Raw genomic sequence first — 1,153,433 nt, 5'->3', positions numbered from 1 at the left:
GAAAATTGATTGTTTTTAGTGATAAAAAAGCATATGAACCACAGGTAAATCTATAACAGAGGAATCCATTTCCGTATTACGTACTTTTGTCGTTTTCTAGGTAATGAAAGTACACGTCAACTTGTGGATCCCTTTGAAAGTTGTCTCCTGCCCAACACAAATGACTGTCTCCTCTCCAATTCCTTTCTAGGCTGCTTTGAGCGCTACAGACATGGCCCTGGCCCTCAATCGGTACCTTTGCACGGCCGTGTTGCCTTTGTTAACAAGATGTGCTCCTCTTTTTGCTGGCACTGAGCACCATGCTTCCCTCATTGACTCATTACTTCACACCGTGTACAGACTTTCTAAGGGCTGCTCACTTACCAAAGCTCAACGAGATTCCATAGAAGTGTGTTTACTCTCTATTTGTGGGTAAGTGGGCAATGAAGTCTATACCAAGTTTCTTCTTCTTTAAGAAAGAGAATATAGTCTCTGGCCCTTGACAGATTCTTTTGAATATTGTCAACAATTTCTGGACCATAAAATTAATTCATTTTATGTGCTGGGGTATGAGTCTTACCAGAGTGCCCTTGCTGCTGATCAAGTTCAGGAGTGTTCCTCCTAGACTCTCTAGGTATCTAGCCATTGGATACGGTGTTGGACCAATGATGCTATTCTGGATGTTGGCGTGTGAGGTTTCACCAGCCACGTTAGTGTAATATTAATAGATTCTCCCCTTTTCACTGTGTGATGGTTTTAACTCCTCTTCCAGAAGAGAAGAGAAAACAGAGACTTATTAAAGATAAAAAATATATGTAGTATAATATTAAAGTATGACCTATTGTGACGGTGATGAAGACAGACTATTTCCTCCAGCCTGGAAAGCCGCTTCCTATAGATAGAAGTGTTTGAAGGTCTTACTCTGAAAACCAGAAACATATCTTCTCCTTTTGAGGTTCTGACAGTCAAAGTGACAATTTCTCAGGCCTCTAGCTAGGGTAATGGTTTCTTTCTGATGGACGGGAGCTCTTGGAGGTGAAAGCTTGCAGCCTGCCCAGTACGTCGGTAAAGGAAAGGTTTTCAGTCATAGTGGAACGAGTGTATGGGTGTAGGAGCCAGATGGGACTGAGGGAGGTTAAAAAAAGAAAAAAAAAAAAAAAAAGGAGATTAGTTCATAATCTAATTTTAGTTCCCTGACCCCAAAATTCTGTGAAATGGAATCAAAATATCTATCTCACTGATTTTTTCTAAATATTAAATGAGATGAAGCACTCAGGATGGCCAACACAGTAAATGGTCACTGTGTGTTAGTTTTCTTTCCCTTTCTCCTCTGGCAAAATTTCGGTCTCAGTCTTTTTCTCTTCCTCTTGCTCCTACACTCCCTCCTCTTTTTGCTTCCTATCTAGTCACTGAAGACCCTTCCCACTCACTGGAGTGAGGGAAGAAGCATTTACTAAATTAGTAGCAACAGTGGGGTCTGCAGTTGTGAGTGGTAGGAAGGGAAGGAGCAGAAGAGGAACGTCTCCTGTAGCAAATAAGGGTTGGTCTTGAGATCAGGGAGCTAGAGATGAGTTGGAAATGGAACTTTTTACAAAAGTATGTAACTATTAGTTAATCTTTGGATTAGGAACACCTAAAATTAACATCATCTGAAGAGTGGTGTAGGTACAGTTTCTTGGCATGTATAATCTAGTCTAGTGATTTATCTACTTAGTTTAGACATTATTAAATGTTCATTATTAAAATTAGCTTTGTTCCACCAGCCAACTGAGACCTTCTATGATGCAGCACTTACTCAGAAGATTAGTATTTGATGTCCCATTATTAAATGAACATGCAAAGATGCCTCTTAAGGTAAGTACAGGAAGTGTTTGTAGTTATTTGATTACTGGGTCCTCTGGCTTTGTTTCCTATTACAATATGTATATCTCTCAGATACATCATGTTTGATCTTTGATGCTGGAAAATTTCTTCCAGTTATTGAAATGGGCATGTAAGTTATAGATACGTGTACCTCAACCTAAAATAAACAAGTAATAAAAGACCAGAGAAATCCTAAGATTGGTTTACTGTAAATCAAGGGAAATAGAAATCAATGGAAAGAAAATGGGCCACAAGAAAAAAGATGAGCCAGGATATTCTTAGGCTGGAAAACATGGTAATAGGCCTGGCCTAAAGTATTAGCAACCTCAAGGCATAAAGAATAGGTTTTAAAAACAACATTTTCTAAGTTGGTAATCAAATGACAGTTTCCAAATATCATTTCATAAGGATCAAATATAATCTTTATGTATATGCAGTTACAGTTTGTCACAGTAAAGTCCCTGACATTTTTGCTTCCCAGCTTTATTATTCTGTTCATGAATGATCAAGTCTCATTCTGTCTTATTGACTTGGGAATATTTTCTTGTCATGTAATATACCAATCCTGGCTCACGATTAAGGTATTAGGTGTGTACCAATGTGTGATCTAGTGGCATGGTCTGTGCATGGAGGTCACTGTCCCGTAGTGGACTTTTTATAGGTGACCACTCTGCTCTGCCACCTGGTAAACATCATTTCTTCCTCATGGCCACCCAGTAATTGTGCTGTGAAAAGAGGTTTAAGATAAAAATAAGCTGCTATTTTTTTCAGCTGCTCTTACACTAAACACACCGAGATATTTAACAAAAACAATCTTTCTCTACAAAAAGTGATTTTGGCTTAATAAACCTAGAGAAATTGATGAATTATGTAAAGTAAATTATATCCTTGCTGAAAATCCTGTTTTTTTACAGTTTTTATCATTTGCTTGTCATGCAAAATTTTCTTGATACAAATGAGCTGGAAAATACCTGAAAAAAGATACAGTATCACTTTATGTGATAAAACTCTTTTGCATTATAGATATTTGCCTGTTACTCTAAGCAAATTAGATCTCAATATTTCATCATTTGAGATTCCTAAATTGTGTGTGTGTGTGTGTGTGTGTGTGTGTGTGTGTGTGTGTGATTCTTAACTGTGAGGGAGACTAAATGAGAAGAAATATTTATACAGTAAGAGACCTAATTAGCTTTAATAAGAGTAACGCTCAATTTATTTTCCTCCTTAGCTATAGGAAAGAGGGTCCAAAAATTTACAGTTTATTCAAAAAATAATTTTATTTTAATTATTATTAATAATAATTTTATTAATTTGGCAAAGAGTTGTGAATATTTTTCGGTTTATATATCCAGAATAAATGATCCAAAGAGCTACCGAATAATTGAAAAATTCCATCCACGTCTTTGAACTTCTAGTTTAGTCCCACAAAATATTTGTAGGTTAAAAACTTAAGAAGCAACATAGACCCTCACTAAGAAAATAAATTACATCCAAAACCACCAAAGAACTACAGGTATAGAAATTACGGAAGTAGGGCAGTTTGGGGAGTTTACTTAGAGATGTCGGTTCTGAAGCAAATCATAGTGTAATGATTCAGGGTAGTTAGAGAGGAAGCACAAATATTCAGAGGTATTGTCCCTTGAGAATGCACATTTTAGGTGCTGTATCCTCTGGGTCACTGTGACATCAATCCCTCTGTTACATGCATGGATTCCAGGAGATAACAAGTCATAAAATTGTAAGTAAATGATAGCAACTAAAGTAGAACTCAGAGGTACACAGATAACCAAACAACCTCCTAAATAATTCTGTTCAAGATAATTTGTGAAATTGGTCATTTGGTCTTCATCCTGTGCTCAGCGTTAAATTTAAGGAGCCGTCCTATAGTGTTCTCCAAAAGAATTCACATGGGATTGAGCAGTTCCATATCAGTTGGCCTTATTACATGGCATTAGAATGCCATTTGGGAGGAAATGGAAAATATATACCATGTGTCTTTAGCTCAGTGCTTAGAATTGTTTTCCCACCTAGCTGCTGACAAATCATTATGAAAGATGCTGGAAGTACTACTGCCTGCCTGGAGGGTGGGGAAACTTTGGAGCTGCCTCAGAAGAAGAACTTCATTTATCAAGAAAGTTGTTCTGGGGCATTTTTGATGCCCTGTCTCAAAAGGTAACTGCGGTTTTATTTGTATGATAAAACAACTGAAAAGCCATAGGATCTTGGTAAGATAGTATTCTTAGTGGAATAGTGGAATGCTGTCTTTGCTTATCAAGACTTGGCATAGTTTTATTTTTTCTCTTCATTTATAACAAATGTTGAGAATGCAATTTATATTAACTTTTCATAATCATGAGGGTAACATGTTTCTTGTGATGATAACATTTTCTGACTTTAAAATGGCCAAGCATTTTAGGAAATTATGCACATGGGTTGATCAGTTTCTGGTACATTTGGACTTCTTTGGACTCAAACCCTCCCTAGTCAGTCACCTCCCCAATCTTATAAAGCCTGAAGAAATCCTGTCAAATATAAAAATATAAAATATTAAATCTCATAAAATTATAATATTCCAGTGGCCTTACTGACTTTTCCCACTTTGCTGCTATGGAGGTTTAAGTACTCAGTGCTTTATGTATGTGACATTCCCTTATAGTTGCCATATTTATAATGAATAGTTCATATACTTTCAGAAGACTGGAGTGTGTTATTTCAGAGAAAATCAGAACAACATGCTTCGTATGCTTATGCTTAAATTATTAATCAAAATCAGATGACTGGAATAGTATAACCAAGAGTTTACTGTATAATAAGGGAGGTTTATCTGTGATTACATTTGGTAGCTACAACTCAATGGTTTTTCTTGCTGAATTGCCTTGGGTAAACCCGGAGCCCTTTTGAAATAATATGTAGAAGGTATTTTGAGAAGAATTTACAACTTTAATTTAAAATTGAACATTTAAAGTGAGATAACTTTTAAAATGAATAAACAACAATGTCCTACTGTATAGCCCAGGGAAGTGTATTCAGTCTCCTGGGATAAAGCAAAATGGAAAAGAATATTTTTTTAAAAAAAGAATGTCTAGATGTGTATAACTGAGTCACTTTGCTGTACAGCAGAGATTAACACAACATTATAAATCAACTACACTTCAATTTAAACATTTTTTAATAATAAATACAGGAATTATTATTTTTGATTTAAAAAAATCTACAAATACAAATTTAACTAATTATGTAATTAATATACAAATACCTCTCCCCAGAAATTTTGATTATTCATATCTCCTATAGAATTTCTTTCTCAGTTCAGAATTTTATTTTTCATACCTTTGTGATGCAGTACAGACCAGTTAAAATTTCTTACTCTCTGGAATCTTGTACTTTGGGTATTTCTCATGTCTAGTCTTTATAATGTGGTGCAGCAGTAGTCCTCATTGACTGAAATTATGTTTATGTTGTAAAGACACATTATACATGTAGCATATTCAGGTTCACTTCATTTCCGATATTGGAGAATAAACGTTTAGAGAAGCACAGATTTTATTCCTTTTATGCAGTACAAAGCTTCAGTCATCTCATCTTATGGGATGTCAGGCTATAGTTTCCATTTTCTAGAGAAAGAATCCTTTGGGGAGTTGAGCCAGCCCGAGGTAATTCAGATTTTCTCTTACAGCATCATGTCAGCCGCAGTGATCATGTTGACAGCTTTTGCTCAATAGTAATGGAGTATTTATTTTCTGGTCCTCCATCTCTTCCCAGAAATATGAACAAGAACTTTTCAAACTGGCACTGCCTTGCCTGAGTGCAGTTGCGGGAGCTTTGCCTCCAGACTACATGGAGTCAAATTATGTCAGTATGATGGAAAAACAGTCATCAATGGATTCTGAAGGGAACTTTAACCCACAACCTGTTGATACCTCAAAGTATGGACTCTTTCTATTGCAGCAGATTTTTATTGTAAATGATGTGTGAAGTCTGAAATTGAATAAGGTACTAAAGTGAACTTTCTCTCATCCATGCCCCCTTTGAATTGGTATCCTTTTACTAGGGGTCCCTCTACTTGATGAAATGATAGTAGTAATAATAATGGTTATACAAATATCAGAAGTAGATAAGATATACCCTCTAAGCGATATACTCTTAATATCATCAGGATTCTCTGTACATAACCACGTGGCAATATCTATGATAATGAGAATCAAGAAAGTATATCAGTTATATTTTTTAGTTGAAATTCTACCCTAAATGTTTATTAATAATTGAAGCCAACTTCTGTGCAGAGTCTTTGATTCAGGGTGCTTCCCAGCATGCAGTGCAAAGCTCTTTCTGTGAGCTACGGGGGAATCACTTCATCATCACTACCTCTCAGCCAGGCCTAGGGTTAGCAGCTTATGTTCAGCCTCATAAAGCACAGCGTGAGAGTGAAGGGAATATCAAATGAGAATATTTCTGGAGAATTTAGCATGGATTGAGAATGCGGTGTGACAACCTTCACCACAGATAAAATATTACTTATCGTTAGGAAAGCTCTTCCATGTACCTACTTGCGTAAATTGCCCTACAGATAGGATGTTTGGGTACGTCTGTCAGGTGTTCGGAGTCTCAGCGTTTTTGTTGTTGTTACTGTCTTTAAGTAGGACCATGGTTTTCCATTTGCAAGGAGGCTGCTCTTCCTGCCACATTATCTTACCCATTCCGTGGGACTCAGCAAGATCAGTATTAGCAAGGTAGTCACTCGGTTGTTACCTTCCGCAGCATCTGAATTTGCTTGGGAGTTCAACTTTCACGTCTCTGGCTGGCCCCTCAGCTGGTTTAGCTCCCATAACCAGATCCACATTTCAAGCCAGGTGGTATGCCATTAGTTTGATAATGCCTTAAATTTGCATGTTTGGTATTTGATAACAGTCCTGTGAGAAAAGACTCTATCCCCCCCCACCCCAGTATTTGGCTTATGTGATTGATCCTTTGTATCTCTTCTAAAGTAAGTAAACCAAAATATCACATGTTCACATTCCTACTTGGGTAAGTTTGTGGTTTGTTAACATACAATGTAATCTAGGATTTTAAAATAACATTAGAACAGTGTTGTGGCTTTGGTGTTGATTAATTAAATCCAATTAATGAATAAGTGTTGGGCATGTATATTAATTTACCTCGGCTAGCCCCTTTGGGGACCTCTTAACAGACTAGGGTTGCAGAGTGATAGCAATAATTTCTACATCTTTGTGATTTTTTTACATATTGTTTTTTAAGTATGTGTATGTCATAAAGTTCAATTACTAACTGATAACATTGCTAGAAAAGAACAGTAAACCATCTCATTATACTAGGTTTTACTTATAATTCTATTCTCAAAGTTAATTGCCTTAGTAAGTTATTTTTTCCATTCATAGATATATTTGATAGTCCCAAGTCTTACATTTACCATCAGACTTGGTCTTCAACTGCATGGACTCCACGTCTGTTCGAGGGATTAAATATTTATTTAAACATGAAAGAAATCAAGAAGAAATGTTATCAAAATAGTAAAGCATGAATTGGTTAACTACTTTTCCCTATAGTTCATATTAGTAACATGTAGAATTTATATATACACCATTAACATGTAAAATTATTAACATATCACTAGTTGTATGCAATTAACTTAAAATTAATTTTAGTACATTTAAAAATGGAACAGGTCAGATTTCAGCAGTCTTTTACCCATTTATAGTTGTTGCCTAAGAGACTTAAGTCAAAAGGAGGAATAACTTCAAAGAACGAATGTGGGAGAAAAGTATGTCTTTAAGCTTGTTGAATTTAACTATATCTTCATTCAGGTTTAAAGAAAAAATTGGTGTTATCTGTTGTCCTCTTCTTTGAATACATTTTAATTATTTTTATTTATACTATGTATAATTTTTATTGTATATAACTTACATTAAGACATAAAGTGTGACTCATTATAAGATGAGTGGATAGAACCTTATCTGCTTGACTTTTCTTATATTGTTCCTATCATATGGAAAAGTAATACCTGGTTAAACCGATTTTTTAACAGTTATGCATCGAATGGGGTATAAGCAGTCATAAGCTGTGAGTAAATTATTAATATGATTCCCTGTAAGTGCTGTGAAAATCAAGCCTTTTTTCTTTATTTTTCTCATAGTATTACAATTCCTGAGAAGTTGGAATACTTCATTAACAAATATGCAGAACATTCTCATGACAAGTGGTCAATGGACAAGGTAAGAGTCAGAATATCACATTCTAATTCAGTACTGAACGTACCTAATGAATGATCATGGCTCAGCTATTTCTGACCATGACAGTTTTCTACTTTCAAGTGAGAACTTTAGATTAGGAAAGAACATTTAATTATGATTTGCTGACATAATATTTAGTCTAATAAAATACTTAGTTCTGCCACTGATGTACATATAATGCATGTAAGAATAAGAATATTTGTGTTCATAAAAAGCAGTGTTAAAAATTCAAAAAAAATCTATTAATTAAATCAAATATAGTTTCTAAACATACATTTTTGTGAGAGTAAAAAGTAGTAATAAGATGCAAAATATTTTATGTAGGATAGATAAACAACAAGGTGCTACTGTATAGCACAGGGAACTATATTCAATATAGTTGAAAACTAGTTTGAATAGTTTATCCTGTGATAAACTATAATGGAACTATAATGGAAAAGAATCTGAAAAAGAATATATATATATGTATAACTGAATCACTCTGCTTTACAGCAGAAATTAACACAACTATACTTCAAAAATTTTTTTCAAAAACTATCATTAGGGTTTTCAGTAAGAAATAGTGACTCTAGGTCCAGACATCTTTTAAGGGAACTTTAGCTTTATGTATAATTTTATATTAGATAAAATCTTGAAAATTATTAATTAGAATTAGTGATTATTTACATCTTCTACTCTTCTGTTGTATTTCTTATCTCTAAGTAGATCTGCAGTTCACTTACGAGGCAAGATGGCATGTTTTATTTGCATTGTCAAGAAAAGATAACTTGAATGAGATAACTAAAGCAGTCGCAATCCGTGACATAAGTCCTACATACATATTATGAGATTTTTCTGGAGGAAAAATGTGGTCACATTTAAGTTAAGCCTAGTTAAACTTGAGAAAAGATGGTTAAAATAGATTTGTCAGAGAAATTAAGCTGAGATCAAGCAGGAATCTAAAATAAGCATGTACTGATTTGGCGAAGTGAAAATCAAAGAGCGAAGGTTCCAAGGGTTGCTTGTGTTATGTGGCAACTCAGTATCACCCTATTAAACTTGATATTAAGTTTCAATCCTTGCCTCTGCCAACCAGCCCCTCCTTCCAAGAAACCCCGTTTTTGTTTTGTTAAGCGTATGGCTCTTTCTTTGTTCAGTAACTTAATCGATTTACTGGGTAAGTCAGTAAGAGTGAAGTGTCTGTCCTCTATAAAGACTCTAGTAGGTGGTGGGGTGGTGATGGAGAGGAAATTTACAGGAAGGCAGTCCTGAGCTATTTCAGCCTAGTTACCCGGATCCCATAGACATACATGAAATGATATAGGGAAACAGTGAATGCACCGAATTATATGGGCAAAATCACGTGGAACAAATGTGTTGAGAGGTCATTGGACAAAGGAGTGGGCAAAGCAAGTAGCATTATTCAGGGAGGCTTCCAAATAAGCCAGCTGCTCCAGTTTTCCTGTTTAAAATGAGTGTTTCATACTTATTTGTCACACAGGTTGGGGTCCCAAGATGGGCCAAAATGAATATCATAGGGGTGGTGCAGCCTTTAGCCTCCTCCTAGGGGAGGGCTATTGACATAATCACACACCTGTCTAAGGAAGACTGGATGCTTTTAATCTCTGGATAAAAAGATTTGTTCCAAGTGGTTACTCAAAATAATATTGACTACGATGAAAGTCTTTATATTGACTTATGCTAGATAAAGTTCAAACCTTAATCCTTATCTTGCTTCATTTTAGATTCATTTTATCAAGTACACACTTAAACACATGCACACCTACACTCTCTAAAATTAAAGCATGTAAAACATTTTTGATATTTTTTTTAGTTGGCAAATGGATGGATTTATGGAGAAATATATTCAGACTCGTCTAAAGTTCAACCATTAATGAAGCCATATAAACTATTATCTGAAAAGGTGACGTGTTTACTTTTTAAGTTTATATGGTTTTAATTTGGGGGGGAAGGTTTTTTCTTCGTTATGTAAATTTCTTATTAACACGTCTATTTTATATATACTATTTTTACCTTTTCTCAAAGGTCCCATTTTTTACCTATTGTTTTTTTCTCTGTAGTACCATTTTCTGTCAGTATTTAATTGGTTATTCTCTTCTCTACTTAGTATTTTTCTGTTTCTTTTTAATTTTTATTCCTCTCCTGTATTTTTAAGAACTATAGAAAATATTCTTTTCATTCTTAAGAGTTTTTTGATAAGGGGTAATGAAGTAATATATTGTAATATGCTTATTATTTATGTTTTCATATATTTTACTTCTTTGAGGGGAAAGCAGTATCTTGAAAAATGAAATGAAAAGGATTTTCTAGCTTGGTGCTTACAGAGGAAGTTACTTCTCTGTTTATTCAGATGGTAGAAACGGCTTCAAGCACACGTCATATAATCTGGCACTTCTTCCTAACTGTGTTTCTCCTTTCTGGTTTCTGTCTGAAGTATCAGGATCTGGGAAGCTAAAGGAAATTAGCCTCATGCTGTATAATAAGACAGGGTCCCTCTTAGCAGCATTAGTCAAACGAGGTCTCTGCTCACACTCTGCTCTTCAGAATTTGTACTTTCCTTTTTTATTTTTAAATAAACAATGCCGATCAAAAATTTGTAGGTGAAGACAGAGTATTTCAGAACAAAGCATTAAATATTTTAAATTTTAGGTTCATAATACCCCACCCTTTTCTGATGTTTTTCTAGGAAAAAGAAATTTATCGTTGGCCAATCAAAGAATCTTTAAAAACTATGCTGGCCTGGGGGTGGAGAATTGAAAGAACACGGGAGGGAGACAGCATGGCCCTTTATAACCGGACTCGTCGTATTTCCCAGACAAGCCAGGTAAGAATCACAGTGATGAATCCAGTGTTTATGTTATTTTAAAAGAATTTGAATATTTCATTTAATTATTGTGTTTTCCAAAACAACTAACTTGAAAATTCTGAAGGCTAACATAAAGTTCAGAAGGGGGAAAACTCTGTTCCTTTTAATTTAAGTGAGTTTAGGTCTTGGTTAAAGTACTGGAGTTTATAGATCAGCTTGTACTTCTCCTGACAGTATATAAAGGAGTACTCGATGATAAAGTCTTAAAGTTACGCTAATGAAGGATGTAAAATGTGTTCCTTTATCCACAAAAAGGTTGTCTACAGAGCTTTTGTCTCCTTACCAGTAAGAACTGAAGGTTGGTTCTTAGGAGCTGGAGGGGTGGTCAGATAGTAGCGGTCCAGGTCTAAAACCCCCACGCGTGCTCCATACAGGTGGGCTTGAGCACCTGCCCACTTGCGAAGGGAAGATGTGAACCAGACAGGCAGCGCAGGAGTCGAAGAGCACACCGCTAGTGGATCAGGTCAGGGAAGTCCAGTCAGCTTCACAGGGCGTGGCTGTGGGGCTTCTGTGTTCAAGATGGCAGAATAAGGGCAGCCTTGACCTTGAGAACCTAGGGTTCAAGGTGGGGACCAAATACCAACTGGCCCTTTCATTTCTCCTGGGAGCTAAACCTGTCGTCATCCCTTTCCAGACTGCTTGGGCCACTGCCTTTGGTTTAACCAAACTGTTGTGTTTATTATTGCCATTTACGCAGATGACATTTTTGAAAAAAAAGAAAATGAAGGTACTCAAAGCGTGCGCTTCACATGCTTCATATTTGAAATACAGTACTGTTAAATAGATTAAGTTCTGATTTGGGCATATTTTACATCATATTCTCTTAAGTATCCTGGAGATAGAAGCTGTAAAAGCATATTTTACCTTGTTATCATGTATGCACGCATTTCTAACTAAATCACGTTTTGTTTTAATCTGTTCGAACAAATATTGAGCACAAACTGAGTACTAGGTGATAGGAATACGAAGATAATAAGATCCAATTCTACTCCTAAAGACTCACAACTTGGTGTCAGAGACAGTCTAGTTAAACCTACCACAACAATAAGATTTAGGCTGGTGGTATGTACAAAACGCTCAGAGTGCAGAGAATGGAATGATGTCTTTTTTTTTTTTTTCCTGTAAGTTGTATAGGAAATAAGGAAATTATTACATAATGAAAGTGACTTTAAGCTCTGCCAGGAAAAATGAAATAGATTCTCCCACTGCCCTTCATAGCAAAAATTATGTGCTCTAATCTAAAATTGTATATGTTGAATGAGAACATGCCCTTTGAAACAATAACGGTGCCGATTTTGTGGGCCAGCAATAAAGGGTAGAAATGGTAGGAGGCAGACAAGAAAAAAAGACCTGTCTATTAGCCAGAAAACCTGGGCTTATATAACATGCTGGAGCACAGCCCAGAGAGGGCAAGGGAAGGGCTGCAACAGAAGGGAGGGGTACTCCGTTCTCTTGTTGCTGTCTTTGCCATACCTTTTCCTGCCACTGCTGTCAGAGCAAGTAGGGCAGACTGCTGAGTAGGCCTCTGCCTGTCTTATCTCTAGAATTTTTCAAAAATACCAGAAAAGGGAGAGAAGCAAAGGTTCCTACCACAGTTTTAGCCACGCTCACCTGAAGACTAAAATAACTTACAGATTTCATACTTTTGCGAGCATCTCTGAAAAAAAAAAAACAGTAACCGATGATGAAACATAACAAAGTCCAAAATGGTACTGGATCATGTCAGATAGAAAATGTTACGTGAAACTTAAGAAACTGATTCTAAAACATCGGAAGTGATTACAGACTGTAAATTATAATGCACAAGCTATAACCAATCCATCTTCAGAAAAGGATTACCTTGTTTTAACCCCAGGAAAATCATAATTATGTTTTTCTGAATTTCAATAAACTTTTCTCAAGATGGCTAAAAAAAAAAAAAAAAAAAAATTGTGTATGTTGTGTATATTTCTGCTCTTCTTACACCCCGCTTAGCTCCTGGTACAGTTTTCAGTTCCCATTAAGCCCTCAATTAGATACTATTAATTGATACCCATATAATCATCTCTTAAGTCTTAATGATTTTCAGAGTGACATGTGTGACATATGACATATATTGTTAAATCTCCTACGTCATTTCAAAATATTAGGAGGTGCTTATGCCAGATGTACGGATTAAGAGGGACAGCTCTGGAGGTAGACCACTGGGGCTTCAATCCTGGGACCACCACTTTCTAGAGATAAACTGCTGGGCACGTTACTCAATCTGTTTACCTCAGTAAATGGTAACTCTTATTATTACCATTATTATTTATATATTTTTAATGCCAGAGAGCATTTCTTCAAAGGTAAATAAAAGAGAGTGTTTGAGTTTGTAGTACTTTGACCTTTCAGTCGTTTAAAAAAAAAAAGAAAGAATATTTCTGTCAGTATCAGAAACAGAGAGCAACAAATGCCACAATATATTTATAATCCTTGCCATTATTTTCACACAAACGTTCTTTAAGCATAATCCAACATTATTTGAAATGTTAAAATAGCTTGTCATTTCTTAATTACTAACCTAACAGTATTATCATCTTTTTCAGTTATCATCTTGCCAAACTTCTTAATGTCTTTTCTTCTCTCCATTACTGATTTCCCATGTGACTATAAAGATGTTTTCTATTATGTAATAGATACACTCTTGAATAAATTAAGGAACGCTTTTGGTGGCATCACTTTATAGTAAGGACTGTTATTGGGTGAGTTGAGATCACTTGTTGACATGATTCTGGAGCTGATATTCTTAGCTTCCTTCCACTGGGGCTCAGCACTCCGTCTGTGAGGCAGAAGCGGCCTGTGTTTAACTCAGCAAGATCTGGCACAGCCTGTCTGGGTTGAAATCCTGGCCTCACCATGGAGTAGATAGCTTTTTTGTGAGCTCAGGCAAACTGCTTAACCTCTGTCTGCTGCAGTTTTCTCCTTTTTAAAATGAAACAGAAGAGAGCATCTAATTTAAAAGATTATTGTGAGAATTATATGTTGGGATGCTTATAAATCGCTTAAAGGAGTGACAGGCATATATTTCAATGTTAGACCTAATTATGATCATTATTATTTTTACATGGATCAATAACATTGTTAATGTCTTTTGTTTACCGTGAACACTACATGAATCATGATTTCAGGAAATTTGCCACTCAATTAGGGTTTTGTAATGTGCGTATTAAGATAATATATGAGCAATGACAAATCCAATAACTTGATAGTATATAGAATAGAGTGTATACTTATATGTAGAATCTAATATATGACACAAATAAACTTATCTACAAAACAGAAACAGATGCACAGACATAGAGAACAGACTTGTTGCCGTCGGGGAGGGATGGATTGGGAGTTTGGGATTAGCAGATGCAAACTATTACATAGAGGATGGATCAATGACAAGGTCCTACTGTATAGCACAGGGAACCATATTCAATATCCTGTGATAAACCATAATGGAAAAGAGTATGAAAAAGAATATATATATATATGTATATAACTGAATCACTTTGCTGTACAGCAGAAATTAACACAACATTGTAAATCAACTGTACTTCAATAAAATAAAAAAAGAATAGAGTGTATAGATGCTGATATAATTATCAGTGAGGAGACGCTGAGTAGAGCAGCTAAATTGGTGGATTTTGACTTCTTGGTCGTCACTCAAGTCAGCAGAAAAGGAGGACATTTCTGACAATTTCAGTCATATTCCACAGGTTCTCAGTAATTACTTATTTACCTCCCAATTTTAATTTCTTATATCTGGTTTTTATTACACATGTAGGGTATAAATTATTTAAACAAATTTAAAAAATAAGCTTATAACCTGAGAAGGAGAGGAAGATGGGAATGAAATTCGGAAAGTGTTACCTATCTTTAACTAAAATACAGGCTAGGATAGAGGAATGATTCATTCATTCTTTTAACAGTTATTTACTGAGCACCTGCTATGTTCCATGTACTATCCTAAGCTTTTCAAATAGGTCCATGAACAAAATAGACAAAAACCTCTGCTCTCATGGAGCTTACATGTTAACGGGGAAAGTAAATAATAGATATAAGTAAATTACATATTACATCAAAATGTGATAAATATTATGGAAAGAGAAAACGTAGTATGGAAAGGCAGATTCCGAGTGCAGAGCAGGGGAGTTGGTTAGCCTTTGGGGATGAGTTGCAGTATGATATAGGGTTATCAGAGCAGATTTCATGGAGAAGATAAATTGAATAGAAGGGAGGGAGTTGGACCTATTTGGGGGAAGGATGTTGCAAGTCGTGCACACGCTCTGAGATGGGAGTGTGGCCTGGCATGTGTGAGGGAAAACGAGGAATCCAGTGAGATTGGAGCTCATGAGTAACAAGGAGACGGGAAGAGAGGTCTCAGGGGCCAAATCAGGCGGAACATTGGGGGCCGTCTTGAGAAAGTTGACAAGTGCTTTGGAGTCAGACAGAATTACTTTAAAAACTTGATTCTGCTGTTTACAATTTACATGATATAATGACTTAAAATTATTTAATTCTTTTGATCCTCTTTCTTCTCATTTTAAAATGACAAAAAGCAGTACCTCCTTTTCAGAATTATTTTAAAGAAATGAGATAATCTATGTGCCTTGCACATAACCATTCACACGGTGGTTGTTATTTGTTGTTATTATTATTGCTAACAAGACTAGAGTTAATTAAATACAGAGATGGTATGTATCCCAGGTAACTTGAAATTATAGAAGACCTGGCCAGTCTTGTGATTTCTGTGAATGTAAAGGAGAGAAACAGGTTATGAAAAACATAAAAAGAATCTATCTCTGGATAAACAAATATCTACTTGCATTCTTTAAACCAGCCTCAATAACTTACTCTAAAGCCAAAAGGATATAAATTTCAGTTATATAAGGAACATGGTCTAAGAGGATATTAAATACTGAGAATTTTATTTTAGGAACAAATAAAGTTATTGATATCAACTCTATTTGATTCATTTATTCAACAAAATGTGCAGAGTCTAATGCTTTTTTAAAATTAGTTTTAAGACGCATGTTTGCCATATTTCAATATCTGCGAGACTGGGAATCATTTTATAATCCTGAAGTTGGGAATCATTTTATAATCCTGGCTTGTGCCAGACTCTGGGAATACTGTGATGAATAAGGCTCAGCCTAGGCCTGCAGATTTTTACTGTTCAGTGGAAAGGCTTATATTATAACTCAGGGAATAACAAAATCAATACTTTGGAAATGTAATTCTCACAACAGAGTAGAGAAGGAATCAGAGAAGGGGGAGATTGAAGGCAGAAAGACAGACTCCTTAGGAGGATATTGAATACGTCGCATGAAACAAAACAAAAACATTAAATATCTGAATTAGAGCAAAGACAGTGGACATGGAGGGAAGCGGCTGTATCGCAGAGATGTTTTGTAGTAGAAGAGACAGAATTTTGTGACTGATTCATAATAGCAGATGAGGAGGACTAATCCAAGGGGGTTGCCATGGGTCTGTACTGGCCTACCAGGTGGGTAGCGTATGTGAGATGAGGTTAGTACTGGGGGGTGGGTGGCAAGGAGAGAATATGCGTTTGATTTTAGATGTCGTGTTAGGCAGAATTCTGGCTCCAAAGATGATCCCCAATCACTGTTGTCTGTAGAAAGGTTGATTTCCTGGGGCTTTGCCAATGCAATTACGTTTGCCCACGTGATCAAGGTTAATGATCTTGAGATGGGGGAGATTCTATTGAATTATTGGTGGGTCCAGCGTAATCACAAGGATCCTTAAAAGTGGATACCCTTTCCTGGCTTTGGACAAAGGAGACATGACTACAGAAGGAAGGTCAGAGAGATGCAGTATAGCTGACTTGAAGACGGAGGAAGGGGCCATGAGTCAAAAATGCGGGTGGCCTTTAGAAGCTGGGAAAGACAGGGAAAAGCTGCTTTGATAAAACCTCTAGAAAGGAACACAGCCCTGTGGACACCTTGAATTTAGCTAATTGAGACCTGTTTCAGATTTCTCATAACTTTGTGATGTTTTAAGCCACTACATTTCTGGCATTCGCTTATTATAGCAGCAGTAGAAAATGAATACACGTATAGAATCCCAAATGGAGATGGTAATGAATAGTTGAAAATGTAAGTCTAGAGCAGAGGAGCAATGCTAGGCTGGATCAACTCATTTTTGGTTTAATAAAACATGGTTGCTAAATGACATATTTAGGGACACCTAAAGAAAGCATTTAGAATAAAGAAAGAAACAATTGAAGAGGGAACCCAGAAAGCCACAAATATTTCAAGGTCATTTATGGAAGAGGAGTCAGAGAAGGAGGCAGAGAGATCGGAGAGGGGAGTGGAGAGCCAGGTAGGTGGTTCCGTGAAACGAGGGGGCTGGTTGAGTGGTGGTTAGTCATGTCCAGCGTAGAAGGACCAGTTTGATGGCAGCTGCAAAGAGGACTTTGAATTTGGCAACTTGGAAACTGATTACATTAGAGAGGGCAGGTGTAGTAGAGTGCTGGGGAAAGAAATATATTGCGATATGTTGAAGGAAAGAGGTGATAGTGAGAGAGAAGTGGGCCTGGAGTCAGACAGCCTGAGTTGGAATCCTGCCTGCTCAGATTTAGCTCTGTGACCTTGGGTGAGTCACTTAAGTTCTCTAAGTCTCAGTTTCCTTTCATGGGTATTTAAAGGAGAAAAAACTGTGATTTTTATTTCACATTCTATTATGGATGGTACCCAGCAATGGTTCAGTACTGACACAGAGGCCAAGATTCCGTCAGAACTGACCAGTGAGTTGAGTGTAGCCCATGAGAACATGGTTAATGGTAGCATATGATAGCACCCCTTTGGTTCACGGGCACAGATCTGAGCTGTATTGTACCTTTTATTTAGCTTTTTGTTTATCCATGTCTGACAAGAGAATATACACAGTTATGAAATATATCAAATATAATTTCAGATTTATAAGCATGAACCAGAGTTCGTTTCTGTGGCATACTTTCCCATAATATGCCATTGGGTGGAATGAGGTAAGAGCTCCTGACAGTAAGTGAAACCCTCTTGCAGTTGATGGGAAGATAGGTTTCATTCTTGTCTTTTTAATTGAAGTATAGTTGATTTATGTTGTGTTAATTTCTGCTGTACAGCAAAGTGATTCAGTTATACATATATATACATTCTTTTTATATGCTTTTCCTTTATGGTTTATCACAGGATATAGTTCCCTGTGCTATACAGTAGGACCTTGTTGTTTATCCATTCTGTATATGATAGTTTGCATCTGCTAATCCCAAACTCCCACTCCATCCAACCCCCTCCCGCTTGGCAACCACAAGTCTGTTCTCTATGTCTGTGAGTGTGTTTCTGTTTCGTAGATAGGTTCATTTGTGTCATATTTTAGATTCCACGTTTGAGTGATATCATATGGTATTTGTCTTTCTCTTTCCGAATTACTTTACTTAGTGTGATCATCTCTAAGTCCATCCATGTTGCTGCAAATGGCATTCATTCTTTTTCATGGCTGAGTAGTGTTCCATTGTATATATGTACCACATCTTCTTTATCCATTCGTCTGTCGATGGACACTTAGATTGTTTCCATGTCTTGGCTATTGTGAATAGTGCTGCAGTGAACATAAGGGTGCATGTGTCTTTTTGAATCATAGTTTTGTTTGGGTGTATGCCCAGGAGTGGGATTGCTGGATCATATGGCAACTCTATTTTTAGTTTTTTGAGTAATCTCCATCCTGTTTTCCATAGGGGCTGCACCAACTTACATTCCCACCAACAGTGTCAGAGGGTTCCCTTTTCTCCAGACTCTCTCCAGTATTTGTTATTTGTAGACTTTTTAATGATGGCCATTCTGACCAGTGAGAGGTGGTACCTCATTGTAGTTTTGATTTGCATTCCTCTAATAATTAGCGATGTTGAGCATCTTTTCATGTGCCAGTTGGCCATCTGTATGTCTTCTTTGGAGAAATGTCTATTTAGGTCTTCTGCCCATTATTTGATTGGGGTGTTGTTGTTTTTTTTTTTTTGATACTGAGCTGTATTGTATATTTCGGAAATTGATACTGAGCCGTTTGTATATTTTGGAAATTAATCCCTTGTCAGTCGCATCATTTGCAAATATTTTCTCCCATTCTGTAGGTTGTCTTTTTGTTTTGTAGATTTCATCCTTAAAATGTCAAAATTTAGATATTAAGGAAGCCCTCTGGTGATTGAGGATGTCGTTACAAATCACTGAGTACTGTATGATGCACTTTTAAAATTAGAAAGTTGGCTTTATTTTATCTTACTATTTGGCCCATAAAGACATTTATAAATACTGCCCTCTTTGATTAACTACCGTTTGTGTGAGGAAAAGTAAATTTCATTGCAGCCAATTAGAATTTGTAAGAAACTCAAGAAATCAATTATCCTTTGATTCCGGTAATATTTCAGAATCTTGAACTCACTACGTAATTTGTTGAATCATGATCGTTAGCTTTACAGATTGGCAATCCCTAAGATATTGGGATGTATTATTCAATCATAAGTACTTGTCAGACACCCAAATATAATTTAATCTGCTAGATATGTTTGCAAAATCAATTTGTGTAGCTACTTGCCAGTTTTATCTGAGGAAACGTTACATTTGGAATTTTGTTTGCCTTATATTTCCAAAGTGTCTCTTAAATCTCTCTCCTGGGTTTTTTAATGAGATGCTATTTTTTTTGCAAATTATCTAGGTTTCTGTAGATGCCGCCCATGGTTATAGCCCCCGAGCCATTGATATGAGCAATGTTACACTATCCAGAGATCTCCATGTAAGTACTTCTAAAAATATTCTGCAAATTTCATTTTTAAAAAGCATACTGTAACACTTCCTGCATGTATTTTACAGCATGAATTATTTAAATGTAGTGATCATACAGAAGGTCCATGGAATTTATAGATTATGTACCCTAAGCTTTTAATGCTGTAAAAGTTGATAGAACTTTTTCTAGGATAATATATTTTCTTTAAAGATCATATCTATGTAAAAGTCCTAATATAATTTAATAGCTGCATGTGAGAAGAGACTAAATCAGTAGTTTATAATGCTCTGCTCAAGGATCACTTTAATTACTCATGAAAGAATATATATTATAAGTTGTTTATCCAGGGAAACTGTTGGCATTTTGCTTTCTCCAGCCATACTTCTATCTGTCTCCTTTGTCACTAAGGAATCTACTTTGAATTGCCTGATTTGAGTGAAAAGATAAAGTTTGTTGCCATGGAACATAAGTTAACAGGTCAATATAATGATCAGACAATGATATTGGCATTGTTAGTATTATTCCAAGAGATATAAGTATATAAAGATAAAAATCTACGGATTGTTAAATTGTTTGGCTTGCCCTTTGTCATTGCTCTGGTACGAATGTATTAACATGACATAGTAAACTTGAAAATCAAAAATGAAAGGAATCTTGGAGGTAATCTTGTCAAAACTCAAAGGCCACAGAGGCTAAGGCTCGTCCAACACCTCAGACTGACCTAGATTGGGACAGACATGGATCTAGACTGCTTGTCTGATTCTCTTTGCATTCAGTGTTCATTCAGTAAGGTTTACATCATCTTTTAAAACTTTAGAAATTAAAATAAGAACTTGTAAATAAAGATATTTTTAAAGTCCATAGCTAGTTTGAAGTTTCATTATTAAATTAACAAAACATGTATCTTTAAACATTATAAAGAACAATGACCATTCCCATCACATCACCTCTGATGGTTTGTAAATTCACAGATCATTAGAATCCTCTGAAATTCAGATTCTAAATAAGAAAGCTGTGCTTAATTATCTTTTAGATGTGTTTTAGCACTAGCACACTACGATTTATTAACTTAAAGTATGTTTTGATATTACATATTGGAAGGCAAAGTTATCTTTTTCTACTATCCTTTTAGAGTATAACTTAGTTGCTAAACATTTTGTTCGTTTAAGGCTATGGCGGAAATGATGGCTGAAAACTACCATAATATATGGGCAAAGAAAAAGAAACTGGAACTGGAGTCCAAAGGTAGTATTTTCTAAAAATCCTTATAAAAAAACAATCAGAGTTTGAGTACATGAATGTATGATATGGATAAAATAGTCTTTTCAGCATAAGAGCTCATTACAGCTTTATTTTATTAGAATGGTTCAAATATGGCTGTAATACTTTCAAGGTGGAAATGCTATTTCCTGATTTCCTGATTGCTAGTGTATATTTCCTCATGTCTCAGAATTTTGATGGCTCTCTCTTACCCATTTTAGCATGTAGATAACTATATTTCTCACCCTAATATCCGAGGTGTTCTATTAATTACGTAGACCTCCCTCACTGACTTCTATCCCCAACTTAAATATTTCTCTTATTTCATTCTATCTCCCGTCCTCAGCCTCTTTGTTTTGTTCAGTCCAGTTATGTTATTCTCTCTTACATTCTGTTTTTCTAACATCTTTATTGGAGTATAATTGCTTTACATTGTTGTGTTAGTTTCTGCTGTATACCAAAGTGAATCAGCTATATGTATACATACATCCCCATATCCCCTCCCTCTTGCATCTCCCTCCCACCCTCCTTATCCTACCCCTCTAGGTGGTCGCAAAGCACTGAGCTGATCTCCCTGTGCCATGCCGCTGCTTCCCACTAGCTATCTATTTTACATTTGGTAGTGTATATATGTCAGTGCTACTCTCTCACTTTGTCCCAGCTTACCGTTCCCCCTCCCTGTGTCCTCAAGTCCATTCTCTATGTCTGTGTCTTTATTCCTGTCCTGCCCCTAGGTTCTTCAGAAACTTTTTTTTTTTTAAATTCCATATATATGTGTTAGCATATGGTATTTGTTTTTCTCTTTCTGTCTTTTCGTCTTGTTTATGGTTTCCTTTGCTGTGCAAAAGCTTTTAAGTTTCATTAGGTCCCATTTGTTTATTTTTGTTTTTATTTCCATTTCTGTAGGAGGTGGGTCAAAAAGGATCTTGCTGTGATTAATGTCATAGAGTGTTCTGCTATGTTTTCCTCTAAGAGTTTTATAGTGTCTAGCCTTACATTTAGGTCTTTAATCCATTTTGAGTTTATTTTTGTGTGTGGTGTTAGGGAGTGTTCTAATTTCATTCTTTTACATGTAGCTGTCCAGTTTTCGCAGCACCACTTACTGAAGAGGCTGTCTTTTCTCCATTGCATGCTCTTGCCTCTTTTATCAAAGATAAGGTGACCATATGTGTGTGCGTTTATCTCTGGGCTTTCTATCCTGTTCCATTGATCTATATTTCTGTTTTTGTGCCAGTACCATACTGTCTTGATGACTGTAGCTTTGTAGTATAGTCTGAAGTCAGGGAGCCTGATTCCTCCAGCTCTGTTTTTCTTTCTCAAGATTGCTTTGGCTGTTCAGGGTCTTTTGTGTTTCCATACGAATTGTGAAATTTTTTGTTCTACTTCTGTGAAGAATCCCATTGGTAGTTTGATAGGGATTGCATTGTATCTGTAGATTGCTTTGGGTAGTAGAGTCATTTTCACAATGTTGATTCTTCCAGTCCAGGAACATAGTATATCTCTCCATCTATTTGTACAGTCTTTAATTTCTTTCATCAGTGTCTTATAGTTTTCTGCATACAGGTTTTTTGTCTCTTAAGGTAGGATTATTCCTAGATATTTTATTCTTTTTGTTGCAGTGGTAAATGGTAGTGTTTCCTTAATTTCTCTTTCAAATTTTTCATCATTAGTGTATAGGAATGCAAGAGATTTCTGTGCATTAATTTTGTATCCTGCTACTCTACAAATTCATTGATTAGCTCTAGTAGTTTTCTGGTAGCATCTTTAGAAGTCTCTATGTATAGTATCATGTCATCTGCAAACAGTGACAGTTTTACTTCTTCTTTTCCGATTTGGACTCCTTTTATTTCTTTTTCTTCCCTGATTGCTGTGGCTAAAACTTCCAAAACTATGTTGAATGAGAGTGGTGAGAGTGGGCAACCTTGTCTTGTTCTGATCTTGGAGGAAATGGTTTCAGTTTTTCACCATTGAGAATGATGTTGGCTGTGGGTTTGTCGTATATGGCCTTTATTATGTTGAGGTAGGTTCCGTCTATGCCTACTTCCTGAAGAGTTTTTATCATAAATGGGTGTTGAATTTTGTCAAAAGCTTTTTGTGCATCTATAGAGATTATTATATGGTTTTTATCCTTCAGTTTCTTAATACGGTATATCACATTGATTGACTTGCGTATATTGAAGAATTCTTGCATTCCTGGGATAAACCCACTTGATCATGGTGTATGATCCTTTTAATGTGCTGTTGAATTGTTTGCTAGTATTTTGTTGAGGATTTTTGCATCTGTGTTCATCAGAGATATCGGCCTGTAGTTTTCTTATTTTGTGACATCTTTGTCTGGTTTTGGTATCAGGGTGATGGTGGCTTCGTAGAATGAGTTTGGGAGTGTTCCTCCCTCTGCCGTATTTTGCAAGAGTTTGAGAAGGATAGGTGTTAGCTCTTCTCTAAATATTTGATAGAATTCGCCTGTGAAGCCATCTTGCCCTGGGCTTTTGTTTATTGGAAGATTTTTAATCACAGTTTCAATTTCAGTGCTTGTGATTGGTCTGTTTATATTTTCTATTTCTTCCTGTTTCAGTCTCAGAAGGTTGTGCTTTTCTAAGAATTTGTCCGTTTCTTCCAGGTTGTCCATTTTACTGGCATAGAGTTGCTTGTAGTAGTCTCTTAGGATGCTTTGTATTTCTGTGGTGTCTGTTATAACTTCTCCTTTGTCATTTCTAATCCTTTTGATTTGAGTCTTCTTCCTTTTTTTCTTCGTGGGTCTGACTAATGGTTTATCAATTTTGTTTATCTTCTCATAGAACCAGCTTTCAGTTTTATTGATCTTTGCTATTGTTTCCTTCATTTCTTTTTCATTTATTTCTGATTTGATCTTTATGACTTCTTTCCTTATGCTAACTGTGGGGTTTTTTTGTTCTTCTTTCTCTAATTGCTTTAGGTGTATGGTTAGGTTGTTTAGTTGAGACTTTCTTGTATCTTGAGGTAGGATTGTATTGCTATAAACTTCCCTCTTAGAATTGCTTTTGCTGCATCCCATAGGTTTTGGGTCATCTTGTTTTCATTGTCATTTGTTTCTAGGTATTTTTTTATTTCCTCTTTGATTTCTTCAGTGATCTCTTGGTTATTTAGTAGTATATTGTTTAGCCTCCATGTGTTTGTATTTTTACAGTTTTTTTCCTGTAACTGATATCTAGTCTCATAGCGTTGTGTTCAGGAAAGATACTTGATACGATTTCAATTTTCTTAAATTTACCAAGGCTTGATTTGTGACCCAAGATGTGACCTATCCCATAGAATGTTCCATGAGCCCTTGAGAAGAAAGTGCATTCTGTTGTTTTTGGATGGAATGTCCTATAAATATCAGTTAAGTCCATATTGTTTAATGTGTCATTTAAAGCTTGTGTTTCCTTATTTATTTTCATTTTGGATGATCTGTCCATTGGTGAAAGTGGGGTGTTAAAGTCCCCTACTATGATTGTGTTACTGTCAATTTCCCCTTTTATGGCTGTTAGCATTTGCCTTATGTATTGACGTGCTCCTATGTTGGGTGCGTAAATATTTACAATTGTTATATCTTTTTCTTGTATTGATCCCTTGATCATTATGTAGTGTCCTTCTTTGTCTCTTGTAATAGTCTTTATTTTAAAGTCTATTTTGTCTGATACAAGAATTGCTACTCCAGCTTTCTTTTGATTTCCATTTGCGTGGACTATCTTTTTCCATTCCCTCCCTTTCAGTCTGTATGTGTCCCTAGGTCTGAAATGGGTCTCTTTTAGACAGCATATGTACAGGTCTTGTTTTTGTATCTATTCAGCCAGTCTATGTGTTTTGGTTGGAGCATTTATCCATTTGCATTTAATGTAATTATTGATATGTATGTTCCTATTACCATTTTCTTAATTGTTTTGGGTTTGTTATTTTAGGTCTTTTCCTTCTCTTGTGTTTCCTGCCTAGAGAAGTTCCTTTAGCATTTGTTGAAAAGCTGGTTTGGTGGTGCTGAATTCTCTTAGCTTTTGCTTGTCTGTAAAGGTTTTAATTTCTCTGTCGAGTCTGAATGAGATCCTTGCTGGGTAGAATAATCTTGGTTGTAGGTTTTTCCCTTTCCTCACTTTAAATATGTCCTGCCACTCCCTTTTGGCTTGCAGAGTTTCTGCTGAAAGATCAGCCGTTAACCTTATGGGGATTCCCTTGTATGTTATTTGTTACTTTTCCCTTGCTGCTTTTAATATTTTTTCTTTGTATTTAATTTTTGATAGTTTGATTAATATGTGTCTTGGCATGTTTCTTTTTGGGTTTATCCTGTATGGGACTCTCTGTGCTTCCTGGGCTTAATTGACTATTTCCTTTCCCATGTTAGGGAATTTTTCAACTATAATCTCTTCAAATATTTTCTCAGACCCTTTCTTTTTCTCTTCTTCTTCTGGGACCCCTATAAATCATATGTTGGTGTGTTTAATGTTGTCCCAGAGGTCTCTGAGACTGTCTTCAATTCTTTTCATTCTTTTTCTTTATTCTGCTCCCTGGGAGTTATTTCCACCATTTTATCTTCCAGCTCACTTATCCGTTCTTCTGCCTCGGTTATTCTGTTATTGATTCCTTCTAGAGTATTTTTAATTTCAGTAGTTGTGTTGTTCATCACCGTTTGTTTGCTCTTTAGTTCTTCTAGATCCTTGTTAAATGTTTCTTGTATTTTCTCCATTCTATTTCTGAGTTTTTGGATCATCTTTACTGTCATTACTCTGAATTCTTTTTCAGGTAGGTTGCCTGTTTTGTCTTCATTTATTTGGCCTTGTAGGTTTTTACCTTGCTCCTTTGTAACATATTTTTCGTTTCGTTTCCTTTATTTATTTATTTTTTTGATGGGTGGTGCTGTATTCCTGTCTTACTGGTTGTTTGGCCTGAGACATCCAGCACTGGAGTTTGCAGGCAGTTAGATGGAGCCGGGTCTTGGTGCTGAGATGAGGACTTCCAGGAGGCCTCACTCTGATTGATATTCCCTGGGGTCTGAGGTTCTCTGTTAGTCCAGCGGTTTGGACTCGGAGCTCCCACCACTGGAGCTTGGGCCCAACCTCTGGCCTGGGAACCAAGATCCCACAAGCTTTGTGGTGTGGTTAAAAAAAAAAAAAAAAACAGAAAAGGAAGAAAGAAAGAAAAAAAGGAGCAGTACAATATCAAAGAATAAAAAACAAAATAAAATTAGGAAGATAAAAAATATATTAGGAAAAATAAAACTATAATTGGAACAACTGCAGCAAGGTAAAATAAAACCACAACAGAAAAATAACAGCTGGGGGGGGGGGCGGCAACACACCAAAAGGAGAGATCACTAACAAAGTATAAAGAATAAAATAAAATTAGAAAAATAAAAGATTTATTAGGAAAAATAAAAATATAAAAGAATCAACAACAGTGAATCAACCAAGTAAAGCAGAACCCCAATCTGAAAGAGGAAAAAAACAAAAAAGCCTTGGCTATAGGGACGTGGTTTAGGTGGGGGGTGGAACTTAGGCAGGGGCGGGGTTTAGGGTGGAGTGGGACCTAGGCGGGTGGGGGGGTGACATTTCAGTGTGGGGCGGGGCCTAGACAGGGTGTCCTTCAAGTGTGGGGCAGGGCCTCTGCTTAGGACCTGCATGGAAGGGGAGAGGCAGCACGTGGAAAGGAGGACCTCCGGAGTGTGGAGTTCCGGGGTTTGGAGGTAGGGCCCTGGGTGAGGGTGTGTGGGTGGGATTTAGGCCCAGCACATTGGAGGGGGTCTCTGCGTGTAGAGGTGGGGCCCTGGGTGGGGGTGTAGGGGCGGGGCTTGGGTTCTGCACGGCAGAAGGGAGGCTCCAAGGGCAGAGGATTAGGACCAGGAGCCCAACACGTTCCCTGGTGCCTGAGTGGACAGGGAAAGCGCTGGCCCCATTCCCCTCCATTCCTTCGTGCCCTGCCCCCACCGTCTCCCCCAGGGTCTCCCCCGTCGCCGCTGGACCCCTAACCGTGGGTGGGTCCGCTGGGTGTAGGCACTCCTCCCCTCCCCCAGCCACCCCTCAGGGGTGCCGGTCCTGGAGGTCTGGCCTTTGCTTTTGATCCCCCTTCCCTCCCTCCCTCTCCCTCAGGACCCACGCGGCTGGAGGGGGCCTTGGTGGGCAGAGGGTCAGGCCCGGGATCTCAGTAGGTTCCTGGGGGTCCAAGTGGGCAGGGGAAACCTGGCCATGCTCCCTTTTGATCCTCTGCCCTCCCAGTGGTTCCCCAATTTCCCCCTTCGGGCCTGGGATCCCTTCCCCTCCCCCAGCCACCCCTCAGGAGCGCTAGTCCCCTGCCGCCACTTCTCCTCCTCCTTCACTCCCCCCGACGCCCCACGTCCTACCCGGTCGCTGGGGGTTCCTTCCGTCCCCTCAGGTGTCCGTGGTCCCCCACCGGTGCCTGAGGTGCCCTAGTTGTGAGGAGATGTGAATTCCGCATCCTCCTCGTATGCCATCTTGACTCCGCCCCCTTACATTCTTTTGCTTGCTCTTTTCTGCTGTTTTTGTTAAATACTAAAACAACCTAGTATTCTCTTAGTCGTTTCTCAAATCTTTTCTTAGTTTATTGAGAAAATTATATTTCTTAATATAAATATATGTTTGCATAAATATTTTTTCAGTTTAATGCGTCTGATGATCTCTTTCATTGTTATTTATTCAGCATTAGCTGAATAAATCAGCAGCATTAGCTTTAGATTATACACATATTGTTTATAATGTGTGTGTATGTGTTTTCTTTAATTACTTCCTATGTGGGTCTCTTTCCCCCAGTGAGAATATAGTTCAGGTTCAGGGCCACAATTTTGATTACTTTTGTCATCTTTATTGTACAGTTCTGGACACCAGGAAGCTCTCTATTTCTTATTTATTGCTACAGCTAAGAATAGAGAAGGAGATCATTTTGGGAGGTGAAGATATTTCATAATGAAAGGAATAGCTGTGATATTGGAGGGTGGTACCAGGCACCAAGCACTAGGAAACCGAGTAAAACAAATTAGAATTGGGCATAGAAATGAACAAAAAGGATTCCATATACCAAAATTGCCTATTCAAGAATTTGACTCAGGACTAGACTCGTTTTTGTAGAAACATTCCATACATGTTTGTAAAATGAATGATCAGTTGTTTGATTGGCTGACGGATGGAAGGATGGATGGATAACTGAGTTACAGAGTCATAGAATTTTCACTTAGTGAAGGAGTATTGTCCACATAACTAGATAACAGAATTACTATTTGTTCCATGAGCAGATTACGTGAAAAAAATTCAGTTTTGTTTTCTAAGTATGTTTCAATCACTATGGTTTGGTTACAACTAAAAGTAATAAGCAGCTATCTTAGTACTCACTTCTAATAAGTATGCTAGAAAATCATCATCCTTTAATTTCTGGGCCAGCCAGTAGGTGTCCTACAGTCAGTGTTTTCTTTGAAGCACTTCACTCATAAATGAGGCACCTGTATCTCTGCATCCAGCTTGTATTGGTCCAAATTCATACTGTGTAGGGTGGAGACAAGCATAGTTGCAGCAAAGGCTAAAAGGGGAGGTGGTGAAATTAGTATCCTTACCCCATGAAGGCTACCCTTTCAAAGGAGAAAGTGAGTTTTTTGGCACTAAAACAGCAGGCCAATAGGAAAGGTATTGAAATATATAACACTGGATCTTGGCTTTTAAGTTATTGGGGCTAAAGGAAGGAGAAATGATTCTTGGAACCAGAGAGGCTTGAGACTGTGGACAGTTTTAGGACAGAAACTACAGGTGTCTTTTCTCCAATGTGTTCCCTTTCCTGGGGACTTTGACAGCCAACTTGTGTCCTGACAACTCTGCTTCTGCTTCCAAGAAGATGTGGGTGGGAGTGTGGGAGAGGCCTGTCACCTACTGCATGTCTTGGTACCTATGGGGTGTGTGTGTGTGTGTGTGTGTGTGTTTGAGAGAGAGAGACATTGAAAAACAATAGGAAAGAGACAGAGAAACAGCAGGAGAGAAGAGAGAAGCCAGGAAGTCAGGAATAAGGAAATGACTTGAAATAGCCATTTAGTCATTTAGACACCTGGACAGCTAAGAGAGTCAGTGCCAAACCTGCCCACTTTTGTTTCAGCCCATCCAGGGCTCAGGGCTCTTTTATCATCCGTACATCTATGTGCAGAAGTTGAATCTGCTTTAGAAAAACCGGGAGAAAATTTCCTCTTTTGCTCACCCAGGTTGTCTGTTCCTCAGTGCCCTCCCAATCTGCTTTAAGAAGCTAGCAGAGTTCGGGGGAAATCAGGCAGTTTAAGGAATATGTCATGAATAGAAAAAAGGAGTGAGAGTCCAAGAAATATTATCCATGCTCCCCAATTAGTGAAAAATGTAAAGAACTAGCATTTCTTTTTATCCTTCTGTCCCCACTACCACATATTTTGGGCTGCAATGATCTGCCACTAAGCCAAGGACAGTGCTGGTATCAAACAATTTTGACCCTTTAGCATGAATGAGTACACAAGGCAGACAGTATGTTTGAGGCAGAGTCCTAGGAATTCCTGCGTATTTATTCACCTCTCAGGTTTAGCTAGTTTCTTTACCTCCCTTCCACATAATATCTATACTCATGTTATAAGTAGGCAAGATCAAGGTAGTCACACTGCCATTAGCTAAGTGTCACAGCAAAGGACATAATTTCCAGTCTGTTGGCTGCCTTCAAAGAACCCACCCTATCTAGTTCTGAAGGGTTTTAGAGTCAGAGCGTACTTTGTGTTCTGAGGATTTTTAAAATTTAGGCTTTATTCATTCTCTCTCTCTCTTTCTCTCTTTCCCTCTTTCCCTCTTTTCCTCTTCCCCACCGCCCTTGCCCCTCACCCTTCCCAAAGTAACCTATTCGTGTCTGACCTCCCCCCACAGATCATTGTGGATTACAAATTAAGTTGCCAATGTCTCTAGGAATAAAAGACTACATGCAATAGTGGAATTTCTAAATAGGTTATGATTGCAGCATGATTAAATTAAATGCTTTATAAATTTTTGCATAAAATATGCCGTTAAATTCTATCTGGGATTATGATAGAAGTTAAATTTGTTCTCAGTGGGCTTAGTAGTTGATTCTGTATCCTTCTTGCTGGCCACAAAATGTTTCTTAGTATCACATGAGAATTGTATTCTACTGACAAGTGTATTATATTACATTAATAATTGTATCATACCGTAAAATTACTGATGGCTTCTTAATATGCTTCGTGTTAACGTGGTAGTTCCTGACTCTCCCTTTGCATTTGTGGTGTATAGTGTCACCTAATGGTCAGAAGGTTCAGTGCGTGATTGCATTTCTGTAGATGGCGCGCTCAGTCAAAGCAAGCTCTAGGAAAGCATGGCATTTTCTCCTTTGTCTTTTTGTCTGCTTATTTCTTGTGTGGGACCGATTCAACATTTATGATTGTTTGGGGAGCTCCTGGCTTAACCCCATTGGACAGGGATTTAATAGTCTCTATGTTGTCATCATAATTCAAACAAAATAGTTATTTTTTTCTGGTGTTCCCTTAGCGGTTGTATTTCAAGGAATTTCAGCATCCCGCATAAAATATATTCCTATATGTGTTTCGTAACTTTAAATTTGGGACATACTATGCTATTCATTTTGCTGCTGCTTTAATAGCATTCCCTGTATCAGATCTTAATATCTGGAATTACCAGTGCATTTTTTGAAATTTTTATAATTTTTACAAAACTTTTTATAAAATTTATAATTTTATAAATTGTTTTCTTTTTATCAGTTTTTTTAAGTTTAAATGCTTCCCAGAATTTTCAAATCTAAAAGAATGCTTTTAGTATTTCTTACCAGAAGAGGTATACTGGAAATCTAGGTTCTTGCCAAAATTCTTAATCAAGTACGTATGTTACTTTTATTAGATATTTAAGAGCAATCAACTTGTACCTGCAGTCTAAGTATGGGTTTTGTATATTTAGAAAGATGTGACCATAAAGTACTCTCTGATTTGGGAGGCATAGTAAAAATTCCATATTTAAGACATTGTTTTCTCTTCTCTCTGTGCGGTGACAAAAGAAGCATATTGCTTGAAACATGCCTTGTAATTTTACTGGATCCAGCTGTGCATGTTTTGGTGCATAAATGCACTCTGCATTTGGAATTCCAGTGGAGAGGAGAACACAGCTTCTTTTCCTTTCTTAATGTGATTGCAGATGTCATTGGCATTTGAAATTACAAATGCCTGTATGTTCATGTTTTAATTGCCTCTTAGAAGGTATATGCACAGTCTTTTTTGAACAAGTTTCCTAAATTAATTGGAGCATTAAAGGCACTAGAGAGGGAAGAGCCTTATATGAGTCCTATATATCCGGTGTATAAGTGGAGGACACCAGAAGTTCTGTAGTGCAGTCCTATTATACATGCAACCATATCTCATTTCACGTTATTTTCTAATTACTATGCTGTGTTCTTGTCTTGACGTCCTCTTAGGAGGTGGGAACCATCCCCTGCTGGTACCCTATGATACACTGACGGCCAAAGAGAAAGCCAAGGATAGGGAAAAAGCACAGGACATCCTCAAGTTCCTGCAGATCAATGGCTATGCTGTATCCAGGTAAAAGCACACCTTCTCCAGTTACACATTCTCGTTGTAAGACTGAATATTTAAATATCCCTATCAGATTTAAGGCTGAAAATGAACTCAGTGATCTCTTTAAATCTTAGAGCTACTGTTTAGTATGTTCAAAATATACGTGTCAGAAACATTAATGCCCTTAGCTGTTGTGCCACATGATTGAGTTCCTTACACTTCTTATGTTAAGTCCCCATCCATCATTTAGGCAAAATCCCTAGGCAAAAATGACACTCTATTTTTCTAAACGCAACATTTTATTACATAGTAATAGTTATTTAGTACAGTTTTATATCAGGTGCAAAGTATTTTTTATAAATTAAATCTTTTTTTGTTTTTAGCTACAAGAATATTAGCTAACCTTGCAAATTTATCTGTATCTGTGTGTGTGTGTATATACACATCTGTATATTGCTATATGTAAAATGTTAAATATACTTCTCTATGTATAGGTATTTAACAAAATATATTTCGTTTTTACCTTACCTTCTAACAGTCTTTGTAGATGTTGGTTTCCATCTTTCCTTTTTGCTGTTCTAGAGGATTCAAGGACCTGGAATTGGACACACCTTCTATTGAGAAACGATTTGCCTATAGTTTCCTTCAGCAACTCATTCGCTATGTGGACGAAGCCCACCAGTATATCCTGGAGTTTGGTAGGTACCACAGTCCTATTACTAACGGCCCAGTTTTTGTTATTCTTAACATTTACAACATCAGGAGATAGAACAGCATAGACCACTGGGATGCTTGTGGTCTGCTCCCGGATGGTATAAACACTTTCTATCCATCGTAATACTAATTTGAGTCTAAAAGTCAATAGGCAAACTCATTTTTAAGGATGGGTAAATTTTGAGAACTTAAAAAAAATCTAACATGTAATACTTTTCTCCTTAAAATGTTTATTGGCATTGATTTTTCATTTTGAAAGATACCTTGGATGGACATCAGATTTTAAGGTACACTTAAATCTTTCCTTATGAAATTAATTTCTCTGCTCTTAAAAAAAACTAAACTAAAACCCTATGGATTCTCCAAATTTCTAGACAATGTAAAGGCCTTGAGTTTAGCCTTTGCAGGGTTACACATTTATATTAGAGTATCTGCAATACAGAATACTTGATTATTCTGTTAGAGTAAAAGGAAAGACCTCTTCCCCATCTGGCTCAGTGCCATTTAAGTACAAAAAGAACTCCTTATTTTAAATCTAAGATTCAGAACAGATCATCAAGACACCCTCCTATCACTTCTCTTATTTTGTGTTTGTCCTCAGCATTGTTGAATTAAAATTCACATTGTCAATTACTCACCTTTGTGTCAGATCCCCTTCCAGCCACTGGTTGGTATTAGGATATGAAGAAGTAGAGTTTGGTCCTTTTTGAAAGGCAGTGTGCTGTGCTGGTGGTGATCCTCTTATTTTCTTTTCCAGTTTTAAGGTTCTCTTTCTGTTTTGTTTTCGTTTTTTAACCCTCATTCTTTCTGTTTTCAGCCCCTTTCCTTGGGGCCCATAGTCCTAGATCCCTTAACGATACATCAGCAACAAACCCCTCCTAACCAAGGGCTCTTTTTGCTGCTGTTTTCTTAGGATTTATATTAGTTTTCAGTACAGCATCAGATTAAAGTTTATAGAAATTCGAGCTCTGGTATTTTCTTGTTCCTGGCCCCTGGATCCCAAATGTGATTCGAGATTTTCTACTTGAGCATTGTTCTCTTAAAGAACCTCCCTCTTTTTCCATCTGCCTCTTTAGCTACAGTACAAATGCTATATTTTTGCTCTCTTAACCATCTTTTTCATGAAGGCCAGTTACACAAACTAATCTATAATATGCAGTCTCTTTGTAACTCATCCAACAATATATTTTTAAAATATGATAGTCATCTTGACTAGTAGCCAAATTAGTCTGAATGAAATTTGACCAAAGAACAAGCATGAGGCCATGGTGAACTTTTGAAGCTTTTATGCACAAAGTTAAGTGTTGACATTTCTAATCCACATTTAAAAGTATCTGTATGTGTAGCAGCTCTGGGATCCAGCCTTCATTTTTGACAAGAGAGAGGAGAAGAGGGAATAAAGAGTGATCATTTGGAAAGGGAATAAGAAAAGTTTTTGCTTATGTATGGGTAGCAGAAACAGAACTTTGAAGGGTAAAATGTGTTTAGGCTTTGCTTTACTCACATTATATTCAAGTTTCTGAATAAACCTCCTAAGACAGCGTTTGTGTATGAAGAGTGGTGAGAAGCTAACTAAAGCTAACTACAGGGCAGATTCACCCACTTCACACATTTCTTTCTTTCTATAGGATAGAGAAGGTCTTACGAACAGAATTCTGGGGAGAAATAAAGTTAGATTAATATAGAGCCCAACAAAATTAGTTTTTTTTTTTTTACAATTGCTGCTGTTACCTGTTCCTTTTTCAGGTGGTTTTGGCAAGGCAAATTATGTACAAGAACTCTGTCAAGAGGAGAAGCAGAGTTGAGATTGTCTACACAATCATATGTTTTCATTTTCATTTTTCATTATTACTAAAAACCAAAATTTCTCTAATACCTTCTTTTATCTTTCACTTTATTGCCTTTGCAACACATCTTTAATATATTCATTCTTAAACATAGACTCATGGTGATGGTAAGAATATGCCTATGCCTTTTTTGAATTTTTGTATTACATCACAGATCATACTCTCTCCAAATCTTTTCACATTTTCTACAGAGGCATTTTTGTTAAAATATATAGTGAAAGGAAAGATATTTCCTGTTTAGTTCTTTGCAATATTAGCAGATTTAGGTAGATACAAATTTCTGTCTTAATAACATTTATATGAGAAGGCCCCTTAGGTGGATCCAGCCATTCAGCATAATATGCTTGAGAGAGATTTAGTGCAAAAGTGATTTAAAAGAAATTGAAATTCGCAAGCATTGGAAAGCCATTATTTTCTTTTACTTATTCATGGGAAGAGCACTGTCTGATTTTACAAAGTATTACCTAAGTTCTCTAAAAATTATCCTGAATTTATGCTTAAGATTTAATAAAGCGTATTTCAAATTGTTTTTATTTCTATGTGCAAAAGAACTTTTTCAAGCAAAACTCAGTTTGATTCTTATAAAATATGGAAGCTCTACTTACAGATTTTACTGAAACCTTATATCCAGTTCTGAAATTCTTAGCTCTCCAATCTGTTCTGCATTGCATCGTGGTTATTATAGTTTATTACTACCTCTTCTATATGCATGAAACCTCCTTTGTATGCATGAGGGAGGTAGGAAAGGCCACCTTCTAAGCTGAACGCATTCGGTCAATCAGTTCTTAACCTTGAACTCATTTTCTACACCATGGGGGAAATTCAGGGCTTTTTGCTTCGCTTATGGAAATTATCTTTTGACACCGGTGAACTTTTTTATTCTTTAGCAGAATGTTAATTTTCCAACCTAGTATTACAGCTGTGGTCCTCCGCCTCATTACAGGCACTGGCTTCCTGAAATTTTTCCATTGGTATATTAATATTAAAGGCTGTAACTTGCAGTCACACCGAAAAGTCACTATCTTTATTTAGAGGTCCGTGTTAAAAATCTAACAAATTATGTTTACTTATTTTCCACTCACTTTTCTCACCCCAGGGAGCTTCTTTCTTACTGAAAGAGAATGTGGGATTTTACTGCTAAAAATGTGGGATTTTTACTTTATTCCAGTTTCCTCCCTACATGTCAGTCAGATCTCAGAGCTATACCAGTATGTTTGTGCTCGTAACCACATGTATGGGCTGTCTCAAGAGCTTTTTTATTTTGATTTGGGTATGTTTTTAATCTTTTTTTAAATTACACGGCTGAAGTTAGCCTTTATATTTGTGTATTCAGTTTACTGGGGTAACGCATTTAGCAATGTGTTCTAAACTTAGCACTTGGGGTGAATATCTTGCAGTGTTTGAAGTGCAACGTGTACCTAAAAACTCTTCATGTCTACAGATGGTGGCAGCAGAAGCAAAGGAGAACATTTCCCTTATGAACAAGAAATCAAGTTCTTTGCTAAAGTACAGTATACAATCTGTCCTGTTTTTCCTTCAATATGTTTGTTTACCAAATGTACTCTTTAGATCGTTGCCTCTTTGTGGAATGCACTTGTCTACAAATGTGAATTCTACTCTAAGTAGATATGCTGTGGCATGAAAATAACTGCATGAATCATGTGGGATAAATGTGCTCCCAGCACCTTTGGTCATGCTTTAACTCGCTCTGCTCTCCGTACGGTATTTCTCAAATGACTTTGTTCTCTGTGAAGTCTGACTCAAAGTTCTCTTTTTTGGCTTTATCATATGACATAAAGGAGAAACATCTGTTTCCTAACATTTGAATATTGTTCTGATTTAAAATTTTTAGATGAATATTTCTTTGTTAAAGAGGAAAAGCATGAGTTAATTTATCAGTGGGTGCGTTATAAGAACCTATACTATAGAATCCTTATTGTGGGACCTGAATCCTACTCAGAAGAGGAAAACTGAGGCTCAGAGAGGATCAGTTGTTCATATTTAGAGTATATCCCATGATTTTTATTTATTCCTTTTAATACGAATTCATCAGGAATTTGCTGTGTGCACATTCCAGCCAGTACGGGAAGGGATGAAGAGTTGCAGAGTGTCCACACTGGGTCCCTTCACGTCCTCAGTGTTTACTCTGAGCCTAGTCTGTGCCATGCATTGAATTATGTCCTGGAGATTCACTATCACAAAGACAGAATGCCCTTGGGAAGCTTTCCTATTTACAATATGTTTTCGTTAACCTGAAGACCTAATGATTTCCGTCCGTTTCCTCTCAAAGTACTTGCATTTGGTGGTTATAGGTCATTTACAAAGTGACATGTTACTTTGATTGATTAATATTTGGTTTCTATTATATGTTTTCAGAATTGTACCCTTTACTGTAAGGGAGATTTCCCTTGTCTTTTCTTTCTACTCAGTATTGCACCCAAAATCTGTATCAGTCCTCTGCAGTCTGTCTTGGGCTGCACATTGCTGGTTATCTGTTCTGCTAGGATGTAATCGCCCTTGAGAACCAGTGATCAGAAGTGCCGTATTCATGGCCTCTAATCACACTTTAAAATACATTCTTGTATTTCATTGCCTGTGCACTCAGCGCCCCTAGTGATTTTGTTTGCAGATGCATGCCTAATGTGGCTTAATTTCTACTAAGTCTGTGATTCATTCATTCACATATTTATTGAGTACCTATTATATGTCAGTCAGTAAGTTCAGGCAGTGTCACCACTTCCTAGGAAGATCACTAAAAGCTTTTGTATTCCTATTATTAAAAAATATACCTACCTTGTAGGGGAAAAAATGTATTTAGACAGGCTTGAGTCTAAATACTGGTAATGCCAGTTATTATTACTTTTTTCATTTATTTATTCAACAAATATTTATCTAGTGCTTGCTACAGGCTTGCAACAAGGTCCTAAGCGCCGGTGCGTCAGTGGTAAATGAAACAGAACAAGCAGTAGTCATAGAGGCCAGGAGAGGGCTTTAATGGGAAACAAACCCAGAAATGTTTCTTTCTCTTGTGTGCCTTATAGACTCTTAGGGAGAGAAACTAACCCAAAAATCATACATATAAAATATAAAATTGCAAATGATGTTCAAAGACCAGAGGATACAGGGAGTTTATCTAGTTGACAGGCCTGCGAAGGCTTATCTGATGAAGTGCCACTGCACTGAGGCCTGCAGGAGGAGTGAAATGAGTAGGTTACGGGGTGTGGGGAGAGCATTTCAGACAGAGGGAATGGCAGGTACAAAGCCTGTGGACGGGGGAGGGGGAGGAATTGGCCAACAGCCAGCAGGATTGGAGGGCAGAATTGGGAGGTGGGCTTTGACAGAGGCCAGGTAAGAGCTTTGTGCAGGTAGGTAAGTGGCAATGTGACTTTGAGTAAATCGTTCACTTTCTACATCTCAATTTAATACCTAGAAATCAGGGATGATGGCACCTACCATACAGAGTGGTTACTGGGATACATGAAATGATAGCATATCAGTTACAATCCTCAGATGTAGTAGAGACTCAGTAGAAGGTCACCACTGATTGTTTTTGAACCTTTCAGGCACGGAACCACATGATGTGAAAATATTAAGACTGTTTCATTTTGAGAAAATATTAAGACTAATTTCAAACCACTGAAAATTTGATGTGTTTTTTTATGATTACACACATGCGCACACACACACACACACACACACACACACATAGGGACTGGAGACAGTAGAGTGAAACTTACGAGAGGCATACTTTGAAATGGTGCCGACTGGCATGGCTGTGGGTATTGGGGACTTATTGCATGTGGACAGAACTCTGGCTGCTCTAAAAACTCAGCACTCATTCATCCCCCGGAAGAGTCCACTGTGTAGATCTGTTTTCTTTTCCTTTCTTTCAGGTTGTTCTTCCTTTAATTGATCAGTATTTCAAAAACCATCGTTTATACTTCTTATCTGCAGCAAGCAGACCTCTCTGTTCTGGAGGACATGCATCAAACAAAGAGAAAGAAATGGTGACTAGGTAAACAGCTATAACAAATACAGACTATTGTTTAAGTGTATTTCCTTTTGAGAAAGAGCATCTCAGGTTCCTGAAGTAGGGTCATGCAAAGAGTTCCCACCCATGTTCCCCGGCCCCTGGCCCCTCGGAATCAAACACTATGAGAAGGATGGTTTGGGCAAGTTAGTACATGTGTTCTAGGTGTTGAGTTTTCTTATATTTTACTGCTAAATGTAATGCTGAGTAGAAGGAACAAAATGCCCAATACAGAATCCACAAGTAGAGGCTGGAGATGCATCAGTGTATTAGTATTGTTTGTTAAATGATGCTTTTTAACATTGGATTCCCTAAAATTTATTCAAACCTAATGTTTTTGCTAGCCTGTATTTTTCAGCAGAATCTCATTTTCAGAAATTATAACTTTAAATTTTAAAAAATTATGAGCAATCTTGGGATAAAATGAAGTAAACATATATACTTTTTAAAGTTCTCTGCTCACACCAGTCAAGCCAGCATCCTAGCAATGCTTTCTTATTTCTCTTTAAACCCAAGTATTCTTCGGAGATTTATTTGTGATTCTGCTGGGGATTTCAAGTTTGAGTCTTCAAAATTCTGTCAGAACTTAGTATACATGAGAATCAATTACTGAGAAAATCTTCTTCTGCATTACATTGCACAGGAGTCCAAACCAAGCTTTTAGATTGTATTTGAAAAAAATTTCTGTAAAAATGAGTACCCTGTATAAAGTAGAATACAGGCTTTCCTTGGTCTTGACTCTTTTTAGTTATCTATTGCTGTTTAGCAGTATTATCACAAGTTTAACATCTTAAAAGAATATGCATTTATCATTTCACAGTATCTATGGATCTGTCATCAGCGGCTTGCCTGGGAAACAAACCTCTTTTTTTTTTTTCTTAAGACTTTTTTTTAGAGCAGTTTTAGATTCATAGCATAGACTTGACTTTAATGATATGTTGAATGGCAGTGCAGTATCAGCCTGTTGGACAGGGTGAGATGACATTGAATATAGACTCTCCTCAGAGGGTAAAGAGGAAGTAAGATTCCTGTGGTGCATAGCACTGGGGGTGGGATCTTAAGCTCCTCTCTTTACTCAAATTTATTGTCTAGTTGGTTGTCTACCAACCGATAGGTAGCCAATCATGTGATGTAGGATTGCAGCAGCATTAAAAATGTTTCCAAACTTCTTCAAATAATAAGCTTCCTCTGAAGTTGATAAAATGGATGATAGTTAAAATAACAGAGAATCCATTCTGGTGACTTACTTTGTTTCCACCAACTGTGTTACCAGAAGGAAAGAGAAGGAAGAGCTACTTTCCAAGGTCCAAATAATCCCCTCCCCTTCCCCACTATGGCATGACCTCCTTTCCGCCTTCCCTAGGAGAGAGAGAGACCCATCTCTCCTCATTTCACACGTGCGCTCATCTACACCACTGGCCCTGTGTTCCCCTGTGGGTGGTGAGTGCACACAGTAGCTGGAAAACGCCAGGACACCAAGTTATCGTTAAACACGATGGAACCAATGCTACTGTAAAGTCTCCTAGTCTTTCCTGGCCGGTTAACCTTGTGTAACAGAAACTTTGTTCCTAGAGGGTGTTGTTAATTTAATCACACTCATTAACATAAATCAAAATACAGTTGGAGAATATAGGGAAAAAAATGAAAAAAAATTACGCAAGTTCTGCTCTTTCCCCTCGCCTTTTATTGTGTCTTGTTTTCGCCATTCATTTTTCAGTTTTACTCTAACAACTGTTCACTAACTACAGAAGTAACTAATTCTCCTTCACCAACTATATCCCTCATAGAAGAAATCAGAAGAACATCACGATTCTGTGCTAGCCTCCGTTGATGTAGTTTTGGGGCCTTTAATAACACTGCCCCAGTTTTTAATGATTTCATCTTCAGTTTTTTTCTTCACTTCTTGAAAAGAGGGTTGGTAAGTTTTACTTCTCCCACTAGCACTTCTGAAAAAGGGAATGTATGCCATTAAAATTCCAACACACAGGAATGAGAGACATAACAACAGAAGTAACTGATTTCTTCACAGTACTTTAATGCCAAACATAGGTAGAATGTATCCTCAGAGAGAAAAAAATCAGAGTTGAACAATGAATAAGGTGATGATAAATAAATTATGGTACATGTTGTCCAGTCATTAAAATGATGATGGATACAAATACATGAAAACTTAGGAAAATTATCATTTAAAAAATAAAACATTTGTTCAAATAGTATTGATTTGGATTTTTTAAAAGAACCTAAATTTTTATGTAGAGAAAAGTACTGGTAAGGGATAAATTTAATGTTAATGGTTGTTTTCTTTAGGTAGTGCATTATAGATTTTATATTACTATTTTTATGTGTTTTCCAAGTTTCTAAAATGAAAAAAATCTTACTTTAATAATCATAAAGATATGTTTTAAAACAACCAACATCGCTATCACATTAACAAAAACAAATTAAATAATTTGTTTGGCATGTTGAAATGGAATCACTGAAATTTGTAAATCTCTGATTTCTTACCACTTCAGTTAAATATTACTTCAATGAGTAAAATACATAAAAAATACAATAAAGCACATTTAAAAAAAAAAATCAGCCCTGCTACTGTGAATAAACAAGCATACCTGCATACACATGATGAGCATTGCCATGATCGTTTTAATTTGTGTTTAACAGTTGGGTGTAGCAGTAGTTATGTGGGTCTAAATTAATTTCTCCACAATTAAAACCAGGTTGTTCTCATTAGTTGTTTAGATACCTCCTGGTACTAGATATTAGGTATCGAGCGTTTCCTGTCTAAAGTCAGTATTCTCCTGTCCACAGAGATGAGTTAGATGGGGTATCTGCACTCCAGGAGTATACATGGCAGTGGCGAAGTATATGGGAATAAATATTGTTCCAATAGCAGAAAGCTGAGCGGTGCTATAGGATTCAAAGTAAAGTAAGAACCCCTTAGATGGGTATGGATGGGCTGGAGATTTATGGAAGTCATGACATTCAAAGTTGATCTTAAAAAATATGTAGGTCAGAGATTAAGAAAAAGGTATATTTTTTAGATAACAACGTACAGCATAGAAGCTGGTCATTTAGGAGAAATATAGGTTAGGTAGATTCATGATGGAACACTGTAATTGAGAGTAACTGTCAAAATATCTTTTTTCTTTTTACTTAATTCATTAGCACTAAGAAGCCATTGATGCTTTTTAAATAGAAGAATGAGGACAGTCTGGGAGCTTAAGTAGGACTGATAAGAGTAGCATGTCTGGGAAGCCACGGCAGGCGTTAGGAGCTATGGCAGGGATGCAAGCTGTTGTAACAGAAGTGCTACTTCCAGTAGGTGGTGCTACCCGTGGGTTTGTTCAGCAAGTATTCTGAATGCCCCGCAGGTACCAGGTGCTGTCCTAGGTCTGAGGATAAACACACAGATACAACAGCACAGTTCCCAACTTTAATGGACTTAGAAGTATAGCTGAGGAGACACTTACATATAGAGCTAACCATGAACTATGTTGTGATGTGTGTAAATGAGCCATATATAAAGTGCTGGGAGTGCACAGGAGATGTAAATGCAGAGAGGGGCTGCGTCTGAGAAACACGGAAGAGGGAAAATAAGCATGCCTCGGTAATGAGTCCTATCTCAAGTAGAAAGGAGGAGGCCAACCTGGGGCTGAAGTTTCAGTGCTTAGTGGTTGGAACAATGTTGGTCTCACTAGCAAAAACAAGAAACTTCAGAAGAACTAGTTTTGAGAAGAAGAGTTTAAATTTGGTTAAAGAGGTACGTATGGAAGGATAAAGTACTAACAGGTCATTCAGCTGGAGATCTCCAGCAGAAAGTGGGAGGTAGGTGTTTGGTGTTGGAGAGATCAGGGCAAGAAATGACATATTTGGGGATTATCTATACCCATCTCCTGCTCGAAGCTCTGAAAGCAGATGAAACTAAGGGAGAATCGGAGAGAAGCTGAAAGGTCTGAACCAAAACTTGGAGAATTATTACATTTCCCGGGTTTTCAGAAGTGGATCTTTGAAGAATAGAGAGAACAATTAATTAGAGAGGAAGTGGGAAGTAATACTGTAAAACAGGAACCAGAGTTTCACAGATTTAAGTAGTTAATGATGCCAAGTACTGTGGAGAGCTCTCCAGGATAGAGACTGAAAAGGAGGTTATTAGATTTGCTACTTAGAGGGTATTGAGAACAAGAGAGTGTTTTCAGGAGAGTGATGAGGTGGAAAGCAAACTCACAAGGCAATGAGTCAGGGAGGAAACTGCAGAATGAATTCTTAAGAATGTTAATAATGAAGGGATATAGAGAAAGGGGATAACGGGATTATGGAAATTGTCTTTAGAAAAACTATAGGCCAAAGTTTATAATTATCAAACCTTAGAGTCTGCACAGAAGCTACACGCTGAAAGAGGATGACACAGGAAGGGAGAGAGATAACGATTTGTCTTTTCTTAGGACCTAGCTTTCTGTATATCTGTATTTCTCTCTGGTGGCACATCTGTTACTAATTAGGAACACCTAGCGTTAGGAAGCAGCTGATATCATAATAAGTCATTTTTTTCAGAGAGGGTCTCCAACATAAATGTGCTCAGGATACAGAGCAATTCTGTTTCCTATCACCGCAAAACACCCCGGGTCTAGATTAAAACATAATTCTAGTATTATAAATTTGTAATTCAAATTCATAGGTTAAAAACGTAATCCTAGTATTATAAATTCAACATCATTGCAGCATGTTTCACTCTGGGTACTAGAGAGTGTCAGCGAGTAAGAGGTAAAAGATGTCGCTTAAAATAGACTAGATTCCAAGAACCCAAAATGTGTACAATTCTAAGATGTAATCACTCTCCTTACATGGAGACAGATCCTTGTTAACACACAGAAAGCTCAGTGAATGAGGGCACCTGGAGAAAGTTGCTTTTGTTTTATTGTCTTTGTTCATTTCAGTTATAGCCTAAAGATAAATAATGCCGCTCGGGGGTGGGGGGGGTGGGGGGGGTGGCTAATGTCTAATCTTATGTCTAACATCTACTTGAATAGATCATTGTTTGAAAAAAATTTAGCACTGATAAGAGATTTCCCAAGACCTCGAAGTCACTTAAGCACTTGTGGATGAATGTTTTCTTGAAAAAGCTACCCCATGCCCTATATAATTAATTTTCACCAATACGTTATTTCACATTGTTACTGAAGTGAGAGATGATGGCCAAAACCTACTGTAATAAAAGTGGTCCACATCACAAAGGTGATCCTGACTCCTTTCTCCCATTCTGCCACGAGCAGTTGCCATCATTGTATTCCATGGCATAGAGCCTGTCTCCCCAGTCCTGACGAGTGTACATCTGCACACTGCTGGTGATGGGAAAGCTTTGCAAGAGAGGATGGGGCAGTGAGGACATAGCTGTTATCATGATTGGGAAAATCAAGCTGAGTGTGGGGGGTGCTGTACAAGTGGATTTTCAAGGTTAGAGCTTTGGTAAGTTCTGGCTGTGGACCACCGGTGCTCTCTGAGGGTTCAGAAGAGTGTTGGATAGAAGTGAAAATAGTGTCAGTTGTAATATGGGAGGTTAAGTGTCCTGGTAGATATTTGCAGATGGCCCCTGGCTGGGAGGGGACTTCTTTGAGCTTGGGTTGGGAGTGGTGAAGGAACACCCGGTGTTAGAAAAGGCTTCTTGGAGTAAACATTGTCTGAGCTGAATCCTGAGGGATGTTTAGTAGGGATTATAGCATGGAACTGAGTGAAAGATGTTCCTAAAAACAGGGCCCAGCAAGAAAGCCACCAGACTGCCTGGTGACAGACGTGACAGGACAAGAACGGGTATTGCCCAGGCTCTGGGGTGTGATCCGAGCGTTAGTGTGTACCAATGCCATCATGTTGAGTGCTGGGCCCCCTTATTTGGAATCTCCCATTGGTGACCACCAGGAAGGACATGAAGACCCAGGAACTTAGTCTAGAGGAAATATATGTTCAACTCATGAATTAGCACTAGAAGCCCTTTAAGTTATCACACCTGTAACGTTTTTCTCTGAGGGATCATCAGTTGTTTAAATTCTGTCTCTAGTTCATTGTGTTTAGATTCACTGGATGCTTTGGTATATGTGTAAGGGGTGTGGTCAAGGTAGAGAGAAGGAAAGGTCAAATGATAAAACATACTAAAAGTAAACATTTTATGCCCAAAGCACCATACTTCCATTGTTAAATAATGCCCATAACAACAACAACAAATTTCTAGAACTTCAGTAGTACTTTGGGGCAGATAAAATTAAATTTTTCTCCTTGTGGTTTTCTAGTAGTTATATTCTTACGGGGTTCATATAGATTGCTTTTATATTAATTAGCTTTGCTTTCAATTTTTTTTTTTTGATTCCTTATAATATGTGCTTTTTTAACCATGTTAAAGATACGCACTCAGAGACTCTTTCTTTAATATCTTTACTCCACACTCTGCTCAGAGAATTGATTCTTTCTGCGTGACATCATGTTGCTTTCTTCCGGCTCATATATCAGCTGTTTATTTTTCTTTTTTTTCTTCTTCTTTTTTTTTTGTTTTATTTTAATTTGATTTCTCCCTGTCTTTTCTACCTTCCCTTCCCCCTTTTCCCTTTTCTCTTTTGTTTTTCTTTTGTCTTCAGCCTATTCTGCAAACTTGGAGTTCTTGTCAGGCATAGGATTTCACTATTTGGTAAGGAGACCCTTGAACAAATACTAGCATGGCCATCACTTGGTTTTCTTTGCCATTTTTGCACTGTGTTGTGTGCTGCTATGTTGCATGAATGCACGTTTGCATGGCTGCATGCATGGTCGTCATAGGCCAAGGTAAGGTCCTCAAGGTTGTTTATAAGTAGCATTACCTATGGTGAAATTGAAGACTGTAACTTTGTATACTAGTCCAAAGCACACTTGAAAATCAAAAGGTTATATTATTAAAGGTCAAATGAATGAAAATGGCAGCTTCTGCCATATTTTATTTCAGAGGGGTGAAGCAAAACTGGGCCTCTGAATTTGTGTTTGGTTATCTTTTATAGATAAAGTAATGAGTTGTTATACACCAACAATTTTTTACTGCACTTACTTTTTTAATGCTCTTGACTACAGATTTGCATGTCGACCGTATTCCAGACATTGGAGCTTCATAGTAGAGACAGTGAGGCCTGGATTTGGCAAAAGCGACTTTTCTAGCACCCCTCACCCCATAATAGTCAGTTTTTGTTCATTTCTGAGAATTCACGTAGCTGAAATTCATGTTCCCAAACACCTGCTTTCAAAGAGCCTTGCAGGGCGGTCATTCACTTTCCACAGACTCTCCTTGCCGTGGGGCTTTAAGACTTTATAGCAGTCGGCAGAATTTATGTTTTACGCTTTCCTGCATCTGGCTTCGTAACTGCCAAGGCAAATTTTAGCTCAATGCTCTATAGGTTTTGAGACAGCGTCGGGGTGACTTCAGTAAGAAAACATTGAGTGTACTGATAGAGATGTTATAAGTCCCATTCCATTCACAGGAAAACCTAAGGATTAAGTCATTTCTATAAAAGCCACAGTGGATAAGCTGAGAAATAGGTACATGTACGTGTGTGTATGTGTATATATATGCAAATAACTTTTACGTTCTGTACATTTTTTGAGAAATAGTTTCTGGATATGACTACTTAATGCTGTATTTGGTTTCTAATATTATTATATCCAGTATTTGGGTGTTTTTAAGATATATTTCTCATAAATTGCCTGAGTTTTTGCATTAATGTTTCAGTTATCCAAAATTAACGGGGAAATTGTCTTCAGAAAGCTCTCCAGTTGACTGGCTTTTGTTTGACTTCTCTTCATCATAGAAAAATTTCTATGAAAATTGTTCAGACGGAGCTTTTGTATACTCTTTACCTTCTCATGATAGGGGAAGGCTCTGATGGGGACCCCATAATAATACTTTCTGTTGTGCCCTCTCTAGCTTCTTACATATTTTAACTTCTTGGTTTCCCATGTTATGTTTTGCTATAATTTTATTTTTTTAATTTTTTGAGGCATTCCATATATACGGCAGAGTACACAAATCTTGAGAACAGCTTGATGACATAGCTTGATGAAATTTTACATGTATCCGCCCATTTTCTCAGGTCAAGACATAGAACATTTTCAGCATCCCAGAAGCCTGCCTTGTGCCATTTTGCAATTTATAATCCTCTGCAAAGGAACTATGTGTAAACTAATCTACTGGTCTACTAATGTAGACTTCCATTACCATGTATTAATTTTACCTGTTGTTTAATCTCTCTTTTCCCTTCGAATATATTAAGGGTTCAGTAGTTGAAGATAAATGCATAATATAACTTGTCATACCAGTCAGAGGAGAAGAACTGGATTTTAACATTCATTCCGTCTCTCTGTGATTCTTGTATTTCATTTAGGCATTGTACGTTAAATCCCTTTGCCTTTAAATACTATTATTTTTATTTTTAACAGGAATTTATTGGAGAGCTACTATGTATCTTTATCTTAAAAGCATATTTTAATGCAGTCTTTATATTATTCTAGTGTCTTATTATTGTTTCAAATTTGCTTAGGCATTTGCCTGTAAAACAATACAGACTTCAAGAAGCTTTTATTAATCAAACATACTCTAATACAGACTTGTCAAAGAGTTAGCATGTTAAGTCTTAGACATGTAAACTTTACATGTTACAGTTACAGCGTGGTTTTAGATGTTAACATGATGTCCTGGAGAGAATAATGGGCTTTGAATCAGAAAACCTGTATGTAAGTCCTCTATTTGCAACTAAACCAGCTGAATGATTTGGACAAGGGACTTAACTTCTCTGAACCTTTGTTTTTTGGTTTTTGTTTTGTTTGGTTTTTTTCATTTTTAAACTAGATTAAAATAACTACTAACTTTAGAGATGTATTGCATGTATAAAATCTCATATGACATGATGAATGTTGAAGTGCTATGTAAACTGTAGCAGTACAGCTTTCAAATCTAAGGTATTCTTAGTTGTATTTGTACAGCTTTTATTTAGATAAATCAAATTACATACACACTAAGCTAGGGAACTTGGTTATTTAAAATACATGCGCCATGAAACCTTTATAATCTAGCCATTTCCAGATCGAAGCAGAAGTTGTATAATCCAAGTATTTACTTTTTGATATATCAATTATACCATTGTGGATTTTCCTGAAGAGAGAGAGAGAGAGACCCAACAGCATATATACAGTGGTCTTTTGTAAATATATAGACATATCAATCTCTTACTTTTTCTTTCACCCTATCTTTACATTATATATATTTTTTCTGTATTCTGGCAGACATTAACTGATGATCAAAATGTTTTTCCTGTGCTTAGTCCAAAAAATTGTTTCATGACCTAGCCTAAGAATAAAGTAGGACAGAAGTGAAAGTTGAGGTTAACAAAGAAATACTTGGGCTTCGTGTCAAGGAGCAAAAATACAGAAGGAGATACATTAACCTGAAACATGTCAGCAAGGTGGGATTGGAGACAAGAGGGAAGCATTAAAATAAACCAGAAGTCAAAACTCTTGTCCTGGTGGCGGTCATTGTGGGGAGCTTAGTATGATCCGTAATGGAATATTTATTCCAAGGTGTCTGCCAGCTTGTAGCTGTTCAGAAATTTTTCTGATACGTAAAGTGAGGATTCCCCAAACTTGAACTTCTGTATTTATGTACATCTTTTATCTACTTTAAAATATTTTCTATACGTTGACGCACACTTAAGGATTAAAGGGAGATGAGTCATGTTTTTATGCCTCATATATTCTTTTGAAGGTGTGCAAACCATTTCCTTTTATCTTAGAAAAAGGCAGGGTTTTAAAAAAGGGGAACAAGCCATATTCCCTACAGAACAGTCGTTCTGGGGTAGCTATTAAGATGCTTTATAGAAAAAGTTAGTAAGGAAAATAGCATCTATTTTATATTGGGCTTCCCTTTTGACTTCTGAAATGCTTGTGATTGCAAGGTGGTGCACGCTTGTATTTTGGAAAATCAGTTAGGACGGGGTAAGACGCAGGCAGGTTGACAAGGAATAAGGATCCCATTTGCCGTTTTCACGGACACATTGGTGACTAACGAAATATTGCTTTTAATCCTACCATTTCCGCCCACTTACGCTAAGTGAAAATTCTGTCTCTCTAACTGCCTAATTTTAAAGCATTTAGAGGATACTTAAGTCCTACTATTACAGCCTATTTTTAGACTTTCAGTCATTTGTAGGGGAAAGAGAATCTGGTAACCAGAACTCCAGCAGGGATAGTGATGGTGGCACAGGTGTGTGTGTATCAAGACTTCTTAACGGCTTTCTTTTTACATGTGAAAATGAATCGAATGCCTTAATGACATTCATTTTGTGCATTCTTTCAGTAACCAGTTTTGTGTCTGCTGTGTGTGAGCATTCTCTTAGCCTGTGAGGATAGAAAAGCACAGATTTCTTTCCCTCTCTGCTGCTACCACCCCACGCCAATCTACAGGTGTCTCTTACCTGTATGCCTCCACGAACGTACTAACCCTTCTCTTAGAATTCCCTCTTGCCCTTCTAAACTGTGCTCCAAAGCAATCATATCTCTCCCCCTCCCCAACCAAAAACCAAAACAGAACAACAAGATGGTCTCATCACTGAATACACTCCTGTGTAGCCAGTGGCTTCCCATTTCTCTGTAATAAAGATCAGAATTCTTCATCTGGCCACATGGTGTTTGATAGTCTGTTCCCTGTGTACCCCTGCATCCTCATTTCCCAGCATGCTCTGGCTTCCTCATGATGCCTCAGCGTAAGCGGCCTTCTCTCTGCTTCGTGAAAATGTATTCCTTTCTGCCCAGGGCCTTTGCACATGCTGTAATTACTGACGGAGATGGGATCCCATACACCACACGCCCCTCTCCAGTCCCTCACACCCACAATGGGGTTAACTACTCATCCTTCAGATTTCAACCCAAATAGTGTTCTCTCAGGAAGACCATCCCCAACCTCCCTGATTATACTCTCTCCTTCTACTATTATAACATTCTCATAGCTCTGCAGACTTTTCCTTCATCTCACTGATGATGTTACTAGATTAACTTCTTTCTCTGGCCCAAAACTCAGCCCTTCGAGGGCTTATTTTTGTATCCTCAGAGCCCAGCAGGAAGTCTGGCGCATAGTGGCTATTTTATAAATATCTGATGACTGAATTAATCAACCAACCAGGTCCTACCTTTAAGAAGTCTACAGTCTAACAGAGAAGATAGATAAGTCAGCAGATGCTTACTGCAATGAGATGAGTGCTATCAATTTGGAATTTTCTTACATTCATGAATAACCCAGGCTTTACATTTTTTTCCTTGAGAATATTAGGAAAAATATCCACTTATCTCATAATTTATGAGAATCACATTTTAAAAAAATTCCTTAAGTGGTCCATGAAAACACTTAGGGCACTTACATTGAAAAGGAAGTAACACATGATTAATTACTTTTCAAACAATCATTAAACTCTACCAACAATGATCCTTTCGGTTTGAGGAACTATTTGAGAAGGCTGGCACAAAATAGTTATCATTTAGAGGCCTTTTCCACTTTCCTGTTACCTGGTGAGTTTTTTTTTTGTTTTTGTTTTTTTTTTTTTAATTTTATTTTTTTTTAACATCTTTATTGGAGTGTAATTGCTTTACAATGGTGTGTTTCTGCTTTATAACAAAGTGAGTCAGTTATACATACACATATGTCCTCATATCTCTTCCCTCTTGCATCTCCCTCCCTCCCACCCTCCCTATCCCACCCCTCTAGGTGGTCACAAAGCACCGAGCTGATCTCCCTATGCTATGCGGCTGCTTCCCACTAGCTAGCTATTTTACATTTGGTAGTGTATATATGTCCATTCCAGTCTCTCACTTCGTCCCAGCTTACCCTTCCCCCTCCCCGTATCATCAAGTCCATTCTCTAGTAGGTCTGCATCTTTATTCCCATCTTGCCCCGAGGTTCTTCATGACCTTTTTTTTTTAGATTCCATATATATGTGTTAGCATATGGTATTTGTTTTTCTCTTTCTGACTTACTTCACTCTGTATGACAGCCTCTAGGTCCATCCACCTCACTACAAATAACTCAGTTTCGTTCCTTTTTATGGCTGAGTAATATTCCATTGTATATATGTGCCACATCTTCTTTATCCATTCATCCGATGATGGACACTTAGGTTGCTTCCATGTCCTGGCTATTGTAAATAGAGCTGCAATGAACATTTTGGTAGAGGCCTTTTCTACTTTCCTGTTTTCTGGTGAGTTTTTAACATATTAGCAAGACAGTTAATTGTCCAGAGACACCCCAGATTTACTGGAGAATTTCCAAATTTGATGACAGACAGATTCCTAGGAATGCCTGGAATAAAGCAAGGATTTTGCAACATTATGAGCCTCATACTCCAACATTCCTCCTGGTTGACCTCAATGACCCTAGAGCATCATTAATACAGCTCCAAGATTAGCTTCAGGAATATTGGACAAGTATTATCATGTGCTTAAATGAAACATAGGTCTTGTTAAAGTATTTGTTTTTTCCTCTAGGCGAGTATGAATGATTAAACTGGTACCTAAATCTTAATGTTAATTTTCAAAGAGTTTAAATAGTAAATAAAGTAATATAGTGAATTCTATCAATTGGTATCTCTCCCTGATTAAAAAATTAGTGGAATAAGTTTATGTTGATCCTTCTGTTTTCCCTGACCCCAAACCCCCTTCATGTGTTTAAATGAGAGGCTATCTTGTATCAGGAGATATTAGAAAATTAGTACAGTCATCCCTCCTTATCCGCAGGCCCTGCATCCATGGATTCAACCAATCGGGGATCAAAAGTATTTTTTTTAAAAATTCCAGAGGGCTTCCCTGGTGGCGCAGTGGTTGAGAATCTGCCTGCTAATGCAGGGGACACGGGTTCGAGCCCTGGTCTGGGAAGATCCCACATGCCACGGAGCAGCTGGGCCCGTGAGCCACAACTACTGAGCCTGCGCGTCTGGAGCCTGTGCCCCGCAATGGGAGGGGCCGCGATAGTGAAAGGCCCGCGCACCGCGATGAAGAGCGGTCCCCGCACCGCGATGAAGAGTGGCCCCCACTTGCCGCAACTAGAGAAAGCCCTCGCACGAACCGAAGACCCAGCACAGCCAAAAATAAATAAATAAATAAAAATAAAAGTAGCTATTAAAAAAAAAAAAAAAAAAAAATTCCAGAAAGTTCCAAAAAACAACACTTGAAATCGCCATCCCTCAAAAATATGTGCATAGCATTTACTTTGTATTATGTATTTTAAGTAATCTAGAGATGATTTAAAGTATAAAGAAGGATGTGTGTAGGTTATATGCAAATACTATGCCATTATATACAAGGGACTTGAGCATCCTTGGATTCTTGGTGTTGGGGGAGGGTCTTGGAATCAATCCCCTGCGGATACTGAGGAGTGACTGTATGTGTTTGTATTATCCCTAAAAAGGTTCAGATTGTGCTTGTGCTTGTTTAATAGGACACATATAATGAAAGGAAAGTCATTTAAAGCACTAAGAATCTCTGAGGATAGTGCATATGTGAGAACTGAATGTGTCACTATTTTGAGAATGTCATGGTTTAAATTTTAAAAGTAGCACAGTCTGTTAGAAAATTATATATAACTTTATGTAAGTAAACCTGAAGGTTAAATAAAATGGATGATAGTCAAGGAAAACAGGAAAAAAAAGTAGCACAATTTGCTACTTTAAAAAAATTTTTATTTTATATTGGAGTATAGTTGATTAACAATGTTGTGTTAGGTTCAGATGCACAGCAAAGTGATTCAGTTATACATATACATGTATCTATTCTTTTTCAAATTCTTTTCTCATTTAGGTTATTACAGAATATTGAGCAGAGTTCCCTGTGCTATACAGTACGTCCTTGTTGGTTTTCTATTTTGAGTATGGTATTCATCACTAGAGGATCCTTAAGGTCTTATCTAACTTAAAGATTCTGTAGTTTTATGACAGTGTGTATGATAAAGGCAAGAGTTTCCTGGATTAGAGTTGCTATATAAAAAAATAACCTAATTCTTATAGAGGTTAAATATCAGACTCAGACACCTATAATGAAAATAATATCAGAAGATTGTTTTAGAGAGATAGATACTTCTTTCATTTCAACATATTACTCTCAGAGAATTTCCTGACTTTGAGACAAATGAATAGAATGTGTAATATATATTCTAAGTTTAACTGAAACTTCTCACCAAGTTAGGGACTCAGTAATTTTATTCTTTTCAATATCACTGACTTCAGAAGTAATAAAATCTTTGACATGCTTCAATTTCTGTCTCTTCATAATTTTGAGAGAAATTTGTATCTTCTAGCATAATTTTATTTCATGTTATTAATAAGGATTTTTTCCAAGATTAATCATTTCTTCAAAGAAGAGAATATAATGAGATATTGTGTCAAGAGCCATGCTAGAAAAAGTAAAGAAGAATAAAAATTAGAATGACTGTTACTGTTTTCTCAGAAGAGAGAAAGTCAACATTCTCAGAATTCTCAATATATCAGATTATAAAACAAGTGGTACGTGATATATCAAATTTTGGATGACATTGAAAACTCCTGAATTATAGAAATCTTATATTAAAAACCACAAAACAGTTTGGGATTAAGATACAAAAAGGATATTTTGACTCTTAACGGCGTTAGCTTTGTTATTTTTATTATTTAGAGAGTTGTATTATTTTGTAAAAATTGGTAACAATGTTTTTAAAAACCCAGTGCTTGCTGTATGTTGTTATTAGATTCAGGTATGAGCTGTGATTTTAATTTTGTACCTTTTATGCTTATACACACACACACACACACACACACACACACACTGATGCAAACATACAATCTTAAAGATAAATAGGCAATCCATAAGTGTTTCCCTAAGTGTTTAGAGGTGATGAGAGTTATATTTGAAGACAAAGAAAGTAGCTTGAACCTTGAAAAAAACGTGAGTTGAAGGTATCAAACTTCTGGTTTTTATACTGCTCAGAGCAGTTGAGAAATTACATATAGTTAAGAACATGAAAAAATACAGTCATCACCTTAAAATTTTACCATCTTACTATGCTTTGTCTAGCCCTTCCTGTTCTTACTAATAGCATGACTGACATTCCTGATTATGGTGATCTGGAGAGCCTTTAGAAGGACCATATCCAGGTTGCTATTTTATTTAAAAGCCTTACTACGTACTTTATCTCTTCAAGACTAACCATTAGTTTAGGCATTTATACATGCCAATAAAATTGATACATTTGCTGGTCCATACATTCAAATGCTGAAGGTTCAGTTAATACTGCATTCCTTAGGGTCCTTTCTCCACCATTTTTTACAATGAGATGTTTCCATTTAAAGTTGTACTATATCTGCTCTGGAGTGTACCAAAGTGTGTCAACTGATATAGCTTACAGTTTTGTGACTAACAATCACAGGAATCTCATATTCACCACACACATTTCCATTTGACCCACAGAACTTGTCTGGCCACCGGTGCCCTTTCCTACTCTTTTTACTCACATTCCAGTCATTCCACAAATATTTAATTGAGCTCCTGCTCTAAATCAGGCACTATTCTATGTGCGGAGCTGCATCAGGGAACAAAGCAAACAAAAATCACACCTCATGAGCTTATACAAAAGGAAGTTTAAAGTACCCCGGACCTCCTTTTGGAAAAAGGCATGGATAAGCTCAGTACAAAGTACAAACACTGATCATCTGTATGAAGAGACAGCATAACTGTGAGTTTTAGGAAGAGAGTGAGGGACCAGCCTCTCTGATTTGGTGCTGAATTTGGTTGCATGAGATTCATAGGCATCACTTTGTATCCCCTCTTCCTCCTGGGTCTTTCCTCTGTCATTTTCTGTGCTGCACCCTTCTTATCTTTTTTTTACCTCCGAACATTGGAGGCTCTGGGACCTTTATGCTTCTATATTTATGTTCATGCTGGCTAATTTCACTCAGGCGCATGATTTAAAAAATTATCCATATGCTTATGAGGCCCAAGTTTGCAGCTTTAACTCAGATCTCATCTCTGCACTCCAGGTTTTTGTATCAGTTGCCTACATCTCTACCTGAGATGAATTGACCCATCACACTTGACCTGTCGGAAGCAGAACGCCCAACCCTCCCTCCTCCCCTCCCCACACATTTTGCTCCTGCCTTGGGCTCTCCCCACGTGATTGAATCCTACCACTATTCACCCAACTGCTCACACAGTTTCTCACCCAAATGATCGTGGAGTCATCCTTGTCTCCTTTCCCCGTCACCAACGTGCAACCCATAAGCAAAACCATAACATACATTCTTTTTTCTTTTTGAATAAATTATTTATTTAATTTATTTTTGGCTACATTGGGTCTTCGTTGCTGCGCGTGGGCTTTCTCTAGTTGCGGCGAGTGGGGACCACTCTTCGTTGCAGTGCATGGGCTTCTCACTGCAGTGGCTTCTCGTTGGGGAGCACGGGCTCTAGCCGCCTGGGCTTCAGTAGTTGTGGCACATGGGCTCAGTAGTTGCGGCTCGCGGGCTCTAGAGCGCAGGCTCAGTAGTTGTGGCTCACAGGCTTAGTTGCTCCATGGCAAGTGAGATCCTCCCGGACCAGGGCTCGAACCCACGTCCCCTGCATTGGCAGGCGGATTCTTAACCACTGAAGCACAGTCCAAAGTGCTTCCTCTGGTTGCGAGGCTCTAGAACCTGGTTCCCTCCTCTCCACCTTATATTCTCCTTCTTTCCCCTCAATTTGCCCACATCAGTCATCTTGACTTCCTTGCCTGGACCACCAGGTTCATTTTCTGCCCCGGAAACATGCTGTTTCCACCGCCTGGGCCCTTCTCCCAGTTATATGCATGGTTTGTTCCTTCACTTCATTCAAATATCTGCTCAGATGCCACCTTCTTGGCGAGGCTCTGGTGACCACTCAACGCTATTACTCTATCCTGTTGCTCTAATCCCTATTCCCTGCTTTATATATTTTTACTGTGGCCTGATACTATGTTACATACTGATTTTTTTTGCTTAATAGTTCATTGTCTGTGTCCCCCATTAAAATGCAAGTACCATGAGAACTCAATTTTGCTTATTATTGGAAGTTTAAGAGTGCCTGGTATTTAACATGTATTTATTGAGTGAATGAATAATTAAATGAGTAATACTTCTAAGGGCTATAGTATTGTAGAAACCCTAGCACTGCCACCAGTCAGTAGACAGGAGCATGACAAATTCTGCCCTTCTGCTGATTTTGTCTTCATTATTACCTGGAAGTTCTGAGATTCAAAGCACGAGATTAATGGAACATTTTCTGAAAGAATTCAAGAGTCTTAGCAATGAATACCTTATTTATGTTTTTCTTATTTGCGTCATATCACTAAACTGGTATGCCCACATTCTAAGGCAGTTATTTCCATGTATATTTCATTTGTTCCTTTTAGGGTCCTTTTGTGTATAAAGAATATAACATGCTCAAATGTTTTAAAAACTCACATTCAATTAGGAGTTTTTAACCTAAGGACCAGGGAATGACTGTATATATTACAAATAGGAAAGTATGGAATGAGGAAGTGATGAGTGTCAGACTGTATTGTGAGTGGTCAAATCATTTTGTTACTTTGGATTCATATTTTCTTTTTTGTATCCTTATCACAAAGTAAAATATGTGTACTAATTATGTGATTCATATTTCTGTACTTTGTGATGAAATATGCCAATCAGAATGGCTGAGTTTCATCTTATTTTCAAGAAGGGTCACCCCCGTTTCAAATATCTCATGAGTAATGTTTAACTTATTCAGCCTCTGGTGCTTTTTTGCATGATAGTTTGGTACTACGTTTTCACCAAAGACGAACAACATTCAGGCAAATTAGTTCATGTCAATGCAATTGAATTCAGGCAAATTAATTCATCTCAATGCAGTTGAATGCAATAAGAAAGCAGATGTACTTGGGGTAATTAAAAGGGAATTAAATTTATTAGACTTTTAGCCCACCTCATTTCACAAAGGATATCAGCTGACTTAAAAAGTTGGCATACAATATGATTTAAAAATAAGGTGAGCTAGTATGGGAAGGAGGATATATTTGAAGAATCCAGTTAAAATTCTTTAGCCTGAGGCAGTGCTTTGAATGCTTCTTGAGTATGTCAGCTATTTGATGAGACATGCTTTATTGCTTTTCTACTTACATTCGCATAACCACTTTTAAGCAGAAAAACTGCATGATTTTAAACTTGATTATCAAAAAATCTTTTGAATTGAGTTATCCTTACTGAGCTGTGCCCTTGACTAATTTTTGGAACACAAATATTAATAGAAAAGAAGAACATTGAGAAATTCTCAGGGCAATTTATGCAGCTTTTTGTTTCCTCTTTAGGAAATGATGCAACATCAATTGTCAACTGTCTTCATATTTTGGGTCAGACTTTGGATGCAAGGTAAATGGATACATTTTTATTTAAATCTATGAGTGTAATAATGATATACAGGAATAATAAGAAGAACCTAGTGTCTTTATTCTTTGGAATTGCAATAAAGACTTTAATGTAGGTGAAAAGAATATCTTTTGTAAATTAGTAATATAACGGCCTTTTATTATTTTTATGATCATATATAGATTGTTATTTAAATTTTAAGTAATTTCTGTAGCAGCTAGGTATGTAACTGAGGGTTGAATTGGGACTGTATTATGTGAGGTAAAAATGATGAACTACAACTCTAGAGGTTTTATTAGCCTCAAGGCGTGGTGGCTGTTCTCCATATTTCTAATAACATTTAGCTTTATAGGAAATATGAAGGTTTTATTCTTATTTTATAGATGAGTAAAGTGAAGCTTAAGATTGCATAGTAAGTGTGGAAATATACCAGTTTCCAAGTCTGCGCACTTTCTACTCTGCACTACTATTAAAATGACCAGAAATCCAAATACAAAACCAATTTGGTTAGCATGATTGATTCAGCCTTTAAGCCATACATTTAATTTACTTATTATCCAGGATACATCTAAATAAAAGTTTCTAAAAGTCTTCTACAGGGAATATGCGGTGATACTCTTGAATTATCCATTTTTGTGTTTAAAAGTTTATTTGAGGTGTTTTGTATAATAAATGAAGAAAGGAGATGCTACCATACACCTTCATTTTCTACAAGAAATGGCGGCTTTAGAGTGTCACTTCTCTACAAAGTCCAGCCTTCAGAGCTTATTTAGAAAAGATTGATTGTTACCCTTAAGGTAAAAAAAAAAAAAAAAATCCGTATCATTCCGTAACGTGGTTTAGCCGGCATTAAATGTTTCTTTCACACCCATAGCCTCAGAAAACATTCTAGTTTTGTTGGATTTGGGATGAACTAAACTGACTCAGGAGCTGGGTTTCTTAGTTATCAAGTAAATATTCTCAATATTTGAGACCACAGGTGGAAAACGTAAAGCATTAGAACTGCCATTTGCTCCGAGGTCCTAATTAAGTTGACTACAAAGGCATTTAGGAAACGTTATGCATTTACGGAGTGCTATTGCTGTAACTTCAAGTATATAGGAAAGAATTATTTGAAAGTGGATTTAAAAAATTGAGTTGACTGAGTGAATGTCGTCATGGACAAAAATAAACACGATGTAGAAGCATGTTTTATTTGGATTTCATGTGCTCCTCTCACAAGATATAAGTTGTCTCTTCTTTACTCCCTAGGACTGTGATGAAGACTGGCCTGGAAAGTGTTAAAAGTGCGCTCAGAGCTTTCCTGGACAATGCCGCAGAAGATCTGGAGAAGACGATGGAAAATCTTAAGCAGGGCCAGTTCACCCACACCCGAAACCAACCCAAAGGTGTTACTCAGATTATCAATTATACCACGGTGGCACTGTTGCCAATGCTGTCATCATTATTTGAACATATTGGCCAGCATCAGTTCGGAGAAGATCTAATATGTATGTAAATCTATTACTTAGAGTTTCATTATCTACATAGTACAATCAGAAATCAGCCACATCATCGAGGTTATTCAAACACTGCTTATACATTAAAATGTTTTGGTTTTTTTTTTTTTAAGAACACTTTAGGTTGACATTTGAGTTACAAAACCAAAACCATTCTTAATAGAGATAGATCTCTGAATCACATGGCTTCACAGAAGGGACCAGTAAGGTACTGGTTATGGACAGTCAACGCCCACATTGTTGACATCCAAGTTCCAAATTTTACACTTTCTGTGGTGTCTCTTTCCATGGAAATTTTCTAATGCAGTTTCACCAAAGGACATGCAGCATTAAATGTTTTCAGATTATTTCTGAGTTGATGCAGATTGTTTCTGCAAGCTATCCTACCGATAAATTTGAAGACTGCTGAGACAAATTCTGTGTCTAAATAACTGACCTACTAGGGTGGCTCAAATATCTTTTGTTTATAGGTTTCAGTCTCTTTTCATAGGGGATTTCATCAGTCATTTCTGGCTGGAATTCTTTAGTTATTAAAAATATCCTCAGAATGCCCAAGGTTGCATAGAAAAGGAACCACATGACCTAAGTTCCTGTTCTCCTGCCTGTATGAACATGAAAGATGATATGAGCCCTTGTCTGCCAGTCAAGTAGGTCTTGCTTGCAGACCCACCCACTCAGACTCTCAGTGTTGTGCGTCTCCCCGGTGAAGTACAGCTCTGTGTAAAAACCACCTGTGTTCATCAGTGAATGACATAACCACTAGTTTCAAAACATTGACATTGACACTACTTGAACCAATGGGAGCATTACTTACAGCCCCGTGTGGACACAGAAACAAATATGGGGGATGAGGATGATTTCTCCATTCGTGTCATGGTGTGTCCTCCGGGAAATGGTAGCAGAGTTGGCATTAGAAATCCAAGGTTCTTAGTTTTCTTTGCCTGTTGAGCATGTTTATTGGATCAGAGATCATCTAAGAGGTTTTACTTGATTTTCTAGCTTTAAAAACTACAAGAGTGACTTACTTATGCCTTGAATTTCAGGTCATTTCAGAAATAAATGATACACCCCGTTCTCTAGCATTCTTATTCTTGTTCATTTGAGAGTTAAAATAAAAGGTACAGTCTTTATACACCTTTGGAACAGGAGTCAAAATGGACCTGTCCTCCCAGATATCCTTGTGCTTAGTTTTATTCTTGAAGAAATCCTTTATTCTTATGCCTAAAGAAATTGTTCCTGATAATATTCTGTCTGTATAATCAGAGCACAATTCTTTAGAATGCTTTCAGCGCCTTCAAGAAAAGAATTTTGTTTGAGAAAAGGGTCTTAAATTTCCTTTTATGTGTGTGTGTTCTTGTATTGCTTTTTTTCAAATATTAAAATGTTAGTATGCCTTTAATATGGAATTTTGTTGTTAGCCTAAACTTTCTCAGGACAATGTATTGATAACAAGTGTTTTTTTTTTAAAGTGAGATTCTCTTTTTCCTTAGTGGAAGATGTACAGGTATCATGTTATAGAATTCTGACTAGCTTGTATGCATTGGGAACCAGCAAGAGTATTTATGTGGAAAGGTAAGATTTTAAAAGTTTAACTCTGTATTAATAGTTTTTTTCAAGTGTTATGATTATTTATTTCAAGGGTCTTCACTTTATAACTTTTTCCTTAGTTATAAACTAAACAATCAGATTGACATATTGAATTCCTTGGGAGTAATTAGACAATCTTTAAGCTAAATTTGAATTGATACAATAAAAGACAATTGCGAATTATGAACAATGTAAAACCATAGTGGTAATGCCTATATTTAATATAAAGTTTAAACTTAGAGTGTTAATGAGTCTTAAGAAGGAATCTGCTAGTACAGTTTCTAATTCTATATTGGAAATACAAAATAAGAATGAATATAGGCAGTTATTAATTTTTATTAATTATTAATTATTAATTATAGTTATTAATTTTTTCATGTTCTCAAGTTCAGGAGGAGAAGATTAGCAGAGTCAGATGTTGTGGACAGGTCAAGTAAGATAAGGTGTCCCCACTGAACTGAACAAGAGAGATCACATGGGCAACTTCTGTAAGATTTCTGTGGAAGAGAGAATAGAAAGAGGGCTTTTTTAAACGTTAGAAGAAATAAAAAGACATTCTAATAGAAGACCAATAAATGAAATAAATAAGTCAAAGGATATTCTGAGACAAGAATATTGAATAGATGTAAATCCTCCCCAAATTAATCTTAATTATAAAGAATTTCAAGTAGAAATTTGTTTTTTGTTGAACTTGAAAAAAAATTTAAAAGTTCATTTGAAAGAATCAATGCATGAGACTAGCCAATAAAATTTTGAAAGAGAAAATTAGAGTAATAAGGGCATTCACGTGGCCTACCAAACATTAAAACTTAAGCAACAATAATTAAAATAAGGTGACAATTACAGAGATAGGAAAGTAGATCAATGGAAAAAGATAATTGAGTTTACTCTGAATATTTTTAAAGTTTTACCTGCATTTTAAGTTAAACTATCAATAGTTTCATATGATTTTTATGGCTATAAAGTATTTTATCCTAAGGAAGTATTATAATTTATTGAAATGTTCCTTTATTTTTGACATGTAGGCTCTTTTCTCTTTTTCACTTACATAAATAATGCTAGATCTATGTTCATAGTTTTCTGTGTATATTTATTTTATTTCCTTTATCAGAATTTGGAGATCTAGGTTAAAGAGTATGCATGTATTAAGGGTTTGTGATACACATTTTACTATCTTTAAAAAAAAATAATTCAATTCGTACTTTAAAGTTTTACAAGAGAATTCTCATTTCCTCACATTTCTCATTTCTGATTATTATCCTTTTTTACTATTTATAAATTTATTAGTTGAAAATGAGATCCTATTTTTATTTTCAAATGCATTTTCCTCATTACCAGTTACTAGCTATTTGTGTGTGTGTGTTTACCTTACCATTTGTACTTATTTTATAAATTGCCTTTTCTTATTTTTTGTCCATTTTTCTATTAATGTATTATCTTACTGATGAGTAATAACCATTGTATTTATTAACTATTAACGTCTTGCCTGTTATTTCTCCTGCTTTTATGACTTTTAGCATGTTTTTACCTTTATAGTGCTTATATACAAATCATTATGTGCAGATAGTTTTTTATGACATGAGAATTTTGGATTTTTATATAATCAGATCTAGCAATTATACTATATGTGTTTCACTCCCTTAGTTTTATGATTTTAAGAAGTTTATACTATACCCTTAATAGCTAGAAATTCAAATATTTATTCTCCTAGGTTTTTCATGCTTTCAGTTGTTTAGATTTACTTTGTAATCCTTTTGTTCATTCAGTAAATATTGATCAAATGGCAGGTTCTGGGATACAACAGTGAACAAATAGATCCCTGCTCTCAGAGAGCTTATATCAAGGGAGAGAAACAAAACAAGGAAACTGATGAACGTAATAGGGGCAAGTTATTGTGTGTGAGTTGGCACACAATACAGAGAATGACACGGGGTAATCAGGAATGCATCTTTGAGAACATGGCTTTTTAGACTGAGAACTTTCTCTACGTAACAGGAAACAGGTAGAAGATAAGTCAGGTGTAAATGGGTCTGTGTGTAATAGCCTTTATTGTCTCAGTGAAGTCTGACTTGAGTCTTCAGCCAGATGACAGTTGAAGAAACAAGTGTGAGAAGCTTGAGGGAGGCATAGAATGTCTGAAATGATTGTCTCTGGAGTATGAAGGGATTTACTGGAAATGAGCCTGTTTCCTGTTTCTCTTTGGTGTTATGTAGAATTCAAATTCAATTTTTTAAATCGTTCACCATGTCTCTAATATAATGAGTTATTAAATATTTCTCTTATTTACTGATTTAAAACAAACTCTTCATCATATACTAAGTATATTTGCTAGGTTATATTTCTAGAATTTCTATTCTGTTCTAAATTATTTGATTTTTAAATGATTAGAGCAATACCATCTAGCCTGAATTGTTAGTATTTTCTAATACATTTTAATATCTGGTAGTCCAAATTCTCTCATACCTCAGCAGTTACTGTTACAGTTGTTACTACTCTTGCCTGGGTATTTTTCTTGATAGAATTTGGGATCTTTCTGTTAGATTCTTTAAAAAGATATATATTTTTTCAGTTAACTTTGCAATTATAAAGTGAGTTTGGGAGAATATAAAAATAAAAATTTGAAGGTGAGTAAAAGGTATTTTGAAAGAAATGACACTATACTAAAAAGAAAAGTAGTTATTTTAATACAACTCATCTAAAAGAAAAATTGCTGTTTCCAGAATAGCAACAGAAATGATCAGAGTTGATCTGAGAGTTACTAACTGAATTTATATCTTAAAGTGAACTATTAAATAATTCAGATGAAGTATTAATGAAATAAAAGGACTAGCCCAGTCAGATGTCTGGAAATAGATTACCTACTTTGTTTGGGGTCATACATGAAACATTTTAGGCTATTAAATTCTTAAATAAAGTATTTCTCATTCTTTTAAAACATTTATTGAACCCATATTGTGTGCCAGAAATTTTGCAATTCTGTATCCCTGTTTTTAGGTAAGGAAAGAAAAACTTGAAAAGAGTAAGTAATTTTCCTATGGTGAGTGACACAGTGTTAGGACTAAGATCTGGACTTGGGTCTGTCTGAATCAAAGCCTGTGCTCTTTGTAATTTCTTGATGTCCTAAATTATCTTTAGTAATGAAATGTGATGAAATGTTTGAATTGAACTTTATCTTATTCAGTGTCGTTCTATGAAGGGATATTTTCTCCTAGCTGAATATATATCTAGTCATTTTTAATTAAAATATTAGATAATCAGACAGTGTTAATTTTAAGTATGATTTTTTTTAGTGAGAAATTTATAACTGTCTAAGAGAATTATGTAATCTTAATTTGATCCATTTTATTGACTTTTAAATAAAATACATATTCAAAGTTATTTAAGGAGTTCATAATTTGCTGAAATAATTCTCACATTATTTTATATTTCATAAACACTTAACATGCCAGTAAAGCCTTGGATGAAGTAGGTAACTGAGGGAGAGAGAATTTATATCAGTGGCAAGGGAAGCCTTGAATAAATTGATCAGTCTGATTCCCTTCCTTCCCTTGAAAATGATAAATTAATTTTAAGTGTTATCAATAGTTTTTAGCATCTAATATGTCCTTATATTTCATAGCTACCCTGAGATTACTTACACATGGTAAATTTTCAGAAAGTTTTATTTGTGTATTGTATTAGTACTTGATTTTTAAATTGTTATCAAAATCCATTTATTCACGTGGCAAGAATTGTTCCTTAGGTCATCATGTTAAAAGAAAGAAAAAAGAAAGAAAGAAAGTGAAATGTCCAAACTTATGAGGGAATTTACAGGGCTTGGGTTTTTTTTTCTTGTTGTTGTTATTTTTGTCTGTACTGTTTTTAACTTCTTTTTAGCTGACAGATAATTTAGGTGTTTTTTTTTTTTTAATGGCAGGGAATTTGCTGTTGAAAGCACATGATGTTTTGCAATATAGAAATTGGATTTGAGGGTTAGTTTTTATCAGTAGCAGTAGCACTATGATTGTCCTTTTAGGTTGACCTTTCCAATTTTAATATAACTTCTTCAGTTTTTCACTTAGAAGACTTAAAAAATATAAGCGTTTTCCACTTATAGGCAACGTTCTGCATTAGGAGAGTGTCTGGCTGCCTTTGCTGGTGCCTTTCCTGTAGCATTTTTGGAAACTCATCTCGACAAACACAATATTTACTCCATCTACAATACTAAGTCTTCTCGAGAGAGAGCAGGTAACACAGAAGCATGTGCACTACTTGATATTTGAAGCTAAAACTTAATGACATTTGTTGTGTTTTCTGACCGTGATTTTTTAATGGGCTATTTTAATTTATTAGCTCCATGTTATTTGTTCTTAGGTGTTATTATTTGGAATTTTTTGGAATGCTGTATACTATTTCCATAGTGTTTCTGAAAGAAAATTAGTTTAATTTCTTCTAAGTCAATGAGCCACAGACAAATTAACCCTCTTAATAATAAGACAGAATAATCAGCAGATATGGAAAAATAGGTCAATCTGATTTCTGATTCAATTATCTCTTATAGGTAGTCAGTAAGTGTATGGAATTCTTATTTGTTACAGTTATAGATTTGTACCTTTCATTTCTCTTGGTTCACCAGGTATGTCTATCTTATTGGAACAGTTTTATTCCATGTGATGTTTTTCTAATAGTTTGGTCCTCTAAGTCTGATAAAGTATATTTTATTTTAATCATTTTCCAAAAGCCCTCAAGAGTTTCCCCAACTTGAACAAGAATTATTAGCTGTTCACAAATGCATACCTCTCTGTTGATGAGATCCTTTCTCTGTGTAATTCATGTCTATATGGGAGCTACTGGTTACACTGATTTTATAGTGAATTTTTCAAGTAAAGAACCTTTTAAAAGCTTGAATAATCATTATTTAATTTGCCTAATTTATGATTCTAATTTCATATCACAGAATAAGTTAAAGAAAAATATGTTGAATGTAACTTAGCAATATTTTTCTATATAAGTTTTACAATATATTTGTAAACAGTAAAACACAGTTGTTTGGATTGTTAATTATCTGTATAAGCATGTCTTATTAAGTTGTCTTATTAAGGATTTTTGATTCATTAATATTTTGTAATGAATCAAGAATGAAGCAGATTGTTATTTTGTTACAGATAAGGAAATACACAGAGCAGATAATTTCCCCGCTTATTTCTGTAACACGTCGTTTGCATAACAAAAGAAAGGAATTGCATTTAATGATTCTCCTTCATTTTTTTAGTCAAGTCATTCAACAAATGATCATTGGTAGATGGAGAAGATGGTATATACAAAGATAAATAAGATTTGATTTTTTTCTTCAGGGAGTTTTTAGTTGCAGTAGAGGGAGACAGACTGGTTGAATATATGTGATAGAATTCAGAATAAAGAACACTGGGGGCACAGAAAAGCAGTTTGAGCTGAGAGCACCTGGGAAGACTTAGCAGAGTTTGTGCAGATGAGCCTTGAAATTAGGAACACTGAAACTCTGGTACGTTAGGGGAAACTTCAAGTACTTTGAGGTGGCAGTAGCTTTCAGGGAAGAAAGAGAAAAGATGAGGCAAGAATGGAAAGCCAAGAAGAGGCGAGGTAGGCTTCCTGTGTCAGGTAAGGAGTGGGGACCGTACCAGCACAAAAAGGATCCTTTTATTGGCTTTAAAACGGGGAGTAACATGAGTAGCTTTGCATTTTAGAACTCCATCATGGCAGAAATAAGGAAGACGGATGAGTGTGTGTCACCAGTTAGAAAATGATTGTGGTAATGCAGACGAAATCTAATTGGGCAAGACCCCTTGAATGGAGTCTATAGTGAAGAGGTTATGAGAAATCCTAGAGGTAGAATCATCTCCTGTAGGAGATGAAGGAGCATCAGAGCCTAGAATTTCTCCCAGGTTTCTAGCCTGGGTGACTCATTAGATAATGTTGTCCTCACGAGATAGTAGTGCAGGCTCAAGAGGTAGATTGGAGAGGAAAGGTCAAGTTTAAATTTAGACCCATTGTATTTTAGTTGCCTTTGATACATTCCTTATGAGACACACAAAAAAAACTTTAGGGAATATGGCTTTGAGAGTTATTCTCTTATAGCAGAAGCCCATAGGAATGGCCAGAATTGCCTAGGCAAACATATAAGCTGAAAAAGAGAAGTGAGTTCAAGATAAATCCCTAAAGAAAACCCAGATTTAAAAGTTCAGCAAGGAGAAAAGAGTTAGCAAAAGGAGACTGGCAAAATTCAGAAGAGAGTCAAGAAAGACTGAATGCATTGAAGTTAAGGAAAAGGGGGATTTTAGGAAAAGGAACTTTGGTCAGTGATGTGAAACGCCCTTGAAACACTTAGTAAGATAAGGATTGTAAAAGAATAAATTCGTTCAGTGGTGAAAAGCAGAAGCCTTCATTTCTGTGGCTAGGAGAGCACCTGGAAAGGTAAACAGTCTAGGAGAGAGCTGAGCATGTGTATAGGTTTGCTGGGGAAGAGGCAGTAGAGAAGGAGCTGAAAATACAGTCCTGAGCAAGGCGGCTGCTGGAGGGTAGACAACATCAGAACACAGGCGAACCATCAGTAGGGACCTCAGAACTCCTGCTGAAAAGGGGAACAGACGTGAATGTGAGACCAGACACAGAAATCCTGTCCAGATGAGAGCAGGCAGTTGGAAGAAGAGACATCTGATATTCCTGTTTGTTCTGAAGTAGAAGGATCGGTCATTTGCTGATCTTCAGGTGGTTGGGTAGGGACTCGGGGGAAAAAGAAAGTTTGAAATAGCTGCCATGGGAAAAGGGAGAGGCACAGGGAACTTTTATTCAATATCCTCTGATAAACCATAATGGAAAAGAATATAAAAAATGAATGTCTATATGTGTATAACTGAGTCACTTTGCTGTACAGCAGAGAGTGGCACAACATTGTAAATCAACTACATTTCAGTTCTAAAAAAAGAAAGGAATCCAGCTGAAGGCATGCCAGGTCTGGCTGAGTTTTGAAGCCCAGTGTGAAATGGTTGCTTGTGTCTGTTTCGGGTCACTTCTTTCACTGAATACATGTCATTTGTACCTGTGCTTCTCTAGCTCTTAATTTGCCAACTAATGTCGAAGATGTTTGTCCAAATATACCATCTTTGGAGAAACTCATGGAAGAAATTGTGGACTTAGCTGAGTCCGGTATTCGCTACACACAAATGCCACATGTGATGGAAGTTATCCTGCCCATGCTGTGTAGCTACATGTCTCGTTGGTGGGAGCACGGACCCGAGAATAATCCAGGAAGGGCTGAGATGTGCTGCACGGCTCTGAACTCAGAGCACATGAACACGCTGCTGGGAAATATCCTGAAAATCATATATAATAACTTGGGAATTGATGAGGGAGCCTGGATGAAAAGGTTAGCAGGTAAGATTGGGAAGGAATGTGCCACTTCCATTTGTTTTATTTCCAAAAAGATTTGAAATACAGAAGACTAAAATTTTTCTGTCTCAATCTTTGTGAATATTTGCTCTGTGCTCAAAAAATATTCTGGATTATTTCTGTCATGCTGTTCTAAAAAAAAAAAAAAAAGTAGATTTAATCAGACATTGGGTAACTTTCCATATAGTTACTACTTTTAAGTGAGTAAAAATTTTCTAGATTTGACTAATCTCGCAAAGATTAATCAGTGAACACAGCAGTAAAAATTAATGATTCTGCAGACAGACAAAAATAAAACTGGATTTTGAAGCCACCCAGGTTTAGTCATCTCTCTTAGCAGGAATGGGGGAGGATAATCAAAAGATACAAATATTTACATTTAAGCTTCTCTATCATTGCACTATATATATTGAGTAATTGGAAGCAATTTGAATGCCCAGCCACTAGAGTATGGTTAAATAGGTTGTGCACATCCATATACCAGAATATTATGCTTTTTTCCAAACATTAAGATTTCAACAATATTTTATGATGTGGAAAATATTCAGAATATCATGGAGGGTTAAAAGAAGAACTTTAAAAATTTGAATTCAGAAGTTTACATATGATATTACTTATTGGTAAAATTTCCAAAAAAAATACACCAATGTCTTACTAATTTGGGTAGGGTAATTATGGTTGATTTCTAACGTTTCCCTTTTATACACCTCCCCAGTGTATGTATGTTACTCTTAGGGAGAAAAAAATTCCTTTTATAATGGCCTAAAAAACAAACTTATGGTTAGCAAAGGGGAAAGGTGAGGGGGAGGGATTAATATACACACACTACTATATATAAAATAGGTAATCAACAAGGACCTACTCTGTAGCACAGGGAACTTTGCTCAATATTTTGTAATAACCTATATGGGAAAAGAATCTGAAAAAGAACAGATATATGTTTATGTATAACTGAATCACTTTGCAGTCTACCTGAAACTAACACAGCATTGTAAATCAACTATACTCTGATATAAAGTAAAAATTAGATTTAAAAAATGGCCTAATCAAGTTTAGAACTGTTGCTAACAGCTACAACTATTATTAAATAAAAGAGCAGTATTATATGTAATCTATCTCTTCCACTGGGACAAGGATGGGGACGGTTATAATGAGATGGTGTAGTAGTTAAGTAGGTAGTGGTCTTGTATAAGTATTCAGTGGTGTGTATCTCTTCTAAAAAAAGGGCCGGGGGACCTTTTCCATTTGGGGACTTTTCTTCTTTGTGTGAAAATAATTGATTTCCAAAGTGAATGAATGTCTTTTTTAAAGTTCTAAATTAGCTGCCAATTTCTTTCTTTCTTTCTTTTTTGACAACAAGGAAGCACATCAGTTTCAATTCAGTAATCATTTTTGAACAGCAGCTATGTAATTAGGTTTGGGACTAGAAAAAGGACTGAGGCATGGGCTGAATTCTAAAGGAAGTCATGTGCTGGAGGAGAGCGAGGCTTAATCATACTATACGATTGTAATGACCGTCTCATCCTCATTTTAATGAATGTTTATGCAGAGCGGAATACTAATGTCTGTCTTCAAACAGTATTTTCCCAGCCTATTATAAATAAAGTGAAACCTCAGCTCTTGAAAACTCATTTCTTGCCATTAATGGAGAAACTCAAGAAAAAGGCAGCGATGGTGGTATCAGAGGAAGACCATCTGAAATCCGAGGTCAGGGGGGATATGTCCGAGGCTGAACTTCTCATTCTAGACGAGTTCACCACGCTGGCCAGAGATCTCTATGCCTTCTACCCGCTCTTGATTAGATTTGTGGATTATAACAGGTAGAATGTTCAAAAGTGATTTAATTTCTCTAATTCCCTCGTAACCTTACTGCGTTCGTATGTCCCAGTGGAATTGCTTCGTTCACTACTTAGCAATGAGTGTGTTCACAATGATGACGTTATCAGATGTGAATTTTACCAAACATCTTAAAATTACAATTGGAGATCCCATTGTGGAGCAGTCTGCCCTGTGGGTGTAACAGCTAGCACTTTGACAGTTAACAGTGTTTAAATTATTTTAAATGTTACGGCTGTACACTGAAGCCATTTATGAGCTCTGTGGGCAAGCATGCTCGCCCTCAGTTTACTTGGTTTCACGTTTAACTTTAGGAGGGTGATTTTTTTTTTTTTAATTAACTTTAAGGAGTAACTGAGACACCACTTTATTTATTATGTGATCTAGGGCAAAGTGGCTAAAAGAGCCTAACCCAGAAGCAGAAGATCTTTTCCGCATGGTTGCCGAGGTGTTTATCTACTGGTCAAAATCCCACGTAAGTAGGAAAATACTGGCAGTGCTTACTCTCTGGAATATGTTAAGGACTAAAAATTTAATCAATTTTCCGATCCCCTTAGTAAATACCTATCAGAGTTTTTCTCAGGGTCATCTCCTTAGTATCACTTAACTGGTCAGGAGAGAGACTAGGTTTCCCTGGGGAGTTTGATGCAATCTAAGCCTTCTTTTGAGTTTTATAATTTATCTTCAAACCATCACAGAGATTTTTAATTGTGCTGAGTATTTATCATAATCAGTAGGTTTTTAGATGAATGCCTTGTGTTAGTTTCAAGAATAAGAAAAAGAATCTGAATATGTGCTTTTGAATCTCATGGATATATTTAAAACACAAATCTGTTAATATATGTTATATACGTTCTAACCCAAATTTTTGAAGGTGAAACTATGTGAGCAGTTATAATATTATTAATAGTAAAATTAGAATGTTAATATGAGCTGAATGAAAATTGAGTCCTAGTCTATTTACTGTCCTTCATACAAAATCTTTTATTACTCATCAATTATTAACATATTTAGATGCTTACTATGAAATTATTTTGTTTGGGTTATGCTCCTTTAAAAAAGAAACACGTATAATTAGATTGTTAACCTCTCTTTTAAAACTCTGTGATTATTTCTGCTTTTATTCAGTATTTGCTTTCACTACGACCACTGCTTAAACACTTGACTGTGCCAGTGTTTTTATGTTCCTAAATTAAAAGTGAATAAAATAATTTTAGGGTATATGAAAAAGTAGATAAAATATCTGACAGAATGGAAAGTTGTGTTATAGTTGTGCGTGCCCTTAGGAAATCTGTGTTTATCCCAAAAGGCAGTATATGCTTTCCACCAGGTAAGCATATACCTGGTGCTTGGTGTTTGAGTATTCGTTCTACCCCTTGGTAGGTGTGTGACTTGGTTACTTAAATTTTCTGAACCTTAGTATTCCCATCTTTGAAACATACATATTTCTATCTAGTTCCCAGAATTGTTGCCCCCAGCCAAGCACCCTCATTGGATATTCAACTATTTGCTTCCTTTCTTTATAAGTCTTATATATCAAATTACTACTTATCTTTGTAGAAACTTTGCGTTCCTTTGTAACCTCTATTACATGAACTACTTATCTGTGGTTTTAATTGAAACTTCCTTTGGGACTTCTCAGAATTTCAAAAGAGAAGAGCAGAACTTCGTGGTACAGAATGAAATCAACAATATGTCTTTCCTCATTACGGACACCAAGTCAAAGATGTCCAAGGTATTACTATAATCTGTTTTACCTTCTAGAAAATGTCTGAATATCACGTTCATTAGTTGAATTGGTTGATATGTTTTAGATCTTTTGAAGGTTTGTAACTGGAATTTGATGGATTTGATAATATGTTTACTGATTAAACACACATACACACACACAGTTTTAAGGGTACCTGGGACTTAGTGTAATCAGGTGTGGCAAGACATGTAGGCATGGAAATGACCGTCATGGAGGAAGAAGATTTCACTCACAGTTCCCTGGAAACAGAAGGCACAGCGTATAGTGAGGACACATGGGGAGGCACCGGGGTCAGCCATGAGGCGGAGGGAGCAAGGAGAAGATGTGGACAAGAGCCTTTATTATGGTTTCTGTGGAAAGGAGCAGGGGAGGTAGGGAAAGCAGGTTTAGCATTGGCTAGCTTGAATCATTTCAGTGGGCTCTGGGGTGTAGGGACTGTCCCTAGTTGTCTGGTACCCGGCCCTGGGTGATGAGGGCAGGTGGATTGAGATTCAGGTAAAGGAGATGATTGGAGGACAAGGACTCTGAATTGATTGGTTTGTATATGAAAGGCGTGCTTGCAGGCAAGTAATTTTCTATCTCTAGGAATTGACTAACCCTGGGAGGGGCACCCAAAGATCAGCAGGGCCCACGATGTCAAAGCATCAGAATAAAAAGGCATGCTTAATATACACGCGCACTCACAAAATTGCCAATCAGTATAATATACATATAATTAGTCAATAGTATGTATTCATCAGAGGAAATGTATGTACATTTATGTGTGTCAAATAAATACACCGCAAAATAATTAGCTGCATTGTTTAAGAACCACATGGATGAATTCTAAGTTCTCACGTATGAAATGGAAATTTTTGTTTTCTCCATCACTCATGTTGGGGACTGGAGGACCTTTCAAAACACTGAAAAATATGTGCCTTTATCTTTTGAATTACCACTAAATTAGAAAATGAATGTATTAGATGGGGTAAGAAAATGAATGTATTAGATGGGGTAACACACAAAATATGCTACCAAGTGGCCAAAGATGCAAAATAGTGTGGCACTGTGCCCACGGAAATCAGTCTCGACCAACTCAATAAATTATGGGAAGAGAGATGAACCCCAAGAGTCCATCTGACTGGTTTCATTGGCGACCACCAGGACAATAAAATAGCATCACCCTTTACTCTAGTCTTATTCAGAGTTGTAAATGCCATGTATTTGATACTATTACACAGGAACTCAAAGCTAATGCTGGCTGAAGCTTTGCATGACTAGAACAGTTGTCCGACTACCACAGGCTATTACTCTGTGGGTCTGTGCTCTTGAAACACTCATAAAAGATGATAAATTTTCTTTCCTCTGGGCAGACAGTAAGCCTAAAGAGTGAGGAACTGCTCCTTCAGAAGATGCTATACTAAGAGTATATATTTCACAGGGGGATGTTCTGAACTGAAAACTGTTAGTGAATTACCCTGCTTTGTCAGTGTGTTGTCAATTTAGGCCAGTGTGAACAAAGGCATAGAGAGAGGACATAAGAGGTCAGTGTTTTCTTTTGGAGGATGACAATGACTCCAGTGTATTATCAAACTCAAGATAAATTAAAGGTCTTCAGAGCAGAGGTCTGCACACGTCTATACAGACATCCTCTTCCCTGTTTTCCATCATTCTAGTCCAATGATTCTCCAAGCATACACTCAAAGCATTGTACATCCTGTAACCTACACTGAGGCATCTACAACCATTGACATTTCCTCCTATTTTCAGGAAAAAATCAAAAGTAATGGATAGGAGCATCTCAAATTTAATGTCCCCCCCCAAATTTTGTTAACCCTTTTAGTCTTTTACCTATGACTGCTAACACTCTGAGACGAGATGGATCGCAAATAACAGTAATATTGATGAAAAATTTAGAAATCAGCGACTATGCCTTGCTTGTTTGCTTTAGAAATTTTTTTTTGGCCTGCATATGTACTTGACATTTGATATTGTGTAAGTACTATAAACCTTTTTTCCTAGAAAAAATGTTTCTAGTTCAAACAATGGAGTCAAATATACTAACATGTTACATATATTGTTTCACTAAAGTAATCATGATGTGCATGTGTCAACATTTGGACAGATTTGAGAGTCGCTGGTTGGTCATAGCAGTGTCATAACTGCAGTTTTTACCAGTATCATTGAGGTTCTCAGCTGACCACGGATGGCAAGAAGGATTCAGAAGTGGAAGGTAGTCAGGGCATGAGTAAGTTCTCTCCCAAAAAGCTGTATCATTTGGGTCTGGTGTCAAGAATGGATACCAGTAGGGTGGCCAGAGGTCTTACATCTCAAACTGAAATGAACAGAGCGGTGTTCCCTCCTGAAACGCTGAGAGCAGAGAGATGCAGAGAGCTTCAGGGATTTCTGTGACGAGACCTTAAACCATCTGTCTAAGGCGTCACAGCAGCCGATAGAGCCACCCTCCCAGAGTCCTGCAGGAAAAACGAACTCCTTTTGGCCAGAGACTGAGACCAAATGCAAACACCAACCAAAGGACACATTGTCACACATCAGTCTTCAGCCAGTCGCTCGAGCAGGGATAATCACTATTTGTATGGCGTGCCATTTCCCGAATTAGAAGAGTATATAAGTTGGCCAGCAGACCGATTTGGAATAGGAAATCTGGGATAGGGAAGCTCATTTTGACTTAAAGCAAAATATATGTAGCCCAGAGAGAGGCCAGTGCATGTATAATTGGCCATGGTACCCTGGGAGTTCTATTTTTCTTATTTTTTGAGGAACCTCCATGAAGTTCCACAGTGGTTGAACCAGTTGGCATTCCCACCAGCAGTGCACAAGGGTTCCCTTTCCTCCACATTCTCACCAAAACTTGTAATCTCTTGTCTTTTTGATGAATAGGCTCACTTTTATCCTTCATATATCTAAATTTTCATAAATCATTTATGATTCTATGTCTATTTGTGGGGGGGCGTTGTAGGCCATTTTCTTGTAGGAATATTAGAAAATTCTTCCCTTTTTCTTGGTCCTCTATTAAATTTTAGGTTATTTTAGGTGAAATTGTTGGAGCTATATTTGTGGTGCGTGCATGTGTCTGTGTGTGTGAGAGAGAGACAGACAGACACACACACAAATACAGATTGATTTAAGAGAGAGGTCATTTATCCGACTCTCCTCCTTAAATATGCTGTTGACAGAAATAATAAACCATCTGTAATAGGAATAGAAAAGAGTTTTATTTGAGCCAAACTGAGGACTATAAGCCGGGAGACACAGATTCAAGAAGCAATTGAATTATGTTCCGCCGTACTACCAAATGGGGGAGACTTACAAAGGCAAACACTGCAAAGTTACATAAGTTATTTGTCAAAAATTATGACTGGACCTGGCAAGAAGTAAGTGTGCTTGTTAAGTAAGGATTGGTTGGGGTCCAATATAGTTGCATAGTTACCAAGGAGATCTTGAGACTACAACGCTGCAGCTGGCAGCTGCTAGCAGATGTTGTTTTGAGAATGGCTGGTGGTGTCCTTGAGACTGGTACAGTTCAGAAAATTCAAGTTCTCTGTGATGCAGGATCGTGTCTCAGACCACATTCACAGTGGCCACTGAGCTCCATTTTGGATGTCTGAACCACAGTTACTCTATTTTAATTTTTTAAATGCATTTGTTTCTTCAGTGGTTAAAGCAGATGCACAATGCATGTTTGATGGGTCACGAAACAGGCTGTTCTAATTAGCGTAAAATTTAAGTTAAATCATGTGTAAGCCAGAATGACTTTCCCAGACCTCAATATGTGAAAATTTCTTCCTTCAGTGCCTACATATTGACCATGTTGTTGTGTATTCATATCTGATTCAAACGTTAGGATTGAAAATGAACTATGCAAATTCAGTAGTTTTAGCGGTTCTGTTCAAATTATTGAACAGCTCCTATGAGTAAGGCACAGTGCTTGGTTCTGCATATACAAAAAGGAACAAAATAGGTTTGGCCACTTCCCTAATGGAGCTCCATAGTCTGGGGAGGAAATCGGCACTGAACAAGGAAAAACCAGCCCTTATAGATGTACATGAAGATATTTGATTGCTCGTATATTTAATTTCTTTATACCAACAGTGGACTATGTCACGCATAAAAGTCCAAAGATTTATTGACTGTTCTTTTCAGTTTACAGATTTCCTATGGTATAGAAAGCAAGATGATATTTTGAGCAAAAGTAGGAATTAATTTATCTAGCACTTCTCAAAACTGAGCAGTGTAGAGTTGCCTTTAGTGTTGATTTAAATTATTTTTATTATAAGGTTGCTTAAATATTTATAAAGATCAAGCCAGGTATAAGCTCCTTCTACTTTTACAACAGTAAAACCAAAAGACCTTTACAAGTTAAAATCAAAGAAAACTTCAGCACCAGTAAAATTTAGACTTTAATGTATTGAGTAATATTGTTTTGCAAAAACTAAATTACCAGTATTGGGTAGAAATATGTTTGCATAATTTATATCAATTTCCTTAATTTTTAGGATGGTGGTTCCTCATTTGGGTAATTATTTTTATCAGTGTGGTTAGGTTTCCTTTTAGCAAAGAGCTCATGTAAAACCACTGATTCATTATTTTTATGGGTTAATCAGTTTAATAGTACAAATAATTACTCACTGTGCTTTTTCTACTAAACTTACTGAGAGTACTCTCTTCCAAATTGGTACAGATAAAAGTGGGATCCACACAATAAGTACATCTCTTTGGAAAGTGAATATGATTCTTATTACTGTGGTTCAGATATCATAGGTTCGATATAGCAATATATACTATATATGTAATAATATAATACATTATATAATATATATTATATTATTAACATATCAGCTACCATTGCCATATGATTTCAGATGTTTCAGTACTTTCACTTTGCAAAAAACTTCTTTCATTATCATGTTGTGATATATTTTGCCTTCTTTTGGGGAAGGCAAATCATTTGTATATTAAATGATCTTCTGAATTTCTCAGCCCAAAACTGTTACAATATATCATTATCATAAAACTATCTTCAATGTTTGATTTATTACTACAAAGAAATTTAACATGCACAAAGAAGTGGATATGGGACAGCTGTTTTCATTTTAACATTAGAACATGTCCTCTTAATAGAAAGAAGAATACTCACTACCCAGTGAAAATTAGACTCTGTCATTGGAGGTGACCCTGGCACAAGCATAGTTTTCAACAAAATCACTACAGAACCCTGAAGTATCATGGCTGTTCTCAGTTGTAAACAGGTTATCCAGAGATAATCCTGAATATTTATGTAACACTGATTAGTATATTACATCTACATTAAGGCCCTGGGGAGACGAGTGTTCAGCCTGTATAAAAGGCAAATATATGAGAGTTTTATATATGCCGTGTGTGTGTGTGTGTGTGTGTGTGTGTGTGTGTGTGTGTGTTGCAAAGCAAGCATTTGTCAAAGCAGAAACCATTTATTCTTAATCTTTTTTTTCCTGTTAACCACCAAAAATCATAAAACATACAATATCTGAAATTACCATGGATTTTTCATGCATCCATATGCCTCTCTAAAATTACAATGTGCATTTTCCTTCTAAAATTATATAGAGGGACTTCCCTGGCAGTCCAGAGGTTAGGACTCGGCGCTTCCACTGCCGGGGGCCCGGGTTCAATCCCTGGTCAGGAAACATGATGTGGCCAGATAAACAACAACAACAAAAAAGAAACAAAAAAATAAATAAACCTTTTTTCTTTAAAAAAAAGAAAAAAAGATTATATAGAAATGCCCACCAGTAAATTCTAGTGATTTGGGAATCTGAGAGTAGGACTTAAAATCAGCAAGAGATGCTGAGAAGAAAAGAGAAAGGGCATCCTCAATAGGATTCCTAAACAGTAGGGACCAGCGGGAAACGAGGAAGGTGAAACTACAGGCAAGTTAGAAAAGGCTCATAGTCCTATGAGACAAGAAGTCATTGCAGATTCCAACACTTACCTTTGTTCTGTAGGCAGCTGTTTCTGATCAGGAACGGAAGAAAATGAAGCGCAAAGGAGACCGGTATTCCATGCAGACCTCTCTTATCGTGGCAGCTCTGAAGCGATTACTGCCCATTGGCTTGAACATCTGTGCCCCTGGGGACCAGGAGCTCATTGCTCTGGCCAAAAATCGATTTAGTCTGGTAAGGCTCCTGTTCCTACCAGCGGGAATGATCATGTAACCTCCAGGTGCTCATGTGTTTGGATTCCTTCGTCTCACTGCTCTATGTCAATATTTCATTTGCATTGAATGCTTTTATTAAGCAATTATTCTGCACAGGCCCTAGGACTCAGACACGAAGACTGCCTAATATTTTTTTTGGAGGCTGTTTTTATTTCTAAATTACGTTAATCACCCCCAGGGCATATTCAGAAACCAAATAGAAAAGATGGCAACAAGTCACTGGTAGTGGAAAAAAATGGATTTCATATGAAATCCTATATCAAATTTGTGATGAGAGGTATCTGCAGATTTATGAAGGGTGATTTTGAATGTGAGATGCATAATGTATTGTGCTGATCGTCGCTAGATACGAATTTGACTTTTGAATCAGCAGCTTTTCTCCTTTGTGAGCATCAAGATTGAAGTTCTCAAGATTTCTTGATGGTCTCTGGTTTTCCTCTTCATGGTTACACAGAGAGGATGCAAGTTTTCAAAAATATACATTGGGGTTGCTGTCTTTTATTCACGTAAATTGGAGGACATGTTCTCCCTCCCATGTTCCTACACTGAAGCACCTCTCTGCATATCCAGAGTTTGAGACCCTACCATGAGCAAATTGAAGGGAGATTGTAGGAAAGGGAGCTGCAGAGATGCAGACCCATTGGCCTTTGTCTAATATTTGCTTCTCAGGATATGCTCCTTATTATTACTGGATCCTTGGGGATGTTATTGGGTGCTAAAATGACTTCATGGAGATTTCAGAGAATGCTGGAGACATACTTCTGTTTGAACCCAAGGGAACATGCTTCTGCCCTACTTCTTGTGAACTGGAAATTCAGTTGTCTTGAGTCTAGGGCACTTTCACTGGAGTTAAATTAGGTGGTTGTCTTGTTTCAAGTCACAGCAATATCAAAAAAATTATGTGAGCGATAAGCCCCAGATATTAATTATCTGAGCGATTTAATACATTTGTTGCATGTATTAAATCCTATAAAGACGTTTGTTCAAACATATACTATTTCAAGAGGTTTATTTCTAATGGCTTGTGACAGTCGATGCATTATAAGACTTCATTTAGGTAACATTTATTTCTTGACAGAAAGACACTGAGGATGAAGTTCGAGATATAATCCGCAGTAATATTCACTTACAAGGCAAGGTAAGCCCAATATTATTAGAAAACACACTTAGCACCTGTAAACTAGTTAATCTCTCTTTAGAAGAGTACTACAAATAATGTTACTTTAACAAGTAAGGTAGTGAAAATATATCATCTTAATCAGTCATTATCCTGCTTGCAAATCCTTTTGTATTAAGGACTCTCAAGATAACAAATGATGTATTTTTAAAGTAGATCATCAGAGATTGTCAAACTTTGAAAAAAGGTGTCGCCAGTTGAAATAAAGGTTGGGAATTTCCTTCATATAGCTGAGTTGGAGGACCTTTGGGACATGGAGACGGGTGTCTATGAAAATTTGATATTTTACACCTAGTACTCAGAAATTAAATAAGTGTATTTGAGTCATTAGTACATACGAGATAGCAAGAATTAATGTAATAGCAAAGCCAGTGTACATTTAGAAGAGAATCATGAATGGAAACCAAGATAAGACATACTTTCTAATGGTGGGTAAAAAATTTGCTCAAAGTAGTTTTTGTAGTCCAAGCATTTACCATTATTTGGAAATGTTTTCATAGTAGTGGATAAACTGTTCATTTGTTTACAGGACCTGTTATGTAATATGAGAAGTCTATCAATTTATTATTTTGACTCAACTCTTTGCTTCTATTCAGATGTCCCTTCTGAGGATTTTTTTTTTTAATTGTGAAAATGTCCAAATGTCAAAAACTAGTGGCTATAGTATAATGTATCCCTTACTGGGTATTAAAATGTTTCTTTCCAAAGATCCAAACCATATTCATTTTCTTTTAACACTTCGGAATATAATATGATAAAGGTGCAACATGCTTTTACAGTACTCACAATGCACAAATATTATTTAGAGCAAATTTCATGTGTACTTTGTTGTGTACTCAATTATCCATTGAATTTTAGCTTTAACAGAGTAGGAGATTAATTCCTATAAGAGCATGATCTCTTTGCAGATAGCAAAAACATTTTGAACAGTATTCAAAATGTTCATAAAGGCTCCAGTTGAACCTCAATTTTATACTACATGCATGGGCATTTGAGGCAATCACGTGCCCCTGAAAAGACCTCGGGAGCCCCAGGGAATTCGAGACCACACTTTGAGAACCATGGTCCCACATAGAGACAGAAAGTATTCACTACCTCTTAAGAAGGGGTTTATACCACTCTCAGGAAACAGTCAAATAAAAGTTATGTCTTGGATAAGCAGGAGGAAATTCTTCCGTTATATTCTAGAGGTTACTTGTAGGGATGCTTTGGACAATGTATGCTGTGTATTGAGTCAGGAGGAACAAGAAGAGCTGAAAAGGATGCATATTTATAATCAATATTTCACCTCCAAACGAATGAAACTTGAAAATAAAGGCATAATGAATACTTATTCTTTGTGACATTTCATTCTATATTTTTTATGCCAGGCATAAAAATAGGCCCCAAGGCCCCAATGTATATAAAAATAGGCCCCAAGGCCCCAGTGTATATAAAAATAGGCCCCAAGGCCCTCGTGTATATACAGACTTGCAAGCAATGAGTTCTTTTGCTCCCAGCTCCTTCTTGAATACATTGTCTTGAAATTGTAAGACTGGTAATCCTGAGGACAAGAGGGAGTGATTATATATTAGAAAGAATAATATCTAGAGGTACCAGAGTCCTCAGATGAAAAAAGTATATGGAGGAAAGCATTTTGTTTTATCAGAAGACAAATGGTGTTGACAAGTCATTCAGTGCACAAAGCTCTATCTCTGTTTGCCTCTAAGATGAAAGGTATTTTTAACATTTCAAACTACACTTTCTCAGGCTAGGAGTTGTGAAGTTTTAGATGTTGTTCATTTACTTCTGCTTCATTGCACTCCGTCTCCCATTTTTAAAGGAAATATTTAGTGGGAGGAGAAACATATGAGTATTGCTGTGCCCATTTTTAATGACATAGTTAATCTAAATTATTTCTTTCAAGTGCTGTATCCCTGGAAAGATGCTTGTATTTGTCAGTTTCTATGGTTTAAAATAATATTTCTTAAAAACATTCAGAATCCCGTTGTATCTTTCACTCAGGAAATTTGACAGTATTAAAAAGTAGAGTCTGTAGATTGGTTTATTGTAAGAATGTGATTTTGTAGGCCTTCGTTGCTTTATATTAATTGATATCTTTGTTTCAGTGAGACTGAGCTCTGTTGTAGAATCCTTGTATTTATAGATAAATGTGATCCTATATCATTGCCTCTAAAGTAAATATGTGAACCTCTCAGTGTTTGACTGTGAAAGGAAAAGAGAAAGATAAAAGATCGCTTTGCCTGTTTCCTTTCCCTGACCATCTCCAGCTCATCCTTAAATCCTAGTTGAAACTTCACTTGTTTAGGGAAATCTTCCCAACCACCAACAGATTAGGTTAAATCTCCAGGTACCTTGTATTTCTTTCTAGTAGCCCTTGTCACAACTGTCAATGTTTGTTTGATGTCTGCCTTCCTCACCAGATGATAAATTTCATGAGTACAAGGTACTTAACTTCTCTGTCTTGATCTCTGCGTCATGTTTTCACCCTGTGCTATGCTCAATAAATAGCTATAGATTGACTCTTCAGAAGTGGGTCTTCCCCTCTTTACACTGTAGTTTTTGAACATTTTTCTTTTTTTCTGCAGGTGGAGGATCCTGCTATTAGATGGCAGATGGCTCTTTACAAAGATTTACCCAACAGGACAGAAGACACTTCAGATCCTGAGAAGACAGTGGAAAGGGTCTTGGATATAGCAAATGTGCTTTTTCATCTTGAACAGGTTAGATTTTGTGCTGATTCAATCACATTTGCCTTAACCATAAAAAATATTTTTTTAAAGGATGTGTGTTAACTTGTTAACTGTGGGCCAGAAAACATATATGTCCAGCATGTTCATTACCAAGAATCTATGACTTGGGAGTCCTTAGTATCTAATCAGCAGCATTTCCAAGCTTGTAATTTTTGTAACCATCGATAATTAATGTATTTGGGGAGATCAAGGCCTCTGTTTTATAGTCTTTTTCAAAATATTTCGAAAATTAAACAGATAATTAAAATTATATAATTAATTTTCAGCCATTCTAACAAAAATTTCAGGAGTTACACCTGATTTCAAATGTTTTATAACTGTATTATTTTTCTGTTGCTGCTCATAAAAACATGTTTGAGATACTATCTTTCCCTGGTCTGATATTTGAATGTTGAATTTAAGGTCACTTGTTTAACCTTTCCTTTTAATATTTTTGAGCTAATTTTTCTCAAGTTCAGCAATATGTTACATTTAGAGAAGAGCAGTGCGTTGGTATTAAAGCCATGTGAGAATAATGTTTTTATATCATTTTTCAGTTGTATTCTATTTTAAGCTACAAAGCTTCCTGTGTATTTGACTTTCTTATTTATTACCTTTGCTCAAGAATTCCCAAACCAATAGTATCTGAAATGTCATCAATCGGTGGATTGTATTTTTGTGTAAGGGATCTTCTGGCTTAGGTAAAATATCTGCAACACAGAGACAGTCTCTGTTTCTCACGAGGTCCATTCAGCAAAATAACACCAGACTGATGGTGCTCAGTGTAAACCCAAGAGTGTGCTCTGTCCCTGGGTCTCCATGACAAGACCTACCTGACATGGAGGGGCGGTTATTTTACACTGAACATAAAATAATGAAATGCCCCATGTCACCTCAGGATGTTGTCATCTGAATGTTTTGCAGCACTTACTAGCATAGCAATAATAAATGTGTTTCTTTGATTCCTATTTCATATTATCTGATGACCTCCTGTCACTGCCCTTGGCCAGTTAAATAACCGAAGGGTATATCTAATGTAGCATCCTCTTAATTTCCTTCTTGCTTACTCAGATGCCCCCCAAATGCTAATAACTTCTCCAGTGCCATGCAATTTATCACTACACCTGATGAGATTAAGCTAGGATGCTCTTACACCATATGGCTATCGATATGTATTTACATTATGTAATGCCATAATATTAATAATATAATATGATGATAAAGTATTATTTAGGCAACTTAACGGTCCCCTAAATATTTTCATGAAATATTAAATAAATGTAAATGATCATCCATCAGCAGATGACAAGATTTGAGGTAATGAAATGTTAAGTGATATATAAAGTCATAGAGTTGTGTTTCCAGAAGTATATACATATTTAGGAAGATTACTCAATGATAATTAAATGGCTCCTAGAGGACCACTTCTGACAGCATTACTCTACCATGAGTTTTTAATTCTTCCTGGTTTTCATGCACGTATCTGGATTTGCTTGAATGACTTTTAGATACATTAAATGAAGTTTATTGAACCCTGTTTTATTATAGTCATATGTTATATACTCATAAGTACATATGATCATAATGAATGATGTTATTTGTAAAGTGGTGAGATTCATTTTACTGAGCAGCTGTTTATCCCGTGAACAGTTATTGCATGCACTACCATATGGCAGCATTGTACTCTGCTGGGGACTGAATTCTGTCCCTCTACTCAAGTGGCTTGTGCTCTAGTAGAGTATATGGCCACATAGATAAATATGTAGTGATTTAGATGTGCCAGGATACAAAGTGTACTGAAGAGAGAGTAAGAGGAACCCAGACTTACTCTAGCCATGATGAGGGTGATTCCTGTGTAAACCTTAAAGAAGTAGGAAGTATCTAGGAAAAGGTAAGAGGGTCAGATCTTCATGGCCAAGTATTCTCCAAAATGTTAAGAATATGAGTAAAAAGAACTCATCAGTTATCAAAGAATAGAAAAGAGTGGAAGATATCTGTGTGCAGAATTCATGCCTTTAATACCTCTATTCTAATGTTAATTTGTGAGTCATAGAATAGTTTGCAAAGAATATTTTCATTTGCCACACTCGGTGTAAAAATAGTGGGTGCAGAGGAAAGACTTCATTTGGCTCAAGGGTCAGCGACCTTTGCAATTGAACATTTTGTACTGTACATCTGGTCATTTTTCTTAGGACAGTAAGCTGTCTCCTTGGAATTTTCTAATACTCAAACTCCAGACAGGCTAACACAGCAGCAAACCCAGGTGTTCAAACAGTTACAAGACACATCTTGATGTTCACCTTTGGATCACAGATCTTAACAACGTCTAGTTACTTGATTTATAGGAAAATTCACTATTTAAGGTCTTTCCTTGTTAATTATGTTTGTTGACTGTCACCCATGTTGATCAGAATGCCATATGCTAGGTGAATAATACTACCCTTGATTCTGTTTTCACCTGCAGTGTCTCAACAATGTTTTGTTTTGCTTAATATAACCAAGAAGAAAATTGAACTGGATAATTATAATAAAGTGTTTATTGATCCTATAGAAGGAAGAAGATCACAGAAATAAGTGCTTTCAAATTATACAAATTGCTTTGTTAAAATTTCCAAACCACTGTAATCCAAACATTCTTAATGTTTTCTTCAGGCATTATTACATTCATATGTTGACCCTTTACTGCAAAGGATAATAAATTTAGTTTTACTTTTTTAGCTAATGTAACATTTTTATTTCTTCCAGAAATCTACATGTATGCGCCGGAGATATTACAGTCCGGGAAGTACAGTGTTCAATTGCCTAGAAATCACTAATTAATGTAGAATTCTATGCTGGGATTTTTTTTCTCTCTAATACTTACAACTAATCTCTTTTTCTTCTTGAAATTCCAGACACCATTAGCTAAACACATAGCTTGCTTGCATCATTTACTGCAACTTTTGAATTCTCATTTGTCCCTATCTAACAAAGTAATTATATATTTTAACATTTTTGCAAAATTAAATTCTTTTACTCACTCCTACTAATGTGTTCACAAAGACTTGTCATCTCTCCATCCTGTGTTATGTTAAGGAACAGTGGACTTTTCATTAGAATTTTCTTTAACTGCCTCTATTTATGTTTACTGTTGTAGCGCTTATGATAAAATTCGTGGAAATGGATAAATAAATAAGAATAGGTTGTTTTGCGTAGGCAAAAACTATGTTTTTGGCACCATAACCGAATTCTGAAAACGATACAAAATTGTTTTATATAGAATAGTTTCCTATTTCTTTGATTTTTAAAGATGACAGCTTCTAAAGTACACAGTGTTGGGAAGATATTGTATTTTTACTAAGGAAAATATTTAACATTTGAAACTATTTCACATTTAGCATTGGGTAACTTTGAGGACATGGGTTTTCCCATAATAATTGTAAGGTACTTTTGGAATTGAAATCCTAAAAGTTCTTAGCTAAAAGATGCAGCTGTATTTTTGGGGGCCTTTGGGGGGTTAAATACGTGTGTCTTTGTGTTGTTCTACCTCAGGTCGAGCATCCTCAGAGATCGAAAAAGGCCGTGTGGCACAAACTGCTCTCTAAGCAGAGGAAACGGGCAGTGGTTGCCTGCTTTCGGATGGCTCCTTTATATAATCTGCCAAGGTCAGAATTTCTTTAATGTTTAAAATGGATTAAAGTTACTCTTCCCCTAACAAGTGATAAGAGGCATCTACCTTAACGCGAGTACAGTAGTCCAAGAGAAGGATGGACAAGATTTATTGGCTCTTCTGTGTAATACTTGACTTTGTTTTCCTTTGTTGGGTATTCTCATTGGTCTGTAAGAGATCATTATTAAATGACGTTTATTTTTTATTGAAGTATAGTTGTGTTAGTTTCAGGTGTTTCAAGTGATTCAGTTATACGTATATAAAAATCTATTCTTTTTCAGATTCTTTTATAGGTTATTACAAAATATTGCATAGAGTTAGTTCCCTGTGCTATACAGTAGGTCTTGTTGTTTATTTTATATATAGTAGTGTGTGTATGTTAATCCCACACTCCTAATTTATCCCTCCCCACCCTTTACCCTTTGGTAACCATAAGTTTGTTTTCTATTACTTTTAAATATTCAGGAGGATCTGCTCACATATGTGAGGCAGGATAGAGTAATTAGGAACTCAGTCCTGGGGGGTCAGACTGCCTTGATTTGAATCCTGACCTCACAGCTTATGGATACATGACCTTGGTCAAGGTTCTTACCTGACTTTGTTATAGTTTTCTCAGCTGTACCGTAAAATTTGCCTCATAGAGTTGTTCAGGTTATTTAATGGGTCGAAGTATACACAGTGCTTAGAACTGAACGTAACACGAGCAGTGTTAATGGTTGTTTATTATTTTTGTGATTATTTAGCCTTTGGGGAAAAGAGCTGATATGGAACTAACTTATGGGAATAATGTAAACACGTTTGACAGACCCATCAACCTTCTCCTAGAGATACAGCAGATATACTTGTTAAGAGAAAAGTAACCCGTGGCATTGAAGTCTAGCCCAGGGTACCATTTCAGCCTTCTTGTGATTCTCCTGAGAAACTGTGCTGTTTCCCACTCTGAGCTTTATAGAAGTGGCATCATCCGCATGTCTGTTAAACAAGGCTCAGCTCAGCTGCATCTCTTTTTTGGACCATCTCTGACTAAGCCATGCCCTTCTACTTCTTCCAAGTTGAAAATGCTTCCTCCTATTTGTTTCTAGGGCACTTTTAAATACCTCTCGTTGTGGGCACTTTCCTATAGTATTGGGGCTGTTTGTCTCTCTGATTCAGACTTTGAGATCCTTTAGAGCTATGTTCAATTTCGTATCTTCAGCACCTAGAGCACTGACTTTCAGTAAGTGTTTGAATGAATAACGTAACTTGGGGAGTAAAAAAAAAAAAAGACAAAAACGTAACTCCTCCCTGCCTCCCGCCACTAACAAAGCAAAACAAACAAAACTTTTCCTTTTCACTAAGGCCGGTAAATTCCTTGCCATCTCGTCAATCACTAATTTCAGTTCCTTCTCAAACCACGTGCTGCTTCTAAATTCTCTGACTCAATTATGGTGTCACAGTTTAGTCAAATAGAACATTGACCTTGAATTCATATTCTTATTTCTTTTCTGGTTCCTCCTGTACAGACATTTTCCAAGTTTCATCAAGTTTTTCTTTTCTTTTTTTTTTTTTTACAACTCTATTGGATTATAATTGCTTTACAATGTTGTGTTAGTTTCTGCTGTGCAACAAAGTGAATCAGCTATATGTATACATATATCCCCATGTCCCCTCCCTCTTGAGCCTCCCTCCCACTCTCCCTATCCCACCCCTCTAGGTGGACACAAAGCACCGAGCTGATCTCCCTGTGCTATGCGGCTGCTTCCCACTAGCTACCTATTTTACATTTGGTAATGTATATATGTCCATGCCACTCTCTCACTTCGTCCCAGCTTACCCTTCCCCCTCCCCGTGTCCTCCAGTCCATTGTCTACGTCTACATCTTTATTCCTGTCCTGCCCCTAGGTTCATCAGTATCGTTTTTTTAGATTCTATGTATATGTGTTAGCATACGGTATTCAACTTTTCCTTTGAACCGTTTCACATCACCATCCTTCCCTTCAAGGCCACCTCTTCAACTCCCTTTATTGACTCACATCATGTTGATGACAGCAGATTCCAAGCTAGTTTCTACGATGTCACGGAGTCTGCCGTTCCACTCTCTCGGACGTAACATATTCAAAATTGTATCCCTTATTCCAGTGGTTCTCAGACCTGGTGCTTTTAGGAAGCACACTCAGATTCGCTTGAGAAATATCCAAGCCTCAACCTGTTGAATCAGAATATCTGAGGGCTTAGCATGTGTACTGTTGAAAAGCTCCACAGGGGATTCTGATGTGCCAGTAAGGTTGAGCCTCTTTCGTACAAGAATTTATGGTGAGTTCTGGCCGTTCCAGCTGTGTTGACAGTTCTTCTCCCTGGATTTCAAGGCCCTTCATAAACCTGTCTACCTTTACGTCTCATGATTCCTTAGCCCGCCTTTGATACTGTTAGGCTCAGCATTCCATCCTACAATGGCACCAGCTCATTTTAACACGTCTGGTATTCTCTTATGATGTTCCCTTATTGACGTGATTTTCTTAGAGTGGAACCTTAGCCATAAATCTCATCAATTTCATGATGAGTTTACTTATGGTTTTAGTCTTCACTGGTCTTCTTTAATTCATAGGCAACCATTTATCATCAGTATTCTAGGATTTAATCTTTGGATATATACTCTCATAAAGTTCCCTTAATACATTTAGTTTTGTAATCCTCAGGGTCTGTATCTAATGTTAACAGGAACACTGAATAATTCCAGAACATCGTTTATCCAGAGCCACTTTATGTCATAAGAGCTACCATGTAATGAGCATCTATCCAACGTGCTTTACATTCTTTATCTCAGTTTGAGTCTCACAAAACTGACACGTAGATGGGGTTATCCTAGTTTTATAAATGAGAGAACTGAAAGTCGACGAAGTTGGATAACTTGACCAATGTTACAAAACTTAGAAATAACTAAATCCATGTCAGTGTGTGATCTGAGAAACCTTTCTCTATCCTCTGTGATGTCTTGCTCTTCAGTTTAGAGTGGGAAGTTTATTTTTATTTTATTCTTTTAGTGCACAGATAATCCAGTGATAAAGCGCTACTGAATACCTTTTCACTTTAATTAAAAATAACTTTGAAATTGTGCTTACCTTTTAGGCATCGGGCTGTCAATCTCTTTCTTCAGGGATATGAAAAATCTTGGATTGAGACAGAAGAACATTACTTTGAAGATAAACTGATAGAAGATTTAGCGGTACATTTTTAATGGGGTTAGAAGATGAAAGAAAGTCTGGGCTTGGTGGAATAACATTGGTGTGAGCCACTTATCTTGTAACATTGAAGAGAAAACATCATTGCAGTGTATGGGCCTTAGGAAACTTTATTCTCGATTGTTATTGCATGCAGTGTTTAGGGAAAATTTCACTCTTCTTATTTCAAAGAGATCTCATCAGCATCGAGCAATTCAGAATTTAACTAAACTTTGACTCTATTATTCTTTTAAAGTCTTCCTCAAAGCAACTTCAGACACCTCAGAGCCACGATATTACTATAAAAGCTGAACCATAAAGAATTATTCACCAAAACTAAGTTAAAGGTTGACAAAAGCCAATGAAAAGTAGCTGGTTGTTAAACATATACAGGGCAGAGAATGATAGATTGGGTACAGGAAGAGCAGGAAGTCATGGTAAATATAGTATAAATGGCAAGTAGAATTTTTCAGTCCAGCCATGCTGATAAGGAGGCTTTGTTACTGAGAGTGCTTCACTCAGGGGAGCCATTGTCTTAATTTTTTATGAGCTGTGGACCTATTTAAAAATCTGACCAAGAACCATCTTAGGAAAATTTATAAGCATACAGTCCTGCAGAATTTTGCACACTAGTTAGAGGCTTTATGATTCCCAAGTTAAAGACCTCTTGTCTAAAAGTTTCGTTTTGTTTTGTTTAACTCACAAATTATCAAGGAACATAAAGGATAAACTAATCCAGTTCATAAAACCTTAACCCTGATTACCCCCTTATATTTTAAATGAATTTCATTTGTCTTTAAAATCAAAACCTGTAGAATATTAGAATATTCAACCTTGTAGAAATTTACACAGTACCTGCAACACTAAGCCTTAAATCCAAGAAAGAACATCATTTATGTAGAGAGAATATCAGTCTGAATGGGTAATTCTTATAGAGATATAAAATTCATTAAATCATTCAACAAACGGGATTAATTAATTCTACAGTCAGTAAAAATGCTTCATAATTTTCCTCATGGTACATGTTCTATCCAATAGAATGAAATTACTTTTTTAAGTTTTAAAAGTAACTGAAAATGAGAAAAAATAATGTGTAAGTGGTTCAGACATTAACTCATTCAGCATTCTTTGCCTTTCTCTGTCTATGTAGGCAACAAAAACGTTTCATTTGATAATCAGTTTGCCTTGCTACATGAACTCCATTTTTATACTTGGAGTGACATAGCATTTTATTGCAATTCTTTGTAAATTGAGCCCTCCCTAAAGCTGAAATCCATGTAGCAGGTACACTTTTCAGTTAGTTATGAATCTGCTTATAAGAATAGCATTCAGAATTTTTAAATGATGCAAGTCATCCTTGCCCATAGTGCTTTTTGGTCCCATTATTAAATAGCTTTTTTTTTTTTAAAGCTTCATACTTTTGCGTCAGTAATATAACACACACACACACACACACACACACACACACGTGCATACACGTGCAGGTACAATGCATATAACACAGGCACACTCACGCACCACAATAGGAAGAGAAAGACTTCTTTTTATTTGTTGTTCCGAGCCTTCATAGTGCTCCTGGGTCTGGGTGAACATTTCACCTAAATGTGAAATTTTATCAATTTGACTTTTGTGTAGAAACCTGGAGCAGAACCTCCGGAAGAAGATGAAAGCACTAAGCGGGTTGATCCTCTCCACCAGCTGATCCTTCTGTTTAGTCGAACGGCTTTAACGGAGAAATGGTATGGTTGGGAGGGTTCACACGAGACATAGGAAGAACAGATAGAAACCCATGTCCGAGTGTTCTGTCCGTCACGTGTTCATGTCTCAATTTCATCTTGCTCTTGGGAGGAGAGAGAAGTGTTCAAAGATAGGACCAGTCTGGCATACACCACGAACCAACGCTCACACAACTTCAGGCTTTAATAGCTACCTGTCAGATATTTACTTAGCTCTCATTTTTCTTAACAACATTGTAATTAGCTGGTTGACTTGATTCTGAATCTTCTTATAAAATGCTTTTTCTGTTGATCACAAACAGGCTTTGGAAAATAAAAGAGCCCAAAGCAAATTTCAGTAGCAAAAATGTTTGGAGACCCCTGGTGACCCCAAATTTCCTGGATAGATTCTGTCTCCATTCAGCAGTAAGTCTTAGGAAACTTGAGGAGGTGGGTGAGCCATCCTGTCAGTGGAAGGTTTCTTTGAGATCTATTTTATGGGCATTCTCCATTTTTCTTGGTTCCTACAGTCTTGGTCATATGAATTCACTGAAACCACAAAGGGCAAACCTCTATGGAGTTAAACAAGAAATGCACTCATAAGCCCAGTAATCAAAATGTGCTCAGTATCTGCTCATTACAGGGGCACCGCATAGGCTGATTCTGTAGATGAGCCATGGCGGAGGTTCTAAAACCTTTACCTGCTTCCCTGCCATGGGAGAGAAAGCCTACTTTGCCCCAGGCCCCCCTCATCCTCTGCAGAGAATTTAATTATCAGTCCATATCCACATGAGTCTTAAAGAGTTCATCTGACCTCTATGCATGTCGTAATAATGTACATTTCTCCCTCTTAGCTAATGTGATCCATCCTTCTCTCACGATTTCTCTCTCTTTCTCTTATTATTTCCTAACTAACAAAATCATCTCATCCCTAAGCATAGAGCAGCTCCCTGTCTGGCATTGTCAGGTAATGAGGTATTTCTCATAAGTGGATTTTTCTGATGGCTATAAGTTTAAAACTGCTAAAATAACTTTGCAAAACGTCAGGTATTTTTTTTTTTTTCCGTCAGGTATTTTTTGATGGAAGCCTTTCTTCAATGAATTAGTGGTTTCCATAATTTTTCAAAAGAGGATAGTAAACAGATTTTAACCTATCTTAATTTTTAAGATTCATTATGACCATCATATTTTTAAACTACTCAGTAGCATAATCATTGGGTGAGTCTTTCTGACAAATGTCAAATATCACTTCTGCTGTCAAAAGCCCTGACATCATGTAAATTTGCTTGGTTCAACTTTTGTAGTTTTAAGAGAATATTAATGTTATTACATTTGTGTGTAAATCAATAGATCATTTATTTTGTGAGACTTGAAGGTCTCTTCCGTAAGGTAAGATGGGGCCACTGTTTAGGAAGTCTAAGATCTTTGCTCTCTGATTCTACAATATTTCTGAATAATTGCTTTGCCTAAGTTTTGTGTTTGTTTCTTTTTAAAAAGACATACTTGTTGAAAAATAAAGGTTATTTTATACAGTGATGGTGATTTTGCATGTAACTAACCTTCTACTTAAAAACTGATTTTTTTCTTGTTTTTCATAGCAAACTGGAGGAAGATTTTTTATATATGGCTTATGCAGATATTATGGCAAAGGTAAATAAATGTCTTGATTTTAATGGCAAAATATAAGAATCTGTGTGTTTCTAGATTAAAATAAAATATCATTAAATTTTAGAAAACTACAGGGCATTAATCGCAACTTTCCACTTGTTGCCTGAATATCTGTTCTAACGTTGTTGACGGGTAATCATTGTTTCTTCCTTTAACATTTTATTTATGGAGAGCTCACTAATTTTCCAAACATTCATTCATTCAACAAATATTCACTCGACATCATATTGGAGATAATGTGGTGAATCAGAAAGTAACACACACACCCTGCCTTCTTGGAGTTTATCATCTGATGGAGGAGACAAAATTTGAACAAATGATTACAAAAAAACTCTGACAAGTTTAATGGTAGAGAAACAATTAGGAGTAGTGGGAGTAGTTTTATAGCATTAGTCTGAGTTTCAAGGAAGTCCTTGACTGTTGAATGATGAACTGACCATGCAAAAATAGTAATAGCTAGTATTTACTGGGTGCTTATTTCGTTTAATCTCATAACCTGAGAATGAATGAGGGGAAGAGGAGTCAGGTTTCTCTGAGACTTCTGACTTGGGCAGCTGGGTAGATGGCAGAACCATATTCTAAGGTGGGGAGCACCAGAATCATTGCAGGCCTAGAGTGAAGAGGAAAGATGGCAAATTAAATTTTGGACATGTTAGTTAAAAATACCTGTGAGACAGCTAAGTGGAGATGTCCAACATGCAATAAGATAGCCACGTCTGACATTCCATATCTCAAAGAAGGCTTAAATTTACAGCTTTGGGGGGATTTCCCTGGTGGCGCAGTGGCTAAGAATCCGCCTGCAAGTGCAAGGGACATGGGTTCGATCCCTGGTCCAGGAAGATCCCACATGCCGTGGAGCAACTAAGCCCATGCACCACAACTACTGAACCTGCGCTCTAGCCCCGCGAGCCACAACTACTGAAGCCCGCCTGCCTAGAGCCCGAGCTCCACAGAAAGAGAAGCCACCACAATGAGAAGCCTGCACACCGCAATAAGGAGTAGCCCCTGCTCGCCGCAACTAGAGAAAGCTTGCGCACAGCAACAAAGACCCAATGAGGCCAAAAATAAAATAAATAAATTTATTTTAAAAATTTAAAAAATAAAATAAAATTACAGTTTTGGGAATTGTCAGCATTAGAAGGTAACTGAAGCCATAGTCGTAGATGATCTTGCCCAGGCAGAGAAGGAAGCATGAGAAGAACAGGAGGCTAGGACCAAGCGTCTAAAGACACGGATGCTTAAGAGATGGTTAGAAAAAAAGGAGCTCCCCTGCCCAAAAAAAAAAAAAAAAAAAAATAGGAGAGAATCTTAAGTGTGAGCATATATAGTAACTGTTGGAGTGTGTGGTCAACAAAATCTTATTCTGCTGAGGGATTGAACAAGGTAAGGATTGAAAATTCTCCAGGATTTATTACATGGACATCATGTGACCATGGAGAGAACAGTTGCAGAGAATTGTGAGGTGGAGCGCTGGTGGTCCAAGTGTGTGTTGTAGGGAAGTGAGTAGAGATTCATGTGTGAGTAGATGTGGCATAGACATCTTTTTACAGAGAAGGCGGAGAAAGAGGAGAAAGGTAGAGGGTGATAAATATCTATATAGAATTGTGAGGTTGAAGGGGGATTATTTTTTGCCTGTTTGCCTCTTTTTTTTTTTTTTACTTTTTCAAAATAGATTTGAACATGCTTCTGTTCTGGTGGGAAGGACCCAAAAGAATAGACAAGGGAATAATTTGTGGAGTGAGGCTTTGAGTAGGTGGGAGCAGGGCAGCAGGACAGGTTACAGAGCATAAGAGAAAAGTTGTGGCTTTCCAGCTTTCTTTTAAACCGTAACCCACGGTCAGAAATACGTTTACCAAGTGTATTTATAGAAATAAAAACAGATACCTTGAAAGAAAATCATCATGAAATTATACTTGTACTATGAGCAGTGCAGTCTGATATTTTCTATTCTATTTAAATAAAAAAGTTGTTTGAGATCATGATTCACTAAATAGCTTTCATGTCCAGTTAATGGGTTGAAATCCACAGTTTAAAAAACATGAAAACAACCTAAATGTCCATCGACAGATAAATGGTTAAAGAATATGAATTCTATATATATGCAATGGAAAACTCCTCAGCCATAAAAAAGAATGAAATAAGGCCATTTGCAGCAACATGGATGGACCTAGAAATTATCATACTAAGTGAAGTAAGTCAGAAAGAGAGAAATACCAACTTATCTACAAAACAAACATAGACAACAGACTTGTGGTTGCCAAAGGGGTGGGAGGGGATGGATTTGGAGGTTGGGATTAGAAGATGCAAACTATTATATGTATGTATACCTGAATCACTTTGCTGTACACCAGAAAGCAACACAACATTGTAAATCAACTATACTTCAATAAAATAAATATTAAAAAAACACTAGGTTAAAAGATTAAAGAGGAAGGATATTTCCTTCTGAGGAAATTGGGACTGAGTATTGACTGGAAACTAAAATAGAATTCCCAGGCAGCGTGGAAAGCCTGATTGATGTCGTTTTTTATGAATTTGGACAGTACCAGTCTTCTGGTTGTGTGGCTTTCCTCTAGCAGTTCCCAGAACCAAATGCAGGTTCAGAGAAGGCAGGAGGTTAGATTTGTCAAGGGTAAGGATTTTTGCCAGACTGTTGTCGAAGGACAGGGGATCACAGGAGTTTTGTATATCGCTATGACAGTGGCTGAGGCATTGGATCTTGGATTCTAACTAGGATAAATAAGGAAATGAGGAAAGAAGGAGCTGATAAGTAAGGAGATTGTAAAGGAGTCCGTGGACTGTTGTCCTCGCAGTTGAAGAAGCAGTGAGCAAGTGGGCTCAAAAGGGAGAAGCTCCTGTTTTGAGAGTAGGAGATTCCTGATGGTTCAAGTTCTTCCTTGTGACTGGAGCAGAATCAGCCTCTGCATTTGTCCTGGTTGTATCCTGAAGTTAGATCGAATCTCTTTTGATAAGTGATCACATATTTGATGATGCTTTTTCTCAAGATTTTCCCTTCATAATTACTCTTGTTCCTTTTATTGTTTAATGTATCCCAGGAATGCTAAGCTTTCATTACTCAGTTCATTCTTCTCCAATCATTTATCAAGATGTGCCCCCCAGAAATTACTTGAACACAGTGTGCTGGCTGTGAGTTCAGCTGTGTAGTGCACGTTGGGACTTTATCCTCGCTTATTCTGCCTTGGAATTCTATATATTTCCAATAAATTGTAAGAATTCACTGGTTTTTTGGCAGCCAGGTTACATTTTTGTCACATGTAGAGCTTGCATATTCACCTAAATTCCATGTCATTTATGAATTTCTTTTGAGGTTTACCTCACATACCTGTATTTTGGCAGTTGATATACTCTTTAGTTAAGTATAAGTCCTCATTTCTCTAATTAGAGTTAGACTGTTATCCAAGGACAAAAAATTTTTTTAAATAAATAAATTTATTTATTTATTTTTGGCTTTGTTGGGTCTTCGTTGCTGCACACAGGCTTTCTCTCTAGTTGTGGTGAGTGGGGGCTACTCTTCATTGCGGTGCACAGGCTTCTCATTGTGGTGGCTTCTCTTGTTGTGGAGCTCGGGCTCTAGGCGCGTAGGCTTCGGTAGTTGTGGCACACGGGCTCGGTTGTTGTGGCTCCCGGGCTCTAGAGCGCAGGCTCAGTAGTTGTGGTGCATGGGCTTAGTTGCTCCACAGCATGTGGGATCTTCCCGGACCAGGGATCAAACCCATGTCCCCTGAACTGGCAGGCAGATTCTTAACCACTGCGCCACCAGGGAAATCCCAAGGCCAAAATACTTTTAAAGTTCATTTCTCTCATCCAGTGTTAAATATTTCTTTCCATTTATGTTAACTGCAAACCTGTAAGTGTGTTTATCTAAGTTGCTAGTTTTGATGATTGATACCAAACTTTTTAGTAAGTAGTTTTTGAAGGCTGCCTTTCTTCACTTTGACAGTCAGCATCCCAGGAGTCTGAAACTTTCTCTTGGCCTTCATGGTTTCTCAGTTTACCAGTGGTCATTTTACATTCACATGTGATTATTTTTGCCTTGAATCTTGACACTTGAACTCTGTTCACAAGACTTATGTCTTCCTTCTCCATTTGCAGGACTTTTTGAAGGCAACATTTACATATTAGTTGGTTTTTGTTTTCAGTTTTCATTGTTCTTTTAACCATAGGAGCCCAGAATTGGGTTAATCAGAACTCTGGATTCATGATACACTCTCATGATTGGTCCATTACATTACTGGCTACTTTTATTCAAAGTAGTTACTTAGTAGTTTCTAATAATGTAGTAACTGCTCTTAAACTCACCACTCACAAGAAAAGCTAAGACCTTGATAATAACCCTACCTGTAATCATACGGTCCTCTCCATTAACCCATACCCTGCCTCCCCACACAAGGAAATCATCCTCCTGTAGCCCATGTTCAGGATAACCTTGCTTTCCTTTTATATAGTGTTCATGAGTTATATGAATTTATTAATACATATATTACATATATACATGTGTGTTACATATATAATTACATATTTTTGAGATTTTAGTTGTTTTAACTTTTAAAAGGGCAGTATGCTATATGTAATCTTCTGGTACTTACTTGTTTTACTTACTATTGTTTTCTAAGATTCATCTATACTTTTGTGTGTGCTGGAGATCGTTTGATTTGACTATTATATTCCATTGTGCAACTACACCATAGCTTATCCATTTACTATTTTGTTGGTAGCCTTTTGTGTTGAATCTATGCTTTTGCTGATGTGAAAAAAGGGCTTGAAATGCCTATTCTTGTTCATGTCCAGAAGTCAAGGGTCATAGGAAACATGAATGTTCAACTGAAGGAGAAGATGCCAAACTGTTTTCCAAAGTCATTGCATTAAATTACATTCCTCCCTGCAGTGTTTAAGAGAGGTTCTGATGATCCACGTCTTCTCCAATATTTGATATTTTATGTTTTGTTAACTTTTGTCAACCAGGTGGGTGTAATATAGCATTTCATTGGGGTCTTAACGTTCATTTCTCTTGGCTAGGTAACTTTCATGTTTAAAAATCACTTCTCTTTGGCGGTTAAGTCTGAATCGAAGGGCTGATGAGTAGGTCTGCCTTTTCTCTCTATTATTATTATTACAGTTTCTGCTGTGAATCAGGTACTTTCTGTTCCTTGTTCTCCTTGCTTTGTGTTTGGCTGTATGTTAAAAAATCATTTTACGTCTTCGTATTGTTCGAGCCACCCTTTATTTTAAACCTTAGGTTCATTTTTTTCCTGCTTATCTTTCCAACCCCTTCCTTGCATCGTATATATCTCCTCTTTTGAACATCTTAGAGAATCTCCAGTGCATCCGCGTTGCTTTGCTCTTGCCCTTTCCTTTTGTCCTCATCGTGGTCACTCATGCTTGATTCTCAGAATATCTCTGTATTACTCATCATCCCTTCTGGACTGTCTGAAGCTGTTCTGTTCTAAGGGAATGGTTTTACCAATGTAAATAAGATAACCATATGGAAGTATCTAGAATGATACTGTCATAAATTAAACACTCAATAATGTTTTCACTCTCTTGAGTTTCTGGCTAAGGAAAACGTTTCCTCTTCTTTCTCTGGTAACTTACGGAAAGGTACACATTAAGTTATACCTAGTGTTTCGTTCTTTGCTGGTTAAAATAATAAAATGCCAGGATCACTTTCTTATGAGAGTTCTCTTTTCTATCTCACCCAAAACTTAGTTTTAAATCCATCCTGAAAGTTTCTTTTTGCTTCCTCTGTCTTCTGAGGAGTGATGCAGTCAGAAAGGCAACTGAAGAATGTATGACATACACTTGTTTTGCAGAATGAAATTTCCAGCGGATAGTGGCGAGGTGAAGTGCCCCATTTACTGCTTTATGAATTCTCATTGCCAGTTTTGAGTTTTGATCCAGATATCTGAATGTCTGAAGTATCCTCTGTTTTGGTCTTCTCTAATTTCTTTCTTCTAAATTCTCTATTTCATGCTTCTGCCCCTTTATGAATGGGTTTTATTCACTTTCTTCCTTCCTGGAGTACGATATCACTCTTCCTTGCCTAGAATTGATCATTTTGATCCAGAAAGTTAAGTCCTGTGTTGCAGGACCATCTAATAGAACCTAACCTACTGTTTACTTAGCATTATCATACATATTGCGTGGATGCAGTTTGCTATTGAAAAACGTTGTGTCCTATGCCTGTAAATCCCTCTGTTTCTGTTCAGTACATTAAAATGTGCTACACTACCAAATGTAAAATAGATAGCTACTGGGAAGCAGCCGCATAGCACAGGGAGATCAGCTCGGTGGTTTGTGACCACCTAGAGGGGTGGGATAGGGAGGGTGGGAGGGAGGGAGACGCAAGAGGGAAGAGATATGGGAACATATGTATATGTATAACTGATTCACTTTGTTATAAAGCAGAAACTAATACACCATTGTAAAGCAATTATACTCCAATAAAGATGTTTAAAAAAAAAAAAAGTGCTAGACATCCGCTTATAGTTTTCTTGTGGTCCCAGCATGCCCCATGGCAATCAGGACAAGTTTAAAGTGGTTTATGGGTTTATTGAATTTTGTCAGATAGGTCTCCAAATAGATTCAGGTTTAATAGGTTTTTTAAAAATCAAAATTTTAACTTTATTAGAAGAGAATCTCACTAAATTTTCTTAGGAAATTTTTAAAAAACAGTTTAAGGTATTTTGTTTCAAAATAATTATTTGTAAAAAATATCTGTCAGAGACTTCCCTGGCGGTCCAGTGGTTAAGACTCTGCACTTCCACTGCAGGGGGCACGGGTTTGATCCGTGGTCAGGGAACTAAGATTCCACATGCCACGCGGCCACAAAAATGTGTGTATATATATATCTATATCTGTCAGCTAGAGCTCTAAATTCCTTTACATAAAAGCAAACATATCATATGAATTTTATAGCTTAAAAGCATATCATTATAACTCAAAATACCAACTTTTCTAAATGTATTCTTCAACTCAAACCTTGTTCCTCCCCAGTATTTCTGAAGGTAATGAAATTTATATAGGAGATGATGTGTTTCAGAAAATGTGTAACTTTATATTCTTAAGAGACATTTTGTATTAGCATTCTAATTTGATTAGATAGTGATCATGCTTGTTACTTGATAAAATCCCTATGTTTCACTCCTCGTTTATAATGCATGTGAAGGAGGCGTTATGTAGATAAAGGAGCAGCTCAGCCAAAATTCCTCTGCATTCAACATTATACGTACAGTATTTATGGAGGGTTACAGATTTGCCTTCCAGATATGTTTTGCTAAACTTCTCATGCGTATTTATTTTCAAAATCCTGGTTAACTGTTGACACAGGAGTCAAGGTGACATTAGCATATAGGCGAAAAGTTCGTGCACTCTGAATGAATAATTAACATCTTGGATTTTGTGGTGAAACATACTATTCAGCAACTTTTCCATGTAGTGAAATTGTCACAGGTCTGTGTCCCCTTATTTTCTCCTTTGCAAACCATGTCCACATTCTCATGAAATGGAAAGGGTGATGCTCATTACATGTTTGTTGAATGAATGAAAGAATGTAACAAACCTTTTAGCATTTATCATTGAGTCTGGTGGAAGGATCACATTTTGTACCCTGGCTCCCATTTCTACTTCACGTCTGTACTCAAAGTATTGTGAATCATTGAGTTAAAAGTATTTTTCTAATTTGTAAGTTATATTTAACCACTTCTTCCATGAGCTTCATGGATACACTGAGTGTTTACCAACCATAAAAAAATCCTTAGAAGGGTTGCAGTAATCTAACTTGGAAGAGCTTTAGGTTCTTCCTAGCACAGGTATTGGCTGATGACCTGCTTCCTTTGGTCAACACGATACTCCTAGTACCAAACCATGATAATAATAGCAATTGAGATTTATTAAAAGCTTATCGTTTTTCAGGTACTTGTTCCTAAGTGGCAAACAATTTCCATATATTAATTCACGTGATCCCCTCAGGAACCTGGTTACTTTTTTTATTATTTCCATTTTAAATATGAGGAAGCGGAGACCCAGAGAGGTAAAGGAACTTGCCCTAGACTAAACAGCTCATAAATGGCCGCATCAGGATTTGAACCAGGCACTCTGTATCCTCAGGCCATGTTCCTAACCACCAAACAGCTCTGCTTCCTTAGCAAGCAAAATTTTCATCTGTGGGAATTAGATAAGAATACATGCACAGCTCCTTTACCATTTCTGGGAAAATAACTCAAAATAATGAAATTGTCTGTTTTATCATTTTTCTGTGAAAGAATAATCTTGGTGGCAGTTGGAATTTTACTTTCCTCCTTTAGACCAAATACAGTAAAAAATGAACTTAACAACAACAAAAAAAAGATGACAAGATTCACTTTAAGTAATGGACGCTGCTTTCTTTTAATTTTAATTCATAGTTGTTAAATGTATCTGTATTAGCACATTGTAATGGAAGCATAAAAAAGGAGAAAACAATGATCCTTGTTTTTAAGGCTTGTAACTTGATTTGAAAAAGGAAAATGCATGAGTAAGTAGTATGTGTAGTATGATACAGACCTCATAAATATCTCCATGATATATATAAAATTAGTAATTTAGTATTTTAATTTTGTATATGCACAGTATAGTTTTCTTTTAGGCCACAGATGCATTGATCGTGTCATCTAAGCTTATTATATATAATGTATATATTTAAACAATATTGATGATAAACTAACACAAATGATTCAGTATTCTATGCTAAATTCTTTTAGGTTTTCTGCCTCAACATATTCTTATCCTGTTGACCTTTTCAAATTTTTTTTTACATCTATCAGAGTTGTCATGACGAGGAAGACGATGATGGGGAAGAGGAAGTGAAGAGTTTTGAAGTAAGATGAATCTTTCTATAGTTGTTTTTTGTCTACGTTGAAACATTGTTTCATAGCTTCTAACTGACATTTATGTTTCTTGCTTCATGGCTTATTGCAGCTTATTGTGTCGAGGAACTGCATGTCAGAAGCTGGATGGACAAATCTGAGTCCTAACATTTGCTGAAGTTAAGACCAAGGAACATAGACTAGTTAAAGAATCCAATAAAACCCATATGTTCAGAATGAGTGTTCCTGAGAGCCCTCAGAGATGAGGTTGCTTTAAATTGTTCTCATCTCAGTCAATGATGTGATCTGAAATTTCCAACAGACGTGGCAGAAAAATATTTATGGAAGACCAACATGACATCAAGTTTCTAATTAAACCCTTGGTTTGATGTTTGTTTTCTGAATCGAAGAAGTCTTAAAGATTTAGCCTCTTTTGACTTCTGCCCAATTAGGTCACTCATTCCCTGTACATATGTAGATGGTGGCACACAATGCAGTTTGCTTGCATGAGGCAGGATTGCATATATTCCTAGGGCTGTGTTCTATTTTATGATTATTTCCTCAAACCTTCTCAGATTTTACATTTCCGTATAATTCGAAATACTGCTCAATATTCATCAGCCAAAGGGAAAGTAAATATTATTTTCCCCCTTTGCTTAGGCTGTACTTTTGCTTCTTATAAGAAAGACCAGCTGTTGCTAACTACACTCTCCTTATTTATTGGTTCTTTTTTTTTTTTTTTTTTTTTTTTGCAATTTTCCAAAAGAAATTAAATGGAAGGAAATGGATTAGACCTTTTTTTTTTTTTTTTTTTGCTGCTATGAATTGACATGTCTGCTTTGAGCTAGAAGTCTGGAAATATATTAGTAGCCAGCTGTAAGTCTTTAATTAAAGTGGACCCACAAAAAAAGTGTAGGTGAGGAGTAGATATTGAGTAAGTGCCCCTTTCAGGAACAATGGGATGTGAGCATCTCTGCAGCATTGCATTGAAGTCATTGTGTAAAAAAAATCCCCAAACTTAATTTGAGAATGACCCATGACTGTTGCTGGCTGAGAGAAATGCCTTAAGATTAATTTCCTGGATGACACTATAATCTTTTCTAATGTATGTGTATTTCTAGTCTCAAATCCATCTTCATTGATAAGAAACCGAGCTAAAGTAGAATGAGCTGTGAGCAGCAGATAATACTATTTTTCTGAAGTGCACACCGTTTATGGTCTGTCGGTTGTCTTCCGAGCAATTGTTTATTGCTATTTTGCTTCTTGTCCTCGTCCTTCCTTAAGGTCACAGGATCCCAGCGCAGCAAGGTAAAACTATATATATGTGTGTATTTGTCTGGGTCTGAGTTTCAGTTTCTTGTGACATTTACCTTTGTTAGACCCAACATCTTGGATTCTTTTGTTAAAAAAAAAAAAAAAAAGTCTTGCAATCTTTCTACCAAGTTTGTAGCTCCAATGCAGTTTGTCTCTTCAGTAGCCCTTCCTTGACACAGGTTTTATTCTTCTTGCAATTTAAATGCCTCATAATTTGAAATTTTATCCTCTGTGTTGACTTTGAGCTGTGGACTCTGCTGAGATGAAAGAGTCCACCCTTTCGGCGATGAAATTCTAGCTGGTGACTTTTCAGTGCAATATTTCATGCCTCATCCCTCTTGAGGGTTTTTATACCAGTCTTATTACTAGAAAAGAGATGTGATATATGGCATTGCTGGTGGGATTGGAAATAATCTTCTTTTCCATTGTGCTAGTAATACCTTCAGCTGGTAATTGGAGAGGATATTCCATGATTTCAGTGTAAATTTAGCATTTCCTTATAGGGAAGAACTAGATGACTCTTTCTGTCTCTGAATCTTCTGAAGAGCTAAGTACCTAGAAAATTTGCTAAGAGAAAACATTTTGGTCTAAAATCACAAAAATTCTCCTTTCATATGAACCCTGTTAAGCTTACATTTTATTTTCATGAGACTATTTAGTCGGAAAATCGATCATAAACATCCCAGGAAAAAAATACCTATAATGACTTTAGTTAAAGAAAAGAGAGAAAACTTTTCTGTTTGTAAGTGTAAAGTGTTCTTTTTTGCCTTCTATTTTAAAAAGTGAAATATTTTCTGTTAAGATGAATTTAGAATGTCATAAAGAATCTACTTAGAGGGAACAAATTATAATGTTTTTAACTCACTATTTGGAGGACTACATTGTTCTCATATTTTAAACTTTGAGTTCATGCAGATGTTATCAGGTTTAGCTCTAATCAGATGGATATAATTTAATGGCATATAATAGGCATAACACTTAATTATAGATTATGTGTTTAAATCAGTAGGTATAATGGACGTGATCCTAATTTGCTGGATTTTTATAGTTTTATCACTAATGATCTCAGATAGAATTCCTGTGACTTGTTGAGGGTTGAAAACATAAAGGGACTTCTAACATCCACCAAGATTTGTTTCACGATAGCACTGAAATTCATGCCCAAGAGTATTGATTTAGACGGAATGGGGGCGGGTAAGGAAGGCCAGGATGAGAAAGTATCGCTTGTTAAGAAAACCATTTTACTTTGAAAGAGGAGTGCAGTTTCAGGGAGATCTAAAAGCAAATAAAATTTGGTAAATAGGATCACATTTGGTGACATTACAACGGTTCCCTATTCAGAAAAGAAGTCTGGGAGTAACTAATAGTGGAATCTTAGCCTGTACAGTGTAGGTTTCAGGTCATACTGAGAACAAGAAATCAGGAGACGAATGGCGCACCGCCTGGGAGAATGGGCTACGTGCCTTGGATTTAGGATGGTGGGAGAGAAGTTCACATAATGGTGAAGCCTGGTAATTAATCCCCCAAAAAAGGAGGTAGAGACCACCAGGTGTGACTGTCCCAGAATGAGACAGGATTTTAGAGTTGCCAGAGGTGCCACATACTCACACGCATAACACAGTAGGTGAGATTTGGGACTTTTCACTTCTTAACCAATGTTTGACTGACACTCCGTGTGATTTCTATACTATAACTCATCATTTATGCCTAATCTGTGGAACAGTCTATTTGCAAAATACACACTCTGTGAGCAAACAATATGAACTCTTCCCAAGCTGAAGAACGAGGCCGTGTTTTTAGAGCTGACAGAGAACCAATCACCTGCAAAGAGGGTTTTGTCTGAGGTTGGCCCTGTGAAGACAGCAACACCACTGAAAAATTTGACTAGACAACTGGATTATTGCTTTCTCTTTATAAATTTAGTAATGGACCAGACTTTTTACATTGAGATGTCTGGTTGTTTAACATTATTTAGTATAGTCTAAATAGCGGAATTTTTCACCTAAGTTATAATGAATTTGAAAGGTCGCTTGGCAGTTTCAGTAATTCTTAAAACAAATTATGTTAAATAAATTTGGGAATAACATAGTGTGCTAATTGAATTTTATCCCTATAACTGGCTGATTATTAATATTTGCTGTACTTTCCACTTAAATTATCTATAAGAATATTGAGAAGAAGAAAGAAGTAGATATAAAAAGGTAGCATTATAAAGAAAATTTCCATGAGGAGTAACATAAATAAAGCTCAAAAAACATGGAAAACAGGGAGTGGAGGCTAAAATGCCTAGTATTTACCAGCTCTTTTCTTCTTCCATCACATGTATGTTTTACTGATATGATCCTGTTAAAACTTGCCTGACTTAAGTTGATAATTTAATTCCCAGATTCATCTATTTATATGTATATTTACCTATAACTACTTATTTGAAAATTTAATTGCATATTTAGTTAGTAATTATATATAATCCTTTTTAGACTTGAGACTACTTCAATATTAAAACTATGAAAAAGGACAGTTAAATATTATAAAGAGGCCAATATTAATTGAAAGGGAAGAAGCGCTTTAGCAATTACCCAAAATGTTAATTACTACAGTGGATTGCTTTATTCGGCTTTGAACTTTTCATAAGCCAAAACAAATAATAATAATAACAAAGAGTAATATTTCAAGTCGAATGACTTTTCTGAGCACGATGGGTTTTTCTCACGTAGAACAAGAAAGAACTTTGGTACCACAGTAGACCACATTTTAAAATGATGATTTTGCAAAACATACAGCAACATGCTTCTGATGGTTGCTCTTCCTACTGCCATTCTTTCAAATCTGAGGGTGCAACGTTCGATGATAATATTCCACACAAATGCTTTCATTGAATTAAGTACTTTAATGTAGATTTATTACTTGTGGAAAAACCTAAATTAATGACAGTGAAGCTTAAGTAAATCTAGAGGAATGGACCATTAACTCGCCTTCTAGACCATCTTTCTCAAGTATTAAGCAAGTTGCATCATCCTTTGGCAAATGCCCAGTTTCTAATTCACAGATGAATTCTCTGGTGAGCCCCTGAGGTGCTATCATTCTGTCCTATTGATTAAAGAGAACTTCTTGTGTCTTAAATGCCAAATATGCCTGTGACAGAGTTGATATTTTGTCATAAAAACTTAGGAGACTAACCTATATTGTCTCCCAGATGGGCCTCAGGCATAACTAAAATGACATCATACTCACTAAGTACTCAGGCCAATACCCAGCTCATATTCCAAAGTATGTACCATTAGGTGTGAAAGAATCCACTTAGGTCTAAAATGTGTTAAGGATTGATGTTATATAGCTCTACACAGTGATAAAATCACTTTTGTCTGGCCCCTCCAATGATCTAAATTTGAATAGAATTCAATTTTTTGGTAATTCTACAAGAATGAATTGGCTATATAAGATGTTCCCTCTCCAGTAGCTATATAATTTGATCTTTGAATGGGCTTATTTACTTGTGTTCATAGGAACACAGCAATTTAGATTAGCAGGGCTTCCTGAATCTTACCAAAGAGAACCATTAAATATTAAAAAATTGAAGATAAAGCTATGGATATAAAACATTGAAACAATTCTCTCTTTTATCAAGAAAATTGACACTTCTTTAGTTTCTACTGTGGAAGCTCTATGGTGTCAAAATATGGACCCTAGAGTGTTGAGTTGCTTGTCATACTGTTGAATCACAGAGGGGAGAGGGGGAAGGAATTTTCATGGCCAGTGTTCTCTAATACTCATGCTTATTGCTGCAATCTGCCAACTGCATTTTTATATACTGAAATTGTTGATCTGCAGTAATACCCTCCTGTCTTAGAGCATGTTCCCTAGAAAACAGAGCAAAGAGGTTATTTGCTAACACTTTACTGGGGTTGGAGGTGTTACAATCTCAGGGGACTAAGAGTGAGGGAAAACGAGAACTGATACCGGGAAGCAGAGAGAACACAGTAATGCATTCTTGAGCTGACCAGCTAACCACAACTAACCAGCCATACAGCTAGTTGCTAGATTGTGTCGGATGGCCCTGGAGAGGCTATAGGAACAAGGAGCACTTTATCTGCTGGTTTCGTCCCACCTCCTATCTCTTATAGGTCACAGGGTGTTAATTTCTTCATACTTCCTGCTGATATTAACCGGCTCTTCCAGGTGATCCCTGGGGAAGCCAGAGCCAACTTGGGTCCAGCCTGCCGAGTGTCCAGGCACTGCAGTCTCTCCATTTCCATCAGCATGTGGTTTCCTTAGACAATGGTAGTGGTGATAAGAGCCAGCTTTCGTAAGCACAGTAATGGTGCAAGCCACTTCTAGGGCCACTGTATTTCAGAAGCAAGGCAAGTCGCTAAGACTTGGAGAGAAGGGGGTTCAGTGTAGCCTGGAGTACTGGTCCTGATACAAGGAAAGTTCCCAAAAAGCACAGTCCTCTATATTGTGTATGGTAATTTATGCATATGAATGTGCAGACCTAAATAGCATGTGAGTATGTAGATAACACATATTTAAACATATAATTGTGCATTTTTGACATGCACAATAATTTGACTTCATGTGCTGTTGTTTTTAAAAATAATCCCAGTTGAGATTGACATATACACACTGCTATATTTAAAATAGATAGCCAACAAGGACATACTGTATAGCACAGGGCGCTCTGCTCAATAATCTGTAATAACCTAAATGGGAAAAGAATTTGTAAAAGAATAGATACATGTATGTGTATAACTGAATCACTTTGCTGTACACCTGAAACTAACAACATTGTTAATCAACTATACTCCAATATAAAATAAAAATTAAAAAAAATAATCCCAGTTGAAGCTTATGCTTGGCCACATTATTTACAGGAAATGGGATACAGCAGAATCATTAAGAGCAGAGACACTCGAATAGACCACCTGTGTTTGAATCCCAGCTCCACCATAGGGCTGTATGATCTTAAGCCTCAATTATCCTATCTATAAAATGGGACTAATTAAGGTCTCTATTGCATAGGATTGTGATGAGGATTAAACTAGTTAATGTATATAATCCTCTCAGAACATTGCCTATCACGTAACAAACTCTATAAGTATTTGCTATTATCATTACATTTAATCAATTTCACTTCCTTACTAAAATCAAGTCAGAGAAGCCCAATGAGAGGAAATCTTTTAGCATAATGAGCACAGAACCTCCCAAGGCAGGAGACCTGAGTTCCCATCTGGGTGCGAACCAGGTGACCTTCAGCAGGTCACATTTAATTACCCTGTACCTCAGCCTTTTCATCTTTGGACTCAAAGCTTTGAACTGGATGTTCTCAGGGGTAATATCCACCTTTAAAACTGTCTGATTTGCTGTTTTTGAGTAAGTTCATTTTTCAGGGCAATTTCATAACTCTTCTAAGTGCATAAATACTGATCAGAAGCTTGCAAATTTTCGTTACTTTTCTTCTGGTCTTTTGTGAAGGGGTGAAAAAGAAAATAAACTCCATGCTTTTTTAGTATAGGAATGTCACAATGAAAATGATTTATAGAAAATAATGTCTAGCTTCTGTACATGTATATGTGTCTCTACCTTTTCCTCATTTGGTATTTAAAATATCACACAATCATACATAATACAGTTAGATGAAGAAAAAAAAAGTGTTGAGGGATGAAAAGCATTTAGGGACACAAAGTAGAGCCTTCCAAGAATGTGATTAATCCAGAAACCCATGCCACAGAGTCTTGCTAATTTGCTGCAGGTTGCCAGGACTAGTGATTCCAAGGTTTCCAGGAGTCTACATAAAATCATATAAATGTAAAAGTTTACTATATCAATAAAATACTGAGACAATCTTCTTGTTTTGGAGAAACAACAATTCCTGAAGCATTTTTCCCTTTGTAACCTTGGAATAATTTAAAGACTAAACTACAGGTTGAAGGTATAGTGTTATATTTAAGACCCTTCAGCAATTCAAGCGGAATTTGGAGTGCGGCGGGACGAGGAACCCTACTTTTAAAAAGGTCCTTTAAAAAGTACTTTCTAGGTGCTATTTCCCTGAATAAGATACTTTTAAAAGATCTATCTCCAGTTTGCTTAGAAAAGCTAATCTGCAGTAAATTTGAAATGAAAGAATTTTTTTCTTTCCACATAATCCATCATTTTATTGCCTGAAAACTTTCTAGTTTCACTTTTAAAGTTTTACTTTTTTATGTCGTGATAAAATTTCCAATGAAGGATTAAATTATATACCCAGAAGCAGTTTTCAAAGGGGACAACAAAGTACAAAAAGAAATAACATTAAAGATGTTCTTCAAGAGAGAGCTTCCAACAAAGAAATTCAAGAGTGGTCGACCTGATTCCTCTTTATGAAATATGATTTTCCTGCCTCTAGATCAGAGTGTGTTTTTTTGCTTGATATTTTTTCTTCAAATGTTTCTTATCATCTCCCCCGAAATATTATTCTTGAAATTTAGATGTTATATAAGGAAAATTAGCATGATCTTTGCTCAGGGAGTTTACTTTGTAAAGAAGGCAATTTGATATCCTGTGTTTCTTGGTCCTCCTGAGGTCTATCCATCATGAGTGATTTCAGTTACTGAAGAGGATGCTGGGACCTTAGAATCTATTGTGCAGGTTGTTCTGGCAGATCTTTGAGCTGGTCTCCCTACTTCTGGAGCACAAATGGCGAAGGATTTCTGTATTTGTTTTTCCTCAAGAATATATGGCATGCTGCCATCTTCCATCTTCTTTGGATTTCCTGATGACTATCTTTATATGTTGTATTGAGTCAATAGAAGAATCATTCTTTCTAACTCCCTTGCCTCTTTAGTTGATGAAAATAATAGTGCAGTTCCTTAAGACAGTAATTTCTTATCAGTTTTACTGGAAAGCTCTTTCACGAAGGGAGTTGGTTAAGCTAGGAAGAAAAAGTTCCAGAAATAGCTCTGGCAACGGGAGGAAAGTCAAAGATTGTTGGGTCTAAAAGGAAGAATCAAATGTTGCTCACTAATTTGAAATAGCACCTGAAGAGCAGACGAAAGGGTCTTCTTTCAGTTTTTCTGAAACTCTGTTGTAATGACAATATAGTTTTGTGTGTCTGTGTGGTTTTGTTTTCGTTTTGTTTTTGACTTCACAGGAAGAGGTTTAAACATGAAGGCAAACCTTTTAGATGTTAGCATGGCTACATATAAAGCAAAGCTGCCTTTTTTTTTCTTTTTTTTTTCTTTTTTCTGCTTCCATTTAGGCCTATCACATAATTTAAGAAAAAATAAAAATTTAACCACAGGAGCTCTAACTATAGTGTGAAAAAAAACCCTGATCAATTTTGTTTTCGCAGCACGATATTATCAAAGATTTAAGAGACAAATTTGCCAGCCTCGGCGAGAACTCTCTGGTAACAGCATAAATGTCTGTGTTGGTTGCTTTTGATTTAAAGGTTTCTTTTTTCATTTGTTTGAGCCCATTTCTTTTACCCCCTCCTTTTAGTTTATGTTCTTTTTCATATTCTGTAACTAGCAAGCCTTCATTTTTTAAACCTCTTCCATCTTCCAGTGTCTATTTTCTGTACTTTGGATGGAAAGTTTACGGCAGCAAAGCTGTCACTCCGGCTACCTCTGCTGCAGCTCTTCCTGCTCTTAGGTCATATATGTTTTGGCCGTTGTGTTTATGGACATGATACTAATTGACTGTTTCATGTCCCATTGACTAAGCTTCTCTACCACGCCATTTGATGGACGCGCTGTCATAGGGCTCTATGCAACTTTCATTCTGCAACTTATACTGCTTGGTTCCGTCTCAATTCTCCAGCGAACTGGATAGCTCAAGTGAACGATCCTACCAGTCTTGAACTTGCTGTGCCTTTATATTTTATTTTGATTTCCTTCTGTATGTTTTCAGTGGTAGTTTAAGCGGAAAAGAACAAACTCTAGCCATTGCTCTAGCAGTACCATGCAGTATCGTTTGTTACCACCAGAGAATACAAAATATAAAGGCACATTGCTTCTTTTATTCTTTGGGAGGGGACTGGGGAGATCTGTTATCATATGTCCACTACTTAGTTGAAGCCTACCTTTTTATCCATATCAGCTTTCGATTTTGCTTAAACTCTAACACGTCCTTAGTTAATGTTTTTCTGTCATTCAGTGATAACTTACAACTCGAGCCATTTGCTGAGCAGTATCAAGTTATGACCATGACTTGGGAGATGATTAAACACGTGACAAACTGATGCACGAATGTATCATTCAGAAAGTGCAAGTTTCAATGATGAAGTACAGTACTTCAAAAGTATGATACAGGCTTTGGACTAATCCAATCATTACAATTGAGAAAATTCATCCTGATAAATCAGTACCAAAAGTCTATCACAAGAAATATAAAGGGAAAAAAACCAAGAGTTGACTATGTTAACATCTGTTGAATAACATTGTTGGTGTTGAAATGGTCCATAATGTTGTCATAGAGCCCATACATGAAGAGATGACTGAAAATATGGTTTATAGAAAGCTGCTCGGCTTAGTGATAGCTGCAACATAAATGGTTGGGATTTGTGTTCAGGAAAAAGAAATGGAAAAGCAAAAGCTTCTGTACCAACAAGCCAGGCTCCACGACCGCGGCGCGGCTGAGATGGTGCTGCAGACCATCAGTGCCAGCAAAGGTAAGGCTCTTGGCTCTGCCTCGGAAGGGCCGATTCTGTAGATTTCCCCTTTACTCCTAGGAGCGCCCTTACTAAAATTCTACCGATTTATTTAGTCCCTGAGTTTCTTGTTCATGACTAGGTCAGGTGACTTCACAAATGCCACCTCTCTTACCAAGTTCAATGTTGATTTTATTTTTTAATCAGAATCTTACTAAGAGATTGTTTATTTCTGTTCATTAAGTTTTGGAAATTATATTGGGACACAACTCTAACAAACTGATTATGTAAATCAGAGGTGGGCAAATGTTTTCTGATAGAGGCCAGATAGTAAATATTTTCGGCTTTGTGAGCCATTGGGGCCTCTGTGGCATCTCTTCAACTCCGCCAGAGTGGCATGAAAGTAGCTAGAGACAATATGTAAATAAATGGTGTGGCCATGTTCCAATAAAACTTTATTTACAAAAACAGGTGCCAAGCTGGACTCGGCCCTCGGGGCCCTTGATGTAAATGTTTAGATTTTTTAAGCGAGTCATTTTTAGTAATTCAAGTACTGTTGCATTTTTCAGTAGCCAGCCAGTACAAGCTGATTTTTCTTACATTGGTAATACCTTCTTTGTGAAAACTATTTACTGTAATTTTAATGGAATGGAAAAGTAATGGTGGTTATTAAGCACCCCTCTCCAAATATAGGGATTATTTCATTTCTAAGATAAGTGGAGGCGACTAATGTAAAAATAAAACATAATATGCTAAATTATAGACAACTGCTTGGATTTAAAATTTTGTTATTATTATTCAAATAACTTAAAATGGTGACTAGTCATCCTAATAAAGCAAGGCTATAAACATATTAAGATAAAAGTGATGAAATGGAAATTATAAGAGTTGTTCAAACATACTATTCTTGAGGGAGGAGGGAGAATATTTTAAGTAGCTCATATTCATTTCAATATTATTTTAATACACATGATTTGTTTTGAATTTTAATAATTTTAGGTGTCAGTATTTCAAAATCAATTGTTTCTTCCTGTTCGTTTTTTCTGTGTTCTCATGTAGTTTCAATCATGGACATGTTACACAGAATTTAGTAAAAACATTGGTGGCAAAATATGCATTATGACTCTTTTAATTTTTTGTTGTTGTTGTTATCTGAGTCAGTCTGTCCCTCTCCACCATGACCTAGGTTTGTAGGAGGTGAATAATGACTTTAAAAGTGCACATTTTGAGACAGAATTGGTTAATGTAGCAGGTGAAGTGATATAAGGAACACAATATTTTGTATTTTTAAGGTGAAACTGGACCCATGGTGGCCGCTACTTTGAAACTTGGAATTGCTATCTTAAATGGCGGGAACTCTACAGTACAGCAGGTATGTCACTGAGCCTTTCACATAATGTGCTTTTCGAAGAGATGGACCGTATAGTCGTCCTGTTGAACTATTGTAGTCATCCTAAAAGAACTATTAGTTGTACATTAGTTGTACTTTTTTTTTTTTCATTTTCTATGTAAAGTATGCCTTTATTTTATGGTCATCTTGTCCCAGTATCCAAATATATCCCAGGTAGCACAATAAACACCCCTTCTAGGTAGCACAAAAAATAATAACTCTGTTTAGAAGTCTGAAGTCATGTCATACGGTGTCATCATTTGCAATGCTGCATTTCATGTGAATAAGTTGGCGTAAAGCAGCTGGTTTGTTTTAATAGTGAAAAATAAATACCCCTATCTAGGGAGCCTAGTTTGGTAACATGTTTTATAGTGTTATATCTCCTAAAAATTGACTCTTAAGATTTTGTTGTATATTTGGTACAAAGCTGCCTCCTAGGTTAACATGTAAACAGAATGCACCATTAAGAATTTTTCTGGTTGTAATTCTTTCTATTCTCCTAAGATATGAGAAAATCACTTCCCAACCAAGTTTTGTAACGATGTTCTGTTTAAAAGTTAGACATTATCTGGACTGGGATTTTGATAACTTCAACCAGTTATGACAAAGGATGCAATCTCCATATCCAACTGAAGGCCAAGGTCTGTTGAGTTTGTTAGAATAAGAGTATTTGAGTGACTTACTACAAATAACAAATGCTGGAGAGGGTGTGGAGAAAAGGGAACCCTCCTACACTGTTGGTGGGAATGTAAGTTGGCATAACCACTATGGAGAACAGAATGGAGGTTCCTCAGAAAACTAAAAATAGAATTACCATATGACCCAGCAATCCCACTCCAGGGGCGTATACCCAGACAAAACTATAATTCAAAAAGATACAGGCATCCCTGTGTTCATAGCACCACTATTCACAATAGCCAACACATGGAAGCAACCTAAATGTCCGTCAACAGATGAATGGATAACAAAGATGTGGCACATATATAAAATGGAATATTACTCAGCCATAAAAAAGAATGAAATAATGCCATTTGCAGCAACATGGATGGACTTAGAGATTATCATTCTAAGCGAAGTAAGTCAGAAAGAGAAAGACAGATACCATATGGTATCACTTATATTTGGAATCTAAAATAGGACACAAATGAACCTATCTACGAAACAGAAACAGACTCACAGACATAGAGAACAGACTTGTGGTTGCCAAGGGGGAAGGGGTGGGTGGGGAAGGGAAGGATTGGGAGTCTGGGGTTAGCAGATGCAAACTATTATATATAGATGGATAAGCAACAAGGTCCTACTGTATAGCACAGGGAACTATATTCAATATCCTGTGATAATGGAAAAGAATATGAGAAAAGAATATATATATATATACACTTATATATATATACTGAGTCTCTCTGCTGTATAGCAGAAATTAACACAACATTGTAAAGCAACTATACTTCACTAAAGAAAGAGTATTTGAGTGACTTAAAAAAAGACTGTCACAGGTGTGTACTGCATACCTCTGGGGACAACATTCACATGGCCAACAGTGTGGCTCTGAGCTCAGAAAAAAATCTTACGCTCATTGAAGAACAACAAAGCACAACATAATATAAGCGTCAGATTGTGTTCTTCTAAAACTATAATGTCTCTCTTATTTTTGTATCTTGGCTTCTGGATGAGAAAGAACGGTTGAACAGGGAACTAATAACTGTTTCTTTCTTGGTTAAGTTTTAGTCAGGCAGGTAAAAGGTTACCCTCATTGAAGGAAAGGAAGGCAAATGAGAACTTTAGAATGTTTGACTTCAAGTTGCTGTGAACCTCGGCATCACTACAGTGGCGCAAAGCTAGGAATAGGCTCCTAGAAACCTTTGAGTCTAAGAAAAGAAAAGCAGAGAAAATTTGAAGGTTTCTTTTGGGTTAGTAAAGTTTTGGACTAGGTGAATAAAATTCATCTTTACGTTGTTCTCAAATTGTATATTTTTTTGTGTAAATATAATCATTACATGTTAGTACTGGAAGAGAACGTAGACATAACCTAAGCGAGGGTTCTTAGCTTTTTATTGCCTCTGACAGTTCGTTGAAATCTCTGGCCTCCTCTCTGTGTAACGTTTATAAGTGCACAAATTAAAATTACACAGATTGACAAAGGAAACCAAGTATATTGAAATGTGGTTATCAAAATATTATAATATAGGTTTTCGATAAAGAAATATGTTTCTTTATTAACTCATTAAATAAAAGATCTAGTACTTGGTCTAATAATTATTGAGAAGAAAAGACGTGTCTAAATATTTTTAAATAGCTACAACAGCTGTAATGTGATATGAAAATACCTGAAATCTTTATTGGTGACAAAATCGTAGCTACTACTAATCCTAGTGTTTGTTGCTTAGATTACTGGTTGAAAGGAATGCTAAATTTCAGTTAGAAGTTGGTAAAAATAAAGGTGAATTTTCTCCCATCCAATTTACAGATTTTCTTTTTTGATTTCCATAGTAAATGACTACATGACTTTTTTTAAAAAAGGAAAAATAAAGAAAACCAACCTAATCTCGCCACAATACTTATAAATAAATAATTCCCCTTGACTTATGTATTGCTTCAAAAGACCTTAATTGTATAGTATATATATTCAGAAATCCTTGGAGCCAAAAGGAACCTTGAGAGACCATGTAATAAAGGTACTCATCGTCTGTACAGATCTTTTCTTTTTTCCTTAAACCTTCAGATATATATTCCACCACTCCCCTTTGACCCTGTAACCCATATTCATTTTGTTTTAAAAGGCCAATGACTAATAAGTGCTTCATGTTTTATTAGACCAATAAGTTATCACACACACCCCCCAAAATGGCTCTGCGGTTTTGTGTGTCTGTATTTGTGTGTATCTGTGCATGTGTAGGTGTATGCGTATATGTGTGAATATATATACACACACACACAAATATATATACACTGTGTATGGGTATACAGCCTTCACATATTTAGTTTTATATTACCTTTAACTCTCTGATTTCTGGAAAAAGAGTACTACCAATATCTTAACTGCTTAGCTGAGCCCTATCTAGATAGCTCTGATAATAGGAATTAATCCCTTCTATTCAAGATTCAGAGAAGAGCAGTATCTTTATTTTCTTAAAACCTTTGGTGTGCCTCTGTCATCTTATCATCTTGTATGTACTTTTTTTTTTTTTAATTGGGGTATAGTTGCTTTACAATGTTGTGTTACTTTCTGCTGTACAATGAAATGAATCAACTATATGTATACATATATCCCCTCCCTCTTGGACCTCCCCGCCCCCCATCCCACCCCCTAGGTCACCACAGAGCACCGAGCTGAGCCCCCGGCGCTATACAGCAGGTTCCCACCAGCTATCCATTTTACACATGGCAGTGATCGTACGTCAATCCCAATCTCCCAGTTCTTCCCCCCCGCCCCGCCCCGTGTCCACATGTCCGTTCTCTACGTCTTCGTCTCTATGCCTGCCCTGCAAATAGTACTTCTTATCTGAAACCTCCAGCACATTGTATCTACATTCAAAGTAGCTGTTTCATCGTGGCGTATAACAACACACTACCAAGTGGGAGCCATGCATTGCTTTAGCATTTTTTACATTTATGTTTCACCAAAATGTTGACCACAGAATCTGGACATCATTCTGAGAAAAGAGGAGAAAAATTACTAGTCACATGATTCCCAGCAGTCCTTGGGTTTAGAGACCATGGTAATGGAAACTGACTTTCTGTCTGTAACATTAGCATATGGTAATCAGAGCTCTCGGATTGGAACGCTGTTTAAGGAACTCACTTTTGTAATGAAATCTGTGAATAGCATCCAGGTGGGCCTTCTTCCCGGTAAACTTGAACTAAGTATCTGAATCTCCAGATACTTACAGAGTGACATGAAGAGAATTAAGAGTATTATTTCCCCCTGATATTTATGCTGCTTATGGTGTTTTGTAAAGCAACTCCCTTGTTCCAAGCCATGTGTATGTCCTGCTGCACTTAGAAATATGTGCAAGTGTCTTGCTGTGACATGCTTATCACTATTTCATGGTCAAGGTGACGTTCGTCATGTTTGTATGCACTGGATATTTTTTATCTTTATTTCAGAATCAAAGGATGTTTTTATTGTTTCTTATTTAACAAAAAATGAGATTTGTGATAAGTGACCATGTGGTTTATCTATCTACTGTAGAAAATGCTTGACTACCTCAAGGAGAAAAAGGATGTGGGCTTCTTTCAGAGCCTTGCTGGCCTGATGCAGTCATGCAGGTAAGCACATGCTTTTCTTGCTTTGGTTCCACTCAATGGTTGTACCTTTTAAAGTACTTGTTTTACATTACCGAAAGCACTTACACATAGAAGAATTTTTAATGATTAAACACACTTTTAAGTGGGACAAAAGTGTGGAAGTGTCTTATGTTCTATCTTGCTGTTAGGTGTTAGTAATGTCTTAATTACTAATTGTTCCACGTTAATAATGTCTTAAAATAGTCTACCCTGTGCTTAAATAGGAACCTTGGAGGATTAATGTGTATTCTGCATACTTGGAAATGAGTAGTGTATGATTTTTAAAAGACAAAAAACAAAATTCTTCTTCATTTTATCTGGGAGCCATTAGACCACTTCTCATCTGCCCTAAATGAATGAGCCTTAGCCATGATCATCATGATCGCATTCATCATTTCCTGTTTTTTACAGTATTTGAAATCATTCTGACAGCATTTGACTAAGGAACCCGCCACATACTTAATGTTATTATTCCAACTGGAAAAACATGATCATTCTAATTATATTTCAGTATGTCTGCTAGCTTTGTAACGTTCTCCCAAAGTTGAAACCCATCAATGCCATATGCTTGACTTTCACATGGATCGTGTCAGTGTGGACCCTGGAGAGAAACTAGTCTGCTACGAGGAAAATATGGTTGGTAGGCATGGAGTCAGTGTATGTTTTCAGTATCTGATAACATTTGGTTCACGTTTCACGATACACAGTTTTTAGACATTTGCTCTCCTGAAGAAAGAAAACGCTCTGTTAGGCCTCTAAATGTTCTCCTCCCTGTTATTGCAGTGTCCTTGACCTAAACGCATTTGAGCGACAAAACAAAGCTGAAGGACTTGGGATGGTGACCGAGGAAGGATCAGGTATTGATCACTTAAATTAAAAGCATCACGTGTCCCCACTTCTTCCCTGAAATTACCTTTGCAATACAGAGAGATACAAGGTTATCTTTAAAGGGACACTGCTTATGTGACTCATTTAAAAGTTCATAGTTAGACACTCATTCAGGTCACACCCAAAACCCAATCTTCCATGTTGGTCATTGACTCCTTTTTATTCCAGACCTACTGTCAGTGGCCTTTCCCCTAGTTGGGTAGTAAGTAAATAAATATCCCTTATTAGAGAATTATCTATAAAATTCTAAAGCCCATGGATGAGCCACATTAGAAAATGTTTGACTTTCTTTGGCCACTTTAGCAAACTGTCAGGCTTTCAAATTCTTCTGTCTCCTTAGGATAGTGATGCTTTCAGATCCTTCAATCCACCACTAGTGGATCCTTCAATCCACCACTAGTCTTACTGTCTCCTCTCTTTTAGCCCAATTATCCTTCTATCTCATATATCCATGTCTTTGCAAGATAAAATTGTTTAATGAAATAAAGAGTAATTTTTGTGTTTAAATAACTCTGATCACTTAATTTACATGTGCATGAAAATAATGACTCACCTAATCTTAGAGCTTTTCTCTCTAAAAATAGATGTGTGAACTAGAAAATTTAGCACACAGTGCATTTAAAGCAGAAATAACTATAGTTGCACATTCGTTTTGGTATTTATTAAGAAGAAAGTATCTTCACTATTTTTGGTTTTGATTTGTTTTTATTCTTTTGTGTTTGATTTCTAAATTAATTTAGTTTGAGTAAGGCCCTGTGTGTTTATCTGTTTTTGTTTGTTTGGTCTGGTTTGGAGTTGTCATCTTATCAATGTATTAGTTTTGGAACATTGGGTCTTCTATAAAACTAATCTTATTGCAAAAAATAAATTTTCTCCCCTCTGCCATTTGTAGTCTGCTTGCCTTTCTGAAATATTTTAGAATTAACTAATCTCTCTAATTATCTCTGTATATTTTTGTTCTCACAATAGGAAAAAAAGTTAGCTGCATTTTTCTTCCGGTATTTTAAAGATTATCATTTATACATATGCTAACACTGCTGCTTCTGTATATTTCACCTGTGTAATTTTATTTTCTGCTTGGCATTTGAATGTATAGGTTCAGTAATCAAGTATTCGTCACACGGTTATTTAATTGGGTTAGCTACCTTCAAGAAAAATCACCAGCAGAATTCTGAACTTACTTAGGTTTTTTGAAAATTGACATCAAGCTAAATGTCTTCATTACTAACCTTTGTGTCGACAGTTAACAACACCTGGCCTTGAGGGGCCCATCTGGAGAACTCAGAGCCATGACAAATCCCAGGTCCCATTAACTGCATGCCTCTAATTTCTCACAGAAGTCCTGGGCATTTTCCAGCTGGAAAGTGCCTAAAAATGAGTCAGTTCTCTATCCAAAGTCTGACTTCCCTGTCATGGAATTAGAAATCAATTTCATTTTCCCCTGCAGTTTTTACCTAATGTACCAGAGGCTCTGAACACAATTCCATTAATCATTCTGAATCACTCTTTACATCAGCTCCGCACAAAGAAATAGCGACCACACAGGTTTATTTTACTGGGCCTCCTAGCCTTTGTCAACCAGATACAGATGAGAATAACATTTGTGAGTCCCAAATCAGAAATCACTTGATGAGCGTGACCCTCCTAATGTGAGAATTAGTTCTGTCTCTCAATACGAGATTGGTTTGATTAGTTTATTCTTTTTAAAGACGCACACAAAAATAATTGCCCAAATTGATTAACACGTTTTCCATTTTATTTCCTTACAAACAGCAAAGCAAAAACAAACTCTCAACTTCTTTCTTTTTCCCCATTTCCTTTTCTTTCGACTACCGTCAATGTACTATTCTCCCTTCCTCAGTCATCACTCATGAGCGTGGTAATTATTAAAAATGAACTGCCTTTTCTTCATTTGCTCCTTTATTTGTTGTTAGCTTTGTGTACAGTCTTGATAGTGACAGTTTTTATGCATTTTTTCCTTTTATAGACGCTTTTAACAAGTCGATTGTTTACTTTCCATCATTATGCATCCTTTTCCTTTTAAAACTTACGTATCAAGCTTTCCTTTTTTTTTTTTTTTTTTCCTCATCCTATGAGGATGTGCAGTTATTCACATATTAGACCTGAAGGGGCAACAAGCATTTAAATGATGGTTTTAGATTTGTTTGGTTCTGTTCTTTCATTTAAAAAAAGTTCTGGTGGACCCAGTGTTTGCAGCTGTTGTGTAAATGAATGAATGTGTGCAATAGACTCCCTGTGGCATTTCTGTCTTGGACATACTGTGGCTTTATGGCTGCACCAAGTGGTGCACGGGAAAATCGGTGCCGATCCAGTGTGTGCTATGAATGGCTGAGTCTCATCTTAGCCATTGGGCTCTGCCACTTCCCTTCCAAGTATTGAGAGATCTATACAGTTTTTCTCTGTTCCTTTGAAAATATCACACATTAAAAACCTTCTACCATAAAAACAAATTTTCATTCTTGAGACCGCATTTAAAGAACAGTAGAAACAGTAGCAAACGTTTACTCTTCAAGCTAGGATAATAACAAAGATGGCATTGGTATTGCAAAGTAGTCTCTAAAAGACATGACATACAATGGTAATAAAGAAGGGATGAGATTTTTTGAATAGTACCTAGTATGTCAACAGGGCTTCAGAGATTAAGTTGTGCTTTCTGAATACACACTGTTGCCTTCATCAAAATAGCTCTTAGGAGAACATGCAGTGCCAACTCATTCGCTGTAATGAATGGCACACTATTTCCCAGACTGAGAACACGTATACTGACTCTATCTTTTGGCATAGTTTTAAAATTGCTGTTACGTGACCATTCTCTTAAGCTTCTGCAACTGTTAAGAAAAGTTTGTACTCTCGAAGGAGAAAGAACATTGGTCATCCCTCTTGGAAAACATAGAAAAGGCTGAAAACTCTAAATCTGTTAGTGATATCCTTGCTTCAAAGCTTGAGGCTTGTGCAGTATAGGCTCAGGACTGGGAAAATAATCTGATAGATCTAAATCTCCATCCTAACCAATTATCTTTATTAAGCTAAATCTCTTCCCGATGATGATAAAATGACCATAAATTATATTGCCATGGAAACTGTGTATAACTTGAATACATGAACTTTTTCATACCCACAACTTTCCCATGAGGTATTTTCCCTGTTTTATAAATAAGGAGAGTGAGGGAGAGAAAGATAACATGGCTTGTGCAGGGTCACACAGCCAAGTGGCAGGGTCAAGGCTGAAATGCAGGCCTTCTTCCCGTCTTTAATTTGCCCATGCCACATGCCTACTCCCTTCCCCCCCATCCTTCAGTAGTCTTTGAGGGGCTTATTTTGTGTCCAGCATGTTGGCTTAGGTAGAATTGTTGGTCCCTTAATGTCATGTCTCCCTTCAAAGGCACCCATCTATTGCCGATTTTTGCATCCACTATTGAAGTTTTAATATCACTTTTAAGCTTTCTATGGTTACACGTGACATTCCTCATCTGGTGTTGAGATACCGTTAGGGAATATGTGCTTCTTTAAGGTTTGTATACAGCTGTCCCTCTATATCCATGAGGGGTTGGTTCCAGGAACCCCCCCTTTTTTCCCCCCCGCAGATATCAAAATCCACAGATGCTCAAGTCCCTGTTATAAAGTGGCATAGCACAGTCACACTGCTGTATCTGCAGATACAGAAGGACAACTGTATCTGGATCTCAGACTAATTGTTTATATTCCTTTCTCTACACTGTTGCTGTCCTGTAGCCCTATCCCACCTTACTAAATTTCCCCCATTTCTACAGAAGCCTGGACCTCCCCCTTGTTTTTTTTTTTTTTTTTAAAAAGGTTCTTAAGCAAATGTGTTTAGATTTGTCACGTGTTCAGTGTTGTCCTCTCTGTGTATTTTTTAGTCCTATGTGTTTTCTTTCAACATAGAGTGAAGTTCAAAACCAAAAACCTATATAAATCTTTGAAATTTCATTCCATCCTTGGATTTTTAATTTGTTTTTCCTCAGTACCATTTAACCTCATTACTAATTCATGATGAACTTGAAAGTGCAATTTTCCTTCTTTCAAACGTCTTCTTGGAATGTAGTCGAAGATACTGCATTTTATTTTTGATCATTTTGCAGGGATCCTTGACTTCGTAAGCAAGATGAAATTGCGAAGCTGATCTGATTTCTCAGAAATTGTTTGATTTTCTAAAATGTTGTATAAAACATTAAAACAAGTTAAGCTTCTCAAATTTCCACCTGTAACTGATAACGTGTTGCATTGAGGTTCTTGCCGATATATTTATAGTGACCTCATGAAGTTTATGTGAAGTTGAGGAAAAAAGGATTCCTTTCAATTAATTAATGAAAGGGATAATTAAAGCAATCTTTAAATATTGGCTACCCTAATTTTTCGTTAGTGTTTTTAGTGCTTAATTATTTATTGGCTTTCTCCCGCCCCAGATTTTCAAAGTACTTTCCCAGGTGTAATCCAGTGCTAACATCTGGGTTCTGACTATATTACTCTGCAGTTCCTGTGGGTAAACTTTCTCTTCAAGGAAAAGCCTGTAGTTCATGGCACTAAATAGATTTTTTTTTAACATCCTTGCAGTTTTTAGACTTTGAAGCAGTCATTTAAATTTGAGTGGCTATTACGTGCTAGACACTGTCCTAGGAACTGGTGGTCTACAGGAGTCCAGTATTGTGTAGACAGACTTGTAAGCAAGCAACTTCAGAACAGTTACCTCTGTGTAAGAGAGAACTGAGTTGATACTTAGCTGCCAGGGATGGGGAAGTATCACCATAGACATAACACGTAGCCTGAAGTAGAAGTTTATCTGGTAGATAAGGAAGGCAAAGAAGGGCATTCCCGTGGAAGGGATCAACATCAGCCTATGCAAAGTTTAAGGTACAAAACAGATCAGAGGACGGTAACCAACCTGGTGTGGTTGAAGAGAAATGAACCCCCTAGAAGATGGAAAGATAGTTTGTGAGAGGCGCCGAAGGACCTTCTTTGCTCTTCCCAGGAATTTGTACTTTCTTTCTGAGACCCTGGAGAGCCATTAAATAAGTAACACTTAAGTGATACATTATGTTTTGTGTGATGATCCACCTGGAAGTAAATTCCTACGTTCGCTGTTCGAAATGCTTCCAGTAGAACCTACTAACACTAAAAGGCACAGATCTCTCCTTTCTCAGTAATGCTAGTGTATTCAGTAGACATGGGATTCTCCAAAGAGAGTGGTCACCACCATTTCCTTCACGGCAGCTGGGGAACTCTGCTTAACGATAGATTGCAGGGAATTCTTCAGAGTATGCTTTCCGTAATTACTGTTACTGCAGTCAGTCTGTTTATCAGGGAGAGTGTTATAACTGGATTGCCTGTAGCTGTTGTTGTCAGCAACAGGGTGTAAGATGGGTGTCCCATGTGAAGGCACGGAGATCAGTTAGGATGCTGGTGGATGGAATGGGTGTTGGACATTAAGGATTTCAGTTAGGGTAATGACAGCTGAAAGGCACTAAGAGAAGGCTACAAGAAGATGCAAACTACTGAATATTAGATATGGGATGGACAAACAACAAGGTCCTACTGTACAGCACAGGGAACTATATTCAATACCCTGTGATAAACCATAATAGAAAAGAATGTATATATATATATATAACTGAGTCTCTTTGCTGTACAACAGAAATTAATACAACATTGTAAATCACCTATACTTCAGTAAAAAAAAGAAAGAAAAAAAAGAGACGGCTATAAGAGGAACAATCTGCAAATCATGTTTGAAAGCAAAAGATTTCTTCCCCCACAGCTAACCTATAACTTTAATTCTGTTTTCCATCGGTCACACCTAACTTTTTTCACACACAGTGGTCATTGGTATTATCTAGGAATGCATTTTATACACTGGTGTCAGGTTGTTACCTTAGATTAAATACATGTACTTAATGGAATTCTGAATGATTTATCATATCCACAATCCACCGGTATTCTATATTTTAGAAATCTAAAGGTTTTTTTTTAATGACTTCATGCCATTAAAACTTCACATTTATTCTTGCTGTGCTTTGCATATTTCAAAGCAGTTGTACTTGTTTGGACCAATTTGATTCTCCCAACAGCCCTATGAATTCAGGAAGTCAGGAGACTGTTAATTTCCATATCAAAATGATGAAACAAAGACTCAGAAAGGTGTGAATTGACTTTTCTAAAGCCATGTGTCTAGAATATGGTTTTCCTTGGGTTCTAAAATTCATAAAAACAAGTTAGGAGTTCACAATTTAAATCATGTACAGTAAGTGTAATGATTGTTAGTCAGAGATTGATTACTGATGTGAGCTCTATGAAGTGTAGAAACTATGGCACACTGGATGGATTCGGAAGGACCATACAGTATCGAAATTACCTGTTTATTGCCTGACTGTGACCTTCTTGAGGTTAGGGATTGTGTCCATTGGTCTTTTTTGTCCCTAGCACCTCACAAGGTGCCCAGCATATAGGAGACTGTGAATGTTTGCTGAAGTTTACTGAATTCAAGTCCTTTACCTGTTAATAGCTGTAGGACAGTAGTCAAGTTACTTAATTCCTCAGTTGTTTACCAAACCACAAGATGGGATCGTATCACCTCATTTGTAAGATTTTTGTAAACCTGAAATGAAATGATGAGAAAATATATCTAGCACAATGCCTAGCACACCATAGTCACTAACTAAATGTTAATCGTAAATCCATATCAAATTTTTTATTCTTCGTTAGTTGAGTTGTAATATTACTCAAGCAGCCATATTTAGACCATTTAAGCAATGATACGAAAACTACCCACATGGAATCAAATACCTGACTTTTCACTATTTAAAAATATTTTTAACCTTTATCCTTCAGTGTTTTCATATACAAAATAAATATTAAAATCCTCTAAAGATTAGTAAGTCATCAGAATTATTTCCTCCATGGCAACGGGGGGCTCTTGAGAGCTGTTTAACAATAGATTACAGGGAATTATTTGATGCAGCCCGTGTCATGTTTCATGCTACTCACCGTTTTATCTCTGCATCATTAGACATGCTGACCCTACAGTGATGGGGAGCTTAGTCTTCTGGAGTCTATTGATGCTAATTCAATTGTTTATATATATAGTAGTCTTTTTATTTATTTCACTAATTTTAGAACAGTTATTGATAATTAATTATTAACAGTTAAATCAAGCTTTGTCTGGAGATAAGTCTGCAGACTTTGAGCTATATGCATGGATATTCTAAGTAAAAACAACTGTGTCTATTGAACTTAAACACTTGTGTACTTTTCTATTAGTTGGATAAACCGATTGTGAGTAGAAAAGCCTTTAAAAGTGTGTTAACTTTATTAGATCTCTAAATGAGGAATTACTTTTTATTGGTAGCTTGAACAAAAAAGGTCTACCTAATATTATTTCCAGGTGAAAACGTATATTTTTGAAAATATTTGGTCCATTAAAATTAAGGTGGCTTTTTGAAAATATAAACACATTTAATACCTATGTTCACATAACTATATTTATCACGTAGGCATGTTGTTCCCATCTTTATTTAGTGTCATTACCACTGCTACTAATAATATTAACCTCTCCACAATTGATAAAAAACGGTCATATAGATTGTGCAGAGCCAGTGAGGTAGACAGTGTACGCTTTCCATTCATTTTATAGGTGAGGAAACTGAGGCACAGAGAACAAACTCGTCATCACAACAGTACTGAAATAACTCTCCCTTTATTACAGTGTTAGAAATTATAAGCCCCTTATCATTAAAAATAAAACCAAAGGAATGCCCTTCACACTATCTACATTTGGCCATCACGCAGCTATTGCAAATAATATTTTTAAAATATAAGAGCACTTTCAACTACATTTTACTCCATTTTGTTATTTATTATTAACCTTAGTTTCCATCTTACAATGGAATTTCTTTTGCATACATCACAAAATAGACTGTTGCTCGTGTACCTTCTGCAGACATAAAGCCATCATCCATCTCTGTTCCTGCACTGCCTACATGCAGCATGGGCAATGGCAGCATTTTAATCAGATACTAACGTGTTCATTAAGCAATAGCACCTTAGTCGATATGATTAACCTGGTGTCAATTGATGGTAAATGAAGGCTTGACCTGCCCCTCCCCCCCCCCCCCCCGCCGCCTTTCCCTCTTGTTCTGCTGTGTGCAGCGTGTCCTATGTAAGTGAAGTTACTCGTATGTGTTTCGGTATACAGTCCGGAAAATACTGTGCATGCCAACAAAAAAAAAACCCTTATGTTATAAATCAATGTGCATCGTACAGAGCATTTTCAGGCACACTGGTAGACTACATGTTAATTTATTTCTGTGTTACCTTTTCTGAATACTTTCTACCAAGGGTTACTTACTCCACATTGAATATGTGAACATTGAAAGCATGTCCGTGGTTTTATTGATTCAATTTTCTGAAAAATGACAAAACCAAAACAAAACATCTTAGATGGGTTCACAAGGAAAGAGTCAATAAGTCTGTGTAACTAACTCATAATAGTTTGATTTAAATAGCATTCTAAAGTGTCTTCATGAAATGATACTAAGTGTCATCCATGAAGAGTTTAGTTTATTAGCCTAGACTGTTCCCTTTTTTCCTATCCTGTCATGAACGTGAACATGGAGGAATGGGCTTATCAGCTATGTATTGAGATTCAAAACAATGTGCATTTAACACATTAAACTTGCCACATCGCATTTGTAGACGTGGTGATCTTAATTTGGTCACCAAATGTAATATCGTGCAGGCTAACAGGGAAACCAGTACAGTGATTTTATGTACTTTTTTTAATGTTTATATTAGTTTTCAAAATGGTTTTGCTTCCTAACCCTCCCATTATATGAAGCCTCTCACTTTGAAAGTCACAGACTGCAGACTGGTAAGTCCATCAACTCTCTGTCATTATGATCATTCACAATTTTAGTTCCAGTACACACATGATCATTGCATAGTTTTCTTTCTTAGCCCAAAGTATTTCCAGTCTGAAAAGTTATTATTTTTTTAAATACATGAGTATATTCATTCACTTGCCAAACAACATTTCTTTTTTTTTTTTTTGGTCATTTTGCTTTCTAAACAAATTGAGATTCCAGAGCATACACTCATAATGTTGACAGTGTTTTTTTCACGGACACTCTATGCTTTTAAAATCAGCTTTCATTTGTGTGGTGCCTGTTTTTTGTTCGTTTCCTTCTTTGTGTTTTTGCTTTCAAAGTAACTTGTGATCAAGATACATTTAAATTGAAATGTAGGTGAAAGATCGGAACCCTTTTCTGAGGCTTCATCCTTGCCCCACATGTACAGTTAGTGTTGAAATGATGCAGAGCACCTCCTATGGCACTGAGATGTCCTCTTTCTCACATTTCTTTGTTAGATTTAGCTCTCCTAGCAGGAGCCAGCGAAGTTTATCTTTTGGTTTAGTATTTAGAATTACGTCTGCTTGTCAGTTCTTCCTCCTCTGGAAGGAATGCTCCAACCAATGAGCCCTCTATTTAGACAAGCTCAGGAGAGAGTTAAGTGAAATGAGTTAAAAAACATTTTCCAGTCATCCAGAGTTTTCACAAAAATCCTTTAATTAATATTTGAATAAAAGAAACTCTTGGTCCTGTTTTATATATGTACTGAATACTTCTGCATTGAATCATTTGGTCAGACTCTGGGAACAAAGCAGATTTAACTTACACATTTGTAAGAGATGCAGAGATCATTCCTACACAAGTCTTACCAAAAAGAAAAAAAAGAAAGATAGAAAGAAAGAAAAAAAAAGTTTAAGTCTCTAATCTCTTCAGGTTGTTTCTAAAATGTTGCCAAACCCATGCTGCTACTTTTAACAGAGAGATATCTGAGTTTTTAAGATTCAAGTGTTCTTTTCTTACCAAGAAAACGTGCATCTATCTGTCAAGCGCATGATCTTATGAGCTTCAGATAGAAAAGTTGCTATGATTTGTGACTGTTTTGGGTTCAGAATGATGCTAGATCAACATGCAAGTTTGATGGAGGTGGGGATAGAAAGGGAGGGCGAGGCTAAGGTGGTTGATAACATTGTGTCCCTCTGGACTTCCTGCAGGAGAAAAGGTTCTGCAGGATGACGAATTCACCTGTGACCTCTTCCGCTTCTTGCAGCTGCTTTGTGAGGGACACAACTCAGGTTTGTGAGACCCCAGACCATCGATGGTACCCAGGAATAAGCATTATGAAGCAATAATAGGAGTCTGTTAGTTCCAATTATGCTGCTTCCCTTGGGTCAAGAAACAGTTCTTGAACATTACCTGCTGCGTAGGCGCTGGGAAATTTTCTATATCGCATTGCCTCTTTCAAAGTCCTTTGCTAGCCCTTTCACGTAATTCTTTTTTTTTTTTAAATTAATTAATTTATTTATTTTTGGCTGCGTTGGGTCTTCATTGCTGCGCACGGGCTTTCTCTAGTTGCGGCGAGCAGGGGCTACTCTTTATTGCAGTGCACAGGCGTCTCATTGTGGTGGCTTCTCTTGTTGCAGAACACGGGCTCTAGGGTGCGCGGGCTTCCGTAGTTGTGGCTCGCGGGCTCTAGCGCACAGGCTCAGTAGTTGTGGAGCACAGGCTCAGTAGTTGTGGCATGCGGGCTCAGTAGTTGTGGCTTGCGGGCTCTAGTGCGCAGGCTCAGTAGTTCTGGCGCACAGACTTAGTTGCTCTGCGGCATGTGGGGTGTTCCTGGACCAGGGCTCGAACCCGTGTCCCCTGCACTGGCAGGCGGATTCTTAACCACTGCGCCACCAGGGAAGTCCCTCACTTAATTCTTATTAGTTGTGCTCATGCTAGAGAAGACAGCTGATAGGTGAAGAAAGATGTAGATTAGATAGATAGCTATAGAGACATACATAGCTCTGTTTCTTTTTTTACCACTTATCTTACTGGGGGAATCTACTTCATTGTGTAACTTTGCATGATGTATTTACATTCATTGTTTATATATCTGGTTCTCCACCAAGCTTGTGTATCTGTGAAGGCAGGAACTTGATCTTGATTTTTGCTTCCCCAGCACTTAACACAGTACTAAGGAATAAGGGATTATGGAACAAATCATTTAATTACTCTGTCCTACAGGATGGAAGTCGTTTTCAGTCATTCACATGCCCAGAGCCCTAGAGCTAGGAATCAAGAAACAGGTGTTAGCAACCTCTTAGACGAAATTTGAATATTGATATCCTGTGAAGCACCTAGATTTGTTTTTGAGGTACTCACTTTTTATGGAAAATATAAATTATTCAATATTAAAACTATCAGATGTAACAGTATACGTAGCCATGGTGATTTTGCTGGAGACATCATTTGCTTTTGGAGTTATTCAAAGAACTCATTTTAAATTTTTGGATGCGCCTTAATAACATCTTTTGATCTTACGTAGATTTTCAAAATTATCTGAGAACTCAGACCGGCAATAATACGACTGTCAACATAATCATCTCTACTGTAGACTACCTGCTGAGAGTTCAGGTACATTGCTTTACGTTAGTAACAAATTAAGGGCTTGGTTAGTTGGCCAGATATGGTGGAGTTGTGAAACTGACATGTTGAAATGTGTTTTGATTTATGAGGTCAGAATTTGTAGAGATATTTTGTCTTTCATCGCAGTCTTTCCCCAAGTCTTAGGTTGAAACTGCCACTATCGTCTTTGCCTCTGATCCTGGCTCTTACTTTGCTTATTTTCGTTCTATAAGTGGGAATATTTTTTTCCTACAGTTTTTAGCTTGATGGCATTTTAAATTCCTTTTCAATTTGTAAAGCATGAACATTCTCTGTTCCTTCTTCTACGGTTGATAGATAAATAGGAGACTAATATTTGAAACATTACTAAAAATGGGAAAAAAAGGCTTTCAAACTACCTACCATACACTTAAATTTAATAGCCTAAGGTTAGTTCTTTTCAGCTCTCGAAATATTTGCATTAATTTAAAAATTCAGCTTAACACTTCATCACTTAAAAGTATCTTTGATAGTGTAGTCATGTTTTACACGTTACTAGAACCGAATCTGAAGGTGTAGGCCTCTTCAGTAATAAGATTTTATATAACTTTTATTTTCCTCACTTTATTTATAAGGAAGTCAGGTATAGTACTTTTTAAAACTGCAAATTCAAACTCTGTTTCTCCCTTAATCTTTGCATATGTAAAAGCACAACACTCTTACTTGAAGCTTAATGAGAAAAAAGTCCATTTTTGAAGCAAATATATCAAGAAGCATTGCTGAAAATACATTTGTGATTTTCAAAATCATGTCTTAAAACCTAAATGGTAGCCCAAATTGTATTATTCATTTAGGCAACTAAAGTTCCTTCAAAATATAAGTTAGTGTTGAAAATATCCTGTTTGGAAAGATTGATCTTAGTTAGATGTTTGTTTACAGTTGTTGTCAGTATTTATAAGGAGTCCAGCTAGTTTCTTCAGGGGCAGTTACACAAGCCAGGAACATCCTGGAATTCTCATCAAAGAAATGTTATTGGCTTTGTTGGAGAAAAAGGAGACCAAGTGTCTGGAACCCAAAAATATTGTTCTATGATTTGTCTAATTTCTGTGCTCACATAGTAAACATCTAACTGCTCTATGGATAAATATGCATTAATGTTATGAATCCTTATGTTTGTGAAGTTCAAGGTCATCAGAGACAGAAAGTCATTTTAAAAGCTAAGTTTTCTACTTCTAATCTTCTCTCCAGTTGTTATTTATATCGAGGGAGGATGTCGCCATATTTTATGTTTAGGAAAATCATTGAGAGTAGTATTTACCTCGCAGATATTTTTGTTTGCTTCCAATCTGTTATTTAAAATGATTTCCTATTACTGAGTCCAGAACTGGACAGGTCTTTGGTAGCTTCAGATTGTGCCTTAATCCTATCATCTCTCTTTTCCAGGAATCAATCAGTGACTTCTATTGGTATTACTCTGGGAAAGATGTCATTGATGAACAAGGACAAAGGAATTTCTCCAAAGCGATTCAAGTAGCAAAACAAGTCTTTAACACACTTACAGAGTATATTCAGGTAAACCTTTAAACATTTCTGTTATTTGAAGAAGAAAAGAAAGAGAGAAAAGAGAGTCAACTGGTTAGCATTGAATTCCTTGGAAAAATGCAACATGCCTAAAGTATTTTCCTGCTCTCATCCACGTTCTTACTGACCCCTTCCATAGATTCTTAGCCAATTGGCCATTTAAAATACTCACTTGAGATGTGAATTTATATGGAATGAACCTGCTTTACCACTTGGCAGGTTGGGATATCATGAGCTCCTTCAAGGCATGAACCATGATGTTGACTGTGTCATACTTCCAGGGTCTGGTGTATATATTAAGCACTCAATAAATATTAAGGAAGGAGGGGCGAGAAGAAATGAAGGAGAGAGGGCAGAGTTGTAAACCACTTTTTATAGTATTCCAGTGAAAATAAGGAAGAAGTTTCATAGAAACTTTATGAAAAAGAAAAGAGCATTTAAAAACTTCATTTTAATACATGTATGTGTGTATTGTTGACTTAAAAAAAAAAAAAAGCCCAACCTAGGAGTTGAGAATTATGTTTTACTTAGAGGACTTACTGAGGACTTAAGCCCGGGATGCAGCCTCTCAGATAGCTTTCAGGGACTGCTCTGAAGAGGTAAGGGAGGCTATATAGGATATATAGGGTTTTTTGGCAAAAACAAGAAAGCAAACAAACAACAACAAAAAAACCCAGGGAGTCCGAACGTCAAAAGATTACTGTTAATTAAAGAAAATCAAACATCTTAAGTTAATGAACTTAGTGCTTTTCTGTGTATGGGAAGATGCAAGAATCTGGGCTCATTGAAATCATTCCTTTGATGTGAACCTTAACTACCTAGGGCCAGTATCCTGCTTTTCTCCATCCTGAATCCCCTCAGGGTGCACAGTCAGGGGGCAGCTGCAGTAGCTGATGTCTTGATGGCGGCAACATCCTTTGTTTACTGAAACGGCAGGCAACATTCTTTGTCCACAGTATACATACACACATATATGTGTGGGTGTATATATAAAAATATATAACATGATAATGTATAATATAGGTAAAATTCCAAATTCCATGAATAATATACCTTTTTTTTTTTTTAACCTTGATTTGCTTTATATTCTTCTTGGGGTGGACTTCTAGTCTTAACCTGAAGATTCTTAAAAGATTTTATAAATTTCTGCCTTTTTCGGAAAGCAAGACATTGCCATTTTCTAGAAGACTAGTCAGTCATCTTTCCTTCCTATCTTCTGTCTCCATGGCCAATATTACTCTGACTCAGTCACTGTGATTGAAGTGTCATGTGCAAGGATAAAATAGGAGGAAGAAACGTACAGTTTGCTTTGTTAGACTAAACATAATCTTGTGGGGGAAAGAGTTAAGTAAAAATAACAGATTGTATCCCCAGAGCCTAGCATACTTACAGGTGTTTGTAGAGTGACTGAGTGAGTGAACTGTTCATGGCCAAGTGAAGCCGCCAAAGCAGAGTGGTGCAGAGGAAAGATGGCAGAATGGCCATTCCTCACCTCCTCCAGGCTCACTCTCTCCTCTGTATTCGTACCTTGGAAGGATCTCACTTTCTCTCTTGTCTCCATGGGCAGGGCAGAGGATCCTTATTTCAGTATTTAAAAATGGAAAAGCCACACTTGATAATGCTAATAACTTTTCTTTAATTCAAATACAAGCAAAGTTTTAAATCCAGTTCAGTCCACTCATGTTCCTTTTTCCTTATCTTCCTTGGCTTCCATTATTACCTTAATATACTCATCGGTGTCTAGAAAGAGAGCAATACAACGTTTGGTGTGAACTGTCCTGATTAAGTAATAAGATTGATTGATGAAACTAGCAAGCCAGTGAATTTTATAGAAACAGGAAAATGGCTTCTATATAACATAAAACGTAAAATCCTTTCAGCCAAGAGTAGACATTTCTTGGTTCCTAAAGTAAGTGAGAGTCCTAAATTTATATAAAACTAGAAGCATCCATTGACCTTTCACTGTGTGCAAAATCATTTATTCTAACTTGTTTATATAACACAGAACATTCTAAATGAACAGTCAAGGAATAATAGGTAAAGTAGCAAGGCTTATTATGGCCTGTTCATTTTTTAACTTCTCAATACTTCTTGTTTATTTGACATTTTTATATAATTTAATCAACTCTCAAATAAATATATATATATACACACACACACACACACACACACACACACACTTTTTTTTTTTTTGGCCACACTGCACAGCTTGTGGGATCTTGGTTCCCAGACCAGGGATCGAACCCCGGCCCTCAGCAGTGAGAGTGCCGAGTCCTAACCACTGGACCACCAGGGAATTCCCTAAAAATATATTTTAATAAAAATTTATTTTGGAATGATTTTAGACATACAGAAAAATTGCAAAGACAGTACAGAGAGTTTCCATATATGATTCACCCAGCTTTCCCAGCTTTTGGCATTTTAAGTAACCATGATACATTTGTCAAAACTAAGAAATTAACATCAGCACCATTCTGTAACCTAAATTACAGACTTTATTCCGATTTTACCAGTTTTTTCATTAATGTCCTTGTTCTTTTCCAGGAGCCAACCCAGGGCACCCCATTGCCTTTAGTGAAACGTATTTTGAAGATATTTGCCTTAGCATCATGTTTATTGATTATTGTTGATACTGTGAATAAAAGCTTACCATTCGCTTCATGCTTACTTTTGGCTGGCTTTTAGTTGACAGCACTGCATGTTGCTTTTGGACTCCAATTTTTGCTAACTGTAGAAAATTATGCAAGGGGGGGATATCCAAAACCATCAAAATAAACATAATCTTCTCTAAGATTTCAACTCCAGTTTTCATAAGGGGGGAAGAAGAACTGCCTTAGAAGGAGGACATTATATTGTCCAAGTGCCTGGAGTTAAGACCACAGGGTGAGTCGTGAGAAGAGAGAAAGCTGTATTTGTCGTTCCACGAGAAGGTCAACCTGAAAGTAACTGCCTTCTGGCAGTTAGCCAGGGTGTCTGTCTGTTTTTTAATTTATTTTATGGAAGTATAATTGACGTACAATGTTGTGTTAATTTCTGCTGTACAACACAGTGATTCAGTTATACGTGTATACACATTCTTTTTCAGATTCTTTTCCATTATGGTTTAGCACAGGTTATTGAATATAGGTCCCTGTGCTAGACAGTAGGACCTTGGTGTCTATCCATTCTCTGTGTAATAGTAGCAAGGGTTTTATATGTTACAGGCACTGAATAGATCAGGAGAAATAGGCCTGCGAGGTGGCAGGTAAGACAGATGCCCATTCAGGTAGTGAACGGTTCTCAGAAGTCGATGGTCTGAGGCTGAGCAAGTCCTGGAAAGTACCTTCTGTGTGTTTCAGGTTTACAAGGAAAAGTAGGAACTTGGGCCTCTGGTTTGCAGCTCTGTTGCCTAAGGTTTGCAAAACAACTCTTGGTCACCTAGGGGTTTCAGAAGATCTTAGTCCTTTCTAATATAATATTTTAACACTTGGTTAAAACCTTAAATACCACATGAAGAAAATGTTTGTTTCTTCAGGAAAAATCAAGTTTATTTTCTTCGAAATGGCCTTCTAGTGTCCACCTAATGCCCTCCTGCACTTTTCCACCCTCCCCAGTGTTAGCACACGGGGCACATTGCCGAGGGTGGACCACGGTGGAGTCCTGAAGATCTGTTGCTTTGACCCAGAGTTATTTTAACAGCCAGACAGGACTAAGGTACACTGTAAAATCAGTCTGGCCTGGTACGTTGAATGGGCTCCGTGTACTAACCTCGAAGTTAAAAGAGCTGAGCCCTCCGCACTGCCTCTTCAGCCTTGCTCTGTGGCCCGCTTCTTCGTCCCTCTTTGAATGGATCTTGTGCACTGGCCACTCTCAGATAAATAAAATTCCTTCAGTCACTTTGTCACCAGGATTATCTCACTGCACTCATCGTATGGTGGCGCCATCACTTAGCTCTTATCCAATTTAAAAATCCCCCTCACCCTTGGGCCTGATTTTGCGCCGGAAAGGCCTTGCGGTAGAGGGCAAGACGTAGGATCTGGGCTTCTCCACCGTCTCTCCACAGGGTCGTCCGCTCTTCCTCCTTCCCCTCCTGCCGGTCTCAGGCTTCCTCCGGGTTGGAATTGTGCGCAGGAGGAAGGATTAGGGAGGGGAGGTCTCCCTCTGGCACGTGGAGTTCAGGGCTGCACGGTGGAGCCTGCCCTCTGGGGTGGCGTATTGTATTCTTTCTCTAATGAGGGGGCTTGGCCCTCTTACTGCTTCCAGTGCCTGGAAATAACCTCTTTTCCCACCCAGCTTCGAATTGTTCCACAGACTCTGTGCATCTGGGGGTCCCCGTCCACCCTGGAATCACAGTAGCCTTTCAGACAGTTTTGTCGGCAAGATTTCCAAGTCTTGCTGGACAAGACAGCTCCCTCCCGAGTACCCAACTTAAGGAATCTTCTGTTGTCACTTTCCGTCCTCACAGTCCGTACTGCGGGACTGTGTGCTACCCAAGCTCAGGATGCAGGAGCCGAGCGCTCCTGAAGGCTCTCTTGACCCCTGCTCTCCCCATGGTGTAAAGGGAAGCGGGCAGCCCTCTCCTCTCCTGCGGCAGCAGGGGTGGAGGCTGGGAGGCCCGGCACCTGCAGAGCTCTTTCCAAAGTCTTTCCCTTTTCGGCTCCAGCGCCTTTATATCTTTGAGGTAGAAAGATCTACTTAGTTTCCTTTCACAGGTACTGAATCTAGCACCTTGCTTTTGGAATACTGAGATACTTGGCACTTACTGTCTTTGTTACTGATCTAAACTTAGGTCTGCCCACCCTCGTGCGGTAAAGTCAATCTACTGACACCCGGTGGTGGTGAAGGGAAGTGCAGTGTTTATTGCAGGGCGCCAAGCAAGGAGTCCAGGGAGCCTAGTGCTTAAAAGGCCCGAACTCCCCGAGGCTTTCGGGGGAAGGTTTATAAAGACGGGGAGGGACAGGGCTTGTGGGGTGTGTGATCAGCTCGTGGACATTCTTCTGATTGGTTGGTGGTGAGGTAATTGGAAGTCAGCATCATCGACCTTCTGATTCCAACAGGTCTGGGGTCTAGGTGCTTGTGAGCAGCATACAGTTAACTTCTTCCATGGGCGAGGGGATGCAGGGGGGCGGGTTCAGTATCTGCCAAACAGCTCAAAGGACATGGCTCAGACTATTATCTATAGACCTTGAGAAGAAACTAAAGGTCCGTGACTTGGTTTAATGGCTAAAGTATTATTTTGTCTTGCTTGACTGTTTTCCTTTCTTTCTGCATTTGTTCACTTCTTTGATTAAATGTATTCTTTGACTAAAGGTTTTCTACAGACAAAAGGAAGGCAGAGGACATGGGTGGGCGTCTATTCTGGGAAGGCCTCATAGGGTCCCACTCGGTTACATCTTTTATCCTCAGCTGTAGGGCCTCAAGTGTAGCTTGATAAAGGACAGAGTTCCATGTCGACATCTTTTCAGTATCTTCAGTGCAGTCCTCTCTTCCAGTCACTTGTCTCCAGACTAAAATCTGTAACATTTTAATGTGCTCTCCAACTTAAACTTATTCTGAGCCATTTGTCTAATGAGTGAATGAGTTGGAAGTTAAGAACTGTGTTGTATATATATTTTTTCTTTTGAAATATAATCCCTATTATTTCTTTTCCTGGTTGATGTGGGTGTGTTTTCAAAACTTAGCGATTGTAGAATTTCTCCTTGGGAAGTAAGAATAGAAGTTGTCTCCATCCAAACAGTCTCTGCTACAACACTCACTCCAGTGTCACATAAAGATCACTTCTGAAGTGAAAGCTAAGAGAGCAAAGTTAGGTTCTGATTGTCTTGGATTCTGGGTTCATAAAGTTAATGACTAAGTATTAATCTTTAAAAATCTCATTGGTTGTATGATTGGTAACCAGGATACGGTTGTACAGTGAAGCGCTGAAGAGGGTATTTTGTCCTCTCTATGAGTGCTTTATCCAGGTTACTATTTAACAATAAGAAGTAAGTACCGCTCATATAAAGCATAATCTCAAATTCTTTTCACACAGGTAGTCACTTCTGATGATCTGACTTAGCTAAAATAACTTAGCTAAGATCTCCTCTAAATAGAAGAAACCAAAGTCAGACAAAAATGAAATAATTCACCATTTTTTCCCCAGTGTTTTAGTATTCATACAGAAACAGAACATGAAAATCCTTGAGAAACTGTTTTGGGGATTTAAACATTTCAAGGAAGAATATGTTTATCTCCTAAGAGTGATATACCATTACCATCACCATCACTGTATATCTTTTGTTTTGGGTTCCTGTCTTTTCAGATAACATGCTGGTGATAAGATATGTCAACACTAAGTTAACTTTGTCCCTATTATTGTAAAGTTTATGTTGGCAATTAAATTATCAGGAATGATTGTTGTTTGTCTGTTTCTGCCCCAGGGTCCTTGCACTGGCAACCAGCAGAGTTTGGCTCACAGCAGGCTCTGGGATGCGGTGGTGGGTTTTCTTCATGTATTTGCCCACATGCAGATGAAGCTGTCTCAGGTGAGGTCACTGTCCTGCACCATCCTAAATGACACACTGGAGACCGTGATCCCTGGCAAATTAAACATGCTCTCCTTTGTCTGAATAATATCTTCCTTAGATGACTTCTTTATACATCTTTTACTCTACATTCAAAAAAAACAAACCTTTTTTTTAAAATAGAAGAATTTTATGCAAGCTGAGAAAAGGTGGAAGCCATTATTCAATTTTGAAAACAAAAGGTATTGAGGAATTGACTATAATGGAGAAATAAAAGATAGTCTCCAAACACTGTACATTTTACAGTCCTTTGTAGACCTACTTCTCTCGATGATTACTCACTGGAATTTTCCTCCGCCCTACAGATAATTGGAAGAGGATTTGTAATCTGTTCCAAATCCCTCGTTAAGGGGAGACAGTTTTCTTATAGGGTCATAAACAAGCAGCTGTTCTCAGAAGATGACACTCACCCATTAACAGGACATTTTACTTTGTGAAAGTCAAAGAGAAAAAAAATTAACTATGCAGATAGGCAAATAAAGAAGAAACAGATTTTCCACCATGCTTTAATGTTCATTCGGGAGCATATCTTGAAAACATCAGAATGCTGTTTTCTCACTCGTGTATTGCATTTGGAGCTCAGAGTTACACGAACAGAAAAACTGTTAATATAAATCTTGAGTAAATATGTCCCTGTGATGCAGTGAATTTTGATGGGCTCTCCTGACTTGTCTGTCGGGGTGTGGGTATCTGCCAGGTGTCAGGTAGAGGAGAGAATGCTAGATTCAAAGTCAAACGACTCCAGTCCAACTCCCACGATTTCAGTCACATGTCCCGTCTCTCTTCCTTGAGTCTCCTTTCCTCCAGCAAAGTGAGGATACTCACATCTGCCCTCTGGCCTACAAGCAGGAAGATATCTTCGTCAGAGATAAAAGCCAGGCACTGGTTAAAGTGGCAAGGACAGATTTAGTCAGTGATAAATGTTACTGTAGGGAAAAGAACCTAGTGTGAGCTGAACTCAACTTGGACTTGTACAGAGGTGATAAGAGTTTTAAAGGGAGGAGGAGGGGGGTTAGCAGGGTTCAGTAGAGTTAGGGAAGAGGAAAATTACAAAGGGTTGTTCATTGTAAATGGGATTGGGCCAGCTGAATATTAAAGTCAGGATTCTACCCTCCCACAGAGCCTGGGAGACAGGTTCTACTATCGTCAGGTGTTGGTTGGAACAAACAGAAAATTTTTCTGGCAGTCTCGAGTTTTCTCAGGCAGGCACTCTAAGGGGGGGCTGGGGTCATCCTCGGGATGCAGCCTTGAGCTGTTAGAAACTATGGTGGTGTTTTGTTCAAGTCTTTATAGACCAAGATTAAAGCCTGGTTGGGAAGAGGGCCCAGAGGAGGTGGCTAGTTTGGTCAAGGAGAGAATCTTTGTCAGTATCTAGTTACTGGTAATCAACCAAGTAAGGAAATGTCATGATGCTTTCAACTAATTGCTAATGACATTTTAGCAAGTAAAGGAAATCAACATGAACCAAATTCATACGTTCACAGGAGAGTTCCGATTCGGATGTATTGCCATTATTTTATGACCATCTGATGGTGCTACCTAGCAGTTGTTCAGGTTGTAGACCTAGTCAAGGTAACAACTATTTAGGAAGAAAAAGTCTCATCCTTCGAGCAGTGTTGAAATTTGGCTTCCTATGTAGCAAAATTCATATGAATAAAATGATACCTTGTATTTTTAAAAAAAAAGAAAGAGGGGTATACTTTTAAATAAGAAAATCTGATGATTCATGAGGTTGTAATGTAAATATAAGTACATTCCATATTTCCAGGCACTGAATCTTAAGCATAGTGATGTTTGGACACAACATATCTTTGTAAAATAATTTTTTTTCATGGTGAAAAACGAAAAACAAAAAAAAAACCCCAGAAAATTTTAACGAGAGAAATATCTGAGAGCTTGATAAAATTTGTAAATAAGATATTTTGTGCATTATTAATACAGGTAATACTTGTGTACATTTTTGCCTAGATTTATGTAGGATAAGTTAATCTCTTATCACTGTTATGCCTGTGTTTTCCAGAATATGTTAATTTTTACAAAATCTATAGCATCTTGGTGTAGTAAGTTAGAAAGAAGAAAAGACAAGTCCGGTCTTTACTCAAGTAAAAGAAAGATACCCAATGTGCAGAAGCACCTGAGTCTTGCCTACCTGGCCCCAGGGGTTCCACCACTGCTTTAGTTCTGTACTCTTGTTAGATTTATTCATTGTCCTTACAGATACCTTAATAAACATGAGTTACTATTTACAACAGTAAATACTCTTTAATTCTTAAGTGTGTATTTTTAATAAGCTGCAAACTTATATTTGGCCTCCCTTTCTCTCTGTATTGCTGTAAAGTGTCTACTATCGGTAGATCCATACTCTTTTTGTGAGAATAAGTATGACATTCTTGCTGCATAGGTTTCCCATATTACCTCAAACGCAGTATGTTAATTCTTTCAGGATTCCAGTCAAATTGAGCTGCTAAAAGAATTGATGGATCTTCAGAAGGACATGGTGGTGATGTTGCTGTCCATGTTGGAAGGTATTTTTGATTTATATCTTCAAGTCCCCTTTAATCTTTTATTTTAAGGATTCCATACGTGGAATCCTTTGGGAGTCAGCATGCCGCAAAGGATAAAATATCAACGCTGAGATGGGACAGATACCTCAGATTTATTGCTGGCTTGATTACTCTTTTTCCAAGTTTGTTTTTAAAAAAAGAGAAATCCTGCCCATCTCAGTTTGCAAAACTATGGAATGAAATCACTCGTACTTCATTCGTAGTGATATTTTTCATTTCATAGTGACACCCCAGACAGTATGCTCTTCCGACAGAATACCTAAAGAAGGTTTTATTTGTTTATCATTTTGTTTGTTTGTAACCAGTGGGGATTACAGACGTTTGGATACACTCCAACTGTGTAAATCGCTGCTTTGAGCTGACTGCCTTGTGACTCCGATGGGTTCTTCAAATTCTGCAGGAGAAGGCTCGGGAGAGGCCCCAGCCCGCCAAGTCTAGCGGCAGCCTAATCCTCCCACCACATGCCTCTCTCTCGGGTTTTCACTCTCTCTCTTTTCAACTTACTTTCCTTTGCTACTGCATTTCTTTTCTGTCTCAGACAGTAAATGTAGTAGGTAAGAGCTTGGGTTCTGAGATCCGCCACCAGCGCCCGCATCCCACTTTCCCATGCAGGCAGCGTGACCCTGACACAAGTTACGTCTCCATTTTTCACTTTCCTCCTCTGTGAAATGGGGCTCATGATAGGCTGATGCAAGCGTTCAGTGCAATCATGTGAATACGACCAAAGCAAATAAAAAATGTTTGCTATTATGTTCCCTATCCTTTTTTTCTTAAATCCTTCCTAATTCCTCTCTCTGTTTCTTAGTCCGCCCTGCACTGCACAACTATATTTTGACTAATTAAGGCAGTAGGCACACCTTGCGCTAGGACTTCAGCGATGCAGCGTTTGCTTGAAACCCTTAGTTGGCACTTTATACCCTTTGAGCACAGGATCCTTTTCCCATGACCTCAATTCAAGTTTTAGTCTAAATAATAATAACACCACAACCATAATAACTGCAACAGGAACTGCAGCAATGACAACTTAAAATGAACCTCGTTTAATATGCCAGCTGCTGGTTTAAGTACTTTTTCATCCTAATATCAGGTTTATGAATTGCATAGTAATATTATCCCTGTTTTGCAAATGAGGAAACTGAGCGCAGAGAGGCGAAGAAGTCTGCCCAGGTAGCTCAGCTAACAGATGGTGGGACCTGGATTCCAATCCCCATAGCATGGCTCCTGAGCCTATGCTCTTAACCCCGGTGTTTAATGCTTCACAAATGCACTCAACAGACCCTTCACCATGCATCTTTTTCCGGATGCATGTCTTCGTGTTACATACCAAGCTCTGTTCATGGAATAAAAGCATTCGATGACTATACCTTAGGATAACATCTCATTTCCTCAGGCTTATCCGTAATCTGCCATTTTCTAATTATAAACATTCTGGACCATGAAGAAATGCAGGGAGATCTTTTACATTTTAAATCAGAAAGAGCATCTAATTTGCTCTCAGCAGATCTGTTTAAAATCCAGGCCTTAGCCCTCAATAATCATGTCACGGCCGGCACATTAATTTAACCTTGCCAAACCTCAGTTTTCTCAAGAGTAAAATCATAATTAATAAAAAGTACCTGCCTCACAGACATATGAACGTGAAATCAGGTAACGTTTACGAGCAGTGACATTTCAACCCAAAAGGTCTGTGCAAACACTCATTTTTATTATTAATACGAGACTGTATTTCAGGTTCTGGCTTTAGGATAATATAAATGTTTGCCCCATTTTTTTTTTTAATCCTAAAACATGTTGCGTTTTTTTTTAATCCTAAAACACAATTAGAGGGAAAAAAGTCAGCTTTTCTTCACTTATTGTTTTACATGCGTTAGTCTAATTACTTTGTAAATATGCTTTTGCTTGTGTTCATGTAATCACTCTTTGAAACTAGAGTTTACAAGTAATTACTCATCTTTTCCTTCTTACCTTGGAAGATAAACAAGGAGCTGTCTTTGATTCAGATGTCATATAAGATTTATATTGTTATATTCTCTAGAGACACTGGTTTTTTTTTTAGACATTTTAAGATATTTATTATTTACCTGCACAAATTAGCAACAACTTATACAACTGGACCAGTTTACTATTAATTCACAGTAACGTACACTAGCTTCTATCCGGCTTAGAGACCGGTTTTATCGGGAATGTTCATTTTGAGCCAGTGCATTTCTTTACCCCCAGGCAATGTGGTTAATGGCACCATCGGCAAACAGATGGTTGATATGCTCGTGGAATCTTCCAACAACGTGGAGATGATTCTCAAATTTTTTGACATGTTCTTAAAACTCAAGGACTTGACGTCTTCTGATACCTTTAAAGAGTATGACCCCGACGGTAAGGGAGTCATTTCCAAGAGGGACTTCCACAAAGCGATGGAGAGCCATAAGCACTACACCCAATCCGAGACTGAATTTCTCCTGTCCTGCGCAGAGACCGATGAAAACGAAACCCTAGACTACGAGGAATTTGTCAAACGGTTCCACGAGCCCGCCAAGGACATCGGCTTCAACGTGGCGGTGCTTCTGACAAACCTTTCTGAACACATGCCCAACGACACCCGGCTGCAGACCTTCCTGGAATTGGCCGAGAGCGTCCTGAATTACTTCCAGCCCTTTCTGGGCCGCATCGAGATCATGGGCAGTGCCAAGCGCATCGAGAGGGTTTACTTTGAAATCAGTGAGTCCAGCCGAACCCAGTGGGAGAAGCCCCAGGTCAAGGAGTCCAAAAGGCAATTTATATTTGATGTGGTCAACGAAGGGGGAGAAAAAGAGAAGATGGAGCTCTTCGTGAACTTCTGTGAGGACACCATATTTGAGATGCAGCTGGCCGCTCAGATCTCAGAGTCGGATTTGAACGAGAGGTCGGCGAATAAAGAGGAGAGTGAGAAGGAGAAGCCAGAGGAGCAGGGGCCGAGGATGGGTTTCTTTTCCATCATGACGGTCAAGTCGGCCCTGTTTGCCCTCAGGTATAATATCTTGACCCTTATGCGGATGCTCAGCTTAAAGAGCCTGAAGAAGCAGATGAAGAAGGTGAAGAAGATGACGGTGAAGGACATGGTCACGGCCTTCTTTACGTCCTACTGGGGGGTTTTTATGAGCCTCCTGCACTTCGTGGCGAGCGTTTTCAGAGGCTTCTCCCGCATCGTCGGCAGCCTCCTGCTGGGAGGAAGCCTGGTGGAAGGGGCGAAGAAGATCAAGGTGGCGGAGCTCTTGGCCAACATGCCAGACCCCACGCAGGACGAGGTTCGAGGAGACGGGGAGGACGGGGAGAGGAAAGCCGTGGAAGGCGCCCTGCCCAACGAAGATCTGACGGACCTAAAGGAACTGACGGAGGAGAGTGACCTGCTTTCCGACATCTTTGGCCTGGACCTGAAGCGAGAAGGCGGGCAGTACAAACTGATTCCTCATAATCCCAACGCTGGCCTGAGCGACCTCATGAGCAACCCCGTCCCTATCCCCGAGGTGCAAGAAAAGTTCCAGGTAACTTTCCTCCAATCACAGCAGCTCTCTGGACCTCAGGTGGGCACGATAAGTGAACTTGACATCAGCTGTCTCGCTAGTGCCAGAGTGGTTTTCGGTACGTGACTTGACTTGCCAAAGAGGAATGGCTTTTTAGTTAGGCGGAGCTAGCCTTTTGTGAAGGTTCCTTATAAATTATTAAGTTAAACTATGAAAGTACGAGCTGAAGTATTCACACTCCTGACATTAGGCAATTGAACGATCATCATTCCATCCACAAGTATCTTATGAGGATTGGCCAGGTGTCTGACACCACTGGGTATCATAGCAAATTAAAAGAAATGTAAGATGGGCTCACTGCTTTCAAGTTGCCTTAAAGAGTTTATTAGAAAGATAAAAGACTCATGAAAAAATTAGGGAATTATTAAGTGGTAAGTAGCATAGGCAGCAGACAGTAGAGGTTACCTGTGTTGAGAAAACGGAAACCTCAGTATGGCTTGGAGTAGTTAGATGAGACTTAAGCAGTGGGACTTAAGTTGGTGCTGGAGGCTGAGTAGGATTTGAGTAGGTGACTGAGGGAAAGAAGGTAGTTGTGAAATAAGAAAAGTGGGAAGGAGCTCAGAAAGTTGGAACCTACTGCTGGCCTGGTAGGTAAGTGCGGGGAAGGGGGAAATGCGTGGACCGGTAGAAGAAAGGACACACGTGGCAGTTTTATCTCCACAGAGACAGGAGGGTATCATTTATAGGTTACAGTTTGACACAGGGTCACGGGGCTCCCTAAACCCATTCAAAAGTGATGTGTCATCCTGCTTCTCTTTTCCCCATTGACTCATCCAAGGAACAGAAGGCCAAAGAAGAAGAAAAGGAAGAAAAAGAAGAAAGCAAATCCGAACCTGAGAAAGCCGAGTAGGTGTAGTTTCTGTACCCTTTCCTTTGTTTTCGTGTCTTTCACTCGTCCTCTCTCTTCAGGGCATGCAGTGGAGACTCTCAGGCTGCAGGATGACATCTGTCATCTCAGTGGAGAGCCTCAGCCCATGGGCAGGGATAAGCGTAGACCACCCACCCCCCGCCCTGGGGGCCACTCCCGCCTTTTTCCTGTGCCGTGAGGATTCTGTTTGTGTGTTCCTCTCTCAGCAGAACAGACTTCAGTGATTCCATGCGATGCTCTCTGCAAGATGACTGACTGCTGTAGTTCTCTGCTTAAAATCGAGCATCCATTCTGTCCTTGTAAAGAAGGGAGGGGACAAACGTTCTCTGAATGCCGTGGCACAGAATTCTTGGGGCATGGTGGTCCTCAACGCACAGTCCTAGGGCCACCTGCGTAAAAACCACCTGGAGAGTCTGTTAAAGACACAGATTCCTGGGCCCCAGCACAGATTTTGAATCAGCAGGTCTGGGACCCAGGAAACTTCATTTTCAGCAATATTCCTGGTGCTATGGAACACAGTTCTAAATGCAACAATGAGAAATAAAGAGCTGGCTGTGAAGCAATGAACATGTATAATTTCCTCATAACACTGGCTTTCTGTTAGTAATTGAAACCTACGTCTTTCTCCAAGTTTACATAGTTTTATATGCACATTTTTAACAATTGGGGAAATCAAATTTTTAAGTGCCTGTAGTGCACCTGTAGCGTTCTCATGTAGCATTTTATTTTTCTCCTCTATTCTGTTACTTCCTTTGGCCTGTTTTCATTGTCTGTTCTGTTTTTTCTTCTTTATTTTTTTTAGAATAGCAAACGTTTATTTAGAATTGCGTTAATTTAGTTATAGCTATAAAATTAAAATAACATTAAATGATATAACTCAGAAATAGTTCTTATTTCTAATGTTATATTTCATGGAAAACAGTTTTATTCAACTTTTTCACATGCCTACTTGCCATCACTTGAGTCACCTTTTGAATAACTTAACACTTTTTTCAGGGAAAATCATTTTTATTTCCAAGTTATTTGAGACAGAAAATTTTAAAGAGTTTTGTTATTAGAAATTTTCAAACACACACGAAAGAGAGAATGTTATAATGCACCCCGTATACCCATCACCAAGTTTTAATAATTATTAACATTTTGCTAATTTTGTTTCATCTAGGTTTTCTCCTACCTACCCTCTCTACCATATACACACACACATATTTTCGGGCCTCCTGTACGACAAGTTGTTTTAAAGAAAATACTAGACACCATGTCTTTTCACCCATAAATATCTTGTATACATTTCTAATTGCTAAGGACTTTAAAAAAAACCATAATTATCATGCCATTATTTATACTGAACAAAATTTGCAATTATTCTTTAGTACCGTCTAATACCCGCTAAATATTTAAGCTTCTTTAGTTGTCTGAAAAGTGTATTTTTACAGTTGGTTTGTTTGAATTAGGCTTCAAACAGGGGCCACTGTTGTCTGTTTTGTACAGTCAGCACTATTCATTGTCATAGACCTTGAACTGTTCAATCAGTTGTAAAAGTGGCCACATAAGTGACTATTATAGTGAAATGCAGACAAATGTAACAGGGCACGACAGTCATTTCAATGGCAACTCTTTAACGTTAAAATAATGTTTGACCTCATATGAGTTAAGTATGGGTTATGTTATGTGGGTTACATATATGTGACTACACATATATATTAATATATTTCCATGAAGGCTTGGTATTTTGCACCCAGAGGGGTTTAGGTGTCAAATTTCAGTGCTTCTAATTTCATTATTGTCTGCAAAATTAATGTATTGACGTCCTTTATACATGGGAACAACCAAATGCGTACGCCTCTGATTTTAAATCCTAGTAGCTTGAACATTGAAATAAGAATTTAAAAATAAGGTATGTTGAAAAGTCGCAGCCAAAAAGTCTCCATTGTTATTCTTTCATTTAAATATTTTACTCTACACTTGGAAAGGAATATGCTAGGTATAGATACAAAGATACTTGAAGCCTGTAAAATGTCCTATAGATTTGAACTTCACAGAAATTATCCATCTATAGGGGGCTATGATAAGCAAGAAATCCTACCCCTAATTCTAAAGTTCTGAATATCATAATTCATTGGAAGAGATATTAGTTATTAAAACTGATACTATGATTTAAATATTTGTTCGTTTGTATATTTTGGCACAAAACCTGTTCAGTTCTTTAGTTTATGGATGGCTTATTTTTCATTCATTTGTGTTCGTAGGGGAGAAGATGGAGAAAAAGAAGAAAAAGCCAAAGAAGATAAGGGTAAACAAAAATTGAGGCAGCTCCACATGCACAGATATGGAGAGCCAGAAGTTCCTGAGTCAGCATTCTGGAAGAAAATCATAGCCTATCAACAGAAACTTCTAGTAAGATGTTTTAAAGTGAATGTTGTTGCTGATATACTGTGAGATCATAATCATCCGGGTGCAGTAAATATGCATTGACCTTCACTTGGGTCAGCCCCGCACGTATGTTGTATTTGCCCATCTTAGTGTTTATATGTTAAAATGAATGCCTTGGTCCACGGCTCCCTGTCGTCAAACACATAACCTCTGCACACATTCACATGAGGGTCCACTTGATTTAGTGACTGCCAGTGTCTTCCTACAAGGACGTTAGGGCAAGTCAATAAACATAACCCCGGGGCCCCCTCTTTGCAGAACACTATGTAAGGCTCTGCCATACATTATAGCAAAGAATACCTTCTAGGGGACAAGTAGTTCATATTGATGGTCCAGAGTGGGGTTAGTCAGTCGTTCTAGAACATCGCCCTTTTATTAGAATTCCAGTTATAAAAATATTAATGCAGTGAGCCAACTCTCCACTGATAATAAGAAGGTCTATTCCAAATTTTTCTTTAAGTGGAAATAAGTAAATAAATGAAAGAACGAAGAGGGAGAAGACAGTTCTTTATGTAGTGTCCTAAACATTTTGTGGAAATGCTCTCCCAATTAATAAAATATATACTTGTATGTGGAAAACAAAGAAAGGAGATGTAGTTCTCTATTCCTGTTCTTACAGGATGGAATTGTTAAAAATTTTGTTTGAAAGGCCTCTTACATGTGTATGTATGTATATGTGCATAAATATTATATATAATTTTTTCAAGCAGGAAAAGATTGGGAGATGAATGTCTAGAATAAACCTGTAAGAGGTACTGACCAATAATGTCAGACCTAGAAATTAAGAGCAACACTCTATAATACGGCCATTTGAAAGGCAAAATCATACTTAGCCTTTGAGAAAAAAATAGACAAGAAACTCACGTAGTGGAGAACTTCACCTGTAAGGGAAATGGATTGTTCTCAGTGGTGATATGTTCTAACTGCTTATGCATAAATGTATATATGACACATTTTTTTAAATGTATACAAATATATATTTTAATTAATAGTTTGACCTATATTTTCTTAAACTACCTTGTATGTTACTATATTGTTTAATACAGAGTACACAGAACACAGATGTTTCTGAGGCAACTCTGGATAACCCCTAGTTTGATGTGTTGTCACAGTGGGCGTGGCTGCAGGTGTGGTCTGGGCGTGGTCTAGGGTGTGAGGTTGCCCAGGCACTGTTATAAGCTGCAGCGGTCCCCGTGGGTCCCTGAAGAGTACGTGTAACTGCAGTTGAGTAAAGCACATAATTGAGATTTCCTTCCATCCTTCTGTCTCAGAGGTCACAGTTCCTACTTTCCTGCTTCTCTTGCAATATGACTTTCTCTGTTCACCTGTTTGCGTGCACCAGCCTAATCATGACCACACCAGGTGCCACAGGCCCCTCGTGACCTGAGTCTTTGTGACCTCCCAGCTCAGATAACCAGAGTAACTAACTCTGACCTATGACCCAGTCCCACCTTCCACGGAGAACCAAGGTGACTGACCCGGTTTGGATGTGGTGGCCAACTTTCGTCCTATAAACGGTGGCAGAAAAGTCAGGGTCATGTGTGGGGAGATGACACCATCAAAATGGGGTGTGTCCACAGAGAGGGATAACTAACGAGATGTCATTTTGCTGTGGCCTTATGATGCTAAAGCCTCTGGCATATCCGGGTAGATACTTTATAATCATCTCCCACTTAAATATTAAAACAGATTCTTGGTATGCCCCATAACCTTTTTCCTTAAACCCACTTCGCCTCTAAGTGTTTTGTATTTTTTTCCCTCATAGCTCAAAAAATAGAACCAACCATTTACTTGGTTGCTCAGACCCCCAAATCCAGAATTATCATCTCTGAGTCCTCTCTTTCTTTCCTACCTCAGATACAACCCAACAATAATTCTTCTCGGCTCTCTCCTCCAAATATACCCAGAGTCTGCCCAGTTCTTACCACCTCCACAGCCACCGCATGGTCCAAGCCACCACCACCAACATCATCTCTTCCTGCATCCTGCAGTAACTTTCTAACTCGTCTCCTGCCTTCCCTGCTTGCCTCCAATCTATTGTATACTCAGTAGCTGGAATCATCTTTCAAATCATCTGATTGCATCAGCCCTCTTCAGCTCCTCCAAGAGCTTGCCATCCCATTTAGAATAAAATAATAATTCCAATTATATTAACAAGATTAATGACTAACTTCCCCTGTAGTAACTTACCTAATCCTCATAGCAAACTTATGAGACAGGTTTTGTTGTTATCCCCATTTTACAGGTGAGAAAAGTAAGGCTCCAAGAGTGATTAAGTCTCTTGTCCACATCCCACAGTGAGTCACTGGTGAGGTCAGGCTTTATACCCAGGCAGTGTGGTCCCAGCGATCAGACACTGAACCACTGCACTATAAGGGGCAACAGACTTTTTATCAGAGGGCTACAGAACCCTGTCCCCTGCTCACCTCTCTGACCTCATTCCCTCCCACTCTCCCCTCCTCTCACTGCGCTACCTCCTCACTATCCGTCAAACACACCAGCATCACCTGGAACTCAGGACCTTTGCCCTCCAAGCTCTTTCTCTGACATTCCCATCCCCAGCTGTTCAGTTGATTGCCGTCCAATGGCATCCAGGCCTCAGCTCAAATGTCACCTCCTAAGATAAACCTTCCCTGACCACCTGTCTGAATAGCACCCCTGTTCCCTAAGTCCTTAACCTGATGGATTTTTCTTCATAACAGTTAACATTCCCTGAAATTACGCTTTTTATCTGTGAATGTGCTTCTTTATTATGTCTCCTCCGTGGTGGTTTACGTCGTAAAGCTTGGTGCTTTACCTCTATAGCACCAAGCATGGGACTTGAAACCCAGTGGGCCCTCAACAAATAGTTTTGGGGAAATGCATGAATGCTTTATTTCAGTTGTCTGCAAATTTCAAGTCTCTTGATTCAATGACCTTTTAATAATTTTTTCACCTGCAGAACTATTTTGCTCGCAACTTTTACAACATGAGAATGTTAGCCTTATTTGTCGCGTTTGCAATCAATTTCATCTTGCTCTTTTATAAGGTATGTACATCTTAGTCTTTTAATAACCAATATGAAAGACTGAATTGAATGTAAAGATTTCACAAATCCACTAGTGAGCACATCAAAACCGATGCCGAAATGTATTTGATGAAAATGAAAACCTGAATCTCAGGCACATTGCTGACTGTCCAGTACAGCAGGGATAGATTTGCTCCTTCACACTAAGTGAGAAATGCCCCCACTGAAGAATGCTGGATTTGCAGAGGATTTACCCACAATACTCAGAGTCTAATTTGGCTGAATATCTCACTTGTTACTCTATCTGGGTGTGGCATATCTGTATTGTATTAAATTCTTTTGATGACTGAGAAGGCAGCTTAGCCATCTAATTATTTCCTGCATGCACTGGAATCCTCATGTCTGCGTAAATTAGAGGGAATTTTTTAAAATGTGTTCATTATTTGTCATTATTTTTTTCTATTGAAGTATAGTTGATTTATAATATTGTGTTAGTTTCAGTCATACAACGAAGTGACTCAGTTATATATATATATATTTCAGTTATATTTATATATATTTTTTCTCTCTATATATATGTATTATATGTTCTTTTTCAGATTCTTTTTCATTATAGGTTATTACAAGATACTGAAAAGGCTATCTTTTTTAGCCTTTGCTTTTAGTCTTTTCACCGTGCAGTGGTTTCACGTCCAGCTATTTGCTAAGACTGGGTTTCCATTGTTTCTTGTTTACCCTGATGTCAGAGGAAGTGAACTGACGGTACTTTAAATGATTTGAATCAGGTCTCCACTTCTTCTGTGGTTGAAGGAAAGGAGCTCCCCACTCGCAGTTCAAGTGAAAACGCCAGAGTTAGCAGCCTGGAGAGCAGCTCGCCTAGAATCATTGCAGTTCACTATGTGCTGGAGGAGAGCAGCGGCTACATGGAGCCCACGCTGCGTATCTTAGCCATTCTGCACACGGTTATCTCTTTCTTCTGCATCATTGGATACTACTGCTTGAAAGTAAGATAGTAGGGCACCAAGGAACCTGTGTGTGTCCACGTGTGTGTGTGTGTCTGTTGCACGTTGGACTTCTGGGGAAGCAGATTCTGAGATGGAAATTACATACACATAGTTTATTAGGGAATGTTCCATAAACACCTGCGGGGCAAGGGGAGGAAGCAGCATGGAGAAAAGGGAAAAGTGGGGCTACAGTACAGACCCAACAGGGCACATCACAGGTCTCTGTTCTGAAGTTGAGATGCCCCCTTCAGGGTAGCCCTGGGCTGGGGCATCGGAGCTGGGCCTTTAGAGCTCCCTGGTGACGAGTCACTGGATGCAGGCTGCCCTGGGAAGGGGATGTGGCTGTCACATTGTAGTTTTCTCACACATGTCAGTAATTATTCACATATAGCCAATTTCACCTACAATTTGACCCCACAGAAGTGACCACCCACTGTCTCCTAGCAGTGCTCAGTGTAGTAGAAATTCTAGAAATACATCATATTGGACCTCTGAGAGTCATTCTGATTGTTTTGTTATTAGGTATGTATCTCTCGCTATCCTTGGCAGAAATGCTTCACTGTTTGTCACGTCACCCGGAAAATAATGGCGCTCCATCCCTAGAGCCTTACCAAGGGAACAGTATAGTTTGGTGAATAGAACTCAAGATAGTCTCTCTGAGTGCTCAGGGCTGCCCATCACCTTTGCAAACCTCTTTATCTTTTCCTAGCATGACACCTTTTTACTGCAGGGCTTTTATTTCACTGTGCCCTGCTTCTGATTGGGAAGCTTCTAGAAGACTTTTGAAAAACGAGGGTCCAGGGTAAAAGACTAGAATGTAAAATTTTTTTCAGAAACTCGTCTACCTCCCTTTGCTTCCCTTGTTTTACTGGGGGGGAGAGGGGATATTCTTGGATACTTCCAGAATGTCTGCATCTTTTCTGCATCTGTGCCTTGTGTAAAATCTGTCCATATGAAAAGGGAATCAGTAAATTCTGGAGACTTTCTGGCAAACTGACAAAGATTTTTGCTGATGTTGAAATGAAAATTTATTTCAAAATAGCATATGGGCATGCTGAGCATGGAATTATTAAAGAGGTTTCTCAAATAAAACTCTAAAAATTTTTTAGAAGTATGAATTTTGGAACATTAGTGCTATGTTTTATTGAATCCATATATATTATATATATGTATATGTAATATGCAAAAGAAAAGCAATTTTGTATAATTTTTTTCTCTTTAATATTTAAAATTGATTTCATTAATGCAATTATTTATGAACCTCTATGTGTTTAAAAACATATGCATATATATAATATCTATACTGTCTTTTGTTTTTCAAAAACCTCTAGATGCCTCCTTCTGCCTAAATATAGCTGATTGATTTTCACTCAATTTTTACCTTCCTGGAAGTAACATGGGAAATATTTCTTTCCAAAAGCTGTTTTGTAAAGATAGTGACCACAAGAGATGCCAGTAAATCTAAACTAATTTTAACATGTTTATTTTTCAAATGTAGGTCCCACTGGTTATTTTTAAGCGAGAAAAGGAAGTAGCTCGAAAATTGGAATTTGATGGGCTTTATATTACAGAACAGCCTTCAGAAGATGATATTAAAGGCCAGTGGGATAGACTCGTAATCAACACACAGTGAGTAAAGAATGAGATGAGACATTTCTGTGCTCAAAAATTTCAAGACATAAAATACTTTGCCGGAGTTCTTGCAGATTTATCAAAAGTTTAGCAGAGGTGAATAACAGTTATATATTCAGCCAAGAAAATCAAGACTAAGCTCCATCAGTCTCTTAATGGATGCCATCAATTTTTGCCCTCTGTGTTCTGAATTCCTCCATCAAAAATGGCTTTGAGTCCATTTCCACAGCACTGATGGAACATAACATCCATTACTCAGTGTTCAGGGAAGTGTGTAGCTGGAGGTACATAACCTGCAGTGTGGGGTTATCTCATCTAAAAGCAAAGAGGAAGGCAAAATTATTCATTAAGGAAGGAGTTGTAGCATTAAAGGCAAAAATACTGAATTTCACACTTTTAATCTAAGTTGGAAATTTTCAGTTGGTATCATCCAGAGGCGTAGCATATAACTCGCTAAACATTATGACATGTAAAATATAAGAAAAACAAATACTTTTCTGTATACTAATTATTTAGCCTTGTGAGGTCTAGATCCAAACTACTAGCTGCTGCTGCAGATAAAAATCCATCACAAAAGTCTAATTTTACACTATTAGAGGTATTAGTGATACAGTATTTTTCAGTAATTTGTACTACTCAAGAGTGAAATAGCTTCTTTTTATTGTGATTAGTTTTGCTTATTCTTAAAAAGTTATGATTGCTAATAAGTTCTGGGTTTCCAAATGGGGATGATTTGTTTGTGTGTTATAAATGTTTACTCTAAATGCTCAATATTTTGTTTAGCAATTCTAAATCGAATCAAGTCTGTCCCCTTAGGTGAACTCTATATTAGTTAAGATGCTGGAGTCATGTGATGGTATTATGGTCAGTTTCCTTTAAGGATAACTACTGGTAATGAGATTTTTTTTTACTTCCTAGGAAAAACAATGACAGTTTTAGATACTTTAAGTTTTAAAGACAATTGACAAAGAAATGTATACATTAACACATTATACATAAAGCAAAAATATAACGACTGCTTATTAATAAATATGCTCATATTCGTCTCCATTACAATATTAGCCCATAGTCTCTTTTGTGATTTACATGTATATATTAACATTTAAAATAATATTTAATATACTTATGATAGAAAAATTATGGGATAAGATGGGGAAAATTCATTGTAATTTTTGTGAATGGAAGAATATATGTTTACGTATTATTTTAAGTATTTTGTTTATTCCAAAAATTATATTGTTATTTATCTTTTTTTTTTTTAAATGATACTATTTTATTTCTATGCTTTTATATCTTTTAGGTCATTTCCCAACAACTACTGGGACAAATTTGTTAAAAGAAAGGTAATACTACTTAGAGGGCTTAAATTTTCTATTTTTTTCCTAAAGTGCAATTCAGATTTGAATTTGCTGTGGCTCATATGTAGGCTGAGATATTGAGGCGTGCTTTGTCTGTTAATGTCATTTCAAAATGGAAACAGAATTCAATATGAATTTCAAAAATTTCATAAGAGATCCATACTGTGCAGCTAAAAAATAAATAAGCATCGCTCACCCACCTGTCATCTGACTCAGGTGACTAAACAGTGCTCAGTCTGTACATTAAGAAGAATCGGTAAGAATTTTCTCTGAGATTGTTCGGGTAACTGAAATTGACTGAAGGCTCTTTTTCTGATAAGACAGCTAAGTCACCAGGCCTGGGATCCTCCCTTACAATAAAAAAGTGAAGTTGTTGTATAACAACAAAGGACTGAATTTTATTTACTTTTATATAAACTTCAAAGACCTTTTTATTTTGATAAAGTTTTATTCTTCTGATGCACACTGCATCAGAGCGTGATAGAAAGAACACAAATAGGAGTTCAGCTACGGACTCTGGCACCTATGTCGGCTCTGGTTTCGAGAGACAAGGATTATCTCTGCTCTTCCTACAACACAGGATTTAATGTAGATCACTTTTAAAAAAATATATATAATAATGCATGTACCAGTACTTGTACATTGTAAAATACAGTAATCATTATTTTGTAGCTCCTTCTTATTCCTTGAACCCTCCAATTGCCAAACTGAATCACTTCATGCCACGTACCATAATGAGTTGTAGCTCCAGTGTATACGGTCTAGGGTGAATGGCCACAAATATCTGCCGAATGAAGTGGTATTTTTCCCTTTGATTCCGCCAAGTTGAGAACTACTCATAGGGTGGCTGGTGATTAGCAACTGCAAATTTTTTGTTACCAATCTGAGGGGAGATAGAGAGTTTGTCAAGAATTTAAATCCAAGTACATTATTTAAAATGAAGCACATTTAAAAAAACAGAAACAAAACAAAACAAAAAACCCCCCAAGACTTCCTAGTTGGAAGAAGCAGTGTGTTTATTTTCATTTTGGTGCAAGTTTTTGTCCCCTTGTGACCACAGAGTAGTAGCATTGCACGAATGCAAATGAGTGCATCCAAATTAGGCCAGAGCTCTGAAAGAATAATTTTTAAGTAATGTAAAATAGATAATTTGAATATTTTATTCTTATCAATTATTTAACAGTATAAAGAAGCAGCTTCTAAGTTATTAAAGCAAGAGTTTCTCTGAAGGACACGATATATCTAGAGTCAAATAAATAGATTGTAATTGCAGCTGAGACAAACCATAGCGTTCCTGCTCTGAGGTCCAGATTGTTCTCCTGGGCGAGAATACAACCCCTAAAGAATTCCCACTCAGATCAGCCCAGCCCATTTTCAGTGCTGTGAGAATAATGGGAAACAAATTGTTTTAATGAACCTAAATAGTGTACGTTCATAGGCTTTTTAACTACCGTTGCTCTTTTATGTTTTCTTTTAATTTACCTGATTGTATATATTCAGAAAAAGCTCATTTTTATTTCTGCTAATCCTTTTCTTTCTATTTATGTATTTTTCCTTCATCCGCTCTAATCTTTTACTTTAACGTTCCCCCTCCTCTTTCGCTGGTTCTCAGTTCCTTTGTTTCTCCTATATTCCTGTTCCTTGCTTTCTTTTTCCTCTCTTGCTGCCAGCTCTCTCTCCTCCTGCGTTTCTTTCATTACTTTTCCTGTTGCCTCCATTTTCAACGATGTGCGGGATCCTCATGGTATATAAACTGTAGGCCAAGAGTCGCTAGATCAGAGACAGAGGTACTGAGCTCACAGGTGATCTGTTAGCCCACGTCTAAGCCCTGATCTAAAAACCCAACATCTGGGCAAAGCCCAGACAAATGTGACAGAAGAGAGAGGGGCAAGGAAGCCAAGGGGGGTTGCAAAGAAGTGATTCTAATGATGGACAAGGAGTCCATTCTAGGTAAGATTTAAACTGAGGACCTGTGGATGGTGACCAGGCTCCAGGTTCAGGTGTTATTGAGGAATGGCTGGAGTCAGGATACTATGGGGGGAGTTGAATGTTTGCCGTGGAGACCGCAGAGGGGATACCAGCATGTCATGGGCAGCCCGGTGGCATGCCGTGCTCTATGCGGAAGATCTTTGCTGGGAGTCAGCCTTGCCTGGATGCTTCCTCACCCCATCTCTTGCCGAGCTGAGACTGGGCATGTTACATTCTCCAAGATCAATGTCTTTATCTGCAGAGTAGGGTGCGAACAACAGGAAACTTACATATTGTGACAGTCCCACGAGGGAAGAGCAAGTTAGACCTCTTAGCATAATTCCTGGCACGGAGTATGAATTTGGCAGCAGTTACTTTATTCCATTTTCTCCCACCTCTTTACCCATTTACTTGAGCCCATCCTCTTTTTTGCCTGCCTTTCTCTCTTGCATAAGAAATCTTGTTCTTGAGCTAGGCATTATTTAAAACGCTATAAGTTCACTAAGACCTTAAGCAGTGTGATCACAGAACATGAGCCGTTAAGTTAGATGTTTAAGCGAACTTGAAAGTAAGACAGATATATACTATGTATAAAAATAATTAGATGTTTGTATGTGCCTATATAGATGAGATTACGTAATGGTGGAGGCCAGTAAAATGCTTTTTTTCTTGCCCCAGGTTATGGATAAATATGGAGAGTTCTATGGCCGAGACAGAATCAGCGAGTTACTTGGCATGGACAAAGCTGCCCTGGACTTCAGCGACGCCCGGGAAAAGAAGAAGCCAAAGAAAGACAGCTCCCTGTCGGCCGTGTGAGTGGTAATTCTGCTCTGTCCGAGGTCTAGGTGGAAAGGAGGAAAAAGTAATACGCTTCTGAACTTGCTAGTGCATTTGATTTCCGTTCCTTCAGTGTCAGAAGAGTAGAGATGAGAGAAACAGAGAATATATAAAGTCTGCTTTTGTACTTCTGGGTATTTTTGCACTATGGAATCAGGAGATTTAATCTATTAATTTTTGAAGGTGACTTTGTCATTATATACATAAAGCAAGAAAAAAAGATTTATCGATTTGCCTTTTTATCCCTAAATGCCACTTAAGTTGAAGTCAAAGATGCAAAAGCATAATATTTGACTTGTTAATACTTCCTGTTTGAAAAGAAGTTAGCTCCCTTTTCCAAAATAAGAAAACTATGTAGACCTTTTATTAGAAATGTTCAAAGTTCATATTCTTTTATTATAATTGTTGTGTTTTATTTAAATAGCGAAGACTTGGTATGCTGAAGTACTGTGCTGTCATACTATTACTTGGAAAGTTTATTTTAAAATGAGGCACTCTTATACAGTGCTTGCATGGAATAATATGATATCATTAGAAGGATGTGAACCAGTTGAACTGAATTCACCTGAGATTGAATTTCACATGCACGTATAGTGTTAGTATACATAAATATATGTATATATATATACATCTGTATCTGTCTTGCAAATTTAATCAACTATAATTCTAGAATTACAGTTGTAAAGCCTACATGCTTTTTAAAATGTAATTTCTTATTGTAGCCACTTAACGATTTTAGAAAAAAACGTAATCGTTACCTTCCCTTATCTGTGTATTTAAGGTATCAGTCAATTAGGTATGTGATGATTTCTCTGAAAACATAAATATTTAAGGTTCTGTAGAGCAATGTTAGTTTGTCTTAGATAACTATTTTAGTTAGCATTAAAAAAAAAACATTTCGGCTGATCTCTTTGGTCATATACTTTTTCTCTCTCTGAAACCTTGTTAGAGCTAGTTGAGTCTTTAAAAATAATGTGAACCCAGTTCAAAAGTAGTTAGAGAAGCAAATATATAGCAAGTTATGAATTTAAATTTAAAATATTACCTGGGTACTTTAAGAAAACAAATGTGGTTCTTAAAGAAATGTGGTCACTATACGTAAGATGAAACACAACTGGCAGCCCTTAGGCATTAAGGCCCTTATGTTAGAATATCATGTAAGGACTATGGTGAGAGGGGGGCTGCTGAGTTTCTTACTAGCATTTTCAGACCCCTGATAACCAATGTAGAATTAAATAGTTTTACTGAATTATGCATTTTCCATGGTCATATTTGTGACTCTAGAAAATGTCTGAAAAAATAGAAGGAAAGTTTAGACTCTTTTTTTACTATGAACAAACAGTTTTAAACTAGTGGAATTTTCCACTGTTTTACATAGTAAATGTTTGCAGGTTTGACCCCTAGCAAAGTACCAAGAAATTAATGTGGCTTTTATTAATACCTTTAAATATGGATAATAAAATTAGAAGAATAAAGATCTAGTAAATAACACACATTACTAGGAAAAAATTTACATGTAGTGTTCCTTTATTAAAGTGTTTAGAAGGATGGAGTTTTAAAAGATGATCTGTTTTCTGTATGAATAGTATCTTAATGTGACCATTTGCATACAAGGATGATTCATGTATCTATGTATGCATGTATTTATTTATCAATCAAATATATAGGGCTTGGTATGTGCACATTTAAACAAGTGGCCAGCTCACCTCCTGGGGACAGAATGGCTGCCAGCAGCCAGAAGGCCTGCATGCTTCCTCATGTGTGTCTTTATGGAGTGAGAGGAGAGCTTATAATCTCAAAACCGTCTAGCAAAACTCCTGAGCTTCTGGCTTCTAGTTTACCCCTGAACCAAGCCCTGTGGCCAGGTTAATGCCATGCCCTGACTGACCTAGATCAGCTGTGCTCCATCCCTGGGGGTGGAGTCAGCTCTGCCCAAACAGCGTCACTGCCACTACTGGTGAGAAAAGAGTATTGTGTACTACAAAATACTCTTAATGCTGTTGGTAGGAAACTTGCTACCCTAATGCATGACAGGGATGGAAAACAACTGATCATAAGAACAAACTTTTAAATAAAGTAAGAAACGACCATGGGAAGTTCAGACATCCTGATATAAACCCTTATTTTGTTTTGGATTGCTTTCATGGGAAATAATCATGCTCTCATGCAAATTATCCCATGGGTTTATTTTTTTTTCATCTCTTTTTTTAAGAAAAAGTATTCTTATATTGAAACCCATTGTAAATATTCATGAAATTTTAAAAAAATATTATTTAATAATAAAATTAATTATAACTCAAAGACTGCTTTATTTCCTTAAAAAATTAAACCTTAACTCTAAGGGGAAAAGTCTCCTAAGAAGTCAGCTTAGATTATCAACTATTTATCATTGCACTTGTAATTTAAGATTGGCCTAATTAAAAGAAATGATTAAAGAAGTAGTTAAAGACTAAGTAAGTCTAGAGAAGCCTTTTTGAAAATAACACTAAAATTATATTATATTATTATCATATCAATTCCCTGGAATGTTGCAAAGGCTAACAAAATTATAATTTCTAGCCCCATAAACCAGTGACAAATTCTGGAAAAAAGTGAAAATTAAAAAGTATATTTTAATACATGTATATTTTAATCTGCAAAGATCATGAATATTTATGTTAAGATTCACTCATTCAACATTATTGAGAGACATTCAATGTATGATATAACGTGCTTGGTGCTGGGGATTTCACAGACTAGTGAGGAAGGCATCAGTACACATACATACATACACACCTATGCCTGAAAAACAACATGGGAGACGATTATAAAGGGAAGTGTCTACAAAGCGCTATGGGAACCAAGGGGAAGGGTTAAATTCCTTCTTGGATAGAGAAGGAAGTAGAGAAGGGGCATTTCTGAAAACGATAGGAAACAAAAACAAAATGAATAAGCCCTTTCATTGGCAAAATCAGTACAGTTGTAAAACAAGTGTGGACATTTATGCAAGTTTTTATTAGTTGAACTAAAAATTATTCTGTTGGGATGCACTTATGAATGTATAATGAAAGGGAGGAAACTTTCGATATACCTATGTTAGTTAATTTAGTAGTTTCCAGGAATAATTGTCACATATAAAGTGTTTATTTTATATTTATTGTAGGAAAATGTCAGAAAGAAAAGACTATTTTTAAGTAATAGAGACATAGTGATGCTTTGTTGTATTTTCCAAGATTCCTCTTAAAAAAAAAAAAAAAATCACAAAACTCTGGAGTACATTTTCCAGCAGAGCTCTCAGCTCTTCCTGGGCTCCAGAACTAGAACTAATCTCCTGCGATGGTTGCCAGCCCTGCCGCATGGAGAGTGAATGACGGTAGTCTTTTGCAAGCCTGTGAGTCTCTGCTTCATGTACATATCTACAGATTCTTCTTTCTTGTCTTTCCAGACTGAACTCTATTGATGTGAAGTATCAGATGTGGAAACTAGGAGTCGTTTTCACTGACAATGTAAGCCAACTTCATTACCACAAAGTAAAACGCCCTCTGATTAGATGAGTTTGTTGGGCTTCAGTGGCTGGAAAGATGGCTGTTTAAGAAAGCTACTTAAATATCAGTTCGTTTAATACTGACCACATCTGAGAAAGACCCACAGAAATATATGATTAATCAGCCCATATCTCATTCCATTTCTTTCTGTAGCTGAAAGGTTAAAATGAAAATATATTTACACGAGAAAATGAAATGGAGATGCAAATTCGTGTGTATTTTCATTCAGATTTTAGTTGAGCAATCGCATTCTTCAAAATTTTTATAGATGTTAGAAAGTTCTAAATAAATTTTTAAAAGTTTTTTTTAACATTAATTGCGATCCTCTTGTTTCTGCCAAATAAAGTGCATTAAATTACTGTGCTCTTTTTCTTGACGGATCCTTCTTTTATCAAAGAGCATAAGAGCCTCTGAGTGAGGCACAGGACCCAGGTATATATCCAAATATGAAAAAAAATCACCCATGACGAAAAGCCACCAGCTGTCAAGGCAGAGAATCGCATTATACTACCTCGTTGGCTCAATAGCGTGACATTTTTGATTCTTAGAAATTCCAGTTTAAATAACTGTTACTGTCAATTGTTTTTGTGCTACCATTTGCTGGCTATGGGAAGTTGCTAGAGAGAATCATGAAACATGGCTGAATAGATGGACTACAGTTTTTGCTGTTAGATCTCAGCCCATCCCCTCATTACTGCTTCTTAATTCTTTCACCGTCTTCTCACAGCCCCTACAGAAAGGATCGTAAGAACCTCCCCTAAGGCCTTCTGCTGTTCTTGCTGCCGTGCTTTCTTCCTTGGACATCTCATTTAGTCTCAAAATCTCACTCTAATTTTAGCACTTTTATAGTGAACCTTAGTTCCATTCTCCTAAAGACCTGTGACAGCCCTCCCCCAAATACTCCTGCCTCTATCCCCTCCCCGCCTCAACCAGCCGTGGGCCCAGAACTCTGGGTATCTTAGAGAACCCTCTGGAGAGCTCAAAATCAAGTCTTGAAGTATCTTTTAGGACTGTCAACTGTTAGTAAGGTGTCTTGCAGCTAACGTCTCGTCTAGCAATAGAAGCAACTCCCCTGAGTAAAAAGGAGGCCACCCCAACTCAGCCACATGTGGCAACATCTGGAGACACTCTTGGTTGTCGTGGCTGGAGGGGGGAGCGCTACTACCGGCAGCTAGTGAGCAGAGACCAGGACGCTGCTAGCTCACCATCCTACTATGCGCAGGATAGCACCCACCACCAAGGGTCATCTGGCCCAAACTGTCAATAGTGACATTAGTCAGGTGCTGTTGAGTAGTAAGTCAATACATTTTTCTCTGTGGGAGGGTAAGTAAAAAGAGCCACTCCGATATAAAGGAGAGAATGGCACTGAACCTTGCAGAACAGCTAAAGCAAAATAAAATACACAAACAAACTGATGTAACTGATTGGAATTATATAAATCTTCAGTCTAAGAAGATAAAGTCGGTGGAGTGGTTATCATAGAATGAGAGCAGAGTAGTTTTTGACAAGAGTATGTATTCTATTTTCTGAGATTATTTTCTCTCATTTTGTTTTAATAGTCCTTCCTCTACCTTGCCTGGTATATGGCCATGTCCGTTCTCGGACACTATAACAACTTTTTTTTTGCCGCTCATCTTCTTGACATTGCTATGGGATTCAAGACGTTAAGAACCATCTTGTCATCAGTCACACACAATGGCAAACAGGTAAAAGTTTATGTTTTCCTCCCCCTGCAAAAACTGAAACAGCAACAAATATTCTAACAGAGGTTAACACCAAACCTCAAATGACAGTGTACAGTTTTAAAGACTTTTGTGAATAGAGGATCTGTACTTTTTCTCCTATAGACCATGCAGATTTGTAGTTTGAGAGCCCCTAGACCTACATTCAAGTCTTGGCTTGATGGATAAGCTGTGTGACCTTGGATAAATTATTTAGCGATCTTTTAAATCTCAACTCCCTCATTTTGTAAAATGAGTACAATAAAAGTACCTACCTTATAGGGGTTTTGTGAAAATTAAATAAAAACAGAAATGTGGAGGTCTTAGCACAGGCTCCAGCACATTAAACACTCAGGAAGATAGTTATTATTTTGTTCCTAATATGATATCTGCTGTATCTGATACTGAGGCTAAACCAAAATATGTTGCAACATCCTAACACACTAGTTATATTAGTAATAAAACCTGAGATGCTACATTCTTAATTTAATATCGTATTTTAAAACTGGATATTCATGGGCTCTTTTCTCCACTTTTAAATTGCGCAAAAGGAATAATAATGTTTCACACTTGACGAGGTCATGCTTACTTGGAGAAAAGCTGGCTTAATTCCAGATAATCAGCTTATGTTCTAATGCAACCCATTTGTAATGTTAAAACTTTCATTATTAATAAACTTATCAATTCATTCTCTATTTATCAAGTGTCCAGTGGGAGGTAACACACTCTGTGTTAGTTATTTAGAATAACAGAGTCCTTCTTTTCCAGAATTTTATAATCCAGTGTATTTTAAAATCAGTGCCCTTCCCAAAACCTTGAACTGTGTCCATGGTTAAATTCACATTATCATGACCTTCAGTTTTCTAAATTTCAGCACAATGTTCTTATATATGTCACTCTAGTTTCTGAATATGAGTATGATATGCATGGCACGTCATGAGTCCGGTGACAAAAAGTGTACTATGCATATTCATCGGTCAATTAAGTAAATTGGTTTTGAGCTCCCAGTATGTTCGAAGAACTGGAGATGCGAAATCTGTGGAGTATTTTCACACAAAAAGTCTGGCACTACTCTCAATTTCTAAACTTTTGTTTATTTCTAAACTTTATTCCTTCTCTTTTTGAGGTATCAAACTTTCATTTGCAAAGATATATAGAGCTTAAATAGCCCTTATAGGTAAAACACGCAGAAATTTACAGTGGCCTTATACTTAATTTATAGAAGTGAATTAAGCCCTCTATTAAGACAACATGTTTTTTCCAGATAATTATGAAGTGATTTTTAAAAGACTTAATATATGCTGCCACAGTTAAGAACACCAGGGGTATGTTGTAATCAGAGGAAGTAGACATAAAAAATAATGCATTTTAGTGTGTTTAGAACTTCTGTGATAGAACCAGAAATATATTTTTACCACCTTGGTGAAAGTCATATTTTAAAAATATACATATTCATATACAAATTCTATGTATATTCATATATATACATATTCTATAAAATATATGTTTATATATACATACATATATATGCATATATATACATGTATGTAAAGTATAGTTTGGAATTAAAGAAAGATTACATAGAGCTGAAGAAAGACCTTTCAAACTCTGACTTTTATTTATACGTTGAGAAATTAGCCTTCAAAATAGTGTTATTTATTAGCTATTAAAGTGTCTTTCCCTTTGATCATTGGTTTATGTTAACAAAGCCAGACTTCTTAGTTTTATTTTTTTTTTAATATTTATGATACACATTATTAACAGTCGTGCATTTCCAGATGTTGGAAACAATTCCTATTTAGTTTTAGGATGTGACTGAAAGAAAACGTGATTTACAACCCCTCTTACTATCATAACAAAAATGAGAGAGTTTTTGTTAGGAATGTAAATTATTTAAAGGGAATAGAACTTATAAAAAGAGAGAATGTATTTAATGTATCTACTACCAAATATTTAGATGATAGAAAAATGAACATATTAAGCTGCTTATTATTATTAATATCAATTTGGATATGAAACTAAATCAGAGTTTTATTCATATTCTAGTTATAGTATGCATTTATTAGCCAATTAGTAGTCAAGTTTTACATAAAATAAACTGGCAACTTGATAAAATACAGAAACTATGAAAATAGATTTCCCCACTGGAGGGATAAGAAAGGTATGAGGTGTGGATTCCATTAGCTTTTAGTCAGTAAATCCACTGACTTATATTTCTAATATATGTTCAATGTCACATTGCTTTCCAGCTTGTATTAACCGTTGGCTTATTAGCTGTTGTCGTATACCTGTATACTGTCGTGGCATTCAATTTTTTCCGAAAATTCTACAATAAAAGTGAAGATGGCGATACACCGGACATGAAATGTGATGACATGCTAACGGTAAGTTCATACACTTTGATCTCCTATGAATGAAAAAAATTCTCCTGCTTCTTCAACCCAAGGAATTGTGTAGTTATTCTTTAACAGTGAAAAACAGAAAATAGTGTACACAGGAAAAAGTTGTGTGGCTTTTTAAAGAATTGATGATTTTCATTTTTTGTGGAACATGAAGGACTGTTTCTGCCAATTTTGCACATCTACTGCATCAGCCTGATAATTAGTAGAATCTTGAGTAAAGTCCTTAGAACTGGAAGGATTAATGTAAACACTTTAGCCTGTTGTTCATATATTCTAGGACAGCAGGTAAAATTGTTTCCTTGTAGAAGGTTTAGGTATTTGTTCACCTTAATGACTTGAACTGAAATTACTGAAGTCCAAAAATATCTCTTTTATATTGAGTATCCTGGGTTAAATTACCCTTTTAGTCTTGGTTTTAAAATCAACAGATGTTAAAGATTTCATATTGCTTTATCACTCTTCTATAACCTGCATCTCTAATATGACAAATCAGAAATTACCATATATGAGACGCTAGACTGGGAAGGGGAAAATTAGACAAAATATTTAGCCTCTAGCTGGAAAGAGATGAATCCTTCAGTGAGCTCCAAATTGAGATACCTACACAGTTGGGGGCTGGTGTAAAAAGAGATGGACATCATGATGCTAAAATTGCTCTAGAAAAAATAAACATCTCAAAGGAGTAGTGACAAAGACCTACTAATATTATAAAGACTAGTAATTAAGACAGTTTTTGTCCTAGAGAATGACTGACAGATCAATGGAATACAGTCTAGAAAGAGATTCAGATACACATGGAAATTAAAAGTATGATAAAAGTGGCCTTAGAAATTATGAAATGAAAAATAATTCAATAAATGGTATTGGTACCATGAACATGCTGTTAGGAGGAAACTGCTAAAAGTGGATGCCAACCAAGTTCTTTACATCAAAATAAATTCCAAATGAAATAAATCTTCCAGTGAAAAAAGAAAGAGAAAAATGAAAGTTAGGATTTGACTTGTGAAATAATAACAAATTTTTTTATAGATTTATTTATTTATTTATTTATTGCTTGCTTGCTTGCTGTGTTGGGTCTTCGTTGCTGCGCACAGGCTTTCTTTAGTTGCAGCGAGCGGGGGCTGCTCTTCGTTGAATGCATGGGCTTCTCATCGCGGTGGCCTCTCTTGTTGCGGAGCATGGGCTCTAGGCACGTGGGCTTCAATAGTTGTGGTGCGTGGGCTCTAGAGCGCAGGCTAAGTAGTTGTGGCACACGGGCATAGTTGCTCCGCGGCATGTGGGATCTTCCTGGACCAGGGCTCGAACCCGTGTCCCCTCCATTGGCAGGCAGATTCTTAACCACTGCACCACCAGGGAAGCCCCATACAACAATTTTTTAATGGGGAAAGGTCTTTCTGAACATGACATAAAACCTAGGGTCCATGTAAGCATAAAAGATTACTTTAAAAAGGAATAACTATAAGGAAAATCTTAAATGCAGATGACAAGCTAGCAAAAATATACTGAACACTATAACAAAGGGCCAGTTTCTTTAATTTACAAAGTCTTTGTCACAACTGAGAGAAGAAATAACAAGCCAAGAAAAATAAGCAAATTATATGACTAGACAATTCACTATAAAATAAGTTGAATCAGCTTATAAATATGGAAAGATGCTCAGCCTCTATCATATTGATACTTTAAAAAGTGCAAATCAAAACAATCAGTTGCCACCTTTACCTATCAGGTTTGCAAAATATTAAAGTTTGTTAATACCCAGAGTTACTGAATTGATTGAAAAACTGGCACCTTCATGAACACTGTTGGGAATTTAAAATAACACAACAATTTGAGAGAAATTTTATAATATCTATTGAATTTTTAAGTGTACTTACCCTTTGACTTGTCAGTTCTATTGCTAGTAATTGACCTGTTTATTCACAAATATGCCTCGCTATATTCAAGGATATTAGCTGCTATAACAAATTGAAAATAATATAAATTATCATCTATAGAGTCTTGATTAAATAAATTATGGTAAATCCATATAATGGAAAATATGTAGCTTTTTAAAATAGTAGAGAAATCTGTACATGCTGATATGGAAAGATGTACAAATTATACTTAAGTGGGATAAAAAAGATCAAAAGGATCCTAACTGTACAAGATGATACACACACATATGCTAGAATGTATATAATAGGTATGCTAGAATACATACACTATTTTTCTGGAAGAATACATAAGAAACTGTTAACAAGAGTTCGTACAGGAAGTAGGACCACAAGTCAAGGAGAGAGAAAACTTGTGCGCCGGGAGACTGACGGGTCACTAGTAGTAACCTCCACCAGAGTCGCTAACGGGGGACACTTTGCCACCCCCTCGCTGCTTCCCCACATCCCTACCGTACCATTCCAGGCCCAGTGAGGAAGGTACTTTAGAGATCCTTCATCTCCTCTTCTGTGTGCTGCCTTTAATACCACCTTGTCTCTCTGTCCCATGGCCCTGAAGACTTGGGGGAGCGGCTGGCCAGATGCAGGGAGGGGAGCAGAGGGCTGGAGGAGGCAACAAGGCACAGAGGAGGGTCAGTGAGGACTAACGGTAGGCACTTGTGCCTGCACTGACTCCGGGGAGATGCATTTATATTCCAGGAGAATCACCCCAATGGGTCTAAATCTCAAAATTCACCAGCCTCAGGTCAGAAAGTTGTCCTGCAGTCGTTCATTCCCAGAGGGTGTGATGTTCAGTGAACCGCTCACGATTGGTGGAAAGTAGGGAGGGTTTCAGATGGGGATGTGCAGTGGCCTGGGTTACACGGTGGGAACAATGTGTGACTTGCATTCGCCTCTCCTACCACAGTAGGACCCCCAAAATATCCTGGTCTCTCACTCTCACATCATGAGTCGTATTTGACCCTGTTCAAGTTGCCCTAATAGTATTTCTTATATGACTACATTTTGCATCTTGCTCTCAGGATGTTTCCACTGCTTTTGTTAATTTTGTCAATGGATTTATTATGAGAAGAATCCGTGCGTTATTTGAACAAGAGGTAGGTTAGGAAGACCACTGCCTTTACCTGGTTGATTTTACCCAATGACAGGGAAATGTATAAAGAAGATAGAGAAGCTTGCCTCACTTTAGGATGACGAAATTGGCTTCTTGATGTTTTCATCTGTGGGCTTGGGACTGAGCTACAGCCAGGATTTTGTTCAGTTTCAGGAATTTCTGTCTGTATGGGTGAGACTGCCTCTGACCAGCTCTGTTGTAGGTATTTCTGTCTCTACAAATAACAATGAACAGATCTTGCTTTTGGCTGAGCTGAGGTTGGAGGCATCATTAAGTTTGCATCTTAGGTGTTTCTTTCTTGAAAAAAAGAAAACTCAGTTCCAGGATACAAACTACACCTCGGCTCCTACCTCTTTCATAATTAGGCACCGCTGTCAATCAGTCGAACCAGACAGGAGTCTGCGTACTTTTGCACAGTCCATTTCCAGCTGATTGTTCTTAACAACTATTGTGTCAGAGGCCACATTACCTAGGTTAACCTTTCAATTTTAGATCTAAAAACCCCTTTTAATTTGCCTCTTACTAATGCTTGTGCGGGGAGGTTTTGAAGAAGCCATAGCCACTTAACATGTAAGTAATCACTGACAGTAATGTTCATTAAAAGTGGAGACTTAGTAAAACCAAACAGCTAGCAAGACAGAATTATGGAGTAGCAGGTGGTCAGATTTCATTGTTTTAATTCCCCAAAGAGAATCTTTTCTTTATGCCAGTCTCCTTAGCATTTCTTTTTCAAAGAGTGAAGTCTAGTATTCTCATCTGAGATAGGTTTTCCTCACTCACGTCGTATTTTACTGCTGTCATCCTGAGTTCCCATCGCCATTTGTTGTTTCAGGTTGTTTCTTCGGGTCTCAGAGAACATTGTAGGTTTTACAGGGGACGTAATTCACCCGCCAGGGTTTCATAACTTACAGCAGGTGGCACTGTAGCTGCAGTTTTGCAGAGTCAGTGATGATTCACACTTAAATTTCTTTTCTTCTTTCTTTACTTACTTATTTATTTGGAATCACAGTGTTTCGAGCCAGAGAATCTAATTAAACCAGCCATAACCTGATAGGATTTGAACCTCTTCACCAAGAATGTAGGAGAAGAAATTGAAAAGTAATCTAAAGTTCTCAAGTCCAGGGCAAAAAGCTGATTGCAGCTAGAGAGCCAGGGAGACTGATGTGGCATATATAAGAGCATTCATCTCAAAAGGAGTGGTTTTCAGCCTCAAATGCCCAGAGGAATCACCAGGAAAACTCTCTGTAAATCTACAGATCTTCAAGACCAACCCCAGATCCCTTGAGTCAGAAACTGTAGGAAAGGTATCAAGACCTGTGTATTTTGGAAAAAGCTTTCCAGGTGGTTGAGCTAAAAAGTATACTCCTAGGGAAGTAACCTGCTTACGTAGTTGTTCTAAAGTACTTATTTTACCCTATCTTCTCAACGAATAATCTGTTTTCTCTCTTTCTCTTTTTCTCTCCCTGTGTCTGTTTCTCTCCCCACACCCGCCTTTTTTTTGGCCAAGGTAAAGATCTTATAAGGATCTTCACCAGCCCACTAGAAACTGTTACTCTTCAGTGTCCCCTAAAGGCAACAAAAACAATGATTAACCCCAGAATGTATCAGTTTAGGAGGTGGATGGGGGGAAAGTCACAGAATATTAAATCTTGAGAATTAGCAACTGCCTTGTCCCCATTTCTGTAGCACCAGGCACCTTCCTCCCTCATTACTCAGGTCCTCTGAAGAAAGCAGTGTAACTTTTTGCTGCCCAGCATTGCTCCTCCAGCTCTTATTATCAGGTTGAATCTGATTCTCTGAAAAGGAAGGTAGATGAAAGGACTTCCCTTTTCAGGCGCAGAATGGTAATCTGACAGCCTGCCGCCTCCTGTGACTGGCTGGTCACCACATTTCCTCCTACTCCACCACAGCAGCCATGGCCCTGCTATTTCTGGTGAGAATTTCTGATAATGAAGGAGACGGTTGGGAAAATTGATATCAAAATCCCACTGGTGAACTGTGCATTTTATTCTTTTTCACTTTGGTATCTTATTAAGCCTAACTAAGCACATCCACAAAACTCTACCTCTCTTTTCACAGCATGACCATATTTCATTTTAATGAAATATGGTGGAACCCCCTCCTCAAAATTCTTAGTGCTATCATAGAATGAAGGCGAGCAGTGAGATGCAGATATTGCCAAGAGAGGCCAAGTGGCTGACGAGAGATCTAAAAAGAAGGAGACATTTACTTTGGTAATTTAGCCTCATTCCATGGTCTTGTTTTCAACTTTAATGTCTAGAAAGTAAAAGTGAATCATTTGCCTGAGGACAGACTCACATTAACCAGACTCCTAAGAGTCAGATGTATCAGTCAGAATACCAACATTCCACTCATTAAAAGTTCAAGCAACAAGTTGATAGTCTCTTCTCTATAGAAAAACTCTATGTGGAGAGCCAAATTATAATCCAAAAGTCTTGGTCTGCAGGAATTAGCAAGAGGAATTAGCTAGACCATCTTAGTCACATACATGTCAAATAAGCGGGCTTGGAGAGCTAGGGCATTCCAGGACCTGCACAGGGAACTGCAGTGACCCACTGTTGGCCCACTATGGCTATTAGTGTGGGGAGTCAGAGGGCCAGAATTTGACATGGAGAAATGCCAGACCACAGCCAGGTAGATTGTCCAAGTTAAGTCGCCAGCCGAAGGGGGCAGGGGGAGGGTTATAAACAAAGCTAAGAACGGGAAAGGCAGGAAAGGATGGCCTATGTTAGTTCACTAAGTAAAGAGTAGGCAGCTGCAATAATAATTCTATTTCCTGTAGCCACAGTTAATCACATGTGTGGGCAGATTTGGAGAAAAACATATAACCCCCAATTTTTCTTAATAAGAAATGCATGTGGTAAAAACTAATTCCAACAGTATGCAAGAATATACAGGGAAAATAAAACTTTCTCTACCCACAGATCCACCATTAACAGTTTCAAGCACTGTTTTAGACAAACAGTGCTAAGAAATTGATGCCATGTCCTGAGGGCTTTTTTTAAATGTCTTCAAATTTTTATTTCTAAAGATTGATTCAGTAGGTGGTACCAGGAATCCAGAATGTTTAAGCCTCGAGGAAATGTGAATGCAGGATTAAGTTTAGGCACCATTGGTCTCATCAGGCTGTCTGTAAAACAGGACTCTCCTGGCCTCTCTGTAAGAGAGACCCCCTTCCCTGGGCTCCAGAACAGTTCTGGAGTGATGCTCTTTGCTTATTGCATCCCAGACTGACCAACCTCTTTTCTGAGTGACCCAATCTTTTTTTTTTTTTAATTTTATTGAAGTATAGTTGATTCACAATGTTGCATTAATTTTTGCTGTACAGCAAAGTGATTCCGGTTATACATATGTATATATTCTTTTTGTATTCTTTTCCATTACGGTTTATCACAGGATATTGAATATAGTTCCCTGTGCTGTACAGTAGGACCTTGTTGTTTATCCATCCTATATATAATAGTTTGCATCTGCTAATCCCAAACTAATCCATCCCTCCTCCAACTCCCCCAGCCTTGGCAACCACAAGTCTGTTCTCTGTGTCTGTGAGTGTGTTTCTGTTTTGTAGATATATTCATTAGTGTCATATTTTAGATTCCACATATAATTGATATCATATGGTATTTGTCTTTCTCTTTCTGACTTACTTTGCTTAGCATGACAATCTCTAGTTGCATCCATATTGCTGCAAATGGCATTATTTCATTCTTTTTATGGCTGAGTAATATTCCATTTTGTGTGTGTGTGTATGTGTGTGTGTGTGTGTACCACATCTTCTTTATCCATCCGTCAATGGACTTTTAGGTTATTTCCATGTCTTGGCTATTGTAAATAGTGCTGCAGTGAACATGGGGATGCATGTATCTGTACGAATTACAGTTTTGTCTGGGTATATGCTCAAGAGAGGAATTGCTGGATCATATGGCAACTCTATTTTTAGTTTTTTAAGGAACCTCCATACTGTTCTCCATAATGGTTGTACAAATTTACATTCCCACCAACAGTGTAGGAGGGTTCCCTTTTCTCCACACCCTCTCCAGCATTTGTTATTTGTATTGATAGATTTTTTTTAATGATGGCTATTCTGACCGGGGTGAGGTGGTACCCCATTGTAGTTTTGGTATGCATTTCTCTAATAATTAGTGACGATGAGCATCTTTTCATGTGCCTTTTGGCCAGCTGTATGTTGTCTTTGGAGAAATGTCTATTTAGGTCTTCTGCCCATTTTTCGATAGGGTGGTTTGTTTTTTCCTTATTGAATTGTATGAGCTGTTTGTATATTTTGGAAATTAAGCCCTTATCAGTCACATGATTTGCAAATATTTTCTGCCAGTCCATAGGCTGTTTTTTTGTTTTGCTTATGGTTTCCTTTGCTGCGCAAAAGCTTATAAGCTTGATTAGATGCCATTCGTTTATTTTTGCTTTCACTTCTATTGCCTAAGCGACCCAACCTTTATTTAATTCTGTTCATTAAATTCCAGGCGTCTGACTTAGATGCAGAATACAAAAAGTTTCCTATCAGTAATTAACTGTTGAACTATGAGCATTTTGGTGTCATCTTGCTGCCTATTCTTTGCCTGAACTTTATGCTCTTTAAAATGACCTGAGAATCTGAGGTCTGTTTGAGCCGTTCTCCATGAGAACAGCTGACCAGTCATAACTTTTCACTCCTCAGTCATCCCACAAGTGATTTTTGAGTACCTATCATGTGCTGGACATTATTTAGGCACTGATGATAGAGTAGTAACCCAAGTAATTCTTCTTATAATGGGACTAATTCTAGTGGAGTGAGAGAGATCATAAAACATCAAATGAAAAATAAGTTGGAGATACAAGTCTGGAATTCAGGAAAGAGACCCAAGGTGTAAATAGAAATTTTTTGAAGTAAGTAGCACAGATGATATTTAAGCATGAAACTGGAAGAGTTCCCCAAGGGAGTGTCCTAAAAGAAACGAAAAGTCAGAGAACCCAATCCTGGGCATTAGTTCATGAAGAGATAGGGAGATGAGGAAGAACCAGCCAAGGGGGCTGAGAAGGAATGACCAGAGATGTAGGAGAAAACCAGAGGAGTGTGGTGTCTCAGTGAGTGAAGATGCTGTTTTGAGGTCTCTGCCCCATTCGTTAGGGTTACGGCAGACAGTGTTTTCTGTTTTGCATTGATGGGTGACATCAGTTGGGTAAATGGGAGTGTCTCGAACAGTCTGAGGAGGCCTCATGGAAGAAGGATTATTCACTGAGGCGCTGAAGGATGAGTAGGTTCTAATGGGATACAAATGGGAAAGAATATTGCAAGGTAAGGAGACTATGCAGGCAACGATCTAGAATCAGGAATGTTGTATTTGGAGGAGGCATGGGTAGAGGAGAGGGCAGTGCTTGGGAGCAGTAAAAGATCAACTTAGAGAGGGGAAGTATGGCTAAATCAGAGGGCCTGGAATGGAGAGTGTGGACTTATCCTAAATAAAGATAAAACCCTAGATGCTTAATCCAGTGGTCCTGATGTTGCCCCCCCCAGAGGACGCTTGGCAATGTCTGCAGACATTTTTGATTGTCTGTAGGGTGGGGCGCTACTGGCATCTAGTGAGTAGAGGCCAGAGATCCTTCTAACATATGCTACAGGGCGTAAGACAGACCTCACAACAAAGAATTATCTGGCCTAAAACGTTAATGGATTTGAGGCTGAGAAACCCTACCCCAAAGCACTTTACTGCACCCCTCTTTTTTGGCAATGGACACTTGCAGCTGTACATGTTGCTGGTTGCTTTAAAGTTTCAGAGTTTAAACAATGAGCTGCTATTTCTTCCCTGCCTCTCTCATTTTTCTTTACTCTAGACATTAAAGTTAAAAAATTTTCACATTATATTCCAATGTGATAGATGAGAGGATGGTAAGTGTTAAGTTTGGTTTTTTCCTCACTTAATTTCTAACATTCCATCCAGTTATACAATGGACTTTTACTTCCCCATTCCTTTGTCTGTTATGCTCACAAAAAACTGAACAGTGCAATTAAATGTAGTTTTGTGGCCCTTACTATGATCTTAATAGGATAACCTTATGCCTGATGCTAGTGAGGTATTTTTCATTTCCTGCAAAGTATGACAGCAGGTGCTAAGCAGGCAGCACAGAGTTTTGTTTAAAAGACAGCAGAATGTAAGAGCCAAGTGTTTGCATCACAATTATAGATACTGAAACAATAAGAGGTGATGTAGAAGGCAAAGATGCTCATCATTTCCACAGTGAAGATTAGGAACAAGAGAGATAATCTTAGGTGTGTTGAGTATAAAAATGGGCAGTGGTCCTCCAGGAAGTGAAGCCATTCCTCTCTTTTCCAGTGCTATATGTTCCACATGTATGTCGGGGTACGTGCCGGAGGGGGTATCGGTGATGAAATCGAAGACCCAGCCGGCGATGAATATGAGATCTATCGAATCATCTTTGACATCACCTTCTTCTTCTTTGTAATTGTCATTCTCTTGGCCATAATACAAGGTAAGCATCATCCTCAAGAAGATCTAGAATTTGACCTACATATTGTTGAAGCTAACATTAAAAGACAGGGTAAGAATGTCAGGTGTTTCCTAGAAAAGCCAAATGGAACTCTTCCGTTCAGTGTTTCTTCACTGGAAATCTGTAGAGGGAAAAACAAAGAAGCAAGGGACCCTGCTGTAGCGGGGAGATGGATACAGGTTTCTTTGGCCTCCTTTCAAATAACAGAACGGGAAGAGCACTTTCCTGGGTCTGATTTCCCGCCCTGCCGCTGCTGACCTTTACAACTAGTGGTGGGTGAGCCATTTAGCCTCTTTGGGTCTATCACATGGAAATTATATAAAGCTCTAAGCCATGGGTTATTGAAAAGATTTCTTTAAAAATGATGTCTGTTCCGTGTGCCCTGGGAGCAAAATGTTGTTCTTCACATTTGAAGGAACTGAGCCATAGTAAGTCTAAGTAACTTGGCTGACGTGTACAGCTGAAAAGTGTCAGGGTTGGAATCCAAACGCACAGGGTCTGGACCCAGAGCCGTCACGTGCAACCACCGTGCCATGTTGACCCATTCCATCTTCCTTTTACTCCAAGGGAACTTGGAGCGGGTGGTTTTTTCCTCTCCTTTTATTCCAAGGTAACTTTTTTTTCCCTCAGAAAAATCACTCATGTTGTCTTCTTCTGCTTACACATTTATCCTAGCTTGAATTAAATGTCTATAAATGGGACATTATCCTCTAAATTCCACAGGCAAAAAAATGATACCCTTTTTTCAGTAAAGTACAGGAACGCGTTTAAAGGATTCATAACCCTTCCTTTATGTCTTTATTGAGTGTAACAATAATGTGTTTAGAAGAGGGCAAAGTCATATAAAACACTTGGAAGAAAACGTACAGCCTGGCAAGTCACAGGAGAAAAGGGAACAAAGCAGCAGGAAGCCGTTAGTTGCTGATTGCTACAGTTAATAATGTTACGGAAAGTTTATTGATGACGAACTTGTGAAAAAAATGATTTGAGGCGAATTCCTTACAGTTAACATGGGCATGTTTGATTTGCAAATTAGCACTTGAAAATCTCATTAGTGGCATTTTCTGTACTTTATGACCATAAATCTCCATTGCTCCTTCTTGGCGTGAAGCAGGTAATAACACATACCATTTGCTGATGCCAAGGTAACCCAAGGTTTTTCCTGCTGTCCCTTCATTTTTAATCCCCTTTTCAGGCAGTATGTGTGTGCCCTGGGAACTGCATGTCTGTCTGCCCCCCAGAGAGAGAACGCTGCTGCCCTCGTAGGAGTGAGTGTCCAGCGCGCTCACAGCTTCTGCCAAGCTCCGAGCGTCTCCCAGTGTCATGGTCCCGTTCCTTGGGAGGCTTAGCCAGGGGGCTGTGAATTTCATTATCCTTCTCTGGTTGATAGATTAAATCCCGTCTTTACTGAACACTAGGTTTAATTATCGATGCTTTTGGGGAACTAAGAGACCAACAAGAACAGGTCAAAGAAGACATGGAGGTGAGTCTCTCCGTTTCTGACTCTGCGTTTCTGTCGTTGTGGACACTGCCTGTCCCCACTGTCTTTTATCAAAGAATGACGGCTGTGGGAGCAGGGGGAGGGACGTGAACAATGCACGGCTTCACTGGCCTGTTTTCGATGCAGGCGGTACACAGAGTTGAGCACTGGTGCTGGGCTGTGTGGTGGGCGCCAGGTACATACAAACAGTAGTGTGGCGCCATCTGCCCCTCCAGGAGGGGGAGACCATTCATTCAAAGTGGTGGATCCGCTGACAAATAAGTAGACAGGACATCATGAGCAGTGTGGTGAGCCCTTTATAGGAGGAAACCCTGAGTGCCGGGGTCTCTGGGGCTGGTGTCTAATTTCCTCTTGTATGATCAGGGGCGTACTTAAAAGAAGGAATGCCCAAGCTGAGGCCTGAAGATTGCAGAGGTGTGGATTTGAGAGAGAGAGAGCGCACAGGCCAGTTCAGGCCACCTCCCCACCCCAACGTGCCCCACCATGCCCATCACCAGGGGTGCCATTCACATTGGATTCTGTGAAAACGTCACCGCCTGACGTTCTATATACCAAGACTCTGATTTTAGGGAATTTGATATGCAGATGTTTTTTCTTGGAAGCATAACTGGTTCAGGATGAAGCATTACTTTCTAGTAATGGGGCTAGAGAAGGCGGCCAGCTAATTAAGAGCCTAATCATGCATTTGAGAAATTTACAGTGTAACTTACAGGCTGGGAAACAAGAAAAGGGTTTTCAAGAAAAGGGTTTTAAGCGGGGCAGTGAGGTGATCAGATTTTACATTTTAAAAAGATAGATAACCATGGGTTAAAATAGGGGGAGTGAGCTCGACACTGGCACACCCAGGGACAGGGAAGCAGCTGTCAGCATTTTCTAGGTAGGAGATGATGCAGGAGCCAAATGGATTCAAGCAGTACTTTGGCATGAAAAGAACTTGGTGACTGGCCAGATGCAGAGGATGAAGAGTTTGGAGCAAGCGGGGATGTTACTGAGGTTCCGTCCAGCATGAGCCTCTAGGAAGAAGCATGGTGGCTCAGTTACACACACAGTGACCGAGACAGGTAACAAAGAGGAAGGGCAGTTTCCTGGGGAAAGCTGTTAAGTGGGAACCTGTTTAGTTACGAGACACTGAATGGTGTACAAGACTGGATGCTGAATGCAGCCTTTCTGCTGTCGGCAGCTGTTGATCAGTAAGGCAGGGAGAATTATAAATTACCTTAATCATCTTGATTCTAGGCTCTCGCATCTAGGGCATCATAAACATGCCTCTGACGGTATGAAACAGCTTCTAATTTGCAGGGAAGATGAGCATCTGGAGCCACATGAGGACAATAATTATTGAATTCATTTGAGTTGATACATAGGAGATGCTAATGATAAAATGGAAGGCCTGCTTCTCCCTGGGTTTTGGGTACCAGGCCTGCAGATGGCAGACCTAGTGGGTGAAGAGAGAGATGGATGGGATGGGAGGGAAGCGGAGAGAGCAGGTGTCCTGTTTCTAGAGTGGACTGTCAGTCATCCCAGGACATGTCTGTTGGTTGTGTGCCTAGCATGATGCCTGGCATGTGGCGGACCTTCTCTGAATCGTTGATTCAACACCTCACAGCTTGGTATTTGGTTTGGTACCCCCAGATGGAAGGAATTTGTGCCTCCCCGCTCCACCAGCTTGGTCATCAGACTTGGCTAGGATAGATAGCAAGTTTGTGGTTTCAGTTGAGGACACATTCAGTCCTACCTAGATAATTTGAGCCAGTGTAATGAACAAGAGTGATCACCAAGCGTGGGCGTGCTCACTTAGGCTAGAGAAAAGAAGACATTGCTTTTCGGCCATCATCATCTTGTTCTCTTCTTTCTGCCTCTGTTACTTCTTGCTGTTGGTTCCTATGTCATTTAAACCCCACCGCAAGATGTAGTGGTGGCAACAGTTAAATTGATACTCAGGTGCTTGGCACAGTCTTATGGGATGATCTTTTATGTAGACCGAATAATCCAAGTAGCTGCCCCTGAGTGGTGAGTTGTGTTTTCCTTTTGTTTTGCTTTCTGAACTCTGACCTTTGAATACTGCCTTTGTCTTCTAGACCAAGTGCTTCATCTGTGGGATAGGCAATGATTACTTCGACACTGTGCCCCATGGCTTTGAAACCCACACTTTACAGGAACACAACTTGGCCAATTATCTGTGAGTGTGCCTGACTTGGACTCCCCTGCCTCTCCTGATACCCAGGCATCCCCCACCTCAGCAAGCCGGGGAAACAGGACAGAGAGCCCCTCTCTTTACCATTGGCTTCAGGCTTCTTATACCTCTTGGAGGGAAAGACCCACAGCTAGTGGTTCTTTTTCCTCAAGAGTAGGTTGACTTAGGAAAGGAAGTTGCAGCCCTCCACGTGAACAATACCTTCTAGAACATGAAATGAGAAGGTGGAAAGGATGAGCAGAATATGTACCAAGCCTCTCAGAGAGCTTTGGCCGTGTTTGCCATTTCAAACAGGAATGTTCCAGCTGCTCCCTAGAGATATGTGAATCTTCATTTTTCTTTTTTCTTTTCTGAAGAACCACAGACCTCTTTAGGCACTCCTGGAAACAGTTAAATGTTGCATTTTTTTTTTTAATACATAGAAATCTGGCTATTACTTGAGACTAGCCAAAACTGTACTTCAGTACAATATTACTTCTTAATCCGTTTCTAACCTGATTTTAATATCTAACAAACAGAAAAGATATAGAGTAGCATTGTAGCAATTTAAAAAAAAGTGGGTTTTGGAATTCACAAGTGTGTGATATTAGACAAGTTATTGAACCTTTTTAATTCTCGGTTTTGCAAATGAGGATTGCAATTCCTGCTCCATGAGTGAATGTGGAAACAGTTGCAGGCAGGGTCTGGCACTGAGCCTGGTATAAAGCAGCTCCCAAGAGGTATAACTTGATCTGTGAACACATTATAGCTCCTTTGAAAAAAATATTTTAAAAGCTGATTAAGCTGTTGGTCCCCATGGCATTTTTTTTTTTTTTTTGGCCCTGCAGGTTTGACCCATTTATTTTCTCTGCCATGAAGAGTTAGTCCATAGCAGAACCAGAAGTATCTGTTTATGCTGATATTTCCATACAATCCATTTCTGATTACTCTCTCTGTATCTGTAGGTTTTTTCTGATGTATCTCATAAACAAAGATGAAACAGAGCACACAGGACAGGTAGGTAAACAGTGACCATACATCAATCATCTAAAAGAAATGATAAAAGAATCTCTGCATTTTGGAATAAATGTGTACATTAAACATTAATATTGGAATTACTTTCAGATATTAGTCATGGTATCTTAGTATAAAATTCCTGTTATCCTGGATGAGTATGCAAAGATTGCTGTAGTAGAAAAAGTAAAATTAGAATTGCACATTTATTAGCTGAAAATGCTGAGTTTGGGTTTTGATAATTATAATATACTTGATTGCTTAATCAGATAGCAGATGATTTCAAATGAACTTCATGCAGTAGTATTACAGTCATTTAAAAATAATTGCGTATCCTGGGACAAGATGGCAGAGTAGAAGGACCTTGAGCTCACCTCCACTCAGGAGCACACCAAAATCACAACTGAATGCTAAACAAACATTGATAAGAAAGACTGGAACCTACTAAAGAAAGATATTCTACATCCAAAGACAAAGAAGAAACCACAACGAGACAGTATAAGGGGTGCACTTGCAATATAATTAAATCCTATACCTGCCCCAGGTGGGTGACCCACACACTGGAGAATAATTAATTATATTGCAGAACTTCTCCCACAGGAGTGAGAGTTCTGAGCCCCATATCAAGCTCCCCAGCCTTGGGGTCTGACATCAGGAGGAGGACCCCCCCACCCCAGAGCACTTGACTTTGAAGCCAGCAGGGCTTGAGTGCAGGAGCTCCAAAGAACTGTGCAAAACAGAGATGCCACTCTTGGAGGGCATACACAAGGTCTTTTTGCCCCGGGACCCAGGGCAAGAGCAGTGACTTCATAGGGGCCTGGGCCAGACTTACCTGCTGGTCTTGGAGGGTCTCCTGGGGAAGCAGGTGTGGCTCACTATGGGGACAAGGACACTGGTGGATTCATTGGCCTGAGCGCTCCCAGAGGCCGCCATTTTGGCACCAAGACCTGGCTCCACCCAACACCCAAACCACCAACAGGGTGGGAATGCAGACCCACCCATCAGCAGACAGGCTGCCTGAAGAAAGACTTCCTGAGTCCACAGCCACCTCTAGACACGCCCCTTACGTGGCCAGCCACCAGAGGGCCAAGACCCAGCTCCACCCACCAGTGCGGAGGCACCAGTTCCTCCCACCAGGAAGCCTGCACAAGCCTCTAGACAAGCCTCACCCACCAGGGGGCAGACAGACACCAGAAGGAAGAAAACTACAATCGCCTCCACTCTGTGGAACTGAGTCTGCAAACACAGGTCAGAAACTACCCTGGGACCACCTGGTCCCTGGCCCTTGGTGATGAGAGGGGAGTGTACTGCTGGGACACATAGGACATCCCCTACAGAGGGCCACTTCTCCAAGGTCAAGAAACGTAACTGACCTTCCACAAACATAAAAATACAAATAGAAATTCAGGCAAATGAGATGGCCGAGGAATATGTTCCAGACGAAGGAACAAGATAAAACCCCAGAAGAACAACTAAGGGACATGGAGATAGGCAATCTACCTGAGAAAGAGTTGAAAGCAATGATCATAAAGATCCAAGAACTCAGGAAAAGAATGGATGCACAGAGTGAGAAGTAACAGGAAGTTTTTAACAAAGAGTTAGTTAGAAAATATAAATAACAACCAAACAATTGAACAATAAGTGAAATGAAAAATATAGTAGAAGGAATTGATAGCAGAATAAATGAGGCAGAAGAATGGATAAGTGAGCTGGAAGATAGAGTGGTGGAAATCACTGTTTCAATACTGAATAAAGAATGAAAAGAAATGAGGACAGTTTAAGCAGCCTCTGAGACAATGTCAAAGGCACCAACATTCACACTATAGGGGTCCCAGAAGGGAGAGAGAGAGAGAAAGGGTCTGAGAAGATATTTGAAGAGATAATAGCTGAAGAATTCCCTACCATGGGAAAGGAAACAGTCACCTAAGTCCAAGAAATACAGAGAGTCTCAGGCAGGATTAACCCAAGGGGGAATACACCAAGACACACAATAATAAAATTGACAAAAATTAAAGAAAAATATTAAAAGCAACAATGGGAAAGCAACAAATAACATACAAAGGATTCCCCATAATACTATCAGTTGATTTCTCAGCAGAAACTCTGCAGGCCAGAAGGGAGTGGCATAATATATTTAAAGTGATGAAAGGGAAAAACCTACAACCATGAATGCGCTACACAGCAAGGCTCTCATTCAGATTTGATGGAGAAATCTTTACAGACAAGCAAAAGTTAAGAGAATTCAGCACCACCAGATCAGCTTTATAGCAAGTGCTAAAGGAACTTCTCTAGGCAGAAAGGAAAAGGTAACAACTAGAAAAAAAATTACAAAATGGGAAAGCTCACCTGTAAGGCAAACATACAGTAAAGGTAGGAAATAGTAATTGACAGTAACGCAATATTAATGGGTGATTTTAACACCCCACTTACATCAATGGACAGATCATCCAGACAGAAAATCAATAAGGAAACACAGGCCTTAAATGACACATGAGACCAGATGGACTTCATTGATATTTATAGAGCATTCCATCCGAAAGCAGCAGAATTCACATTCTTTTCAAGTACACATGTAACATTCTCTAGGATAGATCTCATGCTGGGCTAAAAAGCAAGTCTCAGTAAATGTAAGAAAACTGAAATCATATCAAGCATCCTTTGTGACCACAATGCTATGAGATTAGAAACCAATTATTATAGGAATAAAACTGTAAAACACAAAAACACATGGAGGCTAAACAATATGGTACTAAACAACCAATGAATGGATCACTCACTGAAGAAATCAAAGAGGAAATTAAAAAAAAATACCTAGAAACAAATGTCAATGAAAACTTGACAACCCAAAAACTATGGGATGCAGCAAAAGCAGTTCTAAGAAGGAAGTATATAGCAATACAGTCTAACCTCAGGAAACAAGAAAAATCTCAAACATCCTAACCTTACACCTAAAGCAACCAGAGAAAAAAGAACAAACAAAACCCAAATTTAGTAGGACAGAAATCAAGATCAGAGCAGAAATAAATGAAATAGACACAAAGGAAACAATAGCAAAGATCAATGAAACTAAAAGCTGGTTCTTTGAGAAGATAAACAAAATTGATAAACCTTTACCTGGATTCATCAAGAAAAAAAGGGAGAGAACTCAAATCAATAAAATTAGAAATGAAAAAGGAGAAGTCAGAATGGACACCACAGAAATACAAAGGATCATAAGAGACTAGTACAAGCAGCTATATGCCAATAAAAGGGAGAACCGGGAAGAAGTGGACAAATTCTTAGAAAAGTACAATATTCCAAGACTGTACCAGCAAGAAATAGAACACATGAACAGACCAGTCACAAGTAGTGATATTGAAACTATGCTACTACCAACCAATGGATCACTGAAGAAATCAAAGGGGAAATTAAAAAATACCTAGAGACAAATGACTATGAAAACACGAGGTTCCAAAACCTATGAAATGCAGCAAAAACAGTTCTAAGAGAGAAGTGTATAGCCATGTAAACTTCATAGTTACAGCCATGTAGGCTCAAGAAACAAAAAAATAATCTCAAATAAACAACCCAACCTTACACCTAAATCAACTCAAGAAGGAACAAACCAACCTCAAAGTCAGTAGAAGGAAAACAATCAGTCATAAAGATCAGAGCAGAAATAAATGAAGTAGAGATAAAGGAAACAATAGAAAAGATCAATGAAACTAGAAGCTGGTTCCTTGAAAAGATAAACGAATAAACCTTTAGCCAGATTCATCAAGAAAAAAAGGGAGGGCACCCAAATCAATAAAACTAGAAATGAAAAGGAAGACGTTACGTAGGAAACCACAGGAACACAAAGGACCATACGAGACTAATACAAGAACTATATGCTAATAAATGGACAACGTAGAAGAAATGGACAACTTCTTAGAAAGGTACAAGGAATAAACAGAAATAGGAACATACCAATTACAAGTACTAGAATTGAACCTGTGATTTAAAAACTCCCAAAAAACCAAAGTCCAGGACCAGATGGCTTCACAGCAGAATTCTACCATTTAGAGAAGAGTTAACACCTATCCTGAAACTAATCCAAAAAACTGCAGAGAAACAGTTTCAAACTCATTCTATGAGGCCACCATCACCCTGATACCAAAACCAGACAAAGATACCACAAAAAAAATTACAGACCAATGTTACTGATGAATATAGACATGAAAATCCTCAACAAAACACTAGCAAACCAAATCCAACAATACATTAAAAGGATCATACACCATGATTGAGTGGAATTTATCCCAGTGATGCAAGGGTTTTTCAATATTCCCAAATCAATCAGTGTAATACACCATATTAACAAATTAAAGGATAGAGACCATATGATCATCTCAATAGATGCAGAAAAAGCTTTTGATAAAAGTCAACATCCACTTATGACAAAAACACTCCAGAAAGCAGGCATAGAGGGAACCTACCTCAACATAATAAAGCCCACATATGACAAATCCACAGCTAACATCACACTCAATGGTGAAAACCTAAAAACATTTACTCTAAGATCAGGAACAAGACAAGAAGGTCCACTCTCACCACTTTTACTCTGTGTTGTTTTGGAAGTCCTAGCCCCAGCAATCAGAGAAGAAAAAGCAATAAAAGGAATTCAAATTGGAAAAAAAGTAAAACTGTCATTGTTTGTAAATGATGGGATACTACACATAAAAAATCCTAAAGATGCTACCAGAAAACTACTAGAGTTCATCAAGGAATTCAGTAAAGTCACAGGATACAAAATTAACACACAGAAATCTGTTGCATTTCTACACACTAACAACAAATAATCAGAAAGAGAAATTAGGAAACAATCCCATTACCTAAATGTCCATCGACAAAGGAATGGGTAAAGAAGATGTGGTACATACCTACAGTGGAATATTACTCAGCCATAAAGAAGAATGGAATAATGCCATTTGCAGCAACATGCATGGACCTAGAGATTGTCATGCTGAGTGACGTAAGACAGAGAAAGACAAATATCATACGATATTACATATATATGTGGAATCTAAGAAAATGGGTCAAATGAACTTATTTACAAAACAGAAATAGAGTCACAGATGTAAAAAACAAATTTATGGTTACTGGGGGGGAAGGGGGGAGGGATAAATTGGGAGACTGGGATTGACATATACACACTACTATATGTAAAACAGATAATCAACAAGGACTTACTGTATAGCACAGGGACCTCTACTCAATACTCTGTAGTGACCTATATGGGAAAAGAATCTAAAAAAGAATGGATATATGTATATGTATAATTGATTCACTTGAGGAAACACAATATTGTAAATCAACTACACTCTAATAAAAAGTTAAAAGAATTTCATAAGGACAAAAACAAACAAAGGAAACAATCCCATTTACCATCACATCAAAAAGAATAAAATACCTAGGAATAAACCTACCTAAGGAGGCAAAGACCTGTACTTCGAAAACTATAAGATGCTGATGAAAGAAACAAAGATGACACAAAATGATGGAAAAATATACCATGTTCTTGGGTTGGAAGAATCAATATTGTCAGAATGAATAAACCGGGCTTCCCTAGTGGTGCAGTGGTTAGGAGTCCACCTGCCAGCACAGGGGACATGGGTTTGAGCCCTGGTCCAGGAAGATCCCACATACCGCAATGCAACTAGGCCCGTGTGCCACAACTACTGAGCCTGTGCTCTGGAGCCTGCGAGCCACAACTACTTAAGCGCCTAGAGCCTGTGCTCTGCAACAGGAGAGGCCACTGCAATGAGAGGCCCACACACCACAATGAAGAGCAGCCCCTGCTCGCCGCAACTAGAGAAAGCCTGCGTGAATCAACGAAGACCCAGCACAGCCAAAAATAAATAAAATAAAATAAATTTTTAAAAAAATGAATAAACTACCCAAGGCAATCTAGAGATTCAGTGTAATCCCTATCAAATTACCAATGGCATTTCAAAGAACTAGAACAAAAATTTTTTAATTTGTATGGAGACACAAAAGACCCCAAATAGTCAAAGCACTCTTGAGAAAGAAAGATGGAACTGGAGGAATCAGGCTCCCTGACTTCAGTCTACACTACAAAGCTACAGTAATCAAGACAGTATGGTACTGGCACAAAAACAAATATAGATCAGTGGAACAGGATAGAAAGCCCAGAGATAAACCCACACACCTATGGTCAACTAATCGATGATTAAGGAGGCAAGAATATGCAATGGAGAAAAAGACAGCCTCTTCAACAAGTGGTACTGGGAAAACTGGACAGCTACATGTAAAAGAATGAAATTAGAACACTCTCTAACACCATACACAAAAATAAACTCAAAATATATTAAAGACCTAAATGTAAGACCGGATACTATGCAACTCCTAGAGGAAAACAGAGGCAGAACACTCTTTGACATAAATCGCAGCAAGCTCTTTTTTGATAACACCTCCTAGAGTAATGAAAATAAAAACAAAAATAAACAAATGGAACCTAATTAAATTTAAAAGCTTTTTCAAAGCAAAGGAAACCATAAACAAAATGAAAAGACAGCCCTCAGAATGGGAGAAAATATTTGCAAACGAAGCAACCGACAAGGGATTAATCTCTAAAATATGCAAGGCGCACATGCAGCTCAATATCAACAAAACAAACAACCCAATCAAAAAATGGGCGGAAGACCTAAATAGACATTTCTCCAAAGAAGACATACAGATGGCCTAGAGGCACATGAAAAGATGCTCAACATCACTAATTATTAGAGAAATGCAAATCAAAACTACAATGAGGTATCACCTCACAATGGTCAGAATGGCCATCATCAAAAAACTCTATAAACAATAAATGCTGCAGAGGATGTGGAGAAAAGGGGACCCTCCTACACTGTTGGTGCGAATGTTAATTGGTACAGCCACTATGGAGAATGGTATGGAGGTTCATCAAAAAACTAAAAATCAAACTACCATATGACCCAGCAAACCCACTCCTGGGCATATACCCTGAGAAAACCATAATTCAAAAAGACACATGCACCCCAATGTTCATTGCAGCACTATTTACAATACCCAGGACGTGGAAGCAACCTAAATGTCCATCAGCAGAGGAATGGATAAAGATGTGGAACATATATACAATGGAATATTACTCAGCCATAAAAAGGAATGAAATAGTGCCATTTGCAGAGACGTGGATAGACCTAGAGACTGTCATACAGAGTGAAGTAAATCAGAAAAAGAAAAAATATCATGGAATATCACTTATACATGGAATCTAGAAAAATGGTACAGATGAACTTATTTGCAAAGCAGAAATAGAGACACAGATGTAGGGAACAAACTTATGGATATCAAGGGGGAAGGGGAAGTGGGATGAACTGAGAGATTAGGATTGACACATATACACTACTATGTAATAGATAACTAATGAGAACCTACTGTATAACACAGGGAACTCTACTCCATGCTCTATGGTGACCTAAATGGGAAGGAAATCTAAAAAAGAGGGGAGATATAGATATAGATATATAAATAAATAAATAAAATTCACTTTGCTGTACAGCAGAAACTAACACAACATTGTAAAGCAACTATATACTCCAATAACAATTAAAAAAAAGAAATCCCAGAAATAAACCAACGTACCTTTGGTCAATTAGTTTACAACAAAGGAGGTACAATATACAATGGAGAAAAGACAGTCTCTTCAATAAGTGGTGCTGGGAAAACTGGACAGCTACATGTAAAAGACTGAAATTAAAACACTCCCTAACACCACACACAAAAATAAACTCAAAATGGATTAAAGACCTAAATTTAAGCCTGGATACTGTGTAACTCCTAGAGGAAAACATAGGCAGAACACTCTTTGACATAAATCACAGCAATATCTTTTTGGATCTGTCTCCTAGTGTAATGGAAATAAAAACCAAAATAAACAAGTGGGACCCAACTAAACATCTTTTGCACAGCAGAGGAAGCCATAAACAAAATGAAAAGAAAACCTACGGACTGGGAGTAAATATTTGCAAATGATGCAACTGACAAAGGATTCATCTCCAAAATATACAAACAGCTCCTACACCTCAATATCAAAAAAACCACGAACCAAATCAAAAATGGGCAGAAGACCTAAATAGGCGTTTCTCCAAAGAAGACATACAGATAGCCAAAAAGCACATGAAAAGATGCTCAGCATTGCTAATTATTAGAGAAATGCAAATCAAAACTACAATGAGATATCACCTCACAACGGTCAGAATGGCTGTCATCAAAAAGTCTACAAATAATAAATGCTGAGAGGGTGTGGAGAAAAAGGAACCCTCCTACACTGTTGGTGGGATTGTAAATGGGTACAGCCACTATGGAAAACAGTATGGAGGATCCTTAAAAAACTAACAATAGAGCTACCGTATGATCCTGCAATTCCACTCCTGGGTATGTATCTGGAGAAAACCATTAATTTGAAAAGATACATGTACCCCAGTGTTCATTACAGCACTGTTTACAATAGCCAAGACATTGAAACAACCTAAATGTCCACTGACAAATGAGTGGATACAGAAGACGTCACACACACACACACACACACACACACACATGCACAATGGAATATTACTTGGGCATAAAAAATTATGAAATAATGCTTTTTGCAGCAACATGAATGGACCTAGAGATTATGATACTAAGTAAGTCAGACAAAGACAAAAATCATATGATATCTCTTATATGTGGAACCAAAAATAAAATGGTACAAATAAATTTATATACAAAACAGAAATAGAGCCACCGACATAGAAAACATATCTATGGTTACCAAAGAGGAAAGGAGTGGAAGGGATAAATTAGGAGTTTGTGATTAACATATATACACTACTATATATAAAAAATAGATAGCAACAAATACCTACTGTATAGCACAGGGAACTATTCTCAATATTTTGTAATAAGCTATAAGGGAAAATAATCTGAGAAAAAAATATATGTATGTGTATAACTGAATCACTTAGCTGTACACCTGAAACTAAGTCAATACTGTAAATCAACTATACTTCAATTTAAAATATTAAAATAAATAAATAATTGTATATTAAATGTTTAAGGTTCTGCCCGAGCTATTTGAAATTCTCCCTCCACAAATATTCACCTCCCATTGTTAATAGTTTGAATTTGAATGGTACAATTAAACAAAAATAATAGTTTTAAGGAACCCTCAAAATCATATATCACAAATAGGTTTTTTATCATTATTATATTACAGTCAGGATGAAGATTGATTATTTATTGGTAGAAATAAATAAGACCTGGTATAGTTAGGAACTATCTAAATGAATTTGGGATTATAACTATGTGAAATACACCATTATACATATGTGATATATATATATGTATATAAAATAACAAATTTGAGTTTCTTTCTATCTTATATTTTGTGGTAACACAGAGATCCTAGGGAAAGACATGTTCTTAACACATTGCCTTTACTTTTACAGGAATCTTATGTTTGGAAGATGTATCAAGAAAGGTGCTGGGAATTTTTCCCGGCTGGGGATTGTTTCCGGAAACAGTACGAAGACCAGCTAAATTAATCTCAGTCCCAAATCACCTCCGAAAACAAACACACACACACACACACACACACACACACACACACACGCTCTCTCTGTCTTTGTCTCTGTTCTTCTGTTTCTAGACTCTGTCTCTCTCTCTCTGTTCCCTTGGAAACATCTGCTGATTTTCTGAATTGCCAGCGTTACATGCTTTCTCGGAGCAGTGAAGCTGTGTTTCTGAAGATTTGACTGTGCTTTTTCCCCCACCTAGTGTATTTTCTTTGAGAATAATGACTGAAGAGTAATCTAAATTCATACAAGGACAAAACAGTAACTTTGGAAAGAAAACCATTCTGGAGACTCTCAATCATTACACACACAGATTTCCTTCTGAGACGCCTGGAAATCAGCTTGCACTGTGGGACCTTCACAGAGAAGCGTGGCAGCCACACTCATCTGGCCTCTTTATTTCACCATCCAGAAAGGAACTCTCTAATGGTCACAGAGCACTGTCGCACTTACCAGATTGCCGTGGACACCAGTTACGAAGGGAAATAGTGCCTTACTATATGTGGGTTGAGCTATGCAGAAGATATGTGCATGAAGAAACATCTTTATTTTCTTTATGTCGACTTTTTTTCTTAGTTAGATTGATTTTTGTGAGGGTTTTTTTTTTTTTCTTTCATGCTTTTCTTTGGTGGGGGAGGGTAAGAAAAGCAGTTTGCGTGCACCTTTTAAAGAAGACGGGTGGCCTGTCTCAGGATGCGAGGAGGTTCTTCTCATTCATCCAGATGCCCATTTCCCCTCCCCCTGTGCTCCTGCTCTTATTTTGCTAATGCTCTGATGCAATATTGCAACTTTATGAAATCTTTGTATGAAAACAAAAAGACTGCAAAAAATACACTTTCAAAAGAAATAATTCATTGCATGTTTATTATGCAAGTTTAAACGAACCAAGAAAACCTTCAGAAGCAAGTTGATCCACGTGAAAGAACTTTCATGATAATTATATTCATAGTAATAAAGTGTCGTGGGCTTAATTGTATATTTGGAGCCAGTGTCATCCACCAACAATGTGATACATTATGAACTTGACAGTAGTTTTGGGTTTTTCTCTTTCTTTCGGCCACCTGTGATCAGTTGTGGATTAAGGACTTCTTGTCAGGCCATTTTTTTAATATCAAAGCTGAAGCAATATCCATTCAGGGATTTCATCAGTTGCATCAAAAAAAACACGGATAATAATATATCAATCACTCCATTTTGAGTCCTTTTAAATGTAATGCGAATCTTTCTTTACAAATAAAAAAGAGATTCAGAATGGAAGCGAGGTCATTTTGCAAATATTGGAGCTCTTTTATTACAAGGTCTGCTTGTTAATTTTAGAATTGTAAAACTGCTCTGATTAAACTATTTAACTTTCTCACCCTCTTTCTCCATTTCACTTATAACTGGGATGCATCAAAAAGCCTTGAAAGCCTTGAGCTTTTAAGTTGTGTGTGTCTCGGGCAATCCAAACACTGCCTTAAGGCCTGTCATACGTCCCTGTGGCTAAGCAAGTTTTCTGCTTTTATGATTACGGAACCTCAGAGCCATGGAGCATTTTGAATCACCTAGCTCCACCCCTGTCATTTCCTTGTCTTGGGGTCATCCAGATTTCTTGGAAGCCACCAATAACAGAAAAATCACTGTCTCCCAAATCATTTTAATTTTTTTTTTTTTTTTTTTTTTTTTTAAAGATTAGTTTTTTTTTTTTTTTTTTTTGTTTGTTTTTTTTTTAATACTTTATTTATTTATTTTATTTATTTATTTATGACTGTGTTGGGTCTCTTAGTTTTCGTGTGAGGGCTTTCTCTAGTTGCGGCAAGCGGGGGCCACTCTTCATCGCGGTGCGGGGGCCGCTCTTCATCGCGGTGCGCGGGCCTCTCGCTATCGCGGCCCCTCCCGTTGCGGGGCAAAGGCTCCAGACGCGCAGGCTCAGCAGTTGTGGCTCACGGGCCCAGTTGCTCCGCGGCATGTGGGATCCTCCCAGACCAGGGCTCGAACCCGTGTCCCCTGCATTAGCAGGCAGACCCTCAACCACTGCGCCACCAGGGAAGCCCTCATTTTAATTTTTAATCAGCTTTCATTTTAGGAAGCTCTTCCTTATTCAGGGCAAATTCATTTCCATGCAACAGTAGGGATTCATTTTCTGTCTTAATCTGGAAGAGGACTGGCACACCAGTAAGTGATATATGAAACGTTCCAATGCTAATTGAACATCTACTGTGTACCAAGGGCGGTGCTGGGTATCTACTGTCATTTTTCAGCCCATTGGCACAACATCACAGCTGTGTACCACTTAGATTTTGCATTTGTCTTGAAAAACTTTGCCCTTCTTCCTTTCTAGGTTAAATGGACATAAGACAGGTTCACAGGAGAAAAACAATTTTTTATGTACGTGAGCCCCACAAAGACATGGGAGGTTCCCAACGGTGAGGCAACTGAGGCTTACGTGCCATCCTGAGCTCAGGAGAAGAGAGTGGGGTCTGGACCTTCAAAGGGGAGGAAGACAATTCCACAGGACGGTGGCAAGAGCAAATATTTGGTAAACAAGTTTTTGCCGTGCCAGGTAGAACAAACAGGCCCTGCCTGGCTCCCCCCAGCTTCCCGCACCAGCCCATGCTCTCTATAGTTACCCCTGGTGATGGTTCTCTTCCTGGACCAGGTCTTCTATCTGAATTCTTTTAGACACTTAAGGAGGAGGTAAAAAGCTCTTCCTGAGTCTTCTGAGGCTTGACTGACTTCAGCTCAAAGTGATCCACATGCCAAAGTGGCACATTCTGGGGAGGCTCATACTAAACCTCTCAGTAACATTTTTATTTGGGTGAAGGAGTCAATTTGTGCTGTGGGAATCCTCAATCCAGCTCAAGGAGGTGACCTCATGTTCTGAGGAGTCTGGATAAAATAAATGAGGTCAGCTCCACAAAACATCCAAGACCACGTTCCCCTTTGCCACAAAACACTTCAGAGGAAGCACGCAGTGCAGAGGAATAAATGTTCTTCTGGGACATGAAGTCTGACAGATTCAGGCCTTCTGTTCATAATGCCAAAGTCAGAGTTGACATGAAACAACAGTACAGGTGAGAGGTGAGCAAACAAATTCCTAGTTGTCCCCTGGATTCTGCAGATTCTTGTAGACTCTCCTGATTGATTGCTCCTGGCTTTAGAGCCCTGGTCGGTGACAGACAAGTACTCAGGGAGAAGCAGAGAAAGGCTGAATTCAAGAAAGGAAGCTTCCTTCCACTTGGGGACTTTGGCCATCAGTGTTGGAAGAAGACTAAAGGAGCAGAGCTGGTCACTTTAGAAACTGTCATTGGTGCTGTCAGTGGCCGACAGAGGAGGAGGGTACCTGTTTGTTTCCGTCTCAAGGCCTCAAAGGGGAAGGGGCAGATTTTCTGCGTTGGCATTATTATTAAATATCCCAGGAAATGTTGCACGAATTGCAAACACACTGGGACTCTCTCCTTCTCTGATTAAGCTCAGGACTGCCTAACTCAAACTCAAGAAATGTAATCCCCTCAGAAATTTTCAAGTATTCAAACAATCACAAAGAGTATCATAATATCATATCTTCATGTCTCTGCTTCCACTCTCACAGCCATTTTTCTCCCTTTCTTATTTCATCTATTCCTACCCCACTTTTTTTCTTTGGAAACATCTCTTGATCCTACTCCATAAGATAAACAGCTAAAGCAGGCAGTTAGCTAGATAGGAGCAGAGCAAGGGGGGCAATGGCCAAGTGGCAGGAACCACACACCTAACAGCAGGGGTCCTTGGGTAGACAAAGAAAAGTAGGAACTTCCAGACTGACAGGAAACCACACATTTTGGGGTGACGAGTGTCCTGAAGGCAGACAAAGAAAGGTGGGAAAAGGCGGGAATCTCTGGTGTCCATTGTAACCTTTTGGTCACTATGCCCTCATTACAATAAAATTAGCCTTGCATATAAGAAGTTCTCATCATGCACCGATGCCACGATACTTCCAACCAAGGCTAAATAAGGACAAAAATCCTTCCTCCCTTCAGGAAGGTGGGGCTGATGAAAATCAGGGAAAACAACCCCCAAACCTCTCCCTCCCAAATGAATATTCCACCTCTTCATTTCTACATCCACATAACAAGTTTCCCAAAGAAACTCAGGGCAGCTACTCACCCGAGCCCGGCTGCTCTCCCCTAGGGAGCGTACAGTCGCTTAAATAAACCCTTGCTTTACTTTCCTGACCTCCCGCCTTGTCCCTGAATTCCTTCTGCGACGAGACAAGAAATCAGCCGCCAGTATCATCTTTGGCGCGGCAGCCAGGGGAGTTCGGTAAGCCTCAGCCGCTCGCCTCCCTTGCGCTTGAGAGGCGCTGCCTCGCTTCCTGCCATTCATTTCTCCCGCCTCCATTCCCTCCCTCTCTCTCTCTCTCCCTCTCTTATTGTCTGTCCCATTTTCGGACCTGTTGTTGCAAAGATGTGGGCACGAGTCGAGCATCTAAAAGCCACTAGGGCACTCGCCACTGGAAGACTCTCGTCGGGACGACTGGGTAGTGGAGTGGACGAGAAAGACGACAGGTCTGTCTGCTCACCTCAAGGCAGTTTCCGGGCAACGTTTTTAGGCACACAGTTAACAGCATAACACCACCCACTCCCTGCAGCTACCTTTATAGGCTCATTATTGGTCCACCTATGCCTGACTATCCTTGTCTCTCTCTGTGTCCTATCTTTTACTTTCCATTCTTATTTCATGCCTTACTCTGCTGGAAATGGGGAAAGAGAATCTGCCAGGCATTTTTCAACCTTACCGTTAGGTCTTATACCTCTCATTACTCGCAAGGCATGTCAGGAAAAGCTTCCAAGCATTCTCACAGGCAGCTAGGGACCCAAACCATAGGAGCTTTGCCCTCTGGGTTTGCCTTATCCACCAGCTTAATTAGCTGTCACCGGGTTCAATTGTGTGGAAGTATAAAATGCAGCCTTACCCAGACTGTAAGGGAGTTCACACCGTGCCCATGGCTGTTACGGTCCCTTCGGGAGCTCCCTTGTGCCGGGTGGTCTGTGTACATAACCCCTGGTGTTGGGCAGGGGGACAGCCCTGCCCCGTGCGGTTGGAACCAGCGGCGGTGGGACTGCATCTGGGCTGCCAGCCTTCTCCACTCGCCTCTGCACGGCGCCCTGCATTCGGCCAGCCCCCTCCACGGTCCGCCACACAAGCGGGATCCATCCCCTCCCGCAGCTCACACTGTAGGCGCGGGGCAGTTCATGCTGGGGGCGGGACGCGCGCATGGCCACGCCCCAGGGACACATGACCCCCGTTTGCCATGCTTGCCTCCCCTGGGTTGCGTGATTGGGAGTGTTCTTGCAGGGCTGTCGGGCCCTCCATCCCACTAAGTTCAGACACAGTGCCTCCACCTTGGGACACCATATCCACCCCCCCCCCCCGCCTGGTGGCGCTGCCCGCTGCATGGAGCATTTGCGGGGGGTGGGGCAGGGTAGCACCAAGGCCCGGGGGTGCTGCCCACAAAAGGGAAGGGAAAAGAAAGGCTTTTTCACAAACCACCTCCCGTAATGGTCAGTGCCTGTTTCCAGAAATATACCACCCTCTTAGGAAAAAAACGCTGTAACCGAAATAGGTCCTAGAACTATGAGGATGTCTGTTCTAGAAGTACATACCCCAGAACACAGAGATTAATCGCTGGCCACAGAATCTGCAGAGAAGCCTGCAGGACGGTCACTCATCCTGGGCACCGCAGACACCAGGATAGGACACAGGCGCCAGGATGCTGGGGCCGGCAGGACCGCCGTATGGGGCAGTAGCTAGCCCCCACTGCGGCGAGTGTCGAAGGGACGAGGTGGACAGGGACACCTGGAACTCGTCCTGCCTCAGGGAATCCGCACGCGACCTCCTAACGCTCACGCTCCTCTCTGTCACGGGAGCACCATCTCCCTGAAGGAAGGGTAGGAAACACCCCTTCCATCCCCAGGGACTGACCCCTCAGGTGCACTCTGAGTCCCTAGGACAAGTTTCCTCTAGACTGTTTAAAGTGAAAAAAACTTGCTTTCTTTTGTAACACAGCCTGGCCCCAATATACACTTGAGGACGATGAGGCCTGACCAGAAAATAGAAGCCTCAACTATAATATGTACCATCCTGCAGTTAGACATCTAAATGAACAGAAGTTCCTTATGTTCAGGCTTTTATGGAACTAAGAGAGAACCTGGAGCTACGCAAGTCCTATGTTAGGGAACCTTGCTGGCTGGGACCCATTCAGGCTATGCAAAAGCCCTCTCTAGTGGCATCTGTGGAGGAACACAAGCCCCAGACAGAAGGCCCAAGCCCCACACTCTTTCACCACCTTCAGCTCCTCCCCTGCCCTATAAGCCTCTTCACCCTTCCAGACCAGCAGCGCAGGCAGAGCTTCCCAGCCCCCTTCAGGAAGTAGTAAGTGGGCCTCAGGGAATTACCGGAGTCCACACCCCTTTTTCTTTGTCCAACCCAGTGCTGCACTCGCTTAGGCTGATTCTCGGAGGACCCCAGCTGGCTCACTGAAGAATTCCAGGGGCTAACTCTATCCTTTGACCTTACCTGGAAGGACCTAAATATTGTTCTTTCCCACTGCTGCACCACTGAGGAAAGACCCATATTTGGGCACAGGCTCAAACATATGCTGCTGGATTACATGTCACCCAACCTCACCCATGCCCTGTGGACATGACAGCAGTGCCTCTAATGGATCCCAGTTGGGACTATTGGCCAGGCCAGCCTGGTATCACTAGAAGGGATCACATGATCCTCTGCCTTGCTGAAGGGATGAAACAATGCATAATTAACCCTGTTAACTATGATATGGTTAAAGAGATCACCCAAGGCCAAGATGAAAATCCAATCCTACTTCAAGCCCGACTGGTATCACTAGATACTCTCAGAAAGTATACGAATGTAGACCCAGACACTTTTGAGGGACACATTGTATTTGCAACCCACTTCGTTAGCCAATCAGCCCCTGACACCCATAGGAAGCTCCAAAAGTTTGCCATGGGGCCCCAAACGCCTCTCAACCTTTTTATTGATATGGCCTTCAGGGTCTTTAGCAACTGAGACCAGGCTGAGGAGGAAAGGAAGGAACAGTGTGACTTAAGAAAGGAACGACTGCAGGCTAGGCTTTTGGCAGCCATCACAACAAGACCTAACCCAGCACCTGGTCACCCCAAAAGTACTCCCAGAAGACCCCCGCCAGGAAAGGGAACCTTTATTAGCTGTGGGAGCTCCAAACACTAGAGGAAGGAATGCCCAGGAAACAGGTCCCAGCTACACCCAGGATGCCATGCCCACACTGTAAGACGGTGCACCACTGGAGGAGGGAATGCCCCCAGCTCCGAAGCAAGTGAGGTAAGTCCCCCAAGCTAGTCATGGCCGTGTTTGATTGATAGGACCCAGGACCTCCCAGGGCTCCTGAGAAGACAGTCATCATCACAGAGGAAGAACTGCGGGAGACCACTGACGTGGCAGGTAAACTTGTCCAGTTTCTAGTGGACACGGGAGCCACTTACTTTGTCCTGACTTCTCACACTGGGCCCCTTGCCCCCGAAACCTGCTCTATTATTGGAGTAGAAGGAAGACCAAAGCGAAAACATTTCACCACCCCTCTACCTTGCACCTGGGGAAAGATACTTATAACTCACAAGTTTCTTGTCATGCCTGAATGCCCTAGCCCATTACTTGGAAGGGACTTCCTCTCAGCCTTGGGGGTGACTCTTACTCTCCCTGAAAACCAAAAGCAAGGAATGTTTTTGGCTGGACTATGTATTATCCAAGACATGGACAGTCCAGCCCAAAATATTCCCCCAGAGAAACTCATAGATCTACAGGTCTGGGATCAGGGAATCCCAGGGAAGGCAAAGTTTGTCACTCCTATAAAAATCACCTTAAAAGAAACTAACAACTTCCTTTCCAGGCAGCAACACCCCATAAAACCAGAGACTCCAACCCCTAATCTCAAAATTTATCAAATATAGGCTTTTCGTGCCATGTCAGTCTCCCTGTAAAACTCTAATCCGACCTGTCCTCGAACCTAGTAGGGAATATAGAATGGTCCAAGATTTCTGAATCTTACGTGAAGCTGTAATTCCTCTTCATCCAGTTGTTCCCAACCTATACACAATCCTTACTCGGTCCCAAAGGATACACCTGGTTTACAGTCCTTGATCTTAACATGCCTTCTTCTGTATACCTGTTCGCCCTGATTCTCAGTACATTTTTGCTTTTGAATGGACTGACCCAGACACTCATGAGACCCAGTAATATACCTGGACTGTCCTTCCTCAGGGATTCCAGGACAGCCCACACCTGTTTGGCAAGGCCTTGGAGCTAAGGAAACTAAAGTTAGATATGAGGGCATTATTACAATATGCAGATGACTCCTTATCTGCAGCCCTTCAAAGGAAGCTTCAGACCAAAACACTGTACAGATCCTCAGTTTCCTGGGCTCCAGGGGGTATAAAGTATCCCCCCAGAAAGCCCAAATTTCCTCCCAGAGGGTCACCTACCTGGGACATGTTCTAAGGCAAGAGAAGCGCACGCTTACGACCCAGCATAAGGAAGCAATCCTCCATTTACAATGACCACATACAAAGAAACGGCTCAGAACCTTCTTAGGAAGGGCTGGGTTTTACAGGATTTGGATCCCCAGGGTTGGTCTCATGGCAAAACCATTGTATGAGGCCTTGAAGGCACTGGACACAGAACCTCTATACTGGACAGGGAATTTACAAAGAGCATTTGATTAGATAAAGACAGCCCTGACTAGTGCCCGAGCCCTATAGGGATCCCAGATCTTAACAAGCCCTTTACTCTATTTACCTCAGAGAAAAGGAATAGCCCTGGGAGTTCTCACCCAAAAAGTAGGGCCAGTTCCACGGCTAGTGGTATATCTCTCCAAGCAATTGGACCCAGTGGCCTCAGGATGGCCAGGCTGTCTGAGAGCCATAGCAGCCACAGCCCTGCTAGTTGAAGAGGCCACAAAACTCACCATGGATCAACCCCTGGAAGTATCAACCCCACGGCAGGTACAGGGAGTATTAGAAATTAAAGGACAACAATGGCTGACTGGAAGCCGCCTCACAAAATATCAGGCCATCCTTCTTGCCTCTCCTGAAGTGACCCTTAAGGTATGTCAGGCCTTAAATCCAGCTACCCGAATGCCAAGAGAAAGCCCAGGGGAGTTGTCTCATTCTTGTACTGAGACCATCAAACAGGTGTATTCCAGCAGACCTGACCTTAGGGACCAGCCTCTCGAGGACCCTGATGCTGACTGGTTTACTGATGGAAGTAGCTACATACATGATGGCATCCAGATAGCAGGGTATGCCATAGTAGATTTACATGAGCTCATAGAGGCTGATGCCCTGCCACCCCAAACCTTGGCACCAGAAGCCAAGCTTATAGCCCTAGCTCGAGCTCTAAGGCTAGGAAAAGACAAGAGGATCAATATCTATAGGAATTCTAAGTATGCATTTTTGGTGTTACATGCACATGCTGCCTTCTTGAAACACAGGGGACTCCTGACTGCATGGGGCTCCCCAATCCAGCACTGCCAGGAGATCTTGGAACTCCTAGAGGCAGCACAAGACCCTAAGGAAATGGCACTTATCCACTCTAAGAGACACCAGAGGGGAAATTCACACTAGTAAAAGCAAATAACCTGGCTGACAAGACAGCAAAGAGTGCAGCTCTTAAAACCTCTTCAACTCAGGTTACCTTACTCCCTCCATGTACCAACCCCCAGCCTGCTTTTGCCACCCCAGTATATAAATAAGGAAATAAAGTAGGCTAGAACTAGGGGATATCAAAAGGGCCCCAATGGATGGTGGATTAAGGAACATACAATAATGCTGCCCAGAGCATTACAATGGAAAATTTTAAAGGCACTCCATGATTCCTCTCATCTGGGGAGGGATGCTTTGACTAGCCTGGTGGAAAAAGCTTTTTCTGGCATAGGCCTTTCTCAGACTATCTTAGAAATCACAAAGGCCTGTAACATATGCTACCGTAACAGCCCAGAGAGAAAAGAGGCCCCCACCCCTCCTCCAGCTCATCCAAAGAAGAGGAACTTATCTGGGAGAAGACTATACCCAGATGCCATCCTCCCAGGGAGATAAATACCTACTAATTTTTATTGATACTTTCACTGGGCAGCAGGATGCCTTTCCAACAAGGACCGAGAGAGCTTAGGAAAGTAACAAAGGCATTATGAAAGAAAATAATTCCTTGGTCCAGACTTCAACAGTCTTTACAAAGTGATAATGGCCCCTCTTTTGTGGCTAAGGTTACACAACAAATCTCTACTGCCCTAGGCATTTGCTACCACCTCCATGCTGGCTGGAGGCCTCAATCATCAGGGAAAATAGAAAGGGCAATCAACTTTAAAAAAGAATCCTGCCTATGTTTTCCTCTAGGAGTTTTATAATATCTGGTCTTAAATTTAGGTCTTTAATCCATTTTGAGTTTATTTTTGTGTGTGGTATTAGAGAATGTTCTAATTTCATTCTTTTCATGTAGCTGTCCAGTTTTGCCAGCACCATTTATTGAAGATACTTCTTTTCTCCATTGTATATTCTTGTCTCCTTTGTCATAGATTAATTGACCATAGGTGTGTGGGTTTATTTCTGGGCTTTCTATCCTGTTCCATTGATCTATATGTCTGTTTTTTGTGCCAGTACCATACTGTTTTGATTACTGTAGTTCTGTAGTATAGTCTGAAATCAGGGAGCCTGATTCCTCCAGGTCCGTTTCTCTTTCTCAAGATTGCTTTGGCTATACAGGGTCTTTGTGTTTCCATACAAATTAAAAAATTTTTTGTTCTAGTTCTGTGAAAAAAGCCATTGGTAATTTGATAGGAATTGCACTGAACCTGTAGATTGCCTTGGGTAGTTTAGTCATTTTGACGATATTGATTCTTCCAATCCAAGAACACAGTATATCTTTCCAACTTTTTCTGTCATCTTCAATTTCTTTCCAAAAATAAACAAATGGAACCTAATTGAACTTATAAAAGCTTTTGCACAGTGAAAGAAACCATACACAAAACTAAAAGACAACCTACACAATGGAAGAAAATATTTGAAAATGATGTGACCTACAAGGGTTTAATTTCCAAAATACACAAACAGCTCATTCAGCTCAATATCGAAACAAAGCAAACAATTTAAAGACCCAAATAGACATTTCTCCAAAGAAGATATACAAATGGCCAAAAGACACATGAAAAGATGCTCAACATCACTAATTATTAGAGAAATTAAAATCAAAACTACAGTGAGGTATCACCTCACACCAGTCAGAACAGTCATCATTAAAAAGGCTACAAATAATAAATTCTGGAGAGGATGTACAGAAAAAGGAAACCTCCTATACTCTTGGTGGGAATGCAAGTTGGTACAGCCACTATGAAGAACAGTATGGACGTTCCGTAAAAAACCAAAATATAGCTATCAGATGATCCTGCAATCCCACTCCTGGGCATATATCTGGAGAAAACCCTAATTCCAAAAGATACATGCACCCCAATGTTCACTGAACCATGACTGACAATAGCCAAGACATGGAAGCAACCTAAATGTCTATCAACAGATGAATGGATAAGGAAGATGTGGTACAAATATTCAATGGAATATTATTCAGCCATCAAAAGAATGAAATAATACCATTTGCAGCAACATGGATGGACCTAGATTACCATAATAACTGAAGTAAGCCAGAGAGAAAAAGACAAATATGATATGTCACTTATATGTGGAATCTTAAAAAAATTATACAAATGAACTTTTATACAAAACAGAAATAGACCCACACACATAGAAAACACACTTATGGTTACCAAAGGGGAAAGCGGGGGCGGTGGGTGAGGAGGGATAAATAGTAGTTTGGGACTAACAAAAAAACACTACTATATATAAAATAGACAACAACAAATACCTACTATATAGTACAGAGAACTCTACTCAATATTTTGTAATAACCTATAAGGGAAAAGAATCTGAAAAAAATACATATATATGTATGTATAACTGAGTCACTTTGCTGTACACCTGAAACTAACACAATATTGTAAATCAACTATATTTCAATAAAAAAGAAAAAGAAAAAAGAATCCTGGCTAAGCTTTGTCAAGAGACATGAGAACCTTGGACAAAGCTTTTACCCATAGCCCTCCTGAGAACCAGGGTCACACCTAAAACAGGGCTAAGGCTCAGCCCCTTTGAAATGACTTATGATAGGCCCCTTTTATCCTCTGATATTTTGGTAGACACCAAAACCAGTGAATTCATTAGGTACCTAATTAATCTGCAGAAAATCCAAATGACGATTTCAGAATATGGAAATCAGGTTTTGCCAGCCCCCAGCCAGGAAACAGGCTCCATGCAGGTTCAGCCAGGAGATTCTGTCTTCCTAAAAACATGGAGAGAAGGGTCCCCCTCTCATCAATTACTGCTCGAGTGGAAAGGGCCTTACTATGTCCTTCTCAGCACTCCTACTGCAGTAAAACTACAGGGGTCACTAGTTGGGTGCACCTTCCTAGAATTAAACCTATCCCCTCCCCCTGAGTCTTCACAGGACATGGAGGACCTTGGACAGCCCAAAGAGTCCAGGTGGATGCGAGAGCCTCTTCAGGACCTGAAGCTCTTACTCAGGAAGGACAAAGAAACGTCACAGATCCAAGGCTGATTGCTCAGAGCCACTATTTTCTTTTTTGCCTTCTGATACCCCAGTCTACCCACAAAATAACCAAAATACCCTGGAGGATTTGCATACTTGCCCTCCTTGCTCTCCTCCTCGCTCTCGGAATCTTTTATGAGTATTGCTTTAGCTCTGCACCTATACCCGAGAGGGAACCCCTCTGTCCAGGCTGGGTTTGATAAGACCTGCCCAAAACCCAAAGGCCTGCAGTCTTTTTTTCTCCTTCTGAAAGATGCTAGGGACCCTACCCCCGCTCTTACTTGTTCTCCTCTTACCTATCCAATCTCTTTGGTCCCAAGACTTAACATGGAAAGATAACAGAATAGTCAATAACTCCTGGGTTATTGCTAAAGGGTAAAATCTCAATCTCTCTTGGGTTTGCCATCCCCAACCCACCACCCCAGGAGACATTAGTTCCAGCCTCAAGGCCTACGCAGTCAGCAGCCATACTGTATTCTCAGCTTTTAACCAATCTTCTTTTAATTACCCTAGGCAAGATTTTTCCTTAATCGTTACATGGGAAAGGCCACCTCCGCTCTGTTACCGCATCGCACCTCCCTATTCAAGGGCTATAAATATCACCAAAACCTCCCTAATCTGCAATCAAACCTTAGGATGCACCCCTTGTCACAGCAATACTCACAGGGGACACACAGACCCCTCTTCAGCCCTAAGCCTCTAACACAAGCCTAAGCCTGTCGCTACATAACTTTAAGCCTATAAATTGGAGCGATATAGTGTGCCAGCCTCTTTACATTTCATCTGCACCCCTAACAAAACACATGTATGTATGACAGCTCACTAACTAATGCCAACAGAACTGCTTGTGCTAGCTATTATATCAGACACTCCCTTACCATGACTATCCCTGAATACAGACCTCACCCTGGACACTCCAAACCAGGGACCAAATCCAAAAATGCTGATGGGACCTCTCCAAAACTGTCTCCCGCCTCCCAGAACTTTTCTCCAGCTGCATAAGCAAACCAATGACGCTGCTTTACCAGCACCGCCTGGATTATTATGCCTTTGTGGGACCTCACAATAACCAAAGCCACTGCTCTCTCACATCTAGACGCCACACTTCATTATGGGGACTGCACCTTGGGAACTATGGCTCCAGCCCAAATAACCATCCTCAGTGTGACCCATGTGAGACAAAAAAGGGCCTTTGGTTTGGTGCTAGCAGGAAATATGGGGACCCGAGGTGAAGCTGCCCTTTGGGGAAAGTTTACCTACAATGAGGCAACCCTGAGGTATCTAGCCTCCTCCCTGGACAGCACACTAAAGAGAACTGGAGACTCTCTCACACTCTTACAAAAATCCCTAGATTCCCTGGCAGAGGTGGCCTTCAACAACCATCGAGCCCTAGACTATCTCCTAGCAAGCCAAGGAGGGGTTTGTGCTGTCATAAATAAAACATGCTGCATATATATTAATGTCACAGGAGAAGTAAAAGTAAATGTTCAAGAAATCTATGAACAGGCTTCCTGGATCCACAGGTATAATCAAGGGAAGCAAGAATGGACTGAGACCCTAAAGGGATGGTTTCCAGGATATATGTGGCTTCTCCCATTTCTAGGCCCATCTATATTTCTCATCTTTCTCCTTGGTCCTTGTATTTTTAACCACCTAGCTAAATGTCTATCCTCTAGGATACAACAACTCCAACTTCAAATGATGCTATGCCAGGGATTTCAACCCATCCCACCTGAAGATAGGGACCATCAACACCCACTGGGCAAGGCTGCTGCCTCCTTCTACTCCCCACTCTCCATCTCTGCCACTCTAAACAACCCAAGACCCCTATCTCTGACAGAGAAGCAAGGAGATCTAGACCCACAGGTAGGGACAGCACCCAGGCTCAGCTTGAAGCAGTTACAAAAGACAGACCATCGACCCGTGCCCCTTAAAAGACTTTAAGGGTCCAGACTCCTTGAGGGGGGAATGTTAGAGCAGGCAGTTAGCTAGATATGAGCAGAGAAAGGGGGGCACAGGCCAGATGGCAGGAAACCACACATCTTGTAAACAACAGGGGTCCTTGAGAAGGCAAAGAAAAGCAGTGACTTCCAGACTGACAGGAAAGCACACATTGTGGGGTGATAAGTGTGAGGTGAGGATCTCTGACACCCAAATGTAACCTTTTGCTCATATGGCCTCATTACAATAAAATTAGCCTTGCAGATAGGAAGTTCCTTTTCTTAAGTGCCTGGCGGGAAAGCACATGTGGCCGCAGCTCCTTGCTCGGGATGAGAAAATTATGGCTCAGAAAGGCACAACTTGTCTGAATTAACACAGCTAGGCGGACAGATTGGCTTGGACTTGGTTTTTGTCGTCAAAGTCAGTGCTCCTTAAGTGTATATAGAATTTTAAGTCATATGGTAATAATTGATTATAAAAGCTGACATGATATCCTCAAGATGGCAGAGGAGTAGGAGGACGTGAAATTCATCTCTCCCCACAAATGCATCAAGAATACAGCTACGAATGGAACTATTCTCACAGAGCACCTGCTGAACACTAGCAGAGGATCTTGGACACCTAAAAGGACAAGAAAGATCCTCATGTGACCGGGGAGGACAGAAGAAAGAAGAAGGGGAAAGGAAGAGGAGAGGAAGCAGGATGGAACCGGTGCCCCTGGAAGACAGCTGAAGGTGAGGAGAGGTGCCCACACCTGGGGAAGCCCCCTCACCTGGGGGACATCAACTGGGACAGAAGGGGAGCTTCAGGGGCTTGGAGGAGAGAGCAGCAACTGGTCTGTGGCAGGCAGGACAGAGTGAGACCTATAAAGGTGGTCCGTGCCACAGCCCTGCGCGGCCCAGCCTGAGACAGGCGTCTGCTAGTGCACATGGGGGCTGGGGGCTGAAACATAGGGTTTAGAGAGCAGACCCGGGGAGGGGACTGCTGTTGGCTGTGAGGAGACAGACTGAGGGGATGCGAGTGAGGAAGCCTGGACTGACAAAGAAGCAAAGCGCCACTGTTGAGTGATGTGCAAAGGGTGGGGCTGCCATTGCAGCCTCTCTCCTTGGGCACCAGCCCCTGTCTCCATGGGCACTAGGGAGGGCTCCTGCTGAAGCCGGCTCACATGCCCCTGTCACTGCCTCCTCAGCCCCTCGTTCCCACCTGGGTGACCTGCTCCCCCGATCGCTGCCTCAGCTCCCTCCCAGCTGAGCAGCCCGCTTGCCCTGATCACTGCTTTAGCCCCCTCCCACCTGACAACAACGTATAGAGCAGACTCTGGTGGGAGGAACACACACAGAGGTGGGGCTGAAACCACAGCTGAGCCCCAGGGGCCATGTGACTAAGGAAGAAGAGCTGAAATCTCTCCTGTGGCTGCACGAACCACAGAGTTACATCTCTGCTGACAGCCTCCTAAATTCAGCACCTGTGGAACATATGAACAGACAACAAGTGCTCCTGCAGCTGAGATGAGTCTGGCTTTAGCAGATGTGGGCTTTTTGGGCACCTACACAGGGAGGTTGGGCCAGGCCAGAGTCTGAGCTGCCCCCATAGCTCCCACAATGGGTCCAGGTGCATGACTACTGCAGTCCTGGGAACTGACCTCGGTGAATCTATGTTGGTGGCCTGGGAAAAAAAAACGCCTGAGAGTTACCAGGGCCAACTGCCAGCATACCCACAGTTAAGGTGGGACCGAGAGCAGTGCCAACAACAGTGTACTTTGTGAGCCTGCACGATGGACAAAAGGGGACACAACAAAGCACGTTCACAGGTGAACAGCTCCAGAGGAGGAACCCTCAGTGGCTTCTCTCATTCAGTGGGAGTGATTCAATCCTGCCTACCTAGCACCAGGGACCAGAAATACAGCTAAGAAATAGAACTGGGGGCCTTTACTCCAACAACTAGGTAGCAGACCCTGCCCCTGACACGTCAGTGACAATGACAGAGCAAAGGGGAGGCCCCACTCAATATCCAGGGCAAGCTCTGGTCATCACAACACCAGTCAACTCCCCCACCCCCCCACCCCAGCAACAAGGGGATAACGGCACAAGCCCCTGGACCAACCTCACCCACCAGGGAGCAGACACCAGAAGCAAGAGGAACTACAATCCTGCAGCCTGTGGAAAAGAGGCCACAAACACAGTAAGTCAGACAAAATGAGACGAAAGAGAAATATGTTGCAGATGAAGGCGCAGGATAAAAACCTACAAGAACAACAAAATGAGACAACAGAGAAATACGCTGCAGAAGAAGGAGCAAGATAAAACCTACAAGAACAAGTAAATGAAGAGGAGATAGGCAATCTACCTGCAAAAGTATTCAGAGTAATGATAGTAAGATGATCCAAGATTTCGAAAAAAGAATGGAGGCCCTGATTGAGAAGATAAAAGAAATGTTTAACAAAGACCTAGAAGAACTAAAGAACAAACAAACAGAGATGAACAATAAAATGACTGAAATGAAAAATACACCAGAAGGAATCAATAGGAGAATAACTGAGGAGGAAGAACGGATAAGTGAGCTGGAAGACAAAACGGTGGAAATCACTGCTGCAGAACAGAATAAAGAAAAAAGAATGAAAAGAAATGAGGACAGTCTCAGAGACCTCTGGGGCAACATTAAACATACCAACATTCGAATTATAGGAGGCCCAGAAGAAGAAGAGAAAGAGAAAGGGCCTGAGAAAATATTTGAACAGATTATAGTTGAAAACTTCCCTAACATGGTAAAGTAAATAGTCACCCAAGTACAGGAACCGCAGAGAGTCCCATACAGGATAAATCCAATAAGGAACACACTGAGACACACACTAATCAAACTAACAAAAATTAAATACAAAGAAAAATATTAAAAGCAACAAGGGAAACGCAACAAATAACATACAAGGGAATTCCCCCTCAGGTTATCAGCTGATTTTTCAGCAGAAACTCTGCAGGCAGAAGGGAGTGGCATGATACATTCAAAGTGATGAAAGGGAAAAATCTACAACCAAGAATACTCTACCCAGCAAAGATCTCATTCAGATTCAATGGAGAAATCAAAAGCTTTACGGAAAAGGAAAAGCTAAGAGAATTCAGCACCACCAAACCAGCTTTACAAGAAATGCTAAAGGAAATTCTCTAGGCAGGGGAAACAAAAAAAGAGGCCACAACTAGAAATAACACAATAACAAATGGGAAAGTTCACTGGCAAAGGCAAACATGCAGTAAAATCAGGAAATCATCCACACACAAATATGATATCGAAATTAGCAACTGTAAGAAGAGGCAAGTACAAATGCAGGAAATGGGAATTGCATTTGAAGCTAAGAGACCAGCAACTTAAAACAAGACCAGCAACTTAAAACCAGCAGCTTAAAGACTTTAAGACCAGCAACTTAAAACTTTAAGACCAGCAAATTAAAACAACCACGTATATATATAGGTTTCCCAAAACCTCATGGGAAATGCAAACCAAAAAACTAAAAGAGATACACACACCAAAGAAAAAGCAACCCAAACACAACACTAAAGATGATCAACAAACTACAAGAAAAGAAAGGGAAGAAAAAAGAACTACATAAACAAACCCAAAACAATGAAGAAAATGGCAATAGGAACATATATATCGATAATTACCTTAAATGTAAATGGATTAAATGCTCCAACCAAAAGAAACAGACTGGCTGGATGTATAAAAAAACAAGACAGGAATACATGCTGTCTACAAGAGACATACTTCAAGACCTAGGGACACATACAGACTGAAAGTAAGGGGATGGAAAAAGATATTCCATGCAAATGGAAATCAAAAGAAAGCTGGAGTAGCAATTCTCCTATAAGACAAAATAGACTTTAAAATATACACTGTTACAAGTGACAAGGAAGGACACAACATAACGATCATGCGATCAATCCAAGAAGAAGATATAACAATTGTAAATATAAATGCAACCAACATAGGAGCACCTCAATATATAATGCAAAGGCTAATAACAGCCATAAAAGGGGAGACAGACAGTAACACAATAATAGTGGGTGATTTTAACACCCCACTTACACCATGGACAGATCATCCAGACAGAAAATCAATAAGGAAACAAAAGCCATAAATGACACATTAGACCAGTTAGACTTAAGTGATACGTATAGGATACTCCATCCGAAAGAAGCAGAATAAACGTTCTTTTCAAGTGCACACGAAACATTCTCAAGGATACATCACATCTTGGGTCACAAATCAAGCCTCAGTAAATTTAAGAAAACTGAAATCATATCAAGCATCTTTTCCAACCACAACTCTATGATATTAGAAATCAATTACAGGAAAACAAGGCAAAAAACACAAACCCATGATGCCTAAACAATATGTCACTAAACAACCAATGGATCACTGAACAAATCAAAGAGGAAATCAAAAAATACCTAGAGAAATATGACAAGGAAAACATGACAATCCAAAACCTACGTGATGCAGCGAACGCAGTTCTAAGAGGGAAGTTTATAGCAATAAAATCTTACCTCAAGAAACAAGAAAACTCTCAAATAAACAACCTAACAGTTCACCTAAAGCAACTAGAGAAAGAACAAATAAATCCCAAAGTTAGTAGAAGGAAAGAAATCATGAAGATGGGAGCAGAAATAAATGAAATAGAGACCAAGAAAACAATAACGAAGATCAATGAAACTAAAAGCCGGTTCTTTGAGAAGATAAACAGAATTGATAAACCTTTAGCCAGGCTCATCAAGAAAAAAAGGGAGAGAACTCATATCAATAAAATTAGAAATGAAAAGGAGAAGTTACAAAGGACACCACAGAAATACAAAGGATCATAAGAGACTACTACAAGCAATTATATGCCAATAAAATGGATGACCTAGAACAAATTCTTAGAAAGGTACAACCTTCCAAGACTAAACCAGGAAGAAACAGAAAATATGAACAGACCAATCACAAGGACTGAATTTGATTAAAAAATCACTGAACTGTAATTAAAAAATCTTCTAACAAACAAAAGTCCAGGACTAGATGGCTTCACAGGTGAATTCTATCAAACTTTTAGAGAAGAGTTAACACCTACCCTTCTCAAACTATTCTAAAAAATTTCAGAGGAAGGAACACTCCCAAGCTCATTCTACGAGGCCACCAACAACCTGATACCAAAACCAGACAAAGATATCACATAAAAAGAAAATTACAGGGCAATATCACTGATGAACACAGATGAAAAAATCTGAAACAAATTACTAGCAAACGGAATCCAACAATACATTAAAAGGTTCATACACCCTGATCAAGTGTGATTCATCCCAGGGATGCAAGGATTCTTCAATATATGCAAATCAAACAATGTGATACACCATATTAACAAATTAAAGGATAAAAACCATATGATCATCTCAATAGATGCAGAAAAAGCTTTTGACAAAATTCAACACCCATTTATGATAAAAACTCTCCAGAAAGTCAGCATAGAGGGAACCTACCACAACATAATAAAGGCCATATATGACAATCCCACAGCAAACTTCATTCTCAGTGGTGAAAAACTCAAAGAATCTACTCAAAGATTAGGAACAATTCAAGAATGTCAACTTTCGCCACTTTTAATCAACACAGTTTTCAAAGACTTAACCACAGAAATCAGAGAAGAAAAGGAAATAAAAGGAATCCAAATTGGAAAAGAAGTAGTAAAACTGTCAGTGTTTGCAGATGACATGATACTATACTTAGAAAATTCTAAAGATGCTACCAGAAAACTACTAGAGCTCATCAATGAATTTGGCAAAGGTGCAGGATACAAAATTAATACACAGAAATTTCTTGCATTCCTATACACTAACAACAAAAGATTAGAAAAAGAAAGTAAGGAAATAATTGCATTTACCATCACATCGAAGACAATAAAAAACCTAGGAATAAACCTACCTAAGGAGGAAAAAGACCAGTACTCAGAAAACTGTAAGATACTGATGAAGGAAATCAAAGATGACACAAACAGATGGAAAGATATACCATCTTCGTGGATTGGAAGAATCAATACTGTAAAAATGACATTACTACCCAAAGCAATCTACAGATTCAGTGTAATCCTTATCAAATTATCAATGACATTTCTTACATAATTAGAAAAAAAAAATTTTACAATTTGTATAGAAACACAAAATACCCTGAATAGCCAAAGCAATCTTGAGAAAGAAAAACAGAGCTGGAGAAATCAGGCTCTATGACTTTAGACTATACTACAAAGCTACAGTTATCACATTATGGTACTAGCACAAAGAGAGAAATATAGATGAATGGAACAACAGGATAGAAAGCCCAGAGATAAAACCATGCACTTATGATCACCTAACCTATGACAAAAGAGGCAAGCATATACAATGGAGAAAAGACAGTGTCTTCAATAAGTGGTGCTGGGAAAACTGGACAGCTATATGTAAACGAATGAAGTCAGAACATTCCTAAACACCATACACACACAAAAAAAGAACTCAAAATGGATTAAAGACAAACATAAGACTGGATATTATACAACTCTTAGAGGAAAACATAGATAGAACACTGACATAAATCACAGCAATAGCTTTTTTGGATCCATCTCCTAGGGTAATGAAAATAAAAAACAAAATAAACAAATGGTACCTAATTAAACTTAAAAGCTTTTGCACAGCAAAGGAAACCATAAAATGCAAATCAAACCTAAAATGAGCACAAGCAACGGAGGCTGAGCAGCAGGTGAGGCAAGGCCCCCACTGGCCTTCGGAGCAGGCACAATCTGTGCTCTCCAGCTGGGAACCAGAAGGAAGTTAATGCAAGTGGAAGTTAGAGGAGACACAAGGGGAGGAGGCGGGCCAGGGTGGACAAGTCTTGGTGATCCAGCCGGGTGTCAGGACTGAGCCTCTGACGTGGGAGAGCCAAGTTCAGGACGCTGGACCACCAGAGACCTCCCGGCCCCATGTAATATTAATTGGCAAGAGCTCTCCCAGAGATCTCCATCTCAACGCTAAGACCCAGCTCCACTCAACGACCAGCAAGCTACAGTGCAGGACACCCCATGCCAAACAACTAGCAAGACAGGAAAACTATCCCACCCATTAGCAGAGAGGCTGCCTAAAATCATAATAAGTTCACAGACACCCTAAAACACACCACCTGACGTGGTCCTTCCCACAAGAAAGACAAAATCCAGTCTCATCCACCAGAACACAGGCACCAGTCCCCTCCACCAGGAAGCCTACACAACCCACTGAACCAAGCTTACCCACTGGGGGCAGACACCAAAAACAATGGGAACTACGAACCTGCAGCCTGTGAAAAGGAGATCCCAAACACAGTAAGTTAAGCAAAATGAGAAGACAGAGAAATACACAGCAGATGAAGGAGGAAAGTAAAAACCCACCATACCAAACAAATGAAGAGGAAATAGGCAGTCTGCCTGAAAAAGAATTCAGAGTAATGATAGTAAAGATGATCCAACATCTTGGAAATAGAATGGAGAAAATACAAGAAAAGCTTAACAAGGACTTAAAGAACTAAAGAGCAAACAAACAATGATGGAACAACACAATAAATGAAATTAAAAATTCTCTAGAAGGAATCAATAGCAGAATAACTGAGGCAGAAGAACAGATAAGTGACCTGGAAGATAAAATAGTGGAAATAACTACCACAGAGCAGAATAAAGAAAAATGAATGAAAAGAATTGAGGACAGTCTCACAGATTGCTGGGACAACATTAAACATTAAACACCAACATTCGAATTATAGGGGTCCTAGAAGAAGAAGAGAAAAAGAAAGGGACTGGGAAAATATTTGAATAGATTATAGGTGAAAACTTCCCTAATATGTAAAAATAAATAGTCAATCAAGTCCAGGAAGCACACAGAGTCCTATACAGGATAAATCCAAGGAGAAACACGCCAAGACACATAGTAACCAAATTATCAAAAATTAAATACAAAGAAAAATATTAAAAGCAGCAAGGGGAAAGCAACAAACAACATACAAGGGAATCGCCATAAAGTTAACAGCTGATCTTTCAGCAGAAACTCTGCAAGACAGAAGGGAGTGGCAGGACATATTTAAAGTGATGAAAGGGAAAAACCTACAACCAAGATTACTCTACCCAGCAAGGATCTCATTCAGACTCGACAGAGAAATTAAAACCTTTACAGACAAGCAAAAGCTAAGAGAATTCACCACCACCAAACCAACTCTACAATAAATGCTAAAGGAACTTCTCTAAGTGGGAAACACAAGAGAAGAAAAGGACCTACAAAAACAAACCCAAAACAATTGAGAAAATGGTCATAGGAACATACATATCGATAATTACCTTAAACGTGAATGGATTAAATGCTACAACCAAAAGACAAAGACTCCCTGAAAGGATACAAAAACAAGACGCATATATATGCTGTCTACAAGAGACCCACTTCAGACCTAGGGACACATACAGACTTAAAGTGAGGGGAGGAAAAAAGATATTCCATGCAAATGGAAATCAAAAGAAAGCTGCAGTAGCAATACTCATATCAGATGAGACAAGGAAGGACACTACATAATGATCAAGGGATCAATCCAAGAAGAAGATATAACAATTATAAATATATATGCACGCAACACAGGAGCACCTCAATACATAAGGCAACTGCTAACAGCTATAAAAGAGGAAATCGACAGTAACACAACAATAGTGGGGGGCTTTAACTTCTCACTTAAACCAATGGACAGATCATCCAAACAGAAAATTAATAAGGAAACACAAGCTTTAAATGACACAATAGATCAGATAGATTTAATTGATACTTAAAGGACATTCCATCCAAAAACAGCAGATTACACTTTCTTCTCAAGTGCGCATGCAACAGTCTCCAGGATAGATCACATCTTGGGTCACAAATCAAGCCTTGATAAATTTAAGAAAACTTAAATTGTATCAAATATCTTTTCCGACCACAATGCTATGAGACTAGATATTAATTACAGGAAAAAAAACTGTAAAAAAAAAATACAAACACATGGAGGCTAAACAATACACTACTAAATAACAAAGAGATCACTGAAAAAATCAAAGAGGAATCAAAAAATACCTAGAAACAAATGACAATGAATACACGATGACCCAAAACCTATGGGATGCACCAAAAGCAGTTCTAAGAGGGTAGTTTATAGCAATACAATTCTACCTCAAGAAACAGGAAACATCTCACATAAACAACCTAACCTTACACCTAAAGCAATTAGAGAAAGAAGAACAAAAAAAACCCCAAAGTTAGCAGAAGGAAAGAAATCATGAAGATGAGATCGGAAATAAATGAAAAAGAAATGAAGGAAACGATAGCAAAGATCAATAAAACTAAAAGCTGGTTCTTTGAGAAGATAAACAAAATTGATAAACCATTAGCCAGACTCATCAAGAAAAAAAGGGAGAAGACTCAAATCAACAGAATTAGAAATGAAAAAGGAGAAGAAACAACTGACACTGCAGAAATACAAAGGATCATGAGAGATTATTGCAAGCAAATATATGCCAATAAAATGGACAACTTGGAAGAAATGGACAAATTCTTAGAAAAGCACAACGTTCCGAGACTGAACCAGGAAGAAATAGAAAATATAAACAGACCAATCACAAGCACTGAAATTGAAACTATGATTAGAAATGTTCCAACAAACAAAAGTCCAGGACCAGATGGCTTCACAGGCGAATTCTATCAAACATTCAGAGAAGAGCTAACACATATCCTTCTCAAACTCTCACAAAATATAGCAGAGGGAGGAACACTCCAAAATTCATTCTGCAATGCCACTATCACCCTGATACCAAAACCAGACAAAGATGTCACAAAGAAAGAAAACTACAGGCCAATATCACTGATGAACACAGATGAAAAAATCCTCAACAAAATATTAGCAAACAGAATTGAACAGCACATTAAAAGGATCATACACCATCATCAAGTGGGGTTTATCCCAGGAATGCAAGGATTCTTCAATATAGGCAAATCAATCAATGTGATACACCATATTAACAATTTGAAGGATAAAAACCATATGATCATCTCAATAGATGCAGAAAAGGCTTTTGACAAAATTCAACACCAATTTATGATTAAAACCCTCTAGAAAGTAGGCATAGAGGGAACTTACCTCAACATAATAAAGGCCATATATGACAAACCCACAGTCAACATTGTTCTCAATGGTGAAAAACTGAAACCATTTCCACTAAGATCAGGAACAAGACAAGGTTGTCCACCCTCACCACTATTTTTTTTTTTTTTTTAGAAATTCACGTTCTTTTTATTTATTTATTTATTTATGACTGTGTTGAGTCTTCGTTTCTGTGCGAGGGCTTTCTCTAGTTGTGGCAAGTGGGGGCCACTCTTCATCACGGTGCGCGGGCCTCTCACCATCGCGGCCTCTCTTGTTGCGGAGCACAGGCTCCAGACGCGCAGGCTCAGTAATTGTGGCTCACGGGCCCAGTTGCTCCGTGGCATGTGGGATCTTCCCAGACCAGGGCTCGAACCCGTGTCCCCTGCATTGGCAGGCAGATTCTCAACCACTGCGCCACCAGGGAAGCCCCACTCTCACCACTATTATTCAACATTGTTTTGGAAGTTTTAGCCACAGCAATCAGAGAAGAAAAAGAAGTAAAAGGAATCCAAATTGGAAAAGAAGAAGTAAAGCTGTCACTGTTTGCAGATGACATGATACTATACATAGAGAATCCTAAAGATGCTACCAGAAAACTACTAGAGCTAATCAATGAACTTGGTAAAGTAGCAGCATACAAAATTATTGCACAGAAATCTCTTGCATTCCTATACACTAATGATGAACAATCTGACAGAGAAGTTAAGGAAACACTCCCATTTACCATTGCAACAAAAAGAATAAAATACCTAGGATTAAACCTACCTAAGGAGACAAAAGACCTGTATGCAGAAAATTATAAGACACTGATGAAAGAAATTAAAGATAATACAAACAGAAGGAGAGATATACCATGTTCTTGGATTGGAAGAATCAACATTGTGAAAATGACTATACTACCCAAAGCAATCTACAGAGTCAATGCAACCCCTATCAAACTACCAATGGCATCTTTCACAGAACTAGAACAAAAAATTTCACAATTTGTATGGAAACACAAAAGACCCCAAATAGCCAAAACAATCTTGAGAAAGAAAAACGGAGCTGGAGGAATCAGGCTCTCTGACTTCAGACTATACTACAAAGCTAGAGTAATCAAGACAATATGGTACTGACACAAAAACAGAAATATAGATGAATGGAACAGGATAGAAAGCCCAGAGATAAACCCACGCACATGTGGTCACCTTATCTTTGATAAAGGAGGCAAGAATATACAGTGGAGAAAAGACAGCCTCTTCAGTAAGTGGTGCTGGGAAAACTGGACAGCTACATGTAAAAGAATGAAATTAGAACACTCCCTAACACCATACACAAAAATAAACTCAAAATGGATTAAAGACCTAAATGTAAGGCCAGACACTATCAAACTCTTAGAGGAAAACATAGGCAGAACACTCTATGACATAAATCACAGCAAGATCCTTTTTGACACACCTCCTAGAGAAATGGAAATAAAAACAAAAATAAACAAATGGGACCTAATGAAACTTAAAAGCTTTTGCACAGCAAAGGTAACCATAAACAAAATGAAAAGACAACCCTCAGAATGGGAGAAAATATTTGCAAAGAAAGCAACGGACAGACGATTTATCTCCAAAATATACAAGCAGCTCATGCAGCTCAATATCAAATAAACAACCCAATCCAAAAATGGGCAGTAGAACTAAATAGACATTTCTCTAAAGAAGATGTACAATTGCCAACAAACACATGAAAGGATGCTCAACATCACTAATCATTAGAGAAATACAAATCAAAACTACAATGAGGTATCACCTCACACCAGTCAGAATGGCCATCATCAAAAAATCTACAAAGAAGAAATGCTGCAGAGGGTGTGAAGAAAAGGGAACCCTCTTGCACTGTTGGTGGGAGTATAAATTGATATAGCCATTATGGAGAACAGTATGGAGGTTCCTTAGAAAACTAAAAATAGAACTACCATATGACCCAGCAATCCCACTACTGGGCATATACACTGAGAAAACCATAATTCAAAAAGAGTCATGTATCACAATGTTCACTGCAGCGCTATTTACAATAGCCAGGACATGGAAGCAACCTAAGTGTCCATCGACAGATGAATGGATAAAGAAGATGCAGCACATGTATACAATGGAATATTACTCAGCCATAAAAAGAAACGAAATTGAGTTATTTGTAGTGAGGTGGATGGATCTAGAGACTGTCATACAGAGTGAAGTAAATCAGAAAGAGAAAAACAATTACCGTATGCTAACACATATATATGGAATCTAAAAAAACAAAAAAATGGTTTTGAAGAACCTAGGGACAGGACAGGAATAAAGATGCAGACGTAGAGAATGGACTTGAGGACACAGGGAGGGGGAAGGGTAAGCTGGGACGAAGTGAGAGAGTGGCATGGACTTACATATACACTACCAAACGTAAAATAGATAGCTAGTGGGAAGCAGCCGCATAGCACAGGGAGATCAGCTCGGTGCTTTGTGACCACCTAGAAGGATGGGATTGGGAGGGTGTGAGGGAGACGCAGAGGGAGGGGATATGGGGATATTATGTATACATATAGCTGATTCACTTTGTTATAAAGCAGAAACTAATACACCATTGTAAAGCAGTTATACTCCAATAAAGATGTTAAAAAATAAATAAAAAAATAAAAATAAAAATTGAAAAAAAAAAATTACTGCAATGAGGTATCACCTCACACCAGTCTAAATGGCCATGATCAAAGTCTACAAATGATAAACGCTGAAGAGGGTGTAAAGAAAAGGGAACCCTCCTACACTGTTGGTGGGAATGTAAATTGGCACAGCCATTATGGAGAACAGTACGGAGGTTCGTTAGAAAACTAAAAATAGAGCTACCATATGATCCTGCAATCCCACTCCTAGGCATATATCTGGAGAAAACCATACTTCGAAAAGATACATGCACCCCAATGTTCACTGCAACAGTATTTACAATAGCCAGGACATGGAAGCTACCTAAATGTCCATCAACAGAGGAACTGATAAAGATGTAGTACATATATACAATGGAATATTACTCAGCATGAAAGAGAACAAAACAATGCCATTTGCAGCAACATGGATGAACCTAGAGATTGTCATACTGAGTGAGGTAAGTCAGACAGAGAAAGACAAATATCATATGGTATTGCTTACATGTGGAATCTAAAGAAAGGGTACAAATGAACTCATCTGTGAAACAGAAACAGAGTTACAGATGTAGAAAACAAACTTAGGGTTACCAGGGGTCGGGGGGAGGGATAAATTGGGAGATGGGATTGACATATACACACTAGTGCATATAAAACAGATAACTAATAAGGACCTACTGTATAGCACAGGGAACTCTACTCAATACTCTGAAATGGCCTATATGGGAAAAGACTCTATAAAAGAGTGGGTATATGTATATGTATAACTGATTCACTTTCCTGTAGAGCAGAAACTAATAAAACACTGTAAATCAACTATACTCCAATAAAAATTTTTTTAGAAAACTGACATGAGAAGTTATAAAAAAGAAAAGAAAAACCAAAAAAAAAAAAATCAAAGAATTTCCCATCATGCACCAAAGCCATGACACTTCCAATCAAGATTAAATAAGGACAAAAATCCCTGCTCCCCACAGGAAGGTGTAGCTGGGAGGGAATACAATCCCCAAACCCCTCCCTTCCCAATGAATATCCACCCCTTCATTTCTACGCCTCCACATAACCAGCTTGCCAAAGAAACTCAGGGCAGCTATTCATCTGAGTCTGTCTGCTATCACCTTAAGAGCATACTATCACTTAATTAAATCCTTGCTTTACTTTCTTGACCTGCCTGTCTCGCCTCTGAATTTTTTCTGTGACAAGACAACAACCTAGCCACCGGTATCAGTAGCTGAATTTGAATTTTTCCAAATGCACTAAATGGTACTTACTCCTTAGACTGATGGTCATTATTTTTTTTTTTTAACTTTTGGGTTTTATTTATTTATTTATTTATCTATCTATCTATCTATCTATCTATCTATTTATGGCTGTGTTGGGTCTTCGTTTCTGTGCGAGGGCTTTCTCTAGTTGTGGCAAGTGGGGGCCACTCTTCATCACGGTGCGCGGGCCTCTCACCATCGCAGCCTCTCTTGCTGCAGAGCACAGGCTCCAGATGCGCAGGCTCAGTAATTGTGGCTCACGGACCCAGCCCCTCCGCGGCATGTGGGATGCTCCCAGACCAGGGCTCGAACCCATGTCCCCTGCATTGGCAGGCAGATTCTCAACCACTGTGCCACCAGGGAAGCCCCCTGGTCATTATTTTTTATGCACAGGAGACAGTTCTTAGCCTCACAGAAACTCAGTTAAAAGTCATATTGTAATGAAAATACTTGTTTCCTGATTGGAAAAGCATACCTATGAAAATCGTACATTTTTTTCACTATTTTGCTTTTCTAGGGAAATGTTCCTATTTCTTAAGCTCCAGTTTTCTGGGTGACTATATCAATATGCACCTCCTTTCCCTCATTGATGGAAAGGTGTTTGGGTGGCCAGCCATTAGTTGTGGTCACTGCCTCATTTTCTCTGGACACAGTAAAAGAGAACTTTTAAGTATGTATTATATTTATTAGATTTACTGAAGCATGGAATTCATGTAAAACTGACATGGAAATGGTGTGGACAGCTAGACATTCCCCATATTATTTCATAAATATCTATTATGTTGTGAAGAGGATGACCTCCCTGTCACCTTACTGATAACACCTCGGCCCATCACTCTGAAATTCCTGACAGAAGCTGGGGAAGGAGCATCTTGATCTTGATACAAGTTCATGGATGGCCTAGGTTTTTTAATAGCCATAAATATTAATAGCACCCATTTCTTAATAGGACAGGGTCAGAACCTATCACATTATCTAGAATTATGTCATAATATGTAATTGTGTGGCTAATGTATTAAACAAGCAGCTTAATACATCCTTACAGTTTCATGTTCCCAAATCAGAATATATATAATGTCACAATTCAGTACAGAAACAATCAGCAGTGGTAACAGTTTCCTCTTAGAGATAACATTTCAGGCCTTCTAGAACATTAGAGCTGGAAGGGATTTAAACAACTGTGTTTCAGGTGATGCAATCTAGGCAGGTTAAATGGCTTGGCAGAAATCAAAATGCTGGTTAATGGGAGAGCTGGAGCTTATTCTAAGAAGTCACGTTTCTTTTTAATCTTTTTCCTACTATGGCCAGACTGGGTTGAAAAATAATAATTCCTTATGACACAGCAAAAATGAAACAGGAAAGCACATAGCTACAAACGTTTTGATGAAATACCTGTGATGACCAAATTCTACTTCTGTAATAAGGGGAGCTCTGGAAATGATTATCAAATGAATAACTGGCTTCAAAAATGCACCACTGAACACTGCTATTTCAGAATAAAGGAACCAACTGGCAACTTTAGTCCAAGACAGTAGGAAAAGTTTCATCTTGCTATTTTGTTTCAGTGTCTACCTTATTTCTTTATGGAGTTCTATAGACTGTTTCATTGGTTTTAATAACTGTCCATAAGTTACTTTATTGTGGCTAAGAGATCCAGTTCCAGTTGTAACATTCATAATGATTAAAATCATTTGAGTTCACAAAATGATTTAAAGACTTAAATATACAACATGACACCATAAAATTCCTAGAAGAGAGCACAGGCAAAACATTCTCTACCATAAATCATACAAATGTTTTCTTAGGTCAGTCTACCAAGGCAATAGAAATAAAAACAAAAATAAACAAATGGGACCTAATCCAACTTAAAAGCTTTTGCACAGCAAAGGAAACCATAAACAAAACAAAAAGACAACCTCTGGACTGGGAGAAAATATTTGCAAATGATTCAAACAACAGGGGCTTAATTTCCAAAATATACAAACAGCTCATACAACTCAATAACATAAAAACAACTCAATCAAAACATGGGCAGAAGACCTAAACAGACATTTCTCCAAAGAAACATACACGTGGCCAGTAGGCACATGAAAAGATGCTCAACACCACTAATTATTAGAGAAATGCAAATCAATACTACAATGAGGTATCACCTCACACCAGTCAGAATGGCCATCATTAAAAAAATCTATAAGTAACAAATGCTGGAGAGGGTATGGAGAAAAGGGAACCCTCCTTCACCGTTGGTGGGAATGTAAATTGGTGCAGCCATTATGGAGAACAGTATGGAGGTTCCTCAAAAACCTAAAAATAGAGTTGCATATGATCCTACAATCCCACTCCTGGGTATATATCCAGACAAACTATAATTTGAAAAAATACATGCACCCCTATGTTCATAGAAGAATTATTTAAAATAGCCAAGACATGGAAACAATCTAAATGTGCACTGACATGCAAATGGCTAAAGAAGGTTTGGTATGTGTGTGTGTGTGTATATATATATATGATGGATTATTCCTAGAGATCATCAATAATAAGCAAAGTAAGTTAGAAAGAGAAAGATAAATACCATAAGATATCTCCTATATGTGGAATCTAAAATATGACACAAATGAACTTATCTACAAAACAGAAACAGACTCACAGACATAAAGAACAGACTTGTGGTTGCTGGGGGGGTGGGGTGGAGGGGAGGGAGGGATGGATTGGGAGTTTGGGGTTAGAAGATACAAACTATTATATATAGAACAGATAAACAACAAGGTCCAATTGTACAGCACAGGGAACTATATTCAATATCCTGTAATAAACCATAATGGAAAAGAATATGAAAAAGAAAAAAATAATAATTTGAGTTTATATTTTCTTCTTACAGATTTCAGGTACCATCAGTTGAGGAAAAGTTTTAGGGGATCAAAGAATACTACACATCATTGTGCCAGAGGTGTTTCAATGGCAAAGGAGCATCGAATTTGCCTTTTTTGCTCACCAACCCTCACACATCCAGGATGGGTTCTAACTCCTTCCATACAGCATATAATTTATATTTATGTTTCTTCTAAGAAATCTATGACCTCGATATACACATACTCCATTTGCATTAAGCATTGCTCTATGGGCCTTAGGATTTTTGTTTTTGTAAAAAGAATTTACTTTTTATAGACCTGGTAATACAACTAAGTATTACAAAGTGTAATGCTTCTAACAGGAACAATAGTATATTAACATAAGCAAGAACTGTAGAGTGAATATTTTTTTTAAAAGACCACCAATTCTGAAAGTTATTGCACACTGTAATTTGAATTACCTGCAGTTTCGTACCTAATATTCAAAAATGTATTAGAATTAGGAAGACCTAGTGTTTCATATGTAAATTCAGAAATATATAGACAGATGTAATGTTAAGAATAAAAGTAATAGGTGGGCATAAGAAGATTACACTCTTTATTGGCAGAAAGAGAAACTGGAGATATGTATTGATATTTAAGCTTTTAACAGTAAGGCGAAGCTAAGGGCCTTCCTCCTACATAAAATAAAGATGAATGGAGAGGCTCCAATCAAGATGGCGGAATAGAAGGACGTGCAGCTCACCTCCTCCCACAGATAAATCAAAACACATTTACATGTGGAACAATCTTCACAGAATACCTACTGAACGCTGGCAGCAGATCTCAGAAACTAAAAATGCAAGAAATATCTCCATGTAACTGGGTAGGATGAAACCAAAAAAAGGAAGTGGGACAGGACCTGTGACACTGGGAGGAAACTGTGAAAAAGGAAAGGTTCTCTCACTCTGGCAAGCCCCTTCTCCGGAGGGGTGATCAGCTGGGACAGAAAGGGAGCTTCAGAGGCTTGGAGGAAAGCAGAGCAGCTGGCCTGTGGCAGACAGAACAGAGAGAAACCTGCACAGATGGTCCGTGTCACTGCCCTGCACTCCCAGCCTAAGATGAGCATCTGCTGGTATGAGCAGAGGCCTGGTGCTGAAACTCGGGCATTAGAGGACAGACCTGGGGAGAGGACTGGGGTTGGCTGTGCAGACAGCCTGAAAGGGCTGGAGTGTGGGAGAGCAGCAGCTGGGGGGTGTATGCAGAAGAAGCCCAAGCCCGCACAGAAGTGAAGCACTGTTGTTAAGAGGAATGGGAAGGGAGCCTCTTTCTCTGCGCTCTCTGCTGCCTCAGCACCACGTCTATGAGCTCTGGGAGTGCGCCAGCGCCAGTGGGTTACCCACAAGAGGAGATGGGGCTAAAATCAAAGCTGATCCCCAGGGGCCACATGACTTAGGAAGCAGGGCAGAAACCTGAGCTCTCTTCCCACAGCTGTGTGATTTGTGGATTTACGCCACTGCAGGCTTTGTAAACTCAACGCCTGGAGGACATCAGAGTGGACAATGGGTGCTCCCGTGGCTGGGATGGTCTGGCCTTAGCAGCTGTGGGTCTGTGGGTGCATGTACACAGAGGCTGGGCCACGTCTGGGCTGCTTCCATAGCTCCCACAGTGGGTCCTGGTACCTGACTTCAGCAGATCTGTGCTGGTGGCTTGGTTAACAGCACCTGAGGGACACCAGCGCCTACTGCCTGCACTCCCACAGTTGAGGCAAGGCCAAGGGCAGTGCCAACAACATTGGACTTTGTGAGCATGCACAAGATGTTTCAGGTGACACCACAGAGCACACTCCCCAGGGGACAGCTCCAGCAGAGGGATATTCAGTGGCTCCTCTCCCAGAGGGAGCACTTCTATCCCTCCTACCTCACACCACAGCTCAGAAACAGAACTGGGAGCTTCTGCACCAACAACTAGGGAGCAGACTTTGCCCCTGACAGCACTGTGACAACCACAGAGCCAAGTGGAAGCCCTGCTCAACATCCGGGGCTCTGTTCACCACATGAATCACACCTCTTATCAAGGGGATAACAGCCAGCACACACTGAGGAAAGAGGCGGCAGGCATCCATACAAAACACAGCCCTAACAGCAAAAATATTAAACCCACACAGGCTACACAGGGAAGCTCCCACATAAAAATATCCTTCTAAGACCACAGTAGATCATTGTTTCTCCTAGACACATGGAGTAAGAGAAATATAAGTAAAATGGAGAAGCAGAGAAACCACCCCCAATTAAAAGATCAAGAGAATTCCCTGAAAGAACAAACAACAAAACAGACCTCTGCAGTCTAATAGACACAAACTTCAAAAAGGAGATAATAAAAATACTGAAGGAATTAAGAAAGGCTATCAATAGAAATGCAGATTACTGTAAAAATGAACTAGAAACTCTAAAGAGGAGCCAAGAAAAATTAGAAAACTCATTTGTCAAGATGAAAGCTGATCTTAAGGCGATAAATACCAGATTGAGTAATGCAGAAGAATGAATAAGTGATCTGGAAGATAGGATAATGGAAATCACCAAATCAGAACAGTAGATAGCCAAATGGAAAAAAAAATGAAATCAACATAACAGACCTATGGGATAATATAAGACATGCCAATCTATGCATAATAGGGATCCCAGAAGGAGAAAAAAGAGGAAGGGATCGAAAATGTATTTGAAGGAATTATGGCTGAAAACTTCCCTAACGTAAAGAAGGAAACAGATATCCAGGTACAGGAAGCACAATGGGTCCCAAACAAGATGAACCCAAGAAGACCTACACCGAGACATATTAAAATTAAAATGGCAAAGATTAAGAGAGTATTCAAAAGGCAGCAAGAAAAAAACAAAGAGTTAATTACAAGGGAACCACCACAAGGCTATCAGCTGATTTCTCTACAGAAACGTTGTAGGCCAGAAGGGAGTGGCAAGATACATTCAAAATCCTGAAAGGGAAAAATTTGCAACCTAGAATACTCCACCCAGCAAGTTTATCATTTACAATAGAAGGAGAGATACAGAATTTCTCTGACATGCAAAAACTAAAAGAATACAGCAATACTAAACCTATCCTTAAAGAAATATTGAACGGTCTTCTCCAAATAGAAAATAAGCAAGAACGTATAGGAAAGAGAAAATCATAATGGGAAAGTAAATCACTTAAATAAGCTCTATACAGAGTAAAAAATAAAAATTTTTTTAAAATTGTGAAAGTGATGATAACCAGAATGAACAGCAAAAGGATGAGCATGAAGATGTAAAGAAAGACATCAAAAGCATAAAATGTGGGGGAGGAGAGTAAGAAAGTGTAGATAATTTTTAGAATTTGTTTGAGCCTATATGACTATCAGCCTAAAGCAAGTAGATATAGTAATGGGTTAACATACTTGAAAAACAGGGTAACCACAAATCAACAACATACAACAGATTCACAAAAACCAAAAAGAAGAGAACAGAAGCATAATATAAAAGAAAATCATCAAACCACAAAAGGAAAAACAAAAAGAAAGGAACAAAGAAGAAATACAAAATCAACGGGAAAACAAGGTTTTCAAGATGGCAATAAATACATATCTATCAATAATTACCTTAAATGTCAATGGACTAAATGCTCCAATTAAAAGACACAAAGTGGCAGATTGGATTAAAAAAAAAAAGAGCCTACAGTATGCTACCCACAAGAGACCCACTTAGGGCAAAGGACACATATAAATTGAAGGTGAGCAGATGAAAAAAGATATTTCATGTAAACGGAAATGACAGGAAAGTGGGGGTCACAATACTCATATCAGACAAAATAAACTTTAAAACCCAGGCCATAAAAGAAACATAATAGAGGACACTATATAATGTTAAAAGGATCAATACAAGAAGAGGATATTACACTCGTCAACATATATGCACCCAATATAGGAGCACCCAAATACATAAAACAAATACTAACAGACATAAAGGGAGAAATTGATGGGAATACGATAACAGTAGGAGATTTTAACACCCCACTCACATCAATGGACAGATCTTCTAGAGAGCAAATCAATAAGGCAACAGAGATGCTAAATGATACAACAGAACAGGTTAGACTTAATTGGTATTTTCAGGGCATTACATCCAAAACAAAAGAAACAAAACCTAGAATACACATTCTTTTCAAGTGCACCATGGAACATTCTCTAGGACTGACCACATATTAGGGCACAAAACAAGCCTCAACAAATTTAAGACTATAGAAATTATTGCAAGCATCTGACCACAATGGCATGAAACTAGATATCAACCACAGAAAACGAAATGAGGAAAAAATGACTACATGGAGACTAAACAACATGCTACAAAAAAACCAATGGGTCAACAATAAAATCAAAGAGGAAATTTAAAAATACCTTGAGAGACGTGACAATGAAAACACAACCATACAAAATCTATGGGATACAGCAAAAGCAGTTCTTAGAGGGAAGTTCATAGCAATACAGGCCTTCTTCAAGAAACAACAAAAAAAATCTCAAACAACCTAACATACCACCTAAAAGAATTAGAAAAAGAAGAACAAAAGTCAGAAGGAAGGAAATAATAAAGATCAGAGAGTAAATAAATAAAATACAGATTAAAAAACAATAGAAAAAAATTGATAAAACTACGAGCTGGTTCTATGAAATGGTAAACAAAATTGACAAACCTCTGGCCAGACTCACCAAGAAGAGAGAGGACCCAAATAAACAACATAAGAAATGAAAATGGAAACATAATGACCGATATTGCAGAAATACAAAAAACCGTAAAAGAATACTATAAACAATTATATGCCAACAAATTGGACAAGCTAGGAAAAGTGGACAAGTTTCTAGAAACATACAGCCCACCAAAACTGAATCAAGAAGAAAGAGATGATTTGAACAGACCAATCACTAGCAGTGAAATAGAATCTGTGATTTAAAAAAAAACCAAAAAACAAAAAACTCCCTACAAACAAAAGTCCAGGACCAGAAGGCTTCACAGGCTAATTCTACCATACACACAGTAAGAAATTATACCCGTCCTTCTCAAACTCTACCAAAAGACTAAAGAGGAAGGAACACTCCAAAGACATTCTATGAAGCTACCATCACCCTGATAAAAAAAACCAGACAAAGACACTACCAAAAAAGAAAATTACAGGCAAATATCTTTGGTGAATATAGACGCAAAAATTCTCAACAAAATATTAGCAAATCGAATCCAACAACACATAAAAACGGTCATACACCACAACCAAGTTGGATTCATTCCAGAGTCACAAAGATGGTTCAACACATGCAAATCAATCAACGTGATACACCACATCAATGAAAGGACAAAAACCACATCATCATCTCCACAGATGCAGAAAAAGCATTTGATAAAATTCAACATCCATTCATGATAAAAACCCTTACAAAAATGGGTATAGAGGGAACATACCTCAACATAGTAAAAGCTAATTATGACAAACTCACAGCAAATAATATACTCAATGGTGAAAAACTGAAAGCCTTCCCACTAAAATCTGGAACAAGACAGGAATGCCCACTCTCACTACTTCTCTTCAACATAGTATTGGAAATCCTAGCCACAGCAATCAGACAAGAAAAAGAAAACGTATTCAAATGGGTAAGGAAGAGGTAAAATTGTCATTATATGCAGATGACATAATAATATATATAGAATACCCTAAAGACTCCACAAAAAAATTACTAGAACTGATAAACTAATTCAGCAAGGCAGCAGGATACAAGATTAACATACAGAAATCGGTTGCATTTCTTTACACTGAAAATAAAATATCAGAAAGGGAATATAAACAATCCCTTTTAAAATCACATCAAAAAAATACTTAGGATAAAACCTCACCAAGGCGGTGAAAGATTTATATGCTGAGAACTATAAAACATTAATAAAGGAAATTAAAGATGATTCAAAGAAATGGAAAGATATCTCATGCTCTTAGACTGGAAGAATTAATATTGTTAAAATGGCAATACTACCCAAAGCAATCTACAGATTTATGCAATCCCTATCAAATTACCCATGACATTTTTCAAAGAACTATAACAAATAATCCTAAAATTTATACGGAACCATTAAAGACCCAGAATTGACAAAGCAATCCTGAGGAAAAAAAAAAACAAAGCAGGAGGCATAACCCTCCCAGACTTCAGACAATACTACAAAGCTACAGTAATCAAAACTGTGTGGTACGGACACAAAAAACAGACATATAGATCTATGTAACAGAATAGAGAGCCCAGAAAAAATCCCCATACACCTATGGTCAATTAATCTTTGACAAAGGTGGCAAGAATATAAAATGAGAAAAAGTCTCTTCAGCAAGTGGTGCTGGGAAAGTTGGACAGCTGCATGTAAATCAATGAAGTTAGAACACACCCTCACACCATGCACAAAAATAAACTCAAAATGGCTTGAAGACTTAAACATAAGATATGACACCATAAAACTCCTAGAAGAGATCATTGGCAAAACATTCTCTGACATAAATCATACCAATGTTTTCTGAGGTCAGTCTACAAAGGCAACAGAAATAAAAGCAAAAATAAACAAATGGGACCCAATCAAACGTACAAGCTTTTGTACAGCAAAGGAAACCATAAACAAAACAAAAGACAACCTACAAAATGGGAGAAAATATTGGCAAACGATGCAACCAACAAAGACTTAATTTCCAAAGTAAACAAACAGTTCATACAACTCAACAACAAAAAAACAAACAACCCAATTGAAAACTGGGCAGAAGACTGAAATAGACATTTCTCCAAAGAAGACATATAGATGGCCAACAGGCATATGAAAACATGTTCAACACTGCTAATTATTAGAGAAATGAAAATCAAAACTAAAATGAGGTACTACCTCACACCGGTCAAAATGGCCATCATAGAAAAGTCTACAAATAACAAATGCTGGAGCTGGTGTGGAGAAAAGGGAACCCTCCTACACTGTTGGTGGGAATGTAAATTGGTGCAGTCATTATGGAGAACAGTATGGAGGTTCCTTTAAAAACTAAATATAGCATTGCCATAAGATCTAGCAATCCCACTCCTAGGCATATATCCAGAGAACACCATAATTCACAAAGATACATGCACCTCAATGTTCACTGCAGGACGATTTACAATAGCCAAGACATGGAAGCAACCTAAATGTCCATTGACAGATGGATGGATAAAAAAGATGTGGTACATATATACAGTGGAATACTACTCAGCCATAAAAAGAATAAAATAATGCCATTTGCAGCAACATGGATGGACCTAGAGATTATTATGTTAACTGAAGTCAGAAAGAGAAAGACAAATGTCATATATCACTTATATGTGGAATCTAAAATATGGCACAAATGAACTTACCTGTGAAACAGAAACAGACTCACAGACATTGAGAACAGACTTGTGGTTGGGGGAGGATGGGTGGGAGAGGGATGGATTGGGAGTTGGGGATTAGCAGGTGCAAATTATTATATATTGAATTGATAAACAAAGTCCTACTTTATAGCACTGGGGACTATATTCCATATCCTGTGATAAACCATAATGGATAAGAATATGAAAAAGAATGTATATGTAACTGAATCGCTTGCTGTACAGTAGAAATTAATACATTGTAAATCAACTATATTTCAATAAAATTTAAGAAATGAATGGAGCAGAAGGCTTGGCAAGATATTATATTATAAAGTAACAAAAATTTATAGCCAGCTGATTGTCAGTTTATTCATCTTTTATTACATGCAGAAGAAATACAATTATTCCAGCAGTCTTCTCACCAGTGAGGTAAATGGTAGAAACTCTTATCATTTTGTTTAAAAAGTATAAATAATGAAATGACTGCCTACATGTGAAAATATCATGAAAGCTCAGTATAGAATGAGCAGAGGCAAAATGCTATGCACACAAAAATAAATAATTTATCATTCATACAAAGCATAATAGCAAGAAAGGAACTATTCCCTGTTTATCTTGGCTAGTGCCTACATGGTATTATCTTAGCCTTGGTGCTCCAGAATGTAGCCTGAGACAAGGATAGAAGTGATTATGCTTTATTGGGGCAGCCAAGCAGTAAGGGTGAGTCAAGGAAGGCTGTGCAGCAATGCAAGCTAATCCACACAGGCACTGGCTCCACGCCGCCATGAATCAGGAAGAGCAAGAGAGCTGCTGGGCAGGTGTGTGCAGTTGGCTCACTAGGACTTCACAAGACATTCTGTAAAGGACACTGTGCCTTGGAATAGTCCACGAGAGAAGACAGGACAAGCAGTGAATCTGTCAGTTCTCTTCCATCTCCGGTCCTCCTTGGGCAGAGTTCACCCTGAGGCATAACAAGTCCCCCCTCCACCTCCTCCACTGAATCACTTGGGTCCCTCTAGAAGCCCACTCTGGATACCAGATCCATATCCTGAGTGGGCAGGTGGATCCAAGTGTGGAAGTAGGAAAAGGAGCCAACATTCCCTGGGGGTTGCCAGTCAGATTGGCTACACAAGGCGGGGCGCCACAGGAAGGGCCCAACGTGCCAAGGGTAAGAGACTGGTCAGCCCCAGGCAGCAGAAGCACGAGGGTATGAACAAAGTTGTCTGGTGTGGGAGGCTGAGGAAGAGCCAGGAAGTAGGTGGCATGGAGGAAATCTAAGGAAGCAAATGAGGTTTGGGTCTGATACAAGCGTCCATTCTATAATTTCTTTGAATTTTATACATTTGAAATATTTAATCATCAAAAATGAATTATGAGGAAAAAAATAGCTTCAAATCTTAGGGAAATGTGGCATAATGCTAACAGGTCACAGAAAGAGAACAAAATTTTTCTTAATATTTAATTTACTTCCATTTTCTTCAACAAGGAGAATGGTACGATCGATTACTTGAATGAAAACATAGAGGGGTCTGCTTATTGAATTTGAAAAATACAAGTTCCGGGGAAAAAAAAAGAAAAATATATCCCGTTTTGTTTCAAGTTAGAACCAACTGTTAAAAGTAATAAAAAGAAGGACTTTGTTCAACTTTCCAATGGCCTTTTAATGCTTCTGTCCAACAGTGGGCTAGTCTAGTTTGAGAAATAAAGTGTTTCCTGTGAGAAGTATTTAAGTAGAGATTAAATTTTCAGTATTTCTAGAAAAGATACGCTCAATATAGCTGCATAACAATCATCTGAGAATTTATAAGTTATTCAGATTCCTCAGCCATGCCCCAAAATATTCTGATTTGGAAGGTCTGATAAGGCCAGGGAATCTGCATTTTAAACCAGCACCCATTCTCTGCCAATGCACAGTGTTTTGATACAAGTGGTTCACAGACTACAGTTTAAGGAAATATTACATGAATGATCTTGAAACCCCTAAGAGCCTATGACTATGTGATGACGGCAGGATGCACTGGTCTTCAAGTAGGATTTGAAGAACACTAGCTTTAAGAGTCAGGTGACCTGGATTCCAGCCCCAGCTCTAGTACTTGCCAGCGATACACATTCAGTAAATTTATTTAACCTGCATTGATGAACTCATTTAAACTGGCTAAGACTAGATTACTTTATCTGATACTTAATGACAGAATTCTGAGACTCAGAGTTAATGCAAATGTTAAGAACTGAAAAACACAATTCAAAGCAAGGAACTTTACAGTATAAACTTTCCCGAAGTAACAAAATGAGATTTTGCAGGAGATAATCAGCACTCCTAAAACTAGAGATTTTCTGCGACCAAGGAGAAATTTTTAATCAGTTCAGTGCATTCATAAATGTAAAATTCAGTGCCTTAACTTCTGAATAGTTAAGTAAATCTAAAATGGTGTATTTTTTTCTGTAATTCTGATAGTTTAATTTGTTTCTACTTTATTCTCTGTGGTTGTAAAAGAGAATATTTAGATTTTATGTTTACTATTTCATGTAAATTTCATGCTTGGTTTTTGTAGGGTTCTTATTGCTCCTCTGAGAGAGAACCAGAAAGAGTTAAGGGGTATTAGCTTCCAAGGTCGACTGAGGCCATCCAGGTTCAAGGCTCAGAAGGAAATCAATCAGTGGCCACTTGCTTTGAATGTCAGCTTTGGCTGTAATACTGAATAAAGGGAACATTGTGGAAAAAGGAATCAGCAAGATCTTGGTCTAAGTTCGGAGGAAGGTGAGGAGACGGGATTGATGACCTCCCTTCTTTCCAACCCTAAAATAAAAATCAAAGGCCAAAAGCTAGTTAGGAACTAATGACCCGGGACCACAATTATAAGGACTTTGCCACTTTCTCTTATTTGTTTTTAGCCCTGCCCCCATTTTTAGTCCTGCCCCCTTTTTTAACAGCTGAAATTAAAACTCTTAAAAGGAGGGCTTCCCTGGTGGCACAGTGGTTAAGAATCTGCCTGCCAATGCAGGGGACACGGGTTCGAGCCCTGGTCCGGGAAGATCCCACATGCCACGGAGCAACTAAGCCCGTGCGCTGCAACTACTGAGCTTGTTCTCTAGAGCCTGCAAGCCACAACTACTGAGCCTGCGAGCTACAACTACTGAAGCCCGCGCACCTAGAGCCTGTGCTCTGCAACAAGAGAAGCCACCACAATGAGAAGCCCGTGCACCGCAACGAAGAGTAGCCCCCACTCGCCGCAACTAGAGAAAGCCCACACACAGCAACGAAGACCCAATGCAGCCAAAAATAAATAAATAAAATAAATAAAATTTTTTTAAAAGTCTTAAAAGGAAAAAAATTAGAAAATATTTCAAAAAGGATGATAATTAAAGTTGAACATATGAAAATTTACAGGATGTAGCAAAATGTATAGCTTAAAATGCTTTTATTAGTAAAAAGGAAAGGTTTAAAATCAATTGTGTAGGTTTCTACATTTGGAGGAGAGAATTTAAAAAGAGAATTAAGCCCAAAGTAAGTAAAATGAAATAAGATAGATGTGAGCTAAAATCAATAAAATGAAAACAAACAGAAAACATAAAAGACTGATGAAGTCAAAACTGGTTCTTGGAAGGAATAAAAAAGTTGATAAATCCATGGCAGTACTATTTGAGCATGAAAAAAAGAAAGCACAACTTACTAATTTCAGGAATAAAAGAGAAGATATCATTACAGATACTACAGATATTAAAAGTATAATAAATATTATGAACTATATGGCAATAAATTTGAAAATTTAGACTTTTTCTAAAATGAAATGGATAGATTCCTGAAAAACACCGTACCACATTGACAAGATGAAATAAAAATATAAGTCCTTAATCTACTGAAGTAATTGAATTTGTTATCAAAAACATTCCTTCAAAGGTGATTTCACTAGTGAATTCTAACAAACTTTGTTTCTTCCCTACTATTTCAAGTGTCCTTTTGTTCTGATTCCAATTATCCTTGCATAGAAAGAGCTTTTTTATATAGTTCAAAGAGAGTCATCAACGAAGTAATCATATCATTGGCCTTGTGACTGTTACAGGGGTAGGTAGTTGACTTAAGATGATTCATCAGAAGTAAGCTTGGGACTTTTTGTTTTGATGGTTATGGTACATGATGTGATATATCCCCTTGGATATGAATCTATCTATCCTATTGGATCTGCATGACAAGCATTAAGCTTTAGCAAGTCAGACATTCATTTTGCTATCGCAGAGAGACAGTCTGAGGATAATGCTGACAGACAGAGAAAGGCAGAAGGGAGGACCATAGGGAAACAGAGCTGTCATCCTGATGTCATCGTGAGCTTCTAAATTAAACCATCACAGGAAGCCTGCCATACATCTTTTCATTTATATAAAACAATGACATTTTCATTTCTGTTTAAGCTAATTTGAACTAGCTTTCTGTTACTGGCAATAAGAAGCATTTGAACAAATCCTACATTAGGACCATATTTTAATTACTAAAACTTTAAAATGTGTTTTAATATATAACAAAGTAAGCCCTCCATCATCATTTATTATGCCTCCCCAAACTCTCTACATTTCTAATGCTTTAATTCTTTTCAGATAACGCTTTAAATCGTTTTCTCAAGTTTCAAAAAATTCCCATTGGGGTTTTGGTTATAATTTTGTTAAATTATTAATTAATTTATAGAAAATGGACATCTGTATAGTTTGTTGATTTAGAAACACGTTGAATGCCTAATTTATTCATATTATTTTCTCTTACAAAGTACCACAAACTGAGGGCTTAAACAGAAATTTATTGTCTCAGTTCCAGAGGACAGAAGTATGAAATCTCACCTCTCCTTGAAGCTGTAAAGGAAGATCTGTCCCATGCCTTTCTCCTAGCACCTGGTGGTTTGCCAGCAACCTTTGGAGATCCTTCACTGTGGCAGTGTAACTTTAACCTGTACGTGGCATTCTCCCTGGGTGTGTGTCTTTGGCCATATTTTCCCTTTTTATAAGGGAATCAGTCATATTGGCTTAGGGCCCACCCCGATGGGCTCGGTTTAACTTGATTACCACTGTAAAGACCCTCCCCAGCTAAGACCACATTCTGAGGTACTGGGGGCTAGGGCACCAACATATCTTTTGTGGGAGAGACACAACTCAATCCATAACAGTCCTGAAGTAATGATTTTGAATTTCTCCCTAGAGATCAGCATTTCTCAAACTGGTGTTCAAGGATATAATCTTTGGTGTCAGTGAATTATCTATAAGAATTTAAGTTTTTAGACAAAAGACAAGATGGCGGAGTAGAAGGACTTGAGCTCACCTCCTCTCATGAAAACACCGAAATCACAACTAACTGATGAACAACCATTGACAAAAAGAATTGAACCTACCAAAAAAGATATTCTACACCCAAAGACAAAGAAGAAGCCACACAAGACAGTAGGAGGGGTGCTTTCGCGATATAATCAAATCCCATACCTGACGGGTGGGTGACCCACAAACTGGAAAATACTTGTATCGCATAGGTTCTCCCACAGGAGTGAGAGCTCTGAGCCCCACGTCAGCCTCCCCAACCTGGAGGTCTGGCATCAGGAGGAGGAGCCCCCAGAGCATTTGACTTTGAAGGCCAGGGGGCTTGAGTGCAGGAGCTCCACAAAACTGAGGGAAACAGAGACTCCACACTTGGAGGGCGCACACAAGGTTTCACGTGCACTGGGACCCAGGGCAAAGCAGTGACTCCATACGAGCCTGGATCAGACCTACCTGCTGGTCTTGGAGGGTCTCCTGGGGAGGCGGGGGTCGGCTGTGGCTTGATATCAAAAAGAACAAATGACCCAATCAAAAAATGGGCATAAGGGACTTCCCTGGTGGTCCAGTGGTAAAGAATCCGCCTTCCAATGCAGGGGACGTGGGTTCGATCCCTGGTCGGGGAACTAAGATCCCACATGCCGCGGGGCAACTAAGCCCACGTGCTGCAACTATTAAGCCCGCGCATCTCAACTAGAGAGCCCGTGTGCTGCAAACTACAGAACCCGTGTGCTCTGGAGCCTGTGTGCCATAACTAGAGAGCCCACACACTGCAACTAGAGAGAAGCCCACGCGCCGCAACGAAAGATCCCACACGCCACAACGAAGATCCTGTGAGCCACACCTAAGGCCCAACACAGCCAAAAAATAAACAAATAAATTAATTAAATTAAATTATTTTTTAAAATGGGCATAAGACCTAAATAGACATTTCTCCAAAGGAGACATACAGATGGCCAAAAGGTACATGAACAGATGCTCAACATCACTCATTAATAGAGAAATGCAAATCAAAACTACAATGAGGTATCACCTCACACCAGTCTGAATGCCCATCATCAAAAAGTCTATAAATAATAAATGCTGGAGAGGGTGTGGAGATAAAGGAACCCTCCTACACTACTGGTGAGAATGTAAATAGGTACAGCCACTATGGAGAACAGTATGGATGTTCTTTAAAAAACTAAAAATATAGCTATCATATGATCCTGCAGTCCCACTTCTGGGCATATATCCAGAGAACATCGTAAGTCAGAGAACATCATAAGTCAAAAAGATACATGCACTCCAATGTTCATTGCACAACGATTTACAATAGCCAAGACATGGAAGCAACCTAAATGTCCGTCGACAGATGAATGGATAAAGATGATGTGGTACATATATACAATGGAATATTATTCAGCCATAAAAAGAATGAAATAATGCCATTTGCAGCAACATGGATGGACCTAGAGATTACCATAATAACTGAAGTAAGCCAGATAGAGAAAGACAAATAGCATATGATATCGCTTATATGTGGAATCTTAAAAAAATTATACAAATGAACTTTCATACAAAACAGAAATAGACCCACAGACATAGAAAACAAATTTATGGTTACCAAAGGGGAAAGTGGCAGGGGGAAGGGATAAATAGTAGTTTGGGATTAACATAAACACACTACTATATATAAAATAGATAACAACAAATATCTACTGTATAGTACAGGGAACTATACTCAATATTTTGTAATAACCTATAAGGGAAAAGAATCTGAAAAAAAATACATACATATGTATGTGTAACTCAATCACTTTCCTGTACACCTGAAACTAACATAGCATTGTAAATCAAATATACTTCAAGTAAAAAATAAAGTGAAACAAGACACCCACCGCCCCCGGAAAAAAATCACATCTACAATGTCTACCTAGTTTTACCTTGGATGTCTGAACCACAGCTACTCCATTTTGACTTTCAAATGCATTGCCTCCCTCAGTGGACAAAGCACATGTACAGTGCATGTCTAAAAGTACACCAAACACGTTGCTCTGGTCAGTGAAATTTAAGGTAAAGAATGTATAAGCCTTCTGAGTTCCCCATACCTCAACATGTGCAGATTTTCCCATCATTTCCCCTTTTGATTCCAAACATTTATAGAAAGCACTGATGATCAAAATATTTGTCCCTAGAAGCTGGGGTAGTTCAGTTGCCTGCCCTGGGTGTAGATCATGTCCCTTGGTGCTAGGCCTCCTTTATATTCACATAGTTATCCACAGTGGGGGAAAACCAATCAGATATGGTGAGCAGGCTCAGAGGTATGTAAATGGGGAAACACTTTACAGGCCGCACATGTTATCACTTGTAGCCAATGGTCACACAAGCATTGTACGTGTGCTTTTAGCAGTAGACTAAAAGCAAGCTGTGTCACAGATCATGAGTAGTCACACTCTGTGACAACTATACTAGATAATTTTTTTCCCTCCTGATCATCAGGGCAGAAGTATGGCCAATGCGGTAACTTCCATAAATACAGACCTCAATTAGCAGAACTAGAATTTAATATCCACTGAAACATAATATTTTTCTAAAATTACGCTCTTCTCCACCAAACACAGCCAAATTAAGGCTAATTTGTTTGTAAAACAAGTCTGATCAATTGACCACATAGGCTCCTCCAAACTGGCTGTGGAGGAACTCCTCAGGAATCTCAGACTGAATTCCCAAAAGGCCTCTCAAGGCCAGGAAAGCCATGCCAAAGGCCTGCCATCATGCCCCACCTTGGTGGATTTTTCTCTTCTAGAGGTCCCCAAAATATTGAGATTCCTGCACGTGTCAGGAGACAGTCTTTCCCCTTCACCTGCTAAGGCTACTCAGAACTCAAGAGTCTCCAATTTCTGGAGCGACCAGGCAGAGAGCGAAGAAAAATGTTTCAATTCTACCCACAGGTGTAGTTTACCAAATTGTTGTTAAGTCATAACTAACTTGAGGGGAGGGGCTTTCTTATACAGGAAAACACAGATCAAAACCAGTAACATTTCAGACTAAAACCATAAAAATTATAACCATATTCACCAGTTCACTCATTAACCAATCCTTCTGTTAACATTTTATGAAACCATCAGATTTTCCATTAGGATTTTTAAATTTTTTACCCAGTTCAGAGGTATAATCTGAAATTTATCAGAGACCTGTACTTGTGAAAGGTCCTTCCTATCAATCCTCTTGAAGATGAAGCACTTTTGCAAAAGCATCAGAGTTAAATACCTGATTACAATGTAATCAATGAAGAAACTTGGTTACAATAACTAGAATTATGACTGATAATAATCGTAACCCTTAAAAACCTTAATCTCTGGTAAAAACCAAGAAGCAAATAAGTGTGGACTGTTTGTCATACCAGCATTTCCTGATAGGAAAACTTACGCTTTAGTCTTCCTCTCCTAAAAAGGTAAGGTAGGTAAACTAAGACCCGCACAGCAATTAACGTTCCAATATTTTATCCTATTTGAAACGACCCAGATAGTCAATGAATTCTCTTCATTTCACTTAGTTTCATTTCAAGATACCAAAATCTGGAGAGATTATTTTTGATAGACATTCCCCCAAATATAATCATTCCTATAGAGTTTACCTAAAAGCTCTTTTTTTCCCTTCACTCTTAGAGATCACACTTGATTAAAGTTTCTGAGAGCCCAGGTCGATCATTTATGTCTCAAAGGCACAAGGATAGAAATACCAATTCCTTCTAGAAAGCTAGGCTCACCAATGACAAAAGGCTCACTTTGACACAACAGCAGAGCCATCAGGGGACCAGTGTTCTTTAATCTCTTGGCAGCCCCCCCTTATCGAGGACAGCCACCACAGGGCCCCCCATACTAGTGGACAGCTACCCCAGGATTACCCCTGCACCTCTGGGGATCAGCCCTGGAACTTTCAAGCTCCACCTTAGTGGACGGCCACGCTGGGATTACGCCTGCAACTTTGGCGCCCCAGATGTTGGTGGACAGACACCCCGGAATCACCCCTGCAACTTTTCATTCCGCATCCTTATTTCCCGACATCTTGGCGGCGCTCACGGGAATTTCCTCAGTCTCCTGGCTGCTCCACCAATTGTTGGGCTGCACCCCGCAGGCCCACAAGGCCGGTGCCTGCCCAACTTCAAGACCAAAGAGCGAGCCCCGAGTCAGCGACAGAGACATCAGTGGTTTAATGGTTGGGGGAAACTTACCCGTCTGAAGCACGGTCCTGGAGGAACACCTCACTGCGTGGCAGACGGTAGGCAGGACGCGGCAGCAATCTTCACTCGCGGAGGGAAGGGGAGATTCCTAGTTACAGGGGGAATTGATGTCAGGTTGGCTCGTCAGTTACCAGGGAAACTAACAGAGTAGCACGCCATTCACTGCCCCTCCGCCCCTTTGATAAGAACAATCACCAGCTGGGGCAAGTATGTAGGCATTTACTAATTAGGAAGGTCAGTCATGTGAGTAGGTGTCGGTGAAGCGGGCCCTGGTCAGGCAGGCGATGTACAGAGGGCAAGAGAATAGCTACCCTGAGTGGCTTGACCATACAGTAGGAAAGTGTCCTTCAACAATTCAGTAAACAAATAAATTCTATACGGATGTGTCATATTTATGCGATGAAATACCATACACCAATGAAAATGAATGAACTATTACACGTGCAACAATATGGATGAATCTCACAGTTGAGTGAAAGAAGTCAGATCCCAAACCAATAAACATGGCGTGATAACAAACTGGCAAAAGTAAACTATGGCTTTAAAGTCAACTTGAGGGAAGAGGAGGGGGTTTGTGGCTGAGAAAGGGCATAAGCTGGCTTTTGAAATGCACCTAGGGTTACATTTGGAGATCTGGGTGGTTGCTATGTTTCTTTGTGCTAATTCAACTCCGTAGTTACTGGCACGTTTTCCTCTATGCATGTTGTACTTTAATAAAAATGTTTATTTAAACCAAAGTTGGTTTTTATATCTCACTTAGTATTTTTATCTGTTTTCCAGTGGGGAAGATGATCAGGATAGCCAGACTACAAGAAACAAAGTCCCTCCTCACTGTACTTTGTATGGATTTTTAAATATCGTTTTACTGAAACATTTTTTAAAAAGCAAATCTCTTTTGTTTGTTTTATTAGATGGTGAACTCTTGAAGGGCAGCGTCGCTGCCTTATTCTGCTCTCATTCAGCAGCGCCTAGAATAATTTTCCGTAAATTAGAGTTGTTCAGTAAATGTTTGTTACATGAATGAACACATGACTTTGGGCACTTGATTTGGTGCTGTGAGTGGAATTTTAGGCTCCACCTTTACAAAAATACTTTCTGATTGACTTTGGTCTTTTGACTTTCTTGCATTAGCACTCAAATTAATCGGCCTAGGTTTAATCTCACTGAGGCTTTGGATTTGGGGCAATCCAAATCCAAAAGACAACTTTTCATACTGAGTCAAGATTCTGGTGGAACTCTTCATCACGTGGAAATAGTTTCAGCCGTGGCAGTGCAACTTTGCAACCTAATTAACACCACCGGAGAAGGGAAGGCGTAATCAGAGGCAGGAAAAGGCAATTGAACCAAGCTAAAGATGCAGTTTCTATACGAGCACCGAGTTTTGGGCTGGAGGTCTCCAGGGGATTATTAACAGAGGAAACAAGTGAGGAGCAGCGGTAAAGCACTCTTGTAAGGCGTGTTTGATGCCGCCGCTAGTTTGCACCAGCACAGTGTGTTCTGCTCCTAATATAATTATTGTACAATCATGTCGCACCAAGTTGAGACAACTTGACTACTTAATTGAAGGAGATTCATAAACGAATGTGGGACAGGGTTTCTCCTTGCTGTGAATATGGCACAGATCACCTATGTTGCACAATTTTGATTTTATTCTTTCTCAGTTCATATTTTGAAACTTCTCTGAAGGGGCGCCACTTTTGTCTCCTGTAAGCATTTCTTTCTTCCTTTCCTTCTTTCTTCCTTTCCTTTCTCTCTCTCTTTCTTGGCTTTTAAAAAAACACTGGGATCTGTACCTGATTGTTGAATACTTCGGAGTTTATTTGTAAGGATTAGCCTTTTTTTTTTTTTGCAGCTACTTCACTTCTTTGTTGACGTATTTTTTTTGAAATCTTTTTTTTTAGCCTATCTTGAATTTAGGGATAAATTTTTGGTTTGGAAAATGAGGGAAGGACTAAATTACAACTTTTGTCTACACTCTCCACAGGTATTTAGATTGTTTTGGTAGATATCCCATCAGATTAGCCATCAAAGTACCTAAGAAAGGATGTGACTTGTCTTGGTGGCTGCAGAAGGTTGTTAATATTATAAAACTCTCATTTCAAACTGCATTTCACAGTCCTATCAGTAATAAGTGACAGAGCAGAGCCCTTAAAGATTTGGCATTAGGCAGTCCAGGATGTGAGTCTAGGTATCACCACTTCATTTTTTTTTTTTTTTAATTTATTTATTGTTGATTGATTGATTGCTATGTTGGGTCTTCGTTTCTGTGCTAGGGCTTTCTCTAGTTGCGGCAAGCAGGGGTCACTCTTCATCGCGGCGTGCGGGCCTCTCACTGTCGCGGCCTCTCTTGTTGCGGAGCACAGGCTCCAGACGCGCAGGCTCAGTAGTTGTGGCTCACGGGCCCAGTTGCTCCGCGGCATGTGGGATCCTCCCAGACCAGGGCTCGAACCCGTGTCCCCTGCATTAGCAGGCAGATTCTCAACCACTGCGCCATCAGGGAAGCCCACCACTTCATTTTTTCATTCATTTACTCATCATTAATTCAGTAGATAGTTACTAAAGGCCTTTCTTTGCCAGCCACTAGGCTAGGAGATACTATGAATACAGGGGTGAAAAAAACCAAGTATGGCACATTTTCTAACCCTTTTAAATCTCAGTTTTTTCCTTTGTAGAATGAAGATAACAGTATCATACCTCATTGCATTGTCAGGAGAATTAAATGAGATAAAGCACCCAACATTCCTATGTGTCTGAACAATGCCTGGTAAATATTAGTCTTTACCACATTTGTTAATACTCTGTATCCATGCTTCAAGGATGTGGTAAAACAAAGGCATTGAATTCCCCTTAGTGTTTTTAGTTATTTCAGTAGTTTAAAACATTGTAGAATTTAATTGTGGCAAGGATTTCTGATTGCATTATAGCAATCTTCACAATGGGATTGTAATAAATTGGGTAAGCCTCAAGATGACACTTTCCTTTGGCATTTAAGAGAAAGTTTATGGTCTTTTCTGTTCATTTATCATTTTATTTGCTTACTGGAAGCTTATCACCTCTAAGAGTTTCTCTTGTGTTCTTTAACTGGAATTTGTCTTTTAACAGATTTGCATTTGCCTTCTGCCTAATTTTCCCAAGTCAATTATAAAGCATTTTATATACAGAAAAAATTTTTAATCCCCTTGATGAGAATTTAGAGAAGGAAGTTGATCACATTTATAAACATGTTGGCAGGCTGCTTTCATGTGGATGCCTTCCAAAGCATTGCTCTCTCTCTCTCTCCCTCTCTCTCTTTCCCCAATCTCTTTGTGTTATTGTCAAGCTCAGCCTGAACTTTTGCTGTGTCTTCAATTCCAGAACTACAAAGGTTAAACTTTTCAGACATTATTGGAGCAGAAGAGTCAAATCATGGCTTTCTTTTCTTATGCTTAATCATTTTTATTGAGTTGCAGCCAAATATACCCGTAGCTTGCAGATAAATCCCTCACTCATACCAACGTGCCTTTAGCATAACCTTCTCAATATATTGCTTGCAGCCTCTAAAATCAACTTCATAAACTGCCTTTGTTTCTTAATGCCTTGACCTTGTCTGTCCCTCTTGCAATATGTTGTCTTCTGCCTTTGCTTCCCACACAGTCTAAAAATGACTGGTCTCACAAGCGGTCCTTTCTAGCTTCTGTCCTGGCTCCGACATTGTCTTTAACCTACACCCGCCTTCTTCACTGGAAGATCCTCTCAGTGATACCCCTTCTGCCTTTCTTTCTCATGCCTCTACTGATACTCCAGAGTCGTATCTGGGATATCGACTTTCCCCAAATTCCCATTGTTTTGGATAAGAAATAGCATAGACAAATACCATAAGGCCTGTTCTCCAGAAATTATAACACACTTGAATTTTTTTTTTTTTAAGGCTTTAGACCCACTCTTCAGGCAAATATCCTGCCATGTTGTCCTAATGTCATGCTTTCTTCCTGAAAACAACCTCAGAAGGAGAAATCACAGTTGAAAACTACAGCCATGTGTCTATGGTTTATACAGCAAATAGCTCACCTTTCTACGGGCTAGGGGACTGGTGTTTGTTTCTCAGGTCACTGCACAGTGTTCTTTCCTTAACTTAGATGGTGAAGGTCATGGTTTCTCTACAGATCTGAATAGAAATCTCCTCCTGTCAGTTACCATGGGTGTGATTTTGAACCAGAGTCAAGTAATTGATTTCTGAAGACCCCCTGGCCTTTACATCCTTGTCTGTCTTAACATAATGCCCCCTGCCCTTCAAATACACGATTAGTCACAATGTGATATGTATGTAAATCAACTCCCTGCCCTCCAGGACTTTGCACATTTAAATTTAGACTCTAAATTACTTTTGTTACACTGGAAAGATATAAAAATGCTCCATTTGCATCACATTCGAGCCACTTCCAGGTCAGACAATGGTTTCCTCTATTATCAAAGGAAGTTATTTCCCCAAATACATCCTGTACTGTAAGATGGCATTTATTCCCTCTGCCGCCTCCACTGTTGAGGACTTGAAGTCACCCAGCTGCATGGTTCAGTGTCAAGATGGGTGTCGTGCTTTCAGCTCTCTTAACACTTTATGAGCAGGGCCATCTCATCACTGCTTGACTTAACGATATGCATCCCTCCCCGCCTCAGTATTCCTCTGAAATATGTTCTATGGTATTTTAATACACAGATTCAAATTATTCTGGAGAGTTTTACAGTGTGCTTTGAAATAATTGACAGCACCCAGAGTGTCATTAAACAGTGCTGGGAATCACTTTTAATTTGCCTTCTAACCTTCAGTTGGAAATGAGCAGCATCACATATAAGACTTGAGAATGGGCTGTGCCATTTGTGAAATGAGATTGGAAGGAGAAAATTAAAAGCAACTGATGGTATGAAGACCAATTTTACCTCTAGTGCACCATTCCGATCCTTGTCCTTCCACGCAGCCGTTTGGCTGGCTCTGGACCGCTGCCCCCGAAAGCGCTGTGCACCCCTTGCCTCCTGCCTGGGCTTCTCTGGTGCTGCAGCGCGACATGCCCGAGGTTTCCCATCACCTATGAGGTTACTCATGCACCTGCTGCCCAAAAGTGCAACTCGAGGAGTTTCGCCCTATGAGGCACCCCCCCTTGACTGATAGGGGATCAGAGCCAATGAATAAATGCTGTCGCCTACATCCCCCTGGGAGGACAGCTCGGAGTCACATGTCAGAAAGCTCCCCAGAAAACACCAGGGGATGGAGCCCCTGTCTGTCGGAAAAGTCACTACCATGGCAACACCCTCCTGCATCGCCTCTTGCTCCTTCCCTGTTTCTCTACTCTTGGTCCCTTGCTCCTCTTCCTGATTTATATGCCCTGCCAACAAGCAAACTACGTGCCCAGAAGATGTTGTCTCAGTCTTTGCTTTCAGGAGAACCCAGGCCATGACACCAATGGCGTATCCAGTTCAAAAATTGCTCATTTAGACCAACTATAGTTGCAACCCCTCCTACTACTTGCTTGCTCAAGGGCGCTCTCTCCAAACATCCATTCTCATGGGGGCCTGCCGATCCCTGAGAACCAGCATGACGGTGGAGAGTAGTTGAGGGGGTAAGCCTCGAGTGCACCCAGGCGCTTCCTAAGAAGGAACAGAGCATGCTCTGAGCCAAAGATTGGCAAACCCTGGTGCTTCCCTGCATCTCCCATGAACTCACGGGCTTTTCAGGTATAGCCAACATTACTGCATTGCACGCAGACCTCAAATTTCTGATAAGACTGGTTGACATTGGGCCCAACCCATGAAGGCTGGGAAGAGGCGGCAGGCATTTGCAATTCTCTCCTTTGGAGGGAAAGAGGAAGAAGAACACAACCGGTGTGCAGGCACAGAATTCCCAGGGTCCCCCAGCTACATAGACACATTAGCAAAACAAAAGATTTGCAAATGAATCATACTCTAATGAAGGAAAGCAGATCAGTAATTAGGATAAAATCTCTAGGGAGGGTCGGGGGAGAAGGGAAATGACTTTAGCAAATGCATATTTAATGACTTAGCAAGATCAGATAATTAGGCATCCTCTACTGAACTGTGGGTGGGAGGGAGGGTGGAGAGACTGTCACAACTGAAGGATCAAAGCTCATTTATAAAGTAATTAAATTTCAAGTACTATTATGGCTCAAAGGAATTTTTTTTTAAAATTTTCATCTTTGACTCAACTCTTGAGAATTGGTTATGTCTAAGCCTTAAGGCAAGTCTGCTGTGAATGAGGCAGAGGTGTACTTGGAAATCCAGTTGACTGGGGAGTGGGTTCTTAGCAGCAAGAGCTGTGTTTGCATCCTCAGGACCTTCCTGCCCTGGCGAATCAGGTGGACAAGTAAAATAAAGGGAACTTGCGGTGGGCTCTCTGCTCGATGCTCCTCCTTTAACTCCACAACAACCCTTAGAAGTAGGTATCCCTTACAAAACTAAAAATAGAGCTACCATATGATCCTGCAGTCCCACTCCTGGGCATATATCCAGTGAAAACTATAATTTGAAAAGATACATGCACCCCAATGTTCATAGCAGCACTATTTACAACAGCCAAGATATGGAAGCAACCTAAATGTTCATTGACAGAGGAGTGGATAAAGAATATGTGGTACATATATACAATGGAATATTACTCAGCCATAAAAAAGAATGAACTAATGCCATTTGCAGCAACATGGATGGACCCAGAGATTGTCATACTGAGTGAAGTAAGTCAGACAGAGAAACAAGTATGATATTGCTTATATGGGGACTTAAAAAAAAAGATACAAATGAACTTATTTACAAAACAGAATAGACACACAGACATAGAAAACAAATTTAAAGTTACCAAAGGGAAAAGCAGGGGGAGGGATAAACTAGGAGGTTGGGATTAACATATACACACAACTATATATAAAATATAACCAACAAGGACCTATAGCATAGGGAACTGTACTCAATATAATAACCTACAAGGGAAAGGACTCTGAAAATATATATATATATAACTGAATCACTGTGCTGAACACCTAAAACTAACATGACATTGTAATTTAACTATACTTCAATTAAAAAAATCAAAATTAAAAAATTAAAAAAAAAAAAGTAGGTATCCCTAACCCCATTTCACAAACAAAAGAAGAGGGGCAGTTGGATTTTTTGAACTCAGATATGTTGCACTTTGAGACTTGGTCTCCCAGGTTGCCCAGAACACACTGACTACAACTCAACTTTAACTGCTCTTTGCTGAAAGGGGAGGAGGACATAAACGGAGTGCTGATGTTGTCTACACCCCTTGTACAAATGGCACAGGTTGTATATAAATTTGGAGAAATGTCTTTAAACTCACAGACCAAGGTATGATAATGATATCGAGTTTTCCTACAGGGAGAAAATAAATACACTTGTTGGGGTTCTCCAACCATCCTCTTTTCATTGGCAACCACAGATTTCATGAAAAATGAAAGTTACCATTCTAGTTTACTCACCAGAGCCTTTTAAGTTTGTTGCATTTGAGTTTGTCAATTCCTGAAAGATGAATCGAGTCAGTAGAACTAGAAATGAAGTTTCTGGGTCTACAAAGTTTGTGGACCTGAAAGAGGCAAATGCCTCCCATTCTCTCAACTCTTCCAGGACTCATCAGCTGGCCCTCCCCTATCATGCCCTCATCACAGAAGCAGCTTAACCTAGAGGCTCAAGTCTCAGTAAAATAGCTGAGCAATAGTATGAAAAAAAAAAGCAAACAAATAATAGATGTTGAGTCTGACACAGTTATTATTATTTTAAATTATAAGTCATGTTCAGTCATATATCAACCAATGGGATGACGAAATTATTTACTAAGTGGCATTTACTAAGTGGCTCATTGCTGTGGATATAGTTATGAGTGTTAATAATAAAAAAGAATAATAGCTAAAATTTATATAGTGTATACTGTGTGCCAGGTACTATTCTAAATATATATTCTAAAAATATATATGATATATATTATATCTATGTAATGTATTTAATTCTCACAATTTTTATTTTACAGACAAGGAAACTGAGGCAAAGAAAGATTGAGTAATTCAGTAGAGAGTAAGACATCCTGAAAGAGTTCAGTTGGTAAGGAATAGAGAGACAAAGAAACTACTCAATAATGTGATAATAGAAGCTATTATAGAAGCACTTAAGAAATGTGGTAGGTAGAGAGAATGCTATGATTTATACTGTCCTGGGGAGTTGGGAAATCTTCATCAGGCAGGTGACATCTGAGTGGTTCTTGAAATGAAAAGCAGCTTTCGAAATAGGACAGGCAGCCATAACAGAAAGTGCTCATTATAATCTATAGCGACTTTATTCATAACTGGAAGCAACTAAGATGTCCTTCAGTAGGTGAATGAATAGACAAACTGTGGTTCATCCAGACAATGGAATATTATTCAGTGATTAAAAAAAGAGCTGTCAAGCCATGAGAAGACACAGGGGAAACTTTAAGGCATCTTACTAAGTGAAAGAAGCCAATGTGAAAACTCTGTATATTGCATGATTTCAACCATATGACATTCTGGAAAAGGCAAAACTACGGAGATAGTAAAAAGACCGGTGGTTACCAGGGGCTGGGGGAAGAGAGGGATGACTAATTGGAGCACAGGGGAGTTTTAGGGCAGGGAAACTATTTTGTGTGATACTCTAATGGTGGATACACAGCATCATGCATTTGTCAAAATCCAGATCATTAAGAGTGAACCAGGGGCTTCCCTGGTGGCGCAGTGGTTGGGAGTCTGCCTGCCGGTGCGGGGGACACGGGTTCGGGCCCTGGTCTGGGAGGATCCCGCATGCCGCGGAGCGGCTGGGCCCGTGAACCACAACTGCTGGGCCTGCGCGTCTGGAGCCTGTGCTCCGCAACAAGAGAGGCCGCGATAGTGAGAGGCCCGCGCACCGCGATGAAGAGTGGCCCCCACTTGCCGCAGCTAGAGAAAGCCTTCGCACAGAAACGAAGACCCAACACAGCCAAGAATAAATAAATAAATAAATTTAAAAAAAAAAAAAAGAGTGAACCATAATGTCAACTATGGACTTCGGTTAGTAATGTATCAGTATTAGCTCACCAATTGTAATAAATGTACCACACTAATGCAAGATGTTAATAACGGGGGGAACGGTCGGGGAGGGAGGAAGGGAGTAGGGGGGTACTCTCTATACTTTCTGCTCAATTCTTCTATAAACCTAAAACTGCTCTAAAAAATTAACTCTGTTAATAAAAAAGAGAGTGAGTATGAGGAAAAGGGAAAAAACAAAGCAGGTAATACAGAGTTCTATGGAAAGAGGGCATCAACTCTTCAGCGTCCTTTCAAATTGACCTTTTTAGTGAGTAGATGAAACACTGAGCCATGAGTAACTTACAACTTAGGATAAATTACATTATCAGCTAATTTTCTTCCCTGTCCTTACAGTGTTTGGTTTCAGGATGTGGAGAAAATGAAGATTCTTCTGGCTGTAAGTGAACTAAACTAACTTAGACTCCTTCCAGCAAACGGAAGTTTATTCACTGTTTACAAGGCTGGCACTTCCTGCACAAGCGAATCCAGGAGTACAAACAAAGTCACTTTAAAGCTTCGCCCTTCTCACCTCTTCCTTCTCTCCTGCTCCTCTTCTTCCACCTCCTTCCTCCTGTCGCCCTTCCTCTCTCTCCCTCTCTCCCCCTTGCTCTCCTAGCCTGGGATTTGATGCAGTTCTCTGTCAGGTTCTCTCCACGTGGCTGTAGCGATGGCCTCTAGCAGGTCTAGGCTAAGAAGATTCTCAGTGCTTCTGCTCTCTGAAGGCAAAATACCTCCTCTCTGTGTGTACCTATGTCAGTCACGGAAGAGTGACCCTTCTGGAGTCAAATGATGACCCTAAACCCATCCATGTCCAGGAGACTGAGATCATTTCTCTTAGCTTAGGCTGCACGCCCAGCCTAATGGTGGTGGGGAGGCAGGCTTTGTGCATCAGAAATGTGGCTATTGTAAATGAGGAACTGGATTTTTAATTTTATTTCAATTAATTTTAATTTAAATTCTCCATGTAGATGGTGGCTTACACAACAGCCCAGGCTTACATGATCTCATGCTAACCCATGCTAATGGAATCTGCCTACCTACAGTTAAGTGGCCTTGGTTTGTATCACATGAGCTTACTTACGCAACAGCTGATTGGACCAGGCATGGTTGCGTGCCCCAGGGACAACCAATCATAGGCTGCTAGTGACCCATGATTTGTGAAGCCTGACTTCAAAGAAGAGCTGCTTCAATTATACTTTCTCCCTGGAGTCTGGAACTGGGATATAGAAAGGGGATGGGCTATGGGAACAGAGCATAAAATTCGGGAAGGTGACCCAGGGTCCAGGTGGCCATTATAAGCCATGAGGAAACTGGAATCCTGGTGTGGGTTAGCAAGGAAAGTAGGCTGTGGGAAAGAGAGGAAAATGGGTCAGACAGGCTCAGAAGAGCATAGCCGTGAGGAGTAGTCATGGCCCATGAAAGAGAGAGAGACAGAGATGGGGAACAGCATTACCTCCTGCCTTCCAGGGGAAACTCCAGACAGCTGTGGAACAGAAATAAGCCATCTCTGCCGTTCTGCCATGCTCTTGTCTGAACTCCTGACCTACAATGGTATATAGAGTGGGAAGTGAAATTCCTCATCATTTCTGCAATGATTAGAAATACTGCCTTCTTTGGATATTAAATTCATTGATATAAATGATTTTGTTTCAACTCTCTGCCTTGTTCTATTGATGTGTTTATCCATTCCAGACAATTTTCACAGTGTTTACAGATTGATAGCTTTACCATATTCTTTGGCATTTTCTGGACACATCAGGCTGTTTGTCATCTCTCTGGCTTTGTTCACGCTTCTTCTTCTGCTTGGAATGTTCTCCTTTCTCTCTCTCCAAGCCCTGAAACTCTCTCTGCCCTTCCCATCCCAACCATTCATCAATCTAATTCCCAACTTCCTAAGCCCTCACTTCACACTCAGGTCCCTGTATGTGGCCATAGACAATACCCTTTCTTGTCTCTATCTTTCTATCACAATTACCTTAATAAGTTTTTATTCTCTAGACTGAGTTCTGATCCTCAGTACCTCCCTCACACAGTGCCCAGCATAGAAGGAGTGTTTAAGAAAACATCGTTGAGCAAAGAATTTTACTTCTGCTTTCACAAGTGAGTGTGTCCCTCATTCTGGCCAAGGGAAGCACCAGATGCATGCGAAACCAAAACAGTCTTTGTCAACCTCCCATGATAAATTCAAAAGAGACCTTTGGGTAGATAAGTAAGAGTTTTTCTCTTCTGTAGGATGTAGCATACTATAAACAGTAATTTTTGCTATTTTTGTCCCTGTGTCTATATATTTAACAACTGTGATACCACAAATGACATTAATATGTAGAAGAGAGTTATGAGAATTAAATACGGTATATTTAATGAGCTCAGCACAGTGCACATAAAATGCACACAAAATGGTAGAGATTCTCAACATTAACATTATCACTATTATTACCACAGTCATCACCATTTATTAAACATATACTTATTTGGCATTGCGTGCATTAAGTAAAATAATCCATGGAAATTGCTTACATAGCGTCTGGCATGTTATATATGCTAAAAAATGGTAATTATTATTTTATGCTCCCTAAACACCTATTTCAAAGGTTAAAATGCACAAATTAATCTTTTCCTCTCAACACCATTTGTTTCATAGAATAACCTTTCATTTAGATAAGTTCAACAGGGTAGACTCATGATTAATTCTGCATCTCATTTTGTTTTTAATTTTACCCAGTGCATCATTAACATGAAATAAATATTTATTACAATCATAATATTTAAATACCACTGCTTTTGTGCTCTGTATACTTTTCCATTAATACATTCTGCTAAACTTTTTCACCAGACCTCAGCTGGGGAAGTACTTTCATCGTGCTACCCTATTTCAATGGTTAAAGTTTCCATGTTTCATCCAAAAGAAGATGGTTCTTGAGATACCAGAGGGTTAAAAAAGGCTAAAATAACAGTGTAGGGAATCTTATAATGTAGACAGTGGGGTGAAATGAGGGAAAGTTCATTCCCAGGAAACACAAAGTATTAAGTTGACTGATCCCAAACCAAGGGCATCGAGTCATCCCGGAGGTGTCTAAGGGTTTCTGTGTCATCTTACGGAGGCCACTCCAATAGACTGTATTAAGCTTTTCTGTGTGCTAATTGCAAAAAGGGTTGACTCATTGAATTTAAATGTGACTTTGACAGAAGGCTTCTTCCCCGGCCGTCATTATGAATGGACTTATTTATGAATGCTCTCCCATCACCTGTCCCTGTAGCTTCCTGGGCAACAGCAAATGCCAGAAACAGCATGCTTGCAGGTAGAATTCCTTTGAAGGAGACAAGGAAGACAGCATGCAAAGCATTATCAAGAGTGTGGAGCTTGATCTAATGGCCTAGTGCAGAGTATGATGCAGGTACATAAAAGCACCGTTGACCCTGGGCTCAGCCTTCCCCACCGCTCGGGCTTTACTTTGGGAAGCTCAGCAAAAAAGCCGACACACACACTAGGGTCTTCTTCCAGTCCAGTCAAATAAAAAGCCATCTTGTAAAACTGGTTTTTCCTGTATACAGAATACTTTGCTAAGCCCATGGGAAGACACAAAGGCAAAAGGTGCCCTCCAGGACTCCTGATGGGTATCTGGTCATCCTGATACCGATGCATCCTTATTCTTTGGAGGCTACTGGACTTCTGGACAAGAGACAGATGACATACACATAGAAAAAAATAAGTGATACCATATACTGGTATATACTGTATGCCAAATTGATACCAAATAACAGGTATACCATATACACATGAGGCTTGCTTCTTCTGGCCTGACATACTCTTGAGGACAGTTACTTTCAGGAAGAGTGACTAGGAGTGGGGAATGGTAGTTCTTTATATTTGTGCTTTTCTATATGATTTGAATTTTTTTCTAATTTGCTCATACACATTAGTATTTTTATTGGTAGGATTATGGGTCTTCTTATTGTCTTTATGCTTTTTCATGTTTAAAAATCATTTACAGGTTCATCCACATCACTACAAATGACCCAATTTCGTTCCTTTTTACGGCTGAGTAATATTCCATTGTATATATGTATCACATTTTCTTTATCCATTCATCTGTCGATATACATTTAGGTTGCTCAACAGATGAATGGATAAAGAAGATGTGGTACATATATACAATGGAATATTACTCAGCCATAAAAAGGAACGAAATCGGGTCATTTGTAGTGATGTGGATGAACCTAGAGTCTGTCATAGAGTGAAGTCAGAAAGAGAAAAACAAATATTGTATATCAACACATATATGGAATCTAGAAAAATGGTACTGATGAACCTATTTGCAGGGCAGGAAGAGAGACGCAGACGTAGAGAACGGACTTGTGGACACAGGTGGGGAAGGGGTGGGTGGGACGAATTGAGAGAGTAGCATTGACATATATACACTACCATGTGTAAAATAGATAGCTAGTGGGAAGCTGCTGTATAGCACAGAGAGCTCAGGTCAGTGCTCTGTGGTGACCTAGGGGGTGGGATCGGGGTTGGAGGGTGCGAAGGGAGGCTTAAGAGGGAGGGGATATATGTATAAACTAACACAACACTGTAAATCAATTATACTCCATTAAAAAAAGAATCATTTATAAACATTACTTTGCAGTATGAGATAATAAATGTTGGTGAGGATGTGGAGAAATTGGGACCCTCATATATTGTTGGTGGGAATGTAAAATGGTGGAACCACTTTGGAAAACAGTTAAGTTTCTCAAAATGTTAAACACAGAGTTACCAGATGACCCAGAAATTCTATTCCTAGGTATATAACCTAGAGAAAAATATGTCCATAAAAGAACTTGTACGAAATTCATGGCAGCATTATTCTTAATAGCCAAAGGTGGAAACAACCCAAATGCCCATCAACTGATAAATGGATACACAAAATGTAACAATGGAATATTATCCAGTCCTAAAAAGGACTGAAGTACAGACACATGATATGGCATAAATGAACCTTGAAAACATTATGCAATGAAAGAAGCCAGTCACAAAAGGCCACATATTATAAGATTTCATTTATGTGAGCTGCTCCAGATCAGACAAATCTATAGAGACAGACAGTAGATTCGTGAATGTTGGGGGTTGGGGAGTGGTGGGAATCAGGAGTGGCTTCTAATGGGGTTTCTTTGAGGATGATGAAAATGTTCTAAAGTTCAGTGTAGTGATGGTTGCACAACTCTGAATATACTAAACCACCACTGAATTGTACAAATTAAATGGACAATTGTACGGAATGTGAGTTATATGTCAATAAGGATGTTAAACTATGAGAACCAAAGGCTAGGCTTCTGAAGAGAAAAGCACACTATAGTTGCTACTGGATTTGTGATTTTTCTTTGTGGCAGTTTTATTCCTTGCTTAAGTACTTTTCCTCAAGGGGAGAAACAAGTTGTAGGTGTTTTAATGGGAAATTTGAAATCTGTGGCTTTCCTAATTGTCAAAAGATAAAGATGTATGTTTGCGCAAAGGGACCGTCCATATTTATCATGAAGTTTTTGTCATTCCTGTGAACCACAAGGGGTTGCTAACAGAGGCAGACAGTGTGCATGCCCTAAAAGCCCTGCCTGGTCAGGAGTTGCTATACTAGGGGATGAGTGGTTGGTTCTGGTTAAAATCCGGCCATCCATTCTCTGGGAATTTCCTAGGCTCCTTTACATCTGGTTAAATTATGTCATAGTTTGGTGTGATTCACTCAGCAAATGTTCCCTGAGCTCCTGGTCTGTGCCAGGCTCTTTGTCCTGGACAAGGACGAGGGAATTTTTAGGATGGAAGTCTGACTTTGATGAGATCTGGGTAGCACGACCAGCCATGAAGGCCACTGGCAACAGGAACCTGACCTCCAAACAACCGCCCCCTCGGTCTCAGGGCTGCTTCTCTGGTGTGCCTCTGCCATGCTGAGGAATCACTCTGTCTGGTGGACATGTGGGTCTCTCTCCCGAGGCTGGCACTCTTCCCCTCTCCCTGATCTCCACCCACTCCCCGGCCCCCAGTCCCTAACATTTACCCCACAGAGGACAACAAGAGTACCTCTCGGGGTAAGAAAGCAGATGCCTTATTTAAAAACTGACCTCGTAGGTATTTTTGACACATGTAAAACAAATTCAACCTTTTGAGACAGCAGTGCTTCTACGCCGATGAGGGGACAATTAACTGACCAGGCACATAATAAGAACACCTGGTAAACTTGAAGTAGCTATTACGATCCAACTCTTTATTCCAATATTGAGATAAGACAAAATTCTGTTGGTATAACAAATTTTATCCGATTTCACTGAAACCTATTCTTTATCTTACAACCATAAATCTTTGTGTAGTCAGCCCTTTCTTCTCTGCTCCCTCCACTCCCAGCCACTTTGCTTGAAATGAGAGCCTTCATTTGATTTGGTCATTTCTCATCACCTGACTGGGCTACTCGGGAGTGTTGGGAAGGTGATTTATTTCTCTGTGGCAACGTCCTCAGTCTCATATCAAAGCAATACTTCTTGGGAAAAGTGAGAAGTTGGTAAGTGGCAGAACTACCTAATTTCTGCTACCTCTGGCCTATGGCTATTGTAGTGAGGCTTGCTCAGACTTTTAACTAAAAGCTAGGCTTTAGCTTTCAGACAGCAGAAGTATGCTGTGGTGTAAGACACAAAAGCACATCACCAGCTCACAGCATGATAATGCTGAGCAAGGAATCAGGGAAGTACCATTTCCAAGGGAGAGCTAGGAAGCAGGACAAATGGAAAATGACGGAAGGAGATTAAATTTTTGGTTCTTAGATTATTCTTAAAGACAGAAAGAAATAATTTAGTCCTTACTTCAGGAGTGAGAAGGTTGAGTCTGTAGAGATTAAATGTCTGGCCAACAGTCATGCCATATCCTGGTCTGAATATTCTGGGTAGCAGGAGGTTGATATTCTCTATTAAAAATCACAGGATTCCACCTGAATGGCTACTGTGATATCAGGTTCAATTTCTGGTTTCCTATTGTTTCTCCTGTTCCCAGACCACATAAGTTAGGTTTCTTGTTGGTTGTTGAGGTTTCTTGTTGGTTGTTGAAATAGAGTCCTCTACTGTCAATCCCTAGTATGAAAGAGTTTATTTCATTGAACATGAAGATCCAATAAAATAATGTTTCAGTATATGGGGCTGATGTCAAGATGCTGTTTGCAGTCTTCTGCCAGCTGCTTTGGGTTTTCTTAGATTTGCCCTAAGATAAAATTGTTTCCCTGGAAAAATGAAGGAAACTTAATACTTCTTAGGTCCCTACATGGTTAGTGATCAACAGATCTTTATTCTCATTGACTCTCAAGATGTTAATTTTGTCTCAGTCTTACAATTTTTGTGAATTCTAGTATATTTCATTGGCTTAAAGTTCCCTTGTTTGTCGGCTGATTAGACATGGGCAGCAAGCACGCCCCAGCTTGCTAACACTGAGGAGGAGGAAACAGTCCTAACAAAATTTGCAGTTACGAACTTGCAGTGTCAGAAACTAGAGCCATGATACAGATGGTTAAAAAGCACATGAAAGGATGCTCAACATCACTAATTATTAGAGAAATGCAAATCAAAACTACAATGAGGTATCACCTCACACTGGTCAGAATGGCCCTCATCAAAAAATCTACAAACAATAAATGCTGGAGAGGGTGAGGAGAAAAGGGAACCCTGCTATGCTGATGGTGGGAATGTAAACTGGTAGAGCCACTATGGAGAACAGTATAGAGGTTCCTTAAAAAAACTAAAAATATAGCTACCATATAATCCTGCAATTCCACTCCTGGGCATATGTCTGGAGAAAACTATAAATCTAAAAGATACATGCACCCCAATGTTCATTGCAGCACTGTTTACAATAGCCAGGACCTGGAAGCAACCTAAATGTCCATCAACAGATGAATGGATAAAGATGTGGTACATATATACAAGGGAACATTACTCAGCCACGAAAAAGGACAAAATAATGCCATTTGCAGCAACACAGATGAAACTAAAGATTATCATACTAAATGAAGTCAGACAGAGAAAGACAAATATTGTATGATATCACTTATGGGGAATCCAAAAAAGGCTACAAATGAACTTATCTACAAAATAGAAGTAGAGTTACAGATATAGAAAATAAGGGACTTCCTTGGCACTCCAGTGGTTATTAGGACTTCACCTTCAATATAGGGGTTGTGGGTTCAATCCCTGGTTGGGGAGCTAAGATCCCACATGCCTCGCGGCCAAAACACCAAAATATAAAACAGAAGCAATATTGTAACAAATTCAATAAAGACTTTAAAAATGGTCCATCAAAAAAATCTTAAACAAAAAGGGAACTTATGGTTATGGGGTGTTAACAGTGGGAGAGAGATAAATTGGAAGATCAGGATTGACACACATATACACTACTATATATAAAATAGATAACTAGTAAGGGCCTACTGTAGAGCACAGGGAACTCTACTCAATACTCTGTAATGGCTTATATGGGAAAAGAATCTAAAAAAGTGGACATATGTATAACAGATTCATTTTGCTGTACAACATTGTAAAACTATACCAATAAAAATTATATAAAAAAGAGTGATGACAGAGGGGAGAGGAGACAGCTGTGGGCCCCCACAGGCTGGACTAGGCATAAACTAAGGAGGAGGAGCCAACACTAGACTATAGCACAAACTGTAGACTGTTGACCTCCCCAAAACAGATGCCTATCCTTATGGGATTTAGAGCAACTAAAACTCTTTACAAAGCTAGTATGAGTGTTAAGTGTTTCTAATATCTTTGGAAAATGTTTTAACTTCATAAGCAACTGCCAAACCATGCACTTTGTGCAGTTCTACTCCTTGATATCCAAGATAAGACATCTTCACAAAGAAGTTTAAGGACTGTTTGGCTTAGTTATCTATTGTGCCTTAAAAAAAAAAAGTAACCCCAAACTGTGGTGGCTCATAACATTAATCATTTCTCACAGTTGTGGTGGAGCAGGTATTTGGAAGTGGCTCGGCTGGGTGGCTCTGGTGCAGTCTTTCACGAGGTTTTGGTTACATGTGGACTAGGGCTGGAGGATCAGCTTCCAAGGAGGCTCATTCACATGGCTCTCGGCTGGGGGGCCTCAGTCCTTCTCCACAGGGCTGCTTTAGCATCCTTATTGCGGCATAACAGCTAGCTTCTCCAGAGCAAATGATCCAAGGCAGAAGCTGTGCTGTCTTTTATAACCTAGTGCCAGTAACACCATCATGTTCACCATGTTCTATTGTCACACAGCCATTTTGATTCCAAGTAGGAGATTGCACAAGGTTGTTGTATACAGGAAGAAGCTTTTTTACTAATCACCCCAAGCTAGAAACAACTTTACACCTCAAAGTGACCTGGAAGTTGCTCCATGAAGATGAATGGTCTTAATCTTATTTAACCAGGCATACTTTCATAGCTTCCCCCCTGGGGAGAGAGATCCACAGAGGTTGGCTAACAGTGTTAGTTACCAGAGTTCTTTGAGTAGGACATTTACCTTTAAGTCAGGATAATTCATTCTTCTCCTGTTTTTTTCTACTAATCTTAAGAGCTACTACACTATGAAATTACTTGCTGGTTCTGGGGCAAAACAAAGCCTCTTCTGATCAAGCTACTCCCAGTTGATCAATTCATGATCAGATACTTTTTTAGGCATTAGTTTTCCAAGTGTAATGCTTGGAAGAGAAAGATCAGGATCACCTGAGGCACGGTGATAAATGCAAGTTCATAAGCCTCAGCCCAGACCTACTTAATCAAAGTCGGGGGGTGGGGGCAGTAACTGTTTCCATCAGTCCTCCTTTGATCCTGATGCACACGAAAGTTGGAGAACCAATGGTCTAGAATAGCAGTCCCCAACCTTTTTGGCACCAGGGACCGGTTTCGTGGAAGACAATTTTTCCACGGACGGGGTGGTGGAGGGGTGGTTCAGACGGTAACGCCAGCGATGGGGAGCGGCAGATGAAGCTTCGCTCACTTACCCACTGCTCATCTCCTGCTGTGAGGCCCGGTTCCTAACAGGCCGAGGACTGGTACGGGTCCATGGCCCAAGGGTTGGGGACCTCTGAGCTAGAAGATTCGTGACTAGCTCTAGACTAGTTCTACCTAAGTTTGATCGAGTTTGTGGAAGAGTTTTGTTCTACACCCTCATAAACTTGTAAAAGATCTGCTAAGCCTGAGATACTAAGTTCTTGCAGATTCTGCTTGAGTTGTCAACCAACTATGAAATTCTACTGAAATGTTCTCTTCAGAAGATAGGAGGGCTGCAGAAGAAAAAATTACCCCAAGCTGGAAAGAGGTGACGCTAACAGTAGATGAGCTAGTGTAAAGAAATTACTTTTTACCTTTCAAATGAGAAGCTGAGCACAGGCTAGCAGTGCAATCTGGTTTTATTAACACATTTGGTCTGAGTAACTCATCTCCGTTTCCTGATGGCCAGGTAGGACACTAACAAGGCTCCAATGATTAAGGTTCCAGAAAGGCCAGCCACCCACAGAGCTTGGGAGTCTACAGGAGACCCTGGAGGATGGAAAGGTACATTAATGCATGCTGAAAATCAAGAGATTCTACATCCTAATAAAGACTGCCAGTCTTGAGCTACAGGAAAAAAAGCTAGACAATTCCTTTTGAGGTTCACATTGGCCAAATCAGTAAGGGAAGCAGGGGTGAGCAAGTAGCTTTGGTTTGACCAATGGTTCAGATACGGGACCTCCTGGAGGTCTCCTTCCACTCACTTGAGTATTTACGGAGCTTTTCTGAAGAGTCCGGAGTGGCTTGGAGTAAAATCATGGGGCCCTGGCTAGAAATGCTAGCAGTGCTGTTCTGAAAATGGATGTCAGAGCTTCTTCTTCCTGTTGGAGAGACGAGTTAGGGATTTGTTAGTACATGTGGTGTGAGCGGTTAAGGAGTCTAAAATAGTGCCAGGTCCCTTGGTATGGATAGCTCTGCTCCATGGGCCTCAAGAAAAACCTCAATGTGTTCGATACAAAGTCTCAGACTTGCTCATTTGTATTAACACTTTCGGAGAAATGATGACTTTGGACTATCCCCAAACTGTCATTCTTCTTACGTAGAGATGCTTAAACAGTTGTATCTTAGTACTGAGACCCTATGATATAAAGGTACCTGGTAAGACATTAATAGCAGAGCTCTGTTTGAATCCTATTTCTACTGCCAGTTGTAGATCTTTCAACTTTCAAAGTTTTAGTTTTTATAGACATATATGTATACAAGTGTATGTATCATTGCAGTTGGATGGTTCAATATTTAATCTATTATATGATAGTTATGAAAAATACTATGAGGTGGTTTTTTTTTGCCATAAGGGACTTAAAGCTTCAGGGGTCATGAATCCCCATTAATTCAGGAGCCAGGTACGATCTGTGGGATCAGGTGGAGTACACAGCTGTATGAGCATCGGGCCTGATCATCAGAGCACATAACTCTAAGTCTGCAATCCTATTCCACCTGTAAGCCTTCAGGCAAGTATAGAGGTCTACCATTTATATCTGGATAGACCAGAAATGTCTTATTAGATTATAGGCTGTGAACCCATTTGACTCCTGGCTAAGGCAAAATTTATATGGAGAAAAGCTAAAGCTGAGAGTTTTCAGGATTTACAGCTTATATTTAGAAGGCCTGGAATTCTAGGAAACTAGTTGTATTTCTGTTCTACTGCATCATGAAAGTACTTAAGGAAGCCTCGTTAATAAGATGAATCTTCGGTTTGACTCATTTGCCACAGGCTAAAGAAGGTTTGCTCTGGGACGCCAAATACACTGAAATCTGTCCTCTGGTGTAGACAGCTTGGAAACTTACGTCTGGCAGGACAGGTTGTCACACAGGATGGTGTCCCAGCAGGTTGGCAGACCGATGCACTGCAGTGCAGATACACCTGGGAGCCAACAGAATTGGGATCATGGTGTAACACGTCATGATAAGTCTTCAAACCTGCTTTATCTCCCCCAGGAAGAAATCAAGAAGTTTCAGAAAATCCTGAAAAACCAAGCTGACATCACAGAATCACTAAAATACTCGATTCTAGTTGACATGTCACACATGCCATTGGCATCCTTTGACTGGTCCAAAGCAGTACCAACAATCAATGTTTAAGGGCCACTTCGGCTGAAGAGGGGTACAGTGTGAGAACACTTGAGCTGGGGGGTTTAGAGCCCTGCTGAAGACCACAGAAGGTGGCATCGTACCGGTCCCTTGAGTGCCTGCTTTGCCGCTGAGTCCACGAAACTGAAGGTGGAAATGCTGAAGCGCTGGTGGTGAGAAGGAAACGCCAGGTCCAAGGCTCTCCGGACAGGGATCAGTTTGGTCTGATAGTTGTCTCCAGTGTAGGGGCATCTAAGCAAGGATATCCAGCAGTCAAGATGGGCTTCGTGGAGGGTGTTTAACAGAAGTGCAGGAAAAAGCCACTTACCCATTTACCAGCATGGGCCACTGGGGCTGGAGCAGGGCGTTTGTGCTGGGGGTGGCCCAACACTGGTGTAGGCGCAGCTCTAGACTGGGGTCTGTTCTGTGTTGGATGGAGACCTCCACGTAGATGGGATCCCGAAGCAATTTCACCACTGGGTAGTCACTAGCAGTGTAGTAGGAGCTATAGTGTTTGTCTGCAAGAGGCCAAAACAAGTTGAAGCAGTAAAGAGCTTGGAACCTCTAGGTGGCTTGAGATAGACCATCACCCACATAAACACCTCTGGTAAGTATCTTGTTACCAAGGTAGGGTCTTGACGCCCAGAGAAGTGACAAGACTTGGACTAGAGGCCAGATACTCCACAAAAGAGGGTCTTACCTTTGGCAATCTGAAGTTCCAGAGTGAGGTGTCCAGGCTGGGTCTCAGGAAGGGGCGGTGGGAGAGTAAAAACCTGGACATTAACTGGAAGAGCACTGCTGCTTGCAGAGTAGCTACAACTGATTCGAAGCCTGCAGAAAAATAAGATTTTAGCTACTATCCTGGGGGCGTGGACCATGCCACCTCTTTAAGGTTTGAGGAACCATTAAGTGCTAGGTGTTGGAACAAGTTTATAAACGTGTTGTGTGATTCTGGCCTTGTGAGAGCTATCATTGGGGAGACTGATATGTAAACAAGATCAGTGTTTGAGAGTTTGATATAAAAACCATACAAGAAATAGATATGGTCAACAGATGAATGGATAAACATGCGGTAGATACAATGGAACACTACTCAGCCATAAAAAAGAATGAAATGATGCCATTTGCAGCAACATGGATGGACCCACAGATGGTCATACTAAGTGAAATCAGACACAAAGACAAATATCATATGATATCACTTACATGTGGAATCTAAAATAGGACACAAATGAACTTATCTATGAAACAGAAACAGACTCACAGACAGAGAACAGACTTGTGGTTGCCAAGGGGAAGGGGAAGGGGAAGGGAAAGTGGGGGAGGGATGGATTGGGAGTTTGGGATTAGCAGATGCTAAATATTACATAGAGACTGGATAAATAAGGTCCTACTGTACAGCACACGGAACTATATTCAATATCCTGTAACAAACCATAATGGAAAATATGAAAAATATATATAACTGAATCACTTTGTTGTACAGCAGAAATTAAAACATTGTAAATCAACTATACTTCAATTAAGAAATAGATATGGTACTATGGGAAAAACGTACCTTCTGAGGAGGGGGTAGTCAGGGAAGATGTTGCAGGGGATGTGATAAAAGTAACTGAGAGATAGAAAAGTACGGAGGCAAGAAGTTTGAGGGCCACTGAATACTCCAGAAGCACAATCTGGGGTTAGGGAATAGTGAGGGAAGGATTGAGAAAGATTAGGCTGGAGAAGTAGTAGCAGTTTCATGCAGGGCCCTGCAAGTTATGCTCACGATGTTAAGCTTAAGCTCTAGGAAGACAAAGAGAAAGCTTTAAGTATGCTAGCTAAGGTTTTAAAGGGATTCATTTTGCTACAGCTTAAACAGTGGAGGTAGAAGGAAGAGACCAGAGTGAGAAACAAAAGACCTGGTGAAATGAATTAGAAGTCAGGTAAGTTTGAGGCTTAGGATCAAGTTGGTGGCAGTAACGCAGGGCTATTGGATCAAATAATGGTCAGTGAGATTGGACAACCAAGGCAGTTGAGATTCTCCTGTCATGAGGAGATGGTCATTTCTGGATTCATGTTTACTCTAAAACTCCTGCTTTATGCGAGAAGGGAAGTCAGGCATTCTGGTCAAGCAAGCTCAGGTTAACTAAGACCCTTACCTGAAGATACTGTCTCGGGTGATAGAACCACGGCTCCAAGTTCTCACATCCCGAGTTGCAACCAGCTCGTTTTCATATACTGCCTGGTTTCCAGTGATCTACAAGGGCAGGTGAAGAGTCTTGTCACTCCTGCAAGCCAGATGCTGCTTCACTCATCATTTGCTTTGTTCAGTGCTCAGCAAGGCTGCCCTATTACAGGTTGCATTTTTCACAACGTGAGTGGAGGCAAGAGCAGGTGGCATTGACTAGCTGGCAAGTTATCACTTCACCTTACTTTCAGGACAAAGGGCAGGAAGAGGCTTAGGAGTACTCAGATGAGGCAGCCAGAAATACCACCCATCTCAGCTGACCTCCCTGCTCGTTTCCCAGGGCAGTGCAGTGGGAAGAACCTGTTATTTGTTCTTCTACAGTGTGGTAAGCGGTGCTAGCCCCTCGCTGGAGTGCAGGTGGGATGACTTAGCCGAGTGCCCTGGGGAGGCTTTGGCTTTCTCAGTGATGAAGCCCTCTCTGTCCTAGAGACCATCCTACGCACCAAGCAGTAGTCACGGCTAAGCTATTCCAGTTCTCCCCCCATCACTAGGGCATTCCTACCCAACTTCAAGTCAGGAACAGAGCCCAAGGTCAGCTCTTCTCACCCATTTTGTAGTACCACAGGCAGTAAACGGAAACCGGAACAGGACAAAGGTGTGTGTTGCCGTCGCAGGTTTACATTCACTGTCATTCCTGAAGGCCAAGTGCACAGAATTCAGCAGCAGTGGGGGCGAGGTCACATTCCGAGACACAGCGATGGAGAAGTGGCCGTCCTGGGTACAGCGTGCGGTCACTGAAACACCAGAGCGACTGTGCTGAAGGCAGGTCATCTCGCTTGTTACTGAGCCAGCCAGACAGGAGTCTAATTATTTAGTTTAGTTCTTTTAAATTCCCCGCCCTCCTCTCACCCCACTCCTAGAAAAGCTGCATTCCCAGCTAGTGACCTTGATGCAGGTTCAGCCATCCAGAGCTTCAGCAAGGCTCTGCATGGCCACTTGGGTTTGAATCTTGCCTCCACCACTTACTGTGTGGCCTCAAGGAGAGTGAGTATTTAACCTCCTTGCATCAACTTCATCTGTAGAATGGGGACAGCTGTACCTGCTTTGTTTTACTGATCAGCTAGAATTCAGAGCATAGAATTGAGTGTGGCATCTAGGTGTTTAATGAGGGTCTTTTTTTTTTTTTTTTAAATGGGAAAAACTTGGAGCATGGTTTGGGACAAATAATCATCTTTTGAAATAAAGCTCTCTAGACAATCAGCCACCAGTGGCTATTTCTTGGGAATTGGTTAAGTTTCTGTCAATTAGCATCTTGCACACAGACTTAGCTTCTTGAGTTCATTGAGCGTTACTTGCTCTACATTGGATTCTAGGAGAATAGACAATGGAAGGCTGTAGAAAGCTCTTGTCACTTACGGTCAAGTGTTCTAGGAGGTGTTGCTTATACATCAACCTCTGGTCATCTTTAGTATTTGCCTTCTGGATGGGGGTGGGGGAGATAACCCTCCTCTGGGTTTAGTTAATGGTAATTGCAGGCACTTTTCTTCAGCTGATTTCAAAGACACAGTGACTCACCTGTGTTTCCGTAGTAACAGGAATTGACCTCTTCAGAATCGTAGCAGCAGCCTAGTTGCTTGCAGTCTCCTTGAGTGATGGGTGAAGGAGCACATGGCAGTCTGTCCCACACTGGGACAGAGTCGCAGAGGCCACCATTTGGGATGTCTAGGGCTAGATTTTGCAGAGACGAGCAACATTAAGTAACAAAGTTTGGTCTTTAAGAAGAGACCATTTCATTACAAAGCATTAACATTCAATTCCCATAGATATCTACATGATTGAAAGGGATATATACATACTAGAGATTATATCTGAGTTAGAAAGTTAACTATTAGATCACCTTATAGGAGTCCCCTGAAAGGCGTCCTCTTTGGAAGAAATACCAGTAAGATTGGAAGAAGCAGTGAGACTCAACTTTTTTATTCAAGTAAAGAATTCTTATGGTTCTGATGAACCTAGGGGCAGGACAGGAATAAAGATGTAGACGTAGGGAATCGACTTGAGGACACGGGGAGGGGGAAGAGTAAGCTGGGACAAAGTGAAAGGGTAGCACTGACATATATACACTACCAAATGTAAAATAGATAGCTAGTGGGAAGCAGCCGCATAGCACAGGGAGATCAGCTCGGTGCTTTGTGACCACCTAGAGGGGTGGGATAGGGAGGGTGGGAGGGAGACGCGAGAGGGAGGAGATATAGGAATATATGTATACGTATAGCTGATTCACTGTTATACAGCAGAAACTAACACACCATTGTAAAGCAATTATACTCCAATAAAGACGTTAAAAATAAAGAATTCTTAATTCTCTTCTTTAAAAGGCACTTCTCAATCTTAGTGTAGTCTATATTACCATCATTTTGAAATGCAGTTCTGATTCAGTAGGTGGGGAGTGGGGCCTATGATCCTATATTTTATCAGTATTACCCCAGTGGCTATAGCCTAACAAGGCAGGTGTGAAGAATTACAAATTCGACTCTTATGACTGAGGTAGGGCTCGCAGGTGGCAAGGCAAGATTTGCTGGAGTTGAGTTGGTGTCATACTTCCTATTAATTACCCAGTTAAGTAATCGAGCAGCGCCCCTAGCTGAAGAGGCTGAGCCCTATTCTCAGCGCAGTCTGCTTCTTGAAGGCATTTGCCGAGTCTCCTTGATAACTTCAGCTTCCTCCCCTACCCTTCAAGGCGGGGGGAGCTCTGGTCCTGGGATAACTCTTGGTTGAATCCCAGCTCTACCACCTACCAGTGAGGGGCACTTGGTAAGCTCCCGGCTGGGGGCCAGCAATAGGGCTCACAGCGCTGGGCTGGGATTATAGGTGACACGTGCAGCACCACCCCCAGTGCCTGGGCCCCAGGTCATCGCTCAGGTGGTGGTTATCCTAAGGTCTCCCGTGGAGGGGAGAGTTAGAAGACAGTCCTCCATGGGTGCCTGGGGTCACCGCACACAGCAGGTAGAAGATGCCTGAGGGCATCTTCCAGGCAGCTTCATACCACCCAGAACCTGGAAGTTTCCAGCCCTTACCTGGGAGATCCATGGGACACCTGAACAGCTTTGTCTCTGTAACCGTCCTGCGTCCACCCGCATCTGCTCCTTCAACTCCAACCGGCATGATGTAGTGGGAGTCCTGGAGAGACAGGCCCCGGGAGTCAGCCCGGATGGTGACACAGGTGTCTCAGCATTCCTGAGGACTGGGTCGTACTCACCCACTCAGTGACATAGCAGCCGCTGTAGGACACGTCCACCAGCAGGGAGCTGCCAGGGCCCTCGCTCACCCAGGTGCCACACTCAGAGTCATTCTGCAGCCTGTGCGGCAGCCCGCGATTATCTGGGGGCGGGGAAGGGGGGAAAGCACAGATGGTCGGTCACCACTGTCACCAGGGCTGGGAAAGGACTGCCAGCTTTGCCTTAGACCCCAGGGACAGCTGCCAAGAAAAGAGGAACAAAAGGGGAATCAGATTCAAAAGCAAAGCTACATTTTAAAAGATTCGTTCTATAGAGAGAAGCGGCAGAGTTTAGCACAGGGGGGAAGCATTTAGGACAGGAAGCAGAGGGCAGTTGTAGGCAGTAGAGGAGACACGCCATTGCCTGGCTCAGCCTTCAAACCTACCCCAAGCTACTAGTGCAGGAGGGGTTGCTGTCTCCTGGCTGAGAAGGTTAATGGTGAACTGAAAGCTCCTTAGCCCACAGCGGAGTCCACTGGGATAACCTGGTGCCTCGGGCTCACGCTGGCCACTCAGAGCAACAGACAGTGGAAACCAGAGCCAGAGGGATCGCAGCAGCCACATAGCAGCGTCGCCAAGAGCCTGACTGACCGCGCTTCCGGTCCTGCACTTCCTCTCCCGAGAGCCCGCGCTCCCCATGCCCTTTATATACAGAGAGAAAGCTGGTTTCAGGTGCACGTCTATGTAGCATGCAGGTGGGACCCCTTTGGAAAGGGTGATTCCTCCAGCTTCATTCACTTTAGGCCACAGTCTGCAGCTGCAGCACTTTAAACATCGAAATCAGGTGGTCTTCAGAGACCAGGAACAATGTGGTGCCTTTTAGCTAAGAGAGGCTTTCTCCCGGTTGCTCAGTGTAGCACTTATTTTACTAGCTTACTGACCTTCCTTTAGAAGCTTGCATATTTGGGTGTAAATCCTAGCTCTGCCACTTATGAGCTGTATGAACTGGGTAAGTTACTACCTCTCAGAATCTCAGTATTCTTATCTGTAAATTGGGAATATCTCCTGGCAGGTTTGTTCTTTTGATTGTATTTAGCCTAATATTTATGATAGGAACAATTTTCCCAAGTTGAGTAAGAATCTTTGTCAGAGCACTGAGAACGTGTAACCAGATATCCATAATTCTCTTCAACTAATAAAAGCGAACAAATAAGCCTGTGTCTTCCCCGGGGAAATTGCACAACTCATTTAACCATGTGGTGACAAACAACACTGAGGAAATGCTGGACTCTGCCCTCAGGGATGGGATGTGGCTTTCCAACATCTCTGTCTGGTTTGGGTTTGGCCACTAGCCCATCACATCCCATTTACTTGCTCACAGGACTTACCACATTGGATTTTAATGGCCTCTTATTTACTCAGTGTCCCTACTAGAAGCACTTGAGGGCAGGGACCGATGTTTTATTTTTCATTGCATCCTGAAAGCCTTAGACAGTGTGTACTCAGTGTTTACTGGGGAAAGAATGAATCAATGAATTCGCTTTCATTAGTGGCCATGTCCTAAGGCTAAGCCCCTTGAAAATGTGGTTTCCCAACCTCACTGGCACAGATTCATTTCCTTTGTGATGAGCTCAAACTCACAATATTTAGGTGTTTTTTCTTCAAGTCATTATACATGTGAGTAAGTATAAGAATGAAGAGGAATACAACAAACTAGTGAATAAAACAAAAAAACAGCAGACTCACAGATATAGAGAACAAACTAGTGGTTACCAGTGGGGAGGGGGAAGGAGGAAGGGGCAAGATAGGGGTAGGGGGAAAAAAGTTATTATGAGATTATATGAAATCATCTGTGTGAAACTTCTGAAAACTGTAAAGCAGTATAGAATTTCAAGAATCTTTCATTCAATAAAAAAAAAAAAGGATGAGGGTTGGACTTATGTGCGATGCCTCAGGAGCTGAACGGCCAGTCTCCCCACTGGACTTATGAATGCTGCTCCCTAAAGTAGTGAAAAATCTAGGAAAGTTTACCTATTTTGCTAAAACTTGCAGGCAGTATAGAATAGTGGTTATATGGATTTTGGCAATGGGTGAATCTGGGTATAAATTCTGAGTCATTACTTACTAGCTCAGTGACCTCTGTCAATGAGTTACAATTTTTATATCTGTAAAATGGGGATAATAACACCTACCTCACAGGGGAGGTATTATTATAACGAACAGGTTTTTGTTCGATTAAATTATGTATGGATAGTGCTTATTACAAACCTTGCTGCATAATCGTGACTTGTTAAATTGTCACTAACATTAACAAGACAAGTCTGTGTGCTTGGGAAATAAAGGTGAGATGGGAGGTGAAAAGAAAGCAAGTGCCAAGCAATGGACTCCTTGGCTCGGTGGCGAGTCTGAAGAGCAGCCTGTACTTCTGGGGTTGCGTTCCCTTGTGAGGGTATGTGTTTACACAGCTGGGAAACAAACATAAAAGTCTGGAACTATGTTGTGATATCTGGAAGTCCCCCCAGGCTCACACCAGTCACGCGGATGTAGAGGGTCAAGGGTGAATCCCAAGAGACACCAGCAGGGCTGAGATGAGGTGAGTCCACGCTCACTTCTGCACTAAATCCTCTGAGGACATCTTTATTCAACGACACGACTCGGTTTCGGGAGAGAAAATGCACTGAAAATGTGTGGCCCACCTCAAGGAGCCCCGATTATCTCAAAAGTAACTCTCTGCCCTTTGAATCTGGAAGGGCAAATGCTGCTCTTAGCATTCTCTTATATTAAAATCATCCGCTCGTTTAAAAACAATTCTAGTGGGGGACTTCCCTGGTGGTCCAGTGGTTAAGAATCGGTCTTGCAATGCAGGGGAAGCCCGTTCGATTCCTGGTCGGGGGACTAAGATGCCGCATGCCGCAGGGCAACTAAGCCCGTGTGCCACAACTACTGAGCCCTCGCGCCACAACTACGGAGCTCACGTGCTCTGGAGCGTGCATGCCACAACTAGAGAGAAGCCCGTGCACCACAACGAAGAGCCTGTGTGCCACAACGAAAGATCCCGGGTGCCGCAACTAAGAACCGACGCAGCCAAAAATAAATAAATAAATATTAAAGAAAAAATAAAAAAGTAAAAAATCATAATTTTAGTGGGATTACAGGTAGAATACAAATCACATAAATTGTAGAGACTTATCAAAAGCCCTGTCATCACTGCAGTGTTCATCTGACTCACGCTTTATAGGCATATTTAAGGATCCACTTTGTGTCACCTACCAAAGGACTGTATTATACCCCTGGCTTTCCAGGGTCCCCAGCTTGTAGACAGCAGATCGTGGGACTTCTCAGCCTCCATAAACATGTGAGCAAATTCCTCATAATAAATATATATCTATACCTCTCTATCCCCTACTTGTTCCGTTTCTCTGGAGAACCCTGACTCACACGCTGCTCATTCCTCATTCACTGGACTGGCCCCCGAGGGTCCCCGAGACACGGGAGGGCAAGGACAGCCTGTGCTACTGGGGAAAGGCAAAGTCTGATTTCTGAAAACCTTGCTCACTCTGGGCATACCTTCTTTGAGTTACATTTGAATGTTTCGATTTAAACTAAAGAACAAGGGTATAGCTATGCCAGGTTTACTAATGCTCCCTTTATTGGAAATGGGCACACATGGCGATTTCTTTAGAGACTAGCTGCGTTTTGATACATACCAAGGTTGTTACTGCTTTCTGGCCGTTGGACACATGTTCCTTGAGACCTGGCATCGACAGCGGCTCCCTTGCTGTGACTGGAGTGTGCCCTCCTGACTGGAAGGTGGGGTACCACATAAACAAAGCCCCAGGAAACTCTCATCAAGTGTGAAAAAGCAATAATCAAAATTACCCCTCAAATATGGAGGACCAATTAGACCATTGTGTGTGCTAATCAGTAATTAGGGGGCACCCAGCTGTTCTCGGCAAGTGGTGGCAATAGGATACTTCTCTTCTGAAGGAAGACGTCCGACAATGTACTGCAAGTACTTACACGGGTTTCCTTCTCAGCAAGCAAGAACAAAGTGCGAGCCTGAGTCAGTTGTGAGGCGACGAGTCCTAGCCCCAGCTCTTCTTTTGGCTTCCTCCTTCCCGCCTGGGCCAGGCAACCCCCTGCCCTGGCTGCCCAGCCCCGACTCTGCTCTGATTTTGTCTGGCCTCTCCTGCTCCACCCCTTCCTGTCACCATGACCACCGCCAGTAGGGGAAATTATCCTTCCTTCTTCCTCAGGCAGGAGGGGCCCCAGCTGAATAGGCTTTTGGACTTTGAGAGGAATGGCAATGTGCTGGCTACCTCTCTCTTGAGGTGGAAGAGTAGTTAAGTAAGTAGTTAGGTGATTAAGAAAGAGGTAGTAAACTGCTAAAGAAAGAAAAAGAACTAAAATTAAGGACCTTGGGGTGGGGATTTACAGGTACAGTTGGTGTGAGATTTCTGGCCTGTACAGTGTCTACTGAAATGCATGCCCCCCTCTTGAATTAGGCTCAAAGGGACAACAGTCGTATTGGATAAGAGTCCACACTAATTACCCCATTTTAACTTGATTACCTCCATAAACACCCCATTTCCAAATAAGGTCACATTCTTGTGTGATAGCAGATAGGTTAGGGTGTTCCCAGAGAAAGAGAACCAGGGATGGCTTTCTTGAAATGAGAAGCCATTTTGGCTAAGCCATTTTGTGTTCTAAGCCTGGCCACAATGCCTGCCCTTGAACAGGTCTCAGTAATCAATGATCTTAAGGAACAAAGGAATGCAGGAACAGAGAAAAGGCAGTCAAACAAGAGTGCAATGATTAAAGCAGAGGCCTATTTCCTCCTCAAGGGATATACGGAACAATCTGACACTTGTCTTTGAGTTCTGCAGGAACTAAGGCCCCCAACCAGGTGGAGGACAGAATGGTGATGTCGACCCTTCTGACTTCAATCAACTAAAGTTTGGACTCTGTCAACCTCTGCCTCAATTTTATGCTGAGTTCTCTTCTGCTCAATCCCCTTCATGAATATGCATGTGCCCTTAGCTTAAAACTTCCCCAATTTGGCTGTTCAGGGAGACACTGCTTTGGGAAAGATGCCTGGTGCTCTCTTCCTTGCTGCAAGTAATAATAAATCCTTCCTTCTCCCAATCTCTGGCTTGGCTATGTCTTTTGGTTCAACACCCACCAAGAGGTGAACCCGGTCACATTCACTGGGCTAGGACTTCAATGTATCTTTAGGCACAATTCAACTCAAAACACCTTGCAAACCATGTAAAACTGCATCAGCCAAATTAATCTTTCTTTGGGGCTTTTTTCTTTTTTTTTTTTTTTAATGACATGAGAACTCAATGTATCTGAAAGCCTCTGTTTCTTCACTTTTATAATTTTTCTTTCCTTGTTAAAAGTCCTTTTAAACATTCCAATCTTGCTTTGGCTAAACTAAAGGGATTTTTAAATTCCTTTTTGTTTAGATGAAAAGGATTGGTAAATGCATACAATGGCTGAGCTGACTGGTACTAATTGGCTGTTTCAGTTCAGAGCAGGGCAAACCAGGTGAGCTAGGACAGTTGAAGAATAGGCTTGGCCATTGCCTTATGCTTGATAGCTATTCTAGCACAACTGCTCTCAGCTGACTGGAGTTGATTGGGTAATTAACTTACCAAGTTTGTTGTGCCTGATGGTATCTTATATACTCATAAGTCTTATATTCTACCCCAACCTGACTGTAATCAGGATATAGCCTTGCGTTTCTAGCCATGTGCCTTTATATACACGGTTTCCTCCTCATGGGATGCCCACAGCCTCACCTCTATTTGAGCAGTCCCTCACTGTCACGCAGGGCAAAGATTCTCCAAAGCCTTGTCCCTGAACGAGCAGCACCAGCGTCACCTGGGGACTTAGGAGAGCTGTCTGCCAATCTGGGGGCCTCACTCCTGATCTAGGGAATCAGAAACTCTGGGTGGGGGACCCATCATGGTTAAGCCTTCCAGGTGATTCTGACACACACTCAGGCTTGAGAACCACCACCTTAAGGTAGAACCTCCAAGTCCTCTTCTCCATGAAGCATTTCCTGATTGTCCAGCCGGAGGGAACTCCTTCTTAGTTCGGAAAACCAACACTCTTTATGTGTATTCCTCTTGTGACAACAGCAATTCAGGACTCTGCTTTCCCTTTCTGGATTCAATGTCCTTGAAGCATGTGTCTTACTCATCTTTGTATTCTCCATATTACTTACCCAAGTGCTCAAACCATATTTTTGAGATGAATGAACTCTGATCTCATAAGTGGTCTGCATCCATGCTTTAGAAGGAGCCAGTTTTGCAAGACCTGCTTCTTATTTGCCACCAGCCTGTGTTTCTGTGCTAACTCAGCATGTGAGGGAAACTTCCTGTTATCTCCAGGAGAAGACCCAGTCTCCTTAGCATGGCCCCCCCAAGCCCTCCCTGATCTTGTCTCTGCCATGTGTCCCAGTGGCCCCCTTCTTCCCAGTGGCTGGTCATATAAAGCTCCTCTGAAGTTTCCCAAACCTGCTCTGACTCCACACACTGCTCCCCCCACCACCCCGCCCCGGGCTGTGGTCTGTGCTCTTTTCTATTCTGGGATGCCCTGTGGATCCTGCCATATCAGTCAACAAAGGATGTTGTGGCCATCAAGCCGTCAGCCACTGCAGTTGCCCCTGACTGTGAACCCTGAGGGGATTCAGGGTGGAGAAAACAGGACACTGGCCCCAGATAGTTAAGGTGCACATAGAAGGAATGATTTCAGTGAGCCCAGACTTGCATCTTCCCCATACACAGAAAAGCACTTAATTCATTAACTTGAGATGTCTGGTTTTCTTTAATTAACAGTAATCTTCTGATATTCTGCCTGCTTTTTGGTTTGTTTGTTTGCAAAAGCTCCCATACATCCTGGTTCCTCCCTTACCTCTTCCGAGCAGTCCTTCAGAACTATGACAGACTGCCTCTCAGGCTTAAATCCTAAGAAAGGCTGCTGAATAAAACATAATTCTTAACTTTTCGGTTGTGCTTTTTTTTCCCCCCAGTCGACAACCGTCTCCTGCTTTGTCTGCTTGTTTCCGGCTTGGCTTACTTTTACTTATTTCATAGCATCTTATTCTTTAAAAAATCTGGCCGAGGGATCACCTCCTCTGGAAATCCTCCTCTGGCCCCTGGCCACCTGGCCGGGTTGCGGGCTGTGCCCTGAGCACTTTAGTACCTTCTGCTCTCACAGCCCTTCCCAGGGCATCGCATCCTCTGTCTGGGTCCTTTTCAGCCACAGGGTCTTTGAACGCAGGGTCCGTCCCCTCTAGCTTAATGCCTTCAAAGCAGCAAAGCCTCAATAAATATTTATGCAATGGACGGATCGTGCTCTGGGAATTCAGCTTAGACAAAATTTTAAAATCCCATTGAAGGTCCCACCTTCCCCCTTGCATCTTTCTACCCTGCATTTCACACAGGACTAGCAGTTCTCCTTTGAATTCAGTTAGAGTTTTCTTTATCTTCTTTACAACCTTCCCTAGAAGAGGTCTAGTTAAATGATTTTGCCAAAGCATATTCGTGCATATACAAAAACATATCATGAAGCAGAGTAGTTGCCTACTGCCTCTAAGCAAATATCAATAGAAGCATAGAATGTTTCTGTTAAGATCTTTTTATCCAGCCTGAACACGAATAACTCGAGTCACACAGTGTAGTCAATGCTTCGGGAATAAATCATGTTAATTCCACTATATTTATAAATAATAGCCAACTTCACTGAGCCTCTACTCTGGACCAGATATTTTCCTAGATCCTGGGGATGAAACTCACCTTTCTCCTGCTCTCATTTGCTGGTTCTCTTTCTCTTTGCATCCCAATCTCTCTCTCATGGGACATACTTTCTGTCACATACTATGCCACTCTCAGAGATCAGTTAAAAAAAAAAAAAGAGACTTGGTCTCATGGAACTTACAGATGAGATACTTATTATTTACTGAACAATATTAGTCACACATGTATCCCCTAGGCTTAGCCCAATGTCTGGCCATGAATGCTCGTTAATGAGTGAATGAATGGACGAAAGTATAAAACCATGAGTAAACTAATTTCAAATATTTCTATACATTTCACTTCAGAGCAACCAGCAGCTCTGAAGTGTTTTATCGATGCATGTGATTCAGGGGCTGTCCTTTCTGACTGGGTGCTGAGTGTTCTAGAGAATCCCTCTAATATTCTCATTTATTTTCCACTATCCTCCTTTTCCTTTTTTCCTTAGTGTGGCAGATAAGTGATAGGTTAGACTCAGAACTAAAGAACCTAATCAAGGTTGCTTTTGTTTTTTCTCAAACTTCAAAGCCCTAGTTTTACAGAGCCATCTAATATACTTGGTGCTGATAAAATTTGGCATAAGTTTCCCCCAAATTCAGCAGGACCCTGCCAACAGCTAGCTTTGAGGCTTCGTGCCTATGACTGGGGTAGTCACGGATTCAAAAGGCCAAGCGGGGCTGCCTCAGGAGTGTCCCCTGGAAGCTGACTGCAGACTCATCTGATTTCCTCTGATGGAGAACACAAATCCCTCCTCCTTCCCTTACCTCCACTCCCAGTGATACCTGCAAAGTTTTACTACATAAAATTCTCCAGAACTGATGGAAATGGTTGCAAGGACAAATTGAGGTAACAGCTGGAGAAAGACTGCTTATGAACTGGAGATGCAAACTGGCCACGGCATTGGATAATGAATGACTCCAATCTGGGTAAGAGACTGGGGTCATGCTTATTACAGCCCCACACGCAGACACAGTGAGAGTGAGACTTTGGCAGGGATTTATCACACAGTATATTAAAAATGTCATTAGTGAAAAATTAATATTACATTTTAGAGGGGCAGAAGCAATCATCTCAGTTTAATAACAGAGGACAGTTCTCATAAATACCCTTTATTTTCCCTCAAGCAGAAAATGAGGAACAGGCCAGGATTATCAGATCTCACCCTCCTCCTTCCAAATGCAAACTGAAACTGTTGATCGTTTCATTTCTTTCTTCTTAAATTGGGTCGCGTTGTCAGCTTGTGTGACAGGTCGTGCCTTTCCCTTTATTTAAAACGATAGAAGAATCCTGGCCTTTGGAGGTAAAGGAATTGCTTCTCATTCATTGAAAATTATAAGCTTTGAAGATGGATTTTTAGGAAGGCTTTTGCTTCCAATAAACACTGAGTTGTGTTTCCACATCCTTTCCCATGCTTTGAAGGAGAAAGAAAAGACTTCTGATGCTCACAGCGTAACAGGAAAGGCCTTAGGAGTTGAGGAACACTTCCAAAGACACCTCAGTTTAACCCTTGGAATTCTTGCACTTCCACAGAGTAGCCAGGGAAATGATCTCACTGACTCTGTTTAAACCTCCTCCTTGATTAAGCATCTAGGATTGTGCTAGGAAGTGAAGGGAGTAATAATAATGATAACATGAAAGAACAAATCTGAAATATTAAACAGTAAATAAAATCTTAGACCTGCAGACTATTAGAGCTGAAATCAATTTTAAGGATCTTTTACTTTTTATATAAGAAAATGGAAGATCACTGGTTTTGCTCAGAGTCGTTGGGAGTAGAAACTTGGGACAAGAAACTAGGACTTTTGATTATTTAGAGAAGGGGTTGGAGACTCATATGGGAGTCAAGGCAAACACAGGGAAGCCATTAATAAATAATGCAAAGAAATCTAAAACAATAATATGAGACATTATATAACCAAGTGAAAAAATATGTGATACAAGTAGAAAGAGCTGGGACTTCAGAGCAGGGTGAGAACTGATGACATTGAAACTGAGCCTCTGCAGAAGCGGAATCTGAGTTTCAGCTGAGGATGGTTAGGGTGGGATAAGACAGATGGTGAGGAAGGAGGCTAGTCTAGATTTGATGAATGAAGGATTAGTCAAAATCAAATGACCAAAGACACAAAAAAACACTTAGAATAGGAATCAACAGAATATAGGTGGGAGACAGTAAAGGGTCATGCCCAGTGGAGAAGGGGATCTCTGTTGGGAGACAAATTTGATAGATGATGTAGCTTTCACTCCTCTCTTGTGCCAGGCCCTGGGAGCGAAAGTACAGGGATGAGTATTTGAGTTCCTGAAACATTAACATTCAAATGTCAGACCTGGAACCAGAACCGAGCTCTCCTAAATCCTCGCTTAAGAACTTTTCCATAGAAGCAAATAGCTTCTTGTAACCGTCCCCTCTGGTGCTGTGTGCATGTGGATTTTCCACTGCATAGTTTAAAAACATAGATTCATGCTCGCCAACATAGATAAAGGATGTCTCAGTATGGGAAACCATCAATCAATTGTAAAAAAAAATATTAAAAAAAGGAAACACCAAGATGACAGTGATGGTGGTGGTGGTCTGGATAGCCCAAGGGGAGAGATTAGAAGTAAATACAATTGAAATAAAAACTGAGAACATTTGGGAGGTGGAGGCGGTTCCTCAGGCCTCATATTTTATCTGCATGCCAATACCTTTCCCTAAAATCACAAGGAATTCACTTTGGTTAGAAATTCCACATTTTTTTCCCAAGTGAGCAGGCTCATTGCCCCTGCTTCCCCTCTCCCATCTGTAGCTTTCTTCTCTGCGGCTAAATGATGTGGCAAATGGGCATCTCTGCAGTAGCACAGGAAAGGAAAAAACTTACTCGTTTTTGATTTATGCATTGCATCTTCATGCTCCGAGGCACAGATAATCTGGCAGTGGCTTGAAATGAAAAAGAAAGAATTTAAAGTCATGCAGGGATTTGATAAACCATTGGATTCAAAGTTGTATGTGTGACTTTGGAAATAATTAATTTCCCAAATCCTTATTTTCAAACAGAGGTCATTAGTCTAGTGGTGTATAAGTGACCCCTTGATGGTAAGTGAAGCTCTCAGGGTGTGGGACGTTGGGTGGGCAACCAGGCATTACATGACCTTCCGCTTCAATGTCCAAAGGGAGCAGAGGCCATTCTAAGAGCCTGCCTTCCAGGGAAGGAAAGAACTTTGTCCCGGGAGTGAGAAGCCCTGGGTCCTAATTCCAGTGCAGTCTTCCATGTACAACGATTCATCCTTGGACTTCCCACCCTAGGGCTGGCGTGTAAGATGTGTCAACTAATGTGTGACTGACGGGATAACAAGTGGAACTTTGTGCATGTGCCTCTCTGGGTCTCAGTTTTCTCTGCTGGAAAATGAAATCATCCTTGTTGGTTATCTTTACTGCACTAAAATCCTATGACTTAAGCTTTGTGAAATTTGAGCTTATTTTATTTAATTATCATTTTGACTCACTCTGATAAAAATGTTACTTGTGGCCTGTGATGTATAAATTGAAAAAGCTGTCTACTGGTTTGTTCATGATGAAAATTCTGATTAGAGCAACCTCTACTTTTAAAAAATCATATATATGAGATTATCATATTAACTGAAGTAAGTCAGAGAGAGAAAGACAAGTATCATATGGTATCACTTGTGGAATGTAAAAAAATTATACAAATGAACCTTTTTACAAAAACAGAAATAGACTCACAGACATAGAAAACAAACTTATGGTTACCAAAGGGGACAGTTTGGGGGCACAGGCATGGAGAGATAAATTATGAGTTTGGGATTAACATATACACACTACTATATGCAAAATAGGTAAACAACAAGGACCTACTATATAGCACAGGGAACTATACTCAATATCTTGTAATAACCTATAATGGAAAAGAATCTGAAAAAGAATATATATATGTATGTGTATATATGTATATATGTATATTCAGGTCCCCATGAATGGACTCTCCCAGGATTCTTTCTTTGACCTACTTCCCTTCCCATTCTAGCAGAGCTCATCCACTCCCATGGTTTTAACTGATTAATCACAAATCTGACATCTCCAATTCAGACATTCATCCAATAAATGTGTGAGGAACACCTAAGATGTGTAAGCAAACTGCTTGGGGATAAAATATTGAGCAAAATATACATGATTTGGGCCCTGATTTTGAAAAAAGTCTTTTGGAGAAGACAGGTAATCAAGTACTCATAAAACAGTTAGATAAAAATTACAGTAAGAGCAATGAAGAAAAAATAGAGAAGGCTATGAGACCGGCCAAGAATAACTAAAAGAAGGATACTGTGGCAGAAGTGGGGAGAGAGAAGAGGAGGGTGCTGTGAAGACAGGTCTGGGCCAGATCACATGGAGCCTCGCAGAACAAATGCATCAAGTACTTTGTTATCAGGAGAGCAATGGAAGTCCATTACAAGGTTTTACTAGAGAATGAAATACACCGATATTCCTTTTGAAAAGCTTACTTTGGTTGTAGTGTGAAGAACAGATTAAAGGTCAATATTGGGCATGGGGAGGGTCAGTTAGAAAGCTTTAGCAGTAGCCCAAGTAAGATGAGATGGTAGTTTGGTCTAGGGTGATAGTGGTAGAGACAGAGAGAAGTGAAAGATAATGGAAATTAGGTGAGAAGTAAGTGGCAAGACTGGTGATGTGTTAAATGGGCTGGTGAAGGGGGCAGGGGTGGTGGTGTCAGGATTGGCTCTTAGGTTTCTGGTGTCCACAGTTTGATGGTATGAGTGCCATTCACTAAGATATGGAAGACTAGAGGAAACCCAGGTTTGGGGGGTGGCAAGATCCTGAGTTTGGTTTGGGACATGCTCTATTTAATGTGCCTTCAGAGCTTCATGTCTTGATGTTGAATAGGCAGTTGGATGTATTGGGATTGGAACTCAAAGAAAATGTCTGGGTTACTTATTCAAATTGGAACTCATTGACATCTGGATGGTGTCTGAAGCTACGAGCTGCCTAAACAAAGAGTATAGAGTGAAGCTAGAAGGGGGCACCAATGGTTAATTCTTGAGGAGCCCCTTTATTTAAAAGGGTAGGCTGAGAAGGATGAATTAACCAAGGAGACTGGAGAGTGGCCAGAGGAAACCAATGGTGTGCAGTGCATCAGAGCCGATAGAAGAGAACATTTAAGAAGGAAGGCTGACAGGGTCTCCTGAAAGATTAAAGTGAGATGAAGACTGGAAAATTCCCATTGGATTTCTTGTCATCACAGTCACTGACAACCTCTGTAGAGCTGACTTGATAGAGAAAGTGATGAAAGCCAGACCGAAGAGAATTGAGTTTGGGGAAGGGAGGACATAAAGAGAGCGATTTGAGACAACACACAATTATTTTGCCATTTTTGTCTCAAGGAGAGGACAAAGGGCAGTAGCTGGGAGAATAAGTGGTAAAGGTAAAAGGATATTTATTTTAGGGTGAAGGAGACTTCAGACTGTCTAAAAACTGATGGAGTAATATCATTAACTAGAGAGAGAAGAAAAAATACAAGAAAAGAAGAGGTCATTGATAGTGTAAGTAAGAATCCTGCAAAGGCAGGAGGAAATGGGCTCATTACATAAGTTAAGGGACTGACCTTAAATAAAGGAAGGGTCATTTCCTCCATGGTAATAGGAAGAAACAGACACGTTTCTTCCTAATATCAAGCGTGTAGGATTGATATTACAAAGTTGAGATCTGCTGAACTCTATTCTTGTGAAGTAGGTGGTGAGGCTATTTATCTACTGAGAGGAAGAGGGATTGGGCAGTACTGGTTCCTATGTGAATTGATCGGGCAGTGTTGGTTCCTAAGTGAATCCCACTAGTGTTTACCATGTGCATCCAATCAGAAGGGTAAATCAGAATCCCCTCTGAACTAGAGCTCTTTTGTTGGGTGATTTGATGATTAGAACAGAGACAGTAGAAAATGCTTCTTTTGAAAAACTTTCTGATCCTAAAAGACACAATTAGTGTTTTATTGTTCCCAATATTTTTTAGCCTGTAATTATCGATTTCTGTAAGCAATTCATCTAATACAAAAAAAGCTAGAAATCCCTTCAAGTGTAATTAATTTTATCACTTCCTTCCTTCCTTCTTTCTTTCCTTCCTCCCTCCCTTCCTTCCTTCCTCAGTCACATTTCTTCTTCAGATTGATTAGCCTGTCCAATCCTTTGTTCAATTCATATCTTTCATCAGTGGTTAGTTAGCTTTACTTTGTTTTTTTTGAACTTTAGAGCTGCATAAAAAGTTTCCGACTCCAAGAGCTAAAACATTAGGTTTGAAAAGTTATTTCCACTATGTAACGTTATAAAAGTCTAAAAAATGCCTGCACAATGCTTCATTTTTATGCTTAAAGATGATTAGTACTTATTATCAACAATAAAAACTCTTTTCTGAAACCACTGAATTGGAATTAGCTTTACAATGGCATATGTGATATTAAGAATATGAATGATCAACGTTAATGAACAAAAGATAACCATTTTGAGTTTTTCCTTAAAACTATGTCTTTTAAAAGTACAAAGAAAAGTAATTATAAATACTAACGTTTAAGGGAAAAGCAAAAGTTGAACTCTTCATTGAATAAGAATAAGTTATCTCAGAAACATTAGGTTTTCTAGGACTATGAATTAAATAAAGCAGGAATTATATCAGAATGGCTTTTTCCTTCTCATTTAACAATTTGCCATTCATGCAGAATATGTATATATATATGTAAAGTTTAAAGGTACTATTTCCTATTTGTCTTAATGCAAATGCTCTGAAGTTAAACTGGTGACTTAAAAACTCTTTTGTTAACCTTGTCCAAACTCATGTCAATACAGAATTACTTTTTGGCCAATGAAAGAATTCTATAAAGACTTTTTCTGCTAGTTTACTGAGATCTGGGAGCCAAGTTTTTCCTTCAGCCTTCTGATGTCTCTCTCTCTCTCCCTCTTTTTTTTTTTTTTTTTTTGAGACTTCTATTAGGGGCTGTTGGTCATATGTGTAAGTGAACTTGTGTTAATCATGCCACTGGAGGCTCTTTTTACTGAGGAGTAACAAGTATGCCTCTTTGCAATTTGGACCACATCAAACAAGATGATGGTGTTAGAAAGATGCTGAAAATGAGTAACACTGTCATATATACTGAAGCATGCAGGACCCTGCTAGAACGTAGGAGTTTTAGCTGCATGTGGTCACTAAGATTCATCAAGTATTTATTGAGGACATACTAAATTCTGGTACTATACTGGGGGCTAGGGAGAAAAAGATGAACACATATTTTGTCCTTACAAAGCTAGAATAAACAATAGATGGCTTGTAAGAACAGACAGATGATCAAATCCTAATCATTTGTGAAGACACAGGGGAAAGTGATGTTAGCCCAGCGATCAGTTGACATCTAGTGTGAGGAACTTGGGAAATTCAGTCCTCTGTCCCTTCACAGGGAGATATGGAAATTTTCTTCTGTTTCTCTATTGTCAAAAGTTGCCCAATCCTCTTCCTCATCTTTGGGGTCTCCCTTCATTCTTTTCTCTTCATGATGTCTTCCTTGACTGGCTGGATGAGGTACCAGCTCCATATAGATCTTTCACACCAGCCCACATGCAACTTGAACCCTTCTTTCCTCCCTTCCTCCTTCCCCCCTTTTCCTTCCTTCCTTCCTTCCTCCCTCCCTCCCTTCCTTCCTCAGTCACATTTCTTCTTCAGACTGATTAGCTTGTCCAATCCTTTGTTCAATTCATGTCTTTCATCAGTGGTTAGCTAGCTTTACTTTGTTTTTTTTTAACTTTAGAGCTGCATTAAAAGTCTCTGACTCCAAGAAACCTGAGTGTGAAAGGTATGCCTGTCTGTGTTTGGTTTGTATGGCATCCAGCATGTTATTATATGAGACAGACAAATCATAGTTGATACTTAATATTGATACTATTATGCTCACATTCAGAATAAGGCTCAGAATAGTAATCATGATCTACCACTTGCAACCATGTACTATTTTTTAGACCATGTGCTAAGCGATTTTTATATTTGATCTCATTTAATTATTCTGACAACCCTATGAGGGAATTATCTCCATTTTACAGATGATAACAAAGTATTTACTACAAAATACCTCACAGGGTTATTTCATTTTGCAGAGCAAAATGATTACATATATATATATATATGGACACACGCACACACATATACGGTTTTGAAAAAACAGATGTTAATTATTAATTCGTAGGGGAAAATTTGATGTCTCACGTTGTTAACTTTTTTGGGTTTAAGAGTTAAAAACTAACTTCCAAATGTAAATGTTAACTTGCCCTATACGCTTGCTCAGTTAGCCTCTGCAGGGTTCTGTCAGAAGGCACCAGGCCCACTGAACATCAGTGGAGGCAGGTGTGGAGGAAAGAGGTTTTGGACCTTGAATGCAGGGATTGAGAGGGCACTAAGCACCCATCTGTGGCCTTCAGAGAAGTGGACCCGAGCACCTGCTTCACCACCGTCTTAGCTTAGCGCTGGAGGCACACAACCCTTACCCAAGCTCACAGTTTAAACATCAATGGAGTAGCAGCTTTTTCTGCTTACCATGCTTCTGCTTCTTTCCACACTTTCCTGTTTATTTAATTTCATTGGCTTTTGGTCAGAAATTGACTGTGTAAAATATTTGGAATAGAAAGTAAAGTGGAACACTGAAAATGCAAGGGGACGGGATATAAACAGTGAACATAATATCCTTGGCCAGTGACTTCTTATTTCCTGTTTCCTTAGCAGTGACGCGGATTCTGAGCACACTCTCAGAGGCCTGAGCAAGCCCTGCTTGTGGTCTGTGAAACTTACAGAAGTCAGGGTCCTGCATTTGCAGCATCCTCGTTACCAGGGAAATGGAAATTGGGCCAAAAATAGAAATGATGCCCATTTGCAGAATCCTAAAGGAAACAGAGAAACTGGCAACAATGGACAAACCACTCTCATGGGCTCTTTTTTTCCAGATAAACATGCCTTAATTTAAGAATCATCCTTGTTATCATATTAATTGCTTCAATACAATTTTCAAACTTACATAAATATTACTTAAAAGTGATTAGGCAAGGCTTAGAAGAAACAATTTTTTTCCATTTAATTAAACAACAAAAATGCCAGAGTAATTATTAAACAAATTAATGGAAAGGTCAGGGGATTTACATTGCAAATTTAACACATTTGAATATCTCCCCTCTAAAAGCTCATTGTTGGGATGGTTTTGCACAAACATCCATTAAATGTTTTCCTTTACAGAAATGCTTTCCCTTCCTATCCGTGGAATCTGTTGTTTCAGGTCTGGTGGGAAGGTCCCAGGAAGCAAGAGTTACCGAGAGACTGCCCAGTTTCTTATTTTCCAGCTTGTTGGGGAATGTTGGCAAGTGATCTTCTTAACATAGGATAAGTCTAAGCCTTTGGTAGGCAAACAAGGAAGAAAAGTGGGATTAAAAAGAGAAAAAATGAAAAAAGAAATGAGGCACTTCAGGTGCCCAGGTGAAGTGTTGTGTTTTTACTGTCAACACCTTACAATTCTCCCTCAGTGTTGGAAAGGAAATTTCCAATGACTACTTTGAAATGACCCAAAAAACGTTTATCACCACCAAGAAGCCTAATTTTTGTTATGTCAGTATCACAAGATGACTTAGCACAACACAACAACACACAATTAACTACTTCTTCGATTGTAGAGCACATACTTCAGCCTAAAATGCACACTGAATCCATGAAGCCACTTGAGAACAGCAGGGAGACTGCATGCCGGGTTAAACCATACCCCCTACAACAAAGGTGAGTCAGTTCTTCGAAATGGAATTGATCTGATCATTATGCTGCTAGCAATTCTGTGGCAATGTCAAGGCTAGCAACAGAAAAGGAAACACACACACACACACACAAACACGCTAAGAAAACAAAACAGTATTTTGTGTTAAATAAGTAATGGCTGTTTACATAAAAAGTAGCTGGCTGGAGCTGAGGAGTGTTGTGGGACTTCTTTTCAGACCTGGAGGACGGTTCAGGGAGCAGAGGGAGGGCATTTAGTGGGAACTGCTCACTATCCATCCTGATACAGGCACCAAATCCTGTTCCAGTGGCAGAACTGGTGGGCGATATGGTGAGATGCGCATGTGCCCGAGTCCTGTGGTGAGACAACTGGGATTGGGTCCTCTGACAAACTCTGTGACCTCGGACTGATTACTTAACCTGTCTGAATCTCAGTTTTCTCATCTTTAAAATGGAGGTAATAGTACACACTTAATAGGTTGTATGTATGAAATGATGTATGCTTAAAACATTCAGAACACTGATATTTATAGTGATAAAGATGACACTAATTGTTATAATAATTATTTCATCTTTTCATCTGATGATTGGCTAGAGACTCTTTCCATGTGAGTGCCAAGGAATAACAGTGGATAATATTAATATGGCAGCTCATTCCAGATAATAAGTGTGTGAGTATCAAATCATTGCAGTCTAGTATTTTTTGCCACAAGTTTCTGGACAAATATCATGAAGCATTATCCTAAAGCTGGTTGTAATTTCCCATAGGAATATTATTATAATTTAATTCCACAAATGTGAATTGAGTACCATTATGTCACAGGCATTGCGCCAGGGGCTGGCAAGGTACAAGGAGGAATAAGATGATGCTTTTCTACCCCAATTCCCACCCACAGCCACTAGATTCACAATCAAATGAGAAGAGCAGGGCCAGAAACTAGTAACCTTAATACAAGTAGGATTCTTGCCAGTGGGATCAAGAGCCCACGGCTGGTTCTAGAGTCAGTCTGCCTGGGTTTGAATCCCAGCTCTATTTCTTAAGACATGCATCTTCCACATTTCTGCATCTTGTTTTCCTGTGTAGAACTGGGATTAATAAAACCTTCATTATGAGGAATATTGGGAGGATTAAATGAGGGGATCAATTGTAGTGTTTAGCATTAGGGCTCGTCACATAGTAAACCCCCAACACATTAGATTTACCATTTCAATTCAGCTGGATCACAGAGGAAATACCAATACATTATGATGGAGGGAATAGGGAAGGTTCTTTAGATGTTGTTATTGTTGTTGTTTTTTAAGTTAGATATGGTAGGATTTTGATTAATGGAGGAAGAGAGACCAAAGGAGTGAGAGAAAGTGAGAGACAGACAGAGACAGAGAGAGGCAGAAAAGAGAAGATAATGAGAGGGACTCCCAGGCAGAGGGACTGTCCCAGAATGGAGAGTATACTGCCTAGTGAGGGAACAGAAAATATCTGGGAAGCTGGACTGGGCAGGAGGGGCAGCAGGTAGTTTGGGTCAGAACAAAGAAACCTCCTTCGTGTACACACTAAGGTTGCTTTCTTGTCCAAAGATTCAGCTTTAATAAAGGAGAGCTTTGTGCTGGACAAAGAAAAGATAATACAACTATAAACCTATAATTATTTAAAATACCAAAATATACTGCCAAGTATATATTTACACCCATGTTATCTAAAACTATACCAATGATTAAATAAGAAGACATGGGGACTTCCCTGGTGGCGCAGTGGTTAAGAATCCGCCTGCCAATGCAGGGGACACAGGTTTGAACCCTGGTCCGGGAAGATCCCACATACCACGGAGCAACAAAGCCCGTGCGCCACAGCTACTGAGCCTGTGCTCTAGAGCCCGCGAGCCACCACCACTGAGTCAGCGTGCCTAGAGCCCGTGCTTCACAACAAGAGAAGCCACCGCAATGAGAAACCTGTGCATCACAACGAAGAGTAGCCCCCGCTTGCCACAACTAGAGAAACCCGCGTGCAGCAATGAAGACCCAATGCAGCCAAAAATAAATAAATTAATTCAAAAAAAAAAAAAAAAGACATAGAATACTATGATATACTGAATAGGTAAAACAATACCAACAATGAATAGAACTAATCCTAGTGTTAATATTAAGAAGGATTTAATGAGAGTTTGCCTCTGTAGAATTTAAAAGGACTTTGCCAGGTATGACTTGCGCATTGTGTAAAAGTGGCCTGTGACATTTTAATGGCAGAATTCGTAATCATTCCTTTGATTTGAGACATATCCTCAAAGATGGGATCTCAGATCACTTGCTTCAAAGTAGCCAGTAAAGAGTGAAATTGCTGGGTCATAGGATCATTCTATGTTTCAAGTAATTGCCTATTTCCTAAAGCGGCTGCACCATTTTACAACCCCACTAGCAATGTATGAGGGGTCCACTTTCCCTACATCCTCACCCACATTAGTAGTTGTCCGTCTTTTTTTATTATAGCTGTCCTTTAAAGTGGTATCTCATTATGGTTTTAATTTGTATGTCCCTAATAGCCAATGATGTTGAGCATCTTTTCATGTGCTCACTGGTCATTTGTATATCTTCTTTAGAGGAATGTCAATTCAAATTTGCCCATTTAAAAACTGGGCTGTCTTTTTACGGTTGAGTTGTAAGGTTTTTGAAAGAATGCATTGTGGATATAATTCCCTTATCTGGTATATGATTTGAAAACATCTTCTCCAATTCTGTGGATTCTTTTCACTTTCTTAATAGTGTAATTTAAAACAAAATTAAAAAAATTTTTTTGATGATGTTAATTTATCTATTTTGTTTGGTCACTTGTGCTTCTGATGTCATATCTAGAAAAATCACTGCCAAATACACAGTCAAGGAGATTTATGCTTATGCTTTTTTTCTAAGGGTTTTATAGTTCTAGATCTTACAGTTAGGTCTACACATTTTGAGTTAATTTTTGTACAGGATACAAAGCAGGAGTCCAACTTCTTTTGCAGGTGAATAGCCAGCTGTCCCAGCATCACTTGTTGAAAAATCTTGTCTTGGTACCCTTGTCAAAAGTCAATTGACCATAAAAGAATGGGAGGTTTTATTTCTGGTTTCTTTATTCTTTTTCACACACACACACACACACACACACACACACACACACACACACACCCTACTATGCCCGTACCATATGGTCTTTTTTTTTTTTTGGCTGCTTTAGGTCTTTGTTGCTGTGCACAGGCTTTTTCTAGTTGTGGCGAGTGGGGTCTACTCTTCGTTGCGGTGCGCAGGCATCTCACTGCAGTGGCTTCTCGTGTTGCGGAGCACAGGCTCCAGGCACGCGGGCCTCAGCAGTTGTAGCATGTGGGCTCAGCAGTTGTAGCTCACAGAATCTAGAGCACAGGCTCAGTAGTTGTGGCACACGGGCCCAGCTGCTCCACGGCATGTGGGATCCTCCCAGACCAGGGCTTGAATCCGTGTCCCCTGCATTGGCAGACAGATTCTTTTTTTTTTTTTTTTTTAATTTTTATTTATTTATTTATTTATTTATGGCTGTGTTGGGTCTTCGTTTCTGTGCGAGGGCTTTCTCTAGTTGCGGCAAGCGGGGGCCACTCCTCATCGCGGTGCGCGGGCCTCTCACTATCGCAAGCTCTCCTGTTGCGCAGCACAGGCTGCAGACGCGCAGGCTCAGTAGTTGTGGCTCACGGGCCCAGCCGCTCCGCGGCATGTGGGATCCTCCCAGACCAGGGCTCGAACCCGTGTCCCCTGCATTGGCAGGCAGACTCTCAATCACTGCGCCACCAGGGAAGCCCTGGCAGACAGATTCTTAACCACTGCGCCACCAGGGAAGCCCAAAGCAGCTAGCTTAATGCTAAATCGTTGTTCTTTAAAGGAGCAAAGAGGATTTTCTTAGAGAAACAGAGTAACCACACTTGGTATTCTTTAAATGTAAATATTCAGTGTTAACTCTACTTTGGAAATTAAGTTTATTCTTCACATTATGTCACCTAAATTTGTACTTTGTCATTATATATTTGTAATTCCATGTGCTTTCACATTGACTTGGGTATCTTTACAAACATCCAATAGAAGCATCATTTTAAAAAAGATTATGAGGGGCTTCCCTGGTGGCACAGTGGTTGAGAGTCTGCCTGCCAATGCAGGGGACACGGGTTCGAGCCCTGGTCTGGGAAGATCCCACATGCCGCGGAGCAGCTGGGCCCGTGAGCCACAATTACTGAGCCTGCGCGTCTGGAGCCTGTGCTCCGCAACAAGAGAGGCCGTGATAGTGAGAAGCCCGCGCACCGCGATGAAGAGGGGCCCCCGCTTGCCGCAAATAGAGAGAGCCCTCGCACAGAAATGAAGACCCAACACAGCCATAAATAAATAAATAAATAAATAAACAAAAAATTTAAAAAAAGAAAAAGATTATGAACATTTTATTGTAAAAAATTTCCCTTTAGGTCTGCAAAGAAATAATACTGCCTCAGAAGACTTCTTTATTTTGATTAATTAATTAATTTTTTTATACAGCAGGTTATTAGTCATCCATTTAATACATATTAGTGTATACATGTCAATCCCAATCTCCCAATTCATCACGCCACCACCAACCCCCCCCGCCCCCCCCACTGCTTTCCCCCCTCAGTGTCCATACGTTTGTTCTCTACATCTGTGTCTCAATTTCTGCCCTGCAAACTGGTTCATCCGTACCATTTTTCTAGGTTCCACATATATGCATTAATCTATGATATTTGTTTTTCTCTTTCTCACTTACTTCACTCTGTATGACAGTCTCTAGATTCATCCACGTCTCTACAAACGACCCAATTTCATTCCTTTTTATGGCTGAGTAATATTCCACTGTATACATGTACCACATCTTCTTTATCCATTCGTCTGCCGATGGGCATTTTGGTTGCTTCCATGCCCTGGCTATTGTAAATAGTGCTGCAATGCACATTGGGGTGCATGTGTCTTTCTGAATTATGGTTTTCGCTGGGTATATGCCCAGTAGTGGGATTGCTGGATCATATGGTAATTCTATTTTTAGTTTTTTAAGGAACCTCCATACTGTTCTCCATAGTGGCTGTATCAATTTACATTGCCACCAACAGTGCAAGAGGGCTCCCTTTTCTCCACACCCTCTCCAGCATTTGTTGTTTGTAGATTTTCTTATGATGCCCATGCTAACTGGTGTGAGGTGATACCTCATTGTAGTGTTGGTTTGCATTTTTCTAATAACTGGTGATGTTGAGCAGCTTTTCATGTGCTTCTTGGCCATCTGTATGTCTTCTTTGGAGAAATGTCTATTTAGGTCTTCTGTCCATTTTTTGATTGGGTTGTTTGGTTTTTTAATATTGAGCTGCATGAGCTGCTTGTAAATTTTGGAGATTAATCCTTTGTCAGTTGTTTTGTTTGCAAATATTTTCTCCCATTCTGAGGGTTGTCTTTTCATCTTGTTTATGGTTTCCTTTGCTGTGCAAAAGCTTTGAAGTTTCATTAGGTCCTATTTGTTTATTCTTGTTTTTATTTCCATTATTCTAGGAGGTGGGTCAAAAAAGATCTTGCTGTGATTTATGTCAAAGAGTGTTCTTCCTATGTTTTCCTCTAAGAGTTTTACAGTGTCTGGCCTTACATTTAGGTCTTTAATCCATTCTCAGTTTATTTTTGTGTATGGTGTTAGGAAGTTTTCTAATTTCATTCTTTTACATGTAGCTGTCCAGTTTTCCCAGCACCACTTATTGAAGAGGCTGTCTTTTCTCCATTGTATATTCTTGCCTCCTTTAACAAAGATAACGTGACCATATGTGCCTGGGTTTATCTCTGGGCTTTCTATCCTGTTCCATTGATCTATATTTCTGTTTTTGTGCCAGTACCATACTGTCTTGATTACTGTAGCTTTGTAATATAATCTGAAGTCAGGGAGCCTGATTCCTCCAGGTCCATTTTCCTTTCTCAAGATTGCTTTGGTTATTTGGGGTCTTTTATGTTTCCATACAAATTGTGAAATTTTTTGTTCTAGTTCTGAGAAAAATGCCATTGGTAGTTTGATAGGGATTGCATTGAATCTGTAGATTGCTTTGGGGAGTATACTCATTTTCACAATATTGATTCTTCCAATCCATGAACATGGCATATCTCTCCATGTGTTGGTATCATCTTTAATTTCTTTAATCAGTGTCTTACAGTTTTCTGCATACAGGTCTTTTGTCTCCCTAGGTAGGTTTATTCCTAGGTATTTTATTCTTTTTGTTGCAATGGTAAATGGGAGTGTTTCCTTAATTTCTCTTTCAGATTTTTCATCATTAGTGTATAGGAATGCAAGAGATTTCTGTGCATTAATTTTGTATCCTGCAACTTTACCAAATTCATTGATCAGCTCTAGTAGTTTTCTGCTGGCATCTTTAGGATTCTCTATGTATAGTATCATGTCATCTGCAAACAGTGACAGTTTTACTTCTTCTTCTCCTATTTGGATTCCTTTTATTTCTTTTTCTTCTCTGATTGCTGTGGCTAAAAGTTCCAAAACTATGTTGAATAATAGTGGTGAGAGTGGACATCCTTGTCTTGTTCCAGATCTTAGAGGAAATGCTTTCAGTTTTTCACCATTGAGAATGAGGTTTGCTGTGGGTTTGTTGTATATGGCCTTTATTATGTTGACGTAGGTTCCCTCTATGCCCACTTTCTGGAGAGTTTTTATCATAAATGGGTGTTGAATTTTGTCAAAAGCTTTTTCTGCATCTATTGAGATGATCATATGGTTTTTCTTCTTCAATTTGTTAATATGGTGTATCACATTGATTGATTTGTGTATATTGAAGAATCCTTGCATCCCTGGGATAAACCCCACTTGATCATGGTGTATGATCCTTTTACTGTGTTGTTGGATTGTGTTTGCTAGTATTTTGTTGAGGATTTTTGCATCTATATTCATCAGTGATATTGGTCTGTAATTTTCTTTTTTTGTACTATCTTTGTCTGGTTTTGGTATCAGGGTGATGGTGGCCTCATAGAATGAGTTTGAGAGTGTTCCTTCCTGCAATTTTTTGGAAGAGTTTGAGAACGATGGGTGTTAGCTCTTCTCTAAAGGTTTGATAGAATTTACCTGTGAAGCCATCTGGTCCTGGACTTTTGTTTGTTGGAAGATTTTTAATCACAGTTTCAATTTCATTGCTTGTGGTTGGTCTGTTCATATTTTCTATTTCTTCCTGGTTCAGTCTTGGCAGGTTACACCTTTCTAAGAATTTGTCCATTTCTTCCAGGTTGTCCATTTTATTGGCATAGAGTTGCTTGTAGTAGTCTCTTAGGATGCTTTGTATTTCTGTGGTGTCTGTTGTACCTTCTCCTTTTTCGTTTCTAATTTTATTGATTTGAGTCCTCTCCCTCTTTTTCTTGACGAGTTTGGCTAATGGTTTATCAATTTTGTTTATCTTCTCAAACAACCAGCTTTTAAGTTTTATTGATCTTTGTTATTGTTTTCTTTGTTTCTATTTCATTTATTTCTGCTCTGATCTTTATGATTTCTTTCCTTCTGCTAACTTTAGGTTTTGTTTGTTCTTCTTTCTCTAGTTCCTTTAGGTGTAAGGTTAGATTGTTTGAGATTTTTCTTGTTTCTTGAGGTAGGCTTGTATTGCTATAAACTTCCCTCTTAGAATTGCTTTTGCTGCATCCCATACGTTTTGGCTCGTCGTATTTTCACTGTCATTTGTCTCTAGGTATTCTTTGATTTCCTCTTTGATTTCTTCAGTGATCTCTTGGTTATTTAATAACCACTTCTTTATGGCATCTGTTGTTGTCCTTTATGAGATGAATAAAGAAATAAACAGTACTTTATGGCCAAATCATCAGCATTGTTAAAGAATACCCGGTGAAACATAGGTAACAACTTTCTGAAAACCCTCACTAACCCCGACAGAACACAGGTTGACTAACTTATATGTATGTTGGTGCCAATTCCTAGACCTCATGTTATACTGGTGGGACCAGAAGTATTGGTTTCTAGAGGTTTACACTTTATAAAGTGTTATATAGCAGGTTGTTATACTGTTTAGATGTGTTTGTGAAAACTGGGAAAGTGTAATTACTTGTCTTCCAAATTCCTACTACGTTTTCCCTACAGTTTCCTTTCTTTATTTACTTTCCTGTAGGTGAAACCAGATACCAAGCCAGGTGTGTTTCTGAGAGTTCCATTGAAGGTTGGTACCTGACACCTGATGGTGAACTATGTTGTTGACATCTGGAGAATCACTTCCTTACCTCATTACAGAACAGCGGCATGGCTCTGACCACAGAGTCTGATGCCAGACAGCCAGGCCCAGTCCCAGCTGTGCTCCCTATGGGTTGTGTAATTGCAAGCAAGTCATTTAACCTTTCTGCTCCTTGGTTTCCTCACTTGTAAATGGAGATGACAGTATTACCTACATCTGACACCTAGGAAATATTCAATAAAGAGTAATATTCAACTAACATCAGTACTTATTCTCAACACGTCAGTAGGACTTACTTTATGTTCCTGCTCCAGTTGACAGAAAATTTTGTTTCTCTAGGAGCACACAGTAAGGTGGGATCATGGCTGTGACTTACTCTATAAATATTTCTAAAGCCAATTCATTGAAATGCTTTTGCATTTACTTATTTAAAGGAAGTCATGAAAAATCCGATATTTAGAAAATTAGTTTCATATTGTACATGATTCAGGAAAATATTTTCAGAACCAATGGTAAATTAAAAAAGACACTCAATATTGGGCTTTTTGAAAACCAAAACCATACCTTTGAAACACTTGGCAATTTTTCTCCATTCACTCAGGAAGAAATGTGCCAAGCTCAATTATTTCCAGGCAGGTAATTTAAGCTAAGGGAGTGTGATTCCTCCAAAGGAATTGTGGTCAGAACAAATAATTTGTACTTGTACAAAAAGTGCCAGAGGATCCATTTTGGATATTAATTCTCAGAAGCTGAGTGAAGTGAGTTTAGGAGAGTATGAAGTGTGGTTCTGAACTTTGTGGTCTAATATCAAACCTGCTAAGTGGCTGCATAGGCACAAACTAGGAAAGCATCATTATCCATTCAAGTGAATGTTTAACCATAGATGCATCTAAAGTAAACTTCTCTCTAGTTCCCCTTGCTCTGATTTGTCTAGTTGGTGTTTCCAAAAGCATCAGCTTAAAATCTCTATTCCACAGAAGTAGCTTATAGAGCCGCTGGCTTCAAGCGTAATGTCTGCTCTTCTTGCTTCAGGAGTCATTTTTGGATAAAGCATTACAATCGAGATTTATATGCATCAGAAGATTTAGGAAAGCACTTTGATGATTTTTCTAGCTATAAAAAATTCTGTGCTTCATGTGAGACTTTACTTTCTGCTTTGGCATGAGAAATACTGAAACAGTATGGGAATAGACATTAAAAATATGGGGATAGACTAAAAATTTGGCTACCCCATATCACCCAGAAAAGGGTAACAACAGCTTTTTGTGCCTCGTAACATTTTGGGGAGAATAGAATAACATCTTAAATAAAGGTTAAGGTCATACAAAGTAAGACTCAGTAAACAGGCAATGAACACTTCTGGCCTGGGTTTATGTGAGTCGACAGTTCTTTAGAGCTGCTGGAGGGATTTCTGGAAAGTCCTCAGTTTCAGGAAGTGTTTCTCAGCACTTCACATCTGCTATGACGTTACAGACTATTCAACGTGGGTAGGTTTTGATGTAATGAACTGTTATTTTTGTTGTGACAAATTACCAAATTGGAAATGGGAGAGCACATTCCACGAGCGGGGTAACCAGGCAACAGCTAAGTGATGGAGGATTCCCTAAGGGGAAAACAGTGGCGCCTTCCAATGCTCGCTGATTGAGCGGCAATCGAATCCCTGGCATTTCGTGTTTTCCTGTTAGGACCAAACATGTACAGCTGGCTTCTCACACACATTGAAAATGCTGCTTCTGGATATGGAAGTCTTTCCTTTGGCAAATTTGGGAATATCAGCAGATGAACAGGGAAGCGAACTATTTCTGTTTCCAGAATGACTTCAACTTGGTTCTCCACTTTCTATAAACCGATCAATGAAAACAATTTTTTAACTTTGAAACAGATAAAATTTTAAATGTTTTATGATTCGTGTTGTGCTTAAAAAGTAAGCTGGCTGCCAAAAAGCTACAGGTTTTAAATCCACGCCCCACTCACCTCACCTCCTTAGGGTTAAGAGATGGGGAGGAGATTGTGCAAACATTTCAAGCCTCTGCAGCCAGGAGCCTGGCAGTGAAATATATTGAAATGAGAATTGGAATTAAGATGTTTCCTTGGTCACACATTGTAAAAAATGCATGATTATTCTGTCAGAAGCAGACATTTAAAATTCTTTTATGTATAATAAATGCTTGTCATGAAGTGTGAAGAACTACAGGGAGTGTAAACAAGCCAGTATTTCACAGGGATGATTATTAATACTGGATACAATCCTTGTTTACATGTGTCGTCCAAATGTGAGATTCTTGACTTGCTATTAGCTTAGCTTATGTGGAAAGTGATTAGTGGTTCTCTCTCTCCATTTAAATAAATGGTCTTTGGCTTCATTTGGCTGTTGATGGAGGCATCCAAGGGCCACAGTGATAAAAGAGCATTATTTGGGGCTGATTTAGACTTTGTTGCATGCTGCTCCCTCTCTGTGTGGTAGCACATTCTTCCGCCTCAGAAAGATTTTGCAAATTTCCTATGTCAGGAGTCAAGGCAAATTTCTAATTTTCTTCTTTTCTTGGTATGCTTGGCTGGAGCCAGGAAAATGGGTATGGGGAGGGCAGCCACCTCGCAGACCTGGGACACATAGGAGGGAGTGGGCTTTAGGTATCTAGACACTCACGTCACAGAACTAGTGCAAGTCTAGGTTACAAAGTGGGCTGGCAGGTTTATTTTCAAATTTGTTTTTCTTCTCTCTTAGTTTTTGGTACATTGAGGAGAAGAATGTTCCATTTGGCATCTGATTAAACATAAAGTTGCTATCTTCTTAGATGGCCTATTATCAAGGGTAGGTATTAAGCTAGCTGTTAAGTGCTATTCAAGTTGTATAAGCACTGTAGTTTTGTGAATATTCATGGTTCTTAGAATTAGAAGACATAAAGGGGCTCATTCTTGTGGAGACTGGAACAGAACTGAGATAAGGGAACTATTGGTTATTCACAGACAAAATTTTTAAATGACTGTGTATATATATATCTGAAAAAATAACCTTTTAAATTAAAAATTAAATTTTTACAGTTAAATTATACATTCAAAATCATACTGAATATACAGGCATATCTCCTTTTACTGCACTTTGCTTTATTGCGCTTTGCAGGTATTACCTTTTACAAGTTGAAAGTTTGTTGACCTTTAAACCTGAAACTTTGTCAACCCTGCGCTGAGCAAGTCCATTGGTGCCATTTTTCCAACAGCATTTGCTCACTACATGTCTCTGTGTCACATTTTGGTAATTCTCACAATACTTCAAACTTTTTCATTATTATTATATTTGTTACAGTGATCTGTGGTCAGTGATCTTTGATGTTAGTACTACAACTCACTGAAGGCTCAGGTGATTAGCATTTTTTAGCAATAAAATATTTTTAAATTAAAGTATGTAATTTTTTTTGACATAATGCTATTGCACATTTAACAGACTACAGTACAGTGTAAACATAACTTTTATATGCACTGAGAAACAAAAAAATTCATGAGACTCACTTTATCGCGATATTTGCTTTGCTGCTGTGGTCTGGAACTGAACCCTCAGTATCTGAGGGATGTGTGTATTAATTTCACTCTCAGCAGTTAGTTCCTGTTTCCTCATTTGGAGAGTTTTGGTCATAACATACACATTATATGATTTTCTGCCAAACAGTATAAAACACATTTATGAAAATTGTTCCAAAGTACATGAGATGCACTGAGAAGGAAGGGTTTCTACAGCTTGTGAAGTTTGGGAAAGGCTGTGTTTTGTGCTCGCTCTTTGAAATTTACAAAGTAAATTCTCAGAGAGGTCTTTTAATAAACAAAGATATTTAACTGGGATTTCCCAAGCATGAATCCTTTTCTAAATAGTATTTATTAACATCTCACAGAACTCTTTGGGAAGTGGTGGTGGAAAATGTGGTAATTTGATCCATTGTGTTGGGGCATCGTGTAGAGGTTAAACTGCCAGCCAAGCCATCTTGGTGTTGAGTCCATTCTGATGTTGGAATTATAATGTTCCAGTAGCTAAACTGTTTTCTGTTTGTTGTTGTTTTCCAGTTTTTTACACCCTACAGACTAGGTCACTATTTGCTGCTCTGTAATAAAAGCCCTGACCAATACCATAAGTCCTCTTAGGAATGTGATTATTTCTCTGGAACCATTGTGCTCTTGGGACCAGGTCTCCAAGGGGGGGCCACTTGGCATGCTAACAGATTGCCTGCCCATACACGCCTACTCATAAGTTGCTTGTTAGACCAGTAATAATAGCCTGGATTCTTTCTCTTTGCACCAAATCCTGGATATTGATGTTATTCATTTAACAAATGTTTGCTGACTCCCTACTTTATGCCAGACATTCTTCTAGATGCTGGGTACAACAGGGGACATGTCAGATAACTTCTTTGCTCCAATGGAGCTGATATGGGGGGCAATAGGCAACAAACAAGCACATAAACAAACAAACAATGATGTCTGCTGTGAATAGAAATAAAGCAGGGCAAGAGGGTTGAAAGTCTAAAGTGACAGAATCCATGGCTATTTTAGATGGTGTGGGTTAACCAAATCTCCTGCTTCATGAGAACCTGGCCTTTAGTCCAACTGTCTAGTGCTGTTTCTCTGGTGATCTGATTTGGGTAAAAATGCCAACTATGTTATTAAGCAAGCCTTGCTTATGATAAAAATGATGCCATATTGGTAAACTGCATCTGAAATAGGAGGTACTGCAAACAACCTCTAAGTATCTGATGGAGGTCCAAGCTTTTTGGGCTTCTCTGAGTCCATGAGTCTTATAACGGGCATGTTGGTTTTGGGGATTCTGTAAGATATGCCCATAAATGGATTGCAAGAGTTACTGGCTCTTGTGGAGCAGGAGGCTTTTGAGCCTGGGCATTTCCTGATAAGGGTCTTTTCTCCTTGCCCTAGTGTGGATGTTGGCACCTGAGTTACTGCAAGTTCACCCACTGCTGAAGAGGAACACTTGAGGCTATGGTTTAGGAGGCTCAATTTTGTTCTTGTCGAGAGCCATCTCAGGACACTGGTGTCACGTGTGGCCTGAGGTGGTCTTCTGAGACTACATGTTTCGTTCAACCTCAGAAGGTCTCTTGGTGGGCATAGCAGAAGGGATGGTGCTGATAAGCAGAAGGGAAATAAGGCAGTGAACCAGGGGAATAGTGTTTCAGGCAGGGGGAAAAACAAGTGCAGAGGCTCTGAAGCAGGAACCAGTGTAACATGATTGACGAAAAACAAGAAGGCTAGTGTCACCTTGGCAAAGGTTCTAGAGATTTTTTATATCCACGCTTTCATTTGTGTGACTACATTTCTGGAGAAGTTGGTTGTGGTCATGAGTGTGCCTTCTAAAGGCAGTGTTCTCAGAGTCACTTTCTCTTTCCATTTCAAAAATATTCATTCATGATAAAAAAAATTGTATTTTTATATTATTTTGAAGTAGACTGTGATTTATATTTTACAATATACACAGGTGCTTTCATGTGCTTTTCTGGTCAAGATCACATTCCCTATAGCTACACATTTTCCCCCAGTCTGGGATTTGGGGGAGAGACTGCTGCCCCTCTGTTACCCTCTCCTCCTGCAACGTTCCCCCTCCCCCATATGTTTTATATAATTGACACAATGCCCAGGTAAGAGAAGTATTATTGTCTATAGTTTTCAGATGCAAAAGTTAAATGATACAACTGGAAGTGTAACTAGGTGGTAGGGCTGAGACATCAACTCAGATCTTTTAACAATTTTTTCTACTGCCCCCTGTTGGTTGGATCTTTGCTTCATGAGATTTGCTCTTTTTCTATACAGGTGAATTTCTTGGCTTTGAACCTTCCCGTCAGTCCCCTCTGCCTTACAAAGAAACAGTTCCTGCTCTGAATCTCATGTTTGGACCCCTAATAGCCATCTGACTTGCTCTGGATGTTTCCAGTTGTGGTCTCACTACCACTACTGGAAACAGTAGTACCACTGCCCATTCTGTGAAGACCACTGATAAGCTATTATCAGCGTGGATCACCTACTCCTCATGCTTGATCAATCAGCCACTGGTGGACTACTTTGAGCTGGCTGAACGCCCTGTAAAAGAAGGTGGACTCCAAGTCAAAGGGGGAAGAGCTTGACTGTCTTCTCACTTCCCCATTTCAAATCTGATCTCTTCCTATGTATCTCTGAAAGAACTTACAAGAAACTAAGGGTGCTGGAGTTTGATGGGGTTTGGCTAGAAGAACTGAAATCCAGCTCAAAGAGTTCACAGGTTTCCTGGCAACAACAGTGGGCAGCAGAGAGCTGTTGCAGAGGGAGGCTACCATGGACTGAGGGAAGATGGAACAGCTGTCCCATCACATGGAAGCCAGACACAAGGCTGCAGCCAAGAGCCAACAGTTTAAGAAGATGGAGGACCATCCAGCCTTGAAAACAGAACAGGAGGCCACACAGAAGCAAGGAAAACAGAAGAATCAAAGATGGAAGATGGAAGCCTTTAGGACAGTGCTGCTATCCAACAGAAATATAAATGCAAGCCACAAATATGAGCCACATGTTCGTTTGCATTTTCTAGTAGCCACATTACAAGAAAATATAAGGAAACAGATGAAACTAATTTTAACTATATTTTCTCTAACTCGATTATATTCAAATATTATTATAATGTCAACATGTGATCAACATAAAAATTATTGAGGTACTTTACCTTCTCTTTTTCATACCAGTCTTCAAAATCTAGAGAGTATTTGATTCTGATGGCACATTTCAGTTGGAACTATCTACAATTTCGTGTGCTCAAAACCCACATGTAGATAGAACTACCATGTTAGACAGGGACGATCTAAGATAATGCCAGAACAGAGACAGGGAAGCAGAGATGGTTGGGGAAAGGTAAGTCAGAGAGGGAGGCATAGGTAGTCCAGAGTGGCAGTTGGCCTCTTGATAAGGTGACAGCTTTAAGCTTCATTTTTCAACTAAGATTTTACCTTTTCTAATTTACTACAATAAAATTTATAATAAAAATTCTATTTTATTTAAAATTTTTATTCTAAAAATTTATCATTATAATAAAACTCTTTAAATGACGTAGGTAGGAAATATAGGATATCAGAGTTGGAAAGTTTCCTGGAGACTATATGCTGAATTTCAAATTTGCAATTTGTTTTCAACTCCTGAATGAACTGCAATCAATTGATTGAAGCTGCCCAGAACACTGTGTTGAGCAGGATCCTGAGGTTATATATTGGTTCAGTAGGAAAGAACACTATGATTCCTTGCCAGGGATGTGGCACACATTTGCCATCCCTGAGGTAGTAGAAGATCTCCAGGTTCTGGAGACCTAGGGGGATGCTTTGTGAATTGTTAAACGTTACTGAGCTCAGTTTCTTCAAATGTAGAATAGAAATAACTGTCCATGCTATTCAGGATACCTTGCGACTCAAATGACATAACGCACATCAAGGGCCTGGCACACAGTTATTCAATAAATGTTGGTTTCCTTCTTGTTTTCTGTTTTACTGTATAATCAATATTTGTTGAGGGACCACTTTGTACTCAGTATTTTCCTATATAATCTGATGATTATGATATGCAAAATACTCCTTACCCATAAGAAGCCAGGTTTAAAAAGCCACATATTAAATAGTGACTAGTCCAGTGTAATATACATTTATTTGCATGCTGCCTTATGGCTCAGAATATGTGTTATTACTGTTAAAGGAAAGACAAGGGAGTCAGGGAAGGATTTGCAAAGGTTGTAGATCTCAAGTTAAACAGATACATAAAATCATTCATGCTATTCAAAAGAAATAGACCATTTTAAAGGATATAGACTTTTAGAACTCTCAAATTAGCTCTCAAAGTGAACTCTTCAGCCTATCAATTCAATCCCAATCGATGTCCACATCTTTTGAGCTGTGGCTTATGTTAATGAGTTAGTGGGATTAATATGATATCTTACCATCGGCTATGGATATCACTGCGTCTGGTTTCAAAAAGTCGTTAACTGTCAAAAGTCAAAACTGAAACTTCTTACCATGTCCTAAATTTACACATGCAGTGCAAGGGCTGAGTAATGGTTTCAATAAAAATTGTCTCCTCTGATAATCTCCTCCTGTTGAGATTCCTTCGAAGGTGGGAGATGAGCACGAAAGCAGTAGTTTAAGCCATTTCAACATTTCACCTGCTTCAGTTCCTTCGTCTTTAATTCTGAATCATTTTATTTCTTTCCTGCAGCCAAAACGAGTCTTTGAATTTGGCAGTCTTTAATCAGAAGATTCATTAATCTAGAAACATGCCTACTTTTATGATAAAATAAGTCAGGCTGCACACATTTTATTTTTTCCTGTAAGGCTTAGAAGCAGGAGTAAGAAACTGTTAAAAGTTTGCTTCTTTTAACAAATAAGGAGGCCAGCTACTGTGAGTGCTGAAGCTGTCAGAAGAATTCCAGAATTAATGGATTTATGCATTAAACTTTCTTTTCTTTTTTTTTTTTTTTTTTGGTGCAGAAGGCTTCTAGGGGAACTTTGGAATTCTGCTGTTCTAAAGGCTTCTCTTTCTAGATTCACTGTTATTTCCAAGTTTTAAAATTTGTGTCCATATAGCAGAGGGAGGAACACTCCCAAATTCATTCTACGAGGCCACCATCACCCTGATACCAAAACCAGACAAAGATGTCACAAAGAAAGAAAACTACCGGCCAATATCACTGATGAACATAGATGCAAAAATCCTCAACAAAATACTAGCAAACAGAATCCAACAGCACATTAAAAGGATCATACACCATGACAAGTGGGGTTTATCCCAGGAATGCAAGGATTCTTCAATATAGGCAAATCAATCAATGTGATACACCATATTAACAAATTGAAGGAGAAAAACCATATGATCATCTCAATAGATGCAGAGAAAGCTTGCGACAAAATTTAACACCCATTTATGATAAAACCCCCCAGAAAATAGGCATAGAGGGAACTTACCGCAACATAATAAAGGCCATATATGACAAACACACAGCCAACATCGTCCTCAATGGTGAAAAACTGAAACCATTTCCACTAAGATCAGGAACAAGACGAGGTTGCCCACTCTCACCACTATTATTCAACATAGTTTTGGAAGTTTTAGCCACAGCAATCAGAGAAGAAAAAGAAATAAAAGGAATCCAAATAGCAAAAGAAGAAGTAAAGCTGTCACTCTTTGCAGATGACATGATACTATACATAGAGAATCCTAAAGTTGCTACTAGAAAACTACTACAGGTAATCAATGAATTTGGTAAAGGAGCAGGATACAAAATTAACGCACAGAAATCTCTTGCATTGCTATACACTAATGATGAAAAATATGAAAGTGAAATTAAGAAAACACTCACATTTACCATTGCAACAAAAAGAATAAAATATCTAGGAATAAACCTACCTAAGGAAACAAAAGACCTGTATGCAGAAAATTGTAAGACACTGAGGAAAGAAATTAAAGATGATACAAATAGATGGAGAGATATACCATGTTCTTGGATTGGAAGAATCAACATTGTGAAAATGACTATACTACCCAAAGCAATCTACAGATTCAATGCAATCCCTGTCAAACTACCAATGGCATTTTTCACAGAACTAGAACAAAAAGTTTCACAATTTGTATGGAAACACAAAAGACCCCGAGTAACCAAAGCAACCTTGAGAAAGAAAAACGGAGCTGGAGGAATCAGGCTCCCTGACTTCAGACTATACTACAAAGCTACAGTAATCAAGACAGTATGGTACTGGCACAAAAACAGGAATATAGATCAATGGAACAGGATAGAAAGCCCAGAGATAAACCCAGGCACATATGGTCACCTTATCTTTGTTAAAGGAGGCAAGAATATACAATGGAGAAAAGACAGCCTCTTCAATAAGTGGTGCTGGGAAAACTGGACAGCTACATGTAAAAGATTGAAATTAGAACACTTCTTAACACCACACACAAAAATAAACTCAAAGTGGATTAAAGACCTAAATGTAAGGCCAGACACTATCAAACTCTTAGAGGAAAAATAGGCAGAACACTCTATGACATAAATCACAGCAAGATCCTTTTTGAGCCACCTCCTATAGTAAGGGAAATAAAAACAAAAATAAACAACTGGGACCTAATGAAACTTAAAAGCTTTTGCACAGCAAAGGAAACCATAAACAAGACCAAAGGACAACCCTCAGAATGGGAGAAAATATTTGCAAATGAAGCAACTGACAAAGGATTAATCTCCAAAATTTACAAGTAGCTCATGCAGCTCAATATCAAAAACACAAACAACCCAATCCAAAAATGGGCAGAAGACCTAAACAGACATTTCCCCAAAGAAGATATACAGATTGCCAACAAACACATGAAAGGATGGTCAACATCATTAATCATTAGAGAAATGCAAATCAAAACTACAATGCGATATCATCTCACACTGGTCAGAATGGCCATCATCAAAACATCTACAAACAATAAATGCTGGAGAGGGTGTGGAGAAAAGGGAACCCTCTTGCACTGTTGGTGGGATTGTAAATTGATACAGCCACTATGGAGAACAGTACGGAGGTTCCTTAAAAAACTAAAAATAGAACTACCATACGACCCAGCCATCCCACTACTGAGCATATACCCTGAGAAAACCATAATTCAAAAAGAGTCATGTACCAAAATGTTCATTGCAGCTCTATTTACAATAGCCAGGACACGGAAGCAACCTAAGTGTCCATCAACAGATGAATGGATAAAGAAGATGTGGCACATATATATAATGGAATATTACTCACCATAAAAGGAAACGAAATTGAGTTATTTGTAGTGAGGTGGATGGACCCAGAGTATGTCATACAGAGTGAAGTAAGTCAGAAAGAGGAAAACAAATACCGTATGCTAACACATACATATGGAATCTTAAAAAAAAAAAAAAAGGTCATGAAGAACCTAGGGGCAAGATGGGAATAAAGACACAGACCTACTAGAGAATGGACTTGACGATATGGGGAGGGGGAAGGGTAAGCTGGGACAAAGTGAGAGAGTGGCATGGACATATATACACTACCAAATGTAAAACAGCTAGCTAGTGGGAAGCATAGCACAGGGAGATCAGCTCGGTGCTTTGTGACCACCTAGAGGGGTGGGATAGGGAGGGTGGGAGGGAGAGAGATTCAAGAGGGAAGAGATATGGGGATATATGTATATGTATAACTGATTCACTTTGTTATAAAGCAGAAACTAACACACCATTGTAAAGCAATTATACTCCAATAAAGATGTTTAAAAAAAAAAATTTGTGTCCATTGTACCTTGTGACCTAAGCAAACACACAACCATATAATTAGAGTCTCATTATCAAACATCTGCATTTCCTTCATGTGATATATGTACTCATTATTTTTCTGTTCCTTTCTCTCTAATAGGCTCATTTAAAGAATGAAATTGAGTTCACAATACACTAAATGTTGGTGGTCTAGAATCTGAAGATGATGCCCTAGACAAGTCCTCAGGGTCCCATCTCAATGTAATGTTTTTTGAAGTATACGTAGTCACTGTACTTAGAGAGCAGAAACCTAGACCAAAAGTTGAAACTTACAATATTTGGCAGTGAAGGAGCATCATGGCTTCCCACCATTAGAGGAAGCGGTTTGCATATGGTATAGGAGGGAGAATGAAAATAGGGATGTTGCTTGATCCAAAGTCTCAAACCTTTGGCAGTGCTACAGATTTTATGTTTCCAAAGGTGAAGAGGAATTTCCACTGAAGATATCTGTTTCAGATCATTTTGTGCAACGTATTACTAAGCATATTTAGAAAATTCTATTTCTTAAATTAGCTGATTTTTCTGACATATCACTAAGGGAAAAAAAGTCACATAACAAAATAGTATATGTAGTGTGACCCTGTTTTGTAGAAAATAAACATATATATGCACAGAAAAAGATTTGTAATTTTGTGTATGTGTATGTGTGTGTACATATACATATGTATATAAATGTATATGTGTATGTGAGATTTTATTTTTGCCTTATTTTTTCCTGAGAAAAACTATTATTATTATTAAAAATACAGATATTTACATATTATTCTAACAGCACACACTAGCCCCAAGCTCCTAGCATCTCATGACATTCCCTGGGGAATACAAAAGAGGCCTAAATTGTATAAATGGTGCTACTGTTCTGTCTTCAACAGAGATGACAGCAAGGCACAGTGAAAAGAACTAAGTTGTAGTCCTGTTTCTAAATGTGACTGGTTGTGAATTGTGTAAAATGTGGGCCTCACCCCACCCCCGACCTTGCTTATTGGTAGTGATCGACTGGCCCTTTCTCATCTGGTCCCCTGGTGCTCACCAGCAGAAAGGCTGTCCAGGCTTGGGCATTTTATCTTTTCTTACCTAAGTCAGGGACTTAGGTAAAACTAAGTGGCACCTGTGGGGTCAAATCTTGACCCTCGCTTCATTAGCATCTTGTACTATCAATGGATTTAATAACTCATTTGTGATTTATGAGTTAGTAGTAACAGCTCTGTGTACAAACTAGCACAGATAACTAGTCTTCATTCTTGCTTATTCAGTGTTAGAATCTAGGAAGGTTGTACAGTGGGATAATTTCAATTAAAAATACCAAGGGGTTTGACAAGGTTATTATAATCCACAAACTAGGCGTAGTTGAATTTTAACAAACCTAATCTATTTTCCCTCTAGTTTTTCTATGCAACATCTTATAACATTAGCTTTGGATGACTGACAGGGCAAGCAGCTGTTAATATATTCTCGTCATGTCCCTATCTATTTAGGGAGTCTTTAACATACAGCTGTTTGACACAATACAAGTTAATGCCTCTGCTAAAACTATTAGACTGTGACTTAACAGAATCTCTCCAGGGAATCTTCTACACTGTGCTCTTGATGTAATGTGCCATATTGGTTCCCTGGGTGTACTTAGAGTTTATTATATCAATTTGTATATAGGAATCACAAAACATACTGGTTCATGTGAGCACAGTAGTAAGAGGTACTAATGATTCCCAGGGACTCTGCTGAGTGTGAGTGCTTGAATAGGATGCACTTTAGGAAAGTGGCAGTGTGTGAAACTGAAATGACCGTTATCTCTTCCCCAGCTGTCTTATGACAACAGGGTGTCTGCATCTCTCAGCTCTGTGTTACTGAGGTGCTATATATCTCTCCATATAGTGCTATTGCATGTCACTGCTCTCCTCAAGTTTATACTAAGATGGCAAGTGCTTCCTCAACAGCAATGACACTGGTGTCTTTAAGGCAGTGCCTGGTAGCATGCCTTGCATAAACTTGAACTTCCATGAAGAAGCTGTTGGCATTTCTCCTTGTCCTCTGTGTGAGGCCCTTCTCTGGAGAGAAAGTATGAGCTTTGAGTTGACTCCTCTTGCCAGCACCCACTGGCAGGCTCCCCTTCAGCCACTGGCAGTGTCATTACTGCTTTGACTTAAACCATATTGATTTATTTGTTTAAGTTCTCATGTTTGGGGTTTACAGCAAAAATCATAAAATACAAATTAGAATACAAATTATCATCAGAGAAATAAGATAAGATAAAGTAGAAATTTAAAACCATGAGGAGTATTTTCATGGTTTTACCCAATAATAAAATATAAATGAGAATATAAATTATCAGCAGAGAAATAAGATAAAGTAGAAATTTAAAACTATAAGGAGTATTTTCTCTCCCCAGAATCTTTAACCTTTTTGGTTTTCAACCACTTTTAGAATCTAATAATAGCTAGAAAACTTCTTGCCAAAAAAAAATGCACACACACAGCAATTGTTTTCTCCAATTTTGGGTCATCTTGGATTCTCTGAAATCCAAGCTCAAACCAATAAAAGTGCACTGGACTCACTTGCTTAATCAAAACTACAACGAGGTATATTACCTGACACCAGTCAGAATGGCCGTGATTTTTTTTTAATAAATTATTTTATTTTATTTTATTTTTTGGCTACATTGGGTCATCGTTGCTGCATGCAAGCTTTTCTCTGGTTGCGGTGAGCAGGGGCTACTCTTCATTGCGGTGCGTGGGCTTCTCATTGCAGTGGCTTCTCTTGTTGCGGAGCACGGGCTTTAGGCATGTGGGTTTCAGTAGTTGTGGCATGCGGGCTCAGTAGTTGTGGCTCACGGGCTCTAGAGCACAGGCTCCGTAGCTGTGGTACACGGGCTTAGTTGCTCCACGGCATGTGGGATCTTCCCAGACCAGGGCTCGAACCCATGTCCCCTGCATTGGCAGGCAGATTCTTAACCACTGCCCCACCAGGGAAGCACCAGAATGGCCGTGATTAAAAAGTCAACAAATAATAAATGCTGGAGAGGGTGTGGAGAAAAGGGAACTCTCCTACACTGTTGGTGGAAATGTAAGTTGGTGTATCCACTATGGAAAACAGTATGGAGGTTCCTCAAAAAACTAAAAATAAAGTTGCCATATGATCCAGCAATCCCACTCCTGGGCATATGTCTGGACAAAATTCAAGGAGATACATGCACCCCTATGTTCATAGCAGCACGATTCACAACAGCCAATGCATGGAAACAACCTAAATGTCAATCGACAGAGGAATGGATAAAGAAGATGTGGTACGTATATACAATGGAATACTAATCAGCCATAAAAAAGAATGAAATAATGCCATTTGCAGCAACATAGATGAACCTAGAGATTATCACACTGAGTGAAATACGTCAGAAAGAGAAAGACAAATACCATATGATAACACTTACACGTGAAATCTAAAATATGACACAAAAGAACTTATCTACAAAACAGAAACAGACTCAGACATAGAGAACAGACTTGTGGTTGCCAAGAGGGAGGGGGCATGGAGGAGGGATGGATTGGGAGTTTGGGATTAGCAGATGCAAACTATTATATATAAGATGGATAGACAACAAGGTCCTACTGTATAGCACAGGGAACTATATTCAGTATCCTGTGATAAACTATAATGGAAAAGAATATGAAAAAGAATATGTGTGTGTGTGTGTGTATATATATATATATATATATATATATATATATATATATATATGCATAACTGAATCACTGTGCTGTACAGCAGAAATTAACACAACATTGTAAATCAACTATACTTCAATAAAAAAGACCCTTGCTTAAGAGTTGCTTTTGTTTGCAGGATATTAGCCGAGATAAGCAGGAGATGTCACACAAAGTACATGTCCTGCAGGAACATTCCTCAGGATGTGGGATTACTGATGCTAAAGAGGACTGAACTTTCATGCTAAGAAATACATGCAGTGACCCAGACCCTGATTCAAGGTGAATATATGTTATTTCCTGATTTGGGGCAAACAGCTATTGGCCTTGGTGATTTATTTGCTGAATTGAGGCAGTGGTGCTTCACTGATGAACCACAATATGGGTGATGAATGGCTGTAAAGAACTGAAAACTTACAGAATATTGTAACTTTTCTCCCCCTGGTCCCTTAACACACAGCAGATCCAGCCTTTTCTTCCTCCATGATTGCTGGTTTCCCTAAATTAGTCTTAAAGATATTTTCATGTCCTCCAATATGCAACCTCCCAAATTTAGGATGAGAGAAAAGCCTTTGTTAGGTGGAGAAAAGAGAAACTTTCACTTCCTATTCTCTCCTAACCCCCACATATTATAGAGCAGGAAGGAGAATAAGAGATATTGGGATGGTAAGAAGATCATAGGCTATTAACGCCAGACAGAGTTAGTTTTAAATCCCAATCTCACCATGTACTGGCTGTGTGAGTACATGGAACATCTCTGAACCTTATGAAATAATACATGTGAATGAGCATACAGAGTCCAATATATGACAGCTTCCCAGCTTTCCTATTCTTTCTAATCCCATCCACTTTCACTGATGTCAAGGGAAAAGAACTGATTGACTGATTCATTCATCTGTTTATTCATTCATTTGTTTATTTAATTTTGTAAACAGGCTTTGAATACTTACATGCATTAGGTGCTAAACAGAAGTGAATGGACTTCCCTGGTGGCGCAGTGGTTAAGAATCCGCCTGCCAATGCAGGGAACACGGGTTCGAGCCCTGGTCCGGGAAGATCCCACATGACACGGAGCAACTACACCCGTGCACCACAACTACTGAGCCTGCGCTCCAGAGCCTGTGAGCCACAATTCCTGAAGCCCGGGTGCCTAGAGCCCATGCCCTGAAACAAGAGAAGCCACCGCAATGAGAAGCCCCCACTCACTGCAACTAGAGAAAGCCCGTGCGCAGCAACAAAGACCCAACACAGCCAAAAATAAATAAATTAAATAATTTTTAAAAAAATTAAAAAAAGAAGTGAATAAGTCATGGTCTCTGTTCTCAAAGGAATTAATTATAGCTTGGGGACAGGTAACTAACCCTAGTTAGGATGTGATACTTCCCTCAGTTCCCAGAGTTGGATCTGCTAACTAAGCTCTTTCCCTTCTGCGAGGTCCTTCCCACATTTTTATAGCTAGGGTTTAAGAAAAAAAGGAACAAGGGAACTCTCAAATTGTATCTGAGTCCTATCATGTGGAACAGGAAAAGGTGCTGACAAATCCATAGCGACCAGATCGGAAGGCCTGAGGTGAGACGATGGCTGCATCATGCCAAATCATCTGTTCAATAATAAAACAACCAGCTAATAAATAAAAAGTCAAATGACTGGTTTAGCTTAATCACTTATGGATCTAAATAATGCCTAAGCTGACTGTGTTATTTAGTGTTAAAGACGACTTAATATCATAAAAATGCAAACCTGTGGTGAGAAATATGAAATATGAATATAGTAACTGTTAGTGACTTTGGGTCTCAAGAATTCTTTCAGTTTAAAAAGACATGTCGGGACTTCCCTGGTGGTCCAGTGGTTAAGACTCCGTGCTCCCAATGCAGGGGGCCTGGGTTCGATCCCTGGTTGGGGAACTAGATCCTGCATGCCGCAACTAAGAGCCCGCATGAGGAAACTAAGACTTGGTGCAGCCAAATAAATAAATACTTTAAAAAATAAAATAAAAAGACATGACTTTTATTCAAACGGCTCCCTGGTAAGCATTTAGATACAAGTGGAAGAACATCAATTTAGACCTTAGGGTTTCCCTTTAGTATATGTTAATTTCTTTAGGCACCTAACTTCAAAGAAATTATATATGTTCCAGGGAGAATAGAGTACATTATTTCCAAGACTTTAGTTGCCACTATGTATACATTTTTTTCTTAAAAAAGACTCATGAGTAACATTTTTCTATTTTTAAATGTTAATAAACTCAATTCACAGAGCTTGCATTTGAAATGAGAAAATTATAAAAACACTCAAGAGTTGCTCCAGAGAACACAGGGTTTACAATGTCGATGAAATTAATCGAGATGGTTTGATTTTTAATTGTGGTAAAGCAAAAACATCTGGTATCTCCCCAAAAAAAAAAAAGAAAAAAAAAACCTTAAAGAGAAAAAGCCCTCTAGATTTTGGAGTTCAGAAATTGTGAATGTTAAAAATAGTTTTGCTACTTCTATTGAAACTTTCTGAAATAGAGTACAAGAATCAATTTTTTTTCTAAAATTGTTCTACCCATGAAGAGGAAGCTTCTAACGTCAACACAATCTGTTCCTGTTGAGCATAACATGGCTGTAACCCATCATCAGATTTCTGTCATTAAATGCAGTAGGAAGGCAGTAAGAGAGAAAATTAGATGTCTAAGCATTTGTGACCATTTTTGAGCTCTAGAAAAAAAAATGTTTACCAGTTCCTAGTTTCTAGTTTAGTACTTTTTGCCACCAGAATATGCTGTTTCTTCAATGGCTTTTTTTAGGGCCAAGTCTCACATCTCATTTATGGGAACTCTTTTCTCACTAATGCCTGATGGAGTTCTCACTCTGCTCCTCTCCAGGACATCCTTTCCCCTTCAGATAATAGAATGCTTTGCAATCTAGGAAAACACATCAATTTTGCTGAGAAAAGGACAGAACTCCTATACTTGGCAAGAGAAGGCAACTTAAAATTCCAAGATGATTTTTCCTGATGAGGCCAATTTGAAGGGAGGGCATTTATACTAAAAGCAAACAGTTATCGTTGCTAGTAAACATGACATCTCTTTGATTGTCATGCTCTGATTGCTGCTGCTGCTGTTTGAATAAGAGCTATTCTGGTCACTTTCCATCTTCCTGTTTAGCAAAAAAGATCCACTACCAATGTAGTAAAATTTGAAGTGCCCCACTAGAGAAAGTAATTTTTTGCTAAGGAACTTCGGCCCCATGGGGAGGCTGATTCATAGTAACTCCAACCAAAAGTGCTCCTATGAGGTTAAAAGATTTTCATAAATATACTTAATATTGAAACACAAACACCTAATGCAGCAAAGTATATGGCTCCCTCCAGTCAACTTCCTACAGCCAATTAAAACTGTCCTCTATTTATCCCCAGAGCCTGTCACAACTACTCTCTACCTTTCCAGTTTTAGCTCATTCCATTACTCTTTCACCATTCCCTGTTCTCCATCCAAATGGGAGAACTACAAAAAAAATGATGCAAGGTTTTCCTGTTTTTCTATTTCTCCTCATACGTCTCATGCCAACATTTTGTCAGTTCTTTAAGATCTATAGTTCATATGGTACATCGTAATAGAAACAAGTAGGGTGACCCTAGATTTAACACACTTTCTCTTTTCTAGAAAGAGAAGGTCACTGGCTATGCTGGTGCTATGGGACTCTTCTGTTTGGACATGGCCAAGTGCTCTAAGGTGAACACTGATCCCAAAAGGGGCCAATCAGATCCTTTGAATGAGGCACTGAAGCTGCAACAGAAAGACCCAGGATCCTCTGATCTAGAGCTGTTGGCATGTTCTTTACTATGTATACATATGTTCCTTCCTGAGTTTAGTACCTGAATCAAGGAAATGATGGTCCCTGGATGATCTCTACTGAATGTTTTTAGAGACCATGAGAAATCTCTCACTTTTGATTTCTCCCACCAGCTCGCCTTCTGTATCATCCATGGTCCCTTTCCTATGCTCTCTTCCCTCGGCTGACATTTTCTCTTTGCAAATTAAAGCCCACTGTCCTTGTTTCCTCTGGAAGTGTCAGATCTTAAACCTCACATCTGTTAATAAAGTCATCAAGTCATTTACAGAATGCTCTTATTGATGCAGCCTCATTTCATCAAGAGGAAAGATTCTGAGCTTAAGAACCAAAGGTTCTCCATTCCATCCTGTCCAGGTTGAACAGGAACCAACCCCGGGACCCTGGGCAAGTCCCACAGCCTGACTGAACCTCAGTCCTCCTCTGTAACTTGAAGCCAGTAACTACACCTCCCCAGCTCCTCCCTCACAGAATCTTGTGAGCAGCAAGTAAGACAAAGGTTGTAAAAGGTGTTTGGAACCTATAAAGTACTTTGTAAACCAAAAAGTTCATAAAAATGTTAACTGATTTACTTCTCTTTTAAGGCTGAATAATATTTTATTGAATATATATATATATATCACATTTTCTTTATCCACTCACCTATGGATGGACATATAGGTTGTTTCAATATCTTGGCTATTATGAATAATGCTGCAATAAACATGGGAGTACGTATAACTTTGCAATATCCTAATTTCAATTCTGTTGGGTATATACCCAGAAATGGGATTGCTGGATCATACGGTAGTTCTATTTCTAATTTTTTGAGGAAACTTTATACTGTTTTCCATAGTGGCTGCATCAATTTACATTCTCCCCAACAGTGTACAATGGTTTTAGTTTCTCCACATCCTTTCCAATACTTATCTTTTTAAAAAAATCATAGTCATGCTAACAGGTCTGAGGTGATATCTCATTGTAGTTCTGATTTGCATTTCCCTGATAATTCTGCCATTTGTAACAGCAAGGATGATCCTGGAGGACCTTATGCTAAGTGAAATCAGCCAGCCAAGAAGGATAAACACTGTGTGATTCCACATATGTTAGTATGTGAAATGGTCAAACCATTAGGAGTAGAGAATACAACAGCGTTGCCAGGGGTTGGGGGAAAATGGGGAGTCATTATTCAATAGGTATAAAGTTTTAGTTATGCTAGACGAATCGTTCTAGAGGTTTGCTCGACAACACAGTGCCTGTAGTTAAACAACACGGTAGAGTACACTTAAAATTCTGTTAAGAGGGTGGATCTCATGTTAAGTGTTCTTATCACAAAACAAACGAACAAACAGAAACAAAGGAACACAAGGAAACTTTGGGAGGTGATGGATACAGCTATTACCTTGACTGTGGTAATGATCACATGGGTTTTTGCATATGTCCAAACTCATCAAATTGTACACATTAAATATGTACAGTTATTTATGTATCAATTATACCTCAAGAAAGCTATTAACAATGTTCACTGAGTAGGAGAAATACTAGTATTACTACTAATAGCAGCAGCAGCAGTAGTAAAGAGGAGAAAATCTAGAATATAAATGGAATTTCAACACTCTCCAAAGATGAAAGAAATATATATATATAGATATATAGATATAGCTATAGATATATATACATATATATAAAATTCAATAGGATAAAGAAAAAATTTCACCAGTATACATTTTAGGGAAAGAAGTATATATGTTTACAAAATCTCCCTGCTGAGTATTTGGGGTGAAAGAGGAGACACCTAGGTGTGTGTACAGCTGACCAGCACATAGTAATAGCAGTCTGCTCTTCAGATGTTTCAGGAAGGAAGGATGGGTAATGAGAGAGAAGGAGAAAGTTGGTGGCTATGGAGCCAGAATGATGGCTGATTTCAAGCCGTCCTGTGAAACCCACATCATCAGTATTTTTTATGCAGCTGGTGAAGGTGAGCACAAACACCCAACTCTGTGGCACAGGAGGGGCAGGGAAGACGGAAGCATGTGTAACTGAGCCAGAGAAACGGTGGATATGGTGGGGGGCTGTGGACAGTCGCTGGCCATGGACTTGAATTCAGGTCAGCTCTCAGCAATTCTCTTAAGGGCAACTAACTTCTGGCTTATACTACAAACCAAACTCGCCATCTTCCCACCAATACTGGCTCCCATTTCCACCAGTAGCACTACAGTATTTATTTATTTTTTTTCCTTCTTTTGCCTCATATCTAGCTAGTGCCCAAGCCCTGGCAAATTTTTTATTCAACTGTCAGCAGAAGTTATGCATGATATGCATAAATCAGTCACTTCTAACCCTGACATTATTTTCCTTGCCAATTTAAATTGGTTTCAGGGGAGCCTGGATTACATCTAACATTTAGAGTTATTAAATACAGCCCCATAATGATCATACTCGCACCCCAGCTGTTTCTAAAATATCACTGTCATTTCCTGCAGAATTACAGATACCCTGGGTCCACTGTTTGTTTATGAGAAACAGTCTCATGTTAATGGGGAGCCATTAGTGTTGCCTTCAGGGAAGGCTTTGTTGTATTTACACAGGCTACTAGGAGAAAAATGAGGCTGTGCACGGTGAGCGTGATGGATTGTGGAGTTTCCAGGGCACAGGGATCCGCAGCAGAACAGCCCAAGTTCTGCACAGGGGTTCAGGGTTGGTAGACTAAGCAACAACGCCGGTTTTCATCAGTTGATGGATCTTTTCATTGTTGTTGTTTGCTTGCCCCAGTAGGAGATACTCAGCTTGTTCCCTGGGCTTTGTTTCCTGCCTTCGTTTTAATGAGGCTGCCCAGGGGAAGGGAAGAATTAGACCTGAGATTCTGAGGCAGTGAGTTAGCAACTCCTCATTCCAAAGTGTCACCACTAAGGCAAACGGTAGCAGGAACATGGAACCAGATTCCAGGCTCTTCCCACCTACTAGTTATCCTTTAGAATATTTCCAAAGGAATGCCATTGAGATGTTGATGACTCTCCCACATCAACCTTCTTGCTATTAAGAATCTTTTAAAATGTTCTCTTATTAATTAAAATTATTTGTTCTCTTATAAGTAAGTCTAAGGAGTGATTTTGATCAATATAGGCTGAATCAGTTATTCTGTCCTGATTCACACTGGGTTTACATTTTCTAGTTCGGGCGTTTACAATAATCAAATTAGTTATGAGATGGGTAGGGGTGTTTAAAGCAGGGGAAAGCAGTGGAATGGAGTGCAGAAAATAGTAAGAAGAGGATAAACTGTCGAGAGCACTGAATAGGTTGGTGATGGAAAGTCCAAAACCCATGTTGACAAGTAGCACTAAGAGAAGATCTGGTGGAACAGGACCGAGTCATCAGCGAACAATGTCATCAGATACCCAGATGGACATATGGGATTGGGGTCATACCACAGAGCAGGGGCAGGGATGGGATCAGGGGGTGGTTGACGGGGATGTGAATCCAGAGGTAGGACTGGGATAAACAGATACACCTTGAGGAGGGGAGTGGATGTGCTAATTACCTTAGCCAAAGGACTACAACAAACTCAGACCTCAGGCCTCCATATAAGCAGGGACAAAGGGGAGGTTTGTGACTCTAAAGATTCAAAGAGCAAGCAGCTGGTGGAGGCTCAAGCAGGCAGATCAGCAGCTTGAATAAGTCAAACTGCACTTCCACCAAAAGTATAGCCTGGTTTGCTGAGATGCCGGGCAGTCTCAGGCAACCAGGCAAATGCGTGTTTGTGAAGAACTGAGGCTCCAATTAAATACTGCCTTCTACCTGGCGATACTTTCTCGGTTTACTTGTCTCCACTGCACACTGCACCTTCTCAAGAGCAAGGCTATGTCCTAATCCCCTCTGTGTCTCCACCCCTTGGGCACAGTTCTTGGCACAGGTAGGTATTTAGGAAATTAAATTAAATAGATTCAATCGTGGATCAATTCCTGGGCACAAACCAGGAGCTTGAAGAAGCAGAGGCGCTGAATGAGGGAAGACCAGTGTTAAGTCTGACTCAATGCTGGCCATGTGTATAATTGTTCTAGGGCTTATGCTATCCTTTAGGGTCAGAATTGGGCCTAGAGTCTTGGGTAGGCTCTACTTACAAATGTGTGGGGAAGAAACTCTTAATATGGAGTTTGAAGAGTGGGAGTAAAGCAGCGGGAATCTCATGATTCATTATAATGATTTTTTTTGAGTGACTATATCAGAGGGGATAAAAAGCAGAAAAGATGTTTGTATCAGTTAAATTTCGTTTCATTACAACCCATCCCAAAACTTAGTGGCTTAAAAGAACATTTATCATTTCCCATGATCTGTGGATTTGCCTAATCTCGGCTGGTGCAGCTGAGGCTGGATGGTCCACAAAGGCCTCACCCACATGTGTGGTGTTTGGCAGACTGGTTCATCTGGGAGAGGGGAGTCTCAGCTGCAACAGCTTGTCTTGGCCCTGCCTGGTGTCTCATCTCTCAGCGGGCTAGCTGGGACTTTCCACATGGCAACCTCAAAGTTCCAGGGCTCTGCTTGCATTTGCTACTGTCCCATTGGCCAAGGCAGATAATGGCCAAGTCTAGACTCAAGGGAAAGAGAAACGGGGTCTAACCCTTGATGGGGGAAACTGCAAAAGCCACATTGCAAAGAAATGAGCATACAGGAGTGGGAAGCATATGGGGCCATCTCCTGCAACGGAGCACAGTAACGTTCTGGAGTCTGTTTATGTTTCAGTTCTACACGTTTTGGGGAGCAGAAGAAAAAGGAGAGCAAATAAATGGAGACATTAAAGCACAGGATATAATCGTTTTGTAGGAGGCAAATTAATAATCTGAAAAAAATATGTTTCCTTTAGAGACAGGTGTGGTTTTTGAATCTCTGCTTTGCTAAGTATCAGATCTGTGTTAATCTGTTAGTTATTTTTGTAATTTTGGACTAATTACCTATTGGCTGCCAGGCTTCTAAACTACATGGTAGAATTACTTTTTCCCTTTCCATACTCTGTTCTTTGGAATTGAGTCACTAAGTCCTGCTCACACTTAAGAGGAAGGGAATTAAGCTCTGCCTTTTTTTCCTGATACTGGGGTCAGTATCTGCATATGTCATATGGAATTGCTCTGTAAGAAGAGTTGTCTCCTTTTCTTATTTTTAAAATGTCTCTGGGGTGTTAGTAATGTCTCGCTTTTTATTCCAGGTGTTGGTTATTTGTGCTTTTTCTTGCTCTTAATTAGTCCTGTTTGGGTTTATAAATTTTATAAATATTTTCTAAGAAACTACTTTTAGTTTTAAGGAAACTACATTTAGATTTTTCTCTGTTGTCTGTTTCTTTTCTATTTCTATTTATTTTCCTTTTGTTTTCTAAATTCTACATTCTTCGATTTTAACTTGTTATTTATTTTGTGGCTTTTTGAGTTGGATTATTAATGTATTGCTTTATTCAGTCTTTCTTTTTTGCTAATATATTTATGCAAGTTTACAGCTTTTCCATAAGCATGGATTTAGCTGCAGCTCACAGTTTTGATGTGTCATATTTATGTTAGCATTTAGTTCAAAATATTTTCTAATTTTCACTGTAATTTTTCCTTGACCGATGAGTTAATATTGTTAGTTTTCTTCCCCAACTATTTCTTTATTTATATTACTATGCCTAAGTTACATGGAAAAGACAACCAAGCAGTTGTATCTTCATAAATTAATCTCTTCATAAAGAAATTTTACACTGATTCCAGCCAAGTTCTAAGAGTAGATAAAGAGGAGGAAAACACAAGTAATTAATTTCAACATTAACAATGCAAAGGTAGGACGCTGTTTTAAGCACCAAGAAAATAAAAAACAATCCTCATTGAACTTGGTTCACCACTGAAATCTTCATCACACTGGAACAATAAACATAAAATCTCTTAATGACAAGTAGAGAGTAAGAAAAAAAACTGTAAGTTGTTCTTTCTAATTAGCACTGAATACAGAAGAATAGTGTGACAAGAAACAATAACGCTGGCAAAAATAACCTATTAGCCAACTTTTTTTTCAATTTTCAAACTTAAGATGCTGTTAAATTTAGTTCATAAATAATTGTAGCTATTAAATATCTCTAAAGGCAAGGAAGTTACCTTAAACTTGGCCAAAACTACTAAGGAGAAAGGAAAGAAACTAATGTTCATTTTGTTTCTTTTGTATGCCAGGCTTTTTAACCTTAGCTGTTCCACTTAGTTTTTGCAATAATTCTGTGAAGGAGACATTCTGATCACTATCACACATATGAGGAAACTAAACCTCAATTAGAGAAATGTACCAAATTCACATAGCTGATAAGTGGAGGGGGTTGGTATTAGAACTACAGTTTCTCAGGCTCTGTAGCCCTGTGTGGTGTTCGGGTGTTTCCCATCCTGAAGGGAATTTTAATGGGTAAATCAAATAAATTTACAAGGTGACCTTGTTGGTTTGCAAACTGGCATCCGTACACAGAGGGCAAAGAGAGATGGAAGAGAGACGCAGACCACTCCAGATTGGTAGGTGTAGGTGGCAGATGTAATAAGCAAGGGAACTTACACATATGATGCTTGTCTTGGCCAGCCACAAGATGAGGAGATCTCTGCACTTGCCTGCCAGAATCTTAAAAGTTTACAGTGGCCTTAACTGGGTTCAGTCATGTGTTCAGTCCAGATGGTGTCAACATACCTTACTCTATCAAGGCTACATCCTTGAAACAGCTCCAGCTAGGAGTATCGTGGGCAGAACGTACATTCCAAGCACAGGGGAGGGGGTGAGGAGCCTCTGATGGCTGGGGTCCAGGTTGTGGGTCAACTGGTGGTTACATCCTCTCAAGGACCTCCTCCAATAGACGTGAATTCTGTTAGGCGTATGCAAATGCATAATCCAAGAAATCAGAGGCAAACCAGAGCATTTTGGAGGTTTTCCTTCCTGGAGGTAATTAAGCAGTTGATTCTAGGTGCAGTCCCAGATTCCAGAACATGAATAAGGCACAGTGATCTCTCTCTCATTGGCCAGAGACAGCAAGCTAGCAATTCCTCACAAGTTACAGAAGTAGGGAAGGTCACAGACAATGGGTTGCAACCTCCAAAAAGGCAGCTCTATCTGTCAAACTGGTTAAAACTTCCAAACTGAGTTCCCATCTGTATTAGGGTTCTCCAGGGAAAAAGAACCCATAGGATATATATATGATTTATCGTAAGGAATTGGCTCATGTGATTATGAAGGCTGAAAAGTCCCAAGAGCTACAGGGCGAGATGGCAAGCTGGTGACCCAGGAGAGCCAATGCTATACGATCTAGTCAATGTCTAAAAGCTTCAGAACCAGGAGTCAATAGTGTAGTTCAAGGCCAAAAGCCAGCAAAGAGACACAGGAAGAGGTGAAGTTTCAGTTGAGTTCAAAGAAAGGAAAAAACCCAATGACCCAGCTCAAAAACAGTCAGGTAGGAGGAATTTCCCCTTATTTGGGGGAAAGTCAGCCTTTATGGTCTATTCAGGTCTTTGCCTATTTGAATGGGGTCCACCCACATGAGGGTGAGCAATTTGCTTTACTCTAGTCTATTTAAATGTTAAATTCATCCAAAAACACCCACACAGACACACTCAGGATAATGTTTGACCAACATAATAAAAGTCATATATAACAAACCCATAGCAAACATCTTTCTCAATGGTGAAAAACTGAAAGCATTTCCTCTAAGATCAGGAATAAGACAAGGATGTCCACTCTCACCACTTTTATTCAACATAGTTTTGGAAGTCATAGCCACAGCAATCAGAGAATAAAAAGAAATAAAAGGAATACAAATTGGAAAAGAAGAAGTAAAACTGTCACTGTTTGCAGAAGATATACTATACATAGAAAATCCTAAAGACGCTACCAGAAACCTACTAGAGCTCATCAATGAAGTTCGTAAAGTTGCAGATACAAAATTAATACACAGAAATCTCTTGCATTCCTATATACTAACAACAAAAGATCAGAAAGAGAAATTAAAGAAACAATTCCATTTACCATCACATCAAAAAGAATAAAATACCTAGGAATAAACCTATCTAAGGAGGCAAAAGACCTGTACTCAAAACTATAAGAAACTGATGAAAGAAATCGAAGACGACACAAACAGATGGAGAGATATACCATGTTGTTGGACCAGAAGAATCAATATTGTCCAAATTGACTGTACTACCCAAAGCAATCTGCAGATTCAATGCAATCCCTACCAAATTACCAATGGCACTTTTCATAGAATTAGAACAAAAAATTTTACAATTTGTATGGAAACACAAAAGACCCAGAATAGCCAAAGCAATCTTGAGAAAGAAAAACAGAGTTGGAGGAATCAGGCTCCCTGACTTCAGATTCTACTACAAAGCTACAGTAATCAAAAGAGTATGGTACTGGCACGAAAACAGAAATATAGATCAATGGAACAGGATAGAAAAGTTCAGAGATACACCCATGTACCTATGGTCACCTAATCTATCACAAAGGAGGCAAGAATACAGAATAAAGACAGACTTTTCAATAAGTGGTGTTGGGAAAACTGGACAGCTACATGTAAAAGAATTAAATTAGAATACTCCCTAACACCATACACAAAAATAAACTCATAATGGATTAAAGTCCTAAATGTAAGGCTGGATACTATAAAACTCTTAGAGGAAAACATAGGCAGAACACTCTATGACATAAATCGCAGCAATATCTTTTTGGATCCACCTCCTAGAGTAATGAAAATAAAAACAAAAATAAACAAATGGGACCTAATTAAACTCAAAATCTTCTGCACAGCAAAGGAAACCATAAACAAAACAAAAAGACAACACTCAGAATGGGAGAAAATATTTTCAAATGAAGCGACTGACAAGGTATTAATCTCCAAAATATACAATCAGCTATTGCAGCTCAATAAAAAAAACAAAACCCAATCAAAAAATGAGTGGAAGATCTAAATAGACATTTCTCCAAAGAGACATACAGATGGCCAAAAAGCACATGAAAAGATGCTCAACATCACTAATTACTAGAGAAATGTAAATCAAAACTACAATGAGGCATCACCTCACACCAGTCAGAATGGCCATCATCAAAAAATCTACAAACAGTAAATGCTGGAGAGGGTGTGGAGAAAAGGGAACCCTCCTACACTGTTGGTGGGAATGTAAACTGGTTCAGCCACTATGGAGAACAGTATGGAGGTTCCTTAAAAAACTAAAAATAGAGCTACCATATGATCCGGCAATCCCACTCCTGGACATATATCTAGAGAAAACCATAATATGAAAAGACACATGCACCCTAATGTTCACTGTGGCACTATTTACAATAGCCAGGACATGGAAGCAACCTAAATGTCCATCAACAGAGGAATGGATAAAGAAGATGTGGTAAATAATACAATGGAATACTACTCAGCCGTAAAAAAGAATGAAATTGGGTCATTTGTAGAGACATGAATGGACATAGAGACTGTCATATAGAGTGAAGTAAGTCAGAAAGAGAAAAACGAGTATCGTATATTAACACATAGAATCTGAAAAAATTGGTATAGACGATCTTATTTACAAAGCAGAAATAGGGACACAGACATAGAGAACAAACGTATGGATACCAAGCCGGGGGGGGGGGTAGGATGAGTTTGGGAGTTTGGGATTGACGTATATACACTATTGATACTATGTACTATGTATAAAATAGATAACTAATGAGAACCTACTGTATAGCACAGAGAACTCTACTCAGTACTCTGTGGTGACTTAAATGAGAAGGAAATCCAAAAAAGAGGAGATATATGTGTATGAATGTATAGCTGATTCACTGCTGTACAGTGTAAGCTAACACAATATTGTAAAGCAACTTCCCTAGTGGTGCAGTGGTTAGGAAACCACCTGCCAAAGCAGGGGACACGGGTTCCAGCCCTGGTCCGGGAAGATCCCACATGCAGCGGAACAACTAAGCCCGTGCGCCACAACTACTGAGCCTGCGCTCTAGAGCCCGCGAGCCACAACTACTGAAGCCCGCGCGCCTAGAGCCCATGCTCTGCAACAAGAGAGGCCACTGCAATGAGAAGCCCGTGCACCTCAACGAAGAGTAGCCCCTGCTCACCGCAACAAGAGAAAGCCCCTGCGCAGTAACGAAGACCCAATGCAGCCAAAAATAAAATAAATAAATAAATATTTTTTAAAAAGAAAATGTTAAAAAAAAAAAAAGAAAGCAAACTTATGGTTACCGGGGGGAAAGGGAGGGAGAAGGGATAAATTGGGAGATTGCAATTGACATATATACACTACTACATAAAAAACATATAATCAACAAGGACCTACAGTATAGCACAGGGAACTCTATTCAATACTCTCTAACGATTTATATGGGAAAAGAATCTAAAAAACAATGGATTTATGTACATGTATAACTGATTCACTTTGCTGTACACCTGAAACTAATACAACATTGTAAATCAACTATACTCCAATAAAAATTTAAATATATTTGTGAATATATATATTATATACATAAATTTAGGTTGAGGAGAATTAATACTAGACAGGGCACAAGAAGGTCAAGCTTTGAGTTTATCTCCACTGTTTACCAGCCATGGGTTTTGGCCAATTTATTTTCTAATGAGGACATTAAAGCATGAGTTTAAAATGAGACTATGTATAGAAGTGATTTGCTAAGCTATAAAACACTAAACCAAAAAAAAAAAAATTCTGGTATTATAATCAGGATGGTAGTATAGTTTGAAAGCACCAACTTTTATTAAGATTGGATGATTAGTAATTTGTAACCCTAGCTGTGATAGCAGCCTCAATGTGGCTGCTGAAGAAGCCCTTGTCTCACAGATGACATTACATCACTTTCAGAGTGTCCCCTCAGGGCATCCCATGAGCATCACTGAAGAGAACAGCAGAGAGAAATAACTGCTTTGCATCTGTCAAGTCTTCCACTTCCTGAGTGATGAGCAGAGGAGGCAAAGAAGCTGGGAACAAGAAGGCATCGTTACCACGTGATCCAGGCAGAGCGCTTGTTTTACACTGTCTCGTAGGAAATTTCTTGGCTTCCAGATCATTTTAAGAGGCAGAGGAAACAGAAATTCTGTTCACAGGAGGCAGCATGCGGCACTATTAGGTGTTGGAAATCAGAGGTCCAGCCAATAGTGCTTTGCTGGCCATGGAATTTTTCTTGTAGTTCTTGCATGCATCAAATAAGCTGAAGTTAAATGTGAACTCAATCACTTTTTGGTTGTTGTCAGGAGGGATTTTTTTTGATAGGTACTGATTTTTTTTAGGTCTAATCTGAAATCAGACCTAATTTCAGCAGACGTATTCTCCCTTTGAAGGGAGAAGTTAAGGCTACTTTTAACTAGGTAAAACAAAAAAAACACTCAGGCTATTAAAATATATGTTTGCAGAGTCAAGTTGACAGGTGGATGCTATTTGTTAAGTGCAAATAATACATTCTACTAAGTCTAAAAACGCACGAATTCTTTTAGACACATTCAACATTCAACTTGGGTTTTATTTTGAGGCCCCCATTTGGCCAAGATGGCTAACTGTAATCTCAGTAGATTTGGGTTCTAAGTTGAGTTTCAAGTTTCAGGGGGCTTGTGTTTTGCTAGGTATGGGCTAGGTTTTGGAGGCGGTGGTGAGGTGGGGTGAGGGGAGGAGGTGGATTTGGTCCTGGATACATCTGGCCAATTAGGTATCAGCTGGGATGGTCATCTTCTTGTCTAAGACCTACGTCCCTTTCAGTTGAGCATCTTCCTCTTCCTCTTCTCAGCCACTCCCGGGCACTCAGAATCTGGGCTGAGTCCGTTTTCAAGAGAGACCACAGATATCTCCCAAATTAGCTACCTATCCTTGCCTAGATAGTCCGTAAGGCCATTTAATTTTATAACCGTGCCTGATCCTGGGTTCTAGTAGGGAAATGGACATAATTTGTTTCTGTTCTTCGATCTGACAAGTCTATTTCAAAGATATTTTTAAAGACTTTTTATCTGGAAATAATTTAAAACTTCCAGAAAAAAATCAAGAATGGTACAAAGTATCCTGTATATACTTTATCCAATTTCACTAATTTTTAATATGTTGCTGCACTTGCTTTATCATTCTCCCTCTCTAGATACATATTTTAATTTTTTCAACCATTTGAGGTAAGTTGCATGAATCATCCCACTTTACCCCGTAATATTTCAGTGTGTATTTCCTCAGAACAAAAAAATTCTCTCATATAGCCAGAGTTCAGTTAGTAAACTCAGGACATTTAACCCTGGTACAATACTTCATGTCATCTACAGTTCATATTCCAACTTGTCAGTGTTTTAGTTTCATCAATTGTCCCCATTATGTCGTTTCTGCACCTTTTTCTAGTCTAGAGTCAAGTGTTGCATTTAGGTGTCATTTCTGTTTAACACCACTTAATGTAGAACAATTCATCAGTTTTTCTTTGTCTCTCATGTTGTGGATATTTGTGAAGAATTCCATAAAATAACATCTCTCCATTTCAGATTCTCCAAAGTTTCCTCAAGATCTGTGTTTGATTAGAACACTGCGTGAGTGACATTATGCCCTCCTCAAGTGTCACATCTAGAGGCTCATGGTTTCCGTGTGGCCCTTATTGGAGATGGTACCTTTGAGCATTCGGTTAAGATTTTGTCCCATTTCTCTACTACATAATTTTTTTTTTCCTGTCAGTAATAAGTATATTGTAAGGAGATATTTTGAGATTATATAATATTCTGTTTCTTATCAAAATTGCCCCCCCCAACTATTGATGATGCTTGCTTAAATCAGTTTTTACCATGACAGAATGGTGATTTTCTGATCCATCATTCTTTTATAAGTTGATACACTAGAGTAAAAAAAGCTTTCTTTCTTCTTCATCTATCCATTATCTTCACATCTATCTAATCACCTATTTATGTATTGTCTATCTATATATCTATTCTATCAGTTCTATCATCAGTATAGACTCATGATCCTATACAATGACTTATAAGCTCTTAATGTCCTCACTTACTTTGATGATCAAATTGCCCTGCGTTTGGCCAGTGAGAGCCCCAGTCTTATTCCTGTGTCTCTCTGACATGCTCCTTTCCATTGGGGAGCACCTTCTTAAGTTGTGGCACAAGATGTTCTATTCTTATCTTATCCTTTTCTTGCACCAGCCCCACAATCAGTCATCTTTCCAAGGATACTTACTCTTTTTCATTAGGAATGATATTTAGAAACCAATTTCTGGGCCTTAGGTGTACTCTTTGCTTCTAGGCTCTTTCGTGTGAGTTAGAAACACACACGAAATTGTCAATCTCATAGTGCTCTTGCTTGTCTAACTCATTGCATAATTGTAGCTGCTTTTCTTCCACAGTGAGACCTTGACTCCCAACAACATCCATATATCTATTTACTCAATCCTACAATACACACAAAAGAGTTTCAGAATTTGTCATTCCTGTATTACTCCGCAATATAAACAAACAGACCAAGATTGATTTGCAGCTCTTTATCCCTCTTCAGATGAGGGCAGATACAGCCAAACTACAATATGCAATTTTACTTGGATTAGATTTATTGTTTTTCCCTCAGTGTACTTACTTATTCACTTGAAATAATGCATCAGTTCTAGGGTTCCATCCATTCTTGTTGATTCAGTGTTATTTTTTTTAATATACTGAACATTAATATGAATCCAAAAAGCAAAACTATACAAAAAATATACTCAGACAAGGGTCCCTCCCTTTTCCATACTTCATAATTCTTTTACTCTATTCTCAATCCCTTAGAACTAACCAGTTTACTTACTTTCTGGTTTATTCTACCTGTATTTATTTTTGAAAAATTAAAAAGACCATGTATGCTTTCTTGGTTCCCCTTTGATTTTAATATATATATTAAAATCTTCAGGCTGTGAGTCATACTTAGTAAGAGCCCCCAGCAAAGAGCACTTTTCTCTTGTCACTTAAGTTACATCCTGTTTATCCTGGAAATCACTCATCATTTCATAGAGATATTTTTTTATTCTTTTTTACAGATGCTCAGTTTTCTAACACTTCTCTTACGTTTGCCCATTTAGATAGTTTCCAGTATTTTATAATTACAAATAATGCTGCAACAAATGACCTTCTGCAGAGGTATTTTTGTATTGTTGGAGATATAATCTCAGCGCAAATTCTTAGAGGAAGAACCAGGTCTCCTTGGGGAAATGCCTGACTCTGGGCTTGGAGCAGGGCCGGTCTGAAATAATTTGAATATCTTGTGACAGAAAGTAAGACAGTGCTCTGAAAGTGATGGAGGCATGTCAAAAAGACCCAGGGGCAAGCTTGAATGTGTTCTCACAGGCCAAATCTGGAACAATTTGAGCATCAAGATAAATGAGGGTCCTAGGGTGAATGTGAATGTAGGTTTTTGGACAAATCTGTTGACAAATTCCCCTGCACAGAGGTCGTGTTTTTTGGTAGTCCCCTTCAGCAGTGCATGGAGTGCCTTGTTCTCCACTCTGATAACAGAATTCAAGACTGTGAATTCTTGCCAATCTGCTGATGAGAAACGATATATCAGTATGGTTTTAATTTGCATTTCTCTAATTATGAATGAGTTGGAACACCTTTTCATATGTTCAAGTGTCATTTTTGCAGTTTTTGTTAATTCTCAGTTCCAGTCTGTTTCCCAGTTTTCTCTAGAATTTGTGGTCTTTGTTTTCTTAATTTTTAAATGTCCTTATCTGTACAGTAGGGATATTAGTCTGTCATATATGTTGCAAGTATTTGTTTCTAATTTTTCACTTGTCTTTGCTTATTTTTTTTCAATTCAAAATAAAGTACTTAAAACCTTTTAACATAGTCTATTTCTCAACCTCTGTGTGTGTGTGTGTGTGTGTGTGTCTGAATTTTCTGTTATAATTAGAAAACCTTCCCTTACTCTCAGGTTACAGAGAAATTCACCCTTGTTTTCTTCTAACACTTAAGTAATTGCATTTATTACATTTAGATTGCTGAGTCACTGGGGACAGAATGAGATTTCTTTTTTCTCTATTGCATTTCACTGTTTTGGTTTACATTCCTCTCCCGTTTTGCTTTCTAACATCTTGCATTCTTGGTAACATTCTTCATTTCCCTTTTACCCTAGCATGCTTTTAGTTTCCATTTTGTGCTGAGGATGGGGCCTGGTTTATAGAAAGAGCTTCAAGTGTTCACCTCACCATTTTGCTGTTTAGGATCTAGAGCACTGTGGTTGGTAGAAACCAACAGAAATATATGTGAGTCATGTATGTATTTTTACATTTGTTTACTAGCCACATTTAAAAAGTCAATATAAACAGGAGAAATTAATTTTAATAATATTTGTAATTTAATCCACACGTCCAAAGATAACCATTTCAATATGTAATTAGTGTAAAATATTTTATGAAATTTTCTTTTTTCCCTATTAAATCTTCAAAATCTGTTGTGTATTTTATACTTAACAACCACCTCAATTTGAACTCGCCACATTCAAGTGCCCAAAAGCCACATGTAGCCAATTGCTACGATACTGCATGGCTCAGATCTAGATAATTCTGCTTATTCTCATGGAGAATACTGTGGCTCAGAGCAGTATATCTAGCATCAAGAATTTGGGAAACTTAATCCAGAAAGAAGATTTTAAATGGTTCTGTGAACTTTTAGAAAACGCTGGATGAAAACCCTGAGGGTACAATTCTCCAAACGGGGCAAGGATCATATAGGTTCCCTTTTCTGTCTTTTTTATGTGTTCTTAAGAGTCTGACCATGCTGTGGGCAGCATGCACAACAACATAATTGTGATGGCTGCTCACATGTGAGCAGAGGCTGCATTACAAGCATGATGGTGGAAAGCTTTCTTTTTTTGTCTTGACCTGCTGGCACCTTCATTAGTAAAGTATCAACATTCCACAAACCTGATTGGTTTTTGTTACCTTGATTGGTTTTGTTACTTCCCTCCTTCAGAGAGGTCATGGCCACTAGAGAGGCATCCTAATGTTGGGGAAAGGTGGAGTTAAGCTTAAAGCAATCCCTAAGATTTTAGAGAGATGACTGGGTACCATTTTCCACATGGGTCAATATTATATCATCTATTTCTTCAAAAATGGTGACCAGTCATTCTTAAATGAAATAACAAGGTTCTAGAATGAAGTTTATTTTGCTGGCACTGAGTAATGTCTATTGTATGACCACTCTATCATCCAAGACACCTTTGGAAAATGGACCATGGGTTATAAAACTGCTGCAGTACAGTATATCACAAATCAGAGGGAAGAAGAAACACTGTAAGGACTTGTTGACAAAAATCTCTAAAAGATGTTCTAAGCCTGGCAGAGTGTTCTTAATTCTCTATCCAAAATCTTTCGAGAATTGAAAAAAGCTAAGGACCTTGAAAAACCTGAACATAAGCAAATACACATAGTATCTGCTTGCAATTTCAGGGCTGATTGAAGACTAAGTGTTCACAAACCTCATAATGGGAGTTGGCAGGGAGCTGATCCAACAGGTCATTCTTATTTAGAGGAAAATGTAGTCACTTTGTAGCCTACTGGGATAAGAGTTAGAGACAGAGGCAACAAATTTCTATGGTCAGAAAGAAACAACGGTCTTTATTTGTGGCTTTAAGGAACTGAAGATCAGAATCTTTAGGCTATGAGTCATTTTTACTTATGTAGAGTCCCTACTGCCCAACGCTATGAGGAGAAGGCTGTAAAAGAAGAGTCATAAATACTCTTTTATGCTCAAGAAAGGAAACAGAGACTATGATTACATACTCAGATGTGAAGTTCTATAAGGTAGATTTACAAATACAGACCAGATTGCAAACTCATTTATAAATACTAAGGAAATATATATTACACAGAATATATTGACAGGACTTACATGATCTTACTTCTGATTTTCCATAAATAAATTCATGATCAGGGATCAGAAATTCACTATGACATTTTGTTAAAGGGACCATAGTTTAAGCTTACTGGCCTAGTTCCTTCTTGCTTTTGCAGAAAAGTTGCTTTATAGTCAGGAAGGAGCAGCTGTTGGCAAGCAGTCAAGCAGACAAGTTTCTGAGGCTGTCTCAGAAAGGATGCTATGTCTTTGGGCTAAGATATTCTGGGAATAAAAGCCTACTGACTTTGGCTGAACCCTGTGAAACAATATCACTGCTGACTACAGCATCTACTCCTCAGAACATCTAAAGTAAGTACTTGTGCTGCACAGAAAGGCATTTTGGTTAGTTTTCTGACAGCTATGGATCCCAGAGAGTTGGTCTCCTGGGTCGTTCTTGCTGAGTACAGAGTGAAAGCATTTTCTATTGCCTCCTGAAGCTTTAAACAAAAATAAAAACAGGATTTGTATAATATTTGGGACCCTGCCACAGAGTTACAAACTAGAACCTCAGACAACCCAAACCGCCAGCTGAGTAAGCTGGCTTTGTGTCTTCTAACAATGGCCATGTGCCAGTCGGGACCTGGAACACACACAACTTTTATCAGGGTACATATTCCAAAAAACTCTTTGTGAAGAGAAGGTGTTGTTTGGTAACATGAGGAACCAGCCAGAACAAATAGAGTCAATAGACAGAATTGAATCCAACTCCACCAGTGACTGGCTATGAGGCTGTGGACCAGTCTTTCATTCTTGAATGCACAGGTTTAGTGTGAAGGTGAATGGGCAAATGGACATAAAGGAGGTTTGAAAACTGACTAACTCAAAGTTAATATTAGCTGAATTAGGATATTTCTGGGAATTTCTCTTTTTTATTCTATTGAATGATTAGAATAGAAAAGTCTCAATATAGAAATAAAAGACAGTGCAATAGGACCGTAGTTGTTTACAGCGGCCTGGGAATGATATGGTGGAGGCAAACCACTGAGGGTTTTTCCAGACTCTTTACTTCCCAGCCTTGTGCTTCTCCTCCCAGAGGGGCTGCATTTGCCAGGGTAGCAGCACCCATCGGCAGCTCAGAAACAAGCCACGGTGACACTCAGGCTGGAAGTGCTAGGGTTCCATGGCAGAGCTGCATGGGGGCTGATGCTGAGGGTCTTCCTGGGAAAGAGACAAAGGGGACAGGCTGGGGCTCAGGCAGGAATAACAAGAGGGTTTAAGAAGAGTGAAATGAGACAGAAGGCAGAAGCCAAGTAGCCTATTCTTTGAGTTCCTGTCTCAAATGGACAACTGATTTGAGACCTAAGTGGCTGGGGTGGGACTCTGGGTAAGATTCTCCTGCAGTGACGCTAGAAGTTTTGCAAGTCTGGAGTGACATTTATGATTCTTTTTAATGAAAGTGAACATGTTTGCTTCTTCAGGCTGCAGTGGAAGGAGACAGGTGTGGTTAGAGAGCCTTAGTATCCCTACTGCACTGTATCACCGCACCACTGTATTACTGCACTACTTTACTCTGGGAGGACACGATGCCCTACTGCTTGGTAGGAGCTTGGCTGCTTCTGCAATGAAGCCTGGGTTAGACAGATTTTAGTGATGTTGGGAGGAACAGATACTGTCGTATTAATCACAGCCTTTTTTCTTTTCTGCTTTACTTTCTATCCCCTTTTCTTCTTGCTCCTAAAAATTCATATTTTTAGATAAACTATTACCAGGTAAAACCATAACCCCTGTCAATGGCCTACTCATTAAAAAGAAACTCTAAATATGTTTGTATCTTTTAAGAGTTTTTCTTGAGCACTTACCCAATATCAGGCACTACAGTAAGTCCATTATTTACATTAAGTATGTCATTTACTGCATGCAGAACCCTACTGTTAATATGCTATTATCCTGGAGACGTCTATAAATGAGGAAAATGATGGATTAAGTGTGACAGTCCATGAGAGACAGAGCTGGGATGTGAAACTCAGGCTGCCTGTACAGCTCCACATTCAACCTATTTCATTGTACCCAGTGGCTTCCTATGGTCTCCCACATCAGCAAACCAACTGAAGCAAAACCATTTTCAAGCTAATTAGCTAAGACCCCGGCTAGTAGCAGGTAGCAGATTTCAGGAACCACCTTGCTTCCCCATCACTTTTTTTTTTTTTTAAAACATCTTTATTGGAGTATAATTGCTTCACAATGGTGTGTTACTTTCTGCTTTATAACAAAGTGAATCAGTTATACATATACATATATCCCCATATCTCTTCCCTCTTGAGTCTCCCTCCCTCCCACCCTCCCTATCCCACCCCTCTAGGTGGTCACAAAGCACCGAGCTGATCTCCCTGTGCTATGCAGCTGCTTCCCACTAGCTATCTATTTTACATTTGGTAGTGTATATATGTCCATGCCACTCTCTCACTTTGTCCCAGCTTACCTTTCCCCCTCCCCGTGCCCTCAAGTCCATTCTCTAGTAGGTCTGCGTCTTTATTCCCCCCCATCACTTTTAATCTCACTCCCTAAATGCATCATGCATCCTTGCCTCTCACCTGTTTGCTGTTCCATTTCTTGCACCTTCAGTGTATAAATTCTGGCAGTGCTCTCTTCCCCATGCAGGCTTTGGGCTCTCTTTTAGGTTCTTTTTCCAGGACTCTGGAAGGAGGCAGAAAAAAATTCTACCAGACAGGGATCCTGTGAAGATAAAATTATGTATATAAGGCACTTAGGTGTTCATATATTATAAGTCATCAACAAACAGTAGTTGCTGTCACCATCAATATTATATTACAGAACTCTGGCTTTACCCAACTTTTTTTATAAGCAGCAACTTCCCAGTCTCAACCACCCCAATCCATTACAATCACATAATAAAGACCCGACTTGCACATGACCCTTTTCAGGAAATGGTGACCGTTAAGCTGAATTTCAATTTTCAGCATAAAATGTACAAGTCATTTGGACCCTAACACTGAGGAAGGTTTAAAAAAAAGTGTGTAAACTTTCCACCTTATGTCAGAATCTTTCCATGGAAGTTATAAAATTTCATTTTCTTCTATTGTGTGGGTTTATATGAGTGGGAGATGAATGTTTTCAAAAGTCTATCACCTCAATCAGTTTATGAAGAATATTTTCAAAGTCTATTCAGGTCTTCTGCCCATTTTTGGATTCGGCTGTTTGTTTGTTTTTTTGATAATGAGCTGCTTGTATATTTTGGAGATTAATCCTTTGTCGGTTGCTTTGTTTGCAAATATTTTCTCCCATTCTGAGGGTTGTCTTTCCGTCTTGTTTATGGTTTCCTTTGCTGTGCAAAAGCTTTGAAGTTTCATTAGGTCCCATTTGTTTATTTTTGGTTTTATTTCCATTTCTCTAGGAGGTGGGTCTAAAAGGATCTTGCTGTGATTTATGTCAAAGAGTGTTCTTCCTATGTTTTCCTCTAAGAGTTTGATAGTGTCTGGCCTTACATTTATGTCTTTAATTCATTTTGAGTTTACTTTTGTGTATGGTGTTAGGGAGTGTTCTAATTTCATTCTTTTACATGTAGCTGTCCAATTTTCCCAGCACCATTTATTGAAGAGGCTGTCTTTTCTCCATTATATATTCTTGCCTCCTTTATCAAAAATAAGGAGACCATATGAGAGTGGGTTTATCTCTGGGCTTTCTATCCTGTTCTTTTGATCTATATTTCTGTTTTTGTGCCAGTACCATACTGTCTTGATTACTGTAGCTTTGTAGTATAGCCTGAAGTCTGGGAGCCTGATTCCTCCAGCTCCGTTTTTCTGTCTCAAGACTGCTTTGGCTATTCAGGGTGTTTTGTGTTTCCATACAAATTGTGAAATTTTTTGTTCTAGTTCTGTGAAAAATTCCATTGGTAGTTTGATAGGGATTACACTGAATCTGTAGATTGCTTTGGGTAGTATAGTCATTTTCACAATGTTGATTCTTCCAATCCAAGAACATGGTATATCTCTGCATCTGTTTGTATCATCTTTAATTTCTTTCATCACTGTGTTATAGTTTTCTGCATACAAGTCTTTTGTCTCCTTAGGTAGGTTTATTCCTAGGTATTTTGTTCTTTTTGTTGCAGTGGTAAATGGGAGTGTTTCCTTAATTTCTCTTTCAGATTTTTTTGTCATTGGTGTATAGAAATGCAAAAGATTTCTATGCATTAATTTTGTATCCTGCAACTTTATCAGATTCATTGATTAGCTCTAGCATTTTTCTGGTAGCATCTTTAGGATTCTCTTTATAGTATCATGTCATCTGCAAACAGTGACAGTTTTACTTCTTCTTTTCCAATTTGGATTCCTTTTATTTCTTTTTCTTCTCTGATTGCTGTAGCTAAAACTTCCAAAACTATGTTGAATAATATTGGTGAGTGTGGGCAACCTTGTCTTGCTCCTGATCTTAGAGGAAATGGTTTCAGTTTTTCACCATTGAGAACAATGTTGGCTGTGGGTTTGTTGTATATGGCCTTTATTATGTTGAGGAAAGTTCCCTCTCTGCCTACTTTCTGGAGGGTTTATATCATAAGTGGGTGTTGAATTTTGTTGAAAGCTTTTTTTGCATCTATTGTAATGATCATATGGTTTTTCTCCTTCAATTTGTTAATATGGTGTATCATTTTGATTGATTTGACTATATTGAAGAATCCTTGCATTCCTGGGATAAACCCCACTTGTCATGGTGTATGATCCTTTTATTGTGCTGTTGGATTCTGTTTGCTAGTACTTTGTTGAGGATTTTTGCATCTAGGTTCATCAGTGATATTGGCCTGTAGTTTTCTTTTTTTCTGACATCTTTGTCTGGTTTTGGTATCAGGGTAATGGTGGCCTTGTAGAATGAATTTTGGAGTGTTCCTCCCTCTGCTATATTTTGGAAGAGTTTGAGAAGGATATGTGTTAGATCTTCTCTAAATGTTTGATAGAATTCGCCTGTGAAGCCATCTGGTCCTGGGCCTTTGTTTGTTGGAAGATTTTAATAACAGTTTCAATTTCAGTGCTTGTGATTGGTCTGTTTATATTTTCCAGTTTTTCCTGGTTCAGTCTCGGAAGGTTGTGCTTTTCTAAGAATTTGTCCATCTCTTCTACGTTGTCCATTTTATTGGCATAAAGTTGCTTGCAGTAATCTCTCATGATGCTTTGTATTTCTGCAGTGTCAGTTATTACTTCTCCTTTTTCCTCTAATTCTATTGATTTGAGTCTTCTCCCTTTTTTTCTTGATGAGTCTGGTTGATGGTTTATCAATTTTGTTTATCTTCTCAAAGAACCAGCTTTTAGTTTTACTGATCTTTGCTATCGTTTCCTTCATTTCTTTTTCATTTACTTCTGATCTGATCTTTATGATTTCTTTCCTTCTGCTAAGTTTGGGGGTTTTTTGTTCTTCTTTCTCTAATTGCTTTAGGTGTAAGGTTAGGTTGCTTATTTGAGATGTTTCTTTCTTGAGGTAGGATTTTATTGCTATAAACTTCCCTCTTAGAACTTCTTTCGCTGCATCCCATAGGTTTTGCAACATCCTCTTTTAATTGTCATTTGTTTCTAGGTATTTTTTGATTTCCTCTTTGATTTCTTCAGTGATCTCTTGGTTATTTAGTAGTGTATTGTTTAGCCTCCATGTGTTTGTATTTTTTACAGATTTTTTTCCTGTAATTGATACCTAGTCTTATAGCATTGTGGTCGGAAAAGATACCTTATATGATTTCAATTTTCTTAAATTTACCTAGGCTTGATTTGTGACCCAAGATACGATCTATCCTGGAGAATGTTCCATGAACACTTGAGAAGAAAGTGTATTCTGTTGTTTTTGGATGGAATGTCCTATAAATATCAATTAAGTCCATCCCGTTTAATGTATCATTTAAAGCTTGTGTTTCCTTATTTATTTTCATTTTGAATGATCTGTCCATTGGTGAAAGTGGGGTGTTAAAATCCCCTACTATGACTGTGTTACTGTCGATTTCCCCTTGTATGGCTGTCAGCATTTGCCTTATGTATTGAGGTGCTCCTATGTTGGGTGCAGAAATATTCACAATTGTTATCCCTTCTTCTTGGATTGATCCCTTGATCATTATGTAGTGTCCTTCTTTGTCTCTTGTAATAGTCTTTATTTTAAAGTCTATTTTGTCTGATATGAGAATTGCTACTCCAGCTTTCTTTTGATTTCCATTTGCATGGAATATCTTTTTCCATCCCCTCACTTTCAGTCTGAATATGTCCCTAGGTCTGAATGGGTCTCTTGTAGACAGCATATATACAAGTCATGTTTTTGTATCCATTCAGCCAGTCTGTGTCTTTTGGTTGGAGCATTGAATCCATTTACATTTAAGGTAGTTATCGACACGTATGTTCCCATTACCATTTTCTTAATTGTTTTCGGTTTGTTATTGTAGGTCTTTTCTTTCTCTTGTGTTTCCTGCCTAGAGAAGTTCCTTTAGCATTTGTTGTAAAGCTGGTTTGGTGGTGCTGAATTCTCTTAACTTTTGCTTGTCTGTAAAGGTTTTAATTTCTCCATCAAATCTGAATGAGATCCTTGCTGGGTAGAGTAATCTTGGTTGTAGGTTTTTCCCTTTCATCAGTTTAAATATGTCCTGCCACTCCCTTCTGGCTTGCAGAGTTTCTGCTGAAAGATCAGCTGTTAACCTTATGGGGATTCCCTTGTATCCCTTGTATGTATGCTTTTAATATTTTTTCTTTGTATTTAATTTTTGATAGTGTGATTAATGTGTGCCTTGACATGTTTCTCCTTGGCTTTATCCTGTATGGGACTCTCTGTACTTCCTGGGCTTGATTGACTATTTCCTTTCCCATATTAGGGAAGTTTTCAACTATAATCTCCTCAAATATTTTCTCAGTCCCTTTTGTTTTCTCTTCTTCTTCTGGGACCCCTATAATTCGAATGTTGGTGTGTTTAATGTTGTCCCAGAGGTCTCCGAGACTGTCCTCAATTCTTTTCATTCTTTTTTCTTTATTCTGCTCTGTGGTAGTTATTTCCACTATTTTATCTTCCCAGGTCATCTTTCCGTTCTTCTGCCTCAGTTATTCTGCAATTGATTCCTTCTAGAGAATCTTTAATTTCATTTATTGTGTTGTTCATCATTGTTTGTTTGCTCTTTAGTTCTTTAGGTCCTTGTTAAACTTCTCTTGTATCTTCTCCATTCTATTTCCAAGATGTTGGATCATCTTTACTATCATTACTCTGAATTCTTTTTCAGGCAGATTGCCTATTTCCTCTTCATTTGTTTGGTATGGTGGGTTTTTACTTTCTTCCTTCATCTGCTGCGTATTTCTCTGTCTTCTCATTTTGCTTAACTTACTGTGTTTGGGATCTCCTTTTCGCAGGCTGCAGGTCCGTAGTTCCCGTTGTTTTTGGTGTCTGCCCCCAGTGGGTAAGCTTGGTTCAGTGGGTTGTGTAGGCTTCCTGGTGGAGGGGACTGGTGCCTGTGCTCTGGTGGATGAGGCTGGATCTTGTCTTTCTGGTAGGCAGGACTGCATCTGGTGGTGTGTTTTGGGGTGTCTCTGAACTTATTATGATTTTAGGCAGCCTCTCTGTTAATGGGTGGGGTTGTGTTCCTGTCTTGCTAGTTGTTTCGCATAGGGTGTCCAGCAGTATAGCTTGCTGGTCATTGAGTGGAGCTGAGTCTTAGCGCTGAGATGGAGATCTCTGGGAGAGCTTTCACCGCTGGATATTATGTGGAGCCAGGAGGTCTCTGGTGGACCAACTGTCCTGAACTCAGCTCTCCCACCTCAGAGGCTCAGGCCTGACACCAGGCCTTAGCACCAAGACCCTGTCAGCCACACGGCTCAGAAGAAAAGGGAGAAAAAGAAGAAAGAAAGAAAATAAATAAAAATAAAGTTATTAAAATAAAAAATTTAAAAAACTGTTAAAAATTTAAAAAATTAAAAAGTAATAAAAAAAGGAAAGAAGAGAGCAACCAAACCAAACCACAAATCTACCAGTGAAAACAAGCACTAAAAATTATACACACACACACACACACACACACACACAAAATAAAGGAAAGACAGAACCACCCTAGGACAAATGGTAAAAGCAAAGCCAGGTACGTGGGGAGTTTTTTGCCTTTTGTTAAGTCTGAGTTCTTATGCCAGCGTTCAATAGGTGTTCTGTAGGAGTTGTTCCACATGTAGATGCATTACTGATATATTTGTGGGGAGGAAGGTGATCTCCACATCTTACTCCTCCGCCATCTTGAAGGTAGGTCCCTTCTCTTTGCTCATTTTAAGTAAGAGTAAAGACAGAAATCTCCTTAAGAAGGGAAGGCCATGAGGGCACCATGGGAGACCCTGCCTTGCTCTTGCCTGGCAGCAACACAGGCCCACTTTGGCTAAAGTGGTTCTATTTACGCCCCCAAGGAATGACAACTTTGCAAGGCACACTTCAGGTTTCACTGTTTGTCGACGCAGGTAAACTTAGCTCCAGTGTTCTTTGAGGACAGGCAAGGGTTGAAAAGCTAATTCTGTTTCTGTCAGTAACAGCCCTGTTCTCATCACTTTAAAAGTGTGATCTCCCCAGGGCTTGATTACAAAGGTTCAAAGTTTTATGCTAGATCTTGAGTCAAGTTTAAAAACCATGTGTCCTCATTTGGTATGTAGCATGTGTGCTCACCAAAGATGCCTTGCTGCCTGGGAGCTGGCCGATGTACAAATGTTGAATCACTATTTTAACTTGTTAATAAGCAAATTTTGCTTTTGCAAATTCCTTAACAATTTTGAAAAAAAAAAAAAAAAAAAGAGTGCTGACAAAATAAAAATGTTACACCTTTTAAGAGATATGTATCCATTGCTTCCTCCATGCCAAATGGCGATCGGGTGCTCTGGGGAAGACAAGGATGGACCCTCGGTAGCACCCACTCAGAGCTCCAGGCAGTGGGGCAGCCCTCACAGAACCTGGAGTTACTTAGACTTTATCATTAAGGGGTTGCTCTCAAACAAACATTTGAAATAAATGCCTTAGGTGTGTCCCTCTATCTCCAGTTAAAGGCTTTTCTTTCCTTTTTACTTATTGCTTTCTCCTTGGCTCACCCAATCTTCTTTCTTACGGCACGAGGTGTGCACCTCATCAGCCGGGCCTCATGCTCCACGCCCTGGTTCGCCTGTCCTGCTCTCTCTTCCCTGGGAACACCACGTTCTGCTGGCAAATCTGACAGCTCAATATGGATTCGAGGTTAGTAAGTGACAGCACCTAAGGACTTACTCCTCCCAATGAACATATTTAAGTACTAACCATGGCTTTTATGGTCTTATCTACAAGTGATTAGTACTGGAATTTCTGAAAACTTAACAAGGGACAGGGACGTGATAGGGAAATCTTTGGGGCAGAAAGTATAGATAATGTCTCCCTTTAAAGCAATTTCACAAAGTTCAAAGTTTTAGTAGAGATGACTTTCCTAAGGATTATCTTTAGGGTGAAAACAAAGCCCCAAAGAAGTCCAAATGTATCCCCAGAACTAGCGTTCTTTTATTATAGTTCCTCCTTCCATCACACCTAGCCCCAGGGGTGCACTACCCATTCTAAACCCCTCTCCTGGTTCTATTTTTAACATAGTCCTCATAAGCTAACATTTCCAAAACAGACCTTCAGTAAATGATAAGGGCAAACAAACAAGCAAAAAATTATAGAAAATATAAACAGAATTCAAATAGTCATTTTTTTCAAAATATAGGATTCTTGTACTAGGGTCACTATATTTTATTACCAAAGAATTGATGTAACTTGGCAGGCATCTTACTTGGTAGAATAGACATATTAGTCCCTTCCCAGGCAGCCCTTGCTATACCTCAGTAGAGCCCCATGGCCCTTGCTGAAGGGGTGGGCTTAGTTTGCCATGATTGTACCAGGTGATGCTTCTCTCTCCAGGCTTTAGATGGCTGAACCAGGATGAACAATGACCCAAGCATGCCTTTTAGAAGAATCTGAGTAAGAAATGGGAATTAAAGCCAGTTGGTGTTGAACACTGGAATCATGTGCTCATGTACGGTTTGGGTCAGGGCTGACATTATGGATAAAGCAATGAACAAGTCTATGTTAGATCAGAGAGAAACAGCTGTAATAAAACAGTGAACATTTATTGAGTAGTTACTATGTACTGTGTCTTACCCTAAATTCTGAAAGTAACTTATTTTGTCCTTATGACAACTCATTTTATCTTCATAACAACCCTATAGGACAGGTGTTATTATCTCCATCACACAGATGTAAAAACTGAGACCCAGAAATTTTAAATGCTTTTCTGAAAGTGACACAAAAAAATAAGTGAGGGGAACTGGAGTTTCAAAACCAAGGAATCTCTGGTTCCAAAGAGAACTGAAAGTGGGCAGTGGCCCAATTCCTGGAAATCTCCACCTCTTCCCCAAAATAGTTGGAATAATCCTCCCACTCATTAGCCTATGAAATTACCAACCCTTATAAAAACAGACAACCCTGTACCCTGGGGCCTCTCACTTTCTGAGATGGCCCACACTCTGTCTATGAAGTGTGTACCTCCCTGAATAGACCTGCTTTCACTTTACTATAGCTCACTCTTGAATTCTGTGCTGTGTGAAGCCAAGGACCCACGTTGGCGGCCGTCCCAGGAACTCGCCTGAGACCTGTGGCGTGACCATCCTCTCGTGCCCCAGCTTTCTTTCCTGCAACAATTCCCATGAGGAATGATGAGGGGCTGGATTAGCTAGTTACCTTGGGGACAGAGAAATGGAGACAAATGTGGAGACATAATTTTGGAGACAGAATGAACAAGAGTTAGTGATGAAGTAGACATAGGAGAAAAAAAAAGAGATTAAAGATCATTAGGCGTTTTACAGCTCAGGTGACTAAGTGAATAGATTAATTAAACAAAATATTTTTGCCCACTTATTATAAGAAGGAGATAAGGAAAGAATGAGAGATGAAGTCTCTGCCATGAAGAGTTTCCCTTCCAGGTTGGGATTCAGATGATAAACACATAGAATAACTTCAGATGGTGACAGAACGTGAAGAGAATCAAGCAGATGAAGGGAACAGAGTCACAATATGGAGGGTATGGGGACCGCTTTAGGTAAGATGGCCAGGGAAGGCCTATCGAAGAAGGCGGCATTTGGGACGAGCCCAAAAGGAAGGGAAGGAGTGACTACAGGAAGTTCTGAGGAAATACTTTCAGGCGGCATTACCAAGTGCAGAGGTGCTGTCCAAAGAGGATTCCCAAGGTCAATGTGGCTGGAATATAATGAATGAAGGAGAACTGGCAAGAAATGATGCCAGATAGGGAGCCAGGTAATACAGGGCTTATAAGCTTCAGTAGGAGTTTAATGGAAATACAGTAGAGGACTTTAAGCAGGAGAGCAAAATGATTTGACTTATGTTGTACAAAAATCCCTTTGGCTGCTTTGGTGAGGAGCCGACTGCAGGAAGGTCAGAGGGGGAGCAGGGAGGCTGTTTAAGGGGTTATTGTAGAGATGAGTGTGGTTTGGGCCAGGCGCTGGGAAGTGTAACATTTAGAATATATTTTGGAAAGGGAGCTGACAGAACTGCTTGGTGAATTGGACGTTGGGGAGATGGGAGCAGCAAGAGGAAAGGAGCTGAGCGAAATCAAGGTTTGGCTCTTAGATTTTTGACCCAAGCAACTGAGTGAATGGTAGTGCCATTCACTGAGTCAAGAAAATAGTTTGGGGGGAGAAAATCAAGAATTCTCTTTTGCCTATTAGACATCTAAAGGGCAGCAGATTACAGCACCCCAAAATATACCACGTTGGCATATGAATTACTTTGAGCTGAAGGTAACTGAAAAGAAGCAGTTACAAGAAAAGCTCTCTGCCTTCCCCTATTTGCCTAAAAATGGGACATACTTTTATAAAGGTGTTTCTTCTCCCCTCCCTACCAAGAAGGACAGAAGTTAGTCACTGGATACAGTGCCAGACCCTTAACCTGGAGAAGTCACCAGAGGAATCTGTATAAAAGAACTTTACTAACTAGGCTTCATCTCCTCCCTTGGAAGCCTAGACCTGCTTTCCTTAGTCCTGTCATTTCTCTACAAATCTACTGCCCTTTGTTGAAGACGCTATAAAAACTGGAATTCTAAGCCCCCAGGGGAGTTACTCGTTTTTCCCTGGGTATCTCCCATGTATACATGAAGTATACAGTTTGTTCTTCTCTTGTTAATCTGTCTTTTATCAAAAGGGTCTCAGCCAAGAACTCAGAAGGGTGGAGAGAAAGCTATTTTCTCCCCTACACATATAAGCACTAATCAGTTGGATATACTGTCTGGTGCTTATGGGAGAGGTGTAGGCTGGGGAAATATTTATGTAAGTCATCGGAATATACTTAAAATTTCAAGTCCAGGAAGTGGATAAGTCCTGAATTTAGGTACAAAGAGCAGGGCCTACATTGACCCATGGACTCCAGCATTTCGAAGTCAAGAAAAGGAGGGAGGGCCTGCATGGAGCATAAAAAGAAAGTAGCCAGAGAGGTAGTTTCTGAGAGCTGAGTAAGAGGAAATAAGGAAATTCAGCTAAGAGAATAATGGTTAAATCTCACACTAGCGTTACCAAACAGAAGTTCGTATGCCCAATGTACAACGAGGCCAAACAAACTGAAATGTCGGCGTTTAGAGCAGAGAAAGGTTTATTGTAGGGCCAAGCAAGGGGAACAGGTGGCTTGTGCTCAAAAACCCCGAACTCCCCCACGGTTTTGAGGGAGAAGTTTTTATAGGCAAAATTTGGGGTGAGGGCTGCAGGGTGTGTGACTTTCTTCTGATTGGTTGGTGGTGAGGTAACAGGGCAGTGCTCCAGGCATCTTGTGCTCAGCCTGAAGCTGCCATCCTTCACCTGGCTGGTGGCCTTAAGTTCCTGCAGAAGAACTCAAAGATACTGTTCTGTATATCCCTGAGGAGGAACCAGGACCCTGCCCCAAGGCTGCACTATTGTTTGACTGGTCCTCCCTTGTTTCTGCATCCCCTCCCTTCCCTGACTAGCAACTGTTTGAATCTGCTCTTTGGAACTCAGGGAAGGTCAAAGAAGCTGAATGAAGCCTATTTCCTACAAATGATAGGGACAGAGTAGAATAATTAAATAGTTAGTTTAGAACTCCCACTAGGGGATTAAAGACGGGGGAATTTTAAGGGAGTTTGGGAGACTACTGTAAGCTAACAACCACTTGGGAAAAGAATCCAGTAACCTAGCAACAATCTACACTACACTGAAGGAAGACCAGGTGCATCCAAGCACCATGTACACTCAAGCCACAAACCCTGATAGTTAAAACACAAGACAATAGATATAGGGTCTGAATCTTTAAACATGAAGTCAGGGAGTTAATGGTCCTTGAACAGGACCGTTAAGAGCATTTAAGTTAAGGTCCTTGAAGAGCACTTCTGCTGTAGCCAAGACAGAAATATAGGTGAAAGGGGAAAGAACTAGGTGAAAGGGGACATTATACTGAAACCTGAGACGAATTACCATATTTTAGTATATGTCACCACCCTTTTGCTGATACATGTATGATTTAATTAGTGCCATGACAGTCCCAGTTAGACCATATAGGGTCAAAGGAGGAACTACTGATGTAAGTTTTGACGTCTGGCCAAGAATGAGGAAGAAGGTGGTCTTCTCCCCCTCCCCACTTTTCTTTTGTTTATAAAAACAAAGTCCTCTCAGCCCTCAGGGCAGAGCCTTCTTGCCTGCCCGCTTGTATTTCTCACTATGCTAATAAACTCACTCTTTGCCTGCCTCTTTGCCTCTTGCTGAATTCTTTCTGTGCCGAGACAAAAGAACCTGAGCTTCAGTAAGCCCTGATGCCAGGTGAGCGGTATCAATTAAAAGACAGTGGGTTCAAGTCCCAGCCTGTGGGTTCAAGTCCCAGTCTGTGTTTTGGCTGGGTTTGCGTCCCACCCGAAAAGGAGTGTGGTTTCGCAAACAAGAAATGGGGGACACAGAAAGGACTTGCACCAGGGAGGGCCCCACAGGGTCCTGCTCTGTTTCACTAGGTTCAAAGCATTTGATGACAACAACCTAATGGTATGATAACCACAGCATAATACTGCACAGTTACTACAGCATAATAATACTTGTGCTATGAAGTGCCCATGGTCTCACAGTGGGTGTTGTGGCAGCCACCAAGTCACGCCAAAAAGACGGTGGCTTCCCCATTTTCTACAGCACTGCTTTATTTCATATACAGACTGTAGCTTCCTGGTGTGATCAATGAGATCTAGGCTCTCCACTGCCTCACAATGGGATTCTCCAGCAAGCAAGGAAAAGAGAAAAGAGGGAAGAAACATTTATTGAGGGCCAACCACTTGCCAGGCATTCTGCTATGTACTTATATATTTTTTCTCATTTTTACCCTCTAACAATCCCATGAAGGAGGTTACTAACCTATTTCTATAGATTAGGAACTGTGCTCAAAGAAGTTGAGTGAATTATCCAAGGTCAGAAACTTACCAGTGGCAGAGCTAGCACTGATATCCATTGCTCTGGCTCTTGGGCCAGTTTTATTTCCACCACATCATGTTACCTTTTAAATGTACTTATCTCGTAAGACCCATTTTCTAATAATTTCACCTTGGTGTAAGAGAGAGAGAAAAATCTTTCATTTATTAGCAATGTGGTGCAGAGTTTTGTTTTCCCATCCAAATCATACCACAGGAGGCATTCACTACCCCAGAATAGGGCCTGTGGGACTGGGATAATTTAGTGAGTGAGTTATATAAAAATTATGCCTAGATTAGAGTAGGCTTGAGTTTCAATTTAATTATTTCAGCTAAAACACTGAAGAACTGTAGAGCTGTCACTATAAAATACACTCTTTCCCACTTCAGTGCTATTCCTCGCCTCTCACTACTGCCATTTTGACAGGAGTAGGTCTATTTTAAAGCAACCAACCTAAAATCTGAACAAAGCCACAGTGTTCTAAGGGAAATTGTTAATTTGAATACAGTTCATCTTGAAAAACTCTGAAAGATACTTCATAATAATTTCCCATGAAACAAAAACTGGAAGCCTCTTAAGGGAACTATGAAATGAGATTTCCTTCTGCAACAAAGTGAGTGCCACACGGTATCAAAGATTATGTTACACTGCACTGCTGATGCTAGAGAAATAATATCTCTGCTCATAATAAGAATGTGGGGACTCATGAGCGTGTTAATTAAGTTCATTTATGTACCTCTTTGAAATTCAGAAAGGCTAGAATGGAGGCAACACATCATCTAAGAGAGCTGTTCCAACTTAGAAATCATCTAAGCAAGCACAAGGTGGTTGTTTCCCTGGGTCTTGGGAATCCTAGAGGGAGAAATGAAGGGAAGGAGATGAATCAGAAGCCACACTTTGATAAGATGGTATATTTGACTCCAAGATGAAAGAGACCATATCTGATTTTCTCACTGCCTTATGTTCCTCACAAATAGCAGGGATTCAATACACAGTTGTTGAATCAATGAGGGAAGGCAGTTTTTTTGAGTAAATACAGGAATATGTCTGAAAATAGATCCAATGCAGAGACAGAAATGTGACCTTTTCAAAACAATAGAAGCATTTTCACACTCAATAAATGATAAAACTAGAGTTTCAAATGCGTTATCATGTGGCGTAGCTGTTTAAGGACCTCAAGTGAATGAGGGCACCAAACCATCTAGTTTAGTTTCCTGCTCAGGGGCATGTGGTGAATATGAGGATAAGGAAGGAAAAATGGGGAAAAAAATAGAGACAGAGAGGAATTTCCAAGTTCTGAATGCAAACAGAGCAAATGACCTGAAGAGAACATGGGTCATATAACCTCACCTTTTATTCCATAATCAAAATGTAATTAGCAGAGATATTAATCTACTAAAATCGTATCTAGAAATATTACAAAATAAAGTAAAAATCTACTGAATATTCAAGACTTTAAGTAATGCCTTTTTACATTTAAAAATCAAGTTATTTCCAGTCCAGTTAAACATCCCTTCTTAAGATTTTCAAAAATCACTTCCAAAATTAAACAGGATGTAGGGGTAAAAAAATGTTCTCTCTTCCTATCTAGGATCTTTGGCTGGTCTGATAATCAAACCGACATAAGACAGATTAAGAGGAGAAAAACAAATTTAATGTTGTATATATGGGAGCCCCATAAATACATGAGGCTCAAAGAAGCTACGAAAGCAGAAATCTTTTCGACAAGGAAACAATAAATTTGTGAAGAACTGACAAGATCAAGGGGTCTGGGCGTGGGGTAGTAAATCAGTGAGAAGCAACAAGCTTTGTTTATGTACGCCTTCTTGGCCCGAAATTCCCCGTCTCTGATCATGAGGATGCCTTCCACCCTCCTGGTACAGGGAAGGTATCTTTCACATGGGGGATTTATTTTCTGCTTTCAGGGGGCCAAGGGTGGGTAAAGTGTCTTTCTTGAACAGGCTGTTTCTCATATAACTTCAATTCAAAAGAATTAGTATACCAAAGTGGAATATTTGGGGATAGTATACTCTGCTCCCCTTCAGAAAATAATTCTAAATTTATACTTAACCACCTCTTATTTGTTTGCCACTTCTGCAAAGACCTAGGCATGAATAATGAATAACAGAAATGATACTATTAAGCATTTCAAATTATTCTTTTGAATAAGATCATTTTATTTAATTTTGCATTTTTCCCCCTAAGGACTAGGTGTTAGCAGTTGCCATCTCACTGTTTCAATGTTTCTATTTCATTTTTCTTCATGACTTAAAAAATACTGGGAGATAATATTTAAAAACTGATGGCTATTTGTCTACTCTATTGTTGAAAATCATGCACTAAATATGTACTGAATCACCATTCCAACTGATGCTGCAGATAAATGTTAAGATCTGCTTTCATTGGAGGAGGTGATGGAGAGGACCTGAGCACTGGCTGACCCGTGAGCTGGACCCAGGCAATCAGAGGCTCCTCACTTCTTCTGCACCCTTGGAATAAATGTTCTGACCACCGTTCTCATAGCCAGAGCTGTTTCAAGGATGCAGGCTTGAGAGAGTGAGGTGTTAACAGCCATCTGGATGGTATACGTGACTCAATTCAGTTAAGGCCAGTTATATAAACTTTTAAGATTCTGGTGGATGGGGTGTGGACATCTACCCAACCGTGGCCATACAAGACAAGCCTTGTATGTAAGTTCTCTTGCTTGTTAACCTGCCACCTACGCATCTGGAGTGGTCTGCCTCTTTCTTCTGTCTCTCTTTGCCCTCCATGTGTGGGACCAGTTCACAAACCAACAGCTTTATGCACAACAAAGAAGGTTGCTTTGATGCTGGTGCACTTTCTACATTAGTTTTCTATTTCACTTCTGAACAACCTTTTGGGCTCCCTGACTTCCTAAGACCAGTTTTCCTGGGTTCCACTTCTATACATCTTATTCTTTCCTAGATAAGAACAATCCTAGAAGAGTTATTAAATAGAATTAGTAGAAATAGTTTGCCCAAATGGAAAAATTCATTTAAGCAAGGTTCTTTCAAAACCAAGGCAAAATAATTGAATGGTGTTATTTCAGGGACTATGTCAGTTGCTCTCTTTTCTGTCACTCTTTAAAATTCTGTCATGGGGGCTTCCCTGGTGGCACAGTGGTTGAGAATCTGCCTGCCAATGCAGGGGACATGGGTTCGAGCCCTGGTCTGGGAAGATCCCACATGCCACGGAGCAACTGGGCCCGTGAGTCACAACTACTGAGCCTGCGCGTCTGGAGCCTGTGCTCCGCAACAAGAGAGGCCGCGAAAGTGAGAGGCCCGCGCACCGCAATGAAGAGTGGCCCCCGCTCGCCACAACTACAGAAAGCCCTCGCACAGAAACGAAGACCCAACACAGCCAAAAATAAATAAATAAATTTATTAAAAAAAAAAAAATTCTGTCAAGGTATGAACAAAACCCCTATGCTATGGGCTTCTTTTAACAGCAGAAAAATGGACTAGCATTGTTTTTATGAAAAAATAATGAAGGTTCATGATGGACAAGTATAGAACTGGGGGAGATATTTTTGAGCAGGAAGGCTTACCCAGAACTTCTCGGGCAGCTTTTTGGCAAAGAAATCCATAAAGATGGATGTGAAAGCGAGTGAATAAATCTATACTTTGATTTTAAAGTTCACTTCACATACTGGTGACAAAAGATGACAGATTGGGGTCCTGGAAGAAAATTCATCAACAGTATCAACTTGCTGTATTTAACCAACACGGCACATTTGTTGGTCTGCTCTTAGAAGGGAAAATACTGGAATTGATGATTCTTTGAAGCCAGACATTTTAAATTAATGTGCTTCAGGAAAAGAACTGCCAATTTCTGGCAAGGTTTGACTCTCTGATAATGCAATGAGGTATCAGGACTTTCACTGCCTTAGTTCAGAGTGACTCTCTGAAACACTAGATTTCAGATGATTCCCTCAAATATCACTCAGGAGAGAGTGTTTTACTCCTTCATATGTGGTCTCTAGATGGACTCAACTTTGACCAGTATTTCGAGACCTGCTCTTCTATTTCTTTTTCTAGTGCCAACTCCCCATAGCTGAACCTTAAAACACATGCCACTAGGAACCCCGGAAAGCTGGCTAGCTTTCCTGTACTTGATATAACAGGTAAGGTATTCCTATATGGGGAGAAATTAGTCAAAGGATACAAACTTTCAGTTAGATGAATAAGTTCTGGGGGTCTAATGTACACCATGGTGATTACAGTTAATAATACTGTATTATATACTTAAAAGTTGCTACGGGAGATCTTGAATGTTCTCACCACAAAAAGAAATGGTAATTATGTGAAGTGATGGAGGTATTAACTAATGCTATGACGTTAATCGTTTTGCCAAATAGTGTGTCAAATCCACACCTTGCGCACCTTAAACTTACACAATGTTATATGCCAATTATATCTCAGTAAAACTGTAAAAAAAGTAAAGTGTTCTTAAAAGATTCTCTTGGTCGGTTACATTTCTATTTCTCAATCATATGCTATAGTTCATAAACTCTAAGGCAGACATTTTTACATTTTAAAGATTTGTATCCTCTCTGGAAAAAAAATTTTTTTAACAAACAATGGTATCTGAAATTTGATGGCATGTGATGTCTCATTTAGTAAATGTTACGTATGTTCTATTTCTAGGTTTACAATGTTAAACTCTTAACTTCATGTTTTTGAATATGGAATTCTATTAGTTGTTTCAATCCCTAAACCTGACTGCATACTTATTGTCTCCTATTAATAAAGATGAAATGTGTTAATTTTTAAAGCAATCTGCTTAAAAAATTACCTCCACTTTATTGTTCTGTTACGTTTTCTGCATTCATGAAGGAAGTCAATTTGGTGCTTCTGAGTCCTAGTCACATTCCTCCTGTCTCAATTCCCAAATATAGAAAGCCCTCGATTAAATGAATGTCCAATTATGGTTAAAGATAGATGTGCAGGACTGAACAACATCTAGGGACCGGTGTCACCTAGATATGTATTTTATAGTGTGGGTTATAGGCACAAAATTAAGATAATCCTATATATACAAGGACTGCCCCATTAATAAATGTAAGTATACATATAGATATATCTATGTATATCTAGGATCTCCTGATTAATGGGTGCATTTCTAGGTAAGGCTTTTAGCAAAACAGTTAACATTCTAAATGGAGACATTCTTAAAGCAGGGAGAAAACCAGGCTGCATTGTAAAGTCTCATTTTTTTTAAAAGAGAAATACCATATGATATCACTTATATGTAGAATCTAAAATATGACACAAATGAACCTATCTATGAAACAGAAACAGAATCACAGACACAGAGAACAGACTGGTGGTTCCCAAGGAAGAGGGGGTTGGGGGAGGGATGGAGTGGGAGGCTGGGGTTTCGCGGATGTAAGCTTTTATATACAGAATGGAAAAACAACAAGATGCTACTGTATAGCACAGAGAGCTACTATATGCAATATCCTATGATAAACCATAATGGAAAAGAATATATAAAAAAGAATGTATATATGTATAACTGAATCACTTTGCTGTACAGCAGAAATTAACACATTGTAAATAAACTATACTTCAGTAAAGAAAATACTGATTTTAAAAAAGTTTCATTTTTTTTATGAAGAGTGTGGTTTATCCCTGTCAAAGTGCTCTCACATTCAGCTCATTTTACCTTTAGCCATTACAGTGAGAGGCATGTCCCAGGTCATGGATGGCCCCCAGGGGCCACACTGCTCAGATGCTCCAGATACGGGTCGTGTCAGACAGGGCTCTCAGCGTTTACAAAAGTGACCAAAGAGGGCATCAACCTACCCAAGCACAGACATTTTTCCTTTTTTAAAAAAGTCCCATTAATTTAATTAGTTAGTACACTGGATGCCAATGGATGGTGCTTTACTATTTCAGACCAAAAAGTGTACAGATATGAAGTCACTATTTCAGTCTGGAAGGAAGTACATTTATTCAAGTCTAGCTTAGACTTCCTATCATCATGTGGGGCCCTTCCATTCCTCATTCAAATTCAAATTGAGTTGATTTTTAATAATTGAGTATGTGCTCCCCAGTGTGTTTCTCACCATCCCTCTTGGGGCCATCACAACAGTCCATAGCTGTGCTGTGTAAAAGGAGGAAATAGAAAGGGACTATCGTGTAGTTATGATTCCCTTGCTTCTTGAACAGTTTAGGATTATGACAAATGCAAACAATGCTGGGTTTGCTTGTTGGAAAAAAAAAGATAAAATAAGCAAACTAATATTTATCAGAGAAGATTTCTTCCATTTGGAGAATTCAACAGTTTTGACTTCCTGAGTAATGTTTACAACATCAATTTTAGTGAAATGGGGCAAAGAAAACTTGTGCTATTTATCTTATTTACTTACGCTGAAGTATTACGACCCACTGTGTATTATTTATGTAGGTGACTCTTTATTGATAACACTCTCTTTTTACTAGTAAAATAGTCCTTTAAAAAATTACAGCATGTTTGTTTAATAGAAGTTTTTCCCACACATACCAAATGTGCTCAGCTTAGCAACAGCTAATGAATGACAGTGGCAAGTACAGTCGGTGAGTTACTCAGCCCCTCACTCTCTTCTTGGGAGTCCCTCAGCTGGTTTTTGAGTGCTTTGCCATGCTACTTTGTGCTCTGCTCCTGTCATCAGGGAGATGTGTCTTGGGAAGGGAACTCACATTTTTTGAGATAGCATGTGAATTTGAGAAGTGAAGTGAACTCAGACTGCTAATCAGATAAAAGGGTATTAAAGTACTTCACAGTCTTAAAATTAAGGGTGAATGAACAAAATAAACTACAGGCCTTAGAATTTCCGACTCTTAACATTAGTTACTACATCTACGGTCTCTATAGATTCTTTGTCCCTGGTCGTATTTCATCCTTCTCAACATTATCTGTAATGGTTTAAAAAATATAGTGTTAAAATATCACATTCTTTACATTCTTTAGTTCTAGGTTGCAAACAGGTATTACGTATATAGAATGCCCAGGTCTCAGTGGAATCCTAAAGGATTTAGATACAAAACAATTTAAAATTTCAACACATTAATCTAGCAAAAAGATACTAATTCTCCTTTTTTTAAAAAATTTGTTAATGAGGACTTTTCTTATACCACCCAGGACAATCAGATGTTTGTCAAAGGGTTAGAGGTAACTACTAGGGTAAAAATAGCTAAGGAGAGTAAGGTAGAGAAAAAAGAAATCACATAATAATTGAATTTAAGAACTATGGCTTTATAGGGAAGATTCTAACCAAACACTAATATTTAAATTGGAAAATAGGGCTTCTCAGTCTTTTTATTTTTATGCAGTAATAAAAGACTTGCCAATGATGAGATTACGTGCACAATGAGCATGAGTAACTTCTATTAATATCAAGGGCTAATATCCACCCTCCATTAACATGTGTAATTCCCTCAGGAAGTAATGTGTAATCTCTGCCCTCAGATAATCAGGTCAATTTTGTGAATGAATATCTAAGGACAACATTTGAACCCTTATTTAAACTTTAATTGGAAAGTATAATATGAAAAAAGGAGTTAAGAAAGGTGTTTAAAAATAGGTTCAGCCTTTGCTGAAAGAACTTTGATTGTAGAGCTATTGAAATAATTATATTTACAGGATTATATGCTAATATATCAACTTGAAATGCTAAGCTGTAAATTCATGAAGACAGAATAATTACCTCCACTGAACCCTCCCTAAAACACCATTCCCAAAATATCTCAGCATTGTCAATATCTTGAAAAGATATTGTTGCAGTGTAGTGATTAGGAAGTGCAAATGGAATGAGGCCAGGTGCAAGGTGTAAATTTAAATATGGAATCAACCCCAATTGCTCATGTTGATATGAAACCTTCTAGAAAATGTATTTGTCCTTGTAAAAATAGTTTATATAGATCGCTGGAATTGAAAAATTCTACATCTCTTTCAACTATGCCTTAGTTTAAAATAGTCTTTGAATATCTGAGTTTTCTGGTATAAATTATTCAAGGTAAAATAATAATTTATCATGTCATTAAGTGTTACTCTAAATTAAGAAAGATATTATTTTATCAGAATATTGCTTACAGTTGAAGAGCTAAAAGATGACAATCAGTGACACGCTATATTAGAATTAGAACATCCACATGAAAATTCAGTTTTCTAATTACTTTGTCTACATGGTAACACCGAACAACAAATAAGAAACCATTAGATAATGACTGACGGTTAAATTCTCATCTTGGCATTATTTATCTTTAAATAGACAGTTTTTTTATTATATTCATTCTATATGTACATCCTTTTGATCAACAGACATTATCTCTAACATTTGCTTATTCTAATTTTCTCTTTCTGTAGGAATAATCAGATCTTTTCATGAAATAAGAGTTTTTCTTTTATCTTTTCTGCTAAAAGTTTCTTGAAATGGGACTTTCAGAAAAAAAATTTTTTCTGAATATTTAAAAGTATATTATTTAAAAGTAGGGGCTTCCCTGGTGGTGCAGTGGTTGAGAATCTGCCTGTCAATGCAGGGGACACGGGCTTGAGCCCTGGTCTGGGAAGATCCCACATGCCGCGGAGCAACTAGGCCCGTGAGCCACAACTACTGAGCCTGCGCATCTGGAGCCTGTGCTCTGCAACAAGAGAGGCCGCGATAGTGAGAGGCCCGCGCACCGCGATGAAGAGTGGCCCCCGCTCGCCGCAACTGGAGAGGGCCCTCGCACAGAAACGAAGACCCAACACAGCCAAAAATAAATAAATAAATAAATAAAAAATAAAAATAAAGGAATTCCTTTAAAAAAAAAGTAAAATAAATATCCTTAAAAAAAAAAGTAAATATAAACAACAATGTAGTATAAATATTGTGGTATGATTTTTACATAACAATGTATCTTTTATTAGAGAAAAGTGATCAGGTATTTGTAAAAACTCATGTAAGGAGAAAACCATCCAATAGGTCTGAAGTAGGAAACAACATAGAAAAATCGATGTTCTATTAATCAGAAGGCTTATCCAATTTTACCAGGGATAAATCACATCATTAAATGATCTAGATACCTGCGTTAGCACAAGGGTGCTGCATGAGCGGTACTGGGGTGGCTCTTTCTTATTTCCATCCCATAAACCTAATCTTCTGGGGATGAGAAGAAATCCTAGGATGGTCCATCAGTCATGGTCTAATCCAGTCATTAGACACAGTGTCCTGGGAGAACTTTTGTTCAGGTCCTATTTATGATCTTAATGTTTTTCACGCAAGTGATCTCCCCCACCTCATTTTTGTGGGCAGAAAACAAATGACATTAGTAAATTGTTACTGCTGTCTATTGTTCTTAAATAATTCACACTAAGATCTATTTGTAGCTTTTACAGAAAAATAAGTACACTTATTAGAACAAAGGGAACAGAAAATCCTTGTTTGTTGCTTAAGATTCTGAACACTGACTAATTTCTGACTACTTTCTATTTTAGTGCAGGTGGGCCAAGTGCATTGGTCCAATTTTGGTCCTGACAGGGGTCAGTCCATCAAGTGGCACAGCATGAAGAAACTGTAAAAAAGATTTACTTTATATTTATTCTGAGTAATTTGAAAACTACTGTAAAGGCTGTAAGGCAACAACACAATTTGGAAAAATAAAATTAAAATTTCCCACAATACCTATATACCTTTTTAAAAAATTTTGCATGTTGCCCTTGCATATTTCCACTTGTATAGTCCCATGGTTTACATAAAAGTTGCGATTTTTTTATAGGCAAATACTAAATAATATTTTAATGTTTCTCCTGTTGTTTTAAGAAACTATTTTCTTGTATTTGCTGACACATATTAAACTTTAATGATGAATAACTGCTGAATGAAAACTTTAAAAACTTCAGGGAAATGACTAACTCAGTTACTGTTTTGGCAACTTAATCACACTCAGGCCTATCTTCCACTATGAAAGTGATATATATTCAAGACTTCTGACTTCACCACCCATGTAGGAGGTTCACTCTTTAAGCTTGCAGATCCTCTTGATAGCTAAATTTTACTCTCCTATTTTAAAATTTTATCTAAAATGGCACATTGGAACTGGCCGTCTCTCCTTTTTAATGGGTCAGGGTTTCAAATTCATTGATGGTCTTTCATCAGAGTGCACCCTTCTGGTCTTCAAACTTTTACTGAGTATCCACTCTGTGCCAAGCACTCTGCCAGCTTATTACTGGCCTAAATTTTATAATACCACAATGTGTCTTTCAGCTCTCTCACCCTTCCTTTATAATCATGGCTAGGTGTAAGGCATCTGCCAGCTGTCTGTAATGACCTGTCAGCCTCACCTGCAATTGCTTTGTCTGATCTGTCAAGTTGCACTGTGATTGTCAGTAGAGCAAGGAAACTTGACTGAGCCTAGGAAAGAGTTCTTGAAAACACACAGGAACAGATAAAGCGGGACAGAGATGGAAACTTAGGACTGGGAGGCATTCTCTAGAGTGCATCTGATTTTATGGTTACAGACACAGAGAAGCAAATAAGTTAAGGGGCTTGTAAGAGGCACTGTAGCTTACTGGTTAAGTATGAATCCTGGCTCAACCATGTACTATTACTAGTACTAACTAGCAAGTTATTGAACTTCTCTATGTTTTAAGACTTCCCATCCATAGTATGGGGCTAATAAGGAGCATGCATTTTAGAGATGTATGAAGACTAAATGAGTTAATATCTGTGAAGTATTTAGATCAGTACCTGGGACACAGTAAGTACCTCATGTGTTTTTTAGTTAGGTCAACTCAGTTAGTGACTGAGCCAAGACAAGAACCATGGTCCCAGAAAGCTTCTAGACTGTCTTCTCCTTATCACTACAACTTCTGAATGAAATGGAAGTCAGAGAAGCAACAGAAACCAATAGCCCAGAAATCCCAAATGGTGAGAAGAGGTGAGTGGAAGAAGGAGGTCACTGTCAGCATAAATGAGAACTAATGGAGGGACAAGTAAGCTGTCCCAGATGCTACAGAGGCAGACCAAGCCCCCCTACTTGTCCTCTGGACCCAGTGCTATCTATAGTGGTCTGGTCATCTTCCACTCTCTCTCAGCAGCTGAGCCTCCTACCCTCAAAACATCCTGGGAGGCAAAGCATATGACCAGTTCACATCACCAGGCCTTGCATCAGCTGAAAAGAGCTAGAGAAAAGTGAAGCCGTTATCAACAAGGTCAACGAAAGCACTTAGCATGTGGGGGAGGGTACATGATGTGTAAACCCACTGAAAGGCTGGGATATAAGTAAAACAGGATGCTTATTTCAAGAACAACTCAGAGCTTTTAATGTACTAACATACATTCCAATCCCTAAGAGATGGATATAGTAAATAATGTTTTTCAAACATACTTGACCACAAAACCCTTTTCAAATGGTGTATCTTGTGGTATAGGAAACATATTTAAGATATGCCACCATAATCCATACATCCTTTATAAATATAATTTATTGTCAAATCTATAAAAATCTCTTAAGACATGACTTGAATCAAATGTGGATTACATTGCCACAATTAAGTAATAGAGGTTAATGTAAAATAATTTATTAATAAATAGAGCCTCCATTATTAAAACAAGAGTCACACTGTGGAAGATTTTCTCTTATCTACCACATTTTAACAGACTTTATGAACTTTTCAGGCCAAGACACTGTCAGTAAGACTAACTAAATACCAATTTTCTTCACAAAGTTATACATTGTCTTATTTATCTGTGCCGGTCTATAAGCTTATCATGTTCTAAATAATATACCTTTTAGCAGTAAAAATCTAAGGGTCTGATTGATGTTGTAATAGTACACTTTACAAACTTCAATCTTGTGAACAATTGTGTTTTCAGTTGTGATTCATTGAAAGCCGGTCTATTTGACATAATCCTGAAGGAGAACTGATGTTACTCATAGAAAAGTGAATTACACAGATGCAAATTACTGTTACAAGGATACAAATCACTGCAAAATTGTATTTTTTAATATAGCTTTTCTCTTCAGTTTAACTCAACTTTGTTATCCTGTAAAGCATCAACTCAAGGCAAGTGGCCAAGATGGCAGAGCAGGAAGACCCTGAACTCACCTCCTCCCATGGGCACACAAAATTACAACTATTTACAGAGCAAGTATCCAAGAGAACAACCTGAAGAGTAGCAGAAATGATTTTTTACAACTGAACATATAAAGAAGGAACCACAATGAGACAAACAGTAGGGGCAGAGACATGGTATAGTCACGACTCAACCCCTGGGTAGGTGACCCACGAGTGGGAGGCTAATCACAACTGCAGACGTTATCCCTAAGGAGCAAGGAGCCTGAGCCCCACACTAGGCTCCTGCAGTGCGAAGACAAGCAGCCAAACCGTCTGGCTTTGAAGGCCAGGGGAGCTTGTGTACAGAAGAGCCAGAGGGCTGTAGGAAACAGAGACTATGCTATTAAAGGGCTCATGCAAAATCTCACATGCTCTGAGACCTAACACAGAGGCAGCAATTTGAAAGGAGCCTGGGCCACACCCACTTGCTGACCTTGGAGAGCCTCCCGGAGAGGCAGTAGGCAACTGCGACACCTCCTGGGGATGCAGATGCTGGCAGCAGCCATTTTTGGAAGTTCCTCCTACCATGAGGTTGGCAAGCACCATTCTGGAGTCCTCCCTCGAGCCTATTAGCCCCAGAGGCTTACCTTCCCACCAGCTGGTGTGCACTGCTCCTGGGACCTTCTAGGCCAAGCAACCAGCTGCTAAGGGACCCAGCCCTGCCCACCAACGAGCCAGCAGCCTCTGCATGAGGGAGGATCTGGCTGCCAAACAGGCTTCAAATACTTTTTTTTTTCAATTGAAGTATAGTTGATTTACAATGTAAATACTTTTATTTGAAGTATAAAGGCATCTCCTACATAAGGCCACATCTCCAAGATTGGGAAATGTAACTGACTTACCTAAAAGACTGAAGGAAACACAGACAGTCAGGCAAAATGAGGGAACAGAGCAATATGTTCCAATCGAAGGAACAAGATAAAACTCCAGAGAAAGAACTAAGCTAAGTGCAGATAAGTTATCTGTCAAATAAAGAGTTCAAATAATGACCATCAAGATGCTCAGCAAACTCAGGAGAAGAATGAACACAGTGAGAAGTTTAACAAAGAAAGAATGCCTGTTATTGACTTCTAACTTAGTTCTGTTGTCACTGAAAACATACTTTATATAATTTTAATTTTTTGAAATTTATTGAAACTTGTTTTATGGCCTAGCATATGGTCTACTCTAGAGACTGCTTTGTGTGTACTTGAAAATAATTTTTATTTTATAGTCATTGAATTAAGTATTCTATATTTGTCAGTTGTGTTGTTTAAGTTATCTATATCTATTGCTGATTTTCTGTCAAGTTCTTTTTATTTTTTATTTTTTAGAAGAAAGGGTACATCTTCCCTTTTATTTATTTATTTATTTATTTGTTTATTTATTATTTTTGGCTGTGTTGGGTTTTCGTTTCTCTGCGAGGGCTTTCTCCAGTTGTGGCGAGCGGGGGCCACTCTTCATCGCGGTGCGTGGGCCTCTCACTGTCGCGGCCTCTTCCGTTGCGGAGCACAGGCTCCAGATGCTCAGGCTCAGTAGTTGTGGCTCATGGGCTTAGTTGCTCCGTGGCATGTGGGATCTTCCCAGACCAGGGCTCGAACCCGTGTCCCCTGCATTGGCAGGCAGATTCTTAACCACTGCGCCACCAGGGAAGCCCCAGTTCTTTTTATTTTTAAGCCTGACCCCTTAGGGGTTGCCCCTATGCCTGTAAAGCTGGATGTCTGCCAATAATTTGACAGAGGTTGTGCTCCAAGGCCTCAAGCCAGTAAGGCTTCTTACTTACTTACCAATGGATCTATGTGTGGGCAAGGGAGCATGTACAAACTTTAGTCTGTTTTCAAGCATGCCCAGCTTTTACTTTCCCTTGGGCTCTTTTCTGTCTCCTCTGTGCGTCTGCATAGTCTTAGGGGAAGCAGACATATGTGGACAGCTTGGTCCTTCTTTAGTCTCCACTGTGTAGGCAGTTTTATCTAGGAATAGGCTTGCCCCAACTAGGACAAAGACATCAGGATAATAGAGCCATTGACCCTTTTTGCTTACCCACTGTCAATATTATCACTTTCACTGACAACAGCAGTGAGCATAGGTATCTTCCACCACTGTCAACTGAGTGAGCCCCTTTTGACCACTGCAGCAAAAATGCTGGTCTAACGGCCTACTCTGCTCTGGCAGAACCTCCATGCTGACTGAGTTGCAGGGGAAAGGAGGAGGATAGGAAAAGCTCTAGCCACAGACTCCCACTATTCTCACCTGAAGTTCAGCAACTCCTCAAGCATAAGCTCTTTTCAGATTGGTGTACATCTTTGGTCTATTTTTATGGCATTGAAATGGTTATATTTTGTTAATTTTTCTCAACTTCAGAGTTGCTCTTTGGGGAAAGGATTTGCTAGCCTCCTTCTTCAGCCATGGCCAGAAGTCAGAAGAGTGTTCTTTCTTTTGGAACATAAAACATGAATAAGGAAAGGGTCAGATTTCCTCTCCCTCTGACTGCTTAGGGCTGTGGCAAGGGGTGGTGGGGCTATACCACAAACAGTGTTCACCAGAAACGAGGGGGAGTGCAGAGGGAAAATGCAAAGTGATGGATTCAAGACCACACACCCCTTGAAGTGTACGTGCATGAAGGGTACACAGAGATTATACTGATGTATGTATAATTCATGGACCTCTATGTAAATGGCTACGCAGAAGAGCTGGAAAAGAGAGGGAAAGGATATTTGCAAATAACAGTGTTCCTGAGCTGTCACTTGCATGACTAGTTCTTGTCAATTGGGGAAAAGAAAACATCCCAAATGCGTGACTCTTAAAGGCTTTATATTCCAGGCACAGAAGCTTGTGACCTTGGACTCCCTGTTACACCTTCTGTCTGACTCTTTCTACATCTTTCCAACAGAGATATGATAATATTAATAGAGTCTGGCTGAGTAAAGTTAATGATGGTAAAGCATTTTTAAGACTCTGGAAAAATAGGTCTCAGCGTACATACTTCAGAAGTTGTGTTACTTAAACTGGCAGTTTTAGATGCATCTCAGCTTCTAATAATGTGGATTTCTTTCAATATCTTAAGTAAATGTCTCAAACGCTTACCACTACTTTTGTCAAAAAAAAACAAATACTATCTAGTAGAATTAAATGTAATGCCACATCTACAGTTAGTGTAAAGACACACATTTGTATTTGTTTATCACTTACAAGCATTTTTAGAAACTGAAACATAAGAAGAGGGACCAAAATAAATGGGGTAGCATCTGGGAGTGAGGCTCTGGGGATGGGAATGATGAAAGGTAAAGCGAGGCTCTAAGCTGTGCTTATTGCATCCCCTCCAGCCCTCACCAAAAGGAACCAGGTCTCTTCATGATGTTTCATGAGTTCCAAAGTGTACCTCAGACCCGCAACAAAACTTTAATTAAGTCTTCTCTCTAAGGTCACTCTCTTCCCAGATGAGGTGAAAACTATAATGACTTACAGGTAGGGTTCTCTTCAGGCTGTGGCTTTGGGTGAAGGAAAAATGAGAAGGGCAGGTTCCCTTCCAGGAGAGAGGGCATTAAAAAATTGCATATATATATAAATATAAACATATATATATATATATATATATATATATATATATATAAAACATATATTTACTCTAAGGAATTGGCTCATGTGATTATGGAGGCTGAGAAGCGCAACATCTGCAGCAGGCAAACTGGAGACTCAGGAGAGCCAATGGTGTTAGTTCTAGTGCAAGTCTGAACTCAGAATCAGGAGTAGACTGATGCTCCAGTTCAAAGACAGTCAAGTAGAGAGAAAGAATTCTTCCTGACTCAGTCTTTTATTCTATTCAAGTCTTCAATGGATTGGATGAGGCCTATCCACATTGTGGAGGACAATCTGCTTTATAATTTAGTCCAATGATTCAAATATTAATCTCACCCAGAAACATCCTCACAGACCCACCCAGGAATAATATTTAACCAAATATGTGGGCACCCTGTGACAGCCTAACTGACACACAAAATTTACCACCACACTATTTCCTGAGTGTTAAGGGATCGCTCCCAGAGACAATCATGGCCAGATAATTGTCTGACCACTTCCAGTTTCGAATCTCTGATAGATTCCAGACTGTGGGCACCCACTTTCCACAGGGATTCTATTATCTAGTGCTGTGTAACAAATTACCAAAAACTTAGAGGCTTAAAACAGCACATATTGATTGTCTCATAGTTTCTGTGCATCAGGGGTCCAAGCCTGTCTTAACTGGGTCCTCTGCTTCTGGGTCTCTCAGAAGGCTGCAATCAAGATGTCAATACCTGGGGTGTCACCTGAAGAGTCAGTTAAGGAAAGATCTGCTTCCAAACTCACTTGGTTGTTGGGAGGTTGGGTTGTTCTCAGCTTGTTGCCCTGAGGGCCTCAGTTCCTTGCTGCTTGTGGGCAATAGGTCGCCAATAATTTCTTGGCCACACAGCCTTTCCAACATGACCACTTGCTTTATTAAACCATGCAAACCAAGAAGGCAATAGAGACTAGAGTCTGGTAGTAAGACAGAAATCACAATCTTATGTAACCTAATCATGGAAGTGCCATCCATCACCTTTGCTGTATTCCATTGGTTAGAAGAAAATCACAAGTCCCACCCAGAATCAAGGACAAGAAATAAGGCAAGGACACGAATATCAGGAGGTGGGGCCACTGGGGAACATCTTAGAGTCTGACCCTGAGATACTGTGATTTCCTAAATGATGAGACATAAAGGTGTCTTTTGTTATTCATAACAAATCCTTTTCAACAACACCTGCATTTATGTTAATGAGATGACTTTTGGAAAACCCCTAAAGATGGGGGCTGGTTGCCAGGGGGAACCAACCAGATGATTAGATGAACTTTTAGTCCCCAAACTCCTGGTATGGGAGAGGAGTTGGAGATTGAGTTCAATCATCAATAGCCATTGATTTACTCAATCATGCCTTTGTAATGACGCCTTCGTAAATATCCCTCAAGTATGGGATTCAGAGAGCTTCTGGGTTGATGAACACACTGAGGTGCTGGGAGGGTGGCGCACCCAGAAAGGGCATGGAAGCTTCGTACCCCTTCCCCACATCTTGCCCTATGCATGTCTTCCATCTGGCTATTCCTGAGTTATAACCTTTTGTAATACATTGGCAATAGTAAGTAAACTGAGTTTTGTGAGTCGTTCTGCAAAAGATTGAAACTGAGGAGGAGGTTTGGGGAACCTCCGATTTACAGCAGGTCTGTCAGAGCACAGGTGACAACTTGGCCTTGTAATTAGTGTCTGAAGGTGGGCAGTCTTATGGGGCTGAGGACTTAACCCATGGGTTCTGTGCTAACTCCAGGTAGGCGGTGTCAGAATGAAGTTAAATCTGTTGGACACCTAGTCAGTGTCTGCTGAAGCGTGGGAGAGCTCCTCGGTGCGGAAACTCCTTGTTCAGGTGGCGAGCGGAAGTGTGGCGCGCTGTAGTAGAGGAGAGGAGAAACGCGGAGCGCTTCCCCTTGCTGACCCCACAGCTGGGCACGGAGGGCTACGGGTGATCACCAGCTGTCTGCGCCCTGTGTCTCTGCAGCTTGTGAAGTGTGCTCTTGGAGTTTTCTGGCCTCTTCTCCCATCGGCCACAGGCTGAAAAGCTTCCCATTCTGGCTGGCTCCTCCTGACCTCGTTGTCTTGCTCGGCTGCTCCCTTATACTTCCGTCACTTCGCACACTCCCTCATCGCAAACCAACCCCCCGCTCAGATTTTAAATGATTTTTCTGTTTTGCACAAAGAGGCAAATTAACTTCAATTTCAAAAGAGCGTCCATGTTCCGAGCTCACAGGTGGAGTGACGAGGCTGTTTTGCGCCTGATCCGACCCCAGGGCTCCCTCTTCTTAGATACAGGAAGAAAGCTGAACTGTCAGCATCTCTCCTCTCACGTGCTCAGGATGCCACCTGGAAGAGGGAGCCGAGATTTCTTTCACACGTGCAAATTAATAACTAGCCTTCTGCACTCCTGCGTGTACTGCTTGGAGAACGTGATCATCCTAACTATACTTATGAATCCTCTCCAGGGGCGCATCTCTCTTGTTGCACAGCAGCTGGATATCATCCCCACCTTTGGTGGCGTTTATGGGTACTCTGCTGGACAAGAGGCTCCCATGGCCCTGACTTTCACAAATATCCCCAATCCCTGTTATGGGCTTCTCAGAGAATTTTGTTAATAGCCTCCTATCAATAGGTCCTGACTACTGCAATCCCTAACATCTTTCCAAGACATTCATGCATGTATTAGGTATGCGCCGAGACTCTGAGGACTTTCAAACCACTGAGGTGAAGAAATTCATACCTGTTACCAGTACATTAGACAAAAAGCATGGCACTAACAATTAGATCCTCTCTCGTGCCTCTAGGACACACTTTAGTACGCATTAATCTGTTTATTGAGGATACATTTGCTTCAATCTATTTAACCTTTGCACTGGCAGAGCAAACAGGAACTTTCCAAATAGTTACAATCACTCTTAAAAACTCCATTCAACGCCTAAATTTTCAAAACAAAAATAGATCATTTACTAAATACAAACCACTGTGTCAACTGATGGGGGCCACACAAAGAAACCATAGCTATGGTCTTGCCGTTTAAGAAGGCACAATTAGGGCTTCCCTGGTGGCGCAGTGGTTAAGAATCCACCTGACAATGCAGGGGACACTGGTTCGAGCCCTGGTCCAGGAAGATCCCACACACCGTGGAGCAACTAAGCCCGTGCGCCACAACTACTGAGCCTGCGCTCTAGAGCCCACGAGCCACAACTACTGAGCCCACGTGCCACAACTACTGAAGCCCGCGCGACTACAGCCCGTGCTCCGCAACAAGAGAAGCCATGACAATGAGAAGCCTGCGCACTGCAACGAAGAGTAGCCCCCGCTCGCCGCAACTAGAGAAAGCCTGCGCGCAGCAACGAAGACCCAACGCAGCCAAAAAAAAAAAGGCACAATTAGTTGTATGGTTAAAACCTACACTCATATTAAAAAAGTTCACTCTGCAGTAAAGTTTGGCTGGCTCAGTCCTCCACACTTGCTGTGCCAACCTGTTTCCCCATTAGAGTTGAAGCTCCTTGAACATGGACTGCATATGTTCTCTCTTTATCCTTCAAGTTGAATCTTGAGTTCAAGATTCCTTTTAGAAAATAGATGACTATTTTTCAGTGTAAATTACTAGATTGAGAATATTAGCAGAGAAAAAAATAAACTAAAGACCAAGGTTATGGAGAAGGGCCAGTGTGCCTTCCCCTCTCCAACATTCTCTCCCAGCCCAACAAATACTAAAGCAATCTGTTCTGGAACTAGCTTCTTTGGTATTGCAGTTGGTGGACATTGCCACATTGCCCCCTTTGCAACAGGAAGCTCACTTACTATCTCCATTCACAAAAATCACATATAGGATGCATATTACTAAAAATTCAAAATGGGACTCAGATAAATGACAGTCTCTCCACTTATGCTTGTGGATCACCTGGGTCTTTCTTTGTCTTCCTGAACAGGCAACACTCTTTTCATTAGAAGCTATCAGGCGTGTCATCATTTCCAGTACCCTGTCTCATTCCCTTGTGCCGTTCAGTCTGAAGTTGTCTCATGGCCAAATTTAAGATTCTTTGGAGGAGCTGAATCATTTCTCCACCAGTTCCGTAGCTATTATCCTTGTCTTATGAAGTCTGCTGATATCTGTAGAGTCAGAGCCAAAAGCAGCCTTGGGGAGATGTCCTTAAGCCCAAATAGCGTGTGTGCAAATGTGTCACAGGGAGACATTATCTAGACATTGTCTCCTCTAACCTTTGGAGAAGCCATATAATGCTTTCCTGAGCTGGAAAGGGACACCAGGACTGATTATTGCTCATGAAAAGCTGTGAAATAATGGAGGCAAGTGCTTTCTGGTGTATCCTTATAAGAGTAAGAAACATTTGGAAGGGTAAAGAGACTAAAGAAGGAAAACCGCAACATTTAATGGAGAGAAGCTATTTCAGGCATAATGTCATGTGGGTTTTCATCTCTCCAGTGTTCTCTTTAGAGACTGGAATTCTCTGGTGAGGGATTATATCCCTTTTGGGGGACGAGGAATCAGGCATCTCAAAAGGAAAATCAAATGGCTTTTCATCTCTCAGTTGAAAGTCCTTTATTAGGAACCAGGACCTTTAAATGTGCCTTTCTCTGAATTAATTTTCATTTTCCAAAAACATGTGCAGGTGTCTGAATCAGACGGAGTGAAAGCAGGTGTGGGGAAAAATAATTACCTGGTGCCTATACACAATCTCATCTCAGAAGGATACCTGCAAAGCCATTTGATAAAATTGTTTCTCCGGTCCAAAATGAAAAGGCTATGAGAGGTGAAAATCCATGATTTGATTTTTGTGGTCTTATCTATCTTCTTTTTTCCCCAACAATAGAACTTCAGTTATCAAAGGCTTGCAATTGTGAAAAGACAACTGCTTTGTAAAAGCAAAACTTCAGCTATTGCAAGTAAGCATTAAAATGCAAAGCATCAACTGCCGCTTGCCAGAGGGAATGAATATTGTAATAGCTTTCTTCAGAATGCTTGTTAGAATGCCGGCCTGGATAACCCCTGAGGTGGGTGACATTAGAGATAATCAATTTAACGCATATGTTTAAAGTCTGTTCAGTAAGGGCAAAACAGACCCCCTCACCCAATCATATTTGGGATATATCGCTACATGATAAACTGAAGGCGGTTAGACAACCCAGGATACCAATACTAAGAACAGGTTATGTGATTAGCAAAGCCTTATGGGGTTTAATTTTACTATGGGGTTTAATTTTATTATTTTATATAATCTCACCAGGCACATTTCCACTAATATGTTTATTGCTGTTTTTCAGTGGCTTGATACATCCTTGTGTTGATTAAATATAGATCAAAAGATTCTTGATCATGGAACCAGTGTTCATTTCTGGTTTTGATTTAAGAAGATTAGTAACTGATAATTATATCGGCCTCCCTCTTCATGACTTAGTACTTCCTATTAGTGAATCATTCAACTATGACTGAATTGCAGGGATAGTGCAAGAATTTACAAACACTTAACAGGTTTATTGCAGATGAGCTAAGCATTCTAATTTGGTAACGACACCTTTTAAAAAAATGTAATGAGGCAATGTTCAGACTCCTTAGCTTCTAGCTTCATCTCTGGTGCCATAACATATTCAACACCAAACTACAGTGGTTCCCCATGTACCATATTGATTTTCCTTCTTGGGCATTTGCTGGTGTGGTCCCCCTTTGCTCGGAATGCCCCAAGCAGTATACATATTCTCTGAGCTTTATGCTTCTACCCTGTCCCTTTAGCATCTTGTAATTATTACAATTAGAACTCTAACACAGCTCTTTCACTCTGTTTCCCCCACTATAAAGTTGTTCTTTTGAAGAACACCAAACATGCTTTATTCATCTTTTTTCTTCTGCGGTCTAGCACCTAACACATAATAAGTACTCAGTAAATATTTGTTAGAAGAAAGACTGAATGACTGACTGAATGGATGAATGAAGCTTTGAGCTCCTTAAAACTCAGCTGTAGGGGATAGGGCAAATATCAGTTAAGTTTCCTTGGCTGAAATAACAAAAACTGCCTCTGACAAGCCTGAGCAGGAAGAGAGAGACTATTTGGAAAGCTACTAGGATAGCTCAAGAATAAGAAAAAGGGATGAACAACCCAGCTTTGTGATGACAGTACTCAGCACAGTTCTGAGTATTCAACCAAGGCAAGTTCATAAAACTTCTAAGGTGCTGCCATCAGGTGGGAAGTTGCAACTACCTCCTGTCCCTGTGTGTTCAACGCCAAGAGAGAGGAGCTGACTGGCCCAGAGAATCTCAAGTGCTCACCACTTAAGATCAGAGTGTTAGGACCTATTATAAGTGTCTGTGCTGGGAAAGTGTCTGTGCAGACATTAGTACTAGCTGCCAGAAGACCTAATCCTCAAAGCCTATGGTACAGAAGGGCTGGAGGGAGAGACTGAATGTAGACACCTTTTCTATTATACTTGAAGATCTGTGCATTTTTGAAAAGTGAGTACAGGGGATGGCTTTCAGAAGTTTCAATACTTCCATGGCTTTTTGAACAACTACTTCCTCTAGTCTTCTTTCTGCTTTCCTACAATGCTTCATCTATTTTGGTGTGAGCAGAATTATCATGGGGGTTTGGAATAAAAGTATTGAAACATGGTCTACTCACATTTATTTTAGCTCATACTTTTTAATGCCCATTTTTTGGCATAATTTGTTAGATTTATAATATATTACATATGCGTATAAGATACGAACACTTACACATAAAGAGGCATTTAATTACTTTTTTACATCAAAGCTGTGTGATCAAAATATTTGGAGAAAACTGTTCTGAAGGACTTAAAGTCTATTAAATTTGAAAGCTATTAAAAAACCAGCACTGGAAAGCTATTAAAACACAGATATTAATAACAATAATAAAACTTTGTAACATGGCAAACTATTTATTGAAAAATAATATAATATATAAAATAATATATTTTAATATATAAATAACTATGTTAATATTTTTATTATAAAATAAGATAGTTTATTTTTCTGTCTTAGGGACCTGATGAGGTTTCATTGTGATGGTATTCTGTTAAGGTATAGGCTGTTTAATTTTTATTTAATCTAACATTTTTCTCTTTTCCTCCTGAAAAAAAAATCGCAAATATTTCCTGTGATTGTTAATAGCAACACCTAATTATACAATAGCTTTCTTCAAGCAAATACATAAAAAATAAATTCTTCAAATGATTTCATCAAGTAATGAGTATTATATGAAACTTATGGGGAGAAGTGACTTGTTTGCTTGGCATATATCCCAAACTTGATGTTCTAGTTCAATAACCACAGACTTGAAGAATTTAAAAGAAAAAGTGATGCTATTTCTAGATGTACGATTGTCTATTTTGTGATCAAAGTAATTAAAACACAAAGTGAAATCTTTCAAGTGAAGTTGTTTGTTTCTGTTGGAAAAGCCAAATGTATGGCACCTTTCTAAGAAATAAGAAAACAGAAAAGCAAATAAGACTGTGTTTACTTGATCAAAGTCAGTAAACAATTCATCTGAGTGTGAGAGATTCTGTCAGTCAGCAGGGTTATTTTTTACTGCACAAAATACTGATTTTACCTCTACTCTTTCATTTCATTTTATTTTGAATTGGATTGGGTAGGTTGGTGGTGTCAAGCATACACACGTTAGGGAGCTTCACCCTTTCTCCTAGCATCAGGCATTTTGTGGAATAGCTTCAGTGATGGTAACACACCTTTTTTTTTTCTTTCTGTTCCTTACTCATTTGGGGACAGAATGGGCAGGTTCAGCTCTGTTCTTTCCTTCTTTTATTAGATCTGCCTGCCTGTAAAGAGAGTTCAGTCTGATTGTGTTGAACTGATTATAAAATTGACCAATTCTCCACTTTTTCCTGTATCTGTGCCCTTGCAATGTAATTTTTCATTCCTCCCATCAAGAGGTGGAGTCTATTTCCCCACCCCTGGCTGTATACTGGTTTTGTGACTTGCCTTGGTTAGCAGAATGCAGTAGAAATGACAGTGTTTTTGTGCTATCCTGGCTCCCTTTGAATCCATATGTGCCTTAAGAACAAGCCCAGACTAGCCTGCTGGAGGAAGAGACATCACTTGAAGCAGAAAAATGTTGTTCCAACTGAGGGCACCCCAAGCCAGCCAGCGTCCACTCAGCTGACCTGCCAGCTAGCCTTGGATCCAGCCAAGATCAGCAGGACCTTTGGGCCAACTAATAGACTTGTGAGCACAGATAAATGTTTCTTACGTAGACCACTATGATTTGGCAGTTGTTTGTATACATCATTAATGAGACAGTGGAAAACTGATACATTTGATTTTCCTATGCAGTAAACTTACTAGGACAGGCTCTGCTCCTCTAGAGGAGAAATGTCCTTGCCCAGCACTATGACTTTCTAACACCATTTTGACTGTAGATCTAAAGCCATACTTTCTTTTTTTTTTAATTTTATTTTTAAATTATTTTTTAAACATCTTTATTGGAGTATAACTGCTTTACAATGTTGTGTTAGTTCCTGCTGTATAACAAAGTGAATCAGCTATACGTATACATATATCCCCATATTCCCTCCCTCTTGCGTCTCCCTTCCCACCCTTTCTATCCCACCCCTCTAGGTGGTCACAAAGCACCGAGCTGATCTCCCCGTAGGATGCAGCTGCTTCCCACTAGCTATCTATTTTACATTTGGTAGTGTACATATGTCAATGTAAAGCCATACTTTCTAATCAGCTGATCAGAATTGAGGTTGACATTTTGGTCTCCACTTATGTATTTCCTGTGTCTTTTCGCAGCTGACTCCAAACTCAGGGATAGCAGAAATGGTGTGATGAATTGATGCCCTAAAACTAATGTCCAGCTAAATACTGTTGTGGAAAAAGAATTTTACACAGAGTATATAGAATTTATATAATGTGTATTTGTGTGATTGCATTAAAAAATAGTATAATTATTATCGTAAGTTATTACAACTGGTTACCATTACTAAAATATGTTTACCTGGCCCAGTTATATGCTAAAATGAAAAATAATCTGCCATTAGACAGCAGAATTCTTAATGAATAATTGACCAAGTTATATATTATCAGTTTTGTGTTTGTAAGGGCTGTTGAACTCACCATAAGGAAAGCAACTCTTCCCAATTACGTATATATATCCCTGGCAATCTATAAGACTCGGACATATTTCAGGGAATAAGAAATATGGTGAGTCACACATTTGTTCATGTTTATTTCTTAGGCCAATTTATAGTATATGAAGGGATTTTTCAGAGACATGTACCTCAAAATCATTCAGTTATTCAATCATTCAACAAACATTTATTAAGCAGCTGCCATGGGGGCAGGCTAGTAGTACTGCTGTCAGTGCAAGATATACAACAGTCAACTGGGCAGAAAAAGTCATGGCTTTATGGAGCTTATATTTTAGTGCAGTATATAGACAATAAACAAGTCAATCTATAAATAATCTGTATTACCGTGTTGGTATAAATGATATGAAGGAAATAAATGAACAGGGTAAAGGGAGAGAGTATAATGGAGAGGGTGCCTACTTTAGATAGAGTGGTCAGGGAAGGCCTCTGTGAGGAACCCATAGGAGAGCAGATGCCAGACTGAAGTGAGAATGTGAGCCACAGAAATATTTGTGGGAGATACACCTCAAACAGAGCGGGCTACAAGTGTAAAGAAAGTAATGAGTGTGAAAACAAAGAACATATGCAGAGGCAGTTTTCTTCTCACAGCCTCAAATTGTATCTCCCATGGTATATATGATTCTTTGAAAGGAGTGAGAAGAGGTTAGAAGCAAAATGGCAGCATGAGAAAGAAGAGGTGAAACTAAGAAGGGACAACTGGGTACTCATTCAGAAAAGGGTGTATCAAATCATCACAGAAGAAAATGGTTATCTATAGATGTGCTTATTTGCAATCATGGTAAAAAATATTTTCTACTTGGAGCAGAATTGTGATGGAGTGGTTGTATATAATGGAATAAAAACTGCCTACTGATTGTAAGTCAACCCTACGCACACATTCGTTTGATAGTGCTGAGCTATCATTAAGACTATATTTGGCTATTCTATAGACCAATATTATCTACCTAGTACCTTCAATTCAGATATATTCTCTGTATTAATGAACAAACTCATTACTAGTAAGTTAATAAAATATTTCATGAATAATCCTTTGTTGACATTAAAATGACGATACTAACCTGAATGCACTAACCTTCTCTTTACCTGGTATACTGGGTTGAATAGGTGTCCCCCCAGTATCCATGTCCAATAAGAACCTGTGAATAAGACCTTATTGAAAATAAGGCCTTTGCAGATGTAATCAACTTAAGATGAGGTCCTACTGGTCTAGGGTAGGCCCTTAAACCCATGGCACAGACTGTCCTTCTCCAGAGGGAGCATGGCCTGCTAAAACCTTGACTTTGAACTCTGAGCATCCAGAATTGTGAGAAATAGATTTCTGTTGTTTTAAGCCACCAGGTTTGTAGATAATCTGTTACAGTCTTCCTAGGGAAGTAATGCACCTGGAATGAGATCAGAGGGGTACTCATTCTTCTGGCTGAGAGTGAACATACTTGGTTGATGGTTTTCAGAGCATTAAAATATGATAAAATACATTCAAAATTAGTTATTTTGATATACCAACAGCTCATACAATTCAATAACCAAACAAACAACCCAATCGAAAAATGGGCAGAAGACCTAAATAGATACTTCTCCAAAGAAGACATACAGATGGCCAATGGGCACATGAAAAGATGCTCATCACCACTAATTATTAGAGAAATGCAAATCAAAACTACAATGAGGTACCACCTTATACCAGTCAGAATGGCCATCATTAAAAAGTCTACAAATAATAAATGCTGGAAAGGGTGTGGAGAAAAGGGAACTCTCTTCCACTGTTGTTGGGAACGTAAACTGGTGCAGCCACTACGGAAAACAGTATGGAGATTCCTCAAAAAACTAAAAGTAGAGTTGCCATATGATCCTGCAATCCCACTCCTGGGTGTATACCCAGACAAACTATAATTCGAAAAGATACATACACCCCTATGTTCACAGCAGCACTATTTACAACAGCCAAGACATGGAAACAACCTACATGTCCATCAACAGATGAATGGATAAAGATGTGGATACACACACACACACACACACACACAAAATGGAATATCACCCAGCCATAAAAAAGAAGGAAATAATACCATTTGCAGCAACATGGATGGACCTAGAGATTATCATACGAAGTGAAGTAAGTCAGAAAGAGAAAGACAAATATCATATGATATCACTTATATGTGGAATCTAAAATATGACACAAATGAACTTATCTACGAAACAGAAACACACTCACAGATGTAGAGATCAGACTTGTGGTTGCCAAGGGGCAGGGGAGTAGGGGAGGAAAGATTGGGAGTTTGGGATTAGCAGATGCAAGCTATTATATACAGGATGGATAAACATCAAGGTCCTACTGTACAGCACAGGTAACTATATCCAATATCCTGTGATGAACCATACTTGAAAAGAATATATATATGTACAACTGAATCACTTTGCCGTATGGCAGAAATTAACACAACATTGTAAATCAACTATACTTCAAGAAAATTTTTTAAAAAGCTAGTTATTTTGAGTAAAATATAATATTTCTTGAAAGAATCAGAAAACATTTCAGGACTTCTTAGGGTCACCATGAAGATGATGTAAATTTTCTCAACTTATATTGTTTCACTGTAAATAACTTGAAAAAGTAAAATAAAGTTAAAATATCCTTCTATATTGCAATAAAGACTAATAGTTTAGGAGGCTTATTTATTTAACAAAAGCTTATGGAGTGTCAAGCACAGTACTAAGTGTTGAGATAAACAGATAAATATTTTTGAGTTCGATCCTTACAGAGAAATTTTGATATAATTTGAGAATTCCCTTAAAAATAATTTTTAGTTATTCAGATCAGTGAAAGTTTGTATATTTCATAATACACTGCCTCTCCACTTGTCTTTTCCCCATTCTCTATGGGTAATTAAGGAATGAAGTGGAACGCTAATGAACATGTTTCCTCAAGAATGTCAAGACTAATTTTATCCTAATTGTTATGACCCATATGTCAAAAGAATCTTAAGAGTGGGGTAGAAAATAAAATTCTAGGCAAAGCCAGAGGGTAATTAATGCTGTGGTATATGTCAGACCATGCCTGGTGAGGACATTAAAGTGCTTCAGTCAAGTCAAAGTTTTGACTAATGTTCAGAGCTTTCCTGTTGACTTTATAGCCTGAACTAACAATATAGACCATTTGTTATTGTCAATGCCTGAGGCTGCATCTGAAAATGTCAATGGGAACAGCAACGATTCTCTGAATAAAATGTTACGTTTACTAGCAATAATTTCAAAGTCTACATTCTCAGTTCCTCATTCTCAGCCCCTTCTTTCTGAATATTTTTCAGAACACTTCAGCTGCAGAGAGTGTATGTGGTATGTACCAGGTTTAGAGGAGGGTTTAAATTCTACTAGAATTTAGGAAGTTTTTCTCTGTTTTGCTGTAAAATGTGGGATACTAGAGGGAATGATTAAGAGCTCTCAGGCATTCAATATAACTCAGTATTACTACTCAATCATACAGACACTCAGTAATTATTGAATAAATGCACAAGAAGCTGCAGACACCATAACAATTTAGAAATGGTAAAGGACCTAGGATTGTTCAACTTCAAGGAAGAAGGCTGAACAGTGACTTAGTACCAAGACAAACGGCAGACACTATTATGCAAAGTGTGACATGGTAGAAAGACAGGCTTGAAATGCTGTTCAACTATGTGCTGTGTGATGTTGCAAAAGTTATTTAAACTTTCTGTTCCTCAGTGACCTTATCTTTAATGTAGGGATAATGATACTGATACTGCAGGGTCCTGTGACCATTGGAGCTAGGCTCACATAGGTGCTGAAACAATGGTATGCTACCATTATTTCTATGCATTCCACATATGATAAGATCCTTGAAGCTAAGGATCATGCATTACTAATCTTTTTATACCATAGAGCAGTTAGTTCAATGCTTGACACACAATGGGAATTTAATATGTGTTAGTTGAATTAAAATTCAGTATGTTGAAGAAAACTTAAGCAGTTGATCTAAGAAATGGAAAATTGTATTCAAGCCAAATTTGAGGATTATAACCAAGGAAGAGTATCTCAGAAAGCTCTGAGAACTGTTCTGCCCTTTACAAGTCAAGGCACGGTTATGTAAGTTTTTTGAGACAGAGGGCTGTATATCAAATAATGTATTATTGAAAGTTTACATAATTCAGATCTAAGCTTCACTGTGGCCCCTTACGAGATCAAGAAGGAATGTCATCTTTAAGGAGCTGTCTTATTGCTGCTAGGAGAATGTTGCTGTTTATGGTTGAGCAGGTATTTCTGCCGATGGGGAAGGTTTGGTCCACGCATAATGTAGACACATGATGCACAATGGGGGGAGAGAGGAGGCCAAAGAGCACAGAAGGTTCTTGGGTTTATATTTTTCTTGTCTTGAATGAATAAAATATGAATTTTTTATAAAATATGAATTTTATTTCACAAATATATATGATTTGTTTAGACATAAAAGAAACTTTTTTTTTAATTGGATATGTTCTGCTAATTTCTGGACCAATGAGGAGAAAGAGTAGAATCTTTTTAGGCTTTTAGAAATAGTAGATTTTAGTGTGTTTGAATGCTTAGGTATAGTTTAACCTCCCCACCATGTAAGGCAGCATATCTGCCATAAGATTCTATGTGATCAAGGGCCGGGGGCTGGGTGGGGGGACAGCCACTTGACTATGTCTGCAGGAATAGAAGGTAAAGACCTGCTACTAAAGGTGGCAATTGATGCACCTCTAGTGTCTGCATATCTATTTTCCTTTTTTTTTTTTTTTAAGAAAAAAAGATTTGCAAGAGTGATTGCTTACCTGATAAGTTGAAAAAAAAAAAAAAAACGAACACCAGACTTAGGCAGAAGAAATGGGAACATAGAAAGGTTTACTATTCCTACTTGTTTACGTTAGTGCATTCTGAATCAAAAACTCTCAAGTCTTCAAAACTATGGGAAGGAGGGCTGTGACGGGGACTCCTTTTCCTATTCAAGGGAATTAGGGCCCAAACATACATAAATCAATGTACTCTGTGTGTAGGCCCATTCTGAACGTGGCTTTATTCTTCCTATACGTAAATGGAGTTTAGAGGATTTAGAAATTGGACCTCCTCAACTTTTACCAGGCTGCAGCTATTATTTCAAGTTTTAGGGACATTCATGCTTGCCCTTAGGTCTAAAATCATAAGTAAAATGGTGTCTCCAATTATTAACTCTGTAGCAATATAGATAATAATTAACTCACTGAAAATGTGTTTAATGGACTTATTCTCATGTCTTTTAAATAAGTTTTTCCCAAAGTTCTGGCTTATTCCTCCCAATATCTAAAAGAACACCCACATAGAAGATAGCAGAGCTAAGCTTTCTTTCCATGGCAACCATTTCCTCACTGACTGGAGCCCTACCTTTGTTCAAGCCAGCAGCTAAGCTCTGACTGTTTTGTTTCCTAATTCTGTATGTTTGCAAGCTCTTGAAGAACTTTTTATTCTGTTTACTTCTTTGAATGCTCTGAACTAGATAAAATGGATTCTGTTGAATGCCGACATTGTGTGATTCAATTTACATTGCTATAATCCTCCCACCCACACCCCCCTTTTTTCACTTTTGCTGATAATCATTCCTCTTAACTAAACATTATAATTAGCATTTTGTTTCTTAACAGCCGTTTTCCCTCTAGTCATTTTAAAAATCATAAGAGAAAATTTGTGTTTTTCAAGTCATTTTTGTCTTCAGATTTCTAGTCTTAATTGTTTTTCTCATCTGCTGTTCTTCAGAAATAATTCCTTTTTCATATAATGCAATTTTAAATAAGTTTTGTACAAAAATGGTTCTTGAGTATTTGTTTTCCTTCCAGTTTTTTGATCTTTTATTTCAGTACATGAAAAAAAAAAGCCTTCTGGAAGATTTTCATTAAACAAATGAGTCCCATGATTTATTTTCTAAGATTTGCAATCTCTTTATTAAGGCATGAGATACCCAAAGTCTAAACCTAAAAATAATTTGAGAACATATATATCTAACTTGAGAATGTTAAATTATGAGGCATATAGATGAATCATATACTTAACATGATTCTTTATAAAGATCATTCCATAAATACCTTTAAACAATGTCTGTCTGGCATATATAATAGTCTCCTAGAATTTTAGAGTAGAAAGACGTTAGAAATATGATTCATAAAAATTAGAATAGAAAGATGTTAGAAATATGATTTCCAAAAATTGAAACTATTAATGTTTTTGTGCAACATACTTATTCATAGAAATTTAGGTAAAGCAGAATCAATTAAGAGTCTTTGCAATAAGATGTGATGCAGTAAAAATTTAGTTCAGATGAATCTCTACTGGTAAGGTATTCCAATGCAGTGAGAGATCTATTTTAAGCAGACATCTGATTTCATGCTTAAAGAAATTCGTTTTACTTGGGTTTACTTTGAGAAATGTTACCGATCAATGATTAACACTATTCCTTAGCTTTTCCAACTTTGCAATAGTGTTCATGAATATTAATCATTTAATTTCCTCCTTGCCTGATAATGTAAATTACCAAAGGTCAGGAGTGCAGAAGGTACACCAGTGTCTAATGGAATGTGGAAAGTAAACCACCATTTAACAATCCACAAGACCAACCTTTAGCCTGGAAAAATAATGCTCTCTGAACTGTGCCTAGATTGGACATTCTGGATTTGCCCTTGGGATATATGATCATTTACAGACGTGTATTTTTTTTTTGCCCTTCTTCAGCAGCCACCAGCCACTTGAATTATTTTTATTTTCTAAGAAGCTTGTATATCTCATATGTGATCAAAAAGTATTTATGAATTTGGTGAAAGAATGCAAGGGCAGTAAAATTAATCAGAGAAAAGCTATAACACATATCCCATTAGGTAACAAATACTAAAAATAACAATTACATGCATAATAAGCACAGTTTCATACTATGGGACTCAGCTTAAACATTATTTTTTATTGTTATTTTGTCAGCTTATATTAAAATCTATGAACAATATTTAAAATATTTAAGAACTGTTGTGAAAAATCCATGTTTATAAAATGCAAATACATAAGGCAAATCTCTGACTTAGAAAGCTGGTAAAAGCATTGGCAAAGAAAACAAAACAAAACCTAAGCAACCATCTATATCCAGTCTTTTCTATATTATTTTCCAGGAAATATTTTCCAGCCTCTGATGTAAGATCCATCTAGTATACTGTCATTTAAATTACCACCTTAATAAAAGTACTCCCCTGACCATCCCTTTAAAAGCAGATTAAAATAGGAAAAAAATGCAAGGAGAAAAATAAATGAATCTTATAAAAGATCCATATGGACCTAGAGATTACTTGTATACGTTATGATGCACTATGCGTTTCTTCATAATTGATACAGAAAGGTGAGGTAATATATAGCCTGATTTGACTATCCTACAAGTTCTAAAGACAAAGATATAAACATTTTCTATATAATTTAAAATGGAAAGGATACACTCATATCGACCATTTGTGATTTTGCCGAAGTTCATTTTTGAGGAATCACATGGTGTAGTTAAGAGAAAAGTATATCCAGATGTGGAGCCGGGGTGCCCAGGCTTGAGTGCCCTTCATACTTGGCAAGCTGCCTGACCTTTTCTGGCCTCAGTCTCCTCAGTATAAAATGGGCATAACAGTAGTACTATAGTAAATACTCCACAGGGTTGTTTTTAAGTATCAAATGAAAGATAAATATATCAAGAGCATTCTGAATATTATAAGACTATTGTTACTATGCAAATATTTTATTATTACTCTACACACTAAAATGAACTAAAAGGGCAATGCACCAGCAACCTCAAGAAGAAACTATCAGAGAAATGATCATACTGATATTCCACCCTACTTCCCTTTTTTTTTTTTTTTAAAGGAATCAGAGGGCTTCCCTGGTGGCGCAGTGGTTGGGAATCCGCCTGCCAATGCAGGGGACACGGGTTCGAGCCGTGGTCTGGGAGGATCCCACATGCAGCGGAGCAACTAAGCCCGTGAGCCATAGCTGCTGAGCCTGCGCTCTGGAGCCCGCGAGCCACAGCTACCAAAGCCCGCATGTCTAGAGCCCGTGCTCTCCAACAAGTGAAGCCACCCCAATGACAAGTCTGTGCACCGTAACGAAGAGTGGCCCCCACTTGCTGCAACTAGAGAAAGCCCACATGCAGCAACAAAGACCCAACTCAGCCAAAAATAAATTAAAAAAAAAAAAAAAGGAATCAGAATTGTATAGTTGGTGAGACAAAATAATTAAGCAATTTGCCTTTGAGTGTACTGCCAGTTAGTGGCAGAACCATGACTGTTTTCCTTGTATATATCATGAAAGAGCTTAGTTATCAGGAAGTGATCATATGATACGAAAAGAAAATATAAAAATCTTAAAAATCTGGAACTAAATGAAACCAAAGTATCGCCCAGATACTAAAACAACAACAATAACAAAAATGTAAAAGTTAGAGGATGATCTCTCGACGTCTGTACATTTTTATTAATTCATTTATTCATTATTTAATAACAACTTATATACAGCTCTGTGCTAGAGAATCAAATGTTAATAGGACACAATTCTTGCCTTAAAGCACTCACTGTGACTTGATATGCTTTCTCTTTTACATCTAAAGATTTGACAGTGAAAGACTTTTAAAAAAAGACTCTGAGAGCTTCCCTGGTGGCGCAGTGGTTGAGAATCTGTCTGCCAATGCAGGGGACACGGGTTCGAGCCCTGGTCTGGCAGGATCCCACATGCCGCGGAGCAACTGGGCCCGTGAGCCACAGCTACTGAGCCTGCACGTCTGGAGCCTGTGCTCCGCAACAAGAGAGGCCGCTATAGTGAGAGGCCCGCGCACCGCGATGAAGAGTGGCCCCCGCTTGCCACAACTAGAGAAAGCCCTCGCACAGAAACGAAGACCCAACACAGCCATAAATAAATAAATAAATAAATAAAATTAAAAAAAAAAAGACTCTGAGACATTCTATATTCATGCGGTCCAATATTGACTGCAAAGGATCTCTGAGACAAGACAGACCGATAAGTCAAGGGCCGTACCTGCAAGGAGCATGCAAACTAGGGGCACAATAAGTTTTATATTTTTGTTCATATATTTTAGGCAGATTTTTTCCAGTGGAATTAGGAACATTATGAATAAACCAATGCTACTGGAATAATATGTTTCCCTTAATATGCTGGCTAAAGTTTTACTGCAATTTCTATCAAGTTCATGTAAATACCATCACATTCCTGAATCACATTATTTCATTTACCTTTGTTTCCCAATAGAAATGCAATAATTTTTACAAGTAAACTCATATAGTTTACTTTATGTGAATATTAACTGTACTCCAGGCAGGACTGGTAATTAGGCATGGCTTACTTCTGTCCCCACTCCCCCCAACCTAAATAAAGGAGCATTGGTTGTATCTCTTTGAGGAATGAGCTTTTAGAATATTTACATTGAGGATAGAGACCACTGCTTTAAAATATCAATACCACTGCTTTAAATCAGTCTAGTTTTTAAATGTAGGGTAACGGGCGAGTGTTGTTAAGTAATTAAACAAGGAGGACATTAGACTGAGATGGCCCTAATGCTTCGTAGGCTATGTAAGCTAACCAAAACCTATGCCAGAGTCAATGCACTTAAATCCAAGAAAATGAAACTTCAGAATGACCAATCACAGACAGACTACTAGGCCCTCCTAAATAAGGCAACTGCAAAAGTTATAGCCAGATAATTTCCTTGCTTTGCTTCTGTCTCTTCTCTGTAAAAACCTCTCCCCTATCTCCTGTCAGGGAGTTCTCTTAACCATTTTAGGTCTGGTACTGACCAATTTGAATAGATGTTTATTCAAATAAACTCTTGAAAATTTTAATGTGCAAAGGTGTAACAATATGGCAAAGACAATAAATATAACCATACAAGACATCTTATTTAGAATGATTTTAGTATCTTAGTTAAATAAGTGAAGTATTACTTTTATGTTTTAGTGGTGTACATACACGAATATACAGATGAATGACTCCTTTGAATGAATGGTCCTGATTTTTCTAGATGTCTGGTGTCAAAATACTGTAGTCATTTGGGCTGGTGTAACATTCTTCAAGAATTACATCAAGTGTGACCTTTTGCAACTAAGCCTTCCCCAGCTCCCACAGGCAAGTTGGTGGGTTTCTGACATGTGGTCAGTTATAGTACTTAAATGAGCGGGTTGAAATGATATATATCTTCCTTTTACAGGACTGTAATTTGTATAGATATGGACCAGAACATTTTTAAACATTTTAAATCAAGCATTCTAAAATATTGGCCAATACTTGTCACATCAAACTCTCATCAAATATTCATCCAAAGTAACAAATGACACTTTCTCTTTTTTATTTTTTACATCTTTATTGGAGTATAATTGCTTCACAATGTTGTTAGTTTCTGCTGTACATCAAAATGAATCAGCTATATGCACACACGTATCCCCATAACCCCTCCTCTTGAGCCTCCCCTCCCACCCTCCCTATCCCACCCTCCCTATCCCACCCCTCTAGGTTGTCACAAAGATCGAGCTGATCTCCCCGTGCTATGCAGCAGCTTCCCACCAGCCATCCATTTTACACTTGGTAGTATATATATGTCAATGCTACTCTCTCACTATGTCTCAGCCTCCCCTTCACCCCCGGGTCCTCAAGTCTGTTCTCAACATCTGCATCTTTATTCCTGCCCTCCCACTAGGTTCTTCAGTACCATTTTTCTAGATTCCACATATATGCATTAGCATACGGTATTTGTTTTTCTCTTTCTGACTTAACTTCACTCTGTATGACAGACTCTAGGTCCATCCACCTCACTACAAATAACTCAATTTCGTTCCTTTTTATGGCTGAGTAATATTCTACTGTATATATGTGCCACATCTTCTTTATCCATTCGTCTGTCGATGAACATTTAGGTTGTTTCCATGTCCTGGCTATTGTAAATAGTGCTGCAATGAACACTGTGGTACATGTATCTTTTTGAATTACGTTTTTCTCACAAATGACACTTTCGCTTTGAAGCTTCTGAAGTTGTCATCAATGACTTAGATGTATGTAGTGATGTGAACAGCATCTGGTGTCATGATGTGGCAAAACATATTATCAAACAGGAGAATAGGTTGTTAATAGCTTGAAGTGACGGAGGTTGGCATATTATTTTTTTTTAATATCAGGATAAGAATAAATGTTAATGTTATCTTTTCAAAACAATAATCAATTAAGCAAAGATGTCATTTTTATCCCTGATAAGTATGAGCAGCATTAAGAAAATGAGTTCATCGAAACAAATCATGGAGATGAGCTCATTTGTCAAATTGCCCAGTTTGGGATATTTTCTGATTCTTTTTTCTCCCTATATGTATATTGTCTGTTCTATTTATGTTCATGTCTTTCCTCTTCCTTTGAAATTTAATTTCTATGAAGACAGGATTTGCATCTTCTTCAATTTCGCGCCCCCCACCCAAACTTGTATACATAGCAAACCACATCTAATTCTGAATGAATGTTTAAAGAACAAGTCTGAAACAATTTTACAACCTTGATTACTCTGTCAGGAATTACCATTATGACTAACTGACCAATTTCTACACATGGGTTTTTTGTTACATCCATCCCTGTATCTTAAAAAAAGACCTAGCAGCTTACTAAACATTTAGATTGTTTACATAATCATCAGCTCTCCCCATTCCTTCTACTTCTTCTCACTTCCTTTTATTATCAATTTTTTTCTAAACAGTATGTGCACACTGTCCTAACTTTCTCATGCCCATCCACACATTCTTCAATCCACTTCTCTCTTGCCTCCCCATCCCAGCAAAACTGTCTTGTCAAGGTCTCCAAATTATTTCGATATTGTCACAGCATGTGGTCATATGACAAGATGATATTTTGAAATATTAGGGTTTTGTTGTTGGTGTGTGTTTGGTATTATTTCCTATTAGCTCTGCCTTTCCCTAGTTTAAGTGTAGCAAGGTGTCCTGTACTTAAATAATGCAAAAGGACCTGAAAGAACATAATGTGAATTCAGAGAGGGTAATAGAGTAAGATTATTGCCAGAAGATAGTGGGTAGACATCTGGATGAGTCAGAAAGGAATCAAATAAAAAAGGAAAAGAAATATTATAAAAGAATGAATAAAATGATCACACTTTGTTGACAGAATGGTTGTATCTTTAAAAATCCAGGAGACATTATTAAAAATCTACTAGATTAGTAAAGGACTTTGATAACACATCTGGATACAAGATAAGTACACAAATCAAAAAACTCTTCTCTATTAATTCTATTCTCTAGAATATTATTATTAATTCACCTAGAAATAAAACTGTAAAAATATTTCCATAGTAATGATAGCAATCATAATATAATTAAAAATGAATTTAATAAAAATATAAAAGCCTCAATGAAGAAACATGTAGGATACAAAACATACAAAAATTATAAGGACATGTTTATGTTCTTACTGAGGAATATAAAAAAGGATCAGAACAAGTGAAAATATATGACATGTTCATGCATGAGAAGACAGTATAAGAAAATGTCAATGCTCCTAAAAGTGACATAAAAACTTAATACAATTACGATTTGTATTCATTTTCTACTGCTATATCACAAATGACCTTGAATTTAGCAGTTTCAAACACACACGCACCTCAGATAAGCACTCACATTTTTTGGAAATCAATATTTAAATATAGACAATGCCTACTGAATTCGCTGACACGCAAGTGATACAGCCTTGATGGCTTAATTATTAACATCTTTTGAGTTTTTGCTATTTATTAGTTATGCTTTCATTTTGTAATAAAATTAATTCTAGTTAAGCTCTAATCTCTGTATAATATTGTAAAATTCCAGTGAAATTGTTTCACACTTCAAACGTGCTATTTGTGGAAAGTAGCTAACGTCTTTAAAAAATTAAATATCAAGGAAAATCATCATGTTCACTTTCATATTTTAAACAGGTCCACCAAAAATGTATTTCTAGAAAAATTCATGAAAGAATGTGCTTATTCAGATTGCTTGCCATGTTTAGAAGCATAGATTTCTTAGTTGTAAATTTTTCTATATTCCCCTCATTCCACAGTTGAAATTGACATGGAGAATCAATAAAATAGTAATTTTGTTTCCTATTGGAAGTCAGACTATATATATTTAGAAGTGTTAGATGGTGCTTTTAATGGATAATAATACATTAAATGTTAGCAATTTGTCTATACCATTTCCACACTAATTACCTAGTATTTCATCTAAACTTCCTGTTCCTGTTCATTATCTGTATTGCTTTTAAAACTCTTTCCCTCTCTTTCCAGTAAACTGAGAAAAACAGGGAAACAGACAAATGAATTACATCAAAACAATGTGTATCCTGCCTCAGGAAAAACTAGTGATTTTTAAATGTAATTGCATTAGTTGTCCTATGTAACTGCAGACAAAAAACTGTCAACTCCAGGAGTACAATTTGCTCTTACTTACAGACACTTAAGTGTGTATGAGGAACATAACCCAATTATAAACTGGGGCTTGAACATCTATATTATCTGGCTCTACATACTGTGTTGTCCCCTGAAACAAGTGGGTAAGTATTTCTTCTTTTTATATTGTCTGGAAGAAATTTTTTAAGATTGGTAAAGACCTAGTGAAGCCATCTGGGTCTGGATTTTTCTCTGTGAGAAGGTTTTTAATTACATATCCATTTAATTGACAGATACACATGTATTTACATTGTTTATTCCCCTGGTGTCAAATTTGTTAAGTTTCATCTATTATTTCAAATTTTAAATTTATTTGGGTTAAGTACTTTCATAACAACCTGTATTCTTTTATTGTCTGTATGGTGCATAGTGATGTCTGGTTTTTTATTTCTGATGGTGGTGATCTGTGTTTTCTCATGTTTTTCTTGCCAGGGGCTTATCTAAATTTTTAGTCTTTTCAAAGAACCATCTTTAGGTTTTACTGATTTTCTCCATTGGTTTTCTGCATCATTGATATCTGCTCTTATCTTTGTTATTTTTTGTCATCCAGTAGATTCTTGCTGTTCTTTTTCTAGCTTCTTGAAATGCAAACTTAAATCATTAATTATAATTCCTTTTGTGTTTCTATTATATACATTTCAAGATATAAATGTTCTGTTTATAGAAATACTAAGCTGCATCATACAAGTTTTGGCATGTTGTCCCAATATCATCCAGTTCAAAATATTTTATCAATTTCAATGATAAGTCATTCAATGATTTATCTTTTGCTCATGGGATATATAAAAGTATATGCTTAATTTCCAAATATCAGGAATTTCTCATCATCTGTGGTTGCCTATTTCCAGTTTACTTGTATATAACTGAAACTATATCTTGTTTGACTGAAATAATAGAGAATTATTTATAGTCCAGCAAATGATAAATTTTGGTAAATGTTTTCTGTGTACTTGAAAATAATATGTATTTTTTTATTCTTTGGTGTGATGTTCTATTTTTGTTAAGTAGGTTAAATTTGTTAATAATGTTACTAATAACTTGGATATTATTACAAGTATTTTTTCTGAGTGTTTTATTAGTTACTGAAAGGCATTTATTAAAATCTCCAAGTATGATTTTAGATTTATCTATTTCTCCTTTTAGGTTTGACAATACATGATTTAAATATCTTAAGGTTATGTTATTAGAAACATATACACTTGTCATTATTATAACTCCTTGTTATAAGGAGTATATAAGCTCAGTGATACTTACTTTGGACTTCTGGCCTGAAAAACTACAAGGAAAAAAAAATCTGTTGTTTTAAGCCACTAAGTTTGTGGTAATTTCTTATAGCAGCATGGGAAACTAAAATAGATTTTGGTACTGGGAAGTGAGATGCTACTGTATCAAATACCTAAAAATGTAGAAGAAGCTTCAGAATTGGGTAGTGGGCAGATGATAAAAATGACAGAAAAAACAACAGAAATGATGGACCTGACTGAAAAATCTAGATGTTTAACATCTTTATTGGAGTATAATTGTTTTACAATGTTGTGTTAATTTCTGCTGTATAATAAAGTGAATCAGCTATATGTATACATATATCGCCATAGCCCCTCCCTCTTGTGTCTCCCTACCACCCTCCCTATTCCACCCCTCTAGGTGGTCACAAAGCACCGAGCTGATGCTTTGTGGTCTAGTGACAAAACATTATGCTGCTGCTTGCCACTAGCTACCTATTTTACATTGGTAGTGTATATATGCCAATGCCACTCTCTCACTTTGTCCCAGCTTACCCTTCCCCCTCCCCATGTCCTCAAGTTCATTCTCTACGTCTGCATCTTTATTCCTGTCCTGCCCCTAGGTTCATCAGAAACATTTTATTTTGATACCATATATATGTGTTAGCATACAGTATTTGTTTTTCTCTTTCTGACTTACTTCACTCTGTATGACAGTTTCTAGGTCCATCCACCTCACTACAAATAACTCAATTTCGTTTCTTTTTATGGCTGAGTGATATTCCACTGTATATATGTGCCACATCTTCTTTATCCATTCATCTGTTGATAGACACGATGCTTCCGTGTCCTGGCTATTGTAAGTAGTGCTGCCATGAACATTGTGGTACATGACTCTTTTTGAATTATGGTTTTCTCAGGGTATATGCCCAGTAGTGGGATTGCTGGGTCACATGGTAGTTCTATATTTAGTTTTTTAAGGAACCTCCATACTGTTCTCCATAGTGGCTGTAACAATTTACATTCCCACCAACAGTGCAAGAGGGTTCCCTTTTCTCCACACCCTCTCCAGCATTTATTGTTTGTAGATGTTTTGATGATGGCCATTCTGACCACTGTGAGGTGATACCTCATTATGGTTTTGATTAGCATTTCTGTAATCATCAGATGTTGAGCATCCTTTCATGTGTTTGCTGGCGATCTGTATATCTCCTTTGGAGAAATGTCTACTTAGGTGTTTTGCCCATTTTTGGATTGGGTTGTTTGTTTTTTTGATATTGAGCTGCATGAGCGCCTTGTATATTTTGGAGATTAATCCTTTGTCAGTTGCTTCGTTTGCAAATATTTTCTCCCATTCTGAGCGTTGTCTTTTCATCTTGTTTTATGGTTTTCTTTACTGTGCAAAAGCTTTTCAGTTTCATTAGGTTCCATTTGTTTATTTTTGTTTTTATTTCCATTTCTCTAGGAGGTGGGTCAAAAAGAATCTTGCTGTGATTTATGTCCTAGAGTGTTCTGCCTATGCTTTCCTCTAAGAGTTTGATAGTGTCTGGCCTTACATTTAGGTCTTTAATCCATTTGGAGTTCATTTTTGTGTATGGTGTTAGGAAGTGTTCTAATTTCATTCTTTTTTTTCTTAATAACATTTTTATTGGAGTATAATTGCTTTACAATGGTGTGTTAGTTTCTGCTTTATAACAAAATGAATCAGTTATACATATACATATATCCCCATATCTCTTCCCTCTTGCATCTCCCTCCCTCCCACGCTCCCTATCCCCCCCTTCTAGTTGGTCACAAAGCACCGAGCTGATCTCCCTGTGCTATGTGACTGCTTCCCACTAGCTATCTATTTTACATTTGGGAGTGTATATATGTCCATAAATACACTACCACTCTCTCACTTTGTCCCAGCTTACCCTTCCCCCTCCTCCTGTCCTCAAGTCCATTCTCTAGTAGGTCTGCATCTTTATTGCCGTCTTGCCCCTAGGGTTCTTCATGTCCTTTTTTTATTTTTTTAGATTCCATATATATGTGTTAGCATATGGTATTTCTTTTCCTCTTTCTGACTTACTTCACTCTGTATCACAGACACTAGGTCCATCCACCTCACTACAAATAACTCAATTTCGTTTCTTTTTATGGCTGAGTAATATTCCATTGTATATATGTGCCACATCTTCTTTATCCATTCATCTGTTGATGGACACTTAGGTTGCTTCCATGTCCTGGCTATTGTAAATAGAGCTGCAATGAACATTGTGGTACATGACTCTTTTTGAATTATGGTTTCCTCAGGGTATATGCCCAGTAGTGTGATTGCTGGGTCGTATGGTAGTTCTATTTTTAGTTTTTTAAGGATCATCCATACTGTTCTCCATAGTGGCTGTATCAATTTACATTCCCACCAACAGTGTATGAGGGTTCCGTTTTCTCCACACCATCTCCAGCATTTATTGTTTGTAGACTTTTTGATGATGTCCATTCTGACCGGTGTGAGATGATATCACATTGTAGTTTTGATTTGCATTTCTCTAATGATTAATGATGTTGAGCATTCTTTCATATGTTTGTTAGCAATCTGTATATCTTCTTTGGAGAAATGTCTATTTAGGTCTTCTGCCCATTTTTGGATTGGCTTGTTTGTTTTTTTGATATTGAGCTGCATGAGCTACTTGTAAATTTTGGAGATTAATCCTTTGTCAGTTGCTTCATTTGCAAATATTTTCTCCCATTCTGAGGGTTGTCTTTTCGTCTTGTTTATGGTTTCCTTTGCTGTGCAAAAGCTTTTAAGTTTCATTAGGTCCCATTTTTGTTTTTATTTCCATTTCTCTAGGAGGTGGGTCAAAAAGGATCTTGTTGCGATTTATGTCATAAAGTGTTCTGCCTATGTTTTCCTCTAAGCGTTTGATAGTGTCTGGATTTACATTTAGGTCTTTAATCCAGTTTGAGTTTATTTTTGTGTATGGTGTTAGGGAGTGTTCTAATTTCATTCTTTTACATGTAGCTGTCCAGTTTTCCCAGCACCACTTATTGAAGAGGCTGCCTTTTGTCCATTGTACATTCTTGCCTCCTTTACCAAAGATATAAGGTGACCATATGTGCGTGGGTTTATCTCTTGGCTTTCTATCCTGTTCCATTGATCTATATTTCTGTTTTTGTGCCAGTACCATACTGTCTTGATTACTGTAGCTTTGTAGTATAGTCTGAAGTCCGGGAGACTGATTCCTCCACCTCCGTTTTTCTTTCTCAAGATTGCTTTGGCTATTCGGGGTCTTTTGTATTTCCATACAAATTATGGAATTTTTTGTTCTAGTTCTGTGAAAAACGCCAATGGTAGTTTGGTAGGGATTGCATTGAATCTGTAGATTGCCTGCACCAGTGGGAGGGAGCTGTGAAGAAGGAAAGGTTTCTACATACTAGGAAGCACCTTTGCAGGCGGAGACTGCGGGTGGCAGAGGGGGGAAGCTTCAGAGCCATGGAGGAGAGCGCAGCAACAGGGGTGCAGAGGGCAAAGCGGAGAGATTCCTACACAGAGGATCGGTGCCGACCAGCACTCACCAGCCCGAGAGGCTTGTCTGCTCACCCACCGGGGCAGGTGGGGGCTGAGAGCTGAGGCTCCGGCTTCAGTCGGATCCTAGGGAGAGGACTGGGGTTGGCTGCGTGAACACAGCCTGAAGGGGGCTAGTGTGCCACAGCTAGCTGGGAGGGAGTCCGGGAAAAGGTCTGGATCAGCCTAAGAGGCAAGAGACTTTTTCTTGCTTCTTTGTTTCCTGGTGCGCGAGGAGACTGGATTAAGAGCACTGCTTAAAGGAGCTCCAGAGACGGGCGCGAGCCGTGGCTATCAGCGCGGACCCCAGAGATGGACATGAGACGCTAAGGCTGCTGCTACAGCCACCAAGAAGCCTGTGTGCAAGCACAGGTCACTATCCGCTCCTCCCCTCCCGGGAGCCTGTGCAACCCGCCACTGCCAGGGTCCTGTGATCCAGGGACAACTTCCCCAGGAGAACACATGGCACGCCTCAGGCTGGTGCAACGTCACGCTGGGCTCTGCCAGCCCAGGCTCGCCCCACACTCCGTACCCCTCCCTCCTCCCGGCCTGAGTGAGCCAGAGACCCCAAAGCAGCTGCTCCTTTAACCCCGTCCTGTCTGAGCGAAGAACAGACACCCTCAGGCGACCTACACACAGAGGCAAGGCCAAATCCAAAGCTGAATCCCAGGAGCTGTGCAAACAAAGAAGAGAAAGGGAAATCTCTCCCAGCAGCCTCAGGAGCAGTGGATTAAATCTCCACAGTCAACTTGATGTACCCTGCATCTGTGGAATACCTGAATAGACAACAAATCATCCCAAATTGAGGAGGTGGATTTTGGGAGCAACAATATATATATATATATTTTTTTCCTTTTTCTCTTTTTGTGAGTGTGTATGTGTATGCTTCTGTGTGTGACTTTGTCTGTATAGCTTTGCTTTTACCATTTGTCCTAGGGTTCTATCTGTCCGTTTTTTTTTTTTTTTTTCAGTATAGTTTTCAGCTCTTGTTATCACTGGTGTATCTGTTTTTTGCTTTGGTTGTTCTTTCTATCGTTTTTTAAATTACTTTTAAAAATTTGTTTAATGATTATTTTTTGTTTTTTTATTTTAATAACTTTTTTTTTAATAAAAAAACCAAAACTCCCATTCTGAGGGTTGTCTTTTCGTATTGTTTATGGTTTCCTTTGCTGTGCAAAAGCTTTTAAGTTTCATTAGGTCCCACCAGACATGGACCTGCCCACCAGAAAGACAAGATCCAGCCTCATCCATCAGAACACAGGCACCAGTCCCCTCCACCAGGAAGCCTACACAACAAGCCTACACAGGAGACATAGTTATTTCCACTATTTTATCTTCCAGGTCACTTATCCGTTCTTCTGCCTCAGTTATTCTGTAATTGATCCCTTCTAGAGAATCTAGGTCTCCTTTTCACAGGCTGCAGATTCATAGTTCCCATTATTTTTGGTGTCTGCTCCCAGTGGGTGAGGTTGGTTCAGTGGCTTGTGTAGGCTTCATGGTGGAGGAGACTGGTGCCTGTGCTCTGGTGGTTGGGGCTGGATCTTGTTCTTCTGGTCAGCAGGGCCGTGTTCGGTGGTCAGTTTTGGGGTGTCTGTGAACTTAGTATGACTTTAGGCAGCCTCTCTGCTAATGGGTGGGGTTGTGTTCCTGTCTTGCTAGTTGTTTGGCATGGGGCGTCCAGCACTGGAGCTTGTTGGCCGTTGGGTGGAGCTGGGTCTTAGTGTTGAGATGGTGATCTCTGGGAGCGGTCTCACTGATTGATATTATGCGGGGCCGGGAGGTTTCTGGTGGTCCAATGTCCTAGGCTCGTCTCTCTCACCTTGGAGGCTCAGGCCTGACACCCAGCTGGAGCACCAAGACCCTGCTAGCCACATGCTTCGGAAGAAAAGGAAGGAAAAAAAAAATACCGAACAGACAGAACCCCAAACCAAATGGTAAAAGCAAAACTAAACAGACAAAATCCAAGGAGAAACATACACACACACTCATAAAAAGGAAAAAACAAACAAAAAAGAACAGACAGAACCCCAGGACAAATGGTAAAACTAAACCTAAACTGACAAAATCACATAAAGAAAGATATACATACACACAAAGAGAGAAAAAAGGAAAAAAAAATTTTTTTTAAGTTAAAAAAAAAAGGAAGAGTGCAACCAATCCAATAAACAAATCCACCAATGATAACAAGCACTTAAAACTAAACTAAGATAAGCAGAAAACCAAAAACAAATCAGATGGAGAAAGCAAATCCCAAGTCTACAGTTGCTCCCAACCTCCACTGCCTTAATTTTGGGACCATTCGTTGTCTATTCAGGTATTCCACACATGCAGGGTTTATCAAGTCAATTGCAGGGATTTAATCCGCTGCTCCTGAGGCTGCATGGAGAAATTTCCCTTCCTCTTCTCTGTTCGCACAGCTGCTGGGGTTCAGCTTTGGTTTTGGCCCCACTTCTGCATGTAGGCCTCCCTCAGGCGTCTGTTCCCCATCCAGACAGGGCAGGGTTAAAACAGCGGCTGATTAGGGCTCTCTTGCTCACTCAGGCTGGGAGGGGAGGGTTACGGTAGTCATAATTGGAATGCAGGCTGAGCCTGCAGTGGCAGAGGCCAGCATGACACTGCAACAGCCTGAAGTGCACCCTGTGTTCTCCCGGGGAAGTTGTCCCTGGGTCACGGGACCCTGGCAGTGGCATGCTGCCAGGGTATGGGTAGTGACCTGCGCTTGCACACAGGATTCTTGGTGGCAGCGGTGGCAGCGTTAGCGGTTCATGCTCAACCCTGGGGTCCGAGCTGATAGCCGTGGCTCGCACCTGTCTCTGAAGCTCATTTGGGCAGTGCTCTGCGTTCTGTGGGCACACGGAGCAGGAATCCCCTCTCCTCGTGCACCCCAAAACAGTGGTTTCTTGCCTCTCTGGCAGGTCCAGACTTCTCCCGGGACTCCCTCCTGGCTAGCTGTGGTGCACTAGCCCCCTTCAGGCTGTCTTCACGCAGCCAAGCCCAGTCCCCTCCCTGCCTGAATAGATTATTGATAGAAATATGGATGTTAAAGACTCTGCCAGTGAGGGCTCAGGAGGAAGTGAAGAACACAGTAGAGAAAGACTCTATCATCTTACAGAATACACATATCATAATAGAATGTTGGTAGAAATATGAACATTAAAGGTGTTGTCGTTGAAGGCTCAGAAGGAAATAAGGAAAATGTTCTTGGAAACTGGAGTAAAAAGAGACCTTTGTTATATTGTGGCCAAAAAAGTCTAACTGAATTGTGTCCTACAGTTGTTGAAAAGCAGAATTTGTAAGTAATAAACTTGGATATTTAGCTGAAGAGATTTTTAAGCAAAGTGTTGAATATGCATCCTTGCTTCTTCTTGCTGCTCATGGTAAAACGTGAGAGGAAAAAGATAAGTTGAGGAAAGGACTATCGGGGAAAAAGTAACCATCGCTTGCTGATACTGAAAGTTCTGAACCTAACAGACTGCAGAAGATGCTAAAATTAGGACATTCACTTTTAGGGAAGCATGTTCTGGAGGGAAGGCCGACCTTTTGCTAGCGGTGAAGAAATTAGGCATGGACCCACTCAGCCATCTCAACAAAAACCAGGAATAGAGATGTGATTATCTAGGAAAGACCTGTGGTCAACCCTCTTGTCTAATGCTGTTAATTCTCATAACATACATAGGAGACCTTCAAGGTTTTGGGGAATGTCATATCAGCAGAAATATTACCAGTTTAACCTGATCAGGGCAGAGACAAGATGAAGTGAAAAAAGACTGTCAGAATTCTAAAATTCTACAGGCATGAAACAGGTTTATAAAACCAATCTGCTGCAAACACGTGCTACACTTCAAGAAAAAGAAAGAATGACTCTGAGGGCAAACACTTGAGCTGTTGGTACAGAGGGCAGAACTGTAAGCCACAGAGGATTAATTTCTAGGCCTTGAAACCTACTGGAATTTTCCCAACTGGATTTTAAAATTGCTTGTAACTGATGACATCTTTCTTTTTTTAAAAAAATTTTCTCCCTTTTGGAATGGGAATGGCTATAACTGCTGTACTATACGTGTCCCACTATTGTATTTTGGGAACAGATAACTTGTTTCCTAGCTTCAGAGGTCTGCAGATGGGGAAGAATTTTACCCCATAATGAATCATACCCAGAGTCTCACCCATACTTGATTGAATTATTTAGATGATATTTGAGACTTTGGAGTTAATGAAAAATAGATGGGATTTTAGACTTGAGTTGATACTATAATGGGTTGAGACTTTGGGGGAAGTTGGGATGGAATGAAAGCATTTTGCAAGAGGGACGGATGTGACTCATTGGAAGCAAGATAATAAACTGTGAAAGGCTAAAAAATGGTCTCCTCAACATACTGGGTCCTAATCTCTGGAACCTGTTTAAGTGTTACCATATTTGGGAAAAAGTCTGTGTAGATGTAATTAAAATAAGGCTCTTGAGATGGAAAGATTATCCTGGATTAGCTGGGTGGGCCCTAAATGCAACAGTAAGTATCCATATAACAGAGAAGCAAAGAGATTTCAATGCACACAGAGAATTAGGTGATGTGAAGACAGAGCAGAGAGGTTTTAAAACTGGAATGATGTGGCAAAAGACAAGGAATGCTGGAAGTCACTAGAACTGGAAGAAATAAGGAACAGATTCTCTCCTAGAGCTTCTGGAGAGAGTACAGCACTGCCAACACTTTGATTTCAGCACAGTGATACTTAATTCAAACTCCTGGCCTCCAAAACTGTGAGAGAGAGGATACATTTCTATTGTTTTAAGCCACCAAGTTTGTGACAATCTGTTACTACAGGCATAAGAAACTAACAGAATGTATAAAGAATCAAGTGATTCAATAAGGTTAGACAGAGAATAAATGCTGAAATGTGATGGTACCCCCAAGCACATTTCCAATCCCTAAATCTATATTTGCACCTCCAGAACACCTGGGACTAACTCAAAGGAGAAAGTAAGGAGCTAGGTAGACTGGAATGACCCTTTCTAATTAGACACACGTTGTTAATTTTGTTTCCGAGTGATTCTGGTAATTTAGAGAATCTCTGTCCTGCAACAGACTTCAGGAGGTCATTCTGTGAGTAGCAATTCATAGTGTGAGCTTATGGCATTTGTGGGAATGGGACTTCAGGGAAGAATGTTTCTGGAGACCAGACTAGAAAGTTTTTTTTTTTTCCTTACTTTTTTAGAAACCAGAGTCTGACCCAACTTCTTAAAAAAATTATCAGAATAGATTTGTTAAATTTCTTTATGTGTCTGGGACTATATGAAATATATTACAGATAGACTTACATGAACTGAAAAAAGTTTCTATTTATTTACAAGCTATAACAAATAACCTAAATGAAGACATATAAATAATCATTTGATGATATGGGAGACTGTTAGCTGTTTACCAAAAAAAAACGCCAAATCTATTTCTTCTTCCTCTGAATATGCCTAGATTACATTTGCCTGATTTAATTGAAATTAGATATGCCATTAACTCATGACACCAAGTTCTACCCAGTTGAATGTGAGTGGAAATGATATGCATTATTTTTTCTCTTCTTCCCTTGTTCTCTTCTTCTACTGGTTGGATGCAGGTCAGGATGAGAACTTTAAGGATGCTGGAGGCACAAGGTGGACAGAACACAGGTCTCTAAATCCCTGTGTGGAGGAAAACCACTGATGACCGGGAACATCTGCATCAGACTATCATAAAGCAATACACTTCTATTGTAATGAGCCACACACATATTTTTGGTCTATTTGCTGCTGCAGTCTTGCTTACTCTATTTAATATAGAAATAGGCATCTTGAAGCGAGATGCTGCTCTAATAATAGAGATATAAGACACTGGCATAACTGCTGGATGACTGGAACTGTCGAAATGGATATCATACTCTGAAATTTAACAAAGCTTGGTGTCGCTTAAGGTGCAACAGTCACCTGTACTAACTTTACTAACTTTCATGTCAGATCATGTGGCTGCTTGCAGCTCTAGAAAAAGTGGCTGGGAATGTGTAGCATTGACTTTGGCTTCCTGCTTTTAGTTAAGATATTCCATGTAAGGTGAACTCAAGCAAAAATATGCAGGTTTGAGGACATATGCAGAAGGGAAAATGGAAAATTGGGGTATTTCCTTGCACAGCTGGAGAACCAAATGCTCCTAATTCCCAAACAGTGGGAGCTAAGGCTGTTTCCTCTCCTCCCCAGCCTATGTTTCAGATGGTTTTGAGACAAGAGCTAGAGAGGCAGAGATAGGGCAAGGAATCAGAAAAATAATGGAGACACAATATCTATTTCTAGAAAGGTAATTTGACAATGGAGAATAGCACATGGAACTGATTGGAAGTACTAGTTAGGAAATGTACTACACTTCAGAAGGAATTACATTGCCAAAGAGACCACAAGCCTGGCTTTACAATCTTTTGACTGCTCAAGCCTCCATACTTGCACAAACTCACCTGGACAGCTCATGAACATGCAGATTCCTGGGTTCTACCACTAAGGATTCTAAGTGGCAGGCAGAATAATGCCCCTACCTCCACCTCAAAGATATCCAAGTCTTAATCCTTGAAACTGTGATCTTGCATTGCAAAAGGGCTTTACAAAGGTGATTAATTTAAGGATCTTGAGATGGGAAGATAATCTTGGATGATTCAAGCAGGTACTATGCAATCAAAAGAGTCCTCATAGGTGGAAGAGGGTGACAGGAGGGTTAGAGAGAGCTTTGAAGATGCCACTTTGCTGCCTTTAAAGGTGGAGGAAGGGGCACGTACCAAGAATGTGTGTAGCCTCCAGAAGCTGAAAAGGCAAGGAAATGTATTCTCACTGAAAACCTCCAAAAGGAATGTGGTCCTGATAACACATTGGCACATTGGTCCTACTTTAGCTCTTACTGTGCTTCTCATACTCTACAGGATTGGCTCAGGGAGATGGGCCCAAAAGTACAAAAAGAGCTCAATAGTAGATTCAGATGCAGCACGATAAGGAAGGAAAATAAATGGAAAGTAAGACAAGGGCCAACTGTGAAATGGGGTGGGCTCTGAGAACACTGTCTCTGGGACTCTCTGGTTTTATGATCCTTTTAAGTGGTTTACCCCTTGAAAAGGTGTAAAACATGCATCTGTAAAATAATTCCCACTTGAGCTTTTTGGGGATTTCCGTGGAGGAATGGTGAGACACATATAAAACAATAGATAAGTTTCAGTACATTAGATTCAATATTGATAATTTCAAAGTGAAGGTAAAAATTGTTAAAAGAAGCACATCAAGAGGAAAATATGAGTTTTCATCCATAAAACAGGTATTGAGGACTTCCTAACAATTTTTAATAAAACAAAAGTGACCCCTAAGTAAACAGAATTTCCATCCTTCAGTGCAGAACTTCCCTCTTTTTCTCTTAACTGTTTTCCTTTTGATTTCCCTATCCTACAATATTTGTTAATGACATTACTATAGTCTAAGTTGCCCAAGCATGATGCTTAGAAGTAATTTATTATTGATTTCTCCTAACCTGTACTATCAAAAACGAAACCAATCTGCTCCTTATGTCTGTAACAGCAACCCCATGCCAAAAGCATGCATGTTTGTGCTCACCCAGACACACGCGTGCTGCCTCTCCTTTACATTTCCACACTATCATCATCCAACCCTTTATTATCACTTTGATGTGGACCCAGACACTAGCCCACTGCTTGATGGCTTCTCCTTATAATAATCTATTGTTTATGCCACCGTTAGCCTAAGCCCACAAAGCCAGGTATGTTCGTTTTGCTCAGTGATCTGAAGACTCCAATGACTCCCTTCTGCTTATAAACTGAAGATTAAACCCTTTGGCCATACATTTAAGATCCTCTACCATCTGAACCTAATTGCCTCTTCTAACTTCATCTCTCATAACAGTTCCTAAAATATAGGTAACATTGTACCAAATTTGATGACACTGAAATCAAAATTTCTTTCCTATCTCTTCATTTTCTTAAGTCACTGATTAAATGTCCCAATCTTCTCCTTTAACCTTTAGAACTGTCCTCATTGTTCAAGACATACCTTAGGTGTCATATGCTCCATGAAAATTTTCCAAATTCCATTTATGTGAAAGAATAGTACTCCGTTGGCACCAATCAGATGGTTCTTAATTATTCTTGCTTCCATAATAGTTGTCTTATCTCCTTTAATGGATTGTAACCTCTTTTTGGACAAGGACCAGTCTTAATCACTTTAAAATCCATCAATGAGCTTAACGGCTTGCATAAAAAGCTTAATAAATATTTGTTGAGTAAGTTAGTTGTCAGATGAGTAAATGAGTAAATGTTTGAGTGAATTTAATGAAGGCTGGAATTTTGTATCAGCAGCCAGTGTTTATGATTCTTAAATACAGTAAGGCATTATAATCATAAGTATGTAGGCATGTGGATACATTATATATAGTGTGCATATATATATGCACACACATACACATATGTATTTGGATATATACATATATCTCCACACACATATTTCTATATATTAATATATACATACATGCATGCACACACATACATACATATATAATTTTAAGGTCACATGCACTGAAGAAGATCAGATTTTTTAGAAGTTATAGAACTTATATTTTAAAAATAACTTATGCATTATATATAAGTAATGTTAAATTTTTAGTAAATTGATTTTAATAATAGTCTGAAAATACATACACATTTTAAACAGTTTATTCCCTTTTGGATGGTGTCTTTTAAACACACGCAAAGAATCACACCAAAGACATTGGAATTGAGAACACATTGCCCTCTGTCCCTGCATTCTCACTTGCTCTTGATTAGGGATGGAGCTCACGTATTAATCACTTTTTTTCCCTCTCCTTGTGGAAAGTGCAGCATTCGTAGCAAATAATGATGTATCACTGAGGTAAGTGAAGTTGAAGCAAATGTATAGCCCATTATGACAGTAATAGTCCAGAGGGATAATGCAGTTTTGATATAATAAATATCAAGAGATTGTTGTTGTTCTGTGTCACAGCAAAGGCAAAGTCCCCATACTATAGCTGGGCTTATAGCCTTGTTTACCTCCTTTGCCATTTTGGCATTCAGTTTACTATGTAGTGATTGTCTAATACAATGAGAAACAGAAAATCTTCCACTGAGCGATGTCATGCTGTCACCTAGCTCTTTCCAGGGAGAAAATAGGATCTGATGAAGTTATTAAAATGAAGTAGCATTGTTACATATTAGAATATGGTGAATATATAGAATTTTTCTCAGCTCTGTTGCATGAGTAGCAGGACAAAATCTCAGACTTTGCCCCTAGAAGAACGATTTACATATAGGACTCAGTTTTCTGAGTGTTGTATCCTACCTCCTCTTACCTACTTCAAAATAGATGACCTAAAACAACAAAACAGGATATGGGAGAGAATACGTGTCTTAATTAAGCAAGAAACACTGAAATAGAAAACAGATCAAGTTTACCCTTACTTTGAACTGCTATTTCACAGAGATGCAAAACAATTTTACATTCTTTATTATGGAGATGGACTGTAAACTGTTCACTCCTTTAGACCAAATCTCCTAGGGCCTCTGGAATTTTGTAACCATAAGGCATTTACAGGCTCTGCCAGTCCAATCTGAACCTGAGGCTTCAATCTCTCAGGAAGCATTCATTAGCATTATAAATTAGCCAGGGTCTAAAACATTCTCTGACATAAACCATACCAATGTTTTCTTAGGTCAGTCTTCCAAGGCAATAGAAATAAAAACAAAAATAAACAAATGGAGATAATCAAACATACAAGCTTTTGCCCAGCAAAGGAAACCATAAAAAACAAAAGACAACCTATGGAATGGGAGAAAATATTTGCAAATGATGTGACCCACAAGGACTTAATCTCCAAAATATACAAACAGCTCATACAACTCGACAACAGAAAAACCCAATGGAAAAATGGGCAGAAGACCTTAAGAGACATTCCTCCAAAGAAGACATATAGATGGCGAGTAGGCACATGAAAAGATGCTTAACATCACTAATTATTAGAGATATGCAAATCAAAACTATAGTGAGGTACCACTTCACACCGGCCAGAATGGCCATCATTGAAATGTCTACAAATAACAAATGCTGGAGAGGGTGTGGAGAAAAGGGAACACTCCTACACTGTTGGTGGGAATGTAAATTGGTGTAGCCACTGTGGAAAACAGTATGAAGGTTCCTCAGAAAACTAAAAATAGAGTTACCATATGATCCAGCAATCCGACTCCTGGGCATATACCCAGACAAAACCGTAATTCCTAAAGATACATGCACCCCTATGTTCACAGCAGCACTATTTACAACAGCCAAGACATGGAAACAATCTAAATGTCCACTGACAGAGGAATGGATAAAGAAGATGTGGTACATATATATATAATGGAATACTACTCAGCCATAAAAAAGAACAAAGTAATGCTATTTGCAGCAACATGGATGCAACTAGAGATTATCATACTAAGTGCAGTAAGTCAGAAAGAGAAAGACAAATACCATATGATATGACTTATATGTGGAAGCTAAAATATGACACAATTGCACTTATCTACAAAACAGAAACAGACTCACAGACATTAAAAACAGACTTGTGGTTACCAAGGGGGAGAGGGGAGAGAGAGGGATGGACTGGGAGTTTGGCCTTAGTAGATGCAAAGTATTACATTTAGAATGGATAAACAACAAGGTCCTACTGTATAGCACAGGGAACTATACCCAATCTCTTAGGATAAACCATAATGGAAAAGAATATTAAAAAAAGAATGTGTATTTGTGTATAACTGAGCCACTTTGCTACACAGTGGAACATAGTGCAACATTGTAAATCAACTATACATCAACTGGAAAAAAAAAAAGGATAAAAAAATATAGGGAGTCCTCTGGTGGCCTAGTGGTTAGGATTCCAGGCTTTCACTCCTGTGGCCTGGGTTCAATCCCTAGTCAGGGAACTGAGATCCCACAAGCCATGCAGGGAGGCCAACAACAACAAAAAAGGGTTTAAAAAAAATTAGTCAGGCTCTCAATTTTTGTGTCATTTTACTTGTATTTTAGTCTCTCTTTACTTGAGAAGTAACTTGAAACATTTTATAATATAAACACACATATGAAAGTTGAAAATACTGAAGTCAAGAAAATATTGAAGGAAAAAATGTAATAAAAGAAATATCAGAACATCCAAAGTTTCACCAGGAAATGAAGAATACAGGTGACAGATCATCTTTTCCCTTGTGGAAGAGTATGCAGAATGAGGGGGAGTTCAGAGACATTGGTAGCAAATAGATTTTAGCAGAATCTGAAACAGGCAAGTTGTAAGACAAAATGCTACTAATGTTTACACCAATTCTTTACTTTCTCTTTGCTATCTCTCAGTATTTAGTTACCTCTTTTAATGGAAACATCCTGCTTGCCTAGGCTCAGGCATGGTGAACCAAGGGTATAGCAGTAGTGACAGGATAAAGTCTGAAATATCTAGTCATTTCTCTCTTCCTATGTCCAGGGCCTATTTTCAGATTTAACGAGAGGGTCTGAATGTCCTTGTGTTGTTGAAGGTCACATTCCCCCAGAGGGAGAAACACTGCCACAAAGAGATTGATAACAGAAAGTTATTACCTCTGAATTTCCTGGCAACCAACACAGAGAAACATGACTTGCTGAAGAGTTATTTAATCCGATACAATGCACGAAACTACTTTAGAAGAGGCAAATCTTTACTGCACTATACTCTAAAAGGATTTACTTTCTATTTTATTTACATTATTAGAAGGATTCTAAATATCAAAATTGGCAATATATCCAAAGGCAGGCGTGCAGAAGATGCAAACATTTTGTCTGATTTTTGTTTTAAAGATAATAAAGTCTAGAATCATAATGTTAAATTACGATTTCCTAACCTTCTTCTTATCTGTGATTATTGGATACATCTTCGAACACCCTTTCTTCCAGGCATGTGTTTACCAGGTACTTTAAATGGTCTTTCTCGAATATTAATTATCCCCACTCTACTTTGAGAAAACCTGTTTATAAGATGCAAAAGAAATTAATTGGGAAATAAACATTCCTTAATTATAAAAATGAATGCACATAAAAATATTAGAGAAAATGGGAGAAAAAGAAACAGATGGGAAGCAGTCCTAATAATAATTACACTTAAATTTTTTGTTGTCACACGATATTCCTTTCTCCAAGTCTGCTATTTTTCTCTTAGAAATCTTCCTGGTACAGCATACTCTAAGGAATAATAATAGTTCCAAAGAGCTATGGACAATATATATTTTGGATGTGTTGGTTATTTCTGAGTGGGTACTTCCTTATTACACTGGCTCTTAGCATCACTATTATCTGAAGCCCATTTAGATGAATATTCTTTCTTTAGAGTCCTCAGAATCCTACATTAGGATGGATTCTTAGAAGCTGCATTAAAATGTAACAGCTCCCCAACCCTTTATCTAGAGTCTCCACACATGAACATAAATAAAGTCAATTTAAAAGGTCATCAATACAATGTCACAGCTAAAACTTTCCTTTGTGTCAAGCTATTATTTCTTAAAGACCATACATATTGGGGTGACCACACAGTAACAATTATTTGGTATGGGCTGTATTATGCTTTTGACATAGCACGGGGTTAATGACATTATTATACCAAAGGTCTCGAAAAAGAAAACCAAAATTTTTGTCAGAGTAGATTCTCTCATCAACAGATTTCCTAATAAATTTAGCTTTCCCTCAAGATAGTGAGCAGTGGGATACTAATTTCATGCTAATTTTGACTTTGATTCCTCTATGCCATTAATTTATTCATCAGCAGTGACATGCCCTGAACTTCACAGTAAAGCCAAAGGTCTTGAGAGATCGAGTTAATTAGGTCAATGGGAAGGAGAGTATATAAAGCTCAGTGTGCCAGCTCCTTTAAAATAGTGAAGAGCCCATAACTAACCCCACTTATTTTAAAGATAATTATGAGTTTTTCTTAGTGTTTACATTCTAGGATTGATTGTGTGATATATTACTGAAAAAGTTGGAACAGTTGCTGTTTCTTTGCAAAATCCTCCCAGCAAAGGGGAGTATTTACAGAAGTTGTTATTGGTGGTCACAATAAATATCATTTTTCTTTTGTTCCATTTTTCCCTCCAGTGGACAATCTATGACTTATGAATGGGTTTCAAGTGTGAAAGATTTGGGTATAGCTGTGTGTGTGTGTGTGTGTGTGTGTGTGTGTGTGTGTGTGTGTGTGTACAGTAAAGAATTTAACCTTGTCCATGGAGAGCTCTGGTCTTTGGCCTTGGCCTTTGGGAGGTAATCTCTGAGCCCTTGGAACATCATTCCTGATATGAATGTAACAATATGATTTAGGGTAGGAGCTGGCCACCCACACCAGACAGTCTAACAGTATGATTTGGGGTGGGAACTTTGGGTCACATAAAATCAGCTCAACCTTTAGAGGGGCTGGACTCAGAGATGAGCCACGTGGGTGGTCAACTATGCCTAAGTGATGGAACCCCAGTAAAGCCTGGACACCAGGGCTTGTGTGAGCTTCCCTAGTTGGCATCACTCAGTACTTATTTTCACACAGTGATGCCAGGAAAGTGATGCTGACCCTGACTCCACTCTGAGAGGACAACTTGACCTTGAGGCTTAAGTTTGGGAAGATTGCTCAAAGGAACTTTAGTGGCAAAAGTACTTGTAAGTTTTACTGTGCAGGAAAAAACTGCAAAGTAAACAGTTTGTCCTTGGTATCAATCTGCATCCCACTTGTATTCTCATTCCTACTTCCTGTTATCCAACTCAGGGGTCTATGCATGCATGTGGCTCATGGGACATTGCATGCCAGACCTGTCACCACAGCATCATTCCATAACATGAAAATAATTCTCATATATATTCAAAGCGTATTATAACTTATCAGGTAATTTAAACCTAATTGTTAATTAAATGACAGATGAGTGTGCTATTCTCTTATGGCAATTTATACTTATGGAACAATAATGCCTTCAGTTGAAGAAATGAACATTGAGATTCCAGACACCATAATTTCAGGCAGATGGGAAGAGATGCTTCTGATGTTTGTTCTTTGTTTGTCAAATATTCTCGGTTCTTCTCCTTCCAGGCATGTCGTAGGTTTGCTTTTCTATACCTATTGGGGCTGAGAGGGGCCACGTAACTAGTTCTGGCTGCAGCTGTACATTTAGGAGCCATGCATCGCTTTTCTGCTGGAGCACTGAAATACCAGTGTAACACTGCAGAAATCTCTCTCCCTCTCAGGTGCTGGCTGCCTCTTTGGAGTGAGTTCCTGAGGGACAATAATAAACAACACACCACTTCTCAACTACAATAAACTGGAAATGGGAACTAGAAATAAAACTGTGTTTTTTCAAGGCACCAAGCTTTTTGGTCTGTTTGTTTGCTCAGCGTAATCTAGCCTACCCTGAATAAGAGTGTGTGTGGGTACGTGATGTGTGGGAGCGGGGGCAGTATTTAACCTTCCAGAAAGTCAGCTTCCTCACCCATGAAAGGGTGGTGATGACAGTTATCTGGCTCATGGGGCTGTTGAAAGAATTATCACAATATGTACAAAGTGGTTAACCTGGATTTCGACACGTAGTAAGTATCCGATAGCTATTAGTCATTAATATGGCACCATATGATATTACAGCAACTCTTTATGGATAAGCTATCACAGAAAGTTTATACCATACATCTAATCATGCATGAATCCATCATTTCTAACATCAAATCATTAATACATATAAAAATACTAATATCAGGCTAAGATAGCAGTGCTAAGTAAGGAGATGTACTGAAAAACCTCAGATTTTTCTGAGCTTTATGGACAGATTGACCCTTTGAATCATCCACACCCATTCTGTTCTGAGAAGCAGCACCACAAAGTGAGAAGCTTCAGAAGCAGGTATTCAAAAGCAGCTCCCTGAATTAACAGTTTTGTGATGCTGGGAGTTACTTAAATTCTCTGACAATTAGGTTCCTCATTTTCAAAATTCAGCGGACTCACAATTTGGCTGACGATCCATTTCTAACTATCTGTCTATTTATCTATCTAACACTAACCTGTTTAATTTGCCCAGAAGATTTCCTTTCTCCTGAAAACAACGTCCACGTTATTTTCTTGGAACTATTCCTCTCCTTAGTCCAAACAGATGATTCCAGTGGGCCCCACCAATCACAGAGGCCATCTTCCATTCTACTTCTCCCCTGCCATCCTGGCCACACAGATGGCATACTCCCCAGGATGAATCAGTCTTTGACCTAAATTTTTCATATTAGAATTAATAATGGAAGAAAGTCTTTTCATATCTGATGAGAGTCAGAAAGATGAGCCCAGAGTTGCCAGCAGCCAAGAGCCCCAACTTCACGGGAAGACCTGCTCAGAAAATAAAGCCTTTCCCACAAGGCTAGATGAGAGTTGGAGAGTAGCCTGATGCTGTGTGTTTCTCCATTTTCAATCATTCTTGAGCTCCTGCGACTCCCCTAATTTGACCTCAGGATGTCTATGTGAGCCAATACAGTCCCTTTTTGCCTCAGCTAATTTGTTAGAGTTCTATTTTTGTCTGGCTAATTGATTTAATTTTTTAAAAATAATTGTTTTAATTATTTTTAACCAAATGAATTCTGACTACTGTTCTTTAGTCCCTAATTTATAGTGATTGCTCAATGAATTTTACTTTTCTCCTATGTTTCCTTTCTTCTAGCTATTTCATAATTTTATAGAGAACAGCAGTTTCTAAAGAATGGTATACTTTCAGGGGGCCTTCAAGATCAAAACTGGGAATTATTTGCTCTTTTTATTGTGTTGGATTTACACTGATGGTTCAAAAACAGTGGTGGTGAAAACCGGTGGTGCCTAAGCACAAATCAGGACAATGGCACCAGACTGTATAAGCAGCCATTGTATATTTTCCTCCACACACTTGCAGGAAAAAAAGATGAAAAAAAAAAGCTAGTTAGCTAGTTTCATGTAAGAATGTCCTTGATGAGGCAGTAGAAATTACTAATTTTATTATATTTTTATCCTTGAGTCATACTTTTTTAATATTGACTACATGCTTTTTGTAATGTTCTAGATGATACAATGGGAAGTTTACATTAAGTACTTCTGCTGCGTACCCAAGTACAATGGTTTTCTTAAGGAAGAGCACTTATAAGGTTGAGCTGCAAGCTGCACTTGCCACTGTATTTCCTGGAACACCGTTTTTCTTGAAAGAACGACTGATAGACAAACTATAGGTATTCAGATTTGGCTTGTTGCTTTAAGGAAAAAAACTGATAAAATTCAATCTTAACAGCAAAAAAATGGAATTCTGGAAAACTGTATCTGCCACTGTGAACTCAACAGCTTCTCAATAAATACTAGTGACTTTCTGATGAGATTAGTGGTGATATTAACAAATGTAATTTTTGTTATTGAAAAAGGAAATGTGTCAACATTTAGAAGATCTGCATAACACAAGTAAGCCAATATCTCCAAATGGCCAATCTGTGATTTTACAAAATGATTCATGGGTAAGAGGTCTATTCACAGTGCAAGACAGATCAATGGATTTTAAGGTAACTGACTATGAAAAGTTTATTAGTATAATTTTAGATTTGTCATTGCAACAGACCTTTAAACCTGCCACCTGTAGAATTCTTATGTAGAATTAAAGAATAATAACCACAATTATCTGTAAAGGCCATTAAAAAGCTCCTCTTCGTTCCAGTTACCCCCATCTGGTGCCAAGGCCAGATTTTTTCCATATATTTTAGGCAAAAAACATAGTGCAACTGCTTGCATATAGAAGCAGATATAAGAATGTAGTTGTGTTCTATTAGCCAAGAAATAAAAGAAATTTTCAGAAATATAAAGTAATGCCACTCTTCCTATTATTTTTTCTTAATAAATATAATTATTTCATAAAATGTTATTTATATTAGTATGTTATGTGTGTGTCTTTTAAATGAATTAAGACAAATATTTTAAAAATATCTCAGTTTAAATTTAAAATATGGTAAATACTGACAGATACAACCTATGTAAAACAAGCTCTTCAGGATTCCCAAGAATATTTAAGAGTGTAAAGGTGTTCTGAGGCCACAAAGTTTGTGAAACACAGACCTGGAAAGTTCCTTGTCTGTCTGTTCATTCATCTGATGCATTTCTAATGGTCAGAAGTACATTCTTTTTTTTTTTTTTATTTATTTATTTTATTTATTATTTTTGGCTGTGTTGGGTCTTTGTTGCTGTGCGTGGACTTTCTCTAGTTGTGGCCAGCGGGGGGTACTCTTTGTTGCGGTGCACTGGCTTCTCACTGCGGGGGCTTCTCTTGTTGCAGAGCATGGGCTCTAGGTGTGTGGGCTTCAGTAGTTGTGGCACACAGGCTCTAGAGCACAGGCTCAGTAGTTGTGGCACTCGGGCTTAAGTTGGCTCCACGGCATGTGGGATCTTCCCGGACCAGGGCTGTGTGGGATCTTCCTGGACCAGGGCTCAAACCTGTGTCCCCTGCATTGGCAGGCGATTCTTAACCACTGCACCACCAGGGAAGCCCCAAAAGTGCATTCTTATACCTGTATACATTTGTTCCTGCCTGGAATAATGTTCCCTTCACTTTTGTACCTTAATGAATTCTTCTGATTATTAAAGACTCAAATAGAAGTTTGTTTTCCCAGATTCTCCCCTTTTTTTTCATAATTATTTTTACAAATTTCTATTATAAACTTGCTGCATTAAATTATTTTTTTTGCATGTCTGAGGCCTTACTAGTCTGTGAGATCTTGAAGAGCAGACACTCTCTTTTAATGTATCAGTACCTAGAAAAAGGTCCAGACCATCATAAGTACTCCATACAAACTTCCTTCTTGAAGGACTGAATTTTTAGGCTCTTTTAAAAGAACTTCGTGCTCTTTTATTCCCCTGCCATAGATGACCATGACATTGGCAAAGTCAAGTACTTCTACCAGCAAGCTAGATGCAAGGAATTGAGGTTTATGGCCAGGCTTTAAAGGGAAACCAATCACAGAAGGAGAGATACTATATTGTGGCTTGAGGGCATCTGGAGATCTCTAAAGATTTCCAATATTTTTTAGGTGCCTATAAGAGGCAATACCCACTTTCCACTGACCATCATTACCCGTGAAATTACAACACACTGAAGTTATCCTGAAAGACGCAGTTCAGTTAATGAAAAGAAAACTGCCAGCTGGCATTATCTGCTGAAAGCAACAGAGACACATGGCATGAGGGCTTTTCCAAAATTTTTCTAATTGGATAAAAGTGGGAACATTTCTCAAGATTAATAAGGGTGTCAAATCATGTCCAGCTGGCAACCCCAAGATCTCACCAAGTGTTTAATCATACAACATGTGAGCATCAAAGCAATGTTAAGTAGTGTCCTGGAGACTCTGCTTCATGGAAGGTAGTTCGTCTCCTGGGCTACCAAGCCTACTTTTACCTGTGATTGGTGACCATTGCCTAAGGCTAAAAATGAGAGCCTGTTCAGTATAAAGGCTTATCCAAAAGAAGCAAATATTACTTATAACAACAAGCCAAACTGACATCTTCCATGCTGTTCCCATCTGCTTCAGATATTCATATTGGACAGTTTTCAAATGACAGCAGATGTCCCAGCTAGAAAAAAAATTAATCAGCTGAAAAGTATGCCATTACCTAACTAATTTTATAGTTCCAGAAGTCAGAAACTGGTTTTGGCCATCACCCTGATTCCTCAATTTAAAACCAGCTCCCTTGTAAAACGAACGGTGTTTGCTTAGCTATGTAGAGTTTATAACATGAAACATCTTTAAACACAGTATCTAGGTGAGGAGGTTGCACTGATATTTTTTTTTTTTTGGTATTTATTTATTTATTTATTTATTTAGGCTGTGCCAGGCTACTTCTGGGATCTTAGTTGTCCAACCAGGGATTGAACCCAGGCCCCAGCAGTGGAAGTGCCAAGTCCTAACCACTGGACTGTCAGGGAATTCCCTTTTGGTCTTTAAATAAGTTTCTAATTCTTCAGATTCATAAAAATCCTCTACAATGACAAAAAAAAAAAAAAAAAGAAGCAACACTGTGTCAAATGCAAAAGATTTCAACTTCATTTTCTTCAGCAGGATTCATGCCTAGTGATCAACTGTAGAAAGCACGCACTTTCTGTTTAATTATGTTCATTCACCACTAGTCAATTGTATTCTATATAAAATAAAAGGGAACATCAATGGGCAAAGAGATAGAGATCCCTGTACATCTACATATATATCTATGTCTGTCTGTCTATCTACCTATCTATGTATCTATCCAGAAAGAAACGTGAAACAACAAAGTGGTGGAGAACAAAGGAGGCCATGGAAAGCATGGGACAAGATCAATCCTAGAACCAGTCCTGCTAGATTTCAGTGATAACCTGGTAACCTTCCTTATAATCAATGCAGTTTTGCTGTTGGGAATGCACATTCATTACTTTCATTTTATTTATAATATTTTATTCAAAGTGCATTTATTGAATGCACACTAATAACCAGTCCCTCTGTTAAATTCATGGTTTCTATCCAAATGTAACTTTCCTAAGAAAGGATATAATGTAAATCACATAATCATGCAGGCAAAGATAAAATTGCAATTGTGACATGTACTATATTGAGGGTCACATGGAGCTATTTAAACTTATATTGGGTAATTTGAATAAGTGAGAAATTATGAAAGTATTTCTAGAGGAAGAGATACTTGAATTGAGACGAACTCAAAAGGCTGAGTAGGTGTTATCTAAGTCAAGAGAGGAGGTATTAACATTACAGAGAGGATAGTATATGCAATGGTTTTGTAGGGAGAAGGAGTGTGGCAAGAAAGAGGAGATGATCAAAGAAATCAGTATGGCTGGTTAAGAGAGAACAAAGTTGCGTGGTTTCAGGCAAAGCTGGCAAAGAAAGTAGAGGTTAGCTCATAAAGAATCTCATAGGTAAAGTTAAGACATTTCTATTTGCCAAAGTGCAATGCAGAGCCATTGATCGATTTGAAGAGAGATGTATCATGGTCAGATTTGTGTTTTTAAAAGATGGATCTGATTGTAATGAGATATACAATTTGGAAGGATTCAGACTGGTTGTGTGTAGACGGTAAAGAAGCTCTCTATCAACAGTTAGTTGAAGCTAGGGAAGACAGAAGTTTAGACCAGGTGGTGTGCAAATGGAAAAAACTGGACGGATGCTCAAGGCACATCAGAGGTAAAAGCAATAGAGACTGGTGGGGAACTGCATGTTGATGTGAGTTTCTAGCTTACACAAAGGATTTTTTTTACTGAAATAGTAAATCTGGAAGAAATCCATATTTAGAGTGAGGACTGTTGATGGATCTAGTTTTGGACATGCTGAATTTGAGGTGCTCATGTAATTTCCAATGCAGTTATATATGTGTCTGATGATCAAAAGAAAGGTCTGGGCTTGGAATAAAGATAAATAGAAGTCATTTGTGTAGAGGTGGTAATTGCAGCTACAGGTAAGATAAGAACATCTAGGGAAAACATTTAGAGTGAGATAAAAGGTGATTATGGGATCTAGACTTGAGGATCTTTAACATCTAATGGCCAGCTAGAGAATTATGAGCCTGCAAAAGAGACAAAGAAGAAATAACAATAGAAGTTGAAATAAAATAAGATGAACATGTTACCAGAAGCCAAAGAGAAGTGTTTTAGGATTCAAATAATACTCAACAGAGTTGAATAGTGACAAAAAGTAAAGTCAGATCATAATAGCTAATATTTTTGAGTATTTACTGTGTGCCAGGTACTGTTTTAACAGTTTCATTTTCATTAACTCTTTTCATCCTCACAAATCTTCCACAGGCAGTAGTCTAAATTTAGTCAATCCATTTAGTCTTCAATTTAGTCATTACACTAAAACATTGCCTGTTGTTCTTAGTGTCATGTAGTCATTGGTGATCTTTGCTAGAACTGTTTTAGTGAGGTGATGGATTTTAAGAACCAATTTAGAAGGGTTAAAAAGTGAGTAAGAGGTGAGAAAAAATACAGGCAAGTAATAGACACCTCTTGTAAAGACCAACTGTAAAAGGGTGGAGGGAAATAAGTCATAGCGGATACAGGGAGTTATTAATTTGCCAGTTTTTAAACTATGAGTTGCCAAGTCTGTTTAGCCAGTGGGTCCTGACCAAGGTGCTGAATTTGTGTGCTGGCTGTCTCATCGCAAGATTTACCCTGAGGAACTACAAAGAGAGACTGAGAAGGGGAGGGCGGCTGGGGGTGGGGGCAGGGCGGGGGGCGGGGTTGGGGGAGGGAGGAGAGAGAAAGAAAGAGAGAGATATTCTTTGCAGGGCAGTGTCAGGAGTCAACCCAGCACAGCAGTGGTAAAATAGGAGAACTGCTGAAAGCATTTGTTTTTCCTCTGACCCTGCCCTGTTGGCCTCCACATTTGCCCTGAGCAAGAACTCTGGTCCACGTGTTCTTAGGAGTACATAAAGTCAACACAGTGCAGAAGCCCTCATTTTCTTATTGAGAGGAAATGAGAAAAAAAACCCAGAAAACCAGTAGGCAATAATGGCTTTAGGGCAGTTGCTTTCTGATTCTCTCCTCTAAACTGGGGAATTTTAATCTAGCCCAGCCACTTGAAGTGATGTCTAGGACCAACAGCATAACGATCATTTTGGAAATTGTGAGAAATGCAGAATCTCGGGCCCCACCCAGTCCTCCTGAAGTAAAAATCTGAATTTTATCATGGTGTTCTAGGAGGATGAAAATCAGACGTAAGAGTTGTTTATAGGAAGGTGAGTAATTGACTATAGTTCTCTGATAGATAGGACTTATCTGTTCTTAGGGTTGTACATAGGTACAGGGCCACCCTTGGGCTTATCTGTTCTCTGTCCACTGAGCATGGGTCCAACTTCACCCCATGCAAAATGCTTAAGACAGTAGTTAGGCTGTTCTATGCTCTTGTTTCAAATTCCCTTATCTCTTTTAATATGTTTAAGGTCATTTAAAATTGCTGGTCCCTTTGCTGCAGAGATTCAGGTTATAAAAAGGTAGAGCAAATTACTCTCTATCCCACAGATACACTTCTCCTTCTAGGGTAAAATGAACTCACGAAGACACTGGAGGGCACAATCATCAAAAAAAAAAAAAAAAGCCTGCAAGGTAACAGAGTTGAACAGAAGCAGAAATATTAGAACAGATGGACCATGTGTTTAAAATAGAATTAAAATAACATACAAGAGATTTATGTATTTAACAGTGAAATAATACACATTTTATTTTAAGCAAATATGAAGCATTTAAAAAACTGACTAGGTATTAGGAAATAAAAAAACCTTCAATATATTAAAAAATAGATGTACTACCGACCAAGATCTTTGATAACAAAATAATTACTTTAGAAATAAATAATAAAGAGTAAACTAAAAAAAATAAATCCCTGAATATTTGGAAACAAAGAAAGCCTCCTAACTAATGCATGGGTTTAAGAAGAAATCATAATGAAAATTTAAACAATATTTGGAATTGAAAGGCTATGAAAACTGTATGTATCAAAATTGGGGAGGGCTGTAAAATGGTATGAACCTAAAAAGTTAAAGCTCTAGATACTTTATAAAGTAATGAAGAGAGCCAAAATTAATGAACTGTGTCTATATTTAAGTTTACATTGAAAACCCCAAAGAATACATGGATAAGTTATTTAAGACAATAAGAGAGTATGCATTATAAGCTGGGTATAAAATTAATGTAGAAACAGTAATGCATTTCTGTATATCAGCAGTAAATAACTAGAAAATGTAATAAAGGAAGTATGCCATTTATGAGACTAAGAGATAATATGAAATAATCAGGAATAAAGCTAACAAAAATATGTTTAAGAACTTTCCTGGGGAAATTATAAAAACTTTATTGAGAAATACTGAAGAAGACTAAATAGATGAACAGGTAAACTGTGTTCATATATAAGAAGTATATTATAAAGATATCATTTCTCTTTAATCTTTAGATTCAATGCAATTTCCAACAGGATGTGTCAGAGAACTTAAGAGACAATTCTAAAATGTCCAAGAATTGTGTGTGTGTGTGTGTGTGTGTGTGTACCTGTGCATGCGAGCATGTGTGTGTAAAAGTAGAACAATTACTATGATTCTTTATGAAATAGCAAATATGACAGTGTGGTTTTTGTGTACAAGAAGCAAATTAACCAGTTGATCAATCAGAAATTGACTGACCCATGTAGGTATAGATATTAGACATAGACCAGAGGTGGTATGATAAATGAGTAACAATGAAGAGATGGTTCGATAAATTGAGTTGGAAAAATAATTTATATGGAAAAATGTTAATGTTGGATTCCTATCTCACACCATTTAAAACTATCACTTCCATATGGATTTAGACTAAATCTAAAAAAAGATAACATTTGAACACTGAAAAAAATTATAAGTGAATATTTTTAGAGTTCAGTATACATGTGGTATCTTAAATAATGCATGAAAACAATTTTCTATAAAAGAGAAGATTACTAAACTTAAAATAGTAAGGTTAATCACTTTTATTCATCAAAGATTAATTTTTAAATTAAAGACATTTCAAAGCTAAATTACAAACTGGAAAAAGACATTCACCATACACACAACTAGATCAGTATCAAAAAGAATATATAAGCACAAATATCCCAAAAGAAAAATTGCCAAAGGAATAAACAGAGAAGTTCAAGATTACTGGTCTTCAGGGAAATGCAAATCAAGACCACAGTTAAATAGCATTTTATAAGCATTCTACTGGCAAAATGAGAAATTCTGTTCAAAGTGTAGGAGAGATGTGGGTCAACAGAATCTGCTATACATTGCTAGTAGTAAATAGAAGTTTGAAACCACTATGCAGCCACTATAAAACCATTCTGACATTTCCTCCTGAAGTCGAACACTCATATATGCTATGGTTTAGCTATTCAAGATCTAGATACATACCTAAGAGAAACTCTTGAATATTAATAGGCGACATATGTAAGAATATTCATAGAAATGCTGTTCTCATAATAGCAAAAACAACTCATTTCTTCTAAATGGGAAAATGAAAGAATAAACTGTGCTATATTCCCACAATAGAATATTTTACAGGTAGTCAATATGAATAAGCTACAGTGAAATATCATATATAGTAAATCTTAGTGCCACTATAGTCAGTGGGTAGAGTCCAAAAGGACTGAATAAACAGTGATACCCCTTTTACGAAATTAAAACATAAAAAAATATATTTTGCCTGTATATATACGTAGATGTGTGCAAATTATATATTTGGGAAATAATGAAATATTAACAGAAATTTCAGAATGTTGGTACATCACATAAGAAGACTAAATATTTAGATGTAGGTCAAGATCCTGGCATTGTGTTTTGATTTGAGGGTTTAGGCATTTTGTTACATTATTTAAAATAACTTGGTAAATAGCTATTTGCATATAAGTTGAAGAGCTAAAAAATAAGATATTGAATGTCCTTTTACATATTGAAAGGTGAATGGCAAAGCTCAGGCCATATGATTTTTGCTTTCAAACTTTTATAAATGTTTACATATTAATGAGAAACTGCTATGTATAAAACTAAGAAGTTTTAAAAAGTTAAATTATTCTCAATCAATATTCTCAGAATCATTAAGCATTTAAATCAGACATGCAGATTAAAATGAGGGAGAATTAAAATTTTTTCAAAATAATTTTAAAGAAGGCAAAAACTTATCTACATATAAGATATCTTGGTGCTTATTTCCAAAATTCCAACAGAGAATATGACAAGTTTACTTCATGTTATTAAAACATGTTATTAAAAAATGTTTTCTCAAGATATAACAAATTCTTTATTATTTTGGGATACTTTGTTTAGAATGATAAAATGTCACTTTGGACTTAAGTTAGGAGAACTCTATCCCTAGCCATCTATGAGGTTCATTATAATTAGGTCTAGTCAAAGTTATTCTACTATTGGTGGCAGGGGAGGAACCCTACTGAAAAACATGTAGGCCAAGGGTTGGCAAACTATATCCTAATGGTAAAATCCAGCCTGCCACCTCTTTTTGTACAGCCCACTATTTAAGAATGGTTTTACATTTTTAAATTATTGAAAAAAAATCAAAATAAGAATAATTTTTTGTGATGCTGTAGGATATTTAAATTTCAGGGTCTGTAAATAAATTTTTGCTGGCTCATAGCCATCTCTGTTCATTTACCAATTTTTTATGGCTGCTTTTCTGCTATTATGGAGTAGCTGTGACAGAGACAGTATGGCCTGCAAAGCCCAAAATCTTTACTCTCTGACTCTTTACAGAAAAAAGTTTGTCTATTCCTGATCTAGAGGATTCACATTTTAGATACTGTGCATAGAAAATGTTAATTTTTTTTGGCCATGCCCCGCAGCTTGCGGGATCTTAGTTCCCCAACCAGGGACTGAACCCGGGCCCCAGCAGGGAAAGCGCCAAGTCCTAACCACTGGACTTCCAGGGAATGCCCAGAAAATGTTAATTTTTAATTGAGCTTTTCTAGGACAAAACAGATGTCATTGAAAAGAATAAAGTTACCCTATTATTTGTTTGTGGAATGCCCTTTTATTCCCTAAATCAGGAATTCCTAATATCAGGGCCTCTTAGCCACCATCATGCTTCATGCTTTATTACTACGATGAGGGCTTGTTCCTAGGATTCTTTTGTTTTGTTTTTTTAATAGTACCATGTGGCATTTTTTTTTTTCTATAATAAAGGCAAATGAATGGATTGATGACTAGAAGAATAAGAAATTATATTGCTAGTTACTTAGATAAAATATTAAACAAAAACTTTCAGAAAAATCAAAATAAACTTCCAAACACCAACACTAGACATATCAAATCTACAATGTAAATTCATATAGAAGCTTGTTAAATGCATGCTAAATTCATCTGTTGTGAACATAGAGAAACATTCATTCAAACTATTAGTACAGATACAGTGGACAATCTTCAAAGAAATTACTACTTAACTGATTACACATCTTTTTGTTAAGTGGAAACTTCTTTACTCACATCAGCCTCAAAATTCACCGATATCTTCCTCAAAGAACTAGGGTATTGCACATAGTCCTAATCTTGAAAACAAGTTATACTCACACACACACACAGACACACACGTATATTGCTAAAAGGCCTTACCAGTATGCATCTACTACATAATGTATATATTCGTCAAAATTCAGAACTGATACATTTATGATACCAGCTTCAAAATTATGCATGCTGATAATACTTGATTTTTCCCGAAATCTTAAGTCACTATAACAAAAATGAACTAATAAACTAGAAAAAATAGAGCTGAAATAAAAATAACAATGAATAGAAATAAGACTTACTTCACAAGAGTGTTGTGAGGATTAAACAGAAATATAAGAATTCACTTGTGATTTCTGTACTTCAATTTATGTATGTTACAGAGCAATGGAAAAATTCAACAGAGTTTTTCATGTGAAAAACTGCTCTGTAAATCAGAAAGCAATATTCAAACTGTCATTTATCTTTAAATAAACGTAAAATTCCCATTTCTATAAGGGTTATAAATTAGCTAAAGGAGCAAGTTCAAACTAAGGTGAAAAACAAGTTCCTCATCTCCTAGCCCCAACATCTAGGATGAGGATTTTCAGTAGATACATTCCAGAGAATCCAATCATTATGAAAGGTAATAGGCAGCAACTAACACAACAATGTAAAGCAATCATACTCCAATAAAGATGTTAAAACAAATAAAAAATAAAAATAAATAAATAAGTAAATAAATTTTAAAAAATGTAATAGGGCAAAGAGCTATCTCAGTGTAAAGAGTTAGACTCTAACCAAAAACAGTTGAAAATGTTAACAAGCCAATTAACACAGTGGGATACTTGTACTTTAAGAAAAAGTAACTATTTGAAAATCTATAAATTCTCCCGAGTCAATGAAAAAGAGAAGAAACTACTAGGTGTTATTTTTTTTTTCCTTTGCTTGTTTAAAAAATGTAAAATAATGACACCTCAACCAAAAAAAAAAATACTGGAATTTACAACACAACAACACATCCTACCCAGGATAGGATGTTCATTTTAACAAAATTATATGGTTTAACTGTAACTGAAAAGCTATCTGATAAAAAAAATTATATCTAAGACATTGTCAGAAATGTAGGAAGTAAAGTATACACTTGATTAAAGTTTGGTTTTTGTTTTTAACTAATCCCTGATATGAACTTACTTGCTTTCTTCTTGGTTGACTTTTAAGAAGGTTAACTAGAAAAAAAAAAAAAGAGAGAGGAAAAATCCCCGCTTATCAAAGCTTTCTAATACTTAAACTCCGGTAGAATGACCAGGCCTGAGAACTTAGATCCTGAATTATACTTATGACTCTGTATATTTTTCTACCTTTTAGTAAACTAACCAACAAAAACTAAAGGAAAAGGTTTTAAGACAAGGCTCTAGAAACTGTTTGAAAATAAAAGTATGACATTTTTAAAACTCTGGAAATAAACTGAGAGAAGGGAAGGAAAAATGATTGGTGCTAAACTTATTACATGATTTATAAACACCACAGAAAAGTCAGACATTGAGCTCCACCCAAATGTTGTTATTTAAAAGACTATTTTAGAAAGTAAAGACATCCATGTGGCAATTGTAAAATACAGTATTTCCCCAACTTCAGAGGCAAAAATTTAACTTCATTTCATGTAGCTTTCTTTGCAACATTTAAACCCTATAAGCACAAAGTAAACTTGCTTGAGAAAAAGAACTTTAAATCTTCCTTAAAGCTCAGAGAGTTAAGTCTTTTGGGGTGGGGGTGGTACCCCTTGTACAATTTTAAAACAAGAAGACACCTTTCACTTGGAAAGGGAGCACTGTCACATTCCAATTTACTGAATAAGGGACCTTGTCAAATGTCATCGTAACTCCATTTCCCCATACTTTAAAAACTCTGCCTTTCAAATCAAGTGATGAAGCACAACATACCTGCAAACCCCGTCATAAATGTAAGTGTTAATATTTCATGACACTACACCCTTATTTATGGTAGGCCTCTATGAGGAAAGTGGCCCTAGTGTTGTTACTGATGAAACAAACGAACTGTTGGGGACACAGACTGAGACACAAAGCAGTTACCCAGGAGGGATGCTCCTTTACCTGGTATTGGTTGCCGTGAGGGACACTGGCATGGCCACACAAAAAGCAATTTTGTTACCGCTTGGGGTGTGGCAACTGCCGGCACGGGTACCAGAAATCCATCCCACGCTCAAACCAGGAATAGGAGCACTCCACCTCGCACCGGAAACGGGAGCACTCCACGGGATGGCAGACCTCCTCCGTGTGGGCAAGCCTATGCTTGAGAGGTAGCCAGACAAGGCCCCAGGGAGGAGGATCAGCCATTGCTGTGTCTAAAGGCATATTCAGCATTCTCTTTTTCGGCTGTGGAAAACAGGTGCAGGCTGAGTGCTCTGTGTAACCAAAAGATGGCCCTTCAAAGACAGCTGCTGGGAACTTTAGAACTTCCTTCAGAAACTGGTCAAACTTGCTAAACAGCATTAAGCCACTGGAATCTGACATCTGGGAGAAAACATATCTCAACTTGTCCAGCATTTTTCCACCACACATGCTAACACAGCTTTAACAGAAAATACCATCAACTTGCCTTGGGCCTCACTGTCACAGCACCAATCACGAAGTCGAGGAGGAGCTGAGGGGCTGGTCCACGCCGACTCATGAGAAGGAAGGCACGTGCTCAGCTGGCGGTAGATGGATGAGGGTCGGTCCCGAGGAGGGACACACTTATCTCAGGGGTTGAGTCCAGTGTATCAAGGCCGTCGTCTCAAAAGGCTTCCAGCATGTTCCAGAGACCAGCAAGATGGAAGCTGCATCGTTTTTTGTACAAATTGTACTTTGCAATCTGTCAGTGCATAGTCATAGGACATCAAAATTCTGAGCACGCATTTCTATGAACAGCTGCCTCTTCTCTGCCATGTTACGCTTGCTCCCAGTTTCCTCAATCATCTTCCAGGCCGGAGCTGGTGGCGCCCAGGTCTCTGGGACGCAGCCGCCTTCGCCTCCTCCGGCCTGGCCCTCGCTGAGCTGCACGAGCGGCGAACGTTCTCCGGCGCCTAGCTCTCGGTGCTTCCCGCCGGGGGCGCGACGGCGCCGGGGGCGCGACGGCATGAGGGGAAGGAGGGGCGCGAGGGGCGTGAGGTCACGATGGCGTGAGGGGCGTGAGGTCGCGAGGGCGCGAGGGACGTGAGGGGCGCGACGGGCGCGACGGACGTGAGGGGCGCGGCGTCATGAAGGGTGCGGGGCGGGGTGGGGCGTGACGTCGTGACGGCGCGAGGGACGTGAGGGGCGCGACGGGCGCAGGGCGGGCACGCGCCACCTCTGTAGGATTCTGTATGCGAATTCCGGAGTCAATTTCTCCAGCCCAAATGTTTGTATCAGTTTTTAACTACCTCCCCACCGCTCAGGTCACTGCACAATAAATTTTTCCTTTTTTGGCTCTAAAATTACTATCCGACTGTGTCCCCATCTCACAATGCAGATCTCTTGTCATCAACTGGCGTTTCCTAGCTCCTCTATGAGAGTCTTTATTCAACAACTAACTCCGTACCTACCTTCATAAACACACAAATTCTCCTTTTTTCACATTCTTTTACAAAGAATTTATACAATCTAAAAAGTAGGGCTAAAATTATGATCACACTTTTCTTATGGGGTCTTTAACGTATATATGATATCATTTGCTGATTTTACTCTAAAGATGCCCTAAAGACATTGTTCAGTACATTACAGTTTTCTTTTAATGAAAAACTCCTAGGATAAATATTTTACTTCATACTGGAAATAGTTGAGTTTCTACTTAGCAGTTCATCTGCTCATGCACACTGTGAAATAAATACCCAATTTTATTTCATTTTGCTTTGACTGCTAGAATGTGTATGGATTCATCTTACCTCTCTTCTGTTAGAAAACTTCTATTATATCTTCTTCCAATTTTATTTTTATATATTTTATGTATATTTATAAACTACCATGTACATTGCTGGAACAGTCTATATTATAAATAAGCAATTTATAACATACGTAAAAATAATACATTTACTGTGTGCCAGTAATGTGCTAGGAATTTTCTATAGGTTGTATAAAATTTCTTCTTCAAATAATAATACTACTTGTCATATATTCATGGACAAAGCCAAGTTTTGTGAGGCCTAAAGCTCATTTAGGGGACCCTTTCTTATAAAAATAATATAAAAAATATGTTACTTTTGCAAACATTACAAAAAACCAGATCACGTTAACCCATTAATAGAGCCCCATACAAGGCTTTGGAAGGGGCATATGCAAGTAAGAGGCCCTGACTTAAGCTTTGATAGCTTCAAGGTCAATTTACCTCTGCATATTTTGATTGCTTATGCTCTGTGAGTCACTTTTCACACACTGTACCATGTAAGGCCAGAACAAGCTTACAGGAAAATTAACTGAGAGAATGTGATGGTTAACTTTATGCATCAGCTTGATGGACAAAGGGATGTCCAAATAGCTGGTAAAACATGATTTCTGGGTGTGTCTGTAAGGGTGTCTCCTGAAAAGATTAATATTTGAAACGGTAGACAACAGAGTAAAGAAGATGGCCCTCACCAATGCAGGTGGGCATCATCCAATCTGCTGAGTGCCTGAATAGAACAATAAGAAGGAGAAAGGGCAAATTTGCTCTCTCTGCTTGAGCTGGGACAGCTGTCTTCTTCCGCCCTTGGAAATCAGTGCTCCTGGTTTTGGGGCCTTCAGACTCGGACTGGGACTTACACCACTGGCTCCCCTGGTTCTCAGGCCTGTCAGTTTGGACTGGAACCACACTGTCAGCTTTCCTGGGCCTCCAGCTTGCAGATGGCAGATTGTGGGACTTCTCAGCCTCCATAATTGCTGAGCCAATTCCTCTTAATCTCACTCTATATATCTGAATATATTCTATTAGTTTTGTTGCTCTAGAGAACTCTGGCTAAAACAGAGAGGTTACAATTATTTTTCAAGGTCAAAGGATTGGTGTGTGGTAGATGTGTATTTGAACACTGTTCTGTTTGAATCTCAAACCCATTTATTAAAATCACATTTATTGAGTAGCTTATATACCAGGCACTCTGCTAAATGTGGGCATGCTGTGACAAACCAGACATCTGTCCTGTTCTTATGAAGTGTCTTATGTAATTATTTGTACTACAGGAGTTGGTCATTCAACTCCTTATTCATTCTTTAACCCTCATGTTAAAAAAAAAAAAAAAGAACAGTTTGACATATATTTTAAAGGTTTCTGTTCACTTAAAAATTAGAGTACAGTTTAAATTTACTGGCTTGGCTGGAATAGCTGAAACTCTCATTTCCTTTTGTTAATTAATTACAACACAGATTGACATTTTATGGATCTTACTTTGATCATTAAAAATATATAGATAATGGTTCATGAAAGGAACCTATTTTGTTTTCCAAATATATTAACTTCTCAGTCTGATTCAGAAACTGATGACTAGGTTGATCTTTCTTAAACAGTTAACCATTTTTTACAATCTTGGTCTGAGCACTGCAGAAAGCAGGACATCAAACCTCACATCCTAAATCCTAGTTTTTAAGTTTCACTTCAATGGAGCTCTTACCCCAAATTCCTTGTAAGACAGTAGGACTAAACCTGGAAAGCTAGGAAAGTCAGATTCCTGGATCCACATCCCTTATCACTGACTCAGATTTCTGGAGTAGAGCTGAATTTTAAACCACACTCCTAGGTGATTTTGATGCATGTGGACCACACTTGAAATCTGAAGAGCATAGCTCAAAGATACTAATGAGATCACAATTATTTTGATATTTCAAAATAAAGAACGAAAAATTATTTAAATTTAAAATTATTAAATAGTTGATCTTATAAGGAGGCTGTGGAAACTTTTCATTTCTCTCTTTCTGTATATTTCTTCTCTTTTCACGTCCATGTCAGCTCTCTTTCCTGGATACCTCTCCTCTGTATATTCTTCTCTCTGTAGTCATTCATTTAATATATCACTGTACCTTGGAATCCATCCGGGATTCTTATATTTCATTACTATTTTTGGACAATCCCATCACTTCTGTGTCTTCAACCACTGCTCATAGGCTAGATCCAAATTTTTATCATATACAGATTTTTTCTGAATTTTGGACTCCCAGCTCTATTCAGTTCTCTAATGGTAATGACTAAATGACTCCAAAGACTTCAAATTCAACATGTCCAAAGTTGAAATTAATGTTGGCCCACCAACCAGAAAATCTGTCCATTCCTTCTTCTGAGATTTCTATTTCAGCTTTAATTTATACACTACAATGCATCCATTCACCCAAACCAGATTCCAGGAAGTCATCTTTTTCTCTTCATATCCTCTCACCCATTATGTCAAGTCAATCAAAAAATGCTCTCGATTCTTGTTCTTAAAAAAAAGACAAAAAACCCAAAACACTCATTGTTTCCATACCTCTATCACACCTTTGTCCAAGGCCTCATAATTTCTCACTGATGTTACTGTAATGGTTTCTTATTTGGGCAAACTTTTTCTGGTGCTGATTTTCCTCAAAACCATTCTCCACACTGCTTCCAGGTGGATCTTTCTAAAATACAATTCTGATCACTTACTCCCTCGTTTAACATTCCTTAACAGACCTCCATTGCTGCCAGGATAAATACAAACCTCTTGGCATGACATGCTCTATCTGCTGTGTACCTGTCTAATCTCATTTCTCACATTCTGCTTTTGACACTCCAATCACACTGAATTCCTCAAAGTTCATATCCAGAATGTACTACATTTCAGAACTTTGTACATTCTGTCCCCATGACTGTGATTGCCTTTATCCCCTTCTTTGTCCTCTCACCTTTCCTATATTCTTCTCTCTCACTGAATCTGGTTTATGTGCTTAGGCAGTGTTTGAGGATTTCAGGGATAAGCAGGGAAAAAGATATGACCTGGCAGTAGTACTCATAAGCTTTATTTTGATGGAATGCATGCAGGGGAGGTACCTTCCAGCATCAGAAGTCTGGAGGCTTAAGGGGTGGGAGCCACCATCTAGAAGGGGAGGGGGCAAGACCTCAAGGGAAAGGGGCTCAGAGAGAGCCTTCTACATCTACAGGATGTGCTCAGGAGCCTGGCAAAGACTCTCCTGGCAGACAGCTCCCAAGGGAAATAGTGGCTTTGTGTTTTTTGTTGTCTTGTGGTTTTATCTTATCTTTGGCTAGCAGGCATTAGGTGCAGTTTTTTGGGATATGAAAAGCAGAGAGACTCTAAAAGGCTAAAAATCTGCTTAATGTAGTGATGTTTAACAAGCTAACAATTGGATGTGTAAAAATTTGAGTTTGTCACTGTTGAGCTTTCAGCTAATACATCTCAGTCTGATCTAAAGAAAAAAACAAAGGCCAATATATAGGAACCATCTTTGGCTCATTTGTATGACTGGTGTCTCTATGATGGTGATGCTTTATCCCACTGCACTATTATTTGTTGTTTGTATATGAGTTCCTTGAGAGTAGACATGAGTTTTTATAATTCCTAATATGGACTTCACAGGACCTAGAGTAGTGTGTGCTACAAAGTGGGACACTAATAAATGTCTGTTTTATGAATAATTATTCATATCATATCCATGTATTTTTTAATTCATCCAGAAGTGTTCCTCCAACTGGATGCTGTAAGGAAGTCTCATCTACCTGGAGACACAATATTTAAGCTAGATTTGTGTTCATGCAGGACTTAGGCAGTCATTTAATTTCAATAACCAAAATCTTCAAACTTGAAGAGAAAGTAATTCATTTCTAAAGTATAACTTGCTGATAGAAACATCACATTAAACTCAGAATATATGCCGATAGGCCAAGGACATTTTATTCAGTTTTCAACCCTGCTGTATTCCAGGAGAGAAGTTTTAGTAATTTATAGCTATTTCCCTCAAAGCCTACCAGTGTCAGAGAATATGGGTTCCTGATGCCAGAGTGATTCCATGAAAATTGGTCTGGGCTGTTGATTCATGGAGGGTATTAAGACACATAGCTGAGCAGTTCCCTGTGGTAGGAGGCCAGGGAGATGGAAAGAATGTGTGAGGCTAGAAAAGAAATCCATTGTCTGCCCAGGATAGCAGAGTCAATGAAGGGGACAAACAGTTTCCATATGTATAAAAATCTAAACAAAGAGGATTCCATCATGGATAGACAGAAGAAATTTTAATTAGAAAACTGAACTCAACTGGATTAAATGATTCACAGAAATGACAGGCTCAGCTAAGAAGCCAGCAACTGAAAAGGGTGAAAATAGTGCAAATTTCAGGTGTGATCTGATTCAGGTTCCAACTTTTACCTCTGATTCATTCAGTTGCTCTCTTGTTCTTGTGTCATCCTCCTTCCCCATGTGTAATAAAATAGTTTTAGCAGTTCCTGTCTTCACTACCATATATCACGCCATTCATAAGGAGAGTGAGCATGTGGGTCCCCAATTTTTTAGAAAAAAAGCCTCAAAATTCCGTCCTTGGATCAGTTTAAGTCATAATGCCAACTCTTAACTAATTTTATTTTTTGTCAAGGGGAGTGAAATGTTCTATTTGGCCTCACCTAGTTCATGGGTTCCACATCAGGAAAATCTGTATTTCTCCTTTACATTATGAAATCCTCTATAGAAACCTGGGGCTGTCAAGATGGTCTGGGTGAAAGGCTGAGGGAAGACAACCAGTGGTCCCTGCAGAAGATTAGATGAGGAGTGGTCGGGTGGCAGCTCAAGCAAACTAGCCCAAACTTGGCATAGGAAATATCTGTAGTTAGCCTTTGATGTATTTGCCTAGTTTTTATCAGTATTTTAAATAAGACTGCTCCTCAAAGCAACTTATACTTTTAATCTTTTTTCTTGTTTATCATATGCATTTCCTAATCCCCTTTTTTTACGGGTAAACTCCACTTCAAGTCCAGTCTCAGCTCGGATTCCAAATCTGAGTTCTCTGACAAACAAGATCTGGCTTAATTTGGCATGCTAGATATATAATAGATACACTAATACACAAAGAAGAACACATAAGGTATAAAATTTGAACTGTCATCCAAATAGTGGGAATGGCTAGCTCATTTCCAAATTTGAGTTTTCAGTTCTTTATTAAAGTTCATATCACTTACTAATCCTTCTTCTCTAAATCTGTAGCCCTTGGTTTGTGATTTCTCCCTCCGTCCCTCCCTCTCTCCTTCCTTCTTTCCCTCCCTCCTCTCTCCTATTAGAATGTAGTTTCCATCTGTCTCATCCATGGGCACATTTCCAGCACTCAGCAAAGTGCCTATTTCAGAGAAGACACTCATTCAAATTTGCTAAGCAAGCCCATTGCATTACCTTTCACACTTTATTATATTGTGTGTCCTCCTTGACCATGGCTATGTACGTAGTGGACCAAGACACATTGTACAGGCTATAGTTACGCAACAGAGGAAAGCTCACGTAATGCACAGGGCTGAGACCCATGAGTGTCCTGCTCTTTGCATCTTGTTTTAAACAACTGTCAAGCTTCACTGACATTTATAACTCTCAGATCTGAATAATGCAAATAAGTTCTTCCAGGGAGGGAAATCTTTTGTGAAATGGAAAGTATAATGTAGCTCACCTTAAGTGTTAACAGTATAATGAAAATAAATTATCTCAGAAATTGGAAATTTGCATTTGAATTATCAGAAACATTTACTGAGCTAAATGTCAAGGAAAAAAAACCCCACAATTATTTTATATTCTGAAGCTAGGAAATATAGCCAAGATTTGATAATCCCACTCTATTTGATTTTTCTATTCTGTCTTTATCAGTCACGTCACATTTTGTTTCACCATTTTACTAGAACAAATATATGTGAAATTGCTTTTAACATCTTCCTGACCTTGTTCAGCAGATGAGTACCAAGGAAAAATGGGACCCTGGCTTTCTACATGAAATAAGCTGATTGTAGCTATTTGTATTATGGCAGTTCTTTTTAAGAGGATGTGTCACCAAGTCAAGCCTTGGTAAATTTAAGAAAATTGAAATCATATCAAGTATCTTTTCTGACCACAATGCTATGAGACTAGATATCAATTACAGGAAAAACTCTGTAAAAATTACAAACACATGGAGGCTAAACAATACACTACTTAATAACCAAGAGATCACTGAAGAAATCAAAGAGGAAATAAAAAAATACCTAGAAACAAATGACAATGAAAATATAATGACCCAAAACCTATGGGATGCAGCAAAAGCAGTTCTAAGAGGGAAGTTTATAGCAATACAATCCTACCTTAAGAAACAAGAAACATCTCAAATAAATAACCTAACCTTACACCTAAAGCAATTAGAGAAAGAAGAACAACAAAACCCCAAAGTTAGCAGAAGGAAAGAAATCATAAAGGTCAGATCATAAATAAATGAAAAAGAAATGAAGGAAACGATAGCAGAGATCAATAAAACTAAAACCTGGTTCTTTGAGAAGATAAACAAAATTGATAAACCATTAGCCAGACTCATCAAGGAAAAAAGGGAGAAGACTCAAATCAATAGAATTAGAAATGAAAAAGGGGAAGTAACAACTGACACTGCAGAAATACAAAGCATCACGAGAGATTACTCCAAGCAACTATATGCCAATAAAATGGACAACTTGGAAGAAATGAACAAATTCTTAGAAATGCACAACCTTGCAAGACTGAACCAGGAAGAAACAGAAAATACGAACAGACCAATCACAAGCACTGAAATTGAGACTGTGATTAGAAATCTTCCAAAAAACAAAAGCCCAGGACCAGATGGCCTCACAGGTGAATTCTATCAAACATTTAGAGAAGGGCTACCTATCCTTCTCAAACTCTACCAAAATATAGCAGAGGGAGGAACACTCCCAAACTCATTCTACAAGGCCACCATCACCCTGATACCAAAACCAGACAAAGATGTCACAAAAAAGGAAAACTACAGACCAATATCACTGATGAACATAGATGCAAAAATCCTCAACAAAATACTAGCAAACAGAATCCAGCAGCACCTTAAAAGGATCATACACCATGATCAAGTGGGGTTTGTCCCAGGAATGCAAGAAATCTTCAAGATAGGCAAATCAATCAATGTGATACACCATATGAACAAACTGAAGGAGAAAAACCATATGATCATCTCAATAGATGCAGAGAAAGCTTTTGACAAAATTCAACACCCATTTATGATAAAAACCCTCCAGAAAATAGGCATAGAGGGAACTTACCGCAACATAATAAAGGCCATATATGACAAACACACAGCCAACATCGTCCTCAATGGTGAAAATCTGAAACCATTTCCACTAAGATCAGGAACAAGAGAAGGTTGCCCACTCTCAGCACTATTATTCAACATAGTTTTGGAAGTTTTAGCCACAGCAATCAGAGAAGAAAAAGAAATAAAAGGAATCCAAACAGGAAAAGAAGAAGTAAAGCTGTCACTGTTTGCAGATGACATGATACTATACATAGAGAATCCTAAAGATGCTACCAGAAAACTACTAGAGCTAATCAATGAATTTGGTAAAGGAGCAGGATACAAAATTAATGCACAGAAATCTCTTGCATTGCTATACACTAATGATGAAAAATATGAAAGTGAAATTAAGAAAACACTCCCATTTACCATTGCAACAAAAAGAATAAAATATCTAGGAATAAACCTACGTAAGGAGACAAAAGACCTCTATGCAAAAAATTATGAGACACTGATGAAAGAAATTAAAGATGATACAAGTAGATGGAGAGATGTACCATGTTCTTGGATTGGAAGAATCAATATTGTGAAAATGACTATACTACCCAAAGCAATATACAGATTCAATGCAATCCCTATCAAACTACCACTGGCATTTTTCACAGAACTAGAACAAAAAATTTCACAATTTGTATGGAAACACAAAAGACCCCGAAGAGCCAAAGCAGTCTTGAGAAAGAAAAATGGAGCTGGAGGAATCAGGCTCCTGGACTTCAGACTATACTACAAAGCTACAGTCATCAGGACACTATGGTACTGGCACAAAAACAGAAATATAGATCAATGGAACAGGATAGAAAGCCCAGAGATAAACCCATGCACATATGGTCACCTTATCTCTGATAAAGGAGGCAAGAATATACAACGGAGAAAAGGCAGCCTCTTCAATAAGTGGTGCTGGGAAAACTGGACAGCTACATGTAAAAGAATGAAATTAGAACACTCCCTAACACCATACACAAAAATAAACTCAAAATGGATTAAAGACCTAAATGTAAATCCAGACACTATCAAACGCTTAGAGGAAAACATAGGCAGAAGACTTTATGACATAAATCACAGCAAGATCCTTTTTGACACCTCCTAGAGAAATGGAAATAAAAACAAAAATAAACAAATGGGACCCAATAAAACTTCTAAGCTTTTGCACAGCAAAGGAAACCATAAACAAGATGAAAAGACAACCTTCTGAATGGGAGAAAATATTTGCAAATGAAGCAACTGACAAAGGATTAATCTCCAAAATTTACAAGCAGCTCATTATAACAAAAACAAACAACCCAATCCAAAAATGGGCAGAAGACCTAAATAGACATTTCTCCAAAGAAGATATACAGATTGCCAACAAACACATGAAAGAATGCTCAACATCATTAATCATTAGAGAAATGCAAATCAAAACTACAATGAGATATCATCTCACACTGGTCAGAATGGCCATCATCAAAACATCTACAAACAATAAATGCTGGAGAGGGTGTGGAGAAAAGGGAACTCTCATACACCATTGGTGGGAATGTAAATTGATACAGCCACTATGGAGAACAGTATGGAGGTTCCTTAGAAAACTAAAAATAGAACTACCATACGATGCAGCAATCCCACTACTGGGCATATACCTTGAGAAAACCATAATTCAGAAAGAGTCATGTACCACAATGTTCACTGCAGCTATATTTACAATAGCCAGGACATGGAAGCAACCTAAGTGTCTATCAACAGATGAATGGATAAAGAAGAGGTGGCACATATATACAATGGAATATTACTCAGTCATAAAAAGAAATGAAATTGAGTTATTTGTAGTGAGGTGGATGGACCTAGAGTCTGTCATACAGAGTGAAGTAAGTCAGAAAGAGAAAAAGAAATACTGTATGCTAACACATATATATGGAATCTATAATAAAAAAAAAAAAAATCGTCCTGAAGAACCTAGGGGCAAGATGGGAATAAAGACGCAGACCTCCTAGAGAATGGACTTGAGGACACGGGGAGAGGGAAGGGTAAACTGGGACAAAGTGAGAGAATGGTAGTGTATATATGGACACATACACACTACCAAATGTAAAATAGATAGCTAGTGGGAAGCAGCCGCATAGCACAGGGAGATCAGCTCGGTGCTTTGTGACCAGCTAGAAGGGTGGGATAGGGAGGGTGGGAGGGAGGGAGAAGCAAGAGGGAAGAGATATGGGGATATATGTATATGTATAACTGATTCACTTTGTTATAAAGCAGAAACTAACACACCATTGTAAAGCAATTATACTCCAATAAAAACGTTAAAAAAAAAAAAGAGGATGTGTCACTCTTTACTGAGCGAAAATGAGCTTCATGAATAATGTTCAAATTCATAAAAGATTAATGTCAATAGAGGCAGCTTGATTATATATACCTTTTTCCCCATATTTTTGAGATTTCTTGGGATAGTGGAAAATAAAATTTTCTTTTATGAAATATCTCTTCTTTTTTATAATAGAGGAAAACTAAATTCCTCATATAGAATAATATAAATTTGAACGAAGTAAAATATTTGGGTTGGCTGGTAGACAAGCCAATGATAAGGTATTTTAGATATTCCGCCTGAAAGAAATAAGATTATGAAATAAAAATTCTACCCACATAATAAATTGAGAACAAAAGGAAGAATTTTCCCTAATAATTCTAACATGAGCCAAATAACCTAGTTTGAACCTGAATATATAATTACATTGACTAATGAAAAAGTCACATTATAAATCCCTTTTACCTTTACTGTCTTGTATGCTTAGAATTTAGTCTCGATAATACCATAATAATTAACTCATATTAATCAGCCATGGAATAAGCATAACAACTGGTATTTGTATAACGGATCACATGGATTACAGTTCTTATCTTATTTCATCCTCCCGGCCCTTGGCAATACAGATAATACTATCCTTTTATTACATACAAAGTGATCGATGGTCAGAGACGGTAAAAGACAAGCCTAAAATGACACTGGCATGAATGTGGGAGTCCTGATCATCAAGTATAGGGTTTTTTTTCCCCCCACCGCCCAAATGTCTGCTTTCCCCTCTGGGTGAAGTTGTATACGTCAGAAACAACCTGGGAGGCCCTGATTCCCCAGTATCACACTCTGCCTGCTGTGTGGACACTTTTATTATGGCTTTATGTTTTATTCCAGTTTGTCTATCCTTTCTTCCATTGTCCATTGCTTCATATTCTCGGACACCATTTCCTGGCCATCTGGCTGGACGTCCTCCAATGGCCCTAGCTGAGCCCCCAGGCCACGTGCTACACACCTTATTTTCTTTCATTCTGTACTTACCAGTACAAGTAATCCTTTCATGTTTGTCCTTGACAAAAAAATATGGGGTCTACATGATTTATATTCAAGGAATACAGTAGATTGTATCACCACACACATAAGGAAAAGACTTTATTCTAAGTAGAATTGTTAAAGAAAATACAGGTTACCCAGGTAAATTTGAATTTCAGGTAAACAGATTTTTCTTAAGTATAAGTGTACCCTAAATATTGCATAGGGCATACTTATCCTGAAAAAATATTTATTGTTTATTTGATATTCAAATTTAACTGCTTATTCCATATTTTTTATTTGCTAAATCTAACAACCCTAACTGTAAAAGAAATATGACTCTTTTTCAAGTCACCTCAGATCTCGTTTAATAGTTTAAGTACAGGAGGAGTCTACAGATAGGATTGGAATATGTGACGAATCCACAAATGAATATTCACAAGAAGCATTTTACATGTCAAAAAAAAAATACTTGCTTCCAATCCAGCAACTAACTCTTTCAGAAATCACCAAGATCACACGTTGAGGCAGAATGCTGCATGACAGATGGGACATTAGCCTGCTTTACATTATGAAACTGGGAAGTGAGTGTGCTATGTAGTTGAAAATGTCTGCAATAAAATAAAATTATGCTTCTGTATCTCAGCAGATTTCAAATTATAAAATTCATGTTATGCTTCCTGGCAGCTTTCCTGTTAACATATTAATTTCAAAAATTATTGGATGTGCTTAATATCAACTTCTGACTTTTAATTAAGAAAACCTAAATATTATTGGTTGAGTTTCAGACTACGCTATACTAACCCAATACATTTGCCTCTCATGTGTATGACCTGGGTAAATCTTGTGGTGGATGCAAGGCTGGCGTTTGTTATGGAGGAGTTTAAATTTAGATGGGACACATAACCAAAAAGTACAGGGTCTTTAATTAAGATGTCAATAAAATACCTGAGTAGATTAGTACATCTTTGCATATTTTCTCCTTTGTTTTTTGCACCTTCAGTTTTGTGTATATGAGCTCTCCATTTCTGTCTCCCAGAGCTATAATTTTCGTTCTAATACTAAAAAAGTTTCTTTATTTCTAGATTAAGCTACTTGCTTTTCAATTCTATTCTGCATAACCCTTACTGTGCTTCTAGTGGTGTCTGTTCTTTGTGCTTACAATTGTGGCTTTTTTTCACTTATTCAATCATGAGAAGTCCTCGTGAAAGTGAGTACTAACTTAGCAAGACTTATTTAGTAAGACTTTACTTACTGAGAAAGTAAAATACACTTATTCGGCATATCTATTGTTATGCTTAATAGATATTTTTATCCATCAAAGATCTTAAGTACTGTACTTGTGTCTGTTAATATATAAGTAATCTTATGATTATCACCAAGATCACTGACTAGTATTTCCTTGAGGGAGTTTGTAGGTGTGAGTTAGCAAGTTCTTGTTCCAAAATGTGGGAATATGATAATTTTACTTATTTATTAATATTTATGTTGTTTCCTTAAAGGAATATTTAATAGACTGAAAAAAAGAGCCACTTTTACCTTGGCAGTTTTAGAATTAATTGTCATCAAATCCCAGACTTGGGAGGAATCTTAATAGAAATTTGGGTCTACAAAAACAAAAGCCAGAGAGTCTACTCATGACATTATCGGTTTTATTAGGGATAAATTATTAGCACTACTACATTAGCACTACATTAGTCAGGGTTCTCCCAAGAAACGGAACCAATATGATATAAATATAATATATATAATGTATATTTATATTTATATTTAATATAATATATAATATATATTTTTATATATTTATGTTTATATGTATAATAAAAGTAAATTTATTATATGAAATTGATTCCTTTGACTATGGAGGCTGGTAAGCCTCAAGATCTGTAAGGCAAGCTGGAGACCCAAGGAACCAATGTTTTAGTTCATAAGCCATCAGACAGGAAGAATGCTCTCTTACTTGGGGAATGGTCAGGCTTTTTGTTCTATTCAGGCCTTCCACTGATTGGGTGAGGCCCACCCACATTAGGGAGGGCATATCTGCTTTACTCAGTCTATCTATTTAAATGTTAAACTCATCAAAAAACGCCCTCAGACATACCCAGGATAATATTTGACCAAATATCTGGTCATCCTGTGGCCCAGTCAACCTGACACATAAAATTAACCCATCACAGGTTCCAAAATCATTCAGAAATTCAGTAAAAAATGGTCACTTGGAACCTTTTAACAATTATCTTTGGAGAGATTCCTTTTGCTATGTGACTGCAGAACTACAGTGTATTGGAAACGTTCAGCTTAACTTTGTGGAATTATACTTTAAAAATAAGAGCTAAAATCAAAGCAGACAGCGGAAGGTCTTGCCAAATGAATCAACTAAAATGCCAAGAGAATGGGCTGTTTGTTTGTTTTCCTCATTTGTGGGTAGAAAAGGCTATAAATTACAATAATATTGGGGTAAAATTACCCATTCAATCACCTTAAAAATAGAGCCTAAACTGTGTCTAACCAGTGCAGTCTAATTGTGTATATAACACAGTGATACAAAAAATACAAGGCATCTTTATAATAATTATGTTTTCTATTTTTTTGTATTTTATGATTCCTTGACATCTGGGGCCTGGGAGATTGCATCTCCCATGGCTAGCTAATTCCTAGAGGTAGCAAACTACCTCCCTGTGAGTGCAACTTTCATATGCAAACCAAACAATCCAAAGCCCATGTCCCCCAACTACCTCCTTTACTGGGTTCTCACGAGGCTCCTACATTCCATACCCTGTCTGATCTCTCAGGGCCAGTGCCAGACAATTCAGTGCAGCCCCTATACCTGAGAGCCCACTGAATTCATTCAAACTAGCTGATTCTAAGCCCGCTTTCACTTACTCACATGTTTCTTCCCACATAAACCATAATAAATGGCCTTGTCACGTTTTCCTCCTGCTCCCCTCTGCCTCCTGACTGAGCCTGGGGCTTCCTCTCGTGCCCCCTACCCACCCATGGCATGGCATGCCCTCCCACTGGGAACTGTAATTAACAAACCATCTTTTCAATGGCAGTTGTCTCCTAGTCTGTTGGTCTCATCCCCTCTGAATAATAATAAAACCTACATTTTAAAACAATAAATTATGTATATGCAAAAGTGTGTATGTATGGGTGTATATTTGTAGTACATTTTAATGTAAATGTCTCCAATTGGGAATCAAGTGTAAATAACTTACTCGCTCAAGGTCACCCAGTATGTTTTCAAATCTGCCTTTAGAATCCATATGGGTAACCACATGACTAGGCTGTTTTTCTTCAATCTACATGTCAGGATTGCTAAACTGAGTCTAGGCTGCCCTTGAGTATTGTCACACCAGGATGTACCCATCTAAGCTTGAGGTGTGAGGGAAGCAGCAGTTTCTCCTCAGACCTGTGATGAGTTTTCAAATCACATCTCAATAGACTCTCTATTGGGTTCTCAGGCACTGTCACAGCAATAAACTCAGTGGTCACTTTGTGTTTATGGTGCTTGGGTCTGCGTTTATTTATTATTGGCTGCGTTGGGTCTTTGTTGCTGCACGCGGTCTTTTCTCTAGTTGCGGCGAGCGGGAGCTACTCTTCGTTGCGGTGCGCGGGCTTCTCATTGCGGTGGCTTCTCTTGTTGCGGAGCACGGACTTTAGGCACGAGGGCTTCAGTAGTTGTGGCTTGCAGGCTCAGTAGTTGTGGCTCATGGGCTCTAGAGCACAGGTTCAGTAGTTGTGGTGCACGGGCTTAGTTGTTCCGCAGCATGTGGGATCTTCCCGGACCAGGGCTCGAACTCGTGTCCCCTGCATTGGCAGGTGGATTCTTAACCACTGTGCCACCAAGGAAGCCCAGTTGACTATTTCTTTGCTCTACCTAATAACCAATGATTCCATTTTTTAAATTTCAAAATAAAAATTTAAATAAATATATGAAAGGGAAATAAAATACTCTCAATACTTTTTTTCCATTTTGAAAATATCTCTACCTTTCTTTGATACAGATTTATTACAGGTTTCTTTCATATTTCTGCATTCTATAATAAAAACAATATTTTCACCTGTGACATCTTAATAAAATACTTATGATGGAAATAACCAGTACCTTCCCAACTTTCCAGTTTGCAAACTTATACCTTGAGTGACAGAAAAACCAACATTACTTCTAAAATGAGGAATTCTCATGAAAATATGGTAGGTTTCTGTGTTTCTGCAATTGTAATAATTGTGACTATTAATAAAAAAGACAATGGTCTGTATTCTCTCCCCTTAAAAATAATATTTTAGAATGAATTGGAAGATACACATTTTCTATATGACAAAAACTCAGAACATTAGACAAAATTATCATCCCAATCGATGGATAATCATCTTGTCATTGTAAGAATCTGTATGGCACTCTTTATAGCTGGTAAAGAACAAAACTCTGCCTAATATTTTCTCATAACATAAAATTGTCATTTCAAAATATAAAAGAGGAGGCAAACTTTGTTTTTCCTGTGCAGCTTACTGATGTGTTTTCTCTCTTGTTAATAGACTTGTGGGCAGCTCAGGAGACCTGTCAGGAAGTTGGTCCTCTGGGGGTGCCATATGCCCATGAAGAGAACTGAACATGATGAAGTCTCCAGTTTCCCACCCATCCATCCAGGGAGAGGAAATCAACATTGTCTATAACAGAATCCTTCTAAGTAGGGCAGGTCAGTTTCAATGGGTATATTTTAACTCCAACTCTACCAAAAAGCACTGTCAAACTGGAAAACCATTCTTTGCTTGTGTTACTGTATGTTGCTTTCTATCTGACTAATGCACACAAGTGGAAAACTTGTAACCTTCTTCACTACTGCCACATTCTTTTTCTAATAACTGTGATCATAGCAACAAAAATTTCTGATTCAAGGGAAAGGCATAGACTGCTGAATTACACACTATCTTCTCTTTGAGAGCCATAAATAACTGCTCTGTAAATCTTGATGTTAGCAGTACTGGGTACTATTGGCTAACAGGTAGGGCTCCTGAGCTATGGAGACATGGCTCAGGAATTATCAGGGTGCTGATCTATGCTGGTCATAGTTCATTAATGGTGTCAAATTCTAGTTTGCAATTTCCTTGAAAAACAGCGAAATGGGCATACACAGAATGCATTTTGATTGTGATACTGTAAATTAGAATATTTTGGCATCAATAATCCATACCTGTGCATTCTTTTCTTTATTTAGAATTATGCTCTCATTTTACCACTTGACTGTTAAAAGGTTTATTAGACACAAGAGGATGAAGCTGAACACAAGATAGGGTAAGTAAAGGCTTTAGACATAGCCAAACCTGTATTCATTCATATTCATTTATTCATTAAACAAATATTTACGGTCATCTTACCATGTGAAAGCATTATTTAATGCATGGGATAGAGCAGAGGGAAAAACAAAGTCTTACTGTATGTATATATAATTTTGGGAAAATCATTTTTAACTTTTATGAACCTCAATTCTATCATAGATATCAGGTTATAATAACATCTAAGCATTGGGGGGGGGGTAATATCAATAATAAATTTATTGGTTCCAGCTTATAGTAGGTAACAAAAACTTAGGAAAATATTATTTGAATTATACTAGACACTATTTTTATTACTATTTCTAATGTACTAGAAATGACACAAGGGGAGAGAAAAATGTAAAAACAAATTATTTACATAAAAGATGGTATCAATAATTTATCTATTTGCTTATTAGATAAAGTTGGCACAAGTTCAGAAAAACTCATTTAGGATTACTTAGTGTCACTTTAAAAGGAGGTTCTTTGTATTTCAGATGAAGGGGAAAATGTTGTAATTTGAATTTTTGGGATGAGGGTTCGTTTCCATCCAACACAGGGTATAGTAATGTTATAGTAAGAATGTTAAGATGTACCTTGTGTTTTTATAAACTTCTGCAAAAATCCTGTGTTGATATTGATGTTCAGTTATAATAGTTGTGTAAGAGACTAGGTGAATTCAAGAACTTGCAAAAGTCCTGATTCTGCTGATTTCTACACTTGGGTTGAAACATTGATATTCAGTCAAAATGCTTTTTTGGATATCGATAGAGCCTGAGTAACTACAGGAAGCCTGAGTGATAGAGCCTGAGTGACATAACGGATTAGATCGCAGACTCAGAGAAATGGTAAAAATCCACACGTTGTACAAATGCTTCAGGGGTTGCATCTGGCTTTATTAAATTATAGATCTTCACAAGCTTAGGGCCTAGTTTTATTTACTCTCATCCAATCCATTGCTCTGAAGTTGGGAAATCAGAGAAAAACTGAACGCAGCAAATTATTTCATTAAGATTGAAGTGAGAGACTGTTTCTTGCTAATGGAAGTTCTGTGGTCACACAAAAAAGTGAGTCTAAACTGAGCTATTGGCTTTTTTGTTTTCTGTTTTTTTTTTTTTTTTGTCACGTTGTGTGGCATGCGGGAGGATCTTAGTTCCCCAACCAGGGATCACACCCACGCCCCCTGCATTGGGAGCATGGAGTCTTAACCACTGGACCGCCAGAAGGTCCCTGAACTGGGCTATTGTTGAGGCAGGAAGATAAATAGTGTGAGTTCAGTAGAAATATGGTGGCAAGTGTGGGTGAGTAGAAAGGGGGAGGAGGAGGGTCAGTGGGGGTAGAGATGTAATAATGGACCAAAAGAGAGGTGACCTAGACTAGCCTCAGAGCTGAAAGCTGTCTCATGTAGCAGTGTGCCTACCTTGGGGTGAGTAGGGAATCTGCTTGGCTCAAGCAAATATGTAAACTGATCACATAAGTCAATATGTTGAGAATGACAATAAGTATTTACGAGTAAGGCTGAAAAGAATCATGAGGTGATGGATTGAAATTGGACATATATATCAGTGTGAACTCATGTTTAAAATATATCTATATCCATAACTATATCTACGTCCAGAGATATAGAATCAGTTAGAGATATATGTGTGTACATGTATGTATGTGTGTGCATGCATGTATATATACATGACCTGGCTCTGTCCACCGAGAAGGCCTAGAAGCATTGACACTCGGGCAGCAATGAGCACAATAAACACCTAGTCCTTGGTTTCTAAATACAAACCCTACATAGAAAGAACCAAGATTCTTTGGAGAAATTGTTGACTCTGGGTTAGGGCACTGGAAGTCCAACTTTTCTTGGAACATCTTGTGACAGAAAGTAAGAAAATGCTCAAAGAATGATAGGAACATGCCACAATATCACTTTCAGAATTCTCACTGGCCAAATTTAGGAAAATTGGATAATGGTAGGGATGGAATATAACCCACTGAATAAAAATATAAATATGTCTACACTGATATAACTAAATGAACTAAAATGAATGAATCGGAAAATAATTGGGGAAAATGAAAAGCTTTTTTGTACAGTAGAAGGCTAATATTAAATGTATTATAGAAAAAAACGATAGACTACAAAGACACCACAGGCCTACTATCATCGTGGTAATTGATTCAGAAGAGAGTTGTCAATGGAGGCTGAGGTGATGGGTGGCGGTTGATGGGAAATAGGATACTAATATAATCTTGGACTATCACCCCCTAAATTGAATAGATCAGTTACAAAGGTGGGGGAGGATGGTGATTATATGGAGAAAGCTGGTTAAAAGAACACGACCAGGTTTTAAAGTTTAACCTTCCCACTGGTAGGCAACATCAACATTGTGGGCCCCTTACGTGAAGCACAGAAAAAAGTGCATGATTTCTGTAGTTTCCCTGCCAAGAAAGCACATCTCGAGTCTAGTAATGAGGAAACCTCAGGTGGACCCAGATTCAGGGTCATCTGACAATAATTAACGATTTACATTTTATAAAGCTGTGAGGCTCAAGAACACAGAAGACAGAGGAAGTCTTCCAGTTAGGAGAAAACAAAAGAAGAATGACAACTAAATGCAATATGTACCCATGAATGGAATTCTGAACCAGGAAAAAAAGAGATTTCACTGGCATAGCCGCTGAAATTTGAATGGTATCTGAGGATTGGAAGATTATGTCACATCAGTGATTATTTCCTAAGTTGGAGGGTTATATAGTGAGGGTGATGAGGCATCCCAACTATAACTTGTTCATATAGCTCAGAAAAAGGCTGCAAATAATGGACATACATACACATATAGTATATGTGAGATTGAAGAGAGTTAACAGCTGGGGAATTCTTTGTATAATCTATTTAAAACACAGTGGTGTTGACTAAGATCTATACGTGCAATTGTGACTTGAAAATCTAACTCAGGATCAATAGTCATTATCACATTTCAGCACAAGGCGTATTTTTGTTACAGTTGGCACCAATCTCTGGAATGCCTTTCCTTATTTCTGACTTGGCTTTTAAATTGGACCTGAAGTCTTCTTGACAATGTGACTATATCTCTCAGATTTGTGATCCATCAGCCTCTGGCCTTTCCCAGCCACACACAGTCAGGCCAGTTGATTCTGTGGACCTGTAACAGTATATTCTTGACTTCACTGCTATGATAGCTACACTACAGCCCTAAGAGAATTGCTAGGGGTGAAAGAGCATGTTGGAGCGGAAAGGGAGCTTGTGAGATGATGCAGTCCGGCCCCTTCATTTTATAACTGAGTAAACTGGGCTCCAGAGAGCTCAAGTAATTATCCTAATATCAGCTGTGTAATTAATGGCAGAATCATTATGAGGATGCTGGTCTTTGACTCCCAGCCACTGCAACTCAACAGCTGCTGTGCAGGAATCCTTCTTTTGGTTTGTAGAGCCTCATAAGTGTAGCTGTCTATTTGATGGGAAGGTCAGCACACAGTGGGACACACTTATACTCACTTTGCTGATCAATCGATCAGTCCGGTAGACTATCAAGAGCCCAAGCATTGCATGTTCCATACCTTTATGCCACCACACCCACCTCTTTGTTGTTCCTCTTACACACCATGCATACTCCAGCCTAAAGTCTTGTCCTAGTCAGTTCAGGCTGCTATAACAAGATACCATAGACTGGGTGGCTTAAATAACAAACATTTACTTTCCAGTTCTGGAGACTGAAAATTCTGAGATCAGGGTGTCAGTATGGTCGAGCTCTGGTGAGGGCTCTCTTCCTGACTGGCAGGCAACCACCTTCTTGCTGGGTCCTCAAATGGTGGAGAGAGAAAGGGCTCCAGTCTCTTCACCTTCTTAGTATAAGGATACTAATCCCATCATGGGGGCTTCACTCTCCTGACCTCATCTAAACCCAGTGACCTTCCCAAAGCCCCACTTCCAAATACCATCACATTGGGAGTTAGGGTTTAGACATATGGATTCTGTGGGGGCACAAACATTCAGCCCATAGCAGGGTCTTTGCTCTAGCCATTCCCTCTGCCTGGCATGCTCCTCCCCAGAAAACCTCTTGCTGAATATCCTCTCCTCCTTCAGGCCATGTCTCACCCTTTCAATATGGCAGACAATGACTACCACATTCAATTCTGTAAACTACACCACCTGCTTCTCCACCATCCGTGATCCAGGTAAGAGTACTTGGTTCTACTTTTTCTTTTTTCCATTATCTTAAATTTTTATTTATTATGTTTATTATTCATTGTCTATTTCCCCTATCATAATATAAGATCCACCAGAGTGAGGATCTTTGTTTCACTCACTGATGTATGCTAAGTGCACAGCGCAATGTCTGGTACATAATATGTGCACAATAAATATTTACTGAGTGACTCCATCAGAGTTATTCCATAAATCCATGTCTAAACCAATCACTGGCAGTAGAATTATCCTGATATATTTAGACAAGTGCTTCTCAAAGTGTGGTTCCCACACCTGTGGCATGAGCATTACCTGGAACCTGGCACTTGTTGGGTCTCACCCTAGACCTACTGAATCAGAACCTCTGGGTTTAAGGCCCAACAACTTGTGTTTTAACAAGCTGTCCTGTTGAGTCGATGCAAGCTCAAGTTTGAAAACTATTGGTTTTCCAAACCACTAACCCCTAACAGCTATCTGAACAAAACAGAGGCAGGTGGGTAGGCAAAAACAATGTGTAACATGGGTCTTTCTATGTTTTAAAATTTGTAGCTAATGATTATGCTCTTGATAAGTCAGAGAATCACGCTCCATGAAAAACAAACAAAGAAACAAACTAGGAGGAGCATCTTCAAAAGTTATGACTGTGAAGAGAAAGCTTGGCTGCTACCACTCCTACTGTCGCTGTAAGAGAGGAGCTGGTATTACAACTGCCCTACTCATTGCCCAGATCGTCATATACCATTACCTGCCAAACCCCTGTCCCTACCCCATTCAGAGAGAAGGGCCGTTGTGGCCCTGCACCAATCACTTCATATTCTGTACCTGTTTTCTCATTTGTTAAATGAAAAGGTTGGATCAGGTGACTTTCCAAGTTTCTTTGCATTATTCACATAGTGTCCCTTTCTATTACAGGGTGGCATCTGGAGTGGAGGTTGCATAAAACACACCTCTGTTTTAACTTGACTCCATATTTTAATCAGGCACAGGAGGCTACAGCCCAGGCTCTCTTTTGCAATAAAAATGTCATTATTCATGTGTTTAAATATATCTCGCTAATATGATAACTATTTCTTGAGATTCCATCTTGTCTATCATTTTGTCATTTAAAGTCACTAGTGATAAAAGACACAGTCCTCTTTCCTGAAGGAACACATAGTCTAGTAGGAAATCATGTGAGTAAATCAAAGGTGATACACGAATAAAATAAAATACTAGCAGAAAGGATAAGGCAAGTGTGAACTGTAGTTATGTTACAGGCACTTAAGGGCAGATAAGAGTATATCCCTGGAATGTTACTTATTAAGGAATATCAATAATCATATAGAAGCTTGATATTTAAACTAAGTTAGGGAAAATTTGGTGATGGTAGAACATTTTTATACTCTCTTCTAAAATCAGAATGACTTTCCTGTTATTCTTTTTGCTATTTCTGATGTCCCACTTACTTTATTTAAAAGGTGTCCGCTGTTTCCCTTAATCTCTTGATAGGAACAAAGTAATACTGATACATGTATTTTAGGTGAATTGACAACCTCAGATCACCATGGTGGTTGTGTTCACTGTGGAAAATTCTACAGACAGGAGGCTCAGAACAGGACAGCACCAGGGATACCTTCCTCTCATTCCCTGGGCCCTATGTTAGGGGAGTGATGGGTTCAGAGGAGATCCACAGAAAGCTGTCAGGCTGTTCCCTGTGGCGTGGTGAATTGCCCATGATTAATCATATTTTAAAGTATATTTTGATCGAACAGGTCTTTTTCTGACTCTAAATTATCCAGGGATACCAAGAAACTATAGCTACTAAGAAAAGGAGTCATGTATAATTCCATCCTGTGCCAATTAGCTACTCAAGGATCCTCATTACTTTAGATATTTTCAGTATATCAAAAACTTAATAGACATTACTCATTCAACTGTATAAAGAATGCACTGATAAGTGAAATACCTAATTCGTTTGATTTGAGATGAAAGTGTATCAATTCATCATGGTAACATTCAAGATGGTAAGAAATTTGACGGCCTACATGGGATAGCTTTGATGAACCAGACTCTGTGCCATAATCACATAAAGATTTCATGGGTTCTTGCAGGGAAGTAACTGCAGACTGGTGTTTCTTGGCATAGTCAGAGTATTGCTTCAAGGGGAAAATACTGGGAGAAACACAAGACACCAAAGGCAAATGGTTAAATATAGAGCCCTTCACCCACTTAGAATAAAATTCCCATTCCTTTGTAAAAGGTTCCCCGACGATTCCAACTCTGGTTTATGAGAGGCTGGGCTGGTGGGATTCTGTTCAGAGTAGAGGCACCAGACTAACATTTCTGGGGGGATGAGAGTTGGAAAGACTCCCTGGGGAAGATAAAGCTGTCTTCGCTTCTTTCCATTTAGGTCCACTGTCTGATTCCACTTGGAAGGCTTTCTTTATTTGTTAAAAAAATTCTGTACCCTCTGAACTGACTGAAGTGAATTGCACTAGCATCTCAACAGACTTTGTAGTGAAATATCCTGTGCCAGTCACACACACACACACACACACTCACACACACACACACACACACACACACACACACACACACACACACCCCGTCTTGGGAAACGTTCTTTGTAAATGCACGTGCAGTTTTTGTTCCTTACGGATCTTATGCACAATGTTTATTCAATACTCTATCAGTGGTTTGGGTCCCATCCCAAGAGATTCTTATGTAGCTGGTTAGGGATGTGGCTTGAGCATGTGGATTTAAAATTTTTCCCAAGTGATTCTGATGTACAGCCAAGGTTGAGAAACACTGCCTCTGGTTAATTAAATCAGAATTTCTGAGATGTATCCCGGGTAATTCTCATGTGTAACCTGGGTTGAGAATTACTGATACATCTTCTACATGCATTTCATCTGATTTATATATATATTCATTGATCATCTACTATGTCCCAAGCATTGTGGAAGACACTGAACATGGGAGAGGTGAGCTAACAGACTAGATCCAGCCTCCTAGGAGCTCAGTGTCAGTGGTGGAAACCAAGACGACCCATTTGATGAGTATATGAAAGACACAGAAGGCTGTGGGGTGGTGGAAGTCAGGGGAGGGTTCCTGCAGTTGAATTTCTAAAAACTATATGCATGAAAAACCTATGACACATTTAACAAATCTGTTTCTTATGAAGGTTCTGTGCCTTTCACTTGTCCCCTCCTGTAATCCTCCCTGCATCCCTATGAGGTCAGCAGTTTTAGTTCTAATTATAAACGAAGTGGCCTGAAGCTTACAGAAGTGAGGTGTCCAATATCACCCAGCTCATAAGTGTTTGGGTCAGAAGAGGATCCAGGTCCCCCAGATTCCATAGCTCCTGGCTCTCCTGTTGAATCTATTTCGTTAGCGCTAAACTTTGTGCTCTGTTGCCCCTGCTTAGTCATGCTGGCTCTGCATCTTTTGTAAAAGAATGTTGCCTACAGCCTGAAATATACAGGAGAGCCCATTCTCAAGGCTCTGACCTTTAGAGGTATAACACTTTGCTATTCATATAGAGATAAACAGAGAATGATATCTGTCCTGTTGTGAGGTTTATAGGAACACTGTGACCAGACCTGTAAGAACAAAGGATTCCAGCACCAAGAAGTCTGCAACAACCAGCCACACCCCCTCCCCTTTTAGTATATATGAAGCCTGAATTCTAACTCGGGTAAAATCAAAAAACTCTGTCAGTGGCAGGTAAGGTATTGATGACATCACCAAAGGACTGAAAACCAGTTCCCATCACTTAATAATTCCTTCAAAAGGATCAGGCAACAGTAACCATGAAGCAATTTATTAACACAGCGAAACTGAGAGTATGTTTTAAGTTCCAATTGTAATGATGTTTTGTCTAGAGGACATTGATTTTCACCATGCTGCTTCTGTAAATGGAAGGGAAACAGAATTATGATTCAAATTGCTAGCATGATGAAAAATCATTTGTATTCGTTTTTATTGCGTGGACAGACACCTGGTGGATAAGATAACCACATATTACTGAGAAGAACTCTGCAGGAAGAGGGAGGCAAAATCCTCATTACCCATCTGTCAAGTGTTTAAAATTATAAAGTCATGGGGGGTATAAAGTTTAATGTTACTTACAATGCAGGACCTACTTTAGCCAGGATAAATAACAGATTTTTATACACGGAGAAGAGTTGCTGAGTTTCTTATTAAAAGGGCTTTCGAAAGGGTTATAGTTATAGGTTGTTCAAAAATGTTGACAAGTGAGGTTGGCACAGCTTTACATTTGAGACCTGTCAGAGCTAACTGATTCAGAGCATGACATACTGGGATTGAAGGGAGGTGAAATGTATTCAGTGAATGTGCTGTCTTTTTTCTCCGTATCAGTTGGCTGGGCTTTGCAGAGGGTGAAAATAAGTATTCTGTGTGCTCTCTGTCACAGTCTGATGCCTTCGCATTGAATGTGCTCTCGATATTACATTTGAAGCGTTCCCACCAATTCCTTTTGTTTTCTTTCCTAAGTGTCCTGGATATAGATATAAGACCTTAGAGAGCCAACCCGAGTTTCTAGTCCAAGTTTTCCCCTGCAAGGAAGATCTTTTGGGAGATGTATCAATCAGAGTTCTGACAGGAGGCACAGGGCACATGGAGATCAGATTCTGAAGACAAATTAATAAAGGAATGATTTCCAAAGCCATGTTCAGGGATTAGGAAGTCAACAGGGGATGCTGAGGCACCCAGGAATTAGTGACTGCAGAGACTGGGAACCCATTTCAGTCCTAGACCCTTAAGAGGTAAAAGATGGAACCATGGAGAAGTGGCTGCCCTGGTAAGCACATTGGTCATTTGGATACAGCCACCTCTGGAAGCATAATGCCAGAATAGGGAAATCGCTGAGGAAGAAATATCCAGAATTCTGCCTCCTATCCTTAGTCTCTTGCAGGTGCATCCCACTGGCCCAAATAAATCAGAAGTAAGAGGGAAAGGTAGCCTTGGAGATGACGTCAAAGCAGTGTTCCCAGGAACACAGTGGGAAGAGAAGTGCAGAGAATGCAAAAGGGTGAGGTGCAAAATGAGGATAAGACTGCTCAGTGGATAAGACTGGATAGAAGAGAGAGTGGCATAAATAATTAGGCTCCCTTTTGGATACTGTTTTGAAGAGATAAACTTACTGGCCATGTAACAGAGAAGCAAAACACCTGACTCCGTATTGAATCTATTCCTTTAGCTCTAACCCTTGTGCTCTGTTGCCTGTGCTTAGTCATGCTGGCTCTGCACCTTTTGTAAAAGAATGTTGTCTATAGCCTGAAATATACAGGATAGCCCATTCTCAAGGCTCTGACCTTTAAAAGTATAACACTTTTCCATTCATATAGAGATTAAAGAGTTGCAGAACAGAGAATAGCATTTTTCTTGTTGGAGGTTTATAGAAACATTGTGATCAGACCTACATGGAGAGCTGCAAGAGTAAAGGATTCTAGCACCAAGAAGTTTGCGACAGCCAGCCATACCCCTCCCCTTTTCGTATAAAAGAAGCCTGATTTGTAACTCGGGGAAGATGGTTCTTTGGGACACTGGTCCACCATCTTCTTGGTCTGCTGGCTTTCTGAATAAAGTTGCTACTCCTTGCCCCAACACCTCATCTCTTAATTTATCGGCCTGTTGTGCAGCAGCGAGCAGTACAAGCTTGGACTCGGTGACAGTCAGGATACAATAAATGTCAGCTAAGGCCCTTCTCCTTGGTTTTACGTGAAGGTATTATTTTCATTTTGAAGTTTATAAAGTTAACTAAAGGGTCAGTTGAGAAGAACTAGACCCACATGGTTGAAATGACTACATATACTACGTATAACTGTTTATCTACCTTTCCATTTCTTCTCAACCACAAACAAAACAGGGTTTCAGCTAGGAAGTTGGGCAAAGTGTCAAGTCATTATGAAACACAGAAGTGCTTTTGGAGAAATTCGGTTAGTTGCTGAAGGTAGTTTGTCAGGGGTAGGGAAACGTGGAGCCCCTTGACTGTACATGGAAACCCAGGGCACATCCTTAGTGATTCAAATACCGGGCTGATTGGCAGATTAATCCAGACTCTTCCAGTTGGTGGGCCCAAGGATACTTAAGCAGCCTCCTCCTGTCCTGGTCAAGATTGGCTTAGCACCAGGGCAGGTCCTAGTCTGGGGGAGAAAGTCACCAGTTGCTATAGCTGTAAGTGATTGAGATGAACAACCATCAACAGTCTTCAGAGATGGTTAAGCAGCTGGAAAAGTTTTTTATGAAATATAAGTGCTTTCTATTTATTGAAGGAGGACGCTTTATAGTAAATTAGTCCTTGTGACATTCTCAGTTAAAAACATTCAAACTCCTTAAGCACATTTGAGTAAATTTTCTCTTAATGACCTCTGAAGATAATATAAAAGATAATTTTGTTAATATACCTCAATGACAGTGGCATAGGACTGTTGATCTAGACAGCACATTTCTAGTATTTTAATATTTATTCTTGGATAATCAAGATACCAATGTTTTAATTTTAAAATTATATTCTATGTTAGAATATTTTTAAGTCAGAAGGTGCAGCATAAAAAATTCCATGATACTATCATTTAATTAAAATATTCTGGTTTCTTATTTAACTAAGTATGACAATGCAAATAAATTAATTACACCAACAGTGAGACACTGCTGAATGTGAACTCTGTTTTCCTGTGCTCTAAATTATATCAGAATGAACACAATAACTCTTTTTGTATAGAAAAAGATATAAGTTGACCTAACAGGAAAAAACTACAGAATGTTTAACACTGTACATTTCTCAGTTTATTGAAATTGGTTAACCTATATATAATAAAAGTTAAATGGAATTTTATGGGTTTCAACAATATCTTCTTCAAGACATATCCAATATTCAGATTGTTTTGTTAATATTTATTTGTTTAGAATCATTAGATATGTTTATGCCATTTTATGTATTTATTATTTATACATCATATAGCTTACTAAATCTGTATTTTATCTAGTGACTTTAGCTACTTTGGGATTCCTGTAGATACCTCCATGTTATGACCAATAAAATCACAAACTATAAAAATGTTAACACTTTAAAAGATATAGTTGTTACCCATCCTCTTTGAGAACAGGACGTTAAATAAATGACATATTTTCATGATTCTAAGAATGTTATAAATCAGTACAACAAAGAAAATACTTTGAGTTTAAAAGGCATGTATCAGGCTTCCCTGGTGGCGCAGCGGTTAAGAACCCGCCTGCCAATGCAGGGGACACGGGTTCGAGCCCTGGTCCGGGAAGATCCCACATGCCACGGAGCAGCTAAGCCTGTGCGCCACAACTACTGAGCCTGCGCTCTAGAGCCCACGAGCCACAACTACTGAGCCCTCATGCCACAACTACTGAAGCCTGCACGCCTAGAGCCCGTGCTCCACAACGAGAGAAGCCACCGCAATGAGAAGCCCTCACACCGCAATGAAGAGTAGCCCCCGCTCGCTGCAACTAGAGAAAGCCCGCGTGCAGCAACGAAGACCCAACGCAGCCAAAATAAATAAATAAATTTATATATTAAAAAAAAACAGTTTAAGCTTTTAAAAAAAAAAAAGGCATGTATCAATTATACAAAATTTTTTTCTTTTTATTTGTAAAATGGTGTAGCCACTGTGGAAAACAGTTTGGCAATTTCTTAAAAAGTTAAACATCAAACTACCATATTGACTCAGCAATATACTCCTAGGTGTGAAATAAAATTCATGAATTTTATGAATGGCAAGACAAGAAAAATTTAAACAAAAAATCTTTTCTGCCCTTTGGCCTCCTCTCTTTCCCAACTGCATTGTGTATCTGCATTATGCCTGGACCAAACCTTCCATTGGCAGAAATACCTGCTCACCATAAAAAGCAACATTCTCCTCCTAGCATCAATAAGACAACTCCTTAAAAATAACATTCCTTCTTGATCTCATAAGTGGTTACATGGTGCTTAGATCTGGATTATGTAAACTGTCAATAACACATCATTTAATGTACAGCCTCCTGTCTCAAAAAACTTATGTAACTGTGCCTTGACTTCTAATGGGTAGAACAGTTCTCATAGCTTTCTGAGGTGCATTTCCTGGGTTATAATCCTCAAATTTGGCTCAAATAAAAATTTCTCCTTCTTTCTTAGATTGAGTAATTTTTCATCAACATAGGTATATATCCAAAATCACTGAAATCCGGGACTGGAAGAGATATCTGTACAACCACATTCATTGCAGTAATATTCACAACAGCCAAAGGTGGGAACAACCCAAGTGTCCATCAACAGATGAATGGATAAAAAAATTGTGGCATATACATACAATATAATACTATTAAGTCATGAAGAGGAACAAAATTTTGATATACGCTATAATACAGATGAACCCTGAACACATTATACTAAGTAAAATAAGCCAGACAAATATTAAATAATTCCACTGATATGAGGTCTGCAGAATAGGAAAATTCATAGAGACAGAGAGCAGAATAAGGTTACCAAGGGCTGTGGGGAAAGAAAGAGGAATTATTGTTTAATGAATACTGAGTTTATGTATGTTGGGGATAATGAAAAAGTTTTGGACATAGACCATGGTGATGGACACACAGCATTATGAACGTAATTAATGCCACTTGTAGGGGAGCAAAATTTGCCACCCCAGAATGCCTCTTTGGCATGTAGATTATTTCGAGCTGAAAACAATCAAGACCCAAAAGATTCAGGAAGAAATTTTGACTTTCCCCCTAACTGCCTGAAAAAATTTTAGAAAGAGGGCCTGTTCCTGGTATAGAGATATCACCAGAGACATGTGCAAAGAACGTGGGCTATGTGTGGTGAGAAACTCAGAGTACACTCTGTGTCCCGTTGTTTCTGCCTGGCTCAGCAAACATCTGTTTACCAAACATTTGCTTTCCATTTACATGTGAATTGCCTTCCTTCTCTGTTGATTTGAGAGGAACTGGGTAAAGAAAAAAGCAACTAGTGGATTATTAGATGGGCTTTTAAGGATATCTAAAATGCTAATTACAGACATGGCCATACAGGCAGAAGGACGATGATAAAGAGACACACTGAGTCAGAAAATATTTCATTTTTAAAGAAACATGGGGTGCTTGGAAAGAGAACAGTGAGAGATAGGGCTGCAAGTAGAGAGGCATTTTGAGAAGTGGAGATTATGGAGTTCCGCTACTGATAGCCCAGAGATTTTTTTTACCTTGAGCTATTTTTATTTGGAACCAAAAGAGACTCCAAATTACCAGAGCAGTCTTGAGAAAGAGGAACAAAGTAGGAGGCATCATACTTCCTGATTTCACACTATATTGCAAAGCTATAGTAATCAAAACAGTATGTTGCTGGCATAAAACAGACACATAGACCAATGAAATAGACTCAAGAGGCCAGACATAAATCTACACATATATGGTCAACTAATATTTGATTAAGGGAGCCAAGAATACTTAATTGGGAAAAGATAGTCTCTTCAATAAATGGTGCTGAGAAAATTTTACAGCCATACACACAAGAATGAAACTGAACACTTACCTTATACTAGTCACAAAAGTAACTTGTAATGGGTTAAGGGTTTAAATGTAAAATGATCAGGGGGAGGAATAAATCAGGAGGTTGTGACTAACATATACACACTACTGTATATAAAATAGATAACCAACAAGGACCTACTGTACAGCACAGGGAACTATACTCAATATTTTGTAATAACCTATAAGGGAAAAGAATTTGAAAAGGAATATATATATATATATCTGAATCACTGTGCCATATACCTGAAATTAACACAATATTATAAATCCACTATAATTCAATTTTTAAAAATGTACAACAGAGGATATGGATGGATGAAAAGAATTATAGATATGGAAGACAGAACAGGAAAGGTAATATTGAAATCTTAGCTCTTTCAAGATTAAAACATTTGATAGGAGATAGTGCCAGAAGTAGAGGAAACTAATTGATAGTGCAATTTTTCTTTGTGAATTGTTTACACAGGTGGTGATTTAGGTCATAAGGTCAATTTTAACTTTGGTGAATTTTTTGCTCACCAAAAATCCGTGAAATTTTTGCTTTACTGAAGTATGCTTGACAGAAGACATACAGGTGGGCTCATGGCACCTTGAATTTCTAGTTAATTTTCAAGAAACAAAATCATTCTAGAGAAAATTATTTTACACTAAAATTAACATAACAAAGTTAATTGCTTTAAAGCAGTGAGAGGATGATTGAGTAGGAGACAAGTGTATATTTTTGTCCTTTTTTTTTAAAATTTAATTTAATTTATTTTTTATACAGCAGGTTCTTATTAGTTCTCTATTTTATACATATTAGTGTATACATGTCAATCCCAATCTCCCAGTTCATTCCACCACCACTCCCCCCACCACCCGCTTTTCCCCCCTCGTGTCCATATGTTTGTTTTCTACATCTGTGTCTCTATTTCTGCCTTGCAAACTGGTTCATCTGTACCATTTTTCTAGATTCCACATGTATGTGTTAATATACAATATTTGTTTTTCTCTTTCTGACTTACTTCACTCTGTATGACAGACTCTAGGTCCATCCTTCTGTGCTTTTTAATGATTTTTTTTTTCAAGGTTAAAGTTTCATTTATTTTTGTGGAAATGCCGATGGAAGCACAGTTTTTCTTGTATGCTCCCACTTCCCTCAGCCCCTTTTCTGGCCTCAGAGTAGTGACATAATGAAAAAAATAAGTGCTGAGTATCTTACCAGAAAGCCCTCAGCCGAGAGGTAGTGGGTATGAAAGTTTCTGAAAACTAACTGGTTCTAGCATCAGTTGTATAGGGTGGAATCTCACTCTACCACTTTCTGGTACATTATCATTGGGCAAATCTCTTAAGCTCATTAAGCCTTCATTTCCTCATACTTAAAATGAGAACATTAAAATCAATACTAACTTCACAGGTTTACAGGGAGGATTATATAGAGTGATATTTGTAACCTCCTCAGGGCACCACTGACACATGGTCGTAATTCAGCAAACTGGAGATGCTATTATTCCCCAGGAAATGTCCTACCAAGAAAGCGTTTTTGAGCACTTCTTCATAATAGAATTGTTGGTACTGCAAAACTCAAAGAAGTTTTCTACATCATCTCTGTCAACCAAGGAGTTATTAGGCTATCTTGGGAAGCTTCGGTTTATGGAAAGTTAATAACAATAAAGAGCAGAGTGGTGTTGCCAGGCTTAAAATGGGGGAAGCAACCAAGCATAGGAAATGCCTGGTTTCAAGAAGTAAATTCTTCAGTAGATATTTCAAACTTGCTGCACCACTTTCTCTCCTCTTTAGATTCCCTTGTAGCCTCCCAGTGCTATTTAAAGCAACAAAGGTTGCTATAAATACGACAAAACGACATATTTATGCCTACTCTCCTCCTCAAACATCCAATACCAACTCTCCTTTCCCACTTTCTCAACTTATAAACTTGCTTCATTTTTCAATAACACAAATTCAGAAGCTATCCCCATCTGCCTTCTATGAAGCCTACGAAGCCATATGTGTCCCTAGGTATGCCCTCTGTCCTTTGAATATTTACTACGGTAGGTAGACAACTAAGAGAAAGAACTCCAGCCTTGCAATTTTTTCCCATGTGGAAGATTACATATCATGTAAATTAAGTCCAATGGAGCTCTTCCAGTTGTGTGGCTTTCCTGGGCATCTTCCCTTCAAGCAATGCTTTAGAGATTCAGATCACATTCCTGTTGGAGGCCATCTTCAACACATGGGCTTTGTGGTCACCACAGAGGGAAAAGAGAGATGGTAGAGAAGGCTTAACTGCTTTAGCTCAGATGAGACATTTTATTTATTTCTAGGATCCTTTTGTGGAAACCAATCACACGGCCCTATCTGTATGCAAGACAAATGGAAAATATGACTGTACGATCAGAAAGAAGAAGTGACTTGGTGCTTGGTTGGCCACATTAGGGATGAAGTATTCTTGTTCCTATAAAATACAAGCCCCTTCACTTGAACTCTGTGCTCTGTTTTTGCTCAACTTATCAGGAACTCTACTTCTAAAATCACTATTTCTCCCTCCTAAGCAATTTCCCTTCTTCCATTAGACCATTACTGTTAGTATATAAACATGCTCTCATGCTCTTATATCTCCTGTCATAAACAGCTCACACAGGTCAATATCAAAAAAACAAACAACCCAATCAAAAAATGGGTGGAAGACCCAAATAGACATTTCTCCAATGAAGACATACAGATGGCCAACAAACACATGAAAAGATGCTCAACATCACTAATTATTAGAGAAATGCAAATCATAACTACAATGAGGTATCACCTCACACCCGTCAGAATGGCCATCATCAAAAAGTCTACAAACAATAAATGCTGGAGAGGCTGTGGAGAAAAGGGAACCCTCTTGCACTGCTGGTGGGAATGTAAATTGATACAGCCACTATGGAGAACAGTGTGGACATTCATTAAGAAACTAAAAATAAAACTACCATATGACCAGCAATCCCACTACTGGGTATATACCCTGAGAAAATCATAATTCAAAAAAGACACATGTACCCCAATGTTCACTGCAGCACCATTTACAATAGTCAGGACATGGAAGCAACCTAAACGTCCATTGAAGGAGGAATGGATAAAGAAGATGCAGTACATATATACAATGGAATACTACTCAGCCATAAAAAGGAACAAAATTGGGTCATTTGTAGAGATGTCGATGGACCTAGAGTCTGTCATACAGAGTGAAAGAAGTCAGAAAGAGAAAAACAAATATCATATATTAACCCATATATGTGGAATCTAGAAAAATGGTATAGATGAACTTATTTGCAGGGCAGAAATAGATATGCAGACGTAGAGAACGGACATGTGGATATGGGGGGAAGGGGAGGGTGGGACGAACTGGGAGATTAGGATTGACATAAATACACTACCATGTGTAAAATAGATAGCTAGTGGGAACCTGCTGTATAGCACAGGGAGCTCAGCTTCGTGCTCTGTGATGATCTAGAGGGGTGGGATGGGGAGGGTGGGAGGGAGGCTCAAGAGGGAGGGAATATATGTATACGTATAGCTGATTCACTTCGTTGTACAGCAGAAACTAACACAACATTGTAAAGCAATAATACTCCAATAAAACAACGGCAACAACAACAACAAACTATCAAAGAACACTCCCTTTGCCCCTTTTCTTCTCTACCTACCACCCAAGTTTCTAATAGCATTCAAGCTTCTACAAAAAAAATCCCGTTTCAGTGTGCCTTCTGTTTCCTGGCAGGATGGTAACTGACACATGCCTTCTAATGAAGGGAGAACTTGGGTGTGGAAACTCAAGTTAGATACTAAGGTCTTATGTTTATAACTGTCATCAAGGTGATAGAGAAAGTAAAAAACAGTTGATGGGTAAATTTCAGAAATAAAAATTCTGAAATCTGAAATTCAATATGAACGCATCAGCCTGTGACAGATAAAGAATACCTATTTTCATGCCGTACAAAAGCCCATGCTGAAATTGTTACTTCTGCATCTGCACATTCTACCCCCTCGACTAGATCACTGTCATCAGTGATGCCATCTCCAAAAAAACCAAAAACAATAACACAGAATTTTTCTTTGACCCCCTACATTCCTTTTTAACTACAATTCCATTCTCTTATACCATTTAAAACTTGTTGAAGGAGTTTATACCCTGTCTTTGCTTTCTCATTTTCACTTTCTCTCTTCCATCCCATTCAATAGAACTTCTGTCTCTAATACTCCACAGACATTGCCAAAGACCTTATATATTGGCAAATTCATTGATGACTTTTCTGTTTTAATTTTATGAACAATTATCCTCTGAATCCTGGAGTGCTTGAGGGCTTCTCTTACTACACTCCCTTCCTAGGTGATCTCATAACAAACACAAGGCTTTAAGTGCTTTCTTATGTATAGATATCTCCCAAACCTGTATCTCCAGCCAAGACCACTTCCCAGAACTCTAGTCTCATATATCAACTGCTAACACTTGATTATTTATTTTACTATCCAATCTGCATCTGTGACTTACCATGGCCAATGAAGAATTCTTAATCTATCCCCAGAGATCCTGCTTTTCCTATGGCTTTCAAGTCAGTAATTGGTACCACTCTCCACCAAATGGCCAGTTCAGATGAATTAGCCCTAATTCATCTCATTTCCTCACTCCTACATTCAATCTATCATCAAGTCATGCTGACTCCTGTTAACTGTAGCTTTGAAACATTCTGAATGCGCTTACATCTCTCCATCTCCATTGATACCATCCAGGGGAGAACAGCGTGATTAGTAGGCTAGGTTATTGCAAAAGAGCCTCAACTGGTCTTCCGGTACCCACTTTTGCAGTACTAGTCATTACCAGTTATGTGTATAAATGTAAGACAGATGATATTACTCCCAGCTACTCCTTTCATATTTAGATTAGTATCCGATTTCCTTAACCCGTTAATTGATGCCCACATGAGATGAGTCTTCCATTTCTCTCCAGCCTTGGCTCTGTCTACTTTGCCTCTCACTCACCACCCTCTGGAAACACTGGCTTATTTTTGTTCCTTATATGTGACAAGCTCATTCTATGGGCAGGCTTTTAGCTGTAACCACTCTCTCTGCCGAAGCCCTTTTTGCCTGGCTGGCTCCTTCTTGTTATTTAGACTCCAGGTTTAAATGTCACCTATGCAGAAAGTAATTTATCAATTACTAATTACTGATTCATATTAATTGCTAAGAATCACTATTTTCTAAAAATGAGGCTAATGATACCACTTAGAAAAAACTACTACATTTTATTGTATGTGCTGTCAAAGCGAGCACTACATTTTTAGTATACTGTAACCTCCCAATTATTTACTAACATATCACCTTATTTTAATTTGGTGCAAGCCCTTATCACAGTTAATTAGCTTATTGGTTTATTGTCTATCTCTACCCACTAAAATGTAAGCTGTTAGTAAAGACCTTGTCTATTTTGTTATCCACTGATTTCTCCAAATCTTAGGACAGTTCCTGGAACATTGCAGGTATTTGGTACATTTCTGTTGAAAGACTAAAAATGAAATTATGTATTTAATACAGTATTAATATTTTATCCTCCAAAATGTCATTACATTGGTGGTGATTTGTCTTATATTGGATTTTTGGGAAACAGATACTAAGATATAGATTTGTCATATTAAGAAGTAGTAAGCATTAGTAATTAATATTAGGATAATATTATGGGTTGAACTGTATCCTCCAAATATATATGTTGATGTCCTAACCCCCTAGTAGTACCTCAGAGTGTGACTTCAATTGGAAATAGCATCATTGCAGATGTAATTAGTTAAGATGAGGTCATACTGAAATAGGGTAGGTCCCTAATCCCATATGACTCATGTCCTTACAAAAAGGGGAAATCTGGATACAAACATGCACATAAGGAGAAAGCTATATGAAGATGAAGGCAGAGATCAGGTGATGCAGCAGAAACCAAAGAACACCAAAGTCTGCCAGCAAACCTCTAGAAGCAATAAAGATTCTTCCTGAAAGGCCTCAGAAAGAACGAACCTTTCAAATCTTGTCCTCAGACCTGTGAGACAATGTATTGCCCTTGTTTGTGTCATTCAGTTTGTGGTACTTTGTTACTGCAGCTATAGCAAACTACATAGATAGCTATTCAGAGCTGTTTTGACTGAGGCAAGGGGGTCAGGATCTTGCACCCCTATAAATAAAGATAAAATTTATAAGATTTTTTGGTGGAGTGAAAAAGGAAAGGGTGAGTGAGACAGAAGAGTCAAGAATGACATCTGGTTTCTGACATTTTCAACTGAAGCTTTGAGAAGCCCTTCTGGTAAAGGTATTAACTGACCCAGGATTTGAAGAGTAAGTTGTCATTTGCTGGATGGATAAACAGAAATAGGGTTAAGGGTTGGAAAGAAGCACTAGGGGCAGTAGAAAGAGTGGACATCGTGCGTTAAGAAGAATACACGTGTGGAAGTACTAAGTGTGTTCAGAAGTTACAAAATAGTCCCTATGTTTGAAGGACTTTTGAAGGAATATCAGCATATGAAGCTGAAGAGGTGGGTTGGGATGAGATATCAAAATCCTTAAACACATGGTGACCATGTGATTTATTTTCTTAACTGGTATGCTTTTTAGAGTGAGGAGGAAGCTATCGGTAATTATGACAAGACAAGTGGCATCAATGGGACTGTCCCAGGACACTGGGATGTAAGGTACTCTGCTCTCTCTAAGGAGGCTGACTGTCATAAGTCAGGGGGAGTTGTCAGAGATCTTTGAAGGAGGGCAGGGAAATAATCAGATGAAGATTTTAGAAAGGTTGGTGTGGCATCTCTATGGAGGTGGGTATAGCATTTGCTTGGTCCTTTTGAGATCTAAATTATTATTTTATAAATAAATCTTATGTATCATTTGGCTATTAAATAGTTTTCCTGGTTCTATTTGTTTCGATGAAACAAAATTTGACTCTTGTTTAAAGTGGCAGGATTATGTATTAAGGTTTTGACTATATAAGAAAAGACGTGGGGAGGGATAAACTGGGAGACTGGGATTAACAATGTACACACTACTATATATAAAATAGATAACTAATAAGGACCTACTGTATAGCACAGGGAACTCTACTCAATACTCTGTAATGGCCTATATGGGAAAAGAATCTATAAAAGAGGGGATATATGTATACGTATAACTGATTCACTTTGCTGTACAGCAGAAATTAACACAACATTGTAAACCAACTATACTCCAGTAAAAATTAATTTTAAAAAAAGAGGGCTTCCCTGGTGGTGCGGTGGTTGAGAATCTGCCTGCCAATGCAGGGGACACGGGTTCGAGCCCTGGTCTGGGAAGATCCCACATGCCGCGGAGCAACTGGGCCCGTGAGCCACAACTGCTGAGCCTGCGCGTCTGGAGCCTGTGCTCCGCAACAAGAGAGGCCGCGATAGTGAGAGGCCCGCGCACCGCGATGAAGAGTGGCCCCCGCTTGCCACAACTAGAGAAAGCCCTCGCACAGAAACGAAGACCCAACACAGCCAAAAATAAATAAATTAATTAAAAAAAGAAAAAAGAGATGTGTGTGAAAATTTGCATACATCTTCAGACATCAGGAGAGGGCAACATAATTTTAACCCAATCTAGGTTTCTGTACTCTTTTACCATTCTCCATTTAAGTCCATGCTGATTTATTTTTTCCAGTCATTCTTCAGAAGCACCTTTTGCCCATCTCTAGATGGGCCTCCATATTTCTTGAATACCTTTGGTCCTTATCCACTGTTTCTATAATCTGTCTGTCTCCTGCCATCTTTCTGGGGTACTGTATCATCACACTGATGCTGTTTTGCTCTGCCTGTCAGCCAGAGGCTGGGGAGGGGAGAGACCACTACTTAGCAGAAAGAGATACTGGAATCAGGACCAGATCATCCAGAACGAGTGCAGAGAGGCGTTCCACGGTCAAAAGCACAGAGTTGCAGATAAACAGCACACCAAGGTAACACATATTAATGAATAAGCTTTTGAGAAACTTATGTACCATTAGCCCAGAGAAGACACTAATATCAGAAGCTGGAGGCCTTCATGTTGCTGTAAAGAGCCTAGTTGGATGGGCACGTGCACTCATGTTCTGTCTCTACCCTTTCACTTAGAGGCTTTGTGAAAATTGACTGTCTCTCAAATTCTTCAATTTCAATAACTTTCATTTTCCTTCTCTCTCAGTGTCCCTCACTCGCGGTGGTGCCAGGGACCTTGACCACTTTCATGATTTCTCCATGAAAACTTGCCTCTTTTTACCTTTCCCACCTCTTCCCTCCCACTAACTCTGCTCTTTACGTCTGTGTCTCCTCTGATCCCTCTCATTCATGCGGTCTGTCAGCTCGCATGGCTATATCTAATCCCAGATAAACAACCCTTCTTCTAAATAGCCATTTGTGAAATTGCTCTGCAGCATTTCTATACCACACTCTATAATGGCTCCTTGAATTGTTTTTCACTCTCCTCAAAGGGCCAATCCCATTTTGCATCATGGCCTCTCTTCCTACTTCCACAAGAAGAGAAAGAAGCAATTTGATTTGAGCTTTTAAAAGTTTCCCCTTCCACCTCAAAATTCCCCAGTGTCATTACCACTAATTACTCTACCGTCTTCATCTCAAAAGAAGAAAGAGACGTTTTCCTTTCTGAAGCTGAGTCATCTGCCTATTTTCGTCATTACTCTGGACTTGAGTCCATCAAAGATTCTCTTTTTTCCTTTTCTTTTACACCTTAAACTTTGCCTTACTACTGGCTCTTCACCAAATCACCAAGTCTTCCACTTCCCTTTCTTTTTATTTTTTTTCACACATATGCACAAAAATTTCCCTTGTCTTTTTCAGCTTCCCTTTTAATTTAATTTGATTTAATTTACTTTAATTCTTTCTTTCTCTTTAACCACCCGCTTTCTTACAACATAACGTCATTTCTCTCTTCACATCCTCCACTTCCTTAGCAAATCAACCTAACAAATACTATTTCCACCTTCTACCATTTTACTGCTTTTAACTGCACTTTCTTATTATTTCAGTAAATAAAGTTGTTCATATTTTTTTCCATTTGTTCTTTCCATGTTTTCAGAGAAGCTTTGGCTTCTCTTCTGACTGAAGTGAGAGTTGTCATGATAAAATATGACAACATAGATTCCGTTCAAGTTCAAGAGAAAGGAAACATATGGGTGGTGACAGCACACATATTTTACATTCACCAGGACCATGTTGGAGGAGCCAATTCTCTCAACCACGGATGCTGGTTTTATAAAAGATAAAGCCAATTCTCTTTTAAGTCAGTTTGGGAAAATGTACAATTTGAGCAAATATATGTATTCTCAGCAAAAAGGTATTGTCAACAGACAATTTTGTTCCAAGATAATTGTCTGATTATTCTTTAGACAAAGCAGCATCACTAATACGTATTTTAACATCCAATCTGCCTATGGAACAAATATACATCTGTTTGGAGCACAGTTTGATAGTTTGTTAAATGAGGCAAATGTCAATGCAAGTGTCTTCTGTGGCAGAATCTAAATCCAGGAAAAATCTGGACAGAATAAAGAGGGCATGGTAGTGTAGAAGCAACACCAAACTGGTTGGGATGAGTCTATGGTCTCCTGACTTATTGCCTGAGATTCTTAGTCTCAACTTCTACACTCTTCAGCTGTCTCCATCTTCTCTTTACTTCCCCTCTCGTTAAGAAGGTCTCCTCTTCCTTGTTTAATCCTATTAATAAAGATTTTAAGGGTATCATTAAGAAAATTTATTATTGCCTCAAAAAGTTTATGATATCAGGATAGTAAGATTCCTAGAGAGATTTGTGGTTGATTTCTAACTCTATTTCACTAAAAGTTACTCAAATAGTTAAAATAGTTGGAAAATAATTTTCAGTGAAAAAACACAGTTCACTTATCTTATATAGTTTATAGTTGTGTCATTTTATGTAAGCTTTGCAGAGTTCATTCAATACATTTCAACTGTCTTTTTTTTTTTTTTTTCCTGGCAGGGTATCATAACACTAGCTTTTGCTCTTTGTATGGGAAATTTCCCTTGTGTACAAGTTTCATTTAGAGAACACTTCAATGAAACCACTCCCTGTGTTCGGGCCCCACTCCTCTGCTCCTCCCTCTACACACTTAAAGAATTCACCCACTCCTATAGTTTCAAATTCCATGGCTACCCAAATATATGATGCTAGCCCTCACATCTTAGAAAATGTCCACTGTCATGCCTCAATCTATACATGGGACCGTTACACTTTTATGTAATTTTTCGTAATAAAATCAGTACACATAAAAGTAATCACTATGCTCCCTTTAACAGTGGGCACTAAACAATTATGAATTGTATCCCATGACGAAAACACTGACACACAGATATTTATTTAAATATTTACTCAGATAACAAATGACACCGCTTGTTGCATCTGGACAGCTGGAAGATCTGAGTAAGTTCACGCTGAGGTTTGGCTACACAGCCCCCCAGAGTCTCCTGTCCCCTGAAGCCATATTTGGTGCACATCCTGCTAACAGCAGTCTGTGTGAAGCGGGTTTGTCAGGCCTGAGGAGCAGCCACGTGTTACCAAATCACCTTTTGTAATCAAGTGCTCCTGATGTTGGATAGAGAGGCTGCTGGGAAAGTCAGTGCTTTTTTTCCCCCCAAGGTTACTTCTCTATTAAAAAAATGTCTCTTGTACATTTGCACCAGATTGAACATTAATAGAAAGTTCTTCCTCTAGACATCTCTTTAGGTGAATCTGCCTTCTATGCTCTAAATTAGATTCACTCCTCAATTTCCTTGTCTATTCTAAAAATATTACCATTTTTCCAATTACTTTCACTCAAAACCTTGGAGTTCTCCATGACAGATCTCTCTCCTTTTCTCACTATGTTAAAAATTAAAAATTTCCTGCTGTTCCCCCTGACACCTTCTAAATCCAGGCCTACATGATTCATTTTCATTCCACTCAGCAAACAATTTGACTGGATTTCAAGAATATTGTCGCCACATCACAACCCATCTCTAATTTTGACACCAAATAAGTATCTCTTAAGCAACATGTCACTTTTTTGCTGAAAAATCTACATTGTGCCTCCATAACATTTTTAAATCCAAGTTCTTGCAAATGTCACCACAATCTCTATGTGTCCTGTTTTTCATCTTATTTCCCAATATTGTCCAATGTGAAGCTTCTACACTGATAGGACCAGTATCTTTATTCTCCTCAAATTTAGTGTGTTTTCTTTTTCATTAAATTCTTTTCATTCCTCAGTGCCCTGGTTCTATCCTACCTCAAATTTGAAGCTTAGACAACTAGCCTGTTTTTCAAGTTTCTCACATCTCTTAACTCCTTTAATAACCCCAGCCCTATTCTTGATAGACACGGAATTATAACCTTAAGATTGTGTTAGTATTACACACTGAAAGTTTGCCTGAGCATGTACAGTTTAACCTGGAGTCTGCTGGATCCTAGGACTCTAGGCCTCCATACCTTACTGACTGATGACCTGCCTCTTCAGCCCCATCTTTTGTTTCTCTATAACACAAGCTGTTCCTTCCTTTACTAAATCTGACTACATATAAAAACGAAACTCCTTTTGGTTCTTCTTTCTCATCAGTACTTCTGATTCTAATCTAGAAACACAATCTTACCTAAAATTATGCCTGACTTGATTATCTGGGCGTAATGACTCAATAGGAGGGTATAAATGTTTTCCTGCAGCCAAAATAAGCTGAAGTCTCTAGAACAGACATAGATTCATTGAAATAGGCAAATAAGCCAACAATCCCTAATATGTTAGTTAATATCTGAAGCAATATATCAAAATTAGATGAAACCAGATTAAGTATGGTTTCCTAATTCAATCTGGTCACTAAGAGAGGCGAAAACGATAAACTGAAATCTTTGTAGAATTCCTTTAACATGAATATTGCACATTAGTAAACTTTTTGAAGGTAAGAACCATTCATTTTCTTTTTATGTGTCTTCACAAGCCCTGGCACAAAGTATAACAATAGTCAATTATTTTTATGTGTATATTATTTATCTAAGACAGGGGTTGGCAATCTGCAGCTTGCAGACAAAATCTGGCTAGCTGCCTGTTTTTGTAAATAAAGTTTTATTGGAATACAGCCATGCCCTATTGTTTACATATTGTCTGTGGCTGCCTTTTCCCTAGGACTGCAGAGTTGAGTAGTTGTGACAGAGACCATGCAGCTGCAAAGTCTAAAATATTTATTTACTATGTAACTTTTTAGAGAAAACTTTGCCCAGCCCAGATATAAACAGAAGACATTATGACAAAAAATCTTTTACACTGGTAGCCTTCTAACATTGAAATTATGGGTCACAAGTCAACACTTTTGAGTTGGCATGTGCAAATGAATAACAGTGCAAATATTCACTCAAGAACCAAATCTAATTTCTCCTCTTCTGTAAGGTTTTCCCTACTCTCCCAGCAAAGTTATTTTCTTTCTCCTTTGTGCTTTTTTATAAAGCACTGTTCTAACAATGGAAACATTAATGGTTGTTTAAGTGTTTGGCTTTCTAATTAAGTTATAATCTTTACTGGGACAAGGAGCATATTTTATTTTATTTTTTGCAGACCCTAACACTTACAATAGAGCTGAATAAATGCTAGGTGCTCAATAATTGCTAGTTGAGAGAAAGGGTGAATTGTAAGTAAGAAACTACAATCCAGTGAAAGGTAGACTTTAGTATTTCTATTCATTGTATTCTTTCAGAATTTTGGGAAATATTCTCAATTAACAGGCTAACCTGGCACGCTTAGAAATGATGATACTGTCTTATTTGTAAACATTACCTGAAGGCATGACAAATGTTGAAATAACTAATAGTTTCATGATAAAGTGGATTTAAAAGGCTAATAGATAAATTCATTTTATTGAGTATATGATATTGGTAAGATATTTTTGTCCTATTTTGAAAACTGCAGTGTTGTCTTTTTTTGTCAAGCAGGTCTGCTATAAATGTCAAAGGCAGACACTGATTGGGATAGAGAATTGCTCAATCTTGATAGAGGAAACTGAATATTCCTACGAACTGGGTCATTTGGCAGATTCAGCCACTTTTCACTTATTGTTAATTTTTTTCATTTATTTAACTAGCAATAACTGATCACTTAGCATATATCAGGGACTAGATTATGCATGTTTACTTTAAAAAAATATCCATAAGCTTTGTGAAGTAAACATGTTTAGTTTTCTTTTGTAGGTTAGGAAACTCTTATAAATACATAAATTGCCATAGGTGTAGTAGCCAGTAAGTGAGAGATGAGATTCCATTATTAGCCTTTGCTTTTTTCTATCACCGACCACCAGGTTAAACCACCATTCAGTTAAATCATTTACTCTTACTGGAAAAGTATGTGCCCATGCACATTATTACTTAAATCACAAAACTAGTGTATTTGTTTTCTATCACTGTCATAACAAATGAACACAAATGTAATTGTAAAATATAACACAAATTTATTATCTCACAATTCTGTTGCTTAGAATGCTGGGTCCAGTGTGCCTCAGCTAGGCTCTTTGCTTAGAATGTCACAAGACCCAATTCTCAAGTTTTTATGAAGTATGCATTCTTTCTTGAGGCTCTAGGAATCAATCCGCTCTTAAGCTTATTCAGCCTGTTGGCTAAACTCAGTTCTTTGTGGTTGTGGAACTGAGGTCCCCTTTTCCTTGCTGGCTGTCTGTGGAAGGCTCTCTCAGCTCCTTCAGGCCACCTGAGCTCCTAGCTGCAACCCCCCTTCCCCCTCAACCTCCATCTTCAAATCAGCATCTGCTCAACGGAGTCCTTCTCACACCTTGAATCACCTCTCTGACTTCATCTTCAGTTGCCCTTACCTCCTGCCACAGAAACTTCTTTTTTTAAAGGCTCATGTTGTTAGATTGGGCCCACCTGGAATATCCAGAAAACCTCACTCTTAAGGTTCATTGCTTTAGTTATATCTGCAAAGTCCCTTTTTCTGAGGAAGGTAACAAATTCACAGGTTCCAGAGATTAGGAAACACCTTTGGGATGGACATCTTTTGGGGCCATTCTACCACACCTGGCAGGACACCTTTCTTAGAGAATTCTTTGAAGAAAGGTATATATTTCAGAATTGGTCTGATTATGCTGTAATAACAAATGACCTCAAAATCTCCATAGCTTATGAAAACAAAACTTTATTTCTGAATCATGTTTCATCAAAGTTTGATTTCTGTTCTGCCTTGCATCACCTTCTCTCTAGGACCCAAAGTGACAAAGCATCCTTTATCTGGAACATTGCCAGTGACCAAGGCAGAGTAAAAAGGGAAATGCTGAGTCATCAAACACTTCTGCCCAGAAATGACACACATCACTCTCCTACGTTATTGGCTGAAGCAAGTCACATGGTTTGTGGAATCCCACCTCCATGACCCCCCTACCAGTGAAGGTCAATGCAAAGAGGAAAAATGGGATATTTAGTACAATATAATGTAGGATATTATATATAAACTTCTTGTCATTGTTTGATCTGTTTAAGACTAGTAGTCTCAAACAATCCATACTGATCCATTAGGAGAGGATACAAAGTATCATAAGGGCATTTTATTCCCAGTATTGAGACTGTACATAGACATGGACTATTCATAGTTACCCAGTGCCTAGGGGGATAAAAGAGTTAACACAATAGAAGAAATGACTTGAGTAAGAACACTAAGTAAGCCAAAAACTATGAACATGTTGTGAATAAGGAAAGCAAAAAAAATTATCGAGACTATATTTTCCAAAGTTCTACATAGAAACAAAACTGGAAAATGGCAGAAAGTGATTGGGGAAATGCTGACAACTCTCCAAATTAAAGACATTTTAGATATTAAGGGTTAGAGTTGAGTTGTGTTATATGTTATCCAAATAATCTCTCCATCCTAGCTTTTGAAATCAGCATGACATGGCTCTAATCTTCAAATAAATACCAGTTTTTCTTTACAGAGGGGAAAAAAAAAATCTAAAGAGAGTGTCTAACATTTATTTAAGATCTCCTTTGAGCCTTTCTGAGTAGAATGAAAAGTTTTCGCTTTCTCTTTTGCTTTGCACCAAGCAGAGCTGGTATCATTCAAACCTTATGGGACTGAGAGTGTAGATTACGGTCAACAGGGGTAGGGTGGCTAGAAGCACCTGTGTTGGGCTGCAGGTTGCCACGAGGGGAATGACATTGAGGAGACAGGCTACTGTGTATGTTTCTGTTACCATTTATGCATGATTCTATCCAGTAAACAATTAACGTCCTATTAGTACGCAGAAGACTAATACATGCTAGTTTTTTTTTTTTTGTGGAGGCTGCAGAGATACAGAAGAAATTGTCCTGGACTTTAAGAAACATTTTATTTGTGCTCTTTAGGGACTCCTTGGGAGTTAAGGTCATGTCAGCAATTCAGCTGACTTTTACATTATGTGGATCATTGTTAAATATTTATTAACTATAGCCTGCTTGTGCACATGTAGGAAAACTTTGTTTACCAGTCCCCCCTCTTTGAAATTCTTTCTGCTTTCTCTAGTCAGTTTGGGTGATGAAGCCCCACACCCTCTCTGCTCCTCTAGGCTCCCTTTTTAGGTACCTGTTACAGCATGTCTGGCTGATTTGTGGAACTATATACACTACCTCTCCCTGCCCTGTATTGAGAGCTTACTGAGGGAACAGGAAGAGTCCCTGACTCAGTGTTGCAATCCACATCTGGTACTGACAAAATATCTTGCATTTAGAAACAGCAATAACATCAACAGCAGTAGCAACAACAACGATGCCAAGTTGAACTGCATTTATGTGGAATTAAATTCTATATTAAAGCAGAATTTTAGAGATTTGGGCCATGTCTAGAGGTCCTATCAAATTAAAAGGAGTAGGGAGAATAGGTCTTGGCCAGATCTTTGAAACTGAGCTACACAGAATAGTGTTAAATGCCAACAAGAACAGGGTGCAAAATTACGAGTCTACTTCTTTTAAATTAGGGACAGAAAGTAAATTCAGATTTTAGAATGCTAGGCAAGGAAGAAATGATCCTTCGTTAAAGATTTTTGCTGAGACTGAGCGTTTTATCGACTCCTGAGTTAACTCAGAGAGTAGACACATAGAAAGACAAAATATTTCCTATACAAGCTGTCTTAGCCTGGCATTCTCAGAAAGCACGTCTGGAGGCAGAGGGTTTATGGGCTATTACTTAGTGGAATGCCCAACCCAGGAAGCAGAAGTGAGGGGTGATGGGACCAAGGCAGGGAGGGAGAGTCAATAAAAAGATGAATCACAGAACTGGCCACTTCTAGCATGACTGACTGCTGGTACTAGGGCACCACACAGGTCAGGACCGTCACTTGGGAGAGCAAAGGGGGACTGATCTACTAACCCCCTTTATCTGCTTTATCTACCAACCCCCTTTTCCTATGGGTTAAATGTTTATCCCGCCGGACAGTAATCAGTCTGAACTTCCCAGTTGTGCCTGCACTAGCCAGCATGAGCACCAAGCAGGATCCCGAAGCAGCACTGAGAGGGAAGCTCCATGGTGATGGGATAGAAGTCTGCCAGGAAGGCAGGATGGGAGGTCCTGATAGACTGCATCTGTGTAAAGACAGTTAGAGCCTCCTCAGAGCTCAAACAGGAGGGAGGGGAGCTCAAGAGCCTAAGAGGCTTGGGACTTCAATGGAAGAATGTGCTTAAGATTCATGGTCCATCCTTTACAAGCTCATTAGTCCATGAATGTGAATCCTTTTCTTCAATCCTCTAGATTTTAGAAAGAGAATATTCAACCAGACCATTACAGCATATTGCTAAATGAAAAAGTTGTAAGGTTTGTACTTAAGGTGAATAAAGTTTAATGCAATTTTAAGTAGGTGTTGCATAAGCTCTTTAATTAGTAGAACCAAGCTAACACTCTTCACCTGGGATAGCATCCAACAGTAACTTCCTTGAGGACCAATGGTGAGAAAATAATCCACATATAAAAAAACTTCTCTATTTTAATTTGGGGTCTATAAGAAAATCTTGATTATTAAAGATAATTGTAACCACAGGTGTATGCTAAGACTGTCATTTTAAATCATTCCAATATTGCCAACTAACAGATCTGGAGTGGTGACAAGCAGATTCGCTCACAATGTGCTCTAAGTTTTAAACTCATTCTTTCCTTCATTGTTAAATGCGTATTAAGACAGGCACAGTTCTAGGCTCAGCAGATTAAACATAATAATAAGTATGGCATGATTTTAGAAGATTTCACAGTCTGGAGGGGGAGCAATAAATAAACAAGCAGTTATAAACAAGTGTGAGAAGTTGATGTGGAGTGGGGTCAGTAGATGGGGCACCAATTCTTGGCTGATGGATCCCAAGAGTGGACTCGAGAGGAGCTGACAGCCAAGCAGAACTTTAAAGGAAAGTTGGATTTTGACAGCCACTGGCAGTGGGGAAGGGGTGCTGCAAGGTCCCCTTGGAGAGGAGGAACAGGTTCAGAGGCCATTTTAGGAAAAATGTGACCTTCAGGGAACTGCAAATAGGGCCGGCAGCATAAATAGAAGTGATACGGAAGGGTGAGCCATAAGGAGCTTCCATGCATGAAGTCGTGAGTCACTGGAAGATTTCAAGCAAGAAAGTGGAACATTCAGGCTGGTGTCTTTGAAAGGTCACTTGGACAATTGAGTGGAGCGAGACAGGAGTCAGGCAGACAAGTTAGGAGGTGGTTGCTGTAACCCAGTAAATAAGCACAGCCTCAGACTCAAGTTTTAGCAGCACAGGATAGAGGCCTGTGATTTGTTTAGTGAGAAGCCACATAACTTGGGAACAGAGTGAATGAACCCAGGAGGAGAGAAATGAGTCAGGATTTCTGGCTGGAACAACTCTGTAGGTGGCATTACTGCTCACCAAATAAGGAATGCAGGAAGAGGCACCGGGTTAGGGGAAGCGAGTGTGGGCATAGAAGCAGAGAATGGTGTCATTTAAGGTCATTTCACTTCTTTAATAATATTTGGTAATTATTCCTAGTCAATGAATGAACCAGACTGATTTTCTCAGTGTATCTGAAAAAATTAATTTTTATGTGACTCTATAAGTAAAGTCAAGTTTGAAATGAAATGGTCATGAAGTTAGCCAATCACTTAATCCATGCAAATTTCAAACTTTAAACCCAATATATTTGTCATATATGTATAAAGTAATTCTGAATTGCCCATTTTTCTTCCATTTCTCATAGATGTTCTAATAGCTATTTCTAAATAGATTTTGAAATGTATTTTCAGTGAATTATTTGAAGTTACTCATTGTTTTGTGCAACTAGCACAGTGTTGTCCTGTTTTACTGTCCTGCAATACTGCATTAGAACTGATGTAGCTCAAAATTGGATTTTAGTGTTCATTGGTAGATACTGCCTGTGGCCATTATTAGTAGGGTATTTAAATGGTGACTTTCTGTTTCTCTCTGTCTCTGTTTCTCTCTCTGTCTCTTTCTCTGTCTCTCTTATCTTTGGACACTTCCTTACTTTTCAACATACACTACAATCCAGGAGCATCTTTTTCCTGCTGCAGTCCTGGAATCAACCACTTTTCCAATGAGTCCTGGATCCTTTTATGGGCACATTGGCTAGAACTTCCAGTACAATGTAAAATAGGACTGGTGAGAGAAGACATCCTTCTCTTGCTCCTAAACTTAATAGAAAAATTTCAATCTCTCCATTAAGTATGATGTTAAATCTAAAGTATTTTATAGATACCTTTTATCAGGTTAGGCAGTTTAAACTTCTATTCCTAGGTTGCTATAAGTTTTTTGTTTGTTCTATCAAGAATGGATGCTGAATTTTTGTCAAATGATTTCTCTGTATCTATTGAGAAAGTCATATGTTTTTTATTCATTCATGTTTTAATGTGGTGAATTACACTGATTTTTGAAAGTTGAAGCAGGGTAATTTAAAATTACTGTCTATACTTCCTTACTTCCCACTCATCTCCCAACAGATTGCTGTCTAACATTCATACTTCTCATTTCATATAACTCTCTTGACAAAGTAATGGTCATATTGTGTCATCTTTTCACATTAACATCTTTTACACAACTGTAAGTTATGACCACATTCTAGAAATGTTCTTCCCTGGTTTTCATTTTTTGTTTGTTTTATGGTCACTGCTCACCAATTTCCCTTGTCCATGCTAGAGGTGTGTGTTCCTTAAAATTTCATTTCTTGCTGTATGTGTTTATTAATTTATTTATTTACTCTTTAAGTCCACATTTTCAGAAATCATATATATGCAGGTGACTCCCCAGATGCAAATCTCCAATCTAGAACCCTCTCTGGTGAGTTCTACCTCCAACACATTTACTTGGATATCACTTAGGAATCAACAGAAATCACCAAACTAACCACATTACCCTGCCTCAAGTTTTCAAAGTTCCCTATTACTTTTAGTCTAAAAGTTATTAACCCATTAACTCTAAGCCCTGCTTACTTTTCCAGCTTTATTTCTTGTCCCTTCTTTACCTATACTCTTAGCTCACTCATACAAATTATTTTTCATTTCTCCGTCAAACCACACCATGCGATGTCACACCTCTGAGCCTTTATGCATGTTGCCCCCTCTCTCTGTAATACTCTTTTCTCTTTAACTTCCTTCTCATCTTTAAAGCTCAGTCTATTTCACTTCCTTTGTGAGGCCTCAGACCTACACCTCTCTCTGCACTGCTCCAGGCCAGGATGATAATGATTTACTATTTGCACTCTCACTGTGCCTTTTTACCACACAATGGTATGCTGTAATATTGTAATGTTACTGTCATAATTGATTTACATGTTTATTTCAGACACATACATGCACACACATTAACTATGCATTGTGAGGGCAGGGGTAATATATTGATCCCTCAGCACGTGAAAAGACCCTACTACATAGTTGGCACTAAGTACATATTTGTTGAATGAATAGCCCATGAGTCTAGAGTTTTGCCTTTATAAAAGCAACCCTGAACTCTGAAAACTTCAGCATTTTAGTTTAAATTCAGACCTTAAGGTAAATTTTTGAAGGAATATGGTCCACAAACTAAGGTAGGAAGTTCTAGCTGTATGTTGTAAAAGAGAGAAAACCTGAGCAGCATAGTGGGTTGTTAAAGGCTAAGTTAGAACCGAAGAAACAGCACATAAATCTCGGTTAGATAAGGGCTCCATCAGCATGGAAAGGTTTTTCAATATAAAGGGCACCAGAATTATGATAAGGCTCTGCCGAAGGGGTATGATACAGGAGCTGGCAGTAGCATATATGCGTCATTTTAAAATTGCTGTTCCTCAGCTAATGGCTTCCTATATTGTATGTCTCTATGATAAATTTCTGGAGGCTATGAGTATGAGATGACTCACATCCTAAAGATTAAGCACCATTTCTAATGAAATGATGACTGATACATCATAAAATAGAGGCTGCATGGCAGCCAAACTTCCTTCTCGCAAATGTTTGGAAGGGTCATTTCTTAAAATTTACCCCTTATGCCTAAAGAAAGTTAAACTTTTGGTTCTACTTTTTAAAAACCTATGTTTTAAAAAATGAAATAAAGTTTAAATACAAAACAGTTTTGTGAAGCATTTGCTTAATTGTATTAGGCTATGGGCCAAAGTCAAAATAAGGGTCAAAGATCTCAGACTGGAAAAAGTGCAAGTTATGAATCAGCATCTTATTTACACTGACTCTATTAAACATCAAGGTCATTTTTTTCTTGTAGTGTGAAAGAAGCTCTGTGTCTTGATACTAAGTACAATAGAAAACTCTTAACTGTGCTTCACTTAATCTACTCTCTCTGGATTAATTGATGCTGTGTGTTCCCTCTCTAAAATATAATGACACAATGAAACTTGTGACTAGAGGCCTAAGCTGTAGAACAAGTGCTGGCAAATATGGCCCATGAACAAAACACAGCCCCCTGCCTGTTTATACAAATAAAATATTATTGGAACACATCTACAACCATTCATTTGCTTGTCTATGACTCTTCTTGCACTAAAACAGCAGAGTTGAATTGGTTGTGTAAGAGATCTTCTCTGCCACAAAGCCAAAAGTATTTATTACCTAAGCATTAACAGAAAGTTTTTCAATCCCTGCACTAGAAGATTTCCACTTTGTAAAACATAGAGGCAGTTTTGTTGTTCCTAATCCTCAATATTGGTTGCTTTTGTTATTGTAGGTATTCTAATTTAATTATATATTTAAGAATGATGATATGTGAGTGTGATAACAAACACGTTGTATTGATTCTAGAAAAACACAATAAAATCAAGGATCTAAAATATTGGTATTGAATTAGGTAAGAAAATCCTGTAAAAAATATAGGATTCCAGATACCTTGACAATTTTCTCCTATTTCCTACTCCATACTGCAGAAACTGAAGCTAAAAAATTGAACACAGTGCATTATAGGTGTAATTTACACACACACACAAACATGGAACTCTCATCAATAGAATCATAGTCAATGAACCAACTTATGCCTTCCAATGAAGATTTTCAGAGCCAATGTTTTACATCAAAATATGGGTGGTATAGGCATTAGGAAAAAACCCAAAAATCCATAGTATCCATTTACTGAGTACTAATGAGATGACAAAATTATTCACTGATTTACCTGTGTTCAAAAATAGAGGTTAAACAGTTGATTAATCTCAATTGAAGAATGACTTCAGGGCTTCCCTGGTGGCGCAGTGGTTGAGAATCTGCCTGCCAATGCAGAGGACACGGGTTCGAGCCCTGGTCTGGGAAGATCCCACATGCCGCAGAACAACTGGGCCCGTGAGCCACAATTACTGAGCCTGCGCATCTGGAGCCTGTGCTCCGCAACGAGAGAGGCCGCGATAGTGAGAGGCCCGCGCACCGCGATGAAGAGTGGCCCCCACTTGCCACAACTAGAGAAAGCCCTCGCACAGAAACGAAGACCCAACACAGCCATAAATAAACAAATAAATAAATAAAATTTAAAAAATACGTTTAAAAAAAAAAAAAAGAATGACTTCAAATATGGGTCAAAGTGTATAAAGTTTAATTCCACCCTAAAAGATAACACAAAAATCAGAGCAGAATCAAAACAAATTTAAAAATTATAAATCATAGGCAACACCTGTAGCAATCCAACCCGAGCTTACAAATTACAGATTTTATTTATTTATTTTCTTTTTATTGCTTACTCATCAGAAAATCACTAAATCTTAAGGCTTTCAAAACTTTTTATGATTTATCTTTTCCAATTTCCTATCCTTACAAAAATAAGTATGGATTGATTCTGGAGTATTCAAAGGTTTTCATGGATTTAAACGTTTTGTTAAGTACTTAAAGAAAAAATAACTTAGAAAAAGCATTTCTAGATAGTACTTCTTTCCTTTCTAGTTATGAAGAACTTGAATAAAATAATTTATTTACCACCATGTAAAAACTTTGATCCAGCTGAATCAAGAAGCCCTGGAGGGCTTCCCTGGTGGCGCAGTGGTTGAGAGTCTGCCTGCCAATGCAGGGGACACGGGCTCGAGCCCTGGTCTGGGAGGATGCCACATGCCGCAGAGCAACTAGGCCCGTGAGCCACAATTACTGAGCCTGTGCGTCTGGAGCCTGTGCTCTGCAGCAAGAGAGGCCGCGACAGTGAGAGGGCTGCGCACCGCGATGAAGAGTGGCCCCCGCTTGCCACAACTAGAGAAAGCCCTTGCACAGAAACGAAGACCCAACACAGCCATAAAAATAAATTAATTAATTAATTAAAAAAAAAAAAAAGAAGCCCTGGAAATATTGAAAGAGATGATATAAGAAAAATTTTCTCAGCTATTTTTTTGAAAAAATTAGAAGAAAATTCTTATAGAAGTGTTAAAACATCATTAAAATACAACACGTTATTTACTTTATTAGATGAGTGAAGAATGAGATTCTCAATAAATTTGCTAAATCTTATGGAAAACTTGGCTTGGGGTTGACAACTCTACAGAAAAATCCTGTACCACAAAGAGATAATAAAGACTGTATGTTATTTATTAATCTCAGGGTGAAAGTTCCAGTCATTTATAAGAAGATGACATACAATAATGGATTAGTGGAAATCATTATTTAAAAACTAAGAATAAAGTTGGAACCACACAGTATGAAAAAGAAACAAACAAATCTAAGTATGTAGAATAAGGAAGGAAAGGAGGAGGGAAAAGAGGATGAGGAGAGACAAAATTAAGGAAAAATAATTTCTCAGGAGCCAGAGATATTCCAGACACCAACTTATATTTAATTGAACACCAACGGAAATCAAGTTAATGATGTTCATCGGAGGTACTGTGTTGGGAAAAGACAAAGTGAATTTATAAACATCCTTATTGAAATTTTAAATTGTAAAAAAAATAACCCAAGTCACTATTTTAAGATATGTAAGTATGTAAGTGTAGCTTTTTCAATTAATAAATTAATTACTGATATCTTTTAAGAAAGAAGATGTGTTGATTAAAATGTAGGGAATATTAACTATAGAATGATAGAAACTTAGACTAAGTGGGGACTTTGTAGGTTATCTAAAGCAATCTATCATACTGCACGGTCAATACAATTCCATTTTTAATATTCGCTCCTTAGACTGCATCACATTTTACTAAGGAGTTTCCAGAGAAGAAAGACTGGGTGGGACTAATTCCAAGATAAAAGGCTCAGGAACAAGAAATCAAATCTGAGAATCCAAATATCAGTAACAAATCTAAAAGACAGGAGCCTTTTTCAATAGGAGATGGGGCCAGGAATAAGAAACGAGGTATATTTGAAACAGAGAAAAAGAGACCCTGGCTCAAAGAAGCACTGTGGCCACGCCTCACACCTGTTACTTAATGGGCATGTGTGTCTCTGTGTGTTTCAGGCTAGCTTACGGAAGCTTGGGTAAGAGTGAATAAATGTAATGGTAAAACACAGCCTCTGTTTTGATGTTTCCAGAAACAAAATGGCAACTAATTTTTTACTACTTTGTTAGGAAGCTATTCTTTGTATTGACCCCAAATTCTCACTTTGACACTTCTAAACATGTATGTAGCTAAAGGAACTACACAAACTAAGCTTGATTCTTCTTTTGTAGAAACACTTTTAAATATTAAATATCATCATTTAATGTTCTTCAGATTTTTCATTTATCAGGTTAAATAGCTCAATTCTTTTTCAGTAATCCCTACAATGAAATCTGTACCCATATTTGCACACACTCTCTGCACATATCTCAGTTTCTCTATGAATAATCTAGAAATGAACATCACCAAACAAAACTATAATTTAAAAAGATACAGGCACCCCTATGTTCATAGAAGCACAATTTACAACAGCCAAAACTTGGAAGCAACCTAAATGTCCATCGACAGAGGAATGCATAAGGAAGATGTGGTACATATATACAATGGAATACTACTCAGCCATAAAAAAGAATGAAATAATGCCACTTGCAGCAACATGGATGGACCTAGAGATTATCATACTAAGTGAAGTAAGTCAGAGAGAGAAAGACAAATGCCATATGATATCACTTATATGTGGAATCTAAAATATGACACAAATGTACTTATCTACAAAACAGAAACAGACTCACAGACATAGAGAACAGACTTGTGGTTACCAAGGGGAAGGGGAAGTGGGGGAGGGATGGATTGGGAGTTTGGGATTATCAGATGCAAACTATTATATACTGAATGGTTAAACAACAAGGTCCTGCTGTACAGCACAGGGAACAATATTCAATATTCCGTAATAAAACATAATGGAAAAAAATATATATATAGAAATGAAATACTTTGCTGTACATCAGAAACTAACAAAGCATTGTAAATCAACTATAATTCAATAAAATAAGTTAAAAAAATAAGAAGCAATGAACATCACAAAACAGTTGTTCCCTCTCAGAGGAAATGGGATTATTACTTCCACATTGGAGATTTTGCTGTCCACCTGTAATGTTGTTGAAGGTTATAGTAGATACCTTCAGGAGTTAGGCAACAGACCTGCCTCAGACTGAGCTAATATTTGATAATCAGTGACTGCCATTAGGCCTTATTCACACACTGCCACTGCTCAGCAAGTTCATCCTATACATATGCAGTGGAACACTTGAGTTTATAGACTTCCCTTGAGTCAGTATGCAAAAAGCACTTATGAGTATTAGTCTGCCAAAAACCTAATACAATTCAGAATTTTGATGTAGCTGTCAAAAAAGTTAATGTGGGGTTTCCCTGGTGGCGCAGTGGTTGAGAGTCTGCCTGCCAATGCAGGGGACGCGGGTTCGAGCCCTTGTCTGGGAAGATCCCACATGCCGCGGAGCAACTAGGCCCGTGAGCCACAACTACTGAGCCTGCGCGTCTGGAGCCTGTGCTCCGCAACAAGAGAGGCCGCGATAGTGAGAGGCCCGCGCACCGCGATGAAGAGTGGCCCCCGCTTGCCACAACTAGAGAAAGCCCTCGCACAGAAACGAAGACCCATCACAGCCAAAAATAAATAAATAAATAAATAAAAATTAAAAAAAAAAAAGTTCATGTGATGAAATTGATTGAGGATATTCGTCTGGAGAAGTTGAGACAGAAATTTGTCTTCAAATATTTAAAGATTAGTCACATGAAGAGGAATTAGGGGTCAAAGTGCCCTTAGCATCAGAGGATAAACTTGCTAGTGGAATATCTGGATTTAAGGGCTTGTTCTGTTCTACTACCATATATTTGGGCAGCTTATACCGTCTCTAAACTTTATTTTCCTGGTTTGGAAAATGACAATTTAAAAGATTCTTAACTCAAAGAGTTGATGAAATAATGTATTTGAAATTGTTTAACCTAATATAAGTATGTTTACTTGGGCAAGTCACTTAGCTTCCCTAAACTTATCTTTCGCATCTGCTACATATGTGTTCATTCATGCAGGCATTTCCCTAGTCACCTCTGCCTCTGGAACAATGGTCCCTGTCTTCTCAATTCCCAGAGACCACTATCACATACCCCTGTACTCCGGTGGTTTCTTTCTGCACTGTGGTGTGGAAACTTCCTCCAGGCAGTAACTCAGCAAGAATCACATCCTTTGCTTCCCTTCTAAGGAGTTGTTTCATAACTTTTTTCTGAGTTAGTAGTTTATAGCAGTGGGAGAGGAATTCAGACGGCTATTAATCTTTCATGGGCAAAAGTGAAAATATCAGGTATTCTTTAGTGGTTTATTCAGTAAATTAAATGAGTATTTAGGGACTTCCCTGGAGGTCCAGTGGTTAAGACTTCCCCTTCCAATGCGGAGGGTGTGGGTTCGATTCCTGGTCAGGGAGCTGGGATCCCACATGCCTCACAACCAAGAAACCAAAACATAAAACAGAAGCAATATTGTAACAAATTCAATAAAGACTTAAAAAAAAAAGTGTATTTAATTCCTCATCAAACATGGCAGTACTCCAGCATATATGATTTGGATATGAATAATATATAATCTCTTTTCTCAAGGATCTTAAAATCTCAGGGCAAATGAAACAAAACCAAGCTAACAAACAGGCATACACTGTAATGAGTTTAATGAGATACATTACGTACCAACTGGCGTATGTTACTTGTAAAATTATTTGCAAAATGAGTGCCACAATATTATCAATTCTCATTGAAGACATTGGAGAAGGCTTCATAGGGAGGTGATATATTTGATATAGATCTTGAAGTATGAAAAGCATTTAACGGATGAAGAAGAAATGGAAAGTCTTCTGTTAAGGCTTCTCCAGTCTTGTCAGTCAAAATGTGTTACTCACTCTCTGTACTTTGTTCAGATTTATTGTATCAATATCAATTATCCTGGATTGCTTTATAGGGTAACTATGTAGGTGGATGACAGTATCAACTCCCAAATAGTGGGCTCCTTGAAAGCAGGAACTCTATTTAATAGGATTAATCTTTGCAGCACTGTCCTTCAAATTTAAGCTTAACGTCCTCTTAGTTTAGTAATGAATCTTCTGCCTTCTAGGCAAATGCAGCAAAACTGAGAAAATATTTATGAAATGAGACAGAAACTGGGTGTTAAACTGAATAGGGGATAAAGGATAAGGGAAGGATCAATAAATCAAAGGTTACTAAGTTACATCATAATATGCATGGAGATATTTCCAAATTATCTGTGTTGTACTGTATTTGTCATATTAGGAACTACTTGAGATAAGCATATCAGTAATAGATTTTGGGTAATCATTTCACTAATTAGAGATGTTTAAAGTTGTAGTGTTTGTTTTAACAGATCTGACCTGTATTAAACTTCATCATTTATGAGAGATGTTTTGTATAAAAACAAATCCTTATCATGGTGTGGGGAGTTTTGAAAATGAGCTGGGAGGATTCTCTAGCATCTTCAAAGGTGTTTGGAGGAGGAGAAATCAGAAAAATATAGAAATGATTACAGCCTTCCTATTTATTCAAACTTCAAAGTTTAAGGAAAATGTAACAGGAATAAATTTAAAATGGGAAATTACAGATGAGAGTCCCTATAGAGCTGGAAAATTATGTATTAGGCCCCAAAATTTAACTCATTAATCTTTTCAATCAGTAAAAATTTAGACATTATGGCATTTTATCTAATACAATAAATACATACAATTTGAACAATAATGTAATCAATATAGAAGTATTATTACTTTCTCTTAAGTGAAAGAAGAAACTATAATAGGTTGAATAAAGGACATCCTAAGATATCAAGGTCATGATCGTGGAAGTGGAGATGTTACTTTATTTGAAAAAAGGGTGTTTGCAGACACAATCAGGATAGACATCTTGAGATGGATAGATTATCCTGGATTATTCAAGTGGACCATAAATGCAATCATATGTCCTCATAAGAGAGAGGCAGAGGAAGATAACGCAGACAGAAGAGGAGGCTGCAACGTGACCATAAAGGCAGAAATTGAAGTGATGGGGCTGTAAGTCAAGGAATGCGGACAGCCGCCAGAAGCTGGAAGAGGCAAAGAATGGATTCTCTCCTAGAGTTTTCAGAAGGAGTGTGGTTCTGCTGATACCTGGATTTTGAACTTAAGATATTCAGAATGGTGAGAGAATAAATTTCTGTTGTTTTTAACCATCCAGTTTGTGGTAATTTGTTAGCGTAGCCCCAGTAAACTAATACAGAAGCTCTCTGAGTTGCATAGATTAAAGATAATATGAACAATTATAATTAAAGTAATTATCAAAATAAATTTTAAATCACTTTGCTATGTCATATAAACATCTGCAATATCAAAATATTAAGCCTTTAAAATAAGATGTAATTTATTGTATAATAAGTATGTGATTATCAAAATCAGGGTAGAAGAACTGAAGTTTGGATGGAGGAAGCTAAATAACCTGTAGGTCTGAGATGAACCTCTGGGCCGAGAGGTCTACCTTAACTTTAAAGGGTATATTCTTGAAGAGCTCTAGGTATGTTTAATATTATCAATTAAATCCTATTGCAATTGTCCTGTGATTAATTCTGGGGTACACTGTCAAACATGTTGGCTCGTGAATTTTCCCTAAGTATACTTAGGGAAAAGTATAAAATTTGTTTTACAAATTTTAGGCATAATTAGAAGCAGAGATATTTGCATTGTTTTGATCTAAGTTTGTGAGAATGTTAGTCTTATCAAAGTGGTACAAATTTAATTAGCAGTTCAGCAAACATCCATAAGTTATGAAATGAATGGCGCTGAATTTGTTTTCTGTGAAATATCTTAAATAACTCTCTCTCCCATAGTCCAGGATGATTCTAAGATGTACAACAGTGCATAGACTAAAGAGCTGAAAAACATCTGAAATGCTGGGGCTGATACTGCATGGATTGGTCCTTTTAGAGAGGAGAGGATGGATACCAAGAAAAATGGTACCTCTGATGTGGTAACTTTGCGCACCTTGTATTTTAATCTTTTCACGGATAGAGGCATTTAATTTTTTCAAGTGATTAAGATTCTGTTACTAAGTTAACGTTCATGTAATATTTTATTAATTATTATTATTATTAATTTTTTATGTGGATAGTGTTTTAGTCTGCTATGGCTGCAATAATGATAAACAGCACAGACTGGATGGCTTACACAACAGAAAATTATTTTCTCACAATTCTGGAGGCTTGAAGTCAGCAGGACTGGTTTTTTCTGAGGCTTTCCTCCTTTGCAAGTACATGACTGTCATCTCCCTATGTCCTTACATGGTCTTCCCTCCATGTGTGTCTCTATCCTAATCTCATTTTCTGTAAGGACACCAGCCATATTGGATTAGGGCTGACCTTAATGACTTTAATTAACCAAATTAAAGTCCATTTGTCCATTTGGTCTGATGTGTAGTTTCAGGCCAGGATTTCCTTACTGATTTTCTGTATGGATAATCTGTCCATTGATGTAAGTGAGGCGTTAAATTCCCCTACTGTTACTGTGTTCTTGACATGGCTGGCTGAGGGGCCCAAGGTGTCCTGGAGCTAATGTTGACACATTGGTGGGTGTGGCCAGAGCCTAGGGGCTTCCTAGGCTTGTGATGGCCCACTGATGGGTAATGCCTGTCCCAGAGCTAGTGCAGGCCCACTGGTGGGAAGAGCTGGCATTTAAGGAATATTTCAAATTTTATTCATTGCAATATATAAACTAATATTTCATCAAAATGATAGCAGAGAATTCAGATCAAATTATACTCTGAATACACTGTCTACTTTATGATCAATGGGAGTTCCAATTGTGCTTCTCCTAAACTGGATGGTATGACCAATGATATCATTCAAGATCTGCTGACTTTCTCAGGTGTAAATCAAAGTTTTTAAAAAGAGCAAGTTTTGATAACATTTCTTAAATTGTATAGTATTGATACAATATATTATTAGATACTATATAAAAAAGGGTTCTGGGGCTTCCCTGGTGGTGCAGTGGTTGAGAGTCTGCCTACCAATGCAGGGGACACGGGTTCGAGCCCTGGTCTGGGAGGGTCCCACATGCCGCGGAGCAACTAGGCCCGTGAGCCACAACTACTGAGCCTGCGCGTCTGGAGCCTGTGCTCCGCAACAAGAGAGGCCGCGATAGTGAGAGGCCCGCGCACCGCGGTGAAGAGTGGCCCCCGCTTGCCGCAACTAGAGAGAGCCCTCGCACAGAAACGAAGACCCAACACAGCCATAAATAAATAAATAAATAAATAAATAAATATATAAATAAATAAAAAGAAAAGGGTTCTGTTACCAAATAATTTTGGAAATTCTGGATTAAACAAGGCTAATATGTTTCTATCTTGGAACATTTCTTAGAGACTTTGGTTTTCTAAAGTGAATTAATATCAGCGAATACAATATGGAACATTTACGAAACCTTTTTGATCATAGAAAACTTTGTGGAAGGAGTATCTCAGAACACACATTGGGATAAGGATGAAGAGTCTTTCTATTATTAATACTATATATTGTCTCTCCTTCTGTTAAAGGGAATCTGGTTGGGAGTTTGGGATTGACATATACACACTACTATATTTAAAATAGATAACTAACAAGGACCTACTGTATAGCACAGGGAACTCTACTCAGTATTCTGTAATAACCTAAATGGGAAAAGAATTTGAAAAAGAAGAGATGCATGTATATATATAACTGAATCATTTTGCTGTACACCTGAAACTAACACAACACTGTTAATCAACTATACTCCAATATAAAATAAAAATTTTTTAAAAACTTTAGGGGTATTCTTTTTTATTTATTTCACTAATTACATGATACCTTTCATTATTAGTATCTATATTCATGCATCATCATGGTCCAACTGACTTAGGGTCTCAATGTTGGATTTCAGGTTTTCATCTATTTAGAAGTTGTGAAACCATGAGTGTAAATGAAATCTCTGGAACAGGGGAAAGAGTAGAGAGTCTAGGGCCGAACATGGGAGAAGTTTGCCTTGAGCAGGATAGGCAGAGGCTATGGATACCGACAACTAACTATGCAGAGGAGGATTCCAAGGGGCCACCAAGAGTCAGAATAGGGCTGCTTTACCAAATTCTCATCAACACTAAGGGATTTATATTAACTATTACTTGGGTATTAGCGCTATTTTTACATGAGGAAACTGGGTTTTACAAAGATTTTATAATTGACCCAAAAGCCAATCAGCAACTAAAACACACGAGCAGAATTTGAATACAAGGTTTTTGTTTTATTTTGTTTTTACTTTGACTTCTCCACTCATTTTAGTCTACTATTAACCTAAGATTTTACATGTACTTATAAAACCATGGAGTTGTAGAGGTTCTTATGGCGTTCTCAGTACCCTTCCCTGATCTTTAGAAAATTTTGAAGTAATATTTGTTTTTATCTAGCATGAATGGTAATGTTTGTCAAAGGGTTTGCCCAAGGTCGTGTAGCTAGTTAGTGGCTAGGTTAACACAGAAGTTTTTTTTTTTTTTAACCAAAAGCACATTTCCACACAGTCTACACAGTTTCACACTTTTATACAAAGAAATATTATCTATTTATAAAGTGTTATATTTGCTATGGAGCATTGCAGTTCAAATATACTGTTTATTATTTATGAATTTGTGTGAGTCTAAAGTTATAAAAGATCTTAGGCTAAGTAGAGTTTTCCCCAATGATTTATCATTGACAAATTATAGAAAACATTACAAAATTTAAAGATACAAGGTAGAAAAACATTTGATAGATGAATGGGTTTTGTGGCTTGTAAAATATGGATTTTGTCTTCAAGGAAAGATGCATAAGCAGTTTAGAGATCAAAATGTAGACTCAAGTCCTTGCTTTCTAGCATGATTCTGACATATTCCTATTTGTGAATAAAGTAAATAGATAACTTCTATAATTGGTAGCTCCACTTATGACTCAGTATTATTGCTTGAGTGGGACAAATACTACTGCTAGAGGAAAAATCCTTTAGTATTCACTGATCAATCTTAGACTTTATCTATTTCATAATTATTACTGTGCTTAGATTTCAGCTTTAAAGATTAAGAAAGCAATTAATGTTTATTATAACATTATGATTTCCAGTAATTTATAAGATTAGAGTAGACCACATAAAGACTGTTAGTAGCAGTATTCGTAAAAACACACTAGAATATCTCACTGGAGATCTAGTTAAGGCAATCCATGAAGTAATTAATATAAACTCACACTTATAGAAAAAAAAAGAGATAAGAAAACCTTCTTCAGTTTGACACCTCAAAGCTGAAGCAGTTCCAGTCCTTTTCATCAAAACAGCCTGTTTTGCTTACTAAAGACCACATTAAAAAACATGAGGTTTCACATTTATTATTCTCTTCTGTCTTCTAAGGTCTTTATCATTATGCATTATGACTTCAATCTCCAGAATCCACAGGATCATTATAGTAAGAATGAAATAACTGGAATGTCATTTTAGACAAATGTTGCAATTTGCAAGCTCAGTCAATAGTTTTTGTGATAGGTAGTTACTTGAAATTCAGACTTAAATTGCTACTCATCCAGATATTAAAATGAAACAATTTAAATCCATAAAATTATAGTTAAACAATATCATTTCAATACTGTCCATCATAAATCATTGTATACTTAAAAGGACTCTGGTAAACAATCAATTTAACAAATATTTCATATTTTGCAGAGCTCTAAACATATTGGTGTACCAATCCATGTACAACTATATTTAATAAAAGAAACCTGAAAACAAAAGGTATTTTATGAAATCACCTCCTAAATCAACCTAATGGTAATATCATGAGTAGCAGATTGAAAATCACCGCCCCTTAACCCCACACCCGCAATCACAAAGTAGCACTCTATGGTGCAGAGCAAGTAGCACTGGGATAGAAATCAGGAAGTGGAGATGTAGGTCTCGAATAAACTTCAATGACTGATGTGAGAAAAGAAAAATCACTTCAGCTTCCCAAATATCAGTGCTCCCATTTGTCAGATGAGGAAGACAAACTACATTTCTCTGATGTCTAATTCCAAAGTCAATTATTTCTAGTGTTGTAAATACAAAATTATTTAGTTAGAAAATATGAATAGTACTTAACTTTATTTCAGGCACGGTTCTAAGCACTTTACAAATATTTCCTGGGCACATTTGTTGTGACACTGCTTTTCTTCAAACAGGTTTCTTTACCGAGACAGAAGGGATATGGTTCACGATCATCTAATTTACTCATCCAAACTGTACAATTCCATGGCTTTTAGCATATTCATAGAATTGGGCACCCACTAACACAATCCATTTTAGAACATTTTCACAGTCCCCAAAAGAAACCCTATACACCTTGACTATCACCCCCGCTGTTACCAATTTTATTGATCTTTTCAAAGAACAACATTTTGTTTTCCTTGATTTTCTTTACTGTTTTCCTGTTTACAATTTATTTTATTTTATTTTTTCTATAACATGATTTATTTTACTTTGCTAAATATTTGTTTATTTATTTATTTATTTGGTTGCACCTGGTCTCAGTTGTGGCAGGCGGCCTCCTTAGTTGTGGTATGTGAACTCATAGTTGCGGCACGCATGTGGGATCTAGTTCCCTGACCAGCGATCGAACCCAGGCCCCCTGCATCGGGAGTGCAGAGTCTTATCCACTGTGCCACCAGGGAAGTCCCTCAACTTACTGATATTGCTCTAACTTCAAAAATTTTTTTCTTCTGCTTGCTTCAGGATTTATTTGATCTTCTTTCTCTAGTTTCCTAAGATGTAAGCTAAGTTATTAATTTTAGATTATAATAATTTTTAACATACTTAATGCTATGAATTTCCATCTAAGCACTGTTTTTGCTTAACAAATGTCAAAGCTGCACTTTCACTTTCATTTAGTTCAATATATTTTTATCTTTCTCTTGAGACTTAGTCTTTGATCCATGTGTTAGATATTGTTTATTCCACAATTTTAGAATTTGGCAGCTATCTTTCTGTTATTGATTTCTAGTTTAATTTCATTATACAGTAAGAATGTTTCATGATTTCCATTATTTCATTGGTTAAGGTGTGTTTTATTTATTTATTGAAGTACAGTTGATTTACAATGTTGTGTTAGTTTCAAGTGACAGCAAAGTGATTCATTTATATATATATAATATATATGATATATAATATATATATTCATTTTCAGATTCTTTTCCCAAATAGGTTATTACAAAATATTGAGTATAGTTCCCTGTGTTATACTGTAGGTCCTTGTTATTTATCTATTTTATAACTAGTAGAGTGTATATGTAAATGTTATTTCCAAATTCCTAATTTATCCCTCCCCCCACCTTTCCCCTTTGGTAACCATAAGTTTGTTTTCTATGTCTATGAGTCTGTTTCCATTTTGTAAATAAGTTCATTTTTTATCATTTTTTAGATTCAACATATAAGTGATATCATATGCTATTTGTCTTTTTCTGTCTGAATTACTTAGTATGATAATCTCTAGGTCCATCCATGTTGCTGCAAATGGCATTATTTTGTTCTTTTTTATGGCTGAGTAATATTCCATTGTGTGTGTGTGTGTGTGTGTGTGTGTGTGTGTGTGTGTGTGTGTGTGTGTGTATATATATATATATATATATATATATATATATATATATACACACACCACATCTTTATCCATTCATCTGTCAATGGACATTTAGGTTGCTTCCATATCTTGGCTATTGTAAATAGTGCTGCAATGAACATTGGGGTGTATGTATATTTTCAAATTAGAGTTTTCAGTGGATATATGCCCAGGAGTTGGATTGTAGGATCATATGGTAGCTCTATTTTTAGCTTTTTAAGGAACCTCCATACTGTTCTCTATAGTGGCTGCACCAATTTACATTCCTGCCAACAGTGTACGAGGGTTCACTTTTCTCCACACCCTCTCCAGCATTTATTGTAGATTTTTTTTTTTGATGATGGCCATTCTGACTGGTGTGAGGTGATACCTCGTTTTAGTTTTGATTTGCATTTCTCTAATAATTGGTGATGTTGAACATCTTTTCATGTGCCTTTTGGCCATCTGTATGTCATCTTTGGAGAAATGTCTATTTAGAACTTCTGCCCATTTTTTGATTGGATTGTTTGTTTTTTTCATATTGAGCTGTATGAGCTGTTTGTACATTTTGGGGATTAATCCCTTGTCAGTTGCATCATTAGCAAATATTTTCTCCCATTATATGGGTTGTCTTTTTGTCTTGTTTATGGTTTCCTTCCCTGTGAAAAATCTTTGAAGCTTAATTAGGTCCCATTTGTTTATTTTTGTTTTTATTTCCATTATTCTAAGAGGCAGATCCAAAAAGATATTGCTTTTCTATACACTAGCAGCAGAAGATCAGAAAGGGAAATTAAGGAAACAATCCAATTTACCATAGCATCAAAAAGAATAACATACCTAAGAATAAACCTACCTAATGAGACAAAAGACTTGTACTCCGAAAACTATTAAGATGCTGATGAAAGAAATCAAAGATGACACAAACAGATGGAAAGCTATACCATGTTCTTGGATTGAAATAATCAATACTGTCAAAATGACTATACTACCCAAGGCAATCTACAGATTCAGTACAATCCCTATCAAACTACCAATGGCACTTTTCACAGAACTGGAACAAAAAATTTTGCAATTTGTATGGAAACACAAAAGACCCTGAATAGCCAAAGCAATCTTGAGAAAGAAACACGGAGCTGGAGGAATCAGGCTCCCTGACTTCAGACTATACTACAAAGCATCAATAATCAAAACAGTATGGTACTGGCACAAAAACAGAAATATAGATCAATGGAACAGGATAGAAAGCCCAGGAATAAACCCATGCACCTATGGTCAATTAATCCAAAACAAAGGAGGCAAAAATATACTCCCTTCGATCTGTGGTGCTACTGGACAGCTACATGTATAAGAATGAAATTAGAACATTCTCTAACACCATACACAAAAATTAACTCAAAATGGATTAAAGACCTAAATGTAAGACCAGATACTATAAAAACTCTTAGAGGAAAACACAGGCAGGACACTCTTTGACATAAACTGCAGCAATATCTTTTTGGTTAAGGTGTGTTTTATGACCCAGGATGTTGTGTGTCTATACTGGTGAATGTTCCATGCAAGTGTGAGAAGAATGTATATTCTGCTCTTGTTGGATGGAATATTCTACAAATGTCAATTAAAGTTCATTGACAGTGTTTTTCAAGTCCTCTACATATTTACTCTACATATTTACTGTCTGTTTGATCTATTATTACTGACAGAGGATATTGAAGTCTCCAATTATAGTAGTTGGAATTATCTATTTCTCCTTTCAGTAATATGAGTTTTTCTCTCATGTATTTTGACATTCTGCTATTACGTGCATATACATTTGGAATCTAATGACACTGACTCCTTTAGTATTATGTAATGCCTCTCTTTAATGCTAATAATCTTTTGTGTTCTGAAGTCTGATTTGTCTGAAATTAATATAGCCACTCCAGCTTTCCTTCACTTGGTGATAGTATGGTGTACCCTTACTTTTACTTATTTATTTATTTAAATTTATTTATTTATTTATTTGGCTTCACTGGGTCTTAGTTGAGACATGTGGGATCTTTGTTGCCGCATGCAAGATTGTCATTGCAGCATGCGGGATCTAGTTCCCTGACCAGGGATCGAACCCTGGGCCCCTGCATTGGGAGCGCAGAGTCTTAACCACTGGACCACCAGGGAAGTCCCAGTGTACCCTTACTTTTAAACTATATATTTAAAGGGGTTTTTTTTTTTTGTACACAACATATGGTTGGGCCTTGTTCCCTATCTACTCTGATAACCTCTATCTTTTAATTGCTATATGTTTATCATTCATATTTAAAGATATCTTTGATATTGTTGGATTGATATCTACCATATTTTAACTATTTCCTATCCACTGAATTTTTCTGTATCTTTTTTCTCCCTTATCTGGGCCTAATTGAGTACTTATATATTTCATTTTTACCTCCTCTCTTTGTGTATCAATTATACTTTAAAATAATCTACTGGTTGGAATGATCATAGATGGACTAACACAAGCCCTCCTTCAAATAACACATACTGCTTTCTGTGCAGTGCTGGCCTATTATAGCAGAATATTCCCAATTCCTCCTTCACATCCTTTAGGACATGGCTGTCAATCATTTAACTTATCCATATGCTATAATCACCTGATACATTATTACTTTTATTGCTTTAAACAAAAATATGTATTTTAGATAAATTAAAGATAAGAAAAATAGTTTATTTCACCTTCATTTATTCCTTTTTGTTGCACTTCTTTTCTTTGTGTAAATGCAAATCCTATTATATTACCTATATCATTTCCATTCCACTGGAGAAACTTTTAACGTTTATTGAAGGGAGGTCTGCTGATGATGAATTCCCTCAGTTTTTGTTTGTCTAAGAAAGTCACTACTTTGCTTTCAGTTTTTAAGAACAATTTCCCTGTTTTTTTTCTTTTAATACGTGTATTTCATCCCATTCTCCTTTTGTTTGCATTGTTGCTGACAAGATGGTCACTTAATTTCTTATTCTTTTCCCTCTATAGTTAAGCTTTCCCTCTCCCCAGACTTCCTTCAAGATTTTCTTTCCTCCGGTATTACAATCACACCTATATTACAGTTTTTGAAAATATCCTACAGTTCTTGAATGTTCTGTTCTGCTGTTGGTTGTTTTTTTCCCTGCATTCTCTTTTTCTCTTTGCATGTATGTTTGGGAAGTTTTTATTGACCTAGCTTGCAGTTCACTGATTCTTTCCTTGGCCCTGCCAAGTCTACTGATGAGCCAGTGGAAAGTATCTTTCATTTTTCTTGTTAGGTTATTTTTTTAAATTTCTACCATTACCTGTTCATACTTTCTTAGAGTTTCCATCTCTCTGTTTTTATTACCTATCTGATTTTGCATGCTGTAAACTTCAAAAGTATTTCTCGAGTCAGTTTACTTTTCCCCTTATTGCCCTCTCTTCCCTTCCCATGCTACAGGGTTCCTAATCTATTTCCTTGGTGCCCTGTTCTCCCACTGACTATTTTTTTTCCTTCCTTAAGTGATAGAGAGGCTAAAGTGAAAGGAATAGTGGGATAATGTTCTACAAAAGTTTTTTACCCTGGAGAGTAGGCCTTTGTGAAGAAGGATTCAGGTATGCGTTATAATAATTACTCTTTCCCTCCCCCTTGCTAGAGCCACAAGCTGAACTTTCTTGAATCTTCACCATGAGAACCTGCTGTGATTCCCGAAGGTAAAACCATGATACCTTGGCCCACAGTCTGAGACCCCCCCAGGAGTCTCTCACTCTCATGCTAGTACACAGTGGCTTCCAGCAATTTATCAAAATCACCATTTAAGTGCTCCAACCAATTTACGGCTCCAGTGGCTCCTGCTCCCAGGTAAGCAGATCTCAGCTACATCTCTCTGGGTGCCCCTGTCTCTCCAGATTTGGGGATGGCCATTTGCCCTGCAACCTCATTTCTTTGATAGGTACATGAAAATTCATTGTCCAACTCTTTCCTGTGCAAGGAGTGATGACTTCTAAGAACTTTACATGTTAGAGCTGAAATCAGAAGTACCACTAATGATTTTTTAAAATAAAGATCATTAAATGTTAAGGTAATATGTGTCCTTGATTCTCAGAGAGTTAGGGATAGAGACAGAGAAAGAGAGAGACAGAGAGAGAGGGGAAGAGATATTCTTTAAAGACTAATTCAAAGATTAAGACATTTTGGGCTTAATTATGATTATTTATAGATATTGCTAAGTAAGAGGTAATTAGCTCATAAAGAGTTAATTTATATAATGTATAGGGGTACAGCAACAGAGATCTATAAAGTATAAGTCAAAGATGACTTGGGCAGACCAGATATTATCATACAAAGAACCAGTTTTCCATATTCTATGTTGTTGATTTGATGGACACACCATAAGGTGATCCCCAATAATTCCTGCTCCCTGGTGTCCCCCCTCCCAATTTAGTGTAATCTACACAGTGGAATCTGTGACTTGATTCTAACCTATTATATGACACAGGTGATGGAATATCACTCCCATGATTTTATTTATTTACTTATTTGGCTGTGTTGGGTCTTCATTGCTCTGCGCGGGCTTTCTCTAGTTGTGGTGAGTGGGGGCTACTCTTCATAGCGGTGTGCGGGCTTCTCATTGTGGCGGCTTCTCTTGTGGAGCACGGGCTCTAGGCACGCAAGCTTCCGTAGTTGCAGCATGCGGGCTCAGTAGTTGTGGCACGCGGGCCCTAGAGAGTGTGGGCTTCAGTAGTTGCGGCCATGGGCTCAGTAGTTGTGGCTCACAGCCTCTAGAGCTCAGACTCAGTAGTTGAGGTGCACGGGCTTAGTTGCTCCACGGCATGTGGGATCTTTCCAGACCAGGGATCGAACCTGTGTCCCCTGCATTGACAGGCAGATTCTTAACCACTGTGCCGCCAGGGAAATCCCCACTCCCATGATTTTATTACATTACATAAGAATCTGTATACATTATATAAGAAGCTGGTGAGAGACTCTATTGCTCAAATTGAAGAAGCAAGGTGTTATGTTCTGAACTACCTATGTAGAGGGACATATGGCAGGAAACTACGGGCACAGTGTAGAACTTAAGGGCAGCCCTAAGGCAACAGTCTGCAAAAAGCCAGGGCCCTCCATCCTACAGTGTCAACAAAGTGAGTTCTGCCAGTAATCTGATTGAGCTTGGAAGAGAATACTTCCCCATTCAAGCCTCCAGCTGAGAACACATCCTGGCCATCATCTTGATTGCAGTCTTGTGAGACACTATGTAGAAGTCCCAGCTAAGCCATGCCCAGACTCCTGACCCATGGAAGCTGTGAGATAGTGTGCATCTTTGTAGACCACTAGGTTTGTGATAATCTGTTATATGGCAATACAAACCTAATACAGTTGATACCAATATTTTTGGAATGATTTCTCTGAAAAAAATTAAAAAGTAAAGTTTAAGGGGAAAAAGAAAAAAAAGAAGAAGAAAATAATTGACGCAATTAGATCTTTATGTTGAGAGGTTATTATTTATATGCAATGAAGACCAGAAAATTATTGTAATTTTGTATATGTTAAAATTATAAACAATTAATAAACAGAAACCTCAGTTAAGTAGAATCAGGAGATTAGAAGGGGGAGCTCTCAAGCCTGTGAGGCTAGCAGAGCCCAAAAGGAAGAAGAAAGACTCCTCTTCTTTCCTGGCAAGGACTCAGCCAAAAATCATGGACCCTTTGTTTACTATAGCTCTCCCAACTTTCTCCTCTCCTTGCTGTGGGTAAACTTGCTCATAGCTCACCATGGTTGCAGACCCTGAATCGCAATTCTCTGCTGATCCCAAATAAACCCATCATTGCTGGAGATATATCAGGCAGTCTATTTATTTCAGGTCGAAGTAATCAATAGTCTACAAAAGGAATAATTTTTTTATGCTATACAAGACTCAGGTGCTTTATGGAGCGATTATTATGTCTGACACTGTATAGTGGAAAGAGCACTGCCACAGGCTCTGGATAAATATGAATTATGATAGTTGTTAGTGCTTTTCCCCAAATGTTTCCAGCTTTCTGGATTGCACTTCCTGACCTCTTTGTGAGTCAGTAATGGGTCATGTGATAAGCTGTGGGCAGTGAGTTGACTTGGTTCATTTTGGACTGGAGAATTTAATTGTTGTTTCAATATTTCCTGCCTCTTTATTAAAAGATGGTAAACTTAGAGACAGTAGTTGCTCCATGAGCCTGGATCCTTGAAAAAATGTGATGAGAAAGCCCCTGCTATCAGCCCATAATGGACATACAGCATGAAAGAGAAATAAACGTTTGTTGTTCTAAGTCACTGAAATTTTGGGTTTTATTTTGTGCAGCAATATAACCTACCTGTTTTGACATATAAATGGTTCACACACCTGCTTCACAATTTACTAGCTCCATGAACTTCAGCTAGCTACTCAACTTCTCTTATTCTGTTTCCTTAACTACGCAATAGGAGAAGCAACAGCACCTAGTTCTTAGGGTTATTAAGACCCTATGAGATAAGAAAAAAAAAATTGAATGGAATGGTGCAGTTGTTGGTACGATGTGGTTGTGTTGCTGTTGTCACCGTCGTAATACTTTGATACCCACTTATTGTGTGACTTAGCCTTGCTTCTGACATCTGGTGTCTGGCCAAAACAAGAAGGGAAAGGATTCACAGAACACAGGGTTCAGATCAATAGGTCTCAAGTTACTGACAGAGTAGTTCCTAAAAGTACTTTAGTGTATTGTTCCTTTGTGTTCTAGGTGCCTGCTTTTGATTGGATTTTATAAGCAGTTTTGAATTGAATGTTGAATTACAAAGAAAGGAATGTGTGTGTGTGTATGTATTATTTATTTTTATGTTTTCTACTTAGTTTGGAAAATAATATACATCTATATCTACATACCTATATTTATATATACAAATACATATCTCTATATATTTACTTTTGTGGAAAATAAGGACTATATTGTGACAAGGAAGGCAAGCTAAATAGTCAAGAGGGGAAAGAGTTCAAGTACTGTGGCCACTTCGAGGCAAAGACTTACGTGCTGGGTGGTTCTGCGTGCTTATACCTTTTAAATTGTTTTATTTTCCTGATGTTACACATAGCACTGGGCACATGAGATTTGACATTTTATATAATCTCATGTCAGAATTCTCAGCTGTGTTTACTTGTTAGGAAAGCAAAAATATTTTCAGGCAATTTCTTAGATCCTTATTTTGGAGACAAAAGACAGAAGTGACCATGCAAAATAAAAGGAATTGTTAAATCACATAACTTTGTGAGAAACACACATATTAAATTTTTTGAAACTCCATCTTAATTTTGAAAAACAATAGAACCCTTCTAATATATCATCAGATATGTTACAAAATGTTTTTTTTACAAAAAATTACCAGAAATGATCTGAAACATGTATCTGTATATAGCTTTTCATTATTTTCGTGTCCATTGTTTTATTTTACATGGAATACTATCGGGAGAGATAGGTAAGGCAGTCATTCTTCCCATTTTACAGATGAAATTGATATTTAGAGAAATGAAGTGACTAGCCCAAGGGCCCAGTAAAAGATACCCCTTAAGCCTCTTGTTCCCCTCTCTGAGCTTGTGTGTGTGTGGGTGGGGGAGATCCTTGGGGGATGGTAAATCAGGGAACAACCAGCCACTAAAGGCATGGAATTACCTTGGATTCCTTACCCAGCCCTCTACCACCAACCATATCCTGTCACTTTCCAAATTCTGATGTTTTACTTCCCAAATATTTTACCACTTTATCATTTTTGTCTCACATCTGAGTTCCTGCTACACAGAGAAGTAGTAAAGTGCAAACTCAAGTTTAAGGTCTGATTCTCAATTGACTTTGATTTTGAGGCAGGTTCCAGAATTGTTTAGTGCATATGCCTTGTTGTCAAAAAGACTTGGTTGCGGTTACTAACTAGATGTAAAAATTGAGATAGGGCTTCCCTGGTGGCGCAGTGGTTAAGAATGTGCCTGCCATTGCAGGGGACACGGGTTCGAGCCCTGGTCCAGGAAGATCCCACATGCCGCGGAGCAACTATGCCCGTGCGCCACAACTACTGAGCCTGCATGCCTAGAGCCCGTGCTCCGCAACAAGAGAAGCCACCGCAATGAGAAGCCCGCACACCGCAACAAACTCGCCGCAACTAGAGAAAGCCCATGCACAGCAACGAAGACCCAACGCAGCCAAAATAGATACATAAAATAAATAAATAAACAAAAATTGAGATGAACTAGTTATTTATCTTTCTAAGTCTTATTTTCTACTATCTTAAAATGTGGATAACACGTAGTACATTCAATAGGGTTGTTTCAAGAATTAAGTGAGATTCTAAGAGGTAGAGTGATTAGTATGGTGCAGATACATAGTAAATGCTTAGCACATGTTATTTAGTTTTATTATTTTGTTACTGATTATGATCACCTCTTTTCTGATGCCCCCTTGCCTCCAGGTTTACTCTTTAGTATTTATCATCTATTCTTGACTTTTGAGGAAATGCATGAAGACCAACCAAATGAGAAAAGCAAAGGCTATTTATTCAGAGCTTACAATAGCAAGGAAGTCAGTCACCATCACATGCATTTTGGTAGAGACTCAGAGGCAAGCAGCGAACTGGGAAAACTTTAGAGTGGAGAGAAGGGGAAGCTTCAGATGTGCCCTGATTGTAGGCTGTTGACCTGGGGGAGCTGTAGAAAGGCTGACTAGAAGTGGGGCTTCCTGTGGTTAGGGGAGCATGTTTGGCTTTGTCTGGTTGGTCCTCAGTTGGAAATGGGGACACAGATTAGGAAAGCTGTCAGTTATTAATCAAGTCCTGACTACTTTGGGCCAATTTTGCAACAGTTATTGTGTTGTTTCCTGGTTTATTACTAGACATAGCAGTCTGACTTCCTGTAAGTCTGACCTATAGCAGACTTATAGTCTTCCTGGTCCGTTTATTGTACATAAGGGGTCAGTGTTCTGGGCAGGATGCTGCAGGTTGTGAGTCAGAGTTCTATTTTTGCATATGGTCTGGCCATTGTCTGTTTGTATGTTTTGTCTCTCATCTTTCCCTCAGTGTGATACATCTAAGACACAAATTGTAGAGGGTGACTTCTCTGCTTAAAATCCTTCAATGGCTCCTCGTGTCTCTAGGATAGATTCAAAGGCCCTGAGCAGGGCACTCAAGGTCCCTCAAGGTCTTACTCCTTCCTATATTTTCAGCTTCATCTAAGACCACTTTACAAGGCAATTGAGCTTTTTCTGAAAGCAAGAACAAAAACATTTGCTTCTCCTCTGCACACAACACACTGCTTGTCAGCTCTGCTCATTGTTGTCTCTACAAGGAACACCCTCCATCTCAAGACTTCTCTCTTTTTCTCCCTCCTTTCAGCCTCAGCTCAGCCATCTCCTCTTAAAGCCTTCACCTAAAGTCAACAGGCTCCTGAGCTACCATATGATCCAGGGATCCCACTCCTGGGCATATATTTGGAGAAAACTCTAATTTGAAAATATACATGCACCCCTATGTTCATAGCAGCACTATTCACAATAGCCAAGATGTGTAAGCAAGCTAAATGTGCACTGACAGATGAATGGATAAAAAAGATGTGGTATATACATATATATATATATATATATATATATATATATGCAATGGAACATTACTCAGCCGTATAAAAGAATGAAATAATGCCATTTGTAGTAATATGAATGGATCTACAGATTATCATACTAAGTGAAGTAGACAAGAGAAAGACAAATACATGATATCGCTTATATATGGAATCTAAAATAGGACAGGGCTTCCCTGGTGGCGCAGTGGTTGAGAATCTGCCTGCCAACGCAGGGGACACGGGTTCGAGCCCTGGTCTGGGAAGATCCCACATGCCGCGGAGCAAGTAGGCCCATGAGTCACAATTACTGAGCCTGCGCGTCTGGAGCCTGTGCTCCGCAACAAGAGAGGCCGCGATGGTGAGAGGCCCGCACACCACGATGAAGAGTGGCCCCCACTTGCCGCAACTGGAGAGAGCCCTCGCACAGAAACAAAGACCCAACTCAGTCATAAATAAATAAATAAATAAATAAATTTAAAAATAGGCCAGAAATGAACTAATTTACAAAACAGAAATAGATTCACAGCCATAGAAAACAAACCTATGGTTACCAAAGGGAAAAGGAGGAGGAGGGATAAATTAGGAGTTTGGGATTAACATATACACAGTACTATATGTATAATAGATAAACAACAAGATCCTGCTGTATAACACAGGGAACTATATTCAGTATCTTGTAATAACCTATAAGGGAAAAGAATCTGAAAAAGAATAGATATATATGTATATGTATAACTGAATCACTTTTGCTTTACACCTGAAACTAACACAACATTGTAAATCAACTATACTTCAATTTAAAAAAAAGTCAATAGACTCCTCCTCTGTGATCCTAGAACACGATGTGCAAACTTCTGGCCAGCACTTACTGTATCCTAATGCAATTCCATCTTCATGTTTGTTTCTGTCCCTTTCCAGACAGTGAGCTTCCCAAAGGTAAAGACTGTCTTATTTATCCTCTTCCCCAGACCCTCACCCAGTTCCTGACATGTGTTTAAGATACTGCACTGAATAAGAGTGAAGGATGAGGAACAACATTTCATTTTCTGACTTCTGTTTAAGAGTTTTTTTTCCCCCAGTATATCATGTCTTATGAAAATGTGACATTAAAAATGAATGCTGGAAAATAAATTCAAGTGGTAGAGTGGAACCAAATATGATTAAGACATTTTCAGTTTGTCCTTTGTGACATTTCAGAAAATGTCTCTACTCTGAGGTTAAGTATTACTTGAGCAGTCCACACGCTGCAGTCGGAAGGCAAAAACTGCTCTTTGCCTGACCATCAAAACCAGATATAGGCGTTTTTTCTGCAACATTTGTGCCCTGGAATGTAAATACTTGATGTTTTTCTGATTAAGACTTCAATAATGAGAACCTTGACACACTGATCAAAGAGCCCACCTTAAGGCAAAGAGAGAAAGCAAATCTTCTCAAAGAGAAAAGCAATAAAAAGGACCCCTAGATTAGATGGTGTACTTTTGAAGTGGTTCCTATCTGTGGAGGCCAATGCCTGCCCAGCTGTGAGGCCTCTTCTGGTTGACTGGGAGCAGATTCACCTGGACCTTTGTCTCATAACCACCTGCCGCTTTCCTTTCTCCCTGACTCTAGGTCATTGCTCTCTCCCAAGTGGGAGCTACAATTATCCTTGAAACCAGTATTTCCATCTGTTTTCTTGCCACTCCAATCCAACCACCCACAGTTCCTAATGCATACTTCTGATCATGTCCTTTACCTGCTCAAAATGTCACAGTTCCTCATGGTCCAAGCTGTAGGTTTGTGACCCAGGTCATCTGTCCTGTGTCTGTAAGTTACCTTTTCATGTCTAGTTCACCATATAGCCTTTGAATTACACTCCAGATAAATTAATCTATATACTCTTTTCAGAACACATTTTGCACTGTCTCGTTCTCATAAAATCCCTCAACTAGAAATTTTCTACATGTCTATGAAGATTTTGCTGATCTCTTTACCTTAGGGTTTCCCAGTGTGAATGAAAAATATTGCCTGCCATGTCAGTAAACAATGGATATTGCAGCCATCAAGCCATCACATTACAGCTGCCCTGATGGTGAGCCCTGAGGGAACTCAGGATGGAAAAGCACAGGATACTGGCCCCAGATAGCTGAGGTGCATATCAAAGGAATGATTTCAGTGAACTCAGACTCTTGCATCTTCCCACATACAGAAAAGTGCTAAATTCCTTAACTTGAGATATCCAGTTTTCTTTAATTAACAGTAATCTTTTTATGTTCCAAGTACCTGGTCTTTGTTGCAAAATCTCCTATATATCCTGGCTCCTCCCTCACCTCTTCAGGGCAGTGTCTCAGAGTTATCTGAGATGCTGTGTCCCAGGCTTAAGTCCTCAGTTTTGTCCGCTGAATAAAACATAACTCTCAACTTCTAGGTTGTGCATTTTTTTCAGTCGACACCAGGCCCACCTGAAAAAGGCAGGAAGAAGCTTATTAAAAATACAGATTCCTTGTCCTGGAGGCAGCTTCAGCACTCCTATAAAAAAGTGCTCACAGAAGACGCCCTGTTAAAATGTTTTTGGTAGTTACAGTGCCTGAAGGATCTGCCTTAATGTAGCACCAACATATTATAGACACTGGTCGTACTTGGATTGGGTGATACAAATTAATAGAAATAGCAATGTTTCCTAATGGCAGTTTATACAAACATTATATAAGAACAGTGTTTGATATCAAATACTATTATTATTATTAGTTGGATTGGGTGGGCTTTAAGGAGATAGATGACAGCATCCAAATATAGAGTATTTCAATTCTGGGTGCATGTAGAAGCTGAGTTTTTAAGAGGCACTCAAAGTGATTATTCTTTAAACCGAATTTTAAAGGAAATAATCCAACATTTTTCATAACTTTCTTGTGGTTGGCAAAACTTAATTCTTGGGTACTTATTTCCTCCAATGGGTTTTCAATGCCACAAGAGGCTTTGTCTTTTATGCCTTAAATCTCCACAGAGCCTAGCAAGGATGCTTTTTAAACCAGAAGGGAACTGCCAAATGGTAAATCTTTAGCCTGGAGAATTTTGAGGTAACATGTTGTTTGATATTGCTACAGAGCAATAATTTGGGGGACTAATAGGATATATTAACGCAATGTTACTTCATTTAGAAGCTATATTCCTGGTAAGTGCCAAGTCTGCCCATCATTTGTAGCCATAATAGAAAAGGAGAAACAAAAGTTGAAAGTATTAGTAGGCATGCTCAACATACAGTCTAGCAGAATGTACACTGGAAGAATTTGACTTAGAAGACTCTGTACTTACTTTCTTGACTTTCAGTAAGTGAGGGTGTTAGATATTTGTCTGCAGTTGGTGTATTGATAGGGGCACAAGAATACGCTCAGTTCAAGTGGAAAAGCATGTGTCATCCTGGTACATGAAAGAGGACCAACAAAAACTCAGGAGTGGGTGACAAAAGAAGAAATCAACAGAGCAGAAATAGATTCAAAGTAACAAACATCCCCACATCAGGAATTTACCAACTTGGAGATAAAGCCAAGCTGAATTTTATTTAGAGCTGTATGTTATTCATCTATAATTCAAAGCCCTTGCTCTCTTACTGGGGTTTTAAAAAACTTATTTCTTACATTAAGCACCATTATTTAAATAATTTATAGATGAGCTTAGTTAATCACTGACCTTCTAATGGAAATCCCTGTTGAATTTATAGAAAGCAAAGGTAGATCCACAAAGCCTTGGTTAGAGAATGAATACAAACTACAGGATTTCTTCCACAACAGTGAACATCCAATGAGCTGTATGGATTCACTTGTTGTTGGGTGTTTTTTATTTGAAGCCTCATTGCTTCTTCTTTATCATGAGGTAGCAAATGTATTTCATCTGAATTGAATTAATCAGTTATCTAATTAATAGTTATCTAATATTTTTAAAAGTTGAGGGAAGTTGGGAAAGGGGAGAGGCTGACATACTGATGTGCATAATTTGTAATGAACCAATTAAGCCAATCCAGTTTGACAAGCTGGATGAAAAGCTAACAGGTCCTGGGATGTGTTTTACGTTTTTACGCCCTACAGCTATAATGCAAAGTGAAGAAAGATTCTTTCTGCATATAAACCCTACCCTACATCACCCTAAGTGATGACCATTACATGCTCTACTATACCATCGAGCAGTCTCGTTAGGGTGTTACATTTCATGCATTTGGAGTAAAAGAACAGATCGTTTGTTTTACCAAGATGTGGTCTAATACGTCATTGCATGTGACTCCATCATGATGCTTCAGTACATGGATATTATCATGCACCAACAGTGTGGTTTATTAGGGATGTTTAGGACTCTAAATTTGGTCAATCTATATATAAATAGTGGTCTGAACTGGAAAAAATAAGAAGAAAAATGAGAACCTAAGTTTTAAGCGTGAATCAAATATTTTCCTTACTTTACCAAGTGTAAAGCACAAGTATTGTAAATTGTGACCCGAGTGCTTCCACTGGCCCCCCTCACATACACGGCAGGTACAGCTGCTTGACTGCAGCACCCCTTTTTTTTTTTTTTTTTAACCAAAGACTAACATCATTTTACAAATCTTCTCCACCTAGATCTCCAGCAGCCCCTACCCACAAAGTAGGTCTAACCTAGTCTCCATTTTGAATTTACTTATCAGTTTTTTATTACATTAGACAGACCTATCAAAAATTATTCAACTCATATTTCTGTATTTTCTATCACTTTTTGTCTTCATCAATACACTAGGTATTGAAGACAGGGATCGAATAACTGTGGAAGTGATGAATACATGAGAATGAACCTAACAGAATTTAGGAAGAGAGAGGGAAAAACAAACCATAAAGGCCTCATTTCTTGAAGACAATCCTAGCTCCCAAACATTTTTCTCCCGAATTCCACACATCACACTTTGAGGGGAGGGTGGAGGTGTACACAAGAGTGAATGACAAGGCGATTACACTGAAGCAGTTTGCACACACTCAGAATTGCAGCAATTGAGTAATATTTGCTAAATTAGAACCAGAAAATGGTTCTTTCTTTTCTTAGCCTCTCATCATGAGACTAAATAGTAAAAAGTATGCGGTGTCCGTAATTCACATTCAGATGTTATAATGTTTTCTGCCACTCTCCATTCGCACCTCGAGCTTTTAAATCAGCCGATATGAACCCTGGCCACCCAGCTGGCAGAATCCAAACAGCGATGAGACGTCAGGAGCCCTGCCTTATCCATGGCTTATATTCTGAACCATTTTCCCTTGCCAAGCTTTGTACTCTGGTTCTTTGCTCTGGTTGTCCTGTCTCCTGACCTCTTGTCTCATCCCTTGTCTCTTGCGTCTCAGATACTGATTTTCTGGCGCTGACTGCAGCTCTTCTGCTGGGTCAGAATTTCATGTCGCTCTTCAATCTATGCTTGCTTTTGATTTCTGTAGTGAATAATGCAACTAGATTCTACTGACATCCCTTTAACTAGCCAGCATTTCCCCTAATTTGTCATTCATGTCACCGCAGAATGTAATAGTCCTGTTTTTTCTTAACTCAAAGAGTTTTTCTTTTCTTTCCTTTACAAACAAACAAACAAACAAGCAAACAAACAAAAGGCTTCTCAGGTCCTAACTCCTTCCTCTGTGGTGCTTTCATCTGTCAGAGTGAGAGTGGTTCCTGGAAGACGGAATTCCTGCCGGTTCGTGTATCATGTGGATCGGTTAACTTAGGAGGTACAGCTCCATTGTTCTCTTCGGGTTCACCAGAGGGCCACCTGCTTTCTGAGGAAAATCCTCTGGACTTTTAAAAAACTAATATATTTTATTTTATTTTTTCCTTGGTCTTTTTAAAAAAATCCTTTTCTGTTCCAGTATCCTTGTGAGGATGACACCTTCCATTTAACTGTCATGTCTCCTTAGGCTTCTCTTTGCTATGACAGTTTCTCAGACTTTCCTTGTTTGTGGTGACCTTGACAGTTTTGAAGAGTATACGGGCAAGTATTTTGTAGAGTGTCCCCCATTAGGGATTTTCTGATGTTTTCTCATGATTAGACTGAGGTTGAGTTTTGAGGAAGAAGACCACAGATATAAAGTGTCATTTTCTTCACATCATGTCAAGGGTTCATACGTATCACCATGACTTCTCACTGTTGATGTTAACCTTGATCACCTGGCCACGGTCGTGTCTGCCAGATTTCTCCACCATAAAGATACTCTTTTTTCCCACCATTCCTATCCTATACTCATTGGAAGGAAGCCACTGCCAGCCCGCACTTAATGAGTAGGCGGTTATGCTCCATTTCCTTGAGAGCAGGAGACCTACATACATATTTGGAATTCTGTAAAGGATATTTGTCTCTTCTATTCATTTATTTGTTTATTCAATCTTTTTTTTTTAGTTATTTCTGAGATATACATTTTAAAGTAATAACTAGAATTATGACTTATAACATTATACCAGAATATAAAAGATTTTTAGAAATTTCATGTAATGTCTGAAACATTTATATTAACATATTTCCATACAAATAATGCAAAGAAAGTTTAGTATTAGTTGTTTTTTTTTGTTTGTTAGCTTTTTTATACTGCAGGTTCTTATTAGTCATCCATTTTATACACATCAGTGTATACATGTCAATCCCAATCGCCCAATTCAGCACACCACCAACCCCACCCCACCGTGGTTTTCCCCCCTTGGTGTCCATACATTTGTTCTCTACATCTGTGTCTCAACTTCTGCCCTGCAAACCGGTTCATCTGTACCATTTTTCTAGGTTCCACATACATGTGTTAATATACGATATTTGTTTTTCTCTTTCTGACTTACTTCACTCTGTATGACAGAAGCATGGAAGCAACCTAAATGCCCATCGACAGACGAATGGATAAAGAAATTGTGGTGGGCTTCCCTGGTGGTGCAGTGGTTGAGAATCTGCCTACTAATGCAGGGGACACGGGTTCGAGCCCTGGTCTGGGAAGATCCCACATGGCGCGGAGCGGCTGGGCCCGTGAGCCACAACTACTGAGCCTGCGCGTCTGGAGCCTGTGCTCCACAACGGGAGAGGCCGCGATAGTGAGAGGCCTGCGCACTGCGATGAAGAGTGGCCCCCACTTGCCGCAACTAGAGAAAGCCCTCGTGCAGAAACGAAGACCCAACACAACCAAAAATAAATATATAAAAATAAATAAATAAATAAAAGATTACTATTAAAAAAAAAAGTGTGGTACATATATACAATGGAATATTACTCAGCCATAAAAAGGAAAGAAATTGAGTCATTTGTTGAGACGTGGATGGATCTAGAGACTGTCAATCATTTTTAAAATATCAGTATGGGCTCATGGATATTTATTTTATACTTTGGGTTATAATCCAATAGAATTTTATGTATTTTGTTCAAATTGTTTCAGCTTTGGTGAGTTTCGTTTTGTAACACAAAACATAACTCCTTTGATAGGGATTTCACTTCACATTTTCTTCAAAGATGGAGGGAGGATAAACTAGGCCAGCACTAGAGGTGTTTGAATTTGAGGTTTTTGGCATAAGTTATAAACAGTGGCCTACTTTGTATAATCCACCCATGCTTTTGGTATTTGTCACTATGAACTATGCAATCAGAATATCATGCTTCAAATATTCCTAATGTCTATGATGTTAGAATTCTTATATTCTTGCCTCACTGGAGGGAAAAAAAAACTTTCTTAGGGTCTTTAATAAATTTTTGTATTCCACGAAGTCTCTGCTATCTACCTATTTACACAGTCATCCTGTGGCTCAGGAAGAGTTAGAGTGAGCAAGGGGCAAGTCACATACTCCACTCAACCTTTCCCAAACAAGAGGATTCGTACAATCAATATACGTATTATGATTAGATGCTAAAGAGTAATGTAATCGGAAAGCTGCGGATATAGTGTTCATAATAATCAACACATTCCTTTATGAATCACAAAACATTCAAATAGATATTAAATACACCCAGTGCAATGCCGGGGGATGTAGTAGACACTTAATAAATATTGACTGAAATAATTAATTCATGACGTTTAGAATGTTTTCTTCATTTAAAAAATCTTATTTATTGTGTATTAACTATGCTAATCCCATTTCTGTGTGTTATATTTCTGAGTCCTTTTACCATGTATCAACTACTCCAGGTCCTCTAGGAAGGCACCTAACAATTGTTATTTTTGACAAGATTGCAGGTATGTAAAAAAGCATGTCAGTAAAAAGTCTATGAAGAAACGTACCAGAATAGTTACTTTTCTGTGCTGAGACTACAGATGACTATAAAATTCATTCTTCATTTATATATTCTCACATTTTCTATAATAACCTTCATTACTTTGTTAGTGGTTAAACATGTTTATTTATTTATTTTTAATGCAAATACTTCTACTGCTGCTACATTTGGTCAGTTAGTGATGTAAACGTTATTCCATATTTTGGTCCCATTGCAACGGAAGCTAAAACAAAATTCTAACTGGGAACTTCAGGTAAGTAACAAAAGTGTATTTTAATCATTAACAAGACTTCATCCCCAACGTATTGGTCTGCTAAAAACAAGTAATACAGGATATTATATCTTAGTCCCTGGTAACCTATGGACATCTGTGGTAAACCTACGGTCAGACTATGGAAATCGTTGAAAAAAAGATCACAGAGCAACTGGGGATTCTTCTGTAATATAGTATGGCTGTCACGATGAAAGCAAATGCCCCCAGTGTGCTACAGAGACTCTCATTAATTGCGTGAGGAGGGTTTTCCTCCTGGGGGCCCATGTAAGTGAGCATTTTACTCCCACCACTGTTATTCAGGGATGTGGTCAGGCGCACTTGCCCTTGGAGGAGTCTGCCTTTGATTCTCTTTTTTCTGCCTGAATTACAAGTCAGAATATCGTGTGGAAGTGGATTTGCAGACTAACCCACCTGAAACAAGAGCACTTATTATGCTGTGAGGGCACTGTACTTTTCCTTTGAAGTCTGTTCAAGGGAAAGTTTTTGCTTTCCAACAACATAGGAATGATTCTCCTGGACCATGCTTTGAGTTTATCAATTTGGGGAGGTTATAGCCAGAGCAAAACTACAAAAACTCACATTCAGCAAGCACCTAAGACCTTTGTCATGTGGGAACGCTGAGGGGATCTAGGGTAGAGGTGAATGGGCACGAAAAGGAGGGAGAATCAAGGACATGATAAACTTAACTGCCCTAAATGTGTACTTTACTTTTCTTCTTTAATTTGAAGGTTAAAGTATTAAATTATAAAAACATTTATAACCCTCTCAGATGCAAGTCTTTCTCACTGATTATGGTGATAATAGGCATGATGATAGGGTTTCCTTCAAACACTACGAATCTCTACAATGCTTTGAACCTTTCTATACTTTATGCTTCAAATCACATCATCTTAGGGGTTAAAATGGGGCCAAGCTAGCAATAATCTCTTATTACTTTGACATTTGCCCGCACCAGCAGTTTCAGCATCTCCAACCTCTGTGCAATATCTGCATTTATTTTTGTGAGTCTCTTAAATCATGTTTCAAGGATGCATATGAGATGGTCTTATTAAGTTCCATGTGTAATCCTCAATTGACTCTCCCACTTTGGCTCAGTTCCTGTTTCCACTGTTACCACTACCAACACCACTGCAGGTGCATCACACTCGGGGAGTGTCAAAGCAGCACATTCTCGTTCTCCAGAATCACCAGCAGAAGGATGGAGCTGTGCTGTGTGGGAAGAACGCTGCCTCACCAGCAACTGGGTTGACATCTTGTTACAGGGGTCTACACCCCAAAGTCTCCTGAGAGAAACATGCCTCTCAGTTTGGAGTTGCAGCCCCATTCTCACTAGCATTTAGAAAGAAGCCCATGAAGTTTGACACAAGGAGACTTTGGAGGAGGACATGGGCTGCGTTCTCTGCTTCCACCCCATGCAGTGCTCAAGCTCCTTCCATCAAAACCTCACTCCCTTCTTCAAGGTTAACTCACCATTCCCTAGAGTTCCATCATCAACTGAGTTGACACAGGCAGTGGGTCACATTCTAACTTCTGCTACATTGCAAGATGAGACTTAACATCAGAGAGCATTATTTTTGTGTTAACTTTACTAATTATTCACTTCTATGAGCATACCCAATTCCTTACCTGAGTTTCTATTTTCTCATTTGTCAAAAAGGGCAGAAACACTTCCCTAGGAGGGTTATAAAAATGGCGTGATATAACATACACAACATTTAAACACTGTTCTACCATTATAAGACAATAATATGCAATGTATTAGTACTGGGTGACTCAGCAAGCTGAGAATCTCCTGGAAGAACTTGGGGAAAATAAGTTATCTGGTCAAAACAAGGAATCTCTCTCTGCTCTAGAAATTTTACTGATTTGGTGAAAAATGGACTTAGACAAGAAATAAATACAAACATGGCAGTTGTTTTGAGAAAGGAGAAAGAGATCACCCATAAAGCAAACAGGATCATGTCGATATCAACCTTAAATCTGAAAATTACGGTAATTATCCTCACCGAACTTATAGAATTCTATGAATTGTGGCATCAGTGCCAGGCCAGTAGGAATCAAGATGCTTTGGGTTTCATGGACTGGAAAGGTGGGAAAATATTACTGGGTTTAGTCAAGGTGAAAGGGATTTACAAACATAAGTTATCCAGAAGGTTTCCATATCTATATGCAGTCTTGGACTTCAGATATTTTCATGACTGCTGAGAAAGGGAAATACTGCCTCAAGTCAATATGTCAACAAAGTAATTGCCTTAAAGCATCAAAAAGGGTTGCACACATTATGATATTGTCATTATATCCTTGCTCCCTCTTTAAACGTTTAAGGGAAGGAAGCATATCTTTACCTTTGTTTCTGTCAAAGTGTGAGCTCACAGTCTGGGGCATAGAGAGCCCACAAATAATTTTTTATTTTCGAAATAAAGAAGCTAAAGACTAAATTTGCCTTAGAAAAGTTGTTCGTTTGACAATGTGTGTATGACTATGACATGCTTTCACAAGCTACTTCTGATGGCTCCTTAGCAGGGAAACGCTGCCTGCTGCATCTAGGTCTGTTGCCTGCTGAGGAATCTGCTGTATCCAGAACTCTAGGAAGTGCAGAGCTTTGGACCAGAGGGAAGAGCCAACGTTCTGACTGCTGTATGAACGGGGTAGAGTTGCTCCGAGATTTCTCCATTATGAATATTCCGGTGACCCTGTTTGAATTGTGCTATGGTATATTCCTTACACATTTCTCCTTCCTGACTTTTGTCCAATTGACCTCATTCAATTCACCAAGATGGCTGTCTCTGTATTAAGGTTTTACCTTTTTTTTTTTTTTAACATGTTTAGTCTAGTATAGCCAGAGACCAATAAACTTGCCCTTTATTCTTAGAACCAATGGCAATTCAGAACCTCATTTACTGAGGGTTTTGTCCTGCCACTTTCTGTTAAATGGAACGAGTGGAAGCGCGGGTGAAAGTCGTTCAGACTCTGGCTCTGACACTGCAGTTTCAGAGCTCACAGGCTGCTGGAGAGAACAATCATTAGTTGGGTCAGGTGAGCTCAGGATTTCAATCTGGGGTGTCCCACTGAATTTGAATTAGTTCTTTGGTTGTGAGGCAAAGGGCTCGTAGAGCTGTGTTATTCCATACCAGCAACAGAAATCATAGAGGAGGGTGGCTAGCTCCTGGGGAGGAGGGAATTCTAATGGGAGACTATCGATCAAAGAAATCTTTCAATTCTGAGATAGGTCATATAAAGATCTTCTTCTTTTAAAAAGTCACTAAAGGGTCATATCCAAATCCAGGTTGGAAAGAAGTTTGTACGTGCCTACTTAGAACAAAAACAATGCAAACTTTCAACAAATGTTTATTTATAAATGCTTGGTGTGTGTCCAGCCTTTTTTTTGTTTGTGTGTTTGTTTGTTTTTACTGAAATTTAATGTGACTGAAAGCCTGAAGTTTGTTTAAGTAGAGACAATATTAGCTGCTGATAATCAAGTGACCTTGAAATATTATGTCACCATTTGGGCATCAGTTTTCTTGGGAATAAAATGGAATAATAATTCTTACTTTTCCTTTTACCTTGGAGTTTCAGCAAAAGTTGCAAATCTGAGAACAATAGGTGATAGATGAATCCTCTTTTATTCTAAAGAGTAAGCTGAGCAGAAGCCTAGAAGCCTCTCTAGGGTTTACTATGACCTTCAACCCCCCCATCCCAATACGCCTATAAGGAGAGAAGACTAGAGAATTTGGGAAATATCATGGGAGTAGAGTGTCAGGCAGTGGCAATGCTAAGGCATTCTGTCTCTTCTTTGTAGCAGGGCATGGAGGGTGTGCTCCCCACCCTGGTTCAAATTAGTAGGGCAAGATCTCAAGAAGATACTCACAGAGATGTCCTGGGTGGAGGTGGTATGGGGCAAGATGAGAATGTTCCAGAAGGCCCTGAAGTTTGCCCTTAGAAGTGAGGTCCATGTGAGGATACAGTGACTCGGGGAGGCCTGCAAAGTGAGAAGAAAAGGATCTCGATGGGGCTGCACTCTCACCATTTGGCAAGAATACATGCATTTCCTGTGGACCCACTGGATGCTGTTAAGTGAGGAGGAAATTTTAGCCACAAGAGTCAAGTTAGATGTGTGGCTGGAACTGGTGGCAGGGAAGCCTTGAGATGTCAGGCAAAGCCCACTGCCCCTTTTGCGAAACCACAGTGCAGAAGATGCTGGTTGTGTGTGTGTGTGTGTGTGTGTGTGTGTGTGCGTATGGGAAGTGCCACTTGGAGAAACTCACCTGTTCTCTGACACACAGCTTTGGAATGAAGGGTACTGACAGCTGAATGAATCAGTATCAACAACTTCCTGCCATTTTCTTCTAATTCTCAACCCTCTCCGTCCACTGGACCCTCTATCAAGTTCAGGCCTATATGCACTGGCTGCTAGCTCTGGGGATGAGCGTCAGGATCGCGTGAGGCAGTGGGGAGTGCTCACCTAGTACACAGTGAGCACTCACGGAGAAGGCTCTTAGGTACACGATTACAACGGCTCGGGGAAAGAGGAGTATTTGTTTTACGTATGATACGTCATCACACGGGTTTTACTCTTACTATAATAGGTTTATTTCTGAAAAGTTCATCCTGAAATGGATCTCTTTAGAGAATGCACTCCTTGCTACTGACTTAAATAATCAAGGTAAAGTCCCATTGCTCTGAAACTGTTTTCCTACAGTTCTAGTAAAGCAAATACGTTATTAAAATCATAGAATCGGGACTTCCCTGGTGATCCAGTGGTAAAGAATCTGGCTTCCAGTGCAGGGGACACAGGTTCGATCCCTGGTTGGGGAACTAAGATCCCACATGCCGCGGAGCAACTAAGCCCATGCGCCACAACTACAGAGCTCGAGTGCCTCAACAGGAGAGCCTGCATGCTGCAAATTACAGAGCCTATGCACTCTGGAGCCCATGCGCCAAAACTAGAGAGAAAAACCCCCGCACACCACAGCTAGAGAGAAGCCCGCGCACCACAACTAGAGAGAAGCCCGAGTGCCGCAGCGAAACATCCTGTATGCCTCAACGAAGATCCCGCGTGTCGCAACTAAGACCTGATGCAGCCAAAAAAATAAAGAAAATAAACAAATTTAAAAAAATAAAATAAAATCAAAGAATCAAAGGAAACCAGAGAGGAACAAGTCACAAATAGGATTTTAAACCATTTAATTTTATTTTTGGTTCTGGTTTATTGGCATTAAAATCTAAAGCAAAACAGAAAAACAATGCCAAGCTAGGAAACGCTGAACAGAAAAATCACTTATCTGCTGTCAAAAATTTCTTCTTAATTCTTCTTGGTTTTTCATACCATCCTTTTCAACATTTTTGCAGTTATATCTTTACAGGATTTTATTTATTTATTTAAATATTATTGGATTTTCTCTATATTATAACTCAGTGAACATGTACTTGGAACTTGTAACTTGCTTATGCTACACTGAGAGAATTTAGAGAGAAAGATACACAGGCAGCAGGATAACAGTTCAGATCTCTACTAGAAATCATAAAATAAGGGAGTACTTGCAAAGCATGCAGAACTACACAACACAATAGGTAACACTGTTAATTAAATTTATAGTAGAGCTGATAGTAAGGTTGGTAATGTAACTTTTTGTTATTGTCTTTTAAATATGTTACAATATTAAAAAAAATAAGATATTAGCATACTTTTACACCCTGAGTTATATTTGTTCAGTTTCAGCCCAGGGCTTTGCTTCTGAGGTATTGGCTGCAGAAAATACACAGGTCATATACTCTAAAGCTTTGCAGTAATCCCCACAAAGACTTATCTGGTCTCTACCACACAGCTTGATTTTACACAGTTCCTGCAGGTCCTTTTCTCAGACACCTAATCATTCTTTCCTGGGGGTATAAAGAGGTAAGGGTAGAAATCATTGCTTTTCTTGACACTGGCTCAAGAAAACGCATTTTTTTTTTTTTTTTTAAGCTGGTAGAGGTCTGCTAGAAAGAATTGAATTGTGTGTAGCATTTGTCAGTACCAAATGGCCTGGCCCATTTTACTACTGACTGACTACTAAAAATACTTCATTTAAGATTTTATCAGAGATTCTCATTTCCGGTAATGTCAAACTGGGATATTCAGATCAAGCCTTCAGTGAAAATGCTTAAAAACCCTTTAAAAATATCAAATTGCTGACAAGAGAGCAATGAGCTCCTTGGCTAACCTCTAAGAGGAACTGAAAGAGAAAGAGATAACCAGAGCACCAGGTAACCACAGCTACTTTAGCTCTGAGGTTACTGGTGGATCTCAGGGATCATGGGCCCTTGGCTGCTCAAAGAGAGGCATCGAACAGAGAACACGCCACACGAATCTCAGTAGAGATGAGTTAGATCCACCCCTATACCATCCACCACAGGGAGCAGTAAGGAAACGGTTGCTTTGTGTCTTAGGTCGGGTTTCCACAGAGGTTAGAGTCAGAGTTGAGTACCAGCAGTTTACTGGCAGGTGCAGTGGATGCTGTATCATTCAGCCTCTATCCCTCCTTCGGAAATGACACACTCATCCCACTACACCTATGAATGTGGGCCGCAGCTGGCCCTAGGGTGAGTCCCTCTTCAGAACCTGCCCTCAGCTGAAGACAGCGTCTCATGCAGGTCATCCCCTCCCTGGCAGCAGCCCACATTCAGTGACTGCTGTCTGCCATCTTTGTCTCAGAGTGGGAAATCTCTGAAGGCTGTTCCAATTCCAGAGCTCCTTTTGGGGTCATTTGGGGTCTCTGGGGCAATTGCATTAAGGTTCAACTTTTCTCTCTGCCCAATCTTGCTTGATCTGTCTTCACATATGGTGAAAGTACTCCCTCTCTCTCTCTCTTTTTCTTTTTTTTTGGCCATGCCGCGTGGCTTGCGAGATTTTAGTTCCCTGACCAGGGTTTGAATCTGGGCCGCCGGCAGTGAAAGCACCACATCCTAACCCCTGTACTGCCAGGGAATTCCCTGAAAGTACTCTTGAATGAGCCTCCTTTATATAAAATCTCAGAGCCCCAGAGTTTGTTTCCTGGGAAACCAAACTGGCAGGAAGTTCTCCCAGAGCACAGGGATATGAGCCAGGGAAGGGAAGAGGGTCAATATGGGTTGTGTTAAGCTGTGGCTCAACCTGACTGGGGAGCCCTGGGAGGCTGTGCAGAACTTCCTCAGAGAGACAAGGAAACAGGTATTTTCCACCAACTTCCATATATCATTGATTGAGGATTGTTTTTAGGGTTGTCAATTGCCATGTCCTCTGCATCATCTGGAAGATATACCAGCACTTTCCCATGGTCAGAGAAGGAATTTCTTCCTTGCAGTAAGAGGGCACTGTTGTGAATGGAAATGATGAGTTTTGGTGAGCTGTGGTCAGGACATCAATGCTATTTACTATACCTTCATTCTATGTGAGCAGAGTGAAAAAGGAAAGGGAAAAACTTGATCCTGAGTCCTTGTGATCAAGATCCAGTTCTGATGTGAGTTTACATCTTGTGTACACAGTATCTCTCTATGGTCCAAGCAACTTTGCATGTGAACTTGCTTTAAGTGGTTCTAGACTAGTAGTGCCTCCAAGAGCCTGGCAGAATGAAATTCAAATCTATAATAAAAGAGGAGTTCATCATCCTAGACTAGATAAATCCCCACCTATATATTTTTGAAGGAGAGTAAGGAGAAAAAAGAAAAAAAAATCAAGGTGAGAAGTAACTAAGAAGACACAGTGAGGGAAAACTTGTAGAAACAATAAAAAAGAACATTTAGACTTATAAGAACTCTAGATATTGGACTTATAATAGATTATGCAACAACTAGTTTATTATGTATAGTGGGAAAAATAAAAGCTTGAGTATATCTGTAGAATAGAAACTTTTAAAAACTTTAGTATTTGAAAGAGTAGAACTTCTGTAAATTAAAATAGAAATGTAAAACAATCTGAAATTCAATGATCAGTAGAAGAATTAATTGCTGAATAGAATCCACTGAAACGAAAAGTGGTAAAGTAGAAAATGGATCAGATAAATGATAATGAATGTAGTACAGGGAAACAAAAGATATTGGAGAATATGAAAGTGTGGTAAGAAGACAAGGAAGGTATGAATGTAATTGGGGAGTTCCAGAAAAAAGAGAGGAGGCCTGAGAGATATTTGAAGAAATACTGGCCAAAATTTTGCAAATTTGATGAACCTATAAATGTACAGATCCAAAATGCTTGGAAAGGCCCAGGAAGAGAAATATAAAGAAAACTACACCAAGTCACATAATAACCTGTCATTCAAAACACATGATAAAGAAAAAAAATCATAAAATAGGCAGAGGAAAAAAAGACATTACATACAGAGGAACAATGATAACAGTTATAAGAGACTTGTCAGAAACTATGAAACCCAGAAAAGCAAATAACAGAATCCTTGAAGTACTGAAAAAAAAATTGACCTAGAATTCTATAACCGGAAAGAATATCTTCCAAACATGAAGGTGAAAGCCTTTGCCAGCAGACCTGTACTACATAAAATGTTAAGTAGGTCCTGTAGGCAGTAGAAAAATGGTCTCATATGCAATCTAGAGCTACACAAAAGGTTGAAGAGTGCTGGAAACAGTAGACTGTGGCATATTCACAGGACAGGATGCTATTTAGCAGTGGTAGGAACAACTACTGATGCACAGAACAATGTAAATGAATCTCAAAAAATGATTTGCTGAATGATACATATTCATATTATTTAATTCCATTTACATAAAGTTCTAGAACTGGCAAAACTAATCTATAGTGAAAATATCAGAGCAGTATTTTTTTAGGCATGAGATTGACAGGAAAGGAATATGATACTTTCTGAGGACCTGGTAATATTTTACGTCTTGATAGAAGTTTGACTTTCGGAAGTGTATCTGTTTTTCAAAATTCAGTGAATGAACATATCAGACTTATTCATTTCACTTAAGTAAATTTCCCTTCTAAGAAAAAAACTAATATTGAACACTAGTTAGTAATATAAATGCTATGAGGAGGCCTTTGGCTGTCTATAATTTACTTTGAAATGTATCAAGAAAGAGGGTGATTAATAGATCGTAGGGATAAATAGTTGGATGGATGGGTACTTGATAAAACATGTATAATAATACGTTCATACAGGATCTAAGTGGAAGATATAGAGGTGTTCATTGTAAAATTATTTCAGTTTTGCTCTACAATTGAAGTTGTTCATTATAAATTCTGAAAAACAACCAGTACAAAGGGAAAAATGCTATAACCAAAATTATAAATATTTTATAAGTCAATATTAGAAAATACTTTTATGACATTGTGGATTTCTTATCTAGAACAGAACATAAGGAGAATAAACCATAAAATGATGGCTTGACAAAGTCAACCACCTTAAATTTAACAACTTCTCTTTATCAGAAGACAGCATTAATAGAGCAAAATAAATGAGTTACTGAGTGCAAGATGATATTTGCAACACATGTACTTGAAAAAGAACTAGTTTCCAAACCATACAAAGAACTCTTAAAAACCAATTTTTAAAAAAATGACCAGGCAACACAAAACAAAAATTAAGCAAAATAATTGAGTGGACATTTCACCAAAAGGCAATCAAAATAGTTGTTAACTTACGATTAATAAATATAGATTAAAAACACAGCAAGAAACCATAAATATCTCAAGAGATCATGTAAAACTGCAAAGTCTAAAACACATCATGCTGTTGAGTATGTGGACCAATGAAATTACCCAACATTGTTGATATATGGTAAAATTACTTTGGAAAATTATTTGGCATTATCTAATAAAGTCAAATACAGGCACATTCTATGGCATAACAACTCCATCCCTGTTTGTTTACACTAGAGAAAATCTCACTTATATGCACCAAGCTGCATATGTAATAAAATTTCCATCAGCTTTGTACACTCTAGCTTTTTCCCTAAAAAAAATCCAACGATCAACAAACCAACAAACTAACCAACCAACCTGGATGAAAATAAACATAATGTTGAACAAAATAATCAAGAAACAAAACAAATGGTATGAGTCATTCATAGTTCAAAATAGGCAAAACTAATGTATATTGATAAGCAGTGCATACCTAATTGTTAAAACCACACAAAAAACATATGAAATGATCAAGACCAACGGGGGGATAATGGTCCACCTTATAGGGCAGTGATGGTGCTGTGGTTTGGCAGGGTGTGGGGTGCCGGTGCTTCTGGGGCAATGGCAGTGTTCTATTTCTTGACCCGGGTGGTGTTTACATGGGCGGTCATTTTGTTTGTTAAACTGCACTAATACATGTTTAATTCACTCTTTCATATTTATACTACATTTTGCAATCTATTCTGTTTTTAAAAAATAATACAATATTATTGATAATGCTGTAATTCTATATTTTATCATAAACAGCACAAAATGGTGTTTTTTCTTGAATATAAGCTTAGCCCTGACTGTCTACAATCTCTCGAGTGGTTTTTAGGGCCACCCCTCTCAACTGCCCTCCCCCCAACACACACACTTAGTCCACAGGATGCTGTGAGGCAGGGAGGGTAACCTAGGAAAGGGTACCCAAGGACAAACTTGGTGCTACATCATTGATGATTTGCCCCAAAGAGACACAAGTTAGCTATGAATCCTGGTGTGTCCCTCCAACATCAATGTACCCCTTTTACACTAGGGGTTCTGGGTGATCTGGCTAATATTAGCACCTTTCTACCATCATGATTCTCTTCCACATTTGATTCACAGTCATCAAACATATGAGAATGTGGTAGGTAATGGGGATACATAATCAAATAGTAATAATTAAATAACAATAATAATAATTTTTTAAACCCAGCTAATTCTTATTAAGTACTTACTATGGGCTGGGAGTGTTTTAAGTGCTTTAGAGGTACTACCTCTTTTAATCCTTTCAGTGATTCTCTGAAGTAGGAGTAATTATTTTTTCTCATTTTACAGATTAGAAAACTGAGGCACAGAGAAGAAAGTCACTTGCTTGAAGTCACAGAGCATGTAAGTGTCAGAGCTGGATTTCAAACTCGGATGTTTGTTTCCACACTTGACTTCTATGCTTTTGGGTAAGAAATGAGTTCTTAAATATCATCTACTTTCTACACCTGTGTCAGTATTATTTCTAATACAGTGTGGAAAATTAAGTGACAGATATACTTTACATTTTCATCAATGTTGCACATTAAATGTATCTTTAAAATCAATAGTTACTTGAATGATTTGATAGTATGTGTGGAAGAATTAATAATTAAAGGATGAGTTTTGAATTAAGGTGACTAAAATCAAATTCTAGATAGCTTCACTGCCAAATGATAGATGACTCTGTAATTCCATAAATAATTTAAGAAATTAACCTTTAATTATATAAAGAAGGATTAAATGTCAGGTTGAATAAGTTAGCTGTTTCCATTCCAAATGAGCCAGAGGTTAAAGATTTTATGTTTTTGCTTTTACTCATCTTTATTTTTCAGTAGCATAACACAAACACTCTTTTCCCAGAATCACTTTAAGAGTTGCCAAAATGTTAATTAACGGTTGTTGGGATTTCTTTTCTATTATCATTTTTATAACAAACTTGGCTGCTGGCTCTGTGTTTCCTGATTTGAATGAAGCCAGCACTGCTGTACCGCTTCAAACCTTAGGACAATAATAATAACCTCTATTACTATGGATTTTATATTATATTACTACACATCTATAAACTGAGAATAGTAATAATGCTCACCTCAACCTCACAAGGTTGTTAAAAACAATCAATAAACTAGGAAATGAATTGTGCTCATTCCTCAAGGAGACTTGGAAACTCCACCAAGTGTGAATGAACTGGCTCAGAGCAAGAGCTTCTCACGTGAGGGGAAGAGGCAGAGAACCACATTCTGCACGTCTGAGGAATGTCACTCATGCACAGTGCTTCTGCAGAGTGCTGGGACCAGGAGTTAAAACTCCTTTAAAATTATGTCAGCCGCTCGGCAGGCTTAAAGTTACATCCAGTCGCAATTTTGTGGCCCCTAGTTCACTGGGGGGCCTGAGAACTGATTTACCCTGAAGAGCTATTTGCGGAAAAGTCTTGAAAACAAAATGCCAGTCCTGAAATGTATGCCAAAAGAAAAAGCCTTAACCTCAGGAATACAGCAAGTTTTGGGCTTTTGGCCAATAAAAGTCAAGACATAATTGGCAAGGGCAAGGTTGTCTGAATTGAAAGGATAGACAAAAAATTCTACGAATTGAGAACCTACTCAGTTAACATATGTTGTTACTTTTAATCCTTATCTATGTTTTTACAAATGAAGAAACTGAAATTAAGCTTTATACCCAGTGTGAAACATATAGTAAGTGGTTGGTCCGTGATTGAACTTAGTTTTCTCTCTGTCACAGTAAATTACACCCATGCCTCTAATTTCACAATCTCTAACCTCACAGAGGTCCTCAGTGTACCTTGCAATCCTCTTATGCTTTTCACGTCCATCACCTCCCTTTTCCTAATTGGCTGTCACTGACCAGCTGTGTGACTTCAGGCAAGTCACTTAACTCTCTGTCTTGGTTTTCTCATCTGTAAACCGAGAATAATAATACTACTCACCTCAAAAGGTTTTTAACAGAATTTTTAAAAGCTAATAAAAATATAGCCCTTAGAATAGTGCCTGAAGCATAGCAGGAGCTATGGAAGTTGATGACTGGGATTCTTATTTCACAGTGAAAACACTCAATCAGAAGAACACTTCCTTATGCTCTGTTGTCGGACCACGCCTACTGTCTGTATCTTATGCCAATTCTCTTGTAACCGTGATAAAGATCTTTGTTCCTATCCAGAGCCAATCTTTGCGCTTTTAGACTGTAATGCATCTCCCACGTAAGGTCATCACTTCAGCTATTCACGCTTTTCTCTCTATGCATCATCAAATTTTCTTTCCCTGCTGGGTCACTGCTATCAACATAAACACACACTGCAGTATCTTTCATCTAAAAAGATGCCACAGTCCCTTCAGCCTTTGTCCCACTGCATCTCCCACCCACTCCCATCCCTGAAATAAAACTTCATGAAAGGGTTATGGGGTTAGGGTGTTTTGTTTCTCCAACTCTTCTCCTTTCTGGATTAAATTCCAATTGATTTTCCTCCTTTCTCTCCACTAGACTGCTCTTTTCATGGTCACCATAACACCCATGCTGTAATCCAATAGTCAGTTTTCCTCCATCATCTTACTTGATTTATCAGCATATGATGTGTCTAAACAGTACACCTTACAAAACCCAGCAAGACCCTGCAGGGCCCTCCTGGGTACAAAAGCCTTCCCATGTCCCCAGATTCTGGTTTGTAGGAAAAAGGTTTCAGCCTCCTAGAGCTTCCCTGAGTTCCAAAGGGCAGATTCAAATAGTTACTGATTGGGCAAGTGAGGGGATGCAGAAACAAAGGAAAGGCAGTCAAGAAACAACAGTTCAGCTGTAAAGCAGAGTCCTACTTCCTCCTCAAGGGCTATAACATAACAATCTGATACAAATCTTTGAGTTCTTCTACAGGAACTAAGAAGGCCCCCATGCAGGTGTAGGATGGTGACTACATGCTGCCCACAAGCATGTAGACCCCAGACTGATTGGAACCAGAAGTCTGATGACTGAGATTCCAGAAACATCACCCTGTTACCTCACCACCAACCAATCAGAAGAAAGTCATGCATCCTACAGCCCTCACCCCCAAATGTGGCCTTTAAAAACGCTTCCCTGAAAACCGTCAGGGAGTTCAGTCTTTTGAGCGTGAGAGGCCCGTTCTCCTTGCAATAAACCCTTTCTGTTCCAAACTCCGACATTAGTTTTGTTTGGCCTCACTGTGCATCGGGCACATGAACTTGGGTTTGATAACATTTATCCTGTCTCAAAGGACTATCTTCACTTGGCTTCTAGAACATCATACTCTGCTGAGTTTTCTTCTATTGGTCTGCCTTCGCAGATTTCTCATCATCTATTCTAAATATTCAAACGTCACCATGCTCAGTCCTTGGATTTCTGATTGTTTTCCTTTACTGACTCTTTACTCTTCTGGTGGTCTCATCCAGTCTCATTGCTTCAAAATGCATTCTATAAATTGATGGTCCCCAAAACAGAACAGTTCTCAAAATTATTTGCTGAAAGAATGACTCTTTGGTGTACTTTTCAATCTGTAAACATTTTTACAATATGAGCTTATTTTAACCTCATAACAAAGCTATAACCTACATTATAAAAATGTATCTCTAATTCATGTATGAATAATCTACTATAAAGAGTTAAGTGACTTGTGTAAGATTAGTCAGACAGTCCTAAATCCTATCACTCTAAATCCATGTTACTGCATAATTCAATGAAAATATAAATAATGATAACTTTTTACTTTATGAAATTTGTAGAACATCCCCCCAAACTTTTTGTCTACTGAATGGTGATTAAAAAAGAGTTCTACAAATACTCAGTTTTTTCTTTCCTTTCTTTCTCAGCATTTAAAATTGGTTCACTAAAGATTATTGAGTGTTACCATGAATTAACACTGGAGATAGAACAATATGAAATGCGTGGAATTTATTCTTAAGAATTTTGCTATCTCTGTTAGACAAACTGAAGGTATATGTCTAACATTATTTTTATTCATGATCATGTTCAAAATAACTAGTTATAAGTTGTCTTTATATTTGCAAGATCCTTTGGTTTTAAACCATTGAAAACTATCATTTGAATGTTTTTCCTAGAGATAAATGATGACCTAGTAAATTTTCATAGAAATGCAGGAAAGCAGGCAACATGAAAAGGAATGAAGCCAAGAAGAACTATTAGGGTCAGGATGAAGAAAGGATTGGGGTAAATCCAGTGAGATTTGAGAGCAGGTGTTAAAGATGCAAAAATCTATCGACTCTGAAACAACAGTGCAATGTGTCCCTGGTTCTTTCACTATTTATATTTCCATTCTTTTCATATTTCTTGCATGTTTCTAGTCTCCCATTACTCAAGTCTTTCCCAGTTCTGAATGCTCCTTGACTTTGATTATAGGATATTTTCTAGAAATTATATGGTAGACATAGATACTAATAGGAGGTTCCCACTATTTTTAGGCAAAAGCTTGTTGCTCCCTTTTTTGGATACAAATCTTTGACCTTCCTTTAATTGCCTTGATTGTCTCTATCCCTGCCTGCCTTCTCTGTATCCATTGTCTTGTAGGCCAGTGCACTGCAGCTGTCTCATTTATATAATTCAGCAAATGTTCAGAGAGACAGAGCTGTGAACACAATTGTTTCTAGCTGTGAATAGAAGCAAGTTGCATTGTGTGTTTCTGGGTAATTTCATCTGTGGCTTCCATTCACATACCATCACAAATGGTCTCGTCTCAGAGAACGAGAAAAAAAAAAAAAGAAAAATTTACTTCTTCCCTCTTTTGCCCCTGACTCACTAAAATGTATGAGATCCATAAACTTAGCAAAAACTTTTATTTCAATTTGCTAATTCTAGTTCTGCAATCTAGCCACCTTTATGTTACGCACACCACCTTTTAATGGCTATCTCTAGAAGTGGACTAAAGAATTTGAACAGTAGCAGGCAGCAAATTACACAGGAACTGTGTGCTTCGGAAGGTCAGACACTGTATCGTATTCACTCTGGTAACCCAAAGTCCTTAGCAGACTGCTAGGAGATTGCATGAGTAAGTATCTGTGAATTACATAACAGTATTTTAAAATCCTTATCAAAGTGTGAGCAAAACACACAATGCAGCCTGAGGCCTCTTTTTTTCTTGATTTTAGTTTGTCTAACCACCTTTCAGATGTCACTTTCACATTTTCACTTACATAACCTAGCCCTATAACATTTAGCAATAAGCTTTCCTCAATACACTATTAGCCAAATTAATGCCATATACATTGATTAGAATATATAAAATAGAAACACATCATTTACCTTGTAGAACTGTTGAGAAATATTTAAAGTGCTAATCAGTTCAGTGATAATGACTACCAACTACCTAGTGACAATAACTTCATCGGTGGTAGTAGTGCTACTTTACTTGCATTATTTCATTTAATCCTCAAGACAGCTCGACGTCGAATATAATGTGAAGGGGGTTTTATAGTGGCTAAAGAACTTGCCAAAGATCACAGCGCTATCAAAAAATGCAGTAGAATTCCATCCTAAGGTATATCTCAGCCCAGAGCCTTTCCTCTTCACTCTAAACCGTAATTCTTCAAAAGACAGTACCTTAAGGTCTATGCCCTTGTGGAGCTTCATAGGCTAGATAAAATGCATCCAAATCCTAGGTTGGACAGAGCAATTCAATTCAACAAGTTCTATTTTGAAAATGAGTGTAGGACACCAAATTTCTCTAGGGAGTTTATAGATAATCAGAACTCAATCTCTTTCTATATGAAGGTTAAAAAAAACTTAGACAAGCACAAACAGGGCTCTAGTACAAGACTGATTACGGAAAATTCGATTCAGGATGTTTGCAGTGCTTTGAGGACATCTAAGGAAGGAAAGAGCATATTCTGTAGAGGGTGCAGCTTGATAAGGGAGAGAGAACAATGTCCTTGCTAAGGGAGTTGCAGTGTCTTACTAAATGGGCAGGAGTCCAACAGAGATGATAAGAAAGGCAAGAGAGGAAGGCATTCCAGACAGAAGAAGGAGGATGAAGTGAGGTGCAGAAATGAGTCATTTACAAAGCTCTCAAAGCAGAAATTGGATGGGAGACTGGAGAGGGTTTGGAGCCTAAGTTTTAAAAAGAAAGAACCATATCTGATTAATTAATTTAAAAAAATGTAGCCTAGAGAAGAAGCACGTTAAATGCAAACACAATAGCCACGTGCTGTTATGTAACCTGCGGTAGAGGCCATGGATAAGATTAGAGGATGCAGGGTGCTGAGAGGAGTAGAGAACGACTTAGAAAGGATGCTGGCTTTCTTGAGGCACACAATGTTGACTATTAAATAGTATTTATTTGATACCAATTTGATTGACATTTATTAACTTTATTCGATGCCAAATGTACTGAAGTTTCACATACTAGCGTTAATACCAACACAACTGTCTCACAAGGCACATTTAAGAATCTAGAACCAGTAGGCAGTAGGGCTCCTTGAGGGAAGGAGGTGGGGAACCTGCTCCGCCTATATGCTGCGGCCACTCAGGGACTGCACAGGTGGTAACTCATTTCGGTGTCTGAGGTTGCTCTTTGATTGACAGAGACGCTTCGTACTTCCCCTGAGTCCACTATCCCACCTCCAGAATATTAATTTAAGCAGAATACAAGAAGCAGGGGTCATAGAGAGCAGGCTTAAAGAAGAAGTGCGCCATTCTTTCAGGAATTTTTGAAAGTGAACTTGTAACTGTAATAGGCATCTTTCAAGCATAATTTATGGAAATATATTAGTTTTGTTTTTTGGTAAATTAAAGCATGTTGTGTTAAAATATTGTCCTCAAAGAACTATGAATCTCTTCAACGAATTCTGTTTTACATCTATGGCAACACCATACTCGCAAGGGAACTCTATGAATATTATTCTAATTAGAAAGTGTTTAACATCTATTCCTGTAAGAGACTCAGAAGCCTTTATTAATTCATGATGTGATTCAAGCTAGCTATGAAACGATGGGAATATGAAGATTCACAGTATCATTGACTCCAGGTCTTTTATGTAATATAGACCATAGTAATCTTCCTGTAGTCATGACAAATGAGAAGTCAAGAGATGTGGATTGAATAGCTATTTTGTGTAGAGCACTTTACAAGCTACAGTGGGGAAGGGGGAGAAGAATAAGACACAGGTTCTACCCCAGAGAAATTTACAAGGGAGCATAACATAGGAATGAGCTTCTGTGTTTAAAATATGACCAACCAATTTTCTCTGAGAGATACGTTAAATTCAAGGGCCTTGGTTGCTTCCATTTTGGGTTGCCAAAGAGCCCAAAGTGATTTGTGCATCTCTTCAAGTGTTCCGGTCAAATGTCTTTACCTAATAAAAAATTTTCTTTGTATTTACTCATTTACTGAGAAGAAAACAATTTAACTCTAATAAGGATTTTTTTCTCAGAGGACTGCATTTTTCTCTTTAATTCTTAATTCATTATAAGCTAGAGAATGTTAATTAGTCCATTTTCTTCTTCTATAAATATCTTCCTTTTTAAAAGTGCAATGCTTGCTCTACTACAGTATTCAGGTTTCAGGTTAAAACTTCACACACACACACACACACACACACACACACACACATATTTAACAAAAGTTAACATGACTACTGATTCCCTGATGCACAAGCACGTTTAGTGAGGTGTGCAGACTGTTACTGCAGTGTACTAGTCTGTTCTGTTTAATCACTGCTGCTACTACTCTTTAAACAACTCATGCTTTCCAGGTTCAGTAAAGAAAGTAAAAAAGAAATTAAAAATTTTATTCTGAAGCCTTGAAAGAGCATTGATTCACAATTGTTGCTCATCCAAAATGCTAAATAGCACTGACATAACTTGTGACAGATAACGTGAGATACAGGGTAATGTTAGCAGACTTCTGTTTGTAAGTTCACACCAGGCATCCTTACCATGGTTGGAACTATTTTTCAGGGTTTTGGTGTTATGAATTCTATTAAACTGATACAGAATTAAGCGGCTTAAAGGACTCGTGTATGTTAACAAAACTCGTAAGATAACAGTATAAGTTGCCAGGAGAAATAAAACTTTCATGCAATGCAACTGGTTAACCGTTTGTCTCTGAACTATGCTGTTTGTAAATACACCTTTGCAGGATGTCAAATAACCATTCACTGCTAGGTGACATTGAATGTTCCTAACAGCCAGGTTGGGACAGTTACACTACAGTCCTGCATCAAAACCTGTTCATCAAAACTTCTCTCCGTATTCTGGAGATACACTGACAGACCCTCCCTATCAATCTCCATTCATATTTGCTCTGTGCGTACCACTTCCTTTCATTTACTATGATATTACTTCAAACTGATGAACCATAAATCAGTTTGTAGCAGAGCACTTGTGAACACAGATCACCACTTATCAACTGTGTGACCTTAGCAGCTTCTGTAACTGCTCTTGACCTTAATTTCCTCATCTGTGAAACGAAAATGATGATAATATATACTCCTAGTGTAGTTGTTGAGTGGATTAAAAGATAGAATTCATGTAAATGCTTTGTTTATAAGACTGTATGGCACATAATAAGTGCTTTTATTGGATGATAGTTTTCTTAAGTTTCATTTTGTTAATTCATTTATTATCTTCCTTAATAAACATTTACCAAGTTATTATCTTAATAGATATTTACTAAGTGAATTAGGCTGCAGGTTCTATTGAAGGCATTTGAAGAGGTGGTGAGAATAAATAGACTCCAAGTGGTTCTCCCTTAATGGAGAACCGACTGTAATGGAGGAACAAGAGACAAGGACCAATGTGTGCTACAGAAGAAGACACAAAGCGCTATGATAGCTCAGGGAAAACAAATTCCTAAAAATATATTCCCATCATCTTCTTTGACTTGTATGTCAACATTTCTTAAATCTCAGCAAACACATTCACAAAATATGTCCTAAACTGTGTTATCTCTCTATGGAAACATCACCACACATTAAATATTCTCAGGGTGTCCTATCCAGAGGCACATGTATTCATTTGTCCCTTATTACTGATGTTAATTTTGATCATTATGTGAAGGCTCATTTTCTCCACTGAATAGTTACCATTTCTTCATCAGGAATGATCTTTCTTTGGTATTCTCAAATACTGAGCTAAATATCTTTTACTAACTGTGTCAGTTACCTACCGCCATGATAGGTGGCAAATGTGTAAGAGCAGGAAGGACCCACAAGGCAAACTATCTGCAAGCTTCTGCTTAAATCATGCTCGTTAATGCTCCGCTGACTAAAGCAAGTCCCATCGTGGTGCAGAGTCAGTTTGGGAAGGCACTACAATGATATATGACAGAGGGAAGGGATACACGAAGGGTAAAGAATTAGGGCCACTGATGCCACCAATCTACTAACGTAAGACTAAATTAAGTCCCAACTAATGTAGGCGCTAAGGGAAATCTTGACAAATATTCTAAGAAAAACAAACTAGTGTATTCACACTCTACAAGTGTTGCCTATATTACAATATAAAATACACTTAGGGATGGGTGCAGTGTTTTATTCCAACTCTTTTTGGTTTGTGGAATCATTTCATCGTTTAACAGGCTTTTAAAGCACTAAATTTCTGGTGTGATATTGACTACAACAATGGAGCAGATACAAATTATTCATTTCAAAATTTATGCTTGTACTCAGAAATGTCCACTGAACCATCGTCTATATGGGGTTCTATATAAACCCCATACGTTGACTATATGGGGTTCTATATAAAACAGCAACAATATAGTAGACTGTAAGAGATCAACTTCTATAAAACATGATTGTTATCAGTTCTATGACACCACTTTCAGTAGCTGTGACCTTTTGATGTCACAGTAGCTGTGACCTTTTGATGTCTCATGGTAAACTATAAGAAGACAAAATTTATATAACAACAACTTTAAAGACATTATTATCCTTGTGTAAAGTGCCACATATAAGATATGCAGCTCATTTCCTCAAAATGTTCTAAAAACTGTTCATTTGGGGTCAAAATTTAAATAGCTCACAGGCATGTCTTTTCCTCAATAGAACTTTTTGTCATTGCCTCACCATTCACTGAATAAATTGATAGGAATGACCTAGATCACTAGAACTGGAGCCCTGATTATATCAGTGCCTCACAAATGCTCTGCTCATGCGAAGATTTGATGAGAGCTGATGGAAACTGACCGGCTGCCCTTGGGCAGTCACTCCCTACATTATTCTCCAAACAAATCTAAAACTTTGAGACTGCTTGGAGCCATTGTTTCTTCTTTTTTTTTTTTTAACATCTTTATTGGAGTATAATTGCTTTACAGTGGTGTGTAGGTTTCTGCTTTATAACAAAGTGAATCAGCTATACATATACATATATCCCCATATCTCTCCCCTCTTGTGTCTCCCTCCCACCCTCCCTATCCCACCCCTCTAGGTGGTCACAAAGCACCGAGCTGATCTCCCTGTGCTGTGCGGCTGCTTCCCACTAGCTATCGGTTTTATATTTGGTAGTGTATATATGTCCATGCCACTCTCTCACTTCGTCCCAGCGTACCCCTGCCCTTCCCCGTGTCCTCAAGTCCATTCTCTATGCCTGCGTCTTTATTCCTGTCCTGCCCCTAGGTTCTTCAGAACCTTTTTTTTTTTTTTAGATTCCATATGTATGTGTTAACATACAGTATTTGTTTTTCTCTTTCTGACTTACTTCACTCTGTATGACAGACTCTAGGGCCATCCACCTCACTACAAATAACTCAATTTCGTTTCTTTTTATGGCTGAGTGATATTCCACTGTATATATGGGCCACATCTTCTTTATCCATTCATCTCTCGATGGACACTTAGATTGCTTCCATGTCCTGGCTATTGTAAATAGAGCTGCAATGAACATTGTGGTACGTGACTCTTTTTGAATTATGGTGTTCTCTGGGTATATGCCCAGTAGTGGGATTGCTGGATCATATGGTAATTCTATTTTTAGTTTCTTCAGGAACCTCCATACTGTTCTCCATAGTGGCTGTATCAATTTACGTTCCCACCAACAGTGCAAGAGGGTTCCCTTTTCTCCACACCCTCTCCAGCATTTATTGTTTCTAGATTTTTTGATGATGGCCATTCTGACCAGTGTGACATGGTATCTCATTATAGTTTTGATTTGCATTTCTCTAATGATTAATGATGTTGAGCATTCTTTCATGTGTTTGTTGGCAATCTGTGTATCTTCTTTGGAGAAATGTCTATTTAGGTCTTCTGCCCATTTTTGGATTGGGTTGTTTGTTTTTTTGATATTGAGCTGCATGAGCTGCTTGTATATTTTGGAGATTAATCCTTTGTCCATAGCTTCATTTGCAAATATTTTCTCCCATTCTGAGGGTTGTCTTTTCATCTTGTTTATGGTTTCCTTTGCTGTGCAAAAGCTTTGAAGTTTCATTAGGTCCCATTTGTTTATTTTTGTTTTTATTTCCATTTCTCTAGGAGGTGGGTCAAAAAGGATCTTGTTGTGATTTATGTCATAGAGTGTTCTGCCTATGTTTTCCTCTAAGAGTTTTATAGTATCTGGCCTTACATTTAGGTCTTTAATCCATTTTGAGTTTATTTTTGTGTATGGTATTAGGGAGTGTTCTAATTTCATTCTTTTACATGTAACTGTCCAGTTTTCCCAGCACCACTTATTGAAGAGGCTGTCTTTTCTCCACTGTATATTCTTGCCCCCTTTATCAAAGATAAGGTGACCATATGTGCATGGGTTTATCTCTGGGCTTTCTATCCTGTTCCATTGATCTACATTTCTGTTTTTGTGCCAGTACCATACTGTCCTGATGACTGTAGCTTTGTAGTATAGTCTGAAATCCAGGAGCCTGATTCCTCCAGCTCCATTTTTCTTTCTCAAGACTGCTTTGGCTATTCGGGGTCTTTTGTGTTTCCATACAAATTGTGAAATTTTTTGTTCTAGTTCTGTGAAAAATGCCAGTGGTAGTTTGATAGGGATTGCATTGAATCTGTAGATTGCTTTGGGTAGTATAGTTATTTTCACAATGTTGATTCTTCCAATCCAAGAACATGGTATATCTCTCCAGACAAAAGACATGTATGCAGAAAACTATAAGACACTGATGAAAGAAATTAATGATGATACAAACAGATGGAGAGATATACCAGCCATTGTTTCTTTACCTTGAGGGTTTATCCCCTCAAGGGCATAATCTCACCACAGTAATTTTCTGAAGGAGTGATAGCAATTAAAGTTGACAATGGGAGTGCTGAGGGGTCAGGCTCTCTCCAATGGGTTTCATTCCCTTTCGTCTGTTTAAATTGGCTTTTGGGCAAGATAGGGGTATGAGATTAAGAGATACAAATAACTATGTACAAAATAAATGGGCAGCCAGGATATATTGTATAGCACAGGGAACTAGAGCCATTATTTTGTAATAACTTTAAATGGAATATAATCTATAAAAATATTGAATCACCATGTTGTACACCTGAAACTAATATTGTAAATCAACTATACTTCAATAAAAATAAATTTAAAAAAATAAAAAATAAATGGGCTTTTCTTCAGTATATAATACCAAATAGAATATCTGTTCTCTCATGCCCCTGAAGATCATAAGCTCAAAGGCCAATATAATTACAATACTAAAGAGAGATAATGCCTGTATCAGTCAGAATGGGAAAGGTTTTGCTGTGATAACAAAAACTGCAAAAATCTCAGTCATGCAGAAACAATAAATACTGTTGGCCACTCATGTTACATGATAAGCCTGTGTTTGTGGGGAGGGGGGCTCTGCTCCTCTCACTCACAGACCTAGGCTGATGAATGCATCTTCCATCTGCACCATTTGAAACACAGGGCATCTTGGTCACCAAAGAAGAGAAAAGGAGGACTGGAAAATGAAGTACTGGCGGTCATCCTGAAACAGACACATGTACCTTCCACTCATTTCATTGCCCAGCACAAAACATATGGCTGTGTCTACCTTTAAGGGTGTGGGAGAAATGTGAATTTCTGGACATCTGGAAAAAGATGGGAGCCAAGTGTGGAAAAACATTGCTAATGTATGTCATGAACTCACTCAAAGAGTTTTAGAACTGACAGACCAAACTTTTAAAATAAGTAAGCCAAATATACACAAAGAAGAGAAGAAAAAACTTAGTATTATGAAACAAAAAAAATCATAAAAAAAGAACTATGTGAAAACATCAGATCTGAGAAACTTAGTGATTGAAATAAAGAATGCATTAAATGAGGTAAATAGATATGTAATTACTGTGTTAGAAGACCAGATCAAGGAGCTCTTCTAAAAACTCACGTGGAAGGAATATATAGACCAAAATAAATGAGGCCTCGCTAAGGACTTGCCTTATTAGGAGGAAGATAAAGATATGGATAACTCTAAGAAATCAAAAAACACACTTATGGGTTTTAAGTTATAAGCTACTACTATAAGAACTAAAATATAATATGCAACTTTTAAACCAGCAGCATATAAGTTGATTTATCTGATAGAAAACAGAAATGAAGAAATATATAATAAAGTCAATATTATTAAATGAAAATGTGACTGGCATAACTAAATCTTAGTGTAACAATAAATATAATAATTGTTAGCAAGTTAAACTCACCAGTTAAAACACAGAGATGCTTAGGGAGTTTAAAAATATGAGAACCAACAGAGACACACAAAGGGGCAAAAAGACATACAGGTTGAAGCAACAACAAAACTGGAATATTGATGACAAGAAGTTCTGATGAAATGGCATGAAGATGGACTTCGAGACACAGATGTAGAGAACATCTGGATATCAAGGGGGGAAGGGGGGGTGGGATGAATGGGGAGATAGGGAGTGACATATATACACTACTATGTATAAAACAGATGACTAATGAGAACCTACTGTATAGCACAGGGAACTCTACTCAGTGCTCTGTGGTGACCTAAATGGGAAAGAAATCTAAAAAAGAGGGGATATATGTATATGTATAACTGATTCACTTTGCTGTACAGCAGAAACTAACACAACATTGTAAAGCAACTATACCCCAATAAAAATTTGAAAACAAAAGATGGACTTCGAATAGCCACAGAAGATGAGGAGATTTGTACCTTATATTAATGTTCCCCCAAATGTTTCAAATGTAGAGGTTGCTCTCAATTGTCAAGGTTGACCAAATGCCATATTGTGTGATGCCTGTTAAGGCTCCTTCCCCTGTGCTTATTTATAGGCTCAAGAACAACGTGCCTTTAGTGAGAGACAGAGAAATTATCTACTATAAACTTAACTCCATGGACTTTCCCTCACCAAAGGTGAACTGGTTACCATCATTACTGATTCCCAGTCTTCAAAGAACAGACAAATGCTGAGACCTTCAGCACCACACTCAGTGGTGACCATTCCGCCACTTGAGGGGAAAACAGTTTTCCTTTACAAAGGGGAGAATGTGTTTCACCACTTCAAGGTTTGCTTATTCTAGACACGGAATTGCTTACCTTGCTGACAGTAAATCTGCCAGTATCACCATCCACAGAATAACTGAATGACTTATTCACCATCACAGTGTCTCACACAACAGTTCTGCCTAAGAAACTTATTTTATGAAGAAATAAATGAGACAACTGGCTAAAAATCATGGGATTCACTGATCTTATCCTGTCCCTATTAACCAGAAACAGCTGAGCTAATTGAATATGTAGTTTTTTTCAAGCTTGTGGTGCTATCCTACAAGATACAATATATGCTTTCAACAAGCAACTTACTATTTCTTTTGAGTAACAGTAAGTTGCATGTGAAGAGTACACACTGAGGGACTTCCCTGGTGGTCCAGTGGTAAAGAATCCACCTTACAATGCAGGGGACATGGGTCCAATCCCTGGCCAGGGAACTAAGATGCCACATGCCACGGGGCAACTAGGCCTGCACGCCACAACTACTGAGCTCGTGTGCCCTGGAGCCTGTGCGCCACAACTAGAGAATAGAACACCTGCACGCCTCAACTAGAGAGAAGCCCGTGCCTACAACGAAGACCCCGCGTGCTGCAACAAAAGATCCTGCATGCCTCAACGAAGATCCCGCGTGCTGCAGCTAGGACCCGACACAGCCAAAAATAAATGAAAAAAAAAATAAAAGAGCACACACTGAACTCATGGGTTCTTGTTAAAAGCACATGCTGAGCTCATGGGTCCAGAAACCAAAGGTTAGATGTAGAACTGACATGCCTCTCTATTATATCTTGACCAGCTCATAACATCTTTTTGCTTTTTAGCCTATAAATTTGGGCTCAGTTCCAAGGGAAAAAAAAATGCTTCCACTGGGGGATATACAATACTTGTACTGGATTGGTGATTGAGACTGCTACCTGGCCATTCTGACTCCTTATGCCACTGAACCAATAGGTACAGAAAGTGCTTACTGTATTGACAGGGAACATTAGCTCTGATTATCAAGGGGAAACTGCCACTATACAATGGGCACTGTGAAAAGAATGAGGTTATCATCTAGAATTCCCCCTGATGTTTCTACATCCAGTGGTAAAATTTTTTTTTAATAAATTGATTTATTTATGTATTTATTTTTGGCTGCGTTGGGTCTTGGTTGCTGCACGCGGGCTTTCTCTAGTTGCGGTGAGTGGGGGCTCCTCTTCGTTGTGGTGCGCGGGCTTCTCATTGCGGTGGCTTCTCTTGTTGTGGAGCACAGGCTCTAGGCGCGCGGGCTTCAGTAGTTGCGGCACATGGACTCAGTAGTTGTGGCTCGCAGGCTCTAGAGCACAGGCTCAGTAGTTGTGACGCATGGGGCTTAGTCGCTCCGCGGCATGTGGGATCTTCCCGGACCAGGGATTGAACCCGTGTCCCCTGCATTGGCAGGCGGATTCTTAACCACTGTGCCACCAGGGAAGCCCTCCAGTGGCAAAATTTAATAGAAGCCCAGCAATCCCGTAGCAGGACCACTATAGACTCAGACTCTTCAAGAATAAAAAAACCAGGTTACTCCACACAGTAAAGATCTTTAACCAATTGAGATGCAGGCTAAAGTCAAGGGAACATGGATTTGGGAGTGGAGGGGTGAAGTTATGAATACCAATTATCTTCTCTTTACCAGTAACAGAAACAAGAACTATAATAACTACTTAGATTTCTTTCCTTTCTTTGATTAAAAATATGCTTTCATTTATTTGTAAGTTTCTGAACATCTACTGTGTGACTGAAAATGTTTCAGGTATTAGAGTTACAGCTCAGAGCAGAGCAAAAGCTCCCCTCATGACACTTAATTCTAGTGAGGCTGACAAACTACAACTGACCAAACAAATGGGTACAAAATTTACTGTCAGGTAGTGATGCATACCAGGAAGAAACCATTTTTACTGATTTGTGTTTGTCTGTTTAATTGCTCTTTGTTTTATTAATTAGAAAACACTGAGGCTTTTAAGGAGTTACTGTGATTCACCAGGAAGCATAAGTGAATGGATATCTGCGTGCACACACACACACACACACACACACGACACTTTAATTAGGAAGATATATCATCTCTAAAATATGGAGCTTTGTTAATTTGGCATTTTAAGTCTCTCTTTTAACCATTAGTACTGAAATGAGTTTGAAGGGCTGAAATGCACACTGCACTAAACCAGTGGATTTTTAAACTCCAATACATCTCATTGGACTTTTACAATTTAACTTCTAATTTGAACTATTTTCCAACCCTCGTCACCAGGTACATGTCATTCATTGGTCTCTTTTTGTTTTTAGTCTCTAACTTTTCCTAGACATCAGAGATAATTTGATGAGGTGTATGGTACCTTAAGAATACCAGGTTGAATGCATATCTATTGCTTTTTCTTCCAAGAAACTTTTCAAAAGCAAAGCTTAAAGAACACATAGGCAAAGTAAAATCCCCAGCACATGTTTCCTTAAACCTCTTCTTTGCAACAAGAGGTGTAATTTTATTGAGCAGTTTAGTAGTTTTTTTGGCAAACAAGCATAGACTGAGGAACTTCTGTTAAATCTACTTTTGTTGTTTATTCTCATTAATTTTTAAACTCAAGGTTTTTGCTATACACTTACGGAGGAGTAAATAGTTGAAGAATGATCTCTGAATCCGGCAGTGCATGAAGAAATGTATATTAATCTTTTTAATAATTTTTTTCTTTTATTTCTTTTCTTTTCTTTCCGTTTTTTGGGTTAAATTTCAACCTACACTTTCTAAAGAAGAAAGTAACAATGGGGAAACAACTGTCATTTCCAACTATCTATGGAGAAGCAAAGATTTTCCATAGCACATGAACTTCTCACAACAGGTTTCAAGTATTTTGACCAAGAATTGAGTTTTGAATCATTACTCAGAAACATGATGAAGGGCTTCCCTGGTGGCACAGTGGTTGAGAATCTGCCTGCCAATGCAGGGGACACGGGTTCGAGCCCTGGTCTGGGAAGATCCCACATGCCGCGGAGCGACTAGGCCTGTGAGCCACAATTTCTGAGCCTGCGCATCTGGAGTCTGTGCTCCGCAACAAGAGAGGCCGCGATAGTGAGAGGTCCGCGCACCGCGATGAAGAGTGGCCCCCGCTTGCCGCAACTAGAGAAAGCCCTCGCACAGAAACGAAGACCCAACACAGCCATAAATAAATAAATAAAAAAATAAAAAAAAAAAAGAAACATGATGAAGAGCAAGCACATCTCAACTATGAATTTACAGTTGACAAAGCACAAGTGAGGATAAAATCATCCAGTACTTCCCAGGCACTAGAGGGTGCGGTAAAATGCAGCAGAGGTGACTCTGGGCTTTATCACAGCTACTGTCCTTATTTATCCCTGTGTCCTTCTCATGCCTTTTTTAAAAAAATTCAGGATCATTTCATTTTACATTTCATGTCCATGTGCCTATACTGATCATTTTGGTGTAGATAAGAGGCAGTGCAGGGTCTGGAGGAGAATTTCAGTATTGTTACGACTTAGATTTGGCAGTCATTAGTATTAGCCTTCAGCAAAATTAGGAGAACAGTAATTTTGTGTTGTCCCAATTTATGCCATATCTCCCTTCTTCTTTCTCTTTTTCCCCCTTCCATTCATCAATGGACCCTTGCTATTCTCCTGTTCCCTTTGTCTTTTTCTGACTATCCAAAATCTTATTGAAGTATCCATACTCAAGTTTCTTTGCTTCAAAATTACTCCATATTCCACCTTATCACTTCATCAAAAGAAGGAAAATTCAACACATTATTGACAGAAAACTGTATGACTAAATTACATGTCATTAAAATGTGAAAGACTTTTTGTTAGATTTGCAATAATAATCTTTAAGGAGCACCTATTATTTAAAGAGCTATTGCACAGAATATCCCAAAATGTAAGCAAATTACTTTGACGCATAAGGACATTTCTATAACTTTTTCATACACCTTAAATCAGAAATATTGGCAGTGGATTCTTTCATCTATAAGTAAATCCAATCTATTTCAGAAGCATAGAAGGATCATATGTTTACTGGACACTCACTAGAGACCAAAAAATATACATACATTATTTCTTTGAATTTTTCAAATGACAGAGTAGGTAGGAATCTCAATCTATATGCTTGGGTATGTGCAAGAAATAGGAATTTCTTCCTTTTAAAAGATCACCTTATCTCAGATTTTCAGCCTTCATCTTTCATTGATGAGCCTGCACTGTCAGGAAATTCAATCTCAGTCACTCTACTCTATTCCTCAATATTAGGTTTTCACTGAGGTCATGAGCTGTAGCACTGGACACTGGAGAGGACCCTGATGTGGCCTGAGGATGCCTAGTCCCACCATGCCTTGAATGTCCCCAATGTCTTGAGGTTCTCTGCTTCTAGGCCACCACTGGGGACAAGAAATCTTTGGTGGGACTGGCAACATCTGTACTAGGTTGCAGTCTCCCTAAGTGCACTACACAGGGATTCTTGCTTAGGGGTTGCCATGCTACCACTACCTGGGATCAGGATGGAGAGGAAGAAGATGCCCAAAAATAAGGCGGATGGACTATGTGCTAGGCCATAAAAAAGTCTTACTGATTGAAATTGAAGTCTGTATGGAGAATATTTTCTGACCACCACTGAATCAAATAAAATATCAATAACAATAAAATATACATCAAAATCACAAATATTTCTGAACAAATTTGTAAATAATCCATGAATTAAAGACAAAATACAACAAGGAAAATTATAAAATAATTTGAACTAAATAACAGTGAAAATAAAACATACCAAAATTTTGAGGATGCAGCAAAAGCAGCACTTCAGAGACATTTATAACACAAATTTATATTTAAAAAGAAGAGAAACCCCAAATCAATGACATGAGGTTATATTTTAAGCAGCTAGAGAAAAAAGAAAATAAATACAAAATATTTGAAGGGACTTCCTTGGTGGTCCAGGGGTTAGGACTCCATGCTTCCCTTACAGGGGAGGCATGTTCGATTCCTGGTCAGGGAACTAAGATCCCACATGCCTGTGTGGTGTGGCCAAAAAATAAAAATAATAAAAATTTTTTAAAAAGTGAAAAGCACCTTAAAAAACCCAATTATTGATATAACAAAGTAATTTGAAGAAAGATAATATAAAGAGCAGAAATCCACAAAATAAGGAAAGGAGAATAATAAAGAAAATTTAAGCAAAAAGCTGATCCTTTAAAAAGAGCAACAAAATGTATAAATCCCTAGATGCACTGATCAAGAAAGGAAAAAGAGCACAAATCACCATATTAGGAGTAAGAGAGTTATCACCAAAGATCCTTCATGTATAGGGTAATAAAGAATATTATGAAAAATGTTATGCCAACACTTTGCAAACTTTGGTGAAACAACCAAATTGCCTGAAAAACACAGCTTACCAAAATTAACATGAGATGAAACAAATTCGAAGAGCCCTGTATCTATTAAAGAAAGTGAATTTGTTACTTCAAACCTCCCCATAAAGAAAATGTTATGCTCCAGTGATATCACTAGTACATTCTGTCAGTCAAGAAAAACAACAAAAACAACACCAATCATGTACAGACTCTTTCAAAAAATAAAGGAGAAAGGAAAACTGCCAAACTCACTTTAAGAAGCCAACATATCCTGATATTGAAACTTGACAAAACAATAAAGACTGCTACTCACAGAAATGTAGACTCTCATGGAGTTCTAGGAAATTTTCGTGAGTGATGATGTAACAGGGAAGAACAAATCTGACTCCATATTAGATCTGTTTCTTTTACTTTAACCTTTGTATCATATTGCTTTTTCTACAAGTTAAAAATGTTGCCTATAGCTTGAAATATACAGGAGAACCCATTCTCAAGGCTCTGACCTTTAAAGGTGTAACACTTTGCCATTCATATAGAGATTAAAAAGTTTCAGAACAGAGAATAACATTTGTCTTGTTGGAGGTTTACAGAAACATCATGACCTGACCTACATGGACAGCTGCAAGAGCAAAGGATTCTGACACCAGGAAGTGTGCAACAACTAACCAGTCACTATTCCTTGCCCCAACAACTCATCTCCTGACTTACTGGCCTGTTGTGCAGCAAGCAGGACAAGCTTGGATATTTGGAAGTGGTAACAATGAAATTATTCTTCATTGATGATGGGGGTGGGGTATGGCTACGGGAGGCAGGGAGCGCAGGTGTACACACCTGGTAAATCACATTAAATGGCACATTTTAAATAGCTACGGCTCTTCATATAATTATACCTCAAGAAAGTTGAAAATTTTAATTCAAAAAAAAGTGCTAAGGAATTAAAGGGGCACAGTTGGGCTGGAAATGGAAAGCATTAGGTTTTAGCAACTGAAACAGAAACAGCAATGAAACTGACTGTGTAGGGGCCAGTTGACACATTGTAGTTGGTTCTCCGAATCATCTGTGGTTCTGTAAGTGTTATTATCAGTGCTGTCTTTATCCAGGTTGCTGCATGCATGCACCAGAAATCATCTTAGATTGCCTCCTCAGTGGAATGTTATCGGCAACCTACCAATTGTTCTGTGGAGCAGACATCCCTTCTGAGTCGGATTACAAGGTGATGAGAGTCAATCAGATGTCTCTCACAAGGTTTCTTTAGTTATTATTTTCTGAACACCACAGGCACCTTTAGACACCAGAGTGGGAATCAGAACACCACAGACTGTATGCCTGAATAAAGAAGTAAGAAGTAGGAACTGATGTTCTGCAGAGATAATCGCTTAGCCTTTCAATTTAGAGCTTTATTCACCTGGGAGAAAGATATAAATACTCCCTAAGGGGCCCCTTTTCAAAGAAGACATTTATGTGTAAAATTTTGAATCTAAAATGCTAGGAAGGTTCATGACCCTCACTCAAACGTTCACTGCGTAATCCCTTAAACCAGGGCTCCAGAGTACTTGTAATTACAATCAGTCAGCTTCTTAGAACACCTTCATCCAATAGTCTTTTAGCAAGTTGGCGCTTCCTCATCTTAGTCACAAGGATAACTTTATTGGCAGGTCTCTGCAAGAGTGCACATAAAACTCATTGAGCTGTACTCATAAAATCTGTGCACATTGTTGTATGAGAATTTCACATCGATTTAAGAAAAATGCAAAAATTTTCCAAATAATCTTAGTGGTTTGAGAGATTTTTGTATTTTTCTTTTTCAAATGAAGTGTTTATATGCACAATCCATATTTTGACCTCAAAGTCAACAATTCCTTTAGTTTTTTGTCTTGTTACATCTTTGTTGAAAGCGGTAGGGAATAATATAATATTGTTATATCAGATTTGACAGTCCAGTCCAGGTATGTTGTAAAGTAAGGGAAGAAATAATAATACTATTGCACTTGCAAAGAGAGTAATACTATGGGGGACCTGTTGTTGCTCTGACAAAGCCATTTGGTGCTGTCTCCAGAAACCCTAGTATGTTTCTCAGAATCATTTGTCCAGAAATGCAGTTGTTTCAGGGTCCTCAGAAGAGCTCAAGCCCTTAAGAACTGCCCCTTGCTAATAAAACCCACTAGAGGAGGATATATAAATCAATGTTTCCTCTCTTAATATACCTGGGAAAGCTTCACAATAATAAAGTTACTTATGAGCATGATATCAAAAAGAAATGAAAGTAGGTCATATTGAGGGCTGTTTTATTCTGTGAGACAGCTAATGAAAATAAGTGATTGTGTTCATGCCTTGTAGTTACCCTATCTTTTGAGCCATTTACATTAACTGTGACAAATTCTTACACATTTTATATTATGTACAACAAAGATTACTTGAACTATTTTGTAGGACTATAATTTGTTGATCTAAGCTTCATTTTGTGCTAATGTAAGCAACACACAAACTACTATTTGAATGTAGTCATAGTTTGTTCACTTCATGGAACAAATCAGGCAAGCACATTGTTTGGTAAAACCTGGAACACCAAATTGAGCATGAGAAAAGCAGAGACAGGGGCCCGTCAACTGGTGCTTCAGAAAGGTCAATGGAAAATACATTTAAACCTTGAAATTGGTCATTTCTGTAGAGGGTAGAAAATGCCCAGGATTTTAGTTTCATAGAAAAGGGAAATTTGATGGTTATAGATGTCTAGTACCTGAGGAGAGCAATTAAAGGTTCTCGTGCTTTATAGCAATTATGTTGCCTGAAGCAATGCCTGTGGCCTGACTGCCATGGGAGGCTACAAGAGTGAAGCCAGTTATTTTTGGCTTTCTTAACTGTGGAGATTTCTTACATTTTTCTCCTAATATTATCTCTTGAAGGCCAAAGAGATAATATTTGATATATTTAATAAATTATTTATTTAACAGATTATGTGTCATAAATTTATCTTTAAACTTGAGCTTCTCTCATGAGAAATGGACAATTTTTTTTCCCCTTCGAGAACAGAAAGACTCAGCGTTACTGCAGCAGAGCTATGGATTGACTTTTAGGTGAAATTTTGATTGTGGAGTTTACTACTACTAAGTGTATCCATGAGTTGGAGCCAATGTAACACATTTTATCATTTGGGAAAGAAAACAGAATTCTACTAAGGGACCATCTGATAAAAAGAAATCACATTTCTCGGGAACGTTTGTTGTTCGCCTCTGAGTTGAATTTTGTGCCTGAGGTGACAGGCTGTGAGTAGGGCAGCATCTCCCCCTTTTACCCAATAGCATAATTGTTATGCAGCCTCAGTAAAATCACATTGCTGCTTGTAGTTTACATTAATCAATGTAAATATATGATTGACCAACTCATATTGTTCAATAGGCTCATTGTCATAAATGATGTATATACACACACAATTTGTTTTTTTCAGTAACTACAAAAATGGAAAATAATAATTTTTCAGCTTTATTGAGATATAACTGACATATCACATCACAGTTTAATTTTAAATATATAGATTGAAACCCAAAGTTTTAATTACTTACCAAATTTTGTGTGTGTGTGTGTGTGTGTGTGTGTGTGTGCGTGTGAGCGCACACATGTATAGGCACAAGCATATGGAATATGGGGGAGGGGGGTTAATCAATGAGAGAACGGACCTGGCATGTGTTCCTCACATCAAGAGGAAAAGAAGAGGAATCATCTGTTTAAATTGAAAAGATGTAGGCCAAAAAGTAAATTGGAGCCTGTGGGTTTTGGGAATTTACTTTGAAAGAATTTTTTTCTAATACCTTGTCATCAAAACTGATTTGGAACAATTAAAACAGAAAGCAAGTATGTGTAATTTTATTGTCTATCAATTCAAAACACAGAAAATTTTAGATAATTTAATAAACATAAAAGGGAATGATAAAAGGAACCCAATTAAGAGAATGAACACTCTCAACCATCAGCAAGTAATACTGAGATAATTGAATAATTCTAGAGAGAGTGAATGGCAAATTTTAAATAGCAAATCATTTAATGGCACTGCAGAAGGATTGGAAAATGAAAAGAAATTAAGATGAGTTATTTGAATGTTTACAAAACTATAAAGTTAATTCTGGGAAAGAGAATCCACAAGAATATAAAAATACAGACATTCTGCTTCAGTAAATATGAACAGCAAACACAACAGATAACTGAGGGTGGGTTTATTCTGATCATTAAGGCCACTCCCCATTTATCTCCAACTAATATGCTGATTTCCGTTTTGTTCTGCTTTGCTTCTTTGAGCACCCAGTACTGATTTTTCATTTTCTTCCCTTCACCAAACATATGTCAAACACTTCACCTTGTGTTCCCTGTGATTTCTGTCTACTTTCTAACTTTTTTCCTATTTTCATTTCACTTGTCAAATTCCACATACTCATGGTATCATCTGCCTTATATTTCCATGTATATATTCCATGTATTTCTCATGCATTTCCTTCGATATGTACATATTTAATGAGAGCTGATTATGTATAGGATATAATTAATTCATTTTACATTTGTTTTTCCTAAGTTTAAGTATCAAAATATTTCCTTAAATTCTCCAGATATTCTCTTCCTTGTTGCCTTTTTTGTTAAAAAAATTAAAATTTCTCATTTGCACATTCAATGATTAAATTTCATTTTAAAGAAAGCCCTTTGAGGGTTTTCAATATAACACCATGGATTTGTTCACAACTAACCCAAGAAAAATAGATCTTTGATATATATCATAGAGGGATTAGAAAGCACATTGGGACACGTTGCCCCAATCTAATCAAGAATTGCAATTACCATGTGATCTGTGTACTTCTGCATGCCCGTAACTCAGCGTTCTTATTCCCATAAGATCAGAGCAATTCTGATTGCTTTCAATTCATTGCTCTGACACACTCGATTAGCACATAAATAATTTTGTTCTATTTATCAACTTGAATCTTTGTTCTTCATCATTAAAGTTCCATATTTAATTATAGACTAGTTATTAAAAGAAAGCCAAGAATGCCAAATTCTCCAAAGACTTTTAATGAAATAGCCTATTAAAATGATTTCAAGCTAAAGTGATTCCACTGGACAGCTGAAATTCAATATGCAATCCACAATTCTAATCATAAACATCAAAACAGAGTTGCTCAACTTTTCCCTATTGGTTCTTTGTAAATATCCTCATCTTCATATTGGCAAATTAAATGAATGTACTTCATTAATCTCATTCCAATCAGGTAACTGAAATGTAATTTTGAGTGCTTATTCTCATTCATTATGAACTTGCACGCAAAGACAGATTATGTTACTTCAGTATTTTCTCCCTTCCTATCTTGCTTTATTCCATGATTGCCTTGTCTCCTTAAAGTACTAAAACTTTAATCTAAGGCCAGAATATATTTCCACCAGGTGCCCAAGTGACCCTTTGGTTCTCTAACAATACTTTCTTTCTTGATCATGAGATTGACTTTTGCCTTTCTCCCTAAGAAGGTATCATGTCTTCCCATTGCACAGTATATAGGATCCTAGATTTTCTAATATATATCCTAGATCTTCCTCATATCAACTCATCAAGATACTGTAATTCCTCTAATTGCCATTTCATCTTTGATTTATACTCACTATTACTTCTTCTGAGTAAATTTGTTCTACTCCTTACAGTGGTATCTTTTGGTAGTTTTTACCTGAAATCCAAAGATATAACAGTTTTGTGTGTGGGGGGGGGATGGGGTGGGAGGGTGGGTTCAGTCTTCAATTAAATGTGTTAAAGTAATTCCCTTAAGTGTTTTAGAAATTCCTTTAAGTGGATTACCTGGAACAAGTCACCATTTTATTGAAGTCATTTTATTTAATGGTTAGATTTTCTAACCTCAGTGCTACCACACTAAAGGAAAGTTTGTTCATTTTCTATCACAATTATATAGCACTGAGGTTAGAAAATCTAATCCTACTATATTATGTAGGATAATAAACGTTATGTAGGAATGAAATGTTATAAATTCTTCCACTTTTGGCATTTTTAAATTGATGCAGTTATTGAGATGATGAGCATTGGCTGAGGTTGAAATCTACAAACCAACTAGGGTGTAGTATCAATAGAATCATTGTCTTTTTTGCCCTTGGATTAGAATAGTGATCTGACCTTTCTGTGTATTTATGATGAAAATTATATAATATTTCACATTTTTTATTGGGGCTCTTCCTTAAGTCCTGTGGGCAATAGTGATATCTTGACATTTTGATCAAAAGAATTATATTGTAAACATAGTTGATCTCTACATTTCAATCACCTTTACAGTCATGATATTGCCAATAATACTATTAAAGTGTGTGTAAGACAGAGTGTGTGTGTATGTAGGCGTGACTTGCTATTTTGGCTTTGTGTCATTATACAGCTGTAATCATACAGACAGTTTAAAAGTTGTCAAATGTACTGCTTTTAAGAATTGCTTGATTCAACATCCTTCCCCCGCAAGCCAAACTTTTTTTTTTAATTATTATTATTTTAAAATTTTATTTATTTTTCCCTGCACTGGGTCTTTGTTGTTGCGTGTGGGCTTTCTCTAGTTGCAGTGAGCAGGCTTCTCGTTTGTGGTGGCTTCTCTTGTTGCAGAGCACGGGCTCTAGGCACGTGGGCTTCAGTAGTTGTGGCTCGCGGGCTCTAGAGCACAGACTCAGTAGTTGTGGCGCACGGGCTCTGCAGCATGTGGGATCTTCCCCGACCAGGGATCGACCCCGTGTCCCCTGCACTGGCAGGCAGATTCTTAACCACTGCGCCACCAGGGAAGTCCCCCAAACTGGTTTTTAAAAATCTTTAAAAAATGTTGAAAATGTTTGGACTTGGAAAACAACAGTGTTCCAAACAGAAAATAGTAGTAATTAATAAAGAGTATAAAGGAACTTTTAGAAAGAAACATAACCATTAGAAGAGATTGGGTTTATGGTATGTTTTTAGCTGAATCTGTGTCTCTAACACAGATGTGAACCTAGGTCTTGGACTAAAAGCCATGGACTGATTGACAGCTTTCATTCCTTCAATCTGCAGATGTGTCATGGACTTATTATGTACTTATATTTTAGTGGAGTGACACACCATAACTAAATCAGCACACATATGAATAAGCCTGTTTGTCAGTTAAAAAGTGACGGCGGTTTTTCTCAGTGGTTAAGTCCGTGGCTGGCATTTAGTAGGTATCTCCGTGTCTGTTTATTGAATGAATGGACCTAGTGTGTTTTGTGGTAAATCAAATACCAAGCTATGTACATGTGAAATTCACCCTCTTTTTCTTATAGTGTGAATAAGAAATTTACATTTACCCTGATTGTTAATGATCTTGGCAACATAAAATGAAACTAACAGGAAGAAAATTTTGTATAAACAACTTATATTTAAATTGGGTCAACAAAACAGAATTTATTGTTGTACTTTAAGAAGTTTTTAGAGCCTCAAGACAACACTGCAGCTACAAAGTCAAAGTGGGCTGTAGCTTTAATATATTGCTAGCATCAAAAACAGTGTATCATAGCTACCTAGCTTTTTTAAAAATGCTTTTTATACTTAAATATAGAATAAAGTGACAATATTTTGCATCCAAGTAGTAGATATCTAATTCATTTCTAAGTTAACAAAAATAAACTAAAATATGCAGAAAAGAAATACTCATTACTCTGCAACCAAATGAAAGATTAAAAGAGACTAATTGTTCCTTGCCATCTATCTTTGTTGGTTTTGATAGCCATCTTTATTCATGTTATTGACTACATTACTGCTAAGAAGTATGTAATTCATTAAAATACATGATTAAAAACTTCCTTGTATTTCTATCTGTAATGCAACTTCTAGCCCCATTTTAATTGCTTATAAAAGTTCAAGTAAAAAAAAAAAAGTTCCAAGAAGCTTTTTTATTTCAAGTCACTGATAACATGAATTCTCAGTGTACATATTAGTCATTTAATGACAAGCCAAACAGAGGAATGCTCAACCAGATCACAATCATCACACAGTGTCTATCACTGTTTCTGTAAAAGCTTTTAAAAAATGAAAAATTATTCATTGGAGAAGATTTTCAGAGGCTGAACATTTGAGAAAGAATATTTAGATATTGGGATGCATGGATGACCTTTTAGGCAGTTATTTTTCAAGAACTAGTTAACCATGAATTTTGAGCACTCCAACTTCAGAGCTCCAATTCAGTTTAGAGCTGTTTTTAGTAGGTATAAGGATAAAAATTTTTTCAAATTTAAATAATTATCCTAAAACTCTTCAAAGATACCAAGGTTAGGCTCTACTGAGTTTTATATTCATTTGATAATTTGGCCAAATAACTTCAAAGTTAGTAAAAAATACTTTTAATTCCATAGATGATACATTTCCAAATTGCTGGTAACCATGCTAATGCTGGTTGCTTCAACCATACACGGTGAAGACGTAAGCCTCCTAAAATGTAAGCGGTGGGAAATCTAAGTACACAGCAATGTATTAAAGGTCAAGTATAGTATACACTTTATACTTGGTATACTTTAAAATTCTTAAGAGACGGATTTCTATAAATTAAGTAATAAATCACTTGCAGAAAACTATGTGATGTCCAAGGAAACCTACTAATAAAAAGTGAAGCCTTCAGTTAGTGAAGAATCCTTTTATCAAATGAATAAATCTCTTCTACTACATCTGTTTTGTAAAACTAATAGTTTCTACATGATGAATTTTTAAAGATGGAGATATGTATCTTAAAAAGGAAAACTGAGTGATGCAATGATCTGTACCATGTTCACAGGCATTGTAGCAAAATCCTCATCAGTAAACTTCTATGAGCCTGACAGAGGCAGCTAAAAATTTATACAAAAGTTATGGTCAGGACACTGCTACCCTATTGCTGCTCTTAGGGAATAAGATAGGCCTCCAAGATTTTCTTCCCTTTCCTTTCTGATATTAAATAGAAACAATGATATGTGGGAGAGTGAATAATGCATCCCAGTCCCCTCTAATGGGAAACAAAAATTAAATTTAACATTAGAAAAAAGTACATTTTGTATTACATGTTTGCTCCACTGAATAGTTACGATTTATTTAAATTTAGGCTACTTACTACGGTCTCCTGATTCTAAAGCAGATTTGCAAGCAGTTTTCAAACACCATTACTTGTGCAAATATTTAAAAAATCCAAAATATTTACTACAGTGGGCTTGGTGTTTGCTCTCTTTAAGTCAGTTTACCAGTCATCTCTATCCCTTTGCATCTATTTGTATTTTTACCTTGAAAGATTTATTTGAAAACAATAAGAGACTACAAAACTTTAAAACTTATGCTTAAGTCTTAAAATAGTATCATTATATAAAGCTGGGGAATTCTATATATGCTATGTAGAAATTCAATAAATATTTATTGAATTGAAAGTAATGTGAGGTGAACTTTGGTTCAAGATTTTGGGAAACATAAATAAGAAAAGTAGAAAAAAAGTTTAATCAGCTCACAACTTCCTCAATCTTGATTTTGATGGGACAAATCAGACAAGCAAAAACGGACCATGCGACCCTCTGACATGTACCTTAATGTCTGTGTAAAATGAAAATATTTGATGAAGTTACTTCCATTGTTAAAAGTTTGTCACTCATCTCTTCTTTATTCCTAATATGAAGATTCAATTTGAAAAATGAGAATTTAAAAAAATATGACATAACTTTTGTGTTCTATTAAAAATAATAAAGATTTTGTCTCAAGATAAAACTAGGTAAAGACTGTACAAAAATCATAAAAACTAACAAGTGGAAACATAATCATTAAAGAGATATTTATACTTAAATGCTTGGACAAAAAAGAAAATGGGTTCAAATACCAACTACCTAGCATATCAACTATTCCTTTATAATTACTAAGCATTAAAAAATCTGTAGTAGATTGCATTAAAAATACAGTTCTAAGCTCTGTTTTCACATTTCCTCAAATGGATGGCAGTCACTGCAGCCAAATATGTATTTGCTTAAGAAGCTTAACGTGCAGAGAGAAACTAGCTCCTTTCCAAATTTTCAGCTTTGATTTATCCACAATAGTCACCAAGAGAAGGAAAATCAGCACTTCATGTATGTTAGTCTCAATAATATATGAGATAAGCAAACATAACAAAATTGTTGTAAGTCCCAAAAATTTGGACTTTACTAATTAAGAACTTATAATCTCTAAAACAGGGCTATTAGAGCAATTTATATACTATCTGAAGAGGGGAAATATAACAACAAATATAAACCACATATTAAGAGAGTGTATCCCATAACAGAACACATTATTTTCAAGTACTTTAGAAGAATTTTTATTATTACAGTATAAGCTAATACTCATTAGATTCATAATTTGATATTTTAATTTTAAACTAAGCATATGTATATTTAATAATCACAGAGGTAGCAAGCTTAGTTCAAGATATTCTATTTACATGAAACTATGTAGATATTATATAATAAAGTCAAAGAAAAGCCCTATTTCTTTTCATAAAGTAGACTGGAAAAAGGACATGATTAAGAAAAAAACCTGAATAATGCAGATTACTTTAAAAAATGTGCTGGTGCCCATTGCTCTCCCCTGCCATTTGAGTGTTAAAGGAAAATGCACTAGATCTTATCTGTACAGATTTCCACCTCTGAGCCAAGATCTCTTCCAGGCAACAAAAGGAAGTGAAGAAAGCAAATATTATCTCAAGAAAATTAGATAAAGCCTAGAACTGATGAATAAGAAAGATCAAAGAAAACACAAGACACATCTTCCAATAATAAAGCATTAGCCAAGTTAAAGAAATAATGAAAAGTTTGGAACATTACTCGGAGTTTGTAAGAGTTAAATCCATACTTCCTAAAATAAAATTCCGTGGTTCTAAGAACACATACAAGCTAAGGTCTCCCCAGTGTACTCTCAAGAGATGAATCAGCATCCGCCACACAAAATTCAGACTTCTTTAAGGATGATGATAATCAACTCATCTCCTATTCACCTTGTGAATATATTTAATTCTTTACTGAGTTTCTTGTCCCATTGAAAGAAGCATTCCTTCTCTCAACAGGCTTCAAATTATTCTACGTTTTATCTGGCTCTGATTCCTTCTGCCACATGGAAAATAATTACTAGCTTTCTTTATTCAATTATGCTAGCATTTTTATGTATTTGGCCAAAAGTAAAAAGTTAATGAGACTTCAGGTCAAATTCAAAATTAGGAAAGTAAGAGTTTGAATATTATACTTCAAATAGCCCAGAAAAGGAATAATATTGATCAAAATATATTTGAATTTTATTGAATTTTTGACTTGCCAGAAAATATAAAATAAAAACCTCTGCAATAAATGTACTAAATCATTTTATACTTTGAATATTTTATCTATACTTTTATTAGTTATTACATATCAGTCAACTATGGTTCAATAGCATGTATATTGGAGTTAGTTTTAATAATGTGAATGGAATCAGCTGCTGAATATAAAACAAATGTGTTACTTGAAGGAATCGCCTTTTATATTCTGTCAAGGAAATAGTCTTTAATGCCACCTCCAACAGGACCATTAAAAATTAAGAATGATAATTTTCCACTAGGCCAAGAAATATGGGTATTTTCTGGAAAATAAGTTAATAGATACTGAGGTTGCTGAACTGTTATTAACAGCATTTCTCAGCAAGCATTGCTACTGAGATGTTTTATGCAAGAAAACACTTCTTAGCAGCTGACCATTTTTGTACTTGCCCATACTGTCTACTCTTTATTGTACAGAATCCTATGCGAGTAGGAGTATGGAGGAAAGAGATAATTTGAAAGTACTGTAAGTGGTAAAAAGGAAAGAAATTCAGTTGGATTTGGTTCAGCTTAGCACTAATTAGGCTGCATGGGATGCTTCCTCAGTGACAGAAAAGATTGCCCAGGGAACAAAACCTCATCAAATTCTGGTAAGTGAAAAGCATTTCCATGCTAAAAAGCTGCCACTGAAATATGTACTGGTCAAGGGAAGCATCTAATATTACATTCAAGCAAGAAATCAGTTTTCTTATTGTAGAAAACAAGCATTAAATTGCCTAGTACTCTATGGTTCGTTGAACATCTAGAATTAGTTTTGTGTAAGTTGATCAGAGATCATTTGTTTCTCCAGGTGAATTAATTAAAATACTAGAAAATGCCTGATAGTACCAATGACTGAGAGCATATTTGGGTAGCAAAAAGGTATATCTATATCTATACCTATACCTAAAAACAGATATGTTCCTTGTTAGATATACTATACATCTAGAAGAGTCATTATTGAATTTTAGGCATGCTTTCTCTGAGAAAATAAAGGAGGAAAAGAAAAAACACCAATGACAGCCCATTTCTTTAGATTATTTTTTTCAATGCAAATATGTCTTGGTCTCAATTCAGAGTTGCTTCTAAGACCCTTCTCTGAGGGTGTCCCTCCAGATTACCTCCTACGGATGCCAAACAGTTCTTTGACTAAGAAGACAGGGCTGAGGTACAGCTCTACCTTCAGGAATTAGAAGAGCTGAATCTGTGTGAATTTTGTGGGATTCAAAAAGGAAAGCAGAAAGAGGGAGGGAGGTCCTGAGGAACTACTGTCTTCAGTTTTGCAAACCAGGATTTCCAAAAATTTAGAGGAGAAAAGTTAGGCTTGGTTTGACTTTGGATTTCCTTTAAGAAAATTTGATTCCTGGTCATTTGTGGACAATAAGTATTCTTCCCTTGGCTCTGGCCTGAATTCATCTAATAACGACAGACGTGGGAGGTGACATCACAAAGATAGATCCTTCCTGACTTCACTCCCCCTTACAAGAACAACCAACAACCGTTCAAGAGCAATACACCACTGAGAATCATAGAACACAGGAATGAACTGAACCACCCTTTGCACCTCAGAGACCAAGGCAGACTGCATTAGACGGGTAAGAGGGGGAGCTACACATTAACCTCATTCCTCCTCCCCCAGGCCAGTGCAGCACCACATGGACAGGTCTCTCCTGAGCCTCTGGCTCCTCCAGTGAAAGAGAGAACCCAGCGGGGACAACCAACTCACCAACAGGATTGTGGGTTGCTTTGTGGGAGCCCCTATTCTGATTCTCACTCTGGGGATTTCAGGGGAATCTGTGGGGTTCAATCACCGCGAAGCTGACTGTGATGGAGAAAGCGGGAGGGGCTTGCAACAACCAGCTTATGGATCTTGGCAGACGGAGCTCCTACCTGCAGTGCCCAAGCAGTAGTCCCAGTCAGCAGCTCTGCTCACCTGCAGAACCAAGTCGGGGGTGGACCCTGACCAGGGAATTCAGTGGGGTACAGATCTGTCTGATTCGGATGCTCAAATGAGGAATTTTGCTGACCCGAGAGCCTGGTTTGCCCACGCCTAAGCAAGGTGCTGAGTCACAGCCCCACCTACTGTGAAGAGTACCTTCCAGCCCCATCTGACCAGAAGGGCTGGCAGCAACTCCTGGAAGCTGTGTGGCCTAGCTGTGTTCCTTCCGAGAGGCAGGCTGGCAGAACAAAGCCAGTACTGGGTGTGGAGGCTTCCCTATGTTTCCCCATAGGCAGGGGGATTAATTTATAGTCAAGGCTGAGAGTAGCTCCCAGCCCCTCCCAACCACAGAACCAGTTTGGGAAAACTGAGCGTAGCCTGGAATGGCCCCTCCCCTTCCTGTCCAGGTAAGGCAGCAAGGACATAGCGCCGTCCATGGTGACCCCCAGCCCCACCTGACCAGAAGGGCTGGCAAAAACACCTGAACGGTGTGTGGCCCAGCAGAGCTAGAGCTGAGTGAAGGACAGACAGAACCAACAGTTTGCAGAATAAAGCCAGTGCCCTCTTTGGCCAGGGAATTTAGGGTATGGGTCGGCCTGAGTTAAGACAACAAAGAGTTTTATGGGTTTTAGAGCTGCTTCTCCTGGGCAGAGAACCTAATTCATAGTCCTGCTCATTGCTCAATATAGCCTTCAGCTGGTTGGAGCATATGGGAAGCAGCAAAGCCCATTCAACTGCCCTACATACAATAGCACTTGAACAGAGAGCACGGCCTGTGGTTTCCTCCGTCTACAAAGCAAAATCAGTGGCTCATCTGACCAGGGAATTCAGTGCATATTCTTGCCTGATCTGGGTCCCCAAACAATGAGTTGTATAGGTCCTGGGTCTTGTCTTGCTGCCCTGTTAGGGCAGGAAAGCCAGTTCATAGTCCCATCTACAACAGAATGTAATACCCAGTCCCAAACATCTAGTAAGCCTGACCAGAGGAATCAGGCAACAGTGAAGCCCATTCTACAGCCTTACTTGGATAAGGAACCAAGCCAGAAGTTCCATCCAACTGTTCTCAGCCAGTGGCACAACCCCCCATCCCCAAACTCAGAGCTTGAACCCCAAAATAGACCAAAATAAATAAAAAATAGAGCTTGAACCCTAAAATAGATAATTATAGCAGCCTCCACTGCCCAGGGACATTACCCACAGACATGCCCAGAAACCCAAACTGAGCTGACTAGGGAAGATCTGTCTCTTCCAAAGAAAACCTGTAAAGACTGGAAAAGGAACCTAATTACTTAAATACACAGATACCAATGTAAGGACTTAAAGATCACAAAAAGCCAGGTAAATGTGACACCACCAAAGGAAACTAATAAAGCTCTCATAACTGGTCTTAAAGAAATGGAGATCTATAAAGTGTTAGACAAAGAATTCAAAATAATTCTCTTAAAGAAGTTTAATGAGTAAGAAAGAACACACAAACAACTAAATAAAATTAGGAAAACAATGCAATGAACAAAATGAGAAGATTGACAAAGTAATAGAAACCATCAAAAAAAAAATGCAAAAAAGAGCCCACAAAGAAGCAGAAATCCTAGAGGTGAAAAATACGATAACTGAACTGAAGAATTCAACACTTTCAAAAGCATAGTGAACTTTTCAGAAGAAAGAATCGGTGACCTGGAGGATAGAATGTTAGAAATTATCCAGTCAGAGAGGTAAAATGATAAAAGAATGAAAAAGAATGAAGAAAGCCTATGAGACTTACATGGCACAATACTATGCCCTAGACACTGCAATAGGTGCCTTGCATACACTTAATATTTTTAACAAAAATTTTAGTTAAGTATTCATATCCCATTTTAAACATTAAATTCTAAGCAGTAAAATCATTATTGATTTATTTATGCACACATTTCACCAACGTTTATTAAACCTATATTTTCAGTAGACAAAGGATTTAACAGGAAACAAATTCTTGCCTTCATGGGGTTTACACTTTTTGTTTTTGTTGGGAGATGGGAATAATTCATAGTTAAATATATAAAATAATTACAAATTATAATAAAAGGTACAGAGGAAATAAAAAGATGCTCAAATAAATGATAATGGTAGTAACTTCTCTACATGGAATGGTGACATTTAAAGGAACTAGTACATTGATAACTAAAAGACGAGTTGATGTGAACTTTGTGGGAAAGGGCATTATAGGCAGTGTTAACAGCATGTACAAAAATCCTGAACTAAACAAAGTGTGGCATAGTCAAGCAACAGAAAGAAACCCAAAGTGGGTGAGGGACTAGTGAGATAGTTGAGTATGAGATCAAAATGTATTTCAATCTACTGGAGGGCTTTAATTAGTGAAATGTCCTGGTTTTACTTAGATTTTTCAGAACAGCAATCTTGCTGTTGGGTGAAAAAGGGCATGACCCAATCATGGGAGTTATGGAACTTAGTAAGAAGAGGCCTGGGAACAATCCCTGAAGAGTGACATTATTTAGCAGTTGGGTGGAAGACAGAACAAAGAAAAATCAGGAAGAATAGGAAAGGGAAGTGATACTATGGCCAAAAAGACAAGAATATATCAAGAAAGAATATCACATTATCTCTGTAGCACTATGCTGAGGTCACACAATCTGAAGACAAAAAAAATTACATCATGAAAAGCACTGATTGCATGGAAAAGTTTCCCAAGAGTTGGGGTGTCGAGGAGGGAAGGTATCACCCACTATCAGCAGGTGGAGGTCCTCTCTACCAGCCCTGTAGGATGCAATCTGGTTCCCAAACACCTTTTTACCACTTGTTTTCTTGGACCACTCCTGATCCTAACTGTATGGTGTTAGGTTCTCTGGAAAGTAGAAGTTGAGATGGAGTTAGGATTGCAAAAGGTGTACTGGAGAGTCAAAGCTCCACCCTCCAATCCTAAACTAAAGAGATTATTTTACTGAGGAAACCAGAATCAATAAGAAGAGAAGAGAACTAGGTCAGTTTTCCACCTTTGGCATAATCAAAGTTTTATTTCTTCACTAGTGACTCATCGCCATTAGCTAACAAATACTGTAATGTTTACATACCTATATATATATATATACACACACATACACATATATTTACATTTGGTCCCACTTACACAGTTGACCCTTGAACAACACAGGGATTAATCTGCCTATAATTTATAGTTGGCCTTCCTTAACTGGAGTTCCTTCATATCCACAGACTCTCGCAGTTCAAACTTGTGTTGTTCAAGGGTCAACTGGACCTCCTTTCCTCCACATTTCTCTCTACTTCCCTTTGGGAAAATGCCTTTACATGTGTCACATTCTCCTGATTTTCCTGCTGCCTTCTTGAGTCTCCGTATTCTCCTTGGCTGGCTCTTCCTCCTGATTCATCTTTCTAAACTTGATCTGTCCAGCACATATAACTAATTAGATTTAAACTAATTAAAATAAACATAATTAAAATTAAATTCCCTCAGCCACACATGAGTCATTTCAATCACTTAATAACCACAGGTGGTAACAGCTACTCTATTATTCATTTCTGTTATCACACAAAGTTATATTGAACGGCCCAGAATATAACCTACTCAAAAACTTCACTTCTGTGTCTAGTAAGTTTCCCACACCTAATACATCAAAATCAGAATTATGTTTACCCCCTTCAACCTGATTCTCAAATCTCAGTCTCTATCTCAATAAATGGCACCAACAGTAACCCAGTTACTCTTGCCAAAAATATACGTGTTATTTTGGCTTCAATTTTCCTGCTTACCACCTGATATTAAATTTCTCAGTCAGTCCTGTGAGCTTACCTCAAAAATGTATCCAACAATCAACTGCATCTCACTGCCTTCATCGCCAAATTCTAGACTAATCTACCATCATTCTCATCCACCAAAATGTTAATTTGTATTCATCCTTCTGTTCTTCCCTTCTACATTCAATATTACACAGAGCAGCACAGTGATCTTTTAAAATGTAAATCAGACGACATCACTGCTTTTTCAAAACCCTCAGTGGCTTTGCCAGCACATTTGGAATACAATTCAAACTCTGTGCCTAGCTTATAAATCCTGCCTAAAATTATCCCTTCCTAAATCTCAGACATCTTATGCTACATTTACCGTTCCTCCCCCCCATCCACTGAGACCCCTTCTGTCTAGCCCCACTGGTTTTCTTTTTGCTTTCTCTAATTCAGGGCCTTTACATTGAGTATTCTCACCATCCAAACTCTCTTCCCCAAGATTTAGTTTATTCTTTTACTTCAGTTAGGTCTCTGTTTAAATATTGTTCCCTCAAGGTAGGGAGGAGTGGTTTCCATAAAGACACTATATAAAGTAGCCTTTCCTCCATACTGGTAGGTTACTTCTTAACGATTTATCTGCTTTATTGTTTCCTCTGAGCACTAATCACTGTCTTAAGTTATATTTCATTATTCACTGTCTATCTCTCCAACTAGAATGTCAACTTGGTGAAAGCTGGATCATTTTCGCATTCACAGTGTTAGCATATAGTGTGTGTCAATAAGTATTTGTGAAGTGAATAACATAAGTGAATGACAGCATTATCAAGGGATTTCAGAGCTAAAATAAAAAAGGAAAATAGTCCAAGAGGGCTGGCATCTTTGGGATTTTGTTACACCAGTGATAGGAATGAAAGGAGGCTTTATTCTGATTAACACTACAAAACATGAAATCCAGTTTCTGTCCTGTTTGCCTGGTGTAGCTTCATGTTCCTTATTCTAAGATGAAGGTGCCCATGCTCTGGGCTCAAGGCTGTGTAAAAAGTGTTGTTTTAAATAAAAGCACTAGGATGTGAACAGTTGTTATAACTGACAGTTAGTGAATGTTATATTTCTCACTGGTACCATAACACCAGAAATAAAAGTATATCTATGTTCGATGACTTCAAGCAGTACCCGACTGGTTTACCCATGAACAACAGACTATATCGACCTCTCAGTGGATAGCAGAAATTCTAAGAAGTGGAGAACTGCTGAAGTTACAGGGAACTATTTCAAAAAGAATTTTATTCTTTAGTGATAATTACGAAGATAATGATGATAATGTCTATACATAATTTTAAACATGTATTATGAGTTACAGAACACAGTACTTTGTGTTGTGGGCACTTAATAGTCAAGTTAGTTATTTAAAATGGTACAAATAATAAAAAAATCACATAATTAGATGGACTTCCACAGTGTATCATCTATAGGAAGGTAAATTATACTCATTCATTTCACGTGTCTTTTATTAGCTGATAAGAAGGAAATGGAGAAGGGAAATGAATTTTTTATGCATAAACAATTACTAACAATTCAGATGAAGAAAGTGAGATTTAGACTTTCATTTATAGTTTCTCCTTCTCTCCTTCGATTTTTCTCAATTTCAGAATTCTAGAATAGTTCATTTTCCTTCAATTACATTACTATGAAAGAAAACAGGTTTTAGTGACCATTTATACTCACGTGGCTCGTTCAATAGATAAAGATAAGTTTACTTTAACTATGAAAGTCCATCCCCCAACAAAACAAAATAAAATATGAAGAGAGTCTAGAGATCCTAAAATGTCAATTTTTGTATTTAAGTTTGGAAAATGCTTTTGTATTTATTGTCTGGAACCCTCATTACTACTTGTTCAATGTGTATGAACTATTACTCCATAAGAAAACAGACATTTGTTTAGTTTAGAGCTGATTAAATATAAGGCTTTGACGCTCTACCTCATGATACAACTTGAGGAAATAATCCATTTAATTTTTTTCTGAGAAAATAGATTTTACAATGCAGGGCCAGAAACATTTTACCTTTGAAATTTAAGATTGGAAAATTAGGATGTTTGTTTTTCTTCCTAAAGGCAATGGTTTAGAGTGTGGATATGCTAACAGATGACTCACTGCTGTGGCCACTGGTTTTCAATTTTCCTCCCCAGAATTACATGTCTTTAATCGTACTAGGAGTTTTATGACTCCCACTGTTTGTTTTTAGTTATATTCTGCTTGGAATAAAGAGTTATTAGGGTCCAAAATAGGAATTCTGAGTAGTAAATCCTCATAGGGCACTACTGTCTATGGTTTACATACTAGCTATGTGTGGTAGCAATTAGCGCTTTACCTGTTTATCCCTTTTATTTCAGCTTCAAAAATTTAGTTATAATGTACCTAAGAGGTACAGAAAGAAAGCACCATGAGAATCATATAGCATACTAGAACTCTACTGTAAAGGTGTTTTTCCTCCTTAATCCTACATGAAATGCATCAAAAGTTTTATAATTTTTATACAAATGAACAGCAGGGTACGTTGGGTAGAGCCCTAAAGGCAAGTCAGGAACCCTCAAGTTCAGTTCCATTCCTGCTTCTGAAAGGCTGTGCATCAAGGTAACATGTTAAGCCCCTCTTGCCATAAACTTTCACATGAAAAGAATGAAGGGGATGACAAGGTTTCTTCTACGGTTGCTCTGATTTTTGGAGTTTAGCGTGTAAACTTTTCTGAGCCTGAGGCCGTCTCTGCATTATCAGGAACATGTATGGTAGAAAGAAGAAAATGTATACAATCAAGGAGATTTTCCTGATAAAATGAAATTTCATCCCAGTCAATTTGGCCAACAATCCTCAGCCAATACATCCTCCTAAAGTTAGAATTTAATCTGCAAAAATTGATAAGATGCTGTAACTTCATGACCTGTAAGAAGTGGGCCAGGCTTCTAACTAATTCAGCAAACTTATTTAGGCATCCCTTTCAAAACTATGTAAATCTCCATTCCTCAAGTGCTTTTTAAAATAGCTCCTCAGAATTCCCTGGCAGTCCAGTGGTTAGGACGCTGTGCACTTTCAGTGCCAAAGGCCCGGGTTCAATCCCTGGTCAGGGAACTAAGATCCCACAAGCTGTACAGCGTGCGAGAGGCGGCGGGGGGGAAGCTCCTTAATCTACCTGCTGGCTCATTCATTAATAAGTTAAATAAAATATTGATAGGTACAAACAACGTCTTTTGAGAAATGCACTATAATATTCTAGGTCCACTTAGTGTTAAATGCATTTTCGGTTCTATTCATCAAATAAATTAACCCATTTTTTAGGGTAATGATGCTTTGGCATGATGATGTTTGCTTTATTTTAAATTTTTTCGAAGTATATACTTGTGTAACGTATTTCAAAAAGTCTAAATATTGCTCCCTAAATACATCAGCGTAGCTCAGATGCCAGGCCACTGGTGTGATTCCCTCAGGGTATGGATTTGCCTTGTCTCATTCAAAGCTGCTTCTTTAGTGCGGGGAACTTGTCCTGGGAGCTTGATGTGGCAGCATTTAACTTGCAAATGGCATTAGTCTTGATTCTGTTACCCAGTATTGCTGGAGAAGGACTGAGGTACAGAATTGAAGCAAATTCCTCCTACATAAGGGGAAGGAGTTAGCTTAGCCTTATGACAATTCATACCCCTGCAGTGCTCAGTCATCTGTGAAAAGCATTCTTTTACTCGGTTATGAAGTGTACATTTATTATCTGATTCCCTGCTACTGACTCGCATAACTTGATTGCATGCCAGTGATTCAAGCACTTTGTAGTAGTAATAGGGAGAAGAAATGTTTTGCTTTTAATTTTGGACTCTTCACATTGGTTTCTGGTATATAGAATCAGAGCTGGCAGCCCCATTTCATGAAGTGAAGTGCACCAGGCCATGCTGGAATACAACATCTCATTAGAAACATGTGTTACCCTGGCTTCCTTAAGGCTTGATTTGAATTGCCATATGGTCACTGTGACAGACTGAGTGATCATTGAATATTGATGGGGCCTTGACTACAGAATCTACCATGCCACTGCCAATTGAGTGTCATTCTTTTTTTTTTTTTTAATTTATTTATTTTATTTATTTTTGGTTGCGTTGGGTCTTCGTTGCTGTGCGCGGGCTTTCTCTAGTTGCGTCGGGCAGGGGCTACTCTTCGTTGCAGTGCACTGGCTTCTCATTGTGGTGGCTTCTCTTGTTGCAGAGCATGGGCTCTAGGCACACGGGCTTCAGTAGTTGTGGCACACGGGCTCAGTAGTTGTGGCTCACGGGCTCTAGAGCGCAGGCTCAGTAGTTGTGGCTCAGGGGCTTAGTTGCTCTGAGGCATGCGGGATCTTCCCGGACCAGGGTTCAAACCCATGTCCCCTGCATTGGCAGGCAGATTCTTAACCACTGGGCCACCAGGGAAGTCCCTGAGTGTCATTCTAATGACACAATGTTCAAATGTATTTCCAGGCCAATCAATTTTGTCTCCTCATCTATAATCACATGGCTGTTTAAAATGTCAAGTATATGGTCTAGTTGAAGCTTCCTATCTTATCTGTCTTATTTCTGCGTACCACCCAATGTTGATTCATCATCCAAGCAAAAATGCTTGCAGTATCCTAATGACAAGTTTTCTCTCTTTCCTTTACATCTGTTATTAGAGGTATGAAGTACAGCTTAGATTGGCATCCCTAGTAACTAGCTCGATGCCTGGCACAAACTGTGTACTAGATAAGCGTGAGTTATGTTGAATTTATTTCTCTTTTCTATACCAATTGTTTTCATTTCCTCACTTCAAAATATACTTCAAATCAGATTTCTCTATTTATCCTCTCCCCATTCTCACATCTCTTTTCCTAGGTACTATCTGTATGGGCTGCAACTTTGGAAATGTTTTATTATTTTTTACTTGTTTCTGTATTCTGTGTTTCCAAATGCATTGCAAAGCTTTGCACATTGTACAATGGTCATTATTGTATAGTGCGCATGGCATAATGGTCATTCAATGTACTCTCTGATTGCATGATATACCAATGAAATAATATAACCTAAGCCTAACAAGATATCAAGCTAATGTTGGGGGTTTTATATCTTCTAACTAGAAAATGGAGTGACTTTTATTTTCTAAAGTCCATCTCCATTTCCTTTCTGATCGATTTTCAATCCATATGATACTCCCAATTCCCAGGTACTATTTTCTGAGGCTATGAACTTAGAGAAAATCATGCCTTACTGAACAGTTAATTTAATATGCCTAAAGCAGCACGATCAACTGTGGAATACACTGCTTTGTATTTAATTGTTTAATGAGTTTAGGGTTTTAATGCAGAGGAGTTGTGCTAGCAAGCAAACTTGAGGGAGAGTGCATGTCAGGCTTTTTTATTTGCTGGTTTCTACTCATTCCTCAGAATAGGGCATTTTCCTGTAATCATTACTGCAGGCTCAAAGCAGATCGGCATTCCATAGTTTACCTATTTCAAGTTGCCAATTTATTATTAAGTTTGAAAACGTGCTCTGTGTTACTTTAAAAGTGAATCAGAATCTTTGATGTGCCAACATTTTTATGCTTTTGAAGTTGCTAGAAACTTGATAACATGCCATCTTCTGTAACTCTTAGCAGTCTGTATTTCTAGAGTACGGTGTGATATTGGCAAACACTGCCATTTAACATTCTAACACTTTGTAGCTGACTGAAAGAAGAGGATCAGATTTTGCAAGGAAGAACCCAGAAAACACATCACACATCAGAGGATAAACAAGGGCTAACTGAAAGCATTCCGCTAATTTTTAACGAAAAAGTTAGAAGCAAAACTACTGAACTGATCTTTCAAAGCAGATTTCTAAGTTAGAAGGTGCAAAGGATTAACACTGTGTGAAATACTAGAGTTCTTTTGTATGAATACAGTAGTTCAGAGCTCAAAATCCACTAATACGGATTTTGCAGAGAAAAATTTATTTGGGGAGATTTTTTATACTGTCAATTGTGTTCCTTTCTAGCATGTACATACATGCTGTCGGATCACCCCACAGACAGTGAAAAAGTCTCCTCCCAGACAAGCTATAGAAATGAGCACCAGCTAGGGGTGATATGAGGGTTTTAGCTCTGCTTGTAATCCAGGTAATAATTCTACATCTGCCAGTTTGCTAATATACGCATAGAAATCAAATCTTTAGACGTAAAGCCATAGCCGAAATGTTTTCTCATCCAAGAAATCAATAGCATTTTAAACAGTGGAGATAGAGAGACATAGAGAGAGGGAGAGAGGGCTAGTTAATAGCTGCTATGAGATAGTGAGATGGTACTTACACTCTTCCAAAGAGCCTGGCAGATATGAATGCTTCCTATTTCTGCTTCACTTATGAGAGACTATGTCCTTTTATCTTTGTTAATTTCCCTTGAATTTCCTTTGTATATTTTCTGACGCCTGTAGAAATTAATGCAGAAATGTTACCCACAATAAAACTAGCAAATAAAAAAATGCTGATATACAATAGCAAAATATAGACAAAATAGACAAAATATAGCTGTTCACTTATAGCTTTTATATAGACACTCTTTATATAGACACTTTTATATAGACAAAAATATAGCTGTTCACTTTTGCAATGATTAAATTAAAATCTCCTCTCAAGTTATTACCCAGAGAAAAAATAAGGGATGACCTGCCTAGTTTTTCAAATTTATGGCATAAACAACAAATTGATTTATTTTTGCATAATTAATAGATAATTTTGGCATCACATAAACTGAATATTAAATCAAATGTAACATTTGGGCATCGCTGTGAACATAACACTGAATTTGGTATCTCCCTGTTGGGTTCAAAGTATAAACAGCAACAGCAATATTCTAATTCCTATTAGATTCTTATTATTCCTCTTATTATTATTATAAAGAAATTAACAATGGTATAAGAACGTTAAGTATCAGGAATATATCACCACATTGCTCTCTTGAGTGATATAAAAAGTCCTTGCATTGATTGTGAGAAGCCTAGAGGCCTGCAGTACCTTAATATCAAAGTTTTGAGAGAAGTAAGAAAGTTTTGTTATTAGATCCTTAATTAGATGATTTCAGACACGTGAGAATTAAAAGAATGTGTCAAGCTTAAAATTTAAGCTTTGTCTATTTAGTGGAGAAAAAAAAAAAAAACACCCTTCAAAAATATTCACTACAGATCAATTCATTGATTAACTTATAATGTTTCTTGAGTTCCATTTTTTATTTATCTCATGGGTGGGAATCACTGCAATCTTGAGATGCCTCATTATGACTGTAGCAGCTGAGCACCTCTGGGTCCACTATGATTTTTTTCTTATTATTTTCAAACAGCCTCCCAGAAAAGAATAAAGAGAACCCAGTGAAATGCCTGGCAGATGGAAACACAGATGCAAAGCCAAGTCACAAAGGAGTCAAGATTTTAGTGGAGATGAATTGGGTTGTGCTCCTGGGGACAGAGATTAAACCACACCACCACAGCGCTGAGTGCCCAGACAAAGGAATCAGATTAATTTCAGGTCCACAGAGATGGAGGCAAAAACCAGAATCTGCCAGATAGGCAAAAAAATCAATAAAGAAATCAGATGTAAATTTAATATGCTAAGTGTTCAAAATACTGAACTATGAAGTTTAAATTTGCTTCCATTAAAATACATAAAAAATATTCTGGTATCATTGTTCTCAAAGGAAAGTAAACGTTCAAAATATATTTGTTGAAATAAATTTTTTCCAATCATTCTCTATTACACCAATTGTGAAATGTCTTCCCTATTTATTTGTTCAATAATTTATAGGGGAAAATGACAAGAATTATAATATCAGTATCCCTACCAAGACTCTTTCAATCTCAAATTGAAACAAGTATTGATTTTTATCATTTAATAGTAACTGAACAATTTCTTTTCATGTGAAGAAATTTTCGTAAATTCTATTTTCTATGTTTTTCAGAAAATAATTCCAGAAGTAAAACTTACTTGAGGTATTTAATTCACGACTAGATGCATCACCTCTTGGCATTTCAACACAATGAAGTATATACTTAGTAGTAAGTGTTGATCCTACAATTTTTGAGAACCTATTTTAAACCATGAACAAAAAGTGGAGCCCTACAATGTTTTCATTTAGTTACATATGTGAAGCATTTAATGATCTCAAGCTAGAGGTGAAGAAAACTCTGGTTTCCTTAGAATAGTTTAAAATTCAATGTTAGTTATAAGTACAACATGAATAAATACAATTTCTGAATAAACATACTCATTCCAGATGCCTATCTCAGTACCTGCTATGATGTGATAGGTACCTACTCATGGTATGTGCTCAGAGAGTGCTTATTAAAAGTGAAATGATCTCCTAGAAGGAAGGCAACGACGGGAGAGATGGCAATTAGGTAAATACTATGTACAGAGATGCATGGTTTGTGGGCATCTTGGTTAAAAGGTCCAATTGGTAAAGCATCTCAGACAACTATCTGAAACTAGCAGTCGCTTTGTCAGCTCAAAAGAAAACAATACCCTACCTGTAGTTATGTAACTTTATGCGCATATGTGTAGTTGATATGAAACCTAAATGTTCTGCCCACCCTGTTGGTGTGAAGATATTTTAAGCATATTATGAACAAGAGAAAAAAAAATCATGTTTTGTTAGCAAAATTGCTTAGTATGTTAATTTGCTCAAAATTTGATGTTTGGTTTTATGCACTTTGTTGCTATTAAGATCCTTCTGTTTTTATATAGATTTCAATAATTCAGTAATTTTAGAAGCATTGTTTTAGAAATAATAGTTGTCACAGTAAACATCCTGTTTTTCTACGTGCATTGTACAAATTTTTCATTCATTATACTCCTTGTGGTTGGTTGTATCTAATGCTAACTGTATTGTTTTGTTACATCAAACAAACATCTTTTGTGGGCCAGGAAAAAAAATCACTTTCTCTGTTAAGTGAGTGTATGTGTGTGTGTGTGTGTGTGTGTATGTGTGTGTGTGTGTGTGTGTGTGTGTGTGTGTATAAAAGACAATTATCTAATTGTACATATAATTATCTGATAAGAATAATTAAAAGTTTATATACATGTATTATACTAAGTAATAGGGATGGCTTCCCAGGGACTTTTATTTAGTACTTATTTCTTCAACAAATTCTTACTGTAAATTCCCAGTTGCTGCCTTGCTAAAATATACTACTCAACTTATTAGAGGGGAAAAAAATCATTATTTATTCTTTGGCTGTGAGGTTATGATTGCTTCTTTTTCCAGGACTTAGAAGAACTGCTAGCTGGGCTAAATTGCTCTGAATAAATATCTTACACTGATTAAGGGATAAATAATTCTCTAAAATGTCTTAAATGCTATGAAACCACTTCAAGGGTCACATAGCATGTTGCACATTATACATGTACATCTCTTCTTCATTGATCTTTACTAAGATATAAATGGACCCCAGATGGAGAACAAAAGGTGCCTCCTTCACACATCCCTCTCGCCTGGATTAAACCAAATCTCTCTCCCTGCCATGTTTTCAGGATTGGATGATTCACTCCTCTTTAATTTTATATAAAGTAGAATTAAGCATGGAAAAAAAGGAATAAAAAATATAGAAAGAGATTCTGTGAGAAACAATACAAAATTGAAGTGAGTAATGTGGGAACCATAAGAGCTGTAGCAAATCAACACAAATATGTATTGATTCTATCAATGTAGACTGTTTTCAATTGTTCTGCAATACTTTTTAAAAAAGCCTTTATCAAATACAGCCATTCATGAAGTATTTTTAGGAGGAAGAGGCAGAAAGGAGAAGGGGTGTGGAAAAAGGTTCTCTTGTCTGTTCCACCAGCACACTTTCAGACGGATGGTGATTTTCCCCCCACATTCATTTAAATAATATGTTTGAAGCTGAAAGTGCTATCACAGGACAGACATTTGCCTTTGCATCTCCCACACAAATCTTGACAGTGGGGCCTTTTGGGGTCAACGTGGTGAAGTTTTACTGGGCAGGAGCATCTAGTCTGTTTACAATTTTCACACATAATATCCTCCATTCAGTAAGGGTGGAAAGCATTATCTAGTGTTTCCAAATCATCAGTGTACAAAATAACTCTAGTTCATGCCTTTGCCTGCTTTAAAAACTTTATAGACAACACAACTTGTCAAATCAAATCAAACTTATAGGAATCGTACATCTAACCGCTTAAAATTTTAGTATTAGTACAAAGGATACACGCAACTGTAAGAAACAGAAACATGAAATCTGAGTCTAACAGTGCTGGTTTTCTTCCTTCTCCCATTACCACTTGCTTTATTTAAAAATTAACATGTGAGAGCCTAATAGATTTATCAGGGCATCGCTTGCACAAAGTGAACCCCTTTGGTTGGATCATCTCCTTCTAATATTCCATTAACCTAGATTGACTAGGTACATTCTGCTAAAAGCATTCCATAGATAAGGACTGTCTCACGACCACATACCATTAGTGGGCTGTCATGCACATCTTTGCAAGTGATTGACCACCTCATCTCTTTCTTTCTTTCCCAGGCATCCCTTATAAAGATGAAATAGGGCTTCCCTGGTGGCACAGTGGTTAAGAATCCACCTGCCAATGCAGGGGACATGGGTTCAAGCCCTGGTCCGGGAAGATCCCACATGCCGCAGAGCAACTAAGCCTGAGTGCCACAACTACTGAGTCTGCGCTCTAGAGCCTGCGATCCACAACTACTGAAGCCCACGCGCCTAGAACGCGTGCTCCGCAACAAGAGAAGCCACCACCGCAACAAGAGAAGCCCACGCACCACAATGAAGAGTAGCCCCCGCTCGCCTTACAGCAACAAAGACCCAAAGTAGCCAATAAATAAATAAAATAAAATAAAATAAAATAAATGTATTTAAAAAAAAAAAGATGAAATAGACTGTAGGCCTTCTGCTAACCTTTTTCTTTCCAATGCTAAACTATCTCTTACTCCTTACAAGTTTGAAGTTTCCAATTTTTTCTTGCTGTAAAATAACTATACAGACATAACAATTTTGGAAATCACAGAAAATACTGAAAAATAAAAACTGATAAAGAATTCACAGTTCTACATCTGGGGATAACTGGTAATATATGCCCTCTAAAATTTGTGTGTGTGTGTAAATTTGCTTTTTACTTACTATTATATCATAAGCATTTTCTAACACATCAAATTTTCATTTCATGGTGTTACAACGTACGGATAGTCTTTCATCTACCACCATTTTCTCTGTCAAAATTTAGTTGGTTTCCAATATAACTTGTTTATGGAACATTTTGATATAACACTTGAATGAAGATTTTTGATCATATGTCTTTAGGGACATCTGATTTTTTTTGTTTAATAAATTCCTCTATGAAATATATACAGTGAATGGGTTTTAATTAAATATTATAGAATGTTCATATAAATTTACACCACCACAAGAATATGGGAGTGCCATTTCACTATGGTCATTTTAAAATTGTATATTTTTGGAAAATATCTGAACAGTATTAATAAACTATTTTCCATTTACTCGATTAAGAGTATGGTAAAATATTTTAAATATACATATATATATATTTTTAAATATATATTTTTAATCATCTGTTTATAGAGTGCAGATGATTATTTCACTCATGGACTTTCCTAAATGTTCCCTAAAGATGCTTCACCATTTTTGTACTAATTTGCAGAAACACCTAATATTTAAGAATAAAATTAAAATTGTAAAATTGTAAATAAAATAAAATATATAATATTGTATCCCTTAAAATTAGTGCATTTTATAATAAAACTGCATGTTTACACATAAATTCATATAATTTAATTTAATGCATTTATATATCATAAAGCAATATATTTATGTAATAGTTATGGATATATTATATTTTATGTTATATAGCTTATAGGATTATATTTTAATGTAATATTAAATATATAGTATATTATGTATATATTGGTAGATTTACAGTATATATTTCATAGTTTATGAGTATTATTAATTTTATATGATATACACTACATAAAACATATTGCTTTGAAAAATTTTGCAAATATTTGTCTGCTTCTTCAGTTGCTGTTTAATTGATTCATGGTTTTTTTTGTATACCACATTTTCAATTTTTATATATTTAAACATATCATTTTATACTTCCATTGAATTTATTCTTTAAAATCATTCCAACCCAAATAGCTTATAAACATAATAACTTTCTTTGAGTTATATCATTGATTCAGTTTTCATAATGCTACTAATTCTTTGGAAATAATTTTACTGATGTTAGCTAGAGAACACTGTCCCCAAATCATTATAATATAATCATTAATCAAGTTGCTATTACAGCACTATTTATAAGACGTTGACCCTCACTATTATAAAATCTTCTCTTATTATATACTTGTGTTTGTTCCTGGGATTTTTTTCTTATTCCATTTCACTATCTGTGCTGCAGCTCTGCAGTATGGATAGTAGTTGCTTAATAAAATAGTTAATATCTAGTATTAAAAATTGTGATTACTTTTTAAAAAATTTCCTGAGATATTTATAACTTTTTGTTTCTCAAGAAATTTAAAATGAATTTCTATTCTAAATTGGTCATTTTTTCCCTACTCCCACCACCATTAAAATTTTGTTTGAACTTCCATTAAATTTCTGAATTGGAGGTGAAAAATTACAAATAGAAAACAATATCGATTGACTCTAATTGGGTTCTGATCTCATCTTGAATGTAAATTTGAAATCATAAGTTGTTTTCCCAAAGCAAGTTAAAGAGACTTCTTCTAACTCTCATTTGTAAACTAGGGGAAAGGGAGGAGTTAGGACTAATTTTTTATAAAGGTCTGCATTCTAGATCCAAACTCCTCTCCTTCCTGTGTGAGAGGAGGAATGAACAAGAAAGAGTCTCTTAAGAGATTTCCAGGTTGATAGTGTGTGTGCGTGGGTGTGTGTGTGTGAGAGAGAGAGAGAGAAAGAGAGAGAGGCAGAGACAGAGACAGAGAGAGACAGAGAAAGGAAGGGAGATAGACATTCAGGAGGAAATATTTAGCTCTAGCTGATGTGGTGGGTATGCTTTTTTCCATATGATTATATCAAAAAGGGTACTGGATCCCAAAAGAGACCCTTGCGTTGGGTCCCTTTTTCAGGTAGAGACCCAACGCAAGGATGAAAAGGTCATATACATGACTGTGTCTTTCTCAAGGGAACAGTGGAAGTGTCACTGTGTTCACCTTCACGCCAACCAACATCCTGTTTTGCTGAACAGTCATGAGTTCTTGAAACATGTTTCCATCCCCAGAACCTCTGTTACTTGTCCTCAGAGTGTGCCCATCTCCCCAAAGCCTATAAAAATCCTCCCCTGCTTAATTGTTTCAAAGCAGTTTCTTTTAGAGCCTCTCTTCTCTATCCACGGGTTAATGAAGATAAACCTTCCTTTCCCTCAGGTTTCCTTGTTTGAAACAAGTCTTCAAACATTTTTGTACCTTAATTATTTCATAATAAATAGATATAACTTTTTAACTAAAAGAGCCCATTAACAGTTCCTTCAGGTGCAGAGCGCAGTTCTTTTTTTTTTTTTTTGGTGGAGGGTGGTGTTAATCAGGAATTGATTATAATTCCCTCCTCCTCGCTTGCCCTCGCATTTTCCAGAAGCTCTTCCTCTTCTCTTGTCCAGATATCCATCTTGTTTCCCCCCACAGCAAACCATCACAACCTTCTCCAGATTTGATTTCAAGCCCTGGAAATTGATTTATGACCATGATCTGAAGGCTGAGATACTCTCCCTTAGGCTTGGACTTAGATGCTGTGGAAGGCTACAAGTTCAGATCTCTTCCTAAGGAGGTAGATTCCTCTTTAAGGTTTTCCTATTCACCCTGACCAGACATTTGCTGTGGTGTATAGGGCAGAAGAGTAATGCAGAAGAGACACTGGGAAACCAATTTCTTCAGTCTGGCACTGTAGGAGTGGGGAAAATGTGTAATCCTTAATGATTTAAGTGTCTGCAATAGAATGTTACTGACTGTACCAGCATGCAAGGAGAAACTGCATTAATGCCCATGCAATGTCCACCCTGTCACTAGATTTAGTTCTAAAACCATTTTCTACAGGGCTGTTACTGTATTTTATTGTTGAATACTTTCAGCTCTGGATGAAACATATTGAAGTGTGAAATGGTCAATTATAACTGGATAAACAAAATTGCTTGGATAAAATATTGTTAAACTGTGTGGCTGGCTGTGTTCATTTCTAAACTGTGTTTAGTGTTCATTTCTCTTTATCTCAGGATGGGGTGTAGAGGGAGTGGATGATTTGGAGTTTTAGGAAGAATTCTGTGAACAAATGCACAGTTACCAAGACCAAGAGACCTCATAAGTCAATTTCATGCTGAGTTGTTTTCACATCAAGCATTGCATAACTTCCCTACTTTGCAAATACCTTCCAAAGTTTGAATTTCTGTGAGGTAGACCGTGCATGATTTATTCTCCCTGTAATTACTTTGGGGAATTAATTTAATCTGTGGAAATACTCTCAAATATTGATACTGATAAAAATAGAATCAGGAGAGAATATGAAGAATATAATTTTAAATGTCTTTCAATACTAGCCCTGAACCTTGAAATACACATCACAAGTTGATGCATACCCTGTGTTTGCTGAAATATCACTTATGAAACCTATGGTTCCTGCATTGACTGAGGGCTTCGTTAGGTATCTTTTTTGAGATTCTCTAGCTGACAGCGGTATTAAGCGCCTTTCTAATATTGTATTAGAAATATTTCTGGAGTATTTATTCCTTTTAGGTCACAGCAGATATGCATTTCTAGGTGTAGGCTGGTATTTTGGGGATAATGGTTCTGCGATTAGAATTTTATCTGGGGCTAATTTTACCCAAGATTGGGAAGCAAATGAACTTTCTCCTCCTAAGTCTCCTATTCATTCCTCAAGTGTTATTCTGTCATCCTTCAGGTACCCTCAGTTAGTAATCTTTGTGGAGTTGTGTGGAGTTCAATGCACAGAAAATCTAAGAATATAAAAACTTGATGTAGGGACTTCCCTGGTGGCACAGTGGTTAAGAATCTGCCTGCCAGTGCAGGGGACATGGGTTCGATCCCTGGTGCGGGAAGATTCCACATGCCGCACAGCAACTAAGCCTGTGCACCACAACTACTGAGCCTGTGCTCTAGAGCCCGTGAGCCACAACTACTGAGCCCACATGCCACAACTACTGAAGCCCACGCGCCTAGAGCCCGTGCTCTGCAACAAGAGAAACCACCGCAATGAGAAGCCAGCGCACCGCAACGAAGAGTAGCTCCCACTCGCCGCAACTAGAGAAAGCCCATGCACAGCAACAAAGACCCAATGCAACCAAGATAAATAAGTAAATAAATAAATAAATTTATTAAAAAGAAAACCAATGTGAACCATGACTATCATTTCTTTGATGTTTCAAAAGAGATTTGTGAGCAAGCAGCAATAGCAAAGAGAAATTCCCTTCCCAATTTGTTGTCTGGTATGCCTAACCTCCAAAGACCCAGATCTATGACCATGGTTGGAAGAGATCCAAGTGAAGACTGTCGTGGTACATAGGTAAAGATAAGAAACAGAGGAAGGAAGAAAGAGGAGGGGAAAGGAAGAGAGAAAGAGAGAGCCACAGAGAGAGACAGAAGCAGAGACAAAGACAGAACGATAAGAAAGAGCAATAGAGAGAGTAACTAGTGTTGGAGCTGCTTGAAGAGATGAAGCAGAAAAGATGTTAGTCAACAGTCATTCTCATGGCCTTTAGCTCACTGCCCATCACTTAGAATCAGATTAACATCCTCTTCAGATGAAGCCTGGAGTAGGATGGGAAAAACCCTACATATCCTTGCTTTTTCTTAGCTGTCAAGAAAGCCCTGCTGATAATTAATCAGATGCTAAGATGATAAGAAGTTAGTCTCAGGGGCTCTGTGTTTAAATATGGTGACTGTTTCCTTAGAAATGGAAAAATAGAGTTACCATATGACCCAGCAATCTGACTCCTGGGCATATAATTGAAGAAAACTATAATTCAGAAAGATACATGTACCCCAATGTACATAGCAGCACTATTTACAATAGCCAAGACATGGAAGCACCCTAAGGGTCCATTGACAGACGAATGGATAAAGAAGATGTGGTACATATACACAATGGAATACTACTCAGCCATAAAAAAGGATGAAATAATGCCATTTGCAGCAACATGGATGGACCTAGAGATTATCATGCTAAGTGAAGTAAATCAGACAGAGAAAGACATATATTGTATCACTTATATGTGGAATCTAAAAAATGATACAAATGAACTTATTTACAAAACAGAAACAGACCCACAGACATAGAAAACAGACTTATGGTTACCGAAGGGGAAGCGGGGGGAGGGATAAAATAGATAACCAACAAGGACCTACTGTATAGCACAGGGAACTATACCTTATACTCCATATCTTATAATAGCCTATAATGGAAAAGAATCAAAGAATCTAAAAAGTATATATATATATATATATATATATATATATATATATATATGTATGTAAACTGAATCACACTGCTGTACACCTGAAACTAACATAACATGGTAAATCAACTATATTTCAATAAAATTTTTAAAAAATAAATAAATATGGTTACTGTTAAGTACACTAAAAAACTTTGATGAAATAGCCTAATATTGGCAAAAATATTTCATTTTTTTAAAAAACAAATTACATTAGGTTAAAAATAAAATCTAGTTTTGAAGTTTTATGTCATTATTCACCTGAGATCATTTCTAATATTCAGCCAGCAGCCAGTATATTCTAATTCCATTAACTTGTCACCAAGAAATAACTTGCAGAATTATATCTGCAAATATTGTGGGCCATTATGTGCATGCACATGTGTATTGTACATGTGCATGTAAGCAAATAGGATTTGGAAAAGAGAAAAAGAACATCTTGTCACTTTCTTTTTATACATTTGTTTACCCAGGGATAAAGAAAATATGAAAGACTGACTTCCTTGAAAGTCTGAAACTGTCTCCCTGGAAATTATCTTTTCATTTTAAATAGTTGCTTATGCATTGGTGACATAACTTTTCCTCAGCCCAGAAAAAAATCAAATATGTTGAAATATAAAAAGACTAAAACTTGTTTTACAAAAGTTAGAAAATTTTATTTAAAAACCTGATTTTTAAGAGTTAAATCAGTAATTTTAAAAAAAGTAAAGTAAATCATTAATTTCAGTGTGTCTTTTTTCCTTTTTCCGCCTCCCTGTTTCTGGAAATAAGCATACTATTTACTATTCTTCAATTATAAGCAAATTTGCTATATTTAATAAACCACAAAACTTGAATTTTAACAACTCTATGTTGAACACAAAGATATTAATTTTGTGCAACCATAAAGTTAACTGCATTGATTCAAGACAGTCTGGTGTAACAATTTTATGGAAATCTTAAAATTGAAAAATTGTATTATCAAACTCCATGGGGGTTCTAGTTCAGCAGAAAGATATTTTCCTGACAGATAAATGAACCACTTTGGATAATGTACATCTCTGAACCAATTAGTTTGACCAAGGGATTAGAAATTTTAATGAATGTCCAGCTCTGAATCTATGGGTAGAAATATTAAACTCATATGCCATGGGACAAAGCGTGGGAAGGAAGGTTTAATCAAAGAAAAACATGTGTGTTATTATCAGAATAAGGTACAATGTATAATAGATAGCAAATATAGCAAATATTCTAACAAATGTATTAATAAAATCTTTTTCCTTCCTTATCTGTTTGCCCTTGCTTAAAATCAGCAAAAAAACAAAAACAACAAATGAACAAACAAAAACAAAAAAAACAAAAACCACACACACACACACACACACACACACACACACACACAAACCCTCACATTTCTTTATTTGTCGGGGTGTGAGGGTGAGGAAAGCTTTCCAAAAAAATCACAGCAACACATGTCTAAACCTCGCTCTGAGATACAGTACCAAATATATAAGCAATCAGTGGAAAGCCAGAACATCTGAAGAGTGACCAAAAATGAATGAATGTCCAAACCTTCTTTTAACATTTCTATTACATTAGCTGCCTTTAATTTTACTCTTCCTCAGTGTGAGATGATAAATATTTGTCAACAAGTTGCCATGTATTTCTACCTCTAAAGACACGTCATTCATCAATCTACTGCTTATGCTCCAACTGAAGAGAGATCTACACACTAAGAAAAAGATAATTTATCATAAAAGTGAAGAATGGAGATAGTTCAAAGTAAGACTTGAGGTCCAGCGACTAAGGACTGTGTTCATTAAATGTCTTTGAATAGCTTTTGTTGACCAAAGACTAGTGTGCCAACAGTTTTAATATTGAGGACAGTTAATTGGCAAAATATTTGGGGATACATACCTGAGTATCCTAAGCAAAAATATAAACTGTTTCATAAGAGAAAGGTTAAGAGTAGTTAAATTAGGTAAATTATTTTTTAATTTATCATTCTTTCTTTTTCAACCATTCAGTGCCTTTCTGTCTGATTTTGCAAGACTTTTCTAATTTTTATTGTCCTTTTAATTACAATTAACATGTGTCCTCTACTTTTATGTTCTGGCTTCCAGCTAGGTGATAAGTGAATAGAGCTATCCATATGAATAATATCCAGAACAAGAATCCAGAAGAAGTTGATGAAATGAAATGGAAATAGTAGGGCAGAGATAAATGAAGTCAAGAATAAGAAGACAACAGAAATAATCAATAAACCCAAGGCTGATTCCTTATAAAGAATAACAAAAAGGTGAAACTCCAAGCATGTCTGAATTTAAGCATAAGTGAGCGGATGCAATTAACATGTTCTATGAACAAATGGGGATCTAACTACAGTACAGAAGATGCTGATGTAAGACAAGATTGGAAACACATCATTCCAGTAAATTTTACAATTTACTTAAATTGCTTACATTTATATGTAACAACATAAATGGCCAATATTGACTCCACTCATACCACTCCACCCCACCAACTATCTGGTTTGAATGAGACTGATGGATTTCCAAGGATATAGAAACTTCAGTGCTAAAACTGGGAAAGTTAAGGGGAAAACTAGGGTGAATTGTGCATCCTAAGTCGGAAGGAGAAGGATAATTGTATATATCACTATCTGTTTAAGTAAATGAGTAGTCTAAAAATTCACCCTTCACCAAAAGTACCAGGCCTATAAGGATAGCTATAGAGATAGCTGAATTTTACCAGACCTTTAAGGAACAGTTAGCCCTAATTTGACTTTTTTTTTCTTTTTTTTGCTGTGCCACGTAGCATGTGGGATCTTAGCTCCCCAACCAGGGACTGAACCTGCGCCCCCTACATTGGAAGTGCTGAGTCTTAACCACTGGACTGCCAGGGAAGTCCCCTGATATAATTTTTTAAGAAACAGGAAAATAGGGAATTCTGCTAACTCATCTTTTAAGTATATAGTTTAACATATATAACAAACCTGGAAAATAACAGTATAAGAAATCACTAGACAAATTTCACTTTGAACATAAATGCAAAAGTCCTAATGACATATTATCTGCTGAAAACACAATGTATATAAAATATGTGTATAACCATGCAAGATGAATTCCAAGTGTGCAAAAGTTACATCAGGCATTATATCAATATTATTTGGTACATAAATAGATTAAATGAAAGAAATAATTAAAAGATGAAAGAATAATAAAAATAATTTATATTTTATCAGATTAGCCAGTATTTAAAAGTCTGACGATAACAAGCTTCGGCCAGAATGTTGAAAAGAGCTACTGTAACTCGCTGGTAGAAAGATAAATTGGTAAAACTTCTTGGACTCAATTTTATAATACCTTCCTTTGATTCAGGAACTCCATTTCTATGCACAACCAAGGAGATATGCTTAAGAATGTTCAAAATAAAACTATTTGTAATAGCAATATTTGAAAAAAGTCTGAAAATACTTTAATAGGAGATAGATAAAATGTGACATAATGATACAAGAGACTATGTGATAATTAATATGAATGAACTAGATGTATGTGTATAAACAGGAATAAACCTCTGGAACAACTGAAATGATAAAAAAAAATTGCTGAGTGATTCAAACTGTAGAATGACATTAATATTAAGGGTAAAAGTAGGCACACCTGTTCTAAGATTTCATGGAGGCATACATACGCAGTCTTGTACGAAAGCATGGTTAGAAAGGATCTATACTAATGTCGGGATATTGATTACCTTAGAGAGAATGAAGGGCTGGGTGGGTATGAGCAAAACTGGCTTTAACTGTTTGAAATGTTTTACCTCTTAAATGACATCTGAAGCAAATGAAACAAAATGTTACTATCATATTTTAATTCTGGGTTTAGGTCACTGATGAACATCATCTTATTCTATGGATTTTGTGATTATCAAAAGTAGTTCATAATAAAAAGTATTAAAAAAACACAAAGTAGTCTCAAACCTACATAGTAACTTATATGCACCTTTGAAATGAAATAAATTATACTGCCACCACTAAGTGTATTATAGCTAAAGGATTCAGGAAATCATTCCCTACTGACTCCCAAACTCCTAGATTTTTTCCTGGCCTCCATTAAAATATCATATCCAGCTGCTTCCTGAACACCTAAACTTTAACAACCCCACGAATAATTTTCCTCCTCCAAAGAATATCACTGTTCAGTCATCCTACGCGTCCTTCTCAGTCCTTTCAGCTCCTCATTTTTATTCTTCTCATCCTCCCAAATACCCAAATACTTGCGAACTACTTAATTTCTCTTCAAAAAATATCTCCAGTACCTAGTATTTTGTCTTTATCCTTACTGCCAATAAATTAGGCACTACACATTTTACACATGAATGTTTATTTTATATATATATATATTCCAATTTACCTTTTAAAGGTAAAATTATCATTATCATTGTTATAAAAATAACAAGTATTCACTATATATTTTTAAAATTAAGCTATATAAGAAGGTGCAAAGAAGAAAGCAAACCCCTCCTCCCCAATCCTCAAAATTCTCCTTGCATTAGTTTCTACTGTACAGCAAAATGAATCAGTCACACACATACATACATCCCCTCCTTTTTGGATTTCCCTCCCATTTAGGTCACCACAGTGCATTAAGTAGAGTTCCCTGTGCTATACAGTATGTTCTCATTAGTCGTCTATTTGATACATAGTATCAATAAAGCAACTATACTCCAATAAAAATTAATTTAAAAAATAAAATAAAATAAAATGTAAAAAAAATTCTCCTTGCAGAAACATTTTAAGCTTTTATTTGACATAATTATTAATATATTTCTAAATATATATATACACATATATATAGAGAGAGCGCTATCTATCTATCATCTATCCATCTATTATGATAGATAGTAGGACCATACTACCACAACACAATTTTAGTAATGTATGGATACCTTTTACTCAATTTTAACAAAAAAAAATGACCTATAGCAAAAATCTGGGAGTTTTTAAATTTCAGAAAAAAATTGTCAAAAGAGATTATTTTCGGGCTTCCCTGGTGGCGCAGTGGTTGAGAATCCGCCTGCCAATGCAGGGGACACGGGTTCGAGCCCTGGTCTGGGAAGATCCCACATGCCGCGGAGCAGCTGGGCCCGTGAGCCACAACTAGTGAGCCTGCGCGTCTGGAGCCTGTGCTCCACAACAAGAGAGGCCGCGACAGTGACAGGCCCGCGACTGCGATGAAGAGTGGCCCCCGCTCGCCACAACCAAAGAAAGCCCTCGCACAGAAACGAAGACCCAACACAGCCAAAAATAAATAAATAAATAAATAAATTTAAGAACAGTTTAAAAAAAAAAAAAAGAGATTATTTTCTAACAACTATATTTTTGGAACTATTAATGAGGAAATTATGAAATCACTAAGAATATGAACTCCTTAGGTGTTTTTAACTGCAACTTTAAACAACATCTATTAATTCCTGTTTTCTCATTCGCCCATATCTCTATGTTATTACATACGTAGTTGGTTTAAAATTTTTAGGGTTTACAATATGTATTCTTTGTTTTGTAATATAATTTTATCACTTTTAAAGTTTATATTAAATTTTTTTAACATCTTTATTGGAGTATAATTGCTTTACAATGGTGTGTTAATTTCAGCTATACATATACATATGTTCCTGTATCTCTTCCCTCTTGCGGCTCCCTCCCACTCTCCCTACCCGACCCCTCTAGCTGGTCACAAAGCACCGAGCTGATCTCCCTGTGCTATGCGGCTGCTTCCCACTAGCTATCTATTTTACATTTGGTAGTATTTATAAGTCCATGCCACTCTCTCACTTCGTCCCAGCTTACCCTTCCTATATTTAAATTGATTCTATGTTTACCACAAATGAGCATTCTCCACTTCTGAGTTTTTTTACTTGCTGTTATTGCTTTTTGGATGGCATTTCACTGTTTAGAAGTGTTTTCTTCTTTGAGTTTGTTCTTATCTGTATGATATTTTCCAAATTATATTCTTTAAAATGCCAGTAATTTGTCTTTTAATTTAAAACTAAATAACTTTTACAATATATCTCATGTACTGTATGAATGCAATATTCCTTTAAACAATTAAAACATTAGAGAGATTTTTGATGTCTCCTTTTGAACATTAAATATAACCATTATCACCTCTTCCTTTATTTATAATCAGCCTGTATGAAACATTTATTACATATACTTCACTTTTATACTATTGTGTATATTCTTTAAGTTTATAGAATTATATACATAGTATTGGTTTCTGATTATGTTTGTGTGTCTTTTTAAACTTTACATGCATGTGATCACACTATACCTATCCCTCTAATGATTTTTTTTTAATCATTAACTTGTGTTTTGAGCTCAGTCTATGACTGATGCCATATATATCATACATGTTGAACCATATAGCACTGGTTCCGTACCTGTAATGGTTATCTGGGCTGTTTATTCTGTTTCTCTATTATAAACAATGTTATAATAAACATAGTTCAATGTATAACTTAAGCTTCTCTGTGAGCCCTTCTTTATGATAAGTTAATATAGTACTGCTGAATCACAGGAACTACACATTTTAACTTGTACTACATATTGTCAAATTGCCTGAACTTAGTTTTACTGTTTTACTACCCAAATACAAAACTCTGTGAAGCTTCTTCCTGACAATCTTGAAACACTTGAGGTTAGCAGACATTAAAATTTTTGCCAAACTAATTTATAAAGATTTTTCTTTAAACCATAATATTGATCACTTACATTTTAATACTTTTCTAATCTATTTGTTCTACTCTCTTCTCCATTAATATACTATGTATGTATTTGACCTCCTTTGTCTTGTATATTTTCTTCTAATTACTTTTTAATCTTTTTTTTTCCATTGTGTCTGTGTAGCTTCCTGAAGCCTGTCTACCATTGCCAGATTAACAGTGTTCTTTCTATTTTGTTGCTTTAAATATGTTTGATCTCTGCAATGTTTTTATTTTGTCTTTCAGTGTTATCCTGAGCTTTCCCAAGATTTAAAAAATCTCCTTGGATTGCTTTATAATTTCTTCTCTAAAGCCTTATATTTCTTCCTTCAACCTTTTTTCTTTCTGTTTTTAAAAAGATTCAGTTTGTTGTTTGCACAAGTTTTGAAATTATGGAGAACTATTTGTTGAGACCATTCCCTCCACTTTGACTGAATTATGTATAGTTTCTCCACTGGTTCCTTTCTTAGTAACATTAATCTTGGAACAGGATAGGTCTTTCTAAATTTTGGACTGAGGAGTAGGCGGGGAGTAACCTGAGGCAGGCTCCAGCCCTGAATCCAATTACCCATCCCCACCCTTGCTGAAATCTCTCTCTTAGCTGATGTTCTTTGAGTGCCAGTCCTATTTTCTTTCACATTTGAACTTCCAGGGTAGTTCCCAGAATCCCCTAAGTATGGCAATTTTTGCTTTATTATCCATCCTTTAATCTGTCTCTTTAGATTGTAGATTATTTTTTTTTAATGTTGCAGTATGATTACTAAATGCCCTTAGACTTTAGTGTTGAACAGACTGTACCTCACATCTTCCAGAGCCTGTGGGTGTTCCTCTTTTAATAATCAAAGGGATGCTGACAGGGTTTTAAGAATTATCTCTTTCTTCTTAGGCAAATCTGCTTTTGCCTGGAGTCTGAGGTCTATGGTGAATCTCAGCCTCTTGCTTCATTTTGGTTCAGAGATGACAGCTTTTGGGGGAAATGCTTCATAGTTGATGGTTTCAAGTTGTGTCTTCAGCTTTGTTTCATTGAAGATGGAATTAGCCTCTATTTTTCCTTTGCTGTTTTCATTTGCTCTATTTTTCATTTTGCTGTTTTCCATGGCTTTTTAAGGAAGAGAAGGCTCAAAATAAACAAACAAATGTATAAATTTAATAAATAAAGGAACATATGTTTTCTTGTGGGGAATATGCAAATCATTATCTCCGTAAGATATAATAAATGTTATAAAATAAGTCCATTCGTTATAAATCCCAGAACCACAAAGAACAGTGGAGAAAAAACTTTCAGTGGTGAGTTGTAGTTTGTCATCAAAATTCTGGATTTAGATGTGCCCCTCAGGTAAACTGGCCAAAACCTGGAAGGCTCTGGGCAAACAGAAGCCCCTGGTATCAAGAGTCAGTGAGAAAACGGATATGGTTACAAGAAAAGGAACCAATAAGTACATGCAGGTGATGTCATAATCATGCTTCATCCAGCCCAACTATGGTTTTAGGTGTATTTTTTACCCTGGTATATATGTGCTATATGAACTTATGTAAGTTGAAAATTTGTTGTTTTTATTATTTGTGAGTAATCCAGAAGGTCAATGACCATAGTAACTTGTAATGTTCCTGAGTCAAGATTTAAACCAAAGTGACTGGGCATTGGATTGAGACACTTAGAGAGTGACTTAAGAAAAATCCAGATAGATATCCAGCATTCTCAGTTTAGGATTGTCACCATTTTCCTTCATTATCTTGTAAGCATTAATTCTTCTGAAATGATATTGGGACAGTAGTCAAGAAAAAGAAAAAAATTTAAGAAAGGAGTGACTCTTAACTAGGACAAAGGGGCACTGGATAAGTTGAAAATAGGATGTGCAGTGGTGATTCAGATCTGTTTGGTGTATTAAACCAATGTATGCTACAGAATGAAAGAACAAAATTGTTTTTTAAATCCAAACAACTATAATCAGAGCAAAGTTTGTGGAAAGTTAAATAATATATTTGCTTTTGGTATTAGGCTACATGCAGGAAACAGAAGACTACTGACAGAAATGTAACTGCACACAAGTGACTAATATAGAGAAAGTCCTTTGGAGATATTCTGGGACAAAGGTCCAAATTACGTCTACTTCTATGTCAAACTATGTTATGTGGGATGTCTTTGTTCTCAATGAATCCATTTGTGACAACGAATATAAGAATGATACCAAATTTGTAGGTAGACAATAGTTATTGTCTTATCTTGAGCTGGAATGAAAATAGCTGCAGTCAAAAGAATGGTAGTAATATTGACTCTTAGAGTGTTTCGTTCAGTGGAAGGGGATAGAATATGACTTCCGAAAATCAGAAGTTCACTCTACTCTTCTCCACTAAATTGAAATGTACACCCTGTTATAAAGCAGAAACTAACACACCATTGCAAAGCAATTATACTCCAATAAAGATGTTAAAAAAAAATGGAAAGAAAACAAACAAAAAGACTGATTAAAAAAAAAAAAAAAGAAATGTACACCCTGAACGCTGTTCTCAATGCAAAATTATATCCTGGGGGAACAAACTAATGCTGTGAAAAGGGGGATGACACATTATGAATTGAAATACTCAGAAGTCACTGCAATCTTATTTATTCCCTCCACTTATTTCACAGAAAATAAGCCGAGCAACTCTCCCTATGGAAGCTTAAATTCAGTGATGATTAAATCACATGAACTAGAAAAGTAAATCAAATCCTTTTCCAGTCAGAGCAAAACCATCCTCAGTTAAAAGAAAAATCACCTACTAAATTAATAGTGAGATAAGTTAGACTCAATGCAAAACCCTAAATTATTTGCAAGTATGACAACTTCTAAATATGAAATTAAGAGCTAATAAATTTCTAAGTGATGTGGTTTTTCTCTAACTTAACTTTTGCTATTTACTTTTTAATTAACATGATTCCTTGTTAATTTCCTTTTTCTTAAAAAAAAAAGGTTACATTACAAACTCTTTTATTCTAGTTCTCAACATAAGGAAAGTTTTAATCTATAGCAATAACAGTTTAAAGAAAATGTTTCACTTTTAAAAACTTGTTTATTGTTCTGGTCTCTCAGACTCTCTTATTCCTTGAAATGTAATCACTGGTATTTGCTTTCTTTTTCTGTTTTTTCCCCCCATTGCTATAAAAACCTTGTAATGCATTAAAATCATTTTAATGTAACTTTTTAGTAAAAAAATATAAAAATTAAAACAATGCCAAAAACATATATAGAAATAGAAGCTCCAGAATTTCATTTCTTTTCTCTTTTGAAGCATGCTTGAAAAGAGTTTACATAAAATGAGTTTTGAGGGATGAATTACTACCAGAATTCAGTATACTGTTTTTCACTTAACATAAAATTGAATAACAGTAAAGCACATGCAATATGACTTTCCCTATTATCTCTTTTGTCTTAATTATTAATGTGATTCTTTATTTGAGTATACAGTTTGTTACTAAAACTCTTCTTTCCCCTGTTTACTCCATGCAATTGGGTATAATTAATAAATAATGTGAGGAAATTACTCTTTAATGTTGTTTAAAAAAAAAAACTTAAAAAGTTGAGTAACTAAAATGCATAAAATAAATAGCTTCTTTCACTCTTTAACCCAATACTACATAATCTAAGAACAGTTTCTCAATGAGAGATAATGACTTCTTAATTTTTAAACAAAGGTTCTTGAAATCTCTTTATGTGTCAAATTTTAAAAATAAATAATATTTAAAAATAGAACATTCCATCCAAAAGCAACAGAATATACATTCTTTTTAAATGAACATGGACCATCCTCCAGGATATATCACATGCTAGGTCATAAAATATTGTGTCAGTGAATTTAAGAAGATTGAAATAATATCAAGCATCTTTTCTGACTATAATGTATGAGACCAGATCAACTACAAGAAAAAAACTTGAAAAAACCCCTCACAAACATGTGAAGGATAAAGAATATGCTACTAAACAATCAGTGGGTCACTGAAGAAGTCAAAGAGGAAAGCAAACAATACCTAGAGACAAATGAAAACAAAAACACAATGATTCAAAATCTATGGGACACAGCAAAAGCAGTTCTAAGAGGGAAGTTTATAATACCTTTGTACCTCAAGAAACAGGAAAAATCTCAAATAAATAGCCTAATCTTATACCTAAAGGAATTTGAAAAAGAAGAACAAACAAAACCCAAAGTTAGTTGAAGGAAATAAGTCATAAAGAGTCAGAGGAGAAATCAATGAAATAGAGACTATAAAAGCAATTGAGCAGAACATTATAAATCAGCTATACTTCAATAAAAAAATGCACTAAATTTTAAAAAAGCAATAGAAAAGATCAATGAAGGTAAGAGTAGGTTCTTTGAAAAGATAAACAAAATTGCTAAATCTTTAGTCAGACTATCAAGAAAAAAAGACAGAGGGCCCAAAACAATAAAATCAGAAATGAAAAAGGAGAAGTTATAACTGACATCATGGAAATACAGAGTATCATGAGTGATTACTACGAACAATTATACGCCATTAAAATGGACAACCTAGAAGAAATGAACAAATTACTAGAAATGCACACTCTCTCAAGACTGAACTAGGAAAAAATAGAAAATATAAACAGACCAATTACCTGTAATGAAATTGAATTAGTAATAAAAAAATACCCCCAACCAAAAAAATTCAAACACCAGACAGCTTCACAGGTGAATTCTACCAAACATTAGAGAAGAGTTAACACCTATTTTTCTCAGACTATTCAAAAAAAAAAAAAATCGCAGAGGAAGGAACCCTTCCAAATTCATTCTGCATGGCCAGCATCACTCTGATACCAAAACCAGATAAAGATATCACACACAAAAAGAAAATTACAGGCCAGTATCAATGCATTGATTTACATAAGATAAGAAAGAACAGTGCATTTAGAAACTGTAAAGATATTGGTTGTGACTGGATCATTGAGGGAGGGGATTAGATGTCGGTGTTAAAACTAGAGGCATAAGCAGGGCCAGATTATCCAAGTTCTTACAAACCATATTCAATAAATTGGGGCTATTCCTAAGAGAAACGGGGCAGTTATTGAATGAAGTTTTAAACAGAATGGACATGATCCAATTTTCATTTTAGAAAGATCATCCTGCTTGCACCAAGAGAATGACAAGACAGGAAGTAGCAAGTACACCTGGGGAGAGTGGGCAGGGATGTCTTAGCAATCCAGGTGAGATATAATGCAGGTGGACGTAAATAGTAATGCACTGCTGTAACACCTAGAAAGTAGAACTGACAGCAATTCATGAGAGGAGTCTACATTTAAGGTTTACAGACTCACTAGCAGGATATTATAGACATGGCAATTAACAAATTCCCAAGGTTAGGTAATTTGTCATAATTCAACTTCTGATTGCTGGCATCTAAAATGAAACCTATACATTAAAGGTATTCTAAGATACCTAAGTTCTAGGGATGCAATGTACAGCATGATAGAATGGTGACCAAAACAAAAGAAGGTATTCTGTAAATATTTCACTTGAAACCCTGTAGGTATTTCGCATGAAAGTAGAGGCACTGTGAGAAGTCCAGAATGTTCTCTGATAAAGAAGAAATGGATTGAAATTTCAGGATATTGTTCTCACTAATCTTTTCTACCACCCGTTCAATCAGAAGTTAGTGACAGTCTTTCATCTCTTTAAAAAGTTATTATTATTAATTTTATTTTTTTCTTTTGTTCTAGTCTCTTTTTCTTCTGCTCTAAAACCATTCTGACACGGATATTTAAACATCTGAATCTATTCAGAATGTTTCTTAAAATATTTTCTTAAAATATAAGCTATCTCTTTTAAATATAATGATGTATTCTGAGAGAATGTTTTGGTTTGATAGTTCAGCTTCTCACTCGAAAATCTCTAAGTAACTTTTAATTGTTTTGTTGATGGGGTATGTATATAGGGAGTTTTTTGCCTCCTGTTCTTGGAACTGGTTTTCCTTTGGTGTTCTTTGTACTCGTGTTAGTTAGAATCTCCCTTCTCTCCATCTAGAGATTCTACTTCTGTTTATAATAACTGGTCTATGGTGATTGTGGTAGATGGACGTGGGAAGATCACTTATAAATGCTTTCCACCGTTTAGCTTATTTAACCTTCACAAGTCTTTGTGGAAAATTCTATTCTCATCATCCCTATTTTGAGATGAAAATATGGTATAAAAGTTGTTCAGGTAACTCTTAAGTAAACGCACAATCTGTTACCTCAGTCAATATGCCACACTGTGAGTATGCATACACTGTTGAGTATGCAGTTGAGAACCTTGGTCACGAATTTTGAGTGAGGCTTGTCACTCAATGTTTTTTTTTGTTGCTGCTGTTGTTGTTTTCTTTTTTCTCTTCAGCTGCTCTGTTTACATGGAGGCGTTCTTCAGGGTTCGGTTGTTGTGCAAGTACAATGGAAATGAAGACTTGGAATGTTTGCACATGAATCCATGTTGGGCAAGTAGGAAAGTGAGGGTAGTGGGGTGTGATAGACGAGGACATGCTACTAGGGTTACTGCCCTGGATGTCTCAGTGAAGAAAGGCTGACTGACAGCGTGGGATGTGTCAGGATAAGGGATGGTGAACAGAAAGTAAAAGATTGGCAGTCAGGATTTCAGAAGCTCACAAAGATCTATAGAGGTGAAACTTTATAGAAAAAAAAAAAACTTGGTAACACCTAAAATGTTTATTTCCGGGACTTCCCTGGTGGTCCAGTGGTTAACACTACGTGCTTCCACTGCAGGGGGCATGCTGCGTTGGATCCATTGTCAGGAAACTAAGATCCCACATGCCACACAATGAAAAATTAAAAAAAAATAAATAAATAAAATAAAATGTTTATTTCCAGGGAGATAATTATAGAAATTTTACTATAAAAGTTTATTTGGATACCAATCATTGAAAATTTATGAGACTTTTTTTTAATCTACATGATTTTTTAAATTTTGAAAAAATTTCTGAAAAGTGTAATGAGAATGACATTCTCATAGAAAGATGATGGGGGGGTTACATTTTGCCTATATATGAAGATACTTAAGAATTCTTTGACTCAATGCTGTTCATAGGGATCTATTCTAAGGCAATAATCAGAGATGTTGAAAGAGACTCATGTTCAAAAACTGTCGAAAGAAAATGTATAACTCGTAACTGAGGGCAATCCAAATGGTCAAACTTAAGGAATATTTACAAATTTACCCATGGATGGAATAGCATGCTGTTATTAAAAATAATATTTAATAGTTATGATATATATTTAATTTCTTATTGCTAAGCAATAAGAATACACAATTGTAATGTAGAACATATATTTTCTCAATAAAATTTATTGGTTTAATAATAGAATTGATAAAAGATAAAATATGATCACTTAGATCAGGATAAATTATTCCAGAAGTCAAAGAAGAGGGCTTCTTGTATTCAAAGTAATTACTTAATGAGGATGCAAACTATTTTGTTTCTCAAAATGTAGTGTATGTACTGGACTTGTATATCCCTCTATTGGAAGTTCTCAACACACATTAGTGCATTAGTTCCTTCAAACTCCTGTGTGTGAATAGACAGCAACCAAAAAAATCCAATTTTTACTTGACTTTTTTATTAGAATATGAAACAATATTTTTTAATAACCCTATGATTGTCCCCCAGAATATTAAGCATTGAAAACACACTCAGTTACTATGAATTTAGTATAGAAATAGTGTAAAATGCACTAGGTCTATACTATGACAAAATGAATATTAACAGCAATTAATATTAATTAATATTGAATATTAATATCAAATAAGTAATATGTGCTATTTTAAAACTTTGTTTTAAATTTGGCAATGCCTCAGTAATATCTTCTTCAGTTGTATTCACCCACAAAATAAATATTAATTATTGTTAAGTATAAATACCTTGTATAGTTTTGATTGAAAAGTGTCTATATCTGAACAGATGGCTTAAACATAACATTTTTTGTTATTTGTTAGGTACTGTGTCACTCTTCCCTGGACTTTTAATGTGGCATAAATGACGACAGAGATGGAACAAATGAGTAAGTCAGTGATTCTAATTCGTTAACTGTCAGTGCTAGAGGGGTCGCTAAATCAGTTTTGGGTGTGTTCTGGTATGAACAGATGGCTACATAGGAGGAAAATAGAGTTTGAAATCGTGAACTAGCTAAATACTCTAAAGACATTTACTATTGACAGATCATTGCTTAACAACAGAAGCAACAACAAAAAACCTTAAATCACCTTTTTTAAAATTCTTTTCTTAATTGAGATATAATTAACATATAACACTGTATTAGTTTTAGGTGTACAACCTAATGATTTAATACATATATATAATGCAAAATGATCATGAGACCAAGTTTACTTAACATCCATTACCTCACATAGTTACAATTTTTTTCTTGTGGTAAGAACTTTTAAGATCTACTCCCTTAGCATCTATAACTGTGGTTAACTATAGTCACCATGCTGTACATTACATCCCCAGGACTTATTTATCTTATACTTGGAAGTATGTACCTTTTGACCATTTTTTTTCAAAATTAGATTTTTTTCTAATTAAAATAGTCCCAAATGTTTTATTATTTTCCAAAGCACCAGTGTTTGCAATATATTTACAGAAACATTTTTTAAAATTTATTTTATTGAAGTATAGTTGATTAACAATGCTGTGTTAATTTCTGCTGTACAGCAAAGTGATTCAGTTATATATATATGTGTGTATATATATATATATATTATTTTTTATATTCTTTTCCATTATGGTTTATCACAGGATATTGAGTATAGTTCCCTGTGCTATACAGTAGGACCTTATTTTTTATCCAAGTATGTATAATACTTTGCATCTGCTAATCCCAAACACCCAATCCATTCCTACCCCACCCTCCCTCCCTCTTGGCAACCACAAATCTGTTCTCTATGTCTGTGAGTCTGTTTCTGTTTTGTAGATAACTTCATTTGTGTCATATTTTAGATTCCACATACAAGTGATATATGGTATTTGTCTTTCTCTTTCTGCCTTACTTCACTTAGTATGATAATCTCTAGGTCCATCCATGTTGCTGCAAATGGCATTATTTTGTTCTTTTATATGGCTGAGTAATACTCCATTTTATACATATACTACATCTTTATCCATTCATCGGTCAATGGGCATTTAGGTTGTTTACATGTCTTGGCTATTGTGAATAGTGCTGCTATGAACATAGGGGTGCATGTATCTTTTTGAATTATAGTTTTGTCTGGATATATGCCCAGGAGTGGGATGCAGAATCATATGACAACTCTATTTTTAGCTTTTTGAGGAACTTTCATATTGTTTTCCATAGTGGTTGCACCAACTTACATTCCCACCAACAGTGTAGGAGGATTCCCTTTTCTCCACACCCTCTCTAACATTTGTTCTTTGTAGACTTTTTAATGATGTCCATTCTGACAGGTGTGAGGTGGTACCTCGTTGTAGTTTTGATTTACATTTCAGAAACATTTTTTTGAGTGTGTTCATGACTTTACAATTAAACACTAAGCCAACATAATTACTCTAAGACAGTCATTCCTTGTGAGTTCAACTTTTAAGAAGTCAGGCAGTCTGTGACATGATAGGAAATAAACTTTGGATGGCTTTTGAATAGCTAATCAGATGCTATTTCACAAGGCAGTTTTTTCCCCCCTAATCTAGTTCAAGATATTATATACCTAATTATTACATTTCTATGCAGTATATTTTTGGTTGAAGAGGCATGTACTTTAAAGTTTGTGCGAAAATCGTTCAGACCCTGAACGATTGAGATATGCATATTTATTTTACCCTGGGTCCTTGTGCTTGACATGCCCCCCACTCAATTCCCAGGTGGTATGAAAAATACCCTGGGAAATTCTATTTTCCCTTTAGTTTACTCAATAAATTCAGGATGTTGTTCTTTGGGTATTGTATATGTATTATTGCCAACATGTACGTGAATATTTACCAGTCACAATAATAGGAGTATTATGCCCTAAATGCCATAGGGCTTGTATTTCTGATGGAAAATAGTCTGATTTAAAATGCCAGTTAATTTATGTCATAGAATGTTTTTGACCCATCTCCTAGAGAAATGGAAATAAGAACAAAAATAAACAAATGGGACCTAATGAAACTTCAAAGCTTTTGCAAAGCAAAGGAAACCATAAACAAGACCAAAGGACAACCCTCAGAATGGGAGAAAATATTTGCAAATGAAGCAACTGACAAAGGATTAATCTCCAAAATGTACAAGTAGCTCATGCAGCTCAATATCAAAAAAACAAACAACCCAATCCAAAAATGGGCAGAAGATCTAAATAGACATTTCTCCAAAGAAGGTATACAGATTGCAAACAAACACATGAAAGAATGCTCAACATCATTAATCATTAGAGAAATGCAAATCAAAACTACAATGAGATATCATCTCACACCGGTCAGCATGGCCATCATCAAAACATCTACAAACAATAAATGCTGGAGAGGGTGTGGAGAAAAGGGAACCCTCTTGCACTGTTGGTGGGAATGTAAATTGAGACAGCCACTATGGAGAACAGTATGGAGGTCCCTTAAAAAACTAAAAATAGAACTACCGTATGACCCAGCAATCCCACTACTGGGCATATACCCTGAGAAAACCATAATTCAAAAAGAGTCGTGTACCAAAATGTTCATCGCAGCTCTATTTACAATAGCCAGGACACGGAAGCAACCTAAGTGTCCATCGACAGATGAATGGATAAAGAAGATGTGGCACATATATACAATGGAATATTACTCAGCCTTAAAAAGAAACGAAATTGAGTTATTTGTAGTGAGGTGGATGGACCCAGAGTCTGTCATACAGAGTGAAGTTAGTCAGAAAGAGAAAAACAAATACAGTATGCTAACACATATATGGAATCTAAGAAAAAAAGAAAAAAAAAATGGTCATGAAGAACCTAGGGGCAAGATGGGAATAAAGACACAGACCTACTAGAGAATGGACTTGAGGACATGGGGAGGGGGAAGGGTAAGCTGGGACAAAGTAAGAGAGTGGCATGGACATATATACACTACCAAACGTAAAATAGATAGCTAGTGGGAAGCAGCCGCATAGCACAGGGAGATCAGCTCAGTGCTTTGTGACCACCTAGCGGGGTGGGATAGGGAGGGTGGGAGGGAGGGAGACGCAAGAGGGAAGAGTTATGGGGACATATGTACATGTATAACTGATTCACTTTGTTATAAAGCAGAAACCCACACACCATTGTAAAGCAATTATACTCCAAAAAAGATGTTAAAAAAAAAAATCTACAGAGCTTTGCAAATGTCAGCTGGCCTAATTTCAGGATCAAATAAATGAAAAGACATCAAAAAAACAATAAATAAATAAATAAAATAAAATGACAGTTAAGGTAAATTTTAAAAATTCAGTCATGGCTTTTGCAGAGAGTGTATGAATCCTGGGGCCTTCAGAATACATCTCTTGTTATATGTGAACACTGGGGCAAAACCTTTCCTGTCTTTTGAAATTGTTACACAATTATATCGATTGTAACTTTAAAATATTTTTTGGTTCTGAATACAAACCTCCTCTTTGGGAGTTTTAAGGGTGTAAGAGCCCCAGGCAATCTTGCTGAAGGGCCTCAGAGGCTGGCTTCAGGGGGAGAAAAATTATAGGCTTGTGGAGTTTTTTTGGCTGTACGATTTCTTTAATATTTAATAGGTTTCCAGGAAATTCACTTCCAATAGTAATATGGTAAATCAAATTATTCACCAGTTCTCTCACTGAAAACAACTAAAACTGGTAAATAAGTATTTCTAAATGTTGTTAAAAGCATCAACAAACAGACTTGTTTAGATAAGAAATCATCATTCCTCACTGTAGGTAAAGGCTAGATCCCAGAAGGCCAAAGTCATTGCACTGAATTTGCCAATCTGACAGTGGGAGTTTCTTGTCTCACTGGAGGCAAGTGCCACTAGAGACAAATCCCAGTGCTTGCACATGATGGAGAGTGTGTCAGGAGACCCTTGTCTCCCCACCTATTAATCTGAGAGCTACACCTTTAGGGTAAAAAGAGAGCCTAAGTAAATCTTCCCCACTCACCTCCTCCAGGCAACTAAAGAGAAAGTTACTTTGGCATCGGACAGGCCACAGAAATAAAATCCAACCAGTGAGCCCTTATGTGACTTCATATCACCTAGATCTTCCATGGCCTTAGATATCTGTCAGAAACAAATGTAAATCCTGTCTGGAAGAATACAGATAATTCATCTTTGGTCTTAAAGATATCCTAAGGACTTCCCTGGTGGTCAGCGGTAAAGAATCCACCTTAGAATGCAGGGGACGCGGGTTCGATCCCTGGTCAGGGAACTAAGATCCCACATGCCGCTGGGCAGCTAAGCCTGCGCACCTCAACTAGAGACCCTGCGTGCGGCAAACCACAGAGCCCACGCGCTCTGGAACCTTCACACCACAACAACAGAGCCCACATGCCTTGGAGCCCACGCGCCACAACTAGAGAAGAGAAAACCTGCATGCCACAACTAGAAAGAAGCCTGTGCGCTGCAACGAAATATCCCGCATGCCTCAACAAAGATCCTGTGTGCCTCAACTAAGACCCAATGCAGCCAAAAATAAATTAAATAAATAAATAATAAATAAATAAATCTTTTTTTAAAAAAAGATATCTTATAATTAATTGTTCAAGGAGGTTGGTCAGTGTAAATGCCTATTAGGCCAGCTGGGTTTACCAGCTGGAAAATCCCAAAGTTAGGATTCTACTCTCCCACAGAGACTGAGAAATAGAGGTTTCATCCTTCCTAATTATTATATTCCAAAGAAATGGCTTTCACGTCCTAGAGTAAGACACTCTTGAGTTGCAGGAGATACAACTCAAAGAGACAAAGGAAGGATTCATAATTGTAAGCCCTTTTTAGAAAATGTTCTAAGAAATGGTGAATAAGCTATAAATTCAAGGACAGTATGACATATTTTACTGTGAACAAATATGAGTTTAAAAAATTGAGTCTCTGACTTATTAAAATCCTGCCCACAATAAAAACTACATCTCAAGGGTATTACTAATATTTTTATAAAAACAACATCTCTCACTTATTCATGACCAGAATTACTTGCTCTTTAGCCTCTGTTTGACTAACCTATGTGTTTCTGCTTGTGTGAATGGATTTGACCTGCCTGCATATCTCACTTGTAATAATCCTGCTGCAGGTGACAGGGTGACAGAGTGGAGAATTCACACATTTATCATTCCGTGTGCTTCCCCTGACACTTGCAATGACTCCTGACAATTACAATGCTAGAAAACAATTACAGTGAGAAACTATGTGGGGAAAATGACAGGTGCAATTCCAAGGAGACAGAGCAACTTGAGATGATGCATTGAAAGAAGATCAGAGCAAAGCAGTGCAGTTGAGGGAGAAGCTTTGTGGAAGTGATCCCCATTACAAGCACACAGGACTTGTTAGAAACCACAGTTTAAGCAACATACAGAAGACTGGTTTGGAATAATAAAATTTCTTGTATCTTTGAAAATGCTGTAAAGAATTACAAATATCACAGAGGGTGAGAAGGCCTCTCTGAAATAATTAGGCGATCATTGCTACATTAATACAACCAACACAGTTCTCTTTTATAGACGAGCTGGTTTACTAAGAAGCAATAGGACTGATGCTTCATATTACTATGCATGGATAAACACTATACTTCCATAAGCCTTAATCTTATCATCAACAATATGGTGATAAATATTTTAAAAATCTAATGAAATAGCAGAGTAGAGGAGTTTGCAAGTCATACAACTCCCAAGCAAAAGAGCTTTCTCTTGAGTTCTTGACTTTTATAATGCAAATGAAGTTAAATGACAAAGTTGTACTTTTATTTTTGGAAGCAGCTCTGTAATGCACAGATTACACTCTGCTCTGTTATACACACACACACACACAGACATACACATATTCACATGTATATATCATGTATTCATGGATTTTATATTTGTAGAAATCTTTACACTTTTACTTACAGGCATCCATCAACATCTCTGAAGGAAAATTTACCATTCTGAAAAAAATGTAATAGCCTTCTAGCTAATGAAATTTATGAAAATCAGAGATTCAAAACACCAAAGACACTCTAAGCAAGAATCAGCAGAAACAACAGAAGATACCAAAGCACTTCACTTATTGGAATTTTGAGATACTGTTTGTTTTAATGACATAATTGAAGTTATAAACTTACTAAATGGATGTATATATAATCAGATGAGAAGGAGATGATAGGGAAAAGGAAATATTTTACAGAAAATGACTAAGAATTTTCCAATTGATTTAAAAAGGGGAAAAAAACAAAACAAAAAAAAGTAAAGAAACAAACAAATAAAATCCAAAACAAGACAAGTATAAAGAAATCTGCATGTAGAAACATCTTGGGTGAAATAACAGAACACCAAAGACAATCTATAGATTTTGAGAGAAGTCTTAGAAACCATTAAAAATATTTTAAAAGGCATTTAATCCTGAAGAGAGACTAACTATAATATAAATATAAAAAATATATAGTGAACCTGTATAACTTTATTGAAACATACTGAGAAAGACTCTCTCCTTGAACAAATTATAGCCATTCTTTTAACAAGAATGAACTTACACGGACACATCATAATCACTCAAAGTCTATAGTGTCCCTTAAGGTTCCTCTTGATGCTTTACCTTCTATGGACTTGGACAAAAGTATAATGACATATATCCATCATTATAATAACAGAGAGAGTATTGCCAGACCTAAAAATCCTCTGTGTTCTGTCTATTAATCTCCTTCTGCCCCCTTCAAGCACTTATCTTCTTATTGTCTTCATAGTTCTGCCATTTCCAGAATGTCATATAGTTGGAATCATACAGTATGTAGCCTTTTCAGATTGGGTTCTTTCACTTTTTAATATGCACTGGAGATTCCTCCATGTCTTCTCATGGCTTGATAGCGCATCTCTTTTTAGTGCTGAAAGATATTGTCTGACATTGTCTGAGTGTTCCACAGCTTATTTATCTATTCACCTTACTGAAGGACATCTGATTGATTCCAAGTTTTATAAATTATGAATAAAGCTGCTATAAACATACAATTGTAGACTTTATGAGGGCATAAGTTTTCAACTCCTTTGGGTAAATACCAAGGAGTGTGATTGCTATGTCATATGGTAAGGAAATATTTTGTAAGAAACTTCCAAACTGTCTTCCAATGTGGCTGTACCATTTTGCATCCCCACCAGCAATGTGTGAGAGTTCCTGTTGCTCTGCATCCTTGTCAGCATTTGTTGTTGTCAGTGTTGCAGATTTTGGCCATTCTAATAGGTATCTAGAGGTATCCTATTGTTGTTTTAATTTGCATTTCCCTGATATGAAGCATCTTTTCATATCCTTATTTGCCATCATATATCTACTTTGGTGATGTGTCTGTTAGGATCTTTGGCTTATTTTTTAATTGAGTTGTTTTCTTATTGTGAGTTTTCAGACTTCTTTGTATATTTTGAATGACAATCCAAATGGTTCTTTACCAGATGTATCTGTCACAAATATTTTCTCCCATTCTGTGGCTTATCTTCTCATTCTCTTGATGCTGTCTTTCACAAAGCAGACATTTTAAATTGAATGAAGTCCAGCTTATCAATTTTTTCCTTCAGGAATTGTGCCTTTGTTGTTATACCTAAAATTCATTACCACACCCAAAGTCATCTAGGTTTTCTCCTATGTTATAATTTAGAAGTTTTATAATTTTGCATTTTTACATCTGTGATCCATTTTGAGTTAGTTTTTGTGAAAGATAAAGTGTCCAGATTCATTATTTTGCATGATTATTTTACACCATTTGTTGAAAAGACTATCTTTTCACCATTGTACTGCCTTTGCTCCTTTGCCAAAGATCAATTGACTATATTTATGGGGATCTATTTCTGGGCTCTCTATTCTCTATTCTATTCTTTTGACCTATTTGTCTATTCTTTTGCCAATACCACACTATCTTGATTACTGTAGCTTTATAGTAAGCCTTGAAGTCAGGGAGTGTCAGTCCTCCAATTTTGTTCTTTTCCTTCAATATCATATTGGCTATTTTGAGTCTTTTCTAGAATCTTTCTTTATCAAAGGAAGTAGTCTTAGGGTTTTATAGAGAGCTAATTCTTATGGAAGAGAAGAACTCAAGGATAACTAAACCTTTTGCGGTTTTGTTTTCTGCAGTCTTACTATTTGTTTACTTACTATTTGTTTACTTACTATTTGTACTATTTGTAACTATTTGTTACTATTTGTTTTCTACAGTCTTATTATTTGACTCTGGTAAAATAATAGCCGAAAAATTCTAGTATCTTTAATATGCAGTTCCTGGATATGAAGAGCATTATATTGATAATGATTAAATAAATACTTATTCATAGTACAATTTGTCTACAAACTTGAAAAGCTCCCTTTTTGTGGGGTTATCAAATATAAGTTTGATGCCTGTAGCATTTTTATATGTTCTATTTATCATGTGATAGTTTCAAATGAGCAAATACTAGTAATCAATTACTGGCAAATTAGAATTAATATTATCCTGATTCTTTGATTGTTAGCTATATTAACTTTGGAAATTGCAGAAGTGTGCTATACCACCTATTTTATGTATGACAAGGATGCCTTAGGAGTATTTAACACAAAATTTTGCAGAGCAGAGGTTAATACCTTGGTACCTGAGATGGAGACAACAGGGTAGATATGCTTGATAGTATTTAATGCCCAGATTATTTGATAATTCCTGTGTTCCTTTCTCTTTCTAGTGGTAACTCCACTGGCCTGAAGACCATGCAAAAGTTTGATCTAAGGTAAAGGCCCTCCTCAAGAAATGCCACCATCTCCCTTCATTTCATCTAGACCAATAACCAAAGTCAGATCTCAGCATGATCCAATAGCAGAAGTACTATTCCTGTTACAAAAGAAAAAAATATCCACCAAAATAACTGCAGGATTTAGCTGATAAGTAGGGAACTGAGATCCTAGGAATAAATCTGGTGTGTGCTGGTTCAGGGTTAGAGATGAAATATAACACTTGATAAGGGTATTTATTGAAATGGGGTGGTCTTTCATGACACAAAAATGGGGTGGTCTTTCATGACACAGAAATTAACTCCTAAACAAGGCAATCTGGAGTTGTTAGTGACACACTGCTAGAATGGTTTCTTAAAGCTTGGGAAGAAGATAGTCTACAGTAAGTGAGATGGCATTTCTGGAAGTGCCATAGCAGAGTACTGAGGAAGAGGTGGAAATGCTCACAGATTGAGGCATGTGAGAATAGATTGATTATGTGAGATTATGTAACTACAGGGTCAGAGAACCGACCCTGTAGTTACTTATTTTCCCCAGAGGCCCGGATGATGCTCACTCCGTAAAGCATTAAGGAACACCTTAGCGGGAGGGCACAGTCATATCGAGAATCTCAGAGACAGCTACACTCGATAGGCTGGGGCTGCTGATAGGTGATTTTTTGATGAAATTGGGCTTCCAAAGGTCAATGGGAACGAGAGAATTCCAGAATAGCGGCAAATAACAGAAGAAGAGTAGGTACGTTTACTGTACTCAGAAACAAGACCAGGATGGAAACCAAGGGCTCCTGAGGTACAGGCTTACTACACCTCTTTGGATTTTGGAGCATTACATGTAACGCTTAGGAATACTGCCTTAGTAAGCTTTGGCCAAAGAATGCTCTTCAGCAGGTTCAGCTTAAAGAAAACCATCCCTGCCACTAGGACCGTGTGAATGGGCAGATTCTATGGCGCTAGAGCTATCAGGGATAGGTAAGGATGCTGTGTGGACTCTCTAGTAAGCCTCTGTAGGAGAGCCACAGTGTGGACCTAGGGGTCTGAATCAAGGCCATGTCATCTACAGCACAGCTCCTTAAGAAGCAACTCCAAGCTTTGGTGGCATCAAACACAGCAATTTCTGAACATGGACCTTTAAATGATTACGCAACTAGAACTGCTCATCTTGAGCATGGTAGAATCAGATCCACAAATTTGCGACTTTGGGTAGGCACAGCAACAATCCACCATATGATGGAAATAGTAGATTTGGAATTGGTTCCAATAGGTTTTAAAGGCACTAATGAGAACAAACAGGCAGCCGTTGCCCCTCTGTCACCTATCCCATTGCACAGACATCTCTTCCCTAGGTCACATCTAAGTCCTTTCGCAGGATTACAACCAGATGATGATGAAGGAGTAAACCTAGTTTGCAGAAAGATAAATTCTATAGATTGGTGTGAACAGAACATGGTTGTTACTATAAAAGAGCCCAACTCAGAGGTGTCCCTTAGAGAAGGAAGTAAAGAGAAATGCCCCTATAGTGGGCAGAGATTTGAAATGGACACATGGTCTTTACATGGTGTAAAGGGAGAAATGGCTTGAGGAAAAGAAATAAATATACAGACTCTTGGGCAAGGGCAAATTGCTTTGGCTCAATTGACCAGGGTCTCAAAGAGCAAGACTGTAAGATTGGAGACAAAGAAGATTGGGGGGAGAGACATGTACGTAGGAGCCATGGGAGTGGGCGCAAATTGTGCGGATCTTCATGCTCCCCATCGATGTCCACCAGAAAGTGTCCTCCACAGTGGAGCCACTGAACAGCCACGTGGATAGAATGACTTGAGCATGGAAGGTCATCCAGGCCCTGTCTTCAGCCACCTCCATGCTTGGGTATTGTGCCCATAAACGGTGTAACTATGGGGGCAGAGTTGGAGTCCATGGATGGCAAGCAGGCTAAGGAACATAAGTGCTGAGAGCTGGAAAAGAAACTTAGAATGGCTGGTAGAACATGGAGATCATGGCTATCAATTACATTTTTAGAATCTACTATCCTTCTTATTACAAGCCATTTTTCAGGAACTATAAGCAGCCATTATTAGGAAGACTTTTGGAGAGAAAGTGAGTGGACTTAGCATGGGTCATGAATGGATCGGAGCAGTACAAAGTGTGGGCTGTAGCAAATGCTACAGGTGCTTGGCCTCTGGCCCCTCAGCACACATCTTCAAAGCTGAAGGCTTGACTGAAAACAGCTTCATGCAACTCTGACTGAAGACGTTTTTTTCTGGCTTTCAGGAACAAGCTGTGCTTGAGCACAGGGTAAACTGTAAGTGCCAGAGATTTAATCCTGGAAATGGGTCTCAACTAAAAAAGATGGTGAGCTGGTAGATTAAAACTCCAGTTTCTTCATCACTCAGTAAGGATCACTCCAAGGCATGAGGTTTCTCTTTCCCAGAATTCTCAGTGCTATTGAGCTCCAGTTGCTCAGAGTAGTACCTGGTACTGCCCTTCCCTTCCTGGGATCACTTACCAAATAAACCATTGTAATCAGTTCTTCATCTCAGTGTCTTCTTGGAGAATTTACCCAAGATACACACTTAGGAACAACATACCCTTTATAATTTGAAAAAAACAACCTCCATTTTAGATTGTATGCAAATAATGCTGTTTCACATCTGGGTAATTTACCTATGCTATGATTTTCCCATCTAGATCCTTATTTTCAACTACTCCCCCCTCAATGACATCAAAATATAGAAGACTTGAAATTCAAAGTGACAGTGCAAGAATTACCAAAATCACTATAGTGTGTCAAACCTGCTGCATGAAGAATAAAAATCATAAATACTTACATGAACTTTTCCTGAATTTTTCCTCTTTTAAGGAATGACCTTTACATTCAAAAGTATTCTAGAGCTTATCAAGTGCCACAAAATGTTTCCCTACTCTATAGCTATGTTCAATTATAAGGTAATGTAATTGGGTTTTATGCATGTATATGGGAATGGCTGCTTGAATGTATGTATACTTATCTGAAAGCTAAAAACCAAAATGTATGTTAAATTACAAAAAGGGTTCATAAGAGTTAAAATTTTCTGATCCAGTCTTCCAAACAGCATTTTCACCTCGTGAAAACTATTTTTTTTAACAGAACTTCTTTTGTATTCATACATGAGTGGCTCTTCAACTCAGTACTTTTTAATGTGCATTTGCCCTATATAAAATGAGCAGTTTATTTTATGTAGCAGTAATTAAAATGTTGAACACATTTGAGAAACTCCTGGTTTTTCATGATTTTATGCAAAATTGGGGTTGCAATTAGTTTCAGGATTGTAAAGATAAGTGCCACAGTCCATTAAAACTTATGAAACCCTATCATCTTGACGAAAACCAAGTCACCAGGGACTGGAAATGAAGTGCTGATAAATTACACACAAAACGTTTGAGAAAAGTTATGAGCTATTAACTTTACATCATATTTTACTAAGCAAATAGAATTATTAATAGTGAAGATAAAAATCATTGATCTTTTCAGCTTATGTTGGATTTTGTTAATGAAATCAGACAACTTCTCTGAAAAAGCAAAAACTTTGAAATATGTCTACCAAGTAGTTCTTACATGCTCAAAATCAGAATCATTTTCTGCTAACCATAGGGAGATAACTTGTCTTTTGAAAGAAAACATCATCATGATGGTTTTAATAGTTTAACATTTTAATAGAATAATAGTTTAAGAAAACAGCATCTTATAACTCTATAGTTAAGAAATAATTAGGACTATATCTGGCTCTTAAAATCAAATAGAAAACTGGGGCTTTTAAAACACTAGAATTATTTAATTAACTTTGCAAGAGAAATGATGCACTTTATTCTTTTGGGGTAACACTTGCTAACAATAGCATATTAATTAAAAATGAATTTCCTTTGGAAGTACAAGTGTTATCAAAACTTGATTCCCTGTTAGTTCACCATGATTAAAACTTTTTCTTTTTATCTTGCCAACAAGACAGTATTAATTAAATAATTGATCCACACACACATACTTACATCCTTATTCCCCATTCCTTAGTACAATTACATTTGAGTTTAATTAAGATGGAAAACATTTTTTACATCAAATGAAAAATTTATATGCAGATTACATAAAATATAATCCATCACTTATTCTTTCAACTGTTTATCAGTACTCAGAAATAAAGCAGCAGGTAAGCTTTATAACTAACAGTAGTAAGGAGTCTAGCCTGTAAGTTGCTTTGTGTTTGATTACCTGATTTTTTAAAAAAATATTATTTTGTTCTGTAATCTATCATATTAGGCAGGGTTTTATCTTTTATCATTTTTTCTGGTAGTAAAAGTACAACTACATGCATGGTGTCAGGTATGCCAGCAGAGCCACGATTTCATGATTCAGACAACATCGTCTATTTTGATCACTACTCTAGTCCCAGCAGCCAGATCTGTGTTCGGCACATTAGGAGATGAAAAATATTTGAAGAATGAATGAACAAATGAACAAATGTGGTGGATATATATGTATGTATGTGTTTTTTCAAGTGTTTTCCTGCAAATATTTAGTTTACTTATATGATAATAATAAAGAGAGGGCTACAAGTTTATTCTGTGAAGTTAGGCCATCATTTTGAATTTATCTGTTCACTCCAAAATAGTTATTGAGTGATTGCTATGACCAATTTTTCTTTAAGCAACCAAATCTAGTTATGACATAACTCCTAGTTATGTGAATGATTGGTCTCTAAATTATTTCAATGACCCAAGCTGGAAGTAAAATCTTCAAAACTCAGTTTACATGCTTCAAAATGTATGTGTATATTTTGTTCAAAGTTCAAAAGGTGGAAATAACAATATGACCCTATGGAACATTCAGTGAGTTGAGATACCTCCAGTATTTTAAAAAATTATATTGGATTTGACCTTATTGAACAGATTAGGGTCCTTTGTACTAGTTATCGATCATACATAACCTCACAGATTCCCTGTTGGGTATGTAGCTCTACTCACACAGCTTAGGGGAGATCAAAAGCAATGGCTAGTCTTAGGGATTATTTAGAGGTATGTGCATTTTAAATATTTTAAATTATATATAACTTGAAAAAAATGAATAATAAAAGAGAAATCCAGGTCCACCTATATAAGAATTTTGTAATAAGAAGTTTTAATTGCTTCTCTCTGTAGGGGAAGAGTTCAAGTTTTGAAGTGATTGATTGTTATTGCCATTATATTTTGTATCACTGGCTATATTTACTCATGGTACCAAAATGAAGGACAGTAAACAAACAAAATTAAGGTTAAAATGACATCTTGATTTCTGATGTCAAGTTCGAACACGTTATAAACCAAATCATGTTAACCTATAGATGATATTTTCATACAAGTTTAAAGTTATCCTAAATTAGTGACACCTAAGAATGTTGTTTTTTTCCAATTACAAATGGGTTCTCCTTCAAGTTGAATTCATAAGCTTGGTTTTCTGATTCTTTTATTTCTTTATTAGAGATGATGACTGAAAAATGCTACAAAAATTTCAAACAAAAATGCCAGGTATTTCTTTGAAAATCAGATAATTGTATGTATTTTTAGGTAATAATTTATGTACAATAAAATGTACCCATTTTCAGTGTATACACAAATATATACATTCATATAACCACCATTAAAAAAAAAAGATACAGAATATTTCCATCACTTCAAAAAGTTTTTTCTGGCCCCCTTGAAGTCAATTCCCCTAACTTCCTAGGTGTAGGCAACCAAAAATTTGCTTTCTGCCATTATAACTTTTGCCTCCTCTAGAATTTCATACAAAGTATCTATGGTAGGTTCTATTTTATGTCTGAAATCTTTCACTCAGCATAATTTTTTTCAAGATTCATGTTGTTGTTGGTATAAGTAGTTTATTCATTTTCATTGCTGAATAATACTGCAACACCATAATTTACTTTATCCATTTGTCTTCCAATGGAAGTCTGAATTGTTTCTAATTTTTTGTTACTATGAATAAAACTGCTATGAACAATTGCATTTACATCTTGATGCATACATACGGAGTAAATACCTATAAGTAGAATTACTAGGACATAGGGTAAGTGTATGTATACGTTTAAATTAATTAATTTTTTTCCAAAGGGATTATATTATTTTACATTCCCATCTGCAAACCATGAGGTATTCATAATTTGTTTCTTTTTTTTCAAGTTTTCTAATTAGATATTTTATTTTCATTAGTAACAAAAATGTGTGTGCATATTATTTCCTTCATATATTTCTAATGGAATTATTTTAAAACTTCCACATAAATGCAACATTAAATTTCATTTTCAGATTTCAAAGATGTATTTACACAAAATAGGACTACTAATTCTCTCCCAAAGTTTGAGAACTATCTTGAATCAGAACCCTCCCTACACTGTTGGTTGGTATGTAAATTGGTACAGCCACTATGGAGAACAGTATGGAGGTTCTTAAAAAACTAAAAATAGAGCTACCATATTATCCAGCAATCCCACTCCTGGGCATATATCCAGAGAAAAACATGGTTCAAAAGGATACATGCATCCCAATTGTCATTGCAGCACTGTTTACAATAGCCAAGACATGGAAGCAACCTAAATATACATTGACAGATGAATGGATAAAGATGTGGTGTGTGTATATATATATAATGGAATACTCAGACATAAAAGAGAATGAAATAATGTCATCTGTAGCAACATGGATGGATCTAGAGATTGTCATACTAAGTGAAGTAAGTCAGACAGAGAAAGACAAATACTATATGGATCAACTACTCTCAACTATCTTAAGCTATCCTGTAGTTGTTCTGCTAAAAGTGAAGTCATTCAATGTGTCCATACACTTTCCCAATTTTTACCAAATGTAATAGAACATAAATACTCAAAAATAATTGATGAATGAATACTTATAACATACAAGATTGAAAGGATTCCAACAAACTTTGGTTCAAAATCTACCTACACAATATATGAGGTATGAGAACCTGGATAAAAGAATTCTAAAATTTTGAGATACTAACACACTGCATTCCAGAAGAGTTTCTGTGAGTACCACATGAGTTATAGTGCAGACATGACGAAAACCTTACCTATTTTTTAAAAAATTTTCGTTAGTTTTTTATAAAATATTTAAAGTTTTAATTTTGGGGAGGATGAGCAGTTAATAGTTTTGTTAAACGATGTCTGTTTTACTTCCAGTAGAATCCTTTTTTTTAATTGTCTTTTTTTTATTGAAAGTTTAATCAATTCACTGTTTTTTTCTTTGGCTGCACTGCATGGCTTGCAGGATCTCAGTTCCCTGCCCAGGGATCAAACCCAGGCCACGGCAGCACAAGCCTGGAATCCTAACCACTAGGCCACCAGGGCACTTCCCTTGAGTAGAATTCTAAGAGACTCCAGAATGGAAAGCTAAGAAATACTGCTTCTCTGACTGGGCATCCTCATTCTGCATTTGAAGAAAGAGACACCCTGCATCGGCAAAAACAGTTACCTTGGAATTACAGGAAGGAATCCATGAATGTCGGCAAGCATAACTTGATGCTTATTTGTGGTATGAAATTCGTACAAGAAGTTTTAGCGAGACAAGGAAATACCTAATACACATTATTTTGATGCTCTCTCCTCTTTAGTATCTGATGGCCTGTGAATTGCATTAGAGCCCAGATAAATTTAGAACTAGATAAATATTTGATCTTAAAGCCCACAGTGCTCAGCCATAATTTACTTCTTTGAAGTCTTTTAATAATCCTTCCTCCATGTAGGAGCACTTTAACCACATATGTGTGTGTGAGTGTGTGTGTGTGTGTGTGTGTGCGCGTGCAATTCAGGAAGACCCTCATTCTGCTGTGAGTATAATCCTGCCGCCCCCACTCTCATGAATCCCTTCACAGTCCTCATCTTCTATTCTAGGGTTAAACTTCATCTCTTACAAGCTCTCACAATGTAACCCTATCGGGTAATCCTGTAGGAAACAAACTAATATTGGTAGATTTTCCAAATTTCAAGCTTATTTAGAAATATATATTCATTTTTAAATTTCATTTTTATAACTTTTTGTCCATTATTAGGTCAAGATGAATATTTGCATATTCTTCCTGTAGTTTTCCAGGTCTTGGTTTCTGAACTTGGGAACAATTGCTCAAAAAAAACACAGTGACAGTGATACTCTGTCCTAAAGTGATAATTCAAAGGCAACTTTGCATTTTCAAAGTGACAGATTTTGCAGCCTCTACCATAGTTATTATGTTTTAACAATTCTGAGGCTAAGTGTCAATCAAGTCCCCTCATTTCTCCAAAGGTTTGGCAAGAAGAATGACTTCAATAAGCAAAGAGTCTAGGAATAAGATCTCATCCCCGAATGAAACCACTGGAAAATCAACTTCTTTTCCTCATCCCACATCAGTGGGAAAAGTGAGGCTCAGAAAGTTTAAATTATTTACCAAAGGTCACAAGAGTGGTGGAGATGGGATTCAAAACCAGGTCACTCTTACTCCAGGGCCATACTGCCTTATAAAGGTTGCTAAATGTAACTTCCCCTTAGCAACTTAAACTGTGTGCAGCAAAAAGTTCTACAGTCTCTGTGTGCCAGTGGAACTATAGGTTTTTCATGTCTTCCAGATAAGTCAACTCAGTCCAATCACGTGCAATTCAATTTTCATTTATTTATCTCTTATCGGTTTCAGGTGCTAAGTGTTGGTTATTTACAGATGAGCTAGAGAAAAAGAAGTGTTTTGGACTGAGAGTAGAGGGATTATTTTATTCTTTCCCCTGGCTCAGACAGCATATCTCTTGCACATGACAGTTTTCCTGTAACCTGGTATACCACTTTGAAATTTAGTAAAGCAGAAGTGACAGCCCTATGACTCACAAACTCCACTGAGATTGCTCTGGTATGACAAACTTGTCTCAGCTGTCTGTATATAAATTAGGAATTCCTAAAGCTTTCAATATGAAAGTTGCTATGAACTGCTCAAACAGAACCATCGAAACGCTAATTAGGAAGCATTCTTTTTTCAAACTTTAAATGACTTTTGGAGAAAGTAAACCCATTTACTCTATTAAAGTTTTTACTGGGAAGGTTTGTCTGTTCTCCTTGTGAGAGGAGAATGGGCATTTCTGTAAACAACTGTAGGACATGACATATATACTTTAGAAGTCACTTTAAATCTTAGGATCTGACAGATATAATTTTATACTGCATATATATTTATTTATTGTCATATAGTTGACTTAAAATATTACATTTTTATGGAAAACCATAAATACAAATAGACTTAATGCAGAATTTAAAGATTTTGGATGCTAGGAGATAAAGGGGAGGGAAGAAACCTATCAAATAATTATTTCAATTATTATCTTCCTTGTGGTAGTCTCAACCTCCCCCAAGATAGAAAATACTTATCCTTTTGGGAAAAAAATAAATTTAATCTTCCTAAGGGCACACTCAGTTGTTACTATGCTTTTAATTCTTGGTTTCTTTCTTCCCCCCCACTATGGAATGTTTCTTTTTATTTTGTGAACTGAGGTGTGAGTGAGTAAGCATGTGTGCACACGTGCATGCGTGCATAGCAAGGAGCAGCTTCTAAAGAATCTCAGGGAGAATTTTTTTTACATTATGGCTTGTTCCCAGGGAGTCAAGCAATTACCCAATTTTGAGTGTAGCAGCAGCATGGCCGGCTTCTCTCCAACCTGCATCTCCTACTCTAGTCATGATCTTGTAATGGCATAAGTAAACAATTGCAAAAGCTGAAGGCATAGAGTCATTTAAAATTTTTGATCGTAAATTCTCCAAACTCCTTCTCAGTCTAGTTGACCAGCTAAAGGTCCATTTAGTCTTAATAATAATAATGTCTCCAAGTATCAAATATTTTCATTCCCATTGATATTATATGATATACAATCTGCACATCATTTGTACCATATATTTTTATCATATTGCACATATTTCATATATAAAAATATGTGCAATATGATACATATAAAAATACCTATTTAATACATATAATATTATATATAAGGCATTTTCCTGTTGCTATCTGAATCCTTGCTAAATTAGTATATGAAACAAAAAGGAAAGAAGGAAAAATAATTTGCATAATAAGTATCTTATAATTTAACACGTTCACTATTATAAACTGCTGTGTATACAAAGGTATGTAGCTAATGCTATTTTTTTCTACACACATGCATAAACACAAACACAACATTACAGCCTTATCATATGCCCTAGAAAATGATGACAAGGGTTGCTTTTCTGTGACATGGAGAGAGAAATTTAAAGAAAATAGTATTAAGAAAAAATCAATTTTATATACATAATATATTTATCTACTTAAGAACAATTTGTTTCTTGTTAAATATACTGAATCAAATGCTCTATTTAATTTAAACACATAATACAAAAGATAACTCAATCGCAATAGTGGAAGCAATGAGATATTTGGAAGCAAGTTTAAGATGTTTCTGTTTAGACCTAAATTTATAAAACTAAACCCTTTTTTGGGATGAGTTGGAGTCTCTTTATACAGAGATAAGTAATTTGACCATCTCTGGGTTTATGTGTTTTCGTTTTGCTCCCTTGTTTGGTGTTTTCTTTTGTTATTTTGTTTTAACCTTACATATGGTTGAAAATTTGGAATCTGGACTTTCTAAGTATATGCTTCTGCTTATGCCAACTTGAGATCTGAAAATATTCCAAAGTAAAATAAGTCTGTAAAGAATTTTGAATTTGGGACTTCCCTGGTGGCACAGTGGTTAAGAATCCACCTGCCAATGCAGGGGACACAGGTTCGATCCCTGGTCCGGGAAGATCCCACATGCCATGGAGCAACTGGGCCCGTGTGCCACAACTACTGAGCCTGAGCTCTAGAGCCCGCGCGCCTAGAGCCAGTGCTCCGTAACAGGAGAAGCCACCACAGTGAGAGGCCTGCACTCCACAATGAAGAGTAGCCCCCACTCAGAGTAGCCCACTCGCCACAACTAGAGAAAGTCCCTGCGCAGAAACGAAGACCTAACGCAGCCAAAAATTAATAAACAAATTAATTAATTGATTAATTAAATAAAAAGAATTTTAAATTTAATGATTCTCTCTGGGTGGTGTTTAATTCATCCTTAAGTAAATAAAATATAAATAAATAAATATAAAATATAAAATATAAATAATAGGGATATATTATACAGAAAATAACCTGCATCTGAGATTACTTTTAGTAATTATTATATAGAACTATATTATTTTTCACTATAAAATATCATTTGAAATAGACATTATTATACTTATATAATATAATATAATATAATATATACTTGTTATAAATTTATATTTATTATGTTATACAATAAATATGTAATTTTTATTATATTTCACTAATTACCATTGGCATACATGATAAAGAGGAAAAGTTTTTCTTTCTTTGAATTTTATTTTATTTTTTTTTTACACAGCAGGTTCTTATTAGTCATCAATTTTATACACATCAGTGTATACATGTCAATCCCAATCACCCAATTCATCACACCACCACCCCCACCCACAGCGGCTTTCCCCCCTTGGTGTCCATACGTTTGTTCTCTACAACTGTGTCTCAATTTCTGCCCTGTAAACCGGTTCTTCTGTACCATTTTTCTAGGTTCCACATATATGCGTTAATACACGATATTTGTTTTTCTCTTTCTGACTTACTTCACTCTGTATGACAGTCTCTAGATCCATCCACGTCTCAACAGTGACCCAATTTCGTTCCTTTTTATGGCTGAGTAATATTCCATTGTATATATGTACAACATCTTCTTTATCCATTCCTCTGTCGATGGGCATTTAAGTTGCTTCCATGACCTGGCTATTGTAAATAGTGCTGCAGTGAACATTGGGGTGCATGTGTCTTTTTGAATTATGGTTTTCTCTGGGTATATGCCCAGTAGTGAGATTGCTGGATCATATGGTAATTCTATTTTTAGTTTTATAAGGAACCTCCATACTGTTCTCCATAGTGGCTGTATCAATTTACATTCCCACCAACAGTGCAAGAGGGTTCCCTTTTTTCCACACCCTCTCCAGCATTTATTGTTTGTAGATTTTCTGATGATGCCCATGCTAACTGGTGTGAGGTGATACCTCATTGTAGTTTTGATTTGCATTTCTCTAATAATTAGTGATGTTGAGCAGCTTTTCATGTGTTTCTTGGCCATCTGTAAGTCTTCTTAGAGAAGAAATGTCTATTTAGGTCTTCTGCCCATTTTTGGATTGGGTTGTTTTTTTAATATTGAGCTGCATGAGCTGTTTATATATTTTGGAGATTAATCCTTTGTCCATTGATTTGTTTGCAAATATTTTCTCCCATTCTGAGGGTTGTCTTTTCATCTTGTTTATGGTTTCCTTTGCTGTGAAAAAGCTTTTAAGTTTCATTAGGTCCCATTTGTTTATTTTTGTTTTTATTTCCATTACTCTAGAAAGTGGATCAAAAAATATCTTGCTGTGATTTATGTCAAAGAGTGTTCTTCCTATGTTTTCCTCTAAGAGTTTTATAGTATCCAGTCTTACATTTAAGTCTCTAATCCATTTTGAGTTTATTTTTGTTTATGGTGTTAGGGACTGTTCTAACTTCATTCTTCTACATGTAGCTGTCCAGTTTTCCCAGCACCACTTATTGAAGAGACTGTCTTTTCTCCATTGTTTATCCTTGCCTCCTTTGTCATAGATTAGCTGACCATAGGTGTGTGGGTTTATCTCTGGGCTTTCTATCTTGTTCCATTGATCTATATGTCTGTTTTTGTGTCAGTAACGTATTGTCTTGATTACTGTAGCTTTGTAGTATAGTCTGAAGTCAGGGAGTCTGATTCCTCCAGCTCCGCTTATTTCCCCTCAAGATTGCTTTGGCTATTTGGGGTCTTTTGTGTCTCCATACAAATTTTAAGGTTTTTTGTTCTAGTTCTGTAAAAGATGCCACTGGTAATTTGATAGGGATTGCATTGAATCTGTAGATTGCTTTGGGGAGTAGAGTCATTTTCACAATATTGATTCTTCCAATCCAAGAACATGGTATATCTCTCCTTCTGTTGGTATCATCTTTAATTTCGTTCATCAGTGTCTTATAGTTTTCTGCATACAGGTCTTTTGTCTCCCTAGGTAGGTTTATTCCTAGGTATTTTATTGTTTTTGTTGCAATGGTAAATGGGAGTGTTTCCTTAATTTCTCTTTCAGATTTTTCATCATTAGTGTATAGGAATGCAAGAGATTTCTGTGCATTAATTTTGTATCCTGCTACTTTACCAAATTCATTGATTAGCTTTAGTAGTTTTCTGGTAGCATCTTTAGGATTCTCTATGTATAGTATCATGTCATCTGCAAACAGTTGACAGTTTTACTTCTTCTTTTCCAATTTGGATTCCTTTTATTTCTTTTTCTTCTCTGATTGCTGTGGCTAGGACTTCCAAAACTATGTTGAATAATAGTGGTGAGAGTGGACATCCTTGTCTTGTTCCTGATCTTAGAGGAAATGCTTTCAGTTTATCACCATTGAGAATGATGTTTGCTGTGGGTTTGTCGTATATGGCCTTTATTATGTTGAGGTAGGTTCCCTCTATGCCCACTTTCTGGAGAGTTTTTATCATAAATGGGTGTTGAATTTTGTCAAAAGCTTTTTCTGCATCTATTGAGATGACCATATGGTTTTTTGTCTTCAATTTGTTAATATGGTGTATCACATTGATTGATTTGCATATATTGAAGAATCCTTGCATCCCTGGGATAAATCCCACTTGACTATGGTGTATGATCCTTTTAATGTGCTGTGGGATTCTGTTTGCGAATATTTTGTTGGGGATATTTGCATCTATGTTCATCAGTGATACTGGTCTGTAGTTTTCCTTTTTTGTGACATCTTTGCCTGGTTTTGGTATCAGGGGGATGATGGCCTCACAGAATGAGTTTGGGAGTGTTCCTTCCTCTGCAATTTTTTGGAAGAGTTTGAGAAGGATGGGTGTTAGCTCTTCTCTAAATGTTTGATAGAATTCACCTGTGAAGCCATCTGGTCCTGGACTTTTGTTTGTTGGAAGATTTTTAATCACAGTTTCAATTTCATTACTTGTGATTGGTCTGTTCATATTTTCTATTTCTTCATGGTTCAGTCTTGGAAGGTTATACCTTTCTAAGAATTTGTCCATTTCTTCCAGGTTGTCCATTTTATTGGCACAGAGTTCCCTGTAGTAGTCTCTTAGGATACTTTGTATTTCTGCGGTGTCTGTTGTAACTTCTCCTTTTTCATTTTTAATTTTATTGATTTGAGTCCTCTCCCTCTTTTTCTTGATGAGTCTGGTTAATGGTTTATCAATTTTGTTTATCTTCTCAAAGAACCAGCTTTTAGTTTTATTGATCTTTGCTATTGTTTTCTTTGTTTCTATTTCATTTATTTCTGCTCTGATTTTTATGATTTCTTTCCTTCTGCTAACTTTGGGTTTTGTTTGTTCTTTCTCTAGTTCCTTTAGGTGTAACATTAGATTGTTTACATGAGATTTTTCTTGTTTTTGAGGTAGGACTGTATAGCTATAAACTTCCCTCTTAGAACTGCTTTTGCTGCATCCATAGGTTTTGGATCGTCGTGTTTTCATTGTCATTTGTCTCTAGGTATTCTTTGATTTCCTGTTTGATTTCTTCAGTGATCTCTTGGTTATTTAGTAACGTATTGTTTAGCCTCCATGTCTTTGTGTTTTTTACATTTTTTTCCCTGTAATTCATTTCTAATCTCATAGCGTTGTGGTCAGAAAAGATGCTTGATATGATTTCAATTTTCTTAAATTTACTGAGGCTTGATTTGTGACCCAAGATGTGATCTATCCTGGAGAATGTTCCATGCACACTTGAGAAGAAAGTGTAATCTGCTGTTTTTGGATGGAATGTCCTATATATATCAATTAAATCTATCTGGTCTACTGTATCATTTAAAGCTTCTGTTTCCTTATTTATTTTCATTTTGGATGATCTGTCCATTGGTGTAAGTGAGGTGTTAAAGTCCCCCACTATTATTGTGTTACTGTCGATTTCCTCTTTTATAGCTGTTAGCAGTTGCCTTATGTATTGAGGTGCTCCTATGTTGGGTGCATATATATTTATAATTGTTATATCTTCTTCTTGGATTGATCCCTTGATCATTATGTAGTGTCCTTCCTTGTCTCTTGTAACATTCTTTATTTTAAAGTCTATTTTATCTGATATGAGTATTGCTACTCCAGCTTTCTTTTGATTTCCATTTGCATGGAGTATCTTTTTCCATCCCCTCACTTTCGGTCTGTATGTGTCCCTATGTCTGAAGTGGGTCTCTTGTAGACAGCATATATATGGGTTTTCTTTTTGTATCCATTCAGCAAGCTTGTGTCTTTTGGTTGGAGCGTTTAATCCATTCACGTTTAAGGTAATTATCGATATGTATGTTCCTATGACCATTTTCTTAATTGTTTTGGGTTTGTTTTTGTAGGTCCTTCTCTTCTCTTGTGTTTCCCACTTAGAGAAGTTCCTTTAGCATTTGTTGTAGAGCTGGTTTGGTGGTGTTGAATTCTCTTAGCTTTTGCTTGTCTGTAAAGCTTTTGATTTCTCCACCGAATCTGAATGAGATCCTTGCTGGGTAGAGTAATCTTGGTTGCAGGTTCTTCCCTTTCATCACTTTAAGCATATCATGCCACTCCCTTCTGGCTTGTAGGGTTTCTGCTGAGAAATCAGCTGTTAACCTTATGGGAGTTCCCTTGTATGTTATTTGTCGTTTTTCCCTTGCTGCTTTCAATAATTTGTCTTTAATTTTTGCCAATTTGATTATTATGTGTCTCGGCATGTTTTTCCTTGGGTTTATCCTGTATGGGACTCTCTGTGCTTCCTGGACTTGGGTGGCTATTTCCTTTCCCATGTTTGGGAAGTTTTCCACTATAATCTCTTCAAATATTTTCTTGGGTCCTTTCTCTCTTCTCCTTCTGGGACCCCTTTAATGCGAATGTTCTCGCATTTAATGTTGTCCCAGAAGTCTCTAAGGCAGTCTTCATTTCTTTCCATTCTTTTTTCTTTATTCTGTTCAGCAGCAGTGAATTCCACCATTCTGTCTTGCAGGTCACTTATCCGTTCTTCTGCCTCAGTTATTCTGCTATTGATTTCTTCTAGTGTATTTTTCATTTCAGTTATTGTATTGTTCATCTCTGTTTGTTTGTTCCTTAATTCTTCTAGGTCTTTGTTAAACATTTATTGCATCTTCTCGATCTTTGCCTCTATTCTTTTTCCGAGGTACTGGATCAGCTTCACTATCATTATTCTGAATTTTTTTTCTGGAAGGTTGCCTATCTCCACTTCATTTAGTTGTTTTTCTGGGGTTTTGTCTTGTTCCTTCATCTGGTACATAGCCCTCTGCCTTTTCATCTTGTCTATCTTTCTGTGAATGTGGTTTTTCTTCCACAGGCTGTAGGGCTGTAGTTCTCCTTGCTTCTGCTGTCTGCCCTCTGGTGGATGAGGCTATCTAAGAGGCTTGTGGAAGTTTCCTGATGGGAGGGACTGGTGGTGGGTAGAGCTGGCTGTTGCTCTGGTGGGCAGAGTTCAGTAAAACTTTAATCGGTTTTACTGCTGATGGGTGGGGCTGGGTTCCCTCCCTATTGGTTGTTTCGCCTGAGGCGACCCAACACTGGAGCCTGCAGGCTCTTTGGTGGGGCTAATGGCGGACTCTGGGAGGGCTCATGCCAAGGAGTACTTCCCAGAACTTCTGCTGCCAGTGTCCTTGTCCTCATGGTGAGCCACAGCCACCCACCGCCTCTGCAGGAGACCCTCTAACACTAGCAGGTAGGTCTGGTTCAGTCTCCCTTGGGGTCACTGCTCCTTCCCCTGGGTCCCAATGCGCACACTACTTTGTGTGTGCCCTCCAAGAGTGGAGTCTCTGTTTCCCCCAGTCCTGTCAGAGTCCTGCAATCAAATCCCACTAGCCTTCAAAGTCTGATTCTCTAGGAATTCCTCCTCCCGTTGCCGGACCCCCAGGTTCGGAAGCCTGACGTGGGGCTCAGAACCTTCACTCCAGTGGGTGGATTTCTGTGGTATAAGTGTTCTCCAGTTTGTGAGTCACCCACCCAGCAGTTATGGGATTTGATTTTATTGTGATTGTGCCCCTCCTACCATCTCATTGTGGCTTCTCCTTTGTCTCTGGATGTGGGGTATCTTTTTTGGTGAGTTCCAGTGTCTTCCTGTCGATGACTGTTCAGCAGTTAGTTGTGATTCTGGTGTTCTCACAAGAGGGAGTGAGAGCACGTCCTTCTACTCCGCCATCTTGGTTCAGGCTGAATTTAGAAGGGAAAACTCAACAACACTGCCGAATGATAGCCCAGTATCACAGGGTAGCTTCCTTGACTTTATAACAAGCAGTATTTTCATTCATCATTATTATGGTGACTCATTTTCTCATCTAATAGATGACGGCTCCTTCATTTCCTTCATAAATGTTGATGAATTTGTTTCAATGTCATCATCAGTACTTATTCTTGTAAAAATCTGTTCAGCAATTCTAAAGGAAGCATAGTCTGTTGGAACATATGATCCTCCAAACTCCGGAACTCCACACTCCAGAGGCCCTCCTTTACACACGTGCTGCCATCCCCCTTCTGCACCCGGTCCTAAGTAGAGGCTCCGCCCCACGCTTGAACTTCACCCTACCTAGGCCCCACTGCCCAAGAGGAAAAGTTTTAAATGCTGATTTGGCATTTTAGAGGGGAAAAATGAAAATTCTTAGTCATGCATAGACTACAGATACTTTTTTGCTTAAATGTAGTATAAAGTTCAGTGATTTGTTCCAGCACTCATTTATATTTTTCTTTCCTGACACAGGATTTTTAATTTTTATATAATTAATTTAGCTGCATATTCCTTTAGATTTTATTATTATTAAAGTTGTCTTTTTTAGCAAATATGGATTTTTATTTGAAAATTATTTTAATTTAATTTTTAAATTAGGTACTGTGTTAGTTTGCTAGGGCTGCCATAACAAAAGACCACAGACTGGGTGGCTTAAACAACAAAAATATATTTGCTCATATTCTGAAGGCTAGAAAATTAAGATCAAGATGTGGGCAGGTTTGTTGTTTTCTGAGGCTTCTCTTCTTCCTTGCAATGGCCACATCTCACTATTTTCCTACACAAAGGTCTTCCCTCTATGTGTGCTTCTGTCTTATAAGGACATCAGTCATACTGGATTAGGACCCACCCTAATGCCCTTATTTAACCTTAATTGTCTCTTTAAAAACCCTATCTCCAAATATAAGTCACAGTGTGACTTACTGGGCGTTAGGACTTTAACTTATGAATTTGGAGGGGCACAATTCAGCCCATAGCAGTAATGAAAATTTAACTGTTTTACATGATTGTTTCAGGAAAAAAGTTCTTAGCAGCATCATCTACTGGATTTCTCCTTATAGTCATTTATGATATACTGACAATTCTAACTAGGTACTCATTTTTAAAATCACTGTTTTATTGAATCTGTTTTTTTGTTCTTAGAAGCTCTCAGAATGACTTTTTATCCTTAATGTCCCTAAATATTACTATAATACATCTAGACATACAGATCATTTTTATTAAAAATTTTGCTAATTACTTGGTAGATAATCAATCTAATTTACTGAGTTTTCATGAATGTATGTCTATCCTCTATTCACTCATTTCTTCTAGAATACCTAAAAGAAATCTGGCTAAGATTTGGGGTCTAACCTCCAAATTTTAAAGTTTATTTTTGCTATTCTTATTTATATTTTATTGTTTTCTATTCAGGAAGAATTCCTCCACCCAGTCTTCCTAATGCTAATTTGTATTTCTTTTTGTACATTTGGAAAATCAGTCCATGTATTGAGATCTTTTTAATCCAATGACCATAACTTTAATTTTCATGAAATCATACTGATACTGTTTGATGAGTCTAAAACTTATTTTAAAGTCCTGTCCTGCTTACCCTGTTAATATTTTCCTAGGATGTAGTGTCATCTACTCGTTTACTCGGGTGTCTTTTCTTATGTTCTTATTCTTCTTACAAAGTAATTTGGAGAACTGTACAACCATTTAGGGAAGGTGCCATATACATCTCTGATGCTTCTATTCCATCCTATTTTAATGAGAATGAGCATTTATCTGAAAGTTTTTGCTTAACAGCTGGTTGGGTACCTTGGTTGCTAGGCCTCTATCTCTTTCTCCTGGGTGTTACCAAATATAAGGAGAACTGCCCTGTTTCTCTGACTAAAGCTCACATCCTCACCCCCTGTACCTGCCTGGAGATAGAATGCCCTGCAAGTACACGTTGGATCCAGGAGTATGGTGTGAGCTATGTAGATAGTGTGACGACTTTTTTGCATCATCTCTTGCCCCTCAGCTAATCATCTGCCCTTTGCTTCCATTCTTCCCTCTTTCCTTCCTCTCTGGTACTTCTGGGTACGTGAAGCACATACATAAAGCTCTCTTGCTGCTATTCCCTGTTTTCCACCAATATTTTCCTATGGGAAAATAGGTTAGGGCTCCATTCCTTAAATTAATCTCTTCTGATTTCAATTTTCCAGGCATATCTCAAAATTTCTCATTCCTCATGCTTATGTTCTTATTCCCCAGCTTGTTTAGGAGTGTTGTGTGTGTTGTGTGTGTGTGTTTGTTTAATTTATTATTATTTGGATGGGGTGAGAGACAACATAAACTTAGTTTACATACTATACCTAGAAAATCTACTTTTAATTAAAAAAAAATTGGGGTACTTACATGGAGACAACAAATTGAAAATATTATATCAAACATACCTTTATGTAAGTGGTTCTAGAAGGGATCAAGTTGACATTTGTCTGAGTTTGTAACTGTCTGGCTAACTGGCTTATCACTATCATAAATCTTATACAGCCCTGAGGAATACATAGTTCACAAATCCCATAACTTTAAATGACAATATTTTTTAGCATGTAAAACATTTTTCCAAAGAAAATCCCATACAAACTCTCAATATCTGGGACCTGAATGCAGAGCACTCTGGTTTAAGTTGGAGAAAGTGGTGGAAACCGTGCCAGACGGCCTTCACATTTGTAACATGACATCACACCCTGAGGCTCCCCTGAGGAACCCTCGGGCTCCAGAGGTCACTGTTTGAAAGCGTTTGCCATAGATCATCCAAGAAGATTAAAGTGATAATAATTAAAAATATACATATACAAACATTCAAAAATGAACCAGAAATATTTTAGTTCCAGAATTCTTTTACTTAATATTGCAAAATACTTTACACTTGTACTGCTTTTATTTTCTATGACGTCCAGACTTCCATAGAGAATAAGAGTTTAATTTTTTCCCTTTGAACTTCTTTGCAGATGTTCTTGCCTTTACTACTAAGACAACAAGAGACAGAATTGCTCAAGGAAACATATTGAGCGCTAGTTAAAAATAGTAGTCCTGTATTCTTACCATAATTGATGAATACGTTTTGAGTAGCCAAATATGGGAAGAAGTTTCCTAGGCATTTTAAATGTTCCTGGTAAAAACTAGTAAAGATATAGAGATAAAGGATATTGATTTACACTAAACTAAGTTGATATAGCCACTATTTTGAAATTTGAATATTATTTTTGAAGCTGAAAATTGGCATTCATTGAAAGACTGATAAATAAATTGCTTCAGAAAGTGTCAAATAATTTTTAGGCAAAGTATATTTGAGATAAGAAGTCAACCAGCAGTGTAAATATGTTAATTATTATCATAGTCATTAAACATTATATAAAGAACAGTCATTAAGAAATGGTAATATTCCAACTGCATTTTATTCTTTATTATTTTTATCATTTCCAATCTAATTCTGCCATTGTCACTTAATGTTTCCTTCTAATACAAAAGGATTTTAGCTAATGTCATCCATGAACCAATTCATGTGACAAGGCCATCATCTTAGTTTATAGACTGCATGTGAACCTAGGAAATCTTTCAACTACCAAAGTTGGAATATTTATATGAAGAGGATAACTTAGAGCAGAGGTTGGCACACTTTTTCTGTAAAAGGCCAGATAGTAAAAATTTCAGGCTTTGCAAGACACATGGTCTCTGTCTCAATTACTCAACTCTGCTGTCGTAGCACTAAAGGAGCCATAGACAATACACACATCAATGACCAAAACTGTGTAACAACAAAACTTTATTACACAAACAGATGGTAAGCTGAATTTGACCTGCATTCCATGTTTTGCTGACCCCTGACATAGAGTATTTATTCCATTTTGCATGTATTCATTCAACAAACATCTATTGAGCACCTATTATATGCCAGAGTAGGAAATAGATCCTAGGGAGATGAAAATATGTGAAACATTTCAAATTTTAAATTGATTACATTTTGGTATGAAATTCACAGGAAAGATTAAATAATAGATAAAGAAGAGAGTGATAAGGTCCAAAATACAGACTTGCACAGGGTGCCAAGGGAAGAAAGAGCTTCTAACCACCTTGTATATGATGAAATCAACTGGTCAAAAGATAAGGGGAAGGAAGAAAATATTTTCAAATCCTATGACAAGTTAATAGGTAAATCTACCTTCTCTACATTTCTACGGAGCTTAAAAACTCAGTGCATAGTATGAGAATCCATTCAGGCAATTCAACCACAAAATATCATATGTGTGTAGTCTTGTCTGCACAAATAACCCCTTAGATCTAGGCCCTCACAATGAACTACATTTAAATGAAATTCTCCCTTTAGTTAAAATCCCTAAACATATAATAATTGTTATTTATTAACTGAAGAGATGTTATTTTTTGCTTTGGAATTACCTTTTCATATTTACTATTATGTGTAAAATAGTCTTTTTTACACCTTATTTATATTTATTCTATAGCAGGTACCCTATAAACTACAGTTTATTATTTTACATATTTGTCTTCCCTTCAACTTTTATCTTTCCTTCTCCAAAAGATTGTTATTTCCTTGGTTATAAGGTCCAGTAGGTTCTAAGTAACAAAAAAGAAAAACAGTCTCAAACTTGTATAAACAAAAGGAAAATTTAGTGGAATGGCCTTCTGTTTTTCAAAATTGAAAATAGAAACTGAGAGTGCCTCTGGGCCTCTTGAGGCACTGGGACCAGGGCTGGGAGTCCATGAACCAAGACAAATCTACCTCTAGGCCCATAGGCTTGCTTCTCTTTGCTTGCCTATGTTGTATTATGATATTTTCTGCAAACTGATGTATCAGATACTCTATGTTCATACATGGTATAAAATAGTTGCCTTGGTCCATGTTCCAACAGACATTAAATGAAATCACTTTGTCCTAAATCTGGGTTCCTGGGACTGAGGATTTGGTTCCCAGTGAGGTTAGGATTCAGCCCTGAGCCCTCTTCCTTGCCCAGAGCAGGAGGGTTATACATAGTACAAATATGGCTATACACTTACCCCTCTTCACATGAGAGACTAATTTTAAGAGTAAAGGCTCTTAGGCAAGGTGGAGACCCTAAAATATGAATTCTATGGTGATCTTCTTGAGGGCAGAGAACAATAGCTTTAACCATTTGTGTTCATCTCCAGGGTTTTGTACAATGCCTGGAACATTGTAGTAATCCACATTAGAAACAACTGTCTCAGCTAAGGCAGTGGCAGTGAAAATGGCCAGTAGGAGATTGAGTAATAAATATTCAAAAGGCAGAATAACAGAATTTGGTGATGAATAGGATGTGAACAATGAAGAAGATAGATGAATGACAGGGCACTTTCATTTTGGAGAGTCAACAAACAGAGAATCCCCTTAAAAGACGTAAGTTTACATGAATTGTTCACTAGGGCATGGAATTTTAAGTTTTGTTAAGTATTTCCCTAGTGGGTGAGATAAATGGACCGTGTAATGTAGTGTGACCATGCGCTCAACTCTCAGGTGATACTCCACCTCTATTCTTACCTTCCCCTGGTCCAACTTTGCTCAGCAAAGGAAGCTTCTCCTGCTAGATGCTTGTGCTATCAGAAATAGTATACAGAGAAACGTATAAGGAGAAATATGAGCCACCATAATTAAGCAAATAGGGGACATAAGTGCTAGCCCACCTGCACACCATACACTGATATGTATGGTAGTAGCTAAACATCTTTCTTGATTTGGCTGATAAGTGCCCACTGCAAAAGCAATTTTTAAATTTCTATAGGAACAAAAGAACAATTTTGACTGGAAAAGTTGTAGTTGTGTTGTTGCTGTAGTTGTTATTGTTGCCTGTGTATAGCTTGCCTGCACAATAACTGTAGGGTACACTTGACACTGATCCCTTTCTCCCGATTCAAATTTACAGGTCAGGACAATATAAGATCTCTCACCAGGGCTCAGATCAGATCCACAGTGATCAAACGTGGGTAAAGTCTCATTTGTCAATGACCTGGCCACAGCTTCCTACACATCATCCATGTACATGGTCTGTCGGGTCCCCTGGGAAAGTCAGGAGGTCGTTTGCTCTAAGGGACCTTCATGGATGCTCTCATGAGAATCAGCCATGTACATGGCCTGTTGGGTACCCTGGCATGAGCAAGCAGTGACTCTTGAATATCTGATGCCAGTCTGGCAGTGTGCTCAGAAACCCCCTTTTATTTACCTCACTAGGTCACTGTTTAAGGTAATTCTGCTGCAGCATGATTGGGCATCTTCCCAAAAAGAGATCATCTACAGTGTGTTAACAAGAGTAGATGATATGCTTTTACACTAGAAGGGACAAATTAAATCTCCTAAGACCTACTGCTTGGGAAAAACCATCCAAATGGCCCAGGTTGTTTGTCTTTGGCAAATCTGCCATCTTTAACTATATAAAAATTAATTCCTAATATCCAAGTCCAAGCATATAGTTTATGTATTTGTGTATGTATTCAACATATACAAAATTTGGACAGATTCCAGAAAAAGCTAGAATGCCAAAGGCATGTGGAATATTTTTTTGTAATTTCATAAAAACATGTCATTAAACATTAATACACAAATCATGGCATGAATCCATATACCTCTATTTGTATACCTTCATATATTGTCTTTATAAAATGGTATATGATGCTGAAAAAATAAGACAAAACATCACTTTGTTTTTAGATGTTTCTGGAACATGAACAAATTTTCAGCAATATTATATACATTTATTTATCTGCATTAAAATAATTAAACAAGGAGGCTACTTAAGCTAAATGAAACCTAAGCCAGAGTCAATTTTTCTACATGCCTCAAGGTTAAGAAATCAAAACTTAAGAAGAACTAATCATAAAGAGCCAACTACACTTTCCCAAATAAGGCAATTGTTTAAGCTAGAGCCAATCAAATAATTTCCTTGCTTTGCTTTCCAGTCTGCTTTATGAAAAAAGTCTTCCCTTAGCTCCTGCCCATGGAGCATCCCAACCACTTTTGAACTGGCTCTGCTCGAGTCAAATTGATGTTTGCTCAAATAGACTCTTCAAAAATATAATTGTTTTGTGACCACCTAGAGGGGTGGGGTAGGGAGGGTGGGAGGGAGATGCAAGAGGGAGGGGATACGGGGATATATGTATACATACAACTGATTCACTTTATTATACAGTAGAAACTAACACAACATTGTAAACATACTCCAATAAAGATGTTAAAAAATATATAATTGTTTAATATCTGTAAAGGAAAAACTCTCCTTCTGTGTGTTTCCTCTACTCCCAATACTCTAATTCACTTCTGATCACCCAAGCAATTCTGCAATACCAGCTGGGTGTCCTACAATTCAATTCAGTTCTGACTCGATCTACCTGGAAATAATATCAGATCCCATAGGTAAAAGGCTTAGTCCTACAGACTACTACCCCCTCAACACTCACCCAATCCCTCTCCCCTCCACCACCCCCTTTTAAAAATTCTTCTGAAGGATATACACCACATATTCCATGGGCAATAAAGCACATTCAATGTGTTTATAAACCAAACAGTCACTTCGTTTAAGCAAACACAAGTACAAAGTAAAATAAAATAAAACCACAAAATAATGAACTGGGTGTTCATTGTTTTAGCCAGTGGCCAGTAGCCAAATCCAGTTTGCTACCTATATTTCTGATCCACCGACTATAAATTGAAGGCTCCCACACCTGCCTCCAATCATGGATCTTTTGTTAGAGTAGCTCACAAAACTGCTGATGGAAGAGATGTATAGGGCAAGATATGTGGGAAGGGGCAGAGAGCTTCTATACCCTTTCTGAGTTCTCCACTCTCCCAGCACCTCCAAGTGTCCACAAACTCAAAGGTTCTCTGAACACCATCCTTGTGGGGTTGTATGGAGGCTTCATTACATAGGCATGATTGATTTAATCTTTGGTCATTGGTGAGTGACTCAATCTCTAGTGCCTCTCTCCTCCCTAGAGGTCAGGAGGTGGGGCTGGAAGTTCCAACCCTCTAATACAGTTGGTTCCCCTGGCACCTAGCCCCCATCCTTAGGGAATTTCCAAAAGTCACCTCATTAACATAAATTCAGGTGTAGTTGCAAGGGGCTTGTTATGAATAACAAAAGAGAACTTTATGGCTCTTATCACTTAGGAAATTTCAAGGGTTTTTAGAGTTCTATGCCAGAAGAGGATGAAGACTGAATGTATATTTCTTATTATAAATCACAGTGTCACATTACCCTTTTCTAAAAATGTATTATTTCATGCATATTAATTGTTTATATGGGTATGTCTATTTTTGTAACAACTCCTGAAGGCTGATCCAGTTTATTTAAAATTTTCAATTAGCTGATAATGGCAAGTTTTTATGGAAATAATAGTAATTATATTCTTTAAATGGACCTATTCTAAATTCAAATTAAGATAAAATCCGAGTGAGAACAACTTACTGAAAAACAACTGTCTTGCATTCTAGAACCTCAATAACAGATTCATTCCATATTCAAAATACATAAGTAACGTGGTACTACTTAAATTTATTCTTTTATATTTTATGCTTTTATTATGAGGTAAATGTGTAATTTTAATAATGACGTACTAATTTTTTGCTGCTCTCTTGAGCAAAGTGACATTAAGCCAGCCTGAAATAATAAAAAACTATTGAATTAGGGAATGATTTAATATAATTGGTCTTGTATTGCTTTCAAAATAACAGACTATCATTGAGAAGTAAAAGTGAGGCTTTCATAAATAGATAAGACATACAAATGCACAGAGTCACAGAAAACATGTGCTTAAAATTGTGGAAAAAATTATAATGATTTTTGACCAGGTCATTATATTTTAGATCAATAATTTTTAATTTGTAGTATGCAAATTTGTCTTTGGTAGGGAAATAGTCAACATTTTTATTTTTAAATGTTTCTGAAACATGTGAGGATGTTGAGCAACTGTGGTGGGATGTGTGGACTCCTGGGAAGAGAGCAAGTCTACAAATGGTGGAGAGGGTGTGGAGAAAAGGGAACCCTCCTACACTGTTGCTGGCAATGTAAATTGGTGCAGCCACTATGGAGAACAGTATGGAGGCTCCTTAAAAAACTAAAAATAGAGTTACCATATGATTCTGCAATCCCACTCCTGAGCATATATCTGGAAAAAACTATAATTCAAAAATGTACATGCACCCCAATGTTTATAGCAGCACTAAGCACAATAGCCAAGATACAGAAGCAACCTAAATGTTCATAGACAGAGGAATGGATTAGGAAGATGTGGTATATATACATATATACATATATATATATATATATATATATATATATATATTTATTTATTTATTTATTTATTTATACACACACACACACACACACACACACACACACACACACATATATACACACACAATGGAATATTACTCAGCCATAAAAAAGAATGAACTAGTACCATTTGCAGCAGCACGGATGGACCTAGAGATTATCATGCTAAGTGAAGTAAGTCACACAGAGAAAGACAAATATCATATGATAGCACTTATATGTGAAATCTAAAAAAAAAAAAAAAACAAAGATACAAATGAACTTATTTACAATACAGAAAGAGACTCACAGATAGAAAAAACAAACTTATGGTTACCAAGGGGAAAAGGAGTGGAGGGATAAATTGGGAGGTTGGGATTGGCATATACACAGTCCCATATATATATATATATATATGTGTGTTTGTGTGTGTGTGTATATATATATATATATAAAACATACGGCCAACAATGACCTACTGTATAGCACAGGGAACTATACTTGATGTTGTGTAATAACCTATACTCGATGTTGTGCAATGACCTACTGTATAGCACAGGGAACTATACTCGATGTTGTGTGGGAAAAGATTCTGAAAAAGAATATATATACATGTAAACTGAATCACTGTGCTGTATGCCTGAAACTAACATGACATTGTAAATCAACTGGACTTTAATTAAAAAAATTTTTTAATAAAAATAAATAAATAAATAGCAATCAATAATGGTAAGCACAATCATTACAATAATGGTTTAGCAGATAAGCATGGCTTGAAAAGAAGAAGAAAAAGAAACAGAAGCAGCTAAAATAGAGTGTTTTTTATGTGCCAGACCATTTTCTAAGCTCTAAGCATTATATACATTATTTAATTTGAAAAGTGAAAAAGCATACTAAGAAACAGAAAATATCCACATGGTACAATCATATTTTGTATGATTATATTTTCACTATTCCCTTCATAAGTGTATACTGGACAAATGGTCCCAAGTAAATTAAACATCCATTAAGTCTTGTCAAAACACAACCAAGAAGCATAATATTTCCTTGTGATCCAAATAAAAATTCAATTCTTCAGTCAACTTGGACTATTGGTTAAGTGTTTTAACAGATAGTGAGATATTCACATGCACTGTTGGATTTCCAAGAAATGATGGATGATGAGGTCTTTTGAAACAAGCACTAGACTGGATGGTGACCCTGATCTGACACCAAGTAAGCAGCCTTGGGCAAGTACTGTCCCCTGGGGCTTGTTCCCTTACTGGATTAATATCTAAGTGGTCTTCCAGGTATGAGAGTCTATACCTACAAAATTCTTAAGTGAATGACTGATACTTTACAAAATCTTACAAAATCATTTCCAACCCTGACATTTACAAGGTTGATTTTGTTTGTTTGTTTGTTTGTGGTTTGGTATTGTCACAAGATCTCAGTCAAGTTTTCATAGTAAGTCAATGACACTTGACAGTTTGCAAAAAAAAAAAAAAAAAAAAATGAAGCAAGGACCACCTATTACTGAATCTCACTGCTGTAGCTCAGAATGAAAATTGTATTGAGCATGCTGATTTCCCTGGGTAAAGAACTGATATTTTTGAGTTTCAAGAAGCTTCACTGTCCTCAAAAAAGATCAGGACAAATGCCAATTTTTGCAGATGGGTCACATTATTACATACTAAAACAGAAAGCAGCTGTGTACTTTAATAGAATAATTTCAGACAATTTTCCTCTAAAAAGATGCAGAAGAGTCAGGTGCCCACCACTTCGTGCTTTTGCCATTGATTTTCAACCACTCTGATAATGAGTGATAATGTTAGACAAAACCAAGTTAGTCATGTTTATGAGACAGCAGTTGGGAATTAATACTTATGTTTTTGCCATTATTTGCCATCATTATTATGGATTTGCCATATAGACATACTTACTAATATGTTTTACGATATTTTTCATACTAATAGATTTCATATTTGACAGTCTATGATCTCAAACTATTTTCTTCCTGTAAATTATCTACCCATTACATTATAATAAGAATAACTGAGGGTATGCAGATAATATTAATAACTAATCTAACACAATAATCTGACAATACTGAGAACAATTCAAACTGCTTAATTAAATGTAAGACTGCTACCTAAACAGATATATGACTTTAACTTTTATTCTGATAATAATGAATCCTGTGATTACATTTTGTGCTTATAGAAATTTCATTTTTATATAGAGAGACTTTCTTGAAATGGATTATATTATAAATTTCCAAATTATATTTTTGTCTTAAACAGGGAAAGCATTTCAAAAATGGCATCAATAGCAAATATAAATATACTGAAAAATAATTATTCAATTAATCTTAAATTTTTAAAGTTTTTTTTTAAACCTTTTTTCAGACAATTTTTTATAGAACAGCTTTGGATTCACAGCAAACTTGAGAGGAAGGTAAGAAGCTTTTCCATACACCCCTTGCCTCTGCACATGCAACATCCCCTCCAGAGTGGTACATTTGTTACTACTGATGAACCTATATTGACACATCGTTATCACCCAAAATCATAGTTTACATTAGGGGGCCCCCTTGGTTTTGTATATTCTCTGGGTTCAAACAAACATATAATGGCATGTATTCACCAATATAGTACAATTCAGAGTATTTCCATTGCCCTAAAAATCCTCTGTGCTCTGCCTATTCAACCCTCTATTCCTCTTAACTCTTGGAAACTACTGATCTTTCTGCTGTCTCCATAGTTGTGCCAATTACTCTTATTTTAAAAAAATAGAACCTAGCTTTAGCATAAGGTACAAAATTTGGAGATGCTTTTTCTTATTCTTGGGATAACCAAAAGATGGGGAATGTATATGAGTTCTCCAAGTAACAAAGCAAGTCTGTTGGCAGAAACAAGTATTTGCGATCTGTTCTTTTTAATACTACCCAATATTTTTCCACCCTGGTATAATATTTGTTTGGTATGCTTACTTCAAGGTCTCAGCTGACACTTGCAAAAAAAATATTTTATGAATCAGCTGACCTCATTTAACATAGAGAAAAATTATATTAATTGATATAAAAATACATTTATATTCTGCATTAAGTCAGAAAAAATATACTTTTTCTGAAATTCTTCAAGGATTATCATCTGAAAGGGATTTTCAACTAAACAATTTTTCTATTAAGAAACTGATTTGTTTTGAGGTTGGGCTTTTGTATTTGACTGGGAAAGGAAGTACTATCTAGCAGAATCACTAAGGGACTCTCTTCCTCTGGGTAGCCACTTCTCATCAGGGGAGTTGAGTTGTCATACTAAAAAATGCATGTGAGGTGAAACAGAATTTTTCATTTCATGTAAATTGCAGTTAGGAATGATGTGTATCTCCCCTGATGTTTTATAGCTTTGGGGTCATTAAATTGGGTAGGAAATAAAAATAATGAAATAAACATTTTCCTAATTGTTTATTAAAATTGAAGAGCCCTCTTCAAATAAATACCCAGAAGTGGAATAGCTGGATCATATGGTAGTTTTATTCTTAATTTTTTGAGGAATCTCCAAATTTTTTTCCATAGTGACTACATCAATGTACATTCCCCCTGACAGTGCATGAGGTTTCCCTCTTCTCCACATCCTCGCCAACACTTGTTATTTGTTGTCTTTTTGATAACAGCCATTCTAACAGGCATGAGATGACACGTCATTGTGGTTTTGATTTGCATTTCTCTGATGATTAGTAATGCTGAGCATCTTTTCACATGCCTTTCGGCCATCTGTATGTCTATTCAACTCCTCTGCCCATTTTTTACTCAGGTAAAATGGGTCCTCTGCCCATTTTTTACTCAGGTTGTATGTTTTTTTGTTGTTGAGTTGTATGAATTCTTTAGTTGTCTTTTATATTAACCCCTTATGAAATACATGATTTGTAAGTATCTTCTCCCATTCAGTAGGTTGTCTTTTGTTGATGGTTTCCTTTGTGGTGCAGAAGGGGTAAATTTAGAGTTGGGAGAGAAAAGTAGAAGGGAGAACAGAAGCACAAATGTGTGCAATACAGTTGTAATTGAAGGAGATAAACTAGAATCAAATCCCAGGCCTTGGGGAAGAAGCTCAGTCATGGGGCTGAGGCAGTCGATGTGGAATGGGGTCCTAGCCAAACTAGTCTGAAAACTATTTTCAAATGTACATGTGAAGCTAATTCAAATATTATTCAAATGTACATGTGAAGATAATATTTCAAAACTAATGTGGGAGGAGTGGTGAATAAGCAACATTTACTTGATTTAGGATTTCTTCCTCAGCTATTCTAGGCTAACTAAACTCATAAATTTAACCTTAATTGTTTTTATATTAAGCATGCAAGTGACCCCAATTGGTGCCAAAACAAAAACAGAAATCAGAAATAAATATATACAGGATTAAAAATGAAAAACATGACTATTCATAAAAATAATAACATATTTATGCGGATTACGTCAAATAATGGAAGTTAGTACTTTATGTTACATCTTTACCCATCAAAGAGGCAAAAAACAATGAACTGATCCATCTCTTTTATAATGTTTTCACTTTATAAAAGCCCATTAGTGGGGTTTCCCTGGTGGCGCAGTGGTTGAGAATCTGCCTGCTAATGCAGGGGACGCAGGTTCGAGCCCTGGTCTGGGAAGATCCCACATGCCGCGGAGCAACTAGGCCCATGAGCCACAACTACTGAGCCTGCACGTCTGGAGCCTGTGCTCCACAACAAGAGAGGCCGTGACAGTGAGAGACCTGCGCACCGCGATGAGGAGTGGCCCCCACTTGCTGCAACTAGAGAAAGCCCTCACACAGAAATGAAGACCCAACACAGCCAAAAATAAATATTAAAAAAAAATAAATTAATTAAAAAGTATTCGTTATAAAAAAAAAATAGCCCAATAGTGAATGAATTAGCTATCCTCATTGGTTAAAAGTTTTGATAGATTTATTTCTGTTGTGAGTTTGCATAATTAACCTGTTCATATTTAGTAAGTATTTTAACTATCGAGAATTTGTTAGCATTTATTTTACTATACCAAATTAATTTTACTCATTTCCCTTTGTCCATAGTAATTCTCACATGGAGTCTTGATACAATTAAAGTTAATTTGATGGTAACACCGTAAGTAGCAAAATTCCAGAAAAACATTAAAGTATTTCATCAAATTTCATGAACAATTGAAGCCCATTTTTTTCAGACCCAAAATAATAATTTGTGAAATATAATCAATACAAATGACAGTCTATAAAATATGTATGTCTACTTTACTCACAGACTGATACTTGATATTGTCACGTTTTTCATTTCTGCCAATCTGGTGGGTATGAAGTGTTATTTCATTGTGATTTTTACATTGTGCTTCCTTAATTCCTAATGAAATTGCCTATAGATTCATGTGATAAACTGTCATTTTGTAACATACCAGCTAACTAATTTTGCCCATTTTTCAGGTTATTTGTAATTTTGTCTTTGATTTATAAGTGATCTTTAAAACTACATTGATACAAGAAATATTTATTGAGTCTCTGCTATGTTCCAGGCAATGTTTTAAGCTCAACAGGTATACATCAGGAAATAATGCAGACAAATATCAGTGCCCTCACAAACTTAAACTCCAATGCAGGAAGAGACAATTAAAAATCATCTCAATAAATATCACAACATATCAGATGGTGCAGTGTGGAAAACTAGACAAGGGGAAAAGGAGCTTCAGAATGGGAAGGTGATGCTGTTTGCAATTTTGCATAGGTGTCACTGAGGAGGTACCATTTCATTGAAGATTTGAGGGAGTAGTTCAGAAGCAATCTTTGGGGAATATTTCCCTGAGAGGGGAACCACACAGTGCAAACCCCAGGGATGACTATTTGGCACATATGATGCACAGCAGGTTGGTAGGGGTAGAACTGAGTAAACAATGGGAGAAGTTGTTGGCCATGATATCCAAGAGGTGATGGAGGAGCCAAATCACACTGGGAAGAACAGGGCATCGTGGGGACTTTGTTTTTTACTCTGAAGAGAATGAGGAGTCTTAGAAGATTTCAAGCAGAGGAATGTTGTCATCTGGAATTTCTTTCCCATTCTGGTTGTGATTTTGAGAAAGACTGTAGAGGACCAGAGAGGAAGCAAAGAGAGCAGCTGGGGTGATATAATGATCTGAAGGAGATCTGTTGGTGGTTTGCAAGAGGGTGGAAGCAGGGGCAGTGATGAGCAAGGGTCATGTAGGGGAGAATGTCTCTTTGGCATGTGGATTATTTCGAGCTCAAAACAATCAAGGCTCAAAAGACTCAGGAAGAAACTTTGACCTTTCCTCTAAACACCTAAAAGAATTTGGATAGAGGGCATGTTCCCAGAATAGAGCTATCACCAGAGATATCTGTATAGAATTTAGGCTAGGTGTGGTGAGAGAAACTCTGCAGGGCCTAGAGATGACAATCCACTCTGTGTTCCAGTCTCTGCATAACACAGCAAACATTTGTTTACCAAACACTTCCCTTCCATCTCCATGTAAATTACCTTCCACCTCTGTGAAGCCCGAAACTACTATTCCCAACCTCCTCCTTTGACTTTTGCTGAAGATAATATTTAAGGTGAGGGTTTCAGCCTTTTCGGTGAGTTACTCATTTCTCCTGGGTCTCTCCCATGTACACATGTTATTAAACTTTTGTTTGATTTTTCTCCTGTTAATCTGTCTTATGTCAATTTAATTCTTAGACCAGCCAGAAGAACCTAGCCGTGTAGAGGAAAATTTCCTTCCTCCTCTTCCTAATAATCAGTATATATTTTGGAGGAAGAGTTTTCCTGAGATTGGATGTGGTGTGTGAGGGAGAGGAGTCAAGGTGACTACAAAGTTTTGACCCTCCAGAGTAACTGTGATAAGGACAGAGTAAAGGGACAAAGCAGGTAATTAAATAATTAATCCCACTAGGGGATTGTAAGTAAAGAAGAAAGTATGGGAAAGCCCTGTAAGTTAATGATCACTCAAGAAAGCAGATTTGCTTAACCACAAAACCAAGCAGGCTTGCTTAGAAACAAAAACAAGCAACAGAAGCATGAGACATGCCCCAAAACAACAAAACAATGGTGGCATGAGACCCATATTCTGCCCAGTGAGCTCAGTAAGTTCATGATTCCTAGCACATGCTCCTCTGTGCACACTAAAAACAAAAATATAAAGAAAAGGTGACATTATACTGAAACCTGAGATGATTTACCATTTTTAGTATATGTTACCAGCTTTTGCTCATTTCCATTGTGCCATGACAGTCCGAGCTGGACCATGTAGGGACAAGAAAACTCCCCCACCCGACGTGGAGGAGGAACCAATGATGGAAGGGTAACATGTACTCAAGAATGAGGAAGAAGGTGGTCTTCTCCCCCTCCCCACTTTTCCTTTGATTATAAAACTGTAGCCCACTAAGTTCTCAGGGCAGCAGCCTCTTGCCCGCCTGCTTATAAGCCTCATAAGCGTCCTATTCTAATAAATCACTTCTTATCTATCACGTTGCCTCTTGCTGAATTCTTTCTGTGCTGAGACATAAAGAACCGGAATTCCTCAGAGCCTCCCAAAATGCCACCTAAGCAGTTTCAACTGAAAGGCTGAAGTTGCAGCTATCAAGTCTGACAAACCTATGTGTGAACACGGTGCTACTTCTACTTATAATATTATGAGATATCTGTGGTAGGAATTTAAAAATAAAACGGAAGTAGTAGAAAAACTTACACACTAATTAATGTAACTGTATATGGTCTATATGGTTATCATATAATTAAATAATAACTAGTAAATTAGTAAAATTAATATGAAACCATATAAATACTCCTCATTAGCTTTCCAAAATGGTGTAAGGAAAATATTTATATTCAGGATTGTACCATATCTTTTTTCTTGTTTTATCATCCTGCTATAATTAAGGACCTTGCCTGTACCACAGAGTCCTGTTCAGAATCATTTAGTGAGTAAATGCAAATGCATCACAATGTTCCTTCTACAATTTTCCAACTATCACACTTTTATTGTAACACCACTAAATCTGCTTAGAAAAAGGCTGCTTTTCCTTGGTGTTATTTGCAGTTATTTGTGCCTACAGGATGAGCATCTTTGTGTTTGTGCAGGACAGCCATGCAGAATTCTGTTTTTCTAGCACACTCTGTGCTCCAAGTGAAATAAAATTATTCTTCACTCTAACCTTGGGAAGGAGGAAGCAGTTCTTGGTTTGTAACTCAAATTCAGCTCTCCTACTGAATTCTATGCTATTCCTGTGAACATTACTAACAGCACTTATCAGAAATTTATTGTTTAATCATGTTATGTCCACATTCATGAAAACTTCATCCTAGCTATTTAGATAAAGAAAACAAAATGATTAATAATAGTGATCCAAGGAAGTGAATTGACTAGTCCTATGGGTACAGGAAGCCTAGCATTTGCTTTTTCAAAAGATACCCAGCATGGGCTTTATAGAGAAATATGTTATATCTACAAATAATTCTGTCTCAGAATAATATATTCATATCCTCACAAATGTTTCCTGTATTTTTGTAAAACAACTCACCTGTGTTTGTAACATTATTCCCCACCTTTCAAATTCTGTTTTAGTAATCATAACATTTGTGCCTTTAGCATTTTTCTGGAATCAATATTGCTTTTTGCTGCAATGCAATAGTTTCTTGTTGATTTTTACTGGAAACATTGTCCTCCTGTGGAATGAAATATCTTATAACTCTGTCTTTTTGCTCAGTACTTCCCTTTGCCACTTACGCTTCTTGGCTGCACAGTGAGTGTTCCCTCATTCGCAGTTTAGTAAATTGCTGCTCACAAAAATAAAACCGCCAAAGTAAAAAATGCTTTTCAAGAAAGAATCCAAAATTGTGGTGGAATAACAGCAGACAAAACGGTTCAGCAAACACTGTTATAATCTTTCTTTCGTTTTGTATTCTACTTAAAAAATGGCTCACAGAAACTTGCCTTCCTTCTTTTCTCCCATATTCACTCCTAGTATCTATGCTTCCAATCACCCATTTAGTAAATTACTAGAAATTAGCTAATATTAGAAAATGTTTGTTCTTTTTCTACTAGCTCCTCTTTTCCCCCTCATCTTTTAATTTGATTCTTAATAAGTATAATAAATTTTGAGGACATATTGGCAATACATAACAAATACTCCAAAAGAGAGCATATGTATTACCTTAATAATGGGATTTCTTAAAATACATTCTAAGAAAATAATCAAGCAAATTTCAGCATGCTCATTAGTAAGTGGTTTATAATTAGCTTCTTCCACCTTTCCATCTTCTGTCATGAAGAAAACAATCCAAACGTTGATGAATATAAAAATAAATTTTAACTTTAAAAGTTATGGTACATATAAATGATATGCAAATAGTTTGCTTTAAAATTTGTGACATGGACATATACGAATACACACACACACACACACACGCACACACACAGATGTTCAGTCTGTAGGGTTAATACAAAAGAATAGATTACAAAACTCTATATTACACTATTGTTTAAAGTATATTATATTTATATAACATTTACATATATAAATATATACACAAATAAATATATAGAGTATATCTATATACCTGTCAGTATATATGCACATATAATGAAGACTAGAAAACAACATATTATTATGTATTATTGTTGTGCTGAACTTTCAAAAATTTTCCAAGATTAAAAGTGCAAGAGAATAGATATTTTATTCAGGTAGCTGTAATAGGGCGGACAATCAAATATGAGGCATTAAAGGGGACTTATAGGAGAAAGAAATAAAAGTACATATTATCAACAGTAAATTTGGTTGGCAGGTCAGAGAGGTATCGCAAAGAACTTTTTCTTTGTGATTTTACCCATTTCAGTCACTTATGTTCTGTTTTCAGAATTATTGATTCAAAGGAGAAATTTGGAGGGAGAGGGCTATTCCTTAAAAACAGGAAGCAAGGGTGTCAGTGTAAATTTAGAAGAGCAGGAAATCGGATAGTTCTCCACATGTATGCCACTGAGTTGTAGGATTGTAGGTAATTTTTATTATTTGCTTGACATTTCCTCATTTCCTGAAGAATTTTCAAAAGTATGTATTTTATAATAAAAATATTTTAATAAAATTATGCAGACATTATTTTCTCTGGGAAAAATTTATCTTGAAACCAAATTGGGCATGTTCAGCAATGAAAAGGAATAGTTAGTCCAATAGAATGTGTGACGGGTTGGCCATTCCAAGGCTATTACTGTAATAAATTGTAAACTTAAAAAATAAAACTTTTTTTCAAATAAAAGGACAACTTTTAGGCATTTATTTTCATTTTGCAAGTCATAGCATGACTGTGAGTGTGTGTGTGTGTGTGTGTGTGTGTGTGTGTGTGTGTGTATGTTGGGGTGAACTTTGATTTAACTGAAAATTCGATTTGATCATTATCTTTCATTGAAATGTCCATCAACTCTTGGTTCAGATGTAAATTAAATAAATTTTAAGAATGAGTATTTTCATACATATGGCCAATAGGCACATGAAAAGATGCTCTGCATCACGAATTATTAGAGAAATGCAAATCAAAACTACAATGAGATACCACTTCACACCGGTCAGAATGGCCATTATTAAAAAGTCAACAAATAACAAATGCTGGAAAGGGTGTGGAGAAAAGGGAACCCTCCTACACTGTTGGTGGGAATGTAAGTTGGTGTCGCCACTATGGAAAACAGTATGGAGGTTCATCAGAAAACTAAATATAGAGTTACCATGTGATCCAGCAATACCACCCCTGGGCATATATCCAGACAAAACTATAATTCAAAAAGATACATGCACCCCTATGTTCATAGCGGCACTGTTCACATAGGCAAGACACGGAAACATCCTAAATGTCCATTGACAGATGAATGGATAAAGAAGATGTGGTACATATATATGATGGAATATTACTCAGCCATAAAAAAGAAAGAAATAATGCCATTTGCAGCAACAGGGATGCAACTAGAGATTATCATACTAAGTGAAGTCAGACAGAGAAAGAAAAATACCATATGATATCATTTATATGTGGAATGAAAAATATGACACAAATGAACTTATTTACGAAACAGAAACAGGCTCACAGACATAGAGAACAGACTTGTGGTTGCCAAGTGGTGGGGTGGGGGTGGGAGGGATGGATTGGGAGCTTGGGCTTAGTAGATGCAAAGTATTATATATATAGGATGGATAAACAACAAGGTCCTACTATTTAGCACAGGAAACTATATTCAGTATCCTGTGATAAACCATAATGAAAAAGAATATGAAAAAGACTGTACATATATGTATATCTGAATCCCCTTGCTGTACAGCAGAAATTGACACAACATTGTAAATCAACTACTTCAATAAAAAAAATGAGTCTTTTATTGATTGCATTACAATTACAAAACACACCCTCTATTTTATTCCTCCCATCATTGTTTATATTGGTTTATTAAATAATGATTTTAGGACAATAGAAAAATAGACAATAAGGTAGGTGTAACTAGAAGAGAAGATCATAAACAGCTACAACATGCTGAGAGAAAATAATTAACTAAAATTATGATAAATATTTGTTTATGCAAAACATTTATCTTCAGCATTTATCAAGTACTTAAATTTCATATGAAGCTATATCCTAATTTGGTCCAATTAGAAATAATCCTGATTCTCTCAGAACTTTCAGAACATTTATGTGACGCTCTATTAATATTAATATTTGTATTTTGTTTTTATTTTTTCATAATTTTTTTTGATGTGGACCATTTTTAAAGTCTTTATTGAATTTTCTTTGTTACAATATTGTTTCTGTTTTATGTTTTGGTTTTTTGGCCACAAAGCATGTGGGATCCTAGCTCCCTGACCAGGGGTCAAACCTGCACCCCCGGAATTGGAAGGTGAAGTCCCAACCACTGGACCACCAGGGAAGTCCCTAATATTTATATTTTAATGATATATGTATATGAATAGTTTTACTAGTTTTACTAGGCTGGGAAGTTTTGAGGGCTCTTGGTATCAGCACTAAGATGTAGAGAGCTGGAAAGAGCTTTGGTCCAATAACACAATAAAAGAAAATGTGCACAAACTTCAAATAAAGGCCTTTTAGTAAACCCATAGAAGATCTGAGGTTACAGGGCAGACCATTAATCAGACATCCCAAGAAAGTCAGGCATCAGAAAGGAGAAACAGACAGGAAAGATGCCTTGAATGCTATATAAGTCAGTTGAAAGATTAAACTGGAAAGGTAGAGTGTGGGTTTTCATGAGAGTGTGAACCCCCTGGGAAATGCAGACATAGACGGTTTCTCACCCTTGTTCAGTGCTTTCTCCCAGGAAACCCACTAGACTTTTGTGGGGATGTTTGGAGAGAATCTAGAGAAAGCTTCTCCCATGGTGGAGGGAAACAGCAGCCACTGTCACAATATAATCAAACTGTCCCCTCCCTCCCTCTCCCCTCATCTCTACTACAGAAAGTAGACTTAACCTTCAGGATACAATTCCATTGCATGTGGGGGTGGGAAACAGAGGCCATAATCTCCACTTTTCCTAAGTAAAAACAAATACACACACAAACAAAAAGCAGCTTAATCTGCAGGAAGAAGGGCATCAAAACTGTAGCCTAAGGATACTGGTGGATACCCACTGCAACAAGGGGAGGGGAGCAAGGGGAAAATATAGAAGCTTCAGCCCTGGAGGAGGGACAGGAACACTTGTGAAGGCCACACCCCTGAGATATAAGTCCACATTATGTGTCTGTAATTGAAGTTAATCAGAATATCAGGGAATGGTTATCCTCCCCTCACCTTCAACATCATGCTAACAAGCCTCCCCACAAATGACAAAGGAATACAGTTGAACACAGGCAAAGAAAGACCGAGAGGTGGCACAAAGGAAAGACCCAAATCAAGCAAGGAGACAAACATGAAGTATCACTATAGGGGTTTGAAGTCTCTGGTGCTCTTAGCAATGAACTCTATCTCTGGTAACCATAGCAACAACAGAAGTCAAACCCATCCAAAATCCCGGCTAGATTAACACAAACTGCATACTAAAGCCCTACTAGAAGGAAGGGCACTCATCTTCAAAACTAAAATACATTTACCTCAATATCCACTGTCATAAATATTATATACGAATTTCGACAAGAAAAATCCAAGCATAGCATAGTAAAAAACAAGATACGGTGTAGCTAAAAGAAATAAACAATCACTGGAACTACACTCAGATATAACACAGATAATGACTTGACACTTTTAAATAAGTAATTTATAATTATGATTAATATGCTAAAGAATTTAACAGAAAAGGTAGATAGCATGCAATATTAGATAGGTAAATTTAGTAGAAAGTTAGAAATTGTAAGAAAGAGTCAAAGAGAAATATTGAAATTAAAACACAGTAACAAAAAATGAAGAATGCCCTTGACAAGCTCATCAGTAGATACTGCCAAGGAAAGAATGAATGGACTATTGTGGTACTATTGTACCTTCTGGTTGTCCTTTCCTCTATATTTTACTTTTATATTCTTTCTAACATATCTGTTAGTTTCCTAGTCTAATTTTATTTTTTACTTTGTTATTGTTCTCTTTTTTTTTTTTTGGCCGCCCCACGTGGCTTGCAGGATCTTGGTTCATGAGCCGGGGGTCAGGCCAAAGCTCCTGAGGTGGGAGGTCCGAGTGTGAACCACTGGACTAACAGAGAACTTCAGACCCCAGGGAATATTCATCAGTGAGGTCTCACGGAGGTCCTCATCTCAGCACCAAGACCCAGCTCTACCCAACAGCCTACAAATGCCAGTGTTGGAAGCCTCAGGCCAAACAAACAGTAAGACAGGAACACAATCCCACTTATTAAAAAATAAATAAATAAATGAGACGGCAAAAATATAGTCACAGATGAAGGAGCAAGGTAAAACCTACAAGACCAAATAAATGAAGAGGAAATAGGCAATCTACCTGAAAAAGAATTCAGAGTAATGACAGTAAAGATGATCCAGAATCTCATAAATAAAATTGATAAACCCTTAGCCAGACTCATCAAGAAAAAAAGGGAGAGGATGCAAATCAATAAAATTAGAAATGAAAAGGAGAAATCACAACTGACACAGCAGAAACACAAAGGATTATAAAAGACTACTACAAACAACTATATGCCAATAAAATGGACAACCACGAAGAAATGGACAAATTCTTGGAATGGGACAATTTTCCAAGACTGGACCAGAAAGAATTAGAAAATATAAACAAACCTATCACAAGTAATGAAATTGAAACCATAATTTAAAATCTTCCAACAAACATAAGTCCAGGAACAGACGGCTTCACAGGTGAATTCTATCAAATATTTAGAGAAGAGCTAACATCCATCCTTCTTAAACTCTTCCAAAAAATTGCAGAGGGAGAAACACTCCCAAATTCATTCTACGAAGCCACCATCACCCTGATACCAAAACCAGAAAAAGATATCACAAAAAAAGAAAATTATAGACCAATATCATGATGAACATAGATGCAAAAATCCTGAACAAAATACTAGCAAACAGAATCCAACAACACATTAAAAGGATCATACACCATGATCAAGTGGGATTTATCCCAGGGATGCAAGGATTCTTCAATACACGCAAATCAATCAATGTGATACACCACATTAACAAATTAAGGAAAACCATATGATCATCTCAATAGAAACAGAAAAAGCTTTTGACAAAATTTGACACCCATTTACGATAAAAACTCTCCAGAAAATGGGCATAGAGGGAACCTACCTCAACATAATAAAGGCCATATACGACAAACCCACAGCAAACATCATACTCAATGGTGAAAAACTGAAAGCATTTCCACTAAGATCAGGAACAAGACAAGGATGTCCACTCTCGCCACTCTTATTCAACATAGTTTTGGAAGTCTTAGCCACGGCAATCAGAGAAGAAAAAGAAATAAAAGGAATACAAATTGGAAAAAAAGAAGTAAAACTGTCACTGTTTACAGGTGACATGATACTATACATAGGAAATCCTAAAGATGTCACCAGAAAACCACTAGAACTAATCAATGAAATTGGTAAGATTACAGGATACAAAATTAATGCACAGAAATCTCTGGCATTCCTATACATCCACAACGAAAAATCAGAAAGAGAAATTAAGGAAACAATCCCATATACCATTGCAACAAAAAGAATAAAATACCTCGGCATAAACTGCCTAAGGAGGCGAAAGACTTATACTCAGAGAATTATAAAACACTGATGACAGAAATCAAAAATGACATAAACAGGTAGAGAAATACACCATGTTCTTGGATTGGAAGAATCAATATTGTGAAAATGACTATATTACCCAAAGCAATCTACAGATTCACTGCAATCCCTATCAAACTACCAATGGCATTCTTAATAGAATTAGAACAAAAAATTTTACAATTCGTATGGAAACACAAAAGACCCCAAATAGCCAAAGGAATCTTGAGAAAGAAAAACAGAGCTGGCGGAATCAGGCTCCCCGACTTCAAACTGTACCACAAAGCTACAGTAATCAAGACATTATGGTACTGGCACAAAAACAGAAATATAGATCAATGGTACAGGATAGAATGCCTAGAGATAAACCCATGCACATATGGTCACCTAATTTACAACAAAGGAGGCAAGAACATACAATGGAGAAAAGACAGCCTCTTCAATAAGTGGTGCTGGGAAAACTGGACAGCTACTTGTAAAAGAATGAAATTAAAACACTACCTAACACCATACACAAAAATAAACTCCAAATGGGTTAAAGACCTAAATGTAAAGCCAGACACTATAAAACTCTTAGAGGAAAACATAGGAAAAACACACTTTGACGTAAACCACAGCAAGATCTTTTTTGACCCACCTCCTAGAGAAATGGAAATAAAAACAAAAATAAACAAATGGGACTTAATTAAACTTAAAAGCCTTTGCACAGCAAAAGAAACCATAAACAAGAGAAAAAGACAACCCTCAGAATGGGAGAAAATATTTGCAAATGAAACAATGGACAAAGGATTAATCTCCAAAATATACAAACAGCTCATAGAGCTCAATATCAAAAAAAACAAACAATCCAATTAAAAAATGGGTGGAAGACCTAAATAGACATTTCACCAAGGAAGACATACAGATGGCCAAGAGGCACATGAAAAGATGCTCAACCTCACTAATTATTAGAGAAATGCAAATGAAAACTACAGTGAGATATCACCTCACACCGGTCTGAATGGCCATTATAAAAAAATCTAGAAACAATAAATGCTGGAAAGGGTGTGGTGAAAAGGGAACCCTCCTGCACTGTTGGTGGGAATGTAAATTGATACAACCACTATGGAAAACAGTATGGAGGTTCCTTAAAAAACTAAAAATAGAACTACTATATGACCAAGCAATCCCACTACTGGGCATATACCCTGAGAAAACCATAATTCAAAAAGAGACATGTACAACAATTTTCATTGCAGCACTATTTACAATAGCCAGGACATGGAACCAACCTAAATGTCCATTGACAGGTGAATGGATAAAGAAGATGGGGTACATATATATACAATGGAATGTTACTCAGCCATAAAAAGAAACAAAATTGAGTTCGTTGCAGTGAGGTGGATGGACCTAGAGTGTGTCATACAGAGTGATGTAAGTCAGAAAGAGAAAAACAAATACCATATGGAATCTAAAAAAGAAAAAAAAATGGTACTGATGAACCTAGTTGCAGGGCAGGAATAAAGACATAGACACAGAGAACGGACTTGAGGACACAGGGTGGGAGGGGGAAGCTGGGGTGAAGTGAGAGTACCACTGACATATGTACACTCCCGAATGTTAAATAGTTAGCTAGTGGGAAGCAGCAGCATAGCATAGGGAGTTCAGCTCGGTGCTTTGTGATGACCTAGAGGGGTGGGATAGGGAGGATGGGAGGGAGGTTCAAGAGAGAGGAGATATGGGGGCATACGTATGCATATGGCTGATTAACTTTGGTATACAACAGAAACTAACACAGTGTTGTGAAGCAGTTATACTCCAATAAAGATCTGTTTAAAAAAAAGAATGAATGAACTTGAAGATAGGTCAATAGAAATTACAGAGAGAGAAAAGGTGGGGTGGGGGGTAACACAGTGTTGTGAAGCAGTTATACTCCACAGTGTTGTGAAGCAGTTATACTCCAATAAAGATCTGTTTAAAAAAAAACACAGTGTTGTGAAGCAGTTATACTGACACAGTGTTGTGAAGCAGTTATACTCCAATAAACTAACACAGTGTTGTGAAGCAGTTATACTCCAATAAAGATCTGTTTAAAAAAAAGAATGAATGAACTTGAAGATAGGTCAATAGACATTACAAAGAGAGAAAAGGTGGGGTGGGGGGTAAGGAAACAGACCAGAGTATCTAAGACCTGTGGGTGATATTAAACATTCTAACAGGGACATAATTGGAATCCCAGAATGAGAAAAAAAGAGACTAGGGCAGAAGAAATATTTAAAGAAATAGTGTCAGAAATCTTCCACTGAGAATGTCTAGAAGCAGTTACACCTCAATAATAAGCACAACTCGCATCCAGGTCTTGGTTTCTAAATACCATTGTCCAATAAAAGAAATCTTGGAAAGGCCACAGAAGCCAAACTAAAAGAGGTTCCAATAATCAAAGCTAGAACAATTTGAGTAACAAAATGCTATAACTCAAAATGTAAAATATACATGAGTCCATACTGATATAAATGACTAAATAAATAAATACATGAGAGAGAAGGAACAAATTTTCCTTAAAGTAGAATTCCAGATAATATATGCAGATACCTCCCTCTGAGAGGTAGAGCTTAATCTACTCCCTCACACCCTTCAAGTGCATGCTGAATTCAGCTGCTTACTTCTAAACAATAAAATATAGAAAGGGAAAAAAATAGTAACTTTAAAGTGGAGAAACTTGACAAGCACTGCTTTAACCAAGTATCAAAGTCAACATCAAAAGTGATGTCATGTTGACATTACATACCTTTCATATGATTATGATTATAACATAACAGCCTCTCTGTTAATGTTTTTCAAAACTCTCAGTCTAATCATGAGACAGTATTAGAAAAATTCATATTAAATGAATTTCTTCAAAACACCTGACCAGTACTTTCAAGGTCATGAAAAATAAGAAAAGACTGGGAAACTATCATAGACCACAGAAAGCATAGCAATTAAATGGAATGTGGTATCCTTACTGGGTCTAGAATAGAAAAAAAGGCGTTAGTAGAAAAGCTGACAAAATCCAAATAAAGTCTGTAGTTTAGCTAATATACCAATATTAAGTTCTTAGTTTGACAAGCATAACAAGGATATGTGAGGTATAAACAATTAAGGGAAACTAGATGGATGACCAGAAGTGGGTGAGAACTATGTGAACTATCTTTGGCACTTTTGTATAAAGCTAAAATTATTTCAAAATAAAATAAGTTTGTTAAAAAGTTAAGTGGAACAAAAATATATACATATATATTAAGTGATTCAGGAAAAATTAATAGTTGTTAGTAGTTGTTGAATTAGTGAGATATAACTTATATTTTTCTTACTGTAAGGCATAAAGTTTCCAATCTCTTGGTAGTTGATTTAATCATCCCCAATAAACAAGACTGATTACAAATGATTTTATGGAAGACATCCCAGTCATGAAATAAACCTCAGAGGAAGTGGCACTACTGTCTTGAGAATGAGCATTTCTTACAAACTGAAATGTCTGAAATCTGATTTATTTTTCAAAAACATAAGTTAAGCAAGATACTTGGTGTTTTATATATTAGAAACTGTATTTCATGCTCTGACCAAACATAATAACATTAGAAAAAACCAAACATAATAACATTGGAGTTACTTCTTTAGTTAAGGAATTACCTCTTGAATGTGATTTAGAATTTTAACATATGTGGCCATTTAGTTATAATGTTGTTTCATATAACCATTAACAATCACTGGGAAGAAAAATTCAAAGCCTAATTTACTGACAGTATTTTTCAGAGACTAATAGGAATTAAAATGTCAGGCTCTTCAAATCCCTCAGATTATTCCATACAAGTAACAAAACAAAACAAAACAAAAACGTTGTATCAAAACTTCAAGAATAAAAACGAGAAAAAAGAGACTTAAAAAAATAGAGCTTCAGGCACCTCTTGGACAGTAACAAAATATCCAATATTGTTAACATTAGCATTCCAGAAGGAGGGAAGAAAGAAAATGGAGCTGAAAAAGTATTTGAAGAAATAATGGCTGAAAGTTTTTCAACTTTATGAAAGAAACACACCTACACATACAAAAAACTAAGTGCTCTCCACCCAATTAAGATTAACTCAAAGAAATCTTACCAAGATACATCATAATTAAACTTATGAAAACTAAAGACAAAAATAAAAAGACCCTGTGCCTTTGAAATCACCAACATCCAAACCAGCCTTATTTTGTCCAACCAGACTTTTATAAGAGTGATAACTATGTTTGTATCTCACATAAGACATACTCTTTGAAAATTTCAGTCATTTCTAGCCAAAACTATTTCTAACTAACATACAGGGCCAGAAAAATAAAAAGAATATTGGCCTTCGAAAGAGGAATGAAAAGCACTACTTCTGTTTGTTCAGAAACTTACATTTCAGGATGTTGTAGAGGTTTCATTATTCTTGAACATTTTCCTAGAATTTCTCATTCTCCAGATTCCCTAATAGGAAATAGGATAAATTCAGTCTTATATCCTTATAAGCGAATAGCAACTGCTATTAATTTGTGGAAAAAACTGAATGCACATCTTCCACTGATTAAAAATAATACATTGGTTATAAGAACAAACATTAATTTGTAGACAAATTCAGTTTTCTGCATAACTTTGACATAATGACATTAACTATAAAAAATGGCCTTGTCTATTACTCTCAAATTCTAAAATGTATTATGTGTTAAAAAAACAAAACAAAGCAGGGACAAAATGTGCCAAGCTTGCAGAACTAGAAAGTTCAAAATTGTAGATTCTCGAAGAACGGAAATCAAGCCTCATTAACTCTAATTAGGCTTCCTGCGCACAGACCTAAATTTCATTGCAGCAGGCTTCCTAGGTGGCTGATTCTTTGCAGTAAATGTTTAGAGTTTCCTAACAAAACAGACTAAATTTCGAGTAGTCTAATATACTCTTATCTTATTGAACTCTTTCAACAGTGTACTTTGATGGTCTAGAAGGTTTATCTTCATAAAGTATGCATGATTCACAAAGGCAGAAATCAGAAAGCTACAGTTTGCCTTATCATATAGTCTACATTTTACCTCTTGCACAGTTCAACAAATCAAGCATGGTTGGTTAATTTCATCAGTGTGATAGAAAATGGCATAATTAATTTAAATTATTTAATATAACCAAATCGCCATTACCAAATGTGTGAGGTTCATTTGTATAGCCTTAGCATTTATTCTGTTCTGATTTATGATTGAATTAGTTATTTATTTCCCTCATTAAGGTGTAAACTCCTTGAGGATAAGAGCATATCTCTCTCATTTTTAAAAATTCCTTCAGTATCTTGATCACTGCTTTACACACTAAATGCCACATTGAACCAACCTTTTAAAAGGAGTGAAACTAAAAATAAAGAAACAAAACCCACCACCTCACACTGAATAACTTGTAAATCCTCTAAGCAGAGCCTCTGAGCCCGATTAATGCTGCTCACTCTTTTGTTCTCTTTTCAGTAAAGGCGGTAAAATATGCAGCTCATGGGGGCTGATGTTGAGCTGGCATGTATAGGTGTGAGGGCACTGGATCTTTACAGTCAGTGTTCTTTGGGACCCATCAATGTCAGAGCCATGCCAAGTGGTCAATATTAGAATATAACCTCTTTCGTTTATTCTACAAAATCCAGTAGGGCAATGCAGAACTGCTCACTGAAGAAGACTAATTCCAATTGACATTTATACTGGTATTTATATCTTGTACATTTCTGAATGGACATTACTTGTCTAGAAGACAACTAAAAAAATAACAAAATAAAAAGTGTTTAAATAATAAATTTAACGCTATGAGGAGCAAACTTGATTTGTATGTTTCTCAGTCCATATAGTAGAAGGTGGCTTTATCACACAACTCTGATGTTGACAACTTTGTTGAAGAGAGCAGACAGACCCAGACTAGCATATCATAGTTTAATCTCAAGTTTGGGGAGTATTTGATTTAGGTGCCCATCCCTGGATCCATCACTTGTGCCCAGTTAGTAGGTTCAGCATACATGGTATGACTACTTCTACTGAAATACTGGGATGTGGGTAGGAGACAGGATCCCAGAAAGTGATGACACGGTCTACAGAAAAGGACAAAAGGGGTCTGAAGACAATATAGTAGATGCCCTACATGATGGATATTTGGGTATGTATACCAGTCTTCCACCCTCAAGCAAGAAGTCCTCCTTTTATTTGGAAGAAGGAGAATTATATATGAGTGCATCAGGCACATGCATCAAGGAAAAAACAGTGATCTGGAAATATAATTTTTTAGAAGACAATCTGATATTAATGGAAGGAGGATCTCAAAAAATCTTCCTTGATTTAATTTCAGCTTTTCACTTGGTTGAAGCTGACAGCTAATAAATATAAATGTAAATATATAATTTAACTGATTCAATTAATAAATTTAAAGTAATTAAGTTTCATGGAGAAAAAGACGATAGATGTGTTATACTTGTGTGCATGCACACGCATGCTGATGTCCAAGACATCTTCTTGAACAATGAGAGAAGTGCTGATTCCAGAATCAAGGTAATCCTTTAATTAAAAATGGCCTATTTCATTCTGAATCTGTAAAGCAAATGAATAGGTGCTGAAATGCCTGTGACCTTCTTTTCCTATGTCCTCATTACTTTGTTTCTTTCTCACTCTTAACAAGTAAGTTTGAAGTATTATCAAGATGAAGGGGCTTTTTTAGCAATGTTCAAAAGATTGGTTTTCAATTCCAGTTGATAATGCCAGCTCCCAATACACTGCTGTTATTTCCTTCAGTTAATCCCTTTTGTAATACACCCCATCATAGTTTCCTTTTAATGCACAAATCCAATTTTCTTTTAAGCAACACCAGGAATTATCTAAATGAACACAAACATTTTCAAGTGAAATAAAATAAGACATCAGAGAGATGATATTTTCAGGAAGTTATATTTTTTTTTCAGATTTGAATTGAAATAACAACTCTTTTTGGAATATAAGCTGGGAATGAAACTATTTTTTTCTTAACACTAAAAGATATCTGAAATAGATTCTGTAGGGAGCTGGTTTTAACAACTAATACTTTTAAAAGAGAGACATGGGGCTTCCCTGGTGGCGCAGTGGTTGAGAATCTGCCTGCTAATGCAGGGGACACGGGTTCGAGCCCTGGTCTGGGAAGATCCCACATGCCACGGAGCAGCTGGGCCCGTGAGCCACAACTACTGAGCCTGCGCGTCTGGAGCCTGTGCCCCGCAACGGGAGGGGCCGCGATAGTGAAAGGCCCGCGCACCGCGATGAAGAGCGGTCCCCGCACCGCGATGAAGAGTGGCCCCCACTTGCCGCAACTAGAGAAAGCCCTCGCACGAACCGAAGACCCAGCACAGCCAAAAATAAATAAATAAATAAAAATAAAAATAAAAATAAAAAAAAAAAAAAAAAGAGAGACATGAATAAGAATGTGCAGTTTTTAAGTAATGATATTCTACTTATAAATAGCTCTTTTTGTCACTATATGCTTTCAACTCTATATATGGAATAGATAAATAATGAGTGTTGTCTTATGTTAGTAGCAGTATGATGTTCTTTCATTAATGTGTTGGAAAAACTCAGAAATTTGCCATTAGCACATATTTCAACTTGTAGTTTACACCTAGCTTGGGTTTTCTGGCTTTGTTTCCTTCTCCTTGTTGCTTGGTGTTGTATTTCTGGATCATTGTTTCTTAAAGAACAGCATGGACCAGATTAATCTGAGATGCTTGTTGATTGTACAGATTCCTGGACCCTATCTCAGTTATCCCATCCTACAATATTAGAACTCCTGGGGCTGAAACTCAGAGGTGAATTTTAACAAACATCCAAGATGGTTTTCTGAATAGTGAATTTGAGTGACTGTACTCACAGATAGAATCTAGGTGTTAAAGTTTTATGAACTTGAAAGATTTATGAAAATAGGTTCAATTTAATCAAATTCCTATCTGGTATGTTTTACTAATCAGTGGCATTCATCTAATTTAATTCAGGGTCCCACTTATTCTTTGGCCCTCAGAGCAATACTAATCTGATTGTAGGACATTGGAGGATTGGGCATATGAGAAGTGAGTTGATTGTATAGATCAATCTTTACTGCAGAAATATTCTCAAACTTACTCCAGTAATTGTGTGAGTACCCATATTTCAACATTTTTGTAAAAAGCAAAGATGTGGAATATTTCACATCCCCTGGGGTTGTCCCCTGATCCAAATAAAGACAACCGGAGAATTAACAATAACAATTATAAAACCAACAACCTCCCCCAATACCCTCAAATGCTACAAAGAATTGAGGTGGTCATCAAGCTCATTTTTCACTCCAGTGTTTGACCTTCTTCTCTGAACGTTTTTAATATGCCTACTCATGAAATCTTCACAACCATTAAGGTCATCTCTTCCATTTGCAAGTGACTCTAATCATTACCAAGTTATTCCTTGTGTTGAGTTCCAGTCTTCCTCCCTTTAGCCTCTACACACCAGATCGTTTTAAACCCCAAAACAACACAAAACAAATGTAGTCTTTATTTGATTTTTTAAAAAAATTTATTTTATTTATTATTTTTGGCTGTGTTGGGTCTTCATTGCTGCGTGCGGGCTTTCTCTAAATGCGGCGAGTGGGGGCTACTCTTCATTGCAGTGCATGGGCTTCTCGCTGCAGTGGCTTCTCATTGCGGAGCACTGGCTGGATCTAGGCGTGCGGGCTTCAGTAGTTGTGGCACGCGGGCTCAGTAGTTGTGGCTCGCGGGCTCTAGAGTGCAGGCTCAGTAGTTGTGGCGCATGGGCTTAGTTGCTCCATGGCATGTAGGATCTTCCCAGACCAGGGCTGTGTGGGATCTTCCTGGACCAGGGCTCGAACCCATGTCCCCTGCATTGGCAGGCAGATTCTTAACCACTGCGCCACCAGGGAAGCCCCGGTGTAATGGCTTTTTTTTTTTTTTTTTAAGAAATTCACGTTCTTTTATTTATTTATTTATTTATGACTGTGTTGAGTCTTCATTTCTGTGCGAGGGCTTTCTCTAGTTGCAGCAAATGGGGACCACTCTTCATCGCGGTGCGCAGGCCTATCACCATCGTGGCCTCTCTTGTTGCGGAGCACAGGCTCCAGACGCGCAGGCTCAGTAATTGTGGCTCACGGGCCCAGTTGCTCTGTGGCATGTGGGATCTTCCCAGACCAGGGCTCGAACCCGTGTCCCCTGCATTGGCAGGCAGATTCTCAACCACTGCGCTACCAGGGAAGCTTGTAATGGCTTTTTAAATGTTCCCTTATAAATTTGTCCATGTTGATTTTTGCTTCTAAGCACACATGAGTATCTTTTTCATCTCTTCACATTATAACCTTAAGATTCTGCATGTAATTAGTCACTTGGTATGAACTTCAGTTTTTCATATTCCTCTTAAAGCATGTCTTACTGAAAATACTTGATCAGAAAAAGAAAGTTGTGTTTATTGTATCATTTAATCTGGAATTTATACTTCAGTTAAGACAGTCTAAGACAGGTATTTAAAAATTTATTTGCTTTTTTTGAAATTGTCCTAATAGTTCTTTTATTTTCCTGGTAGCTATATCACATTAATTTACTCATTTTTGGTTTTTCAGGCAAAGAAAACTGAATCATTTTGCTGTTAAGCACTGGTGTCTATTGTATATTTGTATTGTTGGCATTATGGATCTACTGAAATGATTAAATGCATCTTATTGATTTGACCACATTTTTCTTGCCAGAATGCACTCATTCTGTGCATATTGATGAATAGCACTTTATTCTTATCGCTGAGATAGGTAAGCTATATAAGAAAAAATTCCAGACTGACAAGGATTTATATTAAAATGAGGGAATACAATTTCATGTGGTGTACAAATATAAGGAAAGGAGAAACCATGTGATAAATATTCTAGTAGATTTTCAAGCAGATTCCATTGAGGAAACAGTGGAAAGAGCAATTCACAGTTTGAGGATAAAGGAGAGGAATTTTGAAGAGACTTCAAGCTCAAACAGGCTCTACACATAGTAGTTAGAAATGTACTTAATTGAAGCATAAAATTTGGTTTGTTTTTGACCTTCTTAAACAACTTCCCTGGTCCAATCAGCCCATGACCACTAGGCAGAAACCTGCAGCCCAGCAAAATCTGGTTAATTGATCCATTGTAAGCACACCAGAGGAACTAAGCAAAGGAACAGACAGAAGTTTTGTAGGATTTGGGGAAGTGGTAACATTTAACTAAATCAGTTTTCTCTTTTTTTAAAAAAATAAAACATTGATTTTGAAAGACTCAGAATAAAGTTAGGCATTGTAAAGATATCAACACCAGATCTGGACTGCAAAGTGAAGTCAGGTTCCTGTTTCCTTGGAAACTACAAAATTAAGATAGGTATGGAATTGTGTGTGCAGAAACCCCATCATCTGAAGCTATGCATCTGGGCTGGAGATAGAACCACCTGTCTGTGTCAAACAGACTTAGATCTCCTAGTCATGCCAAAGTTTCTAGTGGCCCATGACTTTAGAGAACAAAGTTATACAGTAAGAAAGCAATGATTAGTCACAAAAGGGATTATCATGGCACTTTATAAATGTGGCATGTATTTGGGAGCAATATGTTTCCTATCCACTTTGCTACTGGCTTTATCTTCGATAGGTATTCCCATCTAGTGAATGACTGAGCAGACCTTTACTTCCTCAGTCTGAGCTAACTTTTACTCTTTTATAACATATTCCCAATCCCTCCTATGCTATGACAGTCCTAAACACCATGCCATTTCAGAGCTTTTTGATTCTGCGTGAACTTTCTTCATTTGCTTTGTGGACTACAGCTCATTTTCCTGGTTTTGATTAAGGATTTCCCGTTCTGTGAACTCTTTCTTGACTCGCTCCCTATGACCCCTCCAGCCCCCTGGCCATCTAATTTGATAGCATCCTCCTTGCTATTTTGACCATGCCATTTGTGCTGGTTATTCTTCTTTCACCCTTCAGATCCATTCTTCATCTCTCTCTGACTGGCTTTGTTTCATAAGAACAAGTTTGACGGTGGTTAACATTAAATTCAGATTTGAAGTGTGAGCAAGACTAAATTGACATCACTTTCCAGTCATATGAAGAAACTTTATTTCTTCTATATTCGGTACACAACTTCTTTTAGCTGAAATCAATTAAGAGCAAGAATAGATGGAATCAAATAGGGCAAGCATTGAAACAATTGCTAAGCTGTGTCGGTTGTTCTCTCTTTGTCTCCCGAACCATTTTTGCCATTGGTTGCCCTGATGTTTGCTCTATGAGGCAGATTTGATTTACCTTGATTAACTATACTGCTCTTTAGATCACAGTTAGGCTCACACCATTTTCTGGGTTACGCCTGCATCCCTTCCTGGCTGTAGTTTTTGTTGAGTGGTTCTTCTTTGATAGCTCAAGCTCACAGTGGGCTCTCCTTGATATTTCAGACTGAGTGTCCCTAACAATTGTCTGCTGCCAATTCCTGGGAATGTCACCATCCCTTAATTGTTCCCTTAAATCTGCTCACATCACTTTACATGGCACCTTTACTAAATCATTTTAATTAAATCTTTTGAGTATGCTATTTGTTTCCTGCTATGATTCCATCTGATATACCTCACTTTAGCATATGTTACTGATCTCACTGTTCAGTGTTATTGATCTAGTTATCTATTTCCTCAAGTATTTTGAAGTCTTGATGATAATAAGAACAAGGATTTGATCTGACCTACAGAGAGTGTTTGACATGTTGAAAGAACTAAAGAATATTATTGAATGAATGACTGAGTGAATGAATAAAGTACCATCAGCATGTTCAGCAATGTTATTAAAACCGTGAAGAGTGTCATTACGGATGCTATGACAGATGAACCCTAACCCTAACCATCATCTTTGGTCTGGTGATTCAACCAGCTATTGGTTTATCATCCAGCTGCTAGATTCTAGCATGTTTTTCTTTTTTTAATTTTTATTTTATTTATTTATTTTTTGGTTGTGTTGGGTCTTCGTTGCTGCACGCGGGCTTTCTCCAGTTGCAGCTAGTGGGGGCTACTCTTCATTGCGGTGTGCGGGCTTCTCATTGCAGTGGCTTCTCTTGTTGCGGAGCATGGGCTCTAGGCACGTGGGTTTCAGCAGTTGTGGCATGCGGGCTCTAGAGCGCAGGCTCAGTAGTTGTGGCACACAGGCTTAGTTGTTCCGTGGCATGAGGGACCTTCCCGGACCAGGGCTCGAAACTGTGTCCCCTGCATTGGCAGGTGGATTCTTAACCACTGCACCACAGGGAAGTCTCTTTAGCATGTTTTTCTTTTTTTTAAAATATATTTATTTATTTTTGGCTGTGTTGGGTCTTCGTTTCTGTGTGAGGGCTTTCTCCAGTTGCCGCGAGCAGGGGCCACTCTTCATCGCGGTGCGCGGGCCTATCACTGTCGCGGCCTCTCCCGTTGCGGAGCACAGGCTCCAGACGCGCAGGCTCAGTAGTTGTGGCTCACGGGCTTAGTTGCTCCGCGGCATGTGGGAATCTTCCCAGACCAGGGCTCGAACCCGTGTCCCCTGCATTGGCAGGCGGATTCTTAACCACTGCGCCACCAGGGAAGCCCAGCATGTTTTTCTATCTGATTTTCAAGGCTCTCATGAGAGAATTTATAAATATTCATATTCCAGATTTCATTAGGACATGAGGATAGTCTGGCATGATTTTCTTTTTTTGTGAATGCCCTTGCCACTCACAAAGTCTATTTAGAACCATGCCCTGGACTGCAGTCAAACTCATCTGTCATTGATATGCAGAATCTACCTGTGGTGATTGTGATTATTCCTTCACTAACTTGGTTCCATAAAAATAACACATGCTATCATTTCTTGTAAATCAAGTTGAATCTGATTCCATGACCCTATCCTAGTGAGTCAGCAGGAAATTCAATCACAGTCATTATTTAGACTCTGTACCCCCCACCTGGAAAAGTCATACAATGCTCTTAGAGATCTTGTATAGCAACATGGTATCTGATCATCTGAGTATACTGGTTTCCTGAAATACCCTTTGTCCAAAGCTGGAAGTCACTTTACAGTTGGGGATTCTGTTGTCTCTATTCTACGTGAGGCACAGAATTCTTTGCCAGGGCTGGAAGCAGTCAGACTCAGAATCCAAACTCCCTCTGTGCATCCTCTATTCCCTTTCTAGACAATGGAAAATTTCTTCATTGCTGACTTCAAAGAAATGAGCCTCCCTTCCCTCCCTACACTATAATCTAGTCAAATAGCTCAAGATAAATTTGAAAAATCAAGATATGAAGATTTGTTGTCTGCAATCAGAGTCTGATTTTAGCTTTGCGTAGCAAACTTCCTCTGAGTGGAAGGAGGGAGCATAAAGCAACTTGGTACTTTCTTGGAATGGAAAAAGGAATCACACAGAGATTAAATGCCTGAAAAAGAGTTTAACTCAAAGCATAATGATAAGTTGTGAATTGCCTGATATCTAGGCTTGTATGGTCTTTATAGGCTCAAAGTTACCCCAGCGGTTTGCAAATAATCTAATGATTAATATATTAATAAATGTGTGATTAATGAATGAAATGAAATAAAGCAGAGGGTAAATAGATTATACCAGAGGCTTTACTGTTTGTTTTGCTTTTATGAAAATGTACCATGCAGAAAATATGAGTATATTGACAAAAATATATGTAAATGTTTGACATAGTATAAACTAGATATTTAGGTATTTTTGGTTTGCGTGGTTGTTTGTATCTTTTTTCCTTTTGTATTGTATATTTTGACATATAGCAGACTTAAAGTACTATTACTTGTTATTTCATGAAATTTATATATAAGATATATCTACATTACAAAGAGCATGAAACAAAAATATAGCTTACATTTTGGAATTATTTTGCATTAGAGATTGTTTTCAAATCTTGGTATTTAAAAATTTTAGAGACAATATAAATTTAAATGCACTAAAATTTACTTCAAATGTCTTTTTTTTTTAAACCCCTTTGAATTATTATGAAAATTATCTCCGGAAAGTACTTCACAAACTGTGTGTGTGTGTGTGTGTGTGTGTGTGTGTGTGTGTGTGTGTGTGTATCCAGAACTGGATCAATAATAATTAATACAAGAAGATATAGATGATCATGCTGATAATGTTTCAGTAGATGATGGTTTTTGAAGTATGGCTCAAATATAGATAACAAGATAAAAGATAGATTTTATAAACATTGAAAATTTCAGTTTGTTAAGCACATCCTAAAATAAGTATAACAAAAATTGATTATTAATAAACATATTATATAAATGCCCTTTCAAATAAATAAGAAAAGGATGAACCTCTCCAGCAGCAAATTGAACATAAACACAGATAATTTCTATCAACTTGGTAAAGATTAAAAAATACATATCTAAAATCCCATATGGCAACTATTTATAGAAAAAAAACATTCTTATTGATTAGAGTATGATTTTGTAAAATTTTTTTGGGAGGAAGTTAATTTCTTCCATTAGCATTTTGCATATTACATGACCCCCAAGTATAAATATAATTTGCATAATAATACCCACCTAGGAATTGAGGCCCTGAAAATTTAAAGAGAGTCAAGAATAAAGAAGAAAGAAATTGTGCTTTCTTCTGGGCACAGTTAACTCTAGGCACATTTTGTAACTCTATATACACACACACACACACACACACACACACACACACACACACATAAGGGGATGTGTATATATTTGTGGATGTATAATTTCCATAATGTTTCTTCTCAATTACCAAAATCCTAATTATCCTCATGTCCTACTAAGAACCCAGATTTGAATTGTTCAATATTCCAATATGCTTTAAGTTCCAATATCAGCTGTTCAGTGCAGTTCATCTCAATCAGGAGAAAAAAGAATATGCTGTAATTAATTCAGTACTATACACATGACTGGAACCTTTTATTATTTCAATAATTAACTTTAAAATATTATATGTTTTTATGATCTCCTAGATATTAGAATTTAGGCATAATAAAACAAAGTAAAGAGATGTCTTGTGGTATAAGAAAATACTCTTTTGAGAAGAAAACATAGTCCCTTCAATAAATGGTACTGGGAAAACTGGATGTCCACATGCAAAGGAATGAAATTGGACCTTTATCTTATATATACAGAAAAATCAACTCAAAATGAATTAAATAATTTAACATGAGATATGAAAACATAAAAACCCTAGGAAAAAACATAGGTGAAAAGGTCCTTGACATTGGCCTTGCAAAGAATTTTTTTGGATTTGACACCAAAATTACAAGCAACAAAAGCAAAAATAAACAATTGGGATATCAAATGAGAATTGAGGAATGTTAAAGTGCCTTGATTTGAATTCAGATTAAAGAAAGATTATTGTCCTATATGCACAAAGGTCTCTAAGGGGAGAATATCATGAATTGAATTATTTTTTGATGATGTTTAAATTTCAGTTAGACAAAAAAAAGTTCATTTTTGACTCGGTTAGAATGCTAGGACACATCTCTCATAAGCATCAAGTGCGTTCAATTCCTACAAGTATTGAAAGTTTTTCACCTTTATCTTAGTCTTTGGTTATAATTCCTGAATTATATGTGGTATACACATAGACTCCTTGTATATAAAGGTAATATGACTTCTTATTTCAAAAACAAACAATCATAAACAAACAAAGCCTTGTTCTGTGTATTTCAACTTAGGATACATTTCTTAATGCATTTATTGGATTCATCAAGGTTTTATGATCTTTTGAGAAGCATGACTTAGTCAAAGTGAATTATTTTCCAAGCCCAAGTGTAGTCCATATCTCCATTGACTTTGGGCTTTCCAGTGGGACCACCTTTGAACAAATGGCAAATGATCAGTTATGACACAAGTAGAAACTCGATCAGGGTTTATGCACTGGTCTTAACCTCTTAAAATACTGCCATAAGACAACTATTTAAAGAAGCCCAATCTAACCTACTGGAATATAAGAGATTACAAGGAGAACTGAGGTGCTCGGTCCCATAGTCAGGAACAAAAGCCAGCCCCAGCTGTGAGTATAAGTCTAGATGAGAAGAATTAAAGAATTGCCTCGCTAAGCCCAACTCTAAATCTTCAGAATCGTCAGCAAATAAATGAGTGTTACTTAAAGTCAGTAAATTTTAGAGTGGTTTGTTGCACCTAAACAGATAACTTATGTAGACACACAGTTTTCTAACTTAAATTTCTATCTTTCACATCAATTGCTCTAGCTGGATAGTCTGACTATACAGCTCATTTCCTTTTCTGGTGCATAACAGGATAGAGATTTGAGGCACATATGTTGGGAAAGAGAAGATATAGTATAAGTAGCAATAAGACAAAAAGCCTGAGTCATACGCAGCCTAATAAACTCAGGGATAATTCAGGATCAGGTAATGAGTTATAAGGGATACTAATCTAAGAATCCATGGAGCACAAATCCTGTGTATCTCTCACTGTGACACTTTAGCTAAGAGCCTTTTTATCTCTAAATGAATAAACGACTTTTTTTTAAGGGAACTTTATTTTAATTAATTAATGTATTTATTTGGCTGCATTGGGACTTTGTTGCTGTGCAGGCTTTCTTTAGCGGTGGCGAGCGGGGGCTACTCTTCTTTGCGGTGCCTGGGCTTCTCATTGCAGTTCCGGGGCTTCTCGTTGCAGTGGCTTCTCTTGTTGCGGAGCATGGGCTCTAGGAGCACGGGCTTCAGTAGTTGTGGCACACAGGTTCAGTAGTTGTGGCACGCAGGCTCAGTAGTTGTGGCACATGGGCTTAGTTGCTCCACGGCATGTGGGATCTTCCCGGAGCAGGGATTGAACCCGTGTCCCCTGCATTGGCAGGCGGATTCTTAACCACTGTGCCACCAGGGAAGCCCGAATAAATGATTTTTAAACCCTCTTTTTCTCCCACTTAAACACTTTAATTTTGTAGAATCACACCATGGATTCTTACTGATTTCTGTTTCATACTTCAAATTTAATTTGATACTGGAATGTGCAAATTGATTTTGCATAGATAGTAAACCACATCTGCTTATGAAATGTTAAATTTCAAGAAATAATCATCTTTGGGACTTCCCTGGTGGTGCAGTGGATAAGGCTCTGTGCTCCCAATGCATGGGGCCCGGGTTTGATCCCTGGTCGGAGAACTAGATCCCACATGCATGCTGCAACTAAGAGTTCGCATGCCACAACTAAGGAGCCTGCCTGCCGCAACTAAGACCCAGTGCAACCAAATAAATAAATATTTTAAAATAAAGAAATACTCATCTTAGAACACCCTTTCACAGCTAATTTTCATCTTATATCATTCTGTATGTTGTAGAAGTATGATGAGACTAAACCAGTAATAATTTGGCAGTATTTCAATACAACCAAGCTAAGAATACTGGTATATGGTTTGTGAGCTCAGGTAGCTTTGTGTAGGATTTTTTGCATGACTTATTAAGAAATAAATTTGAATACCTAGAGGCATTACAAAACCTCTGAAAATATTTTAAACTATTAAACAAAATTATCACTGCTTTTTCTCTCACTTCTTTTTTGACAAGTTCAACATATTCCCCTTACAACTACTGGTAGAAATGGGTAGAAAGAAACCAATTTATTTTCTTCTGATGAATGAAAAAAAATCATCTCTAGCTTAGTTCATAAATCTCTTGCCTAATTTTAGCTAACAATTTATCACTCAATCACTGGTGGTTTTCCGATTTGGAAGGAAGAATGACTATGCTAAGGGTCAGGAGGCTTTGAAGTGGATTCATTAATTCATTCAACAAATATTTTTTGAATGTTTTAACTTAGCACTGCTCTATGTCCCAAAGATACAGGATTGCATAAAATGCCCCAAACCTCTAATCTTAAGGGCTTATATTCTAATTATGTTCCAAATAATAAATTCTAATTATATTCCAAATAATAAATTGTCTTACAGTTGCCCCACAGAAGGGAGGATTAATAATCCCCAGCCCAAAATTGGTTCCAATGTTAAAGCTGATGACCCTATACCCATACCAAGAGACAGAAAAGATTACTCACATGCTTGAGACTTTCTAGTTAGAGCAGGGAAAGCACCCAAGCTGGTAGAAAATGGTCTGAGTGAAGGGAGAAGAGTGACTAGTTTTGATTTCAGTTAAGGGGTGCAGTTGGTGTGAAGGTTCCCCCCGCCACAGGGGACTGGTTTTTCATAGTTTCAACTGTCCCAGTGTCCAGAGAAGGAGCACATGGACTTTCTTATTGGCTTCCCCAGATGTGGGGCAAAAAAGAGGAAGGAAGGTTGGAGTCTGAAAGCTTTGAGAGGTCAAACATCAAATATAGAGTCAGAATCTACTAAAATTCACCCCTGATATTTGAGTGATGAGTACAATGTGTGATGTTTAATTTAATTGTATTTGAACTCATTTAAGTAAGCCATTATGGTACTCTAAGAAGCCCAGTGTCTAAAGCTGATAAGGAAAGTGAAAATTCTATTCAATGCCTCGTTCTAAATTCGATATTGTGCCTTGAGTATTTTGAGAAGTAAAATGAGTTCCTTGGTCACTATCAGTAATGTCCAGAACTTCAAAAACATTAAGAAGTATCTGGTGAAGACTTGAATTGTAGCTTTGGTACCTGCAGAGATATATGTGACTTTGATTTTTATTTTTGGTATCTGTGAGAGTATTCTCAGAACTTTTTATCCTAAATAGGGTGACTTTGGATAAGGAATTGTTGTGATTGGTTGGACCAGACAGCCAGACCATAGGCAATGGCTCAGGAGTCTGAAAAATGTGCAGATGGGACCGATTTTTGGCCAGGGCTTTTCTAGTGCTAAGATGACTGCTTGAAATTTGGCTAACTGTGTTGATCATGGGGTATTTTCCTTGGTCAGCGACATCCTTTTAGGGATGGACAAGAGCAAACCTCTTGTGACTCCATCACATGCAATGGAGATGCTATTCAGTAAAGGATACAAATCACTTTTCCTGGTAGCTCAGTGGATCCCAAGGGGCTCTCCAGGTAGCCAGTTAGTCCAGGAGAGAGGTGACCTCCTCCAACTCCTCCAACACCATTGCATCTAACAAGAGACTGAGGACAAAGGAAGCCACTTCTTTCTGTAAGTAAGATATGCCAGAGACTTTTTCCTGTAAGTACCATTTTCATTTCAATAAGAAGGCTTTTGTGACTGTGCTTAATCTGTGGGGTTCTGCCTCCATACGTCCCAAAGCATAATAGGCCCTTGGGTCCTACAGCTCATTAGTCAGGACCAGTTAGCTTCAGTCTCCTCAAAAGTCCAATATGCAACCTGCACTGTTTGGGCTAATGAAGTATATCTGGGGCCAAAGAAGAGGGTGTTTTGCTCCAGAAGCCTACGAGCAACTTATGGTCATCATGAGTAATCCAGAGACCCCAGGATGCATGAGAGAAAGTCACCGAATCCTCTACAGTGAAGGAGTGTCTAAGAAGTGTTAATGGGAGTTCTTTTTTTTTTTTTAATTGCTCATTTTGTAAAGATTCTAGATCTTTTGTTATTTGGAGATCCCATTTAAAGTGGGCCAATTTGAGAGTAACAGTATAAATTCACTTAAGTAAAATTTAGAAATAAGGAATACGTTGCCTCTAGAAGCCAAAAGGCCTAAAAGACATTGGGCTTATTTTAATATTGTGGATTTTGCCAGGGTAATAGTTATTTCTTGACAGTATCAGGGATGAAGCCATACTTGACTGACCAAATGATGCCCAGGATTTAACTGAGATGGTAGGGCCTTGTATTACGCATAGGAGGGTGATGGTCCCTCCCTTTTGTGAGCTGCTTTGTGAATATTTGTATGTCTTGAGTGTGTCAAATAAAACTCCTCAGAGAAGGATGTCATCAGTGTAATGTCATTCCCATGATCCTGGAGAAAGCTGCATGTGATTAAAATCTTGCCTGCGAAGATTGTGTGAGATGAAAGTGTTGTTGAGATACCACCTGGGTGGCCAGGTAAAGGCGTATTGTGTCACTTTGAAGGTAAATGCAAACTGCTACTGAGAAGCTATTGAAATAAGGACTGAGTGAAACATGCTAGTCATAGCTATAACAGCAAAGTATATTTTCCAGTTGATGACTGTATGGAACCAGTAATTTCAATAATAGTGGATATGAGAGCTTTAATTGGGGAAACCATGGTATTAAGGGTATGATAATCCACTGTTAGGTACCATTCATTTTTGTTAGGCTTGATCATTGGCAACATTGGGCTATTCAATGGGAAGATAGTGGGAAAAATGGTGCCTTCCTTTAGTAGGTCTATATAATGGATGGGTTTTATATTATTGGTCTTGATTTCTGTACACCTTGTTTTAATCTTTGTTCAGGCATATTATCTAATTTTCCCATTTGTAAAAATGTGTTTGACATTAAATGGATCTATACTACTCATCTGGGAGCTTATTTATAGCCATAAAATAAGGACAGTTTTAATATTTCACATGCTCCACATCATTGTTGTTTTAAAGGTAGAATGGGGTGAAGAGAAAGCATAGGAAAATAATTAAATTGGGGGTAATAAATGGAATAGATGGACAAATCCAATACAATTAGTAACCTATGAAGAGACACACAAACTAAAGCCCATTAAATAGTGCATTTCTTTACTTGACATATTTAAGGAAAACATGGCAGTGATGTACTTGTAGGATATCTTAATGTTGTCATGCTTTTACGTAGTTTGGAATCTCATAGTAGAGGACATGATTTCAGCCTGGAGAGGTCTAAATATTAGGGCTAACTATCCCTATGGCTCGTGCTAATAATTAAGAAATGGTATGAGACTTCTTAATAGTTACCTCTTCGATCTTTCACCACCAAAGAAATAAAAACTTAAAATTTCTTATTTTCTAATTCTATTTCCCATGTTGTAAAGGGGTCATATTGTTAATAAAGTGTGCAATGTAATATCAATACATCTCAAATTTAATTACTTACTACCCTCATTAAATAATTTTTAAAACCCTTGGTATTCTTCATTGTGCTTCTTTTATCTCTAAATTAACAGAGATGAAATGTTTCACAGAGTTCGCAGTATTGCTAAATATCTGTAATTATTCATTGTAAAAATATGAGGACATGTGGTCCTCACTCTTATCCTGAGCCATGATCTTGGGGAGAAGAAAATCCTATTATTTGCAGACCTACTGTGTGTCAAGTACTGTGCAAGACATAAAAAGTTTAAAGTTAAGTGCTGTAAGACAACTGTTGTGGGATCAGGGAACTGAGGCTCAAAAAAGTAAATACTTTGCACAGAACATGCAGCTAGTAAGTGGGGAAATAGGCCTCAGGGCCTAGGTTTGAATGACTCCACATCACCTCTTCTTTCCTTTACAAAGTGCTGCCTCCACTGTCAGTGAATCACTGTTTGTCATATTGCCAAAAGATAATAACTGAAGTTCACTAACAGCATATAGAGTGATCTGTCAAACTATTTGGAGTTTTATTTTGCCATTATAATTACTCATACTCTGAGTTAGCTAGAGATGTTTTAAAAATATAACCAAAGAATAGTCAGAAAAAATCCACAATGCAAAAGCAATTGTCTTGGAATCAGGATAGAAAAATCATAGTCTTGCCTACACCACTAGCTTCAGGACTTTGTCCAACTTATTAGATCCCCGTGGCATTTAGGTTTCTGAAGTAACTTCCTGCCCTAAAATTCTGATTTCTTATCTACAATTTACTAGACTTATCTACGATGACTTAGTGAAGTAAACTTACAAGCTAACTTGAATATTTTTTGAAAAATATTCAAGAACTTAATGTTGTTATATCTATTCTATGTGCTAATTCAATAAAGACCCTTTTTGTTTGCCTCGATGGGAAAAATGGCCCAAACTTAGAAGGTACTTTTAACTCAGATTGTTACCTATCTCTGGGTTAAGTTCTCTCCGAATTTCTTGGTTGTCATATTGTCAGATAAGGAAAAGCAATGCTTTGAAAAGAGCAGTGCCCCACAAGGGTGAAACCCCCAAATTTAGAGATAGGCCAGAAATGCCATGTTCTGAAATTGAATAAAGTAAATAGAAATGTAAGAAATATAACTCTTTGCAGATTGCTTCCAATCAGATAACAAAGTAAAGTGGTGAGTCATAAATGTACCTGAAGATAATTTTTTTAGATTTAGTATTTAGAAAGATAAATGCATAATATTATTTTTAAATGTTGGAATCACTTTAATTTTAACATGGGCAATGTGAAGTAACATTATGAGAACAAAAACTTTTGATTACTAATAAGTTAAAAATCGTCATCAATATTTTTATATACATTTTTACATACGATTAGCAAAGTCAGCTAATTGTGTTTCTAAGGACCAAAGGGAGTTGAAACTATGATTGTTAACAGCACAAGTTGTGCATGTTTGGCACTTAAGTCTTTCTGCCAGATATGGATCAAACTACTATAATTTTTAACACCATTCCTTAAGAACATCCAAGTCTCGTTATTCATATTTTATATTAACTAAGGGTTTTTCTCACAGTAATTTGGTCTCCCAAGTAGATTTTTCTATTAGATGGTGATTAGGCTGACTAGCTTGCTTCACTGCTCCTTGGCAGTTATAACTTAGTGTAAATAAATTAAATAAAACACTGACTCATCATTTAATAGCAATTTATCCTCCATTGTTTTTCCATTCTGAGTGCACAAATAAAAGCAAACTCATCTTCGAATTATAATAATATCCCAAATGCAGACCTCCACTGATACTCTCCCAGAAAAAGTGCTAGCTTCCTTCTATTTATGCAAATTACACTCTTTTAAGGCTTAGAATGAGAACCTGAGAAGTCTGTGATTTTTTTCCCTTAGTCTCTGTCCTTCACCTACTACTCCAACTTATATTCTTCCACTATAAGGAAAAGTCGTGTGAGAAAGTTTATGAATTACTTTTATAAATCTACAAATTAATTGTGGTCCAAGCTAGGAGAGGGACAGAGATGGAAATAAATTGATTCTCTATGACATATCATGATTCAAATGGTCTGAACGGTTTAACTTCACTTCATTTTTATTTGTCAGAACAAAAGCCCTCTCTCAATTTGTTGAACTTTAAAAATGACTATCACTGAGACAGCAGAGTGGGTAAAGCAGCAATTCAATAGCATTTGTCTTTTAAGGAAGAGGCATTAAATATTTGACTATGTAGCTTAGACGTTGTTTAAACTAGAGTTGTAATTATGTAAACTTTACTTATTCAATATATCATCATTAATTTTAATCAGATATATTTGTTGTTGTTTGTCTCCTACTAGAGGGGGAAGAAATCTAATTACATTTTTTTAATAGATCTTTATTGGAGTCTAATTGCTTCACAATACTGTGTTAGTTTCTGTTGCACAGCAAAGCAAATCAGCCATATGCATACACATGTCCCCATATCCCCTCCCTCTCGAGCCTCCTTCCCATCCTCCCTATCCCATCCCTCTAGGTCATCGCAAAGCACCGAGCCGATCTCCCTGTGCTATGCTGTTTCCCACCAGCCAATTATTTTACATTCGGTAGTGTATGTATGTCGATGCTACTCTCACTTAGCCCCAGCTTCACCCTCCCACCCCATGTCCTCAAGTCCATTCTCTATGTCTACCTCTTTATTCCTGCCCTGCAACTAGGTTCATCAGTACCATTTTTTTAAAATTCCATATATTTGTGTTAGCATACGGTATTTGTTTTTCTCTTTCTGACTTACTTCACTCTGTATGACAGACTCTAGGTCCATCCACCTCACTACAAATAGCTCAGTTTCATTTCCTTTTATGGCTGAGTAATATTCCATTGTATATATGTGCCACATTTTCTTCATCCATTCATCTGTCGATGGACATCTAGGTTGGTTCCATGTCCTGCCTATTGTAAATAATGCTGCAGTGAACATTGTGGTGCATGTCTCTGTTTGAATTATGGTTTTCTCAGGATATATGCCCAGCAGCGGGGTTGCTGGGTCATATGGTAGTTCTATTTTTTCTTTTTTAAGGAACTTCCATACTATTCTCCATAGTGGTTGTATCAATTTACATTCCCACCAACAGTGTGGGAGGGTTCCCTTTTCACCACACCCTTTCCAGCATTTATTGTTTCTAGATTTTTTTATAATGGCCATTCTGACCGGCGTGAGGTGATACATCACTGTAGTTATGATTTGCATTTCTCTAATACTTAGTGATGTTGAGCATCTTTTCATGTGCCTCTTGGCCGTCTATATGTCTTCCTTGGTGAAATGTCTATTTAGGTCTTCTGCCCATTTTTTAACTGGATTGTTTTTTTGATATTGAGCTCCATGAGCTGTTTGTATACTTTGGAGATTAATCCTTTGTCCATTGTTTCACTTGCAAGTATTTTCTCCCATTCTGAGGGTTGTCTTTTTGTCTTGTTTATGGTTTCCTTTGCTGTGCAAAAGCTTTTAAGTCCCAAATTACATTTTAATGCAATATTTACATATATATCTGCATAAGACCAGATGAAGTGTTATTCTACTGAAATAGCAATCTTTCTGACATCCTGATACTGAAATGACCCAATATTGATTGACTTTTAATACACAAAGCTGTTGTTGATGCATATTTGCATACTGATGATGTTATGTTAAATTGCAAGTCACTTTTCTATTACCATACACTGAGAGTGTGCTCATCTCAGACTGTTTTGAATCAGAATTAAAGGTATTCCACTTGGGGGCTTCCCTGGTGGTGCAGTGGTTAAGAATCTGCCTGCCAATGCAGGGGACATGGGTTCGAGCCCTGGTCCGAGAAGATCCCACACAGCCCTGGCCTGGGAAGATCCCACATGCCTCGGAGCAATTAAGCCTGTACGCCACAACTACTGAAGCCCGCGTGCCTAGAGCCCGCGCTCTGCAACAAGAGAAGCCACTGCAATGCGAAGCCTGCACACCGCAATGAAGAGTAGCCCCTGCTCGCCACAACTAGAGAAAGCCCATGTGCAACAACAAAGACTCAGTGCAGCCAAAAATAAAAAAATTTTTTAAACTAATTAATTAATTAATTAAAAAGGTATTCCACTTGTATATTTGAACTATGACAAAATTCTCATAGATCTAAAATGGTAAAACTTAAGTTGGGAGAGTATTTAGGTGAAAAATAACTTATATTAATAATTTTTGTAGTAAGATGATATATTAACCAGTAGAAATATGCTCATACAATCGTCAATTAAATTAATTCTTTTTTATTATTTTTTAATTGAGATATAATTGGCATACTCCATTATATTAGTTTCATGTATGCAGTATAATGATTTGATATTTGTATGTATTGTGGAATGATCATCATGATATGTTTAGTTAACATTCATTAATTCTAAAATAAGTATTCTTATGGAAATTGACCAAAATGCTGCTGTGTAAGAGGACACTTTTTTTTAAAGTTAAAATTTAGAGTTTTCTATTTTCGCTGCCACTATTGCTAATACCACCAAGCAAATAGCTATTTTAATATATAGAGAGAATTTTCATCATTAATTTAAATTATAAAGATATCCCTTTCTGGGATAAAACATAATTGTTTTGAGGCTAGAGAGACTGTATGGTATATGTGTGCATACCCATATAAACACACACACACACACACACACACACACACACACACACAATTAAATGTTTCACCTTCATTGTTATCAAATAATACTTACAATTTTTATCCCCATCCAATCCAGGATTCATATCTCAACTCTGATGCCAACCCTATCCATGAGCTTTATTCTGTACTTAACAGTTTTCCAGTTTCCTGACCCTCCCTTCTCAAGCCATCCCTGACTCCACCCAATTTATTCATGAGCCATAACCCATCATCTTCATACCCCTGGAAACTGAGGTAGAGACATGATGTTTAAAACATGAATTGTGGGACGCTGCTTATTTGGAGACAGCAAACATAGATCAGTGAAAGTGTGATGGGTTGTTTTGTAGGGGATCTGAAAGTGGTCCCAACTTATACAACTAGTGAAGCTAAAGAAGAAGGCACACATCTAAGACAGATGAGATGTGTGGATGGGGTAAGGGAGCAATTATTTGTATTATTAGTAATAATAACAATAAATCGCTAACATGTGCTGGTGCTTACTATTTGCCAAGCACTGTGCTAATAAGCAATATAATTGCATCACTGCATTCAAACTTTATACAGCACATGAAAGGCAGTACTACACAGAAAAACCATGAGTTCAGGAACCAAATTACCTGGGTCCAATCCTAGCTTTACTACTTACTGATTATGTGACCTTGGGCTATTGTTTAATCCCTTTTTACCTCAGTTTTCTCATCTGTAAATCTTCAGCCTACTCATAAATTTGTAATGAAGGTTAAATGAATTATATACAGTTAGTCAATTGTTACAAAATAAAACCTCATTAAAACAAAATAAATAATCATAGAGTACCTAATATGTGTCACATACTCTTCTAAGCACTTAAGTTACATTTTTAAACAAACAGAAACAGATAGACTTCTGACCATGTCGATTACATTCTGAGCGTAACATTCAGTGCGCTATTACTGTTGTTGTTATTAAATGCATTTCTCCGATGAGGATACTGTAGCTTAGAAATATTCTGAAGTAGCAAAGCTTGTCTTCTCAATATAAGGAAGTTTTGGCAGAGCCAGAGAATTTTGAAACAGTCATGGTTAGAAAATAGGAAAGATAATGGACTTGAGCTATGAAGAATTTCTGCCTGGTTAAGAGTGGAGACTGTGAATACATGCTAATATACAAAACGATCTTCAAGATTTTATAATTCTTACATTCAAAACCTTGGAGTTATCCTGGACTCTTGTCACATTTCAGAATCCATCAGCAAATTTTATTGGTGTCAATGTAAAATATGTTTACAATTTGACTAGGTTTTATCATTTCCACAGCCACCAGATGAGTTCAAGTTTATAATGACTCCCCTGTATGTTATTGTAATAGACTTTCACTCTTGCTCTCCTTCCATATTCTTCACACAGATGGAAGTCATATCACATCACTCATCCACTCAAGGCCTCCAATAACTCCCATCTCTCTCAGCATAAAATAAAACATCCCTCCCCTGGCCTACAAATCTCTCCCCTCTGGCTTTAGCCTTTACTATTCTAAATCCACCTCATTCACTCTGCCCTTTTCTCTTCTTCAAACACACCAAGTATACTCCTGCCACAGAAGCTGTCCACTTGCCAGGAATGCCCTACTTCAGGTATCCTTATGGCTCAATCCATCACTGTATTCAGCTGTCCACTCAAATACCACTTGGCTCTCCTTTATCACAATATATCAAATGGTACACACACCACTGACATTCTTTGCCTTTTATTCTATTTTCTTTTTCTTTTTATCAGTTATTTTGGACTGACAAATTTATTTATTTAGGCGTTTCTTTGTGAACTGCCATCCATTTCTACTAGAATATAGGCTCCATTAAAGAAGGGTCTTTGTTTTGTTCAGTACCATTTCCTTAACACCAGTGCAGTGCCTAGATCTAGTAGATAATCAATACTAAAAAAAAAAATCTCTATGAGTGGATGAACAAATGAATGAAAGCAATTTTCTTCAGCTGTACTCAATTTGTTAGGTGTGGGAGCACCGAAGCAGACTGAGCCACGTTTTTTCTTTTCTTTTTTTCAAATTATACAAGAGAAGACCAAAAATCCTGGGGGTGGTAATAAGTGTATTGGTAAGTTCAAGAGATGAATCATTGACTCTAAGTCAATAAAATTGAAGACAGGATGAGATTGACAGCTTCCAGGACACAGATGAGCCTCAGCAAGGTTGAACATACTTTGTAGGAAAACACTAAGAGTTTGATGGCGAGGAGATTATGTTCAGAATAAGGTGAAGAAAAAAAAGTGTTCTTATCAACACATGTGCAGTCTGGAATAGAAACGATTCATGTGGAGTTGATGCTCAGATTCTAAACCCCTTAACTCCAGGAATTATCTAAGTGTAAAACATAATTTCTATAAATGAAGTTTCTTGGATTAAGCTAAATGTGTCCAGGAATGTCCTAGTTTTGTTAATTGATAGGTACCATATGTCTCACTGAATATAGGAGGAAGTTGATGACTGATTCCTGGGTTTTCTCAGCTCTGCTGAGCGCTCCACATGCTCCCATTGATTGTAGACTTTGGAATTAGCTAATGTGGTTCAGATCTTAGTGCACAGTCTAGTACTATGATGGCCACCAGTCATGTGTGGCTATTCAAATTAAAATTCATATTAATTACAATTAACGAAATAAAAATCCCATTCCTCAACCCAGCTAGGTACATTTTAAGTGCTCAAGAGCCACATGTGACTAGTGGCTTCCATACTGGGCAGTGCAGGTACAGAATGTTTTCTTTATCTCAGGAAGAAATAACTCTCTCTATTGGAGAGTACTGGTGGAGTAGTAGATTACCAAGGCACTGTGGGAGCTCAAGAGAGCTGCAAAATACTTCATTTCTATATCTATATTCCTAATATAAATAACCTGTTAGTTTGCTAATGTTGACATACTAGTTAGTAAGTTTATTCATTTGCATGACAAATAATGAACCATCATCTCTCTCAAAAGGTAGCAGTTGTATTCTTGAATAAATTGATAGTTTTTAAAGAAAAGGTATGGTAATTATTAGGGATATTGAAGGCCTCTGGACAGATATATTCCCCCGGAATCCAGTAACTGATGAATTAAAAAAACTGTTAACTAGATTCTCCCAATGACAGGAAAGAGAGATATTCCTTGTACTTGAGCATTTCATATTAGAAATGAAACTTAGTAAACAATGCCATGTCTATCTTAATTTGAACTCTAAAATATTTTTTACTTCTGTACTTTTCAGAAGGGTTTGAAATAAAATGAGTTGTTAAACGAATAGATCAGAGAATAGTATGCTCAAAGATCAACATTATTGGGCACATATGAATTCACTACGAAGTGTGATGATGTTCAGCAGGAAGAATTTGGACCACAGGAGTCTGAACTGACGTGCATATAATCAAATATAGTAGTTATCAGATTGCCTGCTTACACCTCGATTTATGCTGCATTTTCATTCCTGGAATATATTTGATTTGTAAGGCAATTAGTAAACAATGCCCAGTAAGGTGAAAGTGCATGAGGAAAGACAGAGTCACAGGTCTAGTTACAAAGTCTAGTCAGTTTCTAGAGAGGTCTAGAGAAGAGCCACTTTCACATAACATCAATAAGACATAACTGAGGGTGTACCTAGGTACCCACATCCCTTATTTGTGGAAATGGCTGATATCAATGGGAAACAACCAATACCTCCTATATGCAGACTTACAAGCTAGGTTTCATTAGGGAAGACTTTATGGGCTAGTAAAAATAATTAAATAACAGGATTTTAATTGATCATTCATAATACTGGGGGCAAGGATCTGTCTCTGTCAGACTTACAATTCTGTGTGTCATCCAGGGATGTGGAGAATGGTTAATAAAAGTACCAGAAGCAGAAGACAGCATAAATTTGAAACAGTATTGAAAAGTAGGAGGAGCAGATACATTTTTTTGTCCCATCAATATTTACTTAAAAATGAACTGTGTTTCACTAACTTGATATTTAGTGCTCCTGCAGGGCCTGTTAAGAACACTAATGACAAGTGGTGCCTGCAAGTATCTTATAAACCTGCACTGCCCACTATGGAGCTATTAGCCACTGTCCCTACTGAGCACTTGAAATGTGGCTGGTCTGAACTGAGATGTGCTCTCAGAGTAAAATGCACTTGAATCCAAAAATTTAGTAGGATAAAAGTATGTAAAATATGTCATTAATAACATTGTATTAGTTACACGTTAACATAATAATGTTTTAGATATATAAATGTGTTGAGGGACTTGTTTGATCAATAATTTATTTTCTATCCGATTTGACCAATGCATACCCTAATCTGCCTCACTGCAAAATGTACAGTTAATTGTATCACTACAGGCCAAGAAAAAGTCCAGCACTTATTACTATATAGTGTGCTAAGATCTAGCTAGAACCTATAAGGTCTTCTTTTCCTTTATATCAACGACATTACTGTGATTTGAAATAATAAAGAGTAAGTGCTTTTAGATAAAGATTAGATAATAATCCATACACAGAAATGTAAGTGGGAAGTTAACCCCTAATGTTTAAAGTTCTGCCTACTAAAAAAGAAATTCTGCGGGTACTGCTGAGCAATCTGTGCATTAACAAGCCTTCTTGGTTTCCCTGATGCCCACTAACTTTTGAAAACCTCTGCCCTCAAAGTAATTTGAAATCATTTCTCCTGGAGGAAGAATATCAACGTTATGGAAGTGGCTAGATAATTTTATGATTGTTTTACCAGAGATTTCCATCTCAGGAGAGTTTCCTTCTAACAAAATTATGCACAGGGCTTCATGGGAAAGAGGGGTTAAGGAAATGATATTCATAATCATAAGCTCTCCCAAACCAGTTCTGAGCATTTCCACTTGTGAGTTCATCACTAGGGTGTGGGTAGACTGTGGTGGTCACTGCAGCAGGAGGGCTGAATGGCAGTGTGGGAAATTCTAGAGCTCTGAGAATAGGAACATCTTGGGCTTGTTCATCACATGCTCCTTCTCATCTAGTCTTGTGTTAGAGGTATTTGTGTGGGGGGTGGGGGTAGGTAATATTGCCCTTAATTATTAAGAGCAAGGTGTTTTATAATTCTGTCATCACGGTGGGGAGTACTTCTAATTGGAAAGAACATATTGCATAACGAAACTTATAGTATTCCCTGAAAAAAACATTGCTTGTAAATTACTATATCAGAAAAATGTAAGAACAAGGTGCCTTTAAGATGAATGGTTCTTGTTAAGATGATCATACTTAGCTATTTCCTGTTATTACTGTTACCTGAACCTCACACATAAGGCAATGCTTCTCAAATGTCAGTGTTCCTACACATCGCCTGGGGAATTTGTAAAAATGCAGATTCTGACTTAGTAGGTCTGAATTTCTGTGTTTCTAACAAGCTCCTAGGTCATGCTGGTCCATTGCCCGCACTTTGAATAGTAAAGCAGCTCCACGCAGACCCCTGGAATCTAAATCTGTATTTTTTTTTTTTAAGTATTTGTTTATTTATTTATTTATGACTGTGTTGGGTCTTCGTTTCTGTGTGAGGGCTTTCTCCAGTTGTGGCAAGCGCGGACCACTCCTCATCGCGGTGCGCGGGCCTCTCACTATCGCGGCCTCTCTTGTTGAGGAGCACAGGCTCCAGACGCGCAGGCTCAGTAATTGCGGCTCACGGGCCCAGCTGCTCCGTGGCACGTGGTATCTTCCCAGACCAGGGCTCGAACCCGTGTCCCCTGCATTGGCAGGCAGACTCTCAACCACTGCGCCACCAGGGAAGCCCTAAATCTGTATTTTTAACAAGATGCGTGGGTGATTCTTAGGCACATGTAAAAGTTTGAGAACCACTGATTGCAATGATCTACAGTGATTCACAACTCTGGCTGTACTTTATAATCACCTAGAAAGTTTGAATAAAATCTGATTATTTGGTCTTAGTCTGGAACCAATAAATTAGTAATTGTGGGGCATAACCCAAGTGACCACATATTTTCAAAAAGTTCCCCAAATAATGGCCTCTCAAAGATGTTCATGTCCTAATCCTTATAACCTGTGATTATCTTATATGGTAACAGTGACTTTGCAGATGTGATTAATGTCAAAATGGTCTTGAAATGGGGAGTTTATCCTGAATTATCTAGGTGGGTCCAAGGTAGTCACAAGAGCGTGTAAAAGCAGAGAATGCTTCCCAGCTGTGTCAGAGAGATTTGATGACAGAAGAAGGGAGACAGAGGTGCACGTGAAAAGGACTCTCCCCACCCATCCTTGCAGGCTTTGAAAATGGATGGATGGGGCCATGAGCCAAGGAATGAAGACAGCCTCTAGAAGCTGGAAAAGACAAGGAAGTGGATTCTCTCCTGGAGTCTCCAGAAAAGGATTCAGCTCTGCCGACACCCTCATTTTATCCATGTGAGACACCTATCAGATTTCATGCTAAGATGATAAATTTCAAGACACTCTGCCTCTGATAATTTGTTACATCAGGATAGGAAACCATTATATCAGGTAATATTAATATGCAGTCACTGCTCCAGCAGATGGTTTCTGGAGTTCCCTGTATATAATAAAGGTTCCTTAGACCTGAGTGTTCTTCAACTTCCAAGAATTTCCTGACCAGCCTAACCACCCAGATCAATGTTTGCCATACAGGAATCTCTGAAAGACTGGGGAACTACTGTTTACTTGTAACCTTGAAATTAAGAACAGTTTTCTAACATTGATGTATTCTGCCCTTAATCATTTGTGTGTAATATGCTATATAGATCAAGATTTTTTTTTTTTTTTGGAGAGGACTGGGGTGAGGGGGTTTGGAGGGTCAGGAAGTAGTTGGAAAAAAGAAGGCAGTCGCTTTCCTCAATTGTTCATAGGATTTTATCATCAGAGTAAAGAACAACATTCTATGATATAAAATGATAAAATATAATCCCAAGTTTTGGAGACCTAACTGTCTCAACAATGAATTAGTGAGAGTAACAGACATTTCCCTATCCTTCCATGTCCAGTGCTACCATTTTCCGCTCATGTTCTCATTTCATGCTGCTATTGCATACAGATGGCAGAGTCCCCTTAACCACCGGGGAGAGACAGAGCAATAGTGACAGCAGCCACACGGCTTCTGTGACTACAGTCAGGCCTCCCTGTGAGGCTCAAGACATCCTTAAGTGTGGATAGGGGACATTTCTAACAATGCAAATGCCTCTTCCAAAACCATGATTGCAAAACAATCCATGTTAGAGCAGTCTCACTTTCCAAACTCTAGTCCATGCTACGTGAAGTGCATATCAAATAAAAATCCCATTTAAATATATATTTTATTTATTTATGCCTCTTCAAGTCATTGGATTTTTGAACTGTCAACAAAATAGCTACATATCTTTCTTTATCAGTTTAAATTTCATTGGTCTATTAACTTACGACTAGAACATTCAAGCAGCTTTCAATAGCTGTCACTAAAAGGACACTTCCGGAAAACATTAGAAACCAGAATTTAAGAAAAACAATATTCAAATGTGGGCCGTGGTTGCATGATATGATGGTTTATTTAACTCATTTAAAGTATAAAGAATCATTTTTATTAAAAAATAAATTTATGGAGCATACATTCTTTCCGAAAGGCCTTAATTCATCAAAATGTGAGGACTGAAAATAGCAATGCAGCTACCAGAGATGCCATTCTTTCTAAGTTCAGAATCTGTGTTTCTATTCTGCTTAAATGTTTACATTTTTCATTTTAGCAATATAGGTTTGAAGAATAATTGGTATTTTTCATTTTAGCAATAGAGGTTTGAAGAATAATTGGTATGTAGTATAAAATACAAAAATTTTAAGTCCTTCTCTCCTATGTATTACACTAAGAATTCTCTTATAGGTTAACTGGAGGTTTAATACGATGGCTCATGTATTTGTGATGACAGACAGTGAGTGATAAAGAGCAAAGAGGCAGTCGGGAAGAGAGCCAGACATGGAGATTCAGTTTGTTTTCTTTTGCCCTTAAACGTGCTCTATTCGGGAACTCTGATTTTTAAACTACGGTTCTGGCCGGATGGAACTTCCAAAGGAGCAAAAGACAAGTGAAGAGAGCTAAAAGATTCCCTGGTGGGGAATGTAATAAGAAGAGAGTGTGTGGGGAACGTGTGTATATGTGTAGCTGATTCACTTTGTTATAAAGCAGAAACTAACACACCATTGTGAAGCAATTATACTTCAATAAAGATGTTTAAAAAAAAAAAAAGAAGAGAGTGTGTGGAAGAACAGTAAAGGCAAGGAATAAAGGTTCCACTGAAGACTTTGTGAATAGAAGTGGGGGTGGGATGGGGAGAGGGGTACTGATTCAGAAAATCCATGCAAATAAAATGAAGCATTTCAAAGACATTTGAAATAAATTGAAAATATTATTTTGACTGCATCATTTGAGACCTATCTATAGAAAGGATGATAAAAGTATGTTAGCCAAGATAAAATGTTCAGTTATGAAGAGAAACACAGGCAGTACAGCTTAAAAAGGTGTACTACAGGTTCAAAATAAAGACGTGAAAATAATATTAGTGACAATAATAATGATATTGTAATGACTACAATTTAACTACTATGTGCCAGTTGCTGTATAATAGGCACTTTTCTTAACCTATCCTATGTAATCCTAATAAAACACCTATAACAAACGATATTTACCTTTTCTACAAATGATCAAACTGAAACTCATAATTATGTAAGACCACACAAATAATCAGTGTGCATCAGACACAAGGTTTCAAACCAGTTTTCTGAATTTAACACCAATATTACTAATCACTGTCTTTCATTAGTATCAGAGATGTGCTGGCTATAGATGCAATTAAGTCTCAGGAATCTGCTAAAACTCAGAGGACAAAGAAATACACATGTGTATGTGTGAGTACACACACATATACACATGCATTCATGTTTACACCCACATATATATGTATGTATATATTCCTGTATTATTAAAATTTCCAGATTTATTCAAAATAACAGCTTTAGATTTATGTGTAAATAGCAAAATATGACAAGACCTAAAATAAGTCACTATAGTCACTAGTTGGGTAAACGATACCAGAAAACAAGTTGCATGTGATCAATCAGAATGTTTGGGTTGCTCTTAGAAGTTGCAGACACATCAGGGACTTCCCTGGTGGTCCAGTGGATAAGACTCCACACTCCCAATGCAGGGGGCCCGGGTTTGATCCCTGGTCGGGAACTAAGAGTTCGCATGCAGCAACTAAGAGTCTGCGTGCCGCAACTAAGAAGTCCGCATGCTGCAACTAAAAGATCCCGCGTGCCACAACTAAGACCCGGAGCAGCCTAAGTAAGTAAATAAATAAATAAATATTAAAAAAAAAAGAAGCTGCAGACACAACATATGCATCTTCACTCTGGTGTATAATAAGTACCTCAAACTTAATATGCCTAAAACATATGCTAACACATCTTTTTGTTGCTCAGGACGAAACTGTGGCATCACCTTAATATCTCTCATCTCTCACACCTCACATCTCTTCTGTCAGTAAATCCCATCAGCTTTATCTTCAAAATGCATCCAGGTTATGACCATGATAAAGCACACTGATACTACCGTCATGGGCTTTTAGACCTGGTATTCACTGGGAGTATACAGCAATTGCCTCCTAATTGCTGACCCATCTTCAGACCTTAATTGCTGTCAGTCTATTCTCTACATAGCAGCCCAGGGGAATACACAAAAGCTCAAGTCAGACCACACACTGCACATTGCTCCAATGGCTCACCATCAAGTCAAAATCCTTCCTCTTACTAAAGCCTCTCAAGATCAGGAGTCCTGAAAATGACCTCAGTTCAATTCTTCCTTTGCTCCCCTCTTATTCCACTCCAGTCCTGGGGGCCTTCACTCTTTCCTGGACACACAAAATAGATGGCTGCATCACGGTTTTGGACTTGTTCCCTCTACCCTAAATGTTCTTCTGTGTCTGTATGACTCACTCACTCACATCTTCCAGACATTTATCCAATGTGGACTTTTTTTCTGTCTTACCAAAAGTCTTCACACCCACCCATACATACACACTTTCTATTCTTCTTCTTTGCTTTTTGTGTGTGTGTGTGTGTGTGTGTGTGTGTTTAATTCTATTCACTTTCTGGCCTACACTATTTATTACTGTTTTCTTTGTTGCTATTTCCCATACTGGAAAATGCAAGCTCCATGAAAGCAATGGCTGTTATTTATCTTCTAGCCTGCTGAAACCTCAGCTGCTGGAGCAGTGAGTTGTTCACTGCAGGCATTCAATAAATATTTGCAGAATGAATAAAACAATAATGATGCCTTCTGGAGAAGTAATAGTTAATATTGATTTACTACTTTGTAGGTATCAAAACCATATTGAATGCATTATATATATGATCTCATTTATTCTTTACTAATAACTATACTTATTTTATAGAAGAAGTATCAATAATAGGCTAGGGGTAGTAATGCAGGATAAATGTGGTCATGAAGCAGTTTTGGTGATCTAATCTGAGTCCTCTGACACTAGAACTTTTGTCCTTTAACTTGCACTTATCTAGGTATGCTCTAAAGCTTTTGTTGATTTATAAATTAGAAGAGCTTTATACAGTTACTGTGACAAACCATTGGATACAACTGTATACATTAATCCTATAAGCAAGCTACTAGAGTAAAAATTATTTACAGCTACAGTATATTTATTTTGTCTTAGCACCTAACATTAGACCAAAATTTATTGTTTTGAAAGAACAGAATTCAACCAAGTTCAGCTTTCTCTTTCAGGAAATGTTATTATGGTAACATTTTCCCCTGGAGGGCCTCAGAATCTGTTTTGGAAGGCAAAAGGAACACAGGACAGAGTAATGACCTTCACTGTTCTTAGTGTTATATTAGTTGATTTATAAAGAAGAATTTAAAGAAATATATCTGTTCCTAGATTGGATCAAATTAATATTTGACTCATTTTATAATTTTAAAATGTGCCAGAATTGATATATAAAGTCTAGTACAGTAAAGGAACTATAGTATCCAAGGACTTCATATCCTTGTAAATCATTTTTATTTTCAGTTTGTTTTTTCCTAGTATATGTGAATGGTGTTTATCTCCTCAGGAATAAAGTATCTTTCATTACTCAGAAATAGAGCTCAAGTTGATTTAGATACAACATTATTCTATTTCAAAAGGAATTGTGCACTTATAATTCATTTCTTCTGCTGTGGCTGGTATCTAAGATGACAGGAAAAGGAATAACATTAGGAGAGTAAGAGAAGAAAAATTAGTGGCAGACAGAATAGTGATTTAAAATAATTACTGAGATAGACACCACCTGGCCATGAGTCCTTTTAAGTCCCATACCCGTTGATGACTAATTACCACCTTCAGTCACAAAAGTAGAGCTAACCAGATAGTAGTCACGTTTGCATTATTACTTTAATGATATCACTCTAGAAGCAATTTGTTTATGCTGGTAATCTGAAGTTCAAATGATTCTGAAATATGTTTATGCTAGTAATCTGAATATTCAAACAATCAATTAAGCACCAAGATAAAATTGGAACTTTTAGGTCAAATCTGGAGATAATAGCATTGAAACTATTCAGTGATTTGAGGCCAGTAATATATTAACAATGTTCCTTTCAATTTTGAACTATTTCCAAACACTTCTTGAAATATTTCATAATTTCATGTTTGAACAATTGAATCTTCAATTTTCCAAGTTGATTGATCTTTTTTGGTAGGACAAAAAAATTAAATAATCTGATGTATTGTTGCTCATCAATATCAATTTGAAAGCTCATCAGGATTAATGAGAAAAACTACAACTTTTGATAAGATATCAATTAAGCAACCAAACAGCTATTTACTGAAAATGTACTATGTGTATGAACTATCCTAGGGCTAGAAGCAGATAAAAGTGTAAAGTCTATTCCTTAAAGTAAGATGTATTCCATTTAAAATATGTGACCATAAAATAAAACACAGATAATGTTGTTGGCTCCAAGGCTGGGACTCCCCTGCTGAGGCAGCCAGCCATGTCAGAACCTGGCCCCAGCCACTGGCAGCCTCGGCACTAGGCGGAACTTGGCAACCAACCTGTCCTGGGGCCAGCCATGCCTACCAGCACACCCAGAGTAGTCATGCCCCACCATAAAAGAAGGGCCCACACAGCCCACATAGGGGGCACCCCTAAAGCATATAGATCTGGTGAACAGAGGGGAGTGTGCGGCTGGCTGGACCCCATAGGTCATCTCCTACATAAGGCCACTTCTCCAAGGTCAGGAAATGTAACTGACTTACCTAATACATAGAAATAAAAACAGAGAATCAGGCAAAATGAGGTGACAAAGAAATATTTTTTAAATGAAGGAACAAGATAAGAACCCAGGAGAGCTAAGCAAAATGGAGATAAGCAATCTACCCAATAAAGAGTTCAAGGTAATGATCATAAAGATGCTCAACAAACTCAAGATAAGAATGTATGAACACAGTGAGAAGTTTAACAAAGAGTTAGAAAATACAAAAAAGAATCAGTTACAGAACACAATAACTGATATAAAAAACACACCAGAAGAAATCAAAAGTAGATTAGATGATACAGAGGAATGGGATCAGAAAACTGGAAGACAAAGTCATGGAAATCACTCGACCTGAACAGAAAAAAGAATTTAAAAAAATGAGGACAGTTTAAGAGACTTATGGGACACCATCAAATGTACTAACCTTTGCACTATAGGGATCCAAATGAAAGGAGAGAGGGGAAGGGGCAGATAACATATTTCAAGACATAAGAGCTGAAAACGTCCTTAAGCTGGGAAAGGAAACAGACATCCAAGTCCGGAAAGCACAAAGAGTCCCAAACAAGATCAACCCAAAGTGGCTCAAACCAAGACACGTTGTAATTAAAATGGCAAAAATTAAAGATAAAGAGAGAATATTAAAAGCAGTAAGGGAAAGGTACCTAGCTACATATGAGGCTATCAGCTGACTCTTCAGCAGAAACTCTATAGGCCAGAAGGGAGTGGCATGATATCTCTAAAGTAATGAAAGAAATGAACCAAAAACCAATAAAATTCTATCTGGCAAGGTTATCATTCAGATTTGAAGGAGAGATAAAGAGTTTTACAGACAAGCAAAGGCTAAAAGAGTTCAGTACCAATGAACCAGCTTTACAAGAAGTATTAAAGGGACTTCTTTAAGGGGGAAAGAAAGGACCACAATTAGAAATATGATAATTATGAAAGAAAAATAATCTCATTGGTAAAGGCAAATATAAAGTAAAGGTAGTGCATCAACCACTTATAAAGCTAGTATCAATAGAATGATTAACTGACAAAAGTAGTAAAACCATCTATATCTACAATAAGTAGTTAAGGAATACACAAACAGAAAGATGTAAAGTATGATCTCAAAAACATTAAAAGTGTGGATGGGGGAATAAAAACACAGGGTTTTTAAAATGTGTTTGAACTTAAGAAGTCATCAACTTAAAATAATCATGTACGTATATAGAATGCTATATATAAACCTACCTCATAGTAACCAAAAATCAAAAATCTATATAGATACACACACACACAAAAGAGAAAGGAATCCAAACATAACACTAAAGATAGTCATCAAATCACAAGGGAAGGGAGCAAAAGAAGAAAAAAGGAAAAAAAAAGAACTGCAAAAACAACCAGAAAACAAAATACAAAATGGCAATAAGTACATATCTATCAATAATTACTTTAAATGTAAATGGACTACATGCTCCAATCAAAAGAAATAGAGTGGCTGAATGAATACAAAAACAGGACCCTTATATATGCTGCCTACAAGAAACTCACTTCAGGTGAGGGGGTGGAAAAAGTATTCCATGCATATGGAAACAAAAAGAAAGCTGGGTAACAATACTTGTATCAAATAAAATATACTTTAAAACAATGACTCTAAGAAGAGACAAAGAAGGACAATACATAATGATAGAGAGATCAATCCAAAAAGAAGACATAACAGTTGTAAATATATATGCACCCACCACAGGACCACCTCAACACATAAAGAAAATGTAAACAAACATAAATGGAGATAATGATAATTGTAGGGGACTTTAACACCCCAGTTACATCAATGGACACATCAGACAGAAAATCAATAAGGAAATTATTAAATTATACATTAGACCAGGTAAACTTAACAGATATAAAATTGTCATCCAAAAGCAGCAGTATACACAATCTGCTGTTTGGAAGCAAGAGAACCTGGAAAGCCAATGGTATAATTTAGTCCAAGTCTGAAGGCTGAGAACCAATGAAGCCAATGGTATAAATTTGAGTCCAAAGACTTGAGAATCTGGGAGCCAATGATGTAAGTCCTGGTCTGGGTCTAAAGGTTCAAAAACAAGGAGCACCAATATCCAAGACAAGAGATAGATATCCCAGCTCATGCCAAAAAGAAAATTCGTACTTCCTCACCTTTTTGCTCTATTTGGACTCTCAACAGTTTGGATGATGCCCACAAGCATGGGTGAGGGCAATCTTCTTTACTTAGTCTACTGATTCAAATGTTAATCTTTTCCAGAAATACCCTCATAGACACAGCAGAAATGTTTTACTAGCCATCAGGGTATCCCTTAGCCAGTCAAAATGACACATAAAATTAAGCATAATAGAAGCGACATTTGGTTTTGCTGATTTTGACTAAGAGAACAGCCTCCAAGTGCCACAAATTAAGCCATAGATTTGTGCAAAATGTGTTGCCACCTTACTCTTCCAATGTCACAGCCTGTAGTTATACCATACAATTCAGAACTTCAAAATGTCCTCAAAATTCTAAAGCTGTGACTATTTATCTCTTCTTGCAATAAAAATTTGAGAATCTGTTGGGTATTATAAACTCTTTCCCCCAGAAACTATACATACGCCATATACACATGCAAAAGATTGAAACTAGACCTACTATCTTATACCATATAAAAAAATTAACTCAAAATGGATTAAATACTTGAATATATTTAAAACATAAAATGCCTAGAAGAAAGGCTAGGCAGTGAGCTCCTTGACATAGGTCTTGTCAATGATTTTTTGGATCTGACTCCAAAAGCAAAGGCAACAAAAGCAAAAATAAACAAGTAGGGCTACATCAAACTACAAAGTTTGTGTAGAGCAAAGGAGATCACCAAAAAATTTAAAAATAACCTACTGAGTGTGAAAAATATTTGCAAATCCTATATCTGGTAAGGGGTTAATATCCGAAATATATAAAGAATTCATACAGTTCAACAGCAAACAAAACAAAACAAAACAAAACAAAAAAACCCCTAAACAATCCAATTAAAAACTGGACAGAGGTGGTATCTAATCCAGTCCTCTTTAATATGGTCTAGCATTACTAATTTCCCTTGAACAAATATTTAGAATGTAGTGGAATGACCGTGAGACTTGCCAGGCCAGGTTAGAAAAGTCTATATAAATTATGCCAGGTGCTCTCCTGGAAGGGGGCCTGTGGATTATTAGTCTACACCTCACTTTACAGAGGAGGAAATTAAGGCCAGATAAGATTGAGACATGTCCTCACGGCGCCCGAGCCCCACGCCAAGCGTTCTCTCAGTAACTCATAAGTAAGTACTCACAAAGGCTCAAAAAGTTAATTATTTCACTATTGTAAGATTATAAAAATGAGCTTTTAAATTTTCCTAGTGTTTACACATTTAATCTTTCTGAAATGTATATGGTACATTTTGAGCTAAGACTATTGCTGTATTTCTTTCTCAATGAGTAGTCAACTATTTTATTCATTTAATGAAGAATATGTCCTTTCCTTATTCCTAAAAAATATCTCAGTTACTACCTATATTGATGACTTTCTTCTCTTTTGAGTTGCTGCCTCTCCTGTATTTGGTGTTTTTTTTTAATTTTCTATTTATTTAGACTATACTTCATTTTTTAAAAATCCCAGTAATTTACAGGAAAGGGCTAAATATGACCATGAGATTTTGAGGGGATACAAATACATTTTTGCACTTAGGCTCAACAAACAAACTATTGAATCATAGAAGGAATTCATCTACCAACATGTGCAAAGGGTAGCTATGATTTAGTCAAGTAAATCAATGAGTCAAACAAAGCTGACTTACCTGACAAAAGGTTAACCTATGCATATTTTATCAATAGAAGTCTAGTATTCAGAGTAGAGGAGAAATAGAGAAGAAGGTTGGTCTTCTAATGTTATGCAGTTTATATCAAAGCTAAATTTAAAATCCACAATGAGTTCTGAAATTTATGACTATTACTATGTAGGTCTTTAGACAAATTGCCCAGTAGTAAGAAAACTGGATTATATGTCATATGGGCAATTGTGAGACATCAATCGAGATTTGTGGTTTGTATGGGTGGTGGGAAAAACAGCTTCTCATGCTAATGGAAAAGAAAATTTATATTCACTCTGTGTGAATTGCTTTGGTCCATTGCTCATTTGAAGACATTTCTATGCAAGGACGCACTTCATTCCCTTAGCTCCTGTTTGGCTGCCAAGAGATTAAGTTTATGGTCTGGTGACTGATTTATTCCCACTCTGCTTTAGGCTATGAGGGATAGCTCACATTCTCAATCAGGGAGATAAAGGGTAGAAAACCTAAATTCCTTTTATTAAAGTATGTATATATGTGTACATGCACGTATATATACACATGTGTATGTATTTATGTATTTAGACCTTTACTATTAGATTGAACTAAAAGTATATAACACCACTTATTAAGCTGGAAAGTTGGCTCCAGGTTAATAGCTTTGCTTTGTTTTGCCTCCCTTTGATTTCTCTCTTGCAGAAATTAGGTATTTCCTATACAAAGTTAATCCCAGTGAGGTGCCAAACCAAACAGTATCCTAACCCAGCAAGTCCACAGTTTCTTTGCAAGGCCCAGTTTTGTGTGTGCGTGTCTGTGTGTGAAGGATGGGATTTAGAAGTTTATTAATGATCAGAAATATTTAAAACATCAGGATTGAAAGGTCTTTTGGGAGATGTAGCTGCACTCTTGGATCAGTCAGAAATCAAGAAGGAATCACAGAAGCCAAAAGTAGCAAAGATAGGAAATATGTTTCCCCTATTGTTTGTACCATTAGCATAGGCAATGAGAAAAGGTGGTAGAAATGCACGAAGGAAGTTATAGAGTGAGCTATCAAAGTTAGATTGAAAGCACTGATTGTTATCCCTCACCTTACCTTGTAATTTTGCTTCTGTATTTCTTTGTCATTTGGGATCTTTAGCTAATTGTCTCTTGTTGACACAAGTCAACTTATTTTAGTAAAGGCAGGGTTTTTTTTTGTTTGATATCATATAGAGCAGGGGTCCCCAACCCCTGGGCCACGGACCGATACTGGTCTGTGGCCTGTTAGGAACCGGGCCACACGGCAGGAGGTGAGTGGCGGGTGAGTGAGTGAAGCTTCATCTGCATTTACAGCCACTCCCCATCGCTCGCATTACTGCCTGAGCTCCACCTCCTGTCAGCATTATGATGAGTTGTATAGTTATTTCATTATATATTACAATGTAATACTAATAGAAATAAAGTGCACAATAAAAGTAATGCACTTCAATCATCCCGAAACCATCCCCCATCCCCCATCTGTGGAAAAATTGTCTTCCACGAAATCAGTCCCTGATGCCAAAAATGTTGGGGACCGCTGATATAGAGGATAACCTGAAATTTTTTTGACTAACACATGGCTCTAACACAGGGAACTAGGACTAGTCGTTAGAAATTATAAAAAACCAAAAAAGTTCTGACAATTCGATTTGTCTTTACAAAGTAATGATACTCCTATCATTGCCTTCTGTGTCTTTACTAGCTTTCCACGTTCTTTTACTATAGGGTTTTGCATTTAATAGGAGCCAAACTGTAATCTCATTGAAAAATAGCATATTTAATTAAATATCCATTTAGTGAATAATTGGTAACAAAATTTCTAAGTGCAGGATTTGATGGTATGATTCTACATAGTTTAAAGTTGTTCAGAAAGAGCAGGTACACTTACGAAAAAGCAAAATATATGTATTATGAGAGGAGAAACTGGGGTTATATATAAATTTATTTTTAGGGTTGGGCCAAATCAAATTATGACTTTTAATTTAATTTTGTATATTAAAAGTTTTAGGCCACTCTCCTAACACGTCAGTTTTGACTCAGTTTTATCATTCTGCCATCCTAAGGAAAAACGTGCTTGAGAAAGTTCTTAAAGTAGAATGATATACTTTGCAAAGATGAATGGGACTTGCTTATAAAAATGCCAACCATCAATACCTATCTGCAAATCAAAATGTATTAGAAACATATTTGAAACCTCAGATGAATAAAATATCCTATATACTCTGATGATGCCAGAATAAACGTGAAAACATAAATATTATACCCAGAGAAATTATATAGAAAAGAGAATTTTCTCTCTCATATTGTACATCAAATATATGGTCATATCTGTTTTATTTACTTTGTATAATATTATGTCACAAATGTAAATTGATAGCTCTATTAAAACTGTCAAATGTATTGGTGAAATTTATTTGCTAGTTCATGTTTCATATGCAACTGTTTTTCATTTGTTGAACAATTCATTTAATTTGACAGCTCTGATTTTACAGAATTGCTCTTTCAAGACATTTGAGATTGTTGTTTATATCAATATTCTATAACCTCTTTCATATTTCTCCACTCACTCTCTAGATATAACCCTCCTTAAAATGACCTACATATTTTATTGCAAGTGTTACTGCTGTCTTTGCCAATATGCAGAAAAAGTTAAGGTATGGTCTCTGGAGGCAAACTTTCTTGCAGCAAGCATTTCAAAGGTAAAGTTCATAACTTAGATAAACATTGTCCTAACAAATCCCCTAAATAAGCACTGAGCACTTTGCATCTTTTTAGTCTATGAAGTCTGTCATATCCACCAAAATGTGTAAAAAACGCAGTCCTGGACTTCCCTGGTGGTGCAGTGGTTAAGAATCCGCCTGCCAATGCAGGGGACACGGGTTCGAGCCCTGGTCCAGGAAGATCCCACATGCCTCAGAGCAACTAAGCCCGTGTGCCACAACTACTGAGCCTGAGCTCTAGAGCCCGTGAGCCACAACTACTGAGCCCACGTGCCACAGCTACTGAAGCCCGTGCGCCTAGAGCCTGTGCTCCGCAACAAGAGAAGCCACCGCAATGAGAAGCTTGCGCAACACAACGAAGAGTAGCCCCCATTCGCCACAACTAGAGAAAGCCCACACGCAGCAACAAAGACCCAATGCAGCCAAAAATAAAGTAAAAAAACAAAAAAAACACAGTTCCTTTTTCTATACAGTATGAAGAATTCAGAATAATTATGTTAGTCTTCTGGCACTATTGGAATATGATCAATTGCTTTTTTGATAAAAATGGCAAAAGTACTGTTGTAAAACATTACAGAAAAAAATTATTTCTCACTTTCTTTACATGACTTATTTATTTTTTGTCTGGAAATTTATACCTCTTAATCCTCTTCACCCATTTTGCCCACCCCTCAACCACCCACCTTTTTGGCAACCACCAATCTGTTCTCTGTATCTATAAGTTTTATTTGTTCATTTGTTTTTTAGATTTGACATACGAATGGAATCATATGGTATTTGTCTTCTCAGTCTGATTATTCCATTTAGCATAACACTCAAGGCTCATCCATGTTGTCACAAATGGCAAGATTTCAGTCTTTTTAGAGCTGAATAGTGTTCCATTTTGTGTGTGTGTGTGTGTGTGTGTGTGTGTGTGTGTATATATACACATATATATATACACACATATATATATGTGTGTGTGTGTGTCACTTCTTTATCCATTCGTCCATCCATTGACACTTAGGTTGTTTCCATATCTTGGCTATTATAAATAATGCTATAATGAACATAGAGGTGCATATATCTTTTCAAATTAATGTTTTCTTCAGATAAATACCCATAAGTGGAATTGCTGGATCATAAGGTAGCTCTATTTTCAATTTTTTGAGGAACCTCCATACTGTTTTCTATGGTGGCTGCACCAATTTATATTCCCACTAACAGTGGACAATGGCTTCCTTTTCTCCGTATCCTCAACAACACTTGTCTACCAAAACGTTTATATCCCTATGATGTTTTATTTGTACTGTGCCTCTGAATTTTCCCTACTGTCTGAGAAAATATTTCCTCTTGTTGATAAGCAAAAGGAACAGTAGCCAGAGCGAGCAAACCTTAGGTAAACATCTCTGAATAGGTATTAGCCGTAGATTTATGCCCTGTCACATAGCCATTAGCATAGTTATATCTTACTACTTATGGAGCAGCTTTCAGTTAGACATTTTTTTCCTTAGCAGCCAGTGGAATTATATGTGTAATATTAGCAAGGCTTTGTGTGTATGTGTGTTTGTGTGTGTGTGTGTGTATAGCTTAAATAGCAGAACATCATTCATTACTTCTCTAACCCCAATCAGAATAATGAGAGAGAAATAGTCATTGCTTAAGTGAGGATGGTGTTTTCAGGAATCAAGATCTATGTAATATATACTCCTTCAAATCACTAAACCCCTTCTTGTTTAGGCTGCTTCCCTTCTCTTCATCTCTGGACTTTTCTTTTAGGGTTACCCTTTAGATTTACTATTTCTTTTATCTTCAGTATATTTTCCAGTTCTACAAACTTTATGTGACTTTCTCAGCCTTCAAATAATCCTTTTCTTTTTGGCTCCTAATAGTACTTTTTTTGTTGTTGTAAAAATCAGCTGTCACATGATTTAGGCTAACGTTACAATAAAAATATCCATCTATTAGTTTTCCCTGTGGCAGGTTTTACGTTAGTTTCTTGTTATGTATTATATCATTTAATTAAAACTATTCTAAAACATTAACATTATTATCCAAAGAGTAAGGATTAAGAATCTAATAGCCAGGTAGGTGAAATAAAGTTTATCTAGCTAGTAAATGTCTTGGGAAAGAATGACCTGAAAGAATAAGAGGTGACAGTGCCTGATCCTAAGACAGGACCAGGAACAGTGCCTGCTTCCGTTAGCCAGACTGGAAAACTTCTTGCTGCACAAGACATTGGGGACGATTGTACAGAAGAGTCTTACCTCAGTAGGCAAGAATAGTTACCCTTAGACTGACACTGCTTTAGTTTCACCTAACAAATCATAAAACCAATATCAGAATCAAGCTGTTTCCAAGTAACTTAACTATATCCCAGAAAAAAGCTCAATATTTTTAGAAATACAAAACATCCAGGACACTGACAAGGTAAAATTTACAATATCTGGTATCCAGCAAAAGATTACCAGGCCTGCAAGAAAAAAGGAAAATAAGATCAAGAATAAAGAGAAAAAATAATCAGTTTAACAGAGTCAGAATTGGCACAGATGTTGGAATTGAGAGTGAAAGCCTTTAAACCAGTCATTAAAAATATTTTCCTAAATAGTACTTTTTTTCTCCCATCCAGATATTTGTACTATTATTGCCTTTTGTTTTATTTTTTATATATGTTATTCATTGTACACTCCATGGTTATTATTTTTAAACAAAGAGTCAATTTAAATGAAAAGAAAAAAATCTTGTATGTAGTTATCATTTCTGATGTTCTTCAATCCTTTGTATAGATGAATATTTCCATCTGGCATAATCTTCCTTCTGTCTGTAATCCAGTATTGTTATGGTAGAAATCTGTGATTGTGATGCTAAAGTATGTGGGAGGTGAAGCATTCTATAATCTTCTATATGGGTCTTAGTCTTTTGAAGTCCTATGTCCCTAGGTTATAACCTTCACAAGTGTGAATCAGGAAGCCTGAAGGGGACTGGAGATGGGTAAATGCCCTTTCCGCCATGTGAGACAAGGCTCTGGTAAAGTTTTCTCCATGGAGAGTAGGCTTTTCTTCATGATTACACTCCACTTTTCCCTCCTCCTGCCAGAGCCAGTAGGGGATTTTTTCTCTCTGCTCTTCACAGTGAGAAATTATGTTTTACCTGGAGGTAAAACCCACAGAAGTGTGGAGGCCTCCTAAGACTACGAGAGTTTCCTTTATGCAAGGTCAACAGGAATTTGTCAAAATGATCATGTAAGTGTTCTTAACTGTTTATTGCTCCAGTGGCTTCTGATCAAGATTAGATGATATTGTCTATGTTCTATGTATTTGCCTGACTCTCCAGAATTTTAGGTGGTAGTTTACTTTGCTACTTTAATTCTCTGTTAATTTCAAGAAAAATCATTGATAATTAATTTGTTCAACTTTTACTTGTTCTAGGGATATGTATGATGACTTCTAAGGTCTTTACTTGTTGGACCTGAAACCAGCAGGTAACACCCTGCTGATAGGGTATTATTGGATATTACTGGTGTTACTGGATACCCAGTCTCCAAGTTGGATGACATTCTCAGTTGACTAAGCTCAAGTAGGGGAATTACTTAGAAGTAAACAGAGCCCTAACAGGCATGCAAGCTTACTCACAGTTTAGTCAATACATGACTGAATTAAGGCAATCAGTTCCTCATTCTATCTGCCTAGGAAAGAAGGGTGAAACTGACAACACTAAAAAGTGAAGTAGATAAATGTGAACTTAAGATAGGAGATTTTAGCATATTTTTTTCAGTAACTGAGAGGAGAAAAAAAGAAATTAAACAAAAATCATTTGAGGGAATCTAGGAAGATGGAGTAGGAAGCATCAGAAATCTGTCTTCCCACCTAGACAACAATTGCACTGACAGAATCTGCCTGGTGCAACTATTTTAGAACTCTGGATGTTATTGAAGTTTCCAGGGGAAGGCTTGGACAGTAAGTCACAGTTAAATTTGGTCAATTTTAACACTTAACACAGTAGCAGCTATTTAATTCCTACACCAGGCAAATGTGTACATGTTCCTGGAGCAGCCTGCACACACCTTGTAGGAACCAGGGTGGGCAAAAAGGACTCTGTTCTTTAAATACTAGGACTCTCTGATGACTGATTGTTGTTTCTGATCACGAGATTCAGACAAAGAGGGGACAGCCATTGTTTTTGCACCTGCGCCCATTGTTGCAAGCCCTTTCCCCTCTGGCTGAAGTGACTTCTAGGGGATTTAAGGGCCAGCACATTTCTTCTATCTTCATTTTTCTCTTTTTCCCTTTTGGGAGCCAGACATTAAAGACCAAGACATTTAAAGTTGACTGCATTAGTAGAGGAAATTAGACAGACACTGTGCATGACTATGGGAAAGCACAGACTCAGAAAAGACCTGAGAAGACCTTAAGTTTACACTTAAGGCCAATCTTCAGCACCAAGACAGTCTACAACAATAAGACAAACAAGCAAACAAACAAAATACCCGACAACAAACTCTGAGGAAAGGGGTGAATCTGATTTCCAGATTTACCACATTATTCAATTCAGATATTCAGTTTTAAACAAAAAAATTCAAAGCATACAAAGAAACAGGAAAATATGGTTCATTCAAAGGAAAAAAAAAAATAAACCAACAAAAACTGTCCCTGAAAAATACCTGACCATGAATCTTCTAGACAAAGATGTTAAAACAACTACCTTAAAGACATCTGAAGAACTAAAGGACAACATGGAGAAAGTCAAGAAAATGATGTATGAACAGACAGAAATATCAATAAAGAGACAGAAAACATAATGAACCAAAAAGAAATTTGGAACTGAAAAGTGCAATGACTGATATAAAAAAATTCACTAGAGGGATTCAAAGTCAGATTTGAGCAGGCAGAAAAAGGAATCAGTGAACTTGAAGACAAGATGATGAAAATTATCAGGTCTGAGGAACAGCAAACAAAAAGACTGAACAAAAGTGAATAGAGCCTAAGGGACCTGTAGGACTCCATCAAGTGGACCAACATATGTGTTGTGGGAGTCCCAGCGTGGGATGTAGAGAGAAAAAACAGAATATTTTAAAAAATAATGGCTGAAATCTTCCCATATTTGAAGAAAGATGTGAATATAAGCATCCAAGAAGCTTAATGAACTCCAAGTAGGATGAACTCAAAGAGACCCACAATGACACATGGTAATGAAACTGCTGAAAGACAAGGACAAAAAGAATTTTGGAAGGAGCAAGAGAGAAGTGAATTATCCCATACAATCAGTAAGATTATCAGTAAGATTATCAATAGGTTCTCATTAAAATCTTTGTAGACCAGCAGGAAGTGGAATTATATATATTCAAAATGCTAAAAGAAAAAAAAAGAACTATTAACCATGAATCCTATATCCAGCAAAACTGTCCTTCAAAAGTGAGGGTACTCCCAGGTAAACAAGAGCTGAGGGAGATCACTACCATTAGATCTGCCCTGCAAGAATGCTAAGGGAGCTCCTTCAGGATGAAAGGACACCAGACAGTAACTTGAAGCCATATGAAGAAATAAAGATTTCAGTAAAGGTAAATAAATTGGAAATTATAAAAGCTAGTATTATTGTAACAATGATGTGTAACTCTACTTTTTGTTTTTTACATGAATTGAGAGACTAATACATTAAAAAGTAAAAGATATACTAGTCTAAAAGTTAGTATTTTCATAACTTTGGTTTGTAACTTCTCATTTTATTTTCTACACAATATAAGAGATGGATGCATTAAAATTATTAGTTTATATTTTTGAGAAACAAGTTGTAAACATGTAATTTTGTGACATCAAGAACTGAAAGGGGTGGGGATGGAGCTATTAAAGGAGCAGAGCTTTCATATGTTATTGAAGTTAAGTTGGTATAAATGCAAATTAGACTGTTATAACTTTATGATACTAAATCCAATCCCCATGGTATCCACAAAGAAAATAGCTAAATAATACAGTAAGTCCCCTACATACCTTCAGGTTGCAAACTTTCAAAGTTGTGAACGTGTGTTCGCATGTCCAATCACATAAGTTAGTTCATGTGTCTGGCACACACTGTCATGCGCATGCATCCTCTACAAGTGGTTGTGCTTTTGTGTACTATACTGTACAGAGTACAGTAGTACAGTATCTTTATTTCAAGCCCAGGATGTCCAGAAGCAAGCGTAAAAGCAGCGGTGATATAGCTGGTACTACTGTACTTCTCAAGGTACTGTACTGCAAGAGTAAAAATGTTGCCCTTATTTTTTGTGTTTGTTTTTTGTGTTTGTTTTATTATTTCTGTGAAAAGTGTTATAAACCTATACAGTACAGTACTATATAGCCAATTGTGTTAGTTGGGTACCTAGGCTAACTTTGTTGGACTTATGAACAAATTGGACTTACAAATGTGCCCTTGGAATGGAACTCATTTGTATGTAAGGGAGTTACTGTATACACAAAAGTAAATTAGAAAGAAATTTAAATGTTTTATTACCAAAAAAATCAACTGAACACAAAAGAAGGCAGTAGTGCAGGAAATGAGGGGGAAAAAAAGCTGTAAGACATGGAAAACAAAGAGTACACAACAAGTCCCTCATCAGCAATCAACTTAAATATGAATAGATTAAACACTCCAAAAGTCAGAGATTTACAAAGTATATTTTAAAAAATTGTTCCATCTATATACTGTCTATAAGAGTCTCACTTTAGATCCAAAGACACAAATAGTTTGAAAGTAAAAGGATGGAAAAGGATATGATGTGTAAATAGTAACCAAAAGAAAGCAGGGATAGATATGTCAATATCAGGTAAAAGAGACTTTAAATGAAAAAAAAATTACAAGACACAAAGAAGGACATTTTGTATAATACAAGTTCAATACAGCTAGAAGATTAAACAATTATAAACTTTTATGCACATAATAACATATCATTAAAATAATTAAAGCAAATTTGACAGAAGTAAAGGAAGAAATACATGGTTCTACAATAATAGTTGGAGACTTCAGTCGACTACTCACAATAATACATAGAAAAACCTGATGGAAGGTAAGTGAGGAAATAGAGAACTTGAGTAGCATGATAAATAACTAGTTCTAAAAGACATATACAGAACACTCTACTCAAACAACAACAGAATACACATTCTTTTCAAGTGCACATGGAACATTTTCTAGTATGTACCATGTGTTAGGCCACAAATTAAGTCCCAAGAGATTTTAAAAGATAGATATTATTCGAAGTATCTTCTCCAACCACAAGATGAAATAAAAAATCAATAACAAAAGAAAAACAAAACTTCACAGATTTATAAGTTAAGCAACACAAAAACTTTTAAATAACAAATGAATCAATGAAGAAATCACAAGGGAAATTAGAAAATACTTAGAGATGAATGAAAATCAAAATATAACATACCAAAACTTACAGACAGAGAGTAAGCAGTGCTAAGGGGGAAATTATAGGTTTAAACAATTACATTAAAAAAAACTAAAACCTCAAATCAACAACCTAACTTTGTAGCTTAAAGAATTAAAAAAGAATAACAAACTATACCCAAAGTCCTTAGAAAGAAGGAAATAATAAAGATTAGCATAAGTATAAACAAAATAGAGAATCGAAAAATCATAGAGAAAAATCAAGAAAACCAAAAGTTGGTTCTCTGAAAAAATCAACAAAAGTAACAGACCTTTAGCTAAATGGACTAAAAAAAAGGAGAAAATATTCAAATTACTAAAATCAGAAATCAAGTTGTGGATTTTGCTACTGATTCTACAGAAATAAAAGGATTATAAAAGAGTACTGTGAGCATTGTAATCCAACAAACTGGAAAACCCAGATGAAATAGACAAACTCCTAAAAACACAAAACCAACCAATATGAATGTGTGAAGAAATAGAAAATCTGCACAGACCTATTACTAGTTAGGTGATTGAATCAATAATCAAAAACTTCCCAACAAAATAAGTCTTGGACCTGATGGTAAATTCTACTAACATTTCAAGAAGAAGTAATATCAATCTTTCCCAAACTTTTCCAAAAAACTGAAGAGAGAGAACACCAAAAAGTAAATTAAGAAAACAATTCCATTTACAATTTCATCAACAAGAAAAAATATACTAAGGAATTAACTTACAAGGTAAATGATTTGCACAATTGAAAACTACAAACCTTGCTAAAAGAAATAGAAGAAGACATAAATAAATAGAAACACAACCAGTGTTCAGGGATTAGAAGTCTTAATATTGTTAAGATGTCAATACTACCCAAAACAATATATAGATTCAATTCAATCCCTATCAAAATCCCAATGATATTTTTGCAGATATAGGAAAACTCATCATAAAACTCATATGGAATCTTACAGAACCCTGAGTGGCCTAAACAATCCTGAAAAAGAAGAACAGAGCTGGAGGACTCACACTTACTGATTTCAAAACTTACTACAAAACTACAGTAATCCAAAGAGTGTGGTACTGGCATCAAGACAGACATTTAGACTAATGGAATAGAATACAGTTCAGAAATAAATCCTGACATATACAACAACAAATTCACTTCTATGACTCTACCAAACATAAATGAGGCCATAACTCATCAACAGACATTTACATTAATGTTTATAGTGGCTTCATTGTTTAGAGACAAAACCGGGAATCAATTAAAGTGTATATCAACAGTAAAATGGATAAATACATTTTAGTATACTCATTAAAGCAAATGCTAAACATCAATGAAAAGGAATGAGGTAATACTTTGTCTACTGCATGATAATATTTAGTATGTGCTTTATAATCCAATTTATATAAAGTCCAACAAGTATAACTATTTATGACTTTAGTGTTCAGAATATTGTTTACGTTTGCAGACAAGTTAACTGTGATGAGCATTAGAGTAGCCTCTGGGTATTGAAAATATTTTATATGGTTGTAAGGCTTTGTTTACCTTGTAAAAAATTACTGGGCTGTAGATTTATGATATGTGCAATTTATTATATGTATGTTATACATCAAATAAAATATTACAAAGTTTTCCTGGTCTGTATTCACTCAGCCATGTTTTTCATAGGGGCAATGAAAGCAAATATCTCTAAAGGCTGGTGAAATAACATGTACCATGTAGGTTCGACATACTGTGCGCAGATCCAGCCAAATGCTGTCATGAAAGATTTTGAATCCAGTATAGCCGTATTTTCTAATACATTAAAGAAGTTATAAATCTTAGATTTTTTTTTTTTTGTGAAAGAGTCTGTTTATCCCCCCAAACAGTATGTCAGCACAAAAATTATGAAATATGTTTTATACAGGGGCAAATGTTTTATGCTCATTGTGACCTTGGTATAATCATTAAAATCCTGAAAATAGATCTCTTTCTTTTGTAATTGTTTTTGGAAGAAATTTATACCTGCCCTTTTGTATTTGCTTAGGCAACCTCTGGACAGTATTAGGGAGGTTTTTTTGTTTGTTTGTTTTTTTTATCATGGCATGTTTCCCCCTCTCGTACCTTGGCTTTCACAAGTCATTTTCATCCTTTTCCCAGGTTAGCTGACTGTCAATGAATGCCGCTCTGTACTGAATCATCAATATGGAATGGTTGCAATCCAATTACTTGTCAGGGAATATAACCTCAAATCTGCTATTGCTCAATATTTATGAAAAGCACAGTTGAGAGAACACAATATTTATGGGAAAATTTCTGAATGGTAAGCAGTAGACTCATATCTCTAAATGCTCTAACAGCTACCCATAAATTATTCTATAGTATAAGTGCACTAGCAGCTTAGACCACATAATTTTACCACCTCCTAGTACAACAGCATTTACAGAATTGCCTTTTGGTGAAATGCCATCATCATACAGTGAGGGATAGTAAAAGAAACATCCCTAAGTTAGTTGTTGCTTTGATGTTACATACCACTTTTTCTGTGACCGATCCCCCAGAGAAATGTCTCTCTGATCCCCATATCAGAAAAAGGTGTGCATGGTAACTGGATTGCTTTTGAGTCATGCACTCCCTGATTCATACGCTTCCTTGCTTCTCAAAAGAAGGGTCCTGGAACTATATCCATGTACAGAAAACCAGAGAATAAATATTGAATATGGATATTTTCCCTGGAAAATTAATTTCACTCAAATATTTAGAAAAAGCATTTTGAATTTTTGTGCTCTCAAAACACTTTGTCACACATGGACATAAATAAATTAATCAAAATTCTTCATGTCTTCAGTTTGATAATTCACTACTTTTGGTTTGTAGTTTATTTTGTTCCACAAACATCTTAAAAGCATAAATTTAAAGCATAAGCTTAAAGCCAGAAAAAACACACAAGATAATTTAGAATATAAAGAAGATACAGAATAATAAAGTTTAGGACAGACATGGACTAGTTCCTGATGTAACTTCCAAAAATTTCAACGAGGAATATAAAAGCATTAATCAAGGGCTTCCCTGGTGGTGCAGTGGTTAAGAATCTGCCTGCCAATGTAGGGGACACGGGTTTGAGCCCTGGTCCGGGAAGATCCCACATGCCGCGGAGCAACTAAGCCCGTGTGCCACAACTACTGAGCCTGTGCTCTAGAGCCCGAGAGCCACAACTACTGAAGCCCACGCACCTAGAGCCTGTGCTCCACAACAAGAGAAGTCACCACAATTAGAAGTCCATGCACCACAACGAAGAGTAGCCCCTGCTCGCTCCAACTAGAGAAAGCCCGTGCACAGCAACGAAGGCCCAACACAGCCATAAATAAATAAATAAATTTATTTTTTTAAAAAAGCATTAATCAATTATACCGAGACATTTGGTGTAAAACATACTCAAATGCTTACATAAAATATGTATTGAAGTAAGAATGAACTCTGATTCCACTTATACTAAAAACCCTGAAGTCTGACAACCTGAATACATAGTTCTTCAAATATAACTATTTAGCACTTTTTGGCTTCTGGTGCAAAGAAGGACTAAGCAAGTATATTTATGGTAATAGTAAAGAATGACTTCCACAATTGTCATTTTACCATATACTACTTCAAGCTGGAAATTTCACTTACCCACTACAAAACAGAGTGGTGACTATTCTGAATTCACAGGAAAAGATTACTGAATTAAAACTTCAGTGTGAGAGGTAATGAAAACAAGAGGATAGTAAAGGCTTCAAAAGACTAAGAATAGGATACTAACAATATGTTGGAATCTTATTAGAATCAAACATCACAGTAACAAAACTGAATGCAAAAGGATCTATATATTGATTGCTCAGGGCATGTAATTATGAACACATGAATGCAAAACAAATCAAATCAGGCAAAATAGACATTGCCATATACAAAGTCAGAAGTTAACTTCCTTTCCAAATTTTCCTCAAAAAATACTCAGGGATATATTCCCTCAAATAGTAAAGGAATGTAAAGTGATAGATATACTAAATGTAAGAGCCCATAGATTTCCCAAAGTGGAAGAAAAATAAATCTTAGGGTTACAGCTGAGTAGCAAGGTCCCCATGCATGCAGTCAATTGAAATTTAAAAAGCAGGTCATGGGATGCCTAGGCAAAAAAATAAATTTGTGTAATAAAAGTTATGAGGAAGAAACTAGATACTATTAGTGATCAGATGAAGTAATAAATTCCCAAGTCAATAAGAAAGTTAGAAAGGCAATTGAAAAATCCAGAAAAATTAATTCGATGTCAAATAATGTTTCAATTATAAATCAAAGTAAACTATGATACAATTTTGAACAATTTGAAGAATGCAAGACAGAATGCACTTAAATTTTTTCCCTTGGTCATTCACTTAGAGTAACAGATTTAGGTGATTTTGGCTAAATCCCCTTTTCTGCTGTTTTAATGTCATATTTTATCCATAAATTAATGTTTATATCACATAATAGTGTAAATACCATTCACTCATTTTCCCCTTAGAATGAACCTATAGGAAAAACAAAGATTGAATTACAGTTACTGATCAGAATATAAATGTTATAAATAACATGTTCAATGTTGTTGAAATAATATTGTAACAGCTGGTAAGTGAAGAAGCCATTGCAGAGGGAAAGGAAACTGCAGGCATATACATTCCATTGTCATGCTTAAGAAAACACTGAAATATAATTTCTAAAGTTGACCGATTAAGAAATAATTCTAAAATATACCATATAAATAAAAATAATGTCAGAACACATAAAATTTGAGAGCAGTGAATGAAGAAATGGAAATAGTTTCTATGAGTAAATTCCTGTTATTAAATTTCTTATTATTCCAGTTAGCAAATATCCAAAATTAAGATATGGACATATATGCATGCTACATAAATTCCACCAAGAGATTAAAACAATAACTTTTAAAAGTGGTTAATTTTAAGAGGATAGAATTGAGAATGATACAGGTCAGACATTTTTATTTATAACTTTATACCCCTTAGTTCTGTTTAATCCTTTTTTATCCATTTGAATATGTTACTCAACATCAAAAATTGTTTATGAAGCATGAAAATTTTGACTACTACTATTACAACAAGCATAAAAGAAGAATATTTGTTTGCTATTTCCTTCCAGATGAATTATAAAAGCATCATGGCAGATAATGTTACCACAATAAAAGAATAGCTGGTGAAACCTGGGGCTATAGATGTGGTTCCATTGAATATGAGTGCATAATGCTATCAAAATGCTTTTTAATATACTCCTAAGACATAAGACACATTTAAATTATTGATTATTAAATGAAGGATAACATTTTTTACATCAAAGTTTATGAAAGCATTAGTGATCAGACATTTAATAAATGTTTAATGAAGATATATTTTATATACAGTGCTCCATTATAAAATCAATGATGAACACACTTTCAAACTATATAATTTAAAATCACTTTAAAAATAATATGTGGATGTGTCTGCAGATGGGCCTAGTACAAGAGGTATAGTACATTTCAACAGCATTTGCAGACAAAGGTACCAGCTGCCTCTACATGAGTTGTGTAAACAGTTTACTTCCAGGCATTTACTTTAGGTTTCCACATGTGGAAAATATCAGTGCTATTGTAAAAATGTTACAGTCTGTTAAAATCAGTGAGTGATTTATTGATCTTTGTGAAGCTTTCTATGAACAAATGGGAAACAACTGAGATGACTTATTCTAATATAATAGTTAAATAACATGATCAGTCAGTCAATTGTCTTCAGTGAAAATCCTTTGATGAGTATTTCTCTGAGACAGTAAAAAACAAAACAAAACAAAACCTTAACTATTGAATCATGGAACCTCTGATTGAATCATACGGCAGAATAAACTTGATCTCCAGTCAACAAAATGCACTTCTTAATACTTTGCTAAAACTATGCAATGAGCTTCTCTTTCTCAAGGTACTACTCAGAGAAGCCTTTCTCATATTGAGCAACTATAATTGGGTATAAAAATGTATTTAACTTTTTTCATGGATGATTTAGCAGGGAGAAAAATAGGAAATATTCTTAGAGGTAAAAGAAAGAAAAAGGAAGGGGGGAAGGAAAGAAAGAAGGAAGGATGAAAGGAAGGAGAAAAAAGTGTGAATTCAGAAAGGTAAATTGGCATAGAGCCCATTAACGTTCCGAGGTTACCTGCCAAAGGTGGAGTACAAACCATAATCCAAACGCTAACCTGGGACACAGAAGACAAAGCCTGGTGTCTAGGGTGTGGGAGCTCAGGTCGGCAGTTCTTATATAAAAGCAGCTACCTCAAAGGGTGAGACAGCACACCAACGGGGGAACTGGAAACCAAAATTGAGAGAAACAGAGAGTATTCTAGACTTTCTCTACCTATTACTTACTTATTACTTTACTTCGGTACTTTGGGGTTGGATTGTTCATGTGCATTTTGTAGTCATCTAAGAATGTGGTGAAATTTGTAATCTGATTTTGCTTTACCACACATGGACTTTCTTCTTTCCAGGATTTTCCCTTTTAGTAACCAAGCTCTAAGGCAGCCCCAAACTCTAACTTCTCAGGCAAATAAGATGTCTGATTTTTATGTGAGTGTTCTCTCTCTGTGGGCCCAAATTTGGAAGTGCATTCAGTGAGCCAGCCAATTAAATGTAGGTTTTATTTTACCTAGAGTGATTCTCTTCTTTCTAGGATGGCATTACCTCCAGTTCTTACCTTTTACTCACTCTTTAATGTCTTCAAGGAGTTATTTTTCATATTTTTCCCTAATTTTGTATTGTCTCTTAAATAAGTTCCTTTGCCATTAGAGAAGTAGAATACTATCTCCTTTTTAAAAATTAATTAATTAATTTATTTGGCCATGCAGCATGCAGGATCCTAGTTCCCCAACCAAGGAGCGAACCCGTGACCCCTGCAGTGGGAAGGCAGAGTACCAACCACAGGACCGCCAGGGAAGTCCCATTATCTCCTTTTTTAAAGCTGTGTTGTCCTTTCTAGAGTAACACAGATATAATTAAATTGCTCTCACTTTAAGCACAATTTAATGACGGACACAATTTCAATTACATAAATATATAATATCAATGCTAAACACTATTTTCAATTACTATGATGCTTAAAGAAAACAGTAAACATATGGTCCTAGATCTTGAGAACATAAATATATATATAATGCAATTTATCATTTCCTTTAAATATCAAACATTTGCTATTTTCTGAATTATAAATAATTTTCCTCTTATCAGACTGTTTTGCTGAAGGATGGGTGATTTGTGAAGCAAAGTAAATCTGTAAGGTCATTATAAACAGCTTCTAGAAGATGGTGAGGGAGGTAATCCAAAAAGACAAAAGAAAACTGCTGTTTTTTCAAAAATTATTGAAAATCATCTTCTGTACCATGGTGCTTAGTGTAAAAACATTTACTTTCCTATTCTAATTTTCTAAACAACATGCTGATTTTATATGGCTCGACTGATGCAGAAGTAATTGATAATTCAGAAGAATATATTATATAATACAAAGTACTTGAACATCTTAACTTTTTTGTCTCAGTCTAGGTAATCACCTAGATTTTTTCTTCTTACATTACAGTTCCTTAATATGGATTAAATAACTGAATATTTGCAGTGATACTCTCTTCAACTACATAAATATACACTATTGGTTATTAAAATATATATTCTGATAAGCTCCCCAACCTCAGAATTCAGAGTGGAATCTCTGAGCTAAATTCTTTTTTCAATTTTTTGTTAATGAGGAATAAGGTGAAAATTAATGTGATGAACAGTGATGCAAGAGAAAGTTAACACCAAATAATTATTTAAAGTCTTGTTAAAAAAAAAAAGAAGTTTTTGCTTTAGCAATGATAGGGGAGGGATATGAAGAGTAGTATCGTTTTTAATTTAATGTCAACTGCTCTTTAGTTGTATAAGCAGAAGTATCTCCATCTAAACCTTGCCTATCCTTTTACAATTACTAATTAGAAGCAAGCTTCTTGAAGATGCTCATTATTAGCCAGGGTTCTTAGTTCCTCACGATTGCTCCATAATAGCCAGGAAAACTGAGAACAGCAGTTCATAGACGTGTATCCAAAGACAAATAAATGAATAAGCTCTGTTTTATTCTGTAGAGTTTGTCCTGTGAAAATATCACTTGCATCACTTTTGGGCAGAGATGCCACAGAGGACAGAGCTCCCACAACTAAGGTGAGCTGCTGCCAGAATTTCTGTCACTTCCATCCATAAGAATCTGAGTAGATGCAGACATCAGGTAAGAAAGATATCAAGAAGTAGCTGCTGCATTGTAGAAATTCAAATTCTGGAGAGAAAAACATGTGATAGACAAAGCTTGTCACATGATATAGGCGTGCTGGGAAAGTACTTGGCTCCTTCAAACTTTACAGTGGCAGGCAGGCTCCCCCCTTCATAAAGTGGGGAATTCCCAAAGCAGAAAATGTGATTCAGATGCTACGTAGTCAAAAAGAATGGCAAATCTCCACAGTGGGTGCTCTAGATTAAATTAAATGCATCACTGACTAAAACTAATTCCAAATAATAATACCACAAGCTTAAACTTAATTTAAAAAATCTAACTGCCTTTAATTTTGTTTTAAAGGAAGTCCATTGAAATAATTTTCATAAAGAATGATGTATTGCTCAGGAACTTTTTGATAGTAATAACGCATTTGGTTCATAGGAAAACATGTTATTCAAAGGGAAGTATCTGTTGGTTCTTTGGCAGTGGTTCCCCTATGCAAAGTCTTTTTTTAAAAAAAAATGTTTTTTCTGCAAGCACATCTGTGAGTTTTTATATTTCTAGTTTGAAAGGTTTTCTTTTTGTTTGGTTATTCTTATCTGTAAGTTCTTCATCAAGACAAGCACAAGTATATGTTGATGGTAAGAACATATAATGGGCTTCCTTACATTGAACTGGCTATGCTTAATCATTCTATTAAATCAGTATACTACCCAGACTCTGCAATTTCAACTATGCCTATGTAGACCTTTGTTTATATGAATCCCTACCTCACTATAGGTGAAAAGTATCTCTGTTTTGCAGATGTCCAAATTAATCTATTGTATTTCATTTAATCTGCTGGATAATGATGATTTTTTTTTTAAGTTCCCTAACAGCATTGCTTATTAAGTATGAAATGACCAGAAGGTTATCTAGAAGATGAAAGTCTGGCACCTAGCATGTAAAAGTCAGCCAAATATAAAAGAGAAGTTATTTAAAAATAAGCGGAGTCAAATTTCTATGGATTTGTTGAGCACTATATCAATTTCCTTTTCAGTTCCTTGTTTTGAATTTTGTCTATATAACAATTCTAACTTAAAAATAGATATACCTTCTTTTAAAACAATATAAATATTAAATATTTTATGCAAGGAAATATTCAACAAGGATTTGTAAAAGATGGTAATATTCCCAAATAAAGAGGTGGAAGACATAGACTCTAAATTAATCATTCCCTCATGAATTCTAGGAACACATCCTGCTAATCTTCTCTGATATATAATTACATTTGCTCAAACCTGTCCTAAAGGTTGGCTTCATTGAATTTAACTTTCATGCTGTCCATTTTCACCTTCACAGCCCATGTCTTTTTGCCTTTAAGCCTAATCAATATTTTTAGTCCCATATTTCTCAAATTCCTAATGCTTACCCCAATCTAAATCATGGATCTCATTGACTTTACATTCTAATGATGAAGATCTCCCTCCAAGCCATGTAAAAGTTCATTACAGGAAGCACTGTCTGAAATACTGACGGCTTTTATACTATTGAAATAACGAGATCACAATGCAGTTAAAAGGATTGATTCCACAATTCTCAAAACTTTGTTCCTGAAAATAAGAGTGTTTTGTTATTGTTTTTGAAAATCACTGAAAACACTAACATAATATGCTCAAGACACTTCTTTCATGGGAAGAGGAATTGGTATGGGGTGTTTACAAACCATAAAATTATAACACATAGAAAAGAATCCTGATATCCTGGATTAGGAGAACTTTAAGGTAAATCTTTAAACATTAGGTAAAGGAGAAGAGGAGGACACAAAAATAATCAGTTTTCTACTAGTTGCTCAAATTGCCTCCATTGTCCCTTACATAGTTGTTTTATTTTCCAACTAGTCCATAAACTCTTAAACTTTTTTTTTAAAGATTTTTAAATTTTTGATGTGGACCATTTTTAAAGTCTTTATTGAATTTGTTACTATATTGCTTCTGTTTTATGCTTTTTGGTTTTTCTGGTCACGAAGCATGTGGGATCTTAGCTCCCTGACCAGGGACTGAACCCACAACCCCTGCACTGGAAGGCAAAGTCTTAACCACCGGACCACCAGGGACATCCCTTAAACTTTTGACTCTATATATCATCACCTGCCGTGTTACTGAGAATACAGTAAACAAAATGTTTGCTTGTCTATTATCTAATTTATTTATACTTGAAGTAAGACTTTTTTTTTTAACTTCAGTTTCATCCAAGTCCATAGCCCAGCTCATGCAGATAGAAAGGTTTGGGTATTACATGATAAACCTTGGAATTACACTCACTTTAGCCCAATCCCAGCCTCACCAGTTCTAGATGAGAAATACTGCACAAATTAGTAAACTTGCATGAACTGTTTTCAGAAATGGGATGATTATTTGTTTTTTTATTTATTTGTCCCTGAACTTTATTTAGAAAATGAAGACTAGAACATTTTCTTTGCAATATAAACTTGAGGATTGAGATGGCTTATGCTCTGATAATAGCATTAGTATTATTTCTTCTGTTATTATTTATTACGGTATGGTACAAAAATAGCATTTTGGGGGTTGAGCTAACGAAATACTTTTATTATTTATTGTTCTCTGAACAAGGACATATCATGTGGGTGAATGATAAATTCTCTAAACTTTATGTTTTAATTATAGTATAGAGTTAAATACTTCCTGTCAGCATTTCAGGAAAATTCTCTTACATAACCAAAGTACAACTAAAATTAGGAAGCAATATAATGAATAATACTACTATCTAATATAAAGATTATACTCAAATTTTGTGAACTGTTTCAATAACATCATTTATAGTGATTCTCTTTTTTTAATTAGAATCAAATCCATGGAAATATACCACATTTATCACATCCCTATGGTCTCTGTTAATTGTGAACCAACCAGTTCTCAGTCTTTCTTTGCGTTTCTATCATTGCTATTTTTTATTTATTTATTTATTTGGTTGCACCAGTCTTAGTTGTGGCAGGCGGGCTCCTTAGTTGTGGCTCACCAGCTTCTTAGTTGTTGCACCACGTGGGCTCGTTAGTTGTGGCGTGTGAACTCTTAGTTGCAGCATACATATGGGATCTAGTTCCCTGACCAGGGATCGAACCCGGGGCCCCCTGCATTGGGAGCAAGGAGTCTTAACCACTGCACTACCAGGGAAGTCCCCTCATTGCTATTATTTAAATGAATAAGTTAGTATTTTTGAAAAATGTTCCTCATCTTAGGTTTGCATAATTGTTTCCTCATGATTAGATCCAGTTTATGCATTTTTATCAAGAATACTGTATGAATAATTTTGTATTTATTTCACTGCATCTTATCCGGGGCATGATGTCAGCTTGGTTCTGTATCAGTGATATTAACTCTGATCACATAGCTAAGTAAGGTGTTGACTATTCAATTTCTCCACTGTTAAAATAGTTTTATTCCTTTTATGATAAATGAGTAATCTGAGAGTAGATGCTATAAACAATTGCCCTTTAACTTTAGCAGCCATTCATGATTCTTGCTCGAGTTGGTTATTATTAGGATGATTGCAAAATGGGGATTTTTAAATTTTATTATTCCATTTGCATGCATTGTCAACAATACCTTCTTATTTTTTAACTTCTGTATTATGTTTATATGCATTTATGCATATGTTAATGTATGTTTCCCTACACCTCCAGAATATTTTACCACATTTTGAATTTTTGATAAAATAATAGGTGAAAAATAATAACATAGTAGTATTGTTTGCTTTATTTATTAGGGATCAAGGTGAGAATAGTTTCCTGGGTTTAAGTGTTATATTTATATATTTTTGTAAATTGTTTCTTAATATTTTCCCATTTTTGCTTTTACTGGATTTCTGTTCCTTTATATCCTGTTTTTAGATTCTTAGTATTTCCAGATATTAATACTTTTTATGATAAAACCTGCAAATAGTTTCTCCTATTTGTCATTTGATTTTTGGTTTTGCTTAGAGTATTTTTTCTTTCTATTCTAAAAATTTTCCTCCTTTCTAAGTGGTTGAACTTAATTTTTTATTGCATCTAGATTTTTAAGTCATAGTTAAAATACTTGCCATCATAGCTATGTTATAAGAGAATCAACATTATTTTTACATTTATTTTCTTCGAAGACTTGCAGGGTTTTAGTACTTAGATTTAGATTTCTTTTTTTATTTTTAATTAATAGTTTTTTAAAAATTAATTAATTAATTAATTAATTAATTTTTGGCTGTGTTCCGTCTTCGTTTCTGTGCGAGGGCTTTCTCTAGTTGCGGTGAGCGGGGGCCACTCTTCATCGCGGTGCACGGGCCTCTCATTATCACGGCCTCTCTTGTTGTGGAGAACAGGCTCCAGACGCGCAGGCTCAGTAGTTGTGGCTCACGGGCCCAGTTGCTCCGTGGCATGTGGGATTCTCCCAGAGCAGGGCTTGAACCCGTGTTCCCTGCATTGGCAGGCAGATTCTCAACCACTGCGCCACCAGGGAAGCCCCTAGATTTAGATTTCTGATACATTTGGAGTGATTCTTTTGTGTGTGGTATGAGTGATGAATTCAGTTATGCCTGTTTCTAAATATCTACTACAGAGAGATATTGAATAGTATTGTTCTAATATCTAGATCAGATTTCTATTTTTTGCCAGTTGTTTTTGTCAGTATTTAGTAGTCACAACCTCTTTGAAAATGTGATAACAGGAGCTCTCAAACAGAAGAGCGTTTTCAGACAACATTTCTACATGTAATTTCAGGAAGTTTTTAGAAATCTTTAAAGCCATTCATGAATCATTGTGATCCACGAACCCTACTGGAACAGGAAAACAGAGGGAAACTTATTTTAATCTTCAGAAAGTATTTTTAGAGTAAGTTTCTCCTTTCTATAGATAGATCCAGAGCACACGGTACTGAGTGGTAGTGAGAATGCCTTATCTTCCAATGCTACATGTTTTCATTGAACATGGGAATAAAAAGTGATAAAATTATAAGGACAACACTGCCCCTAGAAAACTGAGCTCATTTTGCCACTGAATCTTCATATTACCGTCAAAGTAATTTTAAATGTTTCTCATTAAAACCCAAGTTATCCAAATCGGAAAAGAAGAAGTAAAACCGTCACTGTTTGCAGATGACATGATACTATACATAGAGAATCCTAAAACTGCCACCAGAAAACTACTAGAGCTAATCAATGAACTTGGTAAAGTAGCAGGATACAAAATTAATGCACAGAAATCTCTTGCATTCCTATATACTAATAATGAAAAATCTGAAAGTGAAATTAAGAAAACACTCCCATTTACCATTGCAACAAAAAGAATAAAATATCTAGGAATAAACCTACCTAAGGAGACAAAAGACCTGTATGCAGAAAATTATAGGACACTGATGAAAGAAATTAAAGATGATACAAATAGATGGAGAGATATACCATGTTCTTGGATTGGAGGAATCAACATTGTGAAAATGACTATACTACCCAAAGCAATCTACAGATTGAATGCAATCCCTATCAAACTACCACTGGCATTTTTCACAGAACTAGAACAAAAAATTTCACAATTTGTATGGAGACACAAAAGACCCCGAATAGCCAAAGCAATCTTGAGAACAAAAAATGGAGCTGGAGGAATCAGGCTCCCTGACTTCAGACTATATTACAAAGCTACAGTAATCAAGACAGTTTGGTACTGGCACAAAAACAGAAATATAGATCAATGGAACAGGGTAGAAAGCCCAGAGATAAACCCACGCACATATGGTCACCTTATCTTTGATAAAAGAGGCAAGCATATCCAGTGGAGAAAAGACAGCCTCTTTAATAAGTGGTGCTGGGAAAATTGGACAGGTACATGTAAAAGTATGAAATTAGAACACTCCCTGACACCATACACAAAAATAAACTCAAAATGGATTAAAGACCTAAGTGTAAAGCCAGACACTATCAAACTCTTAGAGGAAAACATAGACAGAACACTCTATGACATACATCACAGCAAGATCCTTTTTGACCCAGCTCCTAGAGAAATGGAAATAAAAACACAAATAAACAAATGGGACCTAATGAAACTTCAAAGCTTTTGCACAGCAGAGGAAACCATAAACAAGACCAAAAGACAACCCTCAGAATGGGAGAAAATATTTGCAAATGAAGCAACTGACAAAGGATTAATCTCCAAGATTTACAAGCAGCTCATGCAGCTCAATAACAAAAAAACAAACAACCCAATCCAAAAATGGGCAGAAGACCTAAATAGACATTTCTCCAAAGAAGATATACAGATGGCCAACAGACACATGAAAGAATGCTCAACATCATTAATCATTAGAGAAATGCAAATCAAAACTACAATGAGGTATCATCTCACACCGGTCAGAATGGCCATCATCAAAAAATCTAGAAACAATAAATGCTGGAGAGGGTGTGGAGAAAAGGGAACCCTCTTGCACTGTTGGTGGGAATGTAAATTGATACAGCCACTATGGAGAACGGTATGGAGGTTCCTTAAAGAACTACAAATAGAACTACCATATGACCCAGCAATCCCACTACTGGGCATATACCCTGAGAAAACCATAATTCAAAAAGAGTCATGTACCAAAATGTTCATTGCAGCTCTATTTACAATAGCCAGGACATGGAAGCAACCTAAGTGTCCATCATCGGATGAATGGATAAAGAAGATGTGGCACATATATACAATGGAATATTACTCAGCCATAAAAAGAAATGAAATGGAGGTATTTGTAATGAGGTGGATGGAGTTAGAGTCTGTCATACAGAGTGAAGTAAGTCAGAAAGAGAAAAACAAATACAGTATGCTAACACACATATATGGAATCTAAGGAAAAAAAAAAAAAAAGGTCATGAAGAACCTAGTGGCAAGATGGGAATAAAGACACAGACCTACTAAAGAATGGACTTGAGGATATGGGGAGGGGGAGGGGTGAGATGTGACAGGGTGAGAGAGTGTCATGGACATATATACACTACCAAAATGTAAAATAGAAAGCTAGTGGGAAGCAGCCGCATAGCACAGGGAGATCAGCTCGGTGCTTTGTGACCACCTAGAGGGGTGGAATAGGGAGGGTGGGAGGGAGGGAGATGCAAGAGGGAAGAGATATGGGAACATATGTATATGTATAACTGATTCACTTTGTTATAAAGCAGAAACTAACACACCATTGTAAAGCAATTATACTTCAATAAAGATGTTAAAAAGAAAAAAAAAAAAAAACCCAAGTTATGGGACTGTGTATATTAATGACAAAAGTGTTCTAATACAAATTTGTGGTGGTTCTTGCAACCTGCATATAAAAGTTCTGAATGCTATATATGTAAATATGGAAATCAATCTAGAAATAAAAATCAGTCAATTCAGGATTTACCTTATATGTTCGTGCTACTTTTTAAACTTATTTTAAAATTTTCTACAACTTCTTTCTATATAAAATATCTACTTTTCCAGTCAATCAGTATCATTTATGAATTGCTACTTTTTACCTTTAGTTAAATAACTATATGTTGGAAGCTGGTTCTTGACCAATAATTTGGTTAAGTTAGTGAGTTCTGCAGTAGATAAGAGACTAAGTCAACCAAAAAATAATATTCAAAGGATCAGCTTTTCCTTATGTGAATACAATTTCTTTGTCTCTTCCAGGTAACATGAGTTCTAGTCAGCCAAAACTGTACCATGTATACACTGGCCTTTCAAATAATTTCCATGTATGCAGGCTTGCTAAACAGAAACTATTTCTTACAATGACTTTCATATAGTATATCCTTAAGGATCACCTTCATGGGCAAATTGAAATCTAACATAAAAAACAGATACAAATATGGGACACTAATTTTTCCTTTATTATGCTTATAATAGAAAAGAAAAAGTTAACTAGATCCATTACGTCCAAACAGTGTTTACTAGAACCACTCAACCTATCAGCTTTGACAGTTGCCTCATTTTGATAGCATGATTCATACCACTTTGCTTTTGTTTGGCTCAATAGATTTTACAATGCAGGCACAGTAAAATGTACTTTGAGGTAAGCAACTCCTTGATCTCAGAAGAACTCCGAACAAGTCACTCCTGCTGTGTTAAATAATAATGCCTGTAATTCTTTTTTCTTCCAATACATTTTTGTGGGTTTCTAAAATATAAAATCAAGCTGTGAAATTATATGGATACACAGATCTTCATTTTTGTTTTTTTCACTATAAAGGGGGCAGGAAAATCTCTGTCCTTTGATTTTTATTTATTAAAATTGTTTTCTCATTTATGAATTAGATCCCTCTGGCTTGCTCAAAGAATTTTATCTAAACCTCATTATCACTCATAATAATGTGGAATGTTGGGATGAAAATCACTCAATTAGTTTTTATTTCAATAACTAGAATATACAGAATTGACATTTTTTAAACTTCTGAGCAAGGCATAAACAAAGCCAAGCCCAGACCTTCCCATCAAAATTAATTCTTGATGAAGGTGTCTCTAAGAGAAACTATCTGCACAAAAGAATCGTATAAGCTTTCAAAAACGAAAGGTTTTCAAATTCTTAGGCTCCACTCAAAATCAGGTGAAGCAGTCTCATGAATCAAGGTCCAGTAATCTGAACTTAGAAGTAGTTCTTCCCATAAAGGATCCTGCCTTCTAGTGATCATACAATTACCACTTATTCATTCTTCGTCTTCCAGAGATATATAGGAAATAAAAAGAGAATTTACAAGTCCCAAACACAATAATACTGGCTTTATCTTTGCCTTTTGTTGTTAACTGTACCAGAATTCTTTATTTCTTCTTCTGGCTTCAAATTACTGTCTCTTGTCCTTTTATTTCATACCAAAGGAATCCCTGCAGCATTTCTTGTTGGGCAGGTCTGCTAGTCACAAACTCCCTCAGCTTGGTTTATCTGAGAATGTCTTAATTTATCACTCATTGTAAAGGATAGTATAGCCAGATGTAGAATTCTTGGTTGACAGTTGTATTTTTTTTTTCTTCTTTAGCACTTGAAGCACATCATCACACTCCCTTCTGGCCCTTATAGTTTCTGTTCAGAAATCAGACTTTAATCTTTTGAGGGTCCCTTACACTGATGAATTGCTTCTCTCTTGCTGCTTTCAAGATTTTTTGAGGGGCTCTGTCTTTTGATAATTTGATTATAATATGTCTCAGCATGGTTCTCTTTGCATTTATTATTCTTGAAAATTGTAAGCTGCTTGAATGTAGACATTTGTGTCTTTTATCAAACTTGAGAAGTTTTCTGCCATTATTTCTCAAATGTTCTTTGTGCGCTTTTCTCCCTCTCCTTTACTTCTGAGATTCGTTTTATGTGTATGTTGTTATGCTAGATGGTGTCACAGAGGTCTCTTAGGCTCGGTTCATTTTACTTCATTCTTTTTTCTTACTGCTCTTCAGAGTAAATAATTTCAACTTACCTATCTTCAAATTCACGGATTTTTTCTTCTACCTATGCACACCTGCTCTGATACCCTCTAGTGAGTTTTTTGCTTCAATTATTGTACTTTTTCAGCTCCAGACTTTTTATTTAGTTTCTTTTTATATTTTATATCTCTTTATTGAAATTCCCTATTTGTTCACACATCATTCTCCTGGTTTCCTTTAACTCTTTGTCCGTGGTTTCTGTTAGTCTTTGAACATATATAAGATAGTTGATTTAAGTCCAATGTTTATTTCCACAGGGACATTTAAGTTATTTTTTCTCTGATAGCCCTTATTTTTTGTTTCTTTTTATGCTTTCTAATGTTTTGTTGAAAACTTGACCTTTTGGATATTATAATGCAGTAACTCTAAAAGTCAGATTATTTCCCCTCCTCAGGGTTTGTTTTGTGTCTTGCTTTGCTCTGTGGCTGTTTGTTTCTAAACTATTCTTGTAAAGTCTATATTCTGTGTCATGTGTGGCCTCTGAATTCTTGGTTCCTTAGCTTGTCAGCTAGGGTTTTGACAAAGATTTTCATCAATGCCAGGAGCCAAAAAAAGATGAAGATAGATATATGGAAAAGAAAAAAGAAACCTCTATAGTCCCTGAAAATTGGCTCTGTGCTGGGCCACTTCAACACTCAGCCAGTCTATTTCCTATTTACAAATCTGCCTTAGCTTTCAATTCTTACTTTCACTGAGTCCATAGATCAGTCAGCCATGGGTGAAAACTTAGTGTCTTTCTGGCCTTTTCTGAACATGTGTACTACTTTGGGCATGCATGTGGCTTTTTAAATTCCCCTGCATACACAAGTGCTTTTGAGTGCCTTAATTTCCCAGACACTTTCTCCCCAACTTTCCCCCCAGGTTTTCAGTGCTCTTATTTTCCTCAACTGCAATATCTTGCCTCAGGTGGCTGCATATTGTTTTTTCGTATTATTTTGTTCTCAAGGAATTCTCACCACTTTTTCAACTTTCATGGGTTCTGAGTTAGCTGAAACAAAGACAAGCTCCTTGTATCACCTTTTTAAGGAGTCCCCAGACTCAGTAGAACCGATTCATTGAACGTAAAGTTGGCTCTTCTCCCTTCAGAACCAGTGACCAGCATCCCATACTAGGAACACAAGCCTCCATCCTCAAGATCACCACTGAGCCAGTGGTGGGGTTGGGGTAGAAGCAAGCACAAAGGTCACAAAGCTTCCCTACTATCTGAAGTTGCCTTCAGTGTTGATTCAGCACTATCTTGGTTCCTGTAAACCTCTGACTGCTTTCCAGAGTTCTGACAAAGTTTATTCATAGAATGTTTCCTGGATTTTTTTATCTTCTTATGGAAGGATAGGCCCATGGAGCTACCAAGTCTGCTATTTTCTATGATGTCACCTACCATGTAGACTTTTTTTTTTTTTTTAAACATCTTTATTGAAGTATAATTGCTTCACAATGGTGTGTTAGTTTCTGCTTTACAACAAAGTGAATCAGCTACACATATACACACGTTCCCATATCGCCTCCCTCCCGCATCTCCCTCCCTCCCACCCTCCCGATCCCACCCCCCCAGGCGGTCACATAGCACCGAGCTGATCTCCCTGTGCTATGTGGCTGCTTCCCACAAGCTATCTATTTTACATTTGGTAGTGTATATATGTCCATGACACTCTCTCACCCTGTCACATCTCACCCCTCCTCCTCCCTATATCCTCAAGTCCATTCTTTAGTAGGTCTGTGTCTTTATTCCCATCTTGCCACTAGGTTCTTCATGGCCTTTTTTTTTTTTCCCTTAGATTCCATATATATGTGTTAGCATACTGTATTTGTTTTTCTCTTTCTGACTTACTTCACTCTGTATGACAGACTCTAACTCCATCCACCTCATTACAAATACCTCCATTTCATTTCTTTTTATGGCTGAGTAATATTCCATTGTATATATGTGCCACATCTTCTTTATCCATTCATCCGATGATGGACACTTAGGTTGCTTCCATGTCCTGGCTATTGTAAATAGAGCTGCAATGAACATTTTGGTACATGACTCTTTTTGAATTATGGTTTTCTCAGGGTATATGCCCAGTAGTGGGATTGCTGGGTCGTATGGTAGTTCTATTTGTAGTTCTTTAAGGAACCTCCATACCGTTCTCCATAGTGGCTGTATCAATTTACATTCCCACCAACAGTGCAAGAGGGTTCCCTTTTCTCCACACCCTCTCCAGCATTTATTGTTTCTAGATTTTTTGATGATGGCCATTCTGACCGGTGTGAGATGATACCTCATTGTAGTTTTGATTTGCATTTCTCTAATGATTAATGATGTTGAGCATTCTTTCATGTGTCTGTTGGCCATCTGTATATCTTCTTTGGAGAAATGTCTATTTAGGTCTTCTGCCCATTTTTGGATTGTTTGTTTTTTTGTTATTGAGCTGCATGAGCTGCTTGTAAATCTTGGAGATTAATCCTTTGTCAGTTGCTTCATTTGCAAATATTTTCTCCCATTCTGAGGGTTGTCTTTTGGTCTTGTTTATGGTTTCCTCTGCTGTGCAAAAGCTTTGAAGTTTCATTAGGTCCCATTTGTTTATTTGTGTTTTTATTTCCATTTCTCTAGGAGCTGGGTCAAAAAGGATCTTGCTGTGATGTATGTCATAGAGTGTTCTGCCTATGTTTTCCTCTAAGAGTTTGATAGTGTCTGGCTTTACACTTAGGTCTTTAATCCATTTTGAGTTTATTTTTGTGTATGGTGTCAGGGAGTGTTCTAATTTCATACTTTTACATGTACCTGTCCAATTTTCCCAGCACCACTTATTAAAGAGGCTGTCTTTTCTCCACTGGATATGCTTGCCTCTTTTATCAAAGATAAGGTGACCATATGTGCGTGGGTTTATCTCTGGGCTTTCTACCCTGTTCCATTGATCTATATTTCTGTTTTTGTGCCAGTACCAAACTGTCTTGATTACTGTAGCTTTGTAATATAGTCTGAAGTCAGGGAGCCTGATTCCTCCAGCTCCATTTTTTGTTCTCAAGATTGCTTTGGCTATTCGGGGTCTTTTGTGTCTCCATACAAATTGTGAAATTTTTTGTTCTAGTTCTGTGAAGGATAGGCCCATGGAGCTACCAAGTCTGCTATTTTCTATGATGTCACCTACCATGTAGACTTTTAAATCAGAAAACACATTTTTTCTTTTTCATCTCTTGTTTGTGGAAATCAAAGCTAAGTAAAATTTTATTTTATTTTTCTGATTCTGGTAAGAAATGGAAGTGATTGAGAGGATCTTTTCTGTTATGGAAATGTCTATAATGCAGGTTACATCCTGCATTTTGCTCCGTTTTTTTGTTTGTTTGTTTGTTTTTAAGTGGAGGGCTATTTGTGAGCTTTTAATTTACCCCCCTCCCTGTCCACCACTTGCCTTATCCCTTATATGATACACATACTATTTATCCATAAATGGCTATGGATAGGAGCAGTAAGGAAATGTTCCTGATTAGGCCTGGTGGATTACAAAAATGTATTATGCTCTTTTGGAAATATAGTTGCCAAGTTTATTAAAAAAATGAAAGGTATAAAATATGAACCCCACTGTTCTCCTTATTTCCTGTATAAGTTAACCACAGACATTCCCCTTCTTTCTTTTTAATCTTGGCGAATTGGCTGTACTCCTTATTTTCAAAGTCAACCTCTACCTCTGTTTTTCATCTAGTTACTTCCATTGTTCTCCAGATTTCAAAACAGTACCTGCTCTTTAAAAAAACTGATCATGTGCTTATGCTGTCCTGGTTGTATGAGTAATAATCAACTACCTAATGTGTATACATGCCTTTCAAAAGTAAGGAAATAATAATCAATCAGAAATATTTTTGTTATTTCATAATTTTATAAAATAAATAACTACTTTTCTCCTAGTACACTCTAAAGCATTAAGAAAGTCAGATTTTTCTTTTAAGTAAGTTTTAGAAGTCTGAATGTGTCTTTTTGAGTCGTAGCAAAAACTTTAATAAATTTTAATCAAAATTTTATTATTCTTAAATGTTGGATAAAAATCCTTTAAAACTGAGCTTACCTCATTACGGAAGGAATTAGCTCTGCCCTGAATTTTGCTTTTTTTTTAAATTTAATTTTATTTATTTTTTTACACAGCAAGTTCTTACTAGTTATCCATTTTATACATATTAGTGTATATATGTCAATCCCAATGAATTTTGCTTTTTGGCTTAAATAAAAATGTATTATTGTCTAAAATTATAGGTAATGTGATTTGATAATGTTTTATTTACTTAGTTTTTCAAATCTTAGGAGAACAATACATTTTAAAAATATCAGTCTATCACTGTAAATAATAAAATTATATCTTCATTTAAAAAGTATTTAATTCTTAAAATTATCATATATTCACAGTTTTGTAAAATATGGGGCATATTTAATAATGTATTATAGAATATTTAAATTAATTTTAAGCACTGAAATAAATAAAATCTATTTTTATTATTAAGAAATGTTTATATAAACCATAATATTTATAATTTCTCATAGTACTATTGAATTTGTAATAAAATTAAAGAATATGTATGTATATATGCAATCATATATATCGTTTATACACACACATGCACACATATATATACACACAGGACACTTTATTAATCAACACATTTACTACTATACATGAGTTAGTAATTATTTCTTAGTTTGATTTGTTAAATATTTCTAGTATTTTCTATTTCTTAGTCAGAATAAATTATAATTTATTTACTTCATTATTAAAATAGTCTTTCAGGAATTGTGTAAAGTCCTGGGACACAGAAAATAAAAATGAAACCTAATGCTCATTCTGATATTAGTTAACCTGACATTATGGATACATTACAGATCTACTGCTGCTAATTTGGATGTGCTTTTCAGTACTAGTTTATTATTTCAGTTTGAAATATGTGAGGTTTATACAGTTACCATATTTTAAAGCTCCTTCATATCGTATTTCTCAAATGGATTTTGTAGCCTTGAGAAAGGTCACTAAAAGTCAGGATAATTCTTAGCTCTATATGGAAACCAAGATCTTCCAAACTAAATATACTAATTAGGATTAAATTGTTAACATATACCTCAACCATCCTCCTTTAAACATTTTTTTGAAAAGAATGAAAGAAAAAAGCACACTAACATTTAAAATCTGAAATATTATTTTTTTATCTTAAACTACATGTTTAAGATATATTTTTTTTCTTTTTGAAATAAGACTCTTATGAGGGAATTGTCCCAGTGCAAACTATATATCTAAATATGGAAAGAAAATATGGATCAAAACCTTTAATATTAATAATCTATGACATCAAGAAAGCCTATTTTTGTTTGCAGATATTGCTATGAACAAATGAAAGGGTAGGTTGTGCAGTCTTTTCTGAGTTTTCACTGAACTTGGTTAGGTATTGCAGAGGATGGCTAGTGTCACTTCACATGTATTTTTTGTTTGGTATAATCTATTGATGATTGTGAACAGAGTTATCAGTAACAACTCTTTCCCGAGGGATAAACTAAGCGAACAACAAAACATTACGATAAACTGTGATCAAGGTTAAATGAACTCTTCAGCATTGCAAGGAAAGTTCCTCTGAAGCCAAATCACTAAGGGCCAAGTGCCAATACCTGATTAAAATCTGGAGAAGGCTGGCAGGGGCTGGCTGAGCAGGGATACCGGGTGCTGAGATAAGTGGAGCCCTGGAAAGAGAGAGAGACAGATTAGCATTTAGAACCTTGGTACTCATTTCTGTCAATCTAATTGTTAACAAGGATTACTCGAGAACACAGCAGAGAAAACTACCGCAGTGAAAAGGATTAGAAACTTTACTGCAGCCAGGCTCCTGCCACTTTTACCTAATGCATCTGCTGCCATCAGTAGTCTTATTCAATGTCTTTGAGAATTCTATTTCTATTTCTAATATTTTAGAAAATTCTTATTTCAAGGTCATTTAATTTTTTTCTAAAGAAGTGTAATGTTTAGCCATATTTTACTATTTTCCAGGTTCAGGTAAATTTAAGTAAATAGTTCACATCATTTTTATATGTTACAAGGAAAACTTTGAGATTGCAGTGTATTTTGACAACTGAAGTGTTTTTTAATTAAAAAATAATCAAGTTCTTGAAATTTCATTTTTTGAAAAGGTATCAGCTGATGCTTAGAAAGTATCTAATTCAGTCTCAAACATGGTGTGAAAATTATATATTGTCTCAGACAAGTGGCAATCCAAATTCTACCTAAACATATTCAGAGACAGAAATATCAAGGCTTAAATGGGCAGTACATTACTTCTTCAGAAACCTCTACAGTTTATAAGATTCTACTGTACTGAGTCAAAATTTAAGTTCCTATAATCCCTAATCATTGATGTTAGTTCTGCCCTCTAGAGTTAAAAGAGAAACTCACTTCTACGTATATATCTGCAAATACTGAAACAATTGTCCTGACTATTCTTTCTTATAGGCCTAATAGAATTACTTTTTTTTTACTTATTTTTTGTAATTTGTATGCCATGGCTTATAGTTTCATCACTTACACATGTATGTGCCAAAAATATTGTTTACTTTTGCTTTAACTTTATACAAAACCATCTAACTATGTGAAATATTCTGGCACTTTACTTTCATGAATTATACATCTCTAAGGTTCTTCTAAATGTAATTTTAGTTATTACATTTTCCTTGCTGTATAATATTAAATCATATGAATACACAACATCTTGCTGTTTTCGTTATATTTTGCAGTTATGAGAACAGTTTTCAAGTTTTTTGCACTTATGCAGAGTGGTTCTGTATATCTTGGTACACTTTGCAAGGCTTCCTACTTGATATAAATCTAGAAGTGTAATGTGTTAATTGCTAGGCCTCTGGCAAAGCCAGTGTTCAGTGAATATTGGTTTTGAGCTTTCATACGGCGTGTTATCCATTATCAGCTGCTGACGGTTAAACCAAGAGTGCTTCAGTTTTGCTATTTCTGTATTTCAAAATAAGTATAATAATGTATATAAAATTTAGGGGAAAAATGCCCAAAGGAATGACACAACATTATAAGCCATCACTCTACACTTTTAAGAAAATGGGAACTCTTTTATGATAGAAAGGTTTCTTGTGAATAATACTTAACTGACATGATAATCTGCTATCAAAGTAAGAAAAGAGCCACAAAATAATTTCTTCAAAACATGCTGGGACAAAGTGAGAGAGTGGCATGGACTTACAAATACTACCAAATGTAAAATAGATAGCTAGTGGGAAACAGCTGCATAGCACAGGGAGATCAGCTCGGTGCTTTGTGACCACCTAGAGGGGTGGGATAGGGAGGGTGGGAGGGAGACGCAAGAGGGAGGAGACATGGGGATATATGTATATGTATAGCTGATTCACCTTGTTATAAAGCAGAAACTAACACACCACTGTAAAGCAATTATACTCCAATAAAGATGTTAAAAAAAAAATGCTGAAATTGAAAAGGTTAAAGGATACTAAGCTATGTGGATCAGGGTCTGATGCGATCTCCTTCATGCACATTTCTTCTCCTTTACATTGCTCTTTTCTTTCCTGAGACATATTCCACTTACTGCTATGTTTCCTACCCTTACTGTCTAATCAATAATTTATTAAAAGCCATTGAATAGAATGAGGTCAAAGACAAAGTTCTTATTAGATGTCTTCATGTTGATATCAATCTATTCATTAATATCCTAAAGACATTCATAGGAACAGAACCTATTCATAGGAACTGTCTATTAAATTAGCTAAGCACATTGTAAGAGAAACAATACTTTGAATTTTTTCCAATGAGGAATTTAACAAATGCTCTAGCTAAATTCAGCATTCATTATATTAAAAATGGAGGCATGATTTCCAAGTCCAATACCTAAAAATTGAATATGTTTTGGAGTATTTATTCTTAAGGAACACATCCTGCACCCTTGGACCTTCACTTAACTAGATACATGAATAAAACTTCTAATAATTCATTATATTTCTTATGAATTGCAGTAACAATTTTCAGTTGTAAGAAAATTTCAAAATTTTCTTAATTTTGAAATTCTGGACACCTGTCAACTTGTCTCCTAATATCTCTTACTTTATTCAAGATTTACATAGGTTGTCAGCAACCATTTATCAAGCTGATCTAAAACACTGTTTAAGGTTGTGGAATTAAATCATGGGGAAAAGATTATTTGAAATGGTTACAGCAATTCAAAATAAATTAATTAATTCATCTCCTATGTTGGTCCTTTTTGGTCCTATGGTAAAAGATGTGTATGCATTAACAGTACAAGGTCTCCATCTCTGAGATACTTTATTAAGTGAAAAAAGGGAATATAACATGTAGCATGGGATATATACATTTATAAACACAAATATGCACTGATTATAATAGTGTCTCATTGACTACCTTTTGAGAAGAGTTGAGAATCAATTAATATGACAAGAGAATGTTTATACATTTGAATTCTTCATGAAAGAATGAGAAATTTATAATTCAATGTTAATTGTTATAAACTCCATTTCAACATTAAATTTAAATGTAAAATGGTCTTTGGATAATTTAGAAGTGCTCAGAAAGCAAGTTAACGAATTGAGGATAGGACTGTAAAAAGCAAAGTACATAAAATTTTATGGAAAAATGAGAAAAAAACAGGATAGACCAAAACAGATTCATCTGAGTTAAGTTTAGAATCAAGAGGAAATAATCAGCTTTTAAAATAAAGTGATGCATTTTCTATACTTTTAGATGAATCCATATTTATGGAGTTAAATATAAAATAAGATGCAGTTTTGGTAGCTGCTTCAGAACTAAAAATAAGAAGATCCTGGGACTTACCTGGCATTCCTGTAGTTAAGACTCTGTGCTCCCAATGCAGGGGGCACAGGTTTGATCCCTGGTCAGGGAACTAAAATCCCGCATGCTGCAAGGCATGGTCTATTGTTATTTACAATAGCCAATAATGTAAGCAATCCAAGTATCCATCAACAGATGAATGGATAAAGAAGATGTGGTATATATATGTATACATAGTATATGTATACCAACATATAATGGGATATTACTCAGCTATAAAAAGAATGAAATTCTGCCATGTGCAAAAAATTGCATGGACCTAGAAAGTATTAAGCTTAATGAAACAAGTCAGACAAAGAAAGACAAATACCATGTATCATTACTTACATGTAGAATCTAAAAAATAAAACAAATGAATGTATATAACAAGACAGAAACAGACTCACAGATACCAGTGGGGAGAGGGAAGGAGGGCAGGGCAAGATAGGGGTATGGGATTAAGAAATACAAACCACTATGTATAAAATGGATAAGCAACAAGAATATACTGTACAGCACAGGGAAATATAGCCGTTATTTTGTAATAACTTTAAATGGAGTATAGTACAATCTATAAAAATATTGAACCACAATGTCGTACACCTGAAACTAATATAATATTGTAAATCAACTATACTTCAATTTAAAAAACCCAGAAGATCCCAAGACATAGGTAGGGTTTTAGAAGAAATGCCTATTACATTGAGAAACTAATTAAATATGTATGTTTACTATCTTATGCACATTGGAATTGTTATAATGGGACTGATTATTAATAACAGGAAATATTCTCTCAGTGGTCTCTATAAGCACCTTTTTAAAAACTGCATTACTTCTTCAGCATCATTAAATTTTTTGCTTTTTTACATACATGTTATGCTTTCCTTTTAATACCTATTTTCATGTTAAAATGTAAGGCTTATCAGACAATTATTTTCAAGTATGCCAAAATCAATCAATACAAACAATTTTTATTTATTTGTGTGTCTAATCTTATTAAATCTAAATATTCCTAGGTAGAAAAAATGTACATAATGAATGGCTATAAATAGTAACCATAATTATATGTTTTTAATATTCTTTTTAAATTTGCCATTAAGAATATCTTTAAACCAATTAAACATCATCCAATTTTTAAACAAATCATGCTTTCTTATTGTTTTTATTTTATCATTATAAAGGTACTCACAAGAAAACAACAAATTCTTTTAATTTTCACAAACACTGATAATTCAAATAATTATTTAAAACCAGAGGTACATTGAAACTACTAAGCTACAAACTTAACCAGGAACTTCCTACTCCAATAGTCCATTCTTCATTCACTGTTTTAAAATAAATATTGAGGATTTGTTTTTGTAAGGCACTATGTTTGGCAATATGCAGAATAAAATAATGACTCTTAAGGTCTTTGCCATTACAGGCTAAGATGAGAAAAATGTATCCAAATAATAACAATACAATACAGAATGATTCATTTAAAAGTAGTAAAAATTAAAAATTCTACCACAAATGAAAGGTGATTAAGCATGGAAAAGATAATCAGTATTTAACAATACATGAAATAAAGAACAATTCAGTTAACACTAAAACCCTACAATGCGTAATTTGATACCCTTTAGATTTTTTTCTTCTTTTTTTTTTTAAACATCTTTATTGGAGTATAATTGCTTTACAATGGTGTGTTAGTTTCTGCTTTATAACAAAGTGAATCAGTTATACATATACATATGTTCCCATATCACTTCCCTCTTGCATCTCCCTCCCTCCCACCCTCCCTATCCCACCCTGCTAGGTGGTCACAAAGCACAGAGCTGATCTCCCTGTGCTATGTGGTTGCTTCCCACTAGCTATCTATTTTACGTTTGGTAGTGTATATATGTCCATGCCACTCTCTCACTTTGTCACATCTTACCCTTCCCCCTCCCCATATCCTCAAGTCCATTCTCTAGTAGGTCTGTGTCTTTATTCCCGTCTTGCCACTAGGTTCTTCATGACCTTTTTTTTTTCCTTCCCTTAGATTCCATATATATGTGTTAGCATACTGTATTTGTTTTTCTCTTTCTGACTTACTTCACTCTGTATGACAGACTCTAGGTCCATCCACCTCACTACAAATAACTCCATTTCGTTTCTTTTTATGGCTGAGTAATATTCCATTGTATATATGTGCCACATCTTCTTTATCCATTCATCTGATGATGGACATTTAGGTTGCCTACATGTCCTGGCTATTGTAAATAGAGCTGCAATGAACATTTTGGTACATGACTCTTTTTGAATTATGGTTTTCTCAGGGTATATGCCCAGTAGTGGGATTGCTGGATACCCTTTAGATTTCTAAAGCCATTAAATGCCTTGAAATTGCTTAAGTTCATCATAGCAAATGTTAATTATCATTATGCCACATAAATACAAGACTAGGCTTTGGAATGAGATTCAGTTTTGGTTTTGTCTTTGTCAACTGTGTAACAACTCAGGAAATTAGATATTGTTTTTACTATTCCTGTTACTAATGATAATTAAACATAGTGTAATTTCAGTCCATACAACTTTGGAGAAGATAGAGTTTGCCTGCATAGCTCAAGGCATAAGAATGTCAATTTTTTTTATTAATATGGATTATGCAACTATACATTACTGATGCATTTTAATGCACAAGAAATAACTTTTATATATTTCATGAAATGCATTATTAATCTTTTGAAACATGGTGGTGACCATCAATATTTTTTGTCACTCTCTATTACGAAATATTGGCAGGCTGACATTAAATATGACTTTCCTATATATTACCATTAAGTACCATCACCTCTATGGATATTTCTCTCTCTCATATTGGGGAAAAGAAACTAATTTATATTCTTCCATTTTTATCTTCTGCCTATATATGCAATACTACTCATTTGAGAAACTCACTACTTTTGCATTTTAGTGGCCAAGTAAAATCAACCATAGCTCTGTAAAACTGCCTTCTTTGCAGATCTTTCCACCCCCCTCCCGAAAATTTTCAGTAAGCATATAAGGGTTTTTTTAAAAAAAACATTGTCTTAGGGTTTTTTGGTTTTTTAAAAATTATTTTATTTATTTATTTTTGGCTGTGTTGGGTCTTCATTGCTGATCGCGGGCTTTCTCTAGTTGCAGCAAGCGGGGGCTACTCTTCATTGTGGTGCACAGGCTTCTCATTGTGGTGGCTTCTCTTGTTGCAGAGCACGGGCATCAGGCGTGTGGGCTCAGTAGTTGTGGTTCGGGGGCTCTAGAGCGCAGGCTCAGTAGCTGTGGTGCACGGGCTTAGTTGCTCCACGGCATGTTGGATCTTCCCAGACCAGGGCTCGAACCCGTGTCCTCTGCATTGGCAGGTGGATTCTTAACCACTGTGCCACCAGGGAAGCCCAAGGTTTTTTTAAATATATATTTCTGTGGAAGGAGAATATTTCTGCTGGTAATAAATGAATCTAACATGGCGTTTCCCTACGTGACCTGTTGCATATAAAGCACCTCTGGATTTCCAAGGCAAGGGAGATAAGAAAGACAACAAGGAAAGAGCAACAGAGAAAGGAGAGAGTGACTGCTGATCACCTGTTCTTAACCTTGTTTTTTCTTCTAAATTAAGAACAGTCAGGGGGCTTCCCTGGTGGCGCAGTGGTTAAGAATCTGCCTGCCAATGCAGGGGACACAGCTTCGAGCCCTGGTCTGGGAAGATCCCACATGCCGTGGAGCAACTAGGCCCGTGAGCCACAACTACTGAGCCTGCGCGTCTGGAGCCTGTGCTCCGCAACGGGAGAGGCCGCGATGGTGAGAGGCCTGCACACTGCGATGAAGAGTGGCTCCCGCTCGCTGCAACTGGAGAAAGCCCTCGCACAGAAACTAAGACCCAACACAGCCAAAAAATAAAGTATAAATAAATAAATAAATTTATTTAAAAAAAAAGAAGTCAGATTATTCTTTAATTCATTGCAACATGACTAAGAGATCATCTATTTCTTCTATTAATATGTTCTCCTGACAAAACACTTTATCCCAAAACTGTGACAGAAATTTATTTAAGGACTATTTAGTTAATATCTTAGAGAAGGAGATCAAATGTCCTTTCTTTTCATCTGAAAGGATTGCCTTTTGGATCTATCAAAGGTAAAGGAATATTTGAATTTAATTATCTCTGCAGAAAGGTTAATATCACAACTTTGTTTCTATCCTTTTTTCTTCTTCTTCTTCTTTTTTTTTTTTTTTGTTTGATTCTTTTTCCCTTATCCTCTTTTAAAGATGCATGAATTTGTTCTGGAAGCATGATAAGCCTTGGAGACAATCAAATCTGTAGCTGAATCTGACTTTACTATTCTAACCATTGTGATACCTCAAGAGGTTGCCTAAAATTCTAGTTTAGGTAAATGCCTTGCTAATAAAATAGTTGTAGTGAAAATTTTACAAACATGCTGCTTCAAGGTTAAGAATAAAAAGAGTTTTTCTTCTAGCACATTATGACCTCTATTCAAATGAAAATATCTGAAAAGAGTAAAACTCACTGTTATCATATTTTTGATAGAATGATCCAAATATTGAAAGTTATTTTTAGAAACATCAATAAATGTAATCTTCTAGCAACAACAAATCATTACTGCAGACAAGCATGCTTTTCTTTCTTTTGTTATTTTCCTATAACCATACAAATGTCCCTTTTATTTTTAGCTGCTGAGCAAGAAATTTCTTAAAGAAATGTCACATCTCTCTTCCCCACAGTGGTGAAATATATGTTTTTCTCTCATTGATGATATTTTTACAGCATGTTTATTAAATTCAGAATGTAAAACAAGTAAAATGAAAACATTAATTCAGTAAATCTCAGGTAAGTGTGACTGAATAATTTAAAAGTCAAGTAATGCAACACATTTAAAATAATACACTCTTTAACTTCCCAACTCAAAAATATTTAGTGAGCACATGTTATTGACTGCTATTGTAAAACTCAAGGGGGTATAAGGATGAATTAGACATAGTTGAGACTTGAAGTGACAGACAGGTACGAACAATATGAAAATAACTCAAAGTGTTACAGGGGCTCTGATGAAAGTATCTAGAGTGTAGTGTATTAATGAAGGGTGTAGAAATCAGGAAAAAGCTATACTCTAGGAGAAGGGAAAAAAACACTTGTGAAGGCCACACCCCAGAGACACAGTCCCACTAAAGACTGACTTAATTAGGATATAGGACACTCCCACCTACAGCCCCCACAAACTGCCAGCCCACCAGCAAACCTCCAGCACAGAAATAGTGAACTAAAGATGAATGATATACACGGTACAGACTTCCTTTGCAGAGCAGTAAAAGTGGAATCCATAAAACCAACCGGAGAGACAAAAACAAGGACCTTAGAAAAAATTGAAATCTCTGGCACCTATAGCTATGATAACATTAAACACAGCCAAACATCTAGCCAGATTAATATAAATCTGCCTCACATTGGAGGCCTATTTACCTGATTCCCTTTTGACTGTGCTCTGTAGTCTGGGAGTCACAATCTGCAAACTATATTTCTACCTTTGCCAGGTGTGTTTCTCATAGGTAGTGCCAGTAGAGCACCAGTGGGAGACTAGAAAACAGGAGAGGGAAGAAAGGACTTGTTCCTCCGTATTTGCCAGCTTGTCCCAGTAGGAGACATTGGTTCCAGTTAGATTCTTACACCGAGCACTTCCGGAACCAGTCTCAGAAGTACCAGAAGATGGGCAACACCCTATCAATAGACCCACAGGTTTCCACTTCTGAGCTCCTGAATTATCAGCAGAGATCTGAGTTTCTGCTCTGCATTGGCTTTCCCCTAACCATCGCTATTCTGATAATCCTAAACTTTTCCCACTGTATTACCTCAGTATAGACTTTTTGCTGTATTAGATCAACAAGCTGTCTCCTTATACCTAATTCCCTCTGTGGCACATCTGGTGTAGTTTATATTTTTCTGACTGTGCCTTGACTGATACATTTTCTAAAAATTGAGAAGAGCAACAACCCAACAGAGCTACAGAGAAAGATATGAAGAAACAAACCCAACAGAGCTACAGAGAAAGATATGAAGAAACAAGTCCTAGAAAAAGAAACACAAATGATACTTAAACAAATACAAAAATGCCATTTATAGTAAGGCAGTGCAACTAATATTACCATTAGCTGAGATTCCTTATTTAGCAGAATGTTAAAAATCTGAAATTTTGAAAATATATACTATATAGTAGGCTGTGAATCAATAATATCCTTATGCATTTCCGGTAAAAATGCAAAATGTAACAACCTCTTTGGAGAGCAGTTTGGCATTTTCTACCAGAGTATCTAAGAATTTACCCTTTAATCAAGGAATCCCACTTCTAACAATCTATTCCGAAATTACTGTGGCACAAATATGAAATGACTAATGAACAAAAACATTCTCTGCAACTCAACTGGCAATAGTAAAAGTCTTGAAAAATACCCACACACCCATAGGGAAACAATTGAATAGATATGATGTATCCATGCAATATATTATTTTATAGCTACTAAAAGAAAAACAGTTCACTAAATATGGCTATATATTATTTCCAGGATATACTGCCCAAAAAAGCAAAACAATATATTCAGAAGACTGCCTGTGTGAACTCTACTGTAAAAAATAAGTTATACATAAATATATGTATATAAATTTATGTTGTCTGAAAAGAACAATGAACACAAAAACCAAAATGAAATGCATAAACCAACTGCATACATATAGGAGCAGGGATGAAAAAGAGATAAGAGGATTTTTTTCAATGTAACTACTTGTATAGGTTTTATTCTAAACCATGCTAGTTTTACACAGTTAAAAAAAGACACAATTATATCCAAAAGGAAAACAAAGCAATTCTATCTCTCACTGTGGCATAACCACTCACAATTATTTTGATGATGTTAAAAGAGTATTTTGATTGTAAATGCTAAGTAGGATATATCCTAAGAAAAAAAATGACAAAAACCTTAAAGTGTATTGAGTAGTTGTGTTCTTAGCAATAATTTTGATGTCATTATTTTAAAACTACCATGTATTATGTGTGTTCATATACTGTGGGTGTGTATAAGAAAAATAATTTTAAAAGATTATATAACAAGTCATGAAGTCTTAAATCTAAATAGGAAATGTCAGTATGAACTCCTGATGCATTTTTCTGACAAACATCATTTGTTTTACCTATTCCTGTCACTGAAAAACATGAGAAGCAATTAATTATTTAGTCACAATAAGCAACACCAGCACCAAGGCTGTGATCTTTAAATAACATTTCCCACTAAAAGGAATGGAGACTCCTTGAGGAAAAAGTGGCTGGTTACAAATCTGGATCAGGAAATATAAAAATGAGCCAGCCAGAGAGCAGGAGGCTACCAAGACTACTAAGATAATGGGATAAATGAACTTAGACAACAATCAACACTGGCTGCAAAAGAGCACTGCTTGATAGCTTGATGGAGAACATTATAATGGTCAGAGAAAGCTGGCAACACCTCAACCCATTCATAAACTGTAACATCATTAAAAATAAGATAGCCACATGTTGCTTCACAGTGACGAGTAATAGAGAGTATACTGTATCATTTATGCAGTATTTTCCAGACCACTTAAACCTGAATTTAATCAAGAGTTCATCCAAATACCATGTTACAGGAAGCACTAGGGGAAAAGAAACATGTTAAAGTCCATAATAAGGATGTGATTAAGTCAAGTTCAAAATGTGGGGATATTGTTGAGAGATATTTCTAATATGTATATGTATAAAACAATCAGGCAATCCTGAATATATCTGTATATATATGTATGTAGTATATATTCCTATGTAAAAACTATATATTGTTTATATAACATATGGTTTTTATACCAAATAATAAAATTCTTCATAGAAATGATAAACACCAATTTACTATGTCATTACTTCTGAGAAGAAAGAAAAATCTTAGGAAGGATTATTCACTGAACTTTACTTACATATTAATTTTTTTCTTGAGAAAAATTATATCTGAATATTATCTATCCCCAATTTTAGAATTTAAGAGAGGGAATTATTCTATGTGTTACTCTCTAAGCTTTGTGGTATATTTAAAGCTTAGGGATGCAAATGACTTTGGATCAATATGCCATAAACTATGTAAATTAGCTAATATGAGATTTCTAATTTTGCAATTTTAGAATTTCCCCAACTCCACAGGGCTTCTCCTCCAAGCTTCTAGATTCTGCTAAAAGGGTTCTGGAGAAAATTTTCTTGGTTCTCCCAGATTTAGAAATAACAGCTGCTTCTTATACTTCCTATTTCTGTTTTGCAGAGCTGCTTTTTCACCTCTCCAATATCTGTTTAACAAATTATTTGTATTAAATCTTACATGTTTACTGAAACACTTATGTGGTTTCTGTTTTCCTCACTGGATCCAGGGATACAATATTGACAACAATAAGACTATAATCAAAAGATTGTTACATGGGTTAAAATGATATAATAAATATAAAATACTCAGAAAGGTCCCTGTCACAGAGTAAGTTACGTAAATGTATTTGATTTTTTTAAAAGTATGGTTTGCTCTGCCTCTCCAAATATTTTGATTAAAATAGAAAGACTACAAGTAAATAGTATTGGGGAGAAAAATTTGCTATTCCAAAATGTGTCTCTTTGGCATGATTAATTTAGGCTGATTATTTTAAGTCCCAAAAGACTCAGGAAGAACCTTTGACCTTCCCCCTAACTGCCTAAAAGAATGTAGATAGAGTACCTGTTCCAGTAACGCAGGTATCATCATAGATAACTACAGTGTAAACTGGGCCTGTGAGGGGGTGGGGGAGTGGGGGACAGACCGAGCAATGTGTTTCTCAAAATTCCTCTCTGTGTCCCTTTGTCTCTGTATGAACCAGCAAATGTTTGTTTACCAAACATTTGCTTTTCCATCTCCATGTGAATTGCCCTTCTCCTCTTTGAATTCCCAAACCACTACCCCCAACATCCTCTTTTGTCTTTAGCTGAAGATGGTATTTATAGTGAGGGTTTCAGCTGTTTTGGTGAGTTACTCAGTTTCTCATGTATACATGTTATTAAACTTTGATTTTCTCCTGTTAATCTATCTCATGTCAATTTAATTCTTAGACCAGCCAGAAGAAACCTAGAAGGGTAGAGGAAATTTTCTTTTTCCCCAACAATAGACATTTCCAAAAATTATTTTTTAAACTATTAACATTGAATTGCATCTTCTTTTTATTTCAGATACTACTAAAGTGCATATTTATATAATATTCTTATAAGAAGAAATTTGTTTTACCTATGTAATTGATCAATTATTGTAATTAAATAGACCATGTCTTACTTGATTAGTTTTGTAAAACTAATACAAAAGATTGCCAGAATTTGTTTTGATTGATCAGTTTGATTGCATTAACTGATTTGTGTGTGTGTGCTGACCTGTTGTTTAGGTAGTGTGTACATAAAATCTTCATTGTTTATTGTATTGAGTATTATTTTTTAGTGTTCCTGATAAAAAATAATTTGAACACCAACAAATTTATAAGACTTATAATGTTTATTTGAAATATATTTCAAATATATTTATTTGAAATATTACAGTATACGTAAAATTTCAGACATATTAAATTTATGATGGCAGTTTCTACTTTATGGAGATTAATTATAATCCACTGAAAAGTCAAAGTTTACCAGCATTTATCCAGATGAATTAAGAATGCTGTTGTTATAGCTTCTGCACAGCAAAGGAAACCATAAAAGAAATGAAAAGACGACTTACAAAATGGGAGAAAATATTTGCAAACAATGAGACTGACAAGGGATTAATTTCCAAAAAATACAAACAACTCATACAATTCAACAACAAAAAAACAAACAACCCAATCGAAAAATGGGCAGAAGATCTAAATAGACATTTTTCCAAAGAAGAATTACAAATAGCCAATAGGCACATGAAAAGATGCTCAACATCGCTAATTACTAGAGAAATGCGTATCAAAACTACAATGACGTACTGCCTCACATCAGTCAGAATGGCCATCATTTAAAAACTCTACAAATGACAAATGCTGGAGAGGATGTGGAGAACGGGAACCCCCTTACACTGTTGGTGGGAATGTAAGTTGGTGGAGCCACAGTGGAAAACAGTGTGGAGGTTCCTCAGAAAATTAAAAATAGAATTACCATATGATCCAGCAATCCCACACCTGGGCATGTATCCAGACAAAACTCTAATCCAAAAAGATAAATGCATCCCTATGTTCATAGCAGCACTATTCACAATAGCCACGACATGGAAACAACCTAAATGTCCATTGACAGATGAATGGATAATGAAGATGTAGTACATATATATAATGGAATACTACTCAGACATAAAAAAAGACCAAGATAATGCCATCTGCAGCAACATGGATGGACCTAGAGATTATCAGGCTAAGTGAAGTAAGTCAGAAAGAAAAAGACAAATACCATATGATATCACTTATATGTGGAATCTAAAATATGACACAAATGAACCTATGTATGAAACAGAAACAGACTCATGGACATAGAGAACAGACTTGTGGTTGCCAAGGGGGAGGGGGTTCGGGGAGGGATAGAGTGGGAGGTTGGGGTTAGTGGATGTAAGCTTTTATATATAGAATGGATAAACAACAAGGTCCTACTGTATAGCACAGAGAACTATATTCAATATCCTATGATAAACCACAGTGGAAAAGAATATAAAAAAAAGAATGTATATATATGTATAACTGAATCACTTTGTTGTACAACAGAAATTAATACTACATTGTAAGTCAACTTTACTACAATCAAAAAAAAGAATGCTGCTATATTATATGTGTTGTATTTTGCAGTTTCAGCTAAGAAACAAAAAAGCACAATGTGAGAGCTGAGTTTCATTTTTATTTGGGGGCTTATTGAGGACTATAGCTTCTCAGATAGCCCTGAGGAACTGCTCCAAAGAGGTAAGGGGGAGGTCAGTGTATATGTGATTTTGGCAAAGGGGGTGTGTGCAATGAAGCACACATCTCAGGAGAAGGTCGCTGCTAATTACAAGGAGCAGATGTCTCTGGTAATGATTTTAGTGCTTTTCTAGGTATGATAAGATGCAAGAAATTGTGTTCATAAAATTTTCTCCTGAAAATATCTAACTGTCTGAAGCCTGTTCTACCAATTTTTTCCAGGGCACACAAACTGGAATGTAAGTTTCATGAAGGCCAGGGCTTTGGCTCTTTTATTGGCTAATGCATTTAGCACCTAGAACAGTTCCTGATGCCTGGAAGGTACTGACAAACTATTTAGTGAATAAATGGATGTTTCCCACTCTGGCATCTCAGTGCCTTCCAGCCATTGAGTCAGTCTCCAAAAGCATGCTTGTTAAGCATGCACTCTGCAATCCAGCTGGGGCAACCTATATGAATCGAGTCCGCTCAAAACATCTGAAAGTAAAAACAAGAAGGAAACTTCCAACTGGTTACCAACCAGAAGACAATCCAAACTGAATTTCAAAAAAATAAAGCATCAGAATTCCTTTGTTCATACTAAATATTATGTGGAATCCTAATATGTAAAGCAATTACAATTACAAAATCCCTTTTGTTCATATTAAATATTGTATGGAATCCTAATATGTAACGCTGATCTGGTTGCAATGAGACTATGAAGCCAGGAACTCTCCTTTTAATACCCAGGTTGGTCTTGGGGTACATTACTACCAACTGAAGAAATACGGTTTGAAAACCATGCTGTTTTGAGTTTGTGACTCTACTTAGTAAGCAATATTCTGGCATACAGCTATGAAATACCTCATTAAATAAACACACACACATACATGCAAAGATATTGAATATGATATCTGAGATGGCCTATATCACTGTTAGAAAACACTACTAGATAATCCTTTTTGTTGAAGATGATCTGTAACTATGATAAACTGGTTCTATATTGGCTTTCAAAAATTGTGAAAGCAACAAAGACAAGCTCTTTCCTATTATACTCACTCATTAACCCTCCAAAAATTCCTCCTGTCCTCAGAGTAAACATACACAATTGTGTCAAATATTTATTTGTTTTGGTAACACTACAATTGAACAACGTGTATCTTAAAAAATTTTAGAATTGGATGTAATATTTATGATATATTATAATCTGTTGAGAGTAACCCTGTATTTCCCAGAAATGATCAAGATACTATCATTTTCTAAATAAACTCCCAGACTTCAAACGTTTTAGGAAAAGTAAGAATGCTCAGCATACTTTCACCTGAACCAAAAGTAAAATAGTGCTGTGATCAGTGATTTTCTTAGAGGAAAAAAACTTGTAAACAATATTTTATTTGATTCCTTATGTCTAATTAATATTTCTGAAAGTACTGAACTAGTCAAAAATAATAACATTAAAAATGATGCTTTGTGAATAACTTGACTATTCCTATCAAATATGTCAAAGGGCTTTGTAAATTCACTTCTGACTTGGTGATCGATATTTCTGAAATTGTGCTGACTGGACAAAGAAATTTATATTCAAAAGTACACAACTGGGGGGACCTTCAAGATGGCGGACAAGTAAGACATGGAGATCACCTTTTCCCCACAAATACATCAAAAATACACCTACATGTGGAACAACTCCTACAGAACACCTACTGAACGCTGGCAGAAGACCTCAGACTTCCCAAAAGGCAAGAAACTCCCCACGTACCTGGGTAGGGCAAAAGAAAAAAGAAAAAAACAGAGACAAAAGAATAGGGGCAGGACCTGCACCTCTGGGAGGGAGCTGTGAAGGAGGACAGGTTTCCACACACTAGGAAGCCCCTTCACTGGTGGAGACGGTGGGTGGGCAGGGGGGAAGCTTTGGAGCCACGGAGGAGAGCGCAACAACAGGGGTTCAGAGGGCAAAGTGGAGAGATTCCTGCACAGAGGATAGGTGCCGACCAGCACTCACCAGCCTGAGAGGCTTGTCTGCTGATCCACTAGAGAGGGCAGGGGCTGGGAGCTGAGGCTCTGGCTTCGGAGGTCAGACCCCAGGGAGAGGACTGGGGTTGGTTGTGTGAACACAGCCTGAAGGGGGCTAGTGTGCCACGGCTAGCCAGGAGGGAATCTGGGAAAAAGTCTGGAACTGCCTAAGAGGCAAGATACCATTGTATTGGGGTGAGCGAGGAGAGGGATTCAGAACACGACCTAAACAAGCTCCAGAGATGGGCGCAAGCTGTGGCTATCAGCGTAGACACCAGAGATGGGCATGAAACACTAAGGCTGCTGCTGCAGCCACCAAGAAACCTGTGTGCAAGCACAGGTCACTCTCCACACCTCCCCGCCTGGGAGCCTGTGCAGCCCGCCACTGCCAGGGTCCCGTGATCCAGGGACAACTTCCCCAGGAGAACACACAGCGCACCTCAGGCTGGTGCAATGTCACACTGGCCTCTGCCACCGCAGGCTCAACCCACATTCCGTACCCCTCCCTCCCCCTGCCTGAGTGAGCCAGAGCCCCCGAAGCAGCTGCTTCTTTAACCCCATCCTGTCTGAGCAAAGAACAGATGCCCTGAGGCGACCTACATGCAGAGGTGAGGCCAATCCAAAGCTGAACCCCAGGAGCTGTGCAAACAAAGAAGAGAAAGGGAATTTCTCTGTGCAGCCTCAGGAGCAGCAGATTAAATCTCCACAATCAACCTGATGTACCCTGTATCTCTGGTATACCTGAATAGACAATGAATCATCCAAAAACTGAGGCGGTGGACTTTGGGAGCAACTGTAGACTTGGGGATTGCTTTCTGCATCTAATTTGTTTCTGGTTTTATATTTATCTTAGTTTAATATTTAGAGCTTACTGTCATTGGTAGATTTGTTTATTGCTCTCTTCCTTTTTTTAATATATATGTATATATATTTCTTTTTCCTTTTTCTCTTATAGTCAGTGTGTATGTGTATGCTTCGTTGTGTAATTTTGTCTATATAGCTTTGCTTTTACCATTTGTCCTAGAGCTCTGTCTGTCCGTATTTTGGGGTTCTTTTTAGTATAGTTTGTAGCACTTGTTATCATTGGTGGATTGGTTCTTTGGTTTGGTTGCTCTCTTCTTTCTTTTTTTTTTTTAATTACCTTATTATTTTTTTAATTTTAATAATATTTTTTTATTTTTATTTTAATAACTTTATTTATTTTATTTTATTTTGTTTCTTTCTTTCCTTTTTTTTTTTCCTCACTTTTCTTCTGAGCCATGTAGCTGACAGAGTCTTGGTGCTCCAGCCAGGTGTCAGGCCTGAGCCTCTGAGTGGGGAGAGCAGAGTTCAGGACATTGGACGACAACCAGAGACCTCCCGGCTCCATGTAATACCAAATGGCAAAAGCTCTCCCAGAGATCTCCATCTCAACACTAAGACCCAGCTCCACTCAACGACCAGCAAGCTACAGTGCTGGACACCCTATGCCAAACAAGTAGCAAGACAGGAACACAACCCCACCCATTAGCAGAGAGGCTGCCTAAAATCATAATAAGGTCACAGACACCACAAAACACCAAACGTGGTCCTGCCCACCCGAAAAACAAGACCCAGACCCATCCACCAGAACACAGACAACAGTCCCCTCCACCAGGAAGCCTACACAAACCACTGAACCAAGCTTACCCACTGGGGGCAGACACCAAAAACAACGGGAACTACGAACCTGCCGCCTGCGAAAAGGAGACCCAAAACACAGTAAGTTAAGCAAAATGAGAAGACAGAGAAACACACAGCAGATGAAGGAGCAAGGTAAAAATCCACCAGACCAAACAAATGAAGAGGAAATAGGCAGTCTACCTGAAACAGAATTCAGAGTATAGATGATTCAAAATATTGGAAATAGAATGGAGAAAATACAAGAAACATTTAACAAGGATCTGGAAGAACTAAAGAGCAAACAAACAATGATGAACAACACAATAAATGAAATTAAAAATTCTCTGGAAGGAATCAATAGCAGAATAAGTGAGGCAGAAGAACGGATAAGTGACCTGGAAGATAAAATAGTGGAAATAACTACTGCAGAGCAGAATAAAGAAAAAAGAATGAAAAGAATTGAGGACAGTCTCAGAGACCTCTGGGACAATATTAAACGCACCAACATTCAAATTATAGGGGTCCTGGAAGAAGAGAAGAAAACAAAGGGGCCTGAGAAAATATTTGAAGAGATTATAGTTGAAAACTTCCCTAATATGGGAAAGGAAATAGTTAATCAAGTCCAGGAAGAGCAGAGAGTCCCATACAGGATAAATCCAAGGAGAAACAGGCCAAGATACATATTAACCAAACTATCAAAAATTAAATACAAAGAAAATATATTAAAAGCAGCAAGGGAAAAGCAACAAATAACTTACAAGGGAATCTCCATAAGGTTAACAGCGGATCTTTCAGCAGAAACTCTGCAAGCCAGAAAGAAGTGGCAGGACAAATTTAAAGTGACGAAAGGGAAAAACCTACTACCAAGATTACTCTACGCAGCAAGGATCTCATTCAGGTTCGACGGAGAAATTAAAACCTTCACAGACAAGCAAAAGCTAAGAGAATTCAGCACCACCAAACCAGCTTTACAACAAATGCTAAAGGAACTTCTCTAGGCAGGAAACACAAGAGAAGGAAAAGACCTACAATAATCAACCCAAACAATTAAGAAAATGGAAATAGGAACACACATATCAATAGCTACCTTAAATGTAAATGGATTAAATGCTCCAACCAAAAGACACAGACTGGCTGAATAGGTACAAAAACAAGAACCGTATATATGCTGTCTACAGGAGACCCACTTCAGTTCTAGGGACACATACAGACTGAAAGTGAGGGGATGGAAAAAGATATTCCATGCAAATGGAAATCAAAAGAAAGCTAGAGTAGCAATTCTCATACCAGACAAAATAGACTTTAAAACAAAGACTATTACAAGAAACAAAGAAGGACACTACATAATGATCAAGGGATCAATCCAGGAAGAAGATATAACAATTGTAAACATTTATGGAACCAACATAGGAGGACCCTAATACATAAGGCAAATGCTAACAGCCATACAAGGGGAAATAGACAGTAACACAATAATAGTAGTGGACTTTGACACCCCACTTTCACCAATGGACAGATCATCCAACATGAAAATAAGTAAGGAAACACAGCTTTAAATGATACATTAAACAGGATGGACTTAATTGATATTTATAGGACATTCCATCCAAAAATAACATAATATGCTTTCTTTTCAAATGCTTATGGAACATTCTCCAGGGTAGACCACATTTTGGGTCACAAATCAAGCCTTGGTAAATTTAAGAAAATTGAAATCGTATCAAGTATCTTTTCCAACCACGCTATAAGACTAGATATCAATTACAGGAAAAAAACTGTAAAAAATACAAACACATGGAGGCTAAACAATACACTACTAAATAACCAAGAGATCACTGAAGAAATCAAAGAGGAAACCAAAAAATACCTAGAAACAAATGACAATGAAAACACAACGACCCAAAACCTATGGTATGCAGCAAAAGCAGTTCTAAGAGGGAAGTTTATAGCAATATAATCCTACCTCAAGAAACAAAAAACAACTCAAATAAACAACCTAACATCACACCTAAAGCAATCAGAGAAAGAAGAACAACAAAAACCCCCAAAGTTAGCAGAGGGAAAGAAATCATAAAGATCAGATCAGAAATAAATGAAAAAGAAATGAGGAAATGACAGCAAAGATCAATAAAACTAAGAGCTGGTTCTTTGAGAAGATAAACAAAATTGATAAACCATTAGCCAGACTCATCAAGAAAAAAAGAGAGAAGACTCAAATCAACAGAATTAGAAATGAAAAAGGAGAACTAAGAACTGACACTGCAGAAATACAAAGAATCAAGAGAGATTACTACAAGCACTCTATGCCAATAAAATGGACAACCTGGAAGAAATAGACAAATTCTTAGAAAAGCACAACCTTCCAAGACTGAATCAGGAAGAAATAGAAAATGTAAACAGACCAATCACAAGCACTGAAATTGAAACTGTGATTAAAAATCTTCCAAAAGGGCTTCCCTGGTGGCGGAGTGGTTGAGAATCTGCCTGCCAATGCAGGGGACACGGGTCCGAGCCCTGGTCTGGGAAGATCCCACATGCCGCGGAGCAACTAGGCCCGTGAGCCACAACTACTGAGCCTGCGCATCTGGAGCTTGTGCTCTGCAACAAGAGACGCCGCGGCAGTGAGAGGCCCACGCACCGCGACGAAGAGTGGCCCCCGCTCACCGCAACTAGAGAAAGCCCTCGCATAGAAACGAAGACCCAACACAGCCAAAATAAATAAATAAATAAATAGCATTCCCTTTAAAAAAAAATCTTCCAACAAACAAAAGCCCAGGACCAGATGGCTTCACAGGCGACTTCTATCAAGCAATTACAGAAGAGCTCACACCTATCCTTCTCAAACTGTTCCAAAATATAACACAGGGAGGAACACTCCCAAACTCATTCTACGATGCCACCATCACCCTGATACCAAAACCAGACAAGGATGTCACAAAAAAAGAAAACTACAGGCCAATATCACTGATAAACACAGATGCAAAAATCCTCAACAAAATACTAGCAAACAGAATCCAACAGCACATTAAAAGGATCATACACCATGATCAAGTGGGGTTTATCCCAGGAATGCAAGGATTCTTCAACATATGCAACTCAATCAATGTGATATGCCATATGAACAAATTAAAGGAGAAAAACCATATGATCATCTCAAGAGATGCAGAAAAAGCTTTCGACAAAATTCAACACCCATTTATGATAAAAACCCTACAGAAAGTAGGCAGAGAGTGAACTTACCTCAACATAATAAAGGCCATATATGACAAACTCACTGCCAACATCGTTCTCAATGGTGAAAAACTGAAACCACTTCCACTAAGATCAGGAACAAGACAAGGTTGCCCACTCTCACCACTATTATTCAACATAGTTTTCGAAGTTTTAGCCACAGCAATCAGAGAAAAAAAAGAAATAAAAGGAATCCAAATTGGAAAAGAAGAACTAAAACTGTCACTGTTTGCAGATGACATGATACTATGCATAGAGAATCCTAAAAATGCCACCAGAAAACTACTAGAGCTAATCAATGAATTTGGTAAGGTAGCAGGATACAAAATTAATGCACAGAAATCTCTTGCATTCCTATACACTAATGATGAACAATCTGTAAGAGAAACTAAGGAAACACTCCCATTTACCATTGCAACAAAAAGAATAAAATACCTAGGAGTAAACCTACCTAAGGAGACAAAAGACCTGTATGCAGAAAACTATAAGACAGTGATGAAAGAAATTAAAGATGATACAAACAGATGGAGAGGTATACCATGTTCTTGGATTGGAAGAATCAACTTTGTGAAAATGACTATACTACCCAAAGCAATCTACAGGTTCAATGCAATCCCTATCAAACTACCAATGGCATTTTTCACAGAACTAGAACAAAAAATTTCACAATTTGTATGGAAACACAAAAGACCCCAAACAGCCAAAGCAATCTTGAGAAAGGAAAATGGATCTGGAGGAATCAGGCTCCTGGATTTCAGACTGGCTGAAGTACAGTCTGACTGACTACAAAGCTACAGTAATCAAGACAGTATGGTACTGGCACAAAAACAGAAATATAGATCAATGGACAGGACAGAAATCCCAGAGATAAACCCACACACATATGGTCACCTTATTTTGATAAAGGAAGCAAAAATATACAATGGAGAAAAGACAGCCTCTTCAATAAGTGGTGCTGGGAAAACTGGACAGGTACATGTAAAAGAATGAAATTAGAACACTCCTAACACCATACACAAAAATAAACTCAAAATGGATTAAAGACCTAAATATAAGGCCAGACATTATCAAACTCTTAGAGGAAAACATAGGCAGAACACTCTATGACATAAATCACAGCAAGATCCTTTTTGGCCCACCTCCTAGAGAAATGGAAATAAAAACAAAAATAAACAAATGGGACCTAATGAAACTTAAAAGCTTTTGTACAGCAAAGGAAACCATAAACAAGACGAAAAGATAACCCTCAGTATGGGAGAAAATATTTGGAAACGAAGCAACTGACAAAGGATTAATCTCCAAAATATACAAGCAGCTCATGCAGCTCAATATCAAAAAAACAAACAACCCAATCCAAAAATGGGCAGAAGACCTAAATAGACATTTCTCCAGAGAAGATATACAGATTGCCAACAAATACATGAAAGAATGCTCAACATCACTAATCATTACAGAAATGCAAATCAAAACTACAAGGAGGTATCACCTCACACCTGTCAGAGTGGCCATCATCAAAAAATCTACAAACAGTAAATGCTGGAGAGGGTGTGGAGAAAAGGGAACCCTCTTGCATTGTTGGTGAGAATGTAAATTGATACAGCCACTATGAAGAATAGCATGGAGGTTCCTTAAAAAACTAAAAATAGAACTACCATATGACCTAGCAATCCCACTACCAGGCATATACCCTGAGAAAACCATAATTCAAAAAGAGTCATGTACCACAATGTTCATTGCAGCTCTATTTACAGTAACCAGGACATGGAAGCAACCTAAGTGTCCATCATCGGATGAATGGATAAAGAAGATGTGGCACATATATACAATGGAATATTAATCAGCCATGAAAAGAATCGAAATTGAGTTATTTGCAGTGAGGTGGATGGACCTAGAGTCTCTCATACAGAGTGAAGTATGTCAGAAAGAGAAAAACAAATACTGTATGAATTTGTTTTTCATCTAAAAAAAAAAATGGTTCTAAAGAACCTAGGGGCAGGACAGGAATAAAGACGTAGATGTAGAGAATGGACTTGAGGACACAGGGAGGGGGAAGGGTAAGCTGGGATGAAGTGAGAGAGTAGCACTGACATATATACACTACCAAATGTAAGATAGAGGGCTAGTGGGAAGCAGCCACATAGCACAGGGAGATCAGCTCGGTGCTTTGTGTCCACCTAGAGGGGTGGGATAGGGAGGGTGGGAGGGAGATGCAAGATGAAGGAGATATGGGGATATATGCATATGTATAGCTGATTCACTTTGTTATAAAGCAGAAATTAACACACCATTGTAAAGCATTTATACTCCAATAAAGATGTTAATAAATAAATAAATAAATAAATATTTAAAAAGTACACAATCAATAGCCTGTCTCACATACAGAAAGACATTCTCCTTAGTGACATAATAATCAAACATAATTTATTAAGGCTTTTCTATGTTTGATGGTGATGAAGTGAGTAGACAGGTGTGCTCTTTCAAATGCTAAAGACAGCAAATTGAGGTTCAAAGCATTGATTTCAAAGTAAAAATACAACGCGCTGCATATGGGACATGAAATAATAAACACACTTGGGAATAAAAAGTTGCAAAATTATAGCCACAGCTGAATTAAAATAATTAAAAATAGGAAATAATTTTTGCCCAGTAAATCTCAAAAATTAGGTGAAATCAACAAATTCCGAGGAAAAAATATACCTAACAGATTCAATATGGATTGCATTTAAAAATTAGGTGAGCCATCCTGGACATATGTTCAGAAAAGATAAAAACTCAAATTCAAAAATATATATGCACCACAATGCTCACAGCAGCGCTATTTATAATAGACAAGACATGGAAACAATCCAAGTGCCCATCAACAGATGATTGGCTTAAGAAGATGTGGCATACATATATATATATATATGGATATAATGGATATAATGGATTAATTATAATGGATTATTACTCTGCCATAAAACATAATGAAATATTGCCATTTGCAGCCAAATGGATGGGCCTAGAGATTATCACACTAAGTGAAGTGAGTCAGGCAGAGAAAGACAAATATTATATGATATCACTTATACGTAGAATCTAAAAAATAATACAAATGAATCTATATACAAAACAGAAACAGACTCACAGACATAGAAAATAACATTATGGTTACCAAGGGGGAAACCGAGGGGCTGAGGGATAAATTAGGAGTATGGGATTAACAGATACAAACTACTATACATATAATAGATAAGCAACAAGGATTTACTGTATAACACAGGGAACTATATTCAATATCTTGTAATAACCTACAATGGAAAATAATCTGAATAAAATTATAAATATATATATATATAAAACTGAATCACTTTTCTGTACACCTGAAACTAACACAATATTGTAAATCAACCATACTTCAATTAAAAAACAGAAAAAATATGTTGGGTCAAAATTAAATGAGGGTCTTGATGAATTTGCTACGTACTGACTCAGATTGTTTATTAAGTCATCTGTTGTTGATTAGGAGCAGCTGAAGAGAAAACAGAAATAAGTAATACGCTATGTGGGGCTACGTATTTAGTTATGAATAAAAGCTGAAGAAACTGCAGATCTAATGTATTTCCTGGGCTGAGATGGTGGATACCCACTCAGTGCCATCTCTGTTGACAATGTGATCCCTAAGTGTGTGATATAATTTGGGGACATCAGAAGCTGCACATGAGACTCAAGAATCCTCTGCTGTGTTATTACAACACATCTGTGCTGTCTCTCCTTTCCATTTCTAAAATTTACATAATCTTGGTGATGAGTGAAATCTAGAGTTCCCCATGGATTTGAGATAAATCTAAACCCAACTTTTACTGATTATTCAATCTGTGTGAGAATTGATGAAGGAAATACCCTAAGTTTAGCAGGGGTCATCTACAAAAAATAACGTAAATGGTACATTTAATACTGAAGAATTCACGTCCAAGTTTGGTATTCAGATAAGAAAGGACACTACCGTTTCTATTCAGTATTTTACGTTAGGTATTCACCAGTGCAATGAAAGGATGAAAAATATCAAGAATGAAAAGAAAGCTTTAATATTATTTTCACAGACAATAATTATATATGCAGAAATGTCAAAATAATCTACATATAAACTATTAAGTGTAACAAGTGGATTTAGCAAGTTTACTGAAACTAAGATCTATATCCAAAAATTAATATACTTCTATTCTCCATTAGAAAACAAATAGAAAAAGAACACTTAAAAAATATATATCATTTACAGAGGCATCAAACATGAACTATGTGGGAAGAAACATTAAAAAAATAAAATAAAAAGCAGTGAGAAAAACTAAAGTCATTCTAAATAAATAATGTCTCATGTATCTAAATTGAATGTTTCAGTATTGTAGAAATATCAATTCTCCTCAAATTGATTTATGGATTCAGTATGATCCTAATCAAAATTCTAGCAGAATTTATAAAAATTTATAAACTTATTATAATTTTTGCTATTAAAATTCAAAGGACCAAATTCAGCCTCAACAATATTGAAGAAAATTTTAAAAGCTGAAGACCTATTTTACCAGATGTTTTAATTTATTATAAAGGCATTAATTAGTATAGTGCAATATTGGTACAAATATAGACAAATCAAACTATGGAACTTAATAGAGAATTCAGAAACACAGCTGTGCATATATAGACACTAGATTTTATTTTTGACAGCATGACAGTGAAAAGCAGTAGGGAAATGATAGTCCTTTCAATAAATATTGCTGGGTCATTTGGGTAACTATGTGGAAAAAAATAAAACTTAACTTTGGGATAATACCATCTTCCAGATTCAAGACTGGCAAATTATTTTACAGGGCAAGATAGCAAATATTTTATGCTTTGAGACCATTTCCATCTGTGGGTATTATACAGGCTCTTATAAAGCCATTTAAAATGTAACCATTTAAAAATGTAAAAACCGTTTTTAGCTCATGGGACACACACACACACATACACACACACACACAAAGCTAGGCATCTGGCCAGATCTGGCCCTTAAGTTGAGTTTGATGACAAATCTATAAGAAAAGCACAGGCTACTCAATATAAAAATGGATAAAGGCCTTAACAGCCGCTCTGTAAAATATATCTGTTTTCTCAATCTCATGAGTTATCAGACAAATGAAAATGATTCAAGGAGATTCTAATACACATTTCCAAAATAGGCAGACATTAAAATTACCTACCATGTCACACGTTGGGGTGGAGGTGGAACAATTGGAAATTTTTCACATGAGTAGAAGTGCAAAGTAATACATTTTGGGAAAATGCTTTACATTTCTATTTAATTTAGTTATGTGAATAGTAAAATATTTAAAAATTTTATCTTAGGCATGTATCCAATGGATATGCACACATATTTGATCTAACATACATGAACAAGGATGTATATAGTAACATTATTTGTAATTGGCAAAATCTAGAAAAAGCTCAACTGTCTACCTACAATAGGAAAGATAAATAATTTAAGTGGATGATGGGATACTATAGAGCAATGAAAGTAAGCAAACTACTGCTGAACACAAAGATGGATTTCACAAACATCATGTTGAGCAAAAGTCTGAGAAATGTATTCTGCAATACAAAAACATGTACAGTAGGGGACGGTTTGAAAGCTGTGTGCCAACATACCATACCCCAGAGTAGGAAAGCTCTTCATAGTCACCTGTACAGTTCAGTTATATAGTCAAACAATAGGGAGATAAAAATATGAACATCAGTTAAAGCAGTATCTTAAGTATCCATCATGCTTTGTAACACTCAGAAAAGTGTAAATCAAAAACACATTTCCATTAGAAATAAACAAATGCTTTTTTATGTAAATAACTCAGTAGCTATTTTTTTGAACGATGAAGTTTAAAATTTTGCTCTGAGAATCAACAAAATACTCTGTAGACCTAGATCTACAGAACTTGCTGCAAAGAGAGTAAACAACATGTTAATTATGATAGCCAATTATACCCAGATGCAAAAGTTTGCAAACATTAGGGAACTCAACAAACTAATAAGAGATGAAAAGAAATTAGAAACACAGTGAGGAATAACCAAGTTAAGGATGCACATTGAAAAAGCAAGATAATATAATAAAACAATCTTAACATGATACCTTTAAATTGCAAGGAACTTAATTATTGATAACAATGATATAATAGAATAAATGAATTAACAATTCAGTTAAGTGGTACTTGTCTAATCTATAGAAAATATACCAAATATCTGATATAATTATATTCTTTATAAGAATTATTTTAATAAGAATTAATTTATTTTAACAATTAAATGGTGATTAATTTAATAAGAATTAGTTGATATACATGCTACTTTGAAAGAAGTACTGTGTTTTAGTTCTTTATAATATCAGGCCAAACATCCCTGATGCAACATTTCTCAGCTCCCTGTAAGACACCATGAAGACCCACATCAATTCTAGAAAGTGACCAAAACTCATACGCCCACCTAAAAGTGAAAATTTACCTACCACCCATGTTCGTAACTGTAGAATAATGTTTAATAACTGCAAGGAGCTAGATAAAACAACATTAAAAGCAAGCAAAAAACAAACAATGAAAGACACCTTGGTCAGTTTAGGTTTTCAATTTTTAAAAACTGAAGAGTAGTTGATTTAAAATGTTTCAGGTGTACATTCAAAGTGATTCAAAGTGATATATCTATATATCTGAATCAGGATCTTTTTCATATTCTTTTCCATTATAGGTTATTACAAGATATTGAATACAGTTCCCTGTGCTATACAGTAGGTCCTTATTATTTATCTGTTTTATATATAGTAGTGTGTATCTGTTAATCCCAAATTCCCAGTTTATACCTCCTCCCCCTTTCCCCTTTTGTAACCAAAAGTTTGTTTTCTACAATATGTCTGTGAGTCTATTCCTGTTTCGTAAATAAGTTCATTTGTATCATTTTTTAGATTCCAGATATAAGTGATATCATACGATATTTGTTTTTCTCTGTCTGACTTACTTCACTTAGTATGATAATCTCTAGGTCCATCCATATTGCTGCAAATGGCACTATTTCATTCTTTTTATGGCTGAGTAATATTCCATTGTGTATATATACCACATCTTCTTTAACCTTTCATCTGTCAATGGACACTTAGATTGCTTCCATGTCATGGCTATTGTAAATAGTGCTGCTATGAACATTGGGGTGCATGTTTCTTTTTGAATAAGAATTTTTGTCTTTTCTGGATATATGCCCAGGTTTGGGATTGCTGGATCATATGGCAACTCTAATTTTAGTTTTTTAAGGAACCTCCATAGTGTTCTCCATAGTGGCTGCACCAATTTTTATTCCCACCAACACTGTGGGAGGGTTTCCTTTTCTCCACACCCTCTCCAGCATTTAATATTTGTAGAATTTTTGATGATGGCCATTCTGACCAGTGTGAGGTGATACCTCATTGTAGTTTTGATTTTCATCTCTCCAATAATTAGCAATGCTGAGCATCTTTTCATGTGCCTGTTGGCCATCTGTATGTCTCCTTTGGAGAAATGTCTATTTAGGTCTTCTGCCCATTTTTTGATTGGGTTGTTTGTTTGTTTGTTTTTCATGTTGAGCTGTATAAGCTGTTTGTATATTTTGGAAATTGATCCTTTGTCAGTTGCATCATTGCAAAGATTTTTCTCCCATAGTTTGTGTTTTCATTATGTTTATAGTTTCCTTTGCTGTGCAAAAGCATTTAAGTTTACGTAGGTCCCATTTGTTTATTTTTGCTTTTGCTTCCTTTAGTCTAGGAGACAGATCCAAAAAAATATTGCTGAAATTTATGTCAAACAGTGTTCTGTTTATGTTCTCCTCTAGTAATTTTATAGTATCCAGTCTTACATTTAAGTCTTTAATTCATTTTTAGTTTATTTTTGTGTATGATGTTAGAGAATGCCTACTCTCGCCACCTTTATTCAACATAGTTTGGAAGTCCTAGGCACAGGAATCAGAGAAGAAAAAGAAATAAAAGGAATCCAAATTGGAAAGGAAGAAGTAACACTGTCACTGTCTGCAGATGACATGATACTATACAATGAAAATCCCAAAGAAACTGCAGAAAACTACTAGCGCTCATCAAGGAATTCAGTACAGCTGCAGAATACAAAATTAATATACAGAAATCTGTTGCATTTCTATATACTAACAACAAAATATCAAAAAGAGAAATTAAGGAAACAATCTCATTCACCATTGCATCAAAAAGAATAAAATTCGTAGGAATAAACCTACCTAAGGAGGCAAAAGGCCTGTACTCTGAAAACTGTTAAGATTCTAATGAAAGAAATTGAAGACAATACAAACAGATGGAAAGTTATAATGTGTTCTTGGATTGGAAGAATCAATATTGTTAAAATGACCATACTACCCAAGACAATCTACAGATTCAATGCAATCCCTAGTAAATTACCAATGGCATTTTTCACAGAACTGGAACAAAAAATATTTAAATTTGTATGGAAACAAAAAAGACCCCAAAGAGCTAAAACAATCTTGAGAAAGAAGAATGGAGCTGGAGGAATCATACTCCCTGACTTCAGACTGTACTACAAAGCTACAGTAATCAAAAAAAGTATGGTATGGGCACAAAAACAGAAACATAGATCAATGGAACAGGAGAGAAAGTCCAGAAATGAATCCATGCACTTACGGCCAATTAATCTACAGCAAAGGAGGCAAGAATATACAGTGGAGAAAAGACAGTCTCTTCAAAAAGTAGTGCTGGGAAAAATGGATAGCTACATGTGATCAATTTTTAAATACAGTGAAATTAATTATTCTGTTTACAAGCATCACAAAACAACAACAAAAGTAACAAGAGTTCCTATGAGAAGAAAAAATCTTGATAATAAATAAGAAGTCTAAATATTGTAAATATGTAAATGTGACCATAATTGATCCAAAAATTTTAATGTAGTGAATTAATGGAAATTTTTGGTAGAATGTAGAAATTACTGTTAAATTTTGTTTCTATTAAAAGAGAGGGACTGGTAGACATCAGCACTAGAGAGATTGTTTTTTCCAGAATACATTTGTTTTTTTAGTTTTGTTTGGCATTGTTAATATAAGCTAAGCTTGAATTATTTTTCTAATAATAAAATATATTAAATAATAAGTTTCTACATTAATTCTCAAATACAAATTTTATAGCAGATCTTAAATATAAATTCTCTTTGATTTGGTTAATACACATATTAAAAGCCATTTGTTATTATACCAATATGTTCATTTTGACCATGCCTTCAGTAATAAAAATACTGGAAACTACCTACATATATCTTAATACTGAAATTTTTTTCAAATTAGGATAAAATGTAAACAAATATCGTGAAATTTTATAAAGATATATTGCACAGAGATTAGGCAGGTTATATTACAATATTCAAAACATAAACACCATATTTATATTAAATATCTATTTTTACGTATGTGCTTATAAAATTCCATGTAGCTTACTGAAGGTTCCTGGATATTTGAAGAAAAAAGTACTTATTAACTGCATATTTTGTTCTTTTGTATTATTTATTATTTTATCATAAGCAAACATTAAATGTATAATTAATAACAATAGTAAGTGTTCCTTTTTGTTTTTGTTACCAAATTTGGCTTTGATAAAATGATTTGAGTAGCTCAATTCTTTTCCTTCTCTCATAAAAGTGGCTTGTACTTCGATATAAGATATAAATGGAGGGAAGTAGTAATTTTTCCTCTCTTATTATTTGCACATATTCTAAAATAAGAGCTTTTAAAAGCCTTAAATTATTAAAAATTTTGCTTACTTAATTTTTTTTGAAGCATGAGAGATGTAGGCAAGAAAATGTTTTGAACAAGTCAATGGAAATAAAGGGTTTCAAAGAGCAGCCAAGGTGGCAAAGGCATGGCTGCCATTAATCTGTCGGAAACTGTAACTACAACTTTGAAAACAAGATGAGTCATCAGGGGATTGCCTGGAAGAGCAAATCATAGGATACTTAATTTGGCAACTCTGATTCACTACATTGAATTAAGTAACAGGGTTCATACGATAAGGCATAGTTAGCTGCTCCCAGACCATCCCACAGGTGGTAGTTGAAATGTCTGTTTGCAGCATCTTCCTAAAAGTCCTGTTCCTATTCCTCCGTTCCATACCAACACCATATCAAAAACAAAAACAAAAACAAAACAGAAAAGAAAATGAAATCTTTGAATGGTAGAAAGAACAGTAATATTTTTTTGAGGACTTCTTGTAGACCTCAGCATAAAAAGACATTGTGACTCCAAGTAGAAAAATGGGGAGGAAGTTCCAACTTACAAATTCTTTTAATTCTTTACTGCTGCTATGGTTTATTTAAAAATCTATTATATTTTTATATATAATTAGTATATAATAAATAATATATATAATTTTATTTTTAAATTACATGCTATAATTATATACTCTATGGTATATTTTTTTAAATATATGTTTTTAAATATAAAAATATTTTGAAATATACTATACAGTATGTAATTATAGCATGTAAAATATTCATGAACTTATCAAATATATATTCCATACATACTATGTATCAAGCACATATGTTATTGAATATGTGTGTATATGGTATCCTATTTATCACGATGTAAAATCTTTGATAAAAGAGGTAACTGCTTAGAAATTTTTAAAATATTTCACCGTTTACTGTGTTGCTGCTATAAGGCTCATTATAATGAGGCACTTATCTGTACTTATTAGTGATCAGTGATTAAAGTTAAAATGTGAACAAACCTGTTAGCTTTTTATTCCTGTTTTGGAAATGACAGTGAATTAGTTTCCACCTCCCCAAATGAGAAATCAGTAAAACAAACTGTGCATGGGATCATGTGACCTTTTGCTCTTTTTAAAAATGCACTGAAGAATAACCTTCTGGCCTCAACTCTAAATCCCCATTTGATTTCTCCTATCTCTGTTTCTTTCCAATTCTCATTCCAATAGCCACCAGGGAATCTGACACAGCAAGTGTACCAAGCACAGGAAATTTAAGAAAGGGAGGAGAAAACAGCTCAAAGGGAAAGCAGATAGAGAGAAATTCTGGGAACACTCATATTAATTAATGCTTGCCTCAGCACTGAAATAGCAAACTCTCGAAACCTTGGACTATTATTATACTGTGCAACTGTATTACAGTGTACTTATACCTAATTCTTGCTCCATTTCCACACTCATAGAAAACACTGAAATATTATTGGTTTTTGTATAAGTCTGTCTCTACAGTAATTCTCAACTTTTGGGGCAGCATGAAGACCTGTATTACATAACCAAAACTAACATCTCCCAGAAATATATACAATTATGTACACATTCACAAAATATTTTTCAGAAGATTAGAGGGTCATTGAAGTCTGTGTATGAACTACAGCTTAAAAGCCTATAATCTTCTGAAAGAAAATCTGATTTTCTTATATATTTAAGACACCACAGTTATTATTTTTCATTTTAAATAAACACATTTATTATCATTCTGATGTAAGTTCCATGTAGATTTTTCTGCAAAATGAAATCTAATGGCTGTTGCATATTATGCATTTTGTGGATGTTACAATAATAATTTATAGTAAATTAATTCCTATAATCTTTGTTTCATTTTCAATATATTTTTATTTGCGTTTCAGTTGGAACTTGAGTTTCAGTTTGAGTTTGAGTTGAAGTGGAAATACAAAGAAGAAGAAACCGGTGTCCTTAACCTAAAGAAGTATTACCATGGCTGATAGCCCAGAATCATACATCTGCCCCTCCCTCCAGGTAAACTGAAACTAACCAATCCTCTAGCTGTGTTTACATCACAGGAACAAGGGAGTCTAACCACAAGAAAACTGGTACAAGCTGGTTTAGCTCCAAAAGTGGAACAAAGGTTGCTCTACAGCTCATTATCATCGCATTATAATAGTAAGCTCTCTGCCCATCCACGCCATGATGGTTTGACCTGCTTTGAACCCAGATGCCAAAGGACCATACAAGGGCAGAAAAGAGGTGGCACCCCAGTTCCAGGAAGAACACTGCCTTTTCCCAGAAAACCTATACATATGCCTCCCCCTCATTAACCTTGCCTTTAAAATCTTGCCTTGATTGCCCCCCAACAAGAAGTTGATTTGCGAACTAAGTTCCTGCCTCTGCATTGTCTGGCCATTGAATAAAGTTTGTGCTGTTTCAGTCTCTGCATTTGTTTTGTTATTAGCTGTGTGAATCCAAACAGGAAAAGAATCTTCCACACTGAGGCAGGGGGCATTGGCTAAGCTAGGGCCCAAGTTGGGGTCCATATGACCAATTTGTTAACAGACACACACAATCAACTGGGATCATCTGGTGAGCCTGGTGCTAGGTGAGGTAGTGATTAGCCTTAGGATGAAAAGGAATGTATCCAAGTATGGGAAACAAATCCTAACTGTTTATAGGAAAATCAGATTTTGGTGTGCAGACTCATGCAGCCCTTATTCTTTTTTGTTGTTGTTACTGTTTGTTTTGCATCCTTGTTTGTTTTCGCTTTTTGTTTCCAATGGGAAAAAGATGCTGACCTTAGGTTCTGAAATGGAAAAGACTGGATGATTATTTTATGTTTCTAATATAAACATATATATGTATATACACATATATATTTGTATATACACACACATATACACATATACACATATATATAAAACATATATATACATATATAAATATATATATACACACACACACACACATATATATTGGAACTGGAGCTAGTTCAAATAGAAAAGGAGTCCTGTCCCTATCCATTTATTCCTCTTTTAAAATTAAATGAATAGAATTTAATTGACCTTAAACCTCAGTTCATGGCAGGCTATCATACTTGTGAACACAAAGCTATATATTTTAATTGAATTTTGTTTTTGAGAAAATTGTAGATTCACATGGACTTTTAAGAAATAATACTCATAGAGCACATGTACTTTTTATCCAGCTTCCCCGAAGGTAGTATCTTGTAAAACGACAGCACCATATCACAGCTAGGATATCGTCATTAATACAGTCAAGGAACAGAACAATTCCATCACTAAAAGCATCCCTCATCTTGCTCTTTTATAGCCACACCCACCTCCTTGGAATGTATTAGTAGTGTTGCATGGAATGGGTGCACCACATTTATTTAACCACTTATCCATTGAAGGTTGTTTCCGGTTTGGGGCTGTTATGAAATTAGGAGTTTGGGATTAACATGTATACACTACTATATATAAAATAGATAACCAACGAGGACCTACTCTATAGCAAAAAGAACTATACTCAGTATTTTGTAATAACCTATAAGGGAAAAGAATCCGAAAAAGAAGAGAGATCATATATATGTGTGTATATATATATGTATATATGTGTATATATATATGTGTGTGTGTGTGTGTGTGTATATATATATATATATATATATATATATAACTGGATCACTTTGCTGTACACCTGAAACTAATACAACACTGTAAATCAACTGTACTTCAATTTTTAAAAAAACTGCTGTGAACATTTGTGTACAGGTTTCTATGTAAGCATAAATGTTTCTTCTGGGATAAATGCTCAAGAGTACAATTGCTAGGTCATATGGTTAGTTTGGTTTTTCAAGAAACTGCTGAACAGTTTTCCATAGTGACTGTACCATTTTTCCATCTCAACATCAATGACTGTGTGATCCAGTTTCTCATCAACCTTGCCAGGATTTGGTGTGGTCACTCTTTTGTGTGTGGGGTGTGTGAGTGTGTGTGTGTGTGTGTGTGTGTGTGAAATGCCTCCTCATGTCTCTTGACTATTTTCTAATTGATTTTTTTTTTTTGCTACAGAATTTGAAGTTCTTTATATATTCTATATATAAGTGCTTTGTTGGATATTTGGTTTGTGAATACTTTCTCTCAGTCTGTTACTTGACTTTTCCTTCTTTTCACATGGGCTTTCACAGACTAGTTTTTAACTTAATAAGGTCAAACAACAGTTTTTCTCTTAAGGGATAGTTTTTGGTGCCAAATGTAAGACCTTTTGGTTAAGCCTATATCCTGACTCTTTTTTTTATCATATCTTTGTAAAAAATGGTTAGTTTTATAGTTTCTACATAAATCTATGATCCATTTTAAGTTAATTTTTGTGTAAAGTATGAGTTTAGATTAAATTTGGTTTTGACCAAGTTTGGGAAGTTTTTAACCATCATTTCTTCAAATAAGTTTTAATCTCACTTTCCCTCTCCTCTCCTTCTGAGACTCTGATGACACAAATATTAGCTCTTTTATTATTACCTCAGAGGCCCCTAAAACTTTTTTTTTTAATTTCATTTTCTTCTCTTCAAATTGGTTAAGTTCCATTGAGCTGTTGTCAATTTCACTGGTCCTATCATATGCCATCTCCACTGAGCTATTAATCAAACAGATTTTTATTTTTTTATTGTATTTTTCAATTCCATAATTCTCATTGAGTTTTTTAAATTTCTGTTTCACTCTTAAAAGTTTCTATTTTTTTCAAAAAAATCCATAATTGCTTGTTGAAGCATTTTTGTGATGACTACTTTAAAATCCTTGTCAGTTAATTCTAACATCTGCTTAATGTGGATTTTGACATTGTCTTTTCTTATTCTTATTGAGATTTTTTTTTTGGTTGATGATATGAAAAGTGATTTGTTTTATTCTATCCTAGACATTTTGGATATTCTATTAGGAGACCCAGGATCCTATTTAATCTTCTTTTATGGTTACGTGTAGGTGAGGGCCTTGCAGGTGTGTATGTTTAGCTTCCCGCTGGACCACCCCAGCAAAAGCGGGGCACTGACTTATGCTGCCTCATTGCAGACAGGTGAGGTGGAAGTTTAGCTGCCCCTTGCCCCCACTGACACCTTCCTGGTTAAAGTATGTACCAGCTGTCACTGACTTATTGCTCCCTGTTGGGCTGTCCTGCAACAAAAGGGTGGGAAAATGGAAGGCTGACAAATTCTGCTTTGATGTTGCTGCGTGGAATAGGAATTCAGCTCCCTGCCTCCCTGCTGTCCCCCACCACACCCCACCATGACACCAGGGGAAGGGAGTGGGGAAGAGGAAGGCCCACTCGCCCTGTCTCACTGATGCCAGGTGCAGGTGGAAAGGTCTCACTGAAACCAGGGGAGGGTAGAACCATACTTCACACTGCCTTGTTCAGTCTTGTTCCTGCCAGGTGGGTGTGGAGGTTCAGCCTCATAATAAGCCTTTCTGACACTATGGAGAGGGGAAAGTGATGTGCTTAATACCTCTGACCTGCACCACCTTGTTCAGATTCTTTGACGTTATGTGAGTAAAAAGGCTCAGCTCCCCAAGCTCCACTGATACCGTGTGTGTGTGTGTGTGTGTGTGTGTGTGTGTGTGTGTAGGGGGAGGTGAAACTTTGTGGACACTGCCTTGTTAAGTTTCGCCATTACTGGGTAGGAGTGGAGGATCACAGCACTGCCTGCTTCTGACAGGGTGAGGGATGCAAGATCAGCTACCCACTGGCTCCTACAGAGTCCACCAGTCAGGAAAATTGGAACATCACTTGGTTGGAAGATCAACTCCCCACTTGGTTCACTGAAACCTCAGGGGAGGTGATACAGTTTTTCCATTGGTGTTGGCTGGAATTAGGGGGGTGTTGCCAAAAAGATTTTATGTTGTTAGGGTGGTTGGCAGGGGAAGACAGATTTTTCTTGGAATTATCTTTGTCTATGCCTCTTTGATGGTTTAATGTTGGAGACTATTGCAAAACCCTGTCTGGGATACATGGGAGCCATTAAAAAAATCCAGTAAGGTCCTATCAGTAATTCAACACGAAGTCTCAAGATTGCCTAGGTGGTCCACTTTCTTCCTTATACCTGTCAGAGTATTCTTATGCTTGCTGTGCTGTTTACACTGTAAAAACTAAAGGTTTTTTTAGTAAGAAAAGGGAGGACCTGGGAGGAATGGGGCTCCTTCAACCCTGACAGACTGGAAGTTTCCAATGCCATTGTTTTACTGTCTAATTCTACATTATTTTCAGTTTTCTGCCTGCATCTAATACCCCCTATTCTCTAGCCTTCCATTGACATGCACATGCATCAACATGCAGCTTGCCATACCTTCAATGTATGTTGTTCAAATATTCTGCAAATATATTTTCATATTGATGGATATCTATGAAAATATATAATTTCATTCTGTATGGTTTTATGTGTGTTTAAATTTATATTAATATGTAAAAAATTACAGAAGTGTGTTATGAATCTCATTTGGCTTTTATCTTATTCATTCACAATTAATTTTGGAAATGTACCCAAAATTATACACATGGATATAGTAAAATTCTTTTATTGTTGTATAACATTGCACTTGGGAAAAAATGTCTTATTTATACATTTAAAAAATTGATACTTAATATGTCCCTGATTTTTTTCCAATATGAATAATGCTGCAGCAAATATCCTTATAAATATTCTCTTGAATATTATTCTGAGTATGCCTCTAGATATAGAAATGGAATTGCTGGGCCACGGGGCATGTACATTTGCAATTTTATAAGATACTGCTAAATTTTCTTCAAAGCAATACCAATTTACACTCTGGTCATGTGCTATTGCCAGACTTAGCTTGGGCTTAATTTTAATAATCTAATGGATGTGTCCCTTTTAAATTTGCACTTTTCTGATTCTAGTGGTTAAGCAACTTTTATCCACAAATCATTAACTTTTGTCTGTGTGATCCCTTTTTATATAAACTGTCCATTTTCCATTCAATGTGAGAGAGCTTTTATTGTGTGCTAGTTTGCATATTTTTTTTTACAATAATATAATCTGGATACATGAATATACTACATTTTCTCTCAGCCTGACATTTGTTTTATATACTTATTTATATTTTCTTCTTCAATTTTCTTTCTCTTTTCTTTAAAGGTTTTTATTGAAGTGCAACATACTACATACTAATTGTGAGGTGTGCATATCTTAAGTGTACTGCTCCATGAAACTTTGCCCATCTGTGTGACCAACTCACAGATCAAGATACAGAAACAAGCTAGCACTCCAGATGCCTCTTGAGTGGCCCATCCTAGTCATCACCTCCACAAAGTAACCACTATTCTTTTTGAAGCATAGTTTAGTTTTACCTGTTTTTGAACATTTTATAAAGTAAGTTATACAGCATGCACTCATTTTTTCTAATTAGTCAGAATTTGTCATTTTTTAAAAAGTCTTCATTGAAATTGTTACAATATTGCTTCTTTTTTTTAATGTTTTGGTTTTTTGGCCATGAGGCATGTGAGATCTTAATTCCCCGCCCAGGGATTGAACATGCACACCCTGCACTGGAAGCTGAAGTCTTTTTTTTTTTTTTTAATTAATTAATTAATTTAGGCTGCACCGGGTCTTAGCTGTGGCACGTAGGATCTGTTTTTTTTTTTTTTTTTAGTTGCGGCATGTGTGCAGGATCCAGTTCCCTGACCAGGGATCCACCTGGGCCCCCTGCATTGGGAGAGCGGAGTCTTACCCACTGGACCACGAGGGAAGTGTCTGGAAGGCGAAGTCTTAACCACTGGACCTCCAGAGAAGTGCCTGGCATGCACTTTTTTGTGTCATTTGTTTCACTCTTTTTCTTTGACATTCACACGTTTACTCATAGAGTAAGTTCATTATTTTCCCATTGTCATATAGTCTTTATGTTTGAATATATTACAATTATTATTCATATTACTATTAATTCATATTTTGTTTAAAGTTTTGGTAATTTTTAATATAGTTGCTATACATTTTCTTAGACATATTTTTCCAAAGTGGTTTTACCACACACTACACTATCAGTGTATTAGATGTGTGTATGTGTGTGTGTATGTGTGTGTTCCAAGTGTTCTAAGTTTTTTTTTCCTATAATTTGGTTTACTGACATTTTGTTTAGATATCTGCACCTACATTCATGAGGGAGACTGCCCTTTAAATATATTCTTTTTTTAAAAAATAAATAAATAAAATTTATTTATTTATTTATTTAGGCTGCGTTGGGTCTTCGTTGCTGCTTGCGGGCTTTTTGTAGTTGTGGCGAGCGGGGGCTACTCTTCGTTGTGGTTCGCAGGCTTCTCATTGTGGTGGCTTCTCTTGTTGTGGAGCACTGGCTCTAGGTGCGCGGGCTTCAGTAGTTGTGGCACGCAGACTTCAGTAGTTGAGCCTCATGGGCTCTAGAGCACAGGCTCAGTAGTTGGGGCGCACGGCCTTAGCTGCTCCACGGCATGTGGGATCTTCCCGGGCCAGGGCTCGAACCCATGTCCCCTACATTGGCAAGCGGATTCTTAACCACTGCGCCACCAGGGATGCCCTAAATATATTCTTTAGCACTTTTCTTGCCTAATTTTGATGTCAAGATAATAATTTCATGAAGTAAATATTTTATTGATCCTCTCTCATCTATTTCTATCCCTTTAAGGTTTGGCAGACTTAACCCATAAAATATCTGGGGACAAGTTAATATTTTGAATTATATTGTTGAGTAATTTTAAATATTGATTTAATTTATTTAATGAGTAAGTGATATTATATTTCTCTCTCCCCATATTTTTTCTAGACAACTGTCTATTCCACTGAAGTTTTAAAAATTTATGGTATGACTCTCAGGGAAAAAAATCTAAAATTGGGATATGATAAAAATCTTTAAATAAATGAATGTTTCTAGAAGGGAAGAGCATTTGTTTGCTTAGAATGGAAATGTGATTTTGCATTATTCATAGACTGATATTGAAGTTTATTAATGGAGATTTGAATTTATAATTGTCATTTGCCAATACCATTCCTAAAACATATGGTATACTACCACTCCTGTGATTTATAGAGTTTGAGTGTTTTGTTTCCTCAGGCTAAATATAAATTGGTATTTGATCAAAATGTATCTGGGGTTGCAATTAGATCTGTGTGGAAAATTAGAGAATTATGCAGATATAAATAACAACATTTCGATCTGAATGAAATTATAAAAGCAGTTTTGCATTGATAAACCATAATAATTTCCATTGGTTGACATGCTATAGTCATCTCTCACTGGGCTGCTGTCCCCAAAAGACATTCTTAGGAAAACTAAGGAATGGTTATTTCCTGAACAGACACACACAAAACGCAGAGAGAAAAATCAATAATCTAAGATACTATTTAAGAAAAAATAAGATTATTGTGATAAATAATAGTTAAAAACCTGCCTATAAAATAAATATTGAATAAGAAGAAAAGGAGAAAAATTAGAAGGGAGGAAAAATGCTCAACTGAAGGAAAGAAAACCTGGCTTATCTGTAACATTTGTGTCTTTTTTTTCTCATTTGTAATATAATGAAGTTGTTATAGAAGATATTATCAAGTTGTGAAATTAAGTCAGTAAAATATTTTCCATGGATTTCCATTTCTACAAAAGATATAAATTTCTTATTTGTCAATCCCTAGCCTCTAAAATGCTATGAGACATTTTCTATGGTCTCTGAGATCAAAATAGAAAAATGTAACATTTGAAACAAGAGCTTACTGAGTACAAAATAAATGATGTTTACATTAAGTTCTGTGACTCTAGGAAGTGATAATGAGTCCAAAATACTTAAGATGAAAATATGTTTCGGTTTTCTACATGACTTTGTACAGATTTCTGCTTTTGTAGATGAAATAAATGAGTTTTAATACAGAGAATCTCATGAAATAGGAACTAAGGACACTGGGAAATATAATTTAGAATACTATACAACTTCTGGGCTGCACATAATGACAACTAACTACCTTATATAAAATTCAGACTAACTTATTTGCCACTAATTGGCTCCCTGGTTACTTTAAGGTTTTCATTTTTAACCTGGAAGCAATACCAATTAGAAAACAATCCAGAGCATAGTTTAAAATTGCATAACTCTCACTGATTTTTATGGGTTCCCAATGTCTTTCACTCTTCCTTTCCTGACATTATCTTCTTTGGTTGGATTGTTGAGTGCTCTGTTTAGTGGTGCTGCACACCAGTTAAGCTGTGAATCCAGCCATGGCCACATATAAAAATGAGCAAAGACATCCAGGTCTCTTAGCAAACTGCTGTGATGTTCAAGCTGGTGTTAGCTCACTTCCTAATTTATCTCACTCCCATTGATGGCCTCCAAGGTAGGAAAAGATTTTACTTCCTAAAGTGAAAACACTTCCAGCCAAACTTGGATGGTCTAACCTCTAAGCAATTGTACCCCTGTATTCCTTAAGAAGCACTTTGAGTCTTTTATTGACAATCTTTAACAACAAACAAATGAACAGTCTATGAAACACTTTCCATGGATTCCCATTGTTACAAAAGATAGATATTTCTTATTCCTAGGCTCTAAAACATTATGAGATATTTTCTATGGTCTCTAAGATCAAAATAGAAAATGTAACATTTTGAAATAAAAGCTGAGTACCAAAATAGATGATATTTACTGCACAGTCCCCAAGTGAGATTTCTTTTCAAATGATGAAAATCTTTACCTATGAGCAACTGAGGTGAGAAACTAGCTTAGACATTAAACTTACATCTGTACAAAAAGAGAAACATTAATTACGCTGACCATTACAAATGTTAGATGTTTATGCACTTTATTAAATACTCAAAATTTTAATCAGTTTCAAAGCACTGTCCTGTCTCCAGAGAGCTACCTGCTTGTGGTGTGGGCATTCTGAATATTCTGGAAAAATATTCGTATGTATATGTATATATATATTACACAAAGTGCATTTCCTATTAATTTCAGCAGATTAAAACATTCAAGCAAAGAACTGCAAATACACTCTTATAATCATTTAAATAACTAATGCTTCAGTTACAAAATAAATTTAAGGCAGAGATACATTGTCTCATATGAAATTAAAATCTCCTCTTCTAAAAATTCATTAAATTATCTTAAAGGATAACTTAATATCTGAAGAGCATAATGAAAGGGTTTTCCTTTCATTTAAAAGGTTAGTTGACTTGGCATAGGATATATAGAAATAATCTCCCTGCATAAAAACTCTACTGTTGGCCTTAAGCAGTCAGCTTGAATAAGTTCATTTCACATACTTTGTTAATATAAAATATTTTTCAATCAATGTGCTAGGTGCTAGAAATACGAAGACAAATAAAAAGCATGGGGGTTTCCCTGGTGGCGCAGTGGTTGAGAATCTGCCTGCCAATGCAGGGGACACGGGTTCGAGCCCTGGTCTGGGAAGATCCCACATGCCACGGAGCAACTAGGCCCATGAGCCACAACTACTGAGTCTGCGCGACTGGAGCCTGTGCTCTGCAACAAGAGAGGCTGCGATAGTGAGAGGCCCGCGCACCGCGATGAAGAGTGGCCCCCGCTTGCCACAACTAGAGAAAGCCCTCGCACAGAAACGAAGACCCAACACAGCCAAAAATAAATAAATAAATAAATAAGTAAAATTAAAAAAAAAAAAAAGCATGTTCCCTGTCCTCAACGAGTTTGCAATCACATAAGGATGTCATACAAATTTAGGGATTTGTAGGTACCATGTAGTAAATGCAATTCTAAAGATATGCCAAAAGGCACTGTGCTGTAACTCATGCTTTCATTTCCTTACTAGAAAAAAAAGGTAAACATTTTTCATAGCAGTTTAGAGGGTTTTGCAGAAGCCAACACTGGATATTACATGTGGGAAAATATCTTTTAAGAGAAACAAAAGATGCTATTTGCTTTAATTATTATAAAACCACACCTATAAATCTAGATTAGACAAATTCTTTAATCAGATCCTGTAATTACATAGATTGGGCCCAAGTTTATGCCCACTGTTCTGCCTCATGAACTACAAATCAAACTTCTCTGGCACTGGCAATGGAATTGAAAAAAATGCAGTAATATAAGTACATAAAACTTTTTATTTCAGAAGAACTAAAGGTGCCTCTCATTCTCATTGTGTCCTTTGTAGGGAAGGACTAAGTGTTTTCTTGAAGGTTTATTATCCTTATTACTGTTATTGTTGTTGAAATTATTGTTAATGTTTTAAAATTTGATTTCCAATCTAGGTGTAGTCACATCCTTAACATTTTGTATGCTTCTCTTTTCTTGGCCATGTTTTGCTCTTTTTACTGATTCTATATGTTGTTAAAATGCTTTAGGCATGCAAAAGTTAAATGTTAATATTATTAAGTTTAAAAAATTTTTAAACATTTTCATAAAAAATAATTAAAAACATGAAATTATTTGAATGAAATTATATTGTTAAATTGTATATAAAGGATAAATACATTATGACCAGTGAGTTTCCATCCTCCCCCAGAAAAATAATAATTAATCTAATTCATCTTATTAACAGATTGAAAAGAAAGAAACAAAATTCAACATGAATTCATTATGTTGAATAAAATCCTCATAGAAAACTAAGAATAAAAAACTGGTAAAGGCAATTTATGGAGAACCTACACCTAATACTCTACTGGACTTCGAATTTTAACAGTCTAAAATGGGAAAAGAAACTAAATACATTTCTCTCAGAATTAGGAAAAAGGCAAGGATGTTCCCTCTCATTACTTCCATTTAATATTGTGCTAAGAGTTCTAACTATTTCAGTACAGAATGAAATTATATAGATAGAAGAAGAGAGAAACTACCTTTATTTATAGAAGAAATTATCAATTCTGTAGAAAATGATAAGGAATCCTCAAAACAGCGACTGGAAATAATATGAGTTACCCAAGGACACAAGATACAATTTTAATATATAAAACCCATTATTTTTATATAACTATCAATTAAGAAAATAGAAATGAAATTCAATTTCAAGTAAATACCATTTACAATACCATTTAAACCAACACCAAAGACCAATGCAATGAAAATCATAAAATATTGCTCAGAGAAATTTAAAAGATCTAAATTAATGGAGACATATCTCATGCTCATTACTCAGAAGATTTGATATGTTTAAAATGTAATTTCTCCCCAAAATGTTCTACAGATTCAATGAAGTTCCAGTTAAATTAAATTCACAACAGGTGTTCTTAAAGTGGAAAATGATAACTTAATTGTCATATATATATATATATATATTTATATTTATATACATATAAAATAACCAAAGCAATTTTGAAAAGGAAGATAAAGCTGAGTACTTACATCACCCAATTTCAAACATATTATAAAACTACAGTAATCAGCACAGTGCAATATTGGCAAAAGGATAAGCAAGAAATATATAGATAAATGGAACTGGATACAAAGTCCAGAAATATCTCACTTATAAGTAGATGCACATGTCAATTCAATGAGCAAGAAAGAATCTTTTCCATAGTGTAGGTGGGACACTTGGATTTCCCTATGCAAAGAAACAACAAACAAACAACCTCTTACCACATACAAAAACTAATTCATATAGATCATATACCTGAATTTACGTGTTAAAACTGTAAAACCTTTAAAGGCAACATAGGAGAAAAATCTTAGTGATTTTAGGTTAGGCAAAGACGTCCTTGATAGGATACAAATACTGGAATTATAAAAGAAATATTCATAAGGGTCTCATCAAAATTAGGAACTTTTCTAATAAAAACACTTCTAAGAGATGAAGATGCAAGTCACACACCTGAAAAAATTGTAAAATATGTATCTACTAATGTATTTGTGTTCAAAATACACTAGTCATACTCTTACATCTCAGTAGTACTTCAAGCAACCTAATAAAATAGGAGAAAAAATATGAATAGACACTTCAAAAAAGAAGGTATATGGATGGCAAAGCAGCACATGAAAAATATATAATATAAAATAATTACTTAATAAAGCAATATAAAGTTAAAAGGAATAATGACATGCAACCACACACCCATTAGAACTGCAAAAACTGAAAAGACTGACAATGCTAAGTATTGACAAGGATATGGAACAACTGAAGACAGCACACATTGTTGGTATAAAAGCAAAGGACTTGGCCACTTTGGGAGAAAAAAATCAGTTTCTTACAAAGTTAAACAAAAATATAATGTAATTGTAGTAGTGTAAAACTGACTGCTTAAAAAAAAAAAACCTCTAAAAATATGAGCAGCATAAAACAAAGTAATTTTCAGCTCATTCAGTGATTAATGCTGATGTTTGTACTTTGTAGGCAGTCTTCCTTCTGGTCACTCAGGAACTTGGCTTCTTTCCATCCCATGGACCTGCCAATGACTAGAGCCTTTGTGTCCTCCACTGATCTTTTGCACCATGCCAGGGGAGGAGAAACTGGGGCAGACCTTGAAATGATAAAGTTGACTTTTGTCGACCCTCATTCCATTCAGCAGACTTGACAACATGACAAGAACTAACTACAAGGGATCCTGGAAATGTAATCTAATTATGAGCCCAGAATTAGAGGAAAAGGATTTCCATGAACACTTAGCAGTGTACACTACTACTATATATAAAATGTGCAAAATCTCAAGACAGAGACATATCAAAGCAATTGTTTGCTTTTCTTCCCCTAGGGCATAAATACCACCTAATTAGTTTTTGCATTAGAGAGACTATAGAAAGTAACATAAAGCTATATTTTATATTATAAACACCAATTTTCACTTCAAGATCACAAGTTATTCGCTACACAACTGGTAGTTAAACATCAATAAATTGCTGTGTTCCCTATGACCAACTGCCAATCTCTAGTAATCATATGTATTACTTTTAATTCACAACAGGTTAAATTCTAATCCAGCAACAGAATTAAGAATTAGGGAGTAGAAGAATAATTCCTATTCTGGGGGAGAACAATTCCTATTCTTAAATATAAAAAAGTCACAAAAAGGAAGCACTGCGAATTGCTATCTTCAAAAAAATCAACTTAAGTATAAAAACAATTATGTAATTTTCAAAAAATTCTTGATGAAAGAAAAAGCAAATAAAATATAAAAATTTAGAATTTTTTAAAATATAGAGGTCACTGTTATCATTTTAAAATGTTAGGAGGAAGTTTTTAATTAAAGTTTTTATTTTGAGATAATTATAAGTTCACATGCAATTGTAAGAAATAATACAGAGAGATCTCAGATATGCTTTACTCAGTTCCCCCATTAGTAACATCTTGCAAAACTATATTACAATATCTCAACCAGGGTCCCTCATGTTGCACTTTTATAGTCACACCTACTTCCATCCCTCCCCACACTTTCCCTAGCAACCACTAGTCTGTCCTCCATTTCTAAAATCTTGTCATTTCAAGTATGTAAATGAATAACATTTGGCATTAGCTTTTTTCACTCACTATAATTTTGTGTATATAAAAAGACAAAATACTACAGATGGCCAATAGGCACAAGAAAATATGCTCAACATAGCTAATTATTAGAGAAACACGAATCACAACTACAATGGTGTACCACCTCACACTGGTCAGAATGACCATTATTAAAAAGTCTACAAATAACAAATGCTGGAGAGGGTGTGGAGAAAAGGGAACCTTCCTTCACTGTTGGTATGAATGTAAGCTGGTGCAGCCACTATGGAAAACAGTATGGTGGTTTCTCAGAAAACTAAATAGACTTGCCATATGATCCAGCAATCCCACTCCTGGGCATATATCCAGACAAAACTCTAATTCAAAAAGATACATGTATCTCTATGTTTACAGCAGCACTACTGACAATAGCCAAGACGTGGAAACAACCTAAATGTCCACTGACAGAGGAATGTATAAAGAAGATGTGGTACATATATACGATGGGATACTACTCAGCCATAAAAAAAAAATGAAATAATGCTATTTGCAGCAACATGGATGGACAATGGATTATCATACTAAACATGGATGGACAATGGATTATCATACTAAGTGAAGTAAATCAGAAAGAGAAAGACAAATGCCACATGATATCACTTATATGTGGAATCTAAAATATTACACAAATGAACCTATGTATGAAACAGAAACAGACTCACAGACATAGAGAACAGACCTGTGGTTGCCAAGGGGGAGGGTGTTGGGGGAGGGATGGAGTGGGAGGTTGGGGTTAGCAGATGCAAACTATTATATATAGAATGGATAAACAACAAGGCCCTACTGTTGTAGGTCAAGGTCTAGCACAGAGAACTATATTCAATATCCTATGATAAACCATAGTAGAAAAGAATATTTTTAAAAATGTATAACTGAATCACTTTGTTGTACAAGAGTAATTAATACAACATTGTAAATCAACTATACTTCAATTAAAAAAGAAGTACAATACAAAATTTTAAAAAACAAACCAATATAGTAAAATAATAATTCTAAATTGTTTATGCTCAATGATATACTTTAAAAATACTTGAATAATTGACAGAATGAAAGGAGAAATAGACAAATCTACAGTCATGTTTAAAGCTTTTAAAACAACTGTTTTAGTTACTGAGATAATGAGAAGATAACAAAAATAATCAGAATATGGGAGATTTGCAGTGAATCTTAACAAATGACATAATTGACATTTTTAGAATGCACATCAAACACTGTAGAATACATATTTTTTTCAAGTGTATGTGGAGCATTCACAAAAATAGACCACATATTGGGCTCCAAAGCAAGTATAAATAATTAGAAAAGATTGAATTCATTCAAATATTTCCTCTAAGTTCACAGGATTTAAAGTCAAATTCAATAATGAAAAGTTAACTAGAAAAATGCCCAAATATGTGGAAATTCAACAACAAACATAAAATAAGTTGAGTCTAAGAAGTAAAAGAGAAATTTTAAAATATTTTGAATTAATATGATAATGAAATAATAGAATTTTGAGATTAAGCTAAAATAATTAATGAAAGGGGGCTTCCCTGGTAGCGCAGCAGTTGAGAGTCTGCCTGCCAATGCAGGGGACACGGGTTCGAGCTCTGGTCTGGGAAGATCCCACATGCCGCGTAGCGACTGGGCCCATGAGCCACAATTACTGAACCTGTGCGTCTGGGGCCTGTGCTCCACAACGAGAGGCCACGATAGTGAGAGGCCCGCACACCGCGATGAGGAATGGCCCCTGCTTGCCGCAACTAGAGAAAGCCCTCACACAGAAACGAAGACCCAACACAGCCATAAATAATAAAATAAATAAATAAATAAATAAATAGCATTCCCTTTAAAAAAAAAAAAGAGTCAGGTCTGCAACTGCTGCTTTAAAAAAAAAAAAAAGAATTAATGAAAGGGAAATTTCCTATAAATACAATAATTAGAAAAAAAGCAAGTTTAAAATCAAACTAGTTTTTACTCAAGAGGTTAGAAAAATAAGAGCATTATTTTTAGTCTGGAAAGAAGAAAATAATAAAGGAATGAATAGAAATCAGTGAAGTATAATTTCTACTGCTGTCCATGTTACTGCCTTTTCATCATAAAGAACTGGAAAACTGGACACTATATATGAAACAGCAGTTTTCAGGCATTAGATTCCATGCAGCATAAGACTATAATTCCAAAATAAAATCGAATCAAATGAGGTGATATTTATGATACACTTGGATTTTCTTTTCTGGAAGTAAATTCTAGACAGTAGAATGGGGAGATGAGACCAAGTAGAGCATTTTGGTATTGCACAATTGAATAAAACAGATTCAACTTTACAGACCATGAGTCAGCTGGAATTTATAGGGAAGAATATGGGTGAGGAGGGACTTACCCTGAGAAACACCTCCACATCTCTGCATAAGAATCCCTTTGAATCTGTTACTAAAGAATTATCTGCACATATGTTGGATGAAATGCAGCAGACCAGGAAAAGTATTTCTGAGGAGAAGTAAACTGAACAATTCCAAGAGTTTTCCAGGCCTGAAAGACTACTGAGTTTCAATAAACTATAGAGGAGAGACATCATGATATATCCAGGCTATACAATAGGGGTTCCAGATAGCTCACTCCTGAGTAGGAGGGCTAGAGTAAAAAGGCTACTTTAAACCTACCTTAACAAAGCTTAAAAAGCAATGGTTAAAATTACTGAATTGATCCATAAGTTAATTAGCTTCTTGCAAAAACATATCCAATATTCCTTAAAAGAACACAATAAGATCCAAGCACTCAAAGTTATAATCGCAATGTTCAGCATTTAATCAAAATTACTAGGCATGAAAGAAAGCAGGAACATGTGACCCAGAACGAAGAAAAATCAGCCAACAGAAGCAGATGCACAGAGGATAGAGTTGATGGACTGGCAAACAACAACTCTAAAAGAACTAGTATAAACATGCACCAGGATTTGGAGAAAAACTCAATATACAGTTGACCCTTGAACAACTTGGGGATTAGGAGCACCGACACTCTAGAGCAGTTGAAAAGCCACATATAACTAACTTATAGTCAGGCATCAGTATATGCAGTTCCTCTGCATCTGTGGTTCTGCATCTGTGGTTCCACATCTGTACATTCAACCAACAACAGATCGTGTAGTATTTACAATTGAAAAAACTCTCAGTATAAGTGGACCTGTGCAAGTTCAAACCTGTGTTGTTCCAGGGTCAACTGTATTGAAAAGGCACATAGAACACTTTTTAAAATCCTATTACAAATGAAAAATACAATCTCTCAGATGAAAAATGTACTTGATGAAGCTAATGGCAGATTAGACATTGCATAAGAAAAGAAGATAGTTGAGCTTGACAATGTATAAGTGGAAAATATCCATATTGAATTACGAAGAGTAAAATGACTGAAAAAAAAAAACACGTTATCAAGAATCCCATATCAGGTAATTAAATGTATGTGCAATTTGAGTCAGAGTGGAGTGTTAGAAAAAATATATATAAAGAAATATTAACAATTTTTACCAAATTTTCTGAAAACAGAAGACCACAATTCATTGACCACAAAACAGATTAAAACAAAGAAAAACAGACCAAGGTATATCATAATCAAATTGTGTAAAAACAACTGAAAAAATAGCCAGAGAATAAAGAAATAATACATAGAGAAAGAAATATAAGAATATCACAATCTTCTTACAAGAAGCAAAGCAGGTCAAAATATTATGGAACAATATTTTTAAAGTGCTGAAAAAAAGGCTTGTTACTTCAACATCCTATATTGATAGAATATATCCTTCAAAACTAAAGGTGAAATAAAGACATTTGTATTCAAACAAAAGTTTAGAGAAAGAGTTAGTAGTAGATCTGAACTACAAGAAATTAAACAGGAATTTCTTTAAGGGAATAGAAAATAATACCAAGTGGAAATTTGGATCTGCAAAAATAAATGAAGAATGCTGGAAATAATAAATATTTGGATAAATTAAAAGGATTTTTTCTTATTTTCTAAAATTCCATAAAGAAGTATTTACTGTTTAAAGAAAATTAATTTCAGTGAAAGTACACTCTGAAGTTTTAACACATGTAGAAAGAAGATATTTGACAAAACAGCACAAAGAATCGGGTGGGGTATGTACAGGTGAAAGCTTGTTACATTATACTTGAACTGACATGATGTTACAAGGAAGTAACATAGAAAAACCCGAACGAAGTTTTTGGCCAGCCCAAATAAATTAAAGATGCATGTTGAAAACCTTTAGATAGGAGTCTGCAAACTTTCCCTCAAAGGGCTAGATAGTAAGTGCTTTAGGCTTGCAGGCCAATCATTCTCTGTCTTATCCACTCAACTCTGGCAGAGTAGCACAAAAGCATCCTTAGACAACTACAGAGACAATATGTAAACTAATGTGTTTGGCTCTGTTCCTTTAAAACTTAATCTGCAAACCACACTGCCATCTCAAGGCCATAGTTACCAACCCCTGCTGTAGAGTAATGACTAAAAATTTCAAAAAAAGGTTATAAACAATTAGCCAATAGGAGAGATAAATAATAATTGATTATGAACTCAATTCAACTAAAAATTCAACAAAGAAGAAAAAGAGATTAGAGACAAAAAAACAATAACAAATAGCAGGTTTTAGAGGTTTTCTTCCATGCTTTAACAAACAAATAGCAAGATTTAAAGCCTATAACGGTTGATAATTTTTACATGTAAATGTCCTAAACACTCAAAAAAACAAAGTAGCGAATATAGCCTAGATAAAGACATGAGACCCAATCATACGTTGTCTACAAGGAGCTCACTTTAAATATAAAGATACAGAGATGTTAAAAGTAAAATGATGGAATATGCAGTTCCATGAAAAAAAAATTCCAGGTCCTATATTAACTTTAGACAAAATGGTCTTTAAACAAGTAGTATTGCCAGGGCTATAAATGGATATTTCCTAATAATAAAGGCTCAGTTCATCTTGAACACAAAACTATTCTAAATATGTATGTATGGACATCATAACTAAACTTTAAAATATTTGAAACAACAAGAACTGAAGGAAAAATTGAAAAATCCAAAATTAGATGTGAATATTTTAATACTCTTCCTAGTATTTGATAGTATAACTAAAGTGAAACTTATCAAGCTTATAGAAGATTTGAACAATACTACTAATAATTGACATTTATAGGGCACTCCACCCAATAACATCAGAATATCCTTTTCAGATGTATATAAAACATTCACACACAAAAAAGACCGCACTCTGGGCAATAACACATCTTCATAAATACGAGAAGATTTAAATCACAAACAGTATGCTTTCCAATTCATAAGTAAATAAAAATCAGTAAGATAAAAGAATCTGAAAAATCCTGACATATTTGGAGATTAAAGAATGCACAATTTTCCAGTTGTACGATAATAGGGATGTAATGTACAATGTGATTAATGCAAATAACACTGCTCTGTGTTGTTAAGACAGGAAATCACAGAGTTCTCATCACAAGAAAAAATTTTTTTTCTCTTTCTTTTCTTTTGTATTTATATGAGATGATGGATGTTCACTAAACTCACTGTTGTAATCATTTCGTGATGTATGTAAGTCAAATCATTACGCTGCACATCTTAAACTTATACAGTGCTCCATGTCAATTATATTTCAGTAAAACTGGAAAAAAAAAAAAGAATGCACTCTAAATAGTCCGTTGTCAAAAAACAAGATACAAGCATAATTAGAAAATAATTTGAAAATTGGAAACAATAACACAACGTTATCAAAATCATGAGATACAGCTAAAGCAGAGCTTAGAGGAAATTTTGCAACTTTAAATGTTTGTATTTGACTTGAGTAAAAAGGTCTAAAAATCAATAATTTGTTTCCACCACAAGGAAGTGTATGGAAAAAAATAGTGTATATCAAATGCAAAATAAGTAGAAGGAAGAAAATGATAGAAATAAGAGTAGAATGTAATCGAATAGGAAATGGACATAGAGAAACTCAATGAATCCAAAAGATTTTTCTTTCCTAAAGATTTGTAAGATTGATAAACTCCTGATCATGAACAAAGAAAGAAGTCACAAACCTCCCAATATCAGGAATGAAAGAAGGGATATGTCTGTAGATGTTACAGATATTAAATGTATATTAAGAAAGTATTGTAAACATTTTAAGGTAATTAATTTTGATAAATTAGGTAAAATGAACTAATTTATCGGAAGACAGAAATTACGAAAACTGATTTAAGGTGAAATAGAAATAAAGAATATAAATAGCTTTATATAAATTCAAGACATTTAATTAATAATTAAATCCTTCCCCAGAGTAAACACAAGGACCACATGGTTTCACTGGTGAATTCTTTTAACTATTTACATAACACATAGTACCAAATATAAACAAATTCTTTTAGAAAGCAGAGGAAGAGGAAATGGTTTGCAAATAATTTTATGAGGTAAACATTAACCTGCTATCAAAAATAAAGACATCCCAATCGCCCAATTCAGATTGGGATTGACATGTATACACTGATATGTATAAAATTGATGCCTAATAAGAACCTGCAGTATAAAAAAACAAACAAAACAACTAATACTAAACTTTCATTGGGTTATTTGTATGGAAATATGTTAATATAAATGTTTCAGACATTACATGAAATTCCTAAACATCAAAAAAAATAAAAAATAAAAAAATAAAGACATTATAATTACAGATCAATGGCAGCCATGAATAGAGACACCTCCTTAAAATATTTTAGCAAATTTAATTCAACATATATCCAGATGATATTCTATTGAGATCAAGTTGGCTTATTCCCAGAAATGAAAGTTTAACATTGGACATCCAGAATCACTGGCATTCACCATATTGACAAAATAAGGGAGAAAATCAAAATCAACAGATACGTGGAGGAAAAAAATTTAACAAATTCAAAGTTCATTTCAGATGAAAACTATGAGAAAATTACGAATATAAAAACATTTCTTTAGGCTTATAAAAGTCTCCTACAAAACACTACAACTAATACCATATTTTATGATGAAATATTGAAAACTATCTCTAAGAATACTTTCAAAAAATATATGACTACACATATCACTTGTAGTTGCAGAAGACATGATTATGTCCTAATGACTAAAAACAGCTACTGTAAGTAATATGTGAATTGAGCAAGGTTGCATGTATAAGGTGATTAGACAAAAATCAGTTATATTTCTAGATGCTACAAATGAACTGAAAAATTAAATTAATAAAACAATAACACCTATAATTGTATCAAAAATAAAATATTTAAGAATAAATTTAATAAAATATATGCAAGGACTGTACCTTTTGAGACAAAGGCCTTCTAAAAATCTGAAAGGTGAGCTCTCTAGATCTTCTCTGCTAAGCAGTGGGGCTTCATATAATCCTAAAACTATTATCCCACATGCTTTTTGTTTACCAGAGTAAATTTCCATTGATTTCCATAATGCTCTTAATGTTTTTAAATTAATTATGTCAGCTCGGACTAAAGAAACAGTGTCTATACAAAAGGAAAGATGACTTTGGAACTTCAAAGTACTCCCTGCAAACACATGCTGCTTCTTATGGAAAAGAAAGAATGACTCAGGAGGCTAGACTAAGAGCCGGGATGCCAGAGTTCAGAGCCCTGAAGAACCACTCCCAGGCATAAGCCCTAATCAAGAAAAGAGTGTCTGGCAAGATTTCAGAATTGTTATGGACCAGTAATTGCTGTTTGCTCCCCACTCCCTCTCCCACACTACTTTTAAATAGAAGTCTCTAGTAGTTTCTCTATGCCTGTCCCACCATTTTATGTTGGATAACTTCTACATTTAGTTCACAAAATGTAAATAAAGAGAACTTGTACTCAAAGGTCTGTGTCTGATGAACCACATGCAATGAACCTTATTTGCACATGGATCTGATGCAGATGATGAGAACCTGAAATTTTACATAATGCCATAAATGATAGGATGAAACTGGGAGCTTTGAGAACTTTTTGTTTTGTTTTATTTTGTTTTGCATGTGAGAGGGATGTGAATTGTGGCTAGAGAGCAAACTCTTTATTTTCCAAAATTGTTCATTACAACATACTATACATACATATACACATACTTCTTAAAATGTGACATTGACACTACTTCTTAAGTCATGGTATGTAAGTTACTTCATCTTGAAACAGAGTTCACTTTTATGCCTATTTTGATCAATAGAGTACAGTAGATGTGATGTTATATGACTTTAAACATTTAAACCAGGTCATAAAAATGCCATGCACTCCACCTTTTCTTGGGATCTTCGCTCTTATAACCCAGCCAACATGTTGTGAGAAAGCCAAATAGCCAAATAGAAAGACATTTTGAAGGTACTTTGTCAGACGGCCTCAGAGAGGTCCCCTCTGATAGCCAGCCATTGTCATCAGATATGTGAAGTGATAATTTTTCAACAGATTCCAGCCCTCAGCTGTCATGTCGTTTTAACCTCCAGTTTGTCTGTAGGTAATGCTGTGTAGTTAAGAGAACATCTTTCCATGATGAGTTTACTCAAATTGTAGATTCATTACCAAAATAATAACATTTTTACTTTAAGCCATTAAGTTTGCGATAATTTAATACATAGCAGTTGAACATATGGGCAACAGTTAATAGGAGTGATTCATATCCCTAGTGAATTGAGATGACACACTTATTGTGTTGAACAGTGGATCTGAAAAGTACATTTTCTGACAGATTGCTTCTTAATTTAATTTAAAATGTTTACTGGCTGTTTACCACAGTAGTTCTACACTGCACTTAAAATCACATGGGGCATTTCATAAGGCTTGTCTATGTAATCAGACTGCTCTGTGGCAAACTGATTTTCTATTGCCACAGAATGGAGCATTCCTCTTATGAGGAAATCATCAAAACCATTTCTGTCTTAAATTAACTGAAAACTACTCACTTATTCACTTAAAAGCAATTTAATGTGCCTTGAATTTTGTAACTGAGTACTGGTATTTATGTCATAATGAGCAGCTATTTTAACATCTATCTATCTATCTATCTATCTATCTATCTACCACAATAGGAGAGACTTTGAGTGGCTGATAACAAAAATTCATTCTAGTCTTTTAATTCTAGGCAACTTCCAAAATTCTTGAGAAGTAAGCATTACTGTCATAAGAATAAAAGTACCTTAAATTGACATTTTCCAAAAATAATAAAAAGTATTTGAGGAGGAGAGGTTAGGTGGTAGTATAATTACTTTGCTATTTTGCTGTATAAGGAATTATGCAAGTGCTCAATGATGTCCTAGATATATAACTTGTAACTATAAATTACATGCAGAATAACATCATTATGTGAATTATATAAAAATTCATTTATATAAAATTAATAACTTCATGTATGACCCATATTGTATTTATTTTAGAGACATTTTATAAATTAGTAAACAAATAGCAGTCATGTTATCCTGTCACAGAAGCGGACTAGCTCTAGGAGACTGATTAGATGCACATAAAATGTAACACGATACAGTTCTATTTACATGTTTTTTCAGCCTAGTAATCTCTATGTTGCAAATATAAAATGAATAAGTTACCTAATCCCATAATCTTTTTCATAAATTATTATTTGTTTTTCTCTTCATAATTTTTCTAATGCAAAATATCAAAGTAAATTAAAATTGGACAAAAGTGTCAGCTATGAGGGAGTTTCAGGCTCCATAATTTCCTTTCCATGATAAACAACTAGAAAACACATTAGACAACAGGAAGTAGACAACTGTGACCCCCCAAGAGAAGGTAAGTAAATTCCATGATCCTATGATCACGGTGGCTTTCTATATGGAAGCAAATTCCTGAATGTGACAGGGGTTGGGAGGTGGGGGTGGGGGTGGGGTGGGTACAACAAGTCCTGATGTTAATGAGGTGAAGAGGCAGAGATGCCATTCAGGAAGCTTAAGGCAGCTGTACAGGGCAGGGTAAAGCAAAGAAAAAAAAATCCACTGACAGAGACATCTCAAAATCTTCACAGCAATGCTATTTTCTGTTTCTGTGCATACTGGACTCCACAAGCATAGAATAAACCTCCATGAGACCAAGCAGGGAAAAATTAATTACCAAAGTTCTGTAAAATAGTACTGGACAACATTTAAGTTTGTATCAGCCAGAGAGGAGACTCATTATTGAACATGTAGGAGAAACAGAAGCATAAAAATGTGACTTAAATCAAAAGAAAAATGAGTCAATAGAAATAGATTCAGGAATGTCAAAGATGACGGATGAGAAAAGAAATGGAAGATATTTTTTAAATAAAATTTCTATAGTAGAATAATACAATAGAAATTTTAAAATTAGTTAAATTAATAACATATTAGACAATGCAGTAAAAATGATGACTTGAAGTCTTACAAATAGTACTCTTCTGAGCTGAAATAGAGAGAAAACTGCAAACAAAGGCACAGCACTTCAGTAATATGTGAGACAATATTAAGTGGTAAAATATGCAAGTAATTCTAATATTAGGAGAAAAGTGTGGGATGGAAAATACTTAAAGAAATAATGACTAGTAATCTTATGAAAACAATAAACCAACGTATTTAAGAAGCTCAACAAACTCCAAGTAAGATAAAAACACAAACAAAAATAAATCAGACTGCCAACTACAAACTGGCACTTGCCATCTACCTCTACAAGGATTAACTCATGAGCTGCTGCAGCTTCTGACCTTCAATACCCCCTGAAAGGAGTTCAAGGTGCGGATCAGGAATGAGGCACTCTGTGCTCTCAAAATAACTGGAAGAACAGGTCTTCAGATAGTTAGATATTTTTAGGAGAAGATTTTATAAGCCCAACTCTTGCATCTCCTAAATCCTTCATGGTGACATCTGCTCCTTGTGACTAGCAGTAGCCTTCATGAGACTAGCAGCAACCTTCTGTAAAAATGTGTGCTTGATTGCATGTAGTCCCCCTTCACCAGATCACATATATACTGACCTTCCCCTCTACCTCTTTTGAGCAGTTTCTCAGAGCTATCTTAAGTGCTGTCTCCCAGGCTATAGTCCTCATTTTGCTCCCCAATAAAACTTAACTCACAACTCTCACATTACGTTGTTTTTTTTTTTTTTCAGTCAACAAGATCACAATACATCATAACAAATTTCCAGGAAAAAAATCCTCTGAAATTAGAATTCTATATCCAATAAAAAAGTCATTCAGAAATGAAATAAAAATAATAACTTTTTTTCAGACAAGCAAAGTGAAAGAATCTGTTGCCAGGAAACTTGCATTATAAGAAATGTTTAAAATAGGTCGTCACATGGATCTACATAAAGAAAAGCACTAGAACTGGCAAATATGTGGGTAAATGTATAAGATATTTTCTGCATTTAAAAAATGTATTTAAAAGAGAATTGACAAAGTAAAAAACAATAGTGCAGTGGGTTTTATAACATATAGGACCAAAATGTATGGCAATAATAGCACAAGGGGCAGGAAGAAGAAAATCAAAAAATAGAGTTTAAGGTTTTCATATTTGGTGTGAACTGGTATAATATAATCTAAAGAGAGAGTGTGATAAACTAAAGGTGTGTATTATAAACCCTAGAGAAACTGCTAAAAAATAATAAAACAAAAATTATAGCATATAGGACAAATCATAAAAATTTTATTTAATTCAAATGAATGCAAAACAAAAGGAAATAAGGAGCACAGAACAGAGGCAGAAAAAAAGAGAAAAAAATAGCAAGATAATAGATTTAAACCAAATTGATTATTACATTAATGAAAATGATCTAAAAAGTGAAGTAAAAATTAGACATAGTTAGACTGAACAAGAAAGACCCAACTGTATACTATTTACAACCAACTTACTTTCCCACTTTATGTGTAAATTAAAATATATAAGATGAAAGAAGACAAGCAAATGCTAAACATAACAAAGTTGGAGTGGCTGTACACGTATCAGTCAATGTAAATGTCAGAAGAAGTAATAGTATTAGAATAAAGAAGGACATTTCCTAATGATGCAGGGTAAATTCATTGAGAAGACATAAAAATTCTAAATGTGAATACCCCTAACAATTGGACTTCAAAAAATATAGAGGAAAAACTGACCAACCTACTAAGAAAAATAGGTCAACTGATAGATATGTTTGGATATATCACCATTTATTTCTCAGTAATTGGTGGAACAATTACTGAAAATCAATGAAGTATATAAAAAACTCAAAAAATACTATCAACCAACTTTTCTAACTGCCATATTAGAACACTTAACACAACAACCACAAAATGCACAGAATGTGCTACATTCTTTTCACATACATATGGAAAATTTATCAAGATAGACCATATGTTATGCCATTAAAATATACTCAATAACCTTAAAAAAATGGAAATCATTTGGCATAGCTCTCTGATCCCAAGAGAATTAAACTGGAAATCATTAGCAGAAAGATTTCTAGAAAAAATTCATGGATAACTGGAAATGTAAAAACTCATTTCTAAATAGCCCATGTGTCACAGAAGAAATCACAAGGATATTGGAAAATACAAGAACTGAAAGGTAATGAAAACAAAACATATTAAAATTTGTGGGATGCAACCAAAAAAGTGCTTAGAGGGAAATTCGTGGCATCACATTCTTATACTAGAAGAGAAAAAAAGTCTCAAATCAATGATCTAAGTTTTCACTTTAGGAAACTGGAAATAGGAGGGAAAGTTAAATGAAAATAAGTGTAAGAAAGGAAAAAAATAGAGACCAGAGAGGAACTCAAAGAAATAGAAAAACAATAGGGAAAATGAATGATTTAATTTGTATGACCTGGACATATACCTGGAGAAAAACATAATTCAAAAAGATACATGCACTCCAATGTTCATTGCAGCACTATTTACAATAGCCAGGACATGGACGCAACCTAAACGTCCACCAACAGAGGAATGGATAAAGAAGATGTTGTACATATATACAATGGAATATTACTCAGCCATAAAAAGGGACGAAATTGGGTCATTTGTAGAGACATGGATGGACCTTGAGACTGTCATACAGAGTGAAGTAAGTCAGAAAGAGAAAAACAAATATCATATATTAACTCATATATGTGGAATCTGAAAACATTGGTATAGACGATCTTATCAATATTTACAAAGCAGAAACAGAAATACAGACATAGAGAACAAACGTATGGATACCAAGGGGGTAAGCGGGGTGGGATGAATTGAGAGATTGGTATTGATATATATACACTGTTAATATTATGTATAAAATACATAACTAATGAGAACCTACTGTATAGTACAAGAAACTCTACTCAATGCTCTGTGGTGACCTAAATGGAAAGGAAATTCAAAAAAGAGGGGATATATGTATATGTATAGCTGATTCACTTTGCTGTACAGTAGAAACTAACACAACATTATAAAGCAACTATACTCCAATAAAAATTAATTTAATGTTCTATATCTTGATTGTAATGGTAGTTATGTGGGCAAATTCATGGTAAAAATTCAAAAAAAAAAGTATGCACTTAAAAGCGTTGCTTTTTTATTGTAAATTATCTCAGTAAAGTTTATTAATTTTTTAAAAATCAAAACGTAAATTAAAATATCCAGGTAAAGTTATTTTCCTTTTTTTTGGTAATACTTGTGTATTTTCTCTAATTTTGAACTATTTCTGTCTTACGAAAACAAATGGCTCTGTTACATTAAAATAAATTAAGACCCAGAGCATATTTGGTTCTAAATGATTATGACCTCCATAAAGAAAAGCTAGTGCATAGATGCAAAGTGTTGAAGTACTATTACATTCTGGACAAAACAGAATAAAATATGGATTCAGTAAACACTGGTTCAATTACTGATATCAACATCTGCACTGGCCATTCCCCTCTCAGCCAACTCTGTGATTTTCAATGACAGTACCTTGGGAAGGATTCAGCAGAGAAGGTACAGATGGTGGTGCTGGACACTATGGAAGAGAGGGAGCTGAATAGTGGGGTCTAGGAAATATAGGTCACTGCGTTGGTGAGAGCTCTTATTTGTAGACAGGGATTACACTGTACTGGGCAGAAAGAGATCAAGTCAGAACATAAAAAGAGAGAGGACTGAAAACAGATTCTAAGCTAAACCTCAGGGAATGATTGATAAAATCCACCATACAACAGGGATTTCAAAGAAGCTGATTTTTCTACCTCACCCAGGAGGCTGTAGATAAAAAGCTGCAACTGCACAACTGCTCCACCTCTGCTATGATCAGGAAGGCACTGACTTAGGAAACCACCGGCAAAACCTAAAAAATTCTGCCTTGGCCATGATCCATGACAAAAGAAAATGGAGGCTGCATGCTGTGCCCTCCTTCTATGTAGTTCAGTTTCAAATTATAGACTTGGGTTTGTGCATCCCAAAACAAATCAGGGACCCTGGCCACAAGAGCATCATCAGAAATCCTAATTGCAGGCTTTAGCTTTGAGAATTTGGAATTGAATAAGAAAGCCTAGAAAAGTGCTTGAACTCACTGTTTAGTGAAGCAATTCAAAGACCCTGGGGGCATCACCAAAGATCTCAATTGTTGCAAAAGTTAAGTTTGCAACAATTTTAGGGTCCATTTGTATATTTGTTAGGTTAGCTGCAGACTGCATTAACACATAAACTAAGATACGTAGTTGTTGCAAACAATGGAAGTTTAGATTAGGTAACAGACACAGAAAGCTAAATTAGCAACAAATGTTAAGGTCTAGGTGGACTTTAGTTCTGGTATAAATCTTGTTAGGGAGGAAGACATTTTCCTCTACCCTTCTAGGGTCTTCTGACTGGACTAAGAATTAAATTGACATGAGAAATTTAACAGGAGAAAATTAACAGGAGAAAACCAAATGAAAGTTTAATAACACGTATACATAGGAGAGACCCAGGAAAATTGAGTAACTCACCAAAATGGTAGAAACCCTCACCTTAAGTACCATCCTCAGTGAAAGACAAAGAGGATGTTAGGGGTGGGGAGAGTCAGTTATAGAAGGTTACCAAGAAAAGCACAATAAACAAGGGTAAGGTTGTAAACAGATTTCAGTCATTGACTTCTTCACTGATAACAGTTTGTAGAGATTTGGTCATCTTCTTAGTACACAAGGAATGCACCCTTACTAATGGAAAGTTCCCTTACAAATGTAAATGTTTACTATGAAAGGGTAACTCCTACTTGGTTTTAAGAGTTTTTCCCCTGCCTGCTGTTTCTTAGAAAATAACCAGTTTAAAATAATTAATATGCCAAAGAGACATATTTTGGGGTGGCAAATTCTGCTCCCCTCTACTCTAAACATGTTGGTCTACAAACAATAGCTCAATATAAGAGTAGGTTCTTTTCTTTATAACAGCTCAGTATAGTTCCAGATTGATAGGAATTCTATTTTCCGTGTGTGTGCCGTGGTCACTCCTGTGTTGTTTCCACTTCAATCTGACTGAAAAGAGAAAGAGATGAAGAATCATGTGTTGTAGAGATTTATGGAACAAATTTAGGAGTAGCAGGGTTCAGTTTTGCTCACAAAGGCATTGTTTAGATATCACTGATATGGCCACACCTAACTGCAAAGGAGATTGGGAAACGTGGTTCAGCTATGTGTGCAGGAAGAATGGAGATGGGTTTTGATGAAAAGCTACCAATCTCTGCCAAAATATAAAAGAGAAGTTGGGTGGTTGTGTAACCAAGCAGGACCCTATGGGGCCTTCCTGGGGCAGACCCCTCCCCCCCCCCCATATCCTCTGCTGTAGCTCCTCTCTGAAGTATTCAGATAATGGTATCTCTCGCATATTTCCTGACTTTTTCAGCTGCTAAAACCCACCACCAAATGGAAGAAATTAACTACTTGATGATCATGAGCATGTAGCCCCAGACCTTCTGGTGCCTAAGGATTGATAAAATTACATTCCTGGTCCTGGCCTGTTACCTCAACATCAACCAATCAGAACTGTGCATGAGCTGATCACATACCCTGGGACACCACTCCCTCACCTGGCCTTTAAAAATGCTGGCTAAAACCCTTTGGGGAGTTCAGGGTTTTTCTGAGCATGAGTTGCATGGCCCTGCAATAAACCTTTCTTTGCTCCAAACTCTGACATTTCAGTTACTTTGACCTCACTGTGGGTGGGGCACGTGAACTTGCGTTTGGTAACACTTCGCCATTTCAAGGACAGTTATGGTGGACAACATAAAGGCTACAGTGTATAGCTTGGGGAAGGCTGGAAATGCATAATCAGTAGCTAACGTGACTATGGATGAATTTACAGATGAGCCCAGCAAAGGATGTGGCTTAAGATAGGCAATATCTTCAGCTAGAATTATGGAGTGTTTAACTTGTGGAAACTATTAAAGACAATCACAACTTATACAATTAAACATTCATGATTACTGATGATACAACAAAATGAATAAAATCCTACTAAGGTTTCTGATTGAGCCGAAGGACAGTTTTCAGATGAATCTGGATGGGTTGAATTTATCAGGTGAGGGAGCTTAAGAAAAGGAAGAGAAATGGCGGGCAGGAGTCACTGAGGAAAGAATGGGGACTGCAGAAAGAGTATGTTTTCTGGAAAGATTTTTACCCTTTAAAGCTCAGCTCATTCCTGCTGACATGAAAATGGAGCCATTAACTATTGATACAACAAGTTTCAATGACAAATCTATTCTTTGGATTCTTAGAACCCTTACAATCCTCAGTATATTACTCACGCTTAGTTGCCATGGCTTAGGTTTGGTCACTATTTCATTTGGGTTTGTATATCAAATAAGAACCATCAGAATTACAGACAGTATCATGTTATTGATACAAGTTTTATTTACTTCAAATACAGCATAAATTACTTGAAGGCACAGTATGGAATCTTATGCCCACACAAAGTTGTTAACACATATTCACTTAGTTAATAAATGTATAAACTGTGGATAATAATTTGAAGACACAGTCTATATTTTAGACCTCTAATATAATAATAATACCTAATAACCTGTTGTAATATATTCCAACACAATGTAACTTTTACCTCCCACACTGTGGCAATTCAGCAAATGTGTATCCATTTTGGAAAAGAATGAGAAAACTAACTCTAAGGGACATCTCATCTAAAGAATATTAAATTAAACATGCTGGCACTAATTTTGTTCAAAACTCAGATGTGATGCAAATTCTAGATTTGCCACTCAGATATTTTCAAATGATTCAAAACAATACGATAAAAATATGTTCAATCCTGTTTTAACATGATGTTTATACATTTATGTGATTTGTGCTGCAAAGAATTCTTTTTTCTTTCTGCTAAATGATGAAGTAAAAACCAGCAATTAAAAATAAAAATGTGCCTGATTTGTTTTTTATCAGAACACATTGTTCAAAAGCATATATATTTACAGTAAAGAAAATACAAATATCACATTGATAGGTTATATTCACTGTAAGTTGTTTTATGCAAAATAGATAAAAACATATATAAAATGCTTAGCTTCACACAAACAAAATATTCACAAAATCTTTGAGAAGATAAAGTTAATTATCACAGAAGAAACTGCATTGAAGCTGTCTAGGTGAGATCAAATAAAACGTTAAAAATAAAACTTTAGCTTACAATGCTGAGTACATTTTTTTCTGAATTTCAAAAATTATGCATGTAGTTATTTCCATTAATTTCACTTCAAAAATTATGCATGTAGTTATTTCTATTAATAATGGTTTTGTAGATGACCTTGCTAAAGACCTCTGATACGGCAAGGAATTTACTTCAAAAGAATGACAGAGATCTAACACATTAAATAAGTGGTTCACATATTTGAAAATAAAGAAATGTTGAACATTGCTACTATATAGTTTTATACCTGGCAAAGCTGTATGCCTTTTTTTTTTTTTTTTGGTAAAAAATGAGTATAATTTCCAAATTAATAACTTCCCAAAGAAGTCTTTATATTTTTTAATCTTTTTTCATATCATTATGTGGGATTTTTTAAAAAAATTTTCTCTTGTAATTGTCTAATCTCTGACATTGAAATTAATTAGTTCAAGGACTTAAAATTTTTCCAGGAACAGAAATAAAACCAAGTAACAAAAAGCAAAATCTTTTATTTGCTTCAAAGTCACATTTTTAGCAGGTGTCAGAGAGAAAGAAATTTTCCTCTACTCTTCTAGTGAAGAACTGTGCCCCCTGGAGTTAACAGAAGCTGATAACTAATAGAAATTCTCCAACTTGTGTTACAGAATAAGAGGTAAGGGATCAGCTAAAACCCCTTTGCTTGTAAACTGCCTTCATGGATTAATTTCACATTAGGTTTTTTTTTTCCCCCCCTTTCTTTTTTTTCTCTCTTTAATTGCAAACCTTCCCAGCTTCACACAGCCCAGTTGTTTTACAGGAACTTGGAGTCAGCCCCTGCCCAGTGCAAGCTGGCTAGGGGCTGGTTGGGACCTCCAACCCTAAAACTGGGCCTGCACAGACGTCAATGAATGGTCTTTTGACTTCAGAGGCTGGAAAACTCCACCCTCAGATCATGCTAACAGGCTCCATTTTGAATATGCAGAAGCATGAATCTGAGGTGCACCTGTGCAGAACACCGATTACCTCACTTTTTCCTTACCTCCAATCACTTTTCCCAGCACTTAAGACTACCTTGCTTATCCCATAATATCCCAACCCCCTTGCCTTTGGAGAGGCAGATCTGAGAACTGTTCTCCCGTCTCCTCGCTTGGCTGCCTTGTGAATAAACTCTACCTTGGTTGTAAACCTCAGATCCTGGCATTTGGCTTACTGCACATGGGGCAAATGGACCTGGCTCAGTAACACTAGGTTCTTTTGGTTGGTCTAAGAATTAAATTGACATGAGACAGATTAACAAGATAAAATCAAACAAAAGCTTAATAACATGTATGTGTGGGAAAGACCCAGGAGAAAAGGGTAACTCACCCAAATGGCTGAAACCCTCACCTTAAATACCATCTTCAGCTAAAGACAAAAGAGGATGTTGGGGGTAGTGGTTTGGGACTTCAAAGGGGAGGAAGGCAATTCACATAAAGATGAAAAGCAAATGTTTGGAAAACAAATGTTTGCTTGGCCCAGGCTGAGACAATGGACACAGAGAGGAATTTTAACAGACTTTGCTAGGTTCCTCCCTGTCTCTATACCTAGTTCACACTATAGTTATCTATGGTGATAGCCCCCTTCCTGGAACAGGTCCTCCATCTACATTCTTTAGTCAGTTAGGGGGAAGCTCAAACTTTCTTCCTGAGTCTGTATGACCTTGACTGTTTTCAGTTTGAAATAATCCATATGCCAAAGAGACATTCTGGGGTGACAAACTTTGTTTCCCTACAGTATACAAATGAGTAATTATTTTAAAAAGCAGACCTAGAAATCCTAAACTCAGAACTGTGGTATTTTTTCTATAGACATTGAAGAGTGAGGTTCTGCTTTAGAGCAAGAAAGAGTCACAAACCTCAGCTGCTTCTGGATTGTTAGTAATGTGATGTTTGGCTGAGAGAATAAATGAAAACATGGGGAAGACCGGTAGTATGGAAGCCTGTGAGTCTTCTGCTCTGTTTAAGAATTGTTAAGGATTGTTTTAAAGTAGAATATTTACAAATGTTGTGCAGCATATACACAATTACGTAAGGAATTCAGAGTAAAAATATCGTCATTTTTAGTGGCTGTGGATTTGACAGACTTAATGGAAAAATTAATTACGAAGCAAGCATAGGATTTGGGCATTAAGGAGAAAGTATACTCCAGGTGAAACCGAGTGGGACCCTGTGGGGCTCCTGGGCACAGAAGCCTTTCTGTGTCCCCTGTTTCTTGTTTGTAGGGAATAGGCTTCAGCCTCCATGACCCTCCCTAGGTGCCAAAGGGGGCAGTTTAAAACAGTTGCTAATCAGGGAAGGGAGGGGGTGCAGAGACAAAGGAGGAGCAGTCAAGAAACAATAGTGCAGACTTGGGGCAGGGTCCTTGTTCCACCTCAAGGGATACACATAACAATATCTTTGAGCTCTTCTGCAGAACTAATACCTCCCAAAATGGAAGATGTTAATGACTTTATGAAGCATTCTTTATTCCAGAGATAAAGTCACAGTTTGATAACCTTGAGAACCACAGAAGCTCATCAGGAGACCACCTGAGGCCAGATTAAAGAATGCAGGCCCTGCACACACCCTGATCCTTATCAGCAACTCTGTTCTTGAACCATTGCTATAAAATGCTTCACCAAATCCCCCCAGGTTGGGACACACAGTTTTGAGGGCATGAGCCTGCTGTGTCCCCCTTTTCCTGGCAAAGCAATAAAGCTATTTTTTTCTACTTCACCCAAAATTCTGTCTCTGAGATTCGATTTGGCACTGGTGCACAGAGGCTGAGTTTTTGGCATCACAGGAAAAGGAAATAGCATGATGATGGGAATAAAAAAGCTATAGTGAATTGATAGTAGACATAGGGGTGTGTTAGCAGTTGAAACAAGGATGAATATAAAATAAGAAATAGCTCAAGTTTCAGAGTTTGTATTTGATTTGGTAAATAAATAGGCAAAATTAGGTGCTTACATACAGAATCATACAATGATACAAAATGATACACAAATTGTATTCAATTACCAGATTTTCTGATGATTGATTTCCTTCATAAATAAAGTATTGAACATAGAGATAATTTGAAAGCTTTCTTTTTTGGTTTGAATTGGACATTTCTACTAGGTATGTGCTAAGGACTAACCTTGTTTTATATAGGATAATTAGTAAAGTTTCCCATAAAATAAAATAAACTTATGGTATCTAACTCTGTGGAAATCTGGGCTTTCAGCTACTGCATTTTCGCCTTCAGAACAGGACAACAGATCTTCAAACAACAGCAATAATGATGAGTTCTGTTACCTGGTTTCTGCCAAGGCTCGCTTTATTTCAAAATTCTTCCTGATTACATAGAGTTCTTCACAGGATGAGCCATCTGGCAATTTCTCTGAATGTCTCACTGGGATGATGGCAGAAAATAAGAACAGAGCCAATTCGCAGAGAAAACAAAGGAAGAATGTCTAGATTGCCATGGCAAATTTTACATCAATGCCAAGAATCTCTGCATAGATGCCAGGTAGACTATTACCACTGAAATCGGATTTAACTATAGAAGGACATCTGACTCTGAGCTTACTAACTGAAATTTGCAAATCACCATCATCTGCAAAATTTTTAAAAATCTCAACCATATATTGATTTGCGAAAAAAAAAATTGTTGATATTAATGAAGGTACCACTAAATTTTAGTAAGCTCGTTTTAGGAAATAAAAACATAGGATGACTAATTTTACCAACCAAATGTGGGTTTAAATAAGCATAAAACTAGGACAATATAAGAATAGATATGAAATAATGACTTTGTTGCAAACAAGAAAGCTACTACTTCATTTTTAGATGAATTTCTAAAAAAATTTTTTTTTGATAATGAAATTAAAATATGGCTTTTTTAAAAAAGCTGAAAACAATATAATTTATACTTCATCCTGATCTCATAAGCTCATTATTAATAAGTAAATAGAAATAATCTATTTTTTCTCCAATTAAAGTATTGAATTAAGTTTTAGTAGTTATGTTTTGTTTTCTTTTTACTAATTCAGGTTCAAGATTTTTATTCACTCCTCATCCATCAGATATTTATTAATGCCTACTACTGATCAATTATTGGGGGACTATTAGGAATACAAAGAATAATAAAACAGATTGCAACTCTGGGAATTTTTAGAAACCAATATGGAAGACAGAGAGCTAAATAAATTACATGCAAATATTAGACTCTTTCCATCTGCGGAGGAAAATATATTTATATTATGATATTCTTCAATCCTGATTAGATATGTCTTTAAACAGGCACCCTTCACTAGAATTGTCAAAATCCTTGGTTTCTTAGCTGTTGAGTTTCTTTAAGATACATATTAACTCATTCTACCATACCCAAAGCTCATTGAGACTAGCTATTATACTGTGCAATTTATGCTCAATTAATGATTCTTCAGTAAATATTAATAAATAAAAATAGCTTCTTTGGTATAAACACCTGCTTGTCTTATTAATTATATATTCCCATTTCATGGTAACACTGGGAGAGCTAAGAGTAATACTAGCTCTGAGCCTCAATACCCAGCTTGCTTTTTAGTGCCCCAGGTACTTTCCATTTCTCCCTGCTGCCATCTTCAGGGATGAGGGAGAGGGTCCTCTTGTGGTCACAGATAGCTGTAGCAGTTCCAGGAATTATACTGATGTATGATAAATCCAGGTAAGAGGAACTATTTGTTATACTGTTTCATTTTAGAAATAAGTACATTTTTCCAGAATCTCCTCCTTAGATTGACTTTATGTCTTATTGGTCAAGATTTTGTCCTGTCACCATCCCTAATCCACTCACTTATGGGGCCAGGGTTTACCTAGGTGACCTGGATTCTTAGATGTATAATTGGGGATGATATAGATGTTTGAAATTCAGCCATTTTGACTCATTCCAAGTTATATTTCATTCTTTTTGCTCATTAAGAGATGTGAGGGCTAAGGATTTTCATGGTAAGAAATTCATTCTATCAATTTACATTCCCAACAACAGTGAAAGAGGGTACCCTTTTCTCCACACCCTCTCCAGCATTTATTGTTTGTAGATTTTTTGATATGGCCATCCTGACCAGTGTGAGGTGATAACTCACTGTAGTTTTGATTTGCATTTCTCTAATAATTAGTGATGTTGAGCATCTTTTCATGTGCCTCTTGGCCATCTATATGTATTCTTTGGAAAAATGTCTATTTAGGTCTTTCACCCATTTTTTGACTGGGTTGTTTGTTTTTTTGATATTGAGCTCCATGAGTTGTTTATATATTTTGGAGACTAATCCTTTGTCGCTTAATTTGTTTGCAAATATTTTCTCCCATTCTGAGGGTTGTCTTCGTCTTGTTTATGGTTTCCTTTGCTGTGCAAAAGCTTTTAAGTTTCATTAGGTTCCCTTTGTTTATTTTTGTTTTTATTTCCATTACTCTAGGAGGTGAGTCAAAAAAGATCTCTCTGTGATTTATGTCAGAGTGTTCTTCCTATGTTTTCCTCTAAGAATTTTATAGTGTCCAGTCTTACATTTAGGTCTTTAATCCACTATGGAGAACAGTATGGAGGTTCCGCAAAAAACTAAAAATAGAATTACCATATGACCCAGCAATCCCACTACTGGGCATATACCCAGAGAAAACCATAATTCAAAAAGACACATGCACCCCAATGTTCACTGCAGCACTATTTACAGTAGCCAGGTCATGGAAGCAACCTAGATGTCCATCGACAGACGAATGGATAAAGAAGATGTGGTACATATATACAACGGAATATTACTCAGCCATAAAAAGGAACGAAATTGTGTCATTTGTAGAGATGTGGATGGACCTAGAGACTGTCATACATAGTGAAGTAAGTCAGAAAGTGAAAACCAAATATCGTATATTAACACATATGTGGAATCTAGAAAAATGGTACAGATGAACAGGTCTGCAAGGCAGAAATAGAGACACAGATGTAGAGAACAAACGTATGGACACCAAGGCGGGAGGGGTGTGTGTGGGATGAATTGGGAGACTGGGATTGACGTATATGCACTAATATGTATAAAATAGAGAACTAATGAAAACCTGCTGTATAGCATAGGGACTCCACTTAACTGTATAGTAGAAACTAACACAACATTGTAAAACAGCTCTACCCCAATTAAAAAAAAAAAGAAATTCATTCTAACAGAATTGATGTGCAGGCACATCATGTTTAAACATAAAGAGGGATTAGTTTACATTTGGATACAACAGAGTGCATATTATTTGGAGACTCCACTAGCCCAGTTTTCTCCAAACAGAGGAAGCCTCTGGAAGAAAAGGGACCAAACACCAGTGTCTTTAAGATTCTGATTGGGCATTGACAACACAGACAGACTGTGAACTAAAGTCTCATAAGGTTTTGATGGGCAGTACTTTCCACTACAGACACTGTCAAAACCTATTGGATAATGAGGGAAGAGTTTTGCATCAGAAACAAGAGTGATCCATGTGATCATTGCTGATAGGAAGAGGAAAGAAGTACAATTACGTATGGTAGTATATGTGAACAGTGCTTAGATATTGAAAATAATTCAGGAAATTTTGTAGATTCAGGTGAAGCCAGAAAGAATATTGACTATTATTATTAATAAAATACTGTATCTCTCATAATTTTTGGCCTGGCAAAATGTGAGCTATCAAGGACAATTAATGAATAAGTTTTTTGAGGAAAGGCAATGAAACCAATTTTGGAAATAGTGGCATTATTGGGTCATTTAGACAATTGTTTAATCATTTAATACAATATAGCCATAAAATTGACTATGATTCATGATATTTCATTGCCTAACAGTTATTTCAGAAGTGTATATTCTAGGCTACATGAATGCAAACATTTCAGTATATGAAAGAAATTCCTTTAAACTCAGACACGCACACAACACAAACACATAAAAACTTAATGTTTACTGTGTGATGTATCAAAGATACTATTTCTTCCTAGTTGTTTGAAAAACAGGATGCTATTTCATTTTTTTTCAAGATGGAATTTCTTATTTGATGTTAGGCATAACTCAGTTGATTGTACTTCATATGACTGTAAAAATTGCTAATAACCTTACATATGGCTTTTTTAATGAACAACCAAAGGCTATTAAAACACGCAGCTGTATTTTTAAAATGCATACGTGCAACTACTGATTTCAGAATCACAGTTTCTTAGTAGAATAAGGATTTAATTTTATCACACTATTGATGCTGGCCTCCCTAAATCTTTGAGGGACTGAAGTAAATTTGTTTATGGGACAATTCACTTCAGAGAATTAATTCATGCTGTATCAGTTTTTTTCTTATTTCTTCTTATTCTTCAACTGCAACTTTTGAGGGGCTAGCCCCCATTAGCCACTGTTGAATAATTAAGAATGAGAAAATAAAGTATGAGTGTTTCTTATTAATAATACCCTGGTTCTTTTCCTTCATTCCCCTTTTGCCCCTCCTTAAATCCAATTATTCATACTGTTGCCCAAATAGTCCTTTAATACTCTATCAGATCATGGTCACACCTCTTCCAACACTCTCTCCAAAGTTCTTACCAAAGCCTGATACACTCTTAATTGTCGATCTTAGGCTCTCACTTGCTCACAGAATTCAAGACTTCAGCCTTTGGGTGATTCTTCTGATACCAAGCATATTACTGCCCCAAGGCTTTGCACTTGCTATGTATCCTCTGACACTCCACAGTCACATGACCCCCTCGCTCCTTTCATTCACGTTTCTGTCTAACTATCTTCTCAGGAAGGACTCTCTGATTCTTTACAGTAACAACCCCTACCACTATTTCCTTCTTATTATTTATCATCATTGTCTTAACATTTAATTGATCATATACTTGCAAAATTATTGATCTATTTTCCTTTCTCTTTCCTACTAGGATATAAGTTCTATGAGGTTGGAACTTTTATAGGTTTAGTACACTGCTATATTCCTAGTAACTGAAACAATATCCAATATACAGAATATATCTGGGACTATATGACAAAGTAAAAAACGGTTAGTGGGGACAATAGGTAGTGTATCAGTCTGCTAGGGCTGCCATAACACAATGCCACTGACTGGGTGGTGTAAGCAACAGAAATTTATTTTCTCAGATTTCTGCAGGCTAGAAGTCCAAGACCAAGGTGCTGGAGAGTTTGTTTTCCCGTAAGGACTCTCCTCCTGGCTTGCCAATAGTTGCTTTCCTGCTGTGATCTCACATGGTCTTTTCTCTGTGTGTGCAGAGAGCGAGAGAGACAGAGAGAGAGAAAGAGATTTGGAGTCTCTGCATCTTCAGCAGTCCTGTGGGATAAGGACCCCATCCTTATAAAATCATTTAACCTTAATTACTTCCTAAAGGCTCTATCCCCAAATACAGTCACATTAGAGGTTAGGATTTCAATATACGAATTCTTGGGAGACAAAACTCAGTTCATAACAGGTAGCAAAAAAGATTAGAAAGGTAAAGAAAAATCAAATAAAGAACGACTTCCATTGCATAGTAGAAAGTTTGAAATTTACCTTAGGTATTCTTCTATTATTCACTATGTTCTATTAACACTATGTCTACTAGATCAATTACTAATCTACTTGATTCTTCTACACCAAATCTATTTTTTTTTTTGGTATTTTTCCTTGGTCATTATTATTTTTTCTTTTATTACATGACTCAAATGACTTTTCTACTGCTGAATTTGACATAAAATATTCTAATATATTTAAGGTCATGTGAATTATGTGATAATTATTTGAAACGTGTGGCTTAATTCCTTTGAAAAGGTTGTACTCTTCTTGCTATTTACCATTTTTATAGTTAAACACAACAAAGTATTTGATGTGGATGGAGACTATTTCAAACTAAAAACTAAAATAGGAGATAAAAGAGCACAAACTTTCAGTTACAATATGGTTAAAGTCAGGGGATCTAATGTGTAACAGGAAGACTACCATTGTTAATACTGTATTGTATGATTGAAATTTGCTAAGAGAGAACTTAAATGTCCTCACAGAAAAAACAAAAAAGGAAATACGTGAGGTGATGGATGTGTTAATTAACTCGATAGGGGGGATTCTTTTCACAATGTATACATATATCAAAACATCATGTTGTACAGTTTAAATACCTTACAATTGTATTTATCAATTATACCTCAATACAACTGGAAAAATATTTTAAAAGCATAATAAAACTAAAATAAGAGAATAAAATGTGGGATGATTGGACTTGTGCTATATGTATACATGGAAGAGAAATATTAAACAACTCAGTGATCACCTATAAGTTGCTCTCAGCTCCATCAGATTTAATGCTCATTAGTCCAAAAGAAAATATATACAGAATAAAACTTGTCTATATATGTAATTTTAAGAAAATCAATATAATGCCCAAATTGTAGTATAAAGGAGAAAAAAAGAAAACTAATTTATAAAAGGATTGTATTTTTAATATGTACCTGCTGGACAAGACTACACAAGAAATTATGATGAAGATCACAGACGCTCACACTTACAGAATGTATCACTGTAAATGCAATAACCATAAATGCATTTTTATATAGACACATTTTAACAGCAACTCAACGTTCAAGGCATTAAAATATTTTTGTAAGTGGTGAATACTTCTCAAGAAAGTTCTAATGAAACAAATTACACTTTTATCTCAATTTACATGGTGTCTGTATTCTTGGAAAGTTTATGGTGCCTAAAACTATGCACAAAGTGTTTCTGTTTATGTAGAAAATGAGGTTATTTCTAAGCTTAAATAATTATAAAGAGGTATTTCACCTGCATGACATTCTAAAGTCAAGTAACACACAGGGTGATATTTAATGGCCAAAACTGTCACGAGCCCTGCAGGAAAACATCATACCTGGCCCACAGCCACTGAATGTCAGTGGCACTCCTTAATCATTGTTACAACCTAAAATGTCCTCAGACATTTGCAAGACACCTGCAGTGAAGTATGGAATTGCCATCTCCCTCTATCCCAGCAACTGATAACTACTGAAATGCAGTCACTAAAGTATCCAAATAAACTTTCTCTTGTAGGCCATACCAGTCTTTTGAAAAATTCATTTCTAACAGTCTTTATTCATCTGTGATTATAATTCTTAAATGCATTCATTCACACTCCTTCATTCATTTAATAAACACTTATTAAGCACCTACTACTCTTTTAGTTCACAGGAATATTTTACAAAGGACCAAAAAAAGTCTAAAAACAAGCAAACAAAAACGAGTTCTTCTCTTAATGAGCATTACAATCTAGTTAGGTACAGAGATTCTTGGCCTGTAATTTTAATTAAAAGCTCTCAAAACCTATAACTTTAAAGCTCCTAAAGCAACAATTATTCAACACAGATCACACTGTTTTTCCCACGCTACTGACCCTCGACCCCTACCTTCATACCCACAAAGCCATCACCAAAGAAATTCAAGGTTCCAGTAATCACAGTGGCTTGCACTTCCGGTGGCTACTGTTGCATGTAGACCAGACAGTGGAATAAAAGGTAGATTTTTAAGTGAGTTATATTGAAGTTCAATTTATACACAATGAAATTCACTGTTTTAAAGCACACAGTTCTATGAATTTGCATAAATAGATACAGCCATGTTACTGCCAAAATAATCAAGATACAGATTATCTCTTAAGCTCCTTAAATTCTCTCATAGCATTTGGCAATCAATCTCCTCTTCCAAAAACCACTAGTTTGTTTTCTGTAGCTTTGATTTTGCCTGTTCCAGGAAGTCATATAAATGGACTCATACATAATGTAGCATTTTGCTTCTGGCTTCTTTCATTTAGCATTAGTCATTTGAGAATCAGAATCATTCATGTTTTTGCATTTGTCAGTAGTTCATTCTGTTTATTTCAAGTAGCATCCCATTTTACACCTAGGAATGTGATTGTTAGACAGTGTGGTAAGTGAATATCTAACTTTCTAAGAAATTGCTAAAGAATTTACAAAGTGGTTGTAAAATTTTGCATTCCCACTAGCAATAGATGACATACCATGTTGCTCCACATTTTTGCCAGGATATGGTCTTATTAGTCTTTTAATTTTTGTCATTCTGCTGAGTATGTATAATCTTAATATTGTGGTTCTTTTTTTTTTTTAATTAATTAATTAATTTATTTATTTTTGGGTGTGTTGGGTCTTCGTTTCTGTGCGAGGGCTTTCTCTAGTTGTTGCAAATGGGGGCCATTCTTCATCGCGGTGTGCAGGCCTCTCACTGCTGCGGCCTCTCTTGTTGCAGAGCACAGGCTCCAGACGCGCAGGCTCAGTAGTTGTGGCTCACGGGCCCAGTTGCTCCACGGCATGTGGGATCTTCCCAGACCAGGGCTCGAACCCGTGTCCCCTGCATTGGCAGGCAGATTCTCAACCACTGCGCCACCAGGGAAGCCCAATATTGTGGTTCTAATTTGCATTTGCCTGCTGACTAATAATGCTAAGAATCTTTTCCTATACTTATTGGCTATTTATACTTCTGCTTTAATGAAATGTCTGGTCAAATCTTTCCTTCATTTTTTAAAGTGTGTTCTTTGTCTCACTGAGTTGTAAGGGTTCTTTATATATTTCTGATACAAGTACGTTATAAAATATACGTTTTGAAAATATTTTCCCCCAGTATGCAGTCTGCCTATTCATTTTCTTAACAGCATCTTTCAAAAACAGAAGATTTTAATTTTGATGAAGCCCAATTTATCATTTTTTTATGATTTGTTTTTTTGTATGTCTTAACACATATTTGCTTATTCCAGGATCACAGAAATATTCTCGTTTTCTTTTTCTTTAAAATAAATTTATTTATTTAATTTATTTTTTATTTTTGGCTGCATTGGGTCTTCATTGCTGCATGCAGGCTTTCTCTAGTTGTAGTGAGTGGGGGCTACTCTTTGTTGCAGTGCGAGGGCTTCTCATTGCAGTGGCTTCCCTTGTTGCAGAGCATGGGCTCTAGGCATGCAGGCTCAGTAGTTGTGGCTCAGGGGCTCCAAAGCGCAGGCTCAGCAGTTGTGGCACATGGGCTTAGTTGCTCTGCACCATGTGGGATCTTCCCGGACTAGGGCTCGAACCAGTGTCCCCTGCATTGGCAGGCAGATTCTTTAACCACTGTGCCACCAGGGAAGCCCTCTTCTATGTTTTCTTCCATAAGAGTTGTAGTTTTAACTCTTACACTTATGTTTATTATCCATTTTAAGGTAACATTTACATGGTATGTATTAACAGTCAAAATAGTAATAATTTATCTTATTATTATTATTGACTTACGGACTGTCAGTTAGTCCACCACCAATTGTTGAAAAGACTTATTCTTACTCAATTGATTCATCCTTCCCTTTGTAACAATGAATGGCCCATGTATATGTGGGGTCTACATCTTGACTATTCATTCTGTTTCATTTACCTGTGTAGCTACCCTCGCTCCCAAACCACATTATTTTGACTATTACAGCTTTACATTAAGCATGTAATTAAGTACATTAAGTATACATTATTTATATAATTAGTTCTTTTTCAGTATTATTACATTTAAAAATAAGCTTTCGTGTAGATATAATGAATTGCATTGATTGATTTTCAAACAACAACAACAACAGCTACTGTTGTTTCGGTCTTCTATAATCGTGCTAATTTTTTCTCCACTTGGTCCATCAGTTACTGAGAGAAGAGTGTAGAGGTCCCAACTATAGTTTGGGATTTTTTGTTTCATTTCTCACTTTAGTTCAATCAGGTTTTTCTCCATGAACCTTGAAGCTCTGTTGTTAAATGCATACTCATTTAGAATTATCACGTCTTCCTGCTGAATTGTCTCCTATCTCTAAAGTCTCCTTTATCTGAAATTAATAGAGCAGCTCCAGTTTTTTTAAGTGTTTGTCTCTTTGCCTTTAACTTATCTGTGTTTTCGCATTTAATGTGAGTTTCTTATAGACAGCATCCAATTTAGTCTGATTTTTCAATTCAATCTACCACTTGCTACTTTTTAACTGGAGTATTTAGACAACTCAAGTTTAGTGCAATGATGAATATGGTTGTGTATAAACATCTTGCTATTTTCTATTTCTCCCATGTATTCTTTGTTTGATTTTTCTTCTTTATTTCCCTTCCTTCCAACTATTTAGACTATTTCTTTTATTTCATTTTATCTCCACTACTTGCTTCTGAGTTAAATCTCTTTATTTTATTTTTGCAAATTGTCTACCTTTTCCTCCAGAAACTTGAAGATATTACTCAGTTATTTTACAGTCCCATATCTGGGTTTGCCTCAGGTGACTATTTCTTCCTTTATCAATCAGTTGGTTTTACTGCTTCTTTGTGTGTCTCATAATTTTTTTTGAATGATTTCTGGACAGTAGAGACCAAGATCGTTTTCTTTCCCTGAAATGATCACATCTCTTCCCTGTGTCAGTACAAAATTACTGTGGATTGAATCAATCTCATAAGTAGTTGAGCTGGATTTGGGATTAGTTGTTGCTTTCCTCATATTCAGTGACTTTAAATTTCACCAATGCGATACTGCCTCAACCTTCAGACATTTTTTAATGACTTCAAGCCACTCAGGATAAAATTAAAAAACCTGCCATGGCCCAAGGGTCCCAAATCTCTCTGTCTTCCACCTTCCTCAAATTTAACCTGTTCTCTTTAAGTTTTGTAAGCAGGATAAGTTCTCCACTGTTTTCAGAGACTGTTTTTGCTTTTGTCTTCTAGGACTGTTCACAGTTGGCTATTATGTATTCATTTCTTGCTTACTTTATTATTTTTTACTCCCTTACTGAATTATAATTTCCATGAGTGCTTAATACAGTCTGACATATTATGTGTTGTCAGTAAATATATTTTTTAAAAAATAACAAATGAACTGTAACAAGAAGAAAACACACCAATTAAATTAAGACTAGATGTTAATTAGGAGGGTAATGAAATTACCTAGAACATGTGTGCAATACTGAATAATTTCAGACTTATAAAGTTATTTTACATAGTGATTCTCTGTTTTAAAATATTATTATACTTGATGTATTTCCTTAAAATATGCTAAAACCATCAGAATTAAATAGATTTTGCTCTAAAAGTGGCCTGTTCTGTTCAGTGAAGTACAGTTGCTCTGACTTAAAAAAAATGGCTGACCTCTGTGTATAAATTCAATATTTAATCTAAATGTATAAATAGAAGCATACCATTAATTGATCCATGTGGGATTTATATGAGTTACTTTGAAATTTGCCCCACATACCTAACCACTTTTTAAACTTTTTGTCACTGTAGTTGTGAAAATAAAAACTAAAAAAAAATTTGAAAGAAAAGAATTTCAACCACTATGATTTTCTTCAAAAACTGTTCATAGTTTTTCTTTTATGTCATTTCCTAACATTTAGCATTATAGCACAAACCTGCACACACTGGAGACAAAATAAGATAATTATAATCTAACTGTATGATGCCAGAAAATGTCATTTTCATATTAGTGTAACATACTACAAGAGTGATTTTTAAATCTTTCTAAACCCACCAGTTTCCATATATTTACTAAATAAGCATGGGATTATTAAGAGACTTCATTATGCTATAAAATGTGTAGTTCAACTGCAGAGTCATATGATTATTTGTATATGTATTCAATTGGTTAGCATATATTTTAAACTAGATTTTAGCTCTCCAAATTTTATTTTAAAACTTTGGCTAACAACAAACTTGAAAACAATATGATGATTTTGCTCAATAAAAAAATAACTTTGTAATATACATACAGATAATCAGGAATTACAAAATCATCAGGTACATCTCCCTGGCTATGTTGAATTTGGAGGTTAAAGTAATTTGTATGCAGGGGAGAAGAAGGAGATAGGAAATTTTGGAAAAAAAATTTCTAAATTTTGTATTTTTGACAAACATCAAATACAATGGGGAAAAGCGAAGCTGAAATATAGAAAATATTTTTTCTACATTGTGGGATATGCTTTCTTAAATAAAATTCAGCGTGTCTATGGCTCCATATATCAGTAAAGTTCATTAAAAGGACTGTAAAATTATGACAAAGGAGCAGTCTGGTACCATATTTAGAAGGTGCAGCTTAGAAGGTTATCAGCATCTTTGCTTCAGTCAAGTGGAAAAGCAACAAAACCTCACAGCCCACTATGTGACTTCATCACTATAAAGGGGCAGAGGGCAAAGGAAAAAAATCAGCTGGTCAACAGCACACTGGCTGATTGTGTCCAGAGCATCATACTATATTTATCATCCTTATAATCATTACACCATGATTATACATTATCATTTTATGTATTGTATAATGTATTATATGCCATTAAAATTGTACATCACCATTATCTGTCTACTACGGACTGAATGTCTGGGTTCCCCCTAAACGCATATACTGAAACCTAATCCCCAGTATAATGTTACTTGGAGATGGGGCCTTTGGGAGGTGATGAGGTCATAAAAGCAAAGCCCTCATGAATGGCATTCAATCTCATGAATGCCCTTAAAAAATAGATCCCACAGGGATCCCTCACCTCTCCCTCCCTGTGAGATTACAGAGAAAAGACTGCCATCTATAAATCTGGAAGAGGATTCTCACCAAACACCAAATCTGCCAGCTCCTTGATACCTTCATGTTGTACTTCTTAGCTTCTAGAACCATGAGAAATAAATTTCTGTTGTTTATAAACCACTTAGTCTATAATATTTTATTATAGCCACCCAAGTGAACTAAGACAATATCATGTACCATTGTGTTTTATATAATCCTATACTTATATATTATTATGAAATTTATATGTCCTTCTAATAATTATATGTATATCTAATCATTCCTGATAGACATCACTCATTTGCACTCATTTGCATTGTATTCCTTTAGCAGAATCATAACACTGATTAAATTTGAATTTCCACCTGCCTTGGGCATATACAATGATGTCCTAAACATGGCTGTAGATAAATACGTAAATATGCTGACCGAATCCACTTTGAATTCATAACAACTAATGTGAATTGGGTACTTAATCCTGCTTCCCTAGTTTATTCACTCTTGAAGACCTGAAATATCTATTCCACAGTTTTTCTTATATCTTCCTATTTCCAACACCTCCTCCACGTCTTCAAACTTGAGGACTTTGCTTTCTTTTCAATTGAGAAAATTAAAACAATAGTATGAAGATTTCTATCTGTGCACCTACAAACATGGGTATCCACACCACCTATTCAGACTCCCTTCCTGACATGAACTAAGAATCCATTCTACTGTCACCTACAAATTGGCACTTGACATCTACCTCTACAAGGATCAAATTATGAGCCGCTGCAGCTGCTGAACTTCAACACCCCCTGAAAGGAGTTCAGAGTGAAGATGAGAAATGAAGCACTTTGTGCTCTTGAAAAAACTGGCAGATCAGGTCTTCAGATAGTTAAATATTTTTGGAAGAAGATTTTATGAGCCCTATTGTTGCATCTCCCCATAACTAGAAAAACACTAAAATCCTTCGTGGTGATGTCTACTCCTCGTGACTAGCGGTAACCTTCATGAGACTAGCAGCAACATTCTGGAAAAAATACGTGCTTGATTGCATGTACTCCCCCTTCACCAAAATCACACACATATATATACTGACCTTCCCCTCCTACCTCTTTGGAGCAGTTTCTCAGACCTTTCTGAAATGCTGTCTCCCAGGCTATAGCCCTCATTTTGCCCCAAATAAAACTTAACTCACAACTCTCATGCTGTGCATTTTTTTTCAATCGACACTACTATCCAAAATAATTTTAACCTGGAAACCTGATATCTGTGGATAGGATTCATACAGTTAATAAACCTGGGTGGGGGGGGGAAACAAATGAAATTATATCTTTATTTTCACTAACAAAAATTATAAATTTTGATTATAAATGTAGATGAAAAACCATGGTTGTATTAGCAGATTTGTTTTCTGCTGGTCTCAGCCTATTAATAACCAGTGTTGGACTGGCCCTTGTGGTTATTAAGATTCCAAGACACCCTTTAGCAATAACCATCAGGAAACTTTGAAAAAATAAAGGTTTTTTACTTACAAGACCTGGAAGTTACACAGCACACTCGGGGCTACACAGCAAGGTTTTGGGTAGAGAGAGAGAGAGTGCACAGGATTTTATTGGGGTTGAAGGTGGGGACCTTGGATTTAGGGGGCTGACTCACTCTTTACTGACAAATTTAAAGCATTAGAGGGAGCATTTAAACCAAGAGAAGAGAACAAATAAGTGGCCCAAATGGTCAGTTATTGAAATCAACCAAGATCTCTAAAACAAAAGAGCTTCAGGGGAAGGTGGCCTGGCTCTTTATCTAGTCCTTCCTGTGGCTGGCAAATTGTTTATTCAGGATAGCTCTCTTGATGTGGATGCCTCTTAATCAAAGATTAAGTCATGTACTTGCACTGCAAACAAAACAAAAACAACAACAAAACAAAGAAAACCCCAAATCAACAACACTCAGGCTTCACAGTACAAGATACTATGGCTTTATCTCCAATATTTTCATATCGTATTATAAATGGTGCAGGTATCTTGGACTTTCCAGCCTCCAGGACTGTAAGAAATATATTTCTTTTGTTTATAAACCACCTAGTCTATGGTATTTTGTTATAGCAGCCCAAAGGGACTGAGATAATTATAATGTCTTTTACATCTATCACTATCAAGTGAAGTTCTTCAGCCATCATTCCATCTAAGGAAAAGTAATCTTCACATTTATATGCCTTTAAAATAATAAGTTTAAGTTTATCTGTATTATATTGTTTTATCTAACTGAAATAATAATAAGCATATATTATACATTATAATTGTAAAATATTTTGATGACAGTATTTAATTATAATTTTGTATAATCCTATGGGAATTCATTTTATACATTTAGGACTTATTCATAATAAGAAGCCCATAGGCAACCACAGAACTTCAATGGGATTCATGAAATACACACACACACACACACACACACACACACGAGATTAAAATTTCTTGACCTAAAGCCATAAACCACTCTTCCCAATTGTCTACTCCACTTCATTCCCTCTCATCTATTCAAGGGCATCCCTTAGTGGATCTTTGTTCTCTCTCTTATATTAACATTTATTATGTCACGTTTCCATCAGCTGGCCATTATTTCTATGTTCCCAAGGAAAGAAAGAGAGAGAAAGAGAGAGGGAGAGAAAGAAAGAAAGAAAGAAAAGAAAGAGAGAAAGAAAGAAAGAGAGAAAGACAGAAAGAAAGAAAGAAAGAGAGAGAGAAAGAGAAAGAAAGAAAAGAAAGAAAAAAGAAAGAGAGAAAGAAAGAAAAAAGGAAAGAAAGAAAGAAAAAGAAAGAAAGGAAGGAAGGAAGGAAGAAAGAAAGAGGGAGGGAGGGAGGAAGGGAGGAAGGAAGGAAAGAAAAGAAAAGAAAAAGCAAACTCTTTTTCTCGAGTATCTCACACTCCTAGATGAGACTATGTCAGAACTGAAAATACAGTCTTTGAAATAAATGTAGCTTACTTTAATGGCACTATAATTAATAATGAATTGTTACAAACAAGCTACCACCAAAAATAAAACAAAACAAATGCTAAATTGGAGAGGCTAGACCTTTCCTAGTCAAATCAGGATATGGATATGTAACTGAAGCTGAGTGGAAGCACCAAACTGAATGAATAAGAATTTAAGAATTTGCTGGAGGGAGAGAATAAGTCACAAAGAAATTGAAAAAAAGAAGATGGGCTCTAACCAAGTCTTGAAGAACCCTGATATTTAAAATGTAAATTGGGAAAAAGATAACAACTAAGTGGCTGATAAAGAGAGGTGGAGAGTAGTTTGTTTACATAAAATAAGAAAAGAAAGCAGATGTTTTCCTCTATAATTAGTCAGTGTAAAATTTATTTTTCTTCTATCCTCAGAAAGTCTACCATTTATTTGTGAAATAAGCAAAGGAGCATGAAGAGAGGCTCTATACATGGATACAATATTACAGCCAAATGCAACTTGGTTATCACATCAACCAAATGTTCTATTTAGTAATAAATGCAACCAAAAGTTACTGAAATTCTATATTTCTTTCAGGTCAGCTAGTCATGGAGGGGCTGAACATAGAGATAGTGAGTTATTCTCCCCAGGGTAGATTTATATTATCAATTTTGAATTTTCTATTCTTATGACTCAATTGTGTTACCCATTTCTGTCTTAGTCAGTCCAGGCTGCTGTAACAAAGTACCATAGACTGAATGGCTTAAAATTTATTTCTCACAGTTCTGGAGGCTAGAAAGGTCAAGATCAAGGTGTTGGCAAAGTCAATGTCCAGTAAGGGTTGTAAGGGTCTGCTTCCTGTTTCATAGATGTCCATCTTCTTGCTGTGTCCTCAGGTGGCAGAGGGGTGAGAGATCTCTCTGGGGTCTCTTTTATAAGGGCCCTAATCCTATATTTGAGAGCTCTACTCTCCTGACCTAATCACCTCCCAAAGCCCCCACCTCCAAATACCATCACGCTGGCAATTAGGTTTCAACATATAAGTTTGGTTGGGACACCAACATTCAGTCTATTACAATGTCCTAGTGAAATGTCTTATATCACATCAGAGTAGTCCTCACATCATTATTCCCAACACAGGAACACACATTAGATTAAAAACAGACTTGGGGGAGGAGGAGCCATAGGACTCACTTACTGATAACTGACATGCACTCTATCAACTGGTATCAAAGACCTTCCATAATAACAGAATGCCTACTATACAAACTGAGGAATACCAAATTGGCAGCTAGAAGCTGGCTTAAAAGATACAAGATGGTCTATGATTAAGGGCTGTTCCTCCTTTTACTAACACATTAAAATGAGCCTACAAATCAAGAGGTGGAAACCATAGGTGGTGCTTATAGTTGCAACAAATAATGGACTTTTAAAATAGTTGTTTCTGATCCCTGTGATTCTGAAATATGGCAGTTTAGGATATGACTTCTTAGGGACAGGAAACTTAAATCAGGGAACATAATAATGTTTTTAAAGTACCGAAATCTGATAGTGCCACCTGATTCTGGATAATGGGTCATGTTGTTGGTTGGAATGATTGACTTTAAGTGTCAAGAGGAAACTATTGGAACTATAGTTGCAATGATACCAGAAGTAATAAAGATGTGCTGAAGACACATTTGGGTTGTCTGCACAGCTTTTAGTGATTCATTCCTTTCTGAGAATTACTAACCTTCTGCAAGCTTCCATTTCCAAGCATACAGTGGGAGCACATATGTGTTCTATAATAACCACCTCATGAACACCGTTGAATGGACCAAACATAGGAACAAGACCAACACAGAGACACTCAAGTTCTTCCCAAAGTTGAGACTGCATAGTAAATTCAGGATTTGATGCATACTACCAGCCATAAAGATAGATAAGATGTTGAAAGTGATAATAAATAAAACAGATTGTTGGGTTCAGAAATAAGCCAACCAGTTTCCTGAGCCAGCAACAAAAGTGATATTTTGAAGATGGAACAGGAGTATTTTGCTCATCAAATATGAAGATCTAATATCAAGAACAGTAATTAAGACACTGTGGTATTGACACAGGGACAAAAAGACCAATGAAACAGAGCAAGAAGGCCCATTTGGAACCACGCATATATGGAAACTTGATATATAACACAAGGGGCTCTACAGCATAATAACATGATAAACTCTTCAGTAATTGGTAAGTGGTTGTTCGTTTTTTTTAAAAAAATTACCTCTTGCGAAAACAAATATCAACTCAATTTAGCATAGATATATAAATAAAAGCCATTTTTTTACATCATTTAGGAAAAAATGTCAGAGAACATGTCATTAGCCTTGGGTAGGGTAGGACTTACATAGGTACAAAACGTACAAGCCATGAAAGTAAAGGTTAATAAATTTGACTACATTAAAATGTAAAACTTCTGTTCATAGAATGACACCTTAAAAAAGTTAAAAGACAAGCCACTGAAAGAGAAATGATTTTTAAAACATGAATAAATAATCAAGGAAGTATATTAAGAATTGAAATAAATAAATAGATGTATTCTTAATGAAAATGAGGAAAAGAAAGTTAACTCACTAGAGGAAAGGGCAATTCACGGAAGAAAAAACTGAATGACTAATACGTGAAAAGATGTTCAAACTTTCTAATATTCATTGAAATGCAAATTAAAATAAGATCCCATTCCACACCAATAAGATATACAAAATTTTAAAAGCCTTACAATATCAAGAACCACTGAGACTATGAAAAGAAACTTCTAATGTGTCATTCTTGAGCAATGCTGAATATGTGACTGTCCTACAATCTGGGGGAGAGGAAAGAAAGACATAAATATCTTAAGACTAATTTCAAAACAGAATGATCCACTGATACATATGCTAACTCAGTTCTAGGGCCTTTGGACTAGCAAATGATACTATGAAATAGATTTCATTTAAAAATACTAATTTGCATTTATAATTAAAAATCTCTCCGAGACTAAAAAAAAAAAAAACAAAAAAAACTTCCTCAGAATTGTCCAAAAGAAGGATTTGCCACAAGTCTTTCATTTACATAGAAAGAAAGAGAATCTGGCATGCATGGAACCCCAACTTATTGCAGACCCTAAAGGCAAAAAAGAGACGCAAACTTTCCAAAACTGTAGGCAGTGATAGTCCCTGAAAGGAGAGTATTTTTAAGATCTGGCTGCTGTGAGGAATGTCTCTGCTCTCTTGTGTGAGAGGGCACATTGTACAAATTTTTGAAAATGCATCTTGCCAGGATGATCCTGAAACTACTTCTCCAATTACTCAAGACCTTGATGACATTGGCAAGTTTGAATATTCCCCTCTAACTAAACATTCTCTTTTATTGTCCAATCTTCCTGCTTCTGCGCTTAGCGGTAGACGTTCTAAAAGTGTTGTGCCTTAGCTTTCTTAGCAATCTTATCCATTTCTTCGCTCCAACTCTCACTTTTCCATGGCTGACCATAAAATCAATAATTCTATATAAAATCCCACCCCTTCCCTCATTTTCAAAGCCAGATTACCAAACATTGGACATCTCCAATTGTAGGTCTACCTTTGGATTGCCCAACTGAACTTCTAAGACCATGGAAATGTTTTCTGTGTTCACTGCTGGCATAGCCTCAGATGGCTAGTGAACGTTTACAATGTGGATACAGAAACTGAGCAACTGAATTTATTCTATTTTATTTTACTTTATTTTAATTATAGTTTAAATAACCGTATAACCACATGTGGCTATGGGCTACTGTACTGGAAAGCCTAGTACACCTGAAAGCACAAAAACTACCCTATAATATTACAATTGCCAAGAATAAATTTCTCCAATTCCCCTCTAGCCTCAATAGTACTTTTTTGTAGCTTTGTCAGTTATCCCAGGGAAATGCTTACTCAACCTTTTTATTTTCAAATGGTATAAAATAAGAATTGACAGGGCTTCCCCGGTGGTGCAGTGGTTACGAATCTGCCTGCCAATGCGGGCGACGTGGGTTCGAGCCCTGGTCGGGGAAGATCCCACATGCCGCGGAGCAACTAAGCCCGTGGGCCACAACTACTGAGCCTGTGCTCTAGAGCTGTGAACCACAACTACTGAGCCCATGTGCCACAACTACTGAAGCCCGTGCACCTAGAGCCTGTGCTCCACAACAAGAGAAGCCACCACACCACAACCAAGAGTAGCCCCCGCTCGCCGCAACTAGAGAAAGCCCACGTGCAGCAACGAAGACCCAATGCCAAAATAAATAAATAAATAAATAAATAAATAAATAATTTTTTTAAAAAAAGAATTGCCAAAGATGCTCTACAAAAATCAATTCTTAATATTTTGTCTTTTAACAAGTATATCTTTTAACATTTTATATTTACTGTGCCAAGCCTATTTTGCTTTACTTCAAGATCTGGGGCTGTGTTGCATTAAATTATCCCTCCTTTATAAGCCTTAGCCGAATGCAAACAAACTCTTAGATTCCAACTCTCAAACCAAAATTCTAATCAACATTTCCAAAGGTAAAATGGAGCCTACACTACACCAAAAGTGAGCACATAATTTCTTGATGTGTGCTTAATTTTCTCTGCAGGTAGATGATAGAGTAGAAAATTACAAAAATCAATTAGCTATTGTTTATGAATAGATAATTATAGACTGGCTGCTTTGAACTTGTTCATGCAAGAAAAAATGAAAAGAAAAGCATGTTGCTCCATTTTAAAACAAAATGTCAGGATGAAAAGCTGGCTGAGAGGAAAACTGAACCACAATTGAGTGGTTACTATTCATGAATATATATGAAGTACTATTGTTACTGTTAATTTGCATAATGAATAATTTCTCTTTAATTTTTCATTTTAAATAGAACTTTCTTACAATTTAACAACATACAGAACATTAACAATGTTAATATTCTTTACTAATACTGTCACAAATAAGGTTAATATTCTCACATTACAGTGAGAATTAAGAATAATGCTTCCAAGATCACCTCTATATTATCAATTGAATCAAAGTCAGAAATAAGAGTTTTGCCACATCGATATAATTACTTAGATATTAAAAGAATAAAAAATTTTAACAGTGGTTCTTTAGAGCCAACAGATGTGTTGGCTCTAAAGAAATCTAAGGAAAAGGCAAGGGACATATTCATTCCCTTGCCTTTTCCTTAGATTTCTTCAGACCTGCTTTGATGGGACACTTACGGCACAGAGCCCTGCCTTCAAATTCATATATGCAAAAGGCACATCATGAAAAAAACATAGTTCAGTAGCAATATATGCTTTTTAATATTGTGAACTCAGATCCAAACCCCAACATCCCAAACACACACACACACCCCAAAAATAAATTATATAAGCGTACAAATAAAAAGGTTCACTTCTCAACATACATTTTCTCTTTCCTTTCTTTCTTATGATTGGAGCTACTTTAAAATAAAATGGATCATCTAAAGTGTCAGTAAGTTCCTCTCAATAGAAAATTTGAAGTTAAATCAGGACAAATGCAATAAGCCAGCTGTTGAAATGAGAACAAAGCAGATGCCGGGGAAATAAATTAATTATTACTTCCTACCTTCTTTATAATCTCAACGATCTATGAGTTTTCCCTAATTCTGTATTTTGACAAGCCAGAGTGTTTAGAAATAAATAATGGAAGCTTAATGGCATACTTTCTTACCGAATTCTAAAATAAGCTAAGAAATATAAAAACATGGAAAAGCAACTATGAATACTGAAAACTAAGGCATGGAGCAGTCGAAATAGTCAAAATATGATAACTTGTAAGGAATTCTATCAGATGCAGTGCAAATGGAACCAAATATAGAAAGTTGCTCACTCAGAGAGGAGCAAGGCTTTGGGAAAAAATTTTTATGTTCTGTAAATGGGCTCTCTCTGTGTGGAACTATCAGAGTTCTGTTATCTTTTTCAAATAAATTGAGAAAATTAATATGCAAATCCTTCTAGTGCCTGGACAGTTATTATGCTACTATGTTGCATGTTATTTGAAAGTTAATTGTATTATTTTCTAAAATTATCTGTACCTGGTATACTTGGGCTGTAATTCATTAACAGCTATTTGGCATATATTTATTAGACTATCCAGATATTCTACTTTCAATTATGTTTTTATAGACTTTATTAAGGGAGGGCAAATTTAGGTTCACAGCAAAATTGGGAGAAAGACACAGAGATTTCCCATATGCCCCCTCCTCCCACATAGACATAGCCTCTCTCACCACAGTGGTACATTTCTTATAACTGATGAACCTACACTGGCACATCATAATCACGTAAAGTACTTAGTTTATCTCAGGGTTCATTCTTGGTGTTATACATTCTATAGGTATGGTTTTCTCAAGTCTTTGTTCTCTGTACTTTTTGGTGTTCAAAGATTCTATTGATATATCCTCAAGTCCAGATATTCTTTCCTCAGCTGTGTCCAGTCTGCTTATAAGCCCATTAACTTCATTCTTCATTTCTATTACAGTCATTTTAATCTCTAGCATTTCTTTTTGGTTCTTTTTTAGGATTTCAATCTCTCTGTTTACATGATCTGTTTGTTTTTGCATGCCGTCTACTTTAACCCTTACAACATTTAGTATATCAATCACAGTTGTTTTAAATTCCCTCTCTGATAAGTCCAACATCCCTTCAATATCTGGTTCTGATGCTTGCTCCATCACTTCAAAGTGTGTTTTTTGCCTTTTAGTATGGCTTGTAATTTTTTCTTATAGCCAGACATGATGAGTTAAAAAGAATTGCAGTAAATGGAACTTCAGTAATATGGTAGTAAGGTGTAGGGGAAGGGAAGTGCTCTAGTGTCCTATGATTAGGTCTGTCTTTTAGTGAGCTTACACCTCTGGATGGTAAGCTTCACAAGTATTTCTCAGGTTTTTCTCCTCCCTTGGGTGAGACAGAATGGCTACCAAGAGCTAGAGTTGAATATTTCCCTTCTCCTATGTCAGTTATGCTCTGATAATACCTTTTGCAGTTTAGACTCTAGTTAACTAGTTTATCAGAAGGCGGGTCTTTATAAGAACAAAGTGCCGTGGTGTATTTCAAAGTTTTCTTTCCCTCCCCTGCCTTACTGAAATTATGAGTGGATTTTTGTCTAATATTTACTATGAGAACCTGGTTGGGCTCCTGGAGGTAAATCTCATAATATTGTATGATCTCTACTAGGACTAGGTACCCCTGGAGTTTTTAACTCTCAGATGTGTCCACACTGAGCCCCCACAAATTCATCAACTATGGTTTAGATTTTCCCATTCTGGCACTGGTTCCTGTGGTGGTTTCCACTCATAAGTCTCTGTTGCAGTAAGCTACGACTCCCTGTATTCACCTGTTTGTTTCTCCAACCTTGGCTGCCATGGTTTGCCCTATGCACCTACCTCTCTCATGCATCCAAGTCTGTTCCACTTTTTACTTTTGTTAGGACAGAGTGTCAACTTCCTAGTTCCTTACATGTGGAACTGGAAACCAGAATTTGATTTCTTTATAATAAATTCCTTTTGCCTGGAAAAATTATTATTTCATCACGATTAAGAAAAATGTTTTGTTATAGAATTGCCTTACAGAGCAGAATCTATCCTGTTATGATTCTTAAGAGTGTATTTGTGCACACGTTTATTATTTTTGATATGTCTTGACAGTTTCTGCTATATTATTCTTTTATTGAACTACATGGTTTTGATTTTTACATTTGTATTTGTTTTCTAATTTCTTAATAACTAGACCTACATGGAATATATTTGTGTTTATATTTAGCTTGACCCAGAACAAAACCTCTTATAATGGGTGGCTGTTGCCCACCTCTAAATATGCAGTTACCTTTGGGGCTGTCAATCAGTAAACTTCCATTTCCCCTCTCCCAGCTATTTTTGGCATTCCTATTGCTTGTACAAGTGTTATATTCCTCACAATTCATTGTTATTGTATTATTCAATTTTATTTCACTTGCAAATGATGCAAAACCAAATTAAACCAAGTTGAGCAAAAACTAAAAGGGAGGAGGAATACATTGTCTTGAGTAGCCAGAGGGTGGAACTAGTTGGATCCAGAAACTCAAATGCTATTGGAATGCTATGTCTTCAACTCTCAGATCTATTCTCTAAATTTCTCCATGCACATGGACATATGAACACAGGACATGTAGAAATATATATCCTTACAGGCTCCAGAAGTGAGAGTTTTCCTGCTCTGTATGTGATAATAAAATTTTGTAAAAAATACTACAGGCATAAGTTAAAGATACATATACATTTATGCACCAATAATTTCAGCCAGGTCAATACAAATATGCTACTCACAATAGTCAAGTCTATAGAGATTGGAAAGGAAAAATTAAAACTATCTTTATTCACAGATGGTATGATACTCTCTGTAGAAAATCTGAAATAATCTACAAAAAAAAAACCTACTAAAATTAATACTTCAGTTTTGAAAGTTTGCAGAATGTAAGGTCAATATACAAAAGTCAGTTGGATTACTATGTACTAGAAAATAAAAATGTAAATTTTAAATCTGAAACATTTAGAATAGCATCAAAAAATATAAAATAAAAAATATGTTTGTCAAGAGATGCAAAAGATCTATACACTGAAAACTTTAAACATTGCAGAGAGAGATTAAAGAATGAAAAAGTAAGTGGAGAGATAGATATACCCTATTCATGAATTTGGAAAGTCAATATTGTTCAGATGTCTCTTCTTGCCCTAATTGAACTACAGATTTAACGCAATGACAGTCAAAATCTCAAATTGCTTTTGGTAGAAATAAATAGGCTCATTTAAAAATTAGCATGGAAATTCAAAAGAGCTAAAATAGCCAAAGACAAATTTGAAAAAAAAAAAATGTAGAACACCATTATTACCTGAATTCAAGATTATTTTAAAGTTACTATAATCAAGCAAGTGTGGAATTTGCATACAAATGAATACATAGAAAAATGGTATTGAATATAGAGAAAGAACCACCTCAATTACTTGATTTTTGACAGAGATCTCAGAGAATTAAATGGTGAAAAAATAATGTTTTCAACACATAGTGTCATTGCTATTGGCTATTCATATGCCACAAAAAATAAAAATAATCCTTGGGTCTTACCTTTAGCCATATACAAAAATTACTGCCGAAAGTCCTGAATGTAGTTGTTAAGTCTACAAAACTTCTAGAAGAAAATATGGGAGAAAATCTTAGGGAATTTAGGGTTTGGCCGAGATTTATTACATAGGCTGCAAAAATCACATTTTATAAAAGAAGAAACTTCATAAACTAGAATTCTTCAAAATGAAAAAAAAATGGACTCTTTAGAGTACAGTTACAAATGAGACAAGTGAATCCACAAACAGGGAGAACATATTGTAAAACATAAATCAGACCAATGACTTATATCCAGAATATAGAATGTATATATATGTATATGCATATATATGTGTATGTATAAACCTTACACAACTCAAGTATAAGACAAACCAATTTTTAAACTGATAAAAGATTTGAATGACACTTTGAAAATTAAAATATTCAGGTGGCAAGTACATGAAAATATCCTTAACATTATTGCATTATTATTTACAGGGATATGAACATTAAAATGAAAATGAGATACCACTACATATCCACTAGAATGTCAAAATTTAAAAGAATATTGTTTTCAACAATTGAAAAAAATGAGTGCAATCCACTATATCAACAAACTAGAGAAGCAAAATCACACACAGACCGATGGAAGGTATCATGGCTGCAAACGTGCCACGATTTTGGAAAACAACAATCTCCAAATTTGTGATGACAAGAGAATTGCAATAAACTGAAAATGCCCATGCAAAGCTGTGTATAAAGAAGATAAGGGAGACCAGTGTGGTCAGAGTGCAGTGATATAGGGGAGAATGGTAGAATATAAAATCAGGGTACTAAGTAAGGAGGCTGGATCATGTAGGACTGTAAGTGCCATGGTAAGAATTTTGAAGTTTATTCTGAGTGAGGTGAGTCGCCACTGGAAATTGTTGAGTAGGAGAGTGACACTACCTGCGAGAGGTAAAGGTTAATTTGTTCAAGAATGATCTCCTGCAAGCTGGCCTCCCAGAAAAGGAGCTGGCTTCTAACAAATTTCAATGGACATCAGTTACAGCCTACTAATTAAAATATTAATCTTGGTCAACTATAAGACATCAAAGGACCCTCCTCTCCAACCATAAGTGCTGAGGGGCAAACCATACTGTTGGCTTATCTCATCATATGGTTGCAACTATAAGGGTGCATCACAAGTCTCTTGTCACTACAATGGAAGTTATGCTCCTGCAACTGTGAGCTGGCAGAATAGGGCTAGAGCCAAGGATTTGACACGCCATCTTACTATTGGATCTCAGTCCCTGATCAAGCCACAGAGGGCACTTCCATTACAAGCCTCAGGGCCAACATCACTCTCCCTGTATCTTATATCCATCCATATTAGTGTTCTATGCACTTTCTTATAGTGCAATGGACAGCAAGGGGCCCATACATTTGTGATTTGTTATTGGCTTAATGAGTTTTCCCCAGTAAGAGCTGTTTACAGTGTCTTTGGTTTGTGTGATACTGGCTTAATTAAAAGAAAAAATGACTATAGTTGCTATGCTAAGAATAGACCATATGGGGAAATGGGATAAGATGGTATAGTAGAGAGATCCCGGGCTCACCTCCTCCCATGGAGACACCAAAGTTACAATTACATATAGAGAAACTATCTCTGAGAATGAACTGAAGATTCAGAAGCAGAAAAGATTTTCCACAACTAAAGGTAAAAAGGAAAAGTTGCATTGAGACAGGTATGACGGGCAGAGATGCAGTCTGCCTGGGACTCATACCACCAGCGCTGTGACCCATAGGCGGGAGAGATATCACAATTTCGGAGGTTTTCCCTGAGGATCAAGGGCTCCGAGCCCCATATTAGACTCCCCAGACAGGGGGACCTGCTCCAGGAAGATGATGACATAACCTCTGGCCTTGAAAACCATCAGGGCTTATATCCAGGAGAGCCAGAGGGCTGTAGGAAACTGAGAATCAACTCTTAAAGAATGCACACAAAACTCAATCTCTTTGAGTCCCAGCACAGAGGTAGCAGTCTAAAAAGTGCCTGGGTCATACATGAAGGAGATTCTTTGACTAATTTTAAGAATTTGGGGGACTTTATTTAGGTATGGAGAAACTGGTATGCACCACTTTTTTGTTGTTATTTTTGTTTGTGTCTCATCTTTTACCAGGGCTGGCAGGTGCACAACTACCCTATTTGCTCACCTTGTTGCAGGTTCACCTGCAGAAGAGACACAGTCAGAGCTCCTCCAGAGTGGGCCCCCTATTCTCTCAGTCCCAGTTAGTGCCCTTGGCCAGCACCAGTATACCCCCAAATTGGCTGCTCCCTGGGGTCTGGCCGCATATAACAGAGTGCCCACAACAGCTGAAACCAGGCCTTACAGCCAGCTGTACCAGGGGCCATCCCTGCGTACCTGTGTGCCCAGAGCAAGCACAGCCCATCCACAACAGGAGGACACATACATCCCACACAGAGGACACTCCTGGAGCACCTGGCTCTGGCGACCAGAGGACTGCATTACTGGGCCCCACAATAATACTAGGGGACTTTTAACACCCCATTTACATGAATGGATAGATCATCCAGTCAGAAAAACATTAAGGAAACTCTGGCCTTAAAGGACACATTTAGACCAGATATACTTAATAAATATATGCAAGATATTCCACCCAAAAACAGCAGAATACACATTCTGTTCAAGAATGGAACACTCTCCAGTATAGATCACATGTTAGGTCACAAAGCAAGTTTTAATAAAGTTAAGAAGATTGACATCTTACCTTTTTTCATGATAATGGTATGAAGTTGGATATCAACTACCAGGAAAAAAAAAAAAGGAGAAAAAAAATGCAAACATGAAGTGAAGTCAAAAAAACATGCTACTAAATAAACAATGGGTCACTGAAAAAAATCAAAGAGAAAATTTAAAAAATACCTGTAAACAAATGAAAATGGAAACATAATGCTCCAAAATCTATGGGATGCAACAAAGGAAGTTCTAAGAGAGAAGTTTACAGGAATAAAAAACAAGTATGCCCACTTTCACCAATTTTATTCAACATAGTACTGAAGTCCTAGCCACAGCAATCAGAGTAGAAAAAGAAATGAAAGCATCCAAATTGGAAAGGATGAAGTAAAACTGTCACTGCTTGCAGATGACATGATATTATAGTATATAGAAAACCCTACAGATTACACCAAAAAACTATTAGAACAAATAAATGAATTCAGTAAAGTTGTACCATACAAAATTAATAGACAAAAATCTGTAGCAATTCTATAACTAACAATTAACTATCAGAAAAAGAAGAAAACCATTCCATTTACAATTGCATCAAAAATTATAAAATATTGGGGAATAAATTTTACTTAGGAGGTAAAAGACTTGTACTCTGAAAACTACTAAGACATCGAGGAAAACAATTGATGATAAAACAAATAAATGGAAAGATATACCAAGTTCATGAATTGGAATAATTAATATTATTAAAATGTCCATCTTACCTGAGGCAATCTAAAGATTCAATGCAATCCCTATCAAAATACCCATGGCATATTTCACAGAACTGGAACAAATAATCCTAAAATTTGTGTGAAATCACAAAGACCCCAAACAGCCAAAGCAATCTTGAGAAAGAAGAACAAGCTGGAGGCATTATGTTCTCTGATTTCAAACTATACTTCAAAGCTATAATAATCAAAATAGTATAGTACTGGCACAAAAAACCGACACATAGATTAATGGAACAGAATAGAGAGCCCAGAAATAAGCCCTTGTATGTGTGGACAACTAATCTTCGACAAAGGAGGCAAGAATATACAATGCGGAAAAAGCCTCTTCAATAAATGGTGTTGGAAAAACTGGACAGCTAAATGCAAAAGAATCAAATTGAACCATTTTCTTACACCATGTACATAAATAAATTCAAAATGGATTCAAGAATTAAATATAATACCTAAAACAATAAAACTCCTGGAAAAAAACATAGGCAGTATGCTCTTTGACATTGTCTGAGCAATACTGTTTTGGATCTGTCTTTTCAGGCAAGGGCAACACAAACAAAAATAAACAAATGGAACTACTTCAAACTAAAAAGCTTTTGCACAGTGAAGGAAACAATCATCAAAAGAAATGGCAACCTTTTAAAGGGAGAGGATATTTGCAAATGAAATATTTGATAATGGGTTAAAATCCAAATGATATAAAGAAGTCATACAGCTCAGTAACAAAAACAAACAAAAAAACCCAAACAATGCAATTAAAAAACGGGCAGAGAACCTGAATAGCCATTTTTCCAAAGAGGGCATGCAGATGGCCAACAGGCACATCAAAAGATCCTTGACACCACTAATTACCAGGGAAGTGCAAATCAAAACCACAAAGAGATATCACCTCACATCTATCAGAATAGTTATCATCAAAAAGACAACAAATAACAAGTGCTGGGAAGGATGTGGAGAAAGGGAACCCTCTTGCAAGCTGGTTGGAATGCAAATTGGTATAGTGACTGTGGAAAACATTATGGAGGTACTTCAAAAATTAAAAATAGAACTACCATAAGATCCAGTAAATCCACTCCTGAATATTTACCCAAAGAAAACAAAAACACTAATTCAAAAAGATATACGCACTCCTATGTTCATTGTGGCATTGATTACAATAGCCAAGATATCGAAGCAGCCTAAATGCCCATTGGAAGATGAATGGATAAACGAGAAGCTTATTTCCTGAATTCATACTTTAATTATCTCTCTCTGTATTACAATGGCTATACTGGATTTTTTTTTTAAACATCTTTATTGGAGTGTAATTGCTTTACAATGGTGTGTTAGTTTCTGCTTTATAACAAAGTGAATCAGTTATACATATACATTTTCACAGCATCCAGTATGGAGCTGTGCCTAGTGATTTTTTGTTGAATGAATGCATAATAGAATAAATTCTGTTTTACCTAATCTAATAGTAGGCTTTATTTTACAGATCAAGATTATGATCAAGCTAGGACTAGCGGTTCCCTAGGACTTAAAGTCTAGCTTAATTTATATTAGAAATGGCTAAAAGATAGCTATTTTTAAGAGATAAGGTTTTAAAAGAGAGGAAAGGGCTAAAGAGCCATTCTAGGCAGAGTTTATGAACCACGTTTCAGAGGCTTGGGTCTGCAGTTGAAAGAAGACATTGGGAATAACTGAGAAACAGTAAGATATTGATGGAGAGAGAGGGAGAAGGGATTTGAGTTATGCTCTTTATTATAAATTTAACTCTGTCTTAAACCTGTTGGCATGTTCTTAGAAACTATTGGAAAGACGTTAAATTGCTTAGCAATCATTTTTGGATGCCATTCTGGTACATCTTTGAATGCCATACTGGATCAACATGGAACCACAACATAGCCCCAAGCTATTTTTAGGTTAGATGAATGAACGGAAATTCCCTTAGATAATATCCATGACTCCAGTCTTGAAATTTTTGAAATCAAATTCAACGATGCGGTCTGAATAGAATTTCTGAAGCACAACTCTAGCAAGTCAGTCCTCTGCTTAAAACGTTTTGGTGGTTTCATTCTTTTTTTTTTTTTTTTTAACATCTTTATTGGAGTATAATTGCTTTACAATGATGTGTTAGTTTCTGCTTTATAACAAAGTAAATCAGTTATACATATACATATGTCTGACCAATCCCTTACAAAGACCTTGCTACAACGAGTTTAAGTCTCTTCTCTATGTTCTGATAGAGTAAGATAATCAGTTATTCCTTCTTTAAACTGGCAGTATCTTGAATATGTACTATATTAGTCTCAGAGCCTAGCCTAGTGCTATGGTCTAAGTGTTTGTGTCCCCCAGAATACATATGTTGACATCCTAATGCCCAGTGTGTTAGTATTAAGGAGATGGGGCCTTTGGGAGATGCTTAGATCATGAGGATAGAGCCCTCATAAGTGACGTTAGCGGTCTTGTAAAAGATACCCCACAGAGCTCCCTAGCCCCTACCGCCATGTGGGGACACAGCAATAAGTCAGCAATCTACAACTCAGGAGAAGGCCTTCATCAGAATGCGAGCACGCTGGCACCCTGATCTTCGAATTCTAGTTTCCAGAACTGTGATAAATAAATTTCTGTTCTTTATAAGCCACCAAGTCTGTGGTATTTTGTTATAGCAGCCTGAATGGACTGTTACCTAGTAATCTCAATAAGCATTTAAGAAATAGTCAATTAATACATGATATATTATTTCAAATTTACTAAACTTACTATATAAATTCAAAAATAAAGTATCCGTTGTATGTGAAATGTATGCATTTATTTCTAACAATGTTTCAAGAAAAAAATAAAGATGGCTGCAGCTATAAAATATACGAAACAAGTATATGTGGGGAAAAAAAAGAAAAACAAGAAGAAATTCTTAAAATCAGTAACTATTTAAAAATCCCATATATCTACTATACCTTGTCCTATATACCTAGCATCATATGTCTTCATTTTATGGAAAAAAAATTGACAACACTATATGTAGTAAAAATGTAAAGGCAGCAGTAAGTTCAAAGTGAATCTTCTTTATTGGAAAAGTTTGTTAATATATTCTGTGTGAGTCCTTGGTTGATTCTCAACTCACTAAAGCTTATATTTTATCCTATCTCCAATAATATGGTATCTGGCTCAGTGTAAAGACTTGTGATCATTTATTTGATTGCAACCATCTGTTCCCTAAAAGTCATTTATCTTTCTTGGGATTTGGAATGATATCTGCAGATTCCTAGGGTGTCCTCTTTCTTTTCCCTTGAGGGAAATTACTTTGTTTTGATTGCCTCTTTCTTTTTTATTCTCTCCTGGGTTTTGTCCTAAATCAACCCTGTCCATGGGGAGTTCAAAGGCAGCAACTACAGAGCTTGAGTCTAAGAACCACAGGTGACTGCATATCAGATAAAATGAGTATGTGTGTTCACGGGCCCCTTAGGACTTTTCATCTACTTTCAGCCTTTGAAATTCCTATGCAGAAGCAATAGTATACAGAAAACTCTGAACACTTTTTGTAAAATGGTTTTCTCTAGATAAAATATGGAGGTGCTAGGAAGAGGAAATCAGAGAACTTACCTATAATGGGCAGGTAGTGTGTTTCCATCACTATGCAAAATAATTTACTTATATAATCCATTGAATCCTCACAACAAATCAATAACGCAGGCATTCTTTTAGCTTTTTTTAGTAAGAAAACTAAGAATTACAGACTTGCCCAAGGAGAACCAGTTAGTTAGTGGCAGAGCTGAATTCAAACCCAAGTCTGAATAACTTCAAAACATGTTCTTTCATAAGAGTTTCTTTACTTCATACAGTTATATAACAGCATTTTAGTGCACTTTCAGCTTGATCTAAAGCTCTATTTTAGCTTGGTGGTTTATAGGTTCTATGAATGTCAGAGTACAGTCAGCTCTTGGTATCCAAGGGGGATCAGTTCCAGGACCTTTTCCCATACCAAAATCAATGGATTCTCCATTCCCTTATGTAAAATGGTATAATATTTACAGGTAACCTATGCAATGCTCCCATATACTTTAAATCATCTCTAGATTACTTACGATACCTAATACGATGTAAATGCTATGCAAATAGTAGCCAGTGCACAGCAAATTCAACTTTTGTTTTCTGGAACTTTCTGGAATTTTTTCCTAAATATTTTCTAACCATGCTTGGTTGAATCTACAGATGTGGAAGCCACAGATATGGAGGGCTGAAGTGTATATGTAAGAAGAGTATTAGATGTTTCTGTCTCGCAAGGTCTGTATAGTCTAGTTTGGAAGATAGTACATGAACCATTGTAAAACATTTAATTAGATGTAATGAAAATTTGAAGCCACATACATTTTTCTTTTTTCCTTCCTTCCTTCCTTCCTCCCTTTTTTCCTTCCTTCCTTTCTTCCTTCCTTCCTTTTCCTTTTTTTTTTTTTAATTGGTTTTTAAGGCTGGAGGGTAAATCCCTTCCTGTTACTTATCTGGCTAGCACTGGAATTTACTTTAACTGTTAAAATCAACTGGGATTTTTCTCCAACTTTGTTCATCGTTTTAAAATTTTTTTGACTTTTATGTATCACTATATTTCTATATAAATTTTACAATAAACCTAACAATTTCTAAAAGAGTCTTGCTGCAATTATTGTTTTAATTGTTTGGAATTTATAGATCCATTTGGAATTAAATGACATCTTGAAAATACTAACTCTTCCAGTTCATAAGCACAACAAATCTCCTTTATTTAGGTCTTCTTTATATCTCCCAGCAATTTTCAGTGGTTTTAATGAAGGGGTCTTACATATTACTTATCCCTAAGTATTCCATGATTTTTGGCACTACTGTAAGATATATTCTTTTAATTTCACGTTATATTTTTGTCCTGGCAGAACCAAAAATTGTAATTGATTTTTGAGAAGTATTAAATAATTTGATCATTTCTGAGTAACTTCAATTATGGTTATTAGTAACTGAATGTTATTTGGAAATTATTGACAAATAATATTATTTGTTTAACTAGCCCTTTATAATATAAAAAGCCATTTTATATTTATTACATCATTTTGTTCCTTCAACAAACTATGAGGCAGTCTGGGAAGTTATTATTTTTATTTTCTCAGTTTAGAACAGAAAAAATATATATAGTAGGCATCATTTATTGAACACATTAATTACACTTACTTGTTATACCCTAAATTTGTGTCCTACAAGCTTATTAGATTGATCTAATAGTTTTAGTAGTTGTTTTATCAATTTCTTAGGATTTTCTATGTAGAAAACCATGTCATCTACTTATTTTTTGCACTGACTAAGACAATCAGTGTGAATTTGCATAGAAATGTGATACTGGGCATCCTCACTTTGTTCTCAAACTTAAGAGGAAAGTGCTAAAATTTTTATAGGACATATAATATTTTTGTTAGTTTTTTTTTTTTGTAGATGCCTTTTATCAGGAAGAAAGAATTACCTTTAATTCTTAGTTTCTTGAGAATTTGTATCGTGAAAAAATATTGACTTCTGTCAAATCATTTTTAGTCTCCTATTGACATGATTATAAAGTGTTTTCCATTTGTTTTATAACATGGTGAAATACATTAATGATATTTGAATGGTGAACTGATATTTCATTTTTGGAATAAATTCCACTGGGTCATAGTGTACAATTGTTTTTACATAGGGATGGATTTGAGTCACTAGTATTTTGCTATCATTTTAGTAGTACTGATTATTTTTCATTTTTATTAATGCCTTTGTCTGGTTTTGCTTTTAGGATTATGCTCCTTCATGAAACTAATTGTAAAGAACTCCTGTTTCTGTATTTTGCGAAAAAGATTGTTGATAAGATTTAAATTTTCAAAAAATATTGTATATAATGCACCAGTGAAGCCATGTGTGATTGAAAATTACTTTTTTATATTTACTACATAAATTAGTATATGTAAAGAATATTTTCTAACATATAACATCTTCCAAATGAACCCTTTATCTAAGGGCTGCAAAAGGTCTAATGTAGTCTTAGATAGCCTCATCCACCACAGGGCAGACAACAGAAGCCAGAAGAACTATAATCCTGCAGCCTGTGGAACAAAAACCACATTCACAGAAAGATAGACAAGATGAAAAGGCAGAGGGCTATATACCAGATGAAGGAACAAGACAAAACCCCAGAAAAACAACTAAATGAAGTGGAGGTAGGCAACCTTCCAGAAAAAGAATTCAGAATAATGATAGTGAAGATGATCCAGGACCTCGGAAAAACACTGGATGCAAAGATCGAGAAGATACAAGAAATGTTTAACAAAGACCTAGAAGCATTAAAGAACAAACAAACAGAGATGAACAATACAATAACTGAAATGAAAACTACACTAGAAGGAATCAATAGCAGAATAACTGAGGCAGAAGAACGGATAAGTGACCTGGAAGACAAAATGGTGGAATTCACTGCTGCGGAACAGAATAAAGAAAAAAGAATGAAAAGAAATGAAGACAGCCTAAGAGACCTCTGGGACAACATTAAACGGACAACATTAAACGCAACAACATTCACATTATAGGGGTCCCAGAAGGAGAAGAGAGAGAGAAAGGACCAGAGAAAATATTTGAAGAGATTATAGTCGAAAACTTCCCTAACATGGGAAAGGAAATAGCCACCCAAGTCTAGGAAGCGCAGCGAGTTCCATACGGGATAAACCCAAGGAGAAACACACTGAGACACACAGTAATCAAATCGGCAAAAATTAAGACAAAGAAAAATTATTGAAAGCAGCAAGGGAAAAACGACAAATAACATACAAGGGAACTCCCATAAGGTTAACAGCTGATTTCTCAGCAGAAACTCTACAAGCCAGAAGGGAGTGGTATGATATACTTAAAGTGATGAAAGGGAAGAACCTACAACCAAGATTACTCTACCCGGCAAGTATCTCATTCAGATTCGATGGAGAAATCAAAAGCTTCAGAGACAAGCAAAAGCTAAGAGAATTCAGCACCACCAAACCAGCTCTACAACAAATGCTAAAGGTACTTCTCTAAGTGGGAAACACAAAAGAAAAGGACCTACAAAAACAAACACAAAACAATTAAGAAAATGGTCATGGGAACATACATATCAATAATTACCCTAAACGTGAATAGATTAAATGCTCCAACCAAAAGACACAGGCTTGCTGAATGGATACACAAACAAGACCCATATATATGCTGTCTACAAGAGACCCACTTCAGACCTAGGGACACATACAGACTGAAAGTGAGGGAATGGAAAAAGATATTCCATGCAAACGGAAATCAAAAGAAAGCTGGAGTAGCAATACTCACATCAGATAAAATAGATTTTAAAATAAAGAATGTTACAAGAGACAAGGAAGGACACTATGTAATGATCAAGGGATCAATCCAAGAAGAAGATATAACAATTTTAAATATATATGCACCCAACATAGGAGCACCTCAATACATAAGGCAACGGCTAACAGCTATAAGAGGAAACCGTCAGTAACACAATAATAGTGGGGGACTTTAACACCTCACTTACACCAATGGACAGATCATTCAAAATGAAAATAAATAAGGAAACAGAAGCTTTAAATGACACAGTAGACAAGATAGATTTAATTGATATATATAGGACATTCCATCCCAAAAGAGCAGATTACACTTTCTTCTCAAGTGCGCATGGAACATTCTCCAGGATAGATCACATCTTGGGTCACAAATCAAGCCTCAGTAAATTTATGACAACTGAAATCATATCAAGCATCTTTTCTGACCACAACACTATGAGATCAGAAATGAATTACAGGGGAAAAAAACGTAAAAAACACAAAGACATGGAGGCTAAACAATACGTTACTAAATAACCAAGAGATCATTGAAGAAATCAAAGAGGAAATCAAAACATACCTACAGACAAATGACAATGAAAACACAACGATCCAAAACCTAAGGGATGCAAAAGCAGTTCTAAGAGGGAAGTTTATAGCTACACAAGCCTACCTCAAGAAACAAGAAAAATCTCAAGTAAACAATCTAACCTTACACCTAAAGGAAATAGAGAAGGAAGAACAAACAAAACCCAAAGTTAGCAGAAGGAAAGAAATCATAAAGATCAGAGCAGAAATAAATGAAATAGAAACAAAGAAAACAACAGCAAAGGTCAATAAAATTAAAAGCTGGTTCTTTGAGAAGATAAACAAAACTGATAAACCATTAGCCTGACTCATCAAGAAAAAGAGGGAGAGGACTGAAATCAATAAAATTAGAAATGAAAAAGGAGAAGTTACAACAGACATCACAGAAACACAAAGCATCCTAAGAGACTACTACAAGCAACTCTATGCCAATAAAATGGACAACCTGGAAGAAATGGACAAATTCTTAGAAAGGTATAACCTTCCAAGACTGAATCAGGAAGAAATAGAAAATATGAACAGACCAATCACAAGTAATGAATTGAAACTGTGATTAAAAATTTTCCAACAAACAAAAGTCCAGGACCAGATGGCTTCACAGGTGAATTCTATCAAACATTTAGAAAAGAGCTAACACCCATCCTTCTCAAACTCTTCCAAAAAATTACAGAGGAAGGAACACTCCCAAACTCATTCTATGAGGCCACCATCACCCTGATACCAAAACCAGAGAAAGATACTACAAAAAAGAAAATTACAGACCAATATCACTGATGAATATAGATGCAAAAATCCTCAACAGAATACTAGCAAACAGAATCCAACAATACATTAAAAGGATCATACACCACGATCAAGTGGGATTTATCCCAGGGATGCAAGGATTCTTCAATATATGCAAATCAATCAATGTGATACACCATATTAACAAATTGAAGAATAAAAACCATATGATCATCTCAATAAATGCAGAAAAAGCTTTTGACAAATTTCAACACCCATTTATGATAAAAACTCTCCAGAAAGTGGGCATAGAGGGAACTCCCTCAACATAATAAAGGCCGTATACGACAAACCCACAGCAAACATCATTCTCAATGGTGAAAAATTGAAAGCATTTCCTCTAAGATCAGGAATGAGACAAGGATGTCCACTCTCACCACTATTATTCAACATAGTTTTGGAAGTCCTAGCCATGGCAATCAGAGAAGAAGAAGAAATGAAAGGAATACAAATTGGAAAAGAAGAAGTAAAACTGTCACTGTTTGCAGATGACATGATACTATACATACAGAATCCTAAAAATGCCACCAGAAAACTCCTAGAGCTAATCAATGAATTTGGTAAAGTTGCAGGATACAAAATTAATGCACAGAAATCTCTTGCATTCCTATACACTAATGATGAAAATTCTGAAAAAGAAATTATGGAAACACTCCCATTTACCATTGCAACAGAAAGAATAAAATACCTAGGAATAAACCTCCCTAAGGAGACAAAAGACCTGTATGCAGAAAACTATAAGACACTGACAAAAGAAATTAAAGATGATACCAGCAGATGGAGAGATATACCATGTTCTTGGATTGGAAGAATCAATATTGTGAAAATGACTATACTACCCAAAGCAATCTACAGATTCAATGCAATCCCTATCAAATTACCAATGGCATTTTTTACGGAGCTAGAACAAATCATCTTAAAATTTGTATGGAGACACAAAAGACCCCGAATAGCCAGAGCAGTCTTGAGGGAAAAAAACAGCTGGAGGAACCAGACTCCCTGACTTCAGACTATACTACAAAGCTACAGTAATCAAGACAATATGGTACTGGCACAAAAACAGAAACATAGATCAATGAAACAAGATAGAAAGCCCAGAGATAAACCCACGCACCTATGGTCAACTGATCTATGACAAAGGAGGCAAAGATATACATGGAGAAAAGACAGTCTCTTCAATAAGTGGTGCTGGGAAAACTGGACAGCTACATGTAAAAGAATGAAATTAGAACACTCCCTAACACCATACACAAAAATAAACTCAAAATGGATTTGAGACCTAAATGTAAGACCGGACACTATAAAACTCTTAGAGGAAAACACAGGACGAACACTCTTTGACATAAATCACAGCAAGATCTTTTTTGATCCACCTCCTAGAGTAATGGAAATAAAAACAAAAATAAAGAAATGGGACCTAATGAAACTTCAAAGCTTTTGCACAGCAAAGGAAACCATAAACAAGACGAAAAGACAACCCTCAACATGGGAGAAAATATTTGCAAACAAATCAATGGACAAAGGATTAATCTCCAAAATATATAAACAGCTCATGCAGCTCAATATTAAAGAAACAAGCAACCCAATCCAAAAATGGGCAGAAGTCCTAAATAGACATTTCTCCAAAGAAGACCTACAGATGGCCAAGAAGCACATGAAAAGCTGCTCAACATCACTAATTATTAGAGAAATGCAAATCAAAACTACAATGAGGTATCAGCTCACACCAGTTAGAATGGGCATCATCAGAAAGTCTACAAACAACAAATGCTAGAGAGGGTGAGGAGAAAAGGGAACCCTCTTGCACTGTTGGTGGGAATGTAAATTGATACAGCCACTATGGAGAACAGTATGGAGGTTCCTTAAAAAACTAAAAATAGAATTACCATATGATCCAGCAATCCCACTACTGGGCATATACCCAGAGAAAACCATAATTCTAAAAGACACATGCACTTCAATGTTCACTGCAGCACTATTTACAATAGCCAGGTCATGGAAGCAACCTAAATGCCCATCGACAGACGAATGGATAAAGAAGAAGTGGTACATATATACAATGGAATATTACCCAGCCATAAAAAGGAATGAAACCGAGTCATTTGTTGAGACCTGGATGGATCTAGAGACTGTCATACAGAGTGAAGTAAGTCAGAAAGAGAAAAACAAATATCGTATATTAACGTATGTATGTGGAACCTTAAAAAATGGTACAGATGAACCGGTTTGCAGGGCAGAAGTTGAGACACAGATGTTGAGAACAAACATATGGACACCAAGGGGGAGAAACCGCTGTGGGGTGGGGATGGTGGTGTGCTGAATTGGGCGATTGGGATTGACATGTATATACTGATGTGTATAAAATTGGTGACTAGTAAGAACCTGCAGTATAAAAAAACAAAGAACAAAAACAACTAATACTAAGCTTTCTTTGGGTTATTTGTATGGAAATATGTTAATATAAATGTTTCAGACATTACATGAAATTTCTAAAAATCTTATATGTTCTGGTATAATGTTATAAGTCATAACTAGTTATTACTTTAAAATGTATATCTCAGAAATAACTAAAAAAAAAAAAGTCTAATGTAACATCAGATCATTCTGATTGGCCATCCATCCAATGTAAGCTTGTCATAGTTTTTGAGGAGATCCCTCAAAGCCCATCTACTATGAAATGTTTAGTCCAAATTATTAATGTATAGCATAAATGCCTCTAATTCTACAATGTGAAAAAAAATTTATGTTTCTAATGGCAACTTATAGCATTTATTTTCACAAAGCAGTGTACATATGGAGAAAATGTATTGATTGATATAAATATTAAAAGTAGAATTTTATGCATACTATTCTGAAATTATACATTTATTTGAATTACAGACCTTGCAAATGCTTTCTATGTAATTTAGATAGACTTTCTCAGCAAATTTAACATAATTAATGTAAGTTAAAACACATGTTTATCAAGTCATTTCCTTTTGCCAGAATTGTTCAGTATTCCAAACCTTCTCTGAATCTAAAATATTGAGGTAATCTGAACATAGAGTTCCTTTCAATTTAAAAATGCTCTCTCTATAATGAGAATAGGGTGGGGGAAAATGGCATAAATTTTTAAATGTTCTTTAGAGAAAGCTCTGAAATATGCAGCTTTTTTTCTTATCTTCAAAGGGTGAAAAGTATACTGTCATGTATCTCTCAATGAACAAATGTGTTTGGTTATACAAGATACATCTTTCCAAGAAAACAGTTTGACTTTCTATTAGTTCTTGCCATTAAGTTTTGCTTTTGAGACCAGAGGTAAAATTGTTAATGTCTCTTTCCCTATACCAGATGGTACAGAAACACACACACACACACACACACACACACACACACACACACACACACGGAAGTGCTTCTGTTTATTCCTTTATCTCCTGGAACACTATATATCAAATTATAATTGTTTACCTAAGAAGAGAGAAAATAATAATGCATTATCTTATTAGTTATTTTTCATCTTTGCATCAGTTATACCAGACAGTAACGGTTTCTCTTATTCAGTAGTTCCTCTTTCATAAAGTCTGTCTGTAATTAAATCCTTAATGTTAAAAAAAAAAAAAAAAGAGACAGAGAGAAAGCCTTGGTTAGTATGCCCAATGCCTCCAATATTTTAAATATTCCTTTTTTAAAACGGGCTAGGTAATCAGCAAAATTTTAGTCAATCACAAAAAAGATGCTTGGTAAAGCTGACCATGGTATAGTGATTATGAAGCAGCTGAAATTCCTAAATTTCTTGGCAATTTTCAAGAATATGCTTGTTTAAAGAATGATTTTAGTAGAAACCATTGAATATATATATGCCTTTGAATTTTATTTTAACTTGGTCTACTCATGACATTTTATCTCATCAACAGTGAGACTACATTCTCAAAATGTGGTTGCTGAATGCTTTTAACAACATAATGATTACAGGGATGGAATTGAAATTCCTGAGATGTATAGGAGCTTCAATTTCTTTCAAGATCAAATTGCCTGTGCCACACTGATGTGGGATGTTCTCTCCCAAATGAGGAGCGTATATCTTGTGTCGTTAATAACCTTAAAGCTAAACATGTAAATAAAAATAAATTTTATTTTAAATTCTATGCATATTTTATTCTTTACCTCCATTATAAGGATCTGTAGCTAAGCAGTAGTTATTCTCTGTTTTTCAAAGTAAGTTTTGGAGTATGAGGATAACCTATGAATAATAATGAGTTTGAGGCACAGAAATTTATAGCTCTGCAGAGTATTGGTAAAGATTCATGTATTATGTCTGAAATGTAGAAATTAACCCATTCCTAGATAAGGTAGTGTGTGTAAAAATGGATACATGCATACCTGAGCCAAATGTTAAAATATATTAAGATTATACGCTTCTGTTTCAGAAGACCAGACAGACTCCTATGCAAACTGAATGTTTGTCCGGTTCAGTATAAAACAGAAAGTATCTCAGTGTGAGTATTTCAAAATAATGTTCAGAATATTAAAACTTGTTAAAAGAACAGTTAAAGCTTGTTAAAAGAACAGTTTACATCTATTGGAGTAGTATTAAAACTCCCAAGGCCTTAGAAAATCACTATATGTAGGCATTCTCAACCTCTTACATATATGCCCCTCACACCCATAAGTACCTTTCCAATACACCTTTGAAGCATTAAAATTAACACACAAACATCCTGAGACATGTGCATGCATGTGACTGAATGCGTGTACACGTAAGAGGGTAATGGGAAGCAGTAATGCATGAGAATAAGAGAATTCTTATGTGATTTGCCACAAAAATGTTATTGAGAGAGAGTTAGGGAGTTATGGTTTCAGCTCTGACATGCAAAGCATTTGAATTTCATCCTTCTCATCACTCTAGTAAGAAAAAGCTGAACAAACTAAATTTCAGTAAATTTTCTTGAACGCATCAGATAACTGAGGACACAGGGAAATCTGCATCCCCAAATCTGGAGATGTAAGTAAATCGAGAGAGTCACAGCTGTGATTTGCTTACTTGGAGTAGAAGCCACAGGAGCAATAAGCAGGTGGGAACACTTAAATGGTAATTTTGGAGATTGCTAGAGGCTGAGTGGGAACAAGTTCAAGAGAGAAAGTTCTGGGAACCACAGTCTTAGGGGTTCCCCATGATGTTGTGGATTTTGCCTCAAGGAAACCATCATGTTCTCAAAGTGAAGATCCAAAAAGGATCACCTCATAGCTCTGGCAGAGGGAGGAGAAAATTAACCATTTGAACCAGAACATGAACCAGAACATTTCTTAAAACAGAAGCCTATTCTTCAATAAATACCAAGATCAATCATAAGATGACAGGCTGCTTCACACCTCCTTCACACCTTAACATCACAGCAACAAGACTACAGCATAATAACTGTGGATTACAGCTGAAGGAGCATGAGGCAAAAGCTCTATTTAATGAGGAGACCACAGGGAATTTTAAAGATAACAGGGGAAGAAAAACAAGGGCATTAGAGGAATATGAAGCCTCCGAAAATTATAGTTAGAGAAAATATTAAACACAACCCAATGTCTATCCAAATTTATATCAAATCTCACAATAAAAACCTATTTTGCACATTTCCTATTTCTCAACACATCACAGTAGACTTTCAACAGAAAAAATTGCAAGGTTTGTGAAAGGTAAGAATAATCGTAGTCTGAAGAGACAAAAAAAGCAACTAAACCAGACTCAGATATGACACAGACTGTAATTATCAGGAGAGAACATAAAATAACTAAGATTAATGTGTAAATGTTTCTAATGGAAAAGAGTAGGAATATGAAAGAGAAGTTGGGTAATGTAAGATGAGAAATGTAAAATCTAAGAAAACAAATCAAATGGAAATCCAAGATATCAATAAATGGTAACAGAAACAAAGAATATCTTCTATTGACTCAACAATAGGCTCAACAAGACCAATGAAAGAATTGTTGAGCTTGACTGAGGCAAACAGATACATCTCAAACTGAATGAAAACAGAGCAAAGCATTCCAAAACAAAGTCACTATTTCAAAAGGTGTTAGAACACTCAATTGGATATTAGAAGAAGAAGAAAGTAAGATGGTACAGAAAACATTCGAAATAAAAATGGCCAAGAATATTTCAAGATTAATGACAGACACAAAATCACAAATACAGGAAGCTCAGAGAATTCAAAGCAGGACAAATAGCAAAAATGCCACATCTAGACATATTATATTTCAAATGCAGAAACTGAAGACAAATACAAAATAATGAAAAAATACAGAGGGGAAAAGTATGTTACCTGTAGTGGAACAAGGGTAAGAATTACAGAGGACATCTAGTCAGAAACTATGCAAACAAAAGGCAATAGAGTGACATATTTAAAGTGTTGAAAGAAAATTTTACCAACCGAGAATCCTGTATCCAGTGAAATTATCCTTCAAATTGCAGGATATATAAATAGTTTTAGAAACAAATAAATTAAGACAAGGTATATCTAGGAGCACTACCCTTCAAGAAATGTTAAAAGGAGGCTTCCCTGGTGGCGCAGTGGTTGAGAATCTGCCTGCCAATGCAGGGGACATGGGTTCGAGCCCTGGTCTGGGAAGATCCCACATGCCACGGAGTGGCTGGGCCCGTGAGCCACAATTGCTGAGCCTGCGCGTCTGGAGCCTGTGCTCCACAACAAGAGAGGTCGCGATAGTGAGAGGCCTGCGCACCGCGATGAAGAGTGGCCCCCGCTTGCCGCAACTAGAGAAAGCCCTTGCACAGAAACGAAGACCCAACACAGCCAAAAATAAATAAATAAAATTTTTTAAAAAAGAGTAGTTGTTAGGTCTAAGTTCTCAAAACTTAGTTAAATTAATTTCATATGATGGCAATCATCAAGTTTTATCCAAAGGAAACTTCCTTTTTGGTATTCTCAGACATCTTTAACTTCAGACACATAAAGTAATACAGAGCAAAACATCCCTAGGGTCTATAAACATAAAAACAAACAACTCCCCCGCCCTGCCACTGCAGACTTTAGCACGTGAAACAGTTATTTTTTATCGCAAGAGCCAGATTTGCTTTGGGAGCACTCATTTCACAAATTTACCCCCAAACTTAGTATAGTCTGAACATACAACCCTTCAACAGAAAAAGACCGATAGTCTTAGAAAAACTGAACCATTTTTGAAAATAAAACTGATGGTTTTATTTCCTCTTATGTCTATGTCAGCATCATAAAACAGTTAATGCTCAGCCCACTAATTTCAAAAATTTGAACCCCAGATATGTGTTTATTAGTAAATAATGGGTTGAGTTTCTGAAAATTCCCATAATGTAAAATAGCCCAAATTATAGTAGGATTGGAGGCAAGCAGCCACTGCTACACAAGCGGTGGGATATGCAGGGAGCCAGCTGAGTCTCATGGTGCCAAGAACTCAGAAGGGCACCAGCTTGCGCAGGGGTGGAGTCCTAAAGAGTGGTGGCTAGGAGATGCCCCTTAGGTGGTGTATCACCTGTGAATAACGGGAGTCCAGAGACAAGAGTTTGGTCTAGAAAATGGGGTGAATACCAAGAGATTCAGGACAGTGGATATACGCCAAATCTTAAAGATGTTTTTGATATTAAACGAATCTCTACAGTAAAGCCATAAACCCTGATCATATATAATAATTTGAGACCATTTCAGTGGCTCAGAGACATCAAAACTATTTTCATAATAATACCAAGATTTTGTATTTTTTTCACGGCCATTTTTTTATGAGTGTGGAGTGGAGTTTTCAGAGGCTGTATGAAGTATAAAAGGTGATAAATAAATAAATGAAATACATAAAGTGTGATAAATTAATTCAGGAGCAAATATAAAAATATAGCCAGATATTAAAGACATTTGCAGCAATGTAAAACAGTTTCATTCTTCTCACAATGTTTTTCTTGTTTTCCAAAATATAGTTATTTATTTATTTTTAATCGTTTTAATATTTACTTTTTTCTTCCAGTTTTATTGAGATAAACTAGATATACAGCACTGTACTGTATAAGTTTAAAGTGTACAGCATAATGATTTGATTTACATACATCATGACAAGTTTACCATAATAAGTTTAGTGAATATGTATCATTTCATATAGATGCAAAATAAAAAGAAAAATATTTTTCCTTGTGATGAGAACTCATAGGATTTACTTTCTAAACAACTTTTATATATAACATACAGCAGTGCTAATTATATTTATCATCTTGTGCATTACATCCCTAGTGCTTATTTATCTTATATCTGGAAGTTTGTACCATTCGACCACCTTCCTCCACCTCCCCCTCCCCCTAACCCCCGCCTCTGGTAAGCACAAATCTGACTTCTTTTTCTATGAGTTTGTCTGCTTGTTTTTGAAGTTTAATTTGACCTACCACACTATGTTAGTTTCTGTTATACAACACAGTGATTCGATATTTCTATACATTTCAAAATGATCACCGTGGTAAGTCTAGTTACCATCTGTCACCATACAAGGATATTACATAATGATTGACAATACTCCTATACTGGACATTTTATACCTGTGACATTTATTTTGTAACTGAAAGTTTGCACCTCTTAATTTCCCTCACCTATTTTTCTCCTCCCAATTCTTCCTCCCCTCAGGCAACCACCTGTTTGTTCTCTGTATCTATGACTCTTTCTGTTTCTTTATGCTTCATTTGTTTGGTTTTTTAGACTTAACATATACAGTATTCATCTTTCTCTGTCTGACTTATTTCACTTAGCATAATACCCTCTGGTCCATCCATATTGTTGCAAATAGCAAGATTTCATTCTTTTTTATGGCTGAGTAACATTCTTTGGAAATATATACCACTTTTTTTTAACATCTTTATTGGAGTATAATTGCTTTACAGTGTTATGTTAGTTTCTGCTATATAACAAAGTGAATCAGCTATATGCATACGTATATTGCCATATCCCCTCCCTCTTGCGTCTCCCTCCCATCCTCCCTATCCCACCCCTCTAGGTGGTCACAAAGCACCGAGTTGATCTCCCTGTGCTATGTAGCTGCTTCCCACTAGCTATCTATTTTACATTTGGTAGTGTATATATGTCAGTGCTACTCTCTCTCTTCGTCCCAGCTTACCCTTCCCCCTCCCTGTGTCCTCAAGTCCAATCTCTATGTCTGCATCTTTATTCCTGTCCTGCCCCTAGGTTCTCCAGAACCATTTTTTTTTTAGATTCCATATATATGTCTTAGCATACGGAATTTGTTTTTCTCTTTCTGACTTACTTCAATCTGTACGGCAACTCTAGGTCCATCCACCTCACTACAAATAACTAAATTTTGTTTCTTTTTATGGCTGAGTAATATTCCATTGTATATATGTGCCACATCTTCTTTATCCATTCATCTTTCCTTTTTTTTTTTTTTTTTTCACTGTAACAGCTCCTTTACTTTGCAGTGTAAATTGATTTGTATATTTTTTGCCTCTGAGTCCTTATGGGAATTTTTTTTTTTATTCCAACAGAAAGTCACAAAAATTAACATCATCCTCATCACTTCACTCAGTCCCATGTAATTTTTTTTTCATCTTGATTTTTTGTTAGCACTTTTATGAATTCATCAGTTTTCCATTAGAGTTCTGAAAATGCTTATTCATTCAGTTCAGCAGTATAGTCAGTTACCAGAAACCTGTACTTGTGAGAGTGTTTTCCATCAATTCTTTGAAGACGAAACCCTTTTATAGGAATATATTTGCAAAAGCATCAGAGTTCACCCAGAACTGTCTGTAAATTATTCATTCACATTTCGATGGACACTTGGGCTGCTTCCATGTCCTGGCTATTGTAAATAGTGCTGCAGTGAACATTGTGGTACATGACTCTTCTTAAATTATGGTTTTCTCAGGGTATATGCCCAGTAGTGGGAATGTTAGGTCATATGGTAGTTCTATTTTTAGTTTTTTAGGGAACCTCCATACTCTTCTCCATAGTGGCTGTATCAATTTACATTCTCACCAACAGTGCAAGAGGGTTCCCTTTTCTCCACACCCTCTCCAGCATTTATTGTTTGTAGATTTTTTGATGATGGCCATTCTGACTGGTGTGAGGTGATACCTCATTGTAGTTTTGATTTGCATTTCTTTAATGATTAGTGATGTTGAGCATCCTTTCATGTGTTTGTTGGCAATCTGTATATCTTCTCTGGAGAAATGTCTATTTAGGTCTTCTGCCCATTTTTCGATTGGGTTGCTTGGTTCTTTGATATTGAGCTGCATGAGCTGCTTGTATATTTTGGAGATTAAATCTTTGTCAGCTGCTTCATTTGCAAATATTTTCTCCCATTCTGAGGGCTGTCTTTTCGTCTTGTTTATCGTTTCCTTTGCTGTGCAAAAGCTTTTAAGTTTCATTAGGTCCCATTTGTTTATTTTTGTTTTATTTCCATTTCTCTAGGAGGTGGGTCAAAAAGGATCTTGCTGTGATTTATGTCACAGAGTGTTCTGCCTATGTTTTCCTCTAAGAGTTTTATAGTGTCTGGCCTTACATTTAGGTCTTTAATCCACTTGGAGTTTATTTTTGTGTATGGTGTTAGGAAGTGTTCTAATTTCATTCTTTTACATGTAGCTGTCCAGTTTTCCCAGCACCACTTATTGAAGAGGCTGTCTTTTCTCCATTGTATATGCTTGCCTCCTTTATCAAAGATAAGGTGACCATATGTACATTGGTTTATCTCTGGGCTTTCTATCCTGTTCCATTGATCTATTTTGTGCGAGTACCATACTGTCTTGATGACTGTAGCTTTGTAGTATAGTCTGAAGTCCAGGAGCCTGATTTCTCCAGCTCTGTTTTTCTTTCTTATGATTGCTTTGGCTCTTCAGGGTCTTTTTTGTTTCCATACAAATTGTGCCATTTTTTTCTTCTAGTTCTGTGAAAAATGCCATTGGTAGTTTGATAGGGATTGCATTGAATCTGTAGATTGCTTTGGGTAGTAGAGTCATTTTCACAATGTTGATTCTTCCATTCCAGGAACATGGTATATCTCTCCATCTATTTGTATCATCTTTAATTTCTTTCATCAGTGTCTTACAGTTTTCTGCATACAAGTCTTTTGTTTCCTTAGGTAGGTTTATTCCTAAGTATTTTATTCTTTTTGTTGCAGTGGTAAATAGGAGTGTTTCCTTAACTTCTCTTTCAGATTTTTCATTTTAGTGAATAGGAATGCAAGAGATTTCTGTGCATTAATTTTGTATCCTGCTACTTTACCAAATTCATTGATTAGTTCTAGTAGTTTTCTGGTAGCATCTTTAGGATACTCTATGTATAATATCGTGTCATCTGCAAACAGTGACAATTTTACTTCTTCCTTTCTAATTTGGATTCCTTTTATTTCTTTTTCTTCTCTGATTGCTGTGGCTAAAACTTCTAAAACTATGTTGTATAATAGTGGTGAGAGTGGTCAACCTTGTCTTGTTTCTGATCTTAGAGGAAATGGTTTCAGTTTTTCACCATTGGGAATGATGTTGGCTGTGGGTTTCTCACATACGGCCTTCACTATGTTGAGGTAGCTTCCCTCTATGCCTACTTTTTGGAGAGTTTTTATTATAAATGGGTGTTGAATTTTGTCAAAAGCTTTTTGTGCATCTATTGAGATTTTCATATCCTTCAGTTTGTTAATATGGTGTATAACATTGATTGATCTGCGTATATTAAAGAATCCTTGGATTCCTGGGATCAACCCTACTTGATCATGGTGTATGGTCCTTTTAATGTGTTGTTGGATTCTGTTTGCTAGTATTTTGTTGAGGATTTTTGCATCTATGTTCATCAGAGATATTGGCCTGGAGTTTTCTTTTTTTGTGACACCTTTGTCTGGTTTTGGTATCAGGGAGACAGTGGCCTCATAGAATGAGTTTAGGAGTGTTCCTCCCTCTGCTATATTTTGGAAGACTTTGAGAAGGATAGGCGTGAGCTCTTCTGTAATTGATAGAATTCGCCTGTGAAGCCATCTGGTCCTGGGCTTTTGTTTGTTGGAAGATTTTTAACCACAGTTTCAATTTCAGTGCTTGTGATTGGTCTGTTTATATTTTTTATTTCTTCCTGGTTCAGTCTCAGAAGGTTGTGCTTTTCTAAGAGTTTGTCCGTTTCTTCCAGGTTGTCCATTTTATTGGCATAGAGTTGCCTGTAGTAATCTCTCATGATGCTTTGTATTTCTGCAGTGTCAGTTGTTACTTCTCCTTTTTCAGTTCTAATTCTTTTGATTTGATGCTTCTCTATTTTTTTCTTGATGAGTCTGGCTAATGGTGTATCAATTTTGTTTATCTTCTCAAAGAACCAGCTTTTAGTTTTATTGATCTTTGCTATTGTTTCCTTCATTTCATTTACATTTATTTCTGATCTAATGTTTATGATTTCTTTCCTTCTGTTAACTTTAGGGGTTTTTTTTGTTATTCTTTCTCTAATTGCTTTAGGTGTAAGGTTCAGTTGTTTATTTGAGATTTTTCTTGTTTCTTGAGGTTGGACCGTATTGTTATAAACTTCCCTCTTATAACTGCTTTTGCTGCATCCCATAGGTTTTGGGTCATAGTGTTTTCATTGTCATTTGTTTCTAGGTATTTTTGATTTCTTCTTTGATATCTTCAGAGATATCCTGCTTATTTAGTAGCGTATTGTTCATCCTCCATATGTTTGTATTTTTTACAGTTTTTTTCCTGTAATTTATATCTAGTCTCGTAGCGTTGTGTTCGGAATAGATAATTGATATGATTTCAATTTTCTTAAATTTACCAAGGCTTGATTTGTGACCCATGATACGGTCTATCCTGGAGAATGATCCATGAGCACTTGAAAAGAAAGTGTATTCTGTTGTTTTTGGATGGAATGTACTATGTCAATTAAGTCCATTCTGTTTAATGTATCATTTAAAGCTTGTGTTTCCTTATTTATTTTCATTTTGGTTGATCTGTCCATTGGTGAAAGTAGGGTGTTAAAGGCTCCTACTATGATTGTGTTACTGTCAATTTCCCCTTTTATGGCTGTTAGCATTTGCCTTATGTATTAAGGTGCTCCTATGTTGGGTGCATAAATATTTACAATTGTTATTTCTTCTTCTTGGATTGATCCCTTGATCATTATGTAGTGTCCTACTTTGTCTCTTGTAATAGTCTTTACTTTAAAGTCTATTTTGTCTGATATGAGAATTGCTGCTCCAGCTTTCTTTTGATTTCCATTTGAATGGAATATCTTTTTCCATCCCCTCACTTACAGTGTGTTTGTGTCCCTAGATCTGAAGTGGGTCTCTTGTAGATAGCATATGTAAGGGTCTTGTTTCTGTATCCTTTCAGCCAGTCTATGTCTTTTGGTTGGAGCATTTAATTCGCTTACATTTAAGGTAATTATCAATATGTATGTTCCTATTACCATTTTCTTAATTGTTTTGGGTTTGTTTCTGTAGGTCTTTTCCTTCTCTAGTGTTTCCTGCCTAGAGAAGTTCCTTTAGCATTTGTGGTGAAGCTCGTTTGGTGGTGAATTCTCTTAACTTTTGCTTATCTGTAAAGGTTTTAATTTCTCTGTCGAATCTCAATGGGACCCTTGCTGGGTAGAGCAATCCTGGTTGTAGGTTTTTCCCTTTAATCACTTTAAATATGTCCTGCCACTCCCTTCTGGCTTGCAGAGTTTCTGCTGAAAGATCAGCTGTTAACCTTATGGGTATTCCCTTGTGTGTTATTTGTTGCTTTTCCCTTGCTGCTTTCATAGTTTTTCTTTGTATTTAATTTTTGATAGTTTGATTAGTACATGTCTCGGTGTGTTTCTCTTTGGGTTTATCCTGTATGGTACTCTCTGTGCTTCCTGGACTTAATTGACCATTTCCTTTCCCATGTTAGGGAATTTTTCAACTATAATGTCTTCAAATATTTTCTCAGACCCTTTCTTTTTCTTTCCTTCTTCTGGGATCCCTATAATTTGAATGTTGATTCTTTTAATGTTGTCCCAGAGGTATCTGAAACTGTCCTCAATTCTTTTCATTCTTTTTTCTTTATTCTACTCCCTGGCAGTTATTTCCACCATTTTATCTTCTAGATCACTTATCCGTTCTTCTGCCTCAGTTATTCTGCTATTGATAGAGTATTTTTAATTTCAGTAATTGTGTTGTTCATCACTGTTTGTTTGCTCTTAGTTCTTCTAGATCCTTGTTAAATGTTTCTTGTATTTTCTCCATTCTGTTTCCAAGATTTTGGATCATCTTTACTGTCATTACTCTGGATTCTTTTTCAGGTAGACTGCCTATTTCATCTTCATTTATTTGGTCTTGTACGTTTTTACCTTGCTTCTTCGTCTGTAACATATTTTTTTGTCGTTTCTTTTTTTTTTTTTTTTTGATGGGTGGTGCTGTATTCCTGTCTTACTGGTTGTTTGGCCTGAGACGTCCAGCACTGGAGTTTGCAGGCAGTTGGATAGAGCTGGGTTTTGGTGCTGAGATGAGGACCTCTGGGAAGCCTCACTCCAACTGATATTCCCTGGGGTATGAGGTTCTCTGTTAGTCCAGTGGTTTGGACTCCTAGCTCCCACCACAGGAGCTCAGGCCTGACCTCTGCGCTGGGAACCAAGATCCCGCAAGCTTCATGGAACGGTTAAAAAAAAAAAAAAGGAAGAAAGAATGAAAGGAGCAGTACAATATCAAAGAATAAAAAACAACATAAAATTAGAAAGATAAAAATATTTTAGGAAAAGTATAACTATAACTGAAACAACTGCAAGAAGGTAAAATAAAAGCACCATAGAAAAAAGAAAAAAAAGGGTGGGGGGGAAGGCCAAAAGGAGAGAACAATCACAAAGTATAAAGAATAAAATATAACTAGAAAAAGAAAAGATTAGGAAAAATAAAAATAAAAGAATCAACAACAATGAATCAACAATGTAACACAGAACCCCAATCTAAAAGAGGAAAAAACAAAAGCCTTGGCTCTGGAGGCAGAGTTCAGATGGGTGTGGAACTTAGGGAGGGGCGGGTTTTTGTGTGGGGCAGGACCTAGGCAGGTTTGGGAGGTGACGTTCAAGTGTGGGGCGGGCCCTCTGCTTAGGACCTGCACAGAAGGGTAGAGGCAGCATGTCGAAAGGAGGGCCTCTGGAGTGTGGAGTTATGGAGTTTGGAGGTAGAGCCCTGGGTGAGGGTGTGTGGGTGGGGTTTACTCCCAGCTCATTGGAGGGGGTCTCAGAGGGGGTCTCCGAGTGTAGAGGTGGGGCCCTGGGTGGGAGTGTAGGGGTGGGGCTTGGGTTCTGCGCAGAAGGAGGGAGGCTCCAAGGGCAGAGAATTAGGCCCTGGAGCCCAACAGGCTCCCCCATGCCTAAGTGGACAGGGAAAGTACTGCCCCCGTTCCCTTCCGTTCCTTCGTGCTCCTTCCCCACTGTCTCCCTCAGGGTCTCCCCTGTCGCTCCTGGACCCCTAACTGTGGGTGGGTCCTGCTGTGTGTAGGAACTCCTTCCCTCCCCTAGCCACCCCTCAGGAGTGCTGGTCCCGGAGGTCCGGCATTTACTTTTGCTCCCCCTTCCTTCCCTCCCTCTCCCTCAGGACCTGCGCGGCCGGAGGAGGCCTGGGTGGGCAGAGGATCAGGCCTGGGATCTCAGCAGGTTCCTGGGGGCCCAAGTGGGCAGGGGAAACCTGGCCATGCTCTCTCTTGATCCTCTGCCCTCCCAATGGTTCCCCAATTCCCCCCTTCGGGCGTGGTATCCCTTCCCCTCCCCCAGCCACCCCTCAGGAACGCCAGTCCCATCCGGCCTCCACTTCTCCTTCCCCTTCACTCCCCCCACGCCCCATGTCCTACCCCATCGCCGGGGGTTCCTCCCGTCCCCTTAGGTGCCCATGTCCCCCACGGGTGTCTGGCAGGTGCCCTAGTTGTGAGGAGTTGGGAATTCCGCGTCCTCCTAGTACGCCATCTTGATTCCGTCAGTATACCACTTCTTATTTATCCATTTATCTATTGGTGGGCACATAGGTTGCTTCCCTATCTTGGCTATTGTAAATAATGCTGCAATGAACATAGACAGGCGTGCAGATATCTTTCTGAATTAGCGTTTCCATTTTCTTCAGATAAATATCCAGGAGTGGAATTGCTGGATTGTATAGTAGTTCTATTTTTAATTTTTTAGGAATTTCCATACTGTTTTCCACAGTGGCTGCACCAATTTACATTCCCATTAACAGTGCATGAGGGTTCCCTTTTCTCCACATCCTGTCTGACACTTGTCATTTGTTGTCTTCCTGAAAATAGCCATTCTGACAGGTGTGAGATGATATTTCATTGTGGTTTTGATTTGCATTTCTCTGATGATTAGTGATGTTGAGCATCTTTTCATATGTCTCTTAGCCATCTCAAAATACAGTTATTTTAAACAAAAATATGTTAACATATAATGGATGTATTACTGCTACTTTAAGTGAATTAATAAATACTTAAGATTTTTCTCAGTTTTAATTTGTAATGTGGTAAATATTAGTAGAAATAACCCATACAAAGTCTCTTTGAGATGCTCAATAACTTTTAAAAATATAAAGGAGTCATGAGTTAAAAAATTTGGGAATCATTATTGTACATTAACAGATTAAAATTGAGAAATTAAACTTCTCAAAAGATACAGAAAATGCATCTTATAAAATTAAACATATTTTCTGATAAAGAAATAAGCAGGAATTATTCTTAATAATCTTCATCACAGATTTATTCAAACTATATTCAGATGTAGAAAGAAAAGTTTCTACCTGACTGAATAATCTGAAAATTTACACTTTCAAATCAATAATAATTTGGTCTTTTCAAGTTTAATGGTCTTTTTTTTTTCATTTAAATAGTCAATGTATGTAGTAGCCAAGGTTTAGATTCCTATTTGTTGCTGAATTTAAAAGTCTTTTTAGAGATTCTCTCCCCTGAATTAAATGCTTTCAGAATGCCACTTCTTTCTTCTCTTCAAAGAGCATCTGGGGATTGAGGATGTCCACTCCAGCTTTATGAAAGCACAGAAGATCTGTGCTTGGATCCATATGGTGTCTTAAAAATTCACTTTCTGCTACAGTTTCCATCTGGACTGTTATCTGGGTTGGCAACTCTCAAGTGTGATATTGATAGGTTCCACTGGGTATTTTGAATTATATTGGGATACAGTATCTGAGTGAATGCCTTGCCCATTTTCACATGCTTTCTGCTCTCTGATTAGTCTTCTAGGTGTCCACAGACCCTTTCAGAACTTATGCTTTTTTTTCATTCAGGTCAGCAGTGAATTGCCTCACACCAGAGGCAGAGTGCATGAGCCCAGGAGCTTGCCATTGGACTCTGCAATATTCTTCAACATTTATTCAGGAGTTTTTATTTTTTAAAAATTTTTACTGGAGTATAGTTGATTTACAATGTTGTGTTAGTTTCAGGTGTACAGCAAAGTGAACCAGTTATATGTATACATATATCCACTTTTTTTTTTTTTTAGATTCTTTTCCCATATAGGCCACTAGAGTTTTGAGTAGAGTTCCCTGGGCTATACAGTAGATCCTTATTAGTTATTTATTTTATACATAGTAGTGTGTATATGTCAATCCCAATCTCCCAATCTATCCTTCCCCCCGGTATTCAGTTTTTAAAGCAACACTTCCTCATCAATGATCAGTGTGAAGGAGTGGATAGAGGAAACCAAAACCTGGCATATTAATCACTGTCCTACTGTTGTCTCCCTTCTACACTCACTCCCCATCTCTTGGGAACAGAGGGACAAGCTTTACTCCCCTTCCAGTTTTACTGGGACCACCCTTGACTTCCTCTTCTTCCTCCTTGATTCCATTTTCCCTGATAAGCTCTCATACTAATAAGATAAAACAAATCAGAACTTACAATATTTCAAAAATTACATATCTATTATGTTTATATTTTTATATAACCTGAGAAGAGATGAAGAGATATCTTCAAAAATCTATAGCAAACTTTATACCAAATAATACTAATCATTATACCAAATAATAAAATGTTAAAAACATTTATAGGAAAGTCAAGAACAAAACATGGATGTTCAATATCATCTGTAATATTCAATGTTTGCCTGCAGTTCTTACATAACGCTCTGAGACATTAAAAAGAAAGAGGTGTAAATAAAATGGAAGAGACATAATAGATATATTTACACTAATGTTATGGCCAATTTGGAAAAACCAAGAGAATTATCGGTCACATTGGTATTGAATAGATGTGTAAGAATTTTTAGTAAGGTTGTCTGCTGTAAAATAAATATGAGAATGTCAGTAGCTTCAGAATGCCTTTAAAAAGCAAGTAAATTAAAATAAAGTTCACAGTAGCAATACATCAGTGCAAGTGAGAACTTTCCTGTTCCCTCTTTATTTCTCCCTTCCTTCTCCTTTCTCAGAAACTACAGTTAACACACTGGAGAGGAAAAACAAGTAAAGAAAGAAGAAGCCAGAAGTCAAAGAGGAGACCTTTGCTGATCAAATAATCCCTTCCTGCAGTACCTATCTGGGAATGGCAGATATACTTAAAATTAATTTCAAAGCTTTCATTATATAATGGTGCCAGACAATTTAATTTATGAAATGAGATGATGTCTTAATTTATAATGTAAAAACATGATATGTGATTACAAAAATCCTGACACCACCTGAGTTTTCATGCAAGGCAATGGAAAAAATTCTACTGAATGTGTCTTAAAGAAACATGGAAGACAAAACTAAGTTGCTTTGTAATTTCATCTATGAGTAATGCTAGTTCAACTTACTGGTTATGTTATTTCATAACAGTATACGTCTTTTACTGCCTAACTTTATTCAATCATAAAATAGGTTATGTAGAACATATTTTACGTAAGTAAGTAATCAAATCATGGATCTTTGCTTTGGCAAATGTCAGGAAAATTTGGAAATAATTTTTAAAAACTGCAAACTTCTGATATCAAAATATACATGTGCATGTGTACTAAGTAGAAGGAATTGCAAGTACTTTTGCAATGTATCAATAATACGGATTATTTTAAATAATAAAAGAGTAGTTGTAATAGGAAACCATAAACTTTTACATCTTTAAGATACTTACACTATTTATTATATATACCTATAAAATCTTTCTTGTACCATGAAGCCCAATGGCCATGAACCCTGTCAAACCTTTTTCCTAAGCCTCAAATCAGAATTATTTGCTTCCTCTTTGTGTGCTCCCCTTGTTCCTCTTAAATAATGCCTGCATTTTGGGGTATTGCAGTGGGGTCAGCTCTCTCTCTGTTAGATTAGGCTCCTTAAGAACAGGACTAATGTCCTCTTAATTTTTGTATTCTCTTTGCTTCATATATTCTAGATACCTATTAGAAAAGTAATACATAATAATTCTGTTAAAAGAAATATTAATATATAACAGAATTCTCAGAGTCATGAATTTTTTTTTACTATTATGAATGCTTATGATGTTTTTCTAAATTTACTACTTTCCTTTCACTATTTATTACATTGTTAATCATTGTTACATTACATGATTATACATGATCTATGTTTACAAATCCTCAAGAATGATTCCTTTGGCTTCTATCTTCAAATAGTTAAATTTACATAAACCAAGCAAACTATTATAAAATGTATTATTAAAAATTATGATCCATTTGAGTGACATTGCTATTATACATATTGTAATAAAATATTATATAATTTTATTTTCTGACACTAAATAATGGAAATTTTAAGACATTTGCCTGTCATGCTATGAACAATGAGAAAATATTTACTTTGAAAAAGTAAAACAGCCATAAATCTGTGTAATGGCTGATAACAGAGCCAATATTTTAAAGAAAACAAGGTAGTGGCTTAATATATTCCAACTGAATTTTAAATTTTATAAATAAAATATAAGTAGCTAGGAAAGAAACTCATATTTCAAAGGGAAAATAAAACACAGTACATCTAAGGCAGAAGCAAACTAAAAAACATGATGAAGATCTCTGGAAGGTATTCTACAATTTCATACTATACCCTGAAATGATCTACATACAATCTGTCTGATAATGACATTTATTGCCCCAATTTAGCATAATATAAAAAATACAAATGGCATATTTACCCTATTTTCCTCTTTTTTTTTTATTTTCCTCTTTTTAAAAATGTCTACGTCTCCTTCTTGGAATGTGAAATTTACAATGTGTATACAACGCACTGTATTTACGACCTTACATTCTCCTTCCTTCTACTTTTCATCCACCTATTTGTTCTCTTTCTCTTTCTTTTCTTTTTTTTAGCCTCTGTCTTTTTCTTAATGAAATCCTGTTTCTTGCCTCCTTTGGCCTTTACAATGAACAGTAGATATGCCCATCTCAAGTCCAGGAACAGGTTTTGATTGATTTAAGTCAATCATAATGGTTCTATTCTCTTTATCAATGATTGGTTTAATGATGCTACAGGTCACAATTTTGGCTAATGAGAATAAAGAGAAACTTCTGAATGGCTTCTAGGAAATGTGTCCTTGCTCTTATTGATTATGGGAGAGTCCCTTTTATAACCCTGGATTATAGGGGCTAAAAGATATTTTGACACAGATGAACCAGCCTAAGATAATATAACATAAGCTAGCAAAGCAAAAACATTTGAAAATCTGGGTCCCTGAAGCCATTATTGAACAATGATGTCTCCATCAGTTTGGGCTGCTATAACAGAATACCATAGACTGGGTGACAACAAACATTTATTTCTCAGAGTTCTGGAGGCTGTAAGTATGGTGGGGGCCCTCTTCCTGGTTTGCAGATAGTTGTTTTCCTGTTGTATCCTCCCATGGTACAGAGAGAGAGAATGGATACAAGCTCTCTCATGTCTCTTCCTGTAAGGGCACTAATCCCATCAAGAGGGCTCCAATCTCCTGACCTAATTACCTCCAAAAGTCTGCATCTCCAAATACCATTACATTGGGGATTAGGGTTTCAACATATGAATTTTAGGGGAACACAAACACACAGTCCATAGCACATGGGTTCAACATGTTCTGGAGCTCCCCTAACCTGGACTTCTTTCATGAGACAATAGGTTTCTTTGTTGTACAGACAAATTTGAATCTTAGCATTAAATAACTGAAAAAATTCTACTGGATATAAAACAATTCTACAGCAACATCACAGGTGATAACACTTTTGAAGACTGATGCAGTAATTCTCTGAATGTACCAATATTGTGATTTTTTGTACCCCTCTTCATTGAGACTCCTTTGAAATCCATCATGCATTAAGAATGCTTCTTCTTTTCTTGGTAATTTCCACATTTTCTTGGTAAAATTAACATTTCCCATTTTTAACCTTTTCTTAAAGGTGAGGTATAGTATACATTCTGTGCCTTAAAGGTACGGAGAACACACTTGCACAACTCAGTGGTCAACAAAGTAAATGATAATGTAAACACAACTCAAATCAAATAACAGAAGACTCTGGGAAGCTGCCTGCATACCTCTGCCCAATCACAATCCTGACTTCTAATACCATAGATTAGCTTTCTTGTTTTGGAACTTGTCATAAATGGACTCATAAAGGATATATTATTTTTATTAGATCATTTCTTGTATATAGAGTATGTTTCTAAAATCCATGTATTTTTGTAAGTAGCTACTAATTACTCATTTTTTTGCTATATGGAATTCTGTTTAATGAATATATCACCATTTACCATCAATTTTAATATTATTTATAATATGAAATATATATATTAATTATTATTAATTTATTAAAAGTTATTAAAAATGTGAAAATGTAAGCCACAAACCATAGAAGGTACTTGAAATATATAAAACTGACTGAGACCTCACATCCAGAATACATAAAGAATCCCTAGAATTAAGTAAGATAAAGACAGAAAAACAAGTAATAAAATGAATGAGAAATTCACAAGTGCTGTACAATGGAAGACACCTAAGTCTCCAATAAAAACCTGCCAAGATTATTTTTATTAGTAGTAGTCAGAAAAATACATATTAAAAAGCATAGTTAAATTCCACTACATATTACATTCCTGAGAACTGCCAAGAAAAAAAAAAAAAGACAACACCAAGTATTAGCAACAAGTGGAGCAACAGGAAATTTTAGACTGTGCTATTAGGGTTGGGAATTAGATCAATATTTTAGAAAATATTTTTCTTGCTCTTACAAACTTGACCATATGCATTTTCTGACCTGAAAATTTCATTCATAGGTATATCTTTACCTGGTGGCCATTTGTTTCAAGGGACATGTGCTTGAACATTTTTAGTAGAATTAATCTGATTGGTCCATAAAACTGGAAAGTACTTTTTAAAAATCATCTGAATGTGTGCTTTAATATCATTCAAGTTTCTATATCAGTTCAGTTGTGTGGGTGGTGTAATAATTTACAAACGACTGAGCATTAAAGAATGGAGAAAAAAAAGGAATAAGAGTTTAGTGTTGAACCTTGACAGAAATTCCCAGGAAGTCTATTGTGTTCAAAATCCAAGAACACTAAACCTAGCTATATCAATTATAGAATCCATTATTATGTTTATTGAGCTCTCATTCTCCACAACAATTTTTCACACTCTCTCAACTATTCTCAAGCCTAATGTAGCAGCCATGGATGTGTATTGCTCAGCTCTCCCTTTAAGAGAGACCCAATGGGAGCAATGTAGTTGGTTTACTGACTCCAGCTGCCAAAACTTTGAATACATCAGAGCATTCAGGATGGATATATTTCTCCCTGGGCTGCTCCCAGCCAATGATTGTGCATGGCAGAGAGAACAGAGCACTGTTTCTGTCTGACAAAGGACTCTTTAAATGTATGCTCTTTGCCCCATCAGACTGGTTGAGAATTTCTCAGAAGTGCACTGTAGTCTGTGACTTCTCCTATTCAATCATCTTTCTTTTCCTATTTCCTTTAATAGTTGTCAGACCTGCATTTGGTCTAAAAACTCTCATTGTTTACTGCTACTACTTCTGTCCTTTGCCCCCTGCATTGACTTTTCCTCAAATAACTCTTTTGCACATCCAATTCCATCTTGGTGTTTGTTTCCAAGAGGACTTGAACCAGCATGTCTAATAACCTATGCCTTCTCCAAAAACTCTCAAAAGTATTATCTCACTGTCTTACCTTACAGAGATTCTAAAAGCAAACTTACATTTTTATCAATTAATTCTTCCTTCCAGATTATTAAGTAAAAGTTGATCTTCTGCTTTAGATTAAAGGTGACTGAAAATTATTCACCACTTTCCAATGAGTAGTGAAATCTAATTTTTATGCCCTTAAAACTGAACTGGAGCTTCTGAGACCAGATCACATGGAGCCTTGCAGATTTCAACCAAGTCTCTTCGAACACTCTTTCGGGGAGGCCTGGGGCACTATGTAAGAAGTTAGATTACCCTGAGACTAGAAATAAATCACATACTAGCCTCTGATCCATAACCCCAGCTAAACCCAGCCTTCTGGCCATTTCCACCAAGGCACAAGGCATGAAGGAAGTAATCTTGGATGGTCTAGACCCACCCATCTACCAACAATCTCTCAATGGCACATGGTACAGAAGAAGTGCCCAGTTAAGCTTGCCCTAAAATCCAGACCCTCAAAATCTTAAGCTATAAGCAGATACAGTGAAATTATTGCTAAGTTTCAGAATAGTTTATTATACAACAATGGATAACATGAACACTCTTTCCTCTCTGTGGGCCATTTCTCAACCTTTTATTCTGTCCTTATCCACATTGTTTTGTGAAGGATATAGAGCTATAGTCTGTCTCCTTTGCCTCTAATATCCAAGTTCACACTCTCTTCTGATACCATTTTAATACGCTTAAATCTTAAAAATACGGACTCTGTGGACTAGACCTTTTGAGCTAACAATAGACACCAACATTTCAGTGGTTTAATAACATAAAAATGTATATCTTGTTATTGTTCGAGTCCTGGGGAAGAGTTAAGATGGTCAGAAGAGCTCTACTACATGATCATTCAAAGACTTGTGCTCCTCTCTTCTTGTGTATCCATCCTCGAGGGATCATCACAGTCTGCCTCTATCATACAGAAGAGAGAAGAGACAGAAAAGGGGCACAGAAGATTTTATACACCAGGAACGATAGAGGAACACCTCAAAACTGCTCATAATTGGGACTTCCCTGGTGGTGCAGTGGTTAAGAATCTGCCTGCCAGTGCAGGGGACACGGGTTCGAGCCCTGGACTGGGAAGATCCCACATGCCGCCAAGCAACTAAGCCCATGTGCCACAACTACTGAGCCCGCATGCCACAGCTACTGAAGCCCACGTGCCTGGAGCCTGTGCTCCACGACAAGAGAAGCCACTGCAATGAGAAGCCTGTGCACCACAACAAAGGGTAGCCCCCACTCGCCACAACTAGAGAAAGCCTGCGTGCAGCAACAAAGACCCAACGCAGCCAAAAATAAATAAATAGATTTATATATATTAAAAAAAAAAAACTGCTCATAATCTACTGACTAGAACAGAGTCAAATGGCCACAACTACCTGCAAGGGATCCTAAAATACAGTTGACTTGCAAACCCAAGAACAGGAGAAAATGATTCTTGAAGAAGAACATAGGTTCTATCATATTTACTACTAGATCAAGCAAGCTATTTGTTAAAGTGCCCCAAATAACTGTGAAAGCTGGGCATTTTATAATTCTTATTTAAAGAATTAGCAAATAATTTTATGAATTCCCGCTATCAGATAACTCCATGAGAGCAGTCTTTATATAGTCTTCCTCCTTCTTCTCCCCTCATTTCCTTCATCCTCAAGGTATCTCTGGAACTACTCATAGAACATAGACCACTGTATACAACTAACATACATTTAATAAAAGCATGATTTAATGAATTAGTATGTTTTTTCAAAAATATTAAAAATTATCATTTTTATATGTAATATCAGTTGTCCTATAGCATTATATTGAGAATCTAACCTTTTCCTAAAAATAAGGGATGCCAGTGTTTTACACATTATGTTATACATTAATGGATCTATTTTACGTCTCTCTATTCCATCTACATGTTCACTCATTATCCTATTTTAATTCCCAGAACTTTATAATAATTCTTTATATGACAAAGAGCAAGTACCTCACCCCCAAATTATTCATCTACAAAACCATATTGGTTGGATTTGATCTTATTACTGTGTTTTAGATCCAACCTCTCTGGTAAATAAAAACCCTTTGAGCCAAAATGTCAACATGAGGAGCTCTGGGACCTTCTCTTCATAAAACAACCATAGGTGGCTAAGGTCTCTGGAAATTGTCCTAAGGGCATGTAGCAAAAGAAGAAATATTTATTCAAGAAAATCTGTTAACTCTTATTAAGAACAGCAAGAATCTGTGGCACTTGAGCAATGACCCGACCCCTCCTGCTCATCCATCACCAATGCAGCAGCTGTGGCCAAGGAAATGGGGCTCTCTCTCCTCTCATTTTCTGAGTAAGGGATGTGGCATCTCCCCCAGGAGGATCAGGGACCAGCACTTCTCATCCCTCTAAACTCCCAGTTGCAGAGGCTAAGTTCTTGGTAGGTGTTGCCAAGAAAATGGGGGCTTCCTTCCTCCACTTAGCTCCCACTCATAAGGCAGAGTTATATTCCCAGAAATGGCAGGCTGAGAATATTGGGGCTCTGATCACTATCAATCCCACTTAATCATGGGGTAAGTTTCCATTATGGGAGAGACAAGCAAAGAGGACTAACAGCCACTGTCCCGATTCAGCACTGTACTCTAGAGCACAGGTATCATTCAAAGAGAAGGGGGCTATTGTTCCCTCCCACAGCTCTAGACAAAGACTCAAAAAATTTTTCCCAGGGGACCAGGCAGTCCATAATAGAAGAGAACTCTGAAGCTCTCCCATGGAAAATGCCTTTATTTGAAAAAGAGTGTGGTGAAGTTCAAGCATAAGATACTCCCAAAACAATGGAGATTTCAGGGGTAAACAATGGAGATTTTAGTGGTAAACAGTAAGAGCAACAGGCTAAACCGTAGTCCATATAGTTTACCAGAAAGAATCAGAGAATGAGACAGCTAAGATGAACCCTTCTAGGGTCAGTATAAAGCTCAGAGACTAAACTTTAAAAGAAGCCTGAATTTAACAGGATCAGAATATGGAGCAATCTATGTCCCAAGGCATCATCAAAAACAACAGAACAATCAGCCTGCAACTAGTGAAACCGAGTGGAATACCAGCAGAGGCAGACAGATTCATGGAGAGATCAGGAAAAGAGATAGTCAAAGATGGTCATGCAAAAACCAGTCATCTCAGTGTGGTTGTGTGCATATACCCAAGGCTGCACCCTCGGAGCATCAGTATCAGAGGTTTCACAATGAAGGGCAAAAAGATTTCAATGAAATACTCAGAATACCAATTCTTCATAATTGCACATAAACATTTTCCAGGATAGACCATATGTTAGGGCATGAAACAATCTTCAATACATTTAAAAGGTTTAAAATCATACAAAGTATGTGCTCATACCACAATAAAATGAAATTAGAAATAAATAACAGAAAGAAATTTGGGAAACACACAAATACTTTGATATTAAACAACACACTCCTAATTAACCAATGAATCAAAGAAGAAATCACAAGGGGAAACAGAAAACATAATGAGATGGATAAAAATGAAGATAGTGCACACCAGGGTGTATGGGATTCATCTAAAGCAATGCTTAGAGAGAAATTTAGATGTGTAAACACCTACATAAAAAGGGGAAAGATCTCTAATCAGTAGCAAAACCTCCTACCTTAAGACATAGAAAAAAATAAAAAGTAAAGAGCAAACTATACCAAAAAAAAGGAATAAATAATAAAGATTAGAGGAAAATAATGAAATATAGAATAAACAAAACTGACAAGCCTTTAGCAATACTAACCAATTTTTTTTTAAAAAAGAGAGAGGATTTAAATAAACAAAATCAAGAATGAAAGAGGGGACATTATTACTGACCTTGCAGAAATATAAGGGATTATAAGAGAATACTATGAATAAGTATATGCCAAAAAATTAGACTAGATAAAATGGACAAATTTACAGAAGCACATAAACTATCAAAACTGACTCAAAAAGTTAGCAGAAATCTGAATATACCAGTAAGTAAAGCGACTGAGGTAGTGACCAAAAAAACTTCCAACAAAGAAAAGCCCCCAGTCAGATGGCTTTATGGTGAATTCTACCAAATGTTTAAGGAAGAATTAACATCAATCTTTCTCAAACTCTTACAAAAAGTTGAAGAAGATGTAACTCTTCCTAACTCATTTTATGAGGACAATATTACCCTGATACCAAAGCCAGACAAAGACATCACAAGGAAAAAAACAAACAAACACCTATAGACCACCATCTTTTATGAATATAAACAAAGGAAAACATAGGTGTAAAACATCATTACCTTGAATTAGGCAGTAGTTTCTTAGATATGCTACCAAAAGCATGAGCAATAAAAGAAAAAGTGGATAACTGTCCTTGGTTTTTGTAAAAAAGTTTAAAAATTAAAAACTTTTGTGCTAAAAAAGGCACAACCAAGGAAGTGAAAAGATAATCCACAGAAGGGAAGAAAATGTTTGCAAATCATGTATTTAATAAGGGACCTGTTTCTAGCACTTGTATAGTTTAATCAGTCTTACACAGACAATGCATATTTTCCTATAATCATTGCTCAACATCATTATCTTGTCATCACATTGTCCCTGTCCTTTTCTTTTTACTTTGAATAATTTATGTTAGATATAAGATTTACTTGTAATTCTTTTCCAACAAGGATGCTTTCATCTCTAAATACTTCTCTGTGTTGCCATTGCACGTGAATCGCAGGTTGGCAAAGTGTGAGATTCCAGGGTCATAATATTTTTCCCTCACGATTTCATAAGAAAAGTTTCTTTTTTTCTCCCAACAAGTAAAGAATCACTTTTTTGCCTCCCTAACTTCAATTAACCTTCTCACACGCATGTTTTGGGCTTAGTTTACATATGAAAGTGAATACCTCTTAAATAAATGTATATAATAACACAAAATTTCTGTGAGCAAGTTGATGATTCAAGCAATAATAATATACTAATATTTTAAATCAACTTAAATGCTAAGGATTAACACTGACTTATAAACACAGATACTCACACAAATGTTAAAACATTAGCCAAGAATTTTTATTGGTTTCACCATAGAAGTTTCATAGATGTGTTATCTACTTAGCCATACAACTTCTCATGGTGCTTAGTATAAAGTTTATAAAGAGCATAAATGCAAATGGATATATATATACACACACACACTCATACCTCTCCAATGATGTCTACTTTTCCTAGTTATAGACACTTCTAAAACAAATTTTACAATACTGAGGTTATGCCCTATAGATACTGTTCTGAATGTTTATAGTTAAGTTCATTATGCTGTATTTGTCTTCATTGCTCTAGGGTTTATAGCTTCCATTAAAATGACACAGGGCCTGCTTGTTTCAATGAAAATTGTACTAAATCTGGACCAAAGAAAATTAGCATAATTCCCACTGAAGGGTAACTTGAAAACTTGTGAAACCCTTCATTTTTTAAAAAAGGAAGCCTGACTTTGAACACTTGATATTTATTTACTACTGTGTAAACTTGCAAACATGGGTTAAATCTTCTCAGCAAAAGTAAGTGAAATTAAAGTTTAGTTCAAAAGAAAATCAGTACTGCAGAAAGTTAGATGAGAATGAAAATAAATTAAAATTACAGAAATTAAAAAAAAAATCTAAATTAGAAAAGGTAAAAATCACACCAAGGGGACGAGGAGAGCACGCATGACAAGTTTAACATTGTCCAAAATATTATATGGAGCATGGGATCAAAAAAAATGCCATTAGTATTTTTGTTGTAGAATCCAGAGTAAATAAGAATATTTTGATTTAAATCATCCTTTTTAAATGGTAACATAGATATTTGTTTTATTTATTCATTTTGACAACATTCATTTACTGAGAGAATATTCTGCAGAGTGGAAAGGCACATGACAAGTAAGCTATACATTTTAGTTGGAGAATCTTCATAAACAACTTTGCTTCAAAGCAGACTGTCGTGACCACTATACAAGATGTATTAAGTGCTGTGGGAATACAAAGAAGGGAGAGGTGACTCCTTATTGATGTGATCAAAGAAGGCCACATAGAAAAGGTCACATTTGAGGGAGCCTAGAAAGATAATAGGATTTCAAAACTCACAATTCTGAGGGTGGGTAAGGCCTCAGAAGGATCATGAATACTTTGAACAAAAGTCTTAAAGCAGAAATGTATCCAAAGAATGATAAGGAGATCTGAGTGTATAGCAGAGGGCTTGAAGGATTGTAATGAGAGGCTAAATTAAAGTGTGACATCAGTGCCAGAGTTATAGAAGCCTTGGATGCCAGACTGAGGGCTTCTTTATCAATTTGATAGAAAACTATGAATTTTAATTTGAAAAGTTTTTTATCTAGAAGTTGTTACAAAGTGTCAAATATTTAAAGAGTGAGATTCAGGAGCTTCATGGATTACACTGTCATATATTAGCCAGATTATGCCTCAGAGTAGAACCTTAAACATACTTTTTCTAAATGTATCATGGACTGAACATTGTAACAACAACAAAGACCTGATCAAGACATAAAGGCAGACTTGACACTGCTCCAGTGCTTGTAGGAGGAAAACACAATGAGGATCTAATACGATATGAAAATAACTTAGCATAAAACATTTGGACATTTTCCAAACTATTTGAAATTTTCATTTGCAATCATTACTTTTAAGGATGAACAGTTTGCTTGTAAGATATAAGCTAATAAAAGCATCAGGCACTGCCATTATCGAGCTATTTTAAGATAGCATTAATCAAATTCTTTATAAATCCTTCTTTCGTTGAATTTTTGTCAAAATTCAACACCCATTTATGATAAAAACCCTCCAGAAAGTAGGCATAGAGGGAACTTTCCTCAACATAATAAAGGCCATATATGACAAACCCACAGCCAACATCGTCTTCAATGGTGAAAAACTGAAACCACTTCCACTAAGATCAGGAACAAGACAAGGTTGCCCACTCTCACCACTATTATTCAACATTGTTTTCGAAGTTTTAGCCACAGCAATCAGAGAAGAAAAAGAAATAAAAGGAATCCAAATCAGAAAAGAAGAAGTAAAGCTGTCACTGTTTGGAGATGACATGATAGTATACATACAGAATCCTAAAGACGCTACCAGAAAACTACTAGAGCTAATCAATGAATTTGGTAAAGTAGCAGGATACAAAATTAATGCACAGAAATCTCTTGCATTCCTATACACTAATGATGAAAAATCTGAAAGTGAAATTAAGAAAACACTCCCATTTACCATTGCAACAAAAAGAATAAAATATCTAGGAATAAACCTACCTAAGGAGACAAAAGACCTGCACACAGAAAATTATAAGACACTGATGAAAGAAATTAAAGATGATACAAATAGATGGAGAGATATACCATGTTCTTGGATTGGAAGAATCAACATTGTGAAAATGACTATACTACCCAAAGCAATCTACAGATTCAGTGCAATCCCTATCAAACTACCACTGGCATTTTTCACAGAACTAGAACAAAAAATTTCACAATTTGTATGGAAACACAAAAGACCCCGAATAGCCAAAGCAAACTTGAGAAAGAAAAACAGAGGTGGAGGAATCAGGCTCCCTGACTTCAGACTATACTACAAAGTTACAGTAATCAAGACAGTATGGTACTGGCACAAAAACAGAAATATAGATCAATGGAACAGGATAGAAAGCCCAGAGATAAACCCACGCACATAAGGTCACCTTATCTTTGATAAAGGAGGCAAGAATATATAGTGGAAAAAGGACAGCCTCTTTAATAAGTGGTGCTGGGAAAACTGGACAGCTACAGGTAAAAGAATGAAATTAGAACACTCCCTAACACCATACACAAAAATAAACTCAAAATGGATTAAAGACCTAAATGTAAGGCCAGACAGCATCAAACCCTTAGAGGAAAACACAGGCAGAACACTCTATGACATAAATCACAGCAAGATCCTTTTTGACCCACCTCCTAGAGAAATGGAAATAAAAACAAAAATAAACAAATGGGACCTAATGAAACTTAAAAGCTTTTGCACAGCAAAGGAAACCATAAACAAGACGAAAAGACAACCCTCAGAATGGGAGAAAATATTTGCAAATGAAGCAACTGACAAAGGATTAATCTCCAAAATTTACAAGCAGCTCATGCAGCTCAATATCAAAAAAACAAACAAGCCAATCCAAAAATGGGCAGAAGACCTAAATAGACATTTCTCCAAAGAAGATATACAGATTGCCAACAAACACATGAAAGAATGCTCAACATCATCAATCATTAGAGAAATGCAAATCAAAACTACAATGAGATATCATCTCACACCGGTTAGAATGGCCATCATCAAAAAATCTACAAACAGTAAATGCTGGAGATGGTGTGGAGAAAAGGGAACCCTCTTGCACTGCTGGTGGTAATGTAAATTGATACAGCCACTATGGAGAAGAGTATGGAGGTCCCTTAAAAAACTAAAAATAGAACTCCCATGTAACCCAGCAATCCCACTACTGGGCATATACCCTGAGGAAACCATAATTCAGAAAGAGTCATGTACCAAAATGTTCATTGCAGCTCTATTTACAATAGCCAGGACATGGAAGTAACCTAAGTGCCCATCAACAGATGAATGGATAAGGAAGATGTGGCATATATATCCAATGGAATATTACTGAGCCATAAAAAGAAATTAAACTGAGTTATTTGTAGTGAGGTGGGTGGACCTAGAGTCTGTCATACAGAATGAAGTAAGTCAGAAAGAGAAAAACAAATACCGTGTGTTAACAAATATATACGGAATCTAAAAAAAAATAGGGTCATGAAGAACCTAGGGGCAAGACGGGAATAAAGACGCAGACCTACCAGAGAATGGACTTGAGGATATGGGGAGGCGGAAGGGTAAGCTGGGACAAAGTGAGAGAGTGGCACGGACATACATACACTACCAAACCTGAAATAGATAGCTAGTGGGAAGCAGCCGCATAGCACAGGGAGATCAGCTCGGTGCTTTGTGACCACCTAGAGGGGTGGGATAGGGAGGGTGGGAGGGAGGGAGACGTAAGGGAGAAGAGATATGGGGACATATGTATATGTATAACTGATTCACTTTGTTATAAAGCAGAAACTAACACACCATTGTAAAGCAATTATACTCCAAAAAAGATGCTAAAAAATTAAAAAATAAAAATAAATAAATCCTTCTTTAGGATTCCTTCTTTAATCCCTCTTTAGTGCTTTATTTTCAAAATATATTTGGCATAGTAGTACTGCACATTAATCATTTAATACATATGCTAAACTTTTAACTAACAGTAGTTCCTCATCGGAAAAGTTTGAAAGTTCTGTAAAGTATAAGAATATTTGCAAACTGTATTTATGTGTGAGGAACCTCCTTTTGTGAGGAAAATATTTGAATTTTTATGTGTGAAAATTAAGTTAGTTGAGACTAGAAAATATAATCTGTAGGTACTCTAAACTGAGCATGTGTTGTGCAGGATGTTCCTATTTGTCAAACATGAAGGAAGGAGTGAGGCACTCATCTCAGGGTTGGGATATGATCAACCTTTTAACATATATGATATGAAACCATCCAGCATTCAGACCAGGAGAGAGGACCAGTGTCAATGTGTTAATTAAAAATTCGTTTAAATATTAGTAGATCTTAATTTCTTTATTATTTAGATTAAAATAAACGAACAGGAGTTCTGATGTTTGCTTCTACACCACAATCAATCTTTCTGATCCCTACTTTGTAAATCACTACTCTACAATTATACCTTAAGCTTCATATTAAAATTCTATTCAGATGTGAATGTAGCAACAGAAAAATCTCTCATTTCCAACTGTCTGCATAAAATAGTAACACCTGATTACATTAAAATAATCCACTCTTTCTGGTTGACTGTTCTATATTTTCCTTTACCTGAAAATTTTACAAGCTTACTTTGCCTGTGGTCTAAGCTATACTATTAGCCATATTATTCTTTAAACAGTGGGTAATTTTGTAATCATTTTGTTTTCACCTACCTGGGTTTGTAAGAAATTGTATGTTAGACTAGCTCTATTCTTTAATTCTTCATGGGCCTCCTAAGCCTGACCACCGATTTCTTCCTCTCTAGACCTATTAACATCTTTATCTTCTTCTTCTTCCTCCTCTTCTTCTATTTTTAAACCACTATCATAATGTCAGAAGACATACCGCAGAAAACTAACACATTAGTCAGGGGAATGCAAAACTTATATAGGGTGGCAACTTTAAGAGAGAGAGGGCCAGAAGAAGGCACTGTATTGAAAATGATTGATGGTATATGTCAGTTGATTTGAAAAGGAGTCAATGAACTCAGAATTTAAGGCAGAGAAAATGCAAGGATATTAATACTACCAAGTAATAGAATACAAAATCTGAGCCCATGAGAGATAGATTTGCCACTTGATGAAACTTGTGAGCTCAGATTTTCCTAAGTCATTTGTTTCTTTTTATTATTATTATTGTTTAGATGCAAGAAATTAATATTTGTGTAGAACGAGAGGTATGAGAAGATTAATTAATTATAAGATTGATTGATTCATTTAATAGGCTGATTTTTGAAGCCAAGGAAAAGATATCAAAACCAAAGGAGCTGAGGTCTAAATAGACATTTCTCTAAGAAAGACATACAGATGGCCAAAAAGCACATGAAAAGAAGCTCAACATCGCTAATTATTAGAGAAACGCAAATAAAAACTACAATGAGGTATCACCTCACACCAGTCAGAATGGCCATCATCAAAAAATCTACAAACAATAAATGCTGGAGAGGGTGTGGAGAAAAGGAAACCCTCCTACACTGTTGGTAGGAATGTAAATTGGTACAACCATTATGGAGAACCGTATGCAGGTTCCTTAAAAAACTAAAAACAGAACTACCATATGATCCAGCAATGCCACTCCTGGGCATATATACATAGAAAACCATAATTTGAAAAGATACATGCACTCCAATGTTCACTGCAACACTATTTATAATAGCCAAGACATGGAAGCAACCTAAATGTCCATCAACAGAGGAATGGATAAAGAAGATGTGATACATATATACAACAGAATATTACTCAGCCATAAAAATGAATGAAATAATGCCATTTGCAGCAACATGGATGGACGTAGAGATTATCATACTAAGCGAAGTAAGTCAGACAGAGAAAGACAAATATCGTACGATACCACTTGTATGTGGAATCTAAAAAAAAAAAAAGTTACAAAAGAACTTATTTACAAAACAGAAACAGACTCACAGACTTCAAAAACTAACTTACGTTTACCAAAGGGGAAATGTGGAGTGGGAGGGATAAATTAGGAGTTTGGGATTAACATATACACACTACTATATATAAAATAGATAATCAACAAGGACCTACTGTATAGCACAGGGAATTCTACTCAATATTCTGTAACAACCTATACGGGAAAAAAATCTGAAAAAGAATATATATATATATATATATATATATATATATATATATATATATATATATACACACACACATATGTGTGTATATATATATACATATATATATATATATATATATATATATATATATACACACACACATATCTGAATCACTTTGCTGTACACCTGAAAGTAACACAACACTGCAAATCAACTATATTCCAACATAAAATAAAAATTAAAACAAACAAACAAACAAACAAAGGAGCTGAATCCATGGATGTCTAAATATCTAAAAACCAGCATAGATTTTTGGTTCATAAGAAGCACATAGATTGACTAGAACCCCATTTTTCCCACCACTCTGCCACATACCCCTGGAGCCACAGTGCCAGTGGGGCACCCTGAGGGCAGAGCAGTAGTGCTTGGTCCTACATGGCTGAGCTTCTCAAGGAGAAGCTGGCACTGGCAACAGAGGTGGTGAGGTAGTCTGATGGGGAGTCCTACGGGACATTGATGACCATAAGTAAGCTTGTCTGAATCTGCATGTGACAATCTGTAGGGACTCCCAGAGATAACTGGGAGGGACTTTGTAGTGGGAACAAAAGACACTGTGATTTGATCACTAGTGTTTATTGCTCCCTTAGAGTAGTAAAGCTCAAGAACACTCAGACACAAAGAGGAGTAGAGAAATCAACAATCACAGGCAACAGTTTGAGGTTGGTTTTGTGGAAGCAGAATCACTTACACTGAGATCGTGGCTCAAGCCATGAACATAAATGTGGTTTGTAAATGAAAGGTGAGCAGAGAAATGTGAGAAAAAGATCTTAAGAGATAGCCTCATTTATTCTGCTATTTCATTTACATTAATATATATTTTTTCTATAACCACTGAGACTCCAAACTTTTGATTTTTGGTGAATAAGTGTTGAGAAAGGGGAGAAAATGAATCAAATAAAGTAGAATGTGTCCCTAAAGGTAAAGCCATTTAAGTCATAGGATGCAGATGAGATGTTTTAAGTATTATTCGTAAGAGGTCATTACTGTAGAGATGTACATATTAAATTCTGCTTAACATAAAGACAGAGACATATCGGCACTGTTAAGGTCATTTTAATTAAAACTGGAAAAAAAAATCACTCATGTTTGAGATTCTATATTTCATTTTAGTGGCCCTGATCATATGTGCTCTAGAGAAATTCTTTAGTCTATTTTCAGAGATATATTTTCTCAACTATAGGTTTGGTTACTTTAAAAAGGTATGAACCACATAATTTTGTATCTTTCGAAATCCCATTTTAAGCAAAACTTCTTTCTTTGTCCTATTTTATTCAGCAGCGGAAAAATTTATTTTAAGTATATATCATATGTTAGATGAATCATCAAGTGATTTACACTGCACTTTAGTTTCAAATATTTCCTTTTTTATATTGCCAGATTACTACCGATAAGAACAAGACAGCACTTTTTTTTGGAGTTGTGCTAAAAAAACTAAATAAAATCAAAGAGTAATTTCTGTAATGTTAATTTTAAAGAGTTGTAGCTACTGAAACAGGCGGTATAAAAGTGAATGGTGTGGGACTTCCCTGGTGGCGCAGTGGTTAAGAATCTGCCTGCCAATGCAGGGGACATGGGTTCGATCCCTGGTCCGGAAAGATCCCCCATGCCGCGGAGCAACTAAGCCCGTGCGCCGCAACTACTGAGCCTGCACTCTAGAGCCTGCAAGCCACAACTACTGAGCCCACGTGCCACAACTACTGAAGCCCGCGCACCTAGAGCCTGTGCTCCTCAACAAGAGAAGCCACCGCAATGAGAAGCCTGCACACTGCAATGAAGAGTAGCCCCAGCTCACTGCAACTAGAGAAAGCCCGTGCGCAGCAACGAGACCCGACGCAGCCAAAAATAAATATATAAATAAATTAATTTTTTATAAAAGTGAATGGTGTAAAATCAATATGAATTGACTTCCTTGACTTCATCAAGTTTATCCCATAGCTTTACCTTCTAACTCTTCTAACTTAGATTAGTCTGGAGAACACACTGAAATGCTGAATATGTTACATAAGCCAACAAAAGAGTGAAATTAGCATTCGAAGGATTGTATAACCAAGGGGATAATATTGTTAACTGTGAAGATTTAAGGATTATTTAAAATAATAGAATATTTTAAAATTTGATTCTTTCTATAATTGAAAACAAATCCTTAATAGTCTTCCTAAATGCTGAGCTTAACTAAACTAATGACTAGGTTAAGCAAACCCTGAGAAACATTTTTCTTTATCTATTTCTAAGAATTGGAATGAGATAACAATATTAAGTACCAAGGAACATTGTAAAATGGAGAAAGTGCAGGTAATTGTTAAAAACATGGGAATACCCTCCTAGGAAATCAATCCTTTAGTTGCATACAATTAGTATTTGAAGTAAATAAAAAGAGAAAGACGAGTGTGTCAACCATTAATTCTGTATCAACATGGGATCAAAGGAAATCAAAATGGAAAAACAAAGTAAAATTAGAAGATACTGTTCAAAAGCTCAAGAATGTAATGATGCTATTGGAAGAACCCAAGGATCCTTATAAATGCTGACACCTTGGAAAAAGAGTTTTAAATACTTGCAAAGTTGCAAGCAAGCACAAATGAAAGCAGAACATAGCTATGTGTGTATTTACTATTAAAGTACAGGACAAAGATTCCCACAGAGGCTTCTGCTAGTTTCATTCATCGTTTCATAAACTTCTGTTAAGAGAACATTCCGCCTGTCTCCGTAATATGTAAGGTCAGACATAAAATAATAAAAGCATGTTTCTTTCCACAAGAATTTGTAGTTTGGTTAGATATAAAAAGATGTGACCTGAAATTTGTGAGATGGGAAGGATGGAGAACTAGTTTCCAGCACGTGGATGAGGAAGAAAACAGGAACATCAGGACCAAAACACAGAGATTAAATCTGCTCAGCTGTGATGAATTACAATAAAAAACCAAACAACATTTTAAAGATTCAAGGGATGCTATATTTCTGTTTTATAGATTAGGAAACTGGAACCAATTAGCTTACCTAATGTTACACACATAAAAGTGGAGCTCAGAGATTCCAGCCCCATGTGCTTCTAACTTCACAGTATCTCTGAGGTTCACTCTGAGCCTTGAGTAGAAGAGATTATATTTGATGGAACTGAGCCATCAGAAAGTCTTAAGGAAGTTTCTGACACGAGTATAGCGCAGAAGAAACAAGAATGCCCAGCAAGAAACAATAGGAACCTCAAATGTGTATCAGATATATTCAAGTACAGCTCTTATGATTAACGTGTCTTTTCTTGATTGAGTTGCTCAATTTGTTAGAGTAAAATCAACAGAATTTACTGGTTTTATCTTTAAGGCATTGATGTGGTTTTTTACTGTGTCAATTTTGCTAAACAGAAGCTACATTTTCTAGATTCCCTTCCTTATACGGTTCTGGGTTAAGTGTTGCCCACAAGAGAAATTAGCAGATTTGGAAGGCAGGAGTGAAGCAGTAGGCCTTACACTACAGGCAAAATCCCACACGTTGTTGCTGATTGGCTGGCTCACGTCGGTGACATGGGACAGCCATGCCCTCATTCCTCTACTTCGCATTGGATCTCCTCGTTACACTTTTCCAAGCTTTGGACCAGGTGTGTGTGCAACTCTGAAAGGCAGCAGCTTCTTCTTCAAGTCACCTATATGGTTGGGGTTAGATGCAGTGAGAGACAGACAGGGGTTTCAAATTGTGCCTGTGGGTTCCTGATTTCCCTCGAAGATTACAATTTATTTTTGCAGGTCTCAGTTTGTTCCTGATTTCCTCCCTTACGCTACCTGGAAATGGCCTGCCTTGATGAATTTAATTCAGGGCTGCCCATCAGCAAAAGCAGAGATCACAGCCCTTCAGAGACTTCTGCAGCTCCCTCTGTCATTCCTCGTTGGTGGATGTTCTCTGCTCCACCAGCCACTCCCACTCAGAGCTTGATTTCCCCTACTTCTCCCATAATTGTGTAAGGTCTCAAGCCTGCAGTACATTATTTATTTTATGTCACTTTACCAGACCCTAACAGATACAGGCATGAAATGAAGAGAGTTCATTTTTTCCAATTTAACTAAGAGTTTAATTCCTACTTTTCTATTAGTCAAACATACTTCCAAAATGAACTCAGAGTTCTTTTAAGTGCCATTTTAGAATGCTTTTATCCATAATCGTAAAATTTATATTGAGGAAAAGATAGTTAAAATAATACAAGTTGTATTTCCTTTCTTGGTCCAGGGACCATAGGATGAATGTAATATATTTTCTTATGATAAGGGCAGACTCTAGTCAATAAAAATTTGGCCATGATGACTCACCACATTATTTACCATATGATCCAGCAATCCCAATCCTGGGCATATATCTGGAGAAAACTCTAATTTGAAAAGATACATGCACCCCAGTGTTCACTGCAGCACTATTTACAATAAGCAAGACATGGAAGCAACCTAAATGTCCATTGATAGATGAATGGATAAAGAAGATGTGATATATATATATATATCATATATATATCATATAATATATATAATGGAATACTACTCAGCCATAAAAAGAATGAAATAATGTCATTTGCAGCAACATGGATGGACCTAGATATTATCATACTAAGTGAAGTAAGCCAGACAGAGAAAGACAAATATCATAGGATATTACTTATATGTGGAATCTAAAAAAATTGATACAAATGAACTTATTTACAAAACAGAAATAAACCCATAAACAGAAACTTATGGTTACCAAAGGGAAAAGGGAGGGAGGGATAAATTAGGAGTTTGGGATTAACATATACACAATACTATATATAAAATACATAAACAACAAGGACCTACTGTATAGCACAGGGAACTATACTCAGTATCTTGTAATAACCTATAATGGAAAAGAATCTAAAAAAGAATGTATTATATGAATCACTTATACATTTATATATATATTTATATATACATAAATATATATATATTTATATACACAGAAATATATATATATTTATATACATATAAATATATATATATAAAACTGAATCACTCTGCTGTACACCTAAAACTAATACAACATTGTAAATCAACTACACTTCAATAAAAAACGCAATCTATTGTGTTTTTGATCTGTTCTTTGTTCTGTGATTATCTGTTCTTTAGTGCTTCATTCCTTCTAATGTATTAACATTCATATAATTGGAAATGCAATTTGACAGAAAGATGTTTGACATCACAGGTTAGTCATTATCTAGAACTTGGAGGTAACACCCATACCTTAAATTTGGGATGGCTTCATGAAAAATAATGAAAACAACAGCAGCAGCAGCAGAAAAAACACAGTTGAAACAAATACTGCATTCAACAGCTGTATTTTTTGTATGCTCATTTAATCGTCTCTATCACAGAACATTTAGAAGTTGATATTATTGATCTCAGTTTAAACATGAGGGGCTAAAGCCCCAAGAAAAAAATTTCTAAATTGCTTCTAAGTCATATAGCTCATAAGTGGCAGAAAAAATATTTGAACACAGATCTGCCTATTGTCCAAGGGCCTATTCTTTACACCAAAATTCTCTACTTCTCTTCAAAATTCACCTATCTTTTTCTTTCCTTCAAAACTCAACTTTTTTTGTTTTAAGGAAATATAACACATTTTGGTTTTTTTTACATCTCTGCATATAGCTCATTTACTTAAACCCATATGAATCCTATTAAAGGGCATGCAAGATTTTAAGATGAAATGTTGTTATGGATGCCAAAGGTAATACACAAACTGTTTTGTATGGCTACTTTAAAATATGTTTTTCCAAAATTATCACATCTGACAGGGATGTTTTGGCCATCATAAAAACAAAAACCAATGACAACAAAACAGAAAAGCAGAGAGACAAGTTGGGTAGTCTGGGTCTTGAATTTATAGTGGGATCTTGATAGAATTAAAACCTTCTGGAAGTGCTTTCTACCCAGCCAATTTGGAAATATGACAAGAACCATCTCTCTCATGACATTACAGTACTTCGCTTGTCAAACATTTAAAGAGCCAAAAAAAAAAAAAAAAAAAAAAAGATATGTGTGTTGGCTTCAGTCCCAGTTTAAAACTGGTTTGCCCACTGATTACTAGAAGCACTTTTATAAATGCAGTCTGCTTACCCACTCATCTGTCGACATTAACAAGGCTTTGTTTCACTGAGAGGTTGTGCTGGTTTGGGTTGGGGGAAGACAATGTCCATTTCCTATTCCATTTTTGCATTTCCAAAACATGAAACAGAGATTAAGCAATGGAAAGTATAACCTCTCTTTGATAATATGTTCATGAATCTATTTTCCCAAAATGATTTTGTCATGACAAAAACTGAGAGTGATTTTGATGTCTCAGATTTAAAAGTATAGAATATGAGAGAGAGAATATGTAAGAGAAAAAGCTGAAATCCATGATTACTTAAATCAGCAAAGACACAAAGATCGAGCATAAGTGATAAATGACAAATATATCTTATAATTTAACAATGGATAGCTATAAAGAAACCTGTCATATCTATTTCTCTTGTGGAGGCAGATTTATATTCTCAATTAAGGAATTCAACATTTCTTCCTAATACAGCCATACTTCTTAATATAAAACAATAAAATTCAGAACACAGTAAGTAATAACTTGTTTTGCAGCATAACCTAATAATTCAGTTAACCCTTCACTTCTTCCTGAGAAGTACCTCCATTATTTTATCTGTGTGTCTATGTGCATGCATGCATGTTTGAGTTTAACCCACAGAGTTGAGTAGCTAGAATTTTAAGAGTTGTAGCTTGAGAGGGGAGTGTGAACAGAACTGATGGTATGCTTCACATATATTCACGCCAGCTTTAAAGAACTAGCTTGCAACCTGTGAGATCATAAAGGTTAGATAAATATATACTTTAAAAGAGAGGCTGCAGGTATAGAAAATGCAAAATCTTTTTTCCCTGCTGTCTGGAAAGCTCTTCTCAATTCCTTCACTCTATCTCAGCTCAAGAACAAGGAGTCCCCTAAATCCTCTAGTCTGGGTTAATGTGTTTTGTTAGATGCTCCTTTGTTCCCACAATTTATCTCAGTTCACAGGATGAGTTCAACAGAATCTCTAAGGCTTGTGGGGGAAACAATGTTACTAGCTTTGCACCATGGCCTCTCCAGTGAACAGGAACTGACACTGTGCTTAGAAAGTATTAGGTGCTCATAAATGTAAGTCAAATCAGGGACTTCCCTGGTGGTCCAGTTGTTAAGACTCTGGGTTTCCACTGCAGGGGCTGGGGGTGTGGTTCCGAACCCTCCTTGGGGAATTAAGATTCCTGCATGCTGTGTGGGGGGTGGGGGAAGGAATGTAGTGTGGAAACAGTATTCAAATAAAAAAATAATCCACGTCTAACAGTACAATCTGGCCTAGAATCAAAATTTGCTCATCATAAAAGACAAAGACAAAAATGCTAAGAGAAGATATGGCAGACGAAGGCTCTGTTCCAAAATGCCAAAGTATTCCTTGACATGAAATGATAAGAAGGAAACCTACTTTGGAGAGCAGTGAAGTCAACTTTAGTATTAATTTTGCTACTTTTGTATTTCTGAAGGGCATAATGGCTCAGACTCACTTTCCCGCAAGAAAGATAAACAGGAAGGGAAAAGAATGAGAAAGACAGAGGAAAGGAAGGAAGACACAAGAGGGGAGAGACGGCTGGAGCTTCTCTTTCTTGGTGACTAACTGTTCTCTCCTGACCTTATCAAGGGCTGCTGAATGGAGTGATCCTTCGGCAACCAGAGCAGAAAAGACGGAAGGTTGATAATGATAGTATCCTCCTCACGGCATTGCTATGAGGTTTAAAAGATTTACTAAAGTTCAAGTTTCTAGCATAGTTCCTGGAACATAGTAAACCCACAATGAAACAGCTCACTAAAATACAGCTCCTGTTTAGCTAATTGAAGACTTTGGAGATTTTTTCACAATAAATGTTAGATATCATTATTGTTCTTGATGTCTCCTTATTGTTTTTATTATTCCAATGCAGTCAGATTGTTTGTCTTTGAAAGGCTGGGTTAGTGCCCTTGATGCACTGCTGCAGTCATAAAATCACTGAGTGATAATATGCAACATTTAAAGTAAGAACCACAAAAATTCGTCTAACCAATCTGACCAGGCATAATTCACTGAGAATAAAAATACAAAATCAAACAAAGCAAACTACAAATTAAAAGAAATATATAGGTATGTTATTTTACACTAATTAGAGAAAATTCAGACCATATCAATAAGAAGAAAAAATGATCCTTTTTCTTCACATAATAAACTTATATAATAAACCTAAAAAATTTTAAACTAGAGTCTTTTATGTGTTTCATCTTCTAGAATGTAGGTGGTACAAAGAAGTTGACACATTTTCTGAATTAAAATATTATATACAATATTGAGCCTAAAATATGGATTTTCCTCTTAGAGCTTTGAGAACCAACTAGTTAGAAATTATGCAAATATATTAAAAATAGGAAGATCTTTTTGTATTATGTGCAGATTTTGTTATCTAATAATAAGCACAGATATTATTTGGTTGACATTAAATATAGGTAACTATTATTTCTATTAGAGTATATACTATTGTCTCAATTTGAAGATCTTTTTACCATTCATTTAATTTAGACAGGCTCTAGTTGAAGGTAAAGAAGCAAACATGAATTGTTAAGTCTCAATTCCATTCAAAATACCCATTAGTGAGACAAAATTTAGTTTATAACTAAGAGTTTCAAGGTAAGTAAATAAACTATTTAGAACAACTTTAAAACAGCTGGATAATTCATAAATTGTTTCTGAATTAACTCAACATGAAATTCAATGGACAGATGTAATTTTGTCTTCAAAATTAAATTACTCCAAAACCATATTTTTTCATAAAATTACTTGCATCTTCAAAAATATTTTTACTAAAATTAAATGAACAAATCATAAAGACCTAATAAGCAATGGTCTAGGAGTTTAAATTTGATGGTTGCCTTTTGTCAAATATTTACTACCTACAGTTCACAGTCAGTTAATTAGGGACTTACGGGTTTTTTTTAAGGCCATTGACTTGCACACTGAATGGCTACACTGACAAAAGTGTCAGGGGTCTATGTGCTGTGATAGTGTTGCTCAAAAACGTGGAATTGTTGGTAACATTTTCTTTTAGAAGTAAATGTAGCATCATCTCTTGAGATCCAAACCCAGGAAGGTAAGCAGACATCTATAAAGAAATAGGAGCAGAAAGCTGGAAATGGTGCTTAATCCAACTTCTTTTTTTCCCACCCTTTGTGGCAATGTGAATCAAAAGAGTTCATTAAAAAAGAAAAATCTCAGCAAGCATCCTGATAACAGTTCATGCTTCAACTCTTTTATTTTACTAGTGGGAAATTAAAAAGAATTTGCCTTACATAGTTAAAAAATTGAGTTCCTTTTGTGGCTGTACTCTGATTTTATTATTATATTTTTCTTCCCTAGTTGAAGAAATCCTAGATTCTATCTTGCCATTCCAATTCTTAAGCAACAACATTTTGTATTTAAACTGCTATTTATACATTGTTATTAAAACAATCTCACATATCACGCCACCTGCATAAAAATATTTGACGAAATATATCACCATCTAACCACAGGGACCTTGACTAAAATTTTGGTATTAGTATGCTGAGTTTTATTAGACAGCATATGACAGATGTTTTTATACAGTTGAAAGTCAAATGTTAGGATATATAGGTACAATAAAAACCTTAGTTCTATGTTGTATTGTTTCACTACAGTTGTATAACTTCGTGTCTATTAAAACATTGTTTATTAAACAAATTTAATAAATGGCAAGTAACTGCTGTTGTAGCTACTTTACATGACTCTTAATTTATAACCCTTCTTTTCTTCCTTTGAGTATAATGTGGATAGAATTGCAACATACAGTATCACACACATACGACTTCTCCAAACATGCAATATATTATTTTTCACCAAGGAGATGTGGTATTTTAAATGGTGCAGCTAAAAAGACTCAAGTCATGATCACCAAAATTCTTTTTCTCTATCTGAACACTTTTATCACCTGATAACTCAGCTGGCAGAAGTTATCTAAATGCTTTAATGTTTTGGTTAAATATTTTGGTTTGTTAATGGATGAGCTGAAAAAAGGAGGCAGCCACTAAATCTATTAGCATCAGAGTAGAGAATAATCAAGAGTTCAGGGAAATGTGAAAACATGGTAAGAAGCTAGAAAAGGGAGAATTAATGAATAGAGAAAGTCACACCCTCTCTGAAAGATGATAGACTAGGGTGTACATTACACTTAAGAGCAATAAACTGTGAGGAACATTTATTCCAATAGAATAACACAGGGTAGAGAAGCATACAGATAGAAAGAGAAGGATGTCATCATATCTGATTTGACTTAGATCCATAAAATAGACTTGGAGTAATCTCTCAATAAGTAGAAATTACAATAAGGAACATGTTATGAAGTTGGTCAGTAAAAGGTACTATCGTTTGATTATACTCAATTGAGTGGGAAAGTACACTTTCTGCTTCAATATTCCTAGAGACAATTGTTGGTTTCATTTTATATTTACTTACACAATTAATATGAGTTCATTATAGTAAAAAACTCATATTATCCAATCAGGGATAAATTTTGTTTGTATCCACCCATTTTCTATATTTAAGGTACATAAACAGGAACCTGTATACATACAGTTAGGTATTTTCTGATTTTATAACAAGGTAATTTCTTTCTATATCAGTAAATGCAATACATAAGAGGAAAATACTATCATTATTCTCATGTTATGGACAATAAAATTGTGGCTAGTTATAGCCAGTAAGAGAGGTAAGATTCATAAAATCTTTTATTGCTCATTATTACGTTCACTCATTATTAGAGGAGTGGCAATCAAATGTAAAATAACGTTTGCTGCCCAAGTGTTTTGACTTTTATTATCAAATTGCTCAAATATATACCATTATAATTCCTACAGCAATATATATTTGTATATGTATATATACATACATATATATAGTTTAAGGGATTTTATATATTCTCTCATCAATACAGATAATTTTCAAATTTTTTCATTTCTGCTAAAATCCCACTTACATTTTTAATTTATCTTTTGCTTACTTTTGAACTGGAACATCTCCATGTAATTATGAATCATTTATTTTCTTATTTTTTATTTGTGGTTTTCTTTATTACTATGTGTAAGTGGTTTTTTAAAAAGTATCTTTATTGGAATATAATTGCTTTACAATGTTGTGTTAGCTTCTGCTGTGTAACAAAGTGAGTCAGCTATATGTATACATATATCCCCATATCCTTTCCCTCTTGCATCTCCCTCCCACCCTCCCTATCCCACCCCTCTAGGTGGACACAAATCACCAAGCTGATCTCTCTGTGCTATGCAGCTGCTTCCCACAAGCTATTTTACATTTGGTAGTGTATATATGTCAATGCTACCCTCTCACTTCGTCCCAGCTTACCCTTCCCCCTCCCCGTGTCCTCAAGTCCATTCTCTACGTCTGTGTCTTTATTCCTGTCCTGCCCCTAGGTTCATCAGAATTTTTTTTTTTTTTTTTTAGATTCCATATATATGTGTTAGCATACGGTATTTTTCTCTTTCTGACTTACTTCACTTTGTATGACAGACTCTAGGTCCATCCACCTCACTACAAATAACTCAATTTTGTTTCTTTTTATGGCTGAGTAATATTCCATTGTATATATGTGCCACATCTTCTTTATCCATTCATCTGTCGATGGACACTTAGGTTGCTTCCATGTCCTCGCTATTGTAAATAGTGCTGCAATGATAGTCAACAAGTACATCCATTTCTTTTTATTACACAGATGTTTAAAATTTTTTCTTAATTTTAACATGTGTTTGAATTTGTGGCACAACCCTGCCAACTTTGAAGGTTTTCACTTAGTGGAGTTTAATCTCCATATATACTTTCAATATTTTCTGCCTTTGAATTCATGCTTCACAGTTCTTCCCCACCACATTTATATTTCCCTCTATATGCTTATGGTTTCTCTGTTTACATGTAATAAGTATTTAGTTCATCCAATATTTATTTGAGTAAATTATATGAGAGGAATTAGACTATTAAATTTAGTCTATATTTTCCCAATTTCATAAAATCAATAATGCAATCTCACACATAGATTTGAGATGCTATTTTATTACAGATTAGAACTATATATTTTGAAGATCCGTGTAACACTTTCTCTTCTTGAAATACATTTGGCACCTAATTATTTTACTTTTCCTGTTAATAGGACTTGATGTCTGGGAAGGCAATTTGAATTAAAAAATTTTTCTTATTCTATTTTATTTATTTGTCCAAATAGATATGATAATTATTTTGTAAAGAAAAAGAAAACATTGCTAGTTTAATCAAAATTTCATCAAATCCTAGGAAAGTTAAATAGTCTTTCATTTATTAAATTATTATATTGCTCAGCAAAACTTGATAATTCTCTCTATAGATTCTGAACAATTCTTGTTTTAATGTTCTTATGCATTTTATAATTTTGTTGAGATCTTTTTGTCGTTTGTACCTGATTCCTAGATTTAATGTTATGTTAATATCTGGTGACTTGCTCAATGTTTATTGTTGGAATCAACTGATATTTCTCTATGGAAATATTTTAAATTATTTTTTAATATTTGGAACCAATGTCTGCATATGTAGGACAGAATGACATCAATATAAATATATGTGTCAGTTATATATATATTTATAAATACCAATATCAAAAATCTTATTAATCATTCAGATTCTATGATTGATATATAAATATAAATATTTTAATAATTCCCACTTTTAATTTACTTAGCAATTTTGTGAAAAAATTCTTAAATAAGCAAATCATCATGGGGTGAATGAATTAAAGAGCAGCAATATTAAAGAATTCTTTATTTATATGGTAGCCAGACCTTGTAAGTGATACATTAGATATATTTGATTTTATTTATTGCATTCTCTTTTGTTCTATTTATTATTTTGCTTCTATTGCTTTATAATTTTCCTGTGACATAATTCTTAGCTTTCAACTTCTCCTGTTTCTAGAGTGTATTTACAGGGTGTTTTGTTTCTATTAATAATTATATTTTACATTTTCAGAAGTATTTATTATCTGAATTTTTTTACAATTTAGAGTCAAATGTAAAACATGCTTTATATTCCAGCTAATTAGGTAAATATCCAGTTTTCCCTCAATCCCTATTGCTTTCATCCCACCTGTTACTTCTTTTTAAAATGTTTTATTCACATTTATTATCCCATATAGTTTTGCATTATAGAAAACTTCTACAGGGAAAAATTGTACATTTGCCTTCTCATAACAATCTCTATTTTAAATGATTTAAGTACACGTAGATCACCTTTTTATACCCTGGCTTTCTCATTCTTACCTATACTTGCTAAATTTTTTTTTTGGTAGGGTTAAAAATATGTTATATATTAAAACACCTTTCTTTAACTTTATACATTTAAAAACTGTGATTAAACCCTTGAATGTTAATCTTTTTCTTTAAACTTTATTAGTATGGCTCTACTAATTTTAAGGAAATGTTACATCAAAAACTGAAACCATCACTTTTGTTTTAGATTTACACCAAGAATAGCATTTTGTTAGCTCACCATTTTTTCACTCCGTACTTTCCTTCTTTAAAACACTTCTCCTAAAAGAAAAAATTTCTGTTTTAAGCAAATCTTTAAAAGTTCCTTTAGAGAGGATCTTTTAATAATAAACTTTTCATTAAAGTCTTTATTGTTTCTGAAAGATAGTGTGCCAGGGTATAAGATTCTAAGTGGAGGACAATTTCTCTCATAATGCACAGTTAGCATCCCACTGTCTTCTGGCTGCCTTTGTTATTACTAAGCAACAAGAAATTATCACACTAATTGCCCTGCCTTTGTAGGCAGTTTAGCCCTTTTTTCTGGCGACTTCTAAAATCTTCTCTTTGATTTGAATATCTTCTGAGTTTCATTTTTATGTCTCTGGGTATAGACCTGTATTTGTTATTCCTGTTTGGGACTCATCAGGCTTCCTGAAACTAAGGACCTGTGCCTTTCAACAATACTGGACTAGTATCGGCTGTTCTACATTTCCAAAATTCCGGCTCTTCCATCCTTTCTATCCTCTTCTTTTGGCTTTTGTATATCTTTTATATGTATATTTTGCATTTTATACCAAAATATTTCTTGCTCTCTTCTCTATTCCAGATTTACTCTCCTTCACATTTCCCAGCCTTTTCTCTATCTCCTATTTCGGGTTTTCTTTTTTTTCAGATGTGTCATCCAGTTTACTCTCTCCTACTTATCTTTGGCTTACCCCATCCATTGATTGATTTTTTAAAATCAATTCTTACATTTTTAATTTCTTAAAGTTCTGTTTGATTTGAATCAAATATGCCTGGTCACATTGATACATATTTATTTTTTAAGCATAATCTTGATTTTCTTTTTTTTTGTAGTTTAACAACAAAAAAGTCACCATTATATTCATTACATAAAAATTTTTCTTATCTGTGATAGTATATTTTGTTAGTTTTGTTTATGATCATTTTTTCCCTGATATATTTAAAGATTTTTGATCGTGAGTTTAAGTTTCTTACCACTTTATTTAGAAAAATTTTCAGGTCTGCAATTAAAATGCATCCCCTAAAGAAGTTTTAGTTTTCTTTTGCTAATTCTCTAAAAGCACTTAAACATGGGGACAATTAAGATATATTTTTTAATTTGGACGTTTTCTGGCCACGTAGGTAATGTGAATTGCCCTAAATCCAAGTAAGAGTAGGCGTTTCTTTAGAGGTTTTCAAATGAAATATTTTTCCACTCTATTCAAGGCCAACATAATTATAGATCACACTATTGCCCTTTGTAGAGTTCTTTCTTTCTTTTTTTTTTTTTTGAATCTAGTCAGCCCACTGTGAATGTGGACTTTCAGTGGTTCCAACAGGAATGAGCAAATGTGTCACAGTAACCCCAAGAGTCTCTTTGCCCCAATGGATTTAAAGTGTGTCACTTCTGAAGAATTTCTTTTCTTTCACATCAGCTCAGTTATGTATTTAGGAAGATGAATTTTTCTGCCTCTACCAGTATTTCTAGGTGTGTTCCCAGAAAAGAAGTTCCTCTGATCATTTAGTACACAGTATTTAAAAATAGTGAATTAATTTAGTTCTTTGCATCCAAAATTACTCATATATCTTTCTTTTTATACATTTCCTAATGATTGACTTCACATTTTCCCAGGGTTTATCAAGATGAGTCTCTTTCATTAAACTGTCAGTCAACATGAATTGGTAGGATAAAGTTTGGATAGAAATTTTTTTAAAAACTCCAAATAACAGTGGTTTTTACAGGCTTAAAAAAGATAGCAGTTTATCTCTCTCACGTAACAAAGGCATTCTAAGACAGGTATGCTGGCTTCAATATCATCAGGGACCTAGGATTCTCCGCACCAGCTTTCTACTTCACAGTCCAAGATGGTTGTGCTAATTCCAACTATCACATTGGCACTGAACCCAACAGAAAAAGATAACATTGGGACTTTTGCTAAGACTTTTTAGAAGTTATACATACCTTTGTTACAACCTTTCAGAAGTTATACATACTACCGCTACTTATATGACATTGACCATGACCAGAACATTGTCACATTGCAACATTTAGGTTCAAGGTACGCTAGAAAATACCAGCTAGGTAATCATGTGCCCAATTTATATTCAAAGATCCTATTAGTAAATAAAAATAAATTGAAACTAGGGAAGAATCATCAGTCTCTGACACAATACATCCATGAACACCCATCCTTGCATATGGAACATACTGACTTTCACCCCCAAACAAGCAATTCCAAAGTTGCATCCAAATACTGTACCCAACTTCAAGCCCAGGATGTCTAGGGATGTTCCTTTCTTTCCATCAAGCTGTGATATGACTTCCAATGGCCTAGTTATTTATAAAATGGTGGAAAATCATAAGGGTAATCACAATACAATTTTCCAAATAATAAGCAATTAGCAGCCTGGTGGTAGGGTAAGTTCGTAAGCTTGTCCAGCTGGCAGCCCCTGATTCTACTTTCTGGGAAAAACTCCTTTGTCATCTGTAGTCCCAGTCTCTGTCCTTAAGAGGTTGTCCCCTGTCCATTATCCTCCACGGCCCCAACTAAAGATGCCCTTAGAGTGTCCAAAGTTACAGATGGTGCAGATTTGGGAGCCCCACAGGTTGATTTTAAAGGATGAATTTTCACAAATTTTTGTAATTTTTTGCTACCTTCAATGCCCCTTTTAGAAGCCATTTGATTTGTTTGCTTGGTTCCATATACAAGAAACCATAGCTAAGTATTTTTGCCTAGACATAGTTTTTAAGCCTAAAAGCTGATCTTACACATACTGGCTCCTAAACCCTTCTTATCCCTTTTTTTTTTTTTTCCCCAAAGAAGTTATATCATTTATTTACAAAACAATAGCCTTGGGTAGAAAGACAATACACTAACTTTGTCTTTCCCTTGGGAGACTTGCTTAAGGGGAAAGGAACTCTTAACCAGGGAAGATAGCAGCTGCCGAGGCTGCAACTACAGAGCTACCGCTGGAAAGAAGGAAGGAGCAAAGAAGAATATTTTCTGCAATCTCTTCCCTTAAGGTTTCTAGTACTGTACATATCACTTCCACGTCATTACATCGGATAGAACATATTCATATGACTACACCCACCTTTAACAGAGCCAGTCAAAAGTTGGCTTTATTTCTGGCAACTGTATGCCAAAAGAAAGGCTGGGGGTTCTATTACACTATAATGGAAGAGAAAAATATTCAAAGAGCAGTATCTGCCACCAGATGACCTTGTTTTTAGTGCAAACAAGAGCTTGGGTTATGGAGCCAATTCCTCAGTTCAAGCCCTAGGTCTGCTACTTCTAGTAACCGCTGGCAAGTCTGTTTCAAATGAGGATAATGCTATTGCCTAAGCCTCAGGGTTGTCATATGAAGAACATAAAATAATGTTAGCAGAATGTCTGGCACTAAGTACAGAGCTCTATGAATATTAGATATAATTATACTACATTATGGTGCTTATAATAATTATGATAATGATTGTATGTTTTGTCCCATATCCTTTAGATTTACTTTAAGATTTACAGTGGCATGAAGCTAAAGACCACATTTCCTGTCAATTCTCTGTATCCATATAGTCAATAATTACTATGTAGGAGGCACTGTTTGAGGCACTGGGTCAGTGAAGAAAACAAGATCCTGCTCTAATGGAACTTCTGAGAGTCTTATCTCCAATGAGCCTCATTTCCCAGTGCATGACACCCCAGTCCTCTGGATAGGTATAGTAAATGAAAAACTGTAATTTCCTAGCATGCATTGCTATCAAAGTTTTTCCTGAAGGCACATGCCTGACTCTTCTCAAGAGACTGTACTCCCAGAATAAACCACCAGTTTACCTGACTATTCCCTTAGTTATCTAATGGGCCTATTATTCTTTGCCTGGATTTAAAATTATTTCCATAGGTGAGAAACACAGGAGAGTGCTTACCCTGTGTATTTAAGCCTGATAATATATGGTGAGGGAGGTACTCAACATTCTCCTACCTGTTTCAGGTACACTTCGTTTCAAAGAGCAGACTCAAAGCGCACTTTGTGCTCAAGTCTTGGAAGATTATTCTCAATCTTTATCTGTCTGCCTTATAATTACTGTCAAATCTTCCAAGATTTTACCAGTAGGTGTTTTGCCAATTTTTATTTTCCATAGTTTGAAAATTCTGTCTCCCTCCTCCCATGTCTGCAGAAGAATTTTAATTAGAATTTTAGAGAAAATTGATGTGGCCCTGCTAAACACACACCATTTGCATTAGATAGCCATCATTTTCAGATAAAATATTAAACATGTTATAACCTTGACTATTAATTTGACTTGATTTTCTTCCTGTAATATTTTAGTACTTTTTATTTTGTTTTTTAGTAACATGAAGAAATTCTAACCAAACTTACTTATACAACATCTTTAACATCTAGGTAATTTTAACATCTAGTTAAAACATTCTTTCCAAAATATGAATTTATGTTATGCTCCTTAATATATCTACATTATATTTAAATTATTAAATTTATATCTTAATTACAAGTATACCTAACCTCTAAAATATATCATTTTGGATTTTTTTCTGACTCTAAGCATATTTTTAAAATGTGAATTCTGTTTATTGATGGTATGATTTTATGTAATAAAAAATAATTACACAATATTTACTTGAGGCTTGTAACCCAAAGTCTCATTCCCAAGGAAATCAGAAGCAAAATAAATTAGAGCAATAAAACACATGTCGTCATTATAAATCTAGGGATCATTCTGCAACATTGAACAGAAGATAAAAAAAACAAACTTGTTTTAAAATTAGATTTTAGTGTTGTATGAAAGGAGAGAAGGTTAGCACTCCCCTTGACAAGGATGGAAAGGCCCTTGGGCCTGACAACATGCATATGGTTAAGGCATTGCCACCTACTTCGTGGCATCAGACACTGTTTTTATTGGGATTGACATATACACACTACTATATATAAAATAGATAATTAATATGGACCTACTGTATAGCACAGGGAACCCGACTCAATACTCTGTAATGACCTATATGGGAAAAGAATCTAAAAAAGAGTGGATATATGTATATGTATAACTGATTCACTTTGCTGTGCAGCAGAAACTAACACAACATTGTAAATCAACTATACTCCAACAAAAATTAAAAAAAACAATCCCAAACCATCCTCGACAGTTAAATAAATGAAAAATGAATCTTTAAAACAAATAAATAAATTAGATTTTTAACTAAAAATGTATAATAATAACTTGTAAAGATTCTGAATTATCTACAGGATTGTGACTTATTTGATAAATGTGAAAGACTTCTTTTACCTTGAGAAAGACAAGCAAAAGCAAAATGTTTATGGTGTGTGTTCGTGTGTGTGTGTGTGTGTGTGTGTGTTTTGAAGAGTGGATATGAGGAATCTTGAAACACTTAAAATCAATAGCTAAAGCTGAAAGACAATGAATATTGTTCCCATTGGGAAATAGGAAGATTCATACTGAGTAATGAGTGAGTTTTCGTCTTATCAAAAGAGCTGGGGGCTTCCCTGGTGGCGCAGTGGTTGAGAGTCTGCCTGCCAATGCAGGGGACACGGGTTTGAGCCCTGGTCTGGGAGGATCCCACGTGCCGCGGAGCAGCTGGGCCCGTGAGCCACAACTACTGAGCATGCGCGTCTGGAGCCTGTGCTCCGCAACAAGAGAGGCCGCGATAGTGAGAGGCCCGCGCACCGCGATGAAGAGTGGCCCCCACTTGCCACAACTAGAGAAAGCTCTCGCACAGAAATGAAGACCTAACACAGCCATAAATAAATAAATTAAAAAAAAAAAAAAAAAAAGAGCTGGAGTTTATACCTCCTTAATTATCTGTACATCTTTTAAATGTTAGGAAGTAAAACAGGCAAGAAGAGAACAACATAATCAAGAATTCTATTTTGGTGCAGTTTATATCCATTATATCTCTTAAATATTCAAAAGGGCATGCCAAGTAAACAGTGGGATATATGAATCAGAAATTCTGTGGTGAACTCAGGGGTGAAAATACGAATTTAGGAGTTATTGGCATGTGTATGATATTTACGACCAGGGGACTAAAAATAAGTCACCTTGGAAAAAGTAAAGATAGGGAAAATTGTGAGTGTATTATTTATTTATTTATTTATTTATTTTTGGCTGCACTGGGTCTTCATTGTTGTGCGTGTGGGATCTTCCCGGACCAGGGCTCGAACCTGTGTTCCCTACATTGGCAGGCGGATTCTTAACCACTGCGCCACCAGGGGAGCCCTGTGAGTATATTTTAGATTAAACTTGTTTTGTTGAGCACATTTATCTCTATTTTCTCTTAAAGCCCCACTAAATAAGGGTCACATAATTAAAACTCTCTCTCCCTACTAATGCTATCAAGAGATAAACTAGCAAGCAGCAAGTACAAGTGTAGTCAATAACTTCTGGAAGCTAGAAAGCACATGAAGGAGGTAGGAGGACTGGGAAACTGGACACCAAGTGCCTGAAGGGTGAGGCCAATAAGAACAATTTATTCCTCTGGAAAACTCTAGGAAGGCTTAAATATCAGAGGAACTATTTACTGCAAAATTTACAGGTGAGGTAGGGAGTTGAAAATAAGAAGATTGGTGGAATTCTTCAGGACAGGAGAGCAATTAGAACTTCAAATCCCCTTCCTCAGCCTGTTCTAGAAAAGTTTAACCAGGAAACTATGTAGATCACAGAGAGTTAAAGAGGGGTTTGGTTAGTACCATACTATCTTGCATTTCAGAAGCTGAGAAACTAGAAACTACCTCTGCTAGACTCCCTTGCAGTTGAGGTTCAATGTAAAGGCCACACTTACACTGCTTCTTCACCTCTGATGACACACATCAGCAAGGAGGAGTAGGGATTCTCCAAGACTGTTAACAAGGTTCCATGTCCAGTCACTAGCTGTGTGAGTGTCAAAAGACAAGCAGCAGATCATACAAATTTGCCATGTTTGTCTAGCAGGTATGGTTTGTTCTAGAATCAACAGTGAGGTGGCCTCTTGATTCCTGCTTCTTGATATCGCAATATATTCTCTGGGCTCTGGTTTCCTGATCCCAGGAATGCTGGTAAGAGAGATTATTCCTGGGATCAACAGAGCCAGTTACAATTCCCTGATTCCTGACCTTCTTAAGCATGACAGTGATTGTGGGTCCTTTCACAGGCCAGTTCTAGAGCGTTTTTCTGGGGATAATTTTTGAGAACCCTACCTGGAACTACTTCTCCAATCTTCCCAATGTCTTTTTCTAAACATAAAACTTGCTGTGTTAAATTCCCTCCGTTTAAAATGGCCAGGGTGATTTCCCTTACAGGTATAGTAGATGAAAGCAGCCATACTTGAAAGAGGAGGATTAGAAAATGTCTATGTATAGGAGGATGAGACTCCCATTCTTACCACATTTGTTCCATTTCTTTCCAAGTATGATGGAAGCCCACAAAACCCCCCTTCCTAAATGCACACATATACATACACTGTGTGCATACACACAGACGCACATGCATAAACATACACGGTTATGTTTGTTTTCTGACAGACTACCTTACAGACAGGCTCCCAGTTAATGGTCCATGCACATACAGAATCCAACTGGTTTTTAGTAACTTACCCTTCCAAATATTTGAGCAAGCCTTCTACATGTAACACAGACATTTTAAAAAAAGAGAAGAAAAAGAGGAAGGAAGGAAGGAAGGAAGGGAGGGAGGAAGGAAAGAAGGAAGGAAGGAAGGAATGAAGGAAGGGAGGGAGGGAAGGAGGGAGGGGAGGGAGAGAAGAAAGGAAAGAAAGACACGATGTGTGATTCAGAAAAAAATTTCAAAACTATAATTAAAAGCTGTAAGCAAAGAGCAGAGGGTCCAGGCTATCCTCTAGGTAATCAGTGTTTCGAGGAGGCTGTCAAAAGAAGCAGCCATCAAAGAATACTCTGAAGGAGTAAGCATTAACTGAGGAGGAACTTTAAGAAAGCCCGACGTCAAAAATTTGGAGCAGAGATTTCTGTGTTCACCAAAACACATCTTATTTTCCTTCTGGGCACCACCTAGAGCACATTTCCCTGCATCCTTGCAGTTCACAGTGACTGCGCTGTAGACACACAGTGGCATGTGTTCTGGGAATCAGCCCCCATGGAAAGCCTTTCCTGCACATTTCCATGCTCTCTCTTCTCCCTTATCTGGGGCCTTTTTTCTGAGCACTGACATCTAGAATGGGTCCCCGGATGACTGTGTGGAGTAGAGCCTCTTCCCTTCTCTCACCACCGTTGAGACTTTATTCAAATAAGAAATAAACTTCTACTGAATAGGGCTTCCCTGGTGATGCAGTGGTTAAGAATCCACCTGTCAATGCAGGGGACACGGGTTCGAGCCCTGGCCTGGGAAGATCCCACATGCCACAGAGCAATTAAGCCCGTGCGCCACAACTACTGAGCCTGCGCTCTAGAGTCCACAAGCCACAACTATGAAGCCCGCATGCCACAACTACTGAAGCCCGTGCGCCTAGAGCCCGTGCTCTGCAACAAGAGAAGCCACTGCAATGAGAAGCCCACGCACCACAGTGGAGAGAAGCCCAGGCTCAATGCAACCAAAGAAAGCCCGTGCGCAGCAACAAAGACCAAACGCAGCCAAAAATTAATTTAAAAAAACTTCTACTGAATAAATCCATTTGATTTTGTGGTTGATATTTGACAGAAGTTAGCGTAACCAGACTGATTCTGAAATCAAGTAAAGTGATCAATGAGATTCCCTTTCTATATCAGGCTCCTAGAGAGGGTGAAGCAAGTCTCAAAGGTTGGGTGCACTGGGGGAAGGAAAACCGTTGTAATATTAGTCTCTCCTCTTTTTTAAAAAAAATTTATGTTTGTTTATTTATTATTTTTTAAATTAAGTTTTATTGGAGTGTGGTTGCTTTACAGTGTTATGTTAGCCTGCACTGCACAACAAAATGGATCAGCCATACACATACAGATATCCCCTCCCTTTTGGACCTCCCTCCCATTTAGGTTACCACAGTGCACTTGGTGAGCTCCCTTTGCTACACAGCATGTTCCCATCAGTTGTCCATTTTACACGTAGTATCAATAATGTACATGTGTCAATCCCAGTCTCCCAATTCCTCCCACCCCACCCCTTTCCCCCTTGGCATCCATACATTTGTTCTCTGCGTCTGTGTCTCTATTTCTGCTTTGCAACTAAGATCATCTCTACCATTTTTCTAGATTCCACAGTCTCTCCTCTTTACCCAATTACATCCCCCTTGCGTATCCTCTCCTTTATTAGGATTCACTTTAAGAAAGAGTTCACAGACATACAAGCACCACAGGGTACCTTATTCCCTGCATTCATGTGCTGTGTTCTGAAAGTGGTAAGTAGGTTAGCAGCAGATCCTTTTTGGGGGTAGTGAGTCCTGAAATATTAAAAGTCAAAAAGAATTGAAACAGCCAGCTACTATCATTGTCAAATGTCAGATCAGTGAAAAAAAATTGTTCCAGCAGTCTTGCAAGGGAGGGACTGACCTCAGCATAAAACACCTGCCCATACGGACCAGATAATGTTATAAAGAAGGCAGAACACTGTGGAAGCGTGTGTGTCTATGTTTGTGCAGGCTTGCAAACACGCTCAAGAAATGAGCCTCTATAACCCTCCCAGTACATAAAGTATTGAAGTTAATGCAGGTTAAATTTATGTCATAACACGGAGGACGTTCCAGGTGGTTTTCCTTGCTCCATCAGTAACCTCACACTCATCTCAGCACCTTGGTCCCAAAATCAACTCTCCTGATAACTGATCCCAAATCCATAAAAGCAAGGATACCATTTTGCCAGAAATCATCTTCTAAGTCTAAGAAGAGTTAAAACTACACTTGAGAACTCCTGAATCTTCTTTATTTGATTAAGTGTTACCTTCATTTGCTAAGCACATAAATCTATGCACACACTCACACACACACCCTGGCAATACAATTATGGGAGAAGGAGAGTAAGTAGAGAATAAAATGGTTTGGCTTGGGACTTCCCTGGTGGTCCAGTGGTAAAGAATCTGCCTTACAATACAGGGGATGCAGGTTCGATCCCTGGTCAGGGAACTAAGATTCCACATGCCACAGGGCAACTAACCTGGCATGCCACAACTACTGAGCTCATGTGCCTCAACTAGAGAGCCCACATGCCGCAAACTACAGAGCCACACGCTCTGGAACCTGCGCGCCACAATTATAGAGCCCACGTGCCCTGAAGCCTGCGCACAGCTAAAGAATAGACAACCCACACGCCGCAACTAAAGAGAAGCCCGTGCACCACAACGAAAGATCCCGCATACCTCAACGAAGATTCCACGTGTTGCAACTAACACCTGATGCAGCCAAAAAATAAATAAAATAAATAAATAATAAAATAAAATGGTTTGGCTTTAATGTCAACTGTTAAGAATCGTTATGTGCGCTGATCCTAATCCTAAATAACATGATGATTATTGTTCACCAAGCACAATAAAACAAAAAAGTCTGTGATGATGATTTTGCACAAGTGGTATGAGGTAATGAGGAACACCGGAATATTATTTAGGCAAAACCAAAATACTGACCAATGTGTCCTAATATTTTCAAGATTCTTGTCATCAGAATCGTAAGATGCTTCATGTTGCTCAGACTGTCTTAGGTCCCATTTCTAAAGTACTTTTAACATCAAAAGTCTCATCAAAACTACAACTATACATATATAGTTAAATGGGTGTTTGAGGTAAAGGGTTAACAGCAAGTCTAAATGCTTTTTCTGTGGAAAGAATGACCTCAGAATTACCTCTCTTAGCACTGTTTCCCTGGAAACCTAATGCTTTAAGTTAAATGTGGCACATAAGCTCTGTTACTAAGAAATGATGTTTACTGTAAAAATTTTTGGTTAACTGCATATTTGGTTAACTGCATTTGGGCTTGCAGGGCTGGGAGTGAGCTATTAAAACCTACTGAGGCACAGGTCTCAGATCCCTGCGCGTGGTGGACAGCTTTTAATCAAATTGTTCCTTAGGATACCTGAAAGTTTTGCTCAAGGATGTTATGAGATAGTGGTCCAATGTTGAGTGAGACTAATCAAATCCAGGGTGGTTTCTTCCTCAACACACACGGTCTCATACCTTATAAAAGAACTGATGCTTGGGTGGCCTGAACAATGTGTTCTTAAGTCCTATAAGGATTCCTCTTAAAGACAGCGCTCCTGAAACTGTCAGTTATGTTGAGATTCCTGCCCATATCCCTGCACAAAACTAAAGTGAACATGGTGCCCGATTATGCCCCATAGTTACGTGAAGGAGAACACCAATCCAAACCTGAAACTATCTCCCATGTTAGGTGAAGTAGGTGTGACAGTTCTATATATATATTATCTATACCATTACTGTTTGCAAGAGTAAATGACACAGATGGTTTAAATGTTCTACCAACATGTCCAGTAAAAATTCAACTATATCTTAACATTCTGAGCAACTGTATTTCTAATTTAACTTATATTTACAAATGCTTATTCCTGCTAAGGATACATAATTTCTTTGGGACTAAATAAATACTACTGTAAAAGCTCCATCATTAAATAAAAGTATTTTCACTTCATTTTTTGCTTCATGTATTTTTTACTTACTACATAACTGCATTTTAAAGCACTTGTTTGGAATGAGTCTTTACTTAATTCATAAATTTTTATTAAAGATAATTTCCTTATTTATCACAATTTTAATTACAGTATGTTTTATAAATAAATTCTGTTGTATTTTTTAAAATATACATTGCCTTTTTAATTAGATAAAGGTTTTCTTTATTTGTCTACTTTTTTCTTTGCTTATGCCAATGTTGATCCAAGAACTTTGTACCCTGAGGTTGGTAACATCTACCAGAACTAGCTGACTTATGCTGGATAAAAACGCAGGCCCAATTTTTCAATAGAGGCCAGATATCTTGCTTAAGATGTGAAATCTACAAGTTTTAAAACATTGACAGCTATGATGGAACCCACTGAATGTGCACTGGTGTCTTTTGTCCTCTTTTTCCATTAGGTAAAAAATTTAAAAACATCCCTGTCCCTACCTTACTAACCTAGGGCCATGGTCATCCAACTCCTATTCTCTCTATAAATACACATGTCATGCCACTGGGTTCAATGTCACAGGGCATGTGAGTAGAAATGACTGCCTATTTCAGGTTTAACCTTAAAACATTTTTGAATTTGTTTTCTTCCTCTATTTCCTCTTTCCTGTGATAGATCACAGATATGGCAGTGTCCCAGCTTCCAGAATGTAAATTAGGGGAAAGCAGAGCAAAAAACTGAAGGAAGCTGTGTCTCTGAAGGCCAGGCATCCTGCCAATTTGTACCACTGACCTTGAACTGATAATGAGAAGGAAACATTTCAATCTCATTTAAGCCAGTTTATTCTGAGAACTCTGTGTTGCTGCAGCAAACAATTACTTTAACTAATACAGTAACTCATTTAATATATATTTTCAAAATTTTGTGAAGGAAATAGTTTAAAAAAAAACACCTCTTGGCATGTAAATTGACATCATAGGCCAATATTTCCAATATAACCCTTACCTCCTACACCAGCTTCATCTCCTCCTTGACGGAGTCATACCAAACTACTTGTACCTCTCTGAAAATATACCCATCTGGGGTTTTGAAAATGTATTCTCCCTGACCGAAATGGCCTTTTACACTTTCTGTACCAACCACCAACATCTACTATACTGTCAACCTTTCCTTTAAACTGATGATGTGATTTAAATGATAAATAATAAAATGATAAATTTTAAGACTATGCCAACATTACTGATTCAATAAATATTTATTTAGCTTGCACTGGCATACCGTGGCCAGGGAGAATGATGACACAGAGCATAACGCTGTGTTCTGCTGCCCAGATGTCCTCAGGGCCCCCTTTCCTACTGTGTCCACCTTGGGTATGACTGCTCACTCTCTGTCATTTGCCTCAATATATCCTACTTAAACATTCACTATGGCATCCTTCATGATGATAATATTTACTTGTTTGCATGCTGCTCCCTCCTCTGTATTCTAAGCTCCCTGGGGCTCACTCCGAGCCTTACTGATCTTTGTTTCCATCTTAGGCTTATTCCCCAGGAAACAGACACTGAAACAGAGATCCCCACTTAAAAGGCCTGTTGGGGAGGACTCTCTGGAGCAGATTCCCTAAAGGAGTCTGGGCAGAGGGAGGTGAACCACACCGCAGTTGTAAGAGAGCCCTCAGCTGACCCCTCAGAGAGCTCTGGAGCTAGGATGACTCTTTAGCGTTGGCCCAAGTCAGGAACTTCTTAGCCTCCTCCCCTATTGAACAAGCACTGGATTTGAGCTGCCTCTAGGGAAGGAGTGACGTAACTGTGAGGGAGGCAGCCCCTTCTGCCGAGGGCAGTCCCTGAAGACAGACTCATCTGCGCGCTGCCAACCGCTAACTTCCCCAGTGGCTGGAGGAATAAATGTGTGGTCCTCAGGGAGATCCAGGTAGCGGGACACAGGCCCACAGCAGCATCACGGTCACTGTTCACGGTACGACAGTGCCTGCTAAATAAATAAACATTTATTCAATTAATAATAATGTTGGGATAGTTTTTAAATGTGTCACTTGATATTAGTGAAATGATGGGTATGGTCTTGTTTAACACAGTTCCTCAATCACCAGTGCCATGACATACGGATTATATGTACCATTTACTGATTCCCTCACTGTCAGGGCAGCTGACCAGGATCTGTGATTCAGAGCTGTAGTTCTGTAACATCAGGCCATGAACAGCCTTCTCCATCTACTATACTCAGCGCTCTTTAGAGTATTTGCATTTTCTATGTGTGCCATTACATGGAAAAGGTTCAGAAGCACAGGAGCGCTGGAAGTAAAAATAGAGAAAATATGTCTGCTGAGGACTCTTCAAGGCATAAGACTATAATTTTACTCACAGAAAGTGTGACAGGATATGCATTTTATTTTTACTACTGGAAAACTATGACTTAGTATATGAAAGAGAAAGAAAGTTGAGGTGATTACCTTTCAAGTTTAACTTACAGTGAGTAACTGTGTCTCTAATTCCTGAAGCTATAATCCTAGTCATGGATCTAAGCTCATTAATGACCATGGGGATGATGGAACCCTAAAGGAATAGAGTCATTTAAACAACAGAAGTTAGGAGGCCTCAATTACCATAACCATCTTCAAGGGATAGCTAAGGGACCTTGAAAGGGGGAGTGGTGGAAATGATTAATAAAGCACAGTGTCCATAGGACAAAAGAGATGGGCAGCCAGGAAAAGTGTTGCTTAACATATACATGAAATAAAAGGCCATGTGGTCAGTGACCTGGACAAAAAAAAGGACAGGTGCATCAGAAACAAGGAGACTCGGGGAAGAGGCATGTGGATGGACACAAGAGAGTGTAAAGATTTTTCTATCATGTGTTATCAAAACCCAGGATCCCTCACAGAAAAAAAAAACATTGAAATACCAGAGAAGAAATGGCTCAGCCAATGACATTAGCCAACCTCCATCATTGGCCACTCCATAACTGACAACATAATCACATGGACAGAGTGAAAGTAGTGGCAGAAAAAAACCCTGTGCGTGGACCTAACAGGATGGAACCCCACTTATCAAAATATAGATACTGCTGCTCCTGAGTGTCCAATTTGTCAGCAACAAAACCAACCCTGGGCCCCTGATAAGGCCCTGTTCTTTAAGAAAACCAACCAGCAACTTGGTATCAAGTTGAATACAGTAGGCCTTTTTGCATCTTAAAAGTACTGGTGATTTATCTTCACAAGAATAGATACCTATTCCTGGTATGGAGTCACCTTTCCTGCCTGCAGAGCATCGGCCATCACCAGGACGCAGGGACTAACAGAGTGACTGATCTATAGACATGGAATCCTGCACAGCATAGGCTTTGACCAAAGAAGGAGGGGTAGGACTGAGCCTATGACCATGTGACCCATTGGTCATCACATGTATCCACCATCTAGAGGTAGCCAGTTTCTTAGAATGATGAAGTGCCAGCATGGAGGAAACATGCTGAAAGCATGGGGTACCAAACTTTAGGACAGAGTGACTTTTCTAATTAAAGAGCGGTATATGGTGCTTTTTTTTTTTTTTTTTTTTTTCAATAAGGAGAATAAGTTGGTCCAGGAACCAAGGAGTTGAAGCAGGAGTGGCTATGCTCACCATCCCACCATCCTTCCCAATGACCTACTGGCACATTTTGTCTTTCTCAGGCCTGCAACTCTAAACTCTGAAGATTTAGAAGCCCTGGCCCCCAAAGGGAGAACACTCTTGCCAGGGGACACAGCAAGAGTCCCACTGAACTGTATCTTAGGGCTGCCCTCAGGAAATGTTGAACACCTTGTGTTCAAGAACCAGTAGGTGAAGAGGAAATGTCATATCATCATGTATAACTGACCCTTATCAGAGGGCAGTAGGGCTGCTTTTACACAATGAGGACAGAGAGAAATATCTGTGGAACCCAACTGATCCTTTTGGGTACCTCCTGGTCCCACTAGCCACACTGCAACTGTAAATAGAAATATGTAGCAACCTGGACTGAGAAGATTTTAATTATTAATTATTCCAATCGCCCAGATATGAGGGTTGGATCACATACAAGCTACATATCAAGGCAACTTGCATAGTCAGTACAGTTTACCATTGATTCCTCCACTTTTCAAAACTTTTGCTCCATCCTAAAGACGTTTGCTTTCATCTAAGTTTGCATTCCATGCCTCCTCAGTAAAGAATCTTTAGGAATTGATAATGTTCAGTCTTCAAAGAAAGCAAGCAATAACGCTGACCAGTAACTGAGATAATCACTGTAGGCAAAGAAACTTTTAAGCCAAAGCCTATAATAGTATCCAGTGGAATGAATAACTCCATCAAGGTAAAGGCTTCCGACTGCTGAATGCTCTGTGGTTTATTTAACTAGTCTGCAAGATTGCTTTAGTTAGTCTGGCTGTGGAGCATCTGTCTGTTATTTGGTTTCTGCTTATTTCTGATTTTTTTTTTTCACTTCTCACTATTTTCAGTGAATTTGGTAAGAGAAGAAAATCTTTAAAATTTCTGTTACGGAGTATGGTTTCACGATATGACACACCCGTGGGAAAATTGCAATTTTACTAACCTAACTTGTAGGCTTGCACATTTCCTTTGGGAATGGTATATTCTGCGACTGGGAGGCATTTCTTCCCTGCAGGTTGGGCAGGAGAAGAGTGTAGGGTCTCACTCTACCTAAGAGGGCTGCTTACTTTCCACATGAGTGAATCTCATTAGACCTAGTGAGCACAGTGACTAATTCCGAGCAGATGTCAAGTTGACTTAAATGACTGAGGTACACAGTACCAGGGGACTTAAGACGCAAAGTACCTACATTTTAATGAAGGAAGACATACGTGAGGGATCTGAGATCTGCAACGTTTCTCACCATCTTCGTCAAATAAGCAGTTGCTACTTTGCCGTCCTAGAATATTTGTTATCATGTTGACATAGATTAGTTTAAAGCCAGGAGATTTTGTTTCTGTATTCCAAGTATGTTTCTTGTAAAACAGGTAAATCCAAAGTCTTATGGTTCTTTCCAGTGACAGAGGAAATTTATATTGATTGTAAAAGAACTTTTAACTATCTGGTCAGATGGGAAATACATAAATGGAAAAATACAATGGTAGTGATTGCACTAGCATTTGCTTTGCTTTGTTTCACTAAATTTTCTGATCTTTATTCTCATCTTAGCACAGATATAGGTAACCTATTTAATAGTAAGAGCCAATGAGCCACAGGGAAAAAATTAATAAGGCCACATAAGGAAAAATACTAAAAAATTCAGAGTAGATACACACACACAGAGTTCCATAGATGAGGAAGGAGTTCCTTGAATATACAAAAATGGAGTTATAAAACAAAGGCAGGCACAGGAAGCCAAGGGTTTTATTCATGTCTATACTTAAAATTGTATCCAGATACATATATGAATGTATGTGTAAAATATTTTAAAATGACGATGTCCTACCTAATGTTTGGAGATCCCTGCATCTTTAAGAATACAGAGTTGCTGCTTTGATGATGGGAAGGCCTCTTCGTACTTCATAATAAATACGGTCTTCCTGAACAGAATACGGCATTCAGTGATGCTGGAAAGCTACACTGTGCTTTACCATCATTGTTTTTTTTTTTTAATTAATTAATTTATTTATTTTGGGGCTGCACTGGGTCTTCATTGCTGCGCACGGGTTTTCCCTAGTTGTGGCGAGCGGGGGCTACTCTTCGTTGCGGTGCGCAGGCTTCTCATTGCAGTGGCTTCTCTTTGTTGCAGAGCACGGGTTCCAGGCCTGCGGGCTTCAGTACTTGTGGCACGCGGGCTCAGTAGTTGTGGCACGTGGGCTTAGTTGTTCTGTGGCATGTGGGATTTTCCTGGACCGGGGCTAGAACCCATGTCCCCCGGGTTGGCAGGCAGATTCTTAACCACTGCGCCACCAGGGAAGTCTCACCATCGTTGTTTTAAGTTCCCTCCTTTGCTTGTGCATGTGGTGTCGGCCAACTCATACCAAGGCTGACACACCATCATTATACACCATCGCTTGGGTCTCACCTTGGAAGCCAGATCTGCTGCATTCCTCACTCTGCCATGCAGCTCTTACATTACCTTAAATTACAATTTATTAATTAGCTATGTTTTCCTTCTCAGGAAATAATGTTTTATTTTTAAAAATATGCATAGCCAGACTTTTAATTTAAGAGAATACAGAAAAGTAACAAGAAAATTATACAACACTATTTCTCATATCCAGACATTTTAAGAAAAAACTAGTTATTTTAGACTCGTGTATTAGAGAGTAAGTACATATATTTCTATGGCATTTACTACAAGCTAAGGAAAACAATCTCTTTTTTTTTTCTGGACCTATATTACAGTGCAGAATTAATTGAAAAGTCAAGAGAATTTTAAAATATTAGAGACGGTTTGTGGGAGAAAAGAAGAAAGTAAAAAGAGCCCATAATTCTACCACTCTAAAAAGTTATGATGATGTTTGCGTATATTCTTCTAAAATTTTTTTCTCAATGATATACCTTACATGGTTAAATTAAATTAGATCAAATTTATGTTGAATTTGCTATTGGAATACTACTTACTTTACATCAATTTCTCTTTTTGGTCATAACACCACCAATATTTGACCATAATAACATTTTATAACACATTTTAAAATAATTACTAACAAATTTAATAGAAATTAAAACACACAAATATGTGTTTTAGTGTTTACTTCTAACCAAATTAGAATTTATTCTAAAAATATTAACAGAATATATAAATGAATGTCTTTATAATGTAAAAGCATACCCAGATGCCCAAATAAAAAGACTGATAAATAAGATTAAAATGACTGTATTGCAGAAAATTAGCTTAAATAAACTGAAAAAGAGATATAACACAATGGGAACATATTTTTTAACTTCCTTTTTTTTGGGGTGGGCCATGCTGCTCAGCTTGTGGGATCTTAGTTCCCTGACCAGGGATCGAACCCACGCCTCCTGCAGTGGAAGCGCAGGGTCCTAACCACTGGACTGCCAGGGAAGTCCCTCTAATTTCCTTTTTGACAAATAACTCTGATAAATAACAATAGCTTGCTGGGCAAGGACATGACCTAGAATTTTAAATACAAAATTTGATGAATAAATTCATATTTATTGAACCTTATAAAACTTACAGAATATTAAATATTACCCTAAAGTTTATGAAAACCAAAATAGTTATAGTGCTCTTTTTAAAAATGAGGAGTGTAGAGTCACACAATCAGACAATCTATGTACAGATCTCAACTCTAAAACCAGGCTGGTCTTGTGACCTCAGACCCATCATTTAACCTTTCTGTGTCTCGATTTCCTCATCTGAAAAATGGGGATAGTAGCAATTCATAGAGTTGTTTCCAGGATTAAATAAGTTAACCTTCTTAAGCACTGGTGAGATGTTCAGCCACAGTAAGCACTGCATATATATTATCTATTACTATGATGTTATATTTTGTCTACAATCATGATAAATATTGAAGAGATTGACAGTATTCTGTACTGGTAAAAATGAAAGAAAAATACACTCTCAAATTCTACTGAAAGTGGAGGGATTTTTTGTTTTGAATGGCAATTTTAAATGATAAACACTTTGACCTCTAGATAGTCTACCTTAAAAAAATAGCTGTAGGAAGATGAAACAGTAAATATCCAAAGTGATGTTCACTAGAGCATTGTTTTTAATAGCATAAAAGTAGGACAAATGCTTGAATATGTTGTTGTAGGGCACTGGTTAAAAACATTTTGATGTAACTGTGTAATGAGATGCTATGCAACCATTTAAAAAATACATAGATATACTGGGATGAAGCCTGATATATTAAGTGGAAAAAGGAAATTGCAAAACAGTTCATATAGTATACTGACATTCATATAAGAAAAATTCATTCATAGATTTATGCTTAAACACTGAGAAAAAGATGCCTAGAAGAAATGATACACAATTCCCTGAGGTTATCTTTGGGAAGTGTCCTTGGAGCAGTAGGGAAGGGGATTTTTTTTTTTTCACATTATATCTTTTTATGGTGCTGAAATTTTTTTTATAACTGATGTGTTACTTTTATATAATAAAACTAGAAATTTTATTGCCTTTAAAAACAAGAATAATAAATAAGTATATTGAGTCTGTGTGTCTCAGACTCTTTAAGGAAGAAAAAAAGTTGAAGTTAACTCTCAGCTTAAACGAAGGGCAAGCTCCAAACCTTAGTATTTTTTTTTCTATTGTATCTTTTTTTGGAATTTCTTTATACATATAATAGATTTATTAGCAGATTGCTGAGTACAATGGCCTTCCAAATAGTTTGTATCAGAATCAAATGAGTGCTTTTATAGAATAAAAATAGATTGGTTCAGAATCCACCAGAGTGGGCCTCTTGCTTTTTTTTAAACAAGCCCCCCAGGAAATGATCTGGAGACCACCAAATTCTAAGAAGCATGTCTGCAGTGCAAAGGGATTGAGCTGGATGTGAGCGCTGGTTTTCTTTCTTTACCTGTTTCTGACAAGTATTGCTGTGTGACCTTGAACAGTCCCAAAGAAACCTCCTGAGAACTCAGGTTCCTCATCTGTACAATTAAAACATTTACAAATTGATGAATTCCTAGATATCTCTCAATGCTTCTATGGGGCTTAGCATGTAGGCATTTTGTAATTTTTAAAAACCCATTAAGTTTCAGTGTATTTTTTTCAAACTTAAATAACAACAATTTATTAGTTCTCTTAAATAGCAACTAGGGCTTCAATTGGTACTGCACTTTGTGAAGCAATTTATCAGTATATATAAATAACCATAAACCGCTCACGAAAATGTATCTGAGTGAATATTTAAATTATAAGATAAAACTGTATTTCAAATACAGCGTATCTAAACACAAAATATCAATCATACTATCGATGATGGTAACATTTTTTGGGGGAAAAACTTCCCATTTGTTTAACAGTGAGGAAACGTGAATGTGATGACAAATCAATCTAAAAAGTTCCTATGTGGCATTATAAGTATAATAGCAGTGAATGCAATAGAGTACAATGGAAAATGTTCATAATAGGTCAAATGAGAAAAAGAGTTCACCAAAATACATATATATTTGCAAACTGTAAAATGTGCATGTAATTTTTAAATTTTCAGTTTGAAAAAATGGAATACTAATTAGATATGTCAACCCCAACTTTACTATAGTACATTTACTATATAGTAAAAGATTTAAAACATTTAATCCTAATATTCAGACGTTCTAACTGAAAATGTAGGAAGGATATATCAATAGAGGGGTTGAATTTTGTATCATAGCTATTTGGGGACAAATCCTCTCTCCTTGCTAGAAAAAATCTTTGAGAGCAGGTGTAGTTGCAGACTTCTAAGATTCCTGGCCCCTGGAGTATACACTCTGTATAATTTCCTCCCATTCAGTGTGGGTGGGGCCTATGAACATGGTGCAGTCACTCTATTAGGTTGAGTTATATAGACTGTCTTAGCAGACTGCAGGGATAGATTCCACAGGAAAGAATTTCTCCTGTTGGCCTTGAAAAAATGAGCTGTCCTATTGTGGGAGGAGGGGGTCACATGGTTAGGACCCAAGGGCAGCTTCTAGGAGCTAAGAGCGACCCCAGAAAGAGCCAGCAAGAAAATGGAAAATACAGCCCTACAATTACAAGGAACTGAATCCTGACAAAACCAGTGAATGGGGAAGAGGACCCTGAGCCCCAGATGAGAACACAGTCCCCACTGACACCTTGATTTCAGCTGGTGGAAGCCTAAGCCAGGAAACCATCTAACTAATAACCACCATCATGACCCATGGCAACTGTGAAGTAATAAATTTGTGCTGTTTTAAGCCGCTAAGTTTGTGGTAATTTGTTAGACATCACCTTCCCCTTCACTGAAGGTACCACAGGGTCTAGTAGAGTATACTTGGTTTGTGAATAAATATCTGTTCAGTGAATAAATAAATAAGTGACCAACTCTGACATTTTACTGGCTTTTGGATATTTTATAGTAAAATCTAAAGTCCTTCTAGCTAAGTCCTTCCTATGATTCATAAGTCAAAAAAAATGCATTAGAATCATTACTTATATCCAAGGTGAAAAAAATAAGGAATGAAAATAAAATACTGAGATTGATTCCTTAAATCACCTGAGAATTTTTTTATGCCTTATTGTATTGTAGTAATATCAAGTATTTTGGAAAGGAAATGGAGAAAGGATTATGAAATATGTCTTTGGCTGGTGAAGTAGGAAAGAATATCAATAAATTAAATGATGCATTTACAGCAGAGTGAAGCATATTTTGCTTGTAGTAATATCCTGTTAAAGAAATAAATAAAACAAAATTCTCTGTTTTCTTGAAGTCCATCCCTACTTAGGATCACACGTTGATGATAAAACTTCTGATTTTTCCCCCATCACCCTGTAGCATAAGTTTCTGTTTAATGAGGGATCTCAATGTGATGAGGTATAAACAAGAAAAGGTTTTATTTGTTCTAATCACTGCTCCCCTCCTGTCCCATGTTGAACCCTATTTCTTATTTAGTACCAGTTTTCTCAATAGCATCTTGGCCAATTCCAGAATTTTCATTCATTTTTGTTGTTTGACTACTTTAATTATATATGTCCTCACATTCTGGGATGGGGAAAAAAGCTCTTTGGGGCCTATTTTATAAGGGCACAAGTCCCATACATGAGAGTTTCACATTCATGACCTCATCACCTCCAAAAGGCTCCACCTCCAAACACCATCACATTGGGAGTTAGGCTTAACATATTAATTTTGAGGGGACATAAATATTCAGTCTATAATAAGGTTATTAGTGAAACCTATTTGAGATTAAGCCACTGAACTAATAATTATGGAATTCTCTTTTTCCCTGTCCATAAACAGTACCAGCTCCATCAATTTGGGCAGGATTTTGCCTGCACGTGCAGCATATTAATGTATTTTTATTACCACTGTACTATTAAATACTATAGTTATAGGAGAACATTCTTACCTTCATCATCTTTTGAGGAACTAATAATAATTCCTGGCTAATAGATGTGTTTTTTAATGAATTTAAGTATAAATCCATAAACCTCATACCTAATATAAGATAACCAAGGTTCGATTTCAAATTTACCTGGTGAGATTTTCTCTGTTATCAATGGGAGTCATACTATGACCTTTTTGTTATATGTGATTATCCTCAGTCATAAACCATACTCACAAGGACTGATAGAAAATCATTGCTCTGTTGAAAATCTCTACGGTAGTGTCTAACTCCTTTAGTGAATGTTTTCCTTTAATTGGGATACCCTACGAAATATCCATGTAGACTTCCTGCAACCTCACTACTACTTATTTGTAATTCCCTCCTCTGGATAACATATGAAGAGCTTGCCACCTACATATGTTTGAATTCATCTGAACTTTTCCCCAGTGCTACAAAAAGAAAAACATACATCCTATTTCTCCAGCTTGTGGAGGTAGAGCTCATATTATCTTTGAAGGACATTCCCTGCTAGGAAAAAAGAGTGCAGGGACATGAGAATGAACCATATGATTTCTGAAATAGCAGGCATAGAGAGAAGATAAAAAGGCTTTAAAAAATAATGACTCTGATGTCTACCAGCAGCCCAGAAACATGAGGACAGCACCCTAACAATCCTATTAAATTGCTGTTGACCAAAGAAGCAATTTTTTTTTAAAAAGGGCCTTTTACATTTGTTTTTTGTTTTTTTCTTTTTTGAACTACATGTCAACTGTCACAACTTTTATTCTCTCAGGAGTGTTTTAAGAAGTTGATTACCAAGCAGAGTTAATTTAATAATGGATACACTGCTCCAACTGATCCTGTCATCTGTCATGCTGCCAGAAAAGCAGTGCATTATTTCAAGTCCAGGAAATAAAAAGGACAGGTAAAGTATGATTAAATTGGCTGTTATGAAATTTGGCTAAAACCTGGGAACGTATGCCTTTACTTTTTTCGCTATTAAGTACCAGAGGACTTGGAAAATAGCAAACTTATTGCTTTGAATGTAAATTGCATGAAAAGATGTAACTTTGAGAATTATTTGACCTTTCATTCATATTGAGGAATAATGCCTATCTCTCCAAATTTTATTTTTTACCTTGATCTAATCCATTCCCCCACACAGCTGCCAAAATTAAATTAAAAATTATGTTAGGAAAATATATGGTGAAGGCAAATTGGTGGACTCAGCTAAAACTCTCACTTAAGACATCTAGAAGCACTTAGTAAATGATAGCCAAGAAAATAAGGATAGGAAATATACATGTGACAAAGATGAGGCGAAAAACAGAAACCAGAACAATCAGAGGTGAATTGACATGGTCATAGAGGGCTAGAGAAGAGGTGGAGGTGATCTGATCAGTAGCCAGGAAAGAAGACAAGGCCTTGGTACTTGTTAGGCAGGAATTGTACCTGTGACCACATATTAATGTGGGATACTTTGAAAGCTGTCCCCTCAGTAGAACAAAGCCATCTCTTAGTCCAGGAAGTTTACAAGCTGTCTGGCTATTGGGTGTTAAAAAAGTATCCTCTGAAGAACAGAATCATGTGTTTTACATAGACTGAGTAAATTTAGGCTAACCATGTGTCAGGATTCTCTAAAATCAAAGTAAAAACTTTGGTGCATCTGGTAGAAGCAAACACAGAACTAGTTGAAGGACTTTTCAAAAACCAGTCCTTGGGCTATTACCATAGAAGAAAAAAGCCCTGCCGTAGATAATGTAATAACAAAATTGCAGAGGATATAAGAAAAAAATCTAATATGAATGTGAACAAGTGAACCCAACACACAGAAGGATTCAATCCTAAGAGCTTCAGCACGGATGAAACAAACACACACAGCTATATAATAATTAAATTTTAAAAGTTTAAAGATATAAGAGAAAGAATAAAAAATCCTAGAAAGGAAAATAAACACTATTGGCAAAAAATAACATGGTTTGAGACAGAACTAGAACTTCCATAACCAAAAACAAATAGAGCAGCTGACATGAAAATATTAGAGAATGTGTTAAATAACAAGTATACATGAATGAGGAGAGAATTGTTAAACATTAGGATAGGTTTTAGGAAATTACCTACAGTTTAGTCAAGAGAGATAAAGAGAGAGACACTAAGTGGAGATAAAGGCAGAAAGAGTAGAATGAGAGCATTCAACATACGTAGTCTAACAATAGTTTGAGAAGGAGCAAATAAAGATAATGGGTAATAAGTAATATGCCAATAATTTTTAAAGGACTAATTAAATGTATGATTAAGCTGAAATATTAGGGAAAATAGAGCTAAATCCACCTCTAGCCAAAGTGCTGGAAAACTGCAGAAAGCCAAGAACAAGGATAAGGCAAATAGAAAGAAAAGACATTCCCTACAAAGGAATAATAGATTGAAACTAGGGTTCACCACACAATAATACAAGACAGAAGGTAGCAGAAAACGAGCTCCAAAGTGCTGAAGGAAAAAACTGTCAATTTATATATCTAGCTAAGCTGTAATCCAAGGATCACTGTGTGTGGCGGAAATAAAGACATTATACACAATAATGAAAGATATTACCAATTCCAGATACTAACCAAAAACAGTACTAAAATGTATTGTACTTCAGAAAGAGGGATGGAAATCTATCTCATAAATTTGGAGTAGGATAAAAAAAATTGTGCATTAAGAAATTAGTTGACCTAGAGATTGTCATACTGACTGAAGTAAGTCAGATAGAGAAAGACAAATATTGTATGATATCTCTTAGATGTGGAATCTAAAAAAAAAAATTGATACAAATGAACTTATTTACAAAACATAAACAGACTCACAGACTTAGAGAACGAATTTATAGTTACCAGAGAAGGGTGGAAGGGGAGGGATAGATAGGGAGTTTGGGATTGACATGTACGCACTGTTATTTTTAAAACAGATAACCAACAAGGACCTACTGTATAGCACAGGGAACTCTGCTCAATATTATGAACAACCTAAATAGAAAAAGAATTGGCGGGCTTCCCTGGTGGCGCAGTGGTTGAGAGTCTGCCTGCCAATGCAGGGAACACGGGTTCGAGCCCTGGTCTGGGAGGATCCCACATGCCGCGGAGCGGCTAGGCCCGTGAGCCACAACTACTGAGCTTGTGCGTCTGGAGCCTGTGCTCCGCAACAAGAGAGGCCGCGACAGTGAGAGGCCCGCGCACCGCGATGAAGAGTGGCCCCCGCTTGCCACAACTGGAGAAAGCCCTCACAGAAACGAAGACCCAACACAGCCAAAAATAAATAAATAAATAAATAATTAAAAAAAAAAAAAGAAAAAAGAAAAAGAATTGGCAAAAGAATAGATACGTGCATATGTATAGCCAAATCACTTTGCTGTACACCTGAAACTAACACAACATTGTTCATCAACTATACTCCAATATAAAATAAAAAGTTAAAAAAATTAGTTGTTAAGTATAAAATTAAATTATCATTGACTCAAGAAAACAATGATAATATGAACTATTCTGGAAGATGAATAACCAAGAGGATAAATACAGTGTGAAACTAGAATAATGTGAAAAATTGTAGTTGGGTAATTAGAGATGTAGCATTCTGAGATCCTGCTGTTGGAGAAAGTTGGGGATCATGATTGATAATATACTTAATAAAGTCAAATGTACATATTAAATATTTAAGATAATTACTTATAAGAATTAAAACATGTTAAAATTTTACTCCAGGACACAAAAAACACTTAACAGAAGGCAGAAAAGGAGAATAAAAATAAAAGAGAGAGTAAATAAAAATATAATATGATAGACATTAATTCAAATATATAAAATATTCAAGTAAAATAGGAGAGTATAAAGTTTAGCTATATACAGTGAACGTAAGATTAAATTATCATGCAGCAGCACATTTAGAATGGAATCTGCTACTCAATAAAAGTAAAAAAATCTGGCAAAAAAAGTACAGTTGACCCTTGAACAAGGCAGGGATTAGTCCATGTATAATTTATAGTTGGCCTTCTGTATCTGTAGTTCCTCTTCATCCACAGATTCAACCAACCTGTAGCATTATAGTACTTATTGTTGAAAAATATCTGCATATAAGTGGACCCCTGAAGTTCAAACCCATGTTGTTCAAGGGTCAACCGTAGTCAAATTCAAGTTTTTCAGAGCCCAGGAAATTAACCAAAGACTAGCAATCATCAAAAGAGCATTTATTCAAGAAAACTGGTTGAATCTCAGTGAGAACAGGGAGTTTTTTTGGCATTTTATCTTGTCCCATCCCAAGCCTCTTCTCCCCATCTCCATGGTAGTTGTAAAAACCAGCATCCCTGCAGCCAATGGAGGAGTCGAACTGGGTATGGAGCTCACAGAAAAGCCCATCCTGAGAGAACTGTCACCATTTGATCTGCCTGACATAAAACCCATTTGCAAGGCTTTTTCTTATTTGATCAGAATCAGCACTCACTCAGTGAGAAAAGCCCTACTCCCAGGGAGCTAAACAACAGCAACAACAACCAAACACATACAGACATACAGCACACACACCAAAAACAGACACCGATGTTTAACACTGCAGCTGCCTGAGGCAGTAATACCCGTAGGAGCAAAAAAGAGGCTGGCAAAAAACAAAAAGGAATATCTGGGGAGTGAAAGATTCACAAGGGTTTTGAAAATCTCCAACATGAGGCACGTATACAGGTCTGTGTGTATGCCCCGGGAAGCCCTAAGAAGGCCCCAGTGTCTTACATCTGGCTGACCCACAGGCTATGCAGAAGTAGGGAGAGAAGCCTAAGGTGGAGGTGTAAACTGTCAGAGCACTGAAGGTATGACCCACAGCGTACAAGAGTCCCACTCCACAGAATGGGAGATTGATTGGATCAAGCTCTTTTGGGAAATCTTTTTATATAATTGAAATTAATATGAAATTTATATAATTGGTATTAATATGAAACAGACTGTAAATTAAGGTTTTAATTATAGTCCCCAAGTAAATTACTAAAAACATACATCAAAAAAGTCAGTAAAAGAAACACGGAATTAAAATGGTACACTAGAGAATATTTAGTTAACGCAAAATAAGTCAGTAACGGAAGAAGAGGAACAATAAATATGATATATTTGTTTATTATATATGATATACAGTAAATGTGCATGTATGATATACAGTAAATCTTTATCATATATATGATATATAGTAAACAAAATAGCAAAATGGCAGATATAAATCCTATATTATCAGTAATTGCATTAAAAGTAAATGAATCAAGCATTTCATATAAAAATCAAGACTGGAAGAATGGATACAATATATATGTGCTGTCTGTAAGAGACATACTTAAAAGATACAAATATATTAAGAGTAAAATCAAAGAAAAAATATATACCAAGGAAACTGTAACCAAAAGAGAGCTGGAATATCTCAAAATAAATGGAGTAAAATAAAATATTTATGGTCAAAATAAATGGAAAGACATTCCATATCCATGGATAGGGATAACAATATTGTTATCATGCTATAACTCCTCTAATTGACCTATAGATTCAACACAGTTCTTATCAAAAAATGCAAGAGATTCAGAATAACCATAATAATCTTAAAAAGGAAGAATAATGTTGGAAGATTCAAACATCCAGATAGTAAAACTTACTAAAATGTTACAATAATCAGTAATCAAGACAGTGCATTACTGAAATGAGGATACAAATGTAGATTAATATAATAGCACTGAAATTAACACATATTTGTGGTCAGTTCATTTTTTAATAGAAGTTCCAAGACTATTTAATGAGAAAAATTGACTTTTCAACAAATGATCCTTGGAAAACTCGATATCTATATGAAAAGAATGAAGTTGGACCCCTTTCTCACAACATACAAAAACTTAACTCAAAATAAATAAAAAACTAAATGTGAGAGATAAAACTATAAAACTTTAAGAGAAAACATAGGAGTACATGAAATGCTGAATTCTGAGAATATGTTCTCTCATCACAACAAAATTAAATTAGAAATCAATAACAATAACCTATCTGGAAAATATCAAATATTGGAAAATTATATAACATAAATTTTAGAAACTGATGGACAAAGACCAAAATCTCAAGTGATTGTAAAATATATTAATATGAATGTTAATGAAAATAAAATACATCAAAATTTGTGGACTACATCATAATCAGTGTTTTGTAAGAAATTTATAGCTTTATATGTGTGTATGAAAATGAAGAAAAATTTCAATTAATGAAGTTTGAAAAACTTCCGCCATAAGAAGTTTGAAAAGGAATAGAAAATTAAAGTAAAACAGAGTAGATAAAGGAAATAATAAAACGAAGACAAAAACAATGAAACTGAAAGCAGATAAATAATAAACACAACTAACAAATCCAAAAGTTGATTTTTTGAAAATATTAATAAAGTTGATAACCTGTAGTGAGGCTGAACTAAAAAAGGCCAAACCAGAAATTATTAGTAATAATGACTAGAGAATCAGCATGCACGAACCACTGCTTCCTATGCTGTCTTCTCTTCTTGAGCTCATCTGTCTTATTAGCCCTTCCCTCTCGTCTGACATTTGTTGCATGCTGCTAACTGTGGTGCCTGTGCTCTGCTGTAAAATAAGATTTTAGCACGGACTTTGTAAGTTTCAGCTACTAGAGCTTGATGACTTCAGTAGATGAAAATAATTACCACTTCCTTTTCTTGGTTTTTGTGTCAGCAAGGGAGCCTGACAAGTTGTGTTTGATTTGTTGACTCATTGACAGGATGAGACAAGTGAAAGGAAAGGGAAAACTCATTTCCTGCTTAATCACAGAATGAGTAAGATAAGAAATGAAGTGTAGAATAGATTGGACAAGGTAAGGCAATAGAAGTTTTACAGTCACAAATATTTATGATTTTATTTTGATTTTGAGTGTGTGTGTGTGTTTACTTTCACACTAATAATGTAAATGAGCCAGTGGTGAGTACATTCAGAACAACTATGATATCTTTAGAATAAAAACAAAACCAAACTAAACCCAAAACTCCTGGCACTGTACATACTGATCTAGTGTCTCTTCCCCTTTAAAAAAAAATGACCTTTAAAAATGATTTGACTATTAACAAAACTAAGAGTTGGTTCTTTGAAAAGGTAAACAAAATTGGCAAACCTTTAGCTACACTAACCAAGGGAAAAAAAGAGAGAGAACCCTAATCAACAAAATTATAAATCAAAGAGGAGATATTACAACTGATACCACAGAAATACGAAAGATCATAAGAAGCTGCTATGAACAACTATATGCCAACAAACCAAACAACCTAGAAGAAATGGAAAAATTCTTAGAAACATACAAACTACCAAGATTATACCAGGAACAAATAGAAAACCTGAACAGACCAATTACTAGTAAGGAAATTGAATCAGTAATCAAAAATCTGTCAGTGGAAAAAAATTTCAGGACCAGAAGGCTTCACTAGAAAGTTTTACCAAATATTTAAAGAAAAATTCATGCCAATTCTTCTCAGAATCTTCCAAAAAATAAAAGAGGAGGGACCACTCCTAAACTCATTTTATGCAGCCAGCATTACTCTGACACTTAAGCCGTAAAAGGACACTACAAGAAAAGAAAAACTACAGGCCAATATCCCTGAGGAATATAGGTGCAAAAATTCTCAATAAAGTACTAGTAAACTGAATTTAGCAGCACATTGAAAGGATCATTCACCATGATCAAGTGGGATGTATCCCTGTAATGCAATGATGGTTCACATAAGCAAATCAATAAATGTGATACATCACATGAAAAGAATGAAAGAAAAAAATAATATGATCACCTTAATAGATGCAGAAAAAGCATTTGACAAAACTCAGCATACATTTATGTTAAAAACTTTTAACAAATTAACAATAGAAGGAACATATTTCAATATAATAAAGGCCATATATGAGGAGCCCAAAGCTAACATTATACTCAATGGTGAAAGGTTAATAGCTTTTCCTCTAAGATCAGGAATAAAACAAGGTTGCCCACTCTCACCACTCCTATTCAACATAGTACTGGAAGCCCTAGTCAGAGCAATCAGGCAAGAAGAGAAGTAAAAAGCATCAAAATTAGAAAAAAAGAAGTAAAACTGTCACTATTTGCAGATAACATACTTTATATATAGAAAATTCTTAGACTCTACCAAAAAACTTAGATCTTATCAATGAATTCAGTAAAGTTGTAGGATATAAAATTAACATACAAAAATTAGTAGAATTTCTATACATTAACAATGAGTTATTTGAAAAAAAATAAAGAAAATGATACCATGTGCAATATAATGAAAAACAATAAAATACTTAGGAATAAATTTAACCAAAGAGGTGAAAGATACCGAAACTGAAAACTGTAAGACTGATGAGGGAAACTGAAAACAGAAATAAATGGAAAGATATTCCATGTTCATTGATTGGAAGAATTAATATTAAAATGTCCATACTACCCAAAGCCATTTATAGATTCAATGCAACCCCTATCAAGATTCCAATGGTATATTTTTACAGAAATAGAATAAACAATCCTGGAATTTATATGGACCCACAAAAGCAATCCTGAGAAAGAACAACAAAGCAAGAGGCACCACAGTTTCTGATTTAAAGCTGTATTATAAAGATAGAGTAATCAAAATGGTGTGGTACTGACATAAAAAATAGACACATAGACCAGTGGAACAGAATCTAGAGCCCAGAAATATACCTGTGTATATATGGTCAACTAATATTTGACAAGGGAGCCAAGAATCCTCAATGGAGGAAAAACAGTCTGTTCAATAAATGGTGCTGAAAAATTTGGATATTCACATGTAAAAGAAGGAAACTAGAATCCTATCTACCACTCACAAAAATTAACTTGAAATGGATTAAAGACTTAAATGTAAGCCTGGAAACCATAAAACTCCTAAAAGGAAACATAAGAAAAAAGCTTCTTGACATGGGTCTTGGAAGTACTATTTTTGGATATGACACCTAAAGCATGGACAACAAAATAAAAAATAAACAAGTGTGAGTACATCAAGCTAAAAACTTTCTGCATAGCGAAGGAAACAATCAACAAAATGCAAATATAACATACCAAACTGGAAAAAAATTTGCAAATCTTATTTCTGATGAGTGGTTAAATATATAATATATAAAGAACTCATATAACAATAGCAAACAATCTGATTATTTTATATTTAATATTATGTAACATACAGCACAATGACTATAGTTGACACTGCTGTATGGCCTATTTGAAAGTTGTAAAGAATATAGATCCTAAGAGTTCTCATCAGATGAAAATATTTTTTCCCTTTTTTTGTATCTATATGAGATGGTGTATGTTAACTAAACTTGTGATAATCATTTCAAAATATATGTAAGTCAAGTCATTATGCTGTATACCTTAATCTTATATGGTGGTCTGTATCAATTCTACTTCAATAAAACTAGAGAAAAAAATGCCTTCACTGTACTTACACTTCCCAATCTTTCATAAATTACTCTATAAGATTTTCATTATATCATTTCATTGAGATCCCTATTACTTTCATCTTGGTTACAGATTTCTAAATATAAAACACAATTGTAAGTTTCCATCTTACTTGGTCTCTCAGTAGCACACAAAAAACATTACTGTCTTTCTTGAGACATTTTATTCCAGGATAGCCATTTCTTGAGACATTTTATTCCAGGACAGCCACTTCTCTGGGTTTCTTTTAATTCACTGGCTGTCCCTTTTTACCCTCCTTTGTTGATTCGGCCTCATCTTCTTGACGCTATTACCATGCCCCAGGGATCAGGCATTAGACTTCTTATCTACACTGACACTGAACCCTCACCTAGTCCCATGACTTTACTATCATCCATTTTCTAGTATGCCCAAATTTTTATTGCTCTTAAGAAACAGGAATACCTATTGTTTAGTTTATTTTTGATATGTGTCTGTATCTCCCCTAAGCCCTCAATGAAATCTATATACAATTTCTGGGGGGAAATTAAGGAACAGGACTGTGTTTATCTAGTCTACAGAAATCGATGTAAGGACTATATTAATTATATGGACTACATGAATAAGACGCTGAATTGGACGAAATTCAGCAGAGGTAGGAGCTTAAAATGAGAAGCAGCTTTGAGAACTAAGAGCTACCCTTCTTCAGCCATTACCTCACACTGAAATGTGGGGGAAGGAGACTAATCAATAGATGGGGATTTGAATCAACCTTGTCTAGGTCTTGGGGAAAGGGGCATCTCTGTCTATATATACAGGGTACATTTAGAGAAAATATAATAAACTCTCAATTTTACCAGTTAACTAATCCATTACTCATAAATGTTTAAAGTTTTTCATTTTTAAAAATGAAAGGTAGTTCCAAATTTGTAAGTACTTGCATGCAAACCTACTTTATAATGCAGAATCCAAAGTTAAATGAAGCAACTCAAATATCATTTGAATCTTTCTATCACTGGCCATGTAAAATTATATACAGATGACTGTTCCCCAGAACAGGAAGGTACCTGTTTGAAGTATGAGTTATTTTGTTTTTATCATAGTTATCCTGGGTTTGGAAAAGAGAACAAAATTAGACTCAAACACTGGTTTCTGAATTCACTGGCTTGTGGTTACCTATTGTTTTATAATAAATAACAACCGAACTCAGTGGCTTCAATTATTATCTCTCCCAGTTTTGTGGACTACAGTCAGCCCTCCATATCCACAAGTTCCAGAGCCCTGAATTCAACCAACTGCAGGTCGAAAATATTTGGAAAAAAATCCAGCAAGTTCCAAAAAGCAAAATTTGAATTTGCCAGACTGCGCAACTATTTACGCAGCATTTACATTGTACTTACAACAATTTATATAGCATTGACATTGTATGAGGTATTATAAGTAATAGAGATGGTTTAAAGTACATGGGAGGATATGCATAGGTTATATGCAAATACTTTGCCATTTTATATAAGACACTTGAGTATCCTTGCATTTTGGTATCTGAGGAGGGTCCTGAAACCAGTCACCTGAGAATACTAAGGAATTAGTACTGTACTGTACTGACCTTAGCTGGATGGTTCTCACTGGGGTCTCCCATTTCATAGATGAAGCTGCAGTCAGCTGAAGCCTTGACCGGAAGCATGTGGAACACGGCTCACTCCAATGACTGGAGTTTGATGCTGGTTCTAGACAGAGCTCAGCTGTGGCTGTGACTGGAGTGTCTACACAAGGGCTCACCTTGTGGCTTGGAATTATACATGACATCTGGGTTCTCAGAAGAGTTCCAAGAGCAGGCATTCTAAAAGAGCCAAACAGGAGATTCTGTTACTCATATAAGTCAGCCATGGAAATCATACACTGTTACTTAGTTCTTTCGCTTTTTATCAGGGAAGTGAATGACAGGGCCAGTCCATATTCAAGGGGAAGGGAACTAGACTCCACCTACGGATGGGGAGAATGACTAAGAATTTGCAGCCACCTATAATCTACATATATGATGAGTTTTAGTTGCATCTATGGTTAGACTAGGGATAACTGTATCAATTAATACTACCTAGAGTCAACAAACAGATCATAAGTGGGCTTCTAAGGGGATCCATGAAGTGACTAAGCTATTGAGAAGAAATACACACATACACACACACACACACACACACACATCTTACTTACTGCTAATGGAATACTACTAAGGATAAATTGAATGAGGGCCACTCGTGTGAGTTGATTTTCTTCCTCCCTAACTGAAGTCAATGAGCACTTTAAGAAATGAGAAATAATTTCAAAAGCATTCCTATGAACTACTGCTCCATTAATAGAGCCTCCTGTGATAACTTTGTTAGATATACTAGCCCTTATAGGTTTAAAGTTAATGGAATAATTGAGGTGAATGGGTTTGTAAGTTTAACCATTAAAATACTATAACCAAGAGAACAGTTGGGGAAATACATTTTAAAAGTATGATTGAAACAGCATATTATGATATTTGAAGTCAAGGATCTAAAGGAGATATTCACAAGCTGACTGGTTTTATTTTGGGACCTCCAGAGAAACAAATGACTAAAAAACAAAGGTAGGTAGTTTATAGTCTTCTTTAAAAATATTCTTTGCAATTGTCCAATTTCTAATTAGCTTGATCAAATACTCATTCACTGTCACAATCACCCTACTCTTCCTTGTTTCCAGGGTGAACATCTTGAGATCTAGGACCAGCATCTTGAAAATATCTGTAATCCTCATAGTACCAAGTATGGTGACTTTCACATTACAGAAAACAAGAAATAAAGGAACTGTGTAGGAAAAGTAATATTTGATCATTCTTTAAGATGGCCCACAAATCTTTCAAAGCAATTTTACTGCATAAAATCCTGGAATACACCACACAGCTTGCTTTTTATTAGGCAAAGTAACTCTAACTTGTTTAACAAACACATAAGAACAGTTGCTATGGGTATAGGGTCCCATGCTAGAGTCTAAAGAGAAAATGCAAGTATAAAATGTAGTCATATTTCATACCCATATGAATTTAAGTTGATATATTCAGTTCATTGTTATGAGGATATTTAAATTGTTTTCACTTAGTGATAATACAAAAGAACTATTTTGAAGAAATTAAGTTTCCTGCTTTTCAATAAGGAAAACAAAAACAATGACATACTTTTGTTATAAAGAAGAGTTAGAAAAAATATCTATGCTGTAAAACAAGCAGTCATTGTAGTCATTCAGTTAAAGTAAAATTCTACTAGAACCAATTCTGACAAGTTTTGAAAACTTCTAACCCTTAGGCAATAAGTAATAAGCAAATGCATGATTTAAAAAGTAGTGGTAACAAACAGTAGGTGAATCTTATGCACTTCTTTATCTCTAAGGCATCCTTGACCAAGAGACTGATAAGCGGTCCACCATACTCTATTTTCTATTCTTCTAGCTAGTCTCCAAGTCCCCACCTGTACATGGCCATATGACTGAGCTCTAGTCAGTGGAAAGTGGGTCAAAGTAATGCATGCCATAAAGAATACTCATGGACATGACCTAGCTTATTTTTCCCACTCTGCTCTATGAAATAAAGTAGAACTTAGACTCCTCCCAGCACCACCTTCCACTGACATGGACCCACCATAGTCTGTTAAATGTGTGAGAATTAAACACTTCTATTTTGTTGCCCCGTTCTATTTCTGGGTCTCTTTGTTACTCCAGCGTAGTCTACCCCAACTCATACATCATACATGTTAAAATACACCTGGATTCCATATTAGTTTCCATGAACTTTTAAAAAGATATTTACGATTATGATTTCAAAACTATGTCTAAAAGAACACCTTTAATATACAACTGGCAATGTGTCTGTAATTATAGTATAAACCTGTTAACTTTTGTAGTGTAAAAATTTTTTCTTTTAAATTAATTAATTAATTTATTTATTTCTGGTTGTGTTGGGTCTTTGTTGCTGCTTGTGGTCTTCCTCTATTTGAAGCGATCAGGGGCTACTCTTCGTTGCGGTGCGTGGGCTTCTCTTTGCGGTGGCTTCTCTTGTTGTGGAGCACGGGCTCTAGGCGCGTGGTCTTGAATAGTTGCAGCACGCGGGCTCAGCAGTTGTGGTGCACAGGCTTAGTTGCTCCGTGGCATGTGGGATCTTCCCAGACCAGGGCTCGAACCCGTGTCCCCTGCATTGGCAGGTGGATTCTTCACCACTGTGCCACCAGGGAAGTCCCTTGTAGTGTAAAAATTTAAACTACAAATTCCTGACAAAATTAAGTTCTTGTGAATACCAAATTGACAATCATAACAACATTTCATTCTATAGATATTTAAATAAAGGTTAACTTTTTAAAAAATTTTATTGGAGTATAGTTGATTTACAATGTTCTGTTAGTTTCTGCTGTACAGCAAAGTGAATCAGTTATACTTATACATATATCCACTCTTTCCTAGATTTTTTTTAAGCTTAACTTTTGATTTTACAATTTTCTCTACATTAGGAGTCATTGCATTTTTTATATGCCTAGGAAGTGTGATGAATTACTCAAATATACATCCACTCACTCCATTCAAAAGCACAATTCTAATTCCCTCCAAAAAGTAGAAAATGGTGATACTGCTGTTTTTTCCAGGCAATCTCTGAAATACATCCTGTGCTTATCATTTAGTGTCTGGCACATGGTAAACTCAAAATAAACAGTTGTTGCATGAACTGTGGAGAGAATTTCAGTCTTGATGAAACTTGAGCACCAGGTAGGGAAGATCAATGTAGTCACTTAGAAATTGGGTAAATGCTTAGAAACTGAGGGTGCAAGATAGGGGATGGGTCCTATTGGTCAAAGACAAATAGGCAGAATACCAATACCAGCCCAAATTGGGATCAGAGATTGAATGATGTTGACACTGAGTTCCTCAAAAAATAAAATTTCCACTAATCAAGAGCTCTAATGGACCCTGGCCCTTCAGGGAAAGCCTGATGATCTCAAATGTATAGTTTGGGTGATTTTGCTGTAAGGCAAAATACAAGAAAACCTTTCTATTTCTACTTTAAAAATACTGGCTTCCCATAATTTGTTAATCTACTCTTTATTGTTTTTCCAAATTAGTTTTAAACAAGTGGACTGGGGATGCACGTAATAAAAAATAAGGTTTGACTAGTTCTGGACATGTTTTAAGGAAGCACTCTTGTTTTTGGGGACCTATATGTCTATCATTTTTTCCTTCATCCAAGTAGCTGATCTTAACAATACAGTCTGATGAATTTTAGCAAATGTATATACATATGTAACTAAAACCCTTATCAAGAAACAAAATAGTCCTACCACCCCAGAAATCAACTTTGTGCCTCTTTCCATTCAATGCTCAAATCTCTCCTGGAGCAAAAACTACTTTGATTTCTGTCAGCATAGTTAAATATTGCTTTTTATAGAATTTGATGTAAACAGAGTCGTGCAGTGTATATTTTTAATTTCTGCATTGTTTTAGTCAACATAATGTGTTTAAGATCCACCCATGTTCTGTGTATATAGTTTGTTCTTTTTATTGCCAAATAGAATATCCTCCTTAGTTGATTATCCATTCTTATACTGCCTGATATTTCCTGCTATGAACCTTTTTGTATTTGTCTTTTTTGTCATCACATGCTTTCGTATCCCTTGTGTTTATTATACTAGAAGAGGAACTTCGAGGACATGATATATATTAAGTAAAATTGCCTATCAGTTTTTCAAAAGTGGTTGCACTATTTTACACTCCCTCCAGAAATATGTTGAGAGTTCCTGTAGCTTCATCTCCGTAACAATAGTGGGTATTGTCTGGCTTTTTATTGTTTTCATTTTAGTGGATGTGAAGCTAGTCATTGTGTATTTAATTTGAGTTTCCTTGATGAGTAATGATATTGAGCATCTTCTCATGTACTTATTAGCCATCCAGGTATCTTCTGTTGTGTTCTGCCAGTTTTATTCAGATCATTTGCTCTGTATTATTGAGTTGTAGGAGTTCTTTGTGTAATTTAGATATAAGCCTTTTGTTAGACCTATGTATTATATTTTCTCCCAGTCTGTGGCTTTTCCTTTCCTTTTCTTGACTGGTGTCTTTTGACAACCAGTATTTCAATTTATTGTTTCTTTCTTTTGTAGTTGGAACTTCTTATGACAAGTCTAAGAAATATTTGTCTACCCCAAGTTTGATAAAATATTTTCCTGTGTATGCTTTTAGTAGCTTTATGGTTTAATTTTTTTGTTCAGGTCTATGATCCATTTGGAATTAATTTTTTTAGTAGTGTGAAGTAGGGTCAAGGTTCATTGTTCCACTTGTTTCAACACCATTTATTGTAAAGACTGTTTCTCCACTGAATTGCATTGGCTCCTATGACTCCCTATTCTGTTCTATTCTGTAGATCTATTTGCCTTTCTGTCAATACCACGTTGCTGAAATTAATGTAGCTTTATTGTAAGCTTTACTAATAGGAAGTAATTGTACCTTATGATACAGTATGTTACCTTGAAATCAAGTAGTGAAAGCCCTCTGAAATTGTTTTTCTTTTTCTAGATTGTTTTGGCTATGCCAGATCCTTTTGAATTCCATGTACATTTCAGAAACATCTTGTCAATTTTACCAAAAAATGCTGATATTTTGATCTAGATAGCATTGAATCACTAGTTTAATTTGAGATTTAACATCTTACCAATATTGATTCCACTTTTTGAATGTGCTGTATCTTTTATCATTTAAGTCATCTTTAATATCTCTCAAAATGTGTTTTATATTTCATTGTAAAGTTCTTGCATATTTTTCAATAAACTTACTCCTAAGGGTTTTATATTTTTGATACTGTATTATACTTAAAAGAATTGTCATTTTCCAATTATTTTTTCTTATTATGTAGAAATGTAATTAAATTTTGTAAATTGACCTTATGTTTCCTGGCCTTTTCAGTAATTTTTTTAAAAGATACTTTTGGATTCCTTTGTTGATCTGAAGACCTTCCTTTAGGATTTTTTAGAGTGGTTTTTGAGCCAATGAATTCTCTCAGCTTTTGATTATCTAAATATGTCTTAATTTTGCCTTTATTTTAAAAGAATATTTGTGTTGAATATTGAATGAAGGCTTGGCTTTTTTTCTCTTTGCACACTAAAAGTCTCATTTTGTTGTCTACTGGCTTCTATTATGTCTGATGAGAAGTCAATTATCATTCTTACTGTTTTTCCTTCAGTACAGTGTCGTTTTTTCTGTCTGCATTCAACATTTTAAAATTATCTTAGGTTTTCAGTAGTTTGGCTTTGATGTGTCTAAAGGTGGTTATTTTTGTATTTATTGAGCTTAGATTTTGTTTCTTGGAAATGTACATTGAATTTTTACAATGAATGGACCTTTGAAGCTATTTTTTCATAAAAAAATTTTTTCTAGCATATTCTTTCTCTTCTCTTCTCTTGACTCCAATTATAAATAGGTTAGAAATTGGATGTTTTTCTACAGGTCACTGGTTGTCTATTCATTGTTTTATTTTTGTTTCTGTGCTTCGATTTGGATAATTTCTATTAATCTGTATAAGGATAACTAACCCTTTCTTCTGCTGTGTCTGAACTGTATCCAAAATTAGCACAAAGGATAGGAGGGGGTAATTGATTTATACTGCTTTAAATTTATTTTAAATAATTTTACATTTAAAATATCATATATTTGTTTTAGAAGTTTTCTTTCATATACTACATATATTCCTTTTCCATACCATAATTTTCCATTTCTTGTCCCAAACTATTTTTTTGTTTTGTTTTCTGTTTTCGTTTTTTGTTTCTGCGATTCTTAACATAGTTATAGTCCTTTCAAACTTTTCCTACTCATTACACTATCTGGGTCATCTGTTGCTCTTCCTCTATTGACTATCTTTTCTCTTAATTATGGTAACATTCCCTGCTTCTTTGCTTATTTTTTAAATTTTATTTATTTATTTATTTATTTATGGCTGTGTTGGGTCTTCGTTTCCATGCGAGGGCTTTCTCTAGTTGTGGCAAGCAGGGGCCACTCTTCATCACGGTGCACGGGCCTCTCACTATCGCGGCCTCTCCTGTTGTAGAGCACAGGCTCCAGACGTGCAGGCTCAGTAACTCTGGCTCACAGGCCCAGGTGCTCCGCGGCATGTGGGATCCTCCCAGACCAGGGCTCGAACCCATGTCCCCTGCATTGGCAGGCAGATTCTCAACCACTGCGCCACCAGGGAAGCCCTGCTTATTTTTTTTAAAAAGATTTAATGCTGGGCATGTACATTAAATAGAGATTAAACTATAAAATATTTTGTTGCTGTTGTGTTATTATTTTTCCTAGGGAGTTTCAGTAATATTCCATTCTCAGGGGACAACTAGTAAAAAGGAATGATTTTTCAGATTCCATGAAGAGTTCAGTTGAGTTTGTATGGCCTGTTACCATAAATTGATTGCATTCAGCAGTGGTTTCAAATTGGATTAAGGCCCTCTTTTTATTCTTCAGCTAATCTCTTTGATCTTGTCAGAGTTTGAGCTGGAAGTGGTTCAGATTGCAATTTTAGGTAGTTTTGGTTCATTTTTGGTTTCTTCTGTAGCTGATCCCTTGAATATTAAGCATCGTGTAGCTGCACAAGTCTGCTGAAAGACTGCTTTTCCCTCTCACCTCCACTGCCTTTACTCAACAATATTCTGCAAAGGGAAGTGAGAAGATTGCCAGGCCAAGATATTTAAATTTTTTATTACTGATTTTCTATCTTCTATTAGTAACTGGCTGATTTTACATTGTCTCTACAAGGCTCTCTCTCTATGCGGATGGGCTTACTTTCCCATTTACCTATTCCCACAGTAGGTGCTTGACCTCAGGTGTAGAAGTGGCACTTTGATAACCTATAAAGGGCTCTTCTCTCTCTCTCGCTCTCTCTCTCTGGAATTTAATTCATTAAGGCATCTTAATGTCCAGTTCTCTTCAATTGTTTTATAAAAATTATACATTTTAGCATAATAATATTTTTGTCTTGCTGCTACCATAGGAGTGAAGTTCGTTTATGTACTCCTACATCCTAATTGGAAGTGGAAATCCAAATAACCTTTTCCAAAAACATGAATCTCTAACATTTATTAATACATTCAGCGGGTAGCTTGTAATACTTTCTGCAACATTAAGGTTATATTTACATAGATTTTTGTCCCATTTATTTGCCCATCTTGAAAGTGTCCCTATTTGTTAATGATACCATTAACCACATTACTGATTACAAAAGAAACAGTAGGTTTCTTTTGAGAGTATGGACTTTGGTGTTGAGAGACTTGAGTTTGAGTCCAGCACTGCCATATACTAGAGATGTGACTTTGGTCTCATCTGAAAATGGTGATGCTAATGGTAGTTTGTTCCTTTAGTTGTTATGAGAATTAAATATGTCATCACATGTGAAATGTGTTGCATACCTGGTGCATAGTAAGCACCCAATAATAAGTCCTATTATTGTTCTACATTATTGTAAATGTCTTTTATTTTCTCACACCTGTCACTCTATTGCCTTCTTTTTTTTCACTGTCAAACTATATAATGAGAATTTAGATGTGTTCTAGTGGATGGTTTGCTGTTAAAACAAGGAACTTCTTTACATATCAAAGTATCACCAACTCAACTATGTCTAAGTAAATTTGACAGACATACAGATGAAAGACAACTGAGAAAATGGTTGCAATGTTTAAAAAAAATTTTTAACACAGTTTATTTAATTCTCTGTCAAAACCTTGGCTTAATGAATCATAGGTTGATTTAATAAATGAATTAATCAACTCTTCAGAGACTCTAATCAACAATTAGTAATTTCAGGTGTTTATTTTAGAAGCAAATTCATGTAAATTTCTACATTTTGCTAAGGCAAATATATTGAAATGGTAATATCACTTATTAATGGGTAGAACACACAGTATGATAACAACTTTATGTTTGTAACTGCCATATGTATGTGAAACAATGAGATGAGGAATAACATTCATAATACTTTGTCCTGAGCTGCTAAATATATTGTCTAAGGTTAAGTTATAAATTTAATTTTTTAATTTTTTAATTGAAGTATATGGACTTACAACGTTATGTTAATTTCTGCTGTACAGCACAGTGATTCAGTTATACATATATACATTCTTTTTTTAATATTCTTTTCCATTATGGTTTATCACAGGATATTGAATATAGTTCCCTGTGCTAGACAGTAGGATCTTATTGTTATCCATTCTATATATAATAGTTTGCATCTGCTAACCCCAAACTCCCACTTCATCCCTCCCGCACACCCCTCTCCCTTGGCAACCACAAGTCTGTTCTCTATGCCTGTGAGTTCATTTCTGTTTTGTAGATAGGTTCGTTTGTGTCATATTTTAGATTCCACATATAAGTGATATCACATGGTATTTGTCTCTTTCTGACTTACTTCACTTAGTATGATAATCTCTAGGTCCATCCATGTTGCTGCAAATGTCATTGTTTCCTTCTTTTTATGGCTGAGTAGTATTCCACTGTATATATGTATCACATCTTCTTTATCTATTCATCTGTCAATGGACATTTAGGTTGTTTCCATGTCTTGGCTATTGTGAATAGTGCTGCTATGAACATAGGGGTGCATATATCTTTTTGAATTATAATTTTGTCCAGATATATACCCAGGAGCAGGATTGCTGGATCATATGGCAACTCTATTTTTAGCTTTTTGAGGAACCGCCATACTGTTTTCCATAGTGGCTGCACCAACTTATATTCCTACCGACAGTGTAGGAACGTTCCCTTTTCTCCACACCCTCTCCAGCATTTGTTAATAAAATTTATTTTTGATATTTGTTGAATATCGACATTGTGCCTTCAAAAGAAGTTAACTCAGATTTTGTAAGGAACTAATATAAAAGGAAAAAAAATTTAATTCTTTATCACTTATTGACAAGCTATCCTGTCAACATTTCATATTGCCAGACAATATAAAAAAAAAAATCGGATGGTTATTCTTTGCCTTCATCTGCAGGCCCAAAAAAGATGTTAGCTAGGGGAATGTCCTCCATGCCAGTTCCCTTGAAAGCCATGATGGCTATGGACATCTTTTTCTTTACACCTGGAGCAAAGCTTGCCTAAACTAATTTCCAATGCACTGGGCTTCTATATTATGACAATTGGTTTACCTTCCAAACGTAAGAACACCTACAGGCAGAAGTAATCATCAGGCTACCTTATCAGCACTGTAGCAGGAGAGGAAAGGAACAAAAACTACAAGAAGAAAGAACACTCAGACCTCCACTGATATGGCCCCTAAAGCCCCACCCATTGGCACACTGATTTGAAGTCTCTCAGAACTTCAAATTTTCTTTGATCCACCTACAACTCTTCTCCCTGAGGATGGAATGAAATGAGCTCACCCAAGAGATTAGCCTGTGACCTACAACCCAATGTTTTTATTTCTTTTTATTATTTTTAGATTAATTTTTTAAAGTGTATTGTTAGAAATTATTGCTTTAGAATTTGTCTCCACCATTGCTTAATCATTTGCTGACCCTAGATCTGCATTATGATGCTACACAAAATTTCTTCACATGAAAGTCCATTAATTATTTAAACGTCTATTAGTTAGGCTAAAGATACTTGATTCTCCCAATCACTTCTCCAAACTCATCACCAAACCTGATTGACTTAAGTGGACAAATGATAGTTTCTGAAATTTAGTTTCCACCACACAATGTGAATGTACTGTGCGCTACCATCTCTTATCAAATCATTTTGTTGTTAAAAAATCATATATTTATATTTAGATATTAAATAGATACTTGCAATATGTTTAAATACATAAGCCAACTTAGAATATATGAAATATGTGTTCAAAAATGTAAGATAGGGAAAATTGGTAATTAAATAATAAATAGTTGATATCAAAGAACTATAAATAGGAACTATTCTATACTTGATGGGAATTTCTTAGCTAATCTTCACTAAATTTTCTTTTTACTCTATAGGCTTCTAAGTTTCTTAAAATCTCCACTGAGAAAACAGTTGCTTGCATTATCTGCTTAAAAATGAAAAATTCACTTGTAAAAGACCAGCTTTGACTGTTGCTTTTGCAATTCTGATTATGATTTAAAGAATTCATTACTTTAACTTGTGTAAGGGTAGCCTTTATCAATAAACCAAGTGAACAAGTAGCTGCTTGTGGTGGTCAGTATAAAAATTGTTCAAAACACATTTTCTTAACTACTGTCTTGATATGGTTGCTTGGTTGCACTACCGAATTCTATGCTCCCCAGTAAAATAATTCAATTTTGCCTGCATTACTAAGAACTTTGCAGTTTGCTCTCATACCTAATGGGAGATCATAGTGCTGTCTGATTCTGGGGAGACAACAGTAGGAGTTAAAGTTAATAATGCATGCAGAAGAGTGGCCCTCCATTAAGTGAGGCAGAGAGAAACTGAAGTTCAGGTTTCTAAATGCACAGAGGATAAAACTGAATGTCACGTCAAGGGTACAACCTCTGTTAATGCAGATTAGAGCCTCTCCAAAAGACTAAAAGCTTTTAAGGAAATTATAAATATTTCTTTTCACCACTGCTGAGCCTGGACAGAAAATCTTTCTTAGTCATATTCTCTTAGTTGAATCTCAAATAAGGTTTATTTAATTTCTGCCACAGTAGTAATTATGGTTAAAAATTCTAAGCCTTGAAACAAAAATAACAGCACATATTTCTTAATTTTCTGTTGACTAAGGGAAAAAACCTTTTTTTTCTTTTCTTCAAATTTGGCTCTGCCATTTCTTAGCTCTGTGATCATGGGCATGATTTTTATACTTGTTGAGGCTAAATTATATCATCAGTAAAATTGTTTAAAGGTCACTTATGTGGAATAATTTAGAAAACGCCTAACTTGCCCAGCAAAGAGTGTCAAGCAAATAGTAAGTAGTATTGGAATTTGTTATCTGTTATTGTTATTTGTTTGCTAGTATATTTGTTACCTACCCAGTCTTGACCAAAATAGAATATTAGTCATCTCAGCTTCACAAAAAGAGGTTATGCATCCAAGGTTACTTGGATGAACACAGATAGTTCTTGTACATAGACAGTTCCTGTACAATCTACTGAGCTATTCTGTCTCAGCTTTCTGACTTGTATTCCATTTATCTTTTAATGACTGGAGGCCTGGAATGAGCTTTAGACCATTACTCTTTAATACTTTAATGTACACACATATCACATAAAGATGTACTACGGCCCAAGTTTGTGCATTTCTAAAAACCTCTGGGGGACTTCCCTGGTGGCACAGTAGTTAAGAATCCACCTGCCAATGCAGGGGACACGGGTTCAATCCCTGGTGCAGGAAGATCCCACATGCCTCAGAGCAACTAAGCCCATGTGCCACAACTACTGAGCCTGCGCTCTAGAGCCCGTGAGCCACAACTACTGAAGTCCACGTGCCTAGAGCCCATGCTCCACAACAAGAGAAGTCACCACTATGAGAAGCCCGCGCACCGCAACAAAGAGTAGCACCCGCTCACCTCAACTAGAGAAAGCCTGCACGCAGCAATGAAGACCCAACACAGCCAAAAATAAATAAATAAATACATTTATTTAAAAAATAAAATAAAATAAAAATTAAAAAAATAAATAAAAACCACTGGGTGATGCCAATGCTGCTGATTCACGGACCACAATATTCTGGCTTGGCACTGCCCCAATGATGGAAATGTCCTGTATCTGTGCTGTCCAGTACGTCAGCCACTGAGTACTTAAATGTGGAGAGTGCTACTGAGGAACTGCATCTTTAATTTTATTTAGTTTTAAAACATTCAAATTCACCAGTAGCTAGTGGCTACTGTACTGGACAGTGCAGCTGTAGATAATTTAGCTGATTCTCTGATATTCTTTTTTAATATTCCCTTTGTATTACCAGGCTGTAGGTGGGTTTTGTTCTGAAGCAAATGACAATTGTTAGTGGGTTGGCCAGTAAGTTCGCTCCGGATTTTCCGTAAGACGTTAACGGAAAAACCCTAATGAACTTTTTGGTCAAATCCGATACAATCCTTGGTAAGGGTTGTCACTGCCCAGAGATTCCTGGTCCTTTGTTTCATCTACAAGATCAGACCTCCTAGAATATAACCAAGACTGGTATTAGGCCACCTAACAGGCCGACAACTCTAGAAGTCATCTGAGTGTTCTGGATGACCACACTGTCTTTCTGAGTTTCTGCTAAGAGTTGCTTAAGGGTCAGTATTCCTGGAGGCTGAGTTGATCTGATATTCAGCACTAGAGAATATTTCTGTTTTTCTTTGTTTATCAATTCACTGCTTTGCTCATTCTGCATCCAACTTACACTTCTGCTTCTCTTTACTTCATTTACCTAATGATTCACAGTTTTTACAGGGAGGTGCTTACTGTTTCTAATGGACAGATATTTAAAGAGACAGAGGAGGAAGACGGAAGTGGTTGCACTGGGATGATACAATCTGAAGGACTGGAATATGTATTAAACTCGTATCTTTTCCTCATAATCACCAAAACAAAGGAATGTAAAAATACTGTGTTTATATAGAGTTTTGTACTTTTTGCTTATTTTCACTTATTTCACTGGGGTTTAGCCTCTATTCAAAGACTTCATTCATCCTTTCAAAGAAGGTGCCCAATTAGTTCCTACTTCCTCATTTTTTACTTCTTTGCTCTCAATTTCCAAAGTGCACAACACTGGAGATGTGAAAATACCAAGCGAAACTCTAAGAAAAGCTTGATAGATACATATACTGCCATTTAACACAGCTAAATTAAATATATATGTATATATTTAAATACTTTTATTTATACTATATATATACACAGTAAAGGAGCACTACTGGAATCAACTACAGTTGATTTGGTAGATATTTAACTTAAAACAGTTATTAAAATGAAACTCTGACTGGGACAAATTCTGTCAAGATTCTCTGTCACATTACCCAAGTTGTTTCTCCCAAGTCAAATGGTCTAGTCCTGAACAACACTTCTGTTGTAAAAGATATTTCTTTTGCTGCTGTTGAAGTTATTTGGTGTTCAAATGATTTTTCTTTTGAATCAAATAAATTATTAGGGCATTTATTTTTGTGATTCTTATTTTATTTGAAATGGGAAATACATGATATAAATATAACCAGTGCATATGGATTTTCTTTTACTTATGAATTAGGGAATTTAAGTCAATTTCAGCTCTGATAACTAGTAGCACCATATTTTGAGTCCATTTCTTACATTTGTTTCCAAGACAACCCTGGAAATTGTTCTCTTGTTAATGAATGATATGCACTAGAAAAAACATTTAGCAAAAGGGTAGGGAAATGGATTTTGTTTAGTGTGAAAAAATTAAGAATTAAAGGAAATGTTTGAAAATGAATAGAGACCAGAACATTTTAAAAGAACAAGTCTAAAGATGCTGATCCAAGATACATGAAAGGCAAAATGCCGTAGTAGTTTAGGTGCAGGGGAGATATTTTACTTTGCTATTCTAATTTTGAGAATAAAACATTACAGTTAGAAACCAAGAGTAATTCTATGCAATCTAGATGTAGAAGCCACAAATCTCTTCATGAAAATGTGACAGGACTAATGTACCTAGTTCTCCTACTCTTTTACAGATGAGGAAAGTGTGGCCCAGCAGACACCGACTTTCATACTAACCTCCCTTACAGAAGGGCAAAGCCAGGGGAAGAACTCAGGTCCCTGATTTTCCACTCACCACAGGCATTGTTGGGAAGAAACCAGTTTGCATCTTCCTAAGTCTCACTCTAACACTTGAGACCTGGGAGCCATTTCTTGTTGATTCCCACATTGTGTTCTTCCTGTTAGTCTGAAACATCCACCTGCCTTCTCACTGATCTGGGTGATATTTCATGAGTTCATGCTTCCCCTTCAATATATTTCAATCTCACCCCACTCTTTCCTTCCATCTCCATAGTTTTCAGATTGGTTTGATGCAAATATCAATTTCTTCATCATCTACTTACCCATTTTTAAAAACTGAGAAAGAATTCTAGCATACCTAGAAGTATAGAGAATAATATCATAAACAGTCATGTAGCTACCCAGTTTAAAACAAAACAATACAAGGCTACTTTTGCTTCAAAGCAGCATTCATGGATTTAGTGACACAATTTCATTTCCTTCCCTCTCTTCCCAATTAACCTTGATCCTGAATTTAGTGTTTATCATGCCAAATCTGTTTTTATACTTTCAATGAATTTGTGTGTATCCAGAAAAATGCATTATATTTTTTTCCAAAGTGTAAAGGTTTTTTTTTATTATGTGTAACATAGGCAAAATTATTTGTCAATTTTTAAGGTATTTCACATGTTCTGATTCTTTCCATTGTCAATCACCTTAGTTCCTCCAAAGTCATAATCTTCAAGATAAGATAGCCCTTTCAAAAAGAAGTTTTGCTCAATCCACAGCTGTCATGTCAGTCAGTCCACAATTCTTTCAGTTGGGCTTCTTTGATCTCCTATGGAATACAGACACACTTCAAAATTCGCTGCCTATAACATTTGCGATCCAATTTCCTCAAGCAATTTACTTTAGGACCATGTTTAGGGTCAGGAGATGGATCTGCCTGGTTCTGAATTTGACACCCTCTAAAAATGTATTAAGTTCAAATCATATTCACTCCTAAGCTATCACACCCTAGAACAGTGGAGGTCTATCCTGATGGGGCTTTTTCTGTAAACCTACATGGTTGGAAATGCCTCACAGAGTAACTATGTGGTTTCCTTTACCTGTAGAACTACCTGTTAGATCTGTGGGGAAGAACTACAAGCCAGAGCTGCCAAGTAAACTATGAAAAACCTAACAAACTTTTAAAATCTTAGGTATTGGCATATCCCAAAGATCTGTACTGTTATATTTTTACAACTGTAGTAAATGCTTTTGCTCATATATCCACATGCAACTATGTGAGAATTTCCTCAGTACTTAATTCCTGAGTTAAAGACTATGCACAGCTTCAACTTTAATGCATATTGCCTAATTGCCCTCCAAATATTTGGACAAACTTATATGCCTACAACCAGCATATATCTATTTCCATTGGTCAGCATCCTTTATAACACTTGGCATTATCAGACTTTTACATTTTAACCCTCTTGACGGGTATGAAATTATGTCTTACACTTGCTGTATTTTAATTTCTCTAATAACAAATTCTTAAATTCCTATTGATGGCTTTTATGTGCATTAGAAATTTGCTGTTTATAACTCTGTAAATAATCGCATATCTTTTATCGACTGAGTTGCATTTGATTATTTATTGTTTTGTTTTGATGCATGCTAACACTATATTAGTTATATATTCTTATTCTTCTACACTCCTCATTATTTTCTGTGCTAAATTTTCTATAAACTTGTCACAAACTCTCCAAAATTCTCCTATGGAACTCTTACACACTTCTGATAAAATAATGATTTGTTTTAAAAAAATGGGAGGAGCTTCAAGACAGCGGAAGAGTAAGGCACGGAGATCACCTTCCTCCCCACAAATACATCAGAAATACATCTACATGTGGAACAACTCCTACAGAACACCCACTGGACGCTGGCAGAAAACGTCAGACCTCCCAAAAGGCAAGAAACTCCCCACGTACCTGGGTAGGGCAAAAGAAAAAAGAAAAAACATAGACAAAAGAATAGAGACGGGACCTGCACCAGTGGGAGGGAGCTGTGAAGGAGGAAAGGTTTCCACACACTAGGAAGCCCCTTCGTGGGTGGAGACTGCAGGTGGCAGAGGGGGGAAGCTTCGGAGCCACGGAGGAGAGCGCAGCCACAGGGGTGCGGAGGGCAAAGCGGAGAGATTCCCGCACAGAGGCTCGGCGCCGAGCAGCACTCACCAGCCCGAGAGGCTTGTCTGCTCACCCGCCGGGGCAGGCGGGGGCTGGGAGCTGAGGCTCGGGCTTCGGTCGGATCCCAGGGAGAGGACTGGGGTTGACGGCGTGAACACAGCCTGAAGGGACTAGTGCGCCACGGCTAGCCGGGAGGGAGTCCGGGAAAGTCTGGAGCTGCCGAAGAGGCAAGAGACTTTTTCTTGCCTCTTTGTTTCCTGGTGCACGAGGAGAGGGGATTCAGAGCGCCACTTAAAGGAGCTCCAGAGACGGGCGCAAGCCGCGGCTATCAGCGCGGACCCCAGAGACGGGCATGAGACGCCCAGGCTGCTGCTGCCGCCACCAAGAAGCCTGTGGGCAAGCACAGGTCACTCTCCACACCGCCCCTCCCGGGAGCCTGTGCAGCCCGCCACCGCCAGGGTCCCGTGATCCAGGGACAATTTCCCCGGGAGAACGCACGGCGCGCCTCAGGCTGGTGCAACGTCACGCTGGGCTCTGCCAGCCCAGGCTCGCTCCGCATCCGTACCCCTCCCTCCCCCCGGCCTGAGTGAGCCAGAGCCCCCGAAGCAGCTGCTCCTTTAACCCCGTCCTGTGTGAGCGAAGAACAGACGCCCTCAGGCGACCTACATGCAGAGGCGGGTCCAAATCCAAAGCTGAACCCCAGGAGCTGTGCGAACAAAGAAGAGAAAGGGAAATCTCTCCCAGCAGCCCCAGGAGCAGCGGATTAAATCTCCACAATCAACTTGAGGTACCCTGCATCTGTGGAATACCTGAATAGACAACGAATCATCCCAAATTGAGGAGGTGGACTTTGGGAGCAACGATATATATATTATTTTCCCTTTTTCTCTTTTTGTGACTGTGTATGTGTATGCTTCTGTTTGTGATTTTGTCTGTATAGCCTTGCTTTTACCATTTGATGTAGAGTGCTGTCTGTCCATTTTTTTGTTTGTTTGTTTTTTTACTTAAAAAATGTTTTTTTCTTAAGTATTTTTAATTTTAATAACTTTATTTTATTTTACTTTATTTTATTTTATTTTATCTTCTTCTTTCTTTATTTCCTCCCTTTTATTCTGAGCCATGTGGAGGACAGGCTCTTGGTGCTCCAGCCAGGCGTCAGGGCTGTGCCACTGAGGTGGGAGAGCCCAGTTCAGGACACTAGTCCACAAGAGACCTCCCAGTTCCATGTAATATCAACGGTGAAAATCTCCCAGAGATCTCCATCTTAACGCCAAAACCTGCTCCACCTAATGACCAGCAAGCTACAGCGCTGGACACCCTATGCCAAACAATTAGCAAGACAGGAACACAACCCCACCCAGTAGCAGAGAGGCTGCCTAAAATCATAATAAGCTCACAGACACCCCAAAACACACCACCGGACGTGGACGTGCCCACCAGAAAGACAAGATCCAGCCTCATCCACCAGAACACAGGCACTAGTCCCCTCCACCAGGAAGCCTACACAACCCACTGAACCAACCTCAGCCACTGGGAACAGACACCAAAAACAACGAGAACTACGAACCTGCAGCCTGCGAAAAGGAGACCCCAAACACAATAAGATAAGCAAAATGAGAAGACAGAGAAATACGCAGCAGATGAAGGAGCAAGGTAAAAACCCACCAGACCAAACAAATGAAGAGGAAATACGCAGTCTACCTGAAAAAGAATTCAGAATAATCATAGTAAATATGATCCAAAATCTTGGAAATAGAATGGAGAAAATACAAGAACCGTTTAACAAGGACCTAGAAGAACCAAAGAGCAAACAAACAGTGATGAACAACACAATAAATAAAATTAAAAATTCTCTAGAAGAGATCAATAGCAGAATAACTGAGGCAGAAGAATGGATAAGTGACCTGGAAGATAAAATAGTGGAAATAACTACTGCAGAGCAGAATAAAGAAAAAAGAATGAAAAGAATTGAGGACAGTCCCAATCACCCCTGGGACAACATTAAACGCACCAACATTCGAATTATAGGGGTCCCAGAAGAAGAAGAGAAAAAGAAAGGGACTGAGAAAATATTGGAACAGATTAAAGTTGAAAACTTCCTTAATATGGGAAAGGAAATAGTCAATCAAGTCCAGGAAGCACAGAGAGTCCCATACAGGATAAATCCAAGGAGAAACATGCCAAGACACATATTAATCAAACTATCAAAAATTAAATACAAAGAAAAAAATATTGACAGCAGCAAGGGAAAAACAACAAATAACATACAAGGGAATCCCCATAAGGTTAACAGCTGATCTTTCAGCAGAAACTCTGCAAGCCAGAAGGGAGTGGCAAGACATATTTAAAGTGATGAAAGGGAAAAACCTACATCCAAGATTACTCTACCCAGCAAGGATCTCATTCAGATTCGACAGAGAACTTAAAACCTTTACAGACAAGCAAAAGCTAAGAGAATTCAGCACAACCAAACCAGCTTTACAACAAATGCTAAAGGAACTTCTCTAGGCAGGAAACACAAGAGAAGGAAAGGACCTACAATAATAAACCCAAAACAATTAAGAAAATGGTAATAGGAACATACATATTGATCATTACCTTAAATGTAAAAGGATTAAATGCTCCAACCAAAAGACACAGACTGGCTGAATGGATACAAAAACAAGACCCGTATATATGCTGTCTACAAGAGACCCACTTCAGACCTAGCGACACATACACACAAAGTGAGGGGATGGAAAAAGATATTCCATACAAATGGAAATCAAAAGAAAGCTGGAGTAGCAATTCTCATATCAGACAAAATAGACTTTAAAACAAAGACTATTACAAGAGACAAAGAAGGACACTACATAATGATCAAGGGATCAATCCAAGAAGAAGAAATAACAATTGTAAATATTTATGCACCCAACATAGGAGTACCTCAATACATAAGGCAAATACTAACAGCCATAAAAGGGGCAATCGACAGTAACACCATCATAGTAGGTGACTTTAACACCCCACTTTCACCAATGGACAGATCATCCAAAATTAAAATAAATAAGTAAACACAAGATTTAAATGACACATTAAACAAGATGGACTTAATTGATATTTATAGGACATTCCATCCAAAAATAACAGAATACACATTCTTCTCAAGTGCTCATGGAACATTCTCCAGAACAGATCATATCTTGGGTCACAAATCAAGCCTTGGTAAATTTAATAAAATTGAAATCGTATCAAGTGTCTTTTCCAACCACAATGCTATGAGACTAGATATCAATTACAGGAAAAAATATGTAAGAAATACAAACACATGGAGGCTAAACAACACACTACTTAATGACCAAGAGATCACTGAATAAATCAAAGAGGAAATCAAAAAATACCTAGAAACAAATGACAATGAAAAGACAATGACCCAACACCTATGGGATGCAGCAAAAGCAGTTTTAAGAGGGAAGTTTATAGCTATACAAGCCTACCTTAAGAAACAAGAAACATCTCAAATAAACAACCTAACCTTACACCTAAAGCAGTTAGAGAAAGAAGAACAAAAAAACCCCAAAGTTAGCAGAAGGAAAGAAATCATAAAGATCAGGTCAGAAATAAATGAAAAAGAAATGAAGGAAACAATAGCAAAGATCAATAAAACTAAAAGCTGGTTCTTTGACAAGATTAACAAAATTGATAAAGCACTGCCAGACTTATCAAGAAAAAAAGGGAGAAGACTCAAATCAACAGAATTAGATATGAAAAAGGAGAAGTAACAACTGACACTGCAGAAATACAAAGGATCATGAGAGATTACTACAAGCAACTATATGCCAATAAAATGGACAACCTGGAAGAAATGGACAAATTCTTAGAAATGCACAACTTTCTGAGACTGAACCAGGAAGAAATAGAAAATATGAACAGACCAATCACAAGCACTGAAATTGAAACTGTGAATAAAGACGCAGATGTAGAGAATGGACTTGAGGACCCGGGGTGGGGAAGGGTAAGCTGGGACGAAGTGAGAGAGTGGCATGGACTTATATATACTACCAAGTGTAAGATAGATAGCTAGTGGGAAGCAGCCACATAGCACAGGGAGATCAGCTCAGTGCTTTGTGACCACCTAGAGGGGTGGGATAGGGAGTGTGGGAGGGAGACGCAAGAGGGAGTAGATAGGGGGATATATGTGTATGTATAGCTGATTCACTTTGCTATAAAGCAGAAACTAACACACAGTTGTAAGGCAGTTATACTCCAATAAAGATGTTTAAAAAAAAAAAAAAAGTCCACAGAATAGGACAACCAGGGATAAGATTTAGAAGTCTTAATGTGATAGAGCAAGAAGCTATAATTTTAAAAATTATGGTTAAGATATGGTGAGTTACTGATCCAACATTTGCTTACCTAATCTAAAAAGTCACCTTTAATATAAAGAACGAAGTGTTAGGAAATCTTTATGATGTTTTACAAAAGATAATAACTTTCTGGCAAGCATTCACTCACTACTGATTACCTACTATGTATAAAATACCATGATATTAACATATAAAAAGGGCATGGGTCCTGATGTAAACTTAAAATCTCCAACAGTATTAAGACAAGCATGTAATATCTATAATAAAAGTAGACTGCTTTAAGGCTCATAAAAGTAATAAATACCCTGGGAGTTAAATTATGGAGAGAGTAATTCCAAAAGGGGGCAAGATAGCTCTCTATGTCACTAAGACACTGAACAGAAGAAACTGTACTATCAGCTTAATGTTACTCAAAATATGATATAAAAGGGACTTAGCATCCTGGATCCAGCATGCACTTGTTGTGTTACTTCAAGTAAGTTATTTAATATCATTAAGTATAATTTTTTCCATCTTTAAAATAAGGATATTAATACTTTCTTCCTCTAAGAGTAAAGTGAAATAATTAATAAAAATTATATACTTAGTGAATGGCACTTGTGAACACCCATTAATGGTTGATTTTTCAGAGGTTTTTACTTTATACATTAACCAAACAAGGAATAATATTGCTTTTTTCTGCTTCCCTTGAAATTATTTTCATAGAAATTCTCAAGTGAAAATTAACGGTTAGAATTAAGATTATTTTTACAGAGATATTTTAATCCTAAACCTAAATGATACTGAACAAGTTTCCTTCAGAATTAACAATATCTTAAGCTTTATGATACCCATCATACCAGTACATCAGGTATTTATTGCTTAGAGGGGGAACTGAGTTATCTGTTGAGGGATTTAATTTGCAAAAGTAAAATATAAGATAGAATAGAGGAAAATCCACTTAAAATACAGGAGACCGAGGACTAAATACTCATGATTGTAGGTTTTCCAGCACTCAAATTATTTCCATTAGATAAGACAGTCTTTGCATTCATATGTGTGCCAAATAGGGCTCCCAAATTAAAACTCAGTGTGTTTTTTGCATGTTGGGAGTTTACTTGGTAAAGGCAAGTAATGTGAAAGTAAAAATAAAGAATTAAAATATTTTGGTATTATTTTCATTTGGCGTTTTCTTAAGAGTTTACATATAACTATCTTTTGTCATGAGAAATACATGACAAATACAAATCCATTTTGTTTTACTTTGTCCTCTTCACAACGTAAAACAAAACAGATATAACTTGCAGTTATAATAGGTAAGCTTTACAATCGTGCAGTATTATAATAAACGTGAAAAGAGAAAACAACAAAAGGACATAATTCTCAATCATTAATGTGGAGAATTTACGAAAAAATTAAAATCTTGCTTTCTGTGTTTTAATACATATGCATTTGAAATGAGCTTTTTCCCTCTAGGAACTTCTGACTTTAAACATTAGTTTTTAATTTTTGAGAATGCAAAGTATGAATCATTGACAAGAAATGTAATAGGTGATCCTTAACTATTTATCAACAGAGCAGAATACCAATGACTTCTTTCCTCCCCCTCTCCCAAAAAAGACAGATTTGTCATTCTTCTAACAACTCTGTTCTCCACAGTTGTGAAAAATTTTACCTCTGGTGGCTGAGTGGCCTTTCCTACAGACCAAAAGAAATATGTCTGGCAGTTGGCCAGGCTAACTATTTCCAAACATAAGGTTAAGATGAATGTTACCACCCAAACAACTTCTGCCAAATCTGGTTCCATTGTCCCCCTCCATGGTCTAGATACCCAATGGGCAAAATCCTGCTATAGAAAAATCCTCAAGAGAAAGGAAAGTGCCAAAGAAATGAATCATGGGAAGAGGCAAGAGATTCTGTTTCACTGAAAGTCATCTGCTTAGAAAGAAGGCTATTTTATGCTCTAGCCCTGTTTCCCCATCAATTGACGAAGAATGTTTTTCTCCAAGCCCTGGCAGCATTTCTCTCCTTATCTAATCAGCGTTCACAGTACCAGTTCCATAAAAAAAAAATGGAATTGGTTTTAGTGACCACATTCAAGTAAGTCTGCCAATTTTTTCTTGCATTGCTGAAGCTTGCAGTAGTTATGCACATATATCTTTCACCATGAATGAGGCAGTCTTTGTTCCTTTCATGTTTTTCATGTTGGCTATGCTATTGTGACCACAGTCACATGAATTGGCCTAAGCCTTTATCTTCAGAGACTTTGACAAAGTTAATCTCTTATACAAATTGGACATGAGCCAGTATTCATAAGTCTCTACAGCAGAACAGCATGTTGTGACAAAGCACAAGCAATATTTTCAGCCAGTTGATTGCAAAGCATATGGATATTTTCCCCTTCTCGGGAGAATTTTATGAGGATGGCAAAGTGTTCATTTGGAACATTTTATGTTTGGGCCATAATGCTCCTTTCAATACCTTGGAGGTTTAAGTTGTGGCCATTGATATTACCTATGTATTATGAAATTCAGTAAAATTGAGAAAACATTTTTAATCACTGTATTTCAGGTACTAAGTTAAGTACTAGAGATATAAAGAGAAGTAGAATGTAAGGCAAATGAATGGTTCCAAGATTTCCTAATAAGTTTGGCAATAGGAACAGTTGTAAGTTTAGAGGTTTTAAAGATTCACCTCTCATTTTTTTGCAGTTGTATTTATTATATGTGGTCAATTTATACTCAATTTCTTATTTTTTCCAGATGGGGCTTAATGCCAGTTTTTCTATATAGAAAAATATATTGTCCTGTTTTTCTGTATTTCCCAAACTATCTTTCATGTTAAGATGCTCAAAACTGCAGAAATTCAGTACTTCAAGATTTACCAAATATAGCAACTAATGCCTTTTGTCCTTAACTTGGTGATTCATTCAACTTATTTCAATATATCTAGTAAATATTTAAAACTACCAGTAGTCCATAACTTTTAGAAGTGTCTCTAGAAACAATATTTTCACTTGACTGCTATGGGGTGAAACACTGATGATATATGTCTTTCCCATATTTTGTGTAAGTCATCAGAGAAAACAATAAAATGATGGAGTAAAAGTGGAGAGCATTAAAACTTTTTTAAAGTCCTATTAAAATGGAATGAGCAGAATGACCAAGTTTGAAGCATTGAAAAGTTGGCACTGCATATATTTTTATATAGTTCATAGTTTTTGCAAATCCCTGAGCTGATTCAACTAAGAGATAATCTTTAATATTTGAATGGACTCATGAGACATTTCACTGGGTACTGGAAAGAATTCTGGATTTGCAGTTATGTGTGGGTCTATTTTATCTTCAGTTTTGATCTGATCTACATATTTGCTGGGGGGAATCTTTCCTTATGACATTCACAAGTTTCATACTTGGCAAAGGAATTATGAAAATATTAGCAGGAGATTTCAAATATTGGCAAACATTCTATCTTAGGTGTGTAGGTTGAGATGCTTTAATTATAAATTTTTCAGTTTTCATGAAAATCAGTTTATTTTTTTTAATATGGCCACAGCTTGCACCAATAGCATTAGCCTCTTTTTTTTTTTTTTTTCCTTGCCTTGTTGGATATAAGGGAGCAGGGTAAGATATCTGGATAGAACAGTAAAAGATCATCCATACATTCACATTAACTAAAGCAACTCAGAGTCTGTGTTTCAGGAATGGTGAGCATAATCAAAGTTTATCAAAATTACGCCTGCTTTCCAGTGATGGAAGCTTTGTAATGGGGAACGAACACTACTATTACAAGATCTGAATTTGAGACTATTTTTCTTGCCATTTACAATGTTTTTGAATCTCATCTCTAAAGAGAATAAAATAGTATCTTTCTCAAAGGTCTATTCACAGAAATCACTGATGTGATATATTTGAAAGCATTTTTAGATAATAGGAAGTATTAGCTTACTTATGCCTTTTAGCAGGTGAATATTTGGTTCTGGTTTTGAGAATACGTTTTATTATTCTGTGTTCACTCAAGGAAAACCTAGATGAATAATATCATGAGGTGTGGTTTCTGGATTGTGTGTAACTTCTATTTTCATGATATGCAGTAGTCTTTTGACTAGTAGAAAACAGAGTTCCTAGACTCTAATTGTAGGCACTAAAAGTACAAAGTCTAACAAAATCACTATGTGTATTTGAGTAATTTTCCTATCTTAAAATACCATTTCTGATTTACATGTGTTGACTTCAGTATTGTGTTTAATTTAGGAATTATGAAATTTGTCAAAAATAACTTGGATAAGGCAGCTTCACATGTGAAGCTATTCCTATTGATACTTTGATTATGACTCTTTGACACTAGTAGCACAACATCTATATGGGACGTTTATCTCGTACCTGAATTCATCTGTTTCCTCTGTGTTCATGTCATTGGTACCGACTCACTATAGTATTGTTAAAAGCTGAGAAATTATTTACTACATTATACTATGTTATATGTTTTAAATTTAAGCATAATTGACATACAATATTAGTTTCAAGCATATGACACGATTCAATATTTATATATATTGCAAAACAATCACCACAATAAATCTAGTTAACATCACCATACATAGTTACAACAAACATGTGCACGTGTGTGATGAGGACTTTTAAGATTTACTCTCTTAGCAACATTCAAATGTTTAATACAGTATTATTAGCTGTAGTCACCATGCTGTACCTTATAGCCCATGACTTACCTATGACTGAAAGTTTGTACCTTTTGAGCCCCCCTTTACTCATTTTGCCCACCTCCACCCCCCACCTGTGGCAACCACAAATCAGTTCTTTGTGTCTATGAGCTTGGTTTGTGCTTGGTTTTGTTCTTAAATTCCACATATAAGAGAGAAAATATATATATATGTCACATTACATTTTCTTTATCCATTCATCTATCCATGGACACTTAGGTTGTTTTCATATCTTCGCTATTGTAAACAATGCTGCAATGAACTTGGGGGTGCATATATTTAAGTTTATATTTTAAATATAAGTTTTTCTGATCAAATTATACGATTTAAAAGTGACTGCAAATTCAACATTAATTGTGAATGAAAGATTTCAGTGTTAAGAAATAGGCTTGCAAAAGGAAGGGTGAAGTCAATGTAGAGAAGTACCAATAATATGTATTGTAGTGGAGATGCCCAAGCAGATGACTGGTTTGGATGTGTAGGAAATCTAAGGTTTCCAGTACAAAATTTGTTGTAGCCAGGCTCATCAGTCACTGGGTACCCCTTGTTGTAAACAAGGAAATTGAGGGACCATTCAAATGTGCTAGACCAAGTCTGTAAAGAATCAGACTTCTACTTCCTGTCATTTTACCTTCTGATGTCCCTTGCTATTCCTAAAAAATCGGAATGCTGGCAAATGATCAGAAATATAGGAAAGATTATACTGAGTACCCAATATGTACAAAGCCATGATTCCAGGAGGTATATCCCAGCCTTGTTCATTATTGGCACATTTACAACCAGAGCCTTATAGCAGACTGGCTTGTAAAGTTAAGGAGAATGGACAGCTTCCCTGTGTCATTTTGCAGTCATGCCATGGAAAGATACTCCCTGAGCCAGCTGGAGGTGACATTGGTTAAATTCAGTCTTTTTGGTATTTTTTTTTAACTTTGGCTAAAAGGAAAAGAAAAGCAGAGACTCTCTGAGGGATAAGAAAATGGGAATAGAAAGGTTATTTATTTTTTCCTGTCTCTTTGTAAGTAATTCCATAGACTACTCCGGTCCCACTGGGAGGGAAATTTTGGAGTAGACAAACATCAAGAAATATTTAATATTGGAGTGGAATCTTATTAATTTACTATTCAATAAAACATAGTTAAAATGTGAAGTGAAACTGAAATCCTGTATTGAACTATTTGAATTAAATCACCTTGCAGCCCTCAATATACTTGCAAGGCATGATCAGAATGATATGGTTTAAATAAGGTGATTCTCACAAAAATCTTTTTCAATTGTTGTCTTAGTCCCTTCAGGCTGCTATAACAAAATTCTATAGATTGAGTAGCTTACAAACAACAGAAATTTATTTCTCATGGTCTGGAGGCTGGGGAGTCCAAGATCGTGCAGTGGCAGATTCATTGTTTGGTGAAGGCTTCCTTGTTCCTAGATGGACATTTTCTCACCATGTCTCACATAGTGGAAAGGGCAAAGGAGCTCTCTCCTGGGCCTCTTTTATAAGGGACCTAATCCCATTCATGAGGGCTCTACCCTCATGACCTAATCACCTCCCAAAGTCACCACCTCTTAATACCATCACTATGGGGGTTAGCATTTCAACATGTGAATTTTGGAGTGACATAAACATTCACACCATATTATTTGTATTAATATAATTGGTTTTAGGAAAAAGGTTCACTGCTTTTCCCAGGTCAGGAAACCCACTGATAAGCTGATCATCACTTGCTATAGTCAACATATATACTATTTGTGTTATTTATAGCATTAATAAGCTAAAGCTTCCAAAGTATAAATCATTACTCATGACTTAGACCTAAGCTTAAGACACATTTATCTAATTGCCTTTGCAACCTTTCCACTTAACGTGAGTTTCAAATTTATTATGTCCAAAGAGAATTTTTGCTTTGTATCTCTCAATCTTCCTACCTCATAGGAGTCATTCTTTTTTTCCTCTCTTTTCCTCAATACTCACATCCAAATCAACAAGCCATGTGCGCTATACGTTTAAAACATATTCCTGGGACTTCCCTGGTGGCCCAGTGGCTAAGACTTCATGCTCCCAATGCAGGAGGCCTGGGTTCGATCCCTGGTCAGGGAACTAGATCTCACATGTCACAACTAAGAAGCCCGCGTGCTGCAACTAAGAAGTCCACATGCCACAAATGAGTCCACATGCCGCAACTAAGAGTCGGCATGCCGCAACTAAGACCCGGCACAGCCAAAATAAATAAATTAAAGATAAATAAATAAAACATATTCCCAATTCAATCCTTTGCCACCTCTCGACGGCTGTCACATTATTCCAATCCATTCTGATCTGATGACAGCAATGCCACTGACACAAGCAGTCCTCTGCCTCCACTATTTATCCAACACAGTCCATTCCTCACAAGACCATCAGAGTGACCACTTTAAATAATATACTCATTCATGACATTCACATGCTTAAAACTCTCCAATAGCGTCTCATCACACTTAGGAAAAAATAGTACAACCTTCTCTGCAGAACCTCTAAGGCCTACATGACTGGCTTAAATTTCCAAGCACACTTCCCACCACTTTTCCTCCTGGGCATGTGTTCCAGCTCACTGGCTTCTTGCTCTTCCTTGAGCAAGGCTACATAGTTCACTCTTTCTCACCACTTAGTTCTCTGTTCAAATTTCAAAGTCTCCTTCGATAGGCTTCCCTGATTCAGCTACCTAAACAGGTCTTCTTCTCTGGTGTTCTGAGGTTTCAGTGCAATGTGTGAGGCGAGGACTCTCTATCTTTCCTTATTTGTGTATGCTGTGCTTCCTGTATCTGTGAATTTGTTTCTTTTATTAAATCTCCAGGCATGGTGGTAGTCAGCTCAGGCTGCTGTAACAACATACCATAAACTGAGTGGCTTAAACAACAAGTGTTTATTTCTCAGTTCTAGAGACTGGGAAGTCTGAGATCAGGGTGCTAGCATAGTCTAGTTTTTGATGAGGGCACTTTTCCTGGCCTCCAGAAGGCTGCCTTCTTGCTATCTCCTCACTTGCAGAGATGAGAGAGATAGAGAAAGAGCACACGCATTGGCACACAAGTGAGCTCTGGTCTTTCTTCTCTTCCCCTTCTTATAAGGACACTAATCCCATCATAGGGCCTCACCTTCATGACCCCATCTAAATCTAATTACCTCCCAAAGGCCTCACCTCCCAATACCATTGCACTGGGGATTAAGATTTCAATATATGAATCTGTGCATGTGGGTGGGTACAAACATTCAGCCTATAATAGGCACTATTCTTTCGCTCCTACATTATCTCTATTCTCTTCTTCACTCTTGTGTTCTATCAAGTTAATAATTTTAATAAGGATCCCAAATTCCAATACAAAACAATTAATATGGCAATTTAAAGCAAAACAAAATTTTTTTAATGAATTTTTACTCCAAAACTTAACTAATAATGAAATATTCATATTGGGCATTACAAAGATGAGTTCTTCATAACAAATGCAGTTAGAAACTAAGTATGATAGAAACCTATATATCAAATTAAAAATAGAATTTTCTGAAGTCTAACAGACACATGAGAAAAAAAAAACTACCTAAAACATAAGTATAGAGCTCAATAAGATATAAACTGTGTAAACTCGTAGATCAAGAACTAGAACCCTGCCAGAATTACATTAGTTCAAAACAAATAAATGTAATTATTACAAATATTGATATATGCTCTGAAGAAAGCAAATGAGGTATTGCATTTTCAAATAAGAGGAGCATCTGTGTTAGTGGGTAGATACAGGTACATATCTCCATGCTGAGAGGAGTGATGGACAAGGCAGGATGAGTAGCAGACAACACATGGTTTGAGAAGAAAGTGATGGGTAAAGTGCTGAATAGATTTTCCAGAGTCGGACATTGATAGACGAAGAATACTTTCTTCACTGAATTAAGAAAAAAGAGGGAGAACACGGGCACAATAAAGGACAGGTTTCTAGGTTTGCGGTGAAACTTTTATCTGATGACTATTCTATGATGCTGATTTATTTTTTGAATATGGATGTATAGGAAGAGTCTAAATGTTTTAAAGAAATAGGAGAAAATAATGAAATGATGGTGCTGTAATGGTCTCAGTAATGAGAAAGCCTATAAAGGATGACTGGAGAGTAATGATTGCCTGATTGAATTTAAGCACCATAGATTAAAAATACAATCACCTGATCTGGTTGAATTTTTTTCCCCCCAGAGTTGTGGATTTTTAAGGTAAACTTAAAGACAGCTGGTAGGATTTATTCAGGTTTAGCATTTTGACTAAGTATAGTGGAAAGAAATAATGATAAGGAAGTTAAAGATTTTGCAAATGACCATCAATAAACTGCAAAGGCAACCCATGGAACAGGAGAAAATATTTGCAAATCAAATATATCTGATAAGGGGTAAATACCCAAATATATATAAAGAACTAATACAACTCACAGCAAAAAAAAAAAAAAAAAAAAACCCATCTGAAAAATGGAGAGAGGAACTGAATTGACATTTTTCCAAAGAAGACATACAAATGGCCAATAGGTACATTATAAGGTGCTCAACATCACTAATCACCAGGGAATACAAATCAAAGCCACAATGATGGGAACTCCACTCAATATTCTGTAATAACCTAAATGGGGAAAGAATTTGAAAAAGAATAGATATGTGTATATGTATAACTGAATCACTTTGCTGTACACCTGAAATAACACAATATTGTTAATCAACTATGCTGCAATATAAAGTAAAAATTAAAAGAAGAACCACTCTCTTCAAACCTGATGCAAGCAAAAACAAACACAAAATCAAAAAAACAAACCAAAAAACCCCCACAATGAGCTATGCCTGTTAGAATGGCTATTATCAAAATGACAGAAGATAACAAGGGTTGACAAAGCAGTGAAGAAAAGAGAACTTTTTTGCACCATTGGTGGGAACGTAGATTGGTGCAGCCACTACAGAAAATAGTATGGGGGTTCCTCAAAAATTTAAAAATAGAACTGCCATAGGATCCAGCAATCCCACTTCTGGGTATACAGTTGTCCCCTTATCTGTGGGGGACATATGCCAAGACCCCCAGGGGATGCCTGAAACCATGGATAGTTCCAAACCCTATATATACAATATTTTTCCTATGCAAACATACCTATAAGAAAATTTAATTTATAAATTAGGCATCGTAAGGGATTCACAATAATAAGTAATAATAAAATAGAACAATTGTAACAATATACTGTAATAAGAGCTATGTGAATATGGTCTCTCTCTCTCTCTCAGAATATCTTATTGTACAAATTTAATGCCTTTCCTGTGTTAACTAAGTGCTTATCACACACTGTGGCTGTAACTTCTGCAGTTCAAAATGCAATGGGAAAGCTAGCATGAATTTTTTCTCCTTCACAATTTCACCAAGAGAAGATTCGTTCTTACCAGAGATGTCAGCAACCTCAGCATGTCTTTCCTTTCCATACTAAGTCGAGGACTTTTGTTACGGACCCTCCTGAGTCAGTCCCCAACAAGTGTCCTTCTGCCCAGTGTCCTTGGAGCCAATAGAAGGAGACTAAGTTCGGTTCAGAAACTACGGAAAACTTTCTTCTCTGACGGAAGAATGGAGAGGCGCGAGCATTCGCTCAGAGCACACTCTCTTCCGGTTAGGACAGCCCGCGGGCGGGGCTCCTTTATAGCTTTCTCCACAGCGGGGAGGGGGCGGGGTTCTCGCAGCGCATGTGCAGGCGGGCGGCTCACGCGGAAGATCCCCGTGCAGATCGCAGCGTCTCCGCACGCCTCGCTGCCGCCATCTTGGATTGAGGTGTCGTGCGCAGAGCTTCCCGTGCAGCCTGCCAGCTGAGGCGTCAGGTGCCCCCGTTTTGCCGTAGGAACCCTGGTCTGAAGTGCCGGGCGCGAGGCCTCTGCATGCAGCACAATGGAAAGAAAGGTCAGACTTTATTACCCAGATTCTATTTGTATTCCCCAGGAATGAATGGTCTTTGCTGGTAATATTTTCACCTGTTCACTTAAAGGAAGCGCTTTATGGCTTCTCTTTGGCGTATACGCATCGCCTGTAGCACGGCTCTTGTGCTTTGGGGCCATTTAGTAAAATAAGGGTTGCCTGAACACAAGCACTGTGAGACCTCGACAGACCATCTAATAACTCCATGGCTGCTAAGTGACTAACGGGCGGGATGTGCAGACAAAGGGAATGAGTCATGCAGGAGGGGTGGAGCGGAGTGGCGCGAGTTTTCATGATGCTCAGAACAGCATGCAGTGTAAAACTTATGAATTGTTTATTTATGGAATTTTCCATGTTATGTTTTCTGACCACGGTTTTCTGAGGGTAACTGGAACTGAAGAAAGCAAAACCCTGGATAAGGGGGGACTGTTGCGTGTTCAGAAGAAATAAAAACAAGATCTTAGGATACCTGCCCTCCCATAGTCATCACAGCATTATTTACAATAGCCAGGATATGGAAACAACCTAAGTGTCTGTGAATGGATGCATGGATAAAGATGTAGTTTATATACACAATAGAATATTTTTCAGCCATGAGAAAGAAGGACATTCTGACATTTGCAGCGACATAGATGGGCTTTGAGGGCATATGCTAAGTGAGATAAGTCAGGCAGAAGGATAGATATCATACAAATAAGTATGATCTCACTTATATGTGGATTCTAAAAAAAAAAACAAACTCCTAGAAACAGAGACAAGAATTGTGGTTATCAGGGGCTGGGCAGTGGGGGAAAAGGGGAGATGTTGGTCAAAGAGTACAGACTTCACTTAGAAGATGAATTAGTTCTGGTGATCTAATGTACAGTTTAGTGATTATAGTTAATACTGTATTACATACTTGAAAGTTGCTAAGAAAGTAAATCTTAAATGTTCTCACCACAAAAAAGAAATGGTAATTACGTGATGTGATAGCAGGTGTTAGCTAATGCTGTGGTGATAATAATTTTGCAATATTAGTACTATCAAATCAAAGTGTTCTACACCTTAAACTTACACAATGTTATATGTCAATTATATCTAAATAAATCTGGGGAAAAAAAGATTTTGCAAAGGAGAAATTGTAATTATTGCTCTTGGATATCATGGATATGTTTACTTTTGTTTCCCTTTTATTTTCCACTGGGTATATTTATTCTTGCTGACATCATTCTCATAAATATTTATGGAGTTCCTTTTATATACCAGTTCTCATTCTACAGGCTAACAATTCAATATTGAACAAAATGGGAAAAAAAAAATCCCTGCTCTCAAGGAACTTCCACTCTACTATTCACACACTGTTAGATTTCGTCAGTTTGTATATTCTTGCTACCTTGTTGTGGTCATCCCTGGCCATTTTGTTTACTTCGTTTCATATGTACAAAATGGCACAGACCAAGTGGTCATCGTCAACTAAGCTTTTGGTTTCCATATTTTACGTCAGTCTTAGAGCAGAGCCATATATACAGAATTCTGAAAAGCTGGGATCTGAGACCTACCTATTTATGTGTTGTGAATGGTATACCTAGTCTCATTCTTTCTCTTAACATGTATTCTCCTCACTCTTTTAAGTATTCCTTGATGTTACTACCTGCCTGGTGAATGCCTTCTGTTGTTCAAACTTAAGTCTAAAATTGAGACTTTGCTGTGAAATTTTTATTTTCATACACATCTCTTCCTTTTTCTTTCCTTTCTCTCCTATTTCCTTTGTTGCCTTGCTCCCTCTCTTCTTTCTTCCCTTCCTTTGTTGAAAACTGGATAGGACTCAGTCCCAGTTATTTACTTAATCCTTGGTGTTTTGTAACGTCTCACAGACTAAATTTATATAGGAACCTATTATGCTATACATGTTGGGTTTTGCTTGTTGGTTTGGTGTTTGGTCTTTTCCACTATCCAGTAAGTGCTTTATAGACAGATCATATATTGATCTCCAATATATATTGGAGACATCTTTTTATCTTTAATACCTTGTATTTTGCTTAAAACTTAGTAAGCGCTCAATCAATTTGATGAATTAATATGTTGGGCATATTGTGGAAGATACTGAATGTCAGCCCAAGGTGAATGGATTTTGTCCTTTCTTGTGTTAGGTCATGATGATTCTGGATTGCAAAATTCAGGGAAGTTATGAGAGAAGAAGTGCTGTCTGAGTAGGGCCTTGCCAGGTAGATGTAGATGCTTGCCAAAGAGACAAGAAACAGAGAATGGCATTCCTGGCATAGGAAGAAGCCTGTGCCAAGGTGCAGAGTTAAGAATCAGTACAGTGTGTCAGGGAATTCTAAGTATTTTGTGTTGCTGGAACATAAATCATGAGTGAGGTGGACTATGTGGGAGATGAGTTGGAGAGGTAGGTGGGAGCAACGGCATTTTAGGCAGAAAGCCTTGTAATTGGAAGCCTTAAAAGCCTGCAGCATCCCTGCAGCCAGCTCATCTTTATAGAGATTTCTACATGAATACGCAGTGACCTGCCAAGACAAGCATGGAGTCCAACCAGAGGGCAAAATGAAGCAAAGTCAGCCAGAGCCTGGTGCAGTCTGAGAGCTGACTTCTAGCTAGTCACCAGCAGAAGACAGTGAATTCCCAGTTCAGAGAGTTTGGCAGTAAGCAGGAGAACAACTAGGTGTCATGTACAGATATTTTGTCATTAGTTATACATGTTTCTATCTAGTTTATTCAGGAAGTGGATACATATTTCAAACATTGATGCATTTTAGTTTCTCACAGATCCTTGTTTGTCACATGCCAGAAGTACATGATAACAATGAATGTTGTGAAATTGTTTTTAAAAAGTACTTGAAATTGGGTAAATCTAACCAGCTTTCCATCACAGTATACATCTGGTTGAGTCTACCAGCTATCATTGAGTTCACTTGGACATATTTTTAACTGAGCTGCTACATTAAGTTAGGTACTAGCTACACAGCATAACAAGGACACAGTTCTTGATCTTGAAGAGCTTACTGAGCTTACAGATGCTGAATATCCAAGTGGCTTCTAACAGGGACTGCCTCTAATTTGGGTACCACCTGGGAAGAAGATGCAAAATGGTTTAAGCAGAGATTGAATTTAAAAACAAAGACGTGCTTTTAAAACTGGGGTACGTCATGAGTCTTTAAACTATAAAGATGTATTATCGACGCAAGCAAGTAAACAGAAAATAGTGGAAAATAATATGACATATCCATATAGTTCACATTGAAAATTTTAACATGTTAATATTTTTCAAAAGCATCTCAGAAAACTTTACTGTTTTTTAAAGGACTATTACATTACAGTTGAAATTGAAGCCTCTTGCCTAATTCATTCACCTTTATTCCTTCCTAGAGATATAATCGAGAGCTTAAATTTGTTGTTTATCCTTTCCATTTGTATTTTCATACCTTTCCTACATAGCTATGTATCCATAACTAATGTATTATATTTTTGCTGTTGTTAAAATTTATATAAAGGAACATATATGTTAATTTACTTTATTGACTGCTGTTTAGTGGTCCATTTGCAAATATATCATAATTTAAATACTCAATTTATTATTGATGAAATATTAAGTTGTATTTCCCTCCCTCCCTCCCTTTCATTCCCAGCAGCATTCTAATGTACATTCTTGTACCTGCATTGCTGTGTACAAATGTCTCTATAGTGTATATACTCAGAAGTGGAACTTCTTGACCTAAGATGTTCACATCTATATTAAGTTACCTGATACTGGGAAATTGTTCTCCAAAGTGGTTGAACTAATGTATACTCCCACTAGGATTATCAGAGCATTCCTATTTTTCCACATAAGCATCAACACTTGGTATTACAAGACTTTTCAACATTTATACCAATTTGTTTTGTGTGGAATTGCATTTCTGTTTTAATTTGTCTAGAAACTGACAGCTCATGAGGTTGAGCCTCTTTCATATTTATTAGCCACTTGGACTTTTTCTTCTGAAAATTGCTTTTTTATCCTCATTTCTAGGATTTTCTTGTTTAGAGTATAAAGAGTAATGATTTGGAGATGTGCAAAGCAACCACTCTTGCCCCAATACATACTGAGCTCCACCCTTGTAGAGTACCAGACTTTTAACAATCATTTGGAAAGACAAATGGTTTTCCTGAAAGGAAACAAAATATTTTCAATTTCAGCTATAATCCAAGTCATTCATGTAGGAATAGTAAATCTTTTGGAGAATGAGGTTGTCAATAAAGGTTGTGGATCCCCAAGTGTTTATTGCACTTCAGGAAACAGTGTTGGTCAATGCAATGCATAGAAAATGTGGGGACAAAAAGGTAAAGATATTTTCACTGTAATTAGGAACTCTAGTTTTATAGCATAGTCTTTACATGAAAATGAAACTGAATACATGCTTTTCTGAGAAGAGAAGTGCAGTGATATGGAATGTAGAACCAAACTGATTATCTTGCTATTTATTTAACAGCAACTACGAGTCTTTTGTTAATGTCTTTAAAATATCATATCTATTCTAATATATATGCATCCAAATAACATATGTGTTCAGATACCACCTAGTAAGAGCTGTGGTTGGCTCTGCAGTTCTCCTCCATGCGGTGATTCAGGGACATAGGCTCCTCACACCCTATGACCTTGCCCCAAAGGGACCAGCGGTACTCAGCATCTGCAGGTGGGTGATGAGAGGGTGAAAATGAACGTGCACTTTCTAAGTCTTTGGTGTAAGGTGACCCATATGACTTCAATTACTCTTTGTGAGTAAGAAGTAATTATATAGCATCACCTAGACTTAAAGGAGAATTAGGAATTTAGTCTCTGGCTGGGAAGCTGTTTTGAACAGCTCTGTAACATTTAAAGAGGAATCATGAATTTGGGGAGCTAATAGGCATCTCTGTGACGTAAGAGTGTTTGCTTTATAAGTTACCTAGTATAGATAACATCTTGTACAAATTGCTCAGTTGGCATCCTGGTTGTTTAGTTTAATGTACATGATCTAGATTCATCTCCTGTAAGTACTGCCTCTTCAGCCTCATGGGATAACGTGTTGAATGGTTAGAGAATATTTCAAGTTTCTAAGTCTTTTCTTTCACTTCCTCATATTGATAACACCTAATCAATTACTCTTTAAGTCTTAAGTCAAATTTTACTTTATTGCATAATTGTTAATACTACCCAGCATTTGCCATTTTATGATCCAACATCACCCAATATTGCTTCTATTAAACCAGGCTACAATTTTTCCTCTTGATATTTGACTGCCAATCTGGGCTATAAGCATCTTCTGGGCAGAGAACATGTGTAACTTCTGCCCCAGCACAGTATTTAATCAATCCTAGTGTTTTGGACTGAATAGTGATTTGAAAGAATAAATTAATATACCTAACCTCATTTCTCAATTAAGGGGAAGGATGTCATGGATCCGTAAGGCTAGAAAACACGTTGATCTTGTTCCAAATTTGTCTCCAGTTCTAACCATAACTAAGCAGTAGTAATCATCCAATATATATTTGTTGGATGAACAAATATGAATTTGAATAGGACTGGGGTCCTTGGGTGGGGATAGGGGAGTAACCAAAATTCCCCCAAAGGCTAAGGGAACCAAAGTCTTATATATCAGATACCGTAAGTGTGGATGGAGAGCAAGACGTATATCCAAGTGGCAGGATCTGAAGGTGAGATGGTGACACAGAGTACGAAGTTTCTGAAATGAGCTGGAGTATTTCTTTAAATCAGTTGAATGCAGTGGGAGGGAGCCACAGCCATTCAATTACATATCATCTACAGCTGTGTTCATGCTGCAATATCAAAGCTGAGTAATTGTGACCAAGACCAAGCCTGCAATATATTTACTATCTGGATCTTTAGAGAAAAAGATTGTTGACATCAGAAAAGATTTCAGTTGATTTAAATCTTGTAAATATGAGTATAGAGAGCTTGTGGTTTGCTAAGACAAGGTAGAGAAACATGATCATTGTAACTAGTTAGGATATAGACTCTGATTGTATTAAAGGAAAAACAAAACAACCTAGAGTAAAACAGATTATGAAGAACATGGATAACATGCAAAAGCATCTGATCTTTTTCACATGGGAAATGGGAAGTTCTGAAAAAATTTTGGTAGGTCAATAGCACAGTCACTTTCAAGCTTTAGAAAGATACCCTGGCAGCCACGTGTAGGATATATTGGAGTGAATCGAAGCCAAGCATGTTCTTAAGTCACCTAATGGATGCAGTTCAGCATGTAACTGCCTGAACTCTTTTCAAGGAGATTCTGATCTGGTTTTTCTGAAGTGAAAACTGACGTTGGCATTTTTAAAAATGATTTCAGTTCTTCACAAATGATTTCTGTTGTATATTCCTGGTTAAAAGCCATAGTACCATACCATTTAGAAACCACTAAAATAGTTTTGATATGAGAAAATATATGAATTAGGGCAATATTAGCAGGGGTAAGAGGCTAGGAGATGCATCAGTATTATTAACAAGTTGAATATGGATGACCAGTTATTAGTTATATGTGAGAGGTTATGTAAATTGGAGCAGGTTTCAAGCTTTAGTTGCTAGGCAGCTGCTGGTACCATTCATAAAAATAGAAACTAGGTGAAGAGAATATGGAAATAAAATTAAATATGTAAAGCTTGAGTTACAATTCATATATCCAAGTGAAGGCTTCTCACTAGGCCACAGAATCTACAGATTTGGCGTTCAAGAAAAGTTTGGAGTTAAGTTGAATATCAAAAAGTTAAACGTAGAGCTGGTCACTGATCCCCAAGGACAGATACAATTTCTCATGGAAATCATATAGAATGTGTAAAGAAGGCTGAGGAAGAGAATCCCAGGAAACACCTTCTCAAGGGCATGAAGGATTTCTAGAAAGAATTTGGAATGGAGAACTGTATTTCTGGCTATGAGATTTAGCTTACATTAGGCAAGCACTTCTGCTGAGAACAACTATGAAAGCTGGATAAAATCCAAAAACTGTCTGAAGGCATCAGAGATCTACCAAGGCTGCAAGGACTTGAGGGACCGAGAGCTAAGACACGTAGGAGACTTAGAGGGTTGTGCCTAATATCCAGCAATGCTTTTGCCATTGAGACATGTTTCAGCTTGTAAGTGTCTACCAAAAGTCCAAGAAGCCAAAATAGAATGTGGCAATTAAAAGGTTGAGAAACTAAACAGAGATTTCTAAGTCCCATGGTAAGGAGAAAAAAAAACAGAGAAAAAAATCTACTTTTTTTTTTTTTATCAAGCTAGGACTTTACCTAAGAGTCAACTAACTCATCTAAAGGCTTTATCTCTTTTTTTTTTTTTTTTTCATGTTTTGGCTGCACCATGCTGCATGTAGGATCTTAGTTCCCTAACCAGGGATGGAATCTGCAACCCCTGCAGTGGAAGCACGAAGTCTTAACCACGGGACTGCCAGGGAAGTCCCTAAAGGCTTTATCTTAAGTGCAAAGGTGAAAATAAAGTGGCCTTCAAACTCATAATTTTAAATTATCACTACAATATTTTTTGCAAAATGTTGAGCATTCAATCACAAATTACCAGTCATATGAAAAGACAAATCTCTAATGACAAAAAAACAAGACAAAAATCATAAGATACAGGACTGGATTTTTTTAAAATAGAAATTGAAATAACTACAGTAACATATTCAAGAAAATAAACGACAACATCAAGAATTTCAACACTGAATAGATTGTAAAAAAAATCTAGAACTGAGAAATATGATAACTAAAATTACCAAATCCATAGACAGTTTAATTAGAAAATTAGACATAGTCAAAAAGATTAGTGAATTGGAAGATAGGTTAGTAGAAACTACTCAGACCACAGAGCAAAAAATTTTTAGTAAGATAGAAAATATAAAGAAGATATTAAGAGATATATGGGACACACTGAAAAGGTTAATAAATGTGCAATTGGAGTGCCAGAAAGAAAGGAGAGACAGAAATTAGGTAGAAATAATAATTGTTTCCAAGAATTAGGTAGAATAATAATTGTTTCCAAGAGTAATGACCAAGAATTTCCCTGAACTAAATATATACATCAAGCAAGAAAATAAAGACTTCAAAACCAAATAGAATTACAAAAAGAAAGAAACCATGCAAATAAAGATCACAGTTAAACAAATGAAAATAAGAGAGTGTGAATCTTAAAAGCAACCAAAGTAAAAAAAAAAAAAGAAAGAAAGAAAAAAAAACATATTTCTCAAAGGACCATTAATAAGACTGACATGGGCTTCTTGTTTCAGGCATCTATTGACATGTTACATAATACCAATCTCATACATATTCATTCAGAAAATAGAAAATATGGAAACACTTTACGGTGTTTTATGAAATAAACACAGCTTTGATATTTAAAACCTGATAATACATTATAAGAAAGGAAATTATATTCCGACCTCTCTCATACACATAAATGCAAAAAATCCTATACAGATATTAGCAGAGCAAATCCATGAATCTATATTTGTGCAGAAAGGAGTTGATATAGCAGGCCTGAAACTGCTTACCTGTTTACAGGCTAGGCCTTGGCTGATGTCCAGGATCCTAGATTTCAAGAGAGTTTCCACCATTCTCTGATAAGAATGACTTCTTGTGTCCAAACAGCTTGTGCAAAAAATATGGTTTATGCTGAACATCTGCTTTCCTTCTGGGAGTTTGGCAGTTTAGTATGCGCTGGGCAGAGGATGCCAACATGACCAGCCCCCCAGTAAAATCCCTGGGCCCTAAATTTCTAATTAGCTTCCCTGGTAGACAACATTTCATGTGTGTTGTCACAGCTTGTTGCTGGAGGCATCAAGTGTGTCTGCGTGACTCCACTGGGAGAGGACTCCTGGAAAATTGCCCTTGGTTTCCTCTGGAGTTTGCCCCAGGTGTCCTTTACTGTAGCTGACTTTCCTTCGTACCCTTCACTGTAATAAACCACAGCTGTGAGTACAACTGTCTGCTGAGTAATAGGAGTCCTCCTTGTGAATCATTGGTCTGGGGGACCCCTGACACAACACCAAAACCTAGCTGTTGTTGTTTTCAGAAATGAAAGGTTTTTGTTTTGTTTTGTTTTTTTGACATTTGACAATCAGCAAATGTAATGCACTATGTTAAAAGTAAGAAGAAAATTCTGTGATCATTGGATAGATTTAGAAAAGGTATTTGAACATTTCAGTATCAAGTTTTGATTTAACAAAAATTATTAGCAAGTAGAATTTCCTTCTACTAGAAGGTATCAACATGAAATCTATAATAAACCTCATACTTAATGTTGAAATATTGAAACTTACTTCCCTAAAAGATAATGAGACCCACTAAAAGACCCAGTACTGTCAAGTCATTGTTCATTTTCAGGAGAATAACACAAGAAAAAATGTATACAAATTGGAAGCAAATAAATTTGTTATTCATAAATGACATGACTGTACACATAGAAAATTTTAAAAATAATCGACAGATAATGTAGTAGAATATGTAGGTGAATTTAACAAGGTCACTAGATATGAAATCATAATATGAAAATCAATGTATTTCTAGATGCAATAACGAACATTCAGAAAATAAAGTTTTAAAAAGATGATACCATTTCAAACTAAACATTTTTTAAAACTAAAATAAACAAATAAATCTAACAAAAGATGTTCAAAAGCCTTGTATACATTTTCTATTGCTGAATAACATATTACCACAAATGTGTCGACTTGAAGCAACACAAATTTATTAGCTTACAGTTCTATTGATAGCTGGATACACATGGCTGGTTTCTTTGCTAATAGTCCCAACAAAGCCAAAATTAAGGTGTCAGCCAGGTGGGATTTTTGTGTGGAATCTCTAGGAGAAAATTCATCTCCAAGCTTATTTTTGTTGGCAGAATTCATTTCATTGTGATTGTAGGACTGAGATTCCCATTTCATTGCTGGCTGACAGCCAGGACCCATTCTCAACTTCTAGAGGCCACACACATAGCTTGCTGCATGGCCCCATTCAAACCTGAAGCCAGCTTTGAATCTATGACTTTCTCCTTCTTTGACTTCTAGATCCAGATTTAAACACTGATGTGATTAGGTCAGTCTCATCTGATGATCTCTCTATTTTAAGGTCAAGTGATTTGGGGCTTTAATTGCATTTACAAAATCTCTTTTGCCATACAATGTCACATAACCACAGAATAAATTTTTCATATATACAGATTCTGCCCACATTCATGGGGAGGAGATTATTATACAAGGGTAAAAGTTAAAAAAAAAAGGCCTGCATGGGAAAAACTATAAAACATAACTTTGAGAAATTTAGAAAAAAAATCAAAGACATAAACTATGTTCACAAATATAAATAATGTATATTATAAATCTTCAATTCTTTCTAATTGATCTTTAGTTAGTTCAATCAATATCACATTGGAGAATGGAAAATAAAAGATTCATTTGAAAATTTATTTATAAGTATGAATACATATGAATAGCCAATATAATCTTGAAAAACAAAGTTGGAGAACTTATACTAACAAGAAACATTTCTTACTACAAAGATATGCTAATGCAACATTAATAGGAAAATAGACAAATGAATATAGTAGTTGACTCAACAACAGTTTCACACATATTTTATTTTTATACTTCTTTATTGGAGTATAATTGCTTTACAGTGTTGTGTTAGTTTATGCTGTACAACAAGTGAATCAGCTATAGGTATACATATATCCCCGTATCCCCTCCCTCTTGAGCCTCTCTCCTACCCTCCCTATCCCACTCCACTAGGTCGTCACAAAGCACGGAGCTGATCTCCCTGCGCTATGCACCTGCTTCCCACTAGCTAGCTATTTTACATTTGGTAGTGTATATATGTCAATGCTACTCTCTCACTACATCCCAGCCTCCTCTTCCCCCCACTGTGTCCTCAAGTCTGTTCTCTATGTCTGTGTCTTTATTTCTGCCCTGCCACTAGGTCCATCAGTACCATTTTTCTAGATTCCATATATATGCGTTAGCATACGGTATTTGTTTTTCTCTTTCTGACTTACTTCACTCTGTAGGACAGACTCTAGGTCCATCCACCTCACTACAAATAACTGAATTTCATTCCTTTTTATGGCTGAGTAATATTTCATTGTATATATGCGCCACATCTTCTTTATCCATTCATCTGTCGATGGACATTTAGGTTGTTTCCATGTCCTGGCTATTGTGCATAGTGCTGCAATGAACATTGTGGTACATGACTCTTCTAGAATTGTGGTTTTCTCAGGGTGTATGCCCAGTAGTGGGATTGCTGGGTCATATGGTAGTTCTATTTTTAGTTTTTTCAGGAACCTCCATACTGTTCTCCATAGTGGCTGTACCAATTTAAATTCCCACCAACAGTGTAAGAGGGTTCCCTTTTCTCCACACCCTCTCCAGCATTTATTGTTTGTAGATTTTTTGATGATGGCCATTCTGACTGGTGTGAGGTGATACCTCATTTCATACATATTTTAAACATTTGATTTATGACACAGGTGAAATATAGAATGAGCAAAGAACAGTTTTTATAAAATGGTGCAGTGTAAATTGGATTCCATATGAAAAAATAAACACACCACTAATATTGACCCCCTTCATCATGCCACACACAAAAAAGTCTATTTTATATGGGTTGTAGGGTTGGTGAGAATGTGGAATAACATTATTTGTGGGATAAAATTGTTAAATCATTTTTAGAAAATTGTTTGGCAGCATTCAGTAAAACGAAACATACACCTCACCTATGATCCAGCAATGCTACTCCTGAGTAAAAGCAATATGTATAAGCGTGTGCAGTGGGCACATACAAATATGTTCACAGCAACATTATGAAAATAGCTCCAAACTGAAAACCACTAAATAGTCCATTGACATTGGAATAGATAAATTGTAGTAAATCTACAGAATGAAATTTTACATCATAGTAAAAATGAACAAAAATATGTACACAAAACACTGTAGATGAATCTCAGATATATAAATTTAAATGATAAAAGCCCAGTCATTAAAGACTGCATACTGTGTAAAACTATCCTCATTTCACTAAACATAGTGAACTGGAGAAACTTGACACATCCAGTATTCCAATTTTCTAATAATAGACATGGTGTCATACCATGGGGATTTAGTAGTCAGCAGTAAACACATGTGTTTTTGCTTTTGCCATTTATTATAAAATATTAAAAAATATATGCATGATATTCCCTTACTCCTCTAATTACCAGGTATAAATGACAACCAAAAAAAGATTTATCTTTCATAGTGAAAATTAAATACTGAGTAAATAACATTTCTGGGAGGTGCATATAAGTGTATGAAATAACACGAATTTCTTAGAAATATAGGAGACAATTACATGGGGAGACATGTTTTACTTAATGGAATGGAGAGATATTTTAAATATTAACACGTATCAAATTCCTTTACATTTTTATCACAATTCCATTTAAAAATAACATAAGATTTTTAGAAAATTATTATTAGACAAAACTCAAAGGTTAAACTATGAGATTATCAAAACATAAAAGACAAATATGATGGCAAAAGTAGTACAAATATATATCAGTATATATCAAAGGAACAACATAAAAAAATGAATGTTTCTGACATACAATAAAATATATTGGAGTAGGACTTCCCTGGTGGTGCAGTGGTTAAGAATCCGCCTGCCAATACAGGGGACACGGGTTCGAGCCCTGGTCCGGGAAGAACCCACATGCCGTGGAGCAACTAAGCCTGTGTGCCACAACTACTGAGCCTGTGCTCTAGAGCTTGCGAGCTGCAACTACTGAGCCTGCATGCCACAACTACTGAAGCCTGTGTACCTAGAGCCCACGCACTGCAATGAAGAGCAGGCCCCGCTTGCCGCAATTAGAGAAAGCCCACACGCAGCAATGAAGACCCAGCGTAGCCAAAATAAAACAAACAAAAAAACAAAAACAAAAAATATATATATTGGAGTATATAAAAACTTTACATAAATAGAAAGATAAAAACTTTTGGACAGCAAAATGTTTGATGTGTAAAATAGAAGAAAATCTGAAAACAGCCAGGAATAAGGGGTTCCAATGATGTTGATATGTGAAAAATATAATGAAAAACCAGCTGTTTTGGTCATAAGAGTTGAAGGGGAATTACAGCTATCTAAAATTTCAGTTTTTACAAACACAAAAAGGGCACAAATACAGTGATATTTAATTTTACAAAGAAAATTTGAAAATGTATATATTAACTTATATCGCATTGATCTTCATAAAGAAAGAAAAGCCTCTATGTATGATATTACAGAGAAAACTTTTAAAGTTTGCATTATATGGTGATATTGAGGACATTCAAATCCAATTATATGATGCTTAAAGTGAATTCTGAGAAAAATCTAACACTTTTGGTAATTTAGACCTTCCAGCTCCCTTCTGACAACCCCCACTAGATCTAACCTGGCTTATTTTTTTTTTAAATAAATTTATTTATTTATTTATTTATTTATTTATGGCTGTGTTGGGTCTTCGTTTCTGTGCAAGGGCTTTCTCTAGTTGTGGCGAGTGGGGGCCACTCTTCATCGTGGTGCGCGGGCCTCTCACTATCGCGGCCTCTCTTGTGGAGCACAGGCTCCAGACGCGCAAGCTCAGTAGTTGTGGCTCACGGGCCTAGTTGCTCTGCAGCATGTGGGATCTTCCCAGACCAGGGCTCGAACCCGTGTCCCCTGCATTGGCAGGCAGATTCTCAACCACTGCACCACCAGGGAAGCCCACCTGGCTTATTTTTTGAAACAAGTTAAAACTTTTTAAATCTTTTAAAAAATTAATTAAGATATGCCAGTATTGTATAATGGTAAGTGTCCTACTTGGAATGTATAATGGTAAGTGTCCTACTTGGAAACCAAGACATTAAATTATATATGCTTCTAAATAAGTCCTTTAATATCTGTTATGGTTTCCTAATCTGTAATTAATAAAGGTGGATTTGTGTTTTTCTACTTCTTAAATACTGATATGATCTAGCCAAAGACAGGTGACCTGGGTCCTTAGTTTGATATTAAGCACCTGGGGACATTTGAGCATACTTAGAAGCCTCACAGGACTTTCTTAGCCTCCCTGGAATTTGCTTTCCTGTGAAATGAAGCAGTTGGAGTAAATGATGCTTCAAATTCTTCCATTTCTAATATGCCATGTCTCTATTTTGCTGCTTCTGACAGCCCATCCATGATATAATCACTTAAGTAGTTCTTTGTCATTCCAGGATCAAAAAGCTATGAAACCGGAACTAATGTAACATCTTACAACATTGTTATTTTGTCATGTCTTTCCCTCCTTTATCCTTTCCTCGTTTGTAGCCAAAGGCATTTTTTCACTTAGGCAGTCTTATCCCCTTTATATCACACGGAACCAGAAAAGAAATAGCCCTTTCCAAAATACATATACATTGAATAGATCTTTCTCTTGCTTTTTCCTTTTGTCAGGCAGTTTAATAATTTACACCATCTTGAAATCTCAGGTATTATATTATTGGTGTGTGGAATTGTCCAGAGACCACAGAGAAGTTTCAGTTTTTTTTTTTCTCCACAGAGGTGGTTCTTTGCCAGTTCCCATACGCTTCATTGTTGCTGCTGCTGTTGTCCTCGCTGTTGCAATAGTATCCAATTTCAGTTGCTCTAAAGGTGGGGTGTGGGGAAGACTTGTGTAGGGGCCCTGAATAAGCCAGTTGGCATACAAATTATTTTGAGCTGAAGGCATTTAAGTTCCTGAAATGCTTAAATGCAGAGACTCCAAAAACAGCTCAGTTGCCATAAATTCCTTCCCCAGAACAGCTTCAGTCTTCTCTTACCAAAGATGAGAAACCAGTGGTACACCCAAACAGACATTGTCACAAAACTATCATATCTCCTATCTATTCTTACAAGGGCCCATTTATATTTCCAAAAGTTATTTGTTTTTCCACAAGTGCTCCTTTTCCCCAGTTCGAGTGCCCCTTTTTCCCATTTGTTCTCCCAGAGGTAGCCCTATGCCCCTTCTTATCCCAGATTACGATAGTATATAAACCCCAAATTCTAATCTCCTCTGAGTCACAGTTTCTTTGTCACTCCAGTGTATACATATGTAATTAAATTTTTCTTTTTTTTTTTTTTTGGTCTCTGCTAATCTATCTTCTGTCAGCTTAATTTGCAGGCTCCCAAGAAATGAACCTAAGAGAGTAGAGGAAAAGTCGTTTTTCCTCAACACTTGCTTTCTGGTGGGTCTTTTGCCTATCAGGCAATAACTTGGCAGATCTGCAGTATCAGTACATGAAGTTCATTTCTTTGGAAACTTTCAGTTTCTTAAGAGAAGAGTCCTCAAATTTCAAGTCTTAGAAGCATATCTTGGAGAGAAGAGGGAAGGTCCAAAACATCTCATAGTTCACTGGAGCATCTTTCACGTAATCCTCCTGCTTTCATGCCTGTGCTTACCCTCCTCCATCAAGTGCTCTTGATATTAGTGAGCCCAGAGCCTTTCTGACTAAATTCCTATAAAAATTAAATGTCAGATCGAACTTCTGTAGAAGGTGAGAGTTAGTGAGCTTACGCACTATTTGTAGGCTACTGGTAGCTTTCTGGTGGTCCAGCTTTTCTGTCCTGGCATTCTCCTTACTTTGAGGGGTTATGCTATTTTTCATTTCTGTATTATAATTCTAGTGAGATTTCAGAGAGAAGAGAAATGTATGTGAGGATTCCTCTATGTTTAAATATATTAGCTGTGGTGAGCAAGTCAGCCAACCCCTTTTTTTTTTTTAATTTGGTGTTATGATTTAGGTGAAGTTAGAGAGGTTAGGGGAAAATTGTGAAAGACTTTGAAAAGGATGAAAAGATTACTGGGTGTCTTCAAAAGAAAACTAGACACCATGTGAGTCTGTGATTCTGTGGACCCTCTGGGCCTTTCATTGTCTTTAAGCTCTTCTGTAAATTGTCAAATACTGAATCTTGATCACAGAAATGAAAATTTCCTTGGAGATAGGGTTGATTATTGCCCTGCTGATGTTGTCCAGTTTTGCTTTTATTAGGGAAGTTGATGTCAGCATTCCTGGCTTCCCAGACATGTGTCTGCTCTTTGGATTTTCCTTTGAACCCCTTGTAACATATTCCTGGTCCCCACATTAATGAGTTAATATTGGACGTGTGTCCATTTCAGATTTGTATGAGTCATTATTTTATCTTTTAAAAATTATTCTTTAGCAATATGAATTTTATAATATGTGAAGTCCTAGAAAATAGTTTTTAATATTATGGTTTTATAGGAGTGCAATTATAGTTTTGTATTTCAATTTGCAAAGTGAAGACATTATTTAAGAAATAGTGACTGCAGAATGGCTAACATAAATGAAGGTAAAGGAGGTAAAATAACAATTGGAAGAAGCTTTGTCATGGAGACATTATGTCAATGTTCTATACTTGGTAACCAGATAGATACCATTTTAAAATGTAAACTGCTCCAGTTTCTGAGGAAGTGATATTGAAGGACCAAACAATCTTATTTTTTCTCAAGTGCAAATAAAAATCACTTCAAAGAGTTGTGAGGATTAAATCTAAAAATCTGTGTGAATTATTTAGCAGGGTGCCTGTTATGTAGAAAGCATTAAATAACTGATAACTATAACAGGTACCAGATATCTGTGCTCAGAGACATGGGGAATTAATAGAATTATTGCAAATGACCCTGGTAGATTTTTAAAGGTAAAGAGTTCAAAATATTTGAAAATTTCTCTTTAGTATGTCACGAATATGATTAATGCTATCCTTCTGCATTATCAAAATAATATGAATCTTTTGCACCAAGAGGAAATTAACTATTAAGTTGAGTTTTTTGCTTGGAAACTTGATTCTCAGAATGATCATTATTAATTTTAAAAAGTAATTTTTATATCATATACTTGCTATTTTGATCATTTCCATGAAAGATTACAATAATTTGCCACTTTTGTGCAAGACTCTTGAGTATTTTTTTCTGTTCTCATAAAAACTCCTCCCATTTTTTCTTCTGAATTTCCACTAGCTTCCATGTATATTGACCTTGAACGGTGATAATAGCTACTGCTCGTGAGAGCGAAAACTCCATTAGCCATTCTTTCTTCTCCGTGAAAGGGTTTTAGATGCTGCTGATGCTGCTGATGCTGGAGGTTAGGGTTGTGAAGGTGTTTTAGCTAATGAAGCGTGGCCACAAACACACCACTACGCTTCATGGACTGGTTCCTGAGAAAGAGGCTGAGCTTTATCATTAAAACCTCATTTCCTGTTGTTGATAGTATAAACACTTTGCCTTTCCTCCTTCTTTTACTAAGAATGTCTGATTGCTTGTACAATAATTTACAGCTTTAAAGAGGTTGAGAAGGGATCTGGGGAGAAAAGGAGAAGAACATAAAGGAGAGAAATTTGTTAAATTTTTACTTGTTCCCTATTTGATAAATGATTTGTTTTGGAGGGAGGTTGTTATAAGGATGTTATGGGTTACTTAATGATTTCAATTGTTTCTGTTTCACTGGTTGTTCCCATTAGCACAAATAAGACAAAATGGACCATTTTACCTCTGTTCTGTTGTATGAATTCTGCAAAACAAAAAACAAAAAGGGTGAAGGACAACACAAGGGGACAACAAAAATGTTATACAGTGGTTTACTTAGAGTAGTACTAAAATATATTTTGCTCTGAATGGTTCTTGAAGGATTAAAAAGAAGCTAGACTGGCTTGGGACACAAATATGGGGTTTGGTATTCAAAAAAGAAAGGTGACAAACTTTTTTAAATGACTACTGTGAGTCAAACATTGTCACCATTTTTCCTCATTCACTGTTCACAATGAAAACTCTTCTCCACCTCACCCCTCTCCCATTTTTCTTTTTTGAGGAGAAGACTGAGGCAAAGAATGTTTTAAAGGATTGCTTCAGGTAACTCAACTAATAAACGGCAGAGCTGATATTTGAACTCAGCCTTGCACGGTTTCAAAAATAAGGTACTTCCTAGAGTGCCATGTCAGCTTAAGATGTAAAAGCAATGTAGGCAAGCCTTTACCTTGGCATGAAAATGAAAGACTTAAAAACACTTAGAAACCAGAAAAATGAGTGAGATGGTTTTGTTTTGTTTTAATTTTGCATAAGAGGATTAAAATTACCTTTTCATATTCTTCTCTGAGACTGGTTAAAACAAATGTTCTGTTCTTCATAGATGAAAACTGAAGGTATCTTATATTCGGTACATATCCAGCAGTTTTCAGGCTCTCTTCCTGGCAGTGACCTGACTTTTTTCTGGTAACTCCTGGAGAATATGAAACTCCTCCCTGTCTCTGGAGCTATTTCAACCATCAGGATTGACAAGATTTTCCCTTTTATTTTCTTCTAGAAATTTTATGGTCTTTGCTCTTATGTATAAATCTGTGATCCTTCATGAACTAATTTTTAGGGATTTGTTAAGTAAAAGTTGAGGTAAAGTTAAATTTCTACTTGTTTCCTTCTTTAACAAATAGGTTTTTTCTGAAGTAGGCTGTTAAAAGTAGTGTCATGGGTTAGAGACTTAGAAAGATTAAATAACTTCAAAAGTCATAGTCCTACTAAGAGGTGGGGGCAGGACTAATTACAGGAAGTCTTTCCCTCTAATCTATGTTCTAGACCACTAAGATCTACGTCTTTTCGCTGAATTATAATAAATAACTCATTTTTCCTACACTGATAAGAATGCCACCCTATCCTAGTATTATGTTAAACTCATATAAACTTTGGTTGTTTCTAGCATTTCATTGATCTACTTTCTCTAACCAAAACTATACTGTTTATCCTTTTAAGATGGTGGAGGAAATAATATTTATTTTTAACAGCTCTAATGAGGTAGAATTGACATATAATAAACTGGACCTTCTCTTTCCTCCTGTTCTGAGGCAACCATTGATTTGCACTTTGTCATAAATTAATTTCCATTTTCTAGAATCTTATATGAAGAGAATCATATGGTACATACTCTCTTTTATATGGCTTTTTTCACTCCAAATAATTATTTTGAGAGTCATCAACAGTTTATTCTTTTTATTGCTGAATAGTATTCAATTGTATGGATGTACCACATTCGTTTGCTCATTTATCAATTTGATGGACATTTGTGTTATTTCCAGTTTCGTGCTACTACAACTAAAGCTGCTATGAACGTTCTCTTGCAAGTTTTTGTATGGATATATGCTTTACTTTCTCTTAGATAAACACCTAGGAGTGGAATGGCTGGTCTATATAGTAGGAGTGCGTTTTGCGTTTTAAGAAAAAGCTCAAGAGTTTTCCAGAATTGTTGAGTTTTTGTTAATATTCCCATCAACAGTATATAAAACTTTTAGTTGCTACATGACTTTGTCAACCAGTAGTATGGTGCAATTTTTTTTTAAGAAGTATGTTTTATTCTACTAGGTACATTTTGATGTCTCATTGTGATTTTAATTTTCATTTCCCTAATTGACTAATGATGTTAATCAACAGTAAATAATGCTGTTAGAGGGCCTTTTTAATGTGCTAATTTGCCATTATTTTGAGTGAAATACTGTTCAAATCCTTCCTTAACTCTTTTATTGGTTCGCTTTCTCATTATTGAATTTTGAAGCCTCTTTATATGTATTAGGTTCAAATCCTTTATCAGGTAAGTAATGTGCAAATATTCACTTCCAATCCATGACTTGTCTGTTTATGATCTTATGAAGAGAAGAATTTCTTAATCTGGAAAAGTCGAATTTACCAAATTTTCCTTTTATTGATTGTGCTTTTGACATTGATCTATGAAGTCTTTGGCAAGCCCAGAGATATAATGATTTTCTTCTCATTTTTTTCCTAGAAATTTTATAATTTTAGTTCTACATTTAGGTCTATGATCCAATTTAATTGTGGTGTGAGATATGGACTGTAGTTACTTTTATTGTGGATGTCTAATTGTTCCAGGATCTTTTGTTGAAGAGACTATCCTTTCTTCATTGAATTGTCTATGAAACTTCTCCAAAAATGAATTGGCTGTGTATTTACCAGTCTGTTTCTGTATTCTTTTTTTCTAACTTATTGATTTGTCTAGCTAAAGGCCAATACCACACTGTCTTGGTGACACTAAATTTAAAATAATTCCTAAGTTGTTTTGGCTTTTCTAGGTCCTTTGTATTTCCATTCAAATATTGGAAGCAGCTTGTCAGCTGTGTTAAAAATGCTGGCTTTCACTGTGATTATGATTGCACCATATCTATAGACCAATTCAAGAATTGCTGTTTTAGCAATATTTATTTTTCTGATCTATGAACAGGGTATGTCTCTTCATTTATTTATTTACTTTTTAATTTCTCTCAGGAATGATTTATAATTTTCAGTATAAAGATCTTTTGTCAGATCTAACCTTAAGTATTTCACTTTCTTTGATGCTATTATAAATGTTACTGCTTATTATTTTCAATTTCTTATCGTGAATTGCTAGTATACAGAAATAAAACTCATTTTCATATTGATCTTGTATCCTGAGACCTTGTTAAACAATTTCCATTAGCTTCTTTGTAGATTCTACAGGATTTTCCACATAGACAATCGTGTCTGCTGTGCATAGACAGTTTACTTATTTCCTTTCTCTGAATGCCTTTTTTTTTTTTTTTGGCCGGATTACACTGGCTAGAACTTCCATTTTATTTTTTTTATATTATTTATTTATTTATTTTTGGCATTTATAAGAACTTTATTGCAAAGGAATAGGAGAAGGCTCACTCGCCAGCGACTGGGGAAGCCCATGCCCTGGTTCACTGACACATCAAAATTAGGGGCTGTGTCTTAGAGCTGAGCATACCCAAGACATCACCACAGCCCCCATACCCTTAATAATGACTTTGGATTCATAAACAAGCTTCAAAAGAAGAAGGTGATACTTTCCAATGAAAACAAAGGGAATCAGAGATATCTGCCCAGAAGAACAGAGGGAAGTGTGCCAATTATTAGGCTAGTGTCTCTCCACCCCAACCTCGCTCTTCTACATCTTTGCTTGCCAGTTGCCCCCTGTTTGGTTCTGCCATGAGGGGACACCAGAGGGACACGGCAAGATTGGAGGAGGCACTACTATATATAAAATAGATAACTAATAAGGACACACCGCATAGCACAAGGCACTCTACTCAATACTCCGTAATGACCTATATGGTAAAAGAATCTAAGGAAGAGTGGATATATGTATATCTATAACTGATTCACTCTGCTGTACACCTGAAACCAACACAACACTGCAAATCAACCACACTCCAACAAAAATTAAAAAAAAAAACAAAAACACTGGAGGAGGAAGAAGGCTGTGCTTCTTCTTGTTTATTGCGGATCCTGTTAGTGTCTCCCCAGCAGTGGTTCTTTTCTTTTTTTAATATCTTTATTGGAGTATAATTGCTTCACACTGCCATGCCAGTCTCTGCCATACACACACGTGAATCAGCCTACGTACACACACATCCTCATATTCCCTCCCTCTTGCCTCTCCCTCCCATCCTCCCTGTCCCACCCCTCTAGGTGGTCACAAAGCACCAAGCTGATCTCCCTGTGCTATGCGGCTGCTTCCCACTAGCTATCTATTTTACATATGGTAGTGTATATATGTCCATGCCACTCTCTCACTTTCTCCCAGCTTACCCTTCCCCCTCCCCATGTCCTCAAGTCCATTTTCTAGTAGGTCTGTGTCTTTATTCCTGTCTTGCCCCTAGGTTCTTCTGACCTTTTTTTTTTTCCTTAGGTTCCATATATATGTGTTAGCATGCAGTATTTGTTTTTCTCTTTCTGACTTACTTCACTCTGTATGACAGACTCTAGGTCCATCCACCTCCCTAAAAATAATTCAATTTCATTTCTTTTTATGGCTCAGTAATATTCCATTGTATATATGTGCCACATCTTTATCCAGTCATCTGTCGACAGACACTTAGGTTGCTTCCATGTCCTAGCTATTGTAAATAGAGCTGCAATAAACATTTTGGTACATGACTCTTTTTGAATTATGGTTTTCTCAGGGTATATGCCCAATAGTGGGATTGCTGGGTCATATGGTAGTTCTATTTTTAGTTTTTAAGGATTCTCCATACTGTTCTCCATAGTAGCTGTATCAATTTACATTCCCACCAACAACACAAGAGGGTTCCCTTTTCTCCACACCCTCTCCAGCATTTATTGTTTGTAGATTTTTTGATGATGGCCAGTGTGAGGTGATACCTCATTGTAGTTTTGATTTGCATCTCTCTCATGATTAGTGATGTTGAGCATCCTTTCATGTGTTTGTTGGCGATCTGTATATCTTCTTTGGAGAAATGTCTGTTTAGGTCTTCTACCCATTTTAGGATTGGGTTGTTTGTTTTTTGATATTGAGCTACATGAGCTGCTTGTATATTTTGGAGATTTATCCTTTGTCAGTTGCTTCATTTGCAAATATTTTCTCCCATTCTGAGGGTTGTCTTTTCATCTTGTTTATGGTTTCCTTTGCTGTGCAAACACTTTTAAGTTTCATTAGGTCCCATTTGTTTATTTTTGTTTTTATTTCCATTTTTCTAGGAGGTGGGTCAACAAGGATCTTGCTGTGATTTATGTCATAGAGTGTTCTGCCTACATTTTCCTCTAAGAGTTTTATAGTGTCTGGCCTTACATTTAGATTGCTAATCCATTTTGAGTGTATTTTTGTGTATGGTGTTAGGGAGTGTTCTAATTTCATTCTTTTACATGTAGCTGTCCAGTTTTCCCAGCACCACTTATTGAAGAGCCTGTCTTTTCTCCATTGTATACTCTTGCCTCCTTTATCAAAGATAAGGTGACCATATGTGCATAGGTTTATCTCTGGGCTTTCTATCCTGTTCCATTGATCTATATTTCTGTTTTTGTGCCAGTACCATACTGTCCTGATGACCGTAGCTTTGTAGTATAGTCTGAAGTCCAGGAGCCTGATTCCTCCAGCTCCATTTTTCTTTCTCAAGACTGCTTTGGCTCTTCGTGGTCTTTTGTGTTTCCATACAAATTGTGAAATTTTTTGTTCTAGTTCTGTGAAAAATGCCAGTGGTAGTTTGATAGGGATTGCATTGAATCTGTAGATTGCTTTGGGTAGTAGAGTCATTTTCACAATGTTGATTCTTCCAATCCAAGAACATGGTGTATCTCTCCATCTGTTTGTACCATCTTTAATTTCTTTCATCAGTGTCATATAGTTTTCTGCATACAGGTCTTTTTTCTCCTTAGGTAGTTTTATTCCTAGGTATTTTATTCTTATTGTTGTAATGGTAAATGGGAGTGTTTCCTTAATTTCTCTTTCAGGATTTTCATCATTAGTGTATAGGAATGCAAGAGAATTCTGTGCATTAATTTTGTATCCTGCTACTTTACCAGATTCATTGATTAGCTCTAGTAGTTTTCTGGTAGCATCTTTAGGATTCTCTACGTATAGTGTCATGTGATCTGCAAACAGTGACAGATTTACTTCTTCTTTTCCGATTTGGAATCCTTTTATTTCTTTTCTTCGCTGATTGCTGTGGCTAAAACTTCCAAAACTATGTTGAATAATAGTGGTGAGAGTGGGCAACCTTCTCTTGTTCCTGATCTTAGTGGAAATGGTTTCAGTTTTTCACCACTGAGAACGATGTTGGCTGTGGGTTTGTCACATATGGGCTTTATTATGTTGAGGTAAGTTCCCTCTATGCCTACTTTCTGGAGAGATTTTATCATAAATGGGTGTTGAATTTTGTCAAAAGCTTTTTCTGCATCTGTTGAGATGATCATATGGTTTTATCTTTCAATTTGTTAATATGGTGTATCACATTGATTGATTTGCGTATGTTGAAGAATTCTTGCATTCCTGGGATAAACCCCACTTGATCATGGTGTATGATCCTTTTAATGTGCTGTTGTATTCTGTTTGCTAGCATTTTGTTGAGGATTTTCGCATCTATGTTCATCAGAGATATTGGCCTGGAGTTTTTCTTGTGACATCTTTGTCTGGTTTTGGTATCAGGATGATGGTGGCCTCGTAGAATGAGGTTGGGAGTGTTTCTCCCTCTGCTATATTTTGGAAGAGTTTGAGAAGGATAGGTGTTAGCTCTTCTGTAAATGTTTGATAGAATCGCCTGTGAGGCCATCTGGTCCTGGGCTTTTGTTTGTTGGAAGATTTTTAATCACAGTTTCAATTTCAGTGCTTGTGATTGGTCTGTTTATATTTTCTATTTCTTCCTGGTTCAGTCTTGGAAGCTTGTGCTTTTCTAAGAATTTGTCCATTTCTTCCAGGTTGTTCATTTTATTGGCATATAGTTGCTTGCAATAATCTCTCATGATCCTTTGTATTTCTGCAGTGTCTCCCTTTTTTTCTTGATGAGTCTGGCTAATAGTTTATCAATTTTGTTTATCTTCTCAAAGAACCAGCTTTTAGTTTTATTGATCTTTGCTATTGTTTCCTTTATTTCCTTTTCATTTATTTCTGATCTGATCTTTATGATTTCTTTCCTTCTGCTAACTTTGGGTTTTTCTGTTCTTCTTTGTCTAATTGCTTTAGGTGTAAGGTTAGGTTGTTCATTTGAGATGTTTCTTGTTTCTTGAGGTAGGATTGTATTGCTATATCCCTCTTAGAACTGCTTTTGCTGCATCCCATAGGTTTTGGGTCATCGTATTTTCATTGTCATTTGTTTCTAGGTATTTTTTGATTTCCTCTTTGATTTCTTCGGTGATCTCTTGGTTATTTAGTAGCGTATTGTTTAGCCTCCATGTGTTTGTATTTTTTACAGTTTTTTTCCTGTAATTTATATCTAGTCTCATAGCGGTGTGGTTGGAAAAGATACTTGGTACGATTTCAATTTTCTTAAATTTACCAAGGCTTGATTTGTGACCCAAGATATGATCTATCCTGGAGAATGTTCCATGAGCACTTGAGAAGAAAGTGTATTCTGTTGTTTTTGGATGGAATGTTCTATCAATATCAATTAAGTCCATCTTGTTTAATGTGTCATTTAAATCTTGTGTTTCCTTATTTATTTTCATTTTTGGTTGATCTGTCCATTGGTGAAAGTGGGGTGTTAAAGTCCTCTACTATGATTGTGTTACTCTCGATTTCCCCTTTTATGGCTGTTAGCAGTTACCTTATGTATTGAGGTGCTCCTATGTTGGGTGCATAAATATTTACAATTGTTATATCTTCTCTTGGATTGATCACTTGATCATTATGTAGTGTCTTTCTTTGTTTCTTATAATAGTCTTTATTTTAAAGTCTGTTTTGTCTGATATGGGAATTGCTACTCCAGCTTTCTTTCGATTTCCATTTACATGGAATATCTTTTTCCATCCCCTCACATTCAGTCTGTATGTGTCCCTAGGTCTGATGCGGGTCTCTTATAGACAGCATATGTATGGGCATTGTTTTTGGATCCATTCAGCCAGTCTGTGTATTTTGGTTGCAGCATTTAATCCATTTATATTTAAGGTCTTTATTGATACGTATATTCCTATTACCATTTTGTTTTGGGTTTGTTATTGTAGGTCTTTTCCTTCTCTTGTGTTTCCTGCCTAGAGAAGTTCCTTTAGCATTTGTTGTAAAGCTGGTTTAGTGGTGCTGAATTCTCTTAGCTTTTGTTTGTCTGTGAAGGTTTTAATTTCTCCATTGAATCTGAATGAGATCCTTGCTGGGTAGAGTAGTCTTAGTTGTAGCATTTTCCTTTTCATCCCTTTAAATATGTCTTGCCACTCTCTTCTGGCTTGCAGAGTTTCTGCTGCAAAAGCAGCTATTAACCTTGTGGGTATTTCCTTGTATGTTATTTTGCTTTTCCCTTGCTGCTTTTAATATTTTTTCTTTGTGTTTAATTTTTGATTGATTTGATTAATATGTGTCTTGGCGTGTTTCTCCTTGGATTTACCTTATATGGGACTCTCTGTGCTTCCTATACTTGATTGAATGTTTCCTTTCCCATACTAGGGAAGTTTTTGACTATAATCTTTTCAGATACTTTCTCAGTCCCTTTCTTTTTTCTCTTCTTCTTCTGGGATCCCTGTAATTTGAATGTTGGTGCGTTTAATGTTGTCCCAGAGATCTCTGAGACTGTCCTCAATTCTTTTCATTCTTTTTTCTTTATTTTGCTCTGTGGTATTTATTTCCACTATTTTATCTTCCAGGTCACTTATCCGTTCTTCTGCCTCACTTATTCTGCTATTGATTCCTTCTAGAGAATTTTTAATTTCATTTATTGTGTTGTTCATCATTGTTTGTTTCCTCTTTAGTTCTTCTAAGTCCATGGTAAACGTTTGTTGTATTTTCTCCATTCTATTTCCAAGATTTTGGATCATCTTTACTATCATTATTCTGAATCCTTTTTCAGGTAGACTGCCTATTTCCTCTTCACTTGTTTGGTCTGGTTGGTTTTTACCTTGCTCCTTCATCTGCTGCATATTTCTCTGTCTTCTCATTTTGCTTAATTTACTGTGTTTGGGGTCTCCTTTGTGCAGGCTGCAAGTTCGTAGTTCCCATTGTTTTTGGTGTCTGCCCCCAGTAGGTAAGGTTGGTTCAGTGGGTTGTGTAGGCTTCCTGGTGGAGGGGACTGGTGCCTGTGTTCTGGTGGATGCGGCTGGATCTTTTCTTTCTGGTGGGGAGGATTGCGTCCGGTGGTGTGTTTTGGGATGTCTGTGAACTTATTATGATTTTAGCAGCCTCTCTGCTAATGGGTAGGGTTGTGTTCCTGTCTTGCTAGTTGTTTGGCATGGGGTGTACAGCTTGCTGGTCATTGAGTGGAGCTGGGTCTTAGCGTTGAGACGGAGGTCTCTGGGAGAGCTCTTGCTGACTGATATTACGTGGGGCCGGGAGGTTTCTGGTGGTCCAATGTCCTGAACTCGGCTCTCCCACCTCAGAGGCTCAGGCCTGACACCTGGCCAGAGCGCCAAGACCCTGTCAGCCACACAGTAGATCACCGGTTGATTATAAAAGGATGTAACTCACAAATAGTCAGGTGAAAGACACGCAGAGGGCAGGTATGGGGAAAGGGCACGGAGTTTCCATGTCCTGTGTGAGCGCCCCAGTCTTCCCAAATTTCCCCATGTTCACCAACCAGAAGCTCCAAGCCTCCATTTTAATATTGAATAAAAGTGGTAAAAGCAGACATCTTTGCCTTATTCCAGATATTGGTGAGAAAGCATACAGTTTGTTACCATTAAATATCATGTTAATTTTTGGTTTACCGTAGACTATAGATGCCCTTTATCAGGCTATGGAATTTCTCTTTTCTTTCTTGTTTTTGAGAGTTTCTTATCATTAAAAGGAGTTGAACTGGTTAAATAGTTTTTCTGCACCTCTTGTGGTGATCATATAAATTATGCCCTTTTTTCTGTGTGCATGATGTATTACATTCATTGGTTTTCAGATGTTAAAGCAACTTTACACCGTTAGAATAATTTCCACTTAGTCATGTATAATCGTGTTTATATGTTGTTGGATTTGGTTTCCTAAAATTTTATCAAAGATCTTTATATCTGTATTACTGATGGAAATATGTCCATAGTTTAACATAGTTTCCCTGGTTTTGGTATCACTTGGCTACTTTTAATGAGTTGTGAAGGGTTTTCTCCTCCTCATTTCCACAGTTTGTGGATGTATTTTCTCCTTTTAATGTTTTTTAGATAATATGAGTGAAGCCATGTGATCCTGAGTTTTTGTTTGTGGGAAAATTTTAAGTTATTTAATTCCCATACTTGTTATAGTTCTATTAAGAGTTTTTAGTTCTTCATGAATTAGTTTCAGCAATCTGTTTCTCTCTAAGAACTTGTCCATTTCATCCATTTTTTCTAAATTTTATTGCCTAGAGCGTATCATAATATATGTTTGTAATATGTAAAGTTGGTGGTAATGTTCCCTCTTTCATTCCTGATTTCTGTCATTTTCTTCAGTATTTTTCTTTGCTCAGTCTGGTAAAAGGTTTGTCACTCTTGATTTTTTCTAGAAACCAACCTTTGGCTTCCTTGATTTTTCTCTGTTGTTTTTGTTTTCTATTTCAATGATTTCTACTCATATCTTTATTATTTCCTTCTGAATGCTTGCTTTGCATTTATTTTTCTCATTTTCATAGCTTACTAGGTGGAAGATTTTAAGATAGTTATTTAAAACTGTTTTACTTCTCTAATGTAGGCTGTTAAACTAACTGCTGCTTTTGGCTGCATCACATAAATTTTGATATCATTTAAAAAATTTTTTTTAATTCAATTCGACTGTTTTATGATGTTTCTTGTGAAATTTGCTTTGCCCTATTGGTTTTTAGAAGTGTGCTAATTAATCAGTTTCTTTTTGGTGTTGTATATAAGAAACTGTTGGTTAATGCATGATCGTGAAGATTTACTCTTATATTTTCTTTTAAGAACTTTAAAATTTTAGCACTTACATTTAGGTCTTTGATCCATTTTGAGTTAATTTTTGTATCTGATGTGAGATATGGGTCAAAATTCATTCTTTTTCATGAGGATATACAGTTGTTCAAGCACCATTTGTTAAAAAAGACTATTCTTTCCCCCATTGGATTTTCTTGGCATCCTTGTGGAAAATCACTTGATCATAGATGTATATTTTTTTCTAGACTTTCAGTTCTATTCCACTGATCTATATGTCTATCTGTATGCCAGTATTACATGTCTTTATCACTGTAGATTCTTACTAAGCATTGAAATCAAGAAGTGTGAGTCCTCCAAATTTGTTCAATTGGGTGTAAAACTTTGCTCCTATGCAAGTCCATTCCCTCTCCCCAACTTTGTGTTTATATTGTCATATAAATTACATTGTGTACCCATTAACACAGATTTATGATTATTGTGTTTACAGTTGTATTTTAAATCACATAGGAAAACAAAAGATATATAAACAAAAAACATATTTATACTATCTTTTATATTTGACTATGTAGTTGCCTTTAATGTTGCTCTTTGTTTTATTCCCTGTGGATTCAAGTCAGTTTCCAGTGTCCTTTCATTTCAGACTGAAGGACTCTCTTCTTAGAATACATCTCTCCTAGAGACATAATTTCTTAGTTTTTGTTTTCTGTGAATGTCTTAGTTTTTCCTTCAATTTAAAGGATTATTTTGATGTATATAAAATATGTGTATATAGGTATATACATATATACATTTTTTTTTTCTTTTAATACTTTTATTATGTGGTTCCTCTGGCTTCCATGGTTTATGACGAGAAATCAGCATAATACTACTGAGGATTCCTTTTATGAGATGAGTCACTTCTTTCTTGCTGCTTTCATATTTCCTTTTCCTTGGTTCTCAACTGTTACATTTTGATGCATCTAGGTGTAGATGTCTTTGAATTTATCCTATTTAGAATTCATTGACCTTTTTAGACGTATAGGTCAATGTTTTTCATTAAGTTTGCAAGTTTCCAGTCATTATTTTTCAAGTTGTCTTTCTGCCTTTTTCTTCCCTCTTTTCCTAGGACTCCTGTTATGCTGATGTTGGTATGCATGGTGGTGCCCAAACACATTTGAGGCACATTCATTTTTCTGTCTGTTTCTCAGACTAGATAAGGTTAACTGATCTATTTTTAAGTTTGCTGATTCTTTATTGTGCCTGTTCAAAATCCACTGTTGAGCCCCTCTAGTGAATTTTTTATTTGAACTTTTCAATTCTAAAATTTTATTTCATTATTTTAATAATTTCTGTCTCTTCATTAGTATTCTATATATGGTAAAACATTGTTTCCATACATTTTTTTAGCTTTTTAAACATGGTTTCTTTTAATTTTTGGAACATATGTAACATAACTGATTTAAAATCTTTGTCTAGTAGTTCTAATGTCTGGGCTTCTTCTGGGACAATTTCTATTTATTTATTTATCCTGTATGTAGGCTATACTTTCATGATTCTTTGTGTGTGTCATTAATTTTTGTTAAAATTGGACATATTTAATATTTATATATGGTAACTCTGGATATCAGAATCTCCCCCATCCAAGGGTTTATTATGTTTGTTTTTTACAGTAGTAGTTGCTGTTTGTTTGGTTAGTGACTTTTCTGAAATAATTCTGTAAAGTCTATATTCTCTGTTATGTATGGTTGTGAAAGTCACTGCTTGGTTAACTTAGAGGTGTGTTAATAATTGCCTGGACAATTTCTTAAAGAACCAATAAGTCTCCCAGTCTTTCCTGAGGGCTCTGTGTGCATGTTGGTGGCATGCTTTCAATATTCAGCTAGCCAGTTGACAACTCTGCTTGCATAGAACCTCAAGGTTAGCCAGGTAGCAGAGTTTAGGGCCTTTCAGATCTTTCTTGAGTGTGTGCACAGTCCTGGGTGTGCACATGCCAGGAACATGTACGAGTTTTTAAAACCCCCTGTGGGCATCTCATAACCCAGATTTTCCTTATAAGTGACTTAATTTGTTTTGTTTGGCCCCAACAGTTACTCAGCACCTCAAGCAGATACTGTCAATTAAATGCCTATAATATTTTTTTCAAAAATTACCCTCAAGGAAAAGACTTCTTGCCCAGGACAAGCTCCAAATTAGGCAAATACATACAGCCTTGCAAATGTAGTCTTTCAGAAAACTACCAGAAAAGACAAACAATGACAGTTTTGGGGGTATGAGGCTTTGAAAGAGCTTCAGCCTTGGTTTGCTTCTTCAAGGCTATCAGGCTACTCCTGGTTTTCACCTTAAATGCGAGTTATTTTATAAGGTTACTGTGGAGCTGAAGAGTGGGAGATGTGACTAGGACAACTACAGTTGCCACAAAGCTCACTGTTCTTACCTATCAGCCACTTTTCCTCAATAAACATTCCCTGGATTGTTTCAAGCCTTTGTTTAATTTCTGGAGTTCTGAAAAAGCTGATTCTGACATTATCTGCTAGTTTTCTCATTGCTCTTTAGGAGGAGTAGAATTTGGAGGTCTTTTTGTGCCTTCATCTTTTGAATTTCAGTCTATTAGTATATTTGAAACTAATGGTTTTTGTTGTTATTGTTGTTTTGTAGATAGTATGTTTTTAATCTAGTCTGACAGTGTCTGTTTTTTGATTGGAGTGTTTTAGTCCATTATCATTTAATATAATATTTATATGGTTGGATTTATGTCTGCTTTTATATATGTGTATATATATTAACATATATACATACATATTTTTATTTTGTTCCTGTGTTTCATAAATTTTTAAATTGTATATGTATATTTCTTGTTAAGACATATGTATTTATGTATGTATGTGCAGAATCCAATTTAATTCCTCTGTTGATTTTTTAGTAATATTGTACTGTATAATGTATTCACTATATTCTTTAGCTCTTTTTTTTTCTTTCTTTCTTTCTCTGCACTTCCCAGATCAGATCTGCCTTAGTATTCCTGTCATGCTCAGTTATTAACTGAGAGTAGCCCTTGATAAGTATGGCCTCAGTGTAAATGCACCAGTGGATTTCAGAGTATAGAGCTGGAGCCTTTAATGTTGCAGTCAGAGATTTGAGAGGTGCATTCTCTTTTCCTACAGACCCAGCCTCACCCCTCTATCACAGTCCAAGAAATGTCTATAGGTAGAAAGCTAGAACAATGGCAGGGTGTTATGGAATGGAAGTTTATGTCTCCACCCCAAAATTCCTATGTTGAAGCCCAAACCCCAATGTGACTGTATTTAGAATGACACCTTCATGGAAGTAATTAAGCTTAAATGAGGTCATAAGTGTTGAACTCTAATCCAACATAAGGTCCTTATAAGAAGAGACATAAGAGATGTCTCTCTTTTGCCAAAATGTGAGGCCACGGTGAGAAGCCAAACATCTGCAAACCAGGAAGAGGGTCCTCACCAGGAACCAACTTGATTTGGGACTTCTAGCCACCAGAACTGTGAGAAAGTAAGTTACTGGTGCTTAAACCACCCAGTCTTTGGTATTTTGTTATGGCAGCTTAAGCCAGACTAAGACATAGAGTTTATCTTATTTGTTTCTTTTCTATTAGGGGTCCTACAATTCCCATCTCTTGTCCAGTGTCTGGTAGTGATATTTTTCATATATCTAATCCAATTTTCTAACTTTGTGAGTGTGTGTGTTTGTGGTAAAAGGGTATTCTCAATCCCTATTATTTCATTGCAGCTGCACTTGGAAATCTTTTAATAAAGTATCTGCTTCTGCCTTTGAGTTGAGCAATGTAAATAGCAGCAGAAGGACTTGGGCCACTACTTCCAGTTTTAGAACTCATTACCTGTTTCTCTGGCCTAGGGCAATAACTTTCTGTACAGATTGTATACCTACAGGAAGCCTAAACTAATTCTTAGCACATCTCCTTCCTGTCCCTCTTCATACATTTCTGTTTATAGGTTTGGTGGAATGCTTCCCATAGTGCATATTCTAACATAATATATCCATGAGGTATTCCATTACAAGAAAATCGGGGCTAAATATTTTGGGGAACCCATACTGCAATTCCTTCTTGGTTGTTCGAAATGCAGTTTGGCATATTTAAAGCTATGAAAACTCTTACTCTTTTTTTTTTTGAATTATAGTTGATTTACAATGATATGTTAGTTTCAGGTGTACAGAAAAGTGATTCAGATATATAGATAGATATATAGATATATCTATATATATACATACCTTTTTTCAGATTCTTTTCCATTATAGGTTATTGCAAGATATTGAATACAGTTCCCTGTTCTATACAGTAGGTCCTTGTTGTCTATCTATTTTATATATAGTGATGTGTACCTGTTAATCCCAAACTCTTTTGATTTATCCCCCACCCCCTTTCCCCATTGGTAACCATAAGTTTGTTTTCTATGTCTGTGAGTCTGTTTCTATTTTGTATATAAGTTCAGTTGTATGATTTTTTAGATTCCACATATAAGTGGTATCATATGATTATTTGTCTTTTTCTGTTCACTCAGTATGATAATCTCTAGGTCCATCCATGTTGCTGCAAATGGCATTATTTCATTCTTCTTTATGGATGAGTAATATTCCATTGTATATATATACCACATTTTCTTTATCCATTCATCTGTTAAAGGACATTTAGGTTGCTTCCATGTCTTGGCTATTGTACATAGTGCTGCTATGAACATTGGGGTGCATGTACCTTTTCGAATTGGAGTTTCCTTCTTTTCTGGATATATACCCAGGAGTGGGATTGCTGGATCATATGGCAACTCTATTTTTAGTTTTCTGAGGAACCTCCGTACTGTTCTCCACAGTGGCTGCACCAATTTACATTCCCACAAACAGTGTAGGAGGGTTCCACACCCTCTCCAGCATTTATTATTTGTAGATATTTTGGTGATGGCTATTCTCACTGGTGTGAGGTGATTCCTCATTGTAGTTTTCATTAGCATTTCTCTAATATTTAGCAGTATTGAACAGCTTTTGATGTGTCTGTTGGCCATCTGTATATCTTCTTTGGAGAAATGTCTATTTAGGTCTTTTGCCCATTTTTTGATTGGGTTGTTTGTTCTTTTGATATTAAGCTATATGAGCTGTTTGTATATTTTGGAAATTAATCCCTTGTTGGTTGCATCATTTGCATATATTCTCTCCCAGTCCGTAGGCTTTCTCTTCGTTTTGTTTATGGTTTCCTTTGCTGTGCAAAAGCTTTTAAGTTTAATTAGGTCCCATTTGTTTATTTTTGTTTTTATTTCCATTACTCTAGGAAATGGATCCAAAAAATGTTGGTGCAGTTTATGCCAGAGAGTGTTTTGTTTATGTTTTCCTCTAGGAGTTTTGTAGTATCTGGTCTTACATTTAGGTCTTTAATCCATTTTGAGTTTATTTTTGTGTGTGTTATTAGAGAATGTTCTAATTTCATTCTTTTACATGTAGCTGTCCAGTTTTCCCAGCACCACTTATTGAAGAGACTGTCTTATCTCCATTGTATATTCTTGCCTCCTTTGTTAATTGACCAAAAGTGCATGGGTTTATTTCTGGAATTTCTATCTTGTTCCATTGATCTATATGTCTATTTTTGTTCCAGTACCATATTGTTTTGATGGCTGTAGCTTTGTAGTATAGTCCAAAGTCAGGAAGCCTGGTTCCTCCAGCTCTGTTCTTCTTTCTCAAGATTACTTTGGCTATTCGGGGTCTTTTATGTTTCCATACAAAGTAAAAGTTTTTCATTCTAGTTCTGTGAAAAATGCCATTGGTAATTTTATAGGGAGTGCATTAAACCTGTAGATCACCTTGGGTAGTATGGTCATTTTAACAATATTGATTCCTCCAGTCCAAGAATTTCCCATCTATTTGTGTCATGTTCAGTTTCTTTCATCCGCATCTTACAGTTTTCGGAGTACAGGTCTTTTGCTTTCTTAGGTTTATTTCCGGGCATTTTCTTCTTTTTGATGCAGTGGTAAAACTGTTTTTCTTTAAGTCATTATATTTATTTGTTATTGACAATGAATTTTATTATTCTATGAAATTCTTGTTTTGCAGAATGCTATTTGAGAAATACTGTCCATTTTTGTGGAAAAGCTTAGAGGTGAAATAGAGTTACTTTAACTTCCTATCTTCAGCACATACATGTTTGTTCTTTGAGTAGTGCCATGGTAAACTTTTTGAGCTCACCTAAGATATGAAAATATTGTGAGAATGAAATGAAATAATACATATTATAAAGTGTCTGTTTCATAAGTAGATGCTCAACACCTGTTAGTTCCTCTTAACTCTACCTTTATAATGCAAATACAAGAAGTTTAAAAATTTTAAAGCTACAAGATACATTATCCAGATGTCATGTACTTTTGTATTTACACCATCTAAAATAAATCTAGGACTGCCCTGGTGGTCCAGCAGTTAAGACTCTGTGCTCCCAACGTGTGGGGCACATGTTCGATCCCTGGTGGGGAAGATGCCACATGGCGTAGCTAAAAAATAAATAAATAAAAGATTTTTAAAAAATAAAATAAAATAAAACTGTAGCTTTTTATTATAGGATCTAACCAAGAAGGACTTTTTATTTTTGTTACTTATGATGTATTCAGTGGCTGGCAGTGTGTCTCTATGGTGAGATACATAAATATTTTAATATTTGTCTAATATTAGGTAGTGTTATCCATTATATTTGGTATTTATTGCCCATTTCCTACATGATGAGTTTTGAAAGAAGTATAATTATAGAAGTAGAGGTATATTTTTTCCATTTTACATAAAGAAGTTTTCATTGATCTCTATGGAATTTGAAGAAGTGTTGGAGCTAAATATAACCTAATCCAGGAGACTCACTAAAGTCACTGAATAAAGTTTATTCTCAAAAAACCTGTGAGACCTCAGAGTATGCTTCAGCAGAGTACTTCAGAAACTTGGTGGTTTAGAGTGAAGACAGTGCCATAGCTTCCAAGGCTGACCAAACCCACTGCTATGGAACTGAACACTCTCTGCTTATGCCCCCATTGTACACAATTTTAATTCTAGAAAAGGTCTGAAATATTTTATCTTCTCCCCACTATGTTTTATAATTTGCATATTTCCTTTAATATCTTGTGAGACCCACTAAGCAGGAGTCATGCTTTATTTTTGTTTGTTTTCCTGGGAAATAATAGAGTGCTTAACAAGAAAGAGGTATTTAATAAATGACGTTAAATTCAACCTTTGTCTTCTCCCTGTCACATTGAGACTAGTATGATTTTGCATTTTTGATGCCAATCTTTGTCTCAGTTTTGCATTTGCTTTGCACCAACTAGAAAACTGAGATCTAGAAAGTAATAAAAAATAATTTTACTCTACAATATCCACTGCAATGAACTGAGAACAGAGACTACATCAGTTTATTTCCCCAGCAGTTGAACAGTGAATTTCATATAGTTGATATTTAATAAATGTTTGTTGAATTATAACATTAAAATTTTAGAGCTACTTACACTATATGTTAATATATTCCAGTATTGAATGCTATTAAAGAAAGAATCATAATAAAGGAATTATACATTATAAAGTTTTATATTTAAAAATTTTATTTTTCTATTAATCATCCTTTCAATTTTAAGAGATCAGTTACCTTTATTTATATTAGAAACATATTACTTTTTAAATTATTTTTCAGACCTTGAAAATTCATTTCTGCAAATTTTTATTAAAATTTTCAAAATGCTTTTTTTTTTTCACTTTATATCGGGGCACACAATAGTCCTGAGCAAAAAGTCAATATTCTCTCCAATATGAGGAGGTGAACAGAGGTGAAAATAATTTTTAAATGACTTGTATGTTTTTCATAATGAGTCAGATACACCTGGATTCTGTCCCAAACTAAGTCCTGACCCAGCTTTCCTCACTCTTGGAAATGAAGGCTATAGTTCTTAGCCAAATATCTTTTTTAAAAATTTATTTATTTATTTATTTATTTATTTTTGGCTGCATTGGGTCTTTGTTGCTGTGTGTGGGCTTTCTCTAGCTGCGGTGAGCGGGGGCTACTCTTCCTTGCGGTGCACGGGCTTCTCATCGCGGTGGCTTCTCTTGTTGTGGAGCACGGGCTCTAGGCACGTGGGCTTCGGAAGTTGTGGCACGCGGGCTCAGTAGTTGTGGGTCGCAGGCTCTAGAACTCAGGCTCAGTAGTTGTGGTGCACAGGCTTAGTTGCTCCACAGCATGTGGGATCTTCCCAGACCAGGGCTTGAACCTGTGTCCCTTGCATAGGCAGTCGGATTCTTAACCACTGTCCCACCAGGGAAGTCCGTAGCCAAATAACTTTAGATGAGATTTTCATATAAACCGGTTAGTTTTTTTTCCATTGTGTTCATCTTCCCTCTAAATCCAATTTTTGTTGTTACAATTATAAAGTGGCTTTTAAGCTGACTGATTTGAAAATGATTGTGTGTGCTAAGTGTTGTTGATGACTATAGTAATAAAGGAGATTCTGTTCATAGAGAAGTTATGTTATGATACTATTCTCATGGGTATATATGCTACTTGAAAATCACTATCGCATACAAAGTCAGAGGTGATGCTCATTTGTCTTTGCAGAGTTTTCTAACTGCAAGTTGATTTGCATATAATTCTGATTTGTGTTTCTTAGGAAAGATGACACTCGAAATCATTTTGCACCTGAGACATTTTTGTCGAGGATTGTTTTCTTTTTATGTATTGTACATTAACCCTGGCAGCAACTTTTTTGTAAATATAGTGGAAACTGTAGAGATAATATACATGCAGTGTAGAAATTCCTTAACTCTGTTACCCACCTTCGCCTAAATGATGTGCCAGATTAATTGGCACCCTCTCTTCTCTCAGTTAAACAAAATTAGGACTGCACATAGCGCTTTATTTTCAAAATGCTTTTGTCTTCAATTTCAGTCTCAGGACTGTGTGGAATCCTCAGAATTAGAAGGACATTTGTTAGTATCCCTATACTTTTATGCTTCCAATTGATTTATCAATAGTTAATTGTGTTTTCATAAGAGCTACTTATGACTCTAGCTTAGAATTACTATTCTAAGTATATTATTTAAATAAGTCTTATTTAGCCAGTATAATAAAAATAATTCTTGTTTCCCTGAAAATTAAGTTGATTTCTATGAAAAGAATCAATAATGATGACTTACTAAGAAATCAGTCAGATCAGGAGTAAGATAAGCATAAGAGATTGGGAAAATATTCTGCAAATCTAGAAGCCTTCTGCACTTCCTTTGCAGTAGTTGTGGGGTTGTTTTAATTTCACTGAAACTGAAAATCATGGACAGTCTCCTTTGAATATGTGTTTTGCAATAAAGACAAAACTCAAATCAAAGAACTTGTGTTCAAAGAAAGTCTTTTTCCCTTTTCAAAAAACGTCCGAATAAATGCACATACACTAGTTTTAGATTAAAAGAATATCTTTAAAGTGCGTTTAAAAATATTTACATGTTTAACTTTTTTTGACTGACTGGGTTCAGTTCACTGTCTTACGGCAGGAGACTTTTCTTTGTTTTTTTTTTGTTTTTTGCATGTACACAATTGAAAATACTTTTTAAACATAATTCAAATAACATTGTAAGCTCAATATTTTTGACTATTTCATTATCCTAAGTTAAACTCAAAACATTTTCAGAATCCAACTAGTGCCATGATCGTTATTTTTGAATATTAAAGATAACAGTGTAATTGAATTTTCAGTCTTTATCTTTTTTATTCTATATTAACCTAAAGGAATTTAGAAGTAGGAAGGACTTATAAGGATGGTTCCCACTCCGTAGATAGGGGAACTAAGGTCCATAGACCTAAAATGACTGCTGCACGTTCCAGGCTGGGGACTCAGAGTGGAGATCAGCCCCACTGCCCTTGACCTGCAGGTTTGGCTCATTTTATTTTAATGCTCCTAATTATCTTTCAGGGCTGAGCTATGCCACATAGTCTTGTTCCACAAATATTTGGAATCATATGGAAATCTAAAGACAGAAGAAAAATAATTTGTGTTGTTGTCTGTTATTGGCCCCGCACCCCACCCCAAGTAACAATGTTGCTTACCTTTTCATCAGCTCTGCTCCTGGCACCCAAATATCACTTCTGGCTCCTTCCCTGGTTCCTCACCTTTTAATTAGTCACAGATAATGGAGATTTAGAAAATCTTTCACAGCCAAAAGTTCTCCATCTCTAAACCAGAAACTGCCTGAATGACGAATCATGAGGGAGTAAGAATAGATTTTAACTTTGTTCAGGTCAATTTGAATATGCCTTCGATGACTTAATGTTTTAAATCAACATCATCTTTTTTTCCTGCAAATTAAATAATGCACATTCACTGAAGAGTATTAGGAAACTTAAGACAGAATATATAAGTGCAATAATTGTCCATTAATTATCCTCCCAGAGATAATTGTAACAAATATTTAGGTATTTTTTCCCCCAATATTTTTCTATATATGCCCACATGCATATATTAAAAATGTCATTCCTACATTTTAAAAACACCTAGCAAATATTGATACTATAATAAAGTTTCCCGTATTAATAAAAACTTGTTATAGTAATTAAGTATTGCACAGTATTCAGGTGTATGGATAAAAAACGTTATTTAAAAATATTTTCATATATTTTTAGGAAAAAAGACATCTCTTGTTTATCAACATATTTAATTACTAGTACAGTTGAACATTTTGCATGCTTTTGGTTTTTAATTTCTTTTTTATTTATCAGTGCTTTTTATATACTTATGATATTATTATAAAATTGTATCACTTGATTTTTTTCAAAAACTTATTTTGAATTTAAAGTTTGTTTAAATATATTGGCCTAAATTTATGTGATCAAACATCTCCTTTTTTCTATGGCTTTTTTCCATGCTTTTCATCTTAGTGAGTCTTTGTCATCATGATATTAATGTTGCAATTTCCTCATCTCTGTGGCTTGAGAGTTGTTCTCAATAATCTAATTTCTAAAGTTATTAGCTGTGTGACCTTTGCCAAATATTATAACTCTCAGTGCTTCGGTTTCCTCATATGTGAAATATACACGTCATTATTAACTCTCTCATGTAGTGAATCTGAATTTTACATGAAAGTATATATGTAAAGCATGGAAAAGGGCACTGACCACAGAATGAGTGTTCAGTCAACGTTAGCTCTTATTATTTTACAGATTTAACACCTGAAGTTTTTTTTCTCAATAAATAGTTTCAGCATTATTCATTGAACACTTCCATCTCACATGATTTTTATTTCATATTTTTAAACATTTAAATTTTATTCGTGAATATGTATGCACGTCATTAATGTTATTTCTTTATTATGTAGATTACTGTGTACAAAAAACATTGGTCAACAAATTGTTGTGCTAATCTATTCCGTTAATTAATGGAAAGGAAGTATTTCATTTGTATTAAGATAGGCAAAATTATGCTTGCATAAAAAAAGTTACCTATGACAATAAAAAGTTTATTTCTTGCACCCACTACACGTCAAATATACATTGTCACAGTGCTCTGAACATTATAATCACTTAGTAACCGAGGCTGATGGAGCTCCATCTTTTTTTTTTTTTTAACATCTTTATTGGAGTATAATTGCTTTACAATGGTGTGTTAGTTTCTGCTTTATAACAAAGTGAATCAATTATTCATATACATATATCCCCATATGTCTTCCCTCTTGCATCTCCCTCCCTCCCACCCTCCCTATCCCACCCCTCTAGGTGGTCACAAAGCACTGAGCTGATCTCCCTGTCCTATATGGCTGCTTCCCACTAGCTATCTACTTACATATGGTAGTGTATATATGTCTATGCCACTCTCTCACTTTGTCCCAGCTTACTCTTCCCCCTCCCCATATCCTCAAGTCCATTCTCTAGTAGGTCTGTGTCTTTATTCCCATCTTGCCCCTCGGTTCTTCATGACCTTTTTTTTTTTTTTTCTTAGATTCCACATATATGTGTTAGCATAGAGTATTTGCTTTTCTCTTTCTGACTTACTTCACTCTGTATGACAGACTCTAGGTCCATCCACCTCCCTACAAATAACTCAATTTCGTTTCTTTTTATGGCTGAGTAATATTCCATTGTATATATGTGCCACATCTTCTTTATCCATTCATCTGTCAGTGGACACTTAGGTTGCTTCCATGTCCTGGCTATTGTAAATAGAGCTGCAATGAACATTTTGGTACATGACTCTTTTTGAATTATGGTTTTCTCAGGGTATATGCCCAGTAGTGGGATTGCTGGGTCATATGGTAGTTCTATTTTTAGTTTTTTAAGGAACCTCCATACTGTTCTCCATAGTGGCTGTATCAATTTACATTCCCACCAACAGTGCAAGAGGGTTCCCTTTTCTCCACACCCTCTCCAGCATTTATTGTTTGTAGATGTTTTGATGATGGCCATTCTGACCGGTGTGAGATGATATCTCATTGTAGTTTTGATTTGCATTTCTCTAATGATTAATGATGTTGAGCATTCTTTCATGTGTTTGTTGGCAATCTGTATATCTTCTTTGGAGAAATGTCTATTTAGGTCTTCTGCCCATTTTTGGATTGGGTTGTTTGTTTTTTTGATATTGAGCTGCATGAGCTGCTTGTACATTTTGGAGATTAATCCTTTGTCAGTTGCTTCATTTGCAAATATTTTCTGCCATTCTGAGGGTTGTCTTTTCATCTTGTTTATGGTTTCCTCGTCCTCAATGATGAAAAACTGAAACCATTTCCACTAAGATCAGGAACAAGAGAAGGTTGCCCACTCTCACCACTATTATTCAACATAGTTTTGGAAGTTTTAGCCACAGCAGTCAGAGAAGAAAAAGAAATAAAAGGAATCCAAATCGGAAAAGAAGAAGTAAAGCTGTCACTGTTTGCAGATGACATGATGCTATACATAGAGAATCCTAAAGATGCTACCAGAAAACTACTAGAGCTAATCAATGAATTTGGTAAAGTAGCAGGATGCAAAATTAATGCACAGAAATCTCTTGCATTCCTATACACTAATAATGAAAAATCTGAAAGAGAAATTAAGAAAACACTCCCATTTACCATTGCAACAAAAAGAATAAAATATCTAGGAATAAACCTACCTAAGGAGACAAAAGACTTGTATGCAGAAAATTATAAGACACTGATGAAAGAAATTAAAGATGATACAAATAGATGGGGAGCTCCATCTTTAAATGAACTTTTATAATCAGCTCAGTAGGATGCAGGGAACATGATGAATCAAAAACTGGTCCTATAAGCTTCCACTGATGACACACATCACTTTTCCTCACATTTCATTGGACAAAACATGCCACATGGCCACAGATATTTAAAATAAAGTTAGAATGTAATGTTCAACTATGTGTCTGGAATATTTATGAGCAGTTATATTAAATACTATACCGTCTTTACTGTTTTCCAAAATGTTTATTCCTTCCTTACCGCTTTTCCAGAAAAAAAATTGAAGCATTTTCCAAAATTTCAATGACCCTTTAATTCATATCACATTAAACATACACTTGAGAAGAATTTTTAGCTCAAGAATATAAAAGTTTTATAATTCATTTCAAAAATACTTCTCTCCTCAAAAGCGTCTTATATATTTCTTCGTGCATTTAATCTCACAACCTTGTGTTTACAGCTACATTGAGAGAGAACAATCTCTTTATCTGTTATGTTTTCCAATTAGTTATGGGTAATAAACTTGAAAGTCATTAATTCTTATAGATTTAGGTTATCCCTGTCAAACAACAAATTTGCTAATAAATTGTAAACTTTTCCTTTGATTCTCCTGGAATTTGTTATAATTATTCTTTTGGCATACAGTCATGTTATTTGCAATAGTGATAATTTGTATACCTTTCCACTTCAAGCTATATATTAATATCTGTGTTATTCTTATTGCATTAATCTCAAATTCTAAGCAGTGTAAAATGTGTAATGGAAAGAAAAAGAATACATTCTTATGTAACAGTCACTACAGATAATTTTGTCCTCTATATGCAATAGATGGCAAAACTACTATTATGAAGGAAATACATGTCTCTTCTGTGTCCTTCTTGCCAACACTAGTTCAGGTGATATGAACATGTCTCTGCTTCTACCTGAATAGATGGCCAACAGGCACATGAAAAAATGCTCAGCATCACTAGTCATCAGAGAAATGCAAATCAAAACCACAATGAGATATCACCTCACACATGTCAGAATGGTTATCATCAAAAAGACAGCAAATAACAAATGTTGGCTAAGATGTGGAGAAAAGGGAACCCTCCTGCCCTGTTGGTAGTAATGTAAATTGGTGCAGCCACTGTGGAAAACAGTAGGGAGGTTTCTCAAGCAATTAAAAATAGAACTGCATATGATCCAGCAATTCTACTTCTGGGTATTTTTCCAAAGAAAACAAAACCACTAATTCAACAAAGATACATACACCCCTCTTTTCACTGAAGCATTATTCACAATAGCCAAGATATGGAAGCAACCTAAGTGCCCACCAATAAATAAATGAATAAAGAAGATGTGACATATGTATGAAATATTACTCAGCCATAGAAAAGAATGAAACCTTGCCATTTGCTACAACATGGATGGACCTAGAGGACATTATGTGAAGTGCGATAAGTCAGACAGAGAAGGACAAATACTGTATGATTTCACTTATATGTCGAATCCAAAAAACAAAATAAATGAACAAACATAATGAAATAGAAACAAAGTTATAGATACAGAGAACAAACAGGTGGCAGCCAGAGGGAAGATGTGGGAGGAGGAGAGAAACAGGTGAGGGAGATTAAGAGGAACAGATTTATAGGTGCAAAATAAATGAGTCATGGGAATGAAAATGTACAGAGTGGGGAATATAGTCAATAATAATGTAATATCTTTGTATAGTAACAGGTGATAACTAGGCTTATTGTGGTGATCATTTTGTAATGTATAGAAATATCAAATCACTACGTTGTACACCAGCAAGTAACATAGTGTTACTATGTCAATTATATCTTAAAAAAACCCTGACCAAACAAACAGGCAAACTCATAGAAAAAGAGATCGGATTTGTGGTTACCAGAGGTGGGGGGTTAGGGAGGAGGAATTGGATGATGGTGGTCAAAAAGTACAAACTTGCAGTTATAAGATAAATAAATACTAAGGTTATATGTACAGCATGATTAATATGATTAACACTGCTGTATGTTATATATGAAAGTTGTTAAGAGTAAACAACTTTTCCTTCTGAGTTTTCATCAGAAAGAAGAAATATTTTTTCCTTTATTTTGTATCTGTATGAGATGATGGATGTTCACTGAACTTATTGTGGTCATTTCACAATGTATGTAAGTCAAATCATTATGCTGTATACCTTAAACTTACACAGTGCTGTATGTCAACTATGTTTAATAAAACTGGAAGAAAAAATTATTTGTGATTCTATTAGTAACAGATCAACATGCACTGCTATTACTGTTGTGGTTTGTTGACTGAGTCACAATTGAAAGAAATGATAAATTTTAGTTGCAGGTTAGTGAAAATAACCCATACGTATGCATGACACTACTGAATTCTGGTTTTTGGACCTTAGGTTAAGAACCCATGTTGTAGCAGATCAAATGAGAATGGTTGAGGTTGGAAATACGATGTGCTTAGTACCTACTAAACTGGACATCAAACGTGTTTCCTTTGAGAATGCTTCAGATAGGTATTTAGGATTTTAGAGAATTAATAAATGTTGGAACAACCCAAAAGATTCTAAAATACATTGCTTTCCTTGAAAAAAATTCCTTTAAATTAACTATGTAACACTTTTACCTGAACATAAGCATAACAATTCATTAATAATCACAAACAACTTATTGGCAAAAAAGAAATACAGTAGCAGTTCTATGAGCCATTGTCTAGAAGACTTAGTAGAATGCGTGATGCGTCATATAGAAATTTGCCTTTTTTTTCTCACCTATTAGAAAATAAAGGTGTATTGTAGAGAGGGGACCCCCTTATCAAATTTATTCCACATATTTCCAGAGCATAAAATGTGATCAATGTCATTCTCAATTACAGCCCAAAACACAGGCTAATTCAATTGTATTAAGAGTTTACTTCTTTAAGTATTTTGTGGGTGGCATTATTTCTTTTATAATATATCAAAATCATTGTCATATGGAGGAAGGTTAATATAATACCTTTACATGTTTTTGTTTTTAACCATTGAAAACTAATTTGAGGAAAATCTATGTAGTGAGAGTGGACTTTTTTTAAATTATTTTTAATGCACAGGATTAAATGCTAAGAGAAGGTAAAATTTTATTTTAAATTTCAATTACATGCTTTCTAACAGAGAATAAACTATGCTATATTTAGTGCTGTAATTAGGAACTAAATTATTATCTTTTCTTACTGATTTTGATGCAAGGCAAGGCTCCTTGCCACAAAAAGAAAAAAGTGCCTCCGTTAAGATCTACTAAAAGATTCTTCTTTTCACACTGCTTTTAGGTGCTCATTTTGCAAATTATCACTATTTATATACACAAAATAAATGCTTTTCTTTATCCAAGTAGAAACATTAGTAAAATATACATTTGCTGTTAGAAGAAACATTAGTGATAAAATTTAAATGTTCAGTGAGTTGAGTTCTGCAATTTTGAAATTTCTTATTGCATATATTACATAGATAAGGTTATTAATATTAAATATAAATGTTAAAATATGTTAAAAATAGTATCCATCTGCCTCCAGTCTGACTATACTTCCCAAAAACTATAAGCTAAGGTCAACTACCTAATGGAACCACCTTGTAAATCAAACCAAGTATTATGAGAAGAAGGAAGGATAAATGCTCAGCAAAACACAAAAAGTCTCCCATATGCCAAATGTGAAGTCTTTAAAGAAAGACCTTGACTAATGTCTCAGAACCTCCATTGCATACCCAACCAGATGATGTGCAGTGGGGTACATAGAGTTAGAAAAAGACACGGATCTTACCTGCAGGAAACATACAGTCCAGCTGAGAAACGTGTCACATGGTCGAAACATGGCTTCTGGGCAGTCCTTGCTAAATATAAGACCGGAACTAAGGAATGGGGACATATTATGAAGGATCAGAAGAATATCTGGTGTTGGAAGAGATATCAGATAATTCACATGGTATATGCAAATTTAAGAAAACATACATGACTTTAACTTCAAGGCAGGAGGGAACAATGACACTGGGAAGCCCAGATTCTGGGGCTGATCAAATGCCCTGTTTAAAGAGCTTAGCAAGGTCCCAGACCTGGTATATAACTGTAGCAGGGGAATGTGCTAGACCTCAATAGATTCATCAATCCACTATGAGGAAATAGTAATATCTCTCAAGGTAGCCCCATGGAAGAGAAGGCCTAGCTGTAGAACTTGGAGTTATGCAGTGGGATGGGTTTACTAAAGAAAGCTCTGAGTGTCGCCATTAAAACTCAGCATCTGGCAGAAAGTCTCTTTTGTACCATATGTATGTAAATGCACTGTTCAACTCACGTGCTGCAGGGTGTTTCATTGCATTCAGGCCAAGGCCATGCTTCTCCCAGGTTTCTGCCATCAATGATAGAGACTGACAGAAGTACTAGTGTTGGCCTATTGCTATAGTATATGGAATTCTCTAATGAAGGCCTTTGAGTCAAGAGTACTCATGGGTCTGGTTGAAACAGTCTTAGAACTGAGCTATAGTGTGAGACTCTTGCTAACTAATATGCTCTCCTTACCACTCTCCTTTCACAGGTATCAGACATGTATCATAGTCTGCAGACTCTCCCTACCTATTCATATTCCTTCTCTTTAATCCATCACAGGCATTTCTCCTAATAAATCTCTTGAATGTCTAATCTCATTTTAGCATCTGCTTGTTAGAGGCCCCAAACTAACACCAGAACCTATATTTAGATTATCCACTTCTTTCTCTTTCTTAATTACCTGCACTACTTTAAGGTTTCATTTATTCTTACCAAATTCTCTATCCAGTATTTGAACTTCCTCCACCCTGCCAGCCTTTATTTCTCTGCTTTCATTCTTGCTCTCACCCATTCTTTCCTTCACACTCCTGATTATTTGGTTTTATGCCTACTTTTCTGACTTTCCTTTAGGAAAACATTGCTGATTTCTTAATGGCCTGCCTTCAGTGGTGCCCTGGTAAATGTTTAACAATAGACTTTTAGGGGAAAAAGCCCTAATTTGTAGCAATTGTCTATTTCCATTGCGTGAAGACCCCCACCGTGATCAATTTCAAAATGTCAACATACATTAATGAAAATGCAGTTGGGAAGAAATGTACCCAATTAGCTAATGTAAGCCTGTACAAGCTGACTCCGACATAACACTGCCCACCTCCCTTCTCAACCCATCCATATTCTAGTCTCCATATCCTGGAAAAATCCTTTGCATGAATACTTTCTCTTCTATCTATTCTGGACAGCAACAATGTGGGCAGTGAGATAGGTGTGGATCATAGGTTCCAGGATATCAGAATTCTTTTTTTTTTTTTCTTCCTGCTTCTGGCGTGCTCCTGGATATCATAAGTGAATTTTCAGGGCAAGAAGGTTATTAGTATTATGCAGTATACTTTGTTCATCATTGAGGTAATAAGAAAAGCTTGGGAAGTACATTTTTAAAGTTACCATACATGAAAATATTGGTAAATATGAGACTGCAAGTCAGGTAAGGCTTGAAACCTGTGATAAGTCTAAAACTGCTAACCATTGCTGAAAAGCCACGACATTAATTGTACAGCTGTTTTTTAAAATGGCCTTTTTTCATGCTACGAGGCCCTTTGCAGATATCATGGTGAGAAACAAAACGAGAATGTGAAGAAATATGGGGAAAATGAATTAATATGATAATTAGAATAATGAAACTGATAGTTTCTCTCATGGAGAGAAAGGGATAGACTGTCATTTCAGTTGGCATTAACTTCCCCCAACAGCTCCTGGAGATGAGCATAAGAGCTTTCTTGATAGAAATACATTAATCTTCCCACCATTCTCTGAGGAATGAATTTAAGCAGAGTTCCTAACTCTGGGTTTTTAAAGTTGAGAAACTTAAGGTCATGGAAATTAATTGCCTTGTTCCCACATTGCCCAACCTGATTCCAGGAGAATTCGCATTTATCTTGCCAGAATGAGTACTACACAATATATTTTCCTTGTAAATCTTCAGGCTCTTCCTCTTCCTAAACCAACATTACTGAAATATATTTCTCAAAAAGCAAGACATTTTGCAGATTCAAAAATTTTAAAGATTGTTCCATTCTTTTAGTCACCTAGGGATAAAAATACAGAGTTATTTTTGTCCCTTTCATCATCATATTTAATCCATTGCCTACTCATGCAGAGTTTACATCTGCAATATTTATAAAATGATACCTATCATTTTACTGCTTATTACTTTTTATGGCAATAATCTCTAAATTAGTGCTTTCTCTTTTGTAAGAGGAAGTATAGCAAAGTACTCAAGAATATAAGCATTGGATTTTGCACAGCAAAGGAAACCATAAACAAGACGAAAAGACAACTCTCAGAATGGGAGAAAATATTTGCAAACGAATCAACGGACAAAGGATAAATCTCCAAAATATATAAACAGCTCATGCAGCTCAATATTAAAAAAACAAACAACCCAATCCAAAAATGGGCAGAAGACCTAAATAGGCATTTCTCCAAAGAAGACATACAGATGGCCAAGAAGCACTTGAAAAGCTGCTCAACATCACTAATTATTAGAGAAATGCAAATCAAAACTACAATGAGGTATCACATCACACCAGTTAGAATGGGCATTATCAGAAAATCTACAAACAACAAATGCTGGAGAGGGTGTGGAGAAAAGGTAACCCTCTTGCACTGTTGGTGGGAATGTAAATTGATACAGCCGCTATGGAGAACAGTATGGAGGTTCCTTAAAAAACTAAAAATAGAATTACCATATGACCCAGCAATCCCACTACTGGGCATATACCCAGAGAAAACCATAACTCAAAAAGACACATGCACCCCACTGTTGATTGCAGCACTGTTTACAATAGCCAGGTCATGGAAGCAACCTAAATACCCATCGACAGACGAATGGATAAAGAAGTTGTGGTACATATATACAATGGAATATTACCCAGCCATAAAAAGGAACGAAATTGGGTCATTTGTAGAGACGTGGATGGATCTAGAGACTGTCATACAGAGTGAAGTAAGTCAGAAAGAGAAAAACAAATATCATATATTAACGCATGTATGTGGAACCTAGAAAAATGGTACAGATGAACTGGTTTGCAGGGCAGAAATTGAGACACAGATGTAGAGAACAAACATATGGACACCAAGGGGGAAAGCCGCGGGGGGTTAGGGGTGGTGGTGTGATGAATTGGGAGATTGGGATTGACATGTATACACTGATGTGTATAAAATTGATGACTAATAACCTGCTGTATAAAAAAATAAATAAAATTAAATTTAAAAAAAGATTAAAAAAAGAATATAAGCATTGGAGGTAGAAAAATTGATGGCAACATTCGGACTTGCTGATTAAGAGATGGACATGCATATCAGAGGTCCAGTGACAAAACGAGACCACAGTGTTGGCGCTCCCATTTACTGGTTTTGTGAGATTTAGAGATTTAACCTCTTTGATCCTTAATATCCTCATCCCTGAACATAACAATGATAAAAATAATACCTATTTTAGAGAGCCATTGGAAGAGTAAAGGGGAATATGTATGTTAATTGCTTAGTACTCTTCCTAGCACTTAGTGAGAACTTAACAAATATTAGATATTACTGTTATATGTGAATAGGTAGTTGCTATTCATGAAGAGCTCACACATTCTCTTCTGAACTGTTAATTCAGTGACCTCATATTGGTAGCTTGAAATTAGACTTGGTGGGTTAGTTAATCACATAATACAGAACGGTTTGGTTTTTGTTTTTGTTTTTCCTAGAGAGCCTACTGCTAAACATTTACTACCATGCCACTGATGTTGGGTTTATTAATATTGTACTTTGATATAGTTGTTCTAAATAGGTTAAAGAAAAAACAATGGACAAATGAGTGAACAGGATGAGTTCATACCTAGTACAAGTTGGCCAGGATATGAAGTAATTTCTCTAGCAGTAAGCTAGAAGTGAAAGATATACTTAGTTAATTGGTTGGAGCCTTCCTTTGACTTGGATTATGTTCAGATGTGTAATTCAAAACTCTGTTAAGCTTTGGTAGCCTCTTAGTTAGGTCCTCTTTAGTAGGTCACAACCTAAAGATGATGTTCGTATTTTATATGCCACATTATCCATGTTTTATACTCTGTATCAACCTGCAGATGAGTCTTCAGTAAATTATTTCTTAATTGTTCCAATCTTGTCTCTTCTGTGCTATGCAGGCTGTGGAGAAGAAAACAGGTGTCCAGTCTTGGGTCAGAGAACAGAGGCAGAGCGGTGGCATTGGCTGTCCACTCTAGTTGTCTGAGTGGTCATCATGGGGACCCAAAGCGAAGGTAAACTTTGGGGAGGAAAGCTGTCTTCCATCTCTTCTAACAAGAAGATTCTCTTTCAAATACTGGCTTTTAGCTTTGTGCTTTATTTTTTACTAAGTATATTTTTCTTATACTGTCAACATCTTATTTCAGGCTGTTATTTAAACTTTCATCTTGTTTGTGTTGTTGCAATTGCCTCCTAAGTATATTTACAGCTTCTAATATTTTTCTGTTCTAATTCTCCTTATGCCAACTTCTAAAAGAGAGATGAAGAGAGTGAAATAAAGAGAGACTGAAGTTTCTCATTAATTTGTGTTGTTTAAAATATGCTGTACAAACTCATCTGTCTGGAATTCAAGATCCTTCTCAATATGGTTTTAGTCTGCCTTTCAGATTTGCCTCATATTACTCTGTCCCGTATACCATAAAGAGAAACTAAATTGAGCTATTTATTTATGGGACATGATTTGGACTTGTTAAAAGACAAAATTCAACTGAGTCAAGTTTAAATATTTTATTGACTTTATTTTAATGATTCATGAATCAGGCAGCATCTAATCTAGCAGGTAGAAAGGAGCTCTGAGGAGCTGTTAAAAAATGAAATACTTTTATAGAAGGGAGTAGGAACAAGGAAGTTATACTGGGCAAAAAATAAGTGGATTGGTTACTGCAAGGTTACTTTCCTTTAGGGGGTGGCAAGGGTATATCAGGCAGATTAGCTCACTAGCACTGATTGAGTGAGTCCTGATTGACTGGTTTAAGATTCCATTTCTGAAAGAACTGAAACTGTAATTAAGTTTAGTTTTGGTTTGGTGATACTGAGCTTAGCATAAGTAACTCCATTTTGAGCCTGTTGTCTTGTTGGGAAAACAGAAACTTCAGTTAAATAGAGTTGGGAGACCAGAATAGGGGGCTCTCACACCCTGGGTTTATACCAGAGCACAAAAGGAAGAAGAAAGATTGTTCTCTACTGGCAAGGACTCAGCCAGTGAAAAGCCATGAACTCTGTTTTCTAGAGCCTTCCCAACTTCCTTTTCCCCTCTATAAAAGCATCTCCTAGCCTTGCCTTGCAGGGACTTGCACATGGCTCACCATGTTTGCAGAGCCTGAATTGCAATTCTCTGCTGATCCCAAATAAAGCCATCTTTGCTGGAGAAAATATCTGGCAGTCTATTTGTTTCAGGTCAACATCGTTAACAGACTTTAGTGTTTTGTGCAGTGTGCCAAGGCTATTCTTCTGCTTAGCCTACCGTTCACCATCTCTGTTTGTCACAGAATTCTACAATGTGTACCACACGTTTCATTGGTCCAACTGTACTTTCATCATTTTTTTTAAACATCTTTATTGGAGTATAATTGCTTTACAATGTTGTGTTAGTTTCTGCTGTATAACAAAGTGAATCAGCTATATGTATACATATATCCCCATATCCCCTTCCTCTTGTGTCTCCCTCCTACCCTCCCTACCCCACCCCTCTAGGTGGTTACAAAGCACAGAGCTGATCTCCCTGTGCTATGCGGCTGCTTCCCACTAGCTGTTTTACATTTGGTAGTGTATATATGTCAGTGCCACCCTCTCACTTCGTCTCAGCTTACCCTTCCCCCTCCCCATGTCCTCAAGTCCATTCTCTACATCTGTGTCTTTATTCCTGTCCTGCCCCTAGGTTCCTCAGAACCGTTTTTTTTTTTTAGATTCCATATATATGTGTTAGCATACGTTATTTGTTTTTCTCTTTCTGACTTGCTTCACTCTGTATGACAGACTCTAGGTCCATCCACCCCACTACAAATAACTCAATTTCGTTTCTTTTTATGGTTGGGTAATATTCCATTGTATATATGGGCCACATCTTCTTTATCCATTCATCCGTCGATGGACAGTTAGGTTGCTTCCATGTCCTGGCTATTGTAAATAGTGCTGCAATGAACATTGTGGTACGTGTCTCTTTTTGAACTATGGTTTTCTCAGGGTCTATGCCCAGTAGTGGGATTGCTAGATCATATGGTAGGTCTATTTTTAGTTTTTTTAAGGATCCTCCGTACTGTTCTCCATAGTAGCTGTATCAATTTACATTCCCACCAACAAATTTTCTTTTTAATCTCTGAAAACCCTTAACACTTTGTCACTTTGTAAACATTTGGCAACTGTTACATTTGGTTTTGTATTATAGTTATTGGGGGACCAATTACATTTAGACATACAGATATGAGACAAGGGACTCAGGATCCAGGAAATAGCACAACTGCCCTTTAAGACCAGAGAGATTATAAGAAAAAGAGCGAAACCAAAATTGACTCCAGACTGTGTGGAGAGTCGGATGGGTGGGCACAGAGTTCAGAGTATGTGGAATGCTCAGACAAGATTCAAGAAATGGTTGGTACCAGCATTTCTAAATGGGAGTGTAGTAAGGCGGGTAGCCTGTGACATTGAAGGTACAGGATAAGACAACCCTAGAGAAGCCAGTTATAATCAGAAAAATATCCAGGCCGTAACTCCTGCCATAAAAGGGGATAGAAGAACCAGGCCGAATAAATGGGTGAAAATCAAAGTACGGCTCTTATAATTCCTATGTTTGGGCAAGCATGGCATCAAAGAGGACCAGGTGAGCTTTGATCAATGTGAGCACTCAAGGATAATTCCTGCAGGTGTACCTGGCTCTGATTCTTAGCAAAAACCTAGCAGTGTTGCCTGAGCTCAGATTTGAGAGGCCTAACTCAAGCCACACCAGAATAAAGGGGAAGGAGAGGGTGGAATTAGGTCTGAAACTTTAATCTAATCACTGCCTCTGTCAGAATTATCTCAAGAATAAGAAGACCCTGAACCCACTAATGCTGATGCTGGAGGTAACTGGGCAGGAGACCTCCAGGCTGTGAGATTTTCTGAGTGGCAGATGATATGGAGGTAGGGCTGTGATACTTGATACTGATTTAGCTGTGTTTTGAACCAGTGGAGAGTAGCAACTTGCCTCATTAGCATGTCTGTTGCTTAACATATCTGAGACCTTGCATATAGAAGGTACTCAGAAAAATTAGGATTGGTTGTAGTATAGACTATTATGGCAGAACATCTCTGTAGCACAGTTGAAACTCAAGATCTGTGTCTTGTGCCTTTTTTCCCCTCATCTATAAAATGTGGATAATAGTTTTATATTATAAGGTTATTGTGAGAATTAAATGAGATAATTTATATAACAAAATAAAAATACATAGTAATTAGCAAACAATCCATACAAGCTGGAGATTATTTTGTCATTATTATTCATATCATCGTCATCCTTTTAAAAAAATTCATATACTTTATAAAGTCCAATTACAGTAGAGGTGAGATGTTCCTATTTTATTTTCTGTTCCACAGATTGAGAATAAGATTGCTATTATTTATTCATAATAAATCTACACTTCAATCAAAATTGTTTATCTCTTTGAGTTGCTTATAATAGGCAACCTGTATAGATTATACAAGATTTCAACCTTTTATGCTTGCTTTTTAGAGACACTCACATCTACGTTGAATATGGCATTTTTTCAATTAAAGAAGAAAAAGTATAACATTTAAAGGTCGTATTGTTTATATCCTTAATAAATACAGTAAAATAAAATGCCAGTCTGAATATTTCATTAAGTAGCTAAGTTTGCTAGGCTGTCATTCTCAGAATTTAATTTAGAAGAAAACATCTGCATTTTTCTTGGATGTTACATCTTATAAGTTGCAAATACTGACTGCAGCAAGTGAGTTTAATACAGAAAAATAATTAGAAAGCATAGCACTGTTGTTCCTGAAGGGGGGCAGCTCTGTTACAAAAAATACATTAAAAAATAAACCTTCTTTTCTTGTGGACTAGAGTCAGTGGTCTTCAGAGCCTGGGGTTTATGCAAATATTTGGATGATTTTTAACTTGTAAGAGAATTGCTAAGTTACAAAATTTATCTCTAAAGAATATTCCCAGAGGCCTCTAACACAACTCATGTCATGCAAATACCGTGAGTTGGACAAAACTATCAGCATATTGCCAAATGTATATAAGCAGTTAGATTAAAAAATACTTACATAAAAATACTTTCTTATTACTAATATCATTTAATTTCAGAGTTCATCCAAGATTTCCAGATCAGTCTCTATAGCCGCCAGTATTGTTAGTACATTTGAGACAATTCACTCCAGTATAATTTGCTCAGAGGTGTTGTCTCAGAAACAAACATTTCCAGTCCACTGGAATTTGTGTGTTGCAAAGTCTTGTCAAAGCTTGGGAGAATAATTGTATCTCCTTGAATGTGAAGCTATTCATTAATTTACTTATAATAATAGTAATAGAACTAACATTGATGAAAATGATGATGATGAACACTACAGTTTTTGAATTTGAATGCTTATATGTACTAGGCTTTGTGTTAAGTGCTTTTTGTGTATTATCTCCTTTATTTGAATCTTTACAATGCCTTATTTATTGAGTAATATTATTTTTAGTTTGTTTAGGAAATATTCATTGAGTGCCTATATACCTCACACTCTTACGTGTTGGAAATTTGGAGGTGAAAAAAATATACAAGTTTCCTGCCTTCATAGAGCATATGTTTTTGGGTTCATTAACACTCTCAATTCAAGAGTTTACATTTTATTATTTATATATCATTAGGTTCCTGAAGCTCTCAAAGATTAGATAAGTTATCCAAGGTTGCACATGGTGTGTGGTTTTTAGCGTCCTTCCCTTTCAGATGTCCTAAGCATCACTTTGCTTACAATTAGTATAGACAATTTTTTTTTTTCTCTATGGGGTATGTGGAAATGGTAAATTTCAAAAAAGCATACCCTATATCTCATAGCCCCTCCCATATTCCTGTATTTATGAATTAGCTTTTGCCTTTGCTTTATTTTTTATTTTAATGTAGTCAAGCTACTTCAACACTAAGTGCGAAACTTGCTGACTAGCTAAATAGATTTTTTAATTCTACACTTAATTTGTGCAACGAAATTATTTTTTAAATCATGACTGATATAAACCTTTTCAAATATTGAGATGAACACATACTTTCCTCTTTCCTTTAAAGTGTTGAATTGAGTCGCATTAATTATTTTCCTAAAGTCAAACTGTCTTTGCTTTGGATGTACCACTACCAAATGATTCAGCTCACATCTCCTAAGTATAAGAATATTATCCTGTAACCACAATATCATTATCAGGCCTTAGAGAACTACCAATAATTCCATAACATCATATAGTATCTAGTCTGTAATTTTTCACATTGTTGCAAATATTTTTCCTTCCCCTCAAGAGCAACTCAAGATTCTTACATTGTCTTTCATTGCTATGTTTTTTTCAATCTAGAAAAATATTTTTCTTGTTTTCTTTTTCTTTCTCTTCAGCTTTTATATTAATACCCAATACTGAGGACCCTGGGTATGCATTTTTAATCATGATACAAACTCACACCCTAGGCCAGAGTCAACTTCCATTCCATAGTGGTTAAGTAGAGTTTTTCTTTTCTCTCCTTTACAGACACTTTAGCTATCTTTGGCTACAATATTTATGTAGAAAGTACTTTTCCAGGTCATTTTGATAATGGGTCTAACTAAAGACTCATTGGTTGTATTTGTGAGTACATTCAAATTGCAGCTCCTAAAGCTTAAATCCAGTGTTGATGATCATGTGAGACTTTTGGTTTGACCTTCTGATCACCAAGGTTTGAGTACCCTCATCTTTGATGAAGCTTTCACGATTTTTCATCTTTGGTTTGCATTCAACCAGATAATTTTTTTACATGTAAGTATTCTATCCAGGGCCTTCCCTGGCTGTCCAGTGGTTAAGACTTCACCTTCCAATGCAGGGGGTGCAGGTTCGATCCCTCGTCAAAGAGCTAAGATCCCACATGCCTTGCAGCCAAACAACCAAAACATAAAACAAGTAATATTATAACAAATTCAATAAAGACTTTAAAAATGGTCCACGTCAAAAAAATCTTTAAAAAAAATTTGTTTAATAAACAAATGTTAATTTGCCATTCTTGTTTTTGTTGACCAAAAAAGTCATTCATCTTTTTTACATGCTAATAGCCTATATTACCCCCACCCCACCTCCGCTGAGGAAAGATTGTATGCAGAACATATGGCTAGTGAATTAAAGTATTATCAACATTGGAGATCTATCAGTGTATTAAAACTTTTACACTACTGTAAGAATTTTGCATTTGTTACAGAATATAAATTTCTCTGAGCTTATAATGATTGTATAGCTTTTTAGCTGAAAGAGAACTTATTTATTTGCCTAATCCCCTAATTTTCCATTGGAGGAAATTGAAGAATGGAAATGTGACTTGTGCTGGGTCACAAAGCTAATTAATGGCCCATAGCAGGAGATGTTCCCAGGATGCTTGACTCCTAATCAAGTGTTCCTTTAAAGGGCAACCTGTACCAGATAATATAAAGTTCAACCCTCATATATATGGTCAATTAATTTATTACAAAGGAGCCGGGAATATACAATTGAGAAAGGACAGTCTCTTCAATAAACAGTGTTAGGAAAACTAGACAGCCACATGCAAAAGACTCAAACTAGATCACTATCTTACATCATATACAAAAATTAATTCAAAATGAATTAAACATTTGAATGTAATACCTGAAGCCATAAATCTCCTAGAAGAACATATAGGCAGTAAGCTCCTTGACATCGGTCTTGGTGATGATTTTTTGGATTTGACACCAAAAGCAAAGGCAACAAAAGCAAAAATAAACAGTGTAACTACAACAAACTAAGAAGCTTCTGCACAGCAAAGGAAACCATCAACAAAATGAAAAGGCAACCTACCAAATGGGAGAAAATATTTGTAAATCATATATCTGATAAGGTTTTAATATCCAAAATATATAAAGAGCTTATACGACTCAGTATCAAAAAAACAATTTGATTGAAAAAATGGGTAGAGAATCTGAATAGACATTCTTCCAAAGAAGACATACAGATAGACAACAGACACATGAAAAGGTGTTCAACATCGCCCATCATCAGGGAAATGCAAATCAAAACCACAATGAGATATCATCTCACACCTGTTAGAATGGCTATTATCAAAAAGACAACAAATAACAAGTGTTGGTGAGCATGTGAAGAAAAGGAGAACTTGTGCACTGTTGGTGGGAATGTAAACTGGGGCAGCCACTATGGAAAACAGAAAGGAGGTCCCTCAAAAAATTAAAAATAGGGCAACCATATGATCCAGCCATTCTACTTCTGGGCATTTATCTGAAGAAAATGAAACTACTAACTTAAAGATATATGCACCCCTAGGTCCATTACAGCATTATTTGCAATAGCCAAAGAAAAACAACCTAAGGGTCCATGGATGGAAGAATGGGTAAAAAAGATTGCCTCTCTGGCTGGCTGGCTGTCTATCTATCTATCTATCTATCTATCTATCTATCTATCTATAAATATAGATAGATTATGGAATATTATTCAGCTCTAAAAAAGAATGGAATCTTTTTTTTTTAACATCTTTATTGGAGTATAATTGCTTTACAATGGTATGTTAGTTTCTGCTTTATAACAAAGTGAATCAGCTATACATATACATATATCCCCATATTTCCTCCCTCTTGTGTCTCCCTCCCTGCCTTCCTATCCCACTGGTGGTCACAAAGCACACCGAGCTGATCTGCCTGTGCTATGCGGCTGCTTCCCACTAGCTATCTATTTTACATTTGGTAGTGTATGTCCATGCCACTCTCTCACTTTGTCCCAGCTTACCCTTCCCACTCCCCGTGTCCTCAAGTCCATTCTGTACGTCTGCACCTTTATTCATGTCCTGCCCCTAGGTTCTTCAGAACCATTTTTTTTTTCAGATTCCATATATGTGTTAGCATATGGTAATTGGTTTTTCTAAAAGAATGGGATCTTGACGTTTGTGAAAACATGGATGGACCTTGAGGACATTCTTTTAGTGAAATAAGGTAGACAGAGAAAGACAAATGCCATGTGGTCTCACTTATATGTGAAATCTAAAAAAAAAAAACAAAAACCCAAAAAAATCAACAAAAAAAAGCAAACTCATAAATACAGAGAACAAGTTAGTGGTTGCCAGAGGCAGGGGTGGGAGGGTGGGCAAAATGGGTGAAGGGAGTCAAAGGTATAAACTTCCAGTTATAAAATAAAAAAGTCAGGGTGTAATGTATAGCATGGTGACTATAGCTAATAATACTGTATTACAAATTTGAAAGATGCTGAGAGAATGGATCTTAAAAGTTCTCATTACAAGAAAAAAAATTCTGTAACTATATGTGCTAACGGATGTCAGCTAAACTTATGTGTGATCACGTTGCAATATATACAAATATTGAGTCATATTGTATACCTAAAAGTAAAATAATATTCTATTTCAATTATATATCAATTTAAAAAGTTCATTCTTTAAAAATTCACTGTTAGCATAGAAATCAAATATAGATGAAAAATATTTCCTTATTTAAACAATGCATCACATTACAAACAATATATTCTACTGGAAGCCTATTAAATGATTCTCTTGCCATATGATGCTACATTGCTTTTTGTGAATTCAGCTCAAGTCCTAAGTAGCTGTGTAACTCAGTCTGTAAAAGCAAGCAGGCATGTCCTTATTCAGTAAGATTCAAAATATTTTATGAGTGAATGGTGTATGATTTATAAGTGCCAGTTAGGGTCTCTCCAGTCCTTGACATGCAATACCACTTTCTTCATCAAGGGTTAGTAAGTACAGGACCCACGTTTCCCTCCTAATTCCCCATTATGTACCTTCTCCCTGACCCAAGGCCCTGACAGCATCACTAATCAGCCTTGACCTTCCTTTTGACTTTGTCTGGATGTAACCTCACCCTCCTTGGCCACCTAGTGCTCCAGGAAATCCGTAAAAATGAAATGGAGTTGGCAAATGAAGTGAAACTTGTTTAGCCTCCTGGTCCTAATCCCTTCTGCTTAACACTCTGGTAGATATTATCTTCTTTTCCCCACCTCATCTCTATTTATCTTAAAATCACAGAAACATTTATTTTAATAGCTTGGACTTAGAATGTACAGACACAAATTAACTTCTTTTTTGACATGAGGATATTACAGAGACTCATCGTGATGCAGTATGGCAATACAATTTTGAATTTCTTGGTTCTTTTTGCTCTTTCCATTGTTATGTCTTCATTTTTCTCGTGATTAGTGATCTGGCAACCAATAGGTCTCCTCTTCCCTTCCATAAATCAGTACAATGTCCAGGGAGAAAGATGCCGCCCCTGGATATTCCCTTTTAGGCACCTATTTACCTATCAGCAGAGTCAGTTTCACAGTTATCTTGGGATTCTGCAACAATTTTCCCAGGTGTTGGGCAGGCAGGAATCATGGCGTATGTGTTAGCACAAGTCCGTAATTGAATCCTTGCCAGTACGGGATTAGGAATAAGCGGCAGCCCTCATTCCATCTGCACGGTCCTCTGACACTTAGACTTCTGCTGAAAGGGAGCAGGTTATTGGGACTTAACTTTCCCCCTCTCAGTTACATTCTTATTTAGAATTAACCTCAATTTCATATTCATTAATGAGCTCGGTGATGCAGCCACTCAAAATATTTCCCTGGAAAGTTGTCAGCGTTAATCATCAGAAATAAAATCGTTGCCACCTCGACATTCTTTATCCAGTGTGAAGCTCATAACCACCTCCTCCTTGCTTGTTATAATGATATCCTTGGGGGTATTTACCAGTTTTACTGAGAAAATACTGGCAGTCATTCACATTTTTCAGTCCTCCCTCGATAACAAACATCATCATAAGCATTATGTTCTCTGTTAAACAATAAAAGTTGTGAATATTGATTTTGATTCACCCAAAATGCTTCTACTGCCCTTTAACAGCTGGTGTGGACAAGGATGGTAAAGTACCTTTTATTACTCTGTCATGTAAGGAGCTCCTCCTTGAAATGCACTATCTTTTGGACAAGTCCAAATGCTTCTTGTTTGTTCCCTTTTATAAGGTATAATTGGAGATACCAGCAATGTTAGTGGTGGCTCCAGAATGGGTTTGAGAAGAGACTGGGTACCACCATTCTGTGTGGAGAGGGCTGGTACTGAGTGTGTTCCTGAGTATTTTGCAGGTTGAGGGCATCTCTTACATCAGAACTTACATCAGTTCACTGTCACATGAAGTGCCTTGTTTTTGTAGCAGACTGACATCAGGGACCGAATAGGACAGGTTTGCAAATGCTGCAGTCATGGACCAATGGAAAAGCTGCAAACTGGCTTGTAGTGGACTGAACAGCAATTCAGAGCTAGGAAGGTGATGTACATCATTAGGGCACAAGGGCCAAATTTTAATAATTTGAGATATTTTATGTCTTCCAAGATAATCCCCCTATCTGCAATTTAAAGGTCTCAGGAATGGAATATGGCCCCTCATTCCTCCTCTCTATGTACTTTTGCTTTCTCTACACTTTTTCTCACTCTAGTATTTTCTTTTTTTTTTTTTGGCCTTGCCATGCAGCTTGCAGGATCTTAGTTCCCCAACCAGGGATCGAACCCATGCCCCCTGCAGTGGAAGCGTGGATCCCTAACCACTGGACCACCAGGGAATTCCCCTCATTCTAGTCTTAACATAGATGCTAGACAACATAACAAAAAGCTTAGACAACTAGGTACTAGACTATGGGGAAAAAAGTTTGTTAAACCCCGGAATTAACTCTTCAGTGTGGTTTACCATCTTGGCAAATCCTATGTTTTAACTTAAAATGGGTAGTTTATATTCTCCAGGAAGAAAAATGCTAAAAGAAACGTTATTTTAGGGTGCACTGCCCTCAGGCACCCCACCAAGCACCCCTGTGCTCGGGAAGTGGAAGCTGTTTTCTGCGGCAGTCCAGCTCTGTCTCAGCTGGCCCTTCTGTTCATGACTCCAAGCACTTCCCTTCCCAAACATCCACAATAGGGGGCAGAAGCTCAGGCTGGGGAGATGTGTGGCCTTCCTCGGACAAGGGAGCACACAGGAATACACTTTACCAAAGGACTAGGATGATTTCTGGCCAGAACTCTGCACTTAGACCAAATGGTTGATTTTTTCTTGTACTGACCTTCTCGGATGTGGCCTTGGCCGCTGCTCCCGAGTTTCACCAGCTTCCTAAGACTCAGACCCTCTTTGCCCTTCTTGATCCACTCCTAAGCTTGAATCTAGACTTTTCTTTGCTGCAGCTCCTGCTAATCATTTCTTCATGGCTGAGGACTCCCCGGCCATTATGAACAATTGACCCTCAAATCAGTGTGATGAATTAATCACTTATTTCTTTCCTAACATCAACCCCCCTTCACCCACCCCACCAAATTAATTAGGATCTAAACCTTACCTGAGAAAGGATAGGGTTTACCAAATCAAGCAAACAGTTAATGTGACTGCATTCTACGCCAGCATCTTGTCATTCATCAAAGACAGCAATTCTTCAGGAAAAGAGTAATCACATCTCTTCCAATATTTTTAATATAAAAGCTAATGCTGTCTTCCTGGCAATTTTAGAGTTCGTGTGAAATGTATTTAAAATTAGAAAACAATATTGAGAGAAAAAGTGACTGCATTCTTATTACTGTCATAAAAATAATAATACTTTTAGTTATGTAGTTTAATGACTCTTAATTCAGATTGTCGTAAACTGCTTTAATTGAGTGCCTATAAAAATATGGAATGTATTTGACAGTGTTTTATTTCTTATTTCTGGTAATATTTTGTGACCATCTGCCAGACTTCAAGCTGCTGCAAGCAAAGGTATTTTGTGTTTCTCAAGATCAACAAAGTATCTTTGCTTCAGAGAGAGTCTAATCCTCCTTGTGGAACTGGCTATACAAATTACCTTATTTTGGGGAAGGACCCTTTCTAAATTTTTTTGTTTATTTCACTGTGCTAATTTCATGCAGTCTAAGTACCAATTACCTTAGAGTGAGCTCCTTTTCTCTTAGTTATTTTTGAAATATTATAATAAAAATTTTATGGAATTGCATACCTCCAAAGAAGGTAAAATGTATTTCTTTCTGATATATTATTTTCCTACTAATGGATATTAACTTCTTTTCTCTAACTTGTCACTTTTATGGTTGACTAATAAAAGTAACAAATTGACTTAATTTGGAGGAACTGTCATGGACAGAGTAATTTGTAAGAATTTTAGAAGAATGAGTTGTCAATTAGGAGTGAGAAGCAGAGAGAAGCATGTATTGGGCCAGAGGAGGAGACTTGGTAATGTTTGGAGGTATTTGATCACTGTGAGTCTAACCAATGTGTGATAGGAGATAGATATTTGCTTCAAGAAATTTCTTTCATTAAGCATAGGAATCTACTGGATAATGTAAGCTTGGAGAAAAAAATGATTATAAATTCATCTGAAAAAAGATGTCCATCTCATACTCTCCAACCAAATATTAATACATTCTAGATTATTTTTAAGTTTGAAAGAAAATAAATAAAATAATTAAAGTACTGGAAGGAAATATAAGTGAGTGATAATACAACCTTATGAAAGCAATGGACTATCTAGGTATGACGACAAAGATTAAAATCATAAGGGAAAGCGTTTGACAATAAGAATTTTTTAAAACTTCCTTTTGGCAAAAATGGCTTAAAAATTACCTAAGAAAATTGTTTGATATATACAGATATAGATATATAGATATAGTGATAAAGGGTTAATATATCCAAACATGATGCACTTATTCCTCCAGGCCTTTATTCCTTTTCCCTCTCCATGAAATGTTCTTCTGTCCTTCTTCACCTGGCTCATTCCCATTTACTCTTCAATTTCAATTTAAGCCTTTCTTCCTTGCGTGGTCTTTTCTGATGGCCTGATTCTCTGACCTCTCTTACCATACTTTCTGTGCCAGGGAATTATTTACCAACCCAGCTGTCTTTTTTAGTGTCCCTCTTCTTTGGTAGACTTGAGGCGCCATAGGGAAGGGGCCATGTTTTATATTCACAGTGGTATCTGCAGCTCCTAACACATATTATCGAGCATATAGTAGGTCTCAATATTATTTGCCATTGGAATGAATGATTTGTTAAAGAGCTTATTATGAACTACTAGATGAACAAGCAATTCAAAAAGAACACACACACAGAAGTGGCCAAACATGAAAACGTGTGCTGCTTCAATAACAATCAAATATTAAATCATATATTTACGTATATATGTCTCTATTTTCTATAATTGTGTATGCATTTTTGTCAGAATACCTAAGAAAATGAATAATGTCAGCAATGTCCTGTAAGGGTGTGATGGCACATGTATCTCGCAAGCCACCTCTGGCAGGAATTTCAACTGGTACAAATTTTCTGTGAAAACAATACTGTTCACACACAAATTTATATTAAGAAAATAATTTGTTTAATTGAGCAAGGATGCATATAAAGCAAAGCTTTGATAGTACTGTTTTACAAAATTAAAGAATCAGAAATAAGCTAAATGTTAATCTGTAAGATACTATTTTTAAAATCTGGGCGCAACCATCCAAATATTGCAGTATTACCAATGCAGCTATGAAAACATACGATATATCTGGCGTTATGGAGATAAAGAAATACCCATGTGAAGAATAATTGAAAAGGAGGCTCTCTATATGTATCTATGTATATGTGTGGATATATGATAGTAGGATCCCATTTTTTTGCAAAATACATTATAGATGCATAAATATTTAAATATTCTGAAGAAAAATTGTGGAAGAGTATACCTACAATATTAGAAGTGCTTATATCTTGGCACTTATTAGCATTACATACTAGTTAATCTGTTGACCTATGATTTCTCTCAATGCAGTAATTTTCGTATAAGTTACAATGTCCCTAAGAAGGGTGAGTAAATAGAAAGATAACCAGACAGATCAACAGAGAGGGATAATGAGGCATGAAGGTACAGACTGATTTTGGGTTCTCGCAAAAGCAGAGCTTGAGAGAAAAAAATTGCATGCAGATGGTTGATTCTGGAAGACCATCCCAGGGAGGAGGCATTAGGAACAAGAGAATGAAAGAGGGAAGGAGATAAAATCCACTAAAGACCATGTTATCAATTTGACCACCACCTCTGGTGACAAGTTGCTTGATTCCATGGACCTTGAAGGTAAGATTGATTGTATCTTCTGTGTGGTGGATGAAAAGTCTGACCTTCATTGCTTCCACTGTGCACGCATATCTCTGTGGAGGTCAGGAACTTAGGGGTCAAGCTCTGCCAGGTGGATGTGACTGAGCTACTTGGAAGGAAATAATGAGAGAAATGCAAGTAATTATTGTAATTGTTAATTTTGGAGTGAACATGGCTGGGATAAAATACTAGCAGTAAAATTGGGCTTAAAAGCATTCCTTTGAGAATATCAGTTACTGGTTGGGAAAATTCCCTTGGCTGTCCACAGCAGTTTCAGCTTTGATTCTGTTTCTGAGGACAGAGAAAGTGCACACGAGGAAAGATGCATTCAGTCTTTCATGAGTTTCTAGCGTGGATCACGAAAGAGTCCAGGAGAGACTTTGGCCCCATTTCAGAAATGGGACCTAAAGAGCAGATACCTGGGTTGGGTCACTAGGGAGTAGGGTCAGCAATGTAAACAGGAGTGTCCTGTTAAACATATCTCTGCCAATTAGGGATTCATTTGTATCCAGAAGATATTTTTAGGTCCTGACCCCCGATAAGGGTATGATAACTGAGATCAACCATACTGAGTGTATTTTTTAATTTAGGATTAAAGGGTAGGGATGTTTTAAGTGCTAGATACTTCCGTTTGGAATATTGAAGTGCCAAAGAGTCTGTGGTCTGGTGACAATTATGTTTCTCTCAACAGTGCCTCACCAACTCTCTCAATGCTGCCGTTTTTGGAATAGAAGAAATTAGAATTCATAAGAATTGTTTTTAGGCATGTGTTCAAGAATCTAAATATAAAAAGTCATTAAATTTTTTTAATCAAGAATTTTTTTTAATATAGCATTGGGATCTCATTTGTTCAGCTGTGGACAGTAACATGTTGCTTATGCCCTGATTACATATGCTTACCTTGAAGAGCAGATCTATTTGCATATAGAAAATGCGAACAGGCATGAATGGGAAATAGTATCATAAGGGAGATCATTTGCATACATAAATGAATGAATCTGAAGTTTAAAAATGAATGAATCTTACCAGGTCCATGCTCTTAGGATTAAAGAAGTTAGTATCACTGAAGTTCTGATTAAATTAGAAGTGTTCTAAAATGTGACTAATTGCCTTTTCCAAAAGAAGAACAATGTGGAAGTGGGTACTTTTTTTCTTTCTTTTTAATTAAGGCATAGTCATTCGTTTCAAGTGTTTTATATTTCATTCAGCATAATTCAGTTAATAGGAACGTGATCCAGAGGTAAGGGAAAATGCTAGGATAATTTGCACAGGGCTGCTCAAACTCTGTTGAAACTGAGCTTCACAGGCCAAGGGACTCATTTAGACCCCTGTTCCCCTATAACTCTCAAAGAAATGTGGAATGCTTAAAGAGACAGAAAGAAGTCTGCTAAGTATTTCTACTTGAAGAGAGAATTTGAATTAAAAGGTATTTACTTCTGCCAGCTTGAATATTTCTTATGTCCTCCAACCCTTTACACATCTTAATTGAGGAAATAGATATCCATTTGTCCAACTGATTACCTCCTTACACTGCCCCAAATACAATTTTTCTCTTCCTAATGAACTAAAATCTTCACCCTAGAGGAAACACTTGTGGTCATCTATCTTTTCCTTTAATTCCATTCCCAACTGGTTTTTTTGTTTGTTTTTCTGACCCTTTCAGCCCATACTAACTCCTATACCCTTCCCTTACAAGTTGTTTTGGTATCTGGGAAATACTACTGAAATATCGAGAAGTTTCCCGACATTCTTCACCTTGCCTTGAAAGTCGGCTGTGACACACTGGATTACCGATCTCAATCTTTCAATCTTTCAGTTAAATGACAGAGCTATTCCCTCACCCATGGGTGCTGCACGTGACCATGTCACTTGCTCTGTCCAATAGAATATGAACAAAATAGTGGTTTGTTTGTTCCAAGCTAAGGCCTCAATGATCCTCCCTGTTCTCCTACTCAAACTCTTGTCATCCACTGATAACTTGCCTCAGGTAGCCACAGATCCAAGGAAAGGGAAGAGATGACTAGAACAGATCAGAACCTAACTCAAAGTCTGGAAGCATATCCAAGTCATCTGTAGGCTCTAGCAGGCAGCCCCCGACAAACCTGTGCGTAAGAAAAGAAAGGCCTTTGCTTGTGAGCCACTGATTTTTAGGGTGGCTTATAATGCAACAGTTACAGTGATAGATGACAAAATTCATTCCTTTTACCGACTGAAATCTAATAACTTCCTTCTACTCTTCTAGCCTCACTTAGGTAAAAAATTGCTAATTTATCTATATCATTTGTAAGGTTATCAAATCCATTCGGATAATTGCAGTCATTCTGTAGTGCAAGCTGACACCATCTATTCAAATTAAACATAAGCCTTCCGTACAACCATGCACTCTTGCCTATCTATCCAAAAGAAAAACACTCACCCAGGCCCGCAGAAGGGCATCTGTGAAATCATTTAAGTATAATTTGTATTGTCAGAAGTTGGATATAATTGGAGTGAAGCCCGCAACAGATCAAAGGGTCTACTGAATCCAAACAGACAAACAGGCAATAAAACTAATCCATAACAAAACAAAAATTCTGTCATCTCTCATTCAAGAGATGAAAGATATCTATAAACCATTGATCCATTTACAGGGCTCATCAAATAATCAGACCATAAAACCAAATCTTCAATCATTGCTGCCACCAATGGGGAATAATAACTTATCCGTCTTTAACAAACCAAAAGCAAAAACAAAACACAAAATCACTCCATGCCCACCCACCATGGAGTATCATGCAGCAATTTGAAGAAAGTCATAATTGTACACATGGCAACAGGCAGAATTTTGAAAACATGATATTGAGTGAAGAAAACGAAATAATGAGATATATAACATAATGGCATTTATGAAAACTAAAAAACATATGTATATTCATGAACACGTAGAAATGGAAAATACCAACATTTTAAAACATCAAAACAATTCTCTGGGAGGGAAGTAAGGGATGGAGTATGAGATATGAACATTACCACAAACAAAAGATAGGACAAGAAGAGAGCTTTGAAGTGACCAAAGACAAGAGTATGCCACAGACCAAGAGTATCATGGAATCAAACCTATCCATCTGAGTTAAAAAAATAAAGTATGTTATAAAGTCTTTCCCCCAAACAGTGTAAAAATAACTATATTATTTTTTCTGATAGTTTTTAAAATGATTGATTTTTTTCATTTTGTCCATTAATATATTTGAACTGGATTGTACTAGATAGTACTGTAAGATTTTGATTTAATTTTGTTTTCTTTCCAAATACCTAAATCTCTCAGTCTTTTATTGAATAATCCTTACTTTTTCCACTGATCTGTAATGCCTCTGTTAACATATATTAAATTATACTATATACTCTGTGAACTCAAGTCTATTTCATCTTTTATTGAATTGTTTTCCTATTTTTTGTACTATTATCCCAATGCTTAAATATTGTTTATCTAATTTTAAAAGGCTTCCCCGGAGATGCTCAATGGATGTACCTGACAGAACTGGATAAACTTCCTCACCGGAGGCGTGGGTGAGTCTCATTATGGTAACTCCAAAGTCATAGTGGAACTTGGCTGATTTTTAAAAAAAATTTAATTTCTCCTCTTCAGTAATTTTCTGTTATGCTGTGTTGTGTTGTGTTTTTGGTTTGTTAAAGACAGATAAGTTGTTATTCCTCACTGGTGGCAGCAGTGATTGGTAATTTGTTTTATGGTCTGATTAGTTGCTGCTCACTGTAAATAGACTAAAGGTTTATTGAGATCTTTTCTTTTGGATGAGAGATGGTGGAGAAACTGTTTTGTTATTCTGATTTGTTGATTGCCTATTTGTCTATTTAAGTTCAAATCGATTACGAATTTTATGACCACTGGTGAGAAAAAAATGTTCTTTAGTATCTAGACTGGTGAATTTTTGTGTTTCTGTATTTATTCTTTGCTAAAATTGGAGAATTGCAATTATAAATATCCTCTATGTCTGTATGTGTGGTGTCTATAATTCAGAATGGCCTTTACCTCTAATTGTGATTCTGTGATGTTTTCCTATTTCTTGAGACAATTAAAGATTTAGATGAAAGAGATCCAGTTTGGGGAGGTATGGATGCAGGCATAGGGGCTTTCCTCAAACTGGGTATCTGATCCAAAGTTGGGGAGAACATTTAGACCCCAGTATAATCTCTCCAGGCAGAAATTACTGAACATGATGAGGTTAACCATATCTTACAACATTTTTTGTTGAGACAATGTAATGTTTGCCTTCTCTCTGCTTTATTGTAACATCAGTGTCACAAATTTGGATGGAAATTTCTCAGATGAATTTTACATGCCTTCCATGTTCAGTTTCTAACAATCACATGAAAGTTATATGTCTGAGGAAGGTGCACAAAGATGTTCATGTAGCATGTCTGAGAATAATAGTTAACATTCACAATTTATTATTACTATTGTTATTATTATTTGTCCAAGAGAAAAAGGACAAAATCTTGAGAAGCTTGCAAGGTGTTTGGATAAATCAGAATTTGACCAGTGGTCACCCGAAACACCCAAAGCAAAAGCACACACAGCCACACACTTTGAGCCTGCACCCAGAAGCAGGTGCACAGTGCACAAGTGTCTGTGTTGTGTTTTACAGAGAGCCTGGAGCTGAGCAAGGATATTTACGTGGCTCAAATAGAAACAAGTAAAATTTTAATTTTAAGCATCCCTTTTCTCTTTCCCTCCCTTTTAGGAGCTATAAATAACAAGCAAATAATTTTTTAAAAATTACCCTCATTTTCTAATTCAGAAAATCTCTTTCCAGCTCAGACCTCCAAAACCAGCTCTGAGACTCTCTGGTCCTAACTTGTACAAAAGCTGGTTAAACTGCTCTGCCCTCCTTTCAGGGCCGTTCTCTCTCCTCCTCTAGTGGCAGCAAGGCTTTTACAGCAGTATAAAGATGCTGTTCCTCTAGTCACACACGTGTTCATCACTCAGGACAAAAGTCAGTTATGGTTTAAGTACCAAATCTCTCTTTTGGTTATATCAGTGCAGTTTGATGTTTATATTTCTGTTTCTCCTTTTCCCCATCTATTCATTTGCTAATTGTTTTCTTTTTCCTTTGTTATTTTTAAACGTTCAATATATCTCAGAAGTGTTTCATATAACTGGTATATAGTTGGATTTAGTTATGTAAATTAATTTGAGCCATATCCCATTACATTTCCATTTTTTCTTTTCTTTCTTTTGTCTGCTTAATTGCCCCTCTACTTTTTTTTTTTTTACTTTTACATGTTTAGTGTATTTCAGAATCGTTTTGTATAATCAGCATTGAGTTGGGTGTAGTTATGTAAACTAATTTGAGTGCTATCCCAATTTATCAAGGTTATGGTCATCTTGTACCCGTTGTGCCTCATTCTTGGATTTTGAGGATAACATTTTTCTACATGATTCAAAACTCTCTAAGCTTTCTCTTTGCTTGTAAGCAAAATTTATAAAACACTTTAAATTCTATGATGCATCACTGCCACAATCCTTCCACTTTCCACGTGAAAACAGCTTTCTTTAGATCCAGATGCAGTAGACCCCCAACCCTTCTATTTCTGACCTTTTTAATGAGAAGGAAAGGCAGTGTACTGTGTACCTAGTGAGAGAGAAGGTAAGGCATCCTGAAGCAGTGACTTCATCTTTCAGCTTTTCATATTTCCTCTACTGGAAGATGGATATAATAATAGTACTGGCCTTATGAGTTTTTTGGTTAGGAATAAATGAGGTAATATATGTAAACTTCTTGGCATAGTGCCTGCCGCATAATAAACAGGAAATACATGTAATTACTATTATTACTGTTTTTATTTTTACTGCAAATGAGCTTTTGCTGGTTTTTAAGAGCCCTCGTGCCCTGGGCTAATACATTCGGAGCATCCTGAGTTGGTAGTGACTTCATTGCTTCTACTTTAGGAATCACCAGTGTGTAGGAGAGACTGCAAGGGGAGGTACAAGCCAGGAGGTTCTACCATAGTTTAGGCAAATCAAGATGACTGGCTCCTTCTCCTTTTCAGGCTTACAAATTCCCAAGTGAAAGGCAACATCGCACTGGTGAAAGAGCAGAACACTTTTAGATTTACTTCCCAGTTTTGTCACTTACCATGTATTGACTTTGGGGAAATAATTTAAATTCAGGCAGCCCAAGCATCCTTATTAAAAGGGGTAACAACAACATGTATCTCCTAAGTTACTTTGGAGTGCTGAAGGAGATAGTGTGTGTGGAGCACTTTCATAATCGTAAAGCACTATTCAAATGTCAGTTATTTAAAGACTTTCAGGAATGTCAAACATAATGCTGTAAACAAAAGCTAAATCAAAGTTCTTGGAAAAGTCGGGTAACAGGGCAAGAAATATTTTTCACATCCCTTTACCCAACCCTCCCCCTCCCATAGAATAACTTCCTGGATGTTTATTTTCCTTCTTAAGATACTTCCCTTCTATCTAATTATGCAGCATTCTACAGTTTCATCAGCTATCAGCAAAATCAAGCTGTCCTTACTTGACTTAGAGTATCATAGAAATGATAAACTAAACAGCTTAGAATAGCACAAACCGGAGAGCGTAATGCAACCGTCTCAAGTTTAGAGAGAGACGGTTAACCATTCTCTGCAGATTGTACAAGTTAACTTTTAGGAGCTGATTAAAACTGCACGTGTTCAATAGTGTCACGGTTTGTATTTCACAGCATTTGTTAAGTTCTCATTACCATGTGACCTTCATATCAACAGTGTAAAACTGTAAATTAAAGAATAACTTTAAAATTGCCTTCAATACTGACCTAAAAAATAAAAAATCTATCAGTTTCCAAGCTTTGAATATAACTTGTATGATTTGAGAATAGTTCATTCCTTAGCTATCTTAATATTTATTCTTTAATAGACATGTCTCCCTAAGGCAAAAAATGTTTATCAAGAATAACATTTTTTAAATGTCAAAAAGGTCATTTTCCTGCTATTTTTTTTTAATGTTCCTCAGAAAAAGCATAATGCACTCTCTCAGACAACTCTCAGGCTTCTATTAATGAACATGATCTTCTCTAAGCCTTGAAGGATGTGATTTCTGATGATATAATCAGAGACATACATTTATATATTTAAAGATCTGAGATGCCCCACCCTCTCCCCAAGGGCTCAGACCATTTTCTATAGATCGTACTCTTTTTTGAAGGAAGGGTTGTCTGAGTTCTGTCTAAGATGTCTCATCTAGTGTAAGAGTCATTTAAACTTAGCTAAGTTAATTTTCATCCACAGAACATCTGAGGGGCTAACTCTCTGATCTGGTTCTATATCTGTCTATATCAGTTCAGTTCTACATCTCTGTTCCCAGCCACAATTCCCCTAACTCCAGAGGCCAGGCTGGTAGAAGATCCTAGGAAGGTCCATCTGTACTGCAATGGACCAGGGTGTCCCTGGTTCAAAAACACACTTCCTACAGATTATAGAGAAAAGCTACTTGCATTCTATGATCATTAAAAAAAAAAATCCAAATTCCTTTTGCATTCCTTATCAGGTGCTCTCTACATTATTTTACCTTAGTGAGGGTGAGTCTGAAGTTTCTAGCTCGTAATAAAAGTGCCTTCCCTCCTTTGGTGTTTTCACAAAGACTGCACGTTCACAGCAGACTTTCATTCTTGACAACTGAACAAATGATCATCTTGCTAATTCCATATTCATGTGTGACTCATGACTCATCCAGCAGTACTGTCAAGCCTCCTTTGTGAGAAGCAACAGCTGCTTTACATTAACCATCTTTACCAAACAGCTTTTCTTTAAAGATGGGCAGAAAAAAATTCCTCTGTCTTAAAACATAGATAGCTTTTCAGGTTTAGAAGACTACGTTTAGTTGAGGAGTCTATATTTTACAATCGGTTTATGAACTCTGACACTCTGTCTCCTTTCTCCCCTCAAAAAAGCTGTGTGGCACAAAGGAGAGCCTGAGAGTCAAGAGGCTTGGTCCCCATTTTTATTTTTTTTGCTCACCACTAGCTGGACATCTTTAGGACCTTTGATTTAATGAGGCATCTGAATGTTTTCCAGGTAAAATAACTGTGAGCCTCATGAAAATGTAAGCTTGTGTTTCTCTCTATAGGCTAAGCACTTTATTTTCTGGTTTTTTATCACATGTCCATGGTTTTTATCTGGCTTTTAATAGACTCTTTGGTCCTCAACAGGTTAATAACTACTGCTCTAGGCAACGATTCTCATAATAGGGTTCAATTTCATGGACTTTTCCATTCTCCCAATCCTCATCCAAAGATGATCAGAATAACAGATCACAACCAAAAGGAAAAGGCTATCTTTTCATTAAAAAAATATGTAAATCCAGACTTCATTGTTGCAGATTTGATTCTGGATTACTCTGAACAAGGCTAAATTTTGAGTCAGTCACTGAGAAGGGAAATTATTTTGAAGATGATATGTTATGCAATTTACTACACTAATGGAAGATTTTCTGTATACTGCTCTTTAGAACAAAGGAGAGGAATCAAGTGCAGGCATAATTATTTATTGTTAATAGCAATAAAAGTGGTTCTTTCTTGTCTCTAAGTGTGTTTCTGCTAGCATGTGGGGCCATCAGGAAATCCAGACTTTGCCCTTCAGTGAGGAGAGTTGGTTGTTTCTGCCACCCTCCCTTATGGCTCTGTCTGATGAGGGTCTTTAAATGGTCACGTGTCCTAATCTACATGTCCCTGCTGGAGGTCTCACAGGATGCTTTGGAAGTACTTAGCATCCTTTCCTTAGTACTTTCTGCCTCATCAGTGTTCCCCAGATTATGATAGATACATATGAAATGTCACTCGCATCTCACGGAAGAACTGAGTGTTTTGTTGTTATTGTTAACCGAGAAATACAAGGAGAAGAATTGAGCCTGGAACTTTAACAAATTTACTTCCTTTCCTCACACTAGGATTGGGTTCCTTTTTCCACTTTAGAATTAACATATTCCTTCCACCTGGATCTTTAAATGTCCCTCCACCCCCATTCTTTTCCCAGAAGTGTCTTTAAGCTTTCCAGTGCCATGCTCTCTCTGCTTCCTTCGACCATTTATTCCTCTTTGCAGAAAGAAGATTTCTTTAAACCCCTCTGTGTCCCTTCAATGCTTAGGCTTCAGCACATGCTGATCACAGCTCTTCCTCTGGAGGTGTTGCTCCTTGAATTTTCTCCTGATCATTAGCAGTCTATTTATCATTCCACATGGATGGCTAATAGGTACCTCGGTCCTAAGATGCTCCAAACAGACCTCTTGATCTTCTTTCCCAAACCTGCTCTTCCCTCAGTCTTTCCCCACTGCCTTCTTGTCTCCCTCACTAATTCTCTGCACTTACCACCTACTCCTCTTCCCTTGGCTCACTCCTGTGGCCACACTGGCCTCCTTGCTGTTCCTCCAACACAGAACACACTACCAGACACACTGGAGACCCTTGCTTCTGCTTGAAAGGCAACCCTCCAGGCTTTTCATGGTTTGTTTCTGTACACCCTCCAGGTCTGCTCAAAGGTATCTTCTAGGTTCACACTTCCCAGGATGCAATGTTTAACATGACAGTTCCTCTGTCTGTTTCTCTTGTCCCCTTCTCTGCTTTATTTCTCTCTGTAGCACTTATTTCCAAGAGTCATAATATATATTTTATCTATACCTTTGTGAACTGTGTCCCTACAATCCAACTAAAATGTAACCTCCATGAGGGCAGGGATTTTTTTTGTCCACTGCACCTGGCAGAGTGCTTGTCATATTTTAGGTTCTCTGTAAGTATTTTTGAATGAAGTTGTGAAAGAATGAAACTACAATTTAGGTCTACCTTGGGAGTGTAGACTCTAATCTTAATGGGAAACCGACCATTTATGGATAGATTTCTTTGTGTTTTAGTGAAGCAAAATCCTTTATCAGACATTTACAGCTGTCTCAGCCAAACTAAAGAAACACCCAAGCTTGGGACCATGCACAAAGGTTTTAGCCTAGGACTGGAGTGGCAAATGTATTTGCTTACATGGCAACTTGTGTTTGAAGGCATCCAGAGAAACTCCTGGTGTAGGGGCAGGCACACTATGATTGTACCTGGGTTAAGAAATGGGGACAGTTGGTTGTGTTGGGTTTTATATTAGATTCTAATTATTCTAATGATAATATCAAATACAAAAACAGTTGAGAATAAAAGATAATACGAAGGCTCAGTGCCATTTGGTCTCAATGGCATTTTATTGATTTTCTCAATAAACCATTTTTATAGGAGTCCAGGACTGAGATGAACTAAAAAGAAAAATGATGAAAACTTATTACCTGTGTCAGAAAAAAAATCACACCCAGATTTTCTGCTTTTTGGTGATATTCCAAGGTCAGCACAATTTATCCTTATAATAATTATGTGACAAAAATGATACTTGATGACAAAAAACTAAGGTAATAAAATGGTAAAAAAAAAAAAAAAAAGAGTATTTGTTCCTTAGGGGTAAATGGCTGCCTGTGATTGGAAACAAAAGATGGGTGCTATGATATTTATAGTGGTTTCATCTAGTTTAGTGGAATCAGTTTGTAGTATCAAGCAGATACGTTTTGAATAGAGGCAAAAGTTGATTTCATGTGCAGACTTACATCTTCTCTGCTCAATATCCAGCCTCCGAATCGTGACTGGGAATTAAATGTCCACAAGGCATGTAAAAAAGTTCTGGCTTTGCCATATTGATAATTCATCTTGTTGCAGGAAGGGGGACCCCTTCCAGGGCCCGAGAGTGGGCTCTTGTCTAACACTTGGAAATGAATTGTCCGAGGAGACACACGTGCTGATAAAGCCAAAGACTTTATTGGGAAGGGGTGCCTGGGCAGAGAGCAGCAGAGTAAGGGAACCCAGGGGAATTGCTCTGCCGTCTGGCTCGCAGTCTCGGGTTTTATGGTGATGGGGTTAGTTTCCGGGTTGTCTCTGGCCAATCAGTCTGATGCAGGGTCCTTCCTGGTGGCACACGCAGCTGCTCAGCCAAGGTGGATTCCAGTGAGAAGGATTCTGGGAGTTTGGTAGGACATGTGGACTGGAGTCTTCTGTCTCTTTTTGACCTTTCCCAAATTCTTCCGGTTAGTGGTAGCTTGTTAGTTCTGCGTTCCTTACCAGGACCTCTTATTGTCAGGTAACTCATGCAGGTGGTTACTATGGTGCCTAGCCAGGGCAGTGGTTTCAGTCAGTGGTTCCCCTAACAATTTCATTCTCAATCCTGATTAGGAAGACCTGAGAAAAGCTTTTCCTGGCTTCTCATGGAAGGGATTTTACCCTTGCACCCAGAGAGCTGCATCTCTTAAGCCGTGAGTGAACTCATATGGTGAAACAGCTGTACTTGGCTACCCACCTTTGGCTTTTGGTCAGTGCAAGTCATTGTATATCTCATCCAATGTCCTCACCTTTACTTTTCTATCTAATGAGGCCAAGCTAACTTGCTGGAGAGGGTATCATTCTTTTTCCAAATTTGTGAAGGATTGCCTCTTGGCACATGTAATTCATTTTTGTCTTCTCTCCTTTCACCATTTTGTTTTATCTTGGCAGGAGAACTTTCTGCTATACACACAATTCCACTTGGAAAAATAGATTGAATCAAGCAAAACAAAACAAAAATAACGTTGTCTTACTCATTTCACTTCCTCTCTCTTAAGTAGCCTGGCTTCCATGTGAAGATATTGCTTAATTCCTACACCCTTATTTTACATTTGCATGCAGACTATTAACACACCTTTTTCCTTTTATTGTATCGTCCTAGTTAAACTGTTCTTTTCTTGAGAAAGAAATGATCTTTTATTGTTTGTTTGCGTAGGCACTGTTCTAATAATTTAACATGGGCATTTACTTTTTCCTTTTTCTCACTATTAAAACTGTGAGGTAGAAATTATTATTCCCATTTTACAGATGGGGAATGGAAGATCAAGAGGTTAGCTAATTTGCTCAACAACACAGAGTTAGTAAGTCCCGCATCAGGGATTTAAACAAAAGTCTATGTTTCTTAACATTACCATGCAGCCAGTTTCAATGGAAACATCAGTTAATCTAATGGCTTTTAGGAAAGACTACAAATGAGACTAAAAGACAGTAGAATGACTTAAATCCTTTCAGTTTTACTTTCTAAATAAATTTTCAATCCAGCTTATCTCCATTCCTATCACCATTACTCTCATTCTAATTCCTTCTTAATGGGGCTTTATGTTTTGTCTTTTTCGGTCAAATTTGCTCTTCCCACAGATACTAGACATATCCTTCAAATGTAAATCTGATAGTATTATTCCCTTCCTTAAAATTCTCTGGTAATTTCCCTTCACCTACACTAGCAGTTTTCAAACTGTTGTTGCACACAGGTGCTTTAGGGAGTCTGCAATTGCTCGATGACAATTTTAGTTTAAAATAGTTTTAATGTTCTATACATTTTAAAAGATCAAAGTGTTGTAATAAAATTTATTTTTAACCCCTTGAAGTTGGTGTAGGATTAAGGGTCAGGCTACCACATAGCTGTTCATGATGCCTGCATATTAAGGGACACTAAAACTTCCCTAGTAAGAATAGGAGCTCTGTGATGCCAGTACACTTGGATTTCTATGAGAGACCCTTTACATCATCAGCAAAATGTAAATGTGTTCTTCTTCCTCCAAAGTATTTAGTGCTCTAATACAAAACAAGGTAAATCAATAACAACAACAACAACAACAAAACCTACAGTTTTCACTGATACTGACCTATCTTAAATACTTTACAACTGCAAGGCTCAGTTCATGACCCAATCAAGTCCTGCTGCAAATTGTCATAACTGATCAAATATTCTGAATTATCAGTCCTTTTTTGTGGATAGGGAGCATTCTTTAATTTTTAGAGATAGCTGAGGTCTATAGGTTTCTAATCCTTGAACTGTGCCCCACCATAGAAAGTCTTATCAATAAAATGAAAGTGAGTCTTGGACTGCCACATGTAAAACCATCTATTAGCAAGAAATTACAAAAAGTTGTACTATCACTTCTGAAGACTTGAAGTCTCTGCTCTCTATCCTCACACTTTACATAAAACGTTCACTCAAGGCAGATGTGACAACATTATAGCAGCAAAATTCAGCTAAAGTTTAGATTAGGGAGAGGAACTATTTCTCTGATTAATTTGCTACAGACAGGTCTACTTCTGAATTCTAAGTCCAGGGCTCTGATCCATAAAGCGTAGGACACTGGGATCAATGGATTCTTGAAAGGGTGGAATCTTAAAAATTTCTAGTTAATGACATATCTTGGAAAATGTTAAGATCTGGTATGCCAATTAACACATCCTCATAGTGGATAAAGACAGTGTTAGCACTTACGGTAGCTATGTTTGGATTGTGCGTTTCTGAATAATAGGCTTTTATACCATAACTAAAACTGGAGTTGTTAACTAACCACCTCTGAGATACAGAGTAAAACTCAACCTGAACACCAGCCCCCTAAAATGAATAAGTGGGATCCAGAAAATCCGTGTGTGTAATATGGAGGTGATCTTGGGGTGTGGGACCTAAGGAATACGTGGGATGCTGCCTGATCCTCCGAATAGAAAGAAATATTGTCCAATATCAGAACAAGGGCTGGACAAAGGATGGGAGGCAATCACTGGTCAATTCATACTTAAATGGGAGTTTTCATGGGATATTTTATTTTATATATCAAACTATGTTGAGGTATTACAAGATAAATTACAAACCACATAAGGCGACCTTACTACCAATCAAATGAAATTCCTGCCAAGACTCCCCTGAAGTTGACTGTCCCAGTAACCATGAGCTCTAACCTAAGTAATCTGTTGCCCACTAGTCCTTATTTTGATATTTATTTATTTGGGAAAAATAAAATTTATTTTTATGGGAACAAGTGATTTATTATCTCTAAAATTTAATAATCTTTAATATATTTTAGGAAAATGTTTGAATTGGAAAATTACAAAAGAATATCAAAGAGAAAATAAGAATAATAGGATAGTAGGAAATGTATTTTCACATAAGTGGCAGAAAAACATTAATTATATTTTAAAGAAAATTTTGAGAATTATTAGTCACTGTTCTTCATGAATATGAGCAACCATTGTTATCTAGTAGGGAGTGATGAACAACCTGAAAAATAATTCCAAAAGTTATTTTCGATGTACACAAATTCTTTATTTTTCATCAAATGTAGTTGGTATTAACTTTAGTCCATAGATCCTCAGGAGAAATGTAGCTTATAGGCTACAAACAGAGACTCAGGAGGCAGGCTGTCTGGATTTGAAACGTGGTTCTGTTCTTTATTTGCTGTATGATTCCATTATTTAATCTCACTGTTTCTCGATCCCTCATGCATAGAATAGGGGTAATACTAGTACAGTCAACCCTTGAATAATGCAGGTTTGAAGTGCAGGATGCACTTATATGCGGATATTTTTCAATAGTAAGTACTATGTATGTAGTACTGTATGTACTGTATGTACTACAATTCGTGTATGTGGAGGAACATCTGTTACAGAGGGCTGACTATAAATTATGCTTGGATTAAACCCCTCCTTGTTCAAGGTCAACTGTAACTATTCTGTGGGTTGATGTGAGGATACAGTGACCTGAATGTGTAAAGTGATATGACTATTGCCTGGCCCACAGTAAATGTTTGAAATTAAGATTGTTTTTTCAACATCTAAACTCTATTCTATGCTTTGATTACTTATCCACCAAATTGCCCTCTCTAGAAAGGTTCAAGAGTCTTATAGAGTATACTGAAGTTTCAAGGAACAAGTACTTCTGAAACTCAGTCCCTCTTGGTAATAGCTGGTATGTAGTCAGAATAACAGTGTCCCAGGAAATTAGCTGTTTCTCTTCCTTTGCACCAACCTCAGGCATTTTTCCATTGTGGCCAGAGAAAAGGTCACCTAAATGCCAAACTTCTTAGGTTACCAATCAACTATTTCTCTGTGATGTCCAGTGAATTCCCTAGGATATTGTGGAAAGAAAACGTTGAGACCCTACTATTCATAGAATACGTAATATTCCCATTCCCTTCTGAGTTTCGAGGGAAATCCTCTGGGATCTCTCTCCTCCATGATTGACTGACATCTACCTTCTGAACCCTGGGCACGGTCTCATTCCCTGTCAGCCACCATTTCTTACCCTCTACTACAGAAGCTCGGGGGAAACAGCCTCCTGCTGCCCATCCTCTGAGAGCCAGGAATGGGCTCAGGACCTGAGCTCAGCTAAAAACACATTCATGCCTGGGGTGGGTGGGGAATCACCCACAACAGCTGCTGCCATGTTCCGCAGTGGAGAGAAGGGTGTCCTGCAGTGAATGAATGCATCCTGGGCAGACTGTTCCTGCTGAAGGTAGAGTTGCCCTTTTTCCTTATTTTGGAACTTTAAGGTTTGTCTTTGTTTCTGTGCGTTTTCTAGGCTGGGTTTTCCACCCTCTTGTCAATTCTGGGAACCCCCATGCCTTCCAGTAATTTCTTCCTTTTGCTTAAATACCTAGATTTGGATTTTCTTACTTGCTAATAAAAAATTTCGGATACAAAGAAACACATTATTTCCTGAATGAAAACCAACTTCCAAATGCCCCCACCACTGCCATTAATAAATGTCAAGCAAGTATTTAAAGGTTATTGGTGAAAGGCTACCAAATCCTTGGCCTGTCCTGGGGGCTAACCTGAATGACTGACCCCTGGTCAGCTTATTACCTGTGCTTCAGGTTTGCTAGTGTTCAAGCTGGCTCTTTTTCCATTCAGATCCCAGAATAATGCTTCTTTTGCCGCTTCTGTCTAATAAAAGTTGTTGATTGACTATTTGCAAACTTTTATCTCTATGATTTAAGACTTTTTTTGGCTAATATACAACTAAAATTAAATTTAGAAATAAATTATATGCTAAGGATGAGACTTTGGGGGTTTATTGGATTGGCCTCATTGCACTTAATGCCTGACTATAAACTGATGTCACCAACTGTAGCTTGTATAATTATGCTAATAAGACGCTGTGTTTTCATCTTTTTATATATTAGATATCCAGGTAGATATTATTTGAATAAAGGGTTATTCTACTTCAAAAGATTGAAAAGCAATGCCCTGCAGAATATGGCATTTACCATAATTGGTAATTGGTACCAATAATTCCAAATTATTTACCATAGGGTTATAAGGCCCTCTGTGATCTGGGCCCAACTCACCTCTTTGTCCTCATTTCTGTCTATGTAATGACTCATTTTGTAAACATTCTGACAACCGCTAAGCTTGTAGGCCTACTTCTTCCCTCCTACACAATGTATTGTTTTTGCCTCCTGTTTTCTAATCTGCCTGCAAAGCTTTCTCCTTTCCTGTGAGTTGGTTAAGTCCTACTAGCCCTTAAGACTAACCCTTAGCAATAGTGCCCTCCCCACACACATCCCTTTGGCTGGGTTAGGATCCCTTAAAAGGTGGCTTCCTTGTACCACATGGAAAGAGAGCTTCCTCACAGTGTGTCCTCGTTGGCTGTGCTTCGCATTGGTTTTCCTGTCTGCCTTAGTGGAAGGAGAGCTCCTTGAAGGTGGAGAAACACAAAGCTCGGCCCCTAACAGAGATTCTGTGATGTTTTGACTTATAATAAGAAACGTATACGTATTTGGCCTTCCTTCCATTTCTGGCACAAAGCAACTAAATGTTCCTAAGTGATAAGAGCACTAGGAGCATCTTTGGTTCGCATATTTGGTCTTTGGCCCCAGTTCCTGACACAGGGCTCCTAAGCCTCTTGTAATTTCCTGGGTGATAGAATTACTTCTAAAGAGGGGACTCTGGGTGGGCTCCTGGATGGTCCTGGATGAGGGCTGGTCACCAGAAAGACCAAGCCCTGATTAGAAGCTTGGACTTTTCAGCCCTGCCCCCCCATTCTCTTGAGAAGGAAGAGAGGCTGGAAATGGAGTTACTGATCGATCATGCCTATGTGATGGAGCCACTGTGTTTCTTTTTCTTTTGTAAACCTTGGTTTTTGTTTGTTTGTTTGCTGTTTTTGTTCATTTTGGTGCTGTTTTTGTGTGTGTGTGTATGTATATCTGGACGCTTGTAGCATTTCAATTTTATCTTAGGAATTCAAAATTTCTAACAGGATTTGTGTGTGTGTGTGTGTGTGTGTGTGTGTGTGTGTGTGTGTTCGTGTTCCCAAAATGTTTTCCTCAGCTCTGGAAATTTGTCATATATAGTTTGCTTGATTATTCATTTCCATTCTTTTTTCTTTCTATATGCTGTTTAATGGTTGTTGGCTTGCCTAGATCTCACAAGCACATATTTTATCTATTCTCTATATATTTTATCTTTTCACTTTCCCATAGTTTTAATACAGTTGATCTTCACAAATTTGGTTTCTAGAAATATACATTTCATTCTTGAATTGCTATTGAGTTATGACATTTCTCAATCATACTTTTTACTTCCAAGAACTCTTCTTGCAGCTACATTGCCTCCCTATCTTTGTAACTTGCTCTTGTTTTTACCACTGCAGTTCTCTTGGATCTGAGAATACTAATTAGATACTTTTTAAATTCTCTCTTATTTTTTCAGTAGCTCTGTTTTCTTTGGTGGATTTTCTCTCATTTTAGAGTATGAAATTATCATTTCTGGCAGCTATTTTCCTCATGTGCCCAGGGTTGTATAACGATTGTTCATATTTTTTAAAAAAGTGAAAGGGTAGCTGCTAGTTTTGGTTGCTGATGCTGGTTCCTCCAGGGTTTCTGTGGTCCAGAGATGATTTCTCCTGCAGGGACTGTGGCCACAGATCTCCACTTCCTTAGTGCACTGTCTGTATTTGACTGAAGCCTGACATGGTGGTGATGGCAACAGCTCAGGGAAGAGGATTCAGCACCCAGCTATTCTGCATTCAAATGTTTTATGGAGACCCTGGAGAACTGATTTTTTTTTCCCCCTAAAAGTTCAGTTAGTTGACTATGCACTATTTACGATTGACTTAATTCCCTAGCTATTTGGGGGTTTTTTGCACATAAAAAAAGATTTATTTTAAATTCACATAAAATACATTTAGAATAAGTCTAAACTTTTAGCATTTAAGTACTGTAAAACAAACACAGAGGAGCTTTTAGGATGTATATTCTCCATTCTGTCCAAAAAGCCGGTACAAATAGCTTTTTTTTACAGTTATTGATCATCACCTCGTTGCCTTAAATTTCTAGATTTTCCATTTTCAAGTCTTCTCTTTTTGAAGACTGGGGCCACTCCATCTGCCACAACTCCAAGAAAAGTGTCTGTTTTTTCTTTAAAAACCACTTTGGGTTCCCCACCAGCACCAGCCTCTGAAGTTGATACATATTCATTTTCAGTGCTTGGAAGTTCCAAATCTACCTCCTCATGGGACTCAGCTTATTTAATTTCTTGCCATTCTCCATATGGGTTTGATTTTTCATGAGCTTTGGGTTTTTCTTCATTTGGACCTGATGAATTCTTCCCTTGGGTATTTTTTTCTTTCTGTGTTTCTGCTTCAGTTCCTTTATCACTATTTTTATTTTTTTCCTTAAACTTTATTTTTAGCTTTTGTGTTTCTGTAGAGACTTATCCTTTTTTTCCCCCCTTGTCTGCTTCCTGTTCCCCATCAGAATCACTATGTGAATCTGATGATTTGGACTCTTCTAGGGTGCCAGGTGACTTCTCATTGACCTTACTAGAAAGCAGATCGCCAGAGTGTGGAATGAAATCATCAGGTTTTTCCCATCTGGATTCCCCTGTTTCTGTATTATAATAATAGGTATAACCATCTTTGCTTAAACCTTTTACCCAAACAGTCTTCACTGCTGTCTTTTTTAAGTTTCCTTGAAATCCTTCAGGTTTCTTCCACTGAGATGCTCCTGTGATAAGATCATAGTAATGGTAACCCTCAGAGGTTATGCCTTCTACCCATCTGCCCCTTGAAGGGCCCCTTTTCTTGCTGCTGATTTGATGCAGAGGTGGGTGAGATAGTGCTGGTTACTGGTGATATGCTTGGCTCTGAAATTTCTGACTCTAAGCCAAGCCTTTTCACATGCTCTTGGTATGCTTTCAGGGCAGCTGCCTCCATTGCAGCATTGCTGCCTCCGTATCCAGGCTTTTCTGTTTAATCTCACTGATCCTCTTTGCCACATTTTCCTTATGATTCTTTCCTCTTGCGTGAAGTTCAATGCTAGGCCTATTGTCCACTCTCCAGCACTTGTAGTAATCACAGAATTTCTTTGGTTGTGACTTCCAGTAGTCTTCCATGACTGGACCAGCCGCTCCGCGGGTCGCCCCCAGGCCCAGCTGAGGCATGCGTTCCCCACTCGGGGCAAGTTGACGCCCAGCTCACCGCGAGGCTCACCGGAGCCTCCGAGCCCAGACACCTCCCTTCTTCCCTGGGTAGCTATTTGTAATGAAAAGGTAACTGTGTACTGAATTCATATAAATAAAAATTATAAATAGAAATTCTAATAAATAAGAAAACTGTTGTATCTCTTCAGAATCATGATCCATTGAAGTTTTAGTAGTATCTTTGCATAAGTAACCTATTCTTTTAATCACTGAAATTTCAAGTTCCTTCTGCTTACATCTTTTTAAGTATCTTAGCTATTCAGCAATTTACAATTTCATTGAATTTGCAGTCTCACAATAGGATATCAAATTAATCTCCACTGACATTTATTTGAAATTCCGTAAAACTACTTAATTGAAGAATTAGAATTCGAAAATTTTCTTTCTACCTGTTCAGGTACATATTTCTATGTCTCTTCAATCAATGTGATGCACATGTGATGCACATTTCTTTTTAAAATATCCCTAGGAATTTTGTAATTTTTGTAATTTTTTTATTTTTTCCAAATGTTTGTTAAGAACAAATACAACTTTTTTTTTTTTTTTTTTTAATTTATGGCTGTGTTGGGTCTTCGTTTCTGTGCGAGGGCTTTCTCTAGCTGTGGCAAGCGGGGGCCACCCTTCATCGCGGTGCGTGGGCCTCTCTTGTTGCGGAGCACAGGCTCTAGACGTGCAGGCTCAGTAATTGTGGCTCACAGGCCCAGTTGCTCTGCGGCATGTGGGATTTTCCCAGACCAGGGCTCGAACACGTGTCCTCTGCACTGGCAGGCAGATTCTCAACCACTGCGCCACCAGGGAAGCCCTGTATTTATTTTTAAAGTGATTTTTTTTTCCATTATACATTGTAGCTGGTTAAACATTTCATGTTTCATATAATCATTTGCAGGTGTTCATCTTACACAGTTTTTCCTTAATTCTATTAGACTTTCAGGTAACTTTACTGTATTTTTTCACTTAAATAAGATGTATTTCAAACACAAAATAATATAATAAACATTTGTACCCATCTCTAAAAATGATATTTAGTTATATTTATTTTTGGTATATAAAAAGTTATATAAAAATAACTAAAGTTAAAACCCCATCCATAGACACCCTCACAGAAGCACTCAGAATAATGTTTGATTAAATGTCTGAGTATCCCATGGCCCAGTCAAGTCGACCTATATATTAACCAACACATGGAATCTATTTTTTCCTGTTTTATGTTTATCATCATATCTCATATAGACATCCACTTAACATCCTCCAGCAGTATGTCATGATTACTATTTGCTAATTGGAAAAAAATGATAAAATATCACTTCAGAAGAAAATATTAAAGACAAAGTATAAACTTCTACTTCTTGGGTTCTTCTTTTTATGTGGCATTTGCACTTAATTTTAGTGGTAGAAAACCTTATCAGGGACATTCTGGTCCATAATTTAGAGCCTATCAAAAGATGTATTTCCTGTGAATAAGCCTCAGCTCACAAGGAAAACCGGGTGCATTTGGGTTACAACAGAAAGTGGATACAGGCAGGTTTGGATTTGACTCCTGACTCAATGTCCACTTTAGCCAATCATCCTTGGGCCTCGGAGAGACTCAGTAAATGTTTTTTTTTTTTTTTTGATGGATAAATGAATCGATACAATTTAGCTTTCTATTTTAAATTATGTTGAAAGTGTTGCAAAGATTAAATAAACTTAAATGTGAATATACAGAGACCCTGGCAGACAGTAATGGCTCAATAAATGATAATAATAATTGTTAGGGTGGTGGTAGCTTTTACTACTCTGATGCTAACTTTGGCCATTCGACCTAAAGTAATAGACTAGAATATCTGTGTTAACATGAATGCCTGGGGATACTGAAAGCCTTATTCAAGTGAATTTAAAAAGTACACCTGTAATATATTCCTATCAAGAGGTGTCATATACTTGAGCACTTAAGAATTTTTTGTGATAATGGTAAAAAGACAAGATAATTGATAGTCTGAAACATTTTCACAGCTTGCATACATGCTTTAAAATGAAATAGGGCTGTTTTGGCCCTACATGTATATATATATTTTTTATGAGTTTAAAATTTTATGCTTAAAAGTAATTTAGTTAATATAGCAGTTAGCAGAAAGTATAGTAATAAAAAGAAGAAACTTATTATGGTAGAAAAAAATGTATCTAAAATGAGACGATCAGATTGAATGCATTTTCTTAGAAGTGAGACTGGCTTATTTCTTCTGACACTGCTCCAAACCATTATGAATTGAAATTCTACTGGGGCAGTATTTGTCGGATATTTGTCAGAGTGCAAACTGAGAGACTGAAATGGAGAGTAGCCAGACCTTACATAAAAATAGAATGCTAATCCACAATCTGCATCAACCAATCCAGGATTAAGCCAAACCACCTCTGTAGCAATCAGCCCAAAATAGAAGTTATCAATAACGGCCAGCTTCCCAGATTTTTGCTTCCACTTCTAATTTACAGCCAACCAAAGAGAGCCAAATATGCCCCCCTAACCAATCACTTAGAATGCCCCCCTTCTAAATTAGCCCACCTCCAGCTTCTGCATGCCAACAACCTCCAATCAAGGCAAACTTGAAACCTTCCATTTCTTTCCACTGTAAAGTTTTCTCACTGCTCGACCTGCCTTTTCAGTCTCTGCCAAGCACAAGCGGTGGTGACTGACTCTCTTTCTATATAGCAAGCTCCGAATAAAGCTTGTATTCATTTGGGTGGGCTTCATTTATTCCCACAGGACAGAAGAAGAAACTTAACTTCCTATACAGGACTATATAAAATCATTTCATATAAAGAATTCATATAATCATTCAATACAAAGCACTTCAAACAGTGAATAATATTAAAGATTTTCATGTGTCATGTTAATTAGTTACTACTATGTGATTTTGTTTACCTTAGTTTTATGATGCCCTCCTTATTTTATTGCTCTCCGTTCAACCACATTATCTTAACTTTGTAATAGCTGGAGTGGCAAGTTTATTAGCTGCTAAATTTCTCAACCATTGCTAGCAGTATAAAGTATTATAATAATAATCTCAAAGATAGCTTCTTACTGTAAGGCACGGATTGTGATCATTTTACCTGGAGCAGTTAATGTTTAATGGATACTTTCAACAGCTGGCCGTGTTTAGTTTTTAGAAAGCTTTTGAAGAAAGAGTGGACTTAAAAGTATATGACTGCCTAGATATCAAAGACCTTCTTAGGCTGTATGTGGGAAGCATATTTAAAATTACTCCTTAACTAATAACATGACTGGTTAACTCACTGTACACGTAAACATTTATAATAACATTGAAATTGTTGTTGTGCTTGAGTATGACACTGGATTAATTTTAAACTGAATGGAAGTTCTAAACAAAGGCAATGAAAATACGAAATCCATGATGGGTATTCCTATGGATTGAATTGTGTCTCCCCCCCACCCCCCAAATTCATATGTTGAGACCCTAACCACCAATGTGATGGCATTTAGAGGTGAGACTTTGGGGAGGTAATTATGCTTAGATGAGGACACGAGGATGGAGCAACCATGATGAGATTAGTATTCTTACAAGAAGGTAAAGAGACCAGAGCTCTCTTCACACAGTGAGACCGGCAAGGAAGAGAGCCCTCTCTGGGGAACAGAATTGGCTGACATGTTGACCTTGAACTTCCCAGTTTCCAGAACTGTGAGAAATAAATTCCTGGCTTCTCAGTCTGTGGTTTTTTATCATGGCCGCTTGGGCTGACCAATACATGTTTCAAAAATTTACCAAATTATCCAGATATTTCAAATGTTCTGATTTTGACATTCTAATGAATGTTTCAGTTTTCATCCAATAACCTACTTTATTAAATTTTTTATGAATGCCCCTTTTTTTTGCCTTAAGAGCAAACTCTGCTAAAATTATTCAATTTGATTGGGCTGATTAAATTTAGATATTAAGATTACTGAAAACCATGAATCTTTTTTTTTTTTTTTTTACTAATAAAAATTTTATTGGCATGAAATACTATAATTATGGATGTGTAAAATCTTTAAATCTTAAAGCCTCTTAACATAATCATGTATATCTATGTACAAAACATACATAAATTTACTTTATTTAAAACATATGAAAGAAGGTATTTCAAATCACACTAAACATAATAAATATATAACTTGCTTTGTTAAAAAGCTACAGTATACATTCAAGGAAAGGCTAAACTTCCAATGCCAACTCTATATGAGACAAAATTAAACATTTACAATAATCAGTTTCCTAAAAGTGCTATTTTTAATACCTATAAGAGGAAACTCATTCTAGTGCTTTGTTTCCATCCAAACGTTTATACATTCCTTTGTTCACAGAACCAGGTGCTTCTGTTACTAAAAATACATATCCAAAGCTTTTATATCCTTTTAAATAGATTTAACATTTTAGCTCTTTGGGGGAGGAACAGGGAAGTCCAAACAAACAACGCAGACCATTTTAAATTATTAGAGATGATTGACTTTATAACACACCCTGTTTCAACTCAGGTGTGAAATTTGATGAGCATGTTAATGAAAAAAAAAATCCCAGTTCACATGTCTAAGGTAAGTCATCCTTCTCTACGTGAGAATTTGCGTAGGTCGAGGAGCGTCCACTATAGCCATCTTCCTGTGAATCAGGCCTTGATGCCACGCTCCACTTCTGATTTGTACATTCTCTTCCAACCTGATTTGGCTTAGATTCTTCAGGGGTTGTATTTAGTACACTGATGGAATTCCTGAGAAGGCACTGAGAAGTTTCACATTTTCTGAGTTCTGGTGGTCAAAGGTAGTCATATTTAGAAACTGTTGCTTTAACCAACTGGCTCTTTCTTCTTCAAATGCCTTTCTCTCCAATCCTAGGCGAATAGCTGCTTCTGTAAAGCTTCGTCTTTCTTTCTCGAAATTCTTCTTTTGCTCTTTAAATAGGGACCTATTTAAATAGGGACCAAAGAAGAATAGGATTCTTCTTTGAGGCGTTCCTTTTCTTCCAACAAGTAACAGTCTCGTAGCAGTGAAGTGGTGTCATCATCACACGCAGTAGCAAGCTGCTGCTGTAAAAGTTGCTGCTGAGTTTTAATCATTTCTTTACACTGTTGAATTTCTAACTCAAGTTTTTCAGTTTCTTGTTCATGGTCTTGTCGTGAGATTACATCTTCATCATTAAAACCTTCTACGTGTACCTTTGAAACTTGGTTATCAAGTTTTTCTACATGACTTTTCAAAATTCTCCACTGTTTTCTGATGCTGTTGGTAAGCTGCTCTCTCACAGTTTCACAGGAAAGGTCCCACATACTCTCTCTACTCAGTTCCCCAGCATCTTCTTCAATATCAGAGATAACAGTTCCTGTACTATCATCTGCTCTTTCTCTAGGTTTCTGCTTTTGGGGGGAAAGAAGAGAAATCATTTCCTTTTTCATTTGCTGAAGAACCTTCTTAAGTTCAGCATTTTCCATTAGGATTTGTTTCTGACGATATTCATAATCATTCAAAAGAATTTTATACATTTCATCTTCGTTCCTGAGAAAGAAACTGGCTTCAGTTTTACCCGTCCTCCAGGAGCCTCTTTTTCCATCAGCTCTCCCCACGTAATTTAAAACTTCCATAGCTATTTTTTTATCCTTCTTGTTCATAACAAGTTGATGTAGACGTTCCTTTAGTTTATTATATTCACGCTCTTTTCTCTTCATATCATGATTATATTGAGTAGCTCGACTTGCAATAATATTTTGTAATTTCTGCACCTCATCTTTCTCATTTTTCAGTAGCTGATGCAAATTCCTGTTCTTGCATTGTAACTGTCTGTCTCTTTCCTGAAGACCAATCATTTCTCTCCTGGAGGTTTCCAGTTGTTCCTTAAGTTTTGCATAGCAGTTCTGCAGATGGTCCATATCGCTTCCCAGTTTCAGATTCTGTGTTTCCACATTTTCCTGAGCTAGAAGGTTCTTCCGCTGAAGTACAAGTAGCTCATTCATACAATTTAAAACAGCAACTATATTTAATTCTCTCTTTGTCTCTTTACCTTTGAATTCTTCATATAATGAAGGAAAACCGAAAGTAGTCAATTCCTGATCAAGATATGAAATACTCTGTTCAATATTCTCTTCTGTGCAGAAGGCACTAAAAAAACTGTGCACATTTTTTGATAAAGGTATTGAAGAGCATAGCACTTGCTGTGAGTATAAACTTGATGGAGACATCTTTGTTTCTGAGGTATATTGAGAGATGTATTTGCTTTCTGAAGACAGACCTGGATCTGTAACAGTCATCCAGTCTCCCATAGCAATTGCCAGAGCCAGGATACCTGAGGAACCAGTTCAGCAGTGAAACTTTCAGCCCAGCTGATGTCACTCTTCTATGTAGGCATCTCCGTCACGGCCCCCGGGTGCGGCGGAGACGCACCGCTCAGCGTCCTAAACCTGCTCGCGCAGCCCCGAGGGCCCGCACAGGCGCGGCGGCACGCAGCGCCCGGGCCGGCGGCCCCGCCTCCACCTCCAGCTCCCGCCTTCCCCGTGAAAACCATGAATCTTAAAAGATATTATTTGAATTAGATTCAATATAAAGTATTAACAATCATGATTAGATAATGAGAAATTTCAGCAGAGTAATTGTTTTCTTTAATAATTAAGACGTTTAAGGCAATACTGTTTTTTCATTTATAGTAGTTTTGCTTGATTGTATAGGTTTTGGTATGATGTGTTTTTCTTTCAGTACCTTTGTAAATGGTGTGCATTTTCTATTTTGTTCCAAAAGTTATCGTGCATTGTTGTTGCTTAATTTCTAAGTAGGTAAGATTATGTTGGTATGATTTTTGTTATTTCCGATTTCGTGCGTTTTGTGATGAAAACGTAATATATATTTCTTTCTCTGGAATATACATCATATATGTGTGTGTATTCAACATCGTTGATTATCCAATTGCTTTCCTCCTTTTTTATTTATACTAATAAATCTGTTTCTCTATAGTTTTTCTCTTTATCTTAAAAAATGTTTTTGTTTTTTTTTTTTAACTTTGGGTTTATTTATTTATTTATTTATTTATGGCTGTGTTGGGTCTTCGTTTTCTGTGCGAGGGCTTTCTCTAGCTGCGGCAAGTGGGGGCCACTCTTCATCGCGGTGTGCGGGCCTCTCATTATCGCGGCCTCTCTTGTTGCGGAGCACAGGCTCCAGACGCGCAGGCTCAGTAGTTGTGGCTCACGGGCCTAGCTGCTCTGCGGCATGTGGGATCTTCCCAGACCAGGGCTCAAACCCGTGTCCCCTGCATTGGCAGGCAGATTCTCAACCACTGCGCCACCAGGGAAGCCCCCAAAAATGTTTTTAAAGCATTGAACAAGTTGTATTCATTTTTCCTGTAGCTCTTATTTCGTTAATAGTCATCACCTCTATCTTGCCTGTCATAATTACACTCATGTTTCCCTGCTATACTTGGGGACAAGTCCCCAGCTATTCCCTCACAAGGACTGTGTCCCCTGCTCTCCAGCACCATTCTCCACAAGCTGAGCTCCTAAGAACATATTTACTGTCCTTTTCCACCACAATCTGAGACACTCTCTTTTTCTTTTCTTTTCTTTCTTTTTTTATTTTTGGCCACACCACCACGTGGCTTGCGGGATATTAGTTCCCCTACCAGGGATCGAACCCATGCCCCTTACTGTGGAAGCATGTAGTCCTAACCACTGGACCGCCAGGGAAGTCCTTCTCTTTTTCTTTTGTCTCTCCTTCACTACACCTTATCTCAGAGTTTTAATTAGGACAGTTTAATACTTTTAATCTCAGATTCTTTGTATATTTTTCCTCTCAATGACAAGAATTACTCTTCAATTTTGATAATTTACATCCATTTGATTTCAAGGATTTCTCCTCAATCCTGAGCATCCTTACGATCATTTTATTGCATTCCTACACAGTGTCTCATCAATTTCGATCATATGTATATGAAATAAGAGATTCATCCCACCCTACCCCCATTATTCTTCTTCTCGTTACCTTCCAGTCTCTTGAGGTTTTTCCCAGATACAATGTTATTGGTTAGATGCAGAACAGGACAGTGTATTTCCTGAAGTCTAGCATATCCACATATATCTTTCTTTCTTTCCACCCACTTCCCCTCATCAGAGGGGAAGATTAGTATCTCTGAGATTAGTATCTCTGCTAGGAATGGAATGACCAAGCTACAATTCTTACTTCTCAATATTCTGTAGGTGGTTTATACTGTCCTGTTGCCAATGTGGCAGATTACTTGCCTGTGGCTGGTCTGATCCTTTTTCCTTTTTTCCTTTTTTAAGTAATTTGTTTCTTCTCTGGAAGCTTGCAAGGGTTTTCACCTTTTGTTTTAAGTTCTGGAATTTCTCCAAGCTTTTTTCAAAATCATTAACTTTGCCTGGGTTGTTTAATGAATAATTTTCACCTGCAGGATCAGCTCTTTTTTTCAGCTCAAGTTAGCACGTTTTATTTCCTGTCCTCTATCTGTTTCTCTCCTTCCCTCCAGAACTTCTACAATTGACATTTCCTCAGCTCTCTCCTCCAGCCCTCAAGTTTTCAGTATGGTTTTCTGTCTTTATATTATTGGCTCTGTGCTTTAAGATATTTATTACACTGTATCATCTAGATCACCAATCCTGATCTCACCTGTAACTGCCCTATTTTTCAACATCTACTGAATATTTTTAGTTTTACATTTCTATAAAGTCTTTTTGAACCATTCTTGAAACTCCCTAAATGCTCACTGTTATTCACGGCCTGGTCTATCTCTTCTTGATGGATTGATTGATTGATTGATTTGGGGGCTTAATCTAAGGGTACTTTTTTTCTCTCTCTCTTAGCTTGCTCATTTGTCGTAGATGTATTACTGAAACCACAATCCTTCTAAGATGGGACTTGAACCCAGCCAAAACTTAGATTGGGACTCAAATCCACCCACACCTCAGATTAAGACGTGAACCCATGATCCCTGACTTAGGAGGGGACCCAAATCCACTGTATTTTAATTGAAACTGCTCACCTGGTGTTAGGATTTACTGAAGCTCAGGTTCTGTTGTCTCAGAAAGAATTCAACATGAGGCAAAGGGATAGGCAAAGAGTGAGTTTATTAGCATAGGACACTTGTGAGAGAAACAAGCGGGCAGGCAAGGGAGCGTAGCCCTGAGAACAAAGAAGGCTACATTTTTATAATCCAAGGAAAAGTGGGGAGGGGAGAAGACCACCTTCCTCCTCATTCTTCAGTAGATGTCAAGGCTTACATCATTAGTTCCTCCTTTGACCCTGTACGGTTTAACCGGGACTGTCATGGTGCTATTTAAATCATAAGTATATTTAGCAGAAGGGTGGTACCATATATTAAAATATGGTAATTCATCCCACGTTTTGGTATAATGTCCCCTTTCACCTAGTTTCTTTCCCCTTTCACATATATTTTTGTCTTGGCTACATGCAGAAATGCTACTCTTCAAGGACCATTAACTCCCTGACTTCATGTAACAATATTCAGACCTCATATCTATTGTCTTGTGTTTTAACTAACAGGGTTTGTGGCTTGAGTGTGCCTGGTGCTTGGATGGGCCTGATCTTCCTTCAAGGTAGTGTAGCTTGTTGCTAAGTTACTGAATTCTTTTCTTGAGTGGTCATTAGCTTCAACAGTCTCCCAGACTCCCTTACAATTCCCTCTCTGCCTTTAATCTCCTAGTGGGATTTCTAAACTATTTAATTATCCTACTCTATCCCTATCTCTACCATGGTTCTTTCCTTGTTTGTTGCCGTTCTGATCTTCTGGGGAACCTCCAGAGGAAATAGCCCCATTCGTGGAAGAATTAACGGGATTCTATGGGCCAATAGTTGATTAGCAGCAGGTTATCAATCCCCCATTACAGCACAGAAGGTCCACGTTTTCTTCTTTCATCTTTTCTTCCTCTCTTATCTGTAGAAGGGATTGAGACAACCATTTGGCTTTTCAGTCTTTAGGATTGAGAAGACCAATCTCATATTGGCAGATGGAGTGCACAGAGCTGCTTTCACTAGGATATACTATATTAAGAGTCTCTTTTTGGGTATCCCCAATACTGGTTTCCCGGTTCTTACATGGCGCAAATATGAGACAGTCCTGCACCAGTTATTGGTCAAGTACCTCTCATATATTCCAGGTACCAGAAGATAATTGACTCCAAAGAGGTAGATTGATAAGTTGGATCTAACTTGAATCAAATGCTCCAATGTTTTGGTGGTATATACACTTTTATTTATGTATCTCTCATTATATGAATGGCCTCTATTTACTGGTTTCCAGAGGAATCTTATTCATCCTTAGAGAACCAGTTCCTTTTTCTCCTTCCATGAAGCCTTTGCCTATCCACAGTGCTTTCTCCTCTGAATATCTCTTGTATTCACCCCCTATTCCTTTAATTTTACAGTTTGAAGACTTCATTTAGTTTCCTGCCTTTAGCAGTCCTTGCCACATAGTAGTAAGTTAATACATATTCACCTAACAAATGAGTCCATGCTAACGTAAATATATTTAATGCAAGATCAAATATGGAAAATTAATATGTATCACAACACCTGGTACCATACGATACTCTTCATAAGTAAAAAAGAGTATCTGTAGAGTATTTTGTAAGAAGCAGATAGTGGCTGATCACTGGGAGTCTTTTCTTTTAGTGCTACTTCTCCTATCAATTTATTTCTATAATTTTACTAAAATACCATTGGCAAAATGTATAGACAAAAGGTGTTGAAACCATCTAAGATCAAATACTGTGTCTTACTCATCTGTTTTATGGCCAGACCCTACTCAGGGTAGGTTTCTGATTGACAAATGTTACTGTGCATAAGAATAACCCAGAGGCCCTGTTAAATGAAGATTCATTTTCCCCCCTTCTTGAAAGTCTAATTGAGTAGATGTGAGGTGGATCTCAAATACCCGCATCTTTAAAAAGCATCCCAGGGGATTCTGAATTAGGTAGGTCACCCAAAACCAACACCTGGAGACACACTGGTTAAATGCCTCAATGAATATTGGTTGAAATGAATTAATTCATCTAAGGAGTTTCATCATTTCATAATGCATTATTCTTTAAGAGATGATCTAAAGATTTCTTCCCTTAAAAGTGATTTTTTACTATTTAATTTCTCTATTTATGAAAATATAACTGACTGAATGCCCAAGTGAAATATGTCAGGTGACTGATGTTGAGAAATTTTATGTAAAGCTGTAAAGGAAAAAGAGCAATATGAAATGCCCAGAACAGACACATATAGAGTCAGAAAGTAGATTAGTGGTTTCCAGAGGCTGGGAGGAGGGAGAAATGGAGAGTGACTATTTATGAGTATGGAGTTTTGGGGAATGAAAATGTTCTAAAATTAGATAGTGATGGTGGAACGACTCTGTGAATATACTAAAAACCGCTGAATTGTGCACTTTAAAAGGGTGAGTTTTATGGTATGTGACTTATAATTCACATACTATTTGTATATTCTCAATAAAGCTATTATTACAAAAGAAAATGAGTAAGTCTAGTAAATTATATAAAGATTAAAAAGTAAAATGAAAGAACAAACAAACAACCATGCACTTACGTCTAGCTCTTTTTAGTTGTAAAGCTGAGACCTTTGTGGAAGGCATTCTTATAAAGAACTCTTATGGGTCTGAAGGGAATTTTATATTCCAATCTGATTGTAAGGTTTCTTAACAAACTGTCAGTAGAGCTCAAATATTAAATGAGATTATGCACATTGTGATCAGAAGGAAGAATTGCATTTACCATGTAAATAAGCCAAAAGTGCATTGAGTGCACGCGTGCGCGCGCACACACACACACACACACACACACACACATGTCATGTGTTCTCGTGGTCCTGTAGAGAAATATGGAAACAGAAAAATCCCATCCAGTTTATCTGTGTAAAGATAAAAACTGAAGTCAGTTTCTTAAAACTATACTATTTCCTTTTGGTTTATCTGATTTTCATCTAGTCTTTTAAAGGGTAAGAATCTACCTTCCTTTCCTGGTTTGCCCTTAGCATTAACCAAAAGATTCAGAAGCCCATAACTTTTCTTGTATCTTGACAATGAGTGGCAGAAAGAGCAGAAAGGAAGGATGTTTTCAAGCAAGGGTTGAGCAAAGGTAACAATTTTCTTTTGTTATCAGGCATCTTCACTGACATGGAGAGTTTTTTTCTTTCTTTTTTGTGAATTTGAGAGACAGCAACTGTAGAAAAAGGGCTAGACCTTCCTTGAGATTTATCTTTTTTCAAAATTGGTAATAAATGTTCAAAAGATGCCACAAGCCAACCAAAATTATGAGTGACAGAGAGAGACATGCTAGATTTTTTTTTAAAGTTTGTTCAGCGTCTTTTCCTGTTGTAAAGATGGGACTGATGTCTTCTGATCTCTTTATATGACTGAGCTGAAACAAGAAATATCAAGATTTATTAAATAACCAACATATTTGGATGGGGAGAACAACATAGGTAATATTTATCTTATTCATTATTACAATTTTACTTTAAGGTCATATATTTTTCAAGTGATCCCATCAGTATAGTAAATCGAATTTGTAGAGCCCACACAACCAGTTTAGTTAAATTAATCCCCAAATCTCAAACACTGACATTCTGATACTGTTTGAAATTTCCAGCTTAATTAAATAGACCTTCCAAAATAAGAGGATAATTCCCTTGCTTCATTTGATACTTTATACACACACACATATAGCTTATCACATAGTTTTCAAAATATTTAAAATAACACCCTCTATTTTATAATTTATTCCAAGGTTTCTATAACTTATCACAGTTTCTGTTGCTATACAACAGAGCAAAAATTATTAACCTATTTCACTGTATGGTCATGAAGAACAGCTGGTAACCTTGACTGCCAAACACCCCACAGCTAGAAGCTGCTAAAGACAGCTTTGATGGTACAGATTGTAACTTCCAACCCGACACATGATACACTCTCTCTGCTGAATAAATGCCTGTGTTCTTATTCATAATTATACTCAGTTCTGTTAGCAACATTTTTAATACCCACCTGGATTCACTGGAGATTTGAAGTTCAATTCTTAAATTATCAGCAGTAACCTCAAACTAAAAAATGGAGGCTGAGTAGAAAAGTCATAACCAAAACTAAATTTTACATCTGCGTTGTAGAGTGTCTCCCCAGTCATCAGACTCTGGTAGTTCCTCTGGCACTACGTCTTCTCTCTCATCCAAGGTAATTGCCCATCTGCTCCCACATCTTTTGATTCAAAATGACAGAAATGGGATTTTTAAAAGCTATGCACTGCTATAGTTTCTATATACAGTGCACTTATCTAGGCGGAGTAAAATATACACTGTAGTCTGTTCTGGGAACCACTGTTTACTTTTAGATCCTGCACACAAAAAAGAAATGGGTGGAGTTTGCTTTTTTCTCATTTTTAGTCTGAGTGTGGTAATAAAGACTCTCTTGATGCAAAGACAGTAGAGAGCTAGACTCAGACATTATGTGTTTCAGATTTCACATTTGTTGATGGGCACATAAGGGGTATACGAAAGTGACGATAGTCATTTGTGGAATGACAATTATTTTTGTTTATAGTCTAATAGCAAACAGTGTCTCAGCAAATTTTGACATGGAGTATTATGGAGGCAGGAGTGATACTTAACACACTTCATAATCTTAAAATTGGGAAAAGTTTTGAGTAGACCACCTAGAAGAACACCAGCCTTTGATTCACTGGCTGCCTAAGAATGGGTACAGTGGATTTAACACTCGGATACTTGCTATATTTAGTCATCTCTGAAATCTGTATATAATTGCTTTGGCATGTAAGCCCTGCTTTTTTGGTCAAAAGATATACTGCTCTTTTGGGATAAATGTACATAATGCTTTAGCCATTTTACTAATTTCACCAGTAAGAAGCTAATCCTAGAAAAATTATTTTGGTGATAGTATAACTAAAAAAAATAAAAGGTTCCAAAAAGGAAGATAAAGTAGTTTGAAGGAAAACAGCTCTGATGTTTTGTTGGGTACAACAAGAATGTCAAGGAAACTACTTGATAATATTTGTGAATTGTTCTAACTCTAAGTTACACCTCTATAACATATCAGAAAATTTTATTTATAATCTTTATTACCCTCACCTTTCTCAATTCTCCCCTCTACTAAGGAAGGTAAGCCCTGGAAACTTTCACTCAGACATACTTGCCAGCAGTATTCCACATAGATTTTATTAACAAGAGACATTTGGCATTTGAGCAAGATGCAAAGATGGAAGAGAAAGGGAAGCTATTAATCTCCGGTTTCTATGTGGTGCCTGATTAGATTAATCAATCCTGTTCTGGAATCCAAAGCATCAGATAGAATGTGTGAAACGAGAGAGTAAGTAGGCTCCTCCTCCCGGATATTTACATCACACCAATAATGCATTTTCAGAAATTGGGAGCTTATGTTCTGAATAGGTAGATACATTTTTCTGTAAGATCCTTGAAAATTCAAGTGAACCTAGTGGAGGAGGGAAGCTCTAGAATTGCCTAAGGTAGTCAGAATTTAACAAGTGCCTGAGGGACTCTGACTTTCTACCTTGAGCTTATACTATCCCAGCAAATGAAAATATAGCTGGAATCCTAATTAAAGATGACTCCTGACAACTGTTCATAAGCAAGAGTTTATTTTAGTTTCTGATAACAGAAACTGTAGAAGTAAAGTGACAACATTTTTGTTTGAGACTGTCACTTAAAGCTTTGCTACTAAAGCGGATCAGATATGCTACCCTCAAATATGCCACACTGGAATATGGATTACTGTGAGCTGAAGGCAATTGAGAACTGACAGATTCAGAAAGAAGTCTTCTTGGGGCTTCACCTATCTTACTAAAAGCAGAAACTTCTGAGAAATAAAGACTGCCATAAATCCCCTCTCCAGGGGAACTTTATGGCCATGTAGAAGACAAAGTCAGCACTGAGATGATTCTGCACAAACAAAATAAACAACCTTAAAAAAATAACCCTGGGGCTTCCCTGGTGGCGCAGTGGTTGAGAATCCACCTGCCAATGCAGGGGACACAGGTTCGAGCCCTGGTCTGGGAAGATCCCACATGCCGCGGAACGACTAGGCCCGTGAGCCACAAATGCTGAGCCTGCGCGTCTGGAGCCTGTGCTCCGCAACAAGAGAGGCCACACGGGCTTCCCTGGTGGCGCAGTGGTTGAGAATCTGCCTGCCAATGCAGGGGACACGGGTTCGAGCCCTGGTCTGGGAAGATCCCACATGCCGCGGAGCGACTAAGCCCGTGAGCCACAATTGCTGAGCCTGCGCGTCTGGAGCCTGTGCTCCGCAACGGGAGAGGCCACGATAGTGAGAGGCCCGCGCACCGCGATGAAGAGTGGTCCCCACTTGTCGCAACTAGAGAAAGCCCTCACACAGAAACGAAGACCCAACACAGCCATAAATAAATAAATAAATAAATAAATAAAAAATTTAAAAAAAAAAAAAAAAAAGAGAGACCACGACAGTGAGAGGCCCGCGCACCGCGATGAAGAGTGGCCCCCGCTTGCCGCAACTAGAGAAAGCCCTCACACAGAAACGAAGACCCAACACAGCCATAAATAAATAAATAAATAATTTTAAAAAAACATTCTTCCTAGAAAAATCCCACTTCAGTAGTTTTTTTTAAAAAAAAAAATAATAACCCTTATCTTCCATTAACTTCCCCATATATTTACCTTCCCACAACTTATTGTTCCTAGAAGCCCAAGCCCTCTTTCTTTTATTTAGTCACTTCTTCAGAATTTATCACTGTTTGTTAAAATGGTATATAAGCTCTCATGTCTAACCATCTCTTTGGATTTTCACTTCTTTTCTGTGATGTCCCCATACATAAAAAAAAATTAACATCAATGAAATTTGTATGCCTTTTCTCCTGTTAATCTTTTGTCAATTTAATTTGTAGACTTCAGTCATTAAATCTAAAATGGCATAGGAAATGTTTTCTTTTCCTACATTACCTCCATAGAAAAAAGTGACTAATATTTTCCCCTTTTGCAAGACAAAAAATAATAAGATGAGACAAAGTGACTTTCAGGCTTTTGATGGAGTTGGGAATAAAATTATTCATGAAATGTGGAAAATAAGCTTATTTTCTAAGTCCCTAGTTAGTTGACTCAAGAATCCAATCTTGACCCTATAATCCTTATTCCATAAATTCTCATTTCTAGATTTTTATGGTTTGGGATAAAGTCATGGCTGCCCAGGGCTTACTTATTCTGCTCTTGCAATTCAGTGCAAGGTATAAAATAGTGGTAGAAGGGGAATACTGTTGGAAATATTTTTAGTGCCAATTCAGATCTGATTTGAAATTTTAATTCTGATGTTCATTAATGTATTTTACATGACTTATTTTATTGTTTTTCCTGTAAAACATAATTTTAAAAAAGATTTTGTTTCTATTATGGCCAATTACAATAACCAATCAACTTTGAAAACACAAATTAACCAAAACTTATGTAATGGCTGAGTGGATTTTTTAGGATATTTGTATATTTAAAGCTTTCTATGTTTATTGCTGTCTAACAGGTAGAAGTAAGCACTGTCTGCTCAAATACTCTGTTTTTCAAGTTTTTTTTCCCTTCCTGAAAATTCTAATGTGAAGCTACCGCTTCTAAACTTTTCCCTCACAGTCAAAATAAAACAAAGCAAATGAAAAGACCTGTAACAATGCTTCACACATAGCAGTGCTTCAATAAATACTTAATTGTTTATCATGAGTATAAAATTTAAATTATCTTAAAGCTGTGGATATATCTTCCTTTTTAAAATTTTTGCAACTACCTTAATTGCTTTGATATAGTAGATACTCCCAACATTTATTTTGAATTGGAATAAATTATAATTTCTTTAGCTTAATACATTTTATTTTATTACATAAGAAATGTTCAATGTTCATATGAATGTGTTCTTTTTGTTAATTTGCAGTTTTATATCTATTTTTCTTCCTTTTCTTCATTGGAACATACTGCTATGTTAATGGGAACAACTGCTGATTTTTAAGGATAAGAGAGCTTTATATTATTTGGTTGAAAAATATGTTATATAGGAACAACTAAGTGAAAACAGATAAAATAATACTAATAACCACATCCACATGACCTCAGGACCTTCAAAATGTTACATTTCAATCACTTCACTCTACCTATGAGAAGACTAGATGAAAGAATTGTTAAGAATTTGATCTGGAGTCTGTTCAAGAAAAATCTCTAATTTCAAACATTTTGCCATTCTTTGAATGTATGTGCATAGATGCCCAGAATTTATGGCCTTTTGTTTGCCATCTATGGATTTTGGGTGTTCAAGGATAGTTGTTTTGGGGAAATGGAGAGCTAAACTGTTCTGGTTAGGATTGTAATGATTTGGAGCTGGTGGCCAGAGAAAAGGGAAACAGACAAAGAAGAGTGTAGTACATGAGAACCAAGAAAAGACAAATTCCCATGGTAGCACATGGCCAGTGAGTTTGAAAACAATGAACTCCTTGAGGTCAGGGGTTATGTCTTATTCATGTCTTTATCTTTAGTGCCTAACCAAGTGCTGGTCATTGCCTAGGACCTAAGTAAATGTTTGTTGAATTGAATCAATTGAATTAACTTAATGCATTTATACAATGGCCCTACTAGGTCAGGAATATTTCCTGTTTACATATGATGATATCAAGGCTCAAAAATTTAATTAACAGAGGCAAAATTGGGAGGAATTGGGATTTGAATATAGTCTTCAGTAATCCAGAACCAGTAATATTTCCACTATACCAAGATTTTTCATAAAATGTTTTCAGTCCTATGATAAAGTTGACAAAAAAAGGGTTCTATGATTACAGATTTTTGGGAAATCCCACATGCAGTGTTGCCTCTCCTGCAATTTCATAAAGCTTATTAAAATCTCTGATAAATCTTTTAATTAAGCAATTGTTCTAACTTTGTTTTTGTCAGCATTTCTTAAAGGTGGTTTATTGCAGTTTTCATCTTTTTTTGAATAATTTATTTTTAAATTTAATTTTTATTTTATATTGGAATTTAGTTGATTTACAATGTTGTGTTGGTTTCAGGTGTACAGCAAAGTCATTCAGTTATACATATATCCATTCTTTTTCAGATTCTTTTCCCATATAGGTTATTACAGAATATTGAGTAGAGTTCCCTGTGCTATACAGTAGGTTCTTGTTGATTATCTATTTTGTGTATAGTAGTACGTATATGTTAATCCCAAACTCCTAATTTATCCCTCCCCCAGTTTTAATATCTCTTTTAAATGAGTTATTTTTTGAAGGGTCAGAGGAAAATGTCAGGAAATGTTCACTATCCATCATAGTAAAAGAAATTATAGCACTAGCTAAAAACATGACGAAATATCGTAGTCACTACATTCTGGAAGAAAATTATTTTAGCTTACAGGAAGCTATTAAAAGAGTATAAACTAGTGGCTTGTAAGATTTCAGTACTTGTAAAGGTGTTTATGTAGAGCTTCATTAGCTATCTACTTTTATATTTCCTAGAATGATAGGACCTAAAATTGGAAACATACATTTTTACCATCTATGACGTCCCTGAAATAAACAGAACAAATGGATACTTTTAAAAAATTGTCCAAATATTTGTCATTTAATTATAAACTTTGATACTTAGAATTGCAAAATCTTTTTCCATTTAGGGAGTTTATTGTAAGTGTTGTATCATGCATTACTGCTTCCTGTCTTAAAGTTCAAACAGATTCAACTGAAGCTATAAATACTACAGTCTTTAAAGGAGGTGGTTGGAAGTGAATTAATTGACTCTCAAGTAAATAGGCTGGCTGTAGAAATTGTATCTTATAAATGACTAGTTCTGTGGAAGATGTCAAACTAAAGTATTCTCTTTTCTAGATAAGATGTTTGACAATCACAGGCATATATCCCTATTATTGATAGAGCTTTGGTGAGAGAAACAAGCAAGATAGACTTGTAATGAAGTGTTAATATAACCCATTTAATGTTAACACCAAACGAAGTCATGATGATTACTTTTGTTAAACTGATTTGGAATAAGATAGCTTATATTAATAGAGATCAGGCAAAGCAGACAAAACATATATTAGCATCCTGGCATTTTCATTACGCCATCTATAAATTTTTCCAAAGAAAACCTATCATTTTTATAAAACCTTCCCAGGTTAGAAAGGAAGATGCAACTCACATTAAAGGAGAACATGTTATTTTCTTAATAAAACATACTCATTGATTCCTTAAATAAATATGTACATTAAATGTTTATCATGTGCAAAATTGCTCTATCATAGGAACTGAAGAGTGAACAAGGGAAATTAATAAACAGATATTGATTAAGCAGTTATTACTTTTTTTTAACATCTTTTATTGGAGTATAATTGCTTTACTTTGTTGTGTTAGTTGCTGCTGTATAACAAAGTGAATCAACTATATGTATACATATATCCCTATATCCCCTCCCTGTTGTGTCTCCCTCCCACCCTCCGTATCCCACCACTCTAGGTGATTACAGGGCACGAGCTGATCTCCCTATGCTATGCGGCTGCTTCCCACTAGCTAGCTATTGTACATTTGGTAGTGTATATATGTCAGTGCCACTCTCTCACTTCGTCTCAGCTTACCCTTCCCCCTCCCCATGTCCTCAAGTCCATTCTCTACATCTGCGTCTTTATTCCTGTCCTGCCCCTAGGTTCTTCAGAACCATTTTTTTTTTTTTTTTTAGATTCCATATATATGTGTTAACATACGATATTTGTTTTTCTCTTTCTGACTTACTTCACTCTGTATGACAGATTCTAGGTCTATCTACCTCACTACAAAAAACTCAATTTCGTTTCTTTTTATGGCTGAGTAATATTCCATTTTATATATGTGCCACATCTTTATCCATTCATCTGTCGATGGACACTTAGGTTGCTTCCATGTCCTGGCTACTATAAATAGTGCTGCAATGAACGCTGTGGTACGTGACTCTTTTTGAATTATGGTTTTCTCAGGGTATATGCCCAGTAGTGGGATTGCTGTGTCATATGGTAGTTCTATTTTTAGTTTTTTAAGGAACCTCCATACTGTTCTCCATAGTAGCTGTATCAATTTACATGAGCAGCTATTACTTTTCAGTTTAATGTTGAAGAAAGAAAACAGTTTCCTCTACTCTTCTAGGTTCTTTTGTCTGGTCTAAGAATTAAATTGTCATGAGACAGATGAACAGGAGAAAATCAAATTTAACTTTGTACATACGTGGGCTTCATAAGAAAATGGAGCCTAAGGGCAAATTAGGCAATTGAGGCTTATATGTCATCTGAGAGGAGAAGGAGTTAGGAGTCTGGGATTTCCAAGAGGAGGAAAACAATTTATAGGAAGATGAGGAAAACAAATTTTGGGTTTGCCATACTCTGCAGAGACAACTGGACACAGAGAGGACTTTGATAGAACAAGCCTTGCTAAGTTCTCCCCAGTCTACCACATCTAACTCACATTCTTTGTAGTTAGCTCTGGTGACAGCTCTCTTCCTGGGGTTGGCCTCCTATCTAAATTCTTCTAGGCAGTTCAGGGGAGGAGGTAAAAGCTCTTCCTGAGCCTTTTGTTTCTTTAAAAAAAAAAAAAAACCAACCAGCCTAGTATAACTGTCCTGCCAAAGAGACACATTTTAGCAAATTTTGCTCTCCTACAATGTATTGTTACTTTTGTGATGCCAAGAGTCATATTCAAAACACATCGGAGAGGCTTGGTTGCAACCCAATAAATTACCAACTCAATAAATTATTTTTGATAGGTGAAACATGAAAAGGTGAAAACAACACATTATGTTGTATTCTAACAGCCTAAGAATGCAAAGAATAATTATTAAGGAATTCAGGATAGTGAGCTATCAAAGTAGATTGGAACACAGGAGAAAAACTCAAATAGAAGAGGGGCTTTACTTGGATTTCAAAGGTGAGAGTAGTTTGTTTGTTTCTTTGGTTTTTTTAATGGGAAGTAAGAAAAACATTAGAAGACCAGGACTAATGCTTAAAGCAGAAGCATTCAGAGATACAAGGTGGAATATTGGAGTAAGGGGAGAGAGATAGTAAAGATGATTGCCGATTTGATGGGACAGAAAGGTACCGAGATGGAAACTGAGATTGCAAATGTACTTTTTAGTTGAAGTTAAATGAGGGGCAGGGGAAATCTAGTAGGATATAAATTTTAGCTGCTGAACATTTTTATCAAGGAGGAGGGCTCATTTGCACTCATTAAGAAATTCTCTGTAAGCTAAACTAGGGTTCGGTGAAGCCCTGGAAAGTGCATAGATTTGAGAAGCTATTCTGGAAGTTCACGTCTGATGTGAATGGAGGCCTGGTGTAAGGAAGTGCAAGATGGTGTGTAAGCTAGTTAGGCATGAGGAAGGGACAGATGTGAGGACATTTCAAAGAGAAATGCCACAGGACTTACCAATTATTAAAATTAATAAAATAGCAAATTTACTGAAAGTAAGATCAATATAAAATAGTGAACTTCACTTCTTATTTATCAAAAGAAAAATATTACTTAACACAGCAATGGCAAAAGAATACTGAAGTACCAAAGAATATATCTGAATGCTATTAAAAGCATGTGAATGTTATTAAACAAAAATTGTACTTTACCTAGCAACAACAATAATAAGTATCAAGGAATATATTTAACAAGGGCATGTAAAACCTTTATGGATAAAATTATAAAACTTTCTTGAAAGATATTAAATAAGACAAATTTACTAGAGACATAAAATGCTCATTAGGTGTCATAATGATGTCAGTTTCACTGAAAACATTATTTCAAGACTGTGTAATTCCAAACAGAATGCCAGTCATTTTTTTTAACTTGAAAGGCTGATTCTAAAATATATATGTAAGAGTAAGAAGGGGGAACTTCCATACTTGGTACAAAAACTTAAAATAAAATTGTAGCAACTAAGGCAGTGTGCTTTTGGTTAAATGATACAAAACGTGACAAATGGAACAGAAAAAAGAACCCAAGATCAGATGCATGCACATATAGGAATACGGTGTATGAATGAGATGATATTGCAGACCAGTAGTGAATAGGCAGACTACTCAAAAATATCTGAAATAATTATTTAATGGGATCTTTATTGTATACAAATACACAAAAATACATTCTAGATAGGTTAAAAACAAATGTGAAAAACAAAATGTAAAAATTTTAGCAGATAATTAACCTTGGGCTGGAGGTGGGGGGGATTCTGTAAATCAAGGAAGCAAAAAACGTTGAGAAATATTGAAAAATATAATTACATTCAAATTAAAATTTCTTTTCAACAATGAAATCATATGAAGAACATGTAAAAATTTTAAAACACAACAAGGAAGTGACAATAAATCCAATAGATAAAAGGAGTTAAAGACATAATCAGACAGTTCATAGAAGACATATGAATGACTCAAAACACGTGAAAATACTCTGCACATCAAGAGTCATCAGAGAAATGCACATTTAAATGAAAGGAGATACCAGTTTACATGTAATATATTGGCAAAAATTTAAAAATCTGAAAATGGTAGAGATGTGGGCTAGGAGAACTCTTGGAACCTGCTTGTGGAATTAATCTCTGGAAAAAATAATGATATTACCTAGCAATTCGGATATGAACCAACACTATGACCTAGTAATTTTACTGCTAATCATATACTATATGGAAACTATTTTCATGTGCATAAGGAGAATGTTCATAGTGACATTATTTATAGTAACAAAAAATTGGAAAGCAACCCTGGTCTATTAATGGGAAAATTAATAACCCATTTTGGCAAATTCATATGATGGAATAGTATATAGCAGTGAAATTGAATGAACTATACCTACACATTATAACAGAGTCTTAGAAACATAACATTGGATGAAATTCAATGAAAAAGTAAATTAGTGAAGAATTTATATACTTGTATTTATTAAGGTCTGAAAATAAGCAAAACTAAACAATATCTTATTTAGAAACACAAATCTAGGGAGAAAAGCAATAAAGAAAACCAGGGAATGACAAATATAGAATTAAAAATATTGCTTACCTTTGGCTGGTAGAGAAGATGATAAAATTGGGGAGAAGCACTCAGAAGGCCTTAATAATATGGCTAATGTTTTGTTTCTAAAGATAAGTAGTGGCTTTTTAATAAATATTGTATTATACATATGTAAATATAAAATACATATGGTAATTCTTTTGTATATGTCAAATATTTCATGAAACCTAAACCATGAAAAAAATAACATAGCTCCAAAAAGGTTTGATAAGAAGCTACAACTATGGAATGACTCCTGAGTTTTAAGCCTGGTTCAGTGTGTGGAGTTAAAACACTGATAGTCATAGAAAATTTGAATTTTGCGTTGGAGCATTCTTTTGAGTATGGGATGATGACATATGGTTTGTTTTTTTGCAAATTGATTTAAGGTAAGGGTGAAATAATTAATTAGATAGTACAGTTCACTTGGTTAGCCTTAAGTTTCAGATCATGTCTAGAAAATTTGTGCAGATTTAACAAACATCACAAAAAATTTGACAGAATGCCGTGAGAACACATGAGTTTGTGGTTCCTGAGAAGTGTGACAGGTGCTTCTTCCTCCCTCCTGCATTTTGAACGGCTGGCATCTTTATCTCCTTTTTGTTCTAATTTCTCTGACAGCCTGCCCTGTCTGAGCTAATAAGTACGTCCTTTCCCTCTAACTATTTACCTAGCTTCTAATTTGATTCTATCATAATATCATTCTCAGGTTATTTCAGATTTGTGTTTGATTGGTTTCTTGTATGTTATTTCTCTCTTCCTTTAGACAGTAAGCACTAACAAAGAAGAATATGTCTGTTTCATTTGCAATTGAATACCTGTATCAAAGCCTGTGTATAGACATTTCTGAATATTACCTTACGAACAAATGAGTGAGGACTGGAACCAACCAGTACTGGAGATAAAAGAGACAACTTTTCACTTTGACACATCATTGAGAGCAAGTTTAGACTAATTCCCTGAAGGCTGGTATTTTTCTCAGTGAAATAGATGTGCCTTTGTATTAGGCATGATCCAGGACATATAGGTCTCAAGGAATTGGACACCAGCCACATCTGATTTCTTTCTTGCATGTTGTACCCCTTGTGGTCTGAGGTTAGAAGTATGTTTTATGGGATCCTGAAGGAGCAATAGAGTCACTCGTAATATTCCTTTGCCACAACTTCACCAGTATTGCTGTGTAGCTGCCACTATTATACCTTCTTCTTTTGTTTTCAATTATGGGGTTAGAATATTGAATTCCAAATTGCCTCACACTGTGCTTTCTTCTTCCCTTAATACAGGGGTCCCCAACCCCCGGGGTGGCCTGTTAGGAACCGGGATGCACAGCAGGATGTGAGCAGTGGGCGAGTGAGTGAAGCTTCATCTGTATTTACAGCCTCTCCCCATTGCTCACATTACCGCCTGAGCTCCGCCTCCTGTCAGATCAGCGGCGGCATTAGATTCTCGTAGGAGCGCGAACCCTACTGTGAACTGCACGTGCAAGAGATCTAGATCTCTAGATCTAGATCTTGCGCTCTCCTTATGAGAATCTAATGCCTGATGATCTGAGGTAGAGCTGAGGCGGTGACACTAGCACTGGGGAGTGGCTGCAAACACAGATTATCATTAGCAGAGAGGTTTGACTGCACAGAGACCATAATAAATCAATTGCTTGCAGACTCATATCAAAACCCTATCAGTGAGTGGCAAGTGAAAACAAGCTCAGGGCTCCCACTGATTCTGCATTATGGTGTGTTGTATAATTATTTCATTATATATTACAATGTAATAATAATAGAAATAAAGTGCACAATAAATGTACTGTGCTTGAATCATCCCGAAACCATCCCCCATCCCCTGGGTCTATGGAAAAATTGTCTTCCATGAAACCAGTCCCTGGTGCCACAAAGTTTGGGGACCACTGCCTTAATACATGGGCAATCTTAGCTCCCCAGGCCCTCAGGCCAAGTCAGTCCATCAGCCATGCCCCAGACTGTGACAAGACATTAATTTGTATCTATACTGGGACCTCACTGTACACAGTTCCAAGTATCAAGCCTGTAATTCCCCTGAAAGTAGCACATTCACTTTCCAAATAAGAACGCAGACCATACTCCTGCCATTATATTCCCCCATGTATTTTACGGAGAAAAACACCAGCCTTTGGGGAATTAGTCTGGATTTGTTCTCAGGGATATGTGGAAGTAAAAAGTTATCTCCTCGCCCCCAGCATTGGTCTGCTCATCACGGTCTTCATTCATTTGGCTGCTTGCTCTCCTCCAGTGAAATCCCTTTACCTGCTACCGAAACTTGCAACCTCTGATGGCTCACTTGTGATGCACAAAGGGACAGAGGTACTGGTAATTTATACTATTATAGTAAATAATCTTCATGGCTAGAAAGATCAGGTCAGATTTTTTAAACTCAGTAAGGACCTTGAATATGACAATATAATTCACAAATAATTCTTTTATTTACCCTTACTATGCTATAGAGAGATGATAATATGTATTTATAAAATGGAACTCAAAACATTTTAAAACTTAGAGAACTAGTATTCAGTAATGATGGTACAGTAAAACATTTAGTTCTATCTCTTTACTTCATTCATTTTTTTTTTTTCACTCAGCCAATCCTATAGACTAAGAATGGGCTGTATGATTCCCCTAGGCTTTCTTTCCAATCTAGAGAGATAGGCGCTTTAAAGCTATTTGCTCTGCTTAATTTATTAACAATTAGCAAATGGCTTGCACTAATATGTACATCGGACAATGCAAAAATGCAGTGCAAACAATTTGTTTTGGTGGTAAAGTGACATTAAATATTATTTTCCCAACTTACTGCAATATACATATATACGAAGTTTCTTGTAATCCTAGAAATATTCAGATTTGCATTCCATTCAAGTTGAAACCAAACAACAACAAGAAAGTTTTCACCAAATATTTGCATTACTAGACAAACCTGGAGATGTGACAATTGCTCAATAATCTGAATTGATTAACTTTCGAATAATAACTTTGTAGGGAACGAAACTTGCACCCCAGAATGTAAGTTGGTGTAGCCACTATGGAAAACAGTGTGGAGGTTCCTTATAAAACTGAAAATACAGCTACCGTGTGATCCAGCAATCCCACCCCTGGGTATATATCCAGAAAAAAATGAAAATTCTAATTTGAAAAGGTATATGCACCCCAATATTCATAACAGAACTATTTACAATAGACAAAACATGGAAACAATCCAAGTGCCCGCGAACAGACAATTAGCTTAAGAAGATGTGGTATATATATACACAGGAATATTACTCAGCCACAAAAAATGGCTGAGTAAAAAAGAATGAAAAAAGAATGAACTATTGCCATTTGCAGCAACATGAATGGACCTAGAGAATATTATACTTAGTGAAGTATGTCAGACAGAGAAAGACATATATTACATTATATCACTTATATGTGGAATCTAAGAATAATACAAATGACTCTACATATAAAACAGAAACAGACTCGCAGACATAGAAAACAGCTTATGGTTACCAAAGGGGAAAGGGAGTGTGGGATTAACAGATACTAACTACTATACATAAAATAGATAAACAACAAGGATTTACTGTATAGCACAGGGAATTATATTTAATATCTTGTAATAACCTATAATGGAATATAATCTCAAAAAAAAAACTGAACCACTTTGCTTTACACCTGAAACTAACACAATATTGTAAATCAACTATACTTCAAAAATAAAAGCTAAAAAAAACCAAAACAAAACAAAACAAAAAAACCTTGCTGCCCCAAAATATCTCTCTGGCATACAGATTATTTTAAGCTAAAAACAATCGAGGCCCAAAGACTCAGAAAGAAACTTTGACCTTCCCCCTAACTGCCTAAAAGAATGAAGATAGAGGACCTGTTCCAGGAAAGGAGCTATCACCATAGGTAACTATATTATGAGCCAAATGAAGTAGACAGGGAGAAGCCTAGCAAAGTCTGTTTGTTAAAATTCTACTCTGTTTCCCATTGTCTCTGCATGAACCAGCAAACGTTTGTTCACCAAATATTTGCTTTTCCATCTCCATGTCAGTTGCCTTTCTCCCCTTTGAGGTCCTAAACCGCTACCCCTAACATCCTCTTCGGTCTTTAGCTGAAGACGTTACGTAAGGTGAGGGTTTCAGCCATTTTGGTAGGTTAACTCATGTATATGTGTTATTAAACTTCGTTTGATTTTTTTCCTGTTAATCTGTCACATGTCAATTTAACTCTTAGAGCAGTCAGAAGAACCTAGAAGGGTAAAGGAAAATTTCTTTCTCCCTGACCACTTCATTTTTCCTTGATTTTTATGGCTTGTTTCTGGGTTACTAATGTTTTATCTCAGGATATTATGATCATTTTACAGGTGAGGAAGTGGAATTGTGTGGAGGTTAACTAATGTGCCCAAAGTTTATAGTGAATAATTCGAGCTACTATTCAAAGCCAGGTCTGTAAGCTTCAGAGCTTGAGCACTTATCCAATATATTATATAGCAGTCAGTCAATGAAACTTTGTTTAATTTAAGTGAGTGTTGCTACCTGAGAATCAAAGTGCCAAATGATAAGCTGAAAGGATTAATGAAATTAATTCAGAATTTGAGAGAAAGGCAGAATGATTATAATGAAACTTGAATCTCTTCAAAAATGCTGAACCATGTTATTTGTGCGTGACTGCAAAATAAAAAGAATATTTATGAAACAATAGAATAAACAAAATAAAATAGTTATAGTTATACACTGTATGATAAATATGAAAAGTACTATAGCAAGAACATTCAGTTTATTATTTAGAAATTCTATGGCAGGATGGCTTGGCCTCTATTTCCCATATATTTCACATATGTTTTAAGATAACATCCTACATTTCCCACTGACCCTACCAATTGGTGGCCTAGAAGCCTTCACATCTTACAGTGCATTGCTGGTTTAGGAACAAGTGCCTGGTAAGCCAAGTGGCTTACAAGGGCACCCATGTTGAATAACACTCTGACCACTACCCTAGACAAGCAGGAGTTAGCTGCCTGAATAGTTTCATCAGTAAGTGCATTTTATGCTGTTATTAAAAATGAGGTCTGAGCTACATTGCATCTGGAAAGTGTTAGGAAAGAGAGATAAGTTGTCACTGATTATATTTTTCCGATTCACCATGTGTGTGCATGAGAATTCTGTTGCCTGTTAAAATGTCTCACATACTAGTAGAAAAGAGCAAAAGAGAAGCTAGTAGTACAGCATGGAGTTCTCTCTAGTCCTTCCTGGATTGTTTCAGTGCAACTATTAACAATAATCATTGCTAGAAATGAAAAAAATCTGGGGCAAGTACAAACGGGGACATAATGCTGGGACAACAGTTAAATTGGGGCTATCTTGAGCAAACTATGATTTATGCATGGTCAGGTTAGCTGATGACACCAGAGTATTCCAAAGTGTATGCATAAATGTCTCATGCATGTCTCATGATTTCTTTGATGTAATAGGATGGGGCTAGTCTCATTTGATGTTTTGTTTTTCAAGTTCATTAAATGATATATAATCTATTTTTATTCTCCATTTCGTCCCTCAAGAGTTTTATCTTCTTTAGTGGAGAAAGCACACATTTAATTTAAATTCACCAATATAGAATTCAAAGCATTAAGGTAAACCAATTAATTCAGTGCTTAGGAGTAGACAAAGTGACTAATAATATCAGCTTCTGAAAAATGTATAAATTATAACACTGTCTTTGCAGGACAGTTTCACAATATATGATCAAGTTGAAAATATGTATATTTTTCATGCAAAGACTGGGGTTCTTGCTGTGTATGCCGAGACATATTTATCCATTAACACAGAGGCTGGTTCAAATTTTTTGATTAAAGATACAATATGATAATTTAATACTAAATTAATTAAATGAAATCTTTAAAATGAATTATGTACGCTATATGTTATTTTTCAATGAAAACACAGCCAGTGTAAATTTTTCAGTGAAAAATAAGTACATTGCTATAAATATGGACAGACCGATTTACCAGAAAGCTAATGAAGCATAATATGCAGAGCCCTTCACTTGAAGGGCTGTCCAATTCTTGGATCTTCCCCTGAAAATATGTACATTATAATACCACATATGTAGTAAAGCTTTTCACAAAACCAAGAGATGTCTATATGTTCATGTCTGTATACATATATTCTAACAAACAAGTCAGAAAGATTATACTCTAAATGCATAAGAATGATTATTTTTGGAGTTGGGAATTAACTTTCAGAGTCTGGGGTTGAGGCTGGAAAAGTTTGAAGAAGATTTAACTTTATATACATTAAAATTTTCTGTAGAATGAGTATATATTATTGTATGATTTATACGTTTGAAATAAAAATGTTAATTTTAGATATCCAAAAAACAGAAAGAAAATACGTGGCAGGATTTTATTTTCTTGTCAGGTGTAGAAAAAGGATATAAAGTCAGTAGAAAATATTATGAAAAATAGAATTGCGACTTAAAGGATAGTTTGAAAGTCTGCAACATACTTCTGAAGGAAGCTACAGAGAATGAAAATGGAGAGAATAGTTTGAAACGATATTCAAAAGAATGAAGTCTGAGAATGCTTATAATAAGTAGATAGGTGAGTTTTCAGCTTGGAAGTAACCTACAAGGACTAAGGTAGAATGAATTCTCCTCCTGAATCTTGAAACCCTCCCTTTGTCATGCTGTGCAGTCCCTCCACTTAGCGGAAGAGTGTACTTCCTACCTCTTGACTCTGTATTTGGCCATGTGTCTAGCTTTGCCCAGTTGTATATGTGCAGAAGCGAGAGTGTTAGGTCTGGGTTGACCTGTAGCTCAGTGCTGTGTCTTGCCAAGTCTTAACTAGGTCAGCTGATCCCAAGACTACCTGTAGATTCATGAGTATGAATGAATGTTCTTTTAAACTACTGAGTTTTGGGGTTGATTATTTTATACAGCAATAGCTTGACTAATACAAGTGCCATATAGTAGGCTTGACATAAAGGATAATAGAACTATATCTTTAATCTAGAAAGTTATGCATGGTAAAATACTCTTTAAGAATGTGGGCAGAATAAAAGAGACTAAAATGCCCAAAGACATTAAAACTACTACTACTAAAATAAAGGTATCATGGATGAAATAATAATTGTATGTTTTAAGTATCATGTACGTGAAAATCTAACAGTTTCAGCACAAACTGATAGGGAAAGTGCTTAATCACAATTGGAAAAGTCCTCCAAGAAAATTCAACAATAATGACTTTAAGTGAGTTAATATTTACAAAGTGCTAACAAGAGTAACCTGGACCACAGTAAATACTCTATAAGTAAAATATTTTCAAAATAAACAATCTTATAGAATTTTGAGAACATATTTACTATCACATTGTTGATTTGAACATTAGCCTACTGGAGATTGATCACAGAAATACAAAATATTAAGTATATAGTTGAACATAATCAAAAAGCTTAATCTGATAAATACAGAGCATTATGCAATAGATAGAAATTATATATTTATTTCAAGAAAACACAAGACATTTAAAAATTTATTATATTTAAAGTTACTAAGGAAGCCTCACCTAATGTCAAAGAAATGATACATGCAGACCACTTTCTCTCACTACAGTTAAGATACAATACAATATGAAAGTATGAATACCTCATATATTTTGAAGGAACAAGTTACTTAAAAGAACCCATGGATTAGAGTGGATGTCAAAATGGGGTTTAAGACTGAAAAAAAATAAAATATTGTGTATCAAAATTCGTGAGGTGTATTCAGTGTATTTAAAGATGAATATATATGAAAATACATGAATATGAATATATATGAATATGAATATGAAGAGGATATATACTCTTAAAGAATATGAATATATATATATATATATATATATATATATATATATACACACACACATATATACTCTTAAAGACAGTGAGTGACGTGGCGGGTTTGTGGTAGCTGTGGGAAGGACTTTTGGTTGACCAACACATCCAGGAGGAGATCCCTGAGCGGAGTGCGGCAGGTCCTGTTTGAGGCCATCCAGGAGGCTGGGATGGAGGGGAGGCAGTGCAGTGGTGAGTGGGAGTAGAGAAGCCACAGATATCCAGGGCTTGATCATAAAGCATCTATAGGTCCTGATAAGGACCTAGAATTTTATTCTAGGGGCAATGGAAAACAAAAAGACAGATTTGAAGAGAAGGATAACGTGATATCTCATGCTTTTTAAAGGATCACTCTGGATGCTGCAAGGAGATGGAATTGTAGGGTGCCAAGAGTGGAGGCCGGGAGAGGAGTTTGGAGGCTAGTGCAGGAATCCTGGTCTATGATGACCAATCTTTGCCTGTCCCCTCAGCTTGACCTCACAATCATCTCTCAAATCTATTACTCACTTGAATAAATAGACATTATTTGAAGGCTATTGGTAGAATGACCCCCTCCCCTTCCTTTCTAAAGGCCAAATGTTCCTGGCACATTTTATACGAATTTTATTCTCATAATTTAATCATTTGACTTGTCTTTCTTTGAAACCTCTCCAAATTATGTACATTTGTCTAAAATAGTGGGCTCCAAAAATAAAACCAGGGCTTCCAGAGTGTCTGAAGTAAGATCAAGACAATTAAGCCCAGGATACATATTTTTCTGTTGAAGTTAATATATTCTGATGATTCATACAATTGTCTTTTTTATCGAAGATTCTTTTGCTGGTGGCTTTATAACTTGTACAAAGGAACTGGTCATTTGAGAAGTTTGTCCATAGGAAAGCTGTTGTCTTAGGTCGGGGTTCCTAAGAAATAGACTCAGGGAGATTGTGTGCAGGAGGTTTATTCTGGAGTACTTTTGTTAGCACTTGTAACGCTGTAATGGAGTGAAAGAAACAGGACTGGGCTGATGGAGAATCTAACCTGCAATAAAATTAAAGCAAAGGTCTCAGCAATTTCAGAACTGCTCTAATTTGAGACAATATCTGGTCTTCATCCTTCTGTATTCACCAGTCACTGCATGCTGGGTGTCCCTGGATGGAGTTATAACCTTGACCATGGCAGCTCCCTTTGCCCTACCCAGAAAGGGACTGAGGCATGAGCCTTCTCATTCACCAGCTGGTGAATGAATACCTTGGGCTTGAAGAGGGGTTCTGGGCATCCTGTATGGCTGCTTACTGATTTGTAGTTCCAAGCAGTCGTGATAAATAGCGCTTATCCTTTTGCGTGTCTCATCATTCCAGAGTTGTTACTCTAAATCTGACTGACGAATTGCTCTGCTTAACTACTCATTCCTTACAGCCAGCCAAGATTCAAGCATCATCCTCATCTCTTCTGTAGATGCCTTCTTTCTAACCACATCTTGTGCTGTGTGTCGAATGTAGCACTTCTACTTCTCTGAACTGTGCTGTGCTTTGATTCTGAAATTATAAGATGGGACCAAAAGCCAGGAAAGCAGTCAAAGCTCTTTCTACAGTAAAACAATGCATCAAACAATATAGAGAGTACCTATTCTGTCACACTCATGTTTATTTTGCCATGCTCCCAGCAATTTTCCTGAAGGCAGGAAACTGTAATTGTCTTAATAGTCCTGAATTCTACAATTGGCATTTCTTATTACATGCTTATTGTAAAGCGTGGTAAGAGAAGAGGCAGAATATAGAGGATTATGGACAGTAGTTTACCCCTGAGCTCCTGTTGGGAGTAGCAAGGGATCACTCCAGCAACCTGCAAAAGTGGTTTAACCTTTATTTACATTGCTTTGAGCATAGATTGTTAATCCTCGAGGAAATGAAATGTTGACATTCTTTTGCCTTATTTTGGATCCTAGGGGCAAACTTACAAACTTCTTCGTTATGTCCATGGAAATAAGGAAAAACAAAGAAGCACAATTGGAAAAACAAAGAAGCACAATTCCTAAACAAAGGACTTTTAAGTGAGAGATAGCATTCATCCTCCATGAGTGCAAATAGGAATAGGCTGTAGTGATATTTTCATAGTTTACTTACTAAAAATTGTCATTATTTTTCTATTTGTTTCATAAAATCCTTTAAGAAGACTATCTCATTAAATATTGGTGTTCAGAGTGTCAGGCCTGATTTTTGTATTTTCCTAAGCATCTCCCATCACACATAACTAGGAAAAAAGGATCTCTCTCTCCTTTGAATTCATATGGCAGTTGGGATTATGAGTCAGTATCATATATCAGTAAGAGCAGTCTACTGGTCAACAGAAAACTGGGTGTGAGTTTGCGTTCTCCATTTATTTTTTAAATGAGTTGAGCAAGGTAGTGTGGAAGAAGATTATCCAGGGGACAATAAACATACGCCTTTATTTGTAATACTGTGACATGAGAAGAACTCCAAAGCAGAGTCCTGTCTTGGAATAGAAAGGTGGAGTTTTTATACAGTTTTAGGCAGAAGCATAAGCTGAAAAAGTTCAGCTAGTTTTAGGAATAGTTGGTCAAAATGGTTTTTGGAAAAGGCAGGAATTACTCTTGCAGTTCAGAAGTTGCTGGTTGGAGAGTTTAGGTTTAGCAGGAAGGTGGAGCAGGGGCTGTAGCAGTCGCTAATCATTCACAAAAGTGGGAAGGAAAAGCTGAGGGGTCAGAGAAATGCTAGGCCCACGGGAGAAAGTTTTAGTTTTACAAGGTCTCTTCTGGGCCGTCCTCTTGGTCTGCAGGGGAACTGTGGCTCTGCTCTGACTCTAAAGCAGTTACATCACTTGCATTGCTTGCCGTCTCAGACTCACTGAGCGTCACCGCCATGGGGGCTTTTTGCAGCTTTTGACGCTGTAGTTGGACTTCAACCATAAGTTGAGTTCATAGGTGTGCAGGAGGAGCATTTAAGAATCAGGAGAAAACCCGCGAACTATGGTGACAACAAGCATTCACATGAGAATTATCAGAAGGCTTGCGGCCATGCCTCTTAGACCAAATCCTGCCCCACCTGGGATTGGGAAGGAGAATCGATCCCATCCCTTCTGGAGTTTATAGGTAAGGCAGGTTTAACATCCATGGATTTATGTTCATTCTCTAGCTTTGTCTACAGAACCAACATTAAAAGAAACTTTAAGAGCTTCATTTTAGCTATCAAAATTTTAAAGCAAGAGAGAACAGGGGAAATGGCAATGAGAAAAAGAAAGAGAAAAAGACTAAAGAAACTGGCAGTCTGGGGCCTGGGGTCTTGATCTAAAGGTCTTGTGCAGAAGGAATTCATTGGATGCTTGATCTGAAGTTCTTGAGAGAACTATCTCCTTTGTGATGAAGTTTAATTCTGCCGAATCTGGAAGAGGTTCTGTTTTAGATCTCCCGGTAGTGTGGGTATATAGGAGGTAACTGTAGGAAATCTCTTAAACTTTGAAACAAGAATCCAGACTTTTAAAACAACAGTGGAAAATACCTTAAAAATAAAATTAAATACGATATGATACTTTATTAAATAAAAAAATGAAATCCAAGCTACTTCTGTTGAGGTGGTGGTTCGGGGTCTAAGGGTTATGCAGTCAGTCGTCTCCAGACCTCTCCCTGGCGGTACAGAAGTGCCTGTGGCCTCCAGCTAGATCTTATGAACATAGTTCTTAAAAGGCTCTTGCGGGGAACAGAGTATAAATTTCCGTATATGTGTGTGTGTGTGTGTGTGTGTACATGTGTGTATAATGCAAACTAGAACATGTCAAGTACCGCAATACTTAGAAGCAAATTTTATGGCAGTTCAAGAGGGAAACATTGTCACTACCTATTGATATGCATCGTGTAAACAAAAAAATCTCAAAATGCTGTTGATGATTGTGAAACTAATGGTACGGTCCAGTTTGGGAGGAACAGATAGTGAATGGAAAGGTTTAGTGAAAGACAACTTGAAAAAACAGTTTTTGGACAGTCTGATATACTATGCTAATGAGTTACCTTGTAGGCAAAGGAGAGCCCACTGAAACTGTTTGATCCACTAAGAAAAAGATTAAAGTTACTCTTGGGGAAGGTTCCTATGGCAACAGCGTGTGGTTTGGCTTGAACAGAGAGAGCCTGGAGGCATGGGACAATTTAAAAGTTATTGGAACAGTCCAGATAAGTTATAAGGGTTTCAACTAGTGAAGTGGCAGTGGGAATAAAACAGAAGGTGTGTGTGTGTGTGTGTGTGTGTGTGTGTGTGTGTGTAGAGTTTTAGAAGTAGTTTATTTTAATCTGCAAGGCTCTGTGACTAACAATACTTGGAAGGGATAAGGGAGAGAGAAATTTAAACACAATTTTGAGGACATCTAGGAGGAGGACCATCTAATGGTCCCATTAAAAGAGATAAAAGCAACAGGAATGCAGTCAGGTTTGTGTGGTTGGCAGACATCTCAGATTTTGATTTTGCACATAGTAAAGCTTTCATCTTGTCTCTAGTTCTCACTGGTAACATTGTTAAATAGAGTGCATCAAATTAATCCTTTTGATTAACCTTCATTTGTGAAATGACTGTTAAGCCTGAATTGTGTGTAGTGTTATCTTCTTGCAGTTTATACTTTTTTTTACTTTATTTATTTTTGGCTGTGTTGGGTCTTTGTTTCTGTGCGAGGGCTTTCTCCAGTTGCGGCAAGCGGGGGCCACTCTTCATCGCGGTGCGCGGGCCTCTCACCATCGCGGCCTCTCTTTTTGCGGAGCACAGGCTCCAGACACGCAGGCTCAGTAGTTGTGGCTCACGGGCCTAGCCGCTCTGCGGCATGTGGAATCCTCCCAGACCAGGGCTCGAACCCGTGTCCCCTGCAGTGGCAGGCAGACTCTCAACCACTGCACCACCAGGGAAGCCCCATACTTTTAAAATAAGTTTCATGCTAGCTTTTATGATGACCATCAAGACAACCTGCACTAACAGGAGGTTTACAAAGCCATTTATCCTGAAGACCTTAAGAACTCTGAAAAGTAGAAAAGATGCCTGTATTTGTATGTTAGAAGTAAACTTAATAACATAGAAACACATGTAGTACTGCCAGCCACTTGACAGCTTATTTTGGTGCAATGATAAAAGGACAATTTAAATGGAGAAATGTTTTTTAGATATTATCACAGACGTTCAAAAGAGCAGCAACACAACTCAGACAGACATAAATGGTTCTCCAACTTTTGTACCAATGGCGAAGTTTCTAATATGAAATAGAGTCTCTCAGTATTCACCATCGCTTTTGTGGATGTTCATTCTTTCTCCGTGGGCACACCTGAAAATGTGTCAGAAATCCTCAGCTGCAGATTCGTTGTGGATTATCCGATAGAGCTTGGAAGAGAGGGAACTTGCACATTTTGTAGGCCCAAAATTAAGGGTGGGTATTTTAAATTTCAAGGCAAACAATTAAAAACATTCTCTTTTGTCATTGCTAATTTGCACAAAGAAAGATCTTCCTGCCTTTCTGTAAGTCAGGAACTTATTCAATATATTTGACTCTGGAGAGAAAAAGTAGGATTTGCATACTTTTGGAGGAAAGTCTGAGCTATTATCCCAAAATACAGATGTGCATATAATAGTCCTTCATTTGGGTACATGCTATCTAAAAGATTCACAGCCCTATATCAATACCCACAAAATGTATTCCAAAGAAGCCTCAATCTCCCCCACTTCTCAGACTCCAACCAACTCTGTGCTCCAACCATACTGATTTCATTTTTCCCCACAATTCCCTTTCCAGCCTTCCATCTTGGACATGATGCTTCTTTTCTTTTCTTTTTTTTTTTTTTTAACATCTTTATTGGAGTGTAATTGCTTTGCAATGGTGTGTTAGTGTCTGCTGTATAACAAAGTGAATCAGCTATACGTATACATATATCCCCATATCCCCTCCCTCTTGCATCTCCCTCCCACCCTCCCTATCCCACCCCTCTAGGTGGACACAAATCACCGAGCTGATCTCCCTGTGCTATGCAACTGCTTCCCACTAGCTATCTATTTTACATTTGGTAGTGTATATATGTCAGTGCTACTCTCTCACTTCGTCCCAGCTTGCCCTTCCCCCCACCCCCCAAGTCCTCAAGTCCATTCTCTCTGTCTGCGTCTTTATTCCTATCCTGCCCCTAGGTTCCCATCTTGGACACAATGCTTCTTACACATAAATTTTTCTTCTCATTTACTTAGTAAACATGTTTATTCTTTTAGACTAAACTCAAGTATTAGGTTTTCTATGATCATTCTGGAATTTCTTTAGGCAGCATCAGATTTAAATATAATTCTGTCATATTTCATTTTCCATTTGAACATTTAGCACATTAGTGTGTTTTCATATATTACCTTTTCAGTTGGTCTGTCTGTTCTGCCTCATGATATACTTCTAATTCAGGACTCCCACAGGAACTCAATTATGAAAGTAAAATAATAATTCATAATAATTATTATTGAGAAGTTATTATGTATCAGGAGTTGTACATACAGTATCTCATCTAACCTCAGAGCAACAGTCTATGTGGTAGGAATTAGTATCCTTCATTTGCAAGAGAAATAAAGTCCCATAGAAGCCTAGTGACTTGTTTGAAGTCACACAGCTAGAGAACAGTTGAGGAACCAAACCCTGCTTTACCTGACTCCAAAGACCTTGCTCTTAAACACAATAATATATATACCTTTAAGATGATCTATTTCTAGCCAGTTATTAAATTATACATGCCTTTGTAATAGCTTGATCAATTTCTAATTTATCTTTTTTGAAAAAACAGCTATGACACCTAAGCTTAGTACGTGAATATTTATACAAAAGATCGGAATGAATCCTATTCCAGTACTCATTTTATTTCTAGAGGACATTTGAAAAATTGTACTGTGAAACATTCATTTTCAGTCAACTATTGTAGCCACAGAAAAGAGCTTGTCGAGGTGAGTAGTGATGAGTAATGAAGCAGTGCCTATTATAAGCAGACTCTCAATAAAGTATTGTTGAGTTGAATATAATGGATTAATTGTGCATGAGAATGTGAGTTAAAAGTTTTGACATTTTCCTAAAACTGCTTTTGACATACAAATATTGTTCCCACGTTGCTGAACTTGTATGTGCTTAATTAATATGTATTATTGATCACTCTTAGCACTTTATCTGGGGCTTCTCTAGCAAAAACAGGATAACAATTACTTAAATGGATCATACTCAAGCTCTAAAAATTAATCAACTAGCATTATTTAAGTTCATTGCGAGCTAAAACAGAAAGGAGCTGCTAGATATAAGGGAAGAGTATATAGATGAACTTTCTAAAACTGCCAGTACTTTCTGCTTTCTTGGTGTAATTGTGCTTGAGGCTATTGGATTCCACTTGGAAGATGCTGATACTGACAAAATGCTCTCCTTAACCAAATTCTAGCCAGGCTCCTCTGAGCCATCTTCTCCATTAGGTCTCAACTCTGGTCTATAAAGACTTGAACAAACACTAACATAGTTTCTGATAGCGCAAGGCCTCATCCCTAAGGTGACCCAGTCCCCCTTAAAGTGTCAGCCTGAGAAAGCTCCAGACTACCAAAAGAATTGACTGTTCTAACCAACACCTGAGGATGGATTCTCGACCACCCTTTCTTAGGACATTTACTAAAAAGGGCTTGCCCTTGTGAATCCTTCCTTTGTCCCTTTGGGATGTTTACGTATCTCCTACAACACAGAAGTGTCTTTCCCAAGGATCTGAAGGCCATCCTTTGAAATGCAATCATCGGGAAGCATAGGGCTTGTCTCCCAGTCCCTGTGGATGGACAGAATCCTAAAGTTGGTCATTGCCAGCTAACAGAGGAAGCTGGCTCAGTCATATTTACCCTGACAGACCCTTGGCATTTTTACTTTTCTGATTCTACCGAGCTCCCGCTTAACCCCTTCCCTATTCCCTCATTCTTTCTTTAAAACACGCAGTCATCTCTGTACAACTTGACACTGGACTTGTTTCCCTATTGCACTACTTATTACTGATTAAAAATCTGTCCTTAACCATTTCATCTAGTGTCCAGCTTTGCTTATCTTTGACAATAGTTTTGCAAATGCTTGATCTTCATTAAACCTAGATACTGGGGAATTCAATGTGGATTAGTCAGTTTACTATGAAGTAAGATATCAACTTTAATGTTAAATAATGAATAGCTGAAGGCAAGAGTGATCTGCATCGTACTGATAATTGACATAATATAAAGAATATTGGCAATGCTGTCCACTTTGACTTTCAAAGATAGACACATTCTAAATATACCTTTATTACATAAAATATCTCTGAGAGAGTGAACATTTCTCTGTGACTTCACTGAGTATAAATTGGCTCAGTTTTCTATGTAATATTATTTTGTTTATGATGAATTTAATATTTATTCTTTGGAAAAAAAAGAACACACGATAAGTAGGGAAATCATACATATACTCACCGCCCTTCGTTGGTCACTGTTAATATTATGTAGCTTTTCTGCCAAATTTTTTCTGTTTACTTATAATTAACGTTACATCACAAAAAAGTCTCATGTGTCATTAACACGTCTCAAAAACCTGTATTTAATGCCCACATAGTATCCCAATATGTGTGTGTATGCAGCACAGTTCCTACAATCACCCCTCATTTATGCTGGTTCTGATATACTTTCTATAGAATAATGCAGAAAAGAATATCTAGGTATGCAAATAATTTTACTAATTGGATTATTTTAGGCTTCATTTGTAGAAGTGAAATTATTAATACAAAGAGCAGAAATCCTTTATGTTTTTGATGTATATTGCCAATTTGCTTTCTTTCCTACAAGTGTGTCCCAATTTACAACCACTTTGGAAGTATAAGAAATTGCTACCTAGGGACTACCCTGGTGGTGCAGTGGTTAAGAATCCTCCTGACAATGCAGGGGACACGGGTTCGATCCCTAGTCTGGGAAGATCCCACATGCCGCGGAGAAACTAAGCCTGTGCGCCGTGACTACTGAGCCCATGTGCTGCAACTACTGAAGCCCGTGTGCCTAGAGCCCACGCTCCGCAACAAGAGAAGCCACCGTAATGAGAAGCCTGCGCACCGCAACGAAGAGTATCCCCCGCTCACCGCAACTAGGGAAAGCCCATGCAATGAAGACCCAATGCAGACAAAAAAATAAAATAAAATAATATAAAAAAGAAATTGCTGCCTATACATAGTCTTAAAAATATTACTCCTTTGTTTTAAATCTTAAAATAATTTGGAGAGAACTGACATTCTATCAACATTGAATCTTGTCATGAAGAGTAACAATTTTGTCTACTATTGTTCGTCTTTATATTCCTCATTAAAATTTTGTTTGCAAAAAAAAATTACTCCTTTAAAATTTTCTCTCATCTGATAGATGAAAAATGGTCTTCTGCATGTGTATTAATTTCTTTGACTATTGTAAAGATGTATTAAATCCCCCAAAGAGAAATTTAGGATAAAGGCAAAGCTGTGCAGTATAGCAAGAAAACCATAATGAAGTCTTCCTTCCTAGACATAATTTCAAACTATAGAGATACTTATATCCCTTGAGAGGTTTTGTCTAACACCACCTCACAAAAAGAAAACATCACATTCCTCAACTGTTAACTCTTGTAGTTCATCTAAACCGGTGGATCTCAAATATTCTTCAGCTAGAAATCCTCATTTCAAAAGGAATCCTATGCAGACTTCCAAGGCACAATAATTGCTCAAGCTGAAGCAGAGTAAGGGCCACAAGCTTCACTGGTTTTAGTGCTCCTGATCAGAGAAATGCCTGAATGGGCTACAGGGAACCTCGCTTTCACAGCCCTGATGTGGGTTAAAGAACAGCAAATGAAATGGAGGCAGAGAGAGATTACACAGTTTGTCAAATGTCACCCAACCCTTAGTGATATAGCCAAAATATCTCATGATGCTTTACAGACTTATATATATCCTTGTATATTTTCTCACTTTTTTTTCCCCTCCTGTGTCCCATAGTCCCTATTCTATTTGGCAAGAGGACAGTTTTCCCAAAAATGTACTATCTGTTGGCAATATTTGCTTCAAATATTAATCATGCCTAACTTCACAACTGTGGATTTCATGCTATTCTCATAATCCAGGTTTTATTGGTTCCTGCAACATACTCATATGCAAATATTGAAGAAGAGAGAAATAAAATGACAGGTTAAGTAAATGAATGGAAATTGAATGAACTTTAATGTTCCAGAAGAGGTTGCATTTCTTCCAAATAAGCATAAAGTGGTTACTTGAAAGAAAGAAGCATGAAAATGTTGGTTCCTTCTAACCATTTATGGGACATTGGTAGCTTTCTGGTGGAATTCATGTCAGGGCCTGTAGTTTTCTTCCACATTGGAGTAACGGTTTTTATTACTGATTTGGCAACTTTTACAGTGTCTCAAAATACTGAGATCACTGTTATGGTAAAAACAATTTTTCTTTATTTCACATGAAGGTAATAAAAGTTTTTAGTTTTCTTCTTATCAATTAATCTTATTTCCTCCTGACAATTTAAATGGTATTACAAGCACTTAGAATTTGCGATAAAGAAAATTTCAAGAAATACATAGTTTATTGTTTTTTTGAGACTTTAACTGGGTCTCTGTCAGCTAAGTAACTAGACTGTGACATCCTAGGTCAACTCACTTAGCTCAACAGGGTTAAAGTTCTGGGTAGTTACATGCTTTATGAATCCACATATAATTTGCACTCAGTCGTGTATATTTGTATCTGAATTCCATAGCTCAGAAAAATAGTCCTGATTCACAGTGACCTCTGGGCCTTTGTGTGCCCAATTAGCTATTATATATCAACAATCTTTTCCCTTTTCAGTGTTTCCTCTTACATAATAGTGCCTAGAATCCTGGTAACTATATTTCTCAGGACCTCTGCCAGCAATCAGAGGCATCAATTAGATACACTTGCTTGAGATTTGGGAGGTGGAAGACAAACAGAAGCTATTATGGCCTCTTGGCAGATTTAGGCAGAAGTGTGGGTATCAGTCGGTTCCAGCAACTCTGAGAGTCCCTCTGTGCAGGGCATGCAGGTAGCTGAGCTCATTGGCTGTCCTCTGATGCAATTCCTGATTTCTTGAACATCAGTAAGTAGTATTTTTCCTGACCTTGATTTCTCAGTCTCCAGATGGTTTTGAGAGCTGCTAAATTTTCTTCATGGAATGCCTTCCTTCTTGAAATACCTGCTGTAATATCTGTTTTCCTAAGGAAACACTGATAACACTACTTTCCTTCATTTCTCAAAAAACTGATACATTTCCTCCAAGACTAAGTCATTCTGTGTTTGCTAAGTCAGATAAGACATTATTTTATTCACTTCTCAATTTAACGTGACATATAAACTTCTTGGGTGGCCAGAATGTGTGTGTACTGTTTATGAAAAGCACTGCCCATGGTACTGATAAAACATGAAGATGAGTAAGATTCAGGAGCTTCCAGAACACATGTGGGAAGAGAAAAAAACCACACAACTTACATAAGATAGACACTGAAATGAGAGGCATAGCAGCAATACAAATAGAAATTAAAAGTACTTGAATTAGGGCGGTATGGGGAAGTTTCATAAGGGATGTGAAGTTTAGAAGTTTATATGTTAAAAAGTTGGGGAAGGGCTACTTAAGAATTCAATAAAAGGAAAAGAATAGTGGTATGGACATGTATGATATACTTGTAAAATAGTGTGAATTTCCATGATGGGTTGAAGGTAGGGTCAGAGCGAGAGATGTTGGGACCAGTTGGTAGATGGCTTTGACTGCCATGCCAAGGAGTTTGTTCTGTGTTCCATAGTGAGGAAACCTTCAGTAATATTTGAGCATGGTAATAATATTGGCCTTTATAACATGAACCTGTTTCGGAAAGAATATTGAGCAGTATCTACACTTGAGGTGAGTGGAGGCAGAGTCACCATCAATAGAAAGGTAGCTTGAAAATTTGAGATGTTAGATATAGGTTTTTCCAGGCCATCTAGAGAAGAGAGATTGAAGAGTTGAGGATGAAAACAGCATCTCTTTGTTCTTGACTTCTGCTCATCTCAGGTGGAATGAATCCAGAAATTTTCCTGTTTATGCCAGCTACCCTGTATCTTTGATAAATGGAAAGTACCTTAAAGGAGCTGCTTTCTTCTTTACTCCTTGCCATTCTGCTCTCAGTTGTTATTACTGAATCTCATTTATCTGGGGAAGAAAGGCAAAGAGAGCTGCCGCACAGAATCAGTCACTCACTGGCAAGAAGAGAATAGATTTCAAGCACAATGCTCCATCCAGTAGAAGGCTTTCTTGTTCAATTAGTCTAAACTCAAACATTGTCAGCTTACCTCTATCCTTCTGTCAACTTTCTTACTCAGTTTAGGGCAGGGTTACTAGTTTGGAATTAAAAACAGGGATTTCACAGGCACTAACAAACTACTAAAGGCATGATAGACTGAGTTGACAAACTGAAGCTATAGAACTCTCATATTTAAAGAATTATTTACAAGAAAGAAAACTGACCTTCCAAGGATCATGGTGAAAAACATAGAATGATTTTAGTTAATGTCATAATGGCAAAGCCTGGGGAGAATGATTTGTTTTTTATTGCCGCAAAGTTTGATCCAGGGCACTGGGAGTTTGGGATAAAGTACATTCATTTTCTTGTAGCAATGCATAGCTAGTGTGCTCTAGCAAGGCGCTTCACTCAAGATTGGAAGGAGCACCACTGAGAGAGGTGGTGTGGAAGAGTAAATGGGTAGTGGATGAGACAATCGAAAACGGGTTCCAGGACTACTTCTGATAACAGGCTTATTATGTGCCTTGAGCAACTGATTGAACTCGTCGGGGCATCCATTTCCCCACCTACTTAAATTGATGAAGTTGAACTGAGGGGGCTTAACTTGAGTTTTTAGCTCTCAAAAATTTTATCACTATGATGGAAGAAATAGTATATATACTTCAAAAAACTCTTGTATGTGGTGCTTGAAATTCACCCTGATTTCTCTCAGGGCTTCCTTTTACTACTTGCTTTTCTTTTTCTTCAAGAATATCAAGAGTAATGTGCCACCATCTCTTTTACAAAATTCGTTTTCAGGAGACTTAAAAAATAATTTCCAAAGATTTAAGTGTTAAATTTCTGATGGGAAAAATCTTTTGATGGGGAAATCTTTCCGATAAAATTATACTTACCATTTTTGTTTCTGAAGGAGGCTTCAAAATATTGAATAGGGAGTGGGGGATGTTTGTCAAAGATATTCCTATAAGAATTTTAGGTGCTTGGAATGTGTTCAGATTAAACTTTGAACTGTCTGGCAAATGTTTATCTGGTTTAACAGGGAGGATGGTTACAAATAAACTGGGAACCATGTTCATGCCGATAATGGGACATCAAAGCAAATTTTTTTTTTTTGGTAAATTTCCCTTTCTTTACCACCAGTAATTAACATGTAAATTGGAAGATATTTTACTTTGACAGAAATAGCATTGCCATTTGATTTTTACTATGGATTACCTACATTTAATATTTTATTTATCCTATTCATCAACTTTAAAGTAGACAATAAAAATTTGTGATTTCCACGTGTGTTGAAAATTGACTCTATCAGTTTCACAAAGGGAGAATGCATTTGGCTTTGTTCTACTTACAGGAACCATTGTATTGTGTTAATTCGTTTTCATTGTTTTTCATGCTCACATTATTTGCTTGTTGTTTTCATTTATTTGCAGTGATTCTGGTTACCTTCTCATGAATATGACTCTGAGTTTTCTCTTTGTAACATCGAGCAAGTGATTCAATTTAAGGGAGATTTTTTTTTTTCTCTTTCTTTACTGTCTAGGGTGCTGTTATCTCTTTCTGAATTGTTGAAAGCCATACTTTTTAGAACTTTTAGGACTTTTAGAACTTTTCTCTAAGTTTTGCTGGCCTCTTACAAAAAGGAAACTCCAATTTGGAAAAATGTGGCAAGGAATTGAAAATACCTTGCACAAAAGAGACAAATAGGCAGATATTTACTAACATTTCACACCATGATACTAGCTATTGAGGAAAAGGGTTCTTGCACTACATTACATTGTCAGTCGTCAGATACCAATGGTGGGTATCTTGAGTTTTTGTGCAGTGAGATGACCAGATTTCTTTTAGTTTTCAGGGCCAACTTAACAAAAGTCAAAGCAAAATAAATAGTGCTATTCAACTAGATAATGCATCTCTGAGGAAGCTGGGATGACTATCTAGAAAACTGTTTTTCATACGTCCATAAATAACATTTCTCTGAGTAGCTTGAAATCCCTGTCTTCCGTTCCATCTGCAGCCCTTCAGGCTTTGGCTGTTATGCTTTTAATAACCAGCCGCCATTTTTTCCCTTGGATTGTTTTCTTCAGAAACAACTTTTCTTGAAATATAATAAACATTCAAAAAATTGTACAGCTCGATGAAATTGTCACAAATTGCCCACATTTTTATAAACAGCATTCAGGTAAAGAAGCTATCCTTACGTCTAGTGACTTTCTGTGCCAAAAGCAACTATTGTCTTGGTCTCTAACAGCATAGGGTAGTTTTGCCTGTTTTTGAAATTTTTATAAATGGAATTATACATTAGGCAGTCCCTTTTTGTTATTAAGTTTATGATATTTATCCATTTCATTGCATATACTTGCAGTTTGTTCATTCTCAATGTTTTATAGAGGTTCACTGTCTGATTACACTATAGGTTATTTTTTTCACTCAACTGTTGATTATCCTTTGTTTACTTTCTAGTTTTTTCTTGTTTTTTTTTTTTTTTTTTTTACAAATAGTGAACATTTTTACAAATAGTGAACATTACAAATACCTGAACATTTCTGTGCATGTCTTCTGGTAAGTGTGAATGTATATCTGTAGGATATGTAGCTAGGGGTGGAATTGCTGGGTAATAGGCATTGCATATATTTAGTTTTATTAATCATTTTCAAAGAGTTTTCCAAAGTGAATATATCAATATACATACCACCAGCAATGTATGAATAATAGTTTTACCACAGTCTCACCTAAACTTGGTATACATTTTCTTCTCCTTTTCCTTCATCTTTTTTAATTGTATCCATTCTAATGGGAATGTAGTTATATGACTTTGTGGTTTTTGCATTTTCCTAATGTCTAATGAGGTTAAGCACATTTTGTATGTATTTTGGCTATTTGAATATACTCATGAATTTCCTGAACAAGTTTTTTGCCCAGATTTTAATTTTATTTTGACTTTTTCTTATTAACTTGCAAAAATTCTTTATATATGGTGGATACAAGTCTTTTGTCAGATACCTCAAATATCGTCTCCCACTCTGCAGCATGCCTTTTTCTCTTTATTAATAAAAGTCCTTAATATGTTCTGATTCATCGAAGTTTTAAAATAATTTATGGTTATTTTCCCATCCTGTTTAAGAAATTTTTGCCTCCTTCAAAGTCCTGAAGATATTTTTCTGTTTTCTTCTGAATATTTTGTTGTTTTACCATTTTCAATTAGATATGCAATGAGCACGGCATTAATTTTGGTGTGTGGCATGAATTTTGGATCAAGATCCAATTTTTTTCAAAATGGATATCCAATTGACACATCAACATTTATTTTAAAAATCCTTCCTGCATTGCAGTGGCATCTTTGTCAAAGTATACATACATGTGTGTGGTTGCTCTCTTTTTTGAGCAAATACAAAGCTCAGGTAAACTAAGAAGTATAGAGTGGTTTGGTAAGTGTGTGTGCAGGAGTTGTGTGTGTGTGTTTGTGTGTGTGCTTGTTTTAGTTCCTTTGAGATATAATTTACATATGACAAAATCCACTGACATTAGATATACAGTGATGGATTTTTCTAACTGTATACAATTATATAACCTCCATCAAATTCAAGATATAGAAAAGTTCTGTCACTGTGAAAAATTTCTTCATGTCCTTTCTCAGTCAACTCTCTCCAGACTACCAGCCACAGGCAACCACTGATCTGCTTTCTGTCGCCATAATTTTGTATTTTCAAGAATTTCATATAAACATGTTCACACTATATGAAGTTATACTAGACTTATTTCTATAGCATATACATATCTGAGATTCATTCCTGCAATGTGTGTACTAGTATTTGGGGTTTTTTTGTATTGTTGAGTGGTATTCCATCATATGAATATGCCACATTTTGCTTATGTACTTACTAGTTGATGGATCATTGTGTTGCTTCCAATTTTGCATTGTTATGACTAATGCTGTTATTAATATCAGTAAGTAAGTTTCTGTGTAGACATGTTTTCTTGGATTTCTCTTGGATAATGTTTCCAATGAAACACATCATAATATATTGTTCTGATATAATGGAAACATTCCTATAGCCACATTTTACCATATGGTAGCCACTAGCCACAGGTGACTATTTGCAACTTGAAATGAAGCTAGTGACTGAGAAACTAAATAAGCCACCTGTGGCTGGAGGATATTGTATTGCGCAATGCCATGAGTGGGATTACTAGGTCAAATGGTAAATATATGTTTAATTTGATAGCATGTTGACATAGTATCCAGAGTGGTTGTACAGTTTATCATTCTCACTAGCAATGCATGATAGTTCTAATTGCTCCACATTCTTGCCAACACTTGGTAATGTCAGTTCTTTCAGCTTTAGCTATTCTAGTGGGTAGTTTTAGAATGTATTTTCCTAATGAGTAGGGATTTGGTGCATCTTTTCATGTATTCAGTGGCCATTGTATACCTTCTTTTGAACTATCTGTACAAATATGTTGCCTGTTTTTATTGGATCATTTGTCTTATTATTGAGCTGTAAGAGTTTTTTGTTCTGGATGCAAGCCAGATTTGTGTTTTGCGAGTATTTTCTCCCAAATGTAGCTTATCTTTTAGTTAACCTAAATATGTCATTTAAAGAGTGTGAGTTAATTTTATGTGTTCCCTTGGCTAGGCTATGATACCCTGATATTTGGTCACAAATTATTATGGATATTTCTGTGAAGGTGTTTTATTTTTGGGGGGGGGATTAGATTGACATTTAAATTGGTAGACCAAAACTTGAACTGCAAGTCTTCCCTGGGTCTCCAGTTTGCTGGCCTATATTGCAGATTTTGGGCTTGCCAAGCCTCCACAATCACATGAGCTAATTCCTTAAAATATCAATAAATCCCTATCTATCTATCTACAGTATCTATCATCTATCAGAATCTATCGTCTATCCATATCCTGTTGCTTCTGTTTCTCTGGAAAACCATGACCAATACATAAAGTAAATGTTTTTAGTTTTGACAAGGCTCATTTTGTTAATTGGTTTATTCATTTATAGATTGTGGGGTTTTTTGTGTGTGTTCTGCTTAAGAAATATCTCCTTACCCAATATCATGAAGATTTTCTCCTTTTTTGTCTTCTGGTATGACTTTAGCTCTCATATTTAATTAGGTTTATGATTCATTTTAAGTTTTATTTCTGGTGTGAGGTTAGGGTTTATTATTATTTTCCACATAGATATCCTGTTGTTCTAATACCATTTGTTGTAAAGGCTATGTTTACTCATTAAATTACATTTATACCTTTGGAGAAAATCAATTTACCATGTAACTATGGGCTTATTATTGACCTTATTCTGTTCCATTGATCTATATATATATCTCCTGCTACCAATACAACACTGACTTGATTAATGTAGCTTTATAACAACTATTGAAATTAGGGAGTGTAAGTTCTTCAAACTTGGTCTTTTTTTTTTTTTAGTTGTTTCAGGTCCTTGGTATTTGTATATAAATTTTAAAATCAACTTGTTTATTTCTTTTAAAATAAAATCCTACTAGTATTTTAATTAGAATTGCATGGACTTTATAGATCAATTTGGGGAGAACTGCCATCTTAACAATATTGAATCTTCCAAAACATGCAATAGTTTATAGTTTTCTATGTATTTATCTTGTGTTTTTCAGTAATTTATTCCTAAGTATTTTGATGTTATTATAAATGAAATTGTTAAAACAATTGTTAAAATAATTTTATTTTCTAATTGCTCATTGCTGGTGTATATGGACACAAATTATTTTTATACACTGATCTCATATCCTGCAACCTTCCTAAACTTACTTTTTAATCCTAGTAATTATTATTTTGGGTAGATTCATTAAGTATTTCTATATATTTGAGCATGTTACTTCAAGTTGAGTTGTGCTTCTGTCTTCCAAATTTTTATTTCTTTTTCTTGCATTACTGCACTGGTTAGGATCTTCCTTACAATATTGAACAGAAATGCTGAAATTGGACATTCTTGCCTTGATTCTGGTCTCAGTTAGAAAGCACCAAGCCTTTTGGTGTTTTGATGTTAGTTGTAAATTTTATCATAGATGCCTTTAATCAGGTTAAGTGTCCTTTTATTCCTGGTCTCCTGAGAGGTTTAGTCATAAATGGGAGTTGGATTTTGTCAAGTATTTGCATCTGTTGCCATGGTTATGCATTTTTTCCTCCTTATTCCATTAACATGGTGAATTACATTTATTGATTTTAAATGTTATAGAAACTTTAATTTCTAAAATAAACCTTACATGGTCATGAAATGTTTTTCTTTTACATATTGTATAATTCAATTTGCTGAGAATTTGGTAAATATTTTTTTTTATCTATGTTCATGAGCAATAATCATCTGTAACTTTCTTTTCTTATACCTTTGACTGGTTTTGGTATCATGGTAGTAATACCCTCATAAAATGAGCTGTGAATCATTCCCTCTTCTATTTTCTGAACATTTGTGTTAAAATGGTAATAATTCTGCTTAAAATATGTGAAAGAGCACACTAAGAAACCATATCCAAATTTGCCTTTAGGAAGGTATTATGTTTGGAATCGAATGTCTTTAATTCATATAGGGATTTTTGAGTTTTTTCTTTTTACGTCAATTTTGATTCATTTTTGCCTTTCGAGAAATGTATACATTGAATCTACATTTTCAAATTTATTGGTACTATGTTGTTGATAATACTCCTTTATTATCACTTTAATGTATGCAGGACTGGTAATGTCCCCTTTTTATTCCTAATACTGTCAATATTTTCTTTTTTCTTTCTTCTTTTTAAGATTAGTCTTGCTAGAGGCTTATTAATTTCAGTGAAAGTTTTAAAGAACCAGTTTTTGGTTCATTGATTCTCTGTTTTTCTACTTTCTATTTAATGGAATTCTGTCTTTATCCTTATTTTTCCCTCCTTCAACATACTTTGGGCATACTTTCTCTTCTTCTTCTAATGTCTCAGGGTGGGCAACAGATCATTAATTTTCAATTTTTTCCCCTTAGAGAAGAGCAAGCCTGGTTGTTCCCTCCTCAGTGCAGGTGGGAGATTCAAGCATTACAAGGGTCTGCCTGTGTTCAGCAGCTCTCACCCCAGCCCCAGCCCTAGCCCTAGCCCCTAACTACAATAAAGACCAGGGCCATCCCTTCTGGACCTGCTTTAGTGGTCTTCCCTGCTTCTGTAAGACCTCAATTATGTAAGTAATAAACCTCGTCGTAGCCTTTTGGTGTGTGCACACATGGCCTCATCAGTCTTGACATTGATCCAAATTTGGGGTTGGATTCATCTGCTTGTGAAGGTGACCCATAACAGCTATTAATTTAGTCACTGTGGTCTTCCTGCCTACCTCTTTGCATGGTATGTTTTCCATATATTTACTTTCATCTTACCTCTCTTTATATGGAAAGTGTGCCTCTTGTAGACATCTTATAGTTGGGACTAGTTTTTAAATCTGTTCTGACAACCTGTATCTTTTAGTTGTTGCCCATTATATCTAATATATTTTTTTATATGTTTGACTTTGAGCCTATCATTTTCTTATTTGTTGTTTACATATCACTTTCTAAGGTTTTTTTATTCCTCGGTTTCTCCTTTACTGACTTTTGTTAGATTATTTGAATATTTTCAGAATCCCATCTTAATTTTTTATTTACCTTTTAGCTAGAATTCTTTTTTTTTTCCCAAGGGGCTACTCTCCAGTAAAAAATATACGCCCTTAACTTTTCACAGTTGAACTGTTATTAATACTATACCTGTTTATATAAAACATAAAAACCTTGCCACCACATAGGTTTATGACTGACTGTCCCTAATTTTTCATGTTACAATTGTTACATGTATCATACCTACATAGATTATAAACCCTATAAGAAAATATTATAATTTTTGCTTGAAATTGTTATGATTTATATAGAAATGAAGAATAAAAAACAAAAAGAAAAAAACATTAAAAAATTTTTTTCCCTTGGTCATTTACTATTTTTAGTATTCTTCATTCTATTCTTTGAATGTGAGTTTCTGTTATCGTTTCCATTCATCCTGAAGAACTTCCTTTACCATATCCTATAAAGCACATCTGCTGGCAAAGAATTATGTCAGTTTTCTTTTATCTGAAAATTTCTTTATTTTGTCTTCTTTTTTGAAGAATATTTTCACTAAGATATAGAATCCTGGGTGGATTTCTTTTCTTTTAGCATTTTATAGTTGTCGTTCTACTCTGTCCTGACCTCCGTGGCTTCTTATGAGAAATAAGCTATTATTTTGCTCATTGTTCCCGTTTGTAAGTTTCAATTTTTACTTGCTGCTTTCAGGATTTTCCCTTTATTTTGGCTTTCAAAGTGTGAATAATACGAAAATCTGAGAAGCCAAGCCAGTGTAGCCACTGCAGAGAGAACTGTGGGAACTGCTGCCTCTGTGTAGCTGCTTCCTCTGTGGGAACATATCTGGGGGCCTGGGGGAGGGCCTGAGGCTGCTTTTGCTCAATAGAACTAGAAGGTGCAAAGATGAAATGTACGTGGAACACAGGAGAGAGAATAACCTGAGGCCTGATGGACACTTTTATTTTTGTTTGTCATCATACTGACCCATTATGACTTTTTTGAGAGCAATGAATTCTGTGCTCCAAATCACACTCAAGATTAATGAGAAGCAATGAAGGTTTTCAAGCACACATAAAGACATTTTTTTCAAAGGTATTGCTCTGGCTTAATTGTGGAGGGTGGCTTAGAAGGGGGCAAGAGTGCTCCCTCACAACTGTGTAGGCAAAAGCAGATAATTGCTAGGACAAGGAATGCAGTAGCATAGGTGGTATGAAGAAAATGTAATTGAGGTACATGTTGGTGGTAGATCCAGAAGAACTGGGTGGTAGATTAGACGTGAAGAAAAAATAAGGGAGATGAGTAGAAGGTGATTCAAGAATAAATGAATAGATGGTGGGAGTGGGAGCACTGAAAACAAAGCTGGCTGGGAGACAGAGTGGAGGGAAAATTGATGTGGGAGCATAAAGGCTTAAGGTTCTTGTGTCACATCCACATGGAAATGTTCACTAAGCAGTTGGATGTTTGATCCAGGATCTCAGGACACTGTGCTGAGATGAAGATCTAGACTTGAAAGTCAGCAGCACACTGATGGGAATTAAAATGTTATAGATATGATGATATCCCAGAATAATGAGAACAAAACACTGGGATAGACATTATGGGATGGATAGAAGAGCTCACTAATAGGCCTGAGCTGGAGGTTTGTCTTTCATACAACTGTATATGTTTATTGTTGGTCTTGGTAATGATTTGGAAATCAAACTCTGTTTGTTTCTTGCTATGATTTAGAACATAATGCAATATCAAGGTTCACCTTTCCCTGGGTTTATCTTATCTATTCCTTTTTTATTTTGTTCTGATAAAAATTACGTAAAGCGTCTTATCAGTAAACTATACACTGCACGTTTCAGTACTCTAAATGACCATCAACCTAACACCCAGACAGATGACCTGTCAGGATTTCTCTCTGGGCATTTCTTATTGTATGTTTTCTATTTACAATGCAGATTGGACTTGACAACTTTTCCTTCCCCATCTGCAATCTTACTTTAAATTGCTGCCATTTTATCAGTGGAAAAGAGAGACAGCATTAAAAAAAAAAATACAAATGACCAGCTGCTTAGACAGCTAGGGTTTTTGACTTCCACACTCTGGTAAATTGTGTGGTATACAGTATTAACCACCGTGTCCAGTTAGATACTTACTAAGCATAAATACTCTTATTTGAACATTTAAAGACTAAGTTGTTTAAATTTATACTTCATTAAAACAAAGGTGATATCAGACGTTATAAGTGCAACTGCCAGTGACCATCGCTTATATACTTGCTTAAGGGGATTTTCATTTGTATCTTGTAAATTGTAATTACAGTTCAGACTTTAAAGATAAGCAATTATCAGGATTCACTAAATTAAATATCAGTTGTCTCTCTGCAGAATTATCCTTCAGGGACTTTCATTATACTGTGATACTCTATCTTTTCCCTTTTTTAAAAATAATTATTTTATTATGAAAAAAAGTATAATTGCAACCATCCAATGGCTTTGTCTGTGTTTGTGGCATCCTTATGTAAAAAATAATATTCAGAGAAACAGATTAATTCAGATACTATGAAGAATAATTACCTTTAAATAACACATTGTCACTGGCAAACTCATTAAAGATTTAACTGTGAACTCAGCATTGATTACAGTACAAAATGCTACTGTCATTAAAATTTGTATAAAATGCCAGTCTATACCATCTGTAGTCTCCTGTAGGTAAGATAGCTGTCTCTGTGTTCTCATGAATGTAATACCCTGTAGATGCTCTTTATTTTGTTGTTTAAACCCTCTGAATTAACATAGGTATAGAAAACAAAGTGCTTTTGTTTGGCATGTTTTGTTTGGTTTACATATTTTACTTAAAAAAATATGTATGCTGTGGGAGTTCCCTGGTGGTCTAGTGGTTGGAATTCGGCACCTGGGTTGCTGTGGCCTGGGTTCAATCCCTGGTCGTGGTCAGGGAACTGAGATCCAGCAAGCCATGTGGCACAGCCAAATAAAATAAAATAAAATAAAAATTTAAAAATATGTATGCTTTTAGATACACATTAGGACATTTCTCCCCAGTTTACTAGTGACCCCTCCACCACAAACTGGATTTCTCATTTAACTGACTGGCCTTCACCTTTGTTCAACATTTGGATTTATAATTTATAATCATTTCCTTATGTGGGACCTTCTCAGTGGCTGTTTTAAATACAATCTTCTTTTTCAAATTAGTTATTATTGTTATTATTAATATGTCAGCACACACATCCCACTAGTAAGGCCTCTTCCTGAATTAGTTAATATGGGGTATGCTATGCTAATGTGATGTGTAGCAAATCACCCAGGAAGAGGCCTGGCTAATTTCACATTATTTAAAGAGAAGTGTTTATTTGGTCTGCACACTCAGTACGCAACAGTTTTTACTGAAATTGTCATTTGGATTAACCTCAATCCAGTCTTTTCAATCATTGTCATAAATAATTGTTATAAATAAAAGAACACTATATTGAAAATGCCTGTACATGTGGATGCTGACATTGGAATGAGAAATAGATAAAGTTTCTTTTATGGCTAAATATAATTTTGTACAAGTTTATACATAATATAGAGATAGCCCTATCTTAACATAAGGTTTCCTAGTAAGAATTGGCCCACTGTGGCTAAAGGGATACTCTGTAGTGCATTGATATTACTTTATTTTGACATCTAAGTCCTACTGATCCTCTTTGGGGTGTCCTGTGTTGTTTGGTGCCCTCACCAGACTGGCCAATGTTGCCTCGTGTTGGTAGAAACGCCTTTATTTACTGCTTGTAGAGATTTCTCACATCTGCACAGGTAGTTACTCGAAGTTAAGGTTTTTCAATGTTGCTTTTTCTTGAATTACGTTATCTCAAAGTTTCATAAAATCCCCGAAGCTATTTTCTCAATTCCTGGAAGTGTTTCTCTTTGTGGACTTTCATCCTCATGCCTTTGACTTCATCCCCATCACTCCTTCCTGCTGATGCCGCCAGGTCTTAGCAGAGGGTGGAACTTATATTTTCTCTTCTTGTAGGAAACATAAATTCAAGGCTGAACTAAAACTGAAAAATCCCCTCATTGAGGAACAGTGTAGATTCTATCACATGTTCAAATATTCATTTGGCTATAGACATTTGGGTTGATTCCTCTCTGAAATTATGTGGAATTCAGTAATTATATTTGAGGTAACTTTAAACAAGTCTTCTAATATATTAATTAACCATTTAATTTAATTTAATTTAATTAATTTATTTATTTATGGCTGTGTTGGGTCTTTGTTGCTGCGCTCGGGCTTTCTCTAATTGCGGCACATGGGGACTACTCTTCGTTGCGGTGCGCGGGCTTCTCATTGCGGTGGCTTCTTTTGTTGCAGAGCATGGGCTCTAGGAGCGCGGGCTTCAGTAGTTGTGGCATGCGGGCTCAGTAGTTGTGGCTCATGGGCTCTAGAGCGCAGGCTCAGTAGTTGTGGCGCACGGGCTTAGTTGTTCTGCGGATTCTTAACCACTGTGCCACCAGGGAAGCCCCTATAAGATTTTTTAAATGCAGTTATTTGTCTTACAGAAGTATTTTTGAGATGTGCTTTCTAAAAAAGTGATCTAATGAATCCCTGAGTCTAACTTCTGTCTGGATTTGACAATAACACTAGTTGAATTTAACAACAAATTATTTTTTTCCTACTAATGCTGCCTTCACTGAACTGGTTTAGAAGTTTAGAATATACGCTTAGAAAATGTATACTCTCTTCATAAAAGAATCTAGTGTTTATCTCTCAGCTTCTGTCTGCCTGATATATTTTCCTATCACCCCAGGCAGAATACCCTTCAGTGCAAAGACTAGTTCACATACTGTTCAGGCACAAGGCATGAAAGAACAAACACACTCCTTTCCTCCCTTATTTAAACACAGTGCACAGGGCTTAATCCATGGAACAATTTTTCATTTTAACAGAAAAGCATTAATATTTTATAGAAATGGTTGTGTCATATGGGAGAAACCCTACCAAAGGAATACTATTATAAACAGTGTTTACAATGCCAAAGAAATGTAGAGTTGGGAAATTTGGCCCATTGAACTCCATCTCTGTCAATAGCCTTGAACCTCATGTTGTAGAACTACTTGAAGTGCTTTGGCATAAACTCACACTTGGAATATTTTCTTAATCATCCTACTTTAAAAAACTGGTCTATTGGGCTTCCCTGGTGGCGCAGTGGTTGAGAATCTGCCTACCAATGCAGGGGACACGGGTTCGAGCCCTGGTCTGGGAAGATCCCACATGCCATGGAGCAACTAGGCCCGTGAGCCACAATTACTGAGCCTGTGCGTCTGGAGCCTGTGCTGCGCAACAAGAGAGGCCACGATAGTGAGAGGCCCGCGCACCGCAATGAAGAGTGGCCCCCACTTGCCACAGCTGGAGAAAGCCCTCGCACAGAAACGAAGACCCAACACAGCCATAAATAAATAAATAAAAAGAAAAATAGGGCTTCCCTGGTGGCGCAGTGGTTGAGAATCTGCCTGCTAGTGCGGGGGACACGGGTTCGAGCCCTGGTCTGGGAGGATCCCACATGCCGCGGAGCAACTGGGCCCGTGAGCCACAATTACTGAGCCTGCGCGTCTGGAGCCTGTGCTCCGCAGCGGCAGAGGCCGTGGCAGTGAGAGGCCCGCGCACCGCGATGAAGAGTGGCCCCTGCTCGCTGCATCTGGAGAAAGCCCTCGCGCAGAAACGAGGACCCAACATAGACATAAATAAATTAATTAATTAATTAATTTAAAAAAAAAAAAGAAAAATAAATAAATAAAATAAAATAGAATTAAAAAAAAAAACTGGTCTATTGTATGTATGTGTGTGGTTGAGGGTGTTCTCCTATGAATTTTGACACTGTAAACTTTTTGATGCCATGTAAGAAGATTTTCTCACCTCCTTCAGGAATTGAAACTCAATAATTTCTATACCTATTAGTGATTTATGCTTTTCTTTAGGTTATTGAATATATTTTTAGTCTCAAGGTTGATGAAGGCCTGTTTTAAGTATTTCAAAATTTCTTATGTAAGTCTATGTTAACAGTATTCAAATCCCAATTAATAATAACAGTATTCTATAAACATCATTGCTATTTCCTTATAGGCTTCTCTTTGTGGACAGAAAGGATTTTGTTTTCATAGTTATTTGTGATGCATTTTTTTTGTTTTTGTTTTTGTTTCTTAGTGCAGCAAAAGTCCTATGCTTGCTGATTGTAGGTTCCTTCTTTTCATGTCCTCTGGCTCCATTAAACTTTTTGGATGTCTGGCAATAAGGATGGCTTATAGTATTCCATTTCCAAAGGAAAATTGGACTATGAATTACTTTTCTTTCTTTGTTTGTAAGAGCATTCTGAGTGGTGGGTAATTCATTCAGATGGGCTGGTATATTCTTTATTTTCAGAACAAACTTTTGAACTGTGATCAGTTGGTCTCAGCAATTTCTGAGCTATGGATTAGACTTCAGGAAACACGTTTCAGATGTGTTTGTAGTTAAGGTAATTTCTCGTTTGTACCTTAGTATATAGGGACATTTATTGGAAAAGAGTGTAGAACTGAATTTGGGTGTCTCACTCTATTCTCTACTCAATGCTCTAGTCATTTGCTGTTCACTACTTAAGGTTCTTTCAGACCAAGTGCCTCTTTAAGGGACATGGTAATATTCAGATAAGATATGAATCTGGTAATTGTCTGAGGTATATATTTTTTCCTCAATGAAAGGCCATTTGTTTTGTTTTGCCTTTTTCCTTTTTAAAACAGGTTTCATAACTGTGCTCAAGAAGCATAAAAACCTAAGGTCATTTTGTTGATTTTGATTCAGGCTTACTCTGAACTTAAAGGAAAACTTATTGGTTAGTACTCAAAAACTATACTTAAATGAATATATAAATAAATGCATACACAAATATATGAATTTTACAAATATATCTACTTATACATATACACCTGAGTTATTGCTAGGTAGAAAATATCATTTCCCTCAATTATTATGATGCCAAACAATTTTATGGCTTCATTCTTAGAAATTTAAATTAATGCTTGTGACATATTATAAATTATATTGAATTAAAAGAAATATATTTTAAGTATATGTTTTAAACATATTTTAAATATTTAAGTATTTTAAATATAAAATATATTTTATATTTTAAGAACCATTCATTTTGTGCTAGTATTTTTTTCAGATTTTTAAATCTTCTCATTTTATTAATTATGGTTTTTCCTATACCTTCATGAAAACTGATTTTTGAGTATCATTCAAAACAATACAGGCAAATAATTTAGTCTTTTATTATATTTCCTTCAAAAGATATTATAAACTCTCTTTTTCCCTAATGCATTATTTTTTTTAATTTTTTAAATAAATAAATTAATTTATTTATTTTTTGCTGCATTGGGTCTTCATTGCCGCACACGGGCTTTCTCTAGTTGCGGCGGGCAGGGGCTACTCTTCATTGTGGTGCACGGGCTTCTCGTTGCCGTTGCTTCTCTTGTTGCGGAGCACGGGCTGTAGGCACGCGGGTTTCAGTAGTTCTGGCACTCGGGCTCAGTAGTTGTGGCACACGGGCTTAGTTGCTCCGCAGCATGTGGGATCTTCCTGGACCAGGGCTTGAACCCGTGCCCCTGCATTGGCAGCTGGATTCTTAACCACTGCACCACCAGGAAAGCCCCCCCCCAATGCATTATTAATTGAATTTGAAAAGGCAAGGAAAAATATTTTCTAAATTTTTTAATTCTGCTAATTTTTTCATGGACCTTTTGTGGCTCAGTGTCTGCATGATCTGTGTGCTGATTAAATTTTGATGTCTCTTCATTGCTTTTACACAGGGATTGACAAGTCTAATCACAATTACTTATGCAGTAATTAAAATAAAGCTAAGAAGAATACTTCAATTAAAAACACTAATACATTAAAAACACTCATAATTTTTATTCAATTTGCTCATGCCCGATTCCATTAATTTGCATTTTTTCTCCTTTTCTTTTTCTTTCTTTTTTTTTTAAGCTATGACTTACCTTTCTGTATTCAACTTGAGTATCAGCATCTCATCGTGGCTCTCTTTGGCACCCCAGCACCTCTCTTATATGCCCTGATTGAGTGCCACACTTTTCTGTCCCATTTACTGCAATGGATTGTTTACTTATTTCTTCTTCTTTTCTCGTGATAGTCTGTAAGTTCTATGAAAGGGAACTTTTCTTGTCTTCTTTTCCCCACTTTATCCCTCAGTTCTAGGACAGTGCCTGGCACAGAGTAGTGCACAGTAAATTACCATTGGGAGGAAAAAATGAATTGACCAAAATAAATGAATTGACCTCCATATTGCATGTGGTAGGACATATATCTTGGAATTCCAAATCCATAATCTCACCATTGGGAACACTGCTTCATTATCAAGAGTCAGAAACCAGAAACCAATCAGCATATACCAACCAGTTAAGGAAGATATCCTGAAAGAGTTGAACTACACTTGATCCTGAATGGACTACTGCTGGAATCTGAGAGGAATTAACTGGTGTGTATAATCATGGGAATGTATTTCTTAAAATGGCATAGATGTTATAAAAAAAATTTAGATGAATGACAATGATTTTCTGTCATTTCCAATGTGTAAGTAAGCAAACCAATGAAAGATTGTTGTCAGGTTGTCACTGGTGCTTAAAAAAGTAATCCTCCCATTCACGAAGAGGCTTCAGAAGAAAAGGTACAATTCTGGTTAGATATTTGGGTATGATTTGGAATCATGAGATGATCCAGATAAACTGTGTGTAAAGGTCTGGAGTGTAAGAAAAATTAATAAGATAAATTTTTCCAAGGTCAGCCAGAATTAAGTGATCAGAGAAAGAGAGAGAATGAGAGAGTGAGTGTTTTTGTTGGTTTTAACTTTAGTAAGCATGATGGACTTAATATTTCAGCTCAGGTAGGTAAAATGCTAGAAAGAGCATGACTCCCCCTCTTAATGACAAGACAAAAGCTGGATAAACTGCAAATAAGTGGCTTTTCTTGAGCCTTTCAGAGAACAGGAATTGCAGAGCAAACAATCTGTAGAGAGGTAGGTGCCTAAGTGGAGATAGAGGACCCTAGCATTTTCATACCTAGAAGAACAGGCCAGGTGTGGATGACAGTGTGAAACTCCTCGGGGAAGCATACATAAAAGGGTTCCCACCCTCTCGCTGACATTTCCTCTAGTGATTCAACCTAATACCCACAGGGAGGTTCAGGGAGGATCCAGAGAAAGCGCCCAGATACTGGTTGGCTGAGGGAAGAGCAACCAGTACCAAAGTCTCCCCAGACTCATGTGCCCATCTCCTCTATGAAACAGAAGCCCTAGACTCATGTCCCCCATTTTCTCTATGGAACAAAAGCCTTAATCCCTATGCCTTGGCCTGGAAACTTTCTTCAGGGAGTCAACTGGGGCAACAGAGGGCTCACCTTTGTTTCCTGTGTCTCAGGGATCACTATCCTTCATTGCCTGATGTTCTATGTTGTGAATACTATTGACATATATAACTTCTGGTTGTTTAGAGAGGAGGGTAAATTGGTGTCTGTTACTCCATCTTGACTGGAGACACAAGTTTCCCGCCAAAAGAGTTTAGCACCCAATTTATAAAAACATTTCTCCAGAGCTTTATGTGTTTTAGAACTATATAAAGGATCAGGGATCACTTCAGTCTTCACTTGAGTTAATACACAGGCTACAAATTCCTGAGATGTACAACCAGTTCTCATGCTGAAGAATAAATGTGTTCTGATATGTTTGTTTCTTACAATCACAAGTTCACGTCATAAGATCACTACAAAGTATGTTTATTATTGTTTCTAAGAAAATGTTCTATTTATTTTATTAAACATACATACTTTTTTCCACTGAAAACATTCATAAAAAGTTGATGACATTTTCCCAAACATCTCCCAATCCTGTTTTATAATCCTATTATATATTTTAGTAAAGGAAATATCTTGAAGTGTTATTAAATCTGTTTCTTGAACTGAATACTGTTCAGAGAATCTTTAAAAATTCCTTTAAAAAATCTAAGAGTAAGTCATGGAGTTTTCAGGACCATTGCTTGTCAAGGTCTTGTATTGTCTGGCAAAACTTGAAGTAACATTATTTGTCTTGAAGCACTTTGTTCAGTGTGGCAGGCTTGTTTATGGATTGCTGTTCCTCTAATTGCTCTAACTCTCATGAACGTCAAATGACTATATTTTAGTCATTCTTTCCTTAACGCATTACTAACTCATTGTCTCCTATTTTTTGTATTCCTGGTCTGCTACTTTTTCATATTTCACATTTTTTTTCCTCATATTAATTTATGAGAATGTTCCCTCAATTTGTACTTAACAATCAATAATATTTATTATTTTATTTTTATTGATATACATGTCCCCAGACTGTGTGACAAAGTGCCCTGGGGCAGCATTGCAAACTCACATGGCACCGTGGAATATTTTAACATTACTAAGAATCACATTGATAGCATGTTTGACACTGTGTGAACCGCTAGCTTGAGTTCAAAATTGCAACATTAGAACATGCAATTCCGTTAGAACATAACTAATGTTCTTTCCATTAGAACATAACTTGGCAAAGCTGATTTTTGGCAGCTGCTGTGACAAGTAGGAAGGGCCATACAAAAATTTTTGTGGAGTAGGAAATGGGAGCAATGTTGTCCAGTCTGATTCTGAGGTTTGAGACGTTGTAAATGCCCCACAGATGCCCACATCTCTTAACTCGGGAATTGGGATTTTTTTTTAAATTTATTTAATTTTTTTAAGTTGGAGTATAGTTGATTTAACAATGTTGTGTTTGTTTCTGCTGTACAGCAAAGTGAGTCAGTTATACATATACATATATCCACTCTTTTTTAGATTCTATTCCCATATAGGTCACCACAGAGCACTAAATAGAGTTCCCTGTGCTATACAGTAGGTCCTTATTAGTTATCTATTTTATGTAGAGTAGTGTATGTCCATCCCAATCTCCCAGTTTATCCCTCCCCCCCTTCCCCCCAGTAACCATAAGTTTGTTTTCTACATCTGTGACTCAATTTCTATTTTGTCAATAGGTTCATTTGTACCATTTTTTTTAGATTCCACATATAAGCGATATCATATATTTGTCTTTCTCTGTCTGGTAATTGGGATTCTTTTAAGAGTGAAAATAAAATATCATTTCCTTTTAATTTATGTGTAGTATATTTTAAAATAGTTCCTAAATTGTTAGGACACAAATATTATGAAGTTATTTAGATTTATCTACTGAATAAAAGAAATAGATATTTGTTGTAGTATAAGAGTGTGGTGAAACAATTACTGAGACATTAATGGGGCCATGAAGTGAGAATGTAAAGGAACCTCTGTTATGCCATTCTCTCAACAGACTACAACAGTAAAAGTAGTTAACAGTGAAAAGTTTTATATATATATATATGTGTGTGTGTGTGTGTGTATATATATATGTATATATTTGGTTTTTTGAGCATCTTCTTTGTACAGCAGTATTTATTATGCATATTATTTCTAAAGCATACTGTGAAACTATAATGTTAAATCATTTCAAGATTGAGAAAAGTGAGGCTCCCTTTTTCTTAACCACATAGTTATTAAGTGATACGCAGTTGTAAGTTTTAAATCTAACAGTGTCCAGAAGAGATGAAGATATTTTACTATGTTTTTCATAACAAAAAAAAACTTATTAATAATGCATAGTATAATCATTACTCAAGTCTCATTAGTTAGAGATATCTAGATTTGATTTTAAGTTTAGTTTCTTTCTTCTTTTTTAAACATTTATCTCCACGTTAAAAGTGAAAAGGGAGTAGAAAGGAAAGTATTCTTGAGGGCTAAGAATCTGTGGCTCATAGGTTCCTGTTCATTCACTTCAAATTCCAAACATCTTCTGTCTTCTTAAATTTGGTACTGCCTCTACTTTTTATTCAATCTCATAATTTGTATTAGTTTTTATAAGAACCAACACATGAAAGAGAATTATTTTTAACACCAGTGCCTACTTATTTAGATCTATGTCTAAAAAAAGGTTTGAGGCAGTGAAATGTGGTAGGAATTAAAATATAAAGAATTTTTGTTATGCCAATAGAAAAAATGCTACCTTGACAATTTAAACTATAGAATTAATGCAGTAAGCTGAATTAATGGAAAACAGAAACACAGATTTTATTTAAGAAAATTTAATTACCTTCAAATACATTGGTCAGCTTATAATACACTATTATAACATTATCAAACAGAGATGCTTTATTTCCAAGTTGAAGTGATGATTTTGTGAAACATATTAACTGTAAACATATGTCCAACTTAGTTTTTGCCAAATTAAAAAAAAAAGATCCCCTAATCATGAGATTATTCAAAACTACTTTGATTTCCTCTGCTGTGTTCCAACCTCCATGTCTTAATAATTAAAGAAAGTGAATTATGAAACAAAAATTAGTTCATTGAATTTTATTTTCTTGAAAAGAGATTTAAAAAATATACACAAATGTCCATTTATTTTTGGATTAAAAATGATGTATAATTACAAAGACTAAAATGCAAAGATATTAAGTGTATAATTTGATGAGTTTGACAAATAATTATACTTGTTTCACCCACATTCCAATCAAGATATAGAACATTGCTGTCACCATAGAAATCCTCTGTGCTTCATTCTAAATAATCCCCTTTACCTTGAGAGCCAACAATTATCCTAATTTCTACCCATGTAGACTTCTTTTGCCATCAAGTGACCTAGCCAATATGGAAGAAGCTGCATGCCTTTTCTGTCCCAACTTCAGAAGTCATGCATCATCAAGGCCACCATATTCTATTTATTGTGAGTTACAAGCAGAGAGAACATAGAGTCTACCTCTGAAATGAAAAGTGTTAAGATCATATTGTAGAAAATTATGGTGGCAGATAGTGCTGTGGCTGGATCATTTACAGTTTGATTTTGTGATTTCTTTTATATTCTTTCTTTTCCCAACATATTCGTATTCTTGGCATATTTCATTATATTTGATAGTATACTGTACTTTGTATATAGAAAAAATAGAAAAAATTGAAGAAGACTACTACCCTGCTTTTATTTTGTGCAAAGAATGTGAACTTTTATTTCATGTCTGGAAGATAAAGTGAGGTGGTTATGTTTTAGATTTTACCAAGTTTTAAGTTTACTGGGGCCTGTGCTGCTGCTGTATGAACAATGAGCTAGGTGAGTTCATTCACTCTACAGCCTCAATTTACTTGTTTTTTCTCCGCAAAATTCAGAGGTAGAAGGAGGGGAGAACAATCGTAATGCTATACAAAAAATACTGTATTTAGGAGTCCTTCAGACTAATCCATTTCTGTCTGTCCCTACCATTGCCAATGGCTCAATTGGTCTCTTCTTTGCCTTTAGCAAGTCTTCTCTTTTACCTGATGTTTGCCCACGAAAGTTGATAAAATTTGCTGCTAAGCTATGAAGGTCGCTTCTCTGTGGAAATCAGTTTAATAAGGATTTGTGTATGTGTGTCCACTTCTCTTTGATACGGTAGCATTTATAAGGATGCTTTTTTATTTTATTGGATTTTTCTTGGTATTACCATATGAATGAAATGCTTTTATGCCCTTCTACATCTTCAGCAGAAGAAAAAACTGTTTACTCAATTTTAAAACGATGAAATTTTAAAGAGATAAATGCAAACCTGCTGAAAAGAAAGTTATTTTTTCTCATCAAACCCATTCCCTCCTTCTGAATCTCCAGAAATTATTTTCTTATTGTTTTAGATAGTAAATAATAGACTATATTTATTTACTTCTATATTTATTTACTTTCCCACAAATAAACAAATGTTTTAAGCACTTATAATATGCTTACACATACACACATACACAAATTATACATGTAATATGATCTCCACTTGATTATGACATTCAAGATTACAATATGACTTACGAGAACAAAAATAAAATAATGTGTGAGCAGTTGAATTGGGCTGATGTTATATAATTATGGGAGTGCCTGGAAAATACTCTTTAGATTAAAAAAAGATTTTAAAAATACTGGGTAGTCCCAAAATAGACTCAACGTGCAGGATTTCTAATTTATTGATTACAGACACAATTTTGTAGAATTTTGGGGAAACCAGTGTTCCCAGAAAACACTTTGAAAAATATTCTATATGAATTCTGAGCATGGAAAAATACTTTTGAGCTGGAGTCATCAGCAGAAATTACTCAAGGAACTAGAACTTCAGGTAAACTTTAAGAAGGTAGAGAGTTTGGAAGAAATGAAACAGAAAGGTTATGACAATTCCAGATAAATTGTGTGGGAGACAGAGCAGCTGAATAAAAGGAGCAAGATGTGAGGGTAAGAGCGTGGGTTTGGGAATTGGGTTCACCTGGATTGGATGCAAATTCTGTCACTTAATTGGTTTGAGCACTCTATTTAATTTAAAGTCACCTGAGACTTAGTTTTTGTTCTGCAAAAGTGGCAGTGCCACTCTCCTCCCAGGCTGTCATATGGATTAAATTAGATCTAAGTGTAAACCTAGAGAAAGTATTAGCGTATAGGGACACTCAATAAAGGTCACTTTCCTTCTTTCCCCAGTGACGCAAAAGAAGCAAAATATGGAAAAATGGACATTAAGCAGGAGGTGGGATTAGTTTAAATATTTTTTTATTTTTTTCTTTAGAATTGTTTTGTTGCTGTTACCCCATGTCCAAGTCCTTATGACCATAGACATATTACAGTAAAAACCATCTATGCATTCTTTTTCTCAAGTCTACAACATTAATTATACCACTCCTCTGCCCAGGATTTTTCCAGAACAAATATCAGTGATGCTTAAACACAGATGTTTATCTTGAATTGAACTCTGCCCACTCCACAAGAAACAAGTTCCTCAAACCTCACCTAGTTCTTTGGTTAATTCCTGAACACCCCCACCTAACCTATTCTTCTCCTATTATTCAGTCTCCTCTGGACATTAGTCTTCGTACTTACATTCCCCCTTATTCTCCCTCTCCCCTCAAATTCTGTGTTTACCTTGAACAATCCCTTTACCATCTCTGGGTGACTTAACCCATTCCTTTGCTTCAGCTCATAAATCTCTCCAAAATTTATGTTTCAGGTCATCAGCTTTTAAGTTTCATACCTATAATCTCCGATTTATACCAGAAACTTCGGCAGAACTGAGGGGTGCCTCACATGTACATGTTTTGAATTTACGATCTACCACCTTCCTTTCCCTCTGTATCCAAGCCAGGACCTGGTTCTGTTCCACCTTCATGAATAGCAATATGATCCACCAGCAGCTCAAGCTAGAATTCTGGATATCCTTCGTAACTTTCCTTTTTATTCCTATCCTTGCCGTCTACACACTCCAATTAACTATGAAGCCCTTTTGATTCTACTTTCTCAATATTTCTTGAATTTATTCATGTGAAGCAGGAAGTGAAATTGCATGAAGGAAAAAGTTTACTGGCAGTATCTCAAGTTCTTCACCACATTGAAGACCCTAGTCTTGCATTGTGAAGGCAGAGAGACACTATGTTGTCAGTGCCCAGAGTCTGCTGGGAAACTGATTTAGTTAGACAGAAAGGGGAGCTAAATAGTGAAATGACTTAATAAATTCACAGTAAGAACATACTTACCACGGGAACTAGAATGCCCTTTTTCCCCTTGGGCTCTTTGGATTTCTTCTTTTTAATTTAGTTTTTTCCCTTTTCTGGTAATCATAACACCATTGATAATAATATATTCATAACAAAGCTTAATATGCTAGTAAAGGCAGGCTGCCCAGTGCTACATCCTATTGGCCGACTCCAAGTGATTATTTTGTCACACTCAAGTTATTATTTAGGCTCATGGGTTTAGAACTGACCACATTTCTTCCACTGTGTGTTACTTTCATAATTTAAATACAAGAGAGCAATCTGTTTTTCCTCATTTAATAGGATTTGTTGGACAACGCATCATGTGTTCACATATCACAATAGTTTACACAGCACTGCTGCTTTCTGATTTCTATGCAGCCTCCTAGCTGATCTCCCTATGAAAAACCTTTTTCACTCTCCAAATATTTTTCCTCAGCCACGAGAGTGAACTTTCTAAAATGCAAATCTGTCCATGTGACTGCCCTGCTGCAACCTCTTCAATTGCTTCCTATCACCTTCAAGATAAAGTCTGCCCAGCTTAGAATGTCAGCCCTTTATCTTTTCCATACACACTCACAGATGTGTGATTTTTTTTTCTCACAAAAACATTTTCTTTTTGCCTCTGGTCCTTTCCACACAGTAACACTTCCTGGTTTGAATGCCCTCATCCCTTAAGGATAGCCCTGCTCATCCTTCAGGACTCCCTCTAGAGGTTTCTCCTATCGAAAACTCTTCCTGACCCCGAATTCCCTGATAAGCCCTGCTCCTCAGGTGGATGGGTATCCTAGTTCCCATGTGATGCTGCATATATGTCTGTCGATTCATATCTCTCTCTCATGCAGTTAGTTCTCTTGTTAGTGTCTGACTCCCTGGCTAGATTCTTGAGAGCACAGACTTGATCTTAATCCCTGTGGTCACCCTTCTGTTTATTCAGTGCCTCACATACAATAAGCATGTGATAAATGTTTGCTGAATAAGTGAGTACCTGGTTAATCGTTCAATACATAAATAAATTGTGCGTATCTTTGTCCTTCTAAGTGGGAATTCGTTTACCCTGACTATGATTCTGCCTTTATAATACCTCTTATACTCCTTTTATATCTTTGACAATGCCTAACATAGTGTTGAGCATATAGTAAATGCTCAATGAATCATTTCCAGTGGCTAGATTAATATGTCACATTCTATAGTTTTCTTAGTTAATATTATTGTTGTAGTTGTATATATGTTTTTAATTTATACTATGTCTCTAAGGCTAGTAATAAAAACATAAACATATCCAAAATGAATCCAAGCCTGAAAGATTGTTAGTAATTAAGTAGTGGCTATTTTGTACTAGAAGCTTCCGAATTACATCAACTGTTCTACAACTATTTAAGTCCTACATTTTTCATACATATTCTCTTTGTTCAATAGGGAAGAACAATGACCAAATCCATAAATGACCTTACTGGTAATAAAATTCCCTAGGTAAATATTAGGTTAAGTCATGCTTTGAAAGGCAAGAAATTATGCAATGGCTGTGTGAAACGGAGACTGGGAAATGAAAACATACTTGAGAAATTAAAATATACTTTATGAGTAAATTCTAATGGGCTGTTATTAAAAATAAAACTGTTAGAAAGCAAGACATTAATTGTAAATAGTTGTTTTTGATGCTACAGTAAAAATAAAATAGGACAAAATAAGTAGCTTTAGATAAAAACCTGCTTGCTGGGAAGGACTTTCCTTTGATAATTTGCATTAGTTTTCAATTCATGCTGTAACAAATTATCACAAATTTAGCAGCTTAAAAAAACATAAATTTATTGATTCACAGTTTCTATAAGTCAGGAATCTGGGTGGGTTGGACTGGGTCCTCTGCTTAGCCTCTCTAAAGGCTGAGATCAAAGCCCTGTCAGGCTGCATTCCTTACTGAGGGTTCTAGAGAAGATTTTGCTTCCAAGCTCATTCCAGTTGCTGGCCAAATTCAGTTCCTGGAGGTTGTACAACTGAGGTCCTTGTTCCTTGCTGACGGCAGCCAGGGGCTGGGCTTTGCTTCTAGAGGCTGCACATATTCCTTCTCATGCTTCCTGTAAGGTCTCATCCCCATCCAGCAAGGATGGGTCAATTTCCTTTCATATTTGGAAACTCTGACTTCCCCTTCTGTCACATTTCTCTTGTCTCCAGCTGAAGAAAGTTCTCTGCTTTTAAGAGGTCATGTGATTAGATTGGGTCCACCTGGCTAATCCAGGATAATCTCCCTATTTTAAGGTCCATTCATTACATTTGCACCCCCCTTTTGCATTGTAATTAAACAATTTACAGCTTCCAGAGATTAAGGTATGGACATCTTCAAGGGGCAGTTTTTCTTACCAAATAACCTGCGATAGTAGAATGTGGAATAGAAATCCTCACTGCAACTCTGAAGGTATGGAACAGTTGGTGATAAATCCCCTGGATTATCCCAATTGATGTGTGTGTGTATTTTTTTTTAGGGATATACATTTAATCCATCATTTTTATTAACATCTCCATTGAAATACTTAGTTTTGTAGATTTTTAATGTTGAAAGCAAAAATTTCAATGTTATATCCAAATATAATTCAATAACAAAATTTAAATATTAATATTATAAATATGAGTCTAGCAAGATAAATTGAAAAAGACTGAAATATTTTTCACTGAGACTCACTTTGTATTGACTGGCTCCGCTTTTGAGGAATGCAAGTTAACATTGAAATGGCCAAAAAAAGAAGTAGCACAAAAACATGCGGAAAGATGGGGATCTAAACATTCTGTGGTTCCATAGATGGTGTCCAGATCATTGAAAGCTGATTCAAGTTCTTCAGAGAAACTTGTGAGTTTGGTGAGAAGGAATGGGATTGTACAGAGAAATCTCTTTTAGAGATAAATTTTACTAAGGAAATAAAACCTTAATATTTCTGAAGGAATCAATTAATCTTTTTCTTGATACATGTTTTATATAAGTTGTAACTTAAAAATACTTGGCAGTATTTGAATATAGAGAACTGATTTTTAAAATCTATGGATTTTTACAATGTTCAGTCTCAAGGAAATTGAAGATATAAATAAGATAAATTTATGTCCTAGTTTGATGGGAATGGTATGATACGTGAAAATCATCCAGCAGGAGCTGCAAAAATCTTGTTCTTATTGTTTGTCCATCCTTCTGAATAAAACTTTGCCACAACATAGCAGGTAGAGTAAGTGTGACCTTGCTGTGCTACACTTAGTCTTCCCACAGTCATGTTTTAACCTACAAGCAGCTCTGCCACTTAATACATCATTGTGGGCCTTTCAGAATCACCCAGGCTATAAATCAGTGAAAACAGCTTGATGGGAGTGATTCTGGCTATTAAAGTTTTATTTGAGGTTTTTATTTGAAATGTATATCAGACATTTCACACCAAGCTACCACTGACCTATGATTAAGTGGGATAATATTCGCTGTTAACTATGTTGTTTCCAAAGATTTCAAACAATCGCTAGGTGTGAATGCATCATTTTTGGTTAAGAGAGGTCAAATTGAAATTAGATACATTGTTATTAAAGGCTGTAAAGAGTATAATCAAGATACTCGTCATCAATAGTGGGAAAAGGCAGGAAATACCATCACAAATGTCAAATATTCTTTTGATGTCTTCTTGGAAAGCTTGTTGGTTAATATTCAATATTTTATAACTCCTCTTACATAGAAAATTTGAATAAGGGCCTTTAATTTTTGTTAAATGATCCAAAACCTGAAGAACAAAGGAAAAATAAAGTAAGCAAAAAAGAGAAACAACATGAAATGTCAACCCCCAAGAAAACTTTATTAATAAATTATACTTTGCTCATGTATGTATATACCTGTTCCAATTTTGTGCATTACAATTATTTTCAATTTATATTAACATGGAAGTTATAGTACCTCATTCTTTAAATAATATTCATTGCAGTGCATGTTTATGGATATATCTTTTTATGTATATTGACTCTTTTTCTTCTTTTGTGACATATTTATAGAGTTACCTGTTTTTCTATTGTGCACTTGTTCTTTCCTTAAAGATTTGTACCACCTATTGATTTATTGAGGTTATTAGATTTTATCTATGACATATGCTTTTTACCAGGACCTTAATGTCTTCAGTTTTATTTATGGGACTTTATACTTAATAAATTTCACATTTTTATTTATTCAGGTTTACTAAATGTTTTTGTCACTTCTGTCTTTCTAATCATGCTCAGAAAGACCTTTTTATCACTATATTTTAAAATTTGCATATACATACATCTACTTTTATGTCTTCATATTTTACATATAAAGTTTCAGTCTATCTGGAGATTATTTTGGTATTGATGGTGGTGATGTATTTTTCCAAAATAGCCTAGCTAAACAATGTTAATTAAATACATTGACAAAAGTATCAATTCCTTTTGATTTAAAATGATGACTACCGTATATTAAAATTTATATATGCTTGAATCTGCTTCTTGACTTTATTGATGTGTTTGCCTGTTATGATGCCGAGGACACACTCTTGATTAATTAGCTTTCTGCTTTAAATGGTTGATAGGGCTTATCCCCCTTTATTTCAGATAAAATTCCAGAAATTTCCTGACTTATCTTTCATATTTATTCTTTCACTTAAATTTAAGCTGTATTTTTTAAGGTCCATCAAAATCAGATGGAGAGTTTAACTGGGATTATCTTAAAGTTTTTAATTTATTTTGGGGATAATTGAGCCTCTACCTTCTGTACTCCAATCTTTCTGAGAAACACCCTAATTTCTGCTGGGAGAAGTTTTTTCACAGATATTTTTACTAGATTATGTCTATCCTGGTCATATTTATTTGATTTGGGATAGACCTACTGGCACTTACACTTGTGGAGAAGTCTTACAATACGTTTGCTGTTTTTAATCTCTGCATTTAACAGATTTTCCCTTTACCTCAATAATTCTATTCGTTCTTAATATTGAATACTTTAGTAATTATTTTATTTTTTATTGAAGTGTAGTTGATTTACAATATTATAATAGTTTCAGGTGTACAACACAGTGATTCAATATCTTTACAGATTATACTCCCTTTAAAGTTGTTATAAAATGTTGGCTATATTCCTTGTGCTGTACAGTACATCCCTGTAGCTTATTTATCTTGTACGTAGTAGTTTGTATCTCTCCATCACCTACCCCTATCTTTCTCCTCTCTGATTCCCTCTCCCCACTGGTAACCACTAGTTTGCTCTATGTACCTGTGAGGCTGTTTCTGTTTTGTTATAGTCGCTCATTTGTTTTATTTTTTAGACTCCACATGTAAGTGATAACACACGTTTCCCTTTTTCTGTCTGCCTTATTACTTTAGCAACTATTAAATTATAATCTAGGTGCTGCCTGCTGATGATTAATTTTATGTGGTGAACTCCTTCCATCTTACAGTTTAAGAAGATTTATATTTCTGATATTGCTCTTTATATTTTAAATTTTACATTTGGCCTTCCCTCTACTTCAAGGAAATGTTTTATCTCTATGTTAGCTTTTCATTATCTGTTATTCTTCATTAATATCTTCTTTATAATGACTTCCACATCTTTCTCACTTTCCTCTCTTTTGTATGTGATTTTCTCAGTGCCATTCCCTACATCATTGATCCAAGTTTCTTCATTGTTGATTCTACTCTTTACTTCTTATATGTCATTTTCTTCCATTATATTTTTCTATTTCAAAAACCATCTCATATTTCACTAAGTTCAGTTTTAATAGGATTCACACCACCTCCACATAATTTTTTTTATGTAAGATAGAAAACGTTAATTTGGATTTCCCTTCTTAACTATGCTTTAAATATTTTCATAAATTATTTCTTAGTTCTTTAGGGAAAGATTACCTGGATAAATGCATGTGCTATAACCATGAAGTAAAATCAATGATATATTCTAAATGAATGGAAGATGATGATCTTTCATTATAATGTGTACTGATAATACAGTTATACCCAATTAAACATAAAGATATAAGCAATTCAAAGCTTTTTAAATATATCACCCTTTTCTCCTACACATTTATCAAAGTGTCGATTAAACTTGAGAATATATATTTAGTTCACAGAAAAGAATGAGTTACTATAATTATATCTAGCATAATTCATTCACCCACATAGGCCATTTTACCAAAATGGCAGAAATCATCACATCCCTGGGTGGTTATATTGACATTATGCCTCAGACTGAGAATCTGCCATAAAAAAAAAAAAAACTTATAAAGTACTTTCATACTTTAATAAAGGTAAGTAATCTCTTCATAAAGTTTTATATACAAAAATAATGTATCCTCCATTATCTCATTTGATTTAATCTTAAAAAACTAAAATGGACTTTATTACAATTTTTATTTCCCCTTTTGTGATGGTTAATCTTATGGGTCAACTTGACTTTGCTATAGGATACCCAGATATATGGTTAAGTGTTATTGCTCTGTATGTCTCTGTGTGTGCTTTTAGAAGAGTTTAGCATTTATTCCGTAGACTGAGTAAAACAGATTATCCTTCCCTGGTGTAGATGGGAATCATCCAATCCATTGAGGGTTGGAATAAAACAAACAGATGGAAGAAGGAAAAATTCTTTCTCTCTGCTTTAGTGCTTGAACTGGAACATTGGTCTTCTTGTGCCCTTGAACTAGTACTTACACCATAGGTGCTCCTGGTTCTCAGGCTTTTGGACTTGGACTGGAACTGCACCACTGGCATTCCTGGATCTTCAGCTTCCAGGTGGTAGATCATGGGACTTCTCAGCTTCCATAATCACATAAGCTAATTCCTTACAAGAGGCTCTTTATGTATCTATATCTGTTTTTTCTAGCTAATTCATTATATATATATAATATATATATATATATATATATCCCCATTGGTCCTGCTTCTCTGAAGAACCATGACTAATACACCATTTTTCAGATGGTTAAAGGTTAAGCTCAGATTTTTATTTATTCTAGATAACCTGGCTGGTTTTGAGATAGGCTTAATACTAAAGGAAATGTCTTTAGACTCTGAAATAATGAACCCTTGCAGTGTAATATACTGCTTTTCAATTAATGGTGCTCCAAGATTTTATAAGTCATGGAAAATTATATTTTCATAGATGGGAACAGAATATATTTGAGCAAATGCACCAACACTCTGTCCCTTATGAGTAGATTTTCCATTTTCTGAGTAAGCAGCAGAGATTGGAGACTACAACAAAGTAGAAAAATAATCGGATCCCAGAAGAACTTTAACCTGGGCTTCATCAGTCTCATGCTTTAACTAACTGAATAGGTAACAGCCTGTACTATTTGGCCATCTTGACTCAGCAAAAAGTGAGGAATAGAATGGTTATGCCTGGTCAGAGTTTAAAATCCTGTTTACTTTTATATCATTTTTTGTTCTATGTCATTTAGACGTCCTCACTTTAAAATATAAACCCTTGTGGGGAACAGTTGTCATTGTCAGAAGCTAAAATTTAGAGCTTACAGAGCTAAAACATGAGTTGTACTCTGCTAAACTCTTCAGTAAAACTTCCCCTATAAGCTTGAGCTCAAACAAAAATGTAAATACTTTCTACAGTTAAATCCCAATTTCTGACCAAAATGCAGTTTGCAGAACTTGCTGAAGCTTTTGTTCTTAAAAGATTCAAGGATCAGCTGACATGGGAAGCAATTCAAAAGAAAGCTAAAAATGACTGTATTAAAACTGCCAGTAGGGGCCACAGTGAAAACAAACCAGAAACCTTGAAATATTTCAGCTCATCCACTACACAATGACTGTGGCTATCTCAGGACTTTTCTGAGTTCTAAGACCAAATTACAGGGACTTCCCTGGTGGCGCAGTGGTTGAGAATATGCCTGCCAGTTCAGGGGACACGGGTTTGAGTTCTGGTCTGGGAAGACCCCAGACGCTGTGGAGCAACTAAGCCCATGTGCCACCACTATTGAGCCTGCGCTCTAGAGCCCGCAAGCCACAACTACTGAGCGCGCGTGTCACAACTACTGAAGCCCACGTGCCTAGAGCCTGTGCTCCGCAACAAGAGAAGCCACCGCGATAAGAAGCCCGCACACCGCAACGAAGAGTAGCCCCCACTCGCCACAACTAGAGAAAGCCCATGCGCTCAGCAATGAAGTCCCAACAACGAAGACCCAATGCAGTCAAAAATAAATAAATAAATTTATATATTAAAAAAAAAAGACCAAATTACATTCTACTCTTCAAGGACAATGAAAAAATGAGCTATTTATGTAATGTTTCACACTTTGTTTTCTGAAATACTTTTTTTTTTTAAACACTTTTTTTTTTTTTGGCCGCATTGGGTATTTGTTGCTGTGCGCGGGCTTTCTCTAGTTGTGGTGAGTGGGGGCTACTCTTCACTGAGGTGCGCGGGCTCAGTAGTTGTGGCTCGCGGGCTCTAGAGCACAGGCTCAGTAGTTGTGGCGCACGGGTTTAGTTGCTCCACGGGATGTGGGATCTTCCCAGACCAAGGCTCGAACCTGTGTCCCCTGCATTGGTAGGCAGATTCTTAACCACTGTGCCACCAGGGAAGTTCCCTGAAATACTTTTTTATGAAGTTGTATTCTAAAAGTGGACTATTTAGACGACCATATGGAAAACTTAGTCATCCAAACATAAACTGCTAGAATATACCAGGAACTGAGGTAATTTAGTTTGAGTTAATTGGTAAAATCAGTATTAATTTTCCTTTCTAAGTTAATGCCATTGGTTAAGGGGTAATGCAGTTTCTTAGAATAGCCTGAGGAAATAGGATTCTAAGAAGAAATCACACATATCTGGCAGTTTGTATTGGTTTTCCTGTGACCTTCTAATGCCTACCATTCTAGAATTTCCTTGTTGATTTCCAAAATAAAAGTAAACTTTTTCCAGTTAAAATCAAGTTCTAAATAAAGAATTGCTAGACTCATGGTGGCAAAAAGAAAACCATGGCTATTGGCCTAGATGACTTTATCTTCTATTGATCATCATCTAACTACCTACATACACATACTATAACATAGTTATTAACATATTAACACATATATAAATGTTAATAAATAAACTTATAAATAAATTTATATATGTTTTAATATCTTTATATCTATGTTATATACATGTATGCATGTAGGTATGTGCAAGTGTGTATAAAATCTCCATGTTAAGACATTTAAGTTTTCCCATGTATTCCCAAAGGGCACAAATTATTTACCATCATAGTACTTTTGTGCATTGATTTTAGATTGGTGAGTTCATTTCTTATAATCATCCTCTGAGGCATGCTCCCTGTTTTTTCTTCTTGTAGCCTCTCAAAATACATCCTAGGAGCTCCTTACCTATACTATACCTAATAGGCATAGGTAATGCTGATGAATACATGACAAACTATGCAGTAAATTTTATTCTGGGAAGAACACCTTTTAAATAGAAAGTTTGTGCATTAAATTGATGAAACGATTATTTTTGTTTTCAATGATAAAATATATCTACTCTCCCATCTGTTTTTTAAAGAGATATGTACATTGTTAAAGCTAAAGAAGACTACCAGGCAACACACTCAAGGCCTCAGTTAGGAATTTGTTGCTTTTAATCACAGCTCCATGGAATGTGGTCTCATCTAAAACAAAACAAACAGCAAAAAAACCCCAAAAAACCCAAAAAAACAGGGTGCCATAGTTTTTTTATTCCCATGGCTTCTTTTTTATAAACTTTTTCCTTTTATATAGTTTTTTTTTTTTGGTAATTGGAAAAGTAAACACAAGTAATTTCAAGAAGTCAAACTTTATATATATAAAATAATAATATAGAGTACAGTTGACCCTTGAACCTCGCAGGGTTAGGGTTGCAACCCGGTGCAGTAGCAAATCCACAGATTGCTATCTCTATCTCAAAAACTAAAGAATTGATAAATGACTTACCCAAAGGCAGGAAGCTGAAGCATTTTGGATAGAATCAGGATTCAAACTCTAGTTCTTTTGATTCCACATATTGTGATCTCTGAGTGAACACAAACATTCCCCTGCATTTAGACCTGTAAAATGAAAATTATTGAAAAACAAATCCATGTATAATTGGACCCACACAGTTCAAACCCCTGTTGTTCAAGGGTCAACTGTAAATACGTATATATATTAACATACATATCAATCTCACCATACTGTTTACCAATAACCTTAGGTAATCTTTCACATTAGCAGTTTCATTCCACATAATATATTTTCCAAATATATAAAAATATATTATGTATCTGTATAGTCTGTATATTTATTATTTTATGTCTTTTCAAGTATCTTCAAGTATATAGAATACATATTCAATATATATATATTTGTGTATCCATTGACTCACATACAAACCTGTACAATTTGATTTCTGTTAACAGTAGCTATAGCTTACAACTCTGGTTACTGCCTTGAGAAACAGATGAAATTTGGGGGGGAGAATGGTAGGAGATTGCAAAAAATTCCTCCTGTCAAAAAATGATACATATGCAGCCAAGAAAGACAGAGCTGCTAATAGAGTATATAAATGTGGGCTACAAAGTGAAAATAAATACAGAACACTGTTCTACAACAATTTACCACAAAAATACACAGTATCACATAGTGGAACATTTCTTTTGCACTGTTTCAAATTCTCTTATGCTGTGAACCTCTCCTTGTCTCATGTTTTGAGTATGTGAATGGTGGGAATGTAGGAAACTCACTCCCATTGCAGTCAAGTGGGAACAACCTTCCAGGAAAGAAGAGGGTGGGGGACATTTAAAACCATGTGTGTCAATTCTTGATCAAGGGAGACAGGAACTAAGATAAATGTTCCTCCCTTTCTCTTCAGGAAAACCTGATCCAAGACACATTTCATGTGATCAGGCAACCAATTACCTATTGGTTAGATTCTACTATTGGTACATAACTTGATGACGCATGCTTGTTTTGGCTTTTCCTTTTTCCCTGTTTCCATCCCCTTGTTTCTTACCCCAGACACTGAGTGGTACTTGCAGATAAACTGTTTACAAATAAACCTTTTTCTCAGGCTCTGACTTTGGAGAAATTGAAGTTAAGACATAAAGTAAAATTAGAGTTTGAATCAATATAAAGATAAAATGTAAATTCATTTATTACAAGACTATTTTACCTTTTTGACTCATATATTCTCCACAGTTTTACACTACCTTTTACAATAGAAAACCTATAAATATGTTACTTCTTTTTGGTAAAAACCAACATGGTAAGAGGAATGAAAACAAGATCAAAGTAAGGCTGGATCTTTGCAATGTTAGCAGTCAATATAAAACTCAGCCCTAGACATAAAATACTAAGTTACAAACATCTGATTTCCTAGGTGAATGGAAGATTATAATTGAATTGAATTGTTGTTTATAAGAGTAAAAGAGTTTTAAACAAATAAAAACTAGTTACAGTGGAAAGAAATGTCTTAGAGGAAGCAACTGCAATTATTCATCAACTAACCAGTATTGGGCATATCCTATGTGCAATACCACATGATCCTGGGAATAACAAAGTAATCACATTCACCTGAAAATATTTCCATTGTAAAACACCATGAAATGTTGGGTAAAACATAACAACCAACCTTTAAATGCATATCCAAACTCACAAGAGGCACATGCCAACAACGAAGGAAAAACTTAAAAAAAAGAGCAGTCAATGGAAGCTCCAGCACATCACTGATAGAATCCCAGCTACAGAGTAGCACGTATAATTTAAAAAAAAAAACTGTTAACTAAGCTACGGCACACCTTAAATTTTAAGATACGTCTTAATTTCAGAGATCTTAATACTTGCCAAGTTCACAGCCATCACACTAACAAAAGTGATCATCATTTCCCTTGCGTGATCAAGATAGCCTCTAATGGGTCTGTCTTCCTGCCTTGCATTCTTGCCTTACTCTGATTGGTCCACACATGGCTGCCAGTCATCTTTTAAAAATGCAAATCTAATAATGGTTTTCTGTGTAAAAACCTTCCCTGATTTTCAACTTAGAAAATGATTGTTTAAAATATTTTTACCATGATCTACAATACTTTGCACGATCTGGCCCCTGACTTTCCCAAAAGCTTAATGGCAAGATCTCTCTAACTCATTGTGCCTCAGCTGTATGGCCTTAACTGTGTCATACTTGCCATACTTCTTTTTATCATATGTCTAGATTACCCTCTTGCCCTCTCTACTCAACCTCTCTAATTGCTACAATGACTCGTCAGTCTTTAAGAACTCAGCCTTCTCTAACCTTCAGACGAGATAAATTTCCTTTGTTTTAGACTCTAACCTCTTTTGCACTTGTCATAAAACTTCATAGAATCACATACAATTATCACGGTAGTTGCTGAATCATTGGATGATGTGTATAATTAAATTTAAACTTGTATTACATTGTAGCACACATACAAAAAAAGAAACAAAGCATTAATGTACAGTTCAAAAGATAATCAAAAAGTAAACACTCATGTAACAACCAGCATCAAGAGAACATTATGGACATGACAGAGCATCCATCCAGCATTCCTTATCTCAACAGATACCTCTCCATCAATCTCAGTTACCTGCTTTTCTTTTTATACCATAGTTTAGGTATGAGTGTTTTGAACTTTTCAATCATACGTTTATTTTATTTTGTGTTTATTTTTGCACTTAACATTGTATTTGTATAATTCACCTCTGCAGTTGTGTAAGTAGTTCTTTCTCATTAATATAAAAATCCAGTCTTCTATCTTTTAATATTTTTAGTTTTTGTTTATTACCTATAGTGGTGCTAAGACATACTTGTACATATCTCTTAGTGCATATTTTCACACATTTATTTTGGTAAAAAGTAACAGTGGATTTTCATTGTCATAAAGTATACATCTATTCAAATTCAAAAAATCATGGTAAACTATTTTTCAGTGTTGTTATGATTTAAATTTCACAGCAATATATGGGAGTTTCCATTGTCCTAAAGCATTGCCAATATTTTACATTTTAGCCATTCTTCTGGGTATGGAGTGATATTTCATTGTGTTTTTAATTTGCCTTTTCTTGATGACTAATCAATTTGATCATATTTTATTATCTATCATAAAATCAGCCATGTGGATACATTTTTTGAAGTGCCTGTGCAAGTCTCTTTTCCAGTTGGTTCTTGGGATGTTCAAACTTTTCTTACTCATTTGGGGACATTATTTATTTTGAGCATGAAATACTTCTCTGTTTTATTTATTCTGTGGTTTGTCTTTTCTTTGTTTTAATGGTATTTGTTGATAAAAATAAGGTCTTAATTTTAATGCACAATGTTCGCCTTATAAAATTGCATTTTCTATTGTCAAAAATGGTCAGATGGTGGCATTTCATATGATTCAAACCAATCGTTCAATTTTTCAATATGTCTCCTTAGGGGTAAGTATTTTTCATATCTTTTTAAAAAATACCTACCCCAAGGCATGATATTCATATAATATTCGAGGAGATTCCTTGCCCTTCCATTTACATTTAGTGCTACAAATCATCTGAAATTCCTTTTCTGGAGATTGTCATACACATTCCAGTGTCTCCACAGTAAATAAATTATTTATCGGTATATATAGATCTCTTTCTGGGCTTTTTATTCTGTTCCACTGGCCTTTTTGTTTAACATTGCTTCAGTAGAAAACTCTTAAATCCTGTATTTTATTTTTTATATTATTAAAAAAATTCCTTTGCATTTTTATTGAAGTATTGTTAATGTACAATATTATATTAGTTTCAAGTGTACAACATAGTGATTTGACATTTATATAATATATGAATTGATCATTATGATAAGTCTAGTAAATCATGTCACCAAAGTTATTACAATAGTATTGACAATATTTCAAGTGCTGTAGATTACATCCCCATAACTTATTTCTTTTATAACTGGAAGTTTGTACCTCTTAATCCCCTTCACCAATTTTGCCCAATCTCAAACCCTGCTGCCCTCTGACAACCAGCACTGTGTTATGATTCTTTCTATTACTGTGGTTTTGGTTGTAACTTCTTTTCCATTTCTGATCTTATTTATTTGGACCTCTCTATTTTTTCTTGATTTTGACTAAAGGTTTATCAATTTTGTTTATCTTTTCAAAGAATCAGCTCTTAGTTTCATTGATCTTTTCTATTTTTTTAGTCTCTATTTCAGTTATTTCTGCTCTCATCTTTATTATTTCCTTCCTTCTACTAATGTTGCACTTTGTTTCTTCCTTTTTCTAGTTTCGTTAGGTGTAAGATTAGATTGTTTGAGATTTTTCTTGTTTCCCGAAGTAGGATTATATTGCTCTAACTTCTGTTTTAGAACTGATATGGGAAGGTTGTGTTTTCATTTTCATTTGTTTCCAGGTATTTTATTATTTCCTCTTTGATTTCTTCATTGACCCATTGGTTGATTAGAAGCATGTTGTTTAGCCCCAACGTGTTTGTCTTCTTTCCAGTTTTCTTCTTGTAATTGATTTTTAGTCTCATACCATTGTGGTCAGAAAACGCTTGTTATGATTGTCTTATTAAGTTTATTGAGACCTGTTTTCTCTCATAGGATGTGATCTATACTAGAGAATGTTCCATGTACATTTGAAAAGAATGTGCATTCTGCTATTTCGGGGGTAGAATGTTCTCTATCTATTAAGTACGTATTAACTAACGTGTCCTTAATGCCAATGTTTCATTTAGATTTTCTGTCCGGATGATCTTATCCATGTAAATGGAGTGTTAAAGTCCTCTACTGTTATTATATTACAGTAAGTCCCCTACATACTTACTTTCAAGTTGCGAACTTTCAAAGATGCAAACGTGCGTTCGCATGTCCAATCACATAAGTTAGTTCACATGTCTGACATACATTGTCACTTGCGTGCATCCTCTACAAGTGGTTATGCTTTTGTGTACTTTACTGTACAGTACTCTATAGAGTACATAGTACAGTATCTTTATTTGAAGCCCAGGATATCTGGAAGCAAGCATAAAAGCAGCAGTGATGTAGCTGGTACTACTGTACCTTTCAAGATACTGTACTGTAAGATTAAAAATGTTTTCTTTATTTTTTGTGTTGTTTTTTATGTATTATTTGTGTGAAAAGTATTATAAGCCTATTACAGTGCACTACTATATAGCTGATGGTGTTAGTTGGGTACCTAGGCTAATTTTCTTGGACTTAAGAACAAATTGGACTTACAAACGTGCTCTCAGAACAGAACTCATTCGTATGTAGGGAACTTACTGTATTGTTTATTTCTCTCTTTATGTCTGTTAAAATTTTCTTTATGTATTTAGGTACTCCGATATTGGGCTCATATATATTTATAATTGTTATATCTTCTTTTTGGTTTGATCACTTTATCATTATATAATGTTCTTCTTTGTCTCTTGTTTCAGTCTTTGTTTTTTTTTTTTTTGGCTGTGTTGGGTCTTCATTTCTGTGTGAGGGCTTTCTCTAGTTGTGGCAAGCGGGGGCCACTCTTCATTGCGGCGTGCGGGCCTCTCACTATCGTGGCCTCTCTTGTTGCGGAGCACAGGCTCCAGACGCGCAGGCTCAGTAGTTGTGGCTCACGGGCCTAGTTGCTCCGCGGCATGTGGGATCCTCCCAGACCAGGGCTCGAACCCGCGTCCCCTGCATTAGCAGGCAGATTCTCAACCACTGCGCCACCAGGGAAGCCCTCAGTCTTTGTTTTAAAGTCTATTCGTCTGGTATAAGTAGTGCTACACCAGCTTTCTTTTCATTTCCATTTGCATTGAATACCTTTTCCCATCCTTTCACTTTTAGTCTGTGCGTGTCTTTAGATATGAAGTGAGTCTCTTGTTGGCAGCATATATATATGGGTCTTGTTTTTTTAATTCATTCAGCCACCCTATGTCTTTTATTTGTAGTATGTAGTCCATTTACATTTAAAATAATTATTGACAGGTGTGTACTTATTTTCATTTTGTTAATTGTTTCTCATTGTTTTTGTAGTTCTTCTCTGTTCCTTTCTTCTTCTCTTATTTCTCTTCCCTTATAATTTGATGACCTGATTTAGTGTTATATTTGTATTGCTATCTCTTTTTCTGTGTGTATCTGTTATAGGTTTTTGGTTTGTGGTTACCATGAGGTTCATATATAACAACCAATGTATACAGCAGTCTATTTTAAGTTGATGGTTGCTTAAGTTCAAGAGGATTCTAAAAGCACTATATTTTTACTACCCCTAAACATTTTATGATTTTGACATCATACTTTACATCTTTTTTGTGTGTATATCACTTAGCTATTTATTTTAGATATATGATTTTACTACGTTTGTCTTTTAACCTTCATACTAGCTTTATAGATGGTTGATCCACTACCTTTACTATATATTTGCCTTTACCAGTGAGGTTTTTTCTTTTATAATTTTCTTGTTTCTAGTTATGACCTTTTCTGCTTAAAGAAGTCCCTTTAACATTTATTGTAAAGGCAGTTTAGTGGTGATGTACTCCATATGATATCCTTGCTGGTAGAGTGTTCTTGGTTGTAAGTTTTGTTTGTTTGTTTGTTTTTATTTCAGCACCTTGAATATGTGGCGTCAATTCCTTCTGAACTGTAAAGCTTCTGCTGAAAAATCAGCTGATAGTCTTATCGGCGGGGTGGGGGGAATCCACACAAAAGTAACTTTTCTCTTGCATTTTTAGATTCTCTCTTTATTTTTAACTTTTAACACTTTAATTATAATGTGTTTTGGTGTGAGTCCCTTTGGGTTTATTTTTTTGAGGACTCTCTGTGTTTCCTGGACTTGGATGTCTCTTCCCTTTGCCAGGTTAGGGAAGTTTTCAGCCCTTATTTCCTCAAGTAGGTTTTTTTGTCCCTTTCTCTCTCTCTGCTTCTGGGACTCTTACATTGTGAATGTTAGTAGGCCTGATGTTGTCTCAGAAGTCCCTTAATCTCTCCTCATTTTTTTTTTCTTCCATTTTTCTTTTGGCTGTTCCAACTGGGTGATTTCCACTACACTGTCTTCCAGATAGCTCATTATTCTTTTGCATCTGTAATGTGCTGTTGATTCTGTCTAGTGTTTTTTTCACTCCAGTTTTTGTAGACTTCAGTTTTGATTGGTTCTGTTTTATGTTTTTTATCTATTTTTTGAAGTTTTTGCTGAGTTCACCCATTCTTCTCCTGAGTAAGATAGCGTTTTAATGACTGTTACTTTGAACTCTTTATCTAGTAAATTTCTCATCACTGTTTCATGTAGTTCTTTTTCTGAGGTTTTGTTTGGAAGGTATCCCTTTGTCTTTTTATTTTGCCTAACTCTCTGTTTATATGTATTATGTATATCAACTATATATCCTGGTCTTGAAAGAGTGGCCTAAAGTAAAAAGTGTCCTTTGGGGCCTGGTGGTGCAGTCTCCTCTTGTCACCAGGGGTGTCTGCTCTGTGGGCTGCATGTGCCCTCCTTTTGTGGTTGAGCTGCAGTTGCTGCAGACATGCTGGTGGTTGGGGTTGGTACCCAGGCCAGCTGGCTTCAAGGACCAGCTGCAAGTGCTGCATGCATGCTGGTTTGCAGGGCCAGCCTATTGGAGCATCAGTCATTTTGGAGGGGCATTAGTGCTGGCTCTGGTGACCCACTGGATGGAGTGGGGCTGGAGCATCTTTGGAGAACCCAGGCAGGGTAGGCAGTTTGGGTATGGTAGATCCTCATGGAAACACCTAGGAGGGGTGCATGGTGTTACTGATGGAAATGGTACCCATCAGTGCTGGGCTGGCTAGGTGGAAGCAGATTTTTTTAAAAGCTTCCACCAGTGCTTCCATCCCTGGAGAATGTTTCACCAGATCCCTGCCCTTCTGGCTCACACTTTACAATTAGTCAATGAATCTCCTTCTCATATGACCTAGAGTGTTTTAGTCTGCTACCTCTGTGCTAGGACTTGGATCAAGTGTGTTGTGTGTAAGCCCTTCAAGAGTAGGATCTTGGTTTCCTACAGTTCTCTAGCTCTCCTGGACATAAGCCCTGCTGATTTTCAAAGCCAGATGTTATGGGGGCTCATCTTCTCAGTGCTGGACCCCTGGGATGGGGAGCCCAATGTGGGGCTCAGAGCCCTCACTCCTCAGGGGGAACCTCCTCAGTTGTGATGTCTCTCCTGCTTGTGGGTCATCACACTAGGGGGTATGTTCTGACTAGATCGCATCTCTGCCGCTCCTACGTATCTTGATGTGGTCTTTTCTTTATATCTTTAGTTGTAGAAAATCTGTTATGCTAGTCTTCTACTTTTTGCTAGTTCTCAGAGATCATTGTTCTATATGTAGGTGTCATTTTGATGTGCCCATGAGAGGAGGTGAGCTCAGGATCTTCCTACTCTGCCATCTTGATCTGGACTCTAGCCAATACTTTACTTTAAAAATAATATTTAGTATAGAATGTGTTCTCCCTTATACTTCTTTTTCAGGAGTCTTTTTTTTTCTCTCTTTGGCCTTTTAAGTTTCTACACAAATTTTAGACTGACTTCATCAAGTTCTAAAAAAAAGCTGAGTTTTTTTGGCATTGCTTGCTTTCTTTCTTATTTTATCTTCTTGTGGGACTGTGTTTTTCTTTCAGTTGAAGTATTATATGCAAAAACTTTAGAAATAATTTGAGGTCAAGATATTGTTAACTTCCATTTGTCATGATTTAAGGCTGATTTTTAAAGGTAGCCATGGATGCCAGAAATCCATTCTTACTTTAATCCAATTATAAAACATAATATAATTTGAAGTTAAGCTCTATTTCCTTTTCATCCTGGTACATTTCTGGTTCACCTTTTCTTTAGGGCAGGAGTCACACGACAGATATGGGTCAAATCTGGCCTGCTGCCTGTTTTTGTAAAGAAGATTTTATTGAAACACAGTGATGTCTGTCTATTTATGTATTGTCAATGATGGCTTTTCTGCTAGAAAAGCAGAACTAAGTAGTTGCTACTGATAGTACGTCTCACAGAACCTATAATATTTACTACCTTGCCCTTCGCAGAAAACACTTACTGACTTCTCTTGTAGGATACAGTACTTTATGATCTCAACACAAAATATAAGGGGTTAATAAAGATTTCCCTCTTTGAAATACCTGGATTCCAGTGTGTCCTTCAGCCCCAGGAGCCTGCCACAATCACTACTCAGCCTCTCAGGCTCTCATCTGCTTTTTCAGTAAATGGCAGATGTCCCTCGTGGAAAAGATGTTCCAAAATGCTAGGTTAAACTATTTTTGTTTCTTTCTCCTACTTCATTGGTTTATAGTTCTCATTACACTGCAGCATTCCTACGTCTTCAAATATATTTTAAAAACATACTTCCCAGTGTTTCTCACCATTCTCAGTAAAAAGGTTAGTGCACCTTACATAATACGCCATTAGTATAAACAGAATGTTCTGTATTAAACGTACATGTATCTGTCTGCTCTACTAGGATATCAGCTCCATGAAATTCAGGATTGTGTCCCTGTTCTTCTTAGCAATGTATCTCTGGGTTCTTCTGTAGAGTTTGCATTGTGTTAAATAAATGGGCATGGAGTCATATAAATATGTAGAACTCAGGTGCATTTGTGATCCAGGATTCATGTTATACAGCATTACTTTCCTAAATTAAATTTTCTTCCATCACTGGAAGCAAGAACAGACAAGATCATGATAAATACTATTCATATTATAAAATATTAATAATCCCAAGCTTCAACAAAATGGTACTTGGTTTTATAATAATGTAAAGGTGAACTTTATTGGTTAAGCAGTTGAATTTATTAAGCTGTTTGTGGTTGTTAAAACCCAAGAACTTGCTTTAACTTTGGAAAAGTGCCTTCTTCTCCTTTTGGGAATAGATCTTTCATATAAATAATAAGTAGGCTTAATGCTTCCCCTCAGAGAGAAGACCCAGATATCCGTAGAACAGAGCTTTAGTTCCAAATAAGATGTATTTTTCTGAGGGCCTATAATTGTAAGTTAGGAGCTTGATTCCTTACTGGAATGCAGAGAGGGTCTTATAAATAGAGTCTTTTTAAATATTTTAATTTATATGAAGTGATCATTTTATTGGGTCAAATAACCAGTTTTTATGATGTAGAAGAAATAACATCATACGTGCTAGCACATTTTCAGGAAAGTTCTGAAGAGTGTGGACTTGACTATGATGATGTGCTAACATGTCATTCAGTTTTGCATATTAAAGAAAATAGTATGGATAATTCATGTAGTTATTCACTGCAAAATCATTTTACTTTAAATTTTTTCTCTGTTAATGATTTGATCAGTACAACCAATGGTGGTGGGAAAAACCTTAGAAAAATAACTTAGTCTCATTTTGTCATCTTACTTTGACTCCTTAACTTAAAGAGACTTTCTAGGTAACTCTGTTCTGCTGTGCTAGAGGGATAGTTTTTCAGACCTCTTCTTTCCCCTTCTTTTCTTCCCTGATAGGGTTTCTGTATGTATTTGGGGAAGGATCTAGCTTATATGATCTCATGGCAGCTAGAAGAAAAAAAAAAGCAAACAGATTCTAAGATCCCTGTAGAGTTCATTGGATCTTCCTGGGACTGCTGTGGAGCTAGGCTGATCTACTACTTGAACTTTTGAACACAGAGGAGCAATTTCTTTGGCTACTTGGATTAGTCATACTGGTTCCATTACGGCAAATGAGTTCTAGCCCCTGATCCAACATCCTTGTCCTCTACAAGTGTTCAGGTGTACTGCTACATAATATACTACCTCAGTGTCACCCTGCTGGCCACTCTGCAATTTTCAGGATCCTTAGGTCATTTACCTGCTTTCCATCTTATAACACTTTCACATCATATCTCTTGCAGTGTCGTCAATGGTTTATTTATACATTCTTTGAACAAAACATTTTGAGTGTCTCCTAATGTACAAGTTGTTGCTATGTGTCTATCTACATATAGCAAAACACCTAGAAACATGTATTTCAAATGTTAATAGTGTCTGTGCACAGTCAAGCTTGTTTTGCTTTTATATTTTGCAATTTTCTAAAATTCTATGCAATACTTTGTGTTCAATGAAAAGAGAAATAAGTGAAAATCAAACAAATGAGTGAAGTGCTTTATTAGAAAACTGACAAAGGACATAGCCTGTTTGATAAATGTATAAAAATGGTAACTTCATTAGAAAATAAATTAATGATAATTAAAATTTTTTTAATTTGCCTTTTTTCAGCTAACAAATAAGAAAATATTATGCCACCTATTTTTCTACTACAGAGATAAGTTTTGAGATTTGGGTGAAGACAGATTGTAATGGCAATCAAAGATCAGGCAGAAAGAATTGTTTTGATTTCCTCGGTACTCATTAGGAAACACATCCAGTAGGGAATAATTTCTTCCATTGGTGGATAGATTAAAACTTGTTTTTAAGGTGGTCATTGACAATCTCATCAATATCATAATGTCAGTATCACATTAGTGATACTCTCCTAGAGAAGTCTCCAGGTCTTTAGAAGTGGAAGAGAAAGGAATCTTTTGGGACTAAAACAAATAAGCATCTTGAGGAGGAAATTGATATGAAATCACAAAATAGGTTTGTGTTTTAATTAACACTTCGGTTGAAATTCAACCTGTTTCATAACACGTACTTTTTTTTTTCCCTCTAGGATCACAATTGCTGGATGTTAATCTAAAGTTCTTTCTCAGTGTAATAGAGTTTTATTAACTTCTGGTTATTAATTTATAGTTTATAGAGCCGCTATTCAATAAAGTTGTTTTTTTAGGTTGTAAGCACCCCAGATGGCTATTGAGATTAGTATACATTTTAGATCTCTTAGAACACTACATTACTTAAGGCATACTGTATGATGAGGATACTTGTTAAATTAGAAACCCTGTCTAAATAGAGTTCAAAATTTCAAATATGTGTATTTTATTAGAATTGGTCAGAATTCTTTATTAATTTATTGTTATGAACATAGTTAAGATTTGTGTAACAATCTATAGTTTGGAATTTTCTAATATAATACCTCATTTGATCCTCAGAAATTCACTGATGTAGAATTGTTATCCCAATTTCACAGATGTGGAAAACCAAGGCCCAGAAAGGTAAATGATTTCTACAGGATTACACAGGTAGACTGAAATTGCAAACATTGGAAACTTCATTCAGGTATTCCAATTCCATTTTATTGTGTCATCTCCCTTAGTTATAGAACACAGATAAGGTTCCACATTGCCTCATATGTTCTGCGGCTTGGTTCCAAATGCAAATACTTATCAAAATTAGATATAAAAAGAGAATGAATGAAGAGGGAGGATGGGAAATATGATGAACTGGAAAGCACATGCTTAAACTAAAAGGGAAATTGTTGTTCATCTACTGGTTTTTGTCTTGGGGAATTGTGGGCCTACAGTTTCCATATTTCTAATATTCAAGAGAAGCTCAAAATTATATTTACATATGAAATTTTACTATTTTGAATGACTGAAATGAATTCTATATTATTTTATTCTATACACACCGGAAGCAAAACTAAACTACACTAAGCTAACTAAAAAGCATTTCTGCAAGCTAAAACTGCCCTGTTGACTGCCATTTTATGAACTCTGTTCTAGAGTAAATAGTAATTAAATTGCTATAACTCCTGAGTCCTCAAAGCAAAGTAGGATAAAAATTATTTGGTTAGTTTCTATTTTTGAAGTAATTTCAGACTTCAGAAAATTTGCAAGAACAGTGAAAAGAATTGCCATATACCCTCTCAAGATTCCCCTATTTTAAATATTTACTTGTATTTGTTTTTATAGTGGTTTTCTCTGCATACACACACATTCTGTGTGTATGCAGAGAAAAAACCACTATAAAAATTATAAATATACATCATATATATATATTTGAACTATTTGAGAGTAAGTTGAGGACTGAGGCTATAATGCTCCCTTTACATGTAAATGTTGTGTTTCCTTGGAATAATGACATTCTTTTACATAAATTCAAATTCAAATCAGGAAATTAAATGATTCACACTACAATATAATCTACAGCTTTTTTTCAGAGTTCACAAATTATCCTTAAAATTTCCTTTATAACAACAGAAAATCTCAGATCATGTGTTGCATTAAGTTGTCACATCTTTTTAGCTTAATTTGGAAGAGTTTTTCAATCTTACCTTGTGTTCCATGACCTTGAGATTTGTGAAGACTACTGATAGGTAATTTTTGGAATCTTCCCCATTTTCAGTTTATCTGATGTTTTCTCATGATTTGGTTGAGGTTTTACATCTTTGGCAGACATAGACCAAAAGTGATTTTGTCCTCAGTGCATCACATCAAGAATCACATGTGGTTGGCTTGTTCCATTACTGATGACATTAACTTTGGTCACTCAGTTAACTAAGATCCTGTCTTACAGTTTTCTCCACTGTAAATTTACTATTTTTCCCTTTGGAATTGGAGAATATTTGAGAATATGTAGATATCTGGCTCATCATCAGTTATACTAGGATATGTGTCAAATAGTGACTTTCTAACTGCATTGTTATTACTACATTTATCAGTTGGCATTCTACTACAAGGAAGAACGTGTCTTTCTTTTTATTCATTTATTTATATCATCAAGGACTCGTGAATTCCTGTTTCATTCAATGGATTCTAAACACTGTGTTCTAATCCCTTAATATAATTACTTATTTCCACACTGAAATTATCCCAGACTTGGTAGTTTGGAGCTTCTTCGAGCTGACTTCTGCGTACTTATAGTATTTCTCTGTCATTCTTGGAGTACCTCTTTACTTCCTGGCACAAAAAGCTGTTCCGGATTCATTGTGTAGTTCTCTGCCCCAGTGCTGAAATTATTTCTCTGAGAAGGCAAGCTTACTTTAAGTGAATGGTATTTAGAAATTAATATCTGTGTGCCTAGTGTGTTAATTGCTACTGAGTGCTATTATTTCTAGTCCCTCACAGTAAGCAGAGGTAGAAAATAAATATTTTTAACAACCATTTGTGATGCTGAAGGACAAGAGAAAGTACTACCATGCTTGTGCCATCAGTCTTAGGCATATCTGAGACAAAGTCAATGAATAAAATAACATCACACTGTTGTGTTGTATATATAAGATATTATTTTGAAATATCCTTTAATGTCTCTACCTTAAAATATGTTCTATGGAATTTTCAACATAAGAATATTAATTATTATCAGAGATGGATTCAAACTGCATAGGCCAATCTCATATTGAAAGAAGCTCCAATAATTTTGGTGTCTTCCTGTTTACATTAAACAAATGTTCAAGTAGAATTAAATTTTACAACTTCCATTTGATAGATGCTGGCACATCAGCCAAAACCCAAAAATTAATATGAAAAAATAGTATTTTATTTCAAAGTAAAGTTTTTCACATGCAAAAAATTTTCTCTCCTCTTTAGCTGTTCTTTATGGCCCAACGTATTTCTTCCTTTTTAATGAGAAATACTTCAGGAAGATGAATCTTGAAGAGTGTATAACTTCATATAAATAAAAAGAACATATTTTCTGTCAGATCTGAACTAATTTATTAATAGAGTTCTGAGAAGTTACCTTCCTGAGAGAGACATGAAAAAACCCCTGGGCTCATAATTTGTAAGACTGCTGGTGAACCAGGGTATACTTTAGAAAGCCACTATAATACTGAGGTATAATAACATTCTAGTGCAAGCTTGTAGTAAAGGTTATAGTAAAGAAAACAAATATTCTGATGTTCTAATTGTGTTTCAGAAAGAATGAACATTTGAGTATTGTTTGAGGAAGTATGAAAATTGAAACCTTAAATATGGCTCAAAAATATTTTGAGAACATAGTTGCTCATAAATCTCCAAATAAGAGCACTTCTAGGTTCTTGCTCAAGGGCTGAACTTGGTGCTTTATCTTGTTTGCTGTAATACAGAACAATAAAATAAAATATAAACTAAAATAAACTTCCACTATTTCTAAAATGCTGTTTGGATCTGATCAAAGACCTTGGCAGAATGCTGGTTTTCACATCAAATCTCAGGTAGATAGTTCCATTAATTGAATAGATTTATATTTGTGCTGATTGTTTACTGGAATGGGGCCCATCCTTAAAAGATAGAACGTCCTAACTTAAGTAATTTCTGATGATGGAAGAAGGATGACCTTGGTTTTTATATTAAAAAGTAACATTTTAATACATAATTATTTAAGTAAATAGGCCTTTTAAATAAAATTTCTTTTTTCAGAAAATAGTTTTCTCATAATTGTTTTCTTAGCATGTATCTTTTTCTCCTTATATAAAATAAACAAAAATTGAATTTTTTCTCATTACAGTAAATTTACATTCACTGAAATTTCTTCTCTGTAAAATATAATTGTAAGATATGCCATTTGATAGGTTTGATTTTTTAATGAATTACCACAGTGTAATAACATAATTATTTGAACAATATTGTAGATATTTTATTACATGTAATACATGTTTTCCTTTTATTGACTTATGTATAGTGCCCAAAAGGAATTAGAAAGTCCTCAGGAGTTGTGACTTAAGAAAACTACCCCGGTTCTTACCTGTCCCAATTTTTCTCCTTGTGTCAGATTTTTCTTCTTCTTGTTAAATCCTTCTGACTTTCCTAGGTGTTCTCTCCCTTCCGCGTCTGCACCGAGATACTGCATATTCATAATTACGACCTTGATTGAGCAACAGTTTCTCTGTCTGTGCAACTACTCAAAGTTTAGACCTGAAATATCAGATAGCTTTTAACATTGCCTTGTCAATAAGTCTTTATTTGCCTTTAAATGTGCTCTATAAACCTACATGTCCCTTACTGTTGATTGAACAATGGCTTCTCTTTCATTTGCTCCCCATCCCACATCCATCCAGATTCTGTCTCTATCACATCTGAGTAGTCACAGACGTTATTTGTATTAAAGTCAGAGATACACACCAGCGAAGGTTTTGTTTTTCCTTCTCAGAAAGAAACAAGGGAAGAATGAAGTAGGAAGCAAGCAACACTTACTACTTATATTATTTTTATTCTGAAAATAAAATCTGTCATCCACTGACCCATCTCAGGCAATATACTGATAGGAGAATTTTTTTTTCACCTGAGAAGAACTAATCGATTTTGCCTTTTTATTAGAAATCTATTGAATTGTAACTGCTATAATTCTCTCACACACCAATATTGTTGATGAACTTATTTAGGTCTAAAGTATTTGAAGTGTAGTTTTGATGTTTAATTCAAGTAATAACAAACCAGCAATACTGGTTTTGTTTGTTGAGTTTCATTTTTCTTAGTAATAAATTTTGTTGCACCAACTCCTGAATCAGAACTTTGTTCTACTGATGCATAGTTAAATGAGTATTATTACTCAGTGAAGTAATATCGATGTTAGTCTGATACCTTGCTGCTTTTTCTTTTCTGCCTCAATTATTGGTTTTATTACTTGGCATCAAAACCTTGCTCCCCCTGCTAAGGTACCAATTGTCTGTATGGGATCTCTGATGCAGCCATTAATGCTAGGGTTCTAAACATAACTGTACTTCACCCTGTCCAGGTATAACAATAATGACCTACTGGCCAGGTGCATCTTATTTAAGTACTATTATGACCAAAAAAAAGTAAAAAAAAATGCATCTATCAGACTCTTTTACTGAAAATGTTAAAAATGTTACTGAACATAGAGGAAAATAAAGAATTTTCAGTAACTACAGAAGATGATGGCTCATCATATATTTATCATATACTTATAGATATATGCAACATACACATAGGTATATATAAAAATATTTAATCCCGAGTTGTGAAAAGAAACACCATATATTTATCAGGCATCAAAATATTGATTAAAATTTGTAGAAAATTATGGTGTGTATATTAAAGTACAGAGAGGTGTAGCTTTGGAATTGGATTTTGATTTTAACTATTTCAGTTAGTAACCATGGGTTTGTAGTGAAGTTGCTCAGCTCTTCACATTTCTTTCTCCATATCTGTAGGATGATGATATAGAGTGTACGTGCTTCAAAGAATTTTTGAAAGGTTTAAATGAGATAATGAATGCAAAGTTCATAAGTGCCCACACTTGTGAGATATTCAGTAAATGTTAAGTTGTAATTATTATCATCATTAGTAGCTGTTGTAGAAGAAAATGCAAAATTTTCATGACTGAGAAATAAATGAATAGTTTAAATAAATTTCATGTGTATCTTTATACCTGTAACTATATTCACACCCTACCTTCTCAAATTTACTTCACCCTCATTTTGACTTGCTGGCGACCAGGTCCATGATTTCTCTGATCATATATGTATCATATCAAGAGTACTTCTGTGGTGGTTAGTTTGGATTTATAGTTATATTATGTTCACAGAAAAAAAAAAAATCTAGCCAGAATGGCTTGGTTAATTCATACCACTCTACTCTCATTCTGGCCTGTATGGGATTTTGAGAAAAATAACTAACTTCCTAGCAAAGGAAAATGAGGAAGTTTAAGCCAACCGAAAAAAAAAAATGATCTGTACTACATGGCCTTTCCCTGCCTATCATTTAAACTGAAGCCTGACTATGTATATGTATTGGTGACAAGGTCTTTAGACTTTTCATATTTTTATCACTGTAAATTGTTTTTTATTTCCTTAAGAACTTTTAATACTGTTAAACTAATTTAAATATTACGGGGAGGTGGGTTGTTCAGGTGAGGTTAGTTCAGACAGAGGAATGCCCAAAGGCACATAAAAGGATAAGACTGAAATTCGAAGATATTGCCCCAAACCCTAATTCATTCATTAGCTTCACTTAACTACCATTTCTGCTCCCACTAGACAGCTTTATGAGTAAGTGATGTGTTTTATCAATAAAAGTCCTTTGTGTTTCCTCATTTTTATACTAGGCAGTACATTCCATTGCATAAGATATTGGACAGATAAGGGAATATTGTTGGACTAATTTGTGAAATTTTTTACTCCCAACTGGGAGCAAATGTTCCCATATTTCATCATACAATTTAATTTTTAAGAATAATTTTTCATTTTCATTTATTTATTTTTTTAATTTTTTAAAATTTATTTTATTTATTCATTTATTTTTGGCTGCGTTGGGACTTCATTGCTGCACGTGGGCTTTCTCTAGTTGCAGCAAGCAGGGGCTACTCTTCATTGCAGTGCACGGGCTCTAGGCGTGCAGGCTTCAGTAGTTGTGGCACGCAGGCTCAGTAGCTGTGGCTCGTGAGCTCTAGAGTGCAGGCTCAGTGGTTGTGGCGCACGGGCTTAGTTGCTCCGTGGCATGTGGGATCTTCCCGGACCAGGGATCGAACCTGTGTCCCCTGCATTGGCAGGCGGATTCTTAACCACTGTGCCACCAGGAAAGCTCCTCGTTTTCATTTGGAAAGCAAGAATCATAAAATAATTTTGTTTATGCTAAAGCTCACAGAATCCAATGAAGGTATCCATAGATGTCACGACTTCGGCAGTGATTGTTCTTGAGCACAGAGGTGGAGTATGTCTGTGAAGCAGTTGATGTGCTTTGATGTAGAGTCCATGGGGCTGAGCTTTGGGGCAACCACAAGCTCCCAAGAAAACTTCATTAAGCAGTGTGTGAGCACTCCCAGGAAGATGGGACGGCAGTCTGCCATAGCATCTGTGCTCATTTTCCACTGAGTCATCTGATCTCTCCTAAACTCACCCACTCTTCCCTAAATCCTTCAGTTCAAAATATGTGTTATACTTAGGAGCACTCGCTGAATGAAATAAATAGGAATCTGCAAACTAAAAATAATAGATAATGTGGTATGGTAATTCTCAGCCTACTCAATCTTCTCAGGCTGTTCTCTACAGCTTTTAAATATGTGTGTGTGTGTGAGTGTGTGTGTGTGTGTGTGTGTGTGTGTGTGTAATTTCTTTTTTCTTTCCACCGTCTGCTCTAGTCCAGTGAGAGCATTTCCTGCTGTACCTCTCCTGCAAGTCCTCCCATGCCAACTCTCTGACATTCTTTTAGGTCCTTTGGTATATAACTCCTTTTTATTCTGCAATGCTCCTTCTCTCCTATTTCATGGCTTAGCATACCCAACCCACACTCCCAACATTGCAGAGATGTCCAGTTTCTCAGGATTTGCTACTGGCTTAATCTGATAGCTATGCCAACAAGCCTATGCATTGTTGAAAATAAGATTATCGAGCATAAAGGCAAAACATCAAACAAGAGTTAAGAATAAAATTCCAAACAACATGAAAGTAAAATTCAAATTTTTATTTGTTAAGGAGACAGAAAACATTAGCTTGTGTATTTACTCTTCTGGAAAGTTTCCCAGGTCTCCCCATTCATAGACTCAGATGGGTGACTCTGTTTTTTCAACTAGCTTCCCTGTCCATGTACCTATTATAACATTTACCACACTGACAGAGCCTTTTTTAAATATAAATTTATTTATTTATTTATTTATGGCTGCATTGGGTCTTCATTGCTGCGTGCAGGCTTTCTCTAGTTGCAGCAAGCGGGGGCTACTCTTCGTTGAGGTGTGCGGGCTTCTCATTGCAGTGGCTTCTCTTGTTGCGGAGCATGGGCTGTAGGCGCGCGGGCTTCAGTAGTTGAGGCATGTGGGCTCTAGAGCACAGGCTCAGCAGATGTGGCGCGTGGGCTTAGTTGCTCCACGGCATGTGGGATCTTCCCGGACCAGGGCTCGAACCCGTGTCCCCTGCATTGACAGGCGGATTCTTAACCACTGTGCCAACAGGGAAGTCCCACTGACAGAGTGTTATCTCTCTCTTTTATTAGAATGAAAGTTTCCTGTGAGTAGAAATCCCCTCGTTCATCATTTGTGATTTGCACATGATATGTATTCAATATATGTTTTTATAAAGAAATCAACTACAGGAGGCTATCTCATTCTTTATGTTACATACATAAGAAGAAAAATATTATACAGGTTAACTTTATCTCAGATTTAAGAATTTCATTGTTGATATAACTAAATTATTAACAAATTTATGAGGTGAAAAAGTAAATCAGAATTGTTCCCCATCGCATGTACTAAGCTGTAACAAGAACACAGAATCTCTGCAACCTGCCACTTATATCTCCACTGAGAACCTAATACACTCAGGTATTTTTTCTTGATACAAAGTGATTGTATAGAAAAGATCACAGATTTGATTTCTCAGCTCTAAGACTCTTGCTGTCAAGTGATTAAACTGAGGTGTGTCCTCACCTTGATTGCTCTTTGATTTGAAATTTTATTATACTAAAATTTCACCATCTTAACATTTCAAGCTGTCTCATTTTGCTAAAATAGAATTAATAGAGTGTTTTATATAAAATGAATCCTTAGTTAATTTTTAAATGACAAGCATAAAATTACCTATTTTCTTAAAAATAGTTAATAGTTTTAGTCACACAAAATTTTGGGGAAAAAAGCTCAAAAACTACAGTGTAAACAAAGAAAAGTATGACTTCTTCTCACGCCAGAAGGTATTCTCTTTTCAGAGGTACCCACCCTGTTTCATTTATTGTATTTATCTCTGAAATGTTCCACACATATTAAAGCATGCATTTACATGTAGTACTATTTTTGTTATCCATTGTGATATAACAAATTACCACAAAATTGGCAACGTAACCCACATTTATTATTTTTTTATTTTTTTAATTTTTATTTTATATTGGAGTTTAGTTGATTTATTGTGCAATGTTGTGTTAGTTTCAGGTGCACAGCAAAGTGATTCAGTTATACATACATCCATTCTTCTTCAGATTCTTTTCCCATATAAATTATTACAGAATATTGAGTATAGTTCCCTGTGCTATATGGTAGGTCCTTGTTGGTAGTCCATTTTATAATAGTAGTGTGTGTATGTTAATCCTAAGCTCCTAATTTATCCCTCCTCCCCACCTTTCCCCTTTGGTAACTGTAAGTATCTTTTTGAAATCTGTGAGTCTGTTGCTGTTTTGTAAATATGTTCATTTGTATCATTTTTTTAAATCAGATTCCACATATGAGTGATATCATATGATACTTGTCTTTCTCTGTCTGACTTACTTCACTTAGTTTGATAATCTCTAGGTCCATCCATGTTGCTACAAATGGCATTATTTCATTTTTTTATGGCTGAATTGTATTGTATATATGTACCACATCTTCTTTATCCATTCATCTGTTGATGGACATTTCGGCTCCACATTTATTATTCACCGTTTCTATGCGTCAGGAACCTGGACATGGCTTAGCTGTACCCACTGCTGCAAAGTTTCCCACAAGGCTACAGTCTTGGCCAGGGTTGGGGCCTCATCTGAAGGACTGACTGATGAAGGATCCATTTCCAACCTCATATGTTTGTTAGCAGTATTTAGTCTCCTATGGGCTATGGGACTGAGAGCCTCAGTTCCTTGCTGGTAGAATTCCAGAGGCCACCCTCACTCAGCTCCTTGCCCCATGGACCTCTTTGAGAAGGCAATAGGGAGAGTCTGAAAGCAAGACAGAAGTTAAATTCTTATGTAATTCTAATCATGGAAGTTATATCCCCTTTGCTCTGAGGTATTCTATTAGTTAGAAACATACTGCTTAAAAGGAGGGGTTTCCACAAGTTCATGATCATCAGGAGGCAGGGATATTGGCAGTCATCATAGAAGCTGCCTAACCAAGTCTGCACTCTGACCCCAAAACACATCACTTTCACATGCCAAACACATTAAACCCCCTTTCTCAAACGTTCTTTAGAGTACTAACCTGTTACAGAATTTGCTCCAAGTCTAAAATCTCACCTTCAGAATCAGGTGTAGGTGAGAATGAGTGTAGTTTGTTAAGTAAAACTCCTGAAATACAGTTTCTCTTCCTCTGCAGGCATGTGAAACTAAAGAGAAGAGTTATCTCCTGTCTATCTCTCCAACACACAGTAGTGGGTGAGACATAGGATAATGGCTGCTGACATTCCCATTCAAAAAGGGAAAAAATGAGAGGTAAAAATAGTCTAGAATAATTTTGAGATCCACCTGGGCAAAGGTTGGAAAGTCCTTGATTAGGTTTCAAGGCCTGTGAGTAACTCTCTGTAACTTTGTTTTTTGGTTTGGGTTTTTGTTTTGCTATAGATTTATGCATCCAGTTTGGAATCCATTTTTTTCCAGGAGTCTTTCAAAGGTGTTAACTGCTCTAATACATTTAGTACGCTTCAAAATCTCCATGGCTGTGGCTAGCAAATTTAGAAGGAAAAAAAAATTAACTCCTAGTGACTGGCTTTCTGGCTATTCAATTTGCGACCTCTTAGGACCTATCACAAAAGTCAAGACAGGTTACGATACACACATCATTTCATGTATGAAGCTAGTGAAAGACTTCATTTCTACCTCTAAAATCTTCTGTCTTTGGCAGTGGGAAAAAATGACAGCCACAGCCACTTCCTCTGCACTCCTTTTATTGGTATGTCTCCATCCTGGACCAGCTGAGTATATACCTGAGAGACATTAGTGTTAAAACTTGTAAACAAGAACTGGTAGATGGGGCCAAAGTGAAGGAAGCATGTTTTCCCTTGGTTTGTTTCATCGTGAGCGTCACAGTTTGTAGAGCTCCTTTCGCTGCCTTTCCACAGTCTTGGTTTCATCCTCTGAGTCTCCCTGACTTTTTCATGAAAAGTAGCACGTGTTTGCTCTTGAGTAGTTTTCGCAATATGGTCACTGTCAGGAGAAATTTAGAGGAGACCAACAGTGTCTTCTCATTTTCTATTCTCTTTGTTCCTTTTAATTCAAACTGTCAGTGGTTTAGGTGACATGATTTTCTCAAAAATTTGTGGGCTTTCTGCAGATTTCATTGGGATTTATTCCATTAGGCAAAGCCACACCCAGAAATGTCTTCTAGATAAACCTTTTTCTGCTTTGGGCTCCTGCAGAGCCGGCTGTGGACAATGCCCTAAAGTTTCCTAGATGCCTTATGGTTTGAATGAAGGGTTCTATCAGCAACACCATTAGTCTCTCTAAATGACTTTTTGTGACAGAATACTCTGATACTTTATCTTTCTAAAGTTTTAACAAAAGGTTTGTCCAGTTACACACTCAACTTTATTTCCAGACCAAACCTCATCACTAGAATACATTTTTCTGACATTTTTCTTGGAAGTCATTTCTTAATTTTAGCATCTTTTGCCATCTGAAGAAGCTGAGCACTTTGCAAATCATTGGTCCTGGTTCCATTTTTGTTTGACACCACAGGTCACCCCTAATTTAAATGTCTCCTCTTGCACTTTGCTGTAAGTAGTAAGAAGAAACCAGGTGGCACTTGCAACACTTGTCCCTCACTTCTTTTGAGCCCTCACTGGCTGTGTCCTCAATGTTCAAATTTCTGCTAACAGACTGGTCAAGGCAATTTAGGCTTTCCTTGTTATTCTCCTGCAAATCCTTCCAGTCTTTAACGATTGCCCAGTTCCAAAGCCACTCCCACACTTTAACGTTGTAGAAGCATCCCACTTCCAGGTACCAAAATTTGTGTTAGTTATCTATTGCTGCCTGACAGTTTATCACATAATAAGCAGCTTGAAACAATGCATTTATACTTACGGTCTTACAGCTTCTCTTGCTCAGGTATTCAGATATGGCTTAGCTGGGTCCTCTGCTTCTGTGTCTTTCATAAGGCTTCAATTAAGGTGCCATCCTGGCCTGGGGTCTCTTCTGAACATTCGACTGGGGAATAATCCACTTATTCTCTCTCTTTGTGGCCTGTTGGATTGAGGGCTTCAGTTCCTAGCTGACATTGGCTCAAGGCTGCCCTCAGTTCCTTCCCATATGGACATATCCAACATGGCCACTTGCTACATCAAAGCATGCAAGCCGAAAATAAATCGAATCTGCTAGCAAGATAGAAGTGGCAACCTTATGTAACCTGACTTTCAGTAACATCCTGCTCCCTTTGTCATATTCTGTTTCATAGAAGCAAGTCACAGGTCCCACCCACATTCACGGTGTGGGAATTACATAAGGGTGTGAACACCAGGAGGCAGGGATCATTCAAGACCATCTTAGAGTCTGTCCACTACAAATTCTCTACACCATTTTTTCCCATTAAATGATATATTTTGATGATCATTCTATATAAGCATATATAGATATATCTTTTTCTTAAAATGACTTCTTTATATTTTTATTTATAAAAACTCTTTCAGGTGTATTATGTCCTTGATCAGTGCTATTTTATAAAGAAAAATGCAATGTGAACGGAAAGATTAATCCTAAGTCTCTAATATATAAGTGAGCAAATTGTACTGAATTAATTCTACTCCACAGAACTGTTTTTAAGAAATTCTTATCGTCTTCTTCATACTAAAATTCATATAGAAATAAAAGTGACAAGGCTTTTGTTATTTGTCATTTATTATATCTTTTCACCACAAGTTTGATTAAACACAATGGAGAGAATTAAAATTTGGCAATATTCTCAACTTAATATGCCACTTACTAAAGCCTTCATCATATGACCATGATGAAATCAAACCTGAAAATGATAATAGTTACATTAAACTAACAGAACTATTAGGTATTGTGAATATAAGTATAGAGCTGGTATCACTTAGTAATAAAGAAAACATGTAGAAATTTTCTGGGTCAAATATTTGAGTCAGATCTTTTGAAACTATGACAAGGGGGTAAAGGAAGCATTGCACTTTGAATACTTTGTTGATTCACTGCACTCAGAAGGCTGTTTCTGTTTTCTTTCTCTAGCTTAAGTAAATAAAACTATGGTTTTTTGCTCATCTGATTTTTAGGCGCCAAACCTTTGTTTAGCCAAATGTTTCATGTGCATTCCTGTTAAACAAAGTAGAGAAAGATGACACTTAAAAGAGTTTATTTAAAGATTCACTTCATGAATCTGGAAAAGCGGTATATGACTTCAGGAATAGGAAATTTCCCAAATTCCCAATATCAAATGCTTCCCTCCAATAATAGAAAAATATGTCAAGCAAAGAACTCTAGAAATGTTGAAGCAAGTCTCCAATGTATAAAAATGTCACCTTTTAAAAAACTTTCATTGATTGTAGCAGGACTGTTTAACACTCCTGTGAATTGCCAAGAAAATCTGTCAGGGACTTCCCTGGTGGTGCAGTGGTTAAGAGTCCGCCTGCCAATGCAGGGGACACGGGTTCGATCACTGGTCCAGGAAGATCCCACATGCCTAGGAGCAACTAAGCCCGCGAGCCACAACTACTGAAACCCATGCGCGTACAGCCCGTGCTCCACCACAAGAGAAGCCACCGCAATGAGAAGCCTGCGCACGGCAATGAAGAGTAGCCCCCGCTTGCCACAACTAGAGAAAGCCCGCACACAGCAACGAAGACCCCAACACAGCCAAAAATAAATAAATAAAATAAATTTAAAAAAAAAGAAAATCTGTCTGTTAATAGGAACTTATTTTGTTACTTACTTTGAACTTACTTTGTTACTTGTAAAAAAATAATAAACAGAAATCTCAGTTAAATAGAATGCCAGAGGGGGGAGCTCTCACACCCTACGATAATAGCAGAGCCCAACAGGAAGAAGAAAGACTCCCTCTTCTTTCCTGGCAAGGACTCAGCCAACGAGAGACTGTCACAACTCAGCCAATGGAAAGCCATGGCCCTTCCAACTTCCTTTTTCCCTCTATAAAAAAGTTTTCCTGTCAATTTTTGCAAGGGACTTGTAAGGGCTCATTATGGTTGCAGCCCCAAACTGCAATTCTTTGTTGATCCAGAATAAACCCATTTTTGCTGGAGAAACAACTGGCAGTCTTTTTGTTTTAGGTGAACTTATTATATTTGATAACAAAACTACATTAGAAGATTTCTCAATAGAAAAGACTTTTTATTCATTTAATACACAAACGAGATTGACTTGTAATGTGACTGAACCTGGTAAAGTGATTTTATAACAAAGTTTTGATTTACGTTAGATTAAATCTCTGAGTAATAGTATTTTTTTTTAACTCTAAAGCTAATTCAAACTTTGAAAACTTTTAGAGTTAAAATGTATTTTTTTCACAATGGTAATAGGATATCTACTCAATAAATTATCTTGAATGGGTCACATGTTGAGGGCAAGTTGATGTTCATATCTTCTTTTTCCTTTTTTGTGCAATTTCTTTTTATTTTTTAAAAAACTTCTGCTCATATACTAAGTTTTCCTATTTAAATGTTAATGTTGCTACGTCTTTGAAACCATGAAACACAAAGTACATATTGGCATGTCACTTGCTAAATTTTGTAATTGTTTATCATTTCTTGCAATAGGTTTTACCTGTTGTGAAGAAAATGATATAATCATTTTCTTCAGAAAGCATAATTTTTGACAGCGATATAGATTTTGGAATTCTTATACTTTGGATTTCAAGGGGAAACATTGACAGTGCCATCTAGAGATTATTAACTTCATTGTGGTCACAGTAGTAAGAAATTTAACCACCTAGACAATTTTATCTTGTACAAGTAGAGCACATGTATTCCTGATTCCAAATTGGGTTCAGGTCATTGTTTGAGCAAATCTCTTACTTTCTCTGATATACTGTTTATATAGGATAGATATGATTTCTAAATAGATGAAAATACCCAAGAATATCATTTCTGATACTTAATAAACACTGTATGTTAGGTACCACTATTAGCATTAATAAACCATATCAAATATATATATATATTTATATATATATATCTCACACCTAACTCCCTTTTCTAGTCTCTTTTTATTTTTTAATTTTATGTCATGGAGTTGTGAAGCATCTACTCAAGAAAGATAAAATTTCTAAACATACAAGTTGCATAGCAATGGGAGTGAGTATTGTAGGCTATGATATATGCTGGACTTTAGTCCCAGGGGCTGTTTCTAATTCATTATATTATTTCAAGAGCCTAGTAGGCAGTTGAATAAAGTATTAGTTTCCTAGCCCTGTTGTAACAAAATGTTACAAACTGTGTGGCTCAGAACAATAGAAGTTTATTGTCTCACAGTTCTGGAGACCAGAGATCTGAAATCAAGCTGTTGGCAGGACCATTCTCCCTCTGAAGACTCTAGGGACAGATCTGTCCAGCCCTCTCTCCATGTTTCCAGTAGTTCCTTGGCTTGTGGCAGCATAACTCCAGCCTTCATATAGTATTCTCCCTATGTGCAGTCTTTCTTGAATCCAAATTTCCCTTTTTTATAAGGACACCAGTTGTATCAGATTAGGGGCCCACCCTACTAATCTTAATTTAAATAACATATGTGATGAATATGATCATATTCTGAAGTACTAGGGGATTAGGACTTCAACATATGAATTTTTGCAGAATATATTCAACTCATAATAGGCAACAATTAAATAAATGTTATATTACATTAAGGTGATATAGGATATAATCTCAAGAAATGACCTTTGAAATTTTTGTAAAAAAATGTTTTAAAGAGAGTTTTCTGTGATTTTACCTTCTAATAAAATTTCATAGGAAGTTACCCTTCATCTTCCTTAATTGTATTTTAATACATACATTTTTAATCTGCCCAATTGTTTACCTCCACTTGTGGGTTGTTTTTTTCCTCCAAGAAACATCATGAAATAATAATGGAAGGCACGGAAATTAAATTCCAGTCTGAGGACAGACTAATTACCACACTGATGTTTCTGCAAAAGTTGGGTGTGAAGCTGGGTATTTAGGTTTCTCCTATTTAATCAGTGTGTGGGTGTTTCAGAACTCTATTGTGTTCACATCTGTTCATAATCCAATGGTGGAACACTCCAAAAAAGCTATCGTGTATGTTGTTGCTTCTAATCAGTTTTATTAATTATTTCCTAGTTTTCAATAGAATAATTGCCATTTCTTTTTTATGCAATCCCTTTTTTTCCTTTTCTCTTTCTCTCACTTTTTTGCTTCTTATGTTTTGGGCCACTGAATACAAATCAACTTTGTTATTACTTGACTGTTTTTGTGCTCACTGTTTTTTGTTTTTTGGGTTTTTTTTTCCAGAAATGAGCTTTAATATTTAGACGTCTGGGAGTGCTACTGGTTTTGTTCGTGATTATAAGCAAGTACAAAAATAGGAAATCCTTATATTGGCAGTTCTTAGATGCTAGTAGTGTTCTAAGCCCTTTAGATATATTAATACACTTAATCTTCAAAACAACTATATGAATATGTAGGTATTATAATTTTAATGCCGAATTTGTGGGTGAGGAGATTGAATCACAGTATTTTGTTTATTATGTTATAATTACATTTTATATGTAAATGGTAATATATTTTATGAGTGTTATGAAGCTGAAATATGTTCAATCCTATTTTTAGGATTAAATTTCATTCTGCCTGTCTCCAAGATGGGTGGTCAGCAAAATTTTTCTCTAAAGAGTCAGATAATAAATATTTTACGCTTAGTTGGCCATATGATCTTTGTTACAACTAATGAATTTTGTCATTGAAAATATGTAAATAAGTGATGTGGCTATGTTTTGATACAACTTTATTTATAGAAACAGGAAGTGGGCCAGATTTGGTCCATGGGCCATACTTTATAAATTTCTCATCCAGAATATATTTTTTAAATCCATTTTGTATTCACTTATGCTTAAGGTGAAAAAATTTACTGAGCTCCTACTTCCTATGCTGCATAGATTCATTTTCCTCAGAGAACATTTCACGAACCTTTGTAAGGTAGTGCTTTGCCTTAAAATAAAAGATTTTCCTCAGTGCTTAAATTTAATGTTTGTGGTAAGTGCATACCTAAATCCAGAAAGTACATGTAAGTTTTAAAATGCAGTATTGCATCAATTCTAAGATGCACACTTTTTATACATCAATATCTGTGAAATTGGAATGTGTCTTGCAATTTATAGTCTTACACTTGAGGAATTACGGAATTAGCTCATTTAGTTATGTTACATGGCTGATAATTTTTGATGAAAGACCACCAGAAACACACCTGGAGTTGACCAAGTTGTGTTTACGACTCATTTCAGGGAGTAAGAAGGCACCCAGGAGTAAAATGGTGTTGAAAATGACTTACAGAATTGGGGTTTGTGTCAGCAGATTTGGGGGAGGGTATAAAAGTGGATGTTTGTTCCTCATTGGACGCTGTCAGGAACTGTGGGTAATTCTGTGCCTGGGTATCTTACTAAATCTTCTCTGAAGATGAGAGTGTAGATCAAGGCTAAGCTGTAGTTGGTACAAGGGCAGTAGTCACTCATATTTTCCAGGATAGAGTGATATTTAGTCATTTTCGTGACATGAACAGTGTTACAGAGTGGTCTTCTTTTTGGTCTCAATTCATCGTGGTCACAGAGTGGCTTTGTTTGATGTTGATGATCTGTGAAAGTGTTTATGTTCAAGGGCAGAGCACTGATGCCTCCCCGTGTGTACCAGGCCAGCCTCCGGACGGACGGTCAGAGGCTACTTTTCTCTAGCTCAATATAATGTTACCTTAATCAACTTTTCATGCTGCTATAAACTTTTAGTTGACATCAAAGAGCTCTATATGTAGCTTTTATTCTTAGAATTTAAGATTTCTTGAAGTAATCAAGTTTGAACTAGAGTGACTAGTAGAGTTTCCTGAGTGTAGTAGGTATTCAGTAAATGGTTGCTAAATGATTTCGTTACACTCATACGGTATATTTTTCTCCATGAATATTGAAGGCTGAATTGTAAATGAAATGTATCAGAGATGAATGACACACAGATGTCCAATATATAGTCCGATATGTCTAACAGACCTTTTAAACATTAGACTGATGAACTTCTGTGAGTTCACTGAAACGCTGGAAATTTTTCCATCTGTTTCCTTACTCTCACCTACAGTAACACCTCCTTCAAAACAAGGCAAAGTGATTTACAGTTGGGCCAAAAGACCTCTCAGACATCAGTTTGCCTTAGATAAGTATGTAAACTATTCATCCTAAATGAGAAAATAAAAAGCTAAAAATGATTCCAATAACCATAAATTTTAATACTTCTGACTGGAGTATTATTGAGTGATTTATTTTGGTTCCTAATCCTTTCCAAGTCGTGGTCCCAGAAGGTAATAGCTTTACATAATAAGGGCAGAAAATATCTATTGCTAAGACTCACAATAATAGGGGAAAAAACAAAGTTAGAAAAAATATAGTAAACAAAGCACATAGGATCTTATACAATGGGAACATTCTGCACTAATAATGGAATTGTTGAAATCATTTAAAGTCTTTGACTTAAATTTTTTGGTTAAGTACATCATTCTTTTCCAACAAGTCTTAAAATGTCATATTTTTCACAGCAACATCAGTCTCATAAAAAAATGAAAAGAACTTGTTTCTGAAAGTGCCATTTTTTAACACCAAGAGCAGAGAGTTGTAAAATGTGTTTCCTTATATAAGTGGGGAATCATGAAATCATTTAAGGAAAAAGTTGCTGAAAAAATTTCTTGAAAGTGCTATGTGTATCTTGTTAGGATGGAGTTTAGTTCTGATTTATAGGATCACAAAAACACTCATTAAACTGTCACTCAGATGCTACACAAGTAGAATAAGCTATTACTGATTTAATTAGGTCTTTGGGATTTTGCAGTTTAATAGTGACAGTTGGCTACATGTGAACAAAAATGCATATTTTTGCTTTTTTAATGTTATTAAATTTAAAGTTGATGAGGTAGTGAAGGCAGAATATTGCCCTTTTCTTGACAGTAGTCATGGTTTATATCTGATGTCTCTCAGTTAAGGAACATGGCTTTTTAAAATTCAGCTTCATTAGGTTCTTCAGATGGCATGGGCTAAAGAAGAAGGGACTGGAAAATAATTATAAATAATAAAAGAAGAAAATATGTACTTTGGGGGGCATAAGGAAGTAAAGTTAATTGAGTATAAGGTCCTGTTTTGACAAGCATGCTCCCCATTCAATCATAAATTGCTTCTGGGTGGACATTTTTTGTCCATCAAAACACCTAACAGCATTTCTTGGCACATAGATAACTATTAAATCTAACCATTTAGTATAATCTTTAGTATAATCTTTCAAGAACTTTATTTTAAGCCATCATTAAGAATTCATTTTTTAATGTGGTTATTTGTAATAATACATATTAGCTAGTTGAATAAATAAAATTTCTTGTATAGGATCCAAGATAGGACCATTCATATGAAATTCTAAGTTGCAATAAAGTAAAAAATTCAGGGATATTATTAATCTAAAATGCCTACACTGATTGCTTCTATTCTGGGCAAGATTCTTGACAGCTCTAAGTACCATTATTCCTGAGAGCATCCTTTGGGAAGATAAGAGAGAATGGAATCTAGAGCTTTACTAATTTAGGCAGAAAGGTGCCAGGATGGAGAATCTCCGTACAGGATGTGGGTGGTGAGAGGAGGCAGGGATAAACTCCTGTTATGAAAACAAAATTGTCTAGGATGTTATACTAGACATCTTATTTCATGGCATCGCATTCAATATGTCTCTGAACATAGGGAGGAAGGAACCCTATCAGCCAGGTAAGTAATTGAAGATCTCTTGGAAAACTTATGCTTGTATGACCTACGGAATCTTGTGGAATCTCTTCTCTAGGCTGGCATAACAGTTTTATGCTGTCAGTGCTTAAACTGCAGTGATTAGTCTGTGAATTCAACAATCTATATTCATTAAAAACTCCCCCAGTTTGAGTCTATATACATAAGTAGCATGCATAAACTTTGCTAGCTTCGTGGTCCTATTTTCACCCATAAGTTTGTTAAAACCTATAGAAACTGCCATCTCCTTCATGTTAAATTCTCTGTACTCTGCATAAGAGTGTAAATTGGTATAAACACCAAAGATCTGAAAAAGCTAAAAGAACATATATGAACCAAATTTCCATTCCTAGGCATATATATAATAGAAATGCATAGATATATGTTCAATAAAAATATGAGTGAAAATATTTATTGCAGCTCTATTTCAATAGTCCTAATATTAGTTTTCTAGGCTGCCATAACGAAGTACCACACACTAGGTGACTTAAACAATAGAAATGTATTGTCTCAGTTCTGGAGGCTGAAAATTTGAGATCAAGATGTAGTTTGGCAAGGTTGTTCCTTCTGGGGATGGTGAGGGAGAATCTCTTCCTGGCCTTTCCCCTAGCTTCTGGTGGTTTGTTTCATTTTCACATGGTGTTCTCCTTATATGGATATCTGTCTTGAAATTTTCCCTTTTTATAAGAACAACAGTCATACTGAATGAGTGTACACACTAATGATCTCAGTTTAACTTGATTACATTTATAAAGATTTTATCTTCAAATAAGGTCACTTTCTGAAGCACTGGGGATTAGGACTCCAACGTATGGATTTTGGGGGCACACAACTCAATCCATAACAGTCCTCAAATAGAAATGGCCTAAATATCCGTCAGCTCAGAATAGATTAAATAAAGTGTAGTATATTCCTAAAAAGGAAGAAATGCTAAATGGTAATAAGAATAAATGGTGTATTGACAAATGAATCAACGAGGATGAATCTCACAGTCATGATACTGAGCAAAAGCAGCCAGAAATTTACATGCTGCATGAGCTCTAGAATGCAAACACAGTGAATCATTGCTCATAAAGTCCCAAAATACGGGCTGCATTGCAAAGATAGGAGCAGCCACTACTGGAGAAGGCTCAAGGGTTGTCACTAGGGTATTTAATTCTTGATCCAAAATGATTAAATCGATGGAATCACGTAATTAATTAATTAATTGAGCTGTAGAGACATGATTTGTGTGCTTTTAAAAAATACATAAAGACACAGTATAAAAAGTTCTAGGACACAAAAGAAAGGAATAATTATGTGTCACCTTTAAGGAAGCCACGGAAAACTGTCTCCAATATCAATAAAAATATTTTCCAACTTAAAAAATTGCTCATAATCTCATGCAAAATGAATGGTTTAATTAATATGCAAACATGATCATATTGAAGCCCAGAATAACTAACTCTTTCATTAGAATATATGAAAACTTCAGAGGAAAAGTGATTTAAGAGCAGATTTTTTTATGGGTGAGTAAAAATGCTACAGGAGAAAAAGTGGAAGAAAAATTCTAGAAAAAAAGAACTCACTGTGAATTGGCTGAGATTCACAACAAGACTATGACACAGTTGAACAGGAGTTACTGAGAGATTTAATGTAACTAAAACATGAAGGAAAAGTCTCAGGGTAGTTGGTATATGTCTCCTGCTAACTTACAGAACTCACAGCTTGGAATGCTTTTCTGTATTCTCCTGTGATTGTAGACTCTTTTAACATGGTTTCTGTAAATTACATTTGTTTTGATGCCTTCCTCAATACCCACAGTTTATGACTGACAACGTATTGAATCAAAAACATATATTTTCTCTGCTCGAGAGATAGACTCTGCCAGCGTTGGCTTGGAGTTTAGTTTCTGGGAATATGGGAAACATGTAAAGAAACATCTCCTAAGAATGTTAGATAAAATATTTATTTTGAAAAATTTTATAATGCATAGGTGAGTGGAATTTAATATAAGTATGAATCAGTGATCAGAAATACAGTAAAGGGCAATGCCACAGAGGTTAGGAGATCTATAGCAAATGTTTGTCCCAAGTATATGCGTCAAACCAAAGTGTTTTGATGTTTGAGTGTTAAGGGTTGCGTACCTGTGATGAAGGAGACAAAGCCTGGCCTGAGCAAGGTGGAAACTCAGATTAGAGATCCCGTGAGTAAGACTGAGACAGCAAAGGATAGTATCTTCCCCTTATTTCCATTTGTACAAAACAAACAATGTATGCTTTGGAAAATGACCTGTCTTTCCCAGCCCTGTTTCTAAGTGAAGAAAATTCTCACTTAAAAAGCCTTAATAAATCATGAGATTGAGGCCATTATTCACAACAACCATTGAGACTCTAAAATCTAAATTCAAGATTTGCATTAAATATGCTCCTAGGCATCTGGCAGAAACCAATGCATACTCTCTGTGGAGGAACTCAATTTAAGTGCAGGTTTCAAAGATTTCCCAAAATTAAAGTCAAAGAAAAATAAGCCCAAACTCAAAAATCACTGAAAATATTAGAAAACAAAACATAATGCAAATGATGCAACAGAAAATAAATCAGCAAAATCACTTTCAAAAAAGCTTGTAAAAACAGGCATTCCTCATTTTATTGTGCTTCGCTTCGTTGCACTTCACAGGTATTACATTTTTTTTACAAATTGAAGGTTTTTAGCAACCCTGCATTGGGCAAGTCTATTGGTGCCATTTTTCCAATGGCAGTATTTTTTAATTAGAGTATGTACATTGCTTTTTCAGACATAATGCTATTGCACACTTAATAGAATACAGTGTAGCGTAAACAACTTTCATGTGCACTGGGAAACCAAAACCTTCATGTGGCTCACTTTATTGTGATACTCACTTCACTGGAGTGGTCTGGAACCAAACCCTCAATATCTCCAAGGTATGCCTGTAGTAGAATTGTGAGAGACAATATAAAATAAATTATGTTTAATATTTTGAAATACATCAAGAATTAAAAACGTGAAAATAATAAATTATAAAAACGGACCAAGCAGATTTGTAAAAGTACTAATGTGAACTTTTCAAAAATTAAAAAATGCATAAGTAAAATTAAAAATTCAGTTAATGTAATAAACATCAGAATAGGTGTAACTCAAGAAAACATTGACTAACACACCATTGCAAAGCAATTATACTCCAATAAAGATGTTTAAAAAAAAAAAAGAAAAGAAAACATTGACAAGTTAGAAAATATATCTGAGAAATAACCAAGAATTCAGCACACAGAGAAGTAAATAAAATACAAAGTGGAGGTTTATAGACTTACAGAATAAAGTAATAACAATCAAAATTCATCTAATCAGAGATTCAGAAGTAGATCTGGGGAAAAGGAAGTAATAGCTAAAAAGAAATTTCTAGAACTGATGAAAAACATCAATCCAACTGATTGGAAGAAGACTAATGAATAATAAACATGTAATTTAAAGAATAGCACGTATCTCACACAGAGGGTGATAGCACTTTAAAGTTCTCCAGTCCTTGTTTTCTTAAACTGTCTAAACTGTTCCCTAAAAGATTAGACAAGTAGTATATAATTTTCATTACAGGCAAAACTGAAAGAAAAGAAAAAGAGATGATTAAGAAAAGGGGATAGAGGAAAAAGAAATACAGGGAAAGTGTAATCACTGAGCACACAAATATGGTAGAAATAAATCCAAGCCTATCAATAGTTATTGTCAATATAAAAGGGTTAAAATCTCCAGTAAATGTCAAAGATTATCAAAAAATCCAGTTATATGTTGTTTACAGGAGACATACTTAAAGCATAAGGACATAAAAGTTTAAAACTAAATAAAAGTTTAAAAGTAAAAATGTTAGTAAATTTTATTCCCTATGAATCCTAATTACTATCAGTCAAAATAGATATAAAGCAAAACATTGTAAGTGATGAACAATAACCATATGCTAATAGAAGGCTTAGTTCCTCAAAAATCTCTATCAGTAATTCACCAGTATAGTCAATAACATGACTCCAAACTCAATAAGCAAGTTTTTTTTTTTAACATCTTTATTGGAGTATAATTCCTTTACAATGTTGTGTTAGTTTCTACTGTATAACAAAGTGAATCAGCGATACGCATATGTATATCCCCATATCCCCTCCCTCTTGCGTCTCCCTCCCACCCTTCCTATCCCACCCTTCTAGGTGGTCACAAAGCACCGAGCTGATCTCCCTGTACCATGCAGTTGCTTCCCACTAACTATTTTACATTTGGTAGTGTATATATGTCAGTGTTACTCTCTCACTTTGTCCCAGCTTACACTCCCCCCTCCCTGTGTCCTCAAGTCCATTCTCTATGTCTGTGTCTTTATTCCTGTCCTGCCCCTAGGTTCATCAGAACCTTTTGTTTTTTTAGATTCCATATATATGTGTTAGCATATGGTATTTGTTTTTCTCTTTCTGGCATACTTCACTCTGTATGACAGACTCTGGGTCCATCCACCTCACTACAAATAAATCAGTTTCGTTTCTTTTTATGGCTGAGTAATATTCCATTGTATATATGGGCCACATCTTCTTTATCCATTCATCTGTCAATGGACACTTAGGCTGCTTCCATGTCCTGGCTGTTGTAAATAGTGCTGCAGTGAACATTGTGCTACATGACTCATTTTGAATTATGGTGTTCTCAGGGTCTATGCCCAGTAGTGGGATTGCTGGGTCATATGGTAGTTCTATTTTTCGTTTTTTAAGGAACCTCCATACTGTTTCCTTCATTTCTTTTTCATTTATTTCTGATCTGATCTTTATGATTTCTCTCCTTCTGCTAACATTAGGGTTTTTTACTTTTTCTTTCTCTAATTGCTTTAGGTGTAAAGTTAGGTTGTTTATTTGAGATGTTTCTTGTTTCTTGAGGTAGGATTGTATTGGTATGAACTTCCCTCTTAGAACTGCTTTTGCTGCATCCCATAGGTTTTGGGTCGTCGTGTTTTCATTGTCATTTGTTTCGAGGTATTTTTTGATTTCCTCTTTGACTTCTTCAGTGATCTCTTGGTCATTTAGTAACGTATTATTTAGCCTCCATGTGTTTGTACTTTTTACAGTGTTTTTCCTGTAATTGATATCTTGTCTCATAGCGGTGTGGTCATAAAAGATACTTGATACGATTTCTATTTTCTTAAATTTACCAAGGCTTGATTTGAGACCCAAGATATGGTCTATCCTGGAGAATGTTCCATGAGCCCTGAGAAGAAAGTGTATTCTGTGGTTTTTGGATGGAATGTCCTCTAAATATCATTAAATCCATCTTGTTTAATGTGTCATTTAAAGCTTGTGTTTCCTTATTTATTTTCATTTTGGATGATCTGTCCATTGGTGAAAGTGGGGTGTTAACGTCCCCTACTATGGTTGTGTTACTGTCGATTTCTCCTTTTATGGCTGTTAGCATTTGCCTATGTATTGAGGTGCTCCTATGTTGGGTGCATAAATATTTATAATTGTTATATCTTCTTCTTGGATTGATCCCTTGATCATTATGTAGTGTCCTACTTTGTCTCTTGTAATAGTCTTTATTTTAAAGTCTATTTTGTTTGATATGAGAATTGCTACTCCAGCTTTCTTTTGACTTCCATTTGCATGGAATATCTTTTTCCATCCCCTCACTTTCAGTCTGTATGTGTCTTTAGGTCTGAAGTGGGTCTCTGGTAGAAAGCATATATAGGGGTCTTGTTTTTGTATCCACTCAGCCAGTCTGTGTCTTTTGGTTGGAGCATTTAATCCATTTACATTTAAGGTAATTATAGATATGTATGTTCCTATTACCATTTTCTTAATTGTTTTGGGTTTGTTTTTGTAGGTCTTTTCCTTCTCTTGTGTTTCCTGCCTAGAGAAGTTCCTTTAGCGTTTGTTGTAAAGCTGGTTCGGTGGTGCTGAATTCTCTTAGCTTTTGCTTATCTGTAAAGGTTTTAATTTCTCCATCAAATCTGAATGAGATCCCTGCTGGGTAGAGTAATCTTGGTTGTAGGTTTTTCCCTTTCATCACTTTATATGTGTCCTGCCACTCCCTTCTGGCTTGCAGAGTTTCTGCTGAAAGTTCAGCTGTTAACTTTATGGGGATTCCCTTATGTTATTTGTTGCTTTTCCCTTGCTGCTTTTTATAGTTTTTTCTTTGTTTTAATTTTTGATAGTTTGATTAATATGTGTCTTGACATGTTTCTCTTTGTATCTATCCTGTATGGTGCTCTCTGCGCTTCCTGGACTTGATTGACTATTTCCTTTCCCATGTTAGAGAAGTTTTCGACTAATCTCTTCAAATATTTTCTCAGGCCCTTTCTTTTTCTCTTCTTCCTCTGGGACTCCTATAATTCGAATGTTGGTCTGTTTAATGTTGTCCCAGAGGTCTCTGAGACTGTCCTCATTTCTTTTCATTCTTTTCTCTTTATTCTGCTCCCTGGCAGTTATTTCCACCATTTTATCTTCCTTCTCACTTATCCACTCTTCTGCCTCAGTTATTGTGCTATTGATTCCTTCTAGAGTATTTTTCATTTCAGTAATTGTGTTGTTGCTCACTGTTTGCTCTTTAGTTCTTCTAGGTCCTTGTTAAATGTTTCTTGTATTTTCTCCATTCTGTTTCCAAGATTTTAGATCATCTTTACTATCATTTCTCTGAATTCTTTTTCAGGTAGGTTGCCTATTTTGTCTTCATTTATTTGGTTTTGTAGGTTTTTTCCTTGCTCCTTCGTCTGTAACATATTTTTGTCATTTCTTTTTTTTTTTTTTTTTTTTGATGGGTGGGGCCGTATTCCTGTCTTACTGGTTGTTTGGCCTGAGACATCCAGCACTGGAATTTGCAGGCAGTTGGACAGAGCCGGGTCGGTGCTGAGATGAGGACCTCCAGAAGGCCTCACTCTGATTAATATTCCCTGGGATCTGAGATTCTCTGTTAGTCCAGCACTTTGGACTAGGAGCTCCCACCACAGGAGCTCGGGCCTGACCTCTGGCCTAGGAGCCAAGATCCTGCATGCTTCGTGGCGTGGTTAAAAAAAAAAAAAGAAAGAAAGAAAGGAAAAACAAAAGGACCAGTACATTATCAAAGAATAAAAAACAAAATAAAATTAGAAAGATAAAAAATATATTAGGAAAAATAAAACTATAATTGAAACAACTGCAACAAGGCAAAATAAAACCAGAACAGAAAAAAGAAAAAAAAGGGGCAGGAACAAGCCATAAAAGAGAGAACAATAACAACGTATAAAGAATAAAATAAAATTAGAAAAATGAAAGGTTTATTAGGACAAATAAAAATATATAAGAATCAACAACAATGAATCAACAAGGTAAAACAGAACCCCAGTCTAAAAGAGAAAAAAAAAAAAGCCTTGGCTATGGGAGTGGAGTTTAGGCAGGGGTGGAACTTAGGCAGGGGCGGGGTTTTTGGTGGGGCAGGACCTAGGCGGATGGGAGGGTGATGTTTGAGAATGGGGCGGGGCCTAGGTGGGGAGACGTTCAAGTGTGGGGGGGGCAGCCTCTGCTTAGGACCTGCATGGAAGGGGAGAGGCAGCACCTCTAAAGGAGGGTCTCTGGAGTGTGCAGTTCCGGAGTTTGGAGGCAGGGCCCTGGGTGAGGGTATGTGGGTAGAGTTTAGACCCAGCACGTTGGAGGGGGTCTCAGAGGGCATCTCCGAGTGTAGAGGTGAGGCCCCGGGTGGGGGTGTAGGGATGGGGCTTGGGCTCTGCACAGCAGGAGGGAGGCTCTGAAGGCAAAGGATTAGGCCTGGGAGCCCAACTGGCTTCCTGGTGCCTAAGTGGACAGGGAAAGTGCTGGCTGTGTTTCCTTCTGTCCCTCCATGCCCCTCCCCCACCGTCTCCCCCAGGGCCTCCCCCGTTGCCGCTGGACCCCTAACCCTGGGTGGATCCCGCTGGGTGTAGGCACTCCTCCCCTCCCCCAGCCACCCCTCAGGGGTGCCAGTCCTGGAGGTCTGGCCTTTACTTTTGATCCCCCTTCCCTCCCTCCCTCTCCCTCAGGACCCACGCAGCTGGAGGGGGCCTCGGTGGGCAGAGGATCAGGCCTGGGATCTCAGCAGGCTCCCGGGGGCCCAATTTGGCAGGCAAAACCTGACCATGCTCCCTTTTGATCCTCTGCCCTCCCAGTGGTTCCCCAATTTCCCCCTTTGGGCCTGGGATCCCTTCCCCTCCCCCAGCCACCCCTCAGGAGCGCCAGTCCTGTCCTGCCACCACTTCTCCTCCCCCTTCACTCCCCCCCATGCCCCACATCCTACACGGTCGCTGGGGTTTCCTCCCATCCCCTTAGGTGTCGGTGGTCCCCCACCGTTGCAGGGTAGGTGCCCTAGTTGTGAGGAGACACGAATTCGGCGTCCTCCTAGTATGCCATCTTGACTCCGCCCCCCAATAAGCAAGTATTGACAGAATAAGAAGGAAAACAGAAAACTTCACAGCCATAATAGAATATTTTAATTCAGCAATCTTAGTTATTGTTGAATCAAGCAGAGAGAATTCAGTATGTATCCAGGTGATTTATTTAACATATATATAACAAACTTATTTAATAAACTTATATACAGTATTTCATTGTATACAAATGTGCATTGTATAGTTAGTCAAACTCTTCCAGAAAACTACATAAGAGGAAATACTAATTCATTTTATGAAACCAGTATTGCTCTCTTACCAAAACAAAATGAGGATGTTATAAGACAAAAATTTTATTAATACTCACAAATCATTAATGTAGATACAAAATAATAAAATTGGTGAAGCCAGTATGGAAAACAGTATGACAGTTCTTCAAAAAATTAAACATAGGATCACCATGTGATCCAGCAATTCGCTTCTGGGTATAAACGCAAAACAATCAAAAGCAGTAACTAAAACCGGTATTTGTTCATCTGTGTTCATTGCAGCTTTATTCTCAATAGCCAAAAGATGGAAGCAACTCAAATGTCCGTTAATGGGTGGATGAGTGAATAAACAAAATGAGGTGTGTATACACACGCACACACACATATATAGGCACGATGAAATATTATTTAGCCTTAAAAAGGCAAGACATTAAGATACATGCTACATCATGGATAAACCCTGAAGACGTTATACTGGATAAAATGAATCAGTCACAAAAGCGCAAGTGTTGTATTATTCCATTTATAAGAAACATGTAGAACAGTCAAATTCATAGAGACAGAAAGAAAGTGAATGAAGATTGCCAGAAGCTGGAGGGAAGGAGAATGGGAAGTTAGTGTTTAATTGGTAAGATTCCTCCAGCTCTGTTTTTCTTTCTGAAGATTGTGTTGGCTATTTGTGGTCTTCTGTGTTTCCATACAAATCGTGAAACTTTTTGTTCTAATTCTGTGAAAAATGCCCTTGGTAAATTGATAGGGATTGCATTGAATCTGTAGATTGCTTTGGGTAGTATAGGCATTTTCACAGTATTAATTCTTCCAATCCAAGACCATGGTATATCTCTCCTCCATCTGTTTCTGTCATCTTTGATTTCTTTTATCAGTATCTTATAGTTTTCTGAGTACAGGTCTTTTGCCTCCTTAGGTAGGTTTATTCCTAGGTATTTTATTCTTTTTGATGCAATTGTAAATGGGATTGTTTCCTTGATTTCTCTTTCTGATCTTTCATTGTTAGTGTATAGGAATGCAAGAGATTTCTGTGTATTAGTTTTGTACCCTGCAACTTTACCAAATTCATTGATGAGCTCTAGTAGTGTTCTGGTAGCATCATAGGATTTTCTATGTATCGTATCATGTCATCTGCAAACAGTGACAGTTTAGGAGTTTCAGTGTGGGAAGATGAAAATATTATGGAGATGGCTGGTGGTGATGGTTGTACACAATGTGAATGTACTTAACGCTACTGAACTGTACACTTAAAAATAGTTAAAATGGTAAATTTCATGTTATGTATATTTTACTAAAATAAAAAGTCATAATAAAGTATTTTCTAATTGAATTTGACATTTTATAAAAAATAATATGCCATGGTAAAGTTAAATTTATCTTAAGTATACAAAGATAACTTAACATTTAGGAATATGTGCACTTAACAGATCAAAAGAGAAAAATATTATCAAGAGGAGTAGAAAGTATTTTCAAAATTAAACACTCCTTATGATTAGAAAAAAAGTCATGAATAAAAATGAGGAAGAGAAGGGAACTTCATTAGTCTAATAAATCATATCTAGAGATGATTACAGGGCAAAGTACATCATTCTAAATGGAGATTTCTGTAAAGAGAAGCAATCTCTTTAAAATCAGGTGTAAAAGATGATCACTATCATTGCTTATGCCCATCAGTATACTGGAGATACTGGCCAGGGTATTGAGGAAGACAAACAAAGTAAACTGGAGGATAAGAATAGGAAAAAAAGAACATAATATAATCACTGCATTAGAAAACCCTAAAGAATTGTCAGGCAAATTCTAAGAATTAATAAGAAGAGATTAGTTAGATGGCTGGATATAAGAATGATGATCATAAGTCTTTTTACACACCACTAGCCAATAACCCAAATATAAAAGAAAACACAGCTTACAACCATATAGGCAAATGTTAAGTATCTAGAAATAAATTTAGCAAAAGGGGCACAAGGCTTCTACAGAAAAACAGTTTCACACATTTATGAAAGAGATAAAGAGAGATTTGCAATGTATATGGGTAGAAGGAATGAATGTTTCACAGATTTTAATTCTTCCATGTCGATCTATAGATTCAGTACAATTACATTAAAAATCCCAACACATATTTTCATAAAATGTGATAATATGATTCTAAAAAACTTAATTGGTCAAGTGAAGGAAGAATAGCTAGAACACTTTTGAAAATAAAGAGCAAAGTGAGGGGACTTGCCCTACAAGATGTCCAGATTTATTCCAAAATTGTCATCAAGAAGATAGTGTGGTATTGTCACAGAGACATACAAAAATTGACAAATGGGTTAGAATAGAGGACACAGAAAGAGACTTACACATGTAGAAAACTGCAGTAAATGCTACAGATGCCATATCCAATTAGTGAAAAAGGAGAGACTTCAATAAATGAATCTAGAAAAGAACGATTATCAATATGGGAAATGTTGGATTGGGGGAATATCACCCACCATATTATAAAATAACTCTAAATATAGCAAAGACTTAACTGTTCAAAGGAAAATTTTTAAATCTTAGGAGAAAATAAAATGTGACAAACTTATTAAAACGAGTTAAAGATAAATCTAAGACTCAAAGAACATTGTTCAGGAGAAAACAGATCAATGTAACTTATGAAAATTAAATGTGTTTTTCTTCAAAAGACAACAATGAGAAAACACGATAGAGACTGAGAGAAGATATTCTCCGTACACACAATTGGTAAATGATTGGTATCAAGAACGTGTAAAAAAATCTATAAATCAATAAGAAAAACACAAACATTTCAATAGAAAAATGGTTTAATACTTGTCAGTGAAATGGAATTACATATTACCAGTAAATCTAGGGAGAGTTGTTCATGTCATTATCAGTTTGGAAATGCAAAACCTAACCATAAAGAGTGATAATTTTACACCTAAACAGCAAATTAGTAAATTTGAAGATTGTAACACTACCTAGGATTGGAGAGAGTAATTACCCTTAGAACTGCTGTTATATTGACTGTGATAGTGAAATAGTACTACTGTTTTACAGATGCCGTGTCACGTTATTTTGTAAAGTTGAATTTTTATTTACCGTATGATCCAGTTCTTTACGACCTAAAAGAAAGGTGACAATAGCAAATGTGACAGTTGCAAATACCTGAGGATGATCCAACTGCCCATCAACAAGAGAATGGATGAAAAAACTGTTATAATCACACAATAAATATGATGTAGCCATTAAAATGGATGAGAGTAACATGTAACATCACGGATGAATCTGCAAACAAGTTCCAAAATATTATATACAATAAATACCTTGTTCCTATAGTTGAAAACTATGTAAAACTAAAATTTATGTGTGCATATGTGTATGTAAACATATGCAAATGATTTTTAGCAATACTTATAGAAGTAAAAAATAAGTTGAAAGCAAGGAAAAAATGAACACAGCATTCATGATTAAGTTAGCTCAAATGTAGGGGAGATGGAGTGAGGAGATAACTTGGTTAGTTGAAAGGCACAGTTCAGGTCCTAGCTTTTGTTATGGGTGTTGATTTCACACATAATAATATGATTAACAGTGATATATAATAATATAAATATATTATAAATGAGAAACTAGATAAGAAACTAAAGTGGTTATGAGAATGTGTCATGATATTAATGCTAAACATTTGTTTATATTTATGGGTTAGCGGAATGGCATTGACTGTAACGAAGCATTCGGTTACTGTGCCTATCATAAAATTAAAATATTTTGCTCATCAAAGATCACCTTAGAAAAGGTAGAAAAGATAAATTACAAATGAAGACAATATATATGTCCCCAGTTCTCCTTTTCCCATATATTTGGGAAAGCAAAAGAATGATTACCCCAATTCAGGTTAGCGGTTAACTCTGGGTGTGGGGGGAGGAGGCTGCAATGAGGAAAGACACAATGGAAACTACTAGCAAAATTTGGTGTATTAAGCTTAGAGGTGGTCATATGGCTGCTCTTAATTATTACAACATTGTTATCGCAATAATTTGCATGTGTATTGTGTTAATACATATACTACCTGGCATTATCAATTTCCACTAAAATACCTTCTAGTTGGGTGAAGTATATCCTTCAAACTGATGTTAGAGTTAAATAATGTATTACATATAGATAAATCAGAACAGTGTCTAGCAATAAGTCCTTATTTTAGTTAAATCAGAACAGTGTCTAGCAATAAGTCCTTATTTTAGTAAGTCCTCAATAAGTGTCAGCTGTTATCATTATTTAAAATGCTGCAAAAGCCATTTGCAGACTTATCTCATTTAGTCAGCAGAACAGTCTTCTGGAATCAATATGTCTGATAACATTTTATAGATAAAGGGTTTTATGTTTCCCAATGAAATGCCTTTGTCTTGGTCATATTTCTAATGTGAAATAGAATCAGAAGTCAGATTATTAGATTCTAAATAATAATCAGTTTACCGTAAAATGCCTAAAAAGAACTCAGTGTTAAAAAGTTGGCAGGCAGTATGCCATGGCCAAAATGCGACGTGGCCTGGAATTCAGCTCCATTCTGTTGCCGACTAGCCTGTGACCATGGCCACTTAACCTCTGTATAACTCAGAAAGTGACTTGGGCTGAATAAGGTTATATCTTAAGCACATTTTTAGCTCTAAGATTGTGTCACATATTTGATTTTTTTTCCGTATTACCACTGATATTTTTGTAAGGCTTGACAAGAGTAGGTGGAAAGGAGGATACATCCGTGTTAATTTTCCAAGATAAATGTGGCTGCCTGTTAATCTACTTTTTAATCCTTTATTTGCGTCACTCTTGCTTGCTTTGTTTTCTTGTCTCTTTTCTTTTTGTGTATGTCAACATAAAATTATTTTTTTCTCTTCAGAATTTTTTATTAGGAAAAATAAAACCCATGTCTTTGGTATAGCACTGGAGCTTTGTAAAACTATGCACCAACCACAGCCATAGTCTTTTGTAGAGAATATAACACACTTTGGACCAGCTCTAGATCCCAGTGTTTCAGAAGTGATATTATGTTTTACATGTTTAAATCATTGAAAATATTTTACTGATTTGCAATTCATGAAATTTAATCTGGAGAAAGACAGAAAAAAAGAATAGAAGGTGCTCACATTTCTATTACTTGAAAAGTACTTAGATTGCCTGGCGTATAGGAAGCAACAAATAAAAATCAGTTATTATCATTGCTAATACTAAGTAAGTGGAATTAGGCTTAAGAAGTGACACGCTTTAGGCTGTCAGTCAGGTACCTGGTAGGATAAATACAATTTTTGGTACAGTTTGGAGATAGTTTTCTTGTAATATGTAGCAGACAGGCACTGGGCTCCTGGAAATAGGACAGAAGGTACAAAACTAGTTGCTGAGGGCACTGAAAACATACTTCACTGATTTGCATTTGCTTAGGAATAGTCTTTGAAAAAAGGAAGCATAATTAGGTAAAAATGTTAAAGCAAATTCCATATTGATAAACAAGTATTAAAGCAATGAGCTCCCACTTTGGAAATAATAGTAATTATTTATATAAATACTATTTTAATGTACTTCACATACATTAGTCCAAAAATTATACTGTAGATGGAATAACTAGGAGAATTCAAATACAAAAGGCATTAATGTTACTGGAAGTGTTAGATGTTATTTTTAAGAAATGACTACAAGAAATTATGTGGATAATGAGAAAATAAACATTGGGATTTATGGAGAACTCAACGTCCATTCAAATAACATCATTCTCTATCTACTATGAGTAAGGACTCTGATTGATGTTGGACTTTATGGTCTCCAAGATAAAAGTAAAAATGTCAAATTACTTTTATAGGAAAAAGATTTTTAGAACCACAGAAAAAGTCATGTAGGTGTTGCTTCTTCTGCTACTAAAACATTTGAATAACAATCATTTGGTGTTAAGAGTATCAAAGGTTGTAAAAGACAGCAGCTACCTCCAAAGGAAGCAATGTCCATGTTTTCTGAACTTCCCAAAGATTGCCTCCAAAGAACTATCATATTCTTTATCAACGGGCGATATGTTCCAAGACCCCCAGTGGATGCTTGGAGAGCACCAAACCATATCTATACTATGTTTCTTCCTATACGAACGAACATACCTATGATAAAGTTTAATTTATAAGTTAGGCACAGTAAGAGATTAACAACAATAACTAGTAATAAAATAGAACAGTTATGACAGTATCCTGTAATAAAAGTTATGTGAATGCAGTCCATATCTTTCTCAAAATATCCTGTACAAATGCAGTGCCTTTCCATCTTAACTAAGCAATTACCATGCACTGTGGCCGTAAGTTTTGCAGTCTGAGGTGTGACAGCAAACCTAACATGAATTTCTTTTCATTCTTCACAGTTTCAAAGATAGAAAATTCATTCTTACCATACATTTTAGCAATCTCACGATAATGATTTTTTTCTTTCCTTATTAAGTGGAGAACTTTCAACTTTTCACTTATAGGAAGCATTTTGCGGCTTCTTTTTGGCATATCTGAATTGCCAGCGTCACTGCTCTTGTGCTTTGGGGCCATTTAGTAAAATAAGGGTGACTTGAACACAAGCACTGTGATATCTCAACAGACTATCTGGTAACCCAGCTGCTACTAAGTGACTAACGGGTGGGATGTGCTAGACAAAGGGATGATTCACGTCCCAGGTGGAATGGAGCGGAATGGCATAAGATTTCATCTCACTACTCAGAATGGTGTGGAATTTAAAACTTATGAATTATTTATTTCTGGAATTTTCCATTCAGTATTTTCTGACCACATTTGACCATGGGTAACTGAAACCTTGGAAAGCAAAACTGTGGATAAGGGAGGACTATGTATACTTTCTGAATATTTCTTTCAATAGTATAAGTTGATGAACTATATTAAAAAGCTCATCAGTTGCCAATCATCTTTAAGAGAATATTAACTTTATCAGGCCAGATATATAGAATATACATTTAACATTCTGCCCCAAATAATTTGAGGCAGTAGTATATACACATTGGTTACAATGAAAAATAATAAAATAATGGTTCCGTGTTTTTTCTCTGTTCCTTCACCCATTCTTCCCTTTATGAAAATAAGCATACTAAATAAATTACTCTAGACAATTGATGTCACTTGAAAATTGAATGGCAGCCAGGCATTTTCTTAGGAAACGTTTAGAGGACGGAAGTACTTAGAAAATTGAGGATTTTTAAAGTGCAATATTTCAAATGTATCATTTTCTAACATTTTAATTTTTTAAATTTATTTATTTATTTATTTTTGGCTGCGTTGGCTGTTCGTTGCTGTGCGCGGGCTTTCTCTAGTTGCGTTGAGCAGGGGCTACTCTTTGTTGCAGTGCGCGGGCTTCTCGTTGTGGTGGCTTCTCTTGTTGCGGAGCATGGGCTCTAGGCGCACGGGCTTCAGTAGTTGTGGCTCGCAGGCTCGGTAGTCGTGGCTCATGGGCTCTAGGGCACAGGCTTAGTGGTTGTGGCGCACGGGCTTAGGTGCTCCATGGCATATGGCATCTTCCCGGACCAGGGCTCAAACCCGTGTCCCCTGCATTGGCAGGCAGATTCTCATCCTCTTTGCCACCAGGCAAGTCCCTTACTTTAATTTTTAAATTTATTTTACTTTTGAAAGAAGAAAGAGGAAAAATTGCAAGGCAAAACAACCTTACAGAAAAAAAGCACAACAGTTTGAATTGGTTCTTTCCAAGAAACTAATGAATCAGTTCAATAATGAGTCAACGTAAGGTTCTAAAAACAGTCTATATTTTAACTCATTAATTGGTTGCATACTAATTTGAAAAAATATTGTTAGGAAATTGGAGTATTCTGGGAAAATTACATACTAAGTACAATAATGCGTTTTCTTTTTCCCAGAAGTTGACCTTGTATGTGTGTGTGTGTGAGCCCATGTGCACATGTATGTGCATTGGAGGTAAGAGAGGAAGATGATTAATCCCCAGAGCTATGATGGGGCTCTCTAATCTGTTTCCAGTGTGCCATGATGATGTGGATAGGTGTGGATATAAGAATGAGAGGACCTAGTGTTTGGCGAGGAAAGTTGCCTATCCAAGTAAGCCAAGAGCAAATAAGCACCTTGATAGGCTAGCTAACAGAGGGTACCCAAATAATTTACATATTGTATCTTCTTAGCCATCTGTTCATTTATCCATCTGTTTAATTTGTGCTCACTTATTTTACATGTATTTATTATCTACTGTTTGTTGGAACTAACTTGGTATTGGGGATACAATGGCAGCAAAACAGACATGGTCCTTACCCTCATGGAATTATTAGTCTGGCTGGGATTGGGGTGGTGGATGTGTGATGGGTAGGAAATAAATACAAAAACATAAAATTCTCTTTTAGAAAAACATACAGCAAGTGGAGACTGTAACAAGCATAATCCTTGCCAGAGGAGGTCGAGAAAATCTTCCTGAAGGCAGTGACATTTGAACTAAGACTAGAAAGATGAGTAGGAGTTAATTAGCTCAGGAGACAAAAGACTTGGAAAGGGCAAAAATCCCTGAGGCAGAAGGGAGTCTGGTTCATTTCAGGAACTGAAAGTTGGACAATTTCACTGGACTAAAGAGAAGGAAGAAGAATTGTACATCATGATGTCAGAGGGGCAGACAGTAACCAGATTTTGTCCTTAAAACTAAGGGAAGTTATTGATTGCAATACTTAATCAGAAGAGTGCATGGTTAGATTTGTAGTATGTAAAAGGCTTCTATGACTTCAATCTGGAAAATGGTCTAGTGGTTCCCAAGAGTAGATGTGCAGAGACTATTAATACCATAGCCAGAAAAAAATTGATAGTACATAGGACTAGAGATGGTGAAAAGAGGACAGATTTGTGAGATATTCGGGGGAAAAATATCATGTGCTAGAACGTGATAGTAAAATTTGAAGAGCCTTTAGTTATTTGCCATGGGGTATTTTATGTTGGGTATATTGAATTTGAAGAGCATTTGAATTATGTGAGTGGAGATTCAAAATAGTATTTGGGTGTGTGTAACTGGAAATGGAGCAATATGTATTGAGCAAGAGGTTTAGATTTAGGAGTCAACATCATATATGTGATATCTGAAACTAAGTGGAAGTGTTAACCAGGATCATGTAGAAATTTGAAGGAAATTTGAAGGAAAAGAAAATTACAATATTATTTTGAGGAATAAGAAGGAGAATGCCTAAAAGCAACCAGAGGGAAGAAGCAGAAACGTAGGAGGAATTGGCAGAAAAGAAGAGTAGTACATTTTTTAAAAACTGCAATTATATGAAAAGCTGCTGAGATAAAGACTAAAAATGTTCATTATTAAGAATATGGAGGGTCATGGAAGTTATTGGAGTCTTTGACAAGAGCAATTTTAGTGGCTGCTTGGTAGGAATGGAACTAGGATTGCCTTGGGTTCAGAAGTGGAACGTGAGGAAATGGAGAGAGTTAGTGAAGGTAGTGTTGGAGTGGGAAAGTGGAGTGGAAGATAAGAAAAGCTCCCCTGCCCCTGTGTACCCCATCAGGATGGGAAATAGTTGAGTATGTTGGAATGCTGATGGAGAAGGAACCATTTGAGATGGAAATATTGAATATAGGAAATAGAAAAATACAGAAAAAATAGAAAATGTTGAACATGGCTAAGTAGTAGGAGTCATTGGGATCGCCTTAAACCAATGAGGAATTTAACTCAAAACTTTTGGTATGTTTTTTTCTACCTCTGCTTTGCCCCATATTGTAAGGTGTAAATTTCCAGGGACGCCAAATGTTTTATAAGACTTCTTCTATTTAGTATAATCTCATTTTCATCTCTGAATCAGCTTGAGGCTACTGATAACTCTGCTCTGCTTTTTTGGTGGCTTTCTGCTTAGTTTTTAGCATCTTGCTGTTTTCCTGGTTAAAATTTCAGCAAGTATATCAAGGAAGGAACCCCTTGAGTTTGACATTACTTCCCTTCACCTCCCTTCTCAAGATTTTGGCTTATTGAATCATGGATGACTGGCCAGCGGCAAAGTTTATCTCACCTTGCCCTTGTGAGGTTGGCAAAAGTTTGCGTTGCTCTGCTGATTCTTTGCTGCATTCCTGACGATTTTATCAGCCTCTAGTTCTACGCTATTATTAGCAAATACCCTGCATAGAAAAACAACTTACATGATACTAGCTCACATTTCTGGGATCCCCTTTCCTTCAAGATCTTGTCCTCTCAAATGCTAGTTTCTTCAGCAACTCTGCAATGGATTCTACCAAATTGATTTTGTATTTTATCCAACTCCTCTGGTTGTTCCCAGTGGGAGCATGGCTTTGCGGCAAGCTACTCCATCATATTCTAAAGCGGCAAAGTTGTGCTTCATCTAACTCTAAATACCATAATTGATTCAATAAAAATCTCAAAAGTTATGCTCAAGATGTTCTCTTGTTTTATACAGTTAAATTATTATAGTGGCAATTCATTCAGAGTTCTGATTTTGCATAGAAATCTTTAAAATGGTATGCTGTTAACATCCAATACCCAGTGTAAAAATGAAGTTCTTTTAATTAAAACCTGCTTTTCCATTAGGGACAGTGCACAGTCTTCAAAAAACTGGTAAACAAAACCAACAATTCGGGTTTGATTCACAATCCACAAGCCATGGATTTTAGAATGTCCTCTGAAGAGGAAAGGCATGTTTTCTCATTCCAATGATTTCGGGAACAGAGAGGTGCCAGATGAAGCTTTGAGAACTAACAGTGCTCCCCTTAATCTTGATTTTTTTAACAGGGAATCTTTTATTTTGCAAAATTTATAGAATTAAGTAATGAAAAGAATTTTTTACATGCTTCTGTTTATTCTATAAGAATTTCCCTGTAATAGGAGACAAACAGCATCATTCCTCACGTATAAAATTTAATTTAAATTATAATTCACTTGGTGAAAGAGACGAACTCTATATGTAGTATGTTGTCCAGTTATAGCCCTATTAAATTCTCCTCCTTCCATTGTCCTTTGCTTTGTTTTATTAGTGATTGGACATAGCCCAACGCTGTTGCACTGTTCATATGAACTACATATTGATTCAGGGCCTTCTTTTCTAAAATCCTGTATTTGCATTCCAAGTTTCCACAAGAAATCAAGAATAAAATTATATTGACACTGGGAGATAACTACAATATCCTTGGAACTTATTTTTAGGATATCAGACAGAAGATCATTTTTTATCTGCTAAATAACCTGAAAAGATCTTTCTTTAACAAGTCAGGTTGGTTATATCTCTCACAAAGTTTGAATAATTTGGCTTTTACCTTCTTGTTCTCTACTGCTTTAGTGATTAAGGAAGGTGAATTGAGTATAGGAGTGATAATATGTGTCTATTTTGAATATTGAACTGTAGCTTTCAAAGAATCTAAACAGCAGCTTTGGGCCTTTGTGTTGATGTGTCTGTAAGTCGGTGTGAAGAGTTAGGCATGGTGACATCTCAATCAGAAGGACTTGAGAGTGCGAAGAGTCTGATATTGACTAGCTATATCCTTGGGCAAGTTACTTAATTACTCAGCTCTACAAAAAGGAGAAGAATGGAACAATAACAATACTGTCCTCAAAGATATTCCCTCAAATGCAAATCAAAGAGTGTGTGAAAGCACTTTATAACCACATAATACTAGGTAAATGTTACATTGGACAACAATTAATAACTAATAATCGAAAACATCAAGGGTAGTCAAAAGGTACAAACTTCTAGTTATAAAATAAATAAGTCAAGGGGATATAACATACATTATGGTGACTGTAGTAATAATACTCTATTGTATATTTGGAAATTGCTAAGAGAGTTAGATATTAAAAGTTCTGAACACAAGAAAACAAATTTGTAACTGTGCGTGGTTATGGATGTTAACTAGATGTTGTGGTGATCATTTCACAATATATACATGTATTGAATCATTATGAAGCTAATATAATGTTATTTGTCAATTATATCTCAAACAAACAAATAAGAGCTTAAATCTGTACTTAAGGATCATGGTAAATCCTAAACCACAATCTAACACTTCATTGAGAAAACAATGAGATTTGGTTTTAAGAAAATACTATTTTTTTTTAACACCACAGTGGTATATAAAACATTGAGGATTTTGTTCTTATCATCATGACTTTCAAATACAAAATTAGATGTGTCATACTGTGTACGTGCTTCAAATATTTTCATGTGCAAATGACCGATCATCCGATTTTGTTTAACATGAATGAAAACTTTTGGCTTCCAAATAATTGCTAATTCTATAGAGATGGCCACATGGATAATCTGAAGAAAGATATTAGCATTGTATAGTGTTTTCATTTTGGTTAAATCCTCATTCCAATCTGATTTAACATTTATAAAGCAATTAGTCTGCTTTTATAAAGCAATTATAAAGTCCTGGCCTAGGCTTGGTTCATAGTTTGTTCTTCCTTGGTCTTCATTTTCTAAACAATCGCATTATAAAATACTTAATAGATATTGTAGGGCATCACATTTTTTCCAAAACACATCTATTGGGATACTGTATAAAATATAGTGTAAGAAAAGTATGACTCCCTGCAAGTAGCTGTCTATAATAGTCCATATCTATTTTGTTGAAAGTATAATTTTAAGGATGTATAAAAGACAGTAAAAAGAAAGCTCAATTGAGAAATCATATGCTTTAGGGAAAACTGAATAATAAAATAGCGATGTCTAGCAAAAAAGCACAAAATTCGATTGTGTAGATGCTTCCTACCTATAGAATGAAAGGGTTTCTATTCATTTTAAGAGGGGTAATAATTTAGGAACAAGAATGAAGAAATTGACCTCCTGTTAATAAGGCACTAACTTGAGAACAGTTTGTTTACTGCCCTGAAAAAACCGAGTCATGCGTACCTAGCCTGAGGTGGTTGCTGGGATCCGAATCCCAGCCCCATGGCCTCAGAAAACATTGTGCAAAGGAGGGCCATGTACCCCAGCAGGCGGAGACAGGGAAAGTGGGTTTTGCCTTCCTTTACTACTTGTCTTGTGAAAACCCAGTTGAGGGGATTTTTCCCCCTTTCCTCCTTTCTTTTTTCTGTGTCCAGTTCTAGTGGTGGGTGGATGGTGGGAGTAACCAAAAGCAGGCAGGAGAAAGCTGTAGAATACATGTTGATGTTGTGTGCACACAACCAGTACAATACAGATTACCAGGATTTAACAGACACATGGTAACTGGAAGAGCTTTCCCTTAGCTGTCAGCCCAACAAAAACACAGCAATGACCCATTCATTCTGAGTATCGGTCTGTGATTGTCCTTCAGTGTCTACAGGTTTTCCTTTCATCTCCTGTGCTTTTGAATGCCTTGGCGCAAAGATTTCCCAATCTCTTACTATTGTCTCCGGGATAACACAGCCAATGTGACAGGCAAAGTCTCACGCTTTAAAGTTCTGCTTCAATTTTTTTTTTCTTGTCTTCCTGCTTCCACATTCTGTGGGCTTATGCTCTGGCACAGATCCAGCCTGGGACTGAGCATCAATATTAAAAGATTGGATTTGTCTAAGGAAGTTGTTAATCCTATTGTGCTAGTTAACATTATGAAATATTTATGAAAAAATACTGCAAAACACTTGGAAAAAACCCTCAGTATTTTGTCACGAAAGAATACTAGAACTTAAAGAAAGTAATACAATAAAAATGTGTGGTGCACATATTGATATGAGCCCAAATCAAAGGTTATTTATTATATAGTATACAAAGTAATAATGTTTTTAGGAGAAAAAGACCAGAGTAAAAGGCACAGCCCCTGTTTTTATGGAAATAAGAGTGTAATTACAGACACAAGTGAATAACTAGTTACATAGAGATTGAGCATATTATTTTTGTTATGATAGAGTAATAATCATACAGAGGATAAAGAAATTATTTTGATTGGCAACATAAGAGAAAACTTTATGGAAGAGGTAACATTGAGTAGAGATTTACAAAATTTCAGCATATCAAGTTGAGATTAGTAGGGTAGGTTGTCCAACATAAAAGAAAAAATGTGAAAAAAATTAAGAAACCAAATGATCAGAGAATTGGAAATTATCATGTGTTTCATTTTTTCATGAAGAAATAGTTATTGAACACTTGCAAACAGTGTTTAATAAAATAGGATGAGCCTTACTGCTTAGTGTTGAATACAAACTTTAAATAAATGAATAATTATAATTGTGATAAATGTTATGAAAAACATAGCCACTGTGTTTTCATAGTTCCTTACTTGGTCAACTCAGGGTGGAGGAGCAGAGAAATCCATCTGATAAAGAGATTCTTAATGAAGTTAGATATAAAAATTGTTTATATTTTGCCGTACTAATTGCATCCTTTTCGCTAAATTTTGTGGGGTTTTTTTGTTTTGGGGTTTCTTTTTTTTGGCCACACCCCTCGGCATGCAGAACTTCCCCGACCAGGGATCAAACCCGTGTCCCCTGCATTGGAAGCACGGAGTCTTAACCACCGGACCACCAAGGAAGTCTCTTTTTGCTAAATTTTGAAAGTGAATTATACACATTGGCATTTCACACCTAAAGATTTTAGTAGGAATCTCTAAAGTATAAGAACATTTTCTACATAATCTTAAAATCATCATTAAAGCTAAGAAAGTACCAATATTTCCCTAATATCATACACTTCCCAGCCATATTCAATCTTCTCAAATTGATCCCTTAAAAATGTTATTTTTTTAATAACCAGACTATAGTCAAGGCTACGCATTGCATTTCTCTCTCTTTTTTTTTTTTTTTTTTTCCATGTCTTGGATACTGTAAATAGTGCTGCTATGAACATGGGGATACAGATATCTTTTCTTTTTTTTTTTATTTTTTATTTTTTATTTTTATTTATTTTTTTCACACACACACACTGTATTTTATTTTTACGAGATAAATAGACTGACACCAAGCATTGTACATGGATGACCACAACAAAAGCAACAATGATTGCAATTACCAAACATGAAACACACTCATACTATGTCATAATATTGACATTCAGTCCAGTAATCCTCCACTGTAACAGCTCCTTTACTTTGCAGTGAAAATTGATTTGTATATTCTTTGCCTCTGAGTCCTTGTGGGATTTTTTTTTTTTTTTTAATTCAGACAGAAAGTCACAAAGATTATACTCATCCTCATCAGTTGCATTTCTCTCTCTTAATCTATAACATTGCCACTGCCCAACCCAAATGTGTGTGTGTGTGTGTGTGTGTGCGCACACACATGGAACATTGGCAATATTCTACCTTCTGGATTTGTCTCAATCATTTCTTTTTGGTATGTTTTAGGTTGTTTTTCTATACCCTGTATGTTCTGTAAACTTAAGGTTAAATCTAGGGACTGGATAAGATTCACTCCATAGATGATGTTGTGTACTTCCTTTTGCATCATTTCAAAAGGCATATAATGTATGGTGTAGGTTTTCTCATTATCCGTTATTTTAAATTTGATCTCTGGGTTAATGTAGAACCAGCAAGCTCTCTCCATTGTGAGGTTATATTTTACTCCCTAAACCAGCAATTAAGCTGAGACAATACCTCAGCTCCTTGCAAATTCCAGTTATCCATTGATCTTTGACCTAATAGTTTTAGTGTCTAATGATTATGCTTGGTTACCAGTTCTAACACTACAGTTGCAAAATTGTGGTTTTCTAATTCTACCACTCAATATATTTTTTATTAGCTTATAATTTTTAAAGAAGTTCTTTGCAATATCACTATTTGGGGATATTTGGTAACCTTGAAACACAATTGTTACTAAAAAGGTATCACAAAGGCTATTTCTTTTCCTGTAATTACCAATGCTTCAAACAAGTAAATAGTTAACTAATTCATTTGATGAAACATTTTTAAGCTAGGAACAACAACAACAAAAAGAACAAGATGTGGAAAATAATTTTTTAGACAACCAGAACAGCATTTCAGAGTGTACACTTTTTAAAAAAAGATATAGTTCATTAAAGGAAACAAAAGAATGGAGTGAGGTTTAGATGGGGAGAGTGAAATAATGCTAGAAGAAATGAGGCCGTAATTGTGGGCCTTGTAACTGATGGTAAGGATTTTGGTCTTCGTTTCTATGTAATTACAAAATCACTTAAAGGTTTTAAGCAACAGAATCAAATGTGCAGATACGCATATTTTTACATAGTTCCATTTTTTTCTTTCTGTAAGTCTATTTTTTAAATTGAGGCATTTCATACATAGGATAAAGTGCACAAATCCTGAATGTACAGCATCATGAATTTTCTGATATCAGTACATTCATGGAACTACCCAGATCTGCATATAGAATATTTCCAACCTCCCAGGAGGTTCCCTGATGCATTTTCTGAGTCAGTACCCTGTGGTACCATCCTCAAGATGAATCACAATGACCCCTGTGTCCTGGTATCCACATCCTTGTGTAGTCCCCTTGCACAATAAATAAGGCTGGGTTTTCTTGTCTTCTTGTTTTGTTTTGTTATAACAGATAAGATGGTGTATGTTGCTGATAGAGGTTGCATTGAATACGTAGATCTCACATTTTAATAATATTAATTATTCCAACCCAAGAACACAGAATACCTTTTCATTTATCTGTGTCTTCAGTTTATTTTGTCAGTGTCTTATAGTTTTAAGTGTCTTTCACTTCCTTGGTTAAATTTATTCCTAGAGTTTATTATTTTTGATGCTATTGTAAATGGAATTGCTACCTTAATTTCCCTTTTAGTAGTTCATTGTTAGTGTACAGAAATGTAATGTATGTTGATTTTGTATCCTGCAAGTGCACTGAACTCATTTATCAGTTCTAACAGTTTTGGGTGGAGTTTTTAGGGTTTTCTTATAAGATCATGTAATCTGCAAACAGAGGTAATTTTATTTCTTCCTTTCTAATTTGGAAGCCTTTTATTTATTTTTCTTGCCTAATGCTGTGGCTAGGACTTCCAGCACTATGTAGAATAAAAGTAGTGACAGTGGGGCATCATTGATCTTAGAGGAAAATCTTTCGTCTTTTCACTATTGAATGTGATGTTTGTTGTGGGCCTGTCATAGATGACCTTTTTATTTATTTATTTAGTTTTTAACATCTTTATTGGAGTATAATTGCTCTACAATGGTGTGTTAGTTTCTGCTTTATAACAAAGTGTATCAGCTATACATATACATATATCCCCATATCTCCTCCCTCTTGCGTCTCCCTCCCACCATCCCTATCCCACCCCTCTAGGTGGTCACAGACCACCGAGCTGATCTCCCTGTGCTATGCAGCTGCTTCCCACTAGCTATCTATTTTACATTTGGTAGTGTATATATGTCAGTGTTACTCTCTCACTTCGTCCCAGCTTACCCTCCCCCCTCCCTTTGTCCTCAAGTCCATTCTCTACGTCTGTGTCTTTATTCCTGTCCTGCCCCTAGGTTCATCAGAACCTTTTTTTTTTTTTTTTTAGATTCCATATATATGTGTTACCATATGGTATTTGTTTTTCTCTTTCTGACTTACTTCACTCTGTATGACAGACTCTAGGTCCATCCACCTCACTACAGATAACTCAATTTCGTTCCTTTTTATGGCTGAGTAATATTCCATTGCATATATGTGCCACATCTTCTTTAGCCATTCATCTGTCAATGGACACTTAGGCTGCTTCCATGTCCCGGCTATTGTAAATAGAGCTGCAGTGAACATTGTGGTACGTGACTCTTTTTGAATTATGGTTTTCTCAGGGTATATGCCCAGTAGTGGGATTGCTAGGTCATATGGTAGTTCTAGTTTTCATTTTTTAAGGAAACTCCATACTGTTCTCCATAGTGGCTGTATCAATTTACATTCCCACCAACAGTGCAAGAGGGTTCCCTTTTCTCCACACCCTCTCCAGCATTTATTGTTTGTAGATATTTTGATGATGGCCATTCTGACCGATGTGAGGTGATACCTCTTTATAATTTTGATTTGCATTTCTCTAATGATTAGTGATGTTGAGCATCCTTTCATGTGTTTGTTGGAGATCTGTATATCTTCTTTGGAGAAATGTCCATATATGACCTTTATTTTGTTCAGATCCATTCCCTGTATTCCCACTTTGTTGAAAGTTTTCATCACGAAAAGATGTTGAATTTTGTTAAATGCTTTGTCTGCATCTATTAAAATTATCATAATATTTAAAAAATTATTCTGTTAATGTGATGTATCACATTTATTAATTTGAAATATCCTCACATCCCAGGGATAAATCCCACTTGATCATGGTGTATGATCCTTTTAATGTGCTATTGAATTTTGTTTGCTAGTATTTTGTTGAAGATTTTTGCATCTGTGTTCGTAAGGGATATTGGCCTGTAGTTTTCTTTTCTTGTAGTGTCCTTATCTGGCTTTATTTGGTATCAGGGTAATGCTGGCCTTCTAAAATGAGTTTGGAAGTGTTCGTTCCTCTTCAGTTTTTTTGAAAAAGCTTGAGAGAAATTGGTATTAATTTTTCTTTAAATGTTTGGTAGAATTCACTAGTGAAGCCATCTGGTCCCTTAGTTTTTTTCAGTGGAAGGTTTCTCATTATTGATTCAGTCTCTTTCTGATTATTTATCTGTTCAAATTTTCTATTACTTCATGATGCAGTCTTGATAAATTGTATGTTTCTACAAATTTGTCTATTTCTTCTAAACTATGTAATTTGTTTGCATATAATTGTTCATAGTAGTCTCTTATCCTTTTTATTTCTGTGGTATCAGTTTTAATATTCCTCTTTCCTATAATTTTATTAATTTGAATCATCTCTCTTTTTGTCTTAGTCTAGCTAAAGGTTTGTCAATTTAGTTTCTCTTTTTAAAAAAATAACTCTTAGTTTAGTCTATCTTTTCTATTGTTTTTCTAATCTATTTCACTTATCTCTGCTCTAATTTTTATTATTAAATTAACTTCAGTTAACTTTGGGATTAATTTGCTCTTCTTTTTCTAGTTCCTTAAAGTGTAAGGTTAGATTGTTTGAGATCTCCTTTTTTTTTTTCCTTAGTGTAGGCTTTTATCCCTCTAAACTTTCACGTAAGAACTGCTTTTTCAGCATCCCAAAAGTTTTAGAAGATTGTGTTTTCATTTTCATTTATCTCAAGATATTTTCAAATTTCCCTTTTGATTTCATCTTTGACCCATTGATTGTTTAGAAGTTTGTTGTTTAATTTTCATGTATTTGTGAATTTTCTAGCTTTCCTCTTGTTAATTGGTTTCTAGTTTTATACCATTGTGATAAAAAATGACACTTGATATGATTTCAGTCTTACATTTGTTAAGACTATTCTTGTGACTTAACATATGATCTATCCTGGAGAATGTTCCTTGTGCTCCTGAGACGATTATACATTCTACTGCTGTTGGATGGAATGTTCTACATATGTCTGTTAGGTCCATTTTGTCTAAAGTATAGTTCAAGTCCATTATTTCCTTATTGATTTTCTGTCTGGCTAATCTATCCTTTGTTGAAAGCAGTGTATCGACCGCTGCTACTTTGATTGCTTCTTTCTACCTTCAGATCTGTTAATAATTGTTTAATATATTGCAGTGCTCTGATACGGGATGCATATATATTTACAGTGGTTAATATCCTCTTGATAAAATTACTCCATCATTATATAATAACATTATTTGTGTCTTGTTATAGCTTCAACTTAAAGTCTATTTTGTCTGATATAAGTAGAGCTACCCCTCCTCTCTTTTGGTCTCCAACTGCGCAGAATATCTTTCTCTGTCTCTCCTATGAGTGTTCTTAAAGGTTAAGTGAGTCTCTTGTAGGCAGCATATATTTGGGTCTTATTTTTATCCATTCAGCCACTCTATGTCTTTTAATTAGAGATTTTTAAACCATTTACCCTTAGAGTATTTACTGATAGCTAAGGACTTACTATGGCCACTTTGTTCATTGCTTTATGATTGTTTTGTGGTTGCTTTCTTCCTCTCTTGCTATCTTTTGATAATTTTTTATAATGGTATTCTTTGATTTTTTTTTCTCTTTATCACTTGTGTATCTATTGTAAGTTTTTGCTTTGTGATTCCCATCGGCCTTTCATAATACATCTTATAACAGTCTATTTTAAGCTGATAAGAACTTAATTTCTACCTACTTACTTGACCTCCCCCCACATTTTACATTGTTGATGTAACAATCTACATCTTTTTATATTGTGTATCCATTAACAAAATATTGAAGCTATATAGTTATTTTTATAACTTTTGTCTTTTAACCTAACTAGAGTTCAAAGTGATTTATGCACCAGCATTTCAGTACTAGAGTATTTTGAATTTTACTATATATTCACCTTTACCAGAGAATTCTATTTTGAATTCTTTGTCAGGTAACTCATTGATCTTCATTTCTTTGGGGTCAGTTACTGGACAATTATTGTTCCTTTGATGGTGTCATGTATGATTGCTTTTTCACATTTCTGATGGCTTTGCACTGATGTCTGAGCATTTGAGGGAGCATTCATTTCTTCCAGCCTTTTTGGACTGGCCTTTTTGGACTGGCTTTTTTGGAGAAAGACTTTCATCTGTGGTTGGCTGTGAGGGCACTGGCTGGGTGGGGTGTAGTGCCTCTGGTTCCTGGAAGGGCAAGGTGGCAGTAGTCTCCACGCAGCTCTGCCAGCTGAAGGCAGCATCCACAGAGACTGTGGGGGCCTTCTGTGGTCAAGGCTGCAGTGGTCCCATGAGTGGCAGGGTACTCAGAGGCAACGGCTGCTAGACTCCTGTTTTCCCCTTTTTGCCCATGGGAAGAAGTTTTAGCTGAGGGGATTCCTCTTGGTGCCAGTTATGGGGTGCTGACGCTCAGAGCAGCAGCTGATCTGGGGTCCTGGGATCAGGTACAATTAGAACTACTGTAGCACCTGGGTTCTGGGTATGCTTGTTGTGATGCTGGTGCAGGTATCTGAGATGTGGGCATGTGCAGATCTCTTGTGGAACCTTGGTCTGGGTCTCTGGGGATTGCCACAATGACTCAGGCTAAGGGTGAGGGGGGAACAGTGGAATGGTCCCTGGGTTGAGAGGGTGTAGCGGTGGCTTGGGCTCAGAAGGCAGGGTGCAGCAGTAGCCTGCCTTGGGGATGGTGAGTACAAGTCCCAACTCTGGCCCCTGCGGGTGGTCACAGAACAGCAGTAGCTCAAGTTTGGCAGGTCAGAGCCCCAGCTTGGAGCCCAGCGGGTGGGATGCAGAGCAGCAACAGTGGAGCCCTGGTAATAGTGGGTAAAACCATGACATACAACCTTGGGGATGGGGCAGAGCTGCAGCAGAGCAGCCTGGTGATGGCAGGTCAGAGCCCCAACTTAGGACCAGGGAGTGGGGTGTAGAGCAGCTGCAACTTGGCCTCAGTAATGACAGGTCAATGACGTAACTTGGGGCCTGGGGAAACAGGGGGTGGGGTGCAAAGCAGCAACAGCTTTGGTCCTGTAGGTGGTGAGGTGCTTTGGTGATGTGATCTAGGAGAGCCAGGCACAGCAGTCAGTGGGGTCTCACCGCAGAGACAGCCCCAGCCCCAGGGAGGAGACACAAGGGCAGGGACTTTAGGCAGCTTCATCATCTGGGTTCAATATTGGTGAAGAATTGGGGGATCCTGAGCAGCAAAGTCTGCGTAAGTCATTGGTAGTAAGGATTGGTGAAGTTCTCCTGCTCTCCTTTTCCCTTTGGCATGAACTCCCCCCAAGGGAGTGTGTCTCTATTGGCCCCAAGCTCCTCTACACTGGGGGATGGGGTGGTGCAGGTGAAATGCTTCCTACACTTTTCTGTGTAGCCATCCTTGGATTTTGAGCTTCATAGTTTTTTGCTACTTTTTTGCTGTAGTCCAGAGCTTTCCCAGAGATATTTTCTTCAGTTCATGGTTATTTATTTACTACTTTTGTTGTTTTAGTGGGGAGAACAAGTGTTGAGACCTCCTAGCCCTCTCTTTGCTGACATCACCCTCATGCAAATTTACTTTTGTTGTGAAGTCTTTCGCTCAACATAATGTTTTTGAGTTAGATTCATGTTCTTGGGTATGAATAATTTGTTCCTTTTTACTGTTAAATACATTTCATTATGGGGATATACCATATTTTTAAAAATTCATTCTACCACTGAAGGTTATTTGTTTTAATTTTTTCCATTTGGGGATATTATGAATCAAACTCTGTTTTCTATTACACATATTGTATATGTCTTTTCATGGAGTTATGCACTTCATTTGTATTAGGAATATGCATAAAGGTAGAATTGGTGAGTCATAAGGAGGAAGTTCGTTTAGTTTTTAGTAGATTCTGCCAAATAATTTTTCAAAGTTTTTCTATCATTTTACAGTCCTACCAGCAATATATGACCATTCTAAGTTGCGTCACCACTAGGTATTGTCCCTTTCTAGTTTAAGTCATTTGTTTAGATGTGTAGTGGTATCTTGTAGTTTGTTTTTTTTGTTTTTTTTTAAGATTTTTTTGATGTGGACCATTTTTAAATTTATTTATTTATTTATTTATGGCTGTGTTGGGTTTTCGTTTCTGTGCAAGGGCTTTCTCTAGTTGTGGCAAGCGGGGGCCACTCCTCATCGCGGTGCACGGGCCTCTCACTATCGCGGCCTCCCTTGTTGCGGAGCACAGGCTCCAGACGTGCAGGCTCAGCAATTGTGGCTCACGGGCCCAGCCGCTCCGCGGCATGTGGGATCTTCCCAGACCAGGGCTCGAACCCGTGTCCCCTGCATTGGCAGGCAGATTCTCAACCACTGCGCCACCAGGGAAGCCCTATCTTGTAGTTTTAATTTGCATTTCCATGGTGAGTATTGATGTTTCATGGTTTTTTGCCACTTAGATAACTTGTGATATATCTGTTCATATCTTTTTCCCATTTTACTTTTTATTTTGATCTATAGCTTATTGATTTGAAGAACTTTTAGGACTTCTTTATATAATCAGGATATGACTCATTTATTGTATATATGTATTGAAATTATCTTTCACAGTGAGAGATTTGCATTTTCAGTCTTTTAAAACTGTCTGCTATTTAGCAGAAGTGATTAAGTTTAATAAAATTCAACTTATCTATCTTGATTTTATGTCTAGTGATTTCTGTGCCCTAAACATTTAAGAAATGTTTGCTTACTCCAGATTATGAAGATATTATCTTATGTTTTATTCTAAAAGCTTTGTAATTTAACATGTCACTCTTAAAGCTACGATCCATTTCAAATTAGATTTTGTGTAAATCATGGGGGGAGGTCAAGGTTCATGTTTCTCTACAATATCCAGTTGGCTCAGTATCATGTTTGGAAAGGCTATCCTATGCCCTATGAATTGCAGTGGTGTTTTTGTCATAATCATATAACTATATAGAAGTGGGTCTTTAAATGCAATGAATGGATCCTATAACAGAAAACAGGCATGAGTGGAAAAACTGGTGATTCTTCAGTAAAGTCTGGAGCTTAGTTAACAGTAATGTTTCAATTTTGGCTTCTTGGTTTTGACAAATATATCATGGTGATGTAAGATGTTAACATTAGGGAACACTGGGTGAGGGTATATGGACACTTTCTGTATTATCTTTGCAAATGTTCTCTATATTTGAAAGTATTCCAAAATAACTAGCTTGTTTTTCAGAAGTCAAGTCAGCATGGACTCTATTTTACTTATTTGGTTTATTTTTCTACCATTTGCATTGATAGCACAGTGCCTTAATTGCTGTGGCTATATAGCCATCCTTGTATGTCTGATGGCTTTAACCAATTCAAGGTGATGGAAGTAAACTTCGCCAGTTCTGGGATTAAGCTGGCCTGTTAGATTCTGCTTTTTCACTTTTAGGAGTCATGAGTCTCCAAGTAAGTAGTTCCAGTTAGAGAGAGTATATGGAGCTGTGACACGGAGAGATGAAATGGAAAGGAAGAGAAAGAGACTCAGCTAACCCAGAATCTCTGCTGAGCCCTGCCTTCGATATTATCCCCTACGTCAGCTGACTTGGGCGTGAGTCATCTTGGAACTCCAGGTTACTGAGGCTACTGCTGGTATCATTGGGAACAGAACGCTCCAGCTGAGCCCAGTGAACAGATGGAATTGTAAAAGCCACTTTTAAGCCACTGAACTTCGGGTTTCTTTATTATGCCGCAAGAGCTAAACAAAATTAAAGCTCTAACAAAGGCCTAGGCAAAAGGTAGGGTAGTTTATCATTGCAGTTAAGAAGGAAGATTCAAGTGACCAGGGAGGAGAGAAGTGTAAATGTGTAGAATAAAAGGAAAGCACATGACCTTCTATAATGCTCTGAGGGACACAGTGCATGGCTCTTTCAGGAGGTGAAAGGAAGAAAAAAGAAGAATGAGTAACCATCTCTACTTCTCTACATGCTGGAATTCAGGGAGCAGACTTATTCTCCTACCTTAAACAATAAAATATGACAAAACATAACAAAAATTGTTCTCAAATATGGGACAATAAATAGTGCAGGACTGATTATTTTTTTCCTTTTTTGAAATATTTATTTATTTATTTGGCTGTACTGGGTCTTAGTTGTGGCATGCGGGATCTAGTTTCCTGACCAGGGATGGAACACAGGCCCCCTGCATTGGGAGTGCAGAGTCTTAACCGCTGGACCACCAGGGAAGTCCTAGGACTGATTCTTAAGCAAAGGGGAACAAACATGATGAACCCCGTGACTGTACCAGATATCTATCCAGAAGCAATTTTTGAATCATGGTGCAGGGAAGAGGAACCGAAGCAGAGCCAGTAGTCTTGCTTAGCTGAGGAAACAGATCAAAGTTCAGGAAAACTGCTGCAGGCAGAACTTGGAGGGCAGAACACTGAAAAGGAGGGCACCATGAGGAGAGAGCTCCATAAATCAAGATAGGGGTCCATGGACCCTTTAGCTGAATACCTATGCACACTTACCTGGGGTAAAAACTCATGAAAAAGGTGGGAGGCCAGGAATCTTAAAAGTCCATAGTTCCTGGTTTTCAACAGGACTGGGAAATGTTTGAATTCCGGCCACTGTGGAGACCACTTTGGACAACATTGAAATTTTAATCAGTAAAGCCCCAAGACAAGTCAATTCTTACTAGTAAGGCTAATTTAGTCTTGAATAAAGGCTGCTGTAAATATTCCCTGCAAAAGCTTAACAATAAGCCTCCAAAAGATCAACCTGATTTGCAAGTAACTTGATTGCCTACCAAAACAAACTTCAAAGCTCTGAAAGAAAGAAAACAAAATCTGAACAACCAAAATTCTATAAAGGAAGAAAACAAGTTCTAACACTCAAAAATGTAATAGTCAAAATATCATACATTCAATTAAAAAATAGTAAGCATATATGGACATAGAAAAAAGTGATCTATTATTGTAACATTTAGTCAATAAAATCAGCCAGAAATAATAGAGATGATAGAATTTGTAGACTAGGATGCTAAGGAATATGTTTTAAATGTGCTCAGTATGTTTAAGGATTAAAGGAAATTAGGACAAGAGTAGAGGGAGAAAAGAAACACATGGAAAAAAAGAACTGAAGGAAACTTCTAGAGATGAAAAATGTAATATTTAAAAAGAAGAATTCAGTTGATAGAATTATAAGTAGATTAGTCATTGAAGAAGAAAATATTCAGTGAAGTTGAATACACAGTAAAATAAATGAGCTAATAGTGGAGATAAAATGGACTGTAAGAAAATATAAAATTAATAAAGAAAAAAAGGGCATAGAAAAGATGAAAAGAATAGAAGGGAGAAATAGAACATAATTGGAATAGGGTTGATTTACCCTAATCATATTAAAATTTTTATTAAACAAATAATCTAACTATTCTAACAAAGCAATGGTTTTAAATACAAAGATACCAATATTTTTTACAGAAAGTAATAATTTTAAAGTGATATAATCATCTAAAATAACAGAATAACACAGCAGTGGCTGTGTTAATTTCAGAACAAGTAGACTTTATGACGAAGAACATTACCAAGGATGAAGAAAACATTTCAAAATTATAAAGAATTCAACTTATCCATGGGACTTCCCTGGTGGCGCAGTGGTTGAGAATCTGCCTGCCAATGCAGGGGACACAGGTTCGATCCCTGGTCTGGGAAGATCCCACATGCCACGGAGCAACTAAGCCTGTGCACCACAACTACTGAGCCTGCACTCTAGAGCCCATGAGCCACAACTACTGAGTCCACGCACCACAACTACTGAGCCCGGGTGCTGCAACTACTAGAGCCTGTGCTCTGCAACAAGAGAAGCCACCGCAATTAGAAGCCCGCACACAGAAACGAAGAGTAGCCCCCGCTCACCACAGCTAGAGAGAAAAGAGCTTCAAAATACATGAAGTAAAACTGACAGAACTGAAAGCCAAAAATAGACAAGTCTATAATAAGAGTAAGAGTTTTCAACACTCAGAGCTTAGTAATTAATGAAACAAGTAGATAGAAATCTCTAAGGATGGGGGAATTTATACAAAGATTATCAACCAACCTGGTCTAGTAAATTTGGTAGAGTACTCCATACAACAGCTTAAAAAATAGACATTCTGTAATGCACATAGAAATTTACCAAGATAGGCCTTATGCTCATCCATGAAACAAGTCTCAATACATTCATAAGAATAGAGGTAATTCAGAATGTGTTTTCTGACCACATTGGAATTCATCTGGCAATTAATAACAGAAAGAATGAGACTGCCAAATATTGGTGAAATTATAATGCACATTTTAATGTAACTTATAGATAATAGAAGAAATCACCAGAAAAAGTAGAAAGTATTTTGACCTACATGGGGATGGCAACAAAACATATAAAAACTTGTGTGATACTAATGAAGTGAAATTTGAGGGAAATTTATGGCTTTAAACATTGTTATTAAAAAAGAGGATTTATCTAAAGCTAAGTAATCTAAGAGAAAGAGGAGAGAAAAAGGACGAGGAGCAGGAGGAGAAAGAAGAGGGAGGAGGAAAAGAAAAGTGAATTAAATCCAAAGTAATTAGAAGGGAAGAAGTAGTAAACATAATAAAGATTAAAATCAGAAAATAGCAAAATAAAATATGAAAAACAATTAAAAAAAAACAATGAAACTAAATGCATATTATATGGAAAGGTTTAAAAAATGGGGGGAAAAGTCTAGTTATCAAGGAATAACAGACAGACAAAGACATAAATTCCTAATACCAGGAAGGAAAGGGCCCATTACTACAGATTTTACAGACATTAAAATGATACTGAGGGACAGTTATAAGCAACTTTATGCCAGGTTATTGAATATCTTAGCTGGAATAGACAAACTTGTTGATGAACACAGCTTACCAAAATTGACTCAAAAAGCAATAGAGTACCTGTCTCTCAATAAAATCAAGTAATTTTTAATTTATAATAATTTGCCACAGCAATGATTTTAGGTCCGGATGAATTCATTGCTAGTTTTGACCAAGCATTTAATGAAAACTAATATCAATTCTACAAAACTCATGCAGAAAATACAGGAAGAGGAAACACAAATCATTTTATAAAGCCCGCATTACTCTAATATCACAACCAGACAATGACATCGACAAGAAAGAGATCCACAGTCCAATATCTTTTATGATCATAAATGCAAAAATCTTTTTCATAATATTAGCAAATCAAATTTAGTAGTATATTGGAATAACATACCTGACCAAGTAGGATCTATCCCACTTGATTTCAACATTTGAAAACCATTCAATGAACTTTATTAACAGAATAAAACAAAGGAGATATATGATTGTCTCAATAAATGCAGAAGAAAACACTTGACGAAATTCAACATCCATTAACAATAAAGAGTCTCAGCAAATCAAAAAAATTCAACTTTTCATGTTGAAAATAGACATCTTCAAATTTCAAAGCTAAAATTATACTTAAGAATAAAAGCAGGGGGCTTCCCTGGTGACTCAGTGGTTAAGAATCCACCTGCCAGTGCAGGAGACACGGGTTCGAGCCCTGGTCCGGAAGATCCCACATACCGTGGAGCAACTAAGTCCATGCGCCACAACTACTGAGCCTGCGCTCTAGAGCCCACAAGCCACAACTACTGAGCCTGCTCACCTAGAGCCTGTGCTCCGCAACAAGAGAAGCCACCTCAACGAGAGGCCTGCACACCGCAACGAAGAGTAGCCCACGCTCGCTGCAACTAGAGAAAAGCCCGCGTGCAGCAATGAAGACCCAATGTAGCCAAAAATAAATAAATAAATTTATTAAAAAAAATAAAATAAAAGCATGAACACTCCACCCATGAGACTGGGAAAAATCAAAGATATTCCTCTCACCACTTACACCGAACATTGTACTGGAGGTCTTGAAAAGTGCACTAAGGAAAGAAAAAAGGAAAGCATACACTTTAGAAAAAAACTAAAATTTTAAATTAATAGACAATATGATCATGTATGCAGAAAATTCGTGGAAATCTACAAATAACTACAAGAATGACACAAGTTATTTGACACAAGTCAATATGTAAAATTGTATTTCTACACACTAGCAATGAAAATTGGTACTCAATATTTGTAAAAACTTATTATTTAGAACAACATAAAACATGAAACAATTAGGGATACTTTTTAAAAATATGTGCAAGAATGGAAATAAAACACTGCAAAATGAAGCAGAGAGAAAATAAAAGAGATCTACATAAACGGAGAAGTAAGTATATCATGTGGATAGATCAGAAGATTCAGTATTATTAAGATTTCAATTATCCCACACACTGTTGGTGGAAATGTAAATTGATGCAATGACTTTGGAAATGCATTTGGCAGTTTTTAAAAAAGTTAAACAACACTTATAAGTATTTATATCCTTAGACATGTTTGTCAAAGAGAAATGAAAACTTGACCACACTGATACTGGTATACAAATGTTTATAGAAGCGTTATTCAGAATGGTCAAAAATAGGAGTCAGTTTATCCATTGAAAGGTAAATGGATAAATACACTCCAGAGTATATATAGTCATACATAGAATACTACTCAGCAATAAGAATGAACCAACACCTGATATATGAAACATGAATAAACCTCAAAAATAGCAAGATGAGTACATACTGTGTACTACAGTTTAAATTAAATACTAGAAAAGGTAGAAGGCAGAGCAGTTGGTGGTGGTATCTGGTTTGGTAAATGGTATACCGGCAATAAGCACACGGGAACATATTGTGGTGATGGGCATATGCTGTATCTTTCTAATGGTGATAACTACATGGAGGTACACACACAGGTATTTGTGAAAACTCATCAAAATGTGAACATAAAGTGGATGCATTTCATAGTATGTAAATTACATTTCAAAAAGTTAATGAAAAATAAAGTGTATAAAAAATAGCCAGGAATACAGGATTTGGATTGTGAGTGAGGAAAGTAGTGGAACAAATATTTGGAATTACATGTTAAGTTCGGATAATGGAGGGAGTTGAATTCCATTTTAAAATTTGGGGATTTTATTCTGCCTTTCAGGCTGTTGTAATATCAAATTCTCACAGTTTACTGTCAGACACTCAACTTTATGAATTGTTTTACTATTGTGTCACATAATTTGACATGTAAGAGACTGATTTAAAAATACAGATATGGACTAACAGATTTTACAAGGATGGATAAACTTGGCCTGATGATTGAGGCTGGTTGGCTGAGGAATTGACCCCTGTTTAGAATTCTACTCATGAAACAATTAGGACAAACTTGGTGAGCATAGCATAAATAAAATAGACCTCAGTATTCTGAATGGGGTATTTCCATGGCGAAGTGATAAATCCTCTTGTACATTGAGAAATGTACACTTGTACTATGCCCTTTATTTTAGGCTGTAAGGGACAAGCAAGGAACTCTCCTTTTTCATGTATGATGATCATCCTCCATCTTAATAAATTCTAAAGAATGACTTGATTTTACAGTTTGCAAAGCATTTTCGTGTAAAAAATTTATATTAGTTTTATTAATTGCATTGGTAATAGACAGTACACTAGCTTTATTTATATTAGCTTTATTATTGCTTCTATTTTAGAGGTAAGGAAACTATGATTCCAGAAGTGAAGGAGATGAAGACACAAATAGAACTGACATTTATTGAACATGTATTATGTGTCAGCATTATGATGTAGAACCTAACCTCTGTGTGCTGTCTGCACTAATCCATACAACACTCTGGAGAGATCAGAAGTCTATCACTGTTAATACATGCAGAGACTCAGAAGCAAATGTCCAGGCTAGTAAAAAAAATAGTAAAGAACAGAAACAATGTTTTAATCCAAATGTCTGGCTTCACATATCTGTATGTTTCACTAATCAAAACTGCCTTACGTGAGTTCCTAAAGAAAATATAACTTGAATCCTGCACTTTCTATTCCAAGTTTAGTTTTCTTCACTGTGCATCTGCTGGTCAAAGTACATATTCCCCCACTTAAAACTCATTTCAAATTAACTTTATAATATAACAAGTTTTAATTAATTCTTGTGTGTAGAATAATTTTTATCCGTTTTATATAACTGAAAGTATTCAGATTAATATATAATTTTATCAGGAATATGATCCAAACCAAACTCCAATAATGGTCGTTTAAAAAATGTTTAATTTAGCATCTGTTCTTTCCTGTAATTTGCAGATTTTTGTAGACTGCATTTGCAGAAACATTTTCTGACACAATCATCCCATCCTTTTATTTAACTTTTGACAACTGACTCTAGTTTTATATTTTGGGGCATGTCTGTCTTAATTATTGGCACATAGTATGTTCTTTCTCCACATACCATTATTGACTTTTTTCACTTTGAGAGGCATTCCAGTTTTCCTCCCAGGGTCTATAGCTTGAAATCCTTTGCTGAGAGTCATGACTACAAATTTATAGTCCAAAGATACCATGGGATATAATTGGGGATTCATATGAAAACAATGTAAAAAATTTTATGCTCAGAATGAATACAATATGTAAGTTTATAACAAGATAGTACAAAGTAGCTGTATGAAAAGTATAGATACACTAATAAATTTTTGTGGGAATCAACAGGCAATTAACAGGGTCATTTTGTTCCCCACAATGCTGGCTACAATGAAAAGAATCATGGACTCAAAAGAAACATGGAGGGCTTCCCTGGTGGCGCAGTGGTTGAGAATCTGCCTGCCAATGCAGGGCACACGGGTTCGAGCCCTGGTCGGGGAAGATCCCACGTGCCGCGGAGCAGCTGGGCCCGTGAACCACAATTACTGAGCCTGCGCGTCTGGAGCCTGTGCTCCGCAACAAGAGAGGCCATGATAGTGAGAGGCCCGCGCACCGCGATGAAGAGTGGCCCCCGCTCGCCGCAACTAGAGGAAAGCCCTCGCACAGAAACGAAGACCCAACACAGCCATAAATAAATAAGTAAATAAAAGAAACATGGAAGAAGCTTGCAGTGCACCTGACAACTTATATTCTCTTTTTAAGAATAAAGCGGTTTTTAAGTCTTTTGTCATTTACAGACAGTTCTGGGTGTACTCTGATGATTTTGCAAATATGTTCCTATAAAAGGGTTTCATCTTCAAGAAATTCATGGAAAAGACTCTGACAAGTACAGGTTTCTGGTAACTGACTGTACTGCTGAACTGAATGAATAAGCATTTTCAGAACTCTGATGAAAAACTGATGAACTCATAAAAGTGCTAACAAAAGATCAAGATGAAAAAAAACAATTACATGGGACTGAGTGAACTGATGAGGATAAGTATAATTTTTGTGACTTTCTGTCTGAATTAAAAAAAAAAAAAAATCCCACAAGAATAAAGCGGTAGATTTAAATTTCTCTAATAATTAGTGCTGCTGAACATATTTTCATGTGCCTCTTGACCATCTGTATGTCTTCTTTGGAGAAATGTCTATTTAGGTCTTCCGCCCATTTTTTGATTGGTTTGTTTGTTTGTTTTGATATTGAGCTGCATGAGCTGTTTGTATATTTTGGAGATTAATCCCTTGTCAGTTGCTTCGTTTGCAAATATTTTCTCCCATTCTGAGCATTGTCTTTTCATCTCATTTATGGTTCCCTTGATGTGCAAAAGCTTTTAAGTTTAATTAGGTCCCATTTGTTTATTTTTGTTTTTATTTTCATAACTCTAGGAGGTGAAATCTAGAAAAATGGTACAGATGCACCAGTTTTCAGGGCAAGAATAGAGACACAGACGTAGAAAACGGATGTGTGGACACGGGGTGGGGAAGGGGGGTGGGATGAATTGGGAGATTAGGATTGACATAAATACACTACCATGTGTAAAACAGGTAGCTAGCGGGATCCTGTTGTATAGCACAGGGAGCTCAGCTCGGTGCTCTGTGGTGACCTAGATGGGTAGAATGGGGGCGGGAGGGAGGTCCAAGAGAGGGGATATATGTATGCATACAGTTGATTCATTTCGTTGTACAGCTGAAACTAACACAACATTGTAAAGCAACTATACCCCAATTTAAAAAAAAAAGAATAAAGTTGCAGAGTGGGACTTCAACCACTAAAGCATTTCCTCTAAATAGAGTTGAAAACACAGGATCTTTCACCAGACTTTGAACTGCTCTTGGTTTTTAAAACAATGGTCTATAGGCTAATTAAGTAATGTTTAGGAATGTAGTTACCTAAGATTTTGTTGTGTTTTTTTTTTTAATACATGTATCCACTTGTTTATTTATTTATTTTTGGCTGTGTTGGGTCTTCGTTGCTGTGCGAGGGCTTTCTCTAGTTGCGGCGAGCGGGGGCCACTCTTCATCGCGGTGCGTGGGCCTCTCACTATCGCGGCCCCTCCTGCTGCGGAGCACAGGCTCCAGTACGCGCAGATTCAGTAATTGTGGCTCACGGGCCCAGTTGCTCCGCGGCATGTGGGATCCTCCCAGAGCAGGGCTCGAACCCGTGTGCCCTGCATTGGCAGGCAGATTCTCAACCACTGCGCCACCATGGAAGCCCCTACCTAAGATTTTATTTGCTCTCATTTCAGTAACAGCTGACAGCACCTTGCTGTCTATAACTAAGAGTAGAAAACAGTTTTGGACACTATAGACCTAATACTTTTGAAATAATTTCTAATGAGTTGATGAATTGCCTAAGTTTTAAAATACTGTTTTCTTTCTCTTTGGTTTTATAATTCATGAGGTTTCAGAGAGTTAAAAAAATCACACATATTCAGCCTTTTAAACAGCTGAAAAACATCAGTAATTTATCTAAAAGTTACCCAGATGTAGGCAAAACTTGTAACATTTCCTAGAGTTTTGTTTGTGTATGGTTGACCTGGAGTTGGTGATCTTACAAATTAAATTCATGCTGATGTTAATGGACCCAAATATATTTGTCTAGTGAGTATTGCTACTTTACGCAATTTTGCCTGAAGAGGACAATGCTTCACCGATGGAAGATATCTCTAAGGGTAACCTTTTGGAGACTGCAGTGATTCTGGGGAAAAAAAAAAAGCCCACGGTCTATGTTTTGGTTGCTCAGGTGGCGACTTTTTTTCTTTTTTGTTGTCTTACTTAATAGTTGAGATTACTAAATAAATAGGAAGAGATCCAGTTTGAAAAGACCTTGGAATGATCCAGTGGCACATAAGAAAAAAGAAAAAAATGCCAGGTATAAAAGGCTGGGGAGGAAGAAGTCTTGGAAAATGAAAATAGTGACAAAGCTTTCCGTAAATAGAAAATAACTATCAATAGTGATATGTATACTCGTATAAAATTTACTTCAGATCAGAAATTTTTTTGGAGAGATATGAATGCAATGTAAAGAAATATGAATATTATTCTGTGTCTCAGCTAATATATACAGAATTATTTAATGGGTGTTGAGAAATGTACTCTTATGAAAATCACACTTTTTTGTTATTGTTATTGCTTAAGGATATCACTGCCAAAATGAATATTAAAGGGGAGTAAATGCAGTAAAAGTGAGCAGAACAACACATTAACTTGTCTTAAAAATAGTTCTGCGTGTGGGAGAGAAGATGGTTGCACTAAACTTCATTAAGCCAATTGTTAAGAAGACATCTGGAAGCTGATATACTAGGGGAGGCCAGGCAATAAACGTGCATTGCTATTTTATGTTAAAATGCAGCCGTTTAAGTTGGATTTGCTTGAACAAAATGCATTTTTTTAGTACTTGCCAATTGCGTTGCCTCCCTGGGTCCTTGCTGGTGTGGCAGGAGGACAAGAGAGATGGGAGGTGAAGTGGGCGGGCTCAGTCTCCATGACAGGACAGATACGATTAAGTGATGGGCAATCATAGGCCAGCTCCCCAGAGTGGGACAGTCTATATCTGAAATTACACTTAGGAGCAATTTTATTTTTTCTTCCAGTATTATAAACTCATAGAGGGTTAAAAAAAAAAAGTGTATTTTTTTGGTATCTCTATCAACTAAACTAATAGGTATTCAATGAAAACAAAATAATGAATTATTTCCCAAGAAATATTATTTCCCAAGAAATAAAATATGAAAGTTTTATTGGAAAAAAAAGTCATTCAGAATTGGATATAGTGGTGGATTTAAAGGATTGTTTCTGTAAAATATCAAAAGGTTCCTGAACCATTTTATGCAATTTTTTCAGTCAGTGCAGGATTAGGCCCTATTAATTTAAAGGTGAATAAGACACAGCAGCTGCCTTCAAGAAATTTAAAAGCCACTGGGGCCAAGTTATGAGTATACTAACTTTTTTTCTTGGAACTTCATATCTAATAATTCTTTAACATCAATTCATTACTTATGCGTGGAAAAATGAAGTCTTATATTCAATGATAAAGTTGATGTAAAAGTATATATCCAAAGATATTTTATGAACTTTCATTTTTGCTTTAATGATATTGCCAAAGACCCACCACAATGTTGGTTTGGGTCTAGAGCATAATATATGGAATACAAAAAAAAAAAAAGTTTTAAATCACAGCAGTAGAATTAGGTTTATTTAAGAACCTTATGCTGTTATGCTATGATCTTTTGTGGAACTTCTGTCTAAATGACAAGCTTTCTTTCAACTCTGGCATGGAGCAACAAACAGTAATCTTTAATATACTTATAAGTTCCAATTTATTAATTATTTCATTGTTTTACTTCACCGACATTTATTGAGTGAATACCAGAGCCTAGGAACTGTTCTGGACAGTGGTGATTTAATGACGAATAAAAGAGATTAAAAAAAAAAAAAAAAAGAGATAAAAATCCTTCATTGAAGGAATTCCTATTGTTGTCCACCCAGACTCATCTCCCTCTTTCCATACCATTTGCACAACCATTTAATATCTGTTCTATATATTTCTGCACAAGTATAGCCTGTGCATAATGGTCACTTCCCTGCAATGAGCATCATTTATTTGTCTTCCCAAGGATTCTGAATATGCGTGGATCCTCAAAGCCACCACCAATTCTTGCCTAACTCTGGTTAACAATCTGTTTTTATTAGTTTGTCATCTTTCCACGTCTTCCCTTGCCTTCATCAAAGCACATTTTCAAAGGACTGAGTTTTTTTTTTGTATTTCAAAGCAGCTGTTTCAAATATATACAAACGAGTTTCTTTAAAAATGTATTACCAAGGATTATGCTCAGCATAAATCTCCTTGACCCTGACTCCCACTTCGATTACAGAACACTTTCACTTTCTATTTTATACATCCCTCTACTGTTTGAAGTTTCACAAGCACGTATTGCTTTTTCTATTCAGGGAAAACAATAAAGATATTAAAATTTTGAGTAGGCTTCTAAGGGGATATATCAAGCAAGTATATCCTCAAAAGAGTTTTCCAAATATTAAATTTAATTTATGTGAGCTATTGAGAGAACTGCAAGAAATTTAAGTTTTTCTAATGCAGAATAGAGATGATATAAGAAGAAATATTTTCCCAACCCCATCTCCTATATAATTAGGAATACCATGAAGGATAGACGTGTTTATCCTCTAGAATAAATGTAACACGAAACAATTCTTATTCTTCAGCATGGAAATGTATTAATTCAAATAAATTACAGCAATCAAAGACTTCAAGTATAAAAAGGAAAATACTTGAAGGATGCCATTTAAAATATAGTTTATAGACCTTAGAATTTGATTGTAATTTTCAAAGGCCCTGAGTCAGATAAACAAATAGGACCAAAACATGACTCCTAATTTTGTCATATTTCTATTCCAATCCTCATCTGTGTCATCACCCTGTTTTTGAGACATTTCTTACCCCTACCACATTAAGTTCCCCAGTTCAGAAGATACGGGTGGAAATGAGATGAAAATCATGGATAAATTCAGTCATGTATGGCACTATTACTTTGACTACCCTTTTCATTTCTTTATACTCACTGAGCCCTCCAGAAATGCTTGCATATCTCTTTTATAATTTTCTCCCACTGTTGTACATTTCTGCTGTTTCCAAGTAGCTCTATACCACCTGTATATGAGATCTTTAAGAATGTTTTTGTAACTTCCTTCCTAGAGGAGTGAGTGTCACCTGATAGAGGATAAATGTATTTGTTATCAATAGTATTTTTATTTATTTATTTATTTTTAATTTATTTATTTTTGGCTGTGTTAGGTCTTCATTGCTGTGCGTGTGCTTTCTCTAGTTGTGGTGAGTGGGGACTAATCTTCATTGTGGTGCATGGGCTTCTCATTGTGGTGGCTTCTCTTGTTGCAGAGCACAGGCTCTAGGTGCTCGGGCTTCGGTAGTTGTGGCTCACGGGCTCAGTAGTTGTGGTTCATGGGCTCTAGAGCGCAGGCTCAGTAGTTGTGGTGCACAGGCTTAGTTGCTCCGCAGCATGTGGGATCTTCCCGGACCAGGGATGGAACCTGTGTCCCCTGCATTGACAGGTGGATTCTTAACCACTGCGCCACCAGGGAAGTTCCCAGTATTATTTTAATAAGTCTTCAACATGGAAATTTAGGCAACAGTAAGGCTGTCAGAAAAACAAAATGCCATTTAAGAAATGTTAATCTAGGACATAATGCTATAAATGGAATGAATGAAGTCTAAGAGCATGTTTCCAATGCTTTTCTAATTATTCTTCTGTTTATTTGGGAGTACTCAAAAAAGCTTTTTGATGGTTATCAAGTACAGACATGCAGTTGTAGTAGCCAGCTTTGATGATGGCCCCAGTGATGTTCACGCCCAGATGTGTATCCCTGTTGTCTTCCCCTCCTGCATTGAATAGGGATGACCTGTGAAACATGTAGCAGATTGGGGAAATTATTGCAGCTTCTGCTTTTCTCTCTTGGATCATTTTCTCTGGGTGAAACCAGCTGCCATGTCCTGAGAATACTCAAACAGCCTTTTGGAGAGATCTCTGTGGCAAGGAATAGATTCCTCCTGCCAGCAGCCAGCACCAGCTGGCCAGGCATGTGAGCACTCCCCTTAGAAATGACCCTCCAGCCACAATTAAACCTGCAGATGACAGCAGCCCTGGCCAACATCCTGACAACAACTTCATGAGAGGTCTTAAGCCAGAACCACCCAGATAAGCCACTGCCAAATCCTTATCCACAGATGTGATAAAATAAATATTTATTGCTTTAGGCTGCTAAGCCTGGGAGTAATTTGTTATGCAGCAAAAGCTAACTAATATAAGCCTGTTTACTAAAGAAATTACTGTAAGTTTAAATTTTTTTTCTTTTATTCCATCACATTATAGCTAGAAAATATATTTAAAATCAGAAAAAAAAAAAATTCTGACACAGTCTAACTACTTTATAGGAGGTTATAACCATGAGAACATTCTACGACAGACATATTTAAATATATCTTGCTCCTGATCTTTTTTATTTTTAACAATGCCAGCAGTCAACATAATAAGTCTTGTTAGTGCAGAGTCACGGAAACTTCGTCTTAGAAATAGTTATACAGCTTTTGATTTAAAAATACCATGAATATTTAATCCAAATGGTGTTAAATTAAAATGTATCTTAATTCAACTATTCCCAACTTAACATAATTTAACTTTAATAAGATGTCCTCAAAATTAAAAAAATATGAACCATGAATATATGCATATAATTTATCGGAAAGCAAAGTGATTCCTATTGCTAGCTTTTGACCTGCTATGCTTAATCTATTTGTTAAATCCTTTTGTAAATGATGATTAAGATGCACAGCATTCAAAGGTAAGAATCTCAATTAAATTGTTCTAAAAAAAAAATCTAAATTGTTCCAGATTAGAATGATAGACTGACATTGGAGTTCATTTCTCCCTCAGACTTTATATTGGAAAAGAAAAGAGAGATAACAATTGCTCATCCATCCTCCTAGTAATTGTACTTTATAGTTCTTCTTACTGATTTATTCAGATAAGCTGCTGTAGTTTTTCCTTCCAATATACACCTCACAGGCAATATCTATTCCATACTCTTCCCCCCAAATTTAATATATCTCTCATAAGAGAAGTATATTTTATGCATTTTTTGGATAAGTGTATTTTTAAGCATTTTGAGGCCCAGTATTTATGAGGTAGAGGTGGTAACTGGAGTGAAGTGTTGATCTCATCAAAAAGAAACAAACAATGAAACCCGACCCAGGTATCAAATCTATTTCTCTTGGTCAGGATTAGCAGGTCTCAAGTGGAAGCTCATCTCTCATCCATAGTAATATTAACTGCTTTTGTTTCTTAGGTTGTTAGGGAAAGGTTAAATATATTTCATGGGAATTCATGGTTTGTAAGTCTCCCTGATTACTTGCCAAGAGAGGGAAGGGAAGATAATAGCGTTGTTTTCCTCATCTAACTCCGTTAATATTGAAAAACAATCTGAGCCTTCTCGGTGAAAAGCTTTGCTGAATATATTCAATTCTCCTGCAGTAAAACTGAAAGCATTTTTTGTATTCAATTATTTCTAGTTATTGCCCCTGTATTTTCAATACTGTTTTTTTTAACCACACTAAGGAGTAAATCAAATAGACTTGGTTTTGCTACTTACCAGCTATCTTGAATATATTTCTCAATCATTTATGTTATTTTTCCTATGGTGACTGTATTTCTTAATCACTCTGAGCCTTAGTGGCCTCACCTACAAAATGGGAATGATAATACCTAACATTATGTCTAAGAAATGTGGGTGGTGATTATTTTACCTTGAGAAAAGGGAAAGTGAAACCACACAGGAAATATTTTGGTTTAGAGTGTATTGCTCTGAGTAAATGAAGTGTAGATAATTTTGAGCTTGACAATATCATCAGGAATTGGTAACAGCAATTTCTTTTTTGTAGAAACATTTATTCTCCCTGAATAAAATAGAGCAGTTTAGCATTGGTAATCATATCCCTAATTCTCTGAGCAAGTCTTAGGAGACATTGGCTCCTCCCTTGGGGAGATGCAGAACAGCTGGTCGTTGATGGGCAGGCATTTGATTGGTGGTACAGGATACACTTGGAAGGCGGAGGCCTGGTAACCAGGCATGCCTGTAATGTAGATTTGACTTGTTCACAAAACACTGAAGTTCTGGGGACGCTCCCTTTAAAATAACAGTGGAAGATAGGTCCTAGTACCAACAAACCATAGTTTAACACAGGTCCCTGAAATCTGCTGCGATCTCAGATTTTGGGAGGGAAAATATCCATAGTCTATGAGCATTCTCCCTTGCATCCCAGGACAGGACAATGGCAGAGATGGGGGAGGTTGGTTCTTTTATTGTCCGTTGATCCTTATCAGTTCTTTTTCCCTTGCCTGATCCTGAATGCTCAATGCCAGGACCCACATATACAGTTTCCCTACCTAACTCAGAAGCACACAGAGCACCAAAATGCACAAGGTTGTGGTGATGATTAAGTAAAATATGAATGAACATTTACAAAATACCCAGCCCCATACCTGGCCCAAGGTCACCATCCAGCAAATCATATATATATATTCCCTTGCTCAATCCTTTGCATTCATTTATTCAACAAGACTTACTGTCAATGAGATTTCTTAATTAAACATTTTCTCTTTTTGTCTTAAAATGTTAATTTATGAAG

General features: G+C 36.9%; 2 protein-coding genes, 3 long non-coding RNA genes and 3 pseudogenes across 14 annotated transcripts in view; 2 read left to right on the top strand and 6 right to left on the bottom strand.

The window, feature by feature from the left end:
• RYR2 (ryanodine receptor 2) overlaps positions 1-188,027 on the top strand; it is a 732,481-nt gene extending 544,454 nt beyond the window's left edge. For 2 of the 7 annotated variants that reach the window (XM_082425485.1, XM_082425480.1), the window contains 56 exons: positions 191-411; positions 1,743-1,833; positions 3,874-4,014; positions 5,605-5,768; positions 7,994-8,072; positions 9,904-9,993; positions 10,777-10,914; positions 19,672-19,749; positions 20,910-20,985; positions 31,447-31,570; positions 32,129-32,244; positions 35,549-35,613; positions 38,001-38,122; positions 44,758-44,807; positions 56,505-56,565; positions 57,814-58,052; positions 59,552-59,633; positions 63,745-63,875; positions 66,717-67,037; positions 68,632-68,872; positions 69,276-69,363; positions 70,531-70,623; positions 76,623-76,793; positions 77,913-77,972; positions 80,600-80,734; positions 83,489-83,525; positions 84,276-84,387; positions 87,498-87,594; positions 89,225-89,328; positions 90,903-90,954; positions 99,795-99,848; positions 109,695-109,794; positions 111,066-111,145; positions 115,356-115,432; positions 116,234-116,307; positions 126,429-126,509; positions 127,745-127,833; positions 129,247-129,375; positions 135,783-135,887; positions 138,370-138,451; positions 140,711-142,008; positions 142,826-142,893; positions 145,162-145,309; positions 148,287-148,373; positions 149,138-149,356; positions 150,855-150,985; positions 152,289-152,331; positions 154,993-155,126; positions 158,576-158,636; positions 160,235-160,381; positions 162,646-162,780; positions 172,194-172,350; positions 173,787-173,851; positions 175,948-176,048; positions 177,008-177,059; positions 186,548-188,027. In XM_082425485.1, coding sequence (XP_082281611.1) covers positions 191-411; positions 1,743-1,833; positions 3,874-4,014; positions 5,605-5,768; positions 7,994-8,072; positions 9,904-9,993; positions 10,777-10,914; positions 19,672-19,749; positions 20,910-20,985; positions 31,447-31,570; positions 32,129-32,244; positions 35,549-35,613; positions 38,001-38,122; positions 44,758-44,807; positions 56,505-56,565; positions 57,814-58,052; positions 59,552-59,633; positions 63,745-63,875; positions 66,717-67,037; positions 68,632-68,872; positions 69,276-69,363; positions 70,531-70,623; positions 76,623-76,793; positions 77,913-77,972; positions 80,600-80,734; positions 83,489-83,525; positions 84,276-84,387; positions 87,498-87,594; positions 89,225-89,328; positions 90,903-90,954; positions 99,795-99,848; positions 109,695-109,794; positions 111,066-111,145; positions 115,356-115,432; positions 116,234-116,307; positions 126,429-126,509; positions 127,745-127,833; positions 129,247-129,375; positions 135,783-135,887; positions 138,370-138,451; positions 140,711-142,008; positions 142,826-142,893; positions 145,162-145,309; positions 148,287-148,373; positions 149,138-149,356; positions 150,855-150,985; positions 152,289-152,331; positions 154,993-155,126; positions 158,576-158,636; positions 160,235-160,381; positions 162,646-162,780; positions 172,194-172,350; positions 173,787-173,851; positions 175,948-176,048; positions 177,008-177,059; positions 186,548-186,643 — 7,392 coding nt within the window. In that variant the 3' untranslated portion in view covers positions 186,644-188,027. Of the gene's footprint in view, positions 1-190; positions 412-1,742; positions 1,834-3,873; positions 4,015-5,604; positions 5,769-7,993; positions 8,073-9,903; positions 9,994-10,776; positions 10,915-19,671; positions 19,750-20,909; positions 20,986-31,446; positions 31,571-32,128; positions 32,245-35,548; positions 35,614-38,000; positions 38,123-44,757; positions 44,808-56,504; positions 56,566-57,813; positions 58,053-59,551; positions 59,634-63,744; positions 63,876-66,716; positions 67,038-68,631; positions 68,873-69,275; positions 69,364-70,530; positions 70,624-76,622; positions 76,794-77,912; positions 77,973-80,599; positions 80,735-83,488; positions 83,526-84,274; positions 84,388-87,497; positions 87,595-89,224; positions 89,329-90,902; positions 90,955-99,794; positions 99,849-101,120; positions 101,145-109,694; positions 109,795-111,065; positions 111,146-115,355; positions 115,433-116,233; positions 116,308-126,428; positions 126,510-127,744; positions 127,834-129,246; positions 129,376-135,782; positions 135,888-138,369; positions 138,452-140,710; positions 142,009-142,825; positions 142,894-145,161; positions 145,310-148,286; positions 148,374-149,137; positions 149,357-150,854; positions 150,986-152,288; positions 152,332-154,992; positions 155,127-158,575; positions 158,637-160,234; positions 160,382-162,645; positions 162,781-172,193; positions 172,351-173,786; positions 173,852-175,947; positions 176,049-177,007; positions 177,060-186,547 lie in introns of all 7 variants that reach the window. The other 5 variants (XM_082425483.1, XM_082425479.1, XM_082425482.1 and 2 more) reach the window with 5 other exon arrangements.
• A 66,553-nt stretch (positions 188,028-254,580) lies between these two features.
• ZP4 (zona pellucida glycoprotein 4) lies at positions 254,581-266,070 on the bottom strand. Its single transcript, XM_082424324.1, has 12 exons — positions 262,143-266,070; positions 261,739-261,860; positions 261,557-261,659; positions 260,055-260,207; positions 259,086-259,273; positions 258,451-258,548; positions 257,010-257,140; positions 256,638-256,827; positions 256,414-256,561; positions 256,028-256,103; positions 254,944-255,060; positions 254,581-254,728 (listed from the first exon to the last, which is right to left on the bottom strand). Exons 1-12 carry the CDS (start codon positions 262,393-262,395, stop codon positions 254,625-254,627), a joined length of 1,683 nt encoding a protein of 560 aa, XP_082280450.1. The 5' UTR covers positions 262,396-266,070; the 3' UTR covers positions 254,581-254,624.
• A 142,390-nt stretch (positions 266,071-408,460) lies between these two features.
• On the bottom strand, positions 408,461-409,768 carry LOC309643136 (dystrobrevin beta pseudogene; annotated as a pseudogene). Its single transcript has one exon. The product of its transcript is annotated as a dystrobrevin beta pseudogene (transcript).
• A 243,593-nt stretch (positions 409,769-653,361) lies between these two features.
• LOC309643161 lies at positions 653,362-1,121,617 on the bottom strand. The gene is made up of 2 exons (XR_014253594.1): positions 1,093,608-1,121,617; positions 653,362-653,660 (listed from the first exon to the last, which is right to left on the bottom strand). It is a non-coding gene; the product is annotated as an uncharacterized lncRNA (long non-coding RNA).
• Positions 685,568-693,672, top strand: LOC309643164. The gene is made up of 2 exons (XR_014253598.1): positions 685,568-685,631; positions 693,182-693,672. It is a non-coding gene; the product is annotated as an uncharacterized lncRNA (long non-coding RNA).
• Positions 994,999-997,853, bottom strand: LOC309642528 (WW domain-binding protein 4 pseudogene; annotated as a pseudogene). Its single transcript has one exon. The product of its transcript is annotated as a WW domain-binding protein 4 pseudogene (transcript).
• LOC309642454 (afadin- and alpha-actinin-binding protein pseudogene) lies at positions 1,001,239-1,003,677 on the bottom strand (annotated as a pseudogene). The gene has a single exon. The product of its transcript is annotated as an afadin- and alpha-actinin-binding protein pseudogene (transcript).
• Positions 1,121,618-1,145,400: 23,783 nt separating the features above from the next.
• On the bottom strand, positions 1,145,401-1,148,638 carry LOC309643167. The gene is made up of 2 exons (XR_014253601.1): positions 1,146,436-1,148,638; positions 1,145,401-1,146,106 (listed from the first exon to the last, which is right to left on the bottom strand). It is a non-coding gene; the product is annotated as an uncharacterized lncRNA (long non-coding RNA).
• Between the last annotated feature and the right edge of the window lie 4,795 nt (positions 1,148,639-1,153,433).

This window comes from Balaenoptera physalus (assembly GCF_965194825.1).
Source record: "Balaenoptera physalus genome assembly, chromosome: 14".
NCBI classification, from domain to species: Eukaryota; Metazoa; Chordata; class Mammalia; order Artiodactyla; family Balaenopteridae; genus Balaenoptera; species Balaenoptera physalus.
The sequence above is the reverse complement of the archived record's forward strand: the minus strand, read 5'-3'. Positions and strand labels throughout refer to the sequence as shown.

Coding starts and splice junctions, on each gene's coding strand:
- ZP4 (XM_082424324.1), bottom strand. CDS start 262,395: ATGGGGAGCGCGGGCTCTCGGGAGAGGAAGTGCAGGACCGGAAGCGCG. Junction 261,861..262,142: donor TCCTGCACTAGTAGCTTGGG/GTAGGTTTGAAG, acceptor CCCCGCCCCCAG/ATAATCGCGGGCTGCCGCAC. Junction 259,274..260,054: donor CTGTTACTACGGAAACACAG/GTGAGTCACTGT, acceptor CTGGTGTTTCAG/TGACCGCACGCTGTACCCAG.